Below are 917,784 nucleotides of genomic sequence, written 5' to 3'. Positions count from 1 at the left end.
CATGGCCAAAATATTAAGTAAATATATAAAAATAAAATTTAGAAAAAGAAAGAAGTTTATCTTTCTTTTCCCTGCTTTCTCCCTCAGAATTAAGAATCTCTTATTGAACATTCTTATTTTCATGACAATATAATTATTTGTATAGGCTCAGTAAGACTCTCTCCTCTTTGTTAATAGGATATGATAAAACCAAGGCTTTGGCTGGAATGTCAAATTTGAGAATTATGCTCACTTACTTTTATTCACTTTCAAGAAGCTAATGTTGACTTTATTCTAGAGCCAAGGCTTACTAAGCCCCTTTAGAAAAACTGGCCTGGTACCTGCCTTACAGGTTTCCAGCCTTACAGGTGGGCAAGAAAAGTCACTTTGAGAGGTCCAGGAATCTTAGAAAAATTTGAGGACATAGAGAAAGTGAAATCACTCAGTCGCTCAGTCATGTCCAACTCTTTGTGACCCCATAGAATGTAGCCTACCAGGCTCCTTCGTCCATGGGATTTTCCAGGCAAGAGTACTGGAGTGGGTTGCCATTTCCTTCTCCAGAGGATCTTCCTGACCCAGGGATCAAACCCAGGTCTCCTGCATTGTAGGCAGACGCTTTACTGTCTGAGCAACGAGGGAAGTCTAGGGACATAGAGAGAAGAGGGATTTATGCAAATCCATAGATACTGCAGGTGAAATGTGATGGCAAGTTCATGAGTTGGGTTCCTAACCTTCAGATGTCTGTACAAGTCCAACCTGAAATTCCCTATGAAAAAATTCCAGTAAAGCAAACTTTAAAAGGTTTATATGTCAAATTAGCATTCTTGCTGCACCCATGTAAATTATCAGGTTAATTTTAATGAGGCCAGTCTTATTTTGTGATAAAGAATAATCTTTCTTTAAGGCTATTTTTCATCAAAAGAGGAATGAACATAGAAATTTCATGTTTCATAGAAAATAAAATCACATCCTCTGGAGTGATCAAATTCTGGTTCTATTCATTGCTTTTGAGCTATTTTGCATGTCTTTGTAAATTGCAGGTCACTGATGGATGTGCAAACTCATTTGTCAGGTAGGAATTTCATTTGTTTCTTTATTGCTATGGAAAAGCCAATTACATTCCTTACCTGTGACTTGGACTAGATCCTGTCACCTAGTAAAAATTGTCAGCCCTTGCAAATTTTCAATTCTTCCAGTTTCATGCAACATCTGGTTACAGCTTCCAGACTAATGTTTCCTTTTTTCTCCCCTCCCTCTTGACCAAGAACTAAAACCTGACTGCCCAGACTGTTATCAGGACTCTGCCTTGTTGTTGTTTTTCAGCCACTCAGTCATGTGCAACTCTTTGCAACCCCATCGATTGCAGCATGGCAGGCTTTCCTGTCCTTCACCATCTCCTAGAGCTTGCTCAAACTCATGTCCATTGAGTTGCTGATGCCATCCAACCATCTCATCGTTTGTTGTCCCCTTCTCCTCCTGCCTTCAATCTTTCCCAGCAGCAGGGTCTTTTCTAATGAGTTGGCTCTTCACATCAGGTGGCCAAAGTATTGGAGTTTCAGCTTCACCATCAGTCCTTCTGTTGAATATTCAGGGCTGATTTCCTTTAGGATGGACTGGTTGGATCTCCTTGCAGTCCAAGGGACTCTCAAGAGTCTTCTCCAACACCACAGTTCAAAAGCATCAATTCTTTGGTGCTCACCTTTCTTTACAGTCCAACTCTTACATCCATACATGACTACTGGAAAAACCATAGGTTTGACTAGACAGACCTTTGTAGGCAAAATAGTATCTCTGCTTTTTAGATTTGTCATAACTTTTCTTCCAAGGAGCAAGCGTCTTTCAATTTCATGGCTGCAGTCACCATCTGCAGTGATTTTGGTGCCCAAGAAAATAGTCTGTCACTGTTTCCATTGTTTCCCCATCTATTTGCCATGAAGTGATGGGACTGCCATGATCTCAGATTTTTGAATGTTGATCTTTGCTCTCCTCTTTCATCTTCATCAACATCAAGAGACTAGTTCCTTGTTGCTTTCTGCCATGAGAGTGGTGTCATCTGCATATCTGAGGTTATTGATATTTCTCCCGGCAATCTTGATTCCAGGTTGTGCTTCATCCAGCTCAGCATTTTGCATGATGTACTCAGCATGTAAGTTAAATAAGCAGAGTAATGACAATATACAACCTTGCTGTACTCCTTTCCTAGTTTTGAACCAGTCTATTGTTCCATATCTGGTTCTAACTGTTGCCTTTTGACCTGCATATAGGTTTTGCAGGAGGCAGGTAAGGTGGTCTGGTATTCCCAGCTCTTGAAGAATTTTCCAGTTTGTTGTGATCCACACAATCAAAGGCTTTAGCCTAGTCAATGAAGCAGAAGTAGATGTTTTTCTGGAATTCTCTTGCTTTTTCTATGATCCAACAGATGTTGGCAATTTGATCTCTGGTTCATCTGCCTTTTCTAAATCCAGCTTGAACATCTGGAAGTTCTTGGTTTACATACTCTTGAAGCCTGGCTTGGAGAATTTTGAGCATTACTTTGCTAACATGTGAGATGAGTGCAATTGTGCATTAGTTTGAACTTTCTTCAGCATTGCCCTTCTTTGGAACGGAATGAAAACTGACATTTTCCAGTCCTGTGACCATGGCTGAGTTTTCCAAATTTGCTGGCATATTGAATGCAGCACTTTAACAGCATGGGGACTTAAATCTGCATAACAACCTTTTGGGTTGTCTAAGGGTTGCCTCATAGCTGGACTTTTTCTCCAGGATCTGAGGAAATGGTGGGAACTGAAGATAAGAAAGCCTTCCTCAGCGATCAATGCAAAGAAAGAGAGGAAAACAACAGAATGGGAAAGACTAGAGATCTCTTCAAGAAAATTAGAGATACCAAGGGAACATTTCATGCAAAGATGGGCTCGATAAAGGACAGAAATGGTATGGACCTAACAGAAGCAGAAGATATTAGGAAAAGGTGGCAAGAATACACAGAATAACTGTACAAAAAAGATCTTCATGACCCAGATAATCACAATGGTATGATCACTGACCTAGAGCCAGACATCCTGGAATGTGAAGTCAAGTGGGCCTTAGAAAGCATCACTACAAACAAAGCTAGTGGTGGTGATGGAATTCCAGTTGAGCTATTTCAAATCCTGAAAGATGATGCTGTGAAAGTGCTGCACTCAACATGCCAGCAAATCTGGAAAACTCAGCAGTGGCCACAGGACTGGAAAAGGTCAGTTTTCATTCCAATCCCAAAGAAAGGCAATGCCAAAGAATGCTCAAACTACCGCACAATTGCACTGGCTTGGAGTGCATCTCACATGCTAGTAAAGTAGTGCTTAAAATTCTCCAAGCCAGGCTTCAGCAATATGTGAACCGTGAACTTCCAGATGTTTAAGCTGGATTTAGAAAAGGCAGAGGAACCAGAGTTCAAATTGCCAACATCCGCTGGATCATGGAAAAAGCAAGAGAGTTCCAGAAAAACATCTATTTCTGCTTAATGACTATGCCAAAACCTTTGACTGTGTGGATCACAATAAACTGTGGAAAATTCTGAAAGAGATGGGAATATCAGATCACCTGACCTGCCTCTTGAGAAACCTATATGCAGGTCAGGAAGCAACAGTTAGAACTGGACATTGAACAACAGACTGGTTCCAAACAGGAAAAGGAGTACATCAAGGCTGTATACTGTCACCCTGCTTATTTAACTTATATGCAGAGTACATCATGAGAAACGCTGGACTGGAAGAAGCACAAGCTAGAATCAAGATTGCCTGGAGAAATATCAATAACCTCAGATATGCAGATAATACCACCCTTATGGCAGAAAGTGAAGAGGAACTAAAGAGTCTCTTGATGAAAGTGAAAGAGGAGAGTGAAAAAGTTGGCTTAAAGCTCAACATTCAGAAAACGAAGATCATGGCACCTGGTCCCATCCCTTCATGGGAAATAGATGGGGAAACAATGGAAACAGTGTCAGACTTTATTTTTTTGGCTCCAAAATCACTGCAGATGGTGGTTGCAACCATGAAATTAAAAGACTCTTACCCCTTGGAAGGAAAGTTAGGACCAACCTAGATAGCATATTCAAAAGCAGAGACATTACTTTGCCAACAAAGGTCCGTCTAGCCAAGGTTATGGTTTTTCCAGTGGTCATATATGGATGTGAGAGTTGGACTATAAAGAAAGCTGAGCACCAAAGAATTGATGCTTTTGAACTGTGGCGTTGGAGAAGACTCTTGAGAGTCCCTTGGACTGCAAGGAGATCCAACCAGTCCATTCTAAAGATCAGCCCTGGATGTTCTTTGGAAGGACTGATGCTGAAGCTGAAACTCCAATACTTTGGCCACCTCATGCGAAGAGTTGACTCATTGGAAAAGACTCTGATCCTGGGAGGGACTGGGGGCAGGAGGAAAAGGGGACGATGGAGGATGAGATGGTTGGATGGCATCACTGACTAGATGGATGTAAGTTTGAGTGAACTCCGGGAGTTGGTGATGGACAGGGAGGCCTGGCGTGCTGCGATTCATGGGGTCGCAAAGAGTCGGACACGACTGAGGGACTGAACTGAACTGAACTGAAACCCAATAACTTTATACATCCCTGAAAGACTCGTCGTCACCACAGACCATGCATACACTGGCTGGAGTCTTCCCACACAAGCCCCTGGTTGGGCCACCAGAAGTCCGACAAAATAATGCTCATGTCATACATGCCCTTCTGTGAGAGGCAATCAAGATCATAGATAACACTGCTAAGGCCACTGACATTTTTGTTTTCAGAAACAATGACCAGTTCTTTCATAATCTAAAGATCTCTTAGACCGTTAACATGTCTTTTTTTCATTGTAAGTATATCTCTTTTTAGAGCCTGACTTATGCTACTATCTCTCTACACATGGTTCAACTGATTTGGCAGGAACAAAACCAATAAGAGACCTCAAGAAATTATTTCTTAGTCCCTGTCTTGCCTTGCTGAAGAGGTTCATGATTGCCTCTGGGTTGCTCAGCCATGATTAATATTCACTCTTCTTAAATCTGAAGGGATACAAAATATACCACCCCAAGGTATGCCTTGTTGGCATATTGATTATTTTAATCTGGTTATTTTTTCTATAAAAGCAGACACAGGTGAAGCTCTGAAAACTGAGTGGCAGTTGCCCTTCTATAAGAAATATTTACATTTATAAGGGAAATCTTCATTTGTAAAGGGTGTCTTCCTCTCTGTACCAGGAAGAGAAGGATATCCAAATTTCTAGAAAACTCTTGTCAATGAGAAGATGAGGACTTAAATCTACATAACAATCTTATACTTGTTTTCTGTGCTTTTCCTGGTAACCTCCCATGACTGACTCCACACCACTATCATCTTTTGTCTTAGCTGCCTATGGTATTTCAGATGGCAGTTTTAGCCATTTCAGAGAGTTACTCAGTTTTCCTGGGTTTCTGGCATGTATATAAGGAGGTATGTGCTCAGTCACTGAGTCAGTATACACATTATTAAACTTTTGCTTGATTTTCTATTAACCTGTCTTGTATTAATTTAATTGTTAGACCAGCCAAAGAATGTAGAAGGGAGGAAGGAACAACTTTTCTACCTCTACAGGTGGCAATGCAGATGGGACTCTGCCCACTGCAGGGTTGCTGCAACTGAGGGATCCCAGGACCTCTGAGACAAGTATGCAGAGAATGAGAATTCTCAGCATGCCAGGCAACACTGTTTTTACTGATTTAACCGGACAGAAATATGGATCGCACCCCATCTGCAGCTAGATCTTTCTTAGGGAGTGGATCTTCTGCATCTTTTGTACTTTCTTATGGACTACCTCTTGCAGCCTTGGTTAAACCATAAAAAGGATCATTTGTTTGAGTTGCTATTGAGGCTAATATTAGATGCAACTTGTCAGTGGCTACGTGATGGACCCCTTGAATTGGCTATGTTTAAGAGAGAAAATGGTAGAGGGCACAGCAGCCCGTTCCAGTATTCTTGCCTGGAGACTCCCACGGGCAGAGCAGCCTGGCAGTCTATGGTCCAGGCTAGGCTTGCAAAGAGTCAGACACAATGGAAGCACGCAACAGAGAAAAGTGGATACCTATGGAAATACCAAATTGAAAAGAAGACAGGGAAATATAATGCTAGCCACAAGGACTCCCCTAAGAAGAAGGGACAGAAATTATGTCCCTTAACAAGAAGAAAGGACAGAATTAATATCTACATCCAATGTAAATTCCCCTTCTAAAAATCCAGACCCATCTACCTGCTTTAGCTTCTTCTTCCCTATAAGATTTATGGACAGCATGGCAGGTAATCTCTAGACCCAGAGTATACAGGTTACTCATAAAAATGCCAAAAGTTAGGAATTGAATTTAGCAGAAGCACCTGGTACAGGCAGGAGGGCTCCCTTGCTGTCTCTTAAAATTCCCCCTACTCTGCAGGGCTCTATGAGGCTCTGCCAACTTCAGACCTTCCTATGAAATGTCCTTTGCTGATGTATCCTGGACCTCCATGGCAATGCATTCACGTATCCTGACCAGCAGCAGATCTTCTGATTTATGAAGCCCTTTTATCTCCACCTTCAGAAGATCCTATTAAATTTAGAGAGGAATTGAAAGATTAGTGCATTTCCAACTAAGATGGAAACCAAAAGATCTCTACATTTTTAGAACTTCAGGTTTTAGTATGGTAAGAATACTGGAGTGGGTTGCCATTTCCTTCTCCCAGAGATCTTTCCAACCCAGGGATTGAACTCACATCTCCTGCATTGGCAGGCAGATTCTTTACTACTGAGCCAGCAGAGAAGCCCAACTTAGGTGATTTTAGAGGGAAAAATTATGTTTCAGTAGCACATGTTTGTGGATTCGTGTGTGCTTAGTTGCTCAGTCATGGTCGGACTCTTGGTGACCCCACAAACTATAGCCTGCTATGCTCCTCTGTTCATGGGATTTCCCAGACAAGAATACTGGAGTGGGTTCCCATGTCCTTCTCCAGGGCTTCTTCCTGACCCAGGGATCGAACCTACATCTCCTACGTTGGCATGAGGATTCTTTTACTGCTGAGCCACCAGGGAAGCCTTCCATAGAAATGCTTCTTATTAAACCCTGATTCATGTAATACAGACCTGAAAGGAGCATCATTCACCTCCTGTAATGAGACACATCTCTTTAACTGAGTAGACTTACTATCAAGACAGACTGGTTCAATAAGATGTGGAGCAATCTATTAATTTAGCTTTTGAACTGTGAAACTTCTTTAAAGTTTTGAAAGTAGTACTGATGAGAAACAAAATATACTACCCCAAATTATGTATATTGATTATTGTAAACTGGTTATTTTTAAAGAACAGTAGTTTCTAGAATTTCTAGAGCTTTAGTCATCCTCCTATTCCTGGTACAGTGAGGAAGACACCCCTTCAAATGGAGATTCCCCTTATAAATATCCCATACAATAGGGTGGCTTCTATTCTGTTCTCAGAACTTCACCTGTGTCTCTTGTTTCTTAAAAATAACCAATCCAAGATAATCCTTATGCCAGAGAGGTATATCTAGGGGTGGCATATTCCGCTGCTGCTGCTGCTGCTGCTAAGTCCCTTCAGTCCTGTCCAACTCTGTGCGATCCCAGAGATGGCAGCCTACCAGGCTCCTCTGTCCCTGGGATTCTCCAGGCAAGAACACTGGAGTGGGTTGCTATTTCCTTCTCCAATGCATGAGAGTGAAAAGTGAAAGCTCCTCTTCATATATTAACTATACTTCAATAATACTGATTTTTTTTTTAATCTGTTTAAGAAAACTAGAAGGTATAAGGAGAAAAGAGAGAGATTTGTTGAGCAGGACACACTGCGTTTGCAATGATGATGAATCTCAAAGAACAGAAGCTCTCTAGGCTCCTAGAAATATACCTGGACTTCATCTGTTTCCCATCTAAAAGTCACCTAGGAAGGGACAAGAGTACTTAAGAGAAGCTGCGAGGAAGTTTCACATTTAGGAAGCGTTAGTACAGCAAACAGAGAAGGCAATGGCAACCCACTCCAGTACTCTTGCCTGGAAACTCCCTTGGACGGAGGAGCCTGGTAGGCTGCAGTCCATGGGGTCGCTAAGAGTCAGATACGACAGCGACTTCACTTTCACTTTTCCTTCCATGCATTGGAGAAGGAAATGGCAACCCACTCCAGTATTCTTGCCTGGAGAATCCCAGGGACGGGGCAGCCTGGTGGGCTGCCGTCTGTGGGGTCACACGGAGTCGACCACGACTGAAGTGACTTAGCAGCAGCAGCAGCAAAGGAAGGGGAAGGGTTGGAGGCAGTGGAGGAAAAACAAATTAACATTATGCTTCCCTGGTGGCTCGGGTTTCCCTGGTGGCTCAGTTGGTAAGGAATCCAAATCCACCTGCAATGCGGGAGAACTGGGTTCTGTCTCTGGGTTGGGAAGATCCCCTGGAGAAGGGAAAGGCTACCCACTCCAGTATTCTGGCCTGGAGAATTCCATGGACTGTATAGTCCATGGGTTTGCAAAGAGTCAGACACAACTGAGCGACTAAGCACAGTCTGGACACCAGGAAGAGTGGGCTGACATGCTAAGGGAAACAGAAGAGCCAGGTAGGCTCACAGAGGATTTTAAGCTGAGGACTAGAGTTCTCTTTCTATATTAGCGGGAACATCCCAAAGATAAATTTGTTTAATTCTGACTTGTAAGTGGTTGAAATATGACTAAAGTGCCCTCTGCTGGTAGTATGCAAAGCCAGATGTGTAAACATAAAATAGTTGAGAAATATGAGGAAAAGCAACTCCAGTTTTTATGTGTATTGAATATAATAAACTTGGAAAATTCACTACAGCTAGCTAATTTTATCTAAAATAAAGGGCTTGATATAATTCAACTAGAAATGGAAGGAGGGAGCTAATTTACATGCTGTTAAAAACAAGACAATAGGCTCAAAATGGAATCACTTATATTAAGCTCCATGTCACCAAACCAAGGCTTAACTATAATTTTTGCTCTCCCAGAAACAGAAATTTCAACTAATCAAACAGGAATCACCTGTTCAATGTTAGTTAGCCAATCTGCCTCATTGGTCTCTGCCATCCCCTAGAGGGAAAGTAACATTGCAATAACCAATTTGAATTTTTTTTTTGCCTAGTATAACTTCCTTGTTCCTGTCTCCTATGAAAGTCTCTCATTTTGTACAGCTCCTTGGAGCTCCTTTCTTATCTGCTAGATTGGAATCCTATTTCTAGAATATTGAATAAAGCCAACAAAAGTTTTAAAACTTACTCAGTTGGGTTTTGTGTTCTAACACTTCCCATCTGAAGCAAATAAGAAATCGTACAAAATATATCAAAATTATTTTTGAAATAATGGTTTTAAGAAATTGGGCATTGGGCAGCACAGGACAGTGATTCTCTCGAAACAGGAAACAAATCAGGTGAGCCATGTGATTGCCCTGGAGAATGCTTCCTCACGTGTGTGAGACTGCACATCTTTTCATAGAATAACAATGAAAGACATATAAGTCTCTAGTGCTACCAAGCCCAACTCTTCTGCTTGAGCACCTGATCCCTATCCTTCCATGATACTTGAGAACGCCACCCAGCAATTTTTTTTTCTGCAACATCAATTTTTATTCTTTCTCCTGAATCTTTTCAGCATACACAAATGTTATTTCATTCTTCTTTTATTTATTCTGCAGCCATGAAATTAAAAGACACTTACTCCTTGGAAGGAAAGTTATGACCAACATAGATAGCATATTCAAAAGCAGAGACATTACTTTGCCAACAAAGATCCGTCTAGTCAAGGCTATGGTTTTTCCTGTGGTCATGTATGGATGTGAGAGTTGGACTGTGAAGAAGGCTGAGCACTGCAGAATTGATGCTTTTCAACTGTAGTGTTGGAGAAGACTCTTGAGAGTCCCTTGGACTGCAAGGAGATCCAACCAGTCCATTCTGAAGGAGATCAGCCCTGGGATTTCTTTGGAAGGAATGATGCTAAAGCTGAAACTCCAGTACTTTGGCCACCTCATGCGAAGAGTTGACTCATTGGAAAAGACTCTGATGCTGGGAGGGATTGGGGGCAGGAGGAGAAGGGGACGACAGAGGATGAGATGGCTGGATGGCATCACTGACTCGATGGACGTGGGTCTGGGTGAACTCCGGGACAGGGAGGCCTGGCGTGCTGAGATTCATGGGGTCACAAAGAGTCGGACACGACTGAATGACTGAACTGAACTGAACTTTTATTTATTTATTTTGGCTCTGCTGGGTCTTCGTTGCTGCACTTGGGCTATCTCTAGTTGTGGCCAGCGGGGGCTACTCTTGGGTTGCGGTGTTCAGGCTTCTCACTGCAGAGGCTTCTCTTGTTGCAGAGTTTGGGCTCTAGGGCTTGCAGACACAGTAGTTGTAGTTCTTGGGCCTAGTTGCCCCTTGGCATGTGGGATCTTCCCGAACCAGGGACTGAACCCATGTCCCCTGAGTTGGCAGGCAGATTCTTAACCATTAGACCACCAGGGAAGTCAAGTGGTCCTTAGGAAGCATCACTATGAACAAAGCTAGTGGAGGGGATGGAATTCCAGTTGAGCTATTTCAAATCTTAAAAGATGACGCTGTGAAAGTGCTGCACTTATGCCAGCAAATTTGGAAAACTCAGCAGTGGCCACAGGACTGGAAAAGGTCAGTTTTTATTCCAATCCCAAAGAAAGGCAATGCCAAAGAATGTTCAAACTAACACACAATTGCACTCATGTCACATGCTAGCAAAGTAATGCTCAAAATCCTCCAAGCCAGGCTTCAGCAGTACGTGAACCATAAACTGCCAGATGTTCAAGCTGGTTTTAGAAAAGGCAGAGGAACCAGAGATCAAATTGCCAACATCTGTTGGATCATAGAAAAAGCAAGAGAATTCCAGAAAAACAGCTACTTCTGCTTTACTTACTATCCCAAAGCCTTTGACAGTGTGGATCACAACAAACTGTGGAAAATTCTTCAAGAGCTGGGAATACCAGACCACCTTACCTGCCTCTTGAGAAATCTGAATGCAGGTCAAGAAGCAACAATTAGAACAGGACATGGAATAACAGACTGGTTCCAAATCAGAAAAGGAGTACATCAAGGATGTATATTGTCACCCTGATTATTTAACTTATATGCTGAGTACATCATGTGAAATGCCAGGCTGGATGAAGCACAAGCTGGAATCAAGATTGCTGGGGAAAATATCAATAATCTCAGATACGCAGATGACACCACCCTTATGGCAGAAAGTGAAAAGGAACTAAAGAGCACTCTTGATGAAAGTGAAAGAGGAGAGTAAAAAAGCTGGCTTAAAGCTCAGCATTCAAAACACTAATATCATGGCTTCTGGTCCCATCACTTCATGGCAAATGGAAGCAGTGACAGACTTTATTTTTCTGGGCTCCAAAAATCACTGCAGCTCGTGACTGTAGCCATAAAATTAAGATGCTTGCTACTTGAAAGAAAAGCTATGACCAACCTAGATTGCATATTAAAAAGCAGAGACAAAAAAAAAAAAAAAAAAAGCAGAGACATTACTTTGCAGACAAAGGTCCATCTAGTCAAAGTTATGGTTTTTCTAGTAGTTATGTATGGATATGAGAGTTGGACTATAAAGAAAGCTGAGCACCAAAGAATTGATGCTTTTGAAATGTGGTGCTGGAGAAGACTCTTGAGAGTCCCTTGGACTGCAAGGAGATCAAACCAGCCAGTCCTAAAGCAAATCAGCCCTAAATATTCATTGAAAGGACTGATGCTGAAGCTGAAATTCCAATCCTTTGGCCACCTGATGAGAAGAGCTGACTGCATGGAAAAGACCCTGCTGCTGGGAAGGATAGAAGGTGGGAGGAGAACAGGACAACAGAGGATGAGATGATTGGATGGCATCACTGACTCAATGGACATGATTTTAAGTAAGTTCTGGGAGTTGGTGGTGGACAGTAAAGTTGGAGTTCTGCAGTCCATGGGTTTGCAAAGAGTCAGACACGACTGAGCAACTGAATTGAGACCATGAGGGAAGTCCTATTTCATTCTTTTTTAAAGCAAAACAAAACAAAAACCTTTTCTTAAACCCTTTCATCGTTTACTCACTGCCTTAATTCATTCTCTCTCTCTCCCTATTTCCAACAAAGCATGGCAAACTTTTCTGGAAAAGGACAGAGAGCTAGTAAATATTTAAAGCACCATGGGCTCTCTTGTCTCTACCCAAGACAACACATAAATGATTGGGTGTGGCACCCTTTGCATTAGTTTACCCACCCTGCCTTACAGAAAGCAGACCATCATTTCATCCTCCCAGTGACCAGTCAGGAAGCTGTCGTTATTCTATACCTTCCCTTGTGCAGGATTCTAGATGGGAGTTCTAGAACAGAACAGAGGGGCTGGGGACATAAACCTCCCTTTGAGCATGGCAAAGGGAGTTTCTGGAAGAACCTGATTGTTCATGTCTGTTAAATCCTCTCTAATCCAGGGTTTCCTCCTGTGTCCCCAGGGACATCACTCTTGTCAAATTCAACTCCACGTTATCCACCAGGCATTTATCTGAACTCATCTTATTCGTCATCTTGGCAGCATTTCAGGCAAATCATCACTTTGTCCTTGAAAAGCTTTCTTCAGCTGGGCACTGAATGCTCTCTTCCTCCTGTCACTCCTTCTAAGCCTGCTGGTTCTTTTTCATCTCCCTTCATCTTCCAGGCCTTTTAACACTGCGAAGCCTCAAGGCAGGCTTCAGATCTCTTCTCTTTTGTCCCTACAGTCCTTTATTATGACCTCACTGTCTTGTTTGGGGGAGGGGGTGCAGGCAGGGAGAGGCAGCAGGTTATATGAGATTGCCTTTCTTAATGTTTTATTTAACACAGGTCCAATGTGGAAATTACGATAATTTCACAAGTCAATAGCATAATGTCTCAATTAGTTGCATTACTGTTCCAAGCAAGGGAAGATGAAAGGAATTGTTGTTTGGTCGCTAAGTCATGTCTGGCTCTTTTACGACCCCATGGGCTATATAGCCCGCCAGGCTCCTCTGTCCATGGAATTTCCCAGGCAAGAATACTGAAGTGGGTCACCATTTCCTTCTCCGGGGGATCTTCCCAACCCAGGGACTGAACCCACATCTCCTGCATTGGCAGGTGGATTCTTTACCACTGAGCCACTGGGGAAGCCCTTCTCAGTACCATATCCACATTTAAGTCAAGAAGGAGAAACAGAGCAAAGATGGAACCACTAGTCACTTTTGCAAAAAAAAAAAAAAAAGTCTTTTCAAACCATATCCTGCACATATGTACAGACTTCCCTTAATGTCTCAATGACCAGGGCACTATACCCCCAGCTGCAAGAAAGTCTGGGAAAATGAGGAAATGATTACTTTAGACCAATCATGACCTAATGTCTGCTGATGGGCATACTGCTGCCAGAAAGAGAATTTCCATTTGGTTAGCAGAAGGGTTCCAGGTTTAATAAATAAATATACAGTATGCCTTGTTAAATTTTATTTTCTGTGAAAAAAATGTGGGTTTTTTTTTAGCATAGGGATATAATATTGGGGACATATTTATACCAAACATTATTCATTATTTATTTGAAATTCAGATTTAACTGGGCATCCTCTGCTTTATCTGTCAAGAAAAAGGGGAAGATAATGGTCACTGTGGAACTCTCAAGATCTTCCATGAGAGGGATGGCATTTTATTCTAAAGTTTGAATTTATGGTAGAAGAATTTCAGGTCTCATCTGCAGGCTGGTGGGGGAACTCTTCTGTAACAAGTCCTCTAGGAGAATGTTGACCTTCCATTCACATATTCATAGTTGCAGGATATTCTATATAATCTCCAGGTGAGACAAATCTTCAGGGAGGTTGATGGAGTTTTCCACTCTGATAATCCAAAATCAAAGGGCTTCTCCTTTCCAGTGATGTTTTCTGCTCTGCTCATCCCAGTGCAGAAATCGTTCATTTCTGGAAAGCAAAATAGAAAAGTGACAGAAGCAGCTGAAACGCAGTTCTGCTGAGAGTAATCCTGGCCCTTCTTTTGACTGAGTCAGCTACTGGTTATGATGAGGTCGAGCTGGGAGGATCCCCTGGAGAAGGGAATGGCTACCCACTGCAGTATTCTTGCCTGGAGAATCCCATGGACAGAGGAGCCTGACAGGCCACAGTCCATGAGGTTGCAGAGAGTCGGACACAGACTGAACGACTTTCACACTAGACGCTAATGATGAGATTAGTAATTTATAACCAGCACTCAATCAGAGAAAAGGATTATTAAAAATATGAAACTAGGGACTTCCCCTGACAGTCCACTAGTTAAGACTCCACATTTCCACTGCTGCAGGGCATGGGTTCAATTCCTGGTTGAGGAATTAAGATCTGCCTGCTGAGGACAAAAAAAAAAAAGAAATGAAATTTAAAACTCTAATTTTCAGAATAAAAGCTCTGTCCCTATCAACTCCTTTCCTCTCATTTTTTTCCCCCACTGTAATTTAAATATTCTGTAACCATCCAGGACATGGATTCCATGGCCTGACAAGTCCTTTGGTCTGATATTTTTGACATTTGTTTTGAGCCAGAGCTGATGAAGAGAAATATCTCCAGAAACACATGGTATGAATTGCTATGGAACACAGTTAAAGTATTTTGATGTTGATTCTGACCACATGTGAGCATTTCCCACAGTTCTTAGTCAGATTTAATATTAAAACCAAAACCATACTGTTAATTTTAAAAATTCATGATCACTTTACTTCTTCAGGGTTCTGGTTTCTCACACAGAAAAGCTTAATTCAGAAATTAATGCATGATGATTCCATTCAAATTGCCTGCCTCCTTCATTTATTGATAGATTCTCCAAACTCTTTTTGGTCTCTGGAAACCTCAAAGACTAATACAGCATTTACCAAGTCTCAGTCCTTGATGAGAGCAGTGACATTTCTATAACCCCTGTAACAGTTCATTTGTGGCCCTCCTTTTGAGTCACATTTTCCTTTTATGTATCAAATTTCCCATCTGTGAAACAGCAAGTGACGACAGTATAACTAATTTAGCTATGTGAAGTGCTTTGAACAAGATGGTTATAATGTCTTAGGGTAGTATATGATTGTGTACACAGTCTGGTCCAGTGGCTCTCAAACTGGCTGCATTTTGGAATTACTCAGGGAGTTTTCTGGTGCCTAGGTCTGTACCAAAGATTCTGATTTAACTGATGTAGAGTATGGCCAGGGTGTCAATAGTGATAATACTCCCCAGGTGATTCTAATGTGCAATTAAGTCTGAAAGCAGATAACACTGCACCCCAGAAGCTATAAACTGACCTCTTTCAGATGTGCACTTGTTAGACAGAGTCCCTCAGTGACACCCTGTGGATACAACCTTCATTCTGCTCACTGGGCTTGGCTCCCTGTAACCAGGAGGGAGGCCGAACAGTGGGGGCAGGACCCGATCCACACTAAGGGGGCCTCACCCATGTTGGAACAGCCATGTAAAAGGAGGCTCTGGAGTCTGACTGGAACAAACCATATCATGGAAACATGATATGGTTTTAATTCAGGTTTTCTCTGCCAATGTAGGGAAACATCAAGTGATGTCACCCTTGCTCAGGACAGCTTTGGTGAAGCCTGGGAGCTGAGGGAGCTCTTTGTTCACAAGGCAAACAAAGCTTTTGGTCTTAATATAGTTCCTCCAGTTTCCTTGAAGATAGTATTAGCTTGCAGGTGGGTGTGGGATAGAGACTTTTGAAACTTTTATGGGCATTGAACTGAACTTAGAAGAAAATGTCAAAGAGAATGCATGGGGCCAGGAACTAGAAGAGAAAGACCGCCCAAAAGCTGCCAAGCCAAGAAGAGAGGTATGGGAGAAGAGCTATCTCAAGTAGGGGACGGGAGGAGATGGAGGCGTGTTGGGGAACGTGGGCAGAATTAGCTTTTTAAAAATGTTTTTTATTTATTTGGCTGTGTCGGGTCTTAGTTGTGGTGCACGGGCTTAGTCGCCTTGTAGCATGTGGGATCTTTGCTTCCCGCTCAGGGATCAAACCCAGGTCCCCAGCACTGCAAGGTGGATTGTTAACCACTGGCACCAGGGAAGTCCCCAGAATTAATTTTTTCAAAAGCAAAACCCTGAGACCACGCTACTCAGCCCCTCTTCTGGGGCTCTCCTCTAACATCTTGAGTATGTTTCATTTTCCTCACTAATGCACTAGTCCTAGTGCAGAGAGAATGCTGTTTTCAAAGATCTCACAAAAGACAAGAGAAGATCAGAGTATGAGTCACAATATAAAGAAACAGGCTGTCACCTTTTACAAAAGAGTGGTTTGCTCCCATCTCTACTAAGAACATGCAGACAAATATTTAAAGCCTGTCTCCTGGAAGGACTCAAAGGTACTAGTCTGCTAAGGCACCCACCTGTCTCCGTTCTGCACTGGGCAGAAAAATAAAAAGAAGGGTTATAAGGAGGCTTACAGCAGTGGTTTTCAAACCCTAGCAATGCATCAGAGTCCCAAGGAGGGTGGATTAAAACACAGATTGCTACTCCACCCCCAGAGTTTCTGATTTAGTAGATAAGGACATTTCTAACAAGTTCTCAGGTGATGCTGACACTGCTGATCTGGGGACCACCCTTTGAGAACCTCTGGTTCCTCATGCTCTCATAGAAATTTATTTCCTAGTGAAGTATTTATTATGATCTGTTTCTTGACATTTTAACGGGTTTTATGAGAGGAGAGTGAAAAAGTTGAGTTGGGGAAACACTGGATTGAAGGAAGTTTTTTAAATTATTTTTTATTTGGAGTATAATTGCTTTACAATGTTGTGTTCATTTCTGATGTACAACAACACGAATCAGCTATAAGTATACATACATCCCCTCCCTCCTGAGCCTTCCTCCCACCCTACAATCCCACCCCTCTAGGTCATCACAGAGCACCAAGTTGACTTCCCTGGGCTATACGGCAGCTTCCCACTAGCTAGTTATTTCACGCATGGTAATGTATGCATGTCAGTGCTCCTCTCCCAATTCATCTCACCCTCTCCTTCCCGCTCTGAGTCCACAAGTCTGTTCTCCACTCTGTGTCTCTATTCCTGCCCTACAAATAGATTCATCAGTATCGTTTTAAAAGATGTTAAAAGAGGTTTCTTTTGAGACACTGAAATAACTTCCTGTCTACACATACACAACTTTATTTGACGTTCCTATTCCAGGAAACTCTTAGAAAGATGAAACGCAAAAGAAGATTATTATTTGTTCTAAGAACTTCCTGAAAATCCATTAATTGGAACTCTAGACTACTCAGTTTATGTTCATAAAGTAAATATGCTTTCCCAGGAAAGTATATACACAGAGGAAAGATCATGTGAGAACACAGTAAGAAAATAGCTGTCTACAATCCAGAAACAGAGATCTCACCAGAAACCAACCCTTCCATGACCTTGATCTTGGACACCTAGCCTCCAGAACTGTGAGGATATAAATTTCTGTTAAGTCACCTAGTCGGTAGTATCTTGCCATGGCATCCCAAGCTGGCTAATATACTTTTCTTAAGGCTGAACTCTAAACCAATGCGTCATGACCATGACCCTGACCTATGGCTCAGAAAACTCCTTGCCCAGCTTATCCCCTGACATTATAGCTGTTTTATTTGTTAATTTATTTCTGGCATATGGAACTTCCTCAATCATGGATTGAACTCATGTCCCCCACATTGGAAGAGTAGAGTCTTAACCTCTGAATCACACGATTATAATCATTGTTTTGATGTTACTCTACAGATTCTTTCAGAGACATGAGCTCAGAGGCCCTTCACAACAATTGAGAGATGTAAGGAGTTTTTTAAAAATATATTTATTTATTCGACTTTATCAGGTCTTAGTCCTGGCATGCTGGATATTTTGTTGTGGTACACAGGCTTAGTTGCCCTGTGGCATGTAGAATCTTAGTTCCCCACATCCCCTACATTACAAGGTAGATTCTTAACCACTGAACCACCAGAGAAGTTCCAGATGAAAGGAATTTTACTGAAAGCCTGGAAACTGAAGACTTACTTAATAGTCACAGCCACTAGAATATAGAAGGGCCAGAACCCTGTGTTGTTCCAAATTTATCTCAAATCATCCTGTCTGGTAATACTAAACTAACTAGATAGTAAACATTTCTAAATTCAATTGCTGGTGTTTTCAATGTGTGTGTGTGTGTGTGTGTGTGTGTGTGTGTGTGTATGTGTGTAGTCACTCAATTGTGTCCAGCTGTTCATGATCCCATGGAGTGTAGCTCATCAGGCTCCTCTGTCCATGGGATTTCCCAGGCAAGAATACTGGAGTGGGTTGCCATTTCCTTCTCCAGGGGATTTTCCCAACCCAGGGATTGAACCCGAGTCTCGTGCACCACCTGCATTGGCAGGTGGATTCTTCACCATTGTGCCAGTTGGGGAGCCCAGTATTTTCAATAGACCATTTTAATTGTCATTGCTCACATATCTTTTGGACTGATGTACTATATTTTATGTTTCATAATAAAGAATTTATTGGGTCTTCATCTCAGGTTTCTGGCACAGAGCTTCTAAAAACCTTGGAATTTTCTCAGGGAAAAGGTATCTTTGTTATGCTAAAGAGATGATTTGTATTGATACTGGCCCAACCTCCTGAAGCTTATAGATGGCTGCAGATTGAGTTCACTTATGTAGGCAATGACTAAACCAGTCATACCTCCGTATTGAAATCCGAATAAAAATTCTAGACATGGAAGGTGATTGGAGCTTCGTATTTGGTGAATAGATGCACATTGATGTGCAGAGAGGGTGACATGCCTGTTTCTCCAAGAAGAGGGCAAGGATCTTGGTGTTCCCTCCCAGACCTCACTCTGTGTGTACCCTTTATAATAAAACTATAAAAATAAGTATAGCACTTTCCTGAGTTTTATGAGTCAGTCTAGTGAATTATTGAACCTAAGTGAGTCATGGGAACTCCTAAGTCTACAGACAATAGATCAGAAGTATAGGTGGCTTAGGGACCTTACTTAGGGCTGGCATCTGAAATGATGGCTGTCTTGTGAACCACAAAGTCTTTAATTTGTGGAGTCTGATGTTACTCTGTGTGGTTAGTGTCAGAACTAAATTGTTGTACACCCAGTTGGTGTTAGTTCTGTTTGGGATTTTACCAAAATATTTTAAATGAGAAGTTATTTCCCTCCTTCTGACTTACTTCACTCTGTATGACAGGCTCTAGGTTCATCCATATCACTAAAACACAGACTCAATTTCATTCTTCTCTGTGGCTGGGTAATATTCCATTGTATGTATGTGCCACATCTTTATCCATTCATCTGTCAATGGACATCTATGTGGCTTCCATGTCCTGGCCATTGGAAATAGCACTGCAATGAAATTTGGGTTACATGTGTCTTTTTGAGTTATGGTTTTCTTAGGGTATATACCCAATAGTGAGATTGCTGGGTCATATGGTAGTTCAATGTTTAGTTTTTTAAGGAATCTCTGTTATGTTCTCCACAGTGGCTATACCAATTTACATTCCCACCAGCAATGTAAAGGGATTCCCTTTTCTCCACACCCTCTGGTATCTAGAAAAATGGTACAGACAAAACTATTTGCAGGGCAGGAATAGAGATGCAGACAGAGAGCATGGACTAGTGAATGCAACGGGGGAAGGAGAGGTAGGACGAACTGACAGAGCAGCATGGGCATTCACACACTATCCTGCGTATGGACAGCTAGCGGAAGCTGCTGCGCAGCACAGGGAGCTCAGCTTGGCGCTCCGTCATGACCTAGACGGGTGGGGGGAGGACTCAAGAGGGGGCGGTGTATGTATATATGTGACTGATTCACCATGTTGTGTAGCGGAAACTAACACAACTGTGTAATGCAATTATATTCCAATAAAAAAAAATATGATAGGGCTGCCACAACAAAGTACCACAGACTAGGTGGTTTATACAACAGAAATGTATTTTCTCACAATTCTGGAGGCTGGAAGTCTGAGATAGAAGTGTTAGCGTGGTTGGTTTCTTCTGAGGCCTCCCTCCTCTTATAGATGGCTGTCTTCTCCCTGTGTCTTCACGTGATCTTCCTTACATGTGTGTCTCTGTTCAAATTTTGTCATATAAGGATATCAGTCTCATTGGATGAAGGCTTACTCTAACAACATCGTTTAAAAAATTTTTTTTTTGTTTGGCTGTATTGAGTTGGGGCATACAAGGTCAGTAGCTGTGGTGCATGGGCTGAGTTGCTCCACGGCATGTGGGATCTAAGTTCCCCAACCAGGGACCAAACCCATGTCCCCTGCATTGCAAGGTGGATTCTTAACCGCTGGACCAGCAGAGAAGTACCTGACAACATCATTTTAACGTAATTATCTTTCTAAAGACTTTTTCTCCAAATAGTCATATTCTGGGGTATTGAGGCTTAGGTCATCCATGCATGACTTTGGGGATAACACAATTCAGTCCATAACAGATAGTGAATGTTTTTTCATAGATTTAGTAACCAACTGAATTGTTCTATTGAAAATTTTTATACTTGTGTCCTTTGTCCTTTTATTGCATCTTCTTACAGGAACACCACCCTTATGGCAGAAAGGGAAGAGGAACTAAAAAGCCTCTTGATGAAAGTGAAAGTGGAGAGTGAAAAAGTTGGCTTAAAACTCAACATTCAGAAAACGAAGATCATGGCATCTGGTCCCATCACTTCATAGGAAATAGATGGGGAAACAGTGGAAATAGTGTCAGACTTTATTTTTTTGGGCTCCAAAATCACTGCAGATGGTGACTGCAGCCATGAAATTAAAAGACGCTTACTCCTTGGAAGAAAAGTTATGACCAACCTAGATAGCATATTGAAAAGCAGAGACGTTACTTTGCCAACAAAGATCCGTCTAGTCAAGGCTATGGTTTTTCCAGTGGTCATGTATGGATGTGAGAGTTGGACTGTGAAGAAAGCTGAGTGCCAAAGAATTGATGGTTTTGAACTGTGGTGTTGGAGAAGACTCTTGAGAGTCCCTTGGACTGCAAGGAGATCCAACCAGTCCATTCTAAAGGAGATCAGTCCTGGGTGTTCTTTGGAAGGATGATGCTAAAGCTGAAACTCCAGTACTTTGGCCACCTCATGCAAAGAGCTGACTCATTGGAAAAGTCTCTGATGCTGGGAGGGATTTGGGGCAGGAGGAAAAGGGGACGACAGAGGATGAGATGGCTGGATGGCATCACCGACTTGATGGACGTGAATCTGAGTGAACTCCAGGAGTTGGTGATGGACAAGGAGGCCTGGCGTGCTGCAATTCATAGGGTCGCAAAGAGTCGGACATGACTGAGCGACTGAACTGAACTGAACAGGAACTTTTGCTTATTCATTTATAAGAATTTATTATATATTAAACTACTTGTCACAAAAGTTGCATGTTGTTTAAAAAAATGATTAGAGAAGACAATTTAGGTGATACAAACAAACTTTATTTAATATTTCCTGAAGTGGATGGTCTCCATTTAAAGAACTGCAAGACAGTGCAGAAGACAGGAGCCTTTTTAGTATAAAGAATTAAGAAGAAAGAGGAAAAATGGAAAATAACTGATTGGCAGGAGTCACACAGTCAATCTAGTTTGGACTGAGAAGGAATAAGGAACTAAATAAATAACAACCAGAGTGGTTGACTAGTCATTTCAGGCAGAACATTTACAAGGACAGAAAAATTATTTAAGTTTCAGCTTGCAGACATGGTACCTCATGCCTAGAAAGTTTTTTCAACTATATTTTTTCCCAGTTTTTCATCGGTTATTTGACAGGATTTTGTTTCCAGGTAGAAGAATTTTGTTCCCATTCAGAAGTTTTATGTAGTCAAATGAAACAGTCTTTTCTTTTATAGTTTTCTGCATTAAGAGTACCAAAAGCTTCATCTTTATACAGTTTTTCCTTGGCGTTCACTTAGAATACCATTTCTCAAGAATGGTGGTGGTGGTGGGAATCTCAAAATCTAAGGAAGTTCACCTTTTTTATGTAAAATATCATAATATTTGCATATAACCTTTGCACATCCTCCCATATCTTTAAAATCATCTCTAAATTACTTATAATAACTAACAAAATGTAAATTACATATGCATGAGTGCTAAGTCACTTTAGTCATGTCCTACTCTTTGCGACCCAATGGACCTTAGCCCACCATCCTCTGCTGTCCATAGGATTCTCCAGGCAAGAATACTGGAGTGGGCTGCTATGCCCTTCTCTAGGGAATCTTCCCAACTTAGGGATAGAACCTGAATGTCTTATGTCTCGCATTGGCAGGTGGGTTCTTTACCACTAGCACCACCTGGGAAGCCCAAATTACATGTAAATAGTTGTAAATATAATGTAAATGCATAGCATACAGTTGCTAGCAAAGGGCAAGTTCAAGTTCTGCTTTTTAGAAATTTTAAGATTTTTTTTTCTGAATATTTTCAATCTGCAGTTAACTCCATGGATACAGAAACTGCAGCTATGGAGAGAAGACTATATATTTAACACACATTAAAAACTTTTACTTGTAATTCATAGATAAATTTTACCTATAATTTACATTACTTTTATGGTTTGTTTTTTACATATAAACACTTAAGCATTTTTTACATGTAAGTATTTAATCCAGATGCAATTCATTTAGGGTGCATTATGAAATGTAGAACTAAAATTTTTCCTAGAATAGCCATTTGCCTAAACTTGGTAGTCTTTATTTTTGGTAAATATTAAGTATTTTAAAAGCAAAAAAAAAAAAAAAAAACTACTGTCTCTTCTTTTCGCTTCTCTTCTTTTCACAGCTATTTGTAAGGCCTCCCCAGACAGCCATTTTGCTTTTTCGCATTTCTTTTCCATGGGGATGGTCTTGATCCCTGTCTCTTGTACAATGTCACGAACCTCAGTCCATAATTCATCAGTCACTCTATCTATCAGATCTAGTCCCTTAAATCTATTTCTCACTTCCACTGTATAATCATAAGGGATAGCTGTGAAAAGAAGAGAAGTGAAAAGCAAAGGAGGAAAGGAAAGATATAAGCATCTGAATGCAGAGTTCCAAAGAATAGCAAGAAGAGCTAAGAAAGCCTTTCTCAGCGATCAATGCAAAGAAATAGAGGAAAACAACAGAATGGGAAAGACTAGAGATCTCTTCAAGAAAATTAGAGATACCAAGGGAACATTTCATGCAAAGATGGGCTCAATAAAGGACAGAAATGGTAGGGACCTAACAGAAGCAGAAGATATTAAGAAGAGGTGGCAAGAATACACAGAAGAACTGTACAAAAAAGATCTTCACAACCCAGATAATCATGATGGTGTGATCACTGACCTATAGCCAGACATCGTGGAATGTGAAGTCAAGTGGGCCTTAGAAAGCATCGCTAAGAACAAAGCTAGTGGAGGTAATGGAATTCCAGTTGAGCTCTTTCAAATCCTAGAAGATGATGCTGTGAAAGTGCTGCACTCAATATGCCAGCAAGTTTGGAAAACTCAGCAGTGGCCACAGGACTGGAAAAGGTCAGTTTTCATTCCAATCCCAAAGAAAGGCAATGCCAAAGAATGCTCAAACTACCGTACAATTGCACTCATCTTACACGCTAGTAAAGTAATGCTCAAAATTCTCCAAGCCAGGCTTCAGCAATACGTGAACCGTGAACTTCCAGATGTTCAAGCTGGTTTTAGAAAAGACAGAGGAACCAGAGACCAAATTGCCAACATCTGCTGGATCATGGAAAAAGCAAGAGAGTTCCAGAAAAACATCTATTTCTCCTGTATTGACTATGTCAAAGCCTTTGACTGTGTGGATCACAATCAACTGTGGAAAGTTCTGAAAGAGATGGGAATACCAGACCACCTGATCTGCCTCTTGAGAAATTTGTATGCAGGTCAGGAAGCAACAGTTAGAACTGGACATGAAACAACAGGCTGGTTCCAAATAGGAAAAGGAGTACATCAAGGCTGTATATTGTCACCCTGCTTATTTAGCTTATATCTAGAGTAGTACATCATGAGAAATGCTGGGCTGGAAGAAGCACAAGCTGGAATCAAGATTGCCAGGAGAAATATCAATAACCTCAGATATGCAGATGATACCACCCTTATGGCAGAAAGTGAAGAGGAACTAAAAAGCCTCTTGATGAAGGTGAAAGAGGAGAGTGAAAAAGTTGGCTTAAAACTCAACATTCAGAAAACAAAGATCATGGCATCTGGTCCCATCACTTCATGGGTAATAGATGGGGAAACAGTGGAAACAGTGTCAGACTTTATTTTTTGGGGCTCCAAAATCACTGCAGATGGTGACTGCAGCCATGAAATTAAAAGACGCTTACTCCTTGGAAGAAAAGTTATGACCAACCTAGATAGCATATTAAAAAGTGGAGACATTACTTTGCCAGCAAAGGTCTGTCTAGTCAAGGCTATGGTTTTTCCAGTGGTCATGTATGGATGTGAGAGTTGGACTGTGAAGAAAGCTGAGTGCCAAAGAATTGATGGTTTTGAACTGTGGTGTTGGAGAAGACTCTTGAGAGTCCCTTGGACTGCAAGGAGATCCAACCCGTCCATTCTGAAGGAGATCAGCCCTGGGATTTCTTTGGTGGGAATGATGCTGAAGCTGAAACTCCAGTACTTTGGCTACCTCATGCAAAGAGCTGACTCATTGGAAAAGACTCTGATGCTGGGAGGGATTGGGGGCAGGAGGAGAAGGGGATGACAGAGGATGAGATGGCTGGATGGCATCACTGACTCAATGGACGTGAGTCTGGGTGAACTCCGGGAGTTGGTGATGGACAGGGAGGCCTGGCGTTCTGCGATTCATGGGGTCGCAGAGAGTCGGACACGACTGAGCGAATGAACTGAGCTGAACTTAACTGTCTTTTCTTAGCCTTTTGGTAATGTTTTACATATAAACTTATGTGGTGGTTCAATATGCTTTTTCCAGTGGAAGTTCTGGAAAAGTGTATCTGTTTGTTGATTTTAGTTGTAGGTTGACTGATTTCATTTTTACTGTTTCCTGAGGTGGAGTAAAGGAATCATGTTTGCCCTGATGTCAATACATAACTTCTTTCCTTTTCATTTTGAACAGGGTACACAAAGAGATTAGCTACTGTTCATCTCCTAGTTCTATGTTACTGAGATCAGTGTACAAATGCTTCCATTTATAGGTTCGGTTTAGCTTTCAAAAAAAAGAAGGAACTCTAAGTATTGAATTACTGAAGATTTCTCATAACAGTCAACAAGAGAATAAAGACTGATTTTTTTTTTTCTATCAGTGAGGATGAATATCCATTTCACTAGGGGAAAACACACTCTTCAATTCTTCCCCCAGCCTTGGTGTCTCCTTAGAAAGTATCACAGTTCAGAAAATGTTTAAACAGTCAACGCTATCACCTTTTATTCAAAGGTAAACCACTCTTTGAAATCCCTACCACGTAGTAGTGAATGCAAGGTAGATAGAAAAATGTAAAAACATAGTTCTAATAAGGTAAATTTAACTATGAACCAATTCTGTCCGATTTGAGCAAAAGCCAATGTTTGAATTATTTCAGAAATCAAAACAGTATTCTGTCTCAATAAACTCCTTGCCCATTCCACACTGGAAAGGTTAACAATAGCATCACATTGACTCACTTCTATGGATTTCACTCAACTGTATTATAGTGTATGCCATTCTTAGAAGAGTTGTAGAATTCTCACCCATGGAGGCATGAAAAGCATCTGTGATATTCTCCATTTCTTTCTTGTTGCAGAACTGCAAGGGACATGTCATTTTGGGGAACAAATCTAGCCATTCTTTTATTCATAAAGGTTTTGAAATGGGTTACTGTGGTGACCTGGAAAGAGGAAAACTTTGTGGTTAGAGGCAAGACCGGGAGAGGTGGCAGTAGTGGGAATTTACTTCTCATTCTATATCATATATTTGTACCTTTTCAATTCTATATGTTGTGCGTGTATAATATATTTAAATGAGTTCTCTTTGAAGTTATTTTTAAACAGTAATTTTTATGTTAGGGCCCAATTACATTTGGAATAAATGCAAGCCAGAGTGTAACAATAGGATGTACCACTGCTCCAGATAGAAAAAATTGATTTACATTTTAAACAATTTCTTTTTTTTTTCATTCATTCAACAAATATGTAGATAACAACTCTGCCAATAATCATGTAAATAAGCTGATGAAGATCGCGGTGGGGCCGTAAGGGATTCTGCACAGAGAATGGAGAGAGGGGGTTTACTGAGATTATACCATCTGCACACGAACTAATAAAGCCATCATACAGGTGAAGAGAGAGTGAGATTTGCTATAATCTTGCTGAGATTCAATTAGTTGCCAGAAAAGTACACTCTGAAAAACACTGAAATGGGTAAAAAAAATGATGACGCATTTTGTCAAATATCTGTCATGCTTCTTTCTCTGCTGCCGAGGTGACATTTTTCATCCGTATGCTTCTTGTGCTGTCTTCCTAAATTATGATCCTTGTCTTAGAGTCTGAAGAGGGGGAGTCAAGGGAGGATTCCTTGTATTTTACTAGTACTTATCGAGGCAAATAATTTGAGGAACTTCTAAATAACTTTATAATTGATTCCAAAGAAAATTGTTTCTTATATCATTGTTTAGATATAAAGCAGATAAAAGACAAATTTGTGACCAAATGTGGTTCATAGCTTCTAAACTGCTAAGTATCATAAAAAAAAGCATTCTCATTGTCTTCAACACTTAAAAAAAAGTTATACCTTTGAGTGCAAACAAACAGAAAACAAGCCCTGCAAGGCTTGCTTCAGCTAAATGCGAGGGCGTGGCTGTTTGCTCCAGTTCTTACTATTAATTACCAAGATGCAAAGGGTAAGCTTGGCAACAGAGTTCAAAACACTGAATAAACTTGATTTGAGGGCAGAACATAGGAAATCACATAAAAAGATAAATGCAAAATCTTTTAAGTTTTTTTCTGTTTGTCCTTTGTCTTGAGGAGGATGAAGAGAAATACTTTTCTAAAGCACAACTATTAAATTATCTTTCATATCTATTTTCCCCACTCAAATACTGTTAGAGTTACCTTCTACTATTTCTTTTCAAAACCAATATTTCCATTTCATTAAAAACTGCTTGACCTTCTAAGAAAAGCCCAAAGGCTATAAGAGAAATTTAACCACATTCTTCTCATGTTTGTAGCAAACTTCATAAATTCAGAGAAGTAAACTTTTTATAATATAAATAAATTTTACATCAAAATGACCTTTTGATATCATTATTTAGCATGTTTTTTAAGATATCAGATTTAATAGGGAGTTCTTATTCATTCCAGTAACACAGGGAAGCTAATGCAATTTTCCTATGGATTAGAGTTTTTATTTTGGAACCAGTGACTCACATTATATGCCTAGAGAGGAATGAGAACAGCTTGATGGAACCAAATGAGATAAGAAGGATCAAGTTCTCAACTAAACATCTAGTAATAATGTAATGAGTATTTTCAAATCAGAGCTTTCCTAACTATAAAGTAGAAAAACATTGGAATTGGTGCACTGATCTGTGCAATATTGTTTTGCTAAATATAGCACTCTTTCAATTTCATTCAAAAAGCTTAGCTCACTTCTGTCAAATGACAAAAACAGCACAATTTAGTAATGAGGTTGATGATTTTATTCAAGGGAAAATAATCCATGGATTGTGGGGAATACAGTGCCTCATAAACAGTAGAATGCTTCTGGATGGATTTTGAGCCAGAGCAAATTTTATAGAACGTTCATAGAGACAATGCGGAAGTGGACATGAGTGGCTAGGAGATCTAGGATTTCCTTGCAAGGCTGGCAGGTCTTATTTTCTAGGATAAGCTGAGCTGGACGATTGTGACTGGGGGATGTTAGATCTCCTTGATTGGAGTTTCCCATAAAGTGCAGACTGACTTAGGTTTTGATCTGTAACATGGGCCAGGCCACTGGGGTGGCCTGCATTTTGTGGGTCCTGATCCATATATGAGGGATTGGGGTGAATTGGGAGATTGGGATTGACATATATATACACTATTGATAGAAGAAGAAGAAGAAGTAAAAGTCGCTCAGCCATGTCCAACTCTTTGCGACCTCATGGACTATACAGTCCATGGAATTATTAAATAGATAATTAACGAGAAGTTCCTGTATAGGTCAGGCAACTCTACTCAGTGCTCTGTAGTAACCTAAATGGGAAGGAAATCCAAAAATAAGGGAATATATGTGTGTGTATATATATATATATATATATATAAATATATATACACAGCTGGTTTACTTTGCTGTACAGCCGAAACTAACACAACATAGAGAACAACTATCCAATAAAAATTAATTAAAAAAACAAATGAAAAACTTCTAAAATGTTTCAGTGAATAAGTTTTAGCAGTTCAACTTTATAACAATTATAAATAAACCTGTTACATTTTTTCTGGACAATGCAGTATTGATATTTTTTAAAACAAGTAAATTTTTTATTGACTGCAAAGTAGAAACTAAAAGAATTAGCTATCACTTCATTGTTTACCTGATAACAACCTACCCTGCGATATTAGCTGTAACATAAAGAGCAAACAGTTTGAGGAACTCACACAAAACTCTGTAACAGTGGGCAAAATTTTATATTACAGAATGTTTACTTTCATGTATTATATATTTAAATACATTCTTAACATAGCTTATTTTTAATGATAACATTTTTAAAGTAGTTTTTAAAATTAGCTTTGATAAGAAACACATGTTGAGTGAACATTCTCTTTCCCACCTCTATTAACTCCTCCCCACCCCGACCTCAGGTTCTCAGGACAATCAGCTTCTTGAGTAAGGAATTCTATACATACCTAAGCATTATGTATGTATGTGACACCTTGGTTACACAGGGGTGTGATTAAACTTTATATTTTCTTCCTCTTGTCCATTTGACATTAATTCAACAGGCTTTATTTTCCTGTTCCTGGATGAACACTAAGCAGCTAACACAGGACACATTCTTAGTTCAGTGATTTGTTCAGTCATGCATTAACAAACTCCAGAACTAACTTAAGGCTTCTTACTGCCACCACCCCATTCCCTTTGGTATTTTTATTATTATAAATTAATTTCTACTGTGGTATAGTTGCTTTACACTCTTGTGTTAGCTTCTACTGCATAGGAAAATGAATCAGCTGTACAAGTAAATATATCCCCTTCCTTTTGTTTTCTTCCATTTAGGGCACCGCAGTGCATTAAGGAGAGTTTCCTGCACTGTGCAGTATGCTCCCATCAGTCATCTATTTACATAATATCAGTAGTGTATCGCTTCTCTTTGAAAGTGGTGGCTTCCTAGAGGACTGCAATAGCCATCTTCAAATAAACCTACTCATAAATCCTCCCTCCTCCCTATACTCTATTTTTAAACCATGATTTTAAACACATGTGTTGTCATTCCCAGACCCACGTAGAATTTTTCTTACCTGATCATCTTTGGTCCCATCTACTACAACAGATTACTCTGTGTTTTGGAATGAAAGATGGGGCAAGAAGAACTAGACAAGGCTTTGATAAAACTTTTTTTCACATCAGCATCACAATTATACTGGCTAGAGGTGAAGGAAAAGTAGATGATGAAATCTTTAAGAGATACTTTCTATAATGTATATTTAGTACTCTCTTTCCTGCACTGCCTTGCACAGTGATGTTAGTATTCAACACAGTCTTATTATCTGATTAACACTACTTTAGCCACCAACTGATGAGAACAGAGGAAAGGGAGGAAGTAGGTGATTAAACAGTTAATCCCCCTAGGGGATCAGAGAGAAAAAATATGGGAGCCCTAGTATGTTAATGATCACCCAAGAAATTACCCTTACTTAACAACAAAACCAAACAGGCTTGCCTAGCAACAAAACCAAGCAGATTTGCTTAACAACAAAACCATGCAACGGTAGCATGAGACATGCCCCAAACCATAGAACAGTGGTGAAATGATACATACCTATATCCTGCCCATTGGAGTCAGCAAGTTAGTGATCCTTTCGGTTCAGTTCAGTTCAGTCATTCAGTCATATTTGACTCTTTGCGACCCCATGGGCTGCGTCACGCCAGGCTTCCCTGTTCTTCACCAACTCCTGGAGATTGCTCAGATTCATGTCCTTTGAGTTGGTGATGCCATCCAACCACCTCATCCTCTGTCGATCCCTTCTCCTCCTGCCTTCAATCTTTCACAGCATCAGGGTTTTCCACTGAGTCAGTTCTTCACATCAGGTGATTCTTTAGCAGCTTTTTCCACATGTATGAAACAGAAATATAGGGAAAAGGTGACACTGAAACCTGACATGACTTACTACATTCTAGTGTATGTTACTGCCTCATCGAAAAAGCAAGAGAGTTCCAGAAAAACATCTATTTCTGCTTTATTGGCTATGCCAAAGCCTTTGACTATGTGTATCACAATAAACTGTGAAAAATTCTGAAAGAGATGGGAATACCAGACCACCTGACCTGCCTCTTGAGAAACCTGTATGCAGGTCAGGAAGCAACAGTTAGAACTGGACATAGAACAACAGACTGGTTCCAGATAGGGAACGGAGTACACCAAGGCTGTGTATTGTCACCCTGCTTATTTAACTTTTATGCAGAGTACATCATGAGAAATGCTGGGCTGGAAGAAGCACAAGCTGGAATCAAGATTGCCGGGAGAAATATCAGTAACCTCAGATATGCAGATGACACCACCCTTATGGCAAAGTGAAGAGGAACTCAAAAGCCTCTTGATGAAAGTGAAAGAGGAGAGTGAAAAAGTTGGCTTAAAGCTCAACATTCAGAAAACGAAGATCATGGCATCTGGTCCCATCACTTCAAGGGAAATTGATGGGGAAACAGTGGAAACAGTGTCAGACTTTATTTTTTGGGACTCCAAAATCACTGCAGATGGTGATTGCAGCCATGAAATTAAAAGACGCTTACTCCTTGGAAGGAAAGTTATGACCAACCTAGATAGCATATTCAAAAGCAGAGACATTACTTTGCCAACAAAGGTTTGTCTAGTCAAGGCTATGGTTTTTCCAGTGGTCATGTATGGATGTGACGGTTGGACTGTGAAGAAAGCTGAGCACCAAAGAATTGATGCTTTTGAACTGTGGTGTTGGAGAAGACTCTTGAGAGTCCCTTGGACTGCAAGGAGATCCAACCAGTCCATTCTAAAGATCAGCCCTGGGTGTTCTTTGGAAGGAATGATGCTAAAGCTGAAACTCTAGTACTTTGACCACCTTGTGCGAAGAGTTGCCTCATTGGAAAAGACTCTGATGCTGGGAGGGATTGGGGGCAGGAGGAGAAGGGGATGACAGAGGATGAGATGGCTGGATGGCATCACTGACTCGATGGACGTGAGTCTGAGTGAACTCCGGGAGTTGGTGAGGGACAGGGAGGCCTGGCGTGCTGCGATTCATGGGGTCGCAAAGAGTCAGACACGACTGAGCTACTGAACTGAACTGAACTGCCTTTTTGCTTATTTCCGTAGCATCATGACAGTTCTGGTTGGGCCACATAGGGTCAAAAACTCCCCTGCCCAACATGGAGGAAGAACTGATGACAGAAGCTTAGCGTCTACTCAAGAGAGAGGAAGAAGGTGGCTTTCTTCCCTCCCCACTCTTCCTTTGATTACAAAAATGTAGCCCACTAAGCTCTCAGTGCAGCATTCCCTTACCCTCTTGCTTGTATCTCTCACAACTATCCAAAACTAATACAGTTTCTTTCATTTAGTAATATGCATTGAAGTTTCCATGTATTCTTATGACTTGATAGCTTTTTTTTTTTTTTTTTAATGCTGTACTGTATTCCATTGTCTGGATGTACCATAGTTAATTTATCCATTTTCCTACTGAAGGACACCTTGGTTGCTTCCAAATTTTGGCTATTATGAATAAAGATGCTATAACATCCATGTGCTATTTTCTGTATGGAAACAAATTTTGAACTCTTTTGGAGTAAATACCAAGGAGTGTGATTGCTGAATCACATGGTAGAAGTGTATTTAGTTTTGTAAGAAACTGACAAACTGTTTTCAAAGTGGCCGTACCATTTTCATTCCCACAAGCGATGAAAAACAAAGTCCTATTGCTCTCCATCCCCAGCAGCATTTGATGTTATCAGTGTTTTGGAGTTTGGCCATACTAACCGTTGTGTGATAATATCTCATTATTTACCTTAATTCGCATTTCCCTGCTGACATATGAAGTGAGCATCTTTTTATGTGCTTCTTTGCCACCTGTATATATCTTTGATGATGTATCCATTTTGATCTTTTGCCCATTTTTAAAGACACTGTTAATTTACTTATTGTTGACTTTGAACTCTTTGTTTGTTTTAGGTAATAGTCCTCTATCAGTTACATCTTTAGCAAATATTTTCTCCTAGTCTGTGGCTTGCCTCCTTATTCTCTTGACAATGTCTTTGAAAGAACAGAAGTTTTAAATTTTAATGGTCTAGCTTATCAATTGGAGAAGGCAATGGCAACCCACTCCAGTACTCTTGCCTGGAAAATCCTATTGACGGAGGAGCCTGGTAGGCTGCAGTCCATGAGGTCGCTAAGAGTCGGGCACGACTGAGCGACTTTACTTTCACTTTTCACTTTCATGCATTGGAGAAGGAAATGGCAACCCACTCCAGCGTTCTTGCCTGGAGAACCCCAGGGACAGAGGAGCCTAGTGGGCTGCCGTCTATAGGGTCGCACAGAGTCGGACACGACTGAAGTGACTTAGCAGCAGTAGCAGCAGCAGCTTATCAATTGTATGTTTTATGAATCACATCTTTGGTGCTGTGTTAAAGTCATCACCATATGCAAGGTCATTTAGATTTTCTCCTGCGTCATCTTACAGGAATTTTATGGTTTTGCTTTCTTACATTTAGGTCTATAGCTCATTTTGAGTTAACATATTTTGTTGGATCTATATCTAAGTCTTTTATTTTTGGTGATACTAATATAAAGGGTAATGTGTTTTTTGTTTCAAATTCTACTGTTTTTGTATATGTACCATGTATCCTGCAACCTCAGTTTAATCACTCAATTAATTGATTAGTGGACTTTTTCTCTCAGCACTTTAAATATTTCATTTCACTCCCTTCCAGGTTGTATGCCTCTGAGAAGTGGGATGTAATTTTTATTTTTTCTCCTCTATGGGTAAGATGTTTTTCCCTCTGGCTTCTTTGAAATTTCTTCTTTGTCTTTGATTTTCTGCAACTTGAACATGACCTAGTTCTTTTGACGTTTACTTTGCCTGATGGTCTCAGCTTCCTGGGTCTGTGGTTTGGTGTCTAACATTAATGGGGGGAAATTCTCAATCATGATTGCTTCATGTGTTCTTCTGTTCCTTTCTTTCTTCTCCTCCTGTTAGCCTCATTAGGCACATATTACACCTTTTTAGTTGTCTCACTTGTCTTGGATGTTCTGTTCCAATTTTTTTCAGGCTTTTTTCTCTTTACTTCTCAGTTTTTGAAGCTTCCACATATCTTCAAGCACAGAAATTCTTCCCTCAGCCCATCAAAGGCATTCTTTATTTCTGTTACAGTCTTTTTTTTGTTGTTTTTTTTTTGAGCTCTAGCATTTCTTTTTATTTTCAGAATTTCCATCTGTCTGCTTACACTGCCTGCCTATTCTTGCATGCTGTCTACTTTTTATATTAGAGCCCCTAGCATATGAATGGTAGTTGTTTTATTGATAGATTCACAGTGAGATAATTCTAACATCTCTGCTTTATCTGGGTCCGGTTCTGATGCTTGGTCTAGTTCTTCAAACTGTGTTTTTTGCCTTTTAGTATACCTTGCAAGTTTTTTGTTGAAAGTTAAGTTTGGTACACTGAATTTTAAAAACTGCTATAAATGAGCCTTTGGGCTTCCCAGGTAGCTCAGTGGTAAAGAACCCACCTGCCAATGCAGGAGATGTGGGTCCGATCCCTGGGTCAGGCAGAATCCCTGAAGAAGTAAATGGCAACCCACTCCAGTCTTCTTGCCTGGGAAATACCATGGTCAGAGGAGCCTGGCAGCTATAGTCCATGGGGTTGCAAAAGAGTCAGACATGATTTAGTGGCTAAACAGCAACTTAAATGAGCCTTTACTGATGTGACGGCAAACTGCGGGGAAGGGGAAGTCCTATGCTTAGGTCTCTGGTCTTTTGATGAGCCAGTACCAATGGTATGTGACCTACACAGGTGCCTCTTGTTTTTTCCCAACCTTAGGTGGGACAGGATGTCTGGAGGGGGATGGAGCTGAGTATTTTCTTTCACTCAGGTCAGTTAGACTCTGATAAAACTCAGTAAGTTAGGCCTTTGATAAAGTAGTTTCTCTGAAGGGCAGACTTTCTTCAGAAGAATGAAATGCTATGTTGTATTTGAAATGGTTACTTTCCCCTCACCCTGCTGAAAGCCCAAGGATATTTTCTCTGATATTTACTGTGAGCACCTTCCTGGTAGAGCTCCAGGCAGACTGGTAAGTATTGAAGTGAAGAAGAAGAAGTAAAGTCGCTCAGTTGTGTCCGATTCTTTGCGACCCCACGGACTGTAGCCTACCAAGCTCCTCTGTCCATGGGATTTTCCAGGCAATAGTACTGGAGTAGATTGCCATTTCCTTCTCCAGGGGATCTTCCCAACCCAGGGATCGAACCCGGGTCTCCCACATTGTAGACAGACGCTTTACTGTCTGAGCCACCAGAGAAGTCCTTTAAGCATTGAACATCCAGCAATTCACCAATTACAGCTCAGATTTTCCTACCCTGGCAATAATTCCATGGAGGTTTCTGCTCCACTGAGTTGTATCTCCCTAATTCCTCTTTCCATTTTGGGGAGCAGTCATTTGTCCTCTGAACTCAGTTTTCTGACAGATCTAAGAAGACTTGTTTATTTTTCAGTTTGTTCACATTTTTACTTGTTGGTCAAATGGAGTGGTGACTTCTAAACTATTTGCATGCCAGACCAGAACCTAAATTACCTTTCATGGTCCAGTATTCCTATAAACAAAAGGAAAATGTGATTTTGGAACCACAGAACACATCTCAGGACTCAGTAGAGCATGGGTTCTTCTGTCTTGACACAGAAAGCATTCAATGAGAGGCAGAGTGACAGGTGAGGAAAGAGTTTACAGTAATCTAAAGAGACTGCATCGGAGAAGAAAATGGCACCCCACTCCAGTACTCTTGCCTGGAAAATCCCATGGATGGAGGAGCCTGGTGGGCTGCAGTCCATGGGGTCGCTAAGAGTCAGACACGACTGAGCGACTTCACTTTCACTTCTCACTTTCATGCATTGGAGAAGGAAATGGCAACCCATTCCAGTGTTCTTGCCTGGAGAATCCCAGGGACGGGGGAGCCTGGTGGGCTACTGTCTATGGGGTCGCACAGAGTCGGATACGACTGAAGCGACTTAGCAGCAGCAGCAAAGAGACTGCATACTATATAATTTCAACTATACGACATCTGGAAAAGGCAAGCCATGGAGATTATAAAAAAAAAAAATCAATTGCAGACTTCCCTGGTGGTCCATTGGTTAAGAATCTATCTGCCAATGCAGGGGACTTGGATTCGATTCCTGTTCTGGGAAGATTCCACATACCACGGGGCCACTAAGCCTATGTGCCCCAACTACTGAGCCCATACTCTAGAGCCCCTTTGCTCTGTGACAAGAGAAGCCACCACAGTGAGAAGCCGGTGCACAGGAACTAGAGAACACCCCGCTGCTTGCTGCAGCTAGAGAAAGTCTGCACACAGAAACAAAAAGCCAGCACAGCCAAAAATAAATAAATTAAAAAAATGTTGTTTAAAAAGATCAGTTGCTAGGAAGCACAATATAGGGAGGAATGAATAGATAGAGCACAGAGGATTTTGGGCAGTGAAACTATTCTGTATGACAGTAAAATGGTAGACAACACATCATTACACATTTGTGAAAAAGCACAGAATGCAAAATACCAAGAGTGAACCTGAAAGCAACATGAACTTTGTGTGAAAATTATGTCAGTGCACGTTCATCCATTTTAAGAACTGGACCACTCTGGTGAGGGAGGTTGATTGGGGGGAAGCTGTGCACACAGGGAATCAGGGATATATGAAAACTGCTCAAATTTGCTATGAAACTGAAACCAAAAAAAAAAAAAAAAAAGTCTTAAAATTAAAGTCTAACTAAAAGAAAAAAAAATGCTGGCAAAACAGAGTTCACTAGCTGGTTAGGCTATCTATTCCTGCAGAACAAATTACCCAAAACTTAATGACAAAACACTTTAAAAAAATTATTTGTTTATGGCCACACCAACACATATGGGATCTTAGGTCCCTGACCAGAATCAAGTCTACACCGCATGCATTGGAAGCGCAGAGTCAACCACTAAGCATCAACAAGTCCCAATTTTTTTACTTTCCATGATTCCTTGGGTTGACTGGGGCTCAACTGTATATTTCTTCTTCTGGGATCTCAGTTGTGGCTGAAATGTCCATGACATATTAAGGTCTCTCTTCATACAGCTCTCTCACTGGCAAGGTGGCTGTACTTTTGATATGGTTAGCTTCTAAGAGAACATTCAAAGCATGTGAAGTGAATGCTGTAGATCTCTTTGGGTCTGTTCTGTGAAGTTACAGAGCATCACTTCTACCTAATTCTACTTGTCAAAATTACAGATTCAGGCCAGTTTAAAAGGGAGGGGAAATGGGTTCTGCCTCTCCGTGGAAGGAGCGGGAAAGAATTTGTGAACATTTAAAAACTACCATGCTATCTTTTATTCAACTGGTGACCACTTTTCAATCTGAATCACCCTGCGTATGTATACTTTTTTTGTCTTCAAAGTATAGCTGTCCATGATGAAAACAACATGGTGAATTAGAGAACTTTTCTGTGTAGAAATGTTTCATACTGGGAAGAAAAAAATGGCAGATTTAGAAATTTCATAGGCAGATTTAGGAATTTCATATCTTAATTGTGTAAAAGGAAACACTAGTAATTTTAGAGACAAACTGAAATAATTAAATATGTAATTAGGTTTCATAACATTGATATTTTTAACTTGATTGTCACATGGTGAAGGTATCATGAAGTTGAGAGAAATCAAGATAGGGGGCTCTCATTGAAGAGAGAATGTCCATTTTTATGATGAGTAAATCCTGCCTTAAAAAAGGAAGTTTTCTAGGAATTCCCTGGAGGTCCAGTGGAATTAGGATTTCATGCTTCCACTGCCAGGGCTACAGAGAACTAAGATCCCACAATCTGTGCTGCAGAAATAAAAAGGAAGTTTTCTGAAAAGAAGTGAAAATTTATCTCCACAATCTGAGAAGTATTTACTAATTATTCTGAAAATATTCCAGTGTCCTGGAAATTTTTTCTTACCTTTCTTTTCAGAAATTTTAGCATCTCTTTTACCCCAGGGCTTCTCTGATGGCTCAGATGGTAAAGAATCTGCCTGCAGTGCAGGAGACATGGGTTCGATCCCTGGGTCCAGAAGATCCCCTGGAGGAAGGCTTGGCAACCCACTCCAGTATTCTTGCCTGAAGAATTCCATGGACTGAGGAGCCTGGTGAGCTACAGTCCGTGGGTTGCAAAGACTCAGACATGATTGAGCAACTAACAATTTCATTTTCTCCTATATCATAGTCACACCAAATATATAATTTAAAACATTTTTTTAAATGGGAAAGAAGTCTGTATTCTTCTGTTGAATAATTCTGGCTTCTCTTCCATGTTATTCTTCTTAATGAATTCAAATGGAGCTTCAAAACTTATAAACTTTTCAAATTAGAACAATTGATTCTCAAATACTCTCATGATTGAGGAGAGTTCAAGGATCCTTCCTTAACAAAGAACCAAATCCAAGTGCAGGGGACAGTGAGTAAGTCAAAGTCTTCTGCTGAGGGTAGAATTCTCCTGTGACTAGTAGTGTCTGAAATGAACACGATTACTTCACTTTTGATTTTCTGCTGGCATTTCTAATTGTAAGTATCAGAGAAATAATAAAAAACAAAGTGGTAATGTGCCACCTTGTGGATGCACATGGAATGGAACGATTGTAGGATTTTTTTTTTCCCCATGATGAGAATTTAACATTGTATTTTTATGCTTTTTCCAATTATATAAGCAATAATTGTTCGTGGGAAAACTCAGAAAGGGTGATCTTAGGTCCACAACCATCAGAGGTGGATGGCTCCCCAGAATTCTAGAGATTCTTCATGTTCTTCTGGATTTAGCAAGTTTCAGGCTCTCAGTCTGTCTCCTTTTCTGCAAAATAATACTGTTAGACAAGATTAGTAAATTTCAAGCTGTGTGTTTTAGTTTCATTATAAATATATATTTTATGAACTTAGTTCATACAATATTTTTCTTATAATATATTGATACTTTCTGGAAGTAGTATGTTATAAAAATGTATACAGTAATATGAACCAAATTTGGAGATATTAGAGATTGTTAATGCATTAATGTTTCCTCATTGAAAAAACTTACAATATAAAAGTGGTCAAATAGGAGATGGCAAGAGTGAACGTTGATATTTTAGGAATCAGTGAACTAAAATGGACTGGAAAGGGTGAATTTAACTCAGATGACCATTATATCTACTACTGTGGGCAAGAATCCCTTAGAAGAAACAGAGTAGCCATCACAGTCAACAAAAGAGTGTGAAATGCAGTACTTGGGTGCAATCTCAAAAATGACAGAATGTTCTCTGTTCATTTCCAAGGCAAACCATTCAATATCACAGCAATCCAAGTCTATGCCCTGACCAGTAACACTGAAGAAGCTGAAGTTGAATGGTTCTATGAAAACCCACAAGACCTTTTAGAACTAACACCTAAAACAGATGTTCTTTTCATTATAGGGGACTGGAATGCAAAAGTAGGAAGTCAAGAAACACCTGGATTAACAGGCAAATTTGGCCTTGGAGTATAGAATGAAGCAGGGCAAAGGCTAATAGAGTTTTGTCAAGAGAACTCACTGGACATAGCAAACACCCTCTTCCAACAACACAAGAGAGGACTCTACACATGGACATCACCAGATGGTCAACACCAAAATCAGATTGATTATACTCTTTGCAGCCAAAGATGGAGAAGCTCTATACAGTCAGCAAAAACAAGACCCAGCATTGACTGTGGCACAGATCATAAACTCTTTATTGCCAAATTGACTTAAATTGAAGAAAGTAGGGAAAACCACTAGACCATTCAGGTATGACCTAAATCAAATCCCTTACAATTGTACAGTGGAAGTGATAAATAGATTTAAGGGACTAGATCTGATAGACAGAGTGCCTGATGAACTATGAACAGAGGTTTGTGACATTTTACAGGAGACAGGGATTAAGACCATCCCCAAGAAAAAGAAATGCAAAAAAGCAAAATGGCTGTCTGAGGAGGCCTTACAAATAGCTGTGAAAAAAAGAGAAGCAAAAAGCAAAGGAGAAAAGGAAAGATATACCCATTGAATGCAGAGTTCCAAAGAATAGCAAGGAGAGAAAAGAAAGCCTTCCTCAGCGATCATTGCAAAGAAATAGAGGAAAACAACAGAATGGGAAAGACCAGAGATCTCTTCAAAAAAATTTTAGAGATACCAAGGGAACATTTCATGCAAAGATGGGCTCAATAAAGGACAGAAATGGTATGGACCTAACAGAAGCAGAGATATTAAGAAGCGGTGGCAAGAATACACAGAAGAACTGTACAAAAAAGATCTTCACGACCCAGATACCACGATGGTGTGATCACTGACCTAGAGCCAGACATCCTGGAATGTGAAGTCAAGTAGGCCTTAGAAAGCATCACTACGAACAAAGCTAGCAGAGGTGATGGAATTCCAGTTGAGTTATTTCAAACCCTGAAAGACGATGCTGTGAAAGTGCTGCACTCCATAAGCCAGCAAATTTGGAAAACTCAGCAGTGGCCACGGGACTGGAAAATAATCAGTTTTCATTCCAACCCCAAAGAAAGACAATGCTCAAACTACTGCACAGTTGTATTCATGTTACATGCTAGCAAAGTAATCCTCAAAATTCTCCAAGCCAGGCTTCAATAATACGTGAACCGTGAAATTCCAGATGTTCAAGCTGGTTTTAGAAAAGGCAGAGGAAACAGAGATCAAATTTCCAACATCCATTGGATCATCAAAAAGCAAGAGAGTTCTAGAAAAATATCTATTTCTGCTTTATTGACTATGCCAAAGCCTTTGACTGTGTGAATCATAATAAACTGTGGAAAATTCTGAAAGAAATGGGAATACCAGACCACCTGACTTGCCTCTTGAGAAATCTCTATGCAGGTCAGGAAATAATAGTTAGAACTGGACATGGAACAACAGACTGGTTCCAAATAGGAAAAGGAGTACGTCAAGGCTGTATATTGTCACCCTGCTTATTTAACTTATATGCAGAGTACATCATGGGAAACCCTGGGCTGGATGAAGCATAAGCTGGAATCAAGATTGCCGGGAGAAATATCAATAACCTCAGATATGCAGATGACACCACCCTTATGGCAGAAAGTGAGGAACTAAAGAGCCACTTGATGAAAGTGAAAGAGGAGAGTGAAAAAGTTGGCTTAAAGCTCAACATTCAGAAAACTAAGATCATGGCATCCGGTCCCATCACTTCATGGCAAATAGATGGGGAAACAGTGGGAACAGTGACAAACTTTATTTTTGGGGGCTCCAAAATCATTGCAGATGGTGATTGCAGCCATGAAATTAAAAGATACTTACTCCTTGGTAGGCAAGTTATGACCAAGCTAGATAGCATATTCAAAAGCAGAGACATTACTTTGCCAACAAAAGTCCATCTAGTCAAGGCTATGGTTTTTCCAGTAGTCATGTATGGATGTGAGAGTTGGACTATAAAGAAAGCTGAGCACTGAAGAATTGATGCTTTTGAACTGTGGTGTTGCAGAAGACTCTTGAGAGTCCCTTGGACTGCAAGGAGATCAAACCCATCCATCCTAAAGGAAATCAGTCCTGAATATTCATTAGAAGGACTGATGTTGAAGCTGAAACTCTAAATACTTTGGCCACTGATGCGAAGAGCTGATTCATTTGAAAAGACCCGGCTGCTGGGAAAGATTGAGGGTGGGGGGAGAAGCAGACGACAGAGAATGAGATGGTTGGATGGCATCATCAACTCAATGGACATGAGTTTGAGTAAACTCCAGAAGTTAGTGGTGGACAGGGAAGCTTGGCATGCTGCAGTCCATGGGGTCGCAGAGTCGGACAGGCCTGAGAGACTGAACTGAACTGATACTATAGAAAGTGAATTTGCTACATTTAAACTACAAAATACAAGGTGGTAATGCATTTTTTTTTTTGCCTCATTTCTCTTTTATATTGGGGTTTCATGTGAGATCTTACACGTCTGTTTTCAAAAATGGCATTCTGAAGACATTTACACCTCAGCCAGCCCCTTTATGTATGATCAGGGCACTCAAGATGGCTGGTCTCTTGGTCTCTGTACATTTCCTGCTCAACCAGTGCCTGCTTCACATATACCCTACTCACGTGACGGGCCTTTTTACACCCAGGCTCAGGCCAGTGATTGTTTTATTAATAGCTTTAGGTTGAATATCTCCACTAGGAGATCAAAGGGGCAGTGAGGGGCATGCCCACTGCTGGTTTCCCTGGTAAACAATGAGCCAACTGTTATCAGTTCCCCTATAACTGGTAACCTCCCTCTCCCTAAAAGGAGTGAAGGCTGGGGTGCTGGCCACTCCAGGACCTTGCTTCAGTCATGCAAGTTTTCCCCATCCATTAAACCATTGAGTCTCTGAGGCTGATTCCAGGCTCTTTCTTTGGTCTTGAAGCTGGGCAAATACAGGGCTTGCAGGCCTGTTGGAGGCAGCCCAACACCTGATTATAATAAAGTCACTATAGCACATCAACAGGTATAGAGGAGAATAATAATTTTTTGTTTACATTCAGGTTCTTGGCAGAGACCCCTCTGTAATAAAAGGCAGATTAAAATGAGAAAAACAAACAGAAGTTTACTAACATGGATAACTCCTGTATACATGGGAGTTCTGGGGGTAAAGGGGTAGGAGAGTTTCAGAGAAAAGGAGAAATTTGACAAGAGAATCAGTATGGGGGATTTGAGGGTAGAGTGGAGAGGTAGCTGGCATAGAAGTGAAGGCAGAAGTGGTCCTAAAATCTTATTTTGCAGAGAGTAATTTTAGTTTACTGATGATGTTGGGATGCTTTTAAATAAACGTTCCACTGAACTCTGGAGATTTTTGAGTTATTGTACTCCAGTTCAATTTTAAGAAAATTAAGTTTGGAGATTTCAAAAATTCCCTATAGTGGTCACTGATACTCTAAATTGCCTTTGGTTATATTGGCCCATTTAGTTAGAAATATGCATGAAGAAGGGCCATGGATTTTAAACATAAAATTGGCCTGAGTCCCTGTGTGTGGCTGCCCTCAAAATACTTACATAACTGGAAACCCCCATCCTAGAGATTTTCCCTTTAGAACAAAGGACAATTCTCAAATGGCTTAAGCAACTTACAGCACAAATGGCTCAATTTAAACAGCTTGTAAGCTAACCCCAGCCAGTTTTAAGAAGACAGGTTGGTTTGGTGGGAGCCAGGCCAGAGACTTTTTTTCAGCCGTCTCCAAAAGACAGCCATTCCAAAGGAATAGGTCAAATCTGAAAAATCCTGGCCATTCTTCAGAAACAGTTTCAGAGAAACAACCCCTGATTTCGATGAATGGCCAGGACTAGCCAGTTTCAGTGAATCAGTCTGATCGCAAAATCAGAGCAAAGTGCCAAATGAATACTCTAATATAGAACAAGGCCCTAACCAGAACAGAGAAACCTTTGAATATATTCTGAGTAAAACCTGGAGAGGTAAAACCTGAGTAAAGCAAAGAGGGCGCAAACTCAGATCCAGGAGAAAAACCTTCAACTCTAGGGCCTGTGAGAAAGCGGTGAGTGGCAGTGGCTCAATTGTGGTCATCAGAACTGCGTGCTCACCAGCCCCAGAGCTATCAGGAGTCTTTTTTTCTTTGGCTGCATTGGGTCTTCCTTGCTGTGCGCAGGCTTTCTCTAGTTGTGGCCTGGGCTACTCTTCGTTTTGGTGTGAAGGTGTCTCTTTTTGCACAGCACAGGCTCTAGGACACACAGGCTTCAGCTCTGCTGCACACAAGCTCAGTAGCTGAGTTCAAGGGCTCTATAGCACAGACTCAGGAGTTGTGATGCCTGGGGTTAGTTGCCCTGTGGCATGTGGGATCTTCCCAGACCAGGGATTGAACCTGTGTCCCCTGCATTTGGCAGGCAGATTCTTAACCACTGGATGACCAGAGAAGACCCCATCAAAAGTCTTTTGTGGTCTCCTACTAGTCACAAAAATGTTGACTTGAAATGAATAGACTACTAGATATTTCTCCAGCAAAGATGGGTCTATTTGGGATTAGCAGAGAATTGTATTTGGTGTTAGCAACCATTGTAAATCATGTACAAGTCCCCTACATAGAAAGGGAAGAAGAATGCTTTTATAGAGAGGAAAAGGAATTTTGGAAAAATGAAAGTGTTAGTCACTCAGTCATGTCCAACTCTTTGCAACCACATGGACTGTAGCTTACCAGACTCCTCTGTCCATGAAATTCTCCAGGCAAGAATACTGGAGTGGGTTGCCATTCCCTTCTCCAGGGAATCTTCCCTACTCAGGGATCCAACTGGGTCTCCTGCATTGCAGACAGATTCTTTACCGTGCAAGCCACCAAGGAAGCCTATATAGCAAATAAAGAGTCTATGGCTTTTTTTTGGCTGAGTTCTTGCCAGGGAAGGAGTCTTCTTCCAGTTGAGCTCTGCTATCTGCCCAGAGATAAGGAGTTCCCCCTTATGGTCTTCCAACTCTATTTGAGGTTTTTGTTTAATTTTTTATACTTCTAAGTTTTGCAATTCTGAATGAAGCTACTATAAACATAAACATAAATGTGCAGGGTTTGTGTGGATATAAGTTTTCAGCTCATTGGATAAATACCAAAACCGTTGGATCATACAGGAAGATTATGTTCACCTTTGTAGGAAACTGCCGAACTGTCTTCCAAACTGGCTGTACCATTTTGCATTCCTGGCAGCAATGAATGAAAGTTCCTGAAGTTCCACAACCTTGTCAGCATTTAGTATTGTCTGTGTTAGGGTTTTAGCCATTCTAATAGGTAGTGGTATCTCATTGTTGTTTTAATTTGTAATTCATTAATGACATATGATGTTGCATGTCTTCAAATATGTACTTGACATCTTTATAGATTCTTTGGTGAGGTTCTGTCCAGACTATTTGTCCATTTTTAAAAACTGGGTTGTTTTCTTATTGTTGAGTTTTAAGAGTTCTTTAAATTCACTTTTTAATTGTTCATTGTTTAATTATGGTGGGCCCTCTCTTTTTCCTTCACAAGTCTCTCTAGTTCTGCTCCCGCTTGATTCCCCACTGTGCTCTCTCTTCCTGTTGAAAGTAAACTCAACAGCAGAGAAGTATGCTCTTTGCCTACTGCAGAGGCAATGATGCTGCCAGTGGAGCTCATAGGGCAAATCGAAAAGCATATTTCTAACATTTCTTTGGCTAAAAGTTTGGAGCTTCATAAAGACACACAGACATACACACTCTAGATTTACATCTGAAAATGCTATAGCATATTTTTATAGTCAAAGGAGTGGGAAAAGCAATAAATCCATTAGGTCAGGGGTCCCCAGCATCCGTGATCTATTGCCTGATGATCTGAGGTGGAGCTTATGTAATGATAATAGAAATAAAGTGCACAGTAAGTGTTATGTGCTTGAATCATCCTGAAACCATCCCCCATCCCTGGTCTGTGGAAAACGTTTCTTCCACAAAACCAGTCCCTGGTGCCAAAAAGGTTGGGGATCACTGCTTTAGGCTACAGAATAATCACCAGAATTGTTTCAAGCATATTCTTTGGCCACTGAAGTGGGGTGTGTGTGTGTGTAGTGGGGTGTCTCTGACTAGACTAGTCTATAAAGTACTTGAGGGGAGTCCTTAGAGATAAAATCCAGATGGTAAATTGAAGGGGACCCTTGAAAGGCTATTTTATTCTGTTGTACCAGGGAGCCATTGAGGGCTATTGAGTAGCAGTAGAAAAGAGTTAGGCTTTTGCTTTTCATATCCTGTGCTGATAACACAGTATTTAGGCATAGTAATTGACATGTCAACACACAGTTTAAAAAACTGGAGCCCAAATGCCGCATCTTAGAAATTCTCCAAAGCACCGGCTCTCATGTGACCCTTCCACTCGCCATTACCTTCCCCATCCCCACCACGGACATTTGGTAAAGTTTGCGAACAGTTTCGGTTGTCACAAGGTTTGTCAAGGGCTGTTTAATGAATTAATGGAGAATGGAATTTCTGTGTGGCCTGGTTATCTGGAAACTGTGCAGTCTTCACTGGAACAACTTTATTCAAAATATGATGAAATGAGTATCCTCTTCACAGTGTTGATTACTGAAGCTACTTTGGAGAATGGATTAATACAGTTGAGAAGCAGAGACACCACAATGAAGGAGATGATGCATATATCCAAAGTAAAAGACTTTTTAACTAAATATATATCATCAGCTAAGAATGTATAGATTTCAATATTTGTATAATAAATATTCACCTTTCCTTAAAAAAAAAAAAAAAAAAAAGAAATTCTCCAAGTCTCCCTTTCCCTCTTTTTAAATTGGGGTTAATGCTTTACTCCAAAGCTGATATGAGGGTTACGTGAAATACTGTCAGAAGTACTTATTACCCATTTCATTAAGACCACTCCTCCTCATTTATCCCGACTCATTTAATTATTCTACTTCATTTAATTGTCACACTTCTTGTAATGTTGAAGGAGTAGGACCCATCATATATCCTTTCCCAGGCTCTGATCTCTAGGCTTTTCTTTTTTTTTAAATTAATTTATTTTTAACTGAAGGATAATTGCCTTACTACATTGTGCTGGTTTCTACCATGCATCAATAAGAACCAGCCATAGGCATACATATGTCCCCTCCCTTCTGAACTTCTCGCCCACGTTCCATCCCATCCTATCACTCTAGTAGTCACAGAGCCCCAGTTTGAGTTTTCGGAGTCATACAGCAAATTCCCACTGGCTATCTATTTTACATATGGTAATGTATCTCATTGTAAAAGCCCCTGATGCTGGGAGGGATTGGGGGCAGGAGGAAAAGGGGACGACAGAGGATGAGATAGCTGTATTGCATCACCGACTCAATGGATGTGAGTTTGAGTGAACTCCAGGAGTTGGTGATGGACAGGGAGGTCTGGCGTGCTGCGATTCATGGGGTCGCAAAGAGTCGGACATGACTGAGCGACTGAACTGAACTGAATGTATCTGTTTCCATACTACTCTCTCCATTTGTCCCACCCTGTCCTTCTCTGACTGTGTCCACAAATCTGTTCTCTATGTCTGTATCTCCATTGCCGCCCTGCAGATTTGTTCATCAGTACCATCTTTCTAGATTCCATATATATGTGCTAATATACCATATTTGTTTTCCTCTTTCTGACTTACTGTATTCTGTATACTAGGCTCTAGGTTAATCTACCTTATTAGAACTGACTCAAATGTATTCTTTTATGGTTGAGGAAAAATATCAATAACCTCAGATATGCAGATGACACCACCCTTATGGCAGAAAGTGAAGAAGAACTAAAGAGGCTCTTGATGAAGGTGAAAGAGGAAAGTGAAAAAGTTGACTTAAAGCTCAACATTCAGAAAACTAAGATCATGGCATCTGGTCCCATCACTTCACGGCAAATAGATGGGGAAACAGTGTCAGACTTTATTTTTCTGGGCTCCAAAATCACTGCAGATGGTGATTGCAGCCAGGAAATTAAGAGACACTTACTCCTTGAAAGGAAAGTTATGACCAACCTACATAGCACATTGAAAAGCAGAGACATTACTTTGCCAACAAAGGTCCGTCTAGTCAAGGCTATGGTTTTTCCAGTGGCCATGTATGGATGTGAGATTTGGACTATAAAGAAAGCTGAGTGCAAAAGAATTGATGGTTTTGAACTGTGGTGTTGGAGAAGACTCTTGAGAGTCCCTTGGACTGCAAGGAGATCCAACCAGTCCATCCTAAAGGAAATGAGTCCTGAATATTCATTGGAAGGACTGATGCTGAAGCTGAAACTCCAATATTTTGGCTACCTGATGCGAAGAGCTGACTCATTAGAAAAGGCCTTGATTCTGGGAAAGATTGAGGGCAGGAGGAGAAGGGGACGACAGAGAATGAGACGGTTGGATGGCATCACCAACTCAATGGACATGGGTTTGGGTGAACTCCATGAGTTGGCAATGGACAGGGAGGCCTGGCGTGCTGCAGTTCATGGGGTCACAAAGAGTCGGACATGACTGAGTGACTGAACTGAATTGAATATTGCATTGTATATATGTACCATTCATATTTATCCATTCATCTGTTGATGGACACCTAGGTTGCCTCCAGGTCCTAGCTATTGTAACTAGTGCTGCAATGAACATTGGGCTACATGTATCTTTTTCAATTATGGTTTTCTCAGGTTGCATGCCCAGTAGTGGAATTGCTGGGGTATATGGTAGTTTTATTTCTAGTTTTTAAAGGAATCTCCACACTGTCTTCCATAGTGGCTATATCAATTTACATTCCCACCAACAGTGCAGGAGGAGTCCCTTTTCTCCACACCCTCTCCTGCATTTATTGTTTGCAGGTGTTTTGGTGATGGCCACTTTGACAGACATGAGGTGATATTTCATTGTAGCTTTGACTTGCATTTCTCTGATAATGAGTGATGTTGAGTATCTTTTCATGTGTTTATTAGCCATTTGTATGTCTTCTTTGGAGAAATGTCTGCTTAGGTCTTCTGCCCACTTTTTGATTGGGTTGTTTGTTTTTCTGGTATTGAGTTGCACGAGCTGCTGTGCAACTATCTAGGCTTTTCTTATTTAGTGTATCACTGATAAAGATGCTCCTGCCATTGTTGCTGTTAGGCCAGGCAGTTGTTGTTAACATAGTTTGTTAAGTGCAGTGCACACATTATCTCACTTAAAAGCCACAAAATTATTAATATTCCCATTTAGTTGATAAGAACACTGAGACTCAGACAGAGGGTTTTGCCCAAAGTCACCCAGCAATTAAATGAGGCAGAGCCTGCATTCAAACCCTGGCTTATCTAGCTCTAGCTCCTACACACTTCACCATTAACTGCACAAAATGCCTTTTATGTGCAGGCTTCTCCCACTAGCTACTTTCCAAGCACTTTATCAGGACTTCATTGGCCTATTTACAGCATAGAATGCTATGTTATCAGGCTTCCCAATAGGTCTCCCCCACTAAACTGAGTCTTCTGAGGGCTGTCTTTGTCTCAGACACTTTTGTTCCCCAAGCACCCTGTATTGTGCTTGGTGAACACTGGGCTCATTAATTCATTCCTTCTGCAGATACTTACAAAATGTTTGCTATAAAGCAGGTGCTATGCAGGAAGAGGAGAAAGGGACAACAGAGGACGAGATGTTTGAATGGCATTATTGACTCAATGGACATGAGTTTAAGCAAACTCCGGGACATGGTGAAGGACAGGGAAGCCTAGCATGCTGCAGTCCACAGAGTCACAAAGAGTCAAACACAGCTGAGTGACTGAACAACAACACAGGTGTATTGCTAGTGTTAGGTAAATAAAACAGTGATACCAACAAAGACCCCTTTGGTACTGTCAACTTAAAGAATATTCAACCTAAAACTTGAGTTATGTTATGTTTGGTGGGAGTTTTTAGGACTTCAAGCCCAAAAGGCAGCATCTCAAGTAACCTTGAGAGAACTGCTCTGTGGAAGTGAGGGGTGGGGGAGTCAAGGTTATACAGAAGTTTTGCAACAAAGGGCAGTTACTCCAAAGGTCAAAAGATTATTGTTAATTAAGGAAAACCAGGTATCTCAAGTTCATAAATTCAGTGCTTTTCTATGTATGAGACTATGCAAGAGTCTGGGCTCACTGAAATCATTCCTTTGATAAGCACCTCAGCTATCTGGGGCCAATATCCTATAGTTTCACATCCTGCATTCGGTCAGCGCTCACCAGTAGGTAGTGGCTACAGTCTGATGGTTACTAGATAGCAGGCATTCTTTCCTTCCAGAGTTCCCTCAGGGCTCACCAGCTCACTTTGGAGGGCTATAATCTCTAATGATGTGACATACTTTGTTTACTGATTTGGCGGGCAATAACCCATTTCTCAGTACCAATATAGGGAGAAGATAATTGGAACACAGGGTAAGCATATTGTCACCTTGCTTATTTAACTTATATGCAGAGTACATGATGAGAAACGCTGGACTGGAAGAAGTTGGAATCAAGATTGCCAGGAGAAATATCAATAACCTCAGATATGCAGATGACACCACCCTATCGCAGAAAGTGAAGAGGAACTAAAAAGCCTCTTGATCAAAGTGAAAGTGGAGAGTGAAAAGGTTGGCTTAAAGCTCAACATTCAGAAAATGAAGATCATGGCATCCGGTCCCATCACTTCATGGGAAACAGATGGGGAAACAGTGGAAACAGTGTCAGACTTTATTTTTTGGGACTCCAAAATCACTGCAGATGGTGACTGCAGCCATGAAATTAAAAGACCCTTACTCCTTGGAAGGAAAGTTAGGACCAACCTAGATAGAGTATTCAAAAGCAGAGACATTACTTTGCCAACAAAGGTGTCTAGTCAAGGCTATGGTTTTTCCAGTGGTCATGTATGGATGTGAGAGTTGGACTGTGAAGAAGGCTGAGCGCAGAACAATTGATGAGTTTAAACTGTGGTGTTGGAGAAGACTCTTGAGAGTCCCTTGGACTGCAAGGAGATCCAACCAGTCCATTCTGAAGGAGATCAGCCCTGGGATTTCTTTGGAAGGAATGATGCTAAAGCTGAAACTCCAGTACTTTGGCCACCTCATGTGAAGAGTTGACTCATTGGAAAAGACTCTGATGCTGGGAGGGATTGGGGGCAGGAGGAGAAGGGGATGACAGAGGATGAGATGGCTGGATGGCATCACTGACTCGATGGACGTGGGTCTGGGTGAACTCTGGGAGTTGGTGATGGACAGGGAGGCCTGGCGTGCTGTGATTCATGGGGTCGCAAAGAGTAGGACACGACTGAGCGACTGAACTGAACTGAAAGTAAAATGATGACTATATAAAGTTTGGACAGAATTTCATACACGTTTGTAGAGAAAAGTAAGAGAACAATTAAAACTTCTATCTCAAGAATAAGAGGATGTGTCTTGTGAGCAACCCAGAAACTATTTCCAGAGGTAATGTTTATAGTTCCAAGAGTCTGAAGGCCCAGAAAATTGCAGTTCGGTAGAGATCAAGTCTTTATCAAGCTTTTAAAGTTCCTCAGAGAGACCAGGAGATCAAGAGGGAGAGTGGGTAGACAGCCCTGTCCTTATCAAAAAAAATTGCATCGCTGTAACCTTCCGCTAGTCTCTGGGATTGCAGGTTTACAGATCAGGGCACACTCCCTGGAGCTTGAAGAAGTGAAGTGAAGTGAAGTCGCTCAGTCGTGTCCGACTCTTTGGGACCCCATGGACTGTAGCCTACCAGGCTCCTCTGTCCATGAGATTCCAGGCAATAGTACTGAAGTGGATTGCCTTTTCCTTCTCGAGCTTATCTTCCCGACCCAGGGATGGAACCCAGGTCTCCATGCTGATGGAACCGCATTGTAGACAGACGCTTTACCGTCTGAGCCACCAGGGTAACTTCAGATCGTGGACAAGTGGTCTAGAGAAGAGGATCACTTCCGGTAGGTAGTCGTGAAAACCCCAATGAAGAGGTGATTTCCGAGTTGAAATCTTTGAGGTTTATAAAGTGTTTAAAGAGCGACTGATTGATGAAGAGCAATCTAGCAGTTGTCAAGGCGCTAAAGAAAGTTTCTCTTTGGCGTCAAATCATAATGAAAAGGAAAAGGGGGTAAGAAACACTTAGGAGTGTCCGAGAATAGTGCTTTTCACAGCCCTGAGGCTGAAAAAAACGTGTCTCTGCCTCAGATCCCAACGCCAGGGATACACCCGAGGAACGGCAAAGCAGCCATTCCCCATCTACGGCTGGGGGCGGGGCTACGGAAGCCGAACGGGCGCAGGGGCGCTCTGCTGGAACAGTGTGCGCAGGCCCGGGGCACTCGGTGGGCTGGGGTGCCTCCGGCGCCGGCCCGCCTCTGCCGCGCTCCCCGCCCACACCCGTACTTAGTTCCGCAGTCGCCGGCTTCCCGGAGCCCAGACGCAGCCTCTGAGTCGTCCGGTACCTTCTGTTGGGTCAGCGGGCGTGAGACTCTCGCGGCGGCGTGTAGTCCGCACCGCTCGGCCGTTGGGCACCCTTCCGCTCGCCCGCCCGGCGGGCCGGCCGAGCTCCCTCACGTGTCTCCCGGCTGGTCCGGGGGTCAGGGCACCGCCTCCACGGCGGCCCCGCCGGACTCGAGGTCGGGGCCGCAGCCCGAACCTGAAGCGGACGGCGTCATGAGGCAGCTGCCATACTTCTGCCGCGGCCAAGTGGTGCGGGGCTTCGGCCGCGGCTCCAAGCAGTTGGGCATCCCTACAGGTGAGCGCAGGAGAGCGCGGAGTCCCCGAACCGCCCTTGGATGGGTCACCTGGGAGCGGAGCTGGGACATCAGCCGGGGGAGCTCCAAGCTGGGTCGTGGGACTACGGGCAGGGATGACACTTTCCTCCACCCAGGTACCCCTTTGTTGAGGCAGAAGACCTTTGGTCGGGCTGATGGAGCGCGTCCTTGCTCGTGGCTCAGAGCTCACCCGGCTTGTGGTGTGGTGACCTCAGAAAGCTGAAGCTGAGTTTCAGGATCCCCCTTTCCCGCCTCCCAGTCCAGCTGTGATCAAGCCGCCAGGCGTGGCGCCTGTTTTCCCCTTTAGAAAATGTAATGTGGGCCAGATAGGCTAAATTCTTAAGCCAGCAGTATGGTTTTCTTTCTTTAAATACGTTAGTAAATTGTGTCCAAATGACGACACAGGCACTTGAATGAGAACCAGGTATCATTTTGATCTTTCTACCTTAGTTTTCGTAGTTAGGACCTGAAGGTATGCTTAATCATCCTTAAAAGTACATTCCCGGGCTGCCTTTAGGCCTGTTAAAGTAGTCTTTGAGCTTGGGGCCTAGGCATGTGTATTTCAAAAAATAAGAATCTTCTCAAGAGATTCTGAGCCTCTTTAAGAAAGACCAGGGCTAAAAATCCAGCTGTTCCTGTATTTGTTTTCTTCTCCTACTGTGAGACTTTACATTTTTTGATACACTTATATAACCTGGTACCTTACACACTTATAATATGGTACTTTTTTCCTAACCAGTTGGTATGAAGAAGAGAAAGAAATCCTAGCCAGAGTATGAAATGATGGTATTAATAGTCTTAGAGTCCTAGGAATCTTGTTTGATGATTTAGACTAGGCTTTCATGTGACTTATAAATATTGAATATGAAACTCTAAACAGCATATTTTCTTCTATTGTTTAGCTAACTTTCCTGAACAAGTAGTAGATAATCTTCCAGCTGATATATCTACTGGCATTTATTATGGTTGGGCCAGTGTTGGAAATGGAGATGTCCATAAGATGGTGGTGAGCATAGGATGGAACCCATACTACAAGAATACTAAAAAATCCATGGTAAGAATTGTATTTCACTCCATAAATGAGGATGAGATGATGATTTGGAATAATACACAGGTAGAACTCATCAGTGGTGATCACAACAGTAATCCAGATTCTAGAATTTTGGCAGTGTATCTGAAGGGTTTAAAAGTGAAGTATTTAGTTACTATTTGAATGGAATAACTTTTCCATCCTTTCACTTTCAAGCTGTTTGTGTCTTTGGATCCAAAGTGAGTCTCTTATAAGGTATAGTTGGATTTTGTATATTTTTAACTAGGCTGCTAATCTCTGACTTTTGGTTGGAGAGTTTAATCCATTTACATTTCAAATAATTACTAGTAAGGAGGGACTTTTGCTATTTTACTTGTTTTTTTTAATATGCCTTCCAGCTTTTTTGTCCATTGGTTCTTCGATTACGGCCTTGTTTTAGCTGATTTTTTTTTGTAGTAACACGTGTTGATCCCTTCTTATTTCCTTCTGTGTATTTTCTATAGATATTTTCTTTGTGTATACCATGGGGACTGCATTTAACATCCTAAAGTTATAAAAATCCATTTTGAATTTATACCAAATTGGTAGTATACCAAAACTCACAGATTATGTCATTGTGTACCCAATAACATAGATTAATTTTATAAATTACAGAGAAAATAGAAAGTGGAATCACAAACCAAACTACAATAATTAAATTTTATAACTGCCTGTCTATTTACCTTTATTAGAAATAAAAGTGAAATAAAGTTGAGTTTGCCACAGTTAATGTAGGTCATTTACCCTTTAATTATTGCTCACTCTGTTAGGGCTTCCCAGGAGGCACAGTGGTAAAGAATCTGCCTGCAATGCAGGAGACCCAGGTTCAATCCCTGAGTTGGGAAGATTCCCTGGAGAAGGAAATGGCAACCCACTCCAGTATTCTTGCCTGGATAATCCCTTGGACAGAGGAGAATGGCAGGCTATAGTCCATGGGGTCGCAAAGAGTCGGACATGACTTCAGCGACTGAGCATGCACGCACCCTGTTAAGGTGGAACTGCTCACTCTATGATGGTGCTTTCTGATAAAATTGCAGAATGATGCTTTTTCTCATCTTTCAGCCCCCTTTGAGGTTATACATATTCTCCTGTTCTTATCATCAAATTTACACAGCTTTAGTGCATAATCTTCTAGATATGGCTGAATCTTTTGGTCATCTAAATTTCTCTTTGAAGGGTTTATAGAAATCTGTCACAGTTGGAAAGCTAGCTGAAAAAGTACTGGCGTAAGCAGTAGAAGTGGTCCAGGACTACTTAACGTTATGCTCAATGGTCCTCTTATTTTTCAGGATTAAGGGTGTGTTGGCATAGATAAAGAAAAAAATTGATGAAAGAATACAAAATATTTTTCTGTGGAGTGAGGGAGGAAATGAAAGGAAGGGGAGGCTATCCCATGACTAATTTTTCTTATTTAGCTACTCAGATAACAGAACTGTTATTACAGAGCCAGTTAAGGAGTGCCTTCTGTAGTCAGGAGAAACTTAGTTTTCCATTGGTAGGAGGTTCATTTTAGATTTTTTCTTTTTCCTTTTCTTTGCTGATAACAGATGTACATGATGTACCTGTTGAAGTCTTTACTCCTTTTTTAAAAAATGGGATTGTCTGTCTTACTGACTGAAAGAAGTTCTTAATATATTCTGGATCCAGTTCTTTTGTTGGAACTATGTATGACAAATGTCTACTGTGTTGCTTTTTTTTTGTAATTTCATTAATGGAATGGTGTCTTTTGAGAAAGAGTTTCTTTGTTCATTACCTCTTTGATGTATTTGCTCAGTTTTTTTGCCTTAAGAGTCTTATTTTGTTGCGTGTTAACTTTTTCTAAAAACAGCAAATCACACCGGATTTGTGAGATAGCATCTACCTTACTCAGTTATAATGTTTACCTGTAAGGTCAGGGTCAAGAACAGGAGCAATGGAAGAGTTTAGAAAAAACTGCATGTATATTTTAACCTGTCTTTAAAAATTTAAGGAAGGTTGATTGTTTCATTTCAGTGACCCCACCGTAAAAATAAAGATACATTCAATTTTAACATCTTTTAACTGTAGGAAACTCATATCATGCATACTTTCAAAGAGGACTTCTATGGGGAAATCCTCAAAGTGGCCATTGTTGGCTACCTCAGACCAGAAAAGAACTTTGATTCTTTAGGTAAGTTCTTTTTTAGATCTTCTTAGATATTGCTGCAGCCCCTTTTACTGCTTCTCCTAATAATAATCACGGCAGGACAGATTGTATTTGAGCATGTAATATGCCAGGCCTTGTTTTAAGAGCCTTACATGAATCAACTCACTTTATCCCCACAACGACCGCATGAAGTATTATTTAGTCTATTTTGCAGGTGAGGAAATTGTTAGAAAGGTTAAGTAGTTTGCCTGGAGTAACAGTAAGTGATGCAGCCTAGATTCAAACTGACTCTCTCTCTCCAACAGTATGAAGTTAGTGAAATATATTTCCTTTTGTATTTTAAGAACAAGTAAGAATTAATATTGTGAATAATGGGTGCTTAGCAGTACTTGAAGTGTAAGAAACAGTAAATCAGAACATTTAAACTAATTGGTGCTGAGTATCTTATTGTAGTGTGATAGTTTTAATTCTAATGTAGAGTTTCTTTTACAAGTGTAAATATTGAAGAGAACTGATAGTGTTTGTTTCATTTAGTATGTGACTTGTACCTTTTTGCTAATGCCTTTCTCTAAGTAATTGCAAGACGATTAGGGACATCCTTTATGTACCATTGACTTTTACTTAAGTCTAGAAGAAAGGATGAAACAAACATTACTGGGCACCTACCCTGTGCCAGGGACACTGCCAGCTTCTGAGATTTAAGGAGAAGCTGAACAAAGAAGTAGTAAAAAGCACAGCAGCAGTTTTTCATTGTCTTTACCTGGTATATTCTCTCCGCAGAGGCACTTATTTCAGCAATTCAAGGTGATATCGAAGAAGCTAAGAAACGACTAGATTTACCAGAACATTTGAAACTCAAAGAAGACAAATTCTTCCAGGTTCCTAAAAGCAAGATAATGAATGGCCACTGATGGAAAAATCATCTTATTTATTCATTCACTGTTTTCTAATATTTTACTGCTCATAACTCTGCAGTCTCATCTTGGTTATATTTTAAAAAACATTTTCCTACAGCTGTGAATTAATTTAAATAGTGCAATGTAGTTACCATATTATGTTCCAACTGTTCAATTAAACCCATCATGTCACAGTACTAAAAAAGTTTATTTTAAAAAAATCAAGATTTTTATGTAATATGTTGATTAAAATATACCACTAGAAAGGTCTTAAGTATCTTATAATGGAAATGAAATATGTATAAATATGGTTAACAGGCAGGTCATTAGTTTGAGATGAGAACAGTAATTCTCATGGTAAAATTCTAGCATGCGTGTACTTGTATAGCATGCTCTGCTCATCAGAAAGCTTATAAAAGTAACTGTATTAAGCAGAGGTTTGACAGTTCATTATAAACCTAAGGGGAAAATCCAGACTTCATATTTTTTATATTTTGGGCATTTATGTATTATTAAAGACATGAAGACTGGTGAAATTTCATTTTAATTAGTCATTTCCTTTAAGGCCTCAAATCATTGTACTGTGTTCCATTTTTCGTTGCAGCTGCCTCAGTTCTAATTGGTCTAGACTCCCTGCCTTTTATTTGTTTGTTTTTCTTTTAAAACAGTAAAATGGGTCTTTTTCATATCTCTAGGTCTCATTTTTGTGTTGTATAGCACTTCTCTCTTTTTAGGAGTAGGTATTCTTCAACATTTTTCTTTAACCTTTGTTTCCTGTAAACAATGGTCAACATCAGTTTTTCCATTTACAAAATGTAGAGTTTCATCTGCATCTGTATCTGCCATTCCACCCCTTCACTATATGAACAGTGGTGAAGCTGCATCTCTTGTATTTAAGAAAAAAACACCCCAAAACTTCATCTTTAGGTTTTCTCAAAGTTTAAATGAACACACAGCTGTTCATTTATATATACCAGTTTCCTAATGTAAGATACTTATCCCCCCCCCACTCCCCGCCAGAGAAAAAAACTTAAGAGCCAACTGAACTGTGAAGTAGAAAGTTACTTATTTTTAATGTGATTTTATGTTCCTGAGCAAATACAAACTGTTGTAGTTGTGTGCACACATTGTAATTTAAGGCTAAAGAGTGCTTGTGGTTGGGGGGAAGGCATAAATAATAAAGTTTCAGTTAAATAATGTTCATGCTATGCATTTCTTCCTCTTGCTGACTACTAGGAAATGATTCTTAGCCATTTAAGACTTCTGTTTATATCGGCAGAACAAAAACAGATATTTGGGATATTTAGGAAATTGAGACTACAGATTGTTTTGGTTTTTGTAGCACATTGTAATATTGTCCACTTTAACACCAAATTTGGGGAGGGGATTGGGGGCAGAGTATCTGAATGGTAATTTTAAAGATAACTCATCATAAAATCATTTTCTCCTAATCTGTATAAATGAGAGAACTGATTGGAACAAAGCTGTTTATATAATATTTACAGAAACATCTAAAGCTAATGTTGGAGAAGGGGGAAGCATGCGTAAAAGCAGTTGGGTTGTTTTTCATTTTGATGTATGAATTTATGGCAAACAATGTAGTCTGTGTCTTTTTCATTTCTTTATAGAAATACTTAGGAGATGTAATTTAATGTTAGGAATCCTATACTTGAAAGAAGCCTCAATTATCAGTGGCTCTTTGAAACACAGTTAAAAACAACATGGAAAGTGTAAAAACATTTGTGTTTGAATAGCTTGCTGCTGGTTATGTCTTCATTAAGTGTAAAAGTTGTTTGATATTGTCACCTTACGTCTTGTTAAATAACTAGCTTCTGAAAATCATATAGTGTGTGGTTTAGAAGTTAGTTAATAGTGTCTACGTTTTTTTTAAGTTTTATATTAAGTATTTATACATTATAAGAAATTGCAGTAGGGCCTTTTTCGATTAGTCAATGTTTTCAGGCCTTGAAATAAATCTTGACCAAGTGATGTTTCTTCTTTTTCTCTGTGTCAGTTTGGTTTGTCTGTGTGAATTCCTGATTTGTTGGTTGATGGTTATTGGTTACTGTAAGGTGGTTAGAGGCCCTGAATAGTGAGTTACAGGCAACAGTTACAGGGAGAACCTGGTGAGCAGCAGCGGTTCTACAACCAGAGGCCTTGCCTTTAAGGGGCCCTGTAAGTAGGTCTGGATGCTTCCCTGATGGCTCAGCGGTAAAGGATCTACCTGCAGTGCAGGAGACATGAGTTCGATCCTGGGTTGGAAAAATCCCCTGGAAGAGGAAATGGCAACCCACTCCAGTATTCTTGCCTAGAAAATCCCATGGACAGAGGAGTCTGGTGGGCTACAGTCTGTGGGGTTGGAAAGTCTGACACGACTGAACACACACGCACTCAAGTAGGTCTGAGTATCTTTCCATATCTTCTGCTTCAGAACAGTTCTGTAACCCTCATGACTTGCCATCAACCCCACAGCAGTGAATTGGGACTCTTGCCTATCTCTACTATATGCAGAAATTCACAGATGCTCTTTGAACACTTCATCACCAGTGCTGTCAATTATGGAGGCTTAAAGGCTTGCAGTTAGAGCTGTTTACATGGTTCTGATCAGGGAGATGTAAGCAGTAGTCTACTTGGAATTTATGAGGACAGCTCCGCTTTCCCTGGTGAAAGTGCTAGCCTTTTCCTGTTCTCTTCCTTGAAAAACGGACAGGGGCTGGTAGAGGAGAAGCAATCTGACCTTCAGGGACTGAACTAGGAAAGAAATCTACCTTGTAGAAAGAGATGCCATCATAAGCAAGAGTTTGCAAAAACAAAGTTACAAAATAAGCTCTACAAAGATGATGGATATAGGGATTATCAGATACTGAACTTGAAATCATTGTTAAAGAAGAGTGTCAAAAATGGGGAAATAACAAAGTTCTATTAAAAACCAGGCAGATTTAAGAGTTGTCAAAACAATTTATATTGATGAAAAAATAATTGAAATTTAAAGCTCAGCAGACAGCTTAAGTACAGCATAGATACTGAGCTATGACATCTGAGTCTGACTGCTCTCATATATTGTATGTACACTCCAAATTCACCTCTCGCGCTCTTTGTGATGTGGCTGGGACTTAACATTTCTTTGAAGTTGGCTTCCTTTTGGGTCAAGTCATACATGGAGGTTGAGCCCAAGCTTGTGTCACAAGTAACTCAGCCCTTGGACCTACAGTCTTGCTTACCTCCCCTGTTCCTGAGTATGTATTTGGGATAGACATACATACCTGACCACTGAAAGAATCCCCATTTTCATGCCCTGACCATAACAAGGGCCAAGTAGAAGTTGGAATAGTAAACCACATCTGCTATATCTTGGGAAATTGCCAAGTGCCATCATTAAAAATACAGAAAGATTCAAGATAAAGTCTCCTATCTTCTGAGGACTTCTTGGTGGTCCAGTGAATAAGACCTGTGATCCCCATGCAGGGGGCCCAGGTCCGATCCTTGGTCAGTGAACCAAGATCCCACGTACTGCAACTAAGCTCAAGTGCCACAACTACCGGGTGTGTATACTGCCACTGGAGAAGCCTGTGTGCCGCAGTGAAAAACCCAGCGCAGGCGAGAGGTTCGCATCTGTTCAGGCTGTGCAGAAACTTGATGGGTCTTGGGAAGTGACTGTATTATCAAGACTGTCAGGTGATGACCTCAGCTGCAGCTGTTCTACAAGATATATAAAACATCTCAACATTTCTAAGGATTGGTGAATGAACACAACACAACATAATGGAGAAAAATCAGTATTTTAAAAATAACAGTGGAGAGCTATGTTGAATGATGGTATGCAACGTACAAAAGTTTATAGGATGTAACTAATGCTATCAAAATATTACAGCTTTAAATACAAAGAAAAGAAAGATCAATGACCTAAGCTTTGATGTGTTAATGTAGTTCATCCTCAGTTTAAAAAAAAAAGTACCACTCTGTTGATAATGGCTACGCATGTGAGGGAGGGGAGTATATGGGGAATTTCTGTTCCTTCCTGTCAATTTTGTTGTAAACCTATGCTAAGTGCTAAGTCATTTCAGTCATGTCCGACTCTGTGCGACCCCACAGACGGCAGCCCATCAGGCTCCCCCATCCCTGGGATTCTCCAGGCAAGAACACTGGAGTGGGTTGCCATTTCCTTCAATGCATGAAAGTAAAAAGTGAAAGTGAAATCACTCAGTCGTATCCAACTACTGCTTAAAAAACAGGGAGGGGCCTCAAAAAATTAATATGCAGGGTAGATGTTTTTGGCAAAACTTTTGTTTCAGTTTTATATATGTCTATATATTATATATGTGTGTATGTTTGGTGGATTGTGATGCAAAATGTTATTTTTTAGATCAAAAATTTTGCATATCACTGTAGTTAAATTATACTGGCAAATAAGAACACAGATTAACGTAAATCCGTGGTCTGGGAAGATTTCACATTGCCTCAGGTATTGAGCTTGTGCTCTTGAGCTGATCCATGCTCTGCAACAAGAGAAGCCACTGCAAAGAGAAGCCTCCACACTGCAATTGCAGAGTAGCCCCTATTCGTCACAGAGAAAGCCCACATGCAATAAGGAAGACCCATTGCAACCGCCCCCCCCCCCCCCCCCAAATAAAAGGAAAAAAGACCCCAGTGAGCTCTCTCACTGTCTTTCCACTATGTGAGGATATAATGAGAAGTGGACAGTCTGCAAACTGGAAGAGGGTTTCACAGGAGGACTGCACCATACTGGCTCTATGATCTCAGACTTCCAGACTTCAGAACTGTGAGAAATAAATTTCTGTTGTCCCTGAGTCATCCCGTCTATGATATTTTGCAGAGTAGCCTGAGCAAACTAAGCCAGAAACCCTGATGTGAAACAAAGTAGATGACCTCTTCCCTCCCCTCTCCCCTTCTTCCTCTACCTCTTGTTCAGGCTCTCCTCCTCTCCCGCCTCTGTCTTCCCCCTTCTCTTCTTCTCTTTTCTCTATCTCTAATGGAAACAGGTACGAGCAGTTGAATTGAGAGCAAAGAAGATACAAAGGCATCATCTGTAACATTTCTGTTTGGAACTAGATATGAAATGCCCCAGGGCTTCCCTGGTGGCTCAGACTGTAAAGAATCCACCTGCAATGCAGGAGGCCAGTGTTTGATCCCAGGGTCAGGAAGATCCCCTGGAGAAGGGAATGGCTACCCTCTCCAGTATTGATGCCTGGAGAATCGCAGGGACAGAGGAACCTGGTGGGCTACAGTCTATGGGGTTGCAAGGAGTCAGAGATGACTGAGCGACTAAGCAAGCACACACGCACACATGAAATGACCCCTAGGGTATTAGTCTTAATAGAAGTTATTAAGGTTAATGCTCCAAACCAGTACTAGTTACTCTGGACAATGGGGAGGGCATAGCTGCCGAGGGGTGTGCAGGAAAGGGGTTGTTGCTAGTCCCTGTACATTTAAGAGTCTTGTGTGCTTACCATTGCTGTGCAGAGTGGAGCCTCATCTTAGGAAGAAGTTAGGTTGTAAAGTCAGCAAGCATGGCCAAAAGGCGGATACAGAGGTCAAAAGGACCCAAAAAATTTTTTGGCCACATGGCTTGCAGGATCTTGGTTCCCTGACCAGCGACATTTGCAGTGGAAGTGTGGGATCTTAACCACTGGACCATCGGGAAGTCCCAGAAAACTTATCTTTAAATTTCTAAAACCTAAGTTGTTTGGTAATGCAAACCTAATTTAATTCTTTTGTGTCTCTCTGCATTTTGGCCACAGACTCTCTACTCTGGGATAGCAGAGGTTGAGTTTGAACAGGCCCTGGTGGCTTAGAGGGTAAAGAATTCTCCTGTATTGCTAAAGACCTGGGTTGGGAAGATCCCTTGCATGGCAATCCCCTGCAGGCAAGAATACTCCAGCATTCTTACCTGGAGAATCCCCAAGGACAGAAGAGCCTGGCGGGCCACAGTCCATGGGGTCACAAAGAGTTGGACACAAGTGAGCAACTAAGCACAGCACTGTTCCATCTTTTATATTTCCCATAGCAGACAGCCTCACAGTTACCATCTCAGCTGGGAATCTGTTTGTAAGTAGCAAATGGATTCTGGCTGATTTAGGCTGGAAAGGAATTTATTGGAAGGATGATGGGTAGTTCAGGGAACAGATGGGAAAGCTGGAAACTGGGTGGGAAAAGGGGACCTCTGAGCAAAGGGAACCTCAAAGCAGGGCCAGAATGACCACAAAGAGCTCGTTCACTGAGGGCAGTGCCACTGCTGCTGAGTAGGGAGGTCACAACTTCCCATCAAACGCCAGCAGACCCTTGCCCTCCACACAGCTACCTGGCTCTGTTGCCCTAGAAACCAATGTTTATATGTTAGGATCAGACAGGCCGAGCTTCGGCCGCGTGCCCATGTGTTAGCTGCAAAACGGGCTGGAAAACAGTACTGGCTATTTCAGCTTCTCTGAGGAACTTTGCTAGTGAGCCTCACAGTGGGAAATAAATTCCCTAATATATTTATCATATATATATATATATTTATCAGAAGGGGTTCTGATGCTGTGCCTGTGTGTGCTCAGTCATGTCCAACTCTTTGCAACCCCGTGGACTGTAGCTTGTCAGGCTCCTCTGTCCATGGAATTCTCCAGGCAAGAATACTGGAGTGGGTTGCCTTGCCCTTCTCCAGGAATCTTCCCAACCCAGGGATTGAACCTGCATCTCCTGCTTTGGCAGGCAGGTTCTTTACCAGCAGCGCCACCTGGGAAGCTTCTGATACTGGGCATTAAAAAAAAAAAAAAAAGACAAATATCCACTACTGTTATCTAATTCTGAAGGAAATGATCTTAGTATATGCCATCTATCCTCTCCTTCAGCCACTCTGAACAGCATTCTTTATATTAAATTAGAATGTTTCAGAGATACTGATGAAAACTTTTGTTTTATTGAAAGAAGAAAAAGTGATCCACAGTATCTCCCTTTTTATCTTGATTTGCAGGCTGCTAGCCCAGGGCTAGTGTTCAATCACAGTACCTATAATTGTCTAGAACCCTAATTTTCAAAATGTTCTCCAAAGAGCTGCAGAGCCTAGTGGAAGTACCCTGGGCAATGGGCAAGCCAGGGGACCTCTGCCCCTTTCTGCTCTCCTTATTTTAAGGCAGCACTCTCAACTGTCTGGTGGAAACTGCGGTTGATTAAAGGCCTCCATTGCTAAGAAATAGTTAACTTCTGCTTGGATGGATTAACCTACTCACACCCTCCTCCCTCAGGGTTCACCTCCTCGATTTCCATGTCAACAATTTCATTTGTGTAAAAGACAGCACTGCAAGCACTTTTCTGGAAGCAGATGGATATAAATCCTAGGTGAGTCACTCCTTCTGGGGCTTCGAGAGGATTCCCTGGTGTAGGTTCTGCCTTGGTTCCATGTAAACAAAATACCTGCTTCTAACTAGGAGTCACACATGGGAATTCCAGGTTAATCTCAGGTCTCTTTTAGGCCTCTTTGAGCTTCAAAATATTTTCTACCATTGTCCAGGGAGTTGTTTTGCTTACAGATTTGCTTATATTTCAAATGAATTAAAGGCTTCCCATCCATGACAGTATGTCTGTCAAATGAAGTGTTTTTTTTTTTTTTTTTCTCACATCTATCTCCTGAATCTGACAAAATGTAATACTAATACTCTGAGATTTCCACCATATTCCAAAAACAGGATTTCCCCCTAGCTCTTCGTCTAACTAGCTAGGCCTATTCTCTGTTGTTTCCTATTGCTTTGGTTTGAATACTTTTTTGAAGTTTTAGAAGATAGAAGGAAGTGTTATCTTGGATTCTCTGCCCCTTTTGAAAGTTTATTTTCTTCATTTTTTTTCAAACAGTCTTGCAAAGGTATGGCTAATGTGAAATATCACTGCAACAATTTAACTACACGAAGGAGATCATGTTCTTTGTAAGAATATACTTTTAAAAGTCAAGCATAGATAACTAAGCACACACTGAACATTCAAAAGAAGAGTAAGGTCCCCACGTTCCTCTGTAGAGATTCAGATGGGAGTGGTTACGTTCTCTCCATCTCATCTATTGCCCAGTGGTAAACTACAGTGATTGTACCCCCAGGAGCTTCGATGTATCTTGACTCACATCACTTCATTGTTCCTCACAAGAAGTCTGAGGCATCCTGCTAGGTGTTACTGTAACTACACTTCAGATGAAGAAATTGGAAGTCAAAAGTAAACTCACACCCACTTGAACTGTGTTGGCAGAAGATTTCAGAGCTGAGTGTGGAACCCAGGTCATCACCCATTACAGGTGGGAATAAGTCTTAGTAGACTCAGGCTTAGCCTCCCAGTCCTGGAGGAGTTGAGTATATGGGAGTCTGGGAGCGATGGATGGTGGAGTGGTAGGTGAGCACAATCCCCAGGCCCATCCGTTAGCAGCTTTATTTTTAAAAAGTTATTTTTTAAATTGGAGTACAATTGCCTTACAATGTTATGTCAGTTTCTGCGGTACCACATCATGAATCAACTACCATGCTCATACTTAGTCATTCAGTTCTATCTGACTCTCTGCGACTGTTTGGAGCCCACCAGGCTCCTTTGTCCATGGGGTTTTTCAGGCAATAATCCTGGAGTAGGTTGCCATTTCCTCCTCCATGGTATCTTCCCAACTCAGGCATCCAACCTGCATCTCCTGGGTCTACTGCATTGCTGGCAGATTCTTTACTGCTGAGCTATTGGGGAAGCCCCTGAATCAGCTATATGTATATATCTATCCCCTCCCTCTTGAGCCTCCCTCCCACCTCCACTCCCATCCCACTCCTGTAAGTCGTCACAGAGCACTGAGCTGAGCTCCCTGTGAGTTTGAGTTTTCGCACGACATGGCAGCTTAGTCTTTGCTTGTCTCTTTCCTCTACTAGCTGGAGTGTTTTAGACACAGGATAGAACTAGCAATGCTGAGATCAACCTTTTAGTTGAGGTAGTAAAAAGGCAGAAAGTTCACAAACACATAAGTCTTCATTCCATCACATATGGACCCTCCATGGCAAGCTCATGTTCCCTAGTAATCCCCAGACTCTGCTTATCCCAGACGCCAAGCCTCTGATAATTCTCTTCCTTTCCCTCCACTTACCCATAGCCCATCCATCTGTAAAATGATGTGAATATGAAGCCTTTCTTTTCATCTTGCTTTTAGAAGAGCTTGCCAAGCAGAAAATCTCTGTAATAGATGATGCTAAATCTCCCATATTTCAATACTAAATCCTAGGAAATCTAGGCCATGCTAAAAGAATGTGAAACTGTTCTGCCCACCACCCGTCTTCTACTTATGGGGGAGTGAAGTTGAAGAGGGGAAGAGGGAATGTTCCTTTGGAGATAAATAGCAGTGTACTCTGTCTGTAGCCCCTTCAAGTGTATCCAATGGAGAGCCTGTGGGCCCTCAGTTAGGAAGTGGGACATAAAAATTGTATGTATGAGAAGCTGTAGCTGGATTGGCCTTAGCCAACAGGGCAGAGAGAAGGGGGCACTTTCTTCCTCAGTGGAGGGGAGAGGGTAAGGGGCAAAGGTGCCTGCTTCCCATGGACCAGAAATGCAGATGTGGCTGGTTGTTGTGTTCAGTTGCTCCGTCATGTCCGACTCTGTGATCCCAGGGACTGCAGCACGCCAGGCTTCCCTGTCCTTCACTATCTCCCAAGCTTACTCAAGCTCATATCCATTGAGTCGGTGGTGCCATCCAACCACCTCATCCTCTGTTGCCCTTTTCTCCTCCTTCCCTCAGTCTTTCCCAGCCCACTCTTTTCCAGTGAGTTGGCTCTTGACCTCAGGCAGCCAAAGTATTGGAGCTTCAGCTTCAGCATTAGTCCTTCCAGTGAATATTCAGGGTTGATTCCCTTGAGGATTGACTGGTTTGACCTCCTTGCTGTCCAACAAACTCTCAAGAATCTTCTCCAGCACCACAATTCAAAAGCATCGGTTCTTCATAACTCAGCCTTCTTTATGGTCCAGCTCTCACATCTGTCCATGACTACTGGAAAAACCATAGCTCTGACTATATGGACCTTTGTCGGCTGGAACCAAATCTAAATGAGACTCTACCCAAGATGGCAGCCTGGAGCACTGAGGTAACACAGAAGATGAGCAGAGGAAGGATTTCCTTCCTTCCTCAGGCTCAGGCTCCACGGGGCCTAAAAGGGGCTTGGATGCATGACAAACATTGCAGTATATTTGGATATATTTCCCAATAGAGAAATTTCAGAGAATCCATTTTAAGTACAGCAAGCTCAGTTAGCCAGGTAATCTTGAATTCTTTTCCCTCACCCAGGGTTTTTAAAGCTATGCATTGTGAAATCAAATTAATTGATGGTAGTAAGCTTCAAAAAAAAATTAGAATATGATGGGAAAAATGTAATTTGTGTAAGTATCTTTTCTTGAAACTTTTGCTTCAGTTTTATACAGGTATTGGTATAAAAAATTTTTTTAATTGTGGATCATAGTCAAAAGACATTCCAAAGCCCCTGTTTTAATTTGCTCTTCTTGTGCTTGGTTCTGGAAGGATTAGGCAGCTGCAGTTTTGGAGATTAGAAACAAGGCCTGTGGAGCCAGTTTCTATTCAAACTTGGACAAGTTATTTTACCTTTTTTTTGGTTTAGAGTCTTACCCGTAAAATAAGGATAACAAAAGCGCTTACCTCATCAGGTTATTATGACAAAAGGATTAAACAAGTTGATCCCTGAGTAGTGGTTCCCACAGTACCTTAAAAAGTGTTTACTTGATAAATGCTAATTATTGTTGTAAAGTGGTTATTTTCTCCTCTGGCCAAAGATAACATGGTAACTTTAAGGACACTGAAAACTCTTTTATAGATTATATGCAGAGTGTCTAGTATTGTTCACTAAAGACAACAACTTCTGTGAGCACAGAGGACCTCCACAAATATTTATAGAGCAATTACTGCGTTTTAGAACTCTGTTGTGCATTAAGGATACAAAGTGGAATAAGACAGTTTTTGAGGAACATACAGTTTCCCAAAGAAATTGCACGTTATTTGACTTGATCTCCATCAGCCCCATGTGGTGCCTGGTATATTTTTGGTCCACAGTAGATATATGTGTGTGTGTGCGCTAAGCTGCCTCAGTCATGTCCGACTATTTGTCACCCTATGGACCGCAGCCCCACCAGGCTCCTCTGTCCATGGGATTCTCCAAACAAGAATACTGGAGTGGGTTGCCATGCCCTCCTCCAGAGGATCTTCCCCACCCAGGGATTGAACCTGTGTCTTTTACGTTCCTGCATTGGCAGGTGGGTTCTTTACCACTAGTGCCTCCTGCGAAGCCCGTATGTTAAACGTATTCTGTGACAGGAATCATGAACTTTCTACCTCACCCAGATGCAGTAAATAAGGGAGCATCACATCCCTTTATTTTTTCCAGTACCTTCAAGATGTGGAGCAAAGAACAGCAGCACTGGAGACTTTTCTGTGGATGCCAAAAATCTACCCTTGAGGAGACATGAGTTTGCTCTCCTAGACATCCTCTGTTGTCTACTTCACTGTGTTTATTGGAAAAGGTTTTCAGAAAAGAAATGAGAGAGGGAACAGATGAAACCACATGACAGAGAAGTTTACAAATTTCATCTCTCTTTGCCGCTCAAAACAGCTGACAAGTCAGCAGGAAATAAGAGCTGCTGTAGCCTCCTGAATCATCCATGTAGTCTCCTCCCTCCATTCCAACATTCCCAGCACTTCAACTAGGTAAACAGAGCTCTAATGTCACAACCCAAGGAAGGTCAGGCTGGGTAACTATGTCCAGCCCTTCTTCCCGCCCTGACTGCCCTTTGAGCAGCGCAAAGACGTCCACGCAGGTTACACATAAAATTAACAAACTGATAGGGTGGTTTGCTTTTCTTTTTAGCTCAGAGGCAGTGGAAACTAGAAAAAAAGAGGGAGAGAGATGGAGGGAGAGGCTGATTTGGGAGACTATAAAGTCCTTCCTGGGGCTTCCTAGGTGACGCTAGTGGTAAAGAACCCACCTGTCAATGCAAGAGACATTAGAGACACAGGTTCAATCCCTGGGTTGGGAAGATGCCCTGGAGGAGGGCATGGCAACCCACTCCAATATTCTTGCCTGAAGAATCCCCATGGACAGTGGAGCCTGGAGGGCTAGTTCATGGGGTCGCAAAGAGTCAGACACGACTAAAGTGACTTAGCACACACGCAAAATCCTCTCTATCTGTTGCCTTGGAAGGAGTATACAGCTGCATCTAGGTGGCAACCAACTCAGAATGTGTGTCTGTCTTTTCTAAAAGGACCAAGAGCTACCCTTAAAAATGGCAATGGTAAAAGTTTACACTTTGTTTCGCAGTTTACAAGCTTACAATATACAAAGCACAGCCTGTGACATCATCTCCAAAGACTCACTCAGCATCTCATAGAGCTACGGTGGAAATGAAGTTATCCTGACTGGAAGATCAGTTGTCTTTCAATTTAGCTTTTCATCCTGAAAAGAAATCCTTCCTCTTCCAATATCTTGAACTCTTCCTTAATGTTGTCTTTACAGCTACATGTTTTGTAGATCTTAACAACCTTCTCATCCACTTCCCCAGAGTCACCACCTTTGGTGTCTAAATACTTGGACCCATTTGCATTAGTGGATGCATTTTGCACACCTCACATTGCTTTGACTATATTGAAGTCATGTTTAGCTTCATGGCTGTGCTACCTGGGAAGATGAACAGGGCCTGATGCTTGCAAGGGCCCCAGGCTTAGTTTCAATGTTCTGCTGCCGCCATCTTGAAATTCTCCATTTTTATTCTGGGTCCCACAACTTACATAGCTGCCTCTGACTGACCCACTTAGTTTTTCTGAGGAAGCACACTCAAATGGTTGGCCTGAGAAACTTGTTTTTCTGTTTTGTTTTTTTGGGTTTCTTTCTTTCAAGCGCACTTGTGGGATCTTAGTTCCCCAATCAGGGATCTAACCCATGGCACCCTGAAATGGAAATAGCGATCTTTACCACTGGACCACCAGGGAATTCCCCAAGAATATTGTTTGATTTCTCAGTTTCCACAGTCTTAGTGGCATGCCTGCCTAGGATGGACTACAGGTGAACAGGGGAAATAACACTGGTATAGCACCGGAGGGTTTACCATAGATATTCACAAGTCTTATCTCCTTTAATGCTCATGTGCAAGTGTTCACAGGCAGGTCTATTTAAGGCCAACAGAAATCCACCTACAACGGATGAAATTGGGAAACAGCAAACAGCTGTTTAAAATTGAAAATCAACAGAAAAACAGGACAGAGAAATTATCCACATGTTATACAGCTATACAGCTGTGCTGCAAAGCATGTTGCAAAGGCAGTAAAGGACTCATGGAGTTTGGCCAAAGGGATCATGGGGAATAAAAATTTCAATCCCAGTTCAAAACAGAGGGAAGGGGAGAGAGAGACATTGTTCTTAGATAATCCTGGAGCATCCGTCACAAAGATCCCTTCTGATCCCTTACAGCCTAGCGATAAGTATCACAAAGTTTGGCCTTTGTCAATTCTATCGTTGCCCAGTCACTTCTTGATTTGCAATTTGATTAGGTTTCTGTGTTCTTTTGTTTCAGGAACAGATCCATAAAGAAAATACTTCCGAAGCCATCTTTATAAGGCTGCCGGCCTGAGACCGGGGACTCTGGAACCCAGGCCAACCACCACCTTTTGACAATCTTGCAGCACCCAGACGAGAGTTCTACTTCCACTGAGTTGTCTGACTTGGTGATCTCCTGCCTGCCTGTCCTGTTTGCACAGCTCCCCCTCCAACCTGATGTCTGAAGTCCAGCCGCTGGGAACTGGCTGAGTGGAGCAGTGTCATACCTACATGTTCATCCTCAGCTCAGCCCTTTGGGGCAAAGGAGGCTTTCCTGAGTTTTCTCCTCCACAGTTCAGATGAGCCTGCTTTCCTGACTTTCTTCTCAGGCCATGTTCCAATCCTGTATCTAAGGGTTTTTCTACATGGATTCAAAGTGAAAGTGACCTAGAGAGGGTCTAAATTCCTGCTGTCTTTCCTTTTCCAATGTTCTCAGCACATGACTAAGATCACCTGTGGCTTTGTAGCTGAAACCTTAACATTTGAGGTTTTTAAGACTTGGGGAGAAAGGAGGGTTTTATTGTAGAAACACGGCTTCTCTTGGACAGTCACAGTATAAATAGGGCTTCTATTAAGAAACTCTTCTGCTAGTTGCTTTGTAGATAATGATAAGTTGTGTGAGGAGAAACAGGTTTCATTAAGGTCAAGCATTTGGCCAGTTATGGAATATGTATATGGCCCTTTAACCAGAACATATCACTTTAGCGAAGAATGAGTGTTTCCTCGGTATTTCTCCCCAGAAAGGTTTTAGGTGCATTGATTTGCTTTATCTAACAGTCTCTGTGTTCCAATGGTTTTGTTGTGGTTTTTTTCCCCCTGGAATTATTGTACTGCTTTCATTCTCCCTCATTTTGTGGTTATTTGTACATGAATTTGTTTTTCCACCTCAGTATTAAGCTCTTTGGGGACAGATAATGTTGTTTATCTTTGCTTTTTACAATTCAGCTTGCATAATCCACATAGCTTTTTAATTTCAGAAATACACATGAATGGTAGTATACATGAATTTCTATATCTTGCTTATTATATGTAACTATTATAGGGTATTTTGTATAGTCTTTGTAAACTTCAGTTCAGTTACTCAGTCATGTCTGGCTCTTTGTGACCCCATGAACCTCAGTGCGCCAGGCCTCCCTGTCCATCACCAACTCCCAGAGTTCACCCAAATTCATGTCCATTTAGTCGGTGATGCCATCTAACCATCTCATCCTCTGTCATCCCCTTCTCCTCCTGCCCTCAATCTTTCCCAGCATCAGGGTCTTTTCCAATGAGTCAGCTCTTCGCATCAGGTGGCCAAAATATTGGAGTTTCAGCTTCAGCATCAGTCCTTCCAATGAACACCCAGGACTGATCTCTTTTAGGATGGATTGGTTGGATCTCCTTGCGGTCCAAGGGACTCTCAAGAGTCTTATCCAATACCACAGTTCAAAAGCATCAATTCTTTGGCGCTCAGCTTTCTTCACAGTCCAACTCTCACATCCATACATGACCACTGGAAAAAACATAGCCTTGACTAGACGGACCTTTGTTGGCAAAGTAATGTCTCTGCTTTTCAATATGCTGTCTAGGTTGGTCATAACTTTCCTTCCAAGGAGTAAGCGTCTTTTAATTTCATGGCTGCAGTCACCATCTGCAGTGATTCTGGAGCCCAGAAAAATAGTCAGCCACTCTTTCCCCATCTATTTCCCATGAAGTGATGGGATTAGATGCTCATGATCTTCGTTTTCTGAATGTTGAGCTTTAAGCCAACTTTTTCACTCTCCTCTTTCACTTTCATCAAGAGGCTTTTTAGTTTTTCTTCATTTTCTGCCATAAGGGTGGTGTCATCTGCATATCTGAAGTTATTGATATTTCTCCCAGCAATCTTGATTCCAGCTTGTGCTTCATCCAGCCCAGTGTTTCCCATGATGTACTCTGCATAAAAGTTAAATAAGCAGGGTGACAATATACAGCCTTGACGTATTCCTTTCCTTTTCCTATTTGGAACCAGTCTGTTGTTCCACGTCCAGTTTTAACTGTTACTTCCTGACCTGCATACAGGTTTCTCAAGAGGCAGGTCAGGTGGTCTGGGATTCCCATCTCTTTCAGAATTTTCCACAGTTTCTTGTGATCCACACAGTCAAAGGCTTTGGCATAGTCAATAAAGCAGAAATAGATATTTTTCTGGAACTCTCTTGCTTTTTCTATGATCCAGCGAATGTTGGCAATTCTGTAAAGTAGTTTTAAATTATAAACAACGATGATTTTTTAATGCTTTGGTTCTGTTTATAATATTTCCTAGCAGGGAATTGGTGAATTCAAATAGAACACACATCGAAATGACTAACATATTTTGTTAGATTGATTTGTAAAAGAATTTTATTTGTTATAGTAAGAGGAGTCCTAAAATAACACCTCAAGGCTCAAGATTTCTCGCTCTAATCCCCAGTGAATACAATGAGCTATCATGCCTGTGATTATGTTACACTAAAGCCAAAGGGAGGTTCTCCAGGTGGGCCCAATTGAGGAATCATGCTGCTGCTGCTGCTAAGTCGCTTCAGTCGTGTCCGACTCTGTGCGACCCCATAGATGGCAGCCCATCAGGTTCCCCCATCCCTGGGACTCTCCAGGCAAGAACACTGGAGTGGGTTGCCATTTCCTTCTCTAATGCATGAAAGTGAAAAGTGAAAGTGAAGTCACTCAGTCGTATCTGACTCCCAGCGACCCCATGGACTGCAGCCAGCCAGGCTCCTCCATCCATAGGATTTTCCAGGCAAGAGTACTGGAGTGGGGTGCCATCGCCTTCTCCATGAGGAATCATAGGAGCCTTTTAAATGCAAGGTTTTCTCCAGCTGGTAATCAGAGGGACCATCAGATTCAGAGCATGAGAAACATTCAATGCATGGATGTTGGCTTTGAAGAGGGCCACACTGTGAGGGCATGCATGAGCCCCGAGAGTTACCTCTGGAGCCGAGTGACCTCTGGCCTACAGCCAGAAAAGAAAGCAGGAACCTCAATTCTAGAGCCACAAGAAACTGGATTCTGTCAGCAATCTGAGTACCTGGGAAAACAGTTTTTTTCCAGAGCCTCCAGGTAAGAGCCAGCCTGGCTGACACCTTGGTTTTGACCTTGTTAGACTCAGGCAGAGAACCCAGTCAAGCCCACCTGGACTTCTGACTTATAACATTATGAGATAATAAATGGATGCTAATTTAAAAAATTATTTATTTATTTTTGGCTGTGCTGGGTCTTCGCTGCTGCACGCAGGTTTTTGTTTTTTTTTTTCCAGCTGCAGCCAGTGGGGGCTATTCTCTAGTTGCAGTGCATGGGCTTCTCATTGTAAAGGTTTCTCTTGTTACAGAGCACAGGCTCTAGGGTGAGTGGGCTTAGTTGCTCCATAGCAGATGGGATCCTCCCAGACCAGGAATTGAACCCATGCATCCTGCGCTTTTAATCACTGCAAGTGGATTCTTAATCTCCAGACCACCAGGGAAGTCCTGAATGTTATCTTAAGATGCTAAATTTGTGGCAGTTTGTGATTCAGGAATAAAAAAATTATATATTGGCATACCCTACACCAAGTAATACATGAAATTGTCCATGTCACTATCTCTGGCAGTGGGCAGAACTTCAGAATTATATGCTATAATTAAAACAGTTTTTGCTGTGACATTATTGATTACATTTGCTCTTCTTTGATTGCTGGTGGAAATGAGCATAATAGTAACAGTTATACTATCACTATTATTACTATTTTTTGTCTTCTGAGAATATTAGAGTGGGGGAACTTGTGGGAAAAAAAAGAAAATTCTTGATGAGATATTTATTATTGAGAGAAAGAAAAAAAAATCATAGAAAAGATTCTACCTAAAAAAGAGCAGAAGAGTGGAATGCTGAAGCTGTCTTGTCCCAGATTAGAAACCCAGTTGTTAATTTGTCAGGAATCTCGTGAATACTCAGACTCAGCTATGACTAAAAACATTAAGCCATAAGACTTTCTACTAAAGCTGTATTAAAAACTCAGCTAACAAATAAGCAAACCTGATAACTTCCTAATTATTTTACATTCTACTATTAGCTGTGTTCTTGAGGTTATTGAATCTGATGCATCTGTGCAATAGAAATGCTGTATAATGTTTCCCCTCTTTACACTTCTTCCAGTTCAGTTCAGTTCAGTCACTCAGTCGTGTCCGACTCTTTGCAACCCCATGAACTGCAGCACGCCAGGCCTCCCTGTCCATCACCAACTCCCAGAGTCCACCCAAACCCATGTCCATTGAGTCGATGATGCCATCCAACCATCTCATCCTCTGTCATCCCCTTCTCCTCCTGCCCTCAATCTTTCCCAGCATCAGGGTCTTTTCCAATGAGTCAGCTCTTCACATCAGGTGGCCAAAGTATTGGAGTTTCAGCCTCAGCATCAGTCCTTTCAATGAACACCCAGGACTGATTTCCTTTAGGAAGGACTGGTTGGATCTCCTTGCAGTCCAAGGGACTCTCAAGAGTCTTCAACACCACAGTCCAAAATCATCAATTCTTTGGTGCTGAGCTTTCTTTATAGTCCAACTCTCACATCCATACATGACCACTGAAAAAACCATAGCCTTGACTAGATGGACCTTTGTTGGCAAAGTAATGTCTCTGCTTTTCAATATGCTGTCTAGGTTGGTCATAACTTTCCTTCTAAGGAGTAAGTGTCTTTTAATTTCATGGCTGCAATCACCATCTGCAGTGATTTTGGAGCCCAAAAAAATAAAGTCTGACACTGTTTCCACTGTTTCCCCATCTATTTCCCATGAAGTGATGGGACTGGATGCCATGATCTTAGTTTTCTGAATGTTGATCTTTAAGAATTTCTTCCAAATGCACATTAATTGACATTACATTTGAAGCTTGAAATTGGCCACAGGTGGAGTATTTATACCTGGAAACTAGCAAATGCCTTTTCTGAGCCAATGAGATAGCACAGAAGTTTTCCTGAGATGTGATCGGAGGTAGGATCTTTTTCCTACTGGAAGTGGACCAGGTCTGATATTTCAGGCCCTCATTCTGTCAATGTGAGGGAGACTTCCAAGGAGGAGGGAGCCAATATAGCAAAAGACAGGCAAGAGATGGAAAGAAACCTGTACCTGATGCCATTGTCTAAGCCCCATTTCCAGCAGTACTGATTTCACCCTTAGCCCTAGACCTTTTTGATTAAATGAGCCCATAAATTCCTTTTTAGGCCAGTTTGGGTTGACTTTTCTATCGTTTAAAACTAAAAGCCTAAAGGATACGGCAGAATTGATAGTTGACCCTTAAAGAACATTAGGGTTTAATCTGGGTGTAATTTACAGTTGGTCCTCCAGGTCTGTGGTTCCTGCGCATCGAGGATTCAACCAAACACGGCAGTACTATAGTATTTACTGTTGAAAAACATCTGCTTGTAAGTGAGCCCAGGCAATGCCAACCCAGATTGTTCAAGGATCAGCTTATCAAGTCCAGAATCACCCTCCTGGACAACAAAGAGCCTTCCTGGATAACAATAACTTAGTCAGAGGGATGCTAATGCTCCTGACCTCAATCTGGTTCTGCTCCAGTATTAGTTATAATTCTCTATTGTACAAACATATTTCTTTTTCACTTAATATTTTAGCAAGGCTTATATCATTTCCCTTGCTGGCTAGGATCAGTTCTTATCAATGAACACTTTTGTTAGAGAGGCCTTCTTATCAGGCTACCTAACAGCTACTCTCTCCTACCCTCCTCTTTCTGGATGATGGAAAACTTTCATTCTGGTGGCAAAGCCCTAGAAGATTAGTCATGATTGTACTAAACTCGTCATGGTAATCTCATATCCTTATACCAAAAACTTGTTTTCAAGCCTTCTTTACAGTTAAGCATGGCTGCAGACCCTGTTCTAGCTTCTACCCTTAGCTCCAAAGGCACTCACATGCAATGATTTTCATTCCTGTAAATAAATGAATGGCCTTTCTACCTAGTGTTGGTAACCAAGACTGCATAAGTGAGTAAAACAGACTTCAATCCTCAACTCTTTCTTTACCTTATAACTTTTTAAAACAGGCTTCCTTTTCCATCACCAACTCCCACAGCTCATTCAAACTCATGTCCATCGAGTCTGTGATGCCATCCAATCATCTCATCCTTTGTCCCCTTCTCTTCCTGCCCTTAGTCTTTCCCAGCATCAGGGTCTTGTCCAATGAGTCAGTTCTTCACATCAGGTGGCCAAAATATTGGAGCTTCAGCTTCAGCATCAGTCCTTCCAATGAATATTCAGGTTTATTTACTTTAGGATTGACTGGTTTGATCTTGCTGTCCAAGGGACTCTTGAGAGTCTTCTCCAACACCACAGTTCAAAAGCATCAATTCTTTGGCACTCAGCTTTCTTTATCTCACATCCATTCATGACTACTGGAAAAACCATAGCTTTGACTAGATGGACCTTTGTTGGCAAAGTAGTCTCTGGTTTTTAATATGTTGTCTAGGTTTGTCATAGCTTTTCTTCCAAGGAATGTCTTATAATTTCATGGCTGCAATCACCATCTGCAGTGATTTTGGAGCCCCCAAAAATAAAGCCTGTCACTGTTTCTGTTATTTCCCTACCTATTTACCATGAAGTGATGGGACCAAATGCCATGATCTTAGTTTTCTGAATGTTGAGTTTTAAGCCAGCTTTTTCACTCTCCCAAGGTAGACATAGGAGGCTTTAAAAGTGAAATTCCAAATACAGCCTCAAATTTTTATCTCACTTCTTCAGTATCAGATGTTGTTTCTGTGTGGTGATTAATTAGACCCAGAGTGTATGCCAAGCATTCACTGATAAAATTAATATATTTCCTTTGGAAACACAATCTATTTACAGTTCTTACATTTCAGTGTAAATTGCAGGCTACTCTTTATTTCAGTTGATGGCATCTGAACTTCAGTCTTCAACTGGGTAGTACCCTAAACAGCTTCTTTTTCATGAGCTCTGAAGTATACCTCCTTAACTCTGAACAGATCTTAAAAGGTCTATTCCAATGTCAAGTGTTTGTGTTCAGCACCTAAAATTTTTATCTCCAGTTTCTCTAAATAGCAGTCTTCTTTCCCCACTTGATGCCCTTCTGATTTCCATGTTTGGAAATTCTTAATGTTTGAATTTTTTTTTCTTTTATATGGTAGAATCTCTCATGAATACCTTTTATCTTTTGAAATTGTATTTTATTTTCTCATGAATACTTTTTAATAATTTGACTTATACACAGTTTATGTGCATAATTACCTAAAATTCTTTTCCTCATTACCCCTCAACACTATGCCTCTAGGTGAAATTAGGCACCTGAACCATAGGATCCCATGGGTGCTTCCCTGGCATCACTTTCTGATAATTCAAATTCCATATAGCTAAAAAAAAAAAAATCCCCAAATGAAATCCAGGGATTACTGACAAAGCCCATATTCTTTCTTCCCTTAGAAGTAGGGTGGCACAGCAGAAGGAAGATGGACTAAAGTTTTAGGTTCACATCCCAATTGGACCACTCACACCCTGTCTGATGGCACTCATCTGTAAAGAGGGAGCACATTCCTACTCTACAGCATTTGTGCTGTAAGGATTCAATGAGGTCATATGAGAAAAGGGCCCAAGACTGTGGCTGGCACATAGAAGGCATCAAAAGTGGTAGTTGTGTTATTATTTATTTCTCCCCCACTAGACTGAAAATTCCTCAAGTCCAAGATTTGATTGATTTCACTCACTGTTATTTCCAAAACAGTGCCTAGAATGTGGTAAATTCTTAATACACAGTGAATAAACATTATAATTATTGTAAAAGCCAGGTCAGCAACTTACTAACTCCACTGCCTTCCTTGAGGAATACACTCTGCATCCTCTTTTCTTTTTCAAATCAAATCCAAGCATGAGTCTTTTCCCCATGAAGCCATCCCTAACAAGGTCTAATTTGTGTTTATCTCATACTTCTCATATTTAACTGACAGAAGCACCTGCACCACCTGCCTTATCATTTACACTCAAGACTAGGAATGGACTGCATAATATATGCCTATATCATTGCCTGATTACTTCATATTTATGAGTCCTGTCTTCTTAATATTCAATTCCATCAATATTTCTTGGTTGTTTATCAAATGCTGGACACTGTGCTAGGTTCTGGAAAGGAAATAGTAGTTGCCTCAAGAAGTACCCAGTCTCTTAGTAGATAGATGTACCCTGCCTCTTAGTAGATATAGATGTGAATGAAACAGTCATAACAGAGTATGATATGAAAGCACACTACTGTTTGCACATAGCTGTTGCTGCTGCTGCTAAGTCGCTTCAGTCATGTCTGACTCTGTGCGACCCCATAGACGGCAGCCCACCAGGCTCCCCGTCCCTGGGATTCTCAAGGCAAGAACAGTGGAGAGGGTTGCCATTTCCTTCTCCAATGCATGAAAGTGAAAAGTGAAAGTGAAGTTGCTCAGATGTGTCCGACTCTTAGCGACCCCATGGACTGTAGCCCACCAGGCTCCTCCATCCATGTGATTTTCCTTGCAAGAGTACTGGAGTGGGGTGCTATTGCCTTCTCCGATCTAGGTAGCAGAGAAGTGATAAACTGATTAACCTTCTTCAAGAAGGTCAGGGAAGGGCTCCCAAGAGAGGTTATAAGGGAATATGATTTTTAAAGAATGGTTAGAAATTTCCCAGGTCAAAGTAGGGGTAGGGGTAGAATATTCCAAGGAGAGTAAACAATGTATGCCCAAGGACATGAGATAACAAGATATACCCTAGAGACCTTAGAAGCAATTCAGTACTATTGAGTGTAAGTAGAGAAGCTAGGAGGAGAAGGCAATGGCACCCCACTCCAGTACTCTTGCCTGGAAAATCCCATGGACAGAGGAGCCCAGTAGGCTGCAGTCCATGGGGTCGCTAAGAGTCAGATACGACTGAGCGACTTCCCTTTCACTTTTCACTTTCATGCATTGGAGAAGGAAAGGGCAACCCACTCCAGTGTTCTTGCCTGGAGAATCCCAGGGATGGGGGAGTCTGGTGGGCTGCCATCTATCGTGTTACACAGAGTTGGACATGACTGAAGCAACTTAGCAGCAGAGAAGCTAGGAAATGAGGAGGGGCCAAGAACTGCTGGATGTTTAGATTTGAGATACAGGCAGTTGTCACATCTTGCAAAATTTTGAATGTTATAATCAAGGTAGGTGATGGTGAGCCCAATGTGATGATCTGATAGAACTTAGAAATGATCACTGATAGCAGGGTAGATAAATTGGGTGAAAGAGACTGAAGTTCAGCAATAAGTCAGGAGAAGTTTTATAGTAAAGGTCCAGATGAGAGAGACTAAGAGCCTAATTGAGCCAGTGATGATGGGACTGACAGATTGGATTTGATTTTTAAGAAGGTTTATCATTGATATGACTAAGTCAGTCATTACAAGTAGAAAGATAAAAGGGAGGGGAAAAGAGTACCAAGTACTCTTACTTGGTAAAGCATAATACTAATCACATAAAAAGTCAGTTCAGTTCAGTTGCTCAGTCGTGTCTGACTCTTTGCGACCCCATGAACCGCAGCACGCCAGGCCTCCCTGTCCATCTCCAACTCCCTGAGTCCACCCAAACCCAAGTCCATTGAGTTGGTGATGCTATCCAGCCATCTCATCCTCTGTCGTCCCCTTCTCCTCCTGCCGTCAATCTTTCCCAGCATCAGGGTCTTTTCAAATGAGTCAGCTCTTCGCATCAGGTGGCCAAAGTATTGGAGTTTCAGCTTCAACATCAGTCCTTCCAATGTACATCCAGGACTGATCTCCTCAGAGGTAATTCATTAATCAGCTAGCTGCTATAGCATTATCTGGTTTTGATTTCATTTTAAATTTTAAAATTACTTTCCATGAACTAGAACTTTCCAAGCTCTTGCCCAGTTTCTTGGTGTATTTCCAGTCTATGAGGATTCTCAGTATTTCCAAGTTATTAGCAAACAGAAAACCAAAAGGTGACTTTGTTTTACAACTACATATTTATGTCTTTAGATAGTTGTTAGTGGAATATTCAGAAGAAATCTGAGAATAATATGGCCTAACTGTGAACAAAGAAGGAAAGATGTCAAAGTACCCATGTACAGTTTGAGCCTTATTTTTCGAATCACATGGAGTAATGACACAATTTTTCTTAGTTTTCAAGGTCATCTTGACCTCATTTAATGCTTAATTGTGTATCCTAAAGACAGAATTTTCTTGGGAAACGATTTCCAGGCTACACAAAGAAATGTCAGACTCAGTTTATCAGAGTTTTGAATTATCAGGGAAGATGCACAACACAATATAAACAAAATCACATTTCCATAGGCTACACTCCAATTACACAACAAGAGATGAAGAATTCTTCCATTGATAAAATGGCTGGTGTGTGCATGCTCAGTCACTCAGTCGTGTCTGACTCTTTGCAACCCCACTGACTATAGTCCACCAGGTTCCTCTGTCCATGAGATTTCCTGGGCAAGAATACTGGAGTGGATTGCCATTTCATTCTCCATGATGAGATGGCTATCTTATATGTATTTCTATTTGTTTCTAAGATTTGCAAAAGGATCTATAAAGGGTTCAAATAGGTTTTCAGGGGGTGATTTTAAATGATCAAAATTTTTTGGAGCGTATCATATGTGTCTGTGATATACATGGTCTCTTAGGAATTTCTGTCAACAAATTACAGTCTCTTGACCAAATCTGGCCCATTACCTGTTTCTGTATTGCCTTGAGGCAAGAATGGTTTTTCACATTTTTAAGTGATTGAGGAAAAAAATCAAAAGAAGAATACTATTTTATGATATGTGAAAATTATCTTAAACCCAAATTTCAGTGCCCATAAATACAGTTTTCTTGGTGCACAGCCCACCCATTTGTTGTGGGTTGGCTGCACGCATGCCACAATGGCAGAGCTGATAGTTGCACAAAGATCCTAGAGTATTTAGGATCTGGCTCTTTTCGGAGAAAGTTTGCCAATCTTTGTTTTAAGAGCTTTCCCTTAAAGAAACACAGAGGCCTTCAGTAAACCGAAGACTTCTTTACAAAGATTTCCTGTGTCAGTGATATGTTTTTTTAAAAAAAGAAAATGTACACATTCAGCAAAGATAATAGCATTGCCATATCATAAAGTAAGATAGGCCTTTATTAGATTTAGGAGGCTTCTTTTTCTACTTCGTGTCAGTGTAGCATAATTTTTAGGAACACACTTTAGAGTCATCCTTTTTTTATTAAATCTTGATAAGCTTTCTGTGACCTTGGGCTATTTAACTTTTCATAAGCTTTGGCTTTCCTATTTAAAAAAAGAGTAATAATGGTACCAACCTCAAGAAGTTACAGTGATATTAAACGGGGTGAGTTTTTAAAAGGAATTATCTAGCTCAGTACCTAGCGCATAGTGTGAAATACATTTTGTGTGTGTGTGTGATTGTCCTCATTATCTGAAAATATCTCTTTCTGGTGGTTCACTCCCAAGACTGCCTATCACTTCTGTTTTGACAAGGAAATCCATAAAACCCTGCTTACTTAATTTCACTTAGTAGGAGCTCTTCCCTCTATTGCCTGCAGAAAAACTGTCCTGTGTGCACAAATCCAAGAGTGTACTGGACAGGAGGATGGAAAAAGGGATGCCTAGGATGTCTAGAAACAGAAATCATAGACATGAAGAGTGTTGGAAGGCTGAGCCGCAGCTGGATTAAGCTGGTGAGCAGGATGTTGGAAATTTCCATGTTAGACTCCATCCTAACTTTTTCTGCGAAGAGCCCACAGTTCTGTGATGGGCTGTTCATAAAAGCTCTTTAATTTAGTAACTAAAGCCTTTTTTTAAAAAGAGTATTTCAAGTTTTTGTCATTTTATCCCATTTTATGTTAGGTTAACATTACCAATTTTCTTTCATTACTTGATGTTTTAGCTGATGTTTCTAACCAGAAACACCCTTAGAAAAATCATGAGAGTGTAAGACTGACATTCTCAGAAACAGTGATGTCTTTCCTCCTGGGCTTGCTGCCACCAATCTCCTGCCTGAGCTTGCTCTAGAATCATCATGACTATGGACTACTGCAGAGGAACCAGGGCGTGGAGGACACATGCTTCTTGGCAATGAAGCAACCTCTCATGTCTTTCCTCCTGTCTATAAATAGATCCTGATCAGCCTCAGCAGAGGTGGCCTCTATTACTCAGGGGTGAGCTGGAATAATTGGTATAAATGGCATGAGGAGGAGAACTTTCTTTAGTGGTCCCTTAAGGAACAAATCTCTGCCCAAGAGAACTAAAAGGGGAGGAAAATCCCTGAAGACAAACAGTTCTTTTGTCTCCTCATCCCCCCAAATCAATTACAGAAATATCAGAAATCGAAAAGGTAGCAAATATCTCTACAATGCAGCTGAGAAACAGAATTTCTATAGGTCTATTTCTTTTTTTTTAATCACATGAAACAGTTTGCACAAAAATTTCACTTTTTTTTTTTTTAAACTTCCTATGTTTTGTGTCTTGAGATATTGTTTTGAGAACAATTACTCTGAATTTTATCCTTGTCCCTCAGTCATGGTTGAATAATTATGGTTAATTGAGTTTAACTATCCAAAAGAAGAAGAAAATATTTCAGCATCCTCATATACTCTAGCTGGACTCTTGGTTAAGAAGACAAGCACCCTCACGTCAGCCTGGTATGTTGGGATAAAATCCAACTTTGTAATGCTCACATGCATGCCCATGAGTGCAATGTGGTGGGGTGGGCATGGCCTCTGTTTACTGGTAGGAGTAGCTCTCATCATCATATTCCAGGTCATCTTCATTGTCATCATCCAACAGCCCATATTTAAATTTCCGGTAGACAGTGCCATCTTGGCCCATGTAGACAATGTCATCATCATCATCCTCATCATAGTCCCGGTCTCTGTACTCAATCACTTGATCCTCTTCAAAGCTCTCACGATGGCTGCTCTTATAGGAGGAGTAAGACACGCTAGGTTCAGCCAGCTTTGCATAGCCAGCTTTTCCTGTTGACTTGGCTCTGCTCCGAGATTTCCTCCAGACAATCACAGCTGCCCCAAGCAGAAGCACCAGCATAATGGAGGAAGTGATCAACAGGGCTGTCTTGGAACGCTCACCTGCAGGCTCCACCTTACTTGCTCGAAGGATACACTCATCTGTTGGAAGATGATCCCAAAGGAAGAGGACAGAGGGGAAGGGTGGAAGAGAAGAAATGGAATGGAGAAAATTAGTTTCTGAAGTAAAGGGTTTCACCTTTATCTTTTGAATCTAAAATAGTAGAACCACTGTCTTTGATTTCCTTAGAGAGCATATCCCTCTACAGAATTGCTGTGTGTACTCCAGGAGAGTTTCAGCCTATCCCAGATGATACCAACAAACTCTTCTAGGGTGAAAGTCAGTCTGAGGACCAAAGGGAGTCCCCCGTCATACCCATACCTCATGGATCAGTTATCAAGTGTCCAACGTTACCAAATTGATTCTTCTGTTTCCTTCTTGAGAGAAATATTCCATTTTGGACCAGGTTTCAGTTATTGTTAAATGCTCTATTTCTGTTTCAACTTTAGCTTTTTCTAAGACTGAGTCTTTTCCCCAGCTTTAAATCAGGTTTACATTTAAACCTGATTCAACAGGATTGTCCCATCATTCAAAGACAGGAACAGATTCTTTATAAAACCATTGACTTATTGCTGTGTGGAGCCATAGAAATCACAGGTCATTCTGTTACTTGATAATTGAGGAAACTGAGACCCACAGAGACAAAGTGAATTATCACATCATTAGAGCGTAGAAGTTGTTTGTAGAGTGATCAGAATTCAAACCCAGGAATCCTTACTTCAGGCTACTGTCTGGAGACAGTAGGGCAAAACACCGGCAATGTGTTTTGTTGTTGTTGTTTTACTTTCTGACATCCTGTGGACCTTATCTGGCAGGAAGAAAACTACCATCTTTAAATTCTTTTTTTCCCTCATCTTTAAATTCTGACTGCCAAATTGAGAGATAGATTTCTTTTATCATAACTAAGATTTCCGAAGCTGAGAGCTCTGCCTCTCTCTCATTCATCATCCTTGGTTTTGATGACTTAATTGAGAACATGGAGCAACCAAAACAGTTTCATAACTCAGTGATGAACTTATTTTCACTCATTTATTCAAGTGGTATGATGTACCTAATATTTTTTTCTATTCTTTAACCCACCAAATGGGAGTGTGAGAGTATGAAAGAACTAGAGAGAAAAACTAGCAGGCTTTACTGGATGTACAAGTTGAAATACAACAGTTCATTTTCCATAAATATTTTTTGAACCAACTAGTTCTGCCCTCAGGATGTTTTATGAGATTCTAGGTACATTATGTACACTAGCTTAATGAATACAATACTGTGGCAGTTATTTTAGGGTCAATTACTTTTGCTTAATATATATTAGCCAATTAGGTGTGACTCATCACCACTCTGTGCTTCTTTCCTTCTCTTTTTGTTAGTGATAAGCAAGTTTTTAAATTTTATTTTATCCTAACTTTCATCCTTGTGGGATTTTGCCCATCAAACAGAATTTCATCTCCTACAGTAATGATACTATCAAGACCACTTTTGTCATTAATATACTAGAACAGAATTTTTCCCCTGGAGGAAATATTAAAGCATTAGAGGGAAGGATAAGCAATAAGCAATAAGGACTGCAATCTGTGTGTGGTGTGTGCATGCTAAGTCGTGTTTCACTTTGTGACCTTATGGATCATAGCCTGCCAGGCTCCTGTGTCCATGGCATTCTCCAGGCAAGAATCCTGGAGTGGGTTACCATGCCCTCCTCCAGGGGATCTTCTGGCCTAGGGATTGAGCCCATGTCTCTTGTGTCTCCTGCATTGGCAAGCAGATTCTTTACCACTGGAGCCACCTGGGAAGCCCTCTGTATGTGGTACTTTGTGATAAATGTTGTCTGAGACAGGAGACTCAATAAAAGACCTTGTGAGGTTCTTTCAATTAATAGGGTATCATATGCAATCCTGTCTTACTATCCTCCAGTCTTAGGTCTGGAGAGTTGGGTCAGCCTCTGTGATATGGGTTCTTCTTTGAAGGAGCAGAGTGTCTCAGTAAAGAATGAGCAGGTAATCAAGAGTATTTAGTCTTTTGAGTATTTAATCTTCAAGAGCTACAGAAAGCCCAGGAAAGCTGAATAAGTAGTTCTTAGTTGTAAAAGGCTTGCTGAAACTCTACATCCAACATGCACACACTTCTGGTTTCATTTAAAGCCATCAATGTAATGAGGGTTATTATTCTTAGCTGACACAGCATGAATATTAGGCAATCAGACCCTGAAGGTGGATGTGTGTGAATAGCTGGGGAAACCAGCTGCTCTGGGAGGCAGGATTGCTGAAAGGAGGAGATAATTAGTTTTTGGAAAGAGGATATTTAGAAGTAAGTGAAAAGGTTGATAAAAAATAAAACAGAAAAGGCTAGTAGTGTTTTGGGGTCTGGGATTTACTTTTTAAATAAATGGACAGGCTCCCATAAATATGATGTCTCTTTTTTTTGGTCAAGCCATGATGTAGCTGAACCCCAAAGAAATGATATGCTTTTGCACTATAGAATGTTTTTAGAATTTATATTTTTCTTTTTAGAAGAATGGAACTGGAGGAATCAACCTGCCTGACTTCAGGCTATACTGTAAAGCTACAGTCATCAAGACAGTATGGTACTGGCACAAAGACAGAAATATAGATCAATGGAACAAAATAGAAAGCCCAGAGATAAATCCATGTACCTATGGACACCTTATCTTTGACAAAGGAGGCTAGAATATACAATGGAGAAAAGACAATCTCTTTAATAAGTGGTGCTGGGAAAACTGGTCAACCACTTGTAAAATAATGAAACTTGAACACTTTCTAACACCATACACAAAAATAAACTTAAAATGGATTAAAGATCTAAATGTAACACCAGAAACTATAAAACTCCTAGAGGAAAACATAGGCAAAACACTCTCCGACATATATCACAGCAGGATCCTCTATGACCTACCTCCCAGAGTAATGGAAATAAAATCAAAAATAAACAAATGGGACCTAATTAAACTTAAAAGCTTTTGCATAACGAAGGAAAGTATAAGCAAAGTGAAAAGACAGCCTTCAGAATGGGAGAAAATAATAGCAAACGAAGTAACTGACAAAGAATTAATCTCAAAAATATACAAGCAACTCCTGCAGCTTAATTCCAGAAAAATAAATGACCCAATCAAACAATGGGCCAAAGAACTAAACAGACATTTTGTCAAAGATGACATACAGATGGATAACAAACATATGAAAAGATGCTCAACATCACTCATTATCAGAGAAATGCAAATCAAAACTACAATGAGGTATCATCTCACGCCGGTCAGAATGGCTGCTATCCAAAAGTCTACAAACAATAAATGCTGGAGAGGGTGTGGAGGAAAGGGGACCATCTTACACTGTTGGAAATGCAAACTAGTACAGCCACTATGGAGAACAGTGTAGAGATTCCTTAAAAAACTGGAAATAGAACTGCCATACGACCCAGCAATCCCACTGCTGGGCATATACACCAAGGAAACCAGAACTGAAAGAGACACGTGTACCCTAATGTTCATCGCAGCACTGTTTACAATAGCCAGGACATGGAAGCAAACTAGATATCCATTGGCAGACAAATGGATAAGAAAGCTGTGGTACATATACAGAATGGAGTATTACTCAGCCATTAAAAAGAATAAATTTGAATCAGTTCTAATGAGGTGGATGAAACTGGAGCCTATTATACAAAGTGAAGTAAGCCAGAAGGAAAAACACCAACAGAGTACACTAACGCATATATATGGAATTTAGAAAGATGGTAATGATAACCCTATATGCGAGACAGCAAAAGAGACACAGATGTATAGAACAGTCTTTTGGACTCTGTAGGAGAAGGCGAGGGTGGGATGATCTGAGAGAATAGCATTGCAACATGTATATTATCATATGTGAAACAGATCGCCAGTCCAGGTTTGATGCATGAGACAGGGTGCTCAGGGTTGGTACACTGGGATGACCCAGAGGGATGGGATGGGGAGGGAGGTTGGGGGGTGGTTCAGGATCGGGAACACATGTAAACCCATGGCTGATTCATGTCAATGTATGGCAAAAACCACTGCAATATTGTAAAGTAATTAGCCTCCAATTAAAATAAATAAATAAGAATTTATATTTTTCTTTTTAGATGATATCACTCCATTTGGGGCCTTTCTAACCTTGTAGCCAATGATAACCAAGTATCTGTACAAGTGGGGTTGGGGTGGGGAGACAGTTGGGGGGTTGGAATTGGTAAATTGGGTTTTGTAAGAAAGCCTTCAATAAAAATTCATTTATAAAATGTCTTAAGTCTCTAATGGGAGCCCTGGATTTGAACTGACTTCCACAGAATGATTTTTCAACAGAATCAAGATAATATTGGCATCAGTTTCTGTGATAGATGATTCTTTTCCTTTTTTCCTAAGAAAGGAAAAACCAAAAAAAAAAAAAAGGAATAAAGTTTATAAATTTATAAAGATGAAACTTTAGACCAGCTTGAGTTTGAATCTGGGAGGCAGCACAGGAGTGGAGAGAATGCTGGCTTTGAGTCCAAATGATCCATATTCTAATTTCACATGAGCCTCTTAACATTGGTATGGAGTCCTCTGCCCACGGAATTCTCCAGGCAAGAATACTGGAGTGGGCTGCCATTCCCTCCTTCAGGGGGATCTTCTCAACCCAGGGATCAAACCGAGATCTCCTTCATTGCAGACATATTCTTTACCGTCGGAGCCACCAGGGAAACACTTGGGCACACTAATCAAACCCTTTGAACCCAAGTCTTCTCATCAGTAAAATGGGATTGATAATATCTACTTAAATAGTGGACAGAAAGTTCCAAATATACTAGACATATAGTAAGCATTCAATAAAAAGGTAGCTTTATCTTATAATAAACCATACTAGAAAAATATGAAAGACTATATATTATATATATGTATCTTCCCCCATGGCTCAGTGGTGAAGAATCTGCCTGCAATGCAGGAGACATAGGTTCAATCCCTGGGTCAGAATGATCTCCTGGAGGAGGGCATGGTAACCTCTTCTAGTATTCTTGCCTGGAAAATCCCATGGACAGAGGAGTCTGGTGGGCTACAGTCCACACAAAGAGTTGGACACGACTGAAGCAACTGAGGATGCAGACACGCATATATATAACTGAATCACTTTGCTGTACACCAGAAACTAACATTATAAATCAACTATACTTCAATTAAAAAATACACTTAAAAAGTCATTAGGAAAAAAGGTAGCTCTATTGATCCTCTGAAACGTCCCATCCCTCTCTCCCTCATGCTCCTGTGAGCATCCTGAAGACATGTCCTTCCTCTGGTTCTGCAAAACTCTTCCCCTCCCCTCACCTTCGGTGTCATGGCAGTCACAGCACTCCTGGGCATCGGTGGGATCAGAGGCACTGCAGCAACGCAGGCAGCGGCTGTCGTCCATGTGCAGCACCAGGTTGGCAGGACACACGGTACAGTTCCTGGTGCCAGGTCCCTTGCATTCTATGCAGCTCTCGTGGCACTTTTCACAGTTAAATTTCTCCCCCTGTTAAGAACAATCAGATTCATTTTAAGTGTGGAGAAATTAACAAGGCACAGAGAGTTCCCAGATGGGGGTTCCCTCTTCTCTGGATAAAGGAAGGAAGCAGGTTGGGGATAGCAGAAAGGTGATTTGTTCTGGGTCCATTTTAACTCCTCTGGGTGAAAACAGAACCAGCTGTCTGCACTCGGTGGAGCCAGTGTTGAGCTTCTCCTCTGAGATCTGCTGGTAATAATAGTGACAGAACAAGCTTCTAGAATAGCTCAGGTCCCTGACTGCCATGTGCTGTACCTGGTCAGCGACAAGTTTTGTTTGGCCCGTACTCAATTGGATTTCATGGTTTAAAAAAATTTGAACTCATTGCCTACATTTCAAAATTGGGATATTTCACACATAAGTCAGTTCTGAGTTTCTATTTCAAAACTATCAGACTTATCAACATTGGATTCATCACTCCCATATCACAGATGGAGTTGAGTGGCAGTGGCCCCTTTTTATGCTCTCCTATTGGATACAATCCTCACAATGTGCTCCAATGTCACCAACACATAGATGAAATGTCATATTCTGCCTATGGTCAAGTTTGCAGGTTTTTTTTTTTTTTTGACCCAGTACTCTTCACTCATTTACATGATCTGCCCTGCATCTGTGGCTATTAAGATTCTTGTGTGCCTCTGCCCTCAGTTCAGTTCAGCCACTCAGTCGTGTCTGACTCTTTGTGACCCCATGAACCGCAGCATGCCAGGCCTCCCTGTCCATCACCAACTCCTGGAGTCCACCCAAACCCATGTCCATTGAGTCGGTGATGCCATCCCACCATCTCGTCCTCTGTCGTCCCCTTCTCCTCTTGCCTTCAGTCTTTCCCAGCATCAGAGTGTTTTCCAATGAGTCACATCGGGTGGCCAAAGTATGGGAGTTTCAGCTTCAACATCAGTCCTTCCAGTGAACACCCAGGACTCATCTCCTTTAGGATGGACTGGTTGGATCTTCTTGCAGTCCAAGGGACTTGCAAGAGTCTTCTCCAACACCACAGTTCAAAAGCATTAATTCTTCTGCATCCAGCTTTCTTTATAGTCCAACTCTCACATCCATACATGACCACTGGAAAAACCATAGCCTTGACTAGACAGACCTTTGTTGGCAAAGTAATGTCTCTGCTTTTTAATATGCTGTCTAGGCTGGTCATAACTTTCCTTCCAAGGAGTAAGCGTCTTTTAATTTCATGGTTGCAATCACCATCTGCAGTGATTTTGGAGCCCAGAAAAATAAAGTCTGACACTGTTTCCACTGTTTCCCCATCTATTTCCCATGAAATGATGGGACCAGATGCCATGATCTTCGTTTTCTGAATGTTGAGCTTTAAGCCAACTTTTTCACTCTCCTCTTTCACTTTCATCAAGAGGCTCTTTAGTTCTTCTTCACTTTCTGCCATAAGGGTGGTGTCATCTGCATATCTGAGGTTATTGATATTTCTCCTGGCAATCTTGATTCCAGCTTGTGCTTGATCCAGCCCAGCGTTTCTCATGATGTACTCTGCATATAAATTAAATAAGCAGGGTGACAATATACAGCCTTGATGTACTCCTTTTCTTATTTGGAACCACTCTGTTGTTCCATGTCCAGTTCTAACTGTTGCTTCCTGACCTGCATATAGGTTTCTCAAGAGGCAGATCAGATGGTCTGGTATTGCCATCTCTTTCAGAATTTTCCACAGTTTATTGTGATCCAGACAGTCAAAGGCTTTGGCATAGTCAATAAAGCAGAAATAGTTGTTTTTCTGGAACTCTCTTGCTTTTTCAATGATCCAGTGGATGTTGGCAATTTGATCTCTGGTTCCTCTGACTTTTCTAAAACCAGCTTGAACATCTGGAAGTTCACGGCTCATGTATTGCTGAAGCCTGGCTTGGAGAATTTTAAGCATTACTTGGCTAGTGTGTGAGATGAGTGCAATTGTGCAGTAGTTTGAGCATTCTTTGGCATTGCCTTTCTTTGGGATTGGAATGAAAACTGACCTTTTCCAGTCCTGTGGCCACTGCTGAGTTTTCCAAATTTGCTGGCATATTGAGTGCAGCACTTTCACAGCATCTTCTTTTAGGATTTGAAATAGCTCAACTGGAATTCCATCACCTCCGCTAGCTTTGTTTGTAGTGATGTTTCCTAAGGCCCACTTGATTTCACACTTCAGGATGTCAGGCTCTAGGTGAGTGATCACACCATCGTGATTATCTGGGTCATGAAGATCTTTTTTGTACAGTTCTTCTCTGTATTCTTGCCACCTCTTCTTAATATCTTCTGCTTCTGTTAGGTCCCTACCATTTCTGTCCTTTATTGAGCCCATCTTTGCATAAAATGTTCCCTTGGTATCTCTAATTTTCTTGAAGAGATCCCTAGTCTTTCCCATTCTATTGTTTTCTTTGCATTGATTGCTGAGGAAGGCTTATCTCTCCTTGCTATTCTTTGAAACTCTGCATTCAAATGGGTATATCTTTCCTTTTCTCCTTTGCTTTTCGCTTCCCTTTTTTTTCACAGCCTCTACCCTAGGATAATATAAATTGTGACTGTTTAGCTAACACAGTGAAATATCAGTGGAAAGATTCTTGAGAGATTAGATAAAGTGATTTCCCTCCCAATAGGCTGCTTCGTTTCACTGGTGCTGAAAATGTGGACGAGGGAACATAACTTCTTATTTCACTTCTGCACTTTGGAAGGCAGAAAAAGAAGGAATGGAAATTGCCACTGTTTGGCAAGTTCCAGGTGTTGATAAGATGCTTTCTCAGCTGAGATTTCATCAAATCCTGGATTAGGAGTCAGAACCCCTGGGTTTAATCCCAACTTTGTTTTTTACTAGTTGTATAATCTTTATCAGTGTACTGTATTTAACTTCTGAGATTCTCAGTTTCTCCCAAGTGTACTCAGGGCTCTTATCCGAATTTAAAGAGAGTGGCATATGTGAATATGCTGGGTCATGTGAGTTTTACCATTTACTTAATTTCTAAAGTTTGGAAACACAATTATGAAGTTAGTGAACTCAGGTATACCTATGGCTGATTCATGTTGAGGTTGACAGAAGACAGCAAAATTCTGTAAAGCAATTATTCTTTAGTAAAAAAAAAAAAAAAAAAGCCTCGGAATCCATGGTTCCTAGGCTAGCAAGTGAAACATCTCTCTCTCGATAGTCTGTGAAGGGAGGAGGTGAAGGACGAACATGGGTTGTGTAGTTCTAACATTCTTCAGATGTTTCAGGTTAGTCAGCAGAGGGGGAAAAGAGAAGACAATTCTTATTTCTGGCATAATATTCCTGTGTAGACCTGAAACTTCTAGGGTTGTGAGCAATATATTGTTGTCCTCATTAAATAACTTCCCATTATTTCTCTCAGGTCTTTTCAGCTCCTTTGATTGGAATTAAGGCTACAGATGGGTAGTACCATTATTCCACAATGCAATGGTAGAAGATTTACAAATATTAAACCTGAGCTATAGTGTGTGTAGCAATTTTATGATTTGTTTGGACTTTGCCCAGAATGACAAGCAGAAACTAGCTCACGTCCCTCTGCAGCAACGGTTGAAGGCACACCACACCCAGCTCTGTACCTCTCCCACTCTGTACTCCCCCACAAGACAGTCCGAGGTACAGAGTCCTCCCGCCAGGTGGTAACTCCACACACAGGATAAGCAGTTCAATGCTCCTTTTCCTGAAAAAAAAAAAAAAGATTCCAAGTTATGAGACTGACCTTAGATTTTACCCTCTGTCTTGGATCTGAAACAGGAGCAAGGAACATGTCAAATAACTTGAAGTAGAAAGGTGAATTGATTGAGGATATGGAAAAACAAATTCTATGAGATATCAAGTAAAGACCTAAAAATTATCCAGTTAGTCTAATCAACATAAACTCTCAGTTTGGAAAATTATGGGTTAGTAGATGACAGATATTTTATTACAGCAAAAGGAAAGATTTTCAGAGAATGACAAATCATGTAGAAAGTTTGTAATAATTTTTTATCATTCTGCTTATTGTTTAACTAGTAGAGAGGATGAGAATGATTTGGAGGGCTCCAAAACTTTATGAGTAAATCACGAATGGGCAGTTCCTAATTAAGATACAACACCAGACTTGCAATTTAAAATGCTAGGGCTAAAAGAATTTAGCAGATCATTTTGTCCAGTAGTTCTTAATTTTGAACATTGTCATGATAGGTTCCTTTGAAATTCTCTAGAAAGCAGTCAACTCTCTTCTCATAAATTTGACATCCTATTGATTTAATTTTTAAATAAATGTAAACTAATGCCCAGACACGTGAATTCATCACTCAAGGTTACATGGAGAATGGTTGAGCCAAGGGTTAGACCAGGTTTGTTGACGGACAGTGCAGTGCTCTTTGATCATACTACTTGCCTTCACACGTGAACCAAGTAGAGGAAGTCTGCTGCCTGTGGAGGTAATACACTTCTCTCCAATTCAGAGACCGAAAGAATGACTAACCCAAGCATTTCTTTCTATGTAATTAGCAAGGGATAACTTCTGGAGAGAGTTTGGGAACAGGAGAGCTGAGCTTTAGTTCACTGTGTTAGAAAGAGAAGCAGGAGCAGGGAGATAGATGAGGCATGGAATGTGCCTGATACCATGAGCTGGAACATGATCTATAGATCTTTCCATTAGAAAAATATTGTAAAGGGTGGTTAGTTGAACTTGAAGTAGAACCTTGAGTCCTCATCTTAAATTCACTATGGATTTCAATCTACTTTTCATATCCGATCTATGAACTATCATTTATAATGTTTCTATGAAAAAATGAATTCTGACTTCTGAACAACAGCTCAGATAATAAATCTTTATTACCAAACTTCTTAGATTGGGGGCTGCCTATAATGATAGAAATTCAAAGCCATTCTATTTCTATATTCCCTCCAGCTTCACACAGAATTTCCTACATGTTCCGAACACAACTGTGGTCTCTGATGAAAGAATCAATCTTCTCCTACCTCTTTCCTTCCCCCTCGCCAGTTTTCTAAAATACATCTTCAGTGTTTTACTCCAATTTTAAAATACAAAACTGTGGGGTTTTTTCCTTTATGAAGAGAAATTAAAGGTAGGAGAAATTAACAGAGGGGGGGAAAGGGTGTAAAAGGTTAGATTACAAAATTTGGGTTGTAAGTTTGCTTACATTTACCCAGGAGGCCAGGAGAAATTTGGTTTGGATTCTGGGAAATTCCCAAAGGTACTACCTGTCACTTCTGGGTGACAAGCCAGGACTCCATTTACATCGCCTACACTGATTTGTTACAAAATCTGCATACTTAGGGTACTCTGTGTCTTTTGCAAAAGGTAGTTTGTTAATTTCCAGAATGTTTTCTATTTTTTTTTTTTTTTCAAGTTTAACACCTTTCATTTATCATTGCTTTGAAGGATCTGTAGGAAACTTGGGACCTATAAAGACAGCTTTGGTATTTCCCTAAAATTCAGAACAGCTCACCATCTGCTCTCCCTTGGACTGACCCCCATGGGATGAATTCAATAATGCAGAGCCACCCCAGGGTCTGTCTGTGGTGTCATTCCACACTGGAAGAGAGAGGCAGCTTGAGAGAGTTTGGAAGCTTTGGTTAACCAGCCTAGATTTTTATTTAAAACAATTTTGTGTGGAGGATAAATACAAAGTGAAATGCATGAAGGCAAGGAAAGAGCTAATTATAAAGAAACCTGGTGCATAAAAGATACATACTGGTCCTTAGTAGGTTGTCCTTCCCCAATGCCTTTAGTTCTTTTAAGTATTTTGTAACAGCCTAATATTATTGGGCAGTCAAATGTGAATGAAACACAATCTACTTGGTAAGTTACTTATTTAGGGTGGGAAATTTTCCCTGGACCCTTTATGCACCCTCATTTCTTAGTATGACAGCTAATACTTTAAGAAGGAAAGAATTCATCCTTTGTTTTTTCACCCAGTTTACAACCCAGGAGAAAACTTGTCCCCAAATTTTTTAATCTCTATATTGCAAAATCAGAAGGCAGCACAAAGATTCATTAACCAGCAAAGGATGTGTGTGGTAGGTGAAGAAAGGATGGCAGAAGAAATGAACATCAAAGATAGAAGGCATTGACCAGGAATACTGGGGGTTCATGTCAAATACAGGAGGGGAGGCACAAACACTCAGGGTGGCTTTACGATTCACCCAGCTATGCCCTGTCATCCCTGGAATACAATCTTAGGGAGGTTGTGTTGATGAACTTTATCTTTAAGACTTTACTATTATTATTCATTTAGAGCAGTTTTAGGTTTACAACAAAATCTTTGACAGAGAGGTACAAGGATTTCCTGTATACCTCCTGCCTTCACACATGCATAGCCTTCCCCATTAACATAACTCACCAGAATTGAATTTTTTTTTAAACAAAGATAAACCTTCTTTGACATATTATAATCACCCTAAGTCTGTAGTTTATGTTGGGGTTCCCTCTTTGTGTTGAATATTCTATGGGTTTGAACAAGGGTATAATTACATGTATCCATCATTTTAGTATCATACAGAATATTTTCACTACCCTAAAAATCCTCGCAAGGAGATCCAACCAGTCCATTCTAAAGGAGATCAGCCCTGGGTGTTCTTTGGAAGGAATGATGCTAAAGCTGAAACTCCAGTACTGTGGCCACCTCATGCAAAGAGTTGACTCATTGGAAAAGACTCTGATGCTGGGAGGGATTAGGGGCAGGAGGAGAAGGGGACGACAGAGGATGAGATGGCTGGATGGCATCACCGACTCGATGGACGTGAGTCTCAGTGAACTCCGGGAGTTGGTGATGGACAGGGAGGCCTGGCATGTTGCGATTCATGGGGTCGCCAAGAGTCGGACATGGCTGAGCTTTGACTAAAGTGAACTGAACTGAACTGAAAAATCCTCTGTGCTCTGCCTATTCATCTCTCCCTATCCCACACCCCCTGCCCCCCCCCCACCCCCTCGAAACCACACCATTTCCACAATGTCACATAGTTGAAGTCATACAGTAGGAAGCTTTTTCAGAGCTGCCTCTTTCATTAATAGGTATTTAAGTTTCCTCTGTATCTTTTTATGGCTTGATAGCTCATCTCTCTTTAATACTGGCTAGTATTCCATTATCTGAAGGTATTGGTGAATTTTTGAGCCTGGGAATGCTCCCAACCATCATCATTAATTCACTCAGGAAATCCCAAATCCAAGTAAAAAAATTTATAGTTTTTTCAAACTGTGCTGACATCACTAAAAATTTTTCCAATCCCTACAAAATTCTTAAAAAGCTGGTGCTGCCCTGTTTTGATTGACTGATGTTAAGAGACATTAACTTACCTAATGATGGTTGCCTGATCCTGATTAGAAACTATTAACAAATGTTTCTCCTCCCCCAAGTAGCACTGCACTGAACTAGGGAGTTAGGACTTGTGTTTTTATATGTAGGAAATTAAAATACAGTATTTTATCTGGCAATCCTAGATGGAATGAAAGCCCCTCGAATCTAGTAACAGTGGCATCAGAGGTACTACCTTCAACTTTCCAAAAAACCTCATAGAAGGTCAATATTTACTATCACAGGGCCAATGACAATGCAAAGTTCCCACTACTCTCCCACTTCACCCCTAATTCACTGTAATCTCTTGTTTGTTATCTGATCCTGATTAAAAGTTCTGAGCAGCAATTATACATGCCTCTGAAATGGAAAAAAAAAAGAACACAAATTAATGATTATTCAAATGCAGTTTGTTTGGAAGGTAATTCTTTGAAAGATTAAAATCAATTGTAGATGAGTGAATGGGTACCACTGTATGCTATGGATTTATGGAGCTGCCTCAAGAACTGCCTGGAAGTGCTTGGGAGGGGACAAATGGGGCATCAGATGGGGCTCTGATATCCTGTTCTGCTTCAATCTGAGCAGCAGCAGCAGCCCTGATTATTTACATAATAGGATTCAGCCAAAGGTTTCATCTGAAGAAAATGGCCTGCTGCTAAAATACAATCTGCAACCGCTGTTCTAAATTAGAAATGAGCTGTCCAATATGGTAGCTCCTAGCCATACAGTTGGAGAAGGAAATGGCAACCCACTCCAGTATTCTTGCCTGGAGATTCCCAGGGACAGAGGAGCCTGGTGGGCTGCCATCCATGGGGTCTCACAGAGTCGGACACAACTGAAGTGACTTAGCAGCAGCAGCAGTCATACAGTGACTATTGGACACTTGTAATGTAGCTACTCCAATTTGAGTTGTGCGTAAATGTAAAATAAACATCAGATTTTAAGACTCAGTACAAAAAAAGAAAGTATAATCTAAATAATTTTCATATTGACAATATGTTAAATATTTTTATATGTTGGTTAATATATTATTAATTTTATTTGTTCATTTTTAAGAATGTGACTATGAAAAAAACTAAGATATATCTGCCTTAGATTATCTTTCTATTGATCAGAGGTGACACACTATGCTGTGAGATACATAAAAGAAATTCTAGGACTACTATGAAAAGCACATGACCACTCCTAGGATAGTTGAGGTTGTCCACTAGCCTATAAGCACTTTCTAGCTATGAATAACAGAGAAGGCGATGGCACCCCACTCCAGTACTCTTGCCTGGAAAATCCCATGGACGGCGGAGCCTGGTAGGCTGCAGTCCATGGGGTCGCTAAGAGTCGGACTCGACTGAGCGACTTCCCTTTCACTTTTCACTTTCACGCACTGGAGAAGGAAATGGCAACCCACTCCAGTATTCTTGCCTGGAGAATCCTAGGGACAGGGGAGGCTGGTGGGCTTCCGTCTATGGGGTCGCACAGAGTCGGACACGACTGAAGCGACTTAGCAGCAGCAGCTATGAGTAATGTAATGTTTATGTTACTTAGAGTTACTTTAAAACAATACAAAAACTGTATTGAGCCCTCTCACCAAGTTTTCCCCCACTTCGTGTTAAGACAATTGAGGGGTGGGGGATGGAGTGTTACGTTGGCAACCAACGAAGGAGGAGAAAGGTTGTGGCTGGGAGTTTCAAAAAAACCCCACAGGTTACATCTTAGCTTAGCTGGAAGAGGTGGTCCCACGCTGGAGATGGAGATCGTGGGCGCCACGCGGGGCAGTACCTTGGCCTGGCTCAGCACCTTGGCCTGGCTCAGCCGCCCCGCAATTAGCATTATGGGCTGCAGATTCCTCCTGACCTGCTGTGGTTTCCTTTCTCTGTATGTGTTTTTTTTTTGTTTTTTCCTCGCAGCATTTTGCTCCTTCTTGCAGCTTCTAGAAAGATTCTGATGGAATTCCCAGCCCTTCTGCTTTAGTTCCCTCATGTGGAAGCTTCTCTGCTTTCTCTCCAATTCCTCTCGTTCTCTAGTTTTTCCTGTTTTCCTTTGCTCTGCTCCTCCTGTGCCTCTGCCTCTCTGGTGCTCTTCTGCTGTCTGCTGTTTCAGCTGCAGAAACTTCTGCCGCTTGAGGAACCAGTTCTTAATTGAGGCATCACTCAGGTGTTTGGTCTAATCAAAAGAAACCTGGAGGCCGCAAACCAGGGCTTTGTAAGCCTCGCCTGTGTACGTGAGCGTCACCCCGCGCAAGGCGCCGGCGGCTTGGAAGAAGATCCGTCGTGCTGGACCTCAAAGGTCCAGTGTCCCCCAGATTGAATGTGCGGAAGTTCGGGTCGGGCATCTCCTCCTAGCCTGGGTCACCTGTCGTGTTTCCTCAGACTTAGACTCCTCGAGCAGAACCTCCTCGCCCAGCTTCTCCGAGCCGTACTCCTTCAGGAGGAGCCGTTTTCTGGGCTGCCCTCGCTGCCACGTGAATCGTGTTCAGCCTCTCGCGGCAGCGTTTCATTCACTCCTTCCATCACAGGTGAAGGAGTCCCAGTCATGGCGGGTGGTGAAATCCATTTTGAACTCAGCAGTGCTCACCTTAAGGACGTCGGCGAAGCTGCTGAGCTGAATGGTCTTGCCCTGGAGGCAGGTGAGGAAAGAACTGACTATTCTTGTCTCCACCTCACCCTTGAAGTGGAGGAGGCACGTGGTGCTCTTGGAAAGCCGGTGCATGCGCCATGCCCTCTAGCTTTTCCATCACTTCCCCGTTGGAGATGGACTTCTTGCCTGCCTTAGCTGCGGGGGGCGGGCACGCTGATGGTCATGATGGATTGAGGTAGAGATTGTACAGAGCGCAGAGCTCCACTGCGTTAGGTGTGTTGAGGACTGCGGTCAGTTTAGTTCAGTCGCTCAGTCGTGTCCGACTCTTTGCGACCCCATGAATTGCAGCACTCCAGGCCTCCCTGTCCATCACCAACTCCCGGAGTTCACTCAAACTCATGTCCATCGAATCGGTGATGCCATCCAGCCATCTCATCCTCTGTCGTCCCCTTTTCCTCCTCCCAGCATCAGTCTTTTCCAATGAGTCAACTCTTCCCATCAGGTGGCCAAAGTATTGGAGTTTCAGCTTTAGCATCATTCCTTCCAAAGAACACCCAGGACTGATCTCCTTTAGAATGGACTGGTTGGATTTCCTTGCAGTCCAAGGGACTCTCAAGAGTCTTCTCCGACACCACAGTTCAAAAGCATCAATTCCTTGGTGCTCAGCTTTCTTCACAGTCCAACTTTCACATCCATACATGACCACTGGAAAAACCATAGCCTTGACTAAACTGACATTTGTAGCTGCTACCATAACCTGGGCCTTGAGCAGGTGTGGGGCTCTGCCTGTTAACCAGACCTCTGCTGCCCTGGCTTGAGGTCCCCACCATCGCCTGCAGGAGCCCTTGAAGTAACCCACTGCCACTGCCACCCGTTCCCGTGACCATGCCAAGTGCTAGAGAAGCTAAGGTAAGCAAGACACATTACTGTGTGCATTTGAGGATCTCAGTCTAGAGGAAGAGAGACAAAAAAGTAAGCAAGCAATTATAAAATATGCCCTTTTGACCGCAGGGAACCTGTTTTTCCTGTTCACAGTTGTATTGGCATTATCTGGGTCATAGTGCTCGATAAGTGTTGCATAAATAAAAAGGTGAATGATTGTAGTGTACTTATCAAACACAGATAAGTGGAGACAGGTTACAGGAGGCTTTCTAGAGAAAATGCTGACTCTAACAGGTGGAAAAGAGGTAGCCAGACAAAACAGGCTGGAGAAGTACCCCAGAAGGAGAAACAGCATGGTTGGCTCAGGTTTACAGTAAATAATCGTGCTTGGATAAGAGGATGGTTGGAGAAGGCAATGGCACCCCACTCCAGTACTCTTGCCTGGAAAATCCCATGGATGGAGGAGCCTGGTGGGCTGCAGTCCATGGGGTCACTAAGAGTCAGACACGACTGAGCAACTTCACTTTCACTTTTCACTTTCACGCATTGGATAAGGAAATGGCAACCCACTCCTGTGTTTTTGCCTGGAGAATCCCAGGGACGGGGGACCCTGGTAGGCTGCAGTCCATGGGGTTGCACAGAGTCGGACACGACTGAAGTGACTTAGCAGCAGCAGCAAGAGGATGGTGGTGGAGGAGGAGGAGGGATAAGAGGTGACTATGAGCAGAGTCTCATTATGAAGAACTTCCTATGCAAAGCTACTAAGATTCTACCCTGAAATCAATGGAGAGTCTTATTAGCAGAGAGACGTCCTTACACTATCAGTCAGGTAGAATAATAAGTCTGAGAGCTTAACAGAGGACTGGTTGGTTACAGAGTGCCTGACATTTTTTGATTTGCAAAAAGACATTAGAATTTATTTGTTTTCTATTCATTCATCCATTTGGAAAACACTTAATGAAAACTTACTATGTATGATACTCTAGACTAGAAATAGGGGCTACAAAATGAATGTGGTCCAGTCCTTGCTTTGAGGGTCTTACAATTAGTAAGAGAGACGGACATGTTTAATTGAAATGTAATGTAAAAACAGCTGTGACTGTAAAATTAGGAAGAAGAAAGATTTCTGGGAAGATTAAGTAAAGCTTCAAGAGAAGATGACATTCAACCTGGGTCTTTAACTTGAGAGTTAATAGTGTTGTTCTCCAGGAGGAAGAAATGCACAGGTAAAAGTCATGGAGGCATGAAAGTGATGATCTATTTGGTGGCTGCTGAGTGGTTCTGGGTGGTTCCAGGTTCAAGGTATATGGAAGGAGAGTTGAGACTATAAACTAAGAGGACTGACTGAGGAAAGAATTCAGTTACTTTTTAAAGATAGATAACATTTATTTAAAGTATCAGGAAAAAGAGTGAGTGTGTAGATTGGAGAGATAGCTATCAGTCAGTCAGTTCAGTTGCTCCTGCTACTGCTAAGTTGCTTCAGTCGTGTCCGACTCTGTGCGACCCCATAGACAGCAGCCCACCAGGCTCCCCCGTCCCTGGGATTCTCCAGGCAAGAACACTGGAGTGGGTTGCCATTTCCTTCTCCAATGCATGAAAGTGGAAAGTGAAAGTGAAGCTGCTCAGTCGTGTCCGACTCTTTGCGACCCCATGAATTGCAGCATGCCAGGCCTCCCTGTCCATCACCATCTCCCGGAGTTCGCTTATCCTCACGTCCATCGAGTCAGTGATGCCATCCAGCCATCTCATCCTCTGTCGTCCCCTTCTCCTCCTGCCCCCAATTCCTCCCAGCATCAGAGTCTTTTCCAATGAGTCAACTCTTCGCATGAGGTGGCCAAAGTACTGGAGTTTCAGCTTTAGCATCATTCCTTCCAAAGAAATCCCAGGGCTGATCTCCTTCAGAATGGACTGGTTGCTATACCATGTTTATAAACATGATGACTCCAGATTGTAAAGATGGATTTCAGTGCAATGCATTAATATCCAAGGGATTCTTTAAATGATATGTGACTGATTATAAAATTTATATAGAAAAAGAGCAAGTTATAGCCAAGATGATTGGAATGTATCCTATCAGCTATCAATATTAATCTAATATATTTTAAGAATAAAAACATCGTAGGAGGTATTTCTTTCTTAAATGTTGAGAGGAATTCACCATAATATTGTGTGTCAGACTATGGAGAAAAATGAGCGAAGTTGAATTTTAGAAAGATTACTCTGGGATTACTTATTGTGCAGGATGACCTGGGTATGGAGTAGCAAGACCAGAGTTGGGGTGGTGTGCCAACTATTTCAGAAAATTATCTAAGATGCTAAGAATAAAGAATCAGGATAGTAGGAATTGAGAAAGAAATCTGAGCAGAGAAATGTTTAGTGGGGAGAATAAATAGGCCTTGAAGTTTACCACTGTTGGAGGGTATGTGAGTGTACAGGAGGCAAATGAAAGATAACTTCAAGATATCAGACCTGGGCAATTTGTTGGACAGTGGATCCATTAACAGAAGGAGTGAATATCAGCGGAAACCCAGATTGTATTTACTCTGGGACATGTTGATTTTAAGAATCTCTGAGACAGACAAGTAGGTCTCTGGAGAATAAGATGGAGCTTGGAACAATTTTAGGCCAACATAATTGTTGAAATAACGAAATTAATTCTGCCTGGCAGATTCCAAGTTAGTCAGGCAGAGAAGGAAGGCAGTAGGTGGAAAACACTTGCTGTAGGGGATGATGTCTGTATCTGGGCCTTGAAGGATGGGAGGATCTGATGAGGCAGCAGTGTGGTGCAGGAGCAGTTAGGGGTAGAGGGCTAATGCACAGAAGCTGAAAGAGAGCATCGGGTGCTGATCTTAGAGAGGGTCGGCTATGAGGTTGGCAAGCAAGAGGAACCTCCAAAGGTGATGGAAGGAGAGAAGGAAAAAGCAGAAAGAAAAACTTTGCATTTTTCCATTCACATGTGCAACATGATTAGATGGGTCCTCACCTTTGCATTTATCACAGGTCGGGTGGCATCTCTCACAGGTCTGGGTGCTTGGCTCCATGTAGTAATGCTCTGGACAGGTGCGATGGCACTGTCCTTTGGAGCGGAGCAGAAAGAAGAATGGATCGCAGGACAGGCAGTCTGTGGGCTGCGGGCCCTGGCAGGCCTTGCAGCTCCTGTGGCACCTCTTGCACTGTCCTGTGGAGTTTTCTGCATAATATCTGAACCAAGGAGAGAAGCAAAGGATCAGTACTAAGCTTGCTCAGAGGTTGGGTGTGGTGGGAAAAATCATGGTTACAAACTGAGTGCTTTTAGAATCTACTTATTAGATTCATTACCAATTATACTAATATATCTCTTGAGTCTCATTTTCTTATCCATAAATTGAACATTACAATCCCTCCCTGATATCTGTGGGGATTACGTTAGATGACACACGTGGAAGGACCTAGCACAGATCACACCAAGTTGTCGTTCAGTTGCTCAGTCAAGTCCGACTCTTTGAGACTTCATGGACTGTAGTCAGCCAGGCTCCTCTATCCATGGAATTCTCCAGGCAAGAATACTGGAGTGGATTGCCATTCCCTTCTCCAGGGAATCTTCCTAATCCAGGGACTGAACCTGGGTCTCTTGCATTGCAGGCAGATTCTTTACTGTCTGAGTCATCAGGGATGCCCTTTTTTTGGCATGAGGTGACTACGAAATCACTTGAACCTCATAGCCTGGAAGAGGATCTCATGCATAAGTACAAACAGTAACTGGGCCTTAAAAATGTTCTGAGGTTAAATACCAAAATAATGATGTGCATGGGGTCAGGGTACAGAAGAGTATACACCTGCCTTCCCAAGGGGATTTAACACACAAAGTTTATGCATGTGGATGAGTGATTTTACGAAAGGAACTATATCAATAAAATGGCCACTTATATCTAATTAATACCCTATTTATTCCCCATTTAAGGGATTTATGGCAACCTGTGCCTCACTTCCAAAAGGGAACTTCACTTACTATGGAGTAATTGTTTTCTTAATTGCATGTTCTGCAATCTTTTTAGATTATTTTTTTGTGTGTGTGTGTCTGCATAAGAGTATCTAATGATTTGATTTGAGGAAGATGGAGATTCTTTATATGGGATCCAGATTTTTCAAGCACTTACTAAGATAAAGATGAAGGGCTGAGCCAGGCCACCCCATTCCCTCTCTAGTCTGGCAGGAACCTTTCTTTATTGATTTATGTGACTGGTGTTTTTTGAGAGCTGCTAATGTGTGTGGCTCTGTGCTGAGTGTTGTAGAAACTTGTGTGAAAAATAAGATGTGTTTTTCTTCCAGGAGCTTATAATTTTCTGGGAAAGAGATATATAAGAAGAATAGGCTCTTACAAAGTCTTTGTACTACTCACCTTAACTCTATATTAAGCATGTGTTGAATGAATGAGGTGAATCAAAACACAAGACAAAGAACTGAAGATAAGGATGTGCACATTTGGTCAAGAGCATTTGGGGAAAGTCCAAGATTATAGCCCTCTAATTTGGGTCTGGAAACTCTCAATGCTTTAGGTTACTGACTGGGAAGGAAGAGTTAACAGACCTGTAATCAGTCTTTATCTTTTCTGGGGATGCCTGGTGGCAGAAGAGATGACCCAGTCAAATCCTCTTCCAAATGTGCTGGTTACTAGACCTTCTGATAAACACACTCAGTGTTTCCTAGCAGAATAAGCATAGGATGGAGAGCTCTTATCTGTGAGATGCTTTTAAAAGGACACATCTGTGTATCTAGGTTGCTTATGGTAGCTAAACCTGCAATTTGTGGATTAATGGGGGCATGGCAGTTGGAGAATTAGTGGGGTAAAAGTGGAGATATTTAATGGAAATTGTGCCCTTTATAAAAATCAATGCTCCACATCCATTGCTTAGACCTCATGTATTAAATATGATCAGAACAGATCCAGAAGAGAAAGAACCTACTTTCATGGTCATGGGCTTCTCTAAGAGAAGAATCACCTCTGCCTTGTAATTATTGTGTCCTTCCAATTGGTGATGTTTGGCATGTGGGTCTGACTTGACAGTCTGACTCTGTGTGTTATCTCATTGGGTCCCTCTGCCTTTCCTGTTTACTCTTCCATGACTGTGAACTGGCTGAAATCCTCTAGAGAGCAATTACATTTGGGTTGGACTCTCATCTTTGTTTCTTACTGGCAGTAAGACTTCAGTCTGGCTATCTAAGTGTTCCAGGATTTAGCTTCCTCATTCGCAGAATGGGTTTGCTAACAGTGAAATCTGGAGTGATTATGGGCTAGTGCGTTGAGCATCTTACCCTTCTCTGCACTGGGTCAGGCACTCCTGTCCCAGCTGGAACCAGCCTGGCTGGCAGGAGAGGCATTGCATGCTGTGTCGTCCTTCACATGTCCTACAAGAGCTGTGGCAGGCGGCACACCGGTGGTTGTCCTCATCAGCGTAGTAGCCTTCGGGGCAGTCCTGCACGCAGGTTGTGTCTGCCAAGGGAGGAAAGAGTCTGACCTGATGTCAAGTATGACATGGGTCTTCCAAAGCTCTATATGCTCCCCACTGTTTACCGGGGTTGGGGGTGATGAGAGGGGATGCAGGAGGAATGAGACAGTGACCCTGTGGGCTGATGAGTATCCAAGGAGCTAAGATGAATGTCCAAGTATCAACCATAAGGTCATTAGGAGTTGAGGAAAAACAGAGGTCAGAGTGGATGGACTGTGGTGGGCAGGACAGAAACCACTGTCTGTCAGAGTGTGCAGGAGGAAGTTAAGGGCCTCCAAGGATAGGGAGAACATTTGGGGCAGGGGTGCTGGGATGGCAGGAATCAGGGCTCCATTTAAGAAAACAAAGTGCAGGGCCAGTGCGATGACAAGTTCTTACAATTTCAACTATTTTTAGCCTAAACTATGAGATTTTACCCTCAGCTTTGCTGTGCTGTCCAGACAGTGTGACTCTTGAAATGCAAGTGAACTAAAATGAAATTTTAAACTTTGTTTCCTCAGTGGTAGGAGGACAGACATACAACATTACCATTGAGACACAAAGTTCTCTGGGCAGTGAGACTCTTTCTGCCCATGTATTTAAAGAATTAGATTCTAACCATGAATCCTCTGCTCAGCAAGATGAGTTGGAGCTTTGTTGTTCAGCCCCACATAACCCCAGTCTTTCCTCCACCCATCCTGGTGGAGTCTTGATTCTTGCCTTTTCACCTTCCTTGACAATATTTAGGGGGTGGAAGGCAAGGGTGGATTCCTGATAAAGTTAAAACATGAGATTTTCTGGCTTCACAGTTTAACATGCAGTCTTAGAGGCACCTTCTTCCCTGGCTTCTGCTTAACCTCATAGAACAGAAGCCAGGCTCTCCTGCCTTGTTAATATGAGCCACTGGTCACAAACCTCTGGACCAGAAGCCGGTGTGTCTCTGTAACTTCAATTAGCATTTGCACAGGCACTGGTGGGAACAACAACAAAAAACCCCTAAATGATATTAGAGTTGCTGTTAGTGCTGTCGATCCACCCAAACTCTGTCCTGGGAGACTCTGAGCTGCTTAGGGACAGCGGTCATGTCATTCATCTCTGCTTTTCCAGCACCCAGCACAATGCCAGTTTTGGTTCAGTGGCTATTCTGTTAAAGATGGATGTTGACAGTGGTTTATTGTCTAGCTAATGTTATCTAATTAACTCGGGGGGAGGCCTGAATACCCCTAAGTTGAAGCACCTGTGTATTAGGTTCCTCTTACCACAAATGTGTAGGCTTAGAATAGTGCAAATTTATTATTCTGGAAGTCAGAAGTCTAACGTGGGTCTAGGGGATTGTGTTCCTTTTAGAGACTCTGAGGGAAGATCTGTTTCTTTGCTTTTTCTAGCTTCTAAAGGTCATCTGCATGCCTTGGCTTGTAGCCTTCTCCTCCAGTTTCTTCTCAATATTCCAATGGTCTGATGTCACATAGACTTGAACTACTGACTCTGTTTTGTCCTGCCTCCCTCTTAAAAGGACCCTTGTGATAATACAGAATAGTCCTATTAAATTAATTAATCACATCTGCAAATATTTTTTGCCATGTAAAGTAACATATTCACGGGGTCTGAGGATTAGGTCGTGTACATTTTTAGGGAGAGCCTTATTCAGACTACCACAGCCTCCAGAGGAGTTATCTAGTTTATAAGTAGCCTGACCTTGATGGGGTGGCGGTAAGGGGCAGGGTGGGAGAATACGAGAAGACCAGGTCTTTGACATCCTGCATCCAGCTTTGGCGGGGACCACAAGTACTGAAATCTCAGTCCTAGTCTAATTTATATTTCTAGTTAGAGATACAGTGATAAGATAGCTTCTGTCTGTATGAAGGCACCTGAGGTGGTCTCTGGTAACACTCTATATTGGGGATAATTAGAAAAGAAGTTTTGGGCATTGGGATGAGACAAGAGATCTGGAATGGTCTCAAGAAGCAGCAACTGCTGGGAAGAAGGTTTACTGAGATATATGAAAGAGGAGCTAAGACAGATGGATAAGGAAGACTGAAGTCCTCAAATGTTTTCTATAGGGAGGTGAGTGAGTGAGAGGAAGCATATGTAAGGCCAGTGGGGGTCAGTTGGTACAGGGCACGTGTGCAGAGCTCTTTGTACTATTCTCCCTCTTGCATCTTTTCTGTAGGCTTCAAAATTTCCAAATACAGAGTGAAAAATTGAAAAAGAAAGAAAAAAAAAAAAAAAAAAAGACACCAATTCCTGCAGGGCACCAGGCATTGTACAAGGTAGTCTCCCAGATGGAGGGGAAGACAAGCTCTCCTCTGAGGAGAAGTTACTCACTGAGCAGGAGGCTGTCGCGCAGGCAGGTCTGACACTGGAACTCTGAGGGCCCCGTGCAGTGGAGGCACTTGGCATGACAGGCCTCACATGCCTGTGCCTCCTTGTCCCAGTACTCCGTGGCAGTGCATTCAGTGTGAGGCACACAGCCCCCGTGGTTGTTCACCCTCAGGCCTTCCTGACACGTCGTGCAGGCCCCCGAGGACGAGCAGGTGCGGCAGGACTTTTGACAGTCTGCAGGTGGGATGGGGACAGCACACGAGAGAGAGAGTCAGGTCACCCCTCGAGGGAATCAGTTCCTTGAAAAGTGTGCTCGCTGTCCTTGCTCAGAGATTTCTAGGGCTCTGTGTCAAGGGTGTGGGGCCAGGAGTTGGGCTCTAGGGTGGAGCATTCTTGTTGCAAGACGAGAAAAAAAAATGTCTGGTTCACTTTCTCTGCAATCCCCAGGCAGTCCCTTCTTGCAGCAGCCACCTCAGAGATGTTAGTAAGAGCTACCATAATTACACAAACTGCAGCATGATAATAACCAGCAGTTCTGTGCTAGCAAAGTCACACACTAGTATGTGGGCTTCTCACCACTGTAACTCCTCCTCTGTGGTCCTCTGCTGACCTCCCAGTAGTTTGAGCTTATTACTAACATAAAAATTGCCAATGTGTATTGTAAATACCTCTTGATTAAAAAAAGACATAAACCTCTTTTATAGTCATTTTGAAAACCAGAGTGCCCATTAGAGAGCCTGGAATATAACAGGTTAATTCCCAATAGCTGAGCTGGCCTGAGTTCAGTCATCTGTATTTTTTAAAGCTCCTCTGGTGGTTCTAATGGGCAACCAGGGATGAGAACCAGAGGGCTTTTTCAATAAGAAAATTAAATCAGGAAGATTAAGAACATGTACTCAAAACTTGTAAAGTTATCTATATGGCAGATTACTTTTATTATTGAACACCAGGGAAAGGCCCAGTCGATCCTCAGTTCCTACCCTAGTGCAGGCAGGATGGCCTGCAGGCAGGTGGCCTCTGGCCGAGTCCTTAACCTTCTTGTGGAAACTGACCCATAGGTTTGCAGCCTCCTCATGTGCTCGCTCCCAGCCCCTTTCCTTCAGGTTCATAGAGATAAAAAGAACATACAGCATTGTGTACGTTTAAGGTGTACAATGTGATGATTTGATATATGCATATATTGCAAAGTAGTGACCACGATAAGGTTAGCTACACAGGTACAGCCGCTCATCTTCATGTGCTTTCACAAATGGGGGGAACATTGTCACTAAATAGGGCTTTACGTAAAACACACAGAAAGGTATATCCAGATCATAAGGTTAGATCAGAAAGACTGTAGGAACGTACTGTATCTTCACGTTTGACCAGACACATTTCCTGAATACGTTCTAGGATGTGGGTGGCCACGAGGTTCTCCTGCCACGTGAGTTCATCCTCTAGCTCTCACTGTGGTTAGGGGGCCTGCGTCTGGATTTGCTTAGTGGCAACATAAGGAGCTAAGCTGATTCCCTGGTGGCTCAGATGATAGAGAATCTGCCTGCAATGCAGAGGACCCAGATTTGATCCTTGGGTTGAGAAGCTCTCCTGGAGAAGGAAATGGCAACTCACTCCAGTATTCTTGCCTGAAGAATTCCATGGACAGAGGAGTGTGCTGGGGTCAGTGGGGTCACAAAGAGTTGGACTGGGCTGAGCGACTAACACTTTCACTTCTTTCGAGGAACTAAATTACCACTAACTGCCTCATTGCAGTGAATCCTGTGATTGTAGTTAACAATAGTATATTGTATACTTGAAAGTTGCTAAGAGTAGAGCTTAAGTGTTCTTACCGGAAACAAACAAACAAACAAAAACAAAACTATGGCTGTATTAGCTGGTCGACCTTATTGTGGTCACCATTTATCAATATATACATATATCAAATCATCACATCATACACCTTAAACTTATACAAGGATATATATGTCAATTATATCTCAATAATAAAACTGGGGGGAAAAGGAAAGTCCTTTCAATCAGAATGCTTCTCTTACTTGCTTTAGAATTCCTCTAGTGGTGGACAGTATATTTAATTAATTTTTCTATTTCCTGACAACTAATAGGAAGCAAAGAATTCATGCCTAGTTAAAATATAAGGAGGCATAAATAATAACAGATCCTTTCTTGAATCTACAGGGGTTGAAATGCCAAATGGGATGTGGAATAGAGGACCCCAGGCAGTAGAGGCTGCCTGCAGGTGATGATGAGGGGGAGGGGGCTTTAGGGAGACAAAAAGCATGGAGAAAACCCTCTGTGGCACAGCTTTCCTTACACTGCTATGATCCTCTAATGAATTAACATTTTAAGAAAAATTTTCTATAATTTGGATGACTTTCAAAGGCTCAGCATCTCTGTTGTAAATCTTCACCCGAGAATCCCTTTTGATCAGGTCAACATTATTCAGTGCTAATAAGTTACATCATGAAGCTAAGGAATGATTCATTTAAAAATAAATAATAAACTAGAGCAGGTATAGTGTTGAGATTGCAGCTCTGGGGCTGGAACTGTACAAACCTCAGACCTGCTTTCTTTCAGTAGAAACCCATCATCCTCGTGGGTTCCCTGGGACGTGGTACTTGGCCACACACCCCGAAATCTTTACCTTTGCAGACCTTAGTCTCTTTTTCCAAGTAAGTTCCTTCTGGACACTCATCTAAACACTGCCCATCGTAGAGAACCAAGGACGCCTCGGCACAGAGGTCGCAGTCATCCGCCCAGGGACCACTGCACTCCAGACAGTCTTCATGGCAGGAGACACAGTGGCGCCCGTCTGCGTAGAAGTGGCTGGGACAGGACTGGTGGCATGCATCCTTGTGCAGGAAGAACTCAGGCATGCACTCTGGGGGAGGGGGAAGCAGCAGAAGGAATTTATTTGTTCTGCAGTGGGCTAGCCCATCCCCTACCACTTTGACCCATTTGACTCCGGGGTACATTTGCCTCACCCCCATCCTCCCAGGGGCTTCCCAGGTGATGCAAGTGGCCAAGAATTTGCCTGCCAATGCAGGAGACACAGGAGATACATGAGTTCAATATCTGGGTCAGAAAGATTTCCTGGAGAAGGAAATGGTAAACTGCTCCAGTATCTTTGCCTGGAGAATCCCATGGACAGAGGAGCCTGGTGGGCTACAGTCCATGGGGTTTCAAAAATCAGATATGGCTGAACACACACACACACACACACACACACACACACACACACACACACACCCTCCCACCCACCCCCCTCTCCCAGGGCATGTCATTCTTATCTCACAAGCCCTGCCTTGGGAAAGGAGACCACTTATGGTGGCCCAGTTAGATGGTCCTGGGTTCAAATCCTGAAGCGATCTGCCGTTTGGATTGCAAAAAACCACAGGGAAGTTGAGTCAGGGCTGAGATGCTGGATGTATTGTTCTGAAAGCCCAGAAAGCATTAACAGATTTTTAAATTTCTATTGAACACTTCTGGTTCTATTTAATACAGAAAGCAGTTTCAGAATTAGTGGAATAGTTAATTTTCCATTCACTGATAGGGTAAACTAATGAAATATACATGGTTAATCCATATGAAGAATGCATTGTTAGTTTTTTTGTGCCTATTCTCTTATTCGTGGGGGAATTCCAGAAATCACTTAGGTAACACCAAATCCTTTGGGTTGGACAGATGGAACATTTAAATGAATCTGTCTTATTCTGTAGAGGAAATTAGACAGCCTTTCTCAGGAGATAATCTCAGGGAAAGTTCCTAGCCAGAGGGCTACTCTCCGAGTCTTACAGTTGCCTGATCCTTACTTTTGTATCTTTTATAACAGTTGAAATTCTCCAGCCACCTCTGTGTTTTGTTAATATTAGTCTCTCCTATGAAATTTTGTGATCAGAGCAGCAGAAACTTTGGGTTCTTATCTGTATCTCTAGCACTTGGGACAGTGCTTGTCACACCCTAACTGCCCAGGACATGTGTGTGGGAGAAATCTTATAAAAAATGGGCTCTTGTCTGTCTTAATTTGCAGAATCCATCATGGAAAGGCTTTATGTCACCCTCAGTTTTCTCGGTGACCCCCATAGAGGTCAGTTTCAGTAAAGGCATGGAGATGGTTTCCCCAGATCTTGTTGGACATCCCACTCTCAGGTAGTGGGCCCCCACGCTCTCCCCTGTGAGGCTCCCAGGTACCTTTGCATGTTTTCTCATGGATGCAGTCCTGACACATCTCTGGGCAGCGCTTGCACACCCCTTCCATGGCCACATGCCTCTCAGGGCAGGTTTCCCGGCACACCCCCTGGTCTAGGACAAGGCCTCTTTCACAGGACTGACAGTTGGTGGCATTTCCTTCACAAGTTCTGCAGGAAGAGCTGCAGTGCTCACAGGTATCGTTATCTGCGTAGAAGCCCCTATGGGGAGAAGAGGGAGCCACTAGACAAGCTTTCCAACTAGGGAGTTGATTCACACCTGGCAGTCAAGAATTAGGGCTGAAAATGGAAGGACTATGGCTGTTGTCAACTAAAATGAATTCATCAGATTTCCTGGGGAAGGTGCTTAAAAAAAAAAAAATCAGGTTTAAAAAAAATTAAAGAGGTAGGTATTATCCTTGTGAATTTAGGGTGTTTGAAAACAACTTTTTAATTTGTATATAGTTTAGTCATCTTCTGATTTTCTATTTTATCTCCTAATTTTTGTTCTCTTTTTTTTGTTAGAGTAGAAAATGCTTTTTATCCCATTTAATACGGTTTTAATTTAAAAACAGTTTAAAATGTAACAGTTAAAATATTTTTAAAAGGCTCTAAAGGTTTAATGACATATACAGTTTTTGCATATGAAAAGGTGGGGAATGCCCTTGGAGTTAACACCTAGAACACGGGGACCACCTCTGACCCCATAGGGTACTTGTAGCCAGTAACTGGACCCTGTGGAATGGGGATACCCCTCTTGCCTTAGAGTCATTATAGCCACTACCCTTTCAGTTGAGGCCACTGAGGAAATTGCTGTGGAATCCCCTTTAGCCATTTTTGTTCCTCGTGTAGTAGAGATACTCCTGAATTCTCATCACATTCATTTCTCAGCCAGACAGTTTCTATGAAGTCTTTTTGTTAACTGCTCCTCACCTAATTCCTTTATGTTAGAATAACCGTAACCCGACTACTCTTCTCCCTTCTGTCGCCCATGAAGTAGCTCACCTCTGCTTAGTGCTGATGACCACCTTCTGATTCCTCGTACTGATCTACAGGAGACTCCACTGGGCAGCACTGACTTCTCATGGTTTACTGATGGTCTCATTTAACAAGGTGACAATAGTAAATAGTGTACCGGGTATGTTAGTACCACTCCTTTTGATATTGTTGAGGCAGCGTCTTTAGCTATGGCTACTTTAACTGAACAGGCTGAATCATATGCTCTTTTACAGGTTTGTACTTTAGCCAAGGACAAAACTGCCACTATTTAAATTGCTTTTAGAGTAACTCGTGGTTTTGAAATATTGTGGAAGCAATAGAAATAAAACTTAAAATGCCCCTTATGTGTAAGAATTAGTGAATATACTTTTTGCCCATCACTTTAGCTATTATGGTTTGGGGGCTTCTCACTTGACTCTCTGGAAGCTAAGGGAAACCATCTTGTTGATATTTTTGCAAGGAATCCTGCTCTTAAAGGGACCAGTTGCAGCCAAATGATATTTTATAATATCTTTTTCCAAATGATTTAGAAAAACTGGCTAGAAAGGTACAACAGCTGGCCTCAGAAAAAGAAAAACAGGTTTGGAAATTCAACAGTTGTTAGTTGGATAAAAAGAGAAAACTCTCATTTGGACTGTATAACAAGCCAGTCCTACTGGAGATTCTGAAACTCCCACTCCCCACCGCTGGTTACATGCATTAAACCTTCAGTCTGTGACGAAATGATAAACTTCATGAATCAGTATTAATGGGGAAACATTAACAAGGCCACAAAAAATATTTACCTTACTTGTCCTGCTTATCCAAACTACAACCCAGGGAAGCCTCTTCCTACTGTTCCCCGACATTTTAAACTGCCCAGACCACTTGAGGTCTGGCAAATGGATTACATAAAATTTCCTCTGTCTAATGGATGTAAATAAGCTTTAGCCATGGTCTGTATGTTTTCACACTGGATTGAAGCCTTCCCTTGCAGGCAGGCTACTGCCTTTTCTGTGACTAAAATTAATCCCTTTAGAAAAGATTATCTTTACCTGGAACTTATTGTGATTGAGGAACCTATTTTATTGGCCATGTACTTAGGTCTGCACTGTATGGCCAGTTTTACAACTTTTCACTTGCTTAACTACCCTCAATCCTCTGGTTTAATCTAATGCACTAATGACATTATTAAGACTCAGTTGGCAAAATTTGTAGAGGCCCTCCCAATACCTTAGGGCTTCCCTGGTGGCTCAGATGGTAAAGAATCTGCTTGCAATGCGGGAGACCCAGATTCGATCCCTGAGCCAGGAGGATTCCATGGAGAAGGGAATGGCTACCCACTTCAGTATTCTTGCCTGGAAAATCCCACTGACAGAGGAGACTGGCGGGCTACAGTCTTTGGGGTTTTAAAGAGTTAGACGTAACTGAGCAACTGACACTTTCCAAATACCTTGGTCAAAAGCATTGCCATTGGTACTTCTGAATCTCATATCCACCCCTTTTGAAATTCATAAACTCTCACCACTTGAGATAGTCATAGGATGCTCATTGTACTTGACTTCTACTTCTTCTGACCCTCAATTGATAAAAGGAGAGAAACTTCAGTGTTGGAAGGGCCTAATTGCTTTTATTAAAAAGAACCATGTTTTAGTACAGCAATCTTTTCATGGTGTGGCCATGGATTACATCCAAACAGGCAATTTTTCACAAAGAGAAACAAAGCTGCCAAGCCAAGCTGGGTATTATATGTCCCTCAGACTTTATCTCCCCTGTTTTTTTGATAAACATAAAAATGGGGGAATCCCATGGTAATCAGACCACCCTACTCAAGACAGGAAAACACATACTTGTGATTTCATAGTCTGCAGATTTTCAGGTCAGTTTAATAGCATCCCTGTTGCTCAAAAAAAGGAAAAAGGCTGCCATGTATCCATGTGTGTGCATTTGGAGGATAAAAATCTCTTCTCCCTGCTGGGTTTTATTACCCTGACCCTTTCACTATTAAGCCTCTTTTAAAATACCCAACTGGGGAGGCAACTTGAAAATATTATGCTGAATAAAATAAGTCACAAAGTTACAAAAAGTTACAATAAGTTACAAAAAGTCACAATCTGTATTATTTATATAAAATGTTCAATAGGCAAATCTCTAGAGACAAGGTAAATTAGTGGTTGCTTAGGGTTGTGGGAAATTAGGAATAACTGCTGAAAGGGTACAGAGTTTTCTTTTGGGGGTGATGGAAAGATTTTAAAATCAATTGTGGTGATAGTTGCACAAGTCTCTCACTATACTAAAAATCACTGAATTGTATACTTTATGTGGGTAAATGGTGTGGCATGTGAGTTATATCTCAACAAAGCTGTTACAAGGAAAAAAGAAACCCTGGTTGAACAAGAAGGTGACATTGTGTAGTGGTTAAGCACATGGATTTCAGTGCTAGAGAGATTTGGTTTGAAATCCTGACCGTGCCATGTATTAGCAGTGTGACTTAGGGCATGCCACCCTTTTTTTCATCTGTGAAGTGAGGGAGATAATGGTATAGTGTCCCTCCATATCTGTAGGAGATTGGTCCAGGACCTGACGTGAGTGCCAAAATCCATGGATGCTCAAGTCCCATAGTTAGCCCTTTATATCTGTGGTTCTGCATCTGTGGGTTCGGCCAACTGTGGATTGTGTAGTACTGTATTTATTGAAAAAAAAGGGGATGGTGCATTTGAAACTCTTAGCACAGTGCCTAGATATTGCAAGATCTCACTAAGTATCTGTTTTTAAATGGTTTCTTTTCCCTTGGAATCTCTTAGCTGTTTGTGTATTAAGGACCTGAGAAGTATGACATTGATTGATGTAAACCTTCCCTACTGGATTATAAGCCTGTTGCAAACTCAGACTCCCTTCACTTGACTTTATCTTAGCTTCTAGTATCAATTCTTAACACCCAATAGGTATCTGTAGAATTGAATTGTATATGTTTGCCTTCTATGATAGATTGGATGCTTCTTGAGGGTCAGTTCCTTGACTTATATTTGTATGCTATAGGATCAGTCTCAGTAATGGATATAAACAGGTCATTAGAAAACAGGAGTTGTTTTTATTTGCAGCAGGCAAATAAAATTTCTAGTTCCTTTAGATGTTGGCTGCTTCCTCAAACCCATTTCTTGCCTCCCTCTCTCCACTCTTCCTGGCTGTTAGTGTTGTGATTTTTGTGGGTTTTCAGGGGCGAATCTCGTTCAGCCTACGTCAGTCCTTATATTTCCATTCTCCTTGCCAGGGATCAGTTTAGGAAGGTGTTAGTGATGCATTCTGGCTGATGAGATGTGAAGGGAAGTCTGAGGAAGTTTTGTTTCCTCTTAAAAAGAGATAAACAAGAAGAAAGGCACCCTTTTCTGTCTCTGGTTATTGCAGCTTGGGATGATGATGTTGGGGATGGGCAGGCAACATGAACTCTGGGGAGGACAAGCTATGGAAGATACGAGAGCACAATGGAAAGATTGTGGGTTTCTAATGAAGCATTGGCCACCAAAATAATAAATGCTACACTTCCAAACTTTGTATCATATGCATAAATAAACACCATATTTTGTGCCAGGCCCTTTGACATCTTTGTTTCTTGTTACTGAAATTTTCCTGATGAACTTTTCCACTTGCTATTCCCACTTCCCATTTAGGTAAATCTTGGAGCCAGGACCATTGATAGGAAGAGTAAAGGAATTGTAAACCAGGGGACAGAGGAAGCCATGAGGAATCAATAAATAACTAAGCAGGCATTGCTCTCTATTTATTATCTGTGATTCATACCTCTCTTTCAACATGTAGAAGAGGTTCGTGCCTTCCACAGCTTATCACAACCTCACTTTTGTCATGGGAAAAAAAAAACAAAAACCCTGACAACTATTTGATCATAAATACAAGGTAAAATAAAGAACATATTTTCATAAGAGTAAAAATATATACATCTTGTGGTCAGAAGGGAGAAGCATGCATCTGGTCTTAAGTAAGCTTTGGCTGCTGTGGCTGAGAGTGATGTCAGCCAGTTAGGCAGGGAGGAGGACATAGGTGCTCTAACTAGGCAAGAGAAGAGGTCTTTGGTGAATAGGGAGGAATTGCCCCCAGTGTTGCAGGAGAAGGAACACAGAGTAGCAAGCGAAAGGAAGAGGAAAACTTACTCAGGGCACCTGGTGGAGCACCTGCCTTGGTGGAGGAAGAGGGGGCGGTCTGGCCGCGTTTGGCACTTTTGGCAAAGATTGACTTCAGAGCAAGAGGCGCAGTCCTCTGTGCAGTTCTCGCAGCTGCCGCTCCTCACCGAGGGCCACGTGCCTTGGGGACAGGATGGAACGCAGGTCTGAGCCAGCAGATAGGTGCCTGGAGTCCCAGGGAAGAAGACAGGTCAGATGATCGTCAGGTGTCTCCTCTAACAGTACACGCACCCAAGCAGAGAATTGACACTCCCAACAGCTTTTTTAACTGCTCAGGAGATCCAGGTTTGATCTCTGGGATGGGAAGATCCTCTAGAGAAGGAAATGACAACCCACTTCAGTATCTTGCCTGGAAAATCTCATGAACAGATGAACCTGGCGGGCTATAGTCCATGGGGTCAGATACAATTTAGCAACTAAACATCAACAACAAAGACCCAAGTATCCGGAACACTTATTTCAGGATTACCAAAACATCTTTAGTGATGCAGATGGTGATTGCAGCCATGAAATTAAAAGACGCTTACTCCTTGGAAGGAAAGTTATGACCAACCTAAATAGCATGTTGAAAAGCAGAGATATTAGTTTGCCAACAAAGGTCCATCTAGTCAAGGCTATGGTTTTTCCTGTGGTCGTGTATGGATGTGAGAGTTGGACTGTGAAGAAGGCTGAGCGCCGAAGAATTGATACTTTTGAACTGTGGTGTTGGAGAAGACTCTTGAGAGTCCCTTGGACTGCAAGAAGATCCAACCAGTACATTGTGAAGGAGATCAGCCCTGGGATTTCTTTGAAAGGAATGATACTAATGCTGAAACTCCAATACTTTGGCCACCTAATGCAAAGAGTTGACTCATTGGAAAAGACTCTGATGCTGGGAGGGATTGGGGGCAGGAGGAGAAGGGGACGACAGAGGATGAGATGGATGGATGGCATCACCAACTCGGTGGACATGAGTTTGAGTGAATTCCGGGAGTTGGTGATGGACAGGGAGGCCTGATGTGCTGTGATTCATGGGGTTGCAAAGAGTCGGACACGACTGAGCAACTGAACTGAACTGAAGTCTTCTAGGATGAGTTAAAACTCTAGAAAGGAAATTGACAACAGAAGACTTTTGGCTTGTTTCTTTGACTTTCCTATTGGTATTGCTGCAGGTTACCATGGGGCTTCCCTTTGCCCAAGAGATCTGTCTATTAAGACCTCTGTCTTCCTTGTGTGAGGCAGTTGTGTATACACAGTTCAATGGAGTCTGCTCTGCATCTCAAAGCATATCTGTTGGGTCACTGACACAGTAGCAACCCTTCCACCCAACTGCACCTTTAATGGACAGTCCATCTATTTAGTTTTAATTGAAAAAAATAAGATGCACCATCATTAAAACAACCCAGAAATCACTCTGAACTCCAAAATTCCAAGAAAATTGTCAGGTTTTTTTTTTGTTGTTGACTTTTATATATTGTAGAAGTAGAATTGTGGCAGATTGCACATTCTAACATAATGATCACTTTAATGGGAGTATAATATTCTTAGTTTCTAATGTGCCATATTGATAAACTGTCACCTTAATTCAGGGGAGTTGTTTCTGACTTGATTTTATAGATGATGAAGCCGTTAATTTGTTGAGCTGCTGTTGTGCTTTTTTCCCCTCCCCTAAATTCAGTACCAAAAATAAAGAAAAATACCAGATAGACACTTCATCCCCTTGTATATTCTCTACCTTAGTTCTTTTCTTTCAGCTATGCTATGCTATGCTAAGTCCCTTCAGTCGTGTCCGACTCTGTGTGACCCCAGAGATGGCAGCATACCAGGCTCCCCCATCCCTGGGATTCTCCAGGCAAGAACACTGGAGTGGGTTGCCATTTCCTTCTCCAATGCATGAAAGTGAAAAGAGAAAGTGAAGTCGCTCAGTCGTGTCCGACTCCTAGCGACACCATGGACTGCAGCCCACCAATGCACTTTATTTATTTATTTTTTTAAATTTTATTTTATTTTAAAACTTTACATAATTGTACTAGTTTTGCCAAATATCAAAATGAATCCATCACCGGTATACATGTGCTCCCCATCCTGAACCCTCCTCCCTCCTCCCTCCCCATACCGTCCCTCTTGGTTGTCCCAGTGCACCAGCCCCAAGCATCTAGTATTGTGCATCGAACCTGGACTGGCATCTCGTTTCATACATGATATTTTACATGTTTCAATGCCATTCTCCCAAATCTTCCCACCCTCTCCCTCTCCCACAGAGTCCATAAGACTGTTCTATACATCAGTGTCTCTTTTGCTGTCTCGTACATAGGGTTATTGTTATCATCTTTCTAAATTCCATATATATGTGTTAGTATACTGTATTGGTGTTTTTCCTTCTGGCTTACTTCACTCTGTATAATAGGCTCCAGTTTCATCCACCTCATTAGAACTGATTCAAATGAATTCTTTTTAATGGCTGAGTAATACTCCATTGTGTATATGTACCACAGCTTTCTTATCCATTCATCTGCTGATGGACATCTAGGTTGCTTCCATGTCCTGGCTATTATAAACAGTGCTGCGATGAACATCCACCAATGCACTTTAAAAGAACAATGGAACCTCTAGAAATGTCGGGCAGCCAGAGACCCTAGCAAACTCTGTGGCCAAATTAATCACTAACTTAATCGTGCTTTGGATAAGAACCATTTCTTTTCTTTTTTGTTCTGGTCCCTTGAAAACTAGTTTTTATTATAGGGCAGTGTTTGGGTCCCTGTGTTTCTCCAGAGTTCCTACTGTGACAGCAACATGCGATGGGACTATACCATGAGATGCTGACAAATAACTGAATTGGCTTGGCCACTGCTTCCTCCTGTAACATGCCACACTGACCTTTTGGACATGAAGTGCACAGGGTTGCCGATCCATGGCAGGTTTTACAAGAAGAATGGCATGACTGGTGTCTTCTCAAAAGGTCTGTATAAGGAGAGAAACAAGAAGTCTGCCTCTTTTGAACAGGTGCATAGCATTGTTGGGAAAATCTCATGAGTAATCTTGTTTCCCTTTTCACCCTAAATAGACCCTTCAATTTGATAGTAGTTAAATGTTGGCACCACCCATTGCCTGCCAAGTGGACTTCATTAATCTTATTTTCCTTACTCCTTCATTGACAATTGATGTCAAGACTTTCTTTGCAAATTTCCAGTGACAGGATAGCCTTAAATATAGGGAGATATTTGAACTAACAGATGTTACTTATTTTATATTTTGTAAACGTGTGGTTGTATGTATGTGTGCTGGAGTTTCTGTGTCAAAGGTAATCACTTATTTCTCCAAGATTCTTTGATGATCACTTTTCTTTACTCCAGGATGATAACTGAGAATTCATTGTGCCCCCTCTTTTTGTGTGTGTGTGTGTGTTCTTTAGGACCAGATTTCATAAACTGGTCAGTGTTTGGGTCTCTCTGTTCTTCATAGTAGCCACTGTGGGATGCAGCCTAAATTGATCTTTTAAATTTGTCCAAAATCATCATTAAACATCAGTAGCCATCAGAGAGCTTGCTGGCTGGTCAGTGACAGGAAGGTCATCCCAGGTTAATAAGCCATTAATCTGAGAAACATGCGAGCTGCTTCTCCTTTCTTCCCCCGCAACCATTCGCTGGGCAGGTTTTGTCAGGAAGACAGCAGCAACTCAATGGGATAGTTGTGTAACAAAGAAAACAGCCTCAGTGACGTCACTCACTCAGTACACACAGAGATCTTGACTAAATTCCAGTAATTGCTCAGGAATTAGCATGACTCATACAGGGGAAATTTAGAAAAAGAAGTTCTAGCTCAGAATATGTCAAACAAATGGCCCTGAAGTTCAGTCAGTGATTATTGTTGGCATCTTACCATTCCCCTCCCTTCCTTCCTCCCCGTTTTTCCTCTTTCCTCCCTGTCTTCCTCTCTCCCTTCCTTCCTCTCTCGCCTGTCTCTTCCTTCCTTCTCTTCCTGAGAGTCTGGCAGAGTCTAGTCACACCTGTCTTCAGATCCCAGGTGTGCTTTTTCTGGGTAGGGTAACCATGGATACAGTAATTAAACTCTTCCAGTCTTACAATACTTTCCACATCTCTAAAATGAGAGCAAGTGATTCTTTACAGGACTCTTGTGAAACCTGAGTAAGATAACGTGTAAAGTGTGCACACAGTGGCTCAGTAAATGGTGGTTCCTTCTGCTTCATTTCTTCGTTTGTTATCATCCCACCCCATTTCTCAGGCTTCTGTTTTATTTCCCATTCGCTTTCTTCTGTTCCATACTTGGAGTGGCACCAGGAGCCAGTACTTGATTCCTCTGATAGCACTCCCAGTCAATACACTGCTGAGCCTTGCTGCAGAGAAAGCTCGATAGGTAAGTAGGCAATAGATAGCCAGAGATAGAGGTCTGTGGACGTAAATGATTGTCCATGCTGCCATGCTGAGTGGCAATTTCTTTCCAACTGTGAAAGAAAATTTTGTACTGGTTTTCTAGTAGACCAATTAAAATGTACTCTGCTGGGGAATTCTGTTAAGAGTTCAGCTAGCCAGTGCAGAGCAATGCTAGTCCCTGGATTTTCACAAAAGTGATGATGATGGGTGTGTTAACTAACGTTATTGTAATCATTTTGCAGTATACACGTGTCAAGTCGTCATTTTATACATGATAAACCTATATAATGTTGTATGTCAGTTACATCTCAATTAAGCTGGGAGAAAAAGATGCTTACTTGATGAGAGCAGTTATTCAAGGAATAATAACTAAATATTCATCTGATATTGAGCACCTTGAAGATCTTTATACATCCAGGCCATGGGTTGATTTTGTTTTGATTTTATCACTTTTGTGCTAAAATGTTATATTTTAAAAGCTAGCCATTTTAATTAATTTTCTTACATTTAAAAAATATAATGTAAATATTTACACATAGTATACATACGTTTATAATTACACATACATATCTCACGTTCTGGTAGCTCGATGTATCACTCCAATACACTTGGTATAAAATTCTGTAATGTCCTCACATCTCAACTAGAGGGTGCTCTGCACACACCGTTAGCAGTCAGGCTTGGGCAATGGATAAAGATCCCCAGCAAGACCTCTTTTATCAGAAAAGATTCGATCTCAACAAGTAAAATTTTTGACTTTGATCAGTTTCTCTTTTTCCTACTCCAGAAATTTTAGACTGAACAGGACCTCACCCCCTCCCCTGCAAAAACAAAAAAGTCACCTTGCCCAAGAAAATATAATGTATATCCTTCAAATATGACTAATAAAGTATGGGTTCTTCTTAAATGTTTTAGGTTAAATAAGCAATACTCACAGGTTCACAATATAGACAAGGTATATACTGTGAAGTCTCTCTTACCACCCCCCTCCACCCTTTTTATACAGACTATTCGCAGTGTTTATCATGTTGCTTTTTTTTTTTTTTTTTTTGTAGTTCTGTATTTTGGAGACCATTGTTTATCAGTATATAAAGACTCTCATTCTTTTTGGTGGCTCCATAGTATCCCACTGTGTGGCCATGTCATCTTTCATTTTTATATTCTTGTTGGTAGCTGTTTAGTTTTTTCCAACCTTTGTTATTTTAAACAAGGCTGCAGTGACTAGGAAGGCAAAAGTTGCTTTTCTTAAAGACCTGCAAGGACACAGGCTTTTCTTGATAACTTTTCTCAAGAATAACCACTTTGTGCCTCAGGGATGTCCTTACATGTTCTTGAAGTCTCCACTGCTGAAATTCCTGCCAGTCTTTCCCTTTGGATACCCACTTATGTTTTAATCGGAGGTCCCATCCTCTGTCCATTTTTCTCACAACTTCTGCATCCCTGCTTGTTCCTCACTGCCTGATTTCTTGGGTTAGTTTTTACATCACAGAGACTCTGCTGGTATGCTTGATCATCTTCTCCTCCCTATTTCCCTATTACCTCTTTTGATTTGAACCTTCCGCCTTCGTCGATCCTGGAGCAGGCTCTTCACCAAAGATGGGCTTGCAGTGGACACAGCTACTTTTTTTATTAAAAAAAAAGAAATGTTTTATTTTTTTAATGCAAAAAGGATGAAGAAGATAGTTTGCCCCTTAATCTTACCACTCAGAAATGTCTGCTGTGTATACTTTGGCATTTAGATTTCCCATCTTTCTATTGAATGCCATGAGTATAATTACATATGTGTATATATATGTAATCATTGACATCTTTTACATATATATTACTGATCTTAAATTTTTCATTAGTGTAATGAAGCTTATAGGAATTTTCTTTTGCCATGAAAATTCTTTGTAAAAATATTTATGAATCTTAATTCACTTAATGTTTTTCTTCATTACATTTTTAGATTGCTCTCTTCTTTTTTTTAGGTTATAAATAAAACTGCTGTCAACATCTTTGTACACATTCTTGGTTAAGTCAGGACTCAACTTGGCTATTAGGCATCCCAGCTGACTATCATTTGCCCTTCTTTCTGGGACTCTCTCTTTTTTTTTAAACAGACATGCATTACTCCTTAGGCTTCCAAATTGCTTTATTTCATAAGCTCAAGAAGGCAGTTTTTAAAGTAAACTAGGGTTTCGTGGGTTGAAACTGGATTAGGTTAAAGGGTTAGAGAATAGATTAACGTTTTTTGCGCCATACTATGTGTTGGGGGTTTCATATGTATTCTTCCGTGTAATTCTCAAAATGACATTGTATGAGACATTTCATGTTCTCATTTTATCGCTGAGAAAACTTGAGGCTCGGAGAGGAGGAATATCTTGCTCAAGGTCACAGAGCTGATAAAGAATAGAGCCGGGAATTGAATTCGGGTGTGCTGAATTCTAAACTCTATCTTCCTTAGATGTTTTAGTAATTCATTTAGTTTCAAAATAGTTTGGTAGAGGTCAAAGCAGTGATGTACTGGTAAAATGGTTCTTTGGAAAACAAAACAGCAACAAAGACTTGATTTGTCATGTTTACCAATTTCAGTGGTGTAAATATTCCTGCCATAGCTGATTTCAAGCTGCCAATTGTTTAATAATCCACTCATAAAATTCCTGGATGTTTAATAATCAGTGTAAGCCGATACACATGGCTCCTTCATATCACTAGGCCAGAAGTTCATTTGGCTGCCCAGCCATGATTTTCTGCACTCTGAATTATGATTGATTAGTTAAGTAAATATTGTGTCCTCAGTTGTAAGTGAGGCAACTATACACAAAGTTCTTCTAAAAAAAAAAATCAGATTTTTATGTTTTTTTTTTTTAAATTATCTGAAGTTCACTTACTATGAAGTAACATATCTCCCCACTGTTGAGAATTTTTTTTTTCACACATGTGTGGCTTCCAGGGTTTGTAACTGACTCCGGGATTTCAGTCTTTCTTAGAGCATAGGAATTAAAATCAAAAGACAGACCAGTGATAAATTGTTAGGATGTGGTCAAAGATAAAAATTTAATTTACCATGTCTGCGCTTTGTAGATTAGACTACCATCAGAATAAGTAATTGGAACCTGCTACAAACATGGTTTTAATCAATGATGGAAATAGGTGGGTAGGGGAAATGTGCAGGAATTATTCTGAGGACTTTCCAGCACCACCAGGGGGGAAACCATTTAAGAAAACCCAGATGATTTAACAGTAATAAACTGTTTCCACTCCCAACAATGGTTTTAGGAAACCAGCAGAAGCTACCGTTTTCTTTCAAAGCCCATGGCCTGCCACACCTGAGCATTTCCACTAACAGTGGGTCTGCGTGGTGCCTGAGGCCCTGCTGATGCCATTGGCAGCAGTCTGTTTGACATTGGTCATTGCCACACAGGGACATTGGACTAGACAGTCCTCACAAATATATTAGTGACTGAGACAGGCAATCTGGGGATGATCTGTGCTTTTGTGCAGGGACTTTTTGGTGGTAGGAAGAACCTTTGAAGATGACTTAGTCTTGGCTTAGGATTTTCCAGCTGTGGTCTGATGTGTAGGTAAATCTCCATCTTGAACCAGGGTAGGAGGCATTCCTGCTCAGTTGGTAATTTTTTTTTAAAGACTTATTTATTTAACTTTTTTTGGGGTGGGGGCTGTGATGGGTCTTCGTTGCTGCACATGGGCATTCTCTATTGGGCTGAGCAGGGGCTACTCTTCGTTGTAGTGACCAGACTTCTCATTGCGGTGGCTTCTCTCGTGTCGAGCACAGGCTCTAGGCACATGAGCTTCAGTAGTCACAGCATGTGGCTCACAGCATTTAGTTGTTGTGCAGCATGTGGGATTGTGGGATCTTCCTGGACCAGGGATCGAACAGGTATCCCTTGCTTTGCAAGGTGCATTCTTAAGCACTGGACCACCAGGGAAGCCCTCAAAGGGCTTTGACAAAGGATGATGACCTGTCATCATCAGCACTCTCATTATGAGGAGCCACCTTATTAAAAGAGAAGTCCAGTGGACTCTAGTTGGATTTTTATTTCAAGGCGTTGTTTCTCCAACACATGCTGACATAGACAATGGGGTGGTTTTAGCTTTTGGATATAAGCATGATCTTATTGTTTCCACTGGCAGTAGTGTGGGTGAAGAAATGGGATTGAATTTGTCCCATCTGCTCTGTCCTACGTGTATCTGAGTCTGTGTTTGAAACAACAAAAACAACACAACACCTCGCTGGTACCAGCTGGATGGCTCCATTCTCTCATGAGCACTCTGGTTTGGGCTCCCTCTGAGTTGACCAAGGATGACTGCAGTCTTCTTTCTATCATCTTAAAGGTGCAGCTAATAGTGCTTGTTCTCTGGAATCCTCTACTTTCCTATTACAACCTCAGCCTTGTTTCTTAAGGAAAAAAAATTCAGGAGGAAAAATGTAGGCATTGGTTTAAATACACTCAGGGCCTTGTGGAGTATGTTGCCATTTACTGTCCATTTCAGTGGTGCCTAAACCATTCCAGGGGAGCTGAGCTGTGGCCTCACCTTGCTCAGTGAAGACAGAGTTTTTTTCTCATTGTTCATGGTCTGCATGCATGTATTATTCCCTGAATTGTAGGTGTGGAAAAGTTCTGCTATGTCATTGACTTCATTGCTCTTGTTTGGCCACGAGAAACAGTCTCATCTGCTTTGTGAATCCCTCATTAGAGCTATCTCCTCAAATGGACTAATTCCTTTCTCTCTTCACAGATATTGCGTTTTGATAGTAGAAAAGGAAGAGGGGTAGATATGGTGCCTCGCAAAGTGGGGAGCAGTGAAGCCTTGATTTCTGCTTGCAGAGTGCGTAGTCCAGTTGAAAGGGATGTGTAATCATTTGGGGAATCGAGTCTGCTCTGGCTCTTGGCTCCCTGAACCTTTTCATCATCTGGACGCCAGATAAAATACAGATGTTCTGAGCTAGAAACACAGCACAGACTATTTTCCTCTTGGCTTGCACTGCCTCTTAAATGCCTGCATGCCAGACAAACTCGTTTTCAGCATTTTGGTTCAGCTATAATTCACGGAAGATATCCCAATCTGGAATGAATGATTTTCTTTCCAGCTCTGTCTCTGAAATCAGCCCGCATTCTTGGTGGCCTTTGGCTGCTGGGTTTGTGATGGTGTCTGAGCTGCTTCTTGCGTTAAGTCACGTAGGCGACACTGTCATTGTAGACAGCAGCTGTGGACATCCTTCCTCTGAGACTTAGCAAGAGGCTTTTCTCCTGCCCCAGATCATCCCTCCCTCCAGCTCTTACAAGACTCATCCCAAGCAGACCTGCTTTCAGCTGCTGCTGCTTCTGCACTGAAATGACCTTTTTAAACAAATCCTTGCCTTGAAATCAAGACAGAGAGCATCTCTTGTTTTCATCGGCGTCTCTGCATGGAGTGTGAGTCAGATTTTTCCAGCAGGAGGAGGATTTTGTTTTTTAACCACCTCAGACATGGAGAGGCCACTGCAAGGTTGTAATTACCTTACCAGGAAGCCCGTGACCAAGGCTTCAGGGTCTGGCGGCCACTTCTGAAGACTCAGGTGGGAATGAATACATGTAGGTCTTTACTGTTAGACTCCAAGCTCCCACACTTTTTCTCCCTCCTGCCCCCTTCAAGCCCACCTGCTTCCCACATCTGCAACTAGAGAGGGTAAATTTTAAAAGGTAAACTTGAATGATGGCAAGTTCTAATAATCCAGCCAGAAAGACAAGCCATTTTAGCTGAAGTTCCCATGCTTTACAGTGATTCTTTTTTGTCTCGAGGCTTCTTAGGTGGCACAGTGATAAGGAATCCACCTGGCAGTGCAGTAGATACAAGAGACCTGGGTTTGACCCCTGGGTCAGGAAAATTCCCTCAAGTAGGAAATAGCAACCCACTCCAGTATTCTTGCCTGGAAAATTCCGTGGACAAAGGAGCCTGGTGGGATACAGCCCATGGAGTCTCAAAGAGTCAGACATGACTTACTGACTAAGCACTGCCTTGTCTAACCAGACAGGCTGTCCCACTAGTGATTTTCTTTCCTCTTTTTTATAAAGAGATATATGAATGTCATCGAAGCTATTCTGAAATCTTTGAGAAAATGGTAGTCATTTCTCTTTCTCTGTGTGCTCTGCAGCCCACTCCACCCAGCTAGAAACACAAGTGGCCAGATCAGTTGTCAGTTGCCCTTTGGTGTTTCCCTTCTGACCAAGGGCTTCCCAGGTGACTCAGTGGTAAAGAATCCGCCTGCAATTCAGGAGACGTGGGTTTGATCCCTGGATGGGGAAGATCCCCTGGGGGAAGAAATGGCAACCCACTCCAGTATTCTTGCCTGGGAAATCCCACAGAGGAGCCTGTGGGCTACAATCCTTGGGGCCGCAAAGAATCAGACACGACTGAGCGACTAAACAGCAGCAGCTCCTGACCAAATGCCAGCCACACCCTCCTGCCCTTTCCTGTGGTTAGTATCACAGAGGCTCCGGGATACCACACTTTAGTTTCACTGCCTAGCCTGCATCTCTTGGGTATCCTGAAAGCAAGGGTTTGGAGTGAGGGGAGGGGGAGGAGACAGCTGGACACCTGCGATCCCTCTTGGGGGGCACATACCATTCCAGAAGCTGCCTTCCTCCTGGGTCTGGTCGTGACGCACACATGTCCCCCGCAGCAGCTGCAGGCCTTCTCGGCAGCTGCTGCACTGATTGTGGCCAAGGCCGGTGCAGGTTTCGCAGGCTTGGTGGCAGGGCTCACAGTCTCCCATCTCTGGGTCACCGTAGAAGCCAGGGCCACAGTTCCTCACACAGCTGCCCTCTACGTGAGAATATAAGACAGGAAGCCTGAAGTGGAAGCCTGGCTGGCTGAGCCGGGTGCTCTGAGCAGGGCCAAGTTCTAAACAGGCCAAAGGGAGGCTGAGGAACATTTTTTAATCTTTAAAGAAACCGTGATGACATTCGCATATTCCAACCCAAGAATCGTGTCTTAATAAATCCAACACTTTAAGTCCTCTTTCAACTGAAAATTTAAGTTGGCTATCAAGGGTTGGGAGCATAAAAACTTTTATGTTCTCAAGACCTTGAAAAATTGCAGATAAAATGATCTCCACACATACAGAACCCCTGAAGGTCACTGTGTCTGCCCCACTGTCTCTCCCAATGGAAGACTCACAGTGTATTTCCTTCCCAACCATTCATTTCCATCATAGTCAATGAACTGACTTAAATCTAAGACTAAAAGATCTTATTTAACTTTTACAGTGCAGGGAATATAGAACATGAATAAAGTCTCAAGGAAAGAGTCATGTTCTGAATGTTCCAGGTGACTTCAGTTCCAAAGCATTTATTTCTCTTCAGTGTCTGTCCCTCCCCTCCACTCACTCTGCTTTCTGTCAGCTTGGAGATGCTTGAGAGTAATTAGTGAAGTAGGAAATATGCTTCACTAATAAAAGCAGAAGGAAGCAGTCCTGACTAACGATTATTTTCAAACCAAAGTAAAATTCCTCCTTGGACAAGAGGCATAAGAAGACTGTAAAACCTATCCGACGAGCTCTCGTGTTTCTGAATAGTTCTGGAGCCTTGTTCTCACTTTGTACCATGCCTGTTTTCAAGCTTGGGGCTTCCCTGGTGGCTCAGAGGGTAAAGAATCTGCCTGCAATGCAGGAGACCGGGGTTCGATTCCTGGGTTGGGAAGATCCCCTGGAGAAGGGAATGGCAACCCACTCCAGTATTTTTGCCTGGAGAATTCCATGGACATAGGAGCATGGCAGGCTACCATCCATAGGGTCGCAAAGAGTTGGACGCGACTGAGCAACTATTTTCAGGCTTACCCAAGAGGAAGAAGCCCTCTTCACACCAGTAACACTCATTCTGGTCACAGTTGCCACAGTTGGTATCACACGCCTTGCATTCAAATTCTTCCCTGTAGGTCTTCTCAGGACAGGTTTTATAACAGTGGTCTTTGAACCTGGGGAGATAAGATGTAGTTTCTTCTGTGAGCTATGTTAACATATTAATATTTCTCTTTATCACCATAATTTAATCTCCTTATGTGTCTACACATCATTTCTTTTGAAGTTATAATCTTTTCTCCCTTAATAACTTAAAATATAAGTGACATACACATTACATTAATTCCAGGTATACAACATAATAATTCAGTATTTGTATATATTGCAAAATGACCACCACAGCAAGTCTAGTTAACATCTGTTATCATAGTTACAGAATTATTTTTCTAATGATAGGAACATTCAGGATCTATTTTCTTAGCAATTTTCAAATATTGTACATCATTAAATTTTTTATTGAGGAATAGTTGATGTACAATATTATGTATTTCAAGTGTATCATGTAGTGATTCATAATTTTTAAAGATTATATTACATTTATAGTTATAAAATATTAGCTATATTTCCCATGTGTACAGTGCATTCTTGTAAATTATTTATTTTCTACATATATTGTGCATCATTTTTAAATTGAGGTCTATTAATTTACTATATTGTGTTTCAGTGTAGAGCAAAGTGATATATATATATATATATACTGAATATACATATACACACATATATGCACATATATGTACACACATATACATATATATGTACACACATATATACTGAATATGCACATACATATACACATATATGTATACACATATATACACATGTATGTACATATGTACATATATGTGTATATACATATATATTGAATGTACGTATACATAATATACATATATATGTGTGTATATATATATATATACACACATGTGTATCTTCTCCTTTAGATTCAGTTTTATATTTATATTCTTTTTAAGCTTCCTTTTCATTATAGGTTATTACAAGATGTTGAGTAGAGTTCCCTTTGCTATAGAGTAGGTCCTTGTTTTCTCTCTTATATATAGTAGTGTGTGTGTGTGTCCAGTCCCTCAGTCATGTCTGACTCTTTGCAGCCCCACAGGACTGTAGCCCACCAGGCTCCTCTGTCCATGGGTTCTCCAGGCAAGAATACTGGAGTGGGTTGCCACTTCCTTCTATAGGAGATCTTCCGACCCAGGGATCAGAATTGTGTCTCTTGCATCTCCTGCATTGGCAGGCAGATTCTTTACCACTAGTACCAGCTGGGAAGCCCCTATATACAGTAATTTGTGTATGTTAATGCCAAACTTCTAATTTATCTCTCTATCTGCATTACACATTGTTTTTAACAGGTGTCCATATTTGGGTTCAAGGGAGAAAACTTGGTCTGGTGTTTGTGTGTGTGTCATTAATCACCTCCCTCTAAACTTCAAGTGCCCTTTATTGGGACTTCAGGGAGGGGCCTAGGAAGAAGGAGAAGGGTATATTTATTCATGGAGTACTGATTATGTGTCAGGTATTAGCTCACTTAAACCTCTGCACAATCCCCATATGGTAGCTGTTACATATCTTTAATTTCCAGATAAGGGAACTGTAATTCCCTTAAAATTACATAGGTAAATCACATAGGTAAGAGGGGGACTGGGATTCTACCCAAGGTCTGTTTGAACAGACAACTTGTGTGCTTTTGCCGCCTGGCACTCCCCAGGTCTGAAACAAGTCAGTGTTGAGTTCAAGTAGTCTCATGAGTCCATGATGTCTATTACCAGATTATTGGTATTACCCAAGCTTTTCTGTATTTATCGTTTTATATAGATCATTTCTTATTCTTGTTCTATGGTAAAACATTGTAATTCAGACTCCATTGAGGTTCATTTGAAGGGGGAGTGGAATGAAGTTGACCTTTGCCCTCACACTGTCAAAAAGATATCACAGGGAAGCTTTGTATTTCTTCCTTAACAACATCTATTGTGCAATGTTTAATTAGCTGTATGACTGCATATCATAAAGGGCTATAATATGTATTTCTGGAAACAAATGTCTGATGTTTTATGCTTAGTGATGCTGGCCATGTTCTTTCAGTGTATTTGTTTCTCAGGGGGTTTTATGAAATGTGTTCATTAGTGCGCAATGCTGAAGTGGAGAGGTGGGCTCCAAAGTCCAACAGAGGAAACAGCTCTCAGGTGACAGAGGATGTAGGTGCAGATGAAGGGGTGTGTTCTGGTATCAAAGTGAAGAAGGCAGACAGGGTAGAGCTAGGCTGGAGGGGTGTTGGTTGTTGTTTAGTTACTAAGTTGTGTCCAACTGTTTTGTGACGCCATGGACTGAAGCCCTCTAGACTCCTCTGTCCATGAAATTCTTCCCAGGAAAGAATACTGGAATGGGTTGCTATTTGCTTCAGGGGATCTTCCCTACCCAGGGGTCACACCCGTGTCTCCTGCATCGCAGGTGGATTCTTTACCATCTGAGCCACCAGGCAAGACCCAAGGTGGAGGGATGCAGAGCTGTAATAGGGACAAAGAGAATTACCCACCTGCTTCTGCATGGTTGCTATTTTTTTAATTTGAGTCTGAGTTCTCCTTTCTTGGGTCCTAGAGGAACATTTTGTAGCTTCAACCATGTGACCTTGTCAAGAAATGCTTGCATTTCTGCTCTTCATGTCTGCTGCGGGTTCGTGTGGTGGACCACATGCCAGCTATGAATGTGCTGACAAAAGACTGGCTGCTCATTGAGTGTCATCTGGTCTACCTTACAATAATCAAGTCTAGACTCCTATTTAAATGGGACAGTAATTTAAATCATTCAGTCAGGAGGATGTAGAGACATAGTCAATGTAGAGAATACTAGGCAATTCTGGAAAAGTTGAATTAAAACCATAAGTTTAAGTAATGCTGAGGTTAATAGATTATTTTTAGTATGTCTCAGCTTGTTGGGTTTCCCTTCTCTCCCATTGTCCTCACCCCTTTTAACCTCTTTCTACCCGCCACCACATTTTGAGTTCTTGGAATCTGATGGAGGAGAAAGGCCAGGTGGTGACAGAAGGAGTCAGCCCACCAAAGTGGAGGCGACCCAAACATAGACCACCCCAAAGAGCCTTGTCTCCCTTCTTTTCTTAGTTTTCCTTCCAAGATAGGCACCAATGTATCCTGGAAGGCTGACAAGAATAGGAGGGGGAGGTGATACTGAGACATAACATCCTTGATTTGTGGATTTGTATCAGAGAACTTTGGGGGTGATGGTTATCTGCATTTCATTTAACCTAGTGGTCTTCATCTCTCATTGCCTGTAGGGGGATTAAGAGCTTAACAAACACCTGGCTTCATCCTGGACTGTCTGTCCTTTAGAACGAGGTCTCCACGCAGACATTTGGAAACAACTTGCTTGGGGTCTAGTGTATTATTAAAGTCTGTCCATAAACAGCAAGGTCTGAATCTTGGTAACCCATGGCAAGATTCCTAGACACCAGTGTCACGCTGGGTGACTTCCAGGACCAAGAGAGAGAGGGCCTCCTTTCGAGGCAAGAAAACAGCTGGGCTCTTATTGCTAAATCCAAGAATTGTTCATTAATAGCTTGACAAGAGAGAGTTGCTTCAGGCTGCAGGGCCTCTTTGCTTTAATCACTGGATTTAAGATTAAGTCAGTAATGCTTAAACTGTAGAAAAAGTTAGTGCCATGGAAAAAAAAAAAAAAAAAACAGACTTACATGTAGTACCCTGTAGCGCATGATGTGCAGGTTCCTGGATCATCTGGGAAAAAATTATAATAATCAAAATAATAATCATCGAGTTCATCATTTGAAAAACTGAGTTTTAGAAAAATTGTGGCTTGAAACACATACTTATGGGATGGTTTCACAAAATGTACTGTCTAGAAATGTTTCAGTAGATTGCACCATTTTTAAATTAGTAACAAGATGTACACTATGATTTATCTTTATTAAAGCTAGTAAAATAAGAGTTCTCATAAAAACTTGGCCCTGACTTTCAAGGAGGAATAGGTCCAAGCTACTGGGTCTTCAAATTGTTGCTCATGAATGATCTACATAAAGAAGCTCCTGACCACAACCTAGGTAAAGGCTTCTGGTGTGTCCACACACACATTTGGAAGGGACTGCAAGCTTCCGACCTGAATGGGGGATTTTAATTGAGTTACCCCTTAATGGCAATGTGAGGGAATCTCATCTGGGAGGCTTCTTTGAAATCTGGGTAAGTATTTATTTATTTTTCTAATACAGTATATCCTTTTGTTCTGCTCTTCATTGCCCTCTTAAAGAAACTGTCCTGTTCGCATTAAGTACAGTGATTCATTGTGTCCCTGTTGGCTCAGAGGACTCTTTCCTACAACTTTCAGGTGACTTAATGAGAAAGAAAGGACTTTGCGAATCACTGACTTAGACTGTTTCTCTCACCTGTCCCTCCCTGGAAGATCCCAACTCCAAGGTCCAGTTATTAAGACAATTTGGTGACTTCCTCTGGCCTGAAGTTCTTGTGAGTGACAGAGTTACTTCCAGTAAGTTCTTTCTGTGATCTAACTTATACTCTAAGTTTGCTCTTTTCATTCTAAAAGGAGATAGAAAACAGTTGCTCCTTTCTGAAATGTGCATCTTGGTATATGAGGATTTATGTCCATCTAGTCAAGGCTGTGGTTTTTCCAGTAGTCATGTATGAATGTGAGAGTTGGACTGTGAAGAAAGCTCGCACCGAAGAATTGATGCTTTTGAACTGTAGTGTTGGAGAAGACTCCTTGGACTACAAGGAGATCCAACCAGTCCATCCTAAAGGAGATCAGTCCTGGGTGTTCTTTGGAAGGACTGATGCTGAAGCTGAAACTCCAATACTTTGGCCACCTCATGTGAAGAGTTGACTCATTGGAAAAATCCCTGATGCTGGGAGAGATTGGGGTCAGGAGGAGAAGGGGATGACAGAGGATGAGATGGCTGGATGGCATCACCGACTTGGTGGACATGAGTTTGAGTAAACTCCAGGAATTGGTGATGGACAGGGAGGCCTGGTGTGCTGCGATTCATGGGGTCGTGAAGAGTTGGACACAACTGAGTGACTGAACTGAACTGAACTAACTTTATTTAAACTAAATATTGGATTGGCCCAAAAGTTCATTTGAGATGTTATAGAAAAACCCAAACAAACTTTTGGGCCAACCCAATAAAATTATGTCCTTTGAACTTTCTGCTTGGTTTTCCTTTCTAATCTAATTTAGGCTTTATTCTGGTTCTTGAGAAGTCTGCTCCTTGATGGCAGAGTCAACTTCATCTGAGTCAGACTTTCATCTTGGCTCCTCCTAAACACTGCTGTGTATCACGCATACTGTGACTAATACATGTGCCGAAAATTAGTGGAAAAATTTCTAGAAGAGGTTCTACCATGTAAGCAGGGATCCCTAGAACCTTCTGGAAACAGTCTAGTGATGATACCATGGAGAGGGCACTGGCCTAGGAACTGGGCTACCTGTGTTTAATTTGAAGTTTTCACCCTGGCTCAACTGTTTTATGAACTTGCATAAGTATCACTCTACTTTCTGGGTGCTGATTTCTGCAGGTATAAAATGATTCCGTTGGATAAGACTGTTGCTAAGCCTCCCCCAAAGTCAAATATTCTGAAGCTAAGTCTAGCAGGAGTAGGCAATCTATGGCCTACTCGGGCGGGCCCCTTTTGTTTGCATATTGTGTGTGAATTCTTCCATGCCATAGCCTCAGAGTGGTTGAAACAGAGTTAGAAAGTATTTACTGTCTGTCACTTACATGTGCTGGCCCTTGGCTGTAGCACTGTTGGCTTATGACTTGGTCATGCTCACCTCTGTTAGATAACATGGATGCAAACATTATTATCTTAACAGCTTGTCCCAGAGTTCCTCTAAAGAGCTGTCTATATTTAGGAAAATATCTTGTTAAGCCACTTGGGATACAAGTTTAATCAGAATGATTAAACAAGAGCCAAGACAATCAAGGAGATAGCCAGGCCCTTCTGCAGGAGGCCATGATTTGCTAATGGGAGGGAAATAGTTTTTTGTGTCTGGGTCAGCATGGTTTGCTGTAGGGTGACCAGAGCAGGACAGTAAAGTGAACCATAAACCAGGCGAATTGTGTCATCATGGAAAGGAAAAGCTCACTGGAATTTGTGGAATTCTCAGGAGTGGGCTTTATGCTTCTACAATCCATTGACTGGGGATCTGAGTCCTTTTTAAGAGGGTGCAAAAGTCCCAGTGAGCACTAATGGTTATATTGGGTAAGTTTATTTCCCACTATGAGTCTGTGTTTACATCTGCATTCTTTTTAGTCCTCTTAAAGAAATTGCTACTACTCGGCTTGCATTTGGGCAGCTTTCCTCTTCCCTGCCTGTCCTCAATGAACATATTTGACTCTGACAGTTTTGCTAATTTGGCAAGGGCTGAGGAAATTCTAATCCTGTTCTCTAATGTTCTGGCCATCCCTCCCATCTAGGAACTTAATGAGTTTGCTCTCTGCTCCCTTAAGCAGGTCACTGTTGAAAATGTGAAACAGAATCAAGCCTCAGAAATGTGCATACCAATGTAATCTCCAGTCTAGGGACTTTTCCAGCCCAGTTGCATAGTGAATTTGGTACCCTTACAACAGTTTGCATAAATGAATAATGCATAGAACAAGAACTCTGTCTTATAACAGCTTATGAATGCCCATTAGTCTTGCTCATTATTACCAGTTCTAAAGCATAAGAATTGTTGAGAAAAAATTTTCTACCCCAGAAGATTCACAAGTCAGACATAACCTAAATGGATTTAGCTTGACCACTGGGAGGCAGCTGCTATGGGATTAAGGTAAGGTAACAATCCCAAACCTGGAAGTTGACTCTAAATCAAGTTGGCATTTGGATGGTAAGGAGGGCTTAAGGAAGAAAGAGACATTTTCCTGACTTTGTGTGTGTGTGTGTGTGTGTGTGTGTGTTGGGGTGGTGGTTGAAGAGTCTAAACAAGCTAGAATTGTTAACTGTCTTGGAAGGTGTCGTCCAGAGTAGGGTATTTAAATAGATCTGGTTATTTGATCTCGTCAAACTTGAGCTGAGAGAGCATATTTTGAGAAGGGATGGTGCAAATTCAGACAGATCACAGTGAGAGCCTTCTACTTTTGAAAAAAATCTTCAGAAACAGCCACTGACTTTCAGCTGCTTACATCCCAGCTAAGGAGAATGTGTGAGCAGATGCCTTGTCAAGACGTCCCTTCTTGCAAAAATTTGTTTTATTGTCTCATTTTTACAGGATGGGCTGGGACGGATAGGACTACTGTGTCCACTCTGTCTGGAGAGAGCTTCGTGATTCTCTGCGTCCCTTTTCCATAGTTTCCTTGGAGACCAGCAGGGCTGGAGCCCAGCATGAGTGCACTGTCCTTGTGGAGACATTGACTTCTGCTGTCAGCGCCACCTTCAGTGGTCAGCTTACATTCTCTGCCATTTTATTACATTCTCAGTAATACCTATAGCCTTTACCATTGAGTTGGGTGGATCAGGCCACATCAGGAGTTAGTAGTTCTTAATTACCAACTATATTGGAAAAGGGGTATTTTAAACTTGAGATGGAGCTGAACATTTAAAAATGTCCAGAGAAAAATAATTTATTTTTATGGTTTACATAAACTTTGAGCCACATAATTAAAAATACATACAAGTTAAAATGATTCTAGTTTGCTTTTTCTAAACTTGTTTCTTATTGTGTGTTTATTTTTCATCTGAGGGAGGCAGAGGAAACTTGGTATCCTAAGAATAGCCTTTTATTAATATCATGTAATATCTAGATATGCCAGAATTAGCCAGGAGTTATAGAGATTGTTTAGGCAGAATTGACTCTCTGCAGAACTGTAGGGAAAAGTTAATGTCAAGGTGCTCCCAACTTAGTTATGGTTGTTTTTCTCAAAATTCATTTTCAGGCTCCTAGGACTTTTATCCACACCCTATGCTAGCCAGGCCTCTATCTTCTACTGGCTATTGAAACCTATCTGGCCCCTGTCCCATCACTGCAAAGACCTACTAGGTTACTGCATAGGATTCTAGACTAATGGGTGTGTTAAACTTGCAGTCTTGGGAGGCTCCTAAACCTCAGTCTCTTCTCGGGTGTCCTAGATTCATTAGGGTCCTTCTACTGTGGCCTCTTAGACCATGTCCGTAAAGATGCCATAAAACAGTGCCCACCTCATTGTAATTCAACATACCCCAGATGCTTGCTTGCTTTTCTCAGATGGTTCCAACTTTTGGACTCAGTCACCTTCTTGGGTCCAGTCACCTATATCCTAGGCTTGAGAAAATCTGGGGCTTTACCTGCCTTCCCAGTGCCTCCTACATTCAGGCAGAGCATTAGACCAAACTGATGCTCCCCCCATATTTTATAGGTTTCTAGTCCCAATAACTTTCCAAAGCTCCATAACAACACAAATCAAAAGCAGTAATCTCCATATTTTTTGAAATGTTTAAAAAAATTAGCATGTGCCTGCAATGCATATATGTCTGTCTAAATTATTTATATGTACTGGTGCATGAATATTTTACATATGTTAGAAAGGCATGCCAAAGTAGAAGATTTAAGAGGATAACATAATTTTGAATACAAATTCTGTATTTTTATATAGCCCTAATGGATTGTCTTGCATACTTTAGAGACTGCTCACTCAGGCCCACCTAACCAAAAGCTGTATCTGAGCTAATGAATTCATATATTAAACTCCCCAAAATGTGTCTTACATTTGGTTCCTTAAAGTTATAATTGAAAGGAATGGCTTTCCAATGGGTTCACTCGTATGCATATGTCTAAGGACTGCCTGCTCTTGACTTCCAGCCCCTATTTATAGACAGACTATATAATTCTAATCAACTTGTTCATCTAGCACTTTTGGGTTGAAAGAAAAGTTGAAAATACAGATATGAATGAGCATGCTTTAATGATGGGGCTGGGTGCCACTTTCTCTACCTTTCCACCACCCTCTATAGATTTAGTACACAAATTTATTTCTCTAGATGAAAATAACCAGGTCTCATATCCCTGCAAAAGACAGCCTAAAAGTTCTTCTGTTGGGAACAAGTTAAAAAAATATGGCACATTTGTATAAGATGGGCTAGTACAAAACCATTCAAATTCTGTTTTTCGTGAGTGTTTAGAGATATGAAAACATTTTCATGATAGGCTAGGTGAAATAGGATGATAATCCATATCTAGTACATGCATAATCTATCCATCTATATGTATGTATAGATACAACTTTATAAAAAATCAGAAGAAAAAGCTAAAATGTTAATAGTAGTCATCTGTGATTTCATTTGTGTGTCTGTCTATGTTTCTATTTTCCTAATAAATGTGTGTCATGGAATTTGTTAGAATCAGAAATGCTATTACGGGAAGAAAGAAAGTGCTTAGGTTATGAGTCTCTGGCGTCCTTTGGGCCATGTGTCTGGAAACACTCTCTGCCCACAGATCTCCCCTGAGGAAGCTGGCCCTTTGGTTCTGCTCTTCATTTTTTGTCCCTTTCCTGCCCACTTCTGTTCTTTCATCTTTCCATTTTGCTTCTCAGCATTCTCTAATTCTACATCACTGGGACAGGACTGACGTTCTTCCATGGGGTGCAGTTAAAACAGTGGCAGATGTTTGTACAAACTCCTTTGTAAAAATTCACTTTTAATATGAATTGTTTTTCTGATAGGACTCTGTAAAGAAGGTAGTTGACTAGGAAATGGGGTTGTTCTTGGCTCTGTCTCAGACTCCCTGAGTGGACTAGGGCTGTCCCTTGGGCCAGCCATTTTAAAACCACCTCTTTATGAGCAGCTGCAGCCTTCTCGGAGCATCAGTAGGATGTCACCTCCTACTGAGGTGCACTGCTGCTTCCTTTGAGGAAACAGATAGCATTATAAGCAGCCAGTACTTAAATTGTTTATGGAAATAATTAAGCACATTGTCAATAATGCATATTCTCTGAGAGTAAATATGTACTTCATTACCGCACAGTGCTGTACAAATCTGTAGGCAAGTCAGTGACGTTCCTCACCCCACCCCAGGAAAATGAACTGGGTTAAGGGATTTATATGCCAAAAGAGTGCAACTAATTATAAGCCCCAAATAGCACTAGAAAGTACATAATTCAAATATACTTTGCACTTATAATTGCTTCAAATAGTGAACACTCAAATATGAAATGGACCCTCTGACAGCTTTGTCAAAGCAGAAGATTTTTCTGGAAGGTTCAGTGGTGCTGGGATACAAAGTATTTGGTTAGGGGGACTGTTGATGATTTTCAATCGTTTTGTCCTCAATGGTGTCCAAGGACAATGAATAAATATTTGAATTGGCAGTAATGCAAGTAGTGCAGCTGACAGTGGGGCACAACCCACTGGAGGGACACAGTAGTAGAAGAGACATGAATAAATCATCCAAATCATTGTCTACAAATGTTGGCTAAAGAGGGCTCTATTCTATGTTGGATTTTAGTCTTTACCAGGTCTCCTGATTCCAACAATGGAATAGCATAATAGTCAAGCTGTTTATGGATTTTCATCCTTCTCTAAACCAACTAGCAGGTAAAAGTGATGGCTGCATATACACAGCTGAGTTCATGTGAGGATTGCTCTCTACAGCTGTAGGTTCTTTCACTTATTCATTCATTCTAGGACTTACATTTTAGGGGGAAGACAGATGATAAAAGAAAAATTAGATAATTTTTAGAATCTAAATAAAAAATACATATTTTCAATAAATGTGTTAAGTAGCCACTAAAATTCAGGCTCCATGTTTTGTTTGGTTTTTATTTTTCTGTACCTTAATACCAACAGCATTGCCTGACACATAGCAGATACTCCAGAAATAGGCATTGAATGAAGAAGAAAAACATAAATAATATATTCAGATAAAGGGTTAGAAGTGATGAGACTATAATGGAGAAGGGAGGCTTTAACTTAGGCTAGTTGGGAAACAGCCTTTCAAGAACTGACATTTGAATAGAGATTAGAATGATAACACAGAGTTAGCCCTGTGTAGTTCTGAGGGTAGAATGTTCTAGACAGAGACCAAGAAAGTGTGATCTGTTTATGGAATGTCAGGAAGGCCAGTGGGGCTGAAGAGAATAAAGAGAAAGGGAGAGAGTCGGGATATGAGGCCAGGGTCCAGGGCAGGACCAGATAAAATATAGTCTTATAGACCAAGGTAACAGGTTTGCATTCTAATCTAAGAGTCATGGGAAGACATGAGGTGCTGTATTTAAAAATAACTTATTTTTACTATAGATATGATTACCTTTATTAAATTATAGATAGCAAAACTACTGTTGCATGTAACACATTGAGAAACACCCTTTTAAGAAATATAGTAGAGGAAAAATGATTAGGGATACACTAAAACTCCAGTACTTTGGCCACCTCATGCGAAGAGTTGACTCATTGGAAAAGACTCTGATGCTTGGAGGGATTGGGGGCAGGAGGAGAAGGGGACGACAGAGATGAGATGGCTGGATGGCATCACCGACTCGATGGACGTGAGTTTGAGTGAACTCCGGGAGTTGGTGATGGACAGGGAGGCCTGGCGTGCTACGATTCATGGAGTCGCAAAGAGTCGGACACAACTGAGCAACTGAACTGAACTGAATACTATAGGTGCAGTCATGAAGAAAAGTCAGATTTAAGAGAAATTGAGAAGATAAAATTGAGAATAGATGTAAGATGTGAGAGATAAGAAAGTCAGATGACTCCCTGACTCTTGCTGGAGCACCTGGATGGATGGAAAAGGAGGGGAATTCAGCAATGAAATAACTTAGGAGCAATAAACACTTAACTGAAAGCAACCCATGCACTGCTTTTCATGTTGTACAGAGTATATGCAGATAAGAAAGGCAACCCCTGCTCTCAGGGAGCTTGCAATCTGGTGAGAGGACAACAAGTAACAAAGCTGGCTAGAGAAGACATCATGATGTAGTAAAATGTAAAACAGATGTAAAAACCTTTAAACTAGAGCACCACAGAAATATTTGTTTAGGGCCTGAAAGAAACTAAGTTGTGATTCTCCTCTCTTCTCCTTTAAATAGGCTTTTCTTTCTCATTTTGAATGGAAAAATTCAGAGTATTATTATTGTTAGGGTTGCCAGATAAAATATAAGACTAAAATGAGAACCTAAGGACTACAGTTTCAGTGTAAGGCTGAATTAAAAAATAAAGTTGCCTGGAGAAGAGGGCAACAACCACCGAACAAGAACCAAACCATCCTGGTCCTGTATTTGGCATTGGGTAGATTAAAACAATGACGACAACAAACCTCTTCTGGGAATTTGATCTTACGTGGGTTTTTAATTATGTTGCATCTTATATTGGCTCTTACATAGGTTTTTAATCAGAATTCATGTTATCTGTGTGTTCTAAAGTATCTCATAAGGAAAACTTAAACTAGACCCAGGTAGGTAGTATCCCAAAGCAATTGGTAGAGGCAAATGCGAATCCTCTCTAGAGAAATGTAATCTTAACCCAGATCTCAAAGTATTCTCACATTCATCCTTGATGTTAATCTCTCATTTTGATATTAATTTCTCATTTAAATTCTTTCTTTTCTGCAATTACCCTTTGTGTTTTTTCAGTTTTTTAACTTTATTGAGGCTTTTAGTGCTAAGTCAAAGAACTCTCTTGGTAAATGTCCCATTGCACTTGAAAATATGTGGGTTGTTTTCAAGATACCTTTTTTTTTTTTTTTTTACATTTTAGTATAACATTTTTATTACCACCAGCACCTGTAGTATGTTTTCTTTTTTAATTTTAATTTTTTAATATCAAAAACATTTTGTATTGGCGTATAGCTCAAACATCTTTTGACATTGATTTCTAATGTAATTCCATAGTGGTAAGAGAATAGACTCTGTATGATTTCAGTACCTTTAGACCATGACATTTTTGCACTTTGTTTTGTGTCCCTGAATATGTTTCCATGTCTCCTGGTTTATAGTGTATGGGAACTTGAATAGAATTTGTACTCTACTGTTGTGTGAAAATGGTATAAATCTCAATTATGTTGAGTTGGTTAAAAAAAAATAGAAATATTCTGACATTAAAGGAGAGTGGTCACAGTTTAAAAACATGAGCCATAAGGAAATCAGATGCTCTGAATGCAAGTCAGCAGAAATAATAGACAGCAGAATCAGACCCACAGAGACTATAGATCTTGAAATTATCTGACATAAAAATAAAAATTTAATATTTCAGAGAAATGAAAGAGCATTTTGAGAGTAGAAAAGTAACCAAACAGTTGAAAATAACCATATGTAAACTCTGTAAGTGAAAGACATAAAAATTCAAATTTAAAACTCAATGGATAGATTAAGTAGATTAGGCACAAGAGGAAGAAAACTAGTAAACTCAAACACAAATACAACGAAAGAAAATTCAGTCCAGATAGACAAAAAAGCAAACAGGAAAGAGCAATGAGAGATAGTGGAGGTTAAAATGAGAAGGTCTAATATATGTTAAAGTTCCAAAAAGAGATGATAGAATGTGAAAGAGGCAATGTTCAAAGAGAACAGAATACCTAAGAATTTTCCAGAGTTGTTAAAAGATAACTAGGCTGGGCTGGAAGAAACACAAGCTGGAATCAAGATTGCCGGGAGAAATATCAATAACCTCAGATATGCAGATGACACCACCCTTATGGCAGAAAGTGAAGAGGAACTAAAAAGCCTCTTGATGAAAGTGAAAGAGGAGAGTGAAAAAGTTGGCTTAAAGCTCAACATTCAGAAAACAAAGATCATGGCATCTGGTCCCACCACTTCATGGGAAATAGATGGGGAAACAGTGGAAACAGTGTCAGACTTTATTTTTGGGGGACTCCAAAATCACTGCAGATGGTGATTACAGCCATGAAATTAAAAGACACTTACTCCTTGGAAGAAAAGTTATGACCAACCTAGACAGCATATTAAAAAGTGGAGACATTACTTTGCCCACAAAGGTCTGTCTAGTCAAGGCTATGGTTTTTCCAGTAGTCATGTGTGGATGTGAGAGTCAGACTATAAAGTAAAGCTGAGCGCTGAAGAATTGATGCTTTTGAACTGTGGTGTTGGAGAACACTCTTGAGAGTCCCTTGGACTGCAAGGAGATCCAACCAGTCCATTCTAAAGGAGATCAGTCCTCGGTGTTCTTTGGAAGGATGATGCTAAAGCTGAAACTCCAGTACTTTGGCCACCTCATGTGAAGAGATGACTCATTGGAAAAGATTCTGGTGCTGGGAGGGATTGGGGGCATGAGGAGAAGGGGATGACAGAGGATGAGATGGCTGGATGGCATCACCCACTCGATGGATGTGAGTTTGAGTGAACTCTGGGAGTAGGTGATGGACAGGGAGGCCTGATGTGCTGCAATTCATTTGGCGGCAAAGAATCGGACATGACTGAGCAACTGAACTGAACTAGGCATTAGTCCCAAGAAACAGCATAAACATATAATTATATCTTTGATCTGAAAGAAGACCTATTATACTAAAATAGAATAATCAAGAAAATGAACAGCTTTTAGACTGTGGAGAAGAATCAAGAGACTTAATAAAGAGAAGGAAAATACCTTGAGAAGCAGTTGTGAAATTTTGGTGTATGAAAGAATATCAGTCATTTCAGAAAGACACTAAAAGAGTTGCAGGAAGTTCTCTGAAATTGTGATGAAAGACTTGGAATAATAAAATATAAGAGCCAGAGGAGAACTTAGGCTCAAAGCCCAGCTTAAATGTTAGAAGAATATGAGGGATTTTTGTTTGTTTCTTTTGAATACTCTGCTTCTTCCAAAAGAATGAGTCTTTTTCTGAGTTTCCAGTGAATTTTGTGTTTATGCTGTCCCTCTTATCCAGTGGGGGTGTTGTGAATTATTAATGATCTGCCATATTCAGGGAATATATCTTACTCATCTCTGCAACCCTAGTCCCTAGTGTTATGCCCAGCATTAATTTATCCCTTTTGCAAGTATATTTTGGGTTCTACTATATGCTGTGGCTACAATGTTGACTAATTCCTGATACAATATGGAGCTTATGGTCTATGGATCAATGCAGCAAGTAAAAAGATATTGTAGAATGCTATGTGATCAGTGTTACTAACAGAATTGTGAACAATTTATGAAGAAAAAAGAGTGTGTGTGTGTGTGTGTGTGTGTGTGGTGGGGGGTTCCTAGAGGAAGTGGAAGCTTAGATGAGATCTGAAAAGTGAGTTTGAGGGGGGGAGAGGGTGGAAACTTTTTAATGTGGAAAAGCCTGGAGGTAGATAAGAGCTGAATTTATGGAGATAATTCCTTTAGTAAATGGGTTCATGAGATTCTCCTTGAAGAAACCATAGAGAGAGTGGCAAAAACCTTGTTAGAATACAGCATAGATGCCCTCACCTTAAAAACATACAGGTTTTTAAATTAAAGAATGGGAAAAGTACAAAAGTGGTTTCCAAAGAATTTGAGGTAGCACCTGTAGAGTAGATGTTAGGACTCAAGTAAGCATGAAGAGATAGGAGAGAGAAGATGGAAGAAACCAGTGGCTAAATTACGAAGTTTTTATGTCATGCTCAGGAATACAGGTTTTACACAGAGCTGTAGGAAATCATTTTAGATTTGTAGGCAGTTGTCACAACAGGTTTAAGTTTTAGAAAGCACGCCATTTTGCAGGATAGAGCATGAAATTCAGAAGTGAAAGAATAGAAAAAGATTAGAATTAGGGAGACCAGTTAAAAAGACTATTGCAGTATCCAGATGAACTACGTTTATGACCTGAACTATAGTACTGGATGCGGGTTGACGTGGACAGAGTGAACAACGTTTAGAAAGTAGAAATGACTTGGTGACTCTTTGGGTTGAATTATGTCCCCCAAACAATGTGTTCACATGCTAACCCCTGGTGCCTGTGAATGTGACCTTACTTGGAAATAAATTCTTTGCAGATATAACAAAATTAAGATGAGGTTCTACTTGTAGGTCGCTCAATCCTATCCGACTCTTTGCAACCCCATGGAATGTAGCCCACCAGGCTCCTCTGTCCATGGAATTCTCCAGTCTAGAATACTGGAGTGGGTTGGCTTCCCTTCTCTGGGGGATCTTCCCAATGCAGGGATCGAACCTGAGTCTCCTGCTTTGTAGGCAGGTTCTTTACCATCTGAGCCACCAAGGAAGCCTCACAGTAAATTAGGGTGGCCCCAGTCATTGGATTTAGGGGTCACACACTAGATTAGAGTAGCCCCTAAATCCAGTGATTTATATTTATATAACAAGGCATGTGAAGACAGACATACAGTTTCAGAAGGAAGATGTTAATGAGATCACGAAGGAAGAGATTAGAGTAATGTAGTTGTAAGCCAAGGAAGGCAAGGATGACTAGAAACCACCAGAAGCCAGGAAGAGGTGAGGAAAGAACCTCCCTTGGAGCCTCCAAAAGGAGTCACTTGTGCTGACTCCATGATTTTGGATTTCCAGCTTCCAAAACTGTGAGAAACATAGATTTCTGTTGTTTTAAGCCAGTTCAATTTGTAATTCTTTGTTATAGCAGCCCTTGGAAACGAATGCAGTGATAATAGTGTTTAGTGGCCGTCATTTTTCCTCTGTGTTTCTGCCTTCCTTTTTCAAATATTGGAAAGATCGCTACTAGTTCTTCTTGGTAATTCACCTGTTTCTTTATAAGAGGAAGAGGAATGCTCTGTCTTACGTGATTGAGGAGTTTGGGAGAAGGGACTCAGCATGCTTGAGATGGGAAGTTTAATGGGGGTGGCGGAGTGTTAGGAGGCTCACTTTTTATGGATCTAACATGTATTCTCCACTTTGATCTGTTTCTGTATTCCACCCCCCACCAAATCTTAATGCTCACCTGGTTCTGAATTGTGGAGAGAAGTATTTGTAATAAAGCCCAGAAAGAGGAGGAGAAATAATAGTTTCTGGGAATTTGGGCTTGAGCAGCTGAGTGGTACTCTATTTGGAACCATATACTCAGGAGTAGGGGTCGTTGACACAGGTGGGAGCTGATGACATATAGAAGGTGCTTGATATATTGGCTAAACTGAAGGTGGTCCAAGCCCCTATTTTTTTTCCAATTTTTTTATTTTTTAGAAATTTATTTCTTTTAATTGAAGGATAATTGCTTTACAGAATTTTGTTGTTTTCTATCAAACATCAACATGAATCAGCCATAGTTATACATATCAAGCCCTTCATTTTAAGGATGAGTAAACTGAGCCCCAAGGAATCTCAGCCACTTGTTCAAGATCATACAGAACAAATGAAGACTTGGAAACTTCTGTTCCTATGAATTCCAAGTGACTTTTCTATCTCTTCCACACTGCCTCTATTTAAGATTACATATCCTTGTTTAAAAATATTCCCACAGTCACTCTAAAAGATCTTAATATGCAGGCTTACTGTGCTATTCAAGACTGCTGATTCGTCTATCCATTATTAAAAGCCCACATCACATTGTCAGCTAATGAATGTCTGTCCAGGCACAGCCTTGGGACATTCAGCTGGACTTTGCACTAAGTCTACCCGCATCGTGTAACTAAGAGCCTTCCTCCCTCTGCAGAAGGGGTCCCCAGGATATTTCATCATTGCAGTTTTCATGTCCAGACTTTGCTTGGAATCTCCAATCTATTCAGGATACTGTGCCAAAGTTAAACTGCCTGGAGCAAAACAGAACAATCCTTTGGATCCTGAAATAAGTGTCCAGGGCTGCGGGAGCCAAGCTGGAGAAGGCAGAGGGACTGGGTGTGCAGTCTCCCCTAAATCATATGTTTTATTACCTCTCTATTCAGGTAAGAGAAGGTTAAAGAAAGCATAACCTTTCATTTCCTGACTCTGTTTAGGTGCACTTCACAACCTCAGCGTCCACGGAAATTCTCCAGCTAAATATATCGTTAGAAAAAAAGAAAAAACAAGACAACATACGTTGTTCTCCCTTGCTGCCTAAACAGAAACAAAACTGCTGAAAAACAAAATTTACTCTCCAACAGACATATTTTCTGGTCATTACTTTTTGCCCAAATTGCTCGTTTGTGTAAGCAAACTAGAGCTTGTGTAAACAAGTTCTGTTATCTAGAGGGAAAAAAAAAAATCTAAGCACCATCCTCTGTGATAGGCTCTTAAAAAAAAAAGACCAAAAAGGAGCCTCTTTCATTTCTAAGAAGATATTTTGAAAGACTCTGCCTATTCATCATCAGGAATATTTTAAAGAAGTGATGTTTTCTTTTGTGTATCTTCAAGTTGCTATAGCAACTGGATCACTTTCTGCTCGTTAATCAGGTGGCACCAGCCAGAGAATCTATCCTTCCCCCTAGGTTTGGAGCCTTTGCTTCTTACTTTACCTTTTGAAAACTTCACAGAATTTGGAAATAGTTTTCTTCAAAAATGTTTCCCTTGATCTGCAAGTTTTTCTGTGTTCAAGGTCTTCTTCGTCACTACACATTTTCTCTCTCGTGGTATTTGATGGCTTCTGTGGAGTACTGGGTATGTTTCGATTGCTCCTTTTTTCTGTACTTCTGTGCTTTGATTTCTTACAGCCCTGGGAGGTTTTGCTGAGTCTCTAGAGTTGTGTGGTAGATTATATAGAGACCTACTTCCTCTTCATTGTGTAGACTATCAGCCACAAGTACATGTACAGTTAAAAGTGGAGTTTTGTTTCCTTTAATGTTCCTTTTAAGCCCCTCCTCCTTGTCAAAAGTCATCAATCCCATATTGATTTTCATCACAAACACTTGGACCTGCTGAAACAGTGTTGAGTGAGCGATGACCATAGCTCATCATTGTTCAGTGATCTGAGGGATTCAGTGACTGGGTTCCCCAATGTCCATACATTCTTCTGAATACTCAGTTTGCATGCCAGTTCCTGGATGACTCTAAACATTATACAAAATGGGGCCAGAGGACCTTGGAGGGCAGGTAGTTCAGAAGCTGCTTAACTGGAGTCTGGTTTGCAGAAATGTTTGGTGGACCAGCACAGGGTTGACCTCTATTATGTCTAAAGAAATCAAAAGATTTCTCATGACAGTCTGGATTACACTCAGGTTCTACCTGCAACAACAGATAGCTGAGCAGCAAATGACTCATCTGAACTGTTGGACCCCTGGCCCTAGGCCTGAGCTCCCCAGCTGGCCAACCCAACCGTGGTTCCTGCCTGGCACCTGCAGGGATTTGAAGTTAGGCCCTTGATCTTGTTCGGTTTCCACCCCCACCCCCCCTTTTGTACAGATTAAAAAAACTGAAACCTACACTTTTCAGGACTTGACCTAAGCAAGAAGCTAATTAGTGTCAGTTTGAGCTTTCAATGTAGATTTACTGACCACTAGCCCAGGGCTTCAAGTTCTTTGATGATCAAAAGTACATTTTATAGTGTTTCTTGGGTAGAACGGAGTTCACAGGAGATACACACTTGAAACTATGGCTCTTTAAGAACTGCACACATCCACACACATGATCAACTGCAACTGGCGATGCTATAACAAATCTTGTCAGCGTGAGCTTTTTGAATAACACTCTGCATGTTATTTAGAGTAAAAATGGCATTTTTTTTGCGGTTGTAGAGGAACAAAGTACTGGAGCTGTGCGTGTGCATGTGTATATGTATGGGATGGGTGGGGTGAGAAGGGAGAGACCCTCTGAGCACATTCTCCAAAAGTGGTAGTTTTTCAGGGCTTCTTAAGTGTACTGGATTGAGGTGAGGACTAGGATTAGAAAAAAGTGGAAATAAAGTTAGAAGCAGCACTATGATTTATCTAGAGAAGGTAGTGAAAGAGCAGAAACATTTTTATGTATTTGCTTCCCCACCTGTTCGTGAAGGGCACATGTCCTGTTTCCAGCATAGAGTTAGTCTCTGCACCCCCCAATCACATGTTAGAACACTGATGTGTCTGTGGTGTATGGGGGGGTGTTCCCCAAGCACACATGTGTGTGCATATGAATGTACCCACAGCATGTATATAGGTTTTGTGAGGGTGGGCAATGAATTACTGAATGAAAAGGTAATACTCTTCAGGTTTTTGAGAGCCCTTTCTCCTTGCAGCCATTCCCAAAGAGAACAAAGATTAATAAACAAATCCTAGTTGTTTTGGTGCTGCAGTAAATAAAATGAAAAGTTGACCATAAAAGAGAACTCAGGCTATGGCTATACTTAGTCCAAACAGTCCATGGGGAAATGAATCCATTATCATAATAAAAATAAAAACATAGCACCTGCTAATGAGGCAAGCCACCCTGAGATATGACGGCTTGCGGGGCCTTGCAAGGATGGAGATGCGGGACTGCGGAGCCACAGTAGCCCTAACACAGGGGCTTTGTGATGACAGAGAAAACATTCTGTGAAATAGCCGAATGCCCAATCTCTACAAAGCCAAACTCTTCTTAATGAATCTCATGTGACTGCTCTAACAGAATTCCGGTGGCGCTTAGGTCTGAAAACAAGAGGGATTTCACAGTGTCATTAATTCTACACAATAACACATGAAGTAGAGAGCAGGCTAACAATTGTCTGTCGAATTTGCAGAGAGCTTGGCCCCACCATGAAATATCTTTGATTGGCTGTCTATCTTGTAGGATTCTTTGAGGTAATTGCTGGCAGTGTCTTCCCTTCATTTCGTATTTTATGGGCCTGATTATTCTGTGAATGCTCTTCTATTTTCTTCTCCATGGCATGGGAACACCCCAGGACAAGTTTTCAAAAAGAGCTCTGTTTTATAAGGCAGGCCCCTTTGCAGTCAGCTGAGATTCCTCTCTCAGGAACCATAAGGATTCTGTCTCTAAGGCCATTATTCTTTCTGCTGTTCCTCAGCCCTCCAGGAGCCTTCATTCATATTGGCAGGTGATAAGCTATTTTCAAGTCACGGGCAATCATAGTAATTCGGCATTTTTCCTTATTAGCACCTCTGAATGGAGAAAGTGTGTGGAAACTGCTCATCTGTGCTGTCTCTTTTCTCTAGGCTTGGGGTTTTTATGCTCCAGATGGGCTGTGTTGTTAGTCCAAAGGGATTAAATGGAAGAGCATCCTTCAGTCTTTCTAATGGTCACAAATGACATGGATGAGATGCTCAGCGTTTCTTTCTTCACTTTGAGAGAAGCCAACGACCTGGTAGGAGAGCCATTGCTATTTTCATTCCTGGGTCTTGAGACAGTTTTGAATAAGATGTTGTCAAATGATGGATGCACACGTGGGTGCCTGAGCGCATTTGTGTTTCTTGTCAGTTATGAGAGCAATTTTCCAAAGCTTTGATACATTTTAGGAATCTCCAGTGTTTTCTAAAGAAACTTGGCACTGAGGGAAGTGGGGCTGGCTTGACCGCAGAAGGCTCAAAACCTCATATATTTTGGTGTGTGAATAGAAGGGAAGAGGATTCAGTCTCCATAGCACACCACCCCAAACACCGACATTCTTTACCAACACTGTCAAAGATGAAAGGGCTTATAGTGCAATGAGAATTAAATGGGCAAACATTTAGAATTATTTGGAGGCACCTGTGATTTATCCAGCCCACCATGATCCCTTCTGTAGGTGCATTGTTGTCAATAATTCTGTCTATGTGCAGTAAATACATGTAATTATTTTTTATGATGAACTGATTATTTCATTCATTTAACATTTTGGCTGACAGCTGTGCCACCTTTTTGAGGCAGTGCATTTAGTCTTCTGTATGGATATTTCTAAGCAGGTGGCAAGCACTTCAGGGACTAAGAACTATGGTGTCTAAAACTAGTGGATTATTTGAAAATTGTGTTTTCTCTAAGACTTATGTTTAATACATATAATGGAAAGTTTGAGAAAATTTTGTGTCTCGATGCTGGTTTGGGAAGCTGTACATTCTAAATGCCTGGAACATGGACAGGCATGATGAGATAGGGTATCTGATGAAAAGACAAATCAGTAGAAAACATGTGGTTTGCCTTTAATGGATGCCAAGAGCTACTCATTCCTTCCCTTTACAGTTTTGCAAACTGGGATTGCTTTTCTTTTAACATTTTACAAGCTTACCTCATTTCATTGCACTTCACAGATATTGCGTATTTTACAAATGGAAGGTTGTGGCAACCCTGTATTGAGCAAGACTGTTGGCATCATTGTCCCAACAGCATTTGCTCGCTTCATGTCTCTGTGTCATATTTTGGTAATTCTCACACTATTTCCAGCTTTTTCTTTATTATTGTATGTTTTTCCCTGTTTCCTGAGACACAGTATTGAAATTAGGCCAATTGGGGTTGCAAAGAGTCGGACGTGACTGAGCAACTGACCAACAACACAACAAATAATCCTACAGTGGCCTCTAAGTGTTCAAGTGAAAGCAAGAGTTGCACGTCTTTCACTTTAAATCAGAAGTTAGAAGTGATTATGCTTAGTGAAGAATGCAGGTCAAAAGCTGAGGTAGGCTGAAAGCTAGGCTTCTTGTGCCAACTGGTCAGCCAAGATGTGAATGCAAAGGAAAAGTCCTTGCAGGAAATAAAGAGTGCTACACCAGTGAGCACACAAGTGATAAAGTGAAACAGCCTTATTGCTAATGTGGAGAAAGATTGAGTGGCCTGGATAGAAGAGAAAACCAGTCAAAAATTTCCCTTAAGCCAAAGCCTAATCCAGAACAAGGCCCTACGTCTCTTCAGTTCTACAAAGGCTGAGAGAGGTGAGGAAGCTACAGAGAGAAAGTGTTGAAAGTAGCATAGGTTGATTCATGAAGTTTCAGAAGCCATCTTTATAACATAAAAGTGCAAAGTGAAACAGCAAGTGTTGACATAGGAGTGGCAGCAAGTTATCCAGGTTTAATTAAGACCATTTATGAAGGTGGCTTCATTAAACAACAGATTTTCAATGTAGACAAACCAGACTTCTGTTGGATGGTACCATTTAGGACGTTCATAGCTAGAAGAGATGTCACTGCCTGGCTTCAGAGCATCTAATGTAATTGGTGACTCGAAGTTGAAGCCAATACTCATTTACCATTTTGAGAATTTTAGGGGCCTTAAGAATTATGCTAACTCTATTCTGCTTGTTCTCTATAAAATGGAACAACAAAGCCTGGATGACAGCACGTGTATTTACAACATGGCTTGCTGTGCTTAGTTGCTCAGTCATGTCCGACTCTTTGTGACCCCATGGACTGTAGCCCACCAGGCTTCTCTTTCCATGGGGATTCTCCAGGCAAGAATACTGGAGTAGGTTGCCGTGCCCTCCTCCAGGGGTTCTTCCTAACCCAGAAATTGAACCCAGGTCTCCAGCAATGCAGGCGAATTCTTTACTGTCTGAGTATCTTAAGGCCACTGTTGAAATGTGATCACAAAAAAGAGTATTAGTATTCACAGACAATGTATCTCGTCACTAAAGAGCTCTGATGGAGATGTTCAATAAGATTAATGTTGTTTTCTTTCTTGATAACACAACATCCTTACAGCACCCCATTGATCAGGGAGTCATTTTGAGTTTCAAGTCTTACTATTTAAGAAATCTCATAAGGCTGTTGCTGCCATAGATAGTGATTCCTCTGAGGATCAGGGTAAAATTAATTGGAAAAGTCAATTGAAAACTTTCTGTACAGGATTCACCATTTTAGATGCCATTAAGAACACTTGTGATTCATGGGAAGAGGTCAAAATATCAGCACTTACAGGAGTTTGGAAGAAATTGATTTCAACCTTTATGAATGACTTTGAGGGGTTCAAGACTTCAGTGGAGGATAGGGCTTCCCAGATGGCTCAGTGGTTAAGAATCTTCCTTCAATGCAGGAGATGTGGGTTTGATCCCTGGGTCAGGAAGATAGCCTGGGGGAGGGCGTGGCAACTCACTCCAGTATTCTTGCCTGGAGACTCCTGTGGACAGAGGAGCCTGGCAGGCTACAGTCCATAGGGTTGCAAAGAGTCAGACATGACCAAAGCGACTTGATATAAATAGCAAGAGAACTAGATCTCAAGGTAGAGTCTGAAGATGTGGCTGATTTGCTGCAATCTCATAATGAAATTTGAACACATGAAGAGTTGCATTTTATGGATGAGCAAAGAAAGTAGTTTCTTGAAATGGAATCTACTCCTGATAGAGATGCTATGAAGACTGTTGAAATGACAGCAAAACATTTAGAATATTACATAAACTTAGTTGATAAAGCAGTGGCAGGGTTTTAGAGGATTGACTCCAATTTTGCAAAAAGTGTTACTGTGTTAAAATGCCATCAACACATTGATGGCATTGCCTGCTTCAGAAAAATCATTTGTGAAAGGAAGAGTCAATTGATGTGGCAGACTTTACTGTTGTCTAATTTTAAGAAACTGCCAAAGCCATCCCAACTTTCAGCAATCACCACCCTAATCAGTCAGCTTCCATTAACATTGAAATAAGACCCGCTACCAGCAAAAGATTATGTCTTGCTGAAAGCTCAGATGAAGGTTAGCATTTTGTAGTTATAATGTGTTTTGAAATTAAGGTACTTATATTGTTTTTTAGATATACCATTGTATACTCAATAGACTTCAGTGTAGTGTAAACGTAGCATTTGTACTGGGTGAAGAGAAACAGATTTTGTTGAGTTGCTTTTTTGTGCTATGTGCTTTACTGTGGTGATCTAGAACTAAACCCACAACATATCCAGGATATGCCTGTAATTTCAAACTTACAAAAAAGTTGCAAGACTAAAACCATTTATCCTTTACTCAGATTTATCTGTTGTTTACACTCTGCTGTATAATTTACTCACTTGGTTTTATGTATATGTATATATATATACCTTACAAATATACATATACATTAGAAACGTATGTGTGTGTTTGCATGTATGTATACACGGGTTTCCTTGGTGGCTCAGACAGTTACGAATCTGCGCACAATGTGAGAGACCCAAGTTCAGTCCCTGGGTTGTGAAGATCCCCTGGAGAAGGGAATGGTTACATATATTTTCCCCTGAACTACTGAAAATAAAATGCATACATTGTGGCCCTTATCTCTAAATATTTCAGTGTATATTTCTTTAAGAATAAATACATTCTTTTATATAACCACAGTATAGTCATTAACTTCAAGAACTTTATCAGTGATAAATACACTGATCTACCCTCTATATTCCACTTTTTTTCAGTTGACTGTCATGTCCAATGGGAATCTGTTCTGGAATTACATATTGCATTTAGTTATCTTGTCTCTTTCATAATCTGGAGCAACTTCTCGGTCTTCTTTGTCCTTTGTGACACATTTTTGAAAGGCAGCAGTTCCTTTTTAATAGCATGTTTCTCATTTTGCTTTTGCCTAATATTTCTTATTGGTTAGACTCAGGTTAAACATTCTCAGCCAAACTGTTGCATAAGTCATGTGGTGTCCCTCTCAAGCCATCCTATCCAGAAATATACAGCATCCATCCATCCGTCTGCCCCTCTTTAGTGATGTTAATTTGCACTGTTGTTTTTTTGCATCTCAAGAAATTTCCTTGAGCTGTAATCCAGCACACCACTCAGCCCCTGAAACTGGTAAACAGTTCCTCTGCAACAGCTACAAAGATGATGTTCCAAGAGAGGCAGGACAAGGGGTTTCAGAATTCAGAGGTCAACATCCAGGCAGGAAGAGATAAAACAATATTAGTAATTATGCCATTAATAATATCTATAAGAAATGCCAGCATTTATTGAGCCCTTACCATATGCCAAGTACTTAATTATGTATTTTAAATGGTGTATTAGGTTTCTATTGCTGTTGTAACACATTACCGTAGCCAGCTGAAAACATTACAGACTGATTATTTTACTGTTCTGTGGGTTAAAAGCTGATATGGGTCTCAGCTAAAATCAGAGTTGTGGCAGGGCTGGCTCCTTTCTGGGGGCTCTACATAGAGAATCCAATTCCTTACTCATCTGGGTCGTTGGCAGAATTCAGTTCTTCACAGTTGTAGGACTGAGATCCATCTCCTTACTGGCTATCTTTGAGGGTTGTATCCAGCTTTGAGAGACCACCTACATCCCTCAGCTTGAGCGGTGGTGGGGGGCTTCAACTAGCTTCAGAGCCAGCAGTGACGGCTCTCCCCTTCTCTCTCATTTCTCTCCGACTCTTGATAGAAAGGTTCTCCACTTTTAAGGACTCATGTGCTTAGGTTTTGCCCATATGGATAATCTAGGATAATATCCCCATCTTAAAATCTTCAACATTAATCACATCTTCAAAGTCCCTTTTGCTGCAGAAGGCAACATATTCGTGGGATTCAGGGATTAGGGTGTGGATATCTTTCGGGGAGCTGTTACTCCCCGAAAGAGGGATTGACTCCCAGCAATGCCACCAGGCAGGTACTGAAATTGCCCCCAGATGTACAATGATACTGAAGTTTAGAGAAGTTAAATGCTTTTCCCAGAATCAGACAACTGCTAAAGAGGCTGAGCCTGGATTAATTTCAAGCCGAAGGGTTTATCTAATCTGGAGGATTAACATTTTTATTTTAGCAGCAGAATCCTTCATCAAATGGGAACTTATGAAAAATCAAATCCATAAAAAAAGAGGAAAGCAAAGCTGCTCTGGCTAAATTGGGAGAAGTGGACAGTGGGGGAGAGAAAGGCTTCACAGAATAGGAGGCTGACCACTCACAGTCCAGTCTCTGCTTCCACACAAGCACGTGAAGCCCATAGACAAGTGTGTAGTAACTTGGCCGGCACAGTGTGCCCTGGGGCTGGAGTTCGGCTCTTCCACTCCCCACAAGGGCCCTTTCAAACCTGTACCATAGGTTTGCTTGTTAGGAATCTGCTTGTCTGTTTGTTCTAAAACTGTGGATTGAGCATCTACTCAGGGTGGGCAGGATTCAGAAACTGATGAAAGGACAGCAAAGAAAATAACGTCCCTGCCTGCCTGACTGGCAGTTACGTGTTAATGAAGAAATACAGCAAACAAGTTTTAAAACTGCATACAAAATTGAAATAAGAGATCATTGCATGTGATCTGCCAGCATTGAAAAAAGGTAATTGATGTGCGTATGTGTGTTTGTTGAGGATGAGAATGGAGGTGAGGAGTGGGGGCAGGAAGGAGAAAGAGACAGAGCGAGAGAGAGACAGAAAGGAAGGCTGGCTTTAGGTTGAGTGCTGAAGGGAAGCTTCTTAGAGGTGATGTTTAAACTGAGATGTGATGACAGGAAGGAACCAGCCAGGTTAATATCTAAAGTATTCCAGTGGAAGAAACCACAGCTCGGGCAGGGCCTGGGATCAAGAATAGGCCAGAAACAATCATGAGCAGGAGCCCCCAGTGTAGCTGGAGAGTGAGGATGAGGGGAGCGAGGTAGTGTTGAGGTCAGAGTCCTGGAGGAGGCTAAAATTAGTAAGGCTCTTTGGATTTAAAAACACATCTGTCAGTTGCCCAGCGTTTTCTACTAATTCTAACTTGAATCAGGCTTAGAATCCCCAGTGCAGGATCCCTGGCTTCTTGGCTGAGCAGAAGTGTTACACCCTATCAGATGAGGTTTCTGTTCACTGGACAGGGTTCCAATGCTTTTTCCTGATTTCTTGCTAAGTTCCCAGGTGGCCCATCCCAGTAATGCACACTGGGCACATAATGTGCCAGTCAGACAATGGCTCTGGGTAATTGTCGTTAGCCATGTGTGCCGTGGTCAGGGTAAGCAGTTACTGATTTCATGGTTCTGATTTCCATTTTAACATTCAAGGGGGGGTAATTATGATACCCAGTCCCCAGAAATAATTGACAGATTTTATGTTTTGAAATCTCAGTAGGTCAAACTTCCCATTTGTAAAACTTTGCAGTTGCTCTTTTGCTGAACACATAAAACAATTTTACTTCTGAACTGAGACCTTTTATGCCAAATTTTTATAGCCTTAAATATAGTATTTTATCACTACTATAAATGGTTCTTGACTCACCTCCCACAGACCCTTCAGTGCTAAAGGCAATAGCCTCCCTAATTCACTTGTTTCAATTCATAGAAGATTTTTAAGTTGAAGCCAGGTCATTTGGATAATATTTCAGATGTACAGACTGCATTTCTGCTAAACATAATAAATCTGCACTTTTACAATTGGTGTGGGCATGCTTGTACTAGGCTTTCCAATAAACACACCTTCTGAACGACCTCTTTTCTCTTTTTACACTCATCTCCAGACCTCACCCAATGGCTCGATGTCATCCTGAAATGTTGGGGACTACATACGGAGACTACATTTTTAGGTTGATTTATTTTTCTAGTGGAGCATCCAGGTTTCTAGCAATTATTTTAGGGCATTAAGTTCCATCATGATGATAAATCAAGCTGTCAGTTCTTTCTGGTCCAAATTAGAGGTTGGAGAGATTGAGAAACTTTTCCGGTCGAATATTCCACCTTTTGCGTCTCCAGATCAGTTTACATGTTTTGGCATTAGTCTGGAGGTAATGCCATGTGTATCCTAGGATTTGCTCTGATCCCGATGAACTGACTGGATGGGGACTTCACAGGCAGAAATGCTCCTCTCCCAGTGCTCTCATGGGCCTCCCAGTTCCGGGTGGACATGGAACAAGGAAGGGGCTGGGAGGGAAATATCCCTGGGTTGCTTGCTTAGTTCATAACAAAACATTATCTAGTTGTCTCACCTAGGGGTAGATAGTTTATAGACAAAACACACTGTCTTAATGGAAAATATTTGAAAAACAAGTTGGCAGCTACAGATGGCTATAGGCACTGGTGGGAGGAAAAAAGGTTTGATTGACCTGGTAACAGCACCAGTGAGGACACGACTAATGTTTGGAGATGTTGGCATGGTTATCCCCTGCCTTCTAGTACTTCAACTTTGGGTACTTGGCCAAGGGGTGGGAAATGAGGGTCTGTGCTGCCTGGGCCCTGTCCCTGCGCCCCCGGCTGTCTCTGGCTTCCTTGGCCATTTTGTCCCCATTCTGCTGTTTGTGCCCTGGGCTGGCCCACTGTGCTGGATGCTGAGCTAAGGCTGCGTGTCAGGCTGCAGCCAAGGTTCCTCTGGTGGGAGTTGCAGGGAGACTTCATGGAAAGGATGAATCTGGACTCCTACCAAATTACCCTCCTGTTGACTGTTGGAAGGCTGGAATTTCAGACCCAGAAGGTGCAGAGGCAATTTACTGACACTCATTGTTGGCCTGAGTCTTAGCTGGAGATCTGCCTGTGGAGCAGCTGGGTATCAACATGCAGATGCTCCTGCGTCACCCACATTCAACTTCTCTCGATTCTGGTGTCTGCTCTGTGACTTCAATTAATTTTTTTCCTCCCCTGCCAGTGGAGCTTAAAGCTCTTCTTACCATCTGGCAAAGGACTGTGAAATGGCACTGTAGCAGTGGTCCTGGGAGATGGAGCCCTGGGGGTTAGAAGAGGACAGCTCCTGGTAGGCACAAAAATCACAGGTATTTACTGAGTACCTTCCTGGTGATAAACACTATGCTAAGTGCTTATGACATGATGCCACGCAAGTTAGACATACGGCCTCAGGTATAGCAACAGACCTCTTGATGATAGCAGAGATGATAGGAAAGAAAAAGTATGGAAATGGAGAGAAAGCAAATAGCATTTTATTTTGGTGTTAATAATAGAGCCTCTTGGTTTCACTCCCTTAGGGAGTCCAAGATATGATCATTTTTCTAGTTTTCATTATAATCTCTAGGGCTGTATTGAAAGGTAGAAGGAAGGCAACTTATGTATGTTTTCCTTTACGAAACAGGATGGAGTTAGGAAATGAAAAGTGTACCACAAAGATTTTCATTTGTGGTAGGGGAAGGATGGAGACAGATGCTATGATTATAGACTCCATTTTCCACAATCCCACAAAATCAAGTAAGATCTAACCATCCAAGATTCCAGTCACTACTGGTGGTCTCACTTTTACTTTTGTTTTAAAATTAGCAGATAGATGTAAGCTGACCTCTTGGTTACTGAGGGATTTCTGATATCAATAGTCAGAAATACCTTTCACTACAAAAATTAATGTGGCAACATTTTTCCAGTTTGTGTTTCCAATACAGAAGAGGTCCTCTCATTGCTTTCTAGAGAGCTCTGTTAAAGTGAAATCCATCCCCATCCAGCCCAAGTGTTCTTTGCCCCTAACTCCTGGCAGTTTAATGTTGCAGACGCCATGGTGCTTTCAGAAATGGCAGCCAGCCTTCTGAACCCCTCCGGCCTGTGTGTTGTGCTCAGCCACACTCTGTGCTTTTGTTTAACTAGGTTTGTTTTGGAAGTAATTGGCTCAGCTCTTCTCTGCAAGCATACGTGATTCAGACAGCCTTGGCTTGCAGCTTGACTTCACAGGTCACTTACACAACAAGTAGGAGGAACTTTGATTATACCCGGCTCTGGGGGAAAATAGTGTAAAGAGCCAATGATGAGCTAGTTGCTCTAGCATTGAACTTAGGATACCTTCCCACTATTTTCTTCTCCCTCATTGCCATAAGAATGTGAACATGAATGTAGGAGGGGAAGGGGGAAACTTCAGGAAACACAACTAATTTAGCATGAGAATATAGCCCAGAGAGAAACAAATATGGCAGATTGACTTAACAACCTTTATTTACATTCTTTAGGAGAATGATGTATGAGTGCAATCTGCTCTGGAAAAAGAGCATATATTTGATTATTCTGTTGGTTTGGAGCCAGAGAGTCCTAAGTTTAAATTTGGTTCTGAAACTTGCTACTTATGTGAATTTGGGCAAGTTGCATACTCTCTGGGCCTTGGTTTTCTCATCTGTAAAGTGGGGATAAGGATTTTGAACAGAGAGGATTGTATTGGGGAGTAGAGATCATGTTTGTAAAGTGCCTACCTAGCTGAGCACCCCATATGGGATGGACTATAAGTTGTAGTTGATAGAATGTATCCGACTCTGCTTTAGCTTCTGTCCTCAACAAAGTGTTTTAAATATGATAGTGAAGTTATCTTTTTATATTCTAATCTTAAATTAATTCTGATTTCACATTAGTATCAGTCCAAGAGTATTAAAAAAATATGGGTGGGTGTCTGAGCCTCACTCAAGACCAATGAAATCAGAGACCTTGGAAATGGGTCTCAGCACCACATTTTTCCATTCCCACCACCTCCCCCCACCACCCCGGGTGATTCTCAGAAGCACCCAGGCCCGAGAATCACCAAGCCTTCCATTTCCACATGAGCCCTTTGAGAGCAGAGAGCATATTTTTCACTTGTGCATGGTGGGCTGCCGTCCATGGGGTCACAAAGAGTTGGACATGACTGAGTGACTAACGGTAATACTATATCCCCAGGCTTAGCCAAATATAGGTGCTCAGTAAATGTTTCTTGAACTAAATTCCAACAAATGGAGAGAAGTTGTCCAGATTTCCAAGGCTGGTCTCATATGGCACATTTCTTGGGCAGCAGATGAAGGCAAGAGATACCAGCATCTTATTATTCTCATAACAGGGATTTAAAAGTGCAAGGTAGAGAAAGATCAAGGTCCTTTCAGCTGACAGTTTACCTATCATGTCATTTATCATGGGTCCTCTTTTTGACTCTTCTGTTGCCAAGGGATCAGAGAGAAGTGAGATAGTAGAATACTTTGGAAAACTCCATCAGTTAAAAAAAAATAGCACCTATTTCAGAAGAGTTTTTCCTTGAAAGAAGGAAAAAGTCAGACACTGCCAAGGTAGATAGTGGGCAGTTATCTTGGGTAAGATTCAGAGCTGCAGAAGAGAGAAATCAGTGACACAGATGGGGTGCAGGTTTGGGGCTGTTTCATGCACAAATATATGAGGTGAGACCTCAGCATATACAGTAACAATCTTAGTCATTATCTTGTGAGAATGTCCTTAGGGTATTCACAGTATTAGTTTCTCTTTTGTGGGCACCTGGCAAGATTGCAACTCCCCCAGTCTGCAGGCTCAGGCAGAACCATATGACTTGCTTTGACCAAAAAATATGTGAGCAGGAATTACAAGTGTTAATCCTGGGAAAACCTTTAAGAGCCATTGTATCAGGTTGGCCACAAAGTTCATTTAGGCTTTTCCATATTATCTTAAAACTTTTTGGCCAACCCAGTACGTTGCTTCTGCCACAACAAGATAATTAATGACTGCTCCATCACCCTGGGGCCTGGACTAAGGACCATGAAGAGCAGAGTTCTCAGCTGACCCATGATGGAGATGTAGCATGAGTGAGAAATAAACTCTTCGTTGTTTATTAACTTAAGTTCTTGAGATTTGGGGATCATCTGTTGTCACAGCACAACCTTGCCTATCATAGTGTATACTTAGGACAAACAGTTTTAAAGCCAACTGCTTCCTCTGTGAAAAAGAGTAAGCAAAGTTATGTACAAGATTGCTTGAAACTGACAGCTTAACTCCTCTTTCACTTCCCATATGCATAAAATCGATCAAGTTTTGGCAATTCTTTAATCCTCAGTTTCTCTATCTGTAAAAACCACTGGATTATAGATGTGAAAACACATCATCTACATTAAGTGTTCAGAGGAGGGCCTGGTGAATGAATGATGACGCTAGATAAATATTAGGTTAAACAGTCCAATTATTTGTGGAATAAATAATGGGAAAGCACAAAAGTATGCAATAAATATTTGCTAAGTGAATTCATCAAGAAAGCTAAGATGAATAAGGAACCATGAAACTGCAAAACTTATGCAAATTCTTTCAACAGTGGGTTCTCTTTTCTTAAGGTTTCTTTCCCTCTAACCCACCGCCTTTGAAATAAGGTAGCACTTAGAAAGTGAGGGGAGAAGGAGGCTCTAATAAATGGTAAATATATACACACACACTTTAAGGCAGTACTGTCTGCACTGTCTAATGGAGCTTGCTCGTTTCTCTTTTCTTCAGCGAACTGATGACAGTGCTTTTAGATTCCAGTCCTTTCTCTGAAGATGGCTTGTGTTGGCCTTTTAAAGAAAAGAGGCGTTTTGAACTGCCCCTCCCCACATATCCATGGAAAATGATAGTAGCACACCACCCGGGTCACGCATAAGGCTGGTCAGACAGAGAGTAATGCAATAGGTCACTAGAAAGCCCTTTGTTTCACTTTTACCATCAGCAACTTCTTTCCAATTTTAAAGTTGGGGGGAAAAAAAAGCACTTCATGCTCTGTCAGCCTAGAAGCAACATCTCAGTAGCAATAAGCACACCTAGTGCCCAGATCTTGATTCCTAACACCGTTCTTCAATAAAAGTTACCAGGGCTCCTTGGAGAATTGGCTGATTCTAGGACTGGGAGAGGAAATACACAAGAGGAAATACACAAGGAGACACCAACCTGGTATACATTTTATTCTGCAAAGCCTTTTCTTTGAAAGGCACCAAAACTGTTTGACACTGTTCTTGTTCCCCTGAGACTTTGTGGAAAAGGTCCAAAGGGAGATCTGGATAAAATTCAAAGAGTGATCTGTGACCATGATGTTTAATTTGAAAAACCCTGTATGTCTGCTCCATTGGAAAACTAAAATGTGAGTGTCATGTCTCAAATGTTTTGATACTATTTCCTCTATGAACAAGATCTCACTCCTTAATAGAAAATAGAGTAGCAGAAGGAAGTGAGGTTGGTTCTCGTAATTCCTAGATCTGAAGCTTGAATTAAACATGGGTTGGGGGAGAGAGCACATCTCATCTTCACATGGAGAAGAGAGGGTTGTCTCTTGTGATGGGCCTACTTTCCAGAAACCAAGAGAATTACTGTGAAACTGAATGAACTGAAGGGATGTCAAGTCACAGAGAGGAATCCAGGGCTAAACAAAAATGTGCCACTTACTCTGAAGGATTGTACTGTCTTCTCTACCCCACCTCAGAACATTCCAGATGCAGGTCCTGAAGGCTAACAGCCTCAGGTGAACTGGGATCCAAGATTAATGTACATGACTATTATGAATAGTTTCATGATTCAGTAAATTTGGTTATGGCATCTGCATAAAGTTGTAGCCAAACAAAGAATCACTACTGTGTGTAGAACTGAGGAAAGGGGCAGATATAAGGATTTTTTAAAAATCTTTTTATAATTCCATAAAGCGTAAGACTCTTTGCTATAGAATCAGAAGGAAAGCACGTTAGATGGTACGGAGGGAGTGGTTGTAAAGCGCACGGCTTTTGATCTTGAGCTATCCAGTATCAAGTCCTGGTCCTATGGTCACCAGCCCTGTTACCTTGCATAAGTTGCTTAACTGTTCTGAGCTTAATCTCCTCATCTGAGGAGTGAGAATGATAATTACACTTGCTTCTTAGAATACAAATAAGTGTTCAATAAATGCTAGTAATTAGTTGACTGTCATGGTTTTACTATGTGGAAATGGGAAAGAGGGGCCTTAGTAGGCCCATTGTAATGTTATCCTTTTCTTTCTAAGTCGCATGTATTGAAATACAATTTTTATTGTGTAACATTTGCCCCTTTCAAATGTGCAGTTCTATGAATTTTGACAAACATACAATTATGTAATCACCCATGACAGTCAAGACAGAGAATATTTCCAACACCCTGGATAGTACCTTATGCCCTTTATGATGAAGACGATGAGATTATTAACTGAAATCCATAATAGATTCATATTTCCCGAGTTTTTACCTATTGTCTTTTTCTGTCCCAGGATCCCATCTAGGATACCATATTATATTTAGCTCTCATGTTTCCTTAGGCTCCCCTTGACTATGACAGTTTCCCAGACTTTGTTTTACCACCTTAACAATGTTGAGGAGTACTAATCAGGTATTTCATGAAATATCCCATTATTGAGATTTGTTTGATGTTTTCCTCATGATTAGACTGCCCTTATGAGTTTTGAAGGGGCATCCCTGGTGACTCAGCTGGTGAAGAATCCTCCTGCAATGCAGGAGACCCCGGTTCAATTCCTGGTCAGAAAGATCCTCTGGAGAAGGGATAGGCTACTCATTCCAGTATACATGGGCTTCCCTGGTGGCTCAGATGGTAAAGAATCTGCCTACAATGCGGGAGACCTGGGTTCGATCCTTGGGTTGGGACCCTGGAGGAGGGCATGGCAACCCACTCCAGTATTCTTGCCTGGAGAATCCCCATGGACAGAGGAGCCTGGTGGGCTACAGTCCATGGAGTCACAAAGAGTTGGACACGACTGAATGACTAAGCACATACACACACAAGGGTTTTCGCATGGAAAACTGCAGAGGCAAAGTGCCATTCTGATATTATTACATCAAGGGTACCTGCCTATTAATCTGATATGCCACTGCTGATGTTGACCTTGATCATATGGGTAAGGTAGAACTTGTCAGTTTCCTGCACTGTGAGGCTCTTCTCTCTTCCTCCCTTTCATGCTTCCCTCCTGGAGAGAAATCACTACATGTGACCTACACTTTAGAAGTAGGGAGTTAGGGTTAGGGTTAGGGTTAGAGGGAGGAGTCCTAGGTAGTTATTTGGAATTCTTTTGCACTTAAGGTGTGTCTCCTTTCTTTCATTTACTTATTTATTCTACCATTTATTTATTTGTATCTTACGATCTCAAGGATTCCTATTTCTTTAATTTAATTTTTTTGGCTTCTCACACGCTAGTAAAGTAATGCTCAAAATTCTCTAAGCCAGGCTTCAGCAATATGTGAACCATGAACTTCCTGATGTTCAAGCGGGTTTTAGAAAGGCAGAGGAACCAGAGATCAAATTGCCAACATCCGCTGGATCATGGAAAAAGCAAGAGAGTTCCAGAAAAACATCTATTTCTGCTTTAATGACTATGCCAAAGCCTTTGACTGTGTGGATCACAATAAACTGTGGAAAATTCTGAAAGAGATGGGAATACCAGACCACCTGATCTGTCTCTTGAGAAATTTGTATGCAGGTCAGGAAGCAACAGTTAGAACTGGACATGGGACAACAGACTGGTTCCAAATAGGAAAAGGAGTTCGTCAAGGCTGTATATTGTCACCCTGTTTATTTAACGTCTATACAGAGTACATCATGAGAAACGCTGGACTGGAAGAAACACAAGCTGGAATCAAGATTGCCGGAGAAATATCAATAACCTCAGATATGCAGATGATACCACCCTTATGGCAGAAAGTGAAGAGGAACTAAAAAGCCTCTTGATGAAAGTGAAAGTGGGGAGTGAAAAGGTTGGCTTAAAGCTCAACATTCAGAAAACGAAGATGATGGCATCCAGTCCCACCACTTCATGGGAAATAGATGGGGAAACAGTGGAAACAGTGTCAGACTTTATTTTTCTGGGCTCCAAAATCACTGCAGATGGTGACTGCAGCCATGAAATTAAAAGACACTTACTCCTTGGAAGCAAAGTTATGACCAATCTAGATAGCATATTCAAAAGCAGAGTCATTACTTTGCCAACAAAGATTCGTCTAGTCAAGGCTATGGTTTTTCCTGTGGTCATGTATGGATGTGAGAGTTGGACTGTGAAGAAGGCTGAGCGCCTGAAGAATTGATGCTTTTGAACTGTGGTGTTGGAGAAGACTCTTGAGAGTCCCTTGGACTGCAAGGAGATCCAACCAGTCCATTCTGAAGGAGATCAGCTCTGGGATTTCTTTGGAAGGAATGATGCTAAAGCTGAAACTCCAGTACTTTGGCCACCTTGTGCGACGAGTTGACTCATTGGAAAAGACTCTGATGCTGGGAGGGATTGGGGCAGGAGGAGAAGGGGACGGCAGAGGATGAGATGGCTGGATGGCATCACTGACTCGATGGACGTGAGTCTCAGTGAACTCCGGGAGTTGGTGATGGACAGGGAGGCCTGGCGTGCTGCGATTCATGGGGTTGCAAAGAGTCAGACATGACTGAGCGACTGATCTGATCTGATCTGATGCCTCGAGGCATGTGGGATCTCAGTCCCCAGCCAGGAATCAAGCCCACACACCCTACACTGGAAGCACAGTGTCTTAACCACTGGACCGCCAGGGAAGTCCCTTGGATTCTTATTTTATGCTATAAGCTAATATGACTTTATTTATGTTCCTGCTTCAGCTACTGGGAGCTCTTTCAGGTGTCTCCTCATCCCACCCCATCATGGTGGGGTTTTTCTTTGAGTGCGTTCTTACCTTCTGTCACTACAAGAGGCTGCCCCTCATCTTGTGTATTTCCTGTCCCAGTCCTAGAATCAGCCAATTCTCCAAGGAGCCCTGGTAACTTTTATTGAAGAACGGTGTTAGGAATCAAGATCTGGGCACTAGGTGTGCTTGCTGCTACTGAGATGTTGCTTCTAGGCTGACAGAGCATGAAGTGCTTTTTTCCCCCCCCAACTTTAAAATATTTTTTCATGTCTGCAGAAAGCCTGAAATAGTACAAAAAACAATTTTGTATGCTTCACCTCAATCCTTTTTTTCCCCTTAACCATTTGAAAATAAGTTGTAAACATGATGGCATTTCATTCCTAGCTCCTTAGTCATGAAAATTGAAAGTGTCTCAAAACATTGACAAACGTCCCCTGGGGTCACAGTCACCTCTAGCTGAGAATCGTTGGTCTAGACACTTTTATCGGGTCTACTAGGTTATATTGTGTACTTATTAATGTATCATATCAGGAGACACATGGTGTTAGGTTATATGGAACCAACGATGGTGATGTTTAGTGCAATAGCTGGGTTAAGTTGGTAACCAGCAAATCTCTCTATTATGATTAACTAGTAGTTATGGAAGTACTTTGAATCTGTGTGATTATTCTGTTTGAGAACAATTTTCCACCTAATAACTTTAGCATCCACTGATGGTTCTCCCTTGAGTCAGTACAGTAGGGGGTGTAAAATGATAATTTTCTAATTACTTTCTCGCATATATACCAGGTAAAAATTTACTGTAAAGAAGAGCTTTCTGCTTTATTCAATTTTTGTCCTCCCTTCTCTTCATTGCTGTTTTTAAAATACCATTCTTGATGGATGGATTTTTATTTATTTATTTTTGGCTGTACTGGGTCTTCGTTGCTGCTTGAGCTTTTCTCTAGTTGTGGTGCATGGGCTTCTTATTGCAGCGGCTTCTCTTGTTGTGGAGCACGGGCTCCAGGGCATGTGGACGTCAGCGCAGGCTCAGTAGTTGCGGTGTACAGGCTTATTTGCTCTGCAGCACATGGGATCTTCCTGGACCAGGGATTGAACCCTGTGTCTCCTGCATTGGCAGGCAGATTCTTTACCACTGAGCCACCAGGGAAGCCCCTGGATTTTTATTAATTGAATTGAGATTCTTTATCATCATTTTTTTTTATGTTCAAATTGTCCCAAATTGGCCAGTGGGAACCCATTCACACTAATTACTATGTCATTTGTATGAATACGTAACACGGTTCAAATCAAGAGCATGTAAAAAGGTATACTTAGAGAAGTCTCACTCCCATTCCCTTTACCCTTTTCTCTATGGGTAAGCATTTTCATGGCTTCTCAGGTGATGGAATAGTAAAGAATCTGCCTGCTAATGCAGGAGGTACAAGAGACATGGTTGGATCCCTGGGTCAGGAAGATCCCCTGGCGTGGGAAATGGCAACCCAATCCAGTATTCTTGCCTGGAAAATTCCATGGACAGAGGAGCCTGGGGGGCTATCATCATGGGATCACAAAGAAATGGACATGACTGAGCATACACACGCACAAGCATTTTCATTGGTTTCTGATTTATCTTTTCTGTGTTTCTTATTTTAAACTAAGTAAAAATGTATACTACTACTACTAAGTCGCCTCAGTCATGTCCAACTCTGTGTGAGCCCATGGGCTGCAGCCCACCACGTTCTCCATCCATGGGGTTCTCCAGGCATGAACACTGGAGTGGGTTTCCATTTCCTTCTCCAAAAAAATGTATATATATACACAAATATCTTATTTAACCGCCTTATCTTACCAAAAAGATGGCATGTTATGTACGTTCTTTTGTACTTTGCCTTCCACTTAACAGTATATCATAAAATCACTATCAGTTCATATAGTGTTTGCTCTTTTATGGGTGCATAAAAGAGTATATGTCATTTAGTTGATTCAGTGTCCATTAGTTCATTCAGTTTCCATTAGTATGTATCCTTTAGTTGATTCAATGAATTTCTTCCACAAAAAGGCATTTATGCCATTTAAAATAGTTTATAAAATGTTTATACCACAAATGTAGGCTTCCCTGGTGGCTCAAATGGTAAAGAATTTGCCTGCAATGCAGGAGACTCAGGTTTGATCCTTGGGTCAGGAAGATCCCCTGGAGAAAAGAATGGCAACCCACTCTGTTATTCTTGCCTGGAGAATTCTATCAACGGAGGAACTTGGTGGGCTACAATTCATGGAGTCTCAAAGTCAGGTACTTCTGAGTGACTAACACTATACCACAAATAATACCACAGTGAATAACATTGCGAATATGCTGTTTTGAGTTTGTGGATGCATATCCTCAGGACAGATTCCTAGAAGCAGTGTCGTGGGGTCAAGGGATAAATTCATATGTGATTGTGTTATGTACTTCCAGCTGTTCTTCAACAGTAGTTGTACCGTCAGTCACAAGTAAGACTGCTTTCTTATAGCCTTGCATGTACAGTGTTATAAGCTTTTGAAATCTTGCCAATCTGATAGGGGAGAAATAGTATGTTACAGTAGTTTTAATTTGCATTTCCCACATAATGACCGAAGCATCTTTTCTTATGCTTAAGGGCCATTTGTTTCATGTGATTTTTAAAACCTGTCTCTCTCTCCATAATTTTCTGGTTCCTGTTACTTCGTACCCAGAATTCTGAAATAGTCATCTAGCTGGTTTCTCGGTCTACAGCCTCACTCCCTGTCAGCTACCCTGAACATATTAATAATTATCGTAGTTACAAAATTAATCTTCTTAAAACACCTCTTTAAAAAGCATTTTTTCCCCTGTAAGAACTTCAAGTATTCCCTTTTAGCCACAGAATACTTTTAAACTTATGAGTCCAGAATTCAAGTTATGGTTTTCATCCACTTCTCTAAACTTCTCTTTGCTTATTCCCTTGTATTTATAGTCTTACGTTCCTTCTGCAAAATTAGTACACTCAGTGTCTAATCCATGGCAGAAATTCTTCCCTCCAAACCTTTTTTCTTGCAGTTGTCTAGTTCTAAAGCCCCTCCATGGTGCAACCCTGTTCTTTTATCTGTCTTAATTCCATGGAAACTCTTAAGACTTATGTCAAGTCCCATTTTCTTGGAAGCCTTCCTTAATCACTTGGGTGCCTGGGGGTTTCCTGCTTTGCTAAATTCACTTGGTACATATATTTATCCCCTTAATTGGTACTTAGTTTAAATAGTCTTTTTTTTTTTCTTTTTGCAGTTACTTAAAAATTTTCAAATTCATGTATATTTCCCCCCAAGAGTATGAACTACCACTATTTTAGTAAGCAGATATTAATCAGTTTTCATCATCCATTTCTGAGCCAAGATAAAGGCACATTAACCTCTATTTTACTGATAAGATAAGGAAGTAAAGAGATCTTATACAATTTGACTAAAATCAATAATTAAGTCAATGGTAATGTGAGTTTGGGCCCCAAATCTTAGGTTATAGTTAAGTGTCAAGTGTAAAAATGATTCTATTTGCTCATCCTCTCAATTAATGAAGAGATATAATGTAGGACACTTATGTAGATTTATCTTATTTAAAATTTTCATTTAAGGTATTGGTTAGAAAAACAAAGAATTTGGCATTAAATCCTCTTAGAATAAAATGGTATTATGTAAAATACTGTTTTCAGCCTGAAGAAAGGCCCACGAACACAATTTGACTAGAGAAAATATATCTAAATCCCTTTGTGTTCTGAGCCATGCATCTCTGTTTTGAATTTGGGAAACTCTCAAGGGTTTGCACATTTATTGTGCTTTTATTATACCTTAGACAAGCTGCTGGTTCTAGTGGGAGCAGAGTATATAAGTCACAGAGTTTGTTTGCAAGTATTGATAGTTTACTCTCTGAGCAGAAAGATATGTACACACCAGATATTACACAAATCATCAGTAAAAGGTATGATCATTGGCCTGCAAACAAGGAAAGATGAGAAAAAAGAATTCAATTGGAAAGATTAATGAAAGCTTCAGAAATAAGATGATTGATTTCAGCTCAGGCAGTCCAAAAATAAACAAGGTCCAACATTCAGAGATTTTAGAAATTAAGAGAAATTTTCAAATTAGAAATTAGCAGATTGTTCTGCGTCACTCTATGCCTCCCTGTCCTGTAGTCCTACTGCACTGTGTAGCTCTCTCTACTCTGGCAGGTTGACTTGGAAAAGACATGGTTCCAGGTGCGCCACTTACAGCAGCCAGAGGGGTCCTTACAGCAGAATCTCAGTCATGCTGCCTTTGAATTCCCTCTGCCATGGCCAACACTCTGCACACAGTAGACAATTAAAGTTTCTTAAAGGGGTGAATGTAGTCTTTTAACAGCACTTTGTAAAGTGAATCAAACTATCTAAGGTATCTCTTTTTTTTTTTCCAGATTGATTCTTTTGGATTTTGAGTCTCTAGATGGCTAGGGTCTTCTGTGGAATTTGTTTCCCAGGGAAGATGGCTCAGTTTCATCTTTAACTGAATCAACTAGGGGAGGGGTGGGTACAATGCATGGTTGTCACTGTTCCCACCCCCATGCCAAGATTCTCACTGATCCTAAATAAGTCCACACACATTCATCCATCCCTTTAAACATTAAGAGTCAAAATCATAGGTTTGAGATTTTACACACACGCACATGCATGTACACACACACACAAACATACTCACACACAGGCACACACCCCTCTGCCCATGATGCATAAAGATGTCAGCATGGACACACAACACATGGTAGCAAAGGTGTAGAAAGAGACCACAAAATTTAGCTGGGAAAATGAGCAAATGAGCTGGGAATGGGCAAATATGGTCTGAAATGGGCAAAAAAGTGGAATCAAGACTGTCAAAACATTTATCCTTGCTCCCTGCAAGAAAGACCACCTCTTGTCTCTTCATAAGAAACACTGGGAATTGCTCATCTTTTAGATTTTAATACTTTACTTACTTAGTTTAGATCTGTTTTTGCTTTCTAAAAAATTATTATTTTGTCTTTAAATCTCTTGACTCTAAATGCTACTTCCTTCTTGTGTGATTGTCCTTTCCTAAAGTTGAGTTTCATGAAGACAAGGGACCTATCCATTGCCTCAAAAGGGAGTATCTCTCCCGGTAACCACGTTTGTGTCAGAGTTAACCTACATAATGGATATTGATGATGACAACAATGACAAGAGTCCCTGTTGAAGGGGTGACAGGAGAGGATGTGTGAAGGACACAGTTGTTTCAACTCTAAGCAAAAGAGAAGATGACATACCTAGGCTGCACCCCAGACACCCTTCTTCACAAGACACACATTCTTCATAGTCTGGGTCTTGGATTTCACCTACACAGTATAAAGAGAAATAAAAAAGCACAATTTCACTTCACTTTCACTGAGTGGAAACACAAATAATTGCTATAAAAATATGTTGGTGTGTAGCTTATTTTCAAGCAAATTGTAGAGCAGTTAGGAAACCCCAAATCATGCTTTGGAGATAAGTATGTCACCCACATTTTTTATCTCCTTCTATTAATTTAATATTTAGTAGATTGGATTAGCTTGATCGGGTATAAATAGAACAGAGTTAGACTGTATGCCATGCAACTAGTTTTGAAGTCAAGTTGGTGTGCTGTATCTATTAAAGAAGTAAGTTCTGTTTTGAAAATGTGGTTGGGTATATAAAATGATGAAGCTCTGTCTCCTTATGTCTGTTGTCGTAAATACTTTTTAAAAAGTTTTAAATTCTATACTACCTTAGTAGGACTTCCCAGATGACACTAGTGGTAGAGAACCCGCCTTGCAATGCAGTAGACTTAAGATGCAGGTTTGATCCCTGGGTTGGGAAGATCATCTGGAGGAGAGCATGGCAGCCCACTCCAGTATTCTTGCTTGGAAAATCCCATGAACAGAGGAGCCTAGTGGGGTACAGTCCATAGGGTTGCAAAGAGTTGGACATGACTGAAGTGACTTAGCACACACACACAACCTTAGTAAGCATTAAGAAGGAAAAAGAAAGAGGTCTTCATTATTCTAGAAATGTGCTAAAACTCCTTCAGCACCAGACCAGGCATAATTCTTATACAGCAGAGAAAGTCTGCAGCATTTTACATGAACAAGAGCAAAAAATGTACTGTTTTTTAATTCCCTTCTTGCAGTGTAAATAGGAATTGAACAATAACAGTAACACATATATCCCCAGATCATTTTTATATTTCCAGGTCATTTTAAGTAGGCTGACTCTCACTGGCTCCTGCCAGCAAGCAAGCACAGAGCATGCTATGCTCTCCCTCTTACAAATGAAGAAACCAAGGCATGGAGAAATTAGATTGATTTTGCCCAGGGTCTCATAACTAGTGATTGGGAAGGAGAAAATTGTTGGCGGGCATTTGAATTCTAATCGGATTTTCTCTCCATTATACCTTTCCCATATACCCTCCACTAGAGTTCACCTTCTATGTATGTGATTAGCTGCATTCCTTAGTCCTTGGATTGTGCCTAAGCAAACGCTTGGGGAAAGAGAGCAGGGTAGGTATCACTGTCCCCACTTGGGGTGTAGAGTCGTGAGAAATCATCCAGGTGCGACCATTGCACCAGGTAGATATTCAAGTCTCTGGGGCATCCAGGGTACAGCCCCTTTTGCCTGCATTGGCTCCAAGGCAGCTTTACCTTGTCCACATTCTAACTTCTGGCAGGTGTGATTGGAGGGCACCATGAAGTAGCCGCGCACACATCGTGTGCAGACGTGTGTGCTGTGACAGAGCTCACAGTTGTCTGGGCAGGGCTGGCAGGTGTGGCCCTCCTCAGGGTAGTAGCCTGGGGGGCAGCTCTCTCGACACTCCCCCCAGTACAGGAACCGCTCTTGGCCATGCTTATCTAAAGAGAAAGGAGCAAAATGAAAAGAGGGAAAATGTACAAAATTAGCTATGAAGATAACAATAGCTGAAGACATTTTGTTTAAATGATGTGACCAAGTGCTTTTACTCCCAGAAGATCAAGGAGATAAGAATGGATTGAATGAAAAATGCAGTATCTTTGAACTTTTAGTTAAAAAGATTTCCTTGAACTCCTTTTGGTATCAGTGGAAGCTCTCAGAGTTGGTGACTATAAAGATCCCATGAGAATAAACAAGTGCTTGATGCATTTCTATGATAGTGCAATCTTTTAGAATGATTTTGAATTCTGTTATCAAAATCACATGCTTGTCTTAATTGTCTAAGGACTGAATTTTTGCACAACTACCAACTCCTGTATTGACAGCCTATTGAAGCTCTCAAACAAACACCCCTCTTTGACTCCTTTGCATGAATTTCTGGAAGTCCTGTCAACATTGGACTCTACAAGGAAAGAATCAACAGTACCCCCAGTATGAGACTGGGAATTTTCTCCTGTGGAGAATCCAATGTTCAGTTCAGTTCAGTTCAGTTCAGTCGCTCAGTCGTGTCCAACTCTTTGCGACCCCATTAATTGCAGCACGCCAGGCCTCCCTGTCCATCACCAACTCCTGGAGTTCACTCAACTCATGCCCATTGAGTTGGTGATGCCATCCAGCCATCTCATCCTCTGTCGTCCCCTTCTCCTCCTGCCCCCAATCCCTCCCAGCATCAGGGTCTTTTCCAGTGAGTCAACTCTTTGCATGAGGTGGCCAAAGTACTGGAGTTTCAGCTTTAGCACCATTCCTTCCAAAGAACACCCAGGGCTGATCTCCTTTAGAATGGACTGGTTGGATCTCCTTGCAGTCCAAGGGACTCTCAAGAGTCTTCTCCAACACCACAGTTCAAAAGCATCAATTCTTCTGTGCTCAGCTTTCTTCATAGTTCCACTCTCACGTCCATCCATGACTACTGGAAAAACCATAGCCTTGACTAGACGGACCTTTGTTGGCAAAGTAATGTCTCTGCTTTTGAATATGCTGTCTAGGTTGGTCATAACTTTCTTTCCAAGGAGTAAGTGTCTTTTAATTTCATGGCTGCAGTAACCATCTGCAGTGATTTTGGAGCCCAGAAAAATAAAGTCTGACACTGTTTCCACTGTTTCCCCATCTATTTCCCATGAAGTGGTGGGACCGGATGCCATGATCTTCATTTTCTGAATGTTGAGTTTAAGCCAGCTTTTTCACTCTTTCACTTTCATCAAGAGGCTTTTTAGTTCCTCTTCATTTTCTGGCATAAGGGTGGTGTCATCTGCATATCTGAGGTTATTGATATTTCTCCTGGCAATCTTGATTCCAGCTTGTGCTTCTTCCAGCCCAGCGTTTCTCATGATGTACTCTGCATAGAAGTTAAATAAGCAGGGTGACAATATACAGCCTTGACATACTCCTTTCCCTATTTGGAACCAGTCTGTTGTCCCATGTCCAGTTCTAACTGTTGCTTCCTGACCTGTAGACAGGTTTCTCAAGAGGCAGGTCAGGTGGTCTGGTATTCCCATCTCTTTCAGAATTTTCCACAGTTGATTGTGATCCACACAGTCAAAGGCTTTGGCATAGTCATTAAAGCAGAAATAGATGTTTTTCTGGAACTCTCTTGCTTTTTGATGATCCAACGGATGTTGGCAATTTGATCTCTTGTTCCTCTGCCTTTTCTAAAACCAGCTAGAACATCTGGAAGTTCACAGTTCACGTATTGCTGAAGCCTGGCTTGGAGAATTTTGAGCATTACTTTACTAGCGTGTGAGATGAGTGCAATTGTGTGGTAGTTTGAACATTCTTTGGCATTGCCTTTCTTTGGGATTGGAATGAAAACTGACCTTTTCCAGTCCTGTGGCCACTGCTGAGTTTTCCAAATTTGCTGGCATATGGAGTGCAGCACTTTCACAGCATCATCTTTTAGGATTTGAAATAGCTCAACTGGAGTTCCATCACCTCCACTAGCTTTGATCATAGTGATGCTTTCTAAGGCCCACTTGACTTCACATTCCAGGATGTCTGGCTCTAGGTGAGTGATCACACCATCATGATTATCTGGGTTGTGAAGCTCTTTTTTGTACAGTTCTTCAGTGTATTCTTGCCACCTCTTCCTAATATCTTCTGCTTCTGTTAGGTCCATACCATTTCTGTCCTTTATCAAGCCCATCTTTGCATGAAATGTTCCCTTGGTATCTCTAATTTTCTTGAAGAGATCTCTAGTCTTTCCCATTCTATTGTTTTCCTCTATTTCTTTGCATTGATAGCTGAGGAAGGCTTTCTTATCTCTTCCTGCTATTCTTTGGAACTCTGCATTCAGATGCTTATATCTTTCCTTTTCTCCTTTGCTTTTCATTTCTCTTTTTTTCACAGCTATTTGTAAGGCCTCCCCAGACAGCCATTTTGCTTTTTTGCATTTCTTTTTCTTGGGGATGGTCTTCATACTTGTCACCTGTACAGTGTCACGAACCTCAGTCCATAGTTCATCAGGTACTCTATCTATCAGATCTAGTCCCTTAAATCTATTTCTCACTTCCACTGTATAATCATAAGGGATTTGATTTAGGTCATACCTGAATGGTCTAGTGGTTTTCTCTACTTTCTTCAATTTCAGTCTGAATTTGGCAATAAGGAGTTCATGATCTGAGCCACAGTCAGCTCCTAGTCTTGTTTTTGTTGAATGTATGGAGCTTCTCCATCTTTGGCTGCAAAGAATATAATCAATCTGATTTCGTTGTTGACCATCTGATGATGTCCATGTGTAAAGTCTTCTCTTGTGTTGTTGGAAAAGGGTGTTTGCTATGACCAATGTGTTCTCTTGGCGAAACTCTATTAGCCTTTGCCCTGCTTCATTCTGTATTCCAAGGCCAAATTTGCCTGTTACTCCAGGTGTTTCTTGACTTCCTACTTTTACATTCCAGTCCCCTATAATGAAAAGGACATCTTTTTTGGGTGTTAGTTCTAAAAGATCTTGTAGGTCTTCATAGAACCTTTCAACTTCAGCTTCTTCAGCATTACTGGTTGGGGCCTTGACTTGGATTACTGTGATATTGAATGGTTTGCCTTGGAAACAAACAGAGATCATTCTGTCGTTTTTGAGATTGCATCCAAGTACTGCATTTCAGACTCTTTTGTTGACCATGATGGCTACTCCATTTCTTCTAAGGGATTCCTGCCCGCAGTAGTAGATATAATGGTCATCTGAGTTAAAATCACCCATTCCAGTCCATTTTAGTTTGCTGATTCCTAGAATGTCAACGTTCACTCTTGCCATCTCCTGTTTGATCACTTCCAATTTGCCTTGATTCATTGACCTGACGTTCCAGGTTCCTATGCAATATTGCTCTTTACAGCATTAGACCTTGCTTCTATCACCAGTCACATCCACAACTGGGAATTGTTTTTGCTTTGGCTCCATCCCTTCATTCTTTCTGGAGTTATTTCTCCACTGATCTCCAGTAGCATATTAGGCACCTACTGGCCTGGGGAGTTCCTCTTTCAGTATCATATCATTTTGCCTTTTCATACTGTTGCCAATCCAATGTTGCCACTGGAGAAATGGATGCAAACTATCATGATCAATGCAAAAGGATTCTAATCAGTTCTAATCACACACTTAAATGCACACAATTAATGTAGATGCACCTGAAATCCTCTGCCTCCCACCCCCGGCCTCCTGGAGTTTTCACTTGTGCTGCATGTGCCCAGGGCATCTGTCTTCCGTGAATCAGGTCTCCCATGTGCTTCTAGTTTTGAAATACCTGTGTTCCCTAAAACAACTGGGTCTAGAGCTTGCTCATCATGTGATATACCACATGAAGATCCTGAACCACTGACCTTCGAGAAGCAAGGCTGCCAGATTTCTAAAGATAGTGCTGACCTCATGTTACAAGTGCAAAACCCAAAAGTCAGAATAATATTAAATTGAACCGCATAGATTTGCCAACAATCAGGTGTTTCTTTAACCTGTAAGCTAGACACTTTAAAAAGATTTAACGTAATTTTCTTATTTAATTAAAGTCCTATTTGAAATACAATTTAAAAACCACACCATTGAATTATGAACTCTGAAGCGCCCTTTTTATCTGATGGCATTTTCATGCCAGAAGTCTGCTGGTCCTTATAGGTCAAGGAATATAAAGAGAGCCTCCAAAGAGGTAGTTAAAAAAGAAAAGTGTTTGCAGTTTCCAAGTTCGACCTGGAAGAACATTATCCTCTAAAGGAAGGGAGTGTTTGGGAGGATGCAGCATGCCTTTGGTGATTCTACAGCTACAGATCAAGGTTTGGAGCACAGAATCCTAATCTGGTGGGACCTGGAATCTCAAGAGACCACACAAAGGTCAACTTTCCAAGCTGTGTTCTTTTCAGTCCACCATGACTCATTGAGAAAAGATCCTGCTTTACAGAGTGCCAGCCTTCCCACACATAGGTAGTAAGATGTGAAGGCCAACAGTGGCAAGCCCACCCTATCCTCCACCCTCCTGTCCACCCCCTACACCTTCCCTTGATGTCAACTCAGGATCCAGAGGCTTGGGAACAGCTTGGCATATGGTTATGAGTTTTAAATATATATTTATTGAATGATTGAATGAATGAGTGAGTGAATTCATATTTATCAACATTCCTGTTTTTCAAACATATCCAACTGGATCAAAAATCTTAAAAATGAATGATGATGATTTCAGATATTAGAAGAAATGTTATTCAATTCCATTTTGGTTGTTCAGATATGGCTTTGTTATTTGAACCCCTTTGGGTATTATACTTTGGGCTTAAAGGACAGAGATTTAAAGGGTCTTGTTTAAAATACATGGACTGTGCAAAAGGAAGTCACTTAGGCACCTTAAAAATGGCAGGCTTTCCCCACCTGCTTGGGTCAGGATTATGCCAAGATTTGATCATATTTCTAATAGCTTGACAGCATGGCAGCTCACTTAGCCTTGGGTGATAATTTGGATACCTCAGTGATTTGCATATCATACATAAAATTTTGGCTACTTGCCCAGAATCTCAGAATTTAAGTTCCTGTAATGATATGTAGGAGAAGTTGGTTCTGATAGTAGAAGGGCTGATATTTTTGTTAGGTGCCAAATCCTTTCATGTGGCAATGTGAGACAAAAGTTAAAAAGCAAAGAACTCCCAGAGAGGTTCAGGTTGGCTTTCATTTATACTGAAGAGTAATTAATTGTTTTCAGAGTATTTCTTGGCAGCTGATTCTGTTAGAAGGGAGGGTGGACCAATGTGAAGTCATTGGATGTTTGCCAGAGGTAAAGAAGGTTGAAGGTTGCAGGCAGGATGGGAACAGGATTGCTGGGAAGGAAGAAGGAAAGGCTGAGGACTCTGAAAGTAAACTTTATAAAGTTTACTTCAACATTTTGCTTACTGCAGCTACTGTATAATTGGTAGAATTTAGCTTAGGGTTCAGTTTAGTAGAGGATAAACTGGGGTGAGAGTCTAGAGTGAATTTTCACCAATAGAGCTAGCCTTCTGCCTTTCCAAAAGGATTCAGACCTAACTTTAACAAAGTTACAATTCAGCAAGAGGTGAAGTTTCTGCAAAGAGTTGGGAGAGGCTTATGTGTGTGGATGGGGCTCCCTAGACAGAGGAATTTCAGCCTTTGAATAAAGCCTCTTGATACAGAACTGCATCCATTCCATCATCTATCTTCTGTAGCACTGCATCATGGATTAGCTGCCCTAATACATGGACTTGGGATATAGCACTCTTAACAGGCAGAAAACCTTGCTAATCAGAATCTGCCCAACCATCCCCTCTTCAGGAAGCCTCTTTTGCTCACTACAGCTGAACTTAGTGACATGTGGTAGGGTTACTGCCATTCATTCAGTCTTTATCTAATATCTTCTCATTTTATAATACACGAGGACAAACCTGTTTGTTAGATTGTTAACTTGAATGTGAGTATCATGCTATCATTTACTGTATCTTCCAAGGCACCGATGTAGAGTAACTTATACACAAGAGTGGCACAATACATTTAAAAATGTTTTATTGAAGTCTAGTTGATTTAAATGTTGGGTTTATTGTATGCACTTTTGAGCCTGACAGTTCTTCAGTCCTCAAAAACTTTTCTGATGAGATCAGTGGTGATATTAACAAATGTTAAAAAAAACAAAAAAGTTGTGTTTAATTTCTGCTGTACAGAAACCTAACTCAGCTAGAGACTGAAATACCCATAGAAGTAAGTGGGTACAAACAATAACAGTAGTAGTAATAATAATCATTATTAATATTTTTTGTGTGCTTCCTGTGCAGTTCACCTTGTTCTAAGTGCTTTATTATTTTATCTCATTTCATTTTCATAATAATCCTAAAGGAGGCAGCCACGATCACCATCTTATAGGTGAGGAAGGAAACAGAATAAGCAGGGTAGAGGTAAAATTGAACAGATATACTTTGTTTACAAATACAAAGAAATCATTTTAATTTACACAAAGATATGTGTTTTCCCTCATTTTTCTGCAAATGCATGATACTATTGATTTATTCTTCATTTTTCTTTGTTTTATGACAAGCAAGAATAAAGCTAAATAATTCTTTCCCACCAGTAAAACCATGTAAATGTCGTGATGATGGTAACTGACAGCCTCAGGATCAGTGAGACAGCTGGGAGGGGTGGGGACTATGGCAAATGGAGAGCAGCCTGGAGGTCTCTAGTCAACCATTTGAGGACCAGAAGACACAGTGTTGCCAAATCTTCCAGGTTTTCAAGAGAAAAAATTTTTTTAATTTCCCAATTTCATTCAAATTTTTAAAGTGTAGGGCAAATAAAATATAAATCAGTCCCTGGACCTATTTGAAGGACAGCAGTGGACACTCAGACATAGAGAACAGACTTATGGATATGGGGAGTGGGAGGAAGGAGAAAGTGGAATGAATGGAGAGAGTAACATGGAAACATATTCATTAACATATGTAAAATAGATAGCCAGTGGGAATTTGTTGTATGACTCGGGGAACTCGAACCAGAGCTCTGTAACAACCTAGAGTGGGGAAGAAGTTGGGAGGGAGGTTCAAGGAGGGAGGGGACATAGATATACCTATGGCTGATTTATACTGATGTTTGGCAGAAACCAACACAGTATTGTAAAGCAATTATCCTTCAATTAAAGATAAGTAAATTTAATTATATAAAATAGAAATCAGTCCCTCATGAAGTCAAATTTGGGGACAGAGTATGTAGGGAGGCTAGAGAGTAGTCAAGGGTCAAACTGCAGAGGACCAGAGTGATCATAGAATATAATTTATTGACAGCAGAAACTTTAGAATTGTGAAGGTCTGGGACAGTAAAGGTCATATTTGTGTTTGGAAAAGATTACCCTGCCATCCCACAGGGCTCTGATAGCTTCTAAATGGCGTCACTCAGGGCTGCAGGGACCCTGACACAGCCTCTCTTAGGCTGTTTCTCCTGAAGACTGAATGTGTCTGTCTTAATTTCCTAGCTTTTCACTTTCACTTCAGTGAAGCTTAGCTTTGCTGTCTAGCTCGTGCCTGTCATCATGTTTGCATGCCCTTACTTTCTCCTTCTCTGGAAAAACATCTCTTAGCTTCCCTCTCACCTCCTCAGGGGAAGCAGGTCTGTGTCTCTAGCATTGTGAACTTATGTTCTGACAATATGCAGACACTTCAAGGTTGTACACATTCTTTAATGAACAGCTGTCTAATCTCACCTGCCTCTTCCCCAGAGATGAGGCTTCTGAGTCAAACAAAGTAATGTCCAGTGGGAGAGCAAGTTGAAGAAAGGGGAAGAAATGAGCAACCAGACCCCCTTACCTACTCCACAGGAGGTACAGTTGGAAGGCTCATCTCCTTGGCATTCTTGGCAGGTGAAGTGACATGGATGACATTGGTTCCTGAATTCAAATTTGCCCAAGGAGCAGTTCAAAACACAGCGGCCATCATCCAAAACCCTAGAGGCAAGCAGACGTTTAGTTTGTAAGGGTGGCTTTGTGGGATGGCATTAAGTATTAGAACATGTGGTGTTTGTGTTTTTCTGCACAGACTTGGTTTCATTGTTCCAGAAACAAGGGTGATGCCTGGGACTGATCATCTTAGAACATGGGGAGCATTAGTCACGTACCCATCCTTGGCCAAAGATTTGGACCCAACAGCAGGCATGCCAGGAACCGGCTGTGGATGTAATCTTGATTCTGGTTTCAAATAAATTAACCAGTGCCCTGGGGATTAAACCTGCATGGTAGGCTCTAGCCAAACCCAGTCAACACTGAGATGGGGGTCTTTGAACTTTCAAGGCACTTTAGTGGTCTTTGAATCCAGAGGCTTTGGAGAAAGTATCTTTCTTTAGTTATCAGTGTGCCCACACTTTGCAAGGAAACGTCAAGTCCAAGGGCTCTTGAAGAAGCACCATCCTGTAGTTTAGGTGCTACTTATAAACTTGACCTACACATATGGCGAGTAATCAATGAACTCTGATTTGGGGTGTCATTTTTGCAAGTGTTTCCTGGTGTATAGGGTACCACAGTCTCTATTTTCTGACCATGTTTGCCATCACCTACAAGGGCACCACAGATAAGTTAGTATGTGGGCTTCTAAAACCTTTGGTTTTATACAATGCAGTATATATATATATCATAATGTCATGGTTAATATTTTCAAAGTTTTCTTTCTTCTTTCCCTTGCAAAGTAATCCCATGTGATGAAGTAAATTGTATCCAAGAATTTTGCTCAGAAAAAAAAAATACACAGTGTCTAAGATTTTGCTCAGAAAAAAATACACAATGTCTAAGTGCAAGTCGGATGAATAATGTAAATGGATGAAGTGAGCTGGGGAGCTCCAACCCCAGAGTTTCAGATTCAGTCGTGCCTTGGGGGAGAGAGCCAAGAATCTGCATTTTTGACAAGTTCTTGGATTGTACTCATGGTGCTGGTCTAGGGAATTTACTTTGAAAACTTCTCAAAAAACTGGTGGTCTAGGTTACTGTGGAACTTGCTAAATGACTCCTACGTAAGTCGTACAGGTGGTGCAAACCAGTGTCTCAGAGATCTTCCTTAGAGCAGTGGTCACTGTGTCAGTCCTGAGGGTGACCGAGTAGTAGCACACACGTGCTCCCCGGGGGCGTGATGCTGGTATCCATGTCTGGGAGAGCTGAAGGCCTGCAAACACTGCTAGGGGTTCTTCCTCTCTCCACCCAGAATGATGTCACAGCTCATTCCTGGGGTGGCATTGGTTTGTCAGACTTCTTCTGTTTCCATAGCTGGAATCAGCCCTACATGGAGGACTGGCATTTCAATCCTGGGTTTGGTGGAAACTGGGGTGGGGACAAGGCATCCTGAGTATGTGTTGCTTGCAATCTTCCACCTCATCCCTGAAAGTCTGTGTCATTTGCATCTGCTTGGAAACGGAATGGAATTCAGGCCAACCACACAAGAAGGTCGCCTTGTTCTTGGATCCTCAGCCCCTCAGGTTCTGGTCACCCTACCCAGCACAATGGCGTGAATAATACTTTTGGCCACTGCAGTGTGTGGAGTCCCAGCCCTAAAAAAGACACGCACACACATCTGGCTGTCCACGTCAGAACAGATCTCCCGCACCACAACCTGGAATGGGAAGCCTGTGCTCTTACGCCAGACGTTCAGCTGATGGCACTAATGCTAGCTGGGAAATCCTGACCCCACCCTGGCTGTGGTCTCTGAGCTAGAGGATTTGTCAAGGAATAATTTGGATGTGGCTAGTTAAAAAAAAAGAAACATGAGAAAAACCTCCCTTTATGAAAAAACTATATAAGAGCTTTCTGAGGTTTTTAAACAAGTGAACTACTCTGTTCTTCACTAAGAAGGAGAATGGGGCATGTTTATTTGTGAAGGTTCATTTTCTTGCTAAATTAAGAAAAAGATGGAAAGCACATCATCATTTTATTTGTTGTGGGAAGAGATGACAGATTGGTTTTGGGGGCAATTATTTCTCTTGAGAGAGTGATCTAATACTGTCAACGGTTGGAACCTTTTAAAACCGTTCAGAAACTTGAGTGGGTGTGGCAGTGAAGCAAAGTGTGTAGTGCTGCCATGTTGATGTAGGGGAAGGGCTGTCTGCATTTACTTGAGAGCCTGAGTTTAAGACAGCCCTAAGCAAATAATTGTGCTTTAAGCCACCTCCCTCTATCCCTACCTTGAAGAAAGCACACGTGACATACGCAGTTTTTGTAAGAACATAATTCTTTATAAAGATTGAATGATAAGGAAACTAGTTGTGTTTGAGTGAAGGACGGAATTACATCATCTCCTGCAAACTCCCCCACCCCAACTTCCTTAAGAAAAATTGTTAAGGAACTTGAAGAAAAGTCCCATCTCAAGTGACACAGATTCCCACAGATACCAACAGATCTCCCCTAGTGGAGGAAAAGAGATTATCTTAGTCTGGGCTTCATGGGGCTGATGAAAATTTTCTTTAAAGCCAACTCCAGCCATCTCTGGGACACCAGTCATCCAGTTTGTGGATTTCTGAGATACTCAAGCAAGCTTATCTGTACTTGGGGAAGCCCTACTGTCCCCAGGTCACATATGCTCTTGGCCCTTTCATTAGCAGTGAACCATTCTGAGTCCCACAGGCCTCATGGAAAGGAAGAAGGTGTAAAACCAAATGCTGGAAGAGCTGCTGGAGGTGAAGTTCTCAACATTGGCACTAAATTTTCCAGAGACCCCAGTGTGTGTGTGTGTAGAGAGAGAGAGAGAGAGAAGTGAACTGAAACAGAAAAGATGCAAGTTAGGGTTAGCTGGACCTCCCTGTTGACTGTTGGTTTGCCTAACTAAAACCGTCACAAGAGTATTTACTGTAATTTCTTGGTAATGTTGTAACAGAATTAAATCTGACAAAAGGGTTTTTTCCCCCTGAGTTCTCGAAACAGATCAAATAAAACATTTGAGGGTGGGTCAGAAAACTTTTACGTGTTTTTAATTAGTTCATGGGCTCTGCAATTCCTCAGGACTGGGTTGGGAAATTATCTTGGGCAGTGAGGACCATGACATTATAGAGCGATTGAATTGGGCAGAAAGTTCATTCGGATTTTTCCATACAATATTATGGAAAAACCCAGACAAACATTTTGGCCAACCTGATACATGTTATATAGCCGTGACAAAGACTGTACCCCAAGTTTTAAATCATCTCGAAGGAGCAAAATAAACCCAAAGGTTTGTAGAAAATGTAATGGCAACCCAGTCCAGTATTCTTGCCTGGGAAATCCCATGGACAGAGGATCCTGGTGGGCTGTATATGGTCCCTGGGGTCACAAAAGTCAGACTCAACAAGTGACTAAACTGCCACCACCACCAAAGGGAAAACTAGAAGATAAAGAAAGGGCTTTTCAATTTCCTGTGAAACAACTTCAGAGTTAAATGATTTAAAAAATTTTTATTATGGAAAAACTTAAACATGTAAAATAAACAATACATAACAGAAACCACCACCCCCACCACCACTCAGGTACTCATCTTTCAGCTTCACCAATTATCAGCACATGCGCAATCTTATTTCACCTACATTCCCACTGATTTTCTTCTCTCTCATATTAGGAAAACCTCTAAGTTAACATTTCTTTCCCAGATAAAAACTCCTTTAGGGATGACCTTTATTCTGTCAGTACTAGAGATCCTCCCAAAGCGTAAGATTAGAAAGAAACCCAGAGGGCCCTTTAGTCCTGTTTGTCCCGTTTGCCCCACCTTACTGCTACCCCATGTCCATTTTCTGCCAGTCTCTGGCCTGCTGTGCCTACTAGTGCCCACTAGAGACTGCATTCCTAAGCTCACTTTCCTCACTTGTAGGTGGTGTTTTCCTTTGGGATTCAGATGTTTCAGACAAAGAAAGGAAACACCAGCAGGAGATCTGAGGATGGGAGGAGAGAGGTTATGGTAATTATTCCTTCTGGAGCCACAGCTTAGGTTCCTCCTTGCATGTTTCTGGAGTGGTTATGTCCCCTCCAGCTCCAGTTTCTATCAAGCCTCTTTTCTTCTAAGGCTACAGGTTTTGCTTCAGGCCTAGGGTGTAAAAGCTGTCCCAGTGTTCTGGTCCCTGAGTGCATCAGCCCTTGACTTTGACCCACCACCCCCAAGTCACCTATTAAAAAAAAAATGGAGTTTGCACCTAACTCAAAACTGGACATAAAGCAGGTGCTGAAGATTGCCTTGAATAGACCTGATTCCAGTAAAGGAAATACTTTGGAGAACACCTAAAGAAAATACCTTGCTGCCCTTTTGAGAACAAACAAGTCAATGACTATATTTTTCAAAATAGTTTCTGAGATCTACACACTTGCTTTTCTGTCTTCAAAAGCTAAACCATGGGCTGCTGAAGCCAGACTATCCACATGGCCCAGGAGACCTCTGATCTTGTACCAATGAGCTTAGACTTTTAAAAATGGCCATTGATGGTAGTTGAACTTTTTTTCACTCCTGGTGAGCCTGGGACAGTCATGACTTCTGCAGTGTACACTGGATGATGGTAGCTGCCTTATTAAACAAATACTAACAAGTTCCCTTAGTTCAAAGATGTTCAAACATGGTGTAGGGTTTGATTGTTGATATGGTGAGGACTTAAAGGAGAAACAGGAGAAACAGAATGTATTTTCAAAATGGTGTCTGTGTCTAATAATATGCCTCAAAGCTGACTTAACACAAATTCAAGAGTCATAGGTATCTTAAAGAGACATTTAGAAAATGTTATCACAGCATTAAGAATTCCTAGTAAGACACTTCTTTTGTTTCCTTCTTTACCTCCTTCCCTCCTTTCTTTCTTTCTTTCTCCCCCTTTTCTTTCTTTTCCTCCCTCCCTCTCTCCTTCTTTCCCTCCCTCCCTCCCTCCCTCTTTCTTTTCTTCTTTCTGAGGGAGTTAATTGGAGAGCCAAGCTCATGATGTTAGTTATATACTTTATCAGGTTTGGTAAAACATATATTTATTGATTTATTACTGTGTGCTGATCACTAGAGAATAAAGAGACAAATACACAACAGTTTATGCTCAGGGTATTAGAGTCCAGATAAAGAATTAGATGAAATAACTTTTTTTTAATTTTAATTTTTATTTTATTTTATTTTTTAACTTTACAATATTGTATTGGTTTTGCCATATGTCAAAATGAATCCACCACAGGTATACATGTGTTCCCCATCCTGAACCCTCCTCCCTCCCCATACCATCCCTCTGAGTCATCCCAGTGCACCAGCCCCAAGCATCCAGTATCATGCATTGAACCTGGACTGGCAACTCGTTTCACATATGATATTATACATGTTTCAATGCCATTCTCCAAATCATCCCACCCTCTCCCTCTCCCACAGAGTCCAAAAGACTGTTCTATACATCAGTGTCTCTTTTGCTGTCTCGTACACAGGGTTATTGTTACCATCTTTTTAAATTCCATATATATGCGTTAGTATAGTGTAATGGTGTTTTTCTTTCTGGCTTACTTCACTCTGTATAATAGGCTCCAGTTTCATCCACCTCATTAGAACTGATTCAAATGTATTCTTTTTAATGGCTGAGTAATACTCCATTGTGTATATGTACCACAGCTTTCTTATCCATTCATCTGCTGATGGACATCTAGGTTGCTTCCATGTCCTGGCTATTATAAACAGTGTTGCAGTGAACATTGGGGTACACGTGTCTCTTTCCATTCTGGTTTCCTTAGTGTGTATGCCCAGCAGTGGGATTGCTGGATCATAAGGCAGTTCTATTTCCAGGTTTTAAAGGAATCTCCACACTGTTCTCCACAGTGGCTGTACTAGTTTGCATTCCCACCAACAGTGTAAGAGGGTTCCCTTTTCTCCACACCCTCTCCAGCATTCATTGCTTGTAGACTTTTGGATCGCAGCCATTCTGACTGGTGTGAAATGGTACCTCATAGTGGTTTTGATTTGCATTTCTCTGATAATGAGTGATGTTGAGCATCTTTTCATGTGTTTGTTAGCCATCTGTATGTCTTCTTTGGAGAAATGTCTATTTAGTTCTTTGGCCCATTTTTTGATTGGGTCATTTATTTTTCTGGAATTGAGCTGTAGGAGTTGCTTGTATATTTTTGAGATTAGTTGTTTGTCAGTTGCTTCATTTGCTATTATTTTCTCCCATTCTGAAGGCTATCTTTTCACTTTGCTTATACTTTCCTTTGTTGTGCAGAAGCTTTTAAGTTTAATTAGGTCCCATTTGGTTTATTTTTGCTTTTATTTCCAATATTCTGGGAGGTGGGTCATAGAGGATCCTGCTGTGATGTATGTCAGAGAGTGTTTTGCCTATGTTCACCTCTAGGAGTTTTATAGTTTCTGGTCTTACGTTTAGATCTTTAATCCATTTTGAGTTTATTTTTGTGCATGGTGTTAGAAAGTGTTCTAGTTTCATTCTTTTACAAGTGGTTGACCAGTTTTCCCAGCACCACTTGTTGAAGAGACTGTCTTTAATCCATTGTATATTCTTGCCTCCTTTGTCAAAGATAAGGTGTCCATATGTGCGTGGATTTATCTCTGGGCTTTCTATTTTGTTTCATTGATCTATATTTCTGTCTTTGTGCCAGTACCATACTGTCTTGATGACTGTGGCTTTGTAGTAGAGCCTGAAGTCAGGCAGGTTGATTCCTCCAGTTCCATTCTTCTTTCTCAAGATTGCTTTGCCTATTCAAGGTTTTTTGTATTTCCATACAAATTGTGAAATTATTTGTTCTAGCTCTGTGAAGAATACCGTTGGTAGCTTAATAGGCATTGCATTGAATCTATAAATTGCTTTGGGTATTATACTCATTTTCACTATATTGATTCTTCCAATCCATGAACATGGTATATTTCTCCATCTATTAGTGTCCTCTTTGATTTCTTTGACCAGTGTTTTATAGTTTTCTATATATAGGTCTTTAGTTTCTTTAGGTAGATATATTCCTAAGTATTTTATTCTTTTCATTGCAATGGTGAATGGAATTGTTTCCTTAATTTCTCTGTTTTCTCATTATTAGTGTATAGGAATGCAAGGGATTTCTGTGTGTTGATTTTATATCCTGCAACTTTACTATATTCATTGATTAGTTCTAGGAATTTGCTGGTGGATTCTTTAGGGTTTTCTATGTAGAGGATCATGTAAACTTCCAAACTCATTCTATGAGGCCAACATCACCCTAATACCAAAACCTGACAAAGATCCCACAAAAAAAGAAAACTACAGGCCAATATCACTGATGAACATAGATGCAAAAATCCTTAACAAAATTCTAGCAATCAGAATCCAGTAACAAATTAAAAAGATCATACACCATGACCAAGTGGGCTTTATCCCAGGGATGCAAGGATTCTTCAATATCCACAAATCAATCAATGTAATACACCACATTAACAAATTGAAAAATAAAAGTCATATGATTATCTCAATAGATGCAGAGAAAGCCTTTGACAAAATTTAACATCCATTTATGATAAAAGCTCTCCAGAAAGCAGGAATAGAAGGAACATACCTCAACATAATAAAAGCTATATATGACAAACCCACAGCAAACATTATCCTCAATGGTGAAAAATTGAAAGCATTTCCTCTAAAGTCAGGAACAAGACAAGGGTGCCCACTTTCACCATTACTATTCAACATAGTTTTGGAAATTTTGGCCACAGCAATCAGAGCAGAAAAAGAAATAAAAGGAATCCAAATTGGAAAAGAAGAAGAAATAACTCTTGTGCATGGCAGAGGGGATGTCCATGCTAGAGATTTACTTGCCACTGGAGCAGCCTCATTATATTGATCTTGGGAGAGACCCTGCTTCCTTTGCATTTATCAGAGCAGTGATGAGACCAACAAATATTACATACTAGAATTTATTAATAGAGGAATATTGATTAAAAAATACAGTGTGCTCCCAACTCTCTTCACTAGAGATTCTCAGTGATTAGCAAAGATGCTTGTCCCATTCAGAGATTTGCTATTTCCTCATTCGTTCAGTTACCAAACATTGACTGAGTGCCTATTTTCTTAGCACTGTGATAGATAATGGAGGTACAAAGATGAGTATTTTAAGGGGCTTACAGTCTAACAAATAGATTTGTGAATCAGTGTCTTAAAATGTCACAAGTGCAATTATGGAAGTTTGTACAGAGTATAGGGGACATAAAGGTGAGGTTTAATATTGGAAAGAGGTAACAAATGCTTTCATAGAACAGTTCGCCCTTGAATTGACTCTAGAAATGTGAGTAGATATTTTATCAGCAGACGGAGATGATGGTTGCAGGATGGGTGTGCAGAAAGGGATGAGATTCTAGGCATCAAAGCCATCACCACCTTCATTGATAAGAAGGCTTATCTAGTGTCCAGGGAACCTATTCTTATGGTGGTTATGGGGTACCATGGCAAGAGGATGCAACAGAAGTGAGCTGTGGCCAGACCACAGTGGTTTTCTATGTCAGGGGAAGGAATCTGATTCTTTTTTTCGTATGCTCAAGGGGTGCCTCCAGGTGGTAAGTACCTCTTCTCTCCATCCTGCCTCTCATGAGCTTGCAACCCCAGGAGCTACTGAGAAAGGTCACTCACCTCGTGACAGGGCAGCCTGTGCAGTCTTCCTGGGTTGGTCCTCGGCACTGGATACACGAGGCTTCGCAGATCTGGCAGTGGCCATGCTCATCGACGTATTCTCCTGGGGAACAAAATCTAGTTGTTTATCTTATTTCTACATGAGAGCAGCCAGATCCCTCTGTGGCTATGAAAAAACAGTGGAGACAATTCAGAGAGAAGAGACATTGAATGACTCAGCAACCAGTCCTAAATCCTGACCTTACATTGCTGTTGTTCAGTTGCTAAGTCACGTCCGACTCTTTGCAACGCTGTGAACTGCAGCATGCCAGGCTTCCCTGTCCTTCACTATCTCCCTGAGTTTGCTCATACTCATGTCCATTGAGTCAGTGATGCCATCCAACCGTCTCATCCTTTGTTGTCCCCTTCTCCTCCTGCCTTCTATCCTTTCCAGTATCAGAGTCTTTCCCAATGAGTCAGCTCTTCGCATCAGGTGGCCAAAGTATTGGAGCTTCAACTTCAGCACCAGTCCTTCCAATGAATATTAAGAGTTGATTTCCTTTATAGTTACAACTATTACTTTCCCACGGGTCCCAGAAGTTAGAACGTCGGAAAGTTACGAGGCAGTGACATTATTCTGAATCTAGTCAACATGTTATAGATGTGTTATATAAGTGTTATATGTGTTATATAAGTAGAAAGAGGCTGGGGTGGGGTGTCCTACAGGACCCCCTTACTGAGTTCCTACTAACTTTCCTGTTAAAACCTGAGGGCTCCTGGCCCACAGAGACCCCAGGTATAATCCTGGTTGAGGTCAAGCCACAGGCATGACCTGCCCAGATCTTGTTCCACTGCTCCAGGGTGAGGGGTTGATTGTGATTACTAGTCAGAAATGCCAATTAAATCTTGGCTGACATTAGACAGATGTGAGCTGCATCTCACCCTGAGAGAGTAACAATAAGGAGATAGCCAGAGAAGTTCATCTTTCCCAAGGAAAAACCCATATGAGGCCTTCCCACATGAACGTTTCATAAAAGTTTAACAAATTTGGGGACATTTAAAAATTTTTTCACATGGCAAAGGCAGTGAAGAGAAGCCAGCTTTATTGCTGGTGATAATCCAATAATGGGTCTCCATTCATTGAATTCAACCCTTTATCCACACTACATTGTCATTGTCTTAAAAAGAAAAAAAAAAAGTGGAAAAATATCTCAGTCAGATCCGAAGACCCAGTTTGTATGATGTGGAAACTGATTACACTCAGGAAATATAGTTTCAGATTTCAGTCGAGTCACAACTTCTCTTGCCCCTCTACCTCACTTCCAACTTTCACAGCCCTGTAAGCCTGTTGCGTTGTTGGTTTGAGATCCAGCCAGCCAGAAGAGGGATGGGGCAAGACTTGCCCCTGGTTAAGTCAAATGGTCTAACTCAAACTCCAAGGTTCACAGCCTGATTTATTGCAGTTATCTTGCAAAAAGCCCTGGAAACTTGAACTTTACTGATGAGGAGTGGAGTGAAGTCTACCCCTCTGCCTTTCCCCATAGCTTTACTGAACTAGCAGAATTGGGTAAGGCAGACCTTACTTACATAAATCTTCCACTTGCTAGCACTAAAGCACAGAAGTGAAAATGAAGAGGCAACTAGAATTTGCCTTTACATAGCAGAAAAAGCCTTTCACAGAGACTAAGTCTATTGGTTTTGTTAATTAATGGGGAAGAATATATACTCAGAGCAGAGCAAGAATCTAACAGTGGCCCACCCTGCATATCTTGGATTCTTTTCTTCATTGCCAGGATGCAATGTGGACCAGAAAAGTATAATTTTTAGAGTGGGACTGTGGTTCTTAGCCCAGGAGTGACTCCCAGAAGTCCTAGCCCCTAAAGAGTGAGGAACCAGAGGGGGGAAAGAACGCAGAGGTTGTTCACTGCGCTAAAAGCCCAAATCTAGTTGAGGCAGAAAACCACTGCTCCCCCCAGGTTCATCTCACCAAGCCAGGCACGCTGGTGTGGGCAGCCTCTGCCTCTGTAGGGAGCAGCATCCTTTACTAATTCACGCAAAAGTGTTAGAATGGACTAGTTATACTTTTCAGCATCTTGAGGCAGAAAAGGCTGGGATTTCTGTCTAGTAGGAGTGGTGGTTTCAAGATGGGGCTGTCTCACTCAATTACAATACAGGCATTGTATTTCTGCAGGCTTCTTTTTATTTACTCAGACTCCCCCATTTCACCTCTTTGTTATTACCCTTGCTGAAATCTCTTCCATTTTTGCTGAGGGAGGCACAGTCAGTTGAGCAGTGTGATTTTCAGCCCAGGCATCAGCAGGATAAAGAGCAGAGGAGGACCCAGGGTGGACCAGGTGGGAAGAAGCAGATCATGCCTGCACGGCCAATGAAAATGATCTGTGTTTAGAGTTAGATGACAGCTATGTGTCTTTCAAAAGATGTGTGCTGAGGGCAACAGGAATGGGAGACAGTCACAGAGAGTCCTAAACCCAAAGAAAGTGTATTCTAGAGAAATGTAGGATCATGGAGAACACAGCTCACTCATTCATTCATTCCATGGATATTTTTTGAACTTCTGTGTGCCAGGTACTCGGTGAGATTTAGATACACACATTTTAAGAGGCCGTTTTCTTGGGTTTGCAAAGATTTTGCGGTAGAATGATTTGTAAAGAAATAGTTATAACACAAATGCTGGCCACATGCCTTTGACCTTTTGGACAGTCTAGGTTAAAGTCTTAAACAAAAAAGCAAGGGCATATGCTAGACTCTGCTAGACCTAGAGGCAAAGACCATCCCTTTGCCTTGGCACCCATGCCTGTAGGAACTGACACAGTGATGTGGGTCTCCCAGCTCCTAGTATCCATCTACCTTAACCTCCATGATATATCAGAGGCAGTGCTAGGGTAGGATTTTAAACTAAGTACACCTTGCTCTGCTAAATCGAATGCTACTTAGCTGGTTCTGAGTTATCCCGTATCTATACCCAGAATCTCCTTTGTAATTACAGGTGATGCATGGCTAGGTCAAGCAAGAGTTATCCAGTTATTACTGTGAAAATTTTAAATTCTACTCTGTATCTGATTTGCCTCCTCTTTGGCTTCCGTAAGCCAGTAGGTGGCACTGACAGCTTGGACTTCTACTTCTTGATCTGCTCACCTATTATGGCCTCTGTTGGTGTTCACAGAATGCCAACTTAGATATAATCATCACTTGGAATTGCCCTATCTCGAGTGAGATTTCAAGTACACACTCCAAACACAACCTTCTTATGCCCCACTATGAATCTAGCTTACCGTAGGTGGAGCCCTAGGCCACTTGGTCATCTTTTTCATTCATCTGTCTAGTTCCCTCTTGCATTCCTTATTTGGACTAGGCCAACCTTTCCAAGACCCAAGTCCCACCCATTTTATCCCCACTGTTTCTCAGAATGTGACGTCACTACCTAATTTGCTGTTAAGATACTGAGTATCCCCGGCATCTTTTTTTATTTTCTTTTTCAATGTCAAAATTCCTGTGTTATTGACTGTTCACTTGTCCCCTGTCTTTGAGGAAGTTAATTTTTTTTTTCCTGGCCATTGTCAACTCTCCATCTAATGCTTTTAGTCTTTCCTCAGGGTATTTCCCCACCAGTCTTTCTTTAATGTTTTCTTCACCTCTTCATCCTCTGATCTGTAAAAGTTCTCCCCAACTTAAAACCTTCCCAAGCATTTTTCTTCCCTAATAAGTGACTCTTTAAGCCTTTTCCCTCCTACCATTTGGAAACTAAATGGAGAAAACCTCATATTATGTAAGAGTCAGCGTAGGACAGCTAAACTGTTCATCTCTCTCCTGTCTGCACGCCTCTTAACTTGAGAGCAAGTTCTGGCTTTGGAACAGATGAGAAGAGAGGAACCTGCCCCATTTCTCATATTTATGTAGATGTCTGATTAGTTACATAAACTACTACCCCAAGCCCTTGGAGGCACAAAAGTTCCAGTGCACATTTGAAACCAAAAAAAAAAAACCCAGATTCCAACAACGTACTTTTTTTTTTTTTTGATTGTTGGAACAATAAATTCTTGTCATCTGTCTTCATTGCACAATGAAGCTGAATGTTTATGACAGGCGTGATATACAAAATTCTTAGGAAAAATCACTTTTAGCACAGACTTCAGGGGTCAGTATTTTTGTTCTCCACCTCATCCTATAGGCTCTTCCTTCTGGTGTCTTCATTCATTATTATCATGTCCAAATTATCTTTCTTCTGTCATCAGAAAAATTTTCATTCTCCTTTTAGTTTCTTTCTCATCTTCTAATAATTCAAAGGACACTGAGACAGTAGGGTCTCCTGGTTGGGAATGATGTCTCTGCAGACACAGCTTAAAAATTAATACTTGTAAAAGAGGCTTAGTTTGCCCGTTCTACCTGTTGATGACATTGCAGAATGTGTTTGTTTCAACAAGTCTACGTTATAAATAAACTTTATGAAATCATCCAGAATAGGTGAACATTGATTACATCCTCCACAGATACTAAATTTGGTCGAGACTCACATGATAATATCTTTTAGGCTTACATGGGCCAGAAGAGCTTCATGTCTCCCGTGGAAATGCTATGCTTTCTTTTGTACCTTGTAATATTTCTTTAATGATTAGAGCCACATTTATTGTAATATTTAAGCAAATATATAAACTCAGTAAATTAAACATATAAGTAGATTATAATGTGAGTTTAAAACAACTTTTTATCAAGGGTGATTAATTAGAGAAAATCAGGAGGGACACTGGGATAAGAAATCAGTCATTTGGTTTTTGATCCAGTTATTTCAGTGAGCAAACTTCAGTTCAGTTCAGTTGCTCAGTCGTGTCTGACTCCTTGCGACCTCATGAACCGCAGTACGCCAGGCCTCCCTGTCCATCACCAACTCCTGGAGTCCTCCCAAACCCATGTCCATTGTGTTGGTGATGCCATCCTCTGTCGTCCCCTTCTTCTTCTGCCCTCGATCTTACCCAGCATTAGGGTCTTTTCAAATGAGTCAGTTCTCTGCATCAGGTGGCCAAAGTATTGGAGTTTCAGCTTCAACATCTGTCCCTCCAATGAACACCCAGGACTGATCTCCTTTAGGATGGACTGGTTGGATCTCCTTGCAGTCCAACGGACTCTCAAGAGTCTTCTCCAACACCACAGTTCAAAAGCATCAGTTCTTCTGCACTCAGCTTTCTCTCTTGGGGTACCTGAATTATCTGTAGACCTCTGTTTAAGTGCCTTAGCACTCAGATACCAGAAACCATAGAATGTGACCTTCCTGAATGTCTCTACAACCAGAAGTGCTAATCAAATACTACTATTTCTCTGCAGGGATGTCAGTAACTAGTTTCCAACTTAAGATACCACTGTGTGAAGATAGTTTTCATGAAAAAAATCTATATATTTATTGTGTTTCACTAGCTTAAATAAATATGCTCAGTAATACTTTCAACTAGTTGTAAGTTATATACTAATGAAATAGTTCAGGTTTTAAGGCCTCGTTAAGTGTGGAGTTTTATAGCAAGACTCAAAATATGAGGCCATCAACTGAGACTGTAATATCTTCACTTAAAAGTCTACACAATTATTCATCCTTAAAAAGGAAGGAAATTTCTTATACATGCTACAACATGGATGAACCTTGAAGACATATGCTAAGTGAAATATATCAGTCACAAAAGGACAAATATCATATGATTCCATTTATGCGAGGTACCTAGAGTCATCAACTTCAGAGAAACAGAAAGTAAAAGGGAGGTTGCCAGGAGCTGGGGAAATAGAATGGGGGAGTTAACTCCCTAAAGGGTACAGAATTTCAGCTGGGGAATATGAAAAAGTTCTTGTGATGTATCCTTGGTGGTAAGGGTTGCATACAGTGTGCATAGTAATTAATGCTGTAGGTCTATACATTAATAGTGGTTAAAAAGGTAAATTTTATTTGTAAACTTTTCATTTTGTATTGGGGCATAGCCAATTAACAATGTTGTGATAGTTTCAGGTGGACAGTGAAGGGACTCAGCCATACAGATACATGTATCCATTCTCCCTGAAACTTCCCTCCCTGTCCAGGCTGCCACATAACCTGGAGCAGAGTTCCCTGTGCTATACAGTGGGTCTTTGTTGGTTATTAAAATGGTAAATTTTATATTATATACATTTTGCCATACACACGAAGTCTACACAGTGAGTTTATTTCTTAGCAGGGCAATACTTAATTTTAACCAAAATCTCGGGATTTTCAGCCTGTGGAGATGCATTTGAAAAGCACCAGCCATCTTGGAGAGCTAGTTTGTTTCAGAGTCTTGGGAGACCTCTTAAACTCATGGAGATAAGTGAGGAAGTGGATAAAGCTTGTGACAGTGGAGAAAGCTGGCAGCTGGCACACTGTTTCCTTTCCATTCGGATTTACAAAGATAGAGTGAACATCAAGCGACTCAAAGGAGAGGTGTTTCCACAGCCTGGAGGTGTCTGGGGCTACTGCTGCTCTCTCGTGTCCTGCCAATGATTCCCGCTTTTACTCCCCCACAGGCTTTTCTAATTGATGAAACTTATCTTTGCTGATCTCATTGCATTTTCATTTTCAGGCGCTAGTGTTCTTCTGTGTGGTTTGTGCAGATGCTCTGAAAGGCTAGTCTGGCACCCACCCCCCACATATCCTGGCACTCCTGCAAAAAGGATAGATCATAAAGTGTGGATCTAACACATTGCAAATGTTGTTTCCCTCTACCTGCATGCTGAATGAAGAGTAAGGAATCAAGAGTTGATCCTTTGAGTTTTTCCACTGTTGTTGTTTGGACCCCGACCACAGGCTTCTTTAAAAAAAAATGTATCCAGTGTATGCACCCCAGTGTTCATTGCAGCACTACTTACAATAGGTAAATAGTCCAGGACATTTAGGTTGCTTCCAGGTCATTGAAGCAACCTAAATGTCCATCAACAGAGGAATGGATAAAGAAGATGTGGTACATATATACAATGGAATATTACTCAGCTATGAAAAGGAATGACAACTGTTTCATTTGCAGAGACATGGACAGACCTAAAGACTGTCATACAGAGTGAAATCAGAAAGGGAAAAACAAGTATCATATAATATCACTTATGTGTAGAATCTAGAAAAATGATACAGATGAACTTGTTTGCAAAGCAGTAATAGAGACACAGATGTAGAGAACAAATATCCAGATACCAAGTGGGGAAGGGGATGGATGGGATGAATTAGGAAATTGGGATTGACATATATACACTGCTTTGTATTATATAAAATAGATAACTAGTGAGAACCTAAAAAAAATTTATCCAGTGTGAAGTCTTGGCCAACATACCTGAATAGAGTGGTAATGTAGCAATCACACAAACTCCCATTCACTGACACCTACCATGTTAGAAATAGTGTTCTAAGCCAATAATGTTTAAGGCAAATAATAGTTTGTTTTATAAATGAGAAACTGAGGCTCAGAGAGTTGAAAAATTTGCATAAATTCATTCAACTAGGTCAGTCACAGTGTTGGGTTGTGACTCAGATGTGTCTGTGCCCATGCTCTTTCTGCAAGATTTCCCTGGTACAAATTCATTTCCACTTTTGGAGTTCCAAGTAGCTTTGCTATTTATGAAGAGAAAGAACGGAGCACATGCCTGCTCTAAACCACTTGATGAGGTAAGGGTATCAAAAAGGAATTCACTGTGTAAACAAATGAACTTTGAGCAGGCATGGTGCACTAAGCAGATTTACTCAGTGACTGAATATGCCCTCCACATTTATTTTCTCTGATACAATAGCCACCATTTATTAAAAGACAATTCTGGTTATTGAATAGAGATCTTACAGATAGCTTATTCTGTCCACTAGGATAGAAGCTTTTAAGGGAAACCCCCACTTTTTTTTTAATGAATAAAATAATTGATTGGAGCTCTGCAAAGGGATTTTTCTATACCTAACTGCTGTCCAAAACCAAAATAAACTACCTCCTAAGAAATAGCTTACAATCAGAATTACAGTAACCTCTCTCTGGTCCCTCAATTTATATGAAAATTTAGTATAGATGGACTGGTTCCTGTATATCTTTTTCTCAATTAAGAGAATTTTGCATAGCCTTTATGTTAGTGAAAAATCACTCTTAAGTCTTAGTTAGGGAAGCTGAAATTAAAAAGACACTGAACAGTTGATTCTAGAATCAGGAACAAGAGAACACAAGAGGCATGAGTGTGATTATTATTTGTAACTAAACAAAATAAATGTACAGAGCCTATTGTTAAATCTGTGGATGAGGGAAACTGTGAGCACTTTCCCACAAGCAGGGTTCAGTGGGTAGGAGCCATTTTTTCACCCACTGGAGGGGTACAAACTGCTGTAATGCTATCTGCTCTTCCTGTAAGCGAACCTAGGTTCACTGCAGGTTCTTCTGGGCACTCCATCCCTCTCTTCCTCGGAAGTAAGATTTTATCCCCCAGTGTTCAGTGTTCCCATCGTTTGTACCAGAGAGACCACTCATGGGAGAAACCGTACAGATTCGGATATGTTCATGGTAAGGGGTTATGTGAGGTTCAGTACCCAGCGCTGGAAGTAAGTGACCATAATTTGGGAGAATGACTTGTTTACCTTTTGGAAAACATGGCTGATTTCCTGGGGCAGGTCACGCTTGGGTGACGCTTGTTGAGACAACCAGTGACCTGAGAGGAGAGGTTGCTGACTAGAGCTTCCTACAAGCCCGAGAGTGATCATGGGCACTATGAGGCCTTGAGGAATGTATCATTTCCCTGCACCTCAGACCCAATGAAGATGGCAGGTGAAACTATCAGGGCTGTGGCCCACAGAGCCTTCCTGACACTTTTGAACTAAACTAGCCCATGAATTGGTTGAACCCAAAGTCTTTCCCAAGGATCTAATACAATCTAAATGTGTTCTGTGATGGTGGGAGTCCTGAACACAAGCACAAGATGAGACTTGTTATCATCCACTTTCTTTGCTATAGTGACCCAGAGAGCCTCCCTAAATAACCGCTTTTATTGGTTGTTGGTTATTTTATTGGTTAAAAAACTTGCTCTTTTTTTTTTTTTTTAAAACATAAGTTGGTGCAGCCATTGTGGAAAACAGTATGGAGGTTTCTCAAAAAGCTGAAAAATAGGATTACCATATGACCCTGCAATTTCACTCCTGAGTACCTATCCAAAGAAACCCCTAAATGCCAATGTGAATAGATAATGCAGCCCAGTGTTCACAGCAGCATTGTTTACAATTGCCAAGATATGGAAGTAACCTAAGTGTCCATCAACAGATGATTGGATACATGGGATATATATGTGTGTGTGTATAAAACACTACTACTATTCCATAAAAAAGAATAAAATTTTACCATTTTCAACAACATGGATGGACCAGGAGGTTATTATACTAAGTGAAATAAGTCAGAAAGACAAGTACTGTATGGTATCTCTTGTATGTGGAATCTAAACTAGTGACTATAACAAAAAAGAAACAGACTCATGGATACAGAGAGCAAACTAGTGGTTACCAGTGGAAGCGGGAGGGGCAGTACAGTGGTGGGAGAGTGGGTGTTACAAACTACTGGATGCAAGATAGGCTCAAGGATGTATTTTACAACATGGGGACTATAGCCAATATTTTGTAATAGCTGTAAATGCAAAGTCACCTTTAAAAATTATATAAAAATTTTTTAAAAATTAAAAAATAAGATGAACATAAAAGCCCAAACCCATGCTCTTAAGCCCATCAAGGCACCACTACTGTCCCTTCCCCAATGCCAGTGCCCCTGGGAAGGAACATCCTCAAATTATCCTTCTAATCTTGCTCTGCAGTAACACATCCAGTGTACTGTCTTTGTCTTTCCTCTTCCTCTCTTAATCTTTCCTCTCCCTTCCTTAATCTTTCCTTTTCCTTCCTTAATATTTCCTCTCCCTTCCTTAGCCTTTCTGCAAGCCCTGCCTGCTAACTCTAAGTTGCAGACTAATTGCTAATTAAGAGAAAGAGAAGCTCCTGGAAAGAGAAAGAAGTTGCCTTCCAAGGCCTAGGGCTCTATCTGCACCTGAGCTGGTAATTGACAACTTAGTCTTTCACTGGGTCATCATTAACTCTCCCCATCCTCAGGCAGGGGATGCTGCCTTCTAAGAGATGGTTTGGTTTGCCTAGTGACAGGTCTGAGTGGAGCATGGCACCCAGCACACCTCAGTCCCTTAGTGACCAGGGAAGCATTTGATGAGTCAGGCTGCCATATGTTTTGTTGAGAGTAACCAGATTGTGCTTTTGAAAAGACTCAAGTATGGAAATAAGACAGGGAACCAAAGTCTGCCTTGTGCCTACAGTGGAGTGCCAGCCTAGGAGGAATAATTGTCTTGGGTAAATGCACAAATTTCAGAGTTATCCCCACCACCTGGGTTTGATTTTGGCTTCCTTCTCCAGCTGCCTGACATTAATCAAGTCACATATTTCCCTGACATTCCTCTTCTGTGTACTGTGTATTGTGGATAATATTTTCTTTCTCACAGAATGTGGTGGGGATCAAATGAGAAAACGGACCTGAAAGTGCCTTGCATAGTGGATAAAAGAATGGTAGCTGCAGTTATCATGTACTTTGGTGTGTTATCTCATTAAACGTCAAATTAATAAGGTAGGGTGAAGTGAAAGTGTTAGTCGCTCAGTTGTGTCCGACTCTTTGCGACCCCATGGACTGTAGCCTGCCTGGCTCCTCTGTCCATGGCCTTCTCCAGGGAAGAATACTGGAGTAGGTAGCCACTCTTTTCTCCAGGGGATCTTCTTGACCCAGAGATTGAACTCGAGTCTGCATTGCAGGCACATTCTTTACTGTGTGAGCCAGGGTAGGAGCTATCAACTTAATTGGGAATTTAAGCATCAAAATGTTAATTCTCTGACCATCACTCATATATCCTGGTCTCACTAGATCCCAAGTTGTGCCTTCTTCACTACCCTTGAGGGGACTTGAACGTATTGCCTGCATAGGCCCGTGGCAATGAGGCAACTGAAATTAGCAACCTGTATAACTAGAACATTCCCTTCTCAAAGCAATTCAGCTGCAAGATACAACTTGCACACCTCACGTACCTCATGAAGGCAAGGTCATCTTCATACATAATTAGCAGCCCCTTGGAGCCAGCCTCCCTCTATCAGAGCAGCAGCTTTCCCTGAATTTAGCTGTGGAAACTTCTGAGGCCGTGACTATGCCCTTCTCAGCCTGCTGAGGTAGAAGTTTGGGAAGGCACACGAGGCTTTTTCCAAGTGGAGTCTCACTAAGTCAGGCACAGAGCATGGGATTCTGCGCCGCATGCTGGGGTGGGCACTGCTCTTGGACAGCCCGCTTCTCCTTTAGGTGAGAGGCCCAGGACAGGCCCTAGCTTCTTTCCTTGGCTGTCATTGGGACAGATTACAGTGTTCCCTCTCTGTCTCAGTGACGCTGGCACACATAAGCAGACAACAGTGGAAGTGGGGGCGGTGTTGTAGGTTATGAGTGTTGTGTGCTCCGTGTGTGGCCAGGGGGATGGGTGGGGGAGTTCGTGTTGTGAGGCAAGGGGCCTCAGACTCCCTGGGTGTCAGAGGGAAGAGTCTCAGGTGTGTCCCTGCCCACCAGCCTCCTTCTGCATGGTTTGTATCTGATTAGAGCTTTAGGCTCTGCCCAGAGCATGGGATCCAGGACTAGAAGCTCACTTGGCACCACCATAGAATGCCCTAGCCTCCCTCTCCACTCTTCAGGATTCCTCTCTTTCCCATTGAGCCCCTGGATGACCATGCACTGGCCTTTCCTCACTGAGAGAGGAGAGAGGCTGGAACAGGTGAAGTGCTTGTATATGTTGGAACCAGCTGTCCTAGCTGTGAATCCCAGGGCTCTCTCCTGTGTAAACTTGCACACGTGCTGGAACTTCTCCCCTGGGCCTGACCGCCATTCTTCACAGCCAAGCCCACCTCAAAGCAGACCCTTAGCATCTCCCCAGGGGCCACTGCATCTTCCTGCTTTACTTACATCATTGTCCCGGCTAGGGGAGGGGCTCTTCAGCATCACTGTTGGGGAACAGACCCCATGGTAGGGGGTCCTGGGCCCTCTGGGACCAGCCCCTGGCCCCAGGTCTGCAGCCAGCAGGCGGAGAGGTGGGGCTCGTCATCCAGGACTCCAGAAGCCTGGCACTCCCTATAAATTCCCTGAGATCCCCACAGGCAGAGCTGATGAGTCAGGCTCTCCTCCCCTTTTCAAACTTCCTCTGGCGGCTGTCTGACCTGCTTTGACTCCTTTTTCCTTTCAAGGCTGCTCTTGATATTTATCTTAACCAGATTTTACACGGTGCAATGTGCCTGAGGCCCCTAGTCCTCCCAGAGCAGGAGAGGGCCGGTTTCTCTCTCTGCCACTCACTGTTCACCAAAATGGGCAGGGATGGGCTGTGGAAGAGCTGCCTGTGGGCTCGGGAACTTTTGGTTATGCAATCGTCGAGTGTAATTTAGGTTGTAATTTCCTAAATATGAATTTGTAAGATGCCAGCATTTTCTATGGGATAAATACAAGTGCTCACTACGGTAGCATGAATGATGGGCAGGCAGAACTGCTAAGAGGAACAGGGACAGGAGAAGGATGACACGTGTGTTTTGGGGATTAGAAGTCCAGGTCATGGATCAGGTATAAGGGGACCTTTTCTGGGATAGCTGCTGGGTGCTTTCTCGATGGTTCCACATTTATTCTCAGAGCCAACTTGTAGATGTAAGCACTGCTCTCATTTTGAAGATGAGGAAACTGAGGCTCAGGAAATTTAATCTGTCAAAGATCACTTAATTAGTGATAATCCAAATAGCTCACACTTACTCACTAATGGCCGAATGCTTGGAATTGTCCTGAGCACTTGGCATGTATTAAATCAGTCCTTATAATAATCCCATGGGGAAAGGAGGACTCTGTGTACAGCTGGTATTTTGTTTTTTAAAAATGATCCTAATTTTTCTGTTGAGAAAGTTGAGTCAATGAGATATGAAGTGACCTATTACAGTCACCCAGCTGGTGGCAGAGCTGGGACTTAAACCTAAGAGGTTAGATTCCAAACTCTGCTTCTTTAATCCTGGTTTTGCAGCACTCCTTTCCCCAGAAGACAGTGGAGATGGTATTTATCCCAGGCCCTGCTCACTTCTCATGCGCCTCTTCCACAATACTGGAAATTCGAATAACTGGTGGGGTGTTTGTGTGTGTGTGTGTATGGGGATAAGTTCCGCAATCCTAGGCACCTCAGTTGTGCAACCTGCACTATTCTTTTTTTTTTTTTTTTCATTTATTTTTAAGTTGGAGTATAATAGCTTTTCAATATTGTGCTCGTTTCTGCTGTACAGCAGCATGAATGAGCTATGCTGCTGCTGCTGTTCAGTTGCTAAGTTGTATAGACTCAAGTGTTCAAAACTTAATGGTTGCCCAGGGCATCCAGTTCTCATCGTACCCCTCCCTGAAGACAGGGCCATTTCTTGTTTAGTTTTGGGTCCTCGTGGCTTTACCGCATCAGTAGAAGATAGTTCCTAGACTTGTTTTGTGTTTTGGGGGGAGAAATTCAATAAATATTTGTTTGTTGTACTGAAATCAGTGACTTGGGCCTGAAAAATATAGGGGAAATGGAGCATATTTCGGGAGGGGAACACTTAGAAAGCAAAGGATTGGGAGACTGGATGAGGCATGTCTCTGTGACTCAGGAAAATGTTTGGATGGACTGAAGCAAAAACTGAGTTTGGAGAGAGGATACAGATCATGGAACATCAGACAGAGGTGTATCAGATGCGTGGGGTTGGCCAAAGTGAGCTGTGGGAGATCTAGGCATAGTGTCACTGATGAGAATAACTTTGGTGGATGATCACCCTGTTCAGGGGAGACTGACTGAACTGGGGGGCACAGTCTGAAAAGTCAGCTCTGAAGTTGCCTCAGAAATCCTGGAATGAGGGAGTTGGAGCTGTTGCAACCCAAATCATGACGATAAGGTGGTTTGAGGAAACAGAGTCACAGGCTCTCAGGGAGAGGGGGATTTTGGAGCTTATCTACTCTCACTACTCCCCGTCCCTTATGGATCAGGCTTAATCGTCTCAGTGGTTTCCAGTCCAGTGACTGCCCACTGTTTGAATGAAAACGAAAAGGGAGAACTCATTCTCCTCCATTTTTGGAAAATCCTGTCAGAAATGTCTTTGTAGTTAGTAGGCCAAAATGGCTTCTGAGTAAATTTCACATATCAGTCATTTCCAAAGAAGAAATAACTACTATGAAAAGAAAAAACATATTTATGAGAATAGTGAAAAGAATCAGATTTGAGTCCAAGACTCAGGCACATGTGGCTTCGAGTAAATAGGTAATTGCTGAGCTTTAGTTACTTCTGTGACAGTGGGGATAAAACATATCCTGCCTGGTTCTCTAGTTTATTTGGAGGATCAAGTGCTATGCTTTGTGACAGTGTTTTGGAAACTTCAAAATGCCTTATAAAGAAGGGGAAGATATCTCCCATCCAAGTACTAACCAGGCCCGACCCTGCTTAGCTTCCGAGATCAGACGAGATCGGGCGCGTTCAGGGTGGTATGGCCGTAGACCTGGACTCTGTGGGAGAGGGAGAGGGTGGGAAGATTTGGGAGAATGGCAATGAAACATGTAAAATATCATGTAGGAAACGAGTTGCCAGTCCAGGTTCGATGCATGATGCTGGATGCTGGGGGCTGGTGCACTGGGACGGCCCAGAGGGATGGTATGGGGAGGGAGGAGGGAGGAGGGTTCGGGATGGGGAGCACATGTATACCTGTGGCGGATTCATTTTGATATTTGGCAAAACTAATACAATTATGTAAAGTTTAAAAATAAAATAAAATTGGAGAAAAAAAAAAAAAAAAAAAAAGAAGGGGAAGATATGATGATTAATGCTCCACAGGAGGGAATACAGTACAGTTTAGTGACGGACAAAGTTGGATCCATATTCTGACTTTACCGCTTTCTGTGTGTGATCTGGGGCTCTACTTCTAACTTCATTTCCATAGCTGCAAAATGGAATACAAATAGCCCTACTGTATAGAGTTGTTGTGACAACTATTTGATAAACGACTCAAAAGCACTTAGCATGGAGTCTGCCTGACATATAATAAGCTTTGAATAAATACAATTACTGATTGTTGGTAAATGATGGCTCCAGCACACAGGAGACGAGCTGAGAACAAGAAATCAAATCCATGGACTTGAGCTTTAGGGATTAAAGAAGTGGTGGTAGCATTGATAGGGCCTGAGAATGTGAGGAAAGCTGGTTGGGATGAACTGGCACATGTTTTGAAAATGCACAGCTCCCGGGATGGTGCTGTGTGTTTATACAGATGCCCAGGCAGGATTTTGACAGTGGTTGTTTTCTGGGTCTGCTCAACAGTGAGCAGCTGTGTTCCCTATCCGACGCACGTATAACAAGAGTTGATGGAGTAAACTATAGTGCAGGCGTTCACAGCCCATTCCGCCAAGAGCCATGCCATAAGCAATCAGGCGCTCAGTGCATTATTACCAGATAGAGTGTCATGTTTAGATGCCAAGACGTGAAAGAAATGTCATCACCTACATTCCGGTGGAGGGGCCATCCTGTGCTTGGCTGGATGGCTGTTTGGCAGAAAAGTCAAACATCTGTAGACATTCAAATATAAAACCCATGTGGAAGGAAGGTCAGCTGTTACAAAGGGCTCTTATCATAGTGATTTCAGATGCTTACTTGTGCTTCGTGCCCATCCTATAACATGCTTTTCAATCAGTGATGAGTCTCAGGTAAGTGAACTAGCATTAGTAGGTTAAAGGCGCATCACACTGGCAGAGGCTATGCTTGTGGAAGGTGCAGTGAGCAGTGTCCTTATAATCAATGCTAATCAATCTGGCTAAGTGCCTGGTAAGGTGAGAGCATGAGTTTGATATGATTTGTGTTCAGGAGAGCTAGCACTTTGAAAAGTCTATATTTCTCAAGAAAGTTTCATCAGTTAACTATCAGGCAAGCTGATATTCATCTAGGAGATCCCGTTTTTACAGATGAAAAAGCTGAAAATGAGAGTTTACACAGTTTGCCCCAAATCACTCAATTTGCCTGTTGCGTGTGCATATTCAGCTCTGCTGAGGGGAAAAGAAATAATCATTTGGGAAAACTGTAGAGAGAAATAAAGGCAAAACAATACCCAGAGATGATAGAAGCCGTGCTTTTTCTTGGTTGGCAAAGGACTTGATACCAGAAGGCTGTTGATAGTGACATTCAACTTAGCTCACATATTAAAATTCTAGAGCTCCATGGGGTCACAAAGAGTCGAACATGACTCAGTGACTAAACAATGAAAGTTGTCAAAACATTTTGGTAAATAATCTATTTGGAGTCAGGAATGCCCCAAAGTCACCTGGTAGTAGATAGCTCCCTGGAAATGTATGCATTCATTCATTTAACATAATTTTTGATCACCTACTGCATGCCAGGCACGCTTCCAGGGATTTGGGACACAGTGGTGGGCTAGACACAAGTCTCTGCCCTAGTTCAAACACAGGAGGTAGAGAGTAAACCACAAGTACAATGAGCTAGTAAACTTTGTCTAATTAGAAGCTAATCAATGCTACAGGGAAAACAAGGCAAATAGGGCAAGCAAATTGGGGAGTGCTGGCAAGGGATGCAGGTTGCAAATGGAATATAATGAGATCCAGAAACAACAGCTATAGAACCCAAGATGTGAGTGTAGGCATTAAGCTGGAATTGTTCCGAAAGTTAGTTGACAAGGTTAATTACCAACATGCAGTACAGTAATGTTGCTTCCAGTAGGCTAGACAGTTGCACTTCAGAATACACTAGCCCTATTCTATCTAGACTTGTGATATCCGTAGTTAAAAATGACTGCTTTCCTAGACATGTGGTCCCCAGGCAGATTGCCCGCTGTGAGTCCAATTTTTAATGCAAAATGTCTTTCCAGCACAGAAATGTACTGCCAATTTATTGAAGTTCACAGAGAGAATGATACTGGTTGACAAAAGCATGCTAAGTAGGAGTGTTATGTTTCAGGAGGTAAAGTGGAGGGATGAAGCAGACAGGGACCCCACATCCAGGCAATCAGGTATTCCCAACTAAATTCACATCACAGTTTTCATCAACCCACTTTTCAGAGAAACCACCAGGGCTGGAAAAAAAGAATAACTGCCTGAGCATTCAGAATTACTGTGAGCTACCTAAGGCACTAATAGTTAATATAGTAGATCTATCTTTTGGACAACCTCATAAAAAGAACCATAAAGAGTAGGGGGTTAAATGTGATCCAGGGGGTTTAACAGTATTTTTAAGAGAAAGTACTTTAAAAATGAAATTGACAGGGAGTCTAAGGGAGATGATGGCTCACTATATGAGGAGGCTCTAAAAGTAAAATTCTTAAAGTATAAATCACAAAGGGTCTCAGTGAGGAAGAAAAGGCAGGAGGTGCTTAAAGAATCCAGTACCACTTCACAGCGAAGTCTGCCAAGTTTGATGCTTAGATGTGGAAAAGGCGGCCAAAGCATCCATGATTTCCTGCTTGGAGCCCTGGTTGCTGTTGGGGGATGGGATATTGAGGAAGGGCTGCTTAAACTTTTCAGTGGCTCTCCAGAGCACATGATGCTGTCTAGATCCTTTACAGGGCACTTGGGGCCATTCACAGCTGGGCCCTGGTCTGCACCGTTAGCTCGTCTCTCTATCTGCTCCCCAGCTTATTGAACCCAAGACTCTAGGCCAGAGAAACTCCTGGCACTTCCGAGCCCCTTTCTCCAACTCTGTCCTTCCACTCCTAACCTCCTGCCCAGAGGACTGACAACTCACTCTACTACATGCATGGATAGTATTTCCTCTCTGTTATTATTATTTTTTTTTCTTCATAGTCTATGTTGCTAGGTTAGGTTACTTTCTCTCTAGCATTTATCTGTTTCTGGTGGTGGTTTAGTCACTAAATCATGTCTGACTGTTGCGACCCATGGACTGTAGCCCACCAGGCTCCTCTGTCCATGGGATTTTTTGCAGGCAAGAATACTGGAGTGGGTTGCCATTTCCTTCTCCAAGGGGATCTTCCTGACTCCAGGATTGAACCCTGGTCTCCAGTACTGCAGGCAGATTCTTTACTGACTGAGCTACCATTGCAGTGTAAAAGCTGTAAAGGCAGGGTTCCTCATTCATTATATTCCCTGTGTCTAGACAGTACTTGGCACATAGTATTAATATTTAGTGAAAAGGTGAGCAAATGAATAGTTTAATTAATTAGTGTTAGGATAAATGCTAATAAGAATGAATGTGTATGTTTTAAGCTACCAAGTTGTGGTCATTTGTTATAGCAGCCATAGGAAAGGGATAAACCAAAATTCCAAGGGCACGTCGGTGGTAGAAGAGTCTGATGATGTGTTGTCCAAACTCTGGAGTTCCTCATTAGTGCTGTGTGGTTGGGGATGAATTAATAACCTGTCAGTCTCAGGGAAGCAAGCCATGTGGGATACTGATCTTGCAGAAGTGTCAGAAGTTGCCTGGTTCTCCCTCCTTGTAGACAGGATGCTTCTGGACAGAGGCAGGTGGAGGCTGAATTCACTGTGCCCTGCCCACCACCCAAATGTCCCACAGCAGCCCTGCCAGGGACAGTCACAGAGAGCATCCTGTATCCTTGAGGGTGGGCAGAGCATGGCATAGGGAAAGGGGTTCCTTCTCTGTAGAGGAAGGGGGTGGTTTGTATGCACCCTTGTCTATCACCATACATTATCTTGTGTTATTATTATCTGGTACTATTATTCCTCTTTTTTTTTTTTTTTAATAGATGAAGAAAGTGAGGATTAGAGGGATTCAGTAATGCATCCATGGTTACACGATAAATGGTCAAGCTGGGACTTGAATCTAGATCTCTCTGGTCTAATGACTGGGTCTGTGACTATCATCAGTGCCAGTGGTTCTCAGGGTGGGACTAGCAGCATCAGCATCACCTGGTTATTACATTATTAGAAACATTATTATTACATTATTAGAGATGTTAATTCTCAGCTTCCACCTTAAAGCTACTGAATCAGAGACCCTGGGGTGGGGCAGCAGTAATCTGTGTTTGAACAAGCTCTTCAGGTGATTCTGATATCTGTTCAAGTTTGAGAACAGGTGCTCCCTGCTGTTCTTCTTCGAGTCTTTTGGAAGGACAATCACCATCTTGCTTGCTACTCTGAGTTAGTATTTAGCACAAGCGGAAGAAAGTGGCCAGTGTGCACGGTACAAGGATATTCCAGACTGTTGTAGAGATTGACGTAAAGTCTTTCAGTAGTGGATATAAGAGAGAAGAGGGGGGATCCAGCACAGAGTCAGAAATTCTGTTTACTGCCTGGAGAGTAACCGTTGTGAAAGTGAAAGTGTAGTTGCTCAGTCATGTCCAATTCTCTGTGACTGCATGGACTATAGCCCACCAGCCTCCTCTGTCCATGGGATTCTCCAGGCAAGAATACTGGAGTCGGTTGACATTCCTTTCTCCAGGGGATTATCCTGACCCAGGGATGGAACCCCAGTCTCCCACTTTGCAGGCAGATTCTTTACCATCTGAGCCACCGGGGAAGCCCTCTGTAACCTTTAGATACAGATATAATTACCCTAAGACAACACCAAGAGAGTGATGTTGCTTCTGTTGACATCATTATCAGCATTTTTAAAGCACCTACTTGCATCCGGAATTCTCAGCACTAGATGTGACTCCTGTGTTCTTAGAGCTTATGAAACCGAAAGTCCAAACTATAATGATCAGAAGCCCAGAGAACACATGTCACAGAATGGGGAAGGGCCTGAATTAGATTCTGGAGGAAGCCTGACCTTCATATTCTCCCAGTTTCATGAAGAATTTAGTGAGCTTGCCTATTTCATTTAGTTTATGTTTCCAATTTCTCTCTCTCTCTCTTTATTCTTTCTCAGGCCTTTATCAAGTGTAGTAGAAAAGTTTTTGTATATATATATAAATTGGGGGCTTCCCCAATGGCTCAGCAGTAAAGAATCTGCCTGTCATGCAGGAGACATAGGTTTGATCCCTGGGTTGGGAAGATCCCCTAGAGGAGGAAATGGCAACCCACTTCAGTATTCTTGCCTGAAAAATCCCATGGACAGAGGAGCCTGGCAAACTACAGTACAGAGAGTTGCAAAGAGTTGGATATAACTGAGCACCATATGTGAATGGTATATGTATGTGTATAATGTAATACATATTTTAAAAACTTATGAATTTTTGCCTAGCTAAAAATTTTGACATTTTGGTTCCACTTGTTTGTCTGAGTATGAATAGAATACTAGAATTCTAATTTATATTCACTCAAAACTTTGATATAGTTCTATTTATTCTGGCATCTAGTATTACTGCTAAAAGTCTAGAAAGCTTATTAGCTTAGTGATTAAAAAATTTTTTTTGAATGAGGCTTGAAACTTGTAATCCAATTCTGAGAATATAAAGAAATACCATGTGTTGTAAAAAAAAAAAAAAAAAAAAAAACAAACAAAACAGGAATTGAAGATGTGATACAGTATTATTAACTAAAGTACAGATTTTTTTCAAATTTCACAAAATCTTATGCTGGTGTCCATTATTTGTTTTCATACCTTATTCAAGATTCGGCATTGCATTTAATTGCATCTAGCAGCTTCAGCTGCATGCAACAAATTCTGATAAATTCTCTTCATTTTACTCTGTTGCCAATGTTTTCTAATTTTTCTTGTTATGGCTTCTTAGATACACCTATCATTTAAAAATAGACATTTAATTTCCAAATACCTGATGTTTTTAAAGTGTCTTTGATATTAATCTCTCATTTTGGTATTAATTGCTCATTTTGAAATGCTTCTCTTCAATCACACTCTGTCTTTTTCAGTCTTTTAACTTTATTGAGGCTTTCAATGGCTAAGTCGAAGTTCTCTCTTGGTAAATGTCACATTGCACTTGAAAATATGTAGGTTATTTTCAAATATCTTTTGATATTGACGTCTAACATAATCCCACAGTAAGACAACAGGCTCTGTATTTTAAATACCTTTAGACCGTGAAATTTTTGCCCCTTGTTTTATGTCTCTGGATATGTTCCAGTGTCTCCTGGTTTATATTCTATGGGAAGTTGAATAGAATTTGTACCCTGATACTATGTAAAAATTGTATAAGTCTTAATTATGTTGAATTGGTACATAGCGCTTTTCAGGTCTACTGTATCCTACTTTTCTATCTATTCTATTATTTTTTGAGAGTTTGGTATTAAAACTCCAGCTAAAAATCTTAATTTATCTACTTAAAAATAATTGCAATGTATAGTAAGACTATATGTAATTCTGTTCTGTATTTGCAAAGTCTCCTGTAAATGTGTTATCATACTTCATAATTTAAAAAATAAAAAGAAGGTAAAATGATGTTTGCAAGAAAAAGGAAAGAAGAGTTTAGTGAGCTTGAACTTTCCCAAATGATATATCTATTAGTCGTCTTCCTTTCTGACATAGATATCAAATGGAAAATTGCTGACCCTAAGAAGCCCTCTGTGGTCTGCAAATGTCTGGCCACTTCCTCACACTGTATTCTGTGGGAACAGCATGGGTGGGTCTTTACTTTACAGGTCTGGATCATGGCGTTTTACTCCCACAGAGCTGGGAAGGAAATAAGGTCCCACATAGTAGTGAGATAGTAGCAAACTAACATGTATTTTTTTTTTTTGGTGGGGTTAAGATCTTTCTAGAGAGTCGTCCCTAAAGAAATAATAGGTTTCAAGTAGTGAGAATGTGGAAAGTCTATTTTTCAGCTTCTGTTTTTTATGTAACCCTTAAGACCTGTGTATTTTGAGATGGTGGGATTCCCTGGTAGCTCAGCTGGTAAAGAATCTGCCTGCAATGCAGGAAACCCCAGTTTGATTTCTGGGTCAGGAAGATCCCGTGGAGGAGGGCATGGCAACCCACTCCAGTATTCTTGCCTGGAGAATTCCCACGGACAGAGGAGCCTGGCGGGCCCTAGTCCATGGGGTCACAGAGAGTCGGACACGAGTGAGTGACTAAGCACAGCATATTTTGAGATGATACCTTTGCTAAACCAATTTCTGGCTGCACGTCTTGTGCTGGCTCAGCTGCGTCAAACATAGTTTGTGACATGCAGGCAAAGGTTGCATTTACTCAAGTTATCCAGCCAATGACTAGTTATCCAGCCAATGACTTGAAGTTTGTTTGTTTGTTTGATGATTTTATTTGCTATGGCTGTGCAGGCCCTTCCTTGCTGTGTGGGCTTTTCTCTAGTTGTGGCAAGCAGGGACTACTTTCTAGTTGTATGTAGTCTTCTCACTGTGGTCGTTTCTCTTGTTCCAGAGCATGGACTCTAGTGCCCACGGACTTCAGTAGTTGCGGCTCCCAGGCTCTAGAGCACCGGCTCAGTGGTTGTGATGAGCAGGCTTAGCTGCTCTGTGCCATGTGGGATCTTCCCAGACCACGGATGGAAGTCGCATCCCCTGCATTGGCAGGTGGGGATTCTTTACCACTGAGCCACTAGGAAAGCCCTCAGGCATATTTTAGATTCTAGTTTCCCATACTCATATCTGGTGAGAGAAGTGAGGATCAAGATGCCTGGGAGCTAGGAGTTCTCAACCACAGTTCTGGCTCTGTCATCAAAAGCTCTGGGGCCTCGTGAGCGCCTGCTACTTCCTTAGTTTTGTCTGACTCTTTGAGACCCCATGGACTGGAGCCCACGAGGCTCCTCTGTCCATGGGATTTCCCAGGCAAGACAACTGGAGTGGGTTGCCATTTCCTTCTCCGACTTGAAGTTTTGAAGCTAACAAAATTTAATCCTCACCCTCCTTCCCTCCAAGCAGGAGTGAATCCATGAGACACATCAGCCCTTACTGGTCCTGCCTGTACAGTTGTGCCAGTGTTTTCGTTCACTAATTAAAACAAAGTTTATTGAGCAAAATATTATCTGCCAGTAACAGTGCTAAGTACAGAGATGCAATGGTGAGGAAAGGTAAATGCACTTCCTGCTTTCAGAGAGCAGCTGGGTTCTGGAATGGTAGACAGCTGTCAGTCAAATAATCACAAAGGAAGTGGGAAACTGTGGCTGCAGCAGTGCTGACGGGGGAGGTAGTTGGACATGGAGGAGGGGAGTGGACATGGAGGAGGGGAGTGGGGGACACGTCTGAAAAGATTCCACATCAGCGGAAGACTGGCCAGCATGAGGAGCTGAAAGGACGCCAGAGTGAAAGGGGGGGAGACAGGGAGACATTGAGACAGGGAGAGAGAGAGAGAAGAAATTGGGGTGGGGGGCAGAACTTTCGGGATCTTGAAAGACCCCTAATATACCTAAAAATCAGAAAGTTTCAGCAAGATTTGAATATTTTAAATGTCACTTAGGTTTCTTTATAAAGCAACAACTGGAGACGATGTGGGAGAATAGTCTGCAGATTGCTTTTGGCAAATGATCTTGGTAGCTAACCTCGTGTGGTAGTGGTAGAAATGGAGGGAAGAGGACAGACTCAGGAGGTAGTCAGGAGGTGAGTTAACTAGGGTTAGAGATGGGTCAGATGTAGGCAAGAGGTATCGAGGATGTATCCCAAGTTTCTGGCTCAGGCAAAAATAACAACCAACACATATTTTGTCTAATATATATAAGCACAAGTGCTTTAACCATTTTAAGTGTTTCAATCCTCACAATAACTAATAACATCTCTAGGGGGAGAGAGATGATGATTATCCTCTTTTTATAAATGGGGAGGCAGAGACACAAGAGATTAAGTGGGTTTTTACTAAGATCTCATACCTAGTAAGTAACAGAGCCAAGGTGTGAATCCCGGCATCTTTCCTTCATATTCTGTGATTGTAATTATGATATTAAACTATCCGTATCCTGAAAAGGATGTATTGGAACTTATTTAGAGATGGATTGTTGTTCAGTTGCTTAGTCATGTCTGGTTCTTTGTGACCTCATGGACTGCAGCACACCAGGCTTCTCTATCCTCCACTATCTCCCGGAGTTTGCTCAGATTCATGCCATAGAGTCGGTGATGCTGTCTAACCATCTCATCCTCTGTTACCTCCTTCTCCTGCTCTCAGTCTTTCCCAGCATCAGGGTCTTTTCCAGGGAGTCGAGTCTTCATATCAGGTGGCCAAATTATTGGAGCTTCAGCATCAGTTCTTCCAGTGACTTATTCAAGGTTTATTTCCTTTAGGATTGAGTGGTTTGATCTCTTGGCAGTCCAAGGGATTCTCAAGAGTCTTCTCTGGCACCACAGTTCAAAGGCATCAATTCTTCGGCGCTCAGCCTGCTTTATGGTCTGACTCTCACATCTGTACATGACTACTGGAAAAAGCATAGATTTGACTTATGAACATTTGTCAGCAAAGTGATGTCTCTGCTTTTTAATATGCTGTCTAGGTTTGACATAGTTTTCCTTCCAAGGAGCAAGTGTCTTTTTAATTTCATGGCTGCTGTCACTGTGATATTTTTGGTGCCCAAGAAAATAAAGTCTGTCATTGCTTCCACTTTTTCCCCTTCTGTTTGCCATGAAGTGCTGGGACCAGATGCCATGATCTTATTTTTTTAATGTTGAGTTTCAAGATTTTTCACTCTCTTCTTTCACCCTTATCAAGAGGCTCTTTGGTTCCTTTTCACTTTCTGCCATTAACGTGGTATCATCTGCACATATAAAGTTGTTGATATTTCTTCTGGCAGTCTTGATTCCAGCTTGCGATTCATCCAGCTTGGCATTTCTCATGATGTACTCTGCATGTAAGTTAAATAAGCAGGGTGACAATATGCAGCCTTGATACACTCCTTTCCCAATTTTGAACCAGTCCATTGTTCCATGTCCAGTTCTAACTGTTGCCTCTTGACCTGCATACAGGTTTCTCAGAAGACAGGTAAGGTGGTCTGGTATTCCCATCTCTTTAAGAATTTTCCACAGCTTGTTGTGATCCACACAGTCAAAGGCTTTAGCGTAGTCAATGAAGCAGAAGTAGATGTTTTTCTGGAATTCCCTTTCTTTTTCTGTGATCCCACAGATGTTGGCAACTTGATGTCTGGCTCCTCTACCTCTTCGGAACCCAGCTTGCAAATCTGGAAGTTCTCTGTTTCTGTACTGCTAAAATCTAGCTTGAAAGGTTTTGAGCGTTACCTTGCTAGCATGTGAAATGAGCACAATTGTATGGTAGTTTGAGCATTCTTTGGCATTTCCCTTCCTTGGGATTGGAATGAAAACTGACCTTTTCCAGTTCCATGGCCATTGCTGAGTTCTCAAATTTGCTGGCATATTGAGTGCAGGATGTTAACAGCATCATCTTTAGGATTTGAAATAGTTCAGCTGGAATTCCATCACCTCCACTAGCTTTGTTTGTAGTGATGCTTCCTGTGGCCCACTTGACTTCACAGTCTAGGATGTCTGGCTATAGGTGAATGACCACATCATGTATCCGAATCATTAAGATCTTTTTCATATAGTTCTTCTGTGTATTCTTGCCATCTCTTCTTAATCTCTTCTGCTTCTATTAGGCCCTTACTGTTTGTCCTTTATTGTGCCCATCCTTGTATGAAATGTTGCCTTCATCTCTCTAATTTTCTTCAAGAGATCTCTAGTCTTTTCCATTCTTTTGTTTTCCTCTATTTCTTTGCAGTGTTAATTGAGGAAGGCCTTCTTATCTCTCCTTGCTGTTCTCTGCAGCTCTGCATTCACTTAGGTATATCTTTTCCTTTGTCCCTTGCCTTTCACTTCTCTTTTCTCAGCTGTTTGTAAAGCCTCCTCAGACAACCACTTTGCCTTCTTGCATTTCTTTTGCTTTGGGATGGTTTTGATCACTGCCTCCTGTACAATGTTCTGAACCTCTGTCCTAATTCTTCAAGCACTCTGTCTTCCCAATTTAATCCCTTGAGTCTCTTCATCACCTCCACTGTTTAATCATAAGAGATTTGATTTACATCATACCCAAAAGGCCTAGTGGTTTCCCTTCCTTTCTTCAATTTAAGCCTGAATTTTGCAGTAAGGAGCTGATGATCTGAGCCGCAGTCAGCTCCAGGTCCTGTTTTTGCTGACTGTGTAGAGCTGCTCCATCTTTGTCTGCAAAAAACATAACCAGTCTGATTCTGGTATTGAGCATCTGGTGATGTCCACATGTAGAGTCATCTCTTGTGTTGTTGTAAAAGGGTGTTTGCCTTGGTTAGTGTGTTCTCTTGACAAAACTCTGTTAGTCTTTGCTCTGCTTCATTTGTACTCCAAGGCCAAACTTGCCTGTTACTCAGGGTATCTCTTGACTCCTACTTTTGTATCCCAATCCCCTATGATGAAAAGGACTTTTTTTTTTGGTGTTAGTTCTTTTTTTTTTTTTTGGTGTTAGTTCTAGAAGGTGTGGTGGGTCAATTTCAGCTTCTTCAGCATCAGTGGTTGGGGTATAAACTTGGATTATTATGATGTTGAATGATTTGCCTTGGAAACGAGCTGAGATCATTCTGTCATATTTGAGATTGTGCCCCAAGTACTGCACTTTGGAGTCTTTTGTTGACTATGAGGGCTACTCCATTTCTTCTAAGGGATTCTTGCCCACAGTAGTAGATATAATGGTAATCTGAATTAAATTTGCCCATTCCTGTCCATTTTCATTCACTTATTCCTAAGATGTCAGTGTTCAGTCTTGCCATCTCCTGCTTGACTACATCCAATTTACCTTGATTCATGGACCTAACATTCCAGATTCCTATGTAATATTGTTCTTTACAGCATCAGACTTTACTTTCACCACCAGATGCAGCCACAACTGAGCATTGTTTCTACTTTGGCCCAGCCACTTCATTCTTTCTGGAGTTATTAGTTATTGCCCTCTGCTCTTCCCCAGTAGCATATTGGACACCTTCTGACCTGTGAGGGCTTATCTTCCAATGTCATATCTTTTTGCCTTTTCATACTGTTCATGGGGCTCTCCAGACAAGACTACTGGAGTGAGTTGCCATTTTCCTCCTCCAATGGACCATGTTGTGTCAGAACTCTTCACTATGACCCATCTGTCTTGGGTGCCCTTGTATGGCATGGCTCATAGCTTAGTAATGCTTGGGGATTTAATAGTATCCTATATAAGGTTCAATCTAGTAACTACTGAAATATGCATAAGTGGGTGGAGGTGGTAGAAGATATGCCATCTGAATAGGAGGACTTTGGAAGGCTGGGATGTGGAAAGAAGAGGAACAGATAGGGGTAGCTGTTGGAAAAAGCCCTGGACTAGGAACAGAAGACCTGGCTAATTACATGTCTTTGAGAGAGCAGTCAGCCACTCGAATCTTCTGATTCCTCACCTTGAAATGGGGACAACTGCACTGAGTTGCCAAGTAATGAACACAGAAGGCCCTAGTGCTGTGCCTGACCTAAAGTAGGTTATCAGTAAGCCGGTGATAATTTTGAACCTGTAGTAAGGGAATTAGAGAAGGATAAGTCTTTCACTTGCCTATTTGCCAAAAATGTAACTGATCATGGAACTCATTTAAGAGGACAGATGTGGAAAATGGTCACAAGGGCAGAGTCCTTTATCTCCGTGAGTACAAATGCTATCAAGGCAGAGCTTACTGGTGAACTGACTGGATTGTTAAAGTAGCTATGGACAGACTTTGTTGCTGCATCAACTGCTGAGACCCAGTGTTGGGAGCCTGTAAACAAATTTCCAATTCACAGCTCAAATAGCTGAGTCTTTCAGGCTCCCTGATCAGACTGGGGATCAGGCTCCCTGATCAGACTGGGGTTCTAGCTGCCATCTAGTTGTCTGTTTAACCTAAACTGCTGTTAACTCGCCTCATTTCTGATGATTAATGGTGAGTCAAGGACCAGCTGCCTAATTCCTCAGTGTGCATCCTTTAACACTATGAAGTTTGTAGAAGTGACTCTCAATAAATCAAGGGTACAGTTCTCACACTCTGGAAAGAAGTGTCCATCTGTGGCAGTGCATTTTAAGCTTTGTGTTTATAGATTATCTGAGAATTTTGCAAAAATATATATTCTTGTTGCATGGTTTTATTCTAATTGTATTAGTTTTTCTTTTTTTTTAATGTAAAGTATTCTATTTTTGAGGTATAATTGACATTGAACATTAGTTTCAAGTATATGACATAATGATTTCATATTTCTATATACTGAAAAGTAATCTAAGATCTGTTTTCTTAGCAACTTTCAAATATGCAATACAGTATTATTAACTATAGTCGCCACACTGTACATGACATTGCCGTAACATATATCTTATAACTGGAAATTTGTACCTTTTGACTCTGTTAACCTGTTTCACAACTCCGCCCCCCACCCCCGTCCCTGGCCAACTTCTGGCAATCACTGATCTGTTCTCTGTATATAATCTGTGTGTGTGTACATATATATATATATATATATATATATATATATATATAAAGATTCTACATATAAATGAGGTCATACAGTTTTGTCTTTCTTTGCCTGACTTATTTCACTTAGTGCCCTCAAGGTCCATTCATGTTATTGGCAAATGGCAAGATTTTCTTCTTTTTTATGGGTGAATAATACCTCATAGTTTTTATCCTTTCATCCCTCAGTGGGTACTTAAGTTGTTTCCATATGTTGACTACTGTAAATAATGCTGCAATTAACACAGGGCTCCACATATGTCTTTGAGGTAGTGATTTCATTTCCTTCAGTTATATGCCCAGAAGTGGAATTGCTGGATCATATGATGGAAAGTGAAACTGTTAGTCATTCAGTCGTGTCTGACTCTTTGTGACCCCATGGACAGAATCCTATGATAATTCTATTTTTAATTTCTTAAGACAGCTCTATACTGTTATTCAGTGTCAGACTTTATTTTTCTGGACTCCAAAATCTCTGCAGATGGTGACTGCAGCCATGAAATTAAGACACTTACTCCTTGGAAGGAAAGTTATGACCAACCTAGATAGCATATTCAAAAGCAGAGACATTACTTTGCCAACAAAGGTTCGTCTAGTCAAGGCTATGGTTTTTCCTGTGGTCATGTATGGATGTGAGAGTTGGACTGTGAAGAAGGCTGAGCGCTGAAGAATTGATGCTTTTGAACTGTGGTGTTGGAGAAGACTCTTGAGAGTCCCTTGGACTGCAAGGAGATCCAACCAGTCCATTGTGAAGGAGATCAGCCCTGGGATTTCTTTGGAAGGAATGATGCTAAAGCTGAAACTCCAGTACTGTGGCCACCTCATGCGAAGAGTTGACTCATTGGAAAAGACTCTGATGCTGGGAGGGATTGGGGGCAGGAGGAGAAGGGGACGACAGAGGATGAGATGGCTGGATGGCATCACTGACTCGATGGACATGAGTCTCAGTGAACTCCAGGAGTTGGTGATGGACGGGGGGGCTGGCGTGCTGCGATTCATGGGGTCGCAAAGAGTCAGACACGACTGAGTGACTGATCTGATCTGATCTGATACTGTTATTCATAATGGCTGCATTCATTTACATTGTCTCCAACAGTGTACTAGGGTTCCCCATTGTCTGTATTCTCCCAACATTCATAATTTCTTGTCTTTTTGATAAAAATTGCCATTCTAACAGGGGTGAGGGTGATATCTCATGTGGTTTTGACTTTCATATCCCTGATAATTAGTGATGTTGAGCACCTTTTGATGTGCTTGTTGACTGTCTGTATGTCTTCTTTGGGAAAATGTTTTTTCAGATCTTCTGCTTATTTTTAATCAGATTGTGGTTTTTTTTTTTTTTTTTTTTGCTGTACAGTTGTGTGAGTTCTCTATATATTTTGGATATTAACTTATCAGATATATGATTTTGCAGAAGGTTCCTTTTTAATTTTGTTGATGGTTTTCTTAGCCATGCAGATCTATTTAGTTTGATGTAGTTTCTACTTGTTTTTGCTACCTGACTGAAAAATTATCACCAAGACAGATGACAAGGAGCTCACCACCTATGCTCTCTTCTGGTAGTTTTATGGTTTCATATCCTTATGTTCAAATCTTCTATACATTTTAAGTGAGGTTTGTGTATGGTATTAGATAGTGGTCCAGTTTCATTCTTTTGTGCAGCCCAGTTTACCCAAACCATCACCTGAAAAGACTGTTGTATATCCTTGGCTTCTTTGTTATAGTTGACCATATATGAATGGGTCTAGTTCTAAGCTCTCCGTTCTGTTCCACTGATCTGTGTGTCTGGTTTTATGGTGATACCACCATAGTCTTTTGATTATTATAGTTTTGTGATATAATTTGAAATGAGAGAATGATATGCATCTAGCTTTGTTGCTATTTCTCAAGATTCCTTTACTAGTTGGGGTCTTTGGTGGCTCCTACAAACTTTAGGATTGTTTGTTCTGTTTCTGTGAAAATTGCTATTGTAACTTTGGGGATTGCATTGAATCTGTAGATTGCTTTGGTTAGTATGGACATTTAAAAAATAATTAGTTTTTTCATGATACTGAATATCTTTCCATTTACTAGTCTTCTTCAATTTCTTTTCCATGAGTTTTCAGTGTACAGGTCTCCCATATCCTTGGTTAAATTTATTACTAAGTATTTTATTCTTTTTGATGCAGTTGTAAATGGGATTATTTTCTCAGTTTCTCTTTCTGATTGTTCCTTATTAAAGAGATGGAACAAATTTTTGAATATTGATTTTGTATCTTGCAACTTTACTAAATTTGCTTGTTAGTTTTAACCATTTTTTGATAGAGTCTGTAGAGTTTTCTATATACACCATCTGCAAATAGTGACAGTTTTACTTCTTCCTTTCCAATTTGAATGCTTTTTACTCCTTTTTCTTGCCTGATTCTCTGGCTAGAATTTCCAGTGCTATGTGGCAAGAGTGGGCATCCCAATCTTAGAGGAAATTCTTTCAGCTTTCATCATTGTGTATGATATTAAAGGCTACCCACTCCAATATTCTGGCCTAGAGAATTCCTTGGACTGTATAGTCCATGGGCTCGCAAAGAGTTGGACACGACTGAGCAACTTTCACTTTGTTGATGTAGTGACTTAAATTGATAGCTTTGTGGATGTTGACACATCTTTGCATTCCTGGAATAAATCGTTCTCGATCATGGTGCATTATGCTTTCAATGTATTATTGAATTCAGTTTGCTAATATTTTATTGAGGACCTTTGCATTTATTTTATTAGGAATATTAGCCTGTAATTTTCTTTTCTTGTGATATCCTTGTCTGGTTTTGGTATCAGGGTGATGCTGGTCTCATAAAATTAATTTGGAAGTGTTCCCTCTTTTTCTATTTTTTTGGAAGTGTTTGAGAAGTATTGTATTAATTTTTCTTTTAATGTTTGTTAGAATTCACCAGTGAAGTCATATGGGCCTGGAGTTTTCTTGGTAGGAAGGTTTTTGATTACTGACTCAGTCTCTTTAATAGTAATTGATCTCGTATTTTCTGTTTCTTCATGATTTGGTAATGCTAGGTTGTGTTTCCAGAAACTTATCCATTTCTTCTAGGTTGTCCAACTTGTTGGCATGTAATTGTTTACAATTGTCTCTTATTGTTCTCTGTATGTCTGTGATATCAGTTGTAAGACCTTCTTTAATTTCTGATGTTGAGTCCTCCCTTTTCCTTGGCGAGTCTAAAAGTCAATTTTTTTCTTTTAAAAAAAGCTCTTATTGATCCTTTTCACTGTACTTTTAATTTCTATTTCATTTATTTCTGCTTGAATCTTTGTTTTCTTTCTTCTGTTAACTTTGGGCTTTGTTTGTTCTTCTTAGTGCTTTGAGGTATAAAGTTAGGTCATCTGAGATTTTTCTGTTTCTTGATGAAGGCATTTATCATTATGAACAACTTTCCAAGAACTGCTTTTATGGCATCCCATACGTTTTGATATGTTGTGTTTCCATTTTCATTTGTCTCAAGGTATGTTTAAAAATTTCTCTCTTGCTTTCTTTTTTGACCCATTGATTTTCAGCAGCATGTTGTTCAATCTCTATATATTTGTAAATTTTCCAGTTTTCTTCTTATAATTGGTTTCTAGTTTTATACCATTATGATTGAAAATGATACTTGATATGATTTCAGTCTTAACTATTTAAGACTAATTTTGTGGCCTACCACATGATTTGTCCTGGGGAATGTTCCATGTATGCTTGAGAAGAATGTGTATTCTGGGTTTTGTTTTGTTTTTGATGAAATGTTCTGTGTATCCGTTAAGTCCATCTGGCCTAATGTGGTGTTTAATACCAGTGTTTCCTTATTGTTTTCCTGTCTTGATGACCTATACATTGATATAAGTGAGGTATTAAAGTCCCATACTATTATTGTGTTATGGTCTATTTTCTCTCTTTAGATCTTTAATATTTGCTCTGTATATTTAGGTATTCCTGTGTTGGGTGCATAAATATTTAAAATGATATATCCTCTTGTTGGATTAATCCCTTTATTATTATGCAATGCTCATCTTTATCTCTTATTATATTCTTTGTTTTACAGTCTATTTAATCTTGTGAATTCCCTCATAGTCCAGTGGTGAGGGCTGGGGTTTCATTACTGGACCTGGGTTCAATTCTGGTCAGGGAACTAAGATCCTGAATACCATGTTGCATGGCCAAAAAAAAAAAAAAAGTCTGTTTATTCTCAAGTATAGCTACCCTGGCTTTCTTTGGTTTCCATTTGCATAGAATATCTTTTTCAATTCCTTCACTTTCAGTCTTTGTGCACTTTTACAACTGAGGGGAATCTCATATAGGCAGCATATAGATGGGTCTCAGTTTTTAAATCCATTCAGTCATTCTGTCTTTTGACAGAATTTAGTCCACATACATTTAAAGTAATTATTAATAGGTATGTACTTTTGCAATTCTGTTAGTTGCTTTTTGGCTCTTTTGTAGTTTCTCTGTTTCTTCATTTGCTCTCTTTGTAATTTGATGATTTTCAATAGTGGTATGGTTGCCTTCCTTTTTTCTTATTTTAAATCTTTTGTGTCCTGCTATAGATTTTTGCTTTCATGATGGCTTCCATGAAACTTACCTATAATAAGTTATACTTATGAAAGTGAAAAAGTGAAAGTCATGCAGTCGTGTCCGACTCTTTGCAATCGCATGGACTATAACCTGCCCAGCTCCTCTGTTTATGGAATTCTCCAGGCAAGGGAGTACTGGAGTGGGTTGCCATTCCTTTTCCAGGGGATCTTCCTGACCCAGGGATCCAACCTGGGTCTCCTGCACTGCAGGCAGATTCTTTACCAACTGAGCCACCAGAGAAGCCTGAAGTTATAACTGTCTATTTTAAATTGATAATAACTTACATTTTAATGTATTCTAAAGTTTTACATTTTTACTCCTTCCCAACGATTTGTTTTGATGTCACAATTTACATCTTTTTATCCTGTGTATCCCTTTACTATTTTAGTTATAGTTTTTTTTTTTACTTTTGTCTTTTAGCCTTCTTACTAACTTTATAAGTGATTAATTCACCATCTTTACAACAGTTGATTATTCTAAATTTTACTGTATATTTATCTTTACCAGTGAGGTTAGGTTTTCCTATTACTAACTAGTACTCTTTCTTTTCAGCCTAAAGAAGTCCTTTTAACACTTCTTATAAGGCCAGTTTAGAGGTGATCAACTCCTTTATGTTGTCTGGAAAACTCTCCTTCAATTCTGAATGACAGCTTTTCTGGATAGAGTATTTTTGATTGGAAGTTTTTTTTTCCTTTCAGGACTTTGGCTAGTACATGCCAGTCCCTTCTAGTCCACAAAGTTTCTGCTAAGAAGCTGCTGATGATCTTATAGGGATTCCCTTTATATAACAAGCTGCTTTTATCTCCTTGTCTTTAATTTTTGATTATTTAATTTTCATGTATCTTGGTGTAGGTGTCTGTTTGGATTCATCTGGATTGGAACTCTCTGGACTTCCTGAATCTGAATGTCTCTTTCCCAAGGTTACAGGAGTTTTCAGTCATTATTTCTGCAAATACATCTTCTGCTCTTTTTTCTCTTTGTCTTCTTCTCCTGGGGCCCTTATAATGTGAACAGTGATCAGCTTGATGGTGTCTCATGGGTCTTTTAAGCTATCTCCACTTCTTTTTGCACTCTTTCTTTTTTTGATTCTTTGTTTGGATGAGTCCCACTGCCCTGTCTTTGAGCTCACTGGCCTTTTCTCCTGCTCCGTCTTGTCTGCTGTGGTACCCCCTCTTTTGTATTTTTCAGTTAAGTTGTATTCTTCAGCTCCATGACTTGTGTTTGGTAGTCTTATGCTTTCTTTCTTTGTTGAAGTTCTCACTGTGTGCATCCATTTTCCTCCAAGTTTAGTGAGCATATTTATGACCATTATTTTGAACTCTTTATCAGGTCCATCATTTACCTTCATCTCATTAAGGACTTTTTCTGAGGTTTATTCCTTGTTCTTTCATTTGGAACATTTTCCTCTGTTTTTTCATTTTCCTTGACTCTTTGTGTTAGTTTCTATGCATAAGATTAAACAGCCACTTTTCTCATTCTTGAAGGAGTAACTTTGTGTAGGGGATGAACCTTGTCATTCAACCCTGTCTTAGATCTTGGTTGTTTCTCAAATCTTCATGATTTTATTTTAGTGGGTCCCAGTAGTTGAACTGTGCTAAAAACTTTCAATGTCCCAAAGGGGAAGATCTCAGTCAGCGCCTAGATTCAGGTTGACTGGAAGCCGGACCCACAGGCAGCAGCTTTTAAGGTGTACAAACACATAGAGTTCTGTGAGACCACAAGTATAAATCCTGCTGGCTGCCAGAGCCAGGTGATCTAGAAGTGTCCCCTGCAAGGTAGTCACAAAAATCAGTGTGCTAGACAAGTGTACAAGATCCTTTCTGGGAGATACCAACCACCTGAAGTGAGATGGAAGGGGAATACAAAGATGTCATCCACTGGCTTCTGTCCCAGGAGTGCATTTTAGTAGAACTGTAGAGGGTGCCAAACCAGAAGCCTGCTATCAGGCCCAAAGCTCCAAGTAAGCAGATAGACTTCTTTCACAAAGAGACTAGGGGTACATTTCGGTCTTCTCTGCACAGGTTCCCTTGAGATGGTGGTCAGTCACAAACTGTTGGTTGCAATTCCATAGGACCCAGGAATGCAAGCTTTGCTGGCCACCAGAGCTAGGTAATCAAGAAGTATCCCTTGGGTTGCAGCCACAAAAACTGGGGAACCAGACATAAAAGCTCCTCTTGGGGAGATACTGGTTTGTAGCATGCAGAGGGAAAGTGAAAAGATAGCATCCACTTTTCATCTCTTCAGAAGATTAGAGTAGGCCCTTATATATGTATTTAATTAGAAGCCTGCTTTTCAGGTCACAGTTATGAAAATAAGCTAATATGCATTAGTTTTCCATTGCTGTTGTAACAAGTAACCATTACCTTTGTGGCTCAACAAAACATTTATCTTCTCATCATTCTGTAGGTTAGTAGTCTGGTTTCAGTATGGCTCAGCTGCTTCTCTGCTCCTATTTTTACAAGGTTGGAATTAATGTGTCATAGGCTACATTCTTTCTGGAGGCTCTGGGAATGAATCTGCTCCAAGTTTATTCAGGTTGATGACAGAAGTTCAGAACTGAGGTCTCTATTTACTTAACAACCTGTAAGTTGGGGACAGTTCTCAGTTTCTAGAGACTGCATGCATTTCTTGGCACATGGCCCCCTTCTTGCTTCTTCAAAGCCAGTTACTGTGGGACAAATCCTTCTCTTGTCTTGAATCTCTCTCTGTGATCCCCTCTTCTGCCTCATGCCTTCTCTGCCTCCTTCTACTGCATCCCTCTGATGTATACCTTGGGCCCATATGGATAATTCAGGAATCATCTCCATATTTTAAAGTCAGTTGATAGTATTCCATCTGTAAAATGTCTTCACAGCAATGAATGGATGGTAATTTTGGGGGGACACTTTATAACTCTGCCACCACACTAACTACCAGCTATACACTTTTAGTGGGAAGATCCCAAAACATTAGCTTTAGTGAGTTTGTGATAAAGGTTTTGTGTGTGGTGAGTTTTAGGGCTAGTGATAGAATCTCTATCACTGGGATTTTCCCTTACATTGAATACATGGGCTTAAAAGGTTATGATGGTATGATGCTGTAGATGGGTGGACACATCTCAGTGGAAACTGGGGGGGATGCATAAGGGGCTATACTCAAATTATATGGAATCAAGATTAGAATTTAGTTGTACTGATATCTGGGCCAGGGCTATTTCTTCCCTGTCATTTATTCAGTTATTTACTTAATTATTCATTTATTAACTTATCTACTGATCAAAGAGTTATCAAGTGTCTATGAGACACATTTTGCTAGAGTCCTGAGATGTAAGCTTCCCTCATGGCTCAGGTGGTAAAGAATCTGCCTACAGTTTGGGAAACCCAGGTTTGATCCCTTGGTAGGAAATATCCTCTGGAGAAGGAAATGGCACCCCACGCCAGTATTCTTGCCTGGAGAATTCCATGGACAGAGAAGCCTGGCAGGCTACAGTCCATGGAGTCACAAAGAGTTGGACATGACTGAGCAACTAACACTAACACATGAGATGTAAGACATTTACAGACTTTGTCCCCATGGAACAGACTTTGTACTGAGAATACATACATCAAATATTCCTACAACTAAATATATATTAATAGTATAATTGATATGAAAGTAGAGGCTTCCACGAAACCATAGTAAAGAGATCTAATCTTGTCTGTAAGGATCAGGAAATGAAGTGTCATTTAAACTGAGATCCAGATAATAAGATTTAGCTGGGTGTAGATAATTAGGGATGGAATAGTATTAGAGTAGGGGGAATGTCATATGGGAAAGTTATAGGGTCAAGGCAGAGTAGAGGAGTCAGGGAAAGTTAGTGTTGCTGCAAAATATGAAGGGAGGGAGAGAATGGCATGAGATGAGGTTAGAGACATGGAGTGGTCAGATTGACCATAGCCTGATTACCATGGAAAGGAATTTCAGCTTTATCTTAGGTGAAATGGGAAGCCACAGAGGGATTTAAACAGTTGAATCTCATGTGAGCTTTGAATTTAGAGAAATAGCACTCTGGCCTAATCTACTCTGTGTAGAGATTAGGGGAAGAAGATGAGGACATGTGGAGCATGGACATAAGGGGTGCGTTCAGTAGGGAGATGGGAAGCAGCGTGACCCAAGGTGATGTTGACAAGGATGGTGGCAGGTGAAGGACAGAAAATGGATCCAAGATATGTTTTGGAGGTAGAACTGTCTTGATGTGCTGACGGATCAGATATGGGACTGCTCAAGGGAAGATGATCAAGATGATTCAGTTCATTTCAGTTCTGTTCAGTCACTCAGTCATGTCTGACACTTTGCGACCCCATGGACTGCAGCATGCCAGGCCTCCCTGTCTATCACCAGCTCCTGGAGTTTACTCAAACTCATGTCCATTGAGTCAGTGATGCCATCCAACCATCTTATCCTCTACTGTCCCCTTCTCCCACTTTCAATCTTTCCCAGCATCAGGGTCTTTTCCAGTGAGTCAGTTCTTCACATCAGGTGGCCAAAGTATTGGAGTTTCAGCTTCAGCATCAGTCCTTCCAATGAATATTCAGGACTAATTTCCTTTAGGATGGACTAATTGGATCTCCTTGCAGTCCAAGAGACTGTCAAGAGTCTTCTCCAACACCACAGTTCAAAAACATCAATTCTTCAGTGCTCAGCTTTCTTTATAGTCCAATTCTCATGTCCATACACGACTGCTGGAAAAACCATAGCTTTGACTAGATGGACCTATGTTGGCAAAGTAATGTTTCAGCTATTTAATGTGCTATCTAGGTTGGTCATAACTTTTCTTCCAAGGAGCAAGCGTCTTTTAATTTCGTGGCTGCAATCACCATCTGCAGTGATTTTCGAGCCCCCAAAAATAAAGTCTGTCACTGTTTCAACCATTTTCTGCATCTATTTGCCATGAAGTGATGGGACCAGATGCCATGATCTTAGTTTTCTGAATGTTGAGTTTTAAGCCAACATTTTCACTCTCCTCTTTCAGTTTCATCAAGAGGCTCTTTAGTTCTTCAACTTCTGTCATAAGTGTGGTGTCATCTGCATATCTGAGGTTATTGATATTTCTCCTGGCAGTCTTGATTCCAGTTAGTGCTTCATCCAGTCCAGCGTTTCTCATGGTGTACTCTGCATGTAAGTTAAATAAGCAGGGTGGCTATACAGCCTTGATGTACTCATTTTCCAATTTGGAACAAGTCTGTTTTTCCATGTCCAGTTCTAACTGTTGCTTCCTGACCTGCATGTAGATTTCTCAGAAGGCAGGTCAGGTGGTCTTGTATTCCCATCTCTTGAAGAATTTCCCACAGTTTGTTGTGATCCACACAGTCAAAAACTTTGGCATAGTCAGTAAAGCAGAAAATGTTTTTCTTGAACTCTCTTGCTTTTTCGATGATCCAGTGGATGTTGGCAATTTGGTCTCTGGTTCCTCTGCCTTTTCTAAATCCAACTTGAACATCTGGAATTTCATGGTTCACGTACTGTTGAAGCCTGGCTTGGAGAATTTTGAGCATTACTTTGCTAGCGTATGAGATGAGTGCAATTGTGTGGTAGTTTGAACATTCTTTGGCATTGCCTTTCTTTGGGATTGGAATGAAAACTGACCTTTTCCAGTCCTATGGCCACTGCTGAGTTTTCCAAATTTGCTGGCATATTGAGTGCAGCACTTTCACAGCATCATCATTTAGGATTTGAAATAGCTCAACTGGAATTCCATCACCTCCACTAGCTTTGTTCTCAGTGATGCTTCCTAAGGCCCACTTGACTTCACATTCCAGGATGTCTGGCTCTAGGTCAGTGATCACACCGTCGTGATTATCTGGGTTGTGAAGATCTTTTTTGTATAGTTCTTCTGTGTATTCTTTCCACCTCTTCTTAATATCTTCTGTTTCTGTTAGGTCCATACTGTTTCTGTCCTTTACTCTGCCCATTTTTGCATGAAAAGTTCCCTTTGGATCTCTAATCTTCTTGAAGAGATCTCTAGTCTTTCCCATTCTATTGTGTTCGCTATTTCTTTGCATTGATCACTGAGGAAGGCTTTCTTATCTCTCCTTGTTTCTAATGATACAAGTCAGTTAAAGATTACAATTCTGTACATAATAAAACTTACATTTTCTTGATAGTTTAGATTTTATTATGTTGCAACAGTTATGGATTTGTGTCAAGAAAATCCTGTTGAATCTCACCTGGAAAGAATTTTTTTAAATGGATTTGTCAAAGGAGCTCATGGAATTTGTATTTTGTGATGGTTTTCAGCACTGTAATGTTTCTGTGTTCCCTGTATCTCTGTTCTGTTTCTTCTTCATTTCATTGAGGCTACTGCTGCTGCTAAGTTGCTTCAGTCGTGTCCAACTCTGTGCAACCCTATAGACGGCATCTCACCAGGCTCCCCCATCCCTGGATTCTCCAGGCAAGAACACTGGAGTGGGTTGCCATTTCCTTCTCCAACACATGAAAGTGAAAAATGAAAGTGAAGTCGCTCAGTCGTGTCCGACTCTTAGCGACCCCATGGACTGCAGCCTACCAGGCTCCTCCGTCCATGGGATTTTCCAGGCAAGAGTACTGGAGTGGGGTGCCATTGCCTTCTCCGTCATTGAGGCTAGAGAATGCAAATGATGACTTCCAAGACAAGGATAAATTAGCATGAAAGGGACATCATGTGCTCATTTCTTATTAGTCACTGCCTCATTTCCTTTAGGTCCTATCTGATTTCCTTTGCCCACATGGCCCATTGGTCACTACTAATTCTCATAGTGATATTGAAATACACTCCTAGCTTGATCCCACAAAACACTATGTGGCCATGCTCAGTAGTCCTGGGTAGAGATTGCTCTAGTCACAAGAGACAGCATGGACCTTGGACCAGACATTGTCAGGTGACCTATATAATCCTGATGTAAGCTTCATGATCACAGCCTGAAGCTTGTTTCAACAGACAACTTCCTTGGCTCTTATATTTTTCTTGGAGACTTTGATATCAGATCGTCTGGATTTAAATTAATTCCCAGATCTTCTATTTAACCACTGGGGTGCTTAAAGCATTTACCTCATCTGCATTCTCATTTGTAGAGAGAATAAAATCAGGCTATTGGCAATATTGAATGAGATAGCTCATATGAAGAATTGAGCACAGTGCTTAGTACATAGGAAGCATTCCATATATGGGAGTTACTCTTTCTGTTGTTCTGTTGTTATGAAGGGTAGTTCCTCACATGTTATTAATTCTTTCCTTTTAGTCTTCTCTGGTAATGACAGTTTAGAGGACAAAGGGTTTTCTTTTAGAAGGAAAAGAGGATTCTGAGCCAGTCCTTGTCCCCTAGTCTTGCAAACAGGCTTTGCCAGATTTCTTGCTCTAGTCATGGACATCCCAGTGAAGAGAAGCTACAGGCTGCCTCCTCTCATTTGAGCTAATCTAATAGTTGAGCTCTGCTTAGTACCCTGTCCTTTGATTTAGTTGGCTCAATGCAGCCATCAATCCCTTGGGTACTGAAGCAAATACAGCCTTCTCAGCATTCTGCCTGAATGAATGCTTCCTGCATTTGTTGGCAGGAGGCCACAAGTTGACTTCATGGGGTCCTTAAGTAAGTCAGTTAGCCTCTCTGAAAAGAAAGGCTGATGATTCAAAAAATAAAGAGGTTGAAGAGGGCAGTAGCCCATCCTAGGCCCTTTGTGAGTTGAACTCTGGGGTCTTCCCATTCCCTTCCTTCACTTGCTCACCTTGCCCACTCTCTGCCTCTCAGTCCACAAGCCCTTTGATGGTTTTGTCCCTTTGTACCAGTTCTCTCTCTCAAGAATCCTTCTCAGACATCCTCACCTTCTTTGACTTACAAATTTCTGCTTATCTTTCAAGACTCATATCTAATGTAACTTCTCACTGAAGTCTTCTTATTCATTCATTCCACAAATATTTACTAAGCAAGACACTATGTTAGACACTTCCAAGGCACTGTGTTAGACATCTTGTCCACTGTGGACAAGACGGAAAAACTTCAGCTCCTGTGGTGCTGAGGGAGAGACTGACAATAAACAAGCCAATGAACTGTAGAATGTCATGCTTATGGTGCTAGACCAAAAAGGTGGGCAGGTGTGGGGTGAATGAAGGAGCTGCTTCTGAGAAAGCTGTTTTTGAACTAAGATCTGTAGGATGAGAAGATATCAGCCATGTGAAGAGCAGGGTTCCGGATGCACAAATATGCTAGTTTTGTTTGGAGAACAAAAAGAAGGTTGGTATGATTAGAATATGAACAAGGGAGCATGAGAAGATATCAGAAAGGTCTCGGGTAAGGAGTTCAGATTTTATTCTGAGTGAATAGGGAGAGGTGAAATCAGATTTTGTGTTTATAATGGCACTCTGCCATCTGCGTGGAGCATGGATGGGGGAGAAGCAGAAAGCCTGATTAGGAGGCTCTGCAGTAGTTTAGGGTAGATAGGATGGTGTTTTGATCCAGAATTACAGCTATGGAGTGGGGAGAAGTCACTTAGAGATATATCATGGAGGTCAGTGGGATCTTGCCAATGGATTGGGTTTGAGGGTAGCAAAAAGAGAAATCCTAGGGTTTAGGTTTGAGCAACTGGTGGATGGATAGATTTTTAGATGTATTTTAATACCATATGCTGAAATGGGAGACAATCTATGATAATGTTTAGGGGATTAGCAAGTCTAAAGTCTATTTTGGACATGTTAATTTTGAGATGCCTGTTAGCCATCTGAAGGGAAATGGCAGGTAGCTTTTTGGATCTACAGGTGGGAATCTTGAGGGAAGACATCAGAATTATGTATAAATATATCCTCCCCCTACATGAGGAGTGAATTTGTCCCTCCTCTGCAGGGTTAAATTAGAAACCCAACAGATCCTAGGTTCTCCTGTCTCTGCGAGTACCACATCATATCAAACATTAAAATTCACCTTTATCCCACATTAATTATGTGATTCCTTAAGTGTTGAGCTGTAGTTGACTAGTTTGATATGTTGCATTTTGTAGATATTTAATTAAAATATCATTTGATTTTGCACATTTTAAAGGCAAATCTGTTTTGAATGCTTCATGTTATTTTTGGATGCACTTGGAAAGCTTATCGTGTGAGCCGTGGTACATTTAACCCTTAATTGGTAGAGTGAGTGTGCTTGCTCTTTTCGACTCCCAGCAATATTGTGATGCTTTTTAAAAGGCCTTTCAGTAGCTTCATATTATAACCATGTATTCTGGTTTGTTTACCACTAGACCATAAGCTTGAAGAGGGCACGAAGGACCTCAGTGCTTGGTATATAGACAGAAACTCAAAGATTGTTTACGGAAGCAATTCACTTGGATTAATAAGGAGAAAAAGCCAAGTCCAGGAATATAGTGTGCTTTCTATCCACACTTGGGAAAAGGCTCTTACCCCTGTCTTGCAATGTATGTAATATGGACTTGTTTTCTCCTTGGCACTCATAAAAGGGAGGCAGTGTTGTACAGAAAGTTGATGTTCTGGGCTTGATTTTAATCCATACCCTTGATAGTTGTGAATCTTGCAACAGAAAGTTAGTTTCTGTAGGTCGCTCTGATTTTTGTGGGGGCAAAATTAAATAAAGCCATTGTAGTAAAACTCTGCCAGCTTAAAAACACTGTATTCTTGTAGTATATTCTTTTCTAAAAAGTGTCTTACAATTCCGACCTCAGGGAATGTTTCTGTAAATTTCTAGAAGTGGAGATGCAAAATACCTTTTGTTGCCTGACATCTGACCTGGAAAAAGCCAAGAGCTGCAACAATTATTGTGGTGAGGGACTCAACAATGGCCCTTTAGAGAAGAAATCTTGCAAGAAAATCCTTCAGCAATAAGACAGTTAAACATCTTTCTAAGTCTCTTATAGGAAGAAGGTAGGAAGGAATGGCTGGAGTTCCCAGGTCCCAAACTTGCCCTAGGAGACTCAATGATGCTGTACAGCTGTATCCTTCTTGCCCAAGAATTGACTTTGGGCCAGATCTTTGCCTCTCATGATGAAGAGGAGACATGATTTTATGGTTTATAGCGCCAATGCTATTGCCAAATTGCTCCAATGAGCCATAGTGAAATTAAGTCCATCTTGGCTATGCCTTGCTAAATTTGTCAGTGGCTCCAAAATATTCCGCCAAGAATTTCAGATTTTATGGGTTTTAACAAAAATAATTTTGGAAATGGCCATCAACCAGGGAAGAGAAATGGTTTATACTTTGTCATTGACACATACTGAGTTTGGAGCCCAGGCCCAGCTGGGGACAGGTGAGGTCGAACTGCAGCTGGACTTTGTGTTCCCCTCCCATTTTGTATTAGAAAATTCCTCCAGTTTTCTCTAATTGTCAAATTGCTGTCTGTCACTGCCCCTTGTGTGAAGCTGAATGATCATATGAAAGCAGTTAAGAAGGCATGACCACTTACATTTCAGCTGCATGATGTTTTTTCTACATGAGGGGGATGTTAAATACTTACATACTCAGATGTGCCTATAGTGTTGATCACTTGATGGAGAAATTTTAACTTAGCAGTTACTACAACAGTTACTTTTCCTTCTCTGTGAAGCACTCAGTTTGCAACTTCCTCAAAATGAAGAGTAGACTGCTGTGTGGAAATGAGGAGTCTGATAGAAGAGATGAGTAGCATGATGATGGAGCTCTAATACTGGCTGAAAGGTGAGAGAGTGCTGATCAGTCCAGGGATGGATATTACTGAATAGCAAGGTCTTCCAAGGGTACAGAAATGAAAGGAATGGGCACACTATCCATCTTATGGAAAATGTAAAAATGTTGATTCTTCTTGACTGATCCATCACATCTTGAATTACTGTTTTTTGTAGCAATGGGGTAATTAGTTAAAATCATTAGAACAATCGACTTGCTTCCCTGAACAACTCTTGGGCAGCAGATTTGCTGGTAATGCTCCTCCTGCTTTAGTTCCATCTGCTTAGTTAAGCCTCAGCCATCCTCCAAGATCCAGTACAAGTCTAAACTGCTCTAAGAAACACCTGACTAATCCAATTCAAAAGGATTTCTACCTGTCTGAACTTAACTTACTCATCTGAGATTTAGAAGTCACTCCTTAGGATTAATGGTCTTATTGTTGAATTTTATTTTTATTATTCTGAGTCTGGTTATGCAATCCCAATCAATTTATTTCAAGTCCATATGCCTCAGCTTTCTCATTTATAAACAGGGGATACTACATGTACTTCTGTTCTAGAATTTTTGTGAGACTTAGAAGAGTATATTTATTGGGTTGGCCAAAAAGCTCTTTCAGGTTTTTCTGTACCATCTTAGGGGAAACCTGAATGAACTTCTTGGCCAACCCAATATATCTACACACACACACACTGTATCCCCATATTGTACAGCACATAGTAAATGGTCAATAAAATTAGTTTCTCCCCATCTTCGTAATGGGACTTCATGGCAACAGAAGCTCTTATACCTTTTTGTATCCCCAAATCTTTAAACCTAATCAGAGCTCAATATGTGTGTCACTTCTGTTGATTTCTCATTTCTTTTTTTTGCAAAAGGCAGGGCATTGAACCTTCAGGGCTAGTGACTATCACAAGCAGGGTTCACAAAGGTCTATGATCCATGGTTGTTTATTTGCTAACTATACAGTTCTACCCTGTAGCATGTACTAGAGACTAGTTTTAGAGTCATCTTCTAGGCATCCAGGGATACAGCCCCAGGGATATGATACAGCCAGGGATAATGATGCACAGGGTATCAGCCAACCGAATAAGGCCATCTTCTATAACGTCTTTCACACTCCCCACCTCTTTGTGCCCAGCACCATGGTCCCCACCGTTCCATACACCCACAGGCAGGTGTGCAGTAGTCCATGCCCTGGGGGAAGCCAGGGGAAGAGCATGTCCAGATGGCTTTCACTGGACATTGTGTCTGTACAATGCAGTAGCAACTGCACCAAGCTTCTGTAGATTTTTTCACAAGCTGCGTACTAAAAATGGGATTCAACAGTCATTCATGACCAAACCTAAACTGTTCCTTTCTTCTACTGCTGTTACAGTCTCCTTTTTTCAGTTCCCACCTCTGTTCACCCTTTCTTCCCAATCTTATGTATATGCTCCATTCACCTCCACCCTTTCTTCCATATTCAGCTTCTGTATGGAAACACAAGTTTCTCATGACCTCACCCTTTCAGAGATGTTTGCACATGGTTATGAACAGATCAAATAAACAGGAACTTAGGTTAATTTAATAGAAAAAATAAAATATGGAATAACATTGATTTTGGCCAGTATCAATTACAACCATTCTACTATATTTTACAAAAAAACAACTGAACATTTTACACATGTACAGTATTTTTCAGTAAAAGTGAATTTGGATTTAACAATGGATCACTAATGAAAAGACAAAAGAAAACAGAAAATAGGACTTCTGGCTCTAGGTTAGAGTATTTGTTAAGTCTCCAAACTTTGTACTATCCATTACATATATCTCATTATGAATATATATATTTATACATAATATATAACATTAACTTAAACTTTGAAAGCATTATGTTCTAGTTAATAATATTCTGTAGATAAACGAGGCAGTAACCACTAGTAGTTAAACCAGTATTTCCACAATGTGCGCCTGCATGGTCAGTGAGAAATGGAACACATGTTGGTGGACCCCAATGGTTTTGACTGTCAGATTGATGGTTATTTGTCTAAGAACACAGACATCATTTTTATTTTTCCCTTCATAGTAACTCTGTGCCTCAAATATTATGGGCGGGTTCAGTTAAATGGATTCTTCTGCAGGCAGATCTGGTTTCACCATCTACTTGACCTTGCTTTAGGCTCTCACTTTTGTCCACTTAAGAGACTGCGACTTTAAATGTTAAGACTCTACATGCCAGACCCAGGACTAACTTGCTTTCTTCAGGTCAGAAGGGCCTGCAGTGTTAGGAAGAGGAAAAATTACTCAACAAAATCAGTTGATCCCCTAGTTATATATGAATCATTATATGACTTAGTATCACTGCAGTGCTATTAAAAGGGTCATTAGACTTTGTACTCATTATTTACCTTGGGTTAAACGTTAACTTTGATGTCTTGGAATACAAAATTTCAAGTTAGGCCTTTTTACTAGCTTGCTTCTTGGATGGGGACCTTAGTTAGCATCCATTTCCCAGGATAACCTATATCATTCCTCCTCTTATCTTGGAAGTGAGGCTGTCCGAAGCCTAAAGCCTGCAAGATGGCTGGTCACTCTGAAAGCAAATGAGGTCACCAATGGAACTTTGATATGAAACATGAAGAAACTTGATATTAGTCTCTGCTCTCCTAAATAGAGAAACTCAAGAGTTATAATAAGATCTATCAAGCTTCCTCATTTCTGACCACTGATCCAAAGAGTATTCACATAAGTCAGTCTGCTAGATTCCAGGATGTGTTTCGGGACTCATAGGAAACCAGTGAATATATTTCCAGGAAAACAGATGGTCTCATTGACATTCAGTGGACAGGTGTATCAGCATGGTTATAGAGAGACAGAGGAGTGGGGAAAGAACAGAACCAGGAGGGTACAATCATGCTGCCCATATTCCATTTCCAGTTTTATTTTCTTAAAATGATAAGATGAAAAACACTTCTAATAAGCACCATTGAAAAATGTTACCCCGCCAACTTGGGCACAGGCTTAAATATTATTTAAATAAATTCCATTTCTTAAAAAATACAGGACCTTTTAGAAACTTTTGACTTTAGGAAGAAATTTCCTTCATCATATCGAAAACACTTTCCACTACAACACATGGAATTTCTGATGGCCTTAAAAAAATGCTATGGGGTAATGGCTGAATAGCACCAAGAGCATGTGCAGGGTTTACGAGTGAACACTCTGGATTTGGGGGGAGCTGGATCAGTCTCAGCTATTCTGTGAATCTTTGCATTCTGTCCATCACCAATTTGACTATGCAGAGCAATCCCATTTGACCAGCTGTATGTAAAATAACCGAATCTACCATGGAAAAGCCAGTAGCAGCAAGTCTATCTGATGAAACCAGTGGAGCAGACTTATCAAGTGGGCATAATGCTAAAACCAGCACATAATGCATGAAGTAAATTATGTGTGGAAAGTATCAATGGCCAGCTGTGAAAAACCAAGACAAATGACACTGAACACAACACTGTGGGATGTTCTTAATGCCCTTAGGTCCAGTTTTCTGCCATTTCCCCCAACAGTGGACTCAGGCATGAAAAATGATGGATGCAAGAGCTTTCTGTTTCATTTTGATCTATGTCTGCTCTTGTGATGTTTTTGAAAGGGATTTTTAGGCATCTCAAAGAGGGAAGCAAGCAAGTAAATGCAAAAGGAAAAAGAAAAAAAAAAAAAAAAAATGGACCTTCAAAAACAGGGCAGGAAATCAAATCATTACTTTAACGTCAAATTTTGGCATCAGATGCTTTGGTCATACAATACTGTCTCTGTGGTTCTGGCTGTTTAGCACTAAACACCCAGTTATAAAAGGTAGGCTTGTTGTAGGTTTATTTCTTTTTCCATTTAAGTTCTGACAAAACAGTTCACCATCTCCCTGCACAAATTGGAGCGAGAGAGAAAAAGAGAGCAAGAAAGAGAGAGGTGGCTTGCTTTTTTTTTTTTTTTGCTTGTTTTTTTCTTTTTAATAATAATATGGAGTAATCTATAAGTCTACAGGAACAAAGAAATCTAGGATGGCAGCTCAGCCTTGGAATGTACATGTTTTGCAGCACAGTTGTTGAAGAACCTTCCGTTGGCACAGATTGTTCTTTTTCACTAGCATACAGAAGCCTCCTTCCGCCCAGGACTCTTCCGTTGCTTTTCCAGGAATTCAGCAAGAGACAGGGGAAGTTGAGGACGAGAGCAGCATGATGGACACACATGGAAGAAGGTTGTGATTGGCCAGAGAGGCAGATTGGGGGGATTGGAAGAGATCATTCGGGAGCAGTCAACAGGAGGAAAATTTGGTCCACCCAAAGTGATTTCAGTCAACAGGATTGTTTTTCAAGAAGCATTGTTTTGCAGTCCAGCGGTAAATGTGATTGGTATCCATTTATGAAAAGGAAAAAAGATTAGAAAAAGAATAAATTAGAAATCAATAATAATACAAGCAAGGGTTTTTCTTTCTGGAATTACCTACAGCAGAGCATACACAGTCATTTACACTATATTTCATTGAGTCTAAGACACTGGATTTCACATACACCACTTTTTTAAGTACCGCCAAGAAAAATTCTTATTAAATGGTGACACAATAACCTTTTGTCAATTAGCATATTAGTTTTATGCTTATTAAAATATTTGCATAACATGCTGTTTTTTTTCCTGGGCTTATGTAATAACTCTTCCTTTGAATATTGAGACATAGTTTAACTTTTTGAAGCTATTAGGAAGTGCAATTAAATGCCACATAAGTAGGAGTGATCATGTGCCTCAGTTGACTAGATATATCTGTGACTAAGTCACAGGCAATGACAACTATATCACATCAACCTGTGGATCAAAGCAGTTGTAAGCTGCCACAAATTATAAGTTGCATCTGATTCCAGAGCTATTAAAATATACTAAAAAAGTATGTCTTAGAATCACTGAAATATGACAGTTGGAAGAAAATAATAACACATCCCTAACAGCACATGGTGATTGCCGTGTGATTTGAAAAGCCTAGTGAGCTGTCAATGATCTCATTCTTTAACCTACCTGAAAATGGACTCATCACAAATCATGATTCTTCATTTTCTACTTTTGCCCACAATCCTGACACTCCACTTTTACCAAAGTTCCACTGGCATAAATGATCCCATGCTTACCATGGTTTAGGGAAAGCAGTTAAAGATCATAAACCTTGAAATGCCTGTTACCAAGTACTATGGGTGAACCTCTCAAGTCATAGTGCATCTTTTGGGTCAATGGCTTAAAAATCTTCCTTGGTTTTTCAGTTACTAACTTACAAAAATTCTGATCATATTCAGATAGAGGGGGATCAGCTTTTAACATGAGGGTAAGGATCACTGGCTGATAACTAGAGAGTAATACTTACATGGTATCTGGGGTGCTGTCACTCCCAGTCTTCTTACCTGAGTGTTGTGTGGTAAGAATTAGCCCTGGCCATGGAAAGTCTGAATGCAGAGCCTGAGCAGGTCTGCCTGTCCCTGCCAGGTCAATCCATACTTTAGAAGAGCTATGAAGACACAAAGTCACTTAGATGCTCTGTGGATATGAGAGCATAAATGATTTCCCTATTGGTGCCATCACATGCTCAGATATCTTTGTTGTTTGAGATTCCTAATGGAAAGTTATCAGATAACCATATGACGGCAACAGCATTATCCTTTTTATTTTCATAGATGAGGGCAGTGAGGCCCAAAAAACTCCTAACCTGTCCAAGGTCTGGAGTCTAGATAAGAATGATGCATCTGACTTCTGAATCTGCATTCTCCCGGCCATAGCACTCTTCTGCCTCTTGTGAAATTTCCAGAAGAAGAACCATTCAAAGGAACACAAAGATTAAACCCAGGGAAATGACTTTTATCAGGGAAAACTGTTCCAAATGCGTCATTTTTTATTTTCCTATTTCCCTAACAATCCAAGATGTTTAGAACAATGATGGCTCAAACATTTTATTTCTACATTGTTGAGGTGCACATGTGCATAAAGTCTAGGCACAAATTTAAGAGTCCTCTCTGCATGAATTATATCTAGAGTCAAAGCTCACGAGAGACTGGGGTTGGAATAATTTAAATTCATTCATTTTATGGATAGGGAAATGGCGGAAGCTAGAAAATGAGAGAACTTGGCATTTGCCAAATTATCAGAGGGAATGGCTGCACATTAAAAACACTTCAGAAGCTTCTAAAGCTATCGGTGCCTTACCCCAAGAGCAATTTAAATGAATATTGGGGGAAGGTGTGGGGTCCTGGCCTTTTGGTTGAGAACTACTGGTGCAATGAAAAGAAAAATGGACCAATATTAGCATTAGAACCAATCTGTAATTGTTTTATCATTAGATAGATGCCTATCTATCACGGCTTAATAAAAGATTCAGATGCCATTTGATTATTATTTACATATCACAATTACAAACAATCCAAATGAGAGGAGAGTGGCAGTAAACTGTGGCATATCCACAAGATAGACTGCTAAGCTGTTATTAGAAGTGAAGTTTCTGAAGATTTTGTAAAAACACAGAGTAGCATTTATCTATTGCTTAGAGCAGAAAGCAAGGTACAAAACTCTATGTGGTATTTTAAAAATCTAGCAAAAAGTACATATGAGGGAAGCTTGGAAAACAATACAATATGTAGCCTTTTCTAGTTAGTGTTTGTATAATTCCAACTATATGTCACTCTGGAAAAATCAAATCTGTGATGACAGTGAAAAAAAAATTAGTGGTTTCCAGAGGGAGGGAAGAAGGAAGGGATAGGCAGAGCACAGAGGATTTTCAGGGTAGTGAAGGGTGATCTGAATGATATTACAGTGGTGGATACTTGTCTTTGTACATTTGTCCAAACTCATAGAACACCAAAAGTGGACTCTAATGTAAACTGTAGATTTTGGTGACAATGATTTGTCAGTGTTGGCTCATCAACTGTAACAAACATATCACTCTGGTGAGGGATACTGATGGTGAGTATGTGTGTATGTGTGTGTGTATGTATGGTCAGTGTGGTCGGAGGATAAATGGGAATTTTCTTTACTTTCTGCTGAATTTTGCTCTGAACCCAAAGCTCTAAGAAGTTTTCAAGAACAAGGTTTACTAATTAATAAAAATTAACTAGTGCCATCTTCATAAATGGATGCTTTAGTTCTTTTTGCAGTTAAAACAACCAGAAAACTAAACCCATTGAGGGTATAAGTTCAAGGAACACCAACAAGACATCAGCATGTCCTATCTGAGACATGCTTGATAGTTAATATTTTCAAGTGGAAATATATATTAGACCTTAACATGGAAGGATCACATGGTTCTCAGAAGATCAAAATAAGTAGTTGTACTCACCGTCCTTGCAGATGGCCCCCATCTGACACATTCCTAAGTCTAAGAGATACCCACTGGGACAGCTTGTACAGTTCTTGATCCCTGGACCATTGCATGTCAAACAGCTGGCGTCACATCTATGGGGAGAATGTACAATGTATCATCCTTTCACACATCAGGCGAAGGAAAAGATGTGTTTACTGTCAATCTCTTAACATCTTAAATTTAATTCTCCCTTTGAAGATGCCACAAAAATATTTTCTTAAATGAACTGCTTTAATTGACAACATTAAAGAAAACCTAGCAGGTAGACCGATTTTAAAGAGGAGAGAGCATGCACTTGAAACAGAAATACAACTTTAGAGGTTTTAAAGTGCTCCTGAGGCACACACACAAAAATCAGTTGGGTTTAAAGCTGCAGAGTGTTGGTGTCCATAGATAAATGTTTGCACCTTATTTTTCATTAATAATTGTATGATTCATATTGTTAATGAAGGCAGTCAAATAAGGAACCCAGTTGCCAAACACTGGAGCTTAAATGGGGGGAGGGGAATCCACTTACTTTTTGCAGGATTTGTATCCATTTTCTGAAGAGTGGTCAAAGTAGTAGCTGATACTACAGCTCTGCACGCATCTCCGCTCCTCCATGAAGTAGCCTCCTGTGCAGTTAATACACCCATCAGCGCCCGCTCCTTAAAAGCAAGACAAATGCAGGAAACAGAAACAAAGCCTCAGAAAAGGTTGCACAGCGGGCTGCTTTTTGCATAATTGGTGAAAATGATATTAATAGGTTGCAATTTTGAGAACTGTAACATTTGTACTTTTCCTTATGTTCTCTGGGGGAAAAGGCTTCAGTTTTAGATTGAACCCATTTGCCAAAAAACATCAAACCTCTTTTGAAAGCAAAGGAGGTATCACTGGGACGTTTTAAGTTTTCAGTGAGGTTAGGCTGCTGATTACTGACTTTTGAGACCGCATGATTGTCGGGAGAGGGCCATGCTTCTCCAGCATTTACACTAAAATTATCAAGAGGTTGCCTGCACACATCTTGCGTCTGCCCTTGGCCTCCTTGGAACGTATCTTCAACACAGAAGTTTGAGTACTACTGTTACATTGAAAATCGAACCCAGATAAGAAAAGACAAATACCTCATGATCTCACATAAATGTGGAATCTAAAAAAGAAGTCAAACTTATGAAAGCAGAAGTAGAAGAGGAGCTGTCAAGGACCTGGGGTGGGGAAGTGAGACCTGGATCCATGGGTGCAGTTTCAGTTATGCAGGATGAATAAGTTCTGGAAATCTAACGTACGCCATGGTAACTATACAATACTATACAATAGTATTGTATAGTATATAGTATTGTATACAGTATATACAATAGTATATTCAATAGTATATACTATATACTATTGTACAGTACTATACAATACTATACTGTATTGTATACTCAAAACTCAACTAAGAGAGTTGATCTTAAGTGTTCTCATCACACACAAACTATGTGAGGTGATGAATATGTTAATTACCTTGTATTATATATATCAAAACATCACACGTACATCTTAAAGTATATAATTTTTGTCAGTTATGCCTCAGTAAAGCTAGAAAAGTAAGTCTAATTAAAAAAAATTACCAAGGGGGTGTGCATGACTGATGGATAAAGACAAATGAAAGCCAAACCAGAGCTAGAGGAATAAATAAGAGGAGTGGGGGAGGAGGTACCTGCACAGGTGGCGCAGGAGCGGTGGCAGGGCTGGCAGTCTTGGCCGTTGAAGTACCATCCGTCCTCACAGGTGATGGCACACCGGGACCCCTGCAGGCTGGAAACACAGACGGCTGTGGTCAGGCAAAGAGGTCATGACTCCCCAAGGCCGTATGTAACGCATACAGTTTCCCCCAGAGGTCAGTGGATTTGGGAGAACTTCAGAGCAGGAGAAATAGCCCCTGTACCCTCTGTTTTTCTCCTCCCGATGCCTAGAATGCTTCTCTGTGCCTGTAATAAGTCTGTAGCCTATACATGTGCTACAAGTTTGGAGGACATTCCTCTTAAATTATTAGGCTGGCTGACACATTTTTTCTTTACTCAACATTTTATAACCTGGAGGTTTTTAAAAGTATTTTATGGACCAAAACAATCACCTTCCCTAACAATATGCCTACCAATCCCAGATCTCCTAGACCTACTCTACAATAAATGTTGTGGAGTAACTGTTGTTACTGTAAATGTTAAATGTTGTTCTGTAACTGTATATGTTGTAGGAATACGTGGTAAAATGATTACACCTGAAGAGAAGGGTACAACTATCTTGCCCAACCTTCAGCTCAAAATCCCAGGAATAGCCTTTTTAAAATTTTAAGTGTTTCTGATTTTAGTTCTTCTCTTGGACCAAAGCAAGAGAATCCTAACATACATTTGCTTCTATTGCTTTATTTATTAATTTTAAACTCTAATGAAATATTTGGCAAAATTATTTACTTACATTGCTGCTTCACCAAACATCTCAACTTTTCTTAGTTACACTATCATTTAGTATTTTTAGGTGTTATCTGTGCTATGTTTTATCTAAATAGCACTCTTAGGCATTACCTAATATGTTGCTAGAATGTCGAATGAGGAATGTGTATTTTTTTCTTCTAATTTTTTAACACCTGTAAGGTTTTTCATAGCCTACAGATTGATGCTTAAAAACAAATGTCTAAAATTTACAGCATTTAATATACAAACACTACTCATGGAATAACTCAGTAGTGAGACTGTTACCATAATCCCATGTCACCCAGTAGACAGTTCTAGAAAATGGGTGTCTAAGCAACAGGGTCAAATGCTTTCTGTGTTCTTATAGAAAATGCATTTCTATACATTGCTGCAATTCACGTTACTTGACTGTGCTTTGTATATGGATCATACTATTAAAAACTAACATTTAGTTTTCCCTTTATTTTTTATAATATATGTATATAAGTATTTTTATATATTTGTTTTTCCCTTTAAAGTAATTTGGAAAGAACAAAACCAAAGTAGATGAAAAAGAATCCCAGACAGTCCTGTTCACATTTTAATTCATATCCTTCTAGTATTTTATGCATAGATATTTTTCTGTTTGCTTAGCCACTATTTAAAAATTTACAGGTCTTTTGAGGCAAAATGGTCAACCATAGAAGCCCCTAAGAAAAACACAGGGAGCCTCAAGAAGACAGAAAGTGTATTTCATTCATAGATCTTCTCTTCTGGCCAGAGAGGTGTCATTTAAAAAGCCAATAAAAGAAATTCCCTTTCCTTTTGGTAGAGCTGGAAAAAGGGACAGTGCATCACATGAATCTGTTTGTGGGAGGAAATGGGACCTCTGATAAACTTATCAAAGTTGTTGTTTTTTTAAAGCTGCCTTGTTTTTCTAACAAAGGAAAACTGCTTCTGAGGCTGGCACTTGCGCAGCTGGAGACAGAGGGTGCCGTGTGTGAGGAGGGAATGCACTAAGTGGGGCATGCAGCAGAGCGCCGCCGGGAGCCCTGGTGCACTCTGCTGCGTCCAGACCCCAGGGGTGGCGCGGTAAGCGGACCCAGTCCTGGGTTCATGCTGGGGTGAGCCAGCTGAGTTAGACGTGTGCCGTCCCATATGCTCTAGCACCTGCGGGCTCGAGAGCACTTGAAATGTGGCTAGCGTGGCCAAGGCACAGAATTTAACATTTTATTTTCGTTCATTTCCCTCTCAATCTTACAAAGTGGCACTTGATTCAGTTATCAGAAAACTTTTAAATAAGTGCAGAACAACTTGGCTATCTAAAATCTACTTCAACTAAATTTTTATAAAACCTATATACAGATCAAGTATTTCCCCCCAAATTACTGTCTTAATTGAGATATGCTTTAAGGGTGAAATACACACCAGATTTCGAAGACTGGGCACTACAAACAAAATATAGAATATCTCACTGATTATCTTTCATATTGTCTTATATTGATTACATGTTGAAATAATATTTTGGATATATTTGGTTAAAGATTTCATTAAAATAAATTTCACCTGTATCTTTTTACTCCTTTTAATGTGGCTACTCAGGTATTTAAAATTAATATATATGGCTCTTATTTCTATTAGAGAACATTTTTTACTCTATAAAATGTTCCCTAAGAAATATAGAAAATAATCTTGATCGTTTATTTTTCATGGGCCAATTTCAGTGTCAGATATTGGAATAAGTGCTTTATAGATGTTATCACAATTAATCTTTATCATAATCCACCAATTTTGAGGTTAGTACCACCCTTTTATAGATGAGAAAACTGAAGCTCAGAGGAGTGAACGGACTTGACCAAGATCACACAGCTGATAAATGGCAGAGAAAGATTTAAGCCCACATTTATCTTCCTTTTTAAAAAATTATAACAGTCTGCTCCTTCTCCAAAAAGTAGTAGGATGCTGACTGGACTGATATTTATCAAAACTGAAGTCTTGAGATGAAAGGTACAAAACAAATGGACACTGAATGCATTTATGGGGCAAGAGAGAAAGCCAGAAATAATCAATCAATCAAAATAAAAATGATGTTCCCCTATTAATTAATGTAAAGGATTGCCTGCCTAGACTGCCTGAACCCTGATTATTGTGCCTTTGATCAAAAGTGGAAATAGAGGTACTAAGTGAAGTTGCTCGGTTGTGTCCGACTCTTTGCGACCCGGTGGACTGTAGCCTACCAGGCTTCTCTATCCATGGGATTCTCAAGCAAGAATACTGGAGTGGGTTGCCATTTCCTTCTCCAGGGGATCTTCCCAGCCCAGGGATCGAACCCAGGTCTCCTGCATTGCAGGCAGATGCTTTACCCTCTGAGCCATCAGGGAACTCTTAAAAGGGATGGAATGGAGCAGAATTCTAGTTTTATGTAATAAAGCCAGAGTCCAGCCCCTTACTCAGCATGGGATGATCTGACCTTCTTTAAGCATATCAAGAATATCTACTTCACTTTGATTCTCTCAAAGAATCTATCAACTGTCTGGCTTTAGCAATGAGCAAGTCTCATCCATTCAAGGATGACATCCCCTGGTATTAAATCTATGTGCATACCACAGCATAATGGAACCAGCCTGAGGTGCTTAAGATAAGACAATGATTGGCTATATGGAGAGAAATAATAAAGATAAGGGAATAGTTTCGACCATCAGAGGAATGAATCAGGGGGATTAAATATAATTCATTGATGTTACCTACGCAGTAATCCTTGACTGATACACTGTCGGTCAAAAAGCCCAAAGAAAGCCTCTCAAATGGCCATTTATTTACTTGTAGTTGAGCCATCTTTTCTAAAGAGAATTTTATTTGGTTTATAAACCTTCTGAAGCCAAGGTAGCATCCAATTTTTCACATAAAATGATAGAGATAATGCAAATAGCAATCAAGTGTCTGAATGGGAGTCAAACCAAGGGTGACTTATAAGAGAGCTACCTATTTACTTTTTTTCAAATTTATTGAGAAGTCCTTGGGCTATGTTACTTGGTGAAATCTTTCACTCTCTTACCTTAATCCCTCCCTGCATTCTGTACAGTTGTCAGATTCAGTACATGTCTTGCAGTTTTCACTGCACTTCCGGCAAAGACTTTTCTCTGTTAAAAAAAAAAAGAAACAAGGTTATAAATCATTTGGTCAGCTGGATTTCATAAAAGCATATGTTCTAATGTTTGCTAATGTATGCTATAGTATACATGGCCTGGAGTAGGAAATTGTAGGAAAAGCCCCAGACTCAACATTTGCTCTCACTTCTCATCAAATCAAATACAGGTAGGAATATACAGCATTGGGAAATACCTTAGTAATATCTACCAGTTTGTAGACAAGAAAGCAACAGCCCACTTAATTCTTAAATAGTGTATTGGTTTTTTCTTCTTCCTATTCTCTTTCCCAAGCAGAGTTTCCTAACTTCCAATTGTGCAAATCTCACTTATAAAGCTGGGGCACATCAGTAGTAAGTACAGAGAGGCAACACTAGCAGCGGAAGAACGGAATGGTAGACCTCATGCTCACAGCTCTAATGACTACTCCGATGAACTGCACTGAAAAGGGCAACCTGCTTTTAAGATTGCAAGGTAAGGGCTGATTATTTCTTGCATTGTTTTATTAAAGTTTATAGAACTGTGGAATCAATATAAATGTTACTATATTTCAGACAACACTTACATTTCTGGAGAACAGAAACATTTGAATGAACAAATACACTGTGAATACTGGCTTTCTTGTTTAATACCGAGCATTGAGGCAGAGGGGTGGGGGGATGGCAAGTACGTTACTGTCCTGTAGTGGAAAATGGTGATGTTATATTAAGTAAGGCCTTTTACCTCAGGTGACATTTTCCTGGAGACTTTGATCCCTTCTCTGAGATGCTGGTAGATCCTAACTTCAGGTATATATAGAACTGAATGAGGCTTTGTCCATAGGCTTCTCTGTCTGCTCTTTAAACGTTGGTGTTCTTCAGGGATCCAGAGAAGCACTGCTTCACCGGATCCCTCTAAGGACCTCCTAGAGGTCTAGCTCCTTTCAGAATTCTGAGCTCCTCGGCATGAAATACAAAGTTCTTCACCGTCTATGAGCTCCCCATCTTAGGGTCATCGAGAATGCTGGACATGACATAGGACCTGAAGCCAGAGGACCTAGTGTGGCATTCTGCTCTTAGCATCGCTAGTGGACAAGTTCACAATCTCTGTTCATTTGTTAACTAAATATTACAATGATGACTACCGCTGAGCTGCTCTTGAGGAGTTAATGACCTTATTCAAGGGAACTGTAGATATGTTGGCAGTAATTATTGCTAGTCACATACATATCACTATGCTATATGTAAATGGACTTATTAAAGGAGGAAATTAAAACAAAAGGCAATTGCCTAGAAGGAGAGAGATGCACAGACCACTTGTATCAGTGAGTGAACTGAAAATTGCTCAATCATCTGTGACTCTCTGCAACCCCATGGACTATGCAGTCCATGGAATTCTCTAGGCCAGATACTGGAATGGGTAGCCTTTCCCTTCTTCAGGTTTATCAGTGAAGTAATTGTTTAAATAACCTTCTTTAATTATCAACCTTCCAGGCTCTGGCAAAAGAACTGATTGTCTCAATTATCATTTTCCTATCCAGTACCACCTAGATTTCTTTTCCAAGGCTCAGTCTTCTTGATAGAATTTTGATTTTTTTCCTCAAGGAATACTACTTTAAAACTTTTTTTAAGTATAGTTGATTTACAGTGTTTATTACTGCTGCACACATAGTGATTCAATTATACATTTTATACACATTCTTTTTAAAGTTTCTTTTTCCACTGTGGTTTATCTTAAGATATTCAATATAGTTCTGTGTGCTATTCAGTACGACCTTGTTGTTTATCCATTCTGTGCATAAAAGCTTACATCTACTAACCTCAAACTCTCAGTCTATCTCTTCTCCAGCCCCTTCCTCCTTGGCAACCACCAGTCTGTTCTCTTTGTCCATGATTCTGTTTGTTTCGTAAATAAGTTCATTTGCGTCTTATTTTAGATTCCACATGTAAGTGTTATAATATGGTATTTATCTTTCTCTTTCTGACTTACTTCACTTAGTATGATAATCTTTAGTTGCATTCATGTTGCTACAAATGGCATTATTTCATTTGTTTCTATGGCTGAGAACTGTTCCATTGTGTGTGTGCGCATGTGTGTGTGTGTGTGTGTATACACACCATATCTTCTTTATCCATTCATCTGTCAATGGACATTTAGGTTGTTTCCATGTCTTTGCTGTTGTGAATAGTGCTATTAACATAGGGGTATATGTATCTTTTTGAATTACACTTTTGTCCGGATATATGCCCAGGAGTGGGATTGCTGGATCATATGATAGTTGTATTTTTAGTTTTATAAGGAACCTCTATAATGTTTTCCACAGTGGCTCATCAACTCACATTCCTACCAACAGTGTAGGAGGGTTCTCTTTTCTCCACATCCTCTCCAGCATTTCTTTTGCAAAGTTTTTAATGATGGTTATTCTGACCATTGTGAGGTGTACCTCACTGTAGTTTTGACTTGCATTTCTCTTATAACTAGCCGTGTTGAACATCTTTTCATATGTCTGTTGGCTATCTGTATTTCTTCTTTGGAGAAATGTGTATTTAGGTCTTTTGCCTATTTTTCAGTTGGATTTTTTGTTGTTGTTGTTGAGTTGTACAAACTGTTTGTATATTTTGGAAATTAATCCCTTGTTGGTCAGATCATTTGTAGGTATTTTCTCCCATTCTGTATGTTGTTTTTTCATTTTGTTTATGGTTTCCTTTGCTGTGCCAAAGCTTGTAAATTTGATTAGGTCTTGTTTATTTTTGTTTTTATTTCTATTGTCTTGGGAGCCTAAGGAAACAGTGGTATGATTTATGTCAGAGAATGTTTTGCCTGGGCTCTCTTCTAGGAGCTTTATGGTATTACACCTTATGTTTGAGTCTTCAAGCCGTTTTGAGTTTATTTTTGTGTATGATGTAATGGAGTATTCTAATTTCATTGGTTTACATGTGACTGTCCAACTTTCCCAACACCACTTGCTGAAGAGATTGTTTCATTCCACTGAATATATGTGTTTCCTCTGAAGATTAACTGATGATAGGTGTGTGGGTTTATTTCTGGGATCTCTATTCTGTTCTGTTGATCCATATGTCTGTTTTGGTGGCAATATCATAATGTTTTGATTACTGTAGCTTTGTAGTATTGTCTGAAGTCTGGAGGGTTATACTTCTTGATTTGTTTTTCTTCAGGATTGTTTTGGCAATTCTGGGTCTTTTATGGTTCCATATGAATTTTAGGATTATCTGTTCTAGTTCTGGGCTTCCCTGGTAGCTCAGTTGGTAAAGAATCTATCTGCAGTGCAGGAGACCTAATGTTATGGTAACTTGATTTGTTGTTCAGTAGCTCAGTCATGTCTGACTCTGTGTGACCCCATGGACTGCAGCACACCAGGCTTTCCTGTTCTTCACTATCTCCCAGAGTTTACTCAAATTCATGTCCATTGAGTCGATGATGCCATCCAACCATCTCATCCTTTGTCGCCCCCTTCTCCTTTTGCCCTCAATCTTTCCCAGCATCAGGGTCTTTTCCAATGAGTCAGCTGTTCACATTAGGTGGTCAAAGTATTGGACCTTTGGTAATTTAGGGATCACATTAAACCTATATAGATTGCTTTGGTAAGTATGGCCATTTTAACAATATTAATTATTCCAACCCAAGAGCATGAGGTATCTTTCATTTCTTTGAATCATCTTTGGTTTCCTTTATTAACGTTTTATAGTTCTCAGCAAATAAGTCTTTCACCTCCTTGGTCAGGTTTAATCCTAAGTCTTTTATTTTGGGGGTGCAATTTTAAAAAGTTCTTTTTTTTACATTCCCTTTCTTATTTCATTGTTGGTATAAAGAAGTGGAACTGATTTCTGTATGTTAATCTTATATCCTGCTACCTTGCTGAATTCATTCATCACTTCAAGTAGTTTTTGTGTGAAGTCTTTGGGGTTTTATATACATATAGTATCATCATCTGCATATAAGGACAATTTTACTTCTTCCTTTCCAACTTGAATGCCTTTTATTTCTTGTGTGATTGGTGTGACTAGGACTTCCTAGTATGTTGACTAGAAAAGGTAAGAGTAGGCATCCTTGTCTTGTTTCTGAATTGAGCAGGAAGGCTTGCAGCTTTTTAGTATTATATTGGCTGTGGGTTTGTCATTAAGTAGCTTTTATTGTGTTGAGATATGTTCTCTCTGTACCTACTTTGGTAAGGGTTTTTATCATGAATGGATGTTGAATTTTGTGAGATGCTTTTTCTGCATCTATTCAGATGATCATGTGTTTTTTGTCTTTTGCTTATTTGGTGTATCACACTGATTGATTTGCATATGTGGAACCATCCTTGTGAACTTCAGAAGAATCCCACTGGTCGTGGTGTATGATTTTTTTTATGTGTTGTTAGATTCAGTTGCTAATATTTTGTTGAGAATTTTTGCATCTATATTCATCAAAGATACTGGTTTGTAAATTTCTTTTCTGGTGGTATCTTTGTCTGGTTTTGGTATCAAGGTGATAGCTTCAAAGAATGGCTTTGAGAGTGTTCCCTCCTCTTCAGTTTTCTGGAAGAGCTTGAGAAGGATCAGTATAAGTTCCTCTTTGTATGTTTGGTAGAATTCACCTGTAAAGTCATCTGGTTCTAGACTTTTGTTTGTAGAGAGGTATTTTTTTTTTCACTCCAGTGGTTACTCAATTTTTTAAAATTAATTTTTATTAGAGTATAGTTGCTTTACAATGTAGTGTTAGTTTCTGCTATACAGTAAAGTGAATCAGCTATATGTATGCATATATCCCCTCTTTTTGAATTTCCTTCCCATTTAGGTCACCACAGAGCATTGAGTAGAGTTCCCCGTGGTATGCAGTAAGTACTCATTAGTTATCTATTTTATACATAGCAGCATATATATGTTAATCCCAATCTCCTAATTCATCCCACTCCCCTCATCCTTCCATTGGTAGCCATACATTGATGAGAGTTTTTAAATTAGATTCTATTTCAGTTCTAGTGATTGGTCTTTTCAAATTATCTTTCTTTTTAATTCAATTTTAGTAGGATGTTTGTTTCCAGAAATTTGTCCACTTCTTCTGGATTGTCAAATTTGTTGGCATATAAGTGTTTATAGCATTCCCTTATGGTTTTTTGAATTTCTCTATCAGTTGTTATGTTTCCTTTTTCATTTATTTTATTTGGATTATCTCTCTTTTCTTTTTGATGAGCCTGGTCTGAGGTTTGTCAATCCTGTTTATACTTTCAAATAACTAGCTCTTGGTTTTATTGACTTTTTTCTATTTTTTAAAAAAAATCTTTTATTTCTTCTCTGATCTTTATTTCTTCCTTTGCTGACTTTAGATTTTGTTTGTTCTTTTTCTTTCTTTTTTAAAAAATATTATTTTTGTCTGTGCTGGGTCTTTGTTGCTTTGTGTGGGCTTTCTCTAGTTGCAGTAAGTGGATGCTACTCTTTAGTGTGGTGCGCAGGTTTCTCATTGTGGAGCTTCTCTTGTTGCAGAACATAGACTTAGGCACATGGGATTCAGCAGTAGTTGCAGCACACAGGCTCAGGAGTTGTGGTGCATGGGCCTAGTTGCTCCACGGCCTGTGGAATCCATCCAGCCCAGGAATCGAACCTGTGTCCTCTGCATTGGCAGGGGGACTCCCATTCACAGTGCCACCAGGGAAGTTCCTATTCTTCTTTTTCTAATTTTATTAAGTGGTAGATAAAAGTGTGTTTATTTGAGATTTTTTTTTAAACAGTAAGGAAGCTTTTTAAAAAAATTATCTTATATTGGAACACAATATTGAAGTTGGTTCATAATGTGTTAGTTTCAGGTATACAACAAAGTGATTCAGTTATACATATACATGTATCTATTCTTTTTCAAGTTCTTTTCCCACTTAGGTTATTACAGAATATTGAGCAGAATTCCCTGTGCTTGTTGGTTATCTATTTTAAATACGGTAGTATGTACATGTCAATCCCAAACTCCCAATCTATCTCTGCCCTTCACCCTTCCCTCTGGTAACCATACATTCATTCTCTTAAGTCTGTGAGTCTGTTTATGTTGTGTAAATAAGTTCATTTGTATCATTTCTTCTAGATTCTGCATATAAATGATATCATATGATATTTGTCTTTGTCTTGCTTCACTTAGTATGATAATCCCCAGGTCTATCCATGTTGGTGCAAATCGTATTCTCATTCCTTTAAATGACTGAGGGATATTCCATTGTTTATATGTAGCACATCTTCTTTATCCATTCATCTTTTGATTGACATTTAGGTTTCTTCCATATCTTGATTATTGTAAACAGTATTGTAGTGAACATTGGGGTGGCATGTACTCTCTCAAACCATGTTTTTCTATGAATATATGCACAAGAGTAGGATTGCTGGATCATATGGTAGCTGTATTTTTAGTTTTTTAAGGAACCGCCATTCTGTTCTCCATAGAGGCTCTACCAATTTACATTCCCACCAACAATGTAGGAGAGTTCCCTTTTCTCCACACCCTCTGCAGCATTTATTGTCTATAGATTTTTTGATCATGGCCATTCTGACTGGTGTGAGGTGATATGTCTTTGTAGTCTTGATTTGTATTTCTCCAGTAGTGATGTTAAACACCTTTTTATGTGCTCCTTGGCCATTTGTATATCTTCTTTGGAGAAGTGTCTATTTAGGTCTCCTGCCCATTTGTAAATTTTGGAGACTAATCCCTTTCTGGTTGCATTTTTTTTTTTTTTTTTACCATTCTGTGAGCTGTCTTTTCATTTTGTTTAGGTTTCCTTCACTGTGCAAGCGCTTTTGAGTTTAATTAGGTAACATTTGTTGGTTTTTACTTTCATCTGGGAGATGGATCAGAAAAGATATTGCTGTGATTTATGCCAGGAATGTTCTATGTTTTCCTCTAGGAGTTTTATATTAATAGTACTCAGTCTTACATTAAGGTCTTTAATCCATTTTGAGTTTATTTTTGTGCATCGTGTTAAAGAATGTTCTGATTTCATTTTTTTGGTTTGTTTTTATTTTTTACATATAGCTGTCCAGTATTCCCAGCACCATTTATTGAAAAGTCTTTTGTCCATTGTATAGTCTTGCCTCCTTTTTTGTAGATTAATTGGCCATAGATATGTGGGTTTATTTCTGGGCTTTTTATCCTCTTCCATTGATCTATATTTCTGTTTTTGTGTCAGTATTACACTGTTTTGATGACTATAGATTTGTTATATAGTCTTAAGTCAAGAAGCCTGATTCCTCCAGCTCCGTTTTCCTTTCTCAAGATTGCTTTGGCTATTCAGGGTCTTCTGTATCTCTAAACAAATCTTACGATTTTTTTTGTTCTAGTTCTGTGCAAAATGCCATTGGTAATTTGACTGAATCTGTAGCTTGCCTTGGGTAGTACAGTCATTTTGACAATATTGATTCTTCCAATCCAAGAACATGGTATATTTCAGTCTGTTTGTCATCTTTGATTTCTTTCATCAGTGTCTTATAGTTTATAGTGTACTTTCCTTAGGTTTCAGTTCAGTTCAGTTGCTCAGTCGTGTCGGACTCTTTGCGATCCCACAAATTGCAGCAGGCCAGGCCTCCCTGTCCATCACCAACTCCCGGAGTTCACTCAGACTCACGTCCATCGAGTCAGTGATGCCATCCAGCCGTCTATCTAATCCTCTGTTGTCCCCTTCTCCTCCTGCCCCCAGTCCCTCCCAGCATCAGAGTCTTTTCCAATGAGTCAACTCTTCGCATGAGGTGGCCAAAGTACTGGAGTTTCAGCTTTAGCATCATTCCCTCCGAAGAAATCCCAGGCCTGATCTCCTTCAGAATGGACTGGTTGGATCTCCTTGCAGTCCAAGAACTCCTAGGTATTTTATTGTTTTTGATATGATGGTAAATAGGATTGTTTTCTTAATTTTACTTTCTGATTTTTGTTGTTAATATATAGAAATGCAACAAATCTCTGTGTACTAATTCTGTATCCTGCAACTCCCTGAATTTATTGATGAGTTCCAGTGGTTTTCTGGTAGCATCTTTAGGATTTTCTATGTGTAGTATCATGTCATTTGCAAACAGTGACAGTTTTATTTCTTTTCCACTTCTTTTACTTCCTTTTCTTTTTCGATTGCCATGGTTAGGACTTCCAAAACTACATTGAATAAAAGCGGACCTACTTGTCTTGTTCCTGATCTAAGGGAAAATGCTTTCAGCTTTTCACTGTTGAGTTAGCTGTAGGTCTGTCACATATGGCCTTTATTATGTTGACGTATATTCTCTCAATGCTTACTTTCTGGAGAATTTTTATCGTAAATGGATGTTGAATTTTGTCAGAAGCTGTTTCTGCATCTATTGAGATGATCATATGGTTTTTATTCTTTAATTTGTTAATGTGTATATAGTATCCTTCTTTATTTTTCTTTGTGACCTTTGTTTTAAAGTTTATTTCATCTAATGAGAGTATTATGACCCCTGCTTTCTTTTCATTTGCATCTGCATGAAATATCTTTTTCCATCCCCTCACTTTCAATCTTTGTGTGTGCTTTGCCGTAAAAATGGGTCTCTCATAAGCAGCATATTGTAGGCTCTTGTATTTTTTTAATCAAGTTGTCACTCTGTGTATTTTGATTAGAGCATTTAGACCATTGACATTTAAGGTAATTATTGATAGATATGTATTTATCACCATTTTAAACCTTGCTTTCTCATTGATTTTAAATTTCTTCTTTGTCACTTTATCTTTTTTTGTTGTTGTTGTGGTTTGATTTTCTTTTGTATTATACTTAATGTTCTCTTCTCTTTGGTTTCTGTGAATCTATTGTATGTTTTTGATTTGTGGTTATCCTGTTTTTCAATTATGTTAACCCATTCCTATATCTACTTGCCTTAGACTGGTAGTCATATAGGCTTAAACACATTCTAGGAGAAGTGAAAAATCTATACGTTCTTACTCTTCTCCACATTTTATAACTTTGATGTCCTCTTTTATATCTTCATTGTTAGGGAAATTAAAATAGAGGTAGTCTTGTTCAGGCTTCAGAAGCAGGAGAGCAGGCCTCTGACTTCTGACCCTGCCAGGACTATGTGCCTGCCTATAAGTACACCACTTGTTGCTGGAAAGTTAAGGGGCACTTTACATAAGAAAGTTTAGTGGGTCTTGAACTTTTCTTAAGCCGTTGAGGGCCTGGCCAGCCCCCTCTGCTCTCCAGGGTCTAAGAAGTCTTGTGACTCACAAGGAGAAACAAATAGTATTGTAAAAGTTAAAGGAAAAAACCAGGGCTGCTGTTTTGCATACAAAGTGATGAATATATCAGTTTTTGGCCTGGGATTATAAGCAGGAGCTCTCAAAACTGCAATTTCAAGTCTTAACCTGTGGAGTGTATACACTTCCTGGGACCGTTTCCCAACTGGGACTCCAGATTGCTGTCATTCAGGACTTTAAAGCACTATTCAAGTCTAGATGTAGGTTGTTGGCCCAATTTGGTGATAATGTATGTTGTTACTTCTCTGTTGCTTCTATTTCTTTTAATGACTATATAATTGAAACTAAGCCAAATAATCCCCTATTAAAATATTAAAATTGTTCATTGTGTGTGCAATGAGTGGTTGCTTTTGTTAACTAATCCTTCTAACTGAAAATGAGGTAAAACTTTCAGCAAAACGATCATGTTCATCCTTTTGCTATTCATTGTAATTATCGTTACTTTCATAGAAATTTTTTGATTTAATTTTAAATTTATGTACTGGCTTATCAGTTTGTGTGCAAAATGGCTGCCCTGGTTTTTTTCCTGATAGCTCAGTTGATAAAGAATCCACCTGCAATGCAGGATACCCTGGTTTGATTCCTGGGTTGGAAAGATCTGCTGGAGAAGGGAAAGGCTACCCACTCCAGTATTCATGGGCTTCCCTGTTGGCTCAGCTGGTAAAGAATCCACCTGCAATGCAGGAGACCTGGGTTTCTGGTTTCCTGGAGAAGGGAAAGGCTACCCACTCCAGTATTCTGGCCTAGAGAATTCCATAGACTGTATAGTCCATGGGATCACAGAGTCAGACACGACTGAGAAACTATCACTTTACTTTCCAACTGTGATTTTCTCTTACCTATAGATTATTTCTTTTCTATTTGGAGAAGACCTTAATATTTCCTTTAGGATAGGTTTGAAAGTGAAAGTGAAGTCGCTCAGTCGTGTCCGACTCTTTGCGACCCCGTGGACTGTAGCCTACCAGGCTCCTCCATCCATGGGATTTTCCAGGTAAGGATACTGGAGTGGGTTGCCATTTCCTTCTCCAGAAGATATTCCCCACCCAGGGATTGAAACTGGGTCTCCCACATTGTAGGCAGACACTTTATTGTCTGAGCCACCAGGGAAGTCCTAGCATAGGTTTAGTATTGTTGTATTCTTTTGATTTTTATCTGAGAAATTCTTTATCTCTCTATTCTAAATGGTAATCTTGCTGGGTAGAGTATCCTAGGTTGCAGGTTTTTCCCTTTCAGGACTTTGACTATATCTTGCCACTCCCTCCTAGCCTGCAACATTTCTGTAGAGAAATGAGCTGATAGCCTTATGGGGGTTTTCTTGTCATTAACTCTGATTTTCTCTTGTTGCTTTTAGAATCCTCTCTTTAAATTTTGCCATTTTTATTATAATATGTTTTGGTGTAGATCTGTTTGGTTTTTTTGTATTTTGAATTCTCTGTGCTTCCTGTACCTTGATACCTGTTTCCTTTACGTTTGGGAAGTTTTCTGCCATAATTTCTTAAAATGCATTTTCTATCCCCTTTTCTTTTTCTTCCCCTTCTGGAATCCCTATCATGTTTACATTGGCATGTTTTATACTATCCCATATATCTCTTATATTGTTTCTAGTTTTTTTTTTTTTTTTTTTCCATTTGGCTTTCTGTCTGCTGTCCTGATAGGATAATGGAAATAATCCAGTCTTCCAGATCACTTATTCATTCTTCTGTTCATTTCCATTAGCTCAGCTTTCATCTCTGTAAATGAATTTTTGTAATTTTTCTGTATAGTTTCTAGTTCCTTTTTACAGCATTCTGCATTTCTGTCAACAGCCTTTCTTAGCTCCTTCAGTTTTTTCATTATCTCCTTTCAAAACCTGGTGTCTGTTAGGCTGAAGAGGTCCGTTTCATTTTCTTCTGGGGGAGTTCTCTTGGTCTTTTAACTGGGAGTGGTTCCTCTCTTCTTCTTTGTCCTTCTCTTACCTTGTGAGTTTAGGAGAAAGAATGACCTATGTGGTCTTGGAGTGTGCTCGTCATCATTCTCTTGATATAGGGTCTGCCCAGTCCTGGGGTTCTTGGCAGTGGTGGCGCCTCAGACGTGCCCCCCCAGGGCACATGATGGGAGAAGAGCTGGCTCACAACCACTCCGTGGGGCTGGGCGTCTTTTCCAAGATTCAGCCTTCTTGACAGAATGTTGAATTTTTCCTTCAAGGAATACTACCTAGTTCTGAGCCCTTAGGTCTGCTCCACATTCTTTTTCTCCTTTTTCCATCAAGTTGCAGATCATGTTCCAAACTTGAGGGAAAATAAAAACTACAGCCGTAACCCCTCCCCATTGCTCTAAGGCTAAGTCAAAAGCCCCATCTCCCTCATAGAGAAGTGCTGCCTGTGTTTGAATAAAAAACTGCTTAAGGAGCAAGGGTATCCACTTTAAAATTTTTGCTGCTTTTGAAAAAAAAAAAAACAACTCTTGTTCCTTTAAAGTTGGGTTTTCTTTTTTCTTAGGTTGGGTAGAAACAAGAAATTTCACTGTCATACTGTGGTGTGACACTCTCATTCTGATAAATTATCCAGGGCTCAGAAATAAAGCAAAAAATTCCTGCAGTCCTTACCAGAGCTATAATAGAGCACTCTCTAAAAAGAGGTGTGCCTGAGGATTACTGGATTCTCTAGGGAGTGTGCCTTATCTGTTCACTAATGACATTTGATTAGAGCCCACATTCTGTGAAGTTACATGTTAATTTATAAATTTTTGTTTGATAAAAGTTGCAAGTGAGTTCTGCCCATTTGAAAAAATAACCCTCCAAAATTCTAATTGTATTCCCATGTATGAAATTTATTCAGTTTTTTCTCTAACTCAGCAAATGGAGTTCATTTGCCTTTCCTGGTGGACTGTGATACCTGATAGTCTTTGAACCCACTTATCACCTTTAGGTTCCTTTATTGATGGGTTAAATAACTCTGATAAATTCCAGTGTCTATTTACACCTTACTGATATCATAAAAGTCTGTTTCCTTTGCTTAATGTGCAGAAAAAAACAGGCCTGGCTGCTATCCTTGTAAGGTTGGCCCATGGCTGACATTTGGAAAGTTGGATTTCATGAAGTTTCCCACTACCTTGACTAGAGTGGCTCATGGTGCCTAAACTGTTCGTAGAAACAATATGGTTTGTATTGAATACGTGCTTTCCTTTGCAGAGTCTGGAATTTTGGTATGGTACAGGCACAGGGTGCCTTCATGTTTTTGTTCAGTCATTAAGTCAGGTCTGACTCTTTTGAGACCCCATGGACTATAGCCCGCCAGGCAACTCTGTCCATGGGATTTCCCAGGTAAGAATACTAGAGTGGATTGCCAGGGGATCTTCACAACCCAGGGATTGGACCCATGTCTCCTGCATTGGCAAGTGGATTCTTTACCACTGAGCCATCAGAGGAGCTTTCATGACCAGATCCCAGTTACACCTCTGGGTGCTGAAACTCTAGGGAGGTTCCCTGGTAGCTGACATTCACACATAATCACAGATTTTTGATGGGGATGGGATGTATCCTGTGTCACTCCATTGGAAGAAAACTCTTGGAAACTTGCACCTGGTTTCCTCCAGACTGTCCCGCATGCCTTTCCCCTTTGCTGATTCTACTTTGTATCTCTTTACTATAGTAAGTTATAACCATGAGTTCTTGAGTATAATTATATACTGAGTCTTATGGGTCCTCCTAGCAAGTCAGTGAACCTGAGGGTGAGGCAGAGCACCGCTTGAAGGAGTTAGTTACAGGCATTTTTACACAAAATATTTTTTGCAAAATTTTCTAAAATTCATTTTTACAAAATATTCTAGTGTTCTCCTAAAAACTGACTAGCTCTTTTTTGATATTAAGAAAGGCCTAGATTTCATGAGGACTATCCCTCCCAAGGTCGTTCAAGTGAAAACCTTATATTTCCTCTCTAAAAACCAAATTTGGGAATCAACTCACTGGTGTCCTGATATGATCCATCAGGGCAGTGAGTGACACAGCTGTTGGTTTCTTCATTCAGGAAGTATCCATATTTACAGGACAGGCACTGGTCCCCGTGGCTTCCAAAGCAGGAGTCGCAGTTGGGGGCACACTTTCTGCATCGCTTCTTATCAGCGTGGTAGTGGCCAGGAGGGCAGCTGGAGACACAGATTCTGCGTTGTGGGATGATAAAGAAGAGCAGTGTCACCAGAGATTCAGTCCTGAGTGAGTAAGGTGCTGAGCACACAGCTGTCCTCATTCTCAAAATCCTTTTTAAACTGTGATGGTAATACCACATCCAAAGGGCCAAATTCTGTTGGTTAAAGCCTTCTTGTATGTAGGGTGCTGACATAGCACTGCAGTTACATAATACCAAGTCCACCAAGCAAGGAATGTCTTGGTCCAAACCATCTTCCAGTTCGGGTCTAGCTCTTTAAAGGGGATGATGGTTAGAAACTGAGTCTCAACAGGAAGGTTGTCTGTTGGGTTGAAGAGAAGACATGTGAACCATGATTTTATGCAAAAATCCCTATATAAAGGATTAGTTTCTATTGTTGTGTATTGTTATATGAGTTCTGGGATGTGTATGCTATTGTCTAAATTAATATATTTAGGGAGTTCCCTACTGGCTTAGTGGTTAGGATTCTGGGCTTTCACTGATGCGGCTTGGGTTCAGTCCCTGGTTGGGGTACTGAGATCCTGCAAGCTGTGTGGCATAGCCAAGAAAAAAAAATGTATTTGAAAATTTAATGCTGTTTATGATAAAAAAAAAAAAAAAAACACTTCTTTGTTTGCCCATAACTGAAGATCTGGGCTTTATTTATTCATTTAACAAGTACTTGATGCTGCTGCTAAGTCGCTTCAGTCGTGTCTGACTCTGTGCGACCCCATAGATGGCAGCCCACCAGGCTCCCCCGTCTCTGGGATTCTCCAGGCAAGAACACTGGAGTGGGTTGCCATTGCCTTCTCCAATGCATGAAAGTGAAAAGTGAAAGTGAAGTCGCTCAGTCGTGTCCGACTCTTAGCGACCCCATGGACTGCAGCCTACCAGGCTCCTCCGTCCGTGGGATTTTCCAGGCAAGAGTACTGGAGTGGGGTGCCATTGCCTTCTCCAACAAGTACTTACTGAGTACTAATTAAATGTCAGGCATTTGCCAGTCTAGGAGATAATGAGAGGGGCTGGGGTAGCCAAGGACTTTTCCTTTTAAGAAATTTATTTTTAATTAAAAATTCTTTTTAAATTTAATTTTTGCTTTATATTCCCTTTAAGGAACTGAAATTCCAGCATGGATGTGACAGGAATAGGACCCTCCTGGGTGACTGGAGTGTGGATACCAGGTCGGCTTCCTAGAGTGAGTTTCCTTCTGAAACAGGAGGGAGAGGTGTTAGGGATGTGGGAAACAGCCTGGAAGAACATGGCTTCTGATGAGCAGTGTGTTCCACAGCCTTCCCTGTGGATACATATCCGCTCGAGGCAGAATCCAGGGGCTCAGAAGCATGGGTTCGAGCAGGCCCACCTTACTGTCCAGAGCAGAGTAGTGAGGATGCACAGGGACCAGTAGCTTTGCCACATGGAAAGCTTACACTTTGAGGAATTCAGAAAATCATCCATTTCCTGGAGGGAAAGTGCAGCTGTGGGGCATCAAACATCAGTGGGATGGAAAGGTCTAGAAGGGCAGATCAGGCATGTGCATAACTAGTCCCTCCCCATCATCCTTTGAAATGTGAGAAAAGACCTCTGCAGTTTCCTAGCCTAGATCAAAATCGGGTTGTTTTGTAATTCAGTATCATCAGTTTGTAGATCAAAAAATTGTAGATCAAAATCGGGTGTTTTGTAATTCAGTATCAGTTTCACTATTCAAATGATGCAGCGAGGTGTAGGGGCCTGTGCAGCAGCATCTGGACTTTGGTTCTGGTGGGAGACCATGGAACACCCTGCCGCTGGTGAACTGTGGGAGCTCCCAGGAACTGCCACCAGGGAGCGCGCTTCAGGTATCCTGATGGGGCATCTCTCTTACCTGGTGTTATTTTTCAGCTTGTAGTAGTAGTGCAAACAGTCATTGCAGTGGTCGGGTCCTGGCCCATCACAGCCCACCTCACTGCACTCGGGGTCACAGGGGCCTCCAAAAGAAATCAGAATAACACTTGGAAAAAGTGATTTTAAGCACGTAAGTGTTAACTTGAATTTGGGATAAAAATAGGCTTTTTCTCCCCCTTATGCAGTGAGAGTTTTCCTTAAGAGTTTCTAATGCAGTAAGATGGAATAATGTTTAATGTGGCTATAAGCCGAGATAAATTCTTGCTTTTATGGGGGGGGCGGAACCTCAATTAGCTAAGTATCAAGCATGTAACTCCTAGTCGGGACCTTGTCTTCAAAGTACATGTATAGTTGCTTTGTGGGAAATGACAACCCAGAATTCAAAGAAAAAAAACCACTGCAGCAACTAAAAAAAAAAAATGATTGCAATTAAATATGCATAATAATTAAAATGCTGGATTTATAGAAAAATGAGAATTTTATGCTGTTAGCAGAAAAGAAAAGAGGGCTGTTATTCAATGTCCTGACCAGACTGCCTCTCTCATCCAAGGTCATTAAAGCCACTGAGTACCTCTGAGATTAGAGCCAGAAAGAAACATCATTATGGGGTCTGGCACAATTTTATCAGCATCTCGTCTTGGATTACAAAGCAGGTACTTCAGGCACAGATAATAGATTTAAAATTGCATCCTACCCATAGGCCAATGGGCAACTCAACAAAAGAAAACTATACATAAGTTTTAAAAGATGCAAGCAAGCTTAAAGAATTCCAGACCAAGGATGAATGTTCCTCATCTCTCTTGCTGTATATTCTTTGGTGAAGAACTAGAAAGAATGCACAGGCAGGAAAAAAAATGCTAAAAAGAGCTATTTTGTGATTGATGAAAAGAGATTTTCTAATGACATGGGCTAGTTATAGATAACTTACTTCTTTGACTCCTCCTTTTTGTTTTCTGTAGTTTGAGACATTTGGTCTCATAATCTTCAAGCTATTTCCCAATGAAAACTCATGATTTTAACTAGCGATTTACATGGTACATGAAATGCACAAAAAGTCAATCAAGGGTACCAGAATTGTCTTGAGGCACACTTATTTTAATCAAAAGGTCTTACTTTTGTTGAAATTTGTTTTCCTTTAGTCACTGTAGGACTATGTTCTACAGTTACTAAATTGAAACATAAAATGGTAGAAGTAGGGGAGGAATGACCTGGAGAAAAATCTAGTAGCCATACACCCTCATTTTACAGATAAAAATGATTTTCCAAGAGTTATAGTGGCTCGTCTAGTTGATCTCCCTAGGAGAGTTGGGGTCAACAGAGGTCCTGCTTCTTAGTTCAGGTCTCCGACTTAGGGGTAAGTCATGACCTTTGGCTCTGAATAGAAATGAGTCATTTTAAAATGCTACAGACTTGATGTATATTTCTGCTTAATCATAAGAGTCATTTGACACTGTTTATCTCTATTTTCCCAAAAGCCTTAAAATTGATCTTGAAATTAAGTTCCACAGCTATTGCAACTTGCAACATTTTAGCTGACTACTGCAGTCCATGAGGAGAGAGTGCTTCTGCTGCCTAAGAGTTGAAGTTCAGCCAGCTGTGGGTCCCACAGTGCCTGGAATTTGATGAAACAGTACAGGGACCTGGTTATGAGAATGCCATCTGACCCTCTCAAAGGCTGACTTCTTAATGAAAGTGAAAATCATTGTGGTTTAGTAAAGTTGATACCTGGTTATAAATATTATGCCTTTATTTTTGGTTAGAAGAAGAATTATTTTTAGCCTAGATCTAACCATTTTCATACTCTTAACTGACTGAAACAGATTCAAAGAAGTATCGAGTGCTATGCATTGAAACCTGTTTTTAAATGTTAACTGGCACTATGTATATTAATGTAAAACAGTTGTTAATTTACTCAAGTTTTCAGCTTGTACTGCCTGGTATGTCTGTGTAAGAAGCCAATTTTTGTGTATTGTTACAGTTTCAGGTTATTTATATTTGATGTTTTGTAAAACTCAAATACAACTATACTGTACTTATGGACCAAATAAATGACATCTGCATACTTGTTAAAAAAAAAAAAAAGAAAATCACAGCTCCAAAGAAAAGGAGTTATTGGGTGGCCCTAAATTTTCACCAGATGATTACTACAATTAAAACAAACAAACAAACCCCAAACCATTTATTCTTGATATGTGCCAAAGGACTCTGTATGGCAGGGTCACATGCTGTGCTGTTTCTTTCATAATCCTAAACTATCCCAGATGCAGTTTAGCATTTTAGGTTGCTGGGTAATAATGAAATAATTGTCTTTGTTTTCTCACAAGTGCCAATGTGGACATTTTGGAGATGCAGTGAGAAAAACCACAAAATGTATATAACTGTTTAGAATTTTAAGATTACCAAAAATTGAATGGGAAACATACCATAAGACACATAGTAATATATTATTATTATGCTCCATTCATGTTTTTAAATATACTTTCTCCTATCAGAGAAGACAAAATAAATGGTTTGCTGGTTGTAACATGAACAGTAACATTATAAACGCAAAGCAAAAGTTGAACACAATCTAGCTCTGGTTAGTTCAATTGGTCTGAATTCTCTATTGACACTGGGATACTACCTGTTCAGAATAAAAGGAACCAAATGCATATTTCAAATACTCTGTTAAAGTGATTAATGAAAAAGAATCTCAGAGAGCTTAGCTGCAGGAAGACAAGATGGTTCCAGTTTAAAGGTACAATCAACTGCTACTTAAAAACAGTTCTTCATTAGGGAAAGCCTTTTTTGTTAAGTGTTATATCCCAGAAGAACTGCATGCTGCTGGAAGTGGTAAACAATACAATAAGACAGGACTCAGAAACGCACTGGGAAAGAGACAAGATAATTTGCAGAGGATATGGCTATAGTACCTAACTGCTCCAGAAAATCAACTCTAAAATACACAAATAAAGGTAAGTGAAATGGTCAGATGTAAGATAAACATACACTAGCCAATAGATAGCTCTGATACCAGAATACAGTAGTTAGAAAATATGGAATATTTTCCATTACAGTAGTAACTAGACCCAAAATATGTAGAAATAACACTACCAAGAAAAACACTTCATAAAATGAAAGGATTTCAGTAAAAAAGTCTGTTTTGGATGGAAAGACTGTAAACTGTAAAAAGAATTCTTCGCATGAGATTGCATGTAAATTCAAACTAAATTTCAATGAGATTTTTAAAGAGGGACTGAAGAATTGCTATGAGAATAAGTAGATATTCAGCATATTAAAATATAGCGTGGGTGCTACTGGATTAAGTATTATTAGATTGATAAATCAGAAAAAGTGGTACCAGAAGAGACCCTGGTATAAGAAATTACTGTGCTGTTATAAAGGAAACAGTAAAAGTAGGGATGACAACTCAGTCATTAGTCTGTTTGGAGGATAAAGACAGAACTTCACTTTACACTGTATATTATAAATGAAAGTAAGTTCTAGATGAGTTAATGGCCAAATGTAAAACCAGATTATAAAAATATGGATATTTATTTTTAAAGAATAAACATTCTGTATAAAAGAAATTATAAATGTTATATGAAACTATAAACTGCCCTCCAAACAAAAACTGCATTTTGGAAGCAGGTGATAACAGAGAAATGGTTTCCAGCAAATATGAGACAATGTGAGAGTCAATAGCATACAAAGAGTTTTTATAAATAAGAAAAATGCTGCCACTTTGAATTGAAAAGTGAGTAAAAGACACAATTCAGAGAACTACAAAGGAAAAAATGGTTTGCTTTACTAAATATTTAGATTTACTAGGAGTCAGAGCTATAAAAATTTAAATCTGTTCTTTTGCTTTTTTCTTTCCACTCAAGGCTGGCAGGAATGAGGGCAGTAACAATCGTGCACTGGTCATGGTGTAGACTGGTACACGTTGTCTGGAAAGCAACATATCCAAGCCCTAAAACTGACGATTCCCTTTGATGCAGTAATTCTTAGAACTCTATTCTAAAGAAACAGTCAAAGATGATATAGTCAAAAACTGATAATGATATTCATTGAGCTCTTATTTAAAATAGTGTAAAATGTAAAGCAAACTACATATCTCAGATTATGGATTAAATATAATACAATCACAGGATGGACGATTATGCTATCTTTTAAATATGTGTTCTAAGGATATTTGACAACAGGGAAATATGCTCTTAATAATACCTTTAATGGGAAAAAAGGATATGAATGTTCTATATACAGTGTGATTTTAGTTTTGAAGAAAAAAACATTGATATTTGAATATATGAATGTACACATACAAATATGTTTAAGGGATAGAAAGGAAAATGGATTAAAATAGATCACAATATGAGTAGAAGTGTGTCTCCTTGGGGGAATGACGCGTGAGTTTTTTTTCCTCAGCCTGCCTTCTCACTGGAAGCCAGCTCACCTGCATAATCCTCCGTCCCGTAGTCGTCGGTCGGGTCTTCGACTCGGCTATACCGGACACGTTCCACTTTAGGGAACTCATTGGTGGGAGAGTATGGCTGCACAGAGGTGCCGTAGAGGACCAGAGACCATTCTTTCAATTTACCTTGGGAAACAATAAAAGTATGTCATGAGCAAACATTCTCTCTTGAGCTTTACAATTTCTTTCATTCCTTCTAACTGAAGAAAAAGCGGTAGAAAAATAGAACTGCGGGAAACAGATTCATATGAATCACTGCATCACATACAGGGCTAGAAATGCATTTTCCACTGCTTGCAGAATTAACTATTGAATAAGTCACATACCATGTATTTCCTGAGTAACAATTGCAGCATACATCCTAATTTAATCAGCTCTTTTTTTGGTAAGAAACAACCATCTCAGATTGCTGGATCAAGGGCTGAATGTCAAATTATGAGTATTTAAGAGAATCCTAGAATCTTACAGAAGGCTTTCTTTTTCTAGGTATAAAAGTCTTATTTACATTAAAAGCAGGATCGACATTCTCTGACTTGTTTATCAAAAATAAAAAGATTATAACAACTACTTTGTTTCACCCAATTCAAGGGCTCAGTCAGTCTTAAGAATATATCACTATATTAACTGATAGACCTGTGCTGTCCAGTGACAGTCACTCGACGCATTTGGCTGTTTCTGTGTAACTACAATTTAAACCTCAGTTCTTCAGTCAGACCACATTTCAAGTGCTCAGTAACCATATATGACTAGTGGCACTACGGTGGACAGCACAGCTATAGGAAACATTTCCACTGCTGGCAGCATGTTCTACTGGGTGGTACTGTCGGAGCATTTCCCTGCCACGGGCACCTTGGGGCACGAGGGAAGTGCTTTTCCTCCTTTGGATGGCAGGCTCTCAAGGAACATTTGCCTAATCCTTATTTAGTCATTCATTTCTCAGCTTTATAAAACTAAAATCTTTAATGCAAAAAGCAAACAGAAAACATGTTTCCCTGACTTACTGTAGTTCTTTTTAATATAAATCTTAAGTAAAAGTGATTAAGACAGACTCATTAAAAACATGGAAATATGCTGGCAGGAAGGCAGGATACTTCCCCCCCATGCCCACACACCTTAGATCTCCTTCTTATCTTGGCATAATACAGAGAATCTAGGTAAGGTTGGGGTTGGGCTCTGTCACAGTCCAGAGAGTGATGAACTTCAGATATCTGGTAATTTATCTGTTAGCATCTATTATCCCCATCAAATTGATGCTTATTTTTTATAAGTACTTACTTTATGCTAAGTACATTTTATTCTATTCAGTGGTCACAAGTGAGAAATAGATATTTTCACTATAAAGATGAGAAGACAGAGGCACAGAGGCTGATAAAGTTCCCCAAAGCAGTAAGAGGACAGACTGATATTAAAACCCATTTGGGGGTTCTGATTTAAGAGTAATATAGGAAGGTCCTGAACTCACTGCTTCTCATACACTCAGTGACTCTACAGCCACACATGGGACAGTTTCCTCCAGAAAAAAAGGCAGCTGAGTGGCCCCAGCTTCTCCCCCAAGGAGTGAAAAGTTTGATCCCTACATTGGGTATCACAACTTTTAAGACCTGCACTCGAGCCCCCAAAGCATGTAGCTCTGAAAGCCAGTGGGGCTTGGGTACACTAAAGAGTTCACCAGCGTGGGCTCTCATCCTTGGGTATTGAACAAAGGCGGTTGACTGCATAGCACCCAGACTTTCTGGGAAATAGGCTTATTTGCTTATCTTAAAGCACTGGCTGAGGGGCAGACATGTAATTTAACATACAGATGAGGACCTACTGAATACTCTCCAAAGATGGAGGCTCATGGGAGCCATCTGTATGTTCTCCCTTGGCCTCTCCATCTTGTTGGTACCAAAAGAAAGGGCTTGTACCCTCAGCTGGCACCCAGGGGACACCTCTAGTTTGCTGGCTCTGCTGGTTAGTGGGGCTTAGGTTCACACATTCCCTTAGACTATGAATAAAATTGATAAACCAGTTTATCAATTGGCAGATTCACCAAGAAGAAGAGAGAAAGCCTCAAACCAGAAATTAAAAAGGAGACATCTTAATTAATACAAAATAAGGGCTCATAAGACTACTATCAGCAATTATATACTAACAAACTGGAAGACCTACAAGAAATGAATGAATTCCTAGAAATATATATTCTACTAAGACTGAATCATGAAGAAACTGAAATCTGAATAGACCACTTATTGTAAGGAGATTGAATCAGTAATCAAGAACTTCCTAACAAAGGTATGTCCAGGATTAGACACTTCACTAGTGGATTCTACCGAACAGTTAAATAAAAATTATTACCAATCCTTCTTGTGCGTGCATGCAAAGTTGCTTTAATCATGTCTAACTCTGTGTGACCCTATGGACTGTAGCCTGCCAATCTCCTCTATCCATGGGATTCACCAGGCAAGAATACTGTTGTGGGTTGCCATGCTCTCCTCCCATGGATCTTCCCAACTCAGGGATCGAACCTGTGTCTCTTAGGTCTCCTGCATTGGCAGGCAAGTTCTTACCACTAGCACCACCTGGGGAGCCCGATCCTTCTCAAATTCTTCCAAAAAATAGGAGAGGAAGGAATACTTCAAAACTCATTTTATGAAGTCAGTATTATTACTCTGATGGGTTTCCAGGGGGCACAGTGGTAAAGAATCTGCCTGCCAAGGGTTTGATCATTGGGTTGGGAAGATTCCCTGGAGTAGAAAATGGCAATCCACTCCAATATTCTTGCCTGAAAAATTCTATGGCCAGAGGAGCCTGAAGGGCTATAGTCCATGTGGTCACAAAGAATAGGATGTGACTGAATTGAGCATACATGTTACTCTGATATCAAAACCAGATGTAAACATAGATGCAAAAATCCTTAACAAAATATTAGCAAACTGAATACATCAATACATTAGAAGGATAATACATCATAATCAAATGGTATTTCAGGGATGAAAGCTTGTTTCAACATCTGAGAATCAATCACTCTCATTTTCCACAGTAACAAAATGAAGGCTTAAAACTCATAATTAGCTCAATGGACGCAAAAAAGCATTGACAGAATTCAACATCCATTTATGAAAAAGACTTTCAACAAAGTGGTTATAGAGGGAACATTTGTCAACGTAGTAAAGATCAGGAACAAGGATGTAGGCAAGAAAAAGAAAGAAAAGGCATATAAGTTATAAAGGAAGAAGTAAAACATTTGTAGATAACATATTACATATAGAAACCCCTACAGACGCTACCAAAAAACTTAGAACTAAGCAACAAAGTCAAAGAAGTTTCAAGATACAAAATTAATGTACAAAAATCTGTTGCATTTCTTTATACAAATGACAGATTATCAGAGAAAGCAATCCTATTTACAATTGCATCAAAAGAACACAATACCTAGGAATAAATATAACCAAGAAGGTGAGATATATGTACATTGGAAACTGTAAGAAATTGATGAAATAAATTGACATGAATAAATGGAAAGATATTCCATGTTCATGAATTATAGGAATATTATAAAAATGTCCCTACTACCTAAAGCAATCTACAGATTCAATGTAATCCTTGAAGGCATTTTTCACAGAAATAGAACAAAGAATCCTAAAATTTTTATGGACCCCAAAGACCCAAAATAGCCAAAGCAATCTTGAGAAAGAACACAGCTGGAGTTATCATGCTCCCTGATTTCAAACCATATTACAAATAATCAAATAGTAATGGTATTGACATAAAAACAGATAAATGAATGAAACAGAGATGCGCATGTATATAGTCAATTTATGACAGACTAGCCAAGAATATATTGATGCAATAGAGAAAAGGCAGTCTTCAACAAACGGTGTTAGAAAAACTGGACCGCTAACTAACACCATGCACTAAAACTAACTTGTAATGACTTAAAGATCTGAATGTAAGACCTGAAACCATAACACTTCTAGAAGAAAACCAGTGGCACACTCCTTGACACTGATCTTGGGAATCGTTTTTGTATTTGACAACAAAAGCAAAGGGAACAAATACAAAAATAAACACATGGAACGATATCAAACTATAGAGCTTCTGCACAGCAAAGGAAATCATCAATTAAATGAGAATGTAACTTATGGAAAATATTTGCAAATCATATATCTGATAAGCGGCAAATATCCAAAACATATAAAGATGTCATACAACTCAGCAGCAGAAAAGCAATCTGATTAAAACATGGGAAGAGGATCTAAATAAACATTTTTCAAGAGTACATACAGATGGCCAGCATGAAGAGGTGCTCAACATCACTAATCATCCAAGAAATGCAAATTAAAACCACAATGAGCTATTATTTTACACCTGTTAGAATGGCTATTATCAAAAAGACAAGAAATAGCAAATATTGGTGAGGAAGTGGAGAAAAGGGAATCTTTATGCACTGTTGGTGGGAATGTGAATTTTCAGCCATTCTGGAAAAATTATGGGATTTCCTCAAAAAATTAAAAATAGATCTACCATGTGGTCCAGAAATTCCACTTCTGGAAAAAAAAAACACTCTTAAAAGTTATATGTACCCACATGTTCACTGCAGCATTATTTAGATAGCCTAAAAAAGAAGGCAGCCCACATGTCCAATGATGGATGAATGGATACACACACACATATAGACACATACACATATAAATGTATATAGATAATATTTGGCCATAAAAGGGAATCTTTCCACTTGGGAAAACATGGATGGACCTTGCTAAGTGAAGTCAGATAGAAAATGACAGATACTATATGATCTCTTGATATGTGGAGTCTTAAAAAATTTTAAAAAGTAGAAGATTGAACACATAGATACACAGAACAGATTGGTGGTTGCTAGAGGCAGGAGGTGTGTATGAGTGGATGTAATAGATGAAGGGGATCAAATGGTACAAACATCCAGTAAAACATTATTAAGTCCTGGGGGTATAACGTACAGATTGGTGAGTATGTTTAATAATAGTGTATTGTATACAACACAGTAGTTAAACAGTGTATCTTAAAAGGTCTCATCACAAGAAAAAAATTATGTGAGGTGATGGATGTTCACTAGACTTATTGTGGTTATTGTTTTGTAGTATATACAAACATAAAATTGTACAATTGTACAACTAAAACTAATATGTCAATTACCCCTCAATTAAAAAAAATTCTGTATCCAAATCTTACATTCTTAAACTGTTATATAATTCTGTCTTCCTGGTCGTTTCTAGGAGTATAAGCATATGAAGTTTAAAAATGTATTCTGGGCCACATTCATTATTTTCTGACATGTGCACTGGGCCAGCAGGCTGGTTTATATTTGGTTTGCCCTCTGCCAGCTTTTCTTTGGACTCACTTGTTAATAACTATGCTAATCATAATTAGGGTGTTATTCAGTCTCAGGATTTCAAGTCGTAGACATTAAGTGCCGTCAAGAAATGAATGACTACCTGAAATTAATGACCTATCTGACTGCCTTTAGGTGGCAATGCAAAAAGAGAACCTCTTTTCCTTATGGCATCTCTCAAGTGCATAACTGGAGCACATGATACAAAGACAGTATGGGAAACCCCATCCATCAGTCACTCTAAAACCTGGTCCATTTAACTTAAGATCATCTTGGATCTAAAAATTTACCCTTGTAAGTGTTTAGAGAGTGCTGACTCATAACTGATTATTTCCCCTGGTGCCATTTCTCAAGTACATCATAAGCCCTCTGGGGACACCCTTGCCAGGCAATTTATCTTTTTATTTTTCACTTATTATGTAATTTTATTTCCTTAGGATCTCTGCCACAATTCACATCAAATGCTGCCATATTTGGGCTGTCAATTTTTTCCTCCCCTACTACTTTTTCCATTTGCTAATTTCTTTTTTTTTTTTTTTCGCCTTCCCAACTTTATTAAAGAAAAAGCAATGATGGTAAATCTCTAGAGGTTTTGCAGTGGAAATGGCAATATCTTGTGAAGAAATAGCAGTATACATGCAGAATAAGAGAAAATCCATTCTGTTTGCTAACACTCAAATGCAATCTGCCCAAGGTAAAAATCAAAGATAGATTTAATATGCAATGGAACAAGAATAAGAAAAAAATCCTCCAAAAACCTTATTATGTTTTAATAATTAACAAGTGGGAAGAAATAATAAATAAACTCAAGTTTGGAGCCATATATATATATATAAATATAAATATATATACATATACATATATATACATATATATATGTACATATATTTTGGAAATGATTCAACTATTTAATTGGGCTAGAAGATTCTACATCTGCAATTGAATTACTAAAGAAATCCCGCATTAATTGGAGGACTGTATGCCATAGTAACAATGACAGAAACAGAAAAAAGTGAAAGTCCCTTTTCAAAATTGTGTCTAATCCTGACCTGAAAGGTTACTTGAAGAAAGGATACCTGAAGACTATGTGTTTCTATTAAAGCCTTCTGACCCCAGGTTATACAGCATTAGGGTATCTCTTCTGGCACAAAGGAGCATCTCTTAAGATGACTGGAGGTGACTGCTGTTAAACATTTAAACAGTATAAGGAGAAGTCAATGATACGAAATAGACAACTCTAGATGATCAGAGCTACTGCAGAGACCTTTTAACACAGATAATCACAGTAGGGGGCTTCCCTGGTGGCTCAGAGGTTAAAGCGTCTGCCTGGAATGTAGGAGACCTGGGTTCAATCCCTGGGTTGGGAAGATTCCCTGGAGAAGGAAATGGCAACCCACTCCAGTACTCTTGCCTGGAGAATCCCATGGAGGGAGGAGCCTGGTAGGCTACAGTCCCTGAGGTCGCAAAGAATTGGACATGACTGAGTGACTTCACGACACGACATGACAATCACAATAAACTCTGGATAGACTCTGAACTCCTTGAGGGCAGAGAGAGAGATTAGTAGCCTCACACCCATGAATGCAAACCCCAGGTCTGTCATCAGTGTGCCCCTAGGGGCAGTCTGCTTGTGGGGAGGAGCATTTTATCACTGAGATGCATTACAATGGTGATATTAAAGAGTTACTTTTATATATAACTGTCTCAAATCCTCAGTAGATAGTGCACCCCTTATGTCTGTAGGCTGCACCTTTCTTGGCACACAACTGCCACATCTAGACAGTGTTTATTTCGCTTAGATCTCCTGAGACGTAAGAGTGACACATGCTGATGGATCTAGTGGGAGCTGCCCTTTGGTCAGGGCAGCCCAGTCCAGCTACCATGCCTGCTATTGCCCCTGAGTGCCTTGGCACAGTGCATCTCCATGGCATGAGCAAGAAGCATGGTTTGAAGAGAAGAGGGAAGGAGAGGGGAAGGTCCTGGGAACTGAGATTAGGAACAAGTGAAAGCTTTCCAGTAACTAGGATCTAGTTTATTCAGATGTTTTCTGTCAACCCTGCCTTGTTGACAAAAATCTGGTTTCTGAGTAAGACCTTGGCAATTATTACATATATGGTGGCTGCTGGAGGTGTGCGGGGCTGATATGCTTTCACAAAACTTTTACCCTGATTCATTGTGACCTTGCTACCATGATGGTTTTGATTCCCCCGAGTCTGGGACCACTGTGACAACACAGATGAACCACATCATGGAATAAAGGGAAAGAGATGGCTACACCGTGTGCCCTAAAAATGGACCTCTCAGAATGAGCGACTTCCCCTGACTGGTGGGCAAAAGTGTGGCAAATGTATGCAGCAGGGGGACTTCCTTGGGGGTCCAGTGGCTGACTCTGTGCTCTCAATGCAGGGGGCCTGGATTTGATTCCACGTGCTGCAACTAAAGATCCTGCATACTCCACTAAGATCCAACACAGTAAAATAAATAAGAAATTAAAAACAATTAAAAAAAATGTATGCTTCACTTTTCACTTTACTGTTTGTTTCTTTTGCCCAATACAACCCACAGTATCCAAATGATACATACCATTACAGTTAACTACAGAATGTTTGGGTTAATCTATTCCGATCAAAAGAGGACTTAGAATTGTACACCAGTCCTATAACGGCCCTCAAGCCTTGTTCTTCTGCAGATGGACTAGACAAAGGATTAAGAGGCAACAACTTATTAGATGATGGAAGATGTGGCCACAGCTGGGTGGGAACTGGGGTAGTTATCAAACAAAGAGAGCATTTGTTACTAGGCAAGTACTACTCAGGGCTCCGCCACAGGCAAAAAGTTCAGTCACTCAGTCATGTCTGACTCTATGATCCCATGGACTGCACACGCCAGGCTTGCCTGTCTATCACCAATTCCCAGAGGTTACACAAACTCACGTCCATTGAGTTGGTGATGCTATCCAACCATCTCATCCTCTGTCGTCCCCTTCTCCTCCCACCTTCAATCTTTCCCAGCATCAGGGTCTTTTCAAATAAGTCAGTTCTTAGTATCAGGTAGCCAAAGTATTAGAGTTTCAGCTTCAGCATCAGTCCTTCCAATGAATATTCAGGACTGATTTCCTTTAGGATAGACTGGTTGGATCTCTTTGCAGTCCAGGGGACTCTCTAGAGTCTTCTCCAATACCACAATTCAAAAGCATCAATTCTTTGGTGTTCAGCTTTCTTTATAGTCTAACTCTCACATCCACACATGACTACTGGAAAAACCATAGCGTTGACTACACGGACCTTTGTTGGTAAAGTAATGTCTCTGCTTTTTAGTATGTTGTCTTGGTTGGTCATAGCTTTTCTTCCAAGGAGCAAGAAGCATCTTTTAATTTCATGGCTGCAGTCATCATCTGCAGTGATTTTGGAGCCCAAGAAAATAAAGTCTCTCACTGTTTCTATTGTTTCCCATCTATTTGCCATAAAGTGATGAGACCAGATGCCATGATCTTAGCTTTCTGAATGTTGAGTTTTAAGCCATCTTTTTCACTCTCTTCTTTCACTTTTATCAAGAAGCTCTTTATTTCTTTGCTTTCTGCCATAAGGGTGGTATCATCTGCATATCTGAGGTTATTGATATTTCTTCTGGCAATCTTGAGCCCAGTTTGTGCTTCATCCAGCCTGGTATTTCTCATGATGTACTCTGCATGTAAGTTAAATAAGCAGGGTGACAATATACAGCCTTGACGTACTCCTTCCTGATTTGGAACCAGTCTGTTGTTCCATGTCCAGTTCTAACTGTTGCCTCTTGACCTGCTTACAGGTTTTGCAGGAGGCAGGTCAGGTGGTCTGGTATTCCCATCTCTTTCAGAATTTTCCACAGTTTGATGTGTCCACACAGTCAAAGGCTTTGGTGCAGTCAATAAAACAGAATTTGATGTTTTTCTGGAACTTGCTTGCTTTTTCCATGATCCAGCAGATGTTGGCAACTTGATCTCTGGTTCCTCTGCCTTTTCTAAAACCAGCTTGAACATCTGGAAGTTCACAGTTCATGTATTGCTGAAGCCTGGCTTGGAGAATTTTGAGCATTACTTTACTAGCATGTGAGATGAGTGCAATTGTGCGGTAATTTGAGCATTCTTTGGCATTGCCTTTCTTTGGGATTGGAATGAAAACTGACCTTTTCCAGTCCTGTGGCCACTGCTGAGTTTTCCAAATTTGCTGGCATATGGAGTGCAGCACTTTCACAGCATCATCTTTTAGGATTTGAAATAGCTCAACTGGGATTCCATCACCTCACTAGCTTTGTTTGTAGTGATGCTTCCTAAGGCCCACTTGACTTCGCATTACAGGATGTCTGGCTCAAGGTGAGTAATCACACTATTGTGATTATCTGGGTCATGAAGATCTTTTTTGTATAGTTCTTCTGTGTATTCTTACCACCTCTTAATATCTTCTGCTTCTGTTAGGTCCATACCATTTCTGTCCTTTACTGTGCCCATCTTTGCATGAAATGTTCCCTTGGTATCTCTAATTTTCTTGAAGAGATCTCTAGTCTTTTCCAGTCTATTGTTTTCCTCTATTTCTTTGTGTTGATCACTGAGGAAGGCTTTCTTATCTCTCCTTGCTCTTCTTTGGAACTCTGCATTCAAATGGGTGTATCTTTCCTTTTCTCCTTTGCCTTTTGCTTCTTTTCTTTTCTCAGCTATTTGTAAGGCCTCCTCAGACAACCATTTTGCCTTTTTGCATTTCTTTTTCTTGGGGATGGTCTTGAACACTGCCTCCTGTGCAATGTCACAAACCTTAATCCATAGTTCTTCAGGCACTCTGTCTATCAGATCTAATGCCTTGAATCTATTTGTCACTTCCATCATATAATCATAAGGGATTTGATTTAGGTCATACCTGAATGGCCTAGTGGTTTTCCCTACTTTCTTCAATTTAAGTTTGAATTTTGCAATAAGGAGTTCCTGGTCTGAGCCACAGTCAGTTCCTGGTGGTGTTTTTGCTGACTGTATAGAGCTTCTCTATCTTTGGCTGCAAAGAAGATAATCAATCTGATTTGGTGTTGACCATCTGGTGAGGTCCATGTGTAGAGTCTTCTCTTGTGTTGTTGGAAAAGGGTGTTTGCTATGACCAGTGTGTTCTCTTAGCACAACTCTGTTAGCCTTTGCCCTGCTTTGTTTTGTACTGCAAGGCCAAATTTGCCTGTTACTCCAGGTATCTCTTAACTTCCTACTTTTGCATTCCAGTCCCTGTAATGAAAAGGACATCTTTTTTGGGTGTTAGTTCTAGAAGGTATTGTAGGTCTTCATAGAAATATTCAACTTCAGCTTCTTCAGCATTACTGGTTGGGGCATAGACTTGGATTACTGATACTGAACACAGGGTGCTGCAAAAAACTGTTCAGTCTCCCATCTCACGCTGCATTTGTACTTTTCCTTATTTTATGTTACAAATAAGGTTCATACATTAGCAGGAAGAGGGAAACAGGCCATGTGTGGCAACACAGCCTGAGATGACTTGAAAAGAATTCTGTTGACATCATTACCGTGTTTTACATATCAGGAAAGCTTTCTCTTTACTTAGCTCTTGGTCTCATGCAGGGCAGAGTGCTATCACTCATTTTTTTAGGTGGCAACCAGTTTAGCTGGCATAGGCCAAGCTCAAGGTCTTGTCTGCGCTGAAAATTAAATTTAAAGCAAACTCAGAAAAAAGATATCGAAGGAAACCTGTCTGCTCTTATAGCTATGTGATTTAACCCATTGCACGTGGACAAGGCTGGCTTGTTTTTTGATAAAGTAATGGAAGGTGGTTAGAGACATGGCTCATAATTCTGAAATATCAATCAATAGCTGTCATGTTTTATCTTGTCTTTATATTTAAAGGTCTTTTCTTGAATTCTTATCCTAAATTATTACTTTTCTAATGGTAATCTCAAGAATTGGAGTACAGGAGGACAACTCGAGGCGTAGAATTACATAATAAAGGATAAGGTTGATATATGAATGGGAAACACATTTATTGGCCAGAATATACACCGTTTTTCTGTACAATAAATCAAATTATAGAAAGAGAGTTCTTACCTGGAGTCTTGAAGTTCCTCAGCTGAGAGGGAGTGTCATAAACTTCCAGGATCCAGTCACCAGCAGCTCGTTCTCCCCAGCAATGAATGGTCATGAATTCCCAATTTTTAAATCCTTCCATGGAATGATCAAAAAGCCTGAGAGAGAGCCATAAAACATTGCTTTTGTGTGTTGTTTAAAATTTAGCGAGGATCCAGTCAAGACCGTGATCAATGACCTCTCTGTATCCATCACATGTTCAGTTCAGCACTGGAGATTGTCTTCATCCTAGGCATCACTGATTAGTAGATCCAAATACACACACACAAGTACATACACACACATAATTATTGGGAAACAGGCATGGGACTTGCCAAGCAGTAACAAATCTGGGAGGGATAATGACGTGGGTATCAGGGAACCAAGGCTAAAACTCTACCCACAAGCCTGGTAGTACCATGAGTTGGAGATGTGGAGCAACTGAAGCTTGCTTACACTGCTGATAGATATGTAAAATGGTGCAGCTGCTTTTAACAACAGTTAGATAGTTCTGACCATATGACTAAGCTATCCCCCCAAGAGGAGTAAAGACATGTGTCCACATAAAGAACTCAACATGAATGTTCACAGCAGCATCATTCATAATGGTCAAAAACTATCAGCAACTCAGGTCTCCATCATCTGGTGAATGGATAAATAAATTATGCTATATTCATACAAGGAAACACTACCTAGTAATACAAATTTGAACGATTAATAACTGCAACAACATGAATGAATTTCAAAGGCAATAAGCTAAGTGGAAAAAGTCAGACACAAAAGATTATGTACTATCTGATTCAATTTCATATGACATTATAGAAAACACTACTTAAACAGAAACAGATCAGTGGTTGCCACGGGCCAGGAGGGAGGAGGCAGGGGCATGATGGAAGTTTTGGGAGTGGAAGAACAGTTTTATATCTTGAAACTAATGTATAGTTATGCAAGTATATATTTATCAAAACTTCCTCAATTATTTACATTGAAAGTGAATTATATGGAAATTACCCCTAAATGAAAAGACCATGCCCATTAATATTATCCAGTTCAGGAAGTCATGCCTGGAACTGCAGCCTAGATTCTGTCCTTCCAGTCTGTCCAATAATTTTCTAAGTTCCTAATTCCCTGTATGAAATCTTTTTCTGCTCAAACCATATCCAGTTACTAGGATATTATCTATCCTTCAGAGCAGATAAATACACAGGTCATGACAACTGGATGTTGATAGCTATTTATGACATTCAGTCAACTCTCCTTGCTTTAATTTCATGTTCACCAAGGAAACTGGTGGCTCTAATGTGAACTTCTGTGTGGCTATTCCCATTGGGGGAAAAATATGCTGTTCTAAAAACAAAACCACTTTAATCTCATTGTAACTAATACATAACGACTCTGATTTTTTTTTGTATGTGTGTTATATAAATGTGTTTGAGGCTCCCTCTAAAATACCAGCTGGCTTCTCAAACAGAAGGGTTGGATGGTGTAAATAGGGACTGTGTAAGGTAAGTGGCTGACACTTGGAGAAGAACAATAAACAGGAAAATCACCTGTTACAGGTTCCTGAGCTCTTGAAAGAAGAAAAAAGTATTTTAGCAGCATTCTCAGTGTCCCATGTCCAGAAAATTGAGAAGGCTGAGTTAAAGTTGAACAGATCTCTTTAATAGAGAACATTACAGATCTTTGGAGTATTCATACATGTTTTGTGACTTTTTCATATAAGTTTTGAAAATCACTGCCTCCATTCATAATGAAGGAGGCCTTTTCTTTTTTTTGTAGAATATCTGTACACTATCTGTAAAAGGCTACTTCTGAACAGAGGGGTGTGGCATTTCAATGAGGACCATGTTGGATTGGGCAGCTTTCCCTCATGCTAACAGAGATGGAAATGGTGGCTCCTTACATGAGTGTCTTTCCATTGTAAATGATCTTCAATAGATCATGGGTGGTACACACATCCAGGAGATCCTACAGTGCATACACTATCATTGCAGGGCTTGTTTCACAAGTTAATGCTTGAAACTGGACTTGGCCAGGAAGAAATTGCTGGGCCATTAAACAACTGACTTACATATTGAGTCCTTCATGCAAAACCCAGAAAGTGTGTGTTGGCTGCAATGGAGACACAGAGGTAGAGAAGAAGGAATGTTTTCCAATAACCCCTCCTGCCAGAGAGACATTACTGAAGCGAACATGTTGACACAGAAATGGATGGAGGCAGAAAATTGGTCTAGAACCACTTCTCAGCCCTTTTCAGTTCTAATTTAGGTTCCAGTTCATTGAGGCTGTTGTGCCATTTGAGGGCACTGAAACAACAACTTGTCACGGAATACCTTTCCAAGAGTGCTGAACTTAAAAGCAATTCCCAAACAGTTTAGACAGAACACTTGGCTCACTGCCTCAGGTCCAGAAACTACAAAGGAGACTTGAGGCTGCCATCACATGAGGGGCAGTCTTGTTTCCACAACCTCAGCCAACTCTTAATTACTCACGGGTCAGTTATTTGACTGCTGGATTAGCAGACCCTATGTTTTTTCCCTTACACCCTTTCCTCTCCAACTTTGAAAATCATTCCACTGCGATCAATCATTTTAAAATCACATTTGGAATGAAAATTAAATGTAAACTAGTACCCAGAAGAACTATCCATAATTCACTACTCACAAAAGTGTCTTAAAGCCCAAATATAAACGGGCTTTGTCTCTCTGGCTAAATGGTTCCCACCCTGGTCTCTTCATTTTATGCAGGGCTGGAATGCTCATTAATTTCATGTGGACATACAAGTTGAGGAGAGGAATTAAAATGCAGCCAAACACGATCACTGCATTTTGCTAAAAGAGTTGATGAGGAGAGAAATAGACACTGATTGTTGTTGTTTCAACTAGCTGGGCATTGACTTTTCTAATCCCACACTTTTATTTTTATTCCAATTCAATACTTAATCTATTCCCTATCTTTAGTACTGTACTGTTTAAAAACCTTGTGTTGTCTGCACATAACAAAAGGTAACGTAGTTAGCAGATGAGATTCATGTTGCAAAGAATATACTTGCTCAAACCAAGTGTCAAACCATTGGACACCACTATAGAGATTCTAATTGTGCGGTTGTTTATCAGCTAAGAGGTCCAGTGCTCTGTCTGAATGTCTGTGCTCTGCCAACAGTGAAGAAAACAGACACATGTCAGCATTATTAGTGTGGATCAGATGTTAATAAAGCAAGGCCAGTGTGCTGAAAGCTGGAGTAGATTAACTCCATGCCCGTGTCCATATCTCCTATTGCAGTGAAACCTTGTTCTGTCAATTGACTTCATAATCGTGTGCTCACTGAAATGATATATGCATGCGGTGGCACAAATTATGTAGCCAGTTATTAAAAGGGTGCCCCACAGCCCTATCCCTGTGAGCGGTTTTCAAATAAATTGCTTGGATAAAACCCGGTAGAAAGGACTGCCATTAAATGTAGTACATCCTTTTGAGGGTTACTTAACTCAGGAAATAACTCATATAATTACTGTAAGCTTTTTTCCTCCCCTTTCACTTAAAGAGTCAGTCAAAGTGTCAGGGCTACCACGTGCTTCTATGATGTTATGGCAACTAAATAATAAGACATTTTATAGCTATTGACAGCTATGGGTTGTCATATTATTATTTCCCAAATGTAATGGATATTAATTTCAGAATTATCCACAACTTCCTAGACGGTATTTGTGTTCACTACAGAATTAGACATTAATCGAATATTTTGGGAGGTTCTCTTTTTTCTTTTTGTTTTCTTTATTTAGTGCTTCATCACAATTTAACATAAAGCTGATAGAATGCGTAAAGCACTCATTTGGCTCAGTTGAAAATGAAATTTTGATTTTCTTTAGATGTTTGTCTTTTGTAAGTTTTAAATTATTTGCTTATGAAATAGGGTATTTAAAACACACTATTAAGTTTTTTGCTCTCTCCTAAATCATTTCTTTAAGAAATGTTGAGAGAAAGGTACTGGTTCTAGAAGTTTCGAATACCTGAAAACATGAGTTTCAAAATGAACTTTCAACATGTTCACTATCACTAACTTACCAACCCCCAAAGGCATTGATCCTTGTGGGTACATGATAAGTACCTGTAAATAAGTACTCACTTAATCGTCTTGAAGATTTATTCTTTAATAGTAGGCTTTATCTAAATATCTGGTTTACATTATAAATGCCTTTGTAAGTGACTTTCACAGCACCCAGCAGCATATTGCTCACAAGTCTTTTAGTGACATGAAAATAAGAAGAATGTGTTTGAAAAAGTTGGGTGATCTTTTAAATTGGTGCTATTTAAAAATGTGCTCTGCGGCAGGCCAGGAAGCTTCAGCATCACCTGTGAGCTTATGAGAAATGCAGATCCATGGGCCTCTCCCAGACCTTTAGAATCAGCCTCTGTGGCAGAAGGAGCCAGTCTTCTCTGTGTGATAGTCATTTGCAAGGTGTTTTGAAAAGCACCGTGTGAGTAAGGGTTAGCACTTCCAAGTGCTTACTATACTAGGAGCTTACTGTATTACCTTATTTACTACTTGTAACACACTTGCGAGGCAGATACAACTACGTCTGTTTTCTAGATGAAAAAAATCACTTTTCTGAAGTTGAACATAAAAACGGGTGACATCAAGACCACCCCAGCTATAACTCCAAAGGCTATACTGTCTTTTGAATAAAGAAAGAAGCTTTTTCTCATGGTGAGGCCTTGTGTAACGTGAAACTTCCACAGCAAAAGTGTAATTTTGGCAAGTCATACCTGCATTTATATAGCATGACTTTGCAAAATGTCAGTAGTCTGTCATTGAACACTTGGGCAGTGACAAAAATATTCAGGTAGAAACACGACAGTTAAACACAGTTAATTACAGAAACTATAGGTTGTACAGATGAGAAAGTATACCTTCTTTCCACTTAAGACCATAATTAGAACCAGAGATACACATCTGTAGTCAAATTTAGAAAGAGAGGCAAAGTTTCAGCTTTCAGTCAGAGGCCAAAATCTAGAACAGAGAGCCAATAAAGCTAAACTAAGTCTAAAACTCAATGAGTTGAAGACAGTATGCGGGTATTTAGGGAAGAAAAAAAGCAAGGTTTTTATAATTCTGACACATGCAGTTGAAGGAAGAATGTGATGGGACAGGCTTTCTGTTGGAAAATTTGTAGGCAGAAGTTGAACATGTGGTCATATAAGGGGTAACATCCAAAGTTGCTTTAGGAATGGACTGTGGACACAGTGGGGGAAGGGGAGGGTGGGAAGTGGGATGAATTGACAGAGGAGCACTGACATACATACGCTACCATGTGTGAAAGAGATGGCTAGTGGGAAGCAGCTGTGCAGCACAGGGAGCCCAGCTCAGTGCTCTGTGATGACCTAGAGCGGTGGGATGCGGGTGGTGGGAAGGAGGCTCAGGAAGGAGGGCATATATGTATGCACATGGCTGACTCACACTGTTGTACAGCAGAGATCAACACAACATTGTAAAGCAATTATCCTCCAATTAAAAATAAATTTAAAAAATAAAAAGAAGCTCACTGCAACAATGATGAAATATAGTTGCTCTTGTATCTATCATAAAGGGATCTAAGCCCACCTAGGTCCCCTACCTATGCCAGATCCCCATGGTCTCCCCAGAAGTAAAGCATTTGTGCTGATTATTTGGTTTGATTCTTTGTTAGGCTGGGTAGACAGGCCAGGAGGAGGAGTGGAAGGGTGGGAGGGCAGGAGAAAACAAAGGGGAAAGAAAGCACTAACTGTCCACTCAAGGATGGCTCTGTTTACCCACTAAATCCTCCACCTGACCTGCTGAGGGTGGTGCCGGGGCTTGCCTGCTGGGCTGATGGGGCACGCAGCTCGAGTTGGACTAGCTGTGAAGGCTGCCGAGTGCCTTCCAGGGCTCAGCACCTGCAGATGCTCGGGTAAACCCTGCTTCCTGGAACAGATGTTCTCCACAGGAGCTCTAGCAAGTGCCCAGCAGCCAGCATGGGGAGGCACTGAGGGGCTCCAGACGGCCCACATGGGCAACATGTTCAGCGACTGCAAAAAAATCTGTTCCTGAGGAATTCCCATGGTGAAGGGCTGAGCAACACTGAAGACACTCCTTCCTGAAATGTCGAGGAAAATAAGGACTTTCAGAATGCTAACTGTGGCCCCTTTGTTTTTGGAATTGACCGTTAAGGATAGCATTTTCTGGTCCTAAGACTAGAACACAGGTTTTGTCAATACCAAAATGAAGGTAATATGGGGGGGAGGGTTGCTGTCCCCTCAGCTTCCTTCCTAGCTCATTCTCCTGTTCTGCATGTCTAGTTAAGGGGAGATGCATGTCATCATTAAGGGGAGATGACACGGAGTGAGCCGTGGATTCTGAGTCTGAGCTGGACCTCAGTATCCTTCCTTCTCACAGAGGCCAATGCCCAGTCCACTGTCAAGGGTCATGCCTCATGGAGAAACAGGAGACGTCAAATAGGGATGACTCTGCCACCAGAGCTCTAACTCTTCATCTCAGATGACCCCACAAGGAAAGCTTTGTGTTTTAAGCCTTGCAGAATTCCTGTCTTTTAACTGCACAGTGTTCTTTGTTTTACATGGTCCTCCTCAGAAATACTGACTTTCCTGAAAGAAAGATGAGTGTCTAATAGGGGAACTATTTATTGTCCTCAATAATAATCTCTGACACACAAATAAAATACTAGGAATAAACTTGACCAAGAAGGTAAAAGACTTAAATACTGAAAATTATAAAACATTAATAAAGGAAATTGAAGATGAGTCAAAGAAATCGAAAGATATCCCACCTTTTGGATTAGAAGAATTAATATTGTTAAAATGACCATATTCTCCAAAGCAATCTACAGGTTTTATATGGTCCCAATCAAATGGTGGCTCAGACAGTAAAGAATCTGCCTGCAATGCAGGAGACCTGGGTTTGAACCCTGAGTTGGGAAGATTCCCCTGGAGAATGGAATGGCTACTCACTTCAGTATTTTTGCCTGGAGAATTCCATGGACAGAGGAGCCTGGTGGGCTACAGTCCATGGGTCTGCAAAGACTCAGACACAACTGAATGACTAACACTTTCTATCAAATTACCCATGACATTTTTTTCACAGAACCAGAACAAATAATCCTAAAATTTATATGGAACCATAAAAGGCCCTGAAATGCCAAAGCAGTCCTAAGGAAAAAGATCAAGGCAGAAGGCATAACCCTTCCAGACTTCAGACAATACTACAAAGCTACAGTAATCAAAACAGTGTAGTGTGGGCACAAAAACAGACATATGTACCAACAGACTAGAGAGCCCAAAAATAAGCCCACACATCTACAGTCAATTAATCTTTGACAAAAGAGGCAAAAATATACAATGGAAAAAATCTCTTCAGCAAGTGGGGTTGGGAAAGCTGGACAACTGCATGTAAAAATCAATAAAGTTATAACACACCCTCTCAGCATACACAAAAATAAACTCAAAATGGCCTAAAGACTTACACATAAGATGTGACGTCATAAAATTCCTAGAAGAGAACATAGGCAAAACATTCTCTGACATAAACCATACCAATGTTTTCTTAGGTCAGTCTCCCATGGCAGCAGAAATAAAAATAAACAAATGGGACCTAATCAAATTTACAAGCTTTTGCACAGCAAAGGAAACCATAAACAAAATGAAAAGACAACCTACAGAATGGGAGAAAATATTTGTGAATCATGTGACCAAAAGGGCTTAATTTCCAAAATATGTTAACAGCTTATAAATTCAATGACGACAACAACAACAAAAAACAACCCAACTAAAAAATGGGTAGAAGACCTAAATAGACATTCCTCCAAAGAAGACACACAGATGGCCAATGGCATCTACAAAGGCAGATGAAAAGATGCTTAACATCACTAACAGAGAAATGCAAAGCAAAACAACAATGAGGTATCACCTCACATCACTCAGAATGGCCATCATTAAAAAGTCTAGAATAACAAATGCTACAGAGTGTGTGGAGGAAAGGGAACCCTTCTACACTATTGCTGGGAATGCAAGTTGGTGCAGCCACTGTGGAAAACAGTATGGAGGTTCCTGAAACTAAAAATACAATTACCATATGATCTAGCAATTCCATGCCTGGAAAAAACTATAATTATATCCAGAAAAAAACTATAATTCAGAAAGATCATGCACATCCCTATGTTTGTAGCACCACTACCCACAATTGCCAAGTCATGGAAAAAACCTGTATGTCCACTGACAGATGAATGAATCAAGAAGATATGGTACATATACACAGTGGAACCCTAGTCAGCCATGAAGAAGAACAAAATGATGTCATTTGCAGCAACGTGGATGGACCTAGAGATGATCATACTAAGTGAAGTCAAGTCACAAAAATGACTTCCCTGGTGGCTCAGATGGTAAAGCGTCTGTCTACAATGCGGGAGACCCGGGTTCAATCCCTGGCTTGGGAAGATCCCCTGGAGAAGGAAATGGCAGTCCACTCCAGAACAAAATACTGTCATTTGCAACAACATGGATGGACCTAGAGATTATCATACTAAGTGAAGTCAAGTCACAACGAGAAAGGCAAATACCGTATGATATCACTTATATGTAGAGTCTAAAATATGTCATAAATGAACCTATCTACGAAACAGAAACAGACATAGACTGCCCAGTGGAGAGGGGGACTGGGGAGTTGGGATTAGCAGACGCAAACTATTACATATGGAATGGATAAACAACGAAGTCCTACTGTGTAGCATAAGGAACTATATGCAACATCCTATGCTAAAACATAATGGAAAAGGATATAAAGAAGAATGTGTACATATGTGTGTGTGTATATATATAACTGAATCACTGTTCTGTACAGCAGAAATTAACACAACATTGTGAATCAACTATACTTCAATTTACAAAAATTAAAAAAATCTCTGACATACAAATTCCTTCTAAACCCTGACCTGGTCACCTTTTCCTTGAGGACAGGTATAGTGCCCAGGCCAGCAGGCCAACTTGAAGGCCACCAGGAGCAAAGCAGACCTTCCCCTCACCACCTGCCCATCCCGTGTTGATGCTTCTTGCCCTCAGATCCCAATCCTGGGAGTGTGCTTTGAAACAGGGCCAAGGAGAGAGGACACAGATTCCTCTTTGCCAGGAGGTCAGAGACTGGGAAGTTCTGAAGAGAGATTTCCTCATAAAAATAAAGTTTTGGAATATGCCAGAAGGAAAACAATACCTAAAGAAACCATCTTGCCTTAGCTACCTCAGTAGGAGGGATTCTACTAGCGTCAAGTACAACAAGGACGGGGGAGCCAGGCCCTGGAAGGTGGCCAGACTGGTTTGGGGACCAAGTGCGGCTGTTTTACATTTAAAAGGTCAGACGTTCATAGCAGTGTTTTGGGGAACTGTGGGCCAATGAATTCATAACATCCTTTTACATCCCTTATCTCCAGTCCCCTCTCTCCACTCCATTTTGTCTGCCATTTTTTTGGGGGGTGGCTACTTATTTTCAGCGCTGAGATGGAAGATCGACAAAAGAGCAGCACTTTAAGAAATGCTCCGGACCAAGAAGATGTACTCTGCATGCAGACCTTATTCCCAGGGGGTCCCTATGGGACAGACTAAAGTGAACCATAAGATGGGTCACCGCGCATTGGAAATGCCTGTTACTTTTCTTTGACACAAGTCAGGCAGCACTTTGGGGTTCAGCACTTTGCAAAGAGCAAAGCGGATGCCTGCTGTTGAAGAATTCACGAGGAACTGGAGCCAGTGACACTGTAATTCACCAAATGCCTGTCTTGGAATCTTTTGCTCCTCTGCTCACAAGTTTCCTCACTGACGTCATTTCCAGGGAAGCCAACAAGAAATATTGAAATATGCAGAAGATCCCAGAAAGGCTGAAGGGACTGAGTTTTCCAAGCAAACAACTGTGGGTGGACCATTTTTCTACATGGAGGGGGCTCCAGGGAGAAGAGTTACACATGTGTGAAGCCAACCTTTGTACTTCACTGGGGTCACCTGGGTACTCCAAATGCAATGCACATGAACAGCAGTCAAGAAAAGAAAAGAAATCAAGAACAAGGTCTTCCCTGGCTTCGGTAACAACAGCTGGCATGATGTCCTTTAATCATAGAATTGTGCATCTGAAGGCCTTGCTTGCTGAAGAGAAGCTTCAGGCAGGTAGTAGCAAGACCTGGCAGCAGCTGAGATCCCTGACTGCACAGGGAGGAGGGCGTGTGCAGCGACTGGATGCCAAAGCATCCTTCAGTTTCTCACAGCTGCATATACTGATCCTGGCAAAGTTTCACTTAATAGAATATGAAGCCCAGGTTACCTCATGCTCTAATGAAAGATGTTAGGTTTTAGGGACGAACACAAGAAGACTTCCAAGAACAGAAATAAAATGCAATGAGAGACTCTAGAAATGCTCTTGCTTTCTCTCTTTCTAACTGTCCTACAACAGATGAATTTGAAGATTTTGAAAAGCCACTGAGAGCTCCTCAGTCTCACTTTCGGCCCTGCAGGCCTGCATTGGACTTGGCCCCTCAGCTTGTCTGGGCTGTTGTCAGTGTCCTACCAGAGATCACCACGGCCGCGGACACCTGGCGTGTGGACAGGCGGCCCTGTCGACATAAAAGTTTGACTTTCATTTGGACTGTATAGGCCTTTGACAGTAAGGTTTTTGCTCCTATTACATGTTCCTCTTGGAGAAAAACATCAAATTAAAGAAACTTTTAGGCTTCTCACTGTGGCTTGGAGTTTGGAACCATAATGGGAATGGGGTGTATAAGAAAACCTGGCCTTTCCCCATCTGGTCCCACTTGCTGACAAGTATCCCCCACCCATGATCCCAACCACTCAAAAAGCCAATGGAGCAAAAGAAGACTTGTGCTAGAACATTCTGGCCTTTCAGCAGGGTCCTGGAAATATAATTATCTGCTGGAGAAATGTTTGAAGGGAGTAGAGAGAATGGCAGAGAAGGCAATGGCACCCCACTCCAGTACTCTTGCCTGGAAAATTCCATGGATGGAGGAGTCTGGTAGGCTTCGGTCCATGGGGTCACTAAGAGTTGGACACAACTGAGCGACTTCACTTTCACTTTTCACTTTCATGCACTGGAGAAGGAAATGGCAACCCACTCCAATGTTCTTGCCCAGAGAATCCCAGGGACGGAGGAGCCTGGTGGGCTGACATCTATGGGGTCGCACAGAGTCGGACACGACTGAAGTGACTTAGCAGCAGAGAGAATGGAAGAGGCTACAAAGAGAAAGTGAGTGTTCCCTTGGCCAATAAAGACTAAAGGGCCAACCTTTAAATAGTGGTTAGGAAACTATTGCCAGCCCTCAAACTAAATCCGGTCCTTGGCCTGTTTGTATAAATAAAGTTTTATTGGAACACAGCCATGCACATTCATCTATGTTGTTTACAATGACTTTTGCACTCTAATGGCAGAGTTGAGGAGTGGTAACAGACACATGACCTGCAAAGCTTGAAACATTTACTAACTGAATCTTTGTAGAAAAACATATGCCAAAATCTTTTTTAAAACAAATAGAATTTCCTTTAACTTTGGAAAGTGCTCAGGCAAAAGCATTCAGTTTACCTGCAACAAATGCCAGCAGACATTTAGGGGCCAGGAAGACCATCTCAGAGGCCTGAAGAGTCAGTGTTCTCCATTTCTTTTATAGGATAAAGAACAACAGGTGGCCTTTAACTTTTCTGTGGCATCCTTTTAATATTACACACATCTTAAGTGTTACACTGTTTCATGCCAATAGATTCTAGGCAGCTCATTACTCTGTTTATGTGTGGGCAGTGAGAGCTATGACCATCTCATCATGACATCTAAGTGGCACCCCTCACTGAAGTTCTTAGGGTAGTAAGAAATTAAAGAACAGCTGTATTTTTAATTTTCTTTTTTTTTTAAATCTACACCCAGGAGTGGAATTGCTAGGTCATATGGTAGTTCTATTTTTAGTTTTTTGAAGACCTTCCCTATTGTTTTCCAGTTGGGGCACCAATTGAGATTCCCACCAACAGTGTACAAGAATTTCTTTTACCCCACATCCTTCCCAACATTTTGTTTGTATTCTTTTTGATGATAGCAATTCTGACAGGTGTGAGGTGATAACTCATTGTGGTTTCGATTTGCATTTCTCCTGATGATTAGTGATGTTGAGCATCTTTTCACGTACCTGTTGGCCATCTACATTTCCTCTTTGGAAAAATGTCTATTCAGTTCTTCTGCCTATTTTTTAATCATGTTGTTATTCAAGAAGATAAGTAGACCCCAATGTGCATAGCAAATTATTTACAACAGCTGAGATATGGAAGCAACCTAAGTGTCCGTTGCAAGATGAATGAATAAAGAAACTGTGGTATAAGTGTGTGTGTGTGTGTGTGTGTGTGTGTGTGTGTGTGTGTGTGTGTGTATTGGAGAAGGAAATGGCAACCCCCTCCAATATTCTTGCCTGGAGAATTCTATGGACAGAGGAGTTTGGTGGGCTACAGTTCATGGGGTTGCAAAGAGTAAGCTACAATTGAGCACATATGTGTATATATACATACATCTCTATATAGATACACACATACATACATATATACATGGAATACTACTCAGGCATAAAAACAATTTTTGTCATTTGCAGCAACATGCATGAACTTGGAGAGCATTATACTAAGTGAAATAAGTCAGAGAAAGACAAACACTGTATATCTTACATGTGGAATTTAAAACTACAATAAACTAGTGAATATAACAAAAAAGTAGCAGACAGATACAGAGAAAAAATTAGTGGATGGGGTTGGGAGTGGTAATATATAGGTGGGGGAGTGGGAGGTACAAATTATTGGGTATAAGACAGGCTCATGGATGTATTGTACCACACAGGGAATATAGTCCATATTTTGTAAAAACTGTTAATGGAAAATAATATTTAAAAATTGTATAAAAATCATGATTTTATAATATTTGTACATGCACAATCTTCAACTTCATAAAAAGTGAAAAAAAAAGAACTGCTGATTCTTCATTCTTTTTCCAGCTTAATGAGTAGCTGAGTGCACACTGCTGGTCAGGGGCCATGACCGTACCTGTTGGCCAAAAGCTGGGACCTGGTTCCTGAGGGCGAGGTCAGGTAGATGGCCAGGTCTCCCCTCCTGGGGTGGGTGATGGTGATACGCACAACTACATGCTCCAGGTAGTTGACGTGATGGTTGGGGTTGTCGGAGCAGCCCGAAGCTTTGTAGATGGAGCGCACTGCACTGTTGGGGCGAATCGTCCTGCAACAGAGAGAAGAAGTTTGAGCAAAGTGCACAGCAGAGCTCAATTGAGTGAACCTGCAGGCCTGGCAGGACTACATGATGTAAGATAAGCAGTGGGTGCTGCTTACTAAAGGACCAGCCCCTCACGCAAATGGTTAGGTTGCTTAAAGGAGTAATCCTGCTTGGACTGTGAGAAAGATGTTAAATGAGAGGAATGGGGAATTTAAGGTGTCTCTGATCTTCATGAAGGTAGTGGATATCGATCTTGTTAAAACAGATTCCTAGGCTCTGGAACTGGAGTTCCTGGGGTGGGTCACGAATGAGCATTTCCAGCAAGTTCTCCAGTGACAGTGATGTTGCTGATCTATGGAATCCACTTTGTGTACCACCAGTATAGGGGACTTGGGGACTACTATGACCTTGGTTCAAATCACTGGTCTACCATTTTCTTGCTCTATAAACTAAGAAGAGCCCACTCTTCTTCTTGCCTACAAGGTCCTGTCTTCTTCCCAAACTCCCTCCTGTACCTCTCTGCCCTCTGAATACTGGGTTCCAGCCACACCAGCACTGGTTTGAGTTCTGGAATAATTCAAGTTTCCCAGCTCAGGGACATTACATATGCTACTCTGCCTCTAGTGCCTTTTTATTCCTGTTCCTATGGCTGACTCTTCTTTCATGATCAAAGCTTAAATTTCACTCTCTAAGCACATCATTGAACCATAGGAAAATCATGTTCCCTACCTTTCATTTTCTACCCTTTTTATTTCACTTATTATAACTTGTAATTATCTATTTATTGTATTGTTTTGGTTTGACTTCCCCAATAGACTGTAAGCTCCATAAATGTGGAAGAATTTCTTATTCCTGTTTCTATCCCTAATATCTAGCCCCATTCTTTTTTTTAAATTTATATTGTATTGAAGGATAATTGCTTTAAAGAATTTTGCTGTTTTCTGTCAAACCTCAACATGAATCAACCATCAGATCAGATCAGTTGCTCAGTCGTGTCCGACTCTTTGCAACCCCATGAATCGCAGCATGCCAGGCCTCCCTGTCCATCACCAACTCCCGGAGTTCACTGAGACTCACGTCCATCGAGTCAGTGATGCCATCCAGCCATCTCATCCTCTGTCGTCCCCTTCTCTTCCTGCCCCCAATCCCTCCCAGCATCAGAGTCTTTTCCAATGAGTCAACTCTTCGCATGAGGTGGCCAAAGTACTGGAGTTTCAGTTTTAGCATCATTCCTTCTAAAGAAATCACAGGGCTAATCTCCTTCAGAATGGACTGGTTGGATCTCCTTGCAGTCCAAGGGACTCTCAAGAGTCTTCTCCAACACCACAGTTCAAAAGCATCAATTCTTCGATGCTCAGCCTTCTTCACAGTCCAACTCTCACATCCATACATGACCCCTCCCTTTTGAAACTCCCTTCCATCTCCCTCACCATTCCACCCCTCTAGGTTGATACAGAGTCCGTGTTTGATTTCCTGAGCCATACAGCAAATTCCCATTGGCTATCAATTTTACACATGGTAATATAAGTTTCCATGTTACTCTTTCCATACATCTCACCCTCTCCTCCCCTCTCCCCATGTCCGTATGACTATTCTCTATGTCTTTTTCTCCAATGTTTCCCTGTAAATAAATTCTTCAGTACCATTTTTCTAGATTCTGTATATATGCATTAGAATACAGTATCTATCTTTCTCTTTCTGACTCACTTCACTCTGTATAATAGGTTCTAGGTTCATCCACTTCATTAGAACTGACTCAAATACATTCCTTTTTATGGCTGAGTAATATTCCATCGTGTATATGTACCAGAACTTCTTTATCCATTCATCTGTCAATGGACATCTAGGTTGCTTCCATGTTCTAGCTATTGTAAATAGTGCTGCAATGAACAATGGGATACATGTGTCTCTTTCAATTTTGGTTTCCCCAGGGTATATGCCTAGGAGTGGGATTTCTGGGTCATATGGTGGTTTTATGCCTAGTTTTTAAAGGAATCTCCATACAGTCTTCCATAGTGGCTGTATCAATTTACATTCCCACCAACAGTGCAAGAGAGTTCCATTTTCTCCATACCCTCTTCAGGATTTATTGCTGTAGCCTTTTTGATGATGGCCATTCTGACTGGTGTAAAGTGATATCTCACTGTAGTTTTGATTTGCTTTTCTCTAATAATGAGCGATGTTGAGCATCTTTTCATGTGTTTGTTAACCATCTGTATATCTTCTTTGGAGAAATGTCTGTTAGGTCTTTTTTCCACTTTTTGATTGGGTTGTTTGTATTTCTGGTATTGAGTTGTATGAGCTGCTTGTATATTTTGGAAATTAATCCTTTGTCAGTTGTTTCATTTGCTATTATTTCTTCCCTTTCTCAGGATTGTCTTTTCACCTTGCTTATAGTTTCCTTTGCTGTGCAAAAGCTTTTAAGTTTAATCAGGTCCCACTTGTTTACTGTTGTTTTTATTTCCATTACTCTACTCTTGCCTAGAAAGTCCCATGGACGGAGGAGCCTGGTAGGCTGCAGTCCATGGGGTCGCTAAGAGTCGGACACGACTGAGTGACTTCACTTTCACTTTTCACTTTCATGCATTGGAGAAGGAAATGGCAACCCACTCCAGTGTTCTTGCCTGGAGAATCCCAGGGATGGGGGAGCCTGGTGGGCTGCCGTCATTGGGGTCTCACAGAGTTGGACACGACTGAAGCGACTTAGCAGCAGCAGCAGCAGCAGGAGGTGGGTCATAGAGGATCTTGCTTTGATTTAGGTCATCGAGTATTCTGCCTATGTTTTCCTCTAAGAGTTTTATAGTTTCTGGTTTTACATTTAGGTCTTTAATCCATTTTGAGTTTATCTTTGTGTATGGTATTGGGAAGTGTTCTAATTTCATTTTTTTACATGTAATTGTCTAGTTTTCCCAGCACCATTTATTGAAGAGGCTGTCTTTGCCACCTTGTATATTCATGCCTCCTTTGTCAAAAATAAGGTACCCATAGGTGCATGGGTTTATTTCTGGGCTTTCTATCTTGTTACATTGGTCTACATTTCTGTTTTTGTACCAGTACCAAACTGTCTTGATGACTCTAGCTTTGTAGTATAATATGAAGTCAGGAAGGTTGATTCCTCCAGGTCCATTCTTCTTTCTCAAGACTGCTTTGGCTATTTGGGATCTTTTGCGTTTCCATATGAATTGTGAAATTTTTTGTTCTAGTTCTGTGAAAAATGCCCTCAGTAATTTGATATGGGTCACATTACATCTGGAGATTGCATTTGGTAGTATAGTCAGTTTCACAATATTGATTCTTCCTACCCAGGAACATGGAATACCTACCCATCTGTTTATGTGGTTTTAGATTTCTTTCATTAGTGTCTTATAATTTTCTGTGTACAGTTCTTTTGTCTCCTTAGGTAAGTTTATTCCTAGATATTTAATTCTTTTTGTTGCAATGGTGAATGGGATTGATTTCTTAATTTCTCTGACTTTTCATTGTTAGTATAGAGAAATGCAAGTGATTTCTGTGTATTGATTTTGTATCCTGCAACTTTGCTAAATTCACTGATTAGCTCTAGTAATTTTCTGATACTATCTTTAGGGTTTTCTATGAACAGTATCATGTCATCTGCAAACAGTGAGAGTGTTACTTCTTCATTTCCAATCTGGATTCTACTTATTTATTTTTCTTCTCTGATTGCTGTAGCTAGGACTTCTAGAACTATGTTGAATAACAGTCATGAAAGTGGACATCTTTGTCTTGTTCCTGATCTTAGGGGGAATGCTTTCAGTTTTTCACCATTGAGAATAATGTTTGCTGTAGGCTTATCATATATGACCTTTACTATATTGAGGTAGGTTCCTTCTATGCCCATTTTTTGAAGAGTTTTCATCATAAATGGGTGCTGAATTTTGTCAAAGGCTTTTTTGGCATCTATTGAGATGATCATATGGTTTTTATCTTTCAATTTGTTAATATGGGGTAACACATTGAATGATTTGCATATATTGAAGAATCCTTGCATCCTGGAAATAAACCCAACTTGATCACAGTGTATGAGCTTTTTGATATGTTGCTGAATTCTGTTTGCTAAAATTTTGTTGAGGATTTTTGTATCTATGCTCATCAGATACAATATGCTACAGGTCAATATACTATGATATTGGCCTGTAGTTTTCTTTTTTTGTGTTGTCTTTGTCTGGTTTTGGTATCAGGGTGATGGTGGCTTCACAGAATGAGTTTGGAAGCGTTCCTTCCTCTGCAATTTTTGAAAGAGTTTTAGAAGGATAGGCATTATTTCTTCTCTAAATGTTTGACAGAATTCTCCTGTGAAGCCATCTGGTCCTGGGCTTTTGTTTTTTGGGAGTTTTTTAAATCACAGCTTTAATTTCAGTGCTTGTAATTGGGTTGTTCATAATTTCTATTTCTTCCTGGTTCAGTCTTGGAAGACTGAACTTTTCTAAGAATCTGTCCATTTCTTCCAGGTTATCTGTTTTATTGCCACATAGTTGTTCATAATAGTCTCTTATAATCCTTTGTATTTTTGCACTGTCTGTTGTAACCTCTCCTTTTTCATTTCTAATTTTGTGGATTTAATTCTTCTCTCTTTTTCTTGATGAGTCTGGCTAAAGGTTTGTCAATTTTGTTTATTTTCTCAAAGAACCAGCTTTTAGTTTTATTAATCTTTACTACTGTTTCTTTTTCATTTATTTCTGCTTGGATCTTTATGATTTCTTTCCTTCTACTAATTTTGTTTGTTTGTTTGTTTGTTTGTTTTTTAGTTCTTCTTTTTCCAGTTGTTTTAGTTGTAAAGTTAGGTTGTCAACTTGATGTTTTTTTTTGTTTCTTGAGTTTCTAGAACTGTATTGCTATAAACGTCTCTCATAGAACTGCTTTTGCTGCACCCCATAGGTTTTGAGTTGTCGTCTTTTCATTGTCATTTGTTTCTAGAAATGTTTTGATTTCCTTTTGATTTCTTCAGTAACCTGTTGGTTATTTAGAAACGTGTTGTTTAATCTCCATGTGTTTCTGTTTCATACACTTTTATTCTTGTAATTGATATCTAGTCGTATAGCATTGTGGTCAGAGAAGATGGTTGGTACAATTTCAGTTTTCTTAAATTTACTGAGGTTTGATTTGTGACCCAAGATATGGTCTATCCTGGAGAATGTTCCATGTGCACTTGAAAAGAAAGTGTATTCTTCTGCATTTGGATGGAATGTCCTGAAGATATCAATGATATCCATCTCATCTGATATATCATTTAAGACTTGTGTTTCCTTATTAATTTTCTGTTTTGATGATCTGTCCATTGGTGTGAGTGGGGTGTTAAAGTCTCCTACTATTATTGTGTTACTGTCAATTTCTCCTTTTATGTCTGTTAGTGTTTCTCTTATGTATTGTGGTGCTCCTATGTTGGGTGCACAGATATTTACAATTGTTATGTCTTCCTCTTAGATTGATTCCTTGATCATTATGTAGTATCCTTTCTTATCTCTTGTAATCTTCTTTATTTTAAGGTCTATTTGGTCTGATATGAGGATTGCTACTCCAGGTTTCTTTTGCTTCCCATTTGCATAGAATATATTTTTCCATCCTCTCACTTTCCGTCTATATGTGTCTTGAGGTCTGAAGTGGCTTTCTTGTAGACAGCATATATATGGGTCTTGTTTTTGTATCCATTCAGCTCGTCTGTATCTTTTGGTTGGAGCATTTAATCCATTTATATTTAAAGTAATTATTGATATATATGTTCCTATTGCCATTTTCTTAATTGTTTGGGGATTTTGTAGATCTTTTTTTCTGTTGTATTTCTTGACCATATAAGTTCATTTAACATTTGTTGTAAAGCTGGTTTGGTGGTACTGAATTCTCTTAACTTTTGCTTGTCTGAAAAGCTTTTTATTTCTCCATCATTTTTGAATGAGATCCTTGCTGGGTCCAGTAATCTTGGTTGTAGATTTTCCCCTTTCAGTACTTTAAATATATCCTACCATTCCCTTCTGGCCTGCAGAGTTTTTGCTGAAAGATCAGCTGTTAAGCATATGCAGTTTCCCTTGTATGTTACTTGTTGTTTCTTCCTTGCTGCTTTTAATAATCTTTCTGTGTGTTTAGTCTTTGTCAGTTTGATTAGTATGTGTCTTGGCGTGTTTCTCCTTGGATTTATCTGTATGGGACTCTTTGTGCCTCTTGGACTTGATTAACTATTTCCTTTTCTATGTTGGGGAAATTTTCAACTATAATCACTTCTAAAATTTCCTCATACCCTTTCTTTTTATCTTCTTCTTCTGGGACCCCTATAATTCGAATGTTGGTGTGTTTGATATGGTCCCAGAGGTCTCTGAGACTGTTCTCAGATCTTTTCATTCTTTTTATTCTGTTCTTCAGAAGTTATTTCCACCAATTTATCTTCCAGTTCATTGATTTGTTCTTCTGCTTCAGATATTCTGCTATTGATTCCTTCTAGAGTATTTTTAATTTCAGTAATTGTGTTGTCTCTATATGTTTATTTTTTAATTCTTCTAGGTTTTTGTTAAATGATTCTTGCATTTTCTCCATTTTGTTTTCAAGGTTTTTGATCCTCTTTACTATCATTATTCTGAATTCTTTTTCAGGTAGTTTCCCTATTTCCTCTTCATTTATTTAGACTTCTGTGTTTCTAGTTTGTTCCTTCATTTGTGCAGTATTTCTCTGCCTTTCCATTATTTTTTTTTTTAAGTTATTGTGTTTGAGGTCTCCTTTCCCAGGCTTCAAGGAAATTTGAATTCTTTCCTTGATGAAGGTTGAATTTTTTCTTTCTTTTGGTTTCTGTCCTCCTAAAATTGGTCCAGTGGTTGGTGTGAGCTTTGTATAGGGTAAGATTTGTGCAGAGTTTTTGTGGTTTTTTTTGTTTGTTTTTCCTCTGATGGGCAAGGCTGAGTGAGGTGGTAATCCTGTCTGCTGATGATTGGGTTTGTATTTTTGTTTTGTTTGTTGTTTAGATGAGGCATCCTGCACAGGGTGCTACTGGTGGTTGGGTGATGCCGGGTCTTGTATTCCAGTGGTTTCCTTTGTATGAGTTCTCACTATTTGATACTCCCTAGTCTTAGAGTCAGTGCTCCTATTCCAAAGGCTCAGGGCTTGATCTCTGGGGCATATGTTCCATGCTGAACAGCCTCAGAAGCTTCAGGCTTAGCATCTTGAAGTTTGGCTGGGAAGACTGGTGGGTGACAGCTGGTCACTGTCACCAGGCCTTGCTCAAAGTTCTGACGTGGCTCTGGGTGCCTCTGGTCAGCTGTGTCTGAGCTACTTCACTGGGCTCTGAGGGTCCCGGGCATCTGGCAGAAAGGGCGCAGAGATGCAGCACATGCAGGAGGAGATCTGGACTCCTCCCAACTGCATGTGCCACCAGTCCCATTCTTGCTATCCAATAAATGAAAGAAAAATAGATGCTGAATTGGTAAATGAAATATGTGTAGAAATAAACAATTATTCCATTTGATCTCATTTCTTCATTTGTCAAAAGGGAATAAAACCCATGTTGTTATCAAGTTTTAAGAAGAAAACACACTTTAAGTTGCTAAGAACTCAATAAATACTGGTTAACTTTTTACTCCTTTATTTATTTTTTTCATATTCTTTGCCACAAATGGGTAGAATGAGAAAAAATTTAGTCCATTTGTTTCTGCTTCCTAACAGTTTCCTCAAGAATTATAATGGCTCTGTTCTTATTACAAACCAAAGTTCATAAGTATTTTTTCTGAGCTAACTCTGTATAAAAAGAAAGCCAAAAGCAAAATACTAATAAAATCATTATGCTGCTGCTGCTGCTAAGTCGCTTCAGTTGTGTCCGACTCTGTGCGACCCCACAGACGGCAGCCCACCAGGCTCCCTCGTCCCTGGGATTCTCCAGGCAAGAACACTGGAGTGGGTTGCCATTTCTTTCTCCAATGCGTGAAAGTGAAAAGTGAAAGCAAAGTTGCTCAGTCGTGTCCGACTCTTCGCGACCCCATGGACCGCAGCCCACCAGGCTCCTCCATCCATGGGATTTTACTGGAGTGGGGTGCATAAATCCTAATTCTTCAAATTCAGTGCCTAGGAGAGACTTCACCATCACTTGGTAAATCCTGTTGCACAGCCTCCAGGTTTGTGTGACTGAAACAGGACACTGGGCCCTGGAATCTGAGTAAAGTGCAATCTCATTTACTGTGCATCCTGCATCACTCTCAGAGAACTACATGGTAAGCAACTAAATTTCCAGAACATAAGGTCGAGTTTTGGGGGTATACCAACTTATGGGAGATACTTCTACCATCAGACAGAAATACTTACAGAGTAGAAACTTGAAGAACATCCACCTGTAAGGATTCTCCCATCCCCTTATAAAATATGCTTTTCTTTTAAGGATTCTTGGCTTATACTAGCGGGCTTTCCTGGTGGCTCAGATGGTGAAAAATCTACCTGCAATGTGGGAGACCTGGGTTCTATCCTTAGGTTGAAAAGATCCTCTGGAGTAGAGCATGGCAGGTTATACTAGGACGGATTTAACAGTTTAGGGTCTTAGACATTCTATTAAAATTTTATAATCACGTTAGAAAAAAACTACACAAACTACTAGTTTTCATGTGCAACACAGGGCTGTCTCGAGACATCTGCATAGGCCAGCTCTCTTTTAGGGAATGGTCATGCTGTCTGCTTGCAGCAAACATTACTTGATTTGTCGGTCTGTGCTCTCCACACACACGTGCTGCTGGGGAACAGTGGTCCACTTCTCCGCCTCCATCACCATGGCTTCTGCATCCATCAGTCCAAATCCATAGAGATGGCTCACTACAGAAGGCAAGAAGTTGGTCAGCTTTACCATGGTTGGTAGCAACCTATGCTATATATGTTGACTTATACTTTCACTCTGTAGAAAAGCCAGACACAACCCAATGGGAGCCAAGCTTTCCTTCTAGTAACAATTAAAAAACAAATAAAGCAAGTAAATAATCAAAAGAAGAAAATAAGATGAATGCATATTGTTCACTGAATATGTATTGTAACTAGTAACAGAACTACCATTTATGAATTGTTATTACGTTGCAAGTATTAGTCCATATTTTTACATTTAATCCTCCTAACAATCTTAAGATGTTAGTGCTATTACTATTATCACTCATGGATGAGGAGAAAGAAATTTGGCTGAGACTGACTAGCAGTTCAGTGGTTGAGCCAAATTCTAACCCACAAAGATTTACTACCAGGCTCCACTGTTAACCACTTGTATTCAAGTGATAACACCATTCCATTTGTAAGATAAAATAATTAGTAGGTTTAAAGAGAAGTGTACACAACTTCTCTTAGTGCAGTCAAAACTAACATGCAAGAAATACCAATTTTCTGACATATCTAGTTTTTTGGTTGAAAATCCTAGAAGACATAAATCATTACCTTTCCTCTAGCATATGAAAAATTTATTAAAGTTTATGCATGAAATATTTGGAGGCTTCTAAACTTTCCTGACACCTTCTTATCCTCGGATGTTGTAAACTTTTAGTTCTCAGTGAGAATATCTATTTATCTAAAGCTAAATTTGACCTAACTTTCTCAGAAACTTTACCTATATATAGGAAAACTTAATGATGATACAGTGATAGCTACATTTGCAACTCTTTCTAAAAATACTTTAAAATCCCAGTTGAATACATAAAATCTCCACCTTGCATTAAACTCTTTTATATCTTTAAACACAAAGTCCTACTTTACTCTGCTATGGCAAAGATATATGTAGAATTTTTATACAGGTACTTTTGCAACCTTTATTATAAATATTTTTCTTAATTAAAAAATAATGTATGTTCATTGTAAAAACTTGTAAATACATCCAGAAAAGAATAATTAAAACTCATCAATAACTTCATCACAAATTGGTAACTGTTATTAACAAGTCTATTTAGATTTAGTTACATAATATTACATGAGGCAAGCTTGCCTCCTTAATTTGAAGAGATACAGAGTAACACACATATAATAGAGGAGAAATGTCAAATTTGGGATTAAGGAAACCAAATTGTGGAGCTCTTTTGTTAAAGTTCACTGAAATCCTATGTTGTCACTTATCACTTAACCACAGTCTATATCATTTCACCATGGATATTCAAAGGTATTTTCTTGCCCTGGAGGAATTGAAATTATTGATGAAGACACAATGCGAGGCTCTCTAACTCTTCATGGTACCCAAATATCTCCAAGCCAGTGTCAAGTGATTTTAAACCAGTATAATTTATAATTTAATCTCAGTTCAGGGAAATAAGATGAGAGATTTGATTGATATGAAGGGGGCGGGGAAGAGGGTGAGGGGGTGGGTTTGGGGAGGGTAAGGATTTTGAATAGTCTGCAAAATGGGTGTTTTGGCCCCAGCTCCGCTTTGCACACTGCCCTTCCCCACCTCCCTACCCCCAATAATTGTCAACTTAACAACCTTTAGAATAAATTAACACGCAGAGCTGTCAAATACAACAAACACTTCATGGCTGTTAAACAACCACTTGAGTTAAGTAGAAAAGCACCTTGAGTCTTTATGAAGGCTGTAAATTGTTTCCTTTTCCGACTCAATTCCTACCCTCCAGAGACAAGGTCTGTTCATGTAATACTCAAAGGAGGTGTTCAGAACAAAGGCTGAGTAGCTCCCGTTAAACTACAGAATGGCGAGTCAACAGAAAAAAAATTTTTATTACTAGAATATTAATAAACAAGGAAATTAGACTAGATCAGTGAAGGCCACCAAATCTCTAATGGAGACTTGCAGCATTTTAAAATATTTTAATATACTGAAATTGAGAATCTGTCCACAATCATGATACACAGCTGAAGGAAAAAAAAATGAAATAAATTTATTTTTTCTTTTTTTGGGAGGAGGGGGGCAATGCCAGCAATGTATCAACTCTCTTCTGAATGGCAGTTATTTGTTTGGTTTTTGGTAAATACTAAAGAGAAAATAATTACACAATAAATGTGTTGGGCAGATAAACTCCTTCAAAACATGGTGTTAACAGGGAAAATAGCCATTAAATGGTTTGAAAGCTCTAGTAGTTTTATGAGATATAAGTGACATGTAATAATTTTTTTATATGACATGAAGTTTCACATTCTAAAATTAACTTATAAATTCAGAACATGTGTTTTATTTTGTTTGCTTGTTTCTGTTTTGGTGACCATTTGAGTCACATCTTGCTCATCACACTGTTACCATTGTTACCATGCCACACGGGGTATGGTTTCTCTTCAGTGACTGCAGGGCCTCTGGCTTAGAGAAGAAGTTCCAAATGTATTTGTGAAGTAAATGAATGTAACTGATCTGAGAAACTGTATTTAATTCACCAAGTGGCATAAAATGTTTCCAGGAGAATTGTAAGGGGGAATTAGGAGGCCTGTTCATTTTGTTACAGACTCCTATAAACTCATCATTAATAACTAAAAATGTATCCTAGTGTAGAGCCAATATTCCCACTTTCAAAAATTTTACAATTACCTGTATATAATATGCCATGCAAACAATTGGTTGTGATATGACCATTCTGTAACTAAAATAGTTTTATCTATGCACATTTCTCATGCCATGACCTGAGCCTGAAAATAATTTTATGATGATCAAGTGGAATCTCTCCATGCAGGCACTGTGCCAAATGCAAAATTCTATGGATTCAGTATTTAGAAAGACAATGAGGGAATAAAGCATGTATACAGACTAAATATCTTGAAGCATAGCTATGATAGGTATTTCAGAAACTAAATCTAACTCTTTGAAGAATGTGGTTGAACAAACTTAATAAAAGGAATTTGAAAAACTCGCTTACTAGTATATTTGTTCCATTAGGTGGCATGACTGTTTATGCAGAGAAGTTCCAAAAAGTGGAGCTGCCTTGTGCCAGAAGTATAACTAGCTTTTATTCCAAGTAATCCAAAGGCTTCCCTGCTTGGACTGTTAGGTGGACAAGCAAAGAGAGGAAGATAGATGATGTTCCTGGGAGGTATATTTTCATTTTCTGATGAGACTAGAAGTGCCAAGAGGAGCTAGTCATTAAATACACAAGTAAATAATTGCATAGTTCAAAAGCAGATACAGTTGATTTAGACAGCAGTATTAGCTATAAGACCTAAAAAAGTCAGTTCTAAAGAAAAGTTAGAAAACTTAGTAGGCAAAGAAAAATTGAAATTTTGGGGCACAGGAAGTTATAACCAGGGAATTTGATATATCCTTATTGATGCCAGCTATTTTAAACCCTTTAAAAAGAAATATCACACTGATTGGCTATTTAATGATAACTCTAAATGGCTATTAGTAAAGCCCTGTCTAATATAGTAAAGGAATTGATTGGAACAAGTTTGTTTGTTCTTTAACTTTTTTGAGCTCCCTGAAGTAATAAGGCTTTTTGCTACCAGCTGTCAGATACACAGAGAATGCTATGTAGCAACCAGAAGGGCAAACAACAACAAAAATGGCTATGAGAGATTTAAAATTTTGCCTGTGACTGCAAAAAATACCACTAAGTAACTGCTATCCATTCCTGAGCATTTAGTATAAAAGTACAGTCAATTTCTTCCATTGGGGAAATCATTTCTTATGACTAGTTTGACTAAATGTCTAGGTTTACCCAACGTTGTCCTGGTTTGAGCACAGAATTCCTACGTCCTGGAGAAACTCCTTACTCATGGGCAAACCAGGTGAGTGGCCACCGCACGTGGAACTGAGGGAGCATGGAGTGGCGCTGAACTTTCACGTCTTTTCCTATCAATAGCCTAGTAACTGGGAGGCAGCTGTACAGGAATTCTGAACTTTGTATTTGTTGAGACGTATTCAATCATCAAAATATAAAGTGTGGTTGATAAATTAGGTTCGATTACTCAATTGTTAGAAAGGGACAGTTTCAATACACTTCACTGATATAAGCTAAGAATTTATCCCATTAATTATGATGTCACTTGTGCAGTTTAGAGCACCTACTATGGTCAACACAATGAGGCTCTGAAAGAAACAGAAAATGCTGTGAGTTCTCAGACTGCCAGGGGATGAGATAAGAATAGCTCTATGATTTCACTAAGAAACAAAAGTGGTACCTGTGTAATCACTGTAAGTGTGTACAAAAGACTTCAAAAGTCAAGAAAAGAAATCAGTTAAAAAAAAAAGATAATGGATAAAAAGCTTCCAAGAGAGCCTGCTCTATAGAAAGTACTCAATGAATGTTAGCTGAAATTTGGAGTCCGGAAGATGACATAGAGGGGAAGGTGATATCTGGACTGGGCTTTGGAGCTCTCGTCGGATTCAGCGAGGTGGAGCCAGAAGCTGGGGCCAGAATGGAGCCTCCTGATTAAAGAATCATCAGGTCTGTGTACCGTTCTTTGGCGCAGTGAGTAACATGGCAGCCCTGGCATGTGGGGAGAGTGGTCGGCAGGGCATGGGCATTAGCAGTCTACGTGGCCGGAAGTAAGGGGGAGAGAGTGGACTGTGGGGGAACTGGATGCCAACCATGACTGTGGGGTGTCTTCTGCCATCAGTCAGGCTGCTGTTCTTCTACCTAAGGGGAAAGCCACCAGGCTGAGAGATAGTTAGGCAAATACAAATTACTGGCTTGAGGGGGCTGCCGATCTGCAGGGTGGGGTTGAAACTTCCACTGAGATCAAAGAGCTCCTGCGGCTGCTGGAGTCCTCGCACCTTTGGGTTCTTTGATCCTCAATGTGCTGAACCACCTGTTCTGAAATAACTGCTCCCACCAGGGACCCTGCACCTCCCGCACCTACTAATCAAACCAGGCAGAGGGCGTGAAACACACCCCATTGCACATGAATAATGTAAATGCTTAAGTACTGCTTCTTTTAAAGTAGAAGTAAACAGCTAAATAGGAAAACATAAAATGTAAGATTCATAAGCATGAAGAAGCAGAAGTAATACTCTTCCGTCTATGTCAGCATTTCTACACCCAAACATCTTGACAAATGAAAACAGGATGCTTGCAGAATTAGCCTTTTCTTCCCTTTTCTTACTCTCTTTCTCAGATATCTATCTCTTTATTATGTATCCTTTAAATTTCAGCATGAAAAGCACATAAGCTTCTTAGAGAAATCAGAACTAGAACTGCAGTGCTTTCTTCTGCCTCCTCCTGCAAAATGCAGACTCCCCGGGGGCAGGAAAAACCCCACATCCAGCACCTGCCTTATTGCCTTACTTTGCATGGTTTGTTTTTAGTTTTCCTTTGCTTTTCCTAAAATTGTAGGCTCTACTAACAACTGCAGCCAGATCCAAAGATGCCAGCCATCACCAGCACTATCAAGGAATTGCATGTGGAAGGTTTCCAGACACTGATACTTGGCTGTCTGCGGGGTCTGCACTTCAAAGCGCCCCTTGGGATATGTTTGGTCAGCAGCTGTAGGTAGTCAGGCAGGCTCATCATTACAGAGATGAAGTAAAAAGAGTTTAGGAAACCACTGCTGAGTTTTTCTCCTCCATGTACAATGTACTTCATTATACTTGGTGCATATGCACACAATTTATTATATATGCATACGCTAGTAAAGTAATGCTCAAAATTCTCCAAGCCAGGCTTCAGCAATATGTGAACCGTGAAATTCCAGATGTTCAAGCTGGTTTTAGAAAAGGCAGAGGAACCAGAGATCAAATTGCCAACATCCGCTGGATCATGGAAAAAGCAAGAGAGTTCCAGAAAAACATCTATTTCTGCTTTACTGACTATGCCAAAGCCTTTGACTGTGTGGATCACAATAAACTGTGGAAAATTCTGAAAGAAATGGGAATACCAGACCACCTGACCTGCCTCTTGAGAAACCTATATGCAGGTCAGGAAGCAACACTCAGAACTGGACATGGAACAACAGACTGGTTCCAAATAGGAAAAGGAGTACATCAAGGCTATATACTGTCACCCTGCTTATTTAACTTATATGCAGAGTACATCATGAGAAACGCCGGAATGGAAGAAGCACAAGCTGGAATCAAGATTGTCGGGAGAAATATCAATAACCTCAGATATGCAGATGACACCACCCTTATGGCAGAAAGTGAAGAGGAACTAAAAAGCCTCTTGATGAAAGTGAAAGAGGAGAGTGAAAAAGTTGGCTTAAGGCTCAACATTCAGAAAACGAAGATCATGGCATCTGGTCCCATCACTTCATGGGTAATAGATGGGGAAACAGTGGAAACAGTGTCAGACTTTATTTTTTTGGGCTCCAAAATCACTGCAGATGATGACTGCAGCCATGAAATTAAAAGACACTTACTCCTTGGAAGAAAAGTTATGACCAACCTAGATAGCATATTCAAAAGCAGAGACATTACTTTGCCAACAAAGGTCCGTCTAGTCAAGGCTATGGTTTTTCCAGTGGTCACGTATGGATGTGAGAGTTGGGCTGTGAAGAAAGCTGAGTGCCAAAGAATTGATGCTTTTGAACTGTGGTGTTGGAGAAGACTCTTGAGAGTCCCTTGGACTGCAAGGAGATCCAACCAGTCCATTCTAAAGGAGATCAGCCCTGGATTTTCTTTGGAAGGAATGATGCTAAAGCTGAAACTCTAGTACTTTGGCCACCTCATGTGAAGAGTTGACTCATTGGAAAAGACTCTGATGCTGGGAGGGATTGGGGGCAAGAGGAGAAGGGGACGACAGAGGATGAGATGGCTATATGGCATCACCGACTCAATGGACGTGAGTTTGAGTGAACCCCAGGAGTTTTAGGTGATGGACAGGGGGGCCTGGCGTGCTGCGATTCATGGGGTCGCAAAGAGTCGGACATGATTGAGCGACTGATCTGAACTGAACTGAAGATACATATTTACTGTTATCTTTTAAAATTTACAGAGTTAAGAAGATATGCCTGCCTTCTCTTAAGGGGATTTAAGAAAAGATAAACATGTCAAATTATTTTTTCTTCTGCTCTGGCCATTCTTCCTTTGTTTGCTTCCAAAGTGACTATAATAGGAAAGTAATTTGTTTAAGGTGCTTGACTAGTATTTCTTGACTGGAGGTAGGAAAACTATTTTACTACCTTGGGGAAACTTAGCCATGTATTCCTAGGCATACATAGATCACAACTGGGCTTGTTTTTAGGAAACTATGATTGTTTAGACAGAGATGAGAACAAAATAAAAAATGTTCCACAAGGGCTTTTGGGTGAAAGCTAATTGAAGATTAGATTGACCATATGTCAGCTCCCCAGCCTAGATCTTCTTGTCATATAACCTGGACAAACAATTACCAGACTGGGATCTTAATGAGCCAGCAGTCAAAAATTAGTATTTTTGAATTATTCACATATTATTTATAGATAATGCTTCATTTAACTTTCGTTTATGTTTGCCTTTTCCTTAAATTTGCATAAAGGCATAGAAAATCTGACTGATGTTTATATTTTCGTATGGGACAGCCACGACCTCCAAGGCCTCGTGAGTATATTTTCATACTCAGTAGTTAATAGAGGTTGCAAAGATATGATTATTTTATCCAACTACACCAAACATCCATGGCTCACCTGATATGATGCCATCACCTACTGTTGATATGATGGGTGGCAAACCCCAAAGAGTGATACACAGAAGAGCTTATTCCTTGCAGCTAGGAATGCCGCCTTCTGATTGGGAAGAAAGCCAACACTTATCTTTGTAAGTTTCAAGTGCTATGTAAGGCTTCTCATGAAAATTCCTTTTCATTTAGATAAAACTCAAATAAGGAACAATAATAAGGAAATTTCTGTAAAACTCACAAAAATAGGCCATTATAGAAGACTGCATATTCTCTTAAAAGAAATAATACTTGAGATGGTTCTTATGTCCTGGATTAAGATTTGGATTCATAGAGGTGTAATTCATGGAGTAAATTATGAGACAGGGATATTTGGAATGGTGCCTTCCTCAAGAAAGCTATGTGGGCCTGGAATCCCATGAATGGATTTAATCTGCAGGTAATGAAGTAGCCAGCAATCAAAAAATGACATCATTTATTTAATTAATATTTTAGAAAGAGTGATCTGGCATTGATGTGTGGGGTATGAAATAGCAGTAGGACTGAGGCAGGGAACTAGTTATTTCAATGGTGCAGGCATGGGAGACCATAAAGAGGGTTATGCAAGAGGTGAATGAAATAAGAAATCACATAAGAAAGGGGTAAAGAAATTTCACATCTCACACTGTAGGATGCTCAGTCAGAGTGAACAGGATCAGAGTGAATGGGGTAATCTAGAGAAGGATATTCCCTGAGGATAGAAGTAACCTTGGGGGAGAAATTGCTTTATAAAAGATGACTGATAGTTCTATTTTGGAAGTTCTGAGTTTTAAATGACACAGGAGAGCCTTGTGCAGAGATTCTAGGTCGGTAATGGATTAAGTCAATGTGGAAGATGGTAGAACTGGGAATCATTAGTCAGGAGGTGATCCTTGTCATTGAATGGAAGGCAGGGATGTGAATGTGGAATTAAGAGAATGTGAAAGGGAGGAAAGGAAGAAGGCAGAGAGGAGTGGAGAAGGAAAGAGAGCCAAGGTGTTCTCCCTCTAGAGCTCTCAAAGCAACAGTCCTTAGGGAATGGCCCAGGGAAAGGGAGAGAAAGGACTCAGGGGAATATCAGAGAAGAACGGGGCTGTATCTCTGCAGCACGAAAGGTAAGGAAAAGTAGTTCTGGACTGTGTAGATCAAAAGTATGAAACCCTGGAGAAAAACAAGGATCCTTCTGATCTGGCAAGCACGAAATGGTTGAACATCTTAAAGAGTAACTGCACTTCAAAGGCGGAAGTGGAAACAAGACTGCAGGAGAATTAAAAGACTGCAGAGTAAGGAAACGGAAGCAGCTAAATCAGACTGATGTGTTAGTCACTCAGTTGTGTCCGATCTTTGCGATCCCATGGACTGTATGTCCATGGGATTCTCCAGGCAAGAGTATTGGAGTGGGTTGCCAGTCCCTTCTCTAAGGGATCTTCCCAACACAGAGATCGAATCCTGGTCTCCTGCATGGCAGGTGGACTCCTGACTATCTGAGCCACTAGGGAAGCCCCTAAATCAGACTACTTGTTGGGAATTTTTAATTGTGTAAGGAAGCACAGAACTAACACAGGACGATAATGTAAAAGTTCCCCCTCCCCCATGAAGTTTGAAAAGAGAATGTGATCATCCAATTGACCAAAAGGAGAATGCGTGCAGCTGGGAGTACACGCATGCAGTAAGAGACTGACAAGAGATGAGATTTTTTATAGAGCATCTTTCATACATGGGATTCTTTATCCAAGCTACAGAAAAAAATTATTGGAGAGAAATTTTTTTCATTTCTTCTGAGGATACTATTTCAATTAGCAACACTCAAATTTGACTAGGAGAGAAATTAATTCATTACATACAGTGGATAACTTGGGCCGGTGTTTCCAAAATCTACATGTGCGTCACCCAGAGGACTTGTTAGGGCACTCATTGTGCAACCTCACCAATTAGTAGTTTCAAGGCAAGGCTCAGATTTGCATTTCTACCAAGTTCCTGGGTGATGCTGATATTGTTGGTTCAGGGACCCCACTTTCAGAGTCACTTCTTGAAGCTACTACACTTAGTATCTTTCCTAGAAACCTAGTTTACCAGTGATAAAGCCTGGTTAATTAGGCTTATATCTCCAGCATAGGGCTTGAGTCTCTGCAGGCATGGTTTACAAATATCCTGCCCTCACGCCAGAAGTGCCAGAAGTAAGCTGCTTACACAGAAGATCATGCCAATATCTTTTCATGTGGGCTACCTACCAGAAATGTTTTTGCTTCTCTTACAAAACTACTTTTAGATGATAAAGTTCTCCTAATTAATCTATAGATGCAGATCCCTCGTTGTTCAAGCACAGGTTTGTGTAGATATTTTCTTCTTTGGATGCACATCACTTGAAGAGTTAAGTTCTCTGCATTGTTAGAATAGAATCACTGTTTGATTGAGATATAAAATCATGGTCAATCACAATGTTGAAAATAGTAAATGCAGTGAGGTAGCTATCTCTTAACCCTACTGCCTCTATAACTGAAGTGCACTTATCAAGCATGTTTCAAGTATGCTTCCCAAAAGAAGAGGTCCAGAAGTTTTGTATGGGTGGTAAACATATCTCATACATGCACCTTTTTAATACATTAGCTAATGAAATCTTTAAAATAGTCCTATTAGCCAGATAGTATTATTCACAATTTACAGTTGAAAATACTAAGTCTCATGAACTTAGTATTAAAAAAAAAAAAAAAAAAACTGTCTTAAATTCACTGGGACTTGATCCCAAGTATTCAAAATCTTCATCTACTATACACATACTCAGTGATCACCACTATACAAAAGACACATAGTATTTCTTTCAATGAAAGTACTCAAATCGAATTCTCAGAATAAGACAGCAAAGGTAGGAGGGACATTTTGGGATTTATCTATGCATCACAAATGAACACTGGAACATTTTATCCTCTCTGCTTTCTGCAAATCAACCGCATTAAAAACTGCTCTCTTCTTCAAAACTCATTAAAATAGTATGTGCAGAAAAAGATATATGTGAAGTTTGGAAGAAAAGTTAACTGGCCCAGAGCCCTTATTCTTGCTGAGAAATGACCTTCTTCAGTCATTTCTATCAGGAGTTTTCCCTGACTGAGAAAATATTATTAATATGGCAAAGTTACTTTATTTTATATTCATGCTGAGGCCATTTTTTTTATTACAGCTAACTAGGCATGCACAGATGGACAGATGGCACTGGGTGGCAAAGAGCAGCTTCCCATTTGTTAACATCCAGCAGTGATCACAATACCCTCTTTTTTTGGCTCTTTCAAAGATGACTCTGGAAACTTCAGGGTGTACCATGGCTTCTGGTAGAACATCATAAAATGAAGCCTGTTGAAACTATTACTGGGATGTGTGATGGAAGTTTAATTGCTTTCAAATGCCTAAGGCTAGCAAGATGTGAACATGTGTAAAGAGTTGAATTGAGATTCTAAGACAAAAAAAAGTCTGGATCTATTTATGTCACAGAAGATGTATTCAGATGGATTCCACAAAGTGATCGCCTGGTGTGTGTAACTGTACCTTCCTAGATGCAGTGGCCCTAGGAAGTTATGCATAAAACTAGGGAGGGATTAATTTTCAGGATTTCTTTTTGAATCCTTGGGTCTGGTTTATATTGTAGACACTAGCATAAATATAAAGATCTCCATGGGTAGAAAAAAAGGATAGGCAAAACCATCTTTACTAAAGTTTAAAAAGAGAGGAACAATGTTTCCTTTCGTTCATTTGGCTTATTTTATTGATCTTGAGGGCTTCCTATGTAGCAAAAGTGGTAAAGAATCCGCCTGCCAATGCAGGAGACTTAAGAGATATGGGTTCAATCCTTGGGTCAGGAAGATCCTCTGGAGGAGGGCATGGCAATCCACTCCAGTACTTTTGCCTGGAGAACCCCACGGACAGAGTCTGGGGGGAAGTCCACAGGGTCTCACAGAGTCAGACACAACTGAAGCAACTTAGCATGGCACAGCATGTACATTGATCTTGAACCGATTTTCACAGCTGGAGCACTGCCCATTTGGCATGGTCTCAGTGTGGTCATAGCAAGTTAGAGCCTCCTGTCCCTCCCGGGGGACAGGGAATTGGTGCCGTAGTCTGTTCTGGGAAAGCTGATGCCAGAGTCCAAAACTGATAGGCAAGGACTAATTTCAATGACAGAGTTCCTCCTGTGCACCTCAATCACATCTCTCTCTCTCTCTCACATTTAAAGCTCTATTCCTTTGTAGAAAAGAAGGTCTGTTGGGAGTACCTTCACAAGACAGCTTGTTAATAATCATGAAAGCATCTCATATAGCTTTTTCACCACTGCCTTATGCCTGTGCTCATGTATCCTGCATATGTCAATTTTTAATCACCCCACATAAGAATCTCCTACTGACTCCACGTGAAATAAGCATATATTTGAATGCATGAAGCTTCAATCATTTTTGGTCAAAAAATCAGGCAGAATAGAGAAAGAATAAGAAGAGAAAACTAGATTTGTGCTTAAACTCATTCACTCAAAATTCTAAGATTTTACATCAAACTATGTCTAGAAGCTGGGGATGATGAAAAAGATACTGGAAAACTCTATCTGACTGCAATAACTTTGCAAATGAAGGTCCTGTGAATGTCAAGCTTGAACCAATAGATGAAGGTTAAAATGATCAAAACCATCTCTGGAAAGATACCTTTTAAAAGATACCTAGGCCTTTTTGACAATTGTGGGAGAAATTACAACCAAATTCCATGCGACATGGTTGCCTATATGGGACCCATGTGAATTAGATGCCTCTTGCTTTAAGGGAACGTCATCCCACTCTGGGGGCTTTCCTCTTGGCTCAGTGGTAAAGGATCCACCTGTCGATGCAGGAGACACAGGCTTGATCCCTGGGTCAGAAAGGTCTCCTGGAGAAGGAAGTGAAAACCCACTCCAGTATTCTTGCCTGGAGAATCCCATGGAGAGAGGAGCCTGGTGGGATACAACTCCTGGGATCACAAGAGTCAGACACACCTTAGCAACTAAACAACAATATCCCACTCTGGGGCACATGACTTGTTGAGTCAATCATAGGCTATATTTGTCTCCACTCAATTTCTTATTTGATTCCCTAGTTCAGTTAAATAATCTGTGCAAAAAACTATGGTACACCCTAACATGTAATCATAGACATTTCATGCATTTTTAGGTATATCCTCTGATTGTTTAATCATATATAGTTGGAATTTAGTGCAAATTTTAGGCTTGTAAGATGCACAATACTGAACTCTGGAACAAAGCTGGACACATATCTTTTACCTTGGTTCTAAAGACAATTCTGAGGGCAAAACATATAAAGAGAAGCAAAGGATTTCCAGACAAAACCATCCCATACAGTATATTAAGAAAGCATAGATGCTGTCGCCTCTGGCAGGTTCAAAAAATTTATGCAGCTTCCTAGGACTACAGATGATTCTAAGTTTGCTTCACGCTAAGAAAAAGAATACTGATGTAAAACTTAAGAAAGGGAAAAAGTTACTTATAAACTGTAAATGAATCTTTCACTCTACCTGCAAGAGACTCACAGTGACTCCAGAAGCTAACCGGAATTGTGTCACTCGCTTTCTTTAAATGTCTGCAAACTGACATGGCAAATTCAAAGACCAAAGCTGTATGTGCAAATAATTCAAATATTGGAAGTTAAGTGGCTTTCTGAAGTTCATGGTGAACAATAATAAGCAACAAAAAGACTGGTTTGAAGGAAATTTGTGAAGTCTTCTTAAAGTACAGGTTCTGGCCTGACACTTTTCAAGAAGCAATCTCTTCACCACACCCTTTGCCCTGGGTTTATTAAAGAGCCATTTCCAAAAGCATTTCTTTGTCGTCACTTAAAAAAAAAGAATTTAGCAAAGATGATTATATATACCACCTCTGTAACTCTCCTCTTAGAAGGAGACCAAGAGATGATGAAAAATTCCACTGAATGTCACAACCTTTGAGGTGAGGAATATACAATTGCATGCTAAGATGAGAGAAAACATCATTGCAAGAGCATTTTCACCCATTTTAGCAAGTCAGTTTCTTCTATCCGTGTCATTTTGTAGCACATATCATAGGACCCATGGATTTACACAATCAGCTTAAAAAAGAAAACTTTGACATCAAAGCAACTGGAATTGACTTTCTTGAAAGTCATTACTGTTATCCAGCTCACTTTCTCAAATCACTGCAGTGGCTCCAAAATGTTTTTCAAATCAAATAAGAACTTTTTACTCTAAGATTCAGGTAGCTTTGTTCTCAGTTTCTTTTAAATTACTTCACTCATCACATGATACCTACCCTTTTTGCATACTGGGCTCTCTTTCTCCTCCCTTATCCTGACCAATGCTTTTAGCACAGCTGTTTCCTCCAGTTTTAATCCCCAAATCCTCCAAGAGATACGAAGAAAAAATAATGCATCTATTTAAAATAACTGCTTTATAAACTATTTCATACAAGTTTTGGTTCCCAGGAGTAGCTCTCAGACTGAGAGTTCAACAGTCTCTTTATGCTCATGTATGCCTCTCATCTAGGTTATATACATACCATTAACTCAAATCACTCATGGTCAGCAGATTATGCTTTTTTTCAAAACTTCTGACTCTACCTATTGTTTCTTGAAATCCAAGTAGTCTTCCAGAAAAGCAGAGAACACAAATAAGGAAATTAATCCTTCATCCAGAACCATCAACTAAAATCTTGGCAAATGGAAACAAGAACCCAAATCAGATAAAATAGGCTACAGAGAGCGGGACAGAATTACAAGAAATACGTGACTATAGTAGTGAAAGACATATTTGCAAGGGAGAGTGGAGCTAGTTTCATTCCTAAGCTACATTCTGTGTGTGTGTGTGTGTGTATGCATATATATAATGCGTGCTCCATTTTTATCATACAAAATCCTAACAATATTAACCGTTTATTAATTCAATATTAAATGCCATATGAGAAAGATGCATAACATGTAGATGATCAAGTTCCCTGAGTGTCTACCAAGAAGGAAGAGCTGTGCTCAACTCTGTATATGATACTGTTTTCCTTCTTCTTCCCTTTGCCACACACTGCAGCTAGGATGAATGGTCTTCCAGCTTTTCCTTGATTGAGTCTTAGTATGTGCTATATACCTGGCCTGAAATGTTCTTTACATCTGGTTAGTCTTTTGGACCATCCCCTTACTCCTCAAAGTCTCTCCTTAAATTAGGTCTTTTGCCTAGTGTGTAAAGTTTAAAAAGTTGTAATTTGTCCACACAGAGGCTTGTCCATGAATATTCATACCAGCTTTACTCACAACACCCCCAAATTAGAAACAGTAAAATTATCCATGGAAAGGGGAATCTTCGTGCACTGTTAGTGGAAATGTAAATTGGCATAGCCACTATAGAGTAGAGTATGGAGGTTTCTCAAAAGAACTGAAACTAGAACCATATGATCCAGTAATTCCACCCTTGAGTACCTATCCAAAGAAACCAAAGCACTAATTTGGAAAGGTACATGCACCCCACTGCTCACAGTGACATTATTTATAATTGGTAAGATATGGAAGTAACCTAAGGGTCCATCAACAGATGAATAGATTAAGTAGACATGGTATATATACACAACAGAACACTACTCAGCCATAAAAAGTATAAAAGTTTGCATTTGAAACAACATGGATGGACCAGGAGGCTATTATGCAAGTAAAATAAGTTAGAGAGAAAGACAAATACGGTATGATACCACATATATGTAGAACTTAAAAACTAAAACAAACTAGTGGATATAACAAAAAAGAAACAGATTCACAGATACAGAGAACAAACTCACAGCTATCAGTGGGGAGAGGGAAACAGGAAGAGGTAAGATACTATATACAAAATAAAAAAGCTATATTGTACAACACAGGGAATATAGCCAATATTTTATAACTATAAATGGAGTACAGCTTTTAAAAGTTGTGAATCACTGTCATATACCTGGTATTTGCATAATATTATAGATCAAATATACCTCAATAAAAAATTAAAATTAAAATAATCTATGAAATAGTGAATGATAATACAAATTGTGGTACATTCTTACAATAGAATACAGGTCAGTAATAAATAGAATAAACCCCTCATATACTTAATGATATGGATGAACCTCAAAAAATATATGGAGAGAAAGAAGCCAGTTTCAAATAATCCTATCTGTATCAAAGTCTACCAAAGACAATCTAATCTATAGTAATAGTAAACATATCCGGTTGCACAGGGCAGGATTGAGGGGGTGGCGGGGGATAAGAAAGAATGCAAAAGAACTTTTTGGGGTGATGGGAATGTTTTACACCTTGGCTGTGGTGATGGTTATATAGATGTATACATCTGTACATTTAAAATAGTACTTCTTATAATATGTAAACTCACTCCAATAAAGTTAAGAATGTATGTGGATTTCCAGATGTACTGTTTATTTGTTTATAAAGCTGGGATTCAATCCCAGGTTATTTGACTTTGGAGCCCATGCTCCAAACTACTATGCTAAGTGAGTTTTTTTTTTTGTTTTAAATAACATAAGAAAATCACTGTTGAATTTTAAAAATCTCTGTAAGAGAATGTGCATGTACATGTAGGTAAGTGTTTTCCGATAAGACAGCCTTGGCTTAAGTCTTTCAGGCATCTTATTTTACAACTGGATTCAGAATCCAATTATTAGTGATTCACATGAATCCATTTCCCTACTACATGGTTAACAACACACTTTTGGTCTGAAGTAGCACTGGCCCTGGTTGATCACTCCCTGTAATTACCAAGTTTACAGCTTGATGATTTTTATCTTTTTCTAAAATATCAGTTGTAACCACAAAATATTAAGCTTTGTTAACATGAAGGATAGCCAAACTCATTTGCTGAAAGAAGAGTTTTAAAAATACCTAAGGAAGTCCAGTCTCATTAGAATTAGCAAAATTGGGTTTCATCAGGTGATAACACAAAAAGAGACATCAACTCTCTCTTAAGTATACAAATTTTGCATATTGTTAAAAAATCAAATTTTATGCTTGTAGCTTTTATAACTGTACATTAATGGCTAAAGAGTTGACAGGACATTTATAACTACAATTTGTTCAGATTTGTCATTAGTTCCTATGCTAAAACAAATTTTCAAGGTTTAGTAGGTTGAAGTCAAGGTGATATTTAAACATTAAAATTAATTTGCAAGACAGTAGAGCTGTGTTTATATATGATTATAGTATAGTCATTGATAAGCAATTATGGAAAAACAGGAAGACCTATTGTGCTAATTTCATTACAAAAGCCTTAATGCATTTTGTCTTGCTCACTCATATAATTTAATTAACTTCACCCCCAAAACAGTACTCTAATTCACAACATAGTTCTGTATCTTTATCCTCATTTTTCAGTAGAAAGCTGTGACATATGAAAATACACTTTACGAGTCTTATCTTTGTCAAGACTCTTTTTATGTTTGATATTTTCCACTTTCAAAGCACTTTTCCTTCAACTCAGCCTTCTCATTACGTTTGGTATTTTGTTACCCACATTCTAAAAACCCAAGATACAAAAACTTTAATTGGTTTCTTCAAAGGCCAAAGAAAATATCAATAACAGACTCTCTACTAAATAAGGTTCTTAAGACTGTGGCAAAACCACAGAACTACTCTAAACATAATTCCCTTCATTAACTAATTATATCTGGTAAAGAGGTAACAGTCATATAGTACAACCATCATTTTAATTCTATTTTGAAGATGGATTTTAAGTGTGAAACCACATACATTTAAAACTTCTGTGTGCAGGGGTATAAAACAAAATTACCCCCAAAGTCTAACAAACCTAACGCTACCATTCAAAGACCAGCAATGAGAAAACAACATTTTGTTTGCATTTTCATTAGCAGAAAATATTTTTAAATCTCACATATTTAGTATGTATGAATAGAACACTCTGATGGGGCAAGTGAGCACTGTGAATGCAAGACTCCAGATTGAGCAGTGACCAGGCAGATGGCTGTCAGGGGTCCTATATTGCTGTTTCCAGGTAGATATTTAGGTATATCATCCGAGAGATAAAAGAATAAAAGTAAAATCCCTAAATTATGTGTGATTCATATCTTTTTTTTTATAAATGAGCAAGAAGGTAAGCTCATATATTCAATGATCAATAAATGCAAAATGAAAGGTTTTAAATTAATATATTAAATAAATAGAGTTCATAGAGTACAATGGAATAAAACTCAGAATCTTGAAAGAAACTCAGGTAGCATTTCTAGGGAGCAAATTTTATTAGGTAGGATCAAATGTATTTATATAGCTCTCTGCATTTTAAAAGAACTAAATGTTTTATTTCTGAAAACAAGATTGGGACCAAAGTCAAGCATCTGATTCAAATATCCCCTCCGACACTGACCAGATGAATAACATTTCACTTTGACCTTTTTTTGAAAACTTGATGTGCACATTTCCAATTACGGTACATTATGGACTTTAATCATAGCTACCAACATCACATCAGCATGCTAGGTGGCAAAGATAAAATATTATTTGTACAGTGAAATAATATGATAACAATATAGCTTTACTCTTTCAAATGGTAACACATCAGATATCACTTTATATACGCAAAAATAGCCGCACACATTTCAAAACCTTTAGTTTCAATTCAACACATGGCATGCTTAATGGTTTCAGCACTTCTAAATTCTTTTTAAATAAGCGTTACAAACTGAAAGCAAGACAAGTAGGTATTAAAAATATATTGGAACATCTTAAAATTACCAGCCCTACCAGTGGAAATAAAATGATGGCAATTAAAAGTAATAAAGGTTATTAAAAGTTAAGGGCCTCTGAGGCTAAGAAGTCATGTTAGACTGTCAATTGTTTTCCCCACAGTGGGAAATCAGTTAGAAATAAAAATTTAAAAATCTAGTAGTTTAGTTGTGGTCAAAGAAAGAGTCAGTGGGGGATGGGGAGGTTTCAGCAACATGCTGGTAGAAAAAAAGAGACTTACATAGTCTGGGAGGGCAGTGAAATGGAAGGCGTGGTAACCTCTCTCACTTAGTTGTCATTTTGATTTTCAATGACATTTTTTTCTTTCTTTCGCCTAGTAAAGATGACAGAAGTTCCTAATTTATTATCTGACGTCTATTCCTGTTCCTAGATTTAAGAGAGTTTAACTGTATAATATCAAGTTATCATATCCAAATACAGACACTTTGAAAAAAAACTACAGCATTGATGTTGCATGCATTCAGTTAGACTTCTCATAGCTGCATCAGCAAACCAAGGCTATGGATGCAGGGGAAAGATTCAGTGAGCACAGCCCAGGAGACTGGGGGAAGAGATGGGTAGGAAATAGGTAGGGTCCTCAAATTAAAGCAGAAAGAGGGAGGGGTTCTTCCTGAAAGGCTCTGAGCCATGGATTCTAGAAGAATGCAGAACTCAAGCAGGCCCTCTCTAGGGCCCTAGGATCCATATACCTTCTATGCAAAAACAGAACTCATCAAAATGTATGTGGCATGCCACAGGAGAGATTCTTTCATTAGCTGCCTTCTGCTGCTCAGGCTGGGCTGCTTTTTAGATGGTGAGAGAAGGGTCACTGACACTTTTATAAACATGAATCTGAAAGACTGATTGGATTTGACTGGAGGGAGAAAAAAGTACAGCGTAAACTTCTGTTTCTGTAGGTAAATCACAGTGCAGCCAGATCACAGGAGGCAAAGTCATAGGACCTGGACATTTCCTTCTGCTTCTGCTCTTTGGGTGTGCTTCATCATGTGTTGGGCTGGCCTGCTGACAGTGTGCAGGAAATATTTGTGAATAAGTAAATCAGGAGACTACGTAAATTAAATTCCTTGAAGAAAGTCACCCAGATGGCAAAACCCTCACTTCTATGGTTGATTTGCACATTTTAAGGAGCACGAGGGGGTTATTAAAAAGAAAGGAAAAAAATAGAAAAGACATTTCATAAGAGCAAAGGGAAAAAAGGAGAAAGAAATACTAAAGAAACTCCCAAACAAACAATTGAATGCCAAAGTTGTCTCCAGGCATTGCAAATGTTGGTCAGTAGCAAAAATACTGGAATTTGGATTTTAGTTCTCTAGTGGCAGATAACACATCTGGTGATGTGGTTGCATGCACATACTTTTCTATTTTCATGCACAATCTCAGATTATTTGATAGATGCATCATATTTATTTCATTTATTATTAAACTATCTTAGAAGAGGTTTAAAATCAAAAGGTATTATCTGAAACTTAGCTTGGATTATTCACAGGATGAACATATCAAAATAACATCCAGTTAGTTTTCATAGGTATGTATTCATTGAATTATGTTTATTTTAAAAAACAGATCTTCTACAAAAGGTATTTTATCTATATTAGATTATTATTATTATAAAGAAGGAGCAAGATAGAATCATTTTAGTTCAGTTAACATTGTTAAAAGTTAAGCTACCATAACGTGAAAATGTTGATGAGTGGCTTCCAGGTTTGGGGCTGCCTTTACTGTGAACGAATCTCATGACAGGATTGTTTATAAATTGATCTCACTGTAAGGAGAGTGCAGAGAAAGGGGAAGAAAGTTCTCTGCATCCAGCTTATCTGTAACTCTGCTCTCAGAGAAATGCACAGAGGAGTCAGTCCTCCCTAGGCAACTTCCTTGCCTGAATGCAATCTGTCCGTGCCAGTTAATGGAAGCCAGCAGTTGCTTCTGGAAGGAATGTCCTTCCAGGGGCCAGGAATCCAGGCCCATAACACATGTAGGTAAGAGTGGATCAACTGCCTTGAACGGAGACCCATATCAGTCTAGATCTGATAGCATCTAGGTCTGTTCTCTAACTTAGATGGACCACACGTGGGTAGGTTCAAAGATATGTAAGGACGCTGTATGAAAGGCACTTGGCAGGGTTTGGGGAAAGACTGATCTGTAGGGTGCTGGCTTCTCCCAAGTTATCAGTGAGAACTAAGACTATCAAGACTATTGATGGAGAGACCCCCAAACCTAACTGGTTGTTACACTGAGCTGTCTGCTTTACCAGATGAGAAAGAGGAAATCTGGACATTAATACTGACAGCCCCATTGCAGAAGAATACCTGCCAACCAGTTTATGAAATTCTAGTGATTTGAAAAAAAAAAAACAACCCAACACCCCACTCTTCATACAAGTTAAATCACTCAACATGAGGCCATAGGAGCAAGCCCAGGGAAGCACAGGTGTTTTCAGATTCGTTTCGTACCTACATCTCACTCAGCATTAGGACCAAGCCCAGTGGTAAGGGCGCACACCCAGGGTTGCAGGCTTCTGTTTGCAGGCAACTTCTGTTGCCTAAGGAGAAACACTTGGCCATGTGTTCCCACTAAGTAAGGCCTGCAAAAGCTGGCTGACCTAATTTAAAATATGAGCTCTCATTGCATGAACATTTTCCAAGCCTTCCCTATTTTTTGTTCATTCAGTTCTTATTCCATAAAGTCAGCCCATCTTTCTCCAGTCCTAGTGACCTGCATTCCCCAACCCCTGCCTGCCAGAGCACGACTCCTCTCCTGCTAGCCTCTGCCTTCATCGCTTTTATTTGTGGGATGCTGGGGAGGGGATGGGAATGCTTAGAGAAGGGACGAAAACGTCAAAAATTCTTCTTATTATGATCATGTTTAGATGAAATATGGGGCTTGCCATCAACAAAATTACAAAACAATTCCGCTGGGAGTCCAGACCATTCAGGGTAATTCATCTATGAAAAAGCGAACTTTAATTGTTACTCTTGGCAGTAATCTAAGAGAAGAGTGAAATATTATACTAAATATTGCCACGTGCAATAGTAAAACGCTCTTTGCCCCCTGCCAGAAGCAGTGGATAGCCCCCTTCAGACTCAGGTTTGGATCTGGTGAGATTCAGTCTAAAGCCTCTGCTTCCCCCTCTCCAAAACCAACAGAGGTTTTCAAAAGAGTTGCGTTTTTTATTAGAACCATTTGCTCTTTTTAAGTTGCCAAAAAGGAATAAGTAAAACTAAGACTTTTATTTGGGTTAAAGTTGATTCCTCAACTTCATGGAGGTCAATGTACTTAGTGTATGAACCTTCTACTAAGAAGTTCATTGCAGTGTTGAACCAACCAAGGTTATGTTTCCATCCCTTCCCCCACCCCATCTTGCTCCCCAAACTCAACCCCTTGACTGCCTGAATTTATAGTAGGGGTTGGAAGCATGTGGAAGCTAATCAAAAGGAAGCATACACATGGCAAATTACATCCTGGATTTTCTCGAACAACTGAACTTTCAAATGTTTTTTATGCTGCACATAGCATTTACTATTTTGGGACTGTGTCTTGATTTGGGCTTCAGAAAATATGATCTCAACTGGTATTTACAATGCTTTCGATTAAAAGCTCATTGAACACTGCTGCATTATATAGTTTACAAGCATGGAAAGGTGTTTGATAATACTCAAAAGAAGAGGGCTAGTCTTTATCTTTTCTAAAAGTGAAGTCTTCAGGCAAGATGTTAGTCAAAGAACTCTTTTATATAGCACTGGTTAACTGGCATATTGAAAGGTTTGGGCAAAGCATGAGACTCTAGTAAGCTACTTGCAAATAATTTTTAAAATTACACGTTACATTTTCACCATGAATATTCATATACATTGAGTATAATATACTATGGATATATGGAAACCATACATAAGATATTCTCTGTAGTTAATATTCAGCTTCTAAACTAAGTTGGGGAAGTTAGGGCCTGGAAAAATTAAATGACTTGCCCAGGATTATTCAGCTTATTACCAGTGATCTGAGGACCAGAACTGCAATTTGTAAGTAGTTATTCCTTCTGTTATGGAATACTGTTTTTCATCTATAGGGATATATAATGATACAAATATTATTTGGGAATAAATGTAACTCTGCAGATATGACAAAAAGTAATCTTTGTTATAACTTAAATTAATGGTTTAAAATCTAGGTTATCTGAAACCTGAGTAAAGACACTAAACTGTAGGACATCCACTTTATATAATTATTTTCTTTTGATTATAGCATATGTTATGGATGACAACAAACAAAATAAGTAAGATAGTTTGAGGAAGATAGTTTGAGGAAACTATAAACCTTATCAGCCATGGGAAAAATAGTTAGCACTTATTATAGCCTGTGTACACTTGCATAAGACTGCATTATGAAGCTTCATAAGAATTATTAGTTTATGTAAAGTAATGTCATAGAATTAGGCCTGTTTTCCTATTTGCGGAAGTTTGGGGAAAACAAAAACAAAATATATAGAAAGCATAGCCTACCAACTAACAGTGCTACCCTCAAAGGAACAAAAGATACCAGCTGTTATTAATCGGAAGTAGTCACTCCAGAAGGTAAGGAATTTTTAAATTCATTGTTACAAATATCACTCAGATAATCAAGGACAGCAAATAGTAAGCTAACAAAGAGCCTCATAGGTCGACAATACTTGGGAGATGGTTACCTTTAAAAAATCTGACCTATGATATGGGAAGCCAAGGAAATCTGCCATAAATATGTTGTTTTAATTTTTTTTAAAGAGGAATCTGCCTTTTAAATTTTTTAAATTTTTTTACTAAGAGATCAACCTCTTCCTGTGTCAGTACAAAATTTAAAGTTTCTGTGGAGGGGTTCTGTTTCCTGCTCTCCATTTAAAATGGGGGAAAATAAAAATATTTTGCCTGTGACAGAAGATGAAAGAAGTTCTCACCCTTAAAACCAGCAGCATTGGTTTTCCAGTCATTAGCGTTCAAATGTCCTGCACGGGAAGTCCTGACAATAACATGCTGCACGTCTCTCCAGGTCAGAAACGGACTGGGGAAAGACAAGGTAAGAATCATTGTACCAAAAAAAAAGATGGGGGAAGCAGAGAGTCACAAGCAAGTTAAAAAAGCAAAAGCAAAAGGGCAAAGTACTAAAAACAAAGGGTCAGCGATTTGGGTTTGGGATAAACGAATGCCAAATGCCGCTCTTGTTTTCCACTTGGAGAGGTGACATTAGTCTTAGGGAGGCAGAAAATGTAACCTTTAATTTGAGAAATAATGTGATACTAGTGGATGTAAGGTTTTAAAAGGGTGAGGATTTTCAGTTTCCTCAAAAAGGCTCCCGATTCTGGCCCTGTCATCCTGTGTGTAGAATCTTGCATCATCAGTAGAAAATTACAACAAGCTAAAGTCAAAACCGAAGGGCTCTTGAACATTGCTTGTTCACTTGTTTAGCCAGGCAGTAGACTTGTAATTTAACAAAGAACTTAGCAATGTTAACCATTCTGGATGGATGTGTGGGATATGAAAACAGTCTAAGCTGAAACTGAGTCTCCATTTTCAGTGTTCTGAAGGCAAGAGGATGTGGTACAGAGCCCAACACTGGGCACCAAGGCACAGACACCTATGGGAGTGATCTTAATTTGCAATAAACAGTTATTAAATTATTGAATATCTATTTCTAACAGCTGCTGGCACTGAAGATCACAGACACTACTGAATGGAAGATACTTTCATCAGAGAGCTGCAAAACTAATAAACACACAGAAAACAAATCCGAGTATAAATTCACAGTCTTTCATTCTCTTTCAAAGAACATGCTATTTTCTAGACAGCATTTGACTCACTGCCTGCAAGAAATTCTAACCAGGATACTTATTCAATTCAATCTTGAATGTGAGCTATGACTTTTTTCTTATACTTAACTTGGAAATATGGCAACTTATCATGAAGCTTGTGTGGTTATTTTCTTTTCTTCTCGTCTACCACTTTCATTTTAGAAGGATATTTGCAAAGGATGGGTCAGAACATTTGGGGGAGGAGAGAGAATGATTGCTACCTCCCTTGAGGTATGACAGGGGCAGGTGGTGATCTCTGCACCCCCTCATACGGGCACGTATGTACTCTGGTGTGTCTCCATGCAGACAGAGAACCCGCTATCTTTATAGCTAACTTTCAATGATGAAACTGCACACTGCTTCCCTTGATACTACATTTTCTTATCATACTCACCACATCCATGTTTTTGAGGGTGGCCTCCTAATGAGAGGGGGCCCAGCGACCATTTTCTGGCTCCTTCATTTTCTATCTAAGTGAAACTGACTTTTCAAAGAGTCAGTTTCCCCACTTAGAATGTGGATGCTAATATCTACTTTACTTTGTTGTACCAACTGAATCAAAGTATGGTTGCCCTTTGAACAATTTGGAGGTTAGGGGTACCAGTCCCTGAACAGTCAAAAGTCTGAATATAACTTATAGCTGGGTCTCCATACCCAGGGTTCTGCATCCATATATCCAACCAACAGCAGGCTGTGTGGTACACAATTAGTGAAAAAAAATCTGCATATAAACGGAACTGTGCAGTTCAAATCTATGTTGTTCGAGAGTCAGCTGTCATGCCGAGTATTTAACCTAGTTCCTGGTGCATAATAAGGCATTAGAAGTGGTAGACAGTACATCATTTTGCTAAAATTAATAGCCATAGTTCCTATTTATGATCTGAAAATGAAGGAGATGGGGATAGAAAAGTACTACAGAGTTCTTATACCTTTTTGCTATGTTCTCAGATGAAAAATAAGAGAGAGAGATTACTGTCATTTCCAAGGTTTCCATAGGGAACAAGATAGGATCCTGACTATTTTGTAAAACTGCATTAACAAAAGAATGTACACTAAGGAATTAAAACCCAGGCATATGAATTTTAAAGATATGAGAACAATGAAAGCAGACTTATTTTTGCTTTGTTTTGATACAATATTTGTTAGGAGCCAACTTCAGAACCAGACAAGGTACAACAACTCTCAAGAAAGGGAGGGAGGTTGTGTGACGGATCCCAGGAAGCAGAAGAGTTCCGGTTCCAAAACAATTAGCATATTTGTCTTAGCTAACTAATACTGAATCCACAAAAACACAACAACAACAACAACAAAAACCCTTGGTAGATTCAATGCGTTACAGTCAGGAAAATTAGAAGAATGAGTCCGTGGATAATTCTGAACACTACTCTCAAGATGTTTTAGTTCTGCCTGAAATGCAATGTTACTCTCCTTTCCCTTTTCCAGTCTAGTTACTTGGATGAGGGGCGAAAAGAACAACAATAAGTTCAGTGTGGAAAGACATTCTAGTCACTTATTTATGGGAAAGCAAAATCCACTTAAGTGAACATGTATGCTTTTATTTTTTTCATGAGCAAACAGATACCTAGAAGTACACTTGGATTTGATAAATATGTCTAAATCAACCTTGTAATTTTAAAATAACATTTAACACACAGTTGAAACTTTCACGTAAATGCTACCCTTCCGGGAAAAAAAAAAAAAAAAGAAATCACTGAAGTTTTCTTGATACCTATCACCAGGGTAACATTCCTTTAGAAATACCAAACACGCAGTTCTGACCATTGGGAAATCATTTCCCCAGTGACCCTTAGCATTAAAAATAGAATAATAATAATAGAACAGGAAACACTTATCTTGTACCTTAGGCACTTGTATTCAGGCACATTCAGGAAGTCTCCTGCATTCAACTCAGCCTGAAGAAATAAGAGTTACTTGCTCTCATGCTGAGTTGCAAAAACTAATTCTTCTTGGAGTGCTCATAATTAGAAGGGAGAAATTAGCTTCAGGAAATTGAAACTACATGTGGAAATAAGGAGGCATTCATATAATTTTACTGTGACATTTGATAATGCACAACTTCAGAAATGATTTAATTTCAAAATTTCCTGAATTTCACCAAAATGAAGTGAGAAAGATAATATGGGAAACCAATGTGTTTTTGAAGCAGTGGTGTTCCTACCTGGGAGGGTAATTGATCAGCTCGGGAAATAGCCATAGGTTAAGTGACTAGTATCCTGAGAGAACTCTTATTTATGAGAAAGTCTGAGTCACAGTTTATGACCTACTTGTTTCATGCTCACAGGGATGATGTAGGAGTGAAGAAGTCATCAAACATGGAATAAGCCACATACAGAGTGAAAGCAGGCTGCCCTGTACAGTGAACCCACAGTACCTGATAGTAACAGAGGACCCCCTGAAACTTACCCTATTCTGCCAATTACCCTGGACTCACACTCCACTGGCCTCTGACAACCAGCATGCCTCTCACAGCCAAAGCCTCAAAAGCTTTAGGGCAAATAACAATCAAAAAAGCCCAAAGTCTAACCAACCTGGAGAAAAAGAGTGGTACGTCTCAACTCTGAGCCCAGTGACCACCAATCTCATAGTAAGCCACCAGGATATAAAAAAAAAAAAGAAAGAAACAACACCAGGAGTTATGCCACATACCCCTTGGGTTTCTTCTTAGAATCATTAACAATTACCCTTGGCCAACAATATACACATAAAGGTCACATGCATAAATGTCTGCAAAATGTGGCTAACTAGTGATGACCTTTCAAGACTACATGATTTTCTGAGGAGTCCTGTACATGTCGTCTTTCCCCATAAGGGATTTTGCATCACTTGATGACTTCAAAATAGTAACCAACATTTACTGAACACTTGGCCAGGGGCAGGTACTGAATGCTGTATGTGTACGTGTACTGTGTAATCTTAAAAAAGCATATGATAGAGGTAAAGTTTTGATTCCCATTTCACAGGTGACAAAAGTGAGACTGAGTTCCACATAGTAACTCAAGGACATACATACAGGTAGGTTGTGGTAGAGCTACAATTCCAACCAGCTGCACTCGGCTGCAGAGTGTGCAGTCAATTGCTATTTAACACCATCTACAGCAAGATCCGTGAAGCTGAAACCAAAGTACACACAGTGGTTTGTCAGGTGGTTCTCTAACAGCTGGGTAAGGAAGCCAAAGATGGCACACCCTGTCCTCATGGCCACACAACTTTGTGCCCACTCTGTCAATCTCAACCCAGTTGGCTAAGTTTTATTTGCCACAGAATTCAGGAGATTCTTGAGCCTTCATTGAGTTTTCAGGTTCCAAAGGCCGAACTTTGGCACACTCTATCAAAGGTGAACAGAAAGATACTGAGCTAGGAAAAGCCATATTCCGTTTCTAAAATAATATTTTATCCTAGATGTCATAACATCCTATCATTCCTCAGCATTTGTTATGAACTGGTCGCCTTGCCTGACACACACTCACTTTGATGTGGTTTAAAGCCTGATTAGGTAACGCCTCCCCAGTTAGGGAGCCTTGGCTGAACCTCGTCCCAAACACTTCCAGTGGCCAGCTGCAAAAACAGGATCGGGAACAACACTATCACTACCTTGTGCTTGTGCTGCATTTTTGTTCTGAGCTGTTCAAAGCATTTCGTGCACCCAACAACAGGTTTAGAAGAAGTAGGACAAATCCCGGGAGAGACATTCTGTCTAGTGCTTCTAGTTGGACGTCTAAGTGCAATTGTTGCTTTAGCTAAGTCACTTCAGTTGTGTCCCACTCTGTGCGATCTCATAGATGGCAGCCCACCAGGCTCCCCCGTCCCTGGGATTCTCCAGGCAAGAACACTGGAGTGGTCTAAATGCAACTGCTAGCATTAAAACAAAAAAATCTCTCCCGAAGAGTTTCCCAGATAATTCTGCAAACATGTGAATAAATCTGTACTTGGTGGTCCTTAAAAATAAGAATTTTAAATCCCGAATGACCGATTCACTTGCATTTATTAAAAAGAAAAAATAACTCACCTTTCCCTCAAACCCCCAGATGGATCTAGCATTAGAGGCAGTTTAAGGACAACTGATAAAAGGAACAACAAATGCACATCTTATTACAGAAAGAGACTAGATCAACAAGAGGAACAACAGCAAATGCAAATAATGAAAACCGTTTCCTAAACAGGACGTGTATGTGTGTGCTAAGTTGCTTCAGTCGTATCTGACTCTTTGTGACCCCATGGACTGTAGCCCGCCAGGCTCCTCTGTCCATGGGATTCTCCAGGAAAGAATGCTGGCACCGGTTGCCATGCCCTCTTCCAGGAGATCTTTCCAATGCAGGGATCGAACCTGCATCTCTTATGTCTCCTGCATTAGCATGCAGGTTCTTTACTACTAGTACCACCTGGGAAGCCCCTAAACAGGACAATCTTCTTTAAACTCAAGAGTGAGTCCATCTGTTGCAATGATGAGAGAGCACGTGGACCAGACCTATAGGGAAACAGCGTGAGCAACCACCATCATCAATTATCTGACTTACTAAATAGTCAACCCAAAATCTGAGACCAAAGCAGTCTCTTTTTATGTTTCCTAAGAGTGTGTAAAAAAAAAATGGGAATAAGTAGCCAAAAATGAATGTCATTGTACAGATGCTAAATAAGCCAGCAATTATGCAAAAGGATTTATTGTGAGTTGGAATAACTAAGATGTGGCAGAAGTGTTTAAAGCATGCAGAGATTGGGAAAAACATTACTCTGACTGCAGCCTATGTGTGCCAACAATGATTCAACAGAACTTTCAACAAAGGGCACCAATCTTCTTTTGTCAGGTAATGAAGGCTCCAAGGGGATCAACAGGTGGTGAGTCCCACTGTGAGCAGGAGTATATCACTAAAGGGCATGTATTTGTTTTGTGTTCTAAATTTATTCAAAAGTTCTAGGCCTAATGTTGGGTTGTAGTAACAGAAAACACAGTTAATAATACCTCCAGATTTAGAAATATGACTTGTATTGGTATCACTTGGACCCCTGCTTCTGATCCATCCACACGTGAACCAAAGCAGAAAAGATAAAACAACAACAACAACAACAAAACCCGTGTGAGATCAACTAAGTAAAATTTTTATTTTACTCTTTTGTGAAACTATTCACTGATTCCCTGAATTTAGTCTAAACCAAAGGTATGGAAACTTGGTGTCTAAACATATTTAAGACAGCCCCTAATTTACAAAGAAAATTTCTGTCATTTAAACTGAAGTGCTTTCTTTCCATTTTAAGTCCTGGCTTATCTGTAGGATTTGTCGTTACACCTTAAAGAAATTGATTAAGTTCCCTGTAGCCTTACAAATGATGTTTTGTTTGTAAGCTCAATAATCATTTCCTTGAAGTGCTTTGCTATGTAAATGCTTATGGAATAAAATCTGATGAGAGGTCAGGCACAGGTACTCTAAGCTGAGATCACATGCACCGAAATCAATTCATAGTCATGGAACTTTCTTTCCCACCTTCTCTGTGGTACCCTCAATTTTCTCCGAAAATATTACCCTGAGATCACAAATTCTGGCCATTCTAAAGGCCTCTCTCCTAAAAAGGAACCATCTTACCCTATTGGTGGGAATGTAAATTGGTACAGCCACTATGGAAAATAATAAGGAAACTCCTTAAAAAACTAAAAATAGAGTTCCCATATGATCTAGTAAGTGCACTCATGGACATATAGCTGGAGAAAACTCAAATTCAAAAAGCTACATGTACCCCTACGTTCATAGCAGCACTAGTCACAATAGCCAAAACATGGAAGCAACCTAAGTGTCCACTGACCAAAGAAAAGGTATGTCGGGAGCCGGCGTGAGGAGCTCCACCTGTGGCAAAGGTCATAAGGAAGGAGGCTCGGCATGCGCAAAGGTGGGATCGAGCCTCAGGAGTCCCCCCGGAAATTTTTGAGCATCTACCCCCAAAACAAGAGTCTGTCTACTTTCTGTTTTGTGCTCCCACCTACACCTCTGACTTTATGGGGGGCTGTCCCCCACTACCTCTCTCTGAAAAAGAGAGTTAACTTACAGTTCCAGTTAATAAAGTTTCTAGGTGTGATAGTGTTTTAACTTACAAACTCCTTTGGAAGTCCTCTAGCCTGCCTGAATAGGTTTTTTTGGCCATATGAGATTGCTCAGAGCCTCCCAACTGTGAGAGGCATGAGATGTTCTAAACTGCCTAAATACAGATTCCTTTGAGCAGTTGAACGATTGATTAGAAATTGTATGGGTGAAGGGTTTTTCACTTGTTGGGCCAATGTTTGCTGCTAAGTCTCCATATCCCTCACCTGCTGTGTCCCTGGCAGTGTATTGATTAATATAATTGGTATAAGTAGTAGCTTTAATGTTTGTAACCTTGGACCCTTGAGTTAATTCTTTTTCTTGTTATAGCCCACCACACCTTTGCCCTGTAGGAATGCAACTTTATCTAATGTTTTGAGAGGGTGGCGCCTGACTAATCACCTTTAGAAAAAAATAAGTTTTCTGAAGAAAGGGTCTTAAAATGTTAACAGGCCTCTGGGCCAGAAGATGATGTAAATCACCTAAACTTTTACATATGATAAGTTTGCAAGAAGAAAGCCTGGCTTACTGCATGATTCTACCCCTTCCCCCATTATCCTCTATGCATAACTTAGGGTATAAAAACTACTTTGGAAAATAAAGTGTGGGCCTTGTTCACCAAAACTTGGTCTCCTCGTTCTTTTTCTCACCTTCTGGCTGAATTATTTAGCCTCTTTTCTCTCCTAAATTTCCTCACTGAGCTATTTGTATTTCAGCCTCTTTTCTCCACTGAATTTACTCACTGAGCTATCCTTATTTAACCACTCTTTATATCCTTAATTAACATTTAATTAAGCAATTGTTTCCTGATCTTCGCGGATGCCGTCCCCGCTTCAAATTTCCTGGATCCACCGGGGCTGGACCCGGGCAAGTGGCGCCTGGAACAGGCTACTAAAAATCCAAATTCAAAAAATTAAAGGAAGGAGAATTTAAATATAGTTCTCCCCATCAAATCTTGCAACATGCTCTTTCCGTAATAAATATTTTAAATACTGATTCAGCCGGAACTACTGCAATGCTTCGCCATTGATGCCCGGAGCAACTGAATGCAAAACCATTAGTCAAATGGAAGGACCTCCTCTCAAGACAATGGAAGGGTCCTGACCCATTATTAACTAGCGTTCGAGGATGTGCCTGTATTTTTCCACAGTATGCAGATTCTCCAATTTAGATCCGGGACAGGCTGATTTGCCATGTTGCAGTCCCCCAGACACCCGGTTCCCCCATTGCTTCAATCACAAAAGAGGAGGGGCACTCCTCTGCACAGAACAGCCACGCATTGGGAGCCGCGGGCTGGACCAGCCTGGCTGCCAGGACCCAGCGCACAGCGCTCACAGCTGGTAGCCCCGCCAGCGTTGGTCTGCGCTCGCTTGGCTGCAGCTGAGCCCAAGGCTGGTTCAGCGAGAGAGCGGGGGCGGCGTCCGCCCACAGGGGAGGCAAGATAAACATCGAGATCCTGGCGAGACTGACAAGGCTGCTGCAGCACAAATTCCAACCAAAAAATAATTCTACTTATTCTGTTTTGTCTTGTCTACCCTCTCCTTAAGTTTTTCTCTTTACCAATGATTCTAGAAAACTTAATGTACATATGACTTTCACTGGTGAACCCAATGTAGGGACTTGTGAACAATACATGCTCTCATTTAAACCCTCAATATAATGTTTGCTCCTTTGTAGTGTTACAACGTCCACCTTATCTTATGATGTAACCACTTATTGATATGATAATTTTGGTCTTGCTGTATTACAACAACTACAGGATTTAATGCGATTGCAATGGTTTGTGGGCTTGCTTATCCTGGAAATAGCAGCTTTAATAACCACCATTACTTCTGTTACTGTGGCAGCAATATCATTGACTCAACAAGTGCATACTGCCCAATTTGTTGATACCATGTCTAAAAATGTCTCTTTAACTTTAGCAACACAAGAAACTATAAATAGGAAATTCAGATCAGATCAGATCAGATCAGTCACTCAGTCGTGTCTGACTCTTTGCGATCCCATGAATCGCAGCATGCCAGGCCTCCCTGTCCATCACCAACTCCCAGAGTTCACTCAGACTCACGTCCATTGAGTCAGTGATGCCATCTAACCATCTCATCCTCTGTCGTCCCCTTCTTCTCCTGCCCCCGATCCCTCCCAGCATCAGAGTCTTTTCCAATAAGTCAACTCTTCGCATGAGGTGGCCAAAGTACTGGAGTTTCAGCTTTAGCATCATTCCTTTCAAAGAAATCCCAGGGCTGATCTCCTTCAGAATGGACTGGTTGGATCTCCTTGCAGTCCAAGGGAGGATGAGAATAAATGCCTTGGAAGAGGCAATAATGCATACTGAGACTGAGTTACAGGCTTTAAAAGTGAAAATGGCTCTGTCATGCCACGCTGATTACCGGTGGATATGCATGACATCTTTAAAGATAAACTAGACAGATTATAAATAAAAAAAAATCAAAAATCATATCTCAGGTGTTTGGAACAGCTCTGACATTGGCCTGGACTTAGGGAAACTTCATAATCAAATACAGACCCTGGAACACTCTCGACTGTATTTTACTGCCGCTGGAGCAGCTAATGACTTTTTTTCACACTTTCTCTAACTTCATTTCAGGGAAAAACATTCTGTCTAATATCCTTTGTTATGTCGCTGCTGGTGCTTTAATTTTGCTTCTCATAATCATTCTTCCTTGTATTGTCAGGATTCTTCGGCAGAACATTCAGAGGCTCGCGACTGAGCTGCATCTGGCTGTTTTAAGAAATAAAAAAGAGGGAGATGCCGGGAGACGGCGTGAAGAGCTCCACCTGTGGCAAAGGTCATTAGGAAGGAGGCTTGGCATACGCAAAGGTGGGATTGAGCCTCAGGAGTCCCCCTGGAAATTCTCGAGCATCTACCCCCAAAACCAGAGTCTGCCTACTTTCTGCTTTGTGCTCTCACCTACACCTCTAACTTTACGGGGGGGCTGTCCCCCACTACCTCTCTCTGAAAAAAAGAGTTAACTTACAGCTCCAGTTAATAAAGTTTCTGGGTGTGATAGTGTTTCAACCTACAAACTCCTTTGGAAGTCCTCTAGCCTGCCTGAATAGGTTTTTTCGGCCACATATGATTGCTCAGAGCCTCCCAACTGTGAGAGGCATGAGATGTTCTAAACTGTCTGAATACAGATTCCTTTGAGCAGTTAAACGATTGATTAGAAATTGTATGGGTGAAGGGTTTTTCACTTGTTGGGCCAATGTTTGCTGCTAAGTCTCCATATCCCTCACCTGCTGTGTCCCTGGCAGTGTACTGATTAATATAATTGGTATAAGTAGTAGCTTTAATGTTTGTAACCTTGGACCCTTGAGTTAATTCTTTTTCTTGTTATAGCCCACCACACCTTTGCCCTGTAGGAATGCAACTTTATCTAATGTTTTGAGAGGGTGGCGCCTGGCTAATCAATCACCTTTAGAAAAAAATAAGTTTTCTGAAGAAAGGGTCTTAAAATGTTAACAGGCCTCTGGGCCAGAAGATGATGTAAATCACCTAAACTTTTACATATGATAAGTTTGCAAGAAGAAAGCCTGGCTTACTGCATGATTCTACCCCTTCCCCTATTATCCTCTATGCATAACTTAAGGTATAAAAACTACTTTGGAAAATAAAGTGCGGGCCTTGTTCACCAAAACTTGGTCTCCCCTTGTTATTCTTTCTCTCACCTTCTGGCTGAATTATTTAGCCTCTTTTCTCCACTAAATTTCCTCACTGAGCTATCTGTATTTCAGCCTCTTTTCTCCACTGAATTTCCTCACTGAGCTATCCTTATTTAACCACTCTTTATATCCTTAATTAATGTTTAATTAAGCAATTGTTTCCTGATCCTTGCCGACACTGTCCCTGCTTCGAATTCCCTGGATTCACCGGGGCTGGACCCCGGCAAGGTATATATGTGTACACACACACACACACACACACACACAGACACACACAATGAAATATTACATGTCTATAAAAAAGAAATGAAATAAATAATGCCATTTTGCAGTGATACTGATGAACCTAGAGATTATCATGCTAAGTGAAGTCAGACAGAGAAAGACAAATATCATATAATATCACTCATATACAAGAATCTAAAAAAAAATGATGCAAATGAACTTGCAAAACAGAAAAAGACCCACAGACATAGAAAACAAACTTACGGTTACCAAAGGGCAAAGGCGTGGATGGAGAGGGGGCATAAATTAGGAGTTTGGGATTAACATACACACACTATTATAACCGAATCACTTTGCTGTACACCTGAAACTAATACAACATTGTTAATCAACTATGCTTCAATTAAAAAAAAAGGGGGGGGGGAGTCCTCTCTATGCAACCACAATTGGGAATTTAAATATGATTCTCATTTTTGTCACCAAACTTTGAAATTGGTTGAAGTAGACAGAATATATTAGTATGAAAGCTTCCTTCCTAAGTTTTTCCTGGTCAAGCTAGGAGAAACTCTAGTCTGGGACAGAAGCTGGAGGACACAGCCCACTCTTACCTACCTGCTAATGTTGTAGGCTACCTAGCGCTGGGCATAAATAAATACATTAATTCTAAGCTAATTGATCCTGTCCCATTGGAAGACACTATGACTCCCATTATGTATTTCTCATTTAAATTTGTTCTCAAAATAATATGAACATAGCTTTCAATCACATGTGATTTATATCAATCTGAATATTGGTATGTTTATACCAACCACATGAGATTTATACCAATCTCAATGTTGACACATGTGTTTTGGAGTCAGAAAGACTTGTAGTTAATGATGACCTACTGCTTAATAGGTCTGTCACCCTAGATCATTTACTAAAACCTTCTGGACTCAGTTTCCCACCCGAAATGCAGAAACAAATTCACCACCTCAATTCTTGGTTGCAAGAATTTGAAGTAATGAATATGAAGAGCCTGGCATATAACGGGCTCTCAACAACTGTAGTCATTATGATTATTTGAGAGGAACAACTTATTATGTTAGAGAAAAATTTAGAAGGACCACTTTTTGAATTTATACTAACATTTGATGAACTTCCATTCAATTAAGCTGTTTTCCTCTATCCATGAGTTTGCAAAGAGTTGGACATGACTGAGCAACTAACACTTTCCTCTATGCTCCTAAATTTTAATATTATGTTTTTAGTTGCTATAATAGTTGAGCAAAATACCATTTCCAACACCTTGACATATTTCTTTTTAGCAAAATAATGATGCTGCTGCTGCTAAGTCACTTCAGTCGTGTCCGACTCTATGCGACCCCCTAGACGGCAGCCCACCAGGCTCCCCCATCCCTGGGATTCTCCAGGCAAGAATACTGGAGTGGGTTGCCATTTTCTTCTCCAATGCATGAAAGTGAAAAGTGAAAATGAAGTTACTCAGTCGTGTCCGACTCTTAGCGACCCCATGGACTGCACCCTTCCAGGCTCCTCCATCCATGGGACTTTCCAGGCAAGAGTACTGGAGTGGGTTGCCATTGCCTTCTCTGAATAATAATGCTAAGATGTGACAAAAGTTCTGGTTTTAAAAAATGATGTTGGAGGCAGCAAGCTGACTGGTTGGGAAAGAACTGCTTGTACCCCTTGTGATTGTAATGAATCCTATTTGTGGAAAGATCTCTTTTGATGGCTGGACACTGATGTGACATTGTAGAAAATGTTAAAAATGTTCTTTGATTTGATATCCTAGTGCTTTTTAAGTACCGATGTTAGAATAAAGACTGAACATACTTATTCGCTTAACTGAACTGCCAGACTGAAGTGTTTTTGAAGCTTTTCTATGCAGTTTAAGGATTTGCAGAGTTCTCACCTCAAAAGCCAGCAGGTGAACCCATGGACAGGCAGCAAAAATATTTACTGCATCTCTGTTATTACTATTATTTTAAATTATAGAATTTTTCTCTCATTATTTTTTCCTGTTAAACACAAAATTAAAATGATCATTTTTTATATGCTTTTTGACAAAGTATGTTTTTAAATGGAGGCTTTCAACATTCAGCTTTAATTTTAAACTTAAAATTACTAAGCATTTTGGATTCTAGAATTTTAAGTAAATGTTATTCTATTTTAGACACTCTTGGTTTATTATGTCAACTCCTAACAACTTTTCTAATTATTAGACTTCAATAGGAACAGAAAATATTTTTCAAAAATTTCATGCTACACACACACACCAAGGAAAAGATCGACTAAGATGAACAGAAATCTATTAAACTAATTTTGAGGTATTTCAAATAACACTATGGCAGACATGATTGGATTGAAAAAAATAATGTTTTAACTTTCCCATATTTCACATTAAGAAAACAAAGCTGACTTGTCACCTAAAGGAAAGTAGATGAACAAAAAGTAACAAATTCCCCAAACCTCAGCCCTGTCTTCCTATCTGTCTCCCAAATTAAAGAACCAAGATATTAATGGACTGAAAAATCAGGTAGGTAATTCCCTACTATACAAGTACTCCTTTTTAAATTTTAAGGCAGTCCATGTACTAACTCTGATATCTCTCCTGTCTTTATTATCAGTGTTTCAAATTTCCAGAAACTATGACAGAAAATAAAGGATAAATTTCAACTTTCTTTTTTATTGCTTCCTCTATTCTATATGGTGGGATGCCAAAATCTTTCCAGTGAGGAAAGACAGAGCTCTGACTAATAAAACATAGGTGGGAGTCAACTGAGCATTTCTGAGATAGTCTCTGCTTTCCTGCTGCAGGCAATGCCTGATCCTCCTCCTTTCTTTCCTCCCTCTTTTTACCTGAATGCAGACATGGTGGCTGGCACTGCAGCAGTCATTAAGGGAAGGTCAAGAGATAACACAGATTTGGCCTTGGTAGCCTTGAGCTTCTGAACTAACATCTTGACTTGAGGATATCCTGTTGTACTAGCCACACTTAGCTACTAAATAAAATTCCTAAAATATGTATCTCCAAAACTATGGAATATTAGACAGCATTTATTGAGTACTCACTATGCACCAGGAACATTGTGAAAAGTACTCAATATTTATTATTCATTTCTTTCTCACAGGTACTATTTTTATTACTGAAATAAAGGCATCCAAATAGAAAAAGTTTAACAGTCCTGTTCAGGGTCACATGGTTAGCAAGAGCTGAAATTGGCTACAGGCAGTCTAACTCCAGAGCTCTAGATCTGACCTATTTCATGTCTTGTACTGGATGAGGAGCCACAAGGGGTAGAGTCAGCATAACAATGCTTGTAGAGACTGGCTAGCAAGCCTCCAGTTTGATAGCAGGGGTAGGAAATGATCCTGTGCTCTGTCAGCATCCTTACTTTGGATGGATCTCTGCCAGCATCTCAGAGCTGACTGAGGATTTTGTCCCTCATCCCACAATTTAATGGCAGATTGGATTAGATCCATGCCTGGATGCTAGCCAGAGCAGTTCAGCATAATACCCTTTTTGAAGCCAGAGTTTCTTATAGAGAAAAAAAAATTTTTAAGCAAAGAATGGAAACAAAGAAAGGAAGGAAGGAAAAAATTTAAAGGTAAAAGAAACATAAGAGGAGACTGCAAAGGACAGGAAAGAAAAGGAAGAGAGAGAAGAAAGTAGTAGAAGAAAAACAATAATATGGAGCCCATGGAAAAGATAGTGCAGAAAAAAGCAATCAGTCAAGAAAGCAAGCTGAGATGTCAAAACAGAAGCTGAGAGAAAGATTACAAAAGAGTATAAAGTGGTATTAGCAAAAGCAGTGTTTGCATTGGAGGGAACAACTTGATACAGGTATGGATATTGGGGAGCTGATGTGGAGAACTGAAATAATGATGTGGTATACGAATGTAAGAATTTTCCACAATGCTTTTTTTTTTTTTTTTTTTTAAGGAAAATAGTGAAGAGATGACAAGGACAGAAAAAAATGACAGATTCAAAAGACGGAAAACAGAAACCTACATCAGGATACTAGCTTTGTCTTCCTCTGAGGACTGACATCTACTAGTCTTTACTATTTATTCATCAGATATTCTATTGTGTATTTTGTATACATTACTTCACTTAATGCATACATAACAACTCCACGAGGTAGACAGTATCATTTCTCTCTCCATTTTTACAGATGGTACTGAAAAACCCAAATGTTGTGGCTAACCTATAGGAATTGAGGTTTCAAATAGTTGAGTATCTTTCTCAAAATCGTAACAGTGACAACCAGAATGGGACTTTGAAGCCAGGTCTCTTAGACTGCAATCTTTGAAGGCCTATGGCAGACTCTATCAGGAATTAAAATCACACTTGATTAAAGATGTCCAAGAGAAGCCAAAAGGACACAATATGTTTCAGGAAATGTTAAGAGTTGTATCTCCGAGACTCCCACCAAATAAAATGTAACTCTCAACCTCTAGGTTGTGACTACTATTTTATATCAACACACGTCAGAATTCATGGATCACCTAAGGAGTTTTGGAAGAAAAACTGAAGATACACTAGGCCATCTCAACAACTGCTCTGATGAAAAAGCAATACTTCTTAAAACACTGCCATTGCTTATCTGACTTTATTATCTGACCACAAAGCAGTGAAAAAAAAAACAAAACAGTCAATAGTAAATCTCAACAGAAACAGTTTGTTAAACGATTAACACTACTATTCTCAACTGTCATTCTATCAAACAGGAAGACATTCTTAGAAAATAATGACATGCAGCTAAAAGTATGTTCAGAGGTAAATGTCCATTTCTAAAAATTGTATTAATGTAAAAGGAAAAATAAATGAACCATGATTCATCCAGTAAGATTCATAAAATAACAAAGAGTGATCTTAAGGTAAACAAGAAACAACAACAAAATAAAAATGGAACAAAGGAAAAACAGCATTACTGAAAACTAAATCTAAGAACTGACCTTTTAAAAAACAAGAACACAAACATCTAATAAAGAAAATGATATATATATGCATATTAATATAATGATACTATATAATAAATATCTTCTATTGTGAGAACACCAAAATCACAACTAGCTGCTGAACACCATTGACAGGAGGATGTTGGAAAACAACAAAAAAGATAACCCACATGCAACGACAAAGGAAAAGATGCAAGGAGATGGCTTTCTGTATGCAGAACAAGAAGCAATGGTTCAAATTCGACATGGAACAATGGGCTGGTTCAAAATTGGAAAGGGAGTACCTCAAGGCTGTATATTGTCACTCTGCTTATTTAACTTCTATGCAGAGTTCAGTTCAGTCACTCAGTCATGTCTGACTCTTTGAGATCCTATGGACTACAGCATGACAGGCCTCCCTGTCCATCACCAACTCCCAGAGTTTACTCAAACTCATGTCCATTGAGTCAGTGATGCCATCCAACCATCTCATCCTCTGTCATCCCCTTCTCCTCTTGCCTTCAAACTTTCCCAGCATCAGGGTCTTTTCAAATGAGTCAGTTCTTCGCATCAGGTGGCAAAAGTATTGAAGTTTGAGCTTCAGCATCAGTCCTTCCAATGAAGATTCAGGACTGATTTCCTTTAGGATGGGCTGGTTGGATCTCCTTGCAGCCTAAGGGACTCTCAAGAGTCTTCTCCAACACCACAGATCAAAAGCATCAATTCTTCGGCACTCAGCTTTCTTTATAGTCCAACTCTCATATCCATACATGACTACTGGAAAAACCATAGCTTTGACTAGACAGACCTCTGTTGGCAAAGTAATGTCTCTACTTTTTAATATGCTGTCTAGGTTGGTCATAACTTTTAACTATAGCATATACATAAGTATAACATAATATGAAGAGTACATCATGTGAAATGCTGAGTTTGATGGCTCACAAGCTGGACTCAAGATTGCCAGAAGAAATATCAACAACTTCAGATATGCAGATGATACCACTCTAATGGCAGAAAGTGACGAGGAACTAAAGAGTCTCTTGGTGAGGGTGAAAGAAGAGTTAAAAAGCTGGCTTGAAACTCAACATTCAAAAAACTAAGATCATGGCATCCAGTCCCATCAGTTCATGGCAAATAAATGGGGAAAAAGTGGAAACAGTGACAGACTTTATTTTCTTGGGCTCCAAAATCACTGTGGACAGTAACTGCAGCCATGAAATTAAAAGACACTTGCTCCTTGGAAGAAAAGCTATGACAAACCTAGACAGTGTATTAAAAAGCAGAGACATCATTTTGATGACAAAGGTCCATCTAGTCAAAGTTATGGTTTTTCCAGTAGTCACGCACAGATGTAAGAGTTGGACTATAAAGAAAGCTGAGCACTGAAGTATTGATGCTTTTGCATTGTGGTGCTAGAGAATACATTGGACAGCAAAAATATCAAAACAGTCAATCCTAAAGGAAATCAGTACTGAATATTCATTGGAAGGACTGAAGCTGAAGCTCCAATACTTTGGCCACCTGATGTAAAGAGCAACTCAGTGGGAAAAACCCTGATGCTGGGAAAGATTGAGAGCAAGAGAAAAGGGCGACAGAGGATGAGATGGTTGGATGGCATCACTGACTTAATTGACATGAGTTTGAGCAAACTTTGGGAAATAGTGAAAGACAGGGAAGCCTGGAATGCTGTAGTTGATGTGGTCACAAAGAGTCAAACATGACTTAGTGACTGAACAACAAATATAATAATGTTGTGAACAAAAAATATTGCCTGCCATATCAGTCAGTAATCACAGGCTTCTCTCGTGGCTCAGTGGTAAAGAATACACTTGTCAATGCAGGAGATGCAGGTTCAATCCCTGGGTTGGGAAGATTCCCTGGAGAAGGAAATGGCAATCCACTCTAGTATTCTTGCCTGGGAAATCCATGGACAGAGGAGCCTGGGAGGCTATGGTCCATACTGCAGCAAAAGAGTCATACAGGACTAAATGACTAAATAACAACAAATCAGTAATCAAAGGATATTGCAGCCATCAAGCCATCACATTACTGCCACCCCCATGGTGAGCCCTGAGGAATTCAGGACAGAAACATAATGTCCATCATCAACAGACACTGCAGCCGATCCCCTCCCCTTTCTGCCCCCAGGTAGCTAAGGAATGATTTCAAAGGAATATCAAAGGAATGATTTCAGTGAGCCCAGACTCTTGCATCTTCTCATATATAGAAAAGCACTAAATTCCTTAACTTGAAATATCTGATTTTCTTTAATTAGTCATAATTGTTTGATATTCCAACTACTTGGTCTTTGTTGCAAAAACTCCTATATCCTGGCTCCCCACCTTGCCTCTTTGGAGCAGTCTTTCAGAGCTATCTGAGATGCTATGTCCTGCGCTTATGTCCTCAGTTTTGTCCACTGAATAAAACATTAACTCTCAACTTTTAGACTGTGCTTTTTCAGTCGACAATATACAATCTGTCTGTCTGTCTATCTATCTATATATACATACATATAATGGTATCACATACAATTGAATTACAGTTTTATATATATATATATACACACACACACACACACGCATATATATATGCGTGTGTGTGTGTGTGTGTGTGCATGTGTGCATCAGAGAAGGCAATGGTACCCCACTCCAGTACTCTTGCCTGGAAAATCCCATGGATGGAGGAGCCTGGTAGGCTACAGTCCATGGGGTCACTAAGAGTTGGACACGACTGAGTGACTTCACTTTCACTTTTCACTTTCATGCATTGGAGAAGGAAATGGCAACCCACTCCAGTGTTCTTGCCTGGAGAATCCCAGGGCCGGGGGAACCTGGTGGGCTGCTGTCTATGGGGTCGCACAGAGTCGGACACGACTGAAGCGACTTAGCAGCAGCAGCAGCATGTGTGCATGCACGCTCAGTCCCTTCAGTTGTGTCCAGCTCTTTGCAGTCCTTTGTAGTGTAGCCCACCAGGTTCCTCCGTTTATAGGATTCTCCAGGCAAGAATGCCGGAGTGGGATGTCATGCCCTGCTCCAGGGGATCGTCTCGATATACATAATTCTCTATCTATATATATATATTATTGGCTAAAATTTTTAAAAACTCATATAAAATGGACATCACTCTGGAGAATATAAATGAAGAAATTAAAATTGAGAAAATTTACCAGAGACATGCCTTTCAAAGAGGCTTTAGAACCAGATGATTTCCTTTAAACTTATAAGGACAGCAGTCCTAAGTGTCTCCAGAGGAAAAAATAAATTGCAAAATTGCACAATTTATCTTGTGAATTTTACATTGCTTGGTATCAAAAACTGGCAGAGACAGAGGCCAGCTTCAAGGTCAAATAAATCTGGGTTAGGAAGCCTGGCTCTTCATTTATTACCTGTGTTACCTTTAACAACAGGAATGAAAAAAAAAAAAAAAAGAATACTTTAAAAGATTCTGTTTATCTGCTGCAAGTACACAATTATTATTACCAAGCTGCTAACAAGAACACACACACATTATTCATTAAAAGAAAATTATAAATTTCTACAAAGAAAAATACACACAAAAGCATAAAATATTGTAAAGCCAAACCAAGAGCATATTAAAGAACTAAATTTAATTCATGAATATAAGAATAAAATATATTAAGAAATCTATTATCCTAGTAAGTCACATGAACAATTCTAGATGAGACACTATATATTAATCTCAACAGATACTGAGAAAAAAATCCAAATTCTATTCTTAACAAAATCTTTATAACATTGTGCTGCTATACAATTTGCTTTCTTTTTCTGACTTATCACAAACAAACATCAATAAAAAGTGAAAAAAAAGGTAACTAAAATTACCCCCCAAAATCTAGTGAAAATCAGGACCAAGACATGAAAGCCTACTGTCATTCTTGATATTTAACATTTTAGATGGTTAGTTAATAAAAATATTGTCATGGTATCAGCTTCCATATACCTAAATTCATTTAATTCTAGTCACAATCTCGGAGAAAGCAATGGCACCCCACTCCAGTACTCTTGCCTGGAAAATCCCATGGACAGAGGAGCCTGGTGGGCTGCAATCCATGGGGTCCCTAAGAGTAAGACACGATTTCACTTTCAATTTTCACTTTCATGCATTGGAGAAGGAAATGGCAACCCACTCCAGTGTTCTTGCCTGGAGAATCCCAGGGATGGGGGAGCCTGGTGGGCTTCCGTCTTTGGGGTTGCACAGAGTTGGACACGACTGAAGCGACTTAGCAGCAGCAGCAGTCACAATCTGGTGATTCTAGGTTATTAACTCAAGTTTCAGATGAAGAAACTAAAACTGTAGATTAAGAAACTTAGTTTTCACTCGTTCAAGGCTACACAGGTAAAACTGATGTAGAGACTGGTTTGAAACTGAAATCAACCTGATTCCAAAACTGAACTTACAGCGACCAATTTATACAATAAGAACAAACATTAAAAATACTTAAAAGAACAGAGCTAAGTATTACTATCAGATGCTATGTATTGGAAAAAAAAAAAAAAAAAAAACAACCTCAAGGTAATCAGTTACAGTGTAATGTAGTTAGAGAGGCAAGAGATAAGCAACATAGAAAAATAATAGCTCTGTAAGCAACAATCAATTAAAGGCATAACGAAAGTGAAAGTGAAGTCGTTCAGTTGTGTCCGACTCTTTGTGACCCCATGGACTGTAGCCTACCAGGCTCCTCCATCCATACGATTTTCCAGGCAAGAATAATGGAGTGGGTTGTCATTTCCTTCTCTAGCCTATGTTAATAGCAAAAACAAATACTTACTATTCCAAAAATATCTAATTCTCAAAGTATGGAACTAAAGACAAGTCTAAAACTTCGGAAAATCAATTTCTATAAAGAGATCAGGCTTCATATAACTTTCATAAATTATCACTGGTATTATTTTTGGAACATAGCAAAATGATGCTAAATTTTATCTGGAAAGATGAACAGAGTAAGAGTGGTCAAAAAGTAGGGTGACAAACAGACTATGGAGACCAGTATGGAGATTCCTTAAAAAACGAGGAATAAAACTACCATATGGCCTAACGATTCCACTACTGGGCATATACCCTAAGGAAATCATAACTGAAAAAGACACATGTACCACAATGTTCATTACAGCACTATTTACAGTAGTTAGGACATGGAAAAGGAAAGATATACCCATTTGAATGCAGAGTTCCAAAGAATAGCAAGGAGAGATAAGAAAGCCTTTCTCAGTGATCAGTGCAAAGAAATAGAGGAAAACAATAGAATGGGAAAGACTAGAGATCTCTTCAAGAAAATTAGAGATTCCAAAGGAACATTTCATGCAAAGATGGGCTCAATAAAGGACAAAAATGGTATGGACCTAAGAGAAGCAGAAGATATTAAGAAGAGGTGGCAAGAATACACAGAAGAACTGTACAAAAAAGATCTTCACGACCCAGATAATCACGATGGTGTGATCACTCACCTTGAGCCAGACATCCTGGAATGCGAAGTCAAGTGGGCCTTAGAAAGCATCACTACGAACAAAGCTAGTGGAGGTGATGGAATTCCAGTGAGCTATTTCAAATCCTAAAAGATGATGCTATGAAAGTGCTGCACTCCATATGCCAGCAGATTTGGAAAACTCAGCAGTGGCCACAGGACTGGAAAAGGTCAGTTTTCATTCCAATCCCAAAGAAAGGCAATGCCAAAGAAGGCTCAAACTACCACACAATTGCACTCATCTCACATGCTAGTAAAGTAATGCTCAAAATTCTCCAAGCCAGGCTTCAGTAATATGTGAACTGTGAACTTCCAGATGTTCAAGCTGGTTTTAGAAAAGGCAGAGGAACCAGAGATCAAGTTGCCAACATCTGCTGGATCATGGAAAAAGCAAGAGTTCCAGAAAAACATCTATTTCTGTTTTATTGACTATGCCAAAGCCTTTGACTGTGTGGATCACAATAAACTGTGGAAAATTCTGAAAGAGATGGGAATACCAGACCACCTGACCTGACTCTTGAGAAACCTGTATGCAAGTCAGGAAGCAACAGTTAGAACTGGACATGGAACAACAGATGGGTTCCAAATAGGAAAAGGAGTATGTCAAGGCTGTATATTGTCACCCTACTTATTTAACTTATATGCAGAGTACATCTGGAGAAGGTGATGGCACCCCACTCCAGTACTCCTGCATGGAAAATCCCATGGATGGAGGAGCCTGGTAGGCTATAGTCCATGGGGTTGCTAAGAGTCGGATACAACTGAGCGACTTCCCTTTCACTTTTCACTTTCACGCATTGGAGAAGGAAATGGCAACCCACTCCAGTGTTCTTGCCTGGAGAATCCCAGGGATGGGGGAGCTTGGTGGGCTTCCGTCTATGGGGTCACACAGAGTCGCACATGACTGAAGTGACTTAGCAGCAGCAGCAGCAGCAGCAGCAGAGTACATCATGAGAAACACTGGGCTGGATGAAGCACAAGCTGGAAATAAGATTGCCAGGACAAATATCAATAACCTCAGATATGCAGATGACACCACTCTTATGGCAGAAAGTAAAGAAGAACTAGAGAGCCACTTGATGAAAGTGAAAGAGGAGAGCGAAAAAGTTGGATTAAAGCTCAACATTCAGAAAACTAAGATCATGGCATCTGGTCCCATTGCTTCATGGCTAATAGATGGGGAAACAGTGGAAACAGTGTCAGACTTTATTTTTTTGGGCTCCAAAATCACTGCAGATGGTGACTACAGCCATGAAATTAAAAGACACTTACTCCTTGGAAGGAAAATCATGACCAACCTAGACAGCATATTCAAAAGCAGAGACATTACTTTGCCAACAAAGGTCCATCTAGTCAAGGCTATGTTTTTTCCAGTGGTCATGTATGGATGTGAGAGTCAGAGTGTAAAGAAAGCTGAGTGCCGAAGAATTGATGCTTTTGAACTATGGTGTTAGAGAAGACTCTTTGAGAGTCCGTTGGACTGCAAGGAGATCCAAACAGTCCATCCTAAAGGAGATCAGTCCTGGGTGTTCATTGGTAGGACTGATGTTGAAGCTGAAACTCCAATACTTTGGCCACCTCATGCGAAGAGCTGACTCATTTGAAAAGACCCTGATGCTGGGAAAGATTGAGGGCAGGAGGAGAAGGGGACGACAGAGGATGAGATGGTTGGATGGCATGAGCAACTCAATGGACATGGGTTTGGGTGGACTCCGGGAGTTGCTGATGGACAGGGAGGCCTGCCGTGCTGTGGTTCATGGGGCACATGAGTTCATGGGGCACAAAGAGTCGGATACAACTGAGCAACTGAACTGAACTGAGGATGTGGAATCAACCTAGATGTTTACTGACAGATGAATGGATAAAAAAGTTGTGGTATATATACACAATGGAATGTTACTCAACCACTAAAAGAAACACATTTGAGTCAGTTCTAAAGAGGTGGATGAACCTAGAACCTATTATACAGAGTGAAATAAGTCAGAAAGAGAAAGACAGATATTGTCTGTCTTAACGCATATGTATGGAATCTAGAAAGATGGTACTTGTGAACTGTCTGCAAGGCAGTGATGGAGATGTAGATATAGAGAATGGACTGATGGACACAGGAAAGGAAGGAGAGGGTGCGAAGAACTGTGAGAGTAGCACTGAAACCTGTGCATTCTCATGTGTAAAATTAGACAGCTGGTGGGAATTTGCTGCATGATGCACAGAGCTGAAATCTGACGCTCTATGAACCTACAGGGCTGGAGGGATGGCGTGGGAGGTGGGAGGGAGGTTCAAGAGGGAGGGTACCTGTGTATACCTATAGCTGATTCATGTTGATATGTGGCAGAAATCAACACAATATTATAGAGATATTATCCTCTAATTAAAAATAAATAATTTTTAAAAATAGGGTAAAAATAAAAGGTTATTGGAAAATTTTTGTAGGTTGATGTAATTCAGCTATGAACTTGTGAAACTTAAAAATATGTAAGGTGATACTATAATGTCAAAAAAGTTGTCAGAATAATAGAACAGGAAGCTCTAAAACAGGCCTTCATAAATGCAGCAATTTGAATGGAAAACAAATTGTTTTGGGAGGAGGTAGATTACTTAACAAATGACACTGGGTCAATGGAGAACTCTATAAAAATTCAATCTAGGTGCTCACACTGAACAGCAAGATAAGCTCTAGTTGATTAGATACTAACATTGAAAAATGAAAAAATTGATTAGATTTTAACATTGAATTGCATCAAGAAAACACTATATGCAAATGGAAATTGGTAATTAATAGATTTTGAGATGGGAAAGGACTAACCTAAGAGTTATTAACCTGGGGTATACGGATGAACCTGTGCAACAGCAAATCCCCTGCTATGTACGTTTGGGCTTATTCTAGGGGGAAAGCATACATAGCTTTCATCAGCATGCAGAAACTTCTCCAGGAGGTACCAAAAGATGAGGTGTGATGAACTGAAGAACTTGTAGAGAACACAAATATTTGACTAAATAATAGCTAAGAAATAAAGATATAAACTCTCTACATCAAAACAGTATGAAGAAACCTCGAAAGCAAACCACAAATCAATAAAATATTTGTAATAACTATGGTCAGGGGGTAATATATTGAGTAGATAACTGTAAGAAAAGTATTAATAACATGAAAGATTAGGTGATATATAGAGAATTCACAGCATTCTTACCCATCTGAATGATAATGAAAAACATTTCTGAAATTCAATTTGAATATTAATTCTTACAATTTAGGAATTTCTAATACCCAGTTTCCAACAGGAGAAGACATAACCCACAAAAACTTGAAATCTTCTTTAATCTTCCTTGATTGCACAATAGAGAAAGCATTACTTGGTTAAAAAGTATGGTAAAAAAGCTAATGAAGAGATGACAAAATACATAACAAAATCTGAAAAGAAAGCAACATGCAGATTTATATTCTTTTTTTAATGAAGAGTATGTATTCTTTTAGTGATAATCTAGTTATAAAAATGGTCCTGCTGCTGATAATATTAGTGGCTATGGTGTTGCTCTTCCTAGGATCTTTCAATATTAAATATTTATTTGCTTCAAAGAAGTTAGTGGCAGAGGAATCAGTGGATGATTGGTAACTTCTAATTTTGCCAAATAGAGGTAGCCTTATTTCACATAATTAAGAAAATTTTATATAAAAGTAGTATATAGTTTCCTAATAAATAATTTAAACATTTTTTAAATAAAAAAACCCACAACTTTATTTTTAAAATAAGCTACCTTACATTATTAGTCTTCTCCTTTGCCTAGTGATCTTCAAACACTCTCACTAAATAGCATCTCTACAGACCAGATGGTCTCTGGGCAACCTTCCAATGTTATGATGTCTCACACAAACTGATAACAATTATTTTATGTTCCAGGTATGGTATCACATGTAATTGAGAGTTTTAGCACAATGAAAATTATAAAATTGAATACATCTGTTATGGAAAACAAGCCTATGAGATGTCAACTCCAACGGCACCAAAATTCAGACCAATGAATAAAAATTCAGCGTGACTAATATGATCACTTCCATAACATGCTCTCTCCACGAAGCTCTCTACAACATTCTTTCAAGTCAGCTGTAAAGGTTTCCAACAGCTAAATAACAAGCAGCCTCTTCTGAAAGCCTATCTTAAATTTCACTCAAATTCTCCTTTCTCTTCCCCAAATTCCTTAATTGTGGACCAAGTTTTTCGGATGTACTGGTGGTACACATCAAAGACAAATATTAAGGTTTTGCTGTATTCTTTCTGACTGGATGAACAATTGTAATCTTTGAAGTGATACTCACCAGCTTCATATACAGGCATATTTTTAAGTTTGGTTGTAGGAATTTTAAAAAGTTATAGATCATACAGGCTTTTCTCCCTTTTATTTGGCCTTCTGTTGCCTTCTTGGTCATGACTGCAGCACCATTGCAAGAAAAATGTGAAACCCGGTTAATTTTGCAATTAAACAGTAACTCATTAAAACTCATAAAACCCAGGTATAAGTTGGATCACTTTAAGTACCCTTGTCATTGATGGCCTTGCCTTATCTTTATTTGCTATTATTGATCTTTTTCTACTCTTAGTCTATTTTCTGTCACAGTGTTATGTTTTATTTTTTCTTTCATAGCACTTAATGTTAGTGTAATTGTCTTTAATCTATGGAACGCATGCTTTACTGGAGCCAGGTCCAAAGGATCCCATACACTTGTACTCAATCTGGTCCACCATGCCTGGTATCTCTGGCATGGAACATACATGTTTTGCTTATAGGTATCTTCTAGTTCCAAGCATATTACCAGGCACATATTGTGACTATGGTGCTAAAGATTATAACTATGACTGTAAGATGCAATACAATTTCAGAATGTGAAAAAAATGCTTATTTCAAAATAAAGAAATGATGGTAACAAGTATGACTCAATAAACATTTCTTCTTTTTTTTTTTCCTGTCAAAGTGAGGAAAAACAAGATAATAATTAGGGGAAAGGTAGAGATTTGAGAAAGACCTTAAAAATGGAAGAGGCTTGGACACATTTAAAATACTGATGAAAAAACTCAGGATAGAGACAGGGACTTTAAATACAGAGATGAGATCAACAATAGAGCAAAATTCCTGAGAGCAGGGAGGAGTTGGGAGCAAGATAAGAAGCTAAGGAATTTGTCAATAAATGGATCTATGACAGCCTACAAGACCTTTCAGAATTAACACCAAAAAAAGATGTCCTTTTCATCATAGGGAAGTGGAATGTAATAGTAGGAAGTCAAGAGATACCTGGAGTAACAGGGAAATTTGGCCTTGGAGTACAAAATGAAGCAGGGCAAAGGCTAACAGAATTTTGCCAAGAGAATGCAATGGTCATAGCAAACACCCTCTTCCAACAACACAAGAGATGACTCTATATGTGGACCTCACCAGATGGTCAGTACTAAATCAGATTGATTATATTCTTTGCAGCCAAAGATGGAGAAGCTCTGTACAGTCAGCAAAAACAACATCAGGAGCTGACTGTGGCTCAGATCATGAACTCTTTATTACCAAATTCAGACTTAAACTGAAGAAAGTAAAACCACTAGGCCAATCAGGTTTGACCTAAATCAAATTCCTTACGATTATACAGTGGAAGTGACAAATAGATTCAAGGGATTAGATCTGATAGAGTGCCTGAAGAACTATGGACAGAGGTTCTTGACATTGTACAGGAGGTGGTAATCAAGACCATCCCCAAGAAAAAGAAATGCAAAAACGCAAAATGGTTGTCTGAGGAGGCCTTACAAATAGCTGAGAAATGAAGAGAAGCTAAAGGCAAAGGAGAAAAGGAAAGATATACTGAATTCAATGCAGAGTTCCAAAGAATAGCAAGGAGAGATAAGAAAGCCTTCTTAACTGAACAATGCAAAGAAATAGAGGAAAATAATAGAATGGGAAGGACTGGGGATTTCTTCAAGTAATTTAGAGATACCAGTGAACACTTCATTCAAAGATGGGCAGAATAAAGGACAGAAATGGTATGGATCTCAGAGAAGCAGAAGATATTAAAAAGAGGTGGCAAGAATACACAGAAGAACTATACAAAAAAGTTCTTAATGACCAGGTAACCATGATGATTAATCATTCACTTAGAGCCAGATATCCTGGAGTGTGAAGTCAAGTGGACCTTAGGAAGCATTGCCACGAACAAAGCTAGTGGAAGTGATAGACTTCCAGGTGAGCTATTTCAAATCCTAAGAGATGATGCTGTTAACGTGTTCCACTCAATATGCCAAGTTTGGAAAACTCAGCAGTGGCCACAGGACAGGAAAAGGTCACTTTTCATTCCAATCCCAAAGAACGGCAAAGCCAAAGAATGTTCATACTACTACACAACTGCACTCATTTCCCATGCTAGCAAGGTAATGCTCAAAATCCTTCAGGCTAGACTTCAACAGTACATGAAACGAGAACTTCAAGATGTTCAAGCTGGATTTAGAAAAGGCAGAGGAACCAGAGATCAAATTGCAACATCCATTGGGTCATAGAAAAAGCAAGGGAATTCCACAAAAACATCTGCTTCATTGACTACACTAAAGCCTTTGACTGTGTGGATCAGAACAAACTGTGGAAAATTCTTAAAGAGATGGGAATACTAAACCACCTTACCTGCTTCCTGAGAAGCAACAGTTAGAAGCAATCATGGAACCATAAACTGGTTCAAAATTGGGAAAGGATTACATCAAAGCTATATATTGTCACCCTGCTTATTTAACTTATATGCAGAGTACATCATGTGAACTGCTGGGCTGGATGTAGTTGGAATCAAGATTGCTGGGAGAAATATCAATAACCTCAGATATGCAGATGATACCACCATTATGGCAGAAAGTGAAGAGGAACTAAAGAGTCTCTTGATGAGGGTAACAGAAGAGTGAAAAAGCTGGCTTAAAACTCAACATTCCAAAAACTATCACCATGGCATCCAGTCCCACTACTTCATGGCCAATAGATGGCGAAAAAATGGAAACAGTAACAGATTTTATTTTCTTGGGGTCCACAATCACTGCAGATGGTGACTGCAGCCATGAAATTAAAAGACACTTGCTCTTTGGAAGAAAAGTTATGACAAATCTAGATATTGAAAAGCAGAGATATTACTTTAATGACAAAGGTATGTATAGTCTAAGCTATGGTTTTTTAGTAGTCATGTATGTATGTGAGAGTTGGACCATAAAGAAAGCTGAGCACCAAAGAATTGATGCTTTCAAACTGTGGTACTGGAGAAGACTCTTGAGAGTCCCTTGGACAGCAAGGAGATCAAACCAGTTAATCCTAAAGGAAATCAATCCAGAATTTTCACTGGAAGGATTGATGCTGAAGCTAAAGCTCCAATACTTTTCCACCTGATGCAAAGAGCTGACTCACTGGAAAAGACCCTAATACTGGGAAAGATTGAGAAGGGGGAGACAGAGGATGAGATGGTTGGATGGCATCATTGACTCAATGGACATGTCTGAGCAAACTCTGGGAGACAATGAAGGACAGGAAAGCCTGGTGTGTTGCACTGCATGGGGCTGCAGAATCAGACATGACTGAGGGACTGAACGACAATAATTTTCTTAAATGAATTAATCAATACTTAGAGTTAAGAATGGGGCTTCCAAGGTAGCTCAGTGATAAAGAGTCCACCTGCCAATGCAGGACATGTGGGTTCCATCCCTGGGTCAAGAAGATCCCTTGGAGAAGGAAATGGCAACCCATTCAGTATTCTTGCCTGGGAAATCCCATGGACAGACGAACTCAGTGGACTACACTCCATGGGGTCAGAAAGAGTTGGACATGACTAAACAACAACAAAAAGAGAGTTAAGGCTAAACTTGTTGTCATTACACCCTACTGACTCCAGCTACTTGAATAGGTATCTTTCTATACTTTTGAAAAACCAAAGGGAGAGGTTCCTCCTAGCCTGCTTCCTTCATTCCCTTCCTTCATTTCTTTATTATACAAGTATTTGATTGCCTACCATGTGTCAGACACTGATTTTCTTGCTGGGTCTACAGCAGAATACCCGGTTTCAAGAGAGCTTACAGTCAGGTGGGGGTGTTCTTATGATCCATGGGTCACTTGCAATTGAATCACCCAAAGTATTTTGAGGACTTCAAAATCTGCATTTTTAAACAAGATTCCATATGACTCACATGCACATTAAAGCTGAGAAAGCTTTCTTCAGATAAACAGGTTCCTACTGTATAGCACTGGGAACTATACTTAACATCCTGTGACAAACCATAATAGAAAAGAATATGAAAAATGCATATATAACTTAATTACTCAGCTGTATAGCAGAATTAACACAACACTGTGAATCCACTACAAAAAAAAAGTGTTTTTCAAAGTATAGATCAAGTCCCTCTTCTTTTGTAAAGTCTTCCTAAATCATCTTTGTTCAAAATTTCATCACCCTTCTCCATAGTCTCAGCCCTTACCCTCCAAAGCAGCCATTTATAAATCATGTCTTATTATGGCTCTTAAAATAGATAGATGATGTAATGTAATGGTGGCCTCTGGTGTCACACTACTTTGAGTTCAACTTCTTACCTGTGCAAGTTTCTGGGCCTCAGTTTCCACATCTGAAATACTGTGATACTGTCTACCTTACAAGCACTGCTTTGAGGATTAAATGGGATGACCAATGACAATACTGAGCACAATGTTTGGCATAGAGTAAGAATTCAATAAAAGCTGACAGCTATTTTTATTTTATTTTCTTGTATTTGTATGCACTACTTTCACACTCAGTTGGGGCCAGTGGCAAGAAGAATCTTTTGCCTATACACAGTATGTCACAGGCAGATGTGCTATGACCTTTACTGGTTATGATGGCAGTACCAACTTTTGCAGGCATACTGGGGTTTTTCCCTATATTATGCAAAGAACATAAAACTTTACTTCATCTCACACATATGGTTACTCAATAAGATTCAGAATCAGAATGAAGAGAGAAATGAAAATTTAATCCAAGATGATAAGGAACTAATCTTCCAAAAACAAAATGTCTTTCTGTTTTCTTGCATGCTTTATTTCAGGTATCATAGTTTATTTCACTACAAACTTGTTGCTTTGAACTTTTGACATATCAAATGCACAAATGACTTGTGGATGTCAGGATGAATAAATCTTATATGTTAGTGAAATGACATGCCGTTTAATTAGTCATGTGTATTTCTCTTATTTATTTGTCTCTCATATTGATGATGGCAAAATGTATTAAAACTAAAATTCTTTACAAAGAGAGAAAGTCTGCTGAAACCAGTTCAGTTCAGTCGCTCAACTGTGTCTGACTCTTTGCGACCCCATGGACTGCAGCACGCCAGGCCTCCCTGTCCATCACCAACTCCTGGAGTCCACCCAAACCCATGTCCATTGAGTCGGTGATGCCATCCAACCATCTCATCCTCTGTCGTCCCCTTCTCCTCCTGCCCTCAATCTTTCCCAGCATCAGAGTCTTTTCAAATGAGTCAGCTCTCTGCATCAGGTAGCCAAAGTGCTGGAGTTTCAGCTTCAACATCAGTCCTTCCAGTGAATACCCAGGGCTGATCTCCTTTAGGATGGACTGGTTGGATCTCCTTCCAGTCCAAGGGACTCTCAAGAGTCTTCTCCAACACCACAGTTCAAAAGCATCAATTCTTCGGCGCTCAGATTTCTTTATAGTCCGACTCTCACATCCATACATGACCACTGGAAAAACCATAGCCTTGACTAGACGGACCTTTGTTGACAAAGTAATGTCTCTGCTTTTTAATATGCTGTCTAGGTTGGTCATAACTTTCCTTCCAAGGAGTAAGCGTCTTTTAATTTCATGGCTGCAATCACCATCTGCAGTTATCACTTAAATACAAAAACTAGATGCTAGTGTCACTAGGAACAAGTATGCTCTTCTGAAAAAAATGACACAAAATGTCTGAGAAGTAAAAACTGTAGGTCAAGACAATGTGGGCATAGGCAAGACTGATTCAAAATGCAGCCCAAGAACAATTGGTATAAAAATAGATTTGAATTTTAACTGGGTTTCAATATAGAGCTAAGAAACTTCAAATACAAAGTGGTATTTGAGGAAGCCATAATGACAATAAGTCATTTTGCAGAATGTACTGAAATATGCTGTGATTAAAGTGATTAAGTACCAGATTATGATGTGAAACTATAATGAACCCTGGAAAAAAGTCAGCTCCTTTTATTCCTAGCAAGTTAAATTATATTTGCTAGTATTTGGAGTGTTACCATAGACACTATCAAGAACAAAAATTTCCTGGCAATGAATATAATCCACAAACCCTCATGAGACTAAATATAAATACTGAATTTTACATACTTCTTATAAACCCAATAATACATCAGTAGATTTGCTAAGCAATTTTATGGTGTAAATGCATAAAAATTAATTTGTTATTAAGACTCTACTTATATTAAAGAATATGGCAGCAGATGAGCAATTTATAATATAAATTAATCTATTCTCTTTATTTTCTTTCTCTTTTTTAAAATGTAAATTTTCTTAGACATTTATAGCCATCATGGTCTCAGTGAAGTATTTCCTGAGGATTAATTAATACACTTTGAGGGAGCTGATACACAGTCAGTAATTGCAGGAGAAATTTGCTACAGGTCTTGTCACAAGACCTGTAAACCTAGGTATTTTATTCCATTGGGCATTTCTGCTTCTTCTAATTCTCAGGATCCTATTTGAGGAATAAAGGGTATTTATTTCAATAAACGGTATGTAATCCACCCAAGAGCTCAGCTGAGAAACTAGAACTCAGACTTGAATTTTTCCTTTCCCCAAACACATGATCTAATTCCCTGTTTGCTATACCTGCAAAATGTACAGCAGATCTATCCACTTCTCTCTGTCTGCATTACCATCACCTAGATCAGGCTATCCTAACCTCTCCTGAACTATGGCTCTAACTTCCAAAATGGTTTACCTGTCTTGTTCCCACACTAGGACTTCTCTGAGGAGAATCTGGAATGATCTTTAAAAAATTTAATCAAAGTAAGTCTGCCTCCTTAGAAGACTCCATAGATCTCTATCATGGTTACCTACTATGATGCCATATGTAAACTGGACTTTTCCAACCCTCTCCTCAAACTAGCCATATAGATCTTACTATTCAAAACTAGAAACCTTGTTCTAAACACATGGTCTTCCTAGCTGGCTCCTCCCTCTCCCTGAAATGCACAGGCCAGTTCTTTACAAGACAGGGTTCTTCTCCTGTTTTAGGAATCAGCTGCAATGTTGCTTCCTCCCAGAGATCTGTCCTTAACCACTGTATGCAAAAATACCTGCTACTCTCTGTTATCCTACTCTGTTTTTCTTAGTGCTTATGATTTGCTTTTTTTTTTTTTTAAATAGACTGCCTCACCAAATAGGATGAAAGTTCCACCTCTGTCAATCTACCAATCAATTCACAACACCTAGCATAGGAACGGATAACTAGCAGACCATTAATACATGTTTGCTGAATGAATGAATGGATGAATGATTCCATCTAAGGTCTATATTCAGTTCAGTTCAGCCGCTTAGTCATGTCCAACTCTTTGCAACCCCACGGACAGCAGCATGCCCGGAGTTATCCAGCACCAACTCCCGGAGTTTACTCGGACTCATGTCCAATAAGTCGGTGATGCCATCCAACCATCTCATCCTCTGTCGTCCCATTCTCCTCCCGCCTTCAATCCTTCCCAGTATCAAGGTCTTTTCAAATGAGTCAGCTCTTCAAATCAGGTGGCCAAAGTGTTGGAGTTTCAGCTTCAACATCAGTCCTTCCAATGAACACCCAGGACTGATCTCCTTGCAGTCCAAGGGACTCTCTAGAGTCTCCAACACCACAGTTCAAAAGCATTAATTCCTCAGCGCTCAGCTTTCTCTATAGTCCTACTCTCACATCCATACATGACTACTGGAAAAACCATAGCCTTGACTAGACGGACCTTTGTTAACAAAGTAATGTCTCTGCTTTTGAATATGCTATATAGGTTGGTCATAACTTTCCTTCCAAGGAGTAAGCGTCTTTTAATTTCATGGCTGCAGTCACCATCTGCAGTGATTTTGGAGCCCCACAAAATAAAGTCTGACACTGTTTCTACTGTTTCCCCATCTATTTCCCACGAAGTGATGGGACTGGATGACATGTTCTTAGTTTTCTGAATGTTGAGCTTTAAGCCAACTTTTTCACTCTCCTTTTTCACTTTCATCAAGAGGCTTTTTAGTTCTTCACTTTCTGCCATAAGCGTGGTGTCATCTGCATATCTGAAGTTATTGATATTTCTCCTGGCAATCTTGAAGCTTGTGCTTCATCCAGCCCAGTGTTTCTCATGATATAGTCTGCATATAAGTTAAATAAGCAGGGTGATAATATACAGCCTTGATGTACTCCTTTTCTTATTTGGAAACAGTCTGTTGTTCCATATCTAGTTCTAACTGTTGCTTCCTGACCTGCATACAGATATCTCAAGAGGTAGGTCAGGTGGTCTGGTATTCCCATCTCTTTCAGAATTTTCCACAGTTTATTGTGATCCACACAGACAAAGGCTTTGGCATAGTCAATAAAGCAGAAATAGATGTTTTTCTGGAACTCTCTTGCTTTTTCCATGATCCAGCAGATGTTGGCAACTTGATCTCTGGTTCCTCTGCCTTTTCTAAAACCAGCTTGAACATGAGGAAGTTCACAGTTCATGTATTGCTGAAGCCTGGCTTGGAGAATTTTGAGCATTACTTTACTAGCATTTGAGATGAGTGCAATTGTGTGGTAGTTTGAGCATTCTTTGGCATTGCCTTTCTTTGGGATTGGAATGAAAACTGACCTTTTCCAGTCCTGTGGCCACTGCTGAGTTTTCCAGATTTGCTGGCATATAGAGTGCAGCACTTTCACAGCATCATCTTTCAGGATTTGAAATAGCTCACTGGAATTCCATCACCTCCACTAGCTTTGTTCATAGTGATGCTTTCTAAGGCCCACTTGACTTCACATTCCAGGATGTCTGGCTCTAGGTGAGTGATCACACCATCATGATTATCTGGATCATGAAGATCATTTTTGAACAGTTCTGTGTATTCTTGCCACCTCTTCTTAATATCTTCTGCTTCTCTTAGGTCCATATCATTTCTATCCTTTATTGTGCCCATCTTTGCATGAAAAGTTCCTCTGGTATCTCTAATTTTCTTAAAGAGATCTCTAGTCTTTCCCATTCTATTGTTTTCCTTTATTTTTTTGCATTGATAGCTGAGGAAGGCTTTCTTATCTCTCCTTGCTATTCTTTGGAACTCTGCATTCAAATGGTATATCTTTCCTTTCTCCTTTACTCTTCACTTCTCTTCTTTTCACAGCTATTTATAAGGCCTTCTCAGACAGCCATTTTGCTTTTTGGCATTTCTTTTTCTTGGGGATGATCTTGATCCCTGTCTCCTGTACACTGTCATGAACCTCCATCCATAGTTCATCAGGCACTCTATCAGATCTAGTCCCTTATATCTATTTCTCACTTCAACTGTATAATCATGAGGGATTTGATTTAGGTCATACCTGAATGGTCTAGTGGTTTTCCCTACTTTCTTCAATTTAAGTCTGAATTTGGCAATAAGGAGTTCATGGTCTGAGCCACAGTCAGCTCCTGGTCTTGTTTTTGCTGACTGTACAGAGCTTCTCTGTCTTTGGCTGCAAAGAACATATCAATCTGCTTTTGGTGTTAGCCATCTGGTGATGTCCTTGTGTAGAGTTACCAATACCCATCGTCCCTTTATACAACTTTCAGAGATAAGAAAAATGAGAAATTTCCTTCCGAACTCCTTTCTTCTATACCTCCTCTTTTTTGTGTGGACTTAAACTGGGAGAAACTTCTTAACGTGTATTTTTTCAGAGTGGTGTCATTACTTATAGAATTCTCAGATATAGTGTCCTTTCAGACAGTTTTCTGTCAAGGTGGTGGAGAGGATCGCATATCACAGATAATGGTATCAGTGCTATCAAATCAGTCAAATCCCAGAGGACACTGTAAAGACCTTTCCCACCCCCGATCTTTCAGCATTACTGCTTATGTTAAATCAGAATTTGAATATTTAGAACTTGAGACATTTTTATATATGACACTTGCAAATGACATTTGATCAGCTATATGTGAAAAACTCTGGGGATTGCAACAAGACTGAGAACTATTATTAAGAAATAACCTTTATTATAAGAAATAATCTTTATTATTACAGTATTAAGAGCAACATACTTTCAGTGAATAATAATAACCTGAGAGCTTCTCTGTTCTCAGTTGAGTCTCTGAGCAACTCAATCATCCATCAAGTTTTTTAGTTTCCTTATCTTAGGAAGGAGATGGAAAACACTGGCTAAATCTCAAGAGAATACAAGGTGACTAAGCCTAATGACCAGGACCTTTCTAGCAGTAAAGGATAACTTTGAAAGGTCCATTGTTTTAAACCACTGACCATCAGTTAAGCTACAAAGTTGAGTTCAATGAAAATTGGCTCTACAATATTTGAACTTGAAAAGTGCTAGAGGACAGTGTATTGTCTGTGTGTGTGTAGACATAACAAAGCTATTTTCAAGCACAGTCCTGGCAGAAGGCCCGTGGTAACTGCTCTGTGGGTCTGGTTACAATTATTTCACTATAGGGAACAACCCAGGGCAGTACATCCCTTTTCTGTCTGCTCAGCCTCATATGGAAATATGTGCTGTTTTTACCTCACAAACCCCTTTTTTTCAGCCCTCCTCCTTGACTACGTTTTCATTTTCTGTCCCCTTGTTGCAGAATATAGCCCAGCCATTCATGCCAGAAATCTCAGCTCAGTTCTATGCCAGAACTACAACACTACATGAGAAACATTAAGAGTATGTGAAAGGAAGGGCATGTGTAATACCTCCTTCTTTACCCTGTAATTACACAGATCCTGGGCATACAGGCATACAGGTATACTCACTATCTGTGCGTGTGCTAAGTTCTCGTTGAAATAAATAAAACCCTCCTAAAAGGAAAGAACTGGTATATCCACTGTTATTTTACCTCAATAACCAAATGCATTCATGCTCTCCACCCACTGCAGCATTTCATATAGCTGAATGTGGCCCTTGGGAGAATTGTTAATGGAACATTTTATCCTGAAATGTGGTTCTAATTAAAACAAAACAAAGAAGATAAGAACAGTTTACAAGGTATCAGGCCTAAGATGCTCACTCCAATATTTAGAAATGTTTATGCCCATCACATACTTCCTATGTGGTCTCCCTTCAAGACGGTTGGTTTGAGAACTTTGAACCCCTCAATGAGTTACTTTAACTTGTTTGTTAAAAACTCCAGACTCCCTTTCAATTGTCTTATGTATTAACTTTTCAAAATAATTGCATTTCAAATTTTTTTGGCAGTGGCCCATATTTTTCCTGCATTGGAAGTATACATGAGTAAGGGAGAGATTACAGTGAAAGGTAAAACAGACAAGAAGTGGCTGATAAATGGGAACTGCATACAGTTTATACAGATGGACATTTGGGGCTCATAAGACATGCAGATGGTAGGTTTAATTACCTAAGAAAAGAATGTTGGGGATAGTATTTTGAAACCAACAGCATATGGTGTGAATCATCCTGTGGCCCAACACGTCTTTAATTCTTTGCGTGTAGATCTTTCTATGTCTCACATTATCCCTTTCACCGAAGATCTAAGCTAAAGGAACTTCTTTTAGAAGCTAAAAGAGGGCATAACATCATGTCTTTATTTTACCCAGATTAAGCCCAGTTCTAAAGAATCATAAATAAACTGGGTAGGATGAACTGGAACAGTGCATGGGAGAAGTTGCTAGGCAGTATCAAGGAGAGAAACTGAAAAGTAAAAATATATGAAATTGAGCAATTCCGTTAACTTCATTTCCTTTGTACAAAAAACAAGAAGGTTGAAATACATGGATATTTAATGTTTATTTAGAATTGACCTTGTTTAAAACATTGTACTTAAGGTGTCACGACACAAAGGTTCCAATTTGGATCAAGTCTGGTATAGATTTTCATCCAAATCCTGCACCCTCCACCACCCTTCCACCAAAACTACTTCAATGACTTTCTTAAACTGTTCAGACATGAATGTTAGTGTCCATTTGCACCCCTAATGAGATTAAAAGATCCTCTGAAAACAAATGACATATTTTACAAATATTTATATTATGCCCTGCCTAATTCACTTAGCTCCTATCATGATGCTTTAAAAAATTATTTTTAAAATACAATAGATATTGATTACATATATATTAATAAAGACTGTAAGGCACAATCTTTACTCTCAAAGAATTTAAGCCTTGTTGGAAGCTAATATATACAAAAACATCTTCTGTACAAGAATAGAAATTGTCTAAGTTATCGAGAAGTATATTCTTCCTATATACATTCTACAATCTTGTTCTAGATATATCTATATGGTATATTCTGTAAACCAATGGTCATAGGACAATTTAAATAAGAGAGAACAGACAGATAAGACAAAGAAAGTAGCTGAGCCTACCTAGGAATGTGTGCGTATGTATGCATGCATATATGTGGCATACCAAGGGCAGCAAGCTTCCCAGGCGATTCTAGTAGTGAAGAACCCGCCTGCCAATGCAGGAGACATAAGAGACCCTGGATTGCGAAGATCCTCTGGAGGAAGGCATAGCAACCCACTCCAGTATTCTTGCCTGGAGAATCCCATGGACAGAGGAGCCTGGCAAGCTATGATCCATAGGGTCACAAAAAGTCAGACAGGAAAGAAGTGAATTAGCAGATACCAAGGAGAGCTAACATTCAATGTACTGGGTCTATTTTTAGTATACACAGAATACATACATGCAGATATTGGATATATGTATAGAATGGAAAACATATTATAGAATACAGAGTAGAACAGAATAGTAGGTACCACCCCAATTTATTTATTTAGATCTAGATATATTATATGTTCTCAAAGGGCACTCTCCCTCTGGTCCCTGAGATATGAAATCTGAGGAAAAGGCTTTAGGTCACTTAAAACAAGAATTCATGGCAGATTCCTTGTATCAGTCCTAAATAATTTCAGATGTTTCTACCCAACTCTGTCCCTTTTATTTACCATTCACTGTGCAACATTTCTAGTTTGCCAAGTTCATATTATTCAAATTTCCAATGAGAGACCACTTGCAATTCAAGGCAAAAAGGTTTCTTTGGTGAACTTATATTTTGAATTTCTTGAGCTAATGCTGATAATTTAACATATAAAACATTCTATGAAAATGGCTTTCCTCTGCTAATAGTTGCAGACTCAAGGCAGGAAAACTTTCAGTAAAACAGAGTTTATGATTGTGAACACTATGTTTTTATGAATATCAGTTATTTCAACTCTATTTTATAAACCATTTTATATAAAACATCATTTGCTAGCAACATAGTTTTTCTTTCTACTTGTCTGGAATACTGGTAATATATACTAGCACTGAGATACAAAGCACCTTACAAATGTGACTTGATGTTTTTCTAGGTTGTTCACTCGAAACTATTAGTCATGTTTCACTACTTTCTTCATTTAAGAAACCTGCTCCCAGGTTCCTCAGAAAACTAAAAACAGAATGCCCATATGATCCAGCAATCTCAGTCCTGGGCATATATCCAAACAAAACTCTAAACCAAAAAGATACACATACCTTTATGTTCAGAGCAGCATTATGCACAACAGTTAAGACATGTAAACAACTTAAATATTCATTAACAGATGAGTGGATCAGGAAGAGGTGGTATACACACATATACAATGAAATACTACTCAGCCACAAAGAAGAACGAAATAAAGTCATTTGCAGTGACATTGATACAACTAGATTATTATTCTTAAGTGAAGCAAGTCAGAAAGAGAAAGACAAGTACCATATGATATCACTTACACGCGGAATCTAAAACATGGCACAAAGGAACTTATCCATGAAACAGAGACAGACTCAACAGTCAGAGAAAAGACTAGTGGTCGCCAAGGTGGAGGGGTGTGGAGGAGGCATGAGTGGGAGGTTGGGGTTAGCCAACCTAAATCATTGTACATGGAGTGGATAAACAAGGTCCTACTGTACAGCACAGAGAACAACTATGTTCAGCATCCTATGATTAACCATAATGGAATATAATATTTCAAAAATAATGTGTGTATATACATATGTATATATATATAAAACTGAGCCACTTTGTTGTACAGCAGCAATTAACAGAAAATTGTAAATCAACTACACTTCAATAAAAAATAAAGAAACCTGCTTCCAGGACACATTTTACTTAAATGTTTTCAGTTATACTATTTAAAAAGACATTGTTTTAAGTAGCGATGACCCAAATGATAATTTATTTGTAGTCACTGATTACATATTCCCTATTCACTCGGAAAAAAAAAAAAAAAACCAGAAAACTACTCCCAAATGCACAAAATCCAAATTAGAGAAATATTGTAAGTCTCTGAATCAATACATATGTGATGAGGGTACCCCAACACAGAAACAGTTTTCTCTCCTTTAAGATAGCAGTGATTTCTCTTCTTCTGAAATTGCTCATAATTTTTAGAAGGGAAAATATTTAGAGCTTCTTTCACCCAGGGAGCATCCTTGGGAACAGGGGGAAGTTGCCTAGTAATTAGAGAGGTAAAGTTATGATCAGACTGTCAGAGGTGGCTGTAGAGCTTAAAGAGGATCAGACTCAGAGCAAAAAAGGAAGGGAGGCAGCTTTTTGGAGGATCTGAGAATCCTTCCAGTCTGGGGAATGGTGCACTTTTACCACAGTGTCCAGCAGTGTGTTACAGTGGAGACTGTTGCAACACATGTTCTTACAAACCCTATAGGATAAGGATGGCCTACAAATCCTATTACAGCAGAGTTAATGATCAAACTTTTTTTTTGCATTCAGATAAGAGATCAGAACACTTTTAACTTATTTGTCTCTATGTCTTATATTTATTTTCTCTTCCCTTAATTTTCCAAGAATATTTTTCAGAAAAGCTCCAACCTTAGGGCAACAAGAAGACTCAGAAGGCAAAGGGGTCAATGGTTGGAGTAGCATCCAGAGTAAGAGCCATAATCCTACTGATCCAGGCAAATCTGCTGATGCAGGCAAGCACTTGCGGATGTAAAGGAAGCAGGCTGCAGGGAAGCTGGGAGGTGAGAGTTTTCCCCAAGTGAATACTACTCGAAACTAGTGACACTGTGAGAGATGACGCATTTCTCCTCGTCGGACAGGAAGAGCTAAGACATGCAGCTGAATGGGGACTGGCAGTCAATGACTGCAGTTTTTCACCAGAACACTCAGCCTCATTCAGGGACTCATCAGACCTGAGCAGGCGGTGTGTATCCAAAGCGTTGGCCAGAGTTCTGGGCCAGAATTCTGCCCAGCTCTGGGTCTCTCTCTTCCCTCCTTTTATAATGGAGTATAGTGGCCCACCTCCCCACCCCAATCATTGTTTTCTCTTTCTGTGGTTTCAATTACCCATCAAGCCTGGTCCAAAAATATTAAGTGGAAAATTTCAGAAACAATTCATAAGTTTAAATTGCACACCATTCTGAGTAGTGTGATGAAATTTCATACAGTCCAGCTCCGTCTCTCCTGGGATCCCCAACCATGGCGTGATGATCCAGATCACCCAAGGATGACCCTCCTTCTTATGCACCATCAGAAGGGCAACAGTAACCTAACACTACATCACAATGTCTATGCCATTCACTTCACTTCCTCTCATCATGGAGGCATTTCATCATCTCACAGCATCACAAGAAAAGTAAGTACAGTTCTATGGTTCCAAAAGATACTTTGAAAGAGACCACACTCATATAACTGTTAGTACAGTGTTTTATTATAATTGTTATATTTTCACTTATTGTTGTTCACTTCTTACTGTGCCTAATCTATAAATTAAACTTTGTTACAGGTATGTACTTATGGGAAAAACATAGTACTATAGGACTTGGTACTATCTGTAGTTAAAGGCATCTACTGTGGGTCTTGGAACATGGATAAGGGGGAACTACTATCAGGGTCTTCAACATGGGATAGTAAAGGCTGAATCTCAAAATATTGCCAGTGTTGAAATGTTGCTAAGAAGTACTGGTGGTAGAGGCTGAGTGATTGGGTGACGTACACTTGCCAGGGTTAAACTTAGCTTTAGAACTGCAACCATGGTACACTGTTACCTGAGTTCCTCACTACAATTTCTTAGCTTCAGATCCTTTTTCTCCTGTGGGAGGCCTATTGCTTATTGAAGCTAGTTTATCCATGTTTGACCCACTCTTTAGGTACTCAGACCTCTTTCCCCTAACGTTCAGCTTCACTTACAAGCAGAGATTGGCCTGTAGAACAAACTGATGGAGATGTATGGAAAGACTTATTCTTTCTCATATGATCAGGTTGTTTACTATATACCGTGGCCAAATCATTGGACTAGACCATTAAAAACCTTAAAATATAGTGGATTTTCTACCTAAGCTGTATTTTACGAACTTAACTTCCACCTATCACAGTTTTGGCAAAAATCAATCTTAAAAAAATACTCAAAATTTGCTCAAAATGCAAGGGAAAAGAAAACAGGCAGCTTTCCAGTGTGTTCCCTGGACCCAAAGCAACTTTATCCAACTGAGTGTGTTGTTTTGAGGCATAAAATTAAGGATTTTTCATTTGAGCTTGAATAGCGGTTAAAGGAATTATTGCTGAAAATATTAGTGTTATAGTAATATTTTAAGTAACTAAGTAGCATGTGGTTGTATAGCCATAGTTATAGTACTTGGTTGCCACGTTTGAGATTATTTATCTCTTTTTGGTGGGGGTATAGGGGAACAGGGAGATGCAGGAAGGATTCCTGATTTTCTTTCAGTATTTTGTGGACAGAAAAATATTCCAGAGAAACAACCCAGATTTCAGAATGAAGATGATATATTCTTCAAAAGCCAATTTAGTTACCAAATTAGAAACACATACACTTAATGTGCTGTCACAACAGTCCAGAGAAAGGTTATAAAGTGAGAACAGGATAAGTGCCAGTTCCTTGCTAAACTTTAAACACTTTAAAAGATATAATACGTTGAGATGATTTAACACTTAGCTAACACTGTCCAAAAAACCCAAACATTCAATGTCAATGCTAAGGGGCAGGAGGCCACCTAAAGATATGGTACCTGCTGTGGTCTGAATATCTGTGTTCCCTCAAAAGCCATATGTTGACACCTAACACCTAATGTGATAGGATTAGGAGGTGGGGCCTTTGGGAGGGGATCAGGTGACAATGTAGGAGCCCTCTTGAATGGGACCAGTGCTCTTATAAGAGATGTGAGAGATCTCGCTTGCCCTCTCCTTCTACCACGTAAGGCCAAATAGGAAGTGGGTCCATGCCAGACACTGCATCTGCTGGCACCTTGAGCTTGGCTGTTCCAGCTTCTCGAGCTGTGAGAAATAAGTGTTGTTCATAAGCTACTCAGCTTATGGTATTTTGTCACAGCAGCTCAAATGTGCTAATAGAGCACCATCCCCCGAGTCTACGTTCTTCTGCCTGTCTCAGTCCAAGGAATTACACATGACTTAGCAATTGACTGAATCCACATTACATTGAGGCCCAACTGCCTTACAGAGGCTGTTTGCCTTACAAAGAAACAGCTGTAAATGTTGGGAAGTCATCTGCATACTGAGAATGAAACTGTACTGTTCTTATTAATGCCCAAGTCTCGTCATGATTCTTATATTCTTTTCCTGTCACCTGCTACTGTTCTACATCAGATTTAGATGAAAGAATCTTTCCAGTCCTCCCCAGGGCAGTGGTGCAAAGCTATTTTTGGAAAAACACTTAATGTCATTACTTCAGTTCTTTTTTGTCATGACCCTCTTGTACGATGGCCTCAGTGTGCAGGTTCACAATCCCTTCTACAAAATTCTTGGGCCAGAGGTGTTTGGAATTCAAGATTTTTTCAGGTATGGTGTCCTTAGCATGTAGTACACAAAACTTCCAGTGAGGTCCAAGCCAGCACCTCGTAATCAAATACATTAACGTTTCTGCAGGAAAATGTATGAATTTTCACAATAAAGAAAAACTGTAAATAGTCTCAAATTAGTTTAGGGCAAGCTTTGCCATCAAATGAGTTTTGGTGTCAGATCTGCAAAAACAACTGTCAGTTTGGGGGGCATTTTGGCTTTTGAAATTGAGGATAAGAAAGTGTCGATCTCTACTGGGTTTTCAAAGAGTTAAGACAAACTAAACTATTGGTGCTTAGAGAAAGAAGAGACGAAAACTACCACCATACAAATTTAATCCAAGAACCTAAAATAACCTGAGGGGGGCCTTTCAAAGGGGTCTTTGAAACACCAGATTTGACTACATTAAACAGGGCTTTATGGTAAGCGGGTTGCCTTTCTTCCTGGGCTCCCATCATATGACCCTTGACATACGTTATTCTCCAGAGTGAGTCTGTGATGATTCTATTGTCATGGAATCTGAGCTGCATTGCTGACCTGCAGGGAAAGGGCCCAGAAGTAGGCAGACCTAAGTGTTCTGAGACTCACAGAACATTCCCAGACTAGAATAAAAACCTCAACAAGGCAAGAAGAGTGTTGCAGCCAACTGGCAAGCTTACACTATGACTCCACAATAAAGTAATTACACTGTTTGATTTTTTAAGAAGATAACCCCAAAAGTTGCCTTTTCCCTTAATATAGGGGAACCGTTTGTTAAGCCCTATTCTTTGAAGTTTTAAAGGTGGAATTGTGAAGATTATATCCTGGCTTGTGCTAGGGATTATATACTAACGAAGGGATAAAGTGTCCTTGAGCTGAGGGGCTGTCACCAGTGGAGACTAATGGAGGTAAAGGCTTACTTGGCTTCCAGGGCCAGTGCGATGATGCCTGCAGCCATGGGGGCTGAGGCTGATGTCCCTGTGTGGTTGTCCGTGCAACGCTGCCTCAGGTCCGTAGTGATCTAGAAGACAAAAGTGGAAAATTTAGGGCTCTGGAGTCAATGTGAGTCACATGCAAGTAGAAAGAAATGTACTCATAAAACTGGAATGGAGGGGTGTTAAAATAGTTGTTTTAAATTCCTGGTTCCTGTGCTCCTGTGACCGTATCACTTCCAGAGAATTGCCTGTGTAAATCAACTTTGCAAAGGGAAGGGTCTGGAAATTGGATTCCACTTGTGTTACAACTGGGGTCAAGACTAAGGTGAGCCTTTGGCCAGAAACACACAGGTTGTGCGAGTTTATCCTTAAAATCTACACCTAGCCACCTCATGTGCCTCACTCTGGTCCAGCTCTAGCTAATATCAATGTACTTTTATTACTCCAACATTTTAAATAATCAAACATGTTGAGCCAATCACCAGACACTGAGTTAAGCATGATCAGCGTAAGGAATAAAAGTACAGGGTCTTGTTCCTGCCCTCCTAGAACTATCACCTTGGAAAAGCTGCAGGTGCAAGCAAAAGATTTGTTCTGTTTTAGAAGGAACATTTGCTTACAGACTGATTTTTAGGATACACAGAAATGTGACTCGGATGAACCAAGATTTAAATCCTGACACATTTAACACAAACACTGAAAACAAGGTTGAAGCCAGTATAATTGATGTGAAATTAACAGCCCTAAGTACATGCTTGAACACTAGAGGAGATTAGCCATTTTCCGTTTTTTTGAAAACCAAAATGTAAGAATCAGATCATTGTCTCCTCTTGGTTTGAAGCCAGTTCACTTTAGCTGTGGTTGAATAACATGCCCATCAGCAAGGGCAGGATTTCTCAACCTGTGTTTCATGATCATTTCCTGAAGGAAGAAAAATAAAATGCAGATTCTTCATAACCAGCAAAAGGAAGCATCAGGGTAAAAGATTTTGCAAACCATTATAACAGCTAAGATTTAAAAATCCTTCCTCCCTGATAAGAATCCATTTTTGCGCTCCCTCCTTGGGACTAACAGCCCTCCTGTTGGGAAGGTATAAGGCTTATGAGATGAACTTAGTAGGACTCACATCACAGCTATTGAAAGACACTGGTAAAGCTTTCTCAGGCATCAAGATAAGCACATTGCCCATATTTTACAGATAAGAAAACTGAAGTGAGGACATATCTGGTGGCTCAGTGGTAAAGAATGTGCCTGCCAATGCAGGAGACATGGGTTCCATCCCTGATCTGGGAAGATTCCACATGCTGCAGAGAAACTAAGCCTGTGCTCTAGAGCCCAGGAGCCGCAACTACTGAGTCCTTCTGTCACAACTGCCGAAGCCCATGCACCTGAGAGCCTGTGCTCCCCAACAAGAGAAGCCACCATAATGAGAAGCCTGGGCGCTAAAACTAAAGATAGCCCTGCTTGCTGCAACTAGAGAAAAGCCCACACAGAATGAAGACCCAGCACAGCCATAAATAAACAAATAAAATTATAAGAAAAATTAAGAAGAAAGGAAAACAGGTGAAAGATCAGCAGAAAGGTGCAGGGAGACAGAGGCGGCGAAAACAAAGCCCTGCTTTTCTAAGGTGCATCCTTCAAGAGAAGTATGCAGATAAGCTGATTTGGAAAGAAATTTGATCATCACCAAAAGAAACTAATGCATAACTGCTTAGAAATGAATCCTCCCCTAAAAGTTTCCTTGGCATCGGGTGAGGATGTCTGAAGGGACTCTCTAATTATCAGTTATAAAACGAGATGGACATCTTGGTGATTTCATTTCACACGACACCATCAGTGCTCACTGTCTGTTCCTAATGCCTTTTGACACCTCTAATATTACCAGCTGGGGCTTCCAAGGTGGCGATAGTGGTAAAGAACCCGCCTGGCAACACAGGAGACTTAAGAGACACAGGTTCAATCCCTGGGTCAGGAAGATACCCTGGAGGAGGAAATGGCAACCCACTCCAGTATTCTTGCCTGGAGAATTCCATGGACAGAGAAGCCTGGTGGGCTACAGTCCATAGAGTCGCACAGAGTTGGACATGACTGAAGTGAGTTAGAACGCACACACACAATGTTACCAGCTTAGCCATCCTAGAGAGGTGCTGATACAAAAGAAATAGGAGAAAGAACAAAAATATAGATAACTACATAGATACGGTGGCAGTAGAGAAGAGAAGAGTCTTGTACTCTTCTCTGGACTAACTGATTGCTGGGCAAGAGGCTGACAGTGTGTTTGGCAAGCAGCGAGAGTTGTTTCTAGATTCACAGATTTGATTAGCCGGCCATCCATGGAGCCTCCACACTGTGGATGTTCAAGAGATATCTGGGTAAAAAGAGCCCTACCTGTTTCTCCATTAAGAAACCCTCTTGCACTGTTGGTGGGAAGGTAAATTGATGCTGCTACTATGAGAATATGAAGGTTCCTTAAAAATCTAAAACTAGAACTACCATATAAGTCAGCAATCCCACTACTTGGCATATACTCTGAGAAAGTCACAATTCAAAGAGACACATGTACACCAATGTTCACTGCAGAGCTATTTACACTAGCCAGGACACAGAAGAACCTAAATGTTCATTGACAGGTGAATGGGTAAAGAAGATGTGGTATATGTATGCAATAGAATACTACTTAGTCACAAAAATGAATGAAATTGGGTCATTTGTAGTGATGTGGATGGACCTAATAAAGTCTGTCATACACAGTGAAGTAAGTCAAAAAGAGAAAAAAATACTATATACTAATGCATACATATTAAAAATACTGTATACATTATGCATAATGCTTAATATATGGATGTGAGAGTTGGACTATAAAGTAAGCTAAGTGCTGAAGAATTGATGCTTTTGAACTATGGTGTTGGAGAAGACTCTTGAGAGTCTCTTGGACTACAAGGAGATCAAATCAGTCAGTCCTAAAGGAAATCAATCCTGAATATGCATTGGAAGGACAGATGCTGAAGCTGAAGCTCCAATACTTTGGCCACCTGATGCAATGAACTGACTTATTTAAAAAGACCCTGATGCTGGGAAAGATCGAAGGCAGGAGGAGAAGGGGACGACAGAGGATGAGATGGTTGGATGGAATCACCGACTCAATGGACATGAGTTTGAGCAAGCTCCAGGAGTTGGTGATGGATAGGGAAGCCTGGCGTGCTGCAGTCCATGGGGTCACAAAGAGTCAGACACGACTGAGTGACTGAACTGAAAGTGTAGACATGAAATCTAGCAACATGGTACAGATGAACCTGTTTGCAGGGCAAGAAAAGAAATGTGATGTAGAGAAGGGATATGGGGACATGATGTGGGGAGAGGAGGGTGGGATGAACTGGGAGAGAAGCATTAAAATATATACACTAACGTGTAAAATAGATAGCTAGTGGAAAGCTGCTGCATAGCACAGGAAGCTCAGTCCAGTGCTGTGATGACCTAGGAGGGTGGTTTGGGGGTAGGGTGGGAGGGAGGCTGAAGAGGGAGGGGTTATATGTAACTTACAGCTGATTCACTTTGCTGTACAGCAAAAACCAACACAACATTATAAAGCACCTGTGTTGTCATTTGTTTAGTTCCAAGTTACATCTGACTTATTTGAGACCCCACGGACTGTAGCCCTTCAGGCTCCTCTGTCTATGAGATTTTCCAGGAAAGAGTACTAGAGTGGGTTGCCATTTTCTTTTCCAGGGGATCTTACTAACCCAGGGATCGAACCCGCGTCTCCTGCATTGTCAGGAGGATTCTTTACCACTGAACCACCTGGGAAGCCCTTAAAGCTATGATACGCCAATAATAAAATGTTTAAAAATTAAAAAAGAAACTTCCGAGATATTCAATTGTTGACTTTAAAAAGGTATTTCTTTTTGTGGGGGGTGTGGGTAAAAAAAAGCACAGATTTACTGTTTTAATAATTTTTAAGAACATACACTACAGTATTGCTAATTACATGCACACTGTTGTGCAATTCTAGAGCCCTATGACATTTTCATCTTGCAGGACTGAACTTCTACCCATTAATCAACTCCCCACCCCCTCTCCCTGGCAACCACCATTCTACTGTCTGCTTCCATGCATGTCACTGCTCTAGGTACCTCATGTCAGTGGAATTACCCAGCATTTTTTGTGTGAGTGCGTGTGTGTGACTAGCTTATTTCACTTAGAATAATGTCCTCAAGGCTCATCCATGTTGTAGACTATGGCAGGATTTCCTTCTTTTTAGGCTGTATAATATTCCACTGTAATATTCCATAACTCCATTGTGTTATATAGTATATTTTCTTTACTGAGTTATCTGTCAATGGGCAAATGACAGATGAATGGATGTGTTGCTTCCACCTCTTGCTTACTGTGAATAATGCTGCAATAAACATGGGTGTGTAAATGTCTCTTCCAGATCCTGTTTTCAATTCTTTTGGATATATACCCAGAAGTGGGACGGATGGACTATCCAAAAGTGATTTCTATCTCATTCGAATATATGGGTGAATCTGCAGCCTTATTTTCCAAAGGCCTGGTCCTTAAGTCAGTGCATAAACACCACAGGCACAGCCTTTTTCCAGGTCTCTAGATACACTGCTGTTGAGAGATGGCCTTGCCTGCATTCTTCTCATTTTACCTCACCCTCATGGCCACATTCCTTTGCCAAGTTCTATTTTTTTTCAATGACTTGTGCCTGAATTCAAGATTTTTCATGATGTTTTCCCACTTGGCTCACTTTGCTTATTCTTCAGCTGCACCAGAATGCACCGCTTTCAATGCACAGAAATGAATCCAGAATAAACACTCCAAGTGTGTGTATGTAGTGTTTTTGAATCTAATAAATAACCACCTCCAGCCAATCTCAAACGTGAACAATAAAAGTTTTATAATGTTGGATTTGCCAAATACCCCATCCAAAATAGAGTCAGCAGGCACAGACACACACGATATGTATGTAAATAAAAAGCTACTCAGTACCTTTATATATAAACACCAATTTACTGTTAAATGCTATTAATATAGGTTTGTAGAATTCGACAACATCATTGTCGTGCTTTTATATTTTTCTCCCAATCAATTTCACTAAATGAAACTTGAGCAGTGAGTAGCGGTGTTAAGGGATTAGAACAGGAAGGTGATGGAAAGAAGGGAGGTTAAAAGGAATGAAGAAAAAAGAAACAAAAACATCCTCACTCCCTTCTCATCTTGCTTTAAGTGAAAATTCCAGCTGGGTCATTTCAAGAGGAAGTTACTGTCAGTGGTGGAGATATTTAGGTGTAAATTACCAGAAAGATCTAAGGCAGGGTTTTCATCATTAAGAGAAGCCACAGTATCAGGATATTTTTATGTCCATCTTTAGAAGGAAAAGGCAAAGACCACCAAGAAGCAATCTTGAAGAAAAACGATGTTGCCCAAACTGGAACCACATGGGGTAACCCCATTAATCACAATGCATACATACAAGTTCTGACAGTGTAATTTAAAGGAGAAGCTGCATTCAAGGGTCAGCCCACATCATGGGGCTGGGAGTTCAGAGATTTGATACGTGAAAACGGAACAACAAAGCACTTTAAGTTTCGATTCCATTTCAGAGAGTGTCTCAGAATTTGGTTTTGGTCCCGCTGGCGCATCTTGCATGCTCCAAATTCCCTAAATTCACTACCCAAATCAGAAACAGAATTTTTCTCCACAGAACTTCTCATGTTGCTCAAGAAAATATCATTTCTGTCCATCAGAGTGAAGGAAACAGGAGATGACACCGGGCCCCATGCCAGATCAAAGCTGTCTTGATCAGCAAATTAGATTTTCAGCCTGTCCCAGGATGGGTAGCAGATGGCTTTTGGAGTCTGCAAAGTTAGGGATGTTGTCCTGATCTGGTGAGAAGGGGTGGGTATTGTTCAGGTTGAGTCAGGCTCCCTCTGAGAAGAACCATCCCTTTTTCTCATCCTAAGCTCTTATTTCCTAATATTTCACATTTCATTACTTGGGCTGATTGGATCTTTTATTCTAGCCTGTTGATGTAATTCTCCAGGGAATCTCAGTTCAGACTGAGTCTGGCTATAAATGACAAGTCTTTATAGCAACCCTACAGTTAAGAGTTTCTATCTCCCTGAGACCCTGTGATCTGTTTTATTTTGAAGGTGCCATATTGTCTCATATCTGTTAAAAGAACAGCTGAAGAGATATTTTTAAAACATGAAATGATTCTGTCTGTTAGGTTGAATTTATTTCTGGTGTCGATTTGGATTTAGATTAGAAATGTGCTCCAAGGACAGAAACAAAGTCTTAAATGTGCTAATGAATAAAATAGGAGATGCTGATTTATTAAGCCAGCAAAATAAAAAGGAACTGAAGACCAACTAAAAGCTTTCTGTGTTCACTGAAGTCACAAAGACTGGTGTAGAATTCATTCATGACTGACAAGGCCACACAAAATTCCACTCCCATGCTGCAATGAGAATCTGTAACGGTAGAGTGCAAATGTAAGGTTTTGCTTATATATGTGAGATTGCTATCACTAAAGAAGGATGCCATCTTATATCTTTTTTTTTTTTTTGCATCTCTATAATGTTCAGTTCAGTGCTGAGTACAGAGCAAAGGTGCAGTATTGGCTACGTTGAATTACCAGTGTCAAGCTACTTTACACTCATTTTGTTCTATATTTTAAACTCTCCCACTTGTTAGGAAAGACTTCAAGGTTATTTTTTTTATCGATTTCTAAATAAGACTCATATAAACTTATAAGCAGCCTACAAAAATTATGTGTGTATGTGTATATATACAATTCCGGGGCTAAAGCAGACCCTTCCTCTTACTAGATGCACTGCTAACACTAGATCCACTGCTTTGAAAATGACTCACACAGCAAGTGCAGAGACTGAGGGCAATGAACAACAGGTGTGTAGGTGTATGCACACATCGGTGTATATAAAATTACCTTTGATTCCCTCAAGACCTCTACAAGGGAGATATACTATTTATTAACTAAGGAAATGGAGGCTCAGAAAGACTCATGAGCCCAAGGACATGCAGTCACTAAAGAGCTAGTAAGGGGTGAAGTATTAAATTCTGAAATGGCAGCAAAATAAAAAGTTGAGCTATGGAGTGTAGTCACCAATCCGAGCAAAGGCGGCAGTTTCAGACTATCACCGGCAATCTCAGGGGAACCACCCTAGGGCTCCTTCCCTGTCAGCAGGTGGATCTCTCCATTCTCCCTCAGGCCACAATCAAAATTAGAACTTTTCAGGAATAAATTTCCCCCCCCCTTCTATTTAACATTCTTGAGAGAATATGGATCAAATGTCCATACAAACTAAACACATCTGGATTTGCTAGCTTTGACTCATGAAAAATCATGACATTTCCCAAATCAAAAGGAGAAACAGAAAGATGATAGTCATGACGGCTTCTGAATAAAGAATTGGGTAGTGAGAGAGGGTACTTTCTGCAAAAAGGAAATGTGTAGCTGCTTAGGAATATTAAAAGCAATAAGATAATTCCTCCACGTGGAATTGGTCTTTCAGGCCAACTCTGAGATACCCCAGGCAGCAAGTCTGACATGAACACAAATGAATAAAATGACATCAGAAGAGGGCTGAGCAGAGCATACATTCTCTAAACCTTGGCTCACAAAACCCCTCTGAGAAGGAATACAATGGCCTCCATATTCCAAACACTGAGACAAATTACTAGAGAAAAAAAAAGGTAAAAGGCTGAACTAGTTCCAAAAGAAGCAGATAATTTAATGATGGAATGACTGGAGGAAGAGGAAAGCTTTATCTCTAACACAGAACTTGGGAGAAATTCAGGAGGTAGTGAAGGGTTACATAAAGACAGGACCTTTAATGCTCCTTGACACTAAGAACGGTTGGATGTACAGTTTTATGTAGCAGGATTCCTGCAGGCAATTTCCTATGTGAAATATATTGTCAAATACCCTTTGCCTTTCACCAACCTTTCTACCAGTAGAAGGAGATTCTCTGAAAGAGAGAGAATACCCACCTGTCTCCTGTCGCAATATGAACCCCCTGCGATGCTTCTACCTTTTCCAATGTCTGAGAGTCAGTTATGCCTCAACATTTATGGAGCTCAGGTTCTGGGAAGGTACAAAATAAACTCTTCAACCTCAAGTGGTTTCCAGTCTAGTATGGAAAATGGATAGTCAATAAGCAAATGTGTAACATCACATTAAGTAGCTCTAAGGACACTAGAAAGAAAATTGAACAGGATAAAAGAGGAGAGTGTAGGGGAGGGTCACACCATTCTTTCAAGGGATGGTGAGGAGGAACAGTCCTCCTGAAGAAAAATTTGAGAAGAGGCATAAAAAAAGTGGTTTCTGGAGAAACAGTATTCCTGCCAGATGTCATGTCTCACAGGAGAGGGTCCTGGTTTGAAATCACACAAAAGGCATGGTAACTCTGGAGAGCTCAATGCCAGGCCATAGGAATTAGCAACTCAGACTGGCAAAGGGCTTAGGTGTTTTGCAAGAGGACTGATTGTCTGAGGCAATTAAGAAGAGGTCAAAGGCATGAAATTCAAAATTAGTGAGCCATAAAAATAAAAATATGCTGCTTGATGTAATTACCACTAGTCCCATGTGGATATTTAATTTTAAATCAGTTAAAACTTAACAAATTAAAATTAAAGTTCCTCCATTGGACTGGCCACATTTCACAATAACATATGTCTGGTGACTACCAGTTTGGCAGCACAAGTGGAGAACCTTTCCATTACAGCAGAAAGTTCTACTGGACAACGCTGATATAAAGGACAAAGGAACAAATTGTTCATTGTATTCGGAGTGTATAAAACTTGAATATACTGTTTCCAAGAATATAAATGAAAGTAAATGTACTATACTTAAAAATTAAGATTACCTTCCATATTAAAAAAAATACTGGGCCAAGGAGTACAAAACAATGGATGCCTATATATTCCACAAACGTTTTCATTTTTTGGATCACTGTGAATGAACCTCAAACAGGCAAGAAAAATGCCATTCCTTCATACAGCCCCATGCTGGACATCCTTGGACTGGACATGACAGCACGTTGTTCACAAGGTGGGCTGGGGGTTCAACCCAAATTTGGTTGGAATTCAGACTCTACTACTTACTAGCTGTGTTTCTTTTAATCCTTACTTTCCTCATCAGTAAAATGGGTACAATACCTGATTTCCTCCATAGGGTTCTGAGGATACAAAGAGATGGTACATTGACTGTGTACAGCATGCTGCCAAGTATACATTACAAGGGCAAAAAATGTTACATTTACAACATGTCAATATAATTACAAAAGGACTACATGCCCAGCATGGAATAAAATGGATATGGTGTTATTAAGAAAAACATTATTTCATAATAGCCAGTCATTTCCACTGATTTCTATTTAGCTTATAGGGGAGCTTCTTATCATAGTAATCTTGACACTCTGGATGCTTCGCTTGCTGTAGTAAGGTTCAAGGCCAACACTGATCTCAATCTATTAAAGCATGAGTGGAATACTAAGGTCCACAACTGTATCGATAGTGACGGCAGGAAAACGAGGGATGGAGACTGGGCTACATTCTGAAACTCAGGGCAAGGTTCTCCTGCTTGAACACCATTAAAAAGACAAGTAAAATTTATTTAACAAAAGTGCTTTCCCAGAAGCAGTGAGACCTTTCCTCTCTCCTGGATCCTCAGCGGCTGCCTCAGTTCAACTCACAAAGGTGCTCTATGAATGAAGAATGACAACTGTGCTCTTCTCGAGAAGGTACAAATTACAAAAGGAAATGGATGGCCTGGGGAGGGGAGCCCCAGAACAAAGGGAGACACTGTTCCTGTAACACTCAATCACAGATGCCACTAACAGGATGCGGGCATCTCTGAGGGACCAGAGGCAGCTTTTTCAAAGCCCGGTGGAGAACAGGCCCCAAGTGCAGAGCTGGATTATCTGTCATTCTGACATCTAGAAGGGAAAGGGGCAGCTGGACCCCCCAAGGCTGATGCTGCCGCCAACTCATGTTCAAACTGTTAGTCAACATTGTTCACCTTCAAAGCCCCTTTCTTTACGGGGTGGATGGAGCAGATCATGGTTCTACAGATTGGAAAAATGAAGCACCTCCATTAACAACATCTGGAATAATGACCAGCCTCAGTTCCCATGATGCAGAAAGCTACCCTGACTTACGGAACAAGGATACCAGCCACTTACTAGGTGGCTTGCTGCCATAGGAGCTATGCAAATATCTTATGCTCAGTATCTTGTTATCTTCATGAAAATCCATGAGGTTGGTACTGGCTTTACCTCCATTTTACAGATAAGGAAACCAAGATTCCAGGAAAGTTACTTAGCCACTGAGTGGTCTGTCTGCAGCTAGAGATTTTAATTTGAAACAGCTACAGCACTCCTGTCCAATGAAGGGTAATTTGAAGATTCAGGCAAAATAAGAGATTCTGAGAATTGGTTACAGAAGAATTACTAACAAATGGCTGCCATGAGAATGGGAGAGGTTAAACAGAAGGTAGAGCCAAGTAAAAGTTACATAGATAACTTTATACATTGAGTGACTCAGTAAAGGTCTTGATATCAGTAGCAACTAGGGAAAAGTGAAATATGACCGAATCAAGGATATTGACATTATTTCATGGTGTCCATTTTTTCTCTCAAGCCCTATTTTTCATCACAGAATGATTGATTTGTCCATCCGTGGGAGAATCCTAAATGACCACCCAGTCAATCGGGGACATAGCAGCTGCCACACAATCACAGGAGACATGGATGAAAGGCCCTAGGAGGTCGAGTGTAAGCAGTAGATCTCTGGGCAGTGATTCCGAGGTCCCTCTATCTGCACTGTGCTCTTCCACCTGGATCCAGGCAACCCTTCCTTCTTCCTGGATATTTTGCCCACTGGACTATAAGCTTCTCTAAAGGAAGGTATTTATGGAACTTAAAAACACCTTTCTCACAACCATCTCACAGGAAATAATAGCACTAGATAGGCATGTTTACTTTGAGGCAATGGTGAGATACCTTAAGATGCATTCAGACTCTGGAAGTTTGAGAAGAAAATTCTTATTCCAGAGAGTTTCATCAGGATTTCCATGATGCAGAACTGATAGATGCCACTCAGTATTAGTGGGCCTTGACCACGAGTTCTGCTGCTGCTGCTGCTGCTGCTAAGTCGCTTCAGTCGTGTCCGACTCTGTGCGACCCCATAGACGGCAGCCCACCAGGCTCCCCCGTCCCTGGGATTCTCCAGGCAAGAACACTGGAGTGGGTTGCCATTTCCTTCTCCAATGCATGAAAGTGAAAAGTGAAAGGGAAGTTGCTCAGTCATGTCCGACTCTTAGCAACCCCATGGACTGCAGCCCACCAGGCTCCTCCGTCCATGGGATTTTCCAGGCAAGAGTACTGGAGTGGGGTGCCATTGCCTTCTCCAACGAGTTCTGAAAGATAAGCAAATTTGGAAGCCAAAGAAATATTCCTAGATGAAAGCATTTCCATTATGAAGGTAAAATATCATAGAGCATCATTTCCCATGAAAAAAGCCATGATATTTCAAAACTTGTCATCTCTGTATTTTCTCCTTTCATATTTTACTTTATATTGTGGAATATGTTTATTGATGAATGATGGAAGTACTTTCAGGGGAATTTATATGAATATGTTTAATCCAGTTGTTATGAAGGTATTAGAGAAAGAATGTATTATATCCATATTGGTAGGCAGTTTTTATTTAAATCAATCTGAAAATGTAACTAAAGCAGATAGTAAAAGGGGACTCCCTGGTTGTCCCATGGTTAAGAACCCACCTTGTAATGTAGGGGACGTGGGGTTGATCCCTGATTGGGGAACTGAGATCCCATACGCCATGGGGAAACTAAGCCTGTGTGCCACAACTGGTGAGCCTGTGTGCCACAACTAGTGAGCCCGTGTGCCACAACTAAAGAGTCCATGTGCCACAAGGAAAGATCCTGTATGATGCAATGAAGACCCTTCATGCCACAAATAAGACCCAACTCAACCAAACAAATAAATAAAATAAGAGGATAGGCAAAGGTAGCTGAGAAATCAAATATGAAGCCTATAATAATCAGGAGTCAAGAGGAATCAAATGGATATGGATGAAGAATTACATGTAGACATAGTAGCCTATCACCTCTATTTCTAGCACTGTATAAAGCAAGAGGGAGCATCACAGAGTGACTCAAACCTATATGAATCCTGGGATCTAAAAGCAGGGTATTGGCTAAATGCTAAAAAGATTCAGACATAGCAGCTCAGCTTCACTTTAGAAGACAAATCCTGAGACATTTTGCAAAATCATGATCGGGAAAAGAAGACAGTGCAAAGGTGTCTGAAATTCAGAGTCGGCTATACTGAGTGGGGACATCCCCAAAGTCAGATCTTTCTTGAGCACCAATGGATCAGTGTACAAAGCACTTTTTATCTACTTCCTCATAATCACTGAAATAAACCTTGTGAACTACATATTATCAAATGTCCCCATTTGACAGTTAAGGATGTTGAGACAGAAAAATTAAGTAATTTGTCCAAAGGTACCAGCTAGCAAACGGTTCAACAGTCAATGAAACCTAGGCAGGCTGGTTCTGCAAACATGAACTCTTAACTATTTTACCATCTGCATAATAAGGAGGGCATCTTGGTAAGCAGATCACACAGGATTACTGTGCTTTTTGTTCAGGCAAACTTTGTGCTGGTGTTAGAGAAACACTTTTGATATAGGTTTAGGTCACACTGAATTCATTGTATCTACTTTGAAACCAAAGATCTGAAACTGAAATTCAAAGACAGTATGGGGACAGAGTAATAGGGAACTGGGCTGAGAATTCCACCCAGTCTCTTCTCTACCACTAACTCACAGGGTGAATGTGGTCCACTCATTTGTCTTTGAGAAAACTGAGGCTTAATCATGTCTAAGGCCACATTCAATGCTGGATTGTAAATGACCCAGAAAGGCTTTTCAATGACTTGGTAACAGAATGGTTGCATTTACAAATACTTGTGTTGAAAGAAAGTGAAAGTGAAGTCGCTCAGTCGAATCTGACTCTTTGAGACCCCATGTACTATAGCCCGCCAGGCTCCTCCATCCATGGGATTTTCTAGGCAAGAATACTGGAGTGGGCTGCCATTTCCTTCTCCAGGGGGTCTTCCTTACCCAGGGATTGAACCTGGGTCTCCTACATTGCAGGCAGACTCTTTACTGTCTGAGCCACCAGGGAAGTAATTAGCTAATTTAACATTCTATTTCCATATATTACTTGTGCATATAAATGTATGCATTCTCCCTTTGTGTTTCAAGATAAATAAACCAATCATGCCCGAGAAGCAAATGGTACATACTATTTTCTTATCATAGGACTCTCCACTGCTGTAGGTTGTGGCCAGTGTAGATGAACACTCTTCCAGGTACCAAGGCTTCTTTCCACTTTCAGCTGTGCTGCTGATGGAGATAGTATAGATGCTGTTGGTGTAGCCATCACAGGAGCAGTGGTCTTTACTCCTTCCACCATTTCCTGACGCCCAGACAAAAACCGAGCCGAGGCCTCTCCGCCCCTGCGCACAAACAGAAATAGGTCACAGATTCCGCATGAAGACAAGATCAATATCAACACAGCAGAATCAAGCATTTGCAGGAGGGGTATGATACTTCCCAGGTGGCTCAGTGGATAAAGAACCTGCCTGCAATACAGGCGACGTCAGAGATATGGGTTCAATTCCTGGGTCAGGAAGATCCCCTGGGTGGGCACTCCAGTATTTTTTCCTGGAGAATCCCATGGACAGAAGAGCCTGGCTGGCTACAGTCCATAGGCTGCAAACTGTTGGACATAACTGAAATGACTGAGCACAGCACATGATGCTCTATTAATAATATGCTGGATCTGAGCTGCTTTCTGAGGTTAGAGGGCTTGCTTTTAATGAAAATAATCCAAATGCAATGTACAGCCTGATGACTATAGTTAATACTATTATATTGCACATTTGAAAGTTGCTAAGAAAGTATATCTTAAAATTTCTTATCACAAAGAAAAATACTGCAACTATGTATGGTGATGGATGTCAACCAGACTCACTGTGCTGATCACTTCACAACTGTATACAAATATTGAATCAATAATGTTGAATACTTAAAACTAATGTCAACTATATCCCAACTAAACAAAAAGAAACAAAAATAATCCCCTTTACCTGATACAGTCCTAGAAGTAACAAGAGCACCAACAATGACAATAATAAGGGCTAACATTTGCTAGATACCTACTGTGGGCCAGGCACCATTCTAAATATTTTACATGAATTGGACTGAATTCCTCCAGTGACTGTGAGAATGGTACAAAGTTTGTCCCCCTCATCGAGATAAAGAATTGAGATACAGAAATAATGTTAAGGTCACAAGCCAGTAAATGGTAGGACAAAATTTGAACCCAGACAGCCAGACCTCAGAGGTGGCATATTATTAGTCACATTTTATAGTCATATGATATTCCTATAAATCTACATCCACATGAAGTGGGTGCTATTATGTACCCTCATTTGATATATTAGCAATGCGAGGTGTACAGAAGTAATGTAACGTATTTACTCTGAGATCACACTGTCAATAAAGGGCAGAATTTGGGACAATGTCTTTCATTCTAGAGCTGTGTCTCCTCTATGTATGGCAGGGACATTAATTATGAAGGATGCTAATAGATGCTACCAGAAATATAAGAATTTCAAGATCAAATATCTTTGGGAAACTGAATTAAGCAAATTAAACAGGTTTCCTTTTTGCAGAACTTCATAGTCTTTAGGTGAGTGACCATTCATTGCAAAGCCCTAAAAGGGTGGCATGACTTGTAATTTCCAAACATATTTGCTTGTGGATATCTTCTTCAACCAGATCCAAGAAGTTTTTGGTTTTTCTTACAAAACTTGGCATAAACTCAAAGACTTTCCTAGGGTCATAACATAAGTAAGGAGAACAAGGAAAGAACATAGATGTATTGATTATTTTTCTATATAAGATGAGATCTTCCAGAGAAAAGAGATAAATAAGCCAAATTGAAGATCTCTCAGAACAGTTACAGCTCAATCCTTCAGAAATTTTACCATATCAAATCTACAAGGCATGCTGGAGGAACCTAGGCCAAACCTATCATTTTGTAGTTAGGAATACAACAGTGTGTTCTAAGTTGTGCCTGACTCTTTGTGACTCCATGAACTGTAGCCTGCCTGCTTCCTCTGTCCATGGGGTTTCCTAGGCAAGAATATTGGAGTGGGTGGCCATTTCCTCCTCCAGGGCATCTTCCCAAGCCAGGGATCAAACCTGTATCTCTTATGTTTCCTGCACTGGCAGGCAGATTCTTTACCACTAGTGCCACGTGGGAAGCTAGTTTGTAATTAGGAAGTGAGAACCAAAGTCACAAAGCTAGTGATGGTTAAATTTCTTTCCAGGCCCCAAGTCTTCTGGTGTCAGAGTATTTAGTGTGTTATCCTGGAATTTCTAGAAAAAGAGCCAAAGAAAGAGAGACAACAAAGAATCTAGAGTATCTTTGATAAACTCTCCCTGACCTTGAATTTTCAAGGAATAGAATATTTATGACAGGATTTGACTTGACCTGAGCATAGATTTCTTTCTGTCCTTCAATGTGGAAAAATGCAATATGACTACAGAGGAATGGGAAAAATTCATGAAGAGAGGGGGGAGAGACTTCTGGATGTTACTACCACTAGACAGCTGGGCCCAGTTTACCATCCTTCAATTTCCCATCCAAATATTCATGAAACATAGAGAAAGACGCAAAAATCACCCAGATATCATAACTGAAGGATTTTGTTCAATGCTTCTAATTCTCTAGAGGGAATTACTCCTCACTGTGATATGGACAGCAATATTGAGAAACTCTGGTGACTGACCCGTATCTGTATCTCAGATACATTACATTGCAGCCAGAGAAGAAGAAGAAAGTCCCATTTCATCACCAACATCTGTCCTTTCCATCACACACTGTGGAGCTCTGTCATCAGGAAAAAGCATGGTCATGTGGGAGATTTACCTGACCAGTCAACAGAATGCTTGAGATGATGCCAAAACTTACCTGGTTTAAAGAGCCCCATAACAGATGATGGCTTAACACCCACAAAATGATGGAAAAGCACATATGGCACAATCACATTTATATATCTATATAAAATTATGACTGCGTGCTTATGTATAAACATCAACGAAAACATCTTGAAAAACATATTCGATTTACTCCAATTTAAAAGAACTAATAAAATAAAAAGCATTGTTATTATGTGACTCAAAAAATAAAAAAAAAACTATTTTGTAAGACAATATTTGGAAGATACTTTTGTGTTGTAATATCATTACAAATGTAGGATACAAAATGATTTTGTATAATCTCAGTTTAGAAGTGTATGTGCTTGTGTATGCCATGAAGTTAATGTGCAATACAGTGATATGTTTAAAGCTACCATCAGGTGACAATGTAATAGAATTTCTCCTGCTCAATAAGATTGGAAAGGAATTTTATTTTATTAATACCATCCTACTGTGACCACGTAGGATTTTTATAAACAGAAATAAACACATTTATTTCTCCATTAAGACTGACAATCCAGGGCTAATTCTTAAGAGATAATTTCTGTTTTATGATCAACAGGAATTTTATACATAGAAGGTTCATTGTGCCCTAAAAACCACAGAGGCTAACACTTACAGAGGCTTTCTATACGTCAAGCACTGTACAAACATTTTTCTGTTTGTACACAATCAGTTCAGTTCAGTCACTCAGTCGTATTCGACACTTTGCGACTCCATGGACTGCAGCACTCCAGGGCTCCCTGTTCATCACCAACTCCCAGAGTTTAGTCAAACTCATGTCCATCGAGTTGGTGATGCCATCCAACCATCTCATTCTCTGTTGTCCCCTTCTCCTCCTGCTTTCAATCTTTCCCAGCATCAGGGTCTTTTCAAATGATCAGTTCTTGGCATCAGGTGGCCAAAGTTTCAGCTTCAGCATCAGTCCTTCCAATGAACACCCAGGACTGATCTCCTTTAGGATGGACTAGTTGGATCTCCTTGCAGTCCAAGGGACTCTCAAGAGTCTTCTCCAACACCACAGTTCAAAAGCATCAGTTCTTTGACACTCAGCTTTCTTTATAGTCCAACTCTCACACCCATACATGACTACTGGAAAAACCATAGCTTTGACTAGACAGACCTTTGTTGACAGAGTAATGTCTCTGCTTTTTATTATTATTGTACACAATAATTCTGCACAATTCAAGTCTGTATCATTTTTTTTTTTTAACGGATGAGCAAATTGGGACTCAGAAATGCTCACTAATGCCAGACCCAAAGCTTAAATCCAGCTGAGCATGGTAAAGACAAACTCCAGAGGAGGAGGGTATGGAGTCTGTAGTCACCTCACAACCACATCCCTGGGCCTGAAGGGAGCGAGATAGAGAGGGAGTCACAAAAACTGGAGACTGTGGGGTTAAACGGAGCTGAAAACTGGTCAAGGGATGTGCCAGCCCATGTTGGTCCTGCAGGGAAGGAGCCCAGGGGACTATGCACTGAGCAGGACCCCGTCTTTTCTTCCCTCTCCCCCATTTTCCACTAATGTACCCATTGGCTGGACGCCACCAGAAGCCAGAGGACCTGGAGCCCATAGAGATCAGTATCCCAGAGCAGGAAGCTTGTGGAAAGAAGGGGAGAGGAGAGCTGGAGGGTCTATTGGAAGACGTAGCTTCCTCTTTAAGCTGTGCTAGGGTCTGGACTGTGTCCTCTCAAATTCATATGTTGATGTTCTAACCCCTGAGGAGACTGTATTTGAAACAAGAGCCTTTAAAGAGGTAATTAAAGTTAAATGAGGTCAGAAGAGTCGGCAGGATGACAGGATGGTGTCCTTTTAAGAAGATGAGACAACCAAAGTGTGTGAACAGAGAAAAGACCTCCTAACAACACAGCAAGAAGGCAGCTGTTTGCAAGCTGAGGAGAGAGGCATTCCCAGAACCGAACTCTGCCAGCACCCTGATCATGGACTTCCAGATTTCTAGCCTCCAGACTGTGAGAACATCCATTTGTGCTGTTTCAGGCCCCCAGGCTGTGGCATTCTCTGCTGGCAGTCTGGCAGTGAATGACACAGGTGAGAGGAGGAGATAAAGGGTGGGTAGACCCCCTCCACACCCCCAGGCTACAGCACGTTCAGACGCTGCCCTCACTTTGTCTACAAGGCAACCAGACCTCTCTGCCTGTGTGTATGGCTGATGATTAAAGTCCCAGAAATAAACAGACTGAATTTGTGGGCTGAAAATGCCATAAAGACAGCTGCTAAAGATCTAGGGGGCTAATCTGAAACAATTAGTAATTCAAAGGTTTATTTACTACAGATGCACAAGGAATTTTCATTAGTGTGCAATATTTGGAAAACCAAAACATATGGGGTAAAAAAGAAATCTGGACATTTCTCAGAAATTCAGAGTAATTTAAGAATTAAATCTTAATGTGGATATAAGGAGAAAGGAAGGTGGGCAGAAGATTTTAAAGAGAAAAATATACTGAGACATATTTTCCCAAAGTATAGAAAATAACATTATTTTATACTGTGGTAAAGTACTATGATTACAACTGGTAACTCTGAATGAGAGAGAAAAAAAGAAAAGCCCTCCAATATGAGTGCCAAGTCAAAAGATAGTAAATTTACAGTAAAATATACTGTGAAATCCATGCAGGACCCATTTGATCAAATGCTAAATATTCTCTTTCATTGTGTATCTAATTGTGTATGTGTTTCTGGATCAAATCTGGGTCTCTTTACCATATAGTATTTACTATTAAAAAAACATCCATGTCAAAGTGGACCTGTGTTGTTCAAGGGTCAGCTGCATTCTTCAGGAGCATGACTAAATGACCAGAGCCTTCCGGCAATACAGAAGACGTGCCAGGACACTGTGCTGGATGCTTTCACATCTATCAGTTAATTTCAAGCCAATTAGATATGCATTTTTACAGATAAAAACGTGAGTAACATTAAGTAATGGGCACACTATAATGTAAGGAGAGTGGGATGGAGACAGGAAAGGGAGACTAACAAGTCTGATCAGAACCTCCATATCTGTATGTGTTGACAAGAAGAGACATAGACACAATAAAACAACTGGAGGAGGAGGAACTCTCATTGAAGGGCCATGTTTTTCAAGTACAGCCTGATACCCAATTTACCAAAGCCCCTCAGTGCTCTGCTGCCTGCCCTTTTCTAATCTTTGCACATCAGTGAGAGCAGACTGCAGAAGACTTCCCTTTATGGAAGCTCTTCCATCCATGATTCACCAGGAAGGGGTTTCAGGTTGGAAGAGGCTGGAGAAAGACAAGGACGCCTATGACTATTCAGTACCTAAGATATGAAGAGAGAACTTCATCTTTTTGAAAGCTCAAAAGTATTCTGACAAACATTTCCAAAATAAATCCTGTTCCTTAACAGAGCTAGGTTCACTGAAAAATTAGTTTTGGTTTAGAATCATGATGTAAAGGCAACACAGTAGCAACAACAAAGAAGATGCTTGTTTCAGAATTTAAAATACATACATATTGCATTTTAAAGTCATACTTAATAAATCTTTGAGTCACGATCATCACTAGGACAAATGAGTCACATCAAAATGAAGTTTTCTTAAATGTTATCTGAAAAGAAATCTAACCCACAATTCAAAACAAATCAGGAGAACACAACTTCTGGTGCCTCAGAGACTACATTGATGTAACTTGGTGGGAGGAAGCCTTCTCTGGGAAGACACCAGGAGAACATAGTCATGGGACAGATGCGCGAGTAGATGTCTTTGGGAAAGACTAAAGCCCAAGACTTGTTTCTTCAATCAGTGAATCTGGGCAAGGTGAGGATGGGTAAATTAATTATATGAGATGGAATAAGACCCAGGGAATAAGGTGGGTCAAGCCCCACAAATGCCCAAGGGAAGTAAATGAGGCAGATATATATGAGATGTTTTTAAATGAGTAAAAGAAGGAGACGTGGCCTCTGACGGTGAGGAATCTAGGGATTAAGTGCTGCTTTTGTTGGGAACAATCCTATGCTGAGGTACTACCTGTGCCAGCCACAGCATCCTCCCCTGGGAAATAAGCACACTGGACTGATTTTATGAACTACTTCATAATGGTATAGCGCCCAATGTACAAAGTATACAGGTTTCTCTTGATTCTGCTCTGTGTTCAGAATGTTTAGTTATCGTGTTCTCAGGATTATTAAGGCAAACAGAAGAATGACTCTAAGCATTTTAAAATAAAACTGTCAGACTTCCCTGGTGATCCAATGACTAAGACAGTATTGTTCCACTCCAGGGGTGCAGGTTTGATCCCTGGTCAAGGAACTAAAATCCCACATGCCATGAGTTGCAGACAAAAAAACAAAATAACACTGTCATTAATTGTGATTTATCTCAGCAAGACTCAGGCTGTTACCCACTGGTTTCCAAGCAAAAACTCTAGGATTAAAAAAGCTTAAAAATGGACAGCAACAGCTTCTCAAAGACAATTTCACCAGGCAGCCAACAAACAACAGAGTGTTCTCCACCAGCACCTGCAGGGGTTCAGCCCTCCATGGCTCCAAAGCCTTCTCCTGCTGCTGTTCTCAATCTTTCCATCCCCACTTTCATGTGTCCACTTTCAGAACAGCTCCTGTAGCAGGAAATTGGATTTGGTGGAAGGACCATCTAAATATTCACAGACTGACTTACAAAAAACACTCTGTGGGAGTGTCTTTACCAATCTCATTTTATGCTACTTAGCCTATCAAAGAATGGTTGATGAGAGAAAAAGTCTGAAAATACAAATGCAGTTAAAGAAGGCTTTTGTGAATGATAACCTATTTCTCTGCAATTCTGTCTTTTCTCCCTTTTCTCAATCGATAGTACTTCATTGTCTTCTCTTCCTCTCCATCTCAACCTCACCCATCTTTTCTGCCCCACATCAGTTTTCCATATTCTGATTTGCTGTATACATAATAGGTCACTAAGCCATATATATTAAACACTTTTAAATGTCCTATTGGCTCTTTAATAACACACTGAAAATATCAGATACAGTTCTTGTTGCTGTTGTTTAGTCACTTAGTCGCTAAGGCATGCCCGACTCTTTTGTGACCCTTGGGCTGTTCATAGGATTTTCCAGGCAAGAATACTGGAATGGGTTGCCATTTCCTGTTGGAGGGGATCTTCCCCACCCAGGAATTGAACCTGAGCTCAGTGGTAAAGAACCCGCCTGCAGTGCAGGAGACCAAGCGGGAACCATGGGTTCAATTCCTGGGTGGGGAAGATCCCCTAGGGAAGGAAATGGCAACCCACTCCAGTATTCTTGCCTGGAAAATCCCATGGACAGCCCAGCAGTCTCAAAAGAGTCGGCATGACTTAGCGACTAAACAACAGATGTAATTATTAGTGATCATATACATTTTACCATGCACAAAAGAAAATCCATTTTATATGATTCCTGAGCATACCACACGCAGCTGACTTTCCTTTCAAAGAAACAGAAAGCCTGATGATGATGACTGTAGTATCAGATGCTGGTGACGAGAACTGCAAGCATTTCTGGTAAAATGCCACCACTTTAAATTCTACTTAAGTATCTACATTTAGGGTCTTTCCACCATATTCTTTGTGTTCGAGTACATGAAGGAGCAGCATGATGCATTGAGTTCAGGGAACCTCAAGGGGACTTTAGCTCAGTTTTCTAAAAGGACGCTTATAGTTATATAGTCAAAGACTAGCGTAAAGAATAATCAATCAATGCTGCAAATACAGAATTCTTCCAGTCTCAGGTTCCTGATAAAAAGCTACTATTATATTTACCAAGTGCATATAAAAGAAAAAACCAAAACAAAACAAACTGAATTGCTTATTCACCATATCTGCCAGAATATAAATTCTGTAAAGCATCAGCTCACCAAAGACGTATAGAATCAATCCTGTTACCAGAGCTGCCCTTTCTTCGAAGTGCTGACCAAGGACTTGAACACACAATACAGCTTCTGCACTTTATCACCAAGTGCACAATGGGGTGACCCTTGGGTCCCGAGAATAGTATGACATCAGAGTAGATTTATTTAACCTTGTTTATTTTTAACTGGAAGAAGAAAATCAGTCTTTCAGGGAGAAAGGATAGTAGAAGATCTAGGAGTAAATAAAAACCAGGTGTGTTCACTAATGGAAATAAGTATGCTTTCAAGCAAGGAATTCTATTCCTGTTAACCTGTGGATTTTCTGTACATTTAAAAACTCCAGATAATTAAAACGTGGAGCCCAAGAATGTGCTACGAATATTACTTAAAACTGGACACAGAAGGTTCATACAGCAAATTTTTACATTTCTACATAAGGAAATTAAGGGAATAAAGTGAGCAGAGCCAATCAGTGGCAGGGCGAGGACCAGGTAATCCAGTCCCACCTCAACCAATGCTGTCCTGCACTGACTCTTACTGACACTAGGTATAGCTAAAAATGCTTAACAACATGGTTTAGAGAAACACTGCTTAACAATGGTGCATTCGAGGAGAGGGAAAAAAAACAAAAACAAAAAAAAACAGAAACAAACCCCCAAATCCTTCTTTTCCTTCTTTATCTCATTTACCAAGTCAATAATCTCCAAGTAATTGTCTGCCTTTCATGTTTTAACTATGGTCAATTCAGACTGATCAATACCCCCCCTTTTTTTTCTCAGCTCCTGTCTTCCTCATTTGACTCACGGAAGCCTAAGTAATACTCAGGTTTATTACCAATATCAACTTCTGGTCACTTCCACAATCCGGCAAGCTCTAAGCCCTGTTCCAGTGGTTCTCTCAGGGCCTGGGGAAGGCTAACACTGATCGTAGGGGAGGAGGAGACAATTTGGGTTTGTCAGTTTCTCATTCCAAGCAACTGAAAAAGTACATGCGAATCTCTGCCCTCAGAAATAATCACAAGAATGATTACATTCACCATCCCAGCACTCCCCTTTTGAGGGAAAAAGAGAAACACCTCCCAAAGGTTTCAGGTTTCTCCATCCTGGGTCATCACAGAGCAAATGCAGTGTCATGCTCAGACTTTGCGGAGAGCCAGACTTAAATGGAAAAGGATATTTTCAATATTAACATTAATTCTCTATTTTGAAACTGCCCAGAAAGATACCATCACCTTTCAATTATACTGAAGGAGTAGAACTTGAAAATGTCCTTTCACAGAGAATGAGAACATTTATTATCAACAGGAATTGTGGTGCTGGAAAAGCCTCTTAAGAGTCCCTTGGAATACAAGATCAAACCAGTCAATCTTAAAAGGAAATCAACGTTGAATATTCATTGGAAGGACTGATGCTGAAGCTGAAGCTCTAATACTTAGGCCACCTGATGTGAAGAGCAGACTTATTGGTAAAGACCCTGATGCTGGGGAAGATGGAGGGCAGAAGGAGAAGGGGACGACAGAGGATGAGATGGTTGGATGGCATCATCGACTCAATGAACTCAAGTTTGAGCAAACTTCAGGAGATAGTGGAAGACGAGGGAGCCTGGCGTGCTGCAGTCCATGGAGTTGCAAAGATTCAGACATGACTTCGCGACTCAGCAACAACAATGAAAGGAATTTATTGTAAATGTTTGAAAAGGCATTTGGAAAGAAGGATAGAGGATGATCCGGTAATAATGAAAAACTGATCGCCTTCTCTCAGGTAGCTCTGGAGAAGTGAATATCTCCTGCCGGCTAGTTCCAACTCCCAGTTCAGCTTTGAAGGGGTGAGCAAAGCTGCCCTTCTCTGAAGCCCACCATGAGCGATGACTTTGACCTTCTGTGGGGCAGCTCATAACATTTCTGAAAGGGTGTACATCGGTCTTTTACATTTTCTTCCCATAATAAAATACTGATTCAAATGAAAGCAAATCACACTTCTGAAAAAAATTACGACTGATATTACACCTATATTATTCACAAGATTGTGAAAGATACTCTAGGGTCCTTAAAGATGCACCAAATGTTGGCCTTCCTCTTGAGAGAAGACCAGCAATTGGTTTGACAGGTGTGTATGTGGGACCTCAGTCACTTTTCATGATGGCGCCATAAAGTGAGTGTCATCATAGCTCTGCCTCAGGGAAATGTAAACTCTGATAACTTAGTAACTTTTCAGAACTCTAGAGAGAAACCAAACTGAGGTTTCAACTCTGGTCTTTGTGACGTTAAAGCCAATACTTTCTACATCATCCTGGGCTGCATCCCGGGATGAAGGGAAGAGACAATATACTGAAGTGTAGGATATGGCAAATCAGTTGCCTAAATGATAAATTCGCCAGGAGTTCAGAGGAGAGAGAGATCCCTGTTGCAGTGTTCACTTTCACACCCAGAATTAAAGCTACTGTTCACCGAGAGCTGGGTATGCGGAGACAGGCCCAGGAGACGCGTTTCATAAAAGCAGACATCACACAGAGCATGGGGACCGAGAGAACCGGATTTGTGGCTTGAGTCTGACTCACAGTCGTACTTCTTAATGGCCAGGTTACCTATTTTGCCAAGACTTAGTTTCCAAATCTATAAACTGGGGGAGGTTCCATGAGGATTATCTCTATGCCTAACTCAAGAGGCCATCAGAGGTAATAATCATAATAATGTTTACAATCCTGAATATTAAATTTGGTTGTTTTCATCTTAAAGATGAGGAACACAGGCCCAGGGAAAGTGAAAAAAAAAGTCTTCAGTGGAAGTCATATATACTTCTAAATCATTTGATATTATCAACTCAGTTCAATTTATCCTTGTTTGTTGCATGGTGGCCTGTCTTTTCTGATTGCTGACATGTTTTGTTGAAGGAAACTGATGTATCTGTCCTCCCCATCAGCTTTCTCAAATCTATGTTTAGAATCACAGAAGCTCAGAATTGGTATGAACCTGAACTTGACCCAAGCTAATCCTTGTATGATGTTGTATCTTCCCTATAACACAGACATCCAGACTATACTAGAATGACTTCTGTGATAAGGACTTCATTCATTCCCCAGGCGGCCCAGTAGTCACTAAAAATAGAACAAAACAAACTAAAAGAAAAGAGGACTGTTCTTGATATCTGGTTAACCCATGAGAAGAATGAAGGGAATTAGAATGGAATTTGCAAAAGTTAATAAAAACTACTCACAGTGTTAATAACAAATCTCTAAACTAAAAACAAGGTGACAAAAGATTCTAGACATGTGCATTATACAAGGCAGGATAAACATGTGCTCCTTTCAATATAAATGCAGCACAATTCACAATGATACAGCAATCCAAATCTGATACTCAGATACCAGATAATTTTCAACTACAGAATGCGAAACCACCTATGTATTTATGAAAACATATTTCTTTGTTTCTAAAATGGATAATGATCTTCTGGGTTCATTTGGCAAGTAACTTCTTAGCTCTGTTAATGTTCTAAAAACACAGAATTCCATCAGGACATAGTTCAATTCTAGGGGAGGATTTTTTAAAACAAACTCCAGTTAAAGTCAATTTTCCTGAAGTGGAACCGATATAAAAAAAGCTCCCCTGTCTATCTTTGCCTACCCATATTTTATTTCAAAGTTTTTCATCATTTGCCAACTAATTTCACAGCAATCTGTCATTTATTAAAATGCAAACTGGTAGCAAGTTTGCTACAGCTGGGTGTGTATTGGATAAAAACATATCCTTTCCAAGAGGAATTGATTAATTTTATCATGATTATTGGGCTTCCCTGGTGGCTCAGCTGCTAAAGAATCCACTTGCAATGCAGGAGACCTGGGTTCAATCCCTGCATTTGGAAGATCCCCTGTAGAAGGGAACGGCTACCCACTCCAGTATTCTGGCCTGGAGAATTCCATGGACTGTATACTCCATGGGGTCACAAAGAGTCAGACACAACTGAGCGATTATTACTGCTTTATTGTATAAGCTCATTATATCTCTTCTCTCCTGTTCTGGTGAACATATTCCTTTAAGGGTGAAGAAATGTGTGTGTGTGCACATGTGCACATGTGTGTAAATGAGACTATGTGTGATAATAAAGCAAGCTTGTGCTTTCAGCAAGTATTCCAAATATTCAATCAGTTGTAAAATCTGGTGAATTGAAGACAAAATTGATGATAGAAAGGAGATATACTAATCAGAGACGTCACAAGAGACTCAACAACCTGACATACGCCAATAGATGTTCATCAAATGTCCTGGTTTCCCTCTGGACTCCTGAGAGCAGAGTGAGGACGGGATGAAGGCCACCGGTCCAACAGGGAGGCTACAGACCACTGATGCTGATTTCACCTACTTGTGTTCCTCATCCTCAACACTGGTTCTGTATGAAATCATTACAATGTTTTAATTGATAATCCCAAAGCCTAAAAAGCTCAAATAAAAAGAACCTGGTATTGAAAGTATACTTGTGTAGATAAAACGGCAAAGCAAACACTGTAAGTCATACTTCTACAATATCTACAGTGAAGTACATGGTTTGTCCAGATGAAAGATTAAGCTAAATATCAAATCAGTGCTTGATATATAGTGAACAATGAAGAAACAGTTCTTCAGTAAAATAATCAGGGAAGTATTGGTAACCCCAGTATAGGGTTTTATGATTATGGGAAAAGAAAAAGATTTAATTCCAGGCTTTCTTGCTTGTTTTCTAGAGGATATTATTACAAACATTTGTCAGGAAATTGCAAAACTCTCAATGCATTAGATGCCTGCTGATGAATATCAAATGTATTGTTATAGTTTAATAACCCAAATAGAGCAAAAAAGATGACTGCAAGGCAGTAAGTTTTATTAGGTGTTTTTATCCTGTCCTTATTGTTTAATAGATTTGAGAGTCTGTCGGCACTCAATTTAGAACTTTTATTCATCATTATATGCTGAGCTCCCCAAAGACAAGTCCTGACTGTTATTCACCTTTCACTAGCACCTAGCAAAGTGCTTGGAGCCAAAACACCAGTGAGTGTTTCCTGAATACAGTAAGAAATAAATGAATAGTCAATTGAAGACAACTTTAGGCAATTAGCTCCTTATTCTGACACAAATCTTGGGTCACCTATCCCTGAAACACTGTCAATCAACTCATTCATTTTATAAAATCATTTCTTATTTAGAACTGTCTGGGCAGATGAAGCCAAGAGTTTTCCCTGAGAGAAGTCTTTGCCAGTCATACCAAGGAGCCAAAAGGATCCCATGGTAAGTGAAATAGTATCCATTTGAATGAGAGCAAATTTTTAAAAAAATTTCTTTTCTCAAGATTTTGATTCTGGGACTCCTGCAAAAATTGAAAGAGACCCTATGTGCCCTCCTAAGAAGCTTAGAGGGAGAAGGCAATGGCACCCCACTCCAGTACTCTTGCCCGGAAAATCCCATGGATGGAGGAGCCTGGTAGGCTGCAGTCCATGGGGTCGCTAAGAGTCAGACACGACTGAGCGACTTCCCTTTCACTTTCCACTTTCATGCACTGGAGAAGGAAATGGCAACCCACTCCAGTGTTCTTGCCTGGAGAATCCCAGGGACGGCGGAGCCTGGTGGGCTGCAGTCCGTGGGGTCGCACAGAGTCGGACACGACTGAAGCGACTTAGCAGCAGCAGCAGCAAGAAGCTTAGAATGCTCCTTGTTGGTCACAGGGAGAAGTGATGAGTTTTATAAACAAAGGACAAATGTAAAGATGTACATGTAAAAGTACTTCAGCTTTGGTGTTCATGCTGAATTGAAAGTTGACGCTCAAGCTGGGAGGATGGAAGTTTTAAAATCATGCTATTGCCAAAGCCTGTAGGAGAAATGTTGGTTCTAAGGACAAGAGGCCTGATTCCACGGACTTTTCAGAAGTAGGACAGGAAAGAAAGACTTATTACATGACTAGAATGAAGGAAAGAGGAAATGACAAGTTTCAGGAAGGGAGATTGGGTGAATGGCAGTAACATAAAGTAAACACATACATAAATGTTGGTAAAAGCAACTCAATCACTAAAATTATTTCCATTCTAACATTCTGACTCTAAATATCTAATAAGATTAGTTGAATTTTCACAAAGCAGTTCTAAAGAATTTAAAATGAAATTTAATAGCAAGTCAAAAGAGGTCATGAAAAGAAAAGCTTCCTTGTGGTTAGAGTTTAGAACGCTGATTAAATAAACAAACATAACCTTTCTATTGGAAGACTTCTCAAAGCTTTTAATATGCTTTTAAATTTATAAAGGAAGCATATAGTAAGTGGTATTACTTAAGTGTATTTGATAGCAAAATCCCTCTATTGGTCCCCCTTTTTAGCATTTTATTAGTGTTTTTTGGAAAAGCTTTAGAAAATATCCTCCCATTTTCTTCCATTTATTTTGGTCATTTCTTAATAACAATCTCAGGATTATATATTTACCTTCCCTAAGGATCATTCAGCAATATGAAACTGATTAAACCCAGAAATTTGGAACAATAAAAACTTTTTATAATATTTCACATGATTAACTGGTATTTTACTTTTATTACTCTTGCCATTTTACTAATGATAACGATTAAGATTCATAACATAATTTAGAGACTCTTATGTTCCAGAACTCTGCTGAGTAGTTTACAGGCATTAATCCTATAATCCTCGTAATAGTTCTACAAAGTAATTACTAGCATTTAGCTCCATTGTATAGAGGAACAAACTGATACTCAGAGTGGCTAATTGACTTGAAAAGGGCAAGGTGTCAGAACTCACTAGAGAGTCTGAATGCAGAGTCTGGGTCCAGTAATCACTAGACTATAGCATGTATAATAACTCACTTCCAAAATATTAGCCAAAAACAATTCAAGTGTTATCCTTAAGCAAATTAACTCAATATATGCAGCAAGTGGGCATGGAAGTCATTCATACATTCATTCACTAAACACCTACTGAGTGCAAGACACTGTTTTGGGTACTTGAGATATACTACAGAACAAAACAGTCAAACTCTGGATCTTTATGGAAGAGACAATCAACACAGTAAGTAAATCTATTACACGGAAGAATAAAAATTGCCATGAAGGGGTTCTGATGGGTTGGAGTGCATGTGTGTTATACTGTGGATAGAAAGAACCAGGCAGGCCTCCTTGTCAGGACATTAGATAAGAACTCAGGGAAGAGTACTGGGTTTAACTGTGACCTTGACAAGGAGAGTGAAAAAGCTGCCTCAACATTAAAAAAACAAAGATCATGGCATATTGTCCCATCACTCCATGGCAAATAGATGGAGAAACAATGGAAACAGTGACAGACTTTAATTTCTTGGGCTCCAAAATCACTGCAGATGGTGACTGCAGCCATGAAATTAAAAGACGCTTGAAATTAAAGTCCTCTATGACCCACCTCCCAGAATATTGGAAATAAAAGCAAAAATAAACAAATGGGACCTAATTAAACTTAAAAGCTTCTGCACAACAAAGGAAACTATTAGCAAGGTGAAAAGGCAGCCTTCAGAATGGGAGAAAATAATAGCAAATGAAGCAACGGACAAACAACTAATCTCAAAAATATACAAGCAACTCCTACAGCTCAACTCCAGAAAAATAAATGACCCAATCAAAAAATGGGCCAAAGAACTAAATAGACATTTCTCCAAAGAAGACATACAGATGGCTAACAAACACATGAAAAGATGCTCAACATCACTCATTATCAGAGAAATGCAAATCAAAACCACTATGAGGTACCATTTCACACCAGTCAGAATGGCTGCGATCCAAAAGTCTACAAGCAATAAATGCTGGAGAGGGTGTGGAGAAAAGGGAACCCTCTTACACTGTTGGTGGGAATGCAAACTAGTACAGCCACTATGGAGAACAGTGTGGAGATTCCTTAAAAAACTGGAAATAGAACTGCCTTATGATCCAGCAATCCCACTGCTGGGCATACACACTGAGGAAACCAGAAGGGAAAGAAACATGTGTACCCCAATGTTCATCACAGCACTGTTTATAATAGCCAGGACATGGAAGCAACCTAGATGTCCATCAGCAGATGAATGGATAAGAAAGCTGTGGCACATATACACAATGGAGTATTACTCAGCCATTAAAAAGAATACATTTGAATCAGTTCTAATGAGGTGGATGAAACTGGAGCCTATTATACAGAGTGAAGTAAGCCAGAAAGAAAAACACCAATACAGTATACTAATGCATATATATGGAATTTAGAAAGATGGTAACAATAACCCTGAGTACGAGACATCAAAAGAGACACCGATGTATAGATCAGTCTTATGGACTCTGTGGGAGAGGGAGAGGGTGGGGAGATTTGGGAGAATAGCATTGAAACATGTATAATAATCATGTATGAAACGAGTCGCCAGTCCAGGTTCGAAGCACGGTACTGGATGCTTGGGGCTGGTGCACTGGGATGACCCAGAGGGAGGGTAGGGGAGGGAGGAGGGAGGAGGGTTCAGGTTGGGGAACGCGGGTATACCTGTGGCGGATTCATTTTGATATTTGGCAAAACTAATACAATTATGTAAAGTTTAAAAATAAAATAAAATTAAAAAAGTAAAAGACGCTTGCTCCTTGGAAGAAAAGCTATAACAAACCTAGAAAGCATATTAAAAAGCAGAGACACTACTTTGTCGACACATTACTTTGTCGACAAAGGTCCATCTAGTCAAAGCTATGGTTTTTCCACTATTCATATATGGATGTGACAGTTGGACCATAAAGCAAGTTGAGCACCAAAGAATTGATGCTTTTGAACTATGGTGTTGGAGAAGACTCTTGAGAGTCCCTTGGACAGCAAGGAGATCCAACCAGTCCATCCTAAAGGAAATTTGTCCTGAATATTCATTGGAAGGACTGATGTTGGAGCTGAAACTCCAATACTTTGGTCACCTGATGTGAAGAAGTGACTCATTTAAAAAGACCCTGATGCTGGGAAAGATTGGAGGCAAGTGGAGAAGGGGACAACAAAGGATAAGATGGTTGGATGGCATCACCGACTCAATGGACATGAGTGTGAGCAAACTCCAGGAGTTGGTAATGGACAGCGAGGCCTGGCATGCTGCAGTCCATGGGGTCGCAAAGAGTCGGACACAACTGAGTGACTGAACTGACTTGACAAGAATATCTTTAGTGGAAGGATAGGGCAGAGTCCAGATCCCATGGCTTCCCAGATAACAGGAAAAATGAGGTTGTAGAGGGCAAGTATGGACTACGGGTTTCAAGGAATTTTGCTTTAAAGTGAAAAAAAAGGGAGTAATTGGAAGGGTTTCCCTGGTGGCTTAGACGGTAAAGAATCCACCTCCAGTGCAGGAGACATGGGTTTGATCTCTGGGTTGGGAAGATCCCCTGAAGAAAGGAATTGCCACCCACTCCAGTATTATTGTCTGTAGAATTCCATGGACAGAGGAGTCTGATGGGCTAAAGTACATGGGTTGCAGAGTTGGACACAACTGAGTGACTGTACACACACGTGTGCACAAGGAGACCAGAGATGGCTTTTCCTCTCTTTCCTTTTAGCAGTATGAATGAATGTGGATGGTGATAATAGAGTTGAGAGAGAAGTTCTGAAGATGAAAGAAAAGATAATTGAGCCATGTCACTGATGAGGTGAGAAGGAATGGGGTTTAGTGAAGAAATAGAGGAAGCAGACTAAGGTAGAAGAGCAGTTAATTTGCCGTGGTAACAGGAGAAAAGCTTGAATATGTGGTCACAGGTGAAGGGAGAAGATTAGATGCACCAAACAGTATAAAAATGACACAAAAAGATATTAGTTTGTTGAGGCCCACATTCTAACTTCTTTATTGTTGTTCAGTCACTAAGTTGCATCTAACTCTTTGTGACCCCATGAACTGCAGCATGCCAGGCTTCCTTGTCCTTTACTGTCTCCCAGAATTGGCTCAAATTCATGTCTGAGTCAACGATGCTATCTAACCATCTCATCCTCTGCCGCTCCCTTCTCCTTTTGCCTTCAATCTTTCCCAGCATTGGGGTCTTTTCCAATGATTCAGCTCTTTGCATCAGGTGGCCAAAAGTATTGGAGCTTTAGCATCTATCCTTCCAATGAACATTAAGGGTTGATTTCCTTTAGGATTGACTGGTTTAATCTCCTTGGAGTCCATGGAACAAAGCCATGTCTCTGCTTTTTAATACTTTGTCTAGGTTTGTCATAGCTTTCTTTCCAAGGAACAAGTGTCTTTTAATTTCAGGGCTGCAGTCACCATCCACAGTGATTTTGGAGCCCAAGAAAATAAAATGTGTCATTGTTTCCACTTTTCCCCCTTCTGTTTGCCATGAACTGTTGGGACTGGATGCCATGATCTTAGTTTTTTGAACGTTCAGTTTCAAGCCAGCTTTTTCACTCTCCTCTTTCACCCCCAGCAAGAGGCTCTTTAGCTCCTCTTAGCTTTCTGCCAGTACAGTGATATCATCTGCATATCTGAGATTGTTGATATTTCTCCTAGCAATCTTGGGTCCAGCTTGTGACTTATCCAGCCTGGTATTTTGCGTGATATACTCTGCATATAAGTTAAAAAGCAGGGTGACAATACATAGCCTTGACATTCTCCTTTTTCATTCTTGAACCAGTCCACTGTTGGATGTTCAGTTCTAACTGTTGCTTCTTGACCTGCATACAAGTGCCTCAGGAGACAGGTAAGGTGGTCTGGTATTCCCATCTCTTAAAGAATTTCCCACAGTTTGTTGTGATCCACAGAGTCAAAGGCTTTAGTGCAGTCAATGAAAGAGCAGTAGATGTTTTCTGGAATTCCCTGGCTTTCTCTATGATCCAAAGACAGTTGGTAATTTCATCTCTGGTTCCTCTGCCTTTTCTAAGCCCAGCTTGTTTATCTGCAAGTTCTCAGTTCACAGACTGCTGAAGCCTATCTTGATGGATTTTGAACATAACTTTGCTACCATGTGAAATGAGTGCAACTGTATGGTAGTTTGTACATTCTTTGGCATTTGCCCCTCTTTGGGATTGGAATGAGAACTGACCTTTCTCTGTCCTGTGGCCATTGCTAAGTTTTCCAAATTTGCTGACATACTGAGTGCAGCACTTTACAGCAAAAATATTAGTTCATCAAAGCCTGCATTCTGACTTCTTTAGCTATGCTATGTTCTACAAAATTGAGAAGAATATATATCTTATGAGATTATTGTGAAGATTAAAAGCTATCTATTTTAGGGCTTAGGAGAGTGTGTAAAGTATAATAGACTGGCAAATGTTAAATATATTACTATTATTATTATTTTCATGCAGCCCAAATTATATAATTCTAATTCTTACATTTAATTTTATGGCCCCTTAGCATCAAATAAAGTGCTATTAACATCTTTAAGAGAAAGAGTAAGTTGTCACCTGTGACATGGTTTCTCTTAAGCAGTTCTGGCACATTAATTCTAAAGGGGTGATAAATTGAATCAATTCTGATTTTGTTAAAGTCTTTGAAAACAGTGTTCCATTTTACCAGGTCAAATACTTAGAGTAAACAAACAGAGAGCACTTTGAAATTCAATACTTGCTATATTTTTTGATTAGCAAGCAGAAGTAAAGAATGCAATCAATACCTGGACTCCCTGAGCAAAATTTATTTCCTTTGTGAAAAATCTTTCTTGATCCTTAGTCTTCTCTCTCTTGCCACCAGGCTCTCCAGATGTCTTGGTATTGCTGTCATTCTAGTCTACCTCATTAACAACTCCTTCTTGGACCATTTCAACCTTCCTCTCTTGCCTTCCCATCCCTTAGCCCACCTGCAGTCCATTCTCTACACAGCAGTGATGTTTGCAAATTGTGTATTCCATCAGGCTGCTACTCTGCTGAAAACCTCCACTGGCTTTCTCTATGGGTTTAAAAGCAAATGCCCTCCATGGTTTAGGAGGGCCTGCTGAGCTGCCTCCTGCCTACATCTGTGGCCGCCTCCTACTGCGTACTATCTGTTCCTGTTGCTCCCACCACCCAAATAAACATTCTGTTATGGAAATACACCCTAATCATTCTCCACTCGGGGTGCTTTTTTTGCTTTTGCTGTCCCTTCTGCAGAGAACATTCCTTTTATATTTATCGACCTGACTGGCTTCTTATCATGTAGGTCTCCATTCATATATTGCCTCCTCCTCAAAGATGACTTGCTGTCCTCCCTAACTAAAACATTCTTCCCCAGCCCCCCACCCGTAGTCATCAGTTTAACTTCATTCATAACTCTTAGCCTTAGCTCAACAGTCTTGATAGTGTGGGGAAACTTTTAGGCATTACATAAAAAACTTAGATGTCATCTTCTCTCTTTTATCTACAGTGTGGAAGTTCACTAAGCTTAATAAAAAGAAGAAATTCCAATTTCTGTACTTTGTAGATGATGTAGGTAAAACTGTAATAAGTTACAGTGACTTTAAATTGCCACATGGGCTTTCAACTGGCTCCTTGAAGGAATTATTTTATTACTCATTTATTCCCTTATTCCTTAAATCACTCAGCCAATATATCACTTATTTCTTTTGTTATTGTGCTCTCTAATAATTTTACATGAAGTAATTATCCAATTATTTTCCATATATTTGACAATGTTATATAAAGAGCACAAATTAAAATAATCTCAAAGAATATAAATTTTACTATTTCATTTGATGCCTGATAATGGAAGAAAGAATGAGTTCTTTTACTTGGAAAAGACTGTCTAATATATGACTTTCAAAGTAATAAATTATATAGTCACAGATATTTAGAGAAACAGCCCTTGGAAAATAATTCAAGCCACAATCATAGATAACTGAAATGAATCTGTATACTGGTAGGCTATCTTAATGAAATTAAAGATGAGCTATTATAAGACAAGTAAAATTGAAGATGAGTATAGACACAGGAAGAACAAAATAAATGACATTACAGACCTCAAAAAGTCTATACTGACTTTTATCATATTATTTTAATCTACCACTATAAGCAACTAAACAGAATCATCTAGAACTCCACAGTGTGGAAATGGTATGGGAGAGAAGAAGGAGGGATTGAGAATATATACAAAGTTTTATGGAAGGACAAGATCTACTTCCTGAAAAAAAAAGAAAAACATATATATGGTATTTCTTGAGCACCTGTTATGTCCCAGGCATTGTGTCAATTGCTCTATATGCATTATCATCTCACTTAGTACTCATAACATCTTTGTAAGTAAATGCCATTATTGCCCTACTGTAGATGAGGAAATGGAAGCAGAGAGGTACTTTGATGTAAATAAGGTCAGAGAGCAGTAAATGACAAATCCTAGACTCAACTCTAGCCTAAGTCCCAAACCCCATGTGTATTAAACACATGAAAACCCTTTCATGCTGATCCTATCACATTTTTAAATTTTTAAAAAACTTTATTTATTTTAATTGGAGGCTAATTACTTTACAATATTGTGTTGGTTTTGCCATACATCAACATGTATACTGCCACGGATGTACACGTGTTCCCCATCCTGAACCCTCCTCCCACCTCCCTCCCCATACCATCCCTCTGGGTCGTCCCAGTGCACCAGCCCCAAGCTTCCTGTACCCTGCATCGAACCTGGACTGGTGATTCGTTTCTTATATGATATTGTACATGTTTTAATGTCATTCTCCCAAATCAGCTCCCCCACTCCCTCTCCCACAGAGTCCAAAAGGCTGTTCAATACATCTGTGTTTCTTTTGCTGTCTCGCATACAGGGTTGTCGTTACCATCTTTCTAAATTCCATATATATGCGTTAGTATACTGTATTGGTGTTTTTCTTTCTGGCTTACTTCACTCTGTATAATAGGCTCCAGTTTCATTCACCTCATTAGAACTGATTCAAATGTATTCTTTTTAATGGCTGAGTAATACTCCATTATTTATATGTACCACAGCTTTCTTATCCATTCATCTGCTGATGGACATCTAGGTTGCTTCCATGTCCTGGATATTATAAACAGTGCTGCGATGAACATTGGGGTACACATGTCTCTTTCCCTTCTGGTTTCCTCAGTGTGTGTGCCCAGCAGTGGGATTGCTGGATCATAAGGCAGTTCTATTTCCAGTTTTTTAAGGAATCTCCACACTGTTCTCCATAGTGGCTGTACTAGTTTGCATTCCCACCAACAGTGTAAGAGGGTTCCCTTTTCTCCATACCCTTTCCAGCATCAAAAAATGGGCCAGAGAACTAAATAGACATTTCTCCAAAGAAGACATACAGATGGCTAACAAACACATGAAAAGATGCTCAACATCACTCATTATCAGAGAAATGCAAATCAAAACCACAATGAGGTACCATTTCACGCCAGTCAGAATGGCTGTGATCCAAAAATGATCTTATCACATTTAAATGAGTCACCACTGCCTTTCCATAATTAGATATGCAATGCTGAGAGTTAGAATAATTTTTTCTTTATAAGAATTCTTTTGTTACTATCTTAACTCTAAAAGTATAATAAATGGTTTGTTTTAAAACTAAACTCCTTGTTTTTCCAGATTAAAACCTTGAAAGATCCTCTATGTAAAGTAGAATAAACTATGGGATTTCCATACTCCAAAAATTTTAAAAAATGAAAATAAATGAGTCCTACCCTATGGAATGCCCCAGATGGATACCCATGCTGCACTGTTAGGGGAAAACAGCAACATGTATAGACATATGACCCCCATTTGGCACATGAATGTGGATAGAGTATGGAAAGATACAGCCCATACTCTTAGCAATAATGTTCTAGTTGGATAGGAAATCTATTTCAATTTGATTGTTACAGTAATGATTATTGTAACAGGCATGGGTTACTTTTATAAGTAATGAGTATAGAATATTTTTTTCAAATTATTCATTTCTGAATATAATCTTCCTATATGTTTGCTAGTTTTCTCAGATCATCTTGTTTATAATCTTAGCTCTTTTCTTCTTCAATCAACATACCACATTTGTGTTTGTTTTTTATATTAGACTTCCAGTTAAGACTTTCAATGAATGAAAGATTCACTAGCAAAAATAAAATTGAAAACTATGGGTCCACACCATGTGATTCAGTGATAGCTACTGAATACAGGACATTCTCTCCATATATAGACATATTCATGAGGCTTTGTGCATTACTGACATAAGTAGATCCATTTTCAGGAGAAATTTCAGATTGTTCTTTATTGTGTTAAATGCTAGATACAAACAGTTCAAAATGAAATATGAACTAAACATGACTTATTTAACTTGAATAACCATTCCATTAATGACACACACAGAATGATAATGTGCAGTCCAGAGCTTTGGTAATAATATCACCAGATTACTTAGAGTACATTTATTTAGTGTTTAGGCAACGCTGAAAGGAAAAGTCTATGTAACAACTTAGAACATTATCCCATTGTTTCAAAGGGTTCTAATGTAGCTGGAAATTGACAGACCTAGGAAAGTCTGAACCAAACCTGAATTACATGTAGAAAGTGCGTACAGAACAAGTACAGAAGCTTTTCCTCCAGGCTGTTTCAGAATAACCAGGAAATGGCTTAGTCCAGTCTTCTGATTAAAACCCTAACATCAATCCCACAAAGGTGAAAGAATGATAATTATTTGTATTCCAGCGGCAACATTAACTGCATGCACTTCACTGCTTCAAATTAGGGCTGGATTTATAACAACCCTATGGTTAACATAATTCTCAGTGATTAAATTAGATTCAACAAACATTGGCTGAGTATTCACTAGAATTCAATGTACTTTATGGGAAATGGCAACCCACTCCAGTATTCTTGCCTGGAAAATCCCATGGACGGAGAACCTGGTAGGCTACAGTTCATGGGGTCGCACAGAGTTGGACACAACTGAGCCACTTCACTTTCTTTCTTATGGGTTTGGAAAGCCCATAAGGTACATAGAGTACAAGCTCTGCTCTTCAAGAACTTATTCTTTAGTGAGAAAGATACATGCAAAACTAACTGATACAGAGCGAAATATGACAAAAACTATACAAACCACCAGGAAGAATACAAAGTACAGGGAAAACAGAGTAGAGATCACATGTTCTTAATTCTAGTTTGGGCAGTGAAAAGGCTTCTGGGAAGAGGTAACAGGTTAGCTGCAGTTCGATAGTCAGATAGGATTTGTCTGTATAGCTGTAGGTCATCAGAAAGAGGGAAGGACCACATACTGCAGAGAAAGCACTATATGCTACTGGGCAGTGAGAGTGGAGTAAGCTTCACGGACACAGAAAACAAACCTATGGTAACCAAAGGGGAAAGGGAGGGGCAGGGATAAATCAGGAGTACGAGATAAATAGACTTGTTGGTGTTGTTTAGTTGCTAAATCATATCTGACTCTTCTGTGACCCCATGGACTGTAGCCCGCCAGCCGCTCTGTCCATGGGATTTCCCAGGCAACAATACTGGAATGGGTTGCCATTTCCTTCTCCAGGGGACCTTCCTGACCCAGGGACTGAACTCACATCTTCTGCATTAGCAGGTGGATTTTTTACCACTCTACCACCAGGGAAGTAGACTACTATACATAAAATAGGTAAGCAATAAGGATTTACTATATAGCACCACCTGACCTGCCTCTTGAGAAACCTATATGCAGGTCAGGAAGCAACAGTTAGAACTGGACATGGAACAACAGACTGGTTCCAAATAGGAAAAGGAGTACATCAAGGCTGTATATTGTCACGCTGCTTATTTAACTTATATGCAGAGTACATCATGAGAAATCCTGGGCTGGAAGAAGCACAAGCTGGAATCAAGATTGCCAGGAGAAATATCAATAACCAGATATGCAGATGACACCACCCTTATGGCAGAAAGTGAAGAGGAACTAAAAAGCCTCTTGATGAAAATCAAAGAGGAGAGTGAAAAAGTTGGCTTAAAGCTCAACATTCAGAAAATGAAGATCATGGCATCTGGTCCCATCACTTCATGGGAAATAGATGGGGAAACAGTGGAAACGGTGTCAGACTTTATTTTGGGGGGCTCTAAAATCACTGCAGATGGTGATTGCAGCCATAAAATTAAAAGACGCTTACTCAGTGGAAGGAAAGTTATGACCAACCTAGGTAGTATATTTGGAGAAGGCAATGGCAACCCACTCCAGTACTCTTGCCTGGAAAATCCCATGGACGGAGGGGCCTGGTGGGCTGCAGTCCATGGGGTCACTAGGAGTCGGACACGACTGAGCGACTTTACTTTCACTTTTCACTATCATGCATTGGAGAAAGAAATGGCAACCCACTCCAGTGTTCTTGCCTGGAGAATCCCAGGGACGGGGGAGCCTGGTGGGCTTCTGTCTATGGGGTTGCACAGAGTTGGAAACGACTGAAGCGACTTAGCAGCAGCAGCAGCAGCAGCAGCAGGTAGTATATTGAAAAGCAGAGATATTGCTTTGCCAACAAAGGTCCGTCTAGTCAAGGCTATGGTATTCCCAGTGATCATATATGGATGTGAGAGTTGGACTGTGAAGAAAGCTGAGCGCCGAAGAATTGATGTTTTTGAACTCTGGTGTTGGAGGAGACTCTTGAGAGTCCCTTGAACTGCGAGGAGATCCAACCAGTCCATCCTAAAGGAGATCAGTCCTAGATGTTCATTGGAAGGACTGATGCTGAAGCTGAAACTCCAATACTCTGGTCACTTCATGCGAAGAGTTGACTCACTGGAAAAGACTCTGATTCTGGGAGGGATTGGGGGCAGGAGGAGAATGGGACGACAGAGGATGAGATGGCTGGATGGCATCACCGACTCAATGGACATGAGTTTGAGTGAACTCCGGGAGTTGGTGATGGACAGGGAGGCCTGGCGTGCTGCGATTGATTCATGGGGTCGCAAAGAGTTGGACACGACTGAGTGACTGAACTGAACTGATGGGAAACTATGTTCAATATCTTGTAATAATCTATAATAGAAGATTAAACTAAAAAATATATATGTAGTTGAATCAGTTTGGTGTACACCCGAATAACACAATATGGTAAATCAAATATATTTCAATAATAGTAATAAAAGAGTGGTGAATGATGAAATTCCAAAAAAAGTAAACAGAGATGAGGAAGCAAAAAGAGGTCAGGCCCAGGTCAACAATGGCCTACATGAACATGATTAAAATGTGTGCTTTAAACTCACACATATAGAGAACAAACTAGTGGTTACCAGTCAGGAGAGGGAAGAGGGGAGGGGCAATATAGGGGAAAGGAATTAAGAGGTACAAACTATTAAGTATAAAATAAGCCACAAGGATATATTGCACAACATGGGGAAGACAGCCAATGTTTTGCAATAGCCATTAATGAGTATAACCTTTAAAAACTGTGAACCACTATACTATATACTTGCAACTTATATAATATTATTTATCAACTATACTTCAATAATTTTTTAAAAATACAATTAAAAAATGTATGCTTTAAGTTACCCAATGGTCCATTCACAAGTGAGAAAGAGAAAGGAGTTGCTTTTGATGGAATATTACAAGTACCTATCCCTTAATCTTTATTTAATTTAAATAAGATGGTATTTCTTAAGATCTATAATTTGAAACAGATATTATATTAAATTTTATGGTTCTAGTTACATTAGAATTAGGGGAGGAGTGGTCAGTGAATTCTTTAGTGAAATCAAGAAAATGATGATGAGTTAAGCTGCCCAGTTAGGGAATGTCGGAAGAGCATAAAAATAATTTTGTTCTAGGAAAGAGGTAAAGCTCTGTCCTGGGATAGAGGGAGAGGACTACACAAAGGAAACACACAGAAGGGTGTTGTGGGACAATCCATCAAACCACCTGGAGGGTTTCAACATCTCTAGTTCTCAATCTCATGGTTTCAAGAATTTATCCAAATTAAAAATTAACATATTGATGAGTACTACTACACAGACAGCAAAACAAGACCTGATACTGATTGTGGCTCAAAGGCTCCTTGGCGCAAAATTCAGGCTTAAATTGAAGAAAGTAGGGAAAACAACTAGGCCATTCAGGTACGACCTAAGTCAAATCCAATATGATTATACTGTGAAGGTGATGAATTGATTCCAAGTGATTAGATCTGATAGACAGAGTACCTGAAGAACTACGGACAGAGGTTCATAACATTGTACAGGAGGTGGTGACCAAAACCATCCACAAGAAAAAGAAATGCAAGAAGGCAAAGTGGTTGTCTGAGGAGGCCTAACAAATAGCTGAGAAAAGAAGAGAAACGAAAGGCAAAGGAGACAGGGAAAGATACACCCAACTGAATGCAGAGTTCCAAAGAATAGTAAGATGAGATAAAAAAGCTCTCTAAGTGAGCGATGTAAACAAAGAGAGGAAAACAACTGAATGGGAAAGACTAAAGATCTCTTCAAGAAAAGTGGAGATACCAGGGAACACCTAAGACTAAAGAAGCACAATAAAGAAGAGAAATGGTAAGGACCTAACAGAAGCAGAAGATATTAAGAAGATATGGCAAGAATACACAGAAGAACTATACAAAAAAGGTCTTAATGATCCAGATAACCACGATGGTGTGGTCACTCACCTAGAGCCAGTCATCCTGGAGTGTGAAGTCAACTGGGCCTTAGAAAGCATTGCTACTAACAAAGCTAGCAGAGGTGACGGAATTCCAGCTGAGCTATTTCAAATCTTAAAAGATGATGCTTTGAAAGTGCTGCACTCAATATGCCAACAAATATGGAAAACTCAGCAGTGGCCACAGGACTGGAAAAAAGTTTTCATTCTAATCCCAAAGGAAGGCAATGCCAAAGAATGTTCAAACTACCACACAATTGCACTCATTTCACATGCTAGCAATATTATGCTAAAAATCCTTCAAGCTAGGCTTCAGCAGTATGTGAACCAAGAACTACCAGATGTACAAGATGGATTTAGAAAAGGCAGAGGAACCAGAGATCAAGATGCTGAATCTACTGGATCATAGAGAAAGAAAGAGAATTCCAAAAACACATCTACTTCTGCTTCATTGACTACGCTAAAGCCTTTGACTGTGTGGATCTCAATAATCTGTGAAAAATTCTTATAGAGATGGGAATACCAACCAAATTACTTGCCTCCTGAGAAACGTGTATGCAGGTCAAAAAGCAACAAGTTAGAACCATACATGGAACAATGGACTGTTTCAAAATACGCAAAGGAGTACATCAAGACTGTATATTGTCACATTGTTTATTTAACTTTTACGCAGAGTACACCATGCAGAATGCCAAGCTGGATGACTCACAAGCTGGAATCAAGATTGCCAGGAGAAATATCATCAACCTCAAATATTCAGATGATGCCACTCTAATGGCAGAAAGTGAAGAGAAATTAGAGTCTCTTGATGAAAGTCAAAGAGGAGAGTCAAAAAACTGCCTTAAAATTCAACATTCAAAAATGAAGATTATAGCATCTTGTCCCATCACTTCATTGCAAGCAGATGGGGCAACAGTGGAAACACTGACAGATTTTATTTTCTTGGGCTCCAGAATCACTGCATATGGTGACTGCAGCCACAGTATTACAAGACCCTTGCTCCTTGGAAGAAAAGCTATGACAAATCTAGACAGTGTATGAAAAAGCAGAAACATCATTTTACCAACAACGGTCTGTATAGTCAAAACTATGGTGTTTGCAGTATCATGTACCGATAGGAGGGTTGGACCATAAAGAAGGCTGAGTGCTGAAGAATTGAGGCTTTCAAACTGTGGTGCTGGAGAAGACTCTTGAGAGTCTCTTGGACAGCAAAGAAATCAAACCAGTAAATCCTAAAGGAAATCAACCTTGAATATTCATTGGAAGGACTGATCCTGAAGCTGAAGCTCCAATACTTTGGCCACCTGATATGAAGAGCTGACTCAAGTCTGATGCTAGGAAGGATTGAGGGGAAAAGTAGAAGGGGGCAACAGAGGATGAGATAGTTGGATGGCATCACTGATTCAATAGACATTAACCCAAGCAAATTGCAGGAGATAAAAAAGGACAAGGGAGCCTGGTGTGCTGCAATCCATGGGGTCACCGAGTCATACACAACTTAAGCAACTGAACAACAACAATGATGATGCTAATATTCATATTAATAAATGTTTCCCTTGAACAAATCTAAGCATCCAAATATACCTCTGTTCTTATCAGAGGCAACTCTTTAACCCTTAGCTTATTTGCAGGACAGATATGACACACAATCCTGTCTACTGACTCAGCGTAGAACTCCATCCATTCCTCTAGTTGGGAGAACTGGAAACCCATTTCAGAGGTGGCTTCATGATCACCAAGCAACACAGTTTGAACTGAGGTCTTTTAAAAATACACAAAGAGCTCATGCAGCTCTATGTCAAAAAAACCCAAACAACCCAATCCAAAAATGAGCAGAAGATCTAAAAAAGACACTTCTCCAAAGAAGACATACAGATGGCCAAAAAGCATATCAAAAGATGCTCAACATCACTAACTGTCAGAGAACGAGGTACCACCTCATACCAGTCACAATGCGACCATTAAGAAGTCTACAAACAGGAAAACAAGATGGCAGAGGAGTAGGTAGACGCAGAGCACATCTCTCTCCACAGATACATTAGGAATATGCTTTCAGACACAGAAGTGCATGCAGAACACCAGTTAAGAACAGACAGGAGTACTTGACCAGTGGAAAAGAATATATAGACCCACGCAAAACTCAGTAGGACAAAGGAACTAGGGGGAAAAACAGGAGTGTTAGTAGGACTGGACCTGCCCTTGGCGGGTGGGGGAACTGAAGCAGGGGTCTGATCCCTACACTGGGGCAGCAGTCTGAGTCAGAGGAGAAACATTTAAGGCTGAGAGTGAAACAGCTGATCTGTGGCAGCCTAAATGGAATGAGAATCAGACAGGTGTTGCCGCAGCCATACATATCCTGGACAGGGATGTGGGTCCTCTGGAAGGCACAGCGGCTAGAAGCTGGAATTTAGGGATTGTGGAGCAATCCCAGGGCAAGGACCGCTGTTAACTGTGGCGAGACAGATTGAGGAGATGTGAGGGAGGAGACTGTGGTGCAAAATGCCTGTGGAGGAAAGCCAGGCAGCCATGGAAGCAAGGCGATACTGCTGAGTCACATATAGGGGGTGGAGTCATCACCATAGCCTCTCTCCTGACTCACCAGCATCCGCAGCTGAACAATTGAGAGGCTGGCCCATCAAATGCATGATGCACTGAACTAGAGTAGGGCCCCACCTAGGGTACACCTTTAAATGCCTGATGCACCGATCTACAGAGTAGGATCCCAGCCACGGGAGCCCCTCTATGTGCCTGAGGCTCTGAACAACAGAGAAAGACCCCAGGAAAGGGAGAGCTCTAAGTGCCTGAATGGGCACAGCTACGGAGAAGACTGGACAAAGAGGCCTTCTGATCCCCAGGTACAAGAGGCTCGAAAAAGACTCAGATAGGGCCATAATTCCTGGGACGGAGGCAGTCCATGTCCCTGAACACTTTGCATTGCCAGGGTTCCCGCAAGCCAAGCAGCTGCGCCACCTTCATGCACAACTCTCACTGGGGCAGAGCTGCCACAGGCAAAAAAATCTTGCATCTATACGTGCAGGGTAGCTTCAGTTGTGTCCAACATTTTGCATCCCCATAGACTGTGGTCTGCCAGTCTTCTCTGTCGGGGGGTCTCCAGGCAAGAATACTGGAGCGTACTGGCCAATTCTGGTTGCCATCCCCTTCTCAGTTCAGTCGCTCAGTCATGTCCAACTCTTTGCAACCCCATGAACCACAGCACGCCAGGCCTCCCTGCCCATCACCAATTCCCAGAGTCCACCCAAACCCATGTCCATCGAGTCGGTGATGCCATCCAACCATCTCATCCTCTGTCGTCCCCTACTCCTCCTGCCCCCAATCTCTCCCAGCATCAGGGTCTTTTCAAATGAGTCAGTTCTTCGCATCAGATGGCCAAAGTATTGGAGTTTCAGCTTCAACATCAGTCCTTCCAATGAATACCCAGGACTGATTTCCTTTAGGATGGACTGGTTGGATCTCCTTGCAGTCCAAGGGACTCTCAAGAGTCTTCAATACCACAGTTCAAAAGCATCAATTCTTCGGCACTCAGCTTTCTTCACAGTCCAACTCTCACATCCATACATGACCACTGGAAAAACCATAGCCTTGACTAGACAGACCTTTGTCGGCAAAGTAATGTCTCTGCTTTTTAATATGCATACCCTTCTAGAGCACTATATTTCCTGCTTCCCTAGCCGCCAATTTCCCTGAGTACCTGGTGCTGCCAGAACCCCTGTGACCCAAGCAGCTGCACCACCTCCACACCTGGCCTTCATAGGGGCAAACCCAAGTCCTCCAAGGCAGCCTCAGGAGCAAACCCCAGTGGACAACCCACATGCAAAGGTAGAATAAAACCACAACTGAAATCTAGGGGCAGTGTGGCTAAGGAACAAGACCCCAAACCTTCCCACCAGCTATACAAGCTGCAGATTAAATCCATATGATCAACTGGGCAGGCTCTGTGTCTATGGAATATATAAAAGGACATTGAGAGCTCCCACAAAAGAAAACACCCTAGTTCTGACAGCTGTAGACATTGGAGGCAAGAACACACAGGAGTAGGACCAGATTGGAGTCTGAGCTGCCCCCACAACAGGTCCAGAGATCAGCACAGTGTTGGAGGGCATCCTAGGGAGGTGAGATGGACTGTGACTCCCAGCGAGGGAGAGGACTCTGACAGCAGTGACTCAAGAAAAACATTTATTATTCCTATGTCTTCACTTGTTCTGTAGATTCTTTTGGATATTTTTCTTTCTTTTCTTTTTTTTCCCCCTGTGTTGTAGTTGTCAATTTTAATGGCATTATACAATCTAATTAAGCTTTTGAGCTTTTTTTTTATCAGTCACATTTTTAATTATTGTCATAAACCTCTGCCTCTACATTGGGTTTTTGAAGTTCTGTGGGGTTTTCCCTTTTTTTTCTTTACTCTTTTTTTAATTTTAATTTTAATATTTTTAAATCTATTATTTTTCCTACACTTATTCCTTCATTTGTTTTTCCTACTGTTCTTTTCCTCTTGCAGGTAATCTTTAATGTATATAAGTACTTTATCTACCTCTATTTAACTTTGCATATCTATTCTTCCTTTCTTTCCTCTGAACATATTTGTTAGTTTTATTTTCATTGCCTTATTCCCCAATTGGCACCTTGCTTTAGTTGTGTTCTCCAGTTTGTGCTTTTGTGCTTTTTAGTTAGTTTTGTTCGTAACTGGTAGATATAATTTTTGGTTTCCTTTGTTCACTGGGTCAATCTATTGTACTTTATTTTTATTGGACTGTTTTGATTTGGTTATGCGTGTATATGTATATGTGTATATTCAGTCACACTTTTTATTTTTGTGATAAACCTCTGCCTCTATGTTGGGCTTTTGCAGTTCTATGGTGTTTTCCCTTTTTTTTTTCTTTTCTTTCTTCTTCCTGTTTTTCTTTTCTCTTCTTTATAATTTTAACTTTTTTAAACCTGTTATATTTTGTCTACATTTATTCCTTGTTTGCCTTTCCTACTGTTCTTTTCTCCTTGCAGTTAATCTTTAATGTATATAAATCTTTATCTATCTCTGTTTAACTTTGCATATCTATTTTCTTTCCTTTTCTGGGAATAAAACCACCATATGACCATATGAAATTCACCATATGAATAAAACTAGGAATAAACCACCATATGACCCAGCAATCCCACTCCTAGGCATATACCCTAAGGAAACCAAAATTGAAAAAGATACATGCATCCCATTGTTCATTGCAGGACTATTTACAGTAGCTAGAACATGGAAGCAACCTAGATGTCCACTGACAGATGAATGGATAAAGAAGTTGTGGTACATATACACAATGGAATATTACTCAGCCATAAAAAGGAATGGATTTGAGTCAGTTCTAATGAGGTGGATGAACCAAGGACCTATTACAAAGAGTGAAGTCAGAAAGAGAAAGATAAATATCATAAAATCTAGAAAAATGGTACTGAAGAATTTATTTCCAGGGCAGCAATGGAGAAACAGACATAGAGAATAGACTTATGGACATCGGGAGAAGGGAGGAGAGGGTGAGATGTATTGAAAGAGTGGAAACTTACATTACCATATGTAAAATAGATAGCCAATGGGAATTTGCTGTATGGCTCAGGAAACCAAATAGGGGCTCTGTATCAACCTAGAGGGGCGGGATAGGGAGGAAGATGGGAGGGAGTTTCAAAAGGGAGGGGATATATGTATACCTATGGCTGATTCATGTTGAGGTTTGAGAGAAAACAAAAAAATTCTGCAAAGCAATTATCCTTCAATAAAAATAAATTAATTTTTAAAAAGATCTACAAACAATAAATTATGGAGAAGGTGTGGAAAAGAGAGAACCCCACACACTGTGGGTGGGAATATAAATTGACACAACCACTGTGGATGAGATCATGGAGGTTCCCAAAACAACTAAATACTGAACTGCCGTATGATCCAGCAATCCCACTTCTGGGAAAAACTATCTGGAGAAAAATATAATCTGAAAGGATATGTGCATCCCAGTATTCATTGCAGAACTGTTTACTAGAGCCAAGACAGAGAAACAAGTTAAATGTCCACCAAGAAAGGAAAGGATAAAGAAAATGTGGCACATATATATAATAGAATATTACTGAACCATCAGAAAAAATGAAATAATGCCATTTGCAACAACAGGGATAGACCTGGAGATTATCATACTAAATGAAACAAGTCAGAGAAAGACAAATATCATATAATCTCACTCATATGTGGAATCTAATTTTTTAAAAAATGAAACAAATGAGCTTATTGACAAAACAGAAACAGACTTATAGATACTGAAAACAACCTATGGTTACCAGAAAACTCTACTCAGTATTCTGGGATAACTTACATGAGAAAATAATCTAAAAAATAATGAATATATGTACATGTATAGCTGAATCACTTTGCTGTACACCTGGAACTAACACAGCATTGTAAATAAACAATACTCCAATAAAATTAAAATGAAAAAAACCTACCATTCTAACACCATTTTCGAAGGCTTGCCGGGTGAGTGGCGCTGGTCCATCCACCGTCTTGCCATCATCATCTGGACCCCAGCTTGCACTATAAATGTGCACATGCTGGGGATTGAAGCTAACAGATTTTGCTTCAACCATATCTGTGACATCTCCATCCAGCATTCGAACTCCTTCAAGACAGAAAGGAGAAGCAACTCGATTAGAAGCTTTATCCAAACAGACCAAGATATATTTCAATTGCAGCATTTTTAAATGGAAACTACATTGTATGTAAAAGATCAAAACTTCTTTACCAATTGTTCTCTTTTTCTAAGTTTCCACATTCTCTCCCTTCTCTTTATCCCTGTCTTAAATGAGTACTTGACAAAGAGAGCCTCAAGCAATCCATCTTCCCTAAACTTTTCTTCATGAGGTTCCTAGTACTCATAATTGGTATAAAACATTCTAACCTAAGCAGTCTTCGAAAATTTGGAGAGCTGCCAAGTTAGAGTGCTCCAATTTCCTCCATATTTAATATTATCTCCTAATCTGAAATACTGATGTGAACTTAATATATTACTTCTTTGCCAAGTTATTTATTAAGTCAAATAATAAATGAGAATGCCCTCTGTGCATGTAACACATCAAATAATTCTCAAAGGGTTTTGGCAATGTTTAGTCATTAATCTTCATGTAAGTATTCCCACCAGACAGATAGGAATTTATTATTAACCTTAATTTGCTAAAATAGACTAAAATCTTAAAAATAAATTTTATGTCAGAGCTTTCTTTCTTCTTTCACTTTTATAGACTCACAATAGCAATGAAACATCTAATTGTTAAGTAAACATATCTTTCCTTCAGCTGAAGCTATATACCATCACTGAGACATCATAGTATTTTAAAATTGTATCTTTATAGCCCAAATTTACTCCTTAGGAAAATGTTGTTATCTAGTAAGATTTCAAGTTTTATTGGTTACCAATAAATGAGGATTAAATAACAAAACTCTAAATCAGGCAGCTTTAGAGACAATGTGGCTTGAGGAACTCTGGTGGAATATAAAAATATTCTTGAAGGACATATATATTTTTTGTGCTTTTAAAAATGTTTAACTTAAAATTACAAACATAGAAAAATACAAAGAATGACAATGAACCCAGATATAACCAGGGCTCAACAACTGTTAACATTTTGCCACATTTTCTTCATCTAAAAATATAAATATTAAGCTAAACCATTTAAAATTACATGACAGACTTGACACTATCCTTTAATATTGTTTCCAAAAAAGGGAAGAAATAAACATCCACTCAACCTTAAATCTCCCCAAAGCATCCCTAAAGATTTTGGCTACTATATCTCATGACTATCTTTTCCTCTAGACTTGCATATTTTTAAAGGAGATGTATTATATATAAACAGGTAGGTTTCCCAGGGCTCTGTGGTAATGAATTCACCTGCCAATACAGGAGATACGGGAGACAGGGGTTCGATCCCTGGGTCAGGAAGATCCCTTGGGAGAGGAAATGGCAACCCATTCCAGTATTGTTGCCTGGAAAATCCCATGGACAGAGGAGTCTGGTGGGCCACAGACCATCCAATCACAAAGAGTTGGACCCAACTGAGCACATGTGCATGAAAAATAGATGATGTGAAAAACAAAGGTTTTGAACATACCCCTTTAAAAATTACCGGTCTTCAGCAGTTTATTCTGTGGGAGAAAATTACCCAGCAGGATGCTCTGCACACACTGGGTCCTCAGCAACTATCAGTTTGTTTTGATTTGACATGAATATTCAAAACTCGTCTGCATGGCTTTCACCAAGGAAGATGAACTACTTCATATTCTTACTTTCTATTTAAAAGCATAAAACTGAACTATTTCACCACTACAGGGAGGTCTGAAATAATCTAACCAGTATGTCTAAACATGGGAGTGTCTACACATCTGAATTTGGTTTCTACATCATGAAATTCATGTGAAGTCCATGAAAACATGCTTGATAAAATTGTATCTACAGGGTAATATTAATTTTCTGACCAGAAATTGATAAGAATTTTATTTTTGCAAGTTTAAAGATGAATGATAACTTATTTTTCATTTAAGTGCGAGACTTCATGCCTTGGATCTGGAGGGGTTACATTTATAATTTAGAAGCTTCTTGTTTTCAGGATGACTGAACATTTGTCAGGCATTGCGATACATTCATTTTTTTAGAGGTCTTATCAGCTAGGTGAGCAGCTTATCTGTGAGGTTCAGAAGTTCATGCCTTCATTCCCTCAAGGTCAGAAGTGCTGGGTTAGCTCTGAAGAGTAATGACAGGGACCTCAGAGTATCTCCCTGGAGGAGGAAATGGCAACCCACTCCAGTATTTTTGCCAAGAGAATCCCATGGACAGAGGAGCCAGGCAGGCTACGGTCCATGGGGTTGCAAAAACTTGGACACGACTGAGCAACTAATACTGAGAATGTTTCTACATGTATGAGTGTGTGTGTGCTGGACTGCAAGGAGGGTTGACTGGACAGCCATTGTAGTTATCTGATTATCTTGAAGAGAGAGCAGGGGCCTCTAGCACCCTCACGATTCTTCAGAGGACGTCTGTCTCCGTTCCATAACTCCTCTAGGAACATTTCACTTGACACACAGCAGATGCTCTCAGAGTACAGCTAATTACTGGTTAATAAGCTGCCATACTCTAAGAAACCCAGGTGAAATAAAGAGAAGAAAGAAGTTGGATTTACTGACAACTGACATACAAGACAGTCTCAGAAAACCTTTTCTTAGCATCATTATCATATACCTCAATTATTCCATGTTTTAAGATGTCTACATTTACTTTAGAAAGGTCTATCATTTTTATTTTTTAGATCTGGTGGCTCAGGTGGTAAAGAATCTGCCTGTAGTGCAGGTTCGATCCTTGGGTTGGGAAGATCCCCTGAAGAAGGGAACAGCAACCAACTCCAGTATATTTGCCTCGAGAATTCCATGAACAGAGGAGCCTGGTGGGCTACAGTCCATAGGGTTGGACATGGTTTGGACATGACTGAGCAACTAACACTTTCATGTTCACCAGTGGAGACAAATATTATGTTGGAAATGAGGATGTCAGCCTAATTCCAGGAACTTCATCTTAAGAAATTCTTCAGGTGATACCCAGGGGAACACTTCCAAAGCCAACAGGATCTACACATCTCTTACAATGTTTTCCTCCCATTTGTGTGTGGCTGTGGCACCAGGCTATACTTACAAAGATGATTGTACATGGGAAAGTGAGAGCTTGCTTCTATTAATATCTGAATGTATACTGCTTGGGTTAGGTCCCTGTGGTAAGTATAGGTATATTTGAATTTGTGTGTGTATATATACTATCTATAATTTGCAATTACTAATGGTAATAGTATTACTATACTCTTTGAAAAGGAGATCTTACTATTTAAACTGAAATGAAAAGAAGCTTTTTGTAAATCCTAAGGGAAAAGAAAAAAAATATTTTCTGTTTGACAGAATTTCAAAACGCTTTTTTCTGTAGAGATATTCTGGCCTGGTGTTTATCTTTTTAGTTCTTTCTGACCTAGGTATCAATTTTACAGTTACATATAGATGCTAATGACCCCATTTTTGCTATTGGACAAGCTTCTTTCATTTTTATCTAAAGAAAGATTTCTGTGTTTGCAACACTTCAGGGGGCTGCTTCAAAGTCTTTGTTTTAATAACACAGGTTAACACAGTCATTTTGCTGTTGGCAGTAGTTGAACACTGTTATGCAAACATATGCTTGTCTTTAGTTCAAAAAGGGTTCTGAAAACGAGTTAGCAGAACTCTTGGCTCATTTCTACATCCACAGGAGTCTGGGTCCCATACCTCCGATCTTGGCGTTGAAAGCAATGCCGACTGTACAGTGAGAGTTGTTTGCTGCGGCGGCCACTTCTCCAGCACAGCGGGTCCCGTGCCTGTAGGGAGAACACACACACACACCTCATTCTCCCAAGCTCAGCAAGTCCTTGCCACCACTCAGACCTCAAAGTGGTGAAGAATGTAGCAAGCTGTGGGTATTTCTGGAACTTCCTACCCATGTAGCACTTAGTCTGTCCATAGCAAATTTTAGCACTTAATTATATTCTATTTTGGGTTATATTTTTATATGCTTATTTTTTGATATCTTGCTTTCTCAACTAGAAAATCTCCTTGAAGGCTAAAATCAAATTGTATGTTTCTTTGTATTTTTTGAACTTTCAACATCCAACATGGTAACCACTAGCCACATAGGCTAATGGATACCTGAAATATGGCAAGTGTGACTGCTTATTAATTTTAGTTAAATTTAAAAACTAGTACTCAATTATTAGAAAACTCAAGAATTGTGAATATAAGAAGTACTTTGTAGACTGGAAATTTAGATACACATCAAGGATCTCCAATGAAAATTTATCTTCTAAAATGGGACTGCTGTAAATACACACAGAATTTCAAAGACCTTGAGTGAAAAGACACCATAAAATAATGCATTAGCACTTATTTCATATCAATTACATGTCAAAATATCATACTCAATACAATATATTATCAAAACCTATTTCACCTGTTTGTTTTCACCTTTTTCCTGCTTTTTCAAGATGTGACTGACAGTAAAGTAAAAAAAATTTCTGAAAGATATTCTGTTAATTCTTACCACGATAACAGTTCTTTGATCAGAAAAGTCATTTAGCTGAAAGGACTTCTAAGATCTTACTCAAGGATTGCAAAGAAGTGTCAAGTGCAAAGGACAAGCTCTTTAAAAATGGTGGCCTAATACAGTGTGTGCTGAGAATAATTCTAAGGCATGGTTGAGCCTAGAGAAAGAAGGTGAAGACTGATGACTAATGCCTGCCCTGGGTGCAGGAAGGGGGTGACAACCATTGTGGTGTAGTTCTATGATGATGAAATCCAAAGCTCACCTTCTTTTCTACATTTTGAGAAATGAGTTAAGGAGGCCCTGCGATATAAAGAGGTCTGTCAAAAATAGCTCAACAGTGACTAAAACTCAGGACCCCAAATTCTGTTTTAGTACTATTTATTTTACAGTATATTCTATACTGTCATCATGGGATGTAACTACTGTCTGTGCAACTATAAACAAGTTGCTGCTTACAACTGATAGGTACACATCAGTTTATACAAGAGATATACTGCTTTTACCACTTAGTAAATAGATGGGGAAACAGTGGAAGCAGTGTTAGACTTTATTTTTGAGGGGCTCCAAAATCACTGCAGATGGTGATTGCAGCTATGAAATTAAAAGACGCTTACTCCTTGGAAGGAAAATTATGACCAACCTAGATAGCATATTCAAAAGCAGAGATATTACTTTGCCAACAAAGGTCCGTCTAGTCAAGGCTATGGTTTTTCCAGTGGTCAGGTATGGATGTGAGAGTTGGACTGTGAAGAAAGCTGAGCGCCAAAGAATTGATGCTTTTGAACTGTGGTGTTGGAGAAGACTCTTGAGAGTCCCTTGGACTGCAAGGAGATCCAACCAGTCCATCCTAAAGGAGACCAGTCCTGGGTGTTCATTGGAAGGACTGATGCTGAGGCTGAAACTCCAATACTTTGGCCATCTCATGCGAAGAGTTGACTCATTGGAAAAGACCCTGATGCTGGGAGGGATTGGGGGCAGGAAGAGAAGGGGACGACAGAGGATGAGATGGGCTGCATGGCATCACCAACTTGATGCACATGAGTTTGAGTGAACTCTGGGAGTTGGTGATGAGTTGAGTGAACTCAGGGAGGCCTGGCATGCTGCGGTCCATGGGGTCGCAAAGAGTTGGACACGACTGAGCAACTGAACTGAACTGAATGTCATCTATTCTTCCTACGTAAATATTAATCTATATATCATTTAAATGGTTATAATTATTCTTTACAATCTTTCAAATTTATATAAAATGGCATAAACCTATATACATATACCTATATATATGTGTGTGTACATATACACACACATGCATCATAATTTTATTCCTAGAAATTTACCTATTTTTCACTAGTGTTAATGAAATATAAAAATAATAGCTTGTATATACATTTTAAATATCTTGGGATAAATTTCTAGAAGTGGAATTACTGGATCAAAGAGTACAGAATATACTGTCATAATGTCAATAAAAGATGAAAGCGGTTTAATCAAACCTCATAAAAATGGCAAGACTGATAAATATTACTACAAAATACCAAGTTGTTATGCATGACAAAACAAAAAGATAGGCCATAAGCCAAGTTGGATGATAATAGGGAGAATGGAGAAAATATCTAGACAAACCTCTGTGTACATAAAGCCCTATATATAAGTTTTTCAATCTTTTTCATCCTTGCCAAACTGAGTTGAAAAATATTATCTCATCGTCATTTCCCTCTTTATCCCTTATGATTACATTTGTTGCTATGCATCTTTTCAAATATTTATTAGCTATTTCTATGTCTTGCCTTGTGAATAACCTCTTCATGCTTTTTGCCCAAATCACTCATTGCCTTTCCATCATATCTGTTATAAATATGTTTCCAAATGTTTTATTTGGAACATGAAAATCTTGTTTATGGAATTTTTAGGTTGTCACACACAATATTTAATCTTAATATACTCATAATTATCTTGCCCCCTGATACTGGGTTATACCACTTTAATCATTACAAAAAATGATCTCTTTTTCAAAAAATACTTCTGGAAGCTCCAAGCTAAACTACTAATTTTCCCCTGAGCATAGCAATTATTTACTATGATTTTTTATTAGCCTCTTGTTGCATATTACTTCCTGGTGTAGGTTATTTTTATTCAAATGTCAAATTCCCTTTATGGGTTTACTGTTTTTATACTACATTGCGTCTATTATTAATTAATGCAGTTCTACAGGAGCATAAGGACATCTGTTTTTAATTCTGCCCTGGTTTATTCTTAGGCCCATGGGTTATTAAGAAGTAGGATTTAAATTTTTTGAATGTTTGCAGCTGTTATATTTTTTATAATCAATAACTTCATTAACTTACGATAAAATAATTTTTATGAAGCAATCATTTGAATTTGGTGAGTGCACAAAATGGTGAAGTATGTGGTCTATTTTTATAAATGTTCTATGTGGTTGAAAAGATATATATTTTCCAATTATTCTAGGTAAGTCCATCATGTCAAGCTTGTTCATTATTTTGTGGATTTGTTAATATTCTTTGTGGTTCTATCCATTTTTATTGCCTTTAGAATGGAACTATCAAATCTTTCTAGTGAAACAAATTGTTTATGTATATGTAATAACACTTTCTGTTTCGTAAATAAAATTAAAGATATCTTGTTAGTACTTAAATTATAAACCACTTGATCCTTTTACTTTCAAATATTCTGTTTATATTATTTATACCTCATAAATAGAATATAATTTTTTTTAAACCCTGGAAATCTTTATTTTTGACTCAAGAGTTAGTCTATTTATATTATCTAAGTATTCATATACACATAATCATTTCTGTATTTTTCCCCTGTACTAGTTTGGATATTATACATTCTATTATTTAGTGCTTATCCTAGATATTTGATCATGGGTACCTAAGATCACAAAGTTACTGATATTTTTTTCAACTTTTCCCAAACAGTACAGATGTCAGAATGTTGTAAGTCTGATTATCCAGCTCTTGACTTGATCCTCCCATAATTATAGTTACACACTGGATATTTTTTTAACACTGGAAATCACCCATCACTGTTCTACTTTGAACAATCAATGTTTGTTTAGACTTACATTTCTTGCTTTGTTTACTTTTGTAGCACTTATTTCCTTCTGGGATCACTGGTTTCTTTCTGAAGAACATTCTATAAATTTACCCATCAGAGAGGCTTTTGATAGCCTCAGAAAATGACTTTATTTTACTGCTCTTCTTAAAAACTAATTTCAATGGATATAGTTAAAATAGTAAGAACAGATACTATACTCAATCTTAGCCAAAAGGTAGAGAAGCATTTTTTCAATGGGTATAGAATTCTAGACTAATAGCACTTCAAAGATGCCATTCCACCATTTTTTAGCTTCCCTTCTTTCTGGTGAGAAGTCAGCCATCTGGATGACTTTTCAGATCTTTGCCTTTTCTATTCTGCAGGTTCATTAAGATATTGTATGTGTGGATTTTAAAAACCTCTTTCTTGGAATTCCTAAACCTATAGTTTAACATTTAAATTTTCAGAAGTCTCAGCTAGTACCTTGATGTATCCCTTTATATCATTCTATGGTTCTTCTTATCAGAATCCCAATTAAGCATACATTAGACCTTTTCACACTTTTCAAATCTTTATCTCATCTTCAGGCTTCCCACATACATTGCTCTCTTGGCTGTCTTCTCTGTAACTTGCTCAGTTCTATATTTCACTTATCTTGACTTTAGCCATGACTAACCTGATATTTAATCCATTCACTGAATTATTCTTTTCAGGTACTATACACTTTATTTTTGAAGTTCTTTTTTCAAATTTGGTTAATTTGGATAGTCAATTTTTCTTAAAAATGCTTTTCAATATTTATTTGATACAAATAAATTATATATAAATAATAATTCTAAGTAGGTGAATCTATTTCTACTATTTGTGTTTTTTACTGGCTTGTCTTTATGGCAATGTTTACTCCATGTAGTTGGTGAACTGTCCATTTAGAAGATTGTGCTATTTAGGCTTTTTTCTTTGTGAATTCTTTGAGGATGGTATGGAAAACTCATTAAGAACTGTGAGTTATTCTCAAAAGTAGTTATTTGTTTATCCCTTTGTCCCATCTATTAACCAGGGAGAGAAAGTCAAATACATCCTTTCACTTCCCATGTAGGGTTTCTTTTTCTGTGTTTATTGCACTGAAGACAGTAACTTAGGGGTTCCATTTTATGCAGGTCTCAGCCCTTTGGACCAAAGCCTTGTCTCCTGCTATCTCTGGACTTTTAAAATTCAGTTCCAGGCTGGTTGGGATTGGTTAGTCATCCTGGGAAATGCCTGGTGTTGCCCACCTAGTTTATAGATTTGAGGTTTCTCAAAGAAATACCCTAGCACCCCATAAGCTCAACCATGCACTAAGAAGTTCTTTAATATTTTCCCATGATTTTTAGATATACTGTGGGAGGAAAGATTTAACTGAATATCTGTTCTACCATATTACTAAAACAATAGAAGTGACTTGGTTCTGTATTTCTAAAAGCCCTGTACATATTATGTGCGTCATTCATGTACAGTGAATGTTTGTAAGTGAAGAACACAGTGAATATTCTCCTTATAAAAACATTTCTTCTGTACAGGGCTCTACATCATGATATGTGGACTATTTTGAGGAGACAGGCAAGTTATACTCTACTGCTGACACATATATTTTAAATATCAGTTAAATCATGTATTTCAGCATACTGTAATTGAGGGTCCAAATTGCAGCTCAACTACATTTAAACAGCCCACTCTTCAGATGACAATGATCATTATTCCAAGTAAAGTACTAGTCATCTTTTTTATTTTTATATCTTAGTTAGACTCTGTTTTGACATGAATTTTAAATAGATCATAGAACAATGGATATATCATCATGACCTATTCAAGTATGTGATCATGACTCAATTTCTTCCTTCTCCCAAACAACAAAGGGTGGTCAACAAAAAGTATATTCATGATGTCAGTAAATATGAAAGTCACAAAACAAACAAAACTGTTTTTCAGATGTAGTTTTCTTCAGAGATGATTGAGTGTGAGCATTTAAAGTATTTTTAGCATAAGAAGAAAGACTTAGTATATTTTAGTCTAGAAAACAACATACTCATTAGATTAAGCTCGGACACACACGGTACCTAAATAAAAATTTTAATATACCAAGTCCCATACAATGTTCTTTGGAAAGAAAATGAGTCACCTGTTTAACTTTCTTACATATGTTCACAATATTACTAAGAAACATATTTTCTGAGACCTTTAAAAGATAACCCAATTATGTAAATTATAAGGATATATAAATCAAGGACTTAAATTGAATAGCATCTAAAATAAAGTACATCCAGAGAAACTAGGAATTAAAAATGCATCAGTTCTCTGAATCCCTTAAGGATATGGTTATGTCTGCCCTGCTGCTGCTGCTGCTAAGTCACTTTAGTCATGTCTGACTCTGTGTGACCCCATAGACATTTCTCCAAAGAAGACATACGGATGGCCAACAAACACATGAAAAGATGCTCAACATCACTCACTATCAGAGAAATGCAAATCAAAACCACAATGAGGTACCATTTCACGCCAGTTAGAATGGCTGCTATCCAAAAGTCTACAAGCAATAAATGCTGGAGAGGGTGTGGAGAAAAGGGAACCCTCTTACACTGTTGGTGGGAATGCAAACTAGTACAGCCATTATGGAGAACAGTGTGGAGATTCCTTAAAAAACTGGAAACAGAACTGCTTTATGACCCAGCAATCCCACTGCTGGGCATACACACTGAGGAAACCAGAAGGGAAAGAGACACGTGTGCCCTAATGTTCATCGCAGCACTGTTTATAATAGACAGGACATGGAAGCAACCTAGATGCCCACCAGCAGATGAATGGATAAGAAAGCTGTGGTACATATACACAATGGAGTATTACTCAGCCATTAAAAAGAATACATTTGAATCAGTTCTAATGAGGTGGATGAAACTGGAGCCTATTATACAGAGTGAAGTAAGCCAGAAGGAAAAACACCAATACAGTATACTAACACATATATATGGAATTTAGAAAGATGGTAACAATAACCCTGTGTACGAGACAGCAAAAGAGACACTGATGTATAGAACAGTCTTATGGACTCTGTGGGAGAGGGAGAGGGTGGGAAGATTTGGGAGAATGGCATTGAAACATGTAAAATATCATGTATGAAACGACATGCCAGTCCAGGTTTGATGTACGATACTGGATGCTTGGGGCTGGTGCACTGGGACGACCCAGAGGGATGGTGTGGGGAGGGAGGAGGGAGGAGGGTTCAGGATGGGGAGCATGTGTATACCTGTGGCGGATTCATTTTGATATTTGGCAAAACTAATACAATTATGTAAAGTTTAAAAATAAAATAAAATTAAAAAAAATAAACTACAAAAAAAAAAAAAGAATACATTTGAAGCAGTTCTAATGAGGTGGATGAAACTGGAGCCGATTATACAGAGTGAAGTAAGCCAGAAAGAAAAACACCAGTACAGTATACTAACACATATATATAGAATTTAGAAAGATAGTAACTATAACCCTGTATGCGAGACAGCAAAAGAAACACAGATGTATAAAATAGTCTTTTGGACTCTGTGGGAGAGGAAGAGGGTGGGATGATTTGGGAGAATGGCATTGAAACATGCATAATATCATATATGAAACGAAAAGATGGAAAATCAGATCAGAGAGTGCCTGTTAACTCCTTTCTATAATACTGTGAACTCATGCAAGTGAAGTGAGGGTAGAATATAAATTTTGGGGTCCATTACATCTTGCTACATAGTAAAGTACTGCCTTCACTCCTTTGCTTTCTCCTACTCTAGTCACACTGCTTTATAAACTGTTTTTTAATTTCATATGAGTTAGTAGGGATGGAAATATTAACTCACTTGAGATTTACCATGAATCTGAAGGTAAGACGTGAACAAGCTCGGCAATGAATCAGAAACATCAGGACACACGCAAGAGGTCTCCGGTTAGTGATCACTACATTGCTTGAAATTATACTTGTATGGAATCAAGCAATGGCAAGTTGGAGAAAGACTGCTTTCTACGTCTGTTCTTTCTTAGGACAAACATCTTCAGCTGCTCATGGATTCTGTCTCCAGGCTCCAGCCCCCACTGTTTCTAGTCCCTTTGACATCTGATGTGTCCATTCTCCTTGGCATGTTTTGATTTTGTTTAAATCTGAGTGAAAACCTTCCATCTGAGCTTACTTCAAAAGCCCCCTTAGAAAGGGACAGGAGAGCAAGAATAGTGATATGTTTGAGTATTCTCCAATATATCACGCAGAGCTTTTCTTTCTGATTGGTTTTGTAGCTCTTGATAATATTACCACTTGGTTTATATCACCCTCTCCACTTCTCAAAGTACTTTAACCTCATCTGGTTCTCACTTCAACTCTGCAAAATAAGCAAAACAGACACTACTACTCTTATTGAGAGAAATGTAGTCAGTCATACAGTGATTAGTAGGTATAAACTGTGATGGGGCAATGACTAGATCTGGGTCTCCTGGGCATAGATAAATTAATGCTTTTTACTCTTGCAGCAAGACTCACAGGGGCCCATATTCCTAAGTATTTGAATGATGGCCAAGATTTCTTGACTTCCTTGCCAAAACCCTACTTATTCTGTGAGGTAGAGGCAACTACTTCCTCATTAGTATTGATGACAACATATTTGACAATATATTTTATAGAATCTCCAAACTAAATTATTCAACTTGAGGTATAAGTAGCAAATGCTGAGAATCTTAAAAATGAAAACTTCAGAAGAATGGGAAATAGCTGAAAATAGATTTTCACTCTATCTCCAGCGAAAAGCTTAAGGAACATGTTGGCAGCAGGGAGGTGGGGGGCAGGGGTGGAAGGGTAAATGAAAATTTTTAGGGAGGAAAAAAGCCACACAGTCAACTTTCTGATGATTCGTTTTTGTGAGAATATTAAGATAATAGTTTCTGATGTGATGACAGTTAAACATAGTCGCTGGGGCTTCCATAATACTAAATTTTTTTAATATACTAGGAAGAAATTCAAGAAAATTCATTCACAATAACTGCTATGGATTGAATGTTTCTGTCCATCCTATCCCAAGCCACATATGGAAACCCTAATCCCAGTGTGATGATACTTGGAGCAGAGGCCTTGTGGACACGACTAGGTGATGAATGGTAGTCTCATGATGGAAAGAGTGCCTGTATAGGAAAAGACACGAGAGAGCTGACTTCTCTCCTCTGCCATGGAAGAAGGCAGCCATCTACAAGCCAAAAGCCAAATCTGCCGGCACCTTAATATCAGAATTCCCAGCCTCTAGAACTGTGAAAAATAAATGTTTGTTGTCTAAGCCACCCAGCCTACTCTGTTAGAGTAGCCTGAATTAAGACAGTGAAGGGCACATAAGATATGATCATATTCACAGGCCTTTTGATAGCCTAATATTCAAAGAAATTTAAACATGAACTTAAATTATGACAGTTTTTATACCTAGCAACACACATTATGAATCCTCCTTTTGGCTCTCAGGAGTAATATATACAATATTTGAAGAGATTAATAAAAGTATTCATCAATTGCTCCAAAGCCTAACAGATACATTGCAGGCAAGGAAAGAAAATGAAAAAATACTGTATTAGAGCATTACGTAGTAACAGAATACTACTAAGAATTAGCATCAGAAATATAATATGCAAATGACTAATAAGTCTTTTTAAAAAGGTACAGAATATTTCTCTTGGATGGTTAAAATTATTGTCAATCTCACACACACACACACACACACACAGGAATACACCTAAAAACTTGAAAAATATGAATAATGTGTGTAAATTGCATTAATGTAATTTTCCTGGCTTTGATATTTTGCTATAATTACACATGTTGCTACCACTGGGGGAATTCAGGTGAAGGATATGGGGGACCTCTACTATTTCTTAAACTTGCTGTGAGTTTATAATTACTTTAAAGTTTAAAAATCATTGTAGGTTTGAAGAAGTTTAAAAATCATTGTAGGTTTGAAGAATTTGTACAGTTATTTATAATATTGACTGTAATCCAAGAAGATTTCAGTCAGAACCTAAAATACTGAAAATAAATAAATCTCAAGTGGTCAAACTGTTTTAGAATTTTTTTCTCACCTCTGCCATTTTCCTTCCTCCTTAACTTCCCCAGCCTAGGAAAATTACTTATTCATTGTTAAATAAATTAACTGTTAAACATACTAGCTCACATTTAAAGGAAAGAGTAAATAGCTTGGTTTATTAGAAAACCTAGTTCTTTACCTCACTTCTGTTGCTTTCCCAACTATAACGTTGTATGGAATGATGAAGTACAATAAAATCCACAGCAGCTTAACTCACACACACTTCTATATATATAACAGATAACCCTATTGTATAGCAAAGGGAATGATATTCAGTATTTTGTAATCATCTATAAGGGGAAAGAATTTGCAACACAGACACACTGCATGGAGTAAAAACTTGTTTGTGTATATATATGTGGGCTTTTCTGGTGGCTCAGACTGTAAAGAATCTGCTTGCAATGCAGGAGACACAGGTTTGATCCCTGGGTCAGGACGATCTCCTTGAGAAGAGAATGGCTGCTCCAGCATTCTTGCCTGGAGAATTACAAAGAGCTGGATACAACTCAGGGGCCAACACTACATATGTATGTATGTATGTGTGTGTGTTTATGTATGAGTCACTTTGCTGTATATCTGAAACTAACAGAACATGGTAAATCAACCATTGTTTGTTTGTTGTTTAGTTAGTAAGCCATGTCTGACTTTTTTGTGATCCCACAGACTGTAGCCCGCCAGGCTCCCGATCCATGGGATTTCCCATGCAAGAATATTGGAGTGGGTTGCCATTTCCTTCTCTAGGGAATCTTCCCAGCCCAGGGATCAAACCCACATCTCCCACTTGGCAGGCAGAATCTTTACCACTGAGCCACCTGGGAAGTCCAAAAACAACAATACTTCAATTTTTTAAAAAAACCTACAGTAGGCATTTTTATACATGTTTTTGTATATAGTGGCTGACCAAGAGGTAGGCTTTTCATCAGCCTCCCTCTCTTCCTACCCTTATCTTATACATCAACGACAATGTCAAAGCACTGGGTACGAGAGATCCCTTTGATGAAACTCATTAATCATGATGATTAAATTAGGCCCTTTTACTTGGCTCCCTGGTTGATATTCTAAATTTACCCAACCATGCTTTTCAACTTTTTTTTGCTTTACTGATTAATATTTTGATTTACTGATATCCACATGTTACTTGAGCTTATTTCTATGAATTCACATTGCCATGCCTGTCTATGCTGCTGCTAAGCCACTTCAGTCGTGTCTGACTCTGTGTGACCTGATAGATGGCAGCCTACCAGGCTCCCCCATCCCTGGGATTTTCCAGGCAAGAGTACTGGAGTGGGGTGCCATTGCCTTCTCCGATGCCTGTCTATATCCCCTAGTAATTCTGTGATGCTATTTCTTCCCCACTGGATCTATTAAGAGCCCATCGCACTGCTCTTCCAGCTCCTTAAGCTCTTATCAGAGGGTTCTGTTCGGTCTCTGAAAATTACACAAACTAGATTTTACTCCATGTAGTCAAAGCTTTGGGAACACTCTGATATTTTTCACCACAAATTGGGGCCTGAGACATTATCTCCCTTACCCCTTGACTACAAATATTCAGAAATTAGTCATTTCTGTTGATTCTTTTTAGATGTGTTTTTAGTGAGCTGAGAGTCAAGTGTCCTCTCTTGAAAGTTCATAAATGTGGATCTGGAGGCTCCAACTCGTCCCTGGAGCTGGAGGAACAACATGATGCCCATCTTTTCTACTGGACATCTGTCTGCTTTACTAGGATAATTACTACCTACAGTTCCAGCACAGAGAAATGTAAAGTTACTTTTTAGGTAAGCAATGAACTCTGTCAGGAATGCTATTTTATTTTTATTTTTTTGAAAATTATTCAAGTACTTACCAAGAATTCTTTTAGTTAACAATATTACTCCCTCCAAGCTCTTCCTTCCTCCTTCCTTCCATTTGTCCCTTCTCCCTTGCTCAAGTCCAGATAATCTACATCCTGTGTTCCAGATATCTTCTTAACAAGGGGCATATAGAGTTGAAGTATCCAAAGCTATGGCACTCACAGTCTTGGTGGGGAAAAGTCTGAGTAAAGGATTAACAAAAGATTTTCTCTTTATCTATGGAAAAATCACTTTAAGATTCTAGCTCTATTTCCCTTGGTATCTGAAAAAGGTGGAATGTCAGCTACCAAACAACACCATTTATGGTTAAAAAAAAACACAAAAAAACAAAACACTGAACTTTAATTAGTGAGTGACCATGAGCTGGGAGGTCTGTGGCCAGAGCAATAAACACATGGTGAGGAGTCGTGGCTTTGGGCTTCTGAGAGAGGACACTGGAAACTGAGTGTGACCTTCCCTGTGTGGCCGCGGAAGCTCTGTTCATAGGTAACTGCAAGAAATACTGTTCCTAAGAGCATGAGGCTTCTAGGGCAAAGGGACTCTCACGCTTTTCTTTCTAGCACACCAGCAGTGTCACTTGGGTGTCACTTGGGTCATGGTGGGGGGACAGGGGAAGAGTAAAAAATAGTCCTGGAGCTGGTGAGCACTCCTCCTGAAGAAATGTAGCCGATACTGTCTTACTAAAACGTATTTCTATCCATCTAATTACCACTTGTGGCCTAAAGAGTCCTGTGATTTCAACTAACCAATGAACTAAGATCACTGACAGGGGTGTTGTAAGATGTATGCAAATAATTACCAATTATTGAGGTACACACTAATCAAGGTTTATGTATAAGGTGTTACAGAAATTTCGGCTCCAAGAGTTCTGACTTCAGGTTGGTATTTATGAAAATGCTTGGTATGCAGCCTAAACAACTCTTCCTTACACCTGAACTGATTTTTCCTGTAATTCTGCATCCTCATAATTATAAGAAAATTTCATAATTAGAACTCATGAAAGCATGAAATATGAAGAATATATTGAGTATGTATACCAGGAGACTGGAAAAAGATCTATAAAGATAATGAAAGAAATAATGACCTGTATCAAATTATAATTTTGATTTTTCTGGTCTATTTCTTTCCATACATACTTCTCTTCTACAAATGTATACTGAAAACCACTTCATATAAATATTTCTAAAGTAGCAAAAATAAGAGACCAGGATGCTAGAATGTACCTTACACAGAGAATACTTCAATTTTACCCATGGTTCTGTATATAGGTAAATTCTCATTTTATAAATATTATAATGACCTAGTTAAATGTGTGTATTGAGACAACTCCCATGTCCTGGTTCATAATTAATTAACTTTTCTGTGTCATTCATTCAGCAAATATTTATTGAGTACCTAATACATCCTACGGAATGTATTAGTCACTAAGGATTCAAATAGTGGGAAAAGTAGCCATGATATAATGTATTTTCAATGAATTCTGTTGGCTTAGAAATCCTGAATAATAGGTAATAATTCACAAGTCTCTGTTCATTTAGCAGTAAACTATTTAACATTCTGCTTCTATTTGCTTTAGCTAAAATATTCAGGTAAAGATATCTTTCAGTGATACATTCAGTGGTACATACATTGTGAAATAGGCTAAAAATATTTGTTTTGCTCAAAAATCTGTTAATGATTGACTGATGAAGAAATGTGATCTTATAAACACTTGACTTCAATTTGCTTGAAACTGCTTCAATATCATGAATGAACTGTCAAAACACTTTTAAAGATGTGAGTTGTACTTTTCAGGGAATAATCATCTAAAATAGGTGACTATTACAGAACCCCGATTGTTTGCAATACAGTAGGTAAACTGTGGCCCCGAGGTCTAAGGAGCTGGGTGGCGCTTAGTCCCAGGGTCCCTCTGAACTCGAGAAAGAGGTCCTAAAGTATAGATGAGTAACTCAAACACCTCTATTCACTGGGTGATCCTCACTTCAGCTCAGCTCCGCCAAGCACCTGCCAGCCCTTCTGTTTATTGACAGCTATTCTTGGTTGTCTCTGTAGAGTCCATCAGAATCATTTCCTTACGTATTGGAATGTTCTCAACATTATGGAGGTATGAAACCAACAATTAAGGAAGGCCTCCCTCCAAAACATATAATTTATCATAATTCCTAATTATCAGTTCAGCATTTTAGCACAGAAATAATACTTCATTTAGAAACAACATAAGGAATGGGTCTCTGTTATGATGGTATTTGCATGAGTTTATGAGCAGGGGTTGGCAAACATTTTCTGTAATGGGCCAAATAGTAAATATCTCAGGCTTTATAGGGCCACATGAAGTCTCTGTCACATATCCTTTTTTTTTTTTTTTTAACCCTTTGAAAATGTAAAAAATATTTTTAGCTAGAAAATTAACAGATTTACCTGCATTGTACAGTTTGATAAATTTCTGGTTTCTAGGTATGCAGGGTAAATACAGCCATAGCCATTTATGTCTTTTTGGTAACCAAAAACACATGCTTCTATGTTTTCTATCTCCCCTTCCTATGATTTGATACTAATACTGAATATTTTTAAATATAAATTCATCAACTCAATAGCTATTATGTATCATTCATATCCAATGGTTAATTTCCATTTGAAAGAATGCTTAATGTAATTTGCAGTTTAGACATCAAATCAACAAACGGTAAGGTTCATTTATTTATTATTAGATAATCTCACCTAAATTCTCATAAATTTAATTTAATTTGATCTGTCTGATAATCTTGTACTGCATGTACTTTTATCTCTCTTATAGCGAAGGAAATGGAGATTGCTATGGGCTAAGTGACTTCACCAAGGTAATCCAGCCAGTTTACTGCAAAAGAACTTGAAACCAGATCTCCTGACATCAAGTCCTAGTGTTTCCACAACAGCAAATGCATAATCAATTTGTGAAAAAACATGTATCTATCTTCAGGCGCACACACACTCAGCAGAGCCAATAAAGTCATGATGACTTGAGACTTTTTCTGAGAGGAACGCTCACAAGTACACCTTTGAAGCTATTTGGATCACTGCCCACAGGTTCTTTTTAAATTGGGTATCATAATGATTAGGATTCCTAACTAAGCAAGTAAAAATGATATTCACGAATGATCCTACCTCTAACAAAATCACTGTGGACTCAAGCAGCCCCACCCTTTTCAGTGCTAGAAATTTTTATCTCTGCGTAAATATAAAAGGCAAACAATACAAGGCAAATCAAGCAAACAACTGCCTAATGAACTTGCAAAAGACACAGGATTTCATACAATCAATGAAAATAATATTCGAGAATAGCTTTAATCACTCTGAAAGCTTTTGTTGAAAGAGGATCCAGAAGAGCGAGATTTAGTGAAACTGGAACAAGGCTGGCGACGTGACAGTGGCTTTAAATGAGAATGATTTGTCAATAAAATGATTCCAAATGGCCCTTGGAAAAACCGATAAAGATTTTTATAAACTGAGTCTGTTTATTACTCTACTAAAATTCAAATTTCGTAATATTACATAAAAACTACAACTTTAAACATGATTCATTTTTGTTTGATGTAAGAATGGCTACAGCTGCCTGTTCTGCTAGATAATAAACTACATGTATTTTCATCATTTTAGTTTTATTGTTTAAAATAAAACACCATTTGTATCGTTCATTACAAGACTCTGGCCCCAATTTAAGGGGATTCATTTTTAATGTTTTCTCCTCCCAACACCCATTTATTTCAGTAATAAGTCCCTCATGCACAGCTTCTCTAAACCAGGAAGGCTGTTGATTAAGTAAGAGAGTAAGGAACTTGCTCTCCTCTCTTGAGAGTGCAGAAGCAGTCACAGAGTTTGAGTCACTGCCATGCCAGAATTGGCTTGTTATCTTGACCTTCACTCTATATTCTATGCAAGTCCCTTTCCATAGCCTAAGTGCTTTTTTCTTGTCACTGGAATACATAAGCTGTTTACACCAAAATAATCATGAGAAGGCTACTCCCCCATGAACACAATGTGATAATAGAAAATGTCAGGCCCTAAATCGCATGATCAGCAACGGTAAGATTTCCCTTGAAGCAGACATGCAGTTTCTTAAGTTTGGGGTGAGGTTCTTATTTCCTCAGTTCACACATTACTTGCTTTGGCTTAGGTGTGAGACCACACTGACAGACACAGGGAAGGTCTGTGGCTGGATGTTATTATGTCTGGTTTTCTTTATTAAAATTAGACACTGTGACACTCTTTATGTCCCACAAGAAGTGAGTTCATAGAACTCCAATGGGTGATATTTAAGAACTTCTTGGTCTAGTATCTAAACATCTTAGAATATAAAAGAAAACAGCATGTGTTAATGCTACTACTAGGTTCTTTTCCAGCATTCAGATCTATTCAACTCTTTAGACTCAAAAAAAAAAAAAACAAAAACAAAAACGAAGATAAAAGAAAACAACTATATTGAGAAAGATATTCAGGGTTAAAGCATTTATTTATAGTATTCTTCATTATCTTCCCTACATAATAGTTTTAGAAAATGTAGCAACTGGAGGTGACAATCTCAGAAATAGGAAATCTTTGTGGCAAAATTAACAAACATTCTCTCAAGAGTGATCATTTTCTAACTTGCCCCCATGTACTCCCTTCTTCAACAGATTTTTTTTTCCCCTTCAAGACTCAGTGAAATCACTAAGTTTAGTGAAATCACTCAGTTTAGTGAAATCACTAAACTGTCTCTTTCCAACATTTCTGACAACATTTTTCTGTTCAGTGACCATCACTGGGACAGCAGGTGGACAACCAGGAAGGCAATCACAGGCCAGTTAAATCTCAATGAGGTAAGAAACTTTGTGAAGGGTGGAAAAGAGATTTAAACAGATTAGTCAGAAGAGGCACTCTTGGGCATAGTATGTGTTCGATAACCATCAGTCAATAGCTCAGACAATCATAAAACTGTGTCCTTTTCAAAGGGAGAAAAGCAAAATGACTTGGCAAACATTTTCTATTCCTCTCTCTCTGCCACTTTAAAATGGAAGAATTCTGGATCCTTGCTGTTAACCAAATGGCATTTACAGCTCTCAGTTGGCATGGGGCAGCTGAGAATCTAAAACGAGGAATGCTTATTCCATTTCCATTTCCATGGAAACCAGTCACCAACTGGTGAAAACAAGGTAGATCAAATTTTTGAACAAGAATGTTGAAATAATCACTGTTTTAAAACTTTTCTCTTGCCTTGGGATGGAGAGCATATTGTAATCTTAGGAACACACTGAGATGCGTGTTCACCACTGTTTTGTCATAATTCTTTTCATAATCACAGTAATGACTGTATCCATAGGAGTTTTTTGGGTCATTCTTTGAAGGAAAGATTGCTGTAAATCCAATAAATAAATCATTTAATAAAATGCAAAATTAAATGATCTTTTAAGGGTTTTTTTTAAAAATCAAAATAAACTTATAGCAATTAAGTAAACCTAAGGCAACCCACTCCAGTACTATTGCCTGGAAAATCCCATGGACAGAGGAGCCTGGTAGGCTACAGTCTATGGGGTCGCAAAGAGTCAGACACGACTGAGCAACTTCACTTTCACATTTCACTTTCACTTTCAAGAATGCCTTTCAAAATTTATGATCATGTTCCTCTTCTTCCATGTCCTCTGAGCAAATGCATAAGGCAAGAAAAGTGGTAATTTCCATAGAATGGCTTGACTCTGATCAGTTTTCTTGAACAGATTCAGAAGTGATATTCAATATTTTATTGACACTTGACTATGAAAATCTGACTTTGAAAAGACTCTTGAAACAACCAATTGTTACAGAGTGTAGATGAACTCCTTAAGCTCTGGGATCCATTTAGTTTTTCCAAGAGAATTTGACTTGCACCCTCCCCCGGTCCCACTAAAATCCATATACCACTCCCACTGTTTCCACTTTTAGAATATAAACATTCCAAACTGGGTAGAAGTGATTTCCCCTGGAGAAATAGGAGGAAAAGTGTGTCAGTGATTCATTTCATTCACAGCTACATTGCTAAGTGTTCCTGATGATAAAACCTCTAAAGCAGTGCTAATACCCTGCATTATCACATGGGCTAGTAAGGCCTATAGTATTCTGAACATTAAGAATGCATTATCTGTAATTCTCACAGCAAACTTCAAGGAGCTATTTTTGTCTCCATTTTATATATAAGAGAAAATTAAGTCCCCCAGTGGCAAAAAGATTTGTCCCAAGTTATTCCTATAACCATTTAGCATGTCTCCCCATGTCAGACTTTTACAATCACAGTCACACTGCTCAGACACCATTCCCTAATTCCAGCTTGTATTCCTAGTTCAAAAACATCACCATGTCTTAATTCCTAATCTCTAGATTAATTCTAATCTCCTCATATCAGTAAAATATAAACATAATTGGAAATGTCTGACCTCAATCATTATTATTTTTTGAGTATGAAGAACTCATGTATGATTATTATTTTTAATTTTTCAGCTAAATTCTAAATCTGAAGCTGTTCCTTAAGTTGGTCCAATTATTTCTGATTTGCTTCTTTCCAAGGTATGCTAAATATTTAAGCAGTTTGACCTTAATTTTTAATATCAACATTGTAGTTAATATATGAGAACACAATAAAAAGAAGGATATTTAAGTGTAATGAGATGGAAAGATAGATTTTCACTAGATTTCAAATCTCTAAAGGAATTACCTCAAAAGTTCCATCAATCAGTAATAAATGTACACAGTCTATTTTTACCATTTCATACTAAAATTACTCTGTGAAAACAATTTTTTAGGCTTATACTACTTGATTTAACTCCCTGTTTAAAGAAAAGCCAGGACATAATATCTGAAAGAAAAAAAAAAAACTTAAATAAAAGTTTAATTAATTTATAATTTTTCTGATGGCTAAGAATTAATGATCAAGTGATATTAATGAACATGGTTCCACACAACTTGCAATATTTTCTTTCCATGTAAATTTTACTCTGCTATTCAGAATTGAAATGAAGCTCCTTAATTTTATCTAAGGAAAATACTAACAAGTATGCATATAAAGGGAAGATTTCCTCCTGTTACTGAAACTGTTAGTTATTTATAGTCACTTAAGGCAGGAGAAGATTGAGGGCAGGAGGAGAAGGGGATGACATAGGACGAGATGGTTGGATGGCATCACTGACTCAATGGACATGAGTCTGAGCAAACTCAAGGAGACAGTGAAAGATAGGGAAACCTGGCATGCTTGGGGTCAATGGGGTCACAAAAAGTAGGACAGGACTTAGCAACTGAACGATAAAGACCAATAGAAACAAAAATGGCTGTTAGGGCAATTTACTCAATAACTTAGAATATTAGAATAAGGACGGATTAAAATAAATTTAAATCTTTTATTTCTGACACTGGTTTTAAATTCTTCACCACATTTCATGGTCTTTTTTCCTCCTCTGGTTTTCTCAAGGAAAAAAAAGGGCAATGATCTTGCCACAGAGCAGAGATATAGGGAAACTCAGCTTTCATTTGTGTTAAATTAGTAATAATTATAATGCATATCAAGATTACACCGTATAGTTAACAACTACAAAGCATGGCAGAATGATAATCACTTATTGCATGTCTATTATTCACCAGTGTCCAACACAAATGAAGCATGCTGTTTTCAGAGAGCTGTAAAAAAATTTAGTCAAAACTAGAGTATAATGCAATATAAGTTAAAAATAGAGGACACATTATGAATTCTTTGCATATATCTAAAGAGTTTGGACTTGGTCACAAAGGGCTTGAAGAAAGAGCAAAAACATGTTCAGATTTGTAATTTAGATAAGAGGCCCTAGGAAAAATAAGAAATTTATGACTTCTCTTAACAAAAAAGAAAAAAACAAAATGGGTAAACAGGAAGATGCTTTTTATTTCAAAGCTTGCAAGGAGCTCACTGATACCAAGGCACTTCCAGCCACCACACATTCTCTTTGTAATGATTATTCCCTCTCATCAGTCATTTTTCAAGACTCAGGTCAAATGCCACAGCTCCAGAAGACTTCACTATAATGTCTACCTACCTCCAGTGACAGCTCTTCTAAACCTTATTTCTCTGGTCTGTAGCACTGATTTACAATGGCTTATTTGGTTCTGTATAAACAGAACTCTTTATTTCAAATCTGATTTTAGGAGGAATGTTGTTGTTCCCACTCTTTTGCCAATCCATGGATTGCAGCTCATCAGGTTCCTCTGTCCATGGGATTTCCCAGGCAAGAATACTGGAGTGGCTTGCCATTTCCTTCTCCAGGGGAGATCGAACCTGTGTCTCCTGCATTGGCAGGTGGATTCTTTACCTCTGAGCCACCAGGGAAGCCCTTTAGGAGTAACTGCTACTGCTAAGTCACTTCAGTCATGTCCAACTCTGTGCGACCCCAGAGATGGCAGCCCACCAGGCTCCCCTGTCCCTGGGATTCTCCAAGCAAGAACACTGGAGTGGGTTGCCATTTCCTTCTCCAACACATGAGAGTGAAAAAGTGAAAGTGAAATCGCTCAGTTGTGTCCAACTCTTAGCGACCCCATGGACTGCAGCCTACCAGGTTCATCCACCCATGGGATTTTCCAGGCAAGAGTACTGGAGTGGGTTTCCATTGCCTTCTCCTTTTAGGAGTAAAACTACCAGTAAAATAGATTTTAATGAGGTTTTTAAAAAGGAGAGTGGTTTAGTTGAGGAAGAAGGAACTACACCCATTCCACACAGCCTCCTGACTGACAGAAAGCCTATTAAGATTGATCAACAGACTCCAGGCTTACATGAAACACAAAAAACAAAATGTCTCCAAACTGCATCTTGCCTAATGGCTTGTTTTTACTGTATCAGTTTAGTAACCGATCACTGTATTAGTTAAACGGTGGATTAAATCTTAAATTTCTACATACTCTAAGTATATCACTAGTTCGATTTTTAAGTGCTATTCTCCTAGTAAGTATTCAGAAGGTCTTTTCTGAATGAAACTATATGTCATAATATAAGCACTAGATTCTCAAAAATAACTACAATTACTGCCACGAACTAAAAGTGCTCATTATTTATCAACACTGTATTCAAAAATAGCACCTAGTATCATGTTCCAAATTAAAGTGCATGAAGTGATACAAAGAGCACAAATTTGGAAGATTCACTTTCATAAGCTATGTGAACCTGCCTTGAATTGTATTTTCCCTCCCTGGAAAAACAGGGACACCAGTGTTACTTCATTTCAGTTTCTTTGCTGCAACCGAGTTGAGCAGAAAAGCAGTTTGTTCAAAAGCCACTGTGAAGCTGAGAATCAGAATGGTTGGGAGCACAGAATTAACAAGATGGAGGCGAAGGATCAAGAAAAACACCTGGCTGTTCTATGAGGAAGGACCTGCTGGGAGAAAGAGGGGCTGCGCAGAAAGAACACAAGCGAGGGAGAGCTTACTTGGCCTTTTCTTTCGCCAGCTTGCACATGTGCTACTGATCTTTAGCATCTAGACTACATGGCCCCTGACCAAGACTAGAGCAGGGGAGGATGAGCAAGTCACTATTGAATCTGGCAATTCTAGCCACTATACTGGAGAGAAGTCTTGGCTCTCCATCAAGATTCAAAAGACAAAACATTCCTTACACATAAAAAACAACACAGACACTGGGGGCCCAAAACACCACCTACTACCTATCTGATATGAATTTTTACAAGTCAGAGAATTATGTAAAAATGCTTTGTGAACTGTAAAGTTCTAAATAAATTATTATCCTTGGTAGATGGTGCCTCTGTATTTGAGAAGATGAAATCTGAAATGTCTTAGAAGGACTAATGCCAGGTGATGGAATCAGAAAATCTGTTCTTTTTTCTTATCCCTCTTGGAAAACATATACTGACCCTGATGAACTCTATTTAGACTTTGCTGAGTTTATAGCCCAAGGGAAAAACAGCCAAGGTTTCTTTACAGGACAAAGTTGTTCCCTGCTCCCCCACGTAAATCATGTACCAAGCTCATCAAAGCTATAGAACTGTTCACAGGAAAACCAAATAAGCAGGTTGTATATACTGGGCTTCAAAAATTATAATTACTTAGCCGTGAATTTTCAAGTATGAACAACATGTAGTGTTTGTCCATGTATCAGCACAGCTTTTGGAGGGTATGGCTCAAAACATCCTCTCAGTGTACAAAAGGATCATTCAATTTTATTTAGCAACTTATCTAACAGTTACTTGGGCCTCCCTCCTCCATTCACATTGTCCTGGCTTACTACAAATACATGTGTGGGGAATCTATGTGTATTATATTCATAAAGATTTCAGAAGTTTCTGCATTTAAAAACATGTGAATTTAAGATGAGCACCGTTGTTCTAACAAAGTCTATTTTCTGAGCATCAGAAAAAACATTTCCCTAATAAGAAACAAGGGAAGAACATTAACAGATATGAAGTTGCTGTGGGTATTTTGTTTCAACCAAGATGAATTAAACAAGGGTTAGTAGACCTTCCAGTTGAAATAAGTTTTACAATGGAGATTCTAACAGAAGCTCATAGAAACATTATTAGAAAATTGGATGATAATAAATGGCATCAACTGATATAAGAACAGTACATACGATCATAAAATCTGAAAGAAAGAATATCTATATAACTTGTAATGGCATACCTGAATAATTGCTCAGATTTGCATTTGAGTTACAAACATTTCAACAAATATGAATAAACACTCCTAAACATGAATGAACACCAGCAAAATGGGTCTCATCTCCATACTTCCATGTTGTAGAATGTGGTTCTACCATTATAATGTCACCAGCATTACTCTCTGTAGAGCAATTTGATACAAATTCAGTGCACTGAAAAATTAAGCCACAGTTGCTATGGCACCTCTGTATTAGGGACAACTACTGCCACAATAACTGGGGCCTCTCAGATCAGATCAGATCAGTCGCTCAGTCGTGTCCGACTCTTTGCGATCCCATGAATCGCAGCACACCATGCCTCCCTGTCCATCACCAACTCCCGGAGTTCACTCAGACTCACGTCCATCGAGTCAGTGATGCCATCCAGCCATCTCATCCTCTGTCGTCCCCTTCTCCTCCTGCCCCCAATCCCTTCCAGCATCAGTCTTTTCCAATGGGTCAACTCTTCGCATGAGGTGGCCAAAGTACTGGAGTTTCAGCTTTAGCATCATTCCTTCCAAAGAAATCCCAGGGCTGATCTCCTTGCAGTCCAAGGGACTCTCAAGAGTCTTCTCCAACACCACAGTTCAAAAGCATCAATACTGGGGCCTCTATTGTCCCGTAAATGGTAATACTTCAAAGTGCAGATGAGATGAGGCAAATGCATGGTTGTTCATGGAGCTACTTCTGAGACTGTCCTTCACTTAGGGACTCCTTTTGCTCCCTTTGAATTAAATTTCAATCAAATCAAGACCTCTAATTCTTTTCCATTCAAATTCCAGTTCTTTCTCAGATGCTCCATTATCCAGTCTCCCACAACACTACTTACATGATGTGTGAGATGGGTGGATAAGAGAAAGAAAAAAATAATCAAGGGTTTTTGTTTCAAATATTCCTTTTTCCTTTGAGAAGCATGAAAGGGATCTGTCGTTCCTTTAGGAAGGAATTAAATTGTATGAATGTTGTATGAATGTAAATTGTATCAATTGTATGAAAATTGTGAATTTCAGCCAATGAAATTAACAACACAAGTCACAGTTAAAACTGCTTGAATCACTCAAGTTCTAGCCAGATTCACCCAGTACAAACTATATAAACTGGTGCCAAGACCAGGAGATTGTGAGTGACAAATGCATTCTTCTGCATAATGGCAATATAATGCCAGAGCCTATGGGAAGGTTAAGCAACCAGAATGGGGTGGGGACGGGGTGGGGGAGGTTGGAGGAAGAGAGAGATCTGTGATATGAGGAGGGGAGATGCTAGAGGGTTGGGGAGAAAATAAAAGTCTATATTTGGTCATCAGGACAGGTGTATGAGGGAGGTAAGTGAGTGAGACTCAACCTCAGAAAGAGGGAAAATCAACCAAGAGCATAAAGGTCATACAAAATCTTTAGTAGTCAGCTACTCTCAGCCCAGGATCTAGCCATAGGTACTTTATCTGCAATTCATGCAAATTTAAATGCATTTACTAGCATATGTAAATGATATGCAGATGGTGTAAGGATATCTAAAAATGGAAGAGGTAAACTCTTCTAGCAAAGGTCAGTCTTTTCTGAAATTCATGAGATGGCAGCTTGTGATGAGAACATGAGGCAGAGAAAGTGGGAATTCAGGGAAATCTGCTGGAAAATCACGAGTAGTCAACTGTTTTTCTCAATTTATTCAAGTTATTTTAGGTGTTCTATAGGCAAGATAATTCACAATTTTCCAAAGCAGGACACATCTTTAAGACCCTACACCTTCTGTACCCTAAACCTTCTCCACGCAGGAGAAGGTTTCTGATTCCCACTGGCTCTTATTGGTCTCATTTTCTTCCTCCTAAAGAGATTCTTTCACAACCCACGTTTTCAGAGCACTCTCAAGGGCTGTCAATTACGTGTAAAAACATTGGGAAAGTGTCTCTTAGGTTTTGTGATTCCAACTTCAAACAGTCCCTATATCCATACAGAGAAAATTAACTACCTGCCACCTGAGAATCAGACTAAAACTTTATCTTATTACTCTTTTATCACCCTTAATAATATTAACAGAATCCATATCTGTGGCAATTATATATAGTTTACCAAAACATTTATTTACATTAACAATATGACCAACCTGGTAATCATTCAAAAAATTTAAAAGCTATTAATATATACTAGTAGAATTATTTAAGAGCAGAGACCCAAGCTCTAACTTCCACATGGCACCCTCTGATCAGACCATAGCTGAAGCCATCCTTTAAAAAGAAAAAACAAAATCTATAAAGCTTTTCGGAGTATCATTTGGGTTGCCTTCATTGATTTCCACAGAATAAATGCCACTGTGAGGTCAGACCTGTACAGTCATTCTCTGTAATAAAGGATTTTTTGTTATTTGGTCAAAGTCATGGGTACGTAAGGTGTGGGCAATCTTTGTGGACCAACCTCCTCTCTCTGGAGAAGCAAGGCTCTAAGCACCAGCACTTGGTAAAGCCAGGCTCTTGGTTCTTTCCTGAATACAGCAGTAAGGCATTCTGGTAATTGCAGTTCTTTCAAGGTAGTAAACTTACCGAAGCATGTGATCAGCATAGGAATTAATTTCTCATCTACTTGACCACAGGTTAATTAACTATGCAGGTGAATAGATGACATGGGAACAAATGAGCTCAAATTGTGATTCTGCCACATGGTGACAATAGCCACTTTAATTCACCTCTCCAGTCTCTGTCTCCGACAGTGGGTTGTTGTGAGCAGTAGATGAGAGGACCCACTGACGTGCTCACTGTATTAGCAGCTGTTTACACTGCATTCAAATGCAGCTGAGTAGCAACCCCACAGACATATAGATTATTTGTTTTTGTTTAAGTCAAACAGGGTCACAAAGATATTGATGTGGCGGGGGGAGGCTTTGCCAAGAATGCTTCTCCCCAAAGTCACAAAATGAACAGCAAGGTGGAGACTGTTAACCAGGTCTCACCCAAAATCAGGACCGTTTTCTTTCTATCACCTTGCATTCTTTGGTGACCTATTTTATGAGAAGAGAAATCAGCATGTATGTCCTGATCTAAGACATATTTTCTACCTCTCTATCTTTTATTAAGGATTATAATGGAAAAGGACAGCTACATGGATATTACACACACACACACACATTTATTTATCTTCAGTACACTGGAACAACAGGCTTCTACTGTAATTAACTGAATTGCTAAAACAAAAACATCATAACATCTCTTCTAGCTTGTAGAAACAAAAGTCTAACTTCAGTCCCTTATCTTACAAGGCATTTTATTTGAATAAGAAAGCAACCAATATCTAAATATTAATAATATCTTAATACTAAAATAAGCCCTTAGTTTGCAGTTTGATTATATTTTCAGCATATTCTTCTTCAGGGATCTATATATGGAGTGAAATAAACAAAACAACAGTGCTTTTCTCTTTAGTTTGTTTCCTGCTTAGCCTGTGGACACTGGCTGATCACACATGAATGGTGCTGGACGCCTTGTCCACCTCTCTGTAATAATAATACAAATAACACAGTGCTAGCACTGACCTCTCAAGGTCTCTGTGCTCTCAATTGTACATATTTCTGGATATAAGGAAACAAGAGAAATAGAAGGAGCCAAGGTGGAGGTTAGAGGAGAAGATGAAAAGAGAAAGATAAATAAATATACCTGTCTGGAAACCCTGCTCAAATGCTTAATCCATTATTTAAAAAGGATACTTATGTCTTTCTCTTACTGCAATTTCCATCTGCTTTAGAGGCTTTAGGAATTTGTGAGTTTGTTTTTTAAATAAGAAATTTAAATGGAAGCCACTATCAATTATTCATGTCAATAGTGCACTGTTTAGCATAAATTAAACCCAAACTTCATTGTAACCTATAGCATCAATCAGACCCTTTATCAGAACTGGTACTGTGAGCCCCAAGAAACTATGTCCCCAAGTCCTTGAAGAGAACACACTGAAACCGACAGAGGGAACAAAGGGCCTGAAAACTGTGCCGTTTAATCATGCTTATGAGCCCTGGAGAAGGCAATGGCACCCCACTCCAGTACTCTTGCCTGGAAAATCCCATGGACAGAGGAGCCTGGTGGGCTGCAGTCCATGGGGTCGCTAAGAGTCGGACACGACTGAGTGACTTCACTTTCACTTTTCACTTTCATGCATTGGAGAAGGAAATGGCAACCCACTCCAGTGTTCTTTCCTGGAGAATCCCAGCAATGGGGGAGCCTGGTGCGTGGCCATCTATGGGGTCGTTCAGAGTCGGACACGACTGAAGCGACTTAGCAGCAGCAGCAGCATGAGCCCTGGAATCATTCATACTGTAGTTTATTAAAGAAATACACTTCAGGTGTTAGGCTTACAGGAATTTGAGGTTAGACAACCACTTTCTGTATTTACTCAGCTCTCATTAAAGAATAAATAAACAGCCACCAAGACAACTCTTACAGGCGTAGTTATTTTCTTTCTTAGAGGTATCTGAGCTCTTTAATATTGGGTATAAAAATTTATTCCAGGGACTTATATCTTACTGTTAAAAAGTATATTCAAGGGACTTATATAGAGAAGCAGACAGGATTTGGGAAAATCAATGAGGAAGAATACAACATTCTAGACTAGCAACGCTGGGAAGTCAGCCTTAGGGCCACCTAAGGGGAAATATGATCATCTGGGACACAGCTAACCCCCAAGGGCTCGGCAAGGAGGGAGCAGAAAGTAAATACCCTTTCTTTACTCTTCTGCATCCCACTGATGTCTTGCTTGAATGTTCCACTGGCCAAACCCAGTGGAAAGCCAGAGGGCCAGGGAGTCCCTTAATGCAGTCCTCAGAGGTCAGCTTTCTGGGTGGAGGGTAAAAACTATCCAACACAAGGTTCATTATATATAACACCCTTTAATAGTTACTACTTTGGGATACATTTTGCTAATTCATCTAGATGAGCCAGTCAAGGTTGATACTTTTGCAACTTTTGTAGGACCAAACAGACATTTCATATCCCAAACACTGGAACTCATCTCAGAATCTGTTTTTGCCTCTCTATTCCCTATCTTGGTATGTGTGACCCCATTTACAATAGCAAAGGTTTTATTCACTAAAAGAAGTAAGTTCACAGATGCTGTGAAAATTCACTGGAGGGCATCCAACTCGGATGCAGGAGGTGAGAGAAGGCTTCCCAGGAGAAGTGATGCGAATGGAAGGGAAAGGAGGAATTACACGGATGCAGATGGTGGAAGGCTGAAAGAGTGTGGCGCTTCAGGGAACTGTGCAAGTCCTGCAGGGTTGATAAAGTGGGGGGAGGGGTGGGCACACAAAGCAGAACAGACTTAATAATGAGGGAAGAGGCGGGTCAGGAAGGATCTTGCATTTCAATAAAATTTCAAGGTATTAAATCTCCCTGACGGCTCAGATGGTAAAGAACCTGCCTGCAAAGTAGGACACCTGGTTAGATTCCCTGAGTCAAGAAGATCCCCTGGAGAAAGGAACGGCTAACCACTCCAGTATTCTTGCTTGGAGAATTCCACGGACAGAGGAACCTAGTGGGCCACAGTCCATGGGGTCGCAAAGAGTCGGACGTGACTGAGTGACTAATACTATCTTTGATTGAATATCTAAAAGATTTTTTAGTATTCTTATTTTGGTTCTAAAATACCACTTGAGCAGCAGGATGAGGTGAGACTGGAGACAGGGAGACCATCTAGGAGATTTTCCAAGGATGCAGGTGAGAAGAAGGGATTAGACTAACAGAAGGCTAGTGTGGATAACGGACAGGGGAGACGAGCATCAGTCTTTGGAGAGCTATAAAGAGGGGGACTTAAATGGTGAGGATGGTCAGGACTTGTGACTAATGGCTGGTGAGGGAAGGGACGGGAAGGCTGGCTTCTGGCCTGAGAGCAGACTTTTCCTACTGTTAATCAGTTTTCTGTGAGGCCCCAGACATGGACCACTTCCCAGAATCTAGAAGATGGTCCCAAATGTTACTTATTTCAACATACTGCATCATGAACCTATGTGATAGAAACAAATTTTATACAATGTTTGTTTTAGGTTCTCTCATGGACAAAAAATCTATAGACGTATACGGAAAGTATCAAGGTTATTTTTCACAACCATCTCTTTTGAACACATTTGGACTCTGGTATGTACATTTGTAGTCAACTTTACATAAATTCCTGGAGAAGGAAATGGCAACCCACTTCAGTATTCTTGCTTGGAAAATCCCATCGATGGAGGAGCCTGGTAGGCTATAGTCCATGGGGCTGCAAACAGTCGGACACAACTGAGCAACTTCACTTACTTAAATTCATGTGCTAATCATTGATCAAGTATATAGTAGGATTGTTGTGATTTTTGTTGTTTAGTTTCTAAGTCATGTCTGACTCTTTTGTGACCCCATAGACTGTAGCCTACCAGTCTCCTCTGTCCATGGGCTTTCCCAGGCAAGAATATTGGAACGGGTTGCCATTTCCTTCTCCATATAGAAGTATGAAAGTGAAAGTTTCTTAGTCATGTCTGACTCTTTGCAACCCCATGGACTGTACAGTCCATGGAATTCTCCAGGTCAGAATGCTGGAGTGGGTAGCTGTTCCCTTCTCTAGGGATCTTCCCAGCCCAGAGATCGAACCCAGGTCTCCCGCATTGCAGGCAGATTCTTTACCAGCTGAGCCACCAGGAAAGCCCAAGAATACTGAGTGGGTAGCTTATCCCTTCTCCAGCGGATCATCCTGATCCAGGAATCAAACTGGGGCCTCCTGCATTGCAGGTGGATTCTTTACCAGCTGAGCTACCAGGGAATCCTACATAGGAGTATATCACAGTGTTATTCTGTGAAAGGATAAGAGGAAATTTTTCAAAAATATTTGGAAAAAAACCAATCAGCCTCTGTTAATGGCCCCACTTCTTTTGGTCTTTTTGTCTGACCTACTTAGCTACAGGATAATTTTATCTGAACATGTGTGGCTAAATCCTGGGTATCAAGAAATGATGCTTCTACAGGCTAAGATTGTAGATTTCAAGTGTGGTCTTCTCTCCAGTGCCGAGATAAAATACTTGCTGTAACGGTAGACAGCACGGCCTACCTTCACCAGGTCTGCTTTTGAATACCATCTCCTGACAACAGTCCTCATCTGCAGGGATGAGAACGCAAAGGCCACACAACACGGTGACATTCTTAAAACCAGAAATGATGTGTGAAAAGGACACTAGAGAACCAGAAGAAATGTACTTCCATCCACCCTGGCTAAACCTTCCTGGGAATAGAGATAAGAGACAAAGATGAAAACTCCATTCCTTTTGGAAAATGAGTCTTTAACCTATGCATTGGTTTGTTTTGAAAGGAAATTAGATTCTGGGCTCACAAAGCACATATTCAAGATTCAACGTGTGGTCTCATCTCCCACTAAATATGTTGCTATGACTCTTCAGCAGAGGGAACATTTAAAAAGAAGCAACCTAGGGAAGGAAAAATCTAACTCAGACATCCATAATTCATTTATCAGAAATGGGAGTAGTGGCATGAAATGCCAGGAGGCTGTTTCATTTACAGGGAGGCATTTTCTATTTTAAACCTAGAACAATGCAGTCAGCTTTATTCTGCAAGTTAATATGAATGGAGGGAAAGTGAAATGGGAGAACAGGTTTAATGGTCTCTCTCAACCATGCTATTTCTTTAGTATCTGTTATTTAGGTTTGACACACCACTGTTTGGGGACTTGAAAAAAGTGATAAGAAAAGGACTTTGATAACTTTTTTTACTTCAGAGGTGATTTTCTTTACCCCAAAGCTTCAGTGCTAGAAATGTAATCAGGTAAATCTGAGACAGATGATTTGCATATAGTTTTGAGGGTACATTGTCTGTTAGTACAGTCGTCCCTTGGTATCCTCTGGACATTGGTTTCAGGGACTCCCTGCAGATACCAAACTCCAAGGATGCTCAAGTCCTTTACATAAAATGACACAGTACAGTCAGTCCTCCACACCCTCAGGCTCCACAGCACAGTTAGGAAGAGCCCACGACAGGACTAAAACTCTTCAGGTAACAGATTCTAAGTCATTTCCTAATTAGTTAGCAGCTTAGATTACTGCCTCATTGTATCCCCTAAGCACGTAACAGAGCCACTCAACAGGTAGTGTTTCAATCATTATCCACTGAATGAATGAACACACACAGCTAGGTGTCAAATAATTCCAAATATTCTCCGCAGCCTACCAGTCAGATTGTAAAATGAGAAGGTACTTGCACAACATATGCTTCAACTGCATTCAGGTGATGTTTAAAAATTCCTCCCCCTCACTCAGTTCAATTCAGTTGCTCAGTTGTGTCAGATTCTTTGCGACTCCCATGGATTGCAGCACACGAGGCCTCCCTGTCCATCATCAACTCCCACAGTTTATTCAAACTCATGTCCATTGAGTCAGTGATGCCATCCAACCATCTCATCCTCTGTCGTCCCCTTCTCCCACCTTCAATCTTTTCCAGAATCAGGGTCTTTTTAAATGAGTCAGTTCTTCGCATCAGGTGGCCAAAGTATTGGAGTTTCAGCTTCAGCATTAGTCCTTCCAATGAATATTCAGGACTGAGTGGATCCTTTAGGATGGACTGGTTTGATCTCCTTGCTGTCCAAGGGACTCTCAAGAGTCTTCTCCAACACCACAGTTCAAAAGCATCAATTCTTCAGCACTCAGCTTTCTTTATAGTCCAACTTTCACATCCATACATAACTACTGGAAAAACCATAGCTTCACTTTAAATTTAAGGCACCATGATTGAGTAAAGGGAAATGGAATATTGGATGGAATTAAAGAGAAGCAGATTTGGCGACTTCCGTGGTCCCAAGTGACTCAGTGGTAAAGAATCTGCTTGTCAACACAGGAGATGCAGGAGATATGGGTTCAATCCCTGGGTTGGGATGATCCCCTGGAAAGGAAATGGCAACCCACTCCAGTATTCTTGCCTGGGAAATTCCATGGACAGGGGAGCCTGGCTGGTTACAATCCATGGGGTCATAAAGGAGTCACACATGACTTAGTGACTGAGCATGCACACACAAACTCTCTACCTAATGCTCACCATCAGCAAATAGTTCATGGTCCTGCACCCATCCACAGACCACACTGAGTAGCACTGCCCTAGATTAACATTCCTCCTAACTGGTGGTCAAGTGGCTAAGATTCTGTGCTCCCAATATAGGGAGCCCAGGTTCATTCACTGGTCAGAGAGCTAGATCCCACATGCCTCAACTAAAGATTCCACACGCTGCAATGAAGAAAAGACTCGGCACAGCCAAATAAATAAATATTATTTTTTCAAAAAAGCAGATTTACTGTCTACCAAATGAGTCATGGTTCCCAGCCCCAATAGAATCATAAAGCACATCTAAACCTCTAACCATGGAAATAAACAAAGGCTTCCAAGTCTTAATTGAAATTTATAATGTTCATATGTACATGTATTTTGAGACAATTATAATTTTAACTGATTATTTATTGAGAACTGGATGTAGGAACTGAATAATTACAATAAGTTATAATTATCTAGTACCTATTATATAGTCAGCCCTACGTCTGCTGTTTTACATATTTTCTTGCTAATCTTTGGAAGTATTATTATGCCCATTTCAGAGATTTCTAAAAATACTAACGCTCAGAATAGTTAAGCCTAAAGTCTTAGAAAAGACTTTTGAGAGTCCCTTGGACTGCAAGGAGATTCAACCAGTCCATCCTAAAGGAAATCAGTCCTGGGTGTTCATTGGAAGGACTGATGTTGAAGCTGAAATTCCAATACTTTGGCCACCTGATCCAAAGAGCTGACTCATTTGAAAAGACCCTGATGCTGGGAAAGATTGAGGGCAGGAGGAGAAGGGGATGGCAGAGGATGAGATGGTTGGATGGCATCACCAACTCGATGGACATGGGTTTGGGTGGACTCCGGGAGTTGGTGATGGACAGGGAGGCCTGGCGTGCTGCGGTTCATGAGGTCACAAAGAGTTGAACTTTGCTGAGAGACTGAACTGAAAGACCATAAAGCTATTAGGGTGAACCAAAGCTAAAAGTCAAGTCTCGAACTACAAACCACTCTTTATTTTCTGATGTCAAGTGACTTCTACTAATACAGAATTATCTAAGGACCCACTCTTAAAAGACAGATCCATCAATTATATTTATAATTATGGTCTAGTGAACAGAGATGATATTTTAACCCAAAATGCCTAAATTTGGCCAAAAAGTTCATTTGGGTTTAGCCAACCCAATACATGCTTGTGGTTAGCCAAGAAAAATTGGGCAGCACTAGTGAGCTTCCCCGGAGAAAGCAACGGCAACCTACTCCAGTGTTCTTGCCACGAGAATCCCAGGGACGGGGGAGTCTGGTGGGCTGCTGTCTATGGGCTCGCACAGAGTCGGACATGACTAAAGTGACTTAGCAGCAACAGCAGCGAGCTTCCCGAGTGGGCAGTGATAGAGAATATGCCTGCCAATGTAGGAGACACAAGAGACGTGGGTTCGATCCCTGGATCAGGAAGATCCCCTGGAATAAGAAATGACAACCCATTCCAGTATCGCTGCCTAGAAAATTCCATGGGCAAAGGAGCCTCACGGGCTACAGTCCATGGGGTTGCAAAAGAGTCAGACACGACCAAGCATGCACACATGTGTCTTGGATGTGCATGGATTGATAGGGCCATCTGATGCCCCAGGTGACTGATGGTTTTCATAAAACAGAGGCAGGAGTGCGGGTGCTGCACTCTGGAAAATGTCATATTTCACTGTCAAGGCTACAAACCTAAGCACACATCCAGAACATGCCTGTGTCCTCTAACACTCATACCCACATTACACGAAAGAGCACTACTTAGAACGGGTCAAAACAGCACACACTAGGATATACCAGTGTGACCAGGAAGATAGCTACTCTTCTTGAGCAAAGGTCTTGGCAAGCAACCAAGTTTGAAAGGTGTCCTCACAAAGGATACAGTTTTTAAAAGACAGCCAGTAAAAAAGCCATCAAAGCCAACACTCAAAGAATTGTCTTCACATACACACTTTGTGGCCAGCACCGTTAGTCACAGGACTGATACACCTTAGGAGAATAGTTTTGATACAAAACTCACCACATCTAGATTCAGACAGAACTGGCTACAGGGCACTACACACTTGCAGTTCCCCTCTACAGCACCCCTGTCCCTTCACACTCTGTACAAGTATTCGTTGGGTGTTAACTGCATCTTGACTTTACTCGAGCTTTCCTGTTTCTCTTTTCTCTATACACACAAATGTTGATGAGATAACTTTAGCCAATGGATATGGCATAATCAGTTCTACTATAATGCTTGCCTTGAAAACAAAACAAAAATTTGCAATAACATTGACATATTACAGAATGATCTGAATATAATGTGAAATTTGCATTTGTTTATGAACAGTTTTGTATCAGAAACTCTAGGTGAATGTAGAGAACATACCAAGTTGCAATGAGCACCGTAGGAATACAGGAAACACACAGAACTACACACCTCAGGAACACAATGTGTCTACATCTGATGCTGTTGTTTCCTCTCTGACCTCGAATAACCCTCCTTCCACTTCATAATAACTTGCAAGCTTCCATGCTTCCAAAGACCATCCTGGAGGGTATCCTCCACTCTAGTGAATTGTACTCCTTCCTCCCAGCCTATTTCATTATTTTCCTATTTTCTCTTCCTCAAATTTTTCATCTTTATCTCATTTTTTCTTCCTCTTTTTCTCTTGCACACACAGTGGCAAGCATGTGAGTAGAAGCAGATGCAATGGGCACACACTTCTATAAGCCAATTTCAGGTCTTAATCAAGATAAAGTGACAGGAGGGGCAGAATAGGGGTGGGGGAGTGGGAGGTTCAAACTACTGGGTGTAAAATAAGCTACAAAGATGTTTTTTATAACACAGGAAATACTTAATAATAAATATTTTGTAATAACTGTAAATGGAGTATAACTTCTATAAATTGTATGAAAATAAAACAGCACAGCTAAAGAAGTCAGTGTCACAACAGAATTATAAACAAACTAGTTAGAATTTAATTTCATAATGATAAGACCACAGATTAAGTATAAAACTGATGGAAAGGGACTCTGAACCCAACCTAGCTCTCTGAATTATATTCTTTCCATTTTGAAGTACCAGACTGGCACACACTTTTTTTTTAGCCTTCTTTATGACAAGATGTCAAAGGTCAGCTCAGCACTCTGTATTATCAAACTGTTTTGGTCAATAATTCAATCTTTCATTCTCTCAAACTTACTGTTATTGAAACCAATTATCTCTAGTCACAACTCATTGAAATGAAAGGTACTTGGATCATTTTCCTTTTCATTACCTTAAGAACTTAGCCTTGTGTATAATATACAGAGCAAGAGCTTATAAACAAACCACTTGAGTTGGATTCTTTGCTTCCTAACATCTCCATCTCTTACTACCTGTTTAATCCTTGTCCACTTGACCTATCTGGGCCTTTTTCTTTTTGCTTCACATCTAAGGATTGCTGGGAGAGTTTTTATATAAGATAAAGTGCCACATTGATTAGTTTTATATATTTCTTAATCACTTAAAATGAATAAAACTGGGCTATTATTTTTAATAGGTGCCTACCATTTTTCTGTGCATGTCATTGATGAAGTTTCTGAGTGTGAGCTCCAACCACATTTTCCTATTACTCTGTGGTTTTAGACTTTGCATAGCGCGAGTATTTTTAGGAGCGTATATGTTGCACTAGGGGAGAAGGCAATGGCACCCCATTCCAGTGCTCTTGCCTGGAAAATCCCATGGATGGAGGAGCCTGGTAGGCTGCAGTCCATGGGGTCGCAGAGAGTCGGACACGACTGAGCGACTTCACTTTCACTTTTCACTTTCATGCACTGGAGAAGGAAATGGCAACCCACTCCAGTGTTCTTGCCTGGAGAATCCCAGGGACGGGGGAGCCTGGTGGGCTGCTGTCTATGGGGTCGCACAGAGTCAGACATGACTGAAGCAACTTAGCAGCAGCAGCAGAAGCAGCATGTTGCACTAGAGTAGACTGCACTAGAGAGTGAAATTTATCACAGGTGACCTTTTAAATATGGAAGCTTCAAGTTTCTTTTTCAGTGTTTCATGTTAGTTTGCTAATTAGGTTAAGTAAATTAGCTCACGTTGTCTCAAATTATTGATCATAACTTTAAACAGTGTAATCTAGACAGTAATGACCAGGCTTGATGGAAAACTATCCAGTTTACTTCAGGGCCCTTTCTTTTGTTTCAAAAGTTCTGGAAAATTCTATCTACATCAATTTGTATATTAATGCTTTCACCACCGAATCTGATTTATAACATTGATTCAATTGCTAATATTATCAAATAGCATATTTTTCACGGTAACTTTTTCAAGGCTTCTTTGTAAATGGTTAAGAAGGGGGAAGGGAACACCCCATGCATAGTCACAATTATCCAGGCTGCATGATTTTATCTAAATTTATCGACTTAATCAAATAATACCAGGTGAGAAAATTTTCCCTTAGGAAAAATGCAGGGTAGAAACTGTACATAATAAATGAACAAAACACCTCTCTTTATAACTTTTGTGATCCCAAACAAAAATAGGTAAGTAAAAATTCAGATGATAGTATCTAAATCACAATATTATCCTGAAAAAACTTTGAAGTAAAAGCCCAAATTTTAATGTGATCTAGATATTAGAAACATTCTACTAATCTTTGAAAAATACCTGGGTCATCATAAGCAAGAAATGATTGTGCATTTCATTTGCTTTCCAAAAACTACCGTACTAACTGGAAAGTGTAAATGTGGCTACATGGGCTCTTACCTTGGAGAATAAGAGTGATAATGTGCTCCATACATGAAAAGCCATATAGGTATCGCAGGCATGTTAGTAAAGAATATAATTACTGCAGAGTAGAAGACAGAAAAAAGAAGCAAACCAGAAAGCCCTGGCAGAGACCTCAGGTACAACATTCAATTCAATATGTTGAACTGGACAGAGTAAAGTCCAGGGGACACTTTGTTTTGCCTCTCCCTTGAGCATCCCTATTCTTAAACAAGTGGGTCACAGGCCAGTGACCACATGAGGAGCAATATTCCCCAGGCACATCCTCAAGTTATTCCCCTGGATTCTTTCTGCAACCATTCTTACCATGGGGACCACCCGGTTTTATATCCAGAAACTTTAGCAGAAAGACACTTGTTTATCTTACAGCAAAGTAGGGATAATTTGTTACCAAAGATTTCCAAGGAAAGATTTCCCTTGGCAAGAGCAGAAAACAAAGCTCTGTACGGGCCACACACCAGCCACCCCACCGGCGTCTTACTTGTTCTCATTGCTTGCGTCGTAACGGGGCATAGGGTCTAGGTCATTCCCATTCACGTCACAGCTTGCCAGAGCATCCTGGGCCACAGAGGAGAGAGAGAAAGGATACAGATGTTCATTAATTAGCCATGGACCTGAAGGCTCATGACTCCTTAAACACATTTCTGCAAGAGAGTAATTAGATTAAATAAAACACTCATGGTCCAGTGGCGTCAGAATGCCTTGTTCGATAACGATCAGTGTCATATTTTGTCCCATAAAGGTGAAGAAATACTCTCTACAGACCAAAGATGTGCTCAGTCCATCCTTCTAGCACTGTTCCCCATACCTCGCATTGACCCTTCACCCCAATACCCACCTACTCCGCAAAGTACTACTAGACCACCTAGAAGCAAAGTGATTTATTCTTCATAGACTCTCCCTCTATTGCTTACTTCATTTCTTGAGTGTGCAAATACATTATCACAATTCAGAGATTTCTGGAGACAAAGATCATTCACAAATAACGGGCAAGTCAATTAAAGATGAATATTAGAAATCTACTGTATCAGGTTATCTTATGACCTCTATGAGGGAATATTTGTCTGGTTTCAGATGTTTTATCTACTATGAAAGGGTCCACAATTCAAGACTTCTTATTTATACCCAATGGGCTTTTGCCCCAACTAAAACAATAGTTTTACTTTATGTCAAGGTTTCAAATGAAACAGAGGTTTCTCTGAAACCAAAGCTGCATTTATTTGCTTTTTTAAATAATTTTGAAAAATATTCAAATTTCTAAGAAAAAAAAATTAGTGGATTATTCCATCATTCAAATTTATATCACAGTAGACAGAACTAATTTAAGATGTTTTGAATTTTCTTATGCTTTATGATTTCTGTTATCAGTTTTAATAAAAGTAAATGCTCTTTGCTTTCTGCTTTCTTATCAAAGACTCTTGTTTCTGAAAATAACTTATAGGTACAGGGAGTTTGAAATGTTTGGGGGAAGTAAGTAAAATACACATGACATATAAAGATAGTAAGTCCTGCTTCCCATACAGAGAAACACAAAGCAGCCCAGCTTAGTGTTCATTCAAGCATGAAGGGTGATATCATCTAATTTTACTCATAAGAAAACAGAGGCCTGGGACAGGTTACGTAACTTGGCCACAGGCGTGAAATGAATTGCCTATGGAATGAAGACTGGAACCCAGGCATCCCATCCAATCCAATGTGCTCTTCTCTGCTTTCACCAGCTCTAACCTTAGGAGAACCAAAAGGGTACCTGTAACTGCACAGGTAAATTCTAGAGAATTTTCTTTCAAGGGAGGAAAAAAAATGAAAAAAGGTAAAGAATGCAATCACATTTAGGTTAAGGCTCTTTGTATTTAATCAGATGCATTTCAATGCAGTGGAGAATAGGAATGCTCTATAAAAACTGCACTGCATATGGTGAGAAGTCTTTCTTATCATGGACAGCCATAGTTCTGTTCTTTATATGACCTGGGCTAACTCATTTTAGTGTTCAGGCCTCAGTGTCTACCCTGTAAATGAGGAGTCTGAACTGAAGTTCCTTTGTAAGTTCTAAAGTCTGTTCTGTGAAGACCACGCTTACCTGTGTGTGCTTGGAGGCAGGGTGAGGGCAGCCACTCAAATGTTTGGTTCAAATGAGAACTAAATGAATTTGCAGTTCCTCCTCTCTCTCTCTTTTTCAACCTTAGGGAAAATCATCTAATTTAGGAGAAACTGTTTCAAAATTTCATTGTAGAAATTGACTTGTGAGGTTTCTTGGCTGAATTTTTGAAATGAAAAGGGCAACAGGATTGAATACTGAGACGAAAAGCTAAAGTTGATAAAGTATCAGGTGATATTGGGTGACCCTGAGGGAAGGAAGGTCTTCATAGGTTAGGAATTGGGGTGGCTGTGTGAGCCAGCGGTAGTTTCTGATGTGTCTAGGAAGTGACTTGGAAGTGTCTTATCTGCAAAGATAAAAGAATCTTTTCAGGTTTATCTGACAAAAGGAAAACTAATCTGAGATTAAGGGTCATGCAATAAGTAATATTGAGCAAATGAGAAAGAAACACTGGAGAAAATATATGGACATTTCTACCTAAATGGTTTCATGTGAAGTTGAAGCAGTATTTGAGAGAGAGGGCAGAGGAGAGATGGCAACAGAGACAAACTGATTCTACTGTGAGGAGAAACCAAGCCTTCCCAGGCTGAAGATAAACGGTGAGAGAGAGAGAGAGAGAGAGAGAGAGAGAGATAGCAGATTTCAAGAGGACATTATGTTCTTTTCTTGGAATCTCAGCCTTAAAGAAAAGGCCACGTCCATTCTGAGTGCATCCACTACAAGGCTCCTCAGGGCCGCTGCTGTGTCCACCAGTTACTGAGGAGCAATGAGGAGAGAAAGCAGCAGGCCTGTGAGAATGGCGAATCCTCTGTACTGATGTGTTTAGGGAACCTACGGGCCAAGCCTCTCTCAGGACTCCCACCAGCTCAGGGCACAGTGAGATAGGCTGGCCTTGCTGACGTTGCTCCTTTAACGACCATGAATATATTCAGTTCAGTTCAGTTCAGTTGCTCAGTCGTGTCCGACTCTTTGTGACCCCATGAATCGCAGCACGCCAGGCCTCCCTGTCCATCACCAACTCCCGGAGTTCACTCAGACTCATGTCCATCGAGTCAGTGATGCCTGCCAGCCATCTCATCCTCTGTCGTCCCCTTTTCCTCCTGCCCCCAATCCCTCCCAGCATCAGAGTCTTTTCCAATGAGTCAACTCTTCGCAGGAGGTGGCCAAAGTACTGGAGTTTCAGCTTTAGCATCATTCCTTCCAAAGAAATCCCAGGGCTGATCTCCTTCAGAATGGACTGGTTGGATATATTGGGTTGACCCAAAAGTTCATCCAGGTTTTTCAATACAATATTACATGAAAACTTGAGGAAACTTTTGGCCAACCCAATAGGAGAGAAGAAAAAAATCTGGAGGTGTAGTCCTCTGAGTTATAGCTTAGAATTTTCTGTGGGGCTCTTCTGTAAACACAGGGCAAATCCTGGCCCCTGACTTTCCTCCTTAAGGGTCAATATGAGTCCTGATTTCATCATGATTTAGAGCTGCTTGTCTTTTCAAGGCTGTGAAAGGAAATTCATAAGCTGATAGAAAATCACCAACTTCATTTTTTTTTTCAGTAACAACATGAAAACATTATAGGGAAACTCACACAACCAAAGCTTTGGAATTAAAAGAAGTCATGAAGTATAGAGAGGGACATGGGTAAAAGTGACTGAAGTCTTGATGGGTTTGCAGCAATACCAGTGTTCTAGTGGAAATAGTCGTCAACAGGAAAGAGATCAGAAGGCAATGTGGAAGGCACTGGTATGAGTGGGCTCCACCAGGAGTTTCTGCAGGGTCCTGACAGCAATCAGAGAGTTACATCTGCAGATACTAGGGAGTCACTGGAGGCTCTTCAGCAACAAAATGAATATTTTAGGGAGAACACTGAGGTATCAGGAAACACACATTTGGAGCAGAGAATGGCATATTAGGAGATACTTACGGACTTCTAACCAAACTTCCAGACCACCTGACTGCCTCTTGAGAAACCTATATGCAGGTCAGGAGGCAACAGTTAGAACTGGACATGGAACAAGAGATTGGTTCCAAATAGGAAAAGGAGTACGTCAAGGATGTATACTGTCACCCTGCTTATTTAACTTCTATGCAGAGTACATCATGAGAAACGCTGGGCTGGAAGAAGCACAAGCTGGAATCAAGATTGCCAGGAGAAATATCAATAACCTCAGATATGCAGATGACACCACCCTTATGGTAGAAAGTGAAGAGGAACTAAAAAGCCTCTTGATGAAAGTGAAAGAGGAGAGTGAAAAAGTTGGCTTAAAGCTCAACATTCAGAAAATGAAGATCATGGCATCTGGTCCCATCACTTCATGGGAAATAGATGGGGAAACAGTGGAAACAGTGTCAGAGTTTATTTTGGGGGGGCTCCAAAATCACTGCAGATGGTGACTGCAGCCATGAAATTAAAAGACACTTACTCCTTGGAAGGAAAGTTATGACCAACCTAGATAGCATATTCAAAAGCAGAGACATTACTTTGCCAACAAAGGTCCATCTAGTCAAGGCTATGGTTTTTCCATTGGTCATGTACGGATGTGAGAGTTGGACTGTGAAGAAAGCTGAGCGCCGAAGAATTGATGCTTTTGAACTGTGGTGTTGGAGAAGACTCTTGAGAGTCCCTTGGACTGCAAGGAGATCCAACCAGTCCATTCTGAAGGAGATCAGCCCTGGGTGTTCTTTGGAAGGAATGATGCTAAAGCTGAAACTCCAGTACTTTGGCCACCTCATGCGAAGAGTTGACTCATTGGAAAAGACTCTGATGCTGGGAGGGATTAGGGGCAAGAGGAGAAGGGGACGACAGAGGATGAGATGGCTGATGGCATCACTGACTCGATGGACGTGAGTTTGAGTGAACTCCGGGAGATGGTGATGGACAGGGAGGCCTGGCGTGCTGCAATTCACAGGGTCGCAAAGAGTCAGACATGACTAAGAGACTGAACTGAACTGAACCGAACTGAACCAAACTTAGGGAGAAGCTGGTGGAAAGGATATGTTTGGAGAGTAGGGGACAGAAGGGTCACTGACCTATTTACAGGCAGGAAATATCACAGAGGTAAAGCGGACTGAGAAACCCCAGGGACAGAAACCGACCTGTGTCCACTGAGCACTGGGCATCAGGACTGTGGTTTTCAGTGAAAGTACTGAGTCTCAGCCCTTTCACTTGCTCTGTGATCTCAGGCTTACCATATGTTCTGAGTCCTGGAATCATGGTTCTTTCTTAAACAAGGGAATTGGCTGATTCCTGAGGACTATGGGGAGAATATTCATTATTGTCCTTTAATAGGGGTAGAGGCAGAGAGAGAAAGAGACTCACAGAACAACTTGAGAAGAGTTATAAGTACACTTTCTCCATAAAGGAAAGTAGGAGTGTTATCTGGCTGCATGGATGAATTGTTGAGAGGAGCAGCTGTTGGCAGCAGCAGCTGGGGTTTCTGCTACCTTATCACCTGCTTTTTGTCATCACAATATCAAAGGCACAGGAAAGTGGATAGCATTATCTCCTGATTCCTGTCCTCTGAGAGAATCTTCTGTAAGATGGGAGCAATACATAACAGCTATTTTTCAGTGACTTTCCTCCTTTTGTTGTTGTTTAGTCACTAAGTTGTGTCTGACTCTTTTGTGACCCCGTGGACTGTAGATGGACTGTGGACTGTCAGGCTCCTCTGTCCATGGGACTTCCCAGGCAAGAATACTGGAGTTGGTTACCATTTCCTTCTCTAGGGGATCTTCCTAACCCAGGGATGGCACCTGCATCTCCTGCATTGGCAGGTGGAATATTTACCCCTGAGCCACCTGGGAAAGCTCCATGCTTTCCCCCATTTTGATCATCCTCACGTGAGTTCCATTGTTTCCCAGGAGGGAAGGCATTGTGACCACAGTAAACACTCACATAGTTTTGCATCAGATCTGGATGGGTCCTCTCGATGCCGTCGTCCAGGATAGTGACCACGATGTTCTTTCCCGTGTAGCCTCTCTTCCAGGCTCCTTCGATGTTCATGTCTGACTGGCAGGGATGCGTGTTGTCACTGCAGTGCTAAAGGAGGAAGAGGGAGAATTGGACATTGCAGATTACAAAAACGGAGAGGAGATGCGAGAATTACCTACTTAAGACAATACATTAATTTGGCGGATTGCCTGTTCAAGTAGAAGCACAGATCTCCAACATGACAACAGGGGAAGGGGGGAAGGAGAGATGTGGGTAAGGCAAGAGAAACAGAAATCTCTTCTGCCAGGTCTGCCTTAGATCCTTTGGGAAAACACGATAAGGTATCTCAACAGCAGAGCAATGAGTGCACCATTTTATTGTTAGCATTTATTAATGACACATAAAAAAGGCCTTGTAGCATTTCATTTATAAACCCAAACTAGATAACAGAAGAACATTATAATTTCTTAACCAGGCACCTAGTAAAGCCTGGCTACAAATGAGAAAAACCTCAGCAGCTTCTGTACAGTGTCAGCCAGAGGTGTGCCACTGCTGTGAGAAACCCGAAAAGAGAAAAAAATAACAATCTCCTCAAACTTCTTTCAGTAAATTAACAATGAGCATTGCACCATAATTTGCAGGGGGTGAACAGAGTCATTCAGCACTACTTTGAGAAGGGAGGGAAGAGGAGTGCACAGTCCAGACGGGGGACAGACACAGGAAAATGTGTGTGAGGGCTTTGAAGGGCAGGCTGAAGAGCCAGTGAACCTTAGCTCATTATGCGTAGTGATTTCATTCCACAATGGCTACAACATACAAACACATCAAGAGATGAATTAAACCGCAGTTCTTCCCAATATAATTGACTAGCATTCATCCAACCCACACAATTATTCCTTCAAAGTCCATCTCTGTGAAATATCCCTCTGAGTGGTATTGTTTTCCAGGTTCTTAAGGCTCAGTTAGAGGAACAAAGGAAAAGGGATGTGCCACTCTAGCCTACTGCCATGGCAACGCAAGCCACCCCAGGTCCACACCATTCACTATCTTCCTCCGGCTTTGTAACTGTTCAGCACTTCAGGAGGGGAGGAGAACGCGTGCTCTGTAGGCTCGAGGAATAATGACGACCCCACTGACACGGATTCATCTAACACATACTTTGCTGAGCGCTTATTGCACGCGGGGGAATAGCAGTGAACAAGGACAATGAGGTCCCCTGTCCTCGTGACCTCTCTAAATGGGAAACCCAGGTGCTAAAGAAAACAAAGAAGACTATTTGTAGCACTCCTTATGTTTTAAAGGAATTGAAGAGGGTAATATGGCAGTCAATACTGAGGGGACTGAGTACACACCTCTCTCGGAAGGATGGTCAAAAAAAGACCCCAGTTTTTGAGAAAGTGAAATGTGAGTTGAGATATGTCTGAAGAGAAAGAGCTGGCTTGCCCAAGAGCTCAGAGCTCATCTTGGTAGTGCTTGTGCTTAGTAGCTCAGCCGTGTCCAACTCTTTGCAACCCCATGGACTGCAGCTCGCCAAGCTCCTCCGTCCATGGGATTTTCCAGGCAAGATTAGTGGATGTGAGGGGAAATGGCACAGAAAGTAGCAGGTTAGAAGGGATAACAGAAGTCAGGTCATCCTGAGCTTTGTAGCCATGACTTGACTTCTATTTTAAATACAACCTAAATGAAAGTCCTTGAGAGTCCCTTAGACAGCAAGATCAAACCAGTCAATTCTAAAGGAAATCAACCCTGAATATTCACTGGAAGGTCTAACGCTGAAGCGCCAATACTTTGGCCACCTGAGGCGAAGAGCCAACTCATTGGAAAAGACTCTGATGCTGGTAAAGACTGAAGGCAGGAGGAGAAGGGGGCGACAGAGGATGAAATGGCATCATCAACTCAATGGACATGAGTTTGAGCAAACTCTGGGAGACAGTGAAGGACAGGAAAGCCTGCAGTCCATGGGGTGACAAACAGCCGGACATGACTCAGAGACTGAACAACAACAAAATGGAAGCTTACCTCTTTCCAAATTTCATCCCTCAATGTCACATAGTAACAAGTGGCAGACACCTCTAGTATCTCCTGACACGAATTTGTTAATTTATTCTCCAAAGGAGATTGCCTTTTGTTGAACATTATAAGTACACTTGAGTAGTTTTATGGATTCATTCTAACAAATGGTATACCCATCTTTCAACACAGATAATATCAATTTTGTTGAAAATAGAGGCTTATATATTTTATGAACATTTGCAACTTTCTGTTACTTTCTTGATTCCTTCTGGCACTTGAGGCCCTGCACACACTGACCCAAATTCCGTTCTCCCCTTGCTCCCCAGTTTTTGGAGTACAGCTTGGGAACAACTTCTTCCCAAAAAGCTTTCCTTCATTCTTCAGCCTAGTTGGCTATCTCTTCTCTTAGGAATGAAGACAGACAGACACATACATATATTTTGTTCTACACAATCTAACCCCTACACACTGAATTCTGCTTCACTATGGTTGACTGTTGAAACGTGTATGTAAATTTTGTCTCCTTTGACTGTAAGCCCCTAGAAGACTATGCATTAAACCAATTCTAATCTAGGATTTCAGTCAATATTAGCTGATCAATTACACCCCAAAAGTGAGGGCATATTCTCACTTTATATCCAAGTTCACAACTGCCAAATACTTGCTCCTCTGACCTCGTCAGAGATAGCCCAGCCAGCTAATGCTTGGTTAATAGATCACGAAAGAAATAGTGCAGGTTTCCAAAATGCCAATGTTTTTCGGAAGTCTCATTCTGGCCAACAGTTTGGGCCGCACCTAATCAAATATTTTAATTTAACAGAAAGCAACTCTGACAGGTTTCTATTTCATTTTTTCCTTTTTCAAAACCTGTTCTGGCCACCTGTGGTATCATTTGTGACATGAAGTAATGTTAATGTAGCCAAGAAGTGGGCCGGAGGAAGGAAGTGTACAGGAAATGGGTCACCCACACATGGGATGACCGTCCTGGAGTGGAAGGATGCTGCCTGAAATTGCAATTATGAAAATTGAAGAAAACCAGCCGTGTATGGAAAACATGTGTGTTCAAAGTGGAGCAATTAGGCTTCTTTCTTCCACCTCTGCTTTTGTTGAATCTGACTTCACCATTAAATATTTTTGTACCACTTTTTCTTTTCATCTGCCAACATGATACAGGAGAAAGAGGCAGGAGGGGAAATATCCAATTGATACTTTCATATGGATAATTTACTATTGCAGGTGGCTGAAATGTCAAAGAAAAAAAGATAATGAGAGCCAGGGGTGTTTCTGCAAGTCATAAGATTAGTGGACCCTTAAATCAGGACCCTTTAACCTGAATGTGACCTTTAGATTTTTAATACCTATTTCAAGTGGTCCAGGCTTCTGAACGTGTTTCTAATGTTGCTTCATATGCCCAAGATACCCAAAGAGCAAAGACTGAAGAGAATATCGATTCCAGTCAACATGGCCCAAGTGAAAAGGAATTAATCATTTCCTTAACTGCCTGATCAAAATGGTCTTTAAATTGGACTCTATTTATTTGACAGCAATCTATGTTAGAGCATCACCCAAAGGCCAAAGGAGCACATATTAACTATGACTTCCTCATACTCAGTCCGCCATGTTGAGAACTGGAGGAACTAATAAAACTAGTTTCTGGAATTCTGTTACCACATATGCAGTCCCCAGACTGGTATTCAAAAAAGGGATGGGTCAGAAACTTCCAGCTTATTTGAAGCAGATGAAAAACACATATTTGCGCTGTATAGGTACAATAAATATTCACAGTAAATTTAGGTACCTTCAGCTTTGAAAAATGTCTTGTGTTTCAATGATGGTCTACACGTAGATGACAAAGTATTTAGAAAGGACACAAAGCAGCAAATATGTGCAGAAACAATGGTTACTACATGGTCTCTCAGTGTTCTTATCTGTAAAACCTTTTATTCTTTTCAGGAATGAAATTTTAGGGAGATTGTTCTGTGAGTTCTAGCAACAGCCTCTTCCATACCAGGGCTATGAGCTATTTTGCTTATAAACCACTCTGGGTGTGTCCACTTCTCTTGTGTCTTTATAAACATATCACAGTGCTTGCTCAATGAAAGAACAGTTTGTACCCAAAATAAACACCTTTGTTATGCTCTCACCATCATTTTCTTCAGACTGGGGGGTGGGGAGGAACCCTCAGTGTCATTGTTTTTAAACTTTTCCAGGTTCTTAAGGTCTCTAATGAACTGCCAATTTATATGCTGCCAATAGCCTGTTAACATTGAAAACATCTGTTGTTCATTGTCATTGATACAGTGGTTCATAAGACTGCATCTCTGACTATACAATGATAATAAAAGAGTAGAATTAAATATAAATATCTGCTTTAAGAAACAGACTCAAAGACCCAGGAAATAAATTTATGGTTACCAAATGGGGGAAGCAAGGGAGGGATAAATTAGGATCTTGGGATTAATAGATACACACTAATTATATAAAATCGATAAAAAACAAAGTCCTACTGGATAGCATAGGACACAATGTTCAATGTCTTATAATTATCTATAATGGAAAATAATCGGAAAAAAAGAAAATATATATTCTGAATACCAGAAACTAACACAACATTGTAAATCAACTATACTTCAATAAATATAATTAAAATGTAAAAATCTATTTTATAGACAAACTCAGAAACATATCTAGTTAACTTATTAAGGTGTAAATATGCCTGGAATTCTTTGTAAAATCTGGAGTCTAAGGTTCTAAGAAATGGAAAAAAATAAAATCGTTACTCCTTTAAGTGGACATAGAACTGACATCTAGATTCTTACCATAGCCAAGCATTGTACTAATCCCTTTATATGAACTAGCTTTATGTAAGACTCAGAACAGCTGGAGGGAGGTACTTTTATTATCTCCTTTTAACAGCTAAAGAACACAGGACTTAATCAGCCTTTAACCTTCTAGAGGTCAAACAGCTGGTCAATAGCAGAATTAGGATTCAAAACCAAGCAGTCCTATGTTCTAAGGAGAAATAGATTACTATGAAATGATGATTCTCTTCATTATTTTGAGATTTAGGTTAGGCAAACTTGAAAGGACAATTGATCTTTGTAAGGATAGCTAAGATGATCAGAATAGTTTTTATTTGTGGCTGGGGCCTCAGCTGGTGGTTGGAGATTACAAACAGGGTGTAGGAAGAGAGAATGGTGTCCAACTATTTTCTAGTACATTGGTCAAATGACCCCCTATGAATCATCATATTTTACTTCACATATTTATACTAGTATGCCAACTCTGCTGGAACCATGAATTACATCTACCATCATATGGGTTGAGGCTTCCCTGGTGGCTCAGACAGTAAAGAATCTGCCTGCAATGTGGGAGACCTGGATTCAATCCCTGGGTTGGGAAGATCCCCTGGAGAAGAGAACAGCTACCCACTCCAGTATTCTGACCTAGAGAATTCCAAGGACACAGGAGCCTGGCAGGCTACAGTCCATGGGGTTGCAAAGAGCTGGACATGACTTAGTGACTAAGCACACATAATATGGGTTGACCAAATGAACTTTTTGGCCAACACAATTTAACTGGTGGAAAATTATATCTCACTCACAAAATTTTAAGAGTGTCCCACTTAATACCAAAAAAAAATTTTTTTTAATAAAAAAAATTAGAAGAAATGTTGTATAAAAATGCCAAATAGAGGATAATGAAAATAAACCTAGCTCCTAAAACTCCACTCATAAATGAGAATCAAAAAAAACTGAGGCAGCATAGTCAGTAGATCTTTGACAAAGGAGTGAAGGCAATATAACGGACCTAAGATAGTCCCTTCAACAAATGGTGATGGAACAACTAGACGTCCACATGCAAAAAAACAAAAGTGGGGGGACTTCCCTGGCAGTCCATGGGTTAAGAATCCACTTGCCAATGCAGGGGACATGGGTTCAAGCTCTGGTCTGGGAAGATCCCACATGCCACGAAGCAACTAAGCCCACACACCAAGTGCTACTGAGCCCGTGTTCTAGATTCCATGTGTCACTACTGAAGCCTGGGCACCCTATAAGGCAGTGATCTGCAACAAGAGAAAGTGAGAGTGAAGTCGCTCAGTCGTGTCCGATTCTTTGCGACCCCAGGGACTGTAGCCTACCAGGCTCCTCCATCCATGGGATTTTCCAGGCAAGAATACTGGAGTGGTTTGCCATTGCCTTCTCCAAGAGAAGGCACCACAATGAGTAGCCCACTGTTGCAGAAGACACAGAAAGCCTGTGAGCAGTAACGAAGACCCACCACATCCAAATAAATGAATAAATAAAATTTAAAAAAAGAATCACATCTTTTGCGACAATTAACTCAAAATAGCTCATAGACTTTAATATGAAATGCAAAACTAAAATGAAATCCTAGAAGATAACATAGGAGAAAAATCTAGATGATCTTGTGTATGTTGATGACTTTTTAGATACAACACTAAGGACATAATGCATGAAAGAAATTACTGAAGAGATGGAAACTTCTGCTCCATGAAAGACAATGTCAAGAGAAGGAGAGGACAAGCCATAGGACAGGAAAAAATAGTTGCAAAAGGACTGTTGTTCGAAATGTACAAAGTACTCTCAAACTCAACGGGAAGAAAAAAAAGTCAATTAAAAAATGAGCCAGGGACCTTTATAGACACCTCACTGAAAAAGATGATACACATAAAGTAAATAAGCATATGAAAAGATGTTCCAAATCATATGTCACCAGAGAAATGCAGATTAAAACACCTATTAGAATGGCTAAAATCCAGAATATGACACCACCAAATGTTGGTGAAGACGTAGAGCAACAGGAACTCTCTCATTCATTGCTGGCAGAAATTAAAATCATATAGTCACTTCAGAAGATTGCTTGGAAGTTTCTTAGAAAACTAAATATACTCTTAACCATATGGATCCAGCAACTGTGTTCCTTGGCATTTACCTAAAGTAGCCGAAAATTTAGTTCCACATAAAAACCTGCAAAGGGATACTACAGCAGCTTTATTCATAATTGCCCAAACTTGGCAGCAACCAAGATGTCTGAGGATGAATAGATAGATAAACTGTGGTGCCATGGAAAATGAAATATTATTTGGTGCTTAAAAAGAGATGAGCTAGCAAGCCATGAAAAGACTGGGAGGAAACTTAAATGCATATGACTGAGTAAAAGAAGTCAATCTGAAAAGGCTAAAAAATGTATGTTTCCAACTATATGGCATTCTGGAAAAGGCAAAACTATGGAGGAAGTAAAAAGATCAGTGGTTGATAGGGACTGAGGATCAGGGGACAAACAGGAGAGCACTAAGGATTTTTAGTGCAGTGGAAGTGCTCTGTATGAAACTATAATGATGAATACACGTCACTGTACATTTGTCTAAACCCACAGAATGAACACCACGAAGAGTTAATCTTAATGTAAACTACAGATCTAGGATATAAGATGTGTCAATGCAGGTTCATCAACTGCAACAAATGTATCGCTCTAGAGGGAGATGTTGATATTGAGGGAGGCTGTGTATGTGTCAGGGTAGGCAGCATATGGGAAATCTCTGTACTTTCCTCTCCATTTGTTGTGAAGTTAAAACTACTCTTTAAAAATTAGTCTTTTAGAAGAAAAGAAGATGAATTTCACAGAGCAGCCAAAGGGTAACTGGATGATCTATGAATTTAGTTTAGTGGACAAGCTTTCTCTCATTTGTAAATTTTGTGATCCTCTTTGAATCTTTCCAAGCCTGATACATCTTGAATTAGAAACTTTCAGTACTAAAAACATTTAAGAAAGTAAAAACAATAAGCCAACAACAACAGCAATAACAAATCTTGTTTTCTTTAAGGAATTTCAACATGTCTTGTCTTATTGTTTGGAGACCCGGTTTCAGCTACATTACCTGACCATGATGATAAAGGGTAACCAGTCTCTGAAACTTACTGGATATTTTTGCAACACTAAGACTGAGCTTACCTTTACATATATGGTCCTCTGCATGTGCTATGGTTCTCACTATTCTCAAATAGCTCAGATTAAAAAACCAGATCCAGATTTCAGATCTGGAAATCTGGATCTTAAACCACACCTCCTTCTCTCCTGTTTCCTTTGATTTTCACAGCACCTTGCAGTTCAGGTCACTGGTTCTGATCCACTACTTTTAATCTTTAACTCAGTTTAGATTTTCAATCTATCCTCCCTGGCATTAAAACAATTTTATCAATCCCCTACTACATTCTGGCCACTATATGGTCAAAGCAACGTTATTACACTCAAGTCCTTGAAGTCCAGTTTGTATGACAAACAAGGAGCTTACTTTTCTTTCTTTTTTTTTTCCAAAAACAACACAAGTATTGTAACAGGAGTTCTCAGGGTATTGTGGGAACATGGAACCCAGTCAGGGGAATGTGTGGGAAGGCTGAGACCACTTCTGAGAGAAAATGACATTTAAGCCCCCAAATATGAGTTGACTAGCCAGAGGGCAAGCAAGGGACAAGGAGAATGTGTTCACATAGCTCAACCTGATGCTCTGTGACAATCTAGAGGAGTAGGGAGGGAGGGAGGTTCAAGAGGGAGGGAACATGTATATACTTATGGCTACTTCACATTGTATGGCAGAAACCAGCATGACTTTGTAAAGCAATTATCCTCCAATTAAAAATAAATTTTTAAAAAGTGGATGTGTTTATTTTTTATGAGGGTATAGAATAATCCAAGAGAGACTGGAATGCTCAAAAAATGGAAAAAAATTCAGTACCGCTGAAGGATACAGATGTGAGAGGTGGGGGGAAGATGAGAAAAATGGAGAGAGATGAAACTGGAGAGGCCAGACTGCAAACGTTCCTACAAGCCATGTTTTTTTCCCCCCCTAATTTTTGAACTTTATCATAATTTGATGAAAAGACCATTCAAGAGTTGTAAGATAGGGACGGACATGGTTTGGATGCCTAAAGTGCGTCTTAAACTTAATTCTCAAGAAAAACACTTGATCTCCACCCTCTCTGACCTCTCCAAAGCTGCTCAGGCCCAGGCTTCTCGCCTCCCCTACAACAGTGCATGGCATCTACAGCTGGTCTCCTCTATAGACACCCATCAGCAAATCCTTCCCAACAGCTATAGAACCTGACCTCTTCCCACTATTTTCATGGCTACAAACCAACTTTAGCTACTATCATCTCTTATTCCTCTAAGGTCTATTTTGCATACAGTAGTAATAGTGATCTTTATAAACTGTGTCAGAGTTATTCTCAATAAATATTCCAATAATTCCCAGTGACTTTACCTCACACTTCCAATATACTCCCTGTCTATTCTACAGCCTATAAAGTGCTCGTGACCTGATCTGGAGCTGTCTCCCTGACCTTCTGACCCATCCCTCTCATTCCCATTCACTCCATTCCACCACACTGTCCTCTCCCTCTCCAACCCTACTCCCACCTCAGAGCCTTGACACTTACTATTCTCCCACATGTGGATGTTCTTCCTCAGAGTCTGCGAGGCTCTCTCTCTTGTGCCCCAATATCACCTCCTAAGAGAGGCTCTTCCTAGTAAACCTATCTGAGATAGCATTCTGTGTCACTCTCTGCCCTTGACTCTGATTTCCCTTTCTTCATAGCACTCCTGCCTACCACATTATCTATCGATTTGAATCTTTACTGTTTGTCTCCCACACTGGATTGTAAACTCCATGAAGGCAGTCACTCTGCCTTGTTTTTTCTGTATTTGCATTGTCTAACACACAGAAGTTCAATAATTATATACCAACCGAAAGAACAGATTGAGTTTTAAGAAGTCATTATGGGTCTTCCCGAACATATAGGAAAGCATGGAGACCAAACCTGAAGAGAGAACTAGTGATTGAGAGATGACAGAGGTCTAGATTAGTGGAACCGTAGAAACCATAGTATTTGATATACAACAGGCATTCTACATAAAATCATGAGTTTTCATGGCAACATGTGTATCCATTGCAAGTTTTGCCTAAAGAAACAATAGTGGGGAGTAACCTGAAACATCAGGTGATCCAAATTCTTAATCGTTTGACAACATTCCCAGCCGGTGGTAATCCTCCTTCTACCTTGATTTGTCCAACCCCAGAGAGCTCACTGCCTTAAAGAGCTGGGTAGCACTAAGACTGGAGAAGGCGATGGCACTCCACTCCAGTACTCTTGCCTGGAAAACCCCATGGATGGAGGAGCCTGATAGGCTGCAGTCCATGGGGTCGCTAAGAGTCGGATACAACTGAGTGACTTCACTTTCACTTTCAGGCATTCTACAGATTTGTTGATAACAACAGTGAATGAATATGGTGAGAGAAGAGAGAGGAATCAAGAAAGATCAAATATCTGGCTTGGACTACAGAGCAAACGATCACTTATTGAGAAAAGGAACACAGGAAGAGGGAAAAATTTGGCTGGAGAATGAAAATAGTGAGTTCAGTTTTAGAGACACAGAAATTTAAATAACATCCAACAGGAGTAGCCTATATAGTGATTGGATATGTGGATCTAAAGTTTCTTTCTGCCCAGATCCACAAGTGAATTCTTCCTAAAATATTGGCATCATGCTGTCATTTCCCACCTCAAATCTATTTCACATCCATAAAGCACGAACATCTTGGCCTCTGAGCTGCTTCACAAGCTGGCAATGAGCACACACTGTCTAGTGCCATTTGTTGCCTCAGAGTGCAAATTCCCTAAGGGCCATATATATAGTGTATACATTTGACGGTCTTAGCAAATTCAAGGTCATCACCACCTGTGGCTGACAGCAAACACGGACCCAATTTCCACCATTCCCTGTGCCTATAGCACATGAACTCCTCATGAAGCAAGAGGGTTTTTCTTCACCTTTTGATTCTGGGTGGGCCTGGTGACTTGCTTTGGCCAAAAGAGTGTAGCAGAAGTAACAGTGCTCCATTTCCATACTTCCTACATTCTTCCTGGCTGCCATGTGTACAAGCCAAGGTAGCCTGCTAGCAGCCGGGAGACTATATGGAACAGATAAAACTGTCCCAGCTGAACTCACACCAAACAAGTTAGCCCCCAGCTGACCTAGAATGGCTCACAGATGCATCTGTGAGTCAAATTCAGCTCCAATTTCAGACATGCAGAATCATAAATCTAACAAACAGCTGTTGCCTTAAACTACAAAATTTCGGGAGTGGTCTTTATACAGCAAAAACCAACTAACACATAAAGTTATAAGTCTGAGGAAACTAAGCCAAGCCAGAAAGAAAGGGTGAGAAATCAGCAAATCAAGGTGAACTATTGATAGCTTATCTAGAAGCAAAAAAGAATTGATTTTGTAGTTGAGGAGGAGGCACAGTAAGAATGCTTAATGTATCAAATATACAATTTGAAAGCAAATTCAAAGTTCCCTGGGATTAATTCCCTTCACAGGAAGCTCAGTGCTTTCCTGCTCATCCCACGCAGCCCTCATATCAGCAATTTCTAATTTTATATAGGTTTTATCTTCTCAATGAAATTTCAAGCTTCTTGTAGTAATGAAGTCGTCATTACAAATTTTAATAACCTCTGGAGTTCCTAGTAAAAGTGCTCAACAATTTATAAATTGATATTCAATGGAGAAGGCAGAAGTAAATTCTGAGATAAAATGCAGAAGAAAATTTACATAGGTAACACGTAAATGGAGGTAATAGAAAAGGTTCAAATAAGATCTAGAAATCTTTTCTTTTGCTCATGGCCCATAATAGGGCATCTAGTTATTCAACTTTACCAACAAAAGATTTAAAAAATACCAAAAGATTCAAGAAATAATAGGAAATGTGCAAGGACTAAAGCCTTCACCAGGAATTATACAAGAAAAAAGGACCATCAATGAAATATTTCCTCATTCATAAAAAGCAACAAAATTGAGTCACCCATGATGTGGCTGAACCTAGAACCTGTCATACAGAGTGAAATAAGTCAGAAAGAGAAAAACAAATATTGTATATGGAACTGAAAGTCGCTCAGTCATGTCCGACTCTTTGTGACCCCATGGACTATACAGTCCATGGAATTCTCCAGGCCAGAATGCTGGAATCCCTTCTCCAGGGGATCTTCCCAACCCAGGGATCAAACCCAGGTCTCCTGCATTGAAGGTGGATTCTTTACCATCTGAGCCACCAGGGAAGCCCTTGGGATAAATTAATATATATTAACACATATATATGTAATCTAGAAAAATGGTACTGATGAACCTATTTGCAGAGCAGGAATAGAAATGCAGATGGAGGGAACAGATTTATGGACTCAGGGATGGGGGAAAGGAGGGAGTGGGACGAACTGAGATGGTAGCATTGACATACGTACACTACCATGCGTAAAATAGCTAGCTAGTGGGAGCCGCAGTATAGCATAGGGAGCTCAGCACAGTGCTCTATGATGACCTAGAAGGGTGGGATAGGGGTGGGGGGAGGGAGATTCAAGAGGAGGGGACATGTGTATACATATGACTGATTCACATTGTTGTATAGCAGAAGCTAATAACTACATTCCAATAAAAAAGGACATTCATTTGGGGGTACTGAGTATACTAATGCCCCGCTAATGATGTTCAATACTCTTGGCAGATGTCAGAAGAGATGCAACACTGTGACACATGAGCCATTATCCCCTTACAGGCTGTTTGGAAGATTCTCCTGGCCAGAGAAGAATTTGGGGATGCAAGTCTGTTTCCTCTGGAACAGTACAGGGTATGATGCTTCAAAGTAAACACTTCTTGACCCTTCTCTGGTATCCAGTCAATGGCTTAATGTTAATACTATTTTTCTTCTACGTCATGCAGTAAATTCTTCCATGAGTTGAGGAGACATTTGGTGTTACCAAATGACTTTTCCTGATTATGAATCAAGCACCAAATATTCATAATACACTATTCTTTGTCCAAACTGTGCAATTAGTAAATTAGTAATTTGTCTTTGCTTAGGGATAATATCAATTGAAATGTTTTCCTCAAGAGTCTATAAAGCCAAGAAATAATTCCTACACTGGAGTTCAAGAAAATGAATTTGAGAAGCGACTCAGCATTATTTAATAATTATGCAAACATTAGCAAATAACAAACCTCATTCATTTCTAAAATGTAACTTCTTTACATAGTTTACAAAATTCTGCTTGCATAGAACTCTCTTACTCTCTTGTCTCCTTTATGTAGAAATCTAACTCAGAAACTCCTGTCTCTTCTTTTTTCAAGATCTCAGGAAGAAAAGCCAATAGATTGGAGGACTTTGCCTTTTCTTTACAGTGAGTAGGATGCAGCATACTTCAGATAGTTGGTTAGCAACTGACTTTAGAATTCAGTTGCTCCGCTATTTCTATTTTTCAATAGAAGTTTTCACAGAAGTTCCGAAAAGAAATGACAGATAACATTAAAAAAAATAATATTAGAGACCTTTAAGGTCAAGGAGGAAAAATCTGAATATCATTTGAAAATATGGGATATCTTCAAATACCCTAATATGTCATATTTCTTCATTTATATTGTTTCATAAATGGCAATATTCTTCTGAAACATAATAGTAGAGGCAGCTATTTTTCAGGCAAGGAAAAAAATCCATTTTACAGTTAGAAAAATAATGAAGAACTACTATAAACCTATTCCAGAATTTCCCAACCTTCAAGCATTCTGCCATCAGGTTTTGACCACATAATCATTTTCTCTTAGATGGTGGATGGACAGATGAATGGACAGAGGGACAAGAGTGGATAGACAGTGAAGGAAACAGACAACATATGCAGGTTTACCTTCCAAGGCTTATTATATTTTAATGTTCTTTTTTTCCAAATTTCTATTGAAGGAGGTGTACCTTTCCAGGATCCTGCAGAGCTTATGAACACTTCCACGCCCCTAAGTCAATTCTTCGAAAGGATATTTTCAATCAAGACCAAGTCAAAAAATGAAACATATGTATAAGGGAGAGGACACAGAAGGATGGAAGAGGAAGAGAGGGTCAAATCTGCATGACAGTGGAGCTACGCACAGTCAAGTGATGTCCAGAGCTGTTAGACAGCTCATACCTTTCCAGAAGAACCACTGGAACTTTCCTAATAGAACATAAACTTCAGTTTCTCTATGTATTTAAAGTTAACATAGAGAGCAGCATAAATCTGGTCTTAAATAGTGGTTTCCTTAATTTTCACCTCAAGAAAGATGAAAGTAGATACTTGAAAAGGACAAAAAAGGCATGTTAGTCTGTTGGACTTATATATATAAATTAATGGATATGGAATTTCAAAGTCTTAAGATTTTAGGTTTGCTTCTCTCTGGATATATGAGATTACTGACTCAACTTCCTGAAGGTTTGGAAGAATTTTCACTATGCTGTTTAACACGTCATTATCTCAAATATATTAGTTCTATAAGGAATCTATAATAATTGTGGTATAGAAACACTGAGAAGAGGGAGTAATATTATCAGTGTGTCAAAATTCTTATTCTTAAAATTAAGTGATTAAGTGATTATGTCACGAGAGGCAGGGTGGTCAAAGCTCACATGATCACGATTAGTTACAGACAAAATTTGAGTTCACCTTTGCTTTCCTGTCAATACAATAGCCCACTTGGGCACCCATGAATCTTTCCTTTTTCCTGATGACATTAATTCTTCAGATATAATCTAGTCTTTATGTTTTTATAGAATCAAAGAAGAGATCTGATATTTATAATGAATAAAAAAATAATTGTACTGCTTGGAGAGAAATTCCTTAGTATCCACAAATGTGGTTTATATTGTTAACTTTTTCTTTTTCCTGTATAGTACAAACCAATAATCCCAAAATTGAATGGCTGAAAAAATTATTATGGCACATAGTTCAATGGGTTGGCAGGGCTCAGCTGGGTGGCTCTCCCTTGGGGTCTCTATGTTGCTGCAGTCAGATGTTCACTGAGGCTACATGCATCTGAAGGCTTGACTGACATGGAAGTTTAAGATGGCTCATTCATTCACATGAACAGCTGGAGAATTTTCAACCTTCTGTGTAAGATTCAGTAATTAATTCAAACTTGTCCCAGTTGAGTTATCTGCAAGTCCTTCTGAAGGACATATTATCTATTATATAATGATTTTGTCCCATAATAGCTAGATGAATGGCAGATCCATTAACATTTCTCTACATTGGTTAACTGTCAAAACATTTCATTCATTCACTTATGTTTTATTAGTTTGTTTTTAATTTTCCAATGCTAATTAAATGATTTCTAGATGCTGAGCTTACATCAGGGAATGAGAAAACACATGGTGTGGACTTCAAAAAGTCTACATTCAAGTTAGAGTAGACAGATAATAGACAAATGAGATAAACAATATAATTAGAGATTATGGTAATAGATGTGAGAAGTCGACTCATTAGAAAAGACCCTGATGTTGGGAAAGATTGAAGGTGGGAGGAGAAGGGGACGACAGAGGATGCAACAGTTGGATGGCATCACCAACTCAGTAGACATGAGTTTGAGCAAGGTCCGGGAGATGGTGAAGGATTAGGGAAGCCTGGTGTTCTGCAGTCCATGGGGTTGCAAAGAGTTGGACACAACTGAGCAACTGAACAACATAAAGAAAATAAAAAAGAGCACTTGGATAGCAACAAGTGAAATGTGTTATTCAATTTATACCTTAAGTTCTTTACAATTTTACAGTTAATAGGTATCAGACAATAAACCCTAGCCTTAGAAAAGCAAGTTAGAGCAAAATTGAAATTTCAGGCCTATTATCATTTAAAGTTTAAAAAGTAAAACAAAAATATTATCACATTTCAAAGACAAAGTAAAATCAAAACATTTTCTAAGACAAACCTACAACAATAAAGAGTGTGACACATGCTACTACTGTGAGGCGTCTACAGAAAAATAAATCTATGCGGCAAAGCAAAAAAAAAAAAAATCTCACCTCTGACAATCAGCCAAATCAATTCAGATTGCTACTAAAAAGCCTGCTTTAATATTGGTCCTTCTAGACTAAGTAAAAATCATCATCGGAATCTCCCCGACATCTTGGCTTTCATTGCCCACTTGAAGACATAAACAAGTATAAAATCTACAAAGTGGCTTGAAAGGACAATGAAACATTTTGCTTGGACAGACCAATATGTCTAGTGCCTCTTCTCCTGTAACAAGTATAGATACTTCAGAAAAGATTAGGATTCCATAATGCATTTGATTAGCTACTCAATAAAGGAACCTACAGAGAAGATTGCCTCTTCGACTGGTGAGACTCTCCAGAGCCTAAAGTATAACGAGTAAGAAAACCAAGTCATTTGAAGTCATTTGTATCCTACACTAGTAAGCGTAATTGCGAACGTTTCCTTATTAATAAAAAATGTTGACTCCTTTAAAGAATTTAACCAAGCAACTAGCTTTAAAAGTATCCTACAGAATTCCTTCTGTTAAAGAAAAACAACAATTTCAGAAAAGGAGCTATACAAACAGAGCTGAACTTTATAGTAGCCCTTATAAGGGCATATTCAGGGTAAACTGGAATAGGACTCTTGGAACACAAGTCACATCGTTTTCCATTCGCTAATGAAAGCACTAATGTTAACACAATTAAATCCAACACTAACGTTTCAGCATTCCACAGACACATTCACAGGACTACATACACATTTTAGGACATAGTTTTCCAAGCATCTGTAGTCCTTCCTATCGAATTAGCAAGCTCTTTACGAGTAACTAATATAAATACTTCACAGACAATCATGGCCCAAAACATTCCCACATCTGACAGTGGTATGTTTACACCTTTGGATAGGAATTTCCAAAGTGGAAAAAGTAGAGAAAAAAGTAGAGAAAGATGTTGAAAGATGGAGACTTCATGTTGGACAGATCCAAAGAGCTGCTCATCCACCATGGCAGGAACACCTACGCACTTTCCATTCATTCAGCAGCACCTTACTTTCAGTAAAAGGGAAGAAAGCACGGGATGAACTACAAAGTGACAGATCACTGTATCCAAAAGACTAAGGAGAGCACACAGGCAAAAAACGAACTGCCTTTAAAAAGATGGGGTTCATCTATAAATCCTAAAGTTACTTTTCAGTGAGAAAGGGATAGTCTGGGATGTTTTTAGCTACAAAAAAGAAAGCCCAGTGAACCACAGTCACAAAGCTAATTATCACTTAAGAAATCAGGAAGCAGGGATTTCCAGTTTGGTGCAGTAGCTTAATGACATCAAGGAACCAGATTCTTTGTATTTGCTCAGCCACCATGCTTAGCTGACCTCTGTCCTCTGAAAGTGCCTCTTGGTTGCAAGATAATTGCCACCACTGCCCTTAGTATATTCCTCACCAGTATCCCAACTGGGAACGAAGGAAGGAAGGAAGAAGTCACAAAAAGGCTTTTCCTCACAGAGGAAGAAGCCTCTCGATATTAGTATTAGATGTTTACTTGACAAACAGTAAAAAGTTATTTATTGTTTATCTGAAATTCAAATTTAACTGGACACTTTGTATTTTTATTTACTAACTCTGGCAATCCTTAGTACCACTAATCTAACAAAAGGTAATTTTATCAAGTGAAGAGGAACTAAAGAGCTTCTTGATGAAGGTGAAGGAGGAGAGTGCAAGAGCCAGCTTAAGACTAAATATTAAAAAATCTAATATCATGGCATCCGGCCCCATTACTGCATGGCAAATAGAAGGGGGAAAAGTAGAAGTAGTGACAGATTTCCTCTTCTTAGACTCTAAAATCACTGTGGACAATGACTGCAGCCATGAAGTTAGAAGACTATTGTTTCTTGGGAGGAAAGCATTGACAAACCTAGACAGTGTGTTGAAAAGCAGAGACATTACTCTGCCAACAAAGGTTCGTGTAGTCAAGGCTATGGTTCTTCCCAGTGGTCACTCAGAGGTGGACTGTAAAGAAGGCAGAACGCCAAAGAATTGATACCTTCAAACTGTGGTGTGGGAGAAGACTCCTGAAATTCCCTTGGACAGCAAGGAGATCAAGCCAGTTAATCTTAAGGGAGATCAACCCTGAATATTCACTGGAAGGATTGATGCTGAAGCGTAAGTTACAGTATTTTGGTCATCTGATGCGAACAGGTGACTCCTTGGAAAAATCCCTTATGCTAAGAAAGACTGAGGGCAGAAGGAGAAAATGGCATCAGAGGAGGAGATGGCTGGATGGCATCACCGATGCAATGAACATGAACTTGAGCAAACTCCAGGGGATGGTGAGGGACAGGGAGGCCTGGCAGTGTTGCAAAGAGCTGGATACAACTGGGCAACAGAATAACAACTTCTTTATAAAATGATAATAATTTGTCTTGTAGTTTAGCCAACTGCATCTATGTTTCTCAAGGAAGAATTAAGATTGCTATAGTAGAGATTTAAAGAGAAGGAAATATGCAGTGTTCACTGTTCTTCATATCCAGCATAGACTCTGAAGAATCTAATCCTGGCTCCAGTAGGATAATGAAAACCACCTAAATCGCAATTTCTGCAAAAAAAAAAAAAAAAAAATACACATACACAAATATAGATCAAATAGGAAAAAATATTAAAATACTGATAATATATCTACATCATCAGGTCAGGTCAGATCAGTCGCTCAGTCGTGTCCGACTCTTTGCAACCCCATGAATCGCAGCACGCCAGGCCTCCCCGTCCAACACCAACTCCCGGAGTTCACTCAGACTCACATCCATCGAGTCAGTGATGCCATCCAGCCATCTCACCCTCTGTCGTCCCCTTCTCCTCTTGTCCCCAATCCCTCCCAGCATCAGAGTCTTTTCCAATGAGTCAACTCTTCGTATGAGGTGGGCAAAGTACTGGAGTTTCAGCTTTAGCATCAGTCCTTCCAAAGAAATCCCAGGGCTGATCTCTTTCAGAATGGACTGGTTGGATCTCCTTGCAGTCCAAGGGACTCTCAAGAGTCTCCTCCAACACCACAGTTCAAAAGCATCAATTCTTCGGCGCTCAGCCTTCTTCACAGTCCAACTCTCACATCCATACATGACCACAGGAAAACCCACAGCCTTGAGTAGACGAACCTTTGTTGGCAAAGTAATGTCTCTGCTTTTGAATATGCTATCTAGGTTGGTCATAAGCTTCCTTCCAAGGAGTAACTGTCTTCTAATTTCATAGCTGCAGTCACCATCTGCAGTGATTTTGGAGCCCCCCAAAATAAAGTCTGACACTGTTTCCACTGTTTCTGCATCTATTTCCCATGAAGTGGTGGGACCGGATGCCATGATCTTCGTTTTCTGAATGTTGAGCTTTAAGCCAACTTTTTCACTCTCCACTTTCACTTTCATCAAGAGGCCTTTGAGTTCCTCTTCACTTTCTGCCATAAGGGTGGTGTCATCTGCATATCTGAGGTTATTGATATTTCTCCTGGCAATCTTGATTCCAGTTTGTGTTTCTTCCAGTCCAGCGTTTCTCATGAGGTACTCTGCATATAATTTAAATAAACAGGGTGACAATATACAGCCTTGACGTACTCCTTTTCCTATTTGGAACCAGTCTGTTGTTCTATGTCCGGTTCTAACTGTTGCTTCCTGACCTGCATACAAATTTCTCAAGAGGCAGATCAGGTTAGCTGGGAGAAAAAAATTATAACAAACCTCAAGTTACACATTAGCAGGAGAAAAACACACAAATCCTACAGAAGCAGCTCTGGAGATGACATGGGGCAAAAAAAAGTCAGGTGAAGACTGAGCAGAGATAAAGAGAGCAGAATCCCAGTGGTGATAGAACAGATAAAATAATCATGTAGTGCAAAGGAGCAGAGATTCTGGGGAGAGGGGGCAACTTGAAAGGAACACTCCTTGAAGAGGTGATAGAGAAGGATATAAGAAAGAGATGAAAAGTAGAAGTAAAGAAACGAAATAAAAAGAAAATCACAAAATCAAGACAAACCATCTTCCTTCAACTCCTTCCAAAAACATTGATCAAAACAAATAAACTTTACCAAAATACTAGCACTACTGAACTCTGGAACTTATTAACAAGTCATCCAAATTCCCACAGCTTTCTATATACAACTGCTACTAATGGGCTAAGAAAATAAAACATTTCAAAGTGAATGGAAACCAGTATAAAAATATTCATTCACTATTTCTACAAGAATATGATATACAGTGAATCTAAGTACTCCAGTTTGTAGAAATTCTGCTCAAAAATGCAAGAGGAAAAAAACTGCAACATAACACCTGAAGCAAAGTGAAATACACTAAAATAAAAATCTGTAGATATGAAACTATAGCTCATATAAAACATTTAAAAATATACATGGACAGAAAACATAGATGTGAAACTAGAGTTGACTAATCTTGCAAATAAAGTAGAAATTAAAAATTGAGAGAGTTGATTCAACTGAAAGTATAATCAAGAACACTGAGAAAAGGCATAAATACATGAAAAGGACAAAAAAAAGTAGAAGTCAAAATGACCCAAGAGCAAGTAACTAATAAAGAAAATGGCATAAAGATCTAATTTTTAACAATACTCTTTAAAGAAAATTGATTGAAAAAAAAGAAGAGTCACTTTCAAGGAAAGAAAAATCAACCAAGATATTCTTCAAGTATCAAGGCTTTACAATTACATTAATACAATTAAGAGTTCAGTTCAGTTGTTCAGTTGTGTCTGACTCTTTGTCACCTCATGGACTGCAGCACTCCAGGCTTCCCTGTCCATCACCAACTCCTGGAACTTACTCATGTCCATTGAGTCAGTGATGCCATCAAACTATCTTATACTCTGTCATCCCCTCCTCCTCCTGCCTTCAATCATTCTGAGCATCAGGGTCTTTTCAAATGAGTCAGTTCTTCACATCGGAAGATCTCAGGGAAAACCACTATTGCAAGCCCCTCCTAGGTAGTCTGGTAGAGAATGGGCTTTATTCAATCAAGATGTGGCTTAGTCACTAGGTCGTGTCTGACTCTTGTGACCCCATAAGCTGTAGCCCTCCAGGCTCTTCTGTCCATGGGATTTCCCTGACAAGAATACTGGAGTGAGTTGCCATTTCCTTCTCCAGGGGATCTTTCTGACCCAGAGATTGAACCCAGGTCTCCTGAACTGCAGGTAGATTCTTTACTGACTTAGCCACCAGGGAAGCCTATCCAATCAAGATATGACCTGCAAAATAACTGAGAGTGCACATGAAATATATATTTAATTGTAAGTTTAAGAATAAAAGCAAAGGTGGGAACAAGGATGGAAGAAGGGTAAGTATAAGGTATGTGTTCTGACAAAGAAAAATGAACATAAAATGGACGGGGAAAAGAAATAGAAATGATAAAACCGAATAAGCTAATGAATAGTGAGGTAAGAGTTAAAGGATATGTTTTAAAGTTGATATATCAAATATAGAAGCCTAAGTGAGAATACAGAAACTGAGAGGATTTAAGTTATTTTTAATGGTCACTCAAATAATGATATAAATCCTCCCAAAAGCCAGAAGAAATTATTTTAATAGAGCCAAAACAACCACATAATGAAACACAGTAAATGTAACACAATACAAATCATATATGTAGCATAATGTGACAATAACATGACAAAATTGAGACTTTTTTATATCTATAAACGTAAATGATCTTAAGTCTCTCCAAAAAATGCATTAAAACTGGCTCACAAGGCAGAATCTAACTCCTGAAATACAGTAATTCAAATGCCCAGGAATAAAGGGTTATTTGAATGCCAATAATACAAAAGCAGGCATTGTGATTCTGACATCAGCTAAAACACACAGAAATATAATTTCTCACATATCAAACTAGCCAAAAATAAAGCAACTGACAAGCAAGGTGAAGGGGGCAGGTCCTCTTGAGCGTGGCTGATGGGAATATATCTGGCCTAGCCCCTACAGAGGGGGGTCTAACATTAAAAATATATATGCATCTACCTTGTGACTGAGCAATCCCACACATAGGAATTCACTGTAAAAATACACCTCCAACAACATAAAATCATAGCACAAGGTTATTCAATGAGAAGTTATTTGTAAAAACAAAACATTGAAAACAAGCTAACTGTACATTCACTGATGTCTAATCAAATAAATTATGGTAAGTCTACCAGAACACAGCTGTAAACAAAGAATAAGGATCTCTATGAACTAACAAGGAGTAATTTCCAGGGTATATTAAGTGATAAAGGCAAAAAATAAAAAAATGCATTTATAGTATTTTATGTATCTCACTTTGATATGTATGTTTTACATATTTCAAAATAAAATTAAATAACAGAGTTAAATATATAATGATGGGAGAGGGAGCTCTAAAACTGAACAGGACAGAAACAAACTAATCTGTGTATTGATAATGACATAATCATAGAAGAAAAATGCATTTATTAGGGCAACTTTCAATTCAAGTAGTCTGACTGTATTGCCTCAGAGGGATACATTTTAAAAATAAAAAGAAATATTGAATTTCACCGGAGTACGTTTGTGGATGGTGGTGGTATTGGTATTGTAATTCCAATACATTTTTGTAAGTGCAGTACTACATTAGTGATATTGATGAGAAGTATGGTTCTCACTGCTGGTGGGGGGAGGGGGTAGAGAAATATGAAATGGGCTAAGAGGAGGCATCAGTGAACTAACATGGATGGGAATGGGCAAATTTAATTCAGATGACTATTATATCTACTACTGTGGACAAGAATCCCTTAGAAGAAATAGAGTAGCCCTCATAGCCAACAAAAGAATCCGAAATGCAGTACTTGGGAGCAATCTCAAAAATGACACAATGATCTCGGTTCATTTCCAAGGCAACCCATTCAACATCACAATAATCCAGTCTATGCCTCAACTATTGATGCCGAAGAAACTAAAGTTAAACAGTTCTATGAAGACCTACAAGATCTTTTAGAAATAACACCCCCCCCAAAAAAAAAAAAAAAGATGCACTTTTCATCATAGGAGATTGGAATGCAAAAGTAGGCAGTCAAGCAATATCTGGAGTAACAGATAAGTTTGGTCTTGGTATACAAAATGAAGCAGGACAAAGGCTAACAGAGTTTTGCCAAGAGAACACTCGAGTCATAGCAAACACCTCTTTCAGTAACACAAAAGATTAACTCTACACACGGACATCACCAGATGGTCAATAACAAAATCAGACTGATTATATTCTTTGCAGCCCAAGGTGGAGAAGCTCTATACAGTTAGCAAAAACAAGACCGGGAGCTGACTGTGGCTCAGATCATGAACTCCTTATTGCAAAATTTCAGGCTTAAATTGAAGAAAGCAGGGAAAACCACTAGGCCATTCAGGTATGCCCTAAGTAAATTCTCTTATGATTATACAGTGGAGGCTATGAATAGAGTCAAGGAATGAGCTCTGGTAGACAGTGTCTGAAGAACTATGGATGGAGGTGCGTAACACTGTACATGAGGCAATGACCAAAACCATCCTAAAGCAAAGGAAATGCAGGAGGGCAAAGTGCTTGTCTGAGGTAGCTTTACAAAGAGCTGAGGAAAGAAGAGAAGCAAAAGGCAAGGGAGAAAGGGAAAGATACACCCAAATGAACGCAGAGTTTCAGAGACTAGCAAGAAGAGGTAAGAAAGTCTTCTTAAATGAACAGTGCAAAGAAGTAGAGGAAAACAATAGAATGGGAAAGATTAGAGATCTCTTCAAGAAAATTAGAGATAACAAAGGAACATTTCATGAAAGGATGGGCATGATATAGGACAGAAATGGTAAGGACCTAACATTCCTTAGGTCCTTAGAAGCAGAAGAGATTAAAAAGAGATGACAAGAATACACAGAACTGTATAAAAAAGGTCTTAATGACCCAGATAATCACGATAATGTGGTCACTCTCCTAAAGCCTGACATCCTGGAGTGTGAAGTCAAGTGAACCTTAGGAAGAATTACTATAAACAAGGCTAGTGGAGATGACGCAATTCCAGCTGAGCTATTTCAAATTCTTAAAGATGATACTGTTAAAGTGTTGCACTCAGTATGTTCAGCAAATCTGGAAAACTCAGCAGTGGCCACAGGACTGGAAAAGGACAGTTTTCATTCAAATCCTAAAAACGGGCAGTGCCAAAGAAGGTACAAACTACCATACAATTGCACTCATTTCACATGCTAGTAAGGTTATGCTCAAAATCCTTCAAGCTAGGCTTCAGCAGTACATGAACTGAAAAATTCCAGCAGAATACATCATGTGAAATATCAGGCTGGAAGACTCACAACCTGGAATCAAGATGGTCCAGAGAAATAGCAACAACTTCAGATAAACAGATGATACTACTCTATTGGCAGTAAGCAAAGAGAGAACTAAACAGCCTTTTGATGAGGGTGAAAGAAGAGAGTGAAAAAGCTGACTTAAAACTCAACATTCAAAAAACTAAGATCATGGCATCTGGTCCCATCACTTCATGGCAAATGGATGGTGAAAAAGTAGAAACAGTGACTGATTTTATTTTCTTGGGCTCCAAAATCAATGTGGATGGTGACTGCAGCCATCAAATTAAAAGATGCCTGCTCCTTGAAAGGAAAGCTATGACAAACCTTAAACAGTTTATTAAAAAGCAGAGACATCACTTTGCTGACCAAGGTCCATATAATCAAAGCTACAGTTTTTCCAGTAGTCATGTGTGGATGTGAGAGTTGGACCATAAAGAAGGTTGAGTGCCAAAAAATTGATGTCTTCAAACTGTGGTGCTGGAGTACAGTGTTGATATGCCCTTGGACTGCAAGGAGCTCAAACTAGTCAATCCTAAAGGAAATCAGTCCTGAATATTCATTGGAAGGACTGATATTGAAGCTGAAGCTCTGATACTTTGGCCACTTGGTGCAAAGAGCCAACTTACTGGAAAAGGCCCTGATGCTGGGAAAGATGGAAGGCCAAAGGAGAAGAGGGTGGCAGGAGATGAGATGGTTAGATAGCATCACCGAGTCAATGGACATGCATCTGAGCAAACTCCAGGAGATGGTGAAGGATAGGGAAGCCTGGCAGGCTGCAGTCCATGGGGTTGCAAAGAGACATGACTTAGCGACTCAAGAACAGCAGCATATTATGGGATTAGAATTGGAGGTAACACTAATAGATATACAACCCTTGTCACTGTCCACTGAAATAGCACCTACAACCAAGGATGCCCTTGCTACCAGAATCCTGACTTTTAAGTATCACTCCTCAATAAAAGAAACCATCTACTTGGAGAAATTGATTATTTCTAGGTCTGAGGTAGAGAAAATACAAGGTGAACACTTTGTTGTGCCATTGAGGAGGCCCTAAGCACTAAAAAAGTGATTGCGGTCTTCTCAAAAGGACTCAGGGGCAATGTGAAAAGTTGCTCACTCACCAAACTTGGGGCAATGTAAGAATCAAAAAACAAATAATGTCAGTAATGAATCATAACATTTTAGAAGAATTCATGAGCTCATAATGGTATTAAAAGATAAGAGGAGTGAAGAAGGGATTGCAGAATTAGACAATCATTGTCTTGTAATCACTAATCTAATGATTAATTTAGGTAAGCATCATCAATAGATGCCAAAACCTTGGGGGAGAGTTGACAGGAAACAAGATAATTCATGAGACTCAAACTATTACATCCCAAATTTCTTATTAATTAGAAAGCTAATTATTTCTCCTTTACAATGGAGAAATCTAGTAGATACCTCAACCAACCAAGGAGAAAAAATTAACATCACTAAAAACGAGACTTCTAACAATCTACCTCTTAATATGAATCACTGAAAATGTATAATCTCATCTGGGTAGTTCTTGCACCAGAAATGTTTAATCCCTCTAAAGTCCTGAAAAACCATCAAACAAACCAAAATAGTGAGTTATTTTACAAACTACCAGCCTGGACTCATCAAAATCATCAACATGAAAAACCACTCCTCACAACTCTCCCCCTGCCCCCCACCCCACCACCCAGTAGGGAGACTCTTCTAAATTAAAGGAGATAAAAAGATTGAACAAATGTCAATGTAGGATTCTAGGTTCTGAATCAAAAGACACAAATCTATTATAAATATTTTTGTGACCACTGGGGAAGTTTGAGTATGGACAGTAAACTGGATAAGACCATTGTTAACTTTCTTAGAAGTATGAATGGTACTTTGGTTGTATAGAAAAATACCATTCTTAGGAGAGGCATCCTGCAATATTTAGAGGTGTATTTTTATACTGTCCGTGATTTTCTTTCAATATTCAGGGGGTAAACTGTGTGTGTGCAAAGAGGCAAAATATTAATTTTGGCTAAATCCAGGTGAACGGAATGTATGTGTTCCTGCTATTCTTTTCATGTGTCTATAGATTTCAAATTTATCAAAACAAAACACTGGGGGTGAAAAAATTTCTGGCACAATTAAAAAAGAAAAAATCAAAATGTTAGTTTCCCAAGGGCATACAGCACAGAGCTCATGCCATAATGACAGACTTCAAGAGGATCCAGCAAGAGGCAGTTGCCATCTAGTCACACTAGGAGCCAAGTGGAAGCCAAGCCAGTGTCTACAGACCACCCACTACCCTGGTCTTGGACACCGCACGTTACCCTTGCTGAGGCAGTGAGCCAACTACCTCTTCTTCAGGCTATCTGGTGAGGGCTTCTCAACAGCTGTCTTCACTCACTCTGACAAGGAACCTGCGTGACAAGGATACTCAGCCATACCCCTGGATTTCTGTTGGGGTGGGGTGACCTCCATTCCCAAGCCTCATGCTGTTCTATGGATTCCAACTACCTCTTAGTACGCACTCTCCCTAGAAATCACTTCATTCCAAAGGTATTCGACACGTAGATGAGGTTCAGTGTTCAGAAAACAAGAATAGACTAGGGAAGGAAGAGAGCAGAGATGGAAAAGGTGTAGTCTCCCAAGGATTTTTCTCAGCATACTAAAGGAAAGGCTATTTTTTTTTTAACCCATTAGATTTCAACTAGAAACTACTGCCGGCTGTTATCTTGCAACCATGAATGGAAAGCTTGTTTGAGAATGAAACCACTATTTGGAGAGATAGAGCTACCCTGAGTGGTGGAAAGAATTGGGTTCGTGGAGACCTGCTGCACCTCCTGGATCAAGTCTGGCATGCCCATCTGGAGTTACATGAGCCAATAAATTCCCTCTACAGACTGAATTTTCTGATCACTTACAACTCAATGTCAATTGAAACGATATTTCACTTAAAGACATATTCTCTTGGACAAATAGATCAACTATGAGTTTCCATTTATAGCCCCCCTATCAACTCACAAAGATAATAAAGGCTCTGAAAAGTCCAGCAATTAAAAAAAAAAAAAACTTTTAAAATTCTGTTCATATCAGCATGTCCCAAATCACTTAACTTTGGAGACGCCTATGAACAATCCTTAGAAGTAATGTTCCATGGGAAATAATTTTTGTAATAACTGTGTGGAAATCATTCATTTGCCTGCCAAGAAATCCTGTCATGTATCACCATTTAATTTCAATATCACTTCAATTTCCATGTTAGGAATTTAAAGTCCAGGTACTCAAACCAAAGATTATAACTCAATGTCAAAATTCTTAAACACACTGTTAGATATTACAGAAAGCTAGCTATTTCCTAGCTTGCCTATGACACAATCTTTTTATATTTGTATCTCCAGCAGTTTGAATTATGCCTGATACGTAGGAGGAGCTCAATACATGTTGCTGAATAAATAAAATCATTACCAATTTACTTTTTTTTCTGTGGGAATTACATTCCTTGTTGCTTTCTGACATTTTCCCTCCTGTTACATGTTGAATTAATGCTTTTATTGAGCAGTCTGTGGTAACTCCTAGTTCTTAAGTCCTGGGAGGATAGAACTAATTCAATGTTTATTAGTGTGTACAACTAGTTTAAATGATTTGCTCACTGCACATTTCTTTTACGTGTCCAGAGTGCATCCAGTTTGATCATTACAGATGTCTTTAATATTTCATTTTCTTGGACAAACTTTCACAATTAGAAATGTTTCTAGTCCTGTTTTATCTCATCTTTTTTTATCAATAAAGAACAGCAAGTTTGACACATTCTTTTCTAAACTGGCACAGTAGGAGAAATGATCATATGCTATTGTGCACAGACCTAGTAGCATTAATGTCATCCCTCCAAAACAGAATATGAATTTCCAGGTTCCTAGCACAGATGATTTGGCTCCTCTGCATCTCTATCTTCCTACACAAGCCAGAAGACTGCTTATCTCTGTAATGTCTTTTATCTGTCATCAACAGCACAGAATGTGAAATAAACTACAACATGCTGATAAAACAGCAACTATGATGGTAGAATAGACTTGAAACCACATAACATGTAATATAAGGATTTTATTTTTAAGGAACTGAGGATGGTTAACCTTGAGAAGATTCTGGATCACCACAAGAGTCACTTAAACTTTTCATAGAAAGAGAAACCATTCCTTGGGGAAATGGTTGATTCCATATCTGGAACAGAAAATAGACAAGAGTATGGAATAGCTTGTCAAGCCAGAAAAATAGAATGCTGAAGTCATATCAAAAGACTTACGAGATAAATTGAATGATTTCTCACTGACCAAAGATGGGTCAATTTAAGAATAAGATTTATAATTTCAATGAAATAAAATACATCAAATATATTTAAATCCATGAACTTGTAATGAAGCAAGTGGAAAAAAAACTCATTGGTAGCATTCAGTGAATGCTAGAGAAGTAACCCCTAGTAAACATTGTTCCTGCAGGGACTGTACCTCACTGTACCAAGTAATGTACAGCAAAGTTTCTTCAAGTATTTCTGCCAGTAAGTGAAGAAGAAATCACAGATAGAGAAGATTACTACTTTGCAAATCCCAATGAATAATTAAAGGATCTATACAATGGTGGGCTTCCCTTGTAGTTCAGCTGGTAAAGAATCCACCTGCAACACAGGAGACCCTGGTTCGATTCCTGGGTTGGGAAGATCTCCTGGAAAAGGGATAGACTACCCACTCCAGAATTCTTGGGCTTTCCTCATGGCTCAGATGGTAAACAATCCGCCTGCAATGCAGAAGACCTAGGTTCAATTCCTGGATTGGAAACATTCCCTGGAGAAGGGCATGGCAACCCACTCCAGTTTGGGCTTCCCTCATAGCTCAGTTGGTAAAGAATCTGCCTGCAGTGCAGGATACCCTGGTATGATTCCTGGGTCGGGATCCACTGGAGAAGGGACAGGCTACCCGCTCCAGTATTCTTGGGCTTCCCTTGTGGCTCAGCTGGTAAAGAATCTGCCTGCAATATGGGAGACCTGGGTTGGGAAGATCCCTTGGAGGAGGGAAAAGCTACCCACTGCAGTGTTCTGGCCTAGAGAATTCCATAGACTGTACAGTCCATGGGATCACAAAGAGTTGGACATGACTGAGCGATTTTCACTTTCACACAATGGGAGATCCTTTGTAATATCACAGAGTGACAAGCAGATTTGTTGTACCTCCTGATACAACATATCTGCATACACATAACAACTAGATAGTAAGTGGTCACACACTCAGCAAAATGAAAATTGAACTTGAATCTGATCATGCCTCTAGTTTTCACTACCTACTAATTTATTGATGACATTGGGACTAGAATGCAGTTAGTAAAATCTAGACCACATGAAGCTCTAAATAACCTAGATTCTTAAACTGAACATTTTCAAAGGAAAAAATAAAGATTTATAGGATAAAAGAGATTGAAGAGGTATACAACCAATCAACATATGAGACTTACTTGGATCTTGACTCAAATTACAAAGAAAAGATTATGAGCCAATAGGGAAAATTTGAAAATGTACTGGATATTTGATAATATAAAGAAGCTATCATTAATTTTTTTATATGTGATAATTATATTATGGCTTTCTTGTTAGTTTTTTTCCTTACAGAGCTACATATTGGGTTGACTAGAATGTTCATTTGGGTTTTTCTGTAATATGTTATGGAAAAACCGAAACAAACTTTTTTGACCAACCCAATACTATAATACTCAAGGCTGAAATGAAATAAAATGTGTGATTTGTCTTGAGATAATCAGAGTCGGGGGGGGGGGCAATAAATGAATGAATACTGGCCTTGAATTGGTAACTATTTGAAGTTGGTAATGGGAAAGGAGTGTTCATTCTATTTTATCTCTACTTTGTTTCAAAATTTCAAAAAGTTTCTGTAATATCTGTAGTTATGACCAAACTAGATAGCACATTCAAAAGCAGAGACATTACTTTGCCAACAAAGGTCCGTCTAGTCAAGACTATGGTTTTTCCAGTGGTCATGTATGGATGTGAGAGTGGGCCTGTGAAGAAGGCTGAGTGCTGAAGAATTGATGCTTTTGAACTGTGGTGTTGGAGAAGACTCTTGAGAGTCCCTTGGGCTGCAAGGGGGATTTCTTTGGAGGGAATGATGCTGAAGCTGAAACTCCAGTACTTTGGCCACCTCATGCGAAGAGTTGACTCATTGGAAAAGATTCTGATGCTGCAAGGGATTGGGGGCAGGAGAAGAAGGGGATGACAGAGGATGAGATGGCTGGATGGCATCACTGACTCGATGGACGTGAGTCTGAGTGAACTCCGGGAGTTGGTGATGGACAGGGAGGCCTGGCATGCTGCAATTCATGGGGTCACAAAGAGTTGGACACGACTGAGCGACTGAACTGAACTGAGTATCTGTAGTGAGAGCTGGTGAAAGTAAGATCAGATGTAATCCTTAATCTGGAATCTAAACCATTGGGTGTGTGTGGAGTGACAAGGACCCATGTTTCTGATAAACTGCAAGGAGGTGTTTTTGAACTGAACTGTTCATTATGGAAAGAAAGGGCTGCCCAAGTAGCGTATTTTTCTGGTAACTGAAAATACACAAGGTGGGGACTGAGCACGAACTGAGGGCTTGAATTAAGTTATTATTTAGGCCCATCCCAATCTCGTGGTCTACAAGAGAGGGTTTCTTTTTTTTTTTTTTTTAATTTCTTTTTCTTAAAGACCACCTGATTCAAGGTGCTAATTGCAGAAACACACACAGCACTGTTTCTAGGTGCTTCCGTATAGTTCATGGATGTGAAGCAGAAGGGTCTGGGCTACAGAGCAGGCATGAAAGCAAAATGAGAATGGTCAAATAAAACATTTTAGCAGAAGAGGAATGATTTAAAAAAATACGTATACCTGCTATGTTTAACCTACTACTGCTGCACTTGAGTTCACTAAAACATAAGGATGGTTTCTCTATCACTAGGTAACAAACCCAGACATCAAGTTTTAAGACACTAATTTAACTAATCTTCAGGAAACCATGCAAAGAGATCATTAGGAGAGCACAGTCTTGTTACCTGGGCATAATTTTCTTTTCTTTGCTTCAGACATGTTAATTTGGTATGTCTGGATCAGAATGTCTATCCTGGGAGGCTTTTACAAGAGACAAAATTCACCTCACCAGAAAATTGAGAGAGAAAAGAAAGCCCTCCAAAGCTACATTTCTTCCAAGCAGTCTTTGAGATTATTCTGTAAATGTTGTACTAAATATCTGAATAGCTATCATCCAAATGGAATAGTTTTTAATTTTTTTTTCTTAACGTAAGGGAAGAAATTAGGTTTCTTATCAGGTTCTTCTCCTTTTAATCAAGGAAAGAATAATCAGTGAATGTATTTTGTACTTTGTCCACATTGTCTACCACCAAGAATAGCATTCTTGCATTGTGAACCCAATCTGATTCTGACCTACTCAATTAAGTAATCAAATCCTGTTTCTGGAACTTAAAGTTTTATCCTACTTGCCTCAGTATAATTTCATCTCATCTGGTATGGTGCAGTTCTTGGTGCCCACGTGATTTGCATACCAGATTATCTATCACTGGCCTACAATCCCATACCCAAGGCTGAGATAGTCTACAAAGGAATTTTTTTTACATTTGAGAAACTGGGGAAAAAAAACACACCGAAGTGCATTCAATAAAAGATGACTATTTCTTTCTCCTTCCCAGACGAATTAGATGTTTTCTCCTTTCTTATTCTTCTCATCATTGGATTGCTAAGAATTATTTCTTTTACTCCATTAATTTCCCAGTCAACTCACTGCCAACCAAAATTAAGGAAAAAACAGCATTCCAGCTGTCGCTGTCTCAGACAACTTTAGAATTTGAATTCTCAACACAGGATATTTGAATATGTACCATCATCTTTCAGGAAGAGCCAGCTCAGTTCTGTGAATCTGGAAAATGAAGATGTCTAAATGACCAACTCTCTCCTCATTTTATATCTATAAATATTTATGAAGTACTTACTAAGAGAACCCTACTTATTGGCAGAGAAATGTATAAAAAATAAGCCAAAAAATGTGTCTTGATCACTAGAACTAATCCCAACACAGGGTGAGAAGTAAATAAGAAATGAGGAATTCAGAGAAACTTTGATAAAGGAACTTGAATCAACATGTTAAGAAGTCAAGGACAGATTAAGTGAGCTCAAGGGTCAATCCCATCAGCTCTCCAACAGAAAATGAGTTACTAATTAAAGAAAAATCTTACTAAAATCTTGATAAAAACAACTCTGTTAACAGACCTTCATCATATTAGAGTCAGGGCCAAAGGAGCAGACTATGGACATACTTTTACTCTTTTCAGTAAAGCTGAGAAGATGAACTACCAGTATGGAATAAGTTATATTTTGCTCAAGGAAATTAATAAAGGTTGTAATAATTTGTCCCAGGCAAGAATGAATATTATCCGAAGTGATTTTTCACTAGCCTCTTCTAAAAGTACTTTGACTAGTTAATTATAGGTTAACTTAATACCTCTAATGTATTTCCTGGTGACTCAGATAGTAAAGACTCTTCCTGCAATGCAGGAGACCCAGGTTTGATCCCTGGATAGGGAAGATCCCCTGGAGAAGGGAATGGCTACCCACTCTAGAATTCTTGCCTGGGGAATTCCATGGACAAAGGAGCTTGGTGGGCTACAGTCCATGGGGTCACAAAGAGTCAGACATGACTGAGTGACTAATACGTCTAATATACTGACTTCCACCACAACCGTCTCATGGTCAGTTTGTCTAGTCAGTTGAGGTTAGTCCATTGAGGGTACCAATAGCAGAACTCTAATTGGATCTTGCTAATTAACTCATGATAATAATGATGACTTCATGTCATTCCATTATCCTTCATGAAGGGATTTTTCAGGCTGTAAAACAAATATGGACTTAGGATTCAAGTTTGCTTTTTCTTGGAGTTATCACTTATGAGCATTTTTCTTTGGGGTTAATTTATTCATTCAGTGAACACAAGTTCTAATAAAGGAGGAGCATAATTTCAACTCAGCCATTCATGTGTTTGGCTGCCCAAATACTCTCGGCGGGCATCTGGGAATTTGGGTTTGGGGAGAGTTTTCACCATTCCTTCATAAAACTGTCTCACTGTGTCTAAGCTGGTTACACAAACAATATGGTTGTGCTGAATGCCTCCAAGAGAATGGAATTTGGGTACATAGAAGGCCCTGAGTACCGACACGACCAACTCCCAGTAAAAACCCTGAGCACCAAGTCCCTCACGAGCTCCCTGGCAGCCAGCATGTCACACACGGCACAATTCATGCTGGAGGAGTTAAGTGCTTTCTGTGTTACTCCACTGAGAGAAGTCTCTTGGAAGCTTCAGCCTGGTTTCCCCTGGACTTTGCCCCATGTGGCTTTTAATTTTGCTGATTTCACATTATATCCTTTCACCGAAATAAATCATAGCTGTATGACTCTTTGCTGAATTATGTGACTCCTCCCAGTGAATCACCTAATCTGGGGGTGGTCTCAGGGACCCCAACACGGGGACACGCTGAGATTGAAGCAGTAATGAAACAAAAGCATGGGGTACAGCAGTCAGGAACAGGGTAGGTCTGAGCTGGAAATCAGGATGTGGTGGTATATGTCTCCCTAAGATTCCATCTCTAGTTCAACTTGCCATGTGGACCTAGAGGAGGTTCAAGCGGGAATGACCTCTAGAAAGCATCTAGTCTAGATTCCACATTTGTTCAGATGAGCTAAGGGTGAGAGAGCTAAAATACCTTTCCACAGGACACAGAGTTAGTCTGAAGTAAAACATCAGTGCACCAAAACCACATCTCAACCCCCAGTAGTTCTTACCAGGAAATCATTTGCTGCCTGGCTGGAGTCCGTCCTTTCTCAGAAGGCCTCCTGCTTGCGTCAAGATGGACCACATGGCTGCAGATTTACACCATGTTGCATTTTCAATTAAAACAGTTAAATGGGGTGCCATAAAAGGATGATCTCCAAGCTGCCAGGACAATAATGCCACAAACCCCACCAGATTTTATTAGAGTCAAATGACAGTATAAGTCATTAGGAAAATGTGTGCCAACCACAGAAACAGCAATGCCTCACACTCTTGGAGAACTGAATACCATCCAGTTGGCTAAGAACGAACCATGTGGCTTACAATCATTTTTCACAATTACTATCCTAGCTAGTTCATAGTTTCTGGCAGATATGCCTCACACGCACAGCCGAACTCAGTTAATTTTCACTCCGCTGATCGACAAATATGATTTTTTTCCCTTAAAAAAAAAAAAAAAAACACCCAGAGAGTTTTCATGAAATTTGAGGTAGTGCATCAAAAAGTGAGCCCATTTGTTAAATCCTGGCTTTAAAAATGCATGTTAAGTAGGCCACCCAATATTCATCACAAAAAATTCTGTGTTAAGGATGCCAGTCATACTCAACTACTCCAGTCTGAGAGTCAAATAGCAAGATTTCACAGGGCCTTCTTTACTTTTCCCTTTGGAATTGAGCTTGCCTTCTAAAAGGCAGGAAAAAAACCTTTTTTTTTTTTAATACTTCACTATGGGCTTCTTCAAAATCAGTATTAGTTCTTAACAGTTAGACAAGAAATACTGTACAATGCTATAACATGTTTCTAAGGAAATAAAATATTTACATGACTAAAGGAATAAAAGAGCTATTTGGCTAAACTTATAGCTTCCTCCAAGTTTCACTTCCAAGTTGCCTTCTTGGGACTCGTTGTCAATAGCCTGAGTACAAATTTCATGTATAAATGCTTTAGGATGATTTCAGAAAATATAAAATCTACTATAAATTGAATAATCTCTCCCATAAAGAGAACCATCCTGCCAACAAAGGAGAATTCCCATCTCCTCCTGTATTTCAAATGTGGCATCTGCCATAACTGTGTAAGGGATCAACAGATACTATAAAGACATGGCCCACAAGGGACTTCAACGGTATAGATAACATTCTATTCTTCAGATTGGGGGTGGGTGGACAGGCATTTATGGTTCTCTTTCAAATTTCTGTATGTCTTAAGTATTTTGTAACAAAAAATATTTAACTCCCTGAATTTGCTCAATTGGCATTCTCAGATCCTTGAAGGGGCATCTTACTTAGCCATGCTCTTTCTAGAGCCAAAGTGAATTTTCTTCAGGGGATCAAAATGGCCCATTATACCAGCTTTGTATGTTAAAAACATGTCTATTACACCAAGTTCACGCAGACTTGGTCAGATTTTCACAATCTTTCCCATCAGATATCCTTTGTCTGTGGAACATCTTGAAAGACTGTTTTAGGCAAGGGCACTTCTCAATCAGTGCCAGTAAAGTGAAAATATCTTTTTAATTAAAGCTGTCGGCTTCCCAGATAGAAAATTTTGTCAGTAAGAAAAATGTATAAGATCAAGAGAAACAAGCTAAATTGACCAAGGGCACTTTAAAGTGTCTCTAAGTTTTTTGAAAGCTCTTCTTCCTCCAACTGATAATGGGGAGGTGGAGGCCAGCTGTGTTCACATAAACCCCGTGGTGAAAATATGTTAGAGCAAGGATATCTCTAAGTGGTCCTGTGAGTCAAATAAAATCAGCATCAATTGCGAACTTGTTCAGTTCAGTCGCTCAGCCGTGTCCAACTCTTTGCGACCCCATGGACTGCAGCACGCCAGGCTTCCCTGTCCATCACCAACTTCTGAAGCCTACTCAAACTCGTGTCCATTGAGTTGGTAAAGCCATCCAACCATCTTGTACTCTATTGTCCCCTTCTCTTCCTGCCTTCAATCTTTCCCAGCATCAGGGTCCTTTCTAATGAGTCAGTTCTTCACATCAGGTGGCCAAAGTATTAGAGTTTCAGCTTCAGCATCAGTCCTTCCAATGAACATTCATGGCTGATTTCCTTTAGGATGGACTGGTTGGATCTCCTTGCAGTCCAAAAGACTCTCAAGAGTCTTCTCCAACACCACAGTTCAAAAGCATCAATTCTTTGGCACTCAGCTTTCTTTATAGTCCGACTCTCACATCCATACATGACTACTGGAAAAACCATAGCCTTGACTAGACAGACCATTGTTGGTAAAGTAATGTCTCTGCTTTTGAATATGCTGTCTAGATTGGTCATAGCATTTCTTTCAAGGAGCAAGAATCTTTTAATTTCATGGCTGTAGTCACCATCTGCAGTGATTTTGGAGCCCAAGAAAACAAAGTCTCTCATTGTTTCCACTGTTTCCCCATCTATTTGCCATAAAGTGATGAGACTGGATGTCATGATCTTAGTTTTCTGGATATTGAGTTTTAAGCCAACTTTTTCACTTTCTTTTACTTTCATCAAGAGGCTCTTTAGTTTTTCTTTGCTTTCTGTCATAAGGGTGGTATCATCTGCACATCTGAGGTTATTGATATTTCTCCCAGCAGTCTTAATTCCAGCTTGTGCTTCCTCCAGCCCGGTGTTTCTCATGATGTACTCTGCATATAAATTAAATAAACAGGGTGACAATATACAGCCTTGATGTACTCCTTTCCCGATTTGGAACAAGTCTGTTGTTCCATGTCCAGTTCTAACTGTTGCTTCTTGACCTGCATACAGATTTCTCAGGAGGCAGGTCAGGTGGTCTGCTTTCCCATCTCTTTCAGAATATTCCACAGTTTATTGTGATCCACACAGTCAAAGGCTTTGGCATAGTCAATAAAGCAGAGTTCAATGTTTTTCTGGAACTCTCTTGCTTTTTCTATGATCCAGCAGATGTTGGCAATTTGATCTCTGGTTCCTCTGCCTTTTCTAAATCCAGCTTGAACATCTGGAAGTTCACAGTTCATGTACTGTTGAAGTCTGGCTTGGAGAGTTTTGAGTGTTACTTGGCTAGTGTGTGAGATGAGTACAATTGTGCGGTAGTTTAAACATTCCTTGGCATTGCCTTTCTTTAGGAGTGGAATGAAAACTGACCTTTTCCAGTCCTGTGGCCACTGATGAGTTTTCCAGATTTACTGGCATATTGAGTGCAGCCCTTTCACAGCATCATCTTTTAGGATTTCAGTTAAGTTCAGTTGCTCAGTCGTGTTCGTGTCCAACTCTTTGGAACCCCATGACCGCAGCACACCAGGCCTCCTTATCCATCACCAACTGCCGGAGTTTACCCATGACCCATGGGTCGGTGATGCCATCCAACCATCTTGTACTCTGTTGTCCCCTTCTCCTCGTGCCCTCAATCTTTCCCAGCATCAGGGTCTTTTCAAATGAGTCAGCTCTTCGCACTAGGTGGCCAAAGTATTGGAGTTTCAGCTTTAACATCAGTCCTTCCAATGAACACCCAAGACTGATTTCCTTTAGGATGTACTGGTTGGATCTTCTTGCAGTCCAAGGGACTCTCGAGAGTCTTCCCCAACACCACAGTTCAAAAGCATCAATTTTTCGGTGCTCAGCTTTCTTTATAGTCCAACTCTCACATCCATGCATTACTACTGGAAAAACGATAGCCTTGACTAGACAGACCTTTGTTGAAAATGTAATGTCTCTGCTTTATAGCTCAACTAAAATTCCATCACCTGCACTAGCTTGTCAGAAATGCAAATTCCCAAATTTCCACTGGGGGGCATGAGAGAGGTGGGCAGTAATCCTTTCAGGTGATTTGTGATGCCATTCATATGAAGTCCCGTGACACAACAGTTGGAAGTCTAGCCTCTGGAGTCAGAGTGACTGGGTTCGAATAACAGGATCTGCCCACTGGTAAACAGTGCGACTCTGGACAAGTTACTTGTCTCTTCTGTAATTTCTTCAGTGTAAAATGAAGACAATGCATGTGTGTGTGCTAACTCACTTCAGTTATGTCTGACTCTATGCAACCCTGTGGACTGTAGCCCTCCAGGCTCCTCTGTCCACGGGATTCTCCCAGCCAAGAATACTGGAGTGGGTTTTCATGCCCTCCTCCAGGGGATCTTCTTAACCCAGGGATCAAACCCACATCTCTTGCATTACCTGCACTGGCAGGCAGGTTCTCCACCTCTTGCGCCACCTGGGAAGCCCTAAAATGAGATAGTAATAGGTCCCAACTCACTGGAATACTGGCAATAATATAATACACATGAAAGTTTGGCAAAATGTTTGACACAGCCAATTATTTTCTCAACTATGAAGATGATCACTGATATTCAGTTTACTCGTCTATTTATTTCATTAGCATTCATTGAGCATTTATCCCAGATGTGGGCAGTGAATAAATAACTCAGGATTCCTGGCTGCCTATTAGACTTACCAGGGGATTCTTATGAAATCTTGCTGCCTGAGCCCTCCTCTATACCAAAAATAAAAATCTCTTATAGGGGGACCCAAGCTTGGGCATCCATTACTACTCAGGACATTTTAACAGAAGAAGCAAATCTATGAGCAAAAATTAGAACCCAAAGCCCATGGAGCTGGGTGTATGCACATGATCCCAGAGACACTTTCAGGGCAGAACTGTTGGTCCAGCAAACTCATTGGCACTTATATATTCCTCTTCTGCCTTACTGATCTTCGAAGGAAGTACAGATCATGTTTTCCTAAATCCTCGGGACTTGCCACCATGCTCACAAACAGGAGATGCTGGAGTCTGTCAATACAATGAGAAGCGAGTTCTGTTTCTAGGACTGGACCCTGCAAGCTCCTGGAAGCCCAAGCACAGCGTTCCAGGTCAGAGGAGTAATTAGCCAGCCATCGTCTCCATAACAAACTCTTGTAAATGCACCTTTCCTTGAATATACTGCCCAGGCCTCAAGGCTGGACATAATGGTTTCACATACCAGTTTCCAAGGGGAGGAGCGACAGGGGTAAAGCTTTTAAATTAATTAAAAGAGACACTCAGGCACACTTCATGCCATTCTTTAATCTCTGTTCTCCTGTGATAAATATAGACTGACAGGATCAGGCCTAGGCTAACGAGCTGAAGGCAGGACCCTATGGAGGTTCGCCAAGTAACCCTCAAAAAACACTGCAGCAGGGCCCAGGGCTCAGAAAAAGGAAGGAGGAAATCAGCACTGTGTCTCAACAGTGTCAATGACATGTCACTGAGCCCTCTGAAGGATGTCCACTGCACATATAATCATACTCTTCTTCAACTGTAGCAATGAAAACAGATAAAAGGAAGATAGCATGTATTGTAATTCAAAAGAAGAACAATTATAATTTACTTTAAAGAGTCTTCTACTGCCAGGCACTGTGCTAAAGCTTTCCCACGTAGTATTTCATTTAATTATGGTAACCAGCTTCTTAACCATTCTCGCCTCCTAGTACACACACCCTTGTATAGTCCCCTCATACACTGAATTAGAGTTCAAACATGTGGTCAACAGAAAATTACAGAAGTAACTTCTGAGATTAGATCATAAAAAGACATCACCACCTCTGACACAATCTCTTAAATCATTTGCCCTGGGGGAGGACAGAGCCATGTCAAGGGGCCACTCAAGCAGCTCTCTAGTGAGGCCCAGGTGGAGAAGAACCAGCCATGTGACCTCGTCAGTGGATCCTCCAACTCCAGTCACAATTCTGAGTCTTCCAACTGAAGCCCTAGACATCACTGAACAGAGAAGTCATCAGCACTGGGCCCTCTCTGCATGCCTGACCCACAGAACTCAGGAGATCTCTGTCTTAAAAACTAAGTTCTGTGATTTGTTACATAGCAGTCACTAACTCAACTTAAGAGGTAGGTACTCTTATTTTCTGCCTCTTGAGAAATTCGTATGCAGGTCAGGAAGCAACAGTTAGAACTGGACATGGAACAACAGACTGGTTCCAAATAGGAAAAGGAGTACGTCAAGGCTGTATATTGTCACCCTGCTTATTTAACTTATATGCAGAGTACATCATGAGAAACGCTGGACTGGAAGAAACACAAACTGGAATCAAGATTGCCGGGAGAAATATCAATAACCTCAGATATGCAGATGACACCACCCTTATGGCAGAAAGTGAAGAGGAACTAAAAAGCCTCTTGATGAAAGTGAAAGTGGAGAGTGAAAAAGTGGGCTTTTAAGCTCAACATTCAGAAAATGAAGATCATGGCATCCGATCCCATCACTTCATGGGAAATAGATGGGGTAACAGTGGAAACAGTGTCAGACTTTATTTTTCTGGGCTCCAAAATCACTGCAGATGGTGACTGCAGCCATGAAATTAAAAGACGCTTACTCCTTGGAAGGAAAGTTATGACCAACCTAGATAGCATATTCAAAAGCAGAGACATTACTTTGCCAACAAAGGTCCGTCTAGTCAAGGCTATGATTTTTCTAGTGGTCATGTATGGATGGGAGAGTTGGACTGTGGAATAGGCTGAGCGCCAAAGAATTGATGCTTTTGAACTGTGGTGTTGGAGAAGACTCTTGAGAGTCCCTTGGACTACAAGGAGATCCAACCAGTCCATTCTAAAGGAGATCAGCCCTGGGATTTCCTTGGAAGGAATGATGCTAAAGCTGAAACTCCAGTACTTTGGCCACCTCATGCGAAGAGTTGACTCACTGGAAAAGACTCTGATGCTGGGAGGGACTGGGGGCAAGAGGAGAAGGGGACGACAGAGGATGAGATGGCTGGATGGCATAACTGACTCGATGGACGTGAGTCTCAGTGAACTCTGGGAGTTGGTGATGGACAGGGAGGCCTGGTGTGCTGCGATTCATGGGCTCACAGAGTCGGACACGACTGAGCGACTGATCTGATCTGATTCTTATTTTCTAGTTGACAAGAGTTTAAGTGATTCAATCACGGCCATATAAGCAAAGTAATGGGGAACTGAATCCATGTTTGCAGACTTGAAGTTCTGACTCCAATTCTGTCACTACTACTGACATAAACATAGGTATGTAACGAATTTCCCATTGCTTTCATTAAGGAAAAAGTATGCCTTTAATAGGAAGCTTTGAAGTGCTTTGGCTGCTCCCAAGACACTTTGCTCATCCTACATGGCACCCATGTTTCTTCCTTGAACTTCAGTCATTTGTCCATGGACAGATTAGAAGTTTCTGGAGGGCTGTAGTGTCTCGCTTACAGTTGTTTGTGGATAGTAGAAGGGTGGGGATATGATGCCATGTTCATCCTGTGGACTCCCGTCAACCTACCTGGCTTGGCATCTCTGTTTCATCACTTTCAGGTTGGGTGATCTTAGGCAAATGATGTAAATTTTATAAGCCTTGGATTCCTAACTCTTATAACACAGGGCCAATATTAAACACACATCTCTATTTAAACTACATTAGAAAAATATTAGAATAAAGTATAAGCACCTTATACTTTAGCACGTGCTAAGTGCTCAATGAACGTGATCTATTTGAATTATTACCATCAAGTATGTGTTGAAAAACATCCAATATTTTAAAGAGGCAAACAAAAGCTCTTCCCTCTTAACCTTTCCTCACATCAAAAAGAGAATTTCCGAAGAAATGGCAGAGGTTCTCAGGTGTAAGGAGATCTTCCCCTATACACACTGAAATCTTTGGAGTCACCTTGCCATGGCTCCTGCAACAGCCCAACCTGCCCTGCTCGAGTGATGAGAGGGTCAGGGAGAGCTGCTGTCCACCTGCACTGTTGAGTGGGACATGTGCAGATAGCAATGTGTTTCTTTCTTGCAAAAAAGAAATGCAAGTCAAAGAGGGTCTCACTGCCCCTGGGCCTTAAGAAGAGAGGTGTTACGGGCATGTTGCTTCCATTCTACTTCTTAATCCTATTACATCCTTATCATCTTGTCAGCATAGACAAATGCTCCTGAGCTCCTGCTAACACTCCCTCTAATGCCTTCCCTTGTGGTTCATTCTTTCTTGGTCTTGGGGCTAATAAGCTGGCAAGCGTCTCACTGTCCCCTCATTGTTGTTTAGTCACTAAGTCATGTCTGACTATTTGTGACCCCGCGGATTGTAGCATGCCAGGCCCCCCTGTCCTCCACTATCTCCCAGAGTTTGCTCAAACTCGTCTATTAAGTCGGTAATGGTATCCAACCATCTCATCTTCTGCCGCCCCCTTCTCCTTTTGCCTTCAATCTTTCCCAGCATCAGGGTCCCCTCAGGTGATTTCTACTCAAATGATGCTTTGAGTCTCATCTCCCTTTGAACTTAGCTTCATGGCTCCTTTATTTCCCCTTATGCATGAAAGAGTTTTCTGTGTAAAACTCTGGTTGGGGTCCAGAATCTTTCCACAACCTTCCACTTCTGGGTAAGACTAAGAGGAGGGAAACTGGGAGAAATGCCAGCCACATTCACCCATCTCCAAATGAACACAGATTCTTAGTGTTGCTAGGTGCTAGGCTACATTCTCAGATGGGAGGATGTAAGTGACCCCCACACACAAAGTAACAGAGGATATTTAAAACTACAATAAAAACTATAAAACAAAGCGCCAAGGGGAGGATGTCACGAATGGCCGAGACAGCGGGCCCAGGAGAGCAGAGGAAGGACCGTGACAGACGAGGACATGGGAGACATGAAACAGTCAGCCTCAGGTGTGGGCTCTGAGCGATGCAGAATTCTGACCTGAGGAGGCGGGACAGGACAGAAGGCCACTCTGGGAAGGAATGAAGTGCAAGGAGGCAGAAAAGCATGAGCCACGTATTTGGAATGCAATGGATGTATAGAGAAGCAGGGTCAGGGACTGCAAAAAAACAAGGTAGACTGGGGGAAATAATTCTGGCAATAATTTACCATAAAGATTTTCAAAAAAATTTAAAAAAAGTTAAGGTCTTTTTGCAGATTATAGAGCAAATTGATAACATATAAATTTCATGATAAAGTATCATATTCTAGTCAATTTTTTAGGGATCACAAACATAAAACCCTAAGGTTAGAGAAGTACGTTTTCAAAGGAGGCAACATCAAGTGAATTTCTAGATCATTCTTCCCAACACATTAAGTTTCCCTTGCTGAAAGTTTTTGCTTGAACCACTGTGTGGGTGCTCAGTCACATACGATTCTTTGTGATACTTTGGACTGTAGTCCACTAGGTAAGTTCCTCTGTCCATGGGATTTTTCAGGCAAGAATACTGCAGTGGGCTTGAACCACTGAACTAGCTACAAGTCAAACACTTTTCAACTATTTTTTTCCTAGTCTAGTTTTTAAAAAATTGTTACCCAAAGTGAGAAGGTACATTTAGATAACTCAAGTTAGGAATCTGTTACCTACCAGCAGAGTCATTTCAATGATTTCCAAGAGCCAGTATTCATTAACCAGACTGGTTTCAGAGTAGAGTTGATGTGTACCAGAGGTGAACACAACTATTGCTAAGTCTCAGGGTGTCTGCCCTTTATGTTATTTTCCCATCTTCTGACCCAAACTTACAAAACTACTACACAGAGTAAGATCTCAAGTAGAAACACCTTCAGGATCAGAATTTCTCTCTTTCTCCTTAGAACCAGAGAGTTAACTTCAAAAAAGATCCAGAAAATAGCTCGGGCCATTAACCCACCAGTGGCGGGTCCTGAAACAGGAAAAAGTCCTTGCTCACTGTTTCTCTGTCTTCCTCATCCCAACATTGCTGAACAACACACAACAGGATGCCACAGGCCCTGGCCAGCAGAACTCACCATATACCACATGCTTGGCCACTTGGGATCATTGAAGTAAGTGGACTGGGCGCGGCTGAAGTCATAATCCCTCTTGGTCCGTTTTTTTACCACTTGCTGTTGGATCCACTCCACCTGCCAAGAAAGACATTTGGTGAATGTTCAAGTTCTATCCAATGACAGTCTGAGACAGTTCCCATCCTGTGTCAGTCACAGGTTTCATTCTGGAGACTAGAATCCTAAGTCTAGGAGCTTCAAGAGTCCCTAGAAACCCTGGTTCTATTTTTTAAGGTAGATAGGTTTTGCATTCTTTTATGAAAGATCATTCATATTTCTCAACAATGTGCCAACCCCTTAAAGCTTTTTCAGAAAGAACATTTAACTCCCAATTTATTTTAAATCGATAGTGTTAGTTTTAAAAACTGATTTATTCATCCTAAGGGCTGGCAAACTTCTTCTCTGAAGGTCCAGATAATAAATATCTTCAGCTCTGCAGGTCATACAATCTCTGCTATAACTACTCATTCTGCCATTGTAGCACCATAGACAGTAAATAAATAAATGGGTGTAACTATGTTAAAAGATGCTTACTCCTTGGAAGGCAAGTTATGACCAACCTAGACAGCATATTAAAAAGTAGAGACATTACTTTGTCAACAAAGGTCTGTCTAGTCAAGGCTATGGTATTTCCAGTGGTCATGTATGGATATGAGAGTTGGACTATAAAGAAAGCTGAGCACTGAAGAATTGATGCTTTTGAACTGTGGTGTTGGAGAATACTCTTGAGAGTCCCTTGGACTGCAAGGAGATCCAACCAGCCCATCCTAAAGGAGATCAGTCCTGGGTGTTCATTGGTAGGACTGATTTTGAAGCTAAAACTCCAATACTTTGGCCACCTGATGCGAAGAGCTGACTCATTTGAAAAGACCCTGATGCTGGGAAAGATTGAGGGCAGGAGGAGAAGGGGACGACAGAGGATGAGATGGTTGATGGCCTCACTGACTCAATGGACATGGGTTTGGGTGGACTCTGGGAGTTGGTGATAGACAGGGAGGCCTCACGTGCTACGGTTCATGGGGTCACAAAGAGTTGGACATGACTGAGCAACTGAACTGATGTTCTAATAAAACAGTGAATAAAAACACATGGGAGGCTGGATTTGACCCATAGGCCAAATTTTGTATAAAAATTTTCAATGTTCTAGGACTACACATCAAACTATCCAGGGATCAAATGCTCTAGGATCACAAATTTTTTTTAAAATGTCTATCCACACAGAGTGGTGGGAAAAGCACTATTTGGGTAATCAGAAAATCAAAGCTCTACTAGGCCTGTTTCTGGAATAAAGTGGGAATCGTCACTCAATTTCCTGAGTCACAGGTTCTCTGCCAGCTCCAAAATTCAAAACCTCTACGTTTGAGAAACGTCTTAACATTTAGCCTCAACTTATGCTTAAACATAAGGGAACTTCTGAGTTTGATACAGATTTGTAACCTAAATGATATGGGTATGAATGGGGGTATTTTTAAAAATAGGAAATCATTATGGCAACATAAAAATAAGCATATTTCATTTTGAACAAAGCATCTCAAATGTAATATCAGCCCAGGTGGCATTCTACAATTTGTTCCTAAATTCTCTTTTGTTGATTTCTTCTTTCCATAGCTAATTTAATCATACTATTCTAAAATGCTTCCTTCCACCATTTATCTGTATTCTCCATAAAGGAATTAAAAACAGAGTGACAGAGATGTTATTGTCCACTACTGTGATTCTATACCCATACCATTCAATAATGACTTCCTTCCTATTTCAAAGATTACTGGAGGAGAAGAAATATTAAAGGAGAAATGAATACGCTCAAAATGCACGGCTATAAACAAGGTTTGTTGTTGTTTAGTCATTAAGTTGTGTCTGACTCTTTTGTGACCCCATGGACTGTAGCCCACCAGCCTCTGTCCATAGGATTTTCCAGGCAAGAACACTGGATTTGGTTGCCATTTCCTCCTCCAGGGGATCTTCCCAACCCAGGGATACTAGGGCCAAAAGCCCAACTAATAAATTTCTATGATTCTCATATTGGAAAATATTATTCAACAAAATATCGGAGGGCTTCCCTGGTGGCTCAGTGGTAAAGACTCCACCTGTTAATGCAGGAGATGCAGGAGATGTAGGTTCGATCTCTGGGTTGGGAGGATCCCCTGGAGAAGGAAATAGTAACCCACTCCATTATTCTTGCCTGAAAAACTCCATGAACAGAGAAGCCTGGCAGGCTACATTCCACTGGGTTGCAAAGGGTCAGACATGACTTAGTGACTGAATAACAATTTGGTGTGCAAGATGAATTTAAATAGTGAATTCTTAGTTATATCACTAACAAGGCAAACAGAATCACATAGCCTCCCAAATAAATATAAGATCTATTTATGATTAGGATCAACAGCTCAACATCATATAAGTACCTTCTCTGATAGGTTATTTAAGCAAAATTATGAGTACAAAGTCAATAAATGAAAATAATATTCTGGAAAATGAAAGTTTTCTGTTACTGTTTTAATTAATCTATACCAAGTGACTCTCTGGCACTGAATCATTCTACATCACTTACACACATGCACATACACACAGACACACGTGTATACACTAAATAAAAAAAGATGTGTTGTGTTAGTTGCTCAGTCGTGTATGATTCTTTGCAACCCCTTGAGCTGTAGCCCCGTAGGCTCCTCTGTCCCTAGAAGTTTTCCAGGCAAGAATACTGGAGTGGATTGCTGTTCTCTTCTCCAGGGGATCTTCCTGACCCAGGGACTGAACCCAGGTCTCCTGTATTGCAGACAGATTCTTTACAATCTGAGCCACTAGGGAAGCCCAAATAAAAGGTATTACAAATTATTTCTTTAAAGTATTGAACAACAGTTCCAAGGCAAGCTAACAGGGATTTTGTTTTTGCCTTATTTCAAGAGACTGCTATTCAGAAATCACATTGAAACTAATGTGTCATTAAAAATGTGTATAACTTTTTTAATGAAGAGACTAATTTCCAAAGTGACCATGTTTCCAAAACCACAGAACAAAATCAACTTCCTTCTTAAAGTAGAGCAGCAAGCATGGGCATTTTGTCTATTTCAAGGAAACATTTTAATCTATTTCAGACAATCTAAGAAATGAGTTTCTTTCACTCATTTATTCATTCAATATGCAGTAAGTGCCTATTCAATACCAGACACTGGGCTGGGAATACAAAGATGACTAAGAATAATCTTTGCCTCTGAAGGACTTAATTTTACCAAAGGATATTTAGCAAGTATTCTACAGTTCTTCACTTCATAAACATGTTATCTTCATAAATGACATCTGATGCAGGATCTATCACTATACTAAACAGATCATTCATGAACATTTTGACTATGCAAATAATATTTATAATTCTTATAAATGTCTGTAAGACATTTATTATAACATTTATTATAAATGTTTATAATATATAACATTTATTATTATGTATTATACTAATATAATTATTATTTATTAATTTAACAGTTATAAATTCTTATAACTGTCTATAAGATTTACCCCAACAAGATTGAACTAGTTCATATTTGAACACTTGGTAAGATCCATTTGGACAGAATGGTTTTCAAACTAACCCTATATTGGTGGTAGTCTTTCCTAAGAGAGCCTCTATAAATTCTGAACTGCCAATGTCTATTTACAAATCAGACATTAAATCTCGTGTGGACCCAATAATGAAATGACTCAAGCTCAGGACAAGTCTACAGTGGAGTAGGGGTGAATAGCTGTCTCTACAATGACACTGTATATATTTCTCCTTATGTATACACACACAGAGAAATGGATAAATAGGATAAGTATGTGAGAAAAGTAAGTGACAGTCATTTTCCTAAATGAACTATAGGTATGAAAATAGAACAAAATATCTCACCAAGCACTGTCTCTTCTGTAATTTTACCAAACAAAAACGCTTAGTTACAGGATTCAGTGGCTAGAAGGTAACACAGCAAGTTGGCCTCTACATTTGACTATAAGTCACACTGCCTGATCACAGGGCTGCAAAACTCAAGAAAAGCACAGTTGGGTTTTTTTTTTAGTGTCAAATACCATGTATTTTGCTTTGGTGCTTTATGAGTCCTGAGCCCTACATTTTTGGGAAAGCGGGAAAAGCACCTCTTGGGGCAGAAGATTTCTATGACTGGAAAGACCATATTTATATTTTTAAACCATTATCCATATGTCTGTCCTTGAGACCTTAAAAAAAAAAAAGAAACTCAGATGTAATGCGTTATACAGGTTTCACCTCTTGACAAGAAGCCCAACGCAAAGAAAAGCCACTTAGAAATTTATTTTCATAAAACTACAGCCAGCCCAGGAAAAAAGGAAAACAGTGTGCTTTCCCTCACTGGTTTAACTTCTAAATGTTCTATTTCCTATATATTATGAATCTACATTAAAGTCAGAATTAAAAAAAAAAAAACTTCAGTCCTGATCAGTGTAGCCTCCAGTAATTTCGCCACATGTGTGGTACATGGTGTTAAAGGCACTCCCTCCCTCTATGCAGAGCTTACTGCTGACGTGGTCCACATGAACAGTGGACATTTGCCACTCCAGGATCTTTGGTGAAACATGTTTGCTTTTGTTAGTTTGATATGCCACGCGAAGCACACTAATGGATGATTATGGGAAGCCTACCTACACAGTCTCAGCTGAACTCATATCTCATGATTTTGGAATTTACCAACTTTCTGATACTATATACATGAGGAAGGAAATCTGTCACCTATCAGAGAAAAGGATGTTATCTTACGAATCTGTATTATCTAAGTATGGACAGTATGTGTGTGCTCAGTCAAGTCCGACTCTGCGACCCCATGGACTGTAGCCCTCCTGGCTCCTCTGTCCATGGAATTTTCCAGGCAAGAATACTGGAGTGGGGTACCATTTCCTACTCCAGGTTCTATTCCTGACCCATGGATCACACCCATGTCTCTTGCATCTCCTGCATTGGCAGGTGGATTCTTTACCACTAGTGCCACCTGGGAAGCCCATTATATAGCTAATCACAAAATAGAAACAGAAGATCAACGGTGGTATTACAAGAAAGACAAATATGGCATGTATTATTTACATGTGGAGTCTAAATAAAAGTCAAACTGATAAAAATATAGAAAAAGTGGCTGCCAGGGGCTGGGGGTAATGGGGGAAATAGGGAGAAGCTGGTAAAAGATATAAACTTTCAGTTGTAAGATGAATAAGGTCTGAGGATCTAAGGAATAATATGGTGACCATTGCTGATAACACTATATTGTACAATAGAAATTTGTTAATAGCGAGTAGAACTTAAATGTTCTCACAAAAAAAAGATAAATATGGGCAGTGATGGATGTGTTAGTTATAAATAACTAGAAGGGAGAAATCCTTTCAATAGATCAAATATATCAAATCACAATGATGTACAATTTTATAGTTTTAAAAGTCAATTATGCCTCAACTGAAAAAATATGTAGTGTCACTTTAAAAATGCATCCCATAGTGAGAAAAATCTTCTCTTTAGATATTAAAGCTAATGACTGAAATAAATACCGACATAAATATCTGTATCAATTGAATGGGATGGAAAGTCAACAAACTGACTGAAAATATGCAAGACTAGACTATGTCATAAGGTTGCTATCACAAATCAATGGGGAAAAACAGAGTACTTTATAAATGATGTTGAAACACCAAACAACTGGGGGAAAAATAAGATTTAAACCATTCCCACATCTTAATCATTAGGATCAATTCCAAATGAATCATATTAAAAGTAAACAAATAAACCTATAAAAGTACCATAAGAAACCCAGATTTTTTTAGGAGATTTTAAGAAATAACCTGAGAGTGAATGATGTTTATGTATAATACAAATCAAAAAAGTGATTTGGAAAAATTGATAAATTCAACTAAATCATAAATATGGCATGGCAAAAATTACTTCATAAACAAGGTAAAGACAAATTAGAAAAACATATAGCAAAGAGGAACTAAAGAGCCTCTTGGTGAAGGTGAAAGAGGAGTGAAAAGCTGACCTAAAACTCAACATTTGGGCTTCCCTGGTGGCTCGGTGGTAAAGACTGCATCTACCAATGCAGGAGACGAGGGTTTGATTCCTGTTCGGGAAGATCCCAATTGCCAAGAGCAACTAAGCTCATCACCACAACTACTGAGCCCATGTGCTGCAACTACCGAAGCCCCCATGCCCTAGAGCCCGTGCTCCACAACAGCAGAAGCCACCACAAGTAAAAGCCCATGCATCACAACTAGAGAGTACCCCTGTTCACTGCACCTAGAGCAATGAGACCCAGCACAGCCAAAAATAAATATTAAAACACACACACACACACACACAGAAAAACTCCACATTCAAAAAACCAAGATCATGGCATCTGGTCCCATCACTTCATGGCAAATAGATGGGGAAACAGTGGAAACAGCAACAGACTTTACTTTCTTGGGCTCCAAAATCACTGCAGATGGTGACTGCAGCCATGAAATTAAAAGATGTTTGATCCTTGGAAGAAAAGCTATGACAAACCTAGACAGCATACTAAACAGCAGAGATGTTAATTTGCTGACAAAGGTCCGTCTAATCAAAGCTATGGTTTTTCAGTAGTCATGGATGGATGTGAGAGTTAGACCATAAAGAAGGCTGATCATCAAAGAATTGATGCCTTTAAACTGTGGTGCTGGAGAAGACTCGTGATATTGCAAGAGATCAAACCAGCCAATCCTAAAGGAAATCAACTCTGAATATTCATTGGAAAGACTGATGCTGAAGCTGAAGCTCCAATACTTTGGCCACTTGTTTGGAAGAGCTGACTCTTTAGAAAAGATCCTGATGCTGGGAAAGATTGAAGGCAGGCAAAGAAGGGGATGACAGAAGATGAGATGGTTGAATGGCATCACTGACTCAATGGACATGAGTTTGAGCAAGTTCCAGGAGATGGTAAAGGACAGGGAAGCCTGACGTGCTGTAGTCCATGGGGTCGCAAAGAGCCGGACACAACTGACTGAACAACAGCACCAACAACCATAGAGAAAATGCTCTTTCCCTTAGATGTAAAGAGTTCCTACATTCAATAAGAGAAAAAGCAGTAGGAAACAGGTAAAGGGAATGATACAATAATAGCTGAAAATATAAATCAAGTTTCTTTAACATATAAAAAGATGCCTAACCTCATGAATATAAATACAAAAAAGCAAATCAAACCCACACCAAGGTAAAGCTTTTCACATCTCACCTTTTGGATATAAACACTCTAAATACTGAAGACATTTTACCAGTGAGGAATGTTAAACAGTCATCCTCACATAATGGGACAGGAATGTAAATCTATCCAACTCTGTGGAGAGTAACTGGACATGACCTACAGAAATCCTAAGATGTCATTCAGTTTTTAGAAATTTACCTTACATTTTAAAAAATATTTTATTTAAGTATAGTTCATTTACAATGTTACATTAATTTCTGCTCTCCTCCATTTTTATTAACACATGTCAAAATGCAAGGCTATTTACTGAAGCACTTCTAGTAATAACTGAAGTAGTAAACAACCTGAATATATACTGATAGAGATTAATTAACTAAATAACAACACACCAACATAGTGAAGTACAATGCAACCATAAAAGATGATGAAATGGGCTTTATATCTTGACAGAGAATAGTCTCCATGATGTAGCCTAAGATGAAAAAAAAAAAAAAAAGGAAAAGTACCACAGACTATAAAAGATACAAGTTTTGCACCTCTCTGAGGTCATTGCTATACACAGAGAACTCTGATAACACTGGCTGCTTTCTTGGCTGCTTGGGGGCTGGGGGGTGGGGGTTGAACTAGGTGGCTGGGTTGAGGTTCAGGAACAGGAGGGAAACCTTTTACTGCTGACCCTTCAATATCTTGTTACTTTTGACCTATGCAAGTATGTTATATATACAGATGATTTTAAATTTCCTTTAACATGTTCCATTGGTTACTATTATATAACCCTATAATATCAAATGTGACAAATGCCTAAATTAGAACATATTTTAAAAGCAATAATGATAAACATAGTATATAAAAAGTACCTTAGGTGGTTTTAATGTATGTTATAACACAGACAATATAGAGAAAGATGGGTAAATAAGAGAAGATGGGTTGGAATTTGGGGAACTTGGTTTATAATCTCAGATTCTCTACCAGCCACCTGTGTGACCTTGTAAAATCTTTATGGGCCTCTTTTATCTATAATAATAGAAGACAGACTAAATACGTTCTCCACTCTCTCTCTTCTGGCTTTGAAATATTTATCTGTGTGTGTGGTCTATCTCTGATTTGTCTGAAAATAAAAAGTTCGTGTTAAATGCAATACAGAGGTGAGGCAGGTGCTCCTGTGGACAGATGACCTTAAGTCATTCTGTGCAGATGCAAGATGAATATTTAGAAAGGAATACAGTAAATTATATTACTACTTCTATGACTCGATGAAGCAGATGCCAGAAATAAATATGTGTGCTTCCATATTTCACAATATTTATTAGCTTTGACAAAACAGGGAAACGGAGCACAAAGGGATTTCTCTCCTCAGTTTTCTTCTGACTTTGAAAACAAACAAACAAAAAGTCCTACTTAAGGGAATATTGGCTATGCACTTTTTTCCTTTGGACATAAGGGACTGATGGAGACGATTTAGCACTGACAAGCTACTTCTAAACCTTAAAATCTGAAGCCAACATATCCCCAAAGTTTTCTCAAATATTGATTAAGAAATCAGAGTTAATTAGTGAAAAGAATCAGAGAATTCAGTGAAAGTCTGCATTCAGGTAAGGATGCTACAGTCTTTAAATCTTCCTCTATCTCAGTTCAGTTCAGTCACTCAGTCGTGTCCAACTCTTTGCGACCCCATGAATCGCAGCACACCATGCCTCCCTGTCCCCATCACCATCTCCCGGAGTTCACTCAAACTCACGTCCATCGAGTCGGTGATGCCATCCAGCCATCTCATCCTCTGTCATCCCCTTCTCCTCCTGCCCCCCAATCCCTCCCAGCATCAGAGTCTTTTCCAATGAGTCAACTCTTCACATGAGGTGGCCAAAGTACTGGAATTTCAGCTTCAGCATCAGTCCTTCCAAAGAACACCCAGGGCTATCTAGTCACTAACAAATAATCAAGGTGTTACTAAATACTGACACTGTTATTTGATGTGAGTCACTCTTTTTGTTGAAAAAACCATAATCAAATTCTGCCATTTAAAAGAACTATATTTGTAACAAAATAAGCATTACTGTTTATCTGCAGGAGAATTTTCACTTGATTTCTTTGAGATAGGCACATTGAATTCTATTTAATGACTGTATGCATCAGAAGCTTATATTAGAGAATCGTCAGGTCAGGACTATGAGGAATCATACAGTTTTGAAAGGTAACTGAGAAGAAAGTTGTGAAATAAACATTGCACATATGTTTACTGCTACTGCTAAGTCACTTTAGTCATGTCCGACTCTGTGTGACCCCATAGACGGCAGCCCACCAGGCTCCCCCGTCCCTGGGATTCTCCAGGCAAGAACACTGGAGTGGATTGCCATTTCCTTCTCCAATGCATGAAAGTGAGAAGTGAAAGTGAAGTCCCTCAGTCGTGTCCGACTCTTCTCGACCCCATGGACTGCAGCGTACCAGGCTCCTCTGCCCATGAGATTTTCCAGGCAAGAGTACTGGAGTGGGGTGCCATTGCCTTCTCGGCACATGTGTTTAGAACAGGGTAAAAGAAGACAACACAGGCCACAGTAAAAAACCTCAACCGTCCTAAAACTCTATAATTAGCTGGCTTTCTCCAAGAGAATCCCAAATTTTTAAATGTGTCATTAATTTAATCATGCTTTATTTAGTTTTGTGAAAAACTCATGGCATTATGTTTGTAATTGTATCACTCACTTTGAGAGAATTAGAGTCATATTTATTCCCTCAAATTATTCCACTCTTATTTGCACACTTAATTTCCTAGACTGTTGTCTGTTTTTTCCCCTCCCCATTCCTGGTAAAATGACGTGTGAGAGGGAAAAAGGAAAATGGTTACATCCAATTAAAGCAGCAAAATTTATTCCCCACCTTCAAGGCCTTTTCTTTCATTCATCTAATCACTCCAAAAATATTATATTGAGTGCCTACTATGTGGCAGACATTGTTTTGAATGCTACAGAATGGCAGTGAGCAAAATAACCAATTTCCTGCCTTCAGGCGCTTTCCATTCTCCTTGAAGTTAGGCCATAATAATGGAAATAAATAAAAGATTATGTAATAGATTTTCATAATGTTAAATGGTGTAAAAAGTAAATAACATAAGGTAGTCCAGAGTGATTATGGAGGAAGAAGCTATTTTAGGTAAGACAGTCAAGAAAGGTCTTTGAAAGATGTGATATTTTAACAGAATCCTGAATAAGAAGTTAGTCATATAAATGTCTCAAGGAAAATGTGAATAACTAATGCAAAGGTCCTAAAACACTATGCATCTCTATTTTGGCTTATTCATGGGCCACAGATGCCCATGGCAATCCCTCGAGGCCTAGAGGTGGGTATACCAGGAGTGCATTTCACCCTCCAGTGGATGGATAAGGAAAGAAATTGACACAGATCATGCAAACTGGTTCCCAGTCATCTGGTCAACTAACTCTGGGCTCCAGCTTACCAGGGAAAATGGTCTAGAAGAAGACACAGGTTCAGGGTGGGTATGTTTCCTAGACCCCAACAACTCCTCAGCTGATAGGGACAAAAACTCAGCTGAAAAAAATGTTCAACGAGGCCTCTAAAGCATAAGGCCCTCTAAAGCATGAGGCCTTGGGCAGAACACCATTTTGACAATGTTCCTGTGATTCTAGCCACTACAAACTGGTCCAGTAAGGAGCTTTGAGGAAGACTCTGTTCTTTCAACTATACTGATATAAAAACCACAGGTTCAATGTCATCTAAATAGAGGAGAAATTATAAAATGACTCCTAGGATAGAAAGGAAACCAAGTATGAAGCATTCAAGCATAAGACAAGGGTAATGACATAAAAGACACTTGCTCCTTGGAAGAAAAGCTATGACAAAGCTAGACAGCATATTAAAGAGCAGAGACATCACTTAGCCAAGAAAGGTCCATATAGTCAAAGCTACGGTTTTTCCATGGTCATGTACGGATGTGTTGGACCACAAAGAAGGCTGAGCACTGAAGAACTGATGCTTTTGAACTGTGGTGCTGAAGAAGACTCTTGAGAGTCCCTTGGACTGCAAAGAGATCAAACCAGTCAATCCTAAACGAAATTAACTCTGAATATTCATTGGAAGGTCCAATGCTGAAACTCCAATACTTTGGCCACCTGATGTGCAAAGCTGACTCATTGAAAAGACTCTGATGCTGGGAAAGATTGACGGCAGGAGAAGAGGTGACAGAGAATGAGATGGTTGGATGGCATCACCGAATCAATGGACATGAGTCTGAGCAAACTCTGCGAGATAGTGAAGGACAGGGAAGTCTGACATGCTGCAGCCATGGGGTTGCAGAGAGTCAGATACAACTTAGTGACTGAACAACAACAAAGGGCATAAAACGCTATTCAGTGTAACAGCAGGTGTGGAACACTGTGTTAGAAAACAGCAGATATAGTTAATCCAGCTATCTAGGACATATCAATTACCACCTCTGCAACTCCATGAAAAAAACGATAGCATATTGGAACAAATTTTGAAAAACAATTTCACATTAAATTAGTTTATATTAAAAAAGCAAGGAGCGTATTTCTGGAGCTATATGTAAAAGTATCTAGCATGTATTCTTCATACAAGCAAACAGACAAGAGTTAGGCTAGACTATGTCACAGACAGGCAGTGCAGAATAATGAACTGGGAACATATGCTGCCTGAGTTCTTGATAGAATGTCACCAATCACTAGCCTGGCTGCCTTGAGCAAACCATGTACATCTTAACTTTCTATATTCTCATCTGTAGACAACATTGCTGTGAAGCTCCAAATATATTGTGCTATATAAATGCATGCAGGCTCATACAGGATTTAACACCTTGAATTTGAATTGCATGTTTTTTCCCCACTTTCTTGAAAGAAAGAAACTAAGTTTTAGTGTTCCTAGTATCAAGGGCAATGCTTGACAATAGGCCCTCAATAAATAGGTGTAGAGGGGTAGATAATATTTTTACATTGAATTAATATATTTTCTATTAGGTATGTTTTATTGGAGAAGGCAATGGCAACCCACTCCAGTACTCTTGCCTGGAAAATCCCATGGACGGAGGAGCCTGGTAGGCTGCAGTCCATGGGGTCACTAAGAGTCAGACACGACTGAGCGACTTCACTTTCACTTGGGTCTAGCTATTAAAAAAAATTGCAGGAAATTTTAAACAGGAGAGAGTGCTAAGAAGGGAATATGCTTAACTCCATCAAACGTAATATGGTATTTCAGAGTTCAACAAAAGGAAGATGACAGCACAAGAGTTTTTACTTTACTAGCAATGAATAGGATGGTTCTTTCTACATACTTTAAGGTATCATGGAACCCTTCTTGGTTTAATCCCCGACTTGAAATCTATTGCTATACAGACTTTTATCTTCTGAGATGGGGCCATTTCTTCCACAATACCAATCTAACTCTTGGAAGGAACAAAAGACAGTGTCTAAATTGAAATGGATAAACATACATGAATGAAGTAGTGGTTGACACAGGACAAGAACCTGGAATATTATCGCAGAAACTAGCAGTCTTTCATAAACTACAAGGGCCCAGGGTTAAATAAAGTCAATGATTCCCACAATGCTAAAGGAAGCATTCTCTCAGATTAATAAAGAGCATCTCCGATATTTAAATGGTCAACAACTTGTCCACAAGCAAAGCACACAGTAGAAGCATGGTTTTAAAAGCAGTTACAGAGGGGGAATATAAGAACAAGAAAATGATTTAAACCAACTCAAAGCAAAATGAGAAAAGGCGCCAAACTGATAAGAAAAAAACAAGCTGGGGCATACTCCTTTAAGGAACACTTATCTTCTAAACTCCAGACCACCCATCCTAGGCACTAGTAATAATACCCACAAGCAATAGTATTTTCCCCTATGTTCAATAAAAACATATTGTTGTTGGCCAAAAAGTTAAAGAAAAACTCGAATGAACTTTTTGGCCAACCCAATATATATTTTGCTTTACCTTTCCAGGAAAGATAATTTCAGAAGATGTCACTTCCTAAACTTTCTTAAAATCCCTTGAGGGCATAACACATTATATTTGATTCAAATATAAGATATCTGTCTTTTGAGACCAGTGTAATTTGTCCTTTTGGGAAAAAAATAACTCCCTATTCCTGGGCATGCCAAATTGCTTTCCAGTGCATAAAAACAGAATTCAATTTTTATTTAAAAAAAAAAAAAAAAGAAGAAGAAGAAAAGTGTGTGTTTGTGTATGCAAGCACATAGATGCACCTAGCACATGGACTAGAGGTGGTAGAAAGAAAAGCCAGTGATATACATTCACTAGATACTTAAATGGCAAAGAATCTTACATTTTTTATGCTGGGTTTCAGGTTCTTCTATTTTAAACTTTAGGACAAGTAGTGCAAGCAATGAGAGGAAATTCGAAAACAATTTTGATTGCTTAAAAGTATTAAAAGGAAATGGAATTCTAAAGTACCTAAAACTAATTCTACTGTCTGCATGCCACCTGGAGTTAAATTTACACTTTTGATTAAATGCAATCTTAAGGCAGGGATTAAATTGGGACAGCACAAAATTCCCTCCAGCTTCACTCTGGGATCAAGATTATCACAGCATTAAAAACATCATGGCATGACTTCATTCTACATGTATTTGTCTTTTGAATAATTGTCCTCTAAGCAATTTGAAAGCCAAGGCAAGATAATTAATAAAATCCATTGAGCATTTAAAATTACACCTCATTCTGCCCTTAATAGAGCTGAAGTTTTAGATAACTACCAAAATGACAATTTTACCTTAAAACAAAGTGTTAATCACTTAATAGATTCTGATTCTCTTTGACCAATCCTGCAACTCTGTGTATAAATCATTCAAGATATTCCCAGATCTGTATTTGCAAAAATTGGATGCCCTCAAGTTGTATATCAAGTGAATACAAAGACGAGCATTATTTTTTACAGAGTGGAGAAATTGTTCAATTCAGCTGAGATTAATATAAAAAGAGGCAAAGGCTGGCAAAGGAAAGGGCAGTCATTCTCATTATTTCTCCAAGCAGAGGACATGGGGCGATATGCTAAATATCAAAAGTATGTCAGCATCTTACTTCTTTATATAATGTACCACTTAATTCCACAGCTCATGAGCAATGATTGTGAAAGTTGTAGTCATACAAGAAGAAACACTTCTCCAGTGACTATTCAGCTCCACTGCACACATTGTCTTATTCTCTAAGCTATTTAAATATAAATGGCAATAGCTTTTGTTTCTAATTTCCATGGACCCTAATGTTATGAGTTGATCACAGTGGAAAAAACCTGAGGGGGAGGGGTGAGTACATAAAAATTCAGAATTGGGTATGCAAAGTTTTAATTTCATCCATTTTATTCTTTTTTCAATTTGAGGTCTTCTCAATACTTTGGTAGCTTCTGTTTTTAATCTTTCCAGCATCTGTAAACCTCTTTATTGTCAAGGTCTCAAATCCTGGAAATCAAGAAACTGCTGCTTGTTAGGTTGGTAAGCTTGAGCACTATGAATCAAATGGTGTTGGGCTAAAAATCAGTGTCTTCTCTTCCTCCTGTTACCAAAAGATAAATGTACAACTTCAGGAGTGAATGCATGAAGTCTGCACAAGTGTTCTATGCTCTATTGAGGCTACCTGACGTTTTTAAACCTAAAATGAGCTCAAAATGGGTTAAGTCAGCGAGCAGTAGGACATCTCTGATGAGGAGAGGTCTGGATGAAGACCCCCCACTGCTGGGTCCCCAGAAGGTCGAGAGAAATGAGAAAGGTAGGCCTTTGGGAAAATTGTCTAACTTGGGTTTCCACTCTTTTCCCTTTCTCTCCCTGAACTCTAACCTTACATTTGGCAGGGAGGGCAGGGATGTTTTGCAACAAAAACACTGGAATTGCGGCAGCTCTTAAACACCATCATCACCCTCTGAAATATTCAGCAAACAGCTACTCTGGTCAGGATAGGGGAAAAGCATGCCTTTCAGCCTCCGGGAAAAATATGGTCCAAAATCCCTGGGCCAACGGGAATGGGACTGGCATTTTCTCACCTAAATCCAGTTGCCTGAGGCAAACCAAATGTTTTCTCAATTTCACTGCTGTTCTTTCACCTCAGAAACCACTGACAAGGCTTCCAGCAAGGTGGTACTTGACCAAACTTGCAGGTCAGAGCACATAAAAGTCTGGAGCAGGGCCTGATGAGTGAGTGCACCCAACGGAGCTTCCGCCTGCCCTCCGTGAAGGCCAGGCAGTGCCTGGCTCCCAGCTTCCTGGCGGCTTCTGTGTCACCGCGGAGGAGTGCCAAGTCACTCCACTGGGCCTCCCTCTCCCTGAACTCGTAACTCATACCCACCACAGTCAATTATGGGAGCCCTGGGGCTGAGGCTCAGGGGAGGAGAGAGAAAGCACGTTCTCATCACTGTCATCAAATCTGACACTTGTTCAGTGGGAAGACCCAGGAGCCGCAGCTCTCCCCCATCCAGCTTCCTTTTTCCCTGCTGTGTCTTTTGGATAGCTTACCCAGTCTGATGTGTCAGTGTTCATGGGGTTGCGAGGCCCTTATTGCACCCGAGCACTGTCAGCAATTCTATGCCCCACTCTCCTCCTCCAACGTGTCCCACTCTGGCACATTCGGGCTCTCAGCAATGGAGTGAGAGCCTGGCCTGGACCATAGTTCCCACTGAGTCTTGGCTACTTGAGAAAGGGCCATCAAAACTGTAGCACCTGCTGAGTCTACTTCCTAGAGACTTGGTTCATTATAACACTTGGTAGCACAGAATCTAGGGAGGGAAGGCAGAGGAAGAAAAGCAAAGCAACAGGCTTAAAGATGACAGCTAGAATTCATGAAGGTTTGGGGCCGAAAGCAGCATCTCAGGCTTTCTCAGCCCCCGTAGCAGCCATTCCATGCCTTGTCTGGAGCAGGCACCCCGAAAGGATTTACAGAATGAATGACTGTTTTAATTACTCTTTCAGTAAAGGAATAAAAGGTAGGTCAGTCACTTTTCAGCCCCCAGTGTGTTAGAGAAAGCCAAAAAACAAATTCTCGTAGGATAGGAGTTCTCAGTCTCTGGCAAGAGGAGGGGAAATGATCTTCTGTCATTTTCAGATCAGAGCCTCTGGATTTAGGCTCAAAATATACCAATGAGGTCACTGCTGCTGGGCAAAGGAAGAAATCACATAGGCGGTGGTAGTAGTGGTGGTTTTCTCTAGCACTTGGATTTCCAAAGGGTAAAGAACTCACTGGTTACTGCTTTTGAAAGTAAAACTGAATTTTTTCATGTTTTGTGCAAAATCAAATCTACTTATTGTTTCTTTAACACCATCAAACTGTCCCATGATCATCCTTTCCCCAGTGGGGAGCACCTGGCACAAGGAGATTAAGTGACTTGATCAAGTCACAGAATTGTAAGGCACCTGAAACAAGAATCCTGATCAAGTAAATCTATGCCCAAGTTTCTTTCTATAGAACACGGTGGCTCCCTTCTGCAATCTCTTCTCAGCTGATGGAGTGGGTTGAGGGAACATACTTTTCTCTTCCCCTTTGTGTCATTATAACATTTCTATGCCTGGAGATTAGTCAAATCTGATCACTTTATTAGAAGTTTTAGTGGGTGAAAGGTGAGAGAAAGAAGAAAATAAGACAGGAAATGGCATAATGCTGGAGTTTTTATCATCAATGTAAGGAATGTTGCAGAGGTCCTCCATTACTCAGCTGGAAGCATTTTAAGACAGTTAAGACACTCAGTCTGCAAATGGCAGGAGAGAATTGTCTGATGAATGAAAAATAGAAATATCAATCAGTAGAAGAATTCTCAGCACAGCCCTGGCAGTGATGAAAGAAATCCTTTTTCCCCTCAAGGGCACCTTCTGACTTGTAACTTAGAGTCCATGAAGTTCAATGTCTAAATATTTCCCAAATTAAAAAACAACAACAAAAATTAAAACCCACTAACTCACTGTAACCAAATCCCTGGTTACCCAGCTCCTCTGAACTACACTGAACGGACAAGATGAGACAAAAGAAAACATGATGGTCACTAATTAAAAGTGAGGTTTCTGAAGTCCAGGCAACCTGTGTTTGAGAATGCTTGCCTGTCCACTGCAAAGCACGCTGACCTCAGACAAGTTACTTAACCTCTGAATATGAAATGGGGCAGACAAATGAAACTGAAGACTAAAGGAAGTGATTCATGTCAGATACTTAGCAGAGTTCCTGCCACCAGACTACCCACCACGCAGCCATGGCAATGTGCTGGTGTGCCCAACTATGCCCACCAAGGAGTTCACTGCTCTCATTAGCCCAAAGGCTGCAAGCTTGAGTTCAGTCCCCATAGACCAGAATGTGACACTGAAGGCCAAAGTTTTATACAGGCACACTGGACTGGAAATCAGGAGATCTGTAGTCCAGCCTTCTTACCTCTTTGGTTTCAATTTCTCTCTCTACAAGCTCAAGGGGTTAGGCCAGGAGAGTGAGCCGGCCTTAGGGATTCAGAGAGTAACCTCAAAGGCCAAGGAGGTGGGGTTAAACAGTAGGGCCAATGGATATCCCTTCCTCCCCACCCTCCCCAGTAGGCCATTTCTTGAATAAAGTATTTATTTCACACCAGAAAAGAGACCCTCACCGGTTCCGAGATACCACCTGGTGAGTAAAATTCCACTGAACCTCTAAAATTTTTAGACCTACTTTTTGTCTAGTGTGAGGACAATCTGCATTAACCTCTGAGAATTAAGATTTTTTTTTCTTTTTTTTGTCTGTGTGTGCACACAAACTTTCCAACTGTTTTTTCCTTATGGACTAATCAGCAGTAGCCTGGGATTGAAGACTAGAACCAAGGAAAGCTATGTTGATGCCAGAATTCCACTGAGGGCAGTCATGATGTTTCCCCACTCAAGACGGTTTCCAGACCTTCCAAGGAACAATTCTAATGAACGCATATGTCTTAGAGTTTACCAAAGTAAAGTTTAGAAAAGAAGTAAGGTATATGATGACTTCTAAGATAATATAAATGATTAAATAAGCTCACGATAAAGAAGGTCACAAAAAGATTCCACAAACTGTATCAAATGTTCCTCATCATTGATGGATCAGACCTGACCACTTTTCAGCATTTCCACAGCCATCACCCTAGCTCAGATCCTCATTCTCTCATATCTTTCTCACTGAGCTCCCTAATAATTTCCTGGTTGGATTTCTATAACGTTTGGTCCTCATTTCTTTCCTCTTCCAAACTCTTGGCAGAGGACTCCAGTGGATAAATTCTTTTATCCTAACATCTTGGTGAAGGTGTCTTTCCTCCTCTGGTGTATTCTGAGAAACCTATGTTTATCTCTACTACAACCATTATTACAAACCTTTGAACTATTGATTTGCTGGGTTTCCCAATGAAAGCTTACATTCCTAGAAGGAAGAGACTGTACTTCTCATGTCAGTGTCCTTGGCATTTTGCAGATTACCTGGCTGACAAAGGACTTACCGAAAGTGATTGCTAAATGAATCAATTTGCCTGTAAACACAGAAAGAATAAAACAGAACTTTTAACAGACTTGCCTTGACTCAGCTGGCCTAGTTCCTGAGACTGACCTCATGTTTGTTTGACACAGGTGATCCTTGCTAATAAGTTGTCATATCAACCCAGTTGGAGGCCTCTTTTCTGAGCACCTACCAGAGGCCAGGCATTGGTGTTTCATCAGTGAATCCACCCACAGGCCTTTGACTTCCCAGAGTAGGCAAGACAATTTAGTTAATTGCTGGCAATTAAGGATCAGGCTGGTCTGCCCTCTAGGAGATTACAGCCCAGGAGGTGCAGTTATTACAACACCAAGGCGTGTAGGTCTTAGCAAAAGAGGATTCTCCTTGGTCCCTTGTTCTAAAATGTTCTATGTTGGCACCTTTAGAAAGCTGCAGTACACTTTTCCTGCTACACTATGTCTTGTGAAGTGGACCAACGACAAAGAAAATAGGAACCCTCACCCAAAGGAGTGGTGAAAACTGAACATCTGAAGCACATCACGGCTCCTTCCAGGCCCTGGCTAAAAACTATCACCTTGTATTGGCAGCGAGGCTCCAGAGGAATGGATCACCTCCTTCCCCCTAGACGCTCTGTTTACTGAGGCTGGCTGTGCCCTGCGTGGAGAGAACCAGAAGCCATGAAGAGGCAGAAGTAGTTTTCCAAAACTAAATGGCTCTAGATTTAATTCTAGAGAGCAACACTTCCTATACATTCTTGCTCAAGTGAGCTGACCTATCTAATTTAGGTTACCTTGGCTTGCAGAGAGCCAAGGCACATAGCAGTATGTATTTGTAGAAAATAGTACCTTTCCAATCCCCTCACCATCTTGAGACCAAACTGTCAAATATGTTTATTAACATACTAGCCGGACACTCTGGGGGTTCAAACATGGAGTTACTGAATTTAATTGAAGTTCATAGGACTATATAACAAGAGGAGAGATTTTTTTCAAGAGCACATTCCCACAGGCTGGGGTGGTAAGTTGGTCTCTTTTGGGGTGGAATATTCAATAAATACTCTATTTGTAAGTGGCTACTAAAAAAAGAATTGGCAAGGGAAGCACTGCAGGTAACAAGCATGAAGTCATTTTTCACTCTCAAGCTACCTTACATCAAGAATAGGATGAAACTGTCAGAGTTTTCATTTCCCAATCACCAGTCTAAGCAATCTCTGAGAGGCATTTTGGCCAGTTCCTAGCCAATAAACAGCCCACTGAAACTGACTCTTGCCAGGACTTCTGCAGAGATTTCTCCTTTCTCTGACCTACCTCCAGGGCCCCTTCCAGCCCTGCCTCAGTACAAGCTGATATATATGCATCTGAGGCATTAACCCTGGAGTTAACTTCTAGACGCACTTACTGATACAGGGGCTGAGAGGCAAAAGCAGTCAAGATGGCATTACAGGGCAAACCCCCTGTGGGCAGGGACGGGCTCCTTGTTTGTGCATCTGCACACTGTACTGGGCATGTCATCCACGCTCTGCTGCCTTTCGCTAATGTACTCACCACAGCTCACAGGCTGGAGTCTCCTTCCTGACTGGGAACCTGTGGCCCTTGGGTGGCAGGTGCAGAGCGCAGGATGTTGTTCTCCCCAAGAATCCCTTCCTATTCTGGAATCAGTGACTAAACAAGCAAAAAGCTAGCTAGCTTTCTGCATCGATTAGTCTTTGCTTCATACACCTAAGAAAGGGGGACACACCCTCACCACAAAAAGTCACCAATGAACATGGGATCCAGGCCCATGGCATGATCAGTTAGCAGACTCATGTTCGGCCATGGATCCTTGGCCTTTTGGCTAGGGATCTTAGAAATCATCTAGCTCAAACCTTTCATTTTACAAATGAGGAACCTGAATCCAAATGAGGTTAGAGTTTATTTGTGATAAGGAAGGTCTTTCTTCCTCCTCTGAGGCCTGCCCTTTGACCACCATTACACAGTCCAGTACTTGATACTTGGCTTTTACGTGCAACAGAATCAATACAGATAATGACCCCTCTACACGGGCAGGAAGAGACAAAGGTGCAATTTAGGACAAACTTGGCTTTCTAAATTTTGAAAATAAACTGACTTAAAATATGAGCCTAGGGAAAAATAAAATAAAATAAAACAGCAAATAAAATGTGAGCCTAAGCCTGGATAGGAGGGGAGTTTGAGAATGGATACATGTTCGGATGCAGCTGAGTCCCTTCACAGTTCCCCTGAAACCATCACAACATTGTTTGTTAATCAGCTACAACCCAATACAAAACACAAAGTTTGAAGAAAAAATGTGAGCCTACAAGGAAATAGCCTTGTAAACATATAGAGCAGATATGAAGGGAGGAGTTAACATGTGAATTGGAAATGAACCATGAATAATTAATAATGACACTCATCAAACTGAAATTATGCTGTTATTACTCATGCATTGGCATTTGTGGACTTTATTCCCTCAGTCATATGTAAAACACGCACGACACACACCTAGTAACCATCAAATACGACGGACAAACAACCCCGGCATGAAGGAAGCCTTGCTTGGTGGACGCAGCCTCTCTCTGGTGAGGCTGAGCTGACCACCCCATAGCTCATCCCACTGTTGGCATTTTTTACAACTGTGTTGTAAACACAAGTTTTGTTTCATTGATTCTAAGCCAAGGTGTGTGTAAAAGTATTCAAGTACATTGTGATGTCAGGAAGAGAGTTCTGAGAGTACTCTCAAAGTTCCAAACATATTAGTCAAGCAATGTAAATATTCACTGTCTTGAGGTAAAAATTAAAAAAAGAAGAAGAAAGAAAAAATGGTGATATAAGAAACTCTTGGAACACTCACTTGTTTGTATTCTGGCCAAAGAACTTTTACCGTTACGATATGACCTACCTAAGCGTGGAATTTACATTTTCCCAGTGTCCTGGCCTGAGCCATCTCAACCCTCCACACGTAAACGTGCTCTCTTGAGACAGAACAATTCAGCCACCAGTGCCAACAGCTCCGCTCACCAAGAACCACACTATCAGTTCCGGGTACTCTACCTAGACCGTCTCTAATCTCCAACAAAAGGTTGGATGTTCTCTCCATTTCCCAGATAAAGAAACCGAGATTCAAAGAGCTAAGCAAAGGTCAAGGTTACCCATGAGACCACGCAGAGCTGGGATGCAAACCCACAGCTCTGTCCGTGCTTCTCCACTACATTGTAAGCCATCATTCAATGATTCTTTAGCCAAAGTTAAAATGAACTTGAATAAACACTCTGATACTACCTGTACTTCCTTGCCTGGCACGGAGTCCACGACTCTCTGAATTGGCTGAGAACCTCACGAACACTAAATGTCAGAATGCAGCGGGGCAATCATTGCCAACAAAATGATTCAGGTGAAGATGCCTCCCTGTAATTCTACTTCCAAGTTGCTTATTTTAGACACAAAAGCTCCTTAGATTTTCACTGTAAATTGTGAGAACTGGAAATGTGAGAATAATGTCAGAGGAAAGCTGTGATTTCCATAGGTTTGCCAGAGCCTGCAGCCCATGAGAGCCAAGACTATGTTATTTTCCCCAGAGTGGTGATAGTAGTGATCTCTTGATTTCAGATAAAGTATCCCCAAAAGACTAACCAGTGAGCCATGGGCCTGAGCTGATCCTTTAACTCTGCTGTTATATGGTATTTAAAATGAATAAAAGAAAGAAAAAAGGGAATAATGAAAATGATACCAATAATAATAACAGCTATAATTTATCAAGCACTTTCTATAAGCGAGACTCTATGTATATATCTTATTGCTTAATCCCCATAACAGTCCTAGGAGGTCAGTTAGCATTATGTAAAGGGTGTGATCAACAAAGAAGAAGCTGGGACTCTGATAGGTTTAGCTTTCTGCCCATGTTCTCACAGCTAGGAACTGGCAAGGCAGGATTAAGACAAGACCTGCCTCAAGAACCCATGCGATTGATTATTACACACACCGTTTCTTAAGAAGCAAGACAGGACCAGTGCTGAGTCCCTGGAGAAGCCCTGAGGACTCTGCCACCACTCATCATTTTTGTTGGTTCCATTTCAGTCTGATCTACCCAGTTGGGGGTGATGTCTTACCAGTTCCACGGCACCTGCTGACAGAGCCATTCTATACAGATGGGCCTATGATGTGTGTCCATCACAAATGCTGGTTCTCAGTCCACTTCCCAATCTCTGCTGCGACTTCAGAGAGCAGAGCACAATAACTATCAATCCCAGTGCGTTCCACCCCTTTCCAAGGTTAGGCAGAACAACCAAGCCAGGCACAAACCACAGTTTAAAAATCTACTGCATATAATATCATATATGAAACAAGTCGCCAGTCCAGGTTCGATGCACGATACTGGATGCTTGGGGCTGGTGCACTGGAACAACCCAGAAGGATGGTATGGGGAGGGAGGAGGGAGGTGGGTTCAGGATGGGGAACACATGTATACCTGTGGCAGATTCATTTTGATATATGGCAAAACCAATACAATATTGTAAAGTTAAATAAAATAAAATTTAAAAAAATAATTAAAAAAAAATCTACTGCATATTCTGCTGTGAATACGCGGCTGTCAAAACTGAAAGCGTCTGGAGTTTTATGGAAGGGCCACCCTGTCACATTCCTAGCTTGAACATCCCGCTGGCTGCAGGAGGGTGAATCTGCCAACAGACTCTCTCATGTGCTGGCTGATGGCCTGGCCCCTGGCCCAGCTGGAGCTGAGCCTTCCGAGTTGCCAAGCCTGGTCTCAAGCCAGGCGCTTTCTCTACATCCTCCTTTTGACCCAGTAGCCCAAGAAGTCTTTCTGAATGAACTAAAGAAGCACAGTTTACCCACCCTTCAGGGCTCAGCTCAAAGATCTTCTCTTCCAAGAAACCTTCTATGATCCCCCCAGCAATTCCTCATCCTCCAAGGTCTCAGGCCAATTCATCCCTTTATCCCAGGAGGCTTTCCCCGACCACACTCTCTAAACGTGGCCTCCCTCCACCAATCAGTCCAGCATCATCCTGCGTAACTGCTTTGCAGCACCACAATCTGAATCATGCTGCTTATTTGTGTGTATCTGTTTATTTTCCACCCTCCGTACAGGGACCCTAGGCTCTACCAGGGCAGGAACCTCACTGCTTCCAAGCCTGTTTGTGGGAAGCTCTGAGCTGGAGACACTGCAGGTAATCAACACCTGAATCAGAGCTACCCATTAAAAGGAGAAAGCAACCATGTGCATCGTTTTAAATTTGCTAGAGGCCCCACCCATTAAAAAGCAAAAATAAACAGGTGAAATGAATTTTAATAATTTTTAACACTACTCCAAAATATTCTCATTTCATCATGTAAGCAATATAAGACATTATTAACAAGCTATTTTAAATACTAATGAGATATATTCTGTTTTCTGGTCCTAAGTCTCTAAAATCAGGTATGTACTTTACCCTTACAACAAATCTCAATTAGGACATCAAATTTTCATTGGTAATACTTGGTCTGTACTTAGATGCCATAAAATTGGCAGTAGAAATAGTAGATTCACATATCCAATTGTATCAAAGATCCCTAAATCCAGTTTCCAATAATTGGATCAAGGATAAGTTTTAAAATTTAAAGTTAATTGAGTATATTTAAAAATTGAGGTCCACAGCTGTAGTAGCTATGGGCTTCCCAGGTCGTGCTAGTGGTAAAGAACCTGCTTGCAAATGCAAGAGACTTGAGATGTAGGTTAGATCCCTGAGTTGGGAAGATTTTCTGGAGAGGGGCTTGGCAACCTACTCCAGTATTCTTGCCTAGGGAATCCCTTGAACAGAGGAGCCTGGCAGGCTATAGTCCATGGAGTTGCAGAGTTGGACAGGACTGAGCACACACTCCACTGTACTAGCTACATGCCAAGTACACAATGGCCACCTGTGGCTGCCATTTTGGAGACTCATTTAAATGATTTAATGAGAGAATGAATTCTAAAATATCAACCAATTGCTCAATTAAACTGTTAAGAAAATGCCACTAGTTGACTAAAAAGCTCTAAATCTCTTGGATGTTCTCTGGAGCTAAGTCACTTTGTATCAAGTCAGTGCACCCCTGAATCATTTCCCTGCAGCTGTACATCAGCCCCACCATCTGTGCCTTGCCAGGGACATAAGGCTACATAGTAAGAGAAACCTGAACTTCCAGCTCAGTCCAATTACATAAGACTCAGTTCAGCTGGGGTGACAGTAACTGGTGGAATCAGAGACTAAGACAGAGCTCTTCTCTTAGATTAGCAAGAAACTGTCCTTGCTGGTACTTGCTGCCTGACCCAGTCCTTCAGCAAGCCACCATTCCACTTTTCATTGTGACTGGATGCAGATTGCAGTTTGATCTATAAGGCAGTCAATAACTTAAGCCTGTGGAGCGCCTTAATCATCATGGACAGAGTGATCAGATGTCCCCGTTGGACCAGGACATCTGCAGTTCAAGCCTGTTGTCCTGGCGTCATCTGCACCCCTTTTCACTCTCAAAATTCTGAAAGATTAGAATTCATCATGGAACCTCACAGAGATCTGAGGTGCTAGCATGCACTTGGCAAACAGCTGTTAGATATAAGCAAACAGCATGGCGGGAGTCCTGAGGATGCCTGATGCTCACTCTGTCCTTCCTCTCTTCCACGCACATGATTTGGGGCAGTAACAAACAAAGGCAAACTTGTGAAAAATAAAACGAATAAACTCGACTTTAGACCTACAAGATGGAATTTGCATCTTCAGTATTTCAAATATCCTTTTGCTCTCTCCTTAATCATGCTTTTTCCCCATGATCACTGCCTTGCCTTCCCTGAATATTACAAATTAGTTTTTTCTGTGACAGTTTCTCTCTATGGCTTTGCTTCCCCCACCCCCACTTCCTTTCAATGATTAGCTGCCCACAGAGCTTTCTCAGACTTCTCACTCCTTCCAAAGTCTAGCCTGTTGAGTTTCCCTTATCTTTGGTTCTTTCAAACTAATATTCCTCCCCATTCTTTCATTTCTCCTTCAATTCATAAGCCTGTTAGAATCTGACATCTGCCCTGATTGATTCTTCTGACTTATGATTCAAGAAATGTAAGCAAAAGAAAGGTTTTTTTTATGTTTTATTTAATATCCTGTAATAAACATTTTATTTTCATTTCCCAGTTGAAAATGGAACCTAATTCTAGTCTACATTATTTCCTACAATTTCCTTTACTCTCAAGTCTCCATCTTCCATTCATTTAGTCATGTATACATCTGTCTCCATCACATGCCACAAGCAGGCACTGGAGCATGGATTCTCGGTCCTGAGCACCTGAGTCTGAGAGCCCAGCTCCTCTACAGACTAGGTGTGTATGCAACACTGCTCATTCTGAGCTATGAGGAAAAGGGATTATTACACCACCATCTCAGAGGAGTGTTTAAAGGAGTTAACCCAAGTAGAGTACATACAACCATGCCAAAGCCACACCGAGGCCTTGATGAGAGGCAGCTACTGTCATTACTTGTCTTTATTTCTCCTTTGCACCTAGCACAGTGCTGAGCCGTGTACACAGTAGTGCCCAGTAAATGCTCTTTAAACTTGGATGTTTATTGTTGCAGATGAGACCAATGTGAGTTGACCCTCAGAAGGTTTCTTAAGCTTAACCTGGCAAATATCTCTACTTTTGCCAGAGCCTCAGAGTTGGCCCCAAGCCCAGCCACCCTGGGATGTGATGGACTGCTTAGGTAAGAAGCTCATTGGGTTAGTGAAAATCCTTCTCTCATCTTGGAAGGAGTGATGAGGAGTATCAGACTGCATGTGCAGCTCACGGTAGCTCTGCAACATCCTCTTTTAATAAGTACATGCTATTTTGTAGTCTCACATGTAGAACATGACACTCCAACATAAGCAAGCTGAAGCCTACATGCTTGGGTATGACATAAGCAGTACATCAAGACCCGGTTCCTAGGGTTCCTCCTTATCAGACTCTTCCTCTGTACCTCCCATCTTACCTGCCTCCTGGCCCACATACACCCCTAAGCTCCAGCCAAAATCAATGTACCATCATTTCCTGTCACAGGCCAGAAAGCCTCGCCAGTCTTCTCCTTTAGAAACCCTTGTCCCATGTCAGTTTTCTTGCCTGCAGTCCAACTTCTATTCCATAAAGTTTGGTTTATGGGTCACCACTCCTCTGGGAAGATATTTCAGATTCCTCAAATAATTACACTTTTTTCCTCAGTGTGCCCTCCATGTCATGGGCACACTTCCATCACGGGCACACTTCCATTGTGCTGTAATTGTCAGTTTCTCTGTGTCCGCCTCTAGATTGCTAACGCTTTATGGGCAAAAATTCAAAGTAGATGTGTAGTGTTGACTGAATGAATAAATGAATGAATACACTGTTTTCAATTTTATAACATGTCTTCTGCATAAATCAACCTCTGTAACCTTTACATGAGTTCTTATCATAATTTCCATTTCATAGAGAAGGAAACCTTTGCTCATAGAGCTAAAAATCATTTGCCCAAATATTCACTGTCAGTGAAGAATAAAAACAGAAATGTTTTTTCTGACTTCAAATCAAGGGCCCAGCCTTCCATGGAAAGAAAATTCCATGTGCATTATCTCAATTAATCTCTAAAACAACCCTGCCACATAAATAAACTGAGTCCCAAAGTGTTTTAAGTTCATGACTCTCGCAAAGGTAGTGGCTTTGTTCCTGCACACAGTTTTTTGGCTTTTTTTAAGCCTCTACAGTTTAAGCCTTTCCCCTGAACTCCAAGCTGCACAATCCATGGATACACATGGGGACTCAGCAGAATGTCTTCCAGCTGCTGTTTACAGTCAGGTTGGACAAATCACTGTGGAATACACAGAATGTCCTAATAAACTTGCTTCATTCTCCACTCCTGAACTCCACTCTATTCCAACTGGGACAGGAGCTCAAAAAGTCAAGTCCTGACCATGGTTGAGCCTGAACTGGGTCAAAGGCTGAGTTTTTTCTTGGCCCAATAAACTCAGGGGCCGTTCTCACCCAGGCATCATAAATAGTTAGCTAGTTTTACCCCAATTTCAATCTTATACTTGCTATGGCTAATGTGTCACTTTTACAGATCTTTTCAAGTTTACAAAGCATCTTCAAATGTCATTGGAGCTTAAAGACGACTAGTTAGATAGACAAGACAGATATCATTTCCCCCAGTAAATGATGGCACACTGCATGGGATACATCTTAAGATCTGGGATTCAGGGCAGAAAGCTGCTGTCCTTTTCTCTGTTTCTTAAACTATCACTCGCAGGTGAGAAAGGAGGATCTGTGTGCCCACTTATGGATCCTTGGAGGGGTGGAGGAGGGATGTGAAATGGACACAGAATCTCTCAGAACAGAATCACCTAAAACAGTAATGCCATTCAACCACTAGCAAGCACCACTTTCTATACGTGCGCGATTGTCTCCATAAGGAAGCTAGACTATCACAACCGAGACATTCTCAGCTCTTTGCGCCTAACAGGAAATGTCAATCTTAATACAGCAACATATTTCAACAGGATATTTTAAATTAAAAAAAAAAATGAGATTTGTAAAAATTAGAAAACCAAAAAGCTAGAGACACAGGTTAGAACACTTGAGGCAGATCGCAACAAGCCAGCTCATTAAGAGAATGCTAGACTCCACTGCTGGAGAAGGCAATGGCAACCCACTCCAGTACTCTTGCCTGGGAAATCCCATGGACGGAGGAGCCTGGTAGGCTGCAGTCCATGGGGTCACTAAGAGTCAGATACGACTCAGCGTCTTCACTTTCACTTTTCACTTTCATGCATTGGAGAAGGACATGGCAACCCACTCCAGTGTTCTTGCCTGGAGAATCCCAGGGGCGGGGGAGCCTGGTGGGCTGCTGTCTATGGGGTCGCACAGAGTCAGACACGACTGAAGCGACTTAGCAGCAGCAGCAGACTCCACTGCAGCCCCCCTTCCAGCCTTCCACTGGGAGAGGCAGAATTGAGTCTCTCAACAGATGGTAGCCAAAATCCTCAAATTCTGTTTTTGTCAGAAAATAGGAGGAAGGAAATTTTTTTTTTTCTTAGTGACAATTTCTGATTCTTTGGTCCACCCACAAGTCCTCAAGAGTAGGAAATTTAAGCTACAGTCACTAATTTGCTATTTATTGTAACAACATTGCCTTGTGTTTACACAGCACATTCCGTTCTGGGATCTCCTACAATGTTAAGATCCTTTCCACTAAAACAGATGGAGAAACTAAGGCAAGCAAGACCACCCACACGGCCACCGGGAGGAGCCAAGAGCCGAATCCATCTCACTCATCACTGGGCCCATAGCCTTCTCCCAGGACCAAGTCAAGACATGGTTTCATAACAAGACACAATAGCCAGGAGAAGGTAGGCTTCACTTAGCACGGAGTTCACATCTTGGAAAAGGTGGATACATAGGAAATCGCATGAAACCAACACTCAATTCTATTTGGAACCTGAGAAACAGGTCTATGGGTGAGTCTGCAATCTACAGCCATCTGGGGAGGCTTCCAGGAGCGCATCAGTAAAGCCCTCCTGTGAATTTCCTCACCCTGAGTTGAAATTGTCACCCTTAACGTCTAAGCTTCAATTTCTGCCAAATTGCAAATCCTCTGGGAAGGAATAATACTTGAAGCAATTATTGGTCTTTTATAACTTGTTGTGAATTAAAGGCTTTGAGAGTCAGTCTCAGAACTGCTGAGGAAGAGAATATTGAGGATGCTGAGAACAAAAAATGTAAAGATACAGGGGAGAGAGAAGACTTCAGTGAGAGGCAAGTCACCAAGGAAAAACTGCATCTGTTTTATAATCCTGCCCAGGTTCCAAAATATTTTATCTTCGTCTCTAATTGATCTTCAGGCAGCAGTGCCTTCCAGCTATCATTTCAATATTTCTGTCTAGTTTGCACCTTAAGTTACATACAAATCATTCTATTAATCTCTTAGGTTTCACAGAAGGTGGTACATCTGACTCACTGTTTTGTCCATGAATCTAGAATTATTTCAAAGAAACACTTAAATGATATTAATAGATTTTCAAAAGTGTGATGAGATGTTGAACACCCACCCAGAATTTATGCTGCCATGGGAGATTATCTGGGAAGTGACTCAGGACATGCACGCACTTTGGAATATATGGATTGCTTGCTGAGTTCAGTAGTAGGTTATCTAAAGGATTAAAGTTGATAAAATAATAAAGTGTTGAGACAGGGGACAGAGTAAAGGGCTCAGGCTGAGACTTACAAAGTATGCCAAGGCCAGAACTCAAATGTATGTTAACTAGGAGGTAACAAACAGGACAGACTCAGACAGACTCAACCATGTTGCTAACAAAGATTACTGTTTGAGACAGTGTAAAATGTATTTATAGAAAGGCATCCACTGGTATGAATGACTAAAGAGTCAGAAGCAATGCAGCACAAAACGGTTAAGACAGTACAGCCTGGAAACTTTAGCTACTTAAACAATTTACTTAACCTCTCAAGGTCTTTGTTTTCTCATCTGTAAAGTGGGTAGACTAATCACAGGACCTCACTCTTAGGGCTGACCTCACTTTTGGGTTAGCATCAAATGATTGGAGTTAGTATACGTATTCTCACCAAGAGGACTATCTTTGGAGGGTGAAAAGATCTTAGACGTTAGAATGGTTTGTGGTGCTCTCAGCTCAATTCTGCCTGACAAAAACTTATTCCTTACTTATTTAATGTTTAAAAAAAACTTAATGTTTCTCATTATAGTAAAATTGAAGTTAATTCAAATTCAAATTAATAAGGTTAATTGAATTTCACCCCTGAGGAGGACAATAACAAGAAAAAAAAGTTGCAAAGCACCAAGTTAGTATATATTAATACAGAGCTACTACTACAGAGCCTGACACATAATAAGCAGGCTATCAGTATTTACGATGATGATTTTTTTTCTTACTTTTAGACATAACAGTAGTTTCCTGACTTCAGTTAAGTATAACTGGATTAATTGGAAGTTACTGTTTAAAACTGAAGTTCAAATGTTTTAAGCTATTTAAAATTACTTAAATCATTAGAAATGACTAGAGTGTTGGTGAGAAGGGATTTAAAGAGTTGGGAGAAGGGAAGCTGATTTGTCAGCCTAAGTAATGTTAAACTTTCTTAACTGCTATTTTTTACCCTCCTGCTTTTTATCTTTGTCAAAGGCAGGAGTAAGCATGGTGGAGTGAAAACAGCACATGCTTTAACAAAACCACCTAACCTCTCTAAGTCTTTCTCCTGGAAAGAAATGCCCCTTCTTCCAAAGTTTGTCTAAAACATTAAATGACAACATTCATGAATTGCATAGCACAGGGATTCAGCATATAGTAGGGGCTTGATGAATGCTAATTTTTCTTTCAAAGTATCTACTTTGAATGACTGTGATCCACACAAATGGAGTTTTTATTAGGATGCAGTCAATATTTAGTGTCAATTAGAAAACATTTCCAAAACAGTTTTTGAGAAAGATGTGTATTCAAGAAAAGAAAGATGTTTCATAGTTTAGATAGAATGTCAACAGACAGCATTACAGAGGCCTGTATGCCACCACTAGTAAGGAAGGTCTTAGCATGCGTTTTTATCATTTTCCTTTCTCACTGGCAAGTGCTGCACAGACTTGGTCTCCTGTTGAGAAAGCCCTACAGCGAAACAGTAAGGCAGTTTTTCAGGCCACGCTCCTGTCTGTCGGCGGACTTGAGTGGTTGGAGGCTTCCATGGGATATGTATGTATTTATTTCCCTTTGGTTTTCCTCAGGTCTAAATCCACTTGATCCAGGCAGCCAAACTCCCTCTTCACTCGCCTTAATAGTGATGTTTGGAGAGCCAAGCATTTTAAGTGTAACAAATTGCCATTGTAACAGCTGCAATTATGAATAAATTTGATCTTGAAAGATGCCATGGCACTGTAACTCAATAACTTTGTAACACAGCTATCATTATAATAAGGATAAAGTACCACAGAGTCTTCCTGGTGAGACATGAGCTTTCTTGAGCAGAAGAAGGAGAGGGAGCTAGACAAGGATGCCTTCCCCTCCCTCCCGGGAGGATCATTAGCCAACTTGTACACTTGTAAATTCAGAAGCTGCATCCAGGTCTACAGACACAAAGACAGATTATTGATGTTCCTTGAGTGTTACAATGACTGATGAACTTAATCTTAACAATAATATACCTACAAAGAAAAAGTGCTTCCCTGATGACAGTCTCAGAAATCATGGACAAACTACACAGGCGGCAGGTGGCAGAGGGGCGGGGGGGTGAACATGCCTGTTTCTAGAAACAAAATTCCAAGTATGTTCAAAATCACTTGGTTTTCTCTGTTTCCATGTACTGTTTAGTCACACAATTACCAATTATTAATCTTATTAATTATTAATTCAGATGGCCTCCTGTCCTTTTATTCCTATTTGAAGTGTATCCGTTTAGCACCTTTTGGTGCAATGCTAAGTCCAAAGTTTTCTATATCACTGTTTCCTTCTTGATTCTTAGCTCAGAGAAAAGAGAGAAGCTTATCATCCCCACAGGATTTTACTGAGGCAAATAAGCCTAATTTCACTTCTGCTTTAATTCTTACAATAATGACAAAACTACATAGAAATCTTGTTTCTTTTACTAAGGTCTGGTTATTCTGACTTAAAATTTCAAAAGTGTGGGGATTTGATAGCTGCTTAATACGTTTCTAGTGAATATTGAGCAAATGAACAAAGCAAGCTCTTTGTTTTGCTATTTCCAACTCGATTATGAATGCACACACACACGCATGTAAGTAAAACGACCAAATTGTTTCTGCTTTCACAGAAAATGCAAGAAGCAAGAAGAGACAAGCAGGTTTCATCCCAGTAGGCACCTGGCAGCTTCTCACATTTGGCACTGGATGTCTGACCAAAACAAAAGCACAATCTTCTGGTGAAATTCATCCCTTCATCAGTCGCTCAGCTCACTAAAAACCGGCATCAAGCAGACTTACTGTTAGGCAACTTGACCTGGTGTAACCGCTGCCACATAGCAACCCAGTGAAATATTTATTGGTGATTCTTACTGCTCTGTGGAGCCCTCTCCTCTCCCATATCCTTTCTTCCCAATCTCACTTTTCTTGCTCCTTTATGATCAAATCTTTGCCCTTGGTACTCAGTACATCAGGGTGAATTATACATACTTGCTTCTGAAACGAGACTAGAAAATCAAAATATTTGTCCTGCCAAGGAGAGAAAAATGCTCCAAACCCACATGAAAAAAATCACCCGTAAGACAGACACTTTAAACTATGAAATTCAAACAGTTGATGATATTTTTTTTCAGGCTTCCAAAGTCAAAATGAAAAATGTCATGTAACACATACTGACATCTTGGATTTACAAGCTGCAAATTTCATATGAGTGAAATAACTAAACACTTTTTTTCCAGATCATATAATTCACACTTCTAGCAACTCCTGACTATGCATTTGTCCCATGTCTGATAGAGGACTGGGGATTTACAAATAAACACCAAAACCTGAGTAGGGCAAATCCACCTCATAGCAGACTTAAAAATCTATTACACTTGGTGTATAGCAGCTTTATACATATTTGCCAAAATCTGATATGATCCAAATGTCCTTCAACCAGTGAATGGATAAACTGTGATCTAGCCACACAACAGAACACTACTCAACAATAAAAGAGCTTCCCTGGTGGCTCAGATGGTAAAGAATTTGCTTGCAATGTAGGAGACCTGGGTTTGAGCCCTGCGTTGAGAATATCCCCTTGGGAAGGAAATGGCAACACATTCCAGTATTCTTGCCTTGAGAACTACATGGACAGAGGAGCCTGGTGGGCTACAGTCCATGGGATCCCAAAGAGTTGGACATGACTGAGTGACTAACACTTTTCTTTCAGCAATAAAAAGGAACAAACCACTGATACACACACAACCTTGTGCATGAAATCTCAAATGCATTCTACTAGGTGAAAGAATCCAGACTCAAAAGGCTACAAACTATAGGGATGGAAAACAGATCAGTGGTTGCCAGAAGCTGGGTGTGGAGGAAGGGGGATGACTACGATGCAGAAGAATTTCCAATGGTGATGGGACTGATCTATATATTGTGGTGGTGGTTACACAGCTGTCTACATTTATCAAAATTAACATAACTATACACTAAAAAGGACAAATTTTACTCTGTAAATTAGACCTTAATTTAAAAAAATCAATTTACGGTAGGAAAAAATTAAACAGTGATTTTCTTTGGGGGGAGACTAGTGACTGGGGAAGAGGCTTGGGTGGTGATGGGAACAATCTATATCCTGAAAGGGTTTTAGGCTGCACATATGTATGCATTTGTCAGATCTCCAAGACTATACATTTAACATTTGTGAGTTTCACTGTATATGAAGTTTACATTAAAAAAAAAAAAAAAAAAAAAAACCAGAAAGCAAATATATTAATGGCATGCATGCTGAAGTACTTGAAAGGGAATAGACTGATGCTTGCAATTTATTTTTAAATACATCAAAAACCAGACGGATAAATGGATAAATGATCACAGACAGGTGCATAGATATGCAAATTAAATGGACTAATAGATGAGTCAAGATGGATAGGTACATAGATAGGAGATAAAAAAGCATGTAAATGCTAATGGTGGACTCTAGACAGCAAGTATAATGGTGATCACTTTAAATTCTTTAATTTTGCTGTATGTCTGAAAATCATAATGAAATGGGGAAAACCAACTATAAAGAATTAAAATATATACATAACACAGTGAAGATTTTAAAGGATTTAATAAAAACATATCCAAGCTTAAAAAGCTGTTAGGTACCATTTTCCCCATGACTATTCTTTCTAGTCATGTAACATATCAGATTCAAAACTTGTAAATTATGCCACAAATGCGGAGAGCTGTGCTTGTCACTTCACAGTTTGCACAACTACAAATTTGAATTAGACACATAAGGCTAAACATGGGCTCTACTTACACTTCTGATAAGAGAAAACTGACTCTTAAAGAATGGCTTCCTAATTTCCCTACCACTGTTATTAACTCATATGCAGGATGTTAGAACTGATGCAAAAGGGAGAAACACTCTAAATTTTATTCCCAGTGAGATAATCGCAATGCCCCCCAAAGGTGGAGCTGGTGAGTCAAGGAATTGGAAAAGTCCAGCTCTCTGTACTAATGATTCATCTTGTTATCTTCCTTTAGAGCCACACGGGGAGCCTTTGCCCTCTCAGGGGTAATTTAGCAGTCTCAGGTTCTGTTCCAGGCTGGACTTCCAACCTGTTCCTGCTGCTACTGCTGCTGCTGCTGCTAAGTCGCTTCAGTCGTGTCCGACTCTGTGTGACCCCATAGATGGCAGCCCACCAGGCTCTGCCATCCCTGGGATTCTCCAGGCAAGAACACTGGAGTGGGTTGCCATTTCCTTCTCCAATGCATGAAAGTAAAAAGTGAAAGTGAAGTCGCTCAGTTGTGTCCGACTCTTAGCGACCCCATGGACTGCAGCCCACAAGGCTCCTCCATCCATGGGATTTTCCAGGCAAGAGCACTGGAGTGGGGTACCACTGCCTTCTCCAAACCTGTTCCTATCAGTTAATAACAACTACTGGTTAGAACTCATGTCTAAGGAGTTGGAACTTTCTCTTGTGAAGGGACACCGTTACAATGACACTGCTTTAAAATCTACAAAACCTACAAATCTGCACAGCTGATCAGAAGGCTGATAAATAGATGCTTTCATTTCAAATGCCCTTGTTGTGGCTGCTTTCAGGTTAGCTGTAGTGACCCCCACCCCACCCCCCCACCCACACCCCTCCCCCCCCCCCCCCGCCGCCACACACACACAGAGTCAGGTATACAGAGCTCAGCCACTGAGAAAATTGGCTTTGTCTCTTGGAATCAAGAAGAACAGTCTGTAAAATGTTTTACTAGGGGCTGAAAGAGATTTTCTACCAAACAACAAAGAAGCAATTATCATGGGTGGGGACAGGTGAACTTTAATGGCATTACTATAAGCTAGGGAATCAATCTAAACGTCCCAACATACATATATGGTAAATAAATAATGGTTACTCTAAGCAGGTTCTTATATAATGATAACGAACACTTCATGACATAGGAAACATGGGAAATCTCCTGATTTACTGTGGTCATGGTAGAAGGTGGTTTTGATCCATTTTTACCCTTAGCTGTGCCTTACGGTAGTTACATGTACTAATGTCTCAGTATCAGTATGCTTTTTCATAACTGTAGTCTCAAAACAATTTGCCTATAAATTAGCATTGTCAGACATACAAAACAATAACAGAGAACACTCAGTTAACTTTCCATTTCAGGTGAAAACATATTATTTTAATAGAAGTATGGCCCATACAATATTTGGGACATGCTGCTATTAAGAATATATTCTGTTACTTGGAAGCCTAAATATAAATAAAAACTTGAAAGTGTTCGTGAAAAGCTTTTAAAACTTTATTAAGGGGAACTTCCCTGGTGGTCCAGTGGTGAAGGCATTGTGCTTCCAATGTAGGGGGGCACAGGTGTGAGCCCTGGTCAGGTAACAAGGGTCCCGCATGGAACTAGGACCTGACATGCCACATAGTGTGGCCAAAAAAACCAAAACCAAAACCCAAGAAGTATGAATTGATGTTTTCAAAAGTCTCAGTTTTCCAGTGTTGTTGGAATTGTATTTGAGGATAGGAACTAATGCTAAGAACTGGGTTTTCTGGCTTCCAGCCTGGACTTTAGGTTTACTAGGTGGTAAGCTCCAGGGGTAAGCTCCACAGGGAAAAAGCTCTGGTGTCTAGCCCAGTATTTTGCACAAGATAAGCTCTCAAAATTATACCTGGAGAAAGTAAATGAAAGAATGGCTGAACCCCAGACAGTCCTCGCATGCTATCTCATTTCTGGGAGAATTCAGTTTTCCCTGTATTGGGTAATGACCCCATTTTTCCCCCCAAGTCTCCATGGAGTCTCCATCTTTCTTATATTGTCTTGTGAATAGATGGATCTGAAAAGGGGCTTCCTGCTGGTCCAAAGAGTAAGTCTGCAAAGCTTGTCCATATCTTCAGGGACATTACTGGAACATTCTTTCTAGAGCAAAGGCTGACAGCTTGATCTGGGGCCAAGTAAATTTGCACTAAGACACAGTCCTGCCCTTCATCTGCTCACTCTGCTCGCCCTTTGCCCTTTTTATTTCTGGGGTGTGGCATCACTGCCTAGGCTTGAAAATTCGAACCTGAAAACACTTGTTTAGCTTTGTCAACAGATTAAAGAAGAATCTATATCCCACCAACAGTTTCCATGAATTGTGCCCACCCTTATTCAATCTGATTTTATTTTGGGCCTCTTCTATTTCTACTTCCTACCTACCATTCTCACTACCCTCCCAATATATTTCTAATTTCCAAGGCAAGCTTTTAAAAATTTGTTCCCTTGTTGTTGTCTGTTCAGAAGGTATTATTTCTCCAAAAACCACATAAAATATTAAATTCCTTAGAAGAACTTGTGTTAACTATGTCTTGCTATACAAAACTGACTTTTGGAATTCATGATCATCAGTAATAATAACTACCATTCTTTTTATCATACTTTTGTATCAGTGAGAGACAGGTACTGTGAAAACAAAGAAGCAATGTTACCTGTTCCTCATTTATCATACACATTGCTGAATAGGTAAGGTCTGCATCTGTCTCAAGACCAACCAGATTATTCTCAAGTCTAATTGCAAAATTCACTCTTTCGGGTAGAACAGGGTCCAGGGGGAGAGCTGAATGTGCTAAGAAATATTCTAAGTACTGGGAGAAAGAGAAGGAGGAAGTGTGGAAAGACATTAGAACAGGAAGATGAAAAGGGAACATGTGATGGGCAATGTGGACCAACAGCAAAATCACAAGTGACATTGGTTCAAGATGGTAATTAATGGCTCGGAATTAAAGTCAGAAAATAGATCACCTGCTCCATGATTTTACAAATGAAATAAGCCCAGTGAGGAGTGACCTGCTAATAGCAAGTTGAGCTAGGAGAATTGCTAAGACCAGAATCCAAATATCTCAACTCTATTCAACACTTCTTTCATTTTATGAAACAGTCTCTCCAACTGGCTGCCCCCAAATGAGATAGGACTGTGTATGTCACCATAAAATGATGATTTCTAAGCAAATTGAGAGACAGTTATAGCCCCTATGTTTATTATTTCCTCCATCATTTATTTTCCTATAAAAGTTAATTTGTAAATATCATTTATTCATTCATTTATTCTCCTATTGATGGTCCTTATGTGCCAGATGCAAAGAAATAGAGGAAAATGACAGAATGGGAAAGACTAGGGATCTCCTCAAGAAAATCAGAGATACCAAAGGAACATTTCATGCAAAGATGGGCTTGATAAAGGACAGAAATGGTATGGACCTAACAGAAGCAGAAGATATTAACAAGAGATGGCAAGAATACACAGAAGAACTGTACAAAAAAGATCTTCACGACCCAGATAATCACAATGGTGTGATCACTCACCTAGAGCCAGACTTCCTGGAATGTGAAGTCAAGTGGGCCTTGGAAAGCATCACTATGAACAAAGCTAGTGGAGGTGATGGAATTCCAGTTGAGCTATTCCAAATCCTGAAAGATGATGCTGTGAAAGTGCTGCACTCAATATGCCAGCAAATTTGGAAAACTCAGCAGTGGCCACAGGACTGGAAAAGGTCAGTTTTCATTCCAATCCCAAAGAAAGGCAATGCCAAAGAATGCTCAAACTACCGCACAACTGCACTCATCTCACACGCTAGTAAAGTAATGCTCAAAATTCTCCAAGCCAGGCTTCAGCAATATGTGAACCATGAACTTCCTCATGTTCAAGCTGGTTTTAGAAAAGGCAGAGGAACCAGAGATCAAATTGCCAACATCCGCTGGATCACAGAAAAAGCAAGAGAGTTCCAGAAAAACATCTATTTCTGCTTTATTGACTATGCCAAAGCCTTTGACTGTGTGGATCACAATAAACTGTGGAAAATTCTGAAAGAGATGGGAATACAAGACCACCTGATCTGCCTCTTGAGAAATTTGTATGCAGCTTAGGAAGCAACAGTTAGAACTGGACATGGAACAACAGACTGGTTCCAAATAGGAAAAGGAGTACGTCAAGGCTGTATATTGTCACCCTGCTTATTTAACTTATATGCAGAGTACATCATGAGAAACGCTGGACTGGAAGAAACACAAACTGGAATCAAGATTGCCGGGAGAAATATCAGTAACCTCAGATATGCAGATGACACCACCCTTATGGCAGAAAGTGAAGAGGAACTAAAAAGCCTCTTGATGAAAGTGAAAGTGGAGAGTGAAAAAGTTGGCTTAAAGCTCAACATTCAGAAAACAAAGATCATGGCATCTGGTCCCACCACTTCATGGGAAACAGATGGAGAAACAGTGGAAACAGTGTCAGACTTTATTTTTGGGGGCTCGAAAATCACTGCAGATGGTGACTGCAGCCATAAAATTAAAAGACGCTTACTCCTTGGAAGGAAAGTTATGACCAACCTAGACAGCATATTCAGAGGCAGAGACATTACTTTGCCAACAAAGGTCCGTCTGGTCAAAGCTATGGTTTTTGCAGTGGTCATGTATGGATGTGAGAGTTGGACTGTGAAGAAGGCTGAGCACCGAAGAATTGATGCTTTTGAACTGTGGTGTTGGAGAAGACTCTTGAGAGTCCCTTGGACTGCAAGGAGATCCAACCAGTCCATTCTGAAGGCGATCAGCCCTGGGTGTTCTTTGGATGGAATGATGCTAAAGCTGAAGCTCCAGTACTTTGGCCATCTCATGCGAAGAGTTGACTCATTGGAAAAGACTCTGATGCTGGGAGGGATTGGGAGCAGGAGGAGAAGGGGACAACAGAGGATGAGATGGCTGGATGGCATCATTGATGCCATCGATGGATGTGAGTTTGAGTGAACTCCAGGAGTTGGTATGGACAGGGAGGCCTGGCGTGCTGCGATTCATGGGGTCGCAAAGAGTCAGACACGACTGAGTGACTGATCTGATCTGATCTGATGTGCCAGATATTACTCCAGGTCAAGGGTATACTACAGTTAATTAGATGGTGCTCCTACTCTTACTGAGTCTTATCCTGGAAGGGAAAACCCATAATAATCAAATAAAGAAACAATGTGATTTCAAATTCAGATAGGTATCAAAGAGGAAATTAATATGTAAAGCTAGACAGGAGCTGGGCAGATGAGCTTAAGGATGTATATTAGCAAGGATGACTCCTGAAGGACCTTCAAAGTAGGTGACATTTGCTTTGATATGTGAATGGTGAGAAGAAACCTTTGTGCAAAGACCAAAGGAAATTTGTTCCAGCCAAAGGGAAAGAGTTTGGTGTTTATAGAAAGAGGTCAATGTGACTGCAAGTGATAAATAAGAAAGAGGCATTTCAAAGCCTAGCTCATGGAGGTAGGAAGAGGCCAGATCATGATGGCCCTGAAAGATCATTAAGAAAAAGGATTTTACTCCAAAGTCCATGGTAAGTCTTTACAAGACTTGATCTCTGTACAGTTTAAGAAGTTTACTCTCTGTGGAGAATGACTGCAGAAGAACAAGAGTGGAAGTGGAAGCAATTGCTGCGGTCCAAGTCAAAGACAAGGGTGGGTTAACCAGGCTGGTGGCAGTGCAGGGGAGGAAAGCCCAGATTCACAGCTTCAAGATAAATTTTAGTGGTGGAGCCAGCAGGATCTCTTACTGGTTCCAAGAGGGGAAACAAGGAAAAGGGAGAGAATCAAGAATAGATTGCTCTATTTTTGGCTAGGATATCTAGATAAATTACGGTGCCATTTACTTGAAAGGAAAAGTGCCATGGTGATGGATGGAAATTTAAAGTATTGTATATGTCATATAATTGTTTTGATGATTACTAGATATCTAATTGGAGATGTCAGGGAGGTGAGAGAAGGAGATACAAATTAGAAGCAAGGACACCAGCATAAAGCTGAGCCCTGAGCTCTCTAAAATTTATAGGTGAGGTGGTGGAGAACCACCCAGAAAGAGTTGTTTTTCAAGAAGGAGCAAATGATCAATCCCCATATCAAGTGAAAGAAACAGGCAGATGAGAAAATAAATTAACTCACCAGATATGAAATATCAAAACATTGTTGATATCAACAAAGACAGGGTCAGTAGAAACAGTTTTTTAAAAGTCATACAGTGTGGAAAGGTAATTATTAAGAGTTATTTTTATGTGTTTGTATTTCCTTCCAAACCTATACTGCATATAACTGCACACACATATACACAGGTCTTTTTGTTTGTTTGTTTTTAAACATAAAACATAAACAGGATAGGCCCTTCTATACCGTTTTATTTTTTTTTTACTTTACATATTATTTTCAAGATTTTTCCTTACCAGTATGTATAGATTTATAACACCATTTTAATGGAGAACTTACTATTTTATTATAAGAATTTAACCTATGCTTTTGATCTTTTCTTATATATACAAATCGTTATACTGTACTATACATCAATATTTCCCTGAGTACATGCATGAACAATGATGAGTCTTCAAATGAAGGGAGAATCAATGGTCAGAGGAAACTAAGTGCTCACTCCCCAGAGATCAGAGCAAGAATAAGGATCCAAAGGTTCTTTATGCTGTACCATATTGTCTCTTTTTTATGTCATAGAATTGATTGACATTTGGTAGAATTGAGCACAGAAACAAAATTCACAAGGGCTTTTTAACAAATCATGCCTTTTCAATGGTGATGTTTTAGTTGGATCTCTTATTTACTCTCACATTCATTAAAATAAAGACATAAATCAGTATGTTTCTCTTCAAAGTCAGACAAATAAAACAGCTTTGAGTTTTGTTGTTGTTGCTGGCTTTTGTTGTTTTTTTTTGCTGTTTTTGCTTATTGCTTACTTATTATATCCTAACTTGCCCAAGAGTTCAACAGAATCTGTGGCTCTAAAGTTCCCTTCTTAAGACATGTTACAGACCAAATGTTTGTGTTTCTGCAAAATTCATATGTTGAAACCTAATACTCAACATGATGGCATCTAGAGGTCTGGCCTTTGGAAGGTAATTAGGTCATGAGGGTGGAGCTCCTATAAATGGGATTAGTGCTGTTATAAAAGAGATCCCAGAGTGCTCCCCTGCCTCTTCTGCCAGGTGATATTACAGTAAGAGGATGACTGTCTATGAACCAGGAAGTGGGCTCTCGCCAGACACGAAATCTGCCAGCACCTTGATCTTGAACTTGATCAAGTTCATCACCTTGAAATTCCCAGCCTCTAAGACAAGAAGAAATAAATTTCTGTTGTTTACAAGCTACCTTGTCTATGATATCTTGTCCTAAGCAACCTGAACTAAGACCAGACCTATCTAGAAATTCAGAATGTTGTTTTCATTCCATTTTCATTTCATCACCCCCTGTTGTAAAAGCTGATACCTTAGAAATACTACATAAACTAAGAAAGTAATAAAGATTTTACATCTGACATTTCCTTCAAGTGACTGAAGCGGCAAAAATCCATAATCTACCCTGCTGCTGCTAAATCACTTCAGTCGTGTCCGACTCTGTGCGACCCCATAGATGGCAGCCCACCAGGCTCCCCCATCCCTGGGATTCTCCAGGCAAGAACACTGGAGTGCGTTGCCATTTCCTTCTCCAATGCGTGAAAGTGAAGTCGCTCAGTTGTGTCCAACTCTTAGCGACCCCATGGACTGCAGCCTACCAGGCTCCTTCGTCCATGGGATTTTCCAGGCAAGAGTACTGGAGTGGGGTGCCATTGGTTTCTCCATAATCTACCCTATGCCTGTCCTATCTAATTCCTCTTCCTCTTTTTACATGGTCATTACTTTATTTCTTGTTTGTTCTTTTCTTCAACTTATCCTGTTTCCTCCAGGCTTCATTTCCTGTTGAGACTGTTGTCAGTGGAAAACTGGTCAAAAACATAAGAAGAGCTGGAATGAACATTCCCCACACCACCACCACTGTGTCCTCACCTGCAGCAGCCCCTTCCTCAAAACTCAAGAGCCCTGAGCTTATTATTTATCCTTAAAAATCTTGATATTTTGGTTTAGAGACTAAGACATAGAGAAAAATCATGCTTGATCCACCCAGAGGAGCGTGACTGACACAATGAAACCAGCGTTCAGGTCAGGATAAGACCGAGGCCAAATTATGAAGGTGCCTGCCTTCCCACCTTGCCCATCTCAGGGATGACAACCTGGGGTGCCCTTCGGATGCTTTTTTGTTGGCCCCATGCATATGTTTAAACTTTTAAATCATTGGCCAACATTTCAAATTGAGAAATGTCCTATGAAAGTCCAGACTTGCCGGTTCTGAAGTGGCAAGCCCAGGCCAGCTCGCCAACACGATGCTGCTGGGCAGTGGCTACTCCCGCACACATGGCAGGGGCTCTCCCCTCTGTCCTACGCCCACTGATTTTCCATCTGGCCCATCATACTTTTTTCTTATCTCCAATCCACTGTGGGCATATGAGTTTATAACTTTCGAAATGAAATGCTGCCAAGTGCTCTCTAATAAAGATTTGGCAACTTTTCCAAAGTAGCTTAAAAAACTACTTTTTGAATTCACTCCTGTCTATAAGGGATTTGGGTCATGACCCAAACTTTCCCATCAGAGAACCTGGCAGTGTACAATCTGACTCTCTGGTTTCCGATCATTCTGACATCTAGGAGATGTGAAAACAAGACAGAAAAGAAGGGAAGGTGGAGGACTTAGTGGCATCTGTACCCACACACTCCTCTGTCTCTGCTATACTCCCAGCCATCCTGCCATTATACCTGCATCACAGGTTGCAAACTTACAGCTGAAATGCTTCTCCCAGGAGTCTACACAGTCTAATAGGATTTGCAAAGGCACAGAAATGCTATCAAAAGTTGAAGCCAGGACTTTGCTATAGCAGTCACATTTCATAACTGGTGAAAGGTGGTTAAAGGAGGTCATCCAGAACAAGAAAGCCCCCCAACACGCCTGTTGAGCACTACATTCACATCCTCTCTGCTTATCATCAGACCCAAGTCTACCCTTCTTCCAGAAGAACACAAGGCATTCTCAAGATATCTGGTAACTACTTTCATTCACTGGTGAGATCCTGTGAGGCAAGCGTGCAGTCATCAGGGTTATGACACATGCTGAGAACACACAGCCTCAGGTTCCTGCCCCAGAGGAGACAGCCCCTCTCGTCCAAATGAACATACCCAGAATCTGCCCACACAGTCACTGAGCACAAGCCCAGGAATGTTGTTATAAAACTGCACTTCACAGAACAAAGTGAAATCATGAAGTTAGCATCAATTTCAGACCAGAGAGCAGAAAACTAACCTACCAGAGAAAGCAGTCCAGGGGAGCCCCAATTGCAATGAGGGCACGTGAGGTGAGAGGAAGTGGGGCAGCAGCCAGAACAGGAAGCACTTGTACTCAGGGTAGAAGGAATGTGGAAGAGGCAAAGCTGCGGTTCATGCCTGGGAATAGGGCAAGATGCAGTGCAGACACTCCTGAGCATCTATTTCTAACTGAATAAGGTTTCTTTACTTTCAAAGGTCCCCTGGGCAGATCAGGTGTGTGCCAACAACTTATAAATGGTTTGCTTCAGAGTTAAGAAAAAGAGTAAACTAATGCACTGGTTGTCTCCATAGATCAGTGATATATCAATCTACAGTGAAGATAAACTGATTCTGAAATTATAAAGTGAATCCATGGGAAATGGGGTTTGCCTGATAAATAGGTGTATACAACTTTTCAGGAACATGACCACTATGTACAACAAAGTACTCCTGTACTCTCACTTTACTCCATCACATGGCCTTTTTAAAAATTAGTTTTTATTGGAATATAGCACATACACATGCACAATTGCTTTACAATGTTGTATTCATTTCTGCTGTACAGCAAAGTGCATCAGCTACATGTATACATGTGCAAAAGTGCTAAGTCACTCAACTGCATCCAACTCTGCAACCCCATGGACTGTAGACCACCAGGCTCCACAATCCATGGATTCTCCAGGCAAGGATGCTGGAGGGGGTTGCCATGCCCTCGTCTAGGGGATCTTCCCAATCCAGGGATCAAACCTGCATCTCTTATGTCTTCTGCATTGGCAAATGGGTTCTTTACCTCTAGTGCCACAAGGCCATGTGTACATACATCCCCTCTTTTCTGGATTTCCTTCCCATTTAGGTCACCAGAGAGCACTGCGTACAGCTCCCTGAGCTATACAGTAGGTTCTCATTAGCTATCTAGTTTATACATGGTATCAATAGTGTGTGTGTGTATACACACACACATATATATACACAAACACACACACAATGGAATATTACTCAGCCATAAGAAGGAATAAAATTGGATCATTTGCAAAGATGTGGATGGACCTAGAAACTGTCATACAGAGTGAAATAAGTCAGAAAGAGCAAAACAAATATCATATATTAATACATATATGTGGAATCTAGAAAAATGGTATAGATGATCTTGTCTGCAAAACAGAAATAGAGACACAGACCCAGAGAACAAGCATATAGACACTAAGAGGGGAAGAGGGTAGTGAGATGAACTGGGACATCACATGGTCTTCACCCTTGAGGCAAAAAGAAAAATTCCTATCATCTGAAAATCAAATCCTGGATATAACGGGTGCCAACCGGGATTAGCAAGGAATTTGAACTTACCTTTCTTCCTTCACAGGTTTGATTTCATCTGATCTTGCCAAGTATCTCTAATTACTTCATTCTCCCTTCTGGTCTTTTTCCTACACTCCTTTAGCTCATTGTACAAAGTTTGAATGCCCTGCTCTAAAATTCCCTTCAGAGGAAATGGCTTATGTGTAAATGTAACAAATGAGCAATTTCTCTGTAAACTAAAGCTTTGAACTTAATTCTGGGCCACACCGACAGAGGACCAATTGCAGTTCTATATGACTAAGTGATGCACTCCAAATATATAAAGAGCTGTTATGTATAAATCTAGGTAAAAGTAGATCCTACAGGTAGAAGTTACAGGCAAGCAGATTTTAGCTCAACACATTAAATCTCTTCAATTTTAGAAATGTTTGCCTTGTCCATTACTCAGCTTTCTGTCATTGGGCATGTTTAACAGATCTGAAAATGATCCTCATAGGAATATGATGGAGGGTATGCCAGCTATTGAATAAGAAAGAGAGAAGTCTTACTCTAAGGAGCCTATGCTGCTGCTGCTGCTACTAAGTCGCTTCAGTCGTATCCAACTCTGTGCGACCCCATAGACGGCAGCCCACCAGGCTGCCCCGTCCCTGGGTCTCCAGGCAAGAACACTGGAGTGGGTTGCCATTTCCTTCTCCAATGCATGAAAGTGAAAAGTGAAAGTGAAGTCGCTCAGTCATGTCTGACTCTTTGTGACCCCATGGACTACAGCCTACCAGGCTCCTCCATCCACGGGATTTTCCAGACAAGAGTACTGGAGTGGGCTGCCATTGCCTTCTCCAAGGAGCCTATGACTGCACAGTAAATAAAACAATGTGAATAGTTTTTCCGTATTTGAGATACACAGCTATACAACACCCATACAACACCATGGGTTGATAAGATGAACTTTAGGAAAAACTAAGACAGGATAAATTGCTCATCCCTGAGACCAGAGCAGAAGGTAATACTATCCTATTATTTATTTGGATTAAAAATTGATCTTTATATCTGAAGACAGAAAAGGGATTAGAAAAGATAAGAGATTGAAAGGCCAATATCTTCAAGATAAAATCTAATGGGCAAAGGCAGAAGTTGTGTTTGTATATTAACTATACATGGAGAGGTCATGGGGGCTCACTAACAGTTTATATTTTTTGTTTTTAAAAGCCTGCTCTAATGGGAAATGTAGGATTCTGACTTTCTGTTCTGGGGAAGGAGGAGAAGAATGAAAGAAAAGTATCTCCTCTGCCCCCGCCTGTATCTGCATGGGCAGCTAAAGAGCTGTAAAGAAATTTTATTCCCAAGAGCTCCTGTAGATAACACCCTCTTTGACCAAAATGCCAAAGGGCTGGCAAAGATTTCTAAGCAGATTAATGAGAGGCTTCTGGGAATGTTAACTCAAGACTGCTGTTTCTCAAATTTAACCTAGGTCTCTTGGAGAAAAGTTGATGAGTCAAGAACATTATGAGACTCACCCTTCCAACTGCTGTAACACTGTACCAACACTTTTCGGGGAACTGTGTTATTATTGTAGAGTGATGCTATCTTAGAAGTCTGTGGATCCCTGTCATTTGAAAGCTAATCATAACATACTGTTAACATATGGGAATCCAGTCTATTCTTGTTCTCTGCACTCATGTGTCCCAACTGACCACAGCATTTTCTTAGCACCAAGCGGGTTATTCTTACAACATTGCTACTTTTGCATATCCTTCTTTAGAACCCTCTAAGTAAAAACGAGAGCAGGGAGAAGAAGGAGCCATGCAATTTACTCCAGCAAGTAAAAGCTAGGATCTGTTGAGTGTATGTATTCCTTGCAATTCACCCATGTGTGTTTTCCTATTCTGGAGACGATGATGAACAAAAATAACTTCATGCATCACCAATGTTTTCCACCAAGCCATTTCACATGGTCCATCCCCTAATCATAAAAGTGCTTCCAACTCTGGCACACAAAGCACCCACCACACACACACCCAAGATTAAAGAAAAGGAGATCTGCCTAGAAAGCAAGTCACACTGACACTTTATACTCCCCATGAGGTCTGCTGGGAGTGAAAAAATATAAAGTCAGCCAATAGAAATTTACATAGTCTCCAAGTCTTTCCCCACAAAACAGTTATTAATTAGGTGGGAGGAAAACTTTATTTTTAAAATAAAAAAAAAAACTGGCAGACACCACCTTCATCAAGTAACCGAAGTTAAAATCAAGGAAAATGAAACACATCAATGTCATGTACCTCTGATCTGATACACTGGGAAGAACACAGCACTTCTCAGGTTCTTACCAAGCCTGAATCTAATCTCAAACAACCAGACAAGCCCAACTTGAGAGATTTGCCAAAATAATTGGTCAGTACTCTGCAAAAGTTCTAGATCGTGAAAGAAAAGAGAGGGGAAGACAAGGGAAAGGAAGGAAAAAGAAGACAAAAAGAAGATGAAGATGAAGATGACAGTGTTTACACCGAGGGGGCTTGGGGAACATGACAACGGATGTGCTCCTGGCTCAGAAAAGGGAGAACTGGCAAGATATGAATAAAATCTGTAAATTAGATAGTAATACTGAATCGATGTTAATATCCAGATTTTACCAAAATGTGAGCCAATGTATATCTGGTTATGTGTCAAAAATGTCCATGGTTTTAGTAAATACACAGTGAAGTATTTAAAGGGGCATTGTGTCTGCAATTTGCACCCATATTTTCAAAAAGAAACTTATATACATACCTGGGACTGCGTGTGTATAGAGAGGAGAGAGAGAAAACGATCAAGTAAGCATGATAAAATGTAAAGAATGTTAACATTTGGGGAATCTGGAAAGCAAACATAGGAATTCTTCATAATGCTTTTGCAACTTCTCTGTAATAAAGTTTTGTTTTTTTTTTTTTAATTAAAAAGGAAACAGCCTCAGCAGGCCTGAGCTTTTTGAGGAGGAAACTGAGAAGGAGGAAGAATATAGTAGACCCCATCTCCTTTGCTCCTCCATCCCCAACACTGAGAAGCACTGTAACATCTTGTAATTAAAAAAAGCTATATCTGAAAGCTACTGTGGGAGGCTGCCGCAAGCTCGCTAAGGGGACCACCCTAGCCACAAATCCTCAAAGCCTAACACAGGGGCTGGCATATCCCAGAGGCTCAAGAAATGACCAGTTGAAGGAATGATCGGACTTTAAGAAATATCTGAAAAAAAACTGTGGGCAATTGCCCATTTGGGGCCCTCCATTTGCAAAGTTGGTAGAGCAGTGGCATGTCTTGTATAAACAGCTGGGTGGGAAAGAGGGGCAGGCGCGTCAGAATGAGGAGGAAGGTACAGTCCTACCCTGGGCTGTTCCTTGCGCTGAGGAGGAGGAGGAGGAGGAACTGAGTGTGTACCCGGAGGCTGGCATGAACCAGCCCTGCTTCTCTGAGCTGGGTGGGGAAGGATGAACACATCGAGCACTGTGTGTTCAGCATCCGAGGTCTCGGTTGGGTCCTGGCACGCGCAATCTGATACATTGAGATAGGAAGGGGAGACAGCATCCCCAAGAAAACATTAAGGATTGAAACAGCTCTATGTTTTCTTCTGTTCTAACCTCCCAAACCAATTAGTACTCGGATTTTCAAATTCACATTGGCTATGCACATGAGGTCTGAAATTAAAATCATTTAAATTACTGAAGTTCAAGAAAGCTTTGGAAAAGTTAACAGATGAAAAACGTGACTCCACTTCAAAAACTTTGCTAATTCAAGAACGTCCTAACAGATTGCTTTTCCAGTAACATTTAATTCTGAATAGAGATGAAGGGGAAATATATATATTTATATAATCCACAGGCTGCCAGAGTATTAAGTATCAGGGGATGTTCCTCTAACCCATGGAAAATTGGGCCCTATGACAAAAGTGTTTTTTCTAACCACCAAGATATAATTTTACAATCATGAACACTGTGTGATAATATTCCAGAAAAAAATTAAACAAGGCAAACTGTGGCACATAACCGAGGGCAGGACTCCAAACTGCAAACCTGATTTGCATATTAATTCAAATAGGGACCTTGTTGCTTTAATAAGGAATATAATTTTCGAGGAATCTCGAGGTGAAATTGTTATGCTCACTGGTAGGGACTTGCTGACCAATTTATTTGAAAATGAGCTCATACGGTAAACCCTAATCATAACGAGGAAAAATCAACGCTTCCTAACGAGTAAACAGCAAACATGAGCCCACAGGTGACCAGGTTGGTACCCCTGTCCTCTCTTCCTCCTTACTTACCATATCTGAGAGGCCAAGTGGTTCTCTGGCAGAGACAATCCCTTCCTCCAACTTAATAAGGACAGACAGTTAACTCATCCCCAGAGCTTTAGTTGCCAGTTAACTAGCCTCTTTGTCCCTAATACAACCCCACCACTTACTATCTCTCATGTCAAAGCTGAACTGCCACCAACATGGACTGGGAGAATCTAGACATAGACACAGATGTCCTCCTAGCTTCTCCTAGGATTATGCTTTCTGTACAGCCCAAAAGGATTGGGGTCAAGAGAACGTGTAAGAAAGGTCTCTGATGAGCCCCCAAGAGAAGTAGCCAGCTTCTATCCATTCTGTGCTCAGAATTCCTCCTGTCTCAGACATGGTCTAGGCCATGGTCTGGTCTTTGGGCTCCCAATGGACTGGCTGTATTAATGCCAACTGAAACTACAAGGATCACGGTGACCTGAAGCTTCTGGAAAAGACCCCTCTATGGAGCTCAGATAGAACTTCAGATTTATATGCAAATACACAGAAGGTATGGTCTCCTTAACACTTCACTATTTCTGAATACATCCTTATCTGCCCTCACATATATACCCTTTTCATTTCTCTATGACAACTCCTACTTCTGATAGCCCTGGGCTGTTCTACAAGTAGGATGATACAGGCACTTCAATAAGAAATCAAACCATCGCCTATTTTTGGTCTGAAAAGGAAACAATGATACTGGATAGTACGATCGCTCTTGAAATTTAAGCCTTCGTACCAGCTCCTAGTGTGAGATTACCAATGAAAAATGCAGAAGATCTATCTCTTGGTCCCCACCCAGCTGGTTCTTCTTACCTTTGGTTCCATTGAAATGAAACTGTGGGTTCCTCTGCTTGAGAGAACTGACCTTTTAATCGTCCTGCTGTGATAGAAGTGGTAGTAATCCTTCAGGGCCCCGATCTGCAAAGGTAGGAGGGAAGGAACAAAAGAGACTTAATGTATGAAAAATCTTCGTTTTCCTTGTTTTTCATTAAAATAAGAACACTAAACCCCAAAAAACACACAAAAAACCCATAAATTATGCAGTTGCTGGCCACGCTTAAATGTTACTTGAACCTTGGTGATCACTTTTCAAAAGAAAGACATGTGATATGAAATGAGTGTCCTTGAGGCAGTGACTGCAGAACTAAAGATTATAATGGGGCAGCCTAGGCTCTCCCTATCTCCTTTTTAATGTTTAATTTATATGCAGCATTTTAAGTAATTCTATATCAATCTATATCCAAATGTGGGAAAGAAAAAAAAATCGAATAGCTATCTGGTTATAAAAACACATTGCATTTTGTTTGCTCTGATAAATGTACAATGAAAGACCTTGTTAGATTACTTATATCATTAATTTGAAACAAGTCCTAAGCAGTTTATCATTTGCAAAGAAAACACTACTTAGTTTGTTTCCTGACTTCAGTAGACAGTATAAATACATAGCCTTTATTCATGTGTTGCAAAACTAAAAGCAGAATTTCTAAAACAAAAGATTGTATGTCTTATCAGCTAAGCTTCCTGTGTGAAAATAGCTTAATTGCCCTTATCTTAACCATTTCTTTAACAGATTAGTCTTCTCATTTATGCACCCCTTTCTTTAGTTAAAAACAATTAGGTTTAGGATAGCTGTAAAAATAAATCCCTGTACATTCTAAAAAAAAAAACACAATCCCAAACAAGCATATTCTTTCAGTAGATCATGAAATATGGATCACATAATGGACATTCAATCATGCAACGAGCTAATGCAGGAGAGCTTGGTTCTAGATTTGGCTTACAGTCACCAAAAATGTCTTCTTGAATAAATTGCATATACTTACTATGCCTCGGTTTCATTGTCTATAAAATTGGACTTCAGGCTAGTTCATGTCTAAGATCACTACAGCTCTCAGATTCCATTCTTTAACACTTATATTTCCTTGCTTTTGGGCAAATATATTAAGGGTCTATTTCTCCACTGCTAGAACAGCACTGCTCTACTGTAAAAGAATGACTATGATCAGGATATTTTCCAATTAGGACAATTCCAAAGTTAGGCCTTCTTAATTTAAAAAAACAGAAGTCATTGGCTCAGCTTACTTTTTTCAGATAAAGGGTTTATTTTTATTCCCATCTTTTCATCACATTCTCAAACATCGTCCCACCCTTCCAATAGGGATGATTTACCAAATTTCTGTGCCATTTAAGAGTCATCTCCTCACTGAGACTTCATGCTTTAATGAATATTTTTTATCTTCATTAAATATGAATGTCTGCAGTCTCCCACTTCTGATTCAAGTGGAAACTGCCCAGATATACACAGAAGAGATCCTGGACTCTGCAAACAAGTGGGAAATGAGGAAATCTAGCTAAAACTTATCATCTCAGTGATCCTGAACTCTGAAGTAATAGAAAACAATAAGGAAGAGGGCACAGCTGCCAGTCCCAGTCTGTAAGGGTGTTTTAAGAAGGATTTACAGGCCAATTTTAAAATTCCAAAGGACTAAGGGTAGAATTCAGGAGGGGCTGCTTAATCCTTTATCAGAAAATCTTAAAATCCCAAGAAGCTTAGAGCTTTCATCTCATGGAGCTTCTGTCAAGAATGCTCCTTGGGTAAATACAGTAGTTTTTGTGAAAAGGAACAGAGAATCTCTGAGGAAGAATTTATTACTAACATGAAAAATATTAGTGTGTTTAAGATCATGTCCACTCAACTATTACAGAAATTCTCCTACTATAGGAAACGACTGAATTCAACTCAACTATTAAACCATGGATGAAATACACCCTGAAAATATATTCAGATCCTTTGCGGCTTCAGTGGTACAGGCCAGAATCCTGACCTAATGCAGTGTGTACATGGAGCTGGAAAGTGGAACCCTTATCTTGACTTAACTTCACTGAAATCTGGGATACATCACTTAACCTCTTTGGGCCTTAGTTTCCTCAACTGTGAAATAAGGACACAGGAAGTGTAGTGCACAGAAATTGGGCATCAGAGTGAAAAGGGGGATGACAGTGTTTATGAGTTCACATGGCTATAAAGATCGAATATAACAGCAGGTGCATTGCCTTGTCGGGTCACTGCCTGTCACACAGTAAGTGGCAGAAGGTTATGAGTTTCCTTTCTAAATTTATATTTAAATCCTACCTTCTCTCACCTCTTCGAATTAATCCCTCACCTCTGTCTCTTGGTCAGGATTCCTCTTGATCTACTCTGGTATCACCTCCCTTACTTCACTGGCAAAAATCAAAAGGGTTGATGATACACTGTTGACAAGATGTAGGCACAAATGCAGTTTCTACAGGGTCGGTAAAGCTCTGGTACAAGTGTTTGGAGAGTAATTTGGTCATATCAGTAAAATTATACACAGTACTTAACCTTTGACTTAGCCTTTCTACGTCTTAAAATTAATTCTACAGATATAATACTCACTTATGAACAAGAATGGGTGTTCGACAGAGCAAATTTTGTAAAAGCAAAAGAAGCCAAACAACTGGCTGCCATCAATGGGTGATTAGTTCTACATGAACTGAAATGGATTGATCTTCAAGGGAGGGGATAAATAAATAAATATAAGTGCAGAGAGGCATATATTATGACCCAATTTTTTCAGGAGAAAAAGGAAGAATGTAGAGGGCATGTGTGTTCATATGCATGGGGTATTTCAAGAAGGAAACTTGACAAACTGAAGAAGAAGGATTTTCTTTTCATTATTTATGTGGATGCATTATTTTTTTAAACTTAACACAAACACATATCTGAAACAGTACACAACCAAATCCCATCTACTTTTCCAGGGGAAAATATGCTCATCCAATCCCATAGGACTGATACAGGGGGCCACATCTATTGGGGCCATTAAGTCTTTTTAGCAGTAATCTTTATTTAATATCCATCTTTAAGGGATTCCATTTCCTCCATAGCAGGGGTCCCCAACCTTTGGGATCTAATGCCTGATGATCTGAGGGGGAGCTGATGTAATAATAGAAACAAAGTGCAGGGTAAATACAATGCTCTTGAATCATCCTGAAACCATCACCACCCCCTAGTCCATGGAAAAATTGTCTTCCACCAAACAGGCCCTGTTGCCATCAAGGTTGGGGACCACTGCTCTATAGGTTGCAGAATGGTGTTCACTGATTGGCTGATGCTTCAATTACTGAACACCTGTCATGTCATGTTATTTAACTTCATCTCCCCAAGAGCTTTTGAAGACAAATATCATTATTTCCAATTTGATAAAGGAGAGTGTTGAGGCTCTAGTAGTGTCCAAATGCACACAGCTGGTATTGTGAGGTGATAAAATGTATACCTTTATTGACTGTCTCACGTCGGGGTGAATTTAGTTAAGTTTCATGGATGGGTTCACAAGAAGCATTCCAACATCCTTCTAGTGAGTCTTCCTATACTGCAGAGCTAAATTCTATGCAACCAGAGTTCTGAATGTGATTAAGGTTCTACCAAAAAAAAAGGCAGACTATAGCATTGTGAGGCATGCTCTTGGAGACATTTATGTTTCTTAACGATAGTGGTGGTAGAGGTCTTAGTACCTGCTTGCTAGCTTTCTGGACATTGATTTGCACATTCTGTTTTGTCAGTCAGTGGGAAAGAGATTTGAGAAGAACTACAGGGGTATCATGAGCTTCCCTGGTGGCTCAGATGGTAAAGCGTCTGCCTGCAATGTGGGAGACCCGGGTTCAATCCCTGGGTCAGGAAGATCCCCTGGAGAAGGTAATGGCAACCCACTCCAGTACTCGTGCCTGGAAAATCCCATGGACAGAGAAGCCTGGTAGGCTACAGTCCATGGGGTCACAAAGAGTTGGACACGACTGAGCGACTTCACTTCACTTCCCAGGGGTATCATAGGGTAGCTTCCTCCCTCCTCAGCTGCCTCACTGAAGCAGAAGCAGCTGTTCTGTGGGGGCCCATTCTGTAGTGGCTTTGGGGCCCTTTTCTGAAACTTGGCCTTCCTGATGAATTCTCCAAGCTATTTAATAGTCAATAGTGAATGTCTTCCAAAACAGACCAAGCACTGGATTCAGCAGTTGGCTCCACTGAACATTCCAAATTGGATAGACGACAACTTCTGAAAAAGTAATTTTACACATATACAATCTCACGTGACTTAGAGACCCTCCAAGTTATGTACCTCTGAAGTTATGGGCTACAGGCAAAACCAAGCTCCAGGCTACAGATGAGCCACAGTGTCTGCTCTGATATCCTGTCTGTTAAAGATCTACCCTGGTTTCTAGGCTTCTCACAGCTGCTCGCACCAAACTCCTCTCTCCAGTCTTTCTATACAGTGGCTAGAGTTAGGTATAAAATGTACATTTGGATGTCATACGTCATACCCCTGCTCCAAATCACTGAATGGCTTCCCTTTGCTCTTAAAATAAATAGTAAGATTTGATATTATTTAATAATACAGTTTTTAAAGTAAATAATATCATATCAACATTTATGTTGTACCAGGAAGCAGTCTACGTGGTTTACCTAAACTCATGGAGTAAAGAGCACGATCCACCTTCGACCTGCAGGGCCTATGGGATCGGGTGCTGCCTCCCTCTTGCCTCACGTCAAGTCACATTTGCGGGCAATTCCTTCAGTTCCTGGACCATATGGTGCCGATATACACCCTCTCCCTGTTGCACCCTTCCCTACCAGCAGCCCCCACCTTGCTTTCTCTTCCTTACCCTTCAGGTCTCACCACAAGAAGGAAGCCTGCAAACTCCCAGACCTGGTCAGCTTTCTTAATTACATCATCTTACAGAGTCCTAAGATTATATACCTTTAGTCATAGCTGGATTAGTGCAATTATTCTTTGAATAGCTGTGTCCCCACCTGCATGCCTGTAAGTTCCTATGAGGTAGAGGTGCCTCTGTTTGTTCCCAGTTCCTGGTACATGGCTCACCACACAGTGTGTTCTCAGGAGGGAAAAGACTCTTGAATGAACAATGTGAAAATCAGAATACTTATATTGCTAAAGCTACAGATGTTAGAGCTATATCTGATTCAAAATCTTCAGGATGAGAATCACAGAGCTATTAAATTAAGGCCCCCAAAAAAGAAAAAAAAAGGGGGGGGGGGGTTATTTCTACCCTAACTAAAGTCCCAAGTCTGCTGGGATTATGGTTCTGAAGGTGGTAGGTGAGACATCTCTACATTTTTTGGCAAGCCAAGAGCTAAGGAACAGTGTGCATTAGTTCAATTATTCTACCTCATCCAAACAAAGTAATCTGTATTAAATTTTTTCATATCTTTCTTATATGTTTAAGATAAATATAAAAATAATATCTATATATAAAAACATCTAAAAGCATCATTATGCCTCTCATCTAATAATATGTCTCTTATTGGCAAGAGTTGTGTCTTTTATATTCTTTCAACAGCCCTGTGCATGTGGAGGGCATTTAATAAACACTAAGAAGAAAAATGTCATAACATGTTGGAAGTGATTCAAAAGAAAGACAGTGTATGAAAACACAGCAGTAATATTATCTATAAGGAGGAATTTCATTTAGATCCTCTGGGGTAATGTTAAAGAAAACATGACTGTGTTTATATGTTATGCAATAGCAACAAGGGCTAAAACAAGGAACAATACATAACTAACACTGGGACATCTTATAAATAAATCAAGAACTAAAGGAGTAGATGAAGTATATGATCAATAGCAGATCAAAGCGCACACTTTTCCTTAATACCACGTAAAGGAACGAGAATAATTCCTTCCCATTTGATCTTCTGAAACTCCTCTTTTATATAGCTACTCTCTTCCTTGCCTAGCAACACAACTTGTATACACAACACTAAGTCCATGAAATTCATCTCTCATTCTCAATTCTGTCAAGCATTTGTGCTTTTTCTTCCTTAGTCGCAGCCCTTCATCCTTGCACTCAGAATTTTCCTATCACTACTTTTACTCAAACTAGATTATGTTCTTAGGAAAGGCTTTTTATAAATTCTTTTTACTAAGGTGTAAATGACTAGTAAGACACTGTCCTGGTTCTTCCATGGACAAGTGAATTTGATCAGAAAATTAAAACATAAGCCAAATAACTGAGTTCATAGTGCTTGCAATTTAAAAAAAATCACTTTTTTATCATTAAAAAAAATGATAAAAAAGAATCATCAGAGGGTTTTTTCCCCCTCTTGTTCTGTCAGTAGGAGATAACTTTTCCAGTGTTCCTAAACTCCTATGTCACAGGTGAGCTGTTAACTTCTGAGCAGAGAGCTGGAAGCCAGAAGACCTATATTATGCACTGGCTTTACCCCTGATGAGGAGCTTGTGGCCTGTCAGAATTCATTCACTACTAACAGACTTACCTGTGCTGGCAGCTAAAACCCTCACCAGCCTAATGACTTATACTCATTACACACATAGAGTTTGCAAATTTCTTCTAGACAGTTCTATAGGGTGCCCAGTCATGCCGTTTGCTCAGTACAGAAATGTTTCTAGGGACACAGGACTCTTCAGTGCTTAAATTGGATCAGTCCCCGGCAAACTGGGAGAGTCGGTCACCTTGGTTATGAAGTGCCGAGATCACGGGCCCCTCAATGAACTGGCAGCTCTTTAAGGCTGCTTGTCTGCCTTATTTTCCTTCCCATCCTCTCCAACTTACATATATCCCCAAATTCTGTACTCTTTTTTGATAAGTTTTTTTTTTTTTTTTTACCACTAGTCAACAACTAGATTTTTTTTTTAATGAGCAAAAGTTTGAACAGACATTTCACAAAAGATATACAAATGGCCACTAAGCATGTGAAAAGATGCTCAAATGAAAATTAAAATAATAGCAGCACTATACACATACCAAAATGGCTGAAATTTAAAAGGCAGACAATATCAATTTTTTTTTTAGACAATATCAATTTTTAATGAGATTGCAAAGCATCAGAATTCTTATACATTGCTAGTGGGAGGAGAAAATGATTCAACATCTTTGGAAAATCATGTGGTAATTTCTTAGGAAACATATATCATCCTATTGATCCAGCTATTTCATTTACAGTATTTACGCAAAAGAAATGAAGACCTATTTTCAGACAAAAAAATGTTTTTTTTTTTGTTTGTTTATAGTACACACAGATGTTTATAGCAGCTTTCTTAATAACAGCCCCAAACTGGAAACAATGCAAATATCCATCAACAGGTGAATGGATAAATAAACTATGGTATATCTATAGAATGGAATGCCCAGCAATAAGAAGGAACAAACCTCTGATGATGTATGCAGCAACATGGATGAAGGTCAAAACAGCATGCTGACACCAAGAGTACATACTGTATGATTCTACTGATAAGAAATTCTAGGACAGTTACTCTATCACAACAACAAACAGATCAGTGATAACCTTGGGGAAAGCCTAGAGAAACTTCGGAGTCTGGGGAATTTCTGTATCACGACTGTGGTGGTAATTCCATCAGTGATAAGTGCTCCTGCATGCTGGAACTAGCTCAATGAAGGTTTGCAAAATCCAAATGCATCTTTTTCCAACACATTCTTCAGGGACATCACATCAGGATAACCTGACATCAACAATGGCAGAAGTTTTTAGCACATCAGGAAAAATTGGTAAAGGTTACAATTAAGGTTTCTTTTTTTCTCTGAAAGTCACTTGTTTAGTGTTTATCAGCACACCTCGGGGTATGTATGTTTGTCAAAGCTCATCTAATCTTAGTTAAAAATGGCTGCCTTGGGGAATATTTAAATTATACCTCAATAATGGTGAATTCAAAAGTTGTAGCTCTTCTAATGACTTCTGGTTCTCTTTCCCATCTGTAGAATGATTCAGAGACTGGGAAATGCGAGAACCCAGTGACATGGGGCTCTTCGGTCCAGATTTTCTCCCATCCTCTCAGGTGAGGTGGGGAGAAACCAAGTCAGTAAGATTATTCTTCTTGCAGGTCAACATCTTTCTAATACCCACAATTAACGTTTGAAACTCCTGCTTGCTAAATTCCATTCAGACAGAAAGCTCCAGAAGCAGTGCCAGGGTACACTGATTTCCCTTCATTAAAATGTTGACTGTGGTGACTCCTTTGTACTTCCCTGAAAGTATTCAAACCATTGTTATTATTTGCCTTCTGTGCTCCAGACTTTGTAACATTCAAAGGAGACTCAAAGAGAGGGTGGCCATGATCGCTTTCTCCAAAGTCACCAAGAACTCTCCAAATTTAGAGCCTTTACACCTGCTTTTCCTCTGCCAAAAAATGCTCTTCTAGAAATCTCTATGACTCACATCTCTTCTTTCAAATGTTTGCTAAAATGCCCCCTTCACAGGGAGGATTTCTGAGACCACTCCACTTGAAATTATCATCTCCCTCTTCAGCATACTCCATTGCCCCTTCCCTGATTTAATTTTCCCCTTCACACTTATCACCTCTTAACATTATATATTCTCTGTATTTGTCCCATTTGTTGTTGGTCTTCCTCTACCAGAATGTTAGCTTCAGAGAATGTGAATTTTTGTTTTATTCACTGCTGGATCAGCCCTAGCTCTTATTAGCAGTGTCAGGTATCCCAATAAATAATTGAATGAATGAATGGCCCATGCTTTTGAGGTAATCAAAGCAACAGTGAGCATGTCTCTAAACTTTACGGAAGGCTTCCTGGAAATCTCTTTATAATCCTTTCTGTGATATAACATTAACACATAACATAACACAGACTTTACTCTTATTAAATGTTGAATGAATGAATGACATTATCATATGCAAACATGTTCAAAAGTTAATAATTTATTATGAACAACCACATGATCACCAAAATCTGCCTTTATATTTCCCTCTCTTATTTTATCATAATCAATGACCTCTTAGAATTACTGAACCAAAATGGTATGTATAACAAGGCTGTTGAATTCATTAAATGTTAAATTAGAAGGCAAGTAACTTCAGAAATCTGATGAACTGCTAATATTTATGAAGTACAAATGAACTGCCCAGCATCACTGCCCTGTATCCTCACAACAGCATGAGGTAGATATCACGGTTTCCATTTCATATGCACAAAAGTAGAAGCTCACAAAATTTAAGAACTTGCCTAGAGCCACACAGTTAGGAAAGGGCCGAGCTCAGGTTGACTCCAGATAGCCTAACTCCATGGCAAATGTTAACTACTCTAAAAGATGTTTAAAATAAAAGGTTTCTAAGGGTGAATTTAAAACAATTACCCATAAGACGGTGCTCCTAAGAGTTGTATGCAGAGGGGATGTTTTTAGGGACATTTCTGTCTACTTTGAGCAGATACAGAAAAGAAAGTGTTGAAAAGCATCCCTGAGAGTAATGAGAGCCCATCCCTGTCCTCTATGCAGATAGGAAGCCTGGTCTCTATTTCCTATTCTACCACTGACCCCAAGACACTTACAACAGTGTCTTCATGTAGATGAGAAAGTATCTTTAAGGCACACCTTCACCTTGAAGTTCAAGGGGCATTCTAAGTTAAATTAGTATAATCCCTGGTACCAAGCACCTTGGATGCTATTTCACTGGGCCATGAAGTGCCACAAAATGATATGAAAAATGTCTTATTTAGACTTGAAGTTTCAAGTCAATCACTCAGATCTTCAGAGAACCAACTGTATTAGAATACATGAAATCAGAGCAAAAGCATTACAATCATTTTTTAAAAATCAGGATACTCAAGTGAAAATCTATTACCTCTATGATTTTAGAGAAACTTTCTAAAACATGCATACATGTGACAGGCTCAATTATGGTGCCCTAAAAATGTTCATATCCTAATCCTCAGAACCGGTGGCTATGTCACCCTCTATGGGAATAAGGACAATGCAGCTGTGATTAAGAGTTTTGAGATGGGGAGATTATCCTGGATTATCTGGGTAGGCCCAATGAGATCACAAGGGTTCTTATAAGAAGGACGTAGCAAAATCAGAGAGGTTATGGCAGAAGCACAGGTCAGAGAGAGAGAGATGGAAACAGAGATCAGAGATGGGGAGACAGGGAGAAAGAAAAAGAGGTCAAAGAGAGAGACCTAGAGATTTGAAGATGCTATGTTGCTGGCTCTGATGATGAAGGAAGGGGTGACAGATGAGTCAAGGAATTCAAGTGGCCTCTAGAAGGAAAAGACAAGGAGATGAGTCTAGAATCTCATCTTGTCTAGAATCTCCAGAAGGAAGACAACTCTGATGACATCCTCATTTTAGGTTAGGACCTCTGACCTTAAGAACTGAAAGGTAATAATTTTATGTTGTTTTAAGCCATTAAGTTTGTGATCATTTGTTACATAGAGCAGCAATAAGAAACTAATACAATATATAACTAGTATCTCAGTAGACATGCATGAGAAGCAAAGAAAATGAAACTAGACTATGTATTTGGAGTTTGTTTATTTTTCATAATTTTCAGGACTCTGGGTATTCAGTTATCAATTTCTATGTAGCTATGAAAGTGAAGTCACTTAGCCATGTCCGACTCTTTGCAACCCCATGGACTATAGCCTACCAGGCTCATCTGTCCATGGAATTTTCCAGGGAAGAGTACTGGAGTGGGTTGCCATTTCCTTCTCAAGGAGATCTTCCCGACCCAGGGATCGAATGCCGGTCTCCTGCATTGCAGGCAGATGCTTTACCATCTGAGCCACCAGGGAAGCCAGAGAGTGATGAGTATCAGCCCTGTACTCTGCTCAGCACCTCTGTTAGCACTCTCTTGCTTAATCTTCAAGCAAACTGAAAAGTAAGATAAAGCAACTTGCCCAGCAAAAGAGGAGTAAGTCACTTGTTTGTTCAAAGCCATTATGTAATTAATACTACTAACAACAATAGCCACCACTTGCTGATGCTTTCCTACATAATACCCAATCTTTCCAACAGCCCTGCAAAAGAAGGAGAATTATTCTAATTTTATGGAGAAGAAAACAGCCCAAGTGAGAAAATGTCTGAGTCTGATCTCAAAAAATCTAAGCTTTTTCTAGTCACAGCACTTTGCTTTTTATTTAAAATTTATTCAAAGGGTTTTTTCTATCACCACATTGGATTCAATGTGCACACTCAAATATCCACTCCTCATCCTACCCTTTTGCCCTCACCAAGATGAGGCCTCATTATTTTATTCTAAAGCTATCTGATCAGCTCAGCATAGCAGAATCTATATCCCTATAGTTCATCATAAAAGTGGGTGATCAAAAACATCTTGACTACAAATACCAAGCAAGCAAGAAACAGGTATGACAATTTCACCAGGGAAATGTAAGACAGAGAATATACAGTAAGCACTAGATTTTCCCAGGTTCAAGTGAGAAAACTACAATCTACCCCACTATTCACACAGGACAGGAGATCTGCCTCAAAACAAATCAGAGAGTAACAGAGTTGGAAAAGACTTATACAGAATTTTGATCTGCCTTTCCTCCACTGAGTGCAGGAATCTATTCTTCAACCTTTATACACAGAGCACTGCATTTTCTGGGGCAGCACATTTGTTACAAAGTTATTCCAGATAATCAGTCTAAATCCACTCCTCACTCCTGGTTCTAGCTTGTGATGGCAACCCATAGGGTCATCCTTCTTGCGTGTGCCAGACAACCAACACGTCCCGACTGGGTCTTCCTTGTTCTTGGCTGAACATCTGAGTTTTTCCATTTCTTCCCTCATGAGACAAGCCGTCGCAAAGTTGCTTCCCCTAGACATGCCAACATCTGCTATGCCTCCCCAGAAAACTTGGAGCCCAGAACATAACACGTCTCAATTCTAGGTATGGTGGAGCCAGAATGGAATCATGATCCTGTGACCTCCCTGGGTGATGTCCTGCTACTAGAAGTAGCTTAGAGTTGAAATATTTTTAGCAGAATGCACTTGGCCAACTAAAAAATCCTCAGATGCCCTTTTTATTTTGTTCTCCTCCAGTCTATATTTTAACTTCTTAAATGTAAATGATAGAAATTTACATTTCTGTTGAATATAGAATGTCATTTTCTATATTTTGCTCTATATATTCACAGCATGCCTAAACATCTGGTTCTTTACTGAGAACACACTCTAGGTCAAGCACTGATCCAAAGATACTGAAGACAGAGTGAACAAAACAAAGACCCTGTTAAGATGCAGGTAACATTCTGACCTGACTCAGACAACCGCATTGCGTCAATTGCAAGTTGGAAATTTACATCTTCTCTATTGAATCAGAATATTTCTCCCAAGAGCACTGAAATAATTTTTTATATTAGTCTATTATACAAAAGAATGGGATTTCACATTCAATGTATAATATGTTTGTAACAGTTATGTAAGAATGAACTGTAAATAGTGTTAGGCTTTTACTTTCTTCTATCCATTTTTTTCCAAAATGAATAATTATGTCCTTAATGTAATATATTACATTATTACTGAGGAACCATACTATATTCCTCAGATAAAAACATTTATGACTGCTGTTTATAGTTAGCTATTCTTTTAAAAAGTTTTTAAAAACCCATATGTAAGTAATTTCTGGAGAAACTACAAGAAATTATTGTTTAATATTTAATCTATTCCACCTGCTTGTAATACACATATCACACAAATAAACACACACACACACACAAAATAGAGAGTCCAAGAGAGGCTGAGAGAGAAAGAGCACACACAGCCTACATTTTTCTTTTCATTACTGATTACCTTTGCAACTTGAAAGCATTTCCACATACTACATGGAAACAAACACATTCTGATAGGTGGCCACATTTCTAGAATTACATCAGGAACACTAAATTTTCTCTTTATATTCAATGACTTTCAACCCTTGCTATACATTAGAATTATATGGAGGCTAAAAAAAAATACTAAATATTAGTTTCCCTCTACATTCAGCCCAGAGATTCTGATGTAAGGATATGAGTTAAAGCCAGGGCATGAGTATTTTCTTTGAAAAAGCATTCTAAATGATTCTACAGGTGAACAACCACTGTTCTAATCTATTCATCTAATTCTGCAGAAATAGGACAATTTACTCTGAATTCTATCATCCTTGCTCAATTATTCCTATCTAATTCATTAAAGTAAGTTTAAATGAGAAAGTATCTAATCAATTTGATTTCAGCACTAATGTAACTGGTATGTTTTGTTCTTTTATTCATCCTTTTAATTATTTCAAAAGCCATCTTCCCCCAAAAAAATATTTTTAGAAAAATGTATTTAGTATAACCAGATTCAGAATTTCCTATATTTTATCATACTGGTAAACAGAAGCTATGTTGAGCTCTACAGAATTTTAAATGACACAGTTTATTCGTAAAAGGGAAGACTCTGAGGGAAAAGCTGTGAGCATTAAGAACACATGACAGAAACAATGTGTGCTTAAGACAGTTGATGGTCTCATCACCCTCAGTTAAAAAACCTTAGGAGGAGAAGCTCTGTCTCTTTCTAATGGCTGTTCAGAGATGCCCTGTTCTTTTGTCCCTATCTTGGTCCTTCCTGGAGACTGGCCGTGTTAACACTTGCAGGAAAGTGACCTTAAACACAGAACCCAGAGCAGGGAATAAGCAATAGCATCTGTGTGTATGAGAGGTGGGAGAGGTGTCCAGTCAGGTGTTCAGTTCTCCATCTAAGCAGATGTGAGGTTGGGTCCCATTTTTATAGCTCCTGAAGCTCTGCCACTGGACACAGCTATTGGCCATTTGTATTAAAGATGTCACAGATGCGTACCTATTGGTGGTGGTGGTTTAATCACTAAGTCGTGTCCGACTCTTTTGACCCCATGGATTATAGCCCACCAGGCTTCTCTGTCCATAAGATTCTCCAGGCAAGAATACTGGAGTGTGTTGCCGTTTCCTTCTCCAGGAGATCTTCCTGACTCAGGAATCAAACCTGGATCTCCTGAATTGCAGGCAGATTCTTTCCCAACTGAGCTATAAGGGACGCCCTATTAGAATGGATTAAATAAAAGAAAAACAGCAAAACCAAATGATGGTGAGGATGCAGGTAAATGGAAGGTCACATAGCGTTGGGAATATTTGGAAAATTGTTTGGCAGTTTCCTATAAAAATAAATATTCATGTATGATATGACCCAAAAATCCCCCTCCTAAATATGTTCTCCAAGAAAAATAAGAACTTACGTTCATACAAAAACCTGTACATGAGTATTTACAGCAGCTTTACTCATAATCACCAACAACTGGAAACAACCCTTTGTCCTACAACTGGTGAATGAATACACAAACTGGTGTACCCACAATGGAATACCACTCAATGATTAAAAGGAATGCGTTTACTCATTAATTAATTAGGAATGAATCTCACATGCGTTATAACAAGGCAAAGAAACCAGGTTCAAAATGTTGTATAAAAATGCATATTCCACTAATATGACATTGTGGAAGAGGTAATATCGACCAGAAAACACATTAGTGGTTGCCAAGAATTGGGGTGCAGCAAGAGACTGATTGGCTTCCCTGGTAGCTCAGCTGGTAAAGAATCTGTCTGCAATGCAGGAAACTTTGGTTCGATTCCTGGATCAGGAGAAGGATCCCCTGGAGAAGGGACAGGATACCCACTCCAGTATTCTTGGGCTTCCCTGGTGGCTCAGATGGTAAAGAATCCGCCTGCAATGCATGAGACCTGGGTTTGATCCCTGGGTTGGGGAGATCCCCTGGAGGGCATGGCAACCCACTCCAGTATTCTTGACTGGAGAATCCCCATGGACAGAGGAGCCTGGTGGACTGCAGTCCATGTGGTTGCAAAGAGTCTGATAGAACTGAGCAACTAAGCACAGCAGCAGCAAGAGGCTGATTACAAAGGAGCACTAGAGAGTTCTTTTCAGGTGACAGAATTGTTCTGTACCTTTATTTTGAAGGTGGTCACATGACTATATGCATTTGTCAAAACCTACAGAACTATACAGAGATTTTTAATATATGCAAATAATACCTCAAATAAACCTGATCCCCAAAAATGTGTATAGGGAAAGGTCCGGGAATAAAAGTGAATTAGTTGGAAAGGTGATGTAAATGGAAAAGCAAAAAGTTAAGGAGTTGTTTGGATTAAAATATATTACCAAATTGGCTTTATTCAATTAAAGAGCTTCCCTAAAGCCATAGCAACCACTTCAAGATTTGGAATTACACAGTACAAACAGAAACCCTGAGAACCATTCACAATATGTAAAGCTTTCTTTTCATCAAAAGAATGAGGTCTTGCAACATCTCTTAGTAAAGGACTATTTTCCACGAACACGACCACCTGAGTCACAACAAAATACATGATTATGCTAAAAAATGGGGTCACATGAAGCTACTGTAAACTATGAAAATATGGCTGGTGACTTTGAAACAAAAATGAAAAAGCATAAATGTCTCGGTCTCCTAAATATTGTTAACGACATCTAACATAACTGCCTTGAAAATAAGCAAAAATCTATAAATTGGTGGTTCTCAAAGTATGGCCCCAGGATTAGAGGCATCAGACCAGCAGTATTGACAGCTCCCAGGAGCTTAGCAGAAGTGCACACTCCTGTGCCCAACCCCAACCTGAATCGGAATCTCGTCATTTCCCTCTTGGCCAACTCTAAGTTCAAGAAGTGAGGACACGGCCATCATGAATGACTGAGAAAAAAACATCCAGAAAAGGACGTGAGTATGTTGCTATCTTCACCTGTGCAGCCAAGGTGAAGTACAAACCTACCCCCACCATATTCCCATACAATCTATATAGTTTTAGGGTTTTAATTATAGGCTTTGCCCTTTTAAAATGCTACGAGCCCAATCTATATTTAAAATAAAATTGGATTTCAAGTAGAATTTTATGCAAACTCAATTCTAGGAGATAATTAAAAACATTAATAATGTTCATAGTACTAAGAGAGGTATAGTTATCTGTGATGGATCAGTTCATTCCATAACCAAGTGAATAAAGTTTCAGAACTAAAACTTCACAAGTGATATATGTACTAATAATTGAAACTATTAAAAATTAAAAGTTGTCTCACAATAACCATTAGGTCTTGCCATATTCTACTTAATGTGGACTATATCGTCTTAGTTTCTGCTCTCTGTGTAGAGGATCAATAATGATTTCTAAATTTTCAATAACTATCTCAAGCCGTAAAGATCAGAACATGTTTTTCTTCCTCTTTTCAAGTAAACTGTTTTGATATTTCAACAGATGTCTTAGTAGAAAAATGTTATTTTCATCCATCTGAGAGTTTATCAAGCACTGAGAAGATGTATAAAGTAGCCCCAAATATCATCATAATTATACCATCAGATATACAAGGCTTTATTTGCATTATCAATATCTCCTCTGGAGTCCTTCTTTATTGATACTATCAGTCTATGATATCCAAGGGCTAGGACTTCATGATTGAACACAAATGGAATACCTACTCTTTCAATCATGGGGGGCACGTGTTTAATCCAATGCCAGTTCCCAGGTGACACCTAGTTCTGTGGATAAATTCCCTTCTCCAGGGGATCTTCCCAACCCAGGGATCAAATCCAGGACTCCTGTATTACAGGAAGATTCTTTACCATCTGAGCCACCAGGGAAGCTCCTGTGGATAAATACTCAGAGGCAACAACATCTAAACATCAGTCTAAGCAAAATACCAACAAGGTAGATCTGTTGCCCCTTATATCCATGCATAAACTTGGCCCAAAATACTTGCAAGAAATACCAGTGTTCACAGACTTAGAGAACAAACTTATGGTTGCCACGAGGGAAGAATGGGAGAAAGAGGTAGTTAGGGAGTTTGGGATCGATATGTACACACTGCTATATTTAAAATGGATAACCAACAAGGACCTATTGTATACCACAGGGAACTCTGCTCAATGTTATGTGGTAGCTTGGATGGGAGGGGAGTCTGGGGAAGAATGGATACGCATGTATGTATGGCTAAATCCCTTCGCTCTTCACCTGAAACTATCACGACATTATTAATCAGCTACATTCCAATATAATTTTTTTTAAATGCCAGGGTTTTGGATGATCTGCATGTTTTAGCACCATTGCCCAATTTAAGAATTCTGCACTTTTGTAAACAGGATTAATAGTTTATCAGGTTTTTGTCTTGTTTTATCCCAGAAAATGGCAATATTAATTTCCATCTTTACATTGTTCTACATGAGTAATTAAGATAATACCATGCTCTTTTGTAAAACTAGCCAACTACTTCCTGTTACTTTTATAATAAAATTAAAAATTGGTAATCTGGCCCACAAGGAGATCTGGCTTACCAGATCTGGCTCCTACATATCTTTCTATCGTCATCTTGTAACACTTTTCCCTTTCATTCACTATGCGCCAACCCCACTGGCCACCTTTCTCAGGACCTTTGCAGTTGTGGTCCCATTTGAATTAGCATTCCCTTTTTCCAATTTCCGATTGCCTAATTCCTTCTCATCTTGTACATCTTAACTCAAATATCACTTCCTCGGAAAGTGTTCTCTAATCTTCTTCAGTTACTCTCTATCTGATCAAACTGTTTTCTTACTGTTTTTAAATATTGCTCCATTGGCTGCACCTGGCACAGAGTGGTTGCCCATTAAGCATTTATAAAATGAATAAATGAATGAGTACTGTGAAATAAGTGAAGAATTATTACCCCAGTTTTCCAAAGAATAAAACTGAAGCCCAGCTAAATCCAGCAATTTACCCAACTGTATACTATGAGTGGTAACAGAAACAAGATTTTTCTGACACTAAGCTCAGGGGTAGTTTCACTATTCAATATAAATCCTAAATAGACTTTAAAAAAAAATCATAATCTGTGCTTGGAGCCCTATTTTCAATTATTTTTAAAGCTTCAACTCCTACCTGATTAACTGTAGGATTAATATCTTTATCTCAGCAATTCCTGAGCCAGCTGAAGTTTTAATTTTTTTTTCTTAACATAAAAAGTCCATTGACCTTTATCTCAGCAGCTTGTTTGATCTTAAATACATGTCAAATAAACCCAAAATGAGGGTTTAAAAAACCATTATGCCTACCAAGTAAATGTTTGTATCTATAAAATAGAAAGTCAAAAGTGATGTTTAAGAAAATGTTCTTGGGAGGTAAGTATTTCCCTTCTGTCAGTCCTAAGTACTTACTGTTGACATAAAAGATAAACCCAATACAGTGTTTTACCAAAAGAATCATTGCCATGTTTACAGTTTTTTGCAGTAACTGAAGACACAGACTTACCTGGACAAATACCTCATATCTGGATTAAAAAAAAAAAAAGGAAGGGAATTTAATATATATTAATTTTGTGAGGTGTTCACAAGACTAAAAATTAACCAATGAATTATTTTAATACTCCAAACACTGGATATTGCCTGATTGCGATGTTTGCATCACTTAGATAGAGGCAGGCAATTTAGCAGAAAAACAGGGCTTCACAAGTTTTCCTCCCTCTTAGTTCAAACATGCCAACCTTTTGTAGCTAAATTGTGAAATAGGTTTAAAGCTGCAATAAACTAAAGTGATAAAGACCAGGGCGGAGAATGGTTTGGACAGTCACAAGCATTTACTCCCATATCTCAAATGTATCATATTAATTTGAATTCTTACAGTGATATGCTGAAATGTCTCTATTTTGTTATTTTAGTTACTGCCTAACTTCCATAGACCCTTAAAGGGAATGTGTATGTGCTCAATGTAATGGCTACAACAATTTACCCCTCATCATACAGATTAACAAATCCAAGGAAAACAGAGTTCAGGTTACAGTCATGGGAACAAGCACCCCCATGATAACATGGTCATATTCCTATTTGTAAAAGTGACCACTACTCCTTCCTTTCCCAAAATGGGCCTTGTGACCTTCCCCAGAAAACAGCTCTCTGGTTCAAGAGATCAAGCAAGGTGTTCATGCTTCAGCCATTAGATCAATCATTTACCTCATTACTAAACAGCCACCGCCATAAAAATGACCTTTCGATGTACCAAAATCAGGAAGAAAAAAAAACACTAACATTTCTTTTCAAGGTAGTTCAACAACAAAAGGTATAGATGTGAGATTTTTCACAGAAATAGGGAAAAGAATATTGCCTCCAAAATAGAGATACTTTTTCATACACTACAAACCTATCCATGCAAATGCCTTTGATAAATTTTCCCCACTCACAGATCTCCTAAAGTAACATAGGTCTTGATAAATACAAAAATTATTAGCAATACTTATTAAAGAAATATATGTCCTTCCTATAAAGGATTAAGATGGCCAGAAAAACTTCTCTCTATTATTAATAAGACAGTTCTCAGGAGACACTTTTAAAATCAGAGCTTAAAGATACTATAACTCAGGTCTGCTAAATGCCCATTCATTGCTCTAACTATACCTCTTCTCTTGAGGCCTCAGATTTCTTCATCTTTATAACGAAGATCTAGGTGACACAACTGCTAGCAACTCTGAAACCCGATGAGTCTTGCTACCTAATAGGGCATTTACATTTTAGGAGACATTATTAGGAATCTTCCAAAGCCACAGATTGTTGAAAGTGGCATTTGTCTTTCAAGACAAATTACCATTAATTAAAACACCCCCCCTCCACAACCTTTCTTTCCAATAAGGAATAGCCAAATCTGATGTGATAATGCACAAGGTGGTGCCTTAATGGAATGCTGGATCCAGCAAAACTCAAAGCAATAAATGTTATGGAACTTGATCATACTCTCACATCACAAAGCCCTTTATGATAACACTTGAGTAAACCCATCTGGTTGAGTTAATAATTAGTGTAAATCTGTTACAAGTTAATAACGCACAGACAAGTCATTTCGGGTAGATGATGATACAGCAAATTTGTGACACACGTTTCAGATAATATTTTGCACTGGCCTTTCATTTTTCTTTACTTCCTACTCTGATTAGAAAACAAAAAGGCATTAAAGAATAAGACCTTCAAATAAGACCTATATACTTACAGACTAGATGAAAAGGAAAAAGATAAAAGCACTTTCCTAAGGAATTTTTTCAGAAGGACTTCTCAAAGGTTGAGACAGACTCCAGGCCCCTTCTATATTTTGCACTGCCTGGTGGATTGTAAAATAAAGAAATGTTTAAGTAAGCAGCATATTTATTTAAGTGCTTATGTGTAATACAAAAATATATCTGCTGTCCACCAGTGTTCCAGAATGCACAATGTATATTCATTTCTAGTGTTCTTATTATAAATTGTGAAATGTAGTAATGCGACATGAGATGAAAGTAAGCAGACATTGTATTCAGGGTATGAAACTACATCTATAAGCAACTTGGGCGATATTTCATAAACATGAAACCAGGAGCCAAATGATTTTCAGCCCATGCTCCTGGTATTCCATCCACTGGGTAAAGATCCTGGAGTTCACTTAACAATTTATTATGTGGCCAGGGCCTTTAAACAGAAATTGCACACAAAAAGCAGAAATCTGTGAACCTCAACATCAACAAACATTTATATACGTGTAGCTATCCAAAGATGACCCCCACCCCACTCCAAAAGCAAACAGATTGTAATTTAGCAAAACTTGACTACTGAGGCTGAAATTGTCAAAGTGCAACAGAGTTGAAAACAAGCTAATAATTCCAGTGTTTTGATGGTAATGAAAAGAGAGAAGGCTGAGACCAGAGTAGAGGACAGGTGGCCTCCTCGGGGAGAGAGAAGCTCTGAGCGCTGGGGACACAGCCAGGCCATCAGGTGCTGAGGAAGAACTGAGCACAGTGGTGGCTGTCAACCCCGGCTGCACATTTAAGACGACTGATGCCCACACCCCACTCAAGGTCCATTCATCAGAAGCACTGAAGTTATCGTTAAAGGCTCCCAGGTGGCTGGAATGTGAGCCAGGGGCTGACAGCCACTTAGTCAGGGTCCCTGAAGCTGGGGGAAAGAAAAAGGCTGAGTCCAGCCCAGCTCTATTAACCAAGACTTGGGTGACTGCAAGGAGATGGAGCCAGTTTACTCTAGAGCAAATCCCATATGGGAGTCGGGTTGGGGAGAGGATGTTCAGAGACAGGTCTCTTTCATGTTCACCAACAAAGAAGAAAACAGCCCTGTAGAGGAAAGGCCACTCAGATGACTGAAGTCTCAGCAGGCTAAATCCAGACCAAGTTCCACTCCACATCAGATGGCACGATGTTTCCACCTCCTGTACTTTGTGGATGTCAATATTCTAAACAATTAATAAATCAGCACGTAACAGAGACCAGGTCACACCTCTGCTCAAAACTATCAAATGGCCTTCCTCTTCCCTCAGAGAAAGTCCAGTCCTTACTGGGCATGGCCTACAGAGACCTAAGGCTTGTGCCAAAGTGTGGTCCCAGCACCAGTAGCAGTGGTGTCGCTGGAGAGCTTGTTAGAACCACAGAAACTTTGGCCCCATTGACCTAATCAGAATCTCCATTTTGACAAAGTTCCCCAAGTGACTCTGTGCATATTAAAATGTGAGAAGTCATAAAATAAACAAGGTCCTACTGTTACATAGCACAGATAACTGTATATTCAATACCTTGTAAAAACCTACAGTGAAAAGAATCTGAAAAAGAATATACATATGCATAACTGAATCACTTTGATGTACACCTGAAACACCATAAATCAAATGTACTTCAAATATTCTTTTAAATGTGAGAAACACTGATCTACAGAATCTCCCTCACCTCTCTTTCCCATCCCCACTGCCTCTCCAGCCCCTCTGTTACCTGACTTGTTCCCTTAACATCTTACCATTGCTCCATTCTATCAAGCTCTCTCCTGTTCAGGGCCTCAACACTGGCTGCTTCCGCTACTAGAATGTGTCTCCTCAACATTTCTGGAAGGTCCATTTCTTTAGCTCACCTTCTTCAGATCTTTACCCATGTCACCTCCTCCATGAAACCTTCTCCAGTCGTCCTGTTTACAACTGAAAAACTGTTCCAGACATTTCCCCTTCCCTGCTTTCTATCCACTGCATCTACCACCAGTCGACACACTTCTGGTTCATCATTCAATTATTTATTAACAGTCTCCCTGTGATAGACTGCAAAATAGACCACAAACTCTTTGCCTCTCTTCTTATGGAGCTGTGAAGTTTACGTCACTGCCTCTTGAAGCTGGGCTTGGTCATGTGACTTGCTTTGACTTAGGAGATGTTCATATACTTTATTGTTGCTCAGTCACTCAGTCTTGTCTGACTCTTTGATACCCCATGGACTGCAGCACACCAGGCTTCCCTGTCCTTCACTATCTAGCAGAGCTTGTTCAAACTCATGTCCATTGAGTCAGTGATGCCATCCAACCATCTCCTCTCATCCCCTTCACGTCCTGCTTTCAATTTTCCCCAGTACCAGTTCAGTTCAGTTGCTCAGTTGTGTCTGACTCTTTGTGACCCCATGGACTGAAGCATGCCAGGCCTCCCTGTCCATCACCAACTCCTGGAGTTCACCCAAACTCATGTCCATTGAGTCAGTGATGTCATACAACCATCTCATCCTCTGTCGAGCCCTTCTCCTCCCACCTTCAGTCTTTCCCAGCATCAGGGTCTTTTCTAATGAGTCAGTTCTTCACATCAGGTGGCCAAAGTATTGGAGTCTCAGCTTCAACAGCAGTCCTCCCAATGAACACTCAGGACTGATCTCCTTTAGGATGGACTGGTTGGATCTCCTTGCAGTTCAAGGGACTCTCAAGAGTCTTCTCCAACACCACAGTCCAAAAGCATCAATTCATTGATGCTCAGCCTTCTTTATATTCCAACTCTCACATCCATATATGACTACTGGAAAAACCATAGCCTTGACTAGACAGACCTTGGCTGGCAAAGTAATGTCTCTGCTTTTTAATATGCTGTCTAGGTTGGTCATAACTTTCCTTCCAAGGAGTAAGTGTCTTTTAATTTCATGGCTGCAATCACCATCTGCAGTGATTCTTGACTGCAAAAAAATAAAAGTCTGACACTGTTTCCACTGTTTCCTCATCTATTTGTCACAAAATGATGGGACTGGATGCCATGATCTTAGTTTTCTGAATGTTGAGTTTTAAGCCAACTTTTTCACTCTCCTCTTTCACTTTCATCAAGAGGCTCTTTAGTTCTTCTTTGCTTTCTGCCATAAGGGTGGTGTCATCTGCATATCTGATTGATATTTCTCCTGGCAATCTTGTTTCCAGCTTGGGCTTCATCCAGCCCAGTGTTTCTCATGATGTACTCTGCATACAAGTTAAATAAGCAGGGTGACAATATACAGCGTTGATGTACTCCTTTCCCAATTTGGAACCAGTCTGTTGTTCCATGTCCAGTTCTAACTGTTGCTTCCTGACCTGCATACAGATTTCTCAAGAGGCAGGTCAGGTGGCCTGGTATTCCCATCTCTTTCAGAATTTTCCACAATCTATTGTGATCCACACAGTCAAAGACTTCCGGCGTAGTCAATAAAGCAGAAACAGACGTTTTTCTGGAACTCTCCTGCTTTTTCCATGATCCAGTGGATGTTGGCAATTTGATCTCTGGTTCCTCTGCCTTTTCTAAAATCAGCTTGAACATTTGGAAGTTCACCATTCATGTATTGTTGAAGCCTGGCTTGGAGAATTTTGAGCATTACTTTACTAGCGTGTGAGATGAGTGCAATTGTACGGTAGTCTGAGCATTCTTTGGCATTGCCTTTGTTTGGGATTGGAATGAAAACTGACCTTTTCCAGTCCTGTGGCCACTGCTGAGTTTTCCAAATTTGCTGGCATATTGAGTGCAGCACTTTCACAGCATCATCTTTCTGGATTTGAAATAGCTCAACTGGAATTCCATCACCTCCAGTAGCTTTGTTTGTAGTGGTACTTTCAAAGGCCCACTTTACTTTATATTCCATGATGTCTGGCTCTAGGTGAGTGATCACACCATTGTGATTATCTGGGTCGTGAAGATCTTTTTTGTACAGTTCTTCTGTGTGTTCTTGCCACCTCTTCTTAATATCTTCTGCTTCTGTTAGGTCCATACCATTTCTGTCCTTTATTGAACCCATCTTTGCATGAAATGTTCCCTTCATATCTCTAATTTTCTTGAAGAGATCTCTAGTCTTTCCCATTCTATTGTTTTCCTCTATTTCTTTGCACTGATCACTGAGGAAGGCTTTCTTATCTCTTCTTGCTGTTCTTTGGAACTCTGCATTCAGATGCTTATATCTTTCCTTTTCTCCTTTGCTTTTTATTTCTCTTCTTTTCACAGCTATTTGTAAGGCCTCCCTAGACAGCCATTTTGCTTTTTTGCATTTCTTTTTCTTGGGGATGGTCTTGATTCCTATCTCCTGTACAATGTCACAAACCTCTGTCCGTGGTTCATCAGGCACTCTCTCTATCAGATCTAGTCCCTTAAATCTATTTCTCTCTTCCACTGTATAACTGTAAGGGATTTGATTTAGGTCATACCTGAATGGTCTAGTGGTTTTCCCTACTTTCTTCAATTTCAGTTTGAACTTGGCAATAAGGAGTTAATGATCTGAGCCATAGTCAGGTCCCAGTCTTGTTTTTGCTGACTGTATAGAGCTTCTCCATCTTTGGCTGCAAAGAATATAATTGCAAAGAATATATTTTGGTGTTGACCATCTGGTGATGTCCGTGTGTAGAATCTTCTCTTGTGTTGTTGGAAGTGGGTGTTTGCTATGACCAGTGCAAAGATCCAGTATCAGGGTCTTTGCTAATGAGTCATCTCTTCCCACTGGCAACCCACTCCAGTATTCTTGCCTAGAGATCCCGTGGTCAGAGGAGCCTGGTGGGCTGCTGTACATAGGGTCGCACAGAGTTGGACACAACTGAAGTGACTCAGCATGCATGCACACATTGGAGAAGGAAATGTCAACCCACTCCAGTATTCTTACTTGGAGAATCCCAGAGCCTGGTGGGCTGCCATCTATAGGGTCGCACAGTCAGACACGACTGAAGCGACTTAGCAGCAGCATCTCTTCCCAACAGGTGGCCAAAGTATTGGAGCTTCTGCATCAGTCCTTCCAATGAATATTCAGGATTGATTTCCTTTAAGATTGACTGGTTTGATCTCCTTGAAGTCCAAGGGACTCTCAAGTCTTCTCCAACACCACAGCTCAAAAGCATCAATTCTTTAGCATTCAGCCTTCTTTATGGTCCAACTCTCATATCCATACATGAGTACTGAAAAAACCACAGCTCTAACTATATGATCCTTCCTTGGCAAAGTAATGTCTCTGGCTTTTAATACACTGTCTAGGTTTATATATGGGACACAAGCAAAAATTTGAGAAGAGCTTGCACATTGAGGATTTCTCTCTGGCCACTAAGATACCTTCTTGTCACTATGGGAAGAAGCCTAACCAGCTTGCTGGAAGATGAGAGATCCATGGCCAGTTACCCCCATAATCTAAGCCAGCAGCCAGGACCAACCACTGGAACATGAGTGAAGCCATCCCAGACCAGCCAGGCCCTACTTGACCCAACAGATGGCTGAAGAATCTAACAGTCGACTCACAGCCTCATAGTAGTTAACGACTATCATGTTAAGCCATAGGGGTTTTGGGTGATTTATTTTGAAGCAAGCTTGTAAACCGTTGTAAGTTCAAAGAAGGTAGAGATTTTTGTGCTCTGCTGCATTTCCAGAGTTGAGTAGTGTACTTAGTATTGGGTAAATATTTTAAGATATTTGCAGTGTATGTTGAAGGACAGAGTGATAGCAAAGGAAAAAAAAAAAAAAAGCCACAGTGGGGAAAAAAAAAAAAAGTCCAGAAATGGCTCCATTGCTGCAGGACTAAAAGGCAGAATCAGAGCCTCCTTGGGTTCATTAGAACCTTTGTCTCTTCAGATTTTCAGATTTAGGGTGAACTAAATAAGATTTTGACTTCTTTGGTAACAATATTTTAGCAGTGAAAAAAATATCCACATGTTCATTCACATGCAGTTTCAAATTTATTCAAAATAGTTCTAGTTTCATGGTGCTTAACTTGTCTAAGGCTGCACAGCCATGTGACCTTTAGAATATTTTTCACATTATGCAGCGCTTACTCTCCTCATTCTAAGTTATTCCGATTTTTAACAGCTCACAAATTGGCGAACCAAATCACTGCATGTTGCTTCAATTCTGTCTTGCCAAAGAAGAAAAATCTGCTGCTTTGGATTCATGTCAACAGTTGGAAATTCAGGTCATAACATTTTAAATCTCAGATGTTCTCCACTATGTCCACCTCACAGAAATCAGTAAGAACATGCATAGCCACACGTTTGGGAGGCCAGTTCACTGACAATGAAGACACGATGGCCCATGGAATGCAGCGGCAAATTTAAGTGGATTCTGTAGCAGTGGTGTTATAATCTGAGAGTATGGTGTGGTCCTTAGCCAAGGCACAAACAAACAAGTACAGTCGGCAAGCAGAAAGCAGGTTCGCTATTAAACAATTAATTGAGGTACAAAGCTAACATTTATCTTCATTTGATGGGAAAAAAATAAGACAAACTGTAATACATGGTTTCTGTCCCCTTGGAAAAGGAAATAACCCTCAATTTTCCCTGGTCTTTTGAATGTATATCTGAACTCACGAAACAAATCTCCAGTCGGCTGGCAAGCCTGGAGAGAGGCAATGAGGTGCAATTAAGCTCTGGGATCTTCAGGGTTTCTTTCAAGAAATGCAAATCTCTAAGGAATAGAATCCTATACACACATTTGGAAATACCTAATATCTGGTTTCTGATTTTTTTAACACATATAATTATCACTTGCATAATGAGCAAAATGCATACCTGAGATCCCTGAGGTCTTCCTATTAAGTCACAGGGTTCTTATCCAGAATATCACATAACCTTTCTCCCTCTTCAATAACAGATCTCCATGTATACTCTGTGCAAGGCTAAGGAGAAAACTATTGTACTTTTGTATTAGTGGGAACTGGCCAGGTTCCCCAGCAGAAACAAATGAACCCATGAATCTCAGTGACTGAAAACAACAAAAGCGTGTTTCTAGCTCATGTTACATGTCCATTGTGCGTTGGCTGGGAGCGCTGCTCAGCATGGCCCGCAAGGACCCAGGCCAATGGAGCACCCAGCACCTGGAGCTTGCAGATCACAGTGGGGCAGATGGAGAGCACTGACAATTAAAGAGGGGGTGTGTGTCACTTCTGCTCACATTTCATTGCCCCACAGAAGTTAGAGGAGCACACTCATACCCCAAATGCGGAAATACAATCCTATCACATGGCGAGGAGGAGAACCAAAAATATTCAGGGGCCAGTACTAATGATGCTATGGTTTCTGTTTCCTTTTCACCTTCACTTACTCACAACCATTTCTCCATTTCAGAATATTTTTCCAAGGCCCTCTGAGTGACAGAGCACACTCTTCTAGGTACCATTTGTGATACAAAGATGAACCAGACAGAAAATCCTGTCTTTAGGGGGATTAATATCTATTAAAGGAAAGAAGATAGACAAATAAATGGAATACAAACTGAAAACGTCAAATGCCAGGAAAAAGAAGCTTACAAGTTCAATAAGAGTTTAAACAAAAAAAGTTTTATCCACAGGCAGTCTCATCTGAGGAAATGACATCTGAGAAGGGCTTTGCTGAACAAGTAAGAACTGGACATGAGGCTGTCCACGCAGTGGGAGCCACATGATCAGGGGAAGGAAGGCAGAGCCTGGCAGTACATGCACAAAGAACGGCAAAAGATTTAGGCTGAATGATATCTAGAATAGATGGTGGGGGCGGGGCAGGGGAGTGGGAAGGGGAAGGGGAGGTGGGAAGAGGGATCAAGAGCAGAGGAGAAAGAGGAAGTCTCTTTGACCAGAGTGGTTGCTGAAAAAACTAAACTGCCTTACGTGACATGTTTTGCATAGGAAGACATAAGGACAGGGCAGGACTGGTACTATAGTCCACACAAGAAGTAACAGGGGGCTAATATACAGCAGGGGCTTCTCAGGTGGCACTATTGGTAGGGACCCCACCTCCCAATGCAAGAGACATAAGAGACATGGGTTTGGTCCCTGGGTCAGGAAGATCCCCTGGAGGAGGGCATGGGAACCCACTCTAGTATTCTTGCCTGAAGAATCCCATGGACAGAGGAGCCTGGCAGGCTACAGTCCAAAAGGTCACAAAGAGTCAGACAGGACTGAAGCGACTTAGCACACAAGCACAGCAGATCCATCGCAATGGAGAGAAAGGAACAGCTCGCTTCAGAACCGTATACAGCACAAGAACACTCAGCTTTCCCATCTCCCTTTCATCTGACCCAGAAAATATAACTCACCTTCCTCTATCTGGTTATTTGAGGCTTAGATCTGATCAAAGTGAAAAGGTCAGATGGGGAGACCCATCTTGATTGAGAGACTGGCTTCTGGCCATGTCACCCAACTAAGAGAGCATTCCATTCATAATTAAGTGGAGCTAACTCCCAATGGATAGTTTCTCTATTTGTCCTGAGTTTATTTCCTATCTCCAAGGATATTTCTGAAGCTACTCCTTAAGGACTGGCTGCAGGGCTTAATTTATGTCTGTTTGTCCTGGAGCCTTAATTCCTCCTCTCATGCAGATTTAACTTGAGAACTTCAGCCTTTCAAAATGGCCCATCCAGGTAAGCTCAGCCACGGCTGATCCAGGTAGGCCAGCCATGGGCCTCTGACTATCACAAGACTGTCTGGCTTATATTATACAGAGTTTTAAGATCTGTCACATGCACCAAATCTGCTTATTTTTGCTACTCCCACGATTCCACACAGACTAAAATTTGCCTGCCATCTGAAACCTCCTCTTACTACTGACCAATTCCATCACTGGGGGTCCCTCTGTGCTGTTATTCCTCCCAGTCCGAAAGACACAAAGCTTGCACTGTTACCCCCAGAGAGATGAGCACAGACAGTAGAGCCCTCAGGGTTCCCTGGGATCCTTGGAAAAGCCATCCCAGTGCTAGGATGATCTGGGACTTGGCTCTCGGGGTGGAAGATGTCTCACTGTGTACTCTGACTCTCCCACTAAGAATTCTCATGAAGTTAAAGCCAGGAAGAACAACCCTGTTGACGATGCCAAGATCTGAAATAGCCAAAGATAAGGATTAGGCTATTTCCCAGGAATCCATGGACTTTAGAATACACACACACATATGACTCATCAATCCTGGATGTCTTCTTTATATCCTTTAAATACTCCCCTATAGAATTTACTATACACTGTTAGCCTTCCCTTTTGACTGGGTAGTAGAATTTTTTGTCATTTTTCTCCAGCGTTCAGACTTAATCTTATATACATTACTGGCTCATAATATACTTTAGGATTTGATCAATATTTAATGATTATTTATACACAGCCAACACCATGTTATGTGCTACAGAATAATTAAGCCTTTTACAAGGAGAAAAAAGAAGGAAAAACTTAACTACACTCAGCCTCTTAGGATTTGGGGCAAAATACAATTGGAGTCAACAAACTGAAATATCAGAGTGACTATGCCTATACCTGTATTTCCAGAGTGAGGTACTGTGCAAGTGACATCTGAGATGTACCTTGAAGAAGAGAATTTCCAGAAGAGCAAGGAGTCAGGTGAATATTCCAGGTGGAAAGACTGGCACAGAAACAGGAAAGGATTGCGTATAGGATCTGGGGAATAATGGGAAGTCCAGTTTGGCTTTGTTAAGGGACAGAGCAAAGAAAAAAAAAGGGACGGGAAAAGTATTTTGAGAAAAGTAGATAGGAGCCTTTAAAAGCCCAGACGAAGAATCTGTTTAAATGCAGAAGGTCAATGGGGGCTACTGTTGACTCCTGAACAGGTAAATGGCATCATCAAAATTAAGCTTTAAGACCATCCTCTTCAATCGCAAGCTCAACCCCTTCATCCTTGGTAACTAGACTTCATTTACACCAGCTGGTTTCTGTTCCTCTAGGGACTTTTGCACTGTTGTCGCCTCTGTGTGGACCTCAACCCCACCCTAGACCTCCAGATAGCCAGCTCCTTATTCAGATCTCTGCTCAAGTGCTCCCTACTTAATGAGGCTCCCTAACTAGCCTATCTAAAGGAGTCCTCCCATCCTCAGGCACTTGAGACTCTACCAATGTATTCTGCTTTCCAATAGCAACTTATCATTTGAAATTATTTTATGTCATAACTGCCTCATAGGTTGGCTCCTTCCACTAAATATAAGCTCCATGTGAGCAGCTGCTGCTGCTAAGTCACGTCAGTCATGTCCGACTCTGTGCGACCCCATAGACGGCAGCCCACCAGGCTTCCCCATCCCTGGGATTCTCCAGGCAAGAACACTGGAGTGGGTTGCCATTTCCTTCTCCAATGCATGAAAGTGAAAAGTCAAAGTGAAGTCGCTCAGCCATGTCCGACTCTTTGCGACCCCATGGACTGTAGCCCACCAGGCTCCTCCATCCATGGGATTTCCCAGGCAAGAGTACTGGAGTGGGGTGCCACTGCCATCTCCCATGTGAGCAGACATCTTACTAAAGACAGATATAGTGGGACTGGATCTATTAAAATGGCTGTTAAACAACAGGTACTCAATAACTATTTTTTAGCAGCTTTATTGGGATAAAATTCAAATACCATACATTCATCAAAGTATACTATTCAATGATTTTTAGTACAGTTATATAGCTGTATAAAAATCACCACATTCAATTTTAGAACATTTTCATCACCCCAAAAGAAACCCCAAACCCATTAGTAGTACCCCACCACCACCAATTCCTCGCTGCTCCAGTCCTAGATGACCACTAATCTACTTTCTTTCTCTGTAGATTTGTCTACTCTGGAAATTTCGTATAAACAGAATCCTACATGCATGGCCTTTTGTGACTGGCTCTTTTCACTTAGCCAGGGAAAATGTTTTCAAGGTTCATCCACGTTGTAGCTGTATTCGTTCTTAGTCACTCAGTCATATCAGACTCCTTGCTAATCCATGGACTGGAGCCCACCAGGATTCTCTGTCCATGGGGTTTCCCATGCAAGAATACTGGAGTGGGTTGCCATTTCCAACTACAGGGGATCTTCCAGGTCCAGGGATCGAACCTGTGTCTCCTGTGTTTCCTATATTGCAGATGGATTCTTTACCCAATGAGCCAACAAGGAAGCTGTATTAGTACTTCATTCATTTTTATTGCAGAATATTCCATGTAAGGAAACACTATATTTTGTTTGTCCATTCATCAGTTGATAGACATTTGGGTTGTTTCCATTTTTCTGGCTCCAGTGAATAATGCTGCCATAGACTTTTGTCTATAAGTTTTTGTGTGAACAAATGTTTCATTTCCCCTGAATGTATACTTAAGGGTGGAATTGTTGGATCATATGGTACGTCTACTAATACATGTAACCTTTTAAGAAACTGCTAGATTGTCTTCCCACAGTGGTTGCAACACTTTGCATTTCTACCAATAGCATATGAGAGTTCCAATTTTTCCATATCCTTGCCAACACTTGTGATTATCTGTCTTTCTGATTATAGCAGTCCAATTGAGTATGATGTGAATTAGTATCTCATTGTGGTTTTGATTTGCATTTCCCTAATGACTAATGATGCTGAGCATCTTCTCATGTGCTTATTGGAGACGTGTCTATTCACATCTTTTGTGCCCATTTTTAACTGGGGTATTTGTTTTTTAGTATTGAGTGTAGGTGTTCCTTATATATTCTGGATACAAGTCTCATCAGATGTGATTTGCAAATATTTTCTCCCATCCTGTGGGTTGTCTTTTGATTTTCTCGATGGTATCCTTCAATAAATATTTTTAAAATAAAACAATGAATAAAACTAATCCTTTAAGACAGGAAAAAATCAACAACAACCTGTAACCAGTTCATAAGAATGTAGAAAATTTGTGGCAGGGCAGGACCTAGAGGAGAATTCAAGTCACCTGTTTTCATCCCTGAGTTTTGTTTACTGATTCTCAGCATCATCCAACCAGCCCAGAAGCAATGACATCATCCTATCGTGAGTCAAACAATGCAGCATTTGGTAAACTGGCTCATGAGCACCAAACAAGTAGAAAGACACCCCAAGGTTAAAAAAAAATAAAGAGAAAAGGTTTTGCTGGAAACTAGGCTATAATAAATCTTAAATGGCCTACAATTTAGTTTTCTCTTGAAAAACTGAAATTGATGAATGGGTCCCACACACATACAGGGGAAAAAAAAAAAAAAAAAACATTAAATGCACCTAGAATAGGCCCAGGATGAGTAAGTGGCAAACTTCTAAACTTGTAGTTACGGATATACACTTACAAGATTAAAGGTCCTGAAACTGTCTTCCCCGCCTGCACTGCATTCAAACTCGTGAGCACTGCCCAGTTTTATTATGGTTGAGAAACTTCAACTAGTGAAAACAAGGTACAAGCCTGGGAACATTGATATGAAGAGAACTGGTATATTTTTACAGCTGTAAGAGCTTCTCAGAGTAGAAAAATACCAGGCCTTAAGTACTTATTACAAAAATATCAGCCCTTAAGTACTCAGGGAAAATATATATGAGATATATATTTGTGTGTGTACACATACATGCACACTGGGAAAGGCAGCAGGGAAGGACTTGTTTTTAATAAATCTTAACCAGTTTCAATGGTGGCAGGGTACCCACAAAGCAATTTGCCCAGGACAGAATTAACCCCTTAGATGATGCACAGACAGGGCTTCCCAAGTGGCTCAGTAGTAAAGAATCCGCCTGCCAATGCAAAAGCCACAGGAGACATGGGTTCAATCCCTGGGTTAGGAATATCTCCTGGAGCAAGAAATGGCAACCCACTCAGGTATTCTTGCTGGGATAATCCCATGGACAGAGGAGCCTCGTGGGGAACAGTCCTTGGGGTCACAGAGTCAGACACAACTGAGCATGCACGCATAATGCACAGAACATTCAACTAGAAATTCATGCTTCTTGTATGATGCTAACCCTAACCTAACAATCTGATTCACATTAAATGCAAACAAGATTAATCTAAGATTGTAGAGAGCAATCTAAAAATATTATACATTATACGAGAGCAAATTATAAATAAGTTTAAAAACACATTTCAAAATACATCCATATTCTTATAAGGCAGTAAAGTTAAACTAAGAATACATAAAAGATACATAGTTTCATTATACTATATAATTATGTAAAGGGCAGACCACATGATGTGAATAAATTATAGGTATAATTATTTATTATAATGGAAAGTAGTGTACATGACAACTAAAAGGTAAAGGCAAGCATAAAATGTGGCATCGTATAAAACATTTTAAAATCACCCTTAAATATTATTCCTGGCTTCACATTCTTTGTCTACAACCTTCCCTCCATATTCAGTGCTCAACACAATCTTCAGTTTTTAAATCAAATATGGAAAGGTTCATTTGAGAGTTGAAAGCAATCACTCATGTGTCTGTCTTTATCCCTTAAGTTGACACAGGACCTGCAGTGCAAATAGTAATGCACAGATGTGTAAAGTAGAGATAATACCTAAATTTACCAAAGGAGAACTGAAGTATGGGGCAGACTTCATGTTTATCTGCCTAGTGGGTACACCAGCACGAAATACTTGGAAACCTTATCTTAACCAAGCTGATAACCCTGCTAATATCAGTCTCACAGTTTCCTGATTCCATCCAAGTCACTGACCTTCACCTGTCCTCTACCTGGTCATCCCACCTTGGACCTTATCTTTATGCAGAACAGTTCTAGTCTATATAAACAAAATTACCCTCTGGGATGACTTCCATCTTTCCACCTCTATTCCTCTTACCAAACTGGCTTTCCATTTTCATTTTGAACTACAGCCTTTATAACTGCCCTATGCCTTTGGTTCACCAGTCCTATTTTGGCCCTGCCTGGACACTGTGGTCTATCATTTCAAAGATGGAATCCTTTGCATTCAAGAACCATTCATCCTCATCACCCCCAGCTTCCCACAGTCTCTTGTTCCTTTCTCTCTCACCCTAACTCACATTCTAACTCCCTGTTTTGTCCTTATCTAACCTCGGGTTCCGGAGAAGGCACTGGCACCCCACTCCAGTACTCTTGCCTGGAAAATCCCATGGACGGAGGAGCCTGGTAGGCTGCAGTCCATGGGGTCGCAAAGAGTCGAACACGACTGAGCAACTTCACTTTCACTTTTCACTTTCATGCATTGGAGAAGGACATGGCAACCCACTCCAGTGTTCTTGCCTGGAGAATCCCAGGGACGGGGGAGCCGGTGGGCTGCCGTCTATGGGGTCACACAGAGTCGGACACGACTGAAGTGACTTAGCAGCAGCAGCAACCTCAGGTTCCTGAGTATTAGTGACAAAAGCACAAAACAATGGAGGCTGGTTCATTTTCTCCCCCTTTCTGTTAACCACTACTTACTGAGCAATAACTACATAAAAGCAGCTATTGCCATCGCTATTTGGCAACTCTTCTCACTGGCATTGGTCATTATCTCTTATCAGAATTTCCTAACAATGTTCCCAAACACTGAAGCACTGGGCCACTAATTTCACCCAGTTCCCCCTCTCTCTGCCGGTGGCCTTCACCTCTGAACTGATAATGAGATCCAGGCCATTGTCCACACACGCTCGCTTCCTTTCCTCCCCAACATGAACTCCCTGTATTTCCATTCAGCCTCATTCCTCTTTAGTCTCAAGGCACCCATGTTCCTCTTGCTTTCCAGATCCATGCCTCTCCAGGTATACCCATTACGCTTGCTGCCCCAAGGGCCCACTGTGCTTCTATGCCACCCACTGTGCTTGGTGCTGGGGACACAAATAGGAATGAGGCACAGCCCAGCTTTCCCAGCTAATGGAAGAACAGATATGCAATTACACACCCACACACAAACACACACATTCAATCAGGCTGACCATATCATTTCTCTGCCAAACTCAGATATGTTTGAAAGTGAAGGGGATATTAAAAAAAAAAAATACTGAATGGAGATAAACTGATTTACTACAGGCATAAACCAGTGCTCTCCCTTGCAAACTGTGGTATCAGTTCAGTTCAGTCCAGTCATTCAGTCATATCCAACTCTTTGCGACCCCATGGACTGCAGAATGCCAGGCTTCCCTATCCATCACCAACTCCCGGAGCTTACTCAAACTCATGTCCCTCGAGGTGGTGATGCAATCCAACCATCTCATCCTCTGTCATCCCCTTCTGCTCCTGCCTCAATCTTTCCCAACATCAGGGTCTTTTCAAATGAGTCAGTTCTTTGAATCAGGTGGTCAAAGTATTGGAGTTTCAGCTTCAGCATCAGTCCTTCCAATGAATATTCAGGACCAATTTTCTTTAGGACTGACTGGTGTATGGTCACACTAACTGCAACTTAGTATGGTACCTTCAATCATGCAGCCATTAAAGTGTGTGTAAAAGTATTCAGTAACATTGGAAAAGCCTCACGATATAATGGTAAGTATATAGAAACTGAGCATAACTTGGCTTATAAAAACAAGATAAAACAATTGAGATTCACTGGGTATGTAATATGTGCCAGGCACCATTCTAACTACTTTTAACTAATCCTCACAGCAATTTTAGGAGGGAAATACTATTAGATCTTTTTCACCATGAAGAAAGTAAGACAAATGGGTGCCTCTTTAAGCATCTTTAAGATGCTTGCCTAGGGTGCCTCAGCTAGGAAGTGGCAGTATTAGGATGCAAACTCTTTTAGTTCTATACTTATGATCCTAAATACTCCAGGACACTGATGAGAAAGAGATGAAGGGAGATGACGTAGGAGGGAGGGCAGATGCGCAGTGAAACGTCCCCTCACTATTCGGTCAGGCACTGGTGTTAAGAGCACGGGCACCATGTTTCAATTCTCATCACCTAGATTCTCTCTAGTGTAGCCCTCCGTGGCTTCATGACTGTGTCTTCAGGGCCTCCCCACCCTCTTCATCTACTCCCTATATCCCTTGCCCTCTACATGGAGACATTCCTTCGGGTTGTATTCTCAGCCCTCCTATCTTGTTTGCCTCACATCTTAGCATCCTGCATGCTTTCACAGCTTTACTTACACTGAGATGGCCGAGCGGCAGTCCTCACTTCTCTCCTGCCCTAAATTCTCTCCTGGCTACTGTACATTTCCATCTGTATGACTCTCTACCTGCTGACAACACTACATCTGGACCTCCCAAGTCGTTCCCCGAAAGGCTCCTGCAGGCTGTCCTCATGCCACAGATGACCCCCATGTTCCTGGTCCCAAGCTATAAACTCTTTCCTCTTCATCTTCTCACTCTTTCTCATCATTCCCTTCCACTGGATTACTGAGCCACATTGAATCTACCTATACTAGAGCTTCCGAATCTATTCCTTCAGTTTTCCCAAGTTCTGTGTTTATAACAATAACTTTGCCCAACACAATACCTTCTCTACCTCCTCCAGTTCATTATGCACACAGCTACCAGCGAATTCCCCACCAGGCAAGGCTGAACCATACTGCACTGCCTGAGACTCCATCAGTACTTGCCTTCCTTAGTACTGGTTATGGATAAAAACATCCTAGGTCCCTGACAGCAGAAAGTATAGTATGGATTACATGGTAGATTCTCATGTGTTTTGAATCAGTAGGGTGTTGCCTCCTTCTCAGGGATCTTCAATGTAATTCTTTATCTTCCTTGATCATGTTGAAACTCCCTAACCTAGGCATTTCAGGCTTTATATAATCTGATTTGTGGTGGGTATTTTTCTTGTCCTACATGTCCTTTCCTTTATTCTAGTGGTGGCATCCTCTCTTCTTTTAGGAAACTGTCCTTCCTCAGTTGGTAGGGTGCCCACCCAATGTCAACATCTCCCTCACTTCAAGGGTGGACAAGTGACCCAAGCTAACTCACCAAAACACCACCACCCCCACAAACAAAGTGACTGGCCTGAAAATAGGGATATGACCCAACTGCTGAAGAACTGAAATCTTTTTCAGGGGTTAATTTCAAGACTGCATGAGAGAGGTACTATGAATCAAAAGAGCTCTACTGCTCATGGAAAGGGCCCAACTGAAAATGAAGCAAATACAGGGAAACAGATAAGAATCCAATGTTAGTACTGCTTCTGACTTTTCAGCTGGATAGACCCACAATCACTTTTCTGAAACTTGAATCTATATGTGTTTCAGAAATTCATAATTCTTCAGATGAGAAAAGTACAGTGGAATGTAATATACACGCTATGTGGATCAAGGACAACATCCTCAAAATCAAACTCAGTCATAGATTTCTGCAATCAAACACATTAATGTCCTAATTGATGTCAGTTTAGGTCAGGGTAGGTTTTTGCCTTTAAGAAAGTACAGATAAGATGAGGCTTGGCTGCAAAAAGTTTCAGCTTCTGCCTTTAGAACTTCACATAAAGGCATGTGGATCTGTTTAAACCAACAGATTCCCTGCTCCCTTATCTGCCTGTTTATCAGTTTTATTTGAGCACTATGAGTTGGGTTTTTCACACATGTACTCAAAAGAGTCCCGTCTGTATTCTTTATGGGCCTCTCTGTATTTCAGTTTTATTTCCACTACTCTCCTACACATAACTCATATTTGAGTCAATCTTAAAAGACTATGTTTGATTGTCTATATAAAAATAAAAAATCATGCAACCTCCACATGGCATATGCCTTATAAACCAAAGTTGTTCAACCAAGAGATGGGGAGCCCTGGCTGCTTGATGCTCTGGTCAGCTGTCCCAGCCCTACACCACCCTCCAAGGCTCTCAGGGGAAATGTGAGACTTGCCATGCAAAATGCTGGGCTGGATGAAGCACAAGCTGGAAACAAGATTGCCGAGAGAAATATCAATAACCTCAGATATGCAGATAACACCACCGTTATGGCAGAAAGCAAAGAATAATTAAGAGCCTCTTGTTGAAGGTGAAAGAGGAGAGTGAAAAAGGTGGCTTAAAACTCAACATTCAAAAAATGAAGATCATGGCATATGGTCCCATCACTTCATGGCAAATAGATGGGGAAACAATGGAAACAGTGACTTTATTTTCTTGGGCTCCAAAATCACTGTAGATGGTGACTGCTGTCATGAAATTAAAAGACACTTGTTCCTCGGAAGAAAAGCTATGATAAACCTAGACAGCGTATTAAAAAGCAGAGACACTGCCAACAAAGCCCCGTCTAGTCAAAGCTGTGGTTTTTCCAGTAGTCATCTGTGGATGTGAGAATTGGACCATAAAGAAGGCTGAGCACTGAAGAATTGATGCTTTTGAACTGTGGTGTTAGAGAAGACTCTTGAGAGTCCCTGGACTGCAAGGAGATCAAACCAGTCAATCCTAAAGGAAATCAATCCTGAATATTCATTGGAAGGACTGGTTCTGAAGCTCCAATACTTTGGCCAACTGTTGCGAAGAGCCAACTCATTAGAAAAGACCCTGATGCTGGGAAAGATTGAGGGCAGGAGGAGAAGGGGATGACAGAGGATGAGATGGTTGGATGGCATCACTGACTCATTGGACATGAGTTTGAGCAAGTTCCGGGAGATGGTGGAGGACAGGGAAGCCTAGCGTGCTGCAGTCAACTCTCAAAGAGTTGGACACGACTGAGAGACTGAACAACAACAATGGGAGAGTCAGATGCCACACTGACTCCTCCCCATTTCTGTTTCCAGTAGATCCCCAGGGGCAATTATGAGAACCTGGAAATTCACCAGTGCTCCACTAGAGAAACTCCTAGTAACTCCTGCATTCTCTTACTTTTCCTCTGGAGCAGCCTCCGTCTCCTTGGAGCCCTTATAGATCATATAATACTTCCTATGTCTGTCTTTATTTATATGTTCATATTTGTTCTTAGGGCACTCGATAACACAGCAATCCTGAGAGGTAGATGGGGCAGGTGCTCAGGTCCCCAACTTGAGGGTCAGGTTGATAAATAAAAGGGAAAACCCTAGAGTTTCACTCAAACCTTCTGACTTAGTTTAGTTTTCTTTCTAGTCTCTTTTTCCTCCTAGGGTTAACTCAAATAGAAGAGTTTATTGGTCTGGATAGTTCCTTCTTGGTACACTTAGGTGGAGAGATGTAATCTGTTGAACTAGTGAGAATGTTGCACGCGCAACTGCACTCTAGTCAGTTCAGTTGCTCAGTCATGTCTGACCCTTTGCAACCCTGAACTACGTGCAAATTTAATCCTGATAAAAATAAAAATTCATATATATAGCATATTCATAACATGAGCATCTATACGTGTTCATTTTTACTACCCAGGAAGTCAAAATCAGCTTCTTTGTCATTTAATCCAACCTGAATTAGACAAGTGATCAAATCCCGAGGCACAGAGATGTCTGCAGATACTTCAGCCTTGGGGAAAACCCAGACACTGCTTCGCATAACTTGAACCGACAACACAAATACCCCTCCCTGCCCAGGGGATGTTTCTGGGTCAGGACTCCCTCCCTTAACCAAAGAGTCAGACATGGCTGGACACTTTCCCAGCGCACTACCCTGCTTCTCTGGCTGACCTTTAAGGTTAGGACCTCTGGATATAAACTTATTAAAGATAGTCATAAGGCAAATTCAACTGCCTTGGGGCTCACAAAAATGCAGTGTTTCATTTCAAATAGACCCCAAAAATCCCAATGGCCACATACAGCCATTCCTAGCCTATGAGGTTAAAGCAACAGACCCACCATCAGCAGGCCAAGAGCTCTGAACTGCTTTTTCTTCTGAAAGGTTCTCCCACTCATGAGAACGACACATGTGAGGGTGGATAGCAGAGGTCAGAGCTAAGGTTCTTGGGTGTGGAAATCAGAGCCGAGGTCCTTGCCGGGTGCAAAGCCAGATGCATCACACAGGGATCACTCTGGGACTCCCACATCCATTTACAAAGGCCTAAGGATATAACTCGGAGAAGGCAATGGCACCCCACTCCAGTACTCTTGCCTGGAAAATCCCATGGACGGAGGAGCCTGGTAGGCTGTAGTCCATGGGGTCACTAAGAGTCGGACAAGACTGAGCGACTTCCCTTTCACTTTTCATTTCATGCATTGGAGAAGGACATGGCAACCCACTCCAGTGTTCTTGCCTGGAGAATCCCAGGGACAGGAGAGCCTGGTGGGCTTCCATCAATGGGGTCGCACAGAGTCAGACACGACTGAAGCGACTTAGCAGCAGCAGCAGCAGCAAGGATATAACTAGGGGAGCACAGTGCACTCCCATACAACCCACCAGACTATCCCTGTCCCCTATTTCTGATGCCATCCATAAGCACTGGGCACTCACCCTCCACTGTTTAGCCTCCCACATTATTCACAGGTCAAAACTAACCAAGAAAGTGAGAGACCTTCAGGACATTGCTGAAGAAGGTTCTTCCTGCTAAAGCATCCTGTCCTGCTGATTTGGAAAATGGTTCTTATCACCTTTCTCATGCAAACCACATTCAGAATTAAGTGAAATAGGAATTCATATATGATCTCTCATAATGTACCAAGGCAAGGTGCTTTATAAAATAATCAGTCTTCAGATTATTTTTTGTCCCTTTCTTCCATGCCCAGTGAGCTTATCCTACATTATTTAATGGATTATAGCAAAGATCAACCAGGGAGGGGAGCACTGCCATGGGAAATCAGCCAGAATTGTTTAGAACCCAGCAGAAAACTATTTTAAACTATTTCAAATTGTTAGTTGAAATGGAAAACCCATTTCCGTGTCTATAGAGCTCTGATTTAGCTTTTTTGACTCAGTCATCAAACATATTTTCCTGATCTTCAGTGTGTTGCATTTTCCATTATAAAAATGTCTTCCTTTTATCATACCTAAATAAAGTCTGAATCTCACTTATTTCAGATCCAGATTCAACAAACCTTCCAAAGCTACTTAACTATGTGCTGAGCAGTACAGAGCCGACTCCCTCTATTATCTCATTTATTCTTTTACAGATGAAGGAACAGGGGCTCCATTAAGTTCACTGACTTTCCTGCTTTCCTAGACCTTGCAAATGGCATCTGTAGAGTTTCCAAGTCTCTGCTCTCAATGGGACTGCCAGGTAAAACATTCTCCCCAGTATTACTCTCAGCTGGCTTTATCTTTCTGGAATCTCGCTCAACATAAGTCACACTTTTTTTTTTTTTTGGCAGGGGGGGTGGTAATCTGGTAATCTCAGTTTGGAATCAAGGATTAAAAGCACCTCACAGATGGATAAATGCAGCTGGTGCACAGAGCAAACAATCTTTACGGAGGACCTTCTCTCTGGGTTTGAATACCCAGAAGTTAATTCCTCCAGGTTTGTAGACTGCAGCCAAACAAAGGTTCACAATTAACATTATGTTGGGTCTTATTCCTTCATGTCTTTTTCATCCTCTCACCACTACACTGCTAGCTAAAAACTAGGCCTCTTTTTTCCACCCCCGTGTGGGCCAACAGACAGATGTACCTACCCTCAGCCACCTTAGCAGTGCTCATTATGATAAATATTGAGACTGCTTGGCGTTGGGTCTTGTAGGGGAAGAAATGCAGGACTTTCTAGAGCTGATGGTAATGCCAAGCAAAATATGATATATAATGACATGAAAACTACCACTAGTTACAGCATCATTTTAGAGTTTCGAGACATAACCATTCACAAAATACAAACATTATGTGAAAACCTACCCAAACAACTGCTATCTCTAGAACCAAAGCCAAGAAAAGCTTCATTATTGTTCCCTTCCAGGATGTCAAGCATGTTCTTTTTGCCTGTTTGCTTACTTCTCCTGTGTTACTCTCCACGTACTATCTTTCTTGAAGATGACAGGCCAGGTTTTCTGTAGAAATCTCCAGGCCAGAAATTTACCTATGGTGGCTTTTAAATGCTAAGATGTTACACAAAACATGACACTGAACAGATATTCAAAATCAGATTGTTACTGTGGTACAAAGTCACTACCTTATTCACCTAAAATATTACACAGAAAGACCTCAAAAATACTACCAGGATATTAAATGACTATAGAAACAATAAAAGACCTCAGTTCCAATCTGTGACACATGAGGTGGGACCCCAAGCCCAAATGCTTAAAAACAGGGGCACATTCTAGAGACATTTGCAAATTAGTTACTGCCCTCAACTGAACAACAGCTGGCTTACTGATATAAAGAAAGGACAACAAAAGGATGGCCCTTACAGTGCAATGATATTGCTTGTGTGAACTCAATTTACCACCTTCAAGACTTAGCCCTTTGATCTACAGAGGAAATGCTTTACACTGTAAGAATTGTTTTTACACTGGTTAGGGTATCAGTTCAAGGAGTCCTCTGTCACCCCTGTAAGCTCTCAATTTCCTCATTGGCATTGTAAAAACCACAATAAACCACATTTGGTGTTACTTGAATGTAAATTTTCTTAGTATTACCTTTTAAATGAAAATCCACAGATCTTCACTATAAAGCCCTTTGTAAAAAGTCAGGCAAGGTTGCAGGATACTGCAATGTTTGGTTATTCAAAAATGAGTTCTGTGACAATTTCTTCTCCCCCATTCTGCCAGGTTCCAAATGTGTAAGTTCTACTGAATGAGTTTATTTTGATACAGATCTTTCCACTTCATAATTTCTGAAGCTGCTTAGGTTCAAGAAGTCCAGGTCGGTTGAAATTAAGTATCTGTGTATTAAGCCTGGACATTTGCTTTCCGTCTACTGAGTCACTAAATCAGAATTCAGGGAAATGGGGATTTTACTTTCTTCCGCTTCCTTTCATCCTCACAGGCAAGTGTAGGCCTGGACCAGACAGTCCTAGATCTGATTCACACCCTTGTACTGTCTAGATAGGTGACCTGTATGGGTAACTTCTCCAGAATATTGGTTTCCCTGTTGCTGTAAGTGACGTAATATCCAACAAAAATGGTTGTTCTGTGGATTATGAAGTAAGTGTATGGTCAAGAACTATTCTTCCAAATATGCCTTTTTTATGGGAGATGCCCAGTGTTAGCTGAACCTGAAAGATGCATCTGGAAAGATTATTAACATGACTACTTTTATTATTAGCCTTTCCTTTTAAATTCCCCAGGTCACATGCAGCACCCCCCAACTTCAAGCTTATGTAAAAAAGATTTGAATAGACTTAATGTTTTCTTCCAGAAGAAGAAGATAGAAGAAGCAGGTAGAATCCCAACAAGCCATTAGGATGAAACTCTCCTGAAAATGACAAGCACTCAGACAAAAAAATCTGGCTGGCTGTGGCTTCCTTTCCCGTATGTGTTAGACCGGGGGACGAGAAATACAGACCATGCCCCTTGCCTTGGTCTCAGCCCTCCACCAGACTGGTTTCTCCAGAATATGTCCACTCTCTGGCACCTCAAACAGCAGCAAGATCCCCCCACCTGGCCCCCTCCTGCTTCTCCGAAGCCCCAATGCTCCTGTTAGATGCAGTAACAGCAGCTCTGCCTGCTCTGGATGTTGCGTCCCCCAGGCAGCCCAGAGTACCCATGCTGGAGGACATGTTCCTGGCCATGGAGTTCCATAGCACCAGAAACCAACAGTCTGTGCTCTTCTGCTCCAGTGGCCCCAGCCGGCATCTTCCTCTCCCCTCATCCAGGCAGAGCACGCGGGGCGCGTGCAGCCAGAGCAGTCCCAGCAGCGCGTCTGCTGTAAGGGCGCCTCTATCACCCTCGCCTCCCTCCCCCATTAGAGTCTCATCAGAGTCAGACCAGCGCCACTCCTCGGGCCAGGCCAGGGGAAGCGAGTGGGAGGGGTGTAAGGATGCGGGAGCACTTTCTGGGACCTGCTTCCACTGCCCCTTCCACCCATTTCTTGCAGGAAAGAGAGCGAGGAAGCCAAGCCCGGAGGTACCTCCAAATCTGTAGTGCTTCCAATCATTCCCATAACATCCCTCAATTCTGAGTCCCCAGCGGGGCAACTCCTTCCAAAGCACCTCACGAAAACCCCGCGCCACCGCCGCCTCCGGGTCCCGCACGTAACTCCCAGAGGGAAGACCCACTGTTTTCCAAAGCAGAACCAGGTCAGTGGTCTCGGAAGTTTGACACCTCCCACTCCGACTCTCCATCTAGAAGCCCCCACGCTTATCCAGTTTGAGAGGGGAAGCCAGGAGGTCTCCCCACAAGTCGCTCACGCCGGGTCCGGCCGCCTCCTCTCTCTCCTTTCTCGAGTCTAGCTCCAGCCCTCCACGCCTCTGGCGCCTTCACTGAGTGACCAGAGGTTCTCTCGCTCCTAAAAGAGGAAACTTCTTTTCAGGGCTAAATTCAGGTCCGAGCAGGAAAGGCTTTCCCTTCTTTGCCTCCCCTCTTATCCCGGCTCTCAGAAACCACGGGGAGCCGGCACCAGGGGCGTGCTTACCCTCTAACCCCTAAAAGAGTCCACTGCTTCCCCGACTTTCCACTGCAAAAGTCCAGTCGGGTCTGAAACTACTTATGTACACTCGTGATCCTTCCAGAGACCCTACCTGTCCCTCCTGATTTGCAAGAAACAAGTAAACAAAACACAAATCGTAGCAACTTTGGAGAGCGAGTGTGTGTGTGTGTGTGTGTGTGTGTGTGTGTGTATGTGTGTGTGTGTGAGTGAGTGAGAAAGAGGAGAGAGAGCATCGCAGAAGAGTTAGGGCAACAGCTGCAAGAACACATCTGGAAGAGGGGGAGGGGACAGACGAGGAAGGGACAAGCGCGAGGTCGTGGGGGACTCCCCCCATTCCCCCGCCCTCGCAGCTTCAGGGCCGAGAACCCGGCCAGCTAGTGGTTACCTGTCCTATGTTGATGAATCCGTACTTGCTGGCTATGCGGTTGGCCTCCGGGAAGCCGCCGGAGATTTTGACTGCCCAGTGGTTGGTGTAGACGCGCGTCCGGCACACGGGGAGCAGGCAGCCCCCGAGCAGCGCCAGTACGCAGAGCAGGTCCAGCCGTCCCGGGCAGCAGCAGCGGCTCCCCCAGCCCATGGCCCCGGCGCTTGGCTGCTGCTTCGATCGCTCGCTTGCTCCGCTCTCTAAGCTGAGCGCACAACTAACTTCTTCGGCCTGGGCCGCCCGAGCGCGCAGCCCCCGGCCGCCGCGGCTCGCAGCCCTGGGAGATCGACAGGAGGCGGCGAGCCCCGGCAGGGAGCTGAGCAGCGAGCCTCGCACCCACTCCTAGACCATCCCTGGGGCTCCGGGGACCTGTGCTTCCAGCTCTACGGCCCGCGGGGCGGTCGGCCGGCGCTCCCCGGCTCCGGCGCAGGAGGCGGCTGAGTGGGGCGGGCGCCCTCCCGCAGTTGGGTCTCGCCGGGCTCGGCTCCCGGACTCTCCGACTCGCCCTCGCTCCTCCCGGGGCCCCCGAGCGCGGCGGAGGCGGCGGTGCAGGCAGCGGCTGGGCGCCCCCTCTGCTGGCCCGGGCTCCGAGCGCTCGCTAGCTCGCTCCCCGCGCTCCCTCCGGCTCCGAGCAGCGCGCTGGGAGTGTAAGTGGCAATGGCAGCAGCGCCTGCTCTGCATAAATGACTCCCCCCGCCCCCCTCTATACCCCTCCTTTTCCACATCTCCCTCCTCCTCTCCCTCCTCCGCCCGCCCGAAAGCGGCCACGGTGAGGCGCCAACCAGGTCCTAGCGCCGCTGGGTTCTTCGGGCTGTAACCTACAGGGTCCAGAGCCGCAAAAGCGAGTCTTTCCAAAGGGCTGAGAGCAGAGCTCCGGTGTGGGGGTTTTACCCTCTTCTCTCCTCTCCCTTCTGGATTTGTATTAATTTACCGCCACTTCCCGAAAGACTAAAGAGATTTACAAGCTGGTTCTGGTCAAGCGGCCCCAAGATTCATTCATCCTAGCTCTGAACCTCCTTAAACAAGTAAGTATTTAAGGAGGTCACTTGCGTGTCAATTGCCGAACAAATAGCCCGAGATTTTCACTTCATTAATTCTTCATCCTTTTCAACAACTGTTTATTTCACAAAATCTGCTCCCGGGAGAAGCTACCACACAGGACGGTAAGGCGCATCGACCCTTGCAAAAGCCAATCACTGGCAATTCCAAAGCCGAGTGTGTTGCCTGCTGACTTTCGAAATCCGTGCTTCCTATACTAGGCAACACCACGGGAGAGTAAAATTCCAGTCGCGGAATTGGGGAAAGATGTTTCTGTGACTATTTGGTATGAAAGTGGATGGGCCAAGGGAATAACTTCATTCATTCGTTCCACTGAGTCTAATGAGAACTTCTTTTTCTCCACCAAGGGAAAAGTTTTGCAACTTTTCCAAGAACGGCCCTGTAACAGTGTTGAGTTCGATATAAACAGGACCACGGAGGAATTTCGAATGAAATAAATGTGTGGCTGCGCCTCCTTCATTACTGTATCTTGCACTGTGACTGCAGCAGGCAGGAAGAAGCTCGGATTTACCCGCTTCTGCTGAAGAACCTCCCCGCCTTTTCTGGCACAGAACGACTTCTTGTGAAAAGAAAATATACTCCTTATGAAATAATTCAACTGACCTTTGAAGTATTCACTATACCTCTAACCCGCTCCCCGCCCCCCCCCCCCCCCCCCGCCTTCGCCCTTGCTCTCTCCTCTTCCCATCCCCCATTGTCTTTCTTAACTGTATTTGAAGGTAATTAACACATCACACTTTGGGTAATGATTCTTTTATCTGCCTAGGGCTTCACTTTTCTTCCTCCTCCCCTCAGCGGAACCAAAGCTGCAGAATCAAAACATGCAAATTTTATAAAACTCATAGTTAAAATCATAAAAATATCATTTTATGATTTTACATATCGTATAAAGTATGCCATATTAAATATTTAATCTTGAAAATAAACCCACCAAATGGCTTTATTCCCACTCTACTGAAGAAGTGGAAGATCAGAAGAACTAAATCATTTGCAGAAAGGCATGTATTTTAGTTATTTACTGGTTAGACACATATCTTTTCAACACCTAGAATGTGCCAGGCATTGTGCTGGATACCGGAGAAAGAGGAGGAAGGGGAAGATGGGGGGGCAACAAGGACTAGTGCATTTCAGACTCTGACTAACTCTAGCCTAGATGTGGTTTGTTGCTGTTGTTTATAGGTGGTAAAGCATAAGTACTATGCTTGGGCTTTAGAGTTCTGATACAGCCTCCTTACTGGCTAGCCCCTTTGCATGTTCCCTCTTCAACCTGGAGCCTAGAAAGTTTACAAACTGTTAGTTCAGTTCAGTCGCTCAGTCCTGTCCGACTCTTTGCGACCCCATGAATCGCAGCACGCCAGGCCTCCCTGTCCATCACCAACTCCCGGAGTTCACTCAGACTCACGTCCATCGAATCAGTGATGCCATCCAGCCATCTCATCCTCTGTCGTCCCCTTCTCCTCCTGCCCCCAATCCCTCCTAGTATCAGAGTGTTTTCCAATGAGTCAACTCTTTGCATGAGGTGGCCAAAGTACTGGAGTTTCAGCTTTAGCATCATTCCTTCCAAAGAAATCCCAGGGCTGATCTCCTTCAGAATGGACTGGTTGGATCTCCTTGCAGTCCAAGGGACTCTCAAGAGTCTTCTCCAACACCACAGTTCAAAAGCATCAATTCTTCGGTGCTCAGCCTTCTTCACAGTCCAACTCTCACATCCATACATGACCACAGGAAAAACCATAGCCTTGACTAGATGAACCTTTGTTGGCAAAGAAATGTCTCTGCTTTTGAATATGCTATCTAGGTTGGTCATAACTTTCCTTCCAAGGAGTAAGCGTCTTTTAATTTCATGGCTGCAATCACCATCTGCAGTGATTTTCAAGCCCCCAAAATAAAGTCTGACACTGTTTCCACTGTTTCCGCATCTATTTCCCATGAAGTGATGGGACCAGATGCCATGATCTTTGTTTTCTGAATGTTGAGCTTTAAGCCAACTTTTTCACTCTCCACTTTCACTTTCATCAAGAGGCTTTTGAGTTCCTCTTCACTTTCTGCCATAAGGGTGGTGTCATCTGCATATCTGAGGTTATTGATATTTCTCCCAGCAATTTTGATTCCAGCTTGTGTTTCTTCCAGCCCAGCGTTTCTCATGATGTACTCTGCATATAAGTTAAATAAGCAGGGTGACAATATACAGCCTTGACGTACTCCTTTTCTTATTTGGAACCAGTCTGTTGTTCCATGTCTAGTTCTAACTGTTGCTTCCTGACCTGCATACAGATTTCTCAAGAGGCGGATCAGGTGGTCTGGTATTCCCATCTCTCAGAATTTTCCAGTTTATTGTGATCCACACAGTCAAAGGCTTTGGCATAGTCAATAAAACAGAAATAGATGTTTTTCTGGAACTCTCTTGCTTTTTCCATGATCCAGTGGATGCTGGCAATTTGATCTCTGGTTCCTCTGCCTTTTCTAAAACCAGCTTGAACATCTGGAAGTTCACGGTTCACATATTGCTGAAGCCTGGCTTGGAGAATTTTGAGCATTACTTTACTAGCGTGTGAGATGAGTGCAATTGTGCGATAGTTTGAGCATTCTTTGGCATTGCCTTTCTTTGGGATTGGAATGAAAACTGACCTTTTCCAGTCCTGTGGCCACTGCTGAGTTTTCCAAATTTGCTGGCATATTGAGTGCAGCACTTTCACAGCATCATCTTTCAGTATTTGAAATAGCTCAACTGGAATTCCATCACCTCCACTAGCTTTGTTCGTAGTGATGTTTTCTAAGGCCCACTTGACTTCACATTCCAGGATGTCTGGCTCTAGGTCAGTGATCACACCATTGTGATTATCTGGGTCGTGAAGATCTTTTTTGTACAGTTCTTCTGTGTATTCTTGCCATCTCTTCTTAATATCTTCTGCTTCTGTTAGGTCCATACCATTTGCCACCCAGACCACCTGTATCTATTCATAAGGACATTGGATTATTCCTCTAGAAAACTGATGGGTTTCACATGGGATGGGAAGACCTCAGTCAAAATCCAATATATGCCAGTCAGCCTTTCTTTCTTTAAGAAAGGAAGGCATTTGCTGTTGGATGGACTGAGAGCCTGTCTGGTGATGACCCAGAGGAGGGTGGCCACTGTGGGGACAATATAAACTACTTCAGGACTTGAGTTTGTAGCATGGGCTGTAGGTTTCTCTGGGACTCTGGCGCCATTATTGTTTAGAACAGCAAAGGCCGCCCCCAAATGCTGCTCTTTGTAAGTTGTGTTGCCTCTGGGCTTCACCTTCTGAAGATAATGGGGAGCCACTTCTGCACCAAGTCTCCTGAGGCCTGGAGGGTGTTTCCTAAGAGGGGCAAATTACTCATTGACATTTTTTTCTCCATGTTGTGTTTCTCTTTTTCTTTCCACTAACACCCTTGCCTTCTGTGAGTGTGCCCTGCCTGGCACACACACACACAGCATTCACTGCACCAAGCATGAGAGAGAATTGGAAAGGCAGGTAGGAAATGGGTAAACCACTTTTCTGCTTTGTAAACCAATCCCTGGGCCAGCATTTAGCTTACTCATAGGGTATACTCTTCCATTTGGATGCATATATACTTAGAAGGGAAAACTCTAGCTCTGTTTTAAAAAAAATAAAGACTTGGAGCCCCCATTCATCTGTCAAATCAAGCGTATGAATGTAGATTCATTCATCTTGCTGTCCATGGCTTTCATGGTTATGTTCCACTTCAGTTATGTGTGTTTTCTCAGAGAGTAGGATTCTCAAACCTAAATAATATCGAAGAAGCCCCTTTCCTACTGGTGTACAAGCACACACCGCTTCCTGCTTTGGGGTCTACCTTAATGAACTCATTAGCTTCCTTGATTAGAGCCAGTTGGCCAGAATGAAGCTTCCAAATAAGGATCAATAGCTGCAGCAAAAAAAGAAAATCACCTTCTCTGATGACCTTCAGCTCTGCTCGTTATCCAACTCAGCCCTATTTTCAATGCCTCAGTAGCCAAAAGAACAAGGTACCAATGAAATAGTAGTGGTTAGAGTACAACCGGAGAAGGCAATGGCAACCCACTCCAGTGTTCTTGCTTGGAGAATCCCAGGGACGGGGGAGCCTGGTGGGCTGCCGTCTATGGGGTCGCGCAGAGTCGGACACGACTGAAGTGACTTAGCAGCAGCAGAGTATAACCAGCACTAACACTGGAAAAAAAGCTGAAATCCAAGTCTTCCCCAAATGCTTCCTTTTTGTATGCTAAGAGTAGCACTCACTATCTGACCCTCCTCTCTCCCTCTGTAACATGCCATATGGCAGGAAACCTGGCAGTTTTAAGTTCTACTCTGCCTGATACTTAGCAACATATTACTTGATAATGAGGCCCCACTAGTGTTTGGCCTCTCTGCCAAGGTCCTTCACAGCTCTTAACAGAAAAATTCAGTGAAATGAGATGAAGAGAAACCCAGGCATTTTAGCACAAGGAGAAGTGAAAAAGTACTCCATGGGACTCATCTTGAAACTCTACAAATGGGAATTATTCTGAGAGGAGTCTGCCTTTTGAGACATCTCATTTCTTCCTCTGCTACCTCTTTTGTTGGAAAATGACCTTTAAGATCTCTTCCAACCTGAGATTCTGTGAATCAATGATAAATTGGTAATGGGCAGTTTGGAGCTGCCAAGAGGGAAAACTGTTCCTAGAAATTTCACTGTCCAGTAGAGGAGTCAGTAAATTTATGGGGATTCTAATCACTTTTCTAGTCGATCAAATTCAGAATCGGCAGTCAAAATTTGTCAAATTTCATAATGATAATAATAATAAATGGTAGTTATTACTACCATTTATTAAGAACTAGTTATATGCCAGGCACTGAGCCAAATACATTTCAGGCCTTAATCTAATTCACAGAATATCAAAACTGAAAGAGACCTTAGGTATTGTAGACTCTAACTTTTTTATATAATAGAGAAGAAAACTGAGGCCAATACTCTACCCTATGTGGGGGAAGAATCTGAAAAAGAATAGATGATATGAATATGTATAACGAAATCACTCTGCTGTACACCTGAACTAACACAGCACTGTAAATCGACTGTGTCTTTGTGTGTTGCTCAGTTGCTCAGTCATGTCTGACACTTTGCAGTCCCATGGACTGTAGCCTGCCAGGCTGCTCTGTTCATGGAATTTTCCAGGCAAGAATACTGGAGTGTGTTGCCATTTCCTACTCCAGGGGATCTTCTTGATCTAGGAATCAAACCCACGTCTCCTGCATTGGCAGGCAGATTCTTTATCACTGCACCACCTGGGAAGCCAGGATAATCAACTCTACTCCAATATAAAATAAAAAAAGTTAATTACATTGGCTTTCATGTTAAAAAACTAATTTGGAAGACATTAATCCTATCATGGAAAAATAAGTTAAGAAATAGGTGAATAATATAAATAAAGGAAGGGCTACATGGTGCACTATGAACCAAGGATTAACACTAATCTAATTTGCAAATTTGTGTTAAATTCAATCAGAAGAATGGAAACTTGAATTAACATTTCAGATTCTTTGGATGTTTAACCACCACCATTTAAAAATATGACCTTTGACACATATAAGCCCAGGAAAAAAGTTAATTCAAGGCTTGATATTCCTTTTATTGTTATAATATTTAAATAGTGGGATACAGACAAGTGACTTATATCTTGTAGATTTCGGGAAGCTTTAGCTCCTTCTTTGAGCTGCTTAAAGTTGATTTAGATTGACATAGTGCCTTCCTCTGTGGACATTCAAATCCTACACCGACAGGCTAGTTCTCAGAAAGCTTTCCAGTCAGAAGCGAAGTATAAAGGTTGTGGGTGACCTCCTTCCGTGAAGTGAAGAAGTGACACCAACCGTCTGTTCTATCCCTCATCTCAGAGCAGTATACCCATCAGGATAGATATGGTGAATGGATGCGATGTTCTCCTCTCCCTAGCTGAGACTCTAATTCAGGGAAAAGCAGGTAGAGAAGAAGTGGGAGAAATCAAAGCAATAAACTTGGGTCTTGGAGCCTCACCCACCAAAAGGAACGAATCCTATGACAATGGCAGCAGCCCTTCCCCAGGAGTCAAGTCTTGCTCTTTTTGTAATGGCATTGGACCCTTTCTTCAGGACATTTTGTAATGCCACTGCACCCTTTCTCCAAGACTCTTAAGCCTCTCAGAGAGTCGGGGGTTTAATAACTACTGACTCAACTTGATCTTGCTTAGAAAGACCAAGTTGAACTGACACTTGAAATTAAAATATTTTTTGAGTTTAGGCTGTGTAGATCTCATTCAGTAATGCCAAATGATGCACTGTAATTCAAAATATATCTGGGAAGACTAACTTGTTTATCTGAAGCAAGATAAATTATGACAAACAGGCTTCCCTGGTGGTAGAGTGGTTAAGAATCCGCCTTGCAATTGCAGGGGACACCAATGTGATACCTGGTCTGGGAAGATCCACATGCTGTGGGACAAGCAAGCCCATGGGCCACAACTACTGAGCCCAGGCACCACAACTTCTGAAGCCCAGCCCGTATAACCTAGAGCCTGTGTTCCACAAAAGAAGCCACTGCAACAAGAAGCCTTAGCACTGTAACTAGAGAGTAAGCCACTGCTTGGCACAGCTAGAAAAAGGCCACACATAGCAATGAAGACCCAGCATAGCCAAAAATAAATAAATAAATGAAAAAATTTTAAATTAAGACAAAATTATTTCACAGATACCTGGTGTGAGTACATCCTTTATGCTTGTTACATTTCACCATTTCCAGAAATGGTGTCTCTAGATCACTCAGCACCCACATGCATGATGTCATTTCATTCTTCTGATAGTGTATTCTGGGTGTAGTTATTACATAACAATTGTAAAGCTTCTGCTCCCTACCATCCTTCCCTACACCCGCTTCAGATTTTAGGAATGCATGAAAAAAAGGTTCATCTTTTGTTGTACTTTAAACACATGGTAACAGTATTTCTCAGTAAAGTACTCCAGAGCTGAACCTCACTGCAATAGTTTGCCTGGAAGAAAAAGTGTTTAAACATGACAATAAGCAGCTACTATTCTTTACTGTTCTGTATAGAGAATGGCAGCAATGTTCTGTTTTCAAAAAGGTATCCCATGCTTACAAATAATTCATTGATAAAATTTTATCTAAAGGCAGTGAAAATACAATTCACCAGGAAGCTTTTTTGGGGCTTTCCAATTTTTAAAAAGTATAATATTTCCCTGGCTTTTTATTTACAGGTTTCCTGTGATGGCGTAAAACCAGATACTGACTGAAAAAAGGAAAACTGACTATAATTTGAACTCTGGCAGTGCCACCCTTTTAAGTCCTATGACTTAGTTGGCTCTCCCAGAATATCAAGGACTGAGAGTTCCATAAACCATTGGAGACCCTGAGGAAGGCTTCTCTCTTCAATTTTCTCCAAATATGAACAGGGGAACCAGATTCATAGATGTGCTAAATAAGGCTATAGTATAAATAGGCTTATAAATGCTAAACACTGCCTTCTGTGAGTGAAGATGAGACTAAGTTTTATGAAAATACGGTGCATTGTAATCAGAGTATGGATACGGACATCCTTCTCTAGTACTGCTCTTCATTTATTTAAAAAATAATTAGAGCATTGTTTTGAGATCTGGTGGCATAGTGAGCCATGAGAGGTGAACATAGATTAAATCTGGTGCAGAAAGAATAGGCAATATAGTTGGTATCATAAATCATTTCTTATTCTAGTCTTTGTTGTACATTTTTCGCGTGTGTCCATACAGATACAAGTTGGCAAACTCATAGGATATTTGCATGTTGACATTTTGGCAGTGAAATGAAAAATGAAAAGAATTTTGCAGAAAATGTCAGCAATGCAAAACTTAGTGACAGTCTATAAAACTTGGCTAAGCATTATTAGGGAAAAATCCCAAGGTATCGTGGAAGTGAAGATTTCTAGGCTCAAAGGGGTTGGATGCTAGATGTTAGACGAAAAACTTAACAACTATAAAGCTGATCACCCAAAGGTCAGCAAAATATTCAAGGCCACACCATTGACTAGACGACAGAATTGGATGCACGTGGAATTGATTTTGCATTTAATACCCTGGACATTTTGGAAAACACTTTTTCTGCCCAATTGTGTTGTGTGGAGGTGAGCTCTAGGTTGAGCAGATGGAGTCTCACGATTTGAAAGATGTGAGGCTCCAGAAGTGGTTCATTTATGTGTGGAAACTAATGACTCTGAAACAAATGATCTAATCAATATTCTATTATCCAATAGCCTTTTGACTTACATTGGGCCTGGAATGCTGCAATTTCTCCTGTGTTAGTCATGCCTTCTGTATGTTTAATGATAAACTCTCTGCCAAATGGAATCTCGGTGGGAACAGGACTTTTCCATTCTACAAATTCAAAGTAAAATTCCCTGAAAACATCTGGATCAAAGTAAAGAGAGGAAACTGAAATCTCTATAGCCAAGGTGAAAGTCAACCCTGCCTCCTTGATTGGATAAATAATGACCCCACGTGCTCTTGAGGACTATTTCTGATAGAGCACTGAGAGAGCATTTCTTTAGACTTTTCAACATAATTTCAGGTTATTATTATATTTACTCCTTGGAGTGATAGCCAAATAAGTGGAGACTTCGTCATTACTTTAACACTGTCACAACCATCAGGGTTACTTTACAGATATGAAAAGAGAGTGCTGAAATGATGTTTTCAGCTGCACACAGCTAGTGAGTGAGAGGACTTGGCCTGGAACTCAGGTTTTCTGAATTCTGTGTTTGTGCTAATTCCACCATACCAGAGTTGCAACAAAGTCTCTACAAAGATAAGCCCCCTAAAATATATACTTCCATCCTATTCCTGTGCATTTACCAAGTCACTCACTATAAAGTTTTTGTGTTGTTGGTTGAGGAGAGAGACTGGAGCACTCACAGCTAAGGGCCTTCCTTCAGGGATTTCCAAGTCGGTCATCAAGTAGCAGCTACCCCTCCCCTCATCTTTCTTCACCTCGAAGTCCAATCATTTCTCAGCTCTGTCCCCAGATGAATATCCAAATCAACACGCTTTCAAAAGTTTCTAGGAAGAAAGCAGATGTGGGATTCATTGTGCCTCAAGTGCTTTTTCTCCTTTCTGATTGAATTCAGAGCTTTCCTTTTCATTTGCTAAGTTTCCAGGTCCTGCAAACTTCGGAATGTGATTAATTGCAGTGTGCCCATATGATGAAACTCCACTAGTTTTAGGAGAAGCGATTGTGAAATCTCGTTGAAACTCATTACAATGGACACTCTCCATAAAGAATGGTTTTAAGGTTCTGAGTTACAGGCGTCTTTTATAGGTGCTCCAATTATCACAGCTGTTCTTACTTGATGGCCCAGGTACGTTTCTAAAGTTGGACTTTCTCCTTATATCAATTATACCTCAATAGAGCCATTTTAAAAACTGTGTTCTCCCATAACACACACACACACACACTCCACATAATTATCAGTAGAACTTTGAGAACAACAGAAAGTTTCACACAAAAGTATACAGGTAAGTAGCAGATGTCACAGTAAGCTTTATCAGGAGCGAGGCAGCATTAACTAAATCTCCTTCCCTTTATAGTAAATTTAACTCCTTTACCTTATATCCCCATTTTCTTCCTTGTTCCAAGTTTTCTGTCAATTTGTCTATTTATCACATGTTGTCCTTCATCACCCTGATCTTCATAAATAATAATAAATAAGAGAATATGTTTAGAATATTTTATAAAAAAAAGAAAATATCTAATAATATGTCCACTACTGAAACACAGCTATTTTCATATTTATGTACTCTCTCCTAGTACTGGTATGAAATCAACTATATATTTATTAAGTTATAAACACAACACACATATACTTTTATATTCTGCAGTTTTTACATAATATATACTATAAAAATGTCTGTGTGGTCTTTGTAATTATCATTTTAATGACCATATTCTATTGGGTTGATGTATCATAATTTACTAAGCTCTACTGTAAGACATTTAAATTGTTTCCAATTTTTTCATCATTGTAAATAATACCACAGAGAATATCTTCATGGATAAAAGTTGTATGTATTTTAGATTTTTTTCCTTAGATGCATTAATGCGTTTTCTTTAGATCCTTTTGGATCTCTCAGACTCCAAGAATTAGAGAGACTTTACAGGGATTAGGTATGTGTAATTTAAATAAGAGAAGTGGGACAATAAATATGGTAAATGAATCAGCTCTTATCTCAACTCTGATAGCGTTCCCCAAATCTACTTCTCTGACTACCAGTATTACTACATCCATCCATCCGTCAATCAAAAGTAGTATTAAAGACAACAGGCCCAAAATGGAGTCCCTTATGCCAAGCCCCACATCAACAGACTGAGACTTTACTTTCACAGTTTTGACTTTCCCAGAAATGGACTCTTAAAGCAGTCAGTCAGGAATCACTTAATCACAGCAGTTAGGCAATCTACCTGATAAGCCCCTCCCATTCCCTATTGTAAAGTAACTGCAATAATCAATCTGCTTTTTTTTTTTTTTGGTCTAATATAACTTTCTTTTACTTGCTCATTTTTGTCTATAAATATCTTTCATTTTGTACAGCTCTTCAAAGCTCCTTTTAATCTGCTAGATTGGATGCTTCCTAATTCATTAATTGTTGAATAGTCAACAAGCTCTTTAAAATTATTATTTATTAACCCTGGACTAAGGGCCATGATCAATGACTAAAAAGCCATCTGGTGAAACTCTTGAATTGTTATATTTTTATTTAGTGTGTCTAATTGTAATGCTAAGTGATGACACTAAGAAAGAAGGTGAGGGGATGAAGATCTGCTGATGTGGTCTAGGCAACAATTTTCATGGAGAAAATAGAGCTTGGGATAAATGTTTAAAGATGAGTTAGGGGTTGAATTTAAATAGAATGAAAATATCATATGATTTTAATATTTGGTACACTTCTCAGTGCAAATCTTAGGGACCTTAAAATTTTAAGAATTTGTTTTTTAATGCTTTTAATCAAAGTTCTCTAACTCTTCAGGATGAAAAATATGAAGGAATTCCTCTTCAACCAGTGAAAATCTTTATGACTCTCTGTTTTCTCTTAAGATTTAAAGTCAATTTCTGAGCAAAGTAGGAGGATTTGAGCTCTTGATTAGATTAGGGGAAAGTGCTCTGTTCTCTGAGATATTTAAAATCCATTCAAAATAATCTCCTAGCCTTCAACATATGGAGAAAACCAGGCAGGGGCAGGAAAGTGGAATATCATTAACCTTCCCCATAAAGGTTGCCAGTCTGCTAACATGATCCACAAAATGCAGCTTTTGACTTCTCCAGTAACCAGGGCACAGAGGCTTGTTTCCAATAAGTTCAACCATTGTGAAGGATGCTTGATGGGTCTATAAAGTAATTTAAAATTTACCTGAAACTCTGCAATCTAATCAATAACACCAGAGGCCTTACTCAAATGAGACCATCAACAAAAATCACCAATTTCCTGTTCTAACAAAGAATGAATGGCCATTTCCCCTCTCCCTCCAGGTCTCAATCATGTGGATTTTCTCATTAAATATCAAATATAGTAAGGGTTCAAGCATTTTCTCTAAAAATGTTCATGTTTTTCGTTTCATTCTTCCCCTCTTTTTGGCTTAAAGTTTTAATACTTATTTTTAATTATTTAATTTCTTTACTTCATTATTTAAAGAAAAGACAACTCTGAGCATGCAGTATTCATGAAAGATGTATGACTCCATGTAGAATCGAAGAAAATTATGCAACACCACACTGCAGTAGGTTATTTAGTACAGAATATTTTGCAAACTCTAATTATCTTTTTCCTTAATGTATCCTCTTGCAAATATGGACTAAATGACCATTTTGCTTACTGTGTCAGATAAATACCAGTGAAGAAAAAGATTTTCAGGGGCTTGAAGAAAGGTGATATAAGTAAAGGTATATCCCTCTTTTCTGTTAAAAGCATTTAGAAATGGGTCGAGATAAAGATCTGGTAAAGAATCCGCCTGCAGTGTGGGAGACTTGGGTTCGATCTCCGGGTTGGGAAGATCCCCTGAAGAAGGGAATGGCTACCCACTCCAGTATTCTGGCCTGGAGAATTCCATGGACTGTATAGTCCATGGGGTCACAAAGGGTTGGATATGACTGAGCGACTTTCACTTTCACTTTCAAAGATAAGACTAGAAATATTCATCACAGTATTTAACTATAGTTTTCATTGAATCTTTCTCCCAACATAAAATGGGATAGCAGTAGCATTGGAAACAAGTACAATTGTAAAACTGCATGGTTAGCTTATGCATTCTTTAACTAAAAGTTTAATTTCCTCAAAGCTCAAGATAGCTGTACTTGAAAAACAAACAAAAAGTTCTTTTTTGATTGGATGAGTATACATGACTGCAGAAAACAATAAAATAGATAAAAATATTTCATAATTTCCCCTAATACTTTTAACCTCTAATCATTATCTGGGCTTTTGTTTTTAATCCCCTCTATTCTCTCCTCTTCCATTCTCTCTCTTTTATTATACATTAAGCAAATTAAGGCAATGGCACCCCACTCCAGTACTCTTGCCTGGAAAATCCCCTGGACGGAGGAGCCTGGTGGGCTGCAGTCCATGGGGTCGCTGAGGGTCGGACATGACTGAGCGACTTCACTTTCACTTTTCACTTTCATGCATTGGAGAAGGAAATGGCAACCCACCCCAGTGTTCTTGCCTGGAGAATACCAGGGACGGGGGAGCCTGGTGGGCTGCCATCTATGGGGTCACACAGAGTTGGACACGACTGAAGTGACTTAGCAGCAAGCAAATTAAAATGTGTATATGAGTAATATATGTACATATACATATATACTTTTTATCCTAATTTAATGTTTCATTTTCATTTATATATTCCAAATAGACTCCATTTCCCTATTTATTTTTTAAATATGTCTTTTCATGGCTGCAAAAGAGTGTATCAGATGAATATACTGCACACACACACATTGTATAGACGCACATATGAAAGTGAAAAAGTGTTAGGTGCTCAGTTGTGTCCAACTCTTTGTGATCCCATGTACTGTAGCACACCAGGCTCCTCTATCCCTGGAATTTTCCAGGCAAGAAAACTGAAGTGGGTAGCCATTCCCTTCTCCAGGGTGATCTTCCCAACTCAGGGATTGAACCAGGGTCTCCTACATTGCAGGCAGATTCTTTACCATCTGAGCCACCAAGGAAGCCCATACACATATAACCATTATTCTACTGTGGACAATACAAGCAATTTCCGACTTGGGGGGAGTATGTTATAGATTATAGATAATACGGTACTGACATCTGCATAGAGGCATATTTTCTTGGTTCAATGATTTTCACAAAGCAAGGTTCATCGTCTCAAAATAACATACGATATAGCCTGACTATACATGGAAGTCACAAAATATCAAAAACTCTATAAATGAAGCTATACTACATGGTGTAAATACTACAGATGACCTGGGTTTAATCACCAGACTTAGCACTTGTAGGATATTGGGAAAGTTCCTTAAACCGTTTTTGTGTGTGTGTGTGTGTGCGTGTATCTTTATCTGTAAAGGGTATAATTCTAGGGCCTACTTCATAAATCTGTAGTGAAGATTCAATAAAATAATTTCTGAAAAGAGATTTAATATGTTACTTCATATAGTAGTTTCTTACTAAGAACTAGCAGTGAATATTATGAACGGTCTATGAACTATGTATTACAAAACACTTCTGAATGCTCTAAAGTGGTATTTCAATTTCTCCTTGCAAACATTTTAACAGTTTTTCAATGGAACACATGTGAGAAAAGAACAACTCAACCTTCAGAGTTGATTTCATTGATTTTGTTAGCATCCTGGCTATATCATTTATCTACTTTTTCATTTTATGCTGCAAACACTCAAATCCAACAGCCTTGTGGGTAGCACAGAGAAAGGATGGCACAAAGTCACTCTCTGTAGATGGTGCCTTCTGATTCCCCCAGATCCATATACATCTCCTTCCATGCTGGACTGAATTTCTCCAGGTGGGTCAGGGGATGCAGGGACTTCCCTGGTGGCTCAGTGGTAAAGAATCCACCTGCCAATGCAGGAGATACAGGTCTGATACCTAGGTCAGGAAGATCCCCTGGAGAAGGGAATGGCAGCTCACTACAGTATTCTTGCCTGGAGAATCCCATGGACAGAGTAGCCTAGTGGGCTATAGTCCATGGGGTCTCAAAGAGTCAGACATGATTTAGCGACTAAACAACAGGAGATCCAAGGCAAAAATGCTGGTACAAGCTGTCAAAGCAGTCATAGATGAATAGACTTGTTCTCTTTTAGTGACTAGATTCATTTTGGAGGTTCTGTCTGGAAAAAGAATCTGAAGGTGAGCAAGTGTCTAAGTGCTGCTAAATGACTCCTCTGGGAAAACTGGAAAGAGCAATTTCAATGCTGGGCAGATAGGCACTTAACAGACAGCAGAGGTGGGGAGTTTCAGATGGTTTTTTCCACTGCCCAGAACATCTTTTAACCTTCATGTCATCATTTGGTGATGAATCTTCAAAGATTCACTCAAGATATTGGCAAAGAACTCTTCCCAAAGCTTGTGCCTCTCTGTCTACAACAATCACAAATTGCACTGTTGCCAACTTTATGCATTTCTTTCCTTTCTCCCCCTCCAAATACCTGCCTACCCGCACCCCCCACACACTCCTCTACATATGCACCACACACTCCTCTACATACGCACCACACACTCCTCTACATACGCACCACACACAAAGAACTTAAAGCTCCTGAAGGCAAATACCGTTTCCAGTACTATTTTCTGTTCCAAGTAACAAGCATGTAATAGGGTGGTGCTTAATCTGTCTGTTGAATGAATAATTCCGGAGTCTTCTATCTTTGATCTAGACTGATGGCTCACATCAATACCAGGAGATGTGCTGATAAATTAGTAATATTGATAGGGACTAAAGAGTATGTCTCTTCTGAATTATCTGCGAATGGAATGATATATCTGGGGTTTGCCTAAAACAAATCAGGTTTTATTAGAGTGGGAGTGGAGAAGCGGGTGGCAGAAATTATAGGTATTAGTGGAAAAATTGGCCACAATACTAGTAACTATTGAAGCTAGGTAATAAATAAAGAGGAATCGAATATGTCATACTTCCTACATTTCTATTTGAAAATTTCCATTGTTATATTTGAAAATTCCCATAATACAAATAAATGTATATATACACACAACACAAACACAAAACATAACATATAAAAGCACAGCATCAGAAGAGTGACTTTATAATGACAGCATCTTAGAGAAGGGCCTCTTTGATGGAACTTCTGATTTTACATCACATGTCTATTATGTTTTAGGGGACATGATTTGAACGAGGCTCATGGATAGTTTGGTCTTCTCTGAAAGGCAACTACTACTGAACTTCAGCCCAAACTGGTGGGACTGTAAGAGCTATAAAGTCTCTTTTATACAAAGACCCAAAGACAGACATTGAACCAAAAATAAGAAGAAAGAGAAACAAACTACAAGCTAGAAAAAGAAAAAGAAACAAACTATAAGCTCTAAACACTGAAAATCTAGCCAATAAAACTCATCTGCAAAGTCCCGGGAGGCAGCAGCATGACTGAGGTGGTGGTATATATGTTTATGTTGGCTGTTTCATTCCCCTAAATGCATTTGACATCTCTAATTAATCCCTTTGGAGCAGTGGCTGCTGGACTTCTCAGCTCAGAACCTTGGCTCATGCCCACCAAATGGAATCCTGAGATGCTGCACATACACAGTAAGAGATACTATCGTCTTTCAGATTCAAGAATAACTATCTGATCTATTAGATAGAGAGATATCAAGCCTGGCTGCACACTGAAATCAATTCAATCAGAGAGCAGATATTGGGTGTTCATACTTTTTAAAGTTGCCCCAGATGATTCTACTTTGTTAGACAAATACTCCCAAACCGAAAGCCAGCAGCCCCAAGATGTCAATGGTATAGAGGAGCAAGAAGAGAAAATTGTGCAATTGGTCACTGAAGTGGCTGCTATGGTTTGGTACCCAGATAGTTCCCCTCTATGAGAGGGGAGACACAAAGGCTCTCATTCCCTGAGTGTTCTTTCTAAAACTGTTGACAGCTGTAGGTGCCCTTCATACCTGATTCCTGCCTGGGACTTGCCTCAACCCAAAGAAGCACCTCATCCAAGCTTGCACTCCTCCCAGGAGCTGTCCCTATCCAATGACTGCACAGGTAAAGATGCATGGCCCCCAGCTTCAACCTGAGGCCTATCTGAATGGTGTCCCTCCTTCAGAGTTCCCCATGGGATCTACTGAGCACTGTAAATCAATTCTCCCTCTAGCCAATCCTTTCTGGAAAAACCAGCTTCCTCACAGGTATGGTTCTGCATCATGCTTCCCAGTAAACCAGCTTCCTGGAAAGCTCCAATTCAGAGGCTGTTTCTCAGGGCTTCTGACCAAACTAACATTGGAGGCTCACTAGAATGCTGCTTGAGCTCAGTACTTACCCATCTGTATCAAGCAGGGACATGAAATCTTCATATTTGCTTTGCTAAGAGTGATTATTTATAAAATCAATTCCAAACTGGACTAGAGCTGCTTTTCCAAAAGTCTCATCATTTCTACTAGCCGTAACAGATGAGAAACTTGAGGCTATGATGCATAATTAATGTACCCAAAATATTACAACTATGAGAAACATTTATCTATATGCTACAAATCAGTCAAAGCAATCACGAACAACCATCAGTGTTATTTTTCTCAGATGTCACCAGAATCACTGGGCGATTGGGGTATTTTTTTAGACTGTTCAGCTTCTTCGTTCCCCAGTTCAGTTCAGTTCGATTCAGTTGCTCAGTTGTGTCCGACTGTTTGCAACCCCAGGGACTGCAGCGCTGTCAGGCCTCCCTGTCCATCACCAACTCCTGGAGTCTACCCAAACTCATGTCCATTGAGTCAATGATGCCATCCAACCATCTCATCCTCTGTTGTGCCCTTCTCCTCCTGCCCTCAATCTTTCCCAGCATCAGGGTCTTTTCCAAGGAGTCAGTTCTTTGCATCAGGTGGCCAAAGTATTGGAGATTCAGCTTCAGCATCAGTCCTTCCAATGAACATTCAGGTGGATTTCTTTTAGGGTTGACTGGTTTGATCGCCTTGCAGTCCAAGGGATGCTCAAGAGTCTTCTCCAACACCACAGTTCACAAGCATCAATTCTTTGGCTGTCAGCTTTCTTTATGGTCCAACTCTCACATCCATACATGACTACTGGAAAAACCATAGCTTTGACTAGACAGACCTTTGTCGGCAAGATAACGTCTCTGTTTTTTAATACTCCCCCTCTCCCTCTCCGCCCCACCAACCAGGCATCCCTTAAGGCTCTCTGATGCTGCTTTGTTCTTTTTCCAAATGCCCTCACTTCCTGGCTTTTCCTTGCCTCATGGTCAAAGTAGCCAAAGACAGATGTATGTTTCTATGGGAAAGTTTTTTAGGAATAGATCTTTTGGTTCATAGAAATCCACTGAGTTATTCACAGATAGCAGAGGCTCAGTATGTGGATCTGCTGGACTTGAGTGATATTCTAAACAGAAACTCTCTATTTGAAGTTCTATGATAGACTTAGAGGTAAGAAGCCTGAACAGTCTAAGTGTTCTGGCAATCCAAGAATGAATGTCTTTCTTTCTACTCTCTGGTGATTAAACTCGATGTGGAGTGAAGCACAATTTGTTAGGCTGTGTCAGTGGTCGCTCCCTTCACAAGCTTATGAGATTAAGAGCTTGCAATTATCTTCACTTTGATAAGTAACTTTCAAGTTATAAACAGTTACAGAACAAATAGAACTGTGCAATTTGGTAACTTAAATTTACTCTTGCCTGTTAATGTGTGGTTTATGAACCAGCAGTATTGACATCACCTGAGAGCTTGTGAGAAATGCAGAATTTCAACCCCTAGATCTACTAAATCAGATTATGCTTTTTAACAACACAATTCTGTATTTCTGGAAGGTGAAATTGTTGCTGCTACTGGATCACAGAACACATTTTGAGGGGCAAGGCTTTAGAGAGTTCCATCACATTCCTAGTACTTAAAATTCTTACTCTTTATAGGAAGCCAGTTGTCAGTGTGTCCTTCTATATCTCAGTACTGTGGGTACCATTTGGGTTCGATCCCTGGTTGGGAAGATCCCCTGGAGGAGGGCATGGCAACCCACTCCAGTTTTCTTGCCTGGAGAATTCCCATGGACAGAGGAGCCTGGAGGGCTACTGTCCATGGGGTTGCAAAGAGTCAGACACAACTGAGAGACTAAGCACAGCATAGCATTGCCCCAATAAGCCAAAACCTATGAAAGAGAATTAGACAGGAAGCAGCATCTAAGTGATGCTAGATGGCAGCTATCCCCAAAGAGATGAACAGAATCCTTGTCTTCTGGGCCAAACTGCTCTCAGGTGTAAGGCATGTAGCTTACAGCCCAGTGTTGAGAAATGGTTAATTGTGTCATAGGGAAAGCTCACCGAGAATCAGCTTTCATGTGGGAAAGAACATTGCCTATTCAGCATGAGGACATCTCTATCAGCTCTGCTTTCAGTGGCAGCATAAAGCAGGACCTTGGGGGGGAAAAATCACATCAGTGAGATTTCTGAAATACAGAGAAATAGCACCTGACTAGTAGACAGCAACCCTGGGTACTGAATCTGGCTCAGTCACCAACCAGATATAAACACTGAAAACTTACTTCTTGTCCTCTTCGGGTTTCAGTTACCTCCTCTGTAAAACAAGGGGATTTCTAAGATCTTACCCAGTTCTTTAGCATCAGAAACTCAGATTCTCTAGAATTAGCTGCAAAAACTGCTCTTGCCACAAGAGGGAGTTCTCTTTCTGAAATCATAGAAATTCTGTGCATTGTCTTAATGAAAAGACTTGGGTAAACCATAACATTTGAACATCCCGAACTAAATGGTCTTTCGTTAATAGTTAAAACAAGTTCAAGGGCTCATTAACATTTTAAAACTTAGATTAAATTGTGACTAATTCCTTGCTTGAACAAAGCAGAAAAGTAGATTAGTTAGACTGATGGGGGACAGTAAACAAAAACAAAGATTGAGAATTTATAAATTTAATGAAGGTGAATGGTTCTAACTTTCCTCCTCAGCTTTGTTAAGAATTTCAGGCCCTTTTAGTGCTTTTCTCCTTCTTCACAAATCAGCAAGTCTTGGGAGTGTCCTGACCTTATATTAGAATTTTGTGTGTCTGTGTATTAAATACGGGACTCAAGGTGTGTAAATGACAACAAATAATTCTGGCAGGGAATAGACTGGCACAGAGGGTGATAAGAGGAGCTGTTTATAGGATTCCAAATATTTGCATGAAAAGAGACATATTCCATCAAGATTCAACATACTGTCTCCCTAAGAGATGTTTTCAAATACCCTGATGTCAGGTGATCTGGGGATTCCCAGATGGCACTAGTTGTAAAGAATCTGCCTGCCAGTGGAGACCTAAGAGACAAGGGTTTGATCCCTGGGTTGGGAAGATCCCCTGGAGGAGGGCACAGCAGCCTCCTCCAGTACTCTTGCCTGGAGAAACCCATGGACACAGGAGCCTGGAGGGCTATGGTCCATAGGGTCACAAAGAGTGGGACATGACTGAAGTGACTTAGCACAGCACAGCAGGTGACATGTGGGTACACACTTGGTTGAGGAGCTAAGAGTTTCCTCCATTCCTCCTGGATCACCCGGATGCCTAGTTCTGTAACTGCTGCTGCTGCTAAGTCGCTTCAGTTGTGTCCGACTCTGTGCGACCCCATAGACGGCAGCCACCAGGTTCCGCTGTCCCTGGGATTTTCCAGGCAAGAACATTGGAGTGGGTTGCCATTTCCTTCTCCAATTCATGAAAGTGAAAAGTGAAAGTGAAGTCTCTCAGTCGTGTCTGACTCTTCGCGACCCCATGGACTGCAGCCCACCAAGCTCCTCCATCCATGGGATTTTCCAGGCAAGAGTACTGGAGTGGGGTGCCATCGCCTTATCCGAGTTCTGTAACTGATCTACCTTTTTTTCTTTCCTCTATTTTGCTGTGTTGTTAAAGAGAGATTTCCAGGCTGAAGTCATTTGAATTGCCTCCAACAGGTGGAAGGCAGAAAATGGGACGTGATATTTTGGCTAGGGCTGGGAGAAGGGGAAGCACTAGCTGACTCTTGGTGGGCTTCAAATGGCATCTCTCCTCATGCCCCAACCAAGCGTGTGTCTCAGAGTGTGGTGCCATTCAGCATCAGCCATCTAGTCCAGTGTTTCCCAAAGTGTAGAGAGTCTTCCGTCCCTAGAACAGTATGTGACTTTCACTTATGCATGGGCATGATAATAATACTAGATCACACACTGAGAAATGTTATTCCCTTTTCAGTTCTCGGCCATCCCTCCTCACAGTCTCAAGGAGATACCTCGTTCTCATACTGGAATGTCTCAAAAACCCCTCTAACAGTTGTCAATTTCTCTTTTTAACAAAAAGAGAGAAGACCTCAAAAACCAGAGCCTTTAGCAGACAGCATTATCTAGCTCTAATACAATAGTATTACTTGATTTATTGTATTGATTTTCAGGGCTGTGTTCTATTTACGGCAATTATACTGGTTCTTCTATCCAGATGACATCAAATTTGTTTTTGAAGTAAAAGAATGAATTAACATAAAGAAGAACAGTGTGTAAGTAATGGTACAGGGGGCACATAGGTAAGTCAAAGACTGCAGAGGGTGGCAGGAAGTAGAGCGACTTGACAATAGACACCAGTTCTATCTTCTGATTCTGTGATAAATTCTCACACATGTTGTGCCTCTGGTTCTATGATGGAATTGACCACTAATGAGTGACTTGAGTCAGGCTGACAGAAAAACAAACGTGCCCCAATTTTCCTGCAACTAGTCAAGTTTTTACTTTATTACATACATTAAATACCTCATATTGTTCCTTGGAGACAAACAGGAGAAAGAGGAAAATTCCTTTTGTGCCACATAATACAGTTCTATGTGAAATCCCACCATGGCCCATAGGCAAAATCCCAGAGCTGCCAATGCCATTTCAAAGGAAGTTCTCTATTTCCATATCCCTGTAGCTCAGAGTTAATAGTACTTGCTTTACCTAATTACAACAAATTCTTTCCAATAATAATCCTTACAAATAGCGCTTTTTCTGGCCCTGAGCCAGTGACTCAACAAAGCAAAACCCTGTTATTTCCTTTAGGCAGGAAATCCTTTTGCTATTACCTCGGATATATTTTATAAATTATAATTTTATTTGTATGTTTACCGCCAATCGCTATAATCACACTTGACCTGTGTGAGCTCCTTGAAGGCAGGGCTCTCTGTGTTGTTCCCTGCTGTATTCTCAGTGCTTGGAACAGTGCCTGCTCTTCAATAAACATTTGTTGATTAACTGGTAGATTCATTAACTGCACTGGTGGGAACAAGTCTTGATTTGGGGGAATGACTCATTTATGTAAAGCCAACTGGAACATCTGTTCAGTGGAGATGCATGTCACATAAGCAGCTTTCGTCTTCAAGAGGGAGATAAAGAAATATACTAGCAATGCAGGGTATACTCAGCTTGGGAAATTACCTCTTCCAAAAAGTGCCAGAGATTAATCATCATATTGAAGAGTGGAATCATCCTAGATGGGGAAACGACAAGTGATTATCCAAGGCAATCAGGGACGTTGACCACTCATTGTACACTGCCAACAGCAAAGGGTACTTCTTGAGAAAGAATACAGATTTACATAGTATTCTGAGGTTATTTTGATTTGGGCTTTGTTTTTGTTTTAGCTAAACATTCTGTTGGTTTCACGTATACTTTGGATTTCATACTGCCAACAAAAATAGTTTCCTTTAATTCAGTGGGAAATATAAAGTCAACGGGAAATTTCAGGATCACAGAATTATTGGTTTAGAAGAGACTGATCCCTTGAATCCTACCTGTTGTCACAACATTTTGTTTTCTCAACAGGTGTTTATTTCCAAATTGGAGAGCATCAGTGATACAGTGTATAGGCCCTTCTCGCAAGAAATGTAATCACTGCTGTGTGGAGAAGACAGACAGGCAAGCCAGTAACCACAATTCATATGTGCTATAGATCCTATAAGAGGAGAAAGTACCTGGTCCTGTTGGAGCATGTGGGAGAGGCATGTACCCCGTCTCTATGTGCAGAGTGGGGGCCAGTAGGAGCCTTTGGGGTGATACTAACAACCTAAGTACCAGTGCTTAGCCAGTTCAGTTCAGTTCAATTGCTCAGTCGTGTCTGACTCTTTGTGACCCCAGGGACTGCAGCACACCAGGCCTCTCTGTCCATCACCAACTCCTTGAGCTTACCCAAACTCATCTCTATTGAGTTGGTGATGCCATCCAACCATCTCATCCTCTGTCGTGCCCTTCTCCTCCCACCTTCAATCTTTCCCAGCATCAGAGTCTTTTCCAAGGAGTTAGTTCTTTGCATCAGGTGGCCAAAGTATTGGAGTTTCAGCTTCAGCATCATTCCTTCCAATGTATATTCAGGACTGATAGCAAGAAGGCAGCCATCTGCAAACTAAGAAGCAGGCCTTTACGAGACATTGAAGCTGCAGGCACCTTGATCTTGGATTTCCCAGCCTCCAGAACTATGAGAAAGGAATGTTTGTGATTTCAACTACCCATTCTATGGTATTTGTTGTAGCAGCCCAAGCTAAGACAATGATGATGAACTTCAGCCCATTACTACGTAAATATAATCTGACCTGCTGCTTCCAGCCTGAAAGAGTCAGAGTGCCTTCTCTGTTATCCCAGGAAAACCTTTTCAAACCCAAAGTAAAGTCTGGCCAGGGACTCTGATGCAGTGCTTAGGCCAGACACCGAGTGATACAAAGAAAAATTGCAAATACTCCCGTCCTCTAGATAGCATCAGAATTCATGCTGCTGTCAACTGTTTGCACAGCACTTTGCAATGATCAGTGTTTAGAGTTCACATACTTTTTAAACCTGGTTCTTATTCTCAGATGAAAAGAGAGAGAAATCTTTTTGTATCACAGGCTGTCTTTGAACAAAACACTGGTAGTGGGGAGGGGAGGAGAAGGAGACATAACCAAAATATGCCTTCTGCGTTTTCCTAAGAAATTCTTGGAAGACTCCATCCATTCTTCTTTAGGAGAAAATAGAACAACTGATTTTAATTTTTTAGAAGCATGTTGATTTTTGAGTAATTTATAGGAAATTAATTGCTACATGGAGTGTTCTTTTCCTTAGATTAAAAAAATACTTTATATTTCAAATAGTTTAAGACTCACAGGATGCTGCAAAAATAGTACAAAGGATTCCCAAATACCCTTCACCCAGCTTCCCCAATTACATTATGTACACAACTATACAAAACTGCCAAAACAGTTTTCCTTAGATTTTAATAGGTAACTTTATAAACGAGGAAAGTTTCTTTATTGTACATTTGTTCATTTCTAAATGCATTAATTTCCCAGGCTTAGTGATTGAAATTTGACTGAAACGTGGTTCATTCCCTCAAGGAATTCATTATCTGGTGGGGAAAACAGACGAGGGTGCCATGTAAGTTCTAGGACACAGTTCTACCAGAAACTGGAGGACATTTCCAAAGACTCTGTGACCACACAGACTCCTTGAATACAAGCCTGAGTTGACCTGAGTTACACAAAAAGACCAGAGAATATTTCAGGCCCAGGAACTGCATATGCTCAGTCCCACCAATATAAGATAGCACGACTCCTCCAGAGAACCAAACTAAATCAGTTTGAAAGGATCAAAGAGCAAAGAGCATGTGTGTGCTTTGGGGAAGAGGAGGAGGGGAAGGGGAAAAAAGGACAGCAGATAAGGCGAGGCAGGCTCAAGCAGGAGGTGATATAATTATGCCTGATTTGCAGTGTCGTATGGTAGAAACCAACACATTGTATACCTATTTCCCCCAATTAAATAAAAAAAAAAACAACCCACAATTTTTTTTTTTTTTTTTTTAAGTTACAACAGGCTGTCAGGGGCCATATAATGAAAGGTCCTGCTTGCTACTACCATTGAAAGTTAACCTAAAATTCAAGGTGAGCCACTCGGGGCTTTGAGCAGAGAAGTAAGTAATATGTAGTAATATCTGCATTTTAGAATGATTGCTCTGACAACATTGTGGAAGACGGAGTGAGAAAGACATCCAAAGGCCGAGAGATGAGAGGTGGAGATTTGGGAGGAAATTTAGTCTTAAATACATTAAAATAAGGTGGAATTATCCAGTTGACTATATAAAGATACACACACACACACACACACACACACACACACATGACAGCAAGGAGATCAAACCAGTTAATCCTAAAAGAAATCAGCCCTGGATATTCATTGGAAGAACTGATGCTGAAGCTGAATCTCCAATACTTTGGCCACCTGACATGAAGAGCCAACTCATTGGAAAAGACCCTGATGTTGGGAAAGATTGAAGGCAGGAAGAGAAGGGGGCAACAGAGGATGAGATGGTTGGATGGCATCATCAACTCAAGGAACATTAGTTTGATCAAACTCTGGGAAATCGAAGAGGACAAGGAAGCTTGGCATGCTGCAGTCCATCGGGTTGGAAAGAGTTGAACACAACTGAGCAACTGAACAACAAAAAAATGTATATATATACATGTAGCTGGGCTTCCCAGGTGGCTCAGTGGTAAAGAATCTGCCTGTCAATGCAAGAAGCACAAGATAAACGGGTTCAATCCCTGTTGGGAATGGCAGCTTGCTCCAGTATTTTTGCCTGAAAAATTCCATGGGCAGAGGAGCCTTGCAGGCTACAGTCCATGAGGTAGCAAAGAGTCAGACATGACTGAGGGACTGAGCATACACACATACATATAGCTAATTATAGTGATAAAATTATTATTATATAATAGTTTTTTTATAATATATATAATAGTTTAAACCTTCCATACCTGGTTAGAGCTGCAACTTTGTTTGATATGAGAAAACCAAGCTAAAGTAAGTTCTCATCTTTCAATTCAGTTTGTTCCTTTGACAACATGAAGTCTCCACCAAAACATCAACTTGGGCGATCACCTTTGCTCCCCCAGAGTTATGCAGATATTAGGGGCTCAGTATATCCTAAATGAATGCATGACCACTCTGTTAGTTTCCTAGGTTATTTAAGTTTTTCCCATTTTGATCTCTTTCTTCTCACTAGCTGATGTCCCATCTATATGACCCCAACCCCCATTTATTTCCTTTTCCTCTTTATTCTTGGTCATGTGACAACACCTACTTAAGTAGCTTGACAGAGACAGCCCTCCTCATCCAGCAGAAGTTAGAATGGCAGAGGACACCCAGCACCCAACTTGTCTGCTGAGAGAAGAGGGAGGTAGTGTTTCCTGGAGGCAAAGCACACAGTCGTCAGCCCATGGCTGCTGCCATTGCACCTCAGAAGTAAGAAACTTCACACCTCTCGCCTCTGACTTCTCCCCCATAGCAGGGAACACAGTATTTGTCTTTGCTCACCATTTCTAGTTTTATGTAGTTTCTATTACATAATATCTCTACTCCAATAAAAACAGAATATGACAAACAGTAATTTTTGAAAAGTGCACTCAAAGAAATTGAGTTACACACTGCCTGGGGAATCCCACCGACAGAAGAGCCTGGCGGGCTATAATCCATAGGGTTGCAGAGTTGGACATGATTGAAGTGACGTAGCACGCACGTGCGCGCGCGCGCACGCGCGTGCGCGCGCGCGCACACACACACACACACACACACACACACAAGGTGTTTCAACTGAATTTTCAACTGAATTCATTAGGATTTTGGCTAATGAAATTCCTTTATGCTATTGTTATCTAATAATAAGCAAACACACACAAAATACTTGGCAGCATACACGAACCATTAATTCATTCTTCTGTTTATTAAACAAATACTCCTTGGGTACCTGGGGATACTACAGCAAAATAAAGAGCTTGCTTTTCTGGAACTTACATTCTGATGGAGTGAGGAGTTGGGGAAACAAACACAGCTTGTAAGAGGGTGCCGAGCTCCAAGGGGGTAAAGCGTCTGGAGCCACACGCTAGTAGTAATCACTATCGCTGTCCTCATCCCCGTGTGTGCAGCACACTTGACAGCCCCTAAAGTGTTCTCTCACTCGTTATTTCATTCTTTACATTAGAGGGAGGGCAGATGTTTTGGTAGAAAGGAAAACGAAGTTCAGAGCATGCAACATCATGTGGCCAGGGTATTTAGTGATTAAACTCTAGAGTTTGGCTTTAGAAACACTCTTAACCCAAGAAAAATCTTAACCCAAGACAACCCAAGCAGATGTCTTGATCACTTGTGGGCTGACAAACTGATTGCATTTAAAGTAACACCCATGCAACCATCAAACAACTATTTGTATTTTTTCCAAACTGATAAGAAGAACTTTGCTCACAATGAAAGGAGCTATAGGAATGAAAAGCAGGTAAAGACAGGGTGGCCACAAACTTGGCCTCTGAGCCTAGAGGGACACTCCCACGTACATTCTCAGGGGTGGGGTGGCCCAGAGAGATGCATAGGTGGGCTTCTCACTCTACATCCCCAAGCTCCTTCCCTACCTTGGGAAGCTCCTTCCTTACCTTGGGAAGGCCCCTTAAAAGGGCTTCCATTTGATTCTGAAATTTCTAGATTTGGAAGAGCCTGTATTACCCTTCAGAAAGGGTTAATCGGTAGATGAATATTCATTAACCAGCTAAATAAAGGGATGATTTTAATAACCAAAAAATCATTTTGCTTTAGGATGCAACCCTATGCTGTGTTATTTTTGCACTCATTTGTCAGGTTTCTGTCAATAAAAAGGTGTTTCACTAGAGCACATCCTTTTTGTTTACAGAAAGTTAGCCCTTTATTTTTGGAAAACAAAGAGCTTGGTGACTGCAGGGAAGCTCCTTGCTACTGACTAATTTATGTGTGTGCCCAACTGTTCACTGAGGTAGATAATGCAACTCCTTGAAAATGCTGACACGGGAACTCTGCTGGCCCCTTGCATTTCTTTGGTTTAACAAGAGAGCAGAGTTATTGAGTTTAAAGGTGACACCTTCTGACCTCCAAAGTCTGTCTGAAGTCCAGAACCAGATGTGCTATAATACCAATAAACTCTATTCCTGCAAATGTAACAAATACATTTCAGCTTGATTCAGGTAATAGTATCTCTACACGTCAGGCATGTTGGAAAAGTTGGCTTTGTTTGGAAACGTAATCCTGGAAGTTTTTGTGAGCACGATTCTCAGGATGAGAAAATAGATGAGGATCTCGACACTCAGGCCATCTTTGCTTTTCTTTGGTCACATGATATGAGAAGGCGCATGGCTCCCTGGGTAGCTGTTCTACTACTTTTCACTTGTAAAATGTTGAGTTTTCTGCTGCTTATGTTTTGTACTGTTTGAGTCAGTAAAAAATAAATACAGGAAGAAAATTATATTTGGCAAAGGGATCCCAGCAAGAGGATGCAAAGGCAATATCTGCTGTTGTCTCTTTAATACAGAGCTGTGTCAAGGATGAAGAAAACCTATCTCCTCTGACACGTATCTATGCTTATTTTTATTGTGGCAAATATGATTAAAATTATGACATGTTTCTATCTTTTCAGACATCTCTCAAGGAGATGACAATGTATTTTGAGTAGTTTTAGAGCAGCTGAGCCATGGTTTAGGAAAATGATTTTCTCAGGGGACTGAGGGCATGATTGAATGGATGGCAGTGGGGCTACTGATTTTTAGAAGTTGGCCCTACCCTTCCAGCTGGCATGTTTCAGACTGGTTATTATCAGGAGAAACCCATTCATTCGATGAAAGAGTGAGGTCATTGAGATGTCCCCACCCTTCCTACACTTACAATGCTGAGACCTTTTCTACCAGTGTCAGATGCCAAAAGCTGGCAATGGGTGGAGTCTCCCAACCAAACTGAACCGGGAGACTTGTCTTCTGGAGAAAGCTGATTTCATGCTCCACATGCAAAGAACTAAAGACACTATGTAGGAGACAGGCTTGGATAAGGGAAAATGCAAATACATAGAATTTTCAAATAATCGAGAAAATCAGAGATCACCTAAATCAACAAATTGTGTACCAGTGGAAAAAAACCCTTGAAATTACATCACCTTTTTTTCCCCACCCACACTCTACAATGGTGAAAAATAGATTGTTTTAAGGAAGCATTACATGCAATAATCTTGAGCATTATCTGATAGAGCAATTTCCTATTCTGGCTCAAATTCTGTAAGTAAGTGCTTTTCTCAAATTCTAATTCCCAAATCCTGCTTTTTATATCTCTAAAAAGAGAAAAAAATAAATTTAAGTTTAGTATTTTTCCCCTGTTCCTATTTAGTGTCAACAGTTCGTGATATATCACTCATGATAGAAGAGTACTTGGTGATCAAAGCAGATGATCAATATATGTTTTTGCATGAATGAATGAATTACAGTTGATGTCTTCTTTGTGCCAGGTGTTTGAGGACCATTGAAATTAACCCACCAGAGTATTTATTTCCAATGAAGCTACAGGTAAAAAGAAGGAACAATATACGAAAATAAATTAGAAGCATACAAAGTAGAAAGTAACTTATGCTTATATACATCAGCTCATTTAAGCTGCACAACAACCAAATAGGTAAATATGATTATTATTATTATTATTCCTATTTTACAGATACAAGCAAAAACCAACCAGGACATCTTTATGAAGAAGAGATATTTGAAGTATACTTAAAGATAAACAAGATCTTGGTTTCTTAGGCATAAAAAAGTGCAAGGAACTGTTAGGGTTTGAGATTTTCCCTACACACAAGCTAACAAGTTAACCTGCTCTAGTATAGATTCCGGTAGAAGACATGAGACTCTGGGGATGAGGAACAAAGAACAGTTTATTATTCACACTGATAGCTTGCTTTCGTGCCAGGATCCCCGTTATTAGCTGTCACCTATTTCCGGGGTGCCATCTGCAGGTGTCAGTGGTGAAGATGTACAACTTTATTTGCCTTGCACAGATCTTGTTATCTTTCACAGTTGTCTCCAAATGGGAAAGCCAGAAAAATGGACCTAGTTATATGTCACTGTGGCACTTGGAAGAAAGTATGCTAGCAGAAGTATGTTTCTAGTGGTGAGGAAAATACTTTGGGCTAATTCTAAGCTAGTCCAGAAGTGAGCTAAATTCCTAATCATTTTAATGTTCTCTTTATTTGAGTAGGGGAGAAAGTAAAGGAGAAAGAGAATGTTTTTAAAGCCCTAGTGGGGTTTGGCACACATTTCATTATGATATTGTATTAGTCTGATATGTTGGGCCACCATAACAGAATACCAAAGACTGGCTAGCTTAAGCAACAGAAGTTTATTTTCTCATCGTTCTGGAGACTGGAAATAAAAAAATCAATGCATGAGCAGGGTTGATGTCTGGTGAAAGTTTTCCCCTTGGGTTGCATATGGCTGCCTCCTGTCTGCTCATAGGGGTTTTTCCTTGGTGCAAATGCACAGAGCAAAGGGAGGGAAAGAGAGAGCAAGAGAGAGACAGCATGCTTTCTATTACCTTTTCTTATAATGACACTAATCCTATTGGGTCAGGGCCCCAACTTTCTGACCTCACTTAACTTTACCTACTAAAAATTTAACTTTACGCCGGGGAGTTCCCTGGTGGTCCAGTGCCTCAGACTCCATGCCCCCAATGCAGGAGGCCTGAGTTCCATCCATGATCAGGGAACAAGCTTCCATATCCCACAACTAAAGATCCCACATATCATAAAGAAGATCAAAGATTCTGCCTGCTGCAACTCAAACCCAGGGCAGCCAAATAAATAAATGAATAAATAAATATTGTTTTAAAAAGACTCTACCTCCAAGCACAGTCACCTCAGGGGTAAGGGCTTAAACACAGGAACTAGAGGTAGGGAGTGGGTGGAGGCAGACAAAATTTGGTCCAGAGCAATATCATGTAATCTTTAATCAGTTCCAGAAGGTCTTGGTTTCCATTATACAGATGGGGAAACTGGCTCAAAAAGGTTCAGTGAATTGTGCCAGGTCATGAAACTGATAAGTGGAACAGATAAGAATGAAACATTGTTCTGGTTTAAAGCTCATTTGGTTTTCAGCATCACAGGCTACCTTGCAGCGGTCATTTGCTAATATCTCCAGTATACTAAACACTCACAAGTGTCAGCAACTTTGCCATAGACTTTACAAGGTAAAAATTTTGATCGCTCAACAACAAACACAGAGAAGTTAAATGACTTGCCAAAAAACAGAGTTAGAAAATAGAATAGTCAAAAACTTAAATCCAGGTTAATTATACTCTAAAGCTGACATTTTTGTTCTGTTCCTCTACTGTGCACTTCTGGGGTTGGTCAGTTACTTAATAATCAATATTTTAATTAGAATGTATTATAAACCAGCATAATTCAAACTTTCTATAACCATGTTAATTTCATAACATGAAAAAAAATTCACAGAACAATGATCAGGCTGTGAAGTTTCAATATATATAAAAGGCAAAAGACATCAAAATCAAATTTATATTGGTTTGTGCCTGAAATTCTATGTTAAAGGGAAATCAGTATGAATTGCAATGATATGGAAGAAACATTATTGGTATTGGGGCTGCAGGCCATGAGTCTCAGTATAATATCTTTCATTTCAAAGTTTTGTCTGGTCCAGTTAAAGTTATGTTTTCCACCCAAAGGTGGCAGCACATGTACTATAGCTTTTTGGTGTGCTTTTGACTGCATTTAACACAGCAGAGTCTTTGTGAGCTTCAAGGACCTTAAAGATCATCTAGAACAGTCCCATCATTTTGAAGTAGAGGAACCTGAGGCTGAGAAAGATTCTATGACCTGCTGAACACCCCACACCTTTCAGAACCATACCCCAAACTAGAATGCAAGTTACCCAACCTTAGACCTGTCTTCACTATACTAAGCTCTCCTTAGCTCTGTAACACATTCACAGCTGACAGGTAAAGATGAGAGAGCACACTTGAGTTTGAAAGAGGAAAGGTAGAAAGAAAGGAAAGAGGAAGAAAAGCAAGAAAAATAGATATCAGACTCAGGAAAAAATATTTGATGCAAACTTAAAGTCTTTAAGCAAGCTGTAACTTCACAGCAACTTCAGAAGCTTACTTCCATTTGCAAAACAGGTCTCCTGTTCTAGAGAACAGTTTGGAATCCCTTATTGTACACAATATCAAATGTACACGGGCCAGATATACTGAACTGGCAAGCCCTGGGAGCTTGTTGGATACATAGGGCTTCAGCCCTCTTTCCTCCAGAATTGCTGAATCAGAATCTGTATTTTACAAGATCCCCAAGAGATTCACAGTCACATCACAGTTGGAGAAATACTGGCTCAGAGTTCAGCATGGTTCTCAAGTGTGATCACTGGACCAGCGGCATACGCATCACCAACTAAATCAGAGACTGGGCGGAGCCCAGCAATCTGTTTATTACAGGCCCTCCCGGTGATTCGGATGCATGATGAAATTTGAGAAGCCCTGCTCTGAACTTTCTGACTCCTTTGCCCTCAAAAGTCCTCCATCTCTGTAACTACAACTGTTGCACTTGGTCTACATTGTTTTTTATCCAGATACCATCTCTCGTTTTCCTCCCTTTGGCCTGAGTGCTTTATAAAAGTCCTACTCAAATAAATGGCTTAGCTTCTGTTTGTTGGCTTAATTATGCACGCACACACACACATACACGTGCACACACACATCTACAGATCTATATAATTGCTGCTAAGTAACTAATTTCCTGGTTAAGGTACCAGTAGGAGCCATTAACTAGTTAGGCAGAATGACAGTGCTTGAAATGGGAACATTCAAACTTTCAGGATTTACTGAAGAGGAGATTGAGATGAAACTTGTCATTACTTTGCTCTGGCCCCAGTCTACAGGGATGAACGCATGGGGACTTTTGGATTCCCTTCAGGAACCTATGAAGTGACCAAAAGTCAGAAACCTTCTGTAACAAAATATTGAATTGGGGTGCATTTATAGAAGTGCATGAAAGAACACAGCACTACTTATTCTCCCGATAGAAGAATATTGAGATGCAGATGTTACTCCGGGAAACAAAGGTCTTCACAACCCTGTTTTTATGCTACAAGTATTTTCTGAAGCAAAGGCAGTGCTCTTTCAGACTATGGGGCTCAGAAAAATTTAAATGCAGTAAAACCTTATCTCTGTAATAGAACCATGGTGCCTCCAGCATGGGGAGTTTTATGAAGCAACGTTCTTCAAAGCTCAACGCTGGACATTTTCAGGCACCGGCTTAGTGGTAAAAGAGGAATAAGGTTATAAGGTGAAATTATTATTATTTTGTTTTTGTTCAATGACTGGGTATTAGGGAAAGACCCAACTGGAAATCAAATTTTTAAAAACAATTTATCCCCCACAGCAAGTAGTTTATTTCCTCATTTGTAAAACAAGGATATAATTTCCCTGTCTACCTCTTCTAAATGTTAATAGAATCAAATGAGACTACATATACAAAAGAATTTATAAATGTGTTTTATATATGTAGGTATGTTATGTATAGCCATTATCATAAAACTATCATTAAATATTATTATTTTCTTTACTGGGAAATTTTCAAGGCTTCTTTTCCTGTTCATAACTAATACACAAGAAGAGATACTATGGTTTTGTAATTTAAATGAGCAAGGCAAGCAAGGAAAAGGCAAGCTTTTCCTCTGAATTGCCAGATAGGAAAGGTTTTTGACCTTTCCTTTATAGGCCATATGATTGCAACTGCATCATAGTCGCTGGAGAATAGTAGCTACAGGTACACACTCATGGGCATGGCTTTGTTTCTGTAAAACTTTATTTAAAAAGACCAGTGGCAGGTGGAATTTGACACTATAGTCTGCCTACTCCTCACCTAGAGTGTTGGCTTGAGTCTTAACATTCTGATAAATTTCTGTCACGCTTGGAAGTCCAGAAACAAATGAAAGAAAAAGTAAAGTTCCTTTACTTTTGATTGAAACTTCCTTTCAATGTGGTGTTTTGGAAGGAGAAAGGCAAGCTTTAAGTAAAGGTAATGGTGGGAATTCTATTCAAATTAACAATTATTTATTGCATGTCTGCTGTAGCAACCACTGTCCTGGGCTATGGGATTGTAATGTTGAATAAGCCTGCCCCTAACCCCCTCACTTGTGTGCTAAATCACTTCAGTCATGTCTGACTCTTTGTGACCCTGGGGACTGTAGCCCTCCAGGCTCCTCTGTCCATGGGATTCTCCAGGCAAGAACTGAATACTGGAGTGAGTTGCCATGCCCTCTTCCAGGGGATCTTCTTGACTTGAGCCTTTTGTGTCTCCTGACTCCCTCAAAGTGTTTGTCATCTAGACCATAGCAGAGATTCCACAGGTGGAGACATGTGGGTTGGGCTGAGAAAAGGCATAGTTTTGAACAGTAAGCTGAGATGTCAGAATAGATCAGCTTGAGCATTTACTATAGGTTCAGGGCTGTGCTGGTCACCATGGGGAGAGACATGATCGTGTTACCCATGGTGATCAACACAGCCCACAATCTACAGCTTACTAGTTGTTGGAATTAAAAAGCAATGCAGACCAAATATTAAAGACAATACGTAAGGACTAGACTGAGTATGAGACAGAGAAGGCTGCGTCAAGGAGGAGGGACTAACTTCGAGGGTCTGGGAAAGGCTCAGGTTGACCTTCCTCTGAAGGTTGGCAGTTTGGAAGCAGAATGGATCATGCAGCACATCCAATTCCACCTAGTATCAGAGTTCTTGGCCAATAAGCAGAGAGAAACCAGGTACCTCCTTTTTGATCTGCCAATTTCCCCAAAGAAAGATAGACTGAAAACTACCTTCCCTTGCCGCCCCCACAAAGAATAATCTGGGAATTGTTGAAAACTTTCTGGTTTGGCAATTTTGGGGGGACAAAAGAAAAATCCATTTGAACCATTTTGAGACTCAAAACAAAGCCAACTTCACATGGCCTTAAGTCTATTACAGCAACAGTAAAAGCAGATTTCTTATAGCTGGAAAGCTAAAGTCATTGACAGATAGTGCTGGGCCACATTACTTTGTGGGAGAAACAATAGCCTTTCTTCAGATGCCTGCGATACCACTGAAAAAACTAAGGTTAGAAATAGAACCTTGACATACTAAAGAACTGATCACTCATCTGTGCTCTGTAGTACAAAATACATTCTTATGTGGTCCAATTCAACTATCAAGGTGGCAAATGTGACAAGTAACAGACACATTTCCTGAAACCTTGCTCAACAAATACACGCTTAAATATTTTATTTTCAAGTTAGAAACAAAAATGTTACCTCATATTCCTAACACATTGGTCAAGCTGTGAGAGTATTAATAAAGTCATAAGAAAAGAGAAATTACAAGAAATACTTTGGAAAATAATATTAATCATCAGTTCAGTTCAGTCACTCAGTCGTGTCCAACTCCTTGCAACCCCATGAACTGCAGCATGCCAAACCTCCCTGTCCATCACCAACTCCTGGAGTCCATCGAGTTGGTAATACCATCTGGCCATCTCATCCTCTGTTGTCCCCTTCTCCTCCTGCCCCTAATTGTTCCCAGCATCAGAGTCTTTTCCAATGAGTCAACTCTTCACATGAGGTGGCCAAAGTACTGGAGTTTCAGCTTTAGCATCATTCCTTCCAAAGAACACCCAGACTGATTCTAAAGGACTGTCTCCTTTAGAATGGACAGGTTGGATCTCCTTGCAGTCCAAGGGACTCTCAAGAGTCTTCTCCAACACCACAGTTCAAAAGCATCAATTCTTTGGCGCTCAGCCTTCTTCACAGTCCAACTCTCACATCCATACATGACCACAGGAAAAACCATAGCCTTGACTAGACGAACCTTTGTTGTCAAAGTAATGTCTCTCCTTTTGAATATGCTATCTAGGTTGGTCATAACTTTCCTTCCAAGGAGTAAGCGTCTTTTAATTTCATGGCTGCAGTCACCTTCTGCAGTGATTTTCGAGCCCCCCAAAATAAAGTCTGACACTGTTTCCACTGTTTCCCCATCTATTTCCCATGAAATGATGGGACCAGATGCCATGATCTTCGTTTTCTGAATGTTGAGCTTTAAGCCAACTTTTTCACTCTCCACTTTCACTTTCATCAAGAGGCTTTTGAGTTCCTCTTCACTTTCTGCCATAAGAGTGGTGTCATCTGCGTATCTGAGGTTATTGATATTTCTCCCGGCAATCTTGATTCCAGCTTGTGCTTCTTCCAGCCCAACGTTTCTCATGATGTACTCTGCATATAAGTTAAATAAGCAGGATGACAATATACAGCCTTGATGTACTCCTTTTCCTATTTGGAACCAGTCTGTTGTTCCATGTCCACTTCTAACTGTTGCTTCCTGACCTGAATATAGGTTTCTCAAGAGGCAGGTCAGGTGGTCTGGTATTCCCGTCTCTTTCAGAATTCTCCACAGTTTATTGCGATCCATACAGTCAAAGGCTTTGGCATAGTCAATAAAGCAGAAATAGGTGTTTTTCTGGAACTCTCTTGCTTTTTCCATGATCCAGCAGATGTTGGAAACTTGATCTCTGGTTCCTCTGCCTTTTCTAAAACCAGCTTGAACATGAGGAAGTCCACGGTTCACATATTGCTGACACCTGGCTTGGAGAATTTTGAGCATTACTTTACTAGCGTGTGAGATGAGCAATTGTGAGATAGTTTGAGCATTCTTTGGCATTGCCTTTCTTTGGGGTTGGAATGAAAACTGACCTTTTCCAGTCCTGTAGCCACTGCTGAGTTTTCCTAATTTGCTGGCATATTGAGTGCAGCACTTTCACAGCATCATCTTTCAGGATTTGAAATAGCTCAACTGGAATTCCATCACCTCCACTAGCTTTGTTCATAGAGATGCTTTCTAAGGCCCACTTGACTTCACATTCCAGGATGTCTGGCTCTAGGTGAGTGATCACACCATCGTGATTATCTGGGTCGTGAAGATCCTTTTTGTACAGTTCTTCTGTGTATTCTTGCCACATCTTCTTAATGTCTTCTGCTTCTGTTAGGTCCATATCATTTCTGTCTTTTATCGAGCCCATCTTTGCATGAAATGTTCCCTTCGTATCTCTAATTTTCTTTTTTTTTCTTTTTTTTTTTCTAATTTTATTCTATTTTTAAACTTTACATAATTGTATTAGTTTTGCCAAATATCAAAATGAATCCGCCACAGGTATACATGTGTTCCCCATCCCGAACCCTCCTCCCTCCTCCCTCCTCCCTCCCCATACCATCCCTCTGGGCTGTCCCAGTGCACCAGCCCCAAGCATCCAGCATCGTGCGTCGAACCTGGACTGGCAACTCGTTTCCTACATGATATTTTACATGTTTCAATGCCATTCTCCCAAATCTTCCCACCCTCTCCCTCTCCCACAGAGTCCATAAGACTGTTCTATACATCAGTGTCTCTTTTGCTGTCTCGTACACCGGGTTATTGTTACCATCTTTCTAAATTCCATATATATGTGTTAGTATACTGTATTTATGTTTTTCTTTCTGGCTTACTTCACTCTGTATAATAGGCTCCAGTTTCATCCACCTCATTAGAACTGATTCAAATGTATTCTTTTAATGGCTGAGTAATAATCCATTGTGTATATGTACCACAGCTTTCTTATCCATTCATCTGCTGATGGACATCTAGGTTGCTTCCATGTCCTGGCTATTATAAACAGTGCTGCGATGAACATTGGGGTACACGTGTCTCTTTCCCTTCTGGTTTCCTCAGTGTGTATGCCCAGCAGTGGGATTGCTGGCTCATAAGGCAGTTCTATTTCCAGTTTTTTAAGGAATCTCCACACTGTTCTCCATAGTGGCTGTACTAGTTTGCATTCCCACCAACAGTGTAAGAGGGTTCCCTTTTCTCCACACCCTCTCCAGCATTTATTATTTGTAGACTTTTGGATCGCAGCCATTCTGACTGGTGTGATCTCTAATTTTCTTGAAGAGATCTCTAGTCTTTCCCATTCTGTTGTTTTCCTCTATTTCTTTGCATTGATTGCTGAAGAAGGCTTTCTTATCTCTTCTTGCTATTCTTTGGAACTCTGCATTCAGATGCTTATATCTTTCCTTTTCTCCTTTGCTTTTTGCTTCTCTTCTTTTCACAGCTATTTGTAAGGCCTCCCCAGACAGCCATTTTGCTTTTAGCATTTATTTTACATGGGGATGGTCTTGATCCCTGTCTCCTGTACAATGTCACGAACCTCTGTCCATAGTTCATCAGGCACTCTATCTATCAGATCTAGTCCCTTAAATCTATTTCTCACTTCCACTGTATAATCATAAGGGATTTGATTTAGGTCATATCTGAATGGTCTAGTGGTTTTCCCTACTTTCTTCAATTTAAGTCTGAATTTGGCAATCAGGTGTTCATGATCTGAGCCACAGTCAGCTCCCAGTCGTTTTTGCTGACTGTATAGAGCTTCTCCATCTTTGGCTATAAAGAATATAATCAATCTGATTTTGGTATTGACCATATGGTGACGTCCATGTGTAGAGTCTTCTCTTGTGTTGTTGGAAGAGGGTGTTTGCTATGACCAGTGCATTCTCTTGGCAAAACTCTATTAGCCTTTGCCCTGTTTCATTCTGTATTCCAAGGCCAGATTTAACTAACTCAATATTAATTATCAGATCAGGTCAGTCACTCAGTCATGTCCGACTAACAATAGCTAATATTTATTTACTATTTGCCATGCATCAGGTAGGGCTTGTGCTTCTCTGGTGGCTCAGACAGTAAAGAGTCTGCCTTCAACGTGGGAGACCTGGGTTGAATCCATGGGTTGGGAAGATCCCCTGGAGGAGAGCATGGCAACCCACTCCGGTATTCTAGCCTGGAGAAGCCTCATAGACAGAGGAGCTTGGTGGGCTACAGTCCATGGGGTTGCAAATCATGACCGGACATGACTAAGTGACTAAGCACAACACAGGTAGGGCTTTATATTAACTAACTTATTAAACCTTATACTTCCTCTGTGAACCCTATGATCCTATATTAGAGGTGATATTATTCTTGCTATATTAGAGGTGATAAAACAGACTAAGAAGGACTACATAATTTTCCAAGGTCTCCCAGATGGTAATTCCTTTCCAAGCCAAAGTTTAAATCATAGAATAAGACTTCCTTGGGTGTAATCAAGGCAAGATATGAGAAGGACCCTCCAAAGAGAGAATTTTTAAAGGGAATGATGAAAACAGGATCTACCTATCTTTGAATCTACAAGTTGGAGAGTCCTTATTGTCATGGCTGGTTAAGAAAATTGTGGCCCAGTGAAACATAACATGTCAATGTCCACCGCCTGGGTCTCCTGACTCCATTTCCTGGTTTCACATTTCCTTAATTGACTACTCTAAAGCCTTTGACTGTGTGGATCACAACAAACTGTGGGAAATTCTTAAAATGATGGGAATTCTAGACCACCTTACCTGTCTCCTGTGAAACCTGTATGCAGGTCAAGAAGCAACTGTTATAACAGGACATGGAACAACAGACCGGTTCAAAATTGGGAAAGGAGTATGAAAAGGCTGTATCTTGTCACCCTGCTTATTTACCTTATATGAAGAGTACATCATGTGAAATTCCAGGCTGGATGAAGCACAAGCTGGAATTAAAGATTGCTGGGAGAAATATCAATAACCTTAGATATGCAGATGACACCACCCTTATGGCAGAAAGCCAAGAGGAATTAAAGAGCCTCTTGATGAAGGTGAAAGAAGAGACTGAAAACGCTGACTTAAAGCTCAACATTCAAAAAACTAAGATCATGGCATCTGGTCCTATCACCTCATGGCAAATAGATGGGGAAAAGATGGAAACAGTGACAGACTTTATTTTCTTGGGCTCCAAAATCATTGCAGATGGTGACTGCAGCCATGAAATTAAAAGATGCTTCCTCCTTGGAAGAAAAGCTATGACTAACCTAGACAGCTCATTAAAAAGCAGAGACGTTACTTTGCCAACAAAGGTCTGTCTAGTCAAGGCTATGGTTTTTCCAGTAGTCATGTATGGATGTGAGAGTTGGACTATAAAGAAAGCTGCACAGAAGAATTGATGCTTTTGAACTGTGGTGTTGGAGAAGACTCTTGAGAGTCCCTTGGACTGCAAGGAGATCAAACCAGTCCACCCTAAAGGAGATCAGTCCTGGGTGTTTATTGGAAGGACTAATATTGAAGCTGAAACTCCAATACTTTGGCCACCTGATGAGAAGAGCTGATTCATTTGAAAAGACACTGATGCTGGGAAAGACTGAGGGTAGGAGGAAAAGGGGAAAATAGAGGATGAGGTGGTTGGATGGCATCACCGACTCAATGGACATGAGTGAGTAAACTCCAGGAGTTGGTGATGGATAGGGAGGCCTGTCATGCTGGGGTCCATGGGGTTGCAAAGAGTCAGATAGGACTGAGTGACTGAACTGAACTGAACTGAATTCGAAAAGGTGACTCATTAGAAAAAACCCTGATGTTGGGAAAGATTGAAGGCAGGAGGAGACAACAGAGGGGACAACAGAGGACAAGATGGTTGGATGGCATCACCGACTCAATAGACATGAGTTTCAGCAAGCTCCAGGAGATCGTAAAGGACAGGGAAGCCTGGCATGCTGCAGTCCATGAGGTCGCAGAGTCAGACACAAATGAGCGACTGAACAATAACAACGTTTCCTTGAATCATCTGAAAGATCTGAGAAGAAATATACATACTAGCTGGCAATGCCTGCTAGGTTCATTCATTCTACATTTAACAAATACTGTTTGATATGATTTGGTGTGGGAAGAGGGAAAGCTCCTAATTCTTTTTTTTTTTTTTTTTTAATGTATTTCTACTTCTTTAAAAATCTTTCTTAGTCCCCATATTGGAGATGTATAGCTTTTTCTTCTAAAAGAATGGGCCTGGTATTTGTTTACTGCATATTTTAAAGGAGAGTCACAGTTGCACATAATTAAATTAAGGGAGATAGAGTGCTTTGTCCAAAAGGGAAAAGCCTTCTTGAAAGCTGTTAATGCTGTTCTCCATAACATCTCTCATCCTTCATCATTCTAGCTTGCGTTCAGCACACTGAATGCTGCTCTGAAGCCACTGTTGCAACGCATGTTTGCTTTCCTATGATTGTTTTAAGAAGCTCCCTAAGTCATTTGTGCTTTTTTGAGGGTGAGATCAAATTCTTAAGCAGGGAAGGAAAGAAACATTTTCTAGGTTCTGACTGCATTTTATACTTTCTTGCCTCATGAATCTTTAAAATGCCACTCTAATATGGGTGCTGTGATTCAAGGTGAGTTGTCTAGAGCTACCTAACCAGACAAAACAAGGATTTGAACCCAAAGCCTTTCAGCTCCCAAATTGCACTCTCTTCCTACTGCACTGGATAGCAGCCTATATGGTTGGCCCTTCACCTTAAGGGATAAAAATAATGTCTTCAAACATTTTTAAACTTTATCTTATTCCAAAAAAATCATATGAATACCAGGCTTAGGTTACAAAGTTCCATAGAGAATAAAAACATTTAAAACAATTACAACTAGAGTGAGTGGAAAATGAGGTTAACATTCATTTTTAACACATTACAGAATACTTCAGTATGTGCAGTGTGACTCAGCTACTTGATCCTATTCATTTCCCTTTAACAGATGTGTAAGGAAAGAAGGAGAGGTAGACTGGTTTGGTCTAAATTCACAAAGCTTAGTGGAGCCAAGCAATCTCTCACTCCACCTCCATCTCATCCCTCCCGGGTTTTCTGACCTCACCCCCGTACTTTCCTTATTAGAATGATTACGATCTGTAAGTTGACTATAAACTGACTGGATTCCAACATGAATTGACTGCATTGACGTTAGAAGGTAAGTTGTAGTTCTTGCATTGCTTTTGATTTTGTAGGGGTCAATGCTGACCTTTTATTTCCTTTTTTGGTAGACACAACATATCAGTCTCTTGAATGGAATAAACCTACCTCAGTTCAGTTGAGTTGCTCAGTTGTGTCTGACTCTTTATGACCCCATGGACTGCAGCATGACAGGCCTCCCTGTCTATCACCAACTCTAGGAGTTTACTAAAATTCATGTTTTTTGTGTCGGTGATGCCATCCAACCATCTCATTCTCTGTTGTCCCCTTATCCTCCTGCCTTCAATCTTTCCCAACATTACAGTTTGTTCTAATAAGTCAACTCTTCGCATCAGGTGGCCAAAGTATTGGAGTTTCAGCTTCAACATCAGTCCTTCCAATGAATATTCAGGACTGATTTCCTTTAGAATGGACTGATTGGATCTCCTTGCAGTCCAAGGGACTCTCAAGAGTCTTCTCCAACACCACAGTTCAAAAGCATTAATTCTTTGGTGCTCAGCCTTCTTTATAGCCCAACTCTCACATCCATACATGACTACTGGAAAAACCATAGCCTTGACTAGCTGGAATCAAGACTGCCAAGAGTAATATCAACAACCTCAGATATGCAGTTGACACAAGCTTGTGCTTCATCCAGCCCAGCATTTCTTATGGTGTACTCTGCATATAAGTTAAATAATCAGGGTGACAATATACAGCCTTGATGTGCTCTGTTTCCTATTTGGAACCAATCTGTTGTTCCATGTCCACTTTCAACTGTTGCTTCCTGACCTGCATACAGATTTCTCAAGAGGCAGGTCAGGTGGTCTGATATTCCCTTCTCTTTAAGAATTTTCCACAGTTTGTGGTGATCCACACAGTGAAAGGTTTTGGCATAGTCAATAAAGCAGAAATAGATGTTTTTTTGGAACTCTCTTGCTTTTTCAATAATCCAACAGATGTTGGCAATTTGATCTCTGGTTCCTCTGCCTTTTCTAAAACCAGCTTGAACATCTGAAAGTTTACAGTACATGTACTGTTGAAGCCTGGCTTGGAGAATTTTGAGCATTAAAACCTACCTATGGATCTCTAATCTGAAAACTATAAGATACTGATGAAAGAAATTCATGACATAAATAGACGGAAGGATATACCATGTTCTTGGATTAGAAGAATCAATATTGTTGAAATGAGTATACTGCCCAAAGCAATCTACAGATTCAATGCAATCCCTCTCAAATTACCAATGGCACTTTTCACAGAACTAGAAAAAGACAAATCCCAGATCTTACATGGAAACAAAAAATATCCCAAATAGCCAAGTGAAGTTGCTCAGTTGTGTCCAACTCTTTGCAACCCCATGAACTGCAGCCCACCAGGCTCCTCTGTCCATGGGATTCTCAAAGCAATCCTGAAAAAGAAAACTGGAGCTGGTGTAATCAGGTTCCCTGACTTCAGACTATACTACAAAATTACAGTCATCAAAACAGTAACAGTTCAGTTCAGTTGGGTCACTCAGTTGTGTCGTGACTCTTTGTGACCTCATGGACAGCAGCACACCAGGCTTCCCTGTCCATCACCAACTCCTGGAGCTTGCTCAAACTCATGTCCATTGAGTCAGTAATGCCATTCAACCATCTCATCTTCTGTCATACCCTTCTCCTTCCACCTTTGATCTTTCCCAGTATCAGGGTCTTTTCCAATGAGTCAGCTCTTTGCATCAGGTGGCCAAAGTATTGGAGTTTCAGCTTCAGCATCAGTCCTTCCAATGAATATTCGGGGCTGATTTCCTTTAGGATTGACTGCTTTGATCTCTCTGCAGTCCAAGGGACTCTCAAGAGTCTTCTCCAACACCACAGCTCAAAAGCATCAGTTCTTCTGCACTCAACCTCTTTACGGTCCAACTGTCACACTCATACATGACTACTGGAAGAATTATAGATTTGATTATACAGACCTTTGTTGGCAAAGTAAAGTCTCTACTTTTTAATGCTCTGTCAGTGTGGTACCAAAACAGCTGGCATAAAAATAGAAATATAGGTCAATGGAACAGGACAGAAAGCCCAGAAGTAAACTCATGCACTTCTGGTCAATTAATCTAAAATAAAGGAGGCAAGAATGTACAACATGGAAAATACAGTTTCTTCAATAAGTGGTGCTAGGAAAACTGAACAGCAACATGCAAAAGAATGAAATTAGAATACTCTTTAACACCACACACAAAAATTAACTCAAAATGGATCAAAAACATAACTGTAAGACTGGACATTATAAAACTTTCAGAGGAAGACATTGGCAGAACACTCTTTGACATAAATCACAGCAATATGTTTTTGATCCACCTCCTAATGAAAATAAAAACAAAACTGAAAAAAATGGGCCCTTATTAAATTTAAAAGCTTCTGCACAGCAAAGGAAACTATAAACAAATGAAAAGATAACCCACAGAATTGGAGGAAATATTTGCAAATGACTAAAAAGGGATTCATCTCCAAAATATACAAACAGTTCATGCAGCTCCATGTTAAAAAAAAAAACAACAAAAAACACAACAAAGAAATCAAAAAATGGGCAGAAGGGTTAGGAGGTTGGAGGTAGGTTCAAGAAGGGAGGGGACAGAAGTATATCTATGATTGATTCCTGTTGATGTATGAAAGAAGCCAACATAATATTGTAAAGCAATTATCCTCCAATTAAAAATAAATAGAAAATTTTTAATGGGCAGAATATCTAAATAGACATTTATTCAGAGAAGACATACAGATGGCCAAGAAGCACATGAAAAGATTCTCAACATCATTAATTATCAGAGAAGTGCAAGTCAAAACTACAATGAGATATCACCTCATACCACCCAGAATGACCATTATCAAAATGTCTACAAACAATAAATGCTGAAGAGGGTGTGGAGAAAAAGGAATTCCCTGTTGGTGGGAATATAAATTGGTACAACCACTATGGGGAAGAGTACAGAGGTTCCTTAAAAAACTAAAAATAGAACTAGCATATGATCTAGCAAACCCACTCCCATGGGCATATATCTGGAGAAAACCATAATCAGAAAGGATACATGTACCCAAGTGTTCACTGAGGCACTATTTACAATAGCCAAGACATGGAAGCAACTGAAATGTCCATTACCAGAGAAATGGATAAAGAAGATGTGGTACATATATACAATATTACTAAGCCATTAAAAAATGAAATAATGCCATTTTCAGCAACATAGATGCACCTGGAGACTATAACACCAAGTGACATAAGTCAGACTGAGAAGGACAAATATCATATGATATCACTCATATATGGAGTCTAATCCAAAAAAAAAAAAAGGAAAAGAAAGAAACAAATGAATTTACTTACAAAACAGAAACATACTTACAGATGTCAAAAACAAACTTACAGTTACAAAAGGGGGAATGTGGGGGTGGGGGGGAGAGTAGGATAAATCAGGAGCTGGGTATGAATGCACACACACTACTATATATAAGATAGATAACCAACAAGGACCTCTGTCAGTACAGGGAACTCTACTCAATATTCTGTGATAACCTATATGAGAAAAGAATCTAGAAAAGAATGAATATACTGAGTCACTTTGTTGTACACCTGAAGCTAATACATTGTAAATCAACTATACTCCAATAAAATTTTAAAAGAAATAAAAATAATACTTAGAATGAACAACAATAAAATGAAGTAAAATAAAATAAATGTCTCTCTTCCAGAATACACTGCCTGAAGTCAACAAAAACTTCACTATAACGTTATATTATATTACATGTAACGTAATATATCCTATGTAATATATGCTATAGTTACCTTGTGAAGTTAAGAATCTTACAATTATATCTTATATATTTTAATTACATATGTATAGATAAGATATATCCCATAGTTATCCCATGAAAATAAGAATATTATAACCCTTTTAAAAATATTAAGCTGTTACTTTGATGTCAGCCTATAGGATATCCTATAATTTTTGTGATTCTGCTTTCAGAGCTCTTCATTTATTAGTAAACCAGGAGCTTCAAGAAATGCAGATTGCCTCTGCAAAGCACTGGTTTGGGAAGCAGTCTGTGGCTCTGCTTTTGTTAGTGACGCTATAGACCAGCAAATGAGACCTGGGCCCATCACAGAGAGAAGTGTCTCTGATCTTGTTTTTAGAAGGAGGTGGCTGATTGGCAAAGTTCACACTTGATCGAAAGTACCGACCAGGACCTGTGACAGACTTGACCAGGCTGCCTCTCTCCTTGGCCAGGCTGCTCTTCCCTCCACTCCCCATGGTCTGTCTGCTGCCTGCCCTCCTTTCCTCTACAGGAGTCAGGGTACACGTGAAGGAGGAGAGTGCAGGTGATAACACGGTAGAAGTGTGTGAGAGAGCTTACACTGGAGGCACCTAAGGGGGATGGTTGTTACAGGCAAAATCTCCAAACAGCAAAATAACCTGCTCATTCCTATAGTTGCACATCTAACCATATATCACATTTCCAGAAGTTTAAAAATACCCCAGGGGCCTTTATAGGTCTGTGATCTTAGACTACTTTCTGCACTTTGGTTTTTTTCATCTATAAAATGAGAGGACTAGATTCATTAGAAAACTTCTGAGTCACACACTTCTCCCATTTTATATGAAGCAAATATTTATTGCTTGCCTGTTACGTTCAAAGCCATGGGTATACTTTATATTCAGGCAGTCTCAGCCTTCTTTCCTAGTCATCTGCTAAAGTTTGCCTGAGTCAATGTTATTCTCATATGAATATCTAAAACATCTCAAATGGCATGACATTTCTCAACCTGCAAAATTATCCAATTTATTAAGATAATTTGCACCTTTTTACTAACAAAAAGTCATTTCACCCACAAATGAGGAAAATTGGTTGCATTTTGCAAGAGAAAGAATGACAGCTTTTGCCACCTTGCCTGGTTGTTGAAAAATTAAACCCCAGTACATGAGAAAATTAGATTACTCCTGGAAAAAATATCATTTGCTCTGGAAACTGTCCATGCCACTAGTTTCAAATTCTGTCAAATTGCCACCTTCTCTATATAGCACAGAGAGAAATGGATCAACAACTGTATCATTAAATGGGAAGTTAGAAGCTATGTAATAATATCCATTAAATTGGTGACATTTTTTGGGGTGGTATTTATTTGTGGCAAGCTGAAAAATGGCTCCCAGAGAGTTGTTGTTTAGTTTCTAACATGACTGACGTACGCTTTTGTGACCCCATAGACTGTAGCTCACCAGGCTCCTCTATCCATGGGCTTTCCCAGACAAGATGATAGGGTGGGTTGCCATTTCCTTCTCCAGGGGATATTCCTGACCCAGGGACTGAACCTTATTTTTCATGCATTGGAGGGTGTGTCTTTTACCACTGAGCCCCCAGGAAAGCCTAGAGTATCCAGATCCTAGTCCCCAGAATCTGTGAATGTTACTTTATATGGCAAACGGTATTTTGCAGATGTGATTAATCTTGTGATGGCGAGATTGTCCTGAATGATCCAGGTAATCACAAGTGTCCTTATAAAAGGTGGGCGGAGGAGGTTTGACTACAGAAGTAGGAGGTGTAATGATGGCAGTGAGAGGTTAGAGTTACGTGGCTGCAAGCCCAGGAAAGATAAGTAATACCAAGGAATGCAGGCAACCTCTAGAAGCTGAAATAGGTAAGGAACAGACTCCAGAAGGAACCAACTGTGCCAGCACCTTGATTTTAATCCTATAAAACTAATTTTGGACATCTGACATGTAAGAATAAATTTGTGTTGTTTTAAGTAGTTAGTTTGTAGTAGTTTGTTACAGCAGAAAAAACAACAAATAGATTCTTTTTCAGGCTTTCTTATTTACTTAACAGTTTGATTTCAGGAGAAAGAGTGACAAGAATCTTTAGGAGCAAAAGTAGCCATTTGCCTGAATATTCTTGGAATTACTTTGGTTGGCAAGGTTTGTCATGGAAATCTCTTTCTGATACAGTGCAGAAGGAAACACAGATGATGATTCAGTTCAGTTCACTTCAGTCGCTCAGTCGTGTCCGACTCTTTGTGACCCCATGAATCACGGCATGCCAGGTCTCCCTGTCCATCACCAACTCCCGGAGTTCACCCAAACTCATGTCCATCGAGTCGGTGATGCCATCCAGCCATCTCATCCTCTGTCGTCCCCTTCTCCCCGTGCCCCCAATCCCTCCCAGCATCAGGGTCTTTTCCAATGAGTCAACTCTTCGCATGAGGTGGCCAAAGTATTGGAGTTTCAGCTTCAGCATAAGTCCTTTCAATGAACATCCAGGGCTGATCTCCTTCAGAATGGACTGGTTGGATCTCCTTGCAGTCCAAGGGACTCTCAAGAGTCTTCTCCAACACCACACTTCAAAAGCATCAACTCTTTGGCACTCAGCTTTCTTCACAGTCCAACTCTCGATTACCCACTCATAGAAACAAGAAGAAGAGGATGGAGAGACCAACAAGATTCCATTGGCTGAGTGGCTTAAACAATAGAAACTTATTTTCTCCAGTTTTTAAGGCTAGGAAGTCCAATATCAGGGATCTGACCAATTCAATTCCTGGGGAGGACTCTTCCTGGCTTGTAGTTGGCTGCCATCTTTCTGTATGTTTCCATGACCTGGTCTTTATGAATATAGGGAATGACACTCTCTCTGGGTCTTTTCTTAAATGGACACTCATGCCATGTGAAGAATCCCACCCTTATGATGTCATCTAACCCTAATTACTTTCCAAAGATCCCATCTACAAATACCACTGCATTGCTGTTAGGGCTTCAACATATGAATTTAGGAGTAGGTGCTCACAATTCAATTTGTAGCAACAGATAAGTGTAATAACTATGAAAGTCCTCTCTTTCTGGAAATGTTTATAATGTGGACTGGAAAATATTATGTAGTTTATACTGGCATCTGAGTTTGAGAAGTCTTCCCTCCAAAGATGAAAAATGGAAAATATTTCTTTGTATTTAGACAGTGTATTTAGAGATACAGCACTACTTGACCCACAGCCCTTGTCCACTTAACATCAACATGTTAGGAGCGTGAATGCTTAACCTCTCTTTGTAAATGAAATTGGTTTGGTGACTGCCTTCTGTAAATGCATATGTTCTTCTTTGGACATAACACATAAATGTGAAGATGTTCATAGAGTGCTATGTTCCAAAATGATTAACTTGGTCACTGAAGTAGTTCTTTAGACCTCAAGAATCCCATGGTTAAAGAAAAGATTATGTTAGTAGCTCCTGGTAAAAGAATCATCTATCCCATAAGCGCATGAGTAAAGGTGGTAAGAAGGCTTGGATCATTGCTTCCTGCACAATGGTCATTGTCAGTAGTATCTCCAGTCAGTTTATAGACATATATGAATATACAATGTTGTCAAATGAGAGTAACACATGAAGCTGTCTTCAAAAACCAGGAGTCCCAGAGATCCTTTCTTTTATCTAATAATCTCCAGTCACAAGACCTTTCATTGGAGTTGAAACCTCCTGAGAGAAGACAAAATTGTATGTAGATTCTTACAGGAACAAGCAAGCAAGAAAGAAGTGTCAAGTATTCCCTAAGGCTTGCTTTTTCCCAAATAGTCTATAAATTAAGGCTATGCAATCTGTGTGAGTTGCATGTGTGAATACATATATTTCAAGTATAAAGATAATATGTATGTGTGTGTATATATATATATATATGTTTCAATGGATCAAAGAAACTGTCTAGCCTTAGGGAAAGGGATATTAGGAAAGATTCCATTTCAGAGATTATAGGGAATCCAGTCAAGCTGGAAAGACTTGACTGAGAGGGTTCTTTTGCAGCAAGAATATACTTCTTCATGAAATGTGGGTCTTTTGATGGCATTTATTAAATCTCTTTCTCAGAGAGGCTCCACTTGACAACTCCTGCTGCAGACATTTTTCAGGGCTCATCCTTCTCACAGGTATATTGGTACCCAAAGCTATGTGCAAATATTCACAGTAAGAGTTCAGGCAAGCCTTAGACCACTTTCAGCTGGGTTGACTCAAAATCAATACTACTCAATAGAAATATAATGTAAGCTATATATGCCATACAACCATCTTGTCCTCTGTTGTCCCCTTCTCCTCCTGCCTTCAATCTTTCCCAGCATCAGGGTCTTTTCTAATGAATTGGCTCTTTGCATCAGGTGGCCAAAGTATTGCAACTTTAGCTTCAGCATCAATCCTTCCAATGAATATTCAGGATTGATTTCCTTTAGGATTGACTGGTTTGATCTCTCTGCAGTCTGAGGGACTCTCAAGCATCTTCTCCAACATCACAGTTCAAAAGTGTCAATTCTTTGGTGCTCAGCCTTCTTTATCGTCCAACTCTTGCATCCAAACATGACTACTGGAAAAACCATAGCCTTGACTATACAGACCTTGTTGGCAAAGTGAGGTCTCTGCTTTTTAATATGCTGTCTAGGTTTGTCATAGCTTTTCTTCCAAGGAGTAAGCATCTTTCAATTTCATGGCCGCAGTCACCATCTGCAGTGACTTTGGAGCCCAAGAAAAGTAAAGTCTGTCACTGTTTCCATTGCTTCCCCATTTATTTGCCATGAAGTGATGGGACTGGATGCCATGATCTTAGTTTTTTGAATGTTGAGCTTTAAGCCAGCTTTTTTACTCTCCTCTTTCACCTTCATCAAGAGGCTGTTTAGTGTCTCTTCACTTTTTGCCATAAGGGTGGTGTCATCTGCATATCTGAGGTTTTTGACATTTCTCCCAGCAATCTTGATTCCAGCTTATGCTTTATCTAGCCCGGCATTTCTCATGATGTACTCTGTACCTAAGCCAGGATACTGAGCTAACCTAAATATCCATCAACAGATGAATGACTAAAGATGTAGTATATACGCACAATGGAATATTTGTATGCCACTTCAATTGTGTCTGATTCTTTGCAACCCAATGGACTGTAGCCTGCCAGGCTCCTCCATCTGTGGAATTCTCCAGGCAAGAATACTGGAGTGGGTTGCCAAGCCCTCCTCCAGGGGATCTTCCCAACCCAGAGATCAAACATGTGTCTCTTAAGTCTCCTGCATTGGCAGGCAGGTTCTTTACCAATAGCACCACCTGGGAAGTCCCATGGAATATTCCCGGTGGAATATTACTCAGCCATAAAAAATAATGAAATAAGGCCATTTGTAACAACATGGTTGGACCTAGAGATTATTATATTAAGCAAAGTAAGCCAGAGAAAGAAAGACAAATACCATATGGTATCACTTATATGTAGAATCTAAAATATGAGACAAATGAACACATCTACAGAACAGAAACTGACTCATAGATCCAGAGTACAGATTTGTGGTTGCCACATTGGGGGCAGTGAGAAAGGAAGGACTGGGAGTTTGGAATTAGCAGATACAAACTATCACATATAGAATATATAAACTGCAAGGTCCTATGATAAATCAGAGACAACTATATTTAATATTCTGTGATAAACCATAATGGAAAAGAATATGAAAAATGTCTGTATAACTGAATCATTTTGCTTTTTGGAAGAAATCAACACAATATCGCAAATCAACTATACTTCAAAATTTTTTTAAATAAATAAAGTTAATTAATATGAAATAAAATGAAAAGTTCAGTTCTTCAGTTGTAATAGTCACATGTAGATAGTGGCTACTCTATCATACAGCATAGATGTACAGCATTTCTATCATTGTAAAATATTCTACTGGATAGTGCTGGTTTAAAGAGTTAAGGAGAGTTTCCTAGCCCTAACCTATTTCAAAGGATCAGACTTCTCTTGTGGCATCCCAGTCCCTGTACTCCCAGCTTTACAACTGAGCTAGCTGACAGTAGGCTTGCCCTGGGCTCCACAGTTGTACTGTGATTTTCATGCCAATCAGATGACATGTTATAGTCAAGGCATCACTCACTAGCAAGGAAAAGTAGCCTGGAGAAGTACCAGTCCGTTCTGGATGATGCTGGAGTTGAAACTGTTTCACTGAAACTCCATCCAGCACTAACTTCAAGTTTATGTTACAATGTAGACAAATAGGTTGCTTTCTAAGAAGCTGTCTGATTCAGTTTTGGAATTGCTCTTCCAAGATAGTAGCCATCAGTTCAGTTCAGTAGCTCAGTTGCCTCCGACTCTCCACGATCCCACGAATTGCAGAACGCCAGGCCTCCCTGTCCATCACCAACTCCCAGAGTTCACTGAAACTCACGTCCATCGAGTCGGTGATGCCATCCAGCCATCTTGTCTTCTGTCGTCCCCTTCTCCTCCTGCCCCCAATCCCTCCCAGCATCAGAGTCTTTTCCAATGAGTCAACTCTTCGCATGAGGTGGCCAAAGTACTGGAGTTTCAGCTTTAGCATCATTCCTTCCAAAGAATACCCAGGACTAATCTCCTTTAGAATGGACTGGTTGGATCTCCTTGCAGTCCATGGAACTCTCAAGAGTCTTCTCCAACACCGTAATTCAAAAGCATCAATTCTTTGGTGCTCAGCTTTCTTCATAGTCCAACTCTCACATCCATACATGACTACTGGAAAAACTATAGCCTTGACTAGACGGACCTTGAGGAATTTTCAAACTCTGATTCTTCTGCATCCTTTAGGGTGGTTTTTCAGAGGAATTTGTATTAAGAATAACAAATGTTTACTTCATATTACAATGATTTCTTTAGCTGAATGGGATCCAAGGAACATAAGGCCATCGATTGGCAAAAAAAACCCTATGAAGTAAGCAACCTCATTTCTTCAATAAATATTTATTAAGCCAATTATGAGCCAGACGCTATGCTAATTGCTAGGAGGATACAAAGAAACATAAGACTTGGTCCCTGTCCTTACGGTGCTTAAAGGTAATTAGGGAGATTAAAATAATCAGTCATAATAATAGTCCCTCTTTATGGAGCACTTATTCCATTTCACAAACTATGCAAACTCCTCTACTTCACTTAAGGCTCCTCACAATCCTGGAGGCAAATAACCAGACAGCTGTTAAGGCAGAGATTAAATAGGATTTAAGAAGACACAAAATGCCAGCCTCTCCCGTGTTGAAGGGTAGAAACAGCAGGTCACAGGGGCAGACCTCACTATTTAGAACAGAACCAAAGTACCCACTCAGTTTTACAAACTACAGTGTTAAAACTGTTTTTACTTGATCAATACTCCCACTCTTCTTGGTCCTTGGGACGCAAAGCTGGTCCTAGGAAGAGATGGCCCAATTCACATGAGAAGTTCAAAGTTCTTCTGAGGAGGAAGGTACAAATAGTAGGTTCCCTTCCCCTACCTTCTCTCTGATACTTGGAATTATGGTGGCTCATCAATGTGGACTGAGTGGGTCCCAGCCAAGACCCTGTGGTTGGTGGCCTGGACCAGAGATAGTCATCTATGTATATAGGCAGAGTAAGAGGCTAAAAGTTACATACGGTTGTTAAAGGAAATGCCAGGGAAATACCCTCACTTTGGGGCCCAAAATGCCAGTTTCTAAAACAGGGGAAAGCAGATAAGTGAAGAGATTTTTAATAGATATTAACTGAATAGAGTCTCTGGGGCATTCACAAGAGATTTTTGTCTATAGATTTTGTTGAACTCAATATTTCCCAAAGTTATTTAGTTATTTAGATGGAGAGATGTAGATAGACCTAAGATATTTTTTAAAGGCAAAATCTATAGGACTGAAGTACATCCTTGGGTATGGGAAGTGACAGAAAGAGAAATGACAACAGTGATACCCAAGGTTCTCATCTGTGGAACAGGTTACATGGGCATGAAATGTGCTGAGGTAAGCACATTGGAAGAGGGCCAAGTTTGAGGGGGCAGGAAAGAAAACAGAATATGAGGTCAGTTTTAGAAAGATTTTATTGAAACCTCCAACAGAAGTGTCAAGTAGACAACTGGCTAGTTGGTAGAACTGGGGAGAGATGTGACTTGAAATAGAATCTTAGAGGACAGTTACATATTGGTGGAGATAGAAACTCTGGAAGTAGGTGGGAGGGCTCAGGGAAAGAATATAACATAAGAAAAGAGGGGCTAGAGATGAGCCTGGAGGAACTCTAATATTAAAGAGCCTGAACTTGGAGGATGTGCAGGCAATGAAGCCTGAGGAAGAATGGTCAGAACAGTAGGAAGAACATCAAGACAGGGTGTCTTAGAGGCAAAGAGTGGGGGAATATTTTCAAATAGTTAAGATAGCAAACTCTATGATATCAAAGATGGTTTCTAGCTCTGAAATCTTATGCTTCTGTATTTTACAAAATAGTATGAAATTTTCTTTGCTACAGTTGTTTTGAATATCACTCAGCACAGTGAATGTAACAGAAAGAAACAACTTGACACGTGACGTCAGTAGTTTGACATTTGCATAGCACTTCCACATATACTATTGTCTTGGCCCTCACACATGTGAGGAAGCATGAGGACTCTATCTTTCAGTCATTTTCCAGTAAGAAACTTAAGTTCAAAAAATTAAGTGTTTTGTCTAAGATTATGCAACTAGGAGAGATTTTCTGATTTATTGGCCAATTAATTTTCTTTCTCTTCTACTACTTTTTCTCATATATATCGTGTAATATTAAATTTTAGTCAGTTTTGCTTTAAACTTAAGAAATTCTGTTTGACATGTATATATTTGTATATATTTCCAAAGCTCACAGCTTACCAGTCTTGAAGCTATATTGGAGTGTGGTTAAAAATTAAAAAAAAAAAAATCATTATTACCTAAAATCAAGAAATTCACCTAGATTAAAATAACTTTTTCTTTTATAGAATAGTCTCTTTCTACATACATTACTAATCAGTTCAGTACTTTCAATCTGTTAATTTATTGCCATGGAAATATGTGCAAGGTTACAACCTTTTACGACCAAATCTGCAGACGGTGACTGCAGCCATGAAATTAAAAGATGCTTACTCCTTGGAAGGAAAGTTATGACCAACCTAGATAGCATATGAAAAAGCAGAGATATTACTTTGCCAACAAAGGTCCATCTAGTCAAGGCTATGGTTTTTCCAGTAGTCACGTATGGATGTGAGAGTTGGACTGTGAAGAAGGCTGAGCACCGAAGAATTGATGCTTTTGAACTGTGGTGTTGGAGAAGACTCTTGAGAGTCCCTTGGACTGCAAGGAGATCCAACCAGTCCATCCTAAAGGAGATCAGTCCTGGGTGTTCATTGGAAGGACTGATGCTAAAGCTGAAACTCCAATACTTTGGCCACCTCATGCAAAGAGTTGACTCATTGGAAAAGACCCTGATGCTGGGAGGGATTAGGGGCAGGAGGAGAAGGGGACGACAGAAGACGAGATGGCTGGATGGCATCACCGACTTGATGGACGTGAGTTTGAGTGAACTCCAAGAGTTGGTGATGGACAGGGAGGCCTGGCGTGCTGTAATTCATGGGGTCGCAAAGAGTCGGACACGACTGAGCGACTGAACTGACTGACTGACTGAATGAATGACAGTTGTTACCTGGAGAGTTCCCCATTGAAGACAATTGTAATCAATGTAACTAACTGAAATTTTGATTTATGACAGTAATTTAGTAACTAATTTTGATCTCAAAGACACTCTCATAGGTTAATAAAAGAGAAGAACAGGTTTTTCTTATAGAAAAAAATGCTTGCTAAGATTGGCAACAAAAGTGAATGCAGCATACACAAAAATTAATAGTGGTTTAAGAAATAAGTCTCTTGGCTTTAATCATAATCTGTTATGGGCATTGTAAGAAACTATACTCAGAGAGGTATTGAGGAGGATAATATAGTCAAGAGAATAATAAGTCACCACTTACATTAAATGTTGTACATATTGTCTTGGAAGCCAGTTCAGTTCATTAAAATGAACAAGCTGCCATCTTTATTTCAGAAATTAATGAAATAAAGTTATCAAGTTTTACTCATGTTCAATATTGTATAACAATTGCCTGATACTTCAAAATATTTTAAAATCTCATATCTTGAAATTTATTTTTCTTTAGTTTTCCTTGGGTGACTTTATAGTGATATTCCTTCCCCTCTGGCCTTACAGCATAGAATCTCTGCCCACTCAACCCTTCTCCTTCCATTCAAACACACACAGTTGCCTTGTTGCCAATACACTGCTTCTAGGATTTAGCATTATCTTATTATGCTGTTTGCTTCCTTCCAACTAACTGGAAGTAATCTCCTCTTTTTGAATCTAACTGGACTGGCAATATTTTATGTTCTTACTTGTTTATTTTCTCAGGAGCTTTTCCGCCCCTCTGATTACTAAATAACATCCTTTACACAAATCCAAATAAATACAGAAATGTGAAAATCAGAGAGTGATAATGCCCTATACCCTCACCATCATAACCACTGTTCTATAAGTATACAAAAATACGTATTTTATTTTGTGAGTGTATTTATATTTTGACTTTAGGCTACATTTTCTCTTTCAAAACTTACTTTTTTTCAATCAAATCATAGATTTATTTTTTCATTCTCTATTTAATATAGAAGTTACACAAAATTTTGTTAACATCTGTAGAGAACTCTGCTGCATGATGAACTCAATATATTAATAACTCCCAAGTTATGCTTATGATACCTGAGAGGGAATATTAACACAATGACAGAAAGAAAGCCACAGAGTCCAAAGTCAATGTAAAACAAGGATCAGGAAACTTTTGTAAAGTCCAGTAAATATTTTAGGCTTTGTGGACCATATTGTCTCAGTTACAATTAATGGTCCCTTGGTATCCTAGGTGGATTAGTTCCAGGGCACCGTGCAGATAATAAAATTCTTGGATGTTCAAGTCCCTTATATATGATAGTTTGGTATTTGCATGCAATCTAAGCACATCCTCCATATCCTTTAGCATCTCTGGATTACTTATAATATCTAATAAAACAATAGAATTGGAAAGACTAGAGATCTCTTCAAGAAAATTAGAGATACCAAGGGAACATTTCATGCAAAGATGGGCTCGATAAAGGACAGAAATGGTATGGACCTGACAGAAGCAGAAGATATTAAGAAGAGGTGACAAGAATACACAGAAGAACTGTACACAAAAGATCTTCATGACCCAGAGCCAGATATCCTGGAACGTGAAGTCAAGTGGGCCTTAGGAAGCATCACTACGAACAAAGCTAGTGGAGGTGATGGAATTCCAGTTGAGCTATTTCAAATCCTAAAAGATGATGCTGTGAAAGTGCTGCACTCCATATGCCAGCAAATTTGTAAAACTCAGCAGTGGCCATAGGACTGGAAAAGGTCAGTTCTCATTCCAATCCCAAAGAAAGGCAATGCTAAAGAATGCTCAAACTATTGCACAATTGTACTCATCTCACACACTAGTAAAGTAATGCTCAAAATTCTCCAAGCCAGGCTTCAGCAATACATGAACCGCGAACATCCAGATATTCAAGCCAGTTTTAGAAAAGGCAGAGGAACCAGAGATCAAGTTGCCAACATCCGCTGGATCATGGAAAAGGCAAGAGAATTCCAGAAAAACATCTATTTCTGCTTTATCGACTATGCCAAAGCCTTTGACTGTGTGGATCACAACAAACTGTGGAAAATTCTGAAAGAGATGGGAATACCAGACCACCAGACCTGCCTCTTGAGAAACCTATATGCAGGTCAGGAAGCAACAGTTAGAACTGGACATGGAACAACAGACTTATTCCAAATAGGAAAAGGAGTACATCAAGGCTGTATATTGTCACCCTGCTTACTTAACTTATATGTAGAGTACATCTTGAGAAACGCTGGGCTGGAAGAAGCACAGGCTGGAATCAAGATTACCCGGAGAAATATCAATAACCTCAGATATGCAGATGACACTATCCTTATAGCAGAAAGTGAAGAACTAAAGAGCCTCTTGATGAAAGTGAAAGAGGAGAGTGAAAAAGTTGGCTTAAAGCTCAACATTCAGAAAACTAAGATCATGGCATCTGGTCCCATCACTTTGTGGCAAATAGATGAGGAAACAGTGGCAACAGTGGCTGATTTTATTTTTTTGGGGCTCCAAAATCACTGCAGATGGTGACTACAGCCAAGAAATTAGACGACACTTACTCCTTGGAAGGAAAGTAGTGACCAACCTAAACAGCATATTAAAAAGCAGAGATATTACTTTGCCAACAAAGGTCCATCTAGTCAAGGCTACAGTTTTTCCAGTAGTCATGTATGGATGTGACAGTTGGACTATAAAGAAAGCTGCACAGAAGAATTCATGCTTTTGAACTGTGGTGTTGAAGACTCTTGAGAGTCCCTTGGACTGCAAGGAGATCCAACCAGTCCATCCTAAAGGAGATCAGTCCTGGGTGTTCATTGGAAGGTCTGATGTTGAAGGTGAAACTCTAATACTTTAGCCACCTGATGTGAAGAACAGACTCATTTGAAAAGACCCTGATGCTGGGAAAGATTGAAGGCAGGAGGAAAAGGGGATGACAGAGGATGACATGGTTGGATGGCATCACCGACTCAATGCACATGAGTTTGGGTAGGCTCAGGGAATTGGTGTTGGACAGGGAGGCCTGGCGTGCTGTAGCTCATGGGGTTGCAAAGAGTTGGACATGACCAAGCAACTGAACTGAACTGAATAAATGTAGGTGCAATGCAGATAGTTGTTGGTACACAGCAGATTCAAGTTTTGCTTCTCAGAGCTTTCTGGATTTTTTAAAAAAGATATTTTCAATTCAAGGTTGTTTGAATCCAAGGATATGGATTCAAACCTATAGATACCTAAGATACCTGAGAGCCAACTGTACTTAACTCTGCTGTGGTGGTGCTAATACAGGCATAGACAATACATAAATGAACAGATGGAGCTGTGTTCCAAAAAAAACTTTAGTTACAAAAGCAAGCAGTGGGTCATATTTGCCCCTGAGTCATATTTTGCCAACTCTAATGTAAAATCATTGCTTTCCTTACTGTGTCAGTCTTTTCAGAGTCCACTTCTGCTGAGCATGTGAAAATCACCCTCTTTCTGTTCTCCCTTCTTTTCTTTCTCCTCCGTAAACTTGTATATCCCTTTGCTCTGTTGCTAGGGCTTCCAGTTTCATCCTAAAATAGTAGATTCAGATCTGGAGGTTCTGTCATAGCTGTAAAAGTAGTCCTTTAAGTCTTTCAAAGTGAACCATCTACAAGACAAACACTTTTTCTTGTTAATATTGATTGTTTCTCCAAGCATAACTTCCTTAAAATATTGACTCTCTGGCCCTTTAAGACAAAATTTGTCAACGTCTTTTTTTCATCTACCTTTGGACTCAGAACTGTTCCATTACCACAGAGGAACTCTCTTGTGTTACCCCTTTTTAGTGGCATGTACCTTCTTGCCCTTGTCTGTGTCCCCTGGCAACCACTAATCTATTCTCCACCTCTGTAGTCTACAATCCTGTCTTTTTTCATCTTTGCATCCACTTTACCTACTATAATTGCCTGGCACACAAGTTTTGAATAGATATTTGCTGAATGAATGAATGGAAACATGTTAAATATTCCTGTTTTAATATTGAAGACATAAAATATAGGATATTTCATTAATGAAATTCTGATTGTTTGAAAATTATGATCAAGATTACAAAATAATTAAAACTTACACTAACACTATTAAACATAATGTTTTTTGATTATATAAATGAAATCCACAGATTGGTGAACTAGATGTGGTTAAAGCATTGCAATGATCTCCCCTGAGGGTTTGCTAATTGTGTTACACAGGAAGTGTTATCCTGGCACTTCACAATGGTCAATTTTTCAGCTCATGCACTAATCAGGAAGTGGCTGTGACCAAAGGAGCTTAAAAGGCCCACCCTTTCCTGTACCACTGTAGAGACTGGAGCAGGTCTTTGAAGATAGATTAGATCAAGTCTGAAAACCTAGCTATTCACTGTCATTTCTGGATTCAAACCTTCCCAGGTTCCTCTGGGATAGAGATCTCATAGAAGAATCCTTGGGCAAGTTAATAAGTATATCACACCCATACAAACCGCAAAAGTCACACAGATGATCATTAGCTGAATCTAAACACTGCAAGGACAAAATGGATTAGGCCAGCATGCATGCATTGGAGAAGGAAATGGCAACCCGCTCCAGTATTCTTGCCTGGAAAATCCTACGGATGGAGGAGCCTGGTGGGCTGCCATCTATGGGGTTGCACAGAGTCAGACACGACTGAAGCGACTTAGCAGCAACAGCAGCATTCCTCAAATTGGGCCAAACAAAGATTTTCCAAGGGTTTTTCAGGCACAGAATTAGATTTTCAACATTCATATATGCACCTTCCTGAAAGTTTAGTAGTTGAAACTGAGTCTAAGGTCACAATAGTTTTTCTCTCAGTTGACAAAACAAAGGTGTTTCTTTTCATTCATTGAAAAATCTTTCCTGGTAGGTAGAAATCTCAACAGTGCCATCTAAAGGAGAAGGCTTGTTAATGATGGATCGAGCCCCCATTACCTGGTAGGACAGCCTTTCTTATACATACTGAACTGCTGTTTGGGGTGAAGCTTATTCTTGGAAAGTGGGTACGTTTGTTCTTGCTGGCATATTCAGAATTCAGATATGTGATACAGTATGTCAGTAATGACAGATTTATTTAAGTCCCTGACTATGGAGGCTTCATAACACTGAGAGAAGTTCCCACAAGAGCAAAGCAAAGTAGAAAATACTGAAAACAGAAACAGTTTCAAAAATTATCAAAATACAAATTCATTTCAGCTACTCAGCAAACTTATTCTCACATATAACTAGCTGAGAACAAAAAGCATCTTTCAACAACTGAAGCAGTATAAATAGGTGGTGTTGTTTAGTTGCTAAGTTGTGCCCCTCTATTTGTGACCCCATTGACTGCAGCACACCAGCTTCCCTGTCCTTCACCATTTCCTGGAGCTTGCTCAGACTCACGTCCATTGAGTTGGTGGTGCCATTTCACTATCTCATCCTCTGTTGTCCCCTTCTCATCCTGCCCTCGATCTTTCCCAGCATCAGGGTCTTTTCCAATGAGTCCGCTCTTCACTTCAGGTGGCCAAAGTATTGGAGCTCCAGCTTCAGCATCAGTCTTTCCAATGAGTATTCAGGACTGATTCCCTTTAGGATAGACTGGTTTGATCTCCTTGCAGTCCAAGGGACTTTCAAGAGTCTTCTCTAGCACCACAGTTTGGAAAGCATTAATTCTTTAGCGCTCAGCCTTCTTTATGGTCTAACTCTCATATCCATACAAAACTACTAGAAAAGCCATAGTTTTGACTATATGGATCTTTGTTGGCAAAGTAATGTCTCTGCGTTTTATATTTTTAATACACTGTCTAGGTTTGTCATAGCTTTTCTTCCAAGGAGCAAGCGTCTTTTAATTTCATGGCTGCAGTCACCATCTGCAGTGATTTTGGAGCCCAAGAAATTAAACTCTGTCACTGTTTCCATGGTTTCGCCATCTATTTGCCATGAAGTGATGGGACAGATGCCATGATCTTAGTTTTTTGAATGCTGAGTTTTAAGCCAGCTTTTTCACTCTCCTCTTTCACTTTCATCAAGAGGCTCTTTAGTTCTTTGCTTTCTGCCATAAGGGTGATGTCATGTGCATATCTGAAGTTATTGATATTTCTCCCTACAATCTAGATTCCAGCTTGTGCTTCATCCAGCCCGATATTTCACATGATATACTCTGCATATGAGTTAAATAAGCAAGGTGACAATATACAGCCTTGATGTACTTCTTTCCCTATTTGGAACAAGTCTGTTGTTCCATGTCCTGTACTAACTGTTGCTTCTTGACCAGCATGCAGGTTTCTCAGGAGGCAGGTAAGGTGATCTGGTATTCCCATCTCTAAGAATTTTCCACAGCTTGTTGTGATCCACACAAAGGTTTTAGCATCATCAATGAATCAGAAGTATATGTTTTTCTGGAAATCTCTTGCTTTTTCTATGATCCAGCAGATGTGGCAACTTCATCTCTGGCTCCTCTGCCTTTTCTAAATCCCACTTGTATATATGGAATTCCTGAGTTCACCTACTGTTGAAGCTTAGATTGAAGGATTTTGAGCATTGCCTTGCTAGCATGTGAAATGAGAGCAATTGTACTGTAGTTTGAACATTCTTTGGCATTGCTCTTCTTTGGGATTGGAATGAAAACTGACCTTTTCCAGTCCTGAGGTCACTGTTGAGTTTTCAAATTTGCTGGCATATTGGGTATAGACTGGTGTGGTAGATCCTTTTAAGTATAACATAAGGCCTTGCCTGGCAGTCTAGTGGTTAAGACTCATGTTTCCAATGCAGGGAGCATGGGTTGGATCCCTGGTTGGGGAACTAAGATTCTGCATGTCATGTGGTATGATCAAAAAAATTTTTAATAAATAAATAAAACTAGGATATTTATCAGTATTATCCGAATGTTTCAGACACAGTGGGTAAAACCCATGGATGAAACTTGTGTGTGATCACTTTAAAATTCTGATGTATCATTTAAGAGTAATTACTATTTTATCAAAAATATGTTTCAAAATAATTATTTCAAGAAAAATAAATATTTCATTTTATAAAATATTTAGTATTTTCATTTTGGATTAACAAAAAAGCTAGCCAAATATTCAATTTTTAGCAGAATATGCTTTTTCATTAAGTACCTAAGTAAAGTTTGACTGTAATGTTTCATGAATATGTAAAGTTATTTCTGATATTTAAAATGTAATTATTACTCCTAAAAGCCAAGCATCAAAATATATTTACTAAATTTCATTTCTTTTTAATCATACTTCTTGCTTCATAAATACACAATCTTAGAAACATTTTACATTTTCATTAGGTAGAAAATGAGTAACAGGGTATTGATTTATTATCTTAAAAACATATTGTAGAATGGATGTATTGATTATATTAATTTATTATAATTTAATCCTGAATATTTTTAATAATGTATTTTGCAAGATGTGGTCTATTATTTTACATGTACTAGAAAAATATTCTCTGAAGTATATAATAATATGCTATTTCAAGTAAAAAATCAAATCAGACTTTTTTTGATGGAAAATAGATTTATATGGCTGATGGGTAGAAAATAAGATCAGCTTTCCTAACTAAGTTATATGGTAGAGAATTCTGATAACCTGAATAAGCAAAATCTGTAGGTCTAGGGTTTTGATGAATGTATATTTAATTATGATTAAATAATAGTATTTTATAAGAAAATAATACAACTGCAAAGTATACTATGGTTCACAATATTATGCTCTTCCTCAATTCTTTCTTATGCTAAGCATGATGCCTTTAAATTGAACAGTAGCAAGTATAATTAATAACAACTTTCTAAGCTTTCTATATTTCCTAAAATATAAAAAGTTAATGACTCAAATGTCTAACTCATAAAAAATTTTTGTGATTCAAGTTGTCTTCCAATTCTTCACATTCCACAAAATCAAAGAAGAATCCAATTAAATTGTCAACTGATACATCATACATATTATCTTAAAAAAAATTAGATGATACAGCACTATGTGGATTTCAGTTTATAACCAGGAAGGAATTTTAAAACATCAAGTGACATTTATTTTTAAAAGAAAAAATAATATTCATACCATACTGTGTGCACATGGTTTCTCAGGGCTTACAGTTATAGAATTAATGGATAATCAGTGATGACCCATAAGCCATTTTCATCCATAGATGCATGTACTAATTGAAAAAAAAAACTATCTCATTGAAAGGCACTTGCACTAAAATTCTACTTCCTATATTTTAATTACTTTATTATATAAGTATAATATAATAAGTATATACTTATTACTTTATTATATACTTATTACTTTAATTACTTTATTTTAAATTTTATAAAATAGTTAAGATCAAATATTTACCAATAATAATTGCAATGACAACTTACTCCAGAAATAATTTGATCACATTAAGACTTAAGGTCATAGGAAATTAAACTAATTTGAAAATTTTATGTATAGATTTTGATTTACATTTGTTTGGTACAATGATTAGTAAAGGACTCTCAACATTACATTTATATGAAAGCATGTCAAGGAAGTAGAATAAAAATTTGAAAAACCCAAAGGGGAAAGAAAGCAATGATTAAATTTTTCAGTTTGTAAATTAAAGCTTTTTCATGTATTCTTTTAAAAAGGATGATTGGCGAAATCATTTGTTACTGATTTAGAATCTCAATATGAGAGCTAGGGCCATGGAAAGAGGTGTTAGTCTGGCTTGGGAGAGATAAACCATGGAGAAGAGGCAGCCATTGTCAGAGATCTTTCTAGCTGCACAGGAAAATTGGAGGAGGGAAGCCCTAGCTTCTTTCTTGATTCTGCTGCCTTTCATTGACTGAGTCTAGCCCTGAGCTAACTGGCAAGGGAGTTTGAGAAATTTAGTTTGCAAGGGAATGGCACTGAATAGATCAAGAGTAACAAGCAAAATCTGGCATGTTAGTTTTCAGCATTATGTGAACCAAGGACTTCCAGATGTCCAAGCTGGGTTTTAGAAAAGGAAGAGGAACCAGAGATCAAATTGCCAACATTCATTGGATCACAGAGAAAGCTGTGAAGCTGGAAAAGATTCTTGAAAGTCCTTTGGACAGCAAAGAGATCAAACCAGTCAATCTTAAGGGAAATCAACCCTGAATACTCATTAGAAGGACTGATGCTGATGATGAAACTCTAGTATTTTGGTCATCTGATATGAACAGTTGACTCTTTGGGAAAATCCCTGATGCAGGGAAAGACTGAGGGCAGAAGGAGAAGAGGGCGTCAAAGGATGAGATGTCTGGAAGACATCACTGATGCAATGAACATAAACTTGGGCTAACTTCGGGAGATGGTGAGGGACAGGGTTCTCAAAGAGTTGGACGTGACTGGGCAACTGAACAACAAGCAAATGACATTAAACAAGTTAAAGTTTAAAGACAACTGATTGAACCCTATCCCCACCGCCACCCTGAAGATTAAGAATTAGCTCCTTTTTATGAGTCACTCTTTCTGCTTTTCATTTTCTTCCCTTCCCAATAAGGTTATATAATTTTGATCATATCAATAGTCAACACCAACATTACTATGTTTAATAAATGTTTTACACCTGAGCCATGTAGTTTACTGAACACAGTATTAGTTCACTTCAGTTCATTTCAGTCACTCAGTCATGTCCAACTCTTTGAGACCCCATGGCCTGCAACATGCCAGGCGTCCCTGTCCATAACCAACTCCCGGAGCTTGCTCAAACTCATGTCCATAGAGTCAGTAATGCCATCCAACTATCTCATTCTCTGTTGTCCCCTTCTCCTCCTGCCTTCAATCTTTCCCAGCATCAGGGTCTTTTCCAATGAGTCAGTTCTTGACATCAGGTGGCCAAAGTATTGGAGTTTCTGCTTTAGCATCAGTCTTTCCAATGAATATTCAGGACTGATTTCCCTTAGGATAGACTGGATGGATCTCCTTGCAGTCCAAGGAACTCTCAACAGTCTTCTCCAACACCATAGTTCAAAAGCATCACTTTTTCAACACTCAGCTTTTTTTTATAGATCAACTCTCACATCCATACATGACTATTGGGAAAACCATAGCTTTGACTATATGGACTTTTGTTGGCAAAGTAATGTCTCTGCTTTTTAATATGCAGTCTTGGTTGGTCATAGCTTTTCTTCCAAGGAGCAAGCATCTTTTAATTCCATGGTAGCAGTAACCATCTGGAGTGATTTTGGAGCCCAAGAAAATACTCTTTCACTGTTTCCATTGTTTCCCCATCTATTTGCCATGAAGTGATGGGAATGGATGTCATGATCTTAGTTTTCTGAATGTAGAGTTTTAAGTCAACTTTTTCACTCTCCTCTTTCACTTTCATCAAGAAGCTTTTTAGTTCCTCTTTGCCTTCTGCCATAAGGGTGGTGTCATCTATGTATCTGAAGTTATTGATATTTCTCCCAGAAATCTTGATTCCAGCTTGTGATTCATCCAGCCCAGCATTTCACATGATATACTCTGCAAATAAGTTAAATAAGCAGGGTGACAATATACAACCTTTCCCTATTTGGAACAAGTCTGTTGTTCCATGTCCAGTTCTAACTGTTGCTTCTTGACCTGTATACAGATTTCTCAGGAGGCGGGTAATGTGGTCTGGTATTTGCTATGATCCACACAGTCAAAGGCTTTGGTATAGTGAATAAAGCAGAAGTAGATGTTATTCTGGAACTCTCTTGCTTCTTCAATGATCCAACAGATGTTGGCAATTTGATCTCTGGTTCCTCTGCCTTTTCTAAATCCAGCTTGAACATCTGGAAGTTCATGGTTCATGTACTGTTGAAACCTGGCTTGAAGAATTTTGAGCATTACTTTGCTAGTGTGTGAGATGAGTGCAATTGTACGGTAGTTTGAGCGTTCTTTGGCATTGCCTTTCTTTGGGATTGGGATGAAAACTGACTTTTTCCAGTCCTGTGGCCACTGCTGAGTTTTCCAAATTTGCTGGCATATTGAGTGCAGCACTTTCTCAGCATCATCTTTTAGGATTTGAAATAGCTCAACTGGAATTCCATCACCTCCACTAGCTTTGTTCATAGTGACGCTTCCTAAGGCCCACTTGACTTCCCATTCCAGAATGTCTGGTTCTAGGTGAATGATCACAACATCATGGTTATCTGGGTCATGAAGACCTTTTTTGTTTAGTTCTTTGTATTCTTGCCACTTCTTCTTAATATCTTAAGCTTTGGTTAGGTCCATCCTTTATTCTGCCCATTTTTGCCTGAAACGTTAACTTGGTATCTCTAGTTTTCTTGAAGAGATCTCTAGTCTTTCCCATTCTATTGTTTTCCTCTATTTTTTTGCATTGACCACTGAGGAAGCCTTTCTTATCTCTCCGTGCTATTCTTTGGAACTCTGCATTCAAATGGGTATCTTTCCTTTTCTCCTTGCCTTTCACTTCTCTTCTTTTCTCAGCTATTTGTAAGGCCTCCTCAGTCAACCATTTTGCCTTTTTGCATTGCTTTTTCTTGGGAATGGTCTTGATCACTGCCTCCTGTACTATGTCAAGAACCTCCATCCATAGTTCTTCAGGCACTCTGTCGGATCTAATCCTTTGACTCTATTTGTCACTTCTACTGTATAGGGGATTTGATTTAGGTTGTACCTGGATGGTCTAGTGGTTTTCCTGCTTTCTTCAATTTAAGTCTGAATTTGGCAATAAGGAGTTCATGATCAGAGTCACAGTCAGCTCCTGGTCTTGTTTTTGCTGACTGCATAGAGCTTCTGCAAGAAGAAGCAAAGAATATAATCAATCTGATTTTACTACTGACCATCTGGTGATGTCCATGTGTAGAGTCTTGTCTTATGTTGTTGGAAAAGGGTGTTTGCTATGACCAGTGAGTTCTCTTGGCAAAACTCTGTTAGCCTTTCCCCAACTTTATTTTGTACTCCAAGGCCAAATTTGCCTGCTCTAATATCAAAAACAAAAAAACTCAGACATACATGGTACACTTCTAGGTACCCAGTGCCCGACTACAACAATCACAATCTCATGGCCATTTTTATTTTATCTATGTTCCACTTCATATATTTTTTTTTGGTGGTGAGGAGGCAAGTTTTGGACTGGTAATTGTGTTGTTAATTTTTTTTATTGTTTATCATTAATTCATCCCAAACTCTCCACTAGTTCTTCAAATTCCTTCTCAAGATATTCAGATATACTGCTTATTCTACCAGTTTCGTGTTAAAGATGACTTTCATGGGACCTTTTTCACATGCTCTAATCTGGATAGATTTCTCTCTCTGTCTGGTATACATTTGCTATTCTGGGGTCTTTCTTAAACTTCTCCTTACCATGCTCTCTGAATTTTAAGTCTTCCTTTTTACTGTATATATGAGTATGCATAAATTTGATTTTCCAATTAATTTTGATAGCACTCATCTTTCAGATGCCTGATAGAAAAAGAGGCAGGTATGTTAAGTTTTTTGAGGCACTGTGTACTTGCAATGTCATTTAACCCCGAATCTCACCTAAAAAAATCAAAGGTTAAATGACAACTAATAAATTGAGGGTTAAATCTCAACCAATAAATGGCTTTCCAGGTGGTGCAGTGGTAAAGAATCTGCCTGCCAATGAAGAAGAACTCAAGAGATGTGGGTTCGATCCCTGGGTCGGGAACATACCCTGGAGGAGGAAATGGCAACCCACTCCAGTATTCTTGTCTGGAAATTTCCATGGACAGAGGAGCCTGGTGGGCTACAGTCAATGGGGTTGCAAAGAGTTGGACACAACCGAGCACAACACACACACACAAGTAATAAATAGAATGATTAAATATACATATATAGAATTCGGGGTTGGAAATCATTCCCCAAATCCTTTTTTGGGCTCCCAAATCACTGCAGATAGTGACTGCAGCCATGAAATTAAAAGACGCTTACTCCTTGGAAGGAAAGTTATGACCAACCTAGATAGCATATTAAAAAGCAGAGACATTACTTCGTCAACAAATGTCTGTCTAGTCAAGGCTATGGTTTTTCCACTAGTCAGGTGTGGATGTGACAGTTGGACTATAAAGAAAGCCAGGTGCAGAAGAATTGATGCTTTTGAAGTGTGGTGTTGGAGAAGACTCTTGAGAGTCCCTTGGACTGCAAGGAGTCCAACCAGTTCATCCTAAAGGAAATTGGTCCTTGGCGTTCATTGGAAGGACTGATGTTGAAGCTGAAACTCCAGTATTTTGGCCATCTGATGCGAAAAGCTGACTCATTTGAAAAGACCCTGATATTGGGTAAGATTGAAGGCCAGAGGAGAAGGGGACGACAGAGGATGATATGGTTAGATGGCATCACTGACTCATGAGTTTGGGTAAACTCTGGGAGTTGGTGATAGACAGGGAGGCCTAGCATGCTGTGGTTCAAGGGGTCACAAAGAGTCAGACATGACTGAGTGACTGAACTGAACTCAATTCATTGTCTTCTAGCTTCCAACATTGCTGTTGAGAAGTCCCCAAACCATCTGAAGTCCTGGTCTTTTATTTGTGACCTTTATTTTATCTTTTTGATAGCTTGTAGTATCTCCTTTTCATTTCAAAGTGTTGTTAGTTATTCAGTCATGTCTGACTCTGTAGCAGCCAGACTCCTCTGTCCATGGAATTTTTCAGGCAAGAATACTGGAGTGGATAATCATTCCCTTTGCCAGGGGATCTTTCTGACCTAGGAATTGAACCCAGGTCTGCTGCATTTCAGGCAGATTCTTTACTGTCTGAGCCACTAGGGGAAAAGAGCTCTAACATTTTGAATTTCAAGTGTTCCAAAATTTCGCAGCTGATGTGTCTCATTGTGAGTCTCCTTTCATCTATTGTTCTGGGTAATCACTGGATCTTTTCAATTAGGAAGCTAGTTCTTTAGTTCTGGAAATATTTCTCAACTATTCCTTTGATTATTTTCTCACTTCTCTGTGACTAGTTTTCTCATTTTCTAGTTCTCTGTCCTTTCACTCTACTCCAAGGGAAATTTCCTTAATTTTATCTTTGAACACCTCTATTTAATTCTTAGTTTCCGCTATCATACTTTTAATTTCTAATAGTCTTTATTTTGTCCTCTGTTCTTTTCTTTTTTTTAAAGTATTCTGCTCTTGTTAATGAGTCCAAATCTTTTCTTATTCCCTGAGCACATTAATAATAGCTTATTTCTTTCTCTTTTTTGGCTATGTTGTGCAGGTTATCTTGCAGAATCTTGGTTCCCCCTTAGGGATTGAACCCAGGCCCCCTTGCAGTGAGAGATCAAGTCCTAACCTCTGGATGACCAAGGAATTCTCAGATAGCTTATTTCTAAAATTTTTTTCTCCCTGTAGTTCGTTTTCTCTAAAAAAACACTTGGTTTTTGTTTTCCTTTGTGTTTATTTTGGTCCAGATTATTCATTTTCAATATGGATTATTGGGTAACTGAAATTGGGTTAGTTCAAACTAAGATGTACTGTAAGTATAACAAACACTCTGGATTTTGAGAAATTGGAATGAAAGAAAGGATATATTTAGTATATATTATTAATATTTTTATATTTGTTACATGTTGAAATGATATTAGGGGTAAATAAAATATATTATGAAAATTAATCTTTAAATTTTTACTAATTTTAATGTGGCTACTAGAAAATTTAAAAGTATATATGTAGCTTGCATTATATTTCCAATGGACAGTTCTGTATTACATCCTTCCTCAGATGTCTGGTGATTTTGGTTTTGTGCACGTATGTGATATGCAGATGTGTTTATTATAGCAGTTTTTTTTGAGACATAATTCATGTTCTACAAATGTACCCTTATAAAGGGTATGATCTAGTAGTTTTGAGTCTATTCACAGAGTTGTACAATCATCACCACTATCAAATAATAGAACATTTATATCATCCCAGGAAGAAACCCTGTACCCATTATCAGTCACTTCTTATTCCCATGTCCCTCAGTCCCTAAAAACTTCTAATTTACTTTGTTTCTATGGATTTATCTATTCAGGACATTTCACATAAATGGAATTATACATTATGTGGCCTTCTGTGACTGGCTTCTCTCACTTTGCACAATGTTTTCAAGGTTCACCCACATTGGCATGTATCAGTACTTCATTCCTGTTTATTGCTGAATACGGCTCCATTGTATGCATATACCACATTTTATTTATCCATTCATTCACTGATGGGTATTTGTGTTTCCCCTTTTTCTTTTGCTGTAAATAATGTTGCTATGAATACCCACAAGTATATTTGTGAGGACGTGTGTTTTCCTTTCTTTGGGCGGAGACCTTGGAGTGCTCATTTTTTCAGAATGAAGCACTATAGCCTGGCTGCACTCTGAGCATGGATATGAGGTTAGTACAGTGTGACTCTCCCTGTATGGGAACAGGACTAGAGAGGTACCATATCACTCTCTTCATTTCCTTTGGACTGGAAAGCTGTCACAGAAAAGCCCTCCAGTGCCTCACTACTATCCTGCAGTGACCTTCGCTCTGACAGTGTTTTAGATATTAACTGAGAGAAGAAGGCTTGATTTTTCAACATAATATTCATTCATTACTCCTGTTTACATATCATACTTTCACCCTTGACTATCTCTAGTATCCTCTAGTTAAAAATTCTCTGGTTTCTGTTTACTAGGAAGAAGGTGGGCAAGAGTTAGTCCTTAACTGGACAGAGTGGGCAAAGGGGTCAGGACCTCACCCTTCTTAACCAGGTTTATCTCTAGCTTTCAGCACCACCAGTAAGGCCTACTTCTGGAGATACTGGAGAAGCAAATGGCAACCCACTCCAGTATTCTTGCCTGGAGAATCCCATGGACAGAGGAGCCTGGTGGACTGCTGTCCATAGGGTTGCACAGAGTCGGACACAAAATAAGTGACTTAGTATGCATGTATTCATTGGAGAAGGAAATGGCAACCCATTCTGGTATTCTTGCCTGGAGAATCCCAGGGACAGAGGAGCCTGGTGGGTGGCCATCTATGGGGTCCCACAGAGTCGGACATGACTGCAGCGACTTAGCAGCAGCAGCTGGAGATACCTGGGGTAATTAGTCTTGGAGACTTTGGTATATTCTGTGGAATAAATCAGTTTTCTTTTTGGCTTCCCCATTGCCAGCTTAGGATTTAGCATTCTTTACTTTCCTTATTTGCTTCCCAGATTCCAGAGTTTTGTGACTGTTGTCTCCTCTCCCATATTATTTTGTTCTTGTGAGTATATGCCTTAAAAATCTCTGTGAACTTTTAGAGGGTTTCAGAAGGGAGTGAAATGAAATGCATGTACTCAATCAGCCACCTTTATCCAAAGCCTCTGTCCTTGCATTTTTCATGCATTGTTTCAATTGCTTCCTCAGACAGACCTTTTCTCAAATTCACAAACCAAGTCATCCTTCAAGACTCTTATATCCTACTGGGGTACCTGGAAGATATGATTATTTGTCATTAGTTGACTGATTCCCTGACTAAATTAAAAGCTCTTCAAAAGTAGGCATTGACATTCTTCTTTATCTCTCCTGATGCTTAACACTGTCCCTGGCTCTCTAGGAGCCCTCGGTAAATGCTTGTTGAATTTAATCAGCATGCAGAGGACTGAATGATGGTGGTCTGGGCAGATGAGGGCTTTAGGAGGAACAGAAGACCCAAATTACTCATTTTCCATGCAAGGTTTTTGTCCATCTACTCTCTGCTTTTGGTTATAAAGAGGCATGTCTATTTATATATTTTCAACTTTGTAATTTTAAGGAGGCAAGCCAGGGAAAAATTTTACCTACCCTGTTCACCACCAGCAGATGGTATCAGCGGTCCCATGGACATAGTGTCTTTGGATGTGTAGACAAGCAGACTTTGGGACAGTTTAGGAAGTCCCTGGGGTTTAAGATCTTCCCAGAACCTAAGCTGCTCATGAGCTTGTGGAGTTTCTGTAACATGCACACACAGAACTGTCTATTCCCCTTGATGTCATGGTTATTCTAAAGAAAGTAAATGACTGCCTTTCTCCTGCCCTTTGCTATCTTCTGATATCATTCCCCTCAGGTCTTTGGGCCATGCTGACTTGCAATCAGCTTTCAACTGAGCGAGGGACTGGAGATGGTTCAGTCTGAAGGTGACTGCCTCTGTCTCCAGACACCCGCCTTGATACTGCTGTTGCTGTTCTTATCCTGATGCTAGTCCCGTGTGTGGATTTTCTTGCCTTTTTTGATAGATCCTCTGTGCAACCACATGAGTTGGCTTCAGACCTCCAATTGGCTTTGCACTTGGGCCATTATAGTCTCTTGGCTTTCCAAGCTTTTGACCTACTGTTGTCTGGCCCTTCAGTTTTCTGTTTGATACCCAGTCTAGTTGTTTCTACAATATCCTCCATGGCCTGGTGGAGTAAGCACTGAGTCTCCTTGTTTTCTGGCCTCTCAGCACTGGCTACTCCACTCCAGATCCAGCTTTCCTTGTCCCTGCCATCAAAACCATTTCTTAACCTTGTGCACTTTCAACTCACTCAGTCACAAGTTGGCCAATGGGAGTAACACAGTGCTAAATGCTGTGACACTTCCTTGGGGCTGAGGAAAAAACTTGGATTAGAGTTCAGACATAGACGGGTATGTTGGATGTCTTGCAGAAGATGACTGGGTGGCACAGATTACAGGCTGCACCAGACTTAACAGTATGGTGTGAGTTGAGGAGGTCACTGGTTCAAGGTATGAAGTGAGGCTATATTTGAACCACCCCGAGGCACCTTGGGGATACCTAAGTATTTAGGGTAAGAGAAGGATGAAAAATAACACAACTAGAACTTGGCATTCAGATGCTCACATGACTGAAAGACCCCCTTCTCTTACTTTCCAAACAGCAAGACATAAGGCAGCAAGCAGTTTCACCCGTCAGCTGGAGACATGAGGTGCAGAGGTGAAGAGCAAGTCAGGAACACTACAGGAGTGGTCTGACAGTCTGGGCAGCAGAGAGAATCATGGCAGGTGACAGGTGGTGATCGAGATTCATGGTCAGTTACAGAGCTCCAGGCGGTGGCAGAAGTGGCAGTGACAGTACAGGATGCCAGGGCACAGGAATAAAGGTCAGGTCAGTGACTCCTCATAAGGAGCCCTAGGAGAATGCAGGATGTGCTTGAGGTCACGCGATCAGAAAACAGAAGAGAGGGATGGCAAGAGTCTGGCTGGAACATGAAGACAAGCAGAGGGACAGACAACAAGGAAAATTACACGTGAATCCATAACCCCCCTATTTTGGGCCTCTCAGCAAAACGTAATAAAGGGCAAAGGGAGTTTTCTGAGTGCTTGCCCTTTGGAAAGTAAGAGGTTATTATCCAGAAGCACCTAGGGATGAACTGTCACTGTGGTCTTAACCTTTGGTTCATAAACTGGTAAGAACTCAGGTTATATGCACATTGTCTGAGAAACAACATTGCAGAGTGCCAAAAGCTCCAAGCAAAATTTAATATTTATGACTCATTGTGGAGCTCATAATCACTAGTGGATGGAGTCTCCTATTTATAATAAAAACAATTGTACATAGCCATTTCCTTCAGATGTAAAAAGAAAACACACATGCATACCCATGCATACACAGAAATGCCTTATTAAAAAGACTAGAGGGCAATGGGATGGAAGAGCGTTAAAAAATTGAAAATGACAATTACAACTTCCCCACGAGAGGCCCACATTTTAAAGTGTGTTGTCTATTTAGAGTGCTGCTCTCACCTCTGTTGTTCATTGTTCATGTCCCTTTGGCAAATTAAGTCATTGGAAAATATAACAGTCTTGCATTTATATTGCAGCTTATTTGTAGAGACTCAAGATACTTGTCTGTGGTTGTGGAGGCTTTGTTTCCTATATGAATGCATTTCCCAAGATGTCTGTGTGGGAATCACAGTTTCCCTGTTTTTTGTTGAACTGATAAATCCAAAACAACCAACCCATCTGGAGAGTCTTCATAGCCCACAGGCAGCTTCTGTTGTACAATTTGGACTTGGGAGTTGTGTGTGTGGGGGGTGATATTTCATAAATCAGAGAACGAGTTGGTTCAGACTCTCATCAAGGGAGGGTTGAGATGTTAAAAGCAACAAGCAGAGGAGGAAGTTAGATGTATATCAAGTCAAGGAGATCAACTTCAAGAGGAGTAAGATCAGATCCATGGGGAGGTACAGAATTTGAGTCCACAGGCCAGAGTCAGGGCATTGAGTCAGCTGCAGATGCTGGTGGTATTGAGCAAGGCTTAACACTTCGCAAGTATGTCCCCTTGGTCTAGTCACTTAATCCCTCTGTAGCATAACTTTCTCAATTTAAAAAAAAATGGGGATGATAATATTTAATAACCACAGAAATTTCATACAGAATAAATGAATTAGTGTTTGTAAAATTATTAAAGTGTTTTGAAATTAACCTTCAAAAATGATAAGAGATGAGCACTGGTTTTAATAAATGAACCATAATTCAGCATCACCAGCCTTATGTCTTAGCTAGGTCTGTATTTCCATGTGTAGCACAGTATCTGGTGCACTCTAGGTACTCAGCCAACACTTCATGAACTGCTCTGACTCCACACCATGGTCTGCAAGCTGCTACAGACACTTGCCCGACATAGCCCAGTCTGGCAAGAATTTTGAGATGCTTGGTCTCCGGTAGTATGTTGCTCATCCTGGACTCAGCCTTTGCATTTGGGTCAATGCTACTACAGACTGGCCCAACCAAGTGAATGGGGCTTTCTGCCAGGCACCAGCTGCTTTCTTGTCATAGCAGGCTCACCATGTGGCCAGCAGTTTAGGGATGTGCTGAGTCTATTTCCTTAATCATAATATCAACTATAATAATATATTAGGATGTTATTATTAGCGACCCAACACCTTTTAAGTGGCAAATCTGCTTTAAATACATTAATAGTCTCTGTCTCCATGGTGACAGAAGAAACTGTCAAAATGTTCAATATCCTCCTTAGTAATCTCATCTGGGCATATACCTTGTGTGGGGCTTATATTTCAGAAATGATAAAAATATGAACAAAAATTTTTAAATAAAGAACACATTAGATAATCATAGATAAAGCACTATGATTAAAACACAATGGTGTAAGGGGAAATAGATGAGATTAGTCATCGCTCAAGATACTCTGAAGCAGTGATTCTTAAGCTGGGTCCCTAAATGATCAGAATGTTTCAGACATGCAACTGTCTGAAGTGGGGTGAACTTGGCCTGTTAGAGGAAAAGAAGACTGTGGTCTAGTGAGTGGAGCAAGAATAGGAGGCGGTCAGTAGGGGAGGTAGGGGTCTGAGAGAACAGGGCTTTGTAAGTGGCTTGGATTTTACTTTACATCCAGTGGGATACTTGTCAGGAGATGGGTTTGTATAGGAGAGTGAATTTCCTGCTGAGACCAATCTAGTAGCTCAGGAGAGAGTGGCTTGCGGTAGGGTGACTGTGGAACACAAAAGATCAGTTAGGAGGCTATGCAGTGGTCCTCATTAGGGAAAATAATGGCTGGACTTGGATAGTAGCAGTGGGTTTAGAGAGAAGGAAATGAGTTAAAGCAATGTTTTTGAGTTACAGAGCCAATAAGACTTGATGATGGGTTGGATGATGAAGGTGAAAAGAAGGGAGAAATAAGGAAGTCTCCTGGGTTTTGAGTCTAAGTAATTAGATGGTTTGTGATGCCATTTACTGAGATGAAGAGAACTAGGGGAAGAACAGGTTTGGAAAGGTTAGAAATCAATGATTCTGTTTGAGGTATATTACATTCAAGATCTAATACTGTTTCCAAAGTTTTTAATTTTTATCTCAGTGAGCTACATGGCAATTCACTGGAGAAGGCTTATCTGCTAAATTTGTAGTGGAAAAAGCAATTACCGGAGAAACTGAAAGAAATGGCTTATATCTCAAAGAGCACAGGTAGGAGGCTGCAGGAATCCCTCCATTCCAATGAGCCCTGGGGCTCCCCATAGGAGAAGTTGAAAAGCAGCTCCCAGGATTCTCTCTAACTTATTGCAGTTTTCTCAGAACCATTCTCTTCAGGAAAAGGAAAACAAGAAATGTGCTTATACCATATTGCATTCTTTTCCTAGAAAAATCAATCAAAGCTGTGTTTATTTCCCAGGCTTGCTATATATGGAAATGAGAATTCTCAAGTACTAAGGCACATGTCTATGTGCCTCAGTACATAGGGGCCCTGAACCTTAACATGTCTCTTTAGAATTAGTTCCGTAATAGTTCTCATAGACTTAAAGAAGGGAAAATTTCTTAGTCTTTGTATAAATATTCTTTCCAAGTGAGTGATATACTTTTTTCCTACCTCCTATGGAATGTGTTTTTCTTGGAGGGTATATTCAGACCAGGAGTTCTCAAATTTCCAATACTGAAATATGCCACTTAAACTACAAAGTTGCCTACTGGGAGAAGAATGAAATGCCCAGTAGAGAGACAGGGTTTGTAATTTAATGAATGGTAAATAATGCATATTTGTCTCTAGTGTGTTCAGAAAGTTGTATAATCATCAGCACCATCTAATTCTAGCATGTTTGCATCACCCCCAAAATAAAATGATATATGGTCTCCTCATTTGCCCCAAACTTCCTCTCTCCTGACCCTTTAGCTTACTTTTTGTGTCTATGAATGTGGTTACTTTGGACTTTTCATAAAAATGGAGTCATACAATATGTGACCTTTTGCATCTGCCTTTTTTAACTTAGCATCAGGTATTAAAAGTTGATTTAAAGGTTCGTCTAGTCAAGGCTATGGTTTTTCCTGTGGTCATGTATGGATGTGAGAGTTGGACTGTGAAGAAGGCTGAGTGCTGAAGAATTGATGCTTTTGAACTGCGGTGTTGGAGAAGACTCTTGAGGGTCCCTTGGACTGCAAGGAGATCCAACCAGTCCATTCAGACAGAGATCAGCCCTGGGATTTCTTTGGAAGGGATGATGCTAAAGCTGAAACTCCAGTACTTTGGCCACCTCATGTGAAGAGTTGACTCATTGGAAAAGACTCTGATGCTGGGAGGGATTGGGGGCAGGAGGAGAAGGGGACGACAGAGGATGAGATGGCTGGATGGCATCACTGACTCGATGGACGTGAGTCTGGGTGAACTCCGGGAGTTGGTGATGGACAGGGAGGCCTGGTATGCTGCGATTCATGGGGTCGCAAAGAGTCGGACACGACTGAGCGACTGATCTGATCTGATCTGATATGTAAAGTACAGACCTAACAGAAGCAGAAGATATTAAGAAGAGGTGGAAAGAATATACAGAAGAACTATACCCAAAAGGTCTTAATGACCCAGATAACCATAATCGTGTGGCCACTCAGCTAGCGTCAGATACCCTGGAGTGTGAAGTCAAGCAGGCCTTAGGAAGCATTACTACAAACAAAGTTAGTGTAGGTGATGGAATATCAGCAGTTATTTCAAATCCTAAAAGATGATGCTGTTAAAGCACTGCACTCAATATGTCAGCAAATTTGGAAAACTCAGCAGTGACCAGAGGACTGGAAAGGTCAATTTTCATTCCAATCCCAAAGAAGAGCAATGCCAAAGAATGTTCAAACTACTGTACAATTGTGCCCATTCCACATGCTAGCAAGGTATGCTCAAAATCCTTCAAGCCCGGCTTCAATAGTATGTGAAGCAATCCCAGAGGTAAAGGCTGGGTTTAGAAAAAATAGAGGAACCAGAGATCAAATTGCCAACATTAGTTGGATCATAGAGAAAGCAAGGTAATTCTAGAAAAGCATCTACTTCTGCTTCATTGACTACGCTAAAGCCTTTGACTGTGTGGAACAAACTGTGGAAAAGTCTTAAAGAGATGGGAATCCCAGATCACCTTATCTGTCTCCTGAGAAACCTGTATGCAGATCAAGAAGCAACAGAACCCAACGTGAAACAAAGGACTGTTTCAAAATCAGGAAAGGAGTACATCAAGTCTGTATATTGTTATCCTGCTTATTTAACTTATATGCAGAATACATCATATGAAATGCCAGGCTGGATGAATCACAAGCTGGGATCAAGATTGCTGAGAGAAATATCTATAGCCTCAGATACACAGATGATACCACTCTAATGGCAGAAAGCAAAGAAGATCTAAAGAGCCTCTTGGTAAGAGTGAAACAGGAGAGTGGAAAAGCTGGCTTAAAAACTCAACATTCAAAACACAAATACCATGGCATCTGATTTCATCATTTCATGGCAAAGAGAAGGGGAAAAATTGGAAACAGTGACAGACTTTATTTTCTTGGGCTCCAAAATTACTGCAGACAGTGACTGCAGTCATGAAGTTAAAAGATGCTTGGTCATTGAAAGAAAAGCTATGACAAACCTAGATAGTATATTATTATCCACAAGAGATCCACCTCAAAACAAGGGACACATACAGACTGAAAGTGAAGGGCTGGAAAAAGATATTTCATGCAAATGGAGACCAAAAGAAAGCAGGAGTAGCAACACTTATATCAGATAAAATAGACTGTGAAATAAAGGCTGTGAAAAGAGACAAAGAAAGACACTACATAATGATCAAAGGATCAATCCAAGAAGAAGATATAACAGTTATAAATATATATGCACCCAACATAGGAGCACAGCAATATGTAAGGCAAATGCTAACACATATGAAAGGGGAAATTAAGAGTAACACAATAATAGTAGGAGACTGTAATACCCCACTCACACCTATGGATAGATCAACTAAACAGAAAATTAGCAAGGAAACACAAACTTTAAATGATAAAATGGACCAGTTAGACCTAATTGATATCTATAGGACTGCTGCTGCTGCTAAGTTGCTTCAGTCATGTCTGACTCTGTGCGACCCCAGAGACGGCAGCCCACCAGGCTCCCCCATCCCTGGGATTCTCCAGGCAAGAACACTGGAGTGGGTTGCCATTTCCTTCTCCAATGCATGAAAGTGAAAAGTGAAAGTAAAGTCACTCAGTCGTATCCTACTCTTAGCAACCCCATGGACTGCAGCCTACCAGGTTCCTCCGACATTTCACCCCAAAACAATGAATTTCACCTTTTTCTCAAGTGCACATGGAACCTTCTCCAGGATAGATCACATCCTGGGCCATAAATCTAGCCTTGGTAATTCAAAAAACTTGAAATCATCTAGAGCATCTTTTCTGATCACAATGAGGTAAGATTAGATGTCAACTATAGGAAAAAAACTATTAAAAATACAAACATATGGAGGCTAAACAACACTCTTCTGAATAACCAACAAATCACAGAAGAAATCGAAAAAGAAATAAAAATATGCATAGAAATGAATTAAAATGAAAACACAACAACCCAAAACCTATGGGATTCAGTAAAAGTAGTGCTAAGGGGAAGGTTCATAGCAATACAAGCTTACCTCAAGAAACAGGAGAAAAATAAAATAAATAACCTAACCTAAAGCAACTAGAAAAAGAAGAAATTAAGAACCCCAGGGTTAGTAGAAAGAAAGAAATCATAAAAATTAGGGCAGAAATAAATGCAAAAAAACAAAGGAGACTATAGCAAAAATCAACAAAGCTAAAAGCTGGTTCTTTGAGAAGGTAAATAAAATAGACAAACCATTAGCCAGACTCATCAAAAAAAGAAAGAAAGAAGAATCAAATCAACAAAATAAGAAATGAAAATGGAGAAATCACAGACAACACAGAAATACAAAGGGTCCTAAGAGACTACTATCAGCAACTATATGCCAATAAAATGGACAACTTGGAAGAAATGGACAAATTCTTAGAAAAGTATAATTTTCCAAAACTGAACCAGGAAGAAATAGAAAATCTTAACAGACCCATCACAAGCACAGAAATCGAAACTGTAATCAGAAATCTTCCAGCAAACAAAAGCCCAGGACCAGATGGCTTCACAGCTGAATTCTACCAAAAATTTAAAGCAGAGCTAATACGTATCCTACTCGAACTCTTCCAGAAAATTGCAGAGAAAGGTAAACCCAAACTCATTCTATGAGGCCACCATCACCCTAATACCAAAACCGGTCAAAGATTCCACACACACACACACACACACACACACAAAAATTACAAGCCAATAACACTGATGAACATAGATGCAAAAATCCTTGACAAAATTCTAGCAAACAGAATCCAACAACATATTAAAAAGATCATATATCATGACCATGTGGGCTTTATCCCAGGGATGCGAGGATTCTTCAATATTTGCAAATCAATCAATGTGATACACCACATTAACAAATTGAAAGATAAAAACCATATGATTATCTCTTTTTCAGTGTTGCTGGATTTGGTTTGCTCATGTTTTTCTGAGGAGATTTATGTCTTTATTTGCAAGGCATATTGATCTGTACTTTTCTTGTGATTTCTTTGACTTGGGTGCCAGGGTAATCCTCACCTTGTAGAACGAGCTGGGAAATATTTCCTCCTTGTATTATTTTATTACTATGAATGGCTTATTTCACATAGATAATATCTTCACAATTCATTTATATTGTAGCATGTATCAGAACATGATTTCCTTTAAAGGCTGAATAATGCTTCATTTGGATGCATCCACCACATTTTGTGTATTCATCTGTCAATGGAGACATGGGTTATTTCTACCTTTTGCCCACTGTAAACAACACTATAAACAAATGGCATATAAGCATTTGTTTGAGCTCTTCCCTTCAATTCCTATGAGTATAAACATAGGATGGGAAAATCTCAGTTATATGATAATTCTGTGTTTAGATTTTTGAGGAAGTGAGTGTTCATTCTTTTCAAACATAAATTTACAAGTGAAGTCATATGGGACTGAACTCTTTGTAGAGATTTTTTTTTCAGCTTTGGTGTGTAAATGGCAAATACAATTATAAGATATTTAAATTGTACACTGTGGTGATTTGATACATGGTGATTTGATACATACTGGGGAAGGATTCTCAACATCTAGTTGGTTAACACACCCATCGTCTCATTTTTTTTTAATGGGAACATTTAAATTCTACTGCTACCAAGCTACAATTATATAACAGTGTTATCAGTAATAGCCACATTTTACATTAGATCCTTAGAATTTATTCATAAATTTTTATTCTTTTATCAACTTCTCCCTATTCCCCCTACCCCTCCACCCCAAGCAACCACTTTCCTATTCTGTTTTGATGGGTTTGACTTTTTTTTTTAAGCATTCATATACAGGTGATAACATGTAGTATTTGTCTTTGTTTGGTTTATTTCACTTAGCATAATGCCTTGAAGGTCCATCGAATGGTGTCACAAATGGCAGGGTTCCCTTATTTCCCATAGCTGAGTGAAATTCCCTGGTGTGTGTGTGTATGTGTGCATGGACTCTTTGATTGTTTCCACGTTGGGGCTATTGTATTATTGCACAATGAACATGGAGATGCATCCAACTTTAGTGCTTTCATTTCCTTCAGATAAATAACAGAAATGGAATTGATTGACTGTACGGTAGTTTCATTTTAAGCTTTTGAGGAACTGCCATACTGTTTTACATAGTGACTTTATTAAATTACATTCCCACCAACAGTGCTCAAGGGTCTCCTTTTCTCCACATCCTTGCCAACACTTGTTATCGTTCATCTTTTTGATGATAGCCATTCCAACAGGTGTGAGGTGATATCTAAGTGGTTTTGATTTGCAGTTCCCTGATGATTAGTAATGTTGAAGACCTTTGCAAATACCTGTTGACCATTTGCATGTCTTCTTTGGGAAATGTCTATTCAGTTCTTCTGCCCATTTTTTATTTGGATTGTTTGTCTTTTTGCTATTCAGTTGTATGAGCTCCTTATATATTTGGAATATTAACCCCTTATGATTTGCAAACATTTTCTCCCATTGTGTAGGCTGTTATAGAACATTTTTTGAGTATCAACCAATTTAAAATAGAACAGAAAGGTTGACCCTCCCTGATGGCTTTGATCCTTTCCTGCTTTTGGACTCACGCTGAAACAATAGCTATTTCTGGGTCTTGAACGTTCTAGAATTTGGACACCATTGCTTTTCCTGGTTCTTAAGCCTTCAGACTTGGACCGGAATTATATCACTCGATCTCTTGGTCTCTAGATTATTACTACAGATCTTGGGACTTGTCAGCCTGATTGTGTGAGACACACACACACACACATACTGGTATTCCCTTATAATAATTCTTATTTCTGTAAAGTCATAGGGATGTCCCTTCTTCCACTTCTAGTTTTAGTAATGTGTAATTTTTGTTTGATAAGACTAAAGGTATATTAATTTTGCTTATATTTTTGAAGACAAATTTTTGCTTTGTCAATATTCTCTACTGTTTTCCTATTCTGTTTCATGAATTTCCAGTCTAATCTATTATTTCCTTCCTTCTGGTTAATTTGTGTTTAGAATAGTCTTTGTTTCTTCAGGTAGAATGCTATTGATATCTTTTAAAAATACATAGGTGTTTACAGGTATAAAATTTTCTCTAAACACTATTTTATTTTTTTTCCTATTCTCCCAAATCTCCCCACCTTCTCCCTCTCCCACAGAGTCCATAAGACTGATCTATACATCGGTGTCTCTTTTGCTGTCTCGTACACAGGGTTATTGTTACCATCTTTCTAAATTCCATATATATGTGTTAGTATACTGTATTGGTGTTTTTCTTTCTGGCTTACTTCACTCTGTATAATAGGTTCCAGTTTTATCCATCTCATTAGAACTGATTCAAATGTATTCTTTTTAATGGCTGAGTAATACTCCATTGTGTATATGTACCACAGCTTTCTTATCCATTCATCTGCTAATGGGCATCTAGGTTGCTTCCATGTCCTGGCTATTATAAACAGTGCTGCGATGAACATTGGGGTACATGTGTCTCTTTCCCTTCTGGTTTCCTCAGTGTGTATGCCCAGCAGTGGGATTGCTGGATCATAAGGCAGTTCTATTTCCAGGTTTTAAAGGAATCTCCACACTGTTCTCCATAGTGGCTGTACTAGTTTGCATTCCCACCAACAGTGTAAGAGGGTTCCCTTTTCTCCACACCCTCTCCAGCATTTATTGCTTGTAGACTTTTGGATCGCAGCCATTCTGACTGGCGTGAAATGGTATCTCATAGTGGTTTTGATTTGCATTTCTCTGATAATGAGTGATGTTGAGCATCTTTTCATGTGTTTGTTAGCCATCTGTATGTCTTCTTTGGAGAAATGTCTATTTAGTTCTTTGGCCCATTTTTTGATTGGGTCATTTATTTTTCTGGAGTTGAGCTGTAGGAGTTGCTTGTATATTTTTGAGATTAGTTGTTTGTCCATTGATTCATTTGCTATTATTTTCTCCCATTCTGAAGGCTGCCTTTTCACCTTGCTAATAGTTTCCTTTGTTGTGCAGAAGCTTTTGAGTTTAATTAGGTCCCATTTGTTTATTTTTGCTTTTATTTCCGATATTCTGGGAGGTGGGTCATAGAGGATCCTGCTGTGATGTATGTCAGAGAGTGTTTTGCCTATGTTCTCCTCTAGGAGTTTTATAGTTTCTGGTCTTATGTTTAGATCTTTAATCCATTTTGAGTTTATTTTTGTGTAAGGTGTTAGAAAGTGTTCTAGTTTCATTCTTTTACAAGTGGTTGACCACTATACACTAATAATGAGAAAACTGAAAGAGAAATTAAGGAAACAATTCCATTCACCATTGCAACGGAAAGAATAAAATACTTAGGAATATATCTACCTAAAGAAACTAAAGACCTATATATAGAAAACTATAAAACACTAGTGAAAGAAATCAAAGAGGACACTAATAGATGGAGAAATATACCATGTTCATGGATTGGAAGAATCAATATAGTGAAAATGAGTATACTACCCAAAGCAATTTATAGATTCAATGCAATATCTAAACACTATTTTAGAGTATCCTGTAAGTTTTGTTGAGTTTTAGTTTTAATTCATCTCAAGATATTTAAAAATGCCCCTTGTGATTTCTTTGATGTATTATTGGGAGTGTGTTGCTTAATGTCCATATGTTTGTGAATATATCAAATATTCTTCTATTTGATTTCTAATTTTATTCTACTGTGATTGGAGAATAAGCTTTTTATGCTATCCATCCTTTAAAATTTAGTAAGATTTGTTTTATGGGCCACCATTTGGACTTGCTTTGAGAATATCTTAATTTGGCTATCTTTGTTAAAAATGAAAGTGATTTTTAGAGAAAAACTATCTTTGAATAATATACTTTTGTGAATATGAAGTTCTAGTGTTGTTAATTGTCTTTGAGTTGTTGCCTAAGACTCATCTCCTAGATAGCTCTTTTTTGCTATGTTCAGATCAGATCAGATCAGTCGCTCAGTCATGTTGGACTCTTTGCGACCCCATGAATCACAGCATGCCAGGCCTCCCTGTCCATCACCAACTCCCGGAGTTCATTGAGACGTCCATTGAGTCAGCGATGCCATCCAGCCATCTCATCCTCTGTCATCCCCTTCTCCTCCTGCCCCCAATCCCTCCCAGCATCAGAGTCCTTTCCAATGAGTCAACTCTTCACATGAGGTGGCCAAAGTACTGGAGTTTCAGCCTCAGCATCATTCCTTCCAAAGAAATCCCAGGGCTGATCTCCTTCAGAATGGACTGGTTGGATCTCCTTGCAGTCCAAGGGACCCTCAAAAGTCTTCTCCAACACCACAGTTGAAAAGCATCAATTCTTTGGCGCTCAGCCTTCTTCACAGTCCAACTCTCACATCCATATATGACCACAGGAAAAACCATAGCCTTGATATTGCAAAAGTTTAATTAATTTATTAAAAGGACATTCTAAGCTTGTTTCTGAAGCTTATCATAGTATTCTACCTTTGGATGAAGATTAGATGCCCCATGACCTACAACCAGATTATATATGCTGAAAATGACCCATATAAAGCATTCTCTCCTACATAGATGGAAGGGCCCTTATTGCACATGTGTGCTCCATCAATTCAGTCATGTCTGACTATTTTCCATCCTGTGGGTTGTAGCCCATCAGGTTCCGCTGTTCATGGGATTCTCCAGGCAAGAATGCTGGGGCTGAACCTGTGTCTCCTGTGTTTCCTGTATTGCAGGTGGATTCTTTACTGCTGAGCCATTGGTGAAGCCCCAAGGGCCCTTACTGGGTACTCCTAACTAGCTCATACAAAGGTCTGTATAGTCAAAGCTATGGTTTTTCCAGTAGTCATGTACAAATGTGAGAGCTGTATCATAAAGAAGGCTGAGCACCAAAGAATTAATCCCTTCAAAATGTGATGCTGGAGAAGATTCTTGAGAGTCCCTAGGACAGCAAGGAGATAAAACCAGTCAATTCGAAAGGAAATCAACACTGAATATTCACTGGAAGGACTGATGCTAAAGCTCCAATACTTGTGGCCACCTGATACAAAGAGCTGGCTCATTGGAAAAGACCCTGATGCAGGAAATACTGAAGGCAGGAAGACAAGGGGATGACAGAGGATGAGATGGTTGGGTGGCATCACTGATTCAATGGACATGAATTTGAGCAAACTCCAGGAGACAGTGAAGGACAGGAAATCCTGGCGTGCTGCAGTCCATGGGATTACAAAGAGCTGGACATGACTGAGCAACTGATCAACAAACTTAAAAGGCCCCCTGCACCTGACTGATCTATAGAGAGAATTGTGGACTTCAAACTTACTTTAAAACAAAGCTCAGAGGACCAACAACACTCACACTGGAACAAAATGACAACAGAAATACTAATAGATAGCTGTCCCAAGATGCTGGACCTGACCTGAAGGATTATTTATGTTTTCTTGATTTCTTGGACTTTTGTACACAAAGCATATATTTTTCTATCATAGGCATGACCCTATACAGGTTTTTTAAATTAACTCAATTTGTTAGTTTGTGGTCAATTACCTACATTTGGTACTTCTGGTTTACCTTGGTGGATTTCTCTTCTCCAAGCCTCTGATTAGATGACTGTTAGAAAATTTATTTTAGAAAAGGGGAGTTACAGTTCTGTTCAAACCACTATTGATATTTCTAGGTGAGATTCTCTCATTTGGCCAGCCAATCATATTTTCTCTGACCCTGGCCATAAAAATAAATTTTCTTTAAAAGTTACTGAAGCTTATTCAGAGCAATAAGCTAAATTTTGGTAAAAACAAAAATCATAACTTCCCAATTATCAGGAGGGACTCCCCCTCAGTTATGGGATGAATTTATACAGGTAACACCAAGCTCCAGTTATTTAAATTTAAAGGCCCCCCCTTATGTTGGAAATGATTAAGTCATACTAAGGAATATAATTCATTTAATGACCCACATTAAAAATATCAGGTTTCTGCCTTAAGTGATCATCTTTCTAGCCTTAGTGATCCTTTAAGGATATGGTTTGTTTCTGAAGTTCTTGACTTAAATTCTTACTTATGACCTTATTAATATAACTATTACTTGTATTTGCCTATTTTGCAAGATTGTTGTTTCTTATATTACCTAATGTGTAACTGAGCATTCAACAAAAATAATGATGATTAAGTGACCTGAAAGATTCTCTAAATATACTGTTCTATATAAGAGTTAAATGATTATAAGAGTATGACTCTAGATATGAGAAGATACAACAAGGGAGAATCACTTCCTGGACTACAGCAGAATAGTAAGAGTAGCAGTGGCCCATTAGAAGAAGCCAGTGCAGTCGCAGCACATACATATATACATACACAAGAACTAAAGTCATTAACTTGAGATAACCATTCTTTGTGACTAGCAGCCATCTTTAATTCAAGATGTTTGCTTGTCAGCATGGATTCTCTAGCCAAAAATCATACATACACTGCCTTCTCCCTAACTCTGGGAGCAGTTCCCTCAGAGCTACTGAGAGGTTGTCTTCCAAGGTGTAGTCCTTAGAAAGGTCCCCAGAATAAAAGTTAAACCCACCACTCTCATATTGTGCATTTTTTTCCTTTAAGTTGACAGTTTGTATGTCTAAAAATTTGTTGTTGAAAATGGGTATTTTTAACAACATAGTGTGGCAATTCTGGAAATTCTTCTTCCCCAGAGTTTGTTACCATTGTAGTTGCTGATGTTACTGTTTAGTGACTTTTCTAGACTAGTTATTGTCCTTTGCAGCCACCAAAATCTCTACTGGGTTGCTTTAGTGGTCAGCTAATGCATGGACAGAGATTTCCTAAAATGTCTGCAACCAGTAGGTCTCCAGCCATTGCTGAGATGTTCTGGGTGTGTGTTGTGTGCCTTCAGGGCTCAGGGTGCCGCTCTGCCTTTTCCTTCACTTATAACTGAGACGGTCTCACCGTCAGCCATATATATGTGTACTTAAGGCTTTCTCAGGTCTTCCCTAAGTAGACACACAGCCCTGGGCATGCACACATCCCTACACATGTGTAGTCTTCTAGATTCCCCAGAATATGTGGGAGCTCTCAAAACCTCTTTATAGATATCTCATCCTGCAGCTTTTAACTATTTTTGTCAGCTTACCATTTGCCCCAACTGTTATCTCTACCTCAGGCAGTTTCATCATTAAACTATTGACACATATCATTTTTTTCTGCAAATACCACTGGAGGAAAATCTATTAATGAGTAGAGCTCTGAAATAAAGACAAGCCATTCAAGTGAGGTTTTCCAGGGAAATGCTAGATAGAACAAATGATAGTTCTCTGGAAGAAGGGCTTTGGAGGATCTTCATCCCCTTTCTGTCATTTCCAGAGGCTGCTGAGTTGCTGGTTTTCATGTGATTGTGGACATGCTGGTTTTCAAGGCTGCTGTGAAACCATGGAGTGGGGAATGGGAATAGAGCAAGTTAAAATGCCACAAAGCTTGTTGCTTTTACTGATATGTGGCTGTCTCTCTCAAACTATCCCTGGATTGTTACAATACTTTGGCTAATTTCTAGAGTTCTGAAAATGTTGATACGACAATTTTTTTTTTTTTTTTGCCAGTGTTGGTCATAGAAGTGTGATGTAACAGTTGATTCAGGTAAATAAATGTTAATACAGTGTGAAACAGTCAACAATTTTCCCAAGATGAATGGACTGCCTTAGAAGATCTATTTACTGTCATCTTGCATCCTTTAGAATGGAGGTCTGCAAACTTTTTCTTAACCAGACTGTAACTATTCTAGTCTTGTGGACCTTAAGTCCCTGTTCTGATCTTATGATTTTTAAGCAGAAGCTCAACAACAAACACATGGCCAGGAGTATTAAGGAAAAATTCTAACATCGGAAGAATGGTTGGACTAGATCATGTTGTTTTGTATTATTAAGATGTGCTGCTATTGCTAAAAATTTTAAATATCCACAAAATCAGAGAAAATAGTACAGCACATCTTTATACACTGATTACATAGACCTTATCACATTATCTTCATTAGTACCCTTATTGTTTTTCTCTACTGAAGGATTTAAGGCAAATCTCACATATCATGTAATTTTATCCTAATATAATTCAGCCTATGTCTCTAAAACAAATGGATTATTTTTTAACATAAATGATTTCTAAAAGCTACTTTGTGAGACCTGGAGTCCATCATAGGAAACTGGGAAGTTACAAACAAATTGAAGAGGCAGTTTATTCTGAATGAGTTGAGGATAAAAATTGGAGGGAGGCAGATGATACATAATTTCAAAAAATATATAACAACATTCTGATAAAGACTGTGGTGAAGGTTTAAATTCATCATCAAGTCAGCACATCAAGATGGAACATGCTTTCAGGCTTTATAACTGCTTTGTATATTCCCAAAGTATTATCTCAAGGGAATAACCCATGTTTTGTTATACTTTAAGCCAACTTCAACTCAGCTATAAATTTTAATGGTTTAAAAAATAAACAGTGCAAAGTTCTAGATAAAATTTTATCTTTGCTAATATTTAAGTTTGAACTCAAATTCCCACTAACTGCAGAAAGAATCCTATAAAAACTCTGTTGTTAGGTCATGGAAGAGGAGTGTCAGGAGACCTTGAGACAGCAAGCTGCATTTTCCTTACGATTGTAGGTCTGGCCTCTTTCAAGTCACCTTTCTCCACACCAAGGTCTCTCTCAGGCTGGACCAGTGTTGACCATGGGACCATCTGCTTACATACATTTTGGTAGAATAAAAGAGTTAAATTCTTCACTGAGTAGACATTATCTTTTATAGCCATTATTATGTAAAAGAAAAAAAAAGGCAAGTCTTTTAATGTTTGTGCAGATATTTGCTAAATATTCCCCTTCTCTCTGAAAACTGCCTGTGAGTGACAAATGTTGGCTGCCCTATCAGTAAACAAAGGGTGTTGCAGCCATCAAGCCACCGCAGCCAACCCAGTGAGCCCTGAGGGAACTCAGGGTGGAGACAAACAGCTGCCTGCTGCCACGCCACGGCCACTGCGGCTGCCCCCAGAGGTGCACCCTGAGGGGACTCAGGATGGGAGAGAGCAGGACATGGGCCCCAGGCAGCCAAGGTGCTAATCAAGGGAATGATTTCAATGAGCCCAGACTCTTGCGTCTTCCATACTCAGAAAAGTGCTAAATTTACTAACTTGAGATGTTTGGTTTTCTTTAGTAGTAATCTTTTGAAGTTCCAACTACCTGGTCCTTGTGGTGAAACCTCTTGTGCATCCTGGCTCCTCCCTTACCTCTTTGGAGCAGTCCCTCAGAGTTATCTGACAGGCCATGTCCGAGGTTTAAGTCCTCAGTTTTGTCCACAAAATAAAACACAATTCTCAACTTTTAGGTTGTGTATTGTTTTTTTCAGTCAATGGTCCCTAACTCCTCACAGAAATGGAAGGCAGATATCCGTGTCTGTGTCACATGTTGTCTTATCTACCACACTATGTGCCCACACTGACTGTGACTGTTAGACCACCAGAGGACATCCCATCTGAGCTCATTGAGAAAGTTTGGCTCCTAGTAACTCAGAGTAACTCTCGAAAGGCCCTTGGACTACAGGGAGATCCAACCAGTCCATCCTAAAGGAAATCAGTCCTGAATATTCATTGGAAGGACTGATGTTGAAGCTGAAGCTCCAATCCTTTAGCCACCTGATTCAAAGAGCCCATTCATTGGAAAAGACCTGATGCTGGGGAAGACTGAAGGCAGGAGAAGGGGACGACAGAGGATGAGATGGTTGGATGGCATTACCGACTCTATGGGCATGAGTTTGAGCAAACTCTGGGAGTTGGTGATGGACAGGGAAGCCTGGCGTGCTGCAGTCCATGGGGTCACAAAGAGTTGGACACAACTGAGTGACTGAACTGAACTCAGAGTTGAGAGTCACAGATAACCTACTCATTTCAGCCTGTGGACATGACTAAATGAATGTAACTGAGGGAGCTGTAGGCTGGACACCTTCTCCTGTGAAAGGAGACGGTGAAAAACTGCACAGTAAATAACAGTATAGAGGCTCATTAAACTAAAAACAGAGTTACCATGTGATCCAGCAAGCCCATTCCTGGGCATATATCCAGAAAAGACAAAAACCAATTAGAAATGATACATGCACTTCAATGTTCATAGTAGCACTATTTACAGCAGCCAAGACATGAAAGCAACTTAAGTGTCCATCGATGGATGAATGGATAAAGAAAATGTGGTACATAAATACAATTGAGTATTAATCAGCTTTAAAAAGGAATGAAATAATGCCATTTGCAGCAACATAGAAGGACTTAGAAATTATCATACCAAGTGTATTATTAAGTCAGAGAAAAATTAATATCATATTTTTGTTGTTCAGTCACTCAGTCGTGTTTGACTCTTTGTGATCTCCATGGACTGCAGCATGCCAGGCTTTCCTGTCACTATCTCCCAGAGTTTGCTCAAATCTATGTCTATTGAGTCAGTAACACCATCCAACCATCTCATCCTCTGTAGCCCCCTTCTCCTCCTGCTCTCAATATCATATTACTTACATATGAAATCTAAAATATGATACAAATGAACTTACTTAAAAAACAGAAACAGATTCACAGATATAGAAAACAAATTTATGGTTACCAAAGCAGAAGGTAACGAGGAATAAATTAGGAGTTTGGGATTAGCAGATACACACTACTATAATAAACAGATAACCAACAAGGACCTACTGTATAGCACAGAGAACTATACTCAATATTTTGTAGCAAACTATAATGGAAAAGAACCTGAAAATTATATATATATACATACATATATATATACACACACAGTTGAATCACTATGTTGTACTCCTGAAACTAGTACAACATTATAAATCCACTCTAGTTCAATGAAAAAATTAAGTATAATAAAAAAAAAACTCCTAAACTTCTCAGTAGAGAGAGAAGAACAGAGATGCACAGAGAAGCAGAGACAAAGAGCTGGGAGAGAGATGGCTGGATCCCTATTCCCTTTCAGGTTCTGGCTGCAGGTACTTGGCAAGCCCAGTTCCTCCTGAATTCTGTAAGGGAACTTAGGAACGTTCCAAAAATTGTATTTTCCCCCCGCAAGTAAACTTCAGTTGCTGTCAATTACTTGCAACCAAAAGAACCTTGACTAAGACAGTTTGCCTATACTTTAGGGGAAGATGGAATAACTCCAAGTGTCAATTGTATACAGTCATGAGCAGTCAGTTTCAAACAGGCATTTTTGAAAGTAAAGTCATTTGTATTTCACCAGGAAAGGCACTGATCCTCTCTCATTTACATGTTGTCTATAATGCACTTACTTTCATTCCTTCAAGAAGAGTTTCTCCATGTTGTAAGTAAAATCAGCAGGAGGCAAGATGTCGATCTAGACCTCTTTGCCCCATGACGATATGAAATGACACAAGTTCAAAATGACACCCTAACCAAGGTCTTACTGAATTAGACCCTGGTCTTTTTAAGATAAAACGGCTTTATTAAGATGCCAAATCAAACAAATCAAGATGGATCTTAGTTAAAGAATGATGGACAGATCTCCTTTAAGTGAATTGTCAATTATTTTTTCTTGTGCAAAGAGCAATGTTGATTCTCTTTTATCCCTGTGTTTGTTTATGTGGGACTTTTTACCCTAATGGATGAATACTGACTGAGAACGCAAATCAAACCTACAATTCTGAAGCTCACAAGAGGTGGCAGGGACAAAAGTGATTATAAAAGTTCCAGGGACAGTGTTTTATTCTTTATTTTGGCATTACAATTATAGTTTAAAAAAACTTTTTCTACTCTTTAGGGGAAAAAGAGAAGTCTTTTTTATTAAAAGGCTCTTCTATTTTTAAACATATGGTGGTTGCTGCTGCTGCTAAGTCGCATCAGTCATGTCCGACTCTGTGTGACCCCATATACGGCAGCTCACAAGGCTCTCCCATCCCTGGGATTCTCCAGGCAAGAACACTGGAGTGGGTTGCCATTTCCTTCTCCAATGCATGAAAGTGAAAAGTGAAAGTGAAGTCGCAGTCGTGTCTGAATCTTCGAGACCCCATGGACTGCAGCCTACCAGGTTCCTCCATCCATGGGATTTTCCAGGCAAGAGTACTGGAGTGGGGGGGGGGGAGGGGGTGCCATTGCCTTCTCTGCAGAAATAGATAATTTTTTTAGGAGATCCTAACTGAAACTAGATTCTTCCTGGTTTTGCAGTTTCCCTCCCCAAGTAGATGCTTGATTCTATCCTTTACACAGCACTTTCTCTACCCAAGGAGCCTGGAACAGGGTTTGCAGGTTGAGAAATTACAAATGTAACTTGGGGATAAGGACATCATTTTAGTGCTAGCACACTAAGCCATTTTCAGGCACTATTATATCTTATAGCCATCACCTCATTTAGCCCTCATATCACTATAGGTGAAAGTGAAAGTGAAAGTGAAGTCGCTCAATCGTGTCTGATTCTCTGTGACCCTATGGACTGTAGCCTACCAGGCTTCTCCGTCCATGGGATTTTCCAGACAAGAGTACCAGAGTGGGTTGCCTTTTCCTTCTCCAGGGGATCTTTCCGACCCAGGGATCGAACCCAGGTCTCCCTCATTGCAGGCAGATGCTTTACCCTCTGAGCCATCACTATAGGTAGGACGGTTTTAATCCTGTCCTACCAATGAGAAAACCAAGATATAGAGAGCTTAAGTAACCTGCTAGAGGTTCCCTAAGTGGCCAAGCTGAGCTTAAGATACAGGCGCTTCCTGAGCCTTTGTTAAGAATCACCATGGTGAGACTTGTCAGGTGGTGCAGTGGCTAAGAGTCTGCAGTCCCCATGTAGGGGGCTTGGGTTCGATTCCTGGTCAGGGAACTAGATCCCGCACACCACAACTCAGAGTCCATGTGCCACAACTCAGAGATGCCGCGGCAAAGACGGAAGATTCTGTGGGCCACAACTAAGATCCGGCAGAGGTAAATACATAAATAAATAAATACTTTAAAAAAAATCACTGTGTCATGGGGGTCTTAAAAACATGTTGTTTTCTTTACACACCTGCTCTGCTATTTAAAAAAAAAAGTCAAGACAGATATTATACCCATTTTACAAATGAAAGAAAATGGAGGACCAGCAGCTAAAAGCAGAATACTCAAGACTCTTTATTACTGGCTTTCTACAATTTGATTTTAATAGTAGGTAGGTTTTGTATGTGTGTGCTTATCCTGCTTAGGTTCATTGAGATTCTTGGAATGGTGGGTTAGTTTTCTTCAAATGTGAGAAACTGTCAACCATTATTTGCTCAACTTTGCCTCCTTCTTTCCTTCTGCAACTCAAGGTACAGGTATGGATTGGGCTGCTGAATACTGTCCCACAGCCTACTGAGGCTTTGCTCATGCTTCTTTTCCATCTTAAAGCTTGTAGTCCTGGAATCACGAGACAGCTAAATTACACACAGAAAACAGATCCAGGACATTGGGAAAAATTTCACCATCACAAAAATATTGTGCATTATCCAATAAATTATGATTTCTTTACTTTTTAGGCTATTTCTTAGAATTTAAAATTTATAAAATTTAGTGTACATTTTTTCAGAACTCACCTATTTCATAGAATAAGCTATATGGTACGTGTATATATGCAAATATACATGTACCATAATGTATTCAGAGGTGCTATTATCTCCTCCTGTAGTGAATTATACTGGTTAATAAACAATCACTTATTAAGCACCCGCTATTTGAAAGACATTGCTCTGGCCCTAGTAGGGAGATGAACAGAAGGGAGATACTCTGCTAAAGGATTAGACACAATCCCAACTCTCAATGTGCTTATAACAGGAGCGGGAGATATGACATGAACACATATGTGAAAAGGTCAGTAACAATGAGACTGCATCTTGTCTTATCATGACACCCAAACTGTATTCTCTGAAATCACCTCTCTTTATCCCTCATGACCATCCCTACCCCTCCTCCACCACATCCCACTCTTTTGTCTGGACACTCTTCTTCAGGATGCTTATTCTGATCCTCTTAGTTCAAGACAACCCAAACCTGTTCTGAGTTCCCTAGACTCCTGTGTGTCTCTCTCCGTATTAAGTATCTGATTCAAATAACAAGTATTTGTTGATAATTCACAAGGGCTATGTCAAAAAAAAGTAGCTCCCTGGCCTCATAGAGCTTATATTTTAGTGATTACACCATCTCTCTTAACTACAACAGTTAATGTGAATGCCTTACCAACAAGGCTCTAAGTTCTCTAAAATCAAATCTTGTATAGGGTTCGGAGTGCAGTAGCTATTTAGCAAATGTTGGTTTTTAAAAAATGATGAATGAAGTAGGTAACAGGAAGTAGTAAACCATGTAGACCAGGGTTTCTCAATTTCAGTACCACTGATATTTTGGGCAGATAATTGTTTTTTGAAGGATGTTTAGCAATATCTCTGGCCAGAAAGCCTAAGATAAAATTTCTTTGGATGGAGGAGGTGAGTATGAGTGGACCATGTGTGCTGTTAAGCTTTACTGAGTATGACGAGGACTTCATCCCGCAGTCTGGAAACTCTCGTTTATGGAGTAAGCCAATGAATTAATTCACCGACTAACTGTGGCTGAGCTACAGGAGGGCAAACCACAGAGGGCAAAGAGGAAAAGTTTGCAAGAGAGATCCAAGGTGGCCACTGTGGATCAAAAAACCAGGAGCAGGTAGTTTACAACTTCCTACAAAGGTGATGACCCAACACTAACATTCATCAGAGGTGCCTAAACTCCCCCCTCCCCACCAAAAAAAAAAAAGACTATGAATTTATACTTCTAAAAATCACACTGTAGAGCTGAATACAAGAATTGAATGACAAAGTTTAGTTTTTTTTTTTTAATTCTACAAGAATTGGCTATGAAATCAAACAAATATCTGTATTAAGAGAACACAATTACTTTTTGGTTCCCGACTCTTAGTTTTCCACTGATCCTGTAACAAATCACAATAAACTTAGTGGCTTAAAATAATAGCAATTACCTTACAGTTCTGGAGGTCAGAAGTCTGAAACAGGTCTCAGTGGGCTGAAGTCAAGGTGTTGGCTAGTCAGGTTTCTTCCTGGAGGCTCCAGAGGAGAGGACTCTGTTTCTTTAGCATTCCCAGTTTCCAGAAGCCATGCACATCTCTTGCCTCATGGTCCCTTCCTCCATCTTCAAAGCCAGCAGTGTAGCATCTTTAAACCTCACTCTGCCTCCGACACTGCCTCTCCTGCTTCTCTTCTCTTTCACTGTGAAGGACCATATGATCTCATTAGGCCCACCTGTGTTATCCAGAATACTCTCTCCATCTCAAGGTCACCTAATTAACAACCGTAATTTTCCTCTGCCACAAAGCCCAACATTTTCACAGGTTGGGATTAGGATGTGAAACCTTTGGAGGACCATTATTCTTTCCACTACAATCAGTAGAGCCTTTTAAAATTTAATTCATATCTTTGTTTGGTGCCACATTAGGGATTTGGAAGAAAACATCTCAACCAAGTCAAATCTGCAAAATAAAGAGGGGTGCAGGAGTCAAAGCAGCAGTGCAGAAACCCACTCCCCAACCAGCGACTGGGCACATAGTGTCCAGCTCTGCACTAAATGCCAGGAGGACTACAGAGGAGTATCAGGCACAGTCTCTACCCACAAAGAGATAACATGCAAACAAGTGTTGCCATGTCCAGGCAGAAGGTAGGGGGCATATCCAGTGTGAGAGATGCCTCTGAGAGGGGATGGAAAGGAGATGGGATATGATTTCTGAATAGGGTCATGAGAGTAGCCTCATTCATTGTGATGACAGAAATAGAATTCACTCTTGATAGTTCACATGGAAATGTTCATGAAAGGAAGGTGAGGGTGTGGGCAGGATTTAGGGAATGAACAAAGGGGAGTGTGGCACCTAGATTCCAGCTGCAGATCAAAAAGGTGAAGTAAGGAAATGCAATGACTAGAACCCAGAGAGACATGATACAGGGAAGCATGGAGGCAGGTTCCCCTGACAAGAGCTGTGGTCGTGGAAGGATGCAGGCATTCAGAGACATGGTGCCCCAGCAGAGAGGAGTAGGTGGGGTGGCTGGGTGGACCAGTGTGCCTGGAACTGAAGGTTTTCCCGGGATGGGGGACTCTGCTAAAACCGTAAAGTTCCAGGCAAATTGGGATGACTTGGTCACCCTAGGGGTAGAGAGGAACTGCTCTGAGCCCTCTCTCCTCCCACCCTCTCTGCACTCGCTGAGCCCAGTCACGGGCAACTGCAGCAGCCAGGAAGTGAACACAGCCTGCAGAGGCCCAGCAGAGAAGGGAGAACCATGGAGCTGGGCGGCTGATGACACCTGAAGACAATCAGCACATAGGTTTTCGTTAAAATTTGAAGAAGAGATAGAAGTTGCTAGGGTGGGAGAGAAAGGGATTCTAAATCACCTATAAAAAGCTTCAGTATTTCAGAAAGTTTTTTCTTTCTCCATGTTTACCCACCTCTCCCCAACCCTCAACTCCAAGGCACATGTCTTTCTGCTCCTAACTCTTTACCCCTCCGCCCTCACTCTGATTGCCACGAGTCTCCCACCAAGCTTCCCTGCAGCCAAGTGTTTGAGGGAGAGCAGTAGCAGCAATTAAGAAGAATTTGCCAGTGGCCCTTCATCCACAGGGCCTGCTATTGCTTCAGAGCTAGTTTGATCTAAATCTGCCCCAAATCGAAGTACTTTAACTTTCAGAGCCCAAACATAGCGAGCACACCTTTAACCAGAGTATCCTCCAGCATCCGATGCCATGGCTGCCAGTGGAATCTCTTCAGTTCACACATTTCCAGTATTATTCACCACCCTCAAGCAGGCATGTATCATTTTGGACATAATGTTCTGGATGCATTCCATCTGAGTTCTGGATCAAAATGCATCTTGCTGCCTTCCCCTCTCCACACAGCCCGAGTTCACATGTTGACGAGTCTGACTCAGCAGGCAGCCCGGGTTAAATCCCCACTCTGCTGAGTCCTGCCTGCCTGCAGTCAGGTCACTAAGCTTCCCTCTGTTTCCTCAGTACTATATGGACAAGGAATTGTTCCTGCTTCACAGGTTGTTCTATGGATTTTTTAAAATAATTCATATAAAGGATTTAAAACAGTGCCTAGAACCAGAGCAAACACTCAGTCAATGTTTTATATTTTATTTTTTTGTTTCTATCCCTGCTCATCTTATATAAAAATGTCCTGAGGATGAGAAGCGTCATATATAAAGTTTTCTTATCAGTTACTTGTTCTTATGTATTGAAGAAATTTTTTAAATTACATTTGACAAAATACAATCAATTCTTGTTGTTTGTGGTAGTTAGGTTCTATAAAGTTGTCCTGAACACTGAGAAACTGAAACACTGCTCATAGGAGAAAGGCAGCGCTAGATCTGTGTGAGCCTCCGGTCACACTTTTGTCAATCAATCAACACTAGCCTTGTTTTACATGTGTTGCTATTTAAGGACACCTTATTTAAGATATGTGCTTCCCAGGTGTGCTAGTGGTAAAGAACACATCTTCTGATGCAGGAGACAAAAGAGACGAGTGTTCGATCCCTGGTTGGGAAGATAGCCTAGAGTAGGAAATGGCATCCTGGAGAATCCTAAGGACAGAAGAGCCTGGCAAGCTACAGTCCATGGAATCACAAAGAGTTGGACATGACTGAAGTGACTTAGCAAGCACATATTTAAGATATATTATTGATCCATTCGGAGAAGGCAGTGGCACCCCACTCCAGTACTCTTGCCTGGAAAATCCCATGGATGGAGGAGCCTGGTAGGCTGCAGTCCATGGGCTCGCTGAGGGTCGGACACGACTGAGAGACTTCACTTTCACTTTTGACTTTCATGCATTGGAGAAGGAAATGGCAACCCACTCCAGTGTCTGCCTGGAGAATCCCAGGGACAGGAGAGCCTGGTGGGCTGCCGTCTATGGGGTCGCACAGAGTTGGACACGACTGAAGCGACTTAGCAGCAGCAGCAACAGCATTAATCCATTGTCACTGTATTATATATATTATATATATATGTATATATATACACACACACACACACATACACAAGCTTATATATTGGCCATCAGCACTATAACTCATGTCTGAATGTATGTGACACACATTTTCTCTGTAGGCACATCACAGCCTTCTTGGTCTTAGGAACACTAGGCCACACTTCAGCACTGCACATGGGGCTATTTTAATCAGCCAACTCATCAGCAAAAAAAAAAAAAAAATGTGGAACTAAACGTATTGTGAAAAAGCCACTTGTTTCCAGTATGAGAGCTGAAACGAGAAGGCAGAGCCTTGCCTTTCTCCCCTCAGTTGTGAACACACACAATGAGAGACAATTTTTTTGCCTCTCTGCATATGTCTGCAAATGATCACAAAAGCACCATGAGTATCGATTTGGGAGTTACAAGTAAATTTTGGCAAATAGGCAGATTTGTGAATACAGATCTGCAAAAAGAGACAACTATGTATAATTAATTCAAACTTCCCACATAGCTAAGGGCTTTATGACTGGGGTGGGGGGTGGTGGTGGAAGAGGATTATTAGTGTCCATGTAAGCATTAACCTGATAAGGTAAAGATGTGATGTTCTGAATTTCTGCATAAGTTAACATTTCCCTCAAATGTATTTAAGTATATTGAATGATATCCAACCTGTCACTGTATTACAGAAACCTTCAAATTCTTTGATATGCTAATATACATTGTAAATGTCCACAAAGCATAGTATTTCCTAAATTTGATCATTATACCCTCTGGGAAATGCTGCTCTAAGGTCTTTTTGACAAAATCATCTAGAATTTAATCCTAGTGCTCAGAAAATTTCTATTTGAATAGAAAAGTAATTTGCAGTGTAAAGGCTGTCGTTCCTACAGCCAAATAACCATTCTCTGGAATATTTCGTAAGGTCAGTGGGTGGATTCATCCTATTTCCAGATCTTAGATGTACTGTCCATTTCTCCCTCTGTGTTCTGTTTGATAAAGTTTGATTTTCATGGGCACGCAACTTGCTGGGCGATTTCCCAGAAGAGAGGCTCCTAACAGAACATTTGTATTCTTTCTTCTCATGGTTGTACATTTCCAATTTTAATAAGCAATTAAAACAATTTATATCAAGAGCAAAGCCTATGCACATCCACTGAAACTTTGCTAGGAGAGAAAAGATTGAGAGCATGACGGCTGAAGATTGATGACTAAGCCATAGCTCTCCAGGCGCCGTCTTGGAACTACTGTCTTAATGATAGACAGTGATTTAACCCATGGAAATGAAAGAGGTTTTCATTAGTTTGCAGTTTATTCCTCATGAGCCCACTGCAAGACAGATTTGCAGCCTATTAGTTTAGGATTGTGTTTAAAACTTTCATGTGTTGCTCAGAGAAAAAAATATGAGTAATTTCTTTCTGGAAGAATTAGCTCTATGTTAAGCCTGAAACCTGGGAAGCCTGTCGTAGACACTGACTTTGTCTTTTTCTTTGTTGGAATCAGGGAAGTAGGACAACCGGTCCAGGGTTTGAAGAATGTACAAAGGTCCTGAGGATCTGTAGGAACCAAACTGAGAGAGAGAGGGAGGGAAAGAGGGTGCACATTCAGATCAGGATGCTGGAAGCAAAGGTCCAGGAGCCACTGGCTTGGGCACTTATCCGAGTCCCTCCACTTCCTGCCTGGCAGACATGGCCAAGGTACTAAATCTCTCTGTGCCTTGTTTCCTTACTAGAAACACAGGGATTTAAATAGTCCGTACCTCTATTAGTCGGAGAAGGCAATGGCACCCCACTCCAGTACTCTTGCCTGGAAAATCCCATGGATGGAGAAGCCTGGTAGGCTGCAGTCCAAGGGGTCGCTAAGAGTCAGACATGACTGAGCGACTTCCCTTTCACTTTTCACTTTCATGCATTGGAGAAGGAAATGGCAACCCACTCCAGTGTGCTTGCCTAGAGAATCCCAGGGATGGGAGAGCCTGGTGGGCTGCCGTCTATGGGGTCGCACAGAGTCAGACACGACTGAAGTGACTTAGCTACCTCTATTAATGGAGACTAGATTCAGCTGCACAAAACAAAGGTGAGTTCAATGGCTTATTCAAATAGTAGTTATTTTTCTAGGGTAACAAAAAGTCAGGAGTAGGCAGTCCAGGGCTGCAACAATGGCTCCAAGAGGCCATCAAACTTTTTCCTTAGCTTTGTGTCATCATCCTTAATGTATGGAACAAATACATAACTTTTATTCTCAAGATCTCAGGATGGTTTCCGCACCTACAGATATTCATGTTTTAGGCAGAATGTGAAAGAGGGGAAAACAGAAAGACAAAAAGCAAGAGTCTTGTCTTGGTTTGTTCTATCTTATTATTTGATGATGCAAGTCTATTTCAAAATTCTATCTCATTGGGCAGAACTGCATCATATTTACCATGTAAGGAAGGTTGGGGATTTTACTAATTTAACTGGCCACACTGTCCCCCCAACAAAATTATGGTATTATTTACATGGAAGAAAGGAAGGAAATGGATATTATCTAAGCAAATAATAGTATCACGAGATAGTTGTAATAATGTATGAATCAAATGAGTTAATACTTATAAAGAACAAAGAACCACAGAGGAATATTGGAAGTATCCAATGTATTAATCACAGACTTGGAGTGGAGCAAAAACTACACAAGGATGCCTTTGAAAGGAAGAATAAACTCCCCTCCCCTCCCCACCATCTCCATGTCCTACCGTGACTCCCTGTCCTATACCAAGTGAAAACTATTTTTCTAATATGTCCTTATCTCCTGATTTTCAAATGCTTGCAGAGCATTTATGCAATGGTGACTTTTTGCCCAAGGCTCTTTTGAACAATGGGAAGTCATCATGATCTCCGTCTGGTGTGCTTTTTCAGTCTGTGGACTGTGTTACCAGGTGAGAACACAAGGCAAATGAAAACAGAATGGCTCTGACGCAGCCAAACACCTGGATGCAAGAGAACGACATTTCTCAATATCTGAGTGGGTTCTGACAGCCAAATATGGGTTGAGATTTGCAAAACCCTCCACAGGCAAACATTTTATTTAGACGTTTCTGTGAATATTTTGGTATAAGGCAACAGAGACTCAGAATCCAATGCCAAATATATTACATTCTTAAAATAACAAACATGCTGGTGGTCGCTGACATCTGTGATTTCCTTTGGAGCAATATTCCTCTCCTCGATGTCTTAAAAGAACTTTTCAGCTTGCCTCAGAGTTCTACCAGAGGCGTTCTTTCCCTCTTTCCTTCCCCTTTTCTTCACCAAAAATTTACTGAGTGCCTACCCTGAATTTAATAATAGCATCCTTTATTGCTCCGGCAGTGAGACAGAGGCTTAGTTGGCTATAAATCATTAATTAACTCATTCCACAGATACAAATCTGCATGTACTGTGTACAGTGCTTCACTTTGGGAAGTGGTAGAATGTAATGGTGTGCAAAACAGAGGAACAGGATGAGGTCTGGACCCTGAATTCTACTTGGGAGAGAGATGAGTCAACAACACTGTAACAAAGAAAACTGATATGAACAAACAGGATGCCAAGGTCAACCACACGCTGGCTGGATTTGGTTTAAGCTAAGAGCACCCAGCCCTGCTGTCTTCCTTTAGAAAAGGGGAATGTTTAACTGGAATGATGCTTAAAAATAACAGGGAAGTTGAAAAATCCTTTCCTTTTTAGATTTGTTTAATACAACATACCCAAAATTGCATATTTATATACTTTCTTGGATGAGATGGTTGGAAGCTCTAAAAGTATGAGCTATAATAATTTGCCTTCAAGTTATTCATAAAAATCTTGGCTTTTCTATCAAGTTTTGCCCTAAGTAAAACACAACTTTTAGTGGGGAAAAAAAAAGATACAATATACATGCTATTATTCGTTGCCTGAGGGATCCTTCAATTTTGTCTTGTCTTACAAAAATAAATGAGATTTCAAAAGTGCTCATTCGGGGATAGTGGAACAGTGGTTGGAGAAGTGACGGGGTGTTTTGTTTTGTTTTGTTTTGTTTTGTTTTTTTGAGAAAGAAGTCTTTAAGTTGGGAGAAATCAGGATTTCCAGGCTGAAAGAGCTTTACGGCACCTGGCATGCAATGTGCAATGCAGGACGTAGAACTGATGAAGAAGTCAACTGGGACTAAAGAATCCAGCATTCTGTACAATTTTTAATGCTCCATTTTCAAGTCAAGAGGACTTTGATGTGAATACTGATGAAGCCAAATGAAATCATCTTATATATTGTTGAATGCATTACTCCAAACACTGGGTTCTGGTGATGAGAAAGGAAGACATAGCCAACAAACTCTACCCAGAATTTAAAATTTTAGCATGACTTTAGGAGCAATTTTTAGATTCAGCTTTTACTATGTGAACTACTATAGCAAAACACATAAACAAAAAGAGCTTGTTTTGTGTTCATATAAATGCATATGCTAGTAGGAATTGTGAACCATGTACCATTAAAATATATGCTGCAATATGTAACATAAAAGATTCTATAGTGTAAATGAGTTTCAGGAAATACATTTGCATACTGAGGTTTAGCTAGAATTGCTATGACAACCATAACTTTTGCATTTCCTTTTTTTTTTCCCAGTTTGAATTTGCAACTTAAATGTCACATTACCATAGGTTTTGGCTTTCTCTTTTCTATGTAGTTCAAAAAGAAAAATTACACACCACTGCCCCTGTTAAATCCTCCCTTAATGAAGTATACCTCTCGAACATACCACACTTGTTCAGGGATCAAACGTTTGGGTGGGTATGATTACAGTTAAGAAAAAAATAGGGAAAGGAAAGACTACAGTGAAGTCTTAAAGTAGAATTTTCAAAAGATTTATAACATGTATAATATTCAATCAATGTACCACATTTTCCTATTACAGATTTCATTCTTCTTGGTTATTCACTGGAAGTAGAAAGATACAAGAAAAAGGGGACATGATTTGACTCTTAAGACATGAAATCTATCTATATATGAAACACATATAAATTTTATTTCTAGATTATTTGGAAAAAGCATGTAAAGGAAAATCTTTCATAATAATTATTGTTTTGCTTAATCGTATCCACAGTAGTTTTGTAAGGTCTGAGTCACCCTGTGCTTTTATTTACATTTTTTTAAGGTCTGAGTCACCCTGTGCTTTTATTTAAATTTATAGTATTTAGCTGTATTCTCTTGCAACTCAACTATGTGGCATAAAAGTCTACAAACTGTCCCTTCTATCTCTTTATCAGGGTTCATCATTATTTCTGATCTTCCATAGTTATTTAGAAAATTAACAAATACTAGTTTAGAATTGTAAAAGATATTTAAAGAGCCGTTAGCCATTATCTATTCCTCAATCTTAGGGATCAAACAATCTTATAGGGGAATTAAATAAATATATATATTTATATTCACTTACTAACTTAACAAGCATTTATTGGGTACCTATTCTATGCCAGGTCTGTCTCTCTCTCTGTCTTTTTTTCTCTCTCTCTCTCACACACAAGAGAAGCTGGAGATAGTGCATGTATATCTAGACTTTGTTAAAATGTGAGGGGAACTGGGGAAACAAAGGTCTGGAAAGGGGCAGTTGGGATATTAGACACTGAGTCCCTCCCTAATCAGTTCACCTGGACATTGGCGTGTGTGAACAATCTGGAGCTTGCAGGGAAATCCAAGAAGCTGAGCACATGCTGTTGCTGAAGAGACACTGAGAAAGGGGAGCATCATCACCTCTGTATGGAGCATCTGGGGCCGTTCTGTCCAGCGGCCTGCCCAGCATGGGCAGGAAATGACTGCATGTGGAGCAAAGTAGACTGGAGACAGGCTAGGACTGCTGGGCTTCACTGCATCCTTCCGAAACAGTGTCTGATGTGAAAAAACTTATTGAGAATAATAACTGCTGCTTCAATTTGTCTCCCAAATCTCATCCAGGTTCCTGCTTTGACCAATTCTAACCAGCTACCAAGACAGAAGAGATCTAGCTTCTCACCTAACCAAGGCGACAATAGCACAATGAGCAACACAGAAATAGTTGCTACTTCTCAAAAGTTTAAGGACTTACGCACATATATACAATGAGGTTATAAGAGAAAAAGGTGAAGAAGTGAGTCTAAGTGAAAGGACAGAGCTGTATAGAATTAAGATGGAAAGATGGAGAGACTCATGGACCTGTAGTTTAAAAAAAGGGGAATAATAGATGAAGAATATAATAATTCATGTAAAATGTATGCTGTATCAAACAATGAAGTTATATGAATTAGATGACTTTATTCCTATTTCTATTAAGAGAATCAAGGGCAAGAAAGCAAAGTAACTTGCCTAAGATCATATAGCCATCAAACACCGGAGCCTGAGTTTTAACTCAGTTTTCCTGATCAAAGTTTCTCTGCCCTTTCTCCTATACTGCTGCATTCTGAGTGGCCTCTTGATTAAAGACCTTCCTTATTCAATAAGTACTTTTTAAAGGGTTACTCTGAACAACCCGGTAGTCACTTCTGCAAATGGAAAAAACAAGAACATTCTCTACCCCGGGGAACATAGAACCTTGAGGAGGATATACACACTAAATTAACATGTAAGAAAGTCAATCTCCTTTAAATGCCATGGTAGCAGGACAAAGATGGTTCAGTGGGAGCTTAGGGAAGGGAGAGAACAATTCTGAGTACTGGCAAGACAGGGCTTTGCAAGGGCATGGTGGAGTAGCACTTGAGAGCAGGGTTATCAGAATCAGCCTACCTGGGTCCAAACCTCAATGCCACCACTTAATAGCTGTTTCTTCTTGAATGCTTTATTTAGTTTCTTTGCCTCTGTTACTGCAGTTATAAAATGACAGTGATAATAATAGACTCTATCCCTCAGTAGTAATAAATATTAGCTAAATTACAATTTTTAAATTGCTTAAGTAGTGTTTGCTGCTGCTGCTGCTGCTGCTAAGTCGCTTCAGTTGTGTCCGACTCTGTGCGACCCCATAGATGGCAGCCCACCAGGCTCCTCCATCCATGGGGTTCTCCAGGCAAGAGTACTGGAGTGGGTTGCCATTGCCTTCTCTGTAAGTAGCGCTTGCTGCTGCTGCTAAGTCGCTTCAGTCGTGTCCAACTCTGTGCAACCCCATAGACAGCAGCCCACCAGGGTCCCTTGTCCCTGGGATTCTCCAGGCAAGAACACAGGAGTGGGTTGCCATTTCCTTCTCCAATGCATGAAAGTGAAAAGTGAAAGTAAGTCGCTCAGTTGTGTCTGACTCTTAGCGACCCCATGGACTGTAGCCCACCAGGCTCCTCCGTCCGTGGGATTTTCCAGGCAAGAGTACTGGAGTGGGGAAGTAGTGCTTAGTATATCCTAATAATAAGAACTAGAATTTTTTTTAAAGTTAAGATAATAGCATTTACTATATGATTCAGGGAAACCAAATCTGGTGCTCTGTGACAATCCAGAGGGTTGGGATGGGGTGGGAGTGTGGAGGGAGGGGACATATGCATACCTATGGCTGATTCATGTTACTGTATGGCAGAAACCAACACAATATTGTAAAGTAACTATCCTCCAATTTAAAATAAAAAAATATTATAGCATTTAGTTTCCATTTATAATAAAGGAATAGAAATGAAGGCAAAGAATAAGAGAATAAAGGACTGTGGGTATGGAGAACCACAAGGAACAAAGTGTGGAAACTTAGGATCAAGGCTAAAGATGGAGACACAGAAAGCATGTGGCCAGTGAGCAGCCATGGAAAATCAGCTAAACTGAAAAGTATATGTGTGTGGAGGGATAAGAGAGAGGTAGAGAAGTGGGGAGGCAAAGGGGTGAGTGGGCACTTCAAACAATCTATGAAACTAGCATGGGGCAAGTTAGGTTGACCTAATTAGGACCCAAGGCAGGGAGCCATGATAGGAGAATGGACAAAATTACAAGTGTATGAAAAACTTTTCAAAACATAAAATGATTGGAGGTACAGTCCATTAAGGTTGAAACTCATCAGGATTAAGCCCAAGGATTTATAGGCTGGGCTCTGGTCTGTCACCTTTGACTGTGATGGAGATACGGCCAGTGGAGGAAAGTTCAGAGACTGTGTGAGGACCTCAAGACATTTGGTTACAGATGCTCTCCAGAAGTAGAGTGGTGTGTGAATTTCATCCAGTCAATGAGTGACAGAAAAAGCTAAGGAAAGCAGCACTGAAGTGCATGCATGCATGCTAAGTTGCTTCAGTCGTGTCCAACTGTTTGTGACCCCATGGACCGAGCTACCAGGCTCCTCTATCCATAGGATTTTCCAGGCAAGAACACTGGAGTCCATTGCCATCCTATTCTCTAGGGATCTTCCCAAGCCAGGGATTGAACCTACGTCTCTTACATCTCCTGCACTGGCAGGTAGGTTTTTTACCACTAGCATGACCTGGGAAGCCCTGAAGGAGAAGACCAGAGATCTTCAAGGGCAAAGGAAATTAATTTCCTACAAGGTTATCCTTGATGAGTGATTAGAAAGATAGCTTTCTTTGAATGCAAAAGATTTTCAGGGCAAATCAACTTTAAACACCTTGTTGTGATGAGAAAATTTTTAAATGAATCACAATGGAAGATAAAAATAAATTATCAAAAGTGAGTAATATGAAAATAACACTTACAATTTGAAGAATGTTATTACAGCAGAACTTAAAAATAAATTTATTAGTCTTAAATGCTTACATTAGAAAATAAGAAAGGCTGAAAATTAATGAGCCAAGTATTCAACTTATGAAATAACAAAGCTAACATCAAAAAAGTAGAATAAAGAAGATAATAAATATAAGGGCATAAATTAATGAAGTAGAGAAGACAGACTAAAGAAGATCAACACAGCTAATAGATATTTGAAAAGAATAGATTTTTTGGAAAAGTACAGTAAGGCTGATTAACATCTAATAAGAATAATCAAGAAAAAAGGGAATACAAAACAATAATAAGAAGAAGAATGAAAAAAATCACAACCTCATATGAACACAACAGAAGAGAGAGAAAAAGAAATAAAATGTATAAGGACTGAAAAAGAAAAGTGAATTGAAGGCTAGATGGCATAATTGTTTACTGAAAAAACCAAAACAGACTGATTAGTAGACTCAATAAGGGAGTTTAGCAAAGCTAATAGATAAAAAATCAGTGTGTAAAAATCAATGACATTCTTAACTTTTACCAGAGTTAGAAAATGGACTAAAAAAGATACAACTTGGAAAAAGAATAGAAATGCAAAATGTTTATGAAGAAACAATACAAATATTTCCAAATGCAGACAAATAAAATTTTAAACTTTACTAAATTATATTTTTAATATCTTAGTTGAGAAACATTCATATGTAGGAAAATTCAATTATTCCAAACTTTAATATAAAGAGTCAAAGCAATTTGAATCATAACTTAAGAGGATTTTTCTTGGAATATGACAACATGATTTTATAATTTATAAAAATCTCATTTGGATAGCTAAATCAATTTTAAAGAAGAACCAGACCGAGGAACTTATCCTACAAGATTATCAAGACTTTACTAAAAAGTTATAATAATTCATATAGTATTATATTGGTTTACTGCTGCTAAGTCACTTCAGTCGTGTCTGACTCTGTGCGACCCCATAGACGGCAGCCCACCAGGCTCCTCCGTCCCTGGGATTCTCCAGGCAAGAACATGGAGTGGGTTGCCATTTACTTCTCCAATGCATGAAAGTGAAAAGTGAAAATGAAGTTGCTCAGTCATGTCTGACTCTTAGCGACCCCATGGACTGCAGCCCACCAGGCTCCTGTGTCCATGGGATTTTCCAGGCAAGAGTACTGGAATGCGGTGCCATTGCCTTCTCCAATTATATTGGTTTAAGGATAGACAAATACACCAATCGGGTATGATAAGTGGGTAAAAGAGTGATATTGAATAGCTTATACTAAGAAAATTGACTATCCATAAAGAGAAACATAAAACAAACAAGCAAACAAAAAAAGAAATTAATTCCTAACTCACACCATGCCCAAAAAATACTTCTGGATGGCTTAAGGATTTTAATTTGAAAGCCAAATGTTAAAGCTTATATTTTAGAAGCAAATGTGTGAGCATATATTTGTTACTTTAGGGTAGGAAAGGATTTCTTAAATGAGACTTCCAAACTGGAAAACACAAATCAATAAACCCAAATAATCCAATAGAAAAATAAATTATGAGTATGTAGATATAAAAACAGAAATGAAAGCTAATTACAATAAAGGTATAAAGAAATACTTAACTTCAGTAGTATTCATATATGTAAAATAAAATTATAACAGAATACCATTTCATATGGAAGATCAGTCAGAGAAAGAGATGGCACCCCACTCCAGTACTCTTGCCTGGCAAATCCCATGGATGGAGGAGCCTGGTGGGCTGAAGTCCATGGGGTCGTGAAGAGTCGGACACGACTGAGTGACTTCACTTTCACTTTTCACTTTCATGCATTGGAGAAGGAAATGGCAACCCACCCCAGTGTTCTTGCCTGGAGAATCCCAGGGACAGGGGAGCCTGGTGGGCTGCCGTCTCCACGGCTGCACAGAGTCGGACACGACTGAAGTGACTTAGCAGCAGCAGCAGCAGCAGCAGCAGGGAACATCAGTAATGTCAAGAACTCTTACTACCACAACCTACAGTTGAGTACTATGACATTACCCAATGAAATTGTACATACCCAAGAACTAGTAAGGGTGTATATATCCTAAAGAACTCTTGGTGCTGCCAGAACCCCTGCGACCCAAGCAGCTGCACCACTTCCACATCAAGCCCTCACAGGGGCAAACCAAACCCTCCAGGGCAGCCTCAGGAGCTAAACCCCAGCAGATAACCCATATGTAGAGGAGGAAATAAAACCACAATTGAAACCCAGGGTCAGTGCGGCTAAGGAAGAAGACCCAAAACCCTCCCATTAGTTATACAAGCTGCAGATTAAATCCACATGATCAACTAAGCAGACTCCATGTCTATGGAATATATAAAAGGACGTTGAGAGCTCCCATAAAAGAAAACACACTAGCTCTGATAGCTGTGGACACTGGAGGCAAGAACACACAGGAGTAGGACCAGATTAGAATCCGAGCTGCCCCCACAGCAGGTCCAGAGATCAGTAGTGTTTGAGGGCATCCTAGAGAGGTAAGGTGGACTGTGATCCCTAGCACGAAAAAGGACACTGATAGCAGGGATTCAAGAAAAACATTTATTATTCTTATTTTTTGACTTGTTCTGTAGATTTTTTTGGATTTTTTCTCTCTTTCTCTCTCTCTCTCTTTTTTCTTTTTCCTCAGTCACATTTTTTATTCTTGTCATAAACCTCTGCCTCTATGTTGGGCCTTTGCAGTTCTGTGGAGTTTTCCTCTTTTTCTCTCTCTTTTTTTAACTTTAGTTTTTAACTTTTTAAACCTATTATTATTTTTTCTACATTTATTCTTTTGTTTGCTTTTCCTACTGTTTTTTTCACCTTGCAGTTAATCTTTAACATATATAAATCTCCTTTAACTACCTCTATTTAACTTTGCCTATATATTCTTTCTTTCTTTTCTTTTTCTCTTTTCCTCTCAACATATTTGTTAGTTTTCATTGCTTTATTCCCCAGTTGGCACTTTTCTTTAGTTTTGTTTTCCAGTTTGTGCTTAAGTTACTTTTGTTCTTAACTGGTAAATATAATTTTTGATTTCCTTTGTTCACCAGATCAATCTACTGTACTTTATTTTTTTGGACTGTTTTCACTTTGCTCATGGGTATATACATATATGTGTATATTTCATTATTTTAATTACTATTTGCCTGATTTTGTAATTGCTACTCATCTGGGGTTCATCTTTTGTTTCTCATCCTTGGATATTTACTTTACTCTCCCTTAATGCCATAATAAACCACTTGTGGAATCTTCGTTCCTGACCAGAGATTAAACCCTGAGCCTTTGGAGTGGGAGCACGGACTCCAAGACCCTAGACTACCAGAGAACTAACCCTAAGGAGTATAAAATAGTGAGAACTCACACAAAGGAAACCACTTGAATACAAGACCCTGCATCACTCAACCACCAGTAGCACCCTGTGTAGGATGTCTCACCTAAACAACAAACAAAACAAAAAATACAAACCCAATCATCAGCAGACAGAAGTACCATCTCACTCAACCTTGCCCGTCAGAGGAAAAACAAACAAACAAAAATTCAGCAAAAATCTAACTATACAAAGCTCACACAAACCACTGGACCAACCTTAGGGGGAAGGAAACCAAAAGGAAGAAAGAATTCAACCTTTTTCAAGGAAAGAATTCAACCTTCCTTGAAGCCTGGGAAAGGAGACCTCAAACTCAATAACTTAAAAAAAAAAAAAAAAATGAAAAGGCAGAGAAATACTGCACAAATGAAGGAACAAACTAGAAACACAGAAGTTCAAATAAATGAAGAGAAAATAGGAAAATTACCTGAAAAATAATTCAGAATAATGATAGTAAAGATGATAAAAAAAAAAACCTTGAAAACAAAATGGAGAAAATGTAAGAATCAATTAACAAAGACCTAGAAGAATTAAAGAAAAGCATACAGAGACAACACAATTACTGAAATTAAAAATACTCTTGGAGGAATCAGTAGCAGAATATCTTAAGCAGAAGAATGAATCAGTGAGCTGGAAGATAAAATCTGAAGAACAGAATAAAGTGAAAAGAATGAAAAGAACTGAGGAAAGTCTCAGAGAACTCTGGGACCATATCAAATGCATCAACATTTGAATTATAGGGGTCCCAAAAGAAGAAGAGAAAAAGAAAGAGTATGAGAAAATTTTTGAAGAGATTATAGTTGAAAATTTCCCCACCATGGAAAAGGAAATAGTCAATCAAGTCCAAGAGGGACAAAGAGTCCCATACAGGATAAACCCAAGGAGAAACACTCTAAGACACATACTAATCAAACAAAGACTAAACACAAAGAAAGAATATTAAAAGCAGCAAGGGAGAAGCAACAAGTAACATACAAGGGAAACCCCATATGCTTAACAGTTGATCTTTCAGCAGAAACTATGCAGGCCAGAAGGGAATGGCAGGATATATTTAAAGTGCTGAAAGGGAAAAATCTATAACCAAGACTACTGGACCCAGGAAGGATCTCATTCAAAATTGATGGAGAAATAAAAAGCTTTTCAGACAAGGAGAAGGCAATGGCAACCTACTCCAGTACTCTTGCCTGGAAAATCCCATGGACGGAGGAGCCTGGTAGGCTACAGCCCATGGGGTCTCAAAGAGTCAGACACGACTGAGCGCCTTCACTTTCACTTTTCACTTTCATGCACTGGAGAAGGAAATGGCAACCCACTCCAGTGTTCTTGCCTGGAGAATCCCAGAGACAGATGAGCCTGGTGGGCTGCTGTCTATGGGGTCGCACAGAGTTGGACATGACTGAAGTGACTTAGCAGCAGCAGCAGCAGTAGACAAACAATGGTTAAGAGAATTCATTACCACCAAACCAGCTTTACAACAAATGTTAAATGGACTTATGTACTCAAGAAATATAAGAAAAAAGATCTACAAAATCAACCCCAAACAATTAGAAAATTGCAATAGGAACATATATATCAATAATTACTTTAAATATAAATGGATTAAATTCTCCAATCAAAAGACACAGACTGGCTGAATGGATTAAAAAAACAAGATCCATATATATGCTGTCTACAAGAAAGCCACTTCAGACCTCAAGATACATATAGACTGAAAGTGAGAAGATGGAAAAATATATTCCATGCAAATGGGAAGCAAAAAAAAAGCTGGAGTAGCAATTCTCATATCAGACAAATAGACCTTAAAATAAAGAAGATTACTAGAGATAAGGAAGGACACTACATAATTATCAAAGGATCAATCCAAAAGGAAGACATAACAATTGTAAATATCTGTGCACCCAACACAGGAGCACCTCAATACCTAAGACAAACACTAGCAGACATAAAAGGAGAAACTGACAGTAGCACAATAATAGTAGGAGACTTTAACACTCCATTCACACCAATGGACAAACCATCAAAATAGTAAATTAATAAGGAAACATAAGTCTTAAATGATACATTAGATGAGATGGATCTCATTGATATTTTCAGGACAGTCCATCCAAATGCAGAAGAATACACCTTCTCAAGTGCATATGGAACATTCTCCAGGATAGACCACACCTTGGGTCATAAATCAAACCTCAGTAAATTTTAAAAAATTGAAATCATATCAAGCTTCTTCTCCAACTACAATGTTATCAGACTAGATATCCATTACAAGAAAAATACTGTAAGAAACACAAACATATAGAGGTTAAATTACAGGTATCTAAATAACCAACAGGTTACTAAAAAAATCAAAAGGGAAATCAAAAAATTTCAAGAAACAAATGACAATGAAAACAAAAATACTCAAAACCTGTGGGATGAAGCAAAAGCAGTCCTAAGAGGGAAGTTTATAGCAATACAATCCTACCTCAAGAAACAAGAAAAAAAATCGAAAATACAGCCTAACTTTACACCTAAAACAACTGGAAAAAGAAGAACAAAAGAACCCCAAAATTAATAGAAGGAAAGAAATCATACAGATCTGAGCAGAAATAAGGAAACAATAGTAAAGACAACCCCATGAACAGTATGAAAAGGTAAAATGATAGGATACTGAAAGAGGAACTCCCTGGGTCAGTAGGTGCCCAATATGCTACTGAAGATCAGTGGAGAAATAACTCCAGAAAGAATGAAGGGATGGAGCCAAAGCAAAAAGGATACCCAGCTGTGGATGTGACTGGTGATAGAAGCAAGGTCCGATGCTGTAAAGAGCAATATTGCATAGGAACCTGGAATGTCAGGTCCATGAATCAAGGCAAATTGGAAGTGATTAAACAAGAGATGGCAAGAGTAAATGTCGACATTCTAAGAATCAGTGAACTAAAATGGACTGGAACAGGTGAATTTAACTCAGATTACCATTATATCTACTACTGCGGGCAGGAATCCCTCAGAAGAAATGGACTAGCCATTATGGTCAACAAAAGAGTTCGAAATGCAGTAGTTGGATGCAATCTCAAAAACGACAGAATGATCTCTGTTTGTTTCCAAGGCAAACCATTCAATATCACAGTAATCCAAGTCTATGCCCCAAACAGTAATGCTGAAGAAGCTGAAGTTGAACGGTTCTATGAAGACCTACAAGACTTTTTAGAACTAACACCCAAAAAAGATGTCCTTTTCATTATAGGGGACTGGAATGCAAAAGTAGGAAGTCAAGAAACACCTGGATAACAGGCAAATTTGGCCTTGGAATATGGAATGAAGCAGGGCAAAGACTAATAGAGTTTGCCAAGAAAATCCACTGATCATAGCAAACACCCGCTTCCAACAACACAAGAGAAGACTCTACACATGGACATCACCAGATGGTCAATACCAAAACCAGATTGATTATATTCTTTGCAGCCAAAGATGGAGAAACTCTATACAGTCAACAAAAACAAGACCGGGAGCTGACTGAGCTCAGATCATGAACTCCTTATTGCCAAATTCAGACTGAAATTGAAGAAAGTAGGGAAAACCACTAGACCATTCAGGTATGACCTAAATCAAATCCCTTATGATTATACAGTGGAAGTGAGAAATAGATTTAAGGACCTAGATCTGATAGATAGAGTGCCTGATGAACTATGGACGGAGGTTTGTGACATTGTACAGGAGACAGGGATCAAGACCATCCCCATGGAAAAGAAATGCAAAAAAGCAAAATGGCTGCCTGGGGAGGCCTTACAAATAGCTGTGAAAAGAAGAGAAGCAAAAAGCAAAGGAGAAAAGGAAAGATATAAGCATCTGAATGCAGAGTTCCAAAGAATAGCAAGAAGAGATAAGAAAGCCTTCCTCAGCGATCAATGCAAAGAAATAGAGGAAAACAACAGAATGGGAAAGACTAGAGATCTCTTCAAGAAAATTAGAGTACCAAGGGAACATTTCATGCAAAGATGGACTCGATAAAGGACAGAATTGCTTTGGACCTAACAGAAGCAGAAGATATTAAGAAGAGGTGGCAAGAATACACAGAAGAACTGTACAAAAAAGATCTTCATGACCCAGATAATCACGATGGTGTGATCACTCAACTAGAACCAGATATCCTGGAATGTGAAGTCAAGTGGGCCTTAGAAAGTATCACTACGAACAAAGCTAGTGGAGGTGATGGAATTCCAGTTGAGCTCTTTCAAATCCTGAAAGATGATGCTGTGAAAGTGCTACACTCCATATGCCAGCAAATTTGGAAAACTCAGCAGTGGCCACAGGACTGGAAAAGGTCAGTTTTCATTCCAATCCCAAAGAAAGGCAATGCCAAAGAATGCTCAAACTATTGCACAATTGTACTCATCTCACACGCTAGTAAAGTAATGCTCAAAATTCTCCAAGCCAGGCTTCGGCAATACGTGAACCATAAACTTCCTGATGTTCAAGCTGGTTTTAGAAAAGGCAGAGGAACCAGAGATCAAATTGCCAACATCCGCTGGATCATGGAAAAAGCAAGAGAGTTCCAGAAAAACATCTATTTCTGCTTTATTGACTACGCCAAAGCCTTTGACTGTGTGGATCACAATAAACTGTGGAAACTTCTGAAAGAGATGGGAATACCAGACCACCTGATCTGCCTCTTGAGAAATGTGTATGCAGGTCAGGAAGCAACAGTTAGAACTGGACATGAAACAACATACTGGTTCCAAATAGGAAAAGGAGTACATCAAGGCTGTATATTGTCACCCTGCTTATTTAACTTATATGCAGAGTACATCATGAAAAACTTTGGGCTGGAAGAAGCACAAGCTGGAATCAAGATTGCAAGAAGAAATATCAATAACCTCAGATATGCAAATGACACCACCCTTATGGCAGAAAGTGAAGAGGAACTAAAAAGCCTCTTGATGAAGGTGAAAGAGGAGAGTGACAAAGTTGGCTTAAAACTCAACATTCAGAAAATGAAGATCATGGCATCCGGTCCCATCACTTCATGGGAAATAGATGGGGAAACAGTGGAAACAGTGTCAGACTTTATTTTTTGGGGCTCCACAATCACTGCAGATGGTGATTGCAGCCATGAAATTAAAAGATGCTTACTCCTTGGAAGAAAAGTTATGACCAACCTAGATAGCATATTCAAAAGCAGAGACATTACTTTGCCAACAAAGGTCCATCTAGTCAAGGCTATGGTTTTTCCAGTGGTCATGTATGGATGTGAGAGTTGGACTGTGAAGAAAGCTGAGCACTGAAGAATTGATGCTTTTGAACTGTGGTGTTGGAGAAGACTCTTGAGAGTCCCATGGACTGCGAGGAGATCCAAACAGTCCATTCTGAAGGAGATCAGCCCTGGGATTTCTTTGGAAGGAATGATGCTAAAGCTGAAACTCCAGTACTTTGGCCACCTCCTGCGAAGAGTTGACTCATTGGAAAAGACTCTGATGCTGGGAGGGATTGGGGGCAAGAGGAGAAGGGGATGACAGAGGATGAGATGGCTGGATGGTATCACTGACTCGATGGACGTGAGTCTGAGTGAACTCCGGGAGTTGGTGATGGACAGGGAGGCCTGGTGTGCTGCGATTCATGGGGTCTCAAATAGTTGGACAGGACTGAGCGACTGAATTGAACTGAACTGAATAAACTAAAAGCAGGTTCTTTGATAAGATAAACAAAATTGACAAACCTTTAGCCAGACTCATCAAGAATAAAAGAATAATCAAATCAACAAAATAGAAATGAAAAAGGAGATTACAAGGTTACAACAGACAATTGAGAAATAGAAAGGATTATGAGACTATTATACACAGCTATATGGCAATAAAATGGATAACCTGGAAGAAATGGACAGATTCTTATCTACCAAGACTGAACCAGGAAGAAATAGAAATTATGAACAACCCAAGCACTGAATTACAAGCACTGAACTTGAAACTGTGATCAAAAATCTCCTCAAAAACAAAAGCCCAGGACCAACCAGATGGCCTCATAGGAGAATTCTATCAAACATTTGGAGAAGAGCTAATGCCTATGTTTCTAAAACTCTTTTAAAAAACTGCACAGGAACACTTCCAAACTCATTCTATGAGGCTACCATCACCCTGATAACAAAACCAGACAAAGACAACACAAAAAAAGAAAACTGTAGGTCAACATCACTGATGAACATATATGTAAAAATCCTCAACAAAATTTTAGCAAACAGAATTCAGCAACACATCAAAAAGTTCATATACCATGATCGAGTTGGGTTTATTCCAAGAATACAAGGATTCTTCCATATAGGCAAATCAATCAATGTGATATACCATATTAACAAATTAAAAGATAAAAATCATATGATCATCTCAATAGATGCAGAAAAAGCCTTTGACAAAATTCAGCACCCATTTATGATTAAACCCTTCAAAAAAAAATGGGCATAGAAGGAACCTACCTAAACATAGTAAAGGCCATATATGATAAGCCTACAGCAAACATTATTCTCAATGGTGAAAAATTGAAAGCATTCCCCCTAAGATCAGCAACAGGACAAGGGTGTCCACTTTCACTACTATTCAACATAGTTCTGGAAGTCACAGCTACAGCTATTAGAGAAGAAAAAGAAATAAAAGGAATCAAGATCAGAAAAGAAGTGAAGCTCTCACTGTTTTCAGATGACATGATACTGTACACGGAAACCCTAAAGATAGTATAAGAAAATTACTAGAGCTAATCAGTGAATTTAGCAAAGTTGCAGGATACAAAATCAATGCAGGAAATCACTTGCATTTCTCTATACTAAAAATGAAAAGTCAGAAAGAGAAATTAAGGAATCAATCCCATTCACCATTGCAACAAAAAGAATTAAATATCTAGGAATAAACTTACCTAAGGAGACAAAAGAACTGTACACAGAAAATTATAGGACACTAATGAAAGAAATCAAAGACCACATGAACAGATGGAGAGCTAGTCCATGGAAGAGTCAATATTGTGAAAATGACTATGCTACCAAATGCAATCTACAGATTCAATGCAATCCCTATCAAATTACCAATGACATGTTTCACATAACTAGAAGAAAAAAATCTCATAATTCATATGGAAACACAAAAGACCCTGAATAGCCAGAGCAGTCTTGAGAAGAAAGAATGGAGCTGGAGGAGTCAACCTTCCTGACTTCAGACTATACTACAAAGCTACAGTCATCAAGACAGTATGGTACTGGCACAAAAACAGAAATATAGACCAATGGAAAAAGATAGAAAGCCCAGAAATAAACCCATGCACCTATGGGTACCTTATTTTTGGCAAAGGAGGCAAGAATATACAATGGGGCAAAGACAGCCTCTTCAACAAATGGTACTGGGAAAACTGGACAGCTACATGTAAAAGAATGAAATTAGAACACGTCCTAACACCATACATAAAGATAAACTCAAAATGGATTAAAGACCTAAATGTAAGACCAGAAACTATAAAACTCTTATAGGAAAACATAGGCAGAACACTCGATGATCTAAATCAAAGCAAAATCCTCTATGACCCATCTACTAAAGTAATGGAAATAAAAACAAAAGTAAACAAGTGGGACTTGATTAAACTTAAAAGCTTTTGCACAGCAAATAAAACTATAAGCAAGGTGAAAAGACAACCTTTAGAATGGGAGAAAATAATAGCAAGTGAAACAACTGACAAAGGATTAATTTCCAAAATATATAAGCAGCTCATACAACTCAATACCAGAAAAACAAACAATCCAATCAAAAAGTGCGGAAAAGACCTAAACAGACATTTCGCCAAAGAAGACATACAGATGGCCAACAAACACGTGAAAACATGCTCAACATCACTCATTATTCAGTTCAGTTCAGTCGCTCAGTCATGTCCAACTCTTTGTGACCCCATGAATTGCAGCACGCCAGGACAGAAATGCAAATCAAAACTACAATGCGATATCACCTTACATCAGTCAGAACGGCCCTCATCAAAAAGTCTACAAACAATAAATGCTGATAAATGCTGGAGAGAGTGTGGAGAAAAGGGAACCCTCTTACACTGTTGGTGGGAATGCAAACTAGTACAGCCACTATGGAGAACACTGTGGAGATTCCTTAAAAAACTGGAAATAGAACTGCCTTATGATCCAGCAATCCCACTGCTGGGCATATACACAGAGGAAACCAGAATTGAAAGAGACACATGTACCCCAATGTTCATCACAGCACTGTCTATAATAGCCAGGACATGGAAACAACCCAGATGTCCATCAGCAGATGAATGGATAAGCAAGCTGTGGTACATATACACAATGGAGTATTACTCAGCCATTAAAAAGAATACATTTGAATCAGTTCTGATGAGGTGGATGAAACTGGAGCCTCTTATACAGAGTGAAGTAAGCCAGAAAGAAAAACACCAATACAGTATGCTAACGCATATATATGGAATTTATAAAGATGGTAACGATAACCCTGTATACGAGACAGCAAAAGAGACACAGATGTATAGAAAAGTCTTTTGGACTCTGTGGGAAAGGGCGAGGGTGGGATGATTTGGGAGAATGGCATTGAAACATGTATAATGTCATATGTGAAACGAATCACCAGTCTAGGTTTGATGCACGATATTGGATGCTTGGGGCTGGTGCACTGGGATGACCCAGAGGGGTGGTATAGGGAGGGAGGTGGGAAGGGGGTTCAGGATGGGGAACACGTGTACACCCTTGGGGGATTCATGTTGATGTATGGCAAAACCAATACAATATTGTAAAGTAAAAAACAACAACAACAACAATAAATGCTGGAAAGGGTGTGGAGAAAAGGGAACACTCTTGCATTGTTTGTGGGAATGAAAATTGATACAGTCACTGTGGAAGACGGTATGGAGATTGCTTAAAAATTAGGAATAAAACCAACATATGATCCAGCAATCCCATTCCTAGGCATATACCCTGAGGTAACCAAAATTGAAAGAGACACATGTACTCCATTGTTCATTGCAGCACTATTTACAATAGATAGAACATGGAAGCAACCTAGATGTCCATCAACAGATGAATGGATAAAGAAGTTGTGATACATATATACAATGGAATATTACTCAGCCACAAAAAGGAACACATTTGAGTCAGTTCTAATGAGGTGGATGAACCTAGAATCTATTATACAGAGTGAAGTGAGTCAGAGAGAGAAAGATAAATATCGTATTCTAACATGTATATATGGAATCTAGAAAAATGGTACTGAAGAATTCACTTACAGGGCAACAATGGAGAAACAGACATAGAAAATAGACTTATGGACATGGGGAGAGGGGAGGAGAGGGTGAGATGCATGGAAAGAGTAACATGGAAACTTACATTACCATATGTAAAATAGATAGCCAACAGGAATTTACTATATGTCTCAGGAAACTCAAACAGGGGCTCTATATCAACCTAGAGGGGTGGGATGGGGAGGGAGATGGGAGGGAGGGTCAAAAGGGAGGGGATATATGTATACCTATGGCTGATTCATGTTGAGGTTTGACAGAAAACAGCAAAATTCTGTAAAGCAATGATCCTTCAATAAAAAATAAATTAATTTTAAAAAAGAACTCTTACACATTTATTTCAATAGATAATGAACAGAAAATTTATAATAACTAAGACAACTGGAAACAAATCAAATATAGACAGAGTAGAAAACAATGTTTTAGTATATCATTTATACAATGTAATACTATATGACAATAGGAAAGAATGAAATGAAATCTTTCACAATTACAGAATAGAGTTTGGTGGACCATATCCTTTGCAAAATAACAATTTAACTATTGAAAGTTTAAATATATAAAAAATTTTAAGTCCTTGGAAATTGTCTTAGTACATAAAACAAGTGAGGAAATATTCACTCAACAAAAGCAACTAAATCTTGGTAAGAATCCAGCAACATATAAAAAGGATCGTACACCATTATCACATGAGCTTTACCCCAGGAATGTAAGGTTGGCTTAATGTACAAAAATTAATCAATGTAATAAACCATATTATTAGACTAAAGGAAAAAATAACATAGAAGCAAGAAAAGCATTTGAGAAAATCCAAACTAGGAATAGAAAGGAACTTCCTTAACCTGATAAATACCATGAAGATCATATATGAAAATTACAACTAATATCACAATTAATAGTGAAAAACTGAGTGTGTTCCCTCTAAAATGAAAAACAAGACAAGTACATCCATTCTTACCACTTTTATTCGACACTATATAGTATTAGAAGTTCTAATAAGAACAATTAAGCAACTAAAAGAAATAAAAACTTTCAGATTGGAAAGGAAGGAGTGAAATTCTCTCTATCTGTAGGTGACATGACTTTTTTTCCCCACTGCATTTAGAAAATCCTAGGGAATCAACTAAAACTATAATTAGAAATCTTTGTGCTTCAAATGATATCAAGAAGAAAGTAAAAAGAAAAGCCCACAGAATGGGAGCACACATACCAAACCATGTCTCTGGTGAGAGACTTGTATATGTAACTTTTAGAAGTAAATAATAAACAGACAAATAATTTAGTTAAAGTGGGCAACAGGGACTTCCCTGGCTTTCCAGTGGTTTTCCAGTGGTTGACTTTGACTTCCAATGCAAGAGGTATGGGTTGGATCCCTGGTTGGGGAGCTAAGATCCCACATGCATCAGAGCCAAAACAGAAGCAATGTTGTAACAAATTCAATAAAGATTTGAAAATGGTTCACACCAAAAAAATGTTTTTAAGTGGGCAATAATTTGAATAAATATTTTTCCAAAGAAGATATTAAAATGGCCTAATAAGCACAGAAAAAGGTATTCAACATCATGTCATTAGGGAAATGTGAATCAAAACTACAATGAGATATCACTTTACATCCACTAGAATGGTTATACTAATAACAGAGAAAAGCACAATAGGTATTGGTAACTATATGGAGAAACTGAACCTTCTGTGCACTTCTGACTTTTATTTATATTGATCGAAAGACTGCTGTTCTTCTGATTATTGTATTTGTTCAGAGAATGGGCCTTTTACTTGTGATAGCTATTATGAGTCTTCCCTTTTATATTTTATAGTTTTTGTTATGATTTGGATTTGGCTCTATGGATCTGCTGTAGCTTTCCATCTAAAAATTATGTTCTTCTGTGAGCTAGCTTTCTTTGTTATAATATTATATCTTCACTAGTCCCTCTCCAGTTATTTTCTTTTTGGAAACTCATATATATATTAAAGCTTGTTATTAGTTACTCTATACTTTTCCATAATTTTCATATCTTTATCTCTTCTGACTTCTTTGTTCAACCCCTTGTTTATTTTTTTAATTTTCAAAGCCCATGCTCTTCATTTATAGACGTTCTAGTTGTAAAAAAATTTACCATAAAATTTCTACTACTTCTCTCTCTTTGAATATTCTATATATAAACACATATAAACTTTCTTTTTAATTTTTAAATTGAAATATGGTTGATTTACAATGTTACATTGGTTTCAGGTATTCAATACCATGATTAATTTTTTATAGATTATACTTTATTTAAAGTTATTATCAAATATTGGCTACATTCTCTATGCTAATTAAAGGCCTCATAGTTTTTGGAAAATTGTGCTTTTATTTTCATTTGTCTCAACATATTTTTTGATCTCTTTAATTTTTCATCAACCCATTTGCTCTTTAGTAGCATGTTGTTTAGTCTCCATGTATTTGTTTTTTCCCCCATTTTTCTTCCTGTAGTTGATTTCTAGTTTCATCCTGTGGTAGTCAGAAAAAATGCTTCATATAATTTCTATCCTCTTAGATTTGTTGAGACTTATTTTGTAGCCCAGCATGTGATCTATCCCAGAGAATGTTTCTTGTGCACTCGATGTGTTTTCTGCTGTTTTTGGAAGAAAAGTCATATAATAGACAGGTATTAACCTAACTGGTCTAATATATCATTTAAGACTACTGTTTCCTTATTGATTTTCTGTCTGGATGATCTATCCATTGGTATAAGTGAAGTGTTAAAGTTCCCTACTGTTATTTTATTATTATCAGTTTCTCCCTTCCTGTATGTTAATATTTGCTTTATATATTAATGTCTGCCTATATTGGAGAAGGCAATGGCACCCCACTCCAGTACTCTTGCCTGGAAAATCCCACGGATGGAGGAACCTGGTAGGCTGCAGTCCATGGGGTCGCTCAGAGTCAGACACGACTGAGCGACTTCACTTTTACTTTTCACTTTCATGCATTGGAGAAGGAAATGGCAACCCACTCCAGTGTTCTTGCCTGGAGAATCCCAGGGATGGGGGAGACTGGTGGGCTGCCATCTCAGGGGTCGCACAGAGTCGGACATAACTGAAGCGACTTAGCAGCAGCAGCAGCCTATGTTAGGTGCATCTATGTTAATGGGTACTATAGCCTCTTCTTATATTGATTCTTTTATCATTATCATTATATAATACTCTCTTTTGTTATAATCCCCTATGGTTATACAGTGGAGGTGACAAGTAGATTCAAAGGACTAGATCTGGTAGACAGAGTGCCTGAAGAACTATGGATGAAAGTTTATAACACTATACAGGAGGTAGTGACCCACACCATCCCAAAGAAAAAGAAATGCAAGAAGGCAAAGTGGTTGTCTAAGAAGGCTTTATAAATAGCTGAGGAAAGAAGAAAAGTAAAGGCAAGGGAGAAAGGGAAAGATATACGCAACTGAATGCAGGGTTCCAGAGAATAGCAAGGAGAAATAAGAAAGTCTTATTAAATAAACAATGCAAAGAAACAGAGGAAAACAATAGAGTGGGTAAAGCTAGAAATGTCTTCAAGAAAATTGGAGATATCAAGGAACATTTCATGCAAGAATGGGCATGATAAAGGACAGAAACCATAAGGACCCAACAGAAGCAGAAGAAATTAAAAAGTGAGAAGAAAACACAGAAGAACTATACAAAAAAGGTCTTAATGACACAGATAACCACAATAGTGTGATCACTCATTTAGAGCCAGACGTCCCGGAGTGTGAAGTTATATGGGCCTTAGGAAGCATTAGTACAAACAAAGTTAGTAGAGGTAATGGAATTCCAGCTGAGCTATTTCAAATCTTAAAAGATAATGCTGTTAAAGTGTTGCACTCGATATGTCAGCTAATTGGGAAATTCAGCAGTGGCCACAGGACTGAAAGAGGCCAGTTTTCATTCCAATAACAAAGAAGAGCAATGCCAAAGAATATTCAAACTACTGTACAATTGTGCTCATTTCACTTGCTAGAAGGTAATGCTCAAAATCTTCAAGCTAGGCTTCAGCAGATCATAAACCAAGAACTTCCAGATGTATTTCCAGAGAATAACACGGATTTTGAAGAGGCACAGGAACTGGAGATCAAATTGCCAACATTTACTGGATCATGGAGAAAGCAAGGGAGTTCCAGAAAAGCATCTACTTCTGCTTCATTGACTACCCTAAAGTCTTTGACTTTGTGGATCACAACAAACTGTGGAAAATTCTTAAATAGATGAGAATACCAGGTCACCTTACCTGCCTCCTGAGAAACCTGTATGCCAGTCAAGAAGCAACAGGTAGAACTGGACCTGAAACAATGGACTGGTTCAAAACTGGGAAAGGAGTACAACAAAGCTATATATTGTCACCTTGTTTATTTAACGTATGTAAGAGTACATCATGCAAAATGCCAAGCTGGATGAAACACAAACTGGAATCAAAATTGCAGGAGAAATATCTACAACCTCAGGTATGCAGATGATATCACTCTAATGGCTGAAAGTGAAGAGAAACTAAAGAACCTCTTGATGAGTGTGAAAGAGGAGAGTGAAAAAGCTAGCTTAAAGCTCAACATTCAAAAAACGAAGATCATGGCATCCAGTCACTTATGGCAAACAGAAGGGGAAAAAGTGGAAGCAGTGACAGATTTTCTTTTCTTGGGCTCCAAAATCAATGGTTAGTGACTGCAGCCATGAAATGAAAAGATGCTTGCTCCTTGGAAGAAAAACTATGACAAAACTAGATAGCATATTAAAAAGCAGAGACATCACTTTGCCATAGAGTCAACACTATGGTTTTTTCAGTAGTCATGAACGCCTATGAGAGGTGGACCATAAAGAAAGGTGAGTGCCAAAACATTGATGCCATTGAATTGTGGTGCTGGAGAAGACTTTTGAGAGTCCCCTGGACTTCAAGGAGATCAAACCAGTCAATCCTAAAGGAAATCAACCCTTCATATTCACTGGAGGGGCTCATGCTGAAGCTGAAGCTCCAATACTGTGCCCACCTGATGCAAAGAGTCAACTCATTGGAAATGACTCTGGTGCCAGAAAAGATTGAAGGCAAAAAGAATAGGGGATAGCAGAGGATGAGATGGTTAGACAGCATCACTGACTCAATGAACATGAATTTGAGCAAGCTTGGGGAGATAGTGGAGGACAGAGGAGCCTGGCATGCTGCAGTCCATGGGGTCACATAGAGTTGGATATGACTTAGCGACTGAACAACAATAGACTTTGTATTAATATTAAACTATTTTGTCTGATGTATTATTACTTCCACTTTCTTGTCATTTCCATTTGCACGAAATAGCTTTTCTATCCCCTAACTTTCAGTCTTTATGTGTCATTAGCTCTTAAGTGAGTCTCTGGTAAGCAACCTATAGCTGTGTCTTATTTTTTTTTAAATCCAGTTATCCACCCTATGTCTGTTGACTGGAACATTCAGTCCATTAACATTGAAAGCCATCAATAAATATAGATTTTTTTAAAAGTTCAGCATGAAGGAGTGGTAACTATACTAATACTGATGATTAATCATGCTGAGTGAGGAAGAGAGTTTTTCACCATGTCTTGCTGTAAGGGAGAAGAGAGAAATGAGATTCTAGTTAAAGGGGAATATCAGTCAAATAAGTTAAAGAAAGCTTTTATTTTTTAATGGGGAGGTATTGTAGCTTGTTTGCATACTATGAGCATATGTAGAAGAGAGGGAGAAACTGATGATGCAGGAGATATGGGGCCTAATTGCTATAGGGGATTGGAACCCACTGCACTTTCCACACAAACAGAAGCAGAATATTTGGGGACAGGTGCAGGTGGGCTGGGAGATGCATCAGGGGAAGCATTATAGAAACTGTGCTCATTAATTCTGTTTTCTTAGTGGAATGGGAACCAAATCTTTGGCAGAGAAGACACAGTGAGATGAGGTGTCCAGAGTTAGAGGAGTCTGATTGGACATAGCACATTTGTCTAGGAGAGTAAGAGTGAATGGACTAGAGAAATATAGTAAAACTGCGAGAGGTAAAAGCCCTCTTGAAGCTGGTAGATATAAAGTGAGACAGATTGGCATGATTGTGTGCTTTTCATCAGCTACATTTAGTCACCTAAGTGCTGATTTAATCAGGGCAGTTCAGTTCAGTTCAGTTGCTCGGTCGTGTCCGACTCTTTGCGACCCCATGAATCACAGCACTCCAGGCCTCCCTGTCCATCACCAACTCCCGGAGTTCACTCAGACTCACGTCCATCGAGTCAGTGATGCCATCCAGCCATCACCTCCTCTGTCATCCCCTTCTCCTCCTGCCCCCAATCCCTCCCAGCATCAGAGTCTTTTCCAATGAGTTAACTCTTCGCATGAGGTGGCCAAAGTACTGGAGTTTCAGCTTTAGCATCATTCCTTCCAAAGAAATCCCAGGGCTGATCTCCTTCAGAATGGACTGGTTGGATCACAATAAACTGTGGAAAATCAGGGCAGTATTTTGTCTTATTAGTAAAATATGGCGTAGCAGCGAGGATAAGCTACTTGGAAGAATACAGGACGAAAAACTGACAGTACTGGCTACTGAACTTTTCGCTGATGTCTGTGCTGCCCACATGTAGCCACTAGCACATGTGGTTATTTAAACTGATTAAAATTAAATGAAAGTAAAACTTCAGTTCCTCAGTTGCACTAGTCATATTTCAAATGCTTAATAGCACTTGTATCTCATGGTTACCATATGAGCTAAGGCAGAGATAGAACATTTACTGAAGAACAGTCTATTTGCTTGATTTATACAGATATTGATATCGATATTACCAATGATCATGACAGGTTGAATTTTGGAAAAAGTGACAGGGAGCCAGCTTATAACATCTTCAAGGAATGAGTACTAACGAGGATATCTGCCCTAACTCTAGTGGCCCTGACAGGTGGTGAAGAGAAGACAGTTACTGTGGGGACAGATGACAGGAAACAACGTGCAGAGGAGAGAATCAGGTCTCAGACTAAAAAGCTAAAAGAATCATTCAGAAAAGAGCTGAATATATCGGGACTGGCAGACAGTGCAAGGTTTTGTGAAGGTGGGGAGAATAGAAAATTGGATAAGAGCAAGGAATTTGCAGGTGGAGATGAGGGTCAAGGTAAAGAAAGACGACCTCCAAGTGTTGAGCTTCTGTTCAAAGCGACTCAGGTAAAAAATGGAGTTTAATAAGGTCATTTCTTACAGTCTCTTGGGCAGGTCATGTTCCTGAGGTTGTCTGTACTGGCAGGGAGGGACAAGTAGGGTTCTAGTCAATGGTGTATCAGGTGGGCAGAAGGGAGGCTTCCTAGCAGCCACTGATACATATGTGTTTGTATATATGTTAGTTTTAAGATCTAGATAATACTTGTGAAATTAGTTCTATACATTATATATCTTTTCATAATTATCTTCTGTTTCCCCAATCCATTTTAAAACAGAATTAAAATACTATTGAAATATTTTAAATATGAATATTGCTCAGCCCTTTTATGATTTTCCAAGTCCTGGAGTATTTAGTACTGCTTCATCTCAGTTCCTTGAAGTAAGACATATATTTTCCAAGATGGGGATGTGGACAGCCTATTTCCTGGGATTTTTAATACCTGAGAATGTCTTTCTATTACCTTTGTATAAGGATGGCATTTTTAAATTATATAATCATTGGGCCATAGTATTTCTCCTAGAACTCCAAGTGTTATTCCATGATTTGTGTGGAATGTAATGTTACAGAAAAGAATTCGGTGGTAAATTGATTACTGCTTCTTTGTTAGAAATGGCTTCTTTTATTTGGTCTGAGTACCAGTAAGACACTGTGTCCCTTTTCCTGTCTGTATCTGGAAGTAGGTCTCTTAATTAGTTTTGCCTAGAGTGAACTTGTTCAATGTATAGTTGCTCCCTCAATACAAGAGAGTATTTTCTGCCAGTACCTTCATTCCAGGCTCTACGCTCTTCATTTCTCTACAGTAGCCCTTCCTTCCCCCTCAGTTTCACTTTCTGTGGTTTCAGTTACCTGTGGCCAAGAGCAGTCTGAAAATATTAAACGGAAAATTCCAGATATACACAATTCATCACTTTTAACTTGTGCATCATTTTCAGTATTGTGATGAAACCTCATGCCATCCCACTTCATCCTGCCGAAGACATGAAATCATTGCTTTGCTCCGCCTATCTGGTGTGTTAGTCACTTAGTGGCTGACTTGGCTATCAGATCAACTATCTCAGCATCTCAGTGCTTGTGTCCAAGTCACCCTTATTTTACTTAATAACAGTCCCAAAGTGCAAGAGTAGTGATGCTGGTCATTCAAATATGCCAAAGAGAAGCCACAAAGTGGCTTCAGTGGAGGTTAGCCTGATCTTGAATTCTGTGTTTACTATTCTTCTGATTTTTTACCTAAACATTTTATTTTAGAACAGTTTTATATTTACAGAAAAAATGTGAAGATAGTACAGAGAGTTCCCACATAGCCCTGTGCTACTTTCTTTAACATGCAGCAATTTGGATTCTCTTTACCTAGTTTAGTTTATTTTTATTTTAATAGAGTTTATATCTATTCGTATTTTACAAAGGATGCTAGACAATTTACCAAAATTTTCATCTGTGTCTTTCTGGAAATTATTTTTAGAGTATGTTTTTCTTCTGAGCCCTCTGGATGGTGATGTTTTCTTTTAAACGTGGTAATGGCAAGAGTAGACTTTTCTTTTTGAAACTTGCTGTTTAGAGTTTATACTTTGCATTTTAATATTGTTAGTACTTTGAGAACTAAGATATTTTTCTTTTAAACAGCTGTCAATTGGGAAAACAAATTAGCACTATTAATGTCTTGTAATAAATGATCACAAACTGGGTGACTTAAAACAGCACAAATTAATTCTCTCACAGTTCTGAAGGCCAGCCGTCTGAAATCAGGACCACTGGGCTGGGAGCAAGGTGCTGGCAGGGTTGTGCTCCCTCTGGAGGCTCTAGGAGAGAACAGTCTTTCCCTTGTCCAACCCATTCTTTGCCTTGTGGTGGCGTCATGCCAGTTCTCTGCTTCTGTTTTCGCATCTCCTTTTCCTGTGTGTGTGTGTGACATCTCCTTCTGCCTCCCTCTTGTAAGGAAACATGTCATTACATTTAGGACCTGTAGGATAACCTCCCTTCATCTCAAGATACTTAACAATCATATCAGCAAAGATCCTTTTTCTTACAAGGTAAAATTCAGAGGTTCCAGGATGCAGGACCTGATATCTTTGGCGGGGGGCGGTGGGTGGTGGTGCTTTATTCTACTTACCACAGGCACAATCTACTATGACTTAGCAATTCTACATACACATACACTCATTTTTTTTTCTACCAGAAGGCATGTTAAAAAAAAAAAGTTCATAGTAGCATGGCGTGTAATGGTCAGAAACTAGAACAACCCAAATATCTATCAATGGTAGAGTGGGTGGATAGGCAGTGATACAGTCATCCAGTGGAACACTTCACATCAGTGAGAATGAAATCACATACACTACACGCAACAGCACAATGACTCGTGCACACATAACGGGGCTGAAAGCAAGCAGATAGAAAAGAGTAAGCCCTAGAAGAGTCTACTTATGTAATGCGAAAAATGCGCAAGACTGTACTTTCCTAGTGGTCCAGTCGTTAAGAATCTACCTGCCAAGGTAGGCGGCACAGGCTCAAGCCCTGGTCCAGGAAGATTCCAGATGCCATGGGGGTAATTAAGCCCATGCACAATTACTGAAGCCTGCATGCGAGTCTAAGCTCTGCAACAAGAGAAGCCACCTCAAAGAGAAGCCCACACACTGTAACTAGAGAGTAACCTCTACTTCTCACACCTAGAGAAAGCCTTTACATAGCAATGCAGACCCAGTGCTGCCAAAACTAAAATAAATTTTTAAAAATATGGGTGAAATTAATCTTTGTGTTAGAAATTAGTATAGTAGTTATCTTGAAGGGGGTGATGACTATAAGAAGGTGAAAGAGGGCTTTGGGGATGTTAGCAGGATTTTCTGATCTGAATTCTGAGTGAGAATCCATTAAGCTGTCTATGTATGATTTGTGAACATTACCAGAATAGGATAATTCAGTGAAAAGCTAGTGAACAATTTTCTCAGGGCCATGCAGAATTTCCAGAAGACAGAAGAGGAAGGGATCTGAACTTCAGATCAAAGTCAAGGTTTCAAAGTTTGAGATGATAAGAACTTACAGACCAGTAGGTGAGGTTGATGATATTAAGAGGAATGTCAGCTCCCTCACATTCTCTTATAAATGAATATTGTATAAATGAATCAGTTGATAGAGAGTTGAGAGAGATGTATCAATAGCTAAAGAAGACATGTGGTCTGAATTCAAGGTATTGGGTCAGTTAAGCCAAGTCAAAAACTACACTGTTCAGTATGTGTCTATCAATCATTTGAAACATTTCTGGTCCAAACTGAGACATTCTATACATCATATTTCAGACATGGTACCAAAAATAATATCATTTCTTAATATATTGATCATACTTTGAAATGATAACCTCTGAATTATTGGGTTAAATAAAATCTATTATTAAATTTCATCTGTTTCTTCTTAAAATGTGGCTACTAGAAAATTTTAAATTATATTATGGGACTAGCATTTGTGACTTGCATTCTATTTTTATTGGACAGTAGTGATCTAGATCTGGAGAAGGCAGTGGCACCCCACTCCAGTACTCTTGCCTGGAAAATCCCATGGATGGAGGAGCCTGGTAGGCTGCAGTCCATGGGGTTGCTAAGAGTTGGACACAACTGAGCAGTTTCACTTTCACTTTTCACTTTCATGCATTGGAGAAGGAAATGGCAACCCACTCTAGTGTGGGTTGGGGGAGCCTGGTGGGCTGCCATCTCTGAGATAGCACCGAGTCAGACACGACTGAAGCAACTTAGCAGTAGCAGCAGCAGTGATCTAGATCATGATAAATCTGATAGGTAGTTACTAGGCATGCAAGCTGTCAGTTACTTACTTTTCTTGCACATGTAGGACTTCGACTGGGCCTGATTAAGTTTGGCCTCATGATGGAAGGGCTGAAGTTATAACTGAACTATTATAATTGAACTATTATTTATGAGTTTTCTTATCTATGGAAAACCTAATTGTTCTAAACAATGAGTTCAAAACTAAGGCACCACTGCTCATCTGGTGGTTATATAACCTCTTAACAGACCCAGTGTCTAGTACCATGTAAGCTGTTTTTTGGGAGATGGTGATATGACAGATGCCAACAAAGGTCTAGTCAAGGCTATGGTTTTTCCAGTAGTCATGTATGGATGTGACAGTTGGACTATAAAGAAAGCTGCTACTGCTAAGTCACTTCAGTCATGTCTGACTCTGTGTGACCCCATAGACAGCAGCCCACCAGGCTCCCCTGTCCCTGGGATTCTCCAGGCAAGAACACTGGAGTGGGTTGCCATTTCCTTCTCCAACGCATGAAAGTGAAAAATGAAAGTGAAGTCGCTCAGTCATGTCCGACTCTTAGTGACCCCAAGGACTGCAGCCTACCAGGCTCCTCCGCCCATGGGATGTTCCTGGCAAGAGTACTGGAGTGGGGTGCCATTGCCTTCTCGAGCACCGAAGAATTGATTCTTTTGAACTGTGGCGTTGGAGAAGACTCTTGAGAGTCCCTTGGACTGCAAGGAGATCCAACCAGTCCATACTAAAGGAGATCAGTCCTGAGTGTTCATTGAAAGGAAGGATGTTGAAGCTGAAACTCCAACACTTTGGCCACCTGATATGAAGAGGTGACTCATTTGAAAAGACCCTGATGATGGGAAAGATTGAAGGTGGGAGGAGAAGGGGATGACAGAGGATGGGATGGTTGGATGGCATCACCAACTCAATGAACAGGAGTATGAGTAAACTCTGGGAGTTGGTGATGGACAGGGAGGCCTGTCGTGCTTCAGTCCATGGGGTTGCAAAGAGTCGGACACTACTGAGCGACTGAACTGAACGGATATGACAGAATGAGCAGAGAATAGTCACTGGAGCCCGACATTCCTGAACTCAAGCAGGATGTCTGTGACTTACAGGCTGGGTGGCTTCAGTCCAAGGACATAACTTCTCTGGACCTCAAGTCCCACAGTTATATAGAGGGCTTTGCAATATTCACCTGGTAGGGCAAGTGTCTGATGCTAGGAGGGATTGGGGGCAGGAAGAGAAGGGGACGACAGAGGATGAGATGGCTGGATGGCATCACTGACTCGATGGACCTGAGTTTGAGTGAACTCCAGGAATTGGTGATGGACAGGGAGGCCTGAAGTGCTGCAATTCATGGGGTCACAAAGAGTCGGACATGACTGAGCAACTGAACTGAACTGAACTGAGGGCAAGTGTTAGAGCTGAAATAAGGCATAAAGTATACAGGGTATAAATGACCCTCAAAATGTGGTAGCTGCTGTTGGTGTTATTCTTGGGTTCATTAAAAAGTACGAGGAAAATGCAATGAACACAAGCTTTGATGAGAAAAATTCTAAAGGCGTTTCTTTGCAGATTCTTGGGATACTTCAGACCAATCTTGGGCCATTTCAAACCTTTGGTTTCTCTAGCAAATAATGAGGATGGGCTCATACACATAGAAGGCCAATCCACAGGGAGTCACTTCTTTCTCGTTGTGTACACTGAGCTTCGAGGATGTAACGCCAGGATCACAAAGCATTACTCTGCATTCAAAACACTCAGTGATGGCAACCCGCTCCTTCTAATCCCAGATGCTAGCGGCCACCGCATCAATCACTCTCGCAGGCACCTATCAGTGTGTCATCGCCGTGTCAGAGATCTGTTTTGGCAGGCTCACTGCAGGGTACACGTAATCAGCAGAGATGCCACACTTAACTGTGATTGATGCCCATCTTCTGACAATTTCTCCTGCCAGACCCCTCCATCATTCCATGGTAATGTTTTCCTGAGTGCTAAATAATTTCTCTGAATTATCACAGACGCTTTATAGATTGACTTGCAGAGATGTCTTTTTGTCACAGTCGCCTTTGGAAGGATTTTTATCTTGTATGTTCCCCCCCACACCTTTTTTTTTAACCTCTGATGATTCGTCCCATGTTTCTATCACTTTCTTCATTCATCACAGCAGGACATTTTTTGGAGGTAAATAACAAGGATATTATGATCAGTCTCGTTGGCAGATGTCTGAAATCCATTTCAAATTCTTCATTTGGCTGGCAGCATGACCTTGAAAATCTAATTATTACTATGACTTTGTTTAAACTATGGTTTTGTTATTATGATGTCTCTTTTCTTAGAGGTTATGATTCTTAAGAATATGAGAGGTCAGACAAATCCAAATAAGTGTTTTTCACCCCCCTTTATAATCTGCCATTTGATGTTAGCCAGAGAGGTGTTCCATATCGGCACCTGGGTGAGGTGACTTCATTGCTCCCTGTCCTTCTTCTTCTTCCATCAAGCCCTAGTTATAACCCAGATGCATGAATGTCATGAAATCATTAGTAGATGACAGATTCAGGTGGCCCAAGAACCTCCTCTCTTACAAGAAGACACCTGTAACTGAAAGCTAAAGATTTGCCAAATGAAACATTTACTTGATCCTCTTTAATGAAAATAAACAGCACTTTCATTTAATGATATCCAAAGATTCACTGCAGAAAAATATATTTAAAATTCCAAATGTAATGTACGAGTATAAAATTTTGAGGCAGGTCCTATCTCCAAATGCAGCCACAGTGAGGGTTAAGGATTCAATGTATGAATTGTGGGGAACACAATCGAGTCCTTCATACCACTCCTCCCAAAATTATGTTCTTGAGAAGTATAAAAGATAAATCTGTTTTCCTTCCAGAATTGGAGCCATAGAGGGCTCATGAGCCTGAAGGCTACAGGGTACTCAGAACCTCCATAGCACAGTAAACAGAAGTAAGTAAAAGTTAAATGAGGTCATGAGAGTGGGGCTTTATGAAGAGGAAGAGACAGCAGGGATGCAAATACATGGAGGAAAGGCCACGTGAGGACACAGAAAGAAGGTAGTCCTCTGTAAGCCACGGAGAGAGACCTCAGGAGAAACCAACCTTGCTGATACCCTGACCATGGACTTTTGGACTCCAAAAATGTGAGAAAATATGTTTTTGTTGCTTAAGTCACCAGTCGGCAGCATTTTGTTATAGAAGCCCAAGAATACTATGGCAGGTAGTACTGCTTCCTCATTTTCTGTCCATACTACCATTCCACACCCTGCAGTGGTCTTTGCACTGCTCTGGGAATGGTTACCAGTCTTACTAGTAAGGAAGTCACACCATCATAGAGTAAGAATGTACTCCTTCCATGAAGCAACTATCAAACTTCAAACTCAGTTATCCTGTATGTCCTTTTCCTTATCTTCAAGATGGTGTATGTATGTGGGGTGGGGGTGGGGAGCAGTGGTTGCTGAGAATTCTTGCACATCTTGTGGGAAGAAGAAGAGAGGAGATACTGTACTTTCTCCCAAAGCTGTTTTACCTCCCCAGCCATTCTGCATACTGACTGGGTTGTTGGCTGTGGTTGTGGTGGGAGTGCTCTTTCTGGCGAAATGACATCTCCTGATAAAACCTGTGAAATGATCTCTCATTGCCAAAACTTGAGGAATTATCTCAAATAATCATGAGGCATTCAGTCCTCTTTGTTTTCAGCTATAGGACTGAGTCATTTTCTAAAACAATACGGATGTTCTTTCTCATCTACTACCATATCACCCTACTTTACAAAATTCTTAGCATTTTCCTAGAAACATAGTGATAAATCTATCAAAATTATTGAGGGTGGTTTTAGTATAAAACACATATGATAGAAATTAACTCTGTTGTCTGGTTAATCACTAATCAAAGCATTAAGGCAGAGTCCTTTGATAGCCAGATAAAACATCTCAGATAATATAATTCAGTGACTAAACTGAGCTGAGCAAATCTCTCTCTTAACCATTTGGTAACGATTTCTTGTCATCTGATTAGGAAACAGGTTGTTTTCATAGCAATGATTGGTTCCATATCACTGTTCACTCCTTGGCCCTAGACCAATTATTTTGCTCCCAGTCACCTCAGGAATTTTCAAGATGTCAATTTTTCCTTGAACAGAAGCCACAATAATGGTTTCAGAAAAGATGGAATTAAGAAATGGAAGTGAGGGTAAGAAAACTGCTTTGTCTTCATCAACATGCTAAGCATGGACACAGCTAGTTCCACACTATGCTGCCCAAACCAGGCCAAAACCTTTAGCGAACTTTACTGAAAACTGGGGTGTAGCAAAAGGGAATTACATTTCATAGATGCTCAAGCTCAAATACTAGATATAACTGATCTCATAGCCACAAGGGCCCAACTCCTTACCTTATGATCCCCTGGATGTGTCACAGTCTAGTTCTGAGCCTGCTTCCACATGGAGAAAGTCTGCCATACTCCCTGAACAGAGGGGGTGAGGGTGGAGAGAGAGAGAGAGAGAAAAGAGAACATGAGCTCCATGCCTGCTCCCCGTGGCATCACAGGCCACAGACACCTGTTCCAGGTCTGCTTCCCAGAGTCTTCACTTTGTATCCCACATCCCTCACCTTCTGAGATGATTGGCTTTTGCAATGCTCAATACTTTCATTGAAAAAAAAAAAAAAAGCATTCCCTATCGTTGGTAGTTACTCTTGGCTTTGCCCTACAATCTTGTTCAGGATTTTATGTCAGTCACAAATAACTACTAAGAGTATTTTCATCAATATCTAGGAGATTCAGTCCATGGCTGCAACTAACAACCTTGACGTGGTTCTTGTTGGGTGTCAGTAATCAAATCTTTCACCAGCATGAGATGAGATCATGTCCCAGAACTCTTCCTATCATTTTCTGGTTTCTAATTCTATTTGTGTGTGGATAACTGCTTGAATGAGAAAATTATACACATACACACATTTTTAAAAGCAATTTTTTAGAGGCAGTGAAATCTTAATCTACAATTTTGGAAAAAATAATCCTAAAAGAAGTGCTATCTAGAGATCAAACTTACCACAAATAAGATAAATTTGATATTTTAATGGATTTGATTCTTTTCTTTTTTCTTTGCTTTCCTTTTTACCACCAAAAGTCAATAGAAATAGACTTTTCAGAAAGAACTATTTGTCCTCAAGAGCAAATCCAAGCCCCCAACTTCTTGAAAATTTTAGATTACATTTTTTTCTATTAAGGTTTCAAAACTCCAATTCATAAAAGTACAATTTTTTAAAATGCCCTTATCTTTAGAAGTCTCTACAAGAAGAAAGCTTCCCAAATGTAAGAACACAGTCCTAAGACACAGACAGATCAGCCTCCACTTCCACAGCAAACCCCTAGGGGAGCGAGTCCTCCACTGGTAGCCTCTATAGAAGCAAGATCCCTGTAGCTAGAGATGGATTCTTCTGCCACCTTCAACCTTCAAACCTAAGAGAAGTGGCCAGCATAGAATGATCCAGCCCCTTCCTCCTAAATGTAATAAAACTATAATTGCTAACCCTGTAAACCAGGCTTGCACAGAGAAATACAATCTAGTAATGAAATATTACTCTAACACCATCGCTTTAAAAAATAACTTAAACTCCAAAGACTGAGATGTTTTAATGAAATGAGGTGAGGCAAGCCTTTTTTTCCAAGACTGTTCAGCCCAGCATCAAGCTCCTAGTCTCACAGTTCAGAGCTACATGACTTTCCAGGGACCTCAATGCCTGACTGAGCCTCCCAGTGGGACTTACCAACTCCCAAGGCTCAGGCCCTGGGTATAAGAGCCCCATTACTCCAAATCTGCATAATCATATTTTTTCCCTTAAACCCTTGGCTTCAGGGGACTACCTTGCAAAAGGAAATGCCAATTTACCATTAAACATTTAATAAAGAAAAGACAACAAAGAAAATCCTCTTTTAATCACACTGCATGTTTGAGACAGCTTTCATGATGGGAACTGCTAAACCGAAACCACAGAGAAGGATGTCTTAAAATTTTTCTTTCTGGAAACAAGGGATTTGTCCACTTCTTCCCAGGAAGCATAAATTTGCACTCTTCACCAGGCACTCGGCAAGGCTCTGGGGTTACAGTTAGGGAAGAGCCTTGCTCTCTGTAAGCAATGTACATTCCTCTGGAGGAAACACACTGGAGCTTCTACCAGTATCAGGCAGAATAAAACGTACATCAAATATAAAGCATAGGCAAAATACTATGGGCACTCAGAAGCAATAATGATTACAATGATGATGCTACAGGTGATGATAAAATATCAAGAATAGAACACTTCCAGTTTTAAAGGACAGGTACTCTGCTAAGCAATTTATATACAGTGTAGTAGAGTCTTCATGATACTTCTATGTGATGGGTTCTATTATTACCTCCACTTCACAAATATGGAAACTGAGGCATGCAGAGGAAGGAATGCCTTGGTGGGTTTCAAGCAGACAGAACATTCTCACTGAGGATGTTAGTGAAGTCATAGCCTCGGAGGATGAATGGGATTTAAATAGATGGAGTAGGAAGAGGGGAGAGACAGAAGGATGTTCAGACCAAGGAAAGAAAGTAGAAGATAGAAAGAACCAAGCTAAGCAAAATTAAAGGGACAGTTGTGCTGAACATGGAAGGAGGGCAGTGTTAAAAATGACATAGAGTGTTGAAAACAGTTGCAACAGTACCACACACCTAACAGACCCTCAACAAATGTGATGTTGTGAAGTGAGGTAATGACTATTTCTCAGCACCAGCCTCACTTTCACTTCTACTGGGCCGTATTAATTGATATTTGCTTCTTGCTCATGCTTCAGACACTTTTATTATTATTTTTAAAATTCTTTAACCTGTATTATAACTCCTTTCTCCTATAAACTGAAGGGCAATGCAATCACAGCTGAGCAATGGGCTGGGATACCAAACAAAAGTTTGAAATGTGAAATAGGAAAAAAAAAAAATCTACCTTGTCAACACATCAGCAAAATTGAATGAAAGTTGCCACTTGATGACAGGAAAAGAATGGGGAGGGTAAATGAAAGACATAAACTATCGCTCCAGTGACAGGAGAAATAAAGCAGGTGTTTTCTGGTGATCACCTACTTCACGCCAGTACTTTCTCTATGTTCTCTCTCCAAACTCTACCAGCAAGGCACTATTATTCGTATTTTACAGATGAGAATACTGATACTTACAGATGTGACATCTTGCCTAAAATCATTGCAGTTAGCAATGGCAGATTCCACTTTCAAAACCTTGTCTATCTGACTCTCAATCCTGTGTTCTTTCTACTATGATGTATTGTATCCACGAGAACTAAGAGTCAATCAGGGTATTATTTTTATCTCAATCTTTCTCTCCCCTGCCCCAACCTATATGTTATATAATATGATATATTTGATAAATGTTTTTTTGCTTACTCAATACCATGAATAGATATTGAGTCAGTCAAGTTTTAGGATCCCAGAGCAAGTTTTCATGCATAAGAACTTGAGAAACAATCATGAGTAAAACAGAACTATAAGAATGGCTTTATTCGTCAATATGTTGGTATATTAAATAAAAAATATGAAAACAATTGTAAACACTAATCAAATAATTAAATAATTCTAGTATTTTAAAAGACTGTCTTTAAGTTAAAATGGTTAATCTTTCAAAAAATTGGAAAAGCTGTTTGAGAGAGTTGGGAAAAGAACCACATCAAAGCTGTGAAAAACAAAATTTCCTGACTGCATGCAAGCCAGTTTCTGACCATCTTCTAAACACTGCCTTTATGAGCTGTTGCTCCTCCTGCAGATTCCAGTGATTAGCCAAAATGTTATTTTCATAAGATAGAGAAAACTGAGACTTTATCTAAATAGAAAGCTTTGCCACTGTCTGATTTAAAATTTCACTCAAAATCACCTAGAATTGGTTTAACTTTGTAACTGGAAAAGAAGCAAAAGTGTGATGCTATTGATTAAACCATACACATAGAAATGATAAATTTGCACCCTTCCTCTGATACTAATCAAGCCTAAGTCAGTGTAGGGCTGTGTAAATTTCAAAGCAGTTATATATATTTATCTTGGCATTGAATTTGGTCAACATTCCTCTGGAGTAAATAGCATAGGAAAAAGAATCAGCATTTTATGTTAAGAAAACTTGAGGCCTGGAGACATTAAATAGCTTTCTTACAGTCTCAGAGTTTGGGAAAAGTTAGTGAGGACTAAACTTCTTGTCTCAGTAACTCCTAGCCTGATGTTTGTTCTACTGCTCTAGCATCTCATGACACAAGCAAAGGCACTACAGATATCATATCCCTTGAGGGGCTCCCAGGTGGCGCTAGTAGTAAAGAACCTGTTTGCCAAAGCAGGAGAGACATAAGAGATGCAGGTTCGATCCCTGGATCAGGAAGATCCCCTGGAGGAGGGCATGGCAATCCACTCCAGTATTTTTGTCTGGAGAATCTATCCCATGGACAGGGGAGCCTGGTGAGCTACTCTGGGTTGCAGAGTCGGACACGACTGAGCAACTTTCACTTTCACTGTGAGGATTCTATAGCAACAGAGATGGGATCTGAGACTCTGATGCCTTAAAAAGTGCCAGGGCATTCCTGATCAGAAAATTTGGGAAACTATCCATTTGGAAAAATCCTAGCTGAGAGCAATATACTGCAAAATACTTTTCTTTGGAAATTCAAGCTCATATTAATTGCAGTTAAAATTTCTTTAATATTCCTAGAGATAATTTTAACAACTGAATCAAAATATGAGTTACTTCAGCTCATGATTCATTAAAATGCTGTTTACAAATAATGTTTTTAAAAACAACACAGTGTGATCACAACTGCAATAGGTATAGAAACAAAACAAGTATTATTTTGGGTGAATGGATTAATATTTTATGTACAGTGATTATGCACATAATTAAAAACAGAGCTATCTTTAAATACCATCAAGAGAGAGAAAAAGTAAAAAGAAAAGATAACTACAGAACTGTAAATTCTAGAACTACACTTAGAAACTCAGTTTCCATCCTGGGCACCTCTTGACTTGATTCTATTGTTGACTGCCTAGATGCTTATTTGATAATGATAGAAGTAGGAGAGTCATGAACTGTATATAAAGACTCTCCACAATTCATTTATTCAACAAATATTTGTTGAACTCTGATCACATAGTAGGTACTGTGCTAGAAGCTAGTTTTACAAGGTGATGCAAACTGAGGATCTTTTCTCCCAGGATTTATAATCTATTGGGAGTTGAAGAAGAGTAAAGTGATAACTATAAATAAAGGAGCTATGAGTACACAGGAAAGGAAATTACTCAAATCTGAGTGCCAGACTTCAACTACCATTTAAACTGAGAAGCAAAGATGAATAGAAGTTGGTCAGGTGAAGAGTGGTGGGGGAATGCTCCAGGTAGAGGAGATATTTGTGCAACATCCTATAAGTGAAACAGAGCCTGAATCACTCATGGAACTGAAAGAAATTTAGTGTACAAACAGCAGGTTGTCAGGGGGATAGTGGGCTGAAAAGATGCTTAAAAGATAAGCAACGCCAGATCATCAGCATTCTGGACATTGAAGTATTATAAGAAGTATAGAGAGATACGATTAGGTTTGTGTGTTTGAGACGCATCATACTGGCTATAATATGAAGAATGATTGAAAGAAGGAATGTCTAGAGTTTTATTAGAAAGCTTTTTTCATAGTTGAAATGAGATATGGACTAGAATAGAACAGTAGCAGTGGGGATGGAGAGAGGTAGGTTTATTCAATAGAAACACCTGACTTGGTGAGTGATTACACACAGGAGTAAGGGGAAGGGAAGCTCCAAGGAAAATGTTAAAGTTTCTGACTTGAGGAACTGAGTAAGTGATTATTGCATTTCCATTTTGAGTAGGAAACATAGAAGAAAAGCATATTTTAGGAAGTTGACAGTGATTTTGAGGGGCTCATATTATATCCAAGTAGAATATTCAACAGGTACCTTTATATATACATGTATATATCTGAGTCTCTGAGCTGGGACCATACATTTAAGAGACATCACCAGAATTCTATGCTACAACTAATAAGAGATGTTTCATCTTTTTAAAAAACTGCAGAATCAAATGAAAGATGCTGTAGTAGCAGCATAGCTTTTACATCTAAAAACAGGCCATCCCACTCTCATATTTAATTCATCATCTAGAAAGGGGAAGTTTCATTTGAATAGCTAGATTTAATCACAAGGCCCATGCTGATGGAAGAAGAGTTGGTCCTGAGTATATTGTCTGGATTTCTCCTGGTCCCATTTACCAGGGCACTCTGGGTGTGTCTCTAGGGAAAGAGCTGCATAGGAGTTTGAAATGGCATTATTGGTTATTAATAGCTGAAAAATGAAACAGGCCTACATGTGCATTAGGCTCCTGAGACTAAGTATAATGTTAGGAAAAGTAAAGACAATCATCAAATTACAAGAGAAGAGAAAAAAATAAAAGAACTACAAATCAACCAGAAAACAGTTAACAAAATGGCAATGGGTACATCAGTTCAGATTAGTTGCTCAGTCGTGTCCAACTCTTTGCAACCCCATGAACCACAGCACGCCAGGCCTCCCTGTCCATCACCAACTCCCAGAGTTTATCCAAACTCATGTCCATTGAGTCAGTGATGCCATCCAACCATCTCATCCTCTGTCATCCCCTTCTCCTCCCACCTTCAATCTTTCCCAGCATCAGGGTCTTTTCAAATGAGTCAGCTCTTCACATCAGGTGGTCAAAGTATTGGAGTTTCAGCCTCAGCATCAGTCCTTCCAATGAACACTCAGGACTGATCTCCTCTAGGATGGACTGGTTGGATCTCCCTTCAGTCCAAGGGACCCTCAAGAGTCTTCTCCAACACCACAGTTCAAAAGCATCAATTCTTTGGTGCTCAGCTTTCTTTATAGTCTAACTCTTACATCCATACATGATTACTGAAAAATAGGTACATACTCATCAGTAATTATTTTCAGTGAAAAAGGACTAAATGCTTCAACTCAAAAGACATAGAATGGCTGAATGGATTTAAAAATGTATATATGATGCCACAAGAGATTCACTTCACATTAAAGTTAAGAAGTTGACAATGAAAAATGGAAAAATGTACTCCATTCAAGTGGGAATAAAGGAAAGCTGTGATAGCAATACTTAGACAAAACAGACTAAAACAATAACTGTAACAAGATACAAAAAAGGGACATTATATAATGATGAAAGAATTGATCCGACAAAAAGTACAATTGTACAAATATATGCACTCAACATAGGAGCATCTAAATATATAAAGCAAATATTAACAAGCAAAAAGGGAGAAATTGACAGTAATACAATACTAGTAGGAGACTTTAACATCCCACTTACATCAATGAATGCTTCATCCAGACTGAAAACCAATAACAAAATGCTGGTCTTAAATGACGCATTAAAGCAGACGAACTTTCTCTCTCTCTCTCTCTCTCTCTGTGTGTGTAACTGGGGGGAGACAGAGATAGAGAAAATATTCCACTCTAAAACAGCAGAATACACATTTTTTTCAAGTGCACATGGAATATTCTCCAGGATAGATCATATACTACATCACAAAATAAACCTTGGTAAACCTAAATTAAAATCATGTCAAGCATCTTTTCTGACCACAATACTATGAGACTACAAATCAACTACAAGAAAAAACAACTGAAAAAAAAAAAACCACAAACATATGGAGTCTAGACAGTATGCTACTAAACAACCAATGAGTCACTGAAGAAAGCAAAGAAATAATCAAAAAATACTTGGAAGACAAATGAAAGTGCAAACACAGCAATCAAAACTCTATGGGACACAGCAAATAGTATTATAAGAGGAAATTTTATAGCAGTACAAGTCTACCTCAGGAAATAAGAAAAACTGCAAATAAATAACCAAATATAGAGCTTCCTTGGTGGCTCAGTGGTAAAGAATCTGGCTGCTAATGCAGGTGATGCAGGTTTGATCCATGGGCCAGGAAGATTCCCTGGAGAAAGAAATGGCAACCTACTCCAGTATTCTTGCCTGGAAAATCCCAGAGGAGCTTGGCGGGCTGCAGTCCATGGGGTGACAAAAAGAGTCAGACAGAACTTAGCAACTAAACAGCAACAAACCAAACGGACACCTAACAGAACTAGTGAAAGAAGAGCACACAAAACCCCAAACTGGCAGAAGGAAAGACATTACAGAGATCAGAGCAGAAATAAATGGGACAGAGACTAAGAAAACAATATGAAAGATCAATAAAACTAAGAACTAGCTCTTTGAAAAGATAAAAGAAAACAATGAACTTTTTGCTAGGGCCATCAAAAAAAAAACAGAGAGGGCCTAAAACAATAAAACCAAAAATGAAAGAGATGTTATAACGGACATCACACACACAAAAAACAAAGGATCATAACAGATTACTACAAATAATTAAACACAAATAAATTGGACAACCTAGCAGAAATCCATAAATTTCTAAACGCATACAATCTCCCAAGACTGAATCAGGAAGAAATAGAAAATATGAACAGATCAATTGAATCAGCCATCAAAAAACTCTCAATAAACAAAATTCCAGACTAAAGGCTTCACAAGTGAATTCTACCAAACTTTTATAGAAGAATTATCACCTATTCTTCTCAAACTATTTCAAAAAATTAAAAAAGGAATGCTTCCAAATTCATTCTACAAGGCCAGCATCATTCTGATACCAAAGCCAAACAAGGACACCTTAAAAAAGAATATTATAGTCTAGTTTCACTGATGAACATAGACATAAACATCCTCAACATAATATTAGCAAATCAAATTCAACAATACATTAAAAGGATCATACACTGTGATCTAGTGGAATTTATTCTAGTGCCGCAGGAATGGTTCAACATCCACAAAGAAATCAATGTGATACGCCACAGTAACACACTGAAGAATAAAAATCATCACTATGATCATGTACCACCTACATCTTGGCTTCAGTGTCTACTTTCAGGTGAACTCAAACTGGGCAGAACCCGGGAAGTCTTTAGGATGTACTCGAATTTTATATTTTTCTTTATGAAACTTACCTGAGAGGTATCTATTTTATGGTGCCAATAAGAAATATAATAATAATAATAATGGGTAGTATTTGTAACAAGTACTCTATACCAAGCACTGAGTCAGATGCCTTACACAGATCTGGTCCCAAGACAAACTATATGAGATAAGAGCTATCATTACCTCTGTTTTACTGATGACAAAAATGAGATTTAGAGTCATGACACTATGTGTCTGAAGTTATGATGTTAGCAAGAGGCAGAGCAATTTATATCCAAGCAAATTTTACCCTGTATCTTAGGAAAATGCGTAAGATTAGCACTCACTTAAGAAAGTGAAGAAGTCTGGGGGAGCCTGGGAATACTCAGTTAGGTAGGAGGCAAACCCCTTGCTTGATAGTTGGTTGAATGAGTGGCCAAGCCTGCACAGAAGGAAGGAATACCAGGTATGGTTGGCTATCTTGGCCTGCATCAAAAGCAACACTCCTCCCAGGGAGTCTGTGTTTAACATATAAATAAGTAATCCAAATGTAAATTGCAATCCCTACAGTGCCTTCGTCCTTTTTTTTTCCATTTGAGATATAAAAAGCATCTACAAACATATGCTCCTGCCGGATTTTTCTTTGTGGCCTGCTCCAAAAAGACACTTCAAAACAACTGCCCACGGTCTCTTTCGGAGCCTGCATCTCTGGTGTGTCACTTGCAAAGGACAGAAATATTCCATGCGTGGTTAAAGGCAGTGCCAAGAGAAAGCATGGAAGATTTATTTTTTAGCTGATTAGGTTACATATTAATGAGGGACTGCAGTTCGAAAAAGGAGCTCACAGCTCTTCACATTAGAGGTGTCCCCTTCTGCTCAGTGTTGAATTAAACTGAACTGTAGCCACAAGGGAGGAAGGAGTGTAACAGGTTACTTTTAACAAGAGTGTCCTGAAGACGGACCACTGTGCTTCCCCCCACACCACCTCCTGGCTCCTGGGCTATAGCCATTATAATTAATGTTAATTATAATGCTGTGGCACTTTAAATGTCAATTTCAGTCTGTGACTTAAAGAAAAGCAAAATGATAAAACCCGACATTAAAGCAGTCAGAACAACTTCTAATTTGGCTAAGGAGCAAGCCCTCTCTTTGAGGTTCTAAATCTCTGCAATTGCTATTACAGCAGGAAACAAGCAAAAGAATGAATAAAAATCTAGGATGGTTCCTTTCCTCCTTGGAAATCTTTATACCAAGAAGTAAGGAGTAGCATTTTGGATACATTTGAGGTACTGAGTTATAAAATGAATCCTTTTGGGGGGCTTTTTTGTGAATTCAATATCAAAATCTAAACAAACAGCAATATTATGATCTGAATACTAAAGAGTTTATGCCAGTTAGAGCTGCAGCATAGGGTTTCTGAATGTGTGAATGACATTCCAGCAGCTTCCTGCCTCTCAACAAGTCTTCTGAATATGAACTCTTAAAGCCTAGGAAGAATTTCCCAGATAACTAAACCATGTTTGCATATTTGACAAGGAAAATGCTAATAACTGAACTGAATTAGAGTTAAATATTAAGTCTAACTGGTAGCAGTAAATGATTATATTACAATGTTTTTTCAAAGATTAATGTATGACTTCACAACTTTTTTTGTAGTAGACTCAAATAACCTTTAAAATATATGGTAATCACAGTTCTCTTCCTGAAGATACCTGCATTCCTGAGAAGAAAACGGTTCCTCCCCCACCCTTTTTCTGTTGTGATCAGTAGGGCACTCAATGAAAAAAAGGAAAAAAATGTGCCTGGATTTATGGGGGACAAAATTTAAAATTTCACTCAGATATACTTTGTTGTTGCCTTATTGTCTTCTTTATTCAGAAATATTCAGTTAGGAAACAGATGTTGGACTTCCCTGGTGGTCCAGTGGCTGGGAGTTTGCCTGCCAATGGAGGGGACATGGGTTTGATCACTGGTCTGGGAAGATTCCACATGCTGTGGAACAACTAAGCCTGTGAGCAGCGACTACTGAGCCTGCACTCCAGAGCCCTGATCCGCAACAAGGGAAGCCTCTGCAATGAGAAGCCTGAGCACTGCAGCTAGAGAGTAGCCTCCACTTGCCACAACTACAGAAAGGCCACATGCAGCAGTGAAGAACCAGTGCAGCCAAGATAAATGAATTAATTGAAAAAAAGAAACAGATGTTGTCAGGGTCGGCCAGGGCCAGTGCTATGTGAGATGAGTAAGGAAGTTGGTAGGGTGCAAAATTTAAGGAGGTTCTCCCTTTCAGAATCATGCAATGCTTGACATAACCACAGGGACCCACCTCACTTCAGTACAGCTCAGTGGAACCGGAATGGAGCTTTCGCTCTGGCCTGTGACCACTAGCACTTTGTACTGCACTTCATTCTTTCATCTATTTATTCACTCAATAAATATTTATTGAGCATCTGATATGTACCAGGTACTACTCTTGGTGTTCGATAAACAAAAGTAACAAAATTTCCTGCACTCACATTCTCAGAAAGGAACACAAACAACAAAAAACAAACATAATAAATAAGACAAAGAATGGTATGTCAGAACCGGCTAAGTCCTCTGGCTAAATAAAAAGAGAAAGGATAAGGGAAACCAGGAGTGGCAGGAAGAGCTACAGTTTTAGATGGAGGTTTCTGTATTTATGAGGACCCGTGGACATGGGCCTCTCAGGTGGTTCAGTGGTACAAAATCCACCTACCAACGCAAGAGACCTGGGTTTGAACCTGGGTTGGGAAGATCCCCTGGAGAAGCAAACAGCAACCCACTCCAGTATTCTTGCCTGGGAAATCCCATGGACAGAGAAGCCTGGCGGATCACAAAGAATCAGACACGACTGAGAGACTGAACAACAACTGGACATCAGCGAGAACACAACTAAGCAATTACTTGAGGTACATGTGGAGTAAGCCAGGCAGATATTGGGTGGGAAAGCATTCCGAACATCAGGAACAGTCTGTGCAAAGGCCCTGAATAAGAGTGTGCCTAATGTGTTTAAAAAATAGCAAATAGGTAAGGAAATGTAGTCAGAGAGGTGAGAGACCATGGATTAAATCCTGAAAGAAATAAGGAGCCACTGTGAAATTTCAAAGTCATCTGTGCCAGGTTTAGCAGGACTACTCTGGCTGTCTTGTTGATAGCAACCATAGCAAGGAGCAAATGTGAAAGCAGGGAGACAAGTTAGGCTACAATAACACACTAAGCCAAAGATGATAGTAGACTGGCTCACCCTGGTGATGGAAAGTGGTTGTATTCTTGAATCTATTTTAAAGGTAGCCGCCAGAATTCCCGATGATTTAGACACAGGGTGAGATAGAGGGGAGTCAGAAGTAACCTTAAGATATTTGGTCTGAGTGAACGGAAAATGGGCGTTTCCATTTTCTGAGATGAGAATGAATACAGATGAGGGCAATTTTAGGATAAGGACCCCAATTTTGATTTTGGATAAATGTGAGATGGTATAAGACTTCTAATTGAAGATCCTGAGGGCTTCCCGTGTGGCTCATCTGGTAAAGAATCTGCCTGCAATGCAGGAGACCTGGATTCGATCCCTGGGTCGGGAAGATCCACTGGAGAAGGGAAAGGGTACCCACTCCAGTATTCTGGCCTGGAGAATTCCATGGACTGTATAGTCCATGGGGTCACAAAGAGTCAGACATGACTGAGCAACTTTCACTTTCAGAAGGTGACTAAATATATGAGTCTAGAGGCAGGGGAGAATCCAGGTTGAATATACATATTTGGACATCAACATAAAGAAGTTATGTGAAATTATTATAGATAAGATCACCAAAAGGAGAGAGAAGAGATCTAAGGATTAAAGCTTGGAGAATTCCGATAGCAAGAGATGAAGAGGAGGAACCCACACAAAGAAAACCAAGGAAATGTGCTATCAAAGAGTCAAGTAAAAGAGTTTCCAGGAGGAGTGATCAGATACCAAATGTATCTAATGATCAAATTAGATGAAGACTGAGAGTCCCTTAGACAGCGGTCCCCAACCTTTTTGGCACCAGTGACCGGTTTTGTAGAAGATACTCTTCCCACAAATCAGGGAGGTAGTGGTTTTAGGATGATTCAGAGTTTGGGGACCCCTGCCTTAGGACATTAAAGGATGTGGAGACCATCAGTGACTTTTGGTAAGAACAGTTTGAGTGGAGTCAGGTGAGAGGTAAAAGCCAGATGGGAGTGGAATTAAGAAAGAAACAAGAATGGGAAATAACAATAAACAAAATTTTAAAGGAGATTTGAATGAAAGGAAAGTTAGAGAAATGGTACTATGGCTTTTAGCCAAAACAAGGTCACAAACATAGTTTAAAATAAGATCAGAGAAGTAAAGCCTGGAAAAAATTGTAGTGTGTTTCTGTGCTGATGGGAACTGGCTTTTGCCAATGGGCTTATTCTGCATTGGCACTCTGCTATTAACATTCTGTCTTACCAGGAATAACTTTATCTACACAGCAAATAGTTTAATGCTTTATACAGAATAAAAGAACTTGGGATTATTTAATAGTAAAAGAGGGTTTCTCAGGTGGCTCAGTGTCCAACTTTTTGTGGCCCCATGGACCACCAGGCTCCTCTGTCCACGGAATTATCCAGGCAAGAATATTGGAGTAGGTAGTCATTCCCTTCTCCAGAGGATCTTCCCAACCCAGGGATCAAAGCTGGATCTCCTGCATTGGAGGCATATCCTTTACCATCTGAGTCACCAGGGAAGCCCCTAAATTTATGCTGGTCCTTATGATTGCTCACGTAGAAAAGTCAACATGGTTGAACCCTTTAAGATGTGTATTCAAGAGCATTTTTGAGGAGGCTAGAAGCTCATATAACTAACATTTCTTCTCACTTAAATGCATTAAGCTGTTTGTTTTTCTCAGATTAGTCCTCTCTTCTAGGCAGAAAAGTAGCATGGTAGGGAAAGTAGGCGTGGGTCCCTGGAAACATACTCTTTTCTGGTGTTGGACAACTTCTCCCTCCCCCAGATTGACAGTTTCTGCCTCTACTACCCAAACTAAAACACTTCTCTGTCTCCCTTGTATCCGTTTATGTAAGTTATACTGCAGAAATAAACTCTTAAGAGACTTTCATAAAGGTTTATTTAAACCTTACACAAAGGTTTATTTCTGCCCATATTCATGTCAGCTGCAAACTGGAGATGACTCTAATTCATAACTTCTTCATTAGTGGATTCAGGTTGTTGGAGCTGCCCATAACTGTCCTCATGGGAAGAAAGCAAGACCATATTATGAAATGCTCCTTAGGTTTCTGTTTGGGAGTGGCATATATCAACTTTGCTCAAAATATATCATCCAAAACACATCACATGGCCAAGCTGATGGGCAGGGAAGTAAACTACTCACTGGGAGAAACATGGAAGAATTGGGAACAATAACACAAACTACCAAACTCTAGATTCTGGGGCATTTTAGAGAAACAAAATGTCAAGTTTCTTCCCTGGAGGTAAAGTAGCAATGAGAAAATCAAACCAGTGAGCATTTTATTTCTTATTAACTCAGTTTGCTGTGTTGGCAAGCACACTGTGGTTACCCAGAGATGCTACAGGAAATTTGGGATAGTGGGGTCTATCAATTCTATAATATTATCAAGCAGGCTCTGACCAAGCATTTAATACATATTTATTCATCTAACCCTTAGAAGAAATCCATGAGGCAGATACTATTTTTTACTTTCTCTCCTCATTTGTACAGATAAAGGAATTTAGGCATAAAAATACAGTCACTTAAGAAAAAACAAGTGATAAATTGTGGCTGGAGGATTAGGTATTTCGCTCCAGGATCTGAGCTCTTAACTATGTCCTAAAAATATATTGAAAATTAGACCTAGTCACAGTACTTAGGGTGCCCTAGTAAGAGAATCAGTGGCAATTATCCAGTTTTATTTTATATAATATCCTTCTATAAAAGTCTGGAAAAGGATTTTTTTCCCTCTGTGTTTCCTTTGAAATATAAAGTCTTGCTGTGCCATCTTCAGATTAAAGCCCAATTAAGAGGGAAAAAAAAATTTAAGCTGTTGCTCTTTCTGTAGGGAAGTTACAGTCATAATCATGTACTCTTAGGAACCAGTTATCTTTCCAGATGTTCAGCTGTGACCTTTCATTCATCTTTAGGGATTCCAAGTCCACAGTCCAGGCTCTGACATGTCTTGCTGTGTGCCAAGAATTACTCACAAATTTTTAAGGCTGTATACGCAAATCTCACCGCAAAAGTTTCTGCTATTTTCCCACTTCCTTCCTGCTTCCCTTCTTTTTCCTACACCTGATAAGAGTAAGAGAGGTGACTGGCTAAACTAATGAGTTTATAAAAGCAACAACTGCAGCCCGTGTTGTTACCAGGACTCTTCCTCTCTCTGTTACCCTTCATTGTATTTGGGGGAGGGCACATTATTCAGGATGAAATGCCACACTACCATTGCTGTGCTTTTCCCCTTACTTCATACATATGCAAACATGCAAATACCAACACAAACACACAAAGACACCTAAGTATGCATACAGGTATGCATAAGCATTCCCCCTGATCTCATGTTTTCTAGAAGTTTCACTTGCTGAATGTTAAGGGCCAAGTTGCTGGACCTAGTGCTAGGTAGGACTACCTTAAGAAATAGCATTGGAAACACATAGAGATGACTGACAATTCTATAATCCCATTTCTTCCTTCTTAAGGAATTTAAAATTTGAATACTTAAGCAAAATTGGCCAGTTTTAATTTTCTTTAGAAAATACTTAGCATAAACTAGAAAAATGCTTTCTTCATTCCTCCACACCACAAATCCTAGCAACTTCTACACAGAGATCATCAGGATCTTCTCTTTTTGTTAAGCACTCCAAATTCTATCATTAGGAAATACAGTATTCTGTAATTAAAATATCCTACAACAAAAGGATTATAAAAAATTGTTTCAGCTCCATATGGAAAAAAAAAAAAAAACAACTAAATACTCAACTAAGTCAATTGTAAATGTTCAAAAGCCTAAATATGAATGGCAAAACTTTAAAGCTTTTAGGAAGAAATAAAAAAGTATATCCCAATGACCTGGGAGGTACAGAATCTGACTGCTTCAGAAACAAAAAGCACAAACTATCTAGGCAAAGACTGTGCAACTTGGCTTATTAAAATTAAGAACATTCCTCACTGAATGATTCTATTAAGGAAGCCAAAATATAAGTCCCAAATTGGGGAACATATTTGCAATATCCAGAACTGAAAAAGGATTAACATACAAAGTAAACAAAGAAGAGAACTTACTTTGATAAATTCACCGTGGGAGCCCTCTGTGCAGCAGAGACACGAAGGCCTAAGTCACAGGATGAAAAAGAAGTGAAGGGTGGAAAAGCATTCTAGCAAGAAGAGAGAATTCAAAGAGCAGTGTGGCTGGAAAACACAAGAGACAGGCTGGAAGAGGTAGACCAAGATTAGAACCAGCAAGACTGTAGAAAAAAGACGCCAATTGAGGGTTTAATTGAGCGCACCTAGCGGCTAGGTCGGAGAAGGCAATGGCAACCCACTCCAGTACTCTTGCCTGGAAAATCCCATGGACAGAGGGGCCTGGTGGGCTGCAGTCCATGGGGTCGCTAGGAGTCGGACACGACTGAGCGACTTCACTTTATTTTTTCACTTTCATGCATTGGAGAAGGAAATGGCAACCCACTCCAGTGTTCTTGCCTGGAGAATCCCAGGGACCGGATTCTCCGTCTGGTGGGCTGCGGTCTATGGGGTCGCAGAGTCGGACACGACTGACGCGAGTTAGCAGCAGCAGCAGCAGCGGCTAGGTGAAACGCGCATGCGTGGCTGAGATGACAGTGGTGGGGATTGGGGCATGCCTATAGTCTAGTGGAGGAGCTTTCATAGGCTCTCAGAGAGGCAGCTACAGGGTCTTGGTTAGAAGCGTGAACTCTGGAGCCAGATCACCTGGGTTCCTATCCTAGAATTGTGCCTTATTAACTCTGATCTTGAGCAAATTGCTTAGCTGTCTTTGTCTCAGTCTCCCAATATATGAAATGGGTAATAGTGCCTGTTGTGTGCTGTGTGCTCAGTCGTGTCCAGCTCTTTGTGACCCCATTGGCTGAAGCCTACCTGGCTGCTCTATCCATGGAATTCTCCAGGCAAGAACACTGGAGTGGTCTGCCATTTCCTCCTCCACGGAATCTTCCCCACTCAAGGACTGAACCTACCTCTCTGGCATCTCCTGCATTGGCAGGCAGATTCTTTACCACTAGTACCACCTGGGAAGCCCAGTAGTGCCCATTAGGTGTTCTTAATCTTATCTATGCCTTGAACCCCTAGCAGTCTGATTAAGCCTCTGGATCCCTTCTCAAAAAAATAAAATAAAATACAACAGGATTCCAAAAGATGTGATATATTTTTCAAGAGTTATATTTTAAAAGATATAGTTGTTATATGTATTTGTATATTATTAGATCAGATCAGTCGCTCAGTCGTGTCCGACTCTTTGCGACCCCATGAATCGCAGCACGCCAGGCCTCCCTGTCCATCACCAACTCCCGGAGTTCACTCAGACTCATGTCCATTGAGTCAGTGATGCATCCAGCCATCTCATCCTCTGTCTTCCCCTTCTCCTCCTGCCCCCAATCCCTCCCAGCATCAGAGTCTTTTCCAAAGAGTCAACTCTTCGCATGAGGTGGCCAAAGTACTGGAGCTTCAGCTTTAGCATCATTCCTTCCAAAGAACACCCAGGGCTGATTTCCTTCAGAATGGACTGGTTGGATCTCCTTGCAGTCCAAGGGACTCTCAAGAGTCTTCTCCAACACCACAGTTCAAAAGCATCAATTCTTTGGCATTCAGCCTTCTTCACAGTCCAACTCTCACATCCATACATGACCACAGGAAAAACCATAGCCTTGACTAGACGAACCTTTGTTGGCAAAGTAATATCTCTGCTTTTGAATATGCTGTCTAGGTTGGTTATAACTTTCCTTCCAAGGAGTAAGCGTCTCTTAATTTCATGGCTGCAGTCACCATCTGTAGTGAGTTTGGAGCCCAGAAAAATAAAGTCTGCCACTGTTTCCACTGTTTCCCCATCTATTTCCCATGAAGTGGTGGGACCGGATGCCATGATCTTCGTTTTCTGAATGTTGAGCTTTAAGCCAACTTTTTCACTCTCCACTTTCACTTTCATCAAGAGGCTTTTTAGTTCCTCTTCACTTTCTGCCATAAGGGTGGTGTCATCTGCTGTGCTGTGCTTAGTCACTCAGTCGTGTCCGACTCTTGCGACCCCACAGACTGTAGCCTGCCAGGCTCCTCTGTCCATGGGATTCTCCAGGCAAGAATACTGGAGTGGGTTGCCATTTCCTTCTCCAAAAGTTCCTCTAATCTGTGATAAAAGCAAATAATGACACTGATGGTAACCCAATGCATCAAAGCTTCTATCCTCAAAGTCTGTTCCTTTCAGAAACACTGGATTCTTTAAAGCTGTCAATTTGTGTCTTGGGTTGGCTTCTTAGGAGCACTAGTAAGGGGTAGGGGTGGAGAAGGAAATGGCAACCCACTCCAGTGTTCTTGCCTGGAGAATCCCAAGGACGGGGGAACCTGGTGAGCTACCGTCTATGGGGTCACAGAAAGTTGGATACAACTGAAGTGACTTAGCAGCAGCAGCAGCAACAAGGGGTGGGGAAATGAGATAAGAAAAGATTGAAAGTCAAGAAATTCAAGTGTTATAAAGCAGGTGGGCTACTGGAGCTTGGTCACACTGGGGCACTCTGAGAGATACTAGAGAACATGGTTTCCACTCAGAAGCTATTTCACCTGGGGAGCAAGAAGACTATGGTTCTCATTCATCAGTGATTAAGGGCTACTCCCAAGGGCTTTAAATCCCTAGCACTTCCAGCTTTCCTCTCACCTATGGATCAAGCGAAAGCACTTAGCTGCTTGTAGTTACGGGCCCATACTAGAATTTTTGTGTTTTGAGGGGACATGGGCAGGGCATCAATAATGTCACTGCAATTAGTGAAACATTATAAATAAACATCTGGTTAAATCATTTTGAAGTATATAAAAATGACAGCTAGGTTGCTTAGCTGCACATCTTTTCATATCCTTTTAAATATTTATATAGTAAATCTAAGAAAAGATTCAGCTAGTCCAATAGACTTTACTCAAGAATTATTATTTTCACAAGGACTTTTCCCTGTTGTCACTATCTGTTCTTTATACCTAAACATAAAACATGATTTAAAGTGAAAAGAAAGCCACACTCACATATTTGGAGATTGAAATTCTCACTTCTCAAAAGAAGAAATCATAATGGAAATTTGAAATTTTAGAAGTAACAATGAAAACACTGCATATTAATATTCATGGAATGTAGCAATACGTAGGAAATTTACAGCATATGATACACATATGTATACTTGAAAACAGAAATTTTGAAAGCTGAAAAATGAGATAAGGCTCCAACTCAAAAATAAGTTGAAAAAATAATAAAATGGTTATTTTTCTTCCTCGTGTTGTACATGAATTATGAAATATTCACATCCCAGAGAAACTTTTGTGATAATTCTGATGCTTAGTGTATGCTAGCTGCTGCCCACATGCTCTTTGCCCTTAGGCCATGTTCAACGGAAGGTGTTACTCACTATAATAACATTTGCTTAGTATTTGGCTGGTTTATGTTTTCCATCCTTTTGTTTTTTCTTTTTGTCATCTTACATTTTTAGATGTCTTCTCTAAATAGAATAAAGCAGTTCTTGTTTAAAAAGCAAGCTGAGACTCCGTCTTTGAATTGGTGAGTTTAGCCCATTGGCATTTATTGTGATTAATGGTATACTTGAATTTATTTCTTCCATATTACTTTGTATTTTCTTTGAATGATGTTTTTTCTTAGGTTTCTTTACCTGTTTTCTCTTGGTTTGAGTTTTCCTCCCTTCCATCTATACCTGCTCATTGAGGGGTTAGAAAGCTTGTAAATGTTTATGAATTTTGTTAGTTTTTCTCGGAAATGTGTGGTCTTTCTGGGAAAAGCACTAGCTGGATTATGTCCACAAAGCTTTACTGAAGACAAACTTCTTTTGATCTGTCACTGCTATGATGGCAGTTCTGCATGGATGAAAGTAGGAAACAATTTAAAGATACAGATGTCAACCACAGAAGGTTATGAAACTATAAAAGTAATATTTAGAAACAACGAGAATAATATCTGATGATTAGTTATTTTGAGTAGAGGTAAATGGACTTGTTGAAAAAACATTTTATTAATGACTTTTTCTTGGATTTCTGTGTTTTTTATTTATTGCCTTACAAAAGATAACTCTACAATTGATTTGAATATTGGCATAGAAGACAGAGTCTGTCAAAACTTTGGCCAAATAAACTCTCTGAGACTTGCACACATTCCACCTGAAAAGATGTGTCTTTTGCTTGTTCTACAAATGGCATTGATCATTGAATATTGTATTATATTGAACACTGCCAACAACCGTTTTCTTTTCTCTCCTTCTGAACTCCTATTAGATACTGTTTAATCTTCTCACCGTGTCCTCAATGGCGCTTAGACTCTCCTTTTATTTGTTTCATTTCTTCAGATCTCTGAGCTACTGTCTGGAAAATTGCTCAGATTTCTCTTTAATCATACCAGTTCTCTCTGCCACCAGGTCTGATCTGCTAATTAGCTTATAGATTGAGGTTTCAATTTAAATTGCTATATTTTTCATTTTTATAAATTCAAGTTTGATTTTTCTTTTCTTGACATCTGCCTATTATTTTTTTCAGTGTCATGTTATTTTCCAATGGGTTCTATTTCTGACATTATTTCAGATATATGTCTTATACATATATGCATGTATACGTGTGTGTGTATGTATATATATATATATATATATATATGTATTTATGTGTATATATGTATGTATATGGGGCTTCCCAGGTGGCTCAGTGGTAAAGAATCCGCCTGACAATACAGGAGACTCATGTTTGATCCCTGAGTTGGGAAGATCCCTTGGAGAAGGAAATGGCAACCCACTCCAGTATTCTTGGCTAGGAAACCCTATGGACAGAGGAGCTGGGCAGGCTACAGTCCATGGGATCACAAAGAGTTAGACACAACTTAGCAACTAAACAACAACAACAACGTGTGTGTGTGTGTGTGTGTGTGTGTCTGTGTATAAAAAATATTGTTCAATTATCCCAAGTTTGGGGAGCCATTAAACTGCTATTTATTGTGCTTGATAACTGACACAAGTGGAGTTTTTCAAATATGTTTTGTAATTTTGAATGAGAATTAAATTTCAACAAGGTTCCTTTTCCAAATACAAATCCTTCATCTTTGCTTGTAGCTGTATGTTTCTTATGTGTGTGTATGTGTGTGTGATATGTGTGTGCATGAGCATACATATGTATATATGATTTCCTGCTAAGTGCCTCAAAGATATAACTTTGAAAATAATTCATCCAGCTCTCCAAGTAGTTGTTACATGAGAGTTTCTGAATAGTTTAGTTTGCCAAGTTACCAGAATTAGAAATCAAATTAGACTATTGTCTGCATTTTTCTGTTCAACTCCCTTAGTATCAACAGTCTGTATTTCATGACAGGCATCACTTGGAGCCCTTCCATGGACACTTTAATTCTTTTTCTTGGCCAATAAAAATACTTGGTTATAGCACAGTGGTTTAAAAAAAAACAAGGTGTGGAGTTAGATTGTCCCAAGTTGGACTTCTTATTCTTTTATTCAATAGCTTGATAATTTTGGCTGGGTTACTTAATCTCCCTGATCCTTGGCTTCTTTGTGTGAAGCAAAAAGAAGGACAAAAGATATACCTGTTTGAACAGTAAAAATAACATGTATGTAAAGCACTTAGCATAAAGCTTGGCACATAGTATAAATTAAAGAAATGTTAGTTCTCCTTCTCAACCAGAGATGACTGTGAGCTATCTTCAGCATCTGTAAAGTGATGTCATCTTTGTTGCATTATGAGCTAGAGTATATTCCAACCCAATTAAATTCAGCTAAAACTGATTGAATAGCTATTCTATATCATATATTATGCAAAGTTGCAATTCAGGGTCTTCTACTGACTAACTGGCAGGTTATGCCACCTACTATGGCCAGAATTTCCTTACAGTAAAGATGATCTTTCAGGCATCATTTGAATCATTTTCTGATTCAGTGTATTATCACAAAAGTGTAATATTCACATTCTACTTAGAATGGTCACAGCTATTTCATAAATAGATTTAGGAAGACATAAAAAGCCATGCCTTTTTCTTTTTGGGTGAGTTCCAAAGACTCAGCTTTGGACAGAATCGGTGTTGAGAACACAGAGGAAGGCTGGGGAGCAACTATGCAATTGAGCAATAGCAGATTGTCCAGTGCAGTCTGACAGGGACATTTCACAAATCCATTCAATGATTCTCATCCATCCTTTATCTCCAGGGAGGTGTACTTCTTGTCTGTTTTTGCTTTTCAAGAAGGTATTGCTCAGATTTTTATAAAAAGAACGAGATACATTTGAATTGTCATGACTGAAAGAGCTTGGATCCACTGGCACTTCGCTGTAATGGGAGTTAATTCAAAATAGACATTCATCACCTTTATCACTGTGCTCAAGAGAATTGCAAAGCTGCAAAACATGCTGGCAAAATCCTGACCCAAAGAAACAACTGTTCTGCAACCACTGAATTATTTGCTGATGTTTTATGTGTGGAACACAGACATATAATTCTACTTTAAATATCTCCTGGACTGAAATTTGTATTATTTGATTTTAATGTAGCAAACCTAGTCTATAGGCTTCTGACAAGAGGACAAACCTCCCCCTGGGCAGAGTTGTCTTTGGTTTCTTTGAATCATTTCTGTTATTTTCACACTTATATGTCTGCACAGCAGACTAATATTTGCTTTCATTCTACTCCCCCCAAATTTTGTTTTTTTTTAAGTCTTTCAAGGGAGGAAGTAATAATAATAGACAATCAAAACATGAAACTAAGTTCAATTTCACTATCATTCTTCAAGACTGCTCCCTATGTAATGTGTACCAAGAGGGACTAATTCAGTAGGTAAACTCAGCCACTATATTGTGTATTAGACACATCAAAACAACATTAGTTTGCAAATCACTCCTGAACCTTAATAAAATTGTTTTTAGTGAACACAGACCTTTCAGTGACTTCTTAGAACAGTATGATTTTTGTCTATTCAAATATTTCCCTAGTTAGTTGTCAGAGAGAATTAATTTATAATGAGTGTTATATAAAGAAAGGTAAACACCTCCTTAGAGAAGACTATTTCATGGATTTGTAACCAGAGCTCAACAATTCAAGGCCTTTGCTAGTGCATCAGATATATAATAGAAGGCAGGTGACAGTCTTCAGGTTCCTGGTATTTTCAGCGATGATTGGAAACATATTTCTGTGCAGGACTCTTTTAACTCTGCTAGCACTCGTGTTCCTTTCTAAATCAGGGCTACACACAAACTGCACTTTTCTGTGTGAGTTTTCTGTACTGTATTTAGCAGTGACCAAACTAAACAAGTACAAATCCTCAGTCAGCTACAATAATGAATCAAAATAGGCAGGGTTACCATCAACCCTAGGGTCACATGGTCCCACTCCAAATTTCTGTTCACCTAACGGTGTGTATATGTGTTGGGGTGGGAAGACAGGAGATGGAAGTATTTCAGGCAGATATAATGACAAATACAAAGTTTTGGATGCAAAGGAACTAATGGTGTATTTTAAAAATTGAAAGACTTTTAACTAGAGTAAGGCAAAACACAATTTGTTAAAGGGGTAAAGCAATGCTGGGGAGAAATAAATTTGTGCTAGTCTCTGGAGAGGTTATGTATCTCTAATTTTAGCAAATGGCTATTTACTTCTGCTGAGGATTAAGGGATATCTATTCTCAGTTACCTTTTTGTGATCATTTCCTCTGGGAATTATGGAGTATTCATATTCCAGAAAAGCTGATGAGAACCTGTAATGTTTCCTCTATCCTATCTGCTGCTCCAGTGTATCCTGGCTGGAACTTCCTTCCATCTGAAAGCCAGCAGCATCATTCCATCCATGATGAACAGTGCAGAGACATCCATTTTCCATGGATTCCAAAATGTAGGCCTTAAGGCCTAGCATCCCAGAATGTATGTATATCTGAGGTCTTGCTACCTACTACAGCCAAAAATATAAGCAGAGTCCTGGTCCCACACTCATGAAACCCACAACTCACCTGTATTTCTGGTTTCACAGGAATGAAGAATTGGTTCTCCCTCTAGGACTGGGTCACATGATTTTCCTTATCAAAGTATCTTTTTCTATCCTTCTTAGGCCTTCTAAACAAAGGCATTCATTAGTGATATTATGGAAAAACAAAGGAATTATTAATCCTCACTATTCCATTGGGGCTTCCCCAGTGGCTCAGCAGGTAAAGAATCCACCTGCAGAGCAGAAGACACAGGAGATGCAGGTTCGATCCCTGGGTCAGGAAGATCCGCTGGAGGAGGAAAATGGCAACCAACCCATTCCAGTATTCTTCCTGAAAAATCTCATGGACAGAGGAGCCTGGCAGTCTACAGTCTAAAGGTTCACAAAGAGTCAGACCTGATGGAGAGACTAAGCACAAGCCCATTACTAGGACAAGGAGTCCAGGAGACAGAGGCTTGGCTGTCCTTCCAGGATACAAGTGGAAAGAATGTTTAGTTTTTCATTCTTTGAGCCTCTTACAGTATACTTAACATAAGACAATAAAGTGATATCTAAGTGAATTTTTGTGCTACATAAACCATGTTAAGGAGTTTGAACTTTATCTCTAGGGCTATTCTCAATAGATTACTGTCAAAGGAAATGAGAGGGAGGAGCAAAAATCTTGACCCTAGACCATCCTTTCCAGGGTCATATATAAGGGCTTGCAGAAAACTTCATTTGGAAGGTAAAGGATGGTCCAGAGAAATGACAAGTGGAAACCAGAGCAAGAAGCCTCCATCAGGACCCAAAGGAGAAGCAGGATCCAACAGAGGAGGATGGAGCACAGAAAGAAGGGGTATGAGGAAAGGCAACAAAAGGGCTTGCAGACAAGGAGTAGGGAAGAACAGGGAGAGTTCCCACCCTTCAAACTGTTGAAGATGCTGGACAAGTTATTTAGGAATAAGCAGGCATTACCTTTTTAACCCAGGTTAGGAAAGACAGAATCACATCACTTCAGTGCTCCATCCCAAGGTGGGCAAGAGCTGGCAGCTCTTCCTGTACTTTCTGCTTCAATCCAAGGATGTTTCTCAGCTCCAGGAGAGATGCTGAACCTGTCAAGTGGGGATAATAAGCTTATTAATAAGAAATAATAAGAAATAAGGCATGAAAGCAGTCTAAATGTCCACTGACTGGTGAATGGATAAAGCAGATGTGGTACATATATACAACGGAATATTACTCAGTTACAAAAAAAAGAAATAATGCCATTTGCAGTAACATGGATGGATCTAGAGATTATCATTCTAAGTGACAAAAGGCAGAAAGAGAAAGACAAATACCATATGACATCACTTATGTGTGGAATCTAAAATATGATACAAATGAACTTATATATGAAACAAAAACAACTAGCAAACATAGAAAACAAACTTACAGTTATCAAAGGGGAAAAGCGGCAGGAGATAAACTAGGAGTTTGGGATCAGCATATACACACTGCTACACATAAAACAGGTAACAACAAGGTCTTACTGTAGAGCACAGGGAACTACATTCAATGTTTTATAATAAACTATAATGGAAAAGAATATGAAAAAGAATATATAGACGTATAACTGAATCAGAAACTGACACAACATTGTAAATCAACTATACTTCAACAAAAAAGAGACACTGTGTCCAACATGCCCAGCAGGCATTTAATAAACGGTAGATACTCTTATTTTGCTGTCTCAGCAACTCTCAAAACCCTGAACATATATATACACAACCACTCCAATTGCCACATAAAGCACAATTGCCTTTTTCTTGTTTTCTTTATTGTTTTACTAAAATGTTTTTCACTTAAATAGATTGGTCCATAATACATTTCTTCATGTTAAATTCACCGTCTACCATCTTCCACTATGAAGGGTAGGTGTTTCCACACTCCAAGGTAAGGTATAAGAAAAATTTGCATCCAGCTAAAACTAGAACATCCAGCTCCACATTCCGCAGTGGCATGATAAATGCTTTTGGGATTTTAAACTTTTCCATGAATGAGTCATTCAGTTCAGTTCAGTTCAGTTCAGTTTAGTCGCTCAGTCGTGTCCGACTCCTTGCAACCCCAAGAATCGCAGCACGCCAGGCCTCCCTGTCCATCACCATCTCCTGGAGTTCCCTCAAACTCACGTCCATTGAGTCAGTGATGCCATCCAGCCATCTCATCCTCTGTCGTCCCCTTCTCCTCCTGCCCTCAATCCCTCCCAGCATCAGAGTCTTTTCCAATGAGTCAACTCTTCACATGAGGTGGCCAAAGTACTGGAGTTTCAGCTTTAGCATCATTCCTTCCAAAGAAATCCCAGGGCTGATCTCCTTCAGAATGGTTGGATCTCTTTGCATTAATATACTTAAAAAAACAAAAACAAAACAAAACCAAGTGAACTGAATTTACTTCCCTTGACACTCAATTCAGCGATCTCCTGTGTGCTTTCTTTTGACCATTTGTGTTTTTCAGGGAATAAGAGTTTTCCTCTTTGAGATAATCCCAGTGGAATTAACCAATGAAGCATAGAACCAAATTAGGGGAGTGGTGTGTTTCCAATACCTGCCTCTTTGTGGGTGTCACATTATCTCAGTGTGTGCCTGGGCACAAAGTGGTATCCCAGTGAGCTTCCAGGGGCTCTGGACTCTGGCACTTTTTAAAGGCGACTGACCTTTTCTTGCCTTTGTCAATTGCATATTGAGAAAGAAGTATTTACTTGGAAGTCCTTCATGCGATCAGTAAATGAATGTTAGTTATAGACCAGAAGTCCTGACAGGAACAATCAGTAACGCCTCCCCTGACCAGCCTTCTATGGGTACCCATGGACATTTTCACCTCTTTCTCAGCACTCTCAAAGTTGCAACTTTTTTTAATAAAAAACAATTTGTCATTTTTTTTCTGTGAAACATGCCATATAAAAAGAATATACGATAAAAATACATTTGAAAGGCTAATAATATGGTGAACATCCATGAAGTTCACCACTTTGGATGAAGCAAAAGAGCATCGTCATGAATACTAGAGTCTCCTGTGTGTCCCCTTCTGAATGGATTTTCCTCCCTGTCCCTAAAAGATGTGACCACTGCCTTCAATTTGTTATTAATCATCCTTGCTTTGTTCTTTCAAACAGTTGTATTAGGTTCTATAGGGATAAGAAACCATTTAAATTTAAATTTTTAAAAATTTTAAGAATTAAAAAATTTTTATTGATTTTTGACTGTGCTGGGTCTTTGTTGTTGTGTGCAGGCTTTTCTCTAGTTGAGGCAAGCAGGGGTTACCTCTAGTTGAGGTCAGTGGGCTTCTCATTGCAGTGGCTTCTCTTGTTGTAAAGCACAGGCTCTAGGGTGAGCAGGCTTCAGTAGTTGTGACACGTGGGCTCAGTGGTTACAGTTCCTGGGCTCTAGAGCACAGGCTCAGTAATTGTGGCACATGGGCTCAGTTGCTCCACAGCATGTAGGATCTTTCTAGATCAGGGATGGAACCTGTGTCTCCTGCATTGGCAGACAGATTCCTTACCACTGAACCACCAGGGAAGCCTGGGAAAATTATTTATTATAACGAAATGGCTCATGGGATTATGGACACTGGCAAGTCACAAGATCCACAGGCTGAGTCGGTGACCTGAAGACCCAGGAGAGGCTTGGTGGAGTTCTAGTCCAAGGCTGAAGGCCAGTGGTGTAGTTCCTGCCTGAAGGCCAGTAGGTTTGAGACCCAATGTTCCAGTTTGAGTCTAAAGGCAGGAAAAAAGCAAATATCCCAGTTCAAACATCATCACACAGATACAATTTCCTCTTACTAGAGACAGAGTTGGGGCTTCCTAGGTGGTGCTAGTGGTAAAGAACCCACCCGCTAAAGCCAGAGAGAGATAGGTTCAATCCCTGGGTTGTCAAGATCCCCTGGAGGAGGGCAAGGCAACCCACTCCAGTATTCTTGCCTGGAGGATCCCATGGACAGATAAGCCTGGAAGGCTACAGTTCATAGGGTTGCAAAAAACTGGACACAACTAAAGTGACTTAGCATGCATACTGAGGGAGAGTTAGTCTTTTTTGTTTTACTCAGGCCTTCAACTGATTAGATGAGGTCCACATTAGGATTTGAAATAGCTCAACTGGAATTCCATCACCTCCACCAGCTTTGTTCGTAGTGATGCTTCCTAAGGCCCACTTGACTTCACATTCCAGGATGTCTGGCTCTAGGTCAGTGATCACATCATTGTGATTATCTGGGTCATGAAGATCTTGTTTGTATAGTTCTTCTGTGTATTCTTGCCATCTCTTCTTAATATCTTCTGCTTCTGTTAGGTCCATACCAATTCTGTCCTTTATCGAGCCCATCTTTGCATGAAATGTCCCCTTGGTATCACTAATTTTCTTGAAGAGATCTCTAGTCTTTCCCATTCTGTTGTTTTCCTCTATTTCTTTGCATTGATTGCTGAAGAAGGCTTTCTTATCTCTTCTTGCTATTCTTTGGAACTCTGCATTCAAATACTTATATCTTTCCTTTTCTCCTTTGCTTTTCACTTCTCTTCTTTTCACAGGTCTTTGTAAGGCCTCCTCAGACAGCCATTTTGCTTTTTTGCATTTCTTTTCCATGGGGATGGTCTTGATCCCTGCTCCTGTACAATGTCACAAACCTCATTCCATAGTTCATCAGGCACTCTATCTATCAGATCTTGGCCCTTAAATCTATTTCTCACTTCCACTGTATAATCATAAGGGATTTGATTTAGGTCATACCTGAATGGTCTAGTGGTTTTCCCTACTTTCTTCAATTTAAGTCTTAATTTGGTAATAAAGAGTTCATGATCTGAGCCACAGTCAGTTCCTGGTCTTGTTTTTGTTGACTGTATAGAGCTTCTCCATCTTTGGCTGCAAAGAATATAATCAATCTGATTTCGGTGTTGACCATATGGTGATGTCCATGTGTAGAGTCTTCTCTTGTGTTGTTGGAAAAGGGTGTTTGCTATGACCAGTGCATTTTCTTGGCAACACTCTATTAGTATTTGCCCTGTTTCATTCCGTATTCCAAGGCCAAATTTGCCTGTTACTCCAGGTGTTTCTTGACTTCCTACTTTTGCATTCCAGTTTCCTATAATGAAAAGGACATCTTTTTTAGGTGTTAGTTCTAAAAGGTCTTGTAGGTCTTCATAGAGCACTCAACATGCCAGCAAATTTGGAAAACTCAGCAGTGGCCACAGGACAGGAAAAGGTCAGTTTTCATTCCAATCCCAAAGAAAGGCAATGCCAAAGAATGCTCAAACTACCGCACAATTGCACTCATCTCACATGCTAGTAAAGCAATGCTCAAAATTCTCCAGGCCAGGCTTCAGCAATATGTGAACCGTGAACTTCCTGATATTCAAGCTGGTTTCAGAAAAGGCAGAGGAACCAGAGATCAAATTGCCAACATCCGTTGGATCATGGAAAAAGCAAGAGAGTTCCAGAAAAACATCTATTTCTGCTTTATTGACTATGCCAAAGCCTTTAACTGTGTGGATCACAATAAAATGTGGAAAATTCTGAAAGAGATGGGAATACCAGACCACTTGATCTGCCTCTTGAGAAACCTCTATGCAGGTCAGGAAGCAACAGTTAGAACTGGACATGGAACAACAGACTGGTTCCAAATAGGAAAAGGAGTATGTCAAGGCTGTATATTGTCACCCTGCTTATTTAACTTATATGCAGAGTATGTTATGAGAAATGCTGGACTGGAAGAAACACAAGCTGGAATCAAGATTGCCAGGAGAAATATCAATAACCTCAGATATGCAGATGACACCACCCTTATGGCAGAAAGTGAAGAGGAACTAAAAAGCCTCTTGATGAAAGTGAAAGTGGAGAGTGAAAAAGTTGGCCTAAAGCTCAACATTCAGAAAATGAAGATCATGGCACCTGGTCCCATCACTTCATGGGAAATAGATGGGGAAACAGTGGAAACAGTGTCAGACTTTATTTTTTTGGGCTCCAAAATCACTGCAGATGGTGACTGCAGCCATGAAATTAAGAGACGCTTACTCCTTGGAAGGAAAGTTATGATCAACCTAGATAGCATATTCAAAAGCAAAGACATTACTTTGCTAACAAAGGTCCGTCTAGTCAAGGCTATGGTTTTTCCTGTGGTCATGTATGGATGTGAGAGTTGGACTGTGAAGAAAGCTGAGCACCAAAGAATTGATGCTTTTGAACTGTGGTGTTGGAGAAGACTCTTGAGAATCCCTTGGACTGCAAGGAGATCCAACCAGTCCATTCTGAAGGAGATCAGCCCTGGGATTTCTTTGGAGGGAATGATGCTGAAGCTGAAACTCCAGTACTTTGGCCACCTCATGCAAAGAGCTGACTCACTGGATAAGACTCTGATGCTGGGAGGGATTGGGGGCAGGAGGAGAAGGGGACGGCAGAGGATGAGATGGCTGGATGGCGTCACTGACTCAATGGACATGGGTCGGGGTGAACTCCGGGAGTTGGTGATGGACAGGGAGGCCTGGCATGCTGCAATTCATGGGGTCTCGAAGAGTCAGACACGACTGAGTGACTGAACTGAACTGAACTGAACACACATTAGGAAGAGAAATCTGCTTTACTGATTCAAAGTTTAATCTCATCCAAGAACACCCTCACTGAAACACCCAGAATAATATTTGAACAAAAATCTGGGCATCTTGTTGCCCAGTCATACTGACACATAAAATTAGCCACCATAATGAATATGAACTTCCCTCGTGGCTCAGACCGTAAAGTGTCTGCCTACAATGCGGGAGACCCAGGTTCAATCCCTGGGTTGGGAAGATCGACTGGAGAAGGAAATGGCAACCCACTCCAGTATTCTTGCCTGGAAAATCCCATAGATGGAGGAGCCCGGAGGGCCCCAGTCCATGGGGTAGCAAAGAGTCGAATATACCACCTATGAATGTATACCTAAACAATAAGTCTCTAGTTTTGTATCATTTAAAAGTTTACATAAATGGAATCATTCTGCCTGCATTTTTCTGTGATTTTCTTTCATTAAACATCATGTTTATGATGGTTGACTCATGCTTCTTCCTGGTTTTTTTCCTCCACTATTTTATATTCTACTGTCTGACAAATTACATTTATCCTTTCTGTTCTTGATGGATATTTGAATTGTTTCAGTTTTTCTTTTTCTTTTTTTTAACAATTCTAAAAGTAGCTTCTAGGACTATGCTTATGCATGTTTCCTTTGGCTTTTTTGGTTGTGCTTTCAAATCTGCTCTGTCCCTCTAGTAGTTAAGCTATATGCCAGTGGTTAAGATATATTAATAGCACAGGCCCAACAAGTCTGTGACTTAAGGGAGAAGTATATTTTTCTCCCAAAGCAGTCCGAGCATAAGCAATTCTGGGCTGTTATGATAATTAGTATGCCTATCCACCATGCCAATGTATACTTCTCACTACACATAATGCAACCTTTCCTCCCTAGATAACAATCTGTCCCTATAATCCCCTGCAGAAGTGCAGAATTGCTGGGAGAGGCCCTAGTCACTTCATTAGGCCTGCCTCTGTAGGACCCGACCCAGCCAGGTCGGGTCCTGCAGAGGACTGTAGGCTGTTTATATGCTTGCCCTTGTCTGCCTCCTACACAGTTGTGGAGTATGAATAGAATTTTGGCAATAAAAACTCTTCACTGAGAAAAGGGGATTTTAGCAACACCTAGGAATCATGCCTTCATAGGAAGATTTCAACGCTACTGGCATGTGAAGATTTGCTGTCCTGACAGTGGGGACAGATTCTTGCTTAGCCCATGTTGCGGTGTCATTTCAGGTCTGGCAGGAATCCTTTGTCCTCTGGATTTGCCATTAGAAGGAGTTTTCCTGCCCCTTTCCTGTCCGGTGGCACATTGAAGAGGCTGTGAGACGGTGCACCTCTTTTGTCAGGCAATGGTATTATTACAGGCATTTCCAGCCTCTCCAGACTTGGGGGCTTGAGAACTACTCTGAGAGGTCAACAAGGACAGATCTTTTAAGTTAGACTTGAAACTTCCTTAGGCTTGCTTCTGGTCGGTTCCACGCTGGAGTGGCCATAGCCTAAGACCACATGTAAAACCAAACTCTTCAAGCAGTGCACTGGGCATACTATGTAGCCACAAATAGGTCACAAATACATCCAGGATATTGTTCCTTTTGGGCTCTACTTGGGATGACTGGAGCCTGCAGCTTGGTCACCACTGGCTATAAGTAGCCTCACTGATGTACCCCTATGGTCCACATAAATATTAAAGTATATTTTGAGTGCTTGAGTGAACAAGGTTGAAAAGCACTAATCTCAGCAGTTCTTCACTTCTGGAGTTTTATTAATGATCTCCATGCTCTGCCAATCCTATTCTGCTTCAACTTATTGGCAGCTACCTTGAAGTCATTCAAAATAAAGGAGTTGAGAAGGAAGGCTGTGTCAGCATGTGAAAGACCTGCCAAAGCATCAGAGGAGACAGATTTACCAAGTGATTTGTGCAGGCCTCCAGATTTTCAGCTTGCCCTGACTGCATTCTCGGAGCCTGTAGGGTGTCTTCCAAGCAAATGTCACCCAGATTCTGTTCCTGTAGCTCTATCTCCAGGGACTAACTTTGTATTTGTTGTGATGTAGCTGGAGAAGGAAAGGGCAACCCACTCCAGTGTTCCTGCCTGGAGAATCCCAGGGACAGGGGAGCTTGGTGGGCTGCCATCTATGGGGTCGCACAGAGTCGGACACGACTGAAGTGACTTAGCAGCAGCAGCTATTGTATCAAAGATCCACAAAAACTGTGCTTAAGATAGAGAGGGGTCTACTTTCCTCTTACACGGCAGTTAGGATACAACCCATGCAAGCGTTTACAGTGTCCAGGGCCCACACTCCTTTTGTTCTGTTGCTCTTCCTCCTCAACACACGACCTCCATCTCCTGGTCCATCTCTAGCTCTTACCTTCATAGATCCAGTCTAGCCAGTTTCTTTAAAAGGCATGATCCAAACTGTGTACTTGTCACTTTCATATTTTTTCCTTTAGCAAGAACTTGGTCACAGAACTACACCTGGGTGTCAGGGAAGTTGGGAAATATAGCCTTTGGATGTGAAGTACATTTTTTAAAAAAAGGGAAATAACCCCAGATATTGGAGGAAAGTAGCTCTTGCCTGGAAAATCCCAAGGACGGAGGAGCCTGGTAGGCTGCAGTCTGTGGGGTTGCGAAGAGTCGGACACGACTGAGCGACTTCACTTTCACTTTCATGCATTGGTAAAGGAAATGGCAACCCACTCCAGTGTTCCTGCCTGGAGAATCCCAGGGACGGGGGAGCCTGGTGGGCTGCTGTCTATGGGATCGCACAGAGCTGGACACGACTGAAGTGACTTAGCAACAGCAGCAGCAGCAGCTCTCTGCTATAATCCTTTTGATTTTTCTCTCCTTGACTAGCAATCACAAATCTTAAAAATCTATTAAGCTAGTGGATTTGTCAATATCTTCTTGGGTTCTGTTAAGTTTTGCTTTATATATTTCTAAGCTATAGTACAGGTATAGACAAAGTTAGAAATATATCTTTCTGATGAAATTACCACTTACTAATATGCTTTGATCTTCTTTCTCTCTTATAATAACTTGTCAAACTCTATTTTGTCTAAAATAAACTTTTTTACCCCTCTCCACTTCTTGTGGTTTACATTTGCTTTATATATATTTTTCTGTCATTTTACTTTCAATCATTTTAAGTTCCTTTATTTCTGAAATATGTCTCACAAACAGTATACAACAGAGTATTTTATTGATAATCAACTTCTTAGTTTATTATAGTAATTTATTCATCTCCTGCTCTATGAGCATTTGCATTGTTTTGAGATTTTTGCTGTTACAAATAGAGCTGCAATTTTTAGCCACTTGCTGATATCAACTCGTGATTTTTTTTTGGCAGATAGTTGGGACAGATCCTTAGAAACAGGACCCATGTGTGCAAGGGTGGATGTATATGTGGTTTTACTAGTCTCCTCCAAGGAAGTCGGAGCATTTTGTAAGACTCGTTAGTAGTTAATGAAAATGTCTTCCTCCGCAACCTCCCAGCAATAGAAAATAAGACACTTTGGTATTTTTTTACCAATTTGGTAGCTGCAAAGTATTATCTCAGTGTATTTTTATTATGACTGAAGTTTATCATCTTGCTGTATGCTAAATAGTCCTTTGCATTAATTTTCCCTATGAACTATTGGGAACACCTTAAATTACAATTTTGGCCTCAAGCTCTTTGGTCTTCACATTTAAATTCAAGCCTCAATATCAGGTGATTGAAGGCTATAGTAATGGAGTCTCAGAGGAGCCTGTTTTCCTTTTATTTCATTCTGCTCCACCCAGAGATGAGGGTGAGACTGAAATGAACTCATCTGTGGGATGGAGTTTGGCTGCCTCACTACTGTATGATTACTCCCTAGGGTGTGCCCTCAGTAGGGTTTCTGACCTGATCTGTCTTCCGTAGCTCCTGGCTTGCTTCCTCTCACTCGTAGCTTGTTGTAAACAAGCCTTGAGGACCCCACGGATATGGACCTTGATGTCCATTTTAGGTTATTTTGAAGCAATTACTATTTTTATATCAAACCAATCACTTCTTCCCCTCTATATCTGCTACTCAGCTATGGTTTTCTAAAGAATGTTTAAAAAACAAATTTATCCATCATTTTCATAGCTCCTGAGTTGTATTCTCACAAATATGAATATTTGATTGACATATATTCCCTCCATTAGGTGATCAGTTCATCAAGGTTGGAGCCATGGCTTCTCTGTTCACCACTGCTCTCCCAGTCCAACACAGGACTAGACTAGTGGATGCTCCACAACAATTTTTGAATGAATATGAGCATCATAAAAACCTTGCAGATGAATGGAACAGTGGAGACACTAGGGGTGGTGTCTTGAGTGAATTCAAATGCTGGGAACACAGCTCAGACAGGTTGGCAGCTCAGGAGTGGGGTGTTTGTGCCAGGAATCAATACTAAACTGAAGCAGTGGCTGATGCAGCAATTTGTAAGCAACAGAGATAGATTGAAAAAGTGAGTTAGCCATGGTTATTGACTAGAAATAAAATAATAAAGTTATTCCCATTGCCTATTTACTTACAAACTAGAGACAACGTGACAAGGAAGGAAACCTGAATCAGGCATTGTTAAGAGACTAAAGAAGAAGACATTGAAAGAGCCACCTCACGAGTGACTGAACAAGAGGAAATCAGAGAGACCAATGGCTTGCTTCCTGCCAAGGTGGTACAGTGAGAACTGGACTTATATTCCCCCAAAACACATTCTTAAAGAAATAGGCAACCAGAAAATAAGTGATAAAAATTTTTTTTTCAGGCAGTTGACAACAAACAGTACAGGGTAATGGCCTTTGAGAGAGGGGACACAATAAGAAGACGTCTGCTGTCACCCCCACTTACTGCTTGCAGAGTGCTCCCAGGCCTCATCATGGAAAGGGAAACCCAGGCAAGTCCTCCAGGTCTCCCTGAGTTTGGGAGACGGAGATGGGAGCTTTTGAAGGCCCAGGCAGCTAGAGCAGAGAGAAGAGAAGTACACAGAGCAGGAGCTCCAGAGATCTGCACACTAACCGCCTCTTAAACGTGTGGAGAAACTAGCCGAGGCCAGGGAGTGAACTACCAGAAAAGGAGCAGGCGGAGACAGCACCAGGGCTCACACAGGCCTGGGATAGTTCCTATTTCTGCCCACAAGAAGGCAAACCCTGAGGCCCATGGGGGCTGGGCCAAGGACTCAACAGGCTGTTTCATCACGGGGCGAAGTTAACACTACAATAAGGCCCTCTAATCCCACTTTACAAAGTAAAAAGAAGGTCTTAAAAGGATCCTAGAATTTCCAAGTAACCTACCTGGATCCCAGCACAAAGTTCACTGAAAGAAAAGCCAGCACCCAACAAGGAAAAATTCAAGACATCTGGCATCCAATCAAAAATTATCAGACATAAAAGAAGCAGGAAAATATGATGCACAAAGAATAGAAAAATCAACTTATCAAAAAGTGAAAAGTGAAAGAGTGAAGTCGCGTCCAACTCTTTGCGACCCTGTGGACTGTAGCCCTCCAGGCTCCTCTGTCCATAGGATTCCCCAGGCAACCCACTGGAGTGGGTTGCCATTTCCTTCTCCAGGGGATCTTTCCAACCCAGGGATCGAACCCAGGTCTCCCGCATTGCAGGCAGACGCTTTAACCTCTGAGCCACCAGGGAAGCCCATCAAAAATGACCCCTAAATAACAAAGACAATGGAATTAGGACCAAGTATATTAAAATAGTTATTATGACTGTTACTTATAGGTTGAAGACAGTAGAGAAAAACATAAGCACAGTAAGGAGAGTTATGGAAGATATTTTTTAAAGACCCAGATTGAACTTCTGGGTATGAACAACATGAAGTCTGAGATGAAAAATATATAGAATGGAATTAAAATACACTAGGTACTGAAGAAGAAAATATCAGTGATTTTAAAGATATAGGAATAGAAACTGTCCAAAATGAAACACAGAGAAGAAAATGTCTGAAAAATAATAAACACCACTCATAGGACAACTTTATGTATACCCAATACATGTGTAATTTTGATGGAACTTCTCTATATCTTGATTTTGGTTGTGATTATATGATTTTATGTGTTCTCAAAACTTTCCAACTGTACACTAAAATTAGGGTGACTTTATGAAATGTAAATGATAATTTAAAAAAAAACGGGCAGGGAGAAGTGACCAGTAGCAGGGCACTGGACCCAGCTGGACTGGCAACATAATCTAGGGAGAGTTTGAAGTTGGTATGTCCTCATTCGTGTTCAGTGTTTACCTGTCACTACCTCAAGGGCAGAAAGACCAAAGTTCCCTATACTGTCTCTGCCTGTTTTAACAGTACAAAGTGATGTATCTATCACTTAACCTCTTTCAGTTCAGATCAGTTGCTCAGTCATGTCCGACTTTTTGCGACCCCATGGACTGCAGGACGCCGGGCATCCCTGTCCATCACCAATTCCCAGAGTTTATCCAAACTCATGTCCATTGAGTCAGTGATGCAATCCAACCATCTCATCCTCTGTCGTCCCCTTCTCAACTGGCCTTCAATCTTTCCCAGCATCAGGCTCTTTTCAAACGGGTCAGCTCTTCACATTAGGTGGCCAAAGTACTGGAGTTTCAGCTTCAGCATCAGTCCTTCCAATGAACACTCCGGACGGATCTCCTTTAGGATGGACTGGTTGGATCTCCTTGCAGTCCAAGGGACTCTCAAGAGTCTTCTCCAACACCACGGTTCAAAAGCATCAATTCTTCGGTGCTTGGCTTTGTTCACAGTCCAACTCTCACATCCATACATGACCACTGGAAAAACCATAGCCTTGACTAGACGGAACTTGGTTGGCAAAGTAATGTCTCTGCTTTTGAATATGCTATCTAGGTTGGTCATAACTTTCCTTCCAAGGAGTAAGCGTCTTTTAATTTCATGGCTGCAGTCACCATCTGCAGTGATTTTGGAGCCCAGAAAAATAAAGTCTGACACTGTTTCCACTGTTTCCCCATCTATTTGCCATGAAGTGATGGGACTAGATGCCAGGATCTTCGTTTTCTGAATGTTGAGTTTTAAGCCAACTTTTTTACTCTCCTCTTTCACTTTCATCAAGAGGCTCTTTAGCTCTTCTTCACTTTCTACCATAAGGGTGGTGTCATCTGCATATCTGAGGCTATTGATATTTCTCCCGGCAATCTTGATTCTAGCTTGTGCTTCTTTCAGCCCAGTGTTTCTCAGGATGTACTCTGCATATAAGTTAAATAAGCAGGGTGACAATATACAGCCTTGACATACTCCTTTTCCTAATTGGAACCTGTCTGTTGTTCCATGTCCAGTTCTAACTGTTGCTTCCTGACCTGCATAGAGATTTCTCAGGAGGCAGGTCAGGTGGTCTGGTATTCCCATCTCTTTCAGAATTTTCCAGTTTATTAACCTCTTTGGGACTCAGTTTACTCATCTTGAAAATGGGGATAACACTGATTCACTCACTCGTGCATTTAGTCCTGCACTGAACAATACTCACTAAGCGCTGACCACATGCCAGCCACTGTGCCCTGGACAAAACGAATACAATGTTTGCCTTCAAGGTGCTTCATCACAAAAATCAAAGAATAAACGAGAGCAACAGAAATACTCAGAAGTCATCTGGCCTCACATTAGGAAATTGATGTCCAGAAAATAACTTACTGGAGGGTTTTGAGTTACTGGTAGCAGAGTTGTGAATACAACCCAAGTCTCCTTATGTAAAAATGCAGACCTATTGTTAAAAATATGGCTGAGGATAGAAATTTCCTCATCTCTTTTTCCCCTAAAAAAAAAAGGTATTTTCTCTTTAATCTTGTGGTGGAAACTTTAAATCAGTGGATACTTGCAGAAACCAGGCTTCTTCAACCATGATGATGATGATGATGATAACAATGATTTTACTTGAATTGGGTTTTCAAAACAATTTAACCAGTCATCTACATTTTTTTTAAAGTAGGAATTTACATTAAAGTTGGGATGTTTTGTTTTCCTTAAAGAATTTTATAATGTCTGGCTGTATTGTTACTAAAATTCACCTTCTAAGGGAGCAACAGTCACTGAAGTATCTGCTTCTTCTAGTAGCAGAGACCTCACTCTTAAGTGGTTGCAGCCCTCGCCCAGCTAACCTCTTTTATTTATATTACCTTCTTGGCCTTTAGGAAATTATATATATGGGCTTCCCAAGTGGTAAGCCCACCTGGTAAAGAATCCACCTGCCAATGGAGGAGATGTGGATTTGATCCCTGGGTCAGGAAGATCCCCTGGAGTAAGAAATGCCAATCCACTCCAGTATTCTTGCCTGGAGATCCCATGGACAGAGGAACTGGTGAGCTTCAGCCCATAGGGTCACAAAGGGTCAGATATGATTGAAGTAACTTTGCATGCAAGTACGTGTATATATGTCTTAAATTTTATAAAATTACTTCCTAATGATTGGTTTTAGTTATCACCCAGCACAGATTATACTGGGCATCTCAACCTTCCAGTGGTTTTGCAAGGCAGCCATAGACACAGAGTATCAATAATTCAGGCCCCACACCAGGCCGTAATAATATTCAGTGGTCAAGGAGTCTCACAGCAACTAAAGTCCTCTCTGACCACAGTCCATAGATACAGGATGTGAGTCTTTATATATATTAATAAATAAATGCTAAGTGTATTGTCCTATTTTTTCAATTTTTAAATTAATTTTCAAAACTTGGATTTTACTTGCACTTCCCAATTCAGGAATTCATATTGCAAGAGGTAATTTCTTGTGCCCTTTGCTGGCCTCCTCTTTGTGGCTTTGACTTGGAGTTCATTCTAGTTCCGTAAATCTGCATTACAAGGCAGCCCATAAAACAGAAAGATGCCAATAAGTCAAAGTGACTCTCAAGAACTAGGCTCTGCCTTTATTGGCACTAGAGAAATGTTTAAACATTGTAAAAGTAATATCTGTCCCTGTTCTCTGAAGTGTTTTGTGAAAGGATAAACTGGATTGTGCATTCGAGTTGATGTGCCTTGTCTGGATAGCTACCTACACTCAGTGAGCTTCAAACCCCATCATTGCAACCAAATCAAATTGTTCCCATGCCAAAACATGTCCCCACAGCCTATGGGGTGAATTTCTTTCTGAAAAATGGACAGCTGAAGTGTCAGAGCAAGCTGAATGCCCAGGGTTGCATTTTCATAGCTGCAACCCACAGGGTTGGGATGCAAATCCAAGTCCAGTGTCTAGCCCTGGCCACAGACTCGACTGGCAATCTTGGGTTGGCGTGATGCCTTGGGTGAAGTGGAGAGGAAATGCTGTTGCACTGCCTTCAATTGTGTGCTGGCTTGAATAGTGCCCTCCCAAATTCACATCCACCTGGAAACCTGGATGTAATGAGTAAAGTTAAAATGAAGTCATACTGGATTTATGTGTGTGCATGTGTGCATGTTCAGTTGTTCAGTCATGTCTGACTCTTTGCAACCCCATAGACTATAGCCCAGAAGGCTCCTCAGTCCACGGGATTCTCCAGACAAGAATATTGGAGTGGGTTGCCATTTCCTTCTCTGAGAATCTTCCTGGCCCAGAGATCGAACCTGAGTCTCCTGAATCTCCTCATTGGCAGGCGGATTCTTTACTACCCTACTACCTGGGAAGCTCATACTGGATTGTGGTGGATGCTAAATCCAATGACAGTTGATGAACAACACAGGTTTGAACTTTGTGAGTTCCTTTATACATGGATTTTTTTCACTAAACACATACTACAATACTACACAATCTGTTGTAAGTTGAATCAATGCAGAATCATGGATATAGAGGTTGACTGTAAAGTTATATGTGGATTTTCACCTGCACAGGGCTGTGCTCCTAGCTCCCACATTGTTCAAGGGTCAACTGTAGTGGTGTTCTTATAACAGGAGAGACACAGACATACATACAAAGGAGACACAACAGAGGAGGGAAGGCCATGTGTGGGTGGAGGCACGGAGTGACGCAGCCACAAGCCAGGGAACACCAAGGATTGCGGGCACCGACCAGAAGCTGGGAAGAGGTAGGAAGGTTTCTTCCCCAAAGCCTTCGGAGGGAGCACGGCCCTGCTAGCACCTTGATTTTAGATTTCTAGCCTCCAGAACTTTGGGATAAAAAGTTTCTATTGTTGAAATCACCAAGTTTTTAATGACTTTTAAGGCCAACCTAGGAAATGAATACAGATAGAAATGAAGGCTGCAGTCTAAAAGAGAAGGGTTGCAATACTGGGCTGGAGACAAGTTCAGGACAAAATCAGGCCCTTAGAGCTTATGGGCTTATGACAGAGAGAATGAGGTAGAATCAAGAAAGATTTAGCAACACTCATTAGGACTGTGGGATTCCCAGGTGGTGCAGTGAGAAAGAATCCGTCTGCCAATGCAGGAGATGCAAGAGACGTGGGTTCAATCTCTGGGTCAGGAAGATCCCCTGGAGTGGGAAATGGCAACCCACTCCAGTATTCTTGCCTGGAAAATTCCATAGACAGAAAAGCCAGGCAGGATACAATCCATGAGGTCACAAAGACTTGGACATGACTGAGCAACTGAGCACATCAGGACTGTAACATACAGCACAGAATAAATGACATATAATATTATTCAAAAGCCCAAAACTGAAGATCAAGTATCTGAGATCATGATTTTCTTTTTATCACCACGGTGGTCTAAACTTGTGGGTAGGATAATATCTCAGCCCTTATAGCCCATAAATCTATAAACCCACTTTATACAGCTGATAAGGAGAGAGAAAGAAGGGGAGAGGTTAGGAGGAGAAAGAATGGAGAAAGGAGAGAGTGGCAGGGATGTGTTTTCAGGGAACGATATGAATGATATTTAATGTGAGTCACATGCTTCAGTCCCAGAGAAAAGCCAACAGTTAAAAGAAGATGGTCCTTGTAATCAGAAGCAATTTAAAAATAACTCGTCTATTATATATCTCTTGAACACCAACAGATAAATATATATAACACCTGTAATACTTGTTTAAAGCTCCTGTGTTTTTTTTCCTGCTCTAAACACTGCCTTCACATGCCACGGTTGCTTTCCTCACTTGAGATTCCTCCCAAGCCCTTCCTATTCTTCTATTTCTATGCCTCTTTCCATGCTCCTCTTTTCTCCTTTCTCCAGATTCTCAACTAGGACAATTTCAGAATCAGTTTATCACATCAGGACCTTCACTGGGGTAGGAGGTGGAGGGTGCTATTGGGAAGCGAACAGATTGAGAAGGTCAAGCCATCATCCTCTTGAGTAAGCAATGCCTTGTGGTAAGACTGGGATATCCAAAAATGAATAATTTTTACCAGTCAATACTGGGTTGTTGGGGGAGGTGGCAGGCAGATTATGTTTTGAAATTTTAATCTATACTTTTTGCTGCCATATTCTGCTACCCTAATTCTTTTTTCCCCACATTCCCCAGTTCAGGCTAGAGTTGTCTTAGCAGAAATACAAGGAGAAATAAATATACAATGCTCAGCTTTTGAGCTTCAAAATATAGGTTATAAATTGTGATAGAGACATTAGCTTAAAAGAAAAGGTTTTAATCTTTGCCACTAGAAAAGTAGATATTCAAATGCATGACATAATATTGTGTCTAATCCTGTCTCCAAGGTGATAAAGGTCTGGACTTGATGGGATGGGGGTGGGAGAGTCAAAAGCAAAGCAAATGAGTAGGATACTAGGGACTGTGTCTCAGTGCTCCTCCACCTAGGACTTGTCCTGTGTAGCCTTGGGGCCTGGGGTCAGGTCCCTGCAGCTAACCTTTGCCTGCAGGAGCTGTTCTAGTGAGCAGGCACAGACTCATCTTACAGTGGTGGCATCCTGTGACAAATGACAAGCTTCCTATGCTAGTCTTCCCACTTTCTGCCTCAAGGCTATATGCAATGATGTAAGAGAACCAGAATTATAGGGAAATTAAACCTCAGGGTTAATGTTTGCTCACTGGGATGGGAGTGTGGCAGGGGTGAAGGGGCAGAGCCAGAGAAGGGACCCTGAGGGTTTCTCTTTCAATTTTGCACCTTAAGCATCTCACTTGGCCCACCCTCATTCTGGCCATACTTAGCTCTGTCTCTAGATCCCCATCTTTTTGTATCTAGCAGTAGTTAAGGTGCTCCAGTGTCATCAGCTTCAAGGCACCGTGCTTTCTCTCATTTCCCTGACATTCTGCCCACACCTATGGAAATAAATCATCTTCAGTATTATTTTGATGGGACAATCTGCTCCCACGAATGGCCCTGTGTTCCTATCATTTTTTAAAAGTGCTATTCAAATGATGACCTTTCCCAGCATCTGTCTTGATCAACTGAGATGCACACCTGCTGTCCTTCATGAAAGGCTGATGCTTGTATTGTCTCTAAGTTCTATCTTGAAGAATTCATATCCTATTGTAGGACAGACAATCATAAAAATGACTAAGCACAGCATCAGTTCAGCAAATTAAGGAATGTTCAATCTTCCCAAATCAAGGTTGTTGTTTTTTTTCTCTGACAAGCTTCTCCCCCAAAGTGGTTTGTTCTTGTTTTCATACAGATGTAAAAATTGTTTTGGGAATCGCACACAAACATCAATAGAGCAAGTTCCATGATGTGATGATTAGAATAAAGTTAAGGATTCTTTTTTGCTTTCAATCTTAAATATACTGTAAGCAATTTAGAAGCGCCAGATTAGCTTATATGCATTTTGACTCTCACTGGAAAAAGAAACCTAAATAATGAACAGATTATAAACTGAAGTAGGTAAAGATGATAACACTTAATTGAAAAAGAGACAGTCTCTCTGGGCGGCCACTAATCTTGTGATAGTACCCGGCGGGTCCTCCAGTTCCTGGAGGTAATACAGGATGAGGAAGGAGCCCAAATCCACTGAGCCTGCCTACCTTCTGCTGCTTCTCCTTCTTAAGCTTCTTAATAATTGCCTTCCCCAGCTTTCCATAGTGCTTTAGCAGTAAATGAATTCGTTAATTTTTTTTTAAATTTTATTTTATTTTTAAACTTTACATAATTGTATTAGTTTTGCCAAATATCAAAATGAATCCACCACCGGTATACATGTGTTCCCCATCCTAATTTTGAGCAGGAATATATCCGAACCCTAGCCTTTCAAGTAGCAGGAACAGAAGTTGTCTTGCAATATCCTGCAAATCAGTCTGTAAGCTACTCTGGGGCTGAATCTCTAAGTGCTGACAACCATCCTCAGAGGGAGTAAGACTGGCATGAGTGGTGGGGAGCGAGAGCCTGGCAACATGATGCTCTGGGTTCCTGCATCATTGATGACACAAATCCCAACCCTGGACATTTTGAGAGCTAACAATTCTCCTATTGACCTAAGCCATTGTCGTCACTTTTCTGTAACTTCCAAGTGGTAGAATCCTGACTATCTCAAAGGAGATTTTAGTTGGAAATTAGCTTATTCACTCAATGGTAGAGCTATGTCTCAAGTATGCTTGCTTCTTCCAAGTACACCATTGAGGCTATTGGGTTCAATGTCAGGCCCTGTTTTCAGAGAGCTTTTTTCTATGGGTACAATAGTAAAGTAGTCCCCAAAGTCTGACATGAAGGTATTCCTTGAGACTAAGATATAAACTCAAAACACACTGGGCCAGCATAGAAAAGAGTTTATATTTGAGATTATTTTCCATATTGAATTGGAGTTAACCCAACTGTAAAGGCAAAAGCAGAAAGACAGAGATGGAAGCAGAGGTAGGGATGGGAAGTTCATTCTAAAATTTAATGTGCATCAAAATCCCTGATGATCTTATTAAAATACACAATCTGATTCAGTGGGTATGGGGTAGGGCCCAAGATTTTGCATTTCTAACAAGCCTCTAACAAAGGACAGAAATGGTATGGACCTAACAGAAGCAGAAGATATTTAGAAAAAGTAGCAAGAATACACAGAAGAACTGTACAAAAAAGATCTTCACGACCCAGATAATCATGATGGTGTGATCACTCACCTAAAGCCAGACATCCTGTGAAGTCAAGTGGGCCTTAGGAAGCATCACTACAAACAAAGCTAGTGGAGATGATAAAATTCCAGCTGAGCTATTTCAAAACCTAAAAGATGATGCTGTGAAAGTGCTGCACTCAATATGCCAGCAAATTTGGAAAACTCAGCAGTAGCCATAGGACTGAAAAGGTCAGTTTTCATTCCAATCCCAAAGAAAGGCAATGCCAAGAATGTTCAAACTACCACACAATTGTACTCATCTCACAGGCTAGCAAAGTAATGCTCAACATTTTCCAAACCAGGCTTCAACAGTACATGAACCAAAAACTTCCAGATGTTCAATCTGGATTTAGAAAAGGCAAATTGCCAACATCCATTGGATCATAGAAAAAGCCAAAGAGTTCCAGAAAAACATCTACTTCTGCTTTATTGACTATACCAAAGCCTTTGACTGTGTGGATCACAACAAACTGTGGAAAATTCTTAAAGAGATGGGAATACCAGACCACCTTACCTGCCTCCTGAGAAATTTGTATGCAGGTCAAGAAGCATCAGTTAGAAATGGACATGTAACAACAGACTGGTTCCAAACTGAGAAAGGAGTATGTCAAGGCTGTATACTGTCACCCAGCTTATTTAACTTATATGCAGAATTGCTGCTGCTACTGCTGCTGCTAAGTTGCCTCAGTCGTGTCTGACTGTGCGACCCCATAGACGGTAGCCCACCAGGCTCCTCCGACCCTGGGATTCTCCAGGAAAGAATACTGGAGTGGGTTGCCATTTCCTTCTCCAATGCAAGAAAGTGAAAGTGAAGTTGCTCAGTCGTGTCTGACTCCTAGTGACCCCTGGACTGCAGCCTACCAGGCTCCTCCGTCCATGGGATTTTCCAGGCAAGAGTACTAGAGTGGGTAGCCATTGCCTTCTCCCATATGCAGAGTACATCATACAAAATCCTGGGCTGAATGAGGCACAAGCTGGATTCAAGATTTCTGGGAGAAATATCAATAACCTCAGATATGCAGATGACACCACCCTTATGGCAGAGAGCAAAGAGGAACTAAAAAGCCTCCTGATGAAGATGAAAGAGGAAAGTGAAAAAGCTGACTTAAAACTGAACATTCAAAAAACTAAGATCATGGCATCCAGTCCCATCACTTCATGGCAAATAGAAGGGGAACAATGGAAACAGTGACAGACTTTATTTTCTTGGGCTCCAAAATCACTGCAGATGATGAACGCAGCCATGAAATTAAAAGATGCTTGTTCCTTGGACGAAAAGCTATGACCAACCTAGACAGCATATTAAAAAGCAGAGACAATAGTTTGCTGACAAAGGTCTGTCTAGTCAAAGCTATGATTTTTCTGGTAGTCATGTATGGATGCGAGAGTTGGACCATAAAGAAAGCTGAGAACTGAAGAATTGGTGTTGGAGAAGACTGTTGAGAGTCCCTTGGACTGTAAGGAGATCCAACCAGACAAGTGTAAAGGAAATCAGTTCTGAATATTCATTGGAAGGACAGATATTGAAGCTGAAGCTCCAATACTTCGGCCACCTGATGCAAAGAACTGACTCATTTGAAAAAACCATGATGCTAGGAAAGATTGAGGGCAGAAGGAGAAGGGGACGACAGAGGATGAGATGGTTGGATGGCATCACTGATTCGATGGAAATGAGTTTGAGCAAGCTCAGGGAGTTGGTAATAGACAGGGAAGCCTGGCATGCTACCATCCATGGGGTTGCAAAGAGCTAGATACGACTGAGCGACTGAACTGAACTGAACTGAACAAGCTTCCAGGCGACACCCATGCTGCTGGTCCCTAAACCATACTTGAGTGGTGAGTTGCTTCAGCATACTTCAAAAAATAATAATAGTCTAAAGAACAGACTAACAATGATGACAACAAAAGTAACATCCCCATTGATGTTATTATCATATCTAAAGAAAGAATATATCAATCAGAAGGATAGGGAGGAAAGTCAGCAGGAATAATATAGAGACAAAAGAGACTCAGAAAAGAAAAAAGTCAGAATAGCAATGTCTAAAGAAGTACAGCATCTTGGCAAGAAGAGATCTACTTTGCAATTAATCCCTGTTGTGAATATAGATGTACTGGGCTCTAAATTTCTAGTGACATTAAACTTTTTCATTCCATATTTGTGAAGCAACTTTTTGAATCTTATTTGCTTCTTTGTATGACTTTTCTATGGGAAGAAAATAGACTCTCCAGGTTAAGATGAATAATCTACTCCTCGTGCGAGTTATGTTGTTCCTTGTAAAATATTAAGTTGTCATTATGTTATAAATAGGACTTCCCTGGTGGCTCAGATGGTAAAGAATCTGCCTGCAATGCAGGAGATCTGGGTTTGATCCCTGGGTTGGGAAGATTCCCTGGAGGAGGGCATGGCAACCCATTCCAGTGTTCTTGCCTGCAAAAACCCATGGACAGAGGAGCCTAGTGGGCTACAGTCCATGGAGTTGCAAAGAGTATGACATAACTGAGTGACTAAAACACAGCACATGTTATAAAAGCCTCCTTGAGTTTAGTTTGTGTGACTCAGCATCACTACACCCAGTTGTATTTTCAGCATTGATGAGCTGGAGTTTCTGATATTCCAACTGAATAAAATAAACAAAACTGAGGGTGTTTAAATCATCACATTGAAATGCTTGAGGTCTATTGGCAAGAACATCCACTCCCCACCCACATTAGAGATTGTCAGGTACTTTTTTGAAATTTAACACATCCCATAAGATAGTGGGTCAGAATATCGATCTTTAATTTGTTAACTGGTGTCATTCTGTGATTTTCTTTTCTTTTAATATAATTATTGGTTGTTGTTATTTTTTTTAATCATCAAGTAGATCCTGATATTGGAAATGGCCCTTATCTGTCTTCTCTATTCTCTCTTGATGGCTTGGAGTGGAAATAGCCCTTATCCATCTTCTCTATTCTCTCCTGATGGCTTGGAGTGCAGGAGAGGGGAAGGGGGGCGGTCACTGCTTTATTTGCATATGCTTTTCTTTAGTTTCAGGACATTGTCTTATTCACTATCCCACTGTACTTTATCCCCCAGTTTTAATTTTCATTCTTCCTTTTCTATTCTCAACAAAACAGGAGTGTTGTTTGAATACATTTCTATATAATTGGTTATGTGTATTATATTAGGAGGCCAGTCAAATTCACCTTTTCCATTAATAAACCTCATATCAGCATGTCACACACAATTAGGAACTGTTAGAAATGGATGTGTTTGCTGTTTGAAAAGCAGACACACTTTGGCTGATAGTGGTCTCTGGGCTTCTTGGTTTTGTGTCCACACTAATATTGTTCTTTAAACTGAGCTGCCTTGGTGACATCTTGTCAAATGATTCACCAAGGAAAACAAAAGGGGATGGGATGGCCTTCAAATCACTCTTATATTAGTTGACTATTTAATCTTCTATGCAACCACAAAACCAAATTAGTTTAGACACCAATGAGATGTTCCTCTATTAATTTATGAAAATAAGAGGAGCAAAAATTGGGAAGATGGGTGGAAAAAACAATGGTTTGTTATAGGGTCTCTCAGGAGAAAATAATAAAGGATCAGCAATTTATTTTCAGTTTTGTAGGATTATTGGTTTTTGACTTTGATGTGGTTCAGCAGTTTAATTTCAGGTATACAGATTGTCATCTTGTGAAATTGTAACTCAGCTTTCATCACATGCACACCATCGAGGCATCTGCTGTTGACTTTGTTCCTCCCCAAACATTACAGAAGCTAAACATGAGTTATCTGAATTTTCTGTGTCTCTTAGGAACTAAGCCAAGTTTGTATAAAACATTTCAGACATCTGAATTTTTGTCCACAAACCAAAATTTTGGGCTGCATTTAAAATATGTCATTCTTTCTTATTCCACATCTACTCATTTCATTTTTTTCTATATGCATGCATAATCCATTTTAAAATAAGATTTATTCTGGTTTATGACATTCTTAATTTAACAGAATATTAATTGTTAAACCTTACTGTCTACTAACTGTATCTTTAAAAAGGACAAAGAAAAATATTTCATCAAATGACCAAATATATTTTTCATGCTTGTTAAGTTCTTACTAGATCAGACCTTCACTGGAAGGTCTTAGAGAGGTATTATAGTAACTGAATTTCCATTCCAGCACCTCAGGTGATTGACAAGTGCCCAAACCAATGACCCCGAATGGAGGGATTTGGAAATACCAGTTTCTATTCCTCAAGGATGGCAAAGTGCAGAATAAAAATCTCCAGCAACAAAGCAGGGAGTTTCCTCCTATAAACTTCCTGTGGATTCTTCCTACTTTAGGTAAAGAGTTAGTCTAACTTTAAGACATATACCAACTCTTGACTACTAAAATCTTTCATTGGTTTTTATCCCTCAGTCCTATCCTTGGGTGTCCTCTTTGTGTGCACTGCTCACGTACCTCAAGGCCTGTTTCCTTTAGACCTCATGTCCACTTGCTCAGTGCAACCCTCCTTAGCTCTGAAGTGGCAGATTCCCTAAAGGAAGGCTAAGATTCCTATTTTGTTCCTGATCCTGCAGGGCAAAGTGACACTGTGGTCCCTCCTGCTTACATGGTCACAAGTGAGAAGTGAACAAAAGCCTCTCTGATCTTGGATTTCCCCTGGGTTTATCTATACCACCTCCCTGCTATAGAACTGAGGCCAACACGTCTCACAACCTGTTTCGCTACCTCCAACTTTTTCTTCCCATAATTCATTGAGACTGGTAGGAACTAGAAGTGTCCTTTTACCTTACCTTATACCTGGAATTTTCTGGGTTTGATCCCTGGGTTGGGAAGATCCCCTGGAGGAGGACATGGCGACCCACTCCAGTATTCTTGCTTGGAGAATCCCCATGGACAGAGGAGCCTGGCAAGCTACAGTCCATAGGGCCGCAAAGAGTCGAATATGACTGAGTGACTAAGCACATAGCTTATAAAAGGGCTCCATGATTAAGCCAGCCTCAGGTGCTAATGAGAACATAAAGGAATTTATGTAAAAATCCAACTGGTCATCTTGCAATGCTCACAGAAAATATTCTAATTTTCTAGCAAAAGAGGAATCCACTTTTCTTATACATCACTAAAGCTGACCATTTTAACTGATGTAGAAACCCCAGGTCAATTTAACTTGGGTGGACAAATATACCTGGAAACTTAAAAGAATGTTGTCCTGTTATATTAATATCCTTGAAGCCAAGCTCAGTGCCTCACTGCATGTTTGTTGAGTGACTGTATGACAGCGAACCATTAGCCATTGTGAGCATGGCAAATTGCTAGAACCCACATCTCTTCAAGACCTAGGGATCCATTTGGGGAAACAGCTGATAAAATGCCACTGGAACTAGGCAATAAGTGTTTCTTAAAATTAATGTTCATACAAATTTCCTGGGGTTCTATCAGACTGCAGCATATGATTCCACAGATCTGGAGCGGGGCCAGAGAATCTGCCCTTCTAACAAAGCTTCCATAGTGATGCTATGAGCATGTGAACCTCATCTGAGGAAACAGAGGTAAAGAGGGGGAGGGAAAGAAAGGCTTCACAGGGAAAGACAGAATCAAGCTAAGACCTAAAGAGTAAATACAACAGAAAGAAGCAGAGGACACACAGAGAGAAGGGAGGAGGGGGAGAGAGACAGCATCAGAGACAGAGAAGCAGAAAGACAGACAGAAGAGAATAAAAAAGGCAGCCTAGATAGCAGTGAACAACTGTTTGCTGCCAGGACTGCCTCCAACATGTCTGAGGGTTGGTGAACAGATTAGTGGAGAAGAGGGTTGGTGATGGGATTAGGAGAGAAGGCAGGAAAACAGGTAGAAATCAGATTCCACACAACTCGTGAACTGGTTGAAAGTCACAAGCTGACTCTGCCAGCAGTGTCATCGTCAGACTGAAGGCCATCAGTAGGTTTGGAGGCCTTAACAATATTTGGACAATATAGACCTGATACAGACAGAATCCATATTGGGAAACCTAGTTATTAACAACATCCTCCTCGGCCAAGCTAAGGAAATAGGTTTCCATCAGTCCCATAAAAAAAAAAAAAAAAAAAGGAAACAAGGTTGTTATGGTTCTTCAGCACTGACCAGCCTTTCCTGCTCCCAGGTGACCACAGGGCTTCAAGAAATTAATTGCATCTTGAAGTCATAGTGATAGTCAGTCCCATAAATCCATTCCTGGTGCTTCTGTGTTATCTCCTCATTTGAAACACAGAGAAGACAGACAGGAGGGGAGGGAGAAGTGAGCCTGGAGTAGAGTTCTCTGTAGGGAAGTAACTATATAGTACTGAACTTGAAAATCTAAATTCAGGCCATTTTGATCAAAACACAGGAAGCACAAGTCATTTTTCTTACCCAGTCTTTCCCACTAATAAATGGCAGGCAGCTGGACATGGGGCTCTAGGAGGGAGTTAGGTAGTTTTATTTTTGTCTTAGCACATAAGGGGAAAACAGCCAACCTGTTTACACCAGAGGAGCTATGCTTGCAAAGTCCTGGGGACTGCTGCCCTGCATTGGTGGCTTTGCCACCTCCCACACATGTAGATAAGATGACAGAGGTCTTCACCTGCTCCTGGCTTTACCACTGATGAGGACTGGAGGGCATGCTGTTTCTTTGGTAAAGCTGAAAATCAATATTACTTACTAGCAGGATATTTAGTTCCCAAGATTTGCTGTCTAAAACAATGCTTGTTACTGATCTGTTGAAAAATCTGAATATCCAAGAGCTTCTCTCTCCTACTTTTATGACCCTTTCTTGCTTTCCCAAGACCCTTCCCAGACTCATTCTCTTTTGCTCTCCTCCTACCCTTCTCTTACTGCTTTTCCAATGTTATAGAGAAAATAAATCAATAGTATGGGCAACCAGATGTGCTGCTACCTCCAGGTGGATAAGTCTGGTTTGCAATCTAGGCTTTGCCTTTACCAGCTTTAGAGCCTGTGCTCTGATGTTAGAGCCGTGTTTTGCGGTTCTTAGGAAGCACACATACTTCATGGGTCCTCTCTGCCACCACACCCACTGTCAATACCACTTAGAAAAGGGCATCCTTGGCAAGTCAGATCCTTCCCTCACCCATCCACTGGGCAGCACTGTTATTTGGGACAGTTCAAAAGAAGCAGCGGTGGGCAGAGAAGGTGTACACTCCTCAAATTGGTACCTAAAAGTAGGCAGGAGCAGCAACTACCTATGCAATGCAATCAAGGCTCCTCGGAGGGCTTCCAAATGCCTCCCTCAATGGCCTGACCTCCAAAGAGCAGAGAGGAGAATAAGACCTGTTTCTGGGAGGCCAACATGTTTCTGGAGAAAGTATGCTACGGTAACTATACATATGCATTGCTAAGACAGTTTGTCAAAATAGCTAACATGTGACATAAGGATTATAAAGGAACAGGACACAGGATGTGTAAACTTTGTCAGTGAATAAGGCTGGACAACCAGGAAGCAGCACGGGAGCTGTCAGTGTCTGTACAAAGGTGGCAAATGGAAGGTCAGAAGAAACCTTGCAGAAGTCAACTACTTTCATGCGGGAGACAGACTCCTCCCTTTTCACTAACTACCGATATGTAGTTACGAGATCCTGGGGCTCCATCCGGAGCCTGTCTAATCTCATTTTGATTAGTCCAATACCCTTTAAAGTTAAAAGAGGCTACTTCTATTTACTGCTCCCCTCCTACGTCCCTTACTTCCTGCTGCTTCTGTTGGTCATTTCTGGATTTGTTTGTCCATCATGGGGCTTGAGCAGGAGACTTAAAGCACTAGACATGAAAGGGAGAGCAAGGGACAGGTGATCAAATATTCCCAGCCACAAAGACAACCAGACATAAAGAACAGAGGTGTTGGGGGCAGAGGACATAGAAGGCAGCAGAGAAATAAACATTCACAGTGTAATGGTGAAAATGTCCATGTTGGAGTCAGGCAAACTTGGAATTAATAGTCATTTAGTTTTTTAATTTTATAATTTGAGTGAGCCCCCAGAAATACTGAGGTCTAAAATCCTACAACCTTCTCTCATACCCTTAAACAGCTGGTAAATTGTAACAATGTCCACATTTGGACACCTCATATCGTAAGAAAGTTCTTTCTTATGCTTCCATTGTGTAAACATACATAATACGATGCACATGTGGTTAAAAAGCTGGCTTAAAACTCAACATTCAAAAACTAAGATCCTGGCATCCAGTTCCATCACTTCATGGCAAATAGATGGGAAAACAATGGAAACAGTGACAGACTTTATTTTTGGGGGCTCCAAAGTCACTGCAGCCATGAAATTAAAAGACGCTTGCTCCTTGGAAGAAAAGCTGTGACCAACCTAGACAGCATATTAAAAAGCGGAGACATTATTTTGCCAACAAAGGTCCATCTAGTCAAAGCTATGGTTTTTCCAGTAGTCATATGCATGTGAGAGTTGGACCATAAAGATGGCTGAGCACTGAAGAATTGATGCTTTTGAACTGTGGTGTTGGAGAAGACTGTTGAGAATCCATTGGACTGTGAGGAGATCAAACCAGTCAGCCCTAAAGGAAATCAACCCTGAATTTTCATCAGAAGGACTGATGTTGAAGCTGAAGCTCCAATACTTTGGCCACCTGATGCAAAGAGTTGACTCATTAGAAAAGACCCTGATGTTGGGAAAGATTGAAGGCAGGAGGAGAAGGGGACAACAGAGAATGAGATGGTTGGATGGCATCACTAATTCAATGGACACGAGTTCGAGCAAGCTCTGGGAGATGGTGAAAGATGGGGAAGCCTGGCGTGCTGCAGTCCATGGGGTTGCAAAGAGTCAGACACAACTGAGCAACTGAACAACAGAATGTTATGCACATGTGGTTTTAATTTTGCATCTAATATTAAATTTAAAATTACAAAATAAATTACAGTATATCAGGATGTTTTTCTAACTCAAAGTGTGGGTCCGCAGTTACTAAATAAAGACACTCACTTTATCTTTCTTATGCTGATGTCCAGGAGTGTTGTTAAGATTTATATTTAGAACCTTTTAAATCAGAATGCAAAGACAGGAAAACTCTCTCGAAACCACTTTATCACCTCAAAATATTAGCTATTTATTCAACTCCATTTTCCTCAAATAAAATTAAAAATGTATAGATAACATGAAATTCTTTTAGGCCCATGTCTAAAAAATTCTGCTCTGGGGGATACTTCACAAGACTTCATAAATAAACTTTATAGATCTGGGGCAAATATCTAAATATCTAAAACAAAACAAATATCTAAAACAAAATAGAATTACATGTATCCTGCTATTAAAGAAACTTTCAAAATTATTACTAAATGAATATTTTTCTCTGGTTTTCTAGGCATTTTACTATACTGCTCTCAATTTTTAGAAAGTTTCAACACGAATTTTCCTTTTAAAACCAACAGCTGGTTTATGAAAAAGGAGGAAATCAGCCATGAGACAGAAGGAAATTCTTCTATTTGTGACAACATGAATGGACCTTGGGGACATTAGTAAATGAGATTATTAATAAATCCTTTAAATTGTACTTATTATCAGAGTTGCAACTCTGTATTTTTTAGTAGTCTTTACAGCAATAATAGTATACATCCTTAACTTCTCACAGTCTACATAAAGTTAACATTGTAATACTTTACTTAATACATAGAAACTTTGAAATCACATAGGCAATTTTGGCAAACTTGGTGCTATAATTGATATATATATTAAAATTAAATGCATTTTGAAATTACAGGATAATGCTCTATTTTGTTTTTAATCGCCCATTTGTTTTTTAAAATTAAATACAAACAATATTTTACATTTACCAAGATATTTACCATTTCTTTACTGATGTTGTTCAGTCCCTAAGTCAGGTCTGACTCTTTGTGACCCCGTGGGCCATAGCCTGCCAGGCTCCTTTGTCTATGGGAATTTCCCAGGCAATAATATTGGAGTCTGTTGCCATTTCTTTCTTCAGCGGATTTTCCTGACTCAGGGATTGATCCTGCATCTCCTGTATTGGAAGGCGAATTCTTTACCACTGAGCTACCTGGGAAGCCCTCTAATATTCTTTACTCCTTCTCAAAGATACACATTTTCTTATATCATTGCCCTTCAGACTAAAGAAATTCTCTTAGCATCTTATCTTGAAGTTCTGTTGGCAATGAATTCTCTTAGATTTGTGAGGTACCAGTTTTTGTTTGTCTCTCGCCAATATTTTGGTAACATATCATAAAAAACTAATGTGTATTTCATGACAATGTCAACTTGCTTAAGTGTATATAAATGTTTGATATCATCTTTTGGATTTATCTCATTGTTAACTGGTAACAAATAGTTCATGAAGGGTTCTGCAGGTTGCTCACTGTAATAACTGTTTCCTAAGCATACACTTTACTGGCTTTATTTCCTTCCCTGTCTTACTTCTCTACCTCTCCACTGGTGTGTTTTGGGATCACCTCCCAAATAAACTACCTGAGCTCAAATGCTTCCTCCAGTCTGCTTCTGGAAGAGTCCAGTCTAAGACACAAGGAAATCCAACTAAAGTATCAAATACAACACTAATTGGAGGGGTTAGTACTGTCAATAAACAAATTAAAATGTTCTCTTTTACTCAGTGAAAAAGAAACTCATAAACTTTAGATGTTAAACTGCTGACTAGAATCTTTGAAGTTGTAAGATGAAACTAAAAACAAATGTGACTCAGACCCATAATTTCATTCCAAAGTAGAGAAAAATCTGATTTCAGAATTCTGATTATATGCTGCTACCGTCCATCTGGTAAAAGAATGCCATTTTCTTTGTGAGTCATGTGATTTGATGATTTCCTTCATAATGTCACAGTAAGCCATCAAAACAATAACTATTTTTCCCCTTTGGCTTCAATAGTGGCTTATAATTGGACATGAAATGTTTCTACATCAGTTAAAATAAACACAGTCCCTTTCTTTTTGTCCTAAGATGACCTCCTTTATCCTAGTGCTTGAATACAATCCTACAGTTGGGAACAGAATGAGTGTAAGGACCAGAATGCAAAAATATAATTTGGATTTGAGCTTTTAAAAGTAGAGTGCCCCAGATGAGTTATTGGTATAGAAAATATCTTCTTTTTCATTAATGGTGTATATGAAATAGGAAAACTCAGCAAGATTTTAGCATCATGCAATGGCACCCCACTCCAGTACTCTTGCCTGGAAAATCCCATGGATGGAGGAGCCTAGTAGACTGCAGTCCATGGGGTCGCTAAGAGTCAGACACGACTAAGCGACTTCACTTTCACTTTTCACTTTCATGCGTTGGAGAAGGAAATGGCAACCCACTCCAGTGTTCTTTCCTGGAGAATCCCAGGGACAGGGGAGCCTGGTGGGCTGCCGTCTATGGGGTCGAACAGAGTCGGACACGACTGAAGTGACTTAGCAGCAGCAATGAAAGTATATAACTTTTGAGTTTCATTCCTGACAGCTCCGGCTTGAATTCTAATCTTACCAGTTACTACATATATGATATATGTAAGTTTCTGCAGTGAATTTAGTGATTATATTTATCTCTTAGAAATATTGAAATTTAAATAACCCTAATTAAAAGACACTTACTCCTTGGAAGGAAAGTTATGACCAACCTAGATAGCATATTGAAAAGCAGAGACATTACTTTGCCAACAAAAGTCCATCTAGTCAAGGCTATGGTTTTTCCAGTGGTCACATATGGATGTGAGAGTTGGACTGTGAAGAAGGCTGAGTGCCGAAGAATTGATGCTTTTGAACTGTGGTGTTGGAGAAGACCCTTGAGAGTCCCTTGGATTGCAAGGAGATCCAACCAGTCCATCCTAAAGGAGATCAGTCCTGGGTGTTCATTGGAAGGACTGATTGCTGAAGCTGAAACTCCAATACTTTGGCCACCTCATGCGAAGAGTTGACTCATTGGAAAAGACCCTGATGCTGGGAGGGATTGGGGACAGGAAGAGAAGGGGACGACAGAGGATGAGATGGCTGGATGGGATCACTGACTTGATGGATGTGAGTCTGAGTGAACTCCGGGAGTTGGTGATGGACAGCGAGGCCTGGTGTGCTGCGATTCATGGGGTTGCAGAGTCGGACACGACTGAGCGATTGAACTGAGCTGAACTGAATGATGTATTTGAAAATATCTAGCTCAGTTGAAGAGAGAAAGAAATTAAAAAAAAAATTATAGTTGTCTGATTTCTGTAAGTGTGGATAAAAAGCATGTGAAAGAAAAAGTATCATGTGATATTGGGAGTTAAGGAGTATTCCAGTAAAGGCAATAACTGTCTAGTGTTGTTTATCATTGTTCTACCAGATAAAATTTGCCAGTCCAATTCCCTCTTCTCTGTCAACAGGAAGGGAGCTAGCTTAAATGGAGTACAGTGCATTGAACAGATGCCTCTCTGGCTTTCTTTGATTGTGCTCTGTGGAATGAAATGAAGCTCAAAAAAAAGAAAATCAAAGTCAAGCCTGCTGCATATGAGGCCACAAGGACACTCAATGTAACCATATCATAAATCATCAAAGAGAAATGCCAGGGAAGATCTATGCTTCTAGGACAGCTCGCTTCATTTAATATATGTAATGCCACCATAATAGCGACTCTTTAGTTCCCTCTTCCCTTTGTTCAATGGTAATTGTCCTTCTGCTGGACCATTCATCTCTCACAGATTTGTCTCCCGACTAGGAGATGTGTACAACTGGTTGTGAGTTATGGGTTCTTAGCCTGGAAAACCTTGTTTCAGTTTGGTGCTGTTCAGAGTTGAAGTGAAGAGCAACCAAAAGCACAGGGGGAGAAAATGACCCTTGGAAAAGCTGGCTGAATAAAAAAGGGATGTTTGATAAAAATTCCTTCACTTTCTGCTGTATTTCTTTAATAAAGAACAAATAACGACAGACACTAGTTGTGGAGAATAATTAGGAGGATGGCAATAGTGATATAAAATGTCATAAGGATGCCAATTTAAGAGCCCAAATGTGGTGTGTCACAGTCTTTTACAAACATAAGTGGGTCATGATGAAATTTTTATAGTGCCGTTTGAAGCCAGTGAGTTAAAATGATCAAGTATATCTTCACTTGAAATCAGTGTCCTAAAAACAATATGGGGCTTCTCTGGCGGCTGAGATGGTGAAGAATCTGCCTGCAGTGTGGGAGACCCAGGTTTAATCACTGGGTTGGGGTGATTCCCTGGAGAAGGGAATGACTATTCACTCCAGTATTTTTGCCTGGAGAATTCCATGGACAGAGGAGTGTGGTGAGCTACAGTCCATGCAATATACAACCTACAAGAGTTCCTTAGGATTTGACAAATCCACTAGGACTACTCATAATCACGAAACCATGAAGTACCGAAAGTTTAAAAGCTTTCGTCCTTCTCAAGTATGTAGCTACATCTCCCACTAGAGAGCTATTCATGCACAAAAGAGATGAATAGATTTAGCTGAGAATTTGAAAGCAAAAATTGATCAAAATACAAAGGCTCAGCCCAAAAGAAAATTATGAGTGAGTAAAAATAGAATAAGTAGCATTAGTATTCTGATTTTACTTCACACACTACTTATGAATCCTTTAGAAATAAACACAAAAAGAAACATTCCAATAACACAAGAGATCCCACATAAGCCTACAAAAGGAAAAAATTAAAAGCTGAGAACAGAAAGCATTATAAGAGAACGGTAAGGTAAGCACCCAGGGTAGCTGGTTAGAAGCAGCTGGCATAATAAATATATATTATATATATTTCTTGATGAGATGCATAGTCCAAAATTTTTCTTGATTTGTAGTCACAAAAGCAAGATAGATTTCCTTATTTTCATTCACAGCAGTATGCAATACAAAGATAAAACCCAACTTTTAAGGGACTAGAACACATGACCAAAGCATTCACTTTATCTTCCAAAGGACCAAGACAACAACAGCAGAAAGCAAAGCAATGCTCTGAGGATATTAAGCATTCAAGTTCCCTTTAAAATTCATATGGCAGCTCCTGAAATTTTTACTGTTTAAATGATTCCATCTAAATTCTCTTTTCCTGTCTGGTTGAGTCCATTTAAATTGATCGTCAGTGGAGTTAATCATCACAAGTCAGAACCTGCACTTTGAAAGGGGTGTGACTTTAATATGATTTAATGCTTATTCTTGACCTCTTCTTTCTTCCTTTTAAAGGACATACCTGGTAGATGCAAAGCTGGTGAGAATTCTTTCTGTCCCTTGAGGAGGAAGCAGAGCAATGAGCCTTGTTCCCAGTAGCTCACAGCCAGTCTTTCCTGACCTGCTATAGGATACTGGGGGGACCAAAATCACCAAAGCTAGAAATCCTTGCTCAGGTGGCAGGGGTGAAGTTTGCCCTTTAGCCTTGTGTGAAACTAAAATCTCTTTAGTACATTCACGTGCATGTATTACCTTCACCCCACAAGTTTGCATTTGCTTTCTTGTGCTGACAATACAGCAAGTCAAACTCTACATAGAATATCCCATCTTATAGGTTACATTTTTGGCATATCCTAGATTAGTGACATTTACATAGAAGTAAGATTTTGGAGAAGCTCAATTTATGACAGGAAACAAAGCCCATGCCTGAGTGGTCTGCTGTTTAATTCACAGTCTCCAGTTAGTACTGAAGCCTCAGTTGCATTCTCACCAAGATCTGCAAAGAAGTTGACTGTTCCCTGTAACAGTCATGGGAAGGTAATGCATTATAAAGACCTTCCTTCTGGTCTCCAGTCCCATGTTGTTCTATAATTCAGGGAAGCTAGATGAATTATAGCATATTTTTATATGCTCTGTAAAAATGCAACATACTTAGCTATGACTGGTGATTTCCACCAGACAGAAAATTTGGTTCAGCACTTAAGCATTTTCACCCCACACTTAGTCACTGAGTTTAGTAGGAGTCTTTTTGCTGAGTGTTCAGAAAAAAAAGAGCTGAAAGCCTAATACTAATCATTGGGTCATGTCCCTCCACCCCAAGTGCTAATCCAGATAACTATGACAATTAAAAGAAAGATACACCAGTCTCCACCACATAAGGGACTACATGATTGAGGAGGTTATAATAAGAATAGCAAACCATCCAACATGGAAAAAAAAAAGACAACATAAGACTATGGCCTCAAAGGATTAGCAGAGAGGAAGACTGAGACTAGTCAAGAAAACCTGGGGAAGTTTAAACAGTTTGTGTAGATCTGGGTCCAAGTTTTGGTTAGACCATGTCTTAGGTATGTCATTTTTAATACATTGCTTAACTTCTCTAAGGCTAAATTTCTTAAAATTAGGGTGATTATACCTACTACATAGTGTGCACAGAGCAATAAAATAGAGGAATAAAATGATGATGCATAAATGTTAGCTGCTGCTAAGTTGCTTCAGTCGTGTCTGACTCTGTGCAACCCCATAGACGGCAGTCCACCAGGCTCCCCCGTCCCTGGGATTCTCCAGGCAAGAACACTGGAGTGGGTTGCCATTTCCTTCTCCAATGCATGAAAGCTAGGATAACATAAATGTTACCAGAGCAGGGGTAATTAATACCTAAACAGAAGCCACATGCTAATCTAATGGGGTTAAGGGATACAACTCTGAAAGATGATCTTAAAAATGTGTTCAGTTCAGTTCAGTCACCCAGTCGTGTCTGACTTTTTGTGACAAAATGTGTAGTGACAATTACAAAATGTGTAAAACATTTCTAAATGTGCAATGAGGCCTATTAACAGTAAGCCTCAGATATTCAGCTCAAGAGTTTGGGTTTGGAGTATGGACTAACCGAGATTCACAATCATGTGGAAAATATAAAAGAAGAAATGTTCTTGATGGTTAGGCTGGAGATGATGACTAACAGTAACTTTAATGACACTTGCTATGTACCAGGCACTGTTCTAAGTGCACTAAGCATTATCTCAGTTAATGATACTACAGAGGAAGTGCAAGGAAAGCTGAGAGGCAAAGGGAGGAAGGCAGCCACGGAAAGATAAGAAGCCTGAGTATCATGGTGGCTACAGAGAGAGATGGAGAAATATGGTAGACACTTGGAATGAGGACAAATGAGAGAAAAGGGTCACAGTAGTTGACACCAGAAGGCTAGAGCATATGGTTCCTCTATTAAGATGAAAAGTGATGAACAGCAGTTGTAAGAGAACTTTCCACGGACAATTCCCCTTTCTTGTCAACCTTGATTTAGTTCTTCAGCTCCCTCTCCCCTCTAGCCGTTCACACCTTTTGTGTGACTGTTGGATGGAATTCATCTGAGCCTTTTGCATTTCTTGACAACGTGCACATGCTTCAAGACCCCTGGTTGTTTTTTCAGTTGTTGCTTTCCTCCACTCATCCTTAAAATTGACACAGTTGCTCTTTTGATTTTTCAATTTGCACCACATCTTCAGGTACTAATTCTACAAAGTACATGTGAAAACTCCAAAGAGGCAAAAATGCTACAGAATCCATATGTGACTTATTGAATAAACCATTAAATAAAGATCATTCTCAACTTCCCAGAAGGAGAAATAATTAAAAATTGATACTACAGTTTAGAAAGAGAGTGGGAAAAAATGTTTCTGAAATGAGAGACATTCTGGGCTTCTCAATCCACAATAATTCCTTTATAGAAACGTCATAAAGTACTCAAAACAGAGGTTTGTTCCTAGATATGTGTCAGGCCCTTTCTAAGTGACAAGATGGGTCATAATTTTAATGAACATTGTGACACACCCATCAATTATCTTTGAATGTGAATGTGACCATGTGAGGGTACAAAAGCTGAAGAGTAGGCAATTTCAGTCAGCACATCCCTGCACATCTGTCAACAGTTGTCAAGGATCTAAATGACCCACACTAGATAAAATTAATTTTGTGTCCAAAAACAACCTCACCTGCATATTCAAAACACCTTTGGCTGAAAACCATGCAGAAAAGAATTACGCAACAACGCACAGTAAAATATTGTGCTCAAGTACAGTAATGAGGAAAGCAGGGCAGGGAACAACTTGGAATTCAGAGCTAAAGAAGTTAAAACTATCAATGGAAGCTAAGGTTGTCATGGAAACCTAATGTAATTGAGGAGCCAGGAAAGCCACTGCTTAGCTATATCACACTGAAAGGTACAGATACTATTTAGAACAATTGGAATTGACTGAGAAGATAACTCTCAGAAACCAGTAAATGAGTTAGTGATGGGTCTAAAAATGACAAATAGAGATTGGAATGATGGAGGTACGGAATAGAGAATTCAGGTGGTCCCAAGCAGAAAACAAGAAAATCCCTTCAGGCACATGTAGAGTTGAATAGGAAAAGAAGAAATGAGAAAAAAGTAATTAGGACTGGCTGGATATTCTAATAAAATTAAGGATGACATTGAAGTTTCACAGTAAAGGAGGAAAATTGGAAAGCAAAAACATTCTTTCATTATAGTATTAATCGTACTGTCATGTATGAATTGCTAATGTATGATCTTTCTGTAGACTATGAGCTTCTTGAAAGTCTGCCCTTTTTTTCATTACTTCTCTAGCTCTCCACTCTTAGGGGCACTCAACTGAGGTTTGTTGGACGGTAATAATTGCTACTATTTGTTTTAAAGTGGACTGTGGCACAGCTACTGTAAAAAAAGCTGTATTAGTTTGCTATGGCTGCCATAACAGAATAGCACAGACTGGGTGGCTCTGACAACAGAAACCTATTTCCTCACAGTTCTGGAGCTCGAAGTCCAGGATCAAGGTGTTAGCAGATTTGTTTCATTCTGGGGCCTCTCTCCTTGGCTGACAGATGGCTGTTTTCTTGCTGTGTCCTCATGGCCCTTTCCTTGGTGTCTCTTCCTCTTCGTATAAGGACACTAGTCATATCAGATTAAGGTCCCACCACAAGAGCCCTATTTGAACTTATTAACCTCTTTTTATCTCCAAACATGGTTACACTCTGAGGTACAGGGGGTTAGAACTTTCACATATGAATTTTAGGTTGAATTCAGTTCACAACACAGTATACTTGACTCTTAAAAACATGAGTTTGAGCTCTCGGGTCCACTTATGCACAGATATTCTTCAATAAGTACCATGCAACTACACCAGTAAAGGTTTGTTGAATCCATGGATGCAGAATCACAAATATGTTAATTGAACATCATGGAATTTGGTATCCGAGGCAGGTCTGGAACTAATCCCCTGAGGATGCTACAAGATGACCATATATAGCTCATTTTGTTCAATCATCACCCCCTATTAGTATTGCTATTTTGCAGAAGAGGCGATTTGAATCTCAGAAAGATTATATAACTCATTAGTGGTCATACAGCTAGCAAAGAACCAACTGAGGATTTAAACATAGGTTTACTGACTTCAAAGTCCACATTCTCTACAACGTACTCCAGTGAAAGAATAAAATGGAAGTTAAAGGTGAATTGGGAAAGTTAAACTAATAGGCGTAGTTCTATCATCATCATTAGGCTTAGAATATAAAGGTCACCTAGTAATACTGCATGGCTCTTCAGTCTCATAAATGAGGAGGCCGAGCTTCAGGGAGGGGAAGCTTGGCCCTTCAAGATTCATTTTGTGTCTAAAATTTCCAGTTTTGCTTCATAAGAATCACTCCCACAGTCAACATCAGGTAAATTCTTCAAGTGTCCAGGTAAAAGACTACAGACAAGGGCTTCTGAGAAAATAAACAAAGAATACACTGAAGCCAGCCTCATGCAGTGCAAAGCATGACTTGGAAATCTGTACAAAGACTGCATTATCTTTTACCTGTAGGAACTAATGGTACTAAAAACATATTTTGTTGTGGTTTTTGCTTTCTTTGAAAAGTTTTTTAAAACCAAAGCTGTTCTTTTTTTTATTAAACTCTGCTGATTTCTTCCTCTTCATTTAAATAGTATATCTCTAGAACTATGTGGCAAATTTGCCCTATGTTTTCCTGAAAAGAAAAAAAAAATGACTTTAAACATTCCAATCAGTCCACTTGATTCCCCTAGTAAGGAAGTGGTGACTTATTTTTCCAGTTTTAGAGACTTAGGAGAATCCCAGAAAATCAGCCACTCTCCAGGTCTCTCCCATTTGATGAGGACTAATGAGGATCTCATTAATAAACTGATGCAGAGAGAAAAGGTGGCAGCTGACAAATTCTATTTCAGCCTCTAACTGTTACTCGCTCTCCATTACCTTTGTAAATTTTCAACTATTACAAGCCTACTTGTGGAATCCTCCTCATGAGGGACAAGAGGTCTTTAAGAAGAAAATTTATCCTGCAGGCTCGCAGGCAACTAAAATTAATAGATTGACTGGGAGGTCCACCATATTGGGCTATATGTAATCCCATAGTCCTCTGCATTGCTCTTGGCTCAGATCTTACCAATGAACAGGATATGTTCCAGGGTTTTGTGTGCTGCTTGTGGGGGCTCTTTACTTTCTGTAGCCCCACTATTCCTCCCCTCCTCAACCCACTAGACTATTTCATGAGCTCTAGAGTTTGCTTCCTGAAGCAGAACTAGGAAGACTGAAGAATTCTCCTCAAATTAACGGCTCTACAGCTAGATGGAACTGATTTAACCCTTTGGGGATGGGTATAACCCCTCTCCCAGCAAGAGAGTTTGAAAAACTGGTAAATTCTAGCCATTCCTAAAAAGTGATTTTGCTGCCTCATGATTCATAGCACACAGTGCTCAATGAAATGCAGTGAGGCCCTGTTATAAGGTATCCTGACATGGAGGAGGTTATGCAGAGACAAGGCCACACAAGGCAAGACTTGCAACACTTGGAGAATCCTGATTTGGGATGGATGGAAGCAAGAGGGAGGTGCCCAGAGGGAAGTAGGGAAGCTATCAAGGTAAATCTAAACTCCAGCATTTACTGAGCACCAGCTATATTCCAGGCATTGTGCTGAACTTTGGGCTTAGTGGAAGCATAAACAATTCCCTGGTGGCTCAGCTGGTAAAGAATCTGCTTGCAATGTGGGAGACCGGGGTTCGATCCCTGGTTTGGGAGGATGCCCTGGAAAGGGGAAAGGCTACTCACTCCAGTATTCTGGCCTGGAGACTTCCATGGACTGTATAGTCCATGGAGTCTCAAAGAGTTGGATACAACTGAGCAACTTTCGTACACACACAAACAATGCACAGTCCCTCCCTGGGAAGTGCTCAGGACTGAAATCAAAGTTTTTTTCTGTTGTTTTTTTTTGTTTGTTTTCTTCTCAGATGAAATTTCAATCATGAATACAGTAGCATTTATTATAAACTTAGAAAATCCATAATCAATCTTTGATATAACTAGTACAATCATGAGAATCAGCTTTTCTCCCTAGTTACTGCTCTACTTCATAGTCTTTCAAATGATATTGGTCATCTTAGATATTTAGAATTCCTAACAAATGACTCTCAGTTAATGAGTTATATGAGAAATTTACCTACTTATCTACTATCTATTATCATGTAAGTGTTTCTATACATTATATAGAAGCCAAAATTTTTTAAAAGATCATACTTTTTTAAAGAGTTCAGATTTTATGGTTAAGGAATAGAGGGTGGAAATCAGGGAGTTTTTGACCTTTCCCATTTTGTAAGAGAACTAGAGGACTGTGCACACTGCCAGACAGAAGCTCTGGGGGCACAGAAAGCCTCTTCCTTTCCTTTCTGCAAGTTCAACCCCGGCTTCAGCAGAGCTCAAACCCTGCCTATGACAGATAGAGCTGGAGCAATTAAATAATTACTGTGTCTGTAAGCTCTATAGAGAAAAGGCAAAATGCTAGGCATCAATAGACACCAAATCAGAATTAAAAACTGCTTTCACTGAAATTATAAGGTTCATCCTGTTTCTTGTCATCTCATCCCAGCTGAGAGAAGAGACCCTAACTAACCTCAGAGAAAAAGCCAAATGAATGACACTCATGGTGGCCAGGCCTAGCCAGAGTGTCTTGAGAACAAGCAAAGAAGCCACTTGGTGGAGAAATTAAAGCTCCTCTTTACACCCTATAAAGAGGAACTATTAATGCTTTTTGTCTTACTGACACACTTGTTCTCTTTTCAAGAGTTCATTTCAATCCTTACAGCTACTGTCATCCTTTTTGTTCTTTGCCAAGAAAGCTAGGTAGTTTAAAAGTAATTTCAGACTGAAGTTAAAGATCTGTCTTATTCCCAGTTTTTCTACACTTGTGTCCTATTTTCTCTCTAAGAAGGTGTAAGTGGTGAACACAACAAAAAAGAATAAGAATTATTATAGTTAGGCTTTTATTTTAAATGAATATCAACTTTAAAAGACTAGACTTACATTTCAAAAGTATGAAAATTGGACTGCTGGCATTAGAATCATCTGGGGATTATTATTTTGTATAACAGCTTTATTGAGAAATAATTCAATTTTCACGTGCTTAAAGTGTGCAATTCAATGATTCTTACCATATTCACAGTTACACAACCATCAACACAATCAACTGTGGAGATTTCCATCATTTCCAGAGCAAACCATACACCCATTAGGAGTTACTCTCCTTTTCCCTCCAGCCTCCTCATCTCTAGGCGACAACGAATCTACTTTTTGTCTCTATGGATTTGCTTATTTGGTGTATTTTATATAAATGGTATTATAAAATATGTGGCCTTTTGTGACTCAGTTCTTTCATTTATCAAGATGTTTTCAAGGTTTATCTTCATTGTAGCATGTATAAGCACTGCATTTCTTTCTACAACTGAACTGTGCTTCACATTAAAAAAAAAATCCATTTATCAGTTGACAGACATTTGGGTTGTTTTCACGTTGGGACTATTATGAATAATGCTGCCATAAACATTTGTGCACAATGTTTTTTATAGACATGTGTTTTCAGTTCTCTTGGTACACATCTAGGAATGGAATTGCTGGCTCATCTGGCAAGTCTATGTCAACACTTGAGGAACTTCCAGACTGTTCCCAAAGTGGCTACACCATTTCCATCCCACCAGCAGTGTGTGAAGATTCTAATTCCTACGCATCCTTGCCAACACTTGTTTTTATCTATCTTTTTGAATACAGCCAGCTTAGTGGCTGTGAATTGGTATCTCATTGTGGTTTTGATTTGTACTTCCCTGATGGTTGGGATTATTATTAAAATACATATTCCTGGCTTATGACCTGACCCTGAATTAGAATCAATGAGTATGCATTTTACGGAGACTTGTATATCCATTATCTGCTCCTGTGTAACAAATATTTATTCTCTCTCACAGTTCTTGCAGGTCAGATATTCAGGAGAAGCTTAGTTGAGCATTTCTGGTTTGTTATTACATAACGTTATATTAGATATCAGTCAGGGCTGCAGAAATGTGAAGACTTGACTTGAACAGGAAGATCCACTTTCAGGTCTGCTTTGGGGGCATATAGTTTGTGCAGGCTTACAAGCACCATACTCAGAAGGGTTTCACATACTTTATTTAATGCGCTGCTGTTGCCATCTTGATATTCTTATATAACTTGTTATCTTTGAACTTGTGTTTTGTAAGTAAAGTCTGATGAAACAGGGAGCACGTGTGAGCAGAGGAGATATGTACACATGTGTGTCTGTGTTCCTTGGGTCTCTGTTTGTATTTGAGGATTACATATCAACATAGCATTCTGGGGAACCTATCATGAATGAGTTCAGTGAGACTCAAAGTCAGTAAAAGGTAGGCATTTATATTAAGGACTGTGTAAATGGAGGTGCTGAGAGTCCAGAGAGGCCATACTTTTTGTCAGAACCAGAATTTGCTATGAACATAGTAAAGACTGCCTGTGACCTTGGAGGTGAAGAAGAAGAGAAGAGGGATAAAGCTGTAGTGACGACCAAAGTCCTACAGTGCACCATGGACCCCCTCCATGTTCCCATTCAAACTCCTAGGAAAGTTACCAAACCCACTAGATGCAGGAGTGAGTCTTTTTGTGTGTGAAAATCAGTATAAGGTTTTAGTTTGGAGTATAGATGGATATGGGAGAAGGGAGACACAGCATAGACGGGTACAGATATAAGGGTTATAATAGTCATGTATGGATGTGAGAGTTGAACAATAAAGAAGGCAGAGAATGAAAGAATTGATGCTTTCAAACTGTGATGCTGGAGAAGACTCTTGAGAGGCCCTTGGACTATAAGGAGATCAAACCAGTCAATCCTAAAGGAAACCAACCCTGAGTATTCACCAGAAGGACTTATGCTGAATCTGAAGCTCCAATACTTTGGCCACCTGATGTGATGAGCTGACTCATTAGAAAAGAACTTGATGTTGGGAAAGACTGAGGGCAAGAGGAGAAGGGAGTAACAAGATGGTTGGATGGCATCATTGCCTCAATGGACACGAGTTTGAGCAAACTCTGGGGACATTGAAGTACAGGGAAGCATGGCGTGCTGCAGTCCATGGGGTCACAAAGAGTCAGACACGACTTAGCAACTGAATGACACCATAAAGGATAGAGGGGATCAAGAAGCATTTTAATTTTTTAGGACTAACTGAAATCACGAAGGAAGGCTTTGGACTGTCACTGGTCATAGAAGGGGAGGATTTGAGTTTGAGTCAACTCTGAGATCTTCCAGGGTCATGGAAACCTCAGTTTACATCTGAGTTTTATTTATAAATTCTGCACACTGGACAGAATGTATAGCTTCTTGATTCCAAAAGAGTCATGCATACTTATCATTGATCTCATATATTTAAACATCCTTGTGATTACAAATATTTGAGACATATATCTTTGGATCTTTAAGAGGCATGAAGAAATAATGCTCACTTTCTAGATACAAAGAACTAGACTATCCCATATTCTGAATTAAGTGAGTCCCAAGATCTCAAGTTTTGACTGTTGTTTGGGGGCAGATTTGGGCTAGAGACCACAATGCTGAGCCTAATTGAAACCCGTGGATCCCTCCCACAACCATAGTGTTAGCTATGGTTGACACAAGAGACAGGAAGAAGAAGGAAGGCCTTGCTGGGCTGTGGGAGAGCTGCTGGGGAATTATAACCACATGAAACATTGGTATCTGAGGAATGTGAGGCAAAGGGGAAGAGGAAATGGGATGTTCTGGTCTCTAGGTACAATTGCTGCTGAGTCTTGGCATGGCTTGCCCTGCAGCCCATCGTCATTCACTAATTGGTAGAATGTCCTCCTTGTTATACTGCCTCCATTGAAAACCCACTGAAGGAGCAAACCTGCTTGTCAAAGCACTGGCTTCAATGGAGCTGTGGCTCTTCAACCTGCATGGCCTTCATGCCTGAAAAATGCTGGGTGCAGCATGATGCTGTGCACAACCAGGCCAGCAAGCACCAGACTAATGAGACAAAGGACCTTGCCTCTGCTCAGCTGAGCCTTATTGACGAGACCCTGCTTTGCTGTTTCAAATGGCCAGTAGAAAGATGATAGACCACAGCTCTGAATCAGAAGCTTTTCTTCTTGGACACAAATTGAAAGAGTAAATTGCTCAGGAATAAAACTATTCTTGTGATTTATTTTACATTTCAAAATCAGTGGACTATGTTAGGAAGGAATATTTAGTATTATTTTAACCTGTATTGCTACCTATTTTTAATATAATTGCATATGTGCTTTGACCTGCAGCCCCATATAACTCAACATGCACTTTGGCTTCTAGACTCATCTACCCAATTGTTTACTCAGCCCTTCAGTTTGGAGGCTTAAAGAACATCTCAAGCTAAACACAACTAAAATCAAACTGTTAATTTCCCATAGACCCCTGTCCCACTCATCCGGCCAAACCTGTCTTCATCTTATTAAATGTCACCTCCATTCATTCTGTTGCTTAGGCCAACACCTATGATCAATCTATGTACCCTGTTCTTGATCAACCTTTGTCTAGAAGGATCCCTGCCAAAATAGTCACATTCCTTGCTCCTTTAGGTCACCAATGTCTCATAGCAATATTTTTTTGGATTTATCTCCTAAAATAAAGGAAATAAAAACAAAAATAAATGAATGGGACCTACTGAAACTTAAAAGCTTTTGTACAGCAAAAGGAAGGATTGACAAAATAAAAAAACAACCTACTGAATCGGAGAAAATATTTGCAAATAATGTGGCCAATATGGGGTTAATATCAAACATACAGGACAGCTCATACTACTCAACATTACAAGAACAAAAACCTGATTAAAAAATGGGCAGAAGACCTGAACAGATATTTTTCTGAAGAGGAAATACAGATGTAATAAGCACATGAAAAGGTGCTCAACATCACTAGTCATCAGGGAAATGCAAATCAAAACAACAATGTGATATTACCTGATACCTGCCAGAATGGCTAGCATCAAAATGAACACAAGTAACAAGTTTGCGAAAGGGCATGGAGAAAAGGGAACCTCTGTACACTGTTGGTGGGAATGTAAATTGGTGCAACCACTATGGAGAACAGTATGGAGGTTTCCCAAAAGAACTAAAAAGAGAATTGCTATGTGTGTGTGTTGTTCAAGTGTTCAGTTGCTCAGTTGTGTCCAACTCTTTGCAACCCCATGGACTATACCCACCAGGATCCTCTGTCCATGGAATTCTCCAGGCAAGAATACTGGAGTGGGTAGCCATTCATTTCTCCAGGGGATCTTCCCAACCCTGGGATTGAACCTGGGTCTCCCATATTTCAGGCAGATTTTTTACCATCTGAGTCACCAGGGAAGCCCCGATAAACTGCCATATGATCCAGCAATTCCACTCCTAGGTATATGTCTGAAAAGAACAAAAACTATTTGGAGAGATACTTGTACCCCAATGTTCATAAAGATACATCCTGTCTTTTTACTATTGGGTTTTTAAGATTCATCCATTTTGTTGCATAACATTTCATTGTGTGAATATGACCTAATTCCATTGTCCCATAGACAGGCACTTGGGATGGTTCCAGTTTATCCTAATACAGACTGTGCTGCAATGAGCACACTTTTAATTCTATTATGGTGCACACATGCAAGAGTTTCTCTGAGAATATAACTAGAAGTAGAATTGTTGGATTTCAGGTCCTGTAAACATTTATTTTATCAGATAATGACACATTGTTTTGTAAAGAATTTTTGCTTGTTTATATTCTATTAGCATACATAAGGGGCTTTCCTGGTGTCTTTCTGATAAAGAATCCTCCTGCAATGCAGGAGACTCAGGAGAAGTGGGTTGGATTCCTGGGCCGGGAAGATCCTTTGGAGAAGGAAATAGAAACCCACTCCAGTATTCTAGCTGGGGAAATCCTATGGATAGAGGAGCCTGGTGACCTACAGCCCAGGGGCTGCAAAGAGCTGGAACGACTGAGCACACATGCATAAGAAGTAGTACATAAAGTATCTGTTTAGCCATATTCTTGTCAACACGTGGTATTTCGGACTTCTTTTTGATAGTTAATAGATGGAAAATAATACTTGACTGGGGTCTCAACTCACATTTTCCTGGTTGTTAATGAGGCTGGGTACCTTCTCAAATGTTTATTGGCCATTCAGATTTCTTCTGTGTGTGTGTGCGCGTGCTTAGTCACTCAGTCATGTCCGACTCTTTGCAACCCCATGGACTGTAGCCCACCAGGCTCCTCTGTCCATGGGGATTCTCAAGGCAAGAATACTAGAGTGGGTTGTTCAACCTCCTCCAGGCAATCTTCCCAACCCAGGGATCAAACCCAGGTCTCCCGTATTGCAGGCGGATTCTTTACCAGCTGAGCTACCAGGGAAGCCCCAGGTTTCTTCTTGGAAATACCTATTCATACCATTTATCCTTTTATCTATTTGGTTCTTTTTCTTTATTTTTTAATACATGGATCTTATATACTTGTTATATTTGTTGCAAATATTTTCTCACCTTTTTTTTGGGAAGGGGTGGTTAATTTTTTCACTTTTTATATTGTACTATATGAAACACAGAAGTTCTTAATTTTAATATAAGCGAACATTAATCTTTTCTTTGATGTTTAGTGCCTCTTGATTGAAGAAATTTTTTCCTTATTTCACTGTCAAAAAGATATTCTTCTGTCATTTCTTGTAAATGCTCTAAAGTTTTGCCTTTCACATATAAGCCTTTAATCCAGGATTATTGCAAGAGGTAGGCACATAATTTAATTTTTTCCCACATAGATAACTAATTGTCTGAGCAACATTATAAGACAGTAACTCTGTAATATATCATGTATTGATAAATTTATGTGCCTATTTTATTGACTTTCCTCTTCTGTTTTTAACAGAGACCATACCAACACCACACTGTTACAGTGAGTAAAGCTTTTTAAAAAACATTGATGTGGGCAGAACATATCCTACTATCCCATTGTCTATTCTTAGCATTTTGTTCTTTGATATGTTTCAGAAGCAACTTTTCGAATGTCTCTAAAAATTCTATCAAGGCTGTTTTGTTTTTTTACTGGAATGCATTAAATTTATAGATCATATTGGGAAGAATTAAAATCTTCATGATAGTGGATCTTCCTATATGTATACCTGATAAATTTCACAATTTAAGTATTCTTTAATGTTTCTCCATAAAGTTTTATAATATCTCCAAACAGATTCTGCACAATTTTTGTTAGATTTACTTCTAAGGCTGTTATATTTTCATTGTCATTTTAAATATTATGCAGTTTTAAAAATAACAAAGTTTAGCTAGTATTTTAAAATGAAGTTAATGTTGGTATATTGATTTAATCTATGTTCAATTTGCTTTATTCTCTTATTTATTCTAATAAATAACATAAATCAGCAATCTTCAAATAATGACCATTTTATTACTCCCTTGCTAATCTCCATGCCTTTAGTTTATGTGTGTGTGTGTGTGTGTGTGTGTGTGTGTGTGTGTGTCTTATGGAATTGACAATTCAATTTGCTTTATTCTCTTATTTATTCTAATAAATAACATAAATCAGCAATCTTCAAATAATGACCATTTTATTACTCCCTTGCTAATCTCCATGCCTTTAGTTTATGTGTGTGTGTGTGTGTGTGTGTGTGTGTGTCTTATGGAAAAGACAACTTCAATAAAAGTTGACTGTATGCAGTACAGTGAGCACCTTATCTTAATTTTATCATTAAAGAGAATACTTTCAATGGTTTTCCATTAAGAATAAAGTTTTCTCTAGATATTTTAAAATAATATTTATCAAGATAAAATATTTTCTTCTACTCATAGATTACTAAATTATTTTTAATTTGAATGGGTGTTGTATTTTATCAAGTGATTTTTCTGTTTAAATGGAATTGGTATATGGTTTTTAAAAAATTCATTAATATAATGAATTACATTTATAATTTTCCAATGTGAAACCACTCTTGGCATCCCTGAGATAAACTTAGTTATATCTATGATGCAATTGCTTATGTATATGCTGCTGATTTTGGATTGATAGTATTTTGCACAGGCTTTTTATTTCTATATTCACACAGAAAAGTAATATGATTATCAACAATTTACCAGGCTGTATTTTTCAGTTAGAATGTATTGTTGGTTCACTACCGCAATGGTAATGACAAATACTTAATAGCCACTTAGCAGATCCTTTTGATATTGATGATGAACATACAAGAGTTGACAGAGTGCATTTCTATGTTAAGAAACTGCCTGTCTGAGAGTTAACAAAGTGCATTTCTATGTTAGGAAAATGTCCATTTAAGACTATAGTTTAGAAGATAAAGAAAGTCTCTGATTACAGAGTCCATCATAGACACTAACACAGCAAATCCACAGATCTCCAAATAATACTGAAATGGCCAACAGAGAATAAAAATATTTTCAAAGCAGGATAATATTTCTAAGCTTCTGAAGTATAAAAGTGAAAATTATTTTGCAGAATGAGATGTTTTTATTCACAGCGTAGAATTTCTTGACTTTAAATAGACTAGCCTGTCTCTCCAAGAATACATTTCACTGAGAGTCCCTAATGCTGCAATGGAAATTCAAAGGGACAAGGTAATTGACTGTTCCTACAATTCAGTGTGTCACTTGTTACTATAATAATTACACTCACTTTCCTCTTTATATACCTTGCCTTTCACCTTGCTTCAAACATCAGAATTTATGTTTGCTTCTCAAATTGATTTTATACATGAACTACAACAGGAATCATCTCATTTTAAGACCTTGGTTATAGTGCTTACTATCACACCAGTCTTTCTTCTTCTTTCTTTGATTTAATCATTATTTCAGAACTCCATATTATTGTTCTGTTATCAGTTTTTGTACTGTGTTATGATATTCCTTTATGACTTGCTTTCATATACCAAAAGACATGCAATGAATCAAAAATCAATACTATAAAATGATAAAGCAACTCCAAAATAGATAAGCAACCAAAAAACAAATAAAATATGTAAGGTAGAAAAATAAATACACATCTACTGACGGCATGGTAATATATTCTAAGGACTCAGGTTATTTCACAAGCAACGCTGACCCTGGGATTAAGAAATGGCAAGAAAAATCAAAAGAACAATTGGGTCTTGAAATTGTATCTCCTAAAAGGAGAGAATTTCTCTTACTAGTGGCCTCCCAATGTACTATTTTTATCCTTCAGCTTATATGAGAATTATAGAGGCTAACAAGAGGATTGCTTTTGCTATGATAAAAATAGAAGGAGAGTTGTATGGCAGGAACGTGTCTTAGGCTGTTACTTAGATGAGGTAGCCTAAACCTGGAGATACCACTGAACACGGAACATGGGGAAAGTCATTTAAATTCTAGTACTGAAACAAAGGCTAAGAAACAAAGGGAAAAACACCAAATGAGAGGTAACATAAGGGTCGATTTTGTTCATTTCTGAGGCATACCATGTGACGGGACATGCCACCTTGCAGCATCTGTCCTGATGGACTGTCATAGGTAATTTCTTTTAAAGAATCTTGCCTCTAAGTATGTGATTCACTAGATGGCAACTCCAGTCCAGAAGGCTAATAATCCACATTCTATCACTGACATGTTTTATTAGTTATTTATTCAACACACTCACTTCTATCTGACTGGAGGAGAGAGACATGACAGCTATTCCAAAGAGTTGCAGGTTAAAAAAAAAATTATCTTAAAATATTGAAGACAGTTTGAGGCATCCAGTATAAAGCTCCCCAAATGATCATTCACTTTAAAGAATCAAGCAATGTTGAAGTAGCTTCTTTCACTTTCTGCCCTTCCAGGAGAGCTTTCAAGTATTAAAACTACATGGATAACTCATGACACAGAGAAAAGGAAAGGACTTTCAAAGGACTTCTCTGGTAGCTCAGCTGGTAAAGAATCCACTTGCAATGCAGGAGACCCCAGTTCGATTCCTGGGTCAGGAAGATTCCTTGCAGAAAGGCTAGGCTACCCACTCCAGTTATTCTTGGACTTCACTTGTGGCTCAGCTGGTAAAGAATCTGCTTGCAATGTGGGAGACTTGGGTTCGATCCCTAGGTTGGGAAGATCTCCTGGAGAAGGGAAATTCTACCCACTCCAGTATTCTGGCCTGGAGAATTCCATGGACTGTATAGTCCATGGGGTTGCAAAGAGTTGGACACGACTGAGCGACTTTCACTTTCACACATTCAAGTTAACTTTGGCCTTCTACTGCCACAATAAGCCATAGAGTTTTAAGGTGAGACATTATCATTTTTTTCTGTATCTTATACAATTCCCTTGGATTGTAATGAAATATCAGAGATGATAAAACAGGGAAAAGCATTTGACCTAGAAAGAATACTGAAAAGTCCACTTTTATAATTCACCTGTTTGGCCATTAATATTCTAATGGAGAGCACTGAGGACATTTGCAAAGACAAGGGATAAGAGCTCCATCCGTACTTCTAATACTATGACACCAGGTAAGTTATTTTCCACTGATCATAGGTGCTATTCCTAGCCAGATGGGGAGTGAGGAAAAATCCTGAATTACCTGTGTTAAAATCTGAAGTTACTAAATTACTTCAGAATGGGTTGTTTATTTTTTCCCATAATCAGATATCATGAAGTTTAAAATGGAGATTACATTGAGTTACAGAAAATAAATAACATTTTCTTCCCTACACATGAGTAAGAAGCCATTACACTTTTCTTTTGATTTGTATATTAGTTATTTATTGCTGAGTAACAATTGACCCTCATAAAGCAGCTTTACCATCTAGGCCACCAGGGAAGCCCCCAAAAGGTACAGCTTAAAACAACTCTAAATATTTAGTTAACATAGTTCTTGTGGTTCAAGAATTCCAGAGTGGCTTAGCTGGCCCTGGGTGGTTCTGGATCAGGATGTCTCATGGCTGCTGTAAATATGATGATTGGAAGAGCAATCATCTGAAGGATGGACTGAAATTGGAGGATCTGATTCCAAGATGGCTCATTCAATCACTGGCAAGTTGGAGCTGGCTATTGGCAGGAAGCAGCAATTCCTCACCACGTGTAATTTTATATAAAGTTGCTGGAGTGTTTTCATGACACAGTGGCTGACTTCCTTCCAAGAATATAATTCCAAAGAATACAAGGTGGGAGCCATATGTCTTTCATTATTTACCCTCAGAAGTCACATGCCATCATTTACACAATACCTTATTAGTTATAAGTGGTCAACCCTATTTAACAGAGTGGGCGAGGATCACTGGGGGACCATGTAGAGGATGGCTACATTTCTAGTGTAAACTAGAAATACATCTTAGAAGGCTTTCCAGCAGTAACTATAAACCTGGAAATGATATTTCAAAGTATATACATTCAGGTAAGCAAACCCAGCCAAACAGTCTGAGAACTCAGTTTTGTATTGTTTTCTTGTTGGCACAACATTGTCTGATAAAATTAACAGGATTTTCCATAATACATGGTTTCTTTTTTCTACTCCACGGTGTAGTGCAAATGGCATGTTATCAGCCCTTGTATGTGCTAAGTCATTTCAGTCGTGTCAAAGTCTTTGAGACTCTATGGACTGTAGTCCACCAGGCTTTACTGTCCATGGGATTCTCCAGACAAGAATATTAGAGTGGGTTGTCATTTCCTTCTTGAGGGGATCTTCCCAATCTAGGGATCAAATCTGTGTTTCCTGCATTGGCAGGTGGGTTCTTTACCACTGAGCCACCAGGGGAGCCTGTACACAATGCTAAAGCCAGATTCCTTGTTAAAAGTCACACAGCATGTTAGAGATGAGTGAGGCTCCAGCTGAAGTTATTTCATACACATGAAGCATTTTGTCTATACCTCTTTGTTCCTACAAATAGAAGCAATAAAATAAGAGGTTTGGAAATAAATGTCTGAGTAAATGCAATAGTTGTAACTGGTTGGCAGTATTATAAAATACAGACTTCTTTTCCCAAGTAAAGTAAGTGGTGAAAGGAAGGTAAGGAAAGAGGAATAAAACAGGGAGACCTCCAACAGGGTCTTCTAATTTACTCCCTTAATTCTACAAATAAGAAAATTAAGGCTCAGTAAATGTAGTTCGGATAAGTTCACTTATCCGAAACCATAAAGGAGATTAACCAGTTAAATATTCAGTGGCCATTTCACAGGTCTGACCTCTTTTCTCTTAATTTTGGATTTATACAACATCACATAATGGGCCAAAAGAATTGAGTTGAATCAGTTACTGATTATCACCTTGACAAAAACCAAAAGTGATTTCTTCATAGATTTCAACTATCCACAATTCTTAAGAAACAGAAATTTAGCTAAGCAACTTTGCATTGTGAAGACAATGCAAATCACCAGAAGAAATCTTTCTCTCTAGCTCTAAAACTTTAACTCAAAGTATTATTTTAAATTCAAGAAATATTTTATCACTCTTCGAAAGACACTGCCACAGAAAGAAATATTTCTGTTTCTTTTTTTTTAAATGCTTTTATTTTTGATATTTGTTGTTCAGTGGCTCGGTTGTGACCAACTCTTTGCGACCCCGTGGACTGGAGCATGCCAGGCTTCCCTGTCCTTCAGGAGCTTGCTCAAACTTGTGTCCACTGAGTCAATGATGCCATCTAACCATCTCATCCTCTGTCATCCCCTTCTCCTCCTGCCTTCAATCTTTCCCGGCATCAGGGCCTTTTCTAATGAGTTGACTCTTCGCATCATTTTTAATATAATTTTGGATATAAAGGATACTTCTGTCATGTAGGAAGCACTAATCATAGAAAATAATTTCATATCATGCCAAAAATTCTGATTAGATGAAACTGTTATCCCTTAGCTGAATGTCTCTTTAGCTGGCATTTCACAAGTGTTTTAGGAATTGTTTTCCAACCTACAGTGTGACTCATTACCTCCTTTCAATTCTACATTGTCTGCTCCTCTTTAGTGTGCAAAACTTTCTGATTGTAGTAATTTTATTTTCATGCTGCATTACCCTAGAAAAGATTCTTCCAAACAAACAATTGCTGTCAAAAGGCATAAGATGCACTGTTTGTCTTGAATTCTAGTGAATGAAAATAACTCATAATAGTTTATGGCTTCATTTAGAAATGTCACTGCCTCATATGGAAACTTATTTAGCATATGCTAAATGGCAGCTCTTAGTTGTTAGGACAAGATAGAAAAGGTCCTTGGACTAATTGATTAGAAAATGTGAAAATATTTTCTGTGATGAAGCACACTAATGATGCACAGGCACTTGATTTCTCTATAAAATTAAACATTTACTGAGCACCTATCACTGACTGGTACCTATCTCTGATCATGGATCAAAGCTGTTGTTGTGGGTTCAAGGTGGAATTTGGCTTTTAGGGCTCAAATCCTGTTTCTCACTTCTTTTGTTCTCCAGGTTATATGCTAAAAGTATTAAACACAGAACACAGAAGTGAGAACGGTCAAATATCTTAGAAAATACTCAACAATCAAGACCCCTCTAGAAAAGGCTCTATAGCATGGCTAAGACCAAAAGGTTTAAGTAAGTCTCAGTCTCTTAACACCTAGTAACTTCCACCACATTGGAAAGTCAATTCAAAACACACTCACCAGTGCCAGTAATAAGGAAACAAGAAAGAAGTTTTAAAAAAAATCATGTAGTTATCACCAATGCATACTGTTGAGCTGCCTAGGCTCCCCAGACCCCACTCTCTGGGCTGTCAAACTGATAGGAAGCTGTTAGATGAGATGAAAGAGAGCAAACAAAAGAGGCCTTGCCTTTCTGGGGAGAAAGGGTCCTGGTAGAGCCCGCCTCTGCAAGGTGGGTCAAGAGTTCTGCCCAAGTGGCCCTCCTGTGTGAGAACAGAAGGCCCAAGGGAAGAATGCAGGAAGCAGAAGTGTGAGCTGAGGGTCTGCTCTGAGAAAACTGCCATTGTGAGCAGAAGATGCTTGTCTGCTCTCAATGTGATGATCCCACCCGTTAGTGAACTGTGACCAAATGAAAGTCAGGCTTGGACAAAAAGAGGAAATCCTTTTCTCAGGTTAGGAAATCCGGTTGCAACCACTAACATTTCCTTCTGGAGTCCTCTAACTGGGGAAAAGATGCACGGGCAGGAATCGCTTTCCTTTGTGCAGAGGCTAAGCCCAGGGGAGAAGGACTCTCCATTCCTATTAGGTTATCAACATGCCCCTCAGGGACTTTGGAAACAGAAAGCTTGTGTTCAAGGCAAAGGCTGTCACCTTCACCACCCTCTAGCTGGATAAATGTTGGCAGTTCTGTGTCACCTAGAAATCTCAATTCCCTCTGAAAAATGTGGGTGTCATACCCCACTAGCTGTGATAAAGGCCTTCTCCCTGTTGGTTTATCCACGGAATTTTCTGGGCCAATCCTGAGTAGGTCAAGGAATCTCTTAGAGGTCTCTTATCCCTGGAAGGAAGAGGAAGGATGCAAAGAAAAAAGTGTAGAATAAGTCTTACAGCATAAAGTCTGTGTGCCTGGGGTAAGCTATTGAGTTCGGAGGCCCATTGAACAACATTTCTCTCTAAATCTTACTGTGATTTCCCAAGACTGGCTTCTACCCTGATCTCGTAAGCACGTTCCAGTTTCCCTAGGTTGAGACCTCTGTAACTGCAGTGTGACTCCTTCCCTGGCTCAACAGAAGAACCTATTTTTCCATTGCAGTAGTTGATTGGATCTTACTGCAAAGACTACACTGCCAGCTGGCTAGTCATAACAGTGTTGCCTGCCAGGAAATGTTAGGATCATCTCTTGAGTGTCAGCCCCAAGCTGACCACAGCCCTGGTTTAGTGTCATGTGTACAATGGGTTAGCTTCTTTGGGGCCAGTAGCACACCTGGGTTAGCCCTGTTGGCTCTGGCCCACATGTTTCCAACCTCCTCTCCAATTTCTACTAGGGTGCTACTGAAGTTACAGCACACCTCCTGTCTAAGACTACAGCTCTCCAATCCTCAGAGGCCCATGGAGTGATAGGCATTTACACCATAAACAACCCAACAGCAGTCAGAGGTGGACAGCAGTGCTTTTCATTTGACAACACTCTCTGCTTGAGTGTAGTTTGGCTAAGAAATGTGTGAGGCTATTTTGGGGACCAGGAATATCCCTGCTCCATCTAAACAGCAGGTCTAGGTCTGTTCAGCCTTCCCTAGCAAAGAAGTTTGTTTATTTTTTTTGTAACAGTTCAGTTCAGTTCAGTCGCTCATTCATGTCCGACTCTGCGACCTCATGAATCGCAGCACACCAGGCCTCCCTGTCCATCACCAAACTCCCAGAGTCTAACCAAACCCATGTCCATCGAGTTAGTGATGCCATCCAGCCATCTCATCCTCTGTTGGCCCCTTCTCCTCCATCAGGGTCTTTTCACATAAGTCAACTCTTCACATGAGGTGGCCAAAGTATTGGAGTTTCAGCTTCAACATCAGTCCCTCCAATGAACACCCAGGACTGATCTCCTTTAGGATGGACTGGTTGCATCTCCTTGCAGTCCAAGGGACTCTCAAGAGTCTTCTCCAACACCACAGTTCAAAAGCATCAATTCTTTGGTGCTCAGCTTTCTTCACAGTCCAACTCTCACATCCATACATGACCACAGGAAAAACCATAGCCTTGACTAGATGGACCTTTGTTGGCAAAGTAATGCCTCTGCTTTTGAATATGCTATCTAGGTTGGTCATAATTTTCCTTCCAAGGAGTAAGCGTCTTTTAATTTCATGGCTGCAGTCACCATCTGCAGTGATTTTGGAGCCCCAAAAAATAAAGTCCGACACTGTTTCCACTGTCTCCCCATCTATTTGCCATGAACTGATGGGACCAGATGCCATATATTTCTGTTGCTTCACAAATAGTATCATATTATAACTATTGTGTTTAAGTCTATTTCTGAATTTTTCTGCAAGTTTCTTAAGGTTCAGGACCCTACTATATTCATTATCATTGTATTGTCAGCATCAAGCATTATGCCTGGGCCTTCAATAAATGTATTGTATGACTGAGTACTAGATGGATGGATGGGTGGATGGTTGAATAAATGAATGAATCCTACAACTGGACTGGGGTATCATGGAATATACATGTAAAAGATCATTACATGTCCTTTCCAAAGTATCATGTGTACTCCGAAGACCTCCAACAAACTCCAATTTGTAGGGCGAGGTGTCAGTTCTACATCACAGATTTTTTTCCTGCATGTTTTACTTCTCTGCAACAGTGAGGCATCTCCTAGGCCCTTTGGGCAGAGTCAGGATGTGGTTGTCACAATGTGTTGTTACAACACATCCAAAGTAGTGAGGTGGGTATCAGTGGTTTTGAAGGAATTCATGGAAAAGACAAAGGATGGTTTTAAAGAAATATGACATCACCAACACTCCTGACACAATGAAAGATAACAGTGGGACAGGCTGGGACCTGGGACCTGGAACCCTTTGCTGCAGTGCTTGTACCTGGACAAACATCTCCTCAAGCAACAGAATACAAAGAAGCTATTAAGGGCTAGGATTTCCCTTGTAGCTCAGATGGTAAAGTATTTCTGCATGCAATGCAGAAGACTTGGATTTGATCCCTGGGTTGGGAAGATCCCCTGGAGAAGGAAATGGCAACCCACTCCAGTATTCTTGCCTGGAGAGTTTCATGGACAGAGGAGCCTGGAGGGCTACAGTCTATGGGGTTGCAAAGAGTCAGACACGACTGAGTGACTAACACACACACATATCAGGGGCTAAACACAAATGCACGCATGGGCAGTTAGGGCAAATTATGAACAACATGATGCAAAAAGACCAAGAATCTAACTGCCACTTCTGATATGTTGGGAGCAAAACAGAGTACTGCACATGATCCTTGCATGCAGCATCACCAAGGGGGTGGGAAGACAACCTGAGCCATCCCTCCACTCAACCTACAGACTCACCCCTACACTCACCCCATTCAAGGAAAAGCTCACCGCTGCTTAGGGGGTGAGCAAGGGCACCTGTCATTTGTTTTCACACCGTGTTGCAGCCCCAATCCTAATAAAGCCTTGCCTGAATCTCTCATCTGACCTCTTATCAATTTCTATTGATTAAAGAGTCTAAGACCTGGGTCAGTAGCAATAGTACGTGGAAAATCACAGTATCTACTGCTTTGAGTGAAAAAGTTTGTAGAAGAGACAACATCTAAATGTGAAGAAGTTTTTGGAATATCTCAACCAATTTAATTTGCTTGTTTTTCTTTTTAAGAAAAGTCTGAGTTCTATATTATAATAATCTATGTCTAAATAACTCCTAAACAGCTCATTCAATAAGAAGGAAATAAAACTCTAAGTGAGAGAAAAATGTTATGTAAATTTAATTGATAGTATTTTTTCTTTATTCAGCAATCTGTAAAATAACGGTGGTTCTTGCAGTCAGTGACATTATATTCCATGAAATATGGGATACTTGCTGTAAAATTAGTGATTTTTTTCCTTCTTTTGGGAAACAAATGGGATTTGCAAATTGTAACTGTTATCTCTTTTACTAAAGTAAAAGCACATGGAGATCTTCATGTACCTTTCTCAGAAAGATAAATTTTACACTGTTGCAATAAACAGAACACATGATGCTTACAAATTCCCCTAGAGAAGTTTTTCTATTCACACTAAGATTTTGTTATTGTTTAATGTTGCCCAGGGAAGCCACATTAAAAACAGTCAATATGCTTTTGACAGCACTGCCAATCAATTTCGCCTTCCACATTCCCCACCCCAGAAAGATATAAGCATATAAAATATAAGTATATAAGCCTCTGTTCTTACTCACCCTCACTTTGAAGCAAACATGAGTTTGCTGAAAAAATAAAATCCTCTCTTTCCTCTAAAAAAGGTTGTTGGCCTACATCTTAGACAATCAAAAATAAAAGGAAAATAACAGTACCAAAGAAAAGAATCTTGGGAGTGCAGAGATAAACCATTAAGGAGAAGTAGGTAACTCTCTGGATAGTCACAGGGTCGCTGCTAAGGTTCTCCATGTCCTGAACTTTCTATTTTGTTGCTTATTTTAAAGAACCAAAATTAGATCTCACCCAAGTGGACGCCAAGCCTGATATTTTGGCAAAGGCCAAAAATACACATAAAAGTTCGCGTATTAGGTCTACCATCTCTACATTTTCTTCATTGTTCCCACCCAAGTGAGCCCATCTCTCCATGGCTTCTAAATTCTTCTCATCCTCCACTTCCCCATCAAACAAACAGTGAGAAGCAGTACCAGTGGGGGTATAAATGGTAGCCTTTGACCTCACTCCATGGATGATACATTTGAGAGCATCAGTCCTGGATGTTACACAGGCAGCACACAGCCCAGTTCCAGCCCAACCAACCAGAGGAAAGATGACTAGAAGAATAAATAAAAACTTCCCTTCCATATGCATGTGCCCCAGTGTTCAATTATAGTAGAGTCTGTAATTCCCAGTAGTGTCATTTAAGTTCTTGCTTTTTCAAACTCTCATAGTAGATTGTAAAAATGCTGATTTACCACCTTTCTTGGCGAGTTGTCTCTGGAAATGCTGACCTTACTCCACCCAACACTTAATAAAAAACTAATGTCCAAAGGGTTATAGGTTCATCTCCAAATTCCATATTTGTTCCAAGAAGAAAAAAAAAAATGTTGTTCTGGGGGTCCAAAAAAAGGAAATCAAGAAAGAGAAAATATTTGATATCCCAGGAGTGGCAAGTCCCAAAGCTTCACAACTCTCCAGCAGCATTCTTCAAAAAACCTGTAGTCCCTGGAGCACTGGTGGCTTTTGCCCAGGTCCCTAGTACTCTCCATAACCGCATAAACATGCAACTTCATGATTTTAGAGTGAAGTAGCTACAGAAACCTCTTTTAAAAAAATTTTAACTGTCATATCTCTTTAGAAACATGCCATGTTCCATGGGAGGAGGCTGGACAGCCCCCTGGGCAGGTTACACACAGAGAGCAGCTGCTGGGAGCCAAGGGGAGGCCGTGTGGAGGCCGTGAGGTAGTGTCTCGTCTGAAGGAAATGAAATACTGCATGCAGAGGGCTTATTAAAAACTTCATGCTTGAAAAATCCCTAGTAAAGTCAAGTCCTGGAAGCGGACAGTTTCCCTTTTGCTGGTCATGTTAACTTTATAGCTGGAAATGTGAATGCAATTTTGACATTTGTATGGACTTAGAAAAAAAAAAGATAGTGGAGTATGCTGCCAGTTTTTATTGAAAAAACATGACAGAGAACAAAACTTCTCAAGTCAGCACTTTGCCAGTGACTAAGGTGCAGGCTTCTCTTCTGGGGCTCTGCACACCACCTCGTCACAGCTACAGTAAATAACAAAGCAAAACAGTATAGTGACCATGGAGGCCATGGCCCTCCTTCTGAACTACTCAGACAAAATGACTCTAGAAATTAGGCCAGGATATTTCAGGACATTGTATTCCAAGCAGCAGCAAGACAGCTCCTTGTGTTCTCCAAATTTAACTTGTAAAAACTCAAATGCCTTTATTTTTTAAAAGCAAATTTTATGCTTAAAGCTTTTAAATGGTAATTTATGCACATGGTACAAAATTCAAAAGCTGCAAAAAGTTTGTGCTGAAATGCAGATCCCGCCATGTTCTCTCCAGTCTACTCCCCCTCCTAGAGGCAGTTCTTGTTACCTTTTTCTTGTAGACTCTTCCAGAATCCTAAGGCATATACAAGCATACCCTATATAAACCTTTTATTTTGCTTCTTATATGGTCTTTTTTTGGGTTCACCCAAAAAGGTTAAATTTTAAAAAGATAATGCATTTGACGACATGAATAATTTTTACACAACTTGATGAAATGGTTATTTTACTAGATTCAACCAGACATTTAAAAAGTAGTAGCATGTTATTAAATGACTCCCCAAACTAAAAATGATTTAAGAAACAATGTATGTATCCAATATTCGTACCAGATAAATTCCAATGGGAGACTTTCTCTTGTTCCTTTTACTGTTCATGGGATTGTGTCTCTCATCAAGGGAAGTTTCCCTCTTATTCCAGTTTATTATGATCTTTAAACATTCTCACTGATTCCCATTTATCTCAGCCATTCCTTAAAATTATTCCTAAAAATAATTTTTCAAAGTTTTCTAGATAGAGATGGCAAAAGCCATGATTTTTAAAATTAGCCAACAGAAATCAAAGTCCTTACTGCTGGCCACAGATGGCCGAACACTGGCAAGAATGAGAGAAGTAGTGTTACACTGTAGGAAGACACTGGTTGAGATTTAAGTGGATTCTGATTTTTCTCTCTAACCATATTATCATCCAGATCTCAATCAAGTCTTAAAACCGCTCAAAAATCCTATTTCTTTTTTCTTCTATAAATGAAGGGAAATCGCAATTAAAGATTTCCTGTCAAAACACTACATTTCCCATCTGACACTTTTCAGTGTTTTGTCCATATGTATCTAGTCCTTAAAGTCCCAAATTCATCAGTGTAACAAACTCCCTTTTCTCAAGTTAAAATGAAAATGGAGAGCACCAAAAACCAAATCAAACTGAATTTACTAGGTGTTATGGCCTGAATATCTGTGTCCTTCTAAAAAGTCCTGTGTTTAAGTCCTAGCCTCCAAAGATGATAGTATTTGGAGCTGATGCCTTTGGGAGGTTTAGATGAGGTCATGAGTGTGGGACACCCAAGGTGGGATTCAGTTCAGTTCAGTTCAGGTACCCCTTAAAAGAAGAGCTCTCTTTTAACAGAGAATGCTGCTGTTTAAGCCACTCAGTCTACTGTATTTTGTTAAGGCAATCAAAAATGTGTACAAATCAAAAATTTGTATTTTGAAACATCAATAACCTCAAACATGCAGATGAAACCACTCTTATGGCAGAAAGCAAAGAGGAACTAAAGAGCCTCTTGATGAAATGAACGAGGAGAGTTAAAAAGTTGGTTTAAAACTCAACATTCAAAAAAACTAAGATCATGGCATCTGTTCCCATCACTTCATGGCAAATAGATGGGGAAACAATGGAAACAGTGAGAGACTTTATTTTCTTGTGCTCCAAAATCACTGCAGATGGTGACTGCAGCCATGAAATTAAAAGACGCTTGCTCCTTGGAAGAAAAGCTATGATCAACCTAGACAGCATATTAAAAAGCAGAGACATTACTTGTCAACAAAGGTTTGTATAGTCAAAGCTATGGTTTTTCTAGTAGTCATGTATGTATGTGAGAGCTGGACCATAAAGATGGCTGAGCACTGAATTCATGCTTTTGAACTGTGGTGTTGGAGAAGACTCTTGAGAGTCCTTTGGACTGTAAGGAGATCAAACTAGTCAATCCTAAAGGAAGTCAGTCCTGAATATTCATTGTAAGGTCTGATGCTGAAGTTGAAACTTTGGCCACCTGATGCGAAGAACTGACTCATTAGGAAAACCCTGATATTGGGAAAGATTGAAGGCAGGAGAAGGGGATAACAGAAGATAAGATGGTTGGATAGCATCAGCAATTTGATGGACATGAGTTTGAGCAAGCTCTAGGAGTTGGTGATGGACAGGGAAGTCTGGCATGCTGCAGTCCATGGGGTCACAAAAAGTCGGACACGACTGAGCAACTAAACTGAAGGCAATCCAATTTAATACATTTCCTAACTCTTGACAGCAAATAGTTTGGCCCCTCAAAGATATGGGTTTAACTGATGTTTTCTTTGTTTCATTCAGTCATATAAACCCTTTCAGTATTAGTGCCTTAGAAGTGTATGTTCCATCCTGCATACACATGGCAGGCCCCTATTCTCCTGTGCTGGCCACTGGGCACATTTCCAGCCCCTGGATCCTGCCCCTGAACTCATTGGAAACAGAACTGGAGTAGGCCAGTGACATCTGTCCAGCTTTTGCTTACTAACCACCCTGAATTGAACTGGGCTGTATGCGAGAACCTAAGATAGAAAGGACAGTGGGCTGCAGTGACAGAAACTAAGAGACATGTGAAATATTCTTTCCAGGGGTGAGGCCAAGATCAGGAACCACAAAATTGGCCTTCTTAAGGAAAGACTTAAGAGGTGGAAATCAAGTAGCAGGCTGCTTATATTTTGTTCTTCTAATTGTTACATTGAATATGCATTTTACTCAACAAATTTATGTTAAGGGAAAATTATGTGTTGAGCATTGTTCTAGGTACCAGAAATACAACAGTAAAGAGATATTCCTACTGAAAAAAAAAACTTTGTCCTCAAAGAACTCACATTCTTGCATTATGTCTCCTACTTCTGTTCCATCACCTAATTAGTGTCTCAACTAACTCTTTATCTTCTTAAAAATTTTATTATCTATTTATTTTTGGCTGCACTGGGTCTTCATTGCTCCTCGAGGACTTCCTCTAGTTGCGGCTAGCATGGTCTACTCTCTAATACAGGGCACAGGCTTTTCATTGTTCAACTAACTCCTTATTTTTAACATGAGGCTGCTGCTGCTGCTGCTGCTAAGTTGCTTCAGTCGTGTCCGACTCTGTGCGACCCCATAGACGGAAGCCCACCAGGCTCCCCCGTCCCTGGGATTCTCCAGGCAAGAACACTGGAGTGGGTTGCCATTTCCTTCTCCAATGCATGAAAGGGAAAAGTGAAAGTCAAGTCGCTCAGTCGTGTCCGACTCTTCACGACCCCATGGTCTGCAGCCTACCAGACTCCTCCGTCCATGGGATTTTCCAGGCAAGAGTACTGGAGTAGGGTGCCATTGCCTTCTCCAAACATGAGGCTAATGGTGCCCAATTCTTTTATAGCTGAACTTATATTTTGCACATTATCAGGATTTTTAATGTTTCCATTCTGTTTTTCAAACATAAATAGGTTGATTCTAAAAGTCAAAAATCTATTAATAGATTTACATTATCATAACTATGTACATGTGAATGACTGCAAAGACAAGTAATAAGCTAGAATTACATATTTTTTCTAAAAGGTCTAATGACATAACCCTGAGCAATTTAAAGGAAAATATTTATATCCTAATAACTCAAATCAAACAAATTTCCCACTTTTATGACAAATCAATTAAATGCTAAAAATCATGGCATCCCACATCCAAAAAAAATCGTGACACATTTTATTTCATAATATCTGACCTAGAATTTCCTACATAGATTTTTGTTTTTCCTGAAGTTAGTAATTGCTTTCTCTTTTCTTATTCATAGAAGAATTGTTGGGGGCCAGAGTGAGGTACTCCGCCCATGGCAAAGGTCATGAGGAAGGAGGCTCGACTTACGCAAAGGTGGGATCGAGCCTCAGGAGTCCCCCTGGAAATCCTCGAGCGTCTACCCCCATAACCAGAGCCTGCCTGCTTTACTACTTTGTGCTCTCACCTACACCTCTGACTTTACGGGGGGCTGTCCCCCACCACCTCTTTCGGAGAAGGAGTTAACCTAGAGCTCCATTCAATAAAAACTCTTGGGCGTGACAAGAGTGTTTTAACCTACAAACTCCTCTGAAGGTTCTCTAGCCTGCCTGACAGACTCGTCCGGCCATATGTGATTGCTCACAGCCTCCCAACCGTGAGAGGCACGAGATGCTTTAAACCCTCTAAAAACAGGTTCCTTAGAAAAGTTAGAAAACTATTAGTATAAGTATAATGGGCTGATTAGAAATTGTATTGGTGAAGGGTTTTTCATTTGTTGAGCCAATGTTTGTTGCTAAGTCTCCACATCCCCTGCCCTTATACACATTAATGAATATATAGAAGAAATAAGTATTAACCTTTGATATTAATCACGTTAGACCTTAGGCTAAGTAAATTCTTTCCTTAACTAAAACCCACTACACCGTCACCCTATAGGAATGTAACTTTATTTGGGTGGTGTCTATTTTAAGAATAATCACCCCTGGAGAAATAAGTGTCCTGGTTGACTGACCATTGTCACAAGGAGAGGGTCGTAAATTGTCAGCAGGCCCCCCCTGGCCAGAAGATGATGTAACACCCCTAAGACCTCTGTATACATTTGTGTGAAGCACCTGACTTTGATAAAAGTCAGGACTGCTGTCCCCACGTGACTTTTGTATAACATCTCAGTGTATAAAAACAGACTCTGGAAAATAAAGAATTGGCATCAGTTTCTCGAAATACTGGTCTCCCCATGTCTCTCTCTCTTTCACTCTGGCTGAGTCTCCATCTGGAGCGCGGAACCCACCATGCTTACTAATTATGCCTGGGCTTCTAAGATCCGACCGGGGAGGCCTCAGTGTCTCCTCTCCTTCGGGAGAATGGAAGGACGCCTGCGGCCTACGTAAGTGGTGCAAACTTCTTGTCTTGAAGTTTTATTGGTCTCCCGTGTAAACCAAGCTACTCAGCCTCTTTTCTCCACTGAATTTTCCTACTGAGCTATCCTCATCCTATTACTGTTTATATCTTTTATAAAATATTTAAATAAATAGGTCGCCGACGCCGTCCCCGCTTCGAATACCCTGGATCAGCCGGGGCAGGACCCCGGCAAAGAATAATTCACCTTCACCTTATCCTCAGGATTATCTAGACTATCAGTCATGCTGTTCAGTGTATGGAGTTCATCTTTTCCCCCAGAACTCCCTCATCTCTGCATTCTCCTGCTCCACTCAGGAGTATTACTGCTTAAGCCTATTGTATAGCTTTTATTCTCATTTCTTCTTGGATCTACTGTTTCTTGGATCTTATCTATTCCTTTTTATTTTTCACCCCTGTCTTCTTAGAGGATATCCCAAAATAGCTTACTAAGAAAGGCTATTAGGAGATCCTGGGACATGTATACCTTAAAAAAAGTCTTTATTTTTACTCTCATATTCAGTGGACAATTTGACCAAGTGCAGAATTGTAGGATAAATAAAGAATTTAAAAGGCAAGCTACAGATTAGGAGAAAATATTTGCAACACACATACCTGAAAAAAGCCACGATCTAGAATTTATAAAGAATTTCTAAAAGTCAATAAGAAAAATTAAACAACCCAATTTTTAAAAATGGGCCAATACCTGCATAGGAACTTTGCAAAAGAAAATAGAGGAGAGAACAAGATGGCAGAGTAGGTGGACATGGAGTAAATCTCTCTCCGTGGATATATCAGGAACACACCTTCAGACACAGAAGTGCATGCAGAACACCAGCTGAGAGAAGACAGGAGTACCTGACCAGTGGAAAAGAATACATAGACCCATGCAAAACTCTGTAGGAGGAGGAACTAGGGGGGGAAACTGGACTGTTAGTACGACTGGACCTGCCCTCAGCAGGTGGAGGAACTGAAGCAGGGGTCTGATCACCACATCGGGGTAACTGTCTGAATCAGAGGACATTTAAAGATGAAAGTGAAACAGCTAATCTGTGGCAGCCTAAACAGAATGAGATTCAGACGTCCTTGCCGCAGCCATACATACCCCAGACTGCAGCAGCTGAGAGCTGGAGTTTAGGGATTGTGGAGCAATCCCCTGGCGAGGGCTGCAGTTGACTGCGGAGAGACAGATTGAGGGGCTGTGAGGGAGGAGATTGTGGTGGGAAATGCCTGTGGAAGAAAGCCAGGCAGCCATGGAAGCAAGGCGATACTGCTGAGTCATGCGTAGTGTGTAGAGCCATCACCATAGCCTCTCTCCACCCACACCCCCCACCCCCCACCCCCGCCCCCACACACATGCCAGCATTGGCAGCTGAACAATAGGCCTATCAAACGCCTGAGGCACTGAACAACAGAATAGGACCCCAGTCAGGGCAGCCCCTCTATGTGCCTGAGGCACCAAACAACAGAGAAGGATCCAAGTCAAGGGAGCCCCCTAAGTGTTTGAATGGGCAGAGCTACGGAGAAAGACTGGCCAAAGAGGCATTCTGATCACCAGCTACAAGAGGCTCAAAAAGAGACTCTGATAGGGTAATAACTCCTGCGGTGGAGGCAGTCCATGTCCCTGCACACTTGGTGCCACCAGGGTCCCTGCAAGCCAAGCAGCTGTGCCACCTTCATGCTCAACTCTCACTGGGGCAGAGCTGCCACAGGCAAAAAAGTCTTATGCCTGTGCGCGCAGGGTCTCTTTGGTAGCGTCTGACTCTGTAGACTGTGGCCTGCCAGGCTTCTCTGTCAGGGAAGGGGGTTCTCCAGGCAAGAATACTGGAGTGTATTGGCCAATACTGGTTGCCATAACCTTCTAGAGCACTATATTTCCTGCTGCCCTAGCTGCCTACTCCCCTGAGTACCTGGTGCTGCCAGAAGCCCTGTGACCCAAGCAGCTGCACCACCTCCACACCTGGCCCTCACAGGGGCAAACCCAAGTTCTCTAGGGCAGCTTCAGGAGCAAAGCCCAGTGGACGACCCACATGCAGAGGTGGAAATAAAACCACAATTGAAACCCAGGTGCAGTGTGGCTAAGGAAGAAGACCCAAAACCTTCCTACCAGCTGTACAAGCAGCAGATTCAATCCACATGATCAACTAGGCAGACTCTGTGTCTAAGGAATATATAAAAGGTCACTGAGAGCTCCCACAAAAGAAAACACACTAGCTTTGATAGCTGCGGACATTGGAGGCAAGAACACACAGGAGTAGGACCAGATTAGAATCCAAGCTGCCCCCACAGCAGGTCCAGAGATCAGCAGGGTGTTATGTGGCATCTCAGCAAGGGAAAGGACTTTGACAGCAATGACTCAAGAAAAGCAATTATTCTTTTATTTTGACTTGTTCTGTAGATTCTTTTGGATTTTTTTTTTCTTTTTCTCTCCCGTCTGTTTTAGTTGTCAATTTTATTTATACTATGAAATCTAATTAAGCTTTTGAGCTTTTTTTCTTTTTTTTCTTAGTCATATTTTTTGTTGTTATAAACCCCTGCCTCTATGTTGGGCTTTTGCAGATCTAGGGAGTTTTCTTTTTCTCTTATTTTAATTTTTTAAACCTATTATTATTTTTCTACATTTATTCCTTTGCTTGCTTTTCCTACTCTTCTTTTCCCCTTGCAGTTAATCTTTAATATATATAAATCTTCTTTATCTACCTCTATTTAACTTTGCATATTTATTCTTTCTTTCCTTTATTTCCTTTCCTCTCAACATATTTGTTAGTTTTATTTTAATTGCTTTATTCCCCAATTGGCACCTTGCTTTAGTTTTGTTTTCCAGTTTGTGTTTTAGTTAGTTTTCACCGGTAGATAGCTTTTGGTGTCCTTTGTTCTCAGGGTCAATCCATTGTACTTTACTTTGGTTGGACTGATTTAATTTTGCTTATGGTTGTATATGTATATGTGCATATTCAGTCACACTTTTTATTGTTGTTATAAACCTCTGCATCTGTGTTGGGCTTTTGCAGTTCTGTGGAGTTTTTGTTTTTGTTCCTTTTTTCTTTTTTCTTCTACTTTTTCTGTTTCAAAATTTTAACTTTTAATTTTAAAATCTATTATATTTTTTCTACATTTATTCTTTTCTTTGCCTTTCTTACTGCTCTTTTGCCCTTGCAGTTAATCTTTAATGTATATAAATCTTCTTCGTTTACCTCTATTATGGGCTTCCCTGGTGGCTCAGATGGTAAAGCGTCTGTCTGCAATGCAGGAGACCCGGGTTCGATCCCTGGGTTGGGAAGGTCCGCTGGAGAAGGAAATGGCAGCCCACTCCAGTATTCTTGCCTGGAAAATCCCATGGACGGCAGAGCCTGGTAGGCTACAGTCTGTGGGGTCTCAAAGAGTTGGACACAACTGAGCAATTTCACTTTCACTAACTCTGCATATCTATTCTTTCTTTCCTTTCCTCTCAACATATTTTTTTAGTTATGTTTTAATTGCTTTATTCCCCACTTGGCACTTTGCTTTAGTTTTGTTTTCTAGTTTGTGCTTTAGTTAGTTTTGCTCTTAATGGGTAAATATAATTTTTGATTTCCTTTGTTAGCCTGGCCAACCTATTGTAATTTATTTTTGTTGGACTGCTTTGACTTTGTTCATGGGTGTATATGTATATATGCATATTCCATTATTTTGATTATTATTTGCCTGATTTTGTATGGCTATTTGCCTGGGGTTCATCTTTGGTTTCTCATTTTTGGATATTTGTTTTAATCTCACTTAATGCCATAACAAACCATTTGTGGAATCTTCATTCCTGAACAGAGATCAAGCCTTGAGCCTTTGGAGTCGGAGCACTGACTGCAAGACCCTAGACTACCAGAGAACTAACCCAGGGAGTATCAGATAGTGAGACCTCACTAAGGAAACCCTTAGAATAGAAGACCTGGCATCACCCAACCACTAGTAGCACCCTGTGCAGGACGCCTCATCTAAACAACAAACAAAACAAAAATACAAACCCAATCAGCAGCAGACAGGATTACCACCTCACTCAGCCTTGCCCATCAGAGAAAAAACAAACAAACAAAAACTCAGCACAAATCTCACACTATATGAAGCTTACACAAACCACTGGACAAACCATAGCAGGGCAGAAATCAAAAGGAAGAAAGAATTCAACATTGAAGCCTGGGAAAAGTGGACCTCAAACACAATAAGTAAGAAATAATAATAATAATAAGGCAGAGAAATACTACACAAATGAAGGAACAAACTAGAAACACAGAAGTCCAAATAAATGAAAAGGAAATAGGCAAACTGCCTGTAAAAGAATTCAGAATAATGATAGAAAAGATGATCAAAAATCTTGAAAACAAAATGGAGTAAATGCAAAAATCAATTAGCAAAGACCTAGAAGAATCAAAGAATAAGCATACAGGCAAACAACACAATTAGTGAAATTAAAAATACTCTTAAAGGAATCAATAGCAGAATATCTGAAGCAGAAGAACGAATCAGTGAGCTGGAAGATAAAATGGTGGAAATAACTTCTGAAGATTAGAATAAAGTAAAAAGAATGAAAAGAACTGAGGAATGTCTCAGACACCTCTGGGACAATATCAAACACACCAACATTTGAATTATAGGTGTCGCAGAAGAAGAAAAGAAAAAGAAAGGGTATGAGACATTTTTTGAAGAGATTATAGTTGAAAATTTCCCCAACATGGAAAAGGAAATAGCCAATCAAGTCCAAGAGGCACAAAGAATCCCATACAGGATAAACCCAAAGAGAAACATGCCAAGACACATACTAATCAAACTAACAAAGACTGAACACACAAAAAAAGAATATTAAAAGCAGCAAGGGAGAAGCAACAAGTAACATACAAAGGAAACCCAATATGCTTAACAGCTGATTTTTCAGCAGAAACTCTGCAGCCCAGAAGGGAATGGCAGGATACATTTAAAGTACTGAAAGGGAAAAATCTACAACCAAGATTACTGGACACAGAAAGGATCTCATTCAGAATTGATGGAGAAATGAAAAGCTTTTCAGACAAACAAAAGTTAAGAGAATTCAGTACCACCAAACCAGCTTTACAACAAATGTTAAATACTTATATAGTCAAGAAATACAAGAGAAGGAAAAAGATCTACAAAATCAACCCCAAACAATTATGAAAATGGCAATAGGAACATATATATCAATAATTACTTTAAATGTAAATGGATTAAATGCTTCAACCAAAAGACACAGATTGGCTGAATGGATAAAAAAAAAAACAAGACCCATATATATGCTGTCTACAAGAAACCCACTTCAGACCTAAACACAAATACTGAAACTGAGAGGATGGAAAAATATATTTAATGCAAATGGGAAGCAATAGAATGCTGGAGTAGCAGTCCTCATATCACACAAAATAGACCTTAAAATGAAGAAAATTACAAGAGATAAGGAAGGACACTACATAATAATAAAGGGATCAATCCAAGAGGAAGACATAAAAATTGTAAATATCTATGAACCCAACAGAGGAGCACCTCAATACATAAGAGAAACACCAACAGACATAAAAAGAGAAATTGACAGTAACACAATAATTGTAGGAGACTTTAAGACCCCACTCATACCAATGGACAGATCATCAAAACAAAACTAATAAGGAAACACAAGTCTTAAATGATACATTAGATGGGATGGATCTCATTGATATCTTCAGGACATTCCATCCAAATGCAGAAGAATACACCTTCTCAAGTGCACATGGAACATTCTCCAGGATAGACCACATCTTGGGTCAAAAATCAAACCCCAGTAAATTTGATAAATTGGAATCATATCAAGCATCTTCTCCTACCTCAATGTTATGAGACTAGATATCAATTACAAGAAAAATACTGTAAGAAACACGAACATATGAAGATTAAACTACAGGTTTCTAAATAACCAACAGGTTACTAAAGAAATCAAAAGGGAAATCAAAAAATTTCTAGAAACAAATGATGATGAAAACACAAGTCAAAACCTATGGGATGCAGCAAAAGCAGTCCTAGGAGGGAAGTTTATAGCAATACAATCCTACCTCAAGAAATAAGAGAAAAATCGAATAGACAACCTAACTCTATACCTAAAACAACTGGAAAAAGAAGAACAAAAGAACCCCTAAATTAGCAGAAGGAAAGAAATACAGATCCAAGCAGAAATAAATGAAAGATAAATGAAAGAAACAATATAAAGATTAATAAAACTAAAAACTGGTTCTTTGGAAGATAAACAAAATTAACAAACCTTTGGCCAGACCCATCAAGAATAAAAGAGAGAAATCAACAAAATTGGAAATGAAAAAGGAGAGGTTACAACAAACAATGCAGAAACACAAAGGATTATAAGAGACTATTATGAACAACTATCTGGCAATAAAATGAATAACCTGGAAGAAATGGACAGATTTTTAGAAAAGTTCAATCTTCCAAGACTGAACCAAGAAGAAATAGAAATTATGAACAACCCAATTACAAGCACTGAAATTGAAGCTGTGGTCAAAAATCTCCCCCAAAACATAAGTCCAGGACCAGATGGCTTCACAGGAGAATTCTATCAAACATTTAGAGAAGAACTAATGCCTAACCTCCTAAAACTCTTTCAAAAAATTGCAGTAGAAGGAACACTTCCAAACTCATTCTAAAAGGCCACCATCACCCTGATACCAAAACCAGACAAAGACAACACCAAAAAATAAAACTACAGGTCAATATCACTGATGAACATAGATGCAAAAATCCTCAACAAAATTTTAGCAAACAGAATTCAGCAACACATCAAAAAGCTCATATACCATGATCAAGTTGGGTTTATTCCAGGGATGCAAGGATTCTTCAATTATACAGAAATCAATCAATGTGATACACCATATTAAGAAATGATCATATCAATAGATGCAGAGAAAGCCTCTGAAAAAATTCAACACCTATTTATGATTAAAACTCTTCAAAAAATGGGCATAGAAGGAACCCACTTCAACATAGTAAAGGCCATATATGATAAGCCTACAGCAAACATTATTCTCAATGGTAAAAAACTGAAAGCATCCCCCCTAAGATCAGGAACAAGACAAGGGTGTCCACTTTCACCACTATTATTCAACATCAAATCAGATCAGATTAGATCAGATCAGTCGCTCAGTCGTGTCCCACTCTTTGCGACCCCATGAATCGCAGCACGCCAGGCCTCCCTGTCCATCACAAACTCCCAGAGTTCCCTCAGACTCAGGTCCATCGAGTCAGTGATGCCATCCAGCCATCTCATCCTCTGTCATCCCCTTCTCCTCTTGCCCCCAATCCCTCCCAGCATCAGAGTCTTTTCCAATGAGTCAACTCTTCGCATGAGGTGGCCAAAGTACTGCAGTTTCAGCTTCAGCATCATTCCTTCCAAAGAAATCTCAGGGCTGATCTCCTTTAGAATGGACTTGTTGGACCTCCTTGCAGTCCAAGGGACTCTCAAGAGTCTTCTCCAACACCACAGTTCAAAAGCATCAATTCTTCGGTGCTCAGCCTTCTTCACAGTCCAACTCTCACATCCATACATGACCACTGGAAAAACCATAGCCTTGACTAGATGGAACTTGGTTGGCAAAGTAATGTCTCTGCTTTTGAATATGCTATCTAGGTTGGTCATAACTTGCCTTCCAAGGAGTATGTGTCTTTTAATTTCATAGCTGCAGTCACCATCTGCAGTGATTTTGGAGCCCCCCAAAATAAAGTCTGACACTGTTTCCACTGTTTCCCCATCTATTTCCCATGAAGTGATGGGACCAGATGCCATATGACCCAGCAATTCCACTCCTAGGCATATACCCTGGGGAAACCAAAATTGAAAAAGACAGATGTATCCCATTGTTCATTGCAGCACTATTTAGAATAGCAAGAACATGGAAGCAAGCTCAATGTCCATCGACAGATGAATGGATAAAGAAGTAGTGATACATATACACAATGGATTATTATTCAGCCATAAAAGGGAATGTATTTGATTCTGTTCTGATGAGGTAGATGAACCTAGAAACTATCATACAGAGTGAAGTGAGCCAAAGAGAGAGATGATAAATGTCGTACTCTAACACATATATATGGAATCTAGAAAAATGGTACCGAAGAATTTATTTACAGGGCAGCAATGGAGAAGCATACATAGAGAATAGACTTATGGTCATGGGAAGAGGGTAGCAGAGGGTGAGATGTATGGAAGAGTAACATGGAAATTTACATTGCCATATGTAAAATAGATAGCCAATAGGAATTTGCTGTATGTCTCAGGAAACTCAAACAGGGACTCTGTATCAACCTAGAGGGGTGGGATGGGGAGGTAGATGGGAGGGAGTTTCAAAAGGGAGGGGATATATGTATACCTATGGCTGATTCTTATTGAGGTTTGACAGAAAACAACAAAATTCTGTTAAGCAATTATCCTTCAATTAAAAAAATAAAATAAAATAACCAAATGGCTAAAAGTATGTGATAAATTGCTGCGTATTAATGCTTATCTGGGAAAATCAAATGAAACTCATAGTGAGATATCACTTTGCATTGACCAACATGGCTTAGGTTAAAAAGATTTATAATACCAAGTACTGGCTAAGATGTAGAGAAACTACAGAATACATTGAATAGAAATAAATAAATATATATAAAATAATAAAATTTTAATAATTATTATTAAATAATAATAGAAATAAATAAACAGAAATTTCAGAATACATTGCTTATCAGAGGGTAAAACTCTTTTAAATGCTTTATAGCAGTTTCTAATAAATTAAACACACATTACCAACCCAGCAATTCAAATCCACCCAAAAGAAATTGTCAAACAATTCACAAAAACTTGTGTAAGAATGATTGCAGTAGCTGTAATCAAAATAGCTTCAAAGTAGAAACAACTCCATGCCTACCAAAAGGAGAATGGAGAAAGAAACCATACCATAATAATGCAATAGAAGACTTCTCAGGAATAGAAAAGAATGACCACTACCACACCCAACAACTTGGACGTTATTAAAACAATTATATCAGTCAAAAGAAGCTACACATACCTGTATATACTCTATGACTAAAATCATAGAAAGCTCAGAAACAAATATACAGGGTTAGAATTCAAATATCGATTATTTGAGGGAGAAGGTAATGCGTATGGATTGAGAGAAGACTTGAGGGAGTTTTCTGGGGTGAAGGAAATAGGCTATATCTTGAGCTGGATGGTGGTTATTCATCAGGCTCTACACCTGGACTTCCCAGGTGGCGCTAGTGGTAAAGAACCTGCCTGCTAATTCAGGAGACATAAGATATGCAGGTCTGATTTATGGGTCAGGAATATCCCCTGGAGGAGGCACAGCAACCCATTGTAGTACCTTTGCCTGGAGAATCCAATGGACAGGAGAGCCTGACAGGCTGCAGTCCATAGGGTCACAAAGAGTCGGACGTGACTGAAGCAACCTAGCACACACACACTACACTTAAGGTCTGGGCATCTCACCATGGGTACTATACCTCAACTGTTTAAAAAAAAGAAAAATATCTAGGTTGAAAACCACCTTCCTTTAGTACTTTGAAAACTTTTCCTCATTATCTTCTAACATCCACAGGTAATGATAAGAAGTCTTGTGCCAGTCTGATTCTCACTCCTTTGAAATTTAAATTTATTTTCTCTGGAAGTTTTAAGAACTTTTCTTTAACCTTCATTTTCTGAAGTTCCATGAGGATGTCTCCAGATAGGAGTCCTTTTTGTATTCATCCCATATGCCCCTCAGTATGACTTTTCAATTTGAATACTCATGTCTATCTTTATCTGTGGGTCATTTTTCTATTAATTTTTAAAAGAATTTTCACCTCTTCCTTTTATTAAAATCTACTGTTCTTGAACCTCAGTGAGTCAGAAGATGGACTTTTTAAATTAAGCTGCAATGTCTCTTACTTTCATTTTCTAATAATTTCTTTGTCCTTTTGCTTTGTTTTATAGATTTCTGTCTGCTTTATCTTACAGCAATTATGTTTCATTTCTGAGCACTCTTACTTATCCTGTGTTCCTGTTTCATAACAATTTGATTTGATTTTAGGATACAATAGTTTCTAACATCTCTTTGAGAATACCAGAGGATTTTGAACAAGTCCCTCTCTATTTTCTGAATTATATCTATTTTCTCAGATAATTGTAGTCTTTCTCTTTCAGGCTACTTGTTTTCCTCATGTTTGATCCTCCTGAGAAGACATTATTATTAATATAATAATGAAGGTGTATGTTTCCTTCTCTGTTTAATAGAAATTTTTTTTTCTTGCTTGGGGGTCTTCTTGGAAGATCTGTGTAGAAGGTAAGGGGAGGTGGAAAGACCAACTTTATGGTAAGTAGGTATGGAGCTCCCTGATAGTTCAGTGGTATCCAAAGACCAGAAGGAAGAATGTTTTTGGTTGAACAGTCAACACTCTCAAAAGAGGTCATGGCTTTTCCTGGCTTAGTATCTTTGGAGAAGGATCCTGGATACAATGGCCAGGTGGCCTGCAGCTCTGCTATGGTGGTCAGGGAGCAAGCAGAGCTGCCAGACACAGACTTTCAAACAACCTCCCCCTGTTTACAGGTTGTTTACCCTGTCTTTCTTATCATTCCTGTGGCTCCAAGTCTTTAGCCCATCCAGACAGGTGAGTGCTCTTCTGTACTGCAGACCATCATAGCACATTCTAGGATATGGTTTTTCTACCCTTGTTTCATCTGCCTAAATACTTCAACCACTTCAACTACTATTGTCTACAAGTTTCTTGAAGTCCCTCATCTACTCATTTCCTCCTCTCTACACTCTTTCCACTCCTTTAAAAACTTTTATTATTATTGCAATGTAGAGCTTCCCTGGTGGCTCAGATGGTAAAGCATCTGCCTGCAATACGGGAGACCCGGCTTTGATCCCTGGGTTGGGAAGACCTCCTGGAGAAGGAAATGGCAACCCACTCCAGTATTCCTGCCTGGAGAATCCCAGGGACGGAGGAGCTTGGTAGGCTACAGTCCATGGTGTCGCAAAGAGTCGGACACGACTGAGCGACTTCACTTCAATGTAGTCTCTACAGGAGGGGAGGTGAATATGTATGTTCAATGTATCTTAAATTAGAATATACATTCTTTCTTTTTTTCCCCAAAGTACATTAATCTATTTAGGAAAAACAAGATAAGATGTTAAATATAATAGTTAAAGATATTACCAAAACAAACTCATTTTTTAAGGCATCAGGTGACCCTTCAGTGGAGATACTTCTCAAGTCTATATGCAGTATCTTTCCATATCTCCATGTGCTTGCTGATCATTCCCACTTCTCTGTCTTCCTTTACCTAATTTATACCAATCCAGCCCTATTCTTATTGCCTCCCTCCCCATGAAGACCTTCTTTCCCAACAGTACAGGCCCACTCGATCGTTCTGCAGGCTCTTTCCACATCCAGAACATTTCACGCAAGTCTTCAACCTTTCTTTGCCCTGTTTCTTCATTGGTAATGAACACTTAAATCCTCTCTGTTCTTCCTTTCTATTTTATTCTTTGTTTGGAGTGAATTCTCTCCTTTAGCTTACCTTGGGCCTAGAAAATAAAGGGGACTAAAAGCAGTAATAGGTACATTGGCTGCATCATTGCCAGGAGAAAGGCAAAGGAGCCATCACTTAACACCAAGCACTATCTTTTCCTTCACACAGATGTGCACAGTTGATACTGCAACTGAGCAGAAAAATGTGTACCTAGTCAACATTTAAAGAAAACAAATTATATTTGTCACAGGGAAGAATTTATAAACATTTTCTAAGAGTTGGGTGCCAAATGCACATATTCTTATACCCCAAATTAGTTTCAAGTCCAACAAATGAATTTCAGTCTCTCCTACTTTGCAGTCATTTTGATAAAGTCCCAGCCCCATCCCATCTCTTTCCTTCTTTTATGTAACTAAGACACTACCAGTGCATATATTATCTGAATGATCACATTAGCTCAAGTCCAGATCTTCTGAAAGCTGTAGTATATGTGGTTAGAAATCCCCTTCATACTCCCTCAAATACCATTGAACTTATGTATTTTTAGTGTTAGTCTGATGTTTGCATCATCAGCTATAATTAGAAACATAAAATTGTTATCAGGCTGAACTGCTGATAAACCTAGTTTAGGAATTTGATGTTTTTATGCTTTAGTTCATGCTCATATCACTACTGATAGATGACTGTAAGGTTTACACTAAGACATTTGGAAAATCCATCTTGCCATTATTTTGTAACTTGTGTGCCTCTTTCACTGAAATAAACTGATTAGATGCAGCCCTGAAGTCTGTTGGGAGGATGTGGTGGGGGTTGGGGCAGGCAGAGAGAGGCATGGTGATGGGAAGAAGGAGGGTATTTATATTGGGTGAGATTTTGATATTAAACAGAGAGGAAATCACAGATGGTGTCTGATTACTGTTGGATTACTGCCAACAACTTATAGGTGTATACTTAAGGAAAAACCAAACATGGCGCCCATGGGAACCCCATTCTCAAACCTCAGTGCCCTTTAGGGGCTCAGGGTTATGTTCTGTGTCATTGTTGCTGATTATATACACATTTACACACACATACATAATTTCAGATTTAGAAATCTCACCATACCAAAACTTGAATTATTGAACACATACATTAACCCAAACATTTCCATCACAGAGGAGGCTTTCATCCCATTAAATGGTTTTTAAATGGTTTTTCCTATTAATGTAAAATTTGTTTAAGAAATTTATTCCCCATGTCCTTTTTTTTTTCTTGCAGTTCAACTTTCTATTTTAATAAAATCAGAATCTGCACAATACATGCAGTGCTAGTGTGCATGCATGCCAAGTCGCTTAGTTGTGTTTGACTCTTTGCAAACCCTTGGACTGTAGCTGACCAGGCTCCTCTGGACATGGAATTTTCCATGCAAGAATATTGGAGTGGGTTGCCATTTCCTACTCCAGGGGATCTTCCTGATCAGGGATTGAACCCATGTCTCTTGCAACTCCTGCATTGGCCACCTGGGAAGTTGACTTGAGGTAAACTCAATCAGTTATAAAAATGTCTATTGATGACACCCACTTCAGTGTTCTTGCCTGGAGAATCGCATGGACGGAGGAGCCTGGTAGGCTACAGTCCACGGGGTCGCAAAGAGTCAGATACAACTGAGCGCCTTCACTTTCATACTCACATTAACAAAAACACATAAGTTAATGTAGAATAAGACTAATATATAAATCAGGACAGGCCAAGATCCTGATTTAACATGGTATCCTTTTGTTTTCATATATAAAATTGACAGTGACTCATTTTTGCTAAGTAAAGCCTCAGTTCAGTTCAGTCGCTCAGTCGTGTCCCACTCTTTGCGACCCCATGAATCGAAGCATGCCAGGCCTCCCTGTCCATCACCAACTCCCTGACTTCACTCAGACTCACGTCCATCGAGTCAGTGATGCCATCCAGCCATCTCATCCTCTGTCGCCCCCTTCTCCTCTTGCCCCTAAACCCTCCCAGCATCAGAGTCTTTTCCAATGAGTCAACTCTTTGCATGAGATGGCCAAAGTATTGGAGTTTCAGCTTTAGCATCATTCCTTCCAAAGAACACCCAGGGGTGATCTCCTTCAGAAGGGACTGGTTGGATCTTCTTGCAGTCCAAGGGACTCGCAAGAGTCTTCTCCAACACCACAGTTCAAAAGCATCAATTCTTTGGTGCTCAGCTTTCCTCACAATCCAACTCTCACATCCATACATGACCACAGGAAAAACCATAGCCTTGACTAGCCGGACCTTTGTTGGCAAAGTAATGTCTCTGCTTTTCAATATGCTATCTAGGTTGGTCATAACTTTTCTTCCAAGGAGTAAGTGTCTTTTAATTTCATAGCTGCAGTCACCATCTGCAGTGATTTTGGAGCCCCCCAAAATAAGTCTGACACTGTTTCCACTGTTTCCCCATCTATTTCCCATGAAGTGATGGGACAAGATGCCATGATCTTCGTTTTCTGAATGTTGAGCTTTAAGTCAACTTTTTCACTCTCCACTTTCACTTTCATCAAGAGGCTTTTGAGTTCCTCTTCACTTTCTGCCATAAGGGTGGTGTCATCTGCATATCTGAGGTTATTGATATTTCTCCCGGCAATCTTGATTCCAGCTTGTGCTTCTTCCAGCCCAGCGTTTCTCATGATGTACTCTGCATAGAAGTTAAATAAGCAGGGTGACAATATACAGCCTTGACGTACTCCTTTTCCTATTTGGAATCAGTCTGTTGTTCCATGTCCAGTTCTAAGTGTTGCTTCCTGACCTGCATATAGGTTTCTCAAGAGGCAGGTCAGGTGTTCTGGTATTCCCATCTCTTTCAGAATTTTCCACAGTTTATTGTGATCCACACGGTCAAAGGCTTTGGCATAGTCAATAAAACAGAAATAGATGTTTTTCTGGAACTCTCTTGCTTTTTCCATGATCCAGTGGATGTTGGCAATTTGATCTCTGGTTCTTCTGCCTTTTCTAAAACCAGCTTGAACATCAGGAAGTTCACGGTTCACATATTGCTGAAGCCTGGCTTGGAGAATTTTGAGCATTACTTTACTAGCATGTGAGATGAGTGCAGTTTTGTGGTAGTTTGAGCATTCTTTGGCATTGCCTTTCTTTGGGATTGGAATGAAAACTGACCTTTTCCAGTCCTGTGGCCACTGCTGAGTTTTCCAAATTTGCTGACATATTGAGTGCAGCACTTTCACAGCATCATCTTTCAGTATTTGAAAGAGCTCAACTGGAATTCCATCACCTCCACTAGCTTTGTTCGTAGTGATGCTTTCTAAGGCCCACTTGACTTCACATTCCAGGATTTTTGGCTCTAGGTGAGTGATCACACCATTGTGATTATATTGGTCATGAAGATCTTTTTTGTACAGTTCTTCTCTGTATTCCTGCCACCTCTTCTTAATATCTTCTGCTTCTGTTAGGTCTATACCATTTCTGTCCTTTATTGAGCCCATCTTTGCATGAAATGTTCCCTTGGTATCTCTAGTTTTCTTGAAGAGATCTCTAGTCTTTCCCAATCTGTTGTTTCCCTCTATTTCTTTGCATTGATCACTGAGGAAAGCTTTCTTATCTCTCCTTGCTATTCTTGGAACTCTGCATTCAGATGCTTATATCTTTCCTTTTCTCCTTTGATTTTCACTTCTCTTCTTTTCACAGCTATTTGTAAAGCCTCCCCAGACAGCCATTTTGCTTTTTCACATTTCTTTTCCATGGGGATGGTCTTGATCCCTGTCTCCTGTACAATGTCACGAACCTCTGACCGCAGTTCATCAGACACTCTATCAATCAGATCTAGTCCTTTAAATCTATGTTTCACTTGCACTGTATAATCATAAGGGATTTGATTTAGGTCATACCTGAATGGTCTAGTGATTTTCCCTACTTTCTTCAATTTAAGTCTGAATTTGGCAATAAGGAGTTCATGATCTGAGCCACAGTTAGCTCTTGGTCTTGTTTTTATTGACTGTATAGAGCTTCTCCATCTTTGGCTGCAAAGAATATAATCAATCTGATTTCAGTGTTGACCATCTGGTGATGTCCATGTGTAGAGTCTTCTCTTGTGTTGTTGGAAGAGGGTGTTTGCTATGACCAGTGCATTTTCTTGGCAAAACTCTATTAGTCTTTGCCCTGCTTTATTCCATATTCCAAGGCCAAATTTGCCTGTTACTCCAGGTGTTTCTTGAGTTCCTACTTTTGCATTCCAGTCCCCTATAATGAAAAGGACACCTTTTTTGGGTGTTAGTTCTAAAAGATCTTGTAGGTCTTCATAGAACTGTTCAACTTCAACTTATTCAGCATTACTGGTTGGGCCTACTGATTGGCGATTGATGTCTATGTTTATCATCAACATCATAACTTTAGGATTGCATCTTGATGGTCTGGATTCTCCAGCTTTATACCATCTCCACAATTCCCTGACAACCTGATGAAAATTAAAACTACCTAAATAACCAGTCACTTGTCTGTTGTACATCATTGTAACTGAATCAGTAGGTTTCTCTTGGAACATCATAGACTTAAACTGAATAGTCTCAACCTGACATGTACTAGATTTCTTAAACAGTGAAAAGAGAGGCCATTCACTGCAAAAAAGAAGTGCAAAGTCCTATGATGCTCTCTCAAATTCATGGCAGCCATGTCTAAACAAAAATAACAGAAACAAAATTCCATTTTATTTCTGTGGATAGAAAATCCACACTGTTACTATGGTTGTTGTTGTTGTTGAGCTGCCAAGTTTTGTCTGACTCTTTGCCACTCCATGGACTATAGCCTGCCAGGCTCCTCTGTCGGGATTTCCCAGGTAAGAATACTGGAGTGGGTTGCCATTTCCTTCTCCAGGAATCTTCCTGACCCAGGGATCAAACCCACGTCTCCTGTATTGGCAGGTGGATTCTTTACCACTGAGCCATCAGGGAAGCCCATTACTATGGGTAGGGGGACATTAACATTAATCCATATAAGGTTCTTCTAAAGTGAAGAGCACAAGTCTAGAGATTAAGAACCATGATCAGACTGCCTGGGTTTGTATCTTATAAGCAAATGTATGTTTTAGGGCAAGTTACTTAAAGTTGCTGTGCCTCAATTTCTTTACCTGTAAAATGGAGATTAAGTTGTATTTAATGGGGTGCTGGTAAAATGGTCACCTACACATAAAAGAATGAAACTAGAACACCTTCTAAAATCATGCACAAAAATAAACTGAAATGGATTAAAGACCTAAATGTAAGACCAGAAACTGTAAAACTCTTAGAGGAAAACATAGGGAGAACACTCTGACATAAATCACAGCAAGATCCTCTATGATCCACCTCCCAGAGTAATGAAAATAAAAATAAACAAACGGGACCTAATTAAACGTAAAAGCTTTTGCACAATGAAGGAAACTATAAGCAAAGTGAAAGACAGCCCTCAGAATGGGATACAATAATAGCAAATGAAACAACTGACAAAGAATTAATCTCCAAAATATATAAGCAGCTCATGCAGTTCAATACCAAAAAATGAACAACCCAATCAAAAAGTGGGCAGAAGGTCTAAACAAACATTTCTCCAAAGAAGACATACAGATGGCTAATACACATTTGAAAAGATGTGCAACATTACTCATTAATAGAGGAATGCAGATCAAAACCACAATGAGATATCATCTCACACCACTCAGAATGGCCATCATCAAAAAGTCTACAAACAATAAATGCAGGAGAGGGTATGGAGAAAAGGGAACCCTCTTACACTGTTGGTGGGAATGCAAACTAATACAACCACTATGGAGAACAGTATGGAGATTACTTTAAAAACTAGGAATAAAGCTACCATATAACATAGCAATCCCAGTGCTGGGCATATACTCTGAGGAAACCAGAATTGAAAAAGACATATGTACCCCAGTGTTCATTGCAGCACTATTTAATAGCTAAGACATGGAAGTAACCTAGATATCCATTGGCAGATAAATGGATAAGGGAGTTGTGGGACATATACACAATGGAATATTACTCAACTGTAAAAATGAATACATTTGAGTTAGTTCTAATGAGATGGATGAACCTCTGTATTATACACAGTGAAGTAAGTCAGAAAGAGGAAGACAAATACTGTATATTAATACATATATACAGAATTTAGAAATATGGTAACAACAATCCTACACGCTGGGCAGCAAAGGAGAAACAGACCTAAGAACAGATTTTTGGACTTGTTGGGAGGACAGCATGGGATGATTTGAGAAGACAGCATGGGATGATTTGAGAAAACAGCCCTGAAACATTACCATATGTAAAATAGATAACCAGTGTGAGTTTTCTGCATGACACAGGGCACCCAAAGTCTGTGCTTTGTGACAACCTGGAGGGATGGGGTGGGGAGGGAGGTGGAAGGGGGTTCAGGATGGAGGGGACACCCATCACTAAGTTATACTGATGTATAACAAAATCATCACAGTATTGTAAAGTAATTATCCTCCAATTAAAATAATTAAAAAAAAAAGTTGTATCTATACAACTTCTGTATCTATATCATACAGTGTTGTAGGATTAAATGAGCTAAACTATAAAGAGCTTGAGAGAGAGCCTGGCAAGGGACAGTGCTGTGTAAGTGTCAGCTACCACGACTGTGGTAAATTCCTACTCTAGTCCAGGTGCTTTACATTGGTGATTGCAATCGATTCCTCCAGGTAGGTGATGTATATTGTCTCTCTTTTCCTTGAAAAGGAAATGGACTTCTGAGGACATACGTGATTTTTCCAAGATCAGGTAGTGAGTAAATGGTTGAGTTACAAATCCTAAACAACTCTTTCTCATTCCAGGCCATCTCTTCCTACTTGTGAATAGGAAGCAGTTGATGAGCCAGCCAGGTGACTTTCTCACTTTTCAATTATTTGCTCTAGTGTTCCAATAGTGAGTCTTGGCTGGGCTTGGACAGCCACCTCAAAGATGCCCCATCTGTTCCTGTCCCCATTATGGCCAGGAAGAAGCCAGTGTTGTCACCCAGCATGGGGCAGCCTGCTCTGCAGGAAGCTGGGGAACAGAGGCCAGGATCAAAGGGCCCTGGTGCCAACCACTTTCTCTCCCCTATTGTCAGGGAGGCTCCCTGCAGTGGTTGCCGGTCAAGGGTATGTGATTTGCTTGCTCTTTCCCTTTCAAAATGCTTTAATTTTTTATACCATATTTAATATTTCATTGTTTCTTGTGGATGAAAGGAGAAAACCTTGTTCTGAAAAATACATAACTCCTCCTTCCACAGAAGAGATCCATCCTGAAGCAGTGCTCACAGCTGATGCTGCCAACTTCAAAAATAAATGGTTCTGATATCTTCAGAAACCAGATTTTCATATTTGTTCTCTGAAGAGCAGAGGGTACCTTTTAAATAAAACTCTCATTGTGATAAATCGCTGGTTCAAAAATAGCAGGTAGAGGCTCGGCAAGTGCAGTGGAGTAGGAACCATGGGGTTGGGTAATTTGCCTAAATAAACAGGAGCATCAGCAAATCCATTGTAAGGCTCAACACATTTTAGCTGGGTGACTTCATTTCCATTATCAGGTTTGATCTCAGCAAAGGTGATTTGTTTGCTGTCTTGATCCAGATAGCTCTGGCACAGACCCATCCAATCTGCCCTCAAATCTAAAGAAGAAGGGCAGATATTCATCTTCCTCATTCTATTGCAGTGTGTTTAAGCATGGCATTAACATAGCTTGCACATATTTATTTGCGACAAGGCTCAGACCTAGGAAAATCTTCTGGTTTAATTTCTTATACACAATGACTGAACACAGATTAACTTTTATGCCTAATACATGCTTAACATCAAAAGCAATTTCTTGCTACAACAGTTGGCTTTGTTTAAATGTGATCTGAAGTATGGAAGAGCTAGGAGGAATGAAGTCAGCCACATAGGAAAGTATGGCAAATGGTCATCATACCTCTCTCCGAACTCATCTGCTGTGCATTCAGCCCAACTCCCCACTGCAGGTGACAGAAAGAGGTGATCTCAACAAGGGCCCCTAGGTAATTAATTTTTAACTTAACTCCTGGCTTGAGTCTTCTAAACCATGAGAGATGTCCTCCGGGTTATTTTTTCATGTGGAGGAGTGGAGATGTCACCAAAAACTGAGAATGGAGTTAAGGAAAAGGGACATATGATGTAGCCACAGAATGTCCACCACAGGGTGCTATTTGAGCAGACGCATGAGGGGAAAGGTGTGAGGTTGCTGCCTCCCTCTTAGGGGCATTACTGATAGAATGCTGAGTTCTTTCCCAGCTAGAGGACCTGATGTACAGCAGAATACAGAAGAGGGGTCCGAGTCCACTCCAATCTGCTCCACCTGCCCCTCCTCCCGTGGCCACACAGACACGTTAAATGGCTGGAACTCTGGGTGTGCCATGGAGATCATATTCCAATGGAGTAAAAAAGTGCTAAAAGATCCTTCTCGGTTCCCAGCTCTGAAAAAGGAGGACATTTTCTTTTGGCTTCTAGATCTACTCTCCACCATATCCCCTCTACCCTGGGTCCTGGGAGGTTGAAATTTTTTATGGATTGTATCAGTGGGCTCCCTTACTCTCTTCCTTCCAATTGGATTCAGTCAATGGGAAGCACGAGCAAGAGAAAAAGACAGAAAGTGAGTGAGACCGAGGTATTTCTTTCCTGAGTCCTTCTCTGTGGGGTCACTGGAATTTGGCTTCGTCCTTCAACTAGGGGCACAGCTCCTGTCTGCTTCATCTTGTAAGCACAGGGATTAGCTTTAGAAAGGACACTTCCTGACTCTGGCACTGTGATCTGAGAGGAGGAAGCAAAGCTACTTTTGAATACAGCCATGGGGTGGAGTGACAGGAAGTTGGGAGTTCTCACCAGAGGGCATCCTTTTATTGTGTGTGTATGAGGAAGGAGGTAAATGGATTCCTGATGCACAGGAGGAGAAAGGAGCGGCGGAGTGGGCTCGCGAGGTGTGGAAAAAGCTGGAGAGAGATGACTCATAAAATGTATAAATTCAAGGCATCTTTGAAGACTGCACAGAATTAGAGAAGGTGAATTTGTAGGAGCACCAAGCTTTATATGTATCACTGAGAAGCCTGTGAGCAGAGGCAGAAAAGGCAATCAACTGGAGATCTATAAAATTAGGAGTTTGTTGGATGTAGGAGATGAAAGGAAGACAGAGAATTGAAGACTTTGACAAGAGGGTGACTTAGGAAACTTGCTTTATAGTCGTGATGGGACTGAAGATGTGAGAACAGTTGAAGGAAAAAGGGAGCAGAGATCATAAAGAGACTGGAAAGCAGACATAGTGAGATTGAGAGAACAGAAGGAACGTGTGACTGTGTCAAGAAATGTGAGATGTGGATGGAGGGAAGGAGTTCCTGGTAATGACAAGTTTTAGGGTCTGATCATGAAAATGGAGTAGAAGTCATTAAACTTTAAAAAGTCAGGTAATGGAAAGTGTTTTTAATCCAGAATGATACTATTTCTTGTTAACGCAACTAATTTTTTTTCATAAAAATTAATTCGTTGAGAAAATTTTATTTCAGTGTGAAACTACGTATTGTGTAGAAGACACCCTTTCCGGGTTACCAAACTCTAAACTTGTCCTTTTTTATGAGCCATTTTATAACTCTATAATTATAGATGACTAATAGACTTGCAAATTATATCCTGTCTGATAAACTTTAGACTGTAAAACCCATTTTGCCTTCATTTACAATTGACTAATATACCTTCACTCCATATAAATTTGAATTTAACTTATTTTTTCAAACTGTTTATAGTATCTGCCTGATTTCCTTACCAATTAGCAAGTAGAGTAAAATCTTTAATCTGTGTTCATTTTTATGCCTGTATGAAAGTCATGATTTCACTTGCACTTAAAAAAAATTATCTTTTAACAAAGTGTATTTTTATAACAAACTGGTAAGAAAAGTAGAGTTGTTTTGCACTTTTACAAATCTTTTAAATGTCTGACATAATAGAAGACAGCTGGTTTCCCATGTCTACCTTCAATCTCCTGTACTTATGTTGTTTTAGTTGAAGTATATGAAGAAAATGTGACCTCACAGAGATATGTAGTTGGAAGAGGGAGGAGAATTTTAATATCCTTTTCAGATAATTGTGTATTATTAATACTGTATCAAAACTTGCCAAGTTGTAGCTTCTTAAAGGTTAGTTGCAATATGGGATCTAAAACCACTTCAATAAGCTTTACATACTCTATTAAATTATAAATTCATTGATCTGTCTTTCACTTTGAAAGGATCTTTTATTTATGCATGCCTTTCTAACATCAGGCATTGGTTATTGGGAAAACATTGGTTCATGAAGTCATGCAGATCTTCCAAATGTTGACACATCCCATAATACATATTTTTTAAAATTACATTGCTAATATCACAGTCAATCTCAAAAAAACCTTAAATATGAGGAAGCTTTCAAATTTTACAGGTGGATATGTTTTCCAAAATCCTAATTTTCACCTGTAAACTTGAATTTTACCATTAGCAACAGATACACTCATTTTCTGTGACAAGCTCACTCCCTCACTTTTAGGAAATATTTGCCAAATACTTAAGTCTACATCTGGCTTCCTTGGTGCAGCCTGTTCATCATTAATTCCAGTAAAATGGCATTTCACAAACAGCAACTAGTCTAGCTTACAGTTCAACAACTGCACAACAGAGAGTGACCATGATGGTGGAGCAGAAAGACCCTGAGCTCATCTTCACTAATGAGAACACCAGAATCACAACTATCTGAAGAACAACCATCAGTGAAAAGACCAGAACTTACCAGAAAAGATCTACAACCAAAGGTTCTTTCCATAAGGACGGAACCACAATGAGACGGGTTAAAGGGGAAGACTGGAGATATAATCAAATCCCATACTTCTGGGTCGGTAACCCACAAACTAGAGAACAATTGTAATGTAGAGGTTCACCCACAGGAGTGAGAGTTCTGAATCCCTTATCAGGCTCTCCAGGCTGGGTGTCCTACACTGGGAAGTTGAGTCCCCAACTTCCCAGTGGCTTTGAGTGCAGGAGGACTTAATTTGGGGAGCCCCAAAAGACTATGGGAAAAAACTTATTGTTGGTCAGTCATAAGTCATGTCTGACTCTTTGTGACCCCATGGCCTGTAGCTCACCAGGCTCCTCTGTCCTCTACCATCTCCTGGAGTTTGCTCAGATTTATGTCCATTGAGTCAGTGATGCTATCTAATCTCATCTTCTGCCATCCCCTTCTCCTTTTGCCTTCAATCTTTCCCAGCATCAGAGTCTTTTCCAGTGAGGAGGTTCTTTGAAATAGGTGGCCAAAGTATTGGAGCATTAACTTCAGCACCAGTCCTTCCAATGAATATTTAGGGTCGATTTCCTTTAGAGTTGACTAGTTTGATCTCTTTCCAATCCAAGAGATCTCAAGAGTCTTCTCCAGAACCACAATTAGAAAGCATCGATTTTTCAGTGCTCAGCCTTTTTTATGGTCCAACTATCACATCCGTACATGACTACTGGAAAGACTGTAGCTTTGATTATACCGGCCTTGTCAGCAAAGTGATGTCTCTGCTTTTTAATATGCTATCTAGGTTTGTCATAGCTTTCCTTCCAAGGGGCAAGTGTCTTTTAATTTCATGGCTGCAGTCACTGTCAGCAGTGATTTTGGACCCCCCCCCCCAAATAAAATCCATCACTGCTTCAACTTTTCCCCCTTCTACTTGCCATGAAGTAATGGGACTGGATGCCATAATTTTAGTTTTTTTCAACGTTGAGTTTCAAGCCTGAGAAAAAAGAGACTTCACTTTTAAAGGGCACACACAAAATCTCACATGCACTGGGACCCAGGGCCAAAGCAATAATCTGATAGAAGCCTGGGCCAGACCTACCTGCTGGTCTTAGACAGTCTCCTGGAGAGATGGGGGGCAACTGCAGCTTAGCCTGGGGAAACAAACACTGGTTTCAGACATATTTGGGAACATTCTACTTTGTCAACACTTATACTGGTGGCAATGAGCATCTTGGTTCATTAGCACCAAGACCTGGCCCCACTCAACAGCCTGTAGGCACCAGTGCTGGGATGCCTCTGGCCAAACAACTAACTGGACAGGGACATAGGTCCATCCAACATCAGACAGACTACATAAAGACTTCTTGAGCACTCAGCCACCTCTAGACACTCCCCAAGGCACAATCTTGCCCACCTCAGGGCAGAGACCCAGTTCAATCACCAGTGGGCAGGCAGTGACCTCTCCCTCCAGGAAGCCTGCACTAATCTCTAGACCAGCCTCAATCAACATGGGGAAGATACCAAAAGCAAGAAAACTATGATCCCACAGCCTGCAGACCAAGTCCACAGATAGCAAGCCAGACCCTACCCTGGGGCCAGCTGGCCCTGGCCCTGGCCCTGTCCACTACCAGGTCAACACAAGCTTCAAAATACCCTGAACCCCATACCCAACTGTGCCATGAACCAGCCTCCCAATGAGCTCTAGGATAACCTGGGCCCTGCACCCATGTTCCAGGACCCAGATGTGTCCACCAGTAGGCCAGCACTAACCCCAAGACCTCGCTTCACCTGCCAGTGGGTGGGCAGCAGCTCCAGAGTCTTTGGGACCCTGACTCTATCCACCAATGAGCCAGTGGTAACCCCAGATTCCCCTGGGGTTATGCAGCCAGCCGCCTCATGACTAGGCCCCATTAAACAGCAGCCAGCAGCATACACACAAGGCAGAGCCTGGCAACCATCTACCAGACTTGGGGACAAACCAAGCCTACCAGACTGCCCACATAGTTAGCCCACCACAACAGAAGGACCCACGCAGCCTTCTTAGGGGGAACCCTAAGGGTCTAGGAACCCTAGACCTTAAAACTTGGGTGATGAGAAGGGAAGACATTGCTGGGACACAGAGCATCTCCTGCAGAAAGCTACTTCTCCAAGGTCAAGAAATGTAACTAACCTACCACATGCATAAACATGCAAACAGAAACTTAGACGAAGTGAGGCTGCAGAAGAACATATTTCAGATGAAGGACAAGATAAAATCCCAGTAGAACTAAGTGATATGAAGATAGGCAATCTATTTGAGAAGGAGTTCAGATGATCACAAAACTTGGGAGAAGAATAGAAGCACAGAGCAAGAAGATAGAAGTTTTTAACAGAGTTAGAAAATATAAAGAGCAACCAAATAGAGATGAAGAATAACATAACTGAAATGAAAAAAACACTAGAAGGAATCAATAGTAGACTAAATGATTCAGAAGAATGAGTCAGTGAGCTGGAAGACAGAGTAATGGAAAGCTCTGTTGCTGAACAGAAAGAAAAAAGAATGATAAGAAAAAAGGACAATTTAAGAGACCTCTGGGACAATATCAAGTGGACTACTATTTGCATTATAGGGGTTCAAGAAGGAGAAGAGTCAGGGTGAGAAAATATTTGTCCAGGAAGCACACAGAATCCCATACAAGATGAACCCAAATGAAAAAAATTAAAGATGAAAAGAGAATATTAAAAGCAGGAAAGGAAAAGCAACAAGTAGCAAACAAGGGAACTCCCATAAAGCTATCAGCTGATTTTTCAGCAGAAACTCTGCAAGCCAGAAATGCATGGCATGATATATTTAAGGTGATTAAAGGGAAAAACCTACAACCAAGAATACCCTACCCAACAAAGCTCTCATTCAGATTTTGATGGAGAAATCAAAAGCTTTACAGACAAATAAAATCTAAAAGAATTCAACACCCAACCAGATTTACAATAAATGCTAACTGAAATTCTTCAGATGAAAAAGAAAAGGCTAGAACCAGAAACAAGACAATTACAAAGTGAAAAAAGCTCACTGGCAAAGGCAAACATATAGTAAAGGTAGGAGATCATCCACACACAAAGTTAGTAGGGAGGCTAAAAGACAAAAGCGGGAAAATCACCGGTATCTACAATAAGTAGTTAAGAGATACACGAAACAGTCAGACATAAGATACGACATCAAGAATACTAATGATGATGGGAGGAGAGTACAGATGCTGGGTTTTAAAAATGCGTTTGAAGCTAAGAGACCAGCCACTTAAAACAATCATGCGTGTGTGTGTGCTAAGCTGCCTCAGTCATGTCTGACTCTTTGCAACTCTGTGGACTGTAGCCCACCAGGCTGCTCTGTCCACGGAATTTTCCCAGCAAGAATACTGGAATGGGTTGCCATTTCCTCCCCCAGAGGATCTTCCCAACCCAGGAAACAAACCCATGTCTCCTGTGTTTCCTGCACTGCAGGCAGATTCTTTATCTCTGAGCCACCAGAGAAGCCCCCTAACAGATACAAAAGGACAAATTACACAATAATTACACAACTTCCTGAAGATAAAAACTATATTTCAGTATTTTATGTTTACTTCTCATGTGGTCACATAGACTATTAAAAAGACCTACACTGAAGGACTGAGATTTAAAACTAATAATTTTTATTATTTCGAAAAGGACATTCTCAAGGATCTTGAAATTTTCTTTACTGTGAACAGGAGGAAGTGAAGAATCCAACAAACACCAGTTTAGTGTCACTGTCTTGATTCATTTTAAAGCATCAAGATGTTTGTCCACTATTGCTTTTGCATCATTAGTGCAAATGTCAATTTGTTAGAAAAACAAATAATGCTTTAATGTTATCATGAAAGTATATTTGCTCTTATGGACACCCTGGGAGAGTCTCAGGGATTCCCAGGGGACCACAAACCACACTTTGAAAACCATGGCCTTACCAGATTCTCTTGTGCGTTTTTTTTTTTTCAAGTGAAGTAGATCTTTTTAACAGAGGTAGATATGAAGAAAGCTTTGTGAAAGACTGCAGGACAGTCCAGGGAAGGAGTAAGAATGGAGAAGAATTTTTCCAGTAGCTCCTATCTCTACTGGTCAAAGTTTTGCCCCAGAAAGCATCAAGTCTACTTTGCTAGTTTTCTAATATCTGGGTGCCTTGCATTTTCTCAGGGAAGCCCCAGGACGGAAGGTGAGTTACTGTGCCCACATGCAGATAGTAGGTGAAGCTCTACTTGGAAACAGCCTGTGTAGAGCAGATCACTGTAGTGCATCTGGGGCAAAGTTAATGGTTGGAAAAGGTAAGGCCAAGAGGCTCTGGTCTTATGTGGAAAAGGTACCTGAAATAGGAAGTTAACTTGCCCATAATAGTAAGACTTTAAAAATCATCGGTTTCCTAAGAATTTGAGCAGCATGGAAGACATATTGGATACAAATATTCATACTGGCAATAATTTACGAAGTCATGTTGCATTATTCTCCAACAACATTCAGTGGTCCTACTATGAGAAGGATGTAACTACACTGCTGATATGACTAAAGATTTCTGGAATAGGATTAATGAAAGGTGAAAGGAGGTGAGGCTATAGGTGAGAAATGAAGTGACTAATCATAAAATTTGGACATAGCAAACAAGGAATCATATTTCAGGGTGGGCCCAAAATAATCAGAGAAATGAACTGGAAGCCCTAACATATTTGAAATCTCATTGAGTGGGAAAGAATAAAAGAATAAAAGTGGAAGGATACAAAATTGAGATCACAGGACAGTATATTGAAATTTATTGTTTTGGTAGGGAAATACTTTGGCAAAATGAAGAATCATTCTTGAACCATGGAAATGAATTTATGAAGCAGAATCAAAATGAAAATCCATTTGATTTAATATTAAAGATGGATATATTGACCACATAGAAGTCTCTCAGGATCATAGTAAGAGTTGAGGGAGTAGAGTGAAGTGAATAAGAGATACAGGATGGTAAAACTGTCAATGAATATAGGAAAGTGAACTAGAGGTTGGTAGACCCAGCAATAAGAAGGAAATGGGGAAGGGGGGCGGCTGGCATTCACTAATTCTATTGTCTAGCTGGACTGAGTATCAGTTGCTTACCAGGCACTACACTAGGTACAGGGAACACAAAGATGAGCAAGACAGTCCCATAACCTAACAGGGAAACAAACATTATAATACAGTAAGGTATGTGTTTTAATTAATGTTTAATACAACAAGCTTAGGAGGTCATAGTAGCAGGTACTGAAGGTAAGTCTTAAACTTGAATTGATTTAGAGTTTTGCAGGTGAAAACAGAAGGAAAAGAACTCAAAGTAGAAGGGAGAACACAATCATAGCCAATCACTGAGAGAGAGATTCAGCAGACAGAGACTGAGAACAGTGGAGGAACTTGATTACTTTGATAACTTTTAAAATACATTTAGCATGTGTTGTGTGTTATTTAGAAATTCTTTCAAGGTTTTTTATTTTTGTTGCAATGTACAAATATATATTTATGAATGTATAATTTAATTATAAAGATAATTCACACTTTCAGTTTGTTTATTTTCTTGGCATTCACATTTTTTAGCTCTCAGGAGTTCTGAAAAAGGATTACAGAAGCTAGTCATTACAGGATCATCCATCTCACCTCAAACCTGGGGGTGTGATGGGAGATCACAGATCTCTTCAAGACAAAGACTGAGCACTCTATTCCAGGATCCATAAGTTACAAATGCTCAGTCAAGAGTACTGAGCATTTGTATAAGAATATTATGCATGAAAATCAAGAGTATTATCTTTAGAATTGTCTGCTTACTTTAAAAGATATATTCTGGTTGCTTCCCCCTTCTTTTGCAATTTTTGAAGGAAGATTACTCATTTTATTTTTATGGCATTGGTTTCACTTCCAATTTTTAGAGAAACAATAAAAAAGGAAAATAGCCTTGTAAACTATCATTAGTCCTTTAAAATGGTCCTGTGGATAAATGATCAGATGGTGAGGGCCTTGAAGACTTTTGCTCTGCCTATAAATGGTCACTAGCTGATGTGCTTCTCAACATCATTCTCCTACATTCAGTTTAAGAGCAAATAGTAGAGACAGCACAGGATGGGTGATAGAGTATAGTGACCCGATTTAATGTCCTGAGTTCCATTCTGGCTGCATAACTAAGCTAGGCACTGGCTACAGGCAGATTTCTGTCTTTCTAGAAATTCATTTTCTTCCTCTATAAAATTAGGCTTGAGTGTAGTTTTCATTGGAGAAGGCAGTGGCACCCCACTCCAGTACTCTTGCCTGGAAAATCCTATGGACGGAGGAGCCTGGTGGGCTGCAGTCCATGGGGTCGCAAAGAGTTGGACACGACTGAGCGACTTCACTTTCACTTTCATGCATTAGAGAAGGAAATGGCAACCCACTCCAGTATTCTTGCCTGGAGAATCCCAGGGATGAGGGAGCCTGCTGGGCTGCCGTCTCTGGGGTTTCACAGAGTCGGACACGACTGAAGCGACTTAGCAGCAGCAGTAGTTTTCATGGGGTAGACCTGAATGCCTGAAGATCATAGGACTCAGTCAGCAGGGATGACTTTACAGCTGTGACATTCTTAGTGTGCCCTCGGGAGCTATAACCAGTCCCACAAGGACCTTCCAGGCTGCTCCCTGACTGTGGTTTGCCTGATTCTGGATCCTCTGCTTAGTTCCCACATCACCTGCCTGTGTGTCCCTCAACATCCTCTTCCCCCAAGAGGCTCTGTGTCTTTCATTAAACTCCCAAAGTGACCATGATCCAGTAAAAAAAGTGGGGGGAAAACCTTGTTCTGCCAGATCTACAGGATCAATGCAACCAGCTTCCAGCTGGAAGCATGGAATAGGCAGGTGAGGAAGAAGTCTATTCAGCCAGTCAGACACAGTTCCTTTAGAGGAACCTGAGAAGGCTTCTTGATGTCAAGTTAGGGGTCTCGTTCATCACATTTTACCATGTACAAAAGCAAACACTATAATCAAGAATGTTAAAGAGTACATTCTTGAACACACATTTGTGAAAGATTTTGTTACATCACCTGTCTCTCAGTAAATGTTTCTTAATTTGAGGAAAGGCCTGGAAATAACTAACCTGTAACCCAGAAGAAAATCCAAAGGATTTTCATAACCTGCAATAACATGCCTGTAACCCAGAAGAAAATCCAAAGGATTTTCACAACCTGCAATAACATGCCTGTAACCCAGAAGAAAATCCAAAGGACTTTCATACACTGGATCTCGTATCATTGGTCAAGTGAATCCAAAATAAGGAGAGTACTTTATATGATTGTTAAGGTGCTTCCTCAGGGACCCAATCTCTCATCACAGGGAGGTCAAGGAAAATTGACTCAAGGAGGTCTCTCCAAGGACAGAATTCCAATGGCTTATCAGTATATTTCACTTCAGACAATGCACTTACATTTACACCTCAGTTTCCTCATCAATGAAATGAAGTTCAGAAGAGACGAGTGCTTCTCAATGTATGACCATGAAACTCCCTGCACAGAATCATCTAGAGTTTCTAGATTTAAACTTAAAACCTTTCCAGATGAGCCTCAGATACTTTATACTAAAGAAGAAAGTTAAACACAAAAGGTACCATGCTACTTGATTACATTTATATGACATTGAAGTAAAGGCAAAGTTACAGAAAAGAAAGCAGACTGAGGGTTGCCTGGAGGCCGTGGGTAAGGGAGGAGAAAGACGGATTGCAAAACGGGGTACAACACAACTTTGTGGGAGTGATGCAACTGTTTTGTACTGTGATTGCAGTGGAGGTGACAGAACTGTGTACAATTACCAAAATTCATCAAAGTGTACATTTTAAGTGAACGGATTTTACTGTAGGAAACTTATATTTTATCCCCAAATTTCCAAATTCCTGGACCTTATTAAAATCTGAATTTCTAATAAGCTCCTATGGTGAATGTTTTATTCACTAAAATTTGGGAACTACTGAGTTTAATCATTTATTCATCCCTTACAAATTTAGGATTCCATAAAACTCCAATTTGGCTGACAGTGGCAAAGCGTTACTTAATGTCAAAGATAGATGACAAAGGATATTTTTAGCTGTTCTGAAGGCTATGAAAAATATGAAAGACTAAGAACTCTAAAAAGTTAAAAGAAAAAAATTTTTAAGCTTGGCAAACCTCTGTCTAGAGGACAAATTTAGAAGGAGTCAGTGTGTGGGTTAAGAGGACTTCGAGCATTGGCTGTGATACTTGGGCCACGCCTGGACAGAAAGATCCTTTGCCTCTCTGTTGAATACATGTACATCTGCTGTATAGAAGAACGCAGGCTTTGAGAGCAAGATGAGCCAACACAGGCATTAGTATGATTTTGCTCTGCCTACCAGCATCGTTCTCATTCCTGCTAGTCTGAGTTTTAAATAATTTTAATAAGCAAACTCGTTTCCAAGTCTCCAAGGCCTATTTTATTGTTAGAGAAACACAACACGATGGCCTGCTGAAGGTCTTGGAACAGAGCTAATCGCCCCAGAAGAGCTGAGCAAGGAAAGGGCTGGAATTCCAACCTTCTGCCACTCGTGGATTATGACATCATCCAAGTTAATTGATCGCATTCCTCTCTACCTTTCCATTTGGGACCATGCATTGTTCAGAATTTTTTTTTTTTGTTAATCCAAAACAAAAAGTACTCACCCTCTGGAGTGGTGCCCTGGCGTGTGAGATCACGTTATTGATGGCTAACTGCTGTCAACTACTGGAGAGGGACCACAAGCTGCCAGCGGTTGCCTGGTAACGGCCTCAAAGTGGGCAGACGAGACCATGAGAAGGTCCAAAAATCAAAGAGAATTTCAACACTTGGAGTATAATAAATGAGTGGTTCCTTAACAAACAAAAATATGGAAAGAAAGAATGCACGAAGGCCCAAATGGGAAGCAATGAACTTGGAATGAACAGGCTTAAGTATATAAACTCATCATAGTCCTCTTTGGTCAACAGAGGAAAGGTGGACCTTGCAGTCCTTCTCTCCTGCCTCCTTGGCTGCCTAGCTACTTGCTTTTTGTCCTCCTTCCCTCTCTGCCCCTCTCTTACTGCTACCTTCACTCTCTTCCCTTAGTCAACAAAAGTCAGCGCCCTTTAAACAGAACCAAAAGAAGACTGGAAAAATACAATGAATACAAAAGACAGTTCCTTAAAAGGAGCTTGTAATCTTGTGGGAGAAACCGATAGCTATACAGTGACAGTTAAATATAAAAAGTGCTCAGTGAACCTAAGTGCCCAGGAGCCCAAGGGAGCAAGTGCTTTGCTCTCCTTACGGATGTGTTCTCACTTTCTAACAGTGGTTCTCAACCAGTGGACATTTGATGGTATCTGGAGACATGTATGGCAAAAGGACTAGACAGCAGAGAGAATTCAAATGATGATACAGGTCTGACAACTGTGAAAAAAGGAGAGGGAAGGAAGGCGGATTGAGTAGAATGAGCCTCAGACGTAAGGCAGCTCTGGAAAAGTTGTGGTCAGGCTGGTGAGGAGCCCCTGTGCACATCCTGCTCCTCTGAGTCCTGTATCAGGCTGGAACGGCCCTTCTCTAGTCTCCCCATTTGCGCATACACAGAGGCGCTGACAATGCTCTCAAGAGCTTCCTTCTAGAAGGGACCTCTGTGGCCACCACAAACAGACTATGACTGTGTTATTAAGCAGAGTTTATTAAAGGTCTCCATTTCCCTTCCAAAAAGCTAAGTTGCACATCTGCACAGAATGAGGAGAATATAAAATTGAAATTTTTCTTCCCAAAGCCTTTTTGTTCATAAAGCAACTGACCTGAATTTTTGTTGCATGTGTCCATGCAACACTGGAAGAGAGACTTGTCCTCCTGTGTCACAAATTAAGTGGAGAAAAGTTGCGACTATGTGCCACCGCTACTGCTGCTAAGTTGCCTCCATCGTGTCTGACTCTGTGACTACGTTCCTCCTCTGTCCATGGGCTTCTCCAGGCAGGAGTACTGGAGTGGGTTGCCATGCCCTCCTCCAGTATGTGCCACTTTGAGACCACAATTTCTGCCCCTGGAATGTCAGTTAACAAGAAGGATCAGAACACACACACACACACACACACATTCTTTTATAATGATTATCTATTATCTCCACAGCATATTGGCTGTAGGTTGCTGAAGCCACCCTGCTCTGTATAGCCCATCACCAAAGGAGCAGCTTCAACTCCAGGATCCTAGTCTTTCAGATGTCTAAAGAATCTTCTCTTGGCAAATAATGAAAAGCCATACTGGAAATACTTAATATTTTGTGTCATTTTATTTGGAAGAATACAATGGGACAGTGAAGCTCCTTGACTACTTTCAGTCTCTCTTGGCATCTTGATTTTTGCAGGTCTAAAACAATGTCGCCTGGGGAGCCACCTGACTTCTGTGCTTGCCCCTTAAAGGAAAACATGGTTCTCCTGTTGTGTTGTTGATTGCGCTGAAGCCTGCTGGGTTCCTCAGGAAATGATGCGACCATATTCCAAACAGAAACCTTGGCCCCTGCCACCAGTCAGAACATGCTGTCCCTGTGATTAATGCAAACTGTACTCAGTCACAAAGAAGACCCCTACTGTTGGCAGCTGGCATTTGGGCCCATTGACTGTTGGACGATAAGGAGCCACTCCAGTGTTGTGGATTTAGGCATAAGATGTGGAATGTGACACAGTCCTAGGTGGAACTTCATAAATCCCAACTGTCAAGAGTAACTCTGATAAAATAGAAGGGAGAAAGTAAAACAAAGAAAGAGGGAGATCCTGTGTTTATGTGTGCTGGTTTGCTTACTTCTCATCCTCTTTGTGATGTTTTGAGGAAAGTAACTAGCATTAAAGCTCACAGTGAGAGTCTCTAGTTCACAACCAGCTTCAGGAAATTGGAAAAGAACAGAATGCAGTTCTGCCAGCAAGTTCAGCTCCAGGCACTAATGAAATCCTATCACATGAATTCATGAAATTCCCAAAGGGAAGTGACCCCATATCAGGTGCTCTCCTCTGGGGCACATCACACACAGGGTAGTTTATAGGAAAAATCCTAAGTAGCCAGCTCTCATGTATCAGAAATAGCTAGGGAGCTGAGGAAGTGGGAGCTTCTTATAGTATTATTTTTCCAGAGGACTCAGCATATTTATTTTATCTGGAAATGATTTCCGGGAAAGAAAAGCTACTGTGCTCTGCCTTGTCAATGTCAGAAGACTTATCACACACACACACACTCAATAATGACTTTAAAAAGTGATTATGAGTGGTGCATTGCTTGATGCAGCACACACTACAGTAATAATCCAAATTGCCTGTGACTTATGAGTGTATTTGGCAACAACCACTAGTTCCCACTGTAGTGTGAAATTAACACCACAGACTGTAGCTGTGGCATTTATTGAACACAAGGGAGCTGATTATAGCCTCATAAATTCAAAGGCAACCTCTGCTATTACTTAATTAGAATCAGTATCTGTGCATAAATTACAGTAGCAATAACTAGTACTGTTAGAGTTAAAGATTTGTCAGCTTCCTTATTATACAACAACCCCCTATTTTTCCACATAAACCTATAATTTAGGGAGGTTGTAAGTTGTCTGTAAAAATGGCTCAGAGGGGAAAATTGGCACAGGGTATCCTGGAGGCCACTAGTGTTTTGTTTCTAAGTAAATTTTTAAAATATTCATCTTGTGCTATTGCTTTTTTTAAAGACTAAAATACTATATCTCTAATCCATCCCTAGTAATAAATTATCTTGGCTACACATGCATGTTTTAATAGTACAAAACATTATTTTAAAGCTAGTGTTGCCTTGGCACTTTTCCTTCTAGGATGCTTTGTATTTTCTTAACTATTATAAATCAAACTTCATGCACACACTCCTAGTGAACTTTAGATGATTACCCTCCAAATCTATTTTTATTCTTTGCTAATGTGTATAATACTTTTACATAGTTGTAATCAATATGTGCATTTTCTTTTGGATCCAGCTTTTAAATGTTTGACTTAATGCTTTTTTTATATGCACGTGAGCCCCAACACTACAGTCCATGTATGGCTCAGTATTCTATCAGTTAATCTAGAACATGTTAGAAAGATAAAATCAGAGTCGCATAATATCTTTGCATCATGCAAATATGTGTTCCAGCTTAAAAGGTAATTTTTAGCTATAGGAGAGCCAGTTGTGAGTCATCCGGAAAACAGTTGATCAAGAATATGCTACGGGTCCACGAAATAATATGAAACCATTAGTTTTTTGGCCCTCTACTGTATTTTTAAATATCACTGGGCTAAATTAACAATTTTTCAACTGGGTGTTTTTTCACTCTGTACATACTACCTGTTTCACTTACAAAGTTACAGGCACATCATTTATAAAATGAGAAACTGCATATAAAGAGGCAGGATAGCTTTCTTTCTGCTTTAGTTATAGTTAATAACATTTTTTTTATCCTCCAAGTGTGTATGATCAAGCTTTTAGTAGTACAATATTTTTAATTTTTTAAACATTATTTTACTTATGTATTTGGCTGTGTTGGGTCTTAGTCATGGCACACAGGATCGTCCTTGCATCATGTGGGATCTTTACTTGTGGCGCATGGACTCTCTCGTTGTGATTCCAGGGCTTCAGTACTTGTGGCACATAGGCTTAGTTGCTCTGCAGCATGTGGGGTCTTTGTTCCCAGAGCAGGGATCAAACCCACACCCCCTGCATTGCAGAGCAGATTCTTAACCACTGGAGTACCAGGGAAGTCCGGTACAATAGTTTTTAAAATCACACTTTGAAACTGTCTTTGTACAAATGCATCAGGCAGATAATTTGAAATATAGAACATACTATTGCTAATAATGGGCTTCCCCAGTGACTCAGTGGCAAAGAATCTGCCTGCAGTGCAGGAGATGAAGGAAACAAAGGTTCAATCCCTGGGTTGGGAAGATCCCTTGGAGGAGGGCATGGCAACCCACTTCAGTATTCTTGCCTGGAGAATCTCATGGACAGAGAAGCCTGGCAGTCTGCAGTCCACAGGGTCACAAACAGACATGACTGAAGCAACTGAACACGCATTGCTAATTTTAAATTATTATTATTGTTGTTATTGTTATTTTTCTTTCTCAGAAATGTTTTTCCAGCTACATTTCCCTGGTGGTTGTTGGGGTGTGGGTGTCCTAGTGTTAGCAAGATAAAGTAAACAAATAGTTTTTTATCCATACCAAGAAATAATCATTATTTATTCTGGGCAGGTTAAAAGGTAAACAGTTGTTTTCAAGCATGCACTTGACTGTTCCCAAGGACTGATTAGATAAAACTTTAAAAATTCAAGGGAAGATTTTAGCAAAGTGATTCAACTATTGTATAGCCTGGTGGCTCAGTGGTTCAGCTGATTCAACTATTAATATCACAATTCACTTGCTTTGCTGTATAGGTTATCTAGCTGACCCCAAAACTTAAAACCAGGCTGACCCACCCACACACTGTACAGATGATAGCCAGCAAGAATGGGTTTCAGGACATTGTATCACTATATATTGATGACTGGGCTCATGAATTTGGCTGCTTAAGTGACAGAATTAGATTGGCTCTGTTTAATCTCATCAAATACTTATAAACTGTTATGATGATGAGTGGGGAAAAATATTGCTGGACGATGGCAGCTGTAATAAGTGTGGGTATGGAAATGCAGAGAAATTACTGCAAACAAGCTCAATTTATCCAGAGAGAGGGCAGAATATGGAATTCCGCCTGCCTGGAATAATTTCTGGGCTTCTGATATGAACTTGCTAGCTAAAAAAGAAGGAAAAGGGCATTCTTATTTTATCTTTTATGCTAGAAGTCATCACTTAAAACATTGAAGGACAATATAATTGCAAACAATGCTAAGGGGGGTTCTATTTTAAGAAAGTTAGACCATCTTAGTTTTGGAAGGTAAGTTAGAGGGAGATTAAATTTAATCCAACTCAATCCAAGTCAATAAGATATTTACAAGTATCTCATCTATAGTAGTTTTTACCCACGGCATTTCCTCTTTTGACCTCTGCCTTTCTCCAATAATGAAGGACAGGGAAGCATGGAGTGCTGCAGTTCGTGGGGTCTCAGAGAGTTGGACTCGACTTGGTGACTGAATAACAACTCCTTCAATCTGCTGGGATATGAGTGTGAATGCAAATGGCTGAAGCCTGAGGAAGATCAAGTAACTGAACATAATGGAGGGGAGTTTGATAAAGAAGCTGGGGAGAAAAGAAAGTGAGAGTGGGAAAAAATTCCTCACATAGTAAGACTTTGGAGAAAGACTGGGAAAGGAGACATTCTCTAAGACGATATATTGTGTGATGTGCTTTATAACCTCGAGGGACTACCAGGAAAGATTTGTCTCCCATAAAGGCTAATTTTGAGTCACATTAATGCTTCTATTGGGTATATTAGCAAGCTAAGATGGACCATGAGGGTTGCCTACAGGTTTATATCTTAGAAAAATGAGCTTGGGATCCTTTGCCTTGTGCATATTTTAGCAGGAAGACAATAAAAAATAATAGAAGGGCACTCAATCATGGAGGAGTCAGATAATGCATTTTTGGGTAAGGTTGACAGACTTAGCAAATAAAAAAATCTAGGATGTCCAGTTGGATTTGAGTTTCAGATACACAACAAATAATTTTTTTAATTGCTTTTATTTTAAATTTTTATTGACATACAATTGATTTACAATATTGTGTTAGTTTCAGGTGCACAGCAAAGTGAATCTGTTATACACATACATATACCCACTCTTTTCAAGATTCTTTCCCCACATAGGTCACTACAGAGTATTGAGTTCAGTTCACTGTGCTACATCATAGATCATTCTTAGTTATTTATTTTATGTATAGTAGTATGTACATGTCATTTTCAACCTCCCAATTTATCCATGCCTCCCTTGCTTTCTTATTCCCAAACTCATCAAGTTGTACACATTCAATGGGTGCAGCTATTTACAAAGACGTTTTGTTTTTTTACATGACAGAAATGAAAGAAAACAGAAATCACTGAGCTAATAAGTGCACACCTACAAAAATGGTAGAAAGAAAAATAATGATAAATATTTTAAAATAAATTAAGTTTTTGAATTTCAGTAATATAAAGGCAACATATGTCAACTTGATTATATTTTAATTTTATTTTATTTTTAAACTTTACAATATTGTATTACCTTTGCCAAATATCGAAATGAATCCGCCACAGGTATACATGTGTTCCCCGTCCTGAACCCTCCTTCCTCCTCCCTCCCCATATCATCCCTCTGGGTCGTCCCAATGCACCAGCCCCAAGCATCCAGTATCGAGCATCGAACCTGGACTGGCAACTCGTTTCATACATGATATTATACATGTTTCAATGCCATTCTCCCAAATCTTCCCACCCTCTCCTCTCCAACAGAGTCCATAAGACTGTTCTATACATCAGTGTCTCTTTTGCTGTCTCGTACACAGGGTTATTGTTACCATCTTTCTAAATTCCATATATATGCGTTAGTATACTGTATTGATGTTTTTCTTTCTGGCTTACTTCACTCTGTATAATAGGCTCCAGTTTCATCCACCTCATTAGAACTGATTCAAATGTATTCTTTTTAATGGCTGAGTAATACTCCATTGTGTATATGTACCACAGCTTTCTTATCCATTCATCTGCTGATGGACATCTACAAATAATTTTTATCATAAATATGTCCCAAGTATTGCGTGGGGCATACTTATACTAAAATTGTTTATCTGAAATTAAAATTTAACTGGATACCCTAGATTTTTATTTGCTAAGTTTGGTGATCCTAACACAGAGTCAAACAAAGATAGGCAAGAGGGGTGTCAAATGGGCAGTATTTATTTCATTTCTGAAATCAGAACATAATTCTGGTAGTGTTACTGGTTGTCACTCTGCTTTGAAAAAATTAGATTTTTTTTAGTAAGGAATATGAATGCTACTAAGTACTAGATGTCTGGTAAGAAGGATAGCATGTTAATATGACATGATGAAGGCCCAAATGCATACAATTTAGAATTCATAAACTCTATTTCTTCCAAAGCTGATTTAATATAGTTTATCACCAAAAGCCACAAAGCCCCAAATGACTTTCTAATTTATATAAAGTAGAAATTCTATAATGTGCTTTTTCAATTTGCCTAAGTATACATCTGCATTTGTCGAATTTCCAAATCCTCAATATACTAAGAGAACTGGTTGTCACATCAACCTTCACATGCTATACTGAGAATATTTTACTTTTTCTTAATTTTTAATGAAGTCAATTACAGAATAAAGTCAAATAAACATTGATGCAGAAAATAGGGAAATAGATTTAGCATGTCTTCTAATGTACATGGAATAAGACTAACCAACCTTAGTCGTAAATATCCCTGTGTGTGTGTGTGTGTGTGTGTGTGTGTGTACTCAGTCGCTTCAGTCATGTCCAACTCTTTGCAACCCCATGGACTATAGCTCACCAGGCTCCTCTGTCCATGAGATTTTCCAAGGAAGAATACTGGAGTGGGTTGTCATTTCCTTTTCCAACAAATATCCCTGTTGGCACCTTATTACCAAAGATGTGACATGCAGGAAATAACTATTAAAAGATACTGCCTTTGCTCCCCTGGTTCAAGAATCACATTGAATTCATATTCATCAAAAAGCCACAAAGTACTGCTGCTGCTACTGCTGCTGCTAATTCACTTCAGTCGTGTTCGACTCTGTGTGACCCCATAGATGGCAGCCCACCAGGCTCCCCCGTCCCTGGGATTCTCCAGGCAAGAACACTGGAGTGGGTTGCCATTTCCTTCTCCAATGCATGAAAGTAAAAAGTGAATGTGAAGTCACTCAGTCGTGTCTGACCCTCAGCGACCCCATGGATTGCAGCCTACCAGGCTCCTCCGTCCATGGGATTTTCCAGGCAGGAGTACTGGAGTGAGCCGTATTACAGGGATGTGTCTTTTGGGTGAGAACACTGTTTCTAGGAACACTTGATCCACAAAATTTCTGCATATCTAAAACTTATTTTCAACTCCTACTGACACTAATATTTTAAATAGACAATCTGTTACTATAAATTAGGAATTATAGCTTTTTCCTCTTAATAAGGAAATACAATCCATACATTCTGTTGCCAGAGATGCCAGGTCAATTTTGTCAAAGGACCTTTTACTACACTCATCTTCTCCCTTTGCTTTCAAAGGTCCTATGAATATCAGTCTGACAGTGAATCACTGTTACATATATACTTCCTGCAAGAATAATAATGATGGTGATTAGTAATATGAGAATGAAGGCGATGATGATGCTATCATAGCAAACATTTACTGTTTCAGCTTACTCAGCATTCCTTCGCACCATTCTTTTGTAGCTATATCTCCTTTTCCTTTAGGAATTGCTATCTCCCTATCCAAATGGTTTTGGTGAAAATGTCAATTACATAGCACAACACACTCATCCATTCGTGCATATACATATGTATCTCAGAGATGGTTTCAGCAATGTTCAAGTGATTCAAGTCAGACCAACCTGAGTTTTAGGAACTTCTGCTTTGGGGAAGTTGCCTTCAAAGACACTGTAACATACTTCATAGACACTGAATGAAAAAGATGTCTTCTCTTTCCTCAGGAGTTACTGAACTGAAATTATGAAGACCTAAAATTATCTCTGGTCATGTCCCTGTTCCCATTTAATAACTCATTTATAGTAGTGGTCATAAAGCCAATGGCTATCAGGGAAGCAGAGGTAACACTCTCAAACTTCCTGGAGCCTCTAAGGCCAGTCCTTTACCTCAACACCCCATTTTAGCTCCATGACACATGAACCAAAAAATTCCATTTTTTCTTAAGCTAATCTAAGGATTAAATAAAATAGCTACCATTTATGGAGAACTATTTTAATGCTCTAAACCATATATAGATATGAAATAAATATGTAGAGTTGGAACTTTTATGCATATGAAAACTCTAGATGACAAGTGAAAGAACCCTGTTGTAATCATTATCCTCAAAATACACAATACATTGGATACAAATAATTTAAAAGATAATTTTTTTCCTTCTACTGTCTATTCAAAATGTACTCATGAAAGGAGCCTACCTCTTTGTAGACTGTTTCAATAAATTCTCAAGGAAGATACTAATTGGCTAGACTTGGGTCATATTCCTATATCAGCAGCAACCACTGTGGCCAAGTACTCTGGTCCTCTGTGTAGTGGGAGCATTCCTATTCCCAAACCATGTAGAATAAAAATAGGAAAGGGTGGTTCCCTAAAGAGATGCTGTGCAGACGAAGAAAATAACAGATCACAATAATAGCATCATTTCATTTATTCCTCCTTCTCATTCTTAGGAAGTAATATCTACCTTTATTTTTCAGAAGAAAATATACCCTTATAAAAGTCAGTCATTTGTTCAAGTTACTTGGTTAGTAAAGAGAAGTTAGCATTCAAACCCAGGTCTATCTCATTCCACAGCTCCCTCTCTTTTCTACCATGATGCTGTCTGGGAGGATAACGGCAGGAGATTCTAGGCTTCACTGCTACCTGATTGCCTCTGGTGGCAGCAGCAGAGAAGTTGGCACATGGCTGCATGGGGTTACAGAGTGAACTTTTGGGAACAAACTGTTCATCAGATTTGGAACCGACCAGTTCCTGTCCAGAAAAAATGACGAGGTGATTCTAAGAAGAAAAAGAGTTTCAAGTAGTGCTTAATGGAGACAGCAGGCTCCAAGGAACCTGCTCCATGGATGGGGGACAGAGGAAAAGGAAGACTAAGTCATCAGACAGTCAAATACCAAATCAATAAGGAGAATGGTTGAAGCAAAAGGATTTGGATGAATCTAGGCAGCCTCAGGGCTCAGGAGGCGTTAAAAGCACAGTACTTCCTAGGATGATCCTAAAAAATTATTTCCTTTCTTTTGGTTCCTAAAGAAGCTCCAAACATTCAATTCCTCCCAGAGTCAAGAGTTATCATTCAGGAATATTTTTTCTTTTCTACAACATTTAATCAGAGGGTGAGCCCAGGATCCACAAATTAAAGTGTGAGCCTCTTTGTTGTTTTATGCATGAGAAGAACTTGTGAGGGCAGTCAGGCCGCCAGAGCAAAGAAAGGAATAGGTGGAAGATGTGTGCAGAGGCTGTTTACCAATTAGTAGAGTAGCATTCCCATATTTTAACAACCAATATGACTATTTTTGGTGTTCGTGTGCTCACTAGAAGCTCTGACTTCTCTCCTTCCCTGAGAGTCAGAAGCCAGCAGCTCCTTTTCACTATACCCCCATACATCCTGCCACCAAGCCTCTTGGAAGTTCGATCCATTCCAGGTACACCAGAAAATAAGAGGCTGAAATCCAGACACACAACTGTTCAAATGTGGCCAAAGCAGGCTCTGAACATTTTCTAGACATGAAGGCATTTCTCTGATGTTTGTTCTCATTAATCTTGCCTCTTTCTCTTTTGTTTAGGGTCTCTATCTGTCTCCGTATTTCACTAGGGGGCTGAATTTGAACAAAAGGCTCACACCAGATGCTCATGCATATTCCTGCATGTGTTCTTGAAAGGGAACCCTTTGAAAGGAAGTAGTCTCTGCTAGGCCAAGCTGTGGGACAAGAAAATGAAGCCTGATAGATTGGAATGAAGGACAGAGGGACAGACAGGCACAGGAAAAAGAGGGGGAGAGTCGGGAGGGAGTTGGAATGTCAATTATGCCTGTTAGGCACAAATGCAACAGGTCAGGACCAAATAATTAGAAAAACCAAAAGCAAATTACAAATGGGAAATACAGAGGAGACAGAATCCAAGATGCAGAAAAGTGTCTAGAAACCATATTTCTAGGTCCTCAGTGGAAGCAGAGCAGTACAGATATTGCACCATAGTCAAGACATTTCATGAACTGAGCTGCACACCACCTGGTATATCAGCCCTCGTGGCACTTAAATTCTTTATGTGTATACAGTTCAGTTCAGTTCAGTCACTCAGTCATGTCTGACTCTTTGGGACTCTATGAATTGCAGCACGCCAGGCCTCCCTGTCCATCACTATCTCCCGGAGTTCACTCACACTCACGTCCATCGAGTTGGTTTGCCATCCAGCCATCTCATCTTCTGTCATCCCCTTTTCCTCCTGCCCCTAGTCACTCCCAGCATCAGAGTCTTTTCCAGTGAGTCAACTCTTTGCATGAGGTGGCCAAAGTACTGGAGTTTCAGCTTTAGCATCATTCCTTCCAAAGAAATCCCAAGGCTGATCTCCTTCAGAATGGACTGGTTGAATCTGCTTGCAGTCCAAGGGACTCTCAAGAGTCTTCTCCAACACCACAGTTCAAAAGCATCAATTCTTCGGCACTCAGCTTTCTTCACAGTCCAACTCTCACATCCATACATGACCAATGGAAAAACCATAGCCTTGACTAGCCGGACCTTTGTTGGCAAAGTAATGTCTCTGCTTTTCAATATGCTATCTAGGTTGGTCATAACTTTTCTTCCAAGGAGTAAGTGTCTTTTAATTCCATGGCTGCGATCACCATCTGCAGTGATTTTGGAGCCCCCCAAAATAAAGTCTGACACTGTTTCCACTGTTTCCCCATCTATTTCCCATAAAGTGATGGGACCAGATGCCATGGTCTTCATTTTCTGAATGTTGAGCTTTAAGCCAACTTTTTCACTCTCCTCTTTCACTCTACAGGTCTCCCCCAAAGAAAGACAGATGAAGTTGAACTGGATTAGACTGGACTGGATTGCATTGGACTGGACCGAATTGAAGTGAATTGACCTCCAGTGGCTGAAGAGATAGAGAGTTCTCAATAACTACAACCAGAGAGTCAGAGAAGAAAAATCATATAACTTTCCACAGTCTGAGAACAGGTTGGAAGGAGAAAAAGAAAACATTTGATTTCTTAATCACAATTTTTGGCCCCAAGCATCTTGTGTTTAATGTCTGAAAAGACTATCTGGTCTGCCAACTTTCTGTTTTGCACGACTGCCCAAATGGGTTACAGCTGTTCAGTTTAAAAGTTCCTGATTCTAAACCAACTACTTATCTTGTTCTTATGATCTGAATGCCATATGAAACTTTATGTTCTTTTTTGGAGGGATTTCACATCTTACTTTTCAGAAATCAATTCTTCTTCATCAAGCCAGAGTTTCACACGTCCCTAAATTCAGTCTATTACTACAGGAGTAAGTCATCATAGAATCCTTTGAGGCTTTCACTTCTAGTGCTTGGAGACACGTTTTCCCCAGGATCTCAGAGTATGTCTACACAAGTACCATCCAACAATATGTCCAGGAATAAGTTGAGGTTCACCAGAAACAAAGTAAAAAAGACTTTTATGGTTGAGTAAAGGTTCCTTTTTGCATTTCTTCTTTTATTTTTTTCCCTTCTTTGTCCCTATACACAGAAACCTTCTGTGGTTTCCTTATAATAAGTCTTAGGAACCTGAGATGACTATATATTGACTATCTACCACACACATGATGTTAGAAGTCAGTTGGATATGAGACATGAAGTTTTATGGTTCATATACAACCAAATATAGGTAGAAAGAAAGGAAGACGAGAGCTGGGACTTTATACAAGTTCAGTTCCAGGGCTAGGGACTGAAGGATTTCTGTATAGGGCTTATCTTCAGAGGAATGTAGGAAGAATTCTACTCTAGAAGTTACTTCTTTTTGGTTTTTCTTTGGTTTGTTTTCTGGTTTGTTTTTCTTAACTTTTTATTTTGTATTGGAGTACAGTTTATCAACACTGTTGAGCCAGTTTCAGGTGTACGGCAAAATGATTCAGTTATACGTGCACAGGTTTCCTTGGTGTCTCAGACAGTAAAGAATTTGCCTGCAATGCATGAGACCCAGGTTTGATCCCTGGATCAGGAAGATCCCCTGGAGAAGGGAATGGCAACCCACTCCAGTATTCTTGCCTGGAGAATTCCCTGGAGAGAGGAGCCTGAGGAGCTGTAGTCCCCGGAATCACAAAGAGTCAGACAAGACTGAGTGACTTATACTTCCACTTTCATTCTTTTTTAAATTCTTTCCTAATTAGGCTGTTACAGAATATTGAGCAGAGTCTTGTTCCATACAGTAAGTCCTTGTTGGTTATCCATTTTACACTGTTGTTCTTGAACATACGTTCTAACCAGAAACTTGTTAAGAAGCCTTTGTTTAAATCTCAGGACCCAAATGTCCTTTTATAGTCTAGGCTAGATTAGACTAGTCTAGAAAGTAATCTAGAAAGTTCTTCAGACTAGAAGTCTGTGTGAATCTAAGTTGGATGAGCCCTTGCGTTTTATTTATTTTAAACTTTTTATTTTGTATGGGAGTATAGCTGATTAACAATATGATAGTTTCAGGTGGACAGAAAGGGACCAGGTCATATTGGAAATTATTTTAATGGCCATCAGTCCATTCCAGAAGCCTGGTGGACCAATAAAATCAAAAAGACACAGAAAGTTCATATACATGGAAAAGCCAGTACCAGCAGAACCAATTGGGTAGCATCATCATCCAGTTGTACATATGGATTCAGCATTCTAGACATGTTTTTGAAAAACAGAGTAAGCAAGGAAGGCCAGTTGCCCTAACAATCACTCTTTTGGATTCAGAGGAGGGTTCTAAATAGAATTAGCAACAGAAACTGAAAGAGAAAACCATGAGTGGGGGAAGGCAGGAGCAAGGTCTGAGTGTTAATTCAGATGCCTAATCTAAATAATAAATAAATAAACAGGATTTTGCCCTGGATATGGTTTTCAGCAAAAGACACTGGATACTAGCAAGATTCAGATCCCACCCGAGAAGGGTCAAGGCTATTTACAATTAGCATCAAGACAGGAATTGGCCTTTCCGGTTTTAGGAATTAGGACACCAACTCTGAGTAATTAGAGAAGTCAGAGGTAGTAAAACAAGGCAAGGGCTGCCACATGGCTCACTCCAAATACCATGATGTAGATCAGCATCATTCAAGAAACAGTTCAGTATTAAGGAAGCAGTGAATAGCAGAATTTAATAGTGTGTATCTTAAATTTGTGATTCTCAATATTTAATGTGCATAAGAATCATCTGAGAATCTTGTTAAACTGCAGATTCTGACTCAGTAAGTCTGGTGAAAGACTTGAGGCTCTGAACATCTGAGAAGTTCCCAGGGGATAATCTTACTGTTGGTCCACAGAAGACACTGAATAGGAAGGGTCTAAAGCAGTGGTTCTCAACTTTGGCTGCATATTAGTTTTCAATAGTGCTGATGCCTGGGTCTCATTCCCAGACACTGATTTAATTGGTCTGGGTTGGACTGTGTTTTCTGATGCTCTCAAAGCTCTCTCAGGTAGTTCCATTTGGGAATCCACTGAAGGTCATTTCAGTTGGTTTGCCGATAGATTTCAGGACAATGTTTTTTTTTTTTTTTTTTAATTAATCCCACCAATAAATTCTCTATTGATAGTTTCGGGTGTTTGAAGTGTTCAGAGTCCTAGGTATTCTGGGTATTTTTTCAATCATAACACATTTCTGTATAATAAATCTTGTTTAATTTTTTGTTTTGTAATTTGATTTGGAAGTGATAACACTGTAACTCAGAGATATTTTGTTTCATTTGTCTTTAACTTTTTTTAACTTATTGTAAAAATAACCCTTTAAAATATTTCCTTAGAGTAATAGGAAAATTAGAAATTTATATTTTCCCTTTTAAAAAAAAAAAAAGCATTTCTTGTCTTCACCAGTCTTCCCACAGCTCTTTGCTATTGTGTTCATTTTCTTGAGTTGCTTGGATTGCACCCTAATGATGTGTTTGTTCTCTCATTATCCTCAGACTCGAGCCAACTCCAATAGCACATTCTTAGGCAGTTGATGCCTTTGTTTAATTCCACACATTTCTTCTCTTAGAGAGAAAAGGCAAATGAGGACAGTTATCAGTTACAAGATGTGTGGAACACAGATAATCTAGCACTCTGTTGGGAAGATCATTTGTGTGAAGAGGATCCAGTAACTTTCCACTTACATCATCTGTTCTCTCAAATCTTGCTCCTTCCCAGCCTCCCTGCCTCCTCCACTCCCATTCAGCCCTCCTTTCTATCATCCCCGAACAGAAGGCTTACATCATCTAAAAGGTTGACTTATGAGGCCTTTGAGTCTCTATTAAGCTGATTTTTTTTTCTTATTTACTGCTATTCTGTAGCATTTCAGAAACTACTTCATTCTAGGCACAGTGCCTACAATTGGGGTTGGCTGCCACCAAAGGAATCTTGGTTTTACCCTTTGTGTACGAACAGCGTGTTTTTCCTAAGCAGAGATGAACTCAATATAAGTGCTTTTCTTTACAAGATTGCTTAAAAATAAATATTTAATACAAAGACATAATGTTGTTTTTCAGAGGACCTTATAGCAAAGATTTTCAGACTACAGATATTCCTGAATATTCATTGGAAGGACTGAGGCTGAACCTGAAACTCCAGTACTTTGGCCACCTGATGTGAAGAAATGACTCATTTGAAAAGACCCTGATGCTGGGAAAGATTGAAGGCAGGAGGAGAAGGGGACAACAGGGGATGAGGTGGTTGGAAGACATCACCGACTCAATGGATGTGAGTTTGAATAAACTCCGGGAGTTGGTGATGGACAGGGATGCCTGGCATGCTGCAGTCCATGGGGTCACAGAGTAGGACACAACTGAGTAACTGAACTGAACTAAGCTATAGCAATGATTTTCAGACTACAGATCATTATTCATTAGTGGGTTGTGAAATAAATTTGGTGATTCTTGGCCAGCACTGTATTTAGTAGACAAGAAAAATAGAGGACAGAAGAGAAAATATCAGGGAATATCTCACATTGTAAGGGTAAGTATAATTTTTTTGACAGAACTCTCATTTCAGTTATACAGATGTAACTTGTATTTTCCTGTGAGTTTTACTGTAAGTTGTATTTAAAAGGAATAAAAGCCACTGTCCCCAAAACAATAATCTGTCAGTCTACCTTTACTCAAAGTCTTCCAAAACTATTATAAGGCAATGGTAATTTATTATGATTGCAAGATCTTCAGATAATATATAAGCCTGCTGTTTCGGCACAGAAAGGTGATAGGTGTGTGTGTGTGTGTGTGTAGGTAAACCATTAGTGATTATATCTATAAAAGTAAAAACAAGAATAAAAAATACACTGAACTTTTTCTCATTCTGGAAATGAGAAATACTTATTCATGGCAATGTGAATTTTTAAATGATAGCTCTATCCATCTCATTAAAAGATTAATTTTCAATACACTTCCACATTTTATAATTAACACATTTCAAAATTTATGATACATTTATACAGTTTTGAGTTAACTGGCTGTTCAGTTCAGTTCAATTCAGTCACTCAGTCATGTCCAACTCTTTGCGATCCCATGAACTGCAGCATGCCAGGCCTCCCTGTCCACCACCAACTCTCGGAGTCCACCCAAACCCATGTGCATTGAGTCAGTGATGCCATACAATCATCTCATCCTCTGTCGTCCCCTTCTCCTCCTGCCCTCAATCTTTCCCAGCATCAGTGCCTTTTCAAATGAATCAGCTCTTCACATCAGGTGGCCAAAGTATTGGGAGTTTCAGTTTCAAAATCAGTCCTTCCAATGAATACCCAGGACTGATCTCTTTTAGGATGGACTGGTTGGATCTCTTTGCAGTTCAAGGGACTCTCAAGAGTCTTCTCCAACACCAGAGTTCAAAAGCATCAATTCTTCAGCACTCAGCTTTCTTTATAGTCCAACTTTCACAATCCATACATGACCACTGGAAAAACCATACCCTTGACTAAAAGGCTAATTTGGCCTTGGAGTACAGAATGAAGCAGGGCAAAGGCTAATAGAGTTGTGCCAAGAGAATGTACTGGTCATAGCAAACACCATCTTCCAACAACACAAGAGAAGACTCTACACATGGACATCACCAGATGGTCAACACTGAAATCAGATTGATTCTTTGCAGCCAAAGATGGAGAAGCTCTATAGAGTCAGCAAAAACAAGACTAGGAGCTGACTGTGGCTCAAATCATGAACTCCTTATTGCCAAATTCAGACTTAAATTGAAGAAAGTAGGGAAAACTACTAGACCATTCAGGTATGACCTAGTTCAAATCCCTTATGACTATACAGTGGACATGAGAAATAGATTTAAGGGACTAGATTGACAGACAGAGTGCCTGATGAACTATGGACGGAGGTTCCTTACATTGTACAGGAGAGAGGAATCAAGACCATCCCCAAGAAAAAGAAATGCAAAAAAGCAAAATGCTGTCTAAGGAGGCCTTACAAATAACCTGTGAAAAGAAGGGAAGCAAAAAGCAAAGAAGAAAAAGAAAGATATATCCATTTGAATGCAGAGTTCCAAAGAATAGCAAGGAAAGATAAGAAAGCCTTCCTCAGTGATCAATGCAAAGAAATAGAGGAAAACAATAGAATTGGAAAGACTTGAGATCTCTTCAAGAAAATTAGAGATACCAAGGGAATATTTCATGCAAGCATGGGCTCAAGCATGGGCTCAATAAAGAACAGAAATGGTAGGGACCTAACAGAAGCAGAAGATATTAAGAAGAGGTGCCAAGAATACACAGAAAGAAAGTGAAAGTGAAGTCACTCAGCCATGTCCGACTGTTTGCGACCCCATGGACTGTAGCCTATGAGGCTCCTCCGTGCATAGGATTTTCCAGGCAAGAGTGCTGGAGTGGATTGCCATTTCCTTCTCCAGGGGATCTTCCCGATCCAGGAATTGAACCTGGGTCTCCCGCATTGAAGGCAGACGCTTTACTGTCTGAGCCACCAGGGAAGCTAAGAAGAGATGCCAAGAATACACAGAAGAACTGTACAAAAAAGATCTTCACGACCCAGATAATCACGATGGTGTGATCACTCACCTAGAGCCAGACATCCTGGAATGTGAAGTCAAGTGGGCCTTAGGAAGCATCACTACGAACAAAGCTAGTGGAGGTGATGGAATTCCAGTTGAGCTATTTCAAATCCTGGAAGATGATACTGTGAAAGCGCTGCACTCAATAAACCAGCAAATTTGGAAAACTCAGTAATGGCCACAGGACTGGGAAAGGTCAGTTTTCATTCCAATCCCAAAGAAAAGCAATGCCAAAGAATGCTCATACTATCGCACAATTGAACTCATCTCACACGCTAGTAAACTAATGCTCAAAATTCTCCAAGCCAGGCTTCAGCAATACCCTATGCAGTCTACTCAAAGCTATGGTTTTTCTAGTAGTCATATATGGATGTGAGAATTGGACTACAAAGAAAGGTGAACACAGAAGATATGATGTTTTTGAACTGTGGTGTTGGAGAAGACTCTTGAGAGTCCCCTGGACTGCAAGGAGATCCAACCAGCCCATCCAAAGGAAATCAGTCCTGGGTGTTCATTGGAAGGACTGATTTTGAAGTTGAAACTCCATTACTTTGGCCACCTGATGTGAAGAGCTGATTCATTTGAAAAGACCCTGCTGCTGGGAAAGATTGAAGACAGGAGGAGAAGGGGACAACAGAGGATGAGATGGTTGAATGGCATCACAGACTCAGTGGACATGGGTTTGGGTGGACTCCGGGAGTTGGTGATGGACAGGAAGGCCTGGCGATCTGTGGTTCATGGGGTCTCAAAGAGTCGGACATGACTGAGCAACTGAACTGAACTGACTAAACAGACCTTTGTTGACAAAGTAATGTCTCTGCTTTTTAATATGCTGTCTAGGTTGGTCATAACTTTCCTTCCAAGGAGTAAACATCTTTTAATTTCATGGCTGCAATCACCATCTTCAGTGATTTTGGAGCCCCCCAAAATAAAGTCTGCCACTGTTTCCCCATCTATTTTCCATGAAGTGATGGGACCAGATGCCATGATCTTAGTTTTCTGAATGTTGAGATTTAAGCCAACTTTTTCACTCTCCTCTTTCACTTTCATCAAGAGGCTCTTTAGTTCTCCTTCACTTTCTGCCATAAGGGTGGTGTCATCTGCATATCTGAGGTTATTGATATTTCTCCTGGTAATCTTGATTCCAGCTTGTGCTTCTTCCAGCCCAGTTTTTCTCATGATGTACTCTCCGTATAAGTTAAATAAGTAGGGTTACAATATACAGCCTTGACGTATCGTTTTTCCTATTTGGAACCAGTCTGTTTGTTGTTCCATGTCCAGTTCTAACTGTTGCTTCCTGAACTGCATAGAGGTTTCTCAAGAGGCAGGTCAGGTGGTCTGGTATTCCCATCTCTTGAAGAATTTTCCACAGTTTATTGTAATCCACACAGTCAAAGGCTTTGGCATAGTCAATAAAGCAGAAGTAGATGTTTTTCTGGAACTCTCTTGCTTTTTGATGATCCAGCGGATGTTGGCAATTTGATCTCTGTTTCCTCTGCCTTTTCTAAAACCAGCTTGAACATCTGGAAGTTTACCGTTCACCTATTAGTGAAGCCTGGCTTAGAGAATTTTAAGCATTACTTTACTTGCATGGGAGATGAGTGCAACTGGCTGTTACTAATGATTATAATGATAAATCAATAAAAATAAATTTAACCGTTAGAGCCATCGAGTTGCAGAAAATACGTTGCTATTTCAATTTACTTTCATATACATTTTTACATAGAATTAATCAATAAAGACAATCAAAGACTTTCCAGCCAGGGAATTCCCTGGTGGTTCAGTGGTTATGACTCTGCACTCTCACTGCCAAGGGTACTGGTTTGATCCCTAGTCAAGGAACTAAGAATCTGCATGCTGAGCAGAGTGCCCAAAAATTAAAAAAAAAAAAGTTATTTTTAAAAAAGGATGTTAAACCTAAATATATATTACATTAGGATAAAATTCAGAGGGGGAAATGTAATGAAAATATACTACTAAAGATAGCTTGCTCGTGTGTTTTTAAATGGATGATAATAGGTACAAATTCATATTATATTTAGATTCTACTGGATAAATTTTTAAAGTGTTGTAATAGTTTAATTTTACATGTAATACTTGTACTTTTTGCAGTTATTTAATCTTTTAACAGGTCACTCTCAATTTCTGAGATGGTCTGCCCTCTGTCTACACATTGTGTATCTCTAAATAAACTTGTTCTCTCTTTTGACAAATACAATTGCACACTTAAAATATAAAAAGAGGTATTTATCAAAAACAAGTTTTCAACTCTTTTTTAGAAGTTTCACAAACAAAAATTTAACATCGTTGAAATAGCCTTCTCACTGTCTATCGTTGTCAGAAATCTGCAAAGTCATCCCAATATAAAAATATTTATTTCTTTCACAAAATCCTTTTAGGAATATTCTATGGTATAATTTTCTTAAGAGTAAAGTACATGCTGAATAAGGTCACTCATCACCTAGACTAATCTTAGTTGGCATGCTAAAACTGGTTGGAGTAGTAACTAGCAACACTGACCAGAATTAACAACATAAATGAACTTTATGACTTCATAATTCAGGATGCATGTAACAGATGGAGATGATTAACTTTATGGGACATTTGATATTATAATATTTTAATCAATTCTTAATAACTAGGCAGTCTCTTTGGGGAAGTATATGCACCTTCAACCAGTAAATGAAATGAAAAATATTTCAAAAAAGTTGAAAGTTGAAATTTGTTTCACTGTACAAGATCTTGAATGGAACACATATTGTCTTCTCTCAGATATCCCTTAAAATGATGGCAGAGATACATAAAAATATTTTTCCCAATAACAAAGGAAATAGATGTGGGGCGACACTAATGGATGAGAGTTTTTAAAACCGTCTGAAGAAAAAAAAACAGTGGAAACAAATAGAGGAAGTTATACTTTCGGTGGGAACTTCAGCCAAAGAGGGAGTCAGGCAAAAATCCCAAAGAGGCTATGGATTCAAAAGTGAAAAAGTGCAGCAAAAGGGGAGATTATATTGAAAATCTATGCAATGAACTGCTACCTGTTATCTTTCTCCAGGTAGAGCTAAATAAAATGGTATTTCTTCAAGAAAGTGCTGGAATGGAAGAAACTTTCCTCTACTTTTATGTTCTTCTGGCTTGTCTAAGAATTAAGTTGACAAGACCCAAATTAACAGGAGAAAATAAAAATTAATTTTGTATGTATGTGAACCCTACATACACGAGAGGGTCTGAGAGTCCATACACATGAGAGGCTCAAAATCAGAAAGGTAAAATTATGTCTCTGTGATAGCCTGAGCTAAGGAATGGAGTAGGGGCCTGAGGCTTCCAAGAACAGAATGATAAAAAGAGCATATGTTTGGTAATTAGAAGCTTACCCTGCCATATAGATGGGACCACTCAGATAAAATATCCCTCTAGTAATAGCTCTTTCTCTGGGAAAAATTTCCAACTTAAATTCTTCTAGATAGTTAAGGGAGGGGCAGTAGTTTCTCTTAACCCCACAGGGTCTCTCTTTCTTTCTTTTTCTCAGAATAATTCACATGCCAAAGTGACACATCTTAAAGACTCTTCTGAACCCCTACAAAAAAAAATTAACTTTTTCTAGTTTTTATTTTTGTGTTCTTTTTATTTCAGAACTCTCTCTTTTCATTGGAATCAAATCTTCTGATAGTTTACCATAGTTTGACTTTAGTTAGCTTATTTACGGAGAAGGCCATGGCACCCCACTCCAGTACACTTGCCTGGAAAAATCCCATGGACAGAGGAGCCTGGTAGGCTGCAGTCTACGGGGTCCCTCAGAGTCGGACACGACTGAGCGCCTTCACTTTCACTTTTCACTTTCATGCATTGGAGGAGGAAATGGCAACCCACTCCAGTGTTGCCTGGAGAATCCCAGGGACGGCAGGGCCTGGTGGGCTGCCGTCTATGGGGTCACACAGAGTCGGACACAACTGAAGTGACTTAGCAGCAGCAGCAGCTTATTTACATTTCATGTTACAGGCTTTCTATGAATACTTGATGATTCTTGATTATCTGTTCTCAGTCAAGAATAGGTGAGCTTTTGCTGAGTAAAGGAAATAAAAAAAAAAACAAAACAAAAGAACAGCCTATCAAATGGGGGTAAAAATACTTGCAAATGATACGATCAACAAGGGGTTAAAATCCAACGTATGCAAACAGCTCACACAATGCAATATCAAAAGAAACAGCCCAAACCAAAAATGGGCAGAAAACTTGAATAGACATTTTTTCAAAGATGAAATGCAGATGCCCAACAGTCACATGAAAAGATGCTCAACAGCACTAATCATTAGGGAAATGCAAATCAAAACAACAATGTAATATCACCTCAAATCTGTCAAAACAGCTATCATCAAAAAGAACACAAATAAGAAATAGGAATCCCAGTATACTGTTGGTTCAGTTCAGTTCAGTTCAGTTGCTCAGTTGTGTCTGACTTTTTGTGACCCCATGGACTGCAGCACGCCAGGCCTCCCTGTCCATCACCAACTCCTGGAGTTTACCCAAACTCATGTCCATTGAGTCGGTGATGCCATCCAACCATCTCATCCTCTGTCGTACCCTTCTCCTCATGCCTTCAATCTTTCCCAGCATCAGGGTCTTTTCAAATGAGTCATCTCTTCACATCAGGTGGCCAAAGTATTGGAGTTTCAGCTTCAGCATCAGTCCTTCCAATGAACACCCAGGACTGATCTCCTTTAGGATGGACTGGTTGGATCTCTTTGCAGTCCAAGGGACTCTCAGTAGTCTTCTCCAACACCACAGTTCAAAAGCATCAATTCTTCGGTGCTCAGCTTTCTTTATAGTCTTGGTGCAGCCATTATGGAAAACAGTATGGAAGTTTCTCAAAAAATTAAAAATAGAGCTTCCTTGGTGGTTCAGTGGTTAGGAGTCCACATCAGAACACAGGGGCACAGGTTCAGTCGCTGGTCTGGGTAGATCCCACATGCCATGGAGCATTTGGGCCCATGTAGCACAACTGCTGAGCCAGTGCTCTAGAGCCCACAAGCCACAACTACTGAGCCCGCATGCCACAACTCCTGAAGCCTGCATGCCTACAGCTCCTGCTCCACAACAAGAGAAGCCACCACAGTGAAAAGCTGGCACACTGCAACAAAGAGTAGCCCCTGCTCACCACAACTAGAGAAAGCCCACATACAGCAATGAAGACCCATCACAGCCAAAAAAACAAAAAACAAAAAACTAAAAATAGAACTACCATATAACCCAGCAATTCCACTCCTGGGTACATAGCTGAAAAAACCAAAACCACTATTTCAGATAGATACATGCACCTCAGTGTTCAAAGAAGCATTATTTACAATTGCTGAGATATGGAAACAACCTAACAGTCCATCCACAGATGAATGGATAAAAGAAAATGCAGTATTGAGATACACACACACAATAGAATACTGCTGCTGCTGCTGCTAAGTTGCTTCAGTCGTGTCCGACTCTGTGTGACCCCATAGAAGGCAGCCCACCAGGTTCCCCCGTCCCTGAGATTCTCCAGGCAAGAACACTGGAGTGGGTTGCCATTTCCTTCTCCAATGCATGAAGGTGAAAAGAGAAAGTGAAGTTGCTCAGTCATGTCTGACTCTTAACGACCTCATGGACTGCAGCCTTCCAGGCTCCTCTGCCCATGGGATTTTCCAGGCAAGAGTACTGGAGTAGGGTGCCATTGCCTTCTCCACAATAGAATACTGCTGCTGGTGCTGCTAAGTTGCTTCAGTCGTGTCCGACTCTGTGCGACCCCATAGGTGGCAGCCCACCAGGCCCCGCCGTCCCTGGGATTCTCCAGGCAAGAACACTGGAGTGGGTTGCCATTTCCTCCTCCAATGCATGAAAGTGAAAAGTGAAAGTGAAGGCAGTCAGTAGTGTCCGACTCTTAGCGACCCCATGGACTGCAGCCGGCCAGGCTCCTCTGGGATTTTCCAGGCAAGATACTGGAGTGGGGTGCCATTGCCTTCTCCCAATAAGATACTACTCAGCCTTAAAAAAAAAAAAAAATGAAATTTTGCCATTGCCAGTGACCTGGATAGAGTTGAAGGGTATTATGCTTAGTGAAATAAGACAGTGGAAGATAAATACTATACAATATCACTTCTATGTGTAATCTAAATAATACCACAAAGTAGTGAATATAACAGAAAAGCAGCAGACTCACAGAAATAGATAACAAACTAGTGGTTACCAATGGGGTAGGGGGAATTTTTGAGTAGGGAGTTAAGAGGTACAAACTATTATGTATAAAATAAGCTACAAGGACATATTGTTCAATACAGACAATATAGCCAATACTTTATAATAACTATAAATGGAATATAATCTTTTAAAAACTGTGAATCACTACACTGTACACCTGTAACATATACACCAACTATAGCTCAATTAAAAAATAATCAAAGTACCATTAAAAAATAATCAAAATACCATTCAGGAAAATCTAAAAAACAAACAAGAAAAATAGGTGATAGAAAGGCTGAGCAGAAGTTATTTGTATGTGAGTGGGGTTTGCCAATTAGAAGGTTTTGCTTTAGGTTGAACAATAAGGAACCAGGTTTTATACTTGAACAGCCCCAAATTTCAGAGTAAGGAGGACTTTGCTCTGGGGTTTAAATAGCCATGTTTGAGTAAAAGTTGAGGAAACTTCCAAAAATATAGGACAAAGAGATGAAGAAACAGAAAAATATTATTGTTGCTCTTTCACTAAGTCGTGTCCGACTCTTTGCGACCCCATGAACTGCAGTACGCCAGGCTTCCCTGTCCTTCACTATGTCCTTCACTAAACCCCAAGAACAGCATGAAAAGAAAAATATAAGCGTAAAGAAAGATGAAAGTGAAGATTTATTGAGGAGGCCTGATATCGATCTGCTTTAAAATTTAGGAAGACAGAATAGAGAAAACAGAAGGGAAAATTTCAGAAAAACAGAAGTAAAATTTCTGGACCTAAAGAAGAACATGGATATTTATATGAATAGGTCCCTTGAGTGCCCAACTGAATGAATGGATATGGCTCTACAGACTCCCCACTGTGATATTTCAAAAGATCAAGGATAAACCAAAGACCCTAAAAGCTTTCAGGTTATGTACCAGAAAATAGGATAGTGGAACCAGTTTTTCATCAATTACTGAATGCTAGAAAACTAAGCAGTGTTGTCAAAATTATGAGAAGACTATCTTCAGCCAAACTATCAATCCTGTGTGAAGGCAGAATAAAGATATTTAGAGAAATGGAGGACTCAGAATGCTTGTCTCCCAGTATAATTTCTAGGAAGTCATTTGAAAATAGACTTGTGATATTGTGATTTAAAGTAGTACACACTTGGCCTCCTTCCCTGTTCCTGGCACAGAGCTCCTAAAACCCTTCCTAAGTGATGAAAACAAAAAAGGTGTCTTGTTATGTGAATGGACTGATTTTGGGAAGCCACTTTAGGATGGGGGCTGGTGTCCAGGAAAGCTAACCTTGTAGAGGGCTGGAACTTTCAGTTTGAGCAAACTCGGGGAGATGGTGAAAGACAGGGAAGCCTGGCATGCTGCAGTCCGTGGGGTCGTAAAGAGTCAGACACAACTGAACGTCCCATCTCCACCTCCATCATTTCAGTCCCACCTCCACCTCCAAAATCTGGGAAGAAAAGAGGAGCTGGGAAGTTGAACCAGTTGTAAAGGCCAGTGATGTAATCAATCATACCCATGAAATGAAGCCTTTATAAAAAACCAAAAGGTTGTTGGGAATTTCTGAATTATAGTGTGGTTAAAAGCTTGGAATAACTTGATAATATAAGATAATTGGTGTCTTATTTTTTTTAAAAGAGAGAAAGAAAAAAATCCAATCTAACTTCTGACAGGATTTATTTGTTTGGTATGATTCATGGAGGAAAAAATGTAATCTGGGCACATTATTTGACTCTGCACAGAAAATATTTACATAATCATAATATGATATTGTTGCACAACTTTCTAAATTTACCACAAATCATTGATTGTTTCATATTGAAGTTAATGAATTTTATGGCATGTAAATTAAACCACAATAAATTATTAAAAATTAAAACAAAATACCATAGCTTATTTCCTAACCTTAACACCGACTGTTTATTTATAAAATTAATTATGACAATGAGATTAAAAGATTTAAAATGCAGATTGCTGTACCATACTTTGGTAGCACTATAATAACAAATATGTTTAGAAATTTTTAAATTAAAAATGTAAAAGCCTTCTAAAAAAATATAGTATTGATTTTCATCTTTTAGGGTCAATAAGGGTAAATCAAGGGAGAAGATATAAAATGTAAATATTCTTAGTATTGACAATATTAAAAGAAAGATTATATTGGGTTGGCCAAAAAGTTTGAGTTTTTCTGTGAGGTGTTACAGAAACACCTAAATAAACTTTTTGGCCAACCCAATAGCTGATAAAAACTAAGAGGTAAAAGGAGGATGAGGATCGTGGAGGGAGGACTAAGTGACCTTATCTTACAAATTGGGGAACCAAGAGACACTGTCTATAAACTGAGAGCCTTCTCTCAGATTTTGCCATTGCCCTCAGCTACTGAATTCCCAAAGAAATTGAGTATCAAGTCTCACTCTCTGTAGGTCTGTGACTGAGAGAGAAGTAATATGAAAAAGAGAACCACCTCCAAGGCACCAAAAGTGGAAAATAAAAGCAACTGAAAATGCCATTGAAATATTTTCCAAGAAAGGAAAAGATAGAAGAAAGATTTCACAGTTGTGTAGCTAAAGTGCTTTTTGCTAAGTGTTGAGGGTTGGGGGAGAGGTTGTCTGTGATTTATGAAATAAGAAACAGCTTTAAAAATCCTATTTGAAGATTCACTGAGGGACTATGAGAGTAGGAGTGACATAGAGGATGTCAGTAGTGATACAAGATAGCTAAATTCTCATGATTCATGACAGGAACTCAATGGGCAATGTCTAGTTTTGATATATCAAGAAACTGTATCATAAGTACACAATTTAGACATATGGAGTAACCACCAGAAGTAAAAATTGAAGAACTTTCTTACTGTGTCCCCAGTACCTAGAACAGCAATTGACTGATTGTAGATGCTCAATAAATACCGGCTGAAAGAATGAATTTGTTGAATACTGTGCAGGAATGAGAGAGGAGGTGAGGGAATTTGACATTGCTTTTTACATTCATTATAAACCTGCAATGGTTCTGTCCGCCCCTCTTTCCTTACAAACAGAATTCAGATTTCTACTCCACAAGGAATTTGACCATCTCTCACCCCACTCCAGTACTCTTGCCTGGAAAATCCCATGGATGGAGGAGCTTGGTGGGCTGCAGTTCATGGGGTCGCTAGGAGTCTGACACGACTGAGCTACTTCACTTTCACTTTTCACTTTCATGCATTGGAGAAGGAAATGGCAACCCACTCCAGTGTTCTTGCCTGGAGAATCCCAGGGACGGGGGAGCCTGGTGGGCTGCCGTCTATGGGGTCGCACAGAGTCGGACATGACTGAAGTGACTTAGCAGTAGCAGCAGCAACCAAGGAGTAAATCCTAATTACTCTAAGGAGTCATGGTAATCCTATGATCTCTAGCCAGTGACTAGGTTAAAGGATGTCTTATGGTCCAGTTCTGTCCATTGAGATATGAAAGGAGATTCTTGGAAGATTGCCTTCCTCTTCTTTCTTTTGAAACTGACTTGTTGGAATTTGATGCTTGGACTGAGACAACCACCAAGAAGCTAAACTGAGGAAAAAATGAACATCCACAGAATGCAGCACGTGGAAAGAACCCGAAACTTTCCTGACATCATTGAGCTCTTAGTTAAATAACCCTATCTCAACATGTCTTGTACATGACATAAATTTTCCTTTTTGTTCCAACTCATTGAGTTAAGGGCTACTATTATTTGTTCTTGGAAAAAAACAACAGATAAAGGTCCTTGTGTATTTGAGGATATAAACAAACATTTCCTTGTGTTAATATGTTTATGAAAACTGAAAATAAAATAAAGCTGTACTTAATTCATTCTATTACAATAGAGGAGTATTTCTAAAATCTGTGTTTAAATAGTTGTGTCCTCTCAATTTTGGTGGCCAGGTTTCAAGCCCCAGTTATTCTCTCCTTTATTTCCACTTTGATTCTTGTCTTCCAAGACAAGTTTTACCCAAGTTCTTGCCCTCAAGTCTGATAACCTCAGAAATTTCACCACAATAAACTCTAGTTGAAAGGAATACCTATTATTGGAATCAAAAAGGAAAATAGAGAATATAGCTACATCTGCCTCTTTAGTTTCCTTATCACAATATTTGTTCTTTCACAAAGTGTGAGACAAAGTCAACAGCTGAGAGGAAATGAAAGAAATGAGTGCCAGATATGAAGAGAAAGAAGCCATAAAACAGTCATCTCAAAGACTAAAAGAAAGAAATTACAGATGTAAAAGAATTCTGAATGTGATATTTTCAGAATTTCAGTTAAAGCCCAAGAGCTGACAGGTTGTATGAAGGATCTACAAAAACATAGCAAAATGGCCTAGTAATCATCACATTCTATACCCTATAGAGAAGGAAATAGCAACCCACTCCAGTATTCTTGATGGGATAATCCCATAGACAGAGGAGCCCGGTGGGCCACAGTCCGTGGGGTCGCAAAGAGTCAGAGACGACTAAGCATACACACACTAGAACTCTTAGAGGAAGATTGCTGGAAAGGAAATTTTGAGGAAAGACAGAGTTTTGAATGAAAATATTCATTCATAATATTCATTCAAAATAATATTACTGCCTTCCCCATAGACAGTAGAAGGTAGGTAGTGCTCCAAGGGAGCCTTTAGAGGGAGTCTCAAGGGAAAAAAAATGTAGCGCTACAGACACATGATCCTTGCTTTTACCTGATCATAATAAGAGAACAAGAAAAGAGTCCAGATCAAGGTGTTGATCCAGCAGACCTAGGATATGTACTGTTTATTGTAGGATACAAGTAGTCACCATAGAGGGGAGTCAGATATGAATATTTTTATAGCATCTTTGTCCAAGGAATTTTTTGTCTTTAAGGTTGAAGGAACTCTAAATTTAAAAGGCTGCTGGTGCGTATTTTTTCATGGTATTGGTGGAGCTGGTGGGGTACATCTAGTCAAGGCTATGGTTTTTCCAGTAGTCATGTATGGATGTGAGAGTTGGACTATAAAGAAAGCTGAGTGCTGAAGAATTGATGCTTTTGAACTGTGGTGCTGGAGAAGACTCTTGAGAGTCCCTTGGACTGCAAGGAGATCCAACCAGTCCATCCTAAAGGAGATCAATCCATCCTGAGTATTCATTGGAAGGACTGATGTTGAAGCTGAAACTCCAATACTTTGGCCACCTGATGCGAAGAGCTGACTCATTGGAAAAGACCCTGATGCTGGGAAAGATTAGGGCAGGAGGAGAAGGGGACGACAGAGGATGAGATGGTTGGATGGTATCACTGACTCAATGGACATGGGTTTGGGTGGACTCTGGAAGATGGTGATGGATAGGGAGGCCTGGTGTGTTGCAGTCCATGGGGTTGCAAAGAGTCAGACACGACTGAGTGACTGAACTGAACTGAACTGATTATAGATTTCAAGTGAAGCCCGTCAGCTACATTGTGATAGTTCCCCCATGTATTCTGCTCCTCCAGAATAGGAACAGAAGAAGTGAATGATTTGATTTGACCAATTTTAGAATTTTGCTGTACAAATACATAAAAAGGGAGTGAGAAGTAAACTATTGTTATTTTCAAGGAAGCAACTACAATGATGGATTATGAATGGAATCCAAGTTGAGTGAGGAGGAAAACAGAGACAGCAGAAGTATGAAGAGTGTAAAGGGAGTAGAATTATGGAGCAAAAACTCACTGAGGCAAGAACTGGTATAGTTAAGAAGCTACAGGAAGCAACCAGAAGAATAAACTGCAATGATTCAAGAGTGATTTATTACTTGAAACAGAAATTTCAGAGCTTATGCAACTTCTGATAAGGGCAAGATTTCAGGTAAGATTGACTGAGTGAAAATTTTGTGAGAGATGAGGTAGTTAAGTAACTGAGCAGGTTAAAAATATCATCTTGCAGACTGGTTAGAACTAGTTTGAGTTAGTTTAAATGAGTTGGACCAATTTTTTTTTTCAATTTAAACTAGTTTGATTCATGCTGAACAAATGAATCTATCCATTTCTAATTTTATATCTCATTGATTTCACCCACTATGAACTACATGTGAACTGGTTTTACCTAATTTAAAATTATTTTATTGGTGTGCCTGTTATGGAAAGCAGTATGGAGGTTCCCCCAAAAACTAAAAATAGAGTTGCCAAATGATCAACAATCCCACTTTCTGGGCGTATATCAAGAGAAAACTATAATTTGAAAAAATACGTGCATCCCAACATATGTTACAGCACTATTTTACAATAGCTAAAACATGGAAGCAACCTGAATGTCCATCAATAGATGGATGGATAAAGAAGATGTGGTACATATATATAGTAGAATACTACTCAGCCATAAAAAGAATGAAATAATGCTATTTGCAACATGGATGGACCTAAAGATTATAATGCTGAGTAAAGTAAGTCAGAGAAAGACAAATACCGTATGGTACTTCTTTTATATGGAATCTAAAATACAACACAAATGAACATATCTACTAAACAAAACTGATTCACAGACTAGAAAACAGACTTATGGTTGCCAAGTGGGAGGGGTACCCGGGAGGGGTGGATTGGGAATATGAGATCAACAGATGCCAACTATTGTATATAGAATGGATAAACAACAGAGTCCTACTCCATAGCACTGCTCCTAAGTCGCTTCAGTCATGTCTGACTCTGTGTGACCCCATAGACAGCAGCCCACCAGGCGCCCCCATCCCTGGGATTCTCCAGGCAAGAACACTGGAGTGGGTACTCCATAGCACAGGGAACAATATTCAATATCCTGTGATAAACCATAATGAAAAGGATATATATGTATAACAGAAGCACTTTGATCAACAGCAAAAATGAACACAATGAAAACAATCAATACTTCAACAAAATAAATAAAAGAATCATACACCATGAAAAAACAAAATAAAATAATTTACATTAAATTATACAGTATTAAGTATTATTTTTTACTTTGATTAGTGGCTTAGAAGGTTAATTTTGATTTATAGTGACATATTTACATTGACTTCATATAAAAAATCCATACTAAAGTTGAGGAATAGTCCCACTAGAGATTCCTTCTGAACAGAATACAAAGTTTTATTAAGTGGATGAACACATTATAAGGATGGTAAAAATTATAGGAATCCATAGGGCTTTCTTCTCTTCCAAAATATAAAAATCGTTCTGTGGTTTGAACTTACCTTTGCAAATTTTGGTCATTCTTCTAAGTAAAGAGATTTCTTGCTTCATCCTTATGGAAGAAAGTCTGTTCATTAAGCTTGTCATACTTGGTGAAAGGATTGTAACAGGATTGCCAGAGAGTAACCATTTTGGGTTTCTAGTCATGGATTTCAAATGAAGCCCTAGTCTGCTACATAATACCCTGCTCCTCCTACTCAGACTATATCTTATAAACCTAACATCCCATTCCTGAATATTAATTCTGTCCACGTAATGCTACTGTTTCTCAGCCATTGCCTATAAATTTGTGACTACCTTTACATAGACAAGAAATGTTCTCCTTGCTAGACTGAAGCAATGTCTACCAATAAAACCAGATTTCTACCAACACTCTGAGAATCATTTGACCATGTCAGTGTTTGCTGTTGTCCAGTCACTCAATCATGTCTGACTCTTTGAGACCCCACCGTGACCTATAGCACACCAGGCTTCCCTGCCCTTCACCATCTCCTGGAGCTTGCTCAAACTCATGTCTATTGAGTTGTTGATGCCATCCAACCATCTCATCCTCTGTCATCCCCTTCTCCTCCTGCCTTCAATCTTTCCCAGCATTAGGGTCTTTTCCAATGAGTCAGTTATTCGTATTAGGTGGCCATATATTGGAGTTTCTGCTTCAGCATCAGTCCTTCCAATGAATATTTAAGATTGATTTCCTTTAGGATTGACTGGTTTGATATCCTTGAAAGTTCAAGGGACTCTTGAGAGTCTTCTCCAACACCACAGTTCAAAAGCATCAGTTCTTTGGCATTCAGCCTTCTTTAGAATGTGAAAAAGACCAAAAGGGATATAACTGGAGCCCTCCTTTTCCCCCTTTCAGGAGAGGTGGGCTACAGCTCCCTGACCCTACTTTGATTTGTTCTTCATATCCATTCAAACATGAACACTATGTTTGAAGATACATCACTCCTCCCTGAGAGTTATAATCAAATGGTATTAGAACATCCTCTGCTTTATTTTACCATGTCCATGAATATAGGCTATCTAACAATCAAATTATAAAGACCAAAAATGAATTGGAAAATATACCAATTTGTCTGACTCTTTGAGACCCAATGGATTGTAACCCGCCAGGCTCCTCTATCCATGGGATTTCCCAGGCAAGAATACTGGAATGGGTTGCCATTTCCTCCTCCAGGGGATCTTCTCAACCCAGGGGTCAAATCTGTAGCTCTTGCAGTTCCTGCATTGGCAGGCAAATTCTTTACCACTGAGTCACCCTGGAAGATTGTTTAAAGATACTTTACCTCTAGATGTTTCATTAATCATATTATTGATATTATTACATAAACCAATATTTTTTAAGTACAGTTTTAGGATCCTACATCTGAATCTCTTAGGATTATATTCAAAGCACTGAGTCCAGGATGAAACTACCACCCAAGTGACTTAGACTGAGGTGGGAGTGAGGGGCTGGGAATCCACAGTTTAAAGAAATTCCTCAGGGAGTCTTTACATACAGGATAGTTTGAGAGCCATCTTTCATATTAAAATCAGATCCAAGACTTGGAACTCAGGTGTCTGTTTCCCAAATTGAGGCAGGGCTTCTCTGGTGGCTCAGAAGGTAAAGAATCAGTCTGCAATGAGAGAGACCTGGGTTCGATCCCTGGGTAGGGAAGATCCCCTGGAGGAGGGCATGGCAACCCATTCCAATATTCTTGCCTGGAGAATTCCCTATGGACAGAGGAGACTGGTGGGTTATCTATGGGGTCTCAAAAGAGTCAGACATGACTGAGCAACTAATGAGCAAGCAAGCAATGCCCCATCTCAGCAGAAGTAGACAGAGAGGTTGTCACCCCATTCTCCAAAAAATTTGAGGAAGGTTGAAAGAAAATGGGACATTGAAACTGAGTCCCCCTAAAACTGAGTTCCTCTGCTGAGTTTATGATTAATATCTTTATTCAAAATGATTATTCCCCTTCTTGTCCAACACCGGTTCTCCTCAAGATTGAGAAGTATCAAAGAAAAGGAGGGGTTGAAACTGAGCAGGACCCTCTGGGGCTCCTAGGCACAAAAGCCTTTCTGTGTCCCCCATTTCGTGATTATAGGAAATAGGCTGCCTTCATGACCTCCCCTGAGATCCAGGGGCAGGTTCAAATAGTTGCTGACTAGGGAAGTAAGAGGATGCAGAGAGAAGTGAGGGGATGCAGAAACAAGGAAGGAACAATCAAAAAACAATAAATAGTGTAGACTTGGGGCAGAGTCCTGGGCCCCCTCCAGAGAAACTCATAACAATATCTTTGTGCTGTTCACAGGTAGTGAAACCCCACCAGGTAGGAGAAGTTAACTGTATGCTGCTCACAAGCATGTAGACCCCAGACTGACTAGAACTAGGAGCTTGATGATGCTGACTCCCACTTACTTCACCACCAAACAAATAGATGAATATCCACAAGTTGATCACAGACTCTTTGAACCATTACTAAAAACTCCTCATTACCCCTTCCAGGTTGGTACACACAGTTCTGACGGCATTATTATTAGCCTGCTGTGGCCCTCTGCCTGGCAAAGCAATAAAGCCATTCTTTTCTATTGCACCACAAAAAAAAAAAACAAAAAAAAAAAACCCAAGATAAATTATCTTAATTCCCATAAACAAGGAAAACCAGGTATTTAAGTTATAGGATTAAAAAAATATGTATTTTAAAATGCACACATGAACTCAAAATTAGATAAACAAAAGCTATTCAACCAATGGCCCCCTGAAATACTAAAATGGTCCTACTTCTATAGGATTTATCACTGATTCATCTTTATAACAAATTCAGATGGAGAGTTGGATAATTCAATCTCCCTTTCTCTACCTTACACATTCAAATCCCATCTTACTATCAGAAATTTGGGGTCTGAGTCATCAAAAAACAAAAAAAGTTTCCTCAATTCCGATTTTCCATTTCCCTAGGCAAACTTTGGCTCTTAAAAAAAAGAACAAATTTATTTAAGAGAGACAAAAAGTTGCATTATAAGTTAGAATTCAAGTATATTTAAGTACAAGTACAAGTAAATTCAAGTACACTAATTTCCTATGGATACTTTTGCTCAAATGATCCTCTGTCCCCTGGCTCCTCACCATCCCTATGACAGTGCCTTCCTTTCTTCTTCTCATCCTAGGATGAGAAGTCATGAGCATTTCAGCTTTTTTTCAAGTTTTGGCTTTTACTAGCACTTATCTTCCTGCCGAAGGTCACTCACCTCATTTTTAATTTGCACAAACCTATTGTATTTGCATAGATTACAATTTTGCTGGCTCCGTGAAATCTACTTTCTGTACTTATTAAGTGTTTTTGTCTTTCAAGACTTTTTAGGTTCATTTATTCTCCTTCTGAGCCTGAGCAAAATGGATAAACTATTGAAGGAGCATTTGTAGTTCCTTTAGAGATTTTAAAGTTCGGTTTCCTGTGCTTTATAAAGAGGCGCTATTTAGCTTTTCAAGCTTTTTAGTTAGACAGTTGCTACAAGAGATGGCTGAGTAATTAACTTTAGAAATTGGCTCATCAGAAAATGAAAAGATTCAATAGCTATCTATATCATCTTAAAAAACTCATTTCCCCCCAATAATCTGTGTGTGTATGTATGCGCATGCACACATGTGTTTGTAAAGAGAAAGGAGAGATAGAGAAGACGTCAGTGAGAGAAAGAGTATCTACTTTATGTTAAGCACCATGATGATTGCTGTGGGATATACAATAAGAATTAAAAATAATCTGTACTTTCAGAGGCATTTCCAGTATAACTTTGGAGGTAGATATGTCCACAGACACCAAGAGGAATCTGGGGAAAGGGCTTGAACTGAACTGCTGAGTGTAGGTTTCCATGCACAGCTGCTGCTGCTGCTGCTGCTAAGTCACGTCAGTCATGTCCGACTCTGTGCGACCCCATAGACGGCAGCCCACTAGGCTTCCCCATCCCTGGGATTCTCCAAGCAAGAACACTGGAGTGGGTTGCCATTTCCTTCTCCGATGCATGAAAGTGAAAAGTGAAAGTGAAGTCGCTCAGTCGTGTCCGACTCTAGCGACCCCATGGACTACAGCCTACCAGGCTCCTCCGTCCATGGGATTTTCCAGGCAAAAGTACTGGAGTGGGGTGCCATTGCCTTCTCCGCCATGCACAGCAGCTGATTTCAAATTCCAGCTCCGCTCTTCCGTGACCTTGGGGAAACAATTAACACCTGCTGAGCCTCAGATTGTATGTCTCCAGAGGTTAGCAGCGGAGAAGGCGATGCAAACACTCCATGCACCCAGATGCAAATTTTGTTTTATTTCAAGAAGTTGGCTCCAAATAAAAATGTAGTTTTTAGGACAGGAGTCAACTTTCAATGCTGTTTAAGCAGTGTGGGCCACGTTAGAGACTTTGAGGTCGGCAAAGCGTATGAAAATAAGGAGTCAAATAAAACCTTAATGGTTTAAAATCAGCTGATCTAATCTGATAAGAGGAAGCTCAAGGATAATCTTCTTTGTGCAGAAAAAGTTTTGTCCTCTGGATACTTCATCCATACTCAGAACACACTGCATCTTATTTAAAAAGTAGATCTACATGTGCTGCTGTAAATGAAGGCCCATGACATACAGATGTGCGTGCTAACTACAAATTGGCACTTGGCATCTATCTCTACATGCCTCTGATGCGAAGAGCTGACTCATTTGAAAAGACCCTGATGTTGGGAAAGATTGAAGGCAGGAAGAGAAATGGACGAGAGAGAATGAGATGGTTAGATGGCCTCACCGACTCAATGGACATGAGTTTGGGTAAACTCCAGGAGCTGGTGATAGACAGGGAGGCCTGGCGTTCTGCGGTTCATGGGGTCACAAAGAGTCAGACCTGACTGAGCGGCTGAACTGAACTCATCTACCTCTACAAAGACTGAATCATGAACTGCTGCAGTTGCTGACCTTCAGCACCCCTGAAAGGAGTTCAGGGTGGAGGTCAGGAATAAGGCACGCTGTTCTGGGGAAAACTAGCAGAAAGGGTCTTTAGATAGACATTTTTAGATTTTATGAGCTTAATTCTTGCATCGCCTCGTATCTAGAAAAGCACTAAAATCCTTCATAGTGACATCTGCTCCTCATGACTAGCAGTAACCTTCTGAAAAAAGTGTATGTTTGTATGATTTAATTCCCTTTTACCAAAATCACATATATATTAACCTTCCCCCTCTTTGGAGCAGTTTCTTAGAGCTATCCGAAATGCTGTCTCCCAGGCTATGGCCCTCATTTTGCCAAATGAAACTTAACTTACATTTTTTCAGTTGACATAAGAAAAATTATAGTGAACATCTGAAGTTTGTATAAATCCATTCCCTCAGTTTCTGGTAATGTTTTATCTAGAGACCATCTCTCCCCTTTGTCAATCAAGGTATCCCAGCCAAGAGGAAGTCTTGTGACTCAAGCTAAGCAATCTGACATTTCCCTGAGAGTCTGAATCTCAACAGAGCTGCTGCATACTTAAAACAGGGGTTCCTGCTACCACAGTGCACAGAATGACTCTGATTCCTGTCCTTTCTAAATACCTTTACCTAGCTCTTCAACATTTTATTCAATTTTCCTTAAGGAAGAGATATGCTTTAGGACATAAGTGGGCATTCTTTGTGTCCCCCGCTTACAGATATCATATCTTGAATTTTTTCCAATAAATTGCTTTGCTTTTAAGTTAGCAAGAGTAGACTTCTTTACTTTCAAATAAGAACCCTAAAGTACAGTGATAATGTAATAAATACTGCATTTGTTTTTATATGTATATTTTAAACTCATTTACTCTATAAATTTTTGTACTAATTTTTTCTTATAATGTTTATTACTTTTATAAGTAAATAGCACTAATAAATTAAAAATAAATTTAGATAACCAGGTGAATTCTCTGCAAACAAACTTCACTTCAATCCTCTTTACAAGCTAGGGGCAATTTTTACTAGGAGTCTGGGCAGCAGCCTTAAAAACAAATTGTTACAAGTACCATATCAAAGGGAAGTCAGGAGAGGTACTGAAAGCAGAGAAAGGGCTGCAATGGGGAGGTTCAAGCTGCCCCATGTTTTGTTATTATTGATACAGTAAAGTCAACAGATCAGGAGACACTACCATAGGAAAGATGAATGGTATACTCCTAGTTCCCAAGAAGAGACAGTACACCCCATCATGCAGGACACAGAAGGAAGACAGAAGGAAGTTGGTCAGCAAACAGAGGGGCCAAGGAAAACTATGATTTGCATTTGAAAGGTATACTTATGGGTGAATTGTTTACTCTTTAGGAACTGGCCTACTCTGAGAGGGGCAGTCCCTCCAAGGTGAGGAGGGATGTCAAAGCATCTAAATTCAGAAAGTATAAGATATGGTTAATATACCTCACCTTCTAGATATGACTCTTGAACTCCTACTCCTTCCCCAATCCATGGAAATACAAAACTTTCTCTGGAAGTTCTACAAAATTTCAAGAAAGCTAGCATTTTATTCTCAGAGTATTCCTGATCTCTGGGGTTCTGCATTTTTGCATTTATTTCTGTTTTATACCATAGAATCTCAGTGTACATTGCAGCTCTATCTTCAGTTTCCAGGACAAGGGGATGGAGCACTGAACCACACTGAAAACACTATGTGTCAAGAGGCAATAGCTATGTGTTGAGTTCAGTTCAGTCATTCAGGCGTGTCCAACTCTTTGCAACCCCATGGAATGCAACATTCCAGGCCTCCCTGTCCACCACCAACTCCCGGAGTTTACTCAAACTCATGTCCATTGAGTCAGTGATGTCTTCCAACCATCTATTCCTCTGTCATCCCCTTCTCCTCCTGCCCTCAATCTTTCCCAGCATCAGGGTCTTTTCAAATGAGTCAGTTCTTCATATCAGGTGGCCAAAGTATTGAAGTTTTAGCTTCAATGTAAGTCCTTCCAATGAACACCCAGTACTGATCTCCTCTAGAATGGACTGGTTGGATCTCCTTGCAGTCCAAGGGACTCTCAAGAGTCTTCTCCAACACCATAGTTCAAAAGCAGCAATTCTTCTGTGCTCAGCTTTCTTTATAGTCCAACTCTCACATCCATATGTGATGACTGGAAAAACCATAGCCTTGACTAGATGAACCTTTGTTGGCAAAGTAGTCTGCTTTGGAATATGCTATCTAGGTTGGTCATAACTTTCCTTCCAAGGAGTAAGTGTCTTTTAATTTCATGGCTACAATCACCATCTGCAGTGATTTTGGAGCCCAGAAAAATAAAGTCAGACACTGTTTCCCCATCTATTTTCCATGAAGTGATGACACCAGCTGCCATGATCTTGGTTTTCTGAATGTTGAGCTTTAAGCCAACTTTTTAACCCTCCTCTTTTACTTTTATCAAGAGGCTCTTTAGTTCTTCTTCACTTTCTGCCATAAGGGTGTTGTCATCTGCATTTCTGAGGTTACTGATATTTCTCCCAGCAATCTTGATTCCAGCTTGTGCTTCCTCCAGCCCAGGGTTCCTCGTGATGTACTCTGCATATAAGTTAAATAAGCAGGGTGACAATGTACAGCCTTGATGTACCCCTTTTCCTATTTGGAACCAGTCTATCATTCCATGTCCAGTTCTAACTGTTGCTTCCTGACCTGCATATAGGTTTCTCAAGAGGCAGGTCAGGTGCTTTGGTATTCCCATTTCTTTCAGAATTTTTCACACTTTATTTTGATCCACACAGTCAAAGACTTTGCCATAGTCAATAAAGCAGAAATATATGTTTTTCTGGAATTCTCTTGCTTGTTCCATGATCCAGTGGATGTTGGAAATTTGATCTCTGGTTCCTCTGCCTTTTCTAAAACCAGCTTGAACATCTGGAAGTTCACGGTTCACATATTGCTGATGCCTGGCTTTGAGAATTTTGAGCATTTCTTTGCTAGTGTGTGAGATGACTGCAATTTTTCAGTAGTTTGAACATTCTTTGGCATTGCCTTTCTTTGGGATTGGAATGAAAACTGACCTTTTCCAGTCCCATGGCCACTGCTGAGTTTTCCAAATCTGCTGGTGTATTGAGTGCAGCACTTTCACAGCATCATCTTCCAGGATTTGAAATAGCTCAACTGGAATTCCATCACCTCCACTAGCTTTGTTTGTAGTGATGCTTCCTAAGGCCCATTTGACTTCACATTCCAGGATGCCTGGCTCTAGGTGAGTGATCACACCATTGTGATTATCTGGTGATCGGGAAGATCTTCTTCTTTTTTTTTTTTTTTTACAGTTCTTCTGTGTATTAATGCCACCTTTTCTTATCTGCTGCTTTTGTTAGGTCCATACCATTTCTGTCCTTTATTGAGCCCATCTTTGCATGAAATGTTCCTTTGGTATCTCTGATTTTCCTGAAGAGATCTCTAGTCTTTCCCATTCTATTATTTTCCTCCATTTCTTTGCACTGATCGCTGAGGTAGGCTTTCTTATCTCTCCTTGCTATTCTTTGGAACTCTGCATTCAAATGGGTATACCTTTCCTTTTCTCCTTTGCTTTGTGCTTCCCTTCTTTTCACAGCTATTTGTAAGGCCTCCTCAGACAGCCATTTTGCTTTTTTGCATTTCTTTTGCTTGGAGATGGTCTTGATCCTTGTCTCCTGTACAGTGTCAGGAACCTCCATCCATAGTTCATCAAGCACTCTGTCTATCAGATCTAGTCCCTTAAATCTATTTCTCACTTCCACTGTATAGTCATAAGGGATTTGATTTAGGTCATATCTGAATGGTCTAGTTTTCCCCACTTTCTTCAATTTAAGTCTGATCAGATTGGCTAGTTTTCTGTGATTGTGGTTTCAGTCTGTCTGCACTATGATGCCCTCTCTCAGCGCCTACTGTCTTACTGGGGTTTCTCTTACCTTGGATGTGGGGTATCTCTTCAAGGCTGCTCCAGCAAAGAGCAGCTATATTTTGGGAAATTTAAAGATAAATAGGAGATGACTTAAGGAGCAAAACATCCAGGAGAGACAAATACAAAAATGGGCATAAGACAATGCCTTATTGGAGAACTATAAAAAGTTAGAGTGATTTGCACACATCAACCCAGGTCTATCCCAATTATTTGGGGTTTAGGAAGAATACAACTGAAGGCCCATGTAACATATGTTTAAATATGTAAATATTTAAATTAAATTAAATTAAATAGTTAAATATTTAAAAGGGATACATCAAACTAACAGACTGCTAAATAGAACATGTTCTACTCTTCTTCTGTGACAAACAGAACTTCAAAAATACCCTGAAAGGCCAGATCTGAATTTGGAATTCTCAGAGTCTGAGAACATGGCAAGGCAGGGAAAGATGGTCCATGGCTCCAGGCCTGTGGCTTTTGGCCTTCTTCCCTCCTATCCTTGGCTTCTTTCCAAACTTTCTCCCAAGTAGACACACAGGTGGTGTGTATAAACTCCAGCCACAGCCTCCACAAACAGTGTCCTTCGGTCACTACTTAGGCTAGAGTGTACCCACCAGGGGTGCCCTTCCTGTCTTTAGGAGCAAAGACTGAAACAACAGATTCACCCAGGCTCTGAAAGTTGGGTCAAAGCCATTTACAAAGGAATCCCAAAGTCCCAGATATCAGAGTCTGGTTTAGAGGGGGTGCCTCTTGGGGTAGGCCCACCCCACTGGCTCCAGGGACTCTTTGGCCTATACAAAGGATGAGGCACAGCAGACATGATCTACTGCAAGAGCTTCTGAGGCTTAGTCACTTTCTTGTCTGGGTCAAATGCAGAATTGTTTATCAGCCTTTGTCATCACCTTTTCCTCAAGGTGAATCATCTAAAAATGCAGCATTATAGCTTCAGATGTACTGATTTGGGTCAAGAATGGGATAAGTTCACTAGATTTTTCAGTCTCCACCTGATGAATTTTTGAAGAAATGTTATTTCTAGACTTGTGAAGCATTACAATCCTATTTTCCAACGCATATATAGGCTGCTGGTACTGCTACTGCTGCTAAGTCGATTCAGTTGTGTCCAACTCTGTGCGACCCCATAGACGGAAGCCCACCAGGCTCCCCCGTCCCTGGGATTCTCCAGACAAGAATACTGGAGTGGGTTGCCATTTCCTTCTCCAATGCGTGAAAGTGAAAAGTGAAAGGGAAGTTGCTCAGTCGTGTCCGACTCTTAGCGATCCCATGGACTGCAGCCTACCAGGCTCCGCCATCCACGGGATTTTCCAGGCAAGAGTACTGGAGTGGGGTGCCATCGCCTTCTCCGCTATATAGGCTAATAGGCTAATGAGCTAACATTAGAGAAAAGAAAATAGAAATTCTTTTTGGCTGAAAATCCCAATTTTGAGTCTAAAGTATAATAGGACCATCTTCAAAGACAAAGGACCATGTGTTCCAAGCATTTGCTTCAACCAGACATTTTGTTACCACTGGCCGTCTTCATTTACTACCGCCTGCAGGCCAGGCTTGTCCTAGATCAGTTTGCACCAGGGTCACAGGAATGACATGACACACTCAGGATGGGTCAAAACAGGTGGCTCTTCACTACGGGTGTGCTGCTTTCTCGCCTAGCTTGCCTTCACCTCAGTTTCTGATTTTGCTTGGCTTTCTGCTTATTTTTCAAGCTTTTTGCTTCTTACTCAGTGCCTATAGGTCTTCCAGTTGCTAATCATCCCCACCACCTTCTGACCACTTGCCATGTTTTGTTCTCAGGTACTTATGTCCTCCTGACTTCTGTTGACTCTGAACCCTGAGATATTGCTGTCTTGATCCCTGAGGTTTTTGTGGTTTATGATGATCTAAAACAGTATCATCATCCAAACAGTTTCCTGACCTATAGCCACCCTGACATTGACTAGCAGAGTGGAAGCAAAAACAGTTCATGTCTTGAAATAAAATCCTCAGTCTTAATTTTCCTATATCATAGTAGCAGAGATGAGAGGGTTTTCTCTCTCACATATGTGGCTGCTTCTTTTCCAATAAAATTTTCCCCCACTCAATCCTAAGAAATCTATCTCAAACCCATAATACTGTTATACACAAGACTGTTATACACACCCATAATACACAAGACTGTTTATCTCCAAATCATGAACCTGGCTGTATTAAATGCCTTTGACTATGACATTGTACTTTCAACTATTTCCACTTTGGACTCAGCAGAACCTCTGGTATATTCACCCCTATATGCTAAGCAATCCTTCAGCCTGTTTAATTTCTTCACTTCCTTCCTTATCCAGTTTATATGCCATAATCATTCATTTCAAAATTACTCTCATTCATACTGACCAAAATGGCCATTATCCAAAAGTCTATAAATAATAAATGCTGGAGTGGGTGTGGAGAAAAGAGAGCCTTCCTACACTGCTGGTAGGAATACAAATTGGTACAGCCATTATAGAGAACAGTATGGAGGTTCCTTAAAAAACTAAAAATAGAGCTACCATAAGATCCAGTCATTCTACTCCAGGACATTTATCCAGAGAACACTTGAATTCAAAAAGAGCATACATTCTAATGTTCATTGTTCCACTGTTTATAACAGCTAAGACATGGAAGCAACTTAGACATCCATCAACAGATGAAGGGACAAAGAAGATGTGGTACACATATACAATGGAATATTACTCAGGCATAGTGAAGAATGAAATAATGTCATTTATAGCAACACAGATGGACCTTGAGATTACCATACAAAAGGAAGTAAACCTGACAGAAAAAGGTGAATATCATATGACATCATTTATATGTGGAATCTAAAAAAAAGTACAAATGAACTTACAAAATAGAAATAGTTTCACAGATACAGAAAACAAAACTATGGTTACCAAAAGGGAAGAGAATAGGAGGGATAAATCAGGAACTTGACATTAATAGATACATAATATTGTATATAAAATAAACAACAAGGACCCACTACAAAGCACAGGGAACTATAGTTAATATCTTACAATAACCGAAGTGGAAAATAATGTGAAAGAACATAACTGAATTACTTGGCTGTAACCTGACACCACCCTTATGGCAGAAAGTGAAGAGAAACTAAAAAGCCTCTTGATGAAAGTAAAAGAGGAGAGTGAAAAAGTTGGCTTAATGCTCAACATTCAGAAAACTAAGATCATGGCATTTGGTGCCATCACTTCATGGAAAATAGATGGGGAAACAGTGGAAACAGTGTCAGACTTTATTTTTGGGGGCTCCAAAATCACTGCAGATGGTGATTGTAGCCATGAAATTAAAAGACACTTACTCCTTGGAAGGAAAATTATGACCAACCTAGATAGCGTATTCAAAAGCAGAGACATTGCTTTGCCAACAAAGGTCCATCTAGTCAAGGCTATGGTTTTTCCAATAGTCATGTATGGATGTGAGAGTAGGACTATAAAGAAAGCTGAGCACCGAAGAATTGATGCTTTTGAACTGTGGTGTTGGAGAAGACTCTTGAGAGTCCCTTGGACTGCAAGGAGAGCCAACCAGTTCATTCTGAAGGAGATCAGCCCTGGGTGTTCTTTGGAGGGAATGATGCTAAAGCTGAAGCTCCAGTACTTTGGCCACCTCATGCGAAGAGTTGACTCATTGGAAAAGACCCTGATGCTGGGAGGGATTGGGGGCAGGAGGAGAAGGGGATGACAGAGGATGAGATGGCTGGATGGCATCACAGACTCCAAGGACATGAGTTTGAGTGAACTCTGGGAGTTGGTGATGGACAGGGAGGCCTGGTGTGCTGCGATTCATGGGGTCACAAAGAGTCAGACACGACTGAGCAACTGAACTGACTGAACCTGAAACACTGTAAATCAATTATATTTCAATAAAAGTTAATTATTAAAAAATACATTGATACCCTGAATTCCTTTATATCTTTGTATTTTGTCACTTTTAACTTGGAATCAACCCTGTTGTTGGGTTTTCTCTCTGGTAACACTTAGGCATTTATTAATTTCTGGAGAAAAACACAATAGGGCAAACTCACCACTATAAATCCATAATCACTAACCTCAAGCGAGCCCTCAACACTGCCCATCGATCCCACCAGTTTCTCTAAGCTAACTGGCCCTCTCATGTCTACATTTTCCTCAAAACTGTGATGATGCCTGATAGCTTCCCGCTACTGGGTATGGCCAACCATCTCTCTTCCTTCCATCACAGAGAAAACTGAAGCTAACAGAAAGATTTCCCTCAGTTTTCAGTTACCAATTCCACAAATCTACCTGTTGTTCTTAAGATAATGCCCAATACATGGACATGTCCTGCTCTCATCCAACAACCCCGTAACCTTTAGGCTTCAGCCACACTTGCCTTCAAAAGTTCCTCTAACATCAGGTCTGAGACTTCTCTGATGATAGGAACCATTCAAGTTATTGAATATATTAATTTCCAAGCCCACTAGATAATACTTTAAGGGGAAGGGCTAGAAATGCTATACTTAACAAGAGCCTCAGGTCATTCTTACCACCAGGAAATAATGGTAAAAACATACCATGATCTCTCCTTCCACAAGATTTTTCAAATGCTGTTTGTTCTCCTTGGAAATCTTTTCCTTCGTCTTCCTTCCCTCCATACCAGAATTACTCTTACTCATCTCCCAACTTTCCACTTGCACATGATGTCAGCAGGAAAGCCCTTCTTCACAATCCCACTCTACCACCACTAAGTTCAGGAAGTTTCCTTTGTCCTATGCCCTCATCGGACCATATTCCTTCTCTTCAAGACACTCATCGCAAGTTTAACATCATGCACTTATGTGATTATTTAGTCATTGTCTCTCTCTCTACCGGATTTTGACGTTAAGTGCTACATCTGTTGTTATGCATCATTGTTTCTACAATGTCTAGGCAGTAACCTAGTTTACATGACAGTTCATCAATAATAATTAATACTTGAATGAGTAAATGAATGTGGAATGAATGAATTGGCTCTTAAAATTGACAGAGATGTTGGAGATTAAATTATAACCTTGACAGAATTATTTAGCTTCTACCTGGATATTTTTAGTGCTGGGCAATCTGTTCCACTGTTGGATACTGTTAGAAATTTTATTTTTCTATTAAATTCAAACCTGCTCCCTGTATCTTCTCATCAATGCTTACAGTTCAGCCTTGTTGGAAATGCAATCAGCCTGTTTCCTCTAAATGATATTTCCTTCTAATGTTTGACTATTTTAAGCATGTGTCCCCTATGTCTTTTTTTCTCCAATGCGAATAAACACAGTTGCTTTATTTGAGATAGTTCTCAGACTTAACTATGCCCTCCTCAGTTGAGCACACTCTAATGAACACAGAAACAAGACAGAAACAACAGAGCTGTGAAACTCTCACGTCTTCAGCATAGTAGCTTTAAATCATTACTTTGAGAAGATGAGGCTGTTTTCTTCCTTCTACTGGTTACTGTTTAAATTGCAAAGTCATTGAACCACCAAGCAGCAATCTCCAAGAAGGATTGTACCTACAAGGCGATGAATCCACAGGGCACATGGGATTTATTACAAGTGCTTTTATTGGAGCAATTTGTTGACAAATGCCCAAGAAGGAGTATAGAGTGATCAGTAATAATAAAACCTTATGGAGATCATTTTCCCAAATGCTGTCTGGGAAAGAAACTGAGCCAGATTCCTTAACCAAAGATAAGTTTTCTGTACCTTTCCACTGGCAGTTTTTATATGTCATCTCTGGAGAAATTTCAGATGTTTCAAATCTAAGCCTATATCAAAGCTGTGATTCATAAAAATAGCAAAGGGGTTCTATTTATCTCTATTTGCTAATCCTAGCCAGCAGCTGAAAAGAATTGGAGTTTAAATCCTATTACTCTCTCATAGCCCCAACCCCCCAGGCCACAGTGTCAAATTGATAAAATTACTTCTGGAATGAGTGAAGAGGCTGTCACATTGATACACTATTTCCAGTGCTCAGGAAAAGGAGACAGGTCTTCCAGATTAAGAAAACTACCTGTCCTTCTAATAGCTGAAAGTTTTTCCAACCTGTCACTTTGACAGGTTGCCCCAAAAACCTGAGGCAGAAGGACCATGACATTGCTTGACTTTGGGTCTAGGAGGTCGAGTCCCACTTAAGAGAGAGTATTAAGAGCTACTTAACAGTGTGTTTTAAGACAGCAATGTCACTAACTTACAGTGAAATATGGCAGTGAATGGCAGCCTGCAAGCTGGACATAATCAAATTGCTCTCAGGAGCAGTACAATGCAGGACAATACTGACCCAGTATCTTTAAACTGACAAAATTAGGGTCAGAGCTGAGGCACTGGGATAAAAAGAATAAATATAGGAATAAAAGGAAAGGATTTATCATAAAAGGAATAAAAGGAAGGGATTTATAATAAAAATTGACAAAAATTAGAATTGGAAACACTTTATCTATCCAAATCTATTTTGCTTTTCATTTAGAAAATTGTTAACATTTACATAATTAAGAAGTCAACTAAATAAAAATTATTTTCAAAAAGATACTACTTTTATCCCATTTCTATCCCTGTATGCCTACCCATCTCCCATAATCATTTTCATTTCTTTCTGGCTTATATTCCAGGTGCAATTTCTTATCAAAAAATTATGTATATATATATATACAATTCATATTATATTTCACTTATCAATATATCCTAGAAATCACTGTTTATCACTTCATTATATTCCACAACTGCAAAACTGCATAGTTACAGCACTATGTGACTGTATCATAGTTTATTCAATTAGTCTGTTAAGAATGAACATTTATGTTTCCAATATTGGGTTTAAATGAATAATGCCACAGTGGTGAATCTTCTGCATGTGTTTTCATTTTTGTTTTTCATATTTATAGAGTGTATCTTCTGGGTAAAATTCCAGTAGGGAAGTGCTTTGTAAAAAGGCAAATGCATGAGAAGTCATGTTGCTGCTGCTGCTAAGTCGCTTCAATCGTGTCCGACTCTGTGCGACCCCATAGACGGCAGCCCACCAGGCTCCCCTGTCCCTGGTGGAGCTCCCCTGCTCCTCTGTCATGTTAGGTGTTGCCAAAATTTTCTCCGCTTTGCATTCAAGAGAGGAAATAGTTTTAGGTGGCAAAGTGTGGGGAGCAGGCAGTACATTGCTAATGTCCCTACAAACCTCTTTGTCCTGTCCAGGATAGCTCTGTGATTAAGTCTCTATTGTCAAGAATGTTTTCCCCTAAATTTGCTGTTTTATATTAGGAAGCCACTGAGAAGTGGTGACCCCACTGCTGTTCTACACTCCCAGGACTCCTCTCTCCAACTGCAGCCTCATCTCAGGCAGAGCCAGTACAGAGGCGAGGAAAAGCCCCTTAGAGCCACCACCATCATCAACACTGAACTAAGCTCCCCTGCTTGTGCTCCAAGCTCCAACCTGCCTCGGCTTCTCAAGGACTTTCCTTTTTCCAGTTCCCTCTTTTATGTTTCATAACATCGACTTCTGTCCCATGACTGTGCCCACTCCTTCTCCACCAGCTGTTTACTATCCACAAACCAATATTACCTGCAGACCAATGCTGTACAACACCTCCATCTTCAAAAGGAAAATAAACACTCCAGGTGCCATACTTGTCTCAAGTTATTACTTATTTTTTGTTCACTTCTTAGCCCAAATTTTCAGAAGTGCTGTCTCCACTCCCTCATCCCCCATACCCCAGCTCAACCCACAGCAGAATGGATTTCTCCTCCAGTAGGAAGCTCAACCTTCCTTTTACAAACTGACCAGCAAATATTATGTGCCTGTTTCTGTAGATGTTTTTCTCTCATCTCCATTATCCTTTAGCAATTTTCAACACTGCTGAGTCCCCTCATTCATGAACTGTTCTTCTTTGGGAGCTTCTAACAGCATAATGTCTTTATGCCCTCTTCCCTCTCTGCTTTTGACAGTTTTTCATAGGGGATCTGTTTTTATGATGGACGAATAAACGAGTCCTTAAAGTTAAGAACTAAAGCATTTTTGTCTCTCTTCTCTCTAGTGATCTCATCTATTCTTGTGGCCTTTCCTCATGATACCTACACTTATTTTTCTCCAGTCCAGTGCTCTTCTGTGAGCTTCAGACTCATGTCTTACTGATGACTTGACAGCTCTACTTTCTTTCTTCAGCAGCATTCCAATACAGAATGTCCAAAATGGAACTCCTGCTTCTCATCCCTAAATTTATGTCCCCAACACTAGGGAGCATCCTTAATTTGGCCATTTGTTAAAATTGTCATATGAAATTCACTAGCAAATTCCGATTGCTCTATCTTAGACTGTTTCCACTGTCAGTTGCATCTTCCCACTTCCTCTGCCTTCACTGGGGCCATATGCCATGATCTCTTGCCTGGACTACTGCAACTTGCTACTGCCTGGTCCGCTCTCCTTCATTGCTACCCATCAATCCATGCTCCATCAAACAGAGAGATGTTAAATATGTTAGGTGACGTGACTGTACATTATCTTGCCATTACTATCAAAAGGTCTTCAGTAGCTTTTAGCTGAACTTAGAATAAGCAATACAGGCAGAGAAACGCTGGGCTGGATGAAGCACAAACTGGAATCAAGATTGCCAGGAGAAATATCAATAATCTCAGATATGCAGATCACCCTTATGGAAGAAAGTGAAGAAGAACTAAAGAGCCTCTTGATGAAAGTGAAAGAGGAGAGTGAAAAAGTTGGCTTAAAGCTCAACATTCAGAAAACTAAGATTATGGCATCCTCCCATCACTTAATGGCAAATAGATGGGGTAACAGTGGAAAATAGTGTCTGACTATTTTGGGGGGGCTCCAAAATCACTGCAGATGGTGATTGCAGCCATGAAATTAAAAGACACTTACTCCTTGAAAGGAAAGTTATGACCAACTTAGGCAGCATATCAAAAAGCAGAGACATTATTTTGTCAACCAAGGTCCATCTAGTCAAGACTATGGTTTTTCTGGTAGTCATGTATGAATGTGAGAATTGGACTACAAAGAAAGCTGAGCGCCGAAGAATTGCTGCTTTTGAACTGTGGTGTTGGAGAAGACTCTCAAGAATGGATAAGAAAGCTGTGGTACATATACACAATGGAGTATTACTCAGCCATTAAAAAGAATACATTTGAATCAGTTCTAATTAGGTGGATGAAACTGGAGCCTATTATACAGAGTGAAGTAAGCCAGAAGGAAAAACATAAATACAGTATACTAACGCATATATATGGAATTTAGAAAGATGGTAACAATAACCCGGTGTACGAGACAGCAAAAGAGGCACTGATGTATAGAACAGTCTTATGGACTCTGTGGGAGAGGGAGAGGGTGGGAAGATTTGGGAGAATGGCAATGAAACATGTAAAATATCATGTAGGAAACGAGTTGCCAGTCCAGGTTCGATGCATGATGCTGGATGCTGGGGGCTGGTGCACTGGGACGGCCCAGAGGGATGGTATGGGGAGGGAGGAGGGAGGAGGGTTCGGGATGGGGAGCACATGTATACCTGTGGCGGATTCATTTTGATATTTGGCAAAACTAATACAATTATGTAAAGTTTAAAAAATAAAATAAAATTAGAGAAAAAAAATAAAATAAAATAAATATACTAAATATAAAAAAAAAAAAAAAAAAAAAAAAGAGTCCCTTGGACTGCAAGGAGATCCAACCAATCCATTCTAAAGGAGATTAGTCCTGGGTGTTCATTGGAAGGACTGATGTTGAAGCTGAAACTCTAATACTTTGGCCACCTGATGCAAAGGGCTGACTCATTTGAAAAGACCCTGATGCTGGGAAAGATTGAGGGCAGGAGGAGAAGGGGACAAAGGAGGATGAAATGGTTGGATGGCATCACTGACTCTCTGGACATGAGTTTGGGTAAACTCCAGGAGTTGGTGATGGACAGGGAGGCCTGGCATGTTGCAGTCCATGGGGTCGCAAAGAGTTGGACATGACTGAGTGACTGAACTGAACTGAACTGAAGAATCAGATCAGATCAGTCTCTTTGCGACCCCATGAATCACAGCACGCCAGGCCTCCCTGTCCATCACCAACTCCCGGAGTTCACCCAGACTCACATCTATCGAGTCGGTGATGCCATCCAGCATCCTCTGTTGTCCCCTTCTCCTCCTGCCCCCAATCCCTCCCAGCATCAGAGTCTTTTCCAATGAGTCAACTCTTCACATGAGGTGGCCAAAGTACTGGAGTTTCAGCTTTAGCATCATTCCTTCCAAAGAAATCCCAGGGCTATAAGCAATCTCAAATAAAGTCTTTGTATGTCCAGCCTTTGAATGTTTCTCCAATGGTCATCTAATCTTACTACTACCAGCTACACTGATGTTCTTTTTGTTACTCAGGTACACTTAGGTTCTTCTCTTTCACGCTACATAGTTTCTTTTTCTCCTTTAAGATTTAGCGTAACAATGGAGGAAGGGACTAATTGAGAGAGTAGCATTGAAACATATATATTATGTATGTAAAATAGATAGCCAGTGGGAATTTGCTGTATGACACAGGGAGCTCAAACCTGGTGCTCTGTGACAACCTGGAGGGGTTGGGATGAGGTGGGAGGTGAGAGGGAGGTTCAAGAGGGAGGAGACATATGTCTATCTAAAGCTGATTCATGTTGATGTATAGCAGAAGCCAACACAATACTGTAAGGCAACTTCTCTCCAATTTAAAAATATAATAATAAAACAAAGATTCAGCATAAATACTACTTTTATAAGAAAGGCTTCCTTATAAAGGACATAGGTCCTGCCTTGTCCTTCTCTCACTTTCATATTTGTTTCCATCACAGTACCTATTGCTATCTGCTGAGACTTTTTAGCCATCTGCCTTCACTGTAGGAATATCATCTAATCCCCAGGTATCTACAGCACCTACCAACTGCCCAATAAATGGTAGGTATTCAAGAATGCTTTTTGAACAAATGAATTGATTAATGGATGAATGCCCTACAAGAGCAGGGACCATTTCTGCCACACCCACATCAGTGTCCTCATTGCCTAGCACTAGAGAGAAACTCAATAAATGTGTGTTGACTTAATTATTTAACCCCTATGTTATAACCAAGGAAACTGCGGTTTAGAGAGTTTAAGCAGCCTCCCCTTAATCACACAGGGACTAAAGAGACAAAGTCAGGACTTAAACCCAAATGTCTGACAACACAATCCTTGAAATGCTGGCACTGGAAGGGACTTTGGATATTATCTTGTCTAACAGCTTGGTTTTACAAATGAAGAAAATGAAGCTCAGGATGGTGAAATGACACATCCAAGTCATTTGTTTTGACCTGTATTATACGGCCAGTTCTATAATTAGCTAGGTTGGTAAGCTTACTCAAATTACTTCTGTCCTTCATTTTCCTTATCTGTAAAAGGAGCTGGGACATCTTGGGTGGCATTATTTAGTCATTCCTTCCAGCTCAGAAATCTGATTCTTCCTTTCTAAGTTTGCTCCTGACTCCTCCCCTCATATTTTGGGATTAGAGAGAAAACTAAATTGCATTTTACATGGTTTGTTCTGTACTTCAATAAAACCACTAGGAGAAAAAAAAGTGAGGACGGATAGTAGTTTCTCAAGTTTTATGTACTTTAGGAAGGGTAAGAGTGCCACCGCAGAAGCCCCCAAAAGGGGAGATAAAAGTTATATCTCCAGCTGCTAGCCATAGTTGAAAAAAAATATGTCTATAATAGTCATTTAGAAGAAATATCATTATCAATCCTGTAATGAGGCGATAAATTGAAAAAGAAAGGGGTAAAGATAATGTTCATGGCAATGTAACTGAATATAAAATTCCTTGGTGTGTTTACAAGAAAATGAATAACCCCACATTTCTGTGGGTTTCACTTTAACTGCTGGTGAAAAGTGACTGATATTCCAAGAAGACAAACCATTCTTATTTATACTCAAAATGTCAAATCCCATTTGCACTCAAAATGCCATCACCTTGCATAACTCTATCAACTTAACCTGCACAGAAAGCAAAAGGTAAAAGCAGAATATGAAGAGACCTGGTATATAAATCCACTCTCTTTTCTCTGCACCCTTAATGAAACACCCTGATTTCCTGCAACCATTCCAAGATGGAAATGTTTTGAATTCTAAAATAGCTTAGCATCAATGTGTCATAATTATCTGAAACTATATTTAGAATGATGAAGTTTGCCATGAAATCTAAAATATGCTTCAAATGTCAGTCTTATTTTTAATTAATATGCCAATCCACCTTTGTAATAATCAAGTTTTACAATCTCCCAGTGCTGAATAACTTGGATGCTGTGTGTGTGTGTGTGTTTAATCTCACAGTTATGATAATGTAGTTCTCCTATAGATCCTTCCTTCTCCTACAGATTGTCAAGGGAAATCTGATTTCATCCCAGTAGTATATTTTGTCTATAAAACTAAACAGTATGAAACGAAAGTCTTGTCATACTGGTCACAAGTTAACAAAATCATTTTAACACCATCACATTTACCATCCTTATGATCTGAAATTTGTTGTCAGACGGCAAATATGGTATAGTGCTTTACTCCACCTGCTTCTTTTATTTAAATTCCAGGGTAATAGAAATGGGAGCCCCATTTTTAAGGAAGTATACACTTTGAAGTACATAATGAGTTTTAAAACACTGCCAAATAAAAAAAATGTTTCACTCATTTCATATTCCTTTTTAGGTATCTTCCATGTTTCTGCTGAATTTTTAATATTTAATATTTGATAGAAAAAATGTTATTCACGTGGAACCCCAAATTATAATAAGACTGTTACCTTCTCAAATTGTCGTGTATGAATAGAAAGTATATCTTTTGATACCGCCTTTCTGACCTTTAAAGACTCATTTGGTGAGAAAGAGAAATGATAATTTGCTAGAAGCTCCACACACATTATGTGTGAACTGAACTGGTGTCTTGAGACTTTTCTGCAATTGCAAATAGCAACATATCAGTTGTAGACTGTAGGTAAGGTTGCCAAGATAAACAAGAAAAGTGCAAATTTTAGAGTGTTTAAAACATTTTTAAGCAACTTGACATAGTAAATTTTTTCACCTATAAAAACTTAGGTAAGTGCTTTGTTTATTTTAGTTTACTATTATTAGCAATTTGTTTTTTACTGAAACCTTAAAAAGGTATTTCTCAATCATTTGGAAATTCAAAATGTGATACTTCCCCAGTGATAATTTGAAAACCATTGCCATAGACAAATGTCTTAGTTCACTTGTTATAAAGGACCACGTCAGTAGAAATAGAGATAACAAATAAACCCCCAGAGCCTTTAGTGTGTGTGAGAAGCCACTGGTGTATGTTGCTAGGTCAATGATACTCACTTGCTTCTTGCTCAACTGACCTGAAATAAAACAGGTGAACTTTGGACTCAGGTCTCCTGCAGCATCATGGTGTTGCCAAGAACAAAAACTTCAAGTGATCATTTGGTTAACAGTTCTTAAGATTATAAGGCTGAAAGGCATTGCTCTCTTCTCAGGTCACCATGTAGACTTTAGATCTCTCCTTTGATGTGGCTGAGTATCTGCTCACCCTTTATTAACCTTAAGAAGACAAAAATACAATCAATATTAAAAGACTCTAGTATGCTTTTAAATACTTTTAAAAATTAGCAAACACCTGTTGGGGTGTTTGCTAATAAATTAATCAGTCAAAATCCAGTGCACACCTCATATGTGCCAGATAAGATAAGGTGCAAACACCTTGCTCTCCTGTTATTTCAGGGAAATGATGCTGTGAAATGTATAGCAGATGGGATCTGACCTTTAAAGGACTAGAAAAGACTTATTCAGAGGACATGTTCTTTAGCTGGAACCTGAGGATGACTAGGAAAGCAGGGAAGAGTGACAGGGAGAGCTGTCCAGGCAGAAGAAAACTAGGTTAATTCTTGCTTCCACAGAGCCTGTTTTATTGTGTGTGTATTCACTTCTTAATGAAAAACACTAGCCCCACATAATTATACAATTGGACAACCTTGAACAACACAGGTTTGAACTACATGGGTCCACTTATATGTGGATTTTTTTCAATAGTAAATACTATTGTAATACACGATCTAAAGTTGGTTGAATCCACAGGGAGCGTTGACTACAAGTTAAATGTGGACTTTTGGACTGCATGGAGGCTGGACGCCCTTAACTCCATGTTGTTAAAGGATCAATTTTAGTGATTTTAATCACTAAAATCTTGCTCCTAGCTTCTACATATCACCTGAACTCTTTTTTTTAAATATTTCTCCCATCAACATCCATCCAGTTCTAAAATGTTATTTAAAGCAGTGCTATACCAGCAAGCATGGGCAAGACTTGGGTATTTCTTTAATCGATACAGCTTCCAAAACCTATGCTTTCACAAACTCTCTTTGATCCAGCTTTCAGTCTCTGCCTCTCAAATCCCTGCCACCAATAAGACTCTTAATGTGCAATGAACTTCAGCCTGACCGCTCCCATATCTCAAGCTCTTGCTCCATCTGGCCTGGGTGGGATCATTTCTAGATGCAGAGGTGGACGATATGACCCAGGCTAGGCCAGCTAAACAATGCACTTTGCTGATACATGGTGACAGGCTTATGAGAACCAACAAAAATGATGAACATTTCCAATGTAGTAGAAAAAAGAATGAGAGATGGAGAGAAACAATTTTTGATTATGTTGTTTCAATCTCCTATACAGACTTTCTATTTTCTCAAAATATATTTGACATATAACATTGTAAAACTCTAAGATATATAACATATTGATTCAATACATTCATATATTGTAGTATGATTGCCGTTGTAGTGATAATTACCACCTCTACCACATCCCATAATTATCATTGCTTTTCAGTGGTTGGAATAATTATGATCTAGTGTCTTAGAAAGTTTGATGATTGTAATATACTATTGTGGTCTATATTTATTTTCTGCACATTAGATCTCTAGGGCTTATTTACTAGCTACAATTTATACCCTTAAACAATCTTTCTCCTATCCCCCCCTCCCGTCCCCTGGTAACCACCATCTTTCTCTGTTTTTACAAGTTTGGCTTTTTTAGATTCCACATGTAATTGATATTATACAGTATTTGTCATTTTTTGTCTGACATCTCACTTAGCCTAATGTCCTCAAGGTAAGGTCCATCCGTATTGCAAATGGGAGGATGTCCATGCAGACATTCTTGCAGCCAAATGTATTCCTGGAATTATTCACTAGAGATAATGATCCCGTCTTTTTTTTTTTTTCTTAGTGTGTTTTCCGGGTTGGTTTTTCTTTCATTTGCAAATGTGAGTCCTAACTTTCATGTATCTATAATCTATGTCACTCTTTCGATTTGTGTATTAGCAGCAGGTGTGTGAAAAGCAGTGGCCAAAGTCCTGAAGGATCCAACAGAAGACAAGGTTATCACATTTCAGGAAGAGTGAGGTATCAGTTCACTCCAGCCAAAGGCCACTAGGTACGAATCCGTGGATGAACAAATTGAGGATTTGTTAGCAAAGAAGAGGACCTATCATAAAGAAATATGGGTATCTTAATAAGAGAGGATTAGAAAGGATGTATAGTATTTTGAGGCTGGGACTAAGGAAGTAGGAGCTTTCTGGATTGAGGGCTGTCTGAAAGAAGCAACAATTTTATGACAGGCTATCTCAAGAAATTGTATCTATAAGAAAGGCAGTCTAAAGTGAAATGCAGTTGGTAAAGAAGGGTAGTCCTTCATATTAGCCAAGAAAGGTGATGTTTGATACTCTGTGGATTGCACAGTGATTTTATTTATTGAAAAAATTATGAAGTGGGCTTGAGTTTTCTCATCTTTCCAGACCAAGAGTGCTCCTGCCTGACGCTTCCATTCTGTGAGATTGTTTAAATACAGCTGGAGAACAGCTCATCTAGCTATGAGTTATCAGGCCAGCTTCTAACACTGAGGACTGCCTGTGAGCATCAGACTGGTTCCCAGGTGTTTCTCTCTTTCCTGGAAGATAAGAGATGCATAGTCACAGTGTAGGGGGTCTATACCCCTTTTAGCTTGAACTTGGCATTTCTGTTCCCAGCAGCCACTCCCTGCACCAGCAGAATAGGAAGATGTCCACCTCATTTTGTTTGGAGAGGGCTAAGAATGCTTTGGTGTAACACCTTGCTTTTTCTGTAGCTGAATAATGACAGAATTCCCATTAAAAAGGATCAAACTCTTTCACTGCCTAAGGAAAGAAATGTCATAAAATTCAAATTCCTCCAGTAAAGGCAACACATTATTTAACTCTGACCTCTCCCAATAAAGAACTGGTGACATACAAGACAGGGAGTATTTTGATGATTTCTCCAAAAGGAACTATGAAGGAATCTCATTCCTTGACTCGGCATAGCATTCATAGAGGAATCCTGAATTCTTCTTTCCCACAGAGGGAGGTGACCTCACACTCTTTGAAGATTCCCTGTTCTTCTCCCCCACCTATCACACAAGGGACCACCAGGAGGTAAAAGGCAGAGAGAAAGGGTAATTTGAGACCCAGCTATCTGGGAACCACGAGGTTGAGCCCTCACCTTAAGGAAATAGGGTTCCATGCTTTGTCACATGCATTGCAGAGCTGGCAAGAAATGCAACAGGTCTGCCAAACCCAGAATCTTTCTCCCACAAACTTTAGGGCCCTGTAATACTCCTGTGTCTATTATAAACATATCTCTTTAACTTCTACTTGGTCTTTTGACTTCTTTCCTTCCAACTATTGAACACATCATCACGCCGTAGTAATTTCCCTTCTGAACGGTCCTTTGCCCTCAACAATGACCTCAGGCCAGGACACATGGGAAGGTATTGGAATAATTTGATTTCTCCCAGAAGGTTCTATCCCTCTCCTGCCACCTCTCATTTTCCTTCTGCTCCTGAAATAGTTGTCAATTCATCTTAGCCATATTTCTTCCTATTTATCCTATGAAGAAAAGACTGCGGTTGGAAGACACAAGTGTGATTTATTTTATTTTGTTGCCAGAAAAATCTATTTATACTGTATGTATGACCCATTTCATCCTCTTTAATCTTTCTTTCTAATTCATCTCCTCCAACTGGAATATTCATTCAATAACAAACATCTATTGCTAGACACTTAGTGAAGGAGACTGGTATCAGATAGTTTCTTGGTAAATAAAGGAAAGAGAAAAGCATCCGTGAGCCCTGGACGTAACAGGTTATGGGTAGGAGGTTTTCATGAAGGTAGACGAGGGGCAAAGAAAGGAGAGTATCGCCTTTCATTACTTTCACAAGCATGTCTTTGGGGATGCTCAGCTGCAGCACTTCCAGTCGTGTCACTGTGACCCCATGAATGCAAAACTTTAAGGGAAGAGACTTAACTCATGATCCTTAGGATATGAAGACTCTGGCTCCAGCCACTGCCCAAGTGACCTGGGGGATTTCAACCTTCTCATTTGAGAACACAGGACGGATAATGTGCTACTGTGGAAATCAAAACTAAACACTAAAAAATGTAGCTTTGAAACAGTGTGGTCCAAGACATCGCTGAGGTTTGGACTGAGATATATTTGTTGTAGGATAAGAATAGGTATGTTAATCTCATGCAATTTTATCCTTTTGGTTTTTCTGGGTTTGAAATGATCTTATTTTCAATAACCTTAATAAAATTTGAGTTTGAGAGAAGCGTAAAAAAATCCATATTTCATCCCAGGTCAATGTTCTGCTCTGTCTATTTTAATTTTTAAGGCAATGTGAAAATAGAGATTCAAAAAATAAAACAAAGACTGTCTTTGCTAATCGTGAAAACTGATGTGCAGTGGGGTATGTATTTTGAAGCATATGAGCTTCCAATACAAATGACATTTTTGTGGCTTGCCCCTGGGTGGTAAAAAGGTCACTGTAAGAAACTGCTCTAGCTGTTACCAAAATCATGATACATTTAGAAAGAAAAAATAAAACTTGTATATTACAAACTTTGGGGGACTCAATTAGTAGGTGATCATATGTGTGCCTTTTTCAGTTTTTTATATCCTTCATTTTCACAAAAAATTATAGCAGTGTGGGTATCTGAGAGGCAGAAACCATAGAGAACTACAGAAAGTAATACCCAGCTATGTAAATCAGTTTCAATCTGCCTTTTGCATATATCTGCCACATTTCACTCTGCCCGTGTTTCTGCTATTCATTTACTGTTGGAGAAAACTCCCACTGGTATCGTACACAATGTCCACAGGTATTATAAATATCCTTTCATTTTTCTCCACTGAGGGATAAAGCACGGGGTCAATTCAAAGTCAATCTTAAATTTTTAAGGCAGGCAAGTATATCATTTGCATACAGATCGGCAAGCTGTCCTTTACTTAGGGAAAGATTTACAGATACTTTAAAATCAGGCCTAATCTATAAAACAAACAAGCACAAAGCTAAAACTAAGCCAAGAGAAAGAAATAGAGAGAGAAAAAAGACAAATCAAATTTTAATAGCTTTAAAATGTTTATCACGGAAGAAAACTCTTTCTGTAAATTGCTTTTGGTTAAGATTTCAAAACCCCAAGTGTGAACTAAATTGGGGACCGTGGTCCAGGAGTGCTCAGGAGTGATTCTGAGGTGTTTGGCATCATTTAATTGTCATTTAAAGTGACCACCATAAAATGTAGTTTACAGGCCCGGATTGGTTTGGAGGTTTTGTTGCTATTATTTAAATAAAATATTTTCAATTATCTTTGGCTCCCTCATTGCACATTTGCAGCTTTCTTTGGTCAAACAGAACTTATCCGCACGTCATTCATCTGAAAGTCATTCATCTTCTTCTGCCCATCCTGAGGAAAAGATGTGTTATCCCAGGAGAAGCTAACACAGATGACCAGAACACTGACACATGTCCTGCTCCATGGGGATCAGTCATGGGGATCACTCTCTCAGAACCCTTAAGAGGGCTGCCTGCTTGGCCAGAAATCAGAATGAAAGACCAGGGGAGAAAGAGCTACAAAGACAAGCCACACTTAGTCTAAGTGAGTCAGTGGCTGAGTGAACACACAAGTTTCGGTGCTATCTGACCCTGGAGACACCAGAATTGGCTGTTACTCTGCCCAGACTTTCTCCATCTGCAACCTCACCGTCATCTACCTCACAGCTATGCTGAGATCGAGCCTTTCACTCTTCTCAGGACATGGCATGGCCTCTCACACTAGTTCTGATTTAAACCCATTTTGCAGAATCGACTTTTCAAACTTTCTGAGGCATTAGCCTACAGGGTGTATTTGCTTCCTCCTGGAAGCAAATTATTAGTCTTTCAACAACTACCAAAAAAATACTAAAAATAAAAAGTTGTCATTATTAATTTTAGAAAATACACAATTATTACAATCACCAAAAAAAAAACTCCCACAACTACAAAATTACCAAAAAATTACCCGAAAGAAAAAAGGAAAAGAGCCCTGACAGTTTGGTTTCACAGGGCAAAGGAGCCTTCCTAACACACTCCAAACATTATCCGGGCCATTGTTTCCTGGGTGCGCTCTGGAAGCACTATTTTCCTTGAGCTGTTAATAGATGTTTCACACACAGACACACAAGCACAGAGTTGGAAGCTCTAGGGGAAAGAGTCAGAATTTCCCTGAGGTGTCAATGTGTTTATGTGAACTTCGGGTGTCAAAATACGAGCAGTCTATACATCATTTTCCAAAACTGTTTGTCCACAGAAATCTCTTCTGAGATTTCTTTTCTTCTTGGTGACATCAATCATGAGATAATTAGATACAAGTGCATTTTCAAGATCACTCCTTTGATCTTTCAAGACACTTCCTTGAACACCATGTCACATGCGCTTGCATCCCTACCTCTCATCCATCCTCCTCCTAGTCCCACTCACATCCTTTCAGCTGTCTCTCTCTGGCTTTAAGACTTCACTCAGGCATGCTTTCTTCAAGAAGTTGCATAGCTTCCACTGGGTATTAGTTTCATAGGCTACTGTAATAAATGACCAACAACTGAGTGGCTTCTAACAACAGAAACTTATTCTTGCACAGGTCTAGAGATCAGAAGTATGAAATCCAGGTGTTGGGAGAACCACACTCCCTCTGAAGGCACTAGGGGGAAGTTCTGTCTTGCCTCTGCCAGCTTCTGGAGGCTGTAAACATTCCTTAGCTTTTGGCAACAAAATTTGAATTTTGGCAAAAAACTTGAATTTCCACCTCCAATTTCACATGGTCTTCTCTTCTGTGTCTTTGTCTTCTCCTTCTCTTATCTCTTATAGAGACACTGCTTTGGATTTAAGACCCTAATTGCAAATGATCTCATCTGGAGATCCCTAATTACATCCGCAAAACCCCTTTTTCCGAATAAGGTCACATTCACAGCTTCTGAGTGAACATATTTTTGGGAGAGCTACCAGTTAACCTACTACACACCACCAGGCTGAGCTTTCACTGCCTGCCCCCAGCACTTCCCCAGGACCTTCGACAAGTCATCATCACAGCACTTACCCTGCTGTGTTATAATGACCCTGCCCCACCTCACACCATCCTATGAGATCCTGAAAGAAGTGCCACTCCTTGATTTGTCTTTGAGTTTCCATCACCAAGTGGATAGTGCTGTTTCTGTAAATATCTGAAGGAACAAATGAACTATCCTTCTCACACTGTTAGGGCTACTGCTATATATTCTACTTCCTTTCCCTACATGGTCTTTATATGATTATTCAAAGATCTCAAAATCACAGTTCTCCTCCCATGGAATCCACTTTATACCTTTTGGGACATTTATAGAGGTTCCAAAACTGTCCAGAGCACAGCTTTTGAGACTCTCTGATACAATGCAAACTTCTTAGTGTAACTTATATGGGTCTTTCCTTTCTTGTATCTTCAGCCCCATTTCTCCAGCCCCATGTCTCCTCCGTCCAGAACATGCTTTAGTCACACACACTCTGTTCCCCTTCTCCTCCAGGCCTCTGAATGTGCTGTGAACTCTTTCAGTGCCCTCATCTCCTGCCTCCTGTCTGCTCCTGCCCCCCGTCTCCTGTCTACACTACTGGGGTGTCACCTGGCTTATTCATCTGTTGAGTATCAACCTAGATGTTACCCTCCCCTACAAAGCGTTCCCTGAATCACCCAAGTCAGAAGTAAATGCTCTTCTTCACGCTCGTAAAACTCTTACATGTGATTCTTCAGCACCATATTGCAGTTGTCTGCTTGCTTATCTGTTTCTCCCATTAGATTAGGAAGACCCTGAGAGCACTGCCATGGCTCGGTACAGAGAAGGCATTCAACACAGACTTGAAGAATGAAGTAAGGAAGAGCCTTCCAGAACTAGCCAAGTACCTGCTAGAACAGGGATCCACCCAGGCCTCCTCAATCTCTTCTCCTCCTCCCTACAGGTCTGTGCTCACATGTGGGGTGACAGATCGGGGTTAGTGAACTCCCCAGCAGCACCCAGAAGAATGCACCTACTCTTCTGCTTCTATATGCTTCCAGCCATGGGGAAAGAGGATCTATTTTCTGATGTTGATGCTTGCTGCATCTTAATGAAAATAAAAATACCATTTCCCTTTCTCACATTAATGCTGAGAGACCGCTCTTGTATAAGCAGTCACCAAACTTCCTTTCCTTTTTTTTTCTTTGCCTCCTATACCTCGTTTAGATTCTACTGCTTATTGCATCAGAATAAATCATCAGGGCCTGCCCAAATTTAAGCAGCTGATAACTTTCCTAGTTTTCCCTGTGGGCTGGATAGGCTTTTGGCAGAGGTGCTCTCATATGGAAGGGGCTGCTTGGAACTTCCCTGGTGGTCCGGTGGCTAGGGCCCCATGCTCCCAATGCAAGGGGCCGGGGTTCAACCCCTGGTTGGGGAACTGGATCCCACATACCACAAGTAAGGGGTTGTGTGCCCCAGCATAGGATCCTATGTGCCACAAGTAAGACCCAGCACAGCCACGTACATAAATACAGTATTCAAAAAAGAAAAGAAGAGGCTGCTTCAAGACGGGTTCTAAATACCCACCAGAATGTCATTATGCCGTCTAAATGGGGTTCCTGCATTTGTATATTGAGCAAAAAAGGTATAGTATGAAAGAATGAATGATGTCTTTCAAAACTGAGTGCCCTCTGTTTATTTGACCCTCCAGTAATTAGCATTCTGGCCTGGGCCCTGTTCTGGAAGAGGTAGAATGAGATATCTATTAATCTTTCTTCATGATCCATCACTTTTAAGACGTAAAACTTAAACACCCTCTACTTGGATTATACAAAGACTATGCAGTATCTGTAATTAGAATCCTTTTGTTTCATAATCAGATACATTTTTCATTCTCTAGGCCATAAGTTAAACTATCATAGATTAAAAAAAATAACTGATGTGTTTATTTCCATATTAGAAAAAGTGACTTTTTGTTACATGAGTCTTAGAATCACCGAAAAATTGAGAAGAGGTACAGAGACTACCTATATGCACCCTATGTATACCTATGTCCCCACACAGACATAGCTTTCCATATTAACAACATACCCCACCAGAGGGCTAAAACTGATTAATCTATACCATAATCAAAGTTACTTGAAGTCCATAGTTTACATTAGGGTTCACACTTGTAGGCTGTACATTCTATCAATATATCTGGACAAACGTGTAATAATATGTATCCATTATTATAGTATAATAGGAAATGGTTTCACTGCCTTAAAAATTCTCTGTGCTCCTCCTATTCACCTGCCCCTCCTAACACTCCTACCTACGCTTTGGCAACCACTGATCTTTTTTTACTGTCTTCACGGTCCCTTAACATTTTTAAATTTTTAATTAGAAGATAATTGCTTTACAATGTTGTATTGGTTTCTGCCATGCAACAACATGAATCAACCATAAGTATACGTATATTGCCTCTCTCTTGAGCCTGCCCCCTCAACCCATAATTTTGCCTTTCCTAGAATGTCATACAGTTGAAATCATACAGTATGTAGACTTTTCAGCTTAGCTTATTTCATTTGGTAATACACATTTAAATTTCGTCCATGTCTTCATGGCTTGATAGTTCATTTCTTCTTAATGCTGAATAGTAGTCCATTGTCTGATTTTCTTAGAATCACAGAACAATTGAGAAGAGGTACAGAGACTACCTATATGCAACCTATGTATACCTCTGTCCCCACACAGACATAGCTTTCCATATTATCAACATCTCCTACCATAGGGGTACAACCGATTAGTCTATACCATTTATTTATCCATTCAACTACTGAAGGACATCTTGGTTGCTTCCAAGTTTCAGCAGTTATGAATAAAACTGTTATAGACAGCTGCATGCATGTTTTTGTGTGGACATGTTTTCAACTCTTTTGGGATAAGTAACAAGAAGCACGATTGCTGGATCATATGGTAAGAGTATGCTTAGGTTTTTTTAGAATCTAACCAACTGCCTTCCAAAATGTTGGTACCATTTTGCATTCCGACCAGCAATGAATGAGAGTTCCTGATGCTGCACATCCTCACCAGCGTCTGGTGCTGTCAGTGCTCCATATTTCAACTGTTCTAATAGGTAGGCAGTAGTAGCTCATCGTTGTTTCAATTTGCATTTTCCTAATGACATATGATTCTATCACAAATTTTTAAAGGAAAATAAGAGACTTCCCTCCTTCCTACTTGAAAACTTCAGAAGGAAGGTTACCTCTTCAGTTCTCAGCAGCTTGCTCTAAGGATAAATAAAGGAAACCAGTGATAATATGAGTTTTAGATATGTTTTTTCAGGCTCATACCTTGATTGATAATATCCCCAAGAGCAAAATATCCTTCGACAAATGTAATAAAGGTTTTTCAGTTGATTCTTTCACATTAATAGAAAATTTTTATTTTAAAACATAAACTTGAAACAAAAATGTTATGATATGAGAGAGAATGACTACAAAACAAGGGAATTGCCTTCTTTACTGATGTCTCTGGATAGTTGCCCAGAGAGTAAACATTCCTTGGGGCCAGATCTCCAAAACAATTTATAGTCCTGGTGGTCTGGATGGCACAATAGATTTTCCTACCTGCTCCTTGATCTGTGAAAGCCAGTTGATCTTAATTTAAAACCAGACTCTCCTGAAAATCTTTCTAATAGACTAACTGCTGTGATCCCAAGTGAAATGATTTAGAAATTGTAAATAAAATGTTTTGTGAAAGACTATGATAATTAAGC

General features: G+C 40.0%; 2 protein-coding genes and 1 pseudogene across 4 annotated transcripts; 1 reads left to right on the top strand and 2 right to left on the bottom strand.

The window, feature by feature from the left end:
• The first annotated feature begins 50,172 nt into the window (after positions 1–50,172).
• RFK (riboflavin kinase) lies at positions 50,173–57,595 on the top strand. The gene is made up of 5 exons (XM_027550205.1): positions 50,173–50,181; positions 50,945–51,491; positions 52,413–52,564; positions 54,626–54,728; positions 55,485–57,595. Exons 1-5 carry the CDS (start codon positions 50,173–50,175, stop codon positions 55,613–55,615), a joined length of 942 nt encoding a protein of 313 aa, XP_027406006.1. The 3' UTR covers positions 55,616–57,595.
• A 21,728-nt stretch (positions 57,596–79,323) lies between these two features.
• Positions 79,324–598,960, bottom strand: PCSK5 (proprotein convertase subtilisin/kexin type 5). 3 transcript variants are annotated; one of them, XM_027549490.1, is made up of 37 exons: positions 598,304–598,960; positions 553,650–553,754; positions 503,221–503,334; positions 459,472–459,615; positions 453,964–454,040; positions 417,187–417,275; positions 413,340–413,512; positions 378,768–378,980; positions 365,389–365,489; positions 321,213–321,316; positions 297,696–297,813; positions 288,838–289,026; positions 275,728–275,864; positions 264,290–264,433; positions 259,835–259,937; positions 257,796–257,989; positions 244,558–244,642; positions 240,770–240,867; positions 239,609–239,738; positions 239,068–239,183; positions 188,184–188,286; positions 179,450–179,586; positions 171,424–171,630; positions 170,032–170,100; positions 131,620–131,662; positions 127,887–128,023; positions 126,674–126,874; positions 118,551–118,634; positions 115,665–115,860; positions 110,525–110,742; positions 108,978–109,214; positions 106,343–106,573; positions 103,845–104,022; positions 101,536–101,753; positions 91,371–91,471; positions 87,599–87,785; positions 79,324–82,322 (listed from the first exon to the last, which is right to left on the bottom strand). In XM_027549490.1, exons 1-37 carry the CDS (start codon positions 598,493–598,495, stop codon positions 81,922–81,924), a joined length of 5,574 nt encoding a protein of 1,857 aa, XP_027405291.1. In that variant the 5' UTR covers positions 598,496–598,960; the 3' UTR covers positions 79,324–81,921. The 3 variants fall into 3 exon arrangements, with proteins under 3 accessions (XP_027405291.1, XP_027405292.1, XP_027405293.1); XM_027549491.1 differs by lacking the exons at positions 297,696–297,813; positions 321,213–321,316; XM_027549492.1 differs by lacking the exons at positions 79,324–82,322; positions 87,599–87,785; positions 91,371–91,471; ... (12 more) ...; positions 179,450–179,586; positions 188,184–188,286 and adding an exon at positions 233,271–235,886.
• LOC113897981 lies at positions 421,173–421,302 on the bottom strand (annotated as a pseudogene).
• Positions 598,961–917,784: the final 318,824 nt, after the last annotated feature.

This window comes from Bos indicus x Bos taurus, chromosome 8 (genome assembly GCF_003369695.1).
Source record: "Bos indicus x Bos taurus breed Angus x Brahman F1 hybrid chromosome 8, Bos_hybrid_MaternalHap_v2.0, whole genome shotgun sequence".
Taxonomy (NCBI): Eukaryota; Metazoa; Chordata; class Mammalia; order Artiodactyla; family Bovidae; genus Bos; species Bos indicus x Bos taurus.
Note: the sequence above shows the minus strand (reverse complement) of the source record. Positions and strands in the feature narration are given on the sequence as shown.

Excerpts from the sequence above, each read along its gene's own strand:
- PCSK5 (XM_027549490.1), bottom strand. The coding sequence starts at position 598,495 with ATGGGCTGGGGGAGCCGCTGCTGCTGCCCGGGACGGCTGGACCTGCTC. Across the intron at positions 417,276-453,963 it reads GACGCAAGCAATGAGAACAA|GCACGGGACCCGCTGTGCTG; the intron begins GTAAGACGCCGG and ends TTCTCCCTACAG. Across the intron at positions 110,743-115,664 it reads TGCTCCACCAGGTGCCCTGA|GGGCTTCTACGCAGATAACG; the intron begins GTAAGTTTTCCT and ends TTCTCCCCATAG.
- RFK (XM_027550205.1), top strand. Across the intron at positions 51,492-52,412 it reads GCAGTTGGGCATCCCTACAG|CTAACTTTCCTGAACAAGTA; the intron begins GTGAGCGCAGGA and ends TCTATTGTTTAG. Across the intron at positions 54,729-55,484 it reads AAAGAACTTTGATTCTTTAG|AGGCACTTATTTCAGCAATT; the intron begins GTAAGTTCTTTT and ends TTCTCTCCGCAG.